Source organism: Bactrocera tryoni, chromosome 1 (genome assembly GCF_016617805.1).
Source record: "Bactrocera tryoni isolate S06 chromosome 1, CSIRO_BtryS06_freeze2, whole genome shotgun sequence".
Classification (NCBI taxonomy): Eukaryota; Metazoa; Arthropoda; class Insecta; order Diptera; family Tephritidae; genus Bactrocera; species Bactrocera tryoni.
In genome coordinates, this window is record NC_052499.1 from 1,124,529 (window position 1) to 2,277,961 (window position 1,153,433).

The 1,153,433-nt window shown below is 36.1% G+C and overlaps 42 protein-coding genes, 1 long non-coding RNA gene and 3 other non-coding genes across 89 annotated transcripts; 24 read left to right on the forward strand and 22 right to left on the reverse strand.

Moving 5' to 3' along the window:
• Window positions 1-9,469: 9,469 nt before the first annotated feature.
• On the reverse strand, window positions 9,470-20,681 carry LOC120766485 (mucin-12). The gene is given in 6 exon segments (XM_040092039.1): window positions 9,470-11,892; window positions 12,094-13,463; window positions 14,758-16,486; window positions 17,132-17,713; window positions 17,806-18,214; window positions 20,517-20,681. Coding segments are annotated over 6 exon segments (4,212 nt in total). The 5' UTR covers window positions 20,557-20,681; the 3' UTR covers window positions 9,470-11,810.
• A 1,824-nt stretch (window positions 20,682-22,505) lies between these two features.
• On the forward strand, window positions 22,506-26,827 carry LOC120769798 (putative ammonium transporter 2). The gene is made up of 5 exons (XM_040096989.1): window positions 22,506-23,134; window positions 24,169-24,454; window positions 25,063-25,208; window positions 25,521-25,770; window positions 25,835-26,827. The coding sequence occupies exons 1-5, from the start codon at window positions 22,975-22,977 to the stop codon at window positions 26,760-26,762; spliced, it is 1,770 nt and encodes a 589-aa protein (XP_039952923.1). The 5' UTR covers window positions 22,506-22,974; the 3' UTR covers window positions 26,763-26,827.
• A 563-nt stretch (window positions 26,828-27,390) lies between these two features.
• On the reverse strand, window positions 27,391-31,999 carry LOC120769789 (heat shock 70 kDa protein cognate 4). The gene is made up of 2 exons (XM_040096978.1): window positions 31,897-31,999; window positions 27,391-29,430 (listed from the first exon to the last, which is right to left on the reverse strand). The coding sequence occupies exon 2, from the start codon at window positions 29,428-29,430 to the stop codon at window positions 27,469-27,471; it is 1,962 nt and encodes a 653-aa protein (XP_039952912.1). The 5' UTR covers window positions 31,897-31,999; the 3' UTR covers window positions 27,391-27,468.
• Window positions 32,000-33,033: 1,034 nt separating this feature from the next.
• On the forward strand, window positions 33,034-33,623 carry LOC120769810 (succinate dehydrogenase assembly factor 3, mitochondrial). The gene is made up of 3 exons (XM_040097017.1): window positions 33,034-33,180; window positions 33,243-33,352; window positions 33,412-33,623. The coding sequence occupies exons 1-3, from the start codon at window positions 33,099-33,101 to the stop codon at window positions 33,604-33,606; spliced, it is 387 nt and encodes a 128-aa protein (XP_039952951.1). The 5' UTR covers window positions 33,034-33,098; the 3' UTR covers window positions 33,607-33,623.
• On the reverse strand, window positions 33,604-34,824 carry LOC120769804 (dihydrofolate reductase-like). The gene is made up of 2 exons (XM_040097003.1): window positions 34,170-34,824; window positions 33,604-34,108 (listed from the first exon to the last, which is right to left on the reverse strand). Exons 1-2 carry the CDS (start codon window positions 34,247-34,249, stop codon window positions 33,625-33,627), a joined length of 564 nt encoding a protein of 187 aa, XP_039952937.1. The 5' UTR covers window positions 34,250-34,824; the 3' UTR covers window positions 33,604-33,624.
• A 1,845-nt stretch (window positions 34,825-36,669) lies between these two features.
• Window positions 36,670-42,357, forward strand: LOC120769770 (zinc finger protein Xfin). 3 transcript variants are annotated; one of them, XM_040096955.1, is made up of 8 exons: window positions 36,670-36,896; window positions 36,957-37,362; window positions 37,414-37,525; window positions 37,590-37,897; window positions 37,961-38,048; window positions 38,116-40,693; window positions 40,752-41,324; window positions 41,380-42,357. In XM_040096955.1, exons 1-8 carry the CDS (start codon window positions 36,762-36,764, stop codon window positions 42,253-42,255), a joined length of 5,076 nt encoding a protein of 1,691 aa, XP_039952889.1. In that variant the 5' UTR covers window positions 36,670-36,761; the 3' UTR covers window positions 42,256-42,357. The 3 variants fall into 3 exon arrangements, with proteins under 3 accessions (XP_039952889.1, XP_039952893.1, XP_039952902.1); XM_040096959.1 differs by having other exon boundaries at window positions 37,417-37,525; XM_040096968.1 differs by having other exon boundaries at window positions 37,435-37,525.
• A 488-nt stretch (window positions 42,358-42,845) lies between these two features.
• LOC120772516 lies at window positions 42,846-46,050 on the forward strand. 2 transcript variants are annotated; one of them, XM_040101168.1, is made up of 8 exons: window positions 42,846-43,053; window positions 43,109-43,286; window positions 43,350-43,491; window positions 43,546-43,680; window positions 43,739-44,159; window positions 44,260-45,458; window positions 45,527-45,681; window positions 45,749-46,050. In XM_040101168.1, the coding sequence occupies exons 1-8, from the start codon at window positions 42,966-42,968 to the stop codon at window positions 45,879-45,881; spliced, it is 2,451 nt and encodes an 816-aa protein (XP_039957102.1). In that variant the 5' UTR covers window positions 42,846-42,965; the 3' UTR covers window positions 45,882-46,050. The 2 variants fall into 2 exon arrangements, with proteins under 2 accessions (XP_039957102.1, XP_039957111.1); XM_040101177.1 differs by having other exon boundaries at window positions 43,139-43,286.
• Window positions 46,051-46,059: 9 nt separating this feature from the next.
• Window positions 46,060-48,413, reverse strand: LOC120772524 (myogenesis-regulating glycosidase). The gene is made up of 4 exons (XM_040101191.1): window positions 48,098-48,413; window positions 47,169-48,042; window positions 46,381-47,093; window positions 46,060-46,323 (listed from the first exon to the last, which is right to left on the reverse strand). Exons 1-4 carry the CDS (start codon window positions 48,261-48,263, stop codon window positions 46,133-46,135), a joined length of 1,944 nt encoding a protein of 647 aa, XP_039957125.1. The 5' UTR covers window positions 48,264-48,413; the 3' UTR covers window positions 46,060-46,132.
• A 4,339-nt stretch (window positions 48,414-52,752) lies between these two features.
• On the reverse strand, window positions 52,753-317,107 carry LOC120770974 (furin-like protease 1). Of its 3 annotated transcripts, XM_040098722.1 has the most exons (12): window positions 316,325-317,107; window positions 234,638-234,678; window positions 184,957-185,159; window positions 165,127-166,090; window positions 80,058-80,303; window positions 79,844-79,972; window positions 78,912-79,786; window positions 78,630-78,803; window positions 74,259-74,377; window positions 70,710-70,864; window positions 63,270-63,348; window positions 52,753-53,846 (listed from the first exon to the last, which is right to left on the reverse strand). In XM_040098722.1, exons 4-12 carry the CDS (start codon window positions 165,859-165,861, stop codon window positions 53,008-53,010), a joined length of 3,351 nt encoding a protein of 1,116 aa, XP_039954656.1. In that variant the 5' UTR covers window positions 165,862-166,090; window positions 184,957-185,159; window positions 234,638-234,678; window positions 316,325-317,107; the 3' UTR covers window positions 52,753-53,007. The 3 variants fall into 3 exon arrangements, with proteins under 3 accessions (XP_039954656.1, XP_039954647.1, XP_039954664.1); XM_040098713.1 differs by lacking the exon at window positions 234,638-234,678; XM_040098730.1 differs by lacking the exons at window positions 234,638-234,678; window positions 316,325-317,107 and adding an exon at window positions 210,548-210,576.
• On the forward strand, window positions 74,782-76,259 carry LOC120771011 (E3 ubiquitin-protein ligase RNF113A-like). The gene has a single exon (XM_040098783.1). It carries the CDS (start codon window positions 75,012-75,014, stop codon window positions 75,810-75,812), a length of 801 nt encoding a protein of 266 aa, XP_039954717.1. The 5' UTR covers window positions 74,782-75,011; the 3' UTR covers window positions 75,813-76,259.
• LOC120770999 (NADH-ubiquinone oxidoreductase 49 kDa subunit) lies at window positions 80,460-82,146 on the forward strand. The gene is made up of 2 exons (XM_040098756.1): window positions 80,460-80,664; window positions 80,756-82,146. Exons 1-2 carry the CDS (start codon window positions 80,472-80,474, stop codon window positions 82,114-82,116), a joined length of 1,554 nt encoding a protein of 517 aa, XP_039954690.1. The 5' UTR covers window positions 80,460-80,471; the 3' UTR covers window positions 82,117-82,146.
• Window positions 123,549-125,594, reverse strand: LOC120771005 (platelet glycoprotein V). Its single transcript, XM_040098769.1, has one exon. It carries the CDS (start codon window positions 125,247-125,249, stop codon window positions 123,849-123,851), a length of 1,401 nt encoding a protein of 466 aa, XP_039954703.1. The 5' UTR covers window positions 125,250-125,594; the 3' UTR covers window positions 123,549-123,848.
• A 178-nt stretch (window positions 317,108-317,285) lies between the features above and the next one.
• LOC120770992 (vacuolar protein sorting-associated protein 33B) lies at window positions 317,286-319,827 on the forward strand. Its single transcript, XM_040098742.1, has 2 exons — window positions 317,286-318,137; window positions 318,199-319,827. Exons 1-2 carry the CDS (start codon window positions 317,652-317,654, stop codon window positions 319,702-319,704), a joined length of 1,992 nt encoding a protein of 663 aa, XP_039954676.1. The 5' UTR covers window positions 317,286-317,651; the 3' UTR covers window positions 319,705-319,827.
• A 196-nt stretch (window positions 319,828-320,023) lies between these two features.
• LOC120782271 lies at window positions 320,024-321,699 on the forward strand. The gene has a single exon (XM_040114462.1). It carries the CDS (start codon window positions 320,165-320,167, stop codon window positions 321,344-321,346), a length of 1,182 nt encoding a protein of 393 aa, XP_039970396.1. The 5' UTR covers window positions 320,024-320,164; the 3' UTR covers window positions 321,347-321,699.
• Window positions 321,700-321,829: 130 nt separating this feature from the next.
• LOC120782268 (F-BAR domain only protein 2) lies at window positions 321,830-336,446 on the reverse strand. Of its 7 annotated transcripts, none has more exons than XM_040114455.1 (16): window positions 336,357-336,446; window positions 329,258-329,514; window positions 328,625-329,191; window positions 328,453-328,551; window positions 328,279-328,375; window positions 327,671-328,210; window positions 326,468-326,728; window positions 325,340-325,445; window positions 324,915-325,279; window positions 324,675-324,847; window positions 324,438-324,595; window positions 324,011-324,376; window positions 323,768-323,941; window positions 323,202-323,537; window positions 322,906-323,135; window positions 321,830-322,813 (listed from the first exon to the last, which is right to left on the reverse strand). In XM_040114455.1, the coding sequence occupies exons 2-16, from the start codon at window positions 329,285-329,287 to the stop codon at window positions 322,716-322,718; spliced, it is 3,600 nt and encodes a 1,199-aa protein (XP_039970389.1). In that variant the 5' UTR covers window positions 329,288-329,514; window positions 336,357-336,446; the 3' UTR covers window positions 321,830-322,715. The 7 variants fall into 7 exon arrangements, with proteins under 7 accessions (XP_039970389.1, XP_039970385.1, XP_039970388.1 ...); XM_040114451.1 differs by having other exon boundaries at window positions 327,575-328,210; XM_040114454.1 differs by lacking the exon at window positions 336,357-336,446 and adding an exon at window positions 336,065-336,163 and having other exon boundaries at window positions 327,575-328,210.
• On the reverse strand, window positions 329,944-336,446 carry LOC120782270 (lysine-specific demethylase 3A). Of its 3 annotated transcripts, none has more exons than XM_040114459.1 (2): window positions 336,357-336,446; window positions 329,944-333,629 (listed from the first exon to the last, which is right to left on the reverse strand). In XM_040114459.1, exon 2 carries the CDS (start codon window positions 333,601-333,603, stop codon window positions 330,031-330,033), a length of 3,573 nt encoding a protein of 1,190 aa, XP_039970393.1. In that variant the 5' UTR covers window positions 333,604-333,629; window positions 336,357-336,446; the 3' UTR covers window positions 329,944-330,030. The 3 variants fall into 3 exon arrangements, with proteins under 3 accessions (XP_039970393.1, XP_039970395.1, XP_039970394.1); XM_040114461.1 differs by lacking the exon at window positions 336,357-336,446 and adding an exon at window positions 335,987-336,036; XM_040114460.1 differs by lacking the exon at window positions 336,357-336,446 and adding an exon at window positions 335,744-335,819.
• Window positions 336,447-337,881: 1,435 nt separating this feature from the next.
• LOC120779528 (ras-like protein 1) lies at window positions 337,882-341,361 on the reverse strand. 2 transcript variants are annotated; one of them, XM_040111873.1, is made up of 5 exons: window positions 341,215-341,361; window positions 340,282-340,615; window positions 340,016-340,156; window positions 339,762-339,877; window positions 337,882-339,671 (listed from the first exon to the last, which is right to left on the reverse strand). In XM_040111873.1, the coding sequence occupies exons 2-5, from the start codon at window positions 340,418-340,420 to the stop codon at window positions 339,495-339,497; spliced, it is 573 nt and encodes a 190-aa protein (XP_039967807.1). In that variant the 5' UTR covers window positions 340,421-340,615; window positions 341,215-341,361; the 3' UTR covers window positions 337,882-339,494. The 2 variants fall into 2 exon arrangements, with proteins under 2 accessions (XP_039967807.1, XP_039967814.1); XM_040111880.1 differs by lacking the exon at window positions 341,215-341,361 and adding an exon at window positions 340,982-341,112.
• Window positions 341,362-341,706: 345 nt separating this feature from the next.
• LOC120782416 (serum response factor-binding protein 1) lies at window positions 341,707-343,526 on the forward strand. The gene is made up of 3 exons (XM_040114666.1): window positions 341,707-341,811; window positions 341,870-342,031; window positions 342,094-343,526. Exons 1-3 carry the CDS (start codon window positions 341,782-341,784, stop codon window positions 343,501-343,503), a joined length of 1,602 nt encoding a protein of 533 aa, XP_039970600.1. The 5' UTR covers window positions 341,707-341,781; the 3' UTR covers window positions 343,504-343,526.
• LOC120782417 (39S ribosomal protein L47, mitochondrial) lies at window positions 343,513-344,690 on the reverse strand. 2 transcript variants are annotated; one of them, XM_040114667.1, is made up of 5 exons: window positions 344,541-344,638; window positions 344,167-344,470; window positions 343,979-344,115; window positions 343,781-343,921; window positions 343,513-343,720 (listed from the first exon to the last, which is right to left on the reverse strand). In XM_040114667.1, exons 1-5 carry the CDS (start codon window positions 344,636-344,638, stop codon window positions 343,570-343,572), a joined length of 831 nt encoding a protein of 276 aa, XP_039970601.1. In that variant the 3' UTR covers window positions 343,513-343,569. The 2 variants fall into 2 exon arrangements, with proteins under 2 accessions (XP_039970601.1, XP_039970602.1); XM_040114668.1 differs by having other exon boundaries at window positions 343,570-343,720; window positions 344,167-344,455; window positions 344,541-344,690.
• A 349-nt stretch (window positions 344,691-345,039) lies between these two features.
• LOC120769845 (myelin expression factor 2) lies at window positions 345,040-349,415 on the forward strand. The gene is made up of 6 exons (XM_040097032.1): window positions 345,040-345,199; window positions 345,313-345,868; window positions 346,900-347,038; window positions 347,798-348,781; window positions 348,839-348,974; window positions 349,045-349,415. Exons 2-6 carry the CDS (start codon window positions 345,318-345,320, stop codon window positions 349,098-349,100), a joined length of 1,866 nt encoding a protein of 621 aa, XP_039952966.1. The 5' UTR covers window positions 345,040-345,199; window positions 345,313-345,317; the 3' UTR covers window positions 349,101-349,415.
• Window positions 349,416-349,624: 209 nt separating this feature from the next.
• LOC120769861 (SAP domain-containing ribonucleoprotein) lies at window positions 349,625-351,108 on the reverse strand. The gene is made up of 2 exons (XM_040097033.1): window positions 350,973-351,108; window positions 349,625-350,910 (listed from the first exon to the last, which is right to left on the reverse strand). The coding sequence occupies exons 1-2, from the start codon at window positions 351,000-351,002 to the stop codon at window positions 349,876-349,878; spliced, it is 1,065 nt and encodes a 354-aa protein (XP_039952967.1). The 5' UTR covers window positions 351,003-351,108; the 3' UTR covers window positions 349,625-349,875.
• Window positions 351,109-352,050: 942 nt separating this feature from the next.
• On the forward strand, window positions 352,051-358,340 carry LOC120769877 (ras-related protein Rab-23). Of its 2 annotated transcripts, none has more exons than XM_040097035.1 (3): window positions 352,051-352,092; window positions 355,980-357,171; window positions 357,981-358,340. In XM_040097035.1, exon 2 carries the CDS (start codon window positions 356,328-356,330, stop codon window positions 357,060-357,062), a length of 735 nt encoding a protein of 244 aa, XP_039952969.1. In that variant the 5' UTR covers window positions 352,051-352,092; window positions 355,980-356,327; the 3' UTR covers window positions 357,063-357,171; window positions 357,981-358,340. The 2 variants fall into 2 exon arrangements, with proteins under 2 accessions (XP_039952969.1, XP_039952968.1); XM_040097034.1 differs by lacking the exon at window positions 352,051-352,092 and adding an exon at window positions 352,779-352,838.
• A 1,700-nt stretch (window positions 358,341-360,040) lies between these two features.
• LOC120768908 (RB1-inducible coiled-coil protein 1) lies at window positions 360,041-375,825 on the reverse strand. Of its 2 annotated transcripts, XM_040095675.1 has the most exons (7): window positions 375,730-375,825; window positions 375,017-375,534; window positions 363,056-364,894; window positions 361,390-362,993; window positions 361,020-361,287; window positions 360,817-360,922; window positions 360,107-360,750 (listed from the first exon to the last, which is right to left on the reverse strand). In XM_040095675.1, the coding sequence occupies exons 3-7, from the start codon at window positions 364,574-364,576 to the stop codon at window positions 360,107-360,109; spliced, it is 4,143 nt and encodes a 1,380-aa protein (XP_039951609.1). In that variant the 5' UTR covers window positions 364,577-364,894; window positions 375,017-375,534; window positions 375,730-375,825. The 2 variants fall into 2 exon arrangements, with proteins under 2 accessions (XP_039951618.1, XP_039951609.1); XM_040095684.1 differs by lacking the exons at window positions 375,017-375,534; window positions 375,730-375,825 and having other exon boundaries at window positions 360,041-360,750; window positions 363,056-364,576.
• Window positions 375,826-376,398: 573 nt separating this feature from the next.
• LOC120774357 (pre-mRNA 3' end processing protein WDR33) lies at window positions 376,399-382,757 on the forward strand. 2 transcript variants are annotated; one of them, XM_040103954.1, is made up of 9 exons: window positions 376,399-376,631; window positions 376,742-377,079; window positions 377,155-377,424; window positions 377,646-377,797; window positions 380,300-380,397; window positions 380,780-380,906; window positions 380,981-381,214; window positions 381,268-381,479; window positions 381,544-382,757. In XM_040103954.1, the coding sequence occupies exons 2-9, from the start codon at window positions 376,750-376,752 to the stop codon at window positions 382,710-382,712; spliced, it is 2,592 nt and encodes an 863-aa protein (XP_039959888.1). In that variant the 5' UTR covers window positions 376,399-376,631; window positions 376,742-376,749; the 3' UTR covers window positions 382,713-382,757. The 2 variants fall into 2 exon arrangements, with proteins under 2 accessions (XP_039959888.1, XP_039959880.1); XM_040103946.1 differs by having other exon boundaries at window positions 376,399-376,603.
• A 1,360-nt stretch (window positions 382,758-384,117) lies between these two features.
• LOC120776630 (A-kinase anchor protein 17A) lies at window positions 384,118-387,838 on the reverse strand. Of its 2 annotated transcripts, XM_040107460.1 has the most exons (7): window positions 387,709-387,838; window positions 387,163-387,348; window positions 386,643-387,103; window positions 386,321-386,578; window positions 385,852-386,059; window positions 385,140-385,780; window positions 384,118-385,075 (listed from the first exon to the last, which is right to left on the reverse strand). In XM_040107460.1, exons 2-7 carry the CDS (start codon window positions 387,274-387,276, stop codon window positions 384,217-384,219), a joined length of 2,541 nt encoding a protein of 846 aa, XP_039963394.1. In that variant the 5' UTR covers window positions 387,277-387,348; window positions 387,709-387,838; the 3' UTR covers window positions 384,118-384,216. The 2 variants fall into 2 exon arrangements, with proteins under 2 accessions (XP_039963394.1, XP_039963385.1); XM_040107451.1 differs by having other exon boundaries at window positions 387,163-387,838.
• A 938-nt stretch (window positions 387,839-388,776) lies between these two features.
• Window positions 388,777-418,506, forward strand: LOC120771674 (neprilysin-2). 5 transcript variants are annotated; one of them, XM_040099809.1, is made up of 12 exons: window positions 388,777-389,051; window positions 389,542-389,651; window positions 413,135-413,268; window positions 413,383-413,760; window positions 413,823-414,037; window positions 414,108-414,284; window positions 414,340-414,716; window positions 415,090-415,122; window positions 417,060-417,469; window positions 417,543-417,793; window positions 417,954-418,140; window positions 418,208-418,506. In XM_040099809.1, exons 2-12 carry the CDS (start codon window positions 389,635-389,637, stop codon window positions 418,357-418,359), a joined length of 2,331 nt encoding a protein of 776 aa, XP_039955743.1. In that variant the 5' UTR covers window positions 388,777-389,051; window positions 389,542-389,634; the 3' UTR covers window positions 418,360-418,506. The 5 variants fall into 5 exon arrangements, with proteins under 5 accessions (XP_039955743.1, XP_039955752.1, XP_039955735.1 ...); XM_040099818.1 differs by lacking the exon at window positions 388,777-389,051 and adding an exon at window positions 389,058-389,159; XM_040099801.1 differs by lacking the exons at window positions 388,777-389,051; window positions 389,542-389,651 and adding an exon at window positions 408,953-409,138.
• Window positions 418,507-419,892: 1,386 nt separating this feature from the next.
• On the forward strand, window positions 419,893-423,385 carry LOC120782685 (kelch-like protein 2). Its single transcript, XM_040115076.1, has 5 exons — window positions 419,893-420,306; window positions 420,440-420,773; window positions 420,831-420,937; window positions 420,989-421,640; window positions 421,697-423,385. The coding sequence occupies exons 1-5, from the start codon at window positions 420,178-420,180 to the stop codon at window positions 422,104-422,106; spliced, it is 1,632 nt and encodes a 543-aa protein (XP_039971010.1). The 5' UTR covers window positions 419,893-420,177; the 3' UTR covers window positions 422,107-423,385.
• Window positions 423,386-425,032: 1,647 nt separating this feature from the next.
• Window positions 425,033-549,903, reverse strand: LOC120773051. Of its 5 annotated transcripts, none has more exons than XM_040102017.1 (12): window positions 549,140-549,903; window positions 516,754-516,798; window positions 453,848-454,763; window positions 449,760-449,966; window positions 445,082-445,224; window positions 444,757-444,910; window positions 441,615-442,898; window positions 429,194-430,787; window positions 427,668-429,129; window positions 427,312-427,604; window positions 426,763-426,856; window positions 426,033-426,117 (listed from the first exon to the last, which is right to left on the reverse strand). In XM_040102017.1, exons 3-11 carry the CDS (start codon window positions 454,148-454,150, stop codon window positions 426,786-426,788), a joined length of 5,511 nt encoding a protein of 1,836 aa, XP_039957951.1. In that variant the 5' UTR covers window positions 454,151-454,763; window positions 516,754-516,798; window positions 549,140-549,903; the 3' UTR covers window positions 426,033-426,117; window positions 426,763-426,785. The 5 variants fall into 5 exon arrangements, with proteins under 5 accessions (XP_039957920.1, XP_039957934.1, XP_039957926.1 ...); XM_040102007.1 differs by having other exon boundaries at window positions 427,288-427,604; XM_040101986.1 differs by lacking the exon at window positions 426,763-426,856 and having other exon boundaries at window positions 425,033-426,117; window positions 549,140-549,902.
• Window positions 549,904-550,824: 921 nt separating this feature from the next.
• Window positions 550,825-619,780, forward strand: LOC120775635 (nuclear protein localization protein 4 homolog). 2 transcript variants are annotated; one of them, XM_040105900.1, is made up of 9 exons: window positions 550,825-551,047; window positions 552,908-553,051; window positions 553,115-553,204; window positions 553,492-553,658; window positions 553,734-554,262; window positions 554,333-554,531; window positions 554,592-554,752; window positions 618,707-619,125; window positions 619,267-619,780. In XM_040105900.1, exons 1-9 carry the CDS (start codon window positions 551,018-551,020, stop codon window positions 619,427-619,429), a joined length of 1,902 nt encoding a protein of 633 aa, XP_039961834.1. In that variant the 5' UTR covers window positions 550,825-551,017; the 3' UTR covers window positions 619,430-619,780. The 2 variants fall into 2 exon arrangements, with proteins under 2 accessions (XP_039961834.1, XP_039961827.1); XM_040105893.1 differs by lacking the exon at window positions 550,825-551,047 and adding an exon at window positions 552,230-552,493.
• On the reverse strand, window positions 568,921-599,749 carry LOC120775608. 5 transcript variants are annotated; one of them, XM_040105879.1, is made up of 3 exons: window positions 599,449-599,749; window positions 597,133-597,609; window positions 568,921-571,884 (listed from the first exon to the last, which is right to left on the reverse strand). In XM_040105879.1, the coding sequence occupies exon 3, from the start codon at window positions 571,882-571,884 to the stop codon at window positions 569,614-569,616; it is 2,271 nt and encodes a 756-aa protein (XP_039961813.1). In that variant the 5' UTR covers window positions 597,133-597,609; window positions 599,449-599,749; the 3' UTR covers window positions 568,921-569,613. The 5 variants fall into 5 exon arrangements, 4 of the variants coding, with proteins under 4 accessions (XP_039961813.1, XP_039961787.1, XP_039961795.1 ...); XM_040105853.1 differs by having other exon boundaries at window positions 598,307-599,749; XM_040105861.1 differs by having other exon boundaries at window positions 598,280-599,749.
• Window positions 619,781-620,823: 1,043 nt separating the features above from the next.
• On the forward strand, window positions 620,824-662,520 carry LOC120775674. Of its 6 annotated transcripts, none has more exons than XM_040105960.1 (7): window positions 620,824-620,950; window positions 630,694-630,777; window positions 630,850-630,883; window positions 630,953-631,017; window positions 661,510-661,598; window positions 661,787-661,844; window positions 661,915-662,016. In XM_040105960.1, exons 2-7 carry the CDS (start codon window positions 630,703-630,705, stop codon window positions 662,014-662,016), a joined length of 423 nt encoding a protein of 140 aa, XP_039961894.1. In that variant the 5' UTR covers window positions 620,824-620,950; window positions 630,694-630,702. The 6 variants fall into 6 exon arrangements, with proteins under 6 accessions (XP_039961894.1, XP_039961930.1, XP_039961939.1 ...); XM_040105996.1 differs by lacking the exon at window positions 620,824-620,950 and adding an exon at window positions 625,377-625,493 and having other exon boundaries at window positions 661,915-662,520; XM_040106005.1 differs by lacking the exons at window positions 620,824-620,950; window positions 661,510-661,598; window positions 661,787-661,844; window positions 661,915-662,016 and adding exons at window positions 625,377-625,493; window positions 660,480-660,568; window positions 660,632-660,701; window positions 660,776-661,018.
• On the reverse strand, window positions 620,893-622,182 carry LOC120775700. The gene is made up of 2 exons (XR_005705352.1): window positions 621,785-622,182; window positions 620,893-621,202 (listed from the first exon to the last, which is right to left on the reverse strand). It is a non-coding gene; the product is annotated as an uncharacterized LOC120775700 (long non-coding RNA).
• LOC120775658 (poly(U)-binding-splicing factor half pint) lies at window positions 651,326-901,233 on the reverse strand. Of its 2 annotated transcripts, XM_040105925.1 has the most exons (5): window positions 900,774-901,233; window positions 742,525-742,569; window positions 658,741-659,308; window positions 652,013-652,722; window positions 651,326-651,931 (listed from the first exon to the last, which is right to left on the reverse strand). In XM_040105925.1, exons 1-5 carry the CDS (start codon window positions 900,875-900,877, stop codon window positions 651,478-651,480), a joined length of 1,881 nt encoding a protein of 626 aa, XP_039961859.1. In that variant the 5' UTR covers window positions 900,878-901,233; the 3' UTR covers window positions 651,326-651,477. The 2 variants fall into 2 exon arrangements, with proteins under 2 accessions (XP_039961859.1, XP_039961867.1); XM_040105933.1 differs by lacking the exons at window positions 742,525-742,569; window positions 900,774-901,233 and adding an exon at window positions 697,717-697,760.
• On the forward strand, window positions 689,908-693,423 carry LOC120775651. Its single transcript, XM_040105912.1, has 3 exons — window positions 689,908-689,960; window positions 690,860-692,000; window positions 692,676-693,423. Exons 1-3 carry the CDS (start codon window positions 689,924-689,926, stop codon window positions 693,421-693,423), a joined length of 1,926 nt encoding a protein of 641 aa, XP_039961846.1. The 5' UTR covers window positions 689,908-689,923.
• On the forward strand, window positions 764,510-767,850 carry LOC120775671 (pyrethroid hydrolase Ces2e-like). The gene is made up of 5 exons (XM_040105945.1): window positions 764,510-764,819; window positions 765,145-765,270; window positions 765,324-766,344; window positions 767,050-767,182; window positions 767,247-767,850. Exons 1-5 carry the CDS (start codon window positions 764,568-764,570, stop codon window positions 767,389-767,391), a joined length of 1,677 nt encoding a protein of 558 aa, XP_039961879.1. The 5' UTR covers window positions 764,510-764,567; the 3' UTR covers window positions 767,392-767,850.
• Window positions 901,234-944,424: 43,191 nt separating the features above from the next.
• Window positions 944,425-945,706, forward strand: LOC120777071 (microfibril-associated glycoprotein 4-like). The gene is made up of 4 exons (XM_040108201.1): window positions 944,425-944,576; window positions 944,633-944,746; window positions 944,801-945,409; window positions 945,491-945,706. The coding sequence occupies exons 1-4, from the start codon at window positions 944,440-944,442 to the stop codon at window positions 945,615-945,617; spliced, it is 987 nt and encodes a 328-aa protein (XP_039964135.1). The 5' UTR covers window positions 944,425-944,439; the 3' UTR covers window positions 945,618-945,706.
• Window positions 945,707-946,650: 944 nt separating this feature from the next.
• Window positions 946,651-953,196, forward strand: LOC120778653 (ubiquitin carboxyl-terminal hydrolase 15). Of its 3 annotated transcripts, XM_040110584.1 has the most exons (10): window positions 946,651-946,849; window positions 946,922-947,043; window positions 947,137-947,709; window positions 947,781-947,943; window positions 948,002-948,529; window positions 948,594-948,968; window positions 951,351-951,581; window positions 951,894-952,351; window positions 952,503-952,721; window positions 952,845-953,196. In XM_040110584.1, exons 2-10 carry the CDS (start codon window positions 946,940-946,942, stop codon window positions 952,972-952,974), a joined length of 2,781 nt encoding a protein of 926 aa, XP_039966518.1. In that variant the 5' UTR covers window positions 946,651-946,849; window positions 946,922-946,939; the 3' UTR covers window positions 952,975-953,196. The 3 variants fall into 3 exon arrangements, with proteins under 3 accessions (XP_039966518.1, XP_039966509.1, XP_039966527.1); XM_040110575.1 differs by having other exon boundaries at window positions 946,651-947,043; XM_040110593.1 differs by lacking the exons at window positions 946,651-946,849; window positions 946,922-947,043; window positions 947,137-947,709; ... (1 more) ...; window positions 948,002-948,529; window positions 948,594-948,968 and adding an exon at window positions 950,095-950,308.
• Window positions 953,197-954,498: 1,302 nt separating this feature from the next.
• LOC120779071 (protein CLEC16A homolog) lies at window positions 954,499-959,309 on the reverse strand. 2 transcript variants are annotated; one of them, XM_040111210.1, is made up of 13 exons: window positions 958,901-959,309; window positions 958,670-958,809; window positions 958,446-958,594; window positions 958,233-958,375; window positions 958,081-958,167; window positions 957,133-958,022; window positions 956,866-956,868; window positions 956,586-956,702; window positions 956,063-956,521; window positions 955,697-956,004; window positions 955,369-955,637; window positions 955,104-955,295; window positions 954,499-955,045 (listed from the first exon to the last, which is right to left on the reverse strand). In XM_040111210.1, the coding sequence occupies exons 1-13, from the start codon at window positions 959,101-959,103 to the stop codon at window positions 954,718-954,720; spliced, it is 3,288 nt and encodes a 1,095-aa protein (XP_039967144.1). In that variant the 5' UTR covers window positions 959,104-959,309; the 3' UTR covers window positions 954,499-954,717. The 2 variants fall into 2 exon arrangements, with proteins under 2 accessions (XP_039967144.1, XP_039967154.1); XM_040111220.1 differs by lacking the exon at window positions 956,866-956,868 and having other exon boundaries at window positions 958,901-959,308.
• A 947-nt stretch (window positions 959,310-960,256) lies between these two features.
• LOC120766351 (armadillo repeat-containing protein 7) lies at window positions 960,257-961,599 on the forward strand. The gene is given in 5 exon segments (XM_040091780.1): window positions 960,257-960,343; window positions 960,469-960,613; window positions 960,671-960,838; window positions 960,893-961,192; window positions 961,194-961,599. Coding segments are annotated over 4 exon segments (972 nt in total). The 5' UTR covers window positions 960,257-960,343; window positions 960,469-960,504; the 3' UTR covers window positions 961,589-961,599.
• LOC120766350 (28S ribosomal protein S33, mitochondrial) lies at window positions 961,589-962,116 on the reverse strand. Its single transcript, XM_040091778.1, has 2 exons — window positions 962,061-962,116; window positions 961,589-962,005 (listed from the first exon to the last, which is right to left on the reverse strand). The coding sequence occupies exon 2, from the start codon at window positions 961,978-961,980 to the stop codon at window positions 961,639-961,641; it is 342 nt and encodes a 113-aa protein (XP_039947712.1). The 5' UTR covers window positions 961,981-962,005; window positions 962,061-962,116; the 3' UTR covers window positions 961,589-961,638.
• Window positions 962,117-962,558: 442 nt separating this feature from the next.
• On the forward strand, window positions 962,559-965,533 carry LOC120782211 (60S ribosomal protein L3). Of its 2 annotated transcripts, XM_040114372.1 has the most exons (6): window positions 962,560-962,665; window positions 962,884-963,076; window positions 963,265-963,433; window positions 964,043-964,178; window positions 964,511-964,900; window positions 965,103-965,533. In XM_040114372.1, exons 1-6 carry the CDS (start codon window positions 962,663-962,665, stop codon window positions 965,451-965,453), a joined length of 1,242 nt encoding a protein of 413 aa, XP_039970306.1. In that variant the 5' UTR covers window positions 962,560-962,662; the 3' UTR covers window positions 965,454-965,533. The 2 variants fall into 2 exon arrangements, with proteins under 2 accessions (XP_039970314.1, XP_039970306.1); XM_040114380.1 differs by lacking the exons at window positions 964,043-964,178; window positions 964,511-964,900; window positions 965,103-965,533 and adding an exon at window positions 963,691-964,025 and having other exon boundaries at window positions 962,559-962,665.
• Window positions 963,116-963,196, forward strand: LOC120767121. The gene has a single exon (XR_005704667.1). It is a non-coding gene; the product is annotated as a small nucleolar RNA U43 (small nucleolar RNA).
• Window positions 965,534-966,310: 777 nt separating the features above from the next.
• On the reverse strand, window positions 966,311-969,018 carry LOC120782225 (HIG1 domain family member 1A, mitochondrial). 2 transcript variants are annotated; one of them, XR_005706236.1, is made up of 3 exons: window positions 968,771-969,018; window positions 966,962-967,258; window positions 966,311-966,775 (listed from the first exon to the last, which is right to left on the reverse strand). XR_005706236.1 is itself a non-coding variant. In XM_040114393.1 (3 exons), exons 1-3 carry the CDS (start codon window positions 968,862-968,864, stop codon window positions 966,757-966,759), a joined length of 303 nt encoding a protein of 100 aa, XP_039970327.1. In that variant the 5' UTR covers window positions 968,865-969,018; the 3' UTR covers window positions 966,311-966,756. The 2 variants fall into 2 exon arrangements, 1 of the variants encoding a protein (XP_039970327.1); XM_040114393.1 differs by having other exon boundaries at window positions 967,069-967,258.
• A 490-nt stretch (window positions 969,019-969,508) lies between these two features.
• LOC120782204 (ATP-dependent DNA helicase 2 subunit 1) lies at window positions 969,509-971,706 on the forward strand. The gene is made up of 2 exons (XM_040114360.1): window positions 969,509-970,289; window positions 970,341-971,706. Exons 1-2 carry the CDS (start codon window positions 969,608-969,610, stop codon window positions 971,555-971,557), a joined length of 1,899 nt encoding a protein of 632 aa, XP_039970294.1. The 5' UTR covers window positions 969,509-969,607; the 3' UTR covers window positions 971,558-971,706.
• A 24,059-nt stretch (window positions 971,707-995,765) lies between these two features.
• On the reverse strand, window positions 995,766-995,848 carry Trnal-cag. Its single transcript has one exon. It is a non-coding gene; the product is annotated as a tRNA-Leu (tRNA).
• Window positions 995,849-997,845: 1,997 nt separating this feature from the next.
• On the reverse strand, window positions 997,846-997,928 carry Trnal-cag. The gene has a single exon. It is a non-coding gene; the product is annotated as a tRNA-Leu (tRNA).
• Between the last annotated feature and the right edge of the window lie 155,505 nt (window positions 997,929-1,153,433).

Genomic DNA, 1,153,433 nt, shown 5'->3' on the forward strand with positions numbered 1-1,153,433 from the left:
CACAATTCACGAAACTATTAACGTTTTTTTTTAAGATTTACTCTCGTTTATTTTTAAAACTTTGTATTCGATTTACATTACAAAAATTGGAAAACACGAAACAAAATAACAGACATACTTATGTACATACACACATATATTTATATTTATAATATCAGTTTTGTTTTAGAAAAAAAATAAGGACTTATCGAGGTAAACACAGAGACATACTATATGTCAAATATAGATATGTTCTTCAATAAACGCCTGAGTTTTTCCTTTAGAAATTTTCAGTTTCCTATTTCTTTTTAAGGACCAGAAATAATCTGCCATAATGGGACGATCCTCTCAACCTTAATACTTTTCTTCCAGTACTTTAGATCTTGGCGGAATCACATTCTCTGTGTCTCACCATAATTTCCTAAATTATCCCAAAAAATTCATCATATTTTCTGATAGAATTTTAATTTGTCAGCATATTTTGCAAAATTCCACGGGTAGAATGTGAAGATTTCTTGGAATTTGACATCATTATTTTTTGATTGCATATGCATAATTTTTTGCATATGTTCGGAAAAGAGCCCGAGAGTGGGAATTACGTGATGTGCGAAAAACCCTAATCATGACTGCAAAAATAAATAAATTATTAAAACATAAGATTCAAATTTTCAAAAATTTTCTTGAACTAAATCGCAATGTGGAAACGTGAAACCATCATATTTGCTAAGATATCCATGGTAACAAAAAAATATATTTTTTGTGAAGCTCTTTAATTAATAGAAAATCCAAACTTTTAAAAAATTTCTATGAGTTTTGATTAAAAAACGGTGCTCAAGGTATTTTCTCTGTGAAAAGGGTAACCGAACAACTTTATATATTTATACTACTGCAACTACAACTGGAGCTTGTAGTATATTGATCGAACTTACCAATCCCTCGCTCTGTTAATGAAAAGTGATTTTTTCAATTTATTTATTTATTATTTTATGTTACATATTATGGTAATTCTTTTACATTCTTACATCTAAATCCAATTCGATTTATATTTTTCTCGAAACTTTTTCGTTTTGCTTCAATTTTCATAATTCTGCTTTCTAATTTAACACTTGCTTATGTTTATTTTAAGACTTTGGTACATTCCTATACTGCTTAATTTGCTTGACTGCAATTAATGTATATATTAATTTTAAATATATATAACGATAATTTGTGACTTCTTTCTAAAATTTGAAAACAATGCATTTGTTTGCGATTTTTACGAGTTGTATACACACATTTTGTCTATATTTGGTTTTAATATTTTCCCGCTTAATACTGGTTGCTGAAACATACTTTCGATCACTAGCTTACCATAATTTATAAGTAATACCATATACAGTTCTTTGAAGTACGTGTCTAAAACTATTCTTCACTAAAATATTTCTAAGGAAAATTTGTTCGTTTGCATTATTTTTGAAAATAATTTCAAGATTTCCACATTAACAAATACATTTTAAGCTAACATAAGCACTTAAAGAATATATTATTTGCTTCTTTGCGCTCCTACTTTTGTGTATATATGTACATATGTATGTACACATGTGGTCTCTAAAATAGTTACCTTGGTTTTATTGGTCGAATTCATTATTATATAACGTTAAATTTCAAGTTGAAAATAGTGCAATTAACAAAAATTAATATTAATGTCTTATTGGATGGGACGTGCGCGACACTGTACATCTGAGGAACGAACACTTGCTCTTCAACTTCACAGGCAAAACAAAAAAAACATGCAAATGTATTGTTAAATTACTTGGAAGGTCGAAAATTTTGGTTGTGATTGCCCTGAAGCCCCAAAAATTACAAAATCGACGTAGTGGCATTAAAAAAACCTCTTCAACGCTGGGGCACTGAAAATCCGCGTGTAACCCACAAAGAGCCATTACACCTGCTCACAGTCACTGTATGGTGTGCTGTTTTCGCTGGAGGAGTCATCGGACCTTTTTTCTTTGAAGACGTCGCGGGCCAAACGGTTACTGTGAGTGGTGAGCGCTACAGAGCAATGATCGACGAGTTCTTTTTGCCGCAACTTGATGAATTGGGATTGGAAAACATGTGGTTCCAACAAGACAGTGCAACAGCACAGACTTCACGTGCCACAACAGATATGCTGAAGGAAGCATTTCCCGGGCGTCTAATCTCCCGATTTGGTGATTTGCACTGGCCAGCAAGCCTCAACTCTTGCAGCTTTTAAAGACAATATCCGTCAAGAATGTGAGGACCTATTGCCGGAAGTTCTGGCCAAAGTGATGAAAATGCCATAAAAAGGGCTCAAATGACAATCAACTGTGGCGGCGGCCATTTACATATCATATTCTCGACTTGATGTAAAAAAATTTAAAAGACCAATTAAAAATAATCCACAAGCAGAATCAAAGTTTTTCATTTTTTTTTAAATTTAAATTAAAAACATCGGAAGGTTATTTTTGCGCCACCTTGTACTACCGACAATTTAATTGCAACTCTGGCCAAGAGAGATCCCTTTAAGTCATCAAAGGCGATTGTAGCAGAAATAAACAACGTAATATCAGCGAGTTCAGAGATAATGGTTTTGATGTGAGAAATGAAGAATGTGAAAGACCGCCAAAAAAGTTTGAAGACGCCGAACTACAACCAATATTGGATGAATATGATACTTTAAGTCAAAAACAAACGACAGCCATGTTAAATATTGCGTAACAACCAATTGCAGACCGTTTTAAAGCTATAGGAAAGATGCAAAAGTGTTGCAAATGGGTGCCACATGATTTGAATGACAGACAAACGGAAAACCAAAGAAACTCTTGTGAAATTTTGATTCAAAGACACGAAAGAAAATCATAGATGTCTGATTGGTTTGCTTCAAAGACGAACATTTCTATTGGCATGGTATCCACAAATTGCCAGAATGGTTTATGCAAGATAACGACCCAAAACACTAATCAAAGCTAGTAAAGGATTGGTTTCGTCAAAACAACATTAACGCTATGGATTGGCCAGCCAATCACCTGCCCTGAACTCCATTTTAAATCTTTGAGGAAACCTGCTGTTGGATTAAATTAATGAAATTTAACTAATTTTTTAAGCTCCTGTAAAAAAATTTACTTTTTATTTGCTATCAATTTTATATCTAAATGGTAATGGTTTTAATGGCAATTGGCATTTACGTTTGATTTTTAAATTTGTGAAAAAAATAAAACCTTTAAATTGTTTAAAAAAACGATTATTTAGCACCAAAATTGGTGGTACCTATTTTAGTGACCACATGTGTATGTACTTGTGAATGCCAGGCAATAATGAAGATTTTTTCAATAATGACACTGCTACCTCCTACTATTAATTCGTTCGAATGTGTTGTTTGAAACAAAAAAAGATAAGTGATAGATATTTTATAAAATTATAAAGTGCTGACAGTTCATTTACACAAACAACTTATGTTAGAATCGCAAAAATTTAATACGGCCCATGCTACCCGAAGCAAAATGTATTTTATTATTATTTGAAATAGCCACCTTTTATCATATTCTTTAACTTTTGAGCTACCGAATAAATAGTATCGAAAATACCTCAAATAAAAAATTACGAAATCTCGTTTTTGAGGTTTCCAAATCGGAAAAAGCAACGAAATATCGAATTATTAGGTCTACAACACCCGCTGTATTCTCCAGACGTTGCTCCCTCTGACTACCACTTATTCCGATCGATGGCACACGGTCTAGCTAACGAGCACTTCAGTTCTTATGGAGAAGTCAAAAATTGGATTGATACTTGGATCGACTCGAAAGATGAGGAGTTCTTTCGTCACGGAATACGCATGCTGCCAGAAAGATGATCAAAAGTAGTAGCTAGCGACGGCCAATATTTTGAATAACATTTTTGTAACTATTTTTATACAATAAAGCAATAAATTAAATTAACAAAAAAAAAACGACGGAAGCAAAGTTGTAGACCTAAAAATATTTTTATTTCTGCAAGGAGGGAGAGAACGAAGTCAGTGTGCGCTCTGAATCTGACGACTGGATTCAGATAGAACTCGCATTCGTCATTGGAGAAGGGCAGGAAGTATTTGTATTGTCATGCTATACATTCAGAAGATCGGTTTTTGACATTACCTCCATGGGTCTCCAGTAAAAATCGAAATCGCGAATATTTGGTTTGATGCAGGTATCTTTATTTGAGACACTTGTCATGTTAATTTTTATGCCCTAGTAATAACTCGATTTCCATCGCATTGCATTTGCTTGGGAAAAGCCGAGAACACCTTGTCTAATTTGTGCTAGATAAGACAAGAACAGCAACAGTGGCGAAGCTATAACCCAACTGACACTGCAATCATAAAGATACAAACTTAAATGGTGCATCAACAAGAGAGGATAAGCAAAACCAACCTACACCTCATCACCTACGATTTTATCGCTCTTCCTAAGAGAGCGGTAACTAAATAGAGCGCAAAAACCAAGAAACGATTGGATTCGAGATTGGCAAGAACAAGTTTTAGTTTAATGATAGAGCTATTCATGATCTCTTCTAATAAATTGCTGCTTTAGCATACACGGAGGATATATATATATGTTTTGAACCGAAATAAATCTATAATAAAAACAAGAGATATCATTATACAATATATAAATAATTGCGGCTCTTGTGCGTGTGCTAGGGTTCCATGGACTGGATTTTCATTATTAATCGCTTTCGATCACCCATTTAAATAAAAAACATGAACTTTTTTAAACTAAAACTGCGAAAAAGTTTCAACGGTGATTCAGGGGTGAGTACTCGCGCCAAAAAAAATCCATTGTGGAGGTGATCTGTGATAATCTATTCACAAGATGCGTTTCATATGGTACTGTTGCAAGCGTGTCCAAGGCAAACAGTTCAGCAAAAGTCTTTTTCTTGTTGGAGAAGGATATATAACCATTTCAGATGGATATTTTATCGGTTGAAGCGTTAGCTTATATGCTAATTGCGGTATGTTACAAGGTGTGGAAAAAGTTTGAACATTTTATTGTAATCATTCTGTAAGTGGGAACATTGTTTGGATTATTTTATTGGCACTTAATTATTTTTTATTTAATATGTTTAGATAGAATTGGAGCTAAAGTCATTTGACTTATACCCAAAACTTTCATATGTATGTGTAGAGTAAGGGCGGTCATTAAACATGGATACTCTTACTGCAGCGTAACATCAACAACCTTCATTTATCTTATCAAATTAAACCCTTAACGTGAGCGATACCCTCACAAACTTTCTCGAAAAAGCTTCTTAGTCGTTTAAATGGGATATTTTCACTTTTTGACCGTCCCATTTCAGTAGGAGAAAAATATTTATGTATAGAAAGGACACCATTTTAAAATAATAAAAGGTGACTGAAATAATTAGAAAAAAATAAACAAGCAATTTTAATCTTGTATACAAGTAAAAAGCGAAAACTGCGACCATCAGTCTATGGAAGATGGCTGCTGCATTCTTAAAATTCAAATTCGAAATTTCCGCTTTCAGCAAAAAAGAAGTTTTTCTATCTGCACTGTGCGTTTCTACCTATTTAATAGAAGTCTTACGCCCAGGCTATTATGAAAAAACATAAACCATACACCTACTTAATTAGGCGAAAAAAATTGCTATTGCTAGCCTACTACCTAAAGTTTAAAGTTTAAATGTAAAGATGTCACGAAACATAAATGTTATGTCATGCTATTTTATTTAGCTAATACTAACTGTCGTTGCTAGACAGCCGCTCTCTGAACTTGGAGCTTTCATAACTTTCAAGCCAAACAAGTTTCATGTTCAACATTATGGTATGGACTGGGAAAGTAGACATACATATATACCCTTAACAATAAAATAAGAACGGATAGCGTTCGGTTAAGTTGTTAATGCCATCGCCGATAACTCGTCAAAAATAATTAACAGGGAGGCTCCATCCAAATTCCGTATATGAGACAAACAAGTTAGTATAAATGTTAAATGATAAATAATGTACTTAGTTCAAGATAGCTTTTAATTGACTCAAACACTGAGTATATGCAAAGAAATGCAGTGCTAAGTTCAGTCACATATCCCACATCTTAGCCGTACAATACAGTTTTGGCTATTCAAGGAGTATTTTAAAGTAATGTAGTTTACTCGTTTTCTTTTTTCAAAGCACAATATATAAATGTAATTGATTACAAAAGACATTAAAGGACCGACTTTGAAAGAAGATTTACTGTAGTTAGACACGTCAGCGTTATCAGTATTTAAACTATAAAAGTATGGTAAGTTCATTATTTTTAATAGGATTGACAATTTTTGTTTACATCCCTGTAAAAATCTATATTTTTACGAATATATTCACATATCTCTTCGACATGTTTATAAGGATAAAATATAGGATAATTCTAATTATCATATGACTTTATTTCGATAACATACGAAAGAAATATTTAATGAAATAATAAAATGACAGGCTATTTCTGTTGACATTTTTTAGAGACGAGCAATGGTTTTGTGGGCATGAAAGTAATGACACGTTACCGAAAGACAGGTAAGTAATTGAAACTGGGTTCAAGAGGTTAGATGTGTAAGTATTAAATGTTTACATTTGTAAATGTTAAAAAAGAGGAGAGAAAATAGAGTTTACTTAGACTGCAATACATAAGTCTTATAGACCTAGATTTTTCGTACAAATAACGTTTGCATCAGAAGTGAACTATACGATTATCTGCGTACCGTTTATGAAAAAATGGTCATTTATTTTTGCGGAAAGACTATCAACATTAGATCAATGGAGAACGGTGATTTCTGAATAGTACAACTACATTTGGTCGGCAAATGAAGAATTATTCACACTAAACGGTTTTAACTCAGATTGATTATTCGCTTTGAATTGAACAATCGAAAAACTGCAAGGTCTTTGTATACAAAATAAGCAAAAACGACGATTCGATCTGAGAAATCGAAATAAGCAAAAAAATATATTTTTTCCAGATTTCACAATAGGTGGGCTACTTAAAAACAAGCGCCTTGTATTATTATAGAGACATTTAAATAGAACTCTAATAATATAGGTAATGGCAAAATATCAGTTGTGTCTTAAAGAAAGAAGTCTGTCAACATTGTTTGCTTCCTTCTCTTCACTTGACCAAGGATATTCATACATTTTAATTGTAAATAGAGTGCAGAAATAAAGAGTTTTATTTTTAGATCAAATACGAATTTCATTTTTAGATCAAATAAGCAATCATATGTTTGGAGGACAAGTGACCACCAACATTCAGCCTTGAAGAAGGGCCAGTAATGGGTTGACCCTGATACTGGAAACATGGATCAGCATGTGGCATTCATAAAAGTAATTCGATTCAAAGAACAAAAATTAATGTTGAAAGAGAAATAATCAGGTCAAAGATTTTTGTAGCAACATGAAAAGTTTGTTTGTAACGTGTTTTTATAAAAAAGTATACAGTATAAACTCGGTAACCGTAACCCTCGACACACGCAACTCCTCGATTCTTGCAACACTATAAAACATAGCATTGTAACCATTATAAGTGTAACTACTCAAAAATATTGACCTCAACTTTACATCTAGTCTGTCTAGTAGAGTCGGGATCGGCAAAATTTGCACATAGAGTGCCGTTATCAAAATAATTTGAATGCACCTTGGTAGCGACATCATTTTTGTAGTACGCATTGCAAAAACTGTCAGTTTCGTGAAACTATTTCAAAGTGCACGTTGTTTTAAAAAATGAGTTCCGCGTACGAGAAGCGATTTGAAGCTGTATTTCTTTGTCTACACCCTAGAGGGCCGAAAATGTCACGTTTAGCTGCAGCAAAATATATGAAGAAGTCGAAGTCATTCGTAACGAAGTGGACGAATCGGTATTTAGAAGTAAAAAATGTCGACGATTTGCCTGGGCGGGGCCCTAAAAAAAGGACCTCACCACAGCAGGACAAGAAGATCCTTGATTTGTTTGCGACGAAGCCGGGCTTATCGTTGCGTAAAGCTAAAGAAGTTGTAGAGAAAAGTGTTGTTAAAATATCGCTAGGGACGATTCGAAAACGTTAGGCGCTAACGACGTCAAATACCGCAGCTCTCTTAAAAAACCGTTGCTCTCATCATCACACGTTGAAAAAAGACTCGCCTGGGCCCGCGCCAATTCAGAACGGAATTGGAATAATGTAATATTCACGGATGAATCTTCATTTTGGGCAAATAGTAACATAAATCGATCTTGGTGTACCGCTAACAATCGATTGCTCCAACGAACTGTTAAACACCCAGTGAAGGTCCATGTTTGGGGATGTTTCTCAGAAAAAGGATTTGGACGCCTTCTCATGTTTACCAGCAACTTGAAGGCGGTTTTGATGAACAAAAGTTATCAAACAGCTTTATTACCATCAGCTGCGAAGATGTTCGGGAGAAGAGGACACTCTTGGATTTTGCAAGAAGACAATGACCCCAAACATCGCAGTTGCCTCGGCAACTTGCTCAGAACTTAGTGCAAAGTATGAGTCGGAGGTGTGAGGCCATAATAGCGAATGGCGGTGACTATACTACATGTTATTAAAAGTATTGCGTACAATAAATATTATAAACGTGTAAAATGTTATTTATTTGAAACGAATCGGACAAATAAATTCCAAGTTATGGCGATCACTCTTCTACTAGACAGACTGTAAATATGTTTTGCTTCAGTTCTTTTTTTGTCGTTATCTTCTTATGGCATTTTTTGTTATGTATTCACAAACTGATCGTTATTTTACCCTTGCTCTGTCGACTTTGCTGTTTGTGTATATGTGTTAAGAGCAATTGTCAACAAATGACTTTCATTATCAGTTTATTTTGCAACACGCCAGTAGTGTTTTATGTGTAAAAGTCATGGTGGTCACAAAAAAATTAATAAAACTAACTATTAAAGAAAAAACTGAAATTTTTGATAAACTAGAAAGTGGTGTATCGACAAAAGCTCTTTGTATTGATTATAAAGTTCACAAGTCGACAATAACGAGAATAAAGAAGAAAAAAGCTTGTATACTTAAATATGCCACAAATATGGAAGGTGGACCAGAAAAACGGCAAACCTAAAGTCTTGTGAATACCCAATAATGGAAAAGGCTCTCTACAAGTGATTTTTGAAACAAAGGAGTAAATATGTGCCTATATCCATCGATATCGTCAAAGCAAAAGCTCGCAAGGTCCATGAGAAAATAAAAGAAAAGATAGGATGTTTTCATGCAAGTAATGGTTGAGTATCTAATTTCAAAAAGCGATATGGCCTCCGCCACTTGAAAATTTGTGAAGAGAAGCTTTCCAATAAGACAGCGTCTGTCGACCCATTTGTAATACGTTTTAGAAATAAAATCAAGGAGCTTGATCTTTCTGCAGAACAAATTTATAATGCCGACGAATCCGGATTGTTTTTCAGGCAGATACCAGATAAAACGTTGGTGAGCTTCAAGGAATCATCTGCTCCTCGTCGGAAAGTTAGTAAGAAGAGAATACCATTTCTCGCATGCACAAATGCTTCGGGTACGCACAAAGTTAAGCTCTTTGTCATTGGAAAAGCAAAAAACCCTAGAGCATTCAAAAATTTGCAAAAAATGCCCGTTTGTCTACAAGGCTAACAAGAACTCGTGGATGACTTATTTGTTTTTCAAAGACTGGTTTCATCATACGTTTGTTCCTGAGGTGAGAAATACGAAATGTATTGAATTCTTGTTTAAAATTTATTTGTACTTTTTGGATTGTTATAGGTACGCGAATTTCTAGAATCCAAGGGACTTCTCCAAAAAGCCCTATTGGTCTTGGATAACGCCCCGTGTCATCCTAAAGACAATGAGATGAAAAGTGATGATGCAATGATAACCGTTATGTGTCTTCCACCTAACTGTACCGCGATTCTCCAACCAATGGATCAAAACGTTATTAACTTAAAAAAGTCTATTACAAAAAAGTGTTTGGCGCATTTAATAGAGAATAAAACCACTCATCTGGAAGAAAAAGTAAAGAAATTCAACTTAAGACATGCTATCTGTCTTCTTGCAAATTCATGGGAAAAAGTGTCAGCAAGCTCCATTCGCAAGTGCTGGAATATGTTAATGAAACCAGATGTTGAGTGGAGTGAAGAGAGATTCCTCTCAGCATTCTAAAAATAGAAATTGAAAATGAACGCGCAATCCTTGCATCAATGCTCCAAGATCTTGCATCAAATGATTCGTTCACAAATGAAGATTCCAATAAAAGACAATATATTTCTGAAGGAGCTTCCTGAAAGGGCTATAATAAAATCCCTTAATAAGAAGAAAGTGCAGACAATACCCGATATGTTTAAAATATAAAACTTTTAATAAAAAATAAGCTTTCTATATTATAAAACGATTTTCTTTTGTCATATTTCTTGTTATATATTTTTCCTCGCTGGGTGCAACAACCTCAATAAGTGCAACTACCTAGATTTCTATTAGCTGCGATTACCGAGTTCGTACTGTACTTTCAACAGATTTGGACATATCACTTTCAAATTCAAATATATTTACAGTTTTTTTAATGTGAAAACTGTAATAAATATTTGTCAAAAATATTATATTTGGATTCATCGCACCAAAAAATCAGAGTGAAATGCTCCCAAGGTTAAGGCATCACTGTAAAGTGTCAGCTGAGAATATCTAAAACTAATTGCGCCGGAAGTATCACATTTTTAACGCTTCCAAATGGCATGTTTTAAGCAATATATGTACATTTGCTAATTTATACTTTTTTGGCATTCACGTACACTGTTTTCCTGTGGCTTTCTCAAGCAATAATATAAAATTTTTACTTTAGCAAGGATATTCACATTACTGCTTCCATTTTTAAGCATTGATCGCGTACATTTATGATTTATCGTTTATTTTTAAATTATGTCTTCCCTGTAAGAAACAATTGTTGGAAAATATAAAAAATTCACTCTTTGAAACTGAAATTTTCTTGTGTCATTTAAATCTATATATCTATAAATAATTATGCGAATTTCGTTTGCATTGAAATGTGTACCGCTAGCAATGTGATCATCCCCAAATGCTTTCCTATCGTATCGGAACATATTTATATGCTATTTTTTTTGTAATTTTTAATTTTATACATGTAATATTGAATACAAGCAGATTTGGCTTAGCTTATTTTATGAATATCTGCTCAACGAAAACTATTTTCCTGTCTTAACTGTTAGTTAATTGAAGCGCACAATTAATGAACGTTTTTTTTATACATAAGAATACATTAAATTTCGGCGTTAAATTTTTGGTATCTCTTAATTGTATATTGTGTTTTCTATAATAACATTTTAACTTATTATATACGTTATGTCGAAAGGCTTGCTTTAGGCTTTTTCCTTTAGCCTTATTTTGCAACATACTGGTGAAACGTGCGGAGAGTAAAAAAAAGAAGAATTAACAATATATTCTTTACTGTCTGTATCTATTTCTTTTTTGAAATACTCCAAGAGATTTTATTACGGTATTTTCAAGAGCTTTTGACTTTTCTTTACTTGTAATTGTGTAAGTATCTACTGTAAAGTTATCTTAATTTTACTTCCAATACATTTCAAAGATACTGTGTATTCTATACATGTGTGTATTATTTGAATACTTACTTAGATTTACCCGCTGTGCAGATATTACATTTAATGTTCGTACTGTTGTTTACATACTTCAACTTTTTGATTTGCCAAATCCAAAAGCCGATTTCCTTATTCCTATGCTTTCGCATATACATGTATTTATGTGTGCGTATATGTATTTTCTGGTGCGTGTGGGTTTGGGTAATTCTTTATTTAAAGAAAATGTGTTAAATCTCATTCATTGACATCCTCTTCGGATGACGAGCTAGCTGGGATTGTAGAAAACCATGGTTCACGATTGTTATTTTTGACAGGACTAAAATCATAAACGAAAAAAAAAAAAAATAGAAACAAATGGATTATTAAAAGCTTATAACACGTATATATTATATAAAATATATTTATTTATAACGAACAGTAAACAGTCTCTTTAAATTTTTATAAAAATTTATTTGCAAAGATATACCTATGTATGTATGTACATATATTGCATGTATTAAGTACAGATAATACTTACGCATTCTTCTTGGGATTCGTTGGTAGCGTGTGCGAAATTCGATAATACGACTGCTCCTGCTCCTCTTTGTTGTCGTCCATCGATTTGCGCTGTAGGGTCATTGTCTCTTGTGGTATTGCCCCCTCTTCTTCAGCATTTAAATAATATTTGGCACTCTGCGCAATTTTACAATTCTCGCACTCGCTTAAGTAATCATCATCCAAACTAGTGTCGTTTGGCAAAAAATGCTCCTTTGGATTTTGGCAATTCTTCGAAGTGGTACAGACTGGTAAATGTTTGGCAGAAGACAGAACATCACTATCAGATATGATGGAATTGAATTGCGTTGTTGCATTAGCCGTTGCGGTTGTTTTGACATGTGAACTAGTGGACTGTTGGGGATAGACGGGCATATTGCATTGGGATACCGACGATATCGACGCAGCTGCTGTTGTCATTCCAGAAGCTGTACTATGTTTTATGGTGCTGCTGCCAATATTGCTATTACAATTGTTGGTCGCATTAACGTCTTGCTGTTTTTTGGTACGCAAAATCTTTGGCAATGTTGTGCTACGGCCGTTTGCACTGCTACTCTTCGATGTGGACATTGCTGTGGGTTCATGTTTGCTGTTTATTGAATTGTTGTGACTTAAGGCGTATACACAGCTGTTGTTATTCTCAAATAAATCGACTTCGCCGCCACTAACCGGTATGCTGATCACTGAAGGCACCTTGCTAACTACACTGGCAATGGTGCTATTCAACGATACTTTGCCACTTATATACTTTGGCAGTGTGTATGTCACATGATTATTTTGCAGTGGATAAAATGTGCTTGAATTGATTTTACTTGACTTTTCAGAAGAATGCGTTTGTGAACCTACAGTATTGTTGCCAGAACTACTTCCGCAATCACTACCAGTACTGGTACTCACACCTCCAAAATTGTTTGCTAACCCCGGCGAAAGGGGCAAAGTGAGCGAAAGCGGCGAATTCTTACTGCAACTGCTGGTCCCGCCGTTGCCATTTATTGATTCATGGATAGTTTGGTGCTCCTTGCGGCTCACATGTGCTGCGGTCGATGTGGATGGTTTGCTGAGAGTGTATACCGTTTGCACGGTTGTGTAACTCGAACAGGTGGTGGCAGTGGTGGTGGGGTTGGGCGTAGTAACAGCAGCACAAGAAATCTCTGTTGCTGTGGTCGTTATACTATGATTGTTGTTTGTTGTAGATTTTAAATTCGTTAGAGATTTGTGTAGTTTCGGTGGTAATATTGGATTTGTTTCGTTGGTTTGTTGTTGTTGGTGGCAATTCTGCTGCTGCTGCTGCTGCTGTTGCGAATTGCGATTGCTGAAATTTTGTGGATGGGGAAAATTCAAGTACGCGTCGCCCTAATAAGATTAAATAATAAAAAATACTAATTTATTCCCATTTATCTAAGCATGCATAATACGCATACACAGGTTTGATTTCAGTCGGCAAATATTTGTACATATATTAGGCAAAGAATTGTAAATTAATGCGTGCTTTAAAATGATATCAATATCGATATCGAAGTTGAATTTATGAAATTGAACAGAAAATGAAGTAAATTAATTCTTTTAACACATAATATTATAAACGCAATATAATTATCTATATTTTTCTACATATACACATATAAAATAAGTGTCATGTTTGTCCAGGTAAACTCCTAAACTACTGATCCGATTTTAGAACAATTTAGCACACTGTGTTCCATACACAGACATATTACTATCAGGAAATGAACCTCTCTGAATTTCAATTGTATATCCCACTGACCGATATTTTCGGTCAAAACCAACTATACGTACTGGGATCCAAATATTCGGTACTTAGGGGCTTGAACAGTTTTTGTTGGACTTGGACAATTTATCGTCATAACGTGGCATACGCTAAATGCAAATTATCCCGTCATATAAGTTGCTTTTTGATTTGTACAATCGAGTTGGCGAGGCTGCAGGCCGATTTCGCACATTTTTACACTGTAACATAAAAATGTCAGAGGATTGCCAAATACCAAATTTGGTTGAAATCGGTCGAGCGAGTTCTGGGATGTGTGTTTTACCTAAAGTAGGAGGTGCTACTCCCAACGTCCGAATTGACACCAGATCACCGGATAATGTCTCTGGCGTATTTAATTATTGATTTATAGCACTTTTAGTAACTTTTATCAGTACCGTATTATTTAACCTATTTTTATACTGTCGTAAGAGGTATGGAAGGAACTTATCCACTGCAAATTTGGATAATATGGCTTTGATGGTTTGGGAGATACATACATTAAATTTATTAGGTCTTGAAGTTATTCAAAAAACAGATGGCTTCCCTTAATGTGATTCGTAGTACCAAATTACAGTTTTGTATCTTAATTAGCGGCTTAGTTTTGGCAATTTACTGGTTTTCGATTATTCGCGTTTTGTGGGCGTGGCAGTGGTCCAACTATTACGGTGTTAAGGAATACGTGTACCAAGTTTCATCAAGACATCTTACTTTTTACGGACGGACGGACAGACTTAAACGTGTCTCGTAATCCTGATCATTTATGGTATAAGTATAAATAACTATACGAATTCCAATTAGTTTTACATATTAAATATGTATATTAATTTTCACTAGGAATTAACTATTTACCTACTCCCTATTATCTCATCTACCACTTACCTTTCCGCTCAAGTAAATTGTAGCAGCGCTACTCTCCAACTGCTGTGCGCTACTATTGCTGCTGGCACGCCCACTACTGGCACTGCGTGCTCGTTCACGGTCGCGCTCTCGTTCACCACTGGATCGTTTATGTACACGCCCCAAAACTATAGGCATACTCTCGTCGTGGGTCTGTGAAGGTAACACAACAACACTGTGTGCATGATGAGAATGGTGGGAATGGTGGGCAGCATGATGATGGTGACTACTTATGGCTGTTCCTAGATCTGCAGCTGAGCTATCACCGACTTGCTTAGATATTGTGGCAATTTTCGTATCATAACTGCAAACCGATGTAGCATTAATGTTGCTAATGTTATTATTGGTGAGCGTTGACGTATTAGTGCTGGTGCTAGTGGTATGCATTGTACGCTTCAAGGTGCTGCCCACCCCGAAGCTGTTGACGTCGTTTGTTGACGATGGTTGAAGACTATTAGAGGATTTGACTCGTTGCGGATAACCCAACGTAGTAACAGTGTTGGAACGCCCGTTGCTGCTGCTGCCATGTGATGTAACTAGAGTTGATAATGCTGACGATGTTTGAGATGCCGCTGATGATTGGCAAGCTGCGCTCAATTTGCTACTTAGGGCCGAAAGAAGAGCACTGTTACTGGGACATTGTGCAACATTGCTCAGTTGCGTGGCTGCCATATATGACATGGGCACGTGCTGCACTGGGCACTGACAGGTGGGTTTTTTCGTAGAAGTTACAGCTGACACGTTACTGCTCGGTCCAGCACGTGAGCTATTTTCTGATTTGCTTTTATTTATGCCATAGGCCTCTTTTTCACTCAGCGGATCGGTAAGAGCAAAGTATCGTGGTATAGTGCGATGATAACGGCGTGAGGATGAGGGTGTTTTGCTGTTTTGGCTACTGCTATTATTGGTGCTGTTGTTACCACTTTTCAATGTTTGTGTGTGCGCATTTGTCGGCAGTGTATGTGATCCAGAGACTGCGCTTATTGCTGTTTGTGTGACTGAATCGCTGGTATTATTAGAAATTGTAGCTATTTCTCCGCTCATCATTGGCAACACATCGATACTGGGTGTGGAAATTGCCCCCGCGGGTACCGTAGCAACACTGAGCAGTTCCATTTCACGGTCACCCCCGCCAACACCACTACCATTCGGCAATGAGTGATACCCAACGGTGTTACCGCTGATTTCCACATCAGCAACTGTAACAAAGTGTTGCAGCATATCTTGCGTAACATGAGTGGCTTGAACTGGCAGTGTACGTTGGGAGCGACGCTGCTGTGATCCACCCACGGTCGACCCCACAGTCGACGACGAAGCCAATGCAGTGCTGGCGCTGATATTCAGATGACAATTTTTATAGCTACACTCGTTACTGTTCGACGTAGAACCAATTGAAGATGACATTGTCTGCTGCAAAGCTTGGCAGGCGACGTTAGCAGCAGTAAGTTGGTGGTGATGTTGCTGCTGTTGCTGCAGGTGGAGAGATTTATTTATTCCCATCATTTGCGTTGATTGACTGAGTGGCTGATGAGCACCCGCTCCACTTGAGAGGGTCTGTACACAAATTGAATTGCTGGGCGTTGCGGCAGTCAGGTGGAGACGGCCCCCACTACTATTGCCTATGTGAGTTGTATTCATTAATTGTGGCTGTTGTAACGATTGATGACTAAGTGGTTCCTGTACAACATTGGCGCCACTTTCGTGTTGCAAACTGAAAATTGTAATATTCCATATAGAAATTAACTTCTATACTTAATTCAGAAAAAAGTTTTATACTTTTCACTAATAATTTCGCACGTTCAAAATGTGTAACATAAATGCACGTGTTTGAATCATTCAAAATGAAAAAGTTAAACAAAACCATTTTGAAATCTAATAACTAAACTTCATAATATTAATTTGCTTCAGATTTCGTTATATCCACAGAATCTTGCATTTTCCTTCAAAATATTAAAAAGTTGTTTTTAAAAGGTACCGAATTTTTTGGATGTAATGCATGAAAACATGGCAAATGTGGTTTAAAAAAGTTTTTAGATAACACAAAATAATACATACATAAATACGTCCGATATGAAATTCAAAAAGATAGCAATGTCGCACAAGTAAATAATTTAAAGTCCAAAAACATTTATATTTCCAGCAATTTTTTGTTTTTAGTTATTTTAAAAATGTTTTCTCTGTTGTACTCGTGTTCTGAGAACTGTATAGAAGAAACATAAGCCAAATAAAAATAAAAAGTTAAAATATGTATATGAATAAAATTAATAACTTTACCAAAATGTTATGCTTTACCGTCTAAAGTAGATGTTATTATTTTTTCACTAATAACAGTTTCTTAATTCCTGTAAGCGCTTACCTATATGGCGGTTGATGATTTTCACCCGTAGCAATTGTGGTCACATTGCCGCCGCTATTGATATTGATGTTAATTAGGTTGGTGGTGCTTTGCGTTATTTGGTTGTGAGATTGTTGATGATGTTGCTGTTGCGGTTGTGCCGTAGACGTCAACGCACCGACATGATGATGCAATGCTTGCGTCGTGTTAGGCATTCCGGCAAGCGAAGTAGTACAGTTTCCACCATTACCAATGTGTGATGACGTCGGTTGATGCATATGTATCGCATGTTGCTGCACTAAAGTTTGTTGTTGCTGCTGTTGCATGTTGCGACGCATTTCCGCACTTAATTCGACCGGTGTAACAGTAGCATTAAGGCCCATAGCTCGGTGCGCTGTCGTGGCCACACTAACGGTACACTGTGCGCTTAGGGCTTCTGCTTGCGATATGGCGACAGCCTCTTCGTACGGAGGTGGCGCCTCCCCACGTGGAAAGTAAGCGCTAGCTGGTTTCCACAGTGGATAGTGTGAAGCGCCACCGCCATAGGAATAATCCATGCCGCTCATGTTACCTTCCATGTAACCCATATTACCGGCGATATAACTGTAACGAGCAATAACAATTTTGAATTAATTTTATTTTCTGATGAATCAAAGCTTTGTGTTATGTGCTTGTTTGATCGTATACATACTTACCCTATACTACCAACAATACTGCGCTGATCCTCGACATTCTGTCGACTTTCGCGTGCACGTATCTTACGCTGTCTCAGACGATTTACCAAAAAGAAAAGCAACGATAAAGAAAGTGTGGCAGTAATGCCACTGGCCACCAGTCAAATACCGAAATCAGTACTGCCATCAGTGAATTGATCATCAAGACAGATCACCTCGCAGCAACTGTTGCCATTGCCAACTTGAAAAGATTTGCATTTGCTAAATGCTTCACATAATACCATTTTACAGGCCTTCGGTAGACCATTTTCACACACACAGAGGCGGCATGTATCTGGCCCGGGCATAAAATGCATCCCCGTTTCGTACATTTTGCCATTGTAATCACGACAATGGGCACCGGGAATTGCTGCATTGGCTGAAATTACACCTGCAGTATAAATAAGAAAATAAATAAACTTAAGATATTAACGCATAAGTGCCAACTGCCGATGCTTTTCAGCTACTTATTTTTATATGAATAACTTTGTCAATTCTCGAAACTTAAAACTACACCTCAAGAAAAGTACCCCATATCAATGGAATAATTATAATCAATATTTTTCTTTAATTAATGGGTGTGGCCATTCCGCGTGCGCTCTATGGTATACTAACAGTCTGATACAATTTTTATAATTGCTTTATTAAAGATTTCCGTTGTTTTTAATTAAGAGTAATAGGCAAAATGCAAATGATGAAATTTAAGGCTATTACAGCTAAACATTATATAAATAACCACGGCAATAACATTATGATATACTGACATATTTGTAAAAACAATTTCACCTAAAATATTAACAATTAGTAAACAATTTGAAAAAGTTCGAATTTGATTAAATAGCTGTAAATTTAATTTTGAGGGCAACAACTACTATATAATTCGGGCATTTTCAGTTCAGAAAACTCAATATTAATAAAAAGAAGCTAAATTAACATAGAAGATTCCAAATATCAAAGAATTTCTGTAGAGACAAGTTATAACATTCCGTGTACTTTATCCCCTTTCTTAATTTTAACGAAAATGTATAGGGAGATATAATGTAATATATTTCCGTAAAAATTTTAACAACACCGTAATAGAAGAATTGTAAAGCGTTCAACATGTACATGTATTCCGGTGGATAAATATTAAATAATGGCTCTATATTGGGTAGATGTATCGCTTTTTTCCAAAACAAACTCAATCAAAATAATTATAAGTTGGTTTTATTTTGGCAAATTATTGAACTTTTCGGATTTTAGTGCTTCTGAGTATGTTCTGTTAACTTTTACTGAAAATCAAATTTTTTGCTCTTATTTATAAAAAACTATATTTATTATCGTTCCTGAGAACTATTATATTATGTATACAATTTTAGGTACTCATATCCAAAAAGTTAGATAGTTTTGTTCCAGACAAAATCGATAATTTAAAATGATTAATCAAATAAAAATATATAACTAAAATAACAAAGATATGTAAAACATGTGTTTTCGTATTTGCATAGACATATCCTTTTTATATAGTTTTTTTTAATACTCACAGAAAAATTATTTTCTAGCAGACACAAAGAAGTAAGAATTTACAATACCACCAATGACACGACATTTATGCGACTAATCGAAATAAATGTAGATGCAATTTGTGGCAGCTTAATGTCCATTGGACAAATATGACTAGCAGTCAGTCGGTAGATTCTTCGTCTACACGAAGTTGAAAACCATCCATTGCAGTTAGCAACAATTTTTGTTGTGGCTACTTTTTTCCCTTTATCCACTTATGTCCATAGCTTTCTTTATGCTCTTAGTTGATTTGATAATTTGCATCACTGAATACACCTTGCATATACTATGACTTCAATCAGTTATTGCATACTGTATTTAATTGTTAGATCCTGAAGGACATGTAGGTATGTGTATGTTTAGTGCCCAAAAAGAAAACAAGGAGACAGCAATACATCAAGCCAGAATATTATCACAACAACATTCGTCTTTTACTTCACTGCACCTAGACAGGATGCACTTCCAGAAACATATGTAATTGCATTGAATATACATTGAAGCTTATTGTCGGCGGAAGGTACTATTGCACTCTAACAAACGCCCACAAAAGTCAATTTTCACGAATATATGCAATCGATGTATGTATTGCATCGTGGACTAACCACCTGCAATTGGCAGTTTCACTTTGAGCACCCATTCGTTTTTCCTCCTGATGCACTTCGTGCATAAATTAATAGGCACAAACGAAAGCACCCGACAGGCTTAAGAATTAGGAGCTAAACGAGACGAAGCTGAGCACCACAGAAGCGAACACATAGGCGAAGATGAACACAAAGCACAATTAGAAAAAAGGATGAGAAAACAGCTCAGCACTGCGCGGCGACTGAGAAACGGGTGTCCCATAAATTTGGGACTCCGTTGACGTTGGCCATGGACCATTCGTTCGTTTGTTGGTGTTGATTGCAACGTATTGAGAAAACTTGAACAGCTGAATATTATGCGATGAAATGCAATTGACACAATTAAAACTATTTGAAGGCGATGGGCCCTATACATAGGTTTACTTATTTTCTTAATAAACATATAGGAACATATACATACATATATATATATATATATATAAATTTATATTAGGCTTTTCATATTAATTTTTCTTCAGATGTAGAATATGAACTTATTTGGTTGATGTGGTATACCATTTTCGTTATTACCTTGAATGAAATTAAATACAAGCACAGTAAAAGCAAACATTATCGCACACCTTATACAATTTACTTGAATTTTGAAATATTTTAAATCTATTATCAATTAATGAGTGTTCTTAAATTTTAAGTTAAAGCACAAAAATATTTTTCTTGTCCTATTTTCTATCACACTCGCCCCGAATATTTCCTTTCACCAACTGCACTCAGAATACAGCGACAATACACAAGCGTTGCCACGCGTAAGGTGTTAAGAAATAACAAGAATAATTTCTCATATTTAGATATTGCAATTAAAAGAAGTCCTTCCATAAAATTAGAGTCCAAACATTTGAGATGGACTATTAAATTTTAATAATATAACGAAAATTTTTTGATTTGTGAAGGAACTCAGAAAAATTACTAATAATAGCATAACCCTTTACCTATGTAGCTAAAAATATGGCAACAATATTCAAACGTTCTGATTGGATAAAACAATTGCAAAACTAAGCAAATGCAGCGATGAACAGTTTAGAGGACAATGGAAAATTGTGCTTTAATTTAAATACTATAAGCAATTAGAAAATTATATATGTACATACATATATATATATCTACATCCGGTGAAAAGAGATTTCAGTATAAATCGAAATAAGTTACAGTGAAATTCCCTATTACGGACAGTCCCAATTTCCATAATCGGACATAAGTACGTTCTAATAACGGGACACGAATATTTCGTATTCAAATGTGTCAAGAAAATTATGTAACTTTCTAGTTCCCGCTTTTTTAAATTCTTATTAATTTTTGCTGTTTTGAGCCAGATTTATAAGAACAATACGCGAATTGATCACAGCAAACAAAGTGACATGCGTTGGCGCCGTCTGGTTCATTACGATCCAACGAAAGTTAATGGGCTAATTTTCATTGAGCTGCATCTTCTGACTCTAATAATACTTTTTAAATACACATTTTTGACAAAAAACACTGCAACGGTCGGTGCCCGGTTATGTGGAATTTCTCTGTAATGTACATATATAGATATAAATATGTATGCGTATATATGTATGTACATATGTGTATGTACCCTGGAAAATTTACTATTTAGTAAAAAATAAGAGAACAACTGAAATCAGTTAACGTTTTTCTCGGATAGACTTCTCATTCATGCATACTTGTACTCATTCATAGAATTGCATGAACAGCAGCATGTATACAACCGTTAATGATTTGTTAAATTCGATTCGCTGTATGCAACAACAATTTGGCGTCACGCGTGGTCGAGTCGCCAAACCAGAACGATTAGGGGCAAACGGAACGAAGTTAATCTTTGGGTAATTTAATTTAATCGTTCCTTCAAAATAGATAAATATTATATTATCTACGCGGTAAAGGTTTTCAAGTACACCCTTACCGATTCAATTATTTATACATGCAAATATTCGTAGGTTAATTTTAATGTACTCAAGTCGGATGTTGGTGAATGAATAAGAATACCTTCAAAGTGGAAGTGGGCTGAAATTGGACAGCAAAATTCTACAATAAAAATAAATATATTACACTGAATCGTTGGTTAAAAATCCCGTAAAATTGTCTGTAATAAGGACTAATTCAGATTTAACAACAAATAATATTTTTTTTTTATTTAAATAATAACGTGCTTTTCAGATTAACTTACTTTTATAAGCCTACGGTTTTATCGATAACGGCGTTAGCATGCAAACTTGTTGACATTTCAAATTTAATTGGGAGGGTTTTTATGTTAAATTGAGTACGCTAAACTGAGCTAAGCTAAACTTATATGTATGTATGTATATGAAAAAAAATTTTATATACATACATATGTATGTACCGGTTAATATATATAGTTTGATACATATAATTATATTATTCAAGACGGTTATAAAATTAAATGATGTCGCTTAGTAGGAATGGAGATTTTTCAGATATTTATTATTGATATTTGTGGTAGTTTTAAGGATAAATGTACATTTGCAGATACTTATTCACGTCAGAAATGCATGAGTACGTTTTCCGATACTTACTGCGGACCAAACACTGTTGATACCTCAGCCGTAACCCCGGGTGTAGCGCACAGGCCGAAACACGCAACACACATCCATATGTATGTGCAAAGGTTTGTGTTTTCGAATAAGCACAACCACGATAATTTGGTGCAGTTAATTCAAATGTGAATGCATAATTGTTGTTGTCCGCATAGGTGTAACTAGTAATGGTTGTTATTGTTAGTAAAGTTAAAAAAAAAAACGATTTGCTCGCCATTATTTACAAGGAGCCACGAACACGAAGCGACTTAAAGTGTACGGCAGCCAGACAAGTTGCGAAACACCTGTCAGTCACAGTCAGTAAAGTGCTTAAAACACATGCGTTATTCTCAATTGGCGGAGTTTCGACATTCCCAGAATAACCTGAGAAGTATCCTTTTGCATTCAAGCATGAAAATTGACCTAAGCCCATAAGAACAATGACTTCAAAAGTGACAAATGTCTCGGCATCCCAAGCCACTGCGTTAAAGGGCATTATACGCAACAGTAGTTATGTCATACCAGGATTGTACGACCTTAGCGTGGAGGATACCAATTGGGTGTTGACTTCGTCGTTCATCATTTTCACAATGCAAACTGGTAAGTTTGAAGCTAAAATTCAAACAAAAGTGTGTTCTTCGAAGCAATTTTCCAGATCTCGACAAAACTTTTTTCTTTGATCATCTAACTAGAAATCTTAAAACTTTAAGATTCAATTTACTGAAAAAATGAGCCGTAAAAAAGTTAAACTAATGAAAACAAATAACTGAAAATGTTAATATGTTTAAAATACTTACATATATTATATAGATCTCCGAAGTATTCTAGAATATCTAGAATTGCGGCAAACTGCTTTGGTTGGAAAAAAATAATGGCAATAAAAAAGCAACCAATATTTTAACACAATACTTCCGATCTGATAACTTGTATAATAATTACAGTTATACAATTATAGAAACCATTTACATAAATGACACTATTTTATACGTTATTTTACGGGGCGGAATTACCGAAAGAACTAAACAAGTCGACGGTTCCCATTTAATAATTTCACCAATTTATTCTTCTGATGCTCCCAGTTCGAGGGAGCTTCCTGTTAGTCATCCCAAAAACACTCAAATATTTTTCGGAAGTTCTGCTGAAATCCAGCAAGTTATGGCAAGTTTGACTCTTATAACTTTGGATGAGTCGGATGTTACATTTCTAAAAGGACATGCACAAACTCTGTTAAAGTGAATTCAACTTAAAAACCTTATTTTTAATTCCTCCTGCATATTATTTACTAGAGAGCAAAATAATCAAATATAACGAACAAAGAACTTATGAATCGAATAAGGCCCAATACAATTCAAGAATATATTCGTAAAATCTGAAAGGTTACAGGTATATATCTTAATCTATAGTATAGTTTATATCTCAATTATATTACCAGTCAAAGCAATTCATAAATATGAAATCTATTTGTTAGCATAGGCACGTCTTCGAAATTAAAAAAAAATTTATTATAATAACGTTTTCGACTTTCTTCGTAATTTATATTTCCACTGTATTTAATGTATGCTATAGTCACAGCAACGCGTGGCCGAATCTACTAGGATTATATACTTTTTAAAATTGTTTCCTATCTCTCATAGGGTTTGGCATGCTTGAGTCGGGTTGTGTATCAATTAAAAATGAGGTCAACATCATGATGAAGAACGTCATTGATATTGTACTTGGCGGCTTTACCTACTGGCTCTTCGGTTATGGCATGAGTTACGGACGTGGACCCCTTTCGAATCCATTCATAGCAGTTGGAGATTTTCTACTCGATCCACCTGTGGGTGATCCCTTAATGGGGCAAATTTTTGCTGCATTTTTATTTCAGTTGTCCTTTGCTACGACAGCAACAACGATTGTAAGTGGCGCCATGGCAGAAAGGTACCTTGAAATAATCAAAATTAATTTGTACGTTTCGTATAGCACATAGTAGATATGTAAATATGTAAGTTTCCTTATAGAATTATTAATTATTGGTTTGTTATATTCACAAAAGCAAAACAAAAATCGGACCATATCTTCCTTTAGGCTCAGTTATAGAATATAAAGATTATGCTCTACCGGTTGACTTAATAACGAATATATCGATCCCTACTATGCCCATTATAATTATTTCCGTGCTCTGGTGAGGTGCAAAATATCGGTAAGGTTTTTATTTTTAAAATGATTGAAATTGGTCTATGTATTATCAATCTCTCATATACCAAATTACCTTTATCGGACAAACCTGTAGAAGGGAGAATCTTAATGAAATCTTAATGAATGGTGACGTTTCCTTGAGTATAGTGTAATTTGAAGCAAACACATCCTCGCAGCATATATGATAGAATGAGGATGGATATTTCCTGTACAAGCCCCTTTTGAATTCCAATCATGTACTTATAAAGTATACCGTGTGTTCATACAAAATATTTGTTTGGATGTGCTTCACTCCCAACTTGCCTAAAAATATGTGTATGCGCTTTTATTCAACTTAACCTCATTTTTAGATGCAATTTCAAAGCGTACTGTATATTTTCGTTGTTAAATACTGCTGTCTACTGTATACCCGCCGGTTGGGTGTGGGGCGAACATGGCTTCCTCAATAATCTTGGAGCTGTTGATATAGCGGGAAGTGGACCCGTACATTTAATTGGTAAGTATGATTAACCCCTGTACACTCACTAGCAATTTTACGCCTTTTATATTATATTGTTTACATTGTTATTGAAGCATCTAAATGGTAGTGGACCTAACCGAGACTACCATATGGGGGATCATGAGCTCCAATTCTGGAGAATATAAACGTTTTTTTTTATGTATTATAATGGTAGCCTCTCGGCTGACAGTGTCCAGTGTCTTGTTATATTACATATTGAGTAGTTTTCAATCCAACTTTTTTTTCAATTGAATGCTGGAGGATGTTTAGTGAAATCACCTATACTGACAGAATTTCTTCTTCTATTAGGAGGTGCAGCCGCATTTGCATCTGCTGCTATGTTGGGTCCACGTTTGGGTCGCTACGCAGACGGTTACGATCCTCTGCCACTTGGTAATCCTGTGAACGCATGCATGGGTCTATTTGTGCTCTGGTGGGGATGGTTAGCTTTTAATTCCGGCAGTACATACGGTGTAAGTGGTGCCAAATGGCAATATGCTGCACGTGCTGCTGTCATGACTATGATGGGTTCATTTGGTGGTGGTATCATAAGTTGCGCGTAAGTTGTGAATTGTGGTATTTTGTGATTAATTCATTTTTCAAAAATGATCATTTTACCACAGGTACTCGCTTTGGCGTCATGATGGCCGTATGGACATTATCGATCTTATTAACGGTGTACTCGGGTCACTGGTCTCAATTACGGCTGGGTGTTTTCTATATCGTGCTTGGGAGGCACTAGTCATTGGGATGTTGGGTGCCTTACTATGTGTTGTTGCAATGCCGTTGTTCGACCGGTTAGGAGTCGACGACCCAGTAGGTGCAAGCTCTGTTCACGGAGTTTGCGGCATTTGGGGTGTTATAGCGGTTGGACTTTTCGCTGACAATCCTGTACCGTTAGAGACAACAAAGGGACGTTCAGGACTGTTTAAAGGTGGCGGTTGGTACTTGGTTGGCATACAAACTTTGTCGGCATTATGCCTTGCCTGCTGGGGCATATGCTCAACGTTTCTACTACTTTATATTATCAACAAATTTATACCCTTACGCATGGATCCAAATGAAGAGTTGCTCGGTGCTGATTTAATGGAACACCGGATTCGTCACTCACAAATCGGTTTGTCCCGTGCCATTTCCGCACTAGCACCGATTAAGGTGAATCTCACAGAAGTCGCAGGAATTCAGCCAATTGGCCTAAATCCAGGTCATGAGAAGAGCATTGAACAGCTACGCGCTGCCGAAGATAAATTACTAGAATGGCAGCGATATCTTGAACAAATGGGACCACATTTACCCAAGCATGTGCAAGAGCAATTCGCCACAGAGGAGCACAATATACTCAAAAAGATTCATACATCGCCCGATCCTAAGGCGCAAGCGGTTGCCAATACTTTTAGTCACAAATTAAAAACAGTACATATCAAGAAAGACCCGGATCGTAATGTGCATACTCAAATTACTCCCGGGTTTTACAATCCGAACATTAAAGAATTACCAGTGATTTCAACGAAACAAATTGACAAGGATATCAATTTTGCATGGATCGATTGAAAAAAGTACACAACCTAACAGTATTTAAGGAATTTCGTGCAATAAAGAAGATATTTATAAAATGATTATTGTTTTTCCAATGGTAGGCCCGGGGAACGTGCTGTTTTGACGGGGTCGAACCATTGGAAATGAGGTGTTAGATGTGTTGGGTTAGCTGCACATACAAAGAGGTGGTAAGAGTCATGCGGGGACTCGTTGCATGTTGGACATAAGTAAGTATATTTGGTGTGTCGGGATCTATCCTGGATAAGTAGGAGTTTAACTTGCTACAGTATCCAAAGAGCAGCACAAAGGTCACTCTGGATTCTCGCAGCAATGCGAGCTCGTCGTCTGCAATGAGTGAAGGTTTGACTTCAAGAACGCCATTTACTGAGAGGAAGTCGGTGTAGTTGTTAATGACTCCACTGTGACGTGTTGTTGTGCGACGCAGCAAGTTTGTGTTACATACAGAGGTGGTTAGTGAGCGGACCCTTCCGGTTACTGACTGCAGTAAGAACGGGAGCTCTAAGACTGCACAGCATTTGTGTAGCTTAAAAAACAGAGTACCCAACCAATTACGAAACCTTTTGGAAAACATTTATGATTAAAATACAATATTTTTGCGGATAAATAATACAATCTTTGCATATATATTGAAACATTCGCTTTATTTAGAATTGTTGCTCATATATTTTTGTGTTTGCATAATATTGTTTCGACTAATTGTTTAGTCAACTTCCTCGATGGTTGGTCCAGCGCCTGCACCAGCGCCACCAGCACCAGGAGCACCACCAGCTCCTGGGAAGCCACCAGGCATACCACCGGGCATTCCTCCAGGAGCACCACCGGCTCCCTGGTATAACTTGGTGATGATCGGATTGCATACAGATTCCAATTCCTTTTGGCGGTGTTCATATTCCTCTTTCTCAGCCAGCTGGTTGGCATCCAACCACTTGATGGTTTCGTTGCACTTATCCAAAATGGTAGTGCGATCCGATTCGGAGATCTTGGTTTTCATGTTCTCTTCATCTAAAGTGGCCTTCATGTTGAAGCAGTAAGATTCCAACGAGTTCTTGGCAGCAATTGTTTCCTTTTGCTTCTCATCTTCGGAACGGTATTTCTCAGCTTCGTTCACCATACGCTCAATGTCCTCCTTCGACAAACGACCCTTGTCGTTTGTGATTGTAATCTTGTTTTCCTTGTTAGTGGAACGTTCCAGAGCAGTTACGTTCAAGATACCGTTGGCATCAATATCAAAGGTCACTTCAATTTGTGGGACACCGCGTGGTGCTGGTGGAATTCCAGAAAGCTCAAATTTGCCCAGCAAATTGTTGTCCTTTGTCATGGCACGTTCACCTTCATAAACTTGAATCAACACACCAGGTTGGTTGTCAGAGTAAGTGGTGAATGTTTGAGTCTGTTTTGTTGGAATGGTTGTGTTACGCTTGATCAACACGCTCATCACCCCGCCAGCTGTTTCAATACCCAACGATAGGGGAGTAACATCGAGAAGCAACAGATCTTGCACTTCTTGTGACTTGTCACCATGCAAGATGGCAGCTTGTACCGCAGCACCGTAAGCAACAGCCTCATCGGGGTTGATCGACTTGTTCAACTCTTTGCCGTTGAACAAATCTTGCAACAAACGCTGCACTTTGGGAATACGGGTCGAACCACCAACCAATACAATATCGTGAATAGCAGACTTGTCCAATTTGGCGTCACGCAAAGCTTTCTCTACGGGGTCCATGGTGCTACGGAACAAGTCGGCGTTTAATTCCTCGAAACGGGCACGAGTGATGGAGGTATAGAAATCGACACCTTCGAACAACGAGTCAATTTCAATGCTGGCCTGAGTAGAAGAAGATAATGTTCGCTTTGCACGTTCGCATGCGGTACGTAGACGGCGTAGAGCTCGCTTATTGGTGGTAAGATCCTTCTTATGCTTGCGCTTGAACTCCTGAACGAAATGGGTGACGAGACGATTATCGAAATCTTCACCACCCAAGTGTGTGTCACCAGCAGTTGACTTAACTTCAAAGATACCATCATCGATTGAGAGAATGGACACATCGAAAGTACCACCACCCAAATCGAAAATCAACACATTGCGTTCACCAACAGCCTTTTTGTCCAAACCGTAGGCAATAGCAGCTGCAGTTGGCTCGTTAATAATACGCAAAACGTTCAAACCAGCAATGGTACCGGCATCTTTGGTGGCTTGACGTTGAGAATCGTTGAAGTAAGCAGGCACGGTGATAACAGCATTGGTAACTGTCTTGCCCAAATAAGCCTCAGCGGTTTCCTTCATCTTAGTCAACACCATAGATGAGATTTCTTCAGGGAAGAAAGTCTTTTTCTCATCCTTGTAGGAGACACTGATCTTTGGTTTGCCGTCAACATTGACCACTTCGAAAGGCCAATGTTTCATATCTGATTGCACGTTAGCATCATCGAATTTACGACCGATCAAACGTTTGGCATCGAAAATGGTGTTTGTGGGGTTCATGGCAACCTGATTCTTGGCAGCATCACCAATCAGACGCTCTGTCTCGGTGAAGGCAACATATGATGGAGTGGTGCGATTACCCTGGTCATTGGCAATAATTTCAACCTTGCCATGTTGGAATACACCCACGCAGGAGTAGGTAGTACCCAAATCAATACCAACAGCGGGAGCTTTAGACATCTAAAATGAAAAAGGTAAAAATATCATCAGTTCTACATATATACAAACGCACTTCATCTCTTATTAACACATAATATACTTAAAATTTATTTTAAAAGTGAACATATTTGATTGTTGGGAATATTTAATGTCATCCAATTATTCCAATAACATCCCATTAATAGTTAGTAGTTTATTACAAAGCTATGAAAACACGGAATAATTAATTTTGGAACCTTATAAATTAAAAATTTCAAGACATGTCATTTATAAACCAAAAAATTTCATACCTATATTTAAAAAAAAATATTAAAACCATTTTTTTTTTTACCATACCAGTCTTTAGTCTCTATTTGAGACATTTTGAGGTAAAGTCTCAATTTGTGACTAGATACTATTCACTAAACAGTCTCTAGCGTTAGTCTCAAAATATTGCCTCAAATTTGAGACCTGATAGTTAGCAGGTAACAAAACTAAAAAGAACTCTTGTCTGCCATTTTGAATATACTGAATAGAGATCATCATAGATATTAATCGATTGTCGTTTTTTATATTTTGTAAGCAACTCAAACACGAAAAGGTTAAAAATAAATAAATTTTACATAAATTTCGTAAATATTATGAAACAAAGTCAACATTTTAATTGATAACACCGGTCAACACGATTTTTAGGTCTGACATCTACATGTGAATTTTTTTCCGGTTAAAGTTTGCTTTCTTAGAAATTAGAGCAATTTTTCGATGATTTTTATATTTTTTTTACAATTTTACTATAGATTATAATTAGAAAACTTTTTTTTAGAAACAAGAGTCTGTTTTTTTTTCAAGATGTGTGATAAACAATAATATATAAATGTAAAATAACAAGAAATTACTGCCTAGAAGTGAATATTTTTTGTATTTCTTTTACGCTCATATGAGCTCTCTCGTATTAAACCCCAAATATACTTATCAATGTAGATCAGCCCAAAGCAAACTTAAAGAACTAAAGATTAATATTTAAGTGTCTAAAATCAGAATTCAAGCATTAAAACAGAAACCCCAAAAAAATATTTTTTTTTGTTGACCGGTGTAATTGTGTTTTGACTATGTTATAGAAAATTTAATATTTATTACGGACATATTTATTTTCATTCAAGTGTAAAAACATCTCTAAATAATGAAATGTAATAGATTTTGTGACTGTCACTTACAGAATAGCAAAACCGGCTAAGTCTCAAAAATTGTCTCTAACTTAAAATCTCAAATTTAGAGACTTGAGGCTGTATCACAGTACAGAATCTTACGGTAAGACTCACATAACTAATGAAAATAAAAAATTCAAAGACTAAGTAGAGGCAACGCCATATAAGTATGTATAAGCATTGTCACACCTGGTGTTAAGAAACTTCTAGGGTTAGTTAGATGTATTTTTCGGAAACAAAAATGGCGTATCAATTTCTAAGTATTAAAAATAAACCATACCCAATAATAATATGCATAGGTATGTATGTTAAAAGACACCGCCACAAGGAATGGCAGATATGTTTATGCCTAAAACGTGTATATTTTAATTCTATATTTAAGACCTACATGTGCCCATATATCTAAACTAAAAAAAAATTTAACATTCGACCGCAGAAGAGCAAAACCTCTAATTATTTGATATGCTTAAATTAAATATATGTACATATATAAAACACGTTCTGCATTTTCATATATACATTTATATAAAGGGAAACTAATTAAAACAAGTATAAACAATTTAAATTTTATTTATAATTAGAAGGTTCAGTATAGGTTGCAACTTTTTCCTTTGTCAGTCTAAACAAGAGGATGTGACAATAACAAGCATACAGAGCAGATGTTTTTTACATCGCATCATTCAGAAGTTTGTTCAAAGAATTACTATGAGTCACCTTTAACTAATACTTGTATAGATAGAAGTATCGTGTGCTAACATGGACGTCACCTCTACAAAAATCGTTACGGAAATTTCCAGTAGAAGAGGTTGCTTTGAACGTGCGCTATTTTCGATATGAAGCCATAAAATCGCAAACCACACGAAAAATAATAATGTATATATGAAAAATACAAGTATAAATATATGTATTTAGAACATCGTTGCCTCCCGTGAGCAACTTTTTCTTTTTCAAACCCTAATAAAAGCAATCGATAGCCACACTCCAAAGTTCACACCCAATGTCGAAATATATATATTATATATATTTGAAGATTAAATTGAACATAACACAAATAATATTAGAAGTAAAAACCTTACCTTAATTTAAAAATAATAAAATGATTTACTTCACACTATTCCAACTACGTATTCACTTGGTATCATGTGAATCTGGACCCCTAAATTTCAATTCAATCGGAGTAACCCAATAACCACGTGTATTACACACAAAATTAAAGTACTTTGCAATATGCAAAATCATATATTCTCTCCATTTTAGTATTATTATTCAAATGAGAAGTAATTATGCTAAATTAAACTCTTACCTTTATTGTATTTTTTATTAAAAATGCACTGAAATTATTTAATCGCAATTTGTTACTTCACTTCCAACTACAATTTCTTCTCGTGTTATACGCGTCCGACTAGACACACACTTTTTCAAGGAATGGCGGCAGCACGCTACTTCCAACACATTTATAAATTATCGATGACAAATATTCTAGCACGTTCTGAACAGTGTTGCGTTTTCCTGGAAAGGGAAACCATTAGAATTATGCTGGTAGCGATAAGATTAATGGACAATTTGTTGTGCTCCGAATATATAGCTTAACAATAAGGAAATTTAAGTGATGATTGTTATATAGAAATTATACAACCAAACCTATTAACTAAATATAAAAATACAAATTCACTGAATGGAAAATTCGAAGTTTTTAGGCAACACTTGCTGGAATTTCCATTTACAAACACTTTGGACAACTAGATGGTGTTCAGACGCGGCAACTTTGATTACAGGTACTGGAAACTCGATTTGAAAAGAGACAAAGCGGAGCTCCTGCAAAGGAAAAACGTTCCGTTTTTGTTAATATTAATAATAATAAATTACGTGATTTTTAGAAATTTTTGCTTAGAATTAAATGAAAATTTAACAGTTAAGCTTTACGTCAGAAATTTATTTGAGAGAAAAGCTCGACGAAGCTTTTGTATGAGTATGTTCACAACATTCGCCACTTTTATTATATAATATAAAGACGCTGAAAGCAAATCGTTCATTGCGGTACGCGCTAAAGAACCAAAGCCCACCCAAATTATTTGGGAAAATAAGGAAAAATACAAATTTGTAATAGATGTTTTAGTATACAGCTGTTGTTAGAACTACACGATTGAAATAGCAAATAATATACATATAACTGAATATTCTAAACGTGGAACTCGCTTTTTAATTTAAATCGCTATCCTTTGAGCAACGGTTTATGTTGTTCGTTTCAGTTCTAAATATAATATTTATAGTGTTTATCATATATACAAAATGAAAGTTGTTTAGTGTGATCTCCTAAACGAAATATCGAAAAAGAATACTTGCAGCTCACATTGATAAATTATATCATCGATGAGAACACATGACAATAAAGCATTGTCACCTAAAAAGATTCTCAGATATTTCTTATTTAAAACAGCTGTTTGTCAAAGTCAAATAGCTTTATAAAAATAAATCATAACATTACTATCACATAACTACTAATAAATGTCTAAAATAATTGTTAATCAACTGACACACGCACAAAAGGTGCGTATTCTATATAAAACAATTTTACGTTTACACAGAGGTAAAACTTATTTATGTCGTATAGTTATATTACTTATTCTACAGAGTGTTTTGTAAATGCAGGTCTACCAGACGAACTTCGGGAATTGGGTGATAAATATGCTCGCGATGAATTTCGCCGTCATCTTACTTGCTCACCTATGGAGGCGCAATTATTTATAACAGAATGGGCGGTAATAACATACATTTGTTTAAGTTGTTAAAAGATACATATAGACATTTCGTTTCACAGAAGTATGCCGTAACAATTACTTCACAATTAGGTCTGAAAGGCAAAGCAAAAGGTACGATAGGAGACCAATTGGACACAAGCACTGTGGAAATGCTTAAAGACGACCAAGTGATACAATTGTATGAATTAATGTTGGTTGCTAAGGGCATTGAAGGTGATACAATTACCCCTACAGATATAAATCAGGCTAAATAAACACAAAATAAATTTTATTTATTTTCTTTTTCGTTTCTCCAATATTTTATATTCATATTGTACACCACCTTCTTCTTGTATTCCCATTGGTATTTCTTGATCCAATTTCACTTCTTGAAAATCAGCTGGAATCTCGGGGAAAAAAGTATCACACTCAAATTGTCGAAGGATCTTTGTTAAATATATTTTGTTACAACGTGGTGAAACTATGGCCTCCTTATACACTCCACCACCCCCAATAAGCCATACAGTTTCTATTTGTTGACTTAAATCAGTTTGTTCTAAATGTTGCATTGCCGATTCCAGGTTGGGATAAAGCAACACATTTTCTGGTAGGTCTGTGGTATTAAGCGTTGTACTTAATACTACATTTAGCCGATCAGATAGAGGACGCTTATCTTCAGGTATAGCAAAGAAAGTTTTTCGTCCCATTATAACAACATTCTGTTTTTTTCGATCTAAACGTCGTCTTGTAGTAGATGAAAAATATTTGAGCTCTGACCTGTTTTATATAAAAATATTAGTCAGGGGTATTGTAATATTGTATATATATTCATTAATACCTTAGACGCCATGGTAGTTCACCTTTCACACCAATACCGAAATTTTCACTAATAGCAGCGATTAAATTAAAGTTTAGCATTTTCACTCCTAATTTAACTATAGCCGCCAAATTTCGAGTTCTAATGTCATCATATAGTAAGAACTAATATATATCGATCAGATGACTTTTTTTGATAGATTTGGCCAATAATCGTCTTTGATTAGTCAACTATCGGTTAAGTCGCCGGATAATTACCCAACAACCTGACTAAAGATTTTAGTTGGAGTTTGCACGTCCTACAGAAATCCGACAACTCGAGCCAGACAATTTTCTGCATATGAAAAGTTATATGAAAAGTTATGCAGAAAATTGTCTGGCTCGCATTCTAAAATTCTTGTATGCTTGAAACTTTTTTTCGATAGCTAATTCCTTATTCACCATTTCAGTACATTAAAAATTACATTATGCATAGGTACCTGCTAACAAGAACACAAAGCGAATTGTCCGACCAGGAGCACCTGGGTGGCCTCATCTCTTCTCGTCGGCGGCAAAAGTCACATGTGAACCTAGTCTAAGTAATGATTTAACCACTGGGCATTAAAGCGCCCATACACGAGCACACAAGTGCGTTCGATCGGTATGTGTGTGCTTGCGGTTTATCGTGTATGGGCTTGTTCGCGTACCGATCCATGTTCGCGAAAATGTTTGATTTTTTACGATCGGTGCGCGAACATGTTTATCGTGTATGGCGTTGTCGGCGCACAAAATCTCATTTCTCTCGTTTCGCCGAACAGTGAAGATCGCGGACAATGGCAAGTGTTAAGGGGATAGCCTGCTTTCGAGGCTTCAAAAAATCGATTTTTTTGAGGATTTTTTTGGGAGGGAAAGAAATAATTGATTCAAGCGAAATTTCTAGGCTTTATAGTTATATATTTGAACATCTTTCACAAATTTTTTTGATACGAAATCTTTGATTTTCTGCCTTTGGGAAGCAATTACCCGTTGCATCTCGCATGTACATTTTTCGGACGGAAACAAAAAGTTCAAAGAGATTCATATTTTTCATTAATTTATCTTCTAGTTAAACTAAGAAAATTCCAAAAAAATTGTAAAATTTAAAATTTTATTAAAAATTGAATAAATAGTGGCTTTTGATCAAAAGAATTTTACTTTATGCTGCTTAAAAATATGTTAAAATTTGACTTTTCTTAATATTTTTTTTAGTTTAAATATAAGATAATTTTATGTCAATGATAATAAACTTTGCCTTAATTCAATACGACGTTTAGTTTTTTTTCTATCCTGCCCGCCAATTAAGAATAATCGTAAAAATGAAAAACCGAGAAATCACGCTTCAAAGTTTTCGCTTTTTTCCTAAGCGCTCATACATATACATAGTGTAAGAAAAATAAAAGTTGGAATAACTTATTAACGAAATACAATGAAATAGACAAAAATGCTACATTAGAAATAAATTCCAAGAAATGTTCCGCTTGCCTGTCGCAAATGTTAACTCTGTGAAGAACGAACGCAAAATGGATTTGTGTGTCGTGTATGGGCAAACGAATTCATACCGATCGAACGCACTTGTGTGCTCGTGTATGGGCGCTATTACTGGCGTACTTGAATAAAAGCGGAAGGAGCATTTTACTGTCAAAATTCCTCATGTCCTTAGATTATATGTGGCGCATGCCTAAATAAGGGCGGCGGCAACGCTCAGCGTTGAAAAATTCGATTTTGACAGCGTGTTGAGAAGTAAAGCACAAAATCAAGAAATTATAGTTTTTCTGAAAAATATCTTGTCGCGCTATTAATGCTATATTATGTGACATGTTTCCAACTTTTACAATCAGTAGGGGGATTCTGTTGCTCTTGCAAGATTGCACGCTGAGACAAAATGCAAAAATCCTATACCGAAATATACAAGGCCAAGAGAGCACTCATTGCAGAATCTAGTGATATATGTATGAACGGCTGATTCGGTCAATTTATTGATAATGACTATTGTGAATTGGCGCTCCTTCTGCATTCATTCTTAACAAAAAAACTGTAACAAATCCTCATAATTTAAATAGAATTTATAAAATCTATTTAAAACTTACCTTCTTCAACATTTTAGCGGAGAAATATATCCTTATGTAAAATTACAGGTTTAACAGGGTTGCGATCATATTTTTACGTGTCATTGCACGAAAATAAATATGGGTTTTGGTCCGACATATGGTCAGCCATTGCAAATAATTTTCTGCGTGTGTTTGTTGTTGTGCCGTGTCACCAAGTGGAAAAATCTGTGATGTATAAATAGCCTCTAACAGGCGAGAATCTTTTGATATTGTAACGATTTTGTTTTATCATTCGTGTTTGTTATATAATCAATTGTTTAATTGCAATACTTTAACGTTGTGCAAAGAAGTATCGGCATTTTTAATAAACTTCGATGATTTGAACGATAGTTATCGGTTATCCATAAAACGGGCATTATTTATTGTAAGCTTTTTTACAGTAAGTTTTATTGCTTACTTATCTTTCTCCTTTTGTGCAATTACACAAAGATCTTTTTTTATTAAAGTATTTCTGATTTCAAGTGTTTTTTATTAAGAATATGTAAATAATGGTTTCATATAAATGTCGAACTTGTTGTGAGGATAATGTTGGCAGTTTTTATTCTCTTCAAGAACTGTTGGATTACGATCGTCACCCAAAAAAAACTGTTGCAGATTTCCTATGGGACATAGCTAAAATTAATGTATCTACTTTAGAATTAAGTTATTTAAAATTACATTAACAAACAATTATTCATATTTAGAATAACACTGAAGTTGCTAAACGTTTACCACAGGATATTTGTCGAGAGTGTTCATGCAAGCTTAAAAATACGTATTCATTTGTACTTCAAGCTCAAGCAGCAAATAAAAAATTACAAGCTAGTTTGTACATCGAAAATATTAAAACTTATACTACTAATAAGGAACTAATAGATAAGCAGAATGACTGTTTATTGGAATCGCCCATTGATATACCTATTCGACAAACAGAAATTAAAAAGGAAGTCACGTTCGAGCAAGGAGATGAAGGCAATAAGGAATTCGTTAACATCGGTAAAAATGAATGTCAAATCGTGAAAACTGTGGATGAAATAGTACAGTTTGTAAAAGACGAGGTGGTCGCGGATGTAAATGCAGGAGAAAATGATTCCGATAGCATTAGTACAGGTAAAGCATTTATTTTTTGTTAATTTTTATATAAACAATACAAAACTGAAGTAGACGGTGACGTAAACACAGATCCCATAACCACAGTGGAAACTAGTTGGTACAAAGAAAAAGGTGATAGTGATGGAATAGAAAACCCGAGTAATCTGGATAATAATTTGAGGTAGTATTTTAGACCTAATACATCTTTTTGATATTCAATAACGCTATTAATGCATTTATTTCAGTGAAGATATTTCTGACACCCCATTATTGAAGCGACGTCGGCTTGGGCAGTTATCCACTCAGACCTTCGAATGTACATTTCGTGAGGATGATGGTCGGTATCATTGTAATAAATGTCCCAAAGATTTTGCATGGAAGAAAGATGCGAAACGGCATTTGCTGTTACATTCCAACATCTCTCCATACAAATGCACAGAATGCAGCCGTCTCTTCCAGAGAAAGGATAAACTTGATAAACATATGGAAGTACATTCCAAACGAGAGCAAAGAAATTTAAATAAAAGGAAAGTTCATTCCAAAAGAGATTCCGGTAATAGTGCTAGATATATCTATTAGCTAAATTTACTTAAAGGTATTATTTTTGCTTGCCCAGAAATTGAACAAATGGTATTAGATTCAGATTTACAACTCGATATAAATGATAGTGAAACTAGTGATGATGACAGTGATCAAGATGAACTGTAAATATAATAAAAATACTACAAAAATATATTCATAAATTTCTAATTTTTTTTATATTGGTGACAGTCTAACAACACAACAAAGGAGTAGGCGGCCATCTACCAAAAAACCGGAATTCACCTATTGCAATGACGATTGTCGGTATCATTGTAACAGATGTAATAAAGATTTTGCTTGGAAAAAAGATGTAGAACGTCACATAAAAAGTCATTTCGGAATATTTCCATTCGAATGCATCAAATGCCATCATCGCTTTCAGCGAAAAGATAAGTTTGCTGAACACTTAAAAATTCATACAAAACGCGAGAAAAGCGTTCGTCGCCCTAGACCAATACAGTGGAATTTTGCTGAACACCTTTATACGGAGCAGCGTTTTATTTCGGTAGAGTGCAAACTTTGCTCCGAGGTTATACCAAACATTAAAACTCTACGTCAACATATGCAAACACATAATGAGGTCCATACGTTACATTTAGACGCTGAAAGTGACGTGATTAAAGAGTTATTCCCCAATTTTAATGGTGACATAATAGAAATTAAGGAAAACATTTGCAAAGACATAAGGCATAAACTATTTGCGAAGTATTACGCAATTGTTAATGCGTATGGCTATGAAATGGCTTTGAGTGATTCTGATTCTGAAAATGATTCGGCTGGGGAGAAGTACGAATGCGAATTATGTCACGTAAAGTTGGGACGAAAATATCAGCTATTTCAGCATTCAAAGTCAGATCACTCCCAAGACAAACTTCCCCACAAATGCAACGTTTGCAAGTTGGAGTTTGTCAACACAACAATATTTGAGAAACATTCACGGACACAATGCAGAAATAAGGATCGAAAATATCAATGTCTCAAATGTCCGGGGAAATTTGTTTGGGTACAGAATCTTCAGGGCCATAAATGCTCTAATCGGCTAAATGTTTATGTACCGAAGCGTCCAGAACAGCGGAAACGAAATTTATTGCGGTGCAATTTTTGTGATAAAACTTTTCGTTATGCTACGGACTTGAAACGACATCAAGAGACACATAACTTAAAAAGTCAGTCTCATGTGTGTCCCATCTGCAGCCAACCCTTTTTGAAAGCAGAAAATTTGCGTCAACATTTGCGACAGGATCACGAACAAATTAAACGACGTATCGAATGTTGCTTGTGTGGAGAGAAACTGAAGACTCTTTCTGAGCTTCGCGTTCATTTATCACGTCATTCGGATGGGTGGACTGGCATCAGATATACAGAAGGTCAATACTTTAAGATTCATTGGCCGCAAGGTTGTCAAGGAAAAGAAGGAGAGGTCGAACGTAGCATAATAATAGATTTTGCTGGACAAAATTTAACGAACTACTATTCGGCTGTTGATGAGAGTGGCAATGAGTTGGATTTGTATGATTCAGAAAGTGATTTTGAAACGGACAAAAAGCAAAACGGAAATCCATTATCAGTACCCTATACGTGTGATTTGTGTGGTGAAGTTTTTTTCAGGAGAACACGCATCCTTCAACATCAACATAGTGCACATGCTGATGGAGAAGGCTCCTTCCCTCATGCTTGTTGTCGTTGTGAGAAACGTTTCGTTTGCTTGGGCTTATTAGAACAACACTATAAACGCGATTGTGGTAATATCTATAAGCGATTCGATTGTCAACGATGTTCAGCACGATTTGTGTGGGAGGTAAACCTGCAACAGCATATGCAACGGCAACACATTGATCCAGAACAACAAATAAGTCGACAACTTGCCAATAAACTACAATGTGATCAATGTAATAAAGTTTTTATTTGGCCAAAAGATCTCACGCGACACAAACGCATACACATGCCCGATGATGAGAAGTTTGAATGTCTGTATTGTGAAAGAAAATTCTATCGAAAGGATCACTTGCAGACTCATTTAAAAGTTCATGGTTCCGGAGGGAGCATGGCCACGACAACAGCGGCTGCCAGCAAGCGGGAGCTTATTCGTAAAGTAAATGCTGTCGATCCGTATCTCTGCCGGCCTAATGGCTGCAAATGTGTTCAATGCAAAATCTGCTTATCCAAGCATACAAAAATTGCAGATTTGCGAACACATATCTTGGAACATCGGACAAATGTGTCATTATCACAACATGTAACAACGAATTCAGAAATTTCTTTGCTTTTTTATCCAGATGAAGCGCCTATGTCGAAGGATTTACTAATGGCGCGCATGATGGCTGATATTACAGCCGGCCAGATGGATCGATTTTATTCAATCACCAATGAATTGGGCCATGAGATAAGCATTAGCGGCTCCGACACCGACGACACTGATTCAGAGTCCGAACCTGATGAAGCATTGTATCTTGCTATGGGGCAAAATATTCGGCATCCAAGGCGTTCAATATATAGTTGCGATTTGTGTACCATCACGTTCAGTCGTAAGTACAAACTTTTTGCTCATCAAGCGAGCGATCATAATTGGGCGGACGCTCCCCATGTATGTCAACATTGCCAGGCGCGTTTCTTGTGCGAGAAGCTGTTGCATTCGCATTATCGGCACCAGTGCAAGAATTTACTGAAACGTTACGTGTGTCGCAAATGTCCTCAACGCTTTATGTGGAAGGAGAATCTGAAAATGCATTTACGCACAATGCACCCTGACAGCGAAGAGGTTAAGAAGGTGATAAAAGTGGTATTAATGGGAATAATATCGTTGAATTAAAAATTATATATTTTAGTGTTTCGCACCTAGTTCATATGATTGCGAGCAGTGCTCCAGAAGTTTTCAGATGCAGAAGGATCTCACGCGCCACATGATGACACATAGAGTCGATGCTACTGTATTTCCATGTTTATGGTGTCCACGTAAATTTTACCGAAGAAGTAATTTATACTTGCACATCAAGAGGCATGGCATAACATCACATCAGTTGAGTGCTGCCGCTTCTCACATTACTGCTTGTAAAGGGCCGAATGGAATAAAACAGATTTATTGTCGAGTTTGTAACATAAAATTTCAAAAATTATCTGCACTACGCACTCATCTGCGGCAAGAGACGTCAGCAGTGCCATCTTCACACCACAATTACCGTTCACAGCACAATTATTCAATAATGAATGAGTTGGGGTACGAGTTGGACATTGACGATTCAGAGACAGATGAGGACCATAATGCTAAAACATATAAATGTCAAATGTGCGGATTAGTTTGTAAAAGACGATATGAAATGAGTCAGCATCAGTTATCGGTGCATAAGCACGAGCATATAACACTTAAATGTGATAAGTGTGTATTTAGAACAGTCACAAGTGTAAGTGTGATGAATAATTTTTGAAACCTCATTTTCAATATTTTAATTTTTTCAGGATATTATGGAACATCACATGCGCACACAATGTAATAATAGTGAAAAATTACACCAATGTACGCACTGTTCATTTAAATTTATGTGGCCTGAGAATTTGGATGTGCACATTAAGCTGGTTCATCCAGAAGAAGGACAAAAATCGGTTGAAGTTGCAGAAGACGTTGTAGCGACCTCCCGCAGTGAGCCTGTCCCGCTTCAAGAATTCCATTGCGATAAATGTGATAGCCGTTATAATCGCAAAGATCGCCTGATTGCACATATGAAAAAAATGCATCCGGTAGACGGTGATGTCCCCAGCTGCAGTATGAATATTGGCGATGTCAAGATATCCAACGATGAAAAAAAGCAACCTAAAGAAAAGAAGTTTCTTTGTGCATTTTGTGGGCGTGCTGTGAGCTCCTCATCAAATTTGATTGTTCACATGCGACGTCACACAGGCGAGAAACCATTTCAGTGTGAATTTTGTGATAAAGCATTTCCACGCTCATCTGATTTGGCATGCCATCGGCGTACTCATACGGGTGAAAAGCCCCATCGTTGCACAGTGTGTGACAAGTCGTTTTCACGCTCCTACAAGTTGCATACGCACATGCGTATACATTCTGGCGAAAGGCCGTACAAGTGTTCATTTTGCGATAAAAGCTTTACACAATCTAATGATCTTGCTTTGCATGTACGTCGCCATACTGGAGAACGACCGTATGTGTGCAATATTTGCAATGAAGGTTTTATTCAAGGAACTGCGTTAAAAAATCATCGTACATTGCGCGGACATTTTGAAAAAGAGGAAATTAAAAACGTTTCTGAGATAAAGAAACAACCGAGCAGCGTATTGCAATTGGATGAGCAGGGTAATAGCTTAATACTTTTGTAAAAAAAAGTTTTTAATGAACGTTACGAAAGCTGCTGAGAATAGTTAGATACAATTGATGGTAATTGCAATATTTTTTCTTTATTCTATTCAACATAAATTATATATTTATTATTATATAACAAATTGAAATATATTGATGTATTAATAAAAATATAAGAAAAGGTTTTTTAATAAGTTTGCAGAAGGTTCAGAGGTTTTTAGTTTTACATCTTTAAATTAAAAAATTAAAGAGATTTGCTTGTTTAACCTAACTTGGCTCAATAATTAATCCAAGTCTACACCTGCAATTAAATAACAAATATCTGTCAACATTTAACATTTTGTTTTCATTCTTCCTTCTAACATCATTTCGTTGTATTCGCCATAGATATTCGTGTATTTAAACATTTTAAAGAATTGGGAACTTTAGTTTTCAATATAAAAATATTTGTTTTATATAGTAGGCAATAAATAACTAGACAAAAAAATTGTTGTGAATGGGAACATTTTTATTTAATGAATTCTTGGTGTATTTTCCAACACTTGAATGGTAAACATATAATTGTGAACTATAAAAATTTAGAAGAAGCATTGTTTTCCCACTCTCCTTTCGGAAAAATTTAAAAATATCGTTATATTTATTCGATTCATACGTATATTTCAATTAAGATTTATATTTTTTGAAAACATATTGATCGAAAAAAGGATTACATATTACGTGCACGTGTGATATGAGCAATAATGCTTACTCCGCCTCGGAGAGCGATGCTTCCGAATCCGCGGATAATACATTTTGCATATTTTTACATCTTGTAGAAGGTAAGCATTCCTGTGCTCAATTGTATAGTTTCTGTTAAATTCTTATTATTGCCAGGAATTGGTCTTCATCGTCGTGATGGTGTAGGAGATTTTACAGAACGTCACAAAGATAAGGTTATACTTACTGCCTCTTTAAATGGTGTGAAATTCGAAGTAGAGGGTCACTCGACAGAAACTGTGACCATCTTTAACAGCAATTGTATTTGGGAGTGTGAGCTCAGTGATATTAAACGGTTCGCCACTGGTATTAATAAATTTATATTATTGTTATCAAACTTCGTTCATTTTTGTAATAGAATGAAAACAGACAATCGGCCCGTTAAATTGGAAATCTTTATTAAAAGTGGTAGAACGGATACATCTCCTCGTCGAGGAATTGGATCATTGCTTTTACCAATCAGAGGGGTTCCAGTAATAGCGGCATTGAAGAACGTGCAGGTAAAGTTTATACTAATATATAAATACTGGTATTGTATTTGTTTGGTTTTTTAGTTGAAACTACATTGGCATAAACTTAATGTACTAAGTTCGGAATGGCGGCAAAATAAACCGGAGATTTATTTGCTTTTAGTGATCGTAAAAAAGAATCTTATTGATAATGGCCAATTTGAAGTGTTTTTGGGAAAGGTAATAATTAAAAAAAATTAATAATACTGTAATTTGATATTTAAGGGTTTTTCCACAGAGAAAAGGTTTACTTAATGAAGGAATTTCTCCGAAATCGTCTGAGACATCACTAATGTTACAGTCACAAAGTAATGTATATGTACAGCTTCTGGAACAAGTAGGGCTCATCCAAGTGGGCAACAATCCAGATGTGGATTGTGACATTTTCAATGTGACTTTAACATTTAAACAAGTAAAGAATCTATTGAAAGTGCTGGAAATGGAGAAGAACTTCCACCGTCAAACTAGAACTTTTGTTTTCCACTACGATTTTTTAGGGAGCACTTCGCAGCTGGAAATGATAGCAAATCAGTCTGATTGCTATGCTATCAATGAAAAAGTTTCGCTGACATTTAAGTCGTCATTGAAAAGTCTACGATTATATTTTCAACGGATATTCTTTATACCAATAAGCATTTTCGTCAATAATACGGTTGTGGGTAAATATGTAGACATGTTGCCATTTTGAAGATTGTGCAATAAAAGTTTCGTATACGTAAGCATATGATATATACATGGTATTTTATATTGATATTGCAGGAAACTTTCGGTTGGATTTTTCCAAGTTATTACCAGAAGATACTCACTTCAACACGAGCAAGGCTTTTACAAAATATGGCACCTCTTATTTCGACCATATAAATAAAATTGTAAGTCCTAGAATGCCGAAGCCTTCAGTGGATTATATTTTTAGCATGCAACTTGTGACAAACTTTTCAAAAAAATTAAACCCAGAGCATGGGCCACTGACTGAGGCTTACGCTTCGTATAAAATCGATGAAAAGGGAGCAGCTGACATTACAGAGTGCTATCGGAATTTGGATTTTCCCAACACTTTGCAACAAAAGCGTGCTCCTTATGACCAAGGCCAAATAAGTAGTCGCAATTTTGCCAATTTTGAAATGTACGAACGGAATTATATGAAAATGCAAACTGACGCTTTTATAATTGGACGTGTTCTGGGGGAAAACACTGAACTATTTGCTAAATCATCGGAAGATTTTTGCAGAAACACTGATCCTTTGGCCCGTCGGCTAAGTAGACCAATATTATCTAATTACACCGACAATGAACAGGTACAATCGCTGGAAAGCATTTCCAATATTGAAATTTCAAGGGCAAGTTACATGCCAATCAAACCCCAAAATCGATCTATTGGCGTTAATACCGATCAGTTAGAGACCGATCCTGAGGAAATGACAATGAAAATTGTTAGGGAATTAGAGGAATGGAAAGCACAGCAAATGGAACACTTCATTAAAGGTTTGGAACAAAAGGAGGTCGAATATTTAGGCAAACTTAATAAAGATTGGGAGCAGCAACGGTCGATACTACAAGCTAGACTAGAAGCAAAACTTTCCGAATGTGAGAGATTGAATGCAGAATTAGAAAAGGCTCATGCAGAATTAAATTCAAATGCATTAAAGCATCAGGAGACAATTAGCATCGTACAGACAGTGAAACAGGATATTGAAAGAAGTTATGCGGAAAAGTTTCAGCAATTAGACGATGAGATGCAACGACTCAAGCACGAAATGCAGCAGCGTGCCACAGAAAGTGCAGAACGTGATGTGGAACAAGTACAGCAAAAGTGTCAAGCAGCGGACGTTATTGGTTTAGAGTCTGAGACTGAAAAGCTGGAAATGAAGATGCGAATTGAGCAATTGGAAAAACAATTGACGGCTGTGGAGAAAACACATTTCTCAGCAGAGCAACTGCAAGGCATGCTTGCAGATCTAGTAATTTATCACAAATACAGTTATTTATTTAAAAAAACTGATCAATAATTACAAATGAATATTTACAGCAAAAACAAACGGAACGTTTTGCAGACATTGAGAAAGCCAAAGACTATTATAAAGCACAGTGGTCGAAGTCGGCACGAGAACTGCATATATTGCAAATGGCATTGTTGAAACAGAAAGAGGCAGCATTGGAAGAAAAGAAAGATGTAGAAGTTGAGTAAGCACTTTAAGAAAGAGATTTCCACACATTAAGATACACTTTTAAGCACATTTTTATCATTTAGTATATGTTTGGAAGAGATTTTGGAAGAGGAACAAGAAGCTTTGCATAGTGATCGTAACGAATTGAAGTATATCAAGGATATACTTTATGATTCCTTGGAGTCTGCGTCACTTGACGATCTGCAAGTTGACTAATTTATGTCGTATTACCGAACAAAATTTATCTGTGATATACGTAAGCAATTTTTTGTAATTTGTGTATATACGGTGTAATTATGATTTAACTTTCGCATAAAAAACATAACGTTCTAAATGTTAATTAAGAAATTTTGAATAATGCCAATATTTTAATACAGTTTTATAAATATCAAAGTTTAAATTTACGCATTTAGTTTATTCAGAAATCATTTCTTTATATAATATTAAGAATAATTGCTGCCTACACTTTAATCCTGTACGCGCACAAAGTACGGTAGAATGTCTAAAGGCGCACTGTATGCCATTAACCATTTAGGACCATTGTGTACTTCATTGGTATTGCCGTCTTTCCATTGTCCTTTAGGCAAGTAGATATCGCGTTTGATAGCACCTTCTTGAACAACAGGTGCAGAAATGATGTCGTCGCCAAGAAGAAATTCTGAAAAAAGTTGCTTGTTGTTTTTCGCAAATCAGATTAATATTAAGTACAACTTACGATCATATACGCTTTGAGCAACCTTGTCGCTTGGATCGGCCCACCAGAGTGGCAGATTTACGGGTTCACCTGTTTCCGTTGCTAGTTTGAAGCGTTTAATAATTTCAGGCGCGAAATCTTCGTGCATTTTTACAAATTTTTTACTGATCTCAATAGCCTCATCATCGAAGTTCCATGGTACGTATGAAAATTGCAAGCTCGGCATGAAAACATTTGCTTGCAGCCAACGCAGAAACAGTTCTTTAGTTGGTGGGCCGTCATATCCGTTACCGCCGATCATGTCGGGCAGCACGAACGGATATCCGTTCAAATTCATTTGCAGTAATGTTGTTATGAGCGTTATTAAACCGTTATTCCAACCCCATACAGAGTCCTTATCGACAATACGTACGAAAATAGGTAAATCCTGTGTATTCTGAGCGGAACGTACTTCCACTAGGGGACCGAAAGCCGCTACGGTACGCAGATAGTCGCGTGTCATTTGTGTTGGCGAGAGGCTTAAGTCTCCCTGCAGTACTGGATCTTCTGGCATCCAACTTGTCTCGCCTGCGTCGAATTTGAAACTGTCAATGCCTTCGTCCTGCAATTTTTTCAAACGGTCACTGAACCAAGTGCGTACTTCCGGTTTTGTAAAGTCAACATAAGCAGACTCCTTTTCGCCGCTGTTCCACCATTGCGTATCGGGATTGCCATTATGATCAAGGATTAAGTAGCTAAAAAACCAAACAATGTTTCAATTACACCCAAGTTAGAAGGCTAATCAATCTCCCTTTTGCCAGTATGCTTACCTCTTGTTGAGAGACTCACTATAAATGGGTTCGCAGTTTTTATTGATGAACGGATGAATCCACAGCGTGACCCGAAAGCCTTTCGCCTTTAAGTCATCTGTCAGTTTCTTCATATCGGGAAATTTCGATTTACGGATCGTCAATGCACCATAGCAATCCTCCCAATCATCATCGATTTCGAATTGACTATTGTTGAAACCCTTATTTATGATTTCATCGGCGAACTCGCGCACAACGGAATCGTTTATATCTCTCTTATAAAGTGCCCAAGTGGACCAGATGGGAAGTGCCACCATGCGCTCATCCGGGTAATCAGTGGGATGACTCAGGAACTTGTTCACGGCGTACATATGTGCCACTTTTGCATTAGGCGCAAAGCCAATATGATAAATGAAAGTTACTTTTTCCGTGCGTGGATTGAAAGGCAGCGCACTCAATGCGCTGAAACATAATTTATTCTCGTAACCAACGGAGTTCAGTTCGATAAAAAGAGGTGTATTATCGTCGACGTAAAAGAAATCGCCCTTGGTATTAAGCCAATAACGTTCAGCAACGCCCATATTTTCCAGCTCCTTAGTCACATAGGAGAAATTCGTCAGCGTTTGTTTCTCAACGGGCCAGTAGTGATCTTTATATTCTGGCCCGCCATACCAATGCGTATGCGGTGTATCCAGGTCGACACAATCAATAGGTTGCGTACCAGCGGGTACGCTGCGCGACACACGAATATGTACAATATTACCATCGTTGGCGATCAATTCAAAAGTAATGGCTGTGTCTGCTGTTTTAAGTGAATAAGAACCGGTATCTGTCAACTCCAGATTACTATCGCTGGATGTGTTCTCCAACGAAACAGTTTGTAGTGTCTTGGAACCTAAGGACATTGGTATTATTTAGAATTTTCGTTTTGAATATAACGGTAATACTACCTTTCATTACTTGATACTGTAGTGGCGTGGCGCGGACCAAACGTAAATAAATATCACTATTTGGGAACTTGAAACGTTGTTCTACAGATTGGCAAGAATAGATTTGCAGTGTATTTAGACATAGTGCAAATAAGGCACAAGTCACGACAACACTTTTGTAGGCCATTTTGGCTGCTGTTACAAGTTACTTATAATTGTGTATAATTAATTGCTTGCACTTTTTGCCTGCAGTCCTGGGAAAATATTTTTTATTTAATTACTATTGTTGTATAATTGCACTGATACAGCCGCGCTGGTAGCCCGTTTAGCACTGTGCTCACTTCTGTGATCCAACCGCATTTATACGCGTAAAGCTCGTTTTAGTTCCCACAATGAATCTCTACCAATACAGTGCTGTGGTGTTCTATTTGCAATTTGATAAGATATTTTGCTCGCAACCATAAACAATACTCTTGAATTGTGTTCACTTCTGAGTGTTTCCTCTACGTAGGTTTTATCTCTCCAAAGAACTAAGAAGTGTATTTGAATGCTTGATAACAGGATTCCAATAGTTTAGAGATATTGATAGAGAGCTTTGTGAACATCAGAGGGATACATACATATGTACATACATACGTATATATGCAGATGTATATTATAAATAATTTTTGCACCTCTTAAATTTGTTTAAACTCAGTGCCCTTTGAATTTGGATTTCCCGAATTTCTTGTAAAAAATGGAGACTTACGCTATCTGTGGCTGTTAAATTAATTGATTAATTAGTTGAATTAAATAATCCTCCCACCGCAAATTCTATCATCGAACGAGTGATTCGTTGGAAATTTATTTTAATTTAATTTGTTTTCTACAACAAAAACACTAATAATAAATATGCTGAATTCGGACTAAATTTATGACCAATATTATAAATATGTATATAAAATATTATAAATATGGATATCAAGAATTTTACATCGTAAATGTTGGTGTTCGTTGGGATTTCATTCGAAGGATTTACGATATACTTTTCTAATTTCTGTTCAGTAAGATTCAATCTGAACAGTTTGGTACAATCGTCGAAGCTCAAGTTCATACCGAATATTAGTCTACTAGGCAAGGTAGTTCGTGCTTTGCACGATTTATTTTCTTTTTCGGGTTTAGAGAATATCTAACAGAGTCGGCTTATAAAAAGTCTTTTAACAAAACTGTGTCTTTTTTGATGAAATATGTAATCAGTTACGTATGAGTTTGTATGTATATTTGTTATAAAGTACATATAGTTGAAAAACTCTTTCAATTGCATTTTATTTATTGTTTTTAAGATGTTCGAGTGCTCTCAGTGATCAGCGAATGAATTTCGCAATTTCATTCAGGGGCCACCCTCGTACAAGACATTTTATCGTGTGCCTCAATTAATAGTGAAGTGTTTTCTCATATTTGGCGCATGACAATAATGTGTTCGTGATCTTGGAGGGTTAGTAGGGAAAGGGATTGTTAATGAAAACACCTAAATAAAACAAATGAAACTTCATTATTCAACTTGTGGCACTTTTCTCTAAGTGGTAAGTCTCTACAGTGTATGCTGTATTTATAGAGCGTAATGAGGTAAGGCTCTTAAAGTCCATAGAACATAGCACAATTGGCGAAAATTGTATATTGAGAAATAATAGGCATTATTACATGGATGTTGTATGACTTAAGTAAATGTCATATAACGCATATAATAACAAATTTGTTTAATTTATTGTTTTAAATACACTTTTCTGTATTTAATGTTTTCAAATTAAATTATCCTTCGTTGTTCCAAACTCCTTCAGATAGTAGATATATTTGTGCTGTGAATTAAAATTAGTTTTTATCTCAGAGATCAAAGAAAAACTAATTTTATGATGTTTTTATTATAATGGAAAACGAATGGTACCCACACATATGTACATATACATATGTAAATATGTACATTCGGATGTACAAATGCCCACAATTATCTTTTCGAGTGTTTTTATTGTTTTGACGCTTTCATAATATTCTTCTCTGCCACTAGAATTGTTTAATTACCGCCTAGAAACATGATTAGTTGACACTGATTTTGAGCTAATGACATTTCCGTGAGTATTTGTACGTGTTTCATATACTTAGTGGCGTCTGCAGATGCGTGCTCCAGGCGTGCGCGATACAATTTGGTTCTGAACACACCCGCTCTGATGTTCCTATTTGCTTTTCACACAGTTTTGCTTTGTTGTAAATGAAATCTTCAATTTAATTATGTAAATTTTTTTACAGTTTTCATTAAGAGTGATTAGATACTTTCGCAATTTGTAATCAGTAATTGATTATTTTGATAATTAGTTTATGCTATACTTACATATGTACATCCACATGCATGTTTTTTCATGGAGGTAGGACTTGAATAAGAAAAAACACACAAGCGTCACAAAACGTGAAAGTTTCGATGAAAGCTTCAAAGTTGTGAAATTGCTTGGGGGATACATCGCTACTCACACTATTCATTCGTGTTTATAACTGTTTTTTGCATTTTTTAAATAATATTTTTTATCCAAAATTTATTCGTTATTAATTATTAATTTTATATTAAACACATACTATTAACATGCCAAATAATAGGTACCTCACATACCATCATCAACCCAGATGGAGTAAAGTCAGCTGGATGTTCGAATATTCTGATATTAATTCAAGTTTTCACCCGATTTTATCCATTATAGGCATAAAGATACTCTATTGTGAACACGCTTTTTCAATTTCACCCCGAACTTCGGAAATTTTTATGTAGGGACCAAGAGAAGTAATGACCAAATTCAGCCCATTTTTGACATTCAGACATACTTCTCTCCGGATTTCAGTTATATATCTCACACATTGACCGATGTTTTTGGTAAAAAGTCAACTAAAGGCACTGGAGTCGGTCGAGCATTATTTATTTCAACTATTTTCACACTATCGTAGCTTAGGTTAAAATATCGATCCAAGAAAAATCTCACTTGGACAGCTTAGTATGCCGGTCCATTCTGGTACAAACTCCTAAAAACTGGGTCTTAAGACTCTTAGTCATGTCATCTTTAATGTCAGTTTCGGCTACGTCTTTTGGTTCGCTGAAGTTAAGATTATCGAGATGTTGCCTCAGTCATGCAAAGGTTGGATTGGAGAAGAAATCGTCCTGATGTTTCCACCTCATCCTCTTCCATACAACTTTGACAACTAGTGTCTGACTAGATTCTAAGCCTTACCGCATGAATGCCTATTAGACTGTGTTCAGTAAGAACTCCAACAATTGCGGCTGAAATTCTCTTAAGGCAAGTAGTTTAGTAGATCTCTGGCGTTCTACTCTAGGCAGAAGGACTCGTAGTCGCACAGGAACTGGTCGTCGATAAGCGCCTGCTAAGACCAAGCGAGGAACATTGGCGCAGTGCTAGAACGCCAGACGCCAATGGAGATGTAATCCGGTCCCATTCCGACATGAACGAGGCAAAAGTGCCCCCCTCTGGCTAGCTTTGTAAAATGCCAGCGATTTCGCTGTGATCAAGTACCCCAACGAGGGTGATGTTGAAGCTATTTCTAGTGCTTACCTCCGTTAACCCTCATAGCAGCCACTTATGCTAGAAAAACACTACAGCCTAAAGCTAAGATTGACGGAAAATTCCCTACAGAAGACTCCTCCTCCAACCCTCCGTCCTAGCTTCGACCCATCTATGAAAAAGCACACTGCAGCTCTTCTGCAGTGACCCGTTTGGCCCTTGGGAGGAGAGAATTTCTGCTTGTCTTTGTACGGACCCCTTCGTATACTCAGCTTCCTTAACACACTTCGCAACAACAAACGTGCACGCAATGCCACTATGCTGGGTGCTATGTTTAAAATGGCATTAAGTTGAATTGTTGGTGTAGTCCGTAGTGTACCGGAGATGCCGATGAGAGCCGTCTTTGGACACGCTTAAGATTTTAAGAAAGTGTAGCATTTTCGACAAAATTGGTTTCGCTATGGTTTCGTAGAGCCAAAACAATATCTTTGGTGAGAGTTTCCACCTTTTCTTTATATCTCCTCTACAGCAATATAAAGCGACCGATGCCTTTCTTCCTCTCCTCAATATTTGGCTTCCATGAAAGCTTTCTATCAAAGATAAGCTCTCTATGTTCTTTTTTATAAAAATCAAGTTATTCGTTAGCCGACGGGATACGATTGATATCTAGATATAACGGTGCCAAATAGGTTGAGTGTAGTCAGGGCGATCAAAGAAGTATATACCAAGCTATAGAGTCAAAATTGTACAGACGCTGTTTAAAGACAGAGTTAAAATGGGCGAGTGAGAGTCAAATTTATCAGATTGTATACGCACTTGTCTATATAATTTAGTATTTTATTAAAAAAATATTTTAAAATTATACAGATTTGTTTTGAAAATATATAAATTATAAAGCTTATAAATGTATTTTAATAGTTCCAACAATTTTGCAAATACTTGTTCTTTTTAGGAGTCATTTCCAAGTTTAGTAATTAGCTTACCTTAAAATATTAAAAACCAAGAGCGAAAAAGGTGTTAGAAGCTCCTCATTCCACATTAATTCTCCAAATTTAGAAATGAAAAAATAGTGTAAAACTCTAAATTATTGTCTAAAAATGTTAATTCAAATGATATGTACATATCAAATAAGATTTAAATGAGTCTTATTTAGGAGCTCTTGAAGACCGTACTCGTATCTTTTATTGTAATCTTTTGTTCGTATTTAAATTTCATTAGTAGATTGAAGCGCATTGACAATTATTAAGAAAAAAGTACTACTCTACCAGTATTACCACAAACCCTACCTAAAACAACAATAATATGACTTATTTATTACAGAGAAATAAAATATAAATTAAAAAAGAGCGGCAATAACACCACCTCTGCACAAAAGTAACTCTATTCCATTAGCTATAACTAATTATGCTGCGTTGAATCAAAAAGGTCAACCTCTGAGTCGCTTATTTCTACGGCTTCAATAATTGTCGGGGCCATATCGAATTCGACTGTCACATCGTCGCCCACGCAAGGTGCCAGCTCATCTCGATAGACACGCACTGTGCCGTGTATGTCCTGCTCCTCTTCATCATCAGCTTCGTCACCATCTTCTTCGCCTTCGGTCAGCAGCGCTACACGATCATAGCCGATATTCGGTAGTGTGATCACATTTCCGGTTGTGCTACCGTTTCGCCAGAACGGTATGCGCAAATTATTCCGGCGTGCTGCCGAAACAAACATAATGACGAGAATGATGAGCAACGCTGGCACCATGATTAGCGTAAGGTATACGATGCTTGTCGGATTCATAGCTTCATCGTGCTCTACGCTGTCAATCGTTTCGACTTTGGCACTGAAGACGTCCTCGAGTCTATTACCCGAACTACGTTCCGCAAAGACGTAGCAAAATGTTTCATTTGTGCGTGGTATTTTACGCAATTGGCTGCCAGGCGGACAGGTGCTGCATTGCGAATTTAGTGGTCCATAGCAGCGTTGGCAGGTGTTGTCGCATTTGTCGCAGCGCCGCAAATGTATCGGTTCCAAAGGTTCACTCGTGTCGGCATATAAGCGCACAGCTTCTCGTCTGCGATCGATCGACTGTAGCTCATCGTCGTCGGTTATACTCGTCTTGGATATGATGTTGTCGCTTAGTATCGTCGTTCTGTTGGCCGTCGTGCTGTCGCTGAGGATGGCATAAGTGTGTATGGGACATTGTTCGTAGCAGTGGCCATTGTAATAATACGTAGACGCGGCACATTCTATTGGCACGGATAAAAGCGAGAAAGAGAGAAAATATTAGCAAAACTTACATTTAAGCATGAATGTATACAAGTATGTACAGCTGCGAACAAGAAAAAGAAAAAATAGCTGTTACTATCGCGCTTTTATATAAATTCGTATAGATCATATTTAGCAACTTAAAAAATTTAAGTTTTTACTTAAAATCTATATGAAATTACAGAAAACAGCGATAGGTACTGCTATTTTTATATTCGCAGCTGTAAGTGTGTGCGCTTTATGAATGAGAGTGTGACTAAAAAAAAAAACAGTTTTCATTTAATACAAAAAACAAACGCTACCGAAACCAAATGCAAAATAAATACCAACACCAATTCCAATACAGTTATTTAAGCAGAAATTAATATACTTTTGCGAGCCGTTAACAAAAGCGGATACATACCCGGTACAACGATTAGCACACATAAAAAAACGTACAATATTACAGCACAAAAATGAAAAATAATTTCGTTCTATTAGGATATGTGTGCATTACTACTTTATATGACCTGCCGCCCATTTGGCACTCTGGTTTAGTTGGTGTAAAGAGAACGGGATCGAACTCTTCTAATGTGGGTGGGTCTGTTTGTGGTTTTGTCAGGGAAAACGTTAGAAATAAGTGGACTTGTGGTCGAGAAGATAATTTGAGATTCTTCAAGGTATTCAGCACTGCTTACAGCTAACCATTATTTAAAGTGCTGTGCATTCCTTAGAGTGGAAACATAATCGTTTTCGGTGTTTACTTTTTCTTAATGGCGATGATCACAGAAAACATATACATTTTCACTTGTTTGACTTTCTTTGACTTTTTGTGAGGTTAATTGAAAGACCTTTGTTTATGCATTCATTAGAATAACGTGCACATAAACGAAAATTTCGGCTTTACATATGTATGTATGTAAAAACAGATTTGAACAAAATAACGGAGTTCTTCCACACATTTGGTTTTCGCAACAGTCGATCGTTTAAATACAAGAGGTTATGTTTAGTATAAAAGTACTAAATCTAAGGTTCTACTTTATTTACAAACTTGTGCTTTTATTGTTTGTATGTACATATGTACGTGCAAATAGGTATACTAAAAATTTAAACAAAATAATTAAAATGTTTCATTTTCAATAAAAACAACAAATAATCAATACAATAAAGCGCAGTGTGCAGTACATACAAATATGTATACATACTAACGTGTACAAATCTGAAAATTACCAAATTAAAATTAAGCCGCAATTATGTAATACTCAAGGAAATTGCAATTATATACATAAATATGTATACCTACATACATATATAAATACATACATATATATGTACATATTATAATGTAAATAAATACCACACATGAACCGCGTACATTAGTTAAATTGAATTAAAAAGCTGTGCGTCTAAGTCATACTTAACATGTGAGAGCGCATTGATTAGTTTTAATTTTGGCGTTACAAAAACAACTTGTCCGTGAATACAATGTCTTGCATGAATGAATGAACATATGTATGTATGTAAATGCAGTTTTTCATATTCATGGAGCTTTTCTTATTACTTTTTTGCGAATTAAATTTATTATTTTTAATGTTATGATTAAAATTAATTAGTGCTGCAATTATGAATGCGCATTGTTAGCGAAAATAATAGTTAAAACAAACAATATTTACGTGTTTATTTCATAGTTATAAGAAGAAATATTTCACTGAACTCACCTTTGACTATTTTGAATGATTTAGTTACATATGTATGTGTCATTTCGATTTGTAGTTTTGAAAGAGATAAAGTGGTCTTTGGTTATGTTTACTTAGCCATTTTACCAAATGTGCGGTTACGGTTGTCTTATTTATTCATTTCAACTCAATTGCTATTGCGATAGTTGCAACTATCTAAATTTCATTGAAGCATTTCAACTCAAAGCTCTACAAAAATATTACTAGTACATATTGTATGTACATACATACATACATATGTACATATGGGTGCCTTGCTTGCAGTAAATCACAAAAGGATAATAAACCATTCATAGTAGGCAGAATGGTCTACCCTTAATAATACATGGTCTTATAGTTTATGGATCGTTTGTATAGCATTGGTCCATAGTAGCGCGTCTTCAAAGTACGTGTAATTAAAAATGGTGATTGATCGCCAAAGACCTATGGAGTCATGACCTTTGTGGCATTCATTCCTTCCTCCCGTTCAAGTCAACACTTTCAATTCTATACCACAGCAAATGGTTTGTGGGCTTTTCGCCGTTGGGTAAATAGTTCCAACTTGATCGTTGAATTTCTTACTGCTTTAAAATACAAATGGAACTTACATATGTCATTTGAATATTTTTAAACTTCACGCACTTTTTAAAAGGATTTACAAAAATTTATGTTCTTGAATACCTAGATTCAGAATTTATGAATAGCGGAAATATTTCGGTCCAAATGTATAAAGTAGAGACTCTTCCGCTTTGGAAAATGATAATGAGTTTCTTCGTGTGTATCGCTGTGCTTGTCGGTCCGCTATGTACCTGGTAAATATACTTTTTCATATCTGCTTTGTAACAAATTTATGCTTTGTACGAAATAAAATACATGAATTTTGTGAAAACATATTTTATTCTTCGCATCGTTCTCATTTCCGATTTACTTGCTGTTGTCTATGCAATTGTTTATTATAATTATTTATTAATTTTTCAATTACTTTATCAATTACTTAAGACTGTAGCTACTGCACATTACAATTAAAATTAAATTAATTTTCTCTTTTTTTATTTTTCGGTTTTACTCTTTTTTATATTTACACGTAATACATACATACATACATTTATGATTTTCATTATTTGTTTTTTTTTTTTTGTTTCATTTAATTTACTTTATTCTTTAATGTAATTTATTGTATTTGTTGCTGCGCTGTGTTTATTCTCGTTTCTTCTATGATAGTAATATTTTCTTTTTAGTTATTTATGTATACATGTTTTTTTTTAATTTGTATATTTTTCTTAAATACTAAATGCACACAATATTATGGTATGTTACATGTTTTTTGTTGTTAAATATGTACTATATGTGTTTGCTGACACCCATTTCCCATGTTTTTGTTTTACTTTCTTTGCCTACTGCTGCAAAGGAGCAAACATCCGATTTATTCATTTGCCTTACATAATCGTATTTTGAGGCTTTTTCCCTTCGCTGTTTTACCCCTTACATACGAACACATCTTTTCTGTGCTCTCCTATTGGCCTTAACATCGCAATTGGTCGTGGTTTTGTAAGCTCCCTATTCGCCCTTCGCTTAAGTTCCTCATTCGCCATTTGCTATTTAACTTGGATTCTATTTTACATTTTGCTGTTTTCTCTGTATTTATTTCTTTTGGCTTTTTGTTTAACTATTATATTTCGCATCAGCTTGCTGCCGTTAAAGTTCGTGCGTATGTACGTATGTAAGATATTTGCTTAAGTTATAAGTACCGACGCCCAAAAAAAGTTTATTTTAGCAATGGTTTAATATTAGCAATTAACAAAATGTAGCTTAAGACAAAATCGTAATTAAATGTTATCGCAAAAAAGTAATCAGATCACTACAATAATAATGATTCATAAGCGGTTAAAAACGAAATCTACAAAATTATACCAAAATCAAAATATATATAGGTATATGTATTAACTATTAATATTTTAGGGAAGTTTTAGTAACAAATTACTTAATATTTTTTCCTATTTGTGCGTTATATTGCTTGTAGCTTTTGTTCATTGGCTAACAAAAAAAAAAATTGCTAATTAACTATTTAAAAAAAGGTTTAAATTGTGCTACTAATTTACTATTACTCAACGCTGCCCCACACGCGCATTTACATATATATTTTGTGTGTGTATATTTATGTATAACAGTTAGGTTATTTACTTATCTCGCTCGCCTATACATAGCAATGTTACCAATATTCGAATAATATATCTTTTTAGTTGGTATATCATAAAGGGTGCAACAAAATGGAGCGCCATATTTTTAGTGGGATATTTACTACCGATATTTTGTGTTTTATTCACGCAAAAGCATACATTTTACGAGCAGTAGTGTTTCAGATCCTGTAAATATGGCACTCTGTTAAAATGCATTTGGGTTTTGCTCAAGCTGTTACTGTGCTACAGTTTGTTATCAGTATTGTTTTTTGTTTTAAATTACAAATAAATAACATTTATTTACTTAGTGTAGGCATGGTGGGTGTGGAGGTTCAACAAAAACAACAACAAAAAGGCAATAAAAATTTAAAATAGTTGGAAATAATGCAAAACTGGGAATAAATGAGAGCATAAAATTGAAAAAAAATGTATGTATGTATATTTATTAATAAAAAATCTGGAAAATTTTAAGTTTGGCTAACACTTGCAAAATGTAAAAAAGAGGAAAACGTTGGTGTACAAGCTGCCTGACATACCTACACAGGTGTGTTGATGCTTTCAAGATTGATAGAAGAAAAGATTACGTCAGCAAATTCAAGTGGCGTCATACTTTTGAAATTGGAAGGAAAACATAGAAAAACTCTCAAATAACATGTAAATTGTAAACAAAAACGTAAATACGTTTGTTAATTCGTGAAGAATTAAACTTAATTTATTAGCTTTTGGATAATTTTTTTAGTGAAATTAATAGAATAATATTACGGGAAAATATTTCAGTAACTTTTAAATGACTGCTTTTATATGTTGACACCATAATTGCCTAAAAAAAAGTAATTGCAAATACTTGCCGTAATCTTGTCTTCTATCATTCTCTATTGCCTTCAATAAAACTAAAAGTGCTAAAGATAAATTTTGCATAAGAAATTTAGTGGAGGGTTTTAAGCTGAAAGGGCAAATGTTTTGCGGTAACTCCATTGTACATGTACATATGTATATATAAATAAAATAATATGTACATACTTGCGGCTTGAAAAGCTGACTGTTAAAATCTAACTAATACCGTTATTGAAACAGTAGTATAAAATATACTTTAATCCACATTTAAAGATTAATTAAACTTTTTTAACAACATTCTAAACATTCTAAATTGCTAACCAAATAGCCCCTTCAGCTTTATAAATTATCCTCATACATACTTGTATGTACTTATTTATGTACATGTGCAAGTACAAGTATATCATTATGACGAGCCTTTATTTACATCTAAGCAATTGCATTAAAATATTACGAGTACATATGTACATACATATGTACACATGCGTTTTTGTAGTAAACGTAATTAACAGTTATTTGATTATTCAAAATATTGCACTCAAGTTACTTTGATTATCAAGGATTATATATATATATCGATAGAAAAAATATTGAAATTAATAGTCAAATAGTTTAAAATAATCATGTAATTCTAAAAAAATTAACATTAAATAAAAATTATTGAAAAAATGGCAAGCAAATTGAATATCGTTATCAAAAAAAAAAGCAAAAAAATGATAAATATTGTCCATATGGGCTAGAATTGGGGCTCATCTCACATTCAGAAAGAGAAAACGGATCTTTCACAGCGCTCAATGCTTTGTGTAAGACTAAATAACTAATTAGTTTTTGAGGAGTTAGGAGTAGCCTCGTCTTTTTTAAAAATCTGCTGCCTGAAAGTGTTTGGAATTTTAAGTTGAAAACGCCCCATGTGTTCTTTTTTGTGAATTGTTTGGAATACATGTCAAGTAATATACACTGCCCTCTCTGTTGTTAAAATGCGATGTAATTTCCTCAAAACGTTTAATATAATATTTATATTTTAAAAGAAAGTAATAAGCATCCAGTCAGTTTGTTCTACGGTTTAATTTTTTTTAGCTTTTGCATAATGCAAAGTTTTTCCGAGCTATTCATACTATTATATCCAAAAAAAATACGATTCTAACGAGTTTCGGATTAGTTGAGATTTTATGCACTATTTTACTAAACAATCAGATCTATTAATTAAAGTGCTAAATTTAATTTTACCAATTTATACATGGATACAGTTTGGAATTGTATTTCTCGTATGTAAAACATTTTTTGATATGTGAAAAATATAATTATATTATGTTCAATACAAAGTTTACAAAATTTTTTGTATTGAAGCATTTCAAATTCACAATTTAAATTGCAAATTCGTAAATTTATTAATCATACTGATATGGAAATTATTGTTCAAAACATTTTTTGCGCTCTGTGATGCTTAGCTAATTCAGCTCAAAAAGAAAACATTTGAATAGTTCTAATGCCATGAATATGTATATTAAAAGTACCTTTCATTAGTCGGAACAAATTCAATATTTGTTAATATTACTTTATACGTTACAGCAGCGCTTTCTTTCTTTACTTTATTTCTTTATTTTAATTCTAATTTCTTATAGTTTTTTGACGCTTAAAAATGTTCGCTCTTTGAAACGCAGGAACTTTTTGCTTACATAAATTTTGTATATTAGTTTTTTATGCGGATTTTTGCATTGCAATCTGTATTTTTAATTTATTACTAATCCTATTCTATTTTATTTACCTCTGTATATTAACTTAATACGATACATTATATTACATATTTGGCCAAAATTTTAGGCTGAAAACCCTACCACCTTTTTGTGCTTATCATATAAAAACTGACGATGATTTTTTTTTTTGGAATTTTACAAAATACGAAAACTTTAAACTTAAATTGGAATAAATATTTAAAGCTGAGCACAGTAGGACGCATTGCAAAGTGCATAGATTGGATTAACATAATGATTAATTTCTCTCTTCACTCGTTGCTTTTCCTTGTTGCTTCGTGTCTCGCCCTAATCTGCGCTCAGCCTTAGATTTGCGGAAGCTAATTGGAGTGGACCATGGTAGCTTTATAGTCAGCAACACATAATTTAATTTATAAACATATATTTAAGCATTTGTTTTGAAGAAAATATTAGTCCATTGGCTAAAAATTATATATTATAGATATTTAGTTCGCTTTTCAACTTTAAACGTTATTGGAATTTTTTCGAAATGCGAAAATAGAAACTCTTTAACTTGAGTTAATTTATGATTTAAAAATTTGTTTTTTTTTTAATTAAATTTGTTTAATACAACCTAGATTATTTTTTATGCTTGCAGGCATTGCTTAATAACACTACTCAACAAATGTGAAGGAAAAATTTGCGATTGATGCAATTTTAATGAATCTGATTACTTTTCAGCAAAAGTTTTGCAAAAGCTTTGATAAAATATTCTTCTATATATTTTCCTAAAAAAATATGTACTCATAATTAAAATATTAAGCTTTCATAGCTTTCATGCAATGAGAGTAAACTTTATGTTGCGGTGCCAGCAACAATGTTACAAAAACAATAGCTTTTCATAGGTTTGATATAATAAGTAGAATTTCAGTTTGAAAAAATTTTCTTCAGGTGTGCGTTAAGGCATGAGAGAAACGCTTGCAAGCAAAAAACTTTGATATGCACATGTTTTTCCTTTGATTTTCCAATTATAATCGGATGTATTTGGCTTTGTTGGTCTAGGGTATGTGCTTTTAATTCGAACTAAAAAAAGTTGAAGCAACGGTTAATTGTTGGTTGTTAAAAAGCAAGTGGATATACATACATACATACATACATATGCCGTATGTATTCATCAAAATAAAATGCAACGATGACTCGCTGGCTTCAATTGGTTGTCATCCGTTGGATTAATTACAGCTGGCACATACATACATATGTACATACATGTAAGCAAGTAAATAAAATGCAACAATTGCGTGAAAATTCTATTCGATGTAAGGGTTGGCAAGATGCGAGTGCAACTTGGTAATTGCCCTTTCGACAATTTCTCATATTGTGCATGTATTAAAATTACAAAAAGGTGCTACACACATACATACAAATACATCTATGCATTTATTTAATGGGGCGCAAATTGCATTTTGGCAGGTTTTCTTCAAAAAATTAAAAAACATTGCGAAAACTTGTTTCAGTAATGCTTGTTCTTCGAGCTTTTTATTAAATACAAAAGACATTTTTCGTTTAGCAGTGTGCAGCGGGAAGACTTGGAAATTTTGAATTACTTATTGTTTTTCGAAAAGTGAGTATTTTTAAAGCCTACATTTGTTTTTATTTTCCTACAACTAACTACAATTTGGACAAGAATATAAAACAAACACACACACACACGCAACTACACTTTGTAATTAAAAACGCAATTCTTTTTATAGGCAATATTCAAAAGGCTTACGTGCATGGATCTTTTTAAAATAAAGTTATTTTTTTTTTAATTTTTTTCAATTATCATAACAGAGTTCGAAAATATTATTATTTTATATGTAAATCTTGCATCGGAGAGATGTTAATTTCAATGAAGTTTATGTGAGCACATTTTGAAATTCTGGTTTTATGCACATGCTATCCTTAGATTGCATTTGATTGCTAAAATTTAAAATTTGAAAACCCTAAATATATTTGGTTTACTTTTAAATTTCTTACAAATTTAGTAAAAGCCATCACTTCGAGCTTAAATGCGAATATACTTTACGTGTACGGCAAGTTTAGTCATTTTTAGAGCATTAAAGTTATGAATACCTAGTATAACACTAACCAATTTTAGTCCTTTCAAAATAAATGGGTATCTCATTATTTTCCGCTAATTAACGAGTTCTGTATAATTTGCGCTTGCCTTGTTTAAAGTGTGTTATTTAAGCAATTTGACGGTGTGTTTAGCGATTTTCGCTTAATACAAATACCTCCACTGTTTTTTATTTAATTTTTTAAGATATGAAATTTTTGAATTTATCGAAAAAAAACCGTTTTATAGAAAAAAAATTCCATGTGTTTAGCTAACTTAGCACTTTGTTTAAGTATATCCTCGGAGTTTTCTTCTTTTATAAGCCATTACCCAACTTAACTTAACAAAGTTGACATCTATGTAGTTTGGTTGTGATTTCGCCTTTTGATTTGGTTTCACTTCAATCTACACAGGACTTTGAAATTTATTATTGAAATAAATGTAAATATGTTCAGAAGAAATTTTTTTAGAAGCAGAAATCTTACACGCACATTACAAACATACATCTTATCTTTTACACTTACTGTATTTCTAGTAATATTTTTTATTTTTAGTATTTTTTGTGCTTTTGTAACTAGCTTTTGTTTAAGCTTCAATCTCAATATAAAAGTTTTGAAAAAATGTGTTTGCTTTAGAAAAATCTTGCGCGGCTTACTCAATTTGTATTGTAGTCTACTTATTATTATTGTGAATTTTCATTTTTGTTTTTTTTGTTTTTTTGTTTTGCTACTTTTTGGCTTGCTATCAATTTACAGGTTTACTTTATACAACTTTTTGCATATTCGCAGTGTTAGTTATTGTTTTTGTTCTAACAACTGTGTCTAGCTATTGCCATTTTTGTTATTGCTGTTGTTGTTGCAATTGAAGTTTAATAGTAATTGTGTTAATAAAATGATAATTAAACACAAACCTAAACATCTTTGGTCGGATGTCGCCTTCAGGCACGACGCATTCGTCTTATCGTTGGCCATCACACTCGATTCACCCACCTGCAAATGAAGGAATAAGAAAGAATTTAGTATTAAGAGAAGACGCGTCAAAATAATGCATATGCGTATGAGTGTAATTGAGTTAGAAAACTTCGGATCTTGTGCCCGCGTTGTCCATCTGAAAAAGCCTCGACTGCATGAAATGCAAAAAAAAACAGAAAACCGAAGAATAACTTCAATTAGCCGTGAAGAAGTGACGAAAGTTAAGAAGGAACTTAATAAGTGAAAAGTATGTTCCAGGGAATGCCAAAAAAGCGAAGCAGCTATGAACTGTAGCAATGCAAAACCCCGCAAGGAAAATTGTAGGGAAGGCGGCAAAGAAAAATTGCAACATTGCTTTTCTTATATACATATGTATGTACATACATATGTATGTATGTACTTGGCAACTTTGTGTTCGCTTTTGTTGTTTTCACTTTAGTGCACTGAAATGACTCTGCGCGGTCACTTTGCTGGGCGCTTTGGCCCAACGTGTATGTGTGTATTTTCCCAGCGTTGGAGCGGAATGTGTTTTGCCGCAAAGCAGACATTTTGGTGTACGTACCAATTTATATACGTATAAATGCCTGCTTGGCATGCCACGGAATGTTGCATGTTGCCGTGCTGTCTGCCACAAACGATGGCATGACCAATGGCGCGCATTTTTCGGCTATCTGCCTTTGCAGGGGGCTGTCTGCGTGACTCAAACCTACAAAGTGGGCTAACTGTCTGCAATGTAATGGCGTTCTGTGTGCCCGCTGGTCTGCCCAGTCCCGTTCGCGTGTACATTGCTCTTAGATGCCAACAAGTGTCATACATGCAACTCCTAAATACACTCGTAAATTTAAAGGATCTCAAGGGTCTTAGCTGCATAGCCACAGCGCATAATGTATTTGCTTTTACTACGGCTTTGGTTTGCTAACTTGCGGGCCCACATACCGCCACACATATGCGCAGCGGTAAATGTTTATCATTTATTTATTTATTCGTGCATTCCGAATGCAACAACTGTGGCAACTATCATGAGTGCGTCCTGCCATCTTGTGGCGTGCTGTTGTCTTTACTCTGATCTGGTCGGTTTTATTTGCTTTACTTATACACGTTCATACATACATATGTATGTATATACGGTGTGTCTATTCTCTATTCGCCGACTTTTGCCCATAAACGCAAAAATTGCAACCAGCAGCACACACATGGACAGACGAATATACATTTGTTTGCAAAAGCGGAATAAAAGGAAAATTAGTTAAAAGCGGTTGTAGAGAGAGAGAGAGAGAGAGAGTAGAGCGATAGTAAGGCTAGCCGCGGCAACAAGCGCTAAGGCAGCGCCCAGTGACAGACGAATTGGCGGCAGCAGGTTATTCAACTTTTAGTTTATTATATTTTTTAAATTTTGTTGCAATATCTATGTATGTACATATGTATATGGATATTTTTGTTTTATTATCGTTTTTGGAGTATAGTGGTTTTTATCTGTTTTGCTGGGAAGCTTAACTTAAGAAATTAGAGTGGAAACAAAATGTCCTTGCGCATACTAACTGTTTTCCCTACTAATATTTATATGAATTACACATACTTATGTACATATGTATCTATATTAAGTGACATAATTGAACGCTGCTATAGGGAAGATTGGCATATTAATCCCTATGCCATCGTTGCTTTTGTTGCTTCCTGGACTTGCAGGGTGATCGATGAGCTAAATTAATTCCATCTTAAATAATTTGAGGTCGCAAAACAGGTACCATGAATTCCATTCCATCGATAAGTGATATCACCGACGGAATGTTGGCTCTATTAAACCATAGTTAGCTTTGGAAGACAACAGGGTTTGTTCGGAAAGTAATAGGACTGATTTTCTTCCGCCGCGACTGTACTTCCGAGGGCGTTCCTAACTAATAAACGTGCGGCTGGTCAGTGCTCCTGGAGTCAGGACAAACATTTTCATGCAGCGTGTTTTTGGGAGTGGTACAAGCCGAAAATGCAGCGTTCGTTAAAGCAGAGGTACGAGACCCAGATATTGCTTTAGCAAAAATTGGTGGTTTTCGGCGGCACCAGGCCTTTTTGGAGGGCTGGAATGAGATTGCTGATGAAGACCGTGCTGGGAGACCTGCGACTTCGACAAACACCAACAATGTGATTCGTATGCGCAAAGTTTTGAACTCAGACCGTCGACTAAGTATTCGTTTATTTGCCCTGATGTTAAATTTATCAAAATCTGTGGTTCGGGACATTTTGACGGAGCACTTGAACATGAGCGAGGTGTGCGCGAAGATGGTACCAAAAGTGGTCACTGACGACTGGAAATTGCGGTGAATGGAAGCGTGCCAAGAAAATTTGAACATGTGTGAAAGTGGAAACCAATTTTTGAATAACGTAATATCAGGTGACGAGTCATGGATCTTTGAGTATGATCCCGAGGCAAAGTGGCATTGTGAGACGACAGAGGGGATCTAAGCAGCATGCACTTCGGATCTCAAGGCTATTCCGGATCAAAGCTTGCGGGGAGGGTTAGTGGAGGAGTGCACTGTCTGGAACTTTCCATTATCTCCACTGCAGGGTTCCTGACCACTGCAGCGTCTTCCAAGCAGAGGTGGCTGCCATAAACATAGCAGCAGATCCATGGCTCAGGAGCGAAGCCTCCTTCAGAGTGGTGACTATCCACTCCAAAAATAAGGACAGCGATATCAGCCTTGAGTTCGCAGACTGTGTGCTTTAGACTAATGAAAGGATGTATAGGCTTCTTGTCTCTAGCAGCGAGTAATCATATGGTTAGACTGGTTTGGGTGTGTGACCCCAGCAGTATTGCAGGAAACTGTAAGGATAATGAGCTTGTCAGGACATGTACGTCAGTTGCAATTACTGTTGGGCGTGAGGCCAAATCAGCAAGCGCTCGTCAACTACTAATCAACTGTACAGTGACAAAGTCCTTCAGCCTCTAGGTAAATCGAAATAGATCTAGGGAACTCTTCGCTCTTAGTAGGGTTCGTCTTTCAATGTTTGTAGGATTTCTAACTGGACACAGTTCGATCGGGATGCATGAGGAAAGATTGAATATCATACCGGATGTCAGCTGCATTAGCTGTTTAGAAGAAGATTAGATAGAATCAACTCAACACTTCCTCCTTGAAGATTTCGCTTTTGCTAGATCAAGACAAAACACCTCTGATCTCACCCTTTTAGACCAGGTGAAATATCGGAATTAGAAATAAAACAGACCATAAAAAGTGCTTATAATTTCATACTCTTTTTTACCAAATTTATTTGATTTGCTTTCGGCTTTTTAGCTCTTCATTAATTTTAGTTATCATTTCATTTTTTGTTTTTGTTTCTGCTGCAACTAAGCAAAAAAGCGTCATCAACTAACCAGCAACGACAGGCATTAATTCAACCAACTAAACCAGATCTGCTGGCAGAGCAAAGAACCACAGACGCCAGCGCTGGTTTATGGGAGCAACTCAAATGCAGGGTACATGTACTCGTTCGTGTATGGCAGCTCACTGAACTGGATAAGCAAAAGCGGGTTTGGCGGTCGAATGAGCGAGCGACATTGGCAAATTGCCCGCTGGCAATGTAGTCAGCACATCACAGCGAGTTGGAATTGCCAAAAATGAATTCAATGCAGATTTCTGAAAATCGCCTTTCATACTTACATACATACTATGTAGAGATCCGAAGGCATATATGCATATTGGGGTGGAACTTTTATTTTAGTAGGAAGGTTAGGTTCTACGGATGGAGTTAGTCAGCATGTAAATTTCAGAGTTATGATTAAAAAAACTAATTTTTGATTTACGATTTTATATTGCTTTTCGTCAAGTAATTTGGGGATTCCAACCCATATATTTATATGTAATGTCACGCAATCGTAATAGAATTGATAAGTACCACGTAGGCGGGGTAAATTATTTTCGTTCAAGTTCATTATGTACGAAGAAACCAATAGTAAGTTGAGAAAAAGAACAGAAACAGCGGACTAAAGAGCAAATAATAATCTTAGATAGCATTTATGCATATACTATTACTTTCGGAATGTGGACAACCCTAATATTCAACTTTGTATTCCTGCTTATATAATGATTTCTTGCAGCGCTCGATTGGTGGTCTGCTGGCGATGAAATTGCAAAAGCAGCATCATTACCGATATCAACCAATGTTGTTGGCTTGCGGACATATGTTCAACCAACCTGCATACATACAAACATAAAATGCTGACAGCTATGTGGATGCTGGCAGAAAGGGTAATGTAAATTGGCGTTAAGCACACAATGCGATGCACCTAATTTATGCGGGTTTTCACACTAACAGAGTTTCTTTCTCCTCAGTGGACAAAAAATGCAATGATACTTGTAATGTAAACTCGAAAGAACCCATTGTTTTTCGCAGCACTAACGAGACTTCAAAGAAGGCATAAATATATTAATTTACAGATATTTATTAACTGCAAAACTTTCTCTGAGCCAAGCGATAATTTCACATTATGCGAGTGAAATGGTACGGAAAATCGCCACTGCCGTATGCAAATTGATGCAGAAGTCAGTCAGCCACGCGATTGCTCCATTGCCAAGTGCATTTATTCCAATTGAATGGAAATTTTAAAGATTCATAAACCTCACTGCCACACTGACAACAGTTGCAGAAGGACAATAACTGTATTTTGCTCCACCACAACAACATTTTCATATAGAGAAGGCTCGCAATTCTCCTCGGCAGCGTGCATTTTCCTCTGTCCTAAAGATGGAATGGCAAAAGCTTGCTGTATCTCGAGTCGTGTCGCCTCCACCTTCTTGTATTTCTTGTCTGTTATTTGCGCCTCACAACAAGCCGCCCGCAAGGCTCTGTCCAAACACCTAAATGCACATATGCACATTTGAATGTACTCATATGTCGGCAGGTATCGAGTGGCCACATTGAAATTCTGTGCAGTCGAACCTCGAACAAGGCTTGGCCTTTGCCTCTACCATGTTAATTTCTGTGAGTGCTGTTTTTACAATAAACTTGCAACAACAGCTACATCAACAACACACAAACAGTGTGGACTGTTTGTGTGCATGTGGACCATAATTGCACGACGGTTGTTATGCGGTGTTGGACATGCCAAAATCATAAGCTAGTCGAAGCATGCACCCAAGAATGCAGGCGGTGTAGAGCAAGCAGTTACTGGCCACAACGATATTTTCTCAGCAAGGTACTTTAAAGTTTAGAGGCAATTAATAAAGTATTTTAACTTTCATATTCCTTGAAATATAAGACAAAAATATACTTTCCTCAAAAACTTTTAATTTGCATGGATTATGAATCTTTAAAAGGGGGTAAAGAAATGTTAAAGTCAGAGCTTAAAGCTTTGGCAGTGGACTCTTCGGCTTACTTACTTCGGCAACTTTTGTAGTCTTAGTGTAAGCTGGGTCTTTGATTTCTCTTTTGTTTTTTATTTCAATAAAATACGATGTTAAACCTACAATAATTTGGTTCGAATAACTCAAATTTATTCAAGTAACCTGAGACGACTTAAGCGGATATTCTAGTCTAGAAATTTGAATTAATTGAATTTTTTCATAATTAGATAGTTTATCTCCCCAAAAGGATTTTTCAAAATTCAAATTATTTCAGAAGTTATAGCCGTTTTAGTGTTGTGACAAGAATGCATCATTGTTTTATTTTTCAGATGACCACAAAGGTAGAAAGGAGGATGGCGTCATATGTAGAAGTTCACGCAAGTGAGGAAAGTTCTCTGATCGCCATTCACTTGGGGGTGGCCAGAAACGATTATTTTACATATGACTCAAGCAGCTCACGACTTCCGGTCTTTGACCGAGTATCCTCTGGACCAAAGAACAATCCGTTTGAAGGCGAGCTAAAGTGAGGTGTGTGCTGGGTTTGGGACCCGCCACGTAAAAAACGCCCCCCATGCAAATGAACAGCTGGTACGATGAGGAGTGCCATGTCGCAGCTGAGAGAAAACAGACTGCCTACCCCTCAACGTTATAATCGACTACAACACGTGCGGGATGGGATAGATACCCAGATTTGAAGAGGGAAGCAAGACGCATTTGCAGACAAAAAAAGAAAGAGGCCAAAATGCGTGAGTACGAAGAGCTTGACAAGTTGGCCGACAGGGGTAATGCTCGAAATTCTACGAAAAGATGCGGCGACTAACAGAAGGTTTAGTGACTGATGCCCAGAGCATACTAAAATTATGGAGCGAACATTTTACCAGCCTGCTGAATGGCAGTGAAACTATAACGCCAGGAGAAGGCAAACCCGATTCTCCAACTGATGACGATGGGTCAGAAGTTTGAATTTAAGTGTGCTCTGCCCAATCCAGAAAAAGGGAGATCCCCCATCCTGTGTCAACTACCGTGGGATAAGCCTCCTCAACATCGCATATAAGGTTCTATCGAGCGTATGTGTGAAAGATTAAAGCACACAAACAACAAACTGATTGGATTGGCAAATCAACAATTGACCAGATATTCACCATACGTCAAATCTTGGAAAATACCCGTGAAAGGAGAATCGATACACACCACCTCTTCGTCGATTTCAAAGCTGCTTTTGACAGCACGAAAAGGAGCTGCCTTTGTGCCGTGATGTCTCAATTTGGTATCCCCGCAAAACTAATACGGCTGTGTAAATTGACGTTGAGCAACACGAAAAGCTCCGTCAGGATCGGGAAGGACCTCTCCGAGCCGTTCGATACCAAACGAGGTTTCAGGCAAGGCAACTCCCTTTCGTGGGACTTCTTCAACCTACTTATGGAGAAAATAATTCGAGCTGCAGCACTAAACATTGAAGGTACCATCTTCTATAAGAGTGTACAGCTGCTGGCGTATGCTGATGAAAAACTCTTGAACTTCGAGTCTCCATCCTTTAAGGTTACTTTTTTGATGGCATCTCCTATACATTAATTTTAACCCTTTTTTCGTGTTGGAAATATACTTTGAGGTTTCAAATTGTCTCCGAGAAAATGCTTTAATACTCTTAGGAATGTAGCTAGAGCCATCTGAGTTATGATTCTTATTATTTCGTAATAGTGTGAGAAGAAAGTGATGAAATCAAAATAAGTCAAATTTAAAGGATACTGAAGTAGTAGTGGGGTTGTAAAATATTTGGTTAGAATAAAAAATTAAATCTGCAATAAATATTTGACTTGAAAATCAAATTAATTCTAAACGAACAAGAAAATTTTATTTAAAAATCTTATGATTCGGTACTCAACTTCGCTTCTGTAAACGATTTCACAATGTTAGTTTATATTTAACTAAGAAAGTTACATAACGTTTGATTGATCCGAATTTAATGAAATAAAATACATTTACATATATATGTTTAGGTCAACGTTAGAGTATTAAATATGATCGGTTGCAATGAGTATTTACCTGCTGCATATTTCGCCATTGCAAATTGGCATCGTACTCGATGTCGTTGTGGCCCATATCATTGCCAAATAGACCGTCACTAATATGGACCGCGTCCTCCGGTTGGGCGGGCGTTTCAGTGCCATAGAAAATCAAGTCCCATTGTGTGATTTGCGCTATAAAACGAACAATGCAATTGAATGTTCAATAGAAGTTTGCAAAAATATTCCGCAGAAATAGATGGAGCTAAGAAAATACAGCTAAACTAAATATGCATGTGTATACATATGTACATATATAAAATATTAATACAAATAAAAATTTCAGCTACGAAAATTATGGTTTTACTAAACAAAATAAAAAATACGAAATATATTCGAACATGTGGGTGTGTTTGGGTTTAAGAAAATATAAATAAACTGACTGTGAGTGTGGAGCTGCTGTAGTAATTGTTCAATTTGTTTCCATTGCCTTTCAATTTCGAGAAAAGCTTAAAAACTTAGCATGCAAAAGGAATATGAGAATGTGGAACAAAACAGAATACAGAAATAACTATGCAATCATTGTTTAAAAAACCAATTGCTGAACAAAGACCTCATATTTGCCAAATAACATGCACTAAGTTTAAAGGAGATGAGTGCATCGCCATGCCTCACAGGATAAATATGTGAGTATATGTATACTTATGCAATGCATATTCCAAGAGAAGTGCAGACTGAAGCTCATAAATTTTTTAAATGCGTGCAAGTTGAAAATTTATGGCGCCGAGTAGAGTTCAAGAGCCAATTGCAACCGCTCGAACGTTTGAGCAAGAGCCTTTAAGGAGTGCAGAAGTTCATACTATATACATAGGATTGTAGTTGTCCCTCTTCAATAGTTAAACACTCGCAGACAATCACGAATGAAAACTTTACGACTTCAGTCCAACAACTCAAAAAGTTGCAAGTCTCTCTTAAATCGAAAAATGGCGAACTGTGAAAGCATTCAACAAGAGCAGCTGCCCTTAGTCCAGTGTCACTATCCGGCAGTTTGATTGATTGCTATTACGTACGAATGTCTGTAGCACTTAGCCCGATTGCGAGGCCGAAATATGCTACCATCGGCCATAACAATATAAATGGCTGACAATAAGCGAAAAAATCGGGATATCGATCTGCCTTAGAGTCTTTGATTGATGGCGCATACACGCACCCACATACAAGTGGTGTCAGCGTCAGTTGGAAAACGAACGGATTGAAGAATTTTCCTACCATTTGCATATGTACTAACAAAGCGGGGCGTATATTCGCTGAAAAATGCCTACGTGCTGTTGGCTGACTGCAGGTGACGTTTCCTTTGTATGCAGTGACTTTTATGGCCCTCAAATTGAGTGGAATTTACAGCTTGATAAACGAGTTTACTCCCGTAAGCCACGAGTGATAGATCGAGTAATAATTTTAAAAGGAATTCTCAATGAAGGCAATATCGCAATATTAAAATTTCTGCAAATGTTTTTGTACTTAAAGAAATTGGAATGAAATTTGCTCAGGAACTCTAATACTAATTTTAGCGCTTAGTGGAAGCAGAAATTTTGATCTTTTACTCTCTAGAGTTATGACCCAATTTTTTTGAATGACAATAATGTTTATTGCGCCGACTAAATCTCTTTAAAATCATCTACTTTGTAACGAAAACTAAAAAAATTGCAACTGAAAAGTAATCTCTAAAAAACGAAATGATAACGTGAAGCATTCCATGAACACGTTTGACTACCATTGCTACTGCCACCATCCTTGCGGTTAGGCAACACGCCGAGTACACCGCCGATGGGGCGCTGCGTGCCGCCACTAACTCCTGCTGCCGCGAGCAGTAATTGCTGCTTCTTGATGATCTGCTGATCGGGAACAAAACTGGGCGAGGACTTTTTGGCATTTTCACGTGACGGCTTCGAAGCGCTGCCACCACTAACGCCACTGTTGCTGTTTTTGTTATTGTTATTGTTTACACTACTGCCACTATTACCCACACTCAACATTGGTCTGAAGGTCTCCGCTTCGTAGTCCAGCGGCGAAATGCCCGCCGTGGCAGCCAGTTTGCGTTTTTCAGCTTTCGACGCTGTGGCTGCAGCAGCCGCAGTGTCTTTCTCTTTTGGGCCCTGATATGGTTGAAACTCGGGAAAAATTGCCTGTATTTTCTCGTAATGTTCGAAAAGTTTCGGAATGCGCGTATCGGTGAATGAGGCAACCGTGAGTTTTTCGTGCGTTTGCATGGGTAACAGTGACTCCTTGATTTGTTTTGTTGCCTTGACAGGTAACTTTGAATAGCTGGTCATTTGCGTGGCTGCAGTTTTGGCCGCGTTGTTCGCGATGGCTGGGTTAGAGTCGGTGTTGGAGCTTGCCGAGTTGGATTTGATGGAAGTTTTACCGTTTTGACTGTTGTTGCTCGGGCGCATACCAGTACTGGTTGTAGTTGTTGTCGTCGATGTTATTTCACCAACAACCTTCCGGCTCATCTTGTCTTCATATCCGTGTAGACGCTCTGATGACTGCGCTTTCGTGCGCCCGCCTTGTTGTGAAGATTTTCCGGCCGACTTACTATTTCCGTTCCCACTTTGTTGCTGTTGTTGCGATATGCGGTAGAATTTGTTTTTCGTGTTTGTCGATGCGGGTTGTTCCTTTTTATTCGCCGAAGACTTGTTAGCACCACCCTTGCCGCCATTGCTCTTTTCACCAGACTTCCCCTTACCTTTGGTCCCCTTGCCGGGTTTCGTACTCTGTGAACCCAATATGACACCATAGGTTGCTGAGATTTGCTGATAACCGGGCGGTTGTATTTGCTGTTGTTGTTTATATAATTGTTGTTGCTTTTTACTACTTCCGTTAGCGACATTCAACAATGGATTATTTGCGCCATTCGCGGCTGTGTAAACGGATTTATTCGACGGTGTTGGCAATTTAATGGGAATTTTCACGCCCCCACCCGGCATGGCGTTGATGGCGCCAACAATGCCAGTGGCTGCATTGCTGCTGCTGCCGCCGACGTTATTGGACGAGATGCGCGGATATTGTGGCGAGTAGATCTGATGAAGGTTCGTTGTGGTGCTCGCCGCATTCGAATTTGGCGTGGTGTTTTCGGCGGAATTGGCGCGGGGCGTCGATACGGGGTCATTGGGGTCTATAGGCAGAGTAGTACCGTAGAATATTAGCGACCACTCACGTAGTAAGGCGTGACCTTTTCGCCGCAACGTTCAATTGTTTTTGTTAGTTGTGTAATCGCACACGATTGCATAGTTACAGTTATGTTATATTGTTAGCGCAGTGTAGATTTATTGTTATGTTTTTTTAAGTTATTGTTGTTGTTGTTCGGGATTAGTAACAGAATTGAAATTATTTTGATGTTGTCATATTATCACACAAGCGCAGCATGTAAGTAAATGTATAAGTTTGTATAACAGTAAGTGGTTAAGTAATATTAAGCAAGTTATATAACTACATGATTTAACTCAGATCGACTTACATACTTCTCGTTAATAAGTATGGTATGCATATAAACGTAAGATTTCTGTGGGTCTAATGGCACAGCGTGACTTACCCATATAGCGACCCTCGTTGTGTATTTCTAACTGCCAATCGCCATGCGGCGACTCTCCCCAAGTATGGACGGACATGAAGGGCCATTGATTAAAACCGGAACGAGAAACATCATGAATACTGCAAGTATAAAGTTATAAACGCTATTATTGTCAATATTCATTGTTACCTACAGCCTAGGCTGTGATATGTTAGATGTCTTATGACTGTCACAAATAAATCGATAAATATTCCAATAAAAGAATAGATCTTGTGATATAAATTTGGTATGAAATAATTATTTGTCTTTAAAACTAAAGTATTCTTTGTTGTAATTCAAATAATTTGAGCTCAAATGGCGACTGTTAGGCTCCCCCAAAACTTTTTAAATAATTAAATTTATTAGTGTCAATAAATAATTCATTGAATCCGAAATGGAATACGAATACACATAAATGCTCTTCTATGGAAATTGTTACGACAACAGCGATCGATAATTAACGATAGCTCTTGTTCCTGCCTATCAAATTTTCTTTTGAAAAAGTTTAATTTCAAAATTTTCCCAATCTACAAATTTGCTTTTGGAATGAAACTCATTGAAAAATATTAAGAATATATTTTTGAAATAATCAGAAAAGAATTTCTCACACTTTCATATCCAAATATATTCAAGTACTAAATATCAAGAGAAACAGCAAATCAACAAAACCAAGACAATCAAAATCTCCAGCAAATACTACATTAAAATTACCAAAAAGTTTCGAAAATTACAGAAATGTCCTTAAGACGACATCAACCACAAACGAAGTCTCAGCTGAAGATACAGCTACGATCGTTGCAACCAAGTTGTAACGGTAACATAAATGGCATTGCTAGTTTCCAAACAAGAAACAACATTGTTGGCAATTCAGAAGAATATAATACACGAGAACCGCTCGCAGTGGCTAGTCCCGTCTCTTCGGTTACAACGGTAGTGCCGGTAGCAATACCTGGCACTTCAACGTCGGTAATACCCTTAGGCTCGGCCACAACTACCGATGCGCCAGCGGTGACCGAGCAAATTGCTAATTTGCTGAATTTGGCGCAACATCTATTGAGCAGTGTGCGTGAACAACAACAGCGCCAGCATCGACGCCGTCACCGTCACCAGCGCGAGTCTCGCTTGTTGGTGGGCACGCCATATCAGCGGCCAAATAGTGCGGCGCTTGCCACTTCACAGCAACTTAATGACAGCAATGACAACAATGAGAGTGGAATTAGCGGTACAAATGTGAATACCGTTAGTATAGGAGAAACATGTGCGGTTACAAATGACGGCGCCAACTCTACTGGTCAGCAGCAATTGAGGCATACAAAATTTTGCAATGGCGGCAGCAACAGTGGAACTAGTGAGGATAATATAAATTTTCAATGTGCTATTTGTTTGAACTCGTATCTATTGCATCGGCCGATGGTCACTCAGTGTGGGCATTTATTTTGCAAGCGCTGTATAAGGCAGTGTGTCAGCTGTCAAGCAAAGTGTCCTATGTGTAATCGCAAATTGAATTCCAAGAGCATGTTTCGGGTGTATTTCTGAGCTTTTTGCATATGTGATTGCTTGGCGAGAGACCGAGGCGACAGGACAGTGGAGGCACCAGCATGCAATACAATTTGTATTTTGAAATTTTTGTTGACATTTCTTTGTTGAGCATGTTTGTACGTAGGTGCATCTCAATATGTACGAATATGTACGCCTTTTTGGGCAATTTTCTTTTTTAATTTGAATATTTGGTATGTTTTTTGTTCAATTGAGTGCTAATCTTTACAATACCCCCAATATTTGATTATGTACTGTTACACATATAGTATATAGAAGTCCAACAAACAAAAAATATACACAACTTGCCCTTTAAATTGATTTTTGATAAACGACTTTAGACGAATATTGCTAAGCTTGTAGCTGTTGGAGTAGTACATATGCTTACTGAAAACTACGAATGCTTAGTTGGAAAAAAATATAAAAAATATATCGGTTTATGGTATATTCCACCCATCTATGCTGCTTATGTGCATCTTTTTAATAATAGTTCTAGTTTATCCGTCAAATATTAGATGTCATCAAATATTTGGTGTCCTCTTGCAAAAAAAAATATACATACATATAAAGGCAACAACAAATTTATCGAGTTAAATTTGCACAAGAGAGTATATGGATAAGTAAAGATAAGGTGTTATTCAATGCTACCAAATTTTGTGTTGCATGTCTTCGATTTGCTTTGCAATTGTGAATGGCCCAAATCACAAAATGTTGGCGAAAATGTAAATGAATTTTTTGTTTAAGAAATATAAAAACTGAAGTAAACTGTAATTGTTTGAATGAAAGCAAAACTAAGGGGTTACTTAAACGTTTTTTTATTTTGTTTTGCATGTCTTCGATTTGCTTTGCAATTGTGAATGGCCCAAATCACAAAATGTTGGCAAAAATGTAAATGAATTTTTTGTTTAAGAAATATAAAAACTGAAGTAAACTGTAATTGTTTGAATGAAAGCAAAACTAAGGGGTTACTTAAACGTTTTTTTATTACGGAAAGAAGAGTTACTCCATCAAAAAATAATCGTAACACAATTGCGCATGCGTCAGAACATATCGTCAACTGAAATGCAAAATAACGTATCATCAAAAAATTCAAAATTGAGTTTTTTACTGATTACGATTCACCACATCATATTACATATGTGTCGCAAATTTTAAGCTTCTGCGATCAAAAATACCCAAGCTACATATATTAAAAATTCAAAAAAACGTATCATCAAGTGCTTGATTTCGTTAAACAAAATAACGTATCATCACTAAAGTATGTAAATATAACAGAGTGTTTTCTTGTTTTTATATCGAAGTTAGCCTTCATTTATTGTTTATGTTTATTTTTAGTGATTAAGTTCAATGTGCTTTGGTAAGTTTAGGCTACATCGTTGATCGAACGTGGACTACTATATACATATATGTGCATATGTAGTCCTTTGTGAGGCCATAGAAAAGAATAACTCCTGTGTTCGAACTTATAAATTAACAAAACGCTTCCGCCAGTTCGGTGGGATGTCTGAAGGTATGCGCCCCCAAGTGATTAAGTCCTGACCTTCCTAACTCAAGACAGCCAAGAAGGAAGCGTTGAGTTGTTTCCACCTAATCTTTTTCCATACAGCTTCTGCAGATGGCGTCTGGTAAGACTCTTCTTGCTAGCTCATGTTTCCTGCAATTCCGCTGTGGTCTGGCACTCATATCATTCTTATCACAAAGGCACTCGATGCTACTGATAGCGAGGTTAGGTCTTCGATCAGCTCTGAATTCTCTCATTGTTAATGGAGTTCAAGGCTGGAATCGCCGCTCTGCTATCTGAGTCGATGGTCACTCCTCTGAAGGAGGGTGCACTCCAGGTAGTAAATCTACTGCTACCTTAATGGCTCCAATCTCGGCCTGGAAGAACACTGCAATACTTAGGAAGTTGGAGAAACTGGAGTTGATAGAGAGCTCTGACAGTAGACCCCTCCACCTTTGACCCATCCATGAAGAAGCTCACGGTAACTTTTCTCCAACGGCTTCTTCCCACTCACAACTCCCTCGGAATATGGGTGAGAGAAGGAGCCGCCAGAGTTCGGTTTAGGACTCCATGATCCAGTAATCAGACCCGTGCTTTTTTAGGAATTCAGCAGCCTATTCTATTGCAAAGTTTAACAATAACTAAGAAGAAATGGCAACATCTGCAGGACCTAGAAGCTTTAATTTCAGTAGACTGTTATTACTTTTATGATAATATACCTTTTGAATAATTAGTTATTAAATAAATAATAATTAAACATTATCCTCTTTTTTAGCTTGAAATATTTAAATTTTTTCTGGTACTTATGTACATAATAATAATAAAAATAACATGAAATATTAAAAACTTGCAACTGTTTTTATTTAAAATTAAAAAAAAAGTATTAATATTCAAATTTTTAATCTTTATACAAATTTAGATTGATCATACGTTATTTTGTTTCAGAAATGAAAATTCAAAATAACGTAAGACACCTACTATAAAATTTGCTTAATTTTTTCATTATTTTTTTTCTAAAATATACTTATAGGTTCATGTTAATTCAGATTTGAAAATTTTGTTTCAATATCTCAAGTGGTTTTCTTTTTATACGGTTTTTTGCTTCTCCTGTAAACCTACGAAAAGTGATGTTACGTTATTTTGCATTTCAGGTGACGATATGTAGTATGTATGTATGTTAGTGCAGAGTTACGCCGCAAATGCTGCCTGTTTGATTGTTCCATTTGCTACTATCTAATGCTTGGCGAATCGAAGATAGCCCTCTCGTATTCCAACTATGTTAATGGTGGTTAGTATATAATCTGTTATCGACTTACCGTGATGTTAATAAAGTAACTTTGGTGCCTGCTGGTGACTTGAGGTTCAACTGAATGTCCCCGCGACGTTGTGATGTCAGTGTGATTTTTGCTTGCACATGTTCCAGGTAATTGACGGATGAGCAGTGTTTTACAGTTAACTGTAATGTGATATAACTTCTGGGCGGAATGACTCTTTGAAAAGGAAAGAAGGAAGTGATTGTGAGACCTCATTGCATAGTAACAAAAGTTCTTTATTTCAAGTATACGTTCTTTACAGCGAAACGCTTTAACATTACTTACTTGTCCACATGCGGCGCATTAATTTCGCAACGCTGTTGTTCTGGCACCGTTTTCCATTTACGTGCCACTTGCACCATCGCTGCCGCATCCATGAGACCATAGCCGAACGAATGGCTAATGCGTCGACCGACGCCATTTCTCGACCATGTTGGATCTCGCAAGTTGGCCGGCTTTGCAGTACGCACCACAATATGTTGCAAATCACGCCACGTCAAATTCGTGTTCGATTCGAGCACTAGTGCTGCTATACCGGCAGCCAGCGGCGCCGAAGCTGAGGTACCCGTATGTGATACCGTACACGAATGATGCAAGTCTGTCGTCACCACCTGCTTCTCACTCTGTCCGCCACTACTGTAAGTGGTCGCCAATGTGGAACTGCATTTCTCCGAATACCAGGGTACGTGACCCTCTTCGGTGGCACTAGATATTGACAGTGTCCAAATGGAGTTTGTATAGCCGTCGCAATTACAATTGTCAAACTCACGACCGCCATTACCCGAAGCCCAAATAAATATGCTACCCTTGCCTTGACGCCCTTTGGTTACACCTTCAATGAAGGCGCGCTGCGCCAATTCGCCAGGACCATCAACAGTTTTACCATCATCGTCGGGACCCCACGACGCGCTATAAATGTCGATGTGTTGCGGATTGAGTGATAGGGAACGCGCCTCGACGGCGTCCGTCACATCGCCATCCAACATTCGGACACCGCCAACACTGGCACCAAATGCAATACCAACCGCACAGATTGAGTTATTGGCGGTGGCGGCCACTTCACCAGCGCAACGCGTACCATGCCGATTTGAATCAGTCATGTCGTAATGCGGCATTGGATCGTTATCGTGGCTGTTGACGTCATAAGACGCATCAGGGTCCTAAATAATATATTAGTGTTAAGAATGTTGCGATTGTTTCATGCGAATTGAACTTACATAGTTGTGCTCGATATCTGGATGGTCCGATTCCAGACCGTCGTCAAGTATTGTCACAACAATACCCTTGCCGGTGATGCCAGCCTGCCAAGCCGGTACTACATTCATATCCAAGCCGCCTCCGCGATTCTAATTACAAATTAGAACCAAACGAGTTTATATATGAGCAAAATGATTGCGAAAGACAGTGGTTTGCCCGCCAGCTAATACTTACCAGATACCACATTTGCGCCCATTTTGGGTCGTTTAGAGGAACTGTATCCACCTGTGAGAGCGCACGTGACGATGTCCTTGACGGGCGCATACGTATGTAGTCACGCTTCTGACGCGACTTTGCCTGCTGTTGCCTAGCCCATTGTACTCTGTGATCCTCGTCAAGGCGTATCTGATGCGACTGCGAGGGTGTCGGTGAACGCTTAGAGACTTTATGATGAGCGAAATGGTAATGATTTTCGAAAATCTGAAAATACAATTAAAAAAGAAATCAATAAAAAAGTACTGTTTGTATATACCGCTTTTAGAATAGGCATCCTCTTCGGAATTTAAAAACTTGGCAATTCACTTTCAAAAAATAAATTTGCTGTGAAGAAAAAACTCAAATTTTTTTGGAGAAAAGAAATAAGCGAAAATGCCGAACGCTTGGAATAATATTTTGGAGATTGTTCTACTCAAATTACGCAGCTCAAAGCAACTGTCTCGCGTAAAGGACTACTCGAAGCAAGTGCTGACCAATAGGTTTTTGATAAAACCAGATCTTGGCGATACTCTCAAATCTTCTCTGGCGAGAATGGCTGTGGCAATGTTTTTCTCGCACCACAAACGTAAGTGCTAAGAACAAGAACGAACATGCATAGCATAATATACACAAATAGAATTAATCCAACATTTTATCGTGTAAATTTTACGATCCAGAACCGCGTCGTTTAACTTGCACAGCAAAAGCTGAGAAGCAGGCTAACAAGTTACCGAAGTTAGAGCGAAAGGAGTCAAAGCACTGGTACCCAGATCCAGAATATATGAAACAATTCGAAGGCTGCGTTATAGACGACAAAGATACATCACGCTTCGATCGCTGGTCCGGCAAAATACCCCCACAAATAGATCGCTCTTTTCGTTCTAAGTTTATTAACTTTGGACCGGCCCATCCAGCTGCACACGGCGTCTTACGCATGGTTTTGCAACTTGATAATGAGACCGTTCTATCTGCCGATCCACACATTGGCCTGTTGCATCGCGGTACGGAGAAGCTAATTGAGAATAAAATGTACATGCAGGGCCTACCATACTTCGATCGTCTCGATTATGTGTCATGCATGTCGAATGAACTCTGCTATTGCTTGGCCATCGAGAAACTGTTGGGGCTGCAAGTGCCCAAACGTGCGCAATACATACGCACAATGTTTTCGGAGATCATGCGTTTAACCAATCACACAGTCGCTTGCGCCACTGCTGTGTTAGATTGTGGTGGCATTACACCACTCTTCTGGATGTTCGAAGAACGTGAGAAGTTGTATGAGTTCTGTGAGCGCGCCTCGGGTGCACGCATGCATGCCGCATATATACGACCGGGCGGTGTGGCATACGATTTGCCACTCGGATTCTGTGATGACCTCTTCGACTTCATTTGCCGCTTTCGACATCGCATTGATGAATTTGAGGACCTCGTTACAGACAATCGCATTTGGCGTATGCGTAATATCGGCATTGGGCGCATAACGGCGCATGAGGCAATGAATTATGGTTGCTCCGGCGCGGTTTTGCGTGCTACTGGCGTAAAGTGGGATCTGCGCAAGACGCAACCATATGATGCTTATCCGGAAATCGACTTTGAGGTGCCAGTTGGCGTTAACGGCGACTGTTATGATCGTTACTTGTGTCGTATACGTGAAATGCGCGAAGCATGTAATATAATCAATCAATGTCTCAATAAGCTGCCCGCAGGTGAAATCAAAGCGGACGATCATAAAGTGTGTCCGCCGAGGAGAAGAATCATGAAGAGAGGCATGGAGGAGCTAATACATCATTTCAAATATTATACACAAGGATTTGCAGTGCCACCAGGCGAAACTTATACAGCTGTGGAATCACCAAAAGGCGAGTTTGGTGTCTATCTGGTATCGGATGGCACTTCAAAGCCATATCGTTGTAAAATTCGTGCAGCAAGTTATCCACATTTGGCTCTAATGAATAAACTAACCTATAAGCACTTTTTAGCCGATGCAGTGGCCATTATTGGTTCATTAGATATAGTGTTTGGTGAAATCGATCGTTAGAGACTTGATGTAAAGTAAACACAGAAGCCGATCGCCAATAAATGTACATTTTGCGAGTATTTCGAAATGATTCTTATTCGTATAATTCTCAAGCCTAAATTGGGTAGGAAGCCTGATTTTTGAATATTTTAGGCATATCTTTGTCTATATTGCTCTTCACAGGACGTTATAAGGGAGATTGGCAGATCAATTCACTGTTGAGGTATCTGTTTTGTTTTAACTGTAAATATATTAATGTTAATAAGACAGTTTAATGAGGATGGAAGATGACTGATAGATCGACAGAAATTGCATCGAGTACTTTAAGCGGAACAAAAATGCAGGTTGTCGAGTCAAAACGGATTTTTCATTACTAGAGAACTTCTTCAAGCATTTCTATTGATATAAAATAAAATTTTTGACTATATACCAGTGCATGAATGTATGATTTCTTCCTCACTCACATCACCTACGACCAACTTTACAGAGATATATATAATAACAACAACAATGCGTATTCAAACAAAGCTTGCTAATAGAAAACAAAAAATTAAAAGTACTTGAAATTGCACTCCGGTTGCGCTATTTATTAGTACCTACAAGCATTTTTCGGAGTAATTACATGTATACGTGAACTTTCAACAATGTGGCAGCACACAGCAACAGCCACAATTAAGTGTTGCTTGTTAATTACTGCTTAACTAATTAAGGGTTAAATGGCTTAATGAGATTAATGCAAGTGCAAAAGCAAAAACAAAAATCTCATCACACTCACACATGCTCATGAATGCACGCACGAATGTAAAAGAAGGAAAAAAAAACAACTCTTCACACACACACATATACAATAAAAATAAATGGATTAACCAAAACGTTTGTATAAGAATAAAAAAAACGTAATTGGAAAAATGGCACCCATGTGGCAACCACAGCACAGCGCCGCTGTCACCAGCAGGTAAATGACATTAAAGCTCCGCTAAACTAGGTGGAAGGAATGCATTTTTGTATGGACGTGCATGTAAATTGCTACCAAATGCATGGAGTGACTCTGGTCAGGTCGCTGAATATATGTAAGTGCGTCGCAGGCCAAGCACGCATATTTAGGTGGCATTTATGGGAAATTACAATACACACGAATTGTCGTTTCACCAAATAAAAACAAAATATAAGAAAATAATAGAATCTGCATAAAAGAATTGGAAGGATGTGAAAACAACAAATTATCGGAAACAATATTAAGTACCGATACGAAAGTCTCCGAACAATCAGCCCTCCCCTGATCTTGGCTTCCTTCACTATTATGCAATACTGAACGGCAATGAGTTTATAAACAATTAAGTGTTGCTCTTAACTTTTGATTCATTTAAACTAAAATGTAAGGCAGAAGAGAGGAAATTACAATTACAAAACACTCAAATCACCACATATGTATGTACATAACTTTAAAATCTCAAAAAATTGCCTACAATAAATAGAATTAGGCAATACTGGAACCGCCGAAGTAAATTCATAGAACTCAGTATATATTTGTCCGCATACAATTCGTATTCGCACACAAATGTTTCCATATATGTATATATGTACATATACACGTATACAAGCGAAAAACGCAATTAACTCAATTAAAATGAGTATTTATGTTCATTTGTGGAATTATTTTATAATTAAGTGAATTTATGGCCGCCAACAGAATTAAGCGAGACAGGTGCTATTAACGCGTTGCTAAGTGTGTGCATAGGTACATATGTATGTACAAGCATAATTCACTAATGAACATGAGCAGCGCAAGGGAGACATTAATAGTGAGTGTTGCATATATTTAGGCGCCTGGCAATTTATGTTTTAATTGAAATTCCAGCTTTTTTTGCTACCGTAATTTGATATTTACAGTTCCGATACAAAGTCTCATTTTAAAACGTACTCGTACATACACGTACACATATGTATATACTTCTATACACAAGTAAATATATACAAAGCACGGCAGCTACAACTTTGCCTTTTGGTTGGTGGACTGCAGTTGCGAGAAACGATCTCGGCAACCGACCATGCAACAGGCTAGCAAGGCTTCAGCTCGAACTGAAACGAAACTCTTTCCCATTTATTGACTTGCGTGTATGAGCGTATATATTCAACTACTGGACTTCTGAGAAGCATAACAATGGCGTAAGTGTATGCTTGTACGAAGCATGTATGTTCACCGAAACCGGTTGGCCTTTCCACAAGCCGTTGCTACCTTCAAAATGCATTATCCCGTTTGCCATTCCAATATCCTTGCGCTTAAACACGATGCACACAGCAATAGTTCAGCTCTTATCCGTTTCCTTTTCCGCTGCTATTGCCATTTCCGTTTGCAGGTGCATGCTTTTGTAGATGACAAGTTCAATTATTGAAAGCATTGTGCTCGGTGAAAAGTTCAGTTTCGAAAGCGACTTCGCATGCGAATGAAATTCCAATTACAAATGCATTTTCGGTGCAAAACGGAAACGGATATAGAACTGTGTAAATTTGGCGTTTTAGTTGTGTATACGAACACGAGCAATGCAGTTATCTGCTGCACGTTTATGTGGCAACTGCAGTGGCGCGCTTTGAAAGCAACTGCAGCTGGCGTGACGCTTAGAAAAGTGCAGCCTCAGTGGCGTTTGTATGTATTTGCTGGCATGATACCTGTGGTGAAGTGGGAAGTTTAGGGAAATTTAGCTCGTTTCAGCTAGCAGATGTTTTTCATTTTGTATATTTTATTTTATGTTAGTAAAATTGTAATAATTAAATTTGCCGTAAGCTTTCTACTCACTATAAGCGACCTGAATAAAACTACATAATTTGTACAATTTAAATTTAAGATATTAAAGCAATCTTTTGTTGGTTAAACAAAGTGCCGTTACAAAAAATTGTTGTATGCCTCCGGCTATAGTAACTGAGTGACACACACACATCGAAGCACGAAAATAGGCGACTAAGCGACATACATTATTCAAATATGCAAGCATAAAGTACAAGCGAATGCACTTCAAGCTATCAGGCATACCAGTATATGTACATATGTATATGTACATATCCGAACACGCATACATACACATGAAAATGCTTGCTCACACACATGCAAGAAAGCGTTTGCTTAACCACACACACATTTGGGCATATTCAAAAAAAGGGATGCAGCGCAAACCCTCACACATATGTATAGCACCTACATTCTTATGCGTAAATGTACATATGTACGGTACTCGTGCTGCCTTTTCGTGCCACGAACGCCGCTTTGTGCTAATTCGAGAGGCAACCACTCGACACTCACTTTAACCGCCAACGACAACTTGGCTGCGCCTGTCGCAGATTGTTTGGAGTACATGCTGATGTTGCTCCACAGCTGCCAACCACCAGTCGGCTAGAAACAACCGAACACGCTCTTCAACTTCCAACCTCCTTACACAAAGCGGCAATGATAATTCGTGAGCTCATGTGTGGTTGTATGTGCATGCATGTGAAAACCAGCTTGTGTGTGTTTGTGTGGGTATAGTAAACAGCACGGATTTGTAAATGTCACCTGACTTGCTTATTCAACTCGGCTGTTCAACAACTCACCACTCCTGCGGTGCTCCAGCAGAACTTTAACAACATCATACTCGCACACGTATGTAAGTGGCACTGCGGCGGCGGACGACAGGTTTATGCAAATTTGGCAGGAAAACAGCCCGACGGGACTCCAATCACACCTAAGGAAGCTCGGCTAAGCAGCAATACAGCCAACCAAGCTGCCAAGTAAATACAAATTGAATAGCCAAACAGAGCGACTGAATGGACGGACTCCTATTGTTTGTCCCGATTTACTTTCACACACACCCACACATAAATGTGATCTTTTCTGAGTGCACAGATAGGCGCAGTACTCCACCCTCCCGCATTGCTTGGCTCTAACACTGTAACTAAGCGCTGAGATTTCCTCGCTATTGTTACTAGAGCCGGGATACTAACTCCTCGGGTCCCCACCATTCGGCTTACTTTGTACACATCACCATCGAGTGAACACGGCTGACACCTTCAACAAAGCGAGCATCACTTACCATCAGCATAGCCGCACACTGCCACATACACGCATACATGCACTTAAGCATTTATCTACATGGCTGTAATTCAAAGCCTGGCTCTGACTCGTCACTTGCTTACATGCTTGCATAAACATGAGCAAAGTGCTTTACACTTCGAGTACATGTGTACTTAGGCAATAACTTCATAAAATGGGGCAAACGCAACGTTATAAGGAGTCTTAAACACAGAAGGTGTTGTTTAAACGTTTAAAAACACAGCTTCCTTCATCAATATGCCTTAAGAAGACTATGTGTGTGACGGAGAGTAAATCTTCGAGATATTTTCAGAAGGAGCGTTGTCCAAACGCCTTTATGAAGTCTTACAAATACCTTAAAAATGAGTAGCAAATGAGGATTCAGACTCAAAATTATTTATACAAGTACTGATTATTTGGTCCAAGTTGGTGTTGAGTGTGGGTTCATATGCGTCAATAGGATTTTGCCGGCACCAACTGATGTAAATTAAGATAGTGTCGTCTACTTTGGCTCTGAAGTAATGACTCAGCAAACCTCCGTTGCAAGAAAAATTTACCTTACGACAGTCTTTATAGCTGGAACGGTTAAGAGTAGGGGAACGTAGTGTTCTTTGTAGTAAGTTGTAGTTGCGAAGATGCACCAAAACTAATTACCACCTTCTAGGAACCTTTTGAATGATGAGGTTTTCACGCGCTTCGCAATTTATCGCCTTAATTACTTTGTGTTGCTACACTTTTTATACGGCCCAGACATGCACACACTTTCAAAAGTATATGTGTTTTCTCATTGTGTCTTCTTTTCTTTTCGCTGCTATTTCGCACCGGTCAAACAACTGTGCTAAGTGCTTTTAATCAAATCGCCATTGCAGCCATTCATTTGTCTCGAGCACCTTTCACTGCTTCGAAGCGGTAAGGTGAATTACAATTCTGACAGCCGCACAAACGCATGCACAAGAGAGCAAATAAAAGAGAGGCAACCGTTGGCGTGGCGTACTTGCTGGCGCTAGCTATAAGAACGAGTGCGCTACCGTGACCTCAGTGATTGCGATTAGTAGACGATGTTGTCCAGTTGATTAATTAAAACGACGACAGCTTCAAAGGAAGAAATGCGCCAGCCAAAGTGATTCGTCTTTCCATATTTTCCCTGAATTGGTAAACCAACTCAGCAATTTACCGTAGATATAAGAGTTGTCAGTTGCAGCATTCGGTGTGCTTTCATCTTTACTCTCGCGATGTCAGCGATGAGCAGGGAATAGAGTAGCGGAAAATGAAGTGGATACGCGAAAAATAAAAAAATACCACTTTTGTATAAAATGCTGGTTAGTGACCACAGCGCGCAATCAGCGTTGGCGTAATCACATCTTACTCTCTGCTGCCAGTCATCCCTAATCCTTCAGTGAAATTGGCCAGTTTGTAGTGGCAGAAAGACCACATACAACTCCAACAAAGTGCGTGGCAATTAAACTGACTAAAGCTAATTGAATGCGATTAATGGCAACTGATAGATAGAGGTAGATGAATACGCGAAAGCTAAGGGAAGCAGCATCAGCTGAAGAGAGAGCAAAGGGAACTGTGAAAGTGTTTCAGGAATTACTCACAAAGGTATGCAATGATTGAGCACAACGGCACAGAAAGATTGCTAAAGTCAATTCGTTTCAACATCTTTTTCTATGCGCTGCACAACTATACGATTATATATGTACGCATGTACTTCTGCACACGTTAGAATCAGAATCACCAAAGAAGCCTTGCTGGTAGAAGAAGTATTCCTATGAAACTGTTGAACTGTATGTTTTTGTTAAGCGCACACAAATGTAGACAAGAGTTGGCAAATCGTTTAAGGTTGAAAGCAAAGCGAAAATCTTATTTATCTTATCTATAACTTATTTATAATACGTAAATATTCTTGTTTTGTTTTTGAATAAATAATGGTCTATTAATGATTACTTTCATAAAAGAAATTATATAAGCCATTTTCCTTTAAGGCGAACGGATTTTAAAGAATTTTTAAAGTTAAAAAAATCAGGCATTAATATTGACTTCGCTTCCCTTTTTTTTGGTGCTTTCAACTGTCATTTTATTATTTAAATTTACCTCATTTAATTGCAACATAGTTAATGGAACTTGAAAAAGTTCTCGCTGCACCAACGCACTCACAAGCACCATACATACATGCATATGTAGATATGTTTAAACAATATAAAGACCTATGCTGCTTTAAGTTTATGCAACTGTTGCAAAAATAATCAACAACAAAAAAGGCGTGGAAGCAGAAGTGGCGGCGCAACGAAAATATTTCTGCTTGCCACCATTTTGTGGATGTGGCGTCTATGTTGCAGCGACGGCGGCCAACGGACGAGTTGCAGCTGTTGTCAAGCCACAGCTCTAATTTACACAATGTTATTTATACATTTACAATGGCACCGCAAGCACACGATCGCACACCTGCACAAACGCACACACAAAGCTGCACACAATGACAGAGTAAAATAAAAATTAAATTGAAAAATAAGCAACAGCAAAATAACGGCAGCCACAGATAATAATAACTGCAATTAACTGCAATGACAACAGCGGCGGCGCTGAGTGGGGGCAATGACTGCTGGAATCGCCTGCGAACAGCTCCACGCCGGCGCATACGCACACGCACACATAAACTGCATTTCATTTGCACTCTTCGATAAACAATGAAATTATTTAATTGCAGGCATTATTTGCCATACAAAGTCATTAACGAAATAAGCGTTGCATTGCAAATACAAATTAAGTTTAAAAAATTCAATAAACAAAAGTGGCGAAAACTGTTATTTGCGCGACGTGCTGCGGCTCTGATTTTTGAAATAAATATTTCAGTAAAACATCCGATCCGTAGTTTGTGTGTGGCATAGTTTTTAAATTAAACGCCTGGGATTTTAAAAAAATGTTAGTATGTAAATTTAAATCTACAAATAAAACGTTATTTGTTTAAGAAACGGTGTCACAAAATGAAATTCGGGGAAGTTGAAAAAAAGTTACAGCCGTTTAAAAATGAGTAAAAATATTGAAGAAATTCGCTATATTTTGAAATTTTTGTATAAAAAAGAGCAGAATTCTACACAAGCCACCAATGAAATTTTTGAAGTTTACGGAGATGATGCTGTATCAGTTCGTGTAGCACAACAATGGTTCGCTCGCCTCTGTTCTAGAATTTTCGATTTACACTGATGAAAGTTTTACACTGATGGAATAATGTGTCTAGGGAACAATTGGCAAAAAGTGGTCGACTAAAATGGTAAAGTTTGTTTATTTATTTATTACTATAAATATAGTGAAAATAATTTGAAATTTGATTACATACATATGTAAGCGAGCAAGAACTCGGTACTCGGATAAAAACCAATGGATGTCTAATTTTGGGTGCGCTCGACGTTAGTCTTCCCTAATTTTTGATATAACATATCAAAAGTCTCCGTTTTATATTAATAGTTCAAAAGACGACTGCTCTGGAGTTTCAAGTATTCTTGAGAAGGCTGTAGTAGTTCTTTTCTGTTTGTTTTAGTGCTAATTTTTATTCTAATATTAAATATATAAGAGTCGCCAGTATCAAAGTCAAATTTTTAATTTTCACATGCGCACATTCGCCACTACATAACGTTTCAAGTATAGAAAATAATACGAACAATTTTTAAATATTGATTTAATCGCTCACATATGTACCTTTGATGCCCCAGCACCATGTATGTATGTACATATATCAATGCCGACTTCTCTTTTAATAAAACGAAAATAGTCTCGATGTCTGGCGAGGCGTCTGCAAAAGGCTGAGCCACCACCATTCTCCGCTTACAATGAAAGTCCGCCATTTGTCTGATTTTCGCACCACCTCACACTTTTCAATTTTCCGATTTCCACTACACGATTTTCCCTTTCACTTTGCGCACACCTTCGCACCGCCGGCTGTCTGACCTCCTGAGCGGCAGCACCGGCCGCGGCGTCTGTTTGTCTAGGTTTGCATTAAATATTTGCAAATTGCGCACCGGCATTTGCAGCCGACCAAAGGCACTACACACACAACAAACTAATCTTTGTGTTTACTATTATATTTCCCATTCTTGTGCCTGCATGTGTTGTCTGTTATGTCGTCGTTTAAATGTGGATGGATGTGTGTGTGTGAGTGCGTGCCGGCGTTGCGATTTCCCTGCAGCCATGTGCTTGAGCGCGTGCATGAAAACAAATAGCAAGCACCCAAGCACACATACACATGCACACCGGCAAACAAACACATAATTTATTTAGTTTGCCCCAAAAAGTATGCTTTCATAAAAGAAGTCTTGCGCTAAGCACACCACGCCAAGAGCACTATCGGAGGCTACAATCCAGGATATTAGATATGCACGCAAACTCCCCAGAGCACAATTCAAGGTAAAATGTAATAAAATAGAAATATAAAATCATCGAGTAGCAAGAAGGCAGAGTAAGCTTTGAAGCGTGCAAAAGGAAGAATTTGCGGAAAATTTTGTGGGAAAAGGGTGCGTTATAAAAATAGAGTTTTCCTGATATTCGAGCAATAAAACTACTTGGGCATTGGTGTATGTGCGTGCGTGTGGATGCTGTTCAGGGGTCAGTTACCGGGGTTGTTTTGTAATTGCAGTACAAAAAGGGAAGGAGATGCAAGCTAAATCGGTAAGAAATTGCTTCTGAAGTTTACGGAGATGATGGGCTGGAGAATTACTTAAAAACGTTACATTTTATGCGCTACATGGAAGGTGACTGGAATATAGCTCGTGGTTGGTTTAACGGTTATGCTCCCTTGCAATACTCACGTAAGGGTGCGTACTGGCTATTTGTCGGTGTGTTTGCAAGACGAGTACACAACGCAGTATAATGATGGGGAGAGGGGCGTAGGCATGAATAAAGTATTATTGTAAGGCAATTTATTCTCATTGAGCTGTGTAGCTCTTCAAGACACTTGGTTGATTTTATTAAGCGAATGTTTCAATAGAAGCTTGATAAGGAGCAAAAAGATGAAGAACATTGTTTTTCAATATAAAATACAAATAATAAATACAATAACTTTTTAAAATAAAACACAAAGATGTCATGTGTTATGAACAGAAAACTTGTTATTTTAAAATAATTAAGTCGCTTATATTTCAGAATATTTAGCCAGTTCGATTAGTTTGATTAATTCGCACACAAATTTAATAAATATTTTCTCACATATAAGGAACTTTTTCAAAATATCTACAAAATTTCTGTTTCATAACATTGCAAACTACTCAAAGACTTCGATTAAATAACAGAAATAAAACGGCTGCCTACATTCCGGGGTAATACTTATAAAATTAGAGGGAAATTGTCTTTCTTATTTCTATAAAATGGAGGCAGTACTTTCCTGCTTCCATAGGACTCACTCTCACTTTTCACCCGCTAAGACAACTGTGGCATGTACAAAGTAGAGTTGAGTAGTTGAAGTTATGATTGATATGTTCTACTAGTCCTTGAAATTATAACCCATTACAGCCAAGATTTTCACCTGTCAATCGCTTCGAATTGGCCGTGCTATTACAGCACCTGTGTCTGCCTGGCAAAGTAAAAGCATTGAGAGCATCTTTGATAAAAAAATAACGGTAACTCACACATCTCGCCGTAACAAATGTGCACGCACATACAACAGCTTAAGAATGATTATAGTATTGCACAAATTACATATGTAACTTCCAGACGTCTCGCAGCAATTCAACACAGCTTAATACCGAGTTTGCCTTCCATTAATCCGGACTCAGTATTTGCCGCCCTTTGTTGCCATTGTAAAGCATTGACGCCTTGGCTAACGTCTCGGCGCATTGGTGGCAATTTGCATTGTGGGATTTTCACGTCCCGTCGCCGCGCATTTTCGTATTTTCGTCAAATGTTTGCTTTCTGCTTTTTCGCCATCGATTTGCCTTTAGAGATTTTTCTCGCTTGTTCCTTCTCAGGCCCGAAGACTCAAACCCTCCGGCATTGTTCTCGCCAACATTATCCCTACCGATGGTGGGAGAAGACGGGGCAGACCGGGCAGCGCTTTTTTAAATCAGCTTTTGCTGATAATGCTCTTGGTGTCTTGTTGTTGCTTATACTGTGCGGGTGCGTTTTTGCTGAGTGTTGCACGCAACTGCGTCATTTCACTCTTGGCATCCAAATCGCTGAAGTAGCGAAATCCTTCTCAGCAGCGCTCAGCTGGCACTTGAGGCATTTGCATTGCTTCAGCTGTTATCAGCAAGCTACTCGTTGCATTTGTGGCAACTTACGGAAGATTTTTCGCGTCGCTCCAAGTTTTGATGTCAACCGTCTCAGATTCTCTCTGATGTTGTTGCTGTTATAGTGTTATGCAAGTGCAAAGTGGTTTTCCATTAGCTGCTTTTTGCTGGTAGCCGCAAGTGGTATATTCTTCTAGTAGATTCCACGGCATTTTCAAGGAGCCAGTAGTCGGCCACAGTTGTGTGCGCAATCCATGGTATTTTTGGCGATTCTGCCTATCTTTATTAGTTTCGTCGGCTTCCATAGATTGATAGGTTTCGTGTTTCCTCGAAGCGTTGCCAATCCGAAATTGATGGCTGCGTTGATTGAGCTGTCCGTCGTTACGATGCTGTAATGAAACTCTTGAGCTGCATCCATGCCGAGCACACTCACAAACATGCGAACGGATAGCACGTTTTTTGAATGTCATAATTTGTTGAACCGACTGTCGCTAGTGCGATTTTTGGGTAATAGTTGGAAATATGCAATCGGCAAGTGTGATATGTGGTTTATGAGTGTGTGTACGAGCGGGGGTTGGTGCGTTGTAGTTGATCTTCTGCGTGGACTTTCTGGCACATGTGTCACACTAATTTATTTCAATTCAAAGCGCATAATTGTCCACAGTAATCTCTAAGAGCACTGGTCTAGAGAAAAATTTTAATACATAGGCGCTGTGCGGTAAAGGTATTATTACTCTAGAGAATGAATTAATGAATTTATCAGTGCTTTTAATAGACGTCGCAGGGTTTATTGGCTAACTTGATTCCTCCTGCCGATATCATTCCAATCTATTAGTCGAAAACTTATTTCCACACTCTCTGATTAATAAATTCTGCGAAGTGTAAACTCAAAAAGAATAATTTGGAGGTTTTCCCCAAAGTTGTCAAGAATTGTATAGATAGGCCGAAATGTCGGTCGAGTTTTTGAATGCTTTCCAATTCTCTACTATTTTTGAAGATAGTATTAAACGTTCAGCACTTGGAATGCTCGGAACAGCGAGTTTCAAATTTCGTTATTTCAAATGGGTTTGGTTGTAGTTTGTTCAAGTTTTTGGGGAATTTTCCCTTTGAATTTAATTAATTTGACCGAAGAAGAGTTCACTTTCAATTGTCCAATTCTCATTTATTGCGATTCACTGCCAAATATTTACATACATATGGCAACATTGCAGACTGAATGTTGACTGCAGAGAACCAGGCCAACGGTGAGTGTACTCGATAGGCCAAAATGACAACTTTAGTTACAATAACAACAAGAAAAGAACCAAAGGTGGAAACAAGTAAATTTGTTGTTGAAGTTCGTTGAACAACGTCAGACATTGAATGCAGGACATATACATATGTACATAGTATATGTTTGTATACATGTTTGTGTGAGGTCCTTTGAAGAGAAAAGTGATGGACTCTAGCTGCAATTCGCCATGAATTGCATGTGTAGTGCGGAGCGTTTTGTAGATTCTTTCTCTGGTTTTTTTTGACACAAACTGCAACAAATATACTTTTGAGTGTGTGCAAAGGATAACAAGCAACGGTATTTTTCGATTCTTTGTATTGTTTTTCATTTGCTGTTCATTGCAACCGGTTTTATGGAGCTGCTCCTCCCGCCCGCCTGCCCCCGTTGCCGTTGCTGCTGACCTGTGACTCGCCCAGCTTATTTTCACTGACACTGCGTTGTTGCCGCCGCCGTCTGCGCTCTGCCGGCACACCTGGCCTTCCGGCGTCAGTAGCAAGCATGTTTGCACTCCTCTGCTCTGCTCCGTTTATTTGCTTGCTTGTTTTCCGGGCGTTTTATTGCTGTTTGCTATTTGTCTTTGCAATACAACTTTTATTTCGTTTTGGTTTTGCTGCAATATTATTATTGTTGCTGTTGCTGTTGTTATTAAATTCATTTCATGCAGCGTTGTTTTCATGGTTTTGCTTTTATTGCTGTGCTGCAGTTGTTGTTGATATTTGTTGCTCTTTGAAATATCCGAAATAGTGACAAAATTGCCAGTAAAAAGTGTGAAAATTGCAGCTGCAAAGAAGTGTGACAAAGCGGGACATTTTCCCCCAAATTCACCTTGCGCCTTTCGACTTCATTTTCGCCAATTTGCTGTTTGTTGTTTGCTTACTAACAAAATTTATAATTTGAAACTATTGTTTCGGAAACTTTCCAATTGGACTGACACCCACGAACTCACACAAATGCACTCGCTGTCCGTGATAGCGAGCAATGCTTTGATATACCTATTTGGGTATTCAATATCCAAATCTATTTCAGGAAATATTTTATTCTGCAAATGCTTTGGAGACATCAAAAACTGTTGGTTCATTAAGAAAATGCCTCATGAAATTATTGGGAATATTTACAAAAAATTGGTATTATTCTAGGAGTTTTATGTGAAACTCTTCAAAACAACAACTATTCTATCGAACTATATAGTGGAATTACTTACTATATAGTGAATTGCGTGGCACTCATTGGGTGGCGAGAAAACAACAAGTCTCCAAACATTTTAAGAAGAACTTAAAACGGGATCAATTATTTTGGATAGCTTTCCTGGATATTTATTGGCAATTTTATCGATGAATTTATTTCATATTGACACTTTTTAATGGGCCCCCACAGTAATTTCGGGAAAGCTCCTCGTTAACCCATCTAGACCTGAAACTATTTTTTTTTAATTGAAGTGTTTTTTGTCTATTTTTATTAGTCTTAGGGTATCACAGAACATAAAAAAATGTTCAAAAAAATAACATTTTCACAGGTTAGGTAGAAAAGGCCGTATCGTATGTGATACAGTAGGTAGTTCTAAATGGGTTAAGAAGGTTTGCCGGCTGAACGCTGATTGGCAAAAATTGCCAATAAAACTACAAATGAGATGATATATGTACCTATATGATGGATTTATAGTTTTCACATTGACGCGCATTCATAAGCAAACATTAAAAATAATAACTTGTTTTTGGTGTCAGTGTAATGTAAATGTGGCTGAAGGGTAGCTAGTAATGAAAAATGCCGAGGGGAGAAAGTAATGTTAAAAGTACGCTGAGGGCAGAGTAAATACTCGAATGTTGAAAGGCGGCTATGATGAGCTGCGGCAATACAGCATTGTGAGGCTGCCGAAATGTGGCAAAACTGACACATCATATGAATCGGCATAAAAGCATATTACCACACATGAGTGGTTCTCATAAAAATAAAGAATAAAAATAAGTTGAAATACAATATTGAAGACTCCCAACACGTTGGCAGATGAGCGCGGTGTCACGGTCAGGCAGTTGCCGGGATAGCGGTAGCCTCGAAGTGAAGCGCCCATCTCTTGAGTATGCCCTGCACAGGTCATGGTGTGTTGAAGCCGACATACAAGTGGCGCAAATACACACACTCACGTCAGCCACTAAGGTCGAGAGGCATACTCAGGCGGGACAATTCAAGCACGCCGATAAATGCAATTTCGATGGAATTGTTTGGCGTCACTGCATGTGAAAGGAACCACACTGATTGTGAGAGGCAAGTTTTCGCAAACAACTGCTGGTATCGGCAGTGCTCAGCACGTGCACTGGTAGGACACACATACTGCGGGCCACCGAATCACGAAATTTGCTTTCAACACGTTGTGGCAGCGAAAGGAGGAACAGCCACAAAGGCAGCGAAGTAGGGACGCGCTGTGCATACGAAGTGAAATAGCATGTTATGTCGCCGCAGAGTGTTCAATTGAATTGAGAAGGAAACCTGTGTGCTAAGATGCTCACACACACTTGTGATCATATGTGCCGCAATTCGCAATCGCTTCTGACAGCAAACGCTTATAAATTCGGCGCGCTGTCGTGGTGGTGCGATTTAATTTTCTGCCTGTGATTTCGACACATGAGGGGACTGCATCTCGACACTTACATATATCTCTCATGCTAAAAAACTTGCTTGCTTGTCTGCTACACTTGACACGGTGACACCTACCTGTTTACCCACACACTTCCACCATTTGATAAGGAATGGGCACATGAGAAGCCTGCGTTAAGCTCTTTGCCTCTGAAAACTTCTCGAATATTTGACTATTTTTTACGTCATTTTCAAGCTTTATAGGAACTTTGTCACTCGCCGTCGTGCTACATATTTGCAATCCCGTTGCTTTTACATGAACTTTTTTCTAGTTGTTGTTGGTATTTTGAGTGTTGTTAGCTTCACAAGCGCCAGCACGTTTCGTGTTTAGCAATCAATTTCGTCGATGTAGCAACGACGCGCATGCGTGCTGAGTTACTTCCACGTACATTTGTATGCGTGTAGGGGTTCTGCACGCCTCAAGGTATGCAAAGCCTTCACATGACACGCGCAAAAACTTTTTTCATGCGCTTGCCTGCCATCCATATCCCTCCTATATTTGCTTCTTCCTCTCCTTTAAGTTTGTTTTAATGGGAAATTTTCCGGTTCTACAGTGGAACTTACTGCAACTGCCTTCTGCTGCTATTTTCTGAAACATCTATTTTTTTTTACTTTTGATTTTCCAAAACGAAGATCCGCAGTTCACACAATTAATTACTAATTTTTTTTTTGAGTAAAAATTGTATATAAAGAAGCATTGACGAAATTTATTACAAATGTCAATGTAAAAATAGTTTTTTATATAACAAAGGTGCTAAAAGACTCACTTCCCTCTTTCGTAGAAGCCTAGTGGCTGGTTATTCATACTTTACCAATAGAGTTTCGTAGAAATTTCACTCGAGTGACATACCTGAAAGAAATTAAAAACGCACAAAATAAGAAATTTACATATAATACATGCTATTTAGAGTTAGGGTGTTTATAAACTAATATTTGCTTTCAAGTGTATTTCGAAATCGTAGCTTATTCCTATAACTGTTTGTCAATTAATTTTAAAATTGTATTAAGTTTAAAATGCTTATTATATTTAAAATAGTTAAAATAGAAGAGCTAAATTCGGGTATAACCGAACATTTTATACTCTCGGAACTTGCAAGGATTGAAGGGAAGTATCTTCAGGTACGTAAGGCCTGTTAGTTATACGGGGTCTGGGGCGAGATTCCACCCGATTTTATTCAGCCTAAGCACAAATATGCACCGTTATGAAAAACACACTCTCTCAATTTTATTAAGATAACTCACATATTGGCTGATCTATGCGGTATAAAGCCACACGGAAGTTCGAAAATCTTTACATAAGGTATATGGGGACTAAGAGAAGTATTGACCCGATTAAACCCATTTTTGACACAGACATACCACTATCAAGAAATAATTCTCTCTGAATTTCAATAATAACTTATAGCGCTTTTAGTAGTTTTAACAGCACCGTTATATGGGGAGTGAGCGGGGTTATCATCCGATTTTATCCATTTTCACAATGTCGGTGAGGTTTTTATAATTTTTACCCTACACGAATTTGGTTGTTGTAGCCTTAGCGCTTCAGAAGATATGTAGATTAAACTTATTACAGGGCGCGGTCACGCCTACTTTTCAAAATTTGCAGCTTGCACGGTCAGTCACCCGGATTTCAACTTATCTCTTCATCCTGATCATTTGTATATATATAACCCATTATCTATCTCGATTAACTTTATGTGGTACATGCAACCGTCAATTCAACAACACTATTATACTCTGTAGCAACTGGTTGCAAGGGTATAAAAAAAGTGCTGTTTGCACAGCATTATCGCATCTTTCAGCGTGTTTGTATGTATTTACTATGCAATTACTGTGCTAACTCTGCGCACTGAATACCAATTAGTTGTTGTTGTCAGCAACCACTAAAACAACATTTCACCTTTTATCAAGCTTTATGTATGTAATTAGCAGACTTTCCCTCACATTCGCGTTTTCGAGCCACGCATTTCCATTATACATATATTTATAGCTGTGTTGCTCTGTCGCCGATTTCCGAGAATATTTCATTCATCATCGCAATTTTTATACTCTCGCAACAATGTTGCTAACGAGAGTATTATAGTTTTGTTCACATAACGGTTGTTTGTAAGTCCTAAAACTAAAAGAGTCAGATATAGGGTTATATGTACCAAAGTGATGAGGGTGACGAGTAGAGTCGAAATCCGGATGTCTGTCTGTCCGTCCGTCTGTCCGCCTGTCCGTCCGTCCGTCCGTCCGTGCAAGCTGTAACTTGAGTAAAAATTGAGATATCATGATGAAACTTGGTACACGTATTCCTTGGCTCCATAAGAAGGTTAAGTTCGAAGATGGGCAAAATCGGCCCACTGCCACGCCCACAAAATGGCGGAAACCGAAAACCTATAAAGTGCATCATAACTAAGCCATAAATAAAGATATTAAAGTGAAATTTGGCACAAAGGATCGCATTAAGGAGGGACATATTTGGACGTAATTTTTTTGGAAAAGTGGGCGTGGCCCCGCCCCCTACTAAGTTTTTTGTATATATCTCGGAAACTATTATAGCTATGTCAACCAAACTCTATAGAGTCGTTTTCTTCAGGTATTTCCATATACAGTTCAAAAATGGAAGAAATCGGATAATAACCACGCCCACCTCCCATACAAAGGTTATGTTCAAAATCACTAAAAGTGCGTTAACCGACTAACAAAAAACGTCAGAAACACTAAATTTTACGGAAGAAGTGGCAGAAGGAAGCTGCACCCAGGCTTTTTTTAAAAATTGAAAATGGGCGTGGCCTCGCCCACTTATGGACCAAAAACCATATCTCAACTACATAGACCGATTTCAATGAAATTCGGTATGTGACATTTTCTTTAACACCTTGATGACATGTACAAAATATGGGTGAAATCGGTTAAGAATCACGCCTTTTTTTCAATATAACGCTATTTTGAATTCCATCTGATGCCTTCTCTGTATAATACGAGTATATGACATTAGGAACCAATGATGATAGCGGAATAAAACTTTACACAAATACGGTATTTGAAAAATATGTAAATGACGGATAATGAAATCTCGATTATCACTTTATCGTGCGAGAGTATAAAATGTTCGGTGACACCCGAACTTAGCCCTTCCTTACTTGTTTTCTTTGCGTTTTTCTGAGATTCTTTTCTTTGAGAGTCTTTCTCTTTTCATTTACCAGCGTGTTTCACGTGAGCGTGGTGCCCTTGTTGCTTGCCGCATGACAGCCACAGCAGTTGCAGTCAGAAATGAGTGTCCTTGTTGCATGTTGCAGTAACATTGTGTGAAAGCAATTCATTGATGAAATGGAAACATAAAAAATGCAAAAAAGTGACACGAACGGCACACAGCCAGGTCGAAGGAAATCACAGAAAAAGAGGAGAATGCTAATATCGAAGTAAGTTGTAAAAAGCGTAGCTGAGTTTATATGTTGCATGTTGCATACAATTACAATAGAAGCTCTGAGCAAAGTGAGTAACACAGTTAACTCATATAATGGTTCCGCTGCTCCGCTGACCTTTAAATTCATCGCTGCTCTGCTGTCTGTTGCCCTATGTGCACATCCTTTCAGTGTTGGCTGGTTTTCCTTTTCCATTTAGTTCTTGAATGGGAATTACCTTGCCGAACAAAATGTTAATACAGCTTCTCAGTCTTCTTGCGCACAAGCAACAGTCAAATAATATTGTAAGAGTTTTCAAACTAAAATATAAAATTCGAATATACAAAAAGTAATTATGCGGCTTGGTTTCCAATTGCCTATATATGCCACAAACTATATGCAGATTAAAGGATTTGTTTACTACTATTCAAATCGGAACAAAAATAATGGAAAATATGGAATGTAAAAGACAAGCGCACATTTCCAAAAATGTGTAAATTTTGAAAAAGAAGAAAAAACCGCTTGCCTTTGCTGCACTGCAGTTATAACACCCTTCAAGTTTGTGAATGGAAACGATAAGCAAAACTATATCTGAAAATGTAACGGGCCGCTTTATATTGAATGGAAAACGTGTTGCTTGTTCTTTATTTTTGTTGTAAACAAGATATACAAGTATAGTTACATGCTACTGGTACATCGTATACATATACAAGATTTATTCCATATTTAATGCTGGTTTCCTTAACTTTTTGATTTTTGATGTAAAATATAAAATATATTGGGTAGTCGAAAAAGTTTTTTCGTATTTTGTCAGTAAATACATACATAGGTGTTTGGGTGAATATATCACATGTATGTAGTTTGTAAATTTTTTATATAGCTACGATATACATACTGAAATTTGTAAACCAAACGGTAAATACAATATGTAACAACAATTCGGAGATATTAAGAAGCCGTCGAAGTAAGAAAGAGGTCAAGTGAAATAGAGCAGAAATGTGGCCAAATGAATGCAAAACCAGATACCACAAGAAATCTGAAGGGAAAAGTAAGCAAACTGTCCTTCACGAATGCTAAAGAAAGGAAACTTGCGAATAATCAAGAAGAACTCAAAATAAAAAAGGAACGATTGTAAAGTAATGAATCAAAAGTCATCACCAAATATTGCTGAAGATGAGCACTACATACTACTGTACTACATTTGAATGGCTTCACGCTTTATTTGTCAGTGAAATTCAATAAACAACAAAAAGCAATTGCTTCTTGACCAACCTGCCAGTCAGCCGAGCGCGCTCCCTATGGCGTAACAGAGCCGAGTGGTCAGTCACTAACAGCAGTTGCTGTATGATAGGGATTGCACATCATGTACTCGCATTTGCAACAAATGCTCCGTCATGTACCGATTTGTAGAACTTGCAGCAACTAATCAAAAGCCAAGCAGCTGCTGCAAATGTACTAAATGAATGAATAGTTTGCGCCCGCCGTTGGCTGCTGGCTGTTGGCTGGTACGCAATCTAAAAATTGACGAGCTGCAATTTTTCGCAAATGCTTGCATTTGTAACAACTGTAGTCAAAAGCGAGAGCATAACTATTCATTTCCAGCAGATTGTTGTGCAGTGTTGCACGTTGATTTGCATGTAGCATGCACAAGTGGACTGGTGTGTGTGTGAGTGTTGCATGTTGATAAACAACCTAAGTTTGATTGGTAGATACGCTGAATTTCCCAGAATTTCTGATTATCCCTTTGCATGCTGGCTCGATGTTGCACTTTTGATTAAAAATCTGTGCAAAATTGTAAAAGTTGCACAATTCATGGGATCGGAGAAGTGGTGCACCGACACATACTGTGTTATCTTCGCTGGATTTATTGAGCTAAATTGAATTCGGTGAAAATACTGATATGAAGCGAGCGAATAAAAGTAACCGACCAAGGGAGACTGCTGTTTTTGAAGATAGAGCAGCAAGAAAAATAATGAATAAATCAGTGATCGCAATCAAGGAATGCTGGCAGAAATCTGTTCATTGCACAAGGTTCCAGTTACCACATCGGATAGAGTTTAATTTTTATGCGATGATTTAGGGATTTAGATTTAAAAATTTAAGATTATAATTCATATTTGAAAGCTTTATTCAGCTGCACGTGTAGTGATACTGTCGACTGCTTTGAGAAGATTCGAGACATCAGAACTTACCGAACAAGTTCGTTCGCCACAAGTTGAGTGTGTTATTAATAATTTAAATTCAGTTGATCAAAAAATTTCAAAAATATAACGGCACGGGAGACTTTTTTTTAGAGGGAAATGAAAATGGCCTCAGCATTCTTCCTAGAGAAGTAAGGAAAGAGAGCAAGTCAGAAGTTCATTTGTTTTCTTGATATTTTTGTTCTGGATTCTTGAATCAATCTCGTTAAACTCAATAACGTACAGTTTTTGAATTATTTCGGTGTTTATTTAAGTTTCAGTCACACTAAAGCTTAAGGGGCCCGTGCACCTTCCGCATAAAATATATAAATTTTACAGCAACCCCAAAAGTATTCTAAGTCAATTAAAAAAATTGATATAAACTCTAGCAGCAGTAGTTTCCACATTTTTTATATATGCCTATATTACAAAAACAAAAGGCACAGAAAATATTTTGAAAATTCTTAACGTTCTTTCAACAATGAGGTGGCGAGTAACGCAATGGTAGAAGTATTTACATACATATGTACATCTGTAAATATAGGAGTAGCGGGAGCAATTGAAATGCTGAAATAAAATGGAGACTGGTGGCTCGTTAAGCTTACGTAAGCCGTAAAACGTGCGAGTGCAATTCGGTTGTAGGAAAACACCGAGTCCTATGCCGACAACTCTCCATTTGTTAGTGTGTGTGTGCTTTATCGTGGTTACTCAGGATTTCTTTCATTGTTCCGCGGTTCCCTTTTAATACTATTAGCACACGGTTTATACCATTTGCAACAATTTGTTCACAGAGTACATTCTGCTGGTTGCTCATGCGCCTGCGTGTGCGAGTAAGGCTGTCCCGTAAGCATATTTTATATATGTAACCCCTCTAAGTGCCGACATGTATTTGATAATTTATTGAATTTCACTATTTCACTTTCAATTAATATTAGAAAACAATAACACATGCTCATACGTATATATCAGATTTCAAAGCACTCCTTTCATTATCAATTTATTAATATTCTATGCAAATTACCCAATTTTATTACGAGGATAATATGCGCATAAATTAATACTAATACAATTAGCTTACAAGAGCGCTTCTAAGCAAATACACACACACCTGCAAAAGTCATAAATGTGATAGAAGTCTTCTCAGCCATTGGATGAGACTTATATTACACGTACACTATATAGTGTAGTGGCTATAGTGCCCTCCGCGAAAAAATGTATGACTGTAGACTACTTGTTTTGTGTTGCATGTTATTTGTGAACATTATAACAAGCTTTTAATGATTTTCATATTTTAAAAGTAAAATAAATAAAAGTCACAAACAATATTTTTGGATGATAGTGGGGAAAGAAGTGCTCCAAATTTAAGTTTGCAGGGTTCTCATTGGGTTTCTTCATTTTTGTGCTTACCTAAACAGTCGCAATTCCTTTCTCACTCTCAAAGCTTCAAAGCTTTGGCTTTGAACACGTTGAGCGCGCGCGGCACACACACAAACACAGAAGCGTGTAAACATTTAAAGGCTGTGTTAAATTTACCTTCATAACACCAAAAGGCAGGAAATACTTGGCATATCTTAATTTCCGACACAACCTAGGTAAAACACACAGCCACACAAACGCTTATTTATTTTGTTTTGTATAGGGGAGAGAATTCTTCACCTAAAGATCATTTATTATTTGCCGCAGAAGGAGGCTCACAGAATTCAGAAACACAAATTGGCTAAGAGGATGTTGTGCTACCAAAAATAAAACCATTTATTCACTTTCCACATATCAAATATACAGTATACGTCAAAACGATGTGAATTCAGTAGCCTCCAAACGTAGCAGTTAAACGTGACTTGAAGATATTCTATGATGAAGTAGGGTACTGTATTGTTGACTAAAATCATACTAAGAACTTCAACAGCAATTTTGGGTCACCATATTAAAAATAATGGCGTTAAGAGGGATGTCACATTCTTTTGACAAATGATAATATGTTAATCTTAACCAGGCTGAAGAGTTACGAAATTACTGAAAGTTTATTGAATTAGTAGTGGCACAGAAACATAATTTATGCAATTTAGAAGTGAATGGGTCTGTTTCTCCCATAAATGTGTTTCAAGACGTTAGTGGACAATGTTAGAACAATGGATGATTGGTTCTGGGAAAAATTAGATAAAAGAGCCAAGTAGCCACGCCCTTATATCCTCACGAAATTAGAACTAAAACTTACTAGAACAGCGGCAGGATATTTCTTAAATATTTTTGAGGATAACTCTGATTTCGATAAAGATACTGAGAGTTAATAAATTTTCATAATTAGTGTAATTGAATTTCACTGATAATTTGACCAATAAGGGCAAATGTAATATTTTAGTTAATGAGACAATCGTGTGAAATAAGGAACGTTAATTTTATATGTATATGGCTGTTATATAAATATAACAGCACAAATAACTTAAAAATTTTTGATTCTTGAAATTTTCATACCAGACGAAGTACATACTACCATTGCACACTGTAGATGGCTACACAAATAATTCCGTCTGAGCATGTGCACATGTGGAAGCATATTATTTTAACTTCCCTCCTGACACCCCATCTGCGGCACTCGTCGCTGTCAATTTCATTAATATTTTCTTTTATGGCAACATAAATACCCGGAGGACTAATAAATTTCTCAATTTCCTTATTTCTCTATTTCTACAACAACCATACCCTCACCGTACATCTGTACATATGTACATATATACATACACTTACTTACACGCTACATGAACATATGACAATTTACGTTTCCGATGGGATCGTTGGTGGTGATAACGTTTCAGACGGCGGCTGGGCATCCACGTTGGCATTTCATGTGCTGGGGCGAATACGAATTGCCAAATGCCTGACATGAACTACACATTTGCCGCGAGGTAAGTGGCGTTTCTGTACAACCGCACATTCATTGAGCAACTGTGTGAACGCCACACATCCGCAATACCCCAAGCATTGGTCTCAGCAGACCCTTGCGGAGCCTAAACTGTTTACCTACTTCTATTTTTCTGCTGCTTAAGGGGTTGTTGGAAGGGAAATTGCTATTTCTATGTGCAGCCTTTTTAATGTGAATGCCAGTGGTCAGCGAGCAACTAAGCAAATACGGCGTTTTCCGGGTTCTGAAAAAGACCGAAATACTACTATTTTGGTTGTGGCACAGCGTTTTGTGGCCTTTGTAAAAATTTACGTTTACTTCATTATATATTTTTTAACCCAAAAATGGGATAACAAGCAGTAAATGGACAACGCTTGAAATGGTAATAAAGGGGGGATAAAAATGCTCAGAAGAAGAAGTAGCGCAGGAGAGACGGAAGCAGACAGTCAATGATTGACGCAAATGAAATACTCCGTGGAGTGATGGTATGAATGAGCTGAAAGCATTAATGTTGGCTCTCCACCAGTGGAAGCATCTCACACACACACACATTCCTAAAATAACATTCATCTTGTCGTACTAACTTCGTCTGCATCTGTCACATCTGCCCATTCTACAAATAATTCAGAGTACTTTGCGGTCACGCCGCTGGGCAGCGTGGGTCATGAGCAAACTTCCTGCGGAGAAGTGAGCTACAAATATTGACCATTGCCAAGTATTTGAATACCTCCAGGCTAAGAATGTGCGGATAATTGTAGAGCGCCTCACAGACGGCCGCATTTTATTAAATAAATATGCGACTGTCGCTGCTGCGGTGAGGCCCTGAAGTCGCTTGTCGCTTTTAGCTGAAGATGCTCTATTCTCAGGGCAATTAAATTGAAATTAAATGGAAAAATTTGGCTAATGATAGCACAGCGCACAAAAAAAATAGTATGAAATTAGAATAGGGCTGCCACAGTTCTATCATTTAAATTTATTTTACAATAATGTTATCAACAGTCAAATAATGTAAAATAGAAAGTATTACATAATGCATACAACTTTAAGGAAACTATTCTGGGTATATTTCAGAATACCAGCTGCAATTTTTTAATTAAGTTTATGCAGAATAACGGTTGTGTATTCTACTAGTACCTAATACATTTCTTTTACTAAAGGAAAACGACTTATAGATTATTGGGATTAAATCAGACCCAGGATCCAGGAAAATCCAACCAAACTAATTGAAAGCAATAACATTCTACTTTTAAAAAACTTTTTGGTAGCTAGCCACAAATATTTGGACAGACAAAGAGCTGTGTTATTAAAGGATGAAAATACTGATGACGAGGCGTTTACCATTTGAGCCACAATGGAATATAAAATGTGAATCCAGTATATATACATTATGTGTATACAGAATCGCAATAAATTAGAATTATTACGTGCCTTAACATATGCAATATATTTGAATCAAAACCGGTAGAACCAGGATAATCAATACAACACCTGAAATTATGCCACAGAAGTTAATTCATGTGCCAATTCGTTCCATCCGAAGCATTATTTGACTCGTTCAACAATTAGAGACAACTCTTACGATTGCTCACAAATATGAGATTATTGCATACTTCTGTGATTACAATGAAATCGAAACCATGCGTAACTCGAATTTTAATCAGCACAAATTTACGATTGCCAAATATGTCATTTCCTGTGCTAACTAATCTACATACATAGCAAATATATGTGTGTGTTTATGTAAAGCATAAACGATTTAAGACTGCCGTGTTTCAAAAGTTATAGCATACTTTGCGGCGTAGTGTACAGAAAGTTATGAATATCCACAATTTTCATTTGAAACTGTAATCATGGTCAGTTTACACTGTGAGTTGCTCCCCACGCTTGTGGGCGATTTTCATAAGTTCCTGCTGGGAACCTTCCTCCACATGCAGATCACCTTCCCAGCATAAACAATTTGCAACGTGCACGAAGTCTTTCCAGACATTTTAGTTGTCGCTAGCGACAAATACACAACTAAATCTTGTGTAGTAACAGCTCGGCTTTCAACTATTGTGCTATTTTGCCAGACCAGCCGGAGTGTTAGAATTACCCCCCTCAAAAGCGAGGACTTCCAAGAAATGAAAATCAACGAATTATTTTTCAAATTTGTTTTAAATTGTGTTCATCTGACAATTTATTTCCAAAGGATTTAGATTTTTAGTATTAGATAAAAAACGTGGTTTGGAGTGACGAAATAATAAGATTAGGGTTACCACCTTTTATCAATACTAGAACTGAGCAAACAATGTGTGGGAATTATTAAAACTGTAGGAATTTTCCTGTTGCCAGCCTTCTCTACGCTTTTAATAGGAAAATTTCTAAATTTAGGAAATTTGTAGATACCATTTTAATTGGGAAACATTTCACTTTTTGGTTTTGGCGAGCCTGTAATATATGGTAAATGGCATTTAAAATTCATTAACGTGTAAACATGGGTATTTTTCACTTTAATTCTAAAAGTGGTACGATTGCGATATAGCAAGTCAAAACAGGTTCGTTCAATTCAATTTTGGAAATTTGTAGATACTCTTTACACTGAGCGGTGCGATGTTGGTGGACTGAAAAGTAGATATTGGCTCTGTTAGATTATAAAACGCTGAGTTAAAGTTATAGTTAAAGAAATTTCCAGCAGGGAACATCAGGCGGCATAAGTACTTGAATGAACCACACTCACATACGCACATGCGAACTACTTGGGGCGATTCTTAACACGAAAGCATATCTGACGTATATGTCGGCTAAAATTGTGCAAGTGTCTGCATTTACTTGCCTATAGATGTAAGCTTGTTTATACACTTGCACGCTTGCTCCTAAAAGCATTCTTGTTAAAACACACTATTCTTCGCTCCGATTGCTGTTTATCCTTTTCACATAGCTGCTTTCCATGGCCATTGTTGTTGCTACCAACACAATTTATACGGAATTTGCTGCACGTCCACATAACTAAGCAAACTGTGAACACGCACACACAAACGTTTTGCAATTACTTCCAATCACACCTACGCTCAGGTTCACTACCGAAGGCAATCCTTCTCACTACAGAAGAACACGATGCTACGTGCATTGCTTGGCTTTCGGCAGTTGCAACAATATTTTATAAAATGTATGCACAATTGTTAGGCGGCTCCTCCTGGACACCACTCCCGCTCTGCAGTGCAAAGTGGAAAGGTGCATTCGGAAGCAGTTAATTGAATGATACGTGGCTCGTAGTTGATGACTGGTGGCAATCTTTCCAAGGGAATATGCAGCATTTGATGAGACTGAAATTCTCAATTTTAGTTATCCGCGCTTTCATATCTAATTAACGGAAGTCTTTACATTTAAATCGATGCAATTTTATCGTACTCATACTGGATAGCCGTATACCCCTCGAATAAGTATTTAAATTTATCAGTAAAAACAATGAAGAGAAACGAAGATACCAAAATCTCCAAAGAAAAACTTTTATTATAGTCTAATCGTCAGAATTTCGGAAAAATGCGAGTTAATTCCAACAATAAGAATTCACAGTGAACTTTTATTATTTTCAGCTAAGATGAACGGGTCTCGAATATTCAAATATTCGTGTGTGATGCACCAGGTTTGATGGACCATAATAGTGAAGAGCCAATGCAAATAATTTCAGCAAAATCATTGACTAAAGATGAAAGAGAAGATAATATTGTTAAATAAATAACAATGGAATCTCAATCGCTTCGATTGGCCAGGCTGCGGCTGCTGTTATTACCATTGCCTTTGATAGCTTTGATGCATTTGCGACATTTGCAAATATATTAAATTAATTTCGAATGGTGTTTGTCTCCTTAGCACAAACAAACACACGAGTTGGGAAATGTAGAGATCTGGTATTCCTTGCCCGATTAGTTTTCGACTCTGCTCCTTGATGCTAATTATAACAGGATATTGCTCAAATTACTGATGTATCATATTCAATCGTAATTGAAACGGCGATTGTTTCTACTCTCACAGCTTTGCTCATATGCATCAATGCTGAACAACCAGGTTTCCTTTTAATTTATGAAAAATAGTTAATGTTTTTTCTTTGTAACTGGATAGAAGAGTATATGACAAATTTTGTATATTGTACAAGTACAAGACAATGTGCTGTGCTTTTGAGGGAGAATGGTAGAACGGACGATTTCACATTTCAGCGGCTCTGACACTGCGTTGATTGACAAACAAAGCCCAAATAACCATTAGGTTCTGCTGAAGATTGCTTTCAAGAGTAGATGCAGCATTTCATTTTATTAGGTACGGCCATATTCCTATATGAGCAGCCACAATATTAAGCAAAATCTGTTTCTTGCCTTCTTTTATTGTGGCGCTTGCATGATGATTATGCAGTTCAACTCTTCGCTGCTGAAATATTATTACAATATAAATAAAATTCGCACGCCAGTGTCATTAAGGCGCGTTAATATCACAGATTTACCGCGTTGATCATAAATCTACAACAGAGAATTAAATAAATCATTTTCAAAAAGAGCAATAAAACGCACAAAATTTATCTCCACAAATAGTGGCTCTGTTGACCGTTGTGACCAGCGAAGCTCCTCGTGCAGTAAATATGTATAACATATTTATGAAGAGGAGTGCGACACCCGGCGGGAGACACTGGAGACACATACGTTTCGACTGTCAAATGTCATTATATTAGAGTGTTTCATTCAATTTAAAAAAATACCAAATATTTTATGAGTTTAAATTTGTTCGCTTAAACTTTCACGGATTGCGAAAATTTTAAAATTGCATTTTAGTTGATTCTGACACCCGAAGGATTCATTTACAGCAGTGGTGTTATGGATGAAATTATTCGTAAATGCCACTCAATGTATGAAAACTCGTATTTATTTTCAACCAGAAAATTCGCGGGAATTCTGCGAAATTTAATGCATGCAAGTGAACGAAGAGTTACGTATACGCCGTGGGCGCACGCATGCATATACAGGGATTCAGTTGTACGTATACAAATTTACTCGTATTTCGTTACTTCGCCTGTCAGTGGCAACGTAAAATTATTTATGAACTCGAGCCAAAATGAAAAGCCCTTGAAAAAAACTAATAAATTAGCCAAAATTGAGAAGAAAATAAATTTGCAGTGTGTGCATACAAAAAGTATATAAAATGCGGTTTGTAAATTAAAGAAATTTTGAAATGGATGCCGCTTTGGAAATAAGTATAAGAAATATTTGTATATTTGTATAGCGATTCATATTTCAGCTACAACGAATGTTTACTCTAAAATTGAGAATCTTTTTAAAAATGTTTTAACTAAATTTTAATAAATTCAGGAATTTTTTTTCGATAATATTTGCTACACAAACGTGTCTAAAGTTTTGCATGTATTGTACAGTTATATGTTTGTGTAGCAAATATTATCGAGAAAACAAATTTCCTGAATTTATTAAAATGTATATATGTATGTAGATATATGTATATGTACATATACAGAAGAATTTTTTTAATGTTTACTTTCTATGTGAGAAAACATCTTTCTATCGGTTATGTAAAGAGTAGAGGAAATATATGAAAGAAGCTCAGCCAAGTGGAAAGTGAATGTCTATTTCATATGTGGATAACTAGAAGGAGTCAATGAGATTTTTGTGGCCACAGAGCTAACAACAATTTCATTAAAAATGTTGAAACAAACTGCAAAAACAAACTTCTGGAAAGAAAAATATTAAAACACACATGAAGAAGAACATAAAAGGCAATAAGCCTTACAACAACAACACTAACAAGGGGCAATAATGCTGAAAGCGTAGCAGAGAAAACTAGTGAAGAATTGGGAGTAAATACAATGTAGAAATGAAAGCAAGCTATTCGGCAAAACCGAACCTTAGTACGCGACGATTTATTGTGGCATGAGTAAAAACATTTGTCAAAACACAAACACACCCGCACATTAAGTACCATATTTTCCTGCAATATATTTTAAAATGGATTTCCTTCCAAGAAGTTCCACCGGTTATTCAAAAGCTCTCAGTGAACTGAAGCGGTAGCAATAAGAATAGTATAAGCATACGTATATATTTACAGTGACGGCCATGTATTTAAGGAATAATCTCAAATAGGAATATTTAGATGGGAATGAACTCAAAAGAATTAAATGGGGATATACTATATTTGTATGTTATGAAGGAATAATCGCTCGAGCGACACACCCAGGAACTTTAAACATTCTTGTAATGATCTAAGAGTTTAGGATGCAAGTTTTATGTCTTCAAAAATATGAAAATAATGGTTACATAAAATGTTTTTTAACTATTTAATATTTTTTCATATTGGAAGAAAACTTGCCGAAAGAGAATTGTAAATTTTAAAGACATGTTTAAAATATCAAAATAATTGGGTGCACTAATGACGGATACTATCGATATATACTATAAAAATATTTACACCAAAACTTCGATTCCACTAAAATCTAGCTGAGATGATGAAAATATCTGCGACTATATGCAATCTATAATGACTCAGTCGTTCTTTATTGATACATATATACACACATACATACATAAATGGGTGTTTGCATGCGTCCACTTGTGAGCTACTTGATGTCTTGCCTAGCTTCCCAACATATGTGAGCTTAAAATTAGCTGTGAAATGTATCTTTAAATTCAAATTTCTTTAAACTTTTTCAGTTGCATGGCAATAAATTCGGTATCAACCAGAGCAGCAGACTAAATGTTACAAAAACAATAACGGTATCAGCTACATAGATTACAACTTTAATAAAAATGTAAAGCAGGAACAAAGACAACTATTAGTAAGAACAAGAGCAACATCGACCTTACTTACCCGCTCGAAGCGTTTTCAACGTATTAGAATTACATTTGTAAGGACGTGCAAGGAACGGTATGTACGTGTGCATATTTTGCGTTAGTGTGAGAGAGGATAGTCCACAAGCATGTGTATGGCAGGGTACAAAAGAAAAAAGAGCTTGAGAGTCGCATTTGCAAAACAACTGTCAGCTGCAGATGACAGCGAAACGAATGGCTTGTCCAGCATAGAGAGATCAAGCTGAGGATATACTCCAGTACATAATAGTCATCCTGCTATTACCGTTAGTGTTGTTGCATTTGCTGCATTGGCATTGAAGTAACAGGCGGTACTCATGGCAACTGTGTGTGAGAGAGCAAACCTTGGGCAATCGTAGCTTATTTGTGCAGCGGACCTAAGTGTTTTGGTGCATGGTGGGGTGGGGTGGTATGAAGTCAGCAATCCAGTTCTAGATGTGTGCCGGTAGGCGTGTGTTCGCAGATGTCGGTAATTATTGTTGTTGTTATTCTGATTCTAATAATAATACGAAATTTTTACTATGACTATTTCCAAAATTGCCGAGAATACATCTCTTTTCCTGGACCATTCTGTCCTCTGTATTCTTTTAGAGGATAAATAGTATGAGACGGGAAGTAAATCTTGACGTTGAAAGTGTCTTCGCTATCTAAGGGTTGTTTGGTTCATCTGAAAGTAGTTGACATTTCCCAATACTAAAATGATCATAATAATCAGATCCTTCGATTTAACGGTGCATACTCTCTTCCGTTTGCCAGTGCTAGTGAAAACATATGATGGCGTTTAGGGAACATGTATTTTTTCATACTCAACCTTCACACTCCCTCTCCGCAACAACAATTCACTTTTCTCACAGCCCACCATGGTTGGATATGTCCATAAAGAATTGTGTGTTCGCCAATGTGCTTTGCTATTTGTTTGCATAACCGAGTATTGCTATTGGAACATACAAACATACGCATATCGTTGAATTTATGAGCTTTTGCGATTTTTCTTTGTAGTCAGTGGTATTATTACAGACTGTGCACACATTCAATGAGAGAAAAAGGAATGGGTGAAATTGGACACACTTGTCCGACCATGGCCACAATAAACAGCTTCTTTCCAAAATACACAACATACAAAAACCACGAGATGCAATAACTTGGCTCTGGAAATGCCGAAATGCTGCATGTGCCCACGTGCGGCAAGGTCTTTTGTCAGCGCCTTTGTTCTTGTTGTTGTTATGAAAGCATAGGACTTTATTGCGTTAATAACTGGAAATGGTACTGATCACAGGATTTAAAGGGGGCAGATCCTGCTGTGCGTTACAGTGAACGCTCTGTCGGTGCCGACGGACACAAACAGGTGCAATGATGTTGTTCCACTAAATGTCCCCATGTGTATATGTAAAGCTTGTACAAAATTGCAAATAGTGCAAAAACATTCTGACTCGTTAAATGTCTACTCCAGCAGACCTAAGAGCCCCAACAGCAAGCCACTTCACGAACCCCCCACCCCCCCATTCTCCATTCCGAAAAGCAATTAAAAATGCTTAATTCTCGTCGGTTTTCAAGTTGGCAGCCTGCCCCAGCGCTCAAAAGGGGCTTGGAATTGTTTGTGTAGGTGTTCACTTGCTGCGTGGTATTAAGTGTTCAGAAATTCTATTGAGTAGGTTTGTTAAAGGGTAAGTCCAATAAAATCAAAAGCATCCGAACTTTCTCATACACAACTGGTGATGCCATGTCTACTATACGTAAATTCTTTAGAGTTGTTTTGAGAAACCTTTCAAGGAACTTTTTTTTAATAAATTTTTGGAAGATATGCAATCAATTTTTCGAAATCAACTTTCGTACCACAATCAAATCTGCTATTGACTATCCCGGCCGAGAGCCTCATCATTCACTGCCGAGAATTTTACAAAAAATGGGAATCTAGCTTTTCATTTAAGAGTATTTTAGGTCGCATGAACAGTACCCTACTATATTATAGCACAAAGATGGGATATTGTGAAAATCCTTATATAAAACTGAAATGGAGAAAATAACGATCCTAAGGCCTGAAATCCATCCATATCACAAATGAAAATATTTCAGCAACAGGTCCATTTATGATTTAAAGCAGCGCATTCGCGTGGAAATTCAGAACATTTTTCGTGTATCCACTGAGCAGTGTGGAACAGCTATCTTTACAGTTGTTTTTGCTGCCCAAAATGTAGACTTATGCCTTTTGCTGTAAGCAATCGCTGCAATTATTGTTGTTACTTTTGGCTAGAACGCAATTTTGTTTTTTGTTTCGTTATCTGTGGATAGTGAAAGCGTGCGAGTTGGCTTGAATGTATGTTTACATGTGTGTGCAGCAGTAATTTTTTGTTTACAGTTGCCGGTGGCATTTGTTGTTCATGTTGCTACGTTTTTCGGCGGACGGCCGGTGCGTTGGTTGGTTGGCATGCCGCGTTGCGAATAATTTTTTTTAAGTTTTTTCGGGTGTTGGCCACATTTCGCTTGCGGATTTTTTGTCGTCACTCGCCCCACACACCCACACCTGCGCACACAAACCAATTCATTTTCAGAGAGCCTTGCAGTGGTTGCGTACTCTTCCTCTAATTTCCAATTTTTTGTTTTGAATTTCAGTTGCAAACACTCCTTGTTGTTTTTGTTAGTTTTGGCATCGACTTGCTGCATGGTTGCGTATACATAAACAATTTGTGTTTAAAGTTTTCGCGCGGAAACGTTTTGCTGCCAACTTAACGCACCGGTAGCGCTCTACACGACGCGTGAGTGGGTGTATGTGTGTGTGAAGTGCGGTGTCAGCGAGAAAGTGGCAAGACAAAGCAGAATGGTTAACGACTGTTGGAATGCACCCGTTTTAGATGTGACAATGAAGACACGCGTACCCGAAAGGAAAGTTGCGAAAGACATAAGACGAAATCTCAGAACCTAAAGTTATAAAGGAGTAAAAAAATTATGGAAGTCTCTTATCGAAAGAATCAATGAATATTGAGCACCTTTACTTTTCTCAGTATACTTGTTCATCTGATGGATTGAACAGGAAACAGTCAGGACGTTTGTACTGCGTTTGCGCGTTTGTACTGCAGAAGTTCAATCAATCAATAAAATATTATTCTAAAATAAGTTCAATGACTGCTTGACCTCAGAAAAGCAGGGATGAGGCCTAATTCTTTTTGTGTCAATTTTTAAAATTTCTGCATTGTCAGTATCCCTAATTCGTTAATAGCCAAATTTAATTCGCATTCTTCATTATTTTCTTTTGCATGGATTTCCTTTAGTCTATCTCCTAAAATTATCAATAAATGCTTCCTACAAGCAAGGCACACGTTAACCTGTTAGTGCGGTCCGCTAGTTAGCGGCTGTATGTAGCAAGTTGCTGCTGCTTGTGGAGCAACATGTACGTTTTGGTTGTAGAGAAAATTTCCTTGACTAAGCTGTTTGTAGAAGAGGAGGCGGGGAGTGTGGCATTCAAAACACGCCACCTACGGAATCTGGAAAGCATAGAAAGCGGTTGCAAGTTAGCAACAACAATAACAGCTGGCGCTTATCACACTGAAGAGTCAGAGACAACTACACATATGAGTTCTTATATATATTATATGACTTTGTGAGTCTGTCAGAAGAAGCGTTGCGCGCGCAAGCAATTTACAAAAACATTAACTATTTTGTTGCTGCTGCAGGACGTAGAAAGCAACAAGCAGGGAGGTAAAACGGGTAGAAAATCACAGCTTCACAAGCTTTCAAGCCACCTCTGTGCCCTCGCCGCGACTGCACTTCCATTTCCACTTCTAATGCTACATGCGCTTCCGCCACTAAGTTGCCCACACTTGCAATACAATTTTCCTTGCAAATCCCTGTTTTACATGTGTATATGTGTGTATGCAAGCGTGCAGTGGAGTCGAGTGCGCGAGTGCATAAAAGAAATTCGCTAAAACTGACTGTAAAGTGGATTATGTGCTCCTCACTTGCTTGCACGCTAGTTCGTTCGCTGGCAACTAACTTTTCCCGAACGACACTGCCGCAATACTATTAAATGCCCCCCTCACTTATACACATGTGTAATGGCGGCGACGACGCGTAATTTGTTGCTTAGTCAGTGAGTCTGCGGAACGGCTTTTGGAAATTTGTAAATATTACTCATACGACGTGTGGGTCGTTGAGGGGATTAGGTGTCATAAAAGTGGTATTGTATGGAATAACGCAAGTGAATACGCTTTTAGTGATTTCATGAAACTAGTCATGCAACTAAGTCGTCTTTACAGTTGGTATGGGGGGTATCTTTAACGTTTGCTAAGACTTAAGACTCGTTGTCGTAAAAGAAATTCGTTTTATTTCAATGCTGAAATGTTTGATGCATTGCCCTCCATTTCATATAAACTGTATTTTAGAATTTGTACTTAAAATTATAATATAAAAGCTTTATGACCTTACTTTCAAATTGGCAGCCAAATCAGCAATTAGATAAAATAAATTAAATGTTCAAAGTAGTAGTACTGCCATTTCGGCCATTTATAACCGCTGGTGTAATTCACGTCGCCCATTAAAACAATGAAACGCTTTACATACATGATCTTGTTCTACACGTAGACACTATGGCAGACTTATGACGTCCTGTCTTCGGGCAGAAATTACAGAAATTATGCACAAGTGCGCACTTATTTATTGCCAATTTTGCCTATTTTCAACACACTGCTGTCAAGCTTAGCAAGCGCACTGCCGAGCCATGACCAAGGGCTAGCATGTGTCGAAGACAACACTTTTAGGCAATTAAAAGAAGCAGACTTCGTTATTTATTGCGGTGGTGAATACTTACCTGCTCACATACAAAGCCAAATGTAATAAATTATGGCTCGATACTTTGCATATCCCCAAATTTGCTCGTACTCTTGGAGATGAAACACGATAAAGAGTAATTTTTAATAACGAACATTATTTACCTAAAAAGAAAAGAGAGAGAAGTTTGTATTACTTTTCGGGTATTATATGGAATATGGATGAATAACCGCAAGAGTGTTTATACATATAAGATAACGAATAACGCCATGCCATATAAATATCTGCATATATTTGATTTATATCTTGTGTACTGAAGCCAAATCCATCAGCGAAACCAGTGAAACATTTCTGGGTTTAGTGCGCGAATATCGCTGCGGCTCAGCAAAATTTATTTTATAAATTAGCAAACACATTTCTGCGCCAACACAAATTAAATAGCGTCAAACAAGCCAACCAACCGCAGCAAATTAGCCAATTGAAAATTATAAAATTATATTTTCACCGCTAACTTTATAACAAATCAGAAAATGTGAATAATGCACATGCACAGTTACGGACGAAAGCGTTGTGTGTCTGTGTGTGTGTGCAGCTTAATATTCGAGCCAATGCGATTAAAACGGCGCGTGCTCACATTTTATTTATATTTGCACAAAGTATTTGTTATAGCGCACAACTCATTTGCGATTGCATAATTTCGGGCGCTTCAACACAGTTTCGGACACGCGCAACGCTGGGTTAGGCGTGAGTGCACATGTGTGGTCACATAATTAAACATTAGCATAATAGGCGTGTTAGCGCAACTAACGGAAATGTTGCATGCGGTGCGCGCGATCATAATTACTCATACGCCAAGGGGTGCACGTGTCTGTGCATGCGCCCGTGTAGCTAAACGCTTTGTATTTATATATACGCGCAGATAAGTTTAAAGAATCAACACGCAGCACTTTGCTATTTGCGTTCTCTAAATTGCATATGGGAATACCTAAAACGGCGTTTTTGTTGTTGGGTGTCACGTGAATTAATGCCATTCGTAGGTTTTAATCGGTCAGTAGTGTGCGTGAAATTATCATAACACTTTTTGCCGCTGCGTTTGCTTATGATGTCGAAAAATCGTCATGGCTTTTAATTAGGATTCATGGCGAGGGGAGCGATAAATGAAGCAAATAACGCTGCAGTTAAACATCATTTTTTCTAAAAAAAAAATCTGGTAAAATTGTAAAATATTTGTGTGAACATCGAAAACAGTCACTTTCGGAAATAATTCTATTAGTAGGAGATCCCATCATAGTACGACCATCATCCATCGTATTACGGGATGAAAATAATTTTTATATAAAATTTATAACATTAACATATTAATTTCGAGGAGGTTGACTGGAAGTTGTGATGCTGAGTGTAATTAATAATAATAAAAAAATGTTTTAACATTACACGCACTTTCTTACGCAATAAACTGTAGACTAGTCGAAAGTATTGAGCTTATTGAATATACAAACTGGGTTGTCTTCTTTTTCCCAGTGAAAAAATTTTGTTTTTTAAAAATCGACAACCGGGATTCTGCACCAATTTTTCGCAGCCAACCTTATATCATTATACTCACAATAAAATTATCTTTATTTTGATATAAGGTTTATCGCGTAAGTGGATAGTTGCAAATCACTATTGCCAATTTACCTGTATGTACCTGCCTACCTAATAATTGCACCGGGAAAAAGAAGACAACCCAGTGTAATAAATTTTATATAAAAATTATTTTCAACCCGTGATACGATGGGTGATGGTCGTACTATGGGGGGATCTTAAACTATATGGATAATATTTTCGTAAAAAAAATGACAGCAAAAAGCAAAAGGTATAGTATAACAAATTCAAGATATTGAATGTTCGCTTTCAAAAATAATAGCAAACAAGAAAAAACGTTAACTTCGGTTGCACCGAAACTAAATACCCTTCACAGGTGCATTTCTGTTAGTAACTATGTGTTCAGTTTGTATGGAAGCTATATGCTATAGAAATCAGTTCTAAACAAGTTTTTTAGAGATTACATTGTTGCCTTAAAAAATAACATATATCGAATTTCGTGAATATATCTTGTCAAATGTGAAAGTTGTCCATACAAGAACTTGATTCCGATCGTTCAGTTTGTATGGCAGCTATATACTATAGTTAACCTATCTGAACAATTTCTTCGGAGATTACATTGTTGCCTTAGAAAATAACATATATCAAATTTCGTGAATATATCTTGTCCAATGTGAAAGTTTTCCATACAAGCATTTGATTCCGATCGTTCAGTTTGTATGGCAGCTATATGTTATAGTGGTCCGATATCGGCCGTTCCGACAAATGAGCAGCTTCTTGAGGAGAAAATGACGTTTGCAAAATTTCAAAACGATATCTTAAAAACTGAGAGACTAGTTCGTATATATACAGACAGACGGACAGACGGACAGACAGACGGACATGGCTAAATCGACTCAGCTCGACATACTGATCATTTATATATATACTTTATAGGGTCTCCGACGATTCCTTCTGGGTGTTACAAACTTCGTGACAAACTTAATATACCCTGTTCAGGGTATAACAAGTAAACACGTTCATATCGGTTACACCGAAGCTATAATTCCCTTCACAAATTCAAAAGATTCCTTACTAAAAATTGGTCTTAATATATATAGTGATAAGATTTAAACACTTTCCTCGGAGATTGCACCATTGTCTTTAGCCACAACACACGCCAAACTTTGTGAGGATATCTTATGCAATGATAAAGCTTTCCATATAAGCAATTGATATCTTTGTTTCAGCTTTTATGACAGCAATATGCTTTAGTGGTTCGATATCGGTGTTTTCGACAAAAAGGCAGCTTATTGGAGAGAAAAGAACGGATATCGCCTTGTACAAATCAATGAAGAAGCCGAGCGGTTTGGCATCCTTTGAGGCAATAAAGCAAGAATCCCAAAACGAAAGTGAAGAACGTAAGTGCGAACGAAGTAAGACAAGCAAGTTGCTGCCATTATTAGTTTTAAGTTGCAAGCAGTTGATAGAATTAGAAGCGCTTTTAGTTGACGCTTGCGCAGTGGCGTCTCTATGCCTGTTGTGGTGGCAGCTTATGATTGCATTTGTTTTAAAAGTTGTCGCAGAGCGTTCGCCGTTCACTGTACCACACTTGGTTTGGGAGTGCAGTGCGTATGTAAATCTTCACTGTTGTTGCTATATTTGCGGTATCTTCACGCAAGAAGAGTTTCCAGAGCTAGCACAAGCAGTCGGCGGTGATGCACAAAGTTTGGGCGCATGGTGAGCAACGGAAGCATGTGGGTAGCAGTTTCTTGTGGCAGCAGTATTGCCACATTCATGTCAGCTGCCATTATTAACATACATGCACACATAGATAAGTATATGCGCGAGCGTTTGCGCACAACATGTGGCCAAAAGAGATTTTGCGGCACATACACCGAGCATTTAAGATAACACTTTCTGCCATCGGTTCGATTTGCTGGCGTGTTGTTGCGTTTGTTGTTGTTTACCAGCAAAACTTTTCATGTAATCGCTTTTGACTGCTTTAAAGCTGCCAAATTTATTGACACAGAAACAGCAAAAATGATTAAGTTCGTTGTCATGCCAGCAGCATGCCACATGTTGTGGTAACAAAGTTTGCTCCGATTTTAATTTACAGTTGCTCACAACACTTATATGTATAAAACTGATGAGGGCAGAAACATATTTTACTAATTAAAAGGGTTGAGAAATCACTCTGATTTACTCATCTGGCTTAAAACGAAAAATGCGAGAGAAATAATGATGGAGATTTTAAGCGGAAGTGGAAAGGAACATGAAGTACAAAAAAATTTGTTTTATGACAGTTCGAGATATTAGTACATAGATATGTCACACATTTTATTTTTTTAAAGCTAGTGCTACTATTAAATATATATATATATAATACAAATGTGTGAAATGTACCAGACGTATACATTGTGACCCGGAAATTGTAAATAAAACGCAAAATATTTAATTATTAATCTTCAAATCTCCGACAGTAATCTCCGACTGAAAGCGGGTGCCACGGACTGATTGACATTAAATTACAATTTTCGGGGGCTTTTTTGTCACAATGTAAGTGTTTAAGATAACTCGAGTCTTGGCATATTCGTGAAATGGTGTTTGACATGTGCCGTTGGGTATGTGAGCAGATGCAGCGTCAACACCGACATTGAATATGAACAAACCCTTAGTATAGAAGTTTGTGCTATTAAAATGATATCCGCAAATAATGGTGCGTTTTAAGGAACGGAGTTTAGGGATTTTAACATTAATACTTTGGGATCCTAAAATTCTCGGAGTTTTTAAAAAAACTGATAATGAAAAGAAAAGTCGGAATAGAACACAAACAAGGCTGTTTTATTTTGAATAACTTGGAGATCGCAGAAGATTCGTGTCCATTTAGTTTACTTGAAAAAGAGATCGGTTTGTGTTCTTCGCTACTATTTATTCAGTAATCAGTTATTGGACCCAGGAGAATGAAAATTGTTAACGTTTCTGAGGTGTTAAAGGACATCGGTTTAGAAGCCTGCTCTGGTACTGGTTCATATCAAGTGTGTCTTAACGCATTACTGACACCTACAATAGGTTTGATGATAATGCCACATGACTCTCAGTGAATGTTACGACAACGTTTGGCTCCAACGATTTGCTGAACACATTGTTGTGGCTTTTATGGAGGTTTCAAGTATCGAAATGATGACAATGACTCGGGAGTGCCGGGATTCAATGCATCTGCTCATGGCGAAACCGAAGTACAATATCGCTTCCACATGTGTGTATGTGTATGCTGATTTCCATCCGAAAAGTTTTGTCGAATAGTGCAAATACTATATGATGAAAATAAAGGAAGGAAGGGTTGGTTGTTGCAGCGGGGGCAGTTGAGTTTAACTGTTACGTGTTGTTGCGGTTAGACAAGCAACAAGCAACTGCTGACTATAAGCTGTCATCACTTTTCAACAAGCAACTCATGCAGCATATTCCTCTAATTACACACCACACATATACACACGCACCCATGCGTTTGCGCAAGCGTTAACTTTTGTTTATGAAAATTGTATTTCCACTTTACTGTTATGTTAAGATATAAATTGCAATGACATGCATGCAAATACTGGATTATATGCAATTTTGTTGCCATTGCAGTTTTTGGTGCCCTGCATGTCAGCCAAGTTAATAGACAATAATAAATTTAGCAATGTAATGCACCAATAGCACTATTATATGCAAGCTTGGGAGCATTTGAGTATTGGGATTTTGAATTTATTATGTAAAAATTGAGGACGAAATATCGGCTAGATTTTGGAGTTTCTCTATTTGATCCCTAGTACAAAAGTGAGCTGAAGGTTTTATGCATATAGGAGGAACTGTAAGGGGTTTTAAGGTGCTCTCTGCACTCGGCGTTTTCCTCGTTGACTGCTTAAAACAGCAAATAGTGTACTCCGCGTTTTATTACTTTACTTTTGCATTTTTTTGTCAACGTTTTGAGTTTTCGAATTTATCAACCAATGTGCGAAAGTTTCCGCATAGAAAGGGCATACGGGGGGAGCTAAATGACTCAGTTTATTACAACAAGAATAAATCTTAATGCGCAATCATTCTTTCATGAGTAGCATCTCCAATTTATACTCACACACGCATATACACATGTGCTTATGTGGACCAAGAATAATGGCTCAGTGATTAGGTAATAAAAACTCTACAGAGCATGTGTGACGATAAAGTGACGAATATACAAGCTATGCACCCGCGCGCACATATGTACATTCATTTGAAGCGGCACAAATTTGAACAACAAAATACTAGATGGTCGTTCCATGAGTTTTTAATCTCATATTTATTGACGGTCAACAATTTTCCTACATTTCAAATGACTAAACACTCACTCATTTTGTTTTTGTTTTTTTCTTCTCATCTTTGTTGACTGTGAACAGCTGAGAGCTTTGCTCACAAGCGAAGTCAACGCTCTGTCTGATGTGCTGCCAGAAATGATTAATTTGCATAAATGCGAATTCCTTAGGTAAGCATTCATGGTACGTTCATGAATAAAGTTCTCTTTAAATTGAAGATTTCGAGACTAAATTTGATTTACCGACTATTCTGAGATGTAAGAGTAGAGCACATCACTGAACATACCAAAATAAAACTAAAGACACATGCATACTTTCCCCTATTATTTTCTTCGTTTGATTGGCCTACACTGGTTATCATGGTGACTGGTTATCATTGGTGTCTGAGGGTGTCTCCTCTTGATGTATGGCGCGGGGATTACGTCGTTTTAGCCTTTGAGAGAGCCTTGAGAGATCTAGTTTGTTTTTGCAATGAGATAATACTTTCTCCGACTGAGAGGCATGATTATTTGTGATCTATTCGTCGTCACCGTTTTCGGCTGAAGAGCGATTATCCATGCTTGCTGAAACATGCACTAGGTTGTTACATTATTTTCTTTAATAAAATGTGTTTTATCTCAGTATTGCTGTTACCAGTTTCCATATAGGAAAGCGCCATACAGGAATTGGTGCTTGAAAAACTTGTTTTCGAACATATTAGGGAATTTTACATATGAAAATGGTACATACATTTAATGAAGGCTCGATAATTTCTCTCAATGCGTAGTATGGTCCATCATTCAATATGGTTCATAGTATAGTCCATCATTAAAGTCATGTAAATAATTTTGAAGAGGAAGTACCTGTTAAATTACTTGGATTGTTTTTGAACATCATTTACAAATGTATTTTAATTTTAATGTGTTTCAAGATTTTTCATAAACATACACATGTAAAGACTTTTGTGTTTAAGTAAAAAGGTGAGATAAAACATAAACAAAATTTAAAATGTTTTTAAACACCATTTATATAAGTATTTTAACTTTCTTGTACTTCCATGTGTTTCAAGATTTTTCATAAACATACACATGTTAAGTCTTGTGGAGTTAGGTAAAAAAGATGAGATGAAACAAAAAAAAAAAAAAATTGAACATGAAACACTTACATACGTTTTCGACAGCTTTGTAAGTATCACCAAATTTTGAATGTAAATGAAACGCCCCCGGGTTTAAACCTAAGTCATTTATTGCATCGATCGATATACTGCTGTTGATTTATATGTAAACTTAATTCATAAATATCTGACAATTACTAAGTAAATTCTAAAATGTTGTCATTTTTGTAATGCTAGTAAATATATGTTGTCATAATTTGAGGTTAAATGCGATTAAACGATATATTTCGATATAATTTGAGGTTAAATACGATTAAAATATATATATATATTTGTATAGTTTGAGTATTACTTTTGGTTATTAAATATACGCTTAGAATTTGCTGTTAAATGCGATTAGATAAGCAATAAAGTGATTAAAGTGATAACGTAAGCCAGTAAGAATAACATTAGTTCAAGCCAGATCGTCAATTGTCGGGTGATTTCCTTTCGGCACTCTAGTTGCACTCGTCGATGCTACAAACGAGCCTTCAGCTCTTCGAGCATACGGTAGACCTTGATGAACTTCTTCTCCACGATCTCCGTAAAAGACTTGATGTCATTGCGCACAATGGCCAGCTCTAAGGCAGCTTCCGACAAGCCGTCCCCTGAGCATTTCTTCGATGCCTTGTTGCTCTCATACCAACAGGCCACACCATCCACATAATCATCGACCAGTTCCGATTCCGTGGTATCCTCCGTAAAGGATATATCACGCTTCTTCACAAACGAGTTCATCAGCAACTGCAGGAAATCACAGTTCCAGTTATTTTGCTGGAAGTAGAAGTACTGCAGCGATTTCAAATCGTTGAAAAGAGGAAATTTCAAATTATACAGCGAGTTCGCTGATATGTCCAGCTGCTTGAGCTGCGCCTGCTTCTTGAACACATCTTCGGGTAGGTCATGCATGCCGATTGAGCTCAAGTTGAGCCGCTGCAGGCCGGTAAAGCGTCGCAACGGATTGCCCTGCAAAGTGCCGAGCGGGTTGTGAGCCAAATCCAGTCCGCTGACATTGGCCGCATGCGGTATGTGTGGCAGCTCGCGCAGCGAATTGTTACGCAGCTCTAGATCGTGGACGTAACCATAGACGGTGAGCTTGCGTATGTCGCAATTGTTGCAAATCGCGCTCTCCAGCACAGCGAAGTTGAGCGTCAGATCTTGCAGTTCATTGCCCGAGAGATCTAAGAGCTTCAGACGCGGCTGCAGCTTGAACAGCTCAGATTCAAATGCCACAAAACGATTACGCGACAAATTAATGCGCGTCAAATTAAGGTTGCGATCAAAGATGCCCCGCGGAAAGGCCGACAACCGATTGCCGCTCAAGTTGAGGTCTAGGAGTTTGCGCAGTGGCGCGAAGACGCCAAGAGGCAGCTGTGCTAGCTGGTTGTCAGCTAGTGACATTTCTTGCAGCTCTTTTAACGCATGGAAGCTGGCGTTATGCAGTGTGCGTATTTGATTATGATTCAAGTGAAGCGTGTGTAGATTATCAGCGCCAAGAAAGATATTTTTCGGTATGTCACGCAGCAGATTGTGACCCAGAAACAGACTCATCAAGTTGCTGGCGCCCTCGAATTGCGGCTTCTCGAAAACTTCGACTGAGCAATTTTCCATGCGCAGCACCTGCAAGTCCGGAAAGGTGTCGAACATCAGATGGGGTATTTTGGCGATGCTGGAATTGAGAAAGGTAAGCATAAGCTGCTTGGCGATGGGCATCTGCGACAGAATGACATAGTCATTGCGACCGATATCGATGCCGGTGCAAATGCCGTGATGGCAGTGATCCTGCATCCAGACGCGACGCAGTTGTGCCGCATGTCCGTTATAGCGCGTATGCAGCGCAGCGATTGCGCAAACCACTACAAATAGAAATTTCATCATTCACGAGCACGCGTCCACGAAGGAAACTATTTCACTGTTTTATTTTCACAAAAAGTTCATATATATTTAACTTATTCATCGCCGCCACCCCTCGAGTTAATGTGCGCTCGCGCCACTCGGGGGGGCTTGTACCGTCAGCGTCGCAAGTCTAACGATGCGTTGCCCGCGCGTGCTTTTCCACAACAAACTTGGAAACAAAAAGTCTCTTTATATATATTTCTAAAAATTATTCACACTTTAGTTGGCGATCGCAACTATTCGAACGGCATTGCAACGCCGTGTCAACGACGCGTCCGCGTCGGTGTCTCCTAACAAACTGATGGCCGAACTGCGCCCGCCACTAAGAGCTGCGCTCAACTGCCGTTAGACCCGAAATTTCGATGACCAAGTAGGCATAGTTTATTCATCTCTTGATGAATTAGAATTTTACTGCCCAGCTTACATACAGATGTATTAACTAGTATACTTTTCCAACTATTTACATTAGTAATATTGCTCTTCGTGGTTTGTTGTTGCCCACATTACCCCTATTTTTATTCTGTTTTATTAAAATGCCTCAACAGGGGGCGGGCAAACCTAAACGCTGACTCTTCGCTCTATAGTAGTAGCTAACTACTGTTTTGTTGTTGTTGTTTTTTTTTACCGCGACCCAGTCGTCTGGTTAATATTGTGTCCATACTGGTGCATACTTGATGGTCGCGTATGTATGCAATTAAGTAAGTTTGAGTGTGTGTGTCGTTGTTGTTTGGTACCACGGGTTCCGTTTTCAATTAAACATCCGCTGAGGTTTCTATTTAACTCAACTGCGGTCGAGCATTTAGACCGCACCAAATCACAGCAAAGCCGCGAACACACATGTATACATGCATAGTTGATATGAGAACGCTAAATTGAAATATAGAAATATTCAATAATAAACGTTGAGATGAATTATATATTGTATGTACGTGTGTGTGAGTATGATAAACGCGGATTTACATAGAATAAGTAAAACAAAAATGCCTGTTTTTGAGAAATTTGTTAAAATATTTACGAAGAACTTTTTGCAGAAAATGTTTAGCATTTAACCCTAGACTGAATATGCTCTTCTTAGGACTAGTTTCCGTGGTCCGGTACTTATCAGTAAAGTTTAATATTAATCGTCTTTTCTTTATTATTTTCTAATTCAGTGCTATATTTTTCAGAAAAATGGCTGTATTTTGTGTTTGCTGAGTGGAGTGATTCTTAAACAATCTAAAGAAAGTATAAAAATGATCCTGACAAATTCTGTAACAATTGTTGTGAAATAACTTTTGTATTTCAATGAAGAAATTTAACACCTTTAATAAAAAGTTGTATGAAAGTTATTTCGGTTTTGCTGTTGGACAGCAACATAAAGTGTGGGTTCCACACATCTGTTCTGTTACGTGTGTAGGACTTCTTAAGGGTTGGGAAAAAAGATCTCGATCTATGCCTTTCGGAATTCCGATGATTTGGATGGAGTCGACAGACCATTCAACTAATTGTTATTTTTGTCTGACTAATACAAAAGGCATTACAATTAAAACAAAAAATCACCAATTCCTCACAGTGAAGAACTACCTACATTAAAACCACCTCAGCGCTCTGATCTTTCAACTGAATCAGAGGAAACAGATAATATAAGTACTTATCCTGATTTTCAAATTGCTTCTTCATCTATGTATCTGTCTCCAGGAAGAAACGCCACACCTACTATCTCAAGGAGATCTTAATGATTTTGTTCGTAATCTACACTTGTCTAAACAACAAGGAGAACTTTTGGGATCTCGATTAAAGGATAGAATTTATTGCAACCAAACACAAAAATAACTTTTTTTCGGCATCGAAATGAAGAGTTAAAAAGCTTTTTTTTCACAAGATAATGATTTGATATTTTGGAACAGTGTCTGTAATGTTATGAATATTTTGAGAACACAACACAAAATTGAAGAGTGGCGTTTATTTATTGATTCTTCAAAAACAAGCTTAAAGGCAGTTTTGTTACATATTAGTAATAATATTCCCTCCGTACCCAGAGGTTATGGTGCTAACATGAAAGAATCCTATGAAACAATGAATTTTTTTTAGAAAAGATTCAGTATGACGATCATAAATGGAAAATTTGCGGAGATTTAAAAGTTGTTGCGCTTTTATTAGGATTGCAACTTGGGTATACAAAATTTTGTTCTTTTCTTTGTGAATGGGACAGTAGGGATAGGAAGAACCATTACGTGAAGAAAAATTGGTGCAAAAGACGATCTCTTACTCCAGGAATAAAAAATGTGAAACATTCTTCATTAGTACAGCCTGAAGATATATTTTTACCACCTCTCCATATAAAACTTGGTCTGATGAAAAACTTTGTAAAAGCAATGGACAAAAATGGCGCTGGATATAAAAAATGGAGAAATGGAGTCCAACTATGCTGGCTGATTATTGCTAGGGACTACAGAGGGACGTTCCTGACGCGAAGTACAGGAGAAAATCATAATAAAGTATCTATTTTAATATTATAACATTGATAATAATTTAATGTTTGTTCAAATAATTTGTAATTTAATAAAAGTAAAAAAATCATACGGATTATTAAATTACGATAAAACGATTCGTATCTAAAATTTTAGACTACTAATTCTACTCTACTTGACCTTATTCCTAACAGAATCAGCCAAAATTTTTCTTGTTACACAGAAAAAAGTTTTTTTTGTTGATCAGTGTAATTAATGAATAAAGTTTCTCAAAATGTCTTTTAGAGATTGAAAAGCTGTACACAATTTTGAAATAAGAAGTTTGGCTGAGATCTATTGAGAGGCTAAGTGGTTGCCCGAGAAAAGTCGATAGAGGGCTTTTTTATAAGAGTAATTTGATGTTTAATTCATTCAGAGCTCGCTCAGCCGCCTCATTTCGAGTCAATTCCTTCTAACAACGGCAGCACAGAAAGCTTTTTTCGAAGGAGATTTAATTTCAGTTGAATTCGCAATAAAAAAAGGGTGACGAGAAATTTTGAAAGATCATACAAACCCAAATTAGGAGCAAAGTTAAAATTTAATGAACTGATATTCGAGGAAAATTAGAATCCCTAAGAATGATGACAATTACAGAAATGAAACTAGGCGTTGCATTAGTAAGAACGAGATAAGTTAGTTCGGAAACGGACAAAAAATTCCAATATTTGCGTTATTTGGGGAACCTACGAAAATTTGACCTGGTTTTATTCAATTTGAATATCGTGTCATATTACGGTATGTTAATACCATAAATAGCACCAAAGCAATGGATCTAATTTTATGCTATAAAAACAAGCGGTACCACACCCTTGGTCCGGTTTTTCAACACCTGACAATATCTTATTATACGCGGAATATGGTAATTGGGTTTGGGTTTTGGAAGTTTATAACACTCAGAAGGAAACGTCGGAGACGCAATAAAAAAATATATAAATAATCAGCATGACGATCTCAGTCAATTTAGCCATGTTTGCCTGTTGGTCTATAGACTTTTGATCTAAGAGTTGCTCATTTGTCGGAATTGCTGATATCGGACCACTATAGCATATAGCTGCCATTTGAACTGAACGATCGGAATCAATCAAATTCTGCTTGCAAGGAAAACTTTTTCATTTGACGAGATATCTTCCCGAAATTTGTGTGTTGTTGTTGCCTAAGGCAATGGTGTAATCTTCGAAGAAATTGTTTAGATGGGATCACAATAGTATAAAGCTGCTATAGAAACTGGTCGATCAAAATAAACTTCTTGTAAGGAATTTGTTGTATTTGTGAAGGGTATTATATGTAGCTTCGGTGCAACCGATGTTAACGTTTTTACTCGTTTTATTTTTGAATAATTAATTAATTTTTCAAGTGGTGTAAATTGAAAGGTTCTCATCTAGTCTGAGTGTGGATGTTTTGCAGCTTATAAGATCTTTAATCCCTTATTTTACTAAATCAGTGATAGGGTAGGATTATGCGCAATTTTGAGAATAGGAATAAGAATATCAAAATAATAACTTCGATACTAAGTTTTGGTTTTTCCAATAAAATCGAGTTGAAAGCGAATTGAAAAATTAGTTTATCTTTTAAGGCGCTCACAACAAGAAGTCAGTTGGCTTATTTCTACCATTTAAATTTTGTTGATTTGGTTTTATTTCCTTTCGCTGCAATTGTGGCCATTATGTCGAACTTTCAATTTCGATGGATTTATTTGAATTTAAGTGTTGATGATAAAAAATGGCTTTTAAAGTAGGAAATGCACACTTTGCCAACACGCTGCTGACTTCGCCCTCTTCTGTCACATACATAAATAAATATATATGTATGTATATCTGATTATGCTTGCGGGCATGCTAACTCTTTCGATAAATCAACATAAAAAGAATGACAGTAGCAAAAAATAAAAATTAAATAAAAAATTTAAACAGCAAAATAAACGCAACGCCACATAAATCTGCAGATTTAAATGACACTTTTATATATGAGTTTATATGTGATGACGGAGCACATGCGTTCGGGTGGATGTCTGGTGGACGATGTGTGTTTTCACACTCATCCGGCGGAATCGTGTTGGACCAAACAATCACACGCGTCAGCAGTGGTAATTGCAAAGTGCAACACTCACACACACCCGCTTCCATTCGCATGTCACACTCTACCACTACTATTTCCTACCTAGATATCATTCCCCATTTTTTCGTCTGTTTTTTGTAGCTTTTTGCAACACATCACATCCGGTCTTGTCTGTGCGGGCTTGTCGCCCACCGTTTGCCGTTCGTTCGTTTTGTTATGAAAAAAGGTAAGCAAACTGACGACATAACGAGACCCCCTCTTTAATGGATCTTTAACCGCCGCGAAGCAGGTATTGCCGTTGAATTTCCCGTTCGAATTTTTACGAGTATTGCCGGTTAACCGTAAACGAATAGCTTTTCCGATGCATTTACTGCAGCAAATTGCACACGTAGGGCAATGAGAAGTGGAGAGGAATATGGGGAGGAAAGTAGCAGCAAAAAACCAAAACCAAATTGGAAAGCGTGAAAACTCTTGTACTTTTGAGCAGCGGGGATTTATTGAAGAAAAGCTTTTAAAAGATCAACACAATTTTGATATTGATTCCTCCATAGTAATATTATTGCTAAAGAGAATTCACCACTCAGGTTTCATTTGTAGATTGATATACCTTTTATGTCTGCTGCGTTCTGTAGTAAAATAGTAATCCCAAACCTTTGCAATAATTCACCATTTACATTACGAAGAGCAAAGGTAATTAGTATACAAAAACCTAAAAAGATATAAGGTTTATATACCAGATATCCCATTTGATCTAAGCTTAGCAATCTTGGCGTGAATCAAGCTTAATTCGGGTTCAAAATTAATCGATAACAATGCGTTTATATCAAAAACTGAGTACTCTCTGTTGAGGAACGATTTTAGAGCTGAACTGGAAAAGGAACCCGAAAAATTTCCTAATAAATTACTGAACGATATTTAGAATAGAGAAGATAAGAATTAGAGAAGTCGAATTCTATAAAATCATATGCAAATTCTTAATAAATAAAATTAAACATCTTCTTTAAACCCACAAAATCTTGAAACTTGAGCTTATGATTAGACGGGAACGCTCAATAAATGCTCGAAATACGTGCTCTTGTTCGGTTAGTACATATTTTTGTGGAGGCTGCATTTATGGTTTAGGTGTATAATATTCCTTCTGCGGCTATTCTTAGTTAAGAAAGTAGGGAAGCACATATAAAGAGAAAGTGAAACAGAATTTAATATAACAATAACCAATAAAAGCCACAATAAGTAGACCTGTTGAGGCTTTTGACATTTATTAAAACGCTACTAACATGCATATGTATGTATGATATGCACGTACAAGTGTGTGCGCATAATATGGAAACAACAAAGATTTTGTAAGTAAGGGGCCAGTAGTGCAACAGGTGCTGCCATGTCGGGGGGAATATGAAAAGGTTCTTAAGTCAGTGGAGACTAAGTTTGCATAAAATAGTACTAGGGTTCAGGGCGTATACAGGTTGATGCGGAATGTAAGGATGTGTACTTTTCTACAGATGTTTCAGTGCATATCTTTTACATACCAATTACGTAACGAAATAATTCCGTGCCTTTGAAAGGGAACCAGCACGTTTGTTTTGTCAAACTACGCAGACTGCTTGTGGAGGCACGCAACAGTTGCGTTTAACTGCACTGACATGAGGCATTCGGAATGCCTCTCATTTCCATTTTTACTGCCATTGACGTTTTCACATTCACTCCACAAACGACTAAGCGGAAATTAGGGTTCCCAAATGCTTGAAAAACGTTTAAGTTGACAGTTGGATATGTTATATGCCAATGCATATGAGAGGATTTAGCTCTTATTTCTAATAGCTGCATATTGAAGCCATTTCAAGTAGAGCGAATAGTAATTCGAGAGGTACAAGATTGAAAGAAAATCAAAAAGCTTCTCTATTGTGACCTTTGAAACCATTTCTCTTAGCATTATTGAAGGTGGGTTTAAACTACTTTCTTTGTGGGCGCTAACAGGCCAAAAATCAAATATGAGCTTAAACCGAATATCTCTGAAATATTCGAGGTACTAATCTCATGGTTATATATTTTTTATTATTCCATGTTGGGTCTCCGAAAGGGCTAATTCACCGTTGAAAGCATAACACCGAGGCAAGAAAAGAATTGAAAAACGTCGTTGGACTGAATATTACTTTTTGAAAACGGTCAAACTATTTGAATTCTGGAGTCCGGTTGCCACGGATTATACGTTCATAAAAAGAAAAAAAAACAATGAACAAGAAAGATATATGTCATAGCACCCACTTTGGGCGAGCTTCACCAAATGCTGCTTGATACACCCGCAAATTGTTTGCTGTTGTTTCTGTAATGCAAGTGTATTTGCTGTTGCTATTATTAAAGTGGTAAATAACCCAGCATATCAACCATTGTACATTGGGGTGAGTTGTGCTTAGGGCGAGGTGTCGTGCATAAATATTTGTCGCCTCGTCAGCCGTGTGCTTGCCATGCGAACAGGGGCAGGGTTAGACGACGACTGTAGCTCATTGTAAATGTTGGCGGCAAATGAGAGTTTACGATACTTTTGGAAGCAATAAAGTTATCTACTATATTACTAAAGCAAGCATTGTATGTAGGAAACAATGTGAATATAAAAATATGCTCAAATAACGTTCGTACTTAGTGGAGAATATTAATATAAGTTGCGAAGGAAATTGAGGTAAGCAATAACACAATAAACTGGACAAAAATAAGATTAAAAAAAATTAGTAGCAAAGATATGTTTACTCAGTATAATATTTTATGCTGAGCACCACTGTCGTTCTTTGCCTAAATAAGTTAGTCAACTATGACATTACTCAAAAACTTAGCTATGCATTTTTTGTTTTCTTTATGTAGGATGACTCTTTTGCATAATCTAAAAAAATAAGAAATAATGTCGTTTTCATTGTGCTAAATTTAGCTAAGTCACACACCTCGTACGGTTGTAATGTAGATAAGTTTCGCCTGAGAAGAATAGTAACAAATCTGAACCGCTTTCTGAATATGTAGCGATCTCATAAAAATGTTTTCCTCTCATATTGCCTTACGTACACTTCATACTAATGCTTTCTTCATTACTCTTCGACGACATCTAAAGTAGACGTCATACGAATGCTTATACCCTAGAATTTTACGATTTACTTCCGAATTCAATAAAGATCAACACACACATGTACATAATATTGTAAACAATTATGAGACTTACTTTCGTAGGAATTTGGCGGAGTAAGAAATACAATAAAAATGTTTATGTAGGCGAACTCATAAGAGCAACGTCAGCAGAAAGCTTATAAAAGTGGTAGCCAGCTAACCAGCAAGCAGCGAGTCAGCCAAGAGAAACAGTTGAGCAGTCAAAAAGCCAAAAAAGATGAACTGTTATTTTACAAACGAAAACTGGAGCAAGAAAATTTGGAAGCAGAGCGACAGACTCAACATGTCATAAGGCCAAAGGCTTGGCAAGCGCTACACATGAAACACTGCAGACCTTATGCAATGACGAAGTGAATATGACTATGAGCCTAAGAATGCTTTGGGTTGTGATAAGACAGAATTTGATATTGAAATTAGCTTGACATTTTTGCTATCTCAACAATTTTGCCATAAAATAATGACTTGACATGTAACTTTTAATGCGAGTGGGGATATTACTCTCTTATATATTATGTTTACATAAATTTATTAACTGAAGGTTGCCGTTAGCAACGGGGAATACGCTGGAATTTAGAAAAAACTTTGTATGTTTGTATGCCGCAGAAATTTGCTACCGAAATGAAGGTCAAGCTGCTTTGAAAATAATTTGAGAAAAACAGATTTAATTCAAATTAATTCCAATTTGCTTAAAGCGTTAAGCCATCTTGTTATATTCTTATTGAAACAGTATTCATGTTCATACAAGGGTGTTAAACTGAAGATTAAAAAATCGGAAAAAGTGTCAGACTATAAAAAATCGTAGAAGCCATTTTTAGTGGCCGTTAGGAACACATAATCTCATTGCTGATAAAATCAGCGTCGAAGTTGACCGATCTGCAGCTGATTTAATACGCAACTTGAAATGGGGGAAAAATCAGACCCTGCTGATTTGCTTTCCATTGCTTTAAACGAGATTTTCGTTTCTTAGATTCAACAATAAGCAAATGCATATTTATTGCAGACATTTCACCGTTCAACGCCTGCGAGGCTTTCTTAATAAAAGGCAAAAAAACACAATAATAAAGCAAAATGAAATGAAATCAACCATCCGCACAGGCCAGACAAAGAAGAGTCGACGAGCAGCTTCGTTGCGAGAATTCAAATTCAATCCGCTATCCGCTTTTCTTCGCACACTCCACAATCAATTTTATTATTATACTTTGGCGCGGATTGCTTTCTAATCGGACAGGCAGGCAGATGTACGGAAGGAGTGGAGAGGCCTGCGTCGCTTGTTACGGCGGCAGCGAGGCTGCTGCGCTTTTGCGGCCGCGCTTTGGCGACTGAATAATGGATTTTAGCGCTGCTGGTGTTGCATAATTCAATTTCGGTTCAGTAAATGGCCATTTGCTGTTTTGCCAGCTCACTGGCTGCCTCACTCTGGCGTGTGCGTGTATTGGTCTATGTATGTATGTATACTCCTATATGTCTTGTTACTGGGGGGTACTGAATTAAATGAAAATTTGGCTTCTTTTGTTAAATGCGGTTTTCTTTTGTCCTTTTGGTGCCACCGTCTGTAACTGTGTGCAACGGTGAATAGAAGCTGTGGCGCAAAGGACAAAGAACGCTTTTCCTGTGCGTAGACAAATGGCTTGCAAATGGGCAGCAAAAGTCGTGGAAATGATCATAAAACAGCCGCAGAAAACTTAAGCTGAATTTAATGTTGCACTTTGCAGGATGCAGTTGATTGGAGATGAAGGAAATGCAATATTACTGCGAGTTATTGCGACGTAATATTTGTGCTCTTGTGCATGCACATACGCAATAGGTATGTATGTATGTACATATGTATATGGGCGCATAATTGACAAGACCAAGCGGTCGCAGGTTGGGATTCTGATTGCCAGAGTAATCTCTAAGATTTTTACGGAATTCAAACTGGACTACGCAAAACAGTCTCACAGTTAAATCAAGCAACAATTCAATTGATGGACTTGTGCATAATTTGGTATTAAAAAAGGAAAAAGCGTATAATTTATAAAGTTAACTAAAATTTTCTTTGAACAGGTAACTGAAATGTGCAGGTATATTTCGTTCTTTTACAAAAAGCCAAAACAGTACAAGTAAGTAAGAGATATGTTCGGGTCAAACCGAACCAGGGAAATATTTAAGGTGTAAAATGTCATACACACACATACTCATGCACTGGCCAATAGATGCGGCATAAGGATTGTTAGAAAAACGAAAATCATTACAGCTAGTATATGAAAGTTATTTTTCCCAATACCACATACTATTAATATGTCATATAATGAAAAAACCAATAATATAGGGTAAAGTCAGCCGGATGTTCAAAAATCCTGATATTAGTTATATAGTGGTTAGGCCAAGTTTTCGCTCAAATTTATCTATTTTAGGCACAAAAATACCCCGTTATGAGTAAAATTTGCTCTCTCATTTTCATTGCGATTACCCACATATTCGCCGATATATGCGGTATAAAGTCACCAGTAAGTTCGAAAATTTTTATGTTAGGTATGGGGGCGAAGGGAAGTATTGACACGATTCAATCCAGGAAAAGGTTCTCCCTGAATTTCAATTCTATATCCTATAGATTGACCGCTATTTTCGGTCAAAAGTCAAGAATAGGAACTGGTGTCCAAATTCGTTCGAGTTTTTATAAAGTAATGAGTAGTAGCAAAAATGTCGAGTGTTCGTTGTCAAGAATTTTTCCCTTGTTCTTTCTTCAATGTAAGCACGGATTATTAATTAAACGCAAAATTCGAGTTTTACCTACCTTTTCAACTTTCTCGAATTTTAAAAAAATAGTGTTTGAAATTTTAAGTGAAGTCTTAACCGGCAGAGTTTCCAATACACTAAAGAAATAGTATACATTTTTAAAAATCCTTGTAGCGAGGTAGTTTTGAATATCCGAACCATCGAATTATAAATGTTAATGTTTTTTGATCTTTTAAATTTTTATCATATTTCCTACAGTTATGGTAGTCTAATAGAATGTTCGCCCAATGAATGTGACAATGTAACTGCAGTATTGTGAATTTTTGTTCAATTAATTGTTATTATATCGATTTATTTAATGGAGTAATGGAGTAAGTGTAGGCACATTAACTTTGTTGGCATACTCATAAGCATGCACATACACATATAACTCCCCACCGATCATTTCGCCGCTTTGTTTCTATCCAGTCGAGTATATTCCGGAAAAGTCAAGTAATTGCATTTCTGTGTAAAGCTTGTAATGTAAGTGTCAATACAATAACCGTTATTTTTTCAATTATTTTGCAATTTCCATTTCGTATGGCATTTGAAATGTAAATGTGATTTTCCGAATTTCCCTTAATATGCTGTTTGACTGACACCAAACGTGTGGCAATGAAATTAATATTTAAATATTCAAATAGTTGCGATTGCAGTGTAAAGCAAATACATATGTATGTACATATACTCAAACTTCTATATAGGTAGACCATATAGTATGTATATAAATAAATATGTATTTAAGTGTATCTCACTGATGGATTATGTATGTTGATATGCTAAGAAGTGGTTTAAAAATTTTAGTCTTTTAAACCCAAAATTAACCCTTACGCTTACATATGAACTTTGTGAAAAATAGTTGTATATTAGAAGCAGAATCCATTTGCATACACTATGAAGCCAATTTTCCAGAAATACCGGCAAGCAAAGTGGAAGGCGCTTGCATACATTTAGGCACTTCTCATGTGCCTACATAACCACACACTGACAGCTCGAAAGCGTGAATAAGTGATTGAGGTTCGCGCTGACTACCGCTCGACAAATTGTCATCCCACAGCTGAGCTTACAACTTAATAAATAATTTCACAACTTATGCAAATAGGAGCAAATAGCGACTGCCGTGCCATGCCCTCCAGCTACTTTCACGTCGCACTCATTTCAATAAATAGAGGGAAATTTTGTGTTGTGTCAGCTTCAGTACATACTTGCGGGCGCGCTTTCTATTCACGCTCGCACCCCCACATCGACACTCACTCCAGTGTCAGCGGGCATATTAAATATTAAGCTGAACAGCATTTATTAAAAAACTTTGTTGCCGCCTCTGCTGCCGAAATGTGTTCATTAACGTGATTTATTATTGTTGGCATAGTTTGTTACGCGCACAACGCGCCTAAAAGCAAGCAACATGTAACGGCACAAGCAAGAAATGCCAACAGCGCTGGCGACAAAATATAACATCGAAAGGACTGGCAAGCTGCTGTACGGGGAGAAAAGTGTAGCAACTCGTGGAGGTGAAATTCGCGTGGGCAGAGGTCGTTGAAGGTTGAAGCTACCAATATGTGCATGTGTGTGTGTTTGATTATGTGTAGCGACACTTAACTTTTAATGCTTGAAAAACACGCTTCATTAAATTTGAATTTTGACACTTCACTTAAAGTGGAACCCAATTTGAAATAAGCAGCGCTATTACGAGTATCGTGCTGCCGGTGATAGCGGTAAGTTGTTGTTATTTTGGGCACATTTTCCGCAGTCATTCTACGCTGAATACCTCTCTACATGTCTTGACAAAATCTAATTTCGCAAGAATTGTTGAAATTTTTTATGCGAAACAAAAGAGCAAAAGAAATGGCAAAACTTTATCGAGCTGAAAAACTCCAAATTTAAATTTGTACGATTGTGAATATTGAATGAAAACATTGGTATTTTGTCAGAATTTCAAAATATAACCTATGAATGTTGAAACATTTTCTCAGATGACTTTTAATTAGAGAAAATTTAATGAAGAAACATCAAAAATAAAATAAAATATTAGAATTACAGATTAAAATTATGAATTCGAAAATAAAAACTGTGTGTTTGTCACATTTTCGGACTTACAAAATATTATTTATGAATATTATACTTTTGAATTTTTATTTAAGTGCCCTCAAGTTCCATTTGTTCCTTTCCAATCGGTTTGAAAGATGCATCGTCTTACTTGAAAAAAGATTCTCTTATCTTCTCTCTTTATCTTATGTAAAAATTGCAAAACATTATTTACTCAGAAAGTATTTGATAAGACCACTTAATACTGAATCGCACTGGTTCAATCAGTTTATATTATCATATACAGTATACCAGTAGGTCCCAAAATAATTAACTGAAATTGTATAAGTGTGTATATATAAGCAGTCTGTGTATATATAGATAAGCTCGCTTCCAAACATCCTATGCGCTTACACACAAGCAGAATTACGTACATATGTCATCGTAAATGCATCAAACATAAAACGCTTCGTTCATACATAAACAATGAATAACTTGTTCATACACATAAGAGCACTTATACAAACACACAAACATGCATTGGCAACAACGCATGCCACAGACAAGCGTATAAATATTTTAAGTGCTGTACGATTCGACTGCGCAGGAAGGATCAATACACTTCCACCAAATAATTTATCATGTCGAAGCAGCAAAGACAGACTCCGCAGACACAGACATACTACTACATATGTATATATAGTATGTATGTTAACAGATACTTGGCAAGCGCTCAATATAAGATTTAAAATGAGCGATGAACCTTTGAATTGAACATATATCTGACGTCCTCGACGTCCACTTGGATGAAGAGCAAATTAAACAGCGAAATTTTTAGAAATAATATGGTTTGCATTATTAAGGGCTGATTGCGCAACCAAATGCTTTTCTTCCCCTCCCAACTCAGAACTTGTTGCGAAGTCTTAAATAGGATCTAGTAAACTAGTAAACTGAGTGTCCCACGCTTCTCACTTGTAGCATGAATTACTGCCATACTTGAAGCTTATCGGGCTGGTTACGTAGTACCGCTTTGCATAGCCGCTCGACAGCCGACACTGTATCGGTGGATTACCAGCAACCAATACAAGGACTATCATTTGCTAGCAACAACAAAGGGTGCTTATCGCGCCAAACGGGAACATCAATAACAACAAGTGCAACCGAAGATGCTCATAATGGTCATAAATTGCAGTTCTCGTTGTATGTTGCAAGTATCTGCCAGCGCTAACGATCAGCTGCTGCTATTGTTGTTGTTTTTCTTCCAACAACGCCCTATAAATTTGTAAATAAATATGTTAGCGCGTGTGTGTCCCATTAAATTTCGCAGCTACTGTGCACTTCCACATTGCCAATCTATAGAATTGCTGCTACGATGTGGTTTATATAACTTTCTGAATGAGATTTGTGCCACAAGTGTAACGCTAGAAGGAGCAAACAATACACATACATGCAGGTTGAGTAATTTACAGCATATAAGCAAACATTTATATACACATATGTACATACATATGTATATGTATGTACATATGCGAGTATTTATTTCCAATCAACCGTAGTTAAGCCAACTGAAGGCAGAAAGTCGGTGTTTAAGTCACTTGTACAAATTGCCCGTTTGTATTCCATTTTAGCACAAATGCATTCGCACACATATACTTAAACAGTGTTGTGGGTGGTAAGTGAAGTTATTAAAATGTCACTGGATGACTAAGATAAAAGTAATTACAAAATCAAATCAGGCAAAAGAACACTTATATGCTTACACATAGAAGCAAGAAAAGTACACACTTGTGGTCAGTCGGGGCGTATGAGTGCTTTGTGCAGTCACATGTTGCTTACACGCATGGTTGAGTCGCCTACCGGTTGATCTGCGCTTAGCGCCGATAAGATCATGTAATCAAATCTGACAGTCATTGCATGCACTGCTTATACATATAATTTCTCGTGTCTGCCTGTGTATGTATGCGTGAAGCGAATTGAGAAAATGACAATTTGCAGGATTCTTAGTGCCAAGCATTGCAATAATTGTCATGGATTTGATATTGCATGTGATTACACGTATCAGGGACAGCAGCACCAGTATCCAACTGAACTTAAGAAATGAATGTTGGTAATTTTGCACATACGCCACGGTGTCTGAAAATATTAGGTAGGGTGTCTACTTAAGGCTTTAGAAGATGTTAACATAATATTATTACTTTTGTTGCCTCCGAGTGCTGACAATATTTTTAAATTAAATAAATTAAATAATAAAATATATTTATTTATAGGAATCTCAGGTCAAAGTGGACACAATTAAGTTGATTTTTTTATTTGATTGAATTTGATTAAATATGGATAGGTTTTACAATGTGAGTTTCGGAAACAGGATGGCAAGTATTTTTAAGCAAATATTATATGTAATTGCGATTAATTTCTTTAAAATGTGTGAAAATCAATTAGAAGTACGTATATTTCCATAACCATCACAAAACTGGTGATTTCAGTTAAAATATCAGTTATAAGAGAGTTGCCAGAGTAATAAAAATTTCAATATAAAGTAAAGTAAGAATTTAAACTTTGCTTATATGTATATGCGGGTTTGACAACGTATCAACGTACACAACATATCAAACCTAGTTTGAAGTCTAAAAATCCGGCAATGATTGTATTTTCTTGCTTAAATTAAACCCATTTTGCTCACATTTCAATAATTTCATTAATCATTTATTTTAAATACTCATATAATCGAATACATTTTTTTACAATCAATATTTTAAAAAAGGTGTCGCCGATAACAATTTTAAATCGGTAAAGTTCCGTAATTAAGATATGAATTGCTCCGAGGTTACTCGACTTTTATATTAGGTTAACCTTTTAACTGCGAATAACGGAAGTTTAAACTTGAAATATATGCACACCACTTCACTGTCCTCTAAGCGATTTAGTACCTAAAGCACCGAGGTAAGCACAAGCGCATGCGAATAAAACAATCGAGTCTCTGTTGCTCAAATAACACACTTAACATCAGTTCAATGCTAGCGCTTACAAAAGCCGGCAAGAGTGGGAATAGTGTTTCCTTAGTTGTCATATATACATATGTATGTGCGTGCGTGTGCTTGGGGTTGACAACTATTGTTCAAGCTTTAAAGCTCCCATGACGAGCATTTGTTTTAATTAAAAGCACTTTGCACAGCGTTGTGCCATGCCACAAAACAGAAGATATACGATCATTTGAATATGAGTGTGGCAACGAGATAATTGGTGTTAATGTTGGAATAACAAGCTGTAGGGAAATAAGAGCATTTAAAATTGAGAAAAAACTCTGCTTTATGCTTGTCGGTAAGTATTAGTTCGGAGTTTCACAGAAGTCGTATTTCAGGAGTTTAATTAAAAAGTAATATTTTATGCACACGCTGCTTTAGGAAAAGTATACGGAAAGCTTTAATTCCAATGAAAAACGAAACAAAATACCCTAAAAGTATGCTCGCAATTTCGCTTCAGCAAGTAATCAACTAAATTATGCTCCTGAACCAACAATAGCATATTTTCGCTGAATTCTGTGGCTTTTATGGCATGTCGATATTGCAACATACCTACACTAACAGATTTAAGGCGTTGTGCGTCTCGTCTTCAGCGCAATAAAAAATAAACTTATTTTCTAATACTCGTTTAAGTGCATATATATGTATATCTGCCAGTGTCGGTGAAGACGGGAGCGACTTAGGCTAATTTGATTGTTTTGCAAACGTGCTCTGCTTTTCCAGATTTTCCTGATTTTTGTAGATTTTCGCTTTATTTTAATAGCAAAGAGGGAAAATTTATTAGGCATCAGGAGAAAGACTGAAAAGTGTATTTATGTGCAGAGGACATCAAATAACTCGGCAAGAGCAATAGTAACACTAATATAAAATCTGTAATAAATGCTAAACTATATGAACTATAATGTTAACTTTGTGGAACTGTACTGCATAAGTTCAAGAGTGTGTTAAGATACAAATAAGTATTATGTTACAATAATATTAACTTCTATACTGGCGTAGACACCGCTCTCGCGATTATAGCCGAGTTAACAACAACGCGCCAGTCGTTTCTTCTTTTCGCTATTTGGCGCCAATTCGAAATACCAAGTGTAGTCAGGTCCTTCTCAACCTGGTCTTTCCAACGTAGTTGAGGTTTTCCTCCTCTTCTGCTTCCCCCGGCGGCTACTGCGTCGAATACTTCTAGAGATGGAGTGTGCTCTTCTATTCGGACGACATGAACTAGCCAGCGTTGCCGCTGTCTTTTAATTCGTGGAACTATGTCAATGTCGTCGTATATCTCATACAGCTCATCGTTCCATCGAATGCAATATTCGCCGTGGCCAATGCGCAAAGGAGCATACATTTTCCGCAAAACCTTTCTCTCAAAAACTCCAAAGGCCGACTTATCAGATGATGTCATCGTTCTTGCCTCTGCATCATATAGCAGGACGGGAATAACGAGTCACTTAGAGAGTTTCGAGAGAGCACTTTACTTCTCAAGAGAGGACTTTACTTCTCACATTTTAACTTTTGACTTAAATGTGCAAAAAAGTTTTAATTTTCTTTAATAGCTTTCTCAAACCCTTTTAGTTTCATACACATTTTAATAACCCGAACGAATTTACGATCTTTGCTACCGGAAATAGGAGCTACCCAACTATCTAAAGGCCTCATATGCCATATAACGGCATTATAAACTTTCACAGCAAACCTGATGTTTCTCAGCTCTTTCCAGCCACATTGTTAGTTATAAGCCATCAAGCGGGACTATGCTCGTATCAGCAGCAGTACAGGTAGACACATATGTATGTACTATGTGTATGTGTGCACCTGAGATAATACAAGTCACTTGACAAAGCATTGTAATTTACAAGTTGCTTCTAAGGACAATGGCGGCTAAACAATATCTTTTGTGTGGCTATGAGCGATGCTTTTGTATAAATCTGTGTGTGCATAGATGTGTGTGGACGAAAGTTCATTCTAAATTTATCGTGGCTATTATTAATGGATCCGAACATTAATTGTGCACACTTTGGTGGAGCCCAGCGGGTCGGTGAGGCTCTCTAACGATAGCGCATTGATGGCTGGGTGCGCGTTAAGTATGTCATTAGGCTATGCTTGAACGAGTGAACAGGTGAAAAGTGATGAAGCTGATAAGGCAATGTGATACGGTAAGAACAGCTCGCCAATGCTTGGCTAGGCGACCAGAAGGGGATGGTGGTTCCGATGAAGGAATGTTAAACGTCATTAATATTACTATGAAAGAACACATGAAGAATATTACCAAATTTACACCACATGCCACGCTTTAAACGAAATACAAATATTTTTAAAGCCAAGACGAAACACGTTGCACCAATTAAGTGTATCGATTACGTGCCAAGGACCTTCAAGCGGATTTCCAACAATTTCTTGAGTGCTTTTTCTACGAACGCCGCTAACACGTATAACTCAGCTATAGTTGACCTATACATATGTACATAAATGTACGTGACCATGACCATAGTAAAATCACAGCACGCACACAGAGCCGTTAAACACAGCAACCGGCCACGAATCACACACAACCAACAAATCAAAAATCGTGGCAATAAGTAAGCTTGTCAAGCGAAATGCATGAAAGCGCAACACTGTGCAAGGTTAAGTGCTTAAAAGCACTTTAGCACCACATTCAATACATAATTGAAACATTTTTGCACGCTCTCCAGCACTAGGCGGCTCTTAACCGTGCAGCACCCAGCCGCGCCAGCAGCCCCCCTTCCATGACACTTCCGCACCTTTGCTGCAGTGTGAGCGCATTTTTTTTCATTCTTTTCAATTTTATTATTTCTCCTCTTTCGATTTGTGGCACTGCTATTTGCGCATTTTCAATGTCATGAAACTACTTAATCTTGGCAGCAGCAAACTGGTCACACGCTCGTGCGGCAGACGTGGCCGATGGCAGGCTTTGTGCTGCCGTTGGTGACGGGTTTGCCTGCAGTTCCGTTGCCGCAGCGCGTCAAATCAATGCCAGGCGCTGACGTAAACGGCGTGTTGAATCCGTGCCAAGTTTGAGGCGCCACAAATAATGCTGGCCTAAAGGATTTGCTGCATTTCATGTGCTCACACGCCATTTGCGCGCAATTTATGCGCCTTGAGTGTTGCGTAAAAAATGGGAAATGGGAAATATATTTAGAAAAACGGAAATGAGTGCAAAAATGCGCGTACACAATTAGTTTTAAATACTTGTACACAGAAGTGATGAAGAAATTGTGAGAATGAATACAAGAATAGTCATTACCATACAATAAAAGGGATTTGCCCCTTGACTTATGCTACACATTATGTGTAGGTATGTTATTTTATTGGTGTTTCCGCCTAGCGAATGAGTAACGCTACTAGCCAACCACAGTGCCTTAGCTGACATTTCCTCTCCAATTATTTTTAACGCAATAAACGATACTCAATTTTCCAATATCAAGGCTTTCGCAGGAAATGTCAGAATAAAAAGTTAAATTTAACCCTCAATTTCTAAAAGCCCAAGGATAAGTGCATTCATATATGAAGTTAAATCTTCAAACCAAAAACGCCGAAAACCTTTACTGTGACCAATTTATAGTTTACTAGTGTTCCTGGACGCTTTAGTACTATGGTTCTCGATATAGTTTTTTAAGAACAAAACATATCTTTGATGACATTTATTTTTGTCACCATTTCCTAGCTCTATTTAAGCCGAGGAGACCAAAAAAGAATAAAAAACCTATGAATAAATATTTACAAAGCTTTAAGTGGGAAGCATCACCTGCGCCGCACAACAACAATTGCTAAACAGAGAAACGTTGGGAGAATACATTTTAATTTGTTCGTTTTTGCATCAATTCCGCGCGCGTTTTGTGTTTTAATTAAAATACGCACTTAATTAAGGCGCATTTGAAGACCAGCGTTTCCTTTTGTTTGGCCAACATCTTTCCAGCGAAAAGCGAAAAGCGAAAAAACGACAGACACAGCGCTAATGGCATAGTTAGTGCGCGCCTAAAGCTTTGCAAACACGCTTATTTTTTTCCCAAAAATAACAAAATTCAAATGAAGACGTGAGTTGAAAGCAAAAAAAAAAAAGAGCACAAAAAGCGACTCGGGGCGACAACTAGGACACAGAAGAGTCGTGGCTTTTTAGAATTTAGAAAGCTTATATCTTATTTACGGTACATTTTTGCGCTTTTCTGCTGTTGTTTGCTTCCACGCTGCCACCTGACCTCGCCTACAGCGCCGTTTAACACCAGAATTTTTCAGGGGTCATACAAGCCTGTGCGTTTTCTTTCCCTCTCATTTTTACACTTTGCGCTCCTTAAGACATTCTGCAGTAAACAAATACTGACACACATTAGTGTGCAGATATATTTTCCAGCCATGGTGGCTGAGCACGAACACTGGTTGCAGCAGTGAATATTTCCTTTGTTGTCCGCATTTGTGCGCATGGTGTGGCAAATACACAGCCAAGGGGGCAGTAGGCCGGCCGCTTTTGAAACGCCTTACTTACACAGTTGTACTCTGAAGTCTGACAAACACATAAATCTCCTTATTTCTTGTCTTTGGTTCGCTTTTAGCATTTTAATTCGCCGGTTTGCATTTATAAGTGGAATTTTGTAAAATTAATTAACAACAACTAGGTATAAGCGAGGCGCATGCACACCCATTCAGCAGTCTGAGTGTTGCATTGTAGAAGCTCGACAAGTGCAGATTTGTAGATTTGCATTGCAAATGACTAAGCTTTCATGCTGTGCCAATAGATTATATACTCGGCCGAAAGCTGCAGTTGACATTCACTGAAAAATTAATGAATCAGCAACGCTTAGCTCAGCTGTCTTTTGGCCGGCACTGCTGCTGGAAAGCATACGACAGTTGCTAAAACCGATGTCTGTAGCAGGCGGTCACAATGTAAGCCGCAGTAAAACGAAATAGAAATTACGCAAAATAAGTGTTTTTGGCAAGTGGTGAAATAAAGTAAGAAAGCCCGAAGGCTGGTCTGAAATATTTTGATGAGCTGTGGTTAAAGACTGAAAGTAAATGGCGATTAAAAGTTTGTTGAAAACATGAATTAACAAGAGTTGCACATACTGAAGATTTGGTATAAATTCTTTGTAGACTTTATTATTAGATCTTGTTATTTTCTATTTCATATTTGTATTAATAAAAGAAAAACTCAAAGCACTACGACCTAAACTGTACACCATCTTCTATTAGAACAGCAACCGGCTTGTACCGCAAATAAAATTTGCATGCAAATAATTTCCGGAAACGCACGTTTTTTTACGATTATTTTTCCTACCCATGCGTTACGTTTTCATACAATTTCCATAGGTATTTTCTTTCGAACTGCTTTATCCACACGTCATTGTAGAACCTTCACTTATTTTGCAAACACCAACAAAGCAGTAAGCCGACGCTTAGTCATGCGGTTGCCAAAAATATTCAACAAATGACATGTAAATATTTAATTTACTTGCAGAAATTGTCACAGTTGACCTCACCATGAACCTCAGCTACAAACACAGCAACAGCTACCGCCACTGAACTGGTTGAGAACAGAATCTTTTACTTTAATAACACTCTAAACTGGCAGGTGTCTGCAACTGAGGCACCGCCCTTGCTATTGTTGTGTCGAAAAGTGTCTGATTTGATTACACAATCGGTTGAAGTGTAAAAGCACACGTAACCCCAATTTGCCTAACAAATTTGGAGAAAATAGCAGAGTGAAGGTTAATTTAATGCATAGATTCTGAATGGGCTTGGCAAAAGAGCCGCTGAACTTCGGCTCAGTTCGACTCAGTTCAGCTGGATAATCTTTTCGATTTGATGGCCTCAAAAATTATTTAATTTGCATACTTCAAATTCGCCTAAGTAAAGCATAAAAAGGCACAAAGCACATGAGAAGTCGTAAAGCTTTTAAGGCAATTTCATGATGGCGAGGGAAACGCGGGAGCAAGGTGTGTGATGAGAGAGAGCAACGTGGCGTATGAGTGATCCAGAAGCAGGAGAACCAGCTGTTTTGGGTTCGCCACTGTGTTGGCATATGTGTGTGTGCATGTATGTGTGCGCTGAATACATTTTACAAATCACGTACTAAATTGTTATGCAAACACTGAGAAAACTACAAATTCATGCAGATTGGCATTGCTTAATGCGTGTGAGTGTATGCGTGCTTGGCAGTTTCGATTTTTCGAGCATTTTGGGTTAATATGAAATTGAAGCCACTTTGCTAAGTGCACAGGCAGACACCAGCTATAGCTTGGCTTAAAGCGGACTTCCATTGATTAAGCTCACTGTGACTTCAACACTTGACTGATTCAACTTGGGTGCGTGAATGATGTGATGATTGAAGACCCTTAAGGCTGGTGGATAAGGACACCATCGAAAACTTGAGTTGCCATTAAACAAGTTGTATCAATCTCTTAATTAGGCACGTCTCGTTGTCTTGTAGAAGCGGAAGTTAGCAAGCAAATAAAAAGTAAAGAGCAAAGCAGGAAAAAGTGGGGAAGTCGCCGCTGCAAACAGTATTGTGTGCACTGATGACCGGCAATCACGAATTCCTGTTGCGTGCGCACACATGCGCAATTAGGTATTGATTGTGTGGCCGCTCGAAAGCTTGACCTTTTAATAATGGCGCCGCGCGTCAACACTTGCCCTTCATTTACGCAAGTATGTATGTATGCAAATAATAGCTGCGTTAAACGTCTGCGGCAGGCGGTTTCACTCAAATGTCCTGAGCAACTACAATGCATTGCAACGGTGTCTCGTTGGAATTATAAAGTATGTAGCGGGCGTTGTTAGCGACGCTGATTCAGTCATTTGCATAAATTTTAATGAGTTCATTAAATCATACGGCATTAATAGGCATTTAATTGAAGAGGCTTTGCTCTGCTGCTGATGAGCAACTCAAAGCGATCGCATTGTTCGGCTGTTGGTAATGGCAACGCTGTCGCGCTCTAGGCCAAATTAGCGTGAGCATGAGCATGGCAATTATAGCGACACGGGGCGAGGAGCTCAAGCATTTCGCTGTTCCATTATATTCGTTTTTGTGGTTTACCGCCGGTACTTGAAGTGCCCTGCTATCTCTTGTAATTTATTTAAAGCTTTAGTGCAATTAATTTCGCCACGCTTGTGGATTTAAAGGACTTAAAGTGTGATTAACTTCAAGAATACGGCTGTGCCAAATGTGTTTAATATTTGAAATGAAAGCAAAGCTGAGAGTTTCTAGGAATAATGACTCTTTTACATTCTGTTTGGAGCTAGTTTGCTCAATTTGCCACCCTGCTTTTATTTCTTATTAGAGCAGTTTTCAAAAATTTCGTAAATAATCTTACCTAACACGCTTGGTCAAATTGCCATATTTTGGTCTCTTACCTGTAAAAGAAAAAGCAAAATGTTCTAAATGTGAGCTCTGAAATGATATTTTCTATAAATACTTTATATAGATTAGTTATTGTGTGCGCTTAAAAGATCTAAAATATTTGTTTTCTGCAATAATTAATAGGTAGTAGGCCAGACGCCAAAGGAAAAGTCGATTTTAAAGTCGCCTTGAACAGCACGAAAACGAACTGCATTTATGTCGCTATGTCGGAACTTGGTATCTCCGTAAAACTAATACGGGTGTGTAAGCTGACGTTGAGAAACACCAAAAGCTCCGTCAAAATGGGAAACACCTCTCCGAGTCAAACAAGGAGACTTCCGATTATGTGACCTCTGTACAGCTGCTGGCGTACGACGATGATATTGATATCACTGGCCTCAACACCCACGCCGTTACTTCTGCTTTCTCGGGACTAGATAAGGATAAGCGTATGGGTCTGGTTGTGAACAAGGTCGAGACAAAGTAACTGCTGTCATCAAACAAACAGACGCGACTTGACTCAAATGTCACAGCCATAACTTTAAAGTCCTTGATAATTTTATATATCAATGCCAACAACAATTTCGAGGCTGACGAAATCCAACGCAGAATAACTCTTGCCAACCGGCGCTTTTTGGATTGAGTAGGCAACTCTAAGGCTAAGTCCTCTCTCTACGATTCTTTCTCCTGTTTATGGTGCAGGGGCATGGACAAAACCGTCATCTGATGAGTCGGACTTAGAAGTGTTCGAGAGAAAGGTTTTGCGGAAGATCTATGATCCTTTGCGCATTGACAATGGTGGGTGTCGATGGAACGATGAGCTGTACGAGGTATACGGCGACATAGACATATCTCAGCGAGTAAGGAGACAGCGGCTGCGCTGGCAATGTCATGTTATCCGGATGGAAGATAACACTCCAGCTTAGAAGGTTTTCGATTCAGTATCCGCCGGGGGAAGCAGAGGAAGAGGAAGACCTCCACTCCGTTAGAGAGATCAGATGGAGCAGGACCTTGCTGGACTTAGTATCTCAAATTGGCGGCAAATAGCGGAAAGAAGAAACGACTGACGCGCTGTTGTTAACTCGGCTATAACCACGAAAGCGGTGACTATGCCAGTAAAGAAGAAGAAGTGGACCAGAAGAGAGCGGAGAAAATTATATGGCTAAATGGGTAGTAAGAACACACGATAACAGTAGGGACTGTTTCCTCTTAAAACGCATAATGCAGCTGCTTCTGAAAACTTCACTTCAGACCGCGCTGAAGATCTTCACATAAGGCACTAATGTCAGTAGTCTTCAAGAAAAATGTCGCTGTTGCGAACAGTAACAAAATTTATCTGCAATCTGGAAAGTAAGTCTAAGTCTTGTGACATCATCCGAAAATAATCTAAAAAATGCCATTACTTATGAAAACTAATACAATAAGTTCCAGTTCAAATGAATTTTATAGCATATGAATGACATTATTCCCTGAACGCCACTTTATTAGTCCAAATAAAATATTGGTAACACTAATCGCCAAAAAATAAATACAAATTTCATAGAGGCGCATTGAACTCATTCCTGTAACAGTCGCTGCTCATCCAGCCGTGAATTAAATGATCATTATCGGAAGCATCGCAAGCTTAAATGTACAATTTCACATATGCATATTGTTTATAAAGCGAGCATATTTTATTTAAAGCGTTATGTGCGGCCCATACACACATTTCTTACATTTTATGAATAGAATTTGATTTTTGAAAATATTTTCCTTTAAACATTTGACTGAAATTTACAAATATGGTCATCTCGTAAACCATTTATTAAATCAATTAAAACGAACCTATTAGATGACCTCAGTTTCAGATTATATTTTATAATCGGTTTGGAAAATTCACTGAACTGCAGAAAATGAAGTCAACAAATGAAGTCCTCATAGCTATTTGCAGCTGAGTGCTTTTAACGGAAATTTCACATTTCCACACATTCGCACAAATCTGTAGGTGCAACGGATTGTATTTTTAATCAAATTACTCTAAAAATGCGACTCGTATAAGCTAAATGAATATGCATGCCACCGCATGAGTGTGTGTGAGTACGTATTAGTAGTTGTGCGAGGCTTTGCGTGTGTGTGAGGGCGGCGCTATCACATTGATGAAATTAGTTTGCCATGCCAACTCGCACTTTGTCTTAAATAAAAGCAACAAATACGAAAGCACACACACACACACAGAGGGGGCCCACACACATGCAAATGTGATATGGCAGAAATGACCTCTCTGTTTCAGCAGTAAATTCCGCAGAGTACTACACTTCACGCGCTTAGAGACCAACTTTTTTCTAACTTTGCATTTTTGGCGCTTGCACTTTTCGTTTTTCATGCAAACTATTTTTGTTTGCATTTCGAAATTAATTTCGTAAATAAAGTTGTCAACTCGCCGGACCCACTCAACTTGCGTAGCTTCTTTTTTTTTGTATTCTCTTCAGTCCAGGTTCTTGTGTTTCGGTTGCACTTGTCTTCTTTTTTTACTCTGTGCATATTATTCATAAAAATTTCGCTGCTGCATTTTCTCATACAACATGGGCAACACTGCCCAGTGCAAACTCTGGTGTTGAGTACAAAAATAAATTTCACACTTTGTTGTATAATAGTCGAAGCAGTGAACATTTGCACTTTCTGTCAAAAGCACAGTTTTAGTTTGACAATAGTTTTCTGGCGCCCCTGCTTTTAGCCACACCCCACTGCAACATCACTCTCCCCTGTTTTTGCTGTTCTAATCATGGCACAAACAAATTCGCACATTTTCTGTGTTTGCAAGTGCTGTACAGTAATTTATTTGAAGGGCTCACAGCCGAAAGTTTTTTGATATATTTCGACGCCAGCTTCCTCGGATTTTACTTGGTTCTTGTGAGTTTCGGGATGTCCCTGCTTAAAATGATGAGTTGAAGTTGAGTTCTGGGGGATATTCGGAAGCCTTATCACTTTGATTTCCATACTGCCACATTAAAAGTTAACAGTTCGTGTAACTGTAAACATCAGAATATTTGAAGTTCTCGGTACTGATTCTCGGTGTCGCTCTGTCTTTACCATATTGCTTTGAGATTTGGTTAGATATGGATTAGGTATGGCTCCTAAAGGTAGGTAGGTGTCTCATTTTGTCCGACGTAAAAACAGTCGATAAAAGTAATAGCACAGAAATTATTATTATTTTGATAATAGGACAATATTATTGCTAGATACCGCATCGATCTTACCTTCTAAAATAGTGTTCGTCTTTCGTCTATCGATGTAAACGCTTAAAAACTTGAACGATGTCTTATCAAACAGAATGTAGCAAGCTCGCCCCTTATCAACATACATCATTTAAAAGTTTTCAAAGGAAACAATTAGTTACTATCCTTATCACCCAAAACAAAATACCTCAGTTAGAGCACGTTCAACACATCCTTCCATTGACTTCTAGGATAGGTTGGAGAACTTTCACTTCGCAAATGCGTTTGACGCGCTTCTGAGTATTTTTGCTTGAATGCGCACAACCTATCATCCACCACTACCGTTATCTCTGCTGACCTTATTTATTTACTTTTAAATGTTTTCATTTTGTACACCCGTCCTCTAGTTATTTTTTACTTGCATGTCGCTCCTCCATTCAACAGTTCGACTTTATCGCCACGCCGGCAACAACAGCTCAGACCCTCTGAAAGCTGTTCGGTAGATGATGATGAGCTGCTGCAAATGCTGTCATTCAGCTATCTCACGGTGCCTATAATACCATGATGGGCCGGCGGGGGCACAGCGTACACGGTCACCAACACAATAAAATGGAATTTTTATTGTTCACCACGGACGCAGGAATGTCCTTCCGTTTGGACGTTTTTTATTCCATTTTTTACTTTTCTGTGTAAATGTAGATTTTGCTGTTGTTGTTAGTTTTAGCAGTTCAACATTTCTTTTGCACAGAATGCACCGTGACTTGGCTGTGGGCATCCGGGGCGTATGAGTGTATAGTGAGGATTACGTATTCGGATTTCGGATTTTTGTGCATTGTGCGCCTCGCGTATTTGCCTTTTGTTGTTTTGTGATTTTCTTCAACTTTGCTGCAGTCACTTCACTTTTTTTCTTTGATTCTGTTATCCCTTTTCTCGTATTTTATGTATGTTTTTGGTTTATTTAACACATTTTTCAAATTCTCTCGCTTTCACTCGCTTCAACAGCGCAGAAAAAATTCTTGGTGAAGAGCGAGCTTAAGGTGCTTGACTTGCTGTTGCCACTGACTGACAGACAGGCGGATCGACCGAGTTGACAAGTTGCCCCAAGCGCTGTTGACACCGTAAAATCGCAGAAACACATAATACCAAATGTCAATGTGTCTGTGTGTTTATGGGCAGTTGTCGGTATTTACCCTTCACGTATTGATGAGTGCTGTATGTAAGCTTCCATTCGAATTTCGGAACTTTCTAACCAAGTGTAGAGCACGACTTTATGCTTGTTTTCTATTCATTTACTCGCATTTTGGTTTCTGACACGTGAGAGGTTTCTTGATTTTTCTTCTTTACTGACTTCGGTATTAAATGCCACTCTATATGACATTTCATTGAATTACCGTTGTACTTCTGTCCGTATCATAGTTTTATGTCTCGTTCCGTAGTTCTTCTTTCCCAATCCCCCTTCCTCTCGGTCTGTCCTTCGCTATGCGCTTGCTCTTCTTGAAGCTGAAAACTTTTCATGAAGTCGCTTAATTGTGTGTTGTGTTTTTGTTGGAAATTTCTCTTATTTTGACCTATGTGATAACGTGAACTAGCAGGAAATTAAGTCCGCCTAACTGACAATTACGGTACTTTGTTGTCATTTCAACAGGCAGAACGGTGGGGAATGCTCTTAAATGAAATATTGTAAAAAAAAAGAAAGGAAGAGTCTCATTACTAACAGGGGATGCTTGTGGTGTCAACAAGTTTTGTTTCATATAATCAAGCTTAGATGCATTAATGAAATATATAATCTTCTATGCCTAGGACTCCTTTTACACCAAAACTTGCACTTAATATTTAAGTTTCCAAAATATTTAAATTTCGCTTCCGCCTCGCATTATGCCAGCTCCTCGTCCACCACTTCCATAAATCAAATTGAAACCTGAAATCAATACCACGTCATCCTGCACGAAGGCTCATTGAATTGATTGCTTCCCACAGCGAGTTACGCAGCCAACCTCGTTACAGTTCTGCAAAGGCATCCGTCCGGTTGCTCACGCGCGATACCGCAAAAAAGGCAAGAAAAAGCGCAAAACAAATATATAAAGGAATAAAAATGTGAAGCAAATCATATAAGGATATCATTCCGAGCGCGTGCCTGATAGAATGCTTCCAACGCGATGGCACATCGAAATCCCGAAATGATTGTCCAGCGGGCAATGGGTCCATTTCATCAAAGAAAACACAAATAAAATGCAAGACACAAGAGTAAGCGTATGAATACTGAAAGTCCGCTTACGGCCCCCCGCCGATGTCAACTGGTTGTGGCGGTAAAATTGAAGCAGAACGCCATAAAAGCAATCGCAGCTCGAACGAGCGATATATGGGAGATTCTTAAGTACGGTATATGTATTTGTTTATCAGCACGTTAACCCGCTGGCCGAATCAAATTTATTTAAACCAGCTTATGGTTGACCGGTGGAAGTGAGGAAGTCTGGAAAAAAAGTGTAATGGAGAGAAGAAAGAATTCCGTTTAAGCATAGTTGGCTCTGTGACGAAAAGTGCTAAAAAAACAAGCAACAAAAGTTGTTTCCTAGGAGCTTACGACTTATGGAAACTCAATACTTGTAAAAATAATATACTCTATATATTACGCCTTAAAGCCCGAAAATTACCAAACTCAAAATATCTTCTATGCACATTTAAATTTAAATTTTGTAATTGTTATCGTCTTCCCTGCCGCTATTGCGCTCCTCCTGCCATCCTGGCAAAGTGTGAACAACACAGCGACCATTAAAGATACTGTGTATGTGTATGTGGGCATAAAAATGCAAATAAAAAGAGAAACAAAATAAATAAGTCGCAATTAATTACATTCGGTCATTTCGTGTACATTTATTTGAAAATCCATTAAATTTACCCTATTAAGTATGTAAAAGGCAAACAATACACACCACAGTGGCAACAATAATAAAATTGACAATAAAAGTCGATAGACGCCAAATGAAAGGTGAGCGCCCATTGAGAGCATTTAAATTTCAACCGCACTCGCTTTGAGACGCCCGTGTGTGTGTGTGTGGGTAAAATTAACTGAATGCTTGCAACACCTCTGCGTGGTACAAACTTGTACTTGGATTGGTGTATGTGTGTGTAATCTGTAGAAAAACACACAGAACAGAGATGAGTTTGAATCGTATTCTCCGCAGGCTGCTGCGTCTATTTGCTTCTTGCCCTCATTTATCGTATGTCTACCGACACATTTCTTTAATTTTTAATCATACTCATCTGTTTTCATTAAGCAACCTTTCACAATGCGATGGAAATTTTTGTTAGGCGCAAATGCAAACGAAACACTAACACGAACACACTCGTCCGCACACATATACGCATGTAAACAAACTTAAATGCTGTGAAAGAAAAGTGGAATAAAAAGAAAGCAAAAATATAAAAGCAATAAAGAGCAGACATAAAAACAAAATAACAAAAACAACAGTACAAGAAAAAATAAAGAAATACAAGGCCAGTACGGTGAGAGGGCACAAAAGAGAAATTCACCTGTTGCGCCTTTCTCTGGCCGTACTCTCTCTCTTTGTGTGTTCCCTGCAAAAACTAACTTATGCGTGTCGTCTAAACGGAGTATACAAGAAAGGTCGAAGTTGAAATTATAGGATACAATTAGGTAATAATTAGTTCGTTTCCTTTGTAGTCTTTCGGGTATAAAAGAGCATTATTAGTCTCTTCATAAAAGCAACATAAACATCGAGGAGCGTTATATAGGTAGAAAAAAAATACAAACCAATCCAAAAAATTAAGAAAACGCTTCGGGTTTCATAAATTTTCGGAAATTAATCGAGTGTGCTTGAACGAAGCAGGGATCGAGGTGTATTTACGAGTTGAAAAATACTCATCTATTCCTTTTGTCTTTCTAAGAGCTTTTGCAACGCTAGTAAGCACTTGCGAAGCCTCTTTAGTTAACTCAAAATTATTTACTAAACAATGGATCAAAAATTCACATTGTCAACTGACTTGTCCAAGAATAATGAAATGAAAGTGCTGACAATGGACGAAGTAATGAGTCTGAGTAATAAGGATGACTACAACGAAGACAATGCTCTCTTCTGTTTTTGTTTGATCGAGCTCAAATATATACTGATAGCATCTAATTCTGTCGAGTGCTGCACTTAAGATATTTATCTTAGTACAATTTATTACTTATTTATGTAAATAATTTTACTCTTACAAAATACAAGAAAGAAAGTAAGTAACCGGAAGAGTACCATGAAAGCGGCTACAAAAAGTTATGCTTGGAATATTACTAATGCGCTCACAACAACAGCAGCAACTGTGGGACACATTTCTCAAAAGCGAGAATAAATGAAGAATCAGTCAAAAATGCTATACAATTCCAAGGAAATAGTGCAAAGAGTGTGCGAAAAGAAAGCATTGCTTGCCGACAGCGGGTGAAGCACTTCAACGTGACAGAAAGCAGTTATGGCAGCTGGTTGCAGGGCTGCTGATTCATGTATCAGGACAATGTTAAATGATGGAGGGGAAGAAATTTGAAGTAGCTTAAAAATTAGGAATTTTTACTTCGGATTTTTTACAAAGTATAAAACTTCAAGAAATTCTTTTTCGATGGTAAATATTTACGCCGAGTTGAAAATTTAATTCCGTTCGCATTTGAAGCGGCCTTACTTGCCCACATTTAACGTTTTTCGCTCACTCTTGTGTCACAGTTGTTGTTGTAGTATAAAATTTTCAAAAAAAAAAGTGTTAAAGAATGATAGCGAGTGAGAGGCCTTGGTAAAAAAAACCTTCCTAATGGCATAGACTCGACTGGTAAAACGTTATCTGACATATTATATTGAGAACTCATTGTAAGGAAATCGAAACCGTTAGTTTCAGCTGCTTTCTTAAAAGTGGAAGAGAGGACTTTTTATTCCATCATTAGTATTCCGATCGGACCTCAGTAACAATGACCACTGAAGTAATTTTATAGGGTCTACAGGTCCTCTTGTGAGCATGATGGAGACAAGGGTTGTAATACAAAGAATTGATGGGTTCCCAGCAGTTCCAAAACTAAATTAACGGTGACACAATACGGCGAATTTATATCAAATGTGTAATAATAATAAAAAGTTTTAGCTGTTCTTGTTTTAGTACAGTTGTCGTTGTTGTTATTAAGTCTCATAGTAATCATTTGACAAAAGCCTGAAAGGCATTAGAGCTTTACAAGTAAAAGTTTAGCGAAAGCTCGAAAGCACAAAGTAATTTCAAAAGCACGGAAGGACGTTGGCTTAAGATAAATATGGTGCGCTTTGAAACTGCTTAAGTATGGGCTTACATATGCGCTTCCTTCCCGTTAGAGAGGCAAACGGTATATACATTCAAATGAATGTTGCAAGGAGTCGGTGTGGAGTAGGTGGTTGGTTATATGAGGCAACCAAGGGAAAGCGCGTCTTATTTGCCTTTGTGGCGTATACTTAAAGCAACAAGCCTGAAGTGCATAAACAACACAATTGCAGAGAGATGCACAATACACAGTTAACTTCAACCGACTCATTTGTGGCAACTGCAACTAATGGCAGCCGGCGACGGAAGCTCATTTCCTAAGCTACGCGAGGAGGATTCCAGGAATCCACTGTCGGCGTGGAAGCAACACTTTAAAGCATTTGTTGGTAGAAGCAAAGATATTATGTACTTGGGACATAGTTGCATGTCGGGCAGTGGCCGGGGAGAGGGATGCATTATAAGTATTGTGTGTTATACGGTGTTTGTTTTCTCAAATTGATTGCATTTGTTGTGTTGAAGTTGCTGAGTGTTTGCTTTGACAACAGAGTTACGTCACTCAAGCAGACAACAAACTTTGGCTGACTGAAAATTCAAATATTTTACCGAGACCAAAAAGGATAAAATAAATTTTAATTATATGGAATACTTCGGATATTATCGAAAATCGCTTCACTTTACAACACAAGCGAAACATTACGTCTATTTTCACAGGCATCCACTTTTTTTATATGATATATTGGGAGCTTTGATAACATGTTATTACGAAGAGAGTTCCAAGCCATCTTCTGCTTAGAAATGTTTCAAATAAGACTTATTATTGAAATCGCCTTAATATTAGAAATAATTAATAACACTGCTAAATTATTTTATGAACATGAAGTGTATTTGTAAGTAAAAAACTTTCAATAATTTAGTCATTAACTGTAATCAATTCAACAAAAATAATTTAATGAAATAATATCCTTCACAAACACAAAATATTCATTACAAGAATAAAATTCCGATCGTCGATAGTAATGGCTGCTATAAGCTATAGTTACTCGATCTGAACAATTTTTCCGGACTGCCTTAGATAATCTGTTTCATACAGGCATCTCGTCAAATGAAAAGGCTTTCCATACAAGCTACATGTTCTAGTGTTTCGATATCGGCGGTTCCGACAAATGAACACTTTCTTGGAGAGTGAAGAACGTCTGAAAATTTTCAGATCGATATCGTAAAAACAGAAAAACGAGTCACGCTGATCATTTAGAAATATGTACATATATTTGGTAGGGTCTCCGACGTTTCCTTTTGGGTGTTACAACCTTTATGGCAAACTTAATAAACCCTGTTCCTGTACAAATATTTTGTTACTCAAAGGGCTACAGTATTGTTAACCTCCCTCGAATTCGCATTTGCTCAGCTCAAATGCGCAATTAATATTAATAAGCTTGTCATAATTTCACGCGCCAGTGGAAGCTCTCAGCGTTGCAAAATTCACTTTCATACGCCAACGAGTGCTCACTCTTATCTTTTAATCCGAAAACTTCCGCCATTGAACTTTTGGCCTGACTTTGCTGGCCCTTTTCTGCGTACATCAATTCAGGGTGCAACAGGAAAGTTGGCTCGTAAAAGCTAATTTACACTTTTTCCACCGATTGAAAATCGGTTAATTTTGACAACCCACTAACTACCAGCACCACTGTGCGCGCCAATCGTAATGAATTCCAATTTTATATTGCACTATTTTCCAACCAAAATCCATTCAAAGAGCACTGTAAGCATAGTTGGAAACTTTCATCAGAAAGTTACTATTTGTTGTTGTGCGTGCCTGTGATTGCGCTTCGTCCATGGCAAGCAGAGAGGATGCAAGCAAAATTGACCCTCAAATTCCAACTTTTAATTAGATCACTCGAACTCGCATTGAAAGCGGCTTGACTTTTGACGGGAGCAGAAGCGCCGGGATGCTGCATTGCAAATTGTGAGGTGAGTCAATGTAACTATGGTGAGTTAGAGGTCGGAGGAATGGTGGAGGAATCGTATAGTTCGTTACAATTGCAATTGAATCATGTTATGTTTGAAATGAGAGTAAAATAAACAGCAAAATATTAATTTCGTTTGATATCACATGCTATTTTACTTTATAATAATGCCTTCTCTCGTCACCTTTTTGCAACGAAAAAGTTGTTTTCATTGAATTTTAACGGTAACCAGTCGCCACTCGAGCCACTTGCGTTTTTGTCTGTTCCCAGAGTGCAATCGAGAGTTGAGTCAAAGTTGATTGCGCATTTCATTGGCTTCGCCAAATATTTTTCCTTTCATTCCAACTTCCAAGATTGCCAAACTTATTTTCTACCTCAATTGATTGTATTAATTGTCCATAGATATTGTTGAGGTCACGACCATCGAACAGCAAGAAAAGAAGATTGAGTAAAAAATTTAAAGACTAATTTTGTTTGTAAATTTGGGGTTGTAAAATAAATAGAAACTTGGACACAAATTTGCAAAATACTACTAATATTCCGTCGCACCGCCCCAAGCTTCATCAAGGTTTTATTGATTTGCTTTTATGAAACTTTTGCTGCTTGCTGCTTTCGTATGAAGCAAACACAATAGCAGACGCTAAAGACTTTTAACGGTTTTCTAATTTATTATCTAAAAGTTTGATATATCGATACCTATATATATATAGAGCGATATTTAGAAGGAATACATTTTCAAAGTTAACAATTCAAAAAAATTATATCTCGAAATAATATACCCATCGATATTGGTCAATATTAGGATAAGAAGCGAGATATTTTGGGACTATAATATACTAGTGGATCCGGCCACGCGTTGCTGTGGTATACATTATATAGTATTACTATTCATATAATAAACTATTCAATAAAGTGAAAATTTTTTTACGAATAAAGCGATTGTACTTGAGGTTTAATTTGGAATATATTCATAGAAGTAAATTTCATAGGGAAAAATAACGAATTTAAGGCTGCTTTCTCAATGTCTGGTTACCAGCCTTTCCGTCCAGTTAATTGAGTTGCCCGCTTAATAGATTGTACATAATAAACATGAACAATGTGGTTGGTTAATGGAGATGTCCGCTTAATAGGCCGTCCATTTAATAGAGCTTTCACTGTATTTTTTATTTCGCTTTTGTAAAATGAACTAATAAATGAATTTATAAGCTAAAATGTATTTATTAAAAGCTTCCAACAAATGACAGCAATGTCGGGAATGTCAACGACAACTTCTAATTATGATGTTAGAAAAATACGTTTGACATAGATAAAGTAAATTAGATTAATTTGTTTAATAAACATCATTTGCGAAATACCTATATCTCATTATTTCATTCCAAAAGTCTTGAGCTAACCTCATGCGAAAGAGAGCACTAAACTTCTAAATAGGCATCTAATTTTCTAAATGTTCGTTCTTTTAATTTTAATTTCAGTTGTGAAATCGATTTACTTTTACTTCAGCACATTGTCGTTTTAATTGTTGAAGATTAACTTCGTGCCGAGATTCACCCACGTGCGTTAAACGAGCACGCCGTTGACGTCGTGGTGTCCAGAACAGAACTTCAGTCTCGCAGAGACGATTATGGCAAATGTCGTAAGCTACTTATTAGCCCTAACTTTGCACCGAACCCTCACACTTTATTGGTGTCGAAGAGCTTTAAACGACACTGGAAAGAGCACGCACACATAATTACACTTGCTCATACCTCAAACCACTGCTAAGTTATACTTTATTGCGCTAGAAAACTGTTAATTTGAATTTAAGGAAAGCCCAATTAAAAAGGTGAACTAATTTTATTTACCTGACAAAAGAGGACACTGATAAGGAGTAGACAAACGAATGGGGGCATAACGAGCAAATTATAACTTTTGGCAAAGCAAAAAATTTAAGTTGAAACAGAAAGCACACACCAGAAAATAAAATGGCTGCCAACTTTGTAAGCCGGCTTGCCTTTTTTGAATTTCCAGCAACTTCTCGCCGTCATTACTTTGCGCTCTCTTTCCCTCCATCCGTCCGGGCGTCCGCCTCAGCAGCACAAAACGACACAAACTTTCAATGAAGCGCAAATGAACTGTGTCCTCGCATTTGGCCTGCCGATTTGATTGCAGTCACACGTCCTTCAGCTGACCGCCTCCTCCTCCGCCAAGCGAGTGTCTACACAGGTATGTGGGTGTCGTTTGTCCCAAGACCGGTGGCGAGGATTTTCTAAAATTTATTTGCTCTGTCACTTAGCCAGCCTAGTAAGTCGCTCAATCGGGAGTGCTTTAAATGATAGTCTCAATGCAAAGTGTAAAAAGTAAGTAACGGACAGAAGACGCAGCACCTGGGGCAGCAACAACCACAGCAATGCTTGCTGCAGGTGACAATGTAGAGTCGCCAAAAGTTTTTACGACGTCTTTCTCGAGCGTCTGGTGCAACCAAAGCAAAAAAAAAGCGAAATGCCACAAGGAATATTTCTGCCTTAACTACAAATTCATTGCCGTTCGCAATTGTCGTGCGATATTGGGCTGCTGCCGTAACGGTGTGTAAACGCAACATTGTTTCCACCTCAACTGCCAAGTGGGTGGCCTACGGTCGTCTCGTTTACTTATGTCATTTAAACTTTTGCTTGAATGCAACTCAACTTTCATTCTATCAAACCGCAAATCGCAAGAGCGGCGGGAGTTGAAGATCTTGTGGTTGTTGCCTGTGTGTGGAGCCTATAAACCAAATCTGTGGTTGTATCAAAGTTTCGCTCAATTTGACAGGCATTTAAGGCGTACGAGAAATTCGATTCACTTGTAATACGAGTACATGAATATATGTATATTAGGGTGTTTTTTTTGGACTATTAATTTTTTTTCAGTCTCGTCACGAAATTTCCTTGGAAATACCCTAAATAAAATGCCATGCAATTTTCACAGATTTTTTTAATATATACCATCTATAAAAATTCTATAAAGCCTTCCTTAAAAAGCCGAATATCTCGAGAAGTATTAATGATAGCGATTTTCACCTCGAACCTTTTTTATAGCAAATAAAATTTCCTACAAATTTGTCATGTACATTTTTTTTATAGCTCCTGTCATTTACGAGATATATACAAAAAAATGCGAAATTTTTGGAAAAATCGGGCTTAGAGCCCCGTACTACCTCGCCGGTGTGAGTTACGACTTTGTTGCACTGGGCACTTTTGTAGAGTGAACAATTCTGAGAAATATGCGTCTAAAGTCAAAGCGATGCCATAAAATACCTCTGATCTGTAGAAATTTAAAGATAAAACTCAGGATTGTAGTGTATTTTCTATGGAAAATTTTTACAGGCCTTGGTCCAGTTCTTAAGGGGTTGGGGTAGTCAGAGGCACGAAAAAATGAGAGTTTTCAGTATTTTGTTTTTGCTATTAAATCATGTTATTTTACAAAAGTAGTAATATGGAATTATTATAGGATGTGTTGACGTGAAGTCACGAAAATTTCAAAAAAAAACTTAATTTCCAAAGTTTGTGTTGTCCCTGTTCCAAAAAAAGGTACTTGCGGTGACAAGCATAAGTCCTTGGAGATTCATCTAAAATCAATCGGACAAAAAAAAATAGTTTTATAAATAGATAAAATCGGGCCTGATCGAAGGATTTTTTTTTATTTTCAAAATTAACAAAATGGCGGCCTCAAGAAATTTTTTTCAAAATTTTTACGAAAAAATCAACAGTTAAGTGGTCTCAAAAATCGAAATTTTCGAAAAAATAAAATCCTTCGATCAGGCCCGAGTTTATTATGTATTCTAAAAGCTGCATAAATTTCATTAAAATCTACTGAGCGGTTTTCGAGTTACAGTTGTCACCGGTTCAAAAAACATAGTTTTGAGAAAAACGCGTTTAAAGTTTCACTCTAGCGCTTTGAAGTGCCCGAGCTCTCTTTGTTATTTGTCGAATAACTCAAAAACTAATAATCAGATTAACGTGAAATTTTCCGGGAATATTTTTAAGATATTAGACTTAACGAAAGTGCAAAAAAAATAATTTTTGAAAATTCCAACTACCCCTAACCCCTTAATGCTAATATTAATGGCTAAAATTTTCCAGGAATTTTTTTAGGGTATTTCCAAGGAAATTTCGTGACGGGACTGATAAAAATTAAGAGCTAAAAAGAAACACCCTAATGTATCTGTAAACAAATGTAATTGCACAACAAACAATATGGCAGTGAAACCTTTCGGAAGGGTTTGCATGGCTTGGCTTGTGTCACAGGCTTTCAAAATATTGCGAACTAGAAAATTGGGATCAACAGTAGGGTTAAAAATATTTAGGTAACGACAACTCTTGATCTCTACATCTTCCAACACCAGCGACATTTGACTAATTCTTTCACAGGTGTTCCATTATTCGTAAGTTAGTAATGGATGGGATTTGTAGAAGAAGATAAGAAACAGATAAAGCGTGCACATGTGATACAGGTGAGATTAGAAAGCTTTATGTCCAGTCCAGTACAGTTTGGAGGAAATGGTGCTACATTTGCACTGTGCTTTAAGGCCATAACTGGATTAAACGTATAAGTACATAAATGTAAGATATCTTACCTTCGGCAAACGCTTACTTGGCAACAATTGCACCTGTCACCTTTTTGCACCGAGTGTGCAGTCAAGCAAATTGGGTCTGCGCACGTGTGTTAGTGTGCGTTGGCAGCACATTTTCGACAGTTAAACTACCCCAACAGCTTGCCAACTTACTGAGATCGAGTCGAGCTCGGGGATGAGCATACGCAAATTTGACTAACTTAGCAAATTTTTGATATCCATACTTTTTATTTGCGAAGCTTGTGCAGAAGTCTGCTTTCGGACGGCTTTTCGATAGCTCGCGCCGCAAAGAAGAAGTGAAGTGTGGGGAAATGTGAACGCGCAAATACAAAGCATACAAAATAAATGCTCTGCTCAGCGCTCATGATACTCTGTGTAAACTCGCTTGTAGTGTGTATTACAGATATGCTTCCTAAGTGTGTAAGTATGTGTGCGTTGAGTCATCGAGTCAGCATAATCTTGTTAGGCGGCAAAGTTTACTACATAGAAATTTGTCCAACGGCAAAAAAGTTAGTTGTGTCAAGAAATAAAGTGCAAGAATAGCACAGAAGATGAAGAAGAAGCAGAAGGAGAAGCGGATGAAGAAGCTAGAACCGTAGTTAGTGATGAAGTGAAAGTGGTAAAAAAAAGGCAGGCAGAAATTTTCTTACACTCGACTGCAGCTTGCTGCTTGGCTGGCTGTTCAGTTGCCAAGTTGGACGGTGGGTCGGTTCGTCGGTTGGCTGGCTTGCCAGTCGAAGTCGCATTCTGACGGCTACAATCCCTGCGTAATTTATGCGAGCAACGAGCGTTGAAGGCTTACAAGGCTTATACTTGATATAATAGAAAATATAAATTTTTGATGGAATTTGCATAATTTTTATGCGGCTGAATTGGAGAATAAAGTGCATTTACAGCGCAGGAGCAGAGTAAACGATATATGCGTACATGACAATGACAAGTGAGTAGAGGAGAATAATCAGAAAAGTATATGAACGCATCCGTGTCACACTTCTGCCGACAAAGGCAGGGCCCGGCATCAACACTTGTGTGCTTTGGAAATCGAATTTGTAGTCATACCCCAGGCGCTTGAATGGTTAGGCGGCATTGGATTTGCGGTGCTAATTGTCATGGCTTACTCTATGAATTACGGAACATGCAAACACTCAAATGCAGATTATCTTTTTATGAGGAACGAGAGAGGAGCTGCTCGGTATCCTTCTGAGGTTTGTTTTTATTACTTTTTGGGAGGGATGGTGATGAATAATGGTAGCAGCTAAACAAAGAACAACTTAACAGAACTAATCGTTACTATTTTCTGTAAATGCTTTCCATATACATATGTGGCTTGTAAGAAGAAGCATTTGCGAGAAATGCCGTTATATGGAAACGGTAGGGATTGTTATCTGTTAGCTTCGCGGTCGTTTGATTTATACAAGCCACCTTTGTATGACTAGAACAAGTAAGAAAAGAAAATAAAAATATATAGAAACAAAACTTCAAAAGAAGAAACGGAAACTTGGCTTAAAATAGGCTTACCGCATGTGGTTATTTATGACTACCGGCAGCGTGTTTTAGCCTTGACCCCAAGCTCCGCATGGGTTGGCTTCCGCATCTTACAAAAGGTTTGCTCATCTTTCCAGGGTATGCGTAACTGCTTATCCGGAAGCATGACTATGCCCAGTACACCCATTCATATAGGTCGGAATAATTCACGATTTTGCTAACCTGATTTTTTGTTGCAGACTTCTTGAATTATTGGCCTGAGTACTACTGAGAATTCAAAATGAGTTCAGAACTACAGCTAAGGTCTTCATTGAATTGCGAAAATGGGAAGGAAATCGAAAAAATAATACATTTACTAGAAGTAAAGGAGAACGGACGGATGAACTTGTATAAGTAAAACGTTGGTTTATGTTTTCTGTACTGAATATCAGCAAGAATATTGTATGATAAATTCCCCAAAAAAGAATGGCGCCACAATCAAATGGGCACTCATTTTCTCACAAACAATTGAACGTGCTCACTCACCTTGCCCATATTGACGAAACCGTGATCTCGGGCCACTTGATCGGCCACGCCGTCGTCACCGCTCTGTATATGCACCGCCCAGGTGTGGGTATAATGCCCCGCCGCGCCCTCGCTGTCTGTCGCGCTGTCTCCTCTCCCCGCATAGTCCAGCTGGTATGTCGCACCGTCATCGAGCGCATTCACCGCACCACCCACAAGCAACACGCTCGTGTTGCTTACGATGGCGGCGCTGACGCTCGGCACAATCACGAAACCGACATTCAAAGTACACAACAAAAACACTAAAAACACATTCAATTGCACACAATTTAATAAAATCCTATTTAAATGCAAGGCAGCAAATGTCCGCGTTTTCACTTCGTGCTGCCGGCGGCGATGAGAATTGTTTGTTTGTATTTGCCGTTGTTGTGATTGAAAATGTCTGCTCAGTGTGTTGGATGACGAAGCGAGTTCGGATTTACGTTTGCTATGCTGTCGTGGAATTATTAAATAACTACTTGTTTTTATTGTTGTTATTGGTTTTGTTGCAATAAGAAAACTTGCACTAGTATCACAATATTGTTGTTGCTTTTGGAGTTGAAGGTGACCACTATTGGACGCCGCATGCGCAGTCACAGCGCTTGGGTGCGCACGCGTGGCGTTTAGTGATGGAAAAGGTTTGCTTTTGTTTGGCGTGCTCTCGCGGGCGCTTTGTGCATTTGCCACTGGACTCCATCGTACGACGTCGTTTTTCATTGTGCGTGTGTTGGCCGCAGGGTATTGCTGCTTTATAGAGAAAGCTTCTCCTTCGCACCGAACTACCGATTGAAGTTATGGCTGTTGTTGTTGTTATTAGTTTTTCGTTTAAACGTGGTTATTCGGAAAAAATCAACTGATATTTATGTGCAGAGTTGCATTGGCAGTCAATAAAACACGAGTACTGAGGCGTGATCACAGAAGGGAGCGTGTAAAATTTGACCTTCGCCTGAAATAAGAAAAAGAGAGATCGAGTTTCAATTAAAAATAATAACAAGTTTCTAAAACACTTCTAATTGCATAATAAAATAAATGCAAAACAAGAAAAAACGTTAACTTCGGCAACACCGAAGCACCCTACACAGGAGCATTTTTTATAGCATATTTTCGATCGGGCAGTTTATATGACAGCTATTTACAATTTCTTCAGAGAAAGCATTACAGCCTTCGGTTATTGGAATCTCGTAAATATTCCACGTAAAATGGTCTGCGGTATTTATTTGAATTTTTTTAAATTATTATCGCTATTAATAAATATTTTAAATTGCAGCTAACACTTTGTGAACGAAATTTATTGCAAGTTAATTGCTTACTAATTCAATATATTATTTTTTTGTAATCTGAAATGAGTATCCCTTTTGCGCACGATTTCCCTGCTGCTGCGGAAAGCCTTGGCAGACGAAACACTTCAGCAAATATTTGCTGTTAATCTAACTGTCAACAACAGACATTTATTGTATTTATCTAAGTGAAATATGTCAGCTTAATCTGGATACATATGTTCTATTCACTATACGCTCAGTAACAGACAAACACAATTATGTATAGATATAGTAGATTGAAAACACACACACAAACATATGTAAATGTAAAAAACTAGCAAATAAATTAGCTGATACTCCGAAGAGAATCACAGACTGGTTTCATGCGCCCGCGGCGTGACTGATAGCCAAGGAGTAGGGAATTTAATTATCAGTCAAATAGCCAAACCGTCACAGTGACATAGCGCAGAAGTTATAAATCACATGACGAGCGGCGCTTTGTGCCATGTGGAGGGAGTTTCAAAGCTATTAAACCGTACTAAGGGCTCATGCGTTCTCCTATTTGTGTTAGTGCGCGGAATCGGGTGGGCGGGTACAAAGCTGTGCGTATTTGTAGTTGTGGTGTTTATCATTTGTCATGTTGTGACAGTTGTTAGTTTACATATTTTGACACTTGTCAGCTAAGTAACGAGATTTGCAGCAGCGGCCGCTCGAAGCGTTCACAAGCGTAACTGACATGAATGACAAGTAATCGGGAAACTATGTAGCCGACAGAATCAGCGTCTGTATGCCGGTAGTCTATTATCATGAAAAACATATGATGTCCTTTGAAGTCATCAAACATATTGATTGACAACGTCCTAGTCTGCTGACATTTTTACATATACTTGTGAGGCCGACCATTTGTTATAAATGGAAGCAATCAATACGGCTAACGGCAACTTGGCTTACCACATTGATAATAAGAGGCCGAATTTCGCAGTCCCCGCCCTACACTGGTATAACTTTAGTATTAAAGGATCGACAATAAATTACGGATTCAGCTACCAGCTGTATCCATTATCTGTTGTATTCGCTTGCGCTTTGCCCATCATGCGCACACATACAACCACACTTCTTATCTCTTATCTCTGGTAATGTCGGTTTATCCGATATTTGGTGATTGCATTTCCTGAGCATTTATAGTCGTCAAGCATCAATAAATCATATACATATATCTATGCATATATAAACTCTCATGAAATGCAAATGCACATACATACATATATACATATATCGCTACACATATACTTTCATATATTTAATTAGAACTATTTGCCATTTAGGTGCAGGCCTGCTTGTCCACGGAGCTTTGGCGGTCAATCCCAATATGTCGGTGACTTGCTTTGGTTGCTTTTGGGCTATTAAAGTGTCAGATATATATGTACATTGCAATTGCAAGCGATAAATAGAATGGTTTCTGCTATTTATTGGGTCTACACATACAGGTAAGTTAAGCTCTAGTACATTACGCAATTATTTCTTTTAATGGGATTCCTTAATAATATTTCTCCGCTAAATGGCGCTGTTGTCACAATATTCTACTAATTAGCTTTGGTCGCCAGCCACAACTTTTTAAAGTTGTCTTTAGGGTAAAAAAATTGTCTTTCGAGAGCTAAAATTTCCATTTTGTCTTTGTTCTTCAACTTTGAGGGCGTGGGCACCGCTTACGCGGTTATAGCTGAGTTAACAACAGCGCCAGTCATTTTCTTCCTTTCAAAATTTGGCGCCAACTCGGGATATCAAGTGCAGCCAGGTAGTACTGCGTCGAATACTTTCAGAGCTGGAGTGTGCTCTTCTATTCGGACAACATGACCTCGCCAGCGTAGCGTAGTTTTAAATAACGAATATATTTCACTCGTAAAAACGCAAGTTTATTTTAATAAAAGAATATATCGTCACCTAAAATGCAGAATAACGTATCATCAAAAAATTCGAAATTGAGTATCTTATTGATTACGATTCACTACTTCAAATTACATACATAATATTACATATGTCCAACATTTTCAGATACTGCGCTCATATATGAACCAGTTTTAACCAATATTAAAATTTTTTTTTTTCACTCTTGTTCCCTTTTCTTTCGTGTTTCATTCACGCCACTGTAAATTTTCGAAAATGTTGTTACGTTATTTTGCATTTCAGGTGACGATATGTACATTTAATAATGAACACCTTTCAAACATCAGGCAACTACTACATGGCGTCTCCCCTGCGAAAATAATAATATAATAGCACACTTGCTGTCATCGTTACTGTCACTTTGCCTACAAAAGCAGCTGAGCATATGCTGACAACTTGCGCCGATGACAAACTCACAGAGCTAATAAATGAAGGACTTTAAGCGGATAAATTGGAGAAAAAGCTTTTTTGCAGCTGACCAAACTTATTACATTTAATACTTACACATTTGTATGTGTGTGTTGAGAGGCGCTTCGTGGCTAGGCGCATGCATGTTAAGTGTGAGTATGCAATGTCAAAAGCAGTCAAAGCACCACTCAAGTCAGGCTTCATGTCAAAGTTCAAAACTACTTAAGTTTGACAATTATTCGCACTTATGATATGCTTCGCACATACAAGTAGAGAACATGTGTGTTAGTAACAGTGGGGCATACATGCGAGTGGTGGCATACTTTCATAGGGAAAATTACGAGAGAGAAAGCAGCAAAAAAATAAAAAACTGAGAAAAAAGCCAACAAAGTAAGTATAAAGTAGCAAATGAACGAGACAGAGGGGGGAGTGTGTAGCCTAGAGACAACACCGACACACTTATAAACACCCATTAAACACCACAAAACATTTCTAAAAAATTCTGAAAATTTTTATTAGAAAAACCGATTTTTGTAGAAAAGTTTATCGCTATTGAGTAAGTACAATATAATGTATTGTTCTGACGACAACTACTAAAAATTGCATGAATATGGGTTTTACCAAAAACAGTTTAGCTTGGAATTTAACCCTCTGATGATTGAGATGCGGAAGATGAAGGCTCTTCATTTGAGCTTATCGGCATTACCCAAAATGGTTTGTTGGGTACTTTTCATGTCCCATACCATCTGTAAATAGGTGTGTAAGAGGTGCATGAATGTATTCATGGCGACACGAAAGAGCACTTATTTAAGTTGAAAAGGCAAATGTCAAACAAACCACAAAACGTCAGCAATGCAAACAAAGTATGCTTACGCGCTGAAAGAAGTGCAAAGGCGGAGTGGAAAAATGAAATAAAGCGGATTGTGGCAGTTTGGGCGCACAAGGCGTACATATGTACATGAAGAAACGAACTTGGTGTATGACCTTGACCCAGCCGGCGTAGTGACTGTGTGTTTTCAGACAGTAATGAGTAAAAGTCATCCCGTAAATGATATGACCAAATGTGACAGAGACATGCTCGCAGCATATTATAGCGGTTATTGTACACAATCAGACTTTGAAAATTAATTCATTTCTTTTATTGTTTAATTATTTTAGTTCGTGCATTGACCGGAAGATATGTACAAGCATATGCTAACTATGTTTTTCACTGCTCTAGCCCGAATTAAGCATAGACATCCGTGTCAAACTGTTGTGGCATTGTGGCATCAATGCCCTAAGCGAGCGCTTTATGATTCTGATCTCGTGCTGCAATGCTCAAAGTAACCCTTGCTAAAATGAAACTTTTTCACACAATGTTTCGACGTTTGTCTAACTGGACAGTCACAAAGGACAGAGTTAACTGAAACAGAAACGGGCGTTAAAAATCACGCCAAACTGTTTACTACAACCTAAAAACAAAAAAAAAAAAACTTAGTGGAAAAAATTCTTTTAACGCTGCGCATCAAAGCATATTGTTGGGTGCAAAAAATAACCTATTTTGCAGCAAAGAGTCGCACACATGTGGCACACACACGAATCATAGTTCTAAGCGCACGTCAGAAGTAACAACCAAATGGCGTGCTTTTGTTTTGAACACTTGAAATGCAGACACACACCACCACACTAACTCAGTCCGAATGCAAATGTGTAATTGCGTGTGTGCCTGTGTGTGTTCAACTGGCTTTTAATGGGTGCTGACAGCTTTTGTACACGTTGATTGAAGTTTAGTCATGCGCTCACAAATATGTCAGCAATTAGCATATCACAGCTTGCCATACTACTGTCTGTCCCATTGTCGAAAGTTAAAATTTATTTCGGCCCACCGAACCGCTTTAACACACCCACATACTTGCAACGTATTGAAACAAGGCATTTGTATTGTTATGTTGCATATTTGTAGGCGCGCACGCGACTATTGTTCATGAAAACAAAACAGTGTAACGGTATCTCCAAGATTGCTTTATATTTGGTCAGGTGGGTTTGGCATGAGGCAATGTGCGCCTAAAAGGCATTGTTATCAGCTCTTTGTCCCGCTGCACACGTCGTTGTGAATTTTTGGCGAACAAAGTAGAAAGTGATGCGTGCATTATGCACTTGAAGCAGCACAGAAAATAACTCAAGTGCAAGGTGCATAGATAATAGTTCTCTTGAAACAACTCATACCTGTGCATCTCTTGTCCACACGCATAAACAAGCGCAAATGCATACAATTCGTCAAAATTTAGCCAGAAGCATTTATGTGTAAACCCAACAGATTTACTACGTAATGAACTTACCGTTTTAAAATTAATACAACTTTACTTTCTATTTTAAAATTTTCTTATAAAAGCTCCTGGCTGTACTTTTAATTAAAGCTTACGGCTGTTGAAATTTCTAAATTCAATGAAGCATATTCCTGGGAGCACTTGAGCGTGTTGAGAAATTCATTTCGGAAATGCATGCACTTTCAATCCTTGCAGGCACATTTTTATTTTATTTTTACATAATTTTTAAAAGTTAACAGCTTTGAAGCATCTCCTTCACGATTTTCGTAAAGGTATGCAAGTACAAACGAAATAAATCAAGTTTTTAAACAACTTTAATCTTTAAATTGTAAGTCAGCCTTAAGGCCTCTAAATGATGTTTATCTAAAACATATACCGTAATCAGTTTGCGGGAGATTTCTCAATGAATGGCTCACTTACATTATCCGTTTGCCGTCATTGTATGCTTACAAAAGCATACTGCAGGGCGCAGAGATTATCTGCTTCCACAAATACAAGCAGACACATACTTGCAAATGCATATCGCAAATCTCATAACCCTTTGGCGGAATTTTGAGTAATTTATGCGTTTAACGGTGGAAACGGACAAATATTTACATAAAGCAAAGGAAATAGTTGCGGGGACGAATAATTTATGACGGCGAGCAGAGCGAATGGGGCTCCAAGCTCAAAATAACTAAAGAAAACACACACACACACACACATGCAATACAAATACGCATTCATTGTATACCATGAACACACATGTGTCTGCATATGTATGGGTGAAAACGTTATTTCTGACTCGCTGGTTAATTTTATAATCAAGTTTTCGGAACGCTAATCTCGCTTGGGCTCAAAGCAAAGCCAAAAGTCAAAGCCGCCGTAATAAGATAACTAATAAGACTGTACTTTGTATTTTGCTGCACGTTTCTTTTGTTCCACATCTTTCAGTTCGAAGGAAAGATCTCGTTTGTTTTCTTAGCAAAAATTGTTGACACCCAAAGGCAAATATGAGCTCGTTAAAAACTTTCGCAAAGCAGCGCTCATGAAGGCAACACAGTCCAATTTTGAAACAGCAAAGTTTTAGCGACGCAGCTGCCGGGCCGAGCGGGCGTGGGCGGATGCAGACCCCCAAATTAAAAGCTGCATGCCGCAGGAGAATAAGCCAAAAGTGAACTTGTAAATAATTGTACTTATACAAATACAAATGTATTTGAATGTGTGTGTGTGTGTTTCTTCAACGCCACTGACAGCCAGCGCCCGATGTGAGCGAAAGCTCAAACAAAAACATCAAATATATTCATATCAGAGTTACGCACACAATAACATACGGTGTGTGAAACATATAAACTGCATATGCATGTATGTGTGCGCGTGTGTGTAGCCTGCAGCTGAAAAGTTTCACCTAGACTCGAGTTGAGGCAAAACTTAAGTCAAGGCATGACGACGCGATCAAACGAGACGACGGAAGCCGCGCGAATATGTCAGAGAGAGTGTTGGGAAGAGAGAGTGCTTGTTGGCGGCTTGAGTGACACCGTAAACATTAAGGTTCACGCGTGAAATTAATACATTTGTCGTAATTTATTTTATAATATTATTTCGTGACCAACGAACGGAGCTATGAGAAAAATATAAGCGAAAAATGGCTGTGAAAAATCTTTGTGTTGAATGCGGTTTTTTAACTGAAAAACATGTTAAATTTGCTACAAAAAAAGTCAAAATATATTGATTTTGAAGAGGCATTCTTTTAGAAATAAGTATATTCAAATATGTTATTTAAAACCGATTGTAATCGAACCGAAAGCATATGCGGAGCATCTCCTTCTTGGAGATACATGTAAAGAATTCGATCGAAATTGAAATATCCCGAGATGAACCGCAATAACAACCTTGTAGACAATGGATAGCTAATAAGTCTTAAAGACCTCTGATCACAATACTGGTGTAATGAGTTCGACATGAGCTTTTCGTGTCATGTCGTGAACCACCGATGACACCGTTTTGACAGAACATATAAAAAAATATGCCCTTTTTTGATTAAAAAAAAATCATGTTTTTAGTTTTTTAAAAATTTGAAACCTCGTGTAAAATTCCTGGCACTTAACTGTTCGTGGCATGAATTTATGGGATCTAAACATATCATACACTTATATGTTCACACACATACGCACTCTTCCCACCCCAGCACAAACGCACTAACCTTTCTTCATTCTTGGCATAACTGACTGATTTCAATATGAATACGAGCATAACATTTTCAGTGGAAAATGCAAATGAAGTTCTTTATTCCATTCAATTATGTGAAAACTGTTAATTTCCGAACAAATCGAGAGCGCAATCTTGAAAAATCAATAGCATATACACTATGAACCCACCTCCATTACCGGGCTATAACGCTGGTTGTCCAAATGCAAATAAAAATGGCGGCCAACGGGGAAAAGATCAGGTAAATGAACACCCAAATGCAAGTAATGTTGAATATCTGGCGGCGAGCAAACAAATGTAGCCAAAGCTTCCAGCGAGGTGGGTAAATTGCGCGTTTAATATTTCATGGACCCACGCTTGCCCAACAATTCAATTTATTTGGAAATTACTCATTCTATTGCGCGTATTATTATGTGAGCGTATACTCAGCTATCCATTGTTTATTTGCTTGCGCGCGCATTAATATTTATTATAATTAAGAATTTCATGTGCGTGCCACACATACATGCGTGCATATGCTTATACTATATACATATGTATATGAATGTATGTGCCAATACTGATGGCCTGCGGAGATAAACTAGATGCCATTAAAGCGGTATGCTAATTTATTGCTGTCGTTTGTACTAGTTGGTGAACTCGCCTGTAGCCGATGTAACTGTATCAGACCTACTAGAAAAAAGCTCATACCTGCAGTTGTTGGATTGTTTTCGCGTTGGGAAATGGCCTCATCACTAAATAATATTAAATAATCGATAATTTTTAAGAATTATAAAAGATATTTTTTAACTTTACTGCTTGTTGGACTTTCGAGTTTCGAGGGTCTAATGAATGCGCTACTAGAGAAAGGAGAGATTAGAAGGATATAACAAGAACGATATGTTGATTGTGATTTCCATTTTTGTTTTATCATCGGTATCACTCAACCTAAACATATTTGTAAATACAAAACTGAGTACTTTCGGTACAACAGGGCGTATGCGGCACTAACACAGTGGTCACTCAACCTCCATGGCGGTTATGCAACTTGCAGTGCTTTGTATGTGTAAAATACATTGTTCGCTCATTGCATACGAGTGAGAGCCTCTTAAATTGAGTGAATTGAAAAAAGGATTAAGCAAAAGCACAAATGACCAGCAGATTATAAAATATTCACATGTATATAAATATTGATGAACAGATGCAAGTGTTCGTATACTACATTTTCGTTTATTTTATATATCAAAGCAAAGGCTTTCTTGACAGTTTCAGTTTCATTTCTGAATATATGATTGATTTCTTCTGTTTGTTATATTTTTAATACCAACTTAATTTCCTGTTCCCGGCGATGCAAACAAACATAAAAATGTAGTAGACTTATGTAAATAGGTATATAAATTGCATATACATACATATAACTCAATCTCCTTGACACTTATGTAAGTCATGCAGCTCTATTCTAGGATTATTAATTATTTTTGGGAAACTTTTTCTGTATTTTTTAATTTTCGTATAGTTTTTGATACAACGTTTTTGTGCAAAGACCTACACAGTCTAAAACGGTACGTGCAAGGTGTCTGGTTCGCGGTGGCTCAATGCAAACTAATGGGGTAATTGGCATTCATTTGCGACTATCTGACATTGGCTCCCATTTTTTAGTTCAATAGAAATCGAGTTCTGAGTTAAGAATACATTTCAAACACCTGGTTTTCCTCTGTTTCCTTGCTTTGATCTTCGCAAGTTGCAAGAGTATACATAAAATGTCCGAAATGAATAAATATCCGAACTTTCTTACTTGTTATTTGTTTCCAACCCGAAAGTTTGGTGATTTGCTTTTATTTTTTAATCCTGTATTTAGGACTATAGAATAAATAAAAAATTGCAATTCAAATATTGATTCAATTATTTTATTTTTAATGCAACCGCACCGCAGTCAGCCTCGGGTAATATTTTGGTATCCATTGCCGGATACGAAGCCGCAATTAAAGCAACAAGGTTGCGAACACGATGTCGTTTTCAGAAAAAGCGAAAAAATGCGCATTGTTTTGTATAAATGAGCTCTCATGTGTGTACCTAAACGTGCTGTATTTACCATGTAAACAATGCTCGGTAGTGCCAATTGATTTGTGGCAACAATAAATGCAATAGATGTTAAATCAACAGTAAAACATCACAAACCACGACGTGCAACAGAAAAAGCAAGTTCGAGGATTTGAGGAGCTACTAGAAAGCCCCGCAATGAGTTCACGCACGTACGCACGCCAGCACGCACGCACGTACGCAATTACACAAATCTCACGCAAATCAAGCTTTGCATACAAAGCCACTCTTATACCCGCTCAACAGGGTTATATGTATATATGTATGTATACACATGTGCGTTTTTTACCAAAAACAATACAAAATGATTTGATAGCTCTGAAAAAATGTCCTGTTAGCTGAAAAACGCAAACCTTTACAACATCAATAACTCAGGCATTAAAGTATGGTAGGAAAGAGTACACGCCTAAGTGCATGCAGAGCATTTCGCACCATTTGCGTTAGTCACAGCGTAGGATGGCTGCAACATCGACGTTTCAAACCCGTCACAGCAATTATGAAAAGTGATGGCGTACTCATATTGTAAGTGCCGTTATCATTTAAGCGCAATTGAAACCAATTATCAGTTCGCTTCGTAACTTGAAAACAACACACGAGTCTCACTTATTCTGTGAAAGACGTAAATCATGGAAATGCGCCATTATGTCTGCCATGTTTTTGTACTCCATATTGTGTGTCAAATATTTTGTGGCCGAAAATTATACTTCTATAAATTTATTTGGAGGGATTATTGTAACTTGCAGATATGTAAAGAAAACAAACCCACCACACAATTGATTGAGTTTTGTTTATAATATTCAGCATTGGCAACTTAATCAGAAATTTGCCTGAAAATTTCAGAAGCTTGTCTGCGCCAGTTTTTCAACATCACTCAAATGCATTTTTTGCTAGCTCCGGTCGCAAATTTTTGCCATAATTTCTGCAAGAAATAAATGTATATTTGCATGCTTTTAGGCATCATGCGTTCCCAATTGTTATCTTGCCGCATTTTATGGTAAATTTTTTCGCTATTTTCACCATTTCCAAGGGAGCATTTTCGTGCATCAGCCGACAGCGCTGCTTCAGCCGGCAGCGGTTTCTTCCCGCTTCGGTTACTGGCGCTGACAAGTAGGCAATTCGGCGCGCATGTAAGCGGTCGTTTTTTATTATGGATTCGCGTTGTCGGGAGCTGAGTGCATTTTACATACTGTCTGCGGCTGTAGCAGAATGGAGCTGCCATTGTTTGGCACCCGATGGTGTGTTTTATCTTCGATTCCGCGACAGCTTGCGTTTAAGGCCTTACTCGCGCACGATAACAAGCACCAGTCGGATGCATACAAAAGTGGCTATTGTTTGCTGTTGCATACTTTTAGGGGCCGCTTGCATCGTATTGTTATGTGCCATAATTGTTACGCTTTTATGAAAGGGCGTTGCACGTGAAGTGTTTTTAAACTTTTATTTGTTCTTATTGTTTTTGGTTACGGTTTTTAAAACTTTATATTGAGTCTAGGGATATATCGGGTGATTTTTTAAGAGCTTGATAACTTTTTTTAAAAAAAAAACGCATAAAATTTGCAAAATCTCATCGGTTCTTTATTTGAAACGTTAGATTGGTTCATGACATTTACTTTTTGAAGATAATTTCATTTAAATGTTGACCGCGGCTGCGTCTTAGGTGGTCCATTCGGAAAGTCCAATTTTGGGCAACTTTTTCGAGCATTTCGGCCGGAATAGCCCGAATTTCTTCGGAAATGTTGTCTTCCAAAGCTGGAATAGTTGCTGGCTTATTTCTGTAGACTTTAGACTTGACGTAGCCCCACAAAAAATAGTCTAAAGGCGTTAAATCGCATGATCTTGGTGGCCAACTTACGGGTCCATTTCTTGAGATGAATTGTTCTCCGAAGTTTTCCCTCAAAATGGCCATAGAATCGCGAGCGCCATCTTGTTGAAACCACATGTCAACCAAGTTCAGTTCTTCCATTTTTGGCAACAAAAAGTTTGTTAGCATCGAACGATAGCGATCGCCATTCACCGTAACGTTGCGTCCAACAGCATCTTTGAAAAAATACGGTCCAATGATTCCACCAGCGTACAAACCACACCAAACAGTGCATTTTTCGGGATGCATGGGCAGTTCTTGAACGGCTTCTGGTTGCTCTTCACCCCAAATGCGGCAATTTTGCTTGTTACGTAGCCATTCAACCAGAAATGAGCCTCATCGCTGAACAAAATTTGTCGATAAAAAAGCGGATTTTCTGCCAACTTTTCAGGGCCCATTCACTGAAAATTCGACGTTGTGGCAGATCGTTCGGCTTCAGTTCTTGCACGAGCTGTATTTTATACGGTTTTACACCAAGATCTTTGCGTAAAATCTTCCATGTGGTCGAATAACACAAACCCAATTGCTGCGAACGGCGACGAATCGACATTTCACGGTCTTCAACCCACACTCTCAGAAACAGACGCAATATTCTCTTCTGTACGCACTGTACGCATTCGTGTGGTTGGTTTAATGTCAATAAAGTAAACTGAGTGCGAAACTTGGTCACAATCGCATTAATTGTTTGCTCACTTGGTCGATTATGTACCATAAATCGGACGTGAAGCGCGAAACACATTCAATTCATTAATAAAATTCAATGATTTTGCAAGCGTTGCTCGTTAGTAAGTCTATTCATGATGAAATGTCAAAGCATACTGAGCATCTTTCTCTTTGACACCATGTCTGAAATCCCACGTGATCTGTCAAATACTAATGCATGAAAATCCTAACCTCAAAAAAATCACCCACAGGTTTTCAATGGGGTTGAGGTCAGGAGACTGAGCAGGTCTCCACATAACCTCAATTCCGTTGGACCTAAACCATTTTTTTGCGCACTTGCAAGTATGTTTAGTGTAATTATCTTGTTGATATACCCATATCAATGGCATATTCCATGAGGGATGTGTCAACATTACCTCATATAATATTTTGACATATGCCCTTTGGTCCATAATGCCTTCACTTAAGTGAATTGGACGAATTAATTAAGTTAATTGGACGAACACCACAATGTGAAAAACGACCACGTACCGTGATTTGGCATCGTTATGTATAATAGTTTTTGTGGGAACCCGGGGATTATATTCTGAGTTAGGGGGATGTCGGACAAAGTTCCTGGAGCTTGTACTACCAAATAACTCAACTTTGGATTCGTCTGACCACAATATGTTTCGCCATTTAGACGCGGGTCAGGAGCCATGCTTTTTTGCAAATTGTATGTGGGCTTCCTTGTGCTTCTTTTTAATGGGGGTCCTTTTCTTGGCCTTCGGGCAAATAATTTGTTCTGCCCGAAATGCCTAAGAACTGACAAATTGATTTGGTCATGGATGCTCCTGGCTGAAGCAAAAGGATTAATTTTGCAGTAGCGTACTATATTGCGATCGTCTGCAGTGGATGTTTTGCGCTTTTGTCTACGAGTTTCATTTTTGTTTCTTTAATTTAGGGCATTTGCTATCATTTGAAGAGAGCATTTTACGATTTCTTGGATCTCTTTATAAGTTTTTCCTAGTTTCCCCATTTTTTTATCGTTATCGCTTTTTCTCTGTAAGATGATTTCCTCTACTCACTGGAGAAAAACCCAATGATTAAATAAAATAATAACTAGTTTGAATTGCTGCTAGATTATGGAACTATACTTACTTTTTTAATTTTGTGAATATTTTTTGTGTTAAGGACTATTTGTAAAACGAAACATCTAACACTGCTTTTATTTTGTGGAAAGCAATAACAAGTGTCTTCCAGAACTAGCAAAGCAGAAGTAGAATAACAATCATCACAATAAAAATTTGTTTCGTATTTTAATGCTAGTACCCCGTTATGTGTATCATTATTGTTTCGAGTCATTTACATGTAATTTAAAAAAGTTATGCAGTCAAACATATTTTTCATATTGGCACTCCTATTATTTTGTGGACAACTGTATATAGTAGTTAAACTCGTCGTGAGCAGGGAACAACTTCCATTCTACGATGGCATCTGGTGCTTATCTAACATTTGTGTAATAAGCACGGAGTAAGCAGTACTACCACCAGTAAGTAATAAAGCGATTTGAAATAGTCAAAGAACTTTCGGAAAGCTTTTCTAGGCTCGGCTTTAACAGTTACAAATGTATTAGAATATGACAATTTCAAAATTAAAGACTGTTTGAAAATTTATGACACTTTTGAAAGCTTCCCTTGTTATCCTAGCTTTAGCAATCATTTAAGGCAAAGAGTCTACACAATATCCATAAACCTATGGAAATATTGCTGCTTAGAGATTTAAGTGAAGGAAGTTGAAATAAAGTTCCGACGCTTCGGAATGGTACACCAGATGCTTGGTACATACCTACAGCCGTAAATGTTTCATTTCACAGCAAACAAAAAACAGAGCAAAAAACACAACAAATGAAAGTGTGTTGAAGACTATGCGGCTCATTGTTGACTTTTATAACGGTGAAATTGCTGCTACAGCTGTTCTTTGCAATGGTGAGTGCTTTTATGTTTATTTTCTTTCTGTTTGCTGCTTTGTTTTGCGGCTCTTCTCCGCGCTCTTGAAAAAAACACGAATGAACATGCAAATCACTGCTTACAACTTAAGCAACGCAACGACAAATGGAACAACACTAAAACAACTCAGCGAGTAAGCAATCGTTGGAACAACAACAATCGCAGCTGTCATTGGAAAAATATACACAACACAAGCAAGCACACACACACACACTCATACCAAGAAGACTATTTAATCTGCGGCCCATTTAAGCCACATAAGCTGGCTGTAAGTCAAATAGAATGCAAACTGAGGAAAATAGCTGCGCGGCGAAAAAAGGCGAGTGATCTCGATGCGTTTATGAATGGGTGCATACTATGAAGGTGTGATGCTGCTATGCATGTAGGTATAGGTGGAGAGGAGTATTTACTTCCTGTGCCTTTTTATAACGGCTTATAGCGCCAAAAGCAAATAAGAACAACAAAAAACCATCAAAAAAATACAAACACAGTATAATCAGCTCTCAGAAGGGCGAATGTTGCAGTATTCAAACCTTGGTCATCACAATTTTCTACTTGGAGGCGGTGGGCGGCATTAATCTCTGTGTGTTCCCTAATCTCCCGGTTATCCCTTGGGTTTTTAATGGCTGAAACTCCACGTCCACTGTTGTTTTGGCTTATTATTATGTTTTTTTTTTTGAAACAAAAACACAATATGCAAAGTTTCTGGCTACATAAGCATCTCCTAATCTTCATCATGATTAGCAAACATTTGCTGTAAATTAGCAGCGAAATATTATTTGACAAGTAAGGAAGCGCAAAGTTCGCGAATAACCGAACATTTCATACTCTAGCAACTTGCAAGGATTAAAGCCAGGAAAGTATCTTCAGAGACATAAGGACTGTAAGTTATAAGGAGTCATTCTAAACACAAATATGCACCGTTTTTAGAAAAACACGCTCTCGAAAGTTCGAAAACTTTATAAGAGATATATGGGGACTCTGGGAAGTATTGTCGAATCAACCCATTTTTGATACACAGAAATATTATTATCAGAAAAGATGTTTTTGAATTTCAATTGTAAATTCCATATATTGACTGTTATTTTAGGAAAAAAGTCAACTGTAGGATCTGGAGTCTAAATATTAGATACCTAAGGGCTTAAACAGTTATGTGGCATACTATAAAGGCATTATTCGTACAAAGTTTTATCCCATTATGTTATTTGCTTCTTGATTTGTACATTTGAACTGAAAGAATCAGACCCATAATATTTGTGCTGTGTGAATTTGATTGTTATAGTTTAAGTGGTTCAAGAGACATATACATTAAACTTTTTAGTGGGGGCTACTTTCACTTTTTCAATATTTTTGGCCCACATGTGCTCCTTGCTACTACGATTCCCTAAGCCAAATTACAGTTTTATATCTTAATCGGTTCATGGCGTTTTGTGGGCGTGGCAGTGGTCTGATTATGCCCATCTACGATCTCGTAATTGTTTTGCCAAGGAACGCGCATTTGAAGTTTCATCAAGATATCTCAATTTTTACTCAAGTTACAGTTTGCACGGACGGACAGACAGTCGACAGTCTCGCTTAGTTTTAGGTGATACGTACAAACGTTAGATGAACAAAACTTTTATACTCTGTAGCAACATGTTGCAATCGTTGTAATTACTGTTCGTTCCTAAAACCACGTTAAATAGTAACAAACTCCATACCGATCGATTTTTCTCTATAAACCTGAGATGCTCAAAAAGAAAACCTGTCAATAGTCAACAATCAAATTCTTGTTTAATGAGAACACACTCCAAATAAAAAACCCAAAACCCGTCAATTACTCATTAGTTGACAGTGTTCCTATCGACATTTCGCCAGTCCAAAATGAGCTCAAGTAATTAGAAACATTATGAAAATGACGACTTCGCGAAGATGAATGTTCTTTTAAATGAAGCGCTTAATTTAAATCGAATGAAATTAGAACACATCCGCCATCATTGCAGGATTAAACGTGAGTCATTAGACGAGCAAATTGTAAGGAAAGCACATAAAAACACAAACAAATAGAAAATTATGTCTGTGCACACATTCCCCCCCCCCCCCACACACACACCCACACACAAACATTTCCATCAACAAGTATGGCAACGCTGGTAACTAAGCCAATTTAGAGCGACGCTGGCCGAAGAGGCTTGAAAAGAGGACAGCGTTGCTAACGAAATGAAAATGAAAACGCGGCGCTGCGCCGCACCAACGCCAACTGCCATTGCTGCCAACAACTCTCTAATTTAATGGAAACTTATGACATGCTCATTAGGCCTTCGCGCAATTTGGGAAATTACAAAATACCCGTAAAAGCGACAGCTGTCAATGGGCGAGTGTAAAACTACTCTGAGATCATTTCCTCGTGGCGGTTTGAAAAGACGTCGGGCATTTCCACCAATCTCCTGCTGTTGGAATGAAAGCAAGTAAAAACCGAGCATGCCGCTCTTTGTTCTTTATGAAACAAGGCAATGCAGAGGATGAAACATGGAATTTGAATCAAGAAAGTGGCAGAAATAAACATTGTGCAAAGAAAGTAATTAAGTGATGAGAAGTGGAGTTGCAGGGCAGCCAAATGAACATAACTGCACCTACAAGTAAAGTGATAGCCGTCAAAGAACAAAGTGCGACTCTAATGAAAGTGCGCACCAGCAAAAGCAGCGGAGAAGCTCTAGAAAGAAAAGGCGGTGAAGAATCGCAACCCGCCACCAACAAGCAGACAAGTACATAAGTAAGTAATTGAGGAAAAGTTGAAGAAAAGACACAAATAGGCATAAAAGTACCAATGATTATAATGACGGCATATTTTCTATGGAGCCGAACATCAACCATGGTTAACAAAAGCCCCGGAAAGAAAGTTGATGAACCTCTGTGTGTAGCACATGTGAACTTATATGTATACGTGTGTGTGTATGGCTATGCCTTACATTCCTTGAAAATAGGCGCATACTTTTGAGGTTATTTTATTAATTCAAAAACAGTCTTACAGTCTGAATAAGCAATTTGTAAAGTGTATTACTATAGTGTACTGATTCTATTAAACCCCATGCGCCAAAGTACAGCACAGGACTTAGTTTGCATTTTTTGACGGGAGAGTTGGTTACTTTAATTTTTTACAAATATTTTGAGGCTAGGTGAAAAACGAATTACTAAAAAAGCTGTAGATTTATTAATTATCTACTACTTCGCATATAGGACTCACATTTTATATCCAGAAATCGGGAAAACCCGTTTTTAACTCTTAAATATTGAACCTGCCCTTGCTCTTCCCGACTTCAGATACCCCATAAATTATTTTTATTTTCATTTCTGTTCTTTTATCTTTCTTTTTCAAGGATTTTTTACACTTTTTACCATCTCCAACGGCTTTTGTTCTAGCTTATGAAAGGAAATATATTTCCCAATATCTACTACTTATAATATTAGTTTCATCTTTCAATATGATTTTAATATTAATAATGTTTGAACACCCATTTTAAGGGGTTAGGTCAGAATTTTCAAAAAATTAATATTTTTTTGAATTTTCGTTAAGTGTAATATTCTCTGAAAATTTCACGTTGATTCGATAATTAGTTTTTGAGTTATTCGACAAATAACAAAGAGAGCTCGGGCACTTCAAAGCGCTAGTGTGAAACTTTAAACCCGTTTTACTCAAAACTGTGTTTTTTGAACTGGTGACAACTGTAACTCGAAAACCGCTCAGTAGATTTTAATGAAATTAATACAGTTTTTAGAATACATAATAAACTCCGGCCTGATCGAAGAATTTTTTTCTTTTCAAAAATTTCGATTTTTTAAGACGAATTAACTGTCGATTTTTTCCCAAAAATTTAGACAAAAAATACTGAAAATTCTACTTTTTTCGTGCCTCTGACTACCCCTAACCCCTTAATGCGTTAGACAACGATTATAATATTTAAAACTTATTAAAAACTCTGTAGTTGAGCTAACTAAACTTTCTTAAGGTAACATAAATTTGTGAAAACCTTGCTACATAGTTTTCAACTTTTATTGTCTAACGCATACAATCGAAAGTTTTGAGCTGCATTGCCAACAAATTCATTAAGCTGTGTTCATAACCTTAAACTCCATGCAGTCATCACTGACATTGCACATAATAATCCAGGTAGCCAAACACATTTCGACAAACTAGCGCTACCAACAACACTACCTAAAACACTCGATACTTATGCACCAGCACTTACTTGCAACTTCATTTAGGGATTGTGGCGTGCAAAATAATGCACAAATGAGTGAGAATACATAATGCAGAGGTTAATCTTGTTGGCAACATGCAACCAATTTGTGAGCCAAACCCGGAAGGTAAAAGTAAAAATTACAAACAGAAAACGAACTTTACTTGCAAAATACAAGTTAAATCTCCAAGCACAGGGCCTTACCCCGCCCCAACTAACCTGACAGCCACAAATTGGCGTGAAAGGTAGGATTTTCCGGAGCGCTTAATGCGGAGGAGAAAAAATACAAAATAACTTCGACAATGCAGTCGGATTTTGGTGTTTTCACCCTTATATTTTGTTGTTGTTATTTTAAAATTGCGAAAAAGATTTGCTTTGTTGCAAGTTTGTATGCCAGCTATTAAAGGCAATTCGTAAGGCGCACAAAGAGTGGAGCAGTCGAGAAGAATGGAGAAAGGCACTTAAAGCGCAGCCATTTGCCTTGGCTTTTAACCTGTTTGCCCTTACTGCACACATACAAAGGCGCCTGTGTGTGCGTATACAAGTATATGCATGTTCTTGTTTATTGTTGGGCGGGCGTATGCCCTCCACCGGATTTACCTCACTCTTCCGTTAAACCAGGTTGTACTTATGTAAATTCTTCTAGAGGCACAGCTCCGCCCTGACAACTCCCCAAGTGCATATTTTCTATTTTCTCCTACATCTGCTCACCTTTGAGCAGGCGAACGAGTTTAGTTGCGCAGGAAAAGAAGTTCTAAAGGAATGTTTTACCGGGGAACAAGTGCGTCAACACATTACTTCCAACTTGGTAGCATGCGCCCGCTAGCTTTGTGCCTTCGTACGGGGGCGTTCGCTTTGTATTCAATATGTTTACTCTAAAAGCTCGCTTTATGCGTTCCTCACCTTTGTTATTGCTGTCGCTGCTATTCTTTCATGGGTTGGGTGCGTTCTTCGTCTATTTCGATATTTGTTTGCTCCTCCGTTCCATGTCCAGGTGTGCGCCAGCTGCTTTCTAAGAGACTAAAGCTATGCGAGGTTACGACTTTCGCAATTTGTTTCGTTGGAAGCGCTTTTGTTGTTGTTGATTTGTCTTTGTTCAAATGGATCTGCGAAAAAGACAAAGCAAATGGATGTTAAAATTCTGTACAAACTGATGCAGAACCAAATGTGTTGGGAACAAGCGAAATATTAAATTTCAGTACTAGGATACGGGAGTAGACATTCTTAGAAATAATAAAAGGTTTCCATTAAGATATCAAAGTGCGGAGCATAAATACCAAATATTCTAAGCTCAAAGTTGGCAGAACGTAAAACACGTCTACTACCTTATTGCACTCTTGCAACATGTAGCTACAGAGTATAATAGTGTTGTTCACCTAATAGTTGTATGAATCATCTAAAACTAAGCGAGAGTGATATAGGTTTATATACATATATGTTATATAAATGATCACGATAACGATACGAGTTGAAATTCGAGTGACGGTCTGTCTGCCCGTCCGTCCGTCCTAACTATGGGAAAACTTTTTTGTAAAAGTAGGCGTGGCCTCGCCCTCCAACAAGTTTAATGTACATATCTTCTGAACTACTAAAGCTACAACAACAAAATTTGCTGAATGTAAAACTTATAAGAACTTCTACCGATACCTAATTAATATAACGGTATAAAACTTTGCACTTGTGCCACCTTTTGACCAAAAATTGCTGAAATTCGAGTATTTAGACTCCGGTACCTATAGTTGACTTTTGATCGAAAAGGTCGGTCAATGTGTGATATATGTAACTGAAATTAAGGGATAATCCTTCTCTTATAATGGTATGTCTGTATGTCAAAAATGGATTGAACAGGACCAATACTTCCCTTAGCTCCGATATACTCAATATAAAAATTTTCGAACTTCCGGGTGACTTTGTACAGTAAACTATACGAGTATATCGGCCAATATGTAAGTTATCGAAATGAAAATAAGAGAGCATGTTTTATTCATAACGGGGTATTTTTGTGCCTAAAATAGATAAATTTGAGCGAAAACTTATAGTGGAATTCTGTAAGTAGTCTCTAGTCACTATTTGAGACATTTTGAGGTAAATTCTCAATTTGTGACTAGTTACTATTCACTAAACAGTCTCTAGCGTTAGTCTCAAAATATTGAATCAAATTTGAAACCTGATAGTTAGCAGGTCACAAAACTAAAAAGAACTTTCGTTTGCCATTTTGAATTTGTGACCTGGTCTACGAAAAGGGAGCTAACGTGCGAAAACTATCACATCACGTGAAAAAGCATCTCATCTTCCATCCGAATCAACTAAAAAGTGAAAATTGATTTTTTGACACCTAAGCCCCCTTCCACTTTCCATAGACCAGGTCACATATATTGAATAAAGAACATCATAGAAATTAATCGATATTCGTTTTTTTATATTTCGTAAGCAACTCAAACACGAAGAGATTAAAAATAAATCAATTTTACATAAATTTCGTAAATATTATGGAACAAAGTCAACATATATTTTTATTTTTATTGGTATTTATGTTTTTTGACTTTGTTATAGAAAGTTTAATATTTGTTATCGACATATGTATTTATTTTCATTCAAGTGTAAAAACATTTCTGAATAATGAAATGTAATAGATTTTGTGACCGTCACTTACAGAATAGCGAAATTGTCTTAAGTCACAAAAATTGTCTCTAACTTAAAATCTCAAATTTAGAGACTTGTGACTGTATCACAGTACAGAATCGCACGGTTAGCATAGCCCCTATATAACTAATATCAGGTTTTTGGAACATCCGGCTGTCTTTACTCTATACAAGTATGACTGGTTTTACACCTTAAATTTCAGATCGATATCGCGAGAACTGAAGGACCAGAGTTCTTGCGATATGGATCTGAAATTTCCTTTCGAAGAAGCTGCTCATTTTTTGTAACCTATAGTAATCAATTTTTAGCTTAATTCTGATTTATTTTTTACTCGCAAGCAATGTTGTACCAGCGTGCAACAATAACAGTGTTGACCCAATGCATTTACACAATTTACATATTTTTTTATTTAAACTTTTATTTAAATTACTTGCTTTTCACAAGAATTTTTCCACGTGTGTGGCATGCGATGCAGGAAAAAATAGCTCACAAGCTTTAACTTCATTAATGTGCATTTTTACACTTGATTGCATTTATGTTGCACAAGTGCAAAAGTATTTCCTGTGTTCAACTTTGAAATATAACTTTAATTTATTATACTCAATATACCATACACACATATGTATAATATTCCAACAAGCTTGTATATGCGTGTATTCCTGTGGCTGTGGTCGCTTTTGAACCTGCAATCGACTGCCTTGCTGCAGAAAAAGTTATTAATTTGCATTCGTATTTGTTGCAAGCGTGCACTCACACTGCCATGTTTTTATTATTTACAGTTATTGGTGTGCAACGCTTAGGTGCATGCATATGCATGGCTTCGATAGCAATAACTTTGGCAATTAACAAGTGTATGCAATTTTCCAGAGTTATTTTGCTTGCATGCTATAATTTTGGTATAGTTTAATTTTTGCAATTCAATTTGACGCTCAAAGGATATCGCTTCGCACTAATTATTAAGTCAATTGAGAAACAATTGTGATCGACAAATTCAGCGAGCAATTTTTTTGAAGTAAATATCGGAGGTGGTACGCTCATTAGGGTGGTACATATATACAGCATGAGATATTTTAGCCAAGCAATGCGGAACTCAGACTGGAAACAAACCAAAAGGACCGCACTCGAAGAGCTGAGTTGAGAAGAGAGCGAAAGTTACGCCTGCGGATATACTGCAAAAAGTGCACAAAAGTTGCATTTTCGTTTAACTTTATTTTCCTTTTCCTTGTTGGTATTCGCTTTCGCTTTCGTTTTCGCTTTTGGTTTTACTTTTACCTTTGGCTTTGACATCACTTAACGGTTGGTTGGTTGGTTGCACACACACACTTACTCCGGTAATATGCATATGAATGCAAACGGGAAAAGTGTCAGCAGCTACAACAACAAAAAAGGTGCCAAGGTAAAAGCAAACGTGCGAAAATTAAAAGACTCAGAACATGACCAGCACACTGCACGCCAAGGCGATAGGGAAACATATCAAATGAAGGTAACGGAAATGCCACATTGTGACTTGCAGTCGTTAACGCACATACAAATTGCTCACGAAATTTTATTATTTTTTATTGCAGTGAGGCATACGTATTACAAACGCGAATACAGTAGCGTGTAACAGAATTTTTAAATTTGAAACTAAACGTCCTAAACGGGCTGTCAAATAATCCATTGCGTGAACAGAGAGAGAGAAAGAGAGAGATAAAATGTTAAAAAAATTATTCAGCTTTGTATTTGTACTACGTATATGCACTGGTGCCACACAGCTATGGTAAGATGGTAAGACCAACTCTGCTCTACGGTGCAGTAGTATGGTGGAAATTCGCACGTAAATCCACCTACCGGATGCCAATGGAAATGTTTCAGAGGCTCACTGCGCTGTGCATAACGGGAGCTTTAAGAACAACTCGAACGGCGGCTCTTGAACTAGTGCTAACCTGCCACCTATCGACATCTTCGCTGAAAACTGCGCAGCAAAATCGACGGAAAACCGCGTCCTCGTAACTGAACTCTATTTAGCTTCGCAAAGAATGAAAACTGGCCTATGCGTGGCAAATTGATCTACCAGACTAACCTAACATATGTATTTGTATTATAAATAATAAAATTATGAAGCAAAGTAACTGAATGCAAATGTGTATGTGTATGAGTACTGCGAGCAAAACTTATTTCATTTGGTTATATTAAAATTCAATGACCTTTAATTTTATTTGCGGCGTTTTTACGCGTTTGAGAATTTCTCTGCATTCGCTGAATGTCACTGTTAATCGCTTGGCGCAATCATTTATGAAGTCAAAAGAGGGTCAGTTAAATTAAGGCAAAATATAACTAATTTTAAGCAGAAACTAACATTGCGCATGCGCATCACTAAACTCAAGCCGTATGTGATCGCTGGTGCTGCATGCCTGTGGAACATTAATTAAAAACTACCCCACAACGATTGACCGTAGCGTTGTAGTGTGTTGCATGCAGCCGGCGCGCTGTAGCGTGCGCTTAGCGCTCTTAATATACAAATATACTACAAACACACACACTCAAACGCATGGTATACTGTACGTGCAACACGCAACAATGCAGGCGATCTTTGTGTGCATCATGTTTGCAGCGGGACGTTGACTCGAGGGTGATGCCAGCCGTCAGTTGATGAAGAAATTAATAGATGTACGCGATGCTACGACATGTAGCGACGAAAACACAGTTCAATTATCATCACTTAGGGCAGTGCAACAACGCTTTAAAGCCCCGGTTGAAATTTCATTTCAATTTAATTCATTTTATGACAACGCGAAAATTAATTTCCTCAAGCAAAACAAACAAAACAGGAGAAATTAAAGAGAAGGCCATAAAAATGTCACCGGCGCATGTGTTTATCATTGGACTTCTGGCTTTGAAGAATTCTCTGCCATTAAGTTTGTCAGCTTTTCATGTGCTTCGCTACTTTTCTCATTTGCTTGCAACAAATTTTATGTGCGCTTGGCGGCTGTCTTTTGTGGCAATTGGTGACTGAGATAAGTGACACGACAATATTATTTCGTTCGTGCGGTAGGCAAATGAATTTATTATGGCAACGTTAAAATGTCAATGCTGTAGTTGTTATTGCTACTATCGCCGGCAGCGTGGTATTTCACGCGATTGTCATTCAAACTTTTTTGCAGCTGTCAGCGCAGCGGTTATTGCCTTTTGATGCTCACAATTACCGCAGTCATATTGCAGTTATTTCATTGTTGTTGTGCTCTCCACTATTTATGTTTTTGTTGTTTGATTACTTTCATCGTTTTGCATTTCTAATTACCTTCACTGTTTTGCATTCGCTAAATGCCGTTACATTACTTCCGAGCGAAGAGATACCCTTCACGCAGCTCAAAATAAATGCTACTACGAAGTCAACCCCGCAATTTAAAACAGTTTTAGCTTTTTCCAAAACCTGTTCAAAACGATTACTAATGGTCATACATCACAAGGCAACCTCCTGTTGTAAGAGAAGAACAACAACTCGGATATTTCGATCGGATCAGCAGTAAATTATATTACAAGCGGTTTGAATGTGCGTAACTTTCTTGATAGGCGTCCACAAAGGTGATACGTTGCAGTCAAAATTAAATGCTTAATTAGGATATCATCAACCCAAGCAGGAGTAATGATATATTGCAAATATGCTAGCTCTGCAACTGACACTGAGTATATGCAAACTGCATATTTCTCCAGCCACCTTGATGTCACACGTCAAGCGAATGCATACAGCTATTTACATATGTACAGTATAGGTCATGGACAGTTAACTACAACAGTTCTCTGCGATGTCGTTGGTGTTCCCAGATGACACCTTTTGAATCAAAACTGGAGTATTTTAAGATTGGCAAACGTTTTACAAAATTAGTTGGTTAGTCGACGTGCTGCTTTTATTTATTTATTTTCTTTATTATCTATTATTTTTGGAATATGAAATTTCGGGTAATATTTTTATAAAATATCCCTGAATATATCGATATACATAAAAGTGAAATCACCTAGAAATTAAGCATTATTTATTCATACTTGGACTTACAATGAATTTAAGGTAATGTGGCAACTCTGGTCGAAAACGTTAGGTGCTCTTTAATTAATTTGCTCTGCGTGCACGTGTTGTTGCTAAGCAGTTAACCTAAATGATTACCTTTGAATTTTCGTTATTCATTATGATATATGAACACGTTCCCCAAAGTTGCGGGGTGAGGGAGCGACTGCATTGGTTGCTGACCATAATCTGGTGAGTAATTGAGGCGAACTAAATTTGTGTGCATATACAGGTATGAACAGCATTATTGTCGCCTGGGTGGGGGCGAAAAAAACACAGTGGGGATGAGAAGAGAACAGAAGGTGTAAATTTATGGCCGCAAGGTCAATGAGGAACAAAGTTAGGCAATGGCACGCTTTCGAACAGAAAAAACATTTTATAATCAAAATCAACTTTCCACGCATGGGATTGTCTCAGCAAAGTGCATTTATCATTTACATACAAAAAGTACGTGTCACGTTGTTTCTCCGCAATGGACTCCTAAACTACTCAACCGATTTTAGAAAAAATTAGCACACTGTGTCCAGTTCGAACCAACTTAGAAGATAGGATAGTATTCCCACGACAGCCGGTTCTTCGCACCGGAATTGACTCGGATTTCATCCGACCAAAGGCTGTTTTTTCGGCGATCTAACCCCGTTTGGATCGGTAAGTGATAGGATAGTAAAAACAATTCATAAATAAAAAATACAGTGAAAGCTCTATTAAATGGATGCTCTACTAAGTGATCATCTCCATTAACCATGCATACTGTTAATGTTTATTAAGTACAATCTATTAAGCGGACAATTCTATTAACTGGACAGAAAGGCTGGTAACCAGACCAGATGTCGGTTCAGTCGTATATCTCCAGTGCTACCAATTGTGTCATTTTAAGCTTCATTTAACCAAAAACAAAATTAAATTTGAGGAAGTTGAAAAAAAGTTACGAAAATTAGTGAAAATAATGAAGAAATTCGCTATTTTTTTTAATTTTTGTTTTACATTGATGGAATAATGTCTCTAGCAGAAAAATGGCAAAAAGTGGTCGACCAAAATGTTACTCTTTTTGTTCTTCATTGTTCATTATAAATATAGAAAAATAAGTATAAGTTTAATTAGAAGTACGAAAACCCAATATGCAAAGAAACTGCTTTCTGCATTCTAATACACAGTTTTGGGTCTTTCACTCTTACTAAATTGAATATTTTTTCCACACTTTTAAGTCTTAAAAAAAAACGAATTCCTTAAAGTGTTAAATAAACATATTCGAGCTTAATGGCCGAGCATAATTTAACACCTCCAAAATTATGGCAATTTCACGCAGCACTTAACGGTACTTAATAAATATGTCGTTGGAACAAGTGGTTATGCCAAGGAAACTAAACCTTTATATGGAAATTCACCTGAATTCTAATAACAGACATAAATAAAAAGTTACGCCACATCGACACACACACATATGCATGTATTTTGCCATTCACCTAATTGTATGCACAATTGAGGCAAGCCTGCAAGGGAAACACTTAATAAATATGCTAAAAGCCCAATTTTGGCGAAGTTCACACCGAAGAACACGCCCCACCACTCAAGAATGTGAATATAGAGAACAACACGAACACGTAGGCATTAACACGCAAAGCAAACACGGCACACACACGAAGGAAGGAGGTGGGAAATCGCAGACGTAACTAATAAACAAGCAAATAAATTCTCATAAGTGTTGGGTAATAGTCTGGCAGCACCACTTACCAAGGACACGCACACAAGTCAGCATGAAATCCAGAAGGCCGAGAAATGGCGACGTCTAATGATGTGAAAACCAGCGAGTGAAGTGATCGAAATTGTAGTCAGCCAACTTATGAAGGGGCAAGTGTGTGTATGTGTGCGTGGCAGTGAGGCCATTGTGGATACTCGTGATAAAGTCAAAGCGAAAAACGCCCCAGTTGTAAAGGAATCAGCGCGAATAAGCAAGTCGACGCATGAACGAGTGGAATGACAAATATCTTGCTGACAGAACTAATCAAAATGGCTGCTACAGACAGTCAAGCATAATGGCGGGGGTCCGACTCGAAAGTGGTGCAAAACATTAGAAGAATGTACGAACGGCGCGCGTAAGTATCAGTGCACTTTCGGTAATTGAAAGAACAAAAACAACAAATACGTAAGAAAAGTGGGCGACAGATGAGCGACAAAGAGCATATAAAAGTAAAAGTGTTTTAATGATATGCGGGCAGGAAGAGTTGAAAGCAAACAAATGGACAATAGTGCGCTCAAGGATCCAGAAGGGACTGCGCCAACAACAATAAAATATATATGAGCGTATAAGAGCAACATGTGAGGATGTCCAACTTTTCAACTTGTTTACCCAAGCGCTAGATCGCGACAGACAAGACACTGATAAGTATCAAAGACTCCTAGAAAAAGGCGGAGACGCTGCAATGCAATGAGTTATGGAAGTGCAAGTGGTGTGCTGATTATGGAGGTGTGGCGCTCCGCAGGAAATATGATACGTTGAAGTTAGTGTACAAAGACTTTCAAGGCTAAAGAAACGAAAAATATCATAAAAGTAAACAATACAAAGTAATATTGAAACGAAACACACAAAATTGAACTAGAAAAAGGTAAATTTAAGAGTGTAAAAAAGGAAATCGTAATAAAAGAAGGCGAATTGAAGCGCAATGTGAAAAACCCGCCAAAATTAAACATTAGCAGATCAAAGATGAAAAGATGTCGGAGATGTGCATGAGAAAAATTGGAAAAAATCGAGTGCTTGCATAAACACGGAAAGGGCGGGCAAGTGTTGCAGTTTGCGTAGAGAAAGCGCAGACTTCTTTACACTTTGTCAATGAATTTTTGTACTTACACACATATAAGCTCATTGAACGAGAAAGTAAATAAGCCAAAAGCGTGAAAATAAAATATTTGCAGTGAAAAAAGTAGGAACAGGGAAATAAGGAAAACGAACAAGTAAAAATAGCGGTGAAAATGCTTTTGAAGAAACAAGAAATTATACGGTTTGAGCTTAAATTGGTGGACAAAACATACAAGTCATATCAAGCAATAAAATCACATTCTCTCGGATTCAATACGGTAGGTATGCTGAAACTAGTGCGATTCAGTCCCATACTAACATGTTTTATATGCAAGTATTTCTAATGCGACACTCCAATATGCAAATATGTATTTTACTTAAAGTAAAAGCTCTAATTGAAGGGAACGAATTATTTTTAATAAAGTAACAAAGATAGTATGATGATTCCTAAAATTCAGTGAAATCACGCATCTCTTTATTCGTATTAATTCATGTGGAAAGTTTACAGCGAAAGACTTCGAAATAATATTAAAAAACAATATAATAACGGTAAATATATTTAATATGTTCAGAAATCATATACCTTTATCAATGTCATGTTTCCAAATAAACTTTAGAAAAGGTCCAACGTCCAACGAGACCTTATACATATATATTTTGCAAAACGAGGAGAAACTTTTCTGATACTTAGCAGCTGGGATAAACAAAATGTCAAAAAGAAGTTATATTGATGATTTTCATCAGCATTCCTTTAATTGAACAAACATAATGCTGAAAAATCTGCTAGGAAATACAACACTGACATCGTGTCGTTGACTTACATTAGAGAACCAAGAGCCATAAAATCCTGCGAATATGAGTGTAGAATAAATGAGAGAAATATTATTAACACATTTTACTACATAAATATGTTATGAGAGTCTTAAGTTGCTGGGTTCACCATTTAAAATAGGTGGATCTATTGATATTTGAAAGCAAATCAAAGGATTCCAGACAGTAATTTGTTCATTTGTGTTAGTGTGAGTATATGCGACTGGAGTTGTTGTTAAATAACAAGATTAGCATTACAAGTGTGGAAACATGTTGCTACCGAAATGGAAATAAATAACTGTATATTTGCGTATTAGCAATAGCAATAAGAAATATAGTAGAAATACACCAATTGGAAAGACAGGGCGTATGAGTAACGCCGGGCGATGGCAGCACATTTTTATACACTGACATTTGTATGAAGGGGCTATTCTACTCTGGAATTTGAAAAATTTGATTTTTTTTCATATATTTAAAGTTTAGACCCTTAAGAAAATATCCTAAAAAGGATTTTTAAAAATTAAAATTATTTTAAGAGCTACAGTTACTTTAGTGACGCAGTACGCAGCCCGGTTCGGCCGCATCGAATTTTTTAAACGCGTTTTTCTCGAAACTACTTTTTTCCACACGATCCGGCATTATCTCAACCGATTTACTTGAAATTTTGTGTGAACCTTCTTTATATAATTCTTTCAGGAATTTCAAAAAAAAAAGCGTAAAAAATGATTTTATTTTCAGGCAGTCGCCATTTTTCAAAAAAAAATTTTTTCGTGTTCCCTGAGGTAGGGACTATAACAGCATCCTTACTGATCAAGAATTTCTTTTGATTTTTTTTCAGACCACCAGGAGAGTTTACACCTGTCTCTCCCCCTCTAATTATTTTAATTTTTAATGTTTTTTTGTAAAATTTGTTTTCTGTATTCTTAAGATATCAATAAAAACATCATAAAAAATGGATAGTAAAATTTAATTGCCTTTTTTTACGACACTTTAAAAATTACCTGAAATGCATGCTTCTGGAGTAGAATACCACCGCAAAGCATCTAAAAACTTGTGACCTTGTGTTGAATAAGCACAATTTCCTGAAGTAGTTCTGCGTTCAGTGATTGAGGTCACGGGATTCAGGAATATACAAACTCACAAAGTGGCATCTTGAAGAAAGTCCTTTAAATAAATACTTTCTAACACCAAATTCCAATATTTCCTTAGAGTACCGAAATATAACAACGACTACAAGTACCTTCAAAATCTGAAATAGTGAGGGTCGGCATGTAATCCTGCGTTAAATATTCCCTTATAAGCATCTACAATTGGCTGCGCGCTTGCCAATGATGGCAACAGTAAAGCAAAAATCGCGGCAACAATTCATGGCTGAGCGACTGTCTGGCGCATTGTGCTCATCTGCTTCTACATATACTTGTACATAATATCAAGCCCCAAAGTGATTCGCCCTATGCCTGGCGAGTGTTTAGCGGTTGTATTGGTTCCTCTTTTCATCCTTATCGCCTCCGTTTTAGTTGTCGGAGCCGATGCTGTTGGCTATCCTGTCATCGTTGGCATTATTCAAATTTTATTTGCGTTCATCAGCAGCTTATTGAATTGTATCCGTAAGCGGAATATAACAGTAACATCATAAGTGTGTATGGCAATGTGCGATTGAATGACTGCGACCATATCCGATTTGCTTATATAATAAGCTTTAGAAACATTTTACTGCCTGAAGGCGAGACGACTGTTGGACCAAGCGCTGCAGATTTATCGTTGTTTTTTGTTTATGCAAACAAATTATATCTGATTTTACAATGTGGCGCACATTCACTGATTTTAAAAATATTGTAAAAGTATATCAACCTAATATCCTGAGCTAAATTTATATATTTTAATTATACAATATATTTTGCTTTATTTATGTATACACGGTTATGTATGCCAGACTCTTGAGCATTACCATGTTTTAGCAAATACAGAATTCTCCACGGCAGAAAAAAATCAAATTCAAAGTTTCTAGAAAGCAACTTAAATTGTCTACAGCTTTCATTGCTTATTTTGCGGTTATCATGGCTGCCATGCATGTGAAGCATGGAGATGCTGGGAGCACAAATGGAAGCTGGCAGGAATAAATCTCCCTTTTGCCAAAAACTGCGCAAACTGTTGAAGACATTCCGAAAACAAGAAACAATATAAATTGAAAGGCAGAAAGAAGCCATAAACTAAAAGTAGATTTTAAGTTAAAACCAAATGCGTAGACAACTGCATACACACTGACATGTGAATATAAGGACTCTTGTGATAGGCGTGTAATTTATGCGAATATAAATTGTACGATGTACTAGAAAATAATATTTATGATTAAAATGAATATTGCTTTTTATATTTCTTTAATTAGAAGCGATTCAAGTACAGTATTTAAAGAACTTAACTTAAGGAAATTTGTAAAAAATTATGTGGCACGAGTACTGTAAGACAAATAAAGCGCCTGAAAGCTATATTCAAAGGGTGTCATAAAGCGATTTGGGTGACAAATATGAGAGGGTGGACAACTTAAAGGTATTGGCTCTCTTAAATAACAGTATCTATCTATATATATAAAATATACCTACGTATTTGCCTAAATACGTATATATATATATGTATATATAGGCAGATGATGAACTTAATTTCCGATTTGGACAGAGTTTATTTTAACGAAAATTTTACTTTTTTCTTCACGGAAAATTCTCAAAAACTTTCACTACACAATCTTTCTGTATTTACCTAATAAAAGTAATAAAAAATAAGAAGCTTAACAGCAGAAGCGTACAAAACTGAAAAGTATAAATCTAACAAAAGCATTGCGATGAAACAAAGCTATACTTTTAAGAATTTAGAGCGCTTTTTGTGCACATATTCCCTCCAAAGTAATGCTTTGTGGCCACTCGACCGCAATTGGCAATTGGCAGACCGAAAGCAAGGATAAATATTTTTCTAACCATGCTTGCCATCAGTATCTGCCTGACTGACAACCAATCCGACGGTTCTTTCAGAAAAAAATGAATTTTACATTTGCATATTCTTATCTCAGCATACGCTGCATACTTTGTACACCCATATACCATACATATGTGGGTGTCGGGCTTTTAGCATTTAGTTAACTCAGTGCGGGCGCGTCGAAGCATTCAGGCATTTGCGTAAGCATACAAAGCCAAAAAGGCCACAAAACAGCTGCCACACGCTCACATATACACACACACACCAAAACGTAAACGTTTGCATATATTTGTCGGTATGCAGTTATGTCGGAATGTGTGTGTATGTAATAGAATCCCAACAAGCAGCTATCATTCCGACACATCAATCGCTCAATCCATCACTGTTGCGAGGGGATTGTTGGGCAGCTACCGTGCTGTGACGTGAACGACAGACGATAGCAAACAACGGCGCACACACAAACACACACTCTTACAAAAAGTGAAGCTCACTCACATTCTAACAGTGTCTGCCAAACGCACCCACACGCCCCCACACACTCATAGGCAGCCATATTCATTTCCGCCCAATCTCGCCTTACACCGCCTGCACTCAATCGCTTATCTCTGTGGCAACATTCATATTCAGCGTTACACCTCCAATCCCACTGCCGGCCGCTTTCTACATCATGTAATTGACGAGAATTTGTTGCTGTTTTTTATTGTAAATATTTAAATACTTTTAAAGTTTGGCAGTCTGTTTGGACGTTACATAACACACACTTACCTCTGACATAATATTTAATTTTTTATCGGCTCAGCTTTGGTTTTCGTGAACATTGCCTACAACAACACCTCGCATGTGTAAGTAATATCTACAGTTCATACTGTTCTTGTTCATTCTGTCAATCAAAAAACTGTGATGGGAAGCCTTATTGTACCTTGACACTCTGCAATCAATATTCCAAATTGGTAAGGCAAACAATATTGAAATAAATAAGCAAATATTTTAACAAATAAATGCAAAAAATGTACAAGAAAGGAAATGTAAAACCATTTTAGCCTATAATAGTGATTGCAGAAGGTTTGCTTGACTAAAGTAAGCAAGCTGCTGGCAAATAAAATTCATAAAGAGATTGTTATAATAACGCTTTTGTTCATTTTTGGTATTGTTGTTTTATGAAGCATAAAGTATTTTCTTAAAATTGTATTGTATTCCTCAACGAATTATTTTATAAAATCAATGAAGCTTTCTTTGCCATTTTGTGGAGCCAAGATATGCATATTCGCTAAGTTTTTATTAAGTTTGACAATATGCCTCATTGTAGGCAACTGTTTTATTCTCCAAATACAATTGGTTGCCTACATTCAAGGTGTATTTAAATAATTTTGATAAACCTAAGCGTCTCACCTGTTATGGGTTTCAGTAAGAATACCAGAGCCAATTATCGCTAGAAACTATGTTACCTTCGCAGTTGAAGGCATTATTACTTGGCTGAGTATTTTATTATTATACAACTGCTGGGAAATAAACGAAGGCTGCTTAAATGATGCCTCCACTTAATAATTGTTCAGCAGAATGCATTTGTCAGAGTTTATACTTGTACTTTGGGTAGACGTCCACGCTAAAATTATAATTAATTGAACAGTCCGCCTTATTGTAGGCTTTGTGATTGTGTTTGCTTTATTAAACATTAAACTAAAATAATTGATCGATTCGAAACAGTTCAATGTATGTACATACATAAGTATATTAAACTGTTGCGCACAGTTTGATGCACAGTTGAGTTCTGAACATTACATTCCACAAATTAAGTGTAGATTGCTAGAATGACTAACATATCGGCAATAAAATAATGTACTTGATGCCAACATATGTATGTCGTTTAGTGCCTAATAAAGTTACACACAACACTTGCTAATACTTCCTCTTCCTGGCATGTGTAGTCACATGTGCCATCCATCTTATCCGGCTTGTCAACCATCATCAAAATGTCAGGTTACTTTAATCGTATTGCAAGCACATCATTCAATCAAACACTCTTGTGTTTTTATTTGAATGCAAGCAAATCAAGTTTAATTAACAACGACAGACGAACACTTTAGAGGTTGAGTGGGCAAAAGGAGATGCAAAACGTGTCGCAAACTCGATATTTGCAGAAATACTGACCCAATGAACCGGCTTTGAGATAAATTTAGACATGAACGAAATTAAGGAAAAGTCGCAAATCCTATAGCTAATGAGAGTTTGATTAATTCGTCAAAGAAAAGTTATATTTGGACAACTCACTTCCGCAAGTTGGGAGATAGAGCGATTGCCTTTTTTGTTTGGCGCAACAAAACAATTATTTCTTAGTCCCTTTTTGTAGTTATAATGAGAAACTTTTTTCATTTTCATGTTAATGATTCTACGGCTTTAATCCAATCAACGCGTAGGACAAATACACTCTGACTAATGTCGTAGGTTTTAGTTGGTCGAAGATTAAAAGTAAATGAATGAGATAGGTATATTATCGAAATTTTAAAGTTGGTCATTTTAATGGCAAAAAAACTGCTGTTAAGTAATACTAATAAATAAAAAAGAGAGTTTCAAGCACTCAACTCACAGTAATATTTTTATTTGTTAAAATACATTACCCTTGCATCAAAGTTAGAATTAAGGGGTCAGTAGGGTAATCTTTTTAAAATTTTTTTTTCGGTTCCCTTATACCCTTAGAATTAATGTAGAAACCCACTTTACCATTGGAAGGTTTCGAAAAGGCCCAAAAATAATATTACCGCTCGACGTTCGGAGCGCTCGGAGTGCACACCTTAAACTTTAAACGCGTTTTTTTTTTTTTTTTTCAAAACACACTTTTTTTAAACTGGCGGACATGATTCCGGTCGAACTACCCAACCAATTTGCTTAATTTATTTTTTAAATGTTCAGAAAACGTCTGGCTATCGTCATAATTTTTTCAGATTCATAATTTTTTATAATTTATTGACAATGTTATGACAAAATTTATGTAAAAGGCATGGGAAAAATTAAAAAAAAAACGTTAATTTCTTTTTTATTTACCAACATTTTTTCATAATTCTAGTAGGGACGATAACCATTCACGTACTTTCTAAGAATAAATTGGGTTTTTGTGTTTCAGATGAGCCAAACATGAGAAATCGTGTCCGCGAGTGAAAAAACGCATCTCATTCACCCAGCCATTTCTCCGACAGATGTCAGCAAAAAATTCCGAAAAAATTTGTTTATACACTCCACGATATACCTCATGATATGTGAAAAAAGTTCTGTTGTAGAATAAAAATATGTATGAAAAAACAGGCCAGATTATCCTTTTGACCCCTTAATACTTCACAACAATTAACTGTAGAAATCGATTCGCCCAGGGTTAAAGCGTGTTGAGAAGATTATTAACAACAGATAACCACACCAACCAGTCATCGGAGCACTAGATATTTGAGTTTCCTTGCCAACATTAGACGAATTAACGGGAACGTGTTGAACACAAAACGAACAGCCGAACAAGCAACAGGTCGGGGAGTCGATGGTGTGATTTACCACAAAACACACCACATCCCACACCGCGCGGTGGTTCCACATATCGATTGCACATATGGGGGTTCACACATACCTACAGTCAACTTACCCAGGCGGCTTCAAAATGAGTGAAAGGGGAAATATCAGATGAATGGTTGAGAATAGCACGCTGATGACCTTGCGCCGTGCGGGGTTTGCTGAAGGTCCAAATTGACTTGTTTGCACTTTAGCAAAACGCACACATTCATACGGGCACACCAGCTTTTAGCTTATGTAATGGAGAAATCGACTGAACTGTCAACGGTTAATTCAGAAAGTAGACATACTTATATAAGTATGTGCGTGTGGCCGATTGTCATAATCAAACGGCAATCATGGCAAACAAAATCCGTAGGAAATTAAATTCTTATCGAATGTCACATGCGTTTGCGTTGAGTTTCGAGACTCAAGTTTAACAGCTGACTGAGCAGGAAGACACCTTTTGGAAAATGAAATTGAATTCTCCGTAAAAGCATTGCCCAATGGACTTGGCAGCCAACAAGACAAGCACGATTTAATTAGAAATTTAATCAAATATTGACCTTCGTTAAATTTTGTACGAATGACATTGCATAATTTTAGCTTCAGCTTACAACGCATGCTATATGAATGTGTATAAGTACTTTGGAATTTTGCAATTTTGCTTAATGAATCACGTGCTTGTCTTATGTAAATTGACCAAATGCTGTTCAGTCGCTTAATGATGGCATTGAAACTCCAATTGAAATACTACATTTCCTTAGATGCACGCCAGCAATGCCCAAAAGTATGCAAGCAATATTGCACTTCAAAATTGACTGCGAAAAGCAGCAAGCCAAATGAAAGCAATGATTTTCAACATCAAATAAATGCCGGAGCCACCGGAATGCGAATATAAGTGGAAAATACCTCATGTAATTGAAGAAATACCACAAATATTAGACTTCCTTTGACAATTCCGTTTCTACTGAAAATTACTGCAAACATGTCAGAGCAATAATTGATAGAGATATTATATAATATTATATATAAACATATTATACTAAATATAAGCAATAACAACATATAAACACTTTATGAAGTTATCGAAATATGTTTGTATATGCGCCTAAAATTCTGCAACGCAATGCTAATGAAAAGTGATATGCAGACAGAGGAAGCAGTTACTTAATAGTCGACTTACTTGTGGAAAACCTCTCTTCTGAGGACAGTTTTTTGAGATATATCTGGACCCTTCACACAAATCTCAGAAGAAAAGATTCGCAAAAATTGGACGACGTCTGATTTCAAGTACACTCTAAATATTTTAATTTTGAACCTTTGGGATATTTTAACTTAACGACGCCTCCACCTCCAATCCGCTACACAAATAACACGTCAGTCACATCACGAGGCATTGGCACTTCCGGATCCAATAAACCGGCAATCGAGTCCTTTACACATTTCACTATAAATATGGGCAAATAAAATGTTATTGCCGCCACAAGGGCATGTGCGCTAACAGTGGCAATACAGCGAAGGTTGAAGGCGCAGGGCGAGAGTGAGCAACGGATATACACGTGTCGTTTCAGAGTTCCCCATAACGGTGTGTATTCATATGTGAAGTGTATATTACGCGCGGCGTATTAAGTGTTCACAGTCAATTGACAGACATGAATGTCAACAGTGCAATATTAATAATTACAAGTACAACAACAAGCACAGCAAGAGCAAGCATTTTGCAGTAAACGAGCAAACAACCGGCCATTGCGCGAACGTAATGCGCAAGCAAACTGAATTTCTTCGCAGTAAGGCTAGTGGTGTTGTGATTTGGCATCCCGATTTTCGGGATCCTCATTTTCAGGCATCTCCTTATCGTTCATAACAATTTTCACACTAATATTGGATAGTCGAAAAAGTTTTTTCGTATTTCTAATCAAATTTTTACTTATTTTTTTATATTTATACAAATAAACAAATATGTTCCATTTTGGTCGACCACTTTTTGCTGTTTGTCCGCAAGAGACATTATTGCATCAATGTAAAACTTTCATCAGTGTAAATCGAAATTCCGAAATTTCCAGAACGGAAGCGAGCGAACCATTACAGTGTTACACGAATTGATACAGCATCGCCTCCGTAAACTTCACAAATTTCATTGGCGATTTGCGTGGCATTCTTCCCTTTTTATATAAACATTTCAAAATATAGCGAATTATTTCATTATTTTCGAATTTAATTTTTTTTGGTTGAAGCTTAAAATCTCACCTTCTCAACACTATATGGTATGACACAATGTGATTGGTAGCACGAAACGTCTGCAACGACATCTATTCACAAAATACGAAAATACTTTTTCGACTACCATATATAATATATTTTGAAATCTGGTGCATTGTGCTCTGGTTATATGTATATATAGAAAGACTTCCGTATTTGCATAAAGCAGAAGTCAAGCTAACGGATACAATTTGCGGGGTCCTGAGATAGCATTTAGAAGGGAACGCCTATGAAAAAATATGTTTATGAGAATGTATATAAACTAATCAGGATATTATTATTTTGAAAATTTCGGTATAGAAAATTCAAAATATCGGATTTTTTAATTGCGATTTTTTATATTTTTCTCTACACACTATTTTGGAGTATGTAACATTTTAAAATGGGTTATTTGATGGGTAATAACAAGGTAAACACAGATAAAACAATCACATTTTTATATATGTTGCATATGCACAGGCGTTCATTGCTTTTAAAGGAATCAGCTAGAAATGAGAAGCATATCATATTATCTTTAAAAATAATCTTTAGAAGTGGAAGGGAATCGGTGTCAACGACTTTAAAGTTCCCCACATTAACACACATATAGCACGCGAGTACATACACTCAATAATACATATTTACATATATGCGAAGGCAGATACAGCCACAGTTGCCTTTCGAAAACACTTGTACATGTGTGCCACATTAGGTGAATGTACAAATTCGTACACGCAGACGCATAAATATATGTATACAAAATGCCTGTGGGGAGTGGCAAACACACCTGTTGGATGCAATCAGTCATACAACGAGCCGTTCTTTATGTCAAGCTACAATTTGCGGCATCAATTGCGCCCCAGTTAGTGCAGCATACACCAGGGTGCAACAAAGCACAACAGGTACGTGTGCAACAAAAGCTACGTAATTACATTGCAAGTTGAAATTCCCGACACTTCTTGCATTTCACACACGCATTGCAGGCAGCACTTCCATCCACCCTTTCGAAGCGCAGCGACTGCACTTGCAACATCACGCTTTTATGCAACACACTTGTATACAAATTAGCTTAATTGGGCTATAACGTGATGCAAATAAGCTAATAACACCACAGGGACACACACACACACACCCAGGTAAATGCGAGCGCTCCACGGCAGGCTACCACTCCACTCCCCGCGCACATGCTTCCAAAAAATTAATTTTCCTCTCTGTTGCAACACATGTCGGCGTTGCTCGACGCGTGCGCTTGGGGAGTGGCAGCATGTTTCCCCACATTGGTAAGTGACTCAGTGGTGTGGCGAACACAATTTGAGTAAGCGTTAATTTATACGCGACTTTCAACAAGTTATTGGCACACATTAGCACCCCTCAGGCATTCGCTCAAACTCTTTTGTTTGTGGCACGCAAAAGCAATCAAATCATGCATGCAAATGCAATAACATATGAATTGTTATTATGTAATAGCAGCGCTGTTTTATTTATTGGTCGGCAGCGGCAACATCATTTGTTGCACAAATCACTTCCGAAACGTGTTTTGCGTGTTGTGGTAAATTAATTATGAAGCATTGTCTGCACAGAGCTTTACATATTGTACAATATATCCGCTCTTGTTGTTGTTATTATGGTATCAGCATAATTATTCTTGTTTATAATGATTGGAATTTCCGTTTTGGTGGCGTAAACTGAATAAAAATAATATGCGGTATACAAAAATATAGCATACAAATAGGCGCATGAGAGTAAATATCTAAACAAACAAGTGTAATATGAATAAATAACGATTGAATATTACACAATCAGCGCAAATAAAGTACGATACTGAAATTATTGCTTCAGCGCCTAAAAATATGTTACTATAAAATCACAGAACACAACAAAGTAGCATAGAGAAATACGATTAACAACTTTCGAGAATAGAACATTTTCAAAAAGAGGCTTAAATGTAGAAAAAAATGCATAGGAGTAAAACTTCTAAGAGACTCATGTAAAAGTACATCATTTATATGCAATATTACATTTATATCCGATTTGTATGAATCGATTGAATTAAAACATATCATGGAATTACCAAAGAACAACATATAACAGCCATGTTAATTACAAACGATTAGATTCACTTTTGGATTTTATTAGATAATTCATTTATTTATAATACGTCAGAATTGGGGAATCATATTTAGTAAATGTGTTTAATGCAAATTCCAGGCTCACATTCAAAGCCAGGTCCTTCTCCACTTGGTCCTTCCAACGGAGTGGAGGTCTTCCTCTTCCTCTGCTTCCCCCGGCGGGTACAGCGTCGAATACTTTCAGAGCTGGAGTGTTTTCTTCCATCCGGACAACATGACCTAGCCAGCGTAGCCGCTGTCTTTTAATTCGCTGAACTATGTCGATGTCGTCGTATATCTCGTACAGCTCATCGTTCCATCGAATGAGGTATTCGCCGTGGCTAACGCGCAATGGACCATAAATCTTTCGCAGAACTTTTCTCTCGAAAACTCGCAACGTCGACTCATCCGTTGTTGACATCGTCCAAGACTCTGCACCATATAGCAGGACGGGAATTATGAGTGACTTATAGAGTTTGGTTTTTGTTTGTCGAGAGAGGACTTTGCTTCTCAATTGCCTACTCAGTCCGAAGTAACACCTGTTGGCAAGAGCTATTCTGCGTTGGATTTCTAGGCTGACATTGTTGGTGGTGTTTACGCTGGTTCCAAGGTAGACGAAATTATCTACAACTTCAAAGTTATGACTGTCAACAGTGATGTGAGTGCCAAGGCGCGAGTGCGACGACTGTTTGCTTGATGACAGGAGATATTTCGTCTTGCCCTCGTTCACTGCCAGACCCATTTCTTTTGCTTCCTTGTCCAGCCTGGAGAAAGCAGAACTAACGGCGCGGGTGTTGAGGCCGATGATATCAATATCACTCCATCCTCTCAGGCTCACATTAGCTTCCAAAAATTGTCATAAGAATAAGCTTCTCAGATGAAAGGATTTTTCTACTTCCAAACCAAAAGAAATAATTCTTGTAATGCTAAAGTCGTTAAGGTTTTAGTATTTTCTATATTAGTAAACATCCTCAACTGGTCCTTGAAAAGCTTTTAACTCGAATTATTCTTCCGATAGCTTCTCATATTTGAAGAACTATTGTTTAATAATTTAGTTTGCCTACCGTCACTGAAGCCTCTTAGCTTACGTTAAAGGCCAAGCAACAAGGTCGAATCGAAGTAAATGCGCCTAATTGTATGCCATAATTAATACAAATCGAATGACCGGAGGATTGTGAAAAATTCCAAAGTGCTGAACCTTGTTAGGCTGGAAACTTGCTGAGTTTGGATAAATTCTGTGTGCATTGTTGTTGTTGCGCGAAAGCAAAGTCCCAAATGGACGGCATGGCAAATTAGTATACACATACATATATATGTGTGTGCGCTCCACTACTAGGAAGCAATGCTCGTCAAAATACTCGCAAAAGGAAATCGTGAAATGAGCAAGAGTCTAACTAGCTGCTCGTAGCCAGTTAGCGCTCTGTGCTAACAAAAGCCTTTATCGCCATCAGTTATAGCGCAATAGCAGCGACAACAACAAGTACGCAACAAACACATACATAAATCCACAGTAAAATCGATGCGCTTCGAGTATTTCATTGTCAGCAGCCAAAGTGAGTGAAAATGGAGGACTTTATTCAGCAAAAATTTCGCGCACACACATACACACACACACACACACAGGTATGTACATAAATGCAAATGCAATGCTACTCAGTGCAATCAACAACAGCTATTGGCAGCAATCGACATAATTTGCCAGCGCCCGGCATCAGCGCTAATGAAGCCGGCGACGGCCTCGAACACCAATACGGGTCTGTTTGATTGTATGGGTGTGAGTGATAGCGAGTATTGCGGAGGATGTGTGTGTGCGGCTTGATTGAATTAACCCAATAACAAATTGAAAGTGAGTAAAAGAAACGGTAACGGAAACAGCAAAAAAAGACAACAACACAAAACGTTTCACAACAACAGCAGTATCATATTATATAACTGTGAACCGCGACGTTGTACAAATTCACGCAGACATGCATATCTTTTTATGATTACCAATTTATCAGCGCTTAGCCCAAGTTAAATCCAACACATTTGCTTGCCTTTGCATTTTCACAGCAAAAGCTGAGCTGAGCGCTGGCATTGCGTTGTTGTTGCTCTATTCGCGTCGCATCTACCATATTCGCTTCATCCCCAATGTTCAGCCGATTATTGGCAATAGTAAGCGGATCTGCTGTGGATAAAATTGTGATAAGTGTTGGCAAACGATGACGATTACAAGAGCTAAGCTCCGATAGTGGCGGCAACAACAACAAAAGCAAGTACCGAGTTACAAACGTGAAGTGTTGCAGATTCGGCACGAGTAGTTCCTGTTGTACAGAATTACAATTCTTCTTTATTATTTACGCTAATTAAAGTTTTCAGATTCCAGATTTAATCACAGTGACGCTTTAAGGAAGACATAGTGAGGTAAATAATGCTTGTTGAAGAAATCTTCTTGGCATTGTGACTCTTTTATATTTAGATGGTTATACAATGCCTTAAAATTTACAAGTTATGATGTCACTGTTTTGAACCACCATCCCTTAATCAAGAGCTAATCGAGTCTACTTTATTACAGCCAATATCTTCGAAATTTGCAGGAAAACAAAAAAAAAAAAAACAAGAAAGAACGTTAACTTCGGCTGCACCGAAGCTAATATACCCTTCACAGGTGCATTTCTTTTAGTAACTATGTGTTTTACTACATCTAAAGATAAAGCTATATGCTATAGTGAGCCGATCTGAACAATTTCTTCCGATATTACATTATTTCTATGAACAATAGCTCATACCAAATTTCGTGAAGATATATCGTCAAATGCGAAAGTTTTGCACACAAGCCCTTGATTCCGATCGTTCGGTTTGTATGGCAGCTATATGCTATAGTGAGCCGATCGGAACAGTTTCTTTGGATATTACATTGTTGCCTTAGAAAATAACCTGTGCCAACTTTTGTGAAGATACCTTGTCAAATGAATAAGTTTTCCATACAAGAACCTAATTCCGATCGTTCCGTTTGTATGGCAGCTATATTTTATACTGATCCGATATCGGCCGTTCCGACAAATGAGCAGCTTCTTGAAAAGAAAATTACATTTGCAAAATTTCAAAACGATATCTTAAAAACTGAGGGACTAGTTCGTACATATACAGACAGACGTACAGACGGACATGGCTAAATCGACTCCGCTCAACATACTGATCATTTATATACATATGTATGTATATACTTTATAGGGTTTTCGACGCTTCCTTCTGGGTGTTAAAAACTTCGTGACAAACTTAATATACCCTGTTCAAGGTATAAAAATGTATTTTTTGGTTTTGGTCGTGTTAGTGATATCTGTAATCTCACGTCGTGCTTAGTACAGCTTCAATTTAGCCAACTGATCCCCAATGGGTGAAATTAAATAACGTCATGACTTTTGAGTTTCTGTGCGCTGGTTTTGTCTAAGTTCAGATAACCTCCCTTTGGAGAAAGCCTTTTGTCGAATTTTGGGAGGGGAACCCAATTATTTGAATATGAGTTGAAATCAAGTTGGCGTACAAAGCTACTTTTTTCTAAAAAAATTACAGCGAATGCAAAAAGTTATAGTTTTAAGCACAACCATTTGGCAAAATTTTCGAATGAGCCTTACTATGTACTAATTCCCATTAAAATTTCCCTTACACTACTACTGCAAAGCAAAAACAACATTTTATTATAGTTTGCTTGACATACGCGGCACTTTAAAAAGTTTGCAGAAAATTTTATACTCATTTCACATCTGGGAGTATGTATGTGTATATATGTATGTATATGTGAGCAGGCAAGTTTTTAATTTAGTTTTCGTTTGAGAGTTCTCACATGCAAACCATGGTATGCGTTACGTTTATGGACGCGTATGTGGGAGTGTTTGTGCATTCCAATTGAGGTTGAAATTTATTATGAGAAAAACTATTTCGATTCACGAGAATGCGTTAATTATACATCCGTTAGCATATTGACGCAAACTTATTTGAATGGGAAAAACTCACTTGCATTCCACTCACACACACATACCACATATCCGTGATGCATATTTGCATTCACAGCTTACATTTCAGCTACTGCGAGGAAGAGGGAAGGGGGGAAGAAAATAAAAGTTTCACCATGTGTGCACTGTCACTTGAAATCAAATTCCCAAGCACACTTGTGCGCCAATGCCCGCTCATTTACACCGCCACAGCCCTCCTCAACGGACTGCGAGCGAGTGGTAAGCGTGGTTGGCGCGGGAAGCTGGGCATATTTGCCTACACTCGAACAGTTTTCATCAGCAGAGCAAACTCATCAACGTGAAGTCCAATGGCTTCTGCAGTGAAATGGAAAAGCGGAATTACACGCGAGTGTTTTACAGCAAAAAAGCAAGAAAGGAATTGCAGCTCGAAGTCAATTGTTGTGGGAATGTGGAAAATTCTATGGAAAATTTGTGTAGGAAACTCATTATTCAAGAAACAACTACACACAAGAGTATCGAAATTGAAATTTTAATTGAAACCTTAATTGAAATCTAATGATTCGATATATTTTTAAAAGTTGACATGCTGGAGGACACACCAACACGCTATAGATCTTAAAATATTAAAATAGACTTCTGATATGTTGAATCAGCATTTATGAGATAAAAATGAACAAATGCCTTTGCAGACACAACCAAAGTCTGGAATTACCACTGCATTGAATGTTTAATACTGTCTCTTAAAGTTTTTCGAAAAGAACCACTTGGTTATAGAAGGAGTAAAAATTTATGTAGGGAAATGCATTGCTTCAGACTGGGATGCGGCGTTACTGTTTAAGTAGTATGCTCCTTGCTCATGCTTACGGGCGGGCACGACCGCAATCTAACGAGCATTACAAAATGACTTTGTGCAAGTGCGCTTACTGTGGGTCAAATCAACAATTGAATAGAATCAGTCTGCTTGCTGGAGTCGAACCAGCATTTTATCTCATCGTTAGTGCTGGTTTTTCGCGCTCATCGTTTGTTCATGTTTGCGAAAATCGGTGTTTATTCGTTGTTTGTTCGTATTCAATGACTCACGCTCTTTGAACAAATGCTAAGTCACTGCCCATCTCTGGTTTTTTTCATAAAAAAATTTAGAGATTACACATAGTAATGCTTTAGTAGTCAAAATAAAATATTAATATTAATATCGTTTTAAAATATATACTCTTTATACCAAATACAGCACATGCTTAGGGCTCCTCCGACCATTGGCTATTGACTACTTTAGGTTGTCTTGTGGAAAGAAATATTTTACTAGAAAGTGGTTACTTGTGAGAATCTTAAACTCTTTTTTGGGAAAAATGCTTCTGGGTGACACAAAAGTCTACTGAAAACATTAAGTTCAATTTCAACACTGTCTTACCTCAGCGCTCGAGTTTCATCATGTCTTACCTGTAATGAAAAAAAATTGCTTTTATAAAAGAAATAGTCATCAATGTATAATATACATATAAAGGTACTGCAGTTCACGAGAGATTATCAGCTATCGCAGTTTAATATAGAGGGAGCAATGAGACCTCACTTTTCTCAATAAAAGGCAGCTGTAAAGCAAATTTGCTTTTGGAAAGAAATGTTAACTTTCTTGTGATATAGAGCTTAGAACAATAAATCTATTTTGCCTCATCACTTTGATAGTTCTTATCACGTATTTTCACGATTATTACGTGTAACCTGCTGAGTCAACAACAATACATGAAACAGAAAATGACAAACGTGTTGAGGCACAGCGCCGCAAAACTATAACAGCATTTACAGAAAGGAATGGCATAAAAGAGATTCTCGACAGGAATGACAAGTTCACACGTTTATACGCCGAAGCAAATATCGGTCATGACGATGTCATTAAACGGAATTTTGTCCAAGAGCAAGATGCCCATTATGACGATGGCAATGCAAAAGAAATAAATGTGTTGACTGCGACAGCAAGGCGCCGCTCACGACACTATTGAAAGCAGCGAAGCGCATCCATGGCACTGAAAGAACTCTGCCACGTGCGCAAGGCATGCCCGAACACAACCCGCCGTCAGCCTTAAATGCGATTTCCAACAACAATAAACACCGACTACGTCTCACTCATTAACACAAATGACGGCAGAATAAGTGGGAAGCAGAAGCATGAATAAGCCCCAAGAGCGGTGAGGAAAGTGGCCAGCAACTGCGGCGGCGGCCAACTGGCTGTCAATGATGTCCGCCATCGAACACAATAAGCAAAGGGCAGGCAAAGGACCAAACGCAGGGCGGAGATCAAAGTATGCTTGCAAATACAACAGCGACGAATACAACAACACACGCCTGCTTGCGGGTGACCAACAACAAACGCAAAGCCTGCGACTGCGAGCGCGACGTAAAGTAAAAAAGCGTTGGCGGGGAGTAGGGTGTTGGGCGCAATTGCAGTGCATGACGATGACATGCCAAACAACAACATGCATGTAATACAGGAAAGAGAGCGTCGCTGACACAGTTCCTGCAGCGTGCGCTCACTTGTTACCGCTGACGTTCGTTTTATGCTAGGCGTGTAAGTACGTGGAGTATGTTGTGTGTTACAAGCATTGTTTGCGAAAGCAAAATGTCAAAAAGCTTAATTAAAATTAATAAAGGCAGCTGATAGCCTTTAGGATCGGCGGAATGCAACAACAATGCTGTGCATTTAAAATTCCGCCCTGGCGCGGTCTCTCTTAAGCAAGTCAAGTGCGCTGAGTTGTTGCCAGACAACAATTAAAAGCGAAATATCATAAAGAAAGAAAATATAATTAAATTGAAAGATTATAAAGTACGGCGGATGGCAAGCATGGGGCAGTTATTGCTGGCCACTGTTGGATCTCTTTACAAGAGAGAGTAATTCCGAAGAATTATAGTATTTGAATTTTCAAAATTTTTTATTACAGAAGAATTGCTTTATGCTTTTTGAACAGCTGTTACGTTACGCAATGCTAATTTTTAACGGTATAAACATTCTCAAAATATAGAAATAAAACATAATAAAAAGAAACTAAATAATATTCAGGTCAAGACGTGTATGCCTTCTTATTCACCTTCAAAATGTTATAATTGATTCACGGCATCCAATTTTTTATTAATTGCAAGTTTTCAAAAGAATATATTATAAATATGACAATACGGAAAATCAAAATAATCACAATATTTTGAATCATTTCGTATTTTTTTATTTCTGTCTAGAATTTTTTTAACTGTTCCGCCAATAACCGATATTCAGAGAGCATAATTTTTTGCTTTCATCATACGCCCTGTGGTCCTCTAATGTCAGTTAACTTTCGAATTGCTTCTCTATTTACATATTGATTATAAAAACTGGCAATCACTTTTTTTAGCAATATTCCGACACAGCATATACACACACATATGTATATAAGTAACGAGTAATCTGCCACTTACAAATTATTAATTTTAGACAATTTGAGATCAATAAATTTCACATAAATCACAAATAGCACAAGTGATCATAAATAATAAATAATCGATAAAAGCTTTTAGTGAATAAATTTCAAGTGAATGCACACGCACACACACACTACTGTATGTACAACCGCAACAAATTGGATATCGGGAGGATTTTTTTAACTTCAACATAGTCAAAATAATTGAGTCTAGTAATCTCTCTCTCAATTGATTAAATTTAATGAAACGGAAAATAGCAAAATTATTTGGATATAAAATTCCGAAATAAATGCTCACACAATGGCAACAGTGGCAGCTGTTGAATTCATTATTGAGTTTTATTAGCCAACAGCAAGTGAAATAAACGGTACTTGCTTACGCTGACATAAAGTTGGACGATAAATTCGAGAGGCCTAAAGCATTGCAACTATTTCAGTCTTTTTTTTGCCTTCTTCCAATTTCCTCTAAAGGTTAGTGAAAGAAATGCAGGACTTGCTAAAATGGAGATTGAGTGATTTTTAATTAAATTTTGCTGCTTTTAATAACCGAAAGAAATGAAAACATAACTCTAAAAAATGTTGTAGAAATTTATTTGTTGGTAAATGTTGCAAGTATTGCTGCAAATATGCTTGAAACAGATAAATTTCAGCGGGGTACAACCTTTATATGTGAAAAAATGTCACTTGCAAATTTCACTTCTCTCGTTTTGTTTTTTTTTTTTCAATTTTTAATTTTTTTTATGTTTTAATTTTTTAACTGAAAATAACAATTTAATGAACGATTTGAAAGCCAGATGTAAAATTTGAAAGTATTGTAGGCAATTAGTTACTAACAATAAATAGCAAATTAAGAATATACAAATGAAATTGAAATTCGAAAAAGGTGGCAACACCAGCCACACAAGCCATGGATTGTGGCTAGCAGTCAACTGCTAGATGACATGATTTCACAATTAGTCACGCAAGCAAGCAAGCAAAAAAAACAATAATAAATATCGCCTAAAAGTCGGCAATAAAAAACTGAAAACGCATTATTACTTATATAAAATGGAAAATACAATTAGCGCGCTGAACACAAAGAATGACATTAACAATACTACGACATATGTAGCGAACAAATTATATAAGCTCTAATGTGGTGGCTTGGGTCTGAGTGTTGCAACTGTTTAAGGGTTCTATATAAGCATTACATCGTATAAGCTCGTACATGAATATATAAATGTGTGTGTGACTATGTGAAAATCATAAGTCAAAATTGAATGTAAATTGCTTCATATGGCAGACTATCTGCAAATAAACGCGGCAGTGTGTGTATGCATGTATGTATGTAGGTATGACATGTATAGCACAAATTATGCTTAACACTTTGCCAACGCACTCATACACACACACGCCACAAGCTCGTTGAACTAAGAATACGCTGCAGATGAAAAACAAGGGCAGTGGAAAAAATATGGCGTTCACACACACATGTACACGCAAAAGCTGTTACTGTTGCTGTTGGAATTTTAAGCGCATTAGCTAAAGCTGCAACAAATTAAATCCTATTCGCCACCACTTTCATAATTTTGACTAAATAAATGGCAATTGGCTTTAGTTCGTTTTTAATACATTTAATTTTAGGCGATCGTTTTTTCAGCGCAAATTTCCAACTCGATTCATTTCGGTTTTTGTTTTGAATATTTCAATTAAAACTTCAATGACCGCTTGATTGTAGCTTATAATCTGGCATTTTCATTGTAAATTAATAACAGTCGCCACGAAATTGGGCCAATAAATATTTGTAAACACTTCTGCGGTTTTTCGCATTTATCGCCAGTAAATAAGTATTGCAGCTTGTACCTTTTTGCTTTCGTTGTTCATTTAGCTGGATTTAGTTTAATTGGCGCTGACATACGCCACATCTTTTATGCGCATTGTTACAGTTAACACACATATCTATGGGCATGCATAATTTGTGGCAGGCACATGTCGAAATGTAAATAATACAAAATAGTCCGAAAACATTCTCTCCTAATTTTTTCATATTTTAATATTACACTACAAAGGGTATAATTTCGATTTTTTATCGACCGGTAATCAATAGTTTTTCTGACATTTTTCTACCAAATTAATTCCGGTAGTCGGCAGTCGGACTCGATTAATAAAACTCAATATGAACTAATAAAAGCAACTAATAAAAGCAGGCAAAAACAAGCAAATCAGCAGCGAGTGCTAGCATTAGCACATTGAGGGTACCAGGCTAACAGGCTATTCATTTTAATTTAGGAAAGTTTTGTTACTTAAAAATTTGTTCCTGCTTCATAAGCATAGCTTCCGTTAGTTCCATATTCCAATTTTTATTATTTTGCTTAATCTCAAAACTGAGATAATAATCCAAATTAGACAAGTGCAACTAGCCACCAAATTGATCATACTTCGTAAATTCATAGCACAAATATTTTTCTCGTTGCGTACTTAGGGAAGCAGATAGGTAGGAATTTAGTAACTAGAAAAGTACCCGAGACTGGTCAGACCAGTGCTGCAAAAATACCTAAAATATTAGCACGGCAAGCTCGAATCACTTCTGAATCACTAGCGGTCGCGTGGATTAAAACGAACAAAAACAAAATAAAACCATGAAAAGGTTTCGCCGCTTTTTTGCTCTCGGAACTCGTCGCCCTAAGCAAACAGTGAGCATACATTTGCACTCGGAGTTGAGCTGAAAACCGCGAGTGCCGCAAAAAGTGCGTCAAAGCCAATGTCATGCGCTGACAGGTATAAACTTTCAATTGTAGTGGGTTATGCGGTTTTTGCGAAAATGTAGAAAAGCACAGAAGCGAAGCAAATCTCAGTGCAAAACTAGCTATGCTCATAAATACTACTCCAAAAATATGGCAAAAAAGATTTCATTCCTACATTCGTATTTCGCTTCAAATTATTGTTGTGAAACGCCAAACAGCTATGATTGCAAATGTCAAATGGTTGGCAAAAAACGCAGCCATATTTTTTTTTAAAATTTGTTGAAAAAGGAAAGCGCCTGTGTGCGATTACGGTAAACCACAAAAGTGGCTGCGAGAAGTCAAACGAATTTGTAATGGAAAAAATGGAAGCGGTGGAAACTTATGCATCAATAGTAGTTTGTGTGGTTGTCGGCTAATGTTGTTGTGGCTCACCACCGGATATGCTCATCAAGTGGTGAACCACAAATAAACAAACTTTCGGGGAAGCATATGGGAGCAATTTTACTTATAAAGAAATTCTTATAAAAAGTAACAGGAAAGTGAAGAAATTAGACACAAGCCACATAACATAACAAGAAGTTGAAAATAAAAATGTTCCAAAAATATTGAAAACCCTCGCAAAGATTCCAAACTCCCCGGCTCCGAAAAGTTTTCCCGCCACTGTTCACCAACGAAAGCTACAATAAATAATCAACAAGGCCGCAGCAATAAAAGCAAGCCAGAAACAAATAACCAATAACGGTAATAAAAAAGTAGATAAGCAATAGAATGGTTGCCATAAATAAAGTGGAACACCGCGAGCCATCGAAAGCAGATGCCAGCCAAATAGATTTGGCCGCAGTCAGGTGGAGGTGCACTGTGGCACAGAGAGGGTTAAGAAAAACAAACGTTGGCGGGATAAAAGCGGATGTCGCAAAAAAAGAAAAGAAATAGTAGAGAACGTTTAAGGGCATTGGCAAGGCAAATATGGTCTGAGAATACAAAAAGCAAAAACGATGGACAAATTTAAATTTTTTCCAAAGAAACCAAACCAACAAAGTTGTGGATATTTTGCTCAATTCTTTTCCAAATTAAAAGTGTGTGTGCAATAACTATTTGCTCGAGAATAAATGATGGTGAAAAAGCAATTTTGCACTTCTTAATTTGTGGCATGCTTGCACAGCGTCTTGCCTTACCATATTTTCACATTCAATCAACTTCTCTCGCATTTCATACACCGTTAATAAGGAATATTTATTGATTCATGAAGTCGCCGGAAATCCGCACATACAAACACAGCGATATATCTTGAGCCATATGCGCGAAATTCTATAAAAAGCACTTATAGTATATAGGCAATGATGCACCGAGGTCACTCAAGAATGGTTAAGAGCCAACAAGCCACCGCAAACACCGTCCAGCTCAAGTGGGTCGTGGAACGAAAATATTTCACATACACAAATATTGATACGCTGCGTCATGCGCAGCAATGCAATGCAATGTCCCGACAACGGGCTCTCGGTGGCCTTTGCAAATATTTTCCCTTTGCGGTTTGCGGAATGTGCATTAAGCAGCGAGCGGGATTGCAGCAGCGGCGCTCGAGTGCATTGAATGTGCTTGAGTCCTCAAGTGAACACGCGCGTCAAGTGGCAGTAGGCCGATCTTGTATGAAAGTGTACCAATGCAAGGGTATATTGGCCTACATCAATCTAATTGGGATTAAGACAAACAGATAAATAAAAAATATTGTCACACCGCTCCACAGTTACTGCTCAAACAACCCATACCAATATAATACCGTACGTTTTTCTTTATTTATATGCCGTACGGCTTTATCCCATTCCAACAATTCACTCGTTTAGTAGCGTTAATATGAAATTCTCAGCCGGCTTATGAGCAAGAATGCTTATTTCCCGCTTAATTGGGACCTCGCCATAAGATACACAAGCTTATTACTGAAAGGCAATTTCCAACCATCAAAATCTTAGAGCGGGTTCATCCATTGGTACTATTCGATCTGTTACTGCGTTCTTTGCTTTGACAATGCCAAATCGGAGTAGCTCCATCAAAACACCACTGATGGTGGTAAAATAGTATGTGGTTCTAACGTATACTCTGGTCACTAAAAAGTCTAAATGGCTACTATTTAAACTCGATGATAGACCTGCCTAATGTCAATTCGTTGACTGAGCAATAAAAGGTTCACAGCTTATGCAACTCTTCTTCGCGGTAAACTTGCCACATTTCTATAAATTAATTATACGAAATGCTAGCAATTATGCGGCATCAGCAACTTTCTTTGTAAGTCTACAAGTTTCTTCTAAAAACTTTGCTCATTTCCTCTTCGATTGCCAGACACAACCCCGTTGCTGTATGTATGTATTATATGTATGTGCAATCATAATTTTCAATTAAACGGCATGAAGCCGCAAGTAGGCAGCCAGGCGGTTTGTTGCAAAAGAAAAAGAGCGGAAAGTCGCAACCTCGTGCTTAGCCTACTCAATCAATTTGCCACGCTACCCAACACTTAATCCATCGTTCAGCAAGGAATTATGCGCCGGGAACGCGATCAACACTGGGCACTTGCACTTTGTGGCCTCTCTCTCACCGCGCGATGCTCAGTAACTGCCATGGAAGCGTTATATAATTTAATCAGCGCCTCAGTTGCGCTTTACCGTTATGCAAAAATGCAGCATGAACGTGGCGATTTACACTTACCTCGGTTAGGGCGCGTAGGAACTTTAACTTTTTTTGCAGCTAAGTGAAGTATACACACACTGCTTTTGGTTTTGCTATCTTTGCTCTAACTAATCATAACTTTAATACCGTTTGTGGCTTTCATAACGTAATACAAGCGATGCGGCAAACTACCAGGCGAATACGTTCGCGGTATACAGATCGCCACCGTAGTAGATGCTGAACCGAGTTTTTTGATCTGGGTCCACATAATACTAGAAAGTTGCCAAATCTCACAAACTTTTAAGACAAAAGTACATATATAAGATATAAGAAGAGGCATATACATATAAGTGAAGTATAAGCAGAACAAGTTTAAGAAAGTTGGTAATATTTTTGAAGCAGGTTGCCACCTGTATATAATTTGTAATTCAATAAAATGTATTGCTTAAATAACTATGACAATATGGATACAAAAATTCGAGTTTAAGTTTATTTTTCAATAGGGTTGCCACTTTTGCCATGTTATGTTCTTATAAGCATATCCGTTGAATCTGTACTAAGAAAAAATGTGTTTTAAAGAACCGAAAAAACAGCAAATGTGTTTTTTTTGCTTTGGTGAGGGGTGCAGGAAAACCTAACGTTACACCACAAATCTGGCAGGGCAGTCATCTTCACGCTGCGGCTTTATTATTTTGTAATATTTATGACTTGGCAGCAGTCGCTGTGGTCATTATTTCATCATTCTTCAGGGTGTCTTGGCTGAAAAAGTTTCCTGCTTTCATATGAAAACAGAATGCCGCCTTCCCCGGCTTTGGAATTACAGCATTACAAGATTACAGGCGCTTCCATTTGGTTTTGTGCGCGTTCTCTTATCTAATGATGACATGCTCAGTTCATTTATCTTATTCGCAGGAACCGCAAGTCCACGAAGAGACATGCCATCAGTGCCCACAGGCAACAACAGCCGTTACATTTTGTTTACTCATATTATTTTTTATTTCCTTAGCATAGTTGTAGTCGTTGTATTAGCTTGTAGTGGTACGTGTTAAGCTTATCTGCTTGTTTGCGAACACGCCCTGGCCACCATTAGTTTTCTGTTCGCCCTGCACTGCTGTTGCAAATATCTGCTAGCGGTTTTTGCATGTTTTGATTTTATTTATTTTCTATTGCGTTTTAATTTTTTTGTATTTTTATTTCCAGTGAAAACAAGGCTGCAACAACCAACACTTTTTTTTTTTGTTGTTGACATGTCGGCAGAGCTCCGCCAGCAGCTGTTGTGTGTGGCCTGCAGCGCTGAATGTTCCGTGAATGCGGGCGCGCTTTTAAATAAATCATAACTTTGTATGCACAGCGCTTTTTGCGGCACTTCTCTACTCTCCGCTGTTAGCTGTGTGAGTCACGTAGTTCATAAACAAGCAAGGGGTGCGGAAAAAATTATCTCTGCATTGAAAAAACGGCTCTTGAATGAAATGGAGGAACGGGATGCGATATGTAATTCTAAAAAGTATGTTCCAAACTTGACAGTGCGCTGATTTATGTAATGTGTCGAGGTAAGTAGCTGCTACTGCAGATAATGGTCAGCCAGCGGCTGTCGTGCAACGTGCCCTTTCATCTGCGGGTTATTTCGTCATGTCATTAGCATGGTACCAGCAGTTAACTGTTATCACATATCCTTTTCGCGAACCAAGAACTTGCAATAAGCGCGATATACATATGTGTATATAAACTGGAAAATTACGCTAACAAGACGTTAATAACCAAAACAAATTGCATATATAAAACCTCGAGCCACTTAAGCATTACATTCACATTTCATAATGAAGCAACTAGAAAGCGCCTGTAGGTATGCTTGATATAATAGCATATATTGTCTTGATATTTTAGAACACTTAAAGATGTACATACATTTGAGCATGCTGGGATGATACTAGCAAAAGATATCTTATTTTTATATTTTTATGCTTTAAGAGTTTGTTGATTCACTTACATTTATGGTATATGTATATAGTGTGTAGTAGTTTCTCGAAGAACTGTGTCAGCTTATAAACATAATGTTGTCTCGGTAACAGATTATGCAATACGCTTTGGCTCTTAAAAATATTCTCTTTCTACAAATAAACACCCAAATAACCTGTAACTATTGCTCATAGTGCCTTGAGTTATGCCTCGAACTTAAACAATTTGAACTTCAATATTATTTTTCCAACGCAGCTTAAATTGAAAGCTATTAACTGTTTCATATTGTCCAGAATTTTACGAATTTACTTCAATCAACCGAATTCCATTATTTATTGTAGAAAATTACAAATTTAATTTAATAACACATATGCATACGTATGTGGGCTATACACATGTATACATGTATCAATTTCCATTGAATTCGTCAAGCAGAAAATGATAAAATGTTAAAATTTAATTAAAGTCACCTAAGGGCATACACGAGTCTGTTATTTTTGAATAAATCTTCGTGTAGATGCATGAATATACGCGAAAATATAACCACAAGCGCATATACGCAATTAAACGCATATACATACATACATATGTACCTATTTACACATTTCGAGTTATTATTGCAGTTTAAGTATGGAGTATGAGTATTGAAACCAGCGCCTAAAGGTAGGCAGTAAATGATTTTGCCTGCTTGCATTATTATATTACCGACGACTTTGAAGAAATATTTAACTCAATTGTCAACAAAGAGTCTCACAGTATTTTACAAAAATAAAAAGATCAAGGTTTAAGATGAAATGACTGCGTGTGTGTGACAGCAGATATGTTTATTAATGGCTTTTTTATTTATTTTTCTATATGTTTTCCATGTTGTCTACTTTCAAGCGTTTCTCCGTCACGGAATGAATGTTTACCGCAGTTTATTAAATTAAGTAAAACAAACAAACATCAACATGCCGCCGGAGGGTAACAAAGCAACATAAAACGAAGAAGAAAAAGCAGAGCTGAAACTGAAACTGAAGTGCCAAATACCGAGCAAGATTTAAGAGGAACACGTTGAACAGCCAGCTCACGCGGGAATATTCTTCCACAATTTTTATGTATTTGTTTTTTTATTTGCTGTTGCTTTTCTTTGTATATGCTATTATATTTTAATATTATTTTTTCTAATTTCAACTTTTTAGTGAATTCACTTGTGAGTGCAAAATCAAACTAGCATACCTCTAGGCGCGACAAGCATTTGCAACGCAATTATTGTGTCATATATCGAATGTGTGGGCTGAAATGAAATCTGTGTCCGTCGAAACGTAATTATAAAAGTGTTTAATAGCACCAACAGCCGAAAAGGAAAACAAGGAACAATTCTATTGTGATTTATTTTTACCCAATTACCCACCGAGAAATGCCTTTATAAACCGCATTAAATAGTATTCAATAAAATATAAAAAGTGCTTAAATGTACGAGCTTCCCTACCTGAGCAAAGTGTAGACTGACTCCTGACACAGTCGAGTTCACTAGAAGGACCTGTTCATGCTACACTGGGTAGTGGAAGTTACACAGCAGAAATTCCACTAGAGCAAAGCATGCCTTTAGGCAAAACAGCGCGTGTGTCGTTCTGCACAGTAACAACTTCTGTGAATGAAAATGCACAAAACGAAAGTGAGAATGCTTTTTATTTTTCTCTTGCTTTGCTTTTATCTCCTTTCGGTGTATGAAAATTTAATTTCACACAATCTCGTACAGCCATGTGATTTAATGTCATAGCCTACTTTTAGGCACTCGCATTTTTTCAAGCAATACCACTAAAGTGTATGTAATTCCAGGGCTTTTAGCAAATTAATAAAGCCGATGCTTTTATTTTGCAGCAGCCGCTAAGTAATAGATGATGTAGAATAAACAAATTAGTGAAATAAAATGAAAATTCAAAAAAAAAAGTTGCAAAGCTATATAAAAAGGTTGTGGCTTGTATGGTAAATCCCATTATGGCGGTTACCATAGCGAATTTCGTAAAATTTATGGCGGCGAAGGCAGTAGCAACAGTAGTGTACAACAGTAGGCAAGCAGAAAACTGTGGACTGTGCATTCAAGGACGAAATCGAACGAGCAACGCGTGTGGTGGAAAAAATATGCACAACGAATTGAAAACCGAATAATTTTTTTGAGTGAATATGCAATTTCAAATATGGAACGAAACATTTTCTAACTACATATACATATTATTAGCAATTTCAATTAATTACAATATTCGCTAGACTAAAATAGAAGTAAAAATTTGTTGCACAGATATTATCTGGAAAAGCATGAAATGGAATAATATCAATTCTTATATAGCGATAGTTACATATACCTAATTTAAGTAGTACTCAACTCTGTTTACACCAGAGTCACTGAGCAAAACCATAGATATTTCAGTGAAATTCTAAACCTAAATTTGCGTTCATCTAATCCATTATTTACTGTGAAAACACTGGATTGTAGGCACCATTTAGGCTTTTAGTTTATTATGAATTTCCTATAATTATTATACCATGATAGGCTAACTCTTACACACACACACTCACACACTCCCACATAATTCAAAATAATATAACTTGTTCTCTGCAGCATACTTTCAAGATGCTCAAGCACATGTGCGCCCAGGCGTATGTGGCACAACACTTCGACTTGCAAAATGCTTACTAACACACAAGCTTAGTTAATGCATGGACGAGTGCGAGCACGCACATATCTACAATTGCAGCTATGAGTGCATGAGTGCAAAATGTGTTGGAGATTCTGTAATTCCACACTAAGCCAGAGTAGAGTAGGCGTGTCGCTTGTTAAACAGGGAGTGTATACAAGATTTTTAACGGCATTTCCATTGACAATTGAGGTAGAGGTAAATTGCTAAAGCATTACAAATAAGTAAAAAGAGCATGTCAAGAGGCTATAAAAATAAACCAAGAAGTCTCTATAGGTTCAATTAGGTTGCCGTTAGTCATAAAGACTTAGTATACATAATTCTCGATAATGCTTGAAAGCAACGATTCAACTGAGGCACATGAAAAAATATAAGCTCTTCCTAGAAAGCTATAAAATTACTGCTTTATGGAGGCGCTTATCTGAAGATAAATCAAGCGATTTAAACACCCTGTTATGTATTTCTCAAATCTCTAATTTATACTTACTTACATATTTGTATATGTATAATACACTCAACACACACACGTACGTAAAATAATTGCCTTTTCTCCAAGTTTTGTATGCCACTTAGCACTTGAATTAGGCCGAACATTACACACTCACAAAATGCCTACAAACATAAATTCATGCAAGCATACATACAAACACATTTATGTATAAGCAAATGCCTATATGAATGCAGGCATATATTCGTACCTGGTTGCACATGCACACATTGGACGCTACATATTTAATTAAATAAGTGGTCGGCCGACAAGCCGAAATCGCACGAGGTAATAGCAGATATAGACCACAATGATGCCGGCGTCGCACACTGCTTATTAAATGCAGAAGGCCAGTTGCTTGCCTGCCACATTAGCAGGCGTCGCATTGCATACACACAGGCGCACACTCGCATACACATTGCCATTGAAGAAAAGCGAAAATGCAAATGCAAATGCGCCTGCGAAGGTAAGCCTACTTTTGGCCATTGACTTGGGTGCCGCCTGCAGTGCAGTGCAGCGGAGGCTGCTGAGATTATTTTATTAAAGCGCACTTGTACTTACATTTGCATAAATAAATGTCTATAAAATTTAGCATATAAATATAAAGTTGCGCATTCCGATTTTCATGCTGGAAGCGGAGCAGCACTTGTGACTCATTTTACAAATTGCCAAATGAGCTTTTAAAGCTTGTTGAGGATGTAATTTTTAATTTCATAAAATTTAGTGCAGTCTTTGATGCGTATTCGCATATTCCACAAAACCAGCATGTACCTTTGCAATAGGTATTCAGTACTTTGCAATATGGATTTTATTTAAATGTGTGAGTCACCATTTTTTATGCACTATCTCTATTGTCTGTTTGGTTTTCACCCTGTGGGTAGGGAGGACCCCTTAGGTTCGGGGGGGAAACCGAATATACCTGCGGTAAGGCACGCCTGTCGTAAGAGGCGACTAATATCCTGGCTACCAGTCCAGAGCCGTATGGAAGCTCAACTGGTAGTAGTTTCGGCTACGAGGTCTGACCAGGGACTTAATTCTGGTACCACGGGGAGCAGTAGCCTTTGGAGGTAACTCCAATCTTGTCAGTTGAATGTGGAGTTACGTTGCAACCGGGTGCCGGACCCAAAGTACAGCAGAGGTTTTAGATGGGCCTTGAACCCTACCAAGGTGGTTAGTGTGTCCATGCCACACTGCCAATTGGTACTGAAAATGCTTAGCATTCTCAGGGCGCTGATCAACGCATTGTTTTGATCCGTTGTGCTTTTGAGTGCCGTGGAGTAAGGCTGTCGTCAGCAGGTACCCACGTAAAACACACCGGATGTTGTCTGTTTGGTTTTGGCCTAACACCCCTCATAATTATATTACTCCTCCTCGCTTGGCCATCGCCTGTGCTACAATTCAGCTAATACTGCGCCCCAAAGCTCGCCAAAATCAAAGATTCGCACATTTCATGGCACTGCTGAGAATTTTCACTGCCACACTGGCCGCTTTCTGTCTGACTTCGAAGTCAGCAAACGTCATATATCAATTTTAAGCCTTTTATCACTTACCACTGCTTTTCGGTTTATTTTATATTCATTTTCTTGTGTGTTTGCGGCGATTTATGTTATATTTCTGTTTTGGACCATTTCCTACTCATTAAAATTGTCAGTAAATTTCCTCTTTCAGTTTCCGGCAGGAAATTCCACAATCGCCTGTTGAACTGTTAACGGTTATTTTATGAGTGGATTTATTAATATATTATATTTCCAACTGCTGCAGGTTTTCGGGCATATCAAATGACTTTGCTATAAACCAATGGAGAATTTCAGATCACTTTATTCGAAGAAATGAAACAGTTAACCTAAAAGTTCTCTCTTCAAGTATCAAAATATGAAAATCATGCCAACAAATTTTATCTGGATAGTTTTCCAAGGACTGAAATGAATGTGTCACATATAAGTAAATAGATCCTTATCTTGGGAATTCATGAAGTCATGAAGTACCCACCTTCTTATGTGATTAAGTTGAAGAGCTTGTAAAATGGAATGAATATATTAATATATTAACTATTTTCAAATTAAATCATGTCATCTTCACTAAAATCGTAAGAGAGAGCCCAAAAATTTATAACAAGCCCTAAAATTTTCTTGAAACTTGTACATAGGTTAGCAGGCAACTATTAGCCAGCATTAAATAAATGCTAGAACATACTTATACGCATATATGAATACAACAACTAGTTGCAACATTTGCTTTGAGAACAAATCGTCGGGAATTCACATACACTTTGTGCCGAGAGCCAATACTTTTTGTTATAAAACAATTTATATTATATAAATGCCCAAAGCAAACATAAATTTACACAAGCACACACCGACACGAGTTTCTTTATATTTCTACAGCAACAACAACCTACGCTAGCGGGCGCCTGTGTGGCGTAACGGAAGCCCAGCGTGTGTGGCAAGAGTTTTGCTTTCGCCTGCCTGTTGGCACTCTGGTTTCTGGCATTTAATTTCATTTCACTTCAACTCCCAACTCAATGTCCAACTGTGCTTGGACTTGGACATGGTCGTGGACACGGACTTTTACTTTTACTTTGCAACTGCAAACGTTTTAGAAAAGTTGCAACATTTGCTTTCGTTGCTTTAACTGTACATAACCCTTTAATGCTTGAATGCGAAAAGTTTACTTTGAAACTCGCATGATACTTTGGAATGCCGAAATGAAATTAAACTAAAGGAAGATCATGTAATTCGAAAGAAACTTAAAAACGTTTGCTTTTACATCTAATAGCAATTTATTCATGAATCTATAAGCATATGAAAAGTTTAGGCGCTTTTTATAGCATCAACTTATTTTAGTTTTCCACAAAACAATGCTGAAATTATTGACTAAACTTAGCCACGGACTTGTAGGCACCTTTGACTTATACAAACACACATATACATATATACTACATACATACGTACATATGTATGTATGTAGGTACATACATATATATAAATATAAATATCTGAACATTTAGTAAACACTTGCAATTCTATCAAGTTTAGTTTATGAAGCATTGCAAAGGCATTGCTAATTCAGCGCCGCTATCAGTAATCCCGAAACTGCGGGATCATATTTTCGGGATCCCGATTTAAACGTGGGAATTTTGGCTGAATTTGTTTATAATCGTCTCTATTTTCAGCATCAGAATTGCATAACTCCGAAATCCCGATTTACTATTTTTAAACCCCGAAACTTCGGGCTTGTGATGGGAAGTAAAAGCATATACAAATGTTTCTGTGCTTAACAGCATTAATAGCATAATTTGCAATAGTTTCCAATAAACACCGCCCTTTCCCACAGGTATGTTAATAGGTGTGGCTTAAGGCAATAAGTGCAACAACACACATACACATACTAGACAAGCAAAGCTTCACAGACATACACCCACACATATCTACGAAAGCAGAATTGTCAGAAAATGTGAACTTAAGTTAGGTGTAATTAATTTCCAATTAAATTCCTGAGAGCTTTAAATAAACACATACATACATATAAACACATATGTACTACATACACTTTTGTTTGAAAGCTTTCCGTCTGAATGACATTTACTTAAGAAAATTCTGTGTTTCAGCATGGCATACTATACATCCAATCGTAATCTTGTGGTCACCTATACATTTGAGTACATAAGACGAATGCGCAGACAATTAAGATAATTAAGATTTAGTGCAAATGAAATTTAGCCTAAAATATCTGAGAAAAGTGAAGAAGCTTTCAAACTTATTTCAAATAACTGAAACTTCTGACTCCCAAAAACGCAAAGCGTTCATTTCAGCGAAGCAGATAATTTTCGCTTTTCCTTAACATTGTTCTAACATTTTTGTAGCTTTCCAGTATTCTGTTGTGTAACTGAGTGAGCTTAATTTTCATTAACAAACCCCGATTTACACACACTTTCCTGAAACCTTGTAGCGAAGCTAGATTGATGTGAATTTTTTCTGTATAAATATAACTTACCAAATAAGTGCAACGCTGCGTATGAGTAACGCGTTAACAACCACGGGGCATATGAGTGTTCTGAAAAGCAGTGGTGAATTCATTTCAGCTGGTGTTCGGCGGTTTGAGCAAATCAAGGCACGGCATAAACCGGTTTTACCACTGCACGCGTCCTTGGCTCGAACCACTACCAAACCGCCCTCTGAAAGCTTTGCTCTCCCTTTCAGTTTTTCTGCGCGAAACGCAGCTAGTATGTGCGAGACATGTCCCGACCTCCTTCCTCTGGTTCCAATTCAACTAACCACCAACACAAAAAAATCGCAGTTAATTAGTGTTGCCAGTGCGAACTTTTTTATTGCATGCATTCACCTTTCGACTTTTCACGTTTTTTTTCAACAAGCGACAACAAGGTAACAAGTGCTTTGACAATGGCTATTGTTATTGTAATTAGTCGTAAGCTAACAACTTTGCAATTTTTTTTTTCCAAATTGTTTTGTTCATGAGAAAAGTTTACCTGACATGGTCACAGGTGAAGTGGCGACCTGCGATAGGGCGGGAGGTCAAATGAAGAGACGTTTTTGCGAAAATAGGTCACTGACATTACAAAAAGGCCGCCAGCAATCAGAACTAAGCTTATCATCATATATGGTAAGCTACTAAGGTGAAGCACAAGTGGACTATTAGTAGAATGTTTGATAAATTAATTTCTTTTTGATCTGTAATTACTGGTTTATTTTTTGCAAACCTTCGTAATGAGTGAAAGCGCATTGTTAAATGTACCTGAAGCAGTTATATAAATAAACAGTTTTCACCCCCAGTGAATAGCTATAACCAGCCTCGGATGAGAGAAATACACAGTTTACATAACCTAAAAACACAACCGCCAAGCAAAGACGAAGTCAAAGTCTCAAGGGCTTTCACACTTTCAATAAATTTAACCGTTGCGATTGATGAGACAAGCTTACATTGTGTGGCTGATAAACGCACGTACTAAGGCCAACAACCGTGCAACTTCTTTACCTGCACCGTGCCACATAAGTGCACTTAGGTGCTTGCAATACACGGCATAAACAAAGCAGCGTTAAAACGGCACGTCAACTGCTTCGCTATTTTGCATTTCGGCGTAAACCGTTAAGTGTCCAATTTTTCTTTTACGCCCTGCCACAGCATGCTTTACTATCAACGCGCGCATAACTTACAAAAAGTCACACACTTTATGTCGCACTTACGTCGAAAACTTGTGCGCTGTGTGGCACAATAACACAAACATGACAACAAAAAGGATAGAAGATAAAAACAGCAACATATGAAAACACAAAACGGCAATAGCGCAACAATGTCGACGCCACACAGTGTTAGTGTGAGGTGGGCGGCAGGACGAGCAGCAGATTGGAGGTGGCGATGGGCGGATGGCGCAGAGCATTTAAAGCGCATATTGGAAAATTGGAATTGCGAGTGCAATACAAAGCGAAAGATATGTGCGTGCGCGCATATTTGTTGCAAGGTTCGTAAGTGGCAAAGTGCTAAAGTGGCGTTGAAGAGGTTATAAATTACGCGTCGATAGCAAAACTTTCGAGCGCTTCGCTTTTGCATGCATTTATGAGGTTGTGTGTGTGTGTGTGTCCGTGCGTGCTGGAGAAACAAAGGTAAAAAGTGGCGTGAAGATTCAACAATAGCGTCGATGCACGCTTACAACCTGTATGCGCGCTTGCTTGGCGCGCGTAGTTTAGCTGTCGCTATAAAATGGCGCTCGAATTGCAATGGCAGGGAAGGTTTCCAGGAATGCCAGATTGCTTGGCGTTTGCGGTAGTTCCAACTAGAAAAAGTTAACGAAAGAGTGCGGAAATAACGGTAAAAAGTATAAAATTAATGACACTCAACGAAATATTCTCAAGTAGGTGCAAATATATTTTCCATGCGATCTATCTTTTCGGTTTAACAATTTATTTGACAAATATTGCGATTTTATGTCTCGGCAACAACAAATGCACATAGCAGATTTCTTATTGTAAGCGGCAGTATGCTCTGCATTAAAACAGCAATAATTTTCCCCAAAATGAAATGTGGCATAAAATGTACTTAAAACGATCAGTATGCTTAATGACGGGAACTTTAACTATAATTCAGCACACTCTGCTAACATAAACCTATTCAGCGTTACATTCAGCAACATTATTCACTTACCTCATACCTCGTTACATGAAATGTTCGTACAAAATCCTGGTATTAAGAGTTAATTCGTCTTTTCGCCAACACACGTCGCAAGTATTGGCATATTAATACTAATGCTATGTGTGTAATAACGCTATAATCGGCCTTAGGCCACACATGGGCAACAGTAGTAACAGTTTTAGTGAGCACATTTATATGCCTTACGTGTAAATCGTATTTAACTAAAGTAACTGTAATATATTTATGGATTCGTAGATTCACATAGGGCACAACGAAATGCTTTCTTCGAACCAAATTCAATTTCACTCCATCATCACGGGCATTGTATTGGCCGTATTCAGCTTAATGCTTGCTGTAACTTTGCACTGGTATGTGTTAATGCGCCTAAAAGCTGGCAACATTTAATTAATGGCGATTAAACGCAAAGCTTACTACATCCACAACTGTTTTCAGGCATTACCCCCACAAATCTAACCACACAAGCACACTTCGCTTTTTGATTTGGTGGGATTTTGTTGTTGGACATACATAACTTAGGTAGGTGCTCACCATGAAATTAATGAGCCAAAAAGTATGCCAGGTGGGCATTAGAAGTTCACTTTACATTGCGAAAGGATACATTGTAAATCGCCTATATGTAGAAAATTTGTGAATCGGATTGTTTGACCTTTTTTTTTTTTGAACACTAAGCTCGTATTACACTCATACTTCACTTGGAGACCTTAGAAATCAACGCGCCTGGGTGAAAGGAATTCTACATGAAGCCGTGAACGAATTACTATATACTTGCTCTTTCACGCACACGCAAGATTGACTGTGTAATGAAGCGAAAAAAATTAAAGGATTCCCGCAGACTGTCGCTGGAAAAAATCAAAATTCGCTAAGACAATTTGCAAGATTTCCGTATAGTGTGTGAATTTGACAGACAGACAGTCAGATCAAATCGAAAGGGGAAACAAGCGCTTCCAGTAAACAAGCAAAATGACAGCTGCCAAACGAAATCAATTGCTTTTTATCCTATTTTTTTAAAAGGTAGAAGAAAGAGTATAAGTGTAATAATGTAACCTGCCGCTTTGATCAGTTAACACCTGAGACCTATGCTACATTACAGCTGAATCACTGGAGCAAGGAAATCTCATGCAAAATGCCAAGCAGAGAGAGATAAAACAAAAGCGACAGCTGAAAAAAGTGGAGAGAAAGAACGAGGACACATTAACAAGCTTATGAACGGCTTACAAGAGGCTGTTATTCATGGGTGTGCATTTTTTATCAACTCAAAAGTTGTTGGTGTATAACGCTTCAAGGATATGTGCCGAAAGCATACAGTTTCGAAACTTTGTACAACCTGGGTTAACACATTGAAGCTTCTAGTTTTAATTTCCGCTTGCCGCAAAGCCTGCCGCCAAGGTGGAGTTAGCAGATGGGGCCTACACACATTCGCAATAGGAAATTGCAAAGAAATCGAATGCAAGTCAAAGGAGGCAAGGCAAACCAAAAGTAATAGAATATGGAAGGTAAGAAGCAAGGAGCTTCACACGCAGCTTTTGTGGGCAATAAGACGAAGAATTTATTGAGAGCTTTTGTGCGTGTGAAGGCTGAATAATTTCATGGAGGAAAGCGAGCAGATGCGTTGCTGATGGCATTATTTGGGGAGAAACAAACGTATTGATGAAGAGATTGAAGGTATTAGTGGCGCACTGAAGCCATTACAGGTGTTAGAGCTATTTTTTTGTTGCCAAATGTACTTAAGGAGTGGGAAATTAAAAAAAAACCCAACAACTGTCTTGCTTTATGTAAAATGACGAAAAGGAAAACAAAAACATAGGAAGAAAATAACGGCAATCCTCAGGAACGTTATATATGATTAGAAAGATTCAAACAACTCAAATACCTCTTAAGGTCTAACCATATGATACTTTAGGTGATTAAACGAATTAAATTATTCGGGAACTGTATTCACAACCTGTGGAGCATTAACTGCTGGCTTACAAATTGAAAAATCATAAACTACTCTAGGACGTACTTTAAAAATGTGCAATTTAGCCTCTATTTTTAAGCGCGCTAAAAGCATAGATTTCATAAAGGAGATAATTTTCCATCGCATATCTCTTAGAACCGCTCAAACATTACGCACACTTTGTTGCAAGTGAAATGATTTCAAATCGCAAACAAAAAGATTGCCAATTTGGCCCAGAACGTTTATAGGCGCCTCTCGCATCTGCACGAGGCACATACAAAATACATAAATTTCATAGAATTAATATATTTGCTTTTCCTGTGTGTATGCCACACTCACTCTATGTATATCATTCAGTTGCTCGCTCTTCTTCTGCCTCGTCTGCAACATGGCCAAGTGGCACATTTCAGTGGCACACAACGTGTGCAGCAAGCGCTTTGTTTGCGCAAGCAAATGTGCTTGCACTTCGGTGTGTAAGAATCGTAAAATGTGAAATTTTATGTTTCCATCGTCAAAACGCTCGTAATACTGTTATGTGTTTGCTATGTATAATCTACGCACGAGTCTTATTAATATTCTCATTATATGTTTTGTATGAATACTTGAACTGCATATCCACCAGGGCGGGTGTGGTACTTTTATGTCAACATAGGGAAAGCAACAATAGGCAGACATAACGAAAACGGTGGGTAAGAACTTACATGCATTCTTTCTTCAGATTTCTTAGTCCGACAAGCCTAAAAATAAGTGACTATGCGACTCTGAAAGTTGTGTTTAAAAAAAGAAAGTTTTAACTACACCATACATATATCGAATGCCACTCAATCGGGGTATGGTGTGGGGGCGTAGTCAGTTAGCAATTTTCCTTAAATGATGTTTCAAACAACCCCTTAATTGACTCAGTTAGTATTGTTGACAACATCGTTTTAAGTGTTTTGTTCACTGACCTTATTGAGGACTGATACCCCTATAATAATGAAAGCCGAAAAATAAAACTTAGTAACTCTGATAATGGTTCAGATTAGAGCACTTTAGATTGAAATGTTATCAAAATAATATGGAAATAGCAGCAGCATAAACTCATAAATAAACGTTTTGCTGATCGGATTATTTACGTAGGCAGGAAAGTCACAGGACCTTTAAGCGAACCTTACCTTACTACTAAGTAAGATTCTAAAAAAGTGCGTAAGGTTTCAATATCAAACTGGATTTGCTTCCGAACTGCTTCATGACCCACTAATTCTAAAAATAAAAATATAACCCAAATCAAAATACTATTACAATTGCAAAAACATATCATATAGTACGTCACATTTACGACATGGATTTTACGGAACATTGCACTGCTGTTAAATATACATTTCTCAGTCTGCCGCAGTACCAACTGCTCCATGACCATAATAACTGCGTGCTGGCAGTGCAGTGCAGTTTTACTTTGTTTCGTTTTGCTTTTTTTTTTTTTGCATTTTCGTTTGTTGACACATTTCACCTTTCGTGGCCCTCATTTTGACTTTATTGACCCCATGACAACGCTGTCGGCGCTCTAGCAACCAAACAGTTAGACAAACAGCCCGACAGCAATATCCGAAAGAGGCGACCGCATGTGACAGTCACTTGTCCTAGTCGGTGTCAGTGCACAAGTGAAATTTAAATTCTGGTTGCAACAAAAAAGCAAGAGCCAAACACCCTGCAGGGAGCAATACCTCTGAAAATATTTTTTTTTAGTACATCCAACTATACCTAATGAAACTAGTTCCAAATATCGTCAGTTCAGTTGCTTTCCACTACAGCAAATAGTACAAAAACTAGTTTTGAACTGGTTCATATGCCAGTAGTTCACATTTAATGAATTTTACAATGATCCCTGCAGGGATATTCTCATTTGCTCATATATGTACATAGATACACATACATATGTACACGTATGAACTGGCCGCAAGCTCGCTAAGCATTAAAGTTCTGCGGTTCGCTTGACAAACGTGGCAAATAATACAGAAAACACTAGGCACAAACACACAAACGAAACAAAAATAGAATAAACAAGTAAATTGAGTGCAACACATCAAGTGGTTGGTGGCGCCCCGTCTGTGTCTGTCGCAGGCATCGCCCGCGTCCCGTCGCACCAATGGCGCTTTAAAGCTGTTAGCAGCCGCGTGGCTGCACCAGTAATCTCGACCCGTTAGCGCCCGCCGTAGTTGTGTCTACAGTTCGCTCCAATTGACAGCACGCCATGCCGCACGTTTTCTTGCCGCCTTGCAACAGCTCCTCATTTTCACCTCGATTTCATCGCGTCTGTGTGAATGTCTTTGGCTTCAACGACGGTTGGCGCCTCTTCATCGGCATTTCTGCACTTCACTATTTGCATTTTCCGTTTTGCAATGATTTTTCGCTTTTATTATATTGTTTTCCATATCTTTTCTTTGTTTGCTCTGCCTGCCAGCCACAGAAGTAGCAGCAAAAGCAAAAAAAGCAATCAAAATTAAAAGAAATGCACGAACAAGCGAGAAAAATGCAAAGCAGCAATTTATTTCTTTATTTCATTTTGACTTTTTGTCTTTGTTTTTCATTTTTCTTCACACAATGAAATATTTGTTCGATTGTTGTGCTGTGTGTTTGCGCTTTTGTAGTTGTAGTTGTTGTGGCTTTGCCGGCTGTGTAGGTGCACTTGGTGCGAGCAGCATACAATCGCGACAATTTTTACACGAAGTCTGCATGTGTGTGTGTCGCCGGAGTGCGTGTGTGTGTGTGCGTGATATGTATTCTGCGTTTGTGGCTCGGCAAAAGTGGAGCAGGTCACATGGAAATTATTCCATTCCATTATATTTCACATTATTTTCCATACCTTTAACGTTTTAATCGTGCTCCCCATAGTATTTACGTTTCGATTTACGTCTGTATGTGTTTGATGTAATTTTATTACTTCTTTTAACACGATTCTCTTCTTTTAATAGTGAAATTGCATAAATTCTTTGCACTTGTTTTTGCGCTTAAATGCCATGCTCTGAAGCACAGTGGCACGTTTAGCGAAATTTGGTTATAAAAATATATAAGTTAAATAATTTAGTTAACAATTGGTAGGTTTAGCAGAATTAATTGGAGTAATCCGTATGAATTTGTGGCGATCTGCACACACACATATTAAAATACATCTACCGATTCGGAATAAATTTTATATACAGCAAGGATCCGCCAACTTGTCGGGGAGGTAACGGAATGACATGCCGAGAAACCCTGCTAAATTTAATGATCGAATCAAAATAAAGTGTTTTTATAACCGATTTCTGCTGCCGCCAAAACTTAATGAAACAGCGGTACCTAGTCGAGAGTTTTGTAGAGTAGACCGACCTTCAAAAGTATCATGATCACCTGTTTCTCAACCGATTTACTGAATTTTCGTTTTACTGTACTCAAAGAGAAGAATGGCAAGTTTTCTTTTCATAGATCAATATATTTACCTGAATAATAATTTATATTTTGGAAATGATGACCATCATACCTGCAAAATAAAAGAAATAGAGAACATTGTTAGTAATGTTTACAGTAAACGTACTTCGATAAAGTCTTCAAATATAAGCGAAATTTTTATACAAAATGGTTAATAAAATGAGAAAATTTTAATTTTGTCAAAATCCACAATATTCTCATTTTTTTGAAGAGTAGATCAAATAATTCTTAATAATTAAGCGATGAATGCTAGCAAAAGGTTATTTTATGAGAAATTCAAAGTTCTTCTGGAAGACATTAACCTTCTAGATAGCTCGTACTTGCAGCAGATTTTACACAGTTTAAAAAGGGTGCGAAAGACAAGGACATTTATGTAATAAACTATTAAATTCAACTAATCGATTTTTCTAAGAAGAATGCAACCCCTCCGAGAACAGAGTTAAGCTTAAACGCTGGAGTCAAATTTGCACATTTTCTCAACTACTGACAACCGCTTTCAACATCTAGGCTAGTCTTCGCTTCACTGTTGCGAGCACCTTGACCTAATTACTGGCAATCTACAAAGATGTAGCATGTATGCGTGCGTTTGTGCAATTGAAACACCACATGGCTGCGGTCGTATGTTGCAAGTTGCCGGCAAGATCCTTGGCGGCGCTTATTGGCAACTTGACTTTGCAGCCACGGCATAGCGAAATAATGCTCTAACAGTAAATATTGCAGCAATTGTATAAATATTTTCTTTATTGTGTGCACCAAATGCAATTGCGGCAACAACAAAAACAAGGATGCTGCCTGAACCCATTTACAATTGATAGAAATTTCTACAGTGAATGTGGCAAGGAAGAGGGTGGAGAATGCGAAGCGCATATGCTTATAAAATAATAAAAAATAAATGCAAAAAATACACAACAACAACAACAGTCGCAATAGTAAATGCACTTTATGAAAAACATTTTTGCTTCGAAACGAGCTATTGAGCAAAAGAGAGTATGTAGGTGACGCGGAGGTATGCAAAAATGTAGAAATACAGGCTAAGAAGTCATTCATACAAACACACATACAAACGCGCCCACACATATGTATGTATATTGTTCGCATATAGTGCATAAGTAAATGTCTGTCCGTACGTGCGTGTTCACTACTGTAGACCCACGCACTTACACTTGACTGAGTCACTAATACAGCAAAGCTTTGCTAAACGGTAATTCACGATAATTTTCTCAACACTCTCCACATACTGCCTCCCGCTTCCGCTTTTCATCATCACCTAGATGTTCGCCGTTATTTCAATATGGTGTACATTCGAACATTTCCACTTGGAATGCTGCAGTAGAGCTGCGCATGTGATATTGCTGCATATTTCTCGTCTGCTGCACTCGCTTATGTTGATGCAATACATGAGTAAAGTAGAACACTTACACCCCGGCCATTTCAATTCCTATAGTATTTGCGGATTTCTTTGTTAAGGTAATGCATATATGTATGTATGTATGGTCGCAATATTTAGCGTGGACTACAGATACGCCATTGTGACACAGTAATTTAGGTGTTTGTCTCTCGTAGAAATTTTGTTAGATGGCGCTATGTTAAAGGTATTCTAGACCATCCTTGCACCACTTGGCTCTTCGACAGAAAGAAAATCCCTACTAAATTAGACCTAGAACAACTGAAAATAACTCCATAAGATAAAAAAGAGCAAACAATTGCTGCGGAAATAGGCTTTACAAAGTAAAAACTACGTTAACAACCAGATGGTAATCAGAAAGAAAGGAAATAAGAGAACAGAATAGATAGTAACAAGAATACAACTAAAATTTAATAAGAAAATTTGCAAGAATCAAAGCCAGAGAAATACTTTAAGGTGTAAAACGGTAACCAGACAATCGAAATCCAAACAATTTTATATATACATATAATATATACAACTCATACACTGACCAACATATTCGGTATAAGGTTTGTTAGAAGAACGAAAATCATTATAAGTAGTATATGGGCGTTGAGGTAGTATCGACCCGATTTTAGCTATTTTTCTCAATACCACATGCTAAAAGACCAATCATATACAAGTAGAGTAAAGTCAGGCAAAAGTTCGAATATCCCCATATTAGTTATATAGTTGTCCTAGCCCCTATATAACTATGTAATATGAGGATTTTCAGACATTCGGCTGACTTTACTCTACTTGTATATGATTGGTTTTTTAACATTTGGTATTGACCCATATATCGCTAACGTACTAAACTATGTCGAAATCGGTTGCTCAGGTCCTTAGAAATGGGATTTCACCAAAAAGTGGGCGGTGTTAAGCCCATGGTCCAATTTTCACATCGGCCGCCATAAAGCTTTCTCATACCATCTCGGAGGTAAAATTTAATGTCGCTGGCGTATTCAGTTATTGATTTATTACTCTTTTAGTAGTTCTTAATGGTACCGTTATATGAGCAGTGAGCGGTGGTATCTTCCGATCTCATCCGTTTTCACACTGTCGATAGGAGTTCTTATAATATTTGTGATTAGTTTGGTTATTGTAGCTTTTCTGGTTTAGGAGACATGTACATTAAATTTATTAGAGGGCTGGGCCACGCCAACTTTTTCAAAAGTTATTGCCACCGGTGCCCCTTGCAACTGCGATTTTCTGTGCCAAATTAGAGTTTTATATCTTAATTTAGTACTTAGTTATGGGACTTTATAGGTTTTCGGTTAATGGCGTTTTGTGGGAGTGGCAATTGTACAAGTATGACCATCTACGAACTCGTAATTTTTTTTTGTACTAAGGAACCAGCGTACTAAGCTGCATCAAGATATCTCAATTTTTACTCAAGTTACAGCTTGCAGGACGGGCAGACAGACAGTCACCCGGATTTCAACTTCTCTCGTCATCCGGATTATTTATACAGATATATGTACATGGAGGTTGGAGTCATGTGTAGAAGTTCACGCAAGTGAGGAAAGTTCTCTGATCGCCAGCAGCTCACGACTTCCGGTTTTAGACCAAGTATCCTCTGGGTAGCCTAAGAACATCCGTTCGAAGTCGAGCTGAAGTGAGAAGGCGAAATATCCCCTACACAGGGTTGTGCACTGGGTTTGGGACCCGCCACGTAAAAAAGGACCCCAATGGATGAGGGCCCCCGTTTCATTATTTATACATACATAACCCTATATCTATCTCGCTTGGTCTTAGGTGATACATACAACCGTTAGGTGAACAAAACTATTATACTCTGTAGCAACAGCTTGCCAGATTACAATTAGATTTGAATATGTGAGCAAAGGAAAAACAGAATGCAAAACAAGGAAAGGAGCTTTTCATTTGGTAACTCCCATTTCCCCTAGCAAAAAAGAGATCTCCGTCACAACAACAAATATGCAAAACTATTGTGAGAAACGTATATATGTATGAATATATTTCAATATGTGGTGTTTCTTTTTAGACAACGGATATTTTCGCATGCCTTTGGCGAAGGACCGCCACAGCTTTGTAGAACTAAGGGCCACAGCTCAGATGCATTGGTTCAAGGTATACATATGAATTTTGCAATTTGGTTTTAATCCTTTGAGAGTGTGCTGCCAAGCACTATTTTTTTATAGTGTTCCTTAGTTTTTCCGTCAACATGCTCCTTTATCTCCTCTTCAAATAAATGCTCTCTACATAAACTTTTGGTTTCACTTGAAGTTTTGCTTATTTCATTTGCCATCCCCTACCACCGCCTCCGTTGCGGCGCACTAAAGAGCAATCAAATATTAATTTAATTGGCATTTGTGGCCGAACTTTGTTTACTTTGTGTTGCGTTTATTGCTTTTTGCGCTCGCATTCCTTGCGTTGCGTCATGCGGAGAACACTAAACCAAGTTGCTGTGCGTGTTTGCTTGAGTAATTTCCTACAAAGTATTACTAAATTCGCAAAAGGTAAATTCTAAATTAAAATATATAAATATGTAGACCAAATAGCCGGCAAAATATTAATAGCATCGATGGTTCTCAGTGCGAAAGTTGTTTCTGCAACAAATAAATCAAGCTGAAGAACGTAGAACACTTTGTAGAAATTGGAATAAAAGCAAAGACCTCTCCACAAATTGAGTGCTGGCTAAACATTTCTCATATATTCAAATGTATTCTATTTTATTAAAGAATGATACGCACACATACATGCACAAAACCATAAAATAGAATTGAAAATTGATAAATTTCAAAAGGAATTCTTAGTTCTGGACTTGAATTTGAAGTTCATAACACAATTAAATTTTGCTCTTAATTAATAAATTACTCGCAATTATTATGCAACCGGGAGCCTTTCGATATTAAATCAGCGTGAGAAAATGAATATGAAGCCAATTACGAGCGACACACGGTTCGGCTCTGCAACAACAAACTTGGCACTTTTTGTTGTTGTCTTTGCCAGAATGCTGTTTAATGACGCGGCATGGTCACAATAACAAATACAAATGTATGCGAAATGAAGCGACCAACAATAACAAAGCAGATGCTAAAAGCAAGCATAGAAAAGGACTTGCCAACGACACACAATAAAGAAACGGCGCTCCGAGCCGTCCTTTTGCAACACATAGATATGACCGCCTTTATATGTATGCGTATATGTGTGATGTAGCGCGAATGTTCGGCAATTGACAGTTCGTGCGAGCATATTTACTCCTAAAGGGTTAAAAACCGCAAAAGCAGCCAACTGTCCAATTAAGCTGTCATGGGTGTGGCAATGACCAGTAGTAAATATACCGCGAACGACGTTCGCACCCGAGCGAAAAACAGAAAGTGGAAAAAGCGAATCAGCAAAACGCCAGCAACAAAATTACGCATTTTCACACAAGCCAGAGGCAATTTGAGCCATTAGCCGCCGAGCTTGGTTGAGTTGAGAGGATGATATAAAATATGTTTGCAGATTGATAAGCACGCATCGGCACAGTGCCGCAAGACTGCTCCTACAGAAAGGTTTCACCCGAGGGGGTTAGAGTGTTAGCTGTGAAACTGGCGAACATGCGGGAACGTGAGACTCAACCACTAGAGTTATATGAAACGTGGACTATTATAAGGGTTATCCCTATGTATATACTTAGTTCCGAACTCAATATTGTACGAAACTTTTACCTGGATTAAAAATTAATTTCCTTTATATCCATGAGTCAGAAAGATAACACCCGAGTTCGTATACCAAGGGCTAGTAGGGCACGAGATCCGCCAAATCCAGATCTTTATATTTTAGGAGATCATGTTTAAAAATATTAGGTTTATCGACCGATATCCGATATCGTTTATCGGATTTATTACCTCTTAATTCAATATGGTTTCTGATAGCCAAAACTTTATTTAATCTGTTTCAAAGAACAAAACACTGTACTCATCTATCTATCAGCCATTGAGTCGCCTATAGGCGTTGAAAATGATCCGCAAGTACAGCGCGGACTGTAAAAATAAACAGAAGGACACTCTCATATCTGTCAGCACATACATATACACGCAGCACACGGGGAAGTTGGCATGCGGCAAGCGAAATGTGAAATGTCACAATAAAACTGAAAATTGCTGGTGCCCACACTGTTGCAGAGATTTTTGCTATTGTTATTGTTGTTTTGTATGTTTGCAATACCACTGAGGAAAATGTTGCGTGAACACAACAGCACTTCCGTACAACGTACACATCTGCAATCTGCGTCTCGGCAACAGTCAACTTCCGCCACATACTTGTTTCTTGCGGGCCACACATGCCACATGCATTCAGCTGTTGTAATTAATGATTTGGGCCTCGCACACATGCAGCATTGCCTGACTGGCTGAAACTGAGTGCCACGCCGAGTAATCCGCTAATGCATTTGTCTCTAAATGTTTGCGGAATAATTCGCTGTGACGCATTTCACTCGCGTTACTGTGCCTTTAGCTCACACACACTCCAGCACTGGCACAACCCCGTATGTCCAGATGAGTACACTAAATTTGACGGCAGTTAGATGTCAAACCCGGTGCAAAGTGCTTTAATTAAGTTGAAGCGCCGGAGAGGCGAGAGAGTGCGCGGCAGAATAAATTGTTCCATAGCTTTTTAGAGCTTTGGACATTGGATAATGAGACTGAATCTGACCACAACTGCCTATATCGGCGCTTAGCTCGGAGCCGGGGCGATAGAGCAACAGAGAATTGGTTAAATGGTGACTGGGAGGGAGGTATGGAGCTGAATTAATGAGGTGTAAACATTATTGCACATGAAGACCTGTGCACCCCCGCCCAGTGGTAATGTGCGCGCAAATTTAACTCGCCTTCTATGTAGTCACACATTTTTCTCTTTACCTGAAATCAACTCTCTGCGGTCGCTGTTCTTGTCACAATTAACGGTGCTACTGCCAGTTTATTTGTCAATAAAAATTACAGCCGAAAATGCACGCAATGCCACTAAATAAAACGAACACGATTGGCATAACTGGGTTAAGGTTGAGAGGCAAAAAAATTACAACACATGCCATCAGTCGCTGTCACCGCTCACAAAATCAGAACGGCACCACTCTTCTGTGTGTTTGTATGAATCAAGCTGCTTGGTTGTGGTCACACCATTCCTTCTACACACACTCGATTGCATTTTCGCGTACAGACATACAGGGTTTGTCCAAAAAGTAATAGGCCTGAGTCGATTTAAAAAAATTTATTGAACCAATCGCTACAATTCTTTATAAACTTTTAAATAGGCTGCCAACGCGATTTCCAAGCATTGAATGTGTCACGGAAGGCATTCTCCAGAATAGCCTTGAGAGCCAAGTTCCGTGCTGCTTGGTCCCCTCTGTTGTCTCAAACTGCTTGCCTTTCAGGTTACTGTTCACAAGAAAGGCGGGGTTAGCCGGGACTTTGTCGTGGTGCAACTTCCAATCGGCTGTGATGTCTTGTCGGCCCCGATTGACCCTTCGTTTGGGTCTCTTGAGGACTTCCATGTAAAACTTGGCGTTCACCGTTTGTTCAGGAGGAGCAAAATCATGGTGGACGAAGCCTTTGATGTCAATTGATGTCAGAAAAAAGGTTTCCCAGCACGATCTTCATCAGCGACCTCTTCCCAAAAAGGCCTGGTCTCACCGAAACACACCACTTCTTGCTAAAGCAACATCTGGATAAGCTTGCTTGATCATATCAAAAGTCTGTGTCGCAGATTTACCGAGTTTCACACTCACATGTCACACGTCGCGTGAAAATGTTTTTCCTGACTCTCCAGGTTCTCGGAGAAAAATGACCAGCCCCTCGTTCGTTAGCTAGGAACGCCCTCTATCGAATACGAAACCGCGGTGGAAGAAATTCAGTCCTATTACTCTCCGGACAAACCCTGTAGTGAAGTTCCGTTGCTAACATACAATTCTTATTGAATTTGTGCAAATATGTTGCAATAGAGCTGTGGTAAAGGGCGGGAACATCAGATAATTTTTCTTTAACCAGGGGTTTAATTTTATCAAGTACTTGTCTGAGTATATATGTACAACATATGTATGTATAATTTTTGTATAGGTATGAGATTAAAGTAGTAAAAATGTACACAAATCACTGGAAAATAAATGAAATTAAAAATCTGCGCACTCTTCCGTTTCTCCCAGGAGGTATGAAGGAGGAGGAGGAGTTATTGAGCATCTCAAATTATTATTAGATTAGAGATTTTGAAATATGGACCATATTGATCCACCTTTCCGAAGGGTGCCAGAAATAAAATATATCGACTTAAAATAGCACACCTTAGTTTAGAACGGTCATCTCTTAAATCTAATAAGCATGACCGAAAAAGACAGATTTGCCTCAATCTGACAGTTTACCCTGCACTGGGAAAAAGTGTATGACTCAGACGCTTCATAAAATTTGGGCATAACAGCGAATAGTTACCAAAAATTACAAGAACGAAGCTGTCAAACGGAACAAAAGTAATCACACTGCCAGCATCCAGAAAGGCAGGCAGCTAAACATCCTGGTAGGAAGGCAGACAGACACACACGACGAGAGGAAACGACTCAAACTACGCAAAGCTCCGAAACGAAATAGTAGGCAGACCCAATTAAGGAGCTGCAAGCCAGCACAACTCACATGCGAACATGAAAAAAATAAAATGTAAACAATCGCAGATATTGCCACCGTTTTTGTTGTTGCTATCGCTGAAGCGGCATATCGGCATTGTGTCCATGAACTCGAATGTATCGCAATAGCAGCAAACGAGTCAAGTCGCAACGAGCTCACGCTCACACAGCCATGCAAGCCATAAATGTTGAAGCACTTGTGGCCCCAACAGGGAGGGGGGTGCGAGCCCATACTATGGTCGCAATCGCTGTGACAAGAACGTGTGCCAATATTACATAATTTCAGCAGCGCGCCTTCAAGCCGCGTCGTATGCCATCAGCGAATGGAGGATGGAGCGACTTTGGCGGCGCCATATATCGCTGGGGAATGCACTGCTGGAATGAGAGCGCATACACAACCAAACAAACAAATGTGGAAGTGGCGTATGATGGCAACGGCAGCTGCTGCCAAGATAACACACAATGAGTTCATAACTCTGCCACGCGCCCACTCAACTTAGTAGAAGCGCCAAGAAGCTGCTGGCAGTCAGTCAGCCTTTGCCAATATGTATGTATATACATATGTAGGTGTATGTGTATGTGAGTGTGAGTGCTTATCAGCGCATTGCTGTGGCATTCAGGGAAAAGTTTCATCTGGGACCGCCAATGCGTATAAGTAATGCATGGCAGAGCAACGGCACAGCGAGGTAGCGTGGCAAGGGGCGAAAGACATGCAGCATTCGCAGCGCATGCTTTCGAGTTAAAATGTATGTGAGCTTGCTTGTGTTTGCGTGCGTAATTATGCAATTATGCAGTTAAATGCGTAAGTAGATTGTTTTCTGTTCAGCATATTGTGCTGACTTCTTGGCTTTCGACTTTGTTGCCCCACGATGTGGCCCAGGTTGGTTGAGCTCAGATTGAGCCGAACTGCAGAGATCGAGTCAGTGGCAACACGGTTCGGTCAGCGCTTTAATATTGTTATTATTGTTTATATTCAAGAGATAGCAAATATTCACAGCTGTAAGCGGCTGCCGTGTAGATATGCTTGAATGCCTGTGTTTGAGCAAACTGCAATTTTATGCAATATAAAATATAACGGAAGCAGGGTAACAAGATCCGATCGAACAGAACTTTACAATTACAATTAATATAGGCAGGCAAAAAGAACACATTGTTCTTGGTGCGATCGCAAGTGGTATATTTGTAAATACATATGTATATATTCCCACTGGCAGCAAAAGCTATATTAGTAGACTAAAAATGGGGGAAAGCTCTTTACCAATCACCGATTTCCTTTTACAGATCTTTAACTTTTCTGAAGATCTTTATCCTGATTTTGGTCGTTCATGTAGAGTGGTCCGCTCTCAACGATTTTCTTCAGAGATTGTAGCCTTGTCTTGGATAATAATCTACGTCGAATTTTGTGAAGGTCAAATAAAAAAGCTTTCTATAAAGAACTTGATTTGGATCGATCAGTATGTACGGGAGCTATTGGGGAATCACGTGTACAAGATTTCAGATCGATATCTAAAAAATTCAGGAACTACAGGCATATATTTACATATATAGTGCAGTACGTATGTCGATGTTTCCTTGTATGTGTTCCAACCTTCGTGGCAATACAATACTTACGAAAGACACTGCGAATTTCACTGAAAAGTCACGAAGTGTTTTGATGAGAAAATTTAAGCTTAAAGAGCCAGGCAGGAGTAATTAATACCGTTAATAGTTTCACATTAAATTAATCACACACACACACGGACAATGGATCAAAATGAGCGGTGAACTGCTCGGCGCGACGACGCGATACGAATTGCGGGCAAAGCGCAAAATGAGACGAGTGCAAATCGATAGAGAGAACACTCAAGCGGCGAATCAGAGATGAAACCAGCAAAACAATTGAAGATAAACAATAGAAAAGATACAAAAAAGACCGAACTGAATATTGCATTAGCTAAACTTCATACAATTAAAAAAAAAAAGAAAAACTATTTTGCACAATTAAACCATTGCACGAATACATACACACGCAAAGGTAATTCGAGTGGCGGATTTTTTCGCTTTAACGCCAACACACGCAACACGCGCATCTGCACTCGTATTCCCCATCACTTCTGCGCTGTCATTTTGACGTTTAACTTCTGAAGTGTCTCGGCTTAACATCAAAAAAGAGGCGAAGGAAGGACGGACAGACAAACGGGCAGATAGACAAATCGACAAGGTTAGTATTGACGCTCGAAGCAGCAATCGCAAGTACCGCGCACCCATTGCCAATGAGCACCTTCAGAGTAACAAGTGTTTTGCACTTGGTGGAACGGCTAGATTATTGTTGCTTTTCTTGTAGTTTCAATCGTTTTTACAAAGCGAATTTAATTAAAACATGTGAATAAAAATAAAATCGAGAATTCAAGGTCATTAGCCAACTCAATGACGCCATTAAAGCTACGCTTACCGAATGTATCTTGAATTATTGTCAAATTTGTTGTTTCTTTTCATACTTTTCGCTGACAATAAAACAACAAAACATGAAGTCACAGTGAGCGAACTTGCTCAGCATCATGCTCTAAGCTTAAACGAATGGAGTTGAGGAAGTTAATCCAAAAAATAAAGTTAATAAAAATCTAAAGTAAAAAAAAAACATAATAATCTATAGAAGCATTGAAATCATCAAGAGTACTTAATTTTCAGACTGACTACAATCGTGTACCACGCCACTCATACTCCATCAGTCTCCCCGTTTATGACAGCCTTTGACGTCACGCTTACAAGAGTAACACTATTTGATTACAAAAGATGTTAAAATTTGCTTTCTTAAGTAGTTTCTTAATCCAGCCTTGATCTTCACACTGTAAGCCTCACTTGTCGCCTTTTTATTCATAAATCTAAAAGAATTTGTAATGAGATTCATAAGTGTTTCACAAGTTACCGTTTACTTTTCGCAAACGCTAGTTAAGTATTAGTCAACGTCGAATTTATTGTACGTAACTTGTTTTCTCAACCATTCAATATAATGGCCTTAACCATGAATAAACTGAAAGGCTATTACTTGATGTGAAGATGTTGCAGCCATTCAGTTTACCTTTTACTTTATATTAATATATACGATATTATGCATATATATTATGTACGTCTATTACATACTATGTATAATATGGTATTTTACTCCCATACTTCTCAGCTGTTGTGGCTTTGCTTAACCCAACTGGTGACCGTGTTGGTATTTAGAACCACCTACATATGTATATGAAGGAGCGAATTGGCAAACTTGTATACAAAAACGGAAATAATGTATTAAGTCCTCCATAGCTAGGCAAAGAGAATTGGGTGCAGCAATTTCTTCGAGAATTGTTGCCTGTCGCCTTGTACATACAAGTATTACATATAACATATTATCGAAAGGTTGGTCCAAAACTCCTAATGTTCACAAAAAAGACTGCGGAATTAAGGAATTGCTTTTGCTTCGGCGTATATCGGTAAAGAAATTGCAAAAAATTGTCGTAAAATCCTTTGGTTCGATGAATTAAAAATAAATATGAGAGGTAGAGATGGAAAGTTTGGATTTGATGCCCGAAGAATGCTGAAATGGATCCCTGATACAAGACAAAAAATTTCAAACACGAAGGTGGTAATATCATGATATGGTGATGTTGGCACGGAGTTGGATCGCTGTTTTGGATTCAAGACATTATAGACCGTTATCACTAACTTAAATTTTTAGAAAATGTAATACTTTCTTAAGCTGAATGGAATATGCCTTTAATTTGGCAATTCCAGCATGACAATGGCCCACAGCATACCTCGTTTGGTCAGACCTGCCTACAGTATCAAGGAATCGATTTTATGACTTGGCCGACGCAATCTCCAGATTTAAATTGCATAGAAAACATGTGGAAGATTGCAAAGCAAAGTACGAGATCCGTTAAACCACAAAATAAGGAGAAACTATGAGAAACAGTCCACGAATAACTTTTCTATAGGACTCTTTGTCGGAAATCGAGAAAAACTTTTTTATTTTTCGATATGTTGCAACCAAACACGAATTTCTTTCTATTTTTTTATCATTCTCAAAGGCTTTGGTAATCTATAAATTTATTTGTAATACTCGAAATATGAGACAGACACAAAGAGCCGTGCTATCGGTAACTGCCACCATAAGGGCAAAAAGTAATGGCAAACCACAAGTGTTTAAATATAAATAGATTTGATAATTGTATACTTGTTGAGAGATTAAATTAACAATGTAATAAAATTTAATGACATTGCAAAAATAAAAGCAATAAAAAATGCATGGTAATGCACAGTTTTTAATTGAAACCATAATTCAATTCATTCATATTCGCTTAATCAGTCACTTTTGGTTATACTATGTATGAATTCAAAAATATTTAACAATATAAAAATCTCGACTTTATTTTTCTCGATTAAGCTTTGAAAGTATTTAATTGGAAGATATATAACAGTACTAAATATCAGAGGTCTTGTTGTTGGATTTTCAAATCTACTGTCACCGACACTGCAAGTATTTGTCATCGCAATAGTTACCGTTATCAGTAATATTTTTTACTTAATTTACACGTCTTTATCTTTAGCTTTTTTGATTACAATTATTGGCAAAAAGGTGTCATAATTAATTAGCCAAAGCATTTTCTTGCTTTATATGTGAATAAACGCAAAACTTGTATATATAGATTCAATAAGTAGGGCTGCCTAAAATATTAAATATTAAAAAACTATTGAACCTTAGAATTCGTTTCGAATAATACTTCTTCAATACCTAAAAGCATAGCCACCTCAATTATACCATAAATGCATCAAGTACATGAAAGATATTAGTGGTACTCATTTAATGTCGCGCATAATGGTATAAAGAATCGGTAACTAATGATAAAATTTTTGTCATTTATATAATTAAGCGCAAACCAATTTCCACTGGTGCTGCCAGTCACGAAAACTCAATTTTCGCGACGATAATAATTTGTACGTGACAACGTAAGTAATACTTTGATAATACTAATTGATATATTACCGTTACAAGCAGCCACAAGCCTATTAAAATCAATTTCAAATGCTTTTTACAAATTTTTCAAAAAACAACACCAAAGTCAGGTGATTAAAAGCAAATCACTTGATCCATCAGACGCGGCACTGACTCAATGGAAAATCAAAGCCAATAAAAGAAACAAAGAAAAGAGGAAGCAATAATTTTGGTTTGCATAATGCACAAAGGTCTAATGTTAGTGTTAATGTGTGAATCAGCTGGCAGCAATTACTCTTTAAATAAGCCGAAATGGCTCACGAACACAACGTGAGTAAGCGCTCGTGGCCTGCTAAATGATATTGTTTAGAAATATGATGTTTGAACTCTTTAAACTTTTACGTACACACACACATTCTTCACTTATAATTTAATGAATATAGCACTTTTGGTGGTTGCCGCTCAAGTTACGCGTGAACAAGCCACAGGTGATAATTTTCTTGTAACACACTGAGATAAAAAAAACTCGAAAACGGTTTTATGTTAAAAAACGGAAAATGCTTGCGACCTGGATTTAAGCATATATGTATGTAGCACAATGATGTGCGACACAGCTTGAAAATAGAGAGGAAAACCAGCAAATAATTTGATTCAAATGAAAGCAATATCCTTCTTTGTGCATGATTTAACAGGGTCATCGTACTTTCCAGCTCTTCAAAGTTCAAGTATTTACAATTACATATTGTTTTAGTATGGCTTTAGCAAAATTCAACAAATTGCTTGAGTGCACCAATGCGAGGAAGTAAGAAGCAGAGCAAATTCGCACAGCATTGCCAGGCACGTAAGCTTACGCAAGTGACAATTTACCATAAATGTCGCTTCTTCTTCCTCTTCATCACTATCATTATCGCATTATCAACATTTTTTATTTGCCTGAACGTATGTATGTATGTATGAGTATGTGTCGCGAGCAACAAATGTTGGCTCAGGTATCTTCGGCAGCATCACCAAGTTCTGTTACGTCTTCTAGGGACGCGTAAGCCTCATTATCACCTGATGCAAATAGCGCCGAGACACAACATTGTTTACATAAAGTGTTCTAATAAGCTTATACCTGTGTTTGTATGTGTTCCCTGCTGTTGTTGTAGCGGCGACACGTCAGGTAAAACTCCGAGTATTGTGAGGTGACGTGGATGAACTTTGCTGTCTCTTGTTCTTCATCCGTTTTTTGTGCTTCGTTGGCAGTTTTATCTGCTGCTAATAGTGTTGGCCTAAATTTTTCCGCTTAAAGTTGCTTAACTGCTAACGGTACACTCAGCTAAATACTGTGGAAAATGTGTTTGTTTGTTTTTATTGTTATCTCTTACATTTTTAGTTATGATGCGCGGAAGTTTATTTGATGCTTAAGATATGAATATGTACGTATGTATGTATGAGTGTAGGCAAAGAACTTTTCAAAGTGCTTCATCACGAATTTAATATTTGTGGAGTGGAGAGTACTCAAAATCTTAATTGCGTGTGAGAATTAACTTTAATACGCAAATTGGGGAGCAATGAAGGATAAACTCATGTACCGTAATGCCAACAGTTAGGAAGAAATTTCAAACTGTTTTTATTGTTATTGAACTCTTTTAAAAGGTGCAAATTTTAATGCTGCCGTGAAGTTCAACAATTGCTAGGTTGCGAAGGCAATGACCCCACACGAGAGGGGTTCGAATTGGGATTAGTGAAGATGCGGTGTCTTACACCAGAACTTTCTACAATCCGGTTTTAATCCGTTGCACATTGATACACTTACTTATGTAATAAGCGTATTGTAGTACTGAAAACTCTTGGTTTGACCTTTTAATATATGGAATAAAATACTGTTAAAATACCATGAGCTTTACGAGATAACTTCATATGTTGGTGATCAGACCTCCGGAAAGGAATTCATTAAAGACGTAAAAAGGAAGGTATTGATGACATAAGTATTTATAGTAAAAGGATTTTTGTGCTCCGCCTCTCAACCGAAATTAATTTAAATGTCTCTTAGTTCCTCAAGCCCGATTTCGTAGATAATTTGAAATTCAATGCCTGGATTAATTTGTCTGCCCTACAATTTCTTTCACTAGCTACTTGAATTCTTTAAATTACAAAATTGAATGGAATGCTCTGATATAGCGGTTGCGCATATAAAATAACCGTTATGAAATTTTTAAATTTTATGTTATAAGCTTTCAACTTTGCGCAAGCATAGCCACCATTCCATTTATATTTACATACGGAGGGGTTCGACGACCTCCGCTCATCACTCGTACAGCTTTTTAAAAATTTTCGCATTTATTCTTTAAACTACGAAAATAGATAGACACACTTACAGATTATGAATTGCCATTGTTTTACGCAAATTAAAAAAAAACGGAACAAAGAAAAAGCTTTCGAGTGTCATAAATAAAGCGACTAAAGGAAGTCGAGCAAATTCATTGAATCGCACAAAGTAATAGCAGAAGCTTTCATTAAATACAACCGACTTATTTTAATAATGCAATGCTATTGTTGTTGCGTGCAAGCTTAATACATTGGACTATATATATGTATATATGTATGTATGTGTGGACGCAGTTGTATTGCTATCTATTTTAGTTTTTATTTTAGCAATATTAATTAACATTTCATTTGTGCGCAGAAATTGTTTTGTTTATTGTTGAGAGCGCATTTATGAAGCGAAAGGTTTTTTTACTCGCTGAACCGGTTCGACGACTCTGTGACTCTGCACCGCGCGCACTCAGTCCACTCAGCCGTCAACAACGGTGCCACCGGTTCTAAGCGTTCATGTTTTGTGTTATTTTTATTATTACTTGTTGCTGTTGTTTTCTCTTCGTTGGTTGCGTGTGCTTATCGAATTTGCATAGAGCTTTTTTACTGCCGCTCTTCATTTCTACTTAAATATGTTAATACTTAATTTAATTTTTCACTTTAATTTTGTTGTTTTTTTATTATTTTATTATTCTGCGGTTATTTTTAATCCATTTTATTGCTGTTTAATTAGTTTTTATAATTTGTCCGACAAAGACTAATATGTAATTGTCAGCGCGCGTGCTCTCAAATGCAGTGACTCAACGAGCCACTCAACCCAATTCAATGCACTCAACTCATTTACTGGCTTTTATTATCTGACGTCGAGTGTTATTTGGTTAACCTGCTTAGATAACAATAAAATAGTGGGAAATTCAGAAGTTGTAAATGATTTTGCAAATATTTATACCCTCGGTTTATTAGAGAAATAGAGAGAGCTCTGGAGAAGTGAAATCCAAATACCAAATAAGAGAAAAGAGGAGTAGCGTATGCTCTAAGGAAGGAATTAAGATACATATGTATGCACTTATAGCCAATATTTTGAGATCACGGTCCGTAGCCTTAGCTGATTAGCGCATGAAATATAACATTCTATTCCAGTTTCCAAGGTTTGGCGAGTCGTAGGCAGCTAATAAATGACTGAATGATGAATAAACAGAATAATCAGCGGCAGAAGTCCTTAAAAATTGGAAACGTTCTCGTAAAATGCACATCAATATGTATATGCAAAGTCCTTGGTTCCCTTCAGATGTCAAACGACAGAGATCAGCAAATTCATTAAAGAATCAATGGAAATTTGATAAATCCTACGGAATTCTCAAACAATGGAAGTCAGAAAACATCAACAAATACAGATTAGAACATGCTTATATTTGGCGATTAGAGGTTGTCAGTATTCCTAAATCACAGTATTGGAACGAAAAATCGGAATGCCGCCTATGCAAACCTAAAACCAATTACCGATAATTATTATTGAAGGAGGGGATTTCTATGATTCACCAACAATTGCATGAAATAAACAGGGGAAGTACACAAACAATACACACAAGCAAAATGCTCCTACATTGCTTGGGGCGGGCAACCTTTTGGGCGTGTAAATTTAGATTTTATAAGCATGCTCCAAGGATTTGCATATACTAACACACACACAAGCACGCATGTTGTAAATCGCTTGTCGGGCAATCGAAATCAAATTAAAATGCAAATGAACTCAGCAACGCCTTGAAATGCGTACAAGAAGTTTGCGAGAATATATACATACATAAGTATGTGTGTAAATTTTTCTGTTAGTTGAAAATTTGTGCATGTTAAATTCAAGTTTTCAAGTTATTGCGGATTTCTGACTTTTCCGTTGTTTAATTTGTTTTCGCACGCTTCCATTTGTTTATTCTTTTTTTCTTTTTCAGTGTTTTCTTGGAATTGTGCTGCTGTTTTCCTTGTTTTGATTTGATTTCCTTACTGTTTTGTTTCTATTTTTCGTGGTTTTTACAATGCAAAGCATTAGCATTTGCAAATGAAAAGCTGAATTGGGAAAAAGTAAGGGAAATGCGGATAAAAAGTTATTAGTCTGCTAACCATTAATCACATGAAACCAAAGTAACACCGCAACTGGTATACTTCTTTTCAAGAAATCTGAAATTGGTTTGTCTAAGGCTAAGGGGACAGACATAGATCACAGGTAATCAAAACAAAATGTCATTTATGAACCCAGAAGGAGATCGGAGCATTGACCATAAGCCTAAACTACTTCCACATGCTTAAACTCACTGGATTCAGTATAGTTAAGCAAATATTCATTTAAAATTTATTTTCCCGCCAGATCAAAATTGGTAAATAAATAGGGTTGGAAAGCCAGAAAAAACATTTCACAAAGTGAAAAAATTAGGTAAACATTTAAACGGTTATTTGTTCGACGACTTCCACAGCGGATATTGTTGCAGCGTAACCTGCCAACAGCCCAAAGGCATACACGGTTGCACGCAATAGGTCGCAGCGCCGCTTAGACACATTCATACATACACACTCGCGCATATTGTGTGAGTATGTCAAAGGCAGAGAGCGACAATGGAGGAATTTTATACATATATGTAAATGGAAGTAGCGACGAATTCATATAAATTTATACGGCCAGTGGGTGTGGCCAACAACAACAGCAAATAATACTTACTCCCTATGGCATTTCTCTGGGGTGCTCCACCCGACATTCAAGCGAAATCGCACATATTTCATATGATTAGCGTTATCACTGGCCTTCGTCATGTAATATCAATACAACGAAACGCATACATGCTTACATAAATACATATGTGCCTGTACAAAACACATAGAAATTATCTTTATTTGGTTGTTAAAGATGCAGTAATTGGAAAAAGCCCAATCCGCGTTTTTTAATATTTGCTTGTAATTTTCGAAAACTAGTTATCAGACTTTTAGTTTTATATATGATTTTTTTAATCTTATTTTTACTATAACCAAGCTGGTTCTATGAAAGTTTTTAGTAATTTAAATATAAATATCATGTTTTTTAATTACATTTTTTTAGTTTTTCACAGTTCTAAAATTACTATAATGTTGATTTAAGCGCTTTTTCTATCAATAATTCGTCAATTATTTAATCTCTTCAATCAAAGTTGGTGGACCATAAAATACAATTGTACATATGTACATATGTATTTATCGTATCTACATAAGTATGTATTACATCAGGAATCATCGTACTAGTTCATTAGGCGCATCAAAAGCATATGCACTGCGGCACCGAATTACCTTGTGAATTACACTTCGGCTTTATATTACTTTTTTCAATTATGTAACTCATACTAGAATAAAAATTTGCTTTCCCACAAATACTATACAAAACAAGAAAAAACGTTAACTTCGGCTGCACCGAATCTTGTATACCCTTCACAGGTGCATTTCTTTTAGTAACTATGTGTTCAGTTTGTGTGGAAGCTATAGTATTCCGACCTGAACAATTTTTTCAGAGATTATATTATTACCTTAAGCAGTAATCCATGTCAAATTTCGTGAAGATACCACACAAATCAAGTTTCCCATCCAAGCATTTGATTCCGATCATTCAGTGTGTATGGCAGCTACTATATGCTGTAGTCAAACGATCTGAACAATTTCATACATTATATAACCTGTGCCAACTTTTGCGAAGATACCTTGTCAAATGTGAAAGTTTTCCGTACGTGAACTTGATTCCGATCGTTCAGTTCGTATGGCAGCTATATGTTATAGTGGTCCGATATCGACAGTTCCGACAAATGAGCAGCTTCTTGAAGAGAAAATGACGTTTGCAAAATTTCAAAACGATATCTTAAAAACTGAGGCACCAGTTCGTATATATACAGACAGACAGACAGACATGGCTAAATTGACTCAGCTCAACATGCTGATCATTTATATATGTATAAACAAACTTCATGACAAACTTAACATACCCTGTTCAGGGTATAACAACCGTATAAAAAAATCAACTTTTCATTAATTTGCTTTCAAATTTTTGATTCTCTGCGTAGAGTTGTCATGCATGCTTCCCCAAATCAAATGCAAAGACACAACCAATTTCTAAAATTATATATGTTGCACATACTAGGGATATATAAATACATATATGTATGTAGATATATATTTATACGCACACATAAGCGTACATTTATGGCGCTATTCAATATTAAAATTCGTTGGAAAATATAAAATAATTGAAAATTGGAAATTGAAAATAATACCAATTGTAGTAAAACAAATAGAGCTGTACTGCAACTGTATGAGTATGAGTCAACTTCATCAAAGAGACTATGGGTTTAAAATCGAGACTGCGATCTTTAATGCGAAGTTTTGTACGGATCATACAATTTGTTCGTCAGTTTTTGAGTTTTTCGAATGTAATTTAATGCGTACGTGCATTTTGAAATTCTATTGATCATTCGTCTAAATCGGTCTGATCGGACAACTACATCACATATCTCCCATACAACCGATTATTTAGACGTTTTAAACTTCGCCTTAAAAATCGCTGACTCGAAACCGGTTTTAGATCCATATTTTCTCAGGCAAAGCAGTTCAGAATGAACCGTAGAACATTTTCCAAATACGCGATTTTATAGAAAAAAAGCGACCCGCTCTAATGTACATATATGCGTAGGCGACAAAATGATGAAGTGATAAAGTGCACCAAAGTGCAATGTTTAGAGTATATTTTGCATTTATTTTCAAATCATTTACATTAATAGATAAATGTCGATTCATATTTGCATTTAACGCATCCGCGCACAAGCTGCTTATACATATATTCGACAATAAGTATCTTGCATTGAAATGGACTAATTATGAACTCCAATACCAGTAGAATAAACCTCAAACACAACTGGTCTGACGACTGACTTTTTCCTATAAATGCAACTGGTAGTTTTCATATCAATTCTCACATTTCCGCCAGAAAAGTACCAATCAAGGTCAAAACATATGTATGCCGAGAGACATAGTAATTTAGTAAGTGTATTTCTCATAGAATCGTAGTTAGATTGGTGAATTTGTATTTGTATTTCTAGCTATGTACATATTTCCTTATACTGATTACAATTATATTCTTGATTTTATGTAGATCTCTGTGCTTTTATTGAATGAATATATGTTCACCGAATTGTATGTATGTATGTATGTATGTAAGCATAAAAATTATAATATTTTAGTGAACCAACTAACAATTTATTGCAACCATAAAAGCGCAATGTCATAAGAATTATTTTTTCATAAATTTTGGGTTCATAGGTTTTTCCAATAATCAAGCTTTCCACTTATTTCGATTTTATATTGAACTTAGAATTGCAAAGTTCATTAAAATTTGCACACGTGCAAGAGTTTATTTGTATATGGAAGCACACAGAAAAAAATATACATATGTACGTATAAATGTATACATACATATGTACTTATACAACAAAAATGATATCAACAACTTATTTATAAGCTTTAATATTGTTCTCTTTCTCATAAATCAAGAGGTTAACACAAATATTTTCAGAGTTCACGTAAATATCTTTACGAGTCACTTGGCTTATTAACTCAAGTATTGTATAAAATTATTTATATAGAAGTGATTAAAAGTGTGTATGTATGTATGTACATATGTGTAGGCAAATACGAAAGCAAATATTATTTATTTGCAAATAAAGTCAAAGCAAATGGTGACGAGAACAGAATTCTATGGGGAAAAAGGGGACAACGAGTTGTATTTAACTTTATTACGAAGAAAGCTTCCAAGAAATAAAGCCTACAAACCATGGCAACAGAAACATAATTTTGTAAACCATCATTCAAAAATAAATGTTGCATAATTATTGCGGAGACTTTTCTGGACTAAATGCGGTCTATAGTTGTAACTTCGAATCTTTCCTCAGCCTGCGATATACATACATATGTATGTATGTACCATATATTTTGCATATTATTTACTTATTTACTAGCATTGTGCCTCACAATGCAATGCAAAAACAGTCCAAAATGCTCTGAAACGATCGGGAGGATTGCATATTCAGGGATAAAGTACTCGGTTAGTGTGATGCGTTCCATTAGCTACTCTCCAACTCTTGGCGTACCGAATACAGCTAATATTTCTCACAAAATTAAGCTATCGATCGGCATGATCAACACTGTATAGAGACGGACACCGCCAGTTGTAACAGAAAAAGGTGTTTTTGCAATGCCAACGAGAAATTATTTATTCAGTTTAGCCAGTTTATACCAGTTAGGCGATAAAAATAGCAATGCGCCCATAAAACGAGAGTGTCAATGAACGATTTCATATTTGCATCATCTATTTCGTATGCACGTATATACATAAGTATGTGTGTATTTAAACATACATAAATCAGAGTTTACACAACAAAAATGTGTGTATACATTTTAAATAAATCTCCATAAATTACTGCAGCTGATAACCTATGGACCAGCAAGAAAATGTCCAAAACAACAAAGTGAATAGTAAAAATTTGCTAAGCACGAATGTCGAAGGAACTAAGTATGTTAATTATGAGAGTGTGGCAACTCAAACTGAGAATAGCCGTAAATTAGTTGGCAAAACAACAAACGGCCAACAACTAACCAACCACGAAAATGTGACAGTTAACATTTAATAACGCCGGTATTTAGACATTTGTATATGGGTAGATGTGGACCTTTATTTGCGCATAAAAAGTCGCCTTTATGTACTTCCAACAAGCTAACAGGAGAATGAAAGATTGTGCTAATCAGTTAACTTCTAATCATCTTCACATACTTATTAAATACATACTTACATATTTGCTTTACATAAAGAAGCTTCAGATATAAACTGGAAAAGATCCCCAAATAACTTTATTTTCTATACTCGAACATACATATGTAAGTATGTACATATGTCGATCATGCAAAAGACTAGACGACTACTTCGTTATGGACTCGCTACATTGCTGTGAATAACGGTAACCATAATAAAAAGTGTAAAAGCCGACTCTTTGGATCCCAGTACTGTAATCGCATCATGAGGAGCGGCAATCAATGGGCTTCTGTCTTGGATCAAGTAGCTGGCTATTGAAATTTTGAATTAAGTTGAAAAAAAAACTTCGCATAAGAGATCTTCGAATAAGCTAACAAAAAGGTTGTTTTTGAATAAAAAAATTAAATATTTTCCGTTCCGTTCCGCCGACTTAAACATAAAAAATTTCGTTAAGTTAGAAGATATTCTCCATACAATGACCCAGGATAAAAAAAAAAACAAAAAAAATTAACAAAACCGCGACGAGCTTAAAAAAAGATTAATTTTACCCCAAATTTTGGTCATTTTTGAAAACTCCAAAATGTTGTTTTTACTTGTGTGAGATATAATACTAAGATGTCTGTAGAATAAAAAGAACAACACTCAACGGCGACAGGCACCCCAGACACAACTTACTGCACAATATTGGATGGTTCATACCAATGCGAGTACAATTAAAGTGCTGAACACAATGCTCGCGACAGACCGCAAACGACATCTGTCAAATATTAAAATACACACGTTCTCATGGACACTGTTATTTTAACAGCTGCACGACCACACGACTGCAGGCCGACAGTTATCGCTCTCGCTAACTTCAACATATTCTTATACTTGCCAACGGCAGTAGGACGACAGTAGAGTTGACACTAGAATGGAAGATAGAAGGAGGAGGTAGAGTGGAGATGCCACTAATATGTAAAATGTAAAATTATTCACAGCTCTAACAAACTTGACGTTTTTTTACAAATAAAAGCATAAAATAGCTATATTATAGCTCAATTATATCATTTTTAATAACAATTGATAATTTAAAACAAAAATATTTACCTATTTACTTATTTTTTGGATACAAATTTTCACTTTGAACAAAATATTAAAATTTCATTGAAGTGGCCACAACGAAATTGTGTGCATGCAAAATGGAGAGCTGTGTTGTTTCGTGTACATGCCGGCCATTGTTATGTTTCTGCCTTCTCACAAATGTTCATGTAGTAGGATGCACAACGCCATTTTCAGTTCACTGTCGTGCTGCTGCCGTCTGTCGCCGTCATTGTGTTCAGCACTTAAATAAAGATTTTCACAAAGCTGGATTAATGACCAAGCACAGACGTTAGAAAGGAAACCACAGCAACATGAAACATCGACTTTAGGGCCGTGCTAATGAGACAAATTGGTAAATAAAGTATTCATTAATTATGAAAAAGTCAGAATATGTAAGTGAACCAGTTTCGGACTAGTTACCAAATAGTTCATAAGGAACTCAAAATTAATTTGCTTTTTATTTGTGAAACTTCATCAGACATCCTTATAAGTATGTATGTGTATGTAAATAGGTACAATTCAGTATGATATATTCAAATATATGTACATATGTATGTACATACATACGTAGGTACGTGTGTATGCCAAGGGTCATGATACACACATTTTAATGCCACTTGCAGTCGAAGCGCTGCTCACTGTGTTACTTTATTAACAAGTACTTGTGGTATTTTACAAAGCGCAAATGTATGCCTGTGTGGGTGCTTGTGCGCGTGTGTTTGCTTTTGTGTCGTAGGCAAGTAATTTACTGTAAAAATTTTATCAAAGCAAATGAAACGTGATTTCTCTGCTAATAGACTTGCAAACAAGCAAACAAACATATGACTGTACGTGCGTGTATGTGTGTGAACGACTTGTGCAGCGCACAATGTAAAATATGCGATGCTGTAATCAAATACACACACGAACACGCATCGTGAGATGAAAGCACAACTCAGCCACACACTGCCATGCTGGTACGTTTAAACGCATTTGAACATAAAAGCAACAACAACAATGCCAACATAATAAACAAAAGCCGTGAAGCGGTGACGAGGAGAGCAATTCATTTGTTGTTGTTGCTGCTTAATTTTATGTTTCTGCTAAGCGCAACAACCTCCGACAAAATAAATTCTCGCCTATGTGCGTGCGTGTGTGCCCAAAAAACATACATACATACAAAATTACATGTCTAACAACGCTAACAGAGCGAGTAATGAAATGATGGCAAGTGGCGACCCGAAGTACCGGTACCCAAACCAGCACCCCCCAACTCCTAACCCCTGCCATCCATCGTTACGAATTGCCTTCCGACGCTGTGCGTATGCTAATTGCCGCATTTAGCTTAACTTGCGATTTACAAAATTTTTCTCAAGCCTACAGACTATATGGCCCTGCAGGAAATTAGAAATGTTGCAATTAATGTGTACACAACTGCATCGATTTGGGGTCCAATTTGCGAAAGCATTTCACATTTGAGAATTTCAAAAAGGCTTACGGTAAAATACACCTAATACATGCAGCCAAATTCAAAATCTCTATCTATCTCTCTCTCTCTCTCTCTCTCTTTCACGCTATTTATTTAATTTTGTACCACGTTGAACCGCATAGACAACAAGTATTTGTTATCCACTGAACACATTCTACGAATAGACCACATCAAGAGCACATGACCTATTTTCTGATAAGCCTAGAGAGCCCCCGAAAGACGATTTACCGTAAGAGATGGGAATGTTGAGCATATCTACTCCTAATATTGGTATTATTGGCAATATTGAGTACCATTTTTCGTAGGACTTTACACTCCAAAAATTTTTTATTTTTAACCCGAAAATATTTTGATGGCAAAAAAGAGCTTCGAATTTGATTGCTCGACACAAGCAATTATTGGAAAGACCAGTGTTAGCTTTAATTTTCTACTGGGTGTGTACTATTTTGGCGCTGAATGTGTGCGTAAGCTTATAAACCGGCACGTGATTATGTTGCTGCTGCTGACGACAATACCACCAGCACTGGAGAGGCGTTCACGGCCATCCCTTTTCCGAGGTAACAAACAGTGTGAGACGAAATAAATTTTAAATGTCAACAAATTTTGTCAAAATACGAGCTTATGTGCACCGAGCGCCATGTGGCACACGCTCTCACACACATAAATATATAGAAGGCGAACGCCGAAGCGTTGGCAAAGAGGCTTTTGGGCATTACAGCTGGATTTTCTAATTAAAAATTTTGAGTGTCGCTTGAATACAAAGTTATCAAGGTGAGGGTGGGAGGTTCGTAAGACACCAGACGACTGACTATATGTGTGTACATATGTTAATACGCGCCTTAGAAGTTGTTTCGTTTGAATTTCTAAAAAGGCAATTTGTTGTAAATTTGTTTGGTTTATGGTAGATCCGGATGAGAAAGGGGGAGGTGGGCTGGGGATGATATGGCAATGAAGTATTTAGCAAGAAAGTCAAATAACCAAGAGTGTAAACAAGGAAGGTGTGAGTTATGTATGCATGTTAGGAGAGTCAAGCACACACATATGCATGTGCGGCTGCTGCGTTTCGTTACGTTAAGTTCGAGGTGAAGTAAGGGTTAATTCCAAGTGCGGCTAATAAAATTTTCGCATTTCATATGCAAATCGCAAGCAAACATGACTCGAGGGCGAACACTCAGCGGGAACGATATTGACTAAATTTTGATTGCTAGAGTCAGTGCGCCAGAGAATGCCGCGTAAAGAGAGCGGAATTAGCCACAGTCAGCCGTCTATTCACATACATACATAAAGATTTCTGTGCCAAGATGCCGCCACAACAACAAACTAATAAAATAGGTTTTACTATACAAACAGTTACAAAATAGACAAACCGCTACCAAACACAAGAAAAAAAGTACAAAATTCCTCACTTGTTCTCCTGCGCTTTATACGACTGCCTTTCGTATACCGAAACAAATTAAAACTTTTCGTTTCAAAATAATTGAAAATTCCCGAACTCATAATGTGCAACAGCTAAAAAGGGGAATTACTCAAAGTGTAACCGCAACAGATAATTCAGCAATTCAACAGTGGCATTCAAATTCAAGTAAATGGGCGAGCAAAAGGCAAAAAGCTAATGAAAACTTAATTGAGAAAGGAAAAGTGTGAGAGTGAAATTGGGAGAGACGAGAAAGCAATTGTAGGGCACGCCAACAAAGTGAATGATTCTAAACGTTGCAATTAAAACAAAAAATACATAGCAAAGTTCTTGCAAAAACCCTGAAAAATAGTTACTGTCTTATATAACTGTACATGCACTACGAAATCAAGATAAAATAATGATTAAGAAACTTGGAACTTAAAGATTTGTATGGTGAGCACTGCTAAAGCTACAAAACATAATAATGCGGCAACGTTGCAGATCGCTGACAGCAGTTGAATCAATTGAAAGCTACCGCAAACAGAAAGGAAACACTAATTGCGTGGTAAATGCAAATAAATATAGCCACCTGGATATAAAATATGTATGTGTGTAAGTGTATACATAGAAGCAGCGTACTGTAATCACAATTAAAATTCAATTGACGATAAAGCAGAGCGAATAGCAAACCGCAACACCCACAATCTGATCAATCGATGCAACAAAGAGCCGCGGCACTAACAGCAACAGCTAAAAACTCTGTTGGATTGTCTATCGAAAGGTGAAGGCAGACAGAGGCGCTGCCACTGTCGGTATTTTTAAATGTAATATTTCAACTAAAGCTGGCGAACTTGTTACACCAAAAAGTAGCGAAGAAGCCAAAGATTGCCAAAAGGAAATTCTCTTGAAACACAGCAAGCGCAAAACGTAGCGAAGCCCAAAAAGCCCACGTAGAAGCCGGTTAACCCAAACAACATCCTTGAACATTATTAATAGTTATGTGGGGGCAATCGTGCACACCCAGGACCACAAAATGTAGAAGGTTACCAAATATTTATACGCCAAGTTCATCGCTATGCATGTGGCATGAAATTGTGCGAAACTCGGTAAATCTGCGACAGAGACGTTTGATATGATCAAGCAGGGTTACCCAAGTGTAGCTTTAGCAAGAAGTTGTGTGTTTCGGTGACAACAGGCCTTTTTGGAGGGCCGGAAAGAGGTCATAGATGAAGACCGTGCTGGGAGACCTGCGACTTCGATAAACACCAACAATGTGACTTGTGTGCGCAAAGTTTTGAATTCAGATCATCGACTAAGTATTCGTTTAATTACCCAGATGTTAAATTTATCAAAATCTATGGTTCATGACATTGTGACGGAGCACTTGAACATGCGCAAGGTGAGCGCGAAGATGGTCACAAAAGTGCTCACTGACGACCAGAAATTGCGGCGAGTGGAAATGTGCCAAGATAGTTTGAACAAGTGTGAAAGTGACTCCCAATTTTTGAATAACTTAATCACAGGTGACGAGTCATGGATCTTTGAACATGATCCCGAGACAAAGAGGCAATCTTCCGAGTGGCACACGCATTTTTGAAACGACAGAGGGAATCCAAGCAGCATGCAACTCAGGTCTCAAGGCTATTCCGGAGAATGCCATCCGTGACGCCTTTAAGGCTTGGAAATCACGCTGACAGCGCTGCATCGACGCAAAAGGAGCCTGTTTTGAAAGTTTTTAAAGAATTGTAACGATTGGTTCAATATTTTTTTTAAATCGGCTTCTGCAATATTCAGGCGCTTGTATGGACTTGTTCTAGGACTGAGTTTCTGAGTTCTCCTTCTACCTCTCCGTCATCATTACTTTTCATATTAATAAAAGAGGCTTTGTAACAACTATTGCACAGCACTGCTTAGTAAATTCTACTCAAAATATTTCATTAAATTCCGCTTTATTTTTTAGACGGAGGTTAATTGAGCGTGAATTCAAAAGAACCAGAATATTCAAAGCTTCAGCGACGAGAGAATAAATTTATTCAGCTGCTATTTACTTACTGTATTTATAAAGTCGTATGATTTCCCAAATATTCGGAATCTCAAAGGACCTCAAAGTATATGTATGTATGTACACGCATAATTATGTAGCTGTACGTCAGTATGTATGGACCTTGTACGCTCTTCGCTTCAAGTGAAAAGTGCACTCTGCACCAAATCAAGCATTCAAACAAAGCAAGTCGACAAGATGGGCAAGACCCACTCTATAGGCAGCTGAGTGTAAATAACGACGCCACAGCCAAAGGCGACTGCAATTTGTGATTGTGATCATTATTGGCGCTGCTAATTAAAATAATTGATTGGTGGCTAAATACAATTATCACAGTTCCCAGTAAAATTGAACAAAGCAATAAGGTTTTTAGTTGGAATCTATAATGAGAAGAACGCTGTGTGTATGGTGGCATGCACGCATAGCGCGGTTACAAATGGATTTGAGATTAGGGTTGAGGGGTCACAAGCACTGATTGTCTGATAGGACGGGCAACGTCGCTTCGTTTTGTTGATACTTTCTATACATTTTTAGTAGATGAAGTCAGCTGAAATTTTAAATGAAGACTTCAAAGTAATGATAATATAAAATTATTTTGTTATTAAAGTGGGGAAATCTGGGTGAAGTTCAAGACTGCTACCAGAATTATTTGTTTTTACAGCTTGTAATTATTTTTGGCTTCAAATTCGATATGTTGCTTCCCTTTGTTTGGGTTATCTGCCTTCTTCTTGCTCAGAAGCTTTCTTTACACTACTTCGCTTCTCATATGCACACTGAGCGGCGAAAAACTGTGCTGGCACCAGCTTGTCTGCCGAAAGTAATATACTCGTACGCTTTAAGGATGCAGAAGCAGGGGAAAATTGCTGTAATGTGTAAACGAGGAGACGACAATCAAGAAGTCACAATGTAAAGCGACTGCAAAACTGTTGACCAAAATGAGCAAACAGACAAGAAGCGGAGATGAAGAACAGGACAAATAAGTGTGTGTGGAATGAAAAATTAGGGTAGATGGGATTGATTGGCAGCCAAAGTTGATTAAGCATAAGCGGTTGGTGAAATAAACGATGATTGTCAAAAATATAAGCAAAATTTGCAATAGAGACAAGGTTAACTGAAAGGATACGGTTCAGTAAGTAAAAGCAGGACAAAATAGTATGAACGAGTTAAAGTCAGCTAAATCATGAAACACTCGGCTATAAATAAATTTCAGATAAACTTCATCTGACCTAAAGGCTGTTTCGAATTATTTAATTTTTTGATTTGAGAGAAAACTTTTCAAGATTGAAGGTATGAAAGAATCTACGAGAAGCTTAAAAATTGATGAATGAAGTGCTCTACAAATTTCCTGCCGGAATATGGGCCAGATAGCCGCAAATGAGCAACCAACAGCAATGACTTCAGCGATTTTATGCTCCATTACATTTTTGTGGTAAAACACACCGAATGCACACGAAACTGTTCAAAAAAGAAAATAAAGTTAAGTAAAGGTCATGACAAACCGTTATAATCACGCAACACAACACAACAAAACCCAATTACGATATCTTAAGCGTCACCAGCTGCCGCTGACTCAACTTAAATTGACTTGACGACTTGCCGCCCTGACTGTTGACTTCCGAAACTTTGTCTAAGCAACAGCAATACTAATGACACTTTGATGGGCACAACAAAAGTGCGAGTTTCCGGGTGAAATTTTGTGTGCGCCGTGTATGAAGTGAAACAATATGTAGTAAAAATTTGTTGGCTAGTAAAAGCCAATGAAGAACGCTGAGAGTGCGCTGAGCAATAAGAAGAAGCAGAAGTGAGAAAAATGGTCTCATTTGAGAGCAAACGTGAAATGGTGATTTCCCTTGAATTTATGCTTCCACCCCAAAACTATGTGAACACCGCGCAACAAAGTTACTCGCGCCTGGACTCGCGCTCCGCCAAAGACTGCGCCAACGACCAAATAAATGCGCAAAGTTTTGTAATTAAAAACTAAAAGCAATCGCCACTCACCACTCGCTCTGAAAAGTGAAATATTTCACAGTGCCAAAGAGTTCCCAACTGCGCTGAGCGATGGAAGAAGGGCAGTAGATGCCACTGATGCAACAGCGTCAAGTAATGGCAAGCGAAAGACTCAGGGCACAGCTGCTTGTTTGCAGTTGAAAATGCTTGACGCAGCTGATAATTACTTCGGCATCGTCGATGGAGCGTAAAACTGCAACAAATTTGACTTCTTCTAGCATTACAATAACAAACTGTTTGCTTATGCGAATGGTATATGTATGTGTGTATGTACGTCGGTATGTAGCTATATGCAACAGATTGTACAGATTGTCAATGTAGGGTAATGGTAATCAAAAATGATTTTGCAACGAAATTGCTGAAAGTAATTGGTAATTTGAATACCGCACACTTGCGGTCGGTAAGATGTCCTTAGCAACTTTTGCTGTGGGTGTTGGAGCGCAACCAATTACATTTTGAGCAAATTAAAAGGAGGGGAACTATTTGTTAAGTGGTACACACATTAAACATATCTTAAATCTTCTAAATTCCAATGCATTTTCAAAACTGCGATTGGGGTTTGATTTTCCGAGACTTAAAGTAATTTTTTTGAAACTGGGGATTCCGAAATTTCAAAAAATCTCGGACAATATTTTAAATAAACTAAACACAAAAGAACCTGAAATACATAAGTATTTAATGAACATAAAAAAGTCACTAAAATCTGTACAAAATGAGCTTTGCTTGTTTCAAGTATATTATGCCGATCTCCTCGAAAACCTTGACCCACACACAGTAGAAAACCATGTATGCTGTCACGTCGGATCATTTGACGAAATGCCAATTTACATTTTCCCACCAAAAACAACGTCAACGTCAAGGCCTGCGAGAAACGCCATAAAACAATTCTATTATGCGCCCGAAAAGTCAATGAGTGTGAACAAATACGAAACAATGAGCCGCCAGTGGAGAAAGGGGCGCATTTCTGAATTGAAATATTTCAATTGTTTGTCAGTGACAGTCGCATGACCACAACAACAAGAAAATAACATACCATAAAGCGAACACATAAAAATGCGTGGGCCACTTGGGCAATGGGGGAGAATGCGTGACGACAAGCATCGGCAATAAAATGGCAGTGTTACCACTTACCTAAATTAACTCTGAACAAAAAAAATCAAGATATGCGTTTGAGTGCAGAGCCCAGAAGATAATCTAAACTTGTACGAGCATACACAGCACCTCAGAAAAATTGAAGTTCAAAAGTTTTAGATTCAATTAAGCGGTATTTTATGAAATTAACCAAAAAGTAAAAAAAGGAGAGTGCGAAACTAGAATTGTACACATGTTAATCCCCCCAGAGTGGCAACACTGGGGGCATTGACATTTACAGCGCTGTTTGTGGTGACTTTGTAGTAATGACACCTAATAAACAAACAAACGGCATTAAACGGCCTTTGTGGGCAGATCTTTCGCGCCGCGGCAATAAAACAAAAATTAAAAACAAATCTTAAATATAATTTATATAAAATATAACAAAGCTTCTGAAATTATCCAAAAAAAGTCTTTAACATTTCTTATTTTGCACATAAGAACACATACAAAATGGAAAATAGAGACAAATTTGCACTTGTGTGTGTGTAAAAATTTCGCACAGCTCAAGCAAGAAAAAAAGTAAACTTTAAAATTACTTTTTATTTTTGTTTGTTTTTCAGAAAAATAAAATGCAAATTGCAGATTCATGAAACCACAAATCAACGGTAAAAAAGTCACATAACCAAGCAGAGTGTCTGTAAAAAGTCGAGCAGAATGTCAATCATGTGCGCCAGTCATCCAATACGTTTTGTCGAGTACAAAGACGAAGAAATAGAAATGTATGTATGGACGTTTGTTTATAGGAACCCACAGATTTTTCATGTGCGGTTTCAGCTGGGTCAAATACCAGAATTGCAGGTTACCATAGGTCCGCTGCTGAGATTACCACAACAGTGCGGCAAATGCGGCCAGTGGGCGTCAAAGGACGAACACTCACATGTCATTCGGGCTCGGCACCGCAGTGCAAATACAAATAAAACAAGAAAAAACGTTAACTTCGGCTGCACCGAAGCTAATATACCCTTCGCGGGTGCATTTCTTTTAGTAACTATGTGTTCAGTTTGTATGGCAGCTATATGCTATGGTTAACCGATCTGAAATTTTTTTTCGGAGATTACATTGTTGCCTTAGAGAATAATTTATACCAAATTTCATGAAGATACATTGTCAAAGGTGAAAGTTTTCCATACAAGCCCTTGATTCCGATCGTTCGGTTTGTATGACAGCTATATGCTATAGTGAGCCGATCTGAACAATTTCTTCCGATATTACATTATTTCCATGAACAATAACTCATACCAAATTTCGTGAAGATATCTTGTCAAATGTGAAAGTTTTCTATACAAGAACTTGATTCCGATCGTTCAGTTTATATGGCAGCTATATGTTATAGTGGTCCGATATCGGCAGTTCCGACAAATGAGTTGCTTCTTGAAGAGAAAATGACGTTTGCAAAATTTCAAAACGATATCTTAAAAACTGAGGGACTAGTTCGTATATATACAGACGGACAGACAGACAGACTCAGCTCAACATACTGATCATTTATATACTATATGTACTTTATAGGATCTTCAACGCTTCCTTCTGGGTGTTACAAACTTCGTGACAAACTTAATATACCCTGTCCAGGGTATAATAATGGGGCTGAAAAGGAAATTACAAATCCGAAAGTAGTTAAATGCCTTGCAGCACACACCATTTGTTGGCCTCGATAAGCTTTGTTGTCTAGCAAAAATCAGGCGGAATAGAAAATATTTCAAAACCAAAGTGTCGTGTGTTTGATATTGTTTGCCTCTATATAAACCATGTGGTGCTAAGGCAAATAACAAATGTGGTAAAGTCAGCGCAAAGACAGTCGGAGAATCAGGCACTCATACAGCACATTTGTATGTATTTTCCGTTTGCGAAAGGGCATTAACTAATTTACGAGTACATGAAAACTGAGAGCAAAAATGGTTGAAAACAATTTACAAAGAGGATTCGATAAAAATCTGCCAGCTTCTCTAATTTAAACAGAGGCGCTGAAATATGTATCCTCATGCAATAATTGCAGTAAAGCTCGTGAATGAATCTAAAAGACAATAAGAGATGTGGTAGGAGAAAATAGGGAATGCAAGAGTATAAGAAATATTAGATAAGAATTCAACCCAACAATCAATGGAACATAAATTGGATAGGCGGAAGAGGAGGAAGGTAGAAGGTAAAGATAATTTCCAAGGCAGTCGGGTCAAAGTAATGGAAACGTACACGGGTTTATATCCGACGCTTGATTACAAGTATGGGATGGTGTTCTGTAGTACAAAAACAACAAAATGTGTTAATACAGAATTAGTGAACTTGATTTATCCGAAAGCACGAATTTACCAATTTGGCTTTGAAATTAAACGTAGAATCAAGCTATGTTCTGCCAAGTGCTGTGGTTAAAACTTTTTAAATATTTGAGAGACATATGACAGAAAAGTGGTAGTTGCTTTAGCCTTGTCCTCGGCTTGGACCCGATTCCTCCAACCCTGAAACACGTTTTGAGAAAGATTTCACTTATATTTGTTCTCTCGCCATTAGATACGAGGTCGAAACAAACGAAAAGGTTACTGTTAGCCGAATCGATCGTTTTATTTTTAGCAAAATCTGGGCTTCGCAACCATTAAAATGCAACTCTGCAATTAAGAGTATTGATTTTCTCATCGCTTTTAGCAATCGGATTTTTTGTGCAATTTTCTGATGACATTTGCAAAAGAAAACTGCAGAACGCGCGCTCAGTAACAATGAAATTTTCCAAATATTTGCTGCAAAATGTGAATTTTGCAAATATTTTTTGTTGCACTAAATCCACTTAGCGATTAAACGCTGTGATTTAGAGCGCGCAAATGTTGCTTTATTTACTGTCACTGACTGCAGACTAACTAAAACAAAGGTTTAGCACAAAAACAATAACAAAATAATCATTTTAACTTTTGAAGCAACACGAGGGGAGCTGCACACACGAAAACACTCGCGTTCGGAACAATATGTTGCAGCAGGAAAATACAGTGCAGAGTCGGACTCACTCACACGTACACAGAAGCTGACATATTTGGCGAGCGCCGCGTCACGACGATGCACAGAATTCCGTTTGCATACGCCACATAACACACACGCACACACACATGCATATAGTCGCCAGCAAGCGCACACGTCGGGGAGCGCCATGAATTCTAACGCCACACTAATCGACAGTAAAGCGCTGATGCGCGCTATAAAGCAACAACAATAGGTCAATATGTGCGAGGAAAACAAAAATAATGAAAACGACAAAAACAATGACAAAAACTGGTGATAAAAACTTCTGAAAATGGGTGCGCTTGGCTGTTTCAGTTGCAAGAGTAGTTTTCGATGAGGGCGCGGGTGTTGGAGAGCCAAGCGCTTGGAAAGACTGGTGCCGCGCGCTCTGAATAACCTAACATTTTTTCATTGTACGAGCCGCTATTCACAACGTTTTAGTGATTTTTGTTTTATTTGTCTGCCTTTGCCTCCGATTCGCCTCGTCGGCAACGCATTCAGTCGTGCGGATTTCATTTTTCCTCAAGTGTCTTCCTTGTCGGCAGCCGAATTGACTGACTGCTTGGCGGACTAATTGGCGGTCTGAAATAGTCACTTTGTTGCTTTGTGTCGATGTTGTTGCTATTCATGCATCTTTTCACACCTTTGCAACGCTCTATGCTATTTTTATGTGGACAGCGTCGCCGCACTTCGTCTGAGCGTGTGCGTGTGTGACCGTTCTCTAGTCAGACTCACTGTTTCTCCTATCCAGCGTTGGGCGCAGGCGCACCCAAGTGCTCGCGCCTCGCGACGCATGAATGAATTATCGAAATCACTTAATCGCGCGCGCGGCGCTGCCGCCGCCATCCCCGCCCCGCTGCCTCAACCCTGATGTCAACGCATTTGTTGCCTTTTTCCATTTCGATTTTTCAGCGCTTCAATGCTGAAGCTGCCAATGCTGCTTGTGCATTGTCGTCTCCTCGCTGGAAATGCATGCGCATCCGAGTGTGGCATATGGGATACGCTCGGCCGGATATTGGTGAAATCTAATGGAAACTCTACGAGGTGTTGAGGATATGTGGACCGTGGAAGATAACACGTGCCGATGGGGAGTCGTGGCGACCGCATTTAACTACGTGCACGGCATGCTGCCGCAGCTGTTTGAAGCGCGCAAATTTTAAATAGATTTCTATTAAGCTTTATTGTTGTTGTTTTGTAATACGAATTCTATTTTTTCGATCACTTGCTCCCTAACGGCAAAGTATTTGTAACCGAAAGTGAGCGCAATTGATTGTTGAATATCCCGGGGGAGCTATTGAAGTCTGCAAGCACATGCACTGCGGTTAATGATATATTGTCTGCATACAGTGCTCGACATAAGTGTGGACACACCGTGTATAATTATTTTCGAGGCAAATATAAAAGGAATAGAAAAATAGATGTGTCTGCATAATTTATAAAAATGGAAACATATATGGAATGGAAAAATGGAACAATATACATATAATTATCCGCTATTCAGTAGAATAAAAGAATATTTCGTGATATTCAGGAAGAACTGATATTTGCAAAGTAAACTAATTAATATTTAGTGTTCTTTAGGGAAAAGTCTAATTAATCTTCTAAGACATATGGGCACACTATTTTTGTCGGTTAGTGCACATATTCCTCAAACAGGCTGAAATGCTGAGATAGTTCTGAAGCTTGAACATTCAGATATCAATCAGTTGGAATAATGCGTGTGACCGCACTTTATTTCCTTTAAATAAAAATGTGTCTTAAATTTTGTAAAAGGAACCGTAATCGAATGCATGACAGTTCCCACAACGAACATTAACAGACAGAACTCTGGGATTTCAAGTAATAAATGTGCCTATAGAAGTGATGGACAGATATGGATGCTTGGTGTGGGGACTATAGTTTTAAGACCTTTTTTATTTCCAGTTAAATGTTTACTGTAAAAGCTTCCGCATTAGAAACCGTGAATCTTCGAAACTTTTATCCAAAATGAAGACAATGGCAGTATGTGCTGCGGTCTTCATAATGCTTAATAACTAAAGTCACCGCTATTTGGTTCGTTTTTAGGACTGAAGTTCTTATATCCGATGTCTTTTCAGCGATCTTTAATTCTTTTTTAATAGGTACAAACCGAAAATAATTATCGGTACTATCGGTGAACTCTTAAGGGACTAGTTGGATAAAAATGAGGCTCATATATCGTAGTTTAGTACATTCAGATTCGCAAGGACATATGGATAGCCCAGTGGCTTGGCATCTTGAAACAGCGACAACACTTCCAGCTACCCAATTTAAAGCCTTGCGCATCCACATGTTGCCAGCAGTGCATGCTTGCATATTTACACTTGCAACATACACGGTCTTGTTGCGGCAATCGCAGATGGCGGCGGTAGCCAATCTTCCAGCCGCTTACCGACATCTGAGGCGCCGTTTAAAATTGCAATTTCCAACAAGTGCACAGTACTATGCCAAAACCAACAACAACAAACAATTTCGTTCGGAAGCTGGCGTCAGTAACATGTTCAATGAACGCATGCAAAAGCTGGTACAGCTGTACATATATATGTGTGTGAGTGTGCATGCATGTGTATGCCCCGTGCACTTCTGCTACTCCTTACTCCGAGTATATGTTGTTATTGTTACTCAATCCGTTGCTTGTTACTTGAGCGGATGGCGATGATGCTCCCCCTTCATTTATTCGCGGCGCCTTCATCTCCCTCATCAGCTGTGACGTTTCGGCTGCAGACGCCAGCAGGCAGTCAACAGATGCTGCCGGCAACAGCTGCGCAGCTCGGCGTTTTAGGTCTCTTACAAGTCACGTTGTTATTATTATTGTTGTTGTTGCAACTTGCGTTGTGACATTAATGAATCGCGCTGACGAACGTACATACATACATATTACATACGGCGAATGCATGGGAATTGGGGAATAACCCATCGAGGGTCTTCACCGCTCGCAACACGATGGAGAAGGATGGTGTGGGTACGAGTGAGTGGAGGGGCACACGCGCATCAGTTACGCAGTTCAATGAGTTTTTAGGGCAAATGACCTGCTGCAACAACAACAACACAGTTTGTTGACTTTTTGCGGGTTTCATTGTATGCTCGAACGTGTATCAGCAATAAAATACCAGACCTGTGCAACAACAAAACAAGCATCATTCAAAGCTAAGTCCAAAATTTAAGGAAAGCGAAAAATACTGACGAACAGAGTGAATTTCTGAAGGATTTCTAAGTATGAAGTTGCATAACCGCGACAACCGGGAGCTCACGAGAAAACCAGAGAGCTGAAAAATATTGTGAGAGGGGAATCGCTGGAGTTTATGAATAAGTTGCCATTTTACGGGAGAACTGCTCTGGTTATTTAAAAAAACATTCTCTTAATTAACAATATTTCTATTGGGTACAGAAAAATGTACACAAAGTTTTATAAACGTCCAATTTTCTTATTGCATTACTTCAAATATTTAGTGATTTAACATATATGTATTTCAGGCCTTGCTTGGTCTAGCCATTTAACCGAATAATAAGTTTAACACTAACGTTTCAATACAAAGTTAGGTGGGCAATAAACAAAACAGATTATCTCTTACATTTTCCTATCACGATATATGTATACATACATACATATGTACATCTCAATAGCGTCAGGAACCTAATTTATTCAATTTTAACATATTAATGCAAATACCAAGTGGTCTACATCAAATTTCATGTTGGTGTTAAGTAACTAAACACATATATACTCGTATGTACATATGTATGTATGCATGTACGCAGATATTGCTGGCAGGTTGGTTGTAAATATGTGTGTTACATGCCACCGCCTCGGGCTAATATTTGGTCTACAACATCACTAATCTCGCTTTCAGAAGAAAGATCAAGTTTCCCTCAATACCGCCTTGGCTTATCGAGCTGCTGCTGCCAAGTGGCTTCCGCTTTTCTTGCGTTGTTAAAGCTAATCCAGCTACTATGGCTCTTTAAACATTCTTTTCATTTTTTATTCGTACGCCACACAATGGCAAATTGATTTCGTTGATTGTTTTGAAAATTGAAAACAAATTAAAATGTTAATTTCCGATTTCATGTACATACATATGTACATACAAGTACAAGTAGGTACAAGTAATGAGTAGTTGGTATATTACACAAACACGAACCAAATACGCTGCTCATTTTCGTTCACACTTATTAGTATGCTTCATGCAAACGTCATCTCTTACAACTCTTTGACAGTTTGGGTAACTTACTTAACATATGTACAAGTATGGAATGAACTTTGCTCATCATTCTGACAAAAGAACAGAGCTAACTCTGAGAGAACGTACATATGCACTTAAAAATAGTGTGCTTATAGATGATAATCCAGGTGGCACCTCCAAAGGCAGATGGAACAAATGGAGCATTGAGCAACAACGTATAAGGGCTCTCGTGTTTGCTGGATGAGTATTTAATGCCCTTTAAGTGCGCCAAAAAAATCAATTTTGGCTTAAAAATCATATTTTCAGTATATGTATGTACATATATCCGACAGTGTTCTCGGAGCAATTAAATGATTGGATTCACTTCCGTTACCGCTCTGTTTAAAGAGAGTTTCGAAACACAACCACGATAATCGAGCAGTGCGAAGGCTTAGTTTACTGATTTCTTGGCAACGATCTAAGAATAGAGCATCTTCTCATAAGTCAATAGATCTTAACAACCAAGTGACTTGACCGTCTGCAAAGGGTGTCTATTGCGTCAGAAAATGGCGTTGGCTGTGAGAATATGAAGAACAACCAATATAGAGTCGGGCGCTCGTATTCTGTATTACAAGCAGCTTACAGTTAACCGCTTCTGTCTTAAGAGTCAACACGAGCGGCTATCTTTCGAGCACATTTCAAGCTTATCTCAGTAATATATAAGAACATATAGTTGTTCATTGTGAAGAGAACAGGTGAAAGTTTTAGATTGGATGCTTTTAGGTAAAAGTTTTGCATTCCTTGACTTTGACTGGCATTAAGTTCACTTGCAACTGGTATGCTGTTAATTACAGATACAAGTTGAGCAATAGTTAAGGGAGGGGTTAGGGTTCCAAAGTAAAAAAAAGAAACTTTTTTGTGAATTTTTTTTAGTTATGGATTGATTTTTTGAACATTATTAGGCACACTTTTGACAATATATGCTATTTTTCCTCATTTTTTTAGTTCATAAACTTTGGACGAGTTTTTCTAAAAATTGCTTTTTCAAAGTCCGTGTCTGGTTGAAATATAGTAAGTGCGTATGAACATTTCAGATCAAGTAACTAAAGCTTAACTTAGCAATAGTCTATAGTTATATAGGAAATTCATGAAATCAAAAGAAATATCAATGAATATTAAAAATATACATATGTACATAAAAAATTACATATGTGGAAGAAAAGCACGAATTGGCATAAATATAAAAACTTGAATAAATAGGAAAAAACGGAATAATACGGCGTAAAACAATATTGTCATACCGACTGAGCCATTTTCTGCGAATATGTATGCTACAGAGAATTTACACGGCAGAGTAATATACAAAATGGATTGTGCGCTCAACTAACCTTCAAATGATATTACTGACAGGCAATTAATTTTATTACAATACTTTATGCGGCGAGACGCACACGCTGCTCTTTGTCTCCTTCTCTTTTTGACACGAACCCATGAATTACGATTTCCTCATGCGAATTGTGCTTCTGGTCGCAGCGGTGGTGGGGTGTCAAGCAAATTGGCGCAGATAAGGATAAAATAAGTACATTATGATACAACAACGCAATTAGTATAGTTAAAATGACAACAGCAATATGAATACAACATGGAGAGATTAAGAAACAAAATCATATTAATAATGATGACAACAACAAATGATTGGTTAAATGTAGCAATATTGTATTAGCACAACTAAGAGTGACAACAACAAATATTAATAACCATAAGGTTGGGTGAGCGAAACATTAGAAGATCATATAAAATCTTGCAAATCAACTGAGCACCAGACGATCTACAGTGGCAATGAGCGCCGTTCATGCTGTGCCGTGCTGGCTATGTTCCCACTGCGATGCTGGGGATCGGACCAGCAGTAGGAGCAGCAATATTGAGAACCTTGTGCAGCCGGCACGCCCTCCTCATTTTCATCATTGCGCCCTTTCGCTCTTATTCTCCACACTTTGTGTCACTTTGTTTTTACTTGGCTTTTATTATTTTTTCGCATTACCTCGCCGTCGGAATGGTGGAGTCATGAATAATTCAATTCAAATTGCATACCTAAGCATGTGCGCCGTTGATAGTACCACAACAACAAATGCAACAACACAAAACAATTGTTGGTGTGAATGTGTGTCTGATAACGATGCTGACATTTAGCGCTAATGACAATACAAAAACAAAGCATGAGAACAAAAACTAAAACCATGTACATACAGATACATATCGTCACCTGAAATGCAAAATAACGTATCATCAAAAAATTCGAAATTGAATGTCTTATAGATTACGCTTCACTACTTCATTATTACATACATAATATTACATATGTTCAACATTTTCCGGTTCTCCGATCAAATATAAACTAGTTTTAACCAATATTAAAATTTTGTTTCACTCATGTTGCATTTTATTTCGTGTTTCATTCATGCCACTGTAAATTTGCGAAAATGTTGTTACGTTATTTTGCATTTCAGGTGACGATATATACAAATGTATGCATATGAATGCATGAGCAAAAATAAACAAGAATAGCGAACACAAGTGAGCCTAGACGATCAATGGGCTCCAACAAATTCGAAACGGTAGCGCGGAGAGCGAGTGGCAGCAAGAGCGTTTTTGCCGTATTTATATGTGCATATATACATATACATATATGTATATACATACATATATAAATGTGCTGCGTACATATAATTGTTTGTATGTGTAAGTATGTGCACGCGCTTTATTATGTGTGTGGGCTCCACTTGTTTCCTATCAATTGTAGGTAAACATTGCTCCAATTTATAAAACGAGTCGAATGTCGAATGCAACAACAAAATGACAGTATCCAACAATGCTTTCGCTATGTTTTCGTATCATAAATATACACGTGTGAAATGCGAATATTGCCAGGCAAATGCAATTAATCGTAGAGGGCCTCTAAAATGACTGGGCCAGAAAAAATACCTGTGAATGGACTTTAAGTAATAGTTCATAATTTCACATAAATTAAATATGGAGTGATTTAGTATAATCAAATTCAAAACTTGAAAAAATAAAAATGAGGGAACGGGATGTTTCTCACTACTCACTTTCACACCGATTCCTTAGAGATAGTGTTTTTTCGACTAAGAAATCGTAAGAACATAGTAAATATGATCTAACATTCACCTCTTAAGAATTTAAAAGTATACATGTACATACACATATGTATGTACATACATATGTACATTTATAAAACCGGCGTAAAAAAGGGAAATGAAAATTCCAAAACGGCTTTGTGATTTCGAAATGCTTTGAACTAAGATCAGCGATAGTTTTTGCTTCAATCTTTAACAATAAAATATGAATTCATAGAAGACTCAAGGTCAACTTTAGTACATTAATTTAAGTAAAATTTAAAGTTGCATAGGAAAACTTATGTAAGCGTGTGTGCGGCATACTTCATTAGCAAAATTAACGGTATTGCGTTCAAAGACCGTGAAGGAGACAACTACTTTATGCCATTTTATGTTTATAAATACTTGTTACACACACGCAGACACAGAAATACATAGATTAATAATTGTTAAAAAATCTTCTCTCGCTGCCGGAAACAACGTTGTAGGGACAACATAATAACTCCAGGGTCTCCCGATTTTATACAATTTTAATGCAATTTAGCATTATTTTAAGATCTAACTCTTACTCACGTTTACCTAACATCAGTTTTAGTTGTTTTTAGCAAAAACAGTTGATTTTTTAATATCTTATTCTCAGAGAATTTTTGAACCGACAAAACACTACAAACTATTTATTTATCGTTTCCATTTTTAGTAAAAATAAAAACAAACAAAATTTGCATGGAAATTGTGAATAAACGATTTGTTTATTATTGTGCTCGCTTCGCTTTTAATAATTCACTTGTTTGCCTGCCAAATTGTTTCAGTACAAATATTTTGCATGGAAAAAAATTTAACAAATATTTACCGTACAAATAAGACGATGTTTACCGAACTGTCATATACAGTGAGTGTTCCATTTGCGACTTCATCCCTTTAGCGTCAAGTTAGGCGCTTTATTATGTTTTAAAGAGGCAAACTTACCTGGAAAGAAAGGAATACTTAATGTTAAAGTAGACAACAATAAAAAAAATCAGAAAAGTTATCTAAATACATACTTACATACGTAAATATATATATATGGCATACCGAATACTTCATTTAATAAAATTGTCTGTGTGAATATTTGAAATTAAATACATTAATAATACGAAAGACAAAATATAAGAAATCGTTCTCTTTGGTTTGTTGGGAGCGCTCATGAACTTATGTTCAGGCCGGCAAGAAAGCCGAATCAGTGACTGCTTACGGGCCAGAGAGAATCCTGTTTAAAATACATAAATTAAAAACCACTTCATTCTTGGTTTTGCAAACAATGGTATTGAGTTTTTTTGCCAAAACTGCGTATGATAATGATTTCTACGATACGTTTTTATTGTGGAAGTTTTCTCTAAACACTATTGTTAACGTTTCATTCTTCTGAAGCAGAGAATTGCCTATTACATTATCAAGAACAAACTACAAACGCAAAAACGCTTTCAAAGTATTCCCCTCCAGATGTAATACACTTATGCCAACAATTTTCACCGTCCTCGAAACACTTTTCATAAGCACTTTTTGGGATGGCGAATTTTATTTTATCTCTTCGCTTTCACAAATTGTCCTTGCGTAGATTTAACGTTTTTAGCACTGCAACAACACCAACAACATAAAACCAATGGCCTTTCTACAGTGCAGTTAAGTATGCCACAAGTTGCTGCAATTACTTTGGTTTCGACCCTCGAAAACCTAGGTAATGGCAGCACACCAGGAGTATTGGCTGCTGTTAGTCAGTTAAAGCTGACGTCGGCGGTTTCAGATTTCGGTTGCAGTTGTGGTTGGGCCCCGCTTGCAGCACATGAGTGCTTGTGTTGCATCAAACAGCCAGCAGCAAGCGATCTCGTTTAGTCGCTTATTAGCAATGTAGTCAGCAAATGTGGAACATCAGTTTGCTGCAGTCGCCGCAAAGCCAGGATGTGTTCGATGAAAATTATCGAGCTGCTCAATTATTTAGTTTGCTTTGTTGTGGTCGGGTTTGGTTTGATTGGAAAAGGGAGCTGAATGAATCTGCCTTCGGCGATGTCAATACAACACCTGTCAGCCTGAACACCTTAATTTACGCTCACACCGCACATGCTCTTTACTATACATGCACATATGTAAGTATATATGTACATATATACATGCGCATATACGAACATGCGGCATCTAAGATTTTGTGGCAACCCCTTCCTTCGCCATACTTTCTCTGCCCAAATGGATTTGCACCGCTTTATGCAAGACTCCATCACTTGGAAACCACATGAGTTTCATCATTTGTAAATACAACAACTACATAACGTACATGCGAACAACTAGATGCGCTCCTAGAACGCCTCTCAACTTTTAATTAAACATGCAACATTAATGCTGCAACAGTGGTAAATTGATTTTCTTGTGGTCAGATTGAGCGCACTCTCAGCACTCAGCGCTCAGCATGCAGCTCTCTGCGCTCAACACTCCACATGGCCCCGCAGAACCCACAAGCACCACACCATCAAATGCAACAAAGCTCTCACACACGCATATGCACTTCGTATGCGACCCAAGTACCGTAAGTACCCACTATTCATCAGCACGTGCATTAGAGAGGTGAGCTTACTAGCTGATTGGGTGTATGCAGCGATCAATGCACACATTTACATACACATACACTAACTGTACGTGGGCATGTATGGTAAATGGATTGTATGTATGTAAATGGGTTAACTCATATTAATGTTGTGCAGTACATTAGGCCGATCATCCGAAGGTTGCCACCTTCTGTTTGTCTGCCTGCTTGCAGAAAATGCACGAAGGTGCCTGGTAAATGTATATGTACATAGGCAGAGCAAAGTGAGCCATTGGCGCCATATCCAGGCCTTGTTATATTGCATACTCATTCTGAGCCGCTGCAAGTATTCTCTTTGACTGCTGTTCTTTCCATAGGGATTAATTCGACCTAAATCGCAATATAATATGTAAAATTGTAAAATCTTCAGGCATACTTATTCCGTAAGAGTTACAAGTTAGGTTCTCAATTTTAACGTTTCAACTATTCCTCTAAGGCCAACTAATCTAGAAACATCCAATCTGTGACGTCCGTGTTTCGGACGATTGAAACGGAAACGAGTTCTAAATACGTTCTTTGTGATATGTTGCTGAAAACAAATATTATATTTTTATATATATCCGAAACCACTATGGTAAGCAGCAGACAGTTATTTTGTTAATTTTTTCGTCAATAGTTACTAAAATACTTAGTCTGTAAGTAAAGCAAAGTAAATTCTGCTTTTTCTCGACTTGATTCTATTACGTTTACTTTTGTGCTACCAGAATAAAAAGTGTGTTATGTTAATTAAACTATAAATCGTATATAACATTAGGTAGTGCATTATGTTTTATTGATATTGCTTAATAATACTTCGCTTTAGTTACAGCCTGCTTAACTTATCATTTGAAAGTAAACACAGACGAAGCATCTCCTTTCTCCATAACTTCACATCAAACAGACCACTCAGACATGTCAGGCATCAGACATTCCAAGCTACTTCAAACTGTCGAGCGTCTGCACATCAAAGCAGCCACACTTCACTAAAACCACTACTTTCTTCGCCAGTGCCGCCAGCAGATGCCGAGAGTGGATGGGGAACACCGCCCGTCCGTGTGCTTGAGAGAACATTAAAAAATGCATAAAAACTATACTATTGACATAAAGTAAGCGCGGAGGCAGTGGCTGCAGTCGTAGTACCGTTATGCAGTAGTAAAAGCACAATAAGAGGGGCGTAAATAGAGAGTTAGAGTAAAGAGAGAAGGGTTTGATACGTGAAAAGTCGAAATTGACAGTCTGTTACGTAATAAAAGACCATTTCCTAGACGAGTGTTAATATTGTCGTCTCCAATGTTCCTTTCTACAATTGTCCGCCAAATTGGGTATAATCCAAACGTTGTTTTTGACCGCAAATTTTGCAAGAATCCGAAACAAATCTCGAACTACACGATTTTGCGAAAATATGAGATCCATCTGGATACAACACATTTGAAAGAGTTCCTCAATTTGTTTCTTCACACAATAGTATGGTTCGAAGAAGATATCGGCTTTTCCTTTGGTTTCCCATGGTAGACCTCTCTGGTTACTTACTAACATTTAAATAAAAATAGTGAACCGCTGATTCTCGCGTAATGTAAGCATAATATCCATAACTGAGGGGTGCCAAACCAGCGTCAACAACAGAGCCATCAACGATGGAATCAATCAAGATCACACCGAACAGAGAAAAGTCGTAAACGGGAGCAATGCTGGCGAGACTATACTGTCAGTGGTAATAACGACAATGACAGCATTATAGTCCAAGTGCCAATGACAATGCAGACATATATTGAGCAACAACAGCAACAAAAAAGCCATAACTAAACAACGTCATGACAATAAGCAAGAACATTACAAAAGTTTTCATTTTTATCGCAGCAATCAGTGCGAAAAGTTGGGCGCGTGTCGAGATACCATCACATACACACATACATATGCATGTACATGCGAGTATACTTGTATAAGCAGGAATATGCATGTAGGAAGCAAAAGGCGATAAGTCAGGGGGGCCAGAGTCAAGTGCATGTGGTGTAAAAATTGCAAGGAACTAAAGGATGTCACTACTTTTTCAAGTACAGCGCCCACACACACAATCGTTAGTATGTGTGCGTGTTTGCACCTACACATAAACAGTTACTTTCGTGTGCGCACGTGATAAAGGCAGCGAGACAATTTGCGCTTCGAACAACGCTAACAAAATATTACGTTGCTACAACAATAGCAACAACGGACGGTGCTTTCAAGTGGCGCGATAATCGCCTGTAGTAGCAGCAACAAGAGCAACAACAAATGAAGTAAGCAACAAACCGCACAGACATAACGAATGCAATATTGTCGTGAAACCAGTAAATTTTGAAGAGCCACTCACTGCAGTCCGCCATTTTTGAGTGCGAGCGAATATTGACATAGTGGCTGGCATTATTGTCTGTTGCCCGTCATCATCACCATCAACAACAACCACAACAACACCGGCAATAACAACAGCTTGACAAAGTTTATTACTCTTCTGCTTGGCAATTGAGTCCCCTGCAACATTTCAGCTACTGAAGCGGTAAGTTACTTGGCGGTTGGAGTATATTTTTGTGACTTACTTGGCTGACACTTTGACGGAATCTCATAAAGTGAGGGGCCACAGCGAGGCGGCGAGGGGCGGGTGGAGGGTTAAAGCTGTGGAGTCAACCGGCGGGTGTCCGCATATCTCTCGATCTCCCAAGCAGCTGTGTGTCCAAGTGGTGAAAGATTAAAAACGCAAAACGAACGATTAGATGTTAGGAGCTACGTGATTTACAGGCGAATAAAACATGCTTCGACTTCTGACTGACAAGCACTGAGTGGGCGGTGGGTGGTACGTGCCTTGTATATATGTATGTGTGGCAAACGAGTAATTTTTATCTCGTCTACAGTTGTGAAAAAGTGGTGCGCAAGTGGGGGAAATATATGTAGGTGTAACAAGAAAAGACAATAACAAAGTTTGAGATGTCTTTAGTCAACATAGTGTTTGCTTTGTTGTTGCTCGTTGTCACATTTGGAAGGATTTATACATAAAAACACACACGTGCGTTCTTGAAGAGCTTGGGTTGAGCACCATTAGTTGCAAATTCTGATAGTTACATGCAGCTTCATCACTCTATTTAAGCTAAATTGCACTTGAGGAGCTGTAATTATGCAGATAGTTCACTTGACTGGCGTTAAGTTGAGGGAGACCTCTTCAATGTGATCAAGTTCAGAAAGATAGATGAAGGAGGAAGATCAAAGCTTTGATTTGATAGCATATTGCATTATGTGACAAGGCTTGACAGGCGCATTAGTTATGTTTCGAAAGACTTTAGTGTAGTTAGTAGACAGTTCACTTCTTTGGGATGAATAATAAAGATATTCCATATGTATGTTGGACAGTTTAAAAATTATATTTTCATATTCAAATAATAAAGAAGCATGGTGTTTAAAGTAAGAACCACAAGTCTTTCGAGGACATAGCCCAAAATTGCGAATACCAAATTGTTCTGTTTTCGCACCATATCACCAGCTATGGCTTTTAATTCTTCCCTCATCCACTGTGAAATTAACCAACTGCTTATCGTCCTGCCGCAATTCGCCTTTTATATCAGTTTTGCCGTAATTTAGGACCTTCGTCTAACCGCGATTAACCACAAAAGCGCCGACAACCACACATATACACACACGCGAGTGTGTATGGAGATCAAAGGAGCCTAGAGGGTATTTCCCGCTGCATCTTTATATCAGCGTAGGCTTAACGAAGCCATAAAAATGATAAACGGATAATAAATACATATATGATAAGCAAAAATATTTAATATATAACCGGGACTAGCAAAACCACGCACAACCACACACTCCCACACCGACAACTCGAAGCTTAATGCGGAAAATCGCACTGCCATCAATAATGAGAGTAATAAAAAATATGAATTGTTGTCATCAGCGGTGTGTCGACAGCTGCGGCGGCGGCGGTGGCGGTCTCTGCGGATGCGGAAATGCGTCAACAGCTTTCGTTATTGCGCTGGTAAATTGCACACGTCCGCTATTACGTTGCGACCTGGCTTCATACGGACCTACGTGGCTGAACTTCAGCTACCAAAACTTAATGAGACGAACGATAAGCGACGAAGGGGACTCGAGCGGATGAGCAGACAGTCAGCCAAACGAGAGGGCGGTTAAGTTTATTAAAGGATACATTTGTGTGTTTCGTTGCTGGCGCTCAGACTCCGGAAACGCAAAAGGAAGTGACATAAAAATTAAACGATGAAGCATAAAATGCTAATTAAATTGCAAATGGAAACGTTTTGATTTGAAGAAGACACAAGAAAAGAAAATATAAAGAGAAAAAGGACTATTGAGTATAGTAACTAGGCACTTCTAGTAGAAAGCGCTGGCGGCATAATGAGTTTATGGGAGGCAAAAGCACAAGAAAACGAATAAAAGGAAACGGAAAATTAATTAAAGCAAAAAGTAGTTAGAATAACAAGGGCACAGAGCAGAAGGACCATGGTGCACACTGAGGAATGGCTGGCAATTTATCAATATGTGTATATTTAAATAAGAGTAAAGCAAAAAAGACACGAAATGAAGTTGATGCTAAATCAGTGAAAGGTGGAATGCCAAATTTATGTATGAAATTAAGAAAATGAGGGTAGGAGCTTACCAGCACAAAAATTAATAAGTTAGCAACTTAAAGAAGCTAATATGCAAATTTACTTTTTTAAAGAACTCTCCTTAGAGCGAGAAACCCGTTTACGGACTAAACTGTATTTTGTTTTTGTTATTTTTATTCACATTTCAGCCTCCTCATGAAATAAAAACAAAATTAATTTAAAATTAATTAATTTTAAATTAAATACGAACGCTCGTCTGCACCAATTTAGAAAGTAGAATTGATTTAATTAAATCACTACTGAATAAAAAATATTTTGTATACAAAATGGAAACAATATCAATTGTGTTTGTATAAAAGTAATTTATGTGAAGCACTCCATCGTTGGCGATTGTGATTGCCTTTGAAATAAATTATCGAAAATCGGCACAAGTCTTTAAAAACTAAAGCGAAAGGAGTTTGTGACTTTGTAACTGCTTGTTTGGGGTAGAAGGTTAAGCCACAATGGCACTACCTAACATACCATGTAGTAAGTCTTTGGAATGTTTGTTTCGATGTTCTTGAGAAGTATAAACCAGCTAGAAGTCGTTAGGCTACTTCAAATTTCTTGGAGTAACAGAATTTATGGCCGACAGATTGTTAATGTTGAATTTTGCCCAGATCCAGATCTGAACCCTCGGTGCACACAATAGCAATCTCTCAAATCGCTCATAGTATTTGCTCAATTCTATAAAATTGACGTGAGAGTTTTCCTACAACCAAATTATGTACCACACCGACAGTTAATACCATAAACTCAATCTTTAGAATGTCAATAATAATATTCATAGCCTCCTTTAAGCTAGATTATTCACTTAGTATATTGTTCTACAGCACTAGAACGTATAGCAATTAAAATTATATTTTTGCATTTGTATTGAAATTACTAAATTCAACTTATTTATTTCTCTTCCATGGCAAAATAATCTCTTTAACGATATACCTCCTGTGATCTCCTGTGATCTATGTACATATAATTACTGTAGATATACATATGTACATATATAAATTCAATTAAATAGCGCTTATAGCCGCGAAGGATGTGATACAAATTACTCGCAGGGAAGACAGTTGCGGCAGCTCTGAGCGGAAATAATGAAAATTATAACAAAGCATGAAAAAGAAATCAGAAAAACTTGCATATACACATTAATCTCGTTAGCATTAATGATGCGCTGAGCAACAACAACATTGTGAACCACGTAGTATCATTCAAGTGACCTGGATATTACAGTAAAAGCTCTCTCAAATCAAATTATGGCAAGGATGAATTCTCTTTTTCAATTCATTGAAATATGTATATTCAAAATGCATACATATGTATGTACTATATTCAAGTACATTGACTGTGATTCACATTTCAATGTCGACATATGTATATATACACGTAGATTAAAGTTCAGCACTTCCTAGCGTTCGATTTGGCTAATAATGTGTTCGTGTTCAAAGCTCAATGTCGACTAGCAATAAGTAAATACATACATACGTAAATACAAGCAATAAAGCGGGTTTATTTTCAGCTATGGGTCTAAAACCGGTGTCGAGCCAGCGATTTTTATGTTGAAGTTTTTTAGGGGTTATAAAAATTTGCTTGCCCAGTTAGGCAAAGTTGTCCAGAATGATCCGTAGTACCGTGGCTTTAGTTCTTAATCTCCACGACCCAAGTGCCTTCCTCTAACTCTGAGATAATCACCCCTGTGGGCTGATTTTACCAAAATTTTGTTGCATGAGTTAATCGAGTTCCAATCGATATATTAAAAATAAAAACGAAATATGGAATAAATAAAAATAAACCTCAGGCTATCATCACTAAAAGCCCCTCCAGCATTGGGATTTGTATGAAATCATAATGGATTCAGAAATTTTAATAATGTGTAGAAGCCTGGTCGAAAGCAAAAAACAAAAATGAAATAAATTACAAAAACAATCACCGAAGTAGCCAGCTACGCATTTTCTCTGGACGCGGACACCTGCCTTAAAATGAATAACTGGATGAAATGGCAGACTTGCATAATAACACAAAGCAAGAGAAAAAAGCAACAATAACAAAGGCAGTAACTAATTTAAAGAGGACCTTGGCGAAATTTTAATTAATTTCAGCGTTTAGTCGCGTGCAAAGCTGTGATCAGCATCAACAAATTAAATGAAAACAAAAAATTAAATTAGAACAACAACAAATTCGGAACATAGCACAAACAGTAGCAGTAAGTGTTTTTGTTTTCTGCCGCTGACAGCAGCAAATTTAATTGAAATGTGAAATTGTGCCGCCAGAAACACGAAAAAATAAATATAAAATAAAAGCAAGCGTGTACCTATGTATATACATACATACATACATATGTATATGCGCGTTAACAATTATTAATGCCAGCGGGAGGCATTCATTCGGTAGACTGTTGTCAACGCCGCGCCACTGCACTTGGCACTACGGTCTTATCAGCCGTTATTCATCGACGGTATTTATTGTCAACTTGTCGTTGGGCATAACAGTGTTTTAATTAACAGCAACAATATTAGCAACAACAGCAACAGCGCACTTTGTGACATTGAAGTGCACTAAATCATCAACTAATCTATTCGCCTCGTCAGCGCGTTTTCGTTCGCTTCCAGCGCGCCAGGAGGAGGCTTATGTAGACATGTTTGTAAGCATGTACCACATTTAACGGTTGGGATAGTACGCAGCTGCAGCGCTAGTCAGCCGCCCACATAACACGGCCAATAATTAACGTCGTACGCGGTGCAATAGTACTAATGAATGCAATGGATGAGCGAGAAAGTGGAAATTCTAGGCTGTGCTACTAAATTTAAAAACAAATTTGAAAAAAACAAACTCTGGCATGGAGAATACAAAATTTCTAAATTGAGTAGGGTTATCTACAGTAGCTGCTGTGCGCGCTAATCTTATCAGTCAGAATATTTTCATATTTTTTGTGCTGTTGTTGCATTTTAATTTTATTTTTAAGTTGTTTGTGCAATTATATTTGTTCGCGTGACATAATGCTTAATTTGGAGCTCAGTATATACACACGATAAAAAACGGTATATGCTTATATACAATTGCATGTAAATGTACGTAAATAAAATGATAAAAATCACAAACTCATTGTTATTGCTGTAATTAACTTATAAGCCGTTCTCACATGGTCAACCACCATTAAAGTGCGAATGTTCATTTCCTAACGTTAACAACAACAGTATATATGTAAATTCATATGTGCATACTATATATGTATGTACATATTTGCTTGGAAGAGCCGCGCACTGTCATATAACTTACCGTTTATTCAGCAATAAATAGCGAGTACCTGCTTGCATTGGTGTACACATACAAACATACTCTTTCAATTTAAGCATTAATTTCATTTGGATTAATTCGCTTTATTTATGTGTAAAATTACGAATAATTTAATAACTAATTCTAATGACGAGAATAATCTTTTTAAAATTTTACAAAAGAACATTTCATGTACTTTTTATATTTTAAACATAAATGAAGAACCAAAAATAAAAAAACAAGAAAAAAACGTTAACTTCGATAGCATCGAAGCTATATCCTTCACACATACAAAGAAGATACAAGAACTTGATTCCGATTGTTCAGTTTGTGTGGCAGTTATGTATATGCTATAGTTATCTGATCTCAACAATTTCTTCGGATATTGCATTTTTGCATTATTGCCTTAGACTATGATCTTTGCCGAATTTCGTGGGGATATCTTGTCAAATAATAGAGTTTTCATACAATACTTTATTCCGGTTGTTCAGTTTGTAAGGCGGCTACATGCTATAATGATTGGTGGTTTCGACAAATGCGCCGCTTCTTAGGGAGAGACAAACATGTGCAAAATGTCAGTTCGAAATCTTAAAAACTGAAGGACTAGATCACATACATACAGACAGGCGGACTCCGGAATAGCCTTGAGAGCCCAGGTGCATGTTGTTTGGATCCCCTTTCATCGGCTTTTTCAGGCAAGGAAACAAAAAAAGTTCGGGGGGACCACATCTGGGCTGTAGGGCAATCGTTTTCACTTTGTATTTGCTCATTCTTCCCTTTTTTGGGATAGGCCCTCCAAAAAGGCCTAGTGCCACCGAAACACACCACTTCTGGCTAAAACAACAGCATCAAGCCTGCTTGATCATATCAAACGTCTCTGTCGCAGATTTACCGAGTTTGACACAGAACATTTCGAAACACGTCGCGCGAAATGATAATTTGTCCTCACTCTCCAGGTGCTCGGAGACTACTTATCAGCCGTTCCTCCGAATCCAGTCGGTGCGCGTACGCTCCGAAGTACAGTCGCGGCGGAAGAAAATCAGTCCTATTACTTTCCGGATACATACTTTTATGGGGTCTCCGACGTTTCCTTCTGAGTATTGCAAACATTCTAGCAAACTTGATATACACTGTTTAGGGTATAAAAATATATTATCGGGATCCCAACGGAATTTTTTCTTTAGGTATGCTTTAAAAGAGAAGTTCTTAACAGCTGGGATACAGATCATTCAACGTAATACCAGGCTAAAACAGCTGATTCCAACAGGCTCATAACATTCAACGAAGATAAAATGTTAACTTTATTTCTTCATATTTATTTGTAATAATAAGCCTAGTATAATATAGTACAAATTATAGACTATTTCAGTGCAATTTTCTTCATTCAGTAATTAATTGAGTGAAGGAAAACCAACATTGTTTTGGGAGAAATTATTTTACGATATTTTCAATAAAATAATATAATAAAAAACACAACTTTGAGAAACAATCTAATAACTCTTTGCTTACACCAATACACACAAATGGGTATTAATCCTGATGCATTTTCAAAATAAATAAATGAACTCACTTTGTTTATCTTTATTTTTGTACTAGAGTTACTGAAAAAATATTGTATAATCCAATCAGCAAGCAATGTACGCTAAGAGAAGGATTTCGTTACGCACCTGAAAGTTGAAAGAAAAAAATCAATTAATGTTAATGAACATACATGCATATACACTTATAACACTCATAAGCAAGAAGTTCAAGTAGCCTGAGTCGAGTTTAGATAAGGTTGGCAGTTTCATTCTCAGGTGAATCAGGTATAATAATTCACTATTTTTATACTCTCGCAACATAGTTGCTAAGGAGAGTATTATAGTTTTGTACACATAACGGTTGTTTGTAAGTCCTAAAACTAAAAGAGTCAGATATAGGGTTATATATACCAAAGTGGTTAGGGTGACGAGTAGAGTTGAAATTCGGAAGTCTGTCTGTCCGCCCGTCCTTCTGTCTGTCCGTCCGTGCAAGCTGTAACTTGAGTAAAAATTGAGATATCATGACGAAACTTGGTACTCGTATTTCTTGGCTCCATAAGAAGGTTAAGTTCGAAGATGGGCAAAATTGGACCACTGCCACGCCCACAAAATGGCGAATGTCATAACTAAGCCATAAATAAAGATATTAAAGTGAAATTTGGCACAAAGGATCGCATTAGGGAGGGGCATATTTGGACGTAATTCTTTTAGAAAAGTGGGCGTGGCCCCGCCCCCTACTAAGTTTTTTGTACATATCTCGGAAACTTCTATAGCTAAGTCAACCAAACTCTACAGAGTCGTTTCCTTCAGGCATTTCCATATACAGTTCAAAAATGGAAGAAATCGGATAATAACCACGCCCACCTCCCATACAAAGGTTATGTTCAAAATCACTAAAACTGCGTTAACCGACTAACAGAAAACGTCAGAAACACTAAATTTTACGGAAGAAATGGCAGAAGGAGAGAAGCTGCACCCAGGCTTTTTTTAAAAATTGACCAAAAACCATATCTCAGGAACTACTAATCTAATTAATTTTACAGCAAAATAAAAAAATATGTAAATGACGGATAATGAAATCTTGATTATCACTTTATCATGCGAGAGTATAAAATGTTCGGTGACACCCGAACTTAGCGCTTCCTTACTTGTTATATAAGAATTTGAATTAATTGAATTTTCACAATTTTTTTTCCAAGAAAATTATAAAGCGAATTAATATTTTCTCATTGAAATTTATTTATTTACTTTAGAAAAATTATAAGACAAAATTGAAAATGAAGCTGTCAAAAGGGGCGCCTTGCAGAAGCTTCGGCTTTTGTCGAGAATAGCGCCAGCACCATTTTAACCATGGCAAGAAAACACGACGTGGTGAATGAGATATGCGGTGCAATGTATGTTTACAGTGCTAATTAATCTCCGAGCTTAATTAAAACGTGTTGACATTCTTGAAAACCCAAAACTCAACAACACGCCGGCATTTTCCATCATCAACCGGTCAACTGGACGAGTAGACGAAGGAGCCGCAGCAATTCACAATTTCACACGCACGGACCAAGCATGCGAGCACGTTGGAGTGTGTTATTAAGCACTCTTCATGCATGTTCGCTTCTTCATTAGGATGGGACCACTTTTCGTTGATTTCGTAAAGTGAAAAGATGTTGTAGTTACAGGCGTTCTGTATAATTTGAGAAGAATAATTCTGTCGCTTTGATTCCAAAATTATTTACAGGCGTTAGGGTGTAGGGTAAACCAACCAATTTATTGATGTACGAAAAAAAATCTAGTTCACCCCAATTTGTCTTTAGATACAAGTATGGGTTCACAGACCTCTATAACTGCTTCAATGGTTAATTTATAGACCCAACCCCATGGTTATATCTGTCTTTTTAGGAAATGACACTAAAGTTCAGTATCATTAAGCAAACTATATTAAAAGGATTAAAAGGCAAAACTTTATAACTCATCGCCACATCGGTAAGATGTGTGAGCATTTTACAGTTATAAAACTAATTAGAGGTATGAGAACATTCAAACTTGGCAGCAGCGCGTAAAGTGGCAACACTTAACGACGATGTTATGTTAAACAACCTCGGGTATCTACGATTATGTGGTGTGAAGTAAAGGGCAAGTGCGAAAATCCGCAAGGAAACTAGAAAACACAACCCGGGATATAAGCATCATTAATCAAAAGGACAAGAGAAACTAGACGCTTATGTACCCACATCCACACACCCACCCACATTCATTCAGTTAAGGAACGCTTTTAGAAAGAAAGGACTGGCGAATGCACAACATTCCGAGGCCGAATGATACACGCGGCAAAATAAGTGCCGTAAATATTAATGAAGTGAGTTGGAACCGCCGTGAGCGCTTGTGTAATTGTCATCTCGCTGACTGCGGTGGCAGTTAAGCCGCCCTGAGAGATAAACATAGCAATAATAGAAGCCACTGTAAGGAAGAAATAAAAGACGACTTTTTGGCATTAAGTCCAAAGGGGCCTGTCACTCAATGTGGTTGTACCTGAGGGATAAACACGGCTTCTGACGTTGAAGTGAAAAACTTGAGGCTTCAGCTACAAGGAACAGTGAAGTGGAAGTACGGCGTGAAAGAACAATACTTTTTTCAATTAACCATGCAAAAGAGGCGGCTAATTGCAAATAAAACTCATGCGCAAAACGGCGGCTACTTCTTGAGGCTTTTAAGTGCAACTTGACGAAAACGGGAGGAATGCTGTACTGTTTGACATAAACATTTGTCGACCTTTCAGCACAAAGTAGCATTACAAAAGAATCAGCAACGGGGTTTATCACATCGCTAACAGCCCCTACTGGAAAGCATAAGAAAAAGGGCAAACAGCATCAACCGATGGAGCATGGCTCTGGACCTCTGTGCGGTTGGGACCGAGTCGCAGGACAGAACACAAAAAACAAACACACAAAGACGAAAGTATTTGCAAACACACGAGAAATGCGTTCAAAACAATGTCGCTTAAAATAAATGCAGCGCGGATAGCTGCCTCCACTACCGACCGAGCTATACAGAAGTACATACATGATGAGATACTATAACTCGAATTGAAATAATGTATTTAAATTATTTTCTCGGAAAACTCGGGTTTTCCCTTTCGCTCAAGTTTAATAAGATAATTTGTAGTTTGCAATAATAATAAATTTGTTTACTCATCATCTGCATATAAGAGTGTTTCACTCATAACTCCCCGCAATGATTCATATCGAAACCAAAATCAAAGCTTTGCTTAAAGTTCACCGAGATACCAAACCTACCATATACACTGGGGTGTTCTAAGGATTTATGGCCACCTATAGTTAATTACATCTGTAATAATTCTTGGAAAGTGTCACCCATTTACCAAGAGAAGTTCTTACTTCGTGTAAATAGTTTTAAAACGAGCTTAAGGGTATCTGATAAAACATGCTCAAAAGAGGTCCATACTTTATCCAATTGCGCAAAAATTGTAAATAGTGCTAACATATTTTTCACAACTGTACAATACAGCCATATTTACATACAAACCACAAATAAGTATGCCTGCAACCGACCGACGTTAGACATTTGACAGGTGAGGTTTTACCAAGTGCGTGCGTGTCTGCCGTGTCTAGTGCTGCTTGCATGCAAAAAGTTTCGACGTGTCGCACAGGCAAGCAAGCAGCTAGATCAGCATAAAAGTTCACATAACGGCAAAGGAATGTAAGTAAAGGTACTTTCCAAACATATACATATTCACATATTTATACATGCATGCCATGTGACAGACGAAATGTGATGGGCAGCAGTTATCAGATGACCCAAACTGACAACAATAACAACATGTGTTAGTAGTCAAGTTGTGGTTAGCGCTAAAGCAAAATAACATGCTCGCAATGAAGCAGAAAAAGTTTAGTTAGTCTACGGCGCCATTGCCCGACCAGCAATAGCTTTGCTCCAATAAATTAAAGGTACACACATACTCACAAAGAAACAAATATAAATACATGTATGAATATGAATGTGCGCACATTGTGTGTATGAATGAAGGTAACTTTTGTGCTGAGACATGTTTCAGACAGGCCGTCCAATTACGGAAACAATTAAGGTACATTGTTAGCAAGGAATCAGCGGCAAATGAAAAGAAGTATAGAGCGAACTTCACAGAATCAACTGAAAGAGTAAAGTGCAATAAAATTAAAGGCGAAATGAGGTGATTGAGTGGAAATGGTCGCTACGTGTTTTCAAGAAGAACAATTAAATATGTGACAAATAAGTAGACTCGCACACATGTTCTTAGAACGAATTTTCACCGCAAAAAACGGAAAAACGGAGGGTTGACTGTGAAAACTTTTGCTAAAAGCATTATATACATACATATGTGCACACAAACATTACGAAACAGTTTTTAAGTAAATATGAACTTTCTTAAACACAGTTCGACTGCTGCCACTTGGTTATCAAACGCTTTCAAGTTGCACGTCCTAATATTATTGGTTTTGTACACCATTGCTTTCGAAATTCTTGTAAACGCCCAAAGACATGGTTCAAATATTCAAAATAAAGAATGACCAAAGAACTAAGTCCCCCGAAATGAACGCATTGCATTTAAAATCAAATTCCGCTTCTAGGCCTCTAATCGAACTTCGTTGGCTACATAACGGATCATGGAAGTCTGCAGAACAGTAGCAATTCATTTCAGACAGTAAACCTAAGCGTAATTCGTTCGTTCTGGAGTCATTTTGTGGACGCAAAGATCAACAGGTGATTAAATCAAATTGAAATCCAATTGAAAAAAGTTCAGTTTTCGATGCTTAGTCTGACGTAACTTTTGTTAAACACGGAGGGGTGTATTTGGAATACCATCAAGTACAATGCCAACGTCGGGTATGGTGGATTAAAAAAGAAATTACATGAACCAAATAACCCTTACGATGCACTTGTATTTGGATCGCAGCCTGCTTATGATTTATAGATAATTTTTGCATCCTTTTCATCTCGTCATACTTATATTGTTAGTAAACGTTTCCGGCCACTTCAAGTCTTTAAAATTAAGCCTTCCCTTTAAATTAAATTTAGTTTACTTGGTGTATAATACAAGTATAGGAGATTGCTGCTCATCATCCACAGAACCATTTGCTTTAATCACACTGTTAAGGATACTACAGCAAAATATTTTTCACAATTTTGCAGACTATGGTAAAGCCGTTCAACAAATTTCCTTAGCGAACCACGGTACAGACAATATATGCAGAACAAAGCCCGATATCCACAATTGTCCGTTATTTTAGTTACCAAATTTAGTGTAACTTTTGTAAAGTTTACTTCATTAAATGAGATTTTCTCATCTAGAGAGTATCATCCCTTAGAAAGGAACGCAAAAATACATAAGAAAGGAAGTGTGAGTGTATGCGCAACGCTTAAGCGAAACAAAACTGAAGAAGCTGCAAAACTAACTAACAAAAACGCTCACTTTATTCCGCTGGCAATGAATGCCGATGCCAGCGTCTGCTAGTGGGACCCCATTTCGAAAGAACCACCCACCAGCCGCCAATGCGTAGACTAAAGAGGAACAATCAAAATCCAGACAGCGCCATGCGACCATGTGGCAACCAACGAACTAGCCAACGTGGAGCCAGTGGGCTTTCGTTCGAGCGTCCACCCGCAACCCGCCTGAAACTACAACCACTTTATTTTTCTTCTTTTCTGCTTTTGTGTTGCTTATGCAACGCACCATAATGTTATGGATACTTAATTTATTTTTTATACAGCTTCAGGGATAACATAAATGTGGGCATTTGTGGGTGAAAAGTACACGCACGAATATACATACATGCATGTATACTATGTGTTATATGAACATGTGTGTGAATACATACTTTGTATGTACCTACTATCTGCCTGTGCAGCTCGAGCATGTTGACAGATAAATTAATTATTTCTTATTTCTCCAAAGGTTTTTAGTTCCGCGCTGGCTATGCGTTAGTACTTAGGTAACCGCTTATGAATGTATATCATTCGTGGCTGGGCGAAGTAAGATGGGGCAAGGAAGAGACCATGGTGTAATCATATGCTCGTCAGCATGTGACAAAGGCAGCAGAATCTCCTTAACTTACATACACAAATTTACTACCGCAAGGTACATAAAGGCCACACAACTGCAGGCATACATACTTACATGGGAATTTAAATCAGCTCGTGAGTGAGCAAAAGTCGGGCAGTGTGAATGAAACGAAGTATCAAAGCGTGAAAGCAGTTTTAAATTAGATCGTTAAATATAATGTTCTATTACTGGTACGAGCTTGAAGCCAATGTTACTTACGTACGTACGTAGCGGAAATATGAGCAGGTGGAAACCAGTTGACAAATAACGAGAGACTTTGACTTCCGTTTCATAAATCTAATAGAACGTCTAACAAATTTTGAATTTAACACCACTACTTTGGTGAATTGTTATGTTTTCTTAAGGGGTTAGGTGAGTTTGAAAATTTAAAAAAATATATTTTTTGGTTTGTATACAACACCTCTAGAATATTGTCCGAAATTTTTACGTTGATCCGAATAATAGTTTCGGAGATACAGCCTTGAGAACTTGTGCGCTCCAATCCAACTAAGCTAAGTCCGCCGTCTTTAAACGTGTTTTTCTCAAAACTGTGTATTTGAAGTCGGCGGACACGATTTCTCGAAAAGTTACGATCCAATTTAGTTCGAATTGTGTACTTCTTCTTCTTCTTCTTTACTGGCGTAGACACCGCTTACGCGATTATAGTCGAATTAACAACAGCCTCGTTTAGTAAGTTAAAGTAAGTTCCCTACTTTTAGCTTTATCCGGTTTTTCCGAAACAGTATACATGGCTACACCGATAGATCGGTTATTTATGGAATGAATGCACGTTGTAAAGAATATCAATCAAGCAATTTAGGCGGGTGTCATTTTTGCTTATTTACTTATTTATATGTTATCACAGATATGAGGTTCTGTTTTTTAATTTTTATTATATCTACTTGCTTACATTTTCTTGTTTGCTTATGAATCACTTTTTCGCTCGCGTTTACCTGATTTTTTTGCGATTTGCTCAATTAGTAGGCTGGCGATAAGATTGTTGTTAGAGCGGAAAGAGTACAGTCACATTCTTCATTTATCTAATTTTTTGGCTTAGCGTAGATGATATTATATCGCTTAGAAATTCTGTATTACTTGCTGCTGTGAAATTATTTTTGCGATTCAACCACATCCGAGAATTCGCTAGTTATTTACTGACCCTGTAGGGTAATCTTATAAAAAAATTTTTTTTTTTTGCATTTTCTGTTCCTTTATACCTTTAGAATTACTGTAAAACCCCGCTTAATTTTTTTTTAATGTTCACAAAACGCCTGGCTACCGTCCCTATATTTTTATAATTTATTGACAATGTTATGATAAAATTTATGTAAAAAAACATGGGGAAAAATTAAAAAAAAAAACGTTAATTACTTTTTTATTTATCAACATTTTTTTCATGATTCTTGTAGGGACGATAACCATTCAAATGATCCCAACGTGAGAAATCGTGACCGCCAGTGAAAAAACACATCTCATTCACTCAGCTATTTCTCCGACAGATGTCATCAAAAAATTCCGAAAAAATGTGTTTATACACTCCACGATATACCTCATGATATGTGAAAAAAGTTCTGTTGTAGAATAAAAATTTGTATGAAAACAAATGTCAAAAAAACAGGCCAGATTACCCTACTGGCCCCTTAATATAATTGCTGTAATTGTTTTCCTCCTCATGGTTTTATGTGCCTTTCCACGTTCAGTCACATATCTTTCTGAGCCTGATGCTGTTTTTCCATGCGTAAAATTCTTTTTTCGTCACACACACAGTCGAACCCAGGCATATGGAAGTATTACGAAGAGATGAGCTTAGTATTGGTAGTACATGTTTTAGTTAGAGGTAGAATATCCCTTATAGAGAACAGAAAATGCTTCTTTTCTAATTTTTAGCAAACAATAATCGCATTCAATTCATATCAGATCAGGTTTGGGTCTCGTTGTCATTTCGTTTAGCTTGTGACCATTGCAATCCAACCACCACCAACATGAATATGTGAGTATGAATGAATGTGTGTGCCTTTCGTAGTATCTCTCCAAGTAAGTAACAGCGTTCAATTAAGTTTGGATATTAACGTTAATATCTTCAGATTATACTCGTTGAAAAAGCTTCTATTAGATTTCGGACAGGTCGCTTCCCTATTACTTTTGCAGGATTAATTAAAGAAAAATATTGTTTTGCAAATTGAGTTTTGGAAACCACAGGATTGAGTTTGAGAGAAATAAATTCGTGTTTTAGGAGTTTCTAAACGCAGATTTTAAGACGCTGGAACACACATTGGCATACAAAAATTGTAGTATCTGAGTTTCAGAGAACGCAAAGGGAAGAGCACGTTTTGCATCGCGTTTCGGTTAAGCGAGATGACTGAAACGTGCTAATGTGTAAATGGTTAACTTCGTCCGAAACACAGATGTTTGTTGTAATGGTTTTCAAACAAACAATGAGTTTATGAGAAGCTCATTTTTAATAATTATTATTATTACGCCTCAGAACACACCGCTAGATTTTACGTAATATTGATTGTATAAATGTAGCTACAACAAAGTCAAAGTTTTCATGGAAGTAATTATTTTTTTTAAACACACTAGACAACAAATAGTTTTCAAATGAATTATTTAGCACGACAGCTTAATTACTGTGTAATTAACGGGTTTTCATCAGCTGGCTGCGGGTTGTGAAGGAAGTACGATGTTTAAAAATATTCGAAATGCCTGTAAACAAAGGTGAAAAAAACATATCATGTTATATTCATATGACGGCTTGAATTACACGTGTATTTACATGCTTTCCACTCGATTGAATTTCCCATAAATAGTTTCACCAGGCGTTGTATCTCGAAGCTTCAGGCGGTTACAAGTCACAAGTTATGCAGATGAAAGGTTCTCAGATGTTTATTTTAATGCCAATTAGCATATGGAAATCATATAATAACACAATAATTCTGACATTTATTTGCGAATTAAGTATATACACATATGTATGTACATATATGTGTTAGGGTGCGTAAAAACGAATAATTTTTTCACTTGGTACGATCTTTTTTTACTAAAGAGTTGCAATTTAAAATTATTTTTTTTTATTGAGTTGAAAAATTCATAAGAAACAGAAAAATATGCCATAAAAGAATCAAATTTAATATCGTTTAAGCGGTTAGGTATACGAAAAAATTTTAAAAGACCAGTTTGTAGAGCATTGAATTTCCTGATATTTTTTCAAATAGCGAAATATGAAAATTCTTTCTGAAAATAAGAAAGAAATAGCAGCGGTGGAGCTTCCCGTTACAATTAAGACTAAAAAAATATTCGTTCCTTTGATTCAGCCTAAAATGTATGTAAATAAATATATAATAATTATTGTGAGTTCAATTAAAAATGAAATATTTAAATATGTAAATAAATTGTTAAGAAGCCCGACACTTATACTTTACATAAAAGACATTGAATATAATGATTTGCAGATTAAATCATAATAATGTGACAATTTACATTTACTTTTAAACGAATATAAGTATACTGTTGTTGTTACCATCATTTCTTCCGCTAACATAACAACGAAATAAGTTTGAGAACTATATAATTTTCTAGAGGCATAGCTCTCAAAATAGGTTTTCAAATAAACACATCTGCTCCATTTTACCTCTTAAAATGGTGCTAAGGTCAAAGGTTTACTTCAAGGCATTGTAAATTTCAGCCTCACTTATCACTTTTATTTTATATGAATTTTTTGTCACCGTCCTTTTATGAAATATTACCTCGTTCCATCATAAAACAAAAAAAAAATATTTTTTTTCCAATCATTTGAAATAACTTTTCTTCTCTACTGCACGACGAACTTTCTCCATATTAAATATACTTATATTTTGCGATTATTACGCTTTCACCAACACTAACGGCCATCGAAGGACGAAGGACAATTGGATTTGCCAACTATGAAATATCGATATTGATTAGTCAATTAGAAAATTGTAACAATCGAAGTTACAAATGAAAAGTCAAAAGTGAAAAGGAAAGCGAACGAAAGAGAAAATCTACAAATTATCAACGAAAAGTTGGAAACTGAGATTTGTTGAGAAATCTTTAGAAAAATTTGTCATTCACTAGGCAGCATTCACTCAATTGGTGCGGCTGCCAATAAAAACTTAGAAATTGAATGTCCGGCCAAAAGAATGGAAAGGAAAAAACACAGCGTAACAAAAGAAAACAAAAATTTTATAAGATGCATGATGGAAAGTTATTAGCTCTTAAGAAATGTAGCAAAGTAGAAAAGTTAATAAGTACGTCTGCCGAGCAAAGCAACTGAATCTCCTCTTCGCAAACTTACCATATTCGTCAAACGGCTGTGCTATTTTACGGTAAAATACCGCTTACATATTTTCATACAAAGTATTTATATTCGAGGGGCATCCTTCCAGCGCTGCCTGAACTGCACGAAGTGCTCAGGAATGCGTTCACTCATTAAATAAAAAATTCTTCAGTTTCAAAAGCATGACTATCGATATGACTTAGGCGAAAGGAATGAATTTCCACGTAATTAATTATGCAATTTAGCGTGTACTAAGCATCAAGCAACATACCCACATGCATATCAGCGTTTGCTGTAGAAGAGAGGGTTAAAAATAAATGAACTAAAAACCAATTAATCGCATTTTGCTTACACACGTACGCACGAGCGTAAAACATTGAAACAGGGGAGCAAAGAAAACATGGAACGCAGAATTGAGAAAGGAGAAAGAGGCGCAACAAGTACATAATTGCAGCACAAACCTTTGAAAAATGCAAGCAAATATCTAAATGTGAAAATAAAAAATACCAACTGTGTTGTTGTTGGGGATGTGTGCATTAAAGTTAAAAGAACCAAAATATTTAAAATAAATTAAATTATTCCTTAAAATTAATTTTCAATGAATTAATAAATGCAAATGTGGATAAAAGTATTGAAAGTGAATACGAATTTAGAATAGTCTTAAGCGCTGCGAGGTGAAGTTTAACCGTGTGATAAACAACAAGGCCACCCATTTCAGAATAATAAATATTCAACACTTTTAAAAAGGCATAATTTGGATTTAAGCCTTTGCCAAGCCTCTAAAAGAGCCAAAGTATTATAAAATATCAGTTTTATACCAAAACTTCAAAGAGAGAATTGTTATTTCATTATCAATTTTAATAGCGAATAGTACTTACACGCATCGAAATAACATATTTGTCAAAGTTTTAATATTTTTAAGCCTCACATTGAAACAAATAATTAAGTGTGCAAACCAAAACAGGTTTTATAAATTTTTTTTATTTACAAAAACTACAAGAATAAGGAAGTGTTCGCAAGCGTTGAAAGCACAGAATACTATTGAAATTATGATTTCAAACCCGATAATGTATCAACTGATGATTAACATCGGATACATGACCTTGGCATCAGAAGCTTTTAAGAAACCTTATTTTTAACGACAAATTCTAAATACATTTCGAGGCTATTGGAACTTTTAATTTTAATTAGCTTTAGTTCATTCTTTGTAGATTTTTTTATTTTCCGACGCAAATTTACTTTATTTTTGTCTCCATTTAAAAAAATGGCTATAATTTATAACGTGTGTACATGATATTCATTTTCAGTCATTGTGGTGATTCATTAATTGTCATTCACCAACAGCTACAAAATGTCCAAACTCGGCACTAGTATATAAAAGAGCGGCGATATATATGCATACCTCTATCTTTTTTAGCCAAAGTCAGATACAGCTATTCGCATATAGACATAATTTTGTGTGGAAATATTCATTATATAATCTTGTTCATCACTTCAGCTCTTCACGAAGAACTTTTTGCTGTCGTTTTGAGCCAAAAATAATAATTGGTAATATGAATTAGTCAAATCGTGTTGCAAGTTGGCTTTCAGCAAATCTATTTATCATTCATAAAAGCAAATACACAATTGTTAATGTAGGACGTTAGAAATACCACTTTTTGATGAATATTCGATTTAATGAATAGTAGTGTTCAAAATATAAAGTGTCAGAATTACAAAAAAAAAGCAATTTTGGATACATGCTTGTTATGAACACATATTAATACATGCCTCAAGCACATCAATCTGCACATTGGATAAATGAAAGCATTTACTTAGGTGTTTTATCTGAAACTCTTGTTGCCGACAGATTATTTTCAAAATTTTTATGGACAACTCAGCTTTATATCGCTCATACATATTTTATGCTGTTACCATTATTAAACCGATTAAAAAGCACTCAAAGCACAAACGACGAACGTAAAGATATGATATTGGCCTTGAACAACCGGCTGACCTCATTTAAAAACTACACAATGAAAATCCACTTAAATCTCAAATGATTTATAATATTAAAAAGAAAACATCTTTGATTTCACGTTTTCTCGTGTTTTTTTTTTTTTTTTTTTTTTTGTTATGTGATGGAAGCCAACAAATCATGAAAATGTGCCAGAGTAAATATTCCAAATCAAATAAGCACATACTTGAGTATATACATATATGCACTACTACATGCACACGGCAGCAATAGAAGCAACCAAGCATTTTCATACGGAAAAAATTTCATCCAAGCGAACTATTTATAAAATCCACAAGTGGAAGATTACAACAAAGTCATGAAAGCTTCAGATAGTGAAGCAATGCCATGTCCGACAAACACATACATACATACATACAGGCATACGAACATAAAGCGCGATCGATGTGAGCAAATTTATTTTTTTTTTTTAATTTCAAGTGATTAGCAAATAATTGATATTATTTGAAAATCAAGCAAAGTTAGGCGATGCTGAAGTGTGTTTGCGTGTTTGCTTCTTCAAGCGCTCAAATCTCCGGCAAGTAGCATTGGACTATGCTATTATGTATGTGTGCACTCTGTTGTACTTTTGCGGTACTCGAATTTGTGTGTCTATTTCTAAAAATATTTATTTAGGTTTTGATTGTAGAAAAATAGAACTGAAGAACACTTGCGACCTGGTGGTGTGTATTCTAAATAAATATATGTATTACCTGCAATTAAAAAGTATACGTACATATATATATATATAAGTACAAATTATGTGTGTATGTGTACATAGGTTTAATGCCTACAAATCGTAGAAGTTTGCAACAAAATAATACACTCTTGGCAATATTTACAACATTAATGAGGTAAAGAGATATTAATTGCGGACAACATAAAGTGAAAGATTATTTCTCTGATGCTGGTCTCGAACACTTAGATTTTAACTGCCACGAGCCTTCCGAATCTTCCATGAAAATATTAAACCCAGAACATGAATGAGTCATAAAGGGTTTAATATCTTTAAAGATTTACCAGGACAGCAGGCAACATTTCAATGGCACAAGCGCACTGTTATAAACTGTGTACTAAAAGCTCTTAGTGCTTTGCCAGTTTTATTTGATTATGCTAGTCCCGTCACTTTGATTTATAGAAAGTATTGTTTGAACTTATTTCTACGAGTATGCATCTGCACAGTTCAAAATTATGACAGCGTAGGCTCTTCTAATATGTTTCGTGCAAGAAGACTTCTCAACTTCTACGCTGGCTGGCAGCAGGCTCTATAAAAGAAAGCGAGGCACCGTGCCTGACCAGTGCTTAGGTGACACTCGCGAAACGATGGGTTGTGATGTGATAGTCGCAAGCTGACATCACTGTAAGCTGGCTCATAGCTGGCTCTATAAAAGAAGGGCAGGCACCGTGCCTGGCCAGTGCTTGGGTGACACTCGCGCCTCGATGGGTTGTGATGTGATAGTCGCAAGCTGACATCACTGTAAGCTGGCTCATAGCTGGCTCTATAAAAGAAGTGCAGGCACCGTGCCTGGCCAGTGCTTGGGTGACACTCGCGCCTCGATGTGTTGTGATGTAAAAGTCGCAAGCTGACATCACTGTAAGCTGGCTCACAGCTGGCTCTATAAATGAAAGGCAGGCACCGTGCCTGGCCAGTGCTTGGGTGACACTCGCGTCTCGATGTGTTGTGATGTGAAAGTCGCAAGGTGACATCACTGTAAGGTGGCTGCCAGCTAGCTGCTAGCTGGCTCTATAAAAGAAAGCCAGGCACCGTGCCTGGCCAATGCTTAGGTGACACTCGCGTCTCGATGGGTTGTGATGTGATAGTCGCAAGGTGACATCACTGTAAGCTGGCTCATAGCTGGCTCTATAAAAGAAGGGCAGGCACCGTGCCTGGCCAGTGCTTGGGTGACACTCGCGCCTCGATGGGTTGTGATGTGATAGTCGCAAGCTGACATCACTGTAAGGTGGCTGCCAGCTAGCTGCTAGCTGGCTCTATAAAAGAAAGCCAGGCACCGTGCCTGGCCAATGCTTAGGTGACACTCGCGTCTCGATGGGTTGTGATGTGATAGTCGCAAGGTGACATCACTGTAAGCTGGCTCATAGCTGGCTCTATAAAAGAAGGGCAGGCACCGTGCCTGGCCAGTGCTTGGGTGACACTCGCGTCTCGATGTGTTGTGATGTGAAAGTCGCAAGGTGACATCACTGTAAGGTGGCTGCCAGCTAGCTGCTAGCTGGCTCTATAAAAGAAAGGCAGGCACCGTGCCTGGCCAGTGCTTAGGTGACACTCGCGCCTCGATGGGTTGTGATGTGATAGTCGGAAGCTGACATCACTGTAAGCTGGCTCATAGCTGCCTCTATAAAAGAAGGGCAGGCACCGTGCCTGGCCAGTGCTTGGGTGACACTCGCGCCTCGATGTGTTGTGATGTGAAAGTCGCAAGGTGACATCACTGTAAGCAACTTTTTGAAGCAGGTAAAGTACTATTGATGGTATTAGAAAAGTATGCAAGTAATCGAGCGCACTAGTGTTAACTACTCGATTAACTTGCTGTTGTTAAGCAATTGTATATTCAATTAAAAAGAAAACATGCATATGTATGTACATACTTATGTATGGAAAATCGTAATATAATTTTGATTTGTTTAAAACGTTGAGGACGGCGCAGCTTTTAATAGTCAGTTTCAACTGGCGGCTTCTAGAACGGTAAATAGCTAAGGCAGAACCAAGACGCTAAGCATTGAGTTGATTTGTGCAACGTCAGTTGTAAATTCATTGACAATTCATAAGAAATGGGATACCAAGCAGTACGATGTTTTAAAATTTAGAGATTATATTATAGATTGGCTCCTGGATGAAATGCCTACAGAACCGCAAGCATCCAGAAGAACTATACATTTTCTTCAGAAATATACTGGAACGGCAAGAAAGTCACGGAAACGATGCCATGAATGTTATAAAACATTATCTGCTCAACGAGACAAAAGTTTTACTGAGAAGAGAACTAAAAAAGTTACAATGTTCTGCCAATTTTGCGAAAATAAGCCACCACTTTGTTTAAAGTGTTTAAAAAAACTCACAAATATTAATAAATATATTTAAAAATTTGTTTTGATACCAGATTTTTTTATTTTATCAAATCATCACCATTCAAAAAATAGTTCTGAATCAAAGCCAGCGTGACCCAGCGCCAGATGAAACCTTAGTGTCGTCCTCAACGTGTTAATTATGATAATACATAGATTGCTAACAAATCTCACAACACTTTAACTGGAGCTAAGGCGCAAAGTATAAATAAATAAGTAAGCTCTAAGGTATCTAACCTACTTTCCCCATTTCTTGCGTCCACACCAACTTGAAGAAGCTTCCACTTCACATTTCAATCGATCAGACAATAGCACGTGCATTTTAGTCAAACATAGCGAAGAACACAGAGAGTTTTATAGCGGGTACCCTCGTAAATTGCCTAACTTTATAAAAACAGTACAGCAGTTGCATTGCTTTATGCTTTTATGGGAGCTATATGCATTTGACACATATGCATGTATATATACTCCTGCATAACTAAGTAGACATGTGTGTGCACTCGAGAAACTTCAAGTACTTGTGCACTCGCATACAAGCGGACAAACAACAGCAGCACTTCACTGGCTTTTTCTTCAGCACTTCAGCTTCAATTGAATGTCTTACTTTTATGCAAGCCGTTTTCTTTTTGTTTTCGCATACACCTTTGCCTTTCTAGCTTTTATACTTTTACTACCTCATTGTGCTATTTATGACATTTTCAATAACCATTTGGCATGGAACACACACGCACACACACTGAGCTGCACTCTTCAGAGTTGCGATACATGAATATTTCAATTCAACCCACATTCGAGGAGCCCTCAACTATCTAGTGAATATGACGTGACCTAATGCAAAAGAGACACACACACGCATACAAATGCGGTTGTACCCTTTATTGAAAATGAAATAAGATGAAGATGCTTCATATTTTCTTCCAACTTGGCCAGCAAGCAAAGCGAATACGAACAAATGCATAATATTAATATGTAAGTGTGTGTAGCACACCACATGTGTGCTGAAAGAAAGAATAGCAAGCTATTAAACTTCAATTACTAGCGTGTTTGGCAATAAAATGGCAAGTTCGGGGGGAAACAGATTACGATTTCGGCATGAACATTATAATATTCTTTTAGTTTAGTCGTACTTATGCATATGAGCATCCACAGCAGCTTTCTGCGCTTCCCTGCTTGCCCTTTGACACTTGCGCATTTTGAAATGCAAAAAAATCGATTTAAAATTCTTGTGTTGTATGTGTGAATGTCGCAGCAAAAGACATTAAAATTTGTAACATTTACTTGTATCTTTATTTTTTCTTAGCCAACTGCATACACGCATACTCATGCACCCAAGTCTACACTCATTATTTTGACAGTGTTGGTAATGTTTATAGTGGCGGAGCGAGCCACAGTGTCTGCCATGAAATAGGATATTTCGGCGCCAAACAGGTTTCCCATGCAGCAACAACGCCAATATAAATCATTGCGCTTTTTAGTAGTTATAAATAAACATTCTGCTAGTCTTACTTATTTTATGACTTTTATTTTGCCATTCAAACGAGTACCATGCTGGCGAGTATGGAGACAATTGAGCCACTCATCAAACCGAGTAAGGAATCAGCGGCTTCCGATAGCGAATTAGCCAGTGAGTAGTCAAGTTGGAACATGATACAGCATGCGACCACTTGGCACAGTGGCCAAATGCGGAGTTTGTGATGATAGCAAAATGCGTTTCATGTCTTATCTTTTGCGTATACACTTAGCTTTAATGTTTTCGAAGATTTCGTTAATTTTTAATTTCATTTTCGGGAGTTCTGCCATCCATTGCACCGAGCTTCTAGAACCTTCTTCTCTCTAACCAAACTTTTTAAAGACTTTTTAAGAACCCCTGGGCGTTGAATAAGTTTTGACAATTCAAACGTCATGTGCGAAAGTTATAAATCATTTTAGCCGTCCATATGTTTTGGAGTATTTTTTTTATAATTTGTCTCGTATCAAAGTTGATGTTTTCCTATATGTGTTGAATATCTTGTAGTGGACCTTATAGATTTCAAATTATTACGCATTGGATTTTATAAATATTTTTATGACAGGATTTTTTTGGTGTTTTCTGCATTAATTGCCGTGAAGCGTTTTACGTTTTAAGTTCTTGTCAAAAAAGTTGACAGATCACGGGTGAGTCGTGCCAAGGTGTCATGTTATTTTTATTCAGTATTGTTTGGCATTTCATCATGGAAAGACTTACGCCAGAACAACTTCAACTTAATTACGAAAATTCCTGTTATGTAAAGAATGTACATAAGTATTTCGCGCGCTTCGCTCAATTTATGGCCAATTCGATTTTACTGAGCGTACTATTCGCAACACCATCATCCATCTTGAGACGCAGCATTTATTATTACGTACTATGAATGACTGAATAGACCATATGCAACAAGCAATGAAGAAAATATAGCAACTGTAGCTGAGAGTGTAGTCGAAGACCGTGAAGAGTGGATTCGGCGCCGTTCGTAGCAACTCGAACTGACATATGGAACGCCCTGGCGCATTTTAAATCAAGATCAAAAATTAAAGGCGCACAAACTGAAACGGTTCGACCTTCCCAAGCGACATCGCTTCGCTCTATGGGCTTTTGAAAAGTTCCAAGAAGATCCGACATTTTCGAGTCAAATTTTGTTCACCATTGAGGCCCATATCTGGCTCAATAGGTATGTAAACAAGCAAAATTGCCGCATTTGGGACGAAGAGCAACCTGTAGAAATTTAAGAGCATCCAGGTAAAACAACAGTTTGGTGTGATTTGTGGGCCGGTGGAATCATCGGTGCATATTTAAAAAAAAAATGAGAACGATGAGAACGTTACCGTCAATAGCGACCGTTGTCGCGCCACGGTAACCGACTATTTGAAGCTGAAAATTGAAGCTCTTGACATTTGGTTTCAACAAGCCGGTGCCACTTCCCACACATTGCATTAATCAATGGATTTATTGAGAGAGCACTTCGGTGAGCATATAATTTCACGTTTTGGGCCGATCGAATGACCACCAAGCTCTTGTTAAATCACGCCGTTAGATTTTTTCCTGTGGGGATATGTAAAGCCTAAAATCTATGCGGATAATCCCTCTTCAATTCAGGCCTTAGAGCAAAACATTACGCGTGTCATTCGCCAGTTACCAGTCGAAATGCTAGAACGAGTCATCGAAAATTGAACTCAACGGATGGACGACCTGAGACAATACCGTGGCCAACACTTGAAAGAGATAATCTTTAAAAAGATTATGAGAAAGAATGTTCTTTCGAATGATAATAAACACTCGCCAATAAAATTGAAGTCTCTGTGTTTTCTTTAAAATGGATCACCCTTTATATACATTTTTATCCACACAAATTTGTGATTTCCCCACAGTGCAGCAGCGTCGTCACTCGTCATTTGACCTCTTGGCGTTCACATTCACTCGTTGCTCTTCGAAATTTTTTAATATAGCTAAAATTTGTAAGCTCTTTTATTGCCATTGGGCAGGTAGTGCAAATAGATTACACATAGCCATGCAGGTGCTGCTGCAAAACCATTGCGCATTTTTTGTATTTCATTCTATCGGTTCATCGAAACCTTAGCTCGCGATCCAATTACAAATGAAATAGAATAGAAAAAATGTGCAATCGGAACTTTTAGTGCTGCGTAAGAGTTGGCAATAAAGTTTCGTAGTTGCCAATGTATGCTTGTGCGGTATGGTATGTTATATATGTACATTTGTATGTACAGAATGTTGATGTCATTCTTGGTACATATAGAAGTGTTTTTTTTTCAATTATGTTTACATACCTACATGTGTGTAGACTTGTACTAATGTAACTTTATCTATCTGAACTTATGCCGAATTTATTGCTTGTGCAGATTAATGTCGTAAATAAGTATACATATGTACATACTTTGCTATGTATGTTGCACCCACCTTTAAAATCTTTAATTGCCAAACTTTGCTTAATTTATTTACTCAGTTGTTAGTTACTTTTTGAGAAAATGAGATGAGGTCAAAATGACCCGAGTAAAGGAATAGTAAATCGAATTTCTTTATTTCAGGAATTAATAAATTATTATTGTATTTAATGAAGCTGGAACTTGTTTGGAAAAAAATAAAAAAAAAATATCAATAATATAATGTTTAATTAAATGGTTATATCACAACCTCAGCGATATAGTATCCATATGAACGGTTTTTAGCCAGCAGCCACTTGATCACACGCGTTGCTTATTTCGAATATTTTATAACTGTTCCGACCATAAATGTCGAAGAATCCAATTAAATGCTGTACTCAAAACCAAAGAAGTGCGATTTTATGCCGTTGTTTACCAACAAACACACATCTTTAGACGTTCGCAAGAGCATTAATTGAATCCTTAAAGCTCTGCTTATATGCTCGATTGTTGGCTGGCTTTAAATACACGATGCCCCCAAAACTCGAGCGGTCAAAGCATAGCGGCAACGCCGTATCGACCAGCAGTCTTATTGGTCGATCTTGCAGTTGTCTAAATATGGACAGCGTAGACGCACTAAATTCGCGCTGGCATAATGAAGATGATGTGTAAACGGTAATAGCAAAATAAGATTTCGCAAGCCGATGCGAAACGCTGGTGCGACAGTTGGACCAACCGCCACTATTCGGGTTAGTGGCTTGTGAACGCCGAGCCATTTTAATATTGCAACATTACGTATTTAGCTATCTGCCGAGGAATGCGATTGCCGGGTCTTGAATAAGACCGAGGGAGTAAGCGGCACTAGCAACAGAAGTGGCTAAGGCATGAAGAGCAAGAACCAAACATGTTATTCTGCGCCGAACGACGCGATGCGCCATTTTTTGCGCACACCATAGTCGCCGCATGCCGCATGCCACATCAATATAAATAAATTGCCAGCTCAACCGCGGTAACAAACAGCAACATCCAAGTCCAAGTGGCGGAGGGCGGACGCTAGAGTCTGCCAAAAGCGAAGGTAAAACATTTAAACCAAAATAAAAATAACAACAACAAAGTGAACAGTAAACCGCAACATAAGCGAGCGAAAATCAGCTGTGGCGAGCACAGCGGCAGAGGGCAGCTGATAATAAGAAATACCTACAGCCGTGCTGGTGGCAGACGAGCAAAAATACTAAAGCAAGCACAGTAAGTAAATATATGCCACTGATTGTAGCCAAACCGTAACAAAAAAAATAACAAGACGAAGTAGCCCGCGAGTGGCCGAACAAGAAAAGCATGACTTTTTGTGCCCTGTCCGCGGCACTGTCTGCGCACCCCGCAGAGGCTTGCTCGGTTTATGGAGTCCCGGTAGCATAGGAGCATAAGACAATGCAACTTGATTTCCATGCAGTCGTACGGACGCTTTGGGCGCAGCAGTACGAGGGCACCACAACAACATTTCTGGAAAACTGACTAAAGCGCCAACAATAACAAAGACAGCAATGAGCGTAACCATAGCACAAAAAGCGCCAACATCCGTAACAACAGCAACAATGGCGAACAATGTAAATAAATAAAGGCAACAATGCCAAAACAAAGAGAAAAGCGATCCATCCGAATGCCGAACACCGATCAGTGTGCTGTCTGTCATGACCCTGGAGCGGGCTGAAATGACTTCGCGCGCTTTCATGGGGAAATAAACAACGTATGTACATACATTTTTGTGTGTGTATCAGTGTGCTTGCGAATTTGTGGTGGGCGTGCGCATGTGCGAGCATCGGTAGAGTGATATGAGCAGATATGGTCGAGGTATGTGAAATTCGAGCATTGTCTGGAAGTTGTGGGCGAATCATGATCGTAATTGGAATGCGATATTTGCTTTAATTGAAGATCTTTATTGCCTACCATTAACTTAATAACAGCATACTGGCGTACTTTTGTATCTGTTTATGCACAACTACGCGAATGGGAAAAGGTTTTATTGCGACCAAAAATATCTTGACTTGCCAAAATGAATTTTAAAATACTTACATATGTTATATGGTTCTTTTGCGAAATTGATTTTTAACGCTAACATGTTTCAGTTGAATTCCTTAGACCGCTGACGATAACAGTAAACACTATGTTTGTTTGAGAACTAGGTACATATGTACTTCCTGGAAAGTCTAAAGAACTTATGTTAGATGTTAATTTAGGAAAAACGACCCCAAGACGTCGTGATAGAGCGTCTTACAATCGTAGGATTGAAAATTTTGGAAAAATTGTCGGGATTCAATGTGAAAACATCCATAAAAGAACAGATCATGCTGTATACCTGTAGGCTTTTTTGGTATGTACAATCACACATATGTACTTCCACATGCAACGTTATTTTTGTTTCGCGTACAGGAATTGCGAACAAGAAGCAAATAAGTAGTCGTGCACGTAGACTTGAAGCGTACGTAAATGCACAATGAGCCGGCAACGGCCAGCCCATGTTTTTAGCCGCCGCCGCCGTCGGAAGCCATTTCAGAAATGTTAAGCTTCCAGCGCCGACGCTGTGCGAACATACAACAGAGTAGCCGTGGGTAAACGAAAAATAAAGGAACAAACACAAATATAAAAGTAAACAATTTTACAATTCAGTAGAATAACAAACAGAAATTTACTAAATCGCACGCTATAATCAACGCAATGGATGGACAAAGCAATGAAGAAGAAAAAAAGGCAGCAGAAAAAAAATTAAGCAGAAGATAGACGACGGTTGGCGTTTGGCGAGCGCAGCTTGGACCAGAGGGCCCAAGAAGACAGAAAATAAAAGGAGAAACCACTGCGGCTGGAAGACAAGAAAAAAACGTTGATGCTACCGATGATAGCGATGATTATGCTGACGTTTTATAGCATAATGGAGAGTGAAGGGGCATTGGTCAATACAAAGGCCTAAACACCGTTCAGCACCATTCATTGGTACCAGTGAAACAGGTCAATATCAAATCGAATTCTTGCGAATTTCTCAGATACTTGAATAAATACTACAAATATACGAGCATACGAGTGCTTACGATGTGTCTAAAAAAAAGAAGAGATTCAATGTTGATTACTTAATGACGGGTCTCTGACCGCGTTGTAGTTAGTTAGCAAGGAAGAAGGTACGTAAGTACTAAAGTGACTAAGAATTCGCTTAAAATCGAGTTGAATGGTGTGGCCGACGCTTGTGTTGGCCTTTAAATGTTATGGCCACGAAACTCTATTAAGTTTGTCCGTTATTTATGTTGGACCAGCATCAGCGTCAGCATTGAGCGATCCGTCAACAGCGTAGCGCTGATCGTACGGAATGTAAGCTCTTATGTGCATACTTGTATATCTGTAAAATATATACTTACATATGTATGTATGTGCTATAGAAACCGAGAATCACCAAGTGCCTTGTTCTAACATTTTGTTCCTTTGTTTGGAGCGTGGCTTGTACCGCTTCATTCCTTCCCTGCTCCCTCCCTTTCCACCTGTTTTGGTTTAGCTTTTGATGCTATTGTTCTTGTTGTGGTTGTGTGTGCACATGTTGCGGACAATTGATGGATGGTAAGGCAGCTATCGATTTAGTCGTTCAGATTCATTCGGCATCATTAAGCACACAGTTGGAAGACATGATAGCTCATATACATATATGCAACAAAAATACACGTATTTATACATACATGCATACAAACATACATAACTATTTGAGCGGTTACCGCATCGAGCCAGCAAAACAGGTAACACAAGCATACAGCAGTGTCTTCTATCGATTGTAGTGTACACACATTTATGGTAACATGAACTCACTACTCAATTCCCCGAGCGTTCGGCTTGTGTCTTTATGGAGTCGCTTCTTCGCAATTAATATATTTGGTGTACTGAATCAGCACAAACATTTAATACAAATTGGTAGCAAAAAAATGTCTGCTGGACCAGCGGGTTGACTTGATAACAGGAACTATTCTAAGCGAACATTAAGAATGATCTCGAATTTTATGTCAGTGAAGGCATATAATTGTATTCATTACTAAACGTTTCTTTAACAAATATGTATTCAAATTGGCGAGGCCATGGAATTTTATGCTCTTTTGAACAGAAAGAAATTACTCATGGTTCTTGGAAACGTAGCTTCCTCAATATTTTCGCTATAATTGGTAATTTATTTCGAGATAAGTTCATTCAACAATCATTTGCATATCAGGGAATACACTTTCAATTAGCGACTTGAGCTTGCTCATTGCACTAAACCTGAGTGCAGACAAAAAAGAAGAGAAAAAAAATAATTTTTTATGGAGTGAAACGTCAAGAGCTCGATTAGACTTACGGAGTCGACTAAAGTGGAAACAGAAACTGACTGACTAACTAACTCTTTTAAGTGATTGTTTGCCACCTAATCAGCATTAGCTCTTCACTTCACTTCAAAACTCTACTTGAAGCGTTTTTGATTACAAACTTGAAGGAATATTCGCTAAATATTTGTTTATCTAATTCCAAATAGTTATCTAATTCTGCTCAATAAAATATTGGGCGGTCGAAAAAGTCTTTTCGTATTTTGAAGTTGAAAAAAAGTTACAGCTGTTCAAAAATGAGTGAAAATAATGAAGAAATTCGCTATATTTTGAAATTTTTGTATAGAAAAGGGAAGAATACCACGCAAGACGATGCTGTATCAGTTCGTGTAGCACAACAATGGTTCGCTTGCTTCCGTTCTGGAAATTTCGATATGAAAGATGCACCTCGCTCTGGTCGAACTATCATGGAAAAAGTCGATGGAATTACGGAAAGGATTGATTAGGACCATCAGATAATTAGCCATGACAGCGCGAAGGAACTTAACATTCATCATCAAACGGTTTTGAATCATTTAAAAAAGGCTGGCTACGAAATGAAGCTCGATGTTTGGGTGCCAAATGAATTGTCTGTGAATATTTTAATGGACCGAACCAACATCTGCGATTCTTTGCTGAAACGAAATGAATTCGAACCATTTCTGAAACGAATGGTAACAGAAGACTAAAAGTGTATCAAATACGACAATAATGGTCGCAAAGCCAAGATTGACGCCTCGAAAGGTTATGCTGAGTATTTGGTGGGATTAGAAAGGAATCATCCACTATGAGCTGCTCCAGCCTGGTCGAACAATTGATTCCAGGTTTTTGTCAACAACTAGTGAGATTGAAGCAAGCAATCGAAAAAAAAAACGAAAACGGCCACAACTGATCAACAGAAAGGGTATCGACTTCTATCAGGACAACGCTAGACCACACACAACTTTGATGACTTGGCAAAAACTTGGAGAGCTTGGCAGTTTTGATGGATCCATCATATAGCCCTGACCGTCCGCCATCGAACTACCATTTAATTCGGTCAACGCAGTACTCCCTTAATGGAGTAAAGTTTGCTTCAAGAGAAGCTTGTGAAAATTACTTGTCGCAGTTTTTCGCCGAGAAACCGAAAAGTTTTACATTGATGGAATAATGTCTCTAACGGAAAAATGAGAAAAAGTGGTCGAGAAAAATGGGGAAAAAGTGGTCGACCAAAATGGTAAATATTTGGTTCATTAAAGCTTACAAATATAAAAAATAAGTTGAAGTTTGATTAGAAAGAGGAAAAGACTTTTTCGACTGCCCAATAATAAGACGAAACGAATTAAAGAACGTGAGGGTATTGTTCAATGAACTTAAATGTAGAATAGTGCTTTATATTATACCTCGCAGCCATTGCTTTACATTGCCTTCGGATTTCGGTTGCTTCAACAAATAAGGATATGTATGTAACTTTCCTTTTCAATAAAATACTTTATAAACCGGAATAGCACTGTGCGAGGCTTTGTACAGGACAAAACCGCATGTTTACCTTCGCAAATTGCATGAAGAAGCCCCTTTCCCTACTAAATTGGCATCGAACCGAGGCGTTAGGTGATGTAACTGTGATGTAACTACCACTGTTTGCACAGTTCAGCAATTTCCTTTCTCTTGATGGTGTCGCTTAGTAGGCGCTTGAAAGGTTAACTCTGTATACTTACCTATGTATGTAAAAATATAGGAAAAATACTCACAATGATACACATTAACCTGGCTTTGAGGTCTCCTCTATATGAGAAGGCTCCTGTGTTGTACCGTCGTAAGACAGATGATGATCAGCCGACATACTCTTAAGTGCACAAGTGCAAAGGTAAGATTGTAAACATGTGGGCCAGTTAGAGCCAGAGAAATAGCGTCGAGAACGCCGAAGATGCTTTATAGAAAAAAGAAGGAATAAAACAGTGAGGAGGGTCGTCAGCACAAAACGCCCCTTGTAGCAAGCAGTTTCTTTGAGCCCAAAGCGAGAGTACTGCTGCAACGGCGACAGATACACAGCGAGATTTTGCGGTCGCTTAGAAGGCAACGGGCATTTTCTTTGAGATAACAATTTCACTGAACGCTTACAAACGAAAGCGCTTAACTTTAATGCCCTTAGTTTCTTATTTGCTCATTTACTATGCTCTAAGTGCAGAAAACCCAAGAAGGTATCATAGCGCACCTAAGAAGAAATTGGAAAATATAAATAATTTGTACGAATATGCAACAGTATTTGATTTTCCCTTGGTTCCTGTACTGTGCTACTGCTACTTAATTATTGCAAAGCACTAATGACAATGGAATGGCATTTAGTTCATTCCAGAACTCATCTTCTACTGAGTCTAAATGAACTCGCAGATATGTATCTACAACAAATGTCGAAATGCTTTATGACGTCGGCCCACATGTGAGCGCATACGCACCTATGGACAAACGTTTGAAGCCAGCATTCATCAACACGTCGAGCGTAAAACGGATATCACATAAAAATCTGCGGTTGACCGCACAAAAATTTTACTTACTACTTATGTTTATTTATACAATATGTATATGTGCATACATACATATGTACGTATAATAGTAATAGGTATATACACATGTATGTACATAAACCAGTTCCAGTTCAAATTTTAAATAGGCACAAGCATTAAAAATAGAGTAGTCAAGACTTAGCAGACAACGCAAACTTAGTAAAAAGATGGATTCAGGATTGTTCAAAATTACCAGGTTTGTTATTTCTTTTCTAAATTTAACTTTAGAGTCTTAAAGTCCGCTCCGAAGCACCTAACAAGTATAAAAGTAACACCAACTCGAGAACTTCAATAGTGGCTAGATTATTTAAAACAAGAGTTAGAACACGCGCTAACTAATGTTATCATGATAGTGACATTAGTTATGTTCAGAGGTATTTTAGTTTTTGAAAGTAAAATGCTTGTACACTGTATCATACTTTATGTAGCAATCAAAACGTAAAAATATTGTTAGAATTATACAGTGTGGTAATTTATTTCAAATATTACTATTAAATATCGCATACATATGAACATACACATAAAGACTTAAGCAGGGCCACCGTTACTCAGAAAAATATTTTGATTCAAACCAAAAATCCATTAAATTTTCTTCTCCCAAATGCTGTGGGAACTCAGTTGGAACTGCGGCAACTTTTGGAAAGTAGCCAAATAATGTAAATGAAAGCATTTCGTTTTGAGTACATTTGGGTTTTCGGCACACTTTCACGCATATTAATAGCTAAGCAAGTATGTAATTAGTGATTGAGTAATATCTATGCACGTTTTAAGGAAATATTATTTTGAAGACAATACAAGCGATTGGGGAAGCAGCCATAAAATCTGACGATTATTCGAACCGTATCTACGCCATTATCAAGTTTTCGATCTTACTCCCACTAAACAAATATTTGATTTGTGGTAAATGATCAAAAATAATATTATTTTTTTATTTTCAAGCAAGGCGTTATCAAATATTTTATCATATAATTTATTTTTTTATTGTTATTTTTTATGATTTTGTGACTAGCATACAATATGCACATATAAACTTAATTTTATAAATATTTTCAATTTCCTTCAAATTAATTGCATTATCGAGCAATTGCTAACTACATACCATTTTTATTCGAAATCATTGGTAAGTCTGGCGCCACAATAATACAATGGTAAACCACGGTAGCATGTTTGGCAGGTAGCGTTAAAAATATTCGGTAATAAACATACATATGTACATCAGAACAGTGCCAGCATCGGAGGATTGCAGGTTAAAATACATTCATTGCCTTTCGTTGACGCTGATTGTCCCAAATAAATAAAAATCTTAATTTTCCAGCATTCTTTTAGTGGTGAGAGTTTAAACGGCATTTTTGTTGATGTACGAATGCAAAATTTGAAGGGAAAAAACATAGTTAATGAGAGTATTTATGAGATACTAGAAATAGGAAAACGAAAACCTATCCACAACACGCCCTCACCTCCGCAAATAACAATCAACTTTGTTAACAGTCTTGGCTCAGTCTGTTGTTACAGCGACTGCGACGGCTGCTGCTGCAGAGATTGTTGTTTTGTTGAGCAGCAGTAGGGACGAGGCGTGAAGAAAAGCAACGTCAGCCATCGTTAATAGAAACGTGATGAGCGAATAAGCAAGCATTTGAGTAGAATAGGTGAGTATGAGAAGATATAGCAACCACGGCAACTTTAATGTTGAATGCGGCAAATACTAAATCTGCCGGAAAGGGAATTTCATTTCTACCGCATTCGCATTTAATAATAATTATTTCATTTGCCATTTCTACGAGTTATTTACTTTATGTGTGGTTATTTTTAGACCAAACTCCATAAACTCATATATTAATATATAGGATATATTGATAAATATAGTTGAAGATATTTCATAAAGCTAATTTAATTCGCATTTACCTTTTGGTTATTAATATTAACAGTAATTTTGGTATTTTCTTGAATATCAATAACCGTTTGTTTTGTTTATTTTCTGCTGAGAATTCGTTGATGGTCGTTTTTGGCCCGTTGTCAAACTTTTATGCTCTTTATGGCTCTCTTTTTTGCGATAATCACACACAAACCACTTCACAAAATCACCGTTCAGAAATATTTAAGAAATTTATTATGATGAACTCCACCAAATGCCTTTATAACTTATGTATTTTCACTAGCATATTTCTCAAAATTACCAAACAATTTTCATATTTAATTAGCAACAACCTTCAATAGCGAATTTATTTTATATGCATTCCACGTTAATTGTTGTTTGCTAAATTTTAATCACAATTTCACTGCTGGTAGTCTTTCCGCACTCACTTTGTTTTACAATCAATTAATTAAATCAAACTCAAGTTGAACATGTGTGTACAACGAGAAAAACACAGCAACGCGTTAATATTTTTTCACCGAGAAATTTGCGATTATTGTCCAAACACAAAGACCTTTTCAGAGCGACTGACTGTAATTTTGACATACATTTCTCCTCAAGATTTCTCCATCGAAAACTTGTTTTACTTCACGAATTTCGCGCTACAGCTGCTTTTCTCTGATATTCTCTTGTCTGTTGTTGGGTGTGTTAGTGAGAGAATGTGTTTTTCGCCGTGTATAAATTATCTTATTGGTCATTTTTGACGGGAAAAGAGTTCAAAATATTTTTTGCAAATGAGCACGGTTTGTATTCGCCGCACCATATGACATTTTCGGTTTCATTTCAGCTGTATACAGTGTTGATGCTGAAAGGTATAAAAAAAGAAGAAATGCCTGTTGTTACGTTGCATGCTGAAATTTAAATATAATGGATAATTGCTTCCATTATAAAAGTTAATTCAGATTAATAAATTGATGCCTTTCTTTCTAGTTTACTCCCTTCTGGTTGGTGCCTCAATTTCGGCAAATTCGTTTTCGAAATTAAACCAACAACAGAACAGAAACAGTTTTGTGAACTGAACAATACTCATTGTTTGGAAAAGGACTTTATTTTTGGATACACTTCTCTGTTTCAAAATGCAACACCAATTGTTACAAAATATTTCACTTTTTTATTTTTATTGAGCACCTAGCTTCAAAACAGCTGCTTTTGACAATTCTGCAAACCTCTGCAAATCAACAGCAACACGTCTGCAATGTTTTCATTACTGCACAGCATTGAGTCACAATTAAAATAATTTGTTTTGATCGAGTAATAATGGTCAATAAATTTCCAATGCAATTTATGAAGTGATTGTAACGGGAACGAATATAAACAATGGAGGCCGGATTGGATAAAAAATTGCAGGGCTTCCAACTTATCGCACAGGAAAAATTACAGGCGATCATATGTTCTATTCCAGGCAAAAAAGACCTTATAATTGAACCCGGACTAATTAAACCTTTGGAGCATGTTTGCGCTGCATCCTGGCTGAAACTGAAAGGCATACAGAGAATATTCAAATTTGATGGTGATCACATTATTTCACGTACTGCTGAACATCAAATCCACATTTTTTTAATACACAGCAAATTGGAAACATTTCAACAGATTTTAAGGCATATACACGAATTAGAGCGGCTAGAACCGACGGATCTCGATGCCGCAGTAAAAAGTTTTCATATAATATGTGTGCCCACTTGCTTTACCCATTTCCATATGTTGTTGGAAGAGGAAGGCCTTTACGGATTAGTTCAACTGCATCGTTACAACTGGGACTTTATCTGCCTCGATCAAAATGTGCTAAGTTTGGAAATACCAAATGTGAGTAACTGCGGTTTCGTTGTGAGTCGGTTAGTATAATAATGTAAAGGCTTACCTTTAGGTTTTCTCCACACTATTTTTACGCAAGGATACCTCTCTATTACCAGTAATAGCACAATCTCTCCGAGTACTGCAAATCGTTTGTGGACGACCCGAAGTAATTCTCACTTTTGGTGAACATTCTGCATCTTTAGTAAAAATGTTGCAAGCTCTTAATAAGCCTGGTAATGATAATTGTAGTGAGTTGTCCACCGAATTCTCCTCTATTCTTATCATGGATCGTGACAAGGATTATGCATCTAGTTTACTGACCCCGGCTATTTATGCTGGATTACTGCTGGAAGTTTTTAATCGACGAGCCGCAGAAATCGAGTTAGAAACGCATTCAAATAAGATTTCAAAACAAATGTTAGAAATTTTCCAACTACCCCATCGAGCTTATCAGCAAAAACACATTGAAAAGCCGCCAGTAAACAAGGTAAAGCCGTGTAAACTTCCTAGCATACGTATGAACGCAATGAGCGATGAAATTTATGGTGAAAATCGGTACAAGCATTTTGCCCAAGCTAGCAGCCAAATACGTGCACAAGCAAAAACTATCGGATTAGAAGTTCAAAAATTGGGCGACATGAAACTTGATGAGATGCACGACTATGTGGCGCGTAAGTTGCCAAAAGTTACGGAGCTTAAAGCAAAGGTTATGCGACACCTAAACGCCAGCGAACAAATTATAGATATGTTGGGTGGTAACTTTCGTCGTGTGCAATCCTTGGAGGAAGATATACTTAATAATGTAGCGCGCAAACGAATTCATACAGAAATCGATGAACTACTCACATCAGATGGACAAAAGTACAATACCCTTCGTTTGCTTTGCCTATTGCACTTATGCGCTGGAATAAGTGCCGATGAGTTGTCACAATTTTCGCGCAACTATTGTAACTACTTTGGTCAGCAACACTTGGTTATTTTTCAACAATTGGCGATAGCCGGGCTTTTACCGATGATGTGGGAAGAAGATAAAGGAAACACATCTGCGAAAATACTCTCAAATTTGCCGTTACCCAAATTTCAACAAACCGAATTTCAAGCAAATGCTAATAGACTGAGATTAATGGTTTCAACTACTGGTGCTGAGCCAACGCCTGCTAACTCTAACGTAAGCAATGATACTGATGTGGGTAATGTCCCAAGTTCGCCCAGTTGCGCTAGTTACGTGTTTAATAATCTTTATATCCCAATTGTGGCACAACTCTGCTCGTGCTTACTAAAAGCCCAGTCCGCGGAAGAATTTTCGAACAAAGTAGGTATGGTGGACAAGTTAATTATGCACTCACCTGATGGCACAGCACACAACGCCAAATCGTTCGCCAACTCCATTAAATTGAATGACTCCAAGGATATATTTCCTCTGAGAAAACGTAACTTATTTATTTTTGTTCTCGGTGGAGTGACATATGCTGAGATTGCTGCTTGTAATTTAATAGCGCGCCTTACTTGTTCTCAAATTATTGTGGGTTCTGACGCTATTATCAGTGGCAGTGACCTTATCGAGGCAGCTTTCTGACAAAAACGGAATAAACTTGGAAACCTAAAGCAAAAGTTATCCAAATATGAATTTACATTGATATAACAAATACATAAATATGTACTATTTACATTTTTTAATAAAAAAAAGTTCAAATAACAGCAGGCATTCAACAAATCTATTTTTGAGCCAAGGGAAGGCATTTTTAGCGGTAAATTTTCTGAGTTTCCTTTTATCAAGTATGTATGTACTAATTTTAATACAGCGGCGGCAACTAATGTCATATTCGGCGGCGGCGAAACATTCAAAATCAGCTGTTTATCAGCTGTACGTTATACAAACAGATTATTCGCAGAGAACGTGATATACATAAAATAAACCTTCTCTGTTTTTCGTTGATTCTATTGGAATTTCTGTATTTAATAACTTATGTATTAGATTTTAAAATTACTTACTTGGATTTGTGTACTTTTTTTGAAGGAGTTATCTAAAACTGAAAATGTTGCCAAAAAACCAAATTCGACACTTGCACCTGGCCATTGCATGTATGGCGCGTGGTGCTGGTCGTCGATCTAATCCTGGGATCGGGCATCAGCTCAGTAGCATGGAAAGTCTTGACGAACATTTAGAACAAGATCCTGAAGGGTTCGGTGACTTGGAATCGGATTTTATGACAACCAATCATATGCATCGTGAATATGAACGCGAAATGAGTCAACAGCGTGAAAGAATTCGCCAGATTATGGTTAAACACAAATACTTCCGTGAAACGAAGCTGCCGAATTTGCTAACTTATGCTGAGAAAGAGCAAATGCGTACATTGCATTCACGTGACCCTGAGGAGTGGACAGCTGATCGTTTGGCTGAAAGTTTTCCAGCTACACCGGATGTCGTTAAGAAAATAATAACCGCAAAATGGCAAGCTCGTAGTGTACATCGCATACGCAAACACGATGAAGTGGTTATACAAAATTGGGAAAAATTCCGTTCAGATCCACAATTATTGAAATTGCCTCCCGATTTTCAAGCTCACTTGCAAAAGTTTGCCACTAGACGAACAGAAGACTTACTTGCGGTTTCCAGCGGCTTGCCCCCTAAACCAACTTCGTCGCGACCAACAAAACAAGAATTTCTCTCCATTATTACAAGTTGTGATAAATATGCAGAAAAGGAAGTTGCACCAAAGATCACTTCAGGAAATTCACAAAATATGGAAAAAATTCCAAAGGCCACATCAGCTGAAGAAGAAACATATTTGCTACAAAAAGTGTACGACAAACGGAGAATGCGCCTACAAGAGCTGAAAAAGTTTAAACTATCTCCAACCGAATTATCAGTTTGCTCTAGTGAGTTGACCAATAACGAAAATCAGATAATTAATGGAGAAGCGATTGAACAGCAGTCAACTTCTAAATTACACAACCCGAGCGGAACTGGAATAATTTCGAAGGCCCCACATAATCCATTCGCTGATATCAATGCAATCGAAAAATATGAATACAATGAAATTGTTATCAGCGCTGAGGATCAAAAACGCTTTGAAATAACGCGCGTTAAAGACCATATACATATTCCACGCAAAGTGTGGCGGAAAGGTGGAACTTATCGCGTAGAGGACGCGTATTATGATGATGACGGGGAACTGCTATATCGTGTGCCAGGCATGTCTGGAAAGAACTGATAGAAATTTTGTCTACACAATATATATAAAAGAACAGTTTTATTACAAAAAATAAAAGTGATTACTTTTAAATTCAATATTGCAAGACTTTTACTATACCAAGCGAGAGTAAACATGTTTCATGTGATAGCCAAACGCAACAAATAATTTACATATTTCAAATATTTCCGTTGTAGCAAAGATCCTAAAAAAACATGGACCTTATCCGTAGTATTATTTGTTACTTTCGGTAAATTATTCTAGCACTCCAAAAGAAAACAGATTTTTATATATGCATAAGTGTAGTTATACCTTATTCATGTTTATTGTACATAGTCTTTAAAGTGATTATGAGTAAAGCAAATATGACCATAGTGAGAACTTATATTAAATTAGATAAAAGGAGAAGAGAAATAAGCAAATCATGAAGCATATATATATATATCTAATACATATTATATACCTACATATATCTATGGTATGAAATAAAAAACTTGTAATAAATAATGTAAAATATAATTTTAATTTTGATCAAAATTTGTGTGTGAATGTAGATTTTAAAGGCATTTTATAGTACCATATAATATAAGTTCTTCACAATTTTACATACATTTTTAGCTTCCTGTTGAAGTTTTATTATATTATTTCCTTTCTATTAAAAAATAAACATAAAATCAACACTTAGTGTTCTACAGTAATATTAGCATGTACAAATGTTTATGCATGTATACATTTATAAAATCTACATAAACACTCTTTAATAATAAGGTTTTAACAATACAATACATAAAAGTACAATTTTCTCCAGTACATATACAGTAGACTCATATATATTTTTCGTAATATTTATAGAATACTATTGAAAATTAAATACAAATTCAAAAACCGGTTTCATTTGTTTTCGACACGATATACTCGGTACAAACTTAGGCATACAGCTCTAATAATGAACTTACACAAATGTTTGCATGATAAAAAAAAAGAAAACAACAAAGATAAGCAAGGCTAATTTTTGTTCTTTAGATTCGATATTTCAAAACAATTGCTTCTTGGGTTCCTGCATTCGTCCATGGAATATTCAAATGCACTACACACAATTAGCAAAGCATATTAATAAATTCCTTATTATTTTTTATTAATAAATTTTTACTAATTCACGAGCCTATTTTTCTACTTACACACATGCAGGAAACTCTCAGCGCGTTTAAATGTGTATGTATGTAGATTTAGCTGTATATACTATAAATTACAAGAATATGTTTTGCCGTTATATTCTTGAATATTTGTTGATATTTAAATTCAGATTTTATTGGACTTTGCGTGGTAGTTGCAACACATTTGCTACTGCTAATATTATTGGTTTCTTTTTAGTATTTTAAATAGTTTGGAACTAATTCGATTTCGCTGAAAATGGACTAGACGATCCTACAGACGGTGGCGTTGGAGTGGCACCACTGCGAACGCCATCGCCCTCGCATACGTATTTTCCTAAAAGATAGATGAGAATTATATTGTTCCATGTATAGGTATTTGGAAATAAATCTAATCAGATTAATCTCTAGGTATGAACTTTAACTTACCTGAAACAAAACGGCGCTTCACCAAGGACAGTCGATATCCGCTGCCTTGCAGTTCGAACTCTATGCCCGATAAAGTAGTGCCCTCACAATTGAATTGTGTGGTCAATAAGGCTGGAATGGATGGACCATCGTTAAGTTCAAGACGGGCACGCAGCGTACCGACACCGCCATCCTGTGAATTTTGAGAGATATCTGTGAAATTCCAAACCAAACGGTTTGATTCACCTAGCCTATAATAATCAAACATTTTTATTTTATTTATATTTATTTTGTTTTGTTAATCGAATTGTACTTACCACGCGGAATGTGGTTTCGATTGCACGTTACGAACCAAACCGTTCACCGGCACCGAGAGTGTGACATTCAGTAGTGGTGATGCGTTTGCCATTGCATGGTTATTGTATTTGTAATCAATTTTGAGCGCCGTAAACGTAGGTTCACACTTCCAATAAGAAACCAACTGGAAAGGACACGATGAGGCACCAGGCTTAGAGCGCACTTGGTACTTCAATATATCCACATTAAAGTATGACGCGTTGGGATTATGCTCGGCTTGGTGGCGCAACAATGCGGTCAATGCAGGCATATTGAATTCCAATAATGTACTAAAGGTGCTCGATTGATTACGATCGCTGGGAAGAGGTTATATATTAAATTGAGTGGCATTAGAGAACGTAAGGTTCGTAAAGTTAATATTTTACAATTAAATGTTTATTTTTAGATTAGCCCTGTACAATTTTTTAGTTAGCAGAGCCCATATTTCCAGCGCGCTGAAAAACATTGATTCTTCTTATTAGCTACGCACTAACTACGCTCTCTTCAATTAATAATTATAATTCCATTTTAAATTTGAAATACTCACATTTGCACTAATTTTGAATTCGGTAGTAAATTTTCTAAGTTTTGAACATTCTTGATACGAAAGCCAAGTTTCGCTGGATTTGGATTATTCGCTAGAAGGCCTACAATCCCAGCTGGAAAGGATAACATCATATCGCCAGAGATTTTTACCTGACAGCGCGATTCGTCGCTACCCCTGTCGAAACGAGTAATATATCAATATCATAAAGCCATGAAGCGTTTTTCTGTGTATATACATACGTACCTAAAATAGGCGTGTATAATTTCATGGAATGCCACCGCTAATGGAATCGTGTCTGAAATGCCAATGGTGAGCGGCGATGGACCACGCGATGACCCTATACCACCGATAGCAGTGCGGAATTCTAAACTGCCAACACTGTCTGCGCGATTCATAGCTGGAGATGGGCTAATGCGCCCACGGGCCGCTGCTACTGAAGGCGCCATTACCATTTCGGAGCGACGTGAAGGTGGTCTTGGTATTGCAATACTGTTAGCGGATGTTGGTGTAGGTATTTGCCGGCTATTTGATTTCGAAAGAGTGGCGGAAGCGGGCGCAGAGGCACTTACATCGCCCAATTCAGAAAATATATCGCCTAAGTCGGCGTATCTGCGGAAGAATTTACTTATTTATAAAGAGGAACCAATTACAGTAAGTCAATGTAAATCACCTCGAGTTATTCGACATGGAGAGTGTAGGGCTTTGTAGTGGTGCATATGGATGCACCGTGGCGGTTGGTGTGGACGCATTGGATATCTCAGGTGATTGCTGACGCGAAGCGATACGAGATTGCTGCAACTGCTGATTGCTGTGTTGTTGATTAAAAGTCTGTAAATAAGTGTAAATGATATGTGTACATATTGAAAGCATTATAACTTTTTGCAATAAATTTTATTTGTTTTTGTACCGAAAATACGCTGGTGGGCGACAGTGATATATTCTCTACAGTAGCGCGCAACTCATCCACACTTGCGGACATTGGCGCTTGGCCATTGTTCAGTGGCTTGATCTTCACGTGTATGCGTCTTTCTGGCTTATCGTTGTCTGAATCTGAGTCGGAATCAGAGTAGAAACTTCCAGCTAATTTAGACAAATATAACAAAAAAAATATATTGTTTAATTTTACTTGTTAATTTTTTTCACTCACTTTTATCGTGATTTTCGTCCCAAGCAATTTCTTTGGGCGGTTGCATGCTGTATCCATCCTCGTCAACCTCATTAGCGCCGTATGCTTTGGTGCCTCCTGCACCACCACTAGCTGTGCCATTTCCAGAAGCGCTGCTATTTTTGTTAGTATTATTTGTTGCATTAAAAGCATTGCCTGCCGAGCTACTTCCAATATTTTCCGATATATTTACGCCAAGAGCACCGGCACCACCGCCCGACGAGTCCACGCTGCCCGGTGCTGAAGCAGATGATAAACCCAATCCTCCGGCACTGCTGCCGCTGGAATTTTGTGTTTTCATTCTATTGATATCGTCAGTATCATAGGAGTTGTTGGCGCGATCCACACTACGTAAACGTAAAGATGCGTCAGTGTCCAAACAATACCGATAAATCAAATGAAATTACCTTCCCTGTTGCTCTTCTTGTATATTATCTGCCGCTTCGCCATCTTTCTTCTTTTTAGACTTTTTAGTTTTCGCTTTATCTCGACGGCTACGCAAAATACCAGATACTGTGCATATAGAAATATGAAATATTACATATTTGAAACGAGGTTAGGATCCATTAATAATTGAGGTATAAGAAATTTACATTTTCTAAATTAATATTTCAGAAAAGGCCGTGTTTTCACTAAAAACAAAATTTTAGAAATTTATATTTGCAAGTAAATTTTGATGTACCTCATTATATAGAATTATGTATCACCTTGCATACATTAGAAATTAGTAATCGCAATAGGAAAATTAGTAAATAATGTTCGATAAACTTAACGCAGACTTTAATGAGATGAATGCATGCTTTTAAATAAATACAATACATATATAGAAGAGAGGCATTGAGTTGGCAGTAGAATTTTGCAAAAAACCTCTATAAACGCTACAGCTTTAATTAAAATAAACGAAAACGAGTAAATTCCGTGCAAAGTGAAATACCTGCAAATAAACTGTCTGAGAAATTCGAACCTCAACCGAAACATTATTTGTTGCTTTACTAACCGAATATGAATAAAAATATTATAAAAAAGAAGTATAGCATACGTCGATAAATCCACCCACAGAATTGACACAATTTAACACTATATTTTTAATTACATTACTGCTTTGAAATAATATTTTAAGCAAAAACTAAGAATAAAATAGAAGTTATTAAAAAAACAAGAAAACAACTTACTTCGAAAAAAAATTAAAGTAATGAAAAAATATTAAAATAAAAACTATAGAATAATGTAAATAACGGAAAATAATGTCATTCCCAAGTCACCACAGAAATCAAATATTTGCCGAGAAGATTCCATAAAAAGAGAATAAGTTAAGAGAAGACATCAACATACATATATATACGTTGTATACATATATATAAAGGAAAACTTAATGAAAAGTACCAAAGGAAGACCAGTGTATTAAAATTTATGTGTGTAATGTCCACATTCCAACGCAAAACTGCAGTGCTAGTACAAAAGTAATTTACAAAATATAAATAAAAATGTGAAATGTGTATTATATATCAGTTTGATTGTGTTCTTTTCCTTCTCACCCTGAGAATTTGATGTGAAAATATTCAAAAGCGAGGTTGTGCGGCGTGAGTTTCCCACAGACGCACCCGCACTAGATGCTGATACAGCCGTGCCACTCATGGACGCTGAATGCGGATTGCTATGCATATGGTTAGAACGTTCATTGAGTGATGTAGAAAGCGGTTCTGTGTAATTTCGATTCACTGCTGAACTGCTGCCTGTCGGCGTTGGTGAAGATGGGCGTTGTTGCAGATGCGGCTCGACTAATGTTTGATCTAAATCTAAGCATATTTGGTTTTTGAGGTAGAAATGGAATTAGGAGTTGGTTAATGACGGAAAAACAAGCATTTCAGATCAAAAATATATTTGATTGTGGGCAGAGACGGTCGACGGGCGCAGAGTTCACAGAGTCAGTCGACAATATAGGTATACAACACACACACACACTTACTCATAAATGTCGCTAAAATATAAATAATTAAAATCCTGCAAAATTATCCTATAACTACAGAAAAATAATTCGAATTCGAATTCTCCAAGATATTGCTGTATGTTTATATGTATATGTAACTTAAAAACCCTTTATATTAGCGTTATAATAATCTATAAAATTTGTTGAACGAAAAACTAATACTCTAAGATAGAAAAATCTCCCCTTGGCAGCATTATTACTATGTCACTATACGATTTTATCCAGGTAGTCAATTTCAAAGTATGATTTAATTTACAAGTAAAATGCAGTTGCTGGCGGCTAAATAATGAAATAAGACATTTTTCACGTCACATAACAGAAACCACATGGACAAATAATGGAAATAGTAAAAATAAACAGAAAATCCAAAAATAATTTAAACTTAAAAGAGTTTGTTAAAAAATAAACAAAAAACAATAATAATAATAGAAATAGAAATAGAAATAAAATGAATGAAATAACATAATAAACCTACTTGTTAGGGAGGAGGATGTGGGTGACGGAACAGTATTGTTGGTAAAAGTATTATTTGTAGTATTACAAATAATAGGAGAACTAGCAGAAGTAGAGGAAAGAGTAGTAGTGGAAGTAGTAGTGTTGTTAGTGGTGTTACATTGTTCTGGTAATTGTGTTAAAGCAGACGACATAAATGAACCTTGATTATTATTATCCTGCAGTGACTGAAGCTCTGAGTTTAGGGAATTTTTCATGATGGCTGTGCCGGTGTGGGTAGTACCAATGCTATCCGTACCGAAATTCCCACCACCGCTATTAGCGGTTGTTGCTGCAGCAGTAGCTCCAGCGTTGGAATTTGCTGGTTGTTGCTTGCTGCTTGGAATGCTTGAAGAAAACCAATTCAGGAAATTGCTGCGCACAGTGGAAGTGTTCGTCGATGTGTTTGTCAGCACTGCTGCTGGTACAGTGCTTACGCTAGTACCCGATATAACATCAGCGGCGGTATTCAATAAAATCGGTGATGTTGCGCGTGGTGATGTCTGCAAGCCCAAAATGTTGTCATCAGCGTTTAGCAAGCTATTACTGCCACTGCCACTACCACCCACTGCACCAATGCCGCCACCACCACTGCCTAAAGAACCGGCCTCGACACCAACACTGCCACGTTGATCCATTGATATGCTACCGCTAGTAATACGTGATATGGCACCTTGTATGCTTGTGGCTGAATTGGAATTGGAAGCAGCCGCAGCAGTACCGCCTGGATGATTTAAGCGCGTAGCTGAGACGGACTGCTGCTGTATAGAGAGTGGAATGATTTCGAGTTCGGGAACTTCTACAATTACGAATTTAAGTGAATTATAGTTAATGAAAAAAGTTTCGTATATTTTAAATGGCACTAACCTGGTTTCTCCAAGCCAGTGTACTTGTTTAGCACAAATTGCTCTAAAAGTTTATCCACGGTCATATCATTAAATTGACGCTTAAAATCCGAATGCACCTGAGAAGGGAAATTAGTTCACAATCATTTTTTTTTGAAAATAATTACTATTGCTTTAAAAAGGGGGGTATACCAACCTGTCCAACCATGTCATGATTATTTTGTAGCATCTCCAAAAATGTGGATAAGAACTCTTTCATTTGACGCAAATGGACTTCTTCAATCTCTTGAAAACGCTTTAAAGTAGAGATGTGTATGTCGTAAGCTATTACAATACAATCCTATAACTTTTTATATATTAATAAATACCTTGCACGTCTGTGTCATGCGCCGCTCAAAGTCATTCTTGATCGGATTATGCTTATCGAGTAGCGCTTTATATTCATCTTGTAGTTTACGCAATTTTGTTTCGACCTTTTCGATGTCCTTCTGTGAGGCATTGTCCTTTCGCAACTTTTCCAATTCCAGGACTTTGCTCGCGTAAAGGTCACGTAGCTTTTGAACAGCAGCTGTTGATGTCTGCATCGCTTGCACAGATTCCAAGGTATGTGATTCTTCCTCCTTAACGGTTTTGTGTTTTTTATGCAATTCATCGGCATACTTAGCGACATCCTTCACAAGTTCCGTGAGCTTTTGCACCATTTGCAGATGTAGTGTGGATAACTTCTCGGCTGAAGTGCGTAATATAGTCCAGACGGGGGCAAATGTGCTGTTCAGTGTACCTGTACTGGCTTTGTGCGCCAACTTAGCCATTAATTTCGAGTTCTGTTCTTCAATATTGGACTTTTCGCGAAAGAACTCTGAAAGCTCTTTGCTCGCCACCCAACCAAATTTCATATTGTGATAGAGTACATCGAACCCATTGTTCTTCTCCCCCTTTATGATAAGATAGTACAATAAATTACATAAAAAAAGGGTTATATAATTTCAATTATTGTTTACCCAAAAATAATCGTTGAAATCGACCGTCATCTTCGTCTCGTATAATTTATCTCAAATGTATCAAAACTTAATTCCTTATACTATCATATAATTACTGCAAATATCACTAAGCACTAATGTAGCTGTTTTAATTAATTGACCTCTTTTGATGGTAATTATAATTTACATTTAAACAGCTAATTCGTTCGTTCATTTTTCCTGGGGTGATATAAAGATCTTATTGGAGCAAAGCGACTCAGAATACGTGTGATATTTCTCTGGAAAATCAAATAAAAAAGACTGTAGTTATAAAAGCTTGCTTCGATATATGCAACATCTATACATAGATACGCAAATGTATGTATCTTTGAGCGTCCATATATAGAATGCAAATATGTGAGTCCGTCCAGAGGAATATATGTATGTATGTATAGCGGATATTTCGAAAAAAAATAAATTTGTTATATAATGGAACTAGATGAAATTTAAAAAATCTGCCGAAATATTCCAGGCAAAGAATTGTACTTTCTTCCAATTTTCGATGGTATGAAATGATCGGTTGCTGGCAAGAAGTATTTATTACGACTAAATCGACTTAGAAAATTCGCCATTGAAAACACAACCATCCTCAAGAAAACAGATTTAATAAAAAATTTTTTAGATATTTATTTATAATTACATGTAGAGCTACACAGTATGTACTTATGTATCTATTAATGCAATAAAAATTTAAGTATATCAATATAATTTAACTGTAAATTTTATAGTAGTTATTAATAAAAAGAAGCTTAATCTTATTTGTTGCCATGGAGTTTGGCTTCGAGTTCTGTTCTTTCACGGAGGCTCATTTCAGCCTTTGCATGCTGCGCCTCCACCTTAGCTAACTCTTCGTCAAGTCGTTGATCCAAAGCGCGCACTAATATATGACAGCAATCTTTGATGGCATGATAAATTATGTTTTTAATCTGCAATTTGTCCTCGTGATTGGTGTGTGAATGTGATAAATGACGAAATTCATGGGTTAAATGATAACAATGTGTTATGTTCTCTGGTGATACAAAGTCCTCTGCTACTTTTATGCAATTATGGAGATTTTGTACTTGATGTGGTGCACCAGCCGGGATGAACACTGCGTCGCCCAGGCACTGTACAATAGGATATCCTTCTACACCATATTCCTTGAATAGGCGTGCACGCAATTTATCGTCTAAATACCAATTCTGATCGTGTATAGGGTCGTGGTCGGGCTCTAAACGAAAACCCTTCTCTATTGTAACACGATTGAGGAGATCGCGGATTTTATCAGCGTCTCGAGCAGGAAAAATGTGCCACAATGCGCCCGGGAGGACGTCAGGTGTTTGACATCGGGCGCGTGTCAAATAATCGCAGCCACCCAAAGCGATTGCTTTTTGTGTAGCTACCAATTGAGGTTTACTATCCGCGTCTTGTGGCACGCCCACATATACCATTATATTTACAGCATCAGAAATGTCTAAATGCAAATTAGTGGTGCCTTTGTCAGGATGCAATGCAGAGCCGTAGGCATTGTACATCTTCGGTCCCAAGTCAGGTGGTACAAACATCTTCGGCAAGCAGCTGGCAATATTCAAATTGCCGGTACGCAATGTGTATTCGGGCATGGGTAGGCCGGTCATGAGATCCGCAAAACGCGTCGGTAATATTTCAGCAAAATCATCGCCCGGTGGCCAGTCTTTCAGTTTCAGTAACATCGGTTTACCATTGCCGTCTAGCAATCGTTTCTTAATGCATTGAAATCCCTCCCAAAAATAACGCATTGGTTGATTCGGCACTAAATTGCCATTTAGGCAGTTTATCAAATCGTTGGGCTTGTCGCCGAAATCCTTACAGAAGGCTTCGGGACGCCATAAGTCCAAATTCAGTGATCGCGCTACTTCCGAGATCATAACGGGCTGACCACATTTCCATACCTCCTGAAAAAGTATACGATTATCTGGATGCATAGCATTCGTTAAACGCAGGAGCTTGCCATCACATAACCATTCATGTGGTACGCCAGGTGCTAGCATTGTCGAATGGGTTAAAGTCATTGCGCGTGGTGGCAAAAATCGACGTAAGCCTGCCAAACCCTTTCGTAAAAAGTTTATATGTTTAAAATTATCAAAAGCGGTTGTTATGGGGTCCTTTCCCAAAGTTTGCTTGGTCCATACACGACCTGGCACATAATCAATACCTCTTGCTCGTGCAAACTCTAACTTTTTAGCATGCAATTCTTCCATTCGCGCCTGCTTACGTAATGTCTCTTCAGTAGCTAGCGATGAAGCGCTCGTCTGCTGCTTTAACTGAGATTCCTTGATCATGTCCTGTATTAAAATACCTAGTTCTGTATCTGGCGAAAGGTTCTGTTTGCTTAACAAGCAGCCGCACATCTGGGGCACTTGCCACATGGCACGAATATCATGAAGGAGACGGCCCAAAACGTTTAGCGCATCACTAGCAATGATCTGTGTTAGCATGAGATCACGTAGTTCATGTTTTTGGTGAGTAGGCGTGGTTGCTGTACATAGCATCCAATGGAATTCATCATGTCCACGTTGCGTCTTATCACCAGTGCGCCTCTTTCGACAACTGCGCTGCTCTTTACGGTCTTTGAAACAATCAAGGCACACACCAAAGCCACACTTGTCGCAAGTCCAATGAAAATTAAAAAGTGTTGTATCGCACACATCGCATATCTCACGTAGACCTTGTACCACCTTCTTCCAGGCGATTATACTATTCGGGTTTTCGTGTAAACGCAAGGCCTCAGCCTCCTGTTGCCACAGATAGCAAAATTGGTCACCAGCATGTAGCAGTATATAGCGAGCTACTTGGATGTCCATCCATCCTGCAGTAGGCACACTATGGTCGTCTGGTTGCCATATGCGCAAATCGTCGGCAGTCGGATCAGTATATGGATTGGGGAATCCAGAAACAACTAATTCACCCATTTCATTGTACTGCAATCGACGGAATTCATAAAATCGACAATAAACGTCTGAACCACCCTGAGAATTGCGGCGTCGACATTCCCGGCACCTCGGTATGGCACGGTCAGCTACAACATTGTCATTGGAGATTGTTCTAGCAGCACTTTCCGAGTTGTGTTGAAGTTTAAAGCAAGGTAAATGCTGAAGAAATGTGTCACCCGATGCGCGTAACTCTCGATCTCGATCAGCTTCTTCGGTTGTGAGTTCTTCTGGTGGTGTATGATTTTCATGTTCCCCCATGTTAGAGTGATTACTATTATCATTGAGTACTGTAGACGTTATTTGAACGGATGTCGTCGCTATTTCTATTAACGTTGTAGCTTTAATATTTTCATTCGCAGACTCTTTTAGAACATCTGCATGTTTCTTCATTTGGCTGTTATCATGTGTATAACACGGTTTACCGTCCGTATTAAGTTTCGGCAGATCTTTCGAAATGCCATTTTGGCTATTGCCATCGGCGTTTCCAATTGTCAATTTTTTATTATCACTAGTCTCAATGTCCATGTCATTACTTACAAATTCTTCTTTTTCTAGAGCTACATCCTCCTTTCCATTATTATCCTCCGACTCATTCGCTTCATTTTGCTCTCGTTTTTGTTCAATATTTTTTTGTAATTGCTTGTTTATATTCTCGATTCTGAGTAGTTTATCCTCTTGACTCTTTAATCTATGCAATTCAATAACAGTTTGCTCCTTCAGTTTACGTATGCGTTCCAACTCTGCAGTCTCTTCTTCATTATCAATCCCCTTATTAGAGATATGAACTTCAATAATTGACTTCCTTTCGCCAGGAACCTCTAATTTCGCTTGTTTGGCAGTTGGACCATCTTGCAAGATTGTACTGACACTTTCAGAACATTCATTCTCACGTTTACGGATATTGGTTTCTGTTTTTGTGTTGTTTTCAGATTCATTTTGGGATGTTTGATCAACGTTTTCGTCATTATTTTCATTCACACTGTCAATTGAGCGTACTCCGTGATTATTCTCCTGATAATCTGTGTCCATTTTCATTATCTCCGTTTTCGCTTTTTCAGTTTCACAACTTTCTATGGTTACATTGGTTATCAAGTTATTTGCGACCTCTCCCGACTCCATTGATTCCTCAAAATCTTCCGTTGTTTCAAGATCTTTATGTGGCTTAGACAAATAGTCCCCAACTTTTTTTTTAAGTGCTCCTCCATCCACGTATTGTTGTTGCATGTTTTTTATTTTACTATCATTATTTTTTGACAATGCATCTTTTAATTCCTGCTCGATCTCGTCTTTCATATCTGGCATTTCACGTAATAGCTCCTCCGCCAAATTGTGGCATGGTCCATCCGAGTCCAGCAATCTGTCAGTTCCTTCTGACATTTCTCTTTACGTTTGCAGGTATAGATCTGGCATTGTGGTAGTGAAAAAGATAAACAGAAATTAAGAGAAAAACCCAAGTTAATTTTCACTGCTCAAACGTACACACATCCTTACTTATCAAATGCAGACGTAAGCGGGTAATGTTTGGGCGGAAGTGAGTACTCGTGATCGGTGCGTCTTGCAATTTGGTTTTCCCACTCGTTATTTGAATTCATGTGCCAAAGTCTTAACAGATATATTGCCAATTAAATACATGAATTGAGTGAAAGGTAATGCTGGTGGTAGTTTAAATACTAAAAAACCAATTTAATTTTACGCAGATCTTTTGTTTTGAATCGGCAAACGAAAAGAAACACGAAACAGGGGCCAATGAAATAGGATTAAAATATCGGAGTATAGATGAAACCGCTCTAATATATCATTTATTATATATTGAATTTTTTGATTATAATACTCACTACCACCACATTGCCTGCACTTACCGTTTCATAACTTATTCTAAATTATAAATAAAACATGTTAATATCTTACAAATGTACTCAGACGAGCAATGCAACGCAAATGATCGCAAAAACAAAATTATTTATCCTATGTAAATGGCAGCTATTAATAGTGTTCTTATAAGAGTTTATGCCTCCTTAAACACCACGCCTACTCTGATAGGGCGTTAATAAATATAGAGATAAAAGACGTTTTAAACAGTAATAGTACATTTTCAAGGCAAAAGAAAAAACGATTTTTATCTTCATGTTCATTAACTCTTATCTGAGTTCCGCTCCGTCTATTTGTATGTAAGCGATAATGTAATCCAAACAAATAAGCAAATTTCACACTCGTCAAGCCACTGCTGACGCAGTCCAGTTCAAGGTTAGAAAGATGATTGGCGTTAATTGTGTTTTTCTTTTATAAAAATTTCGAGAATTTTTTTCAATTCATTTATGCTTTCAGCAGTACTTACGAACTTTACTGAAATTTGTGGCATAGTTATTTCAGTTATACCTTCAATATAAAATCCTGTATATTACTATTAGGATGTCTTTTAATAACACTGATTGATTAATTAAGGTTCAAAAAAACAGATTTGGAAACCTTCTGTGATCACTTGTGGCAAAGAATCTATCTAAAACTTAATTACACCTAACTGCAAAGCCATGTAATTACAACCCCCTTCGAAATATGCTATGTGTAAGGCGCAAAAAATTAATACATGGGTTAAATTTTCATTTCCCCATTCGCATTACAATTGTGATTTAATGGGCCCTTACGTGTATTGAGCGTTACTTGTGCATATTTAGTGAAATCGGCTTTCTGTGCTTGCAAACACGAAAGCAGTAACATTGGTCAACATGTGAATTGAGCAACAACAGCAGTTATGTACATAGCTATTATTTGAATACACCCCTTCTTAAATTAATATAAATTGAAAAAGTTCAAATGGCACATGGCCTTTTAGTATGTTATAATATTAATTTGATTGAACTAAGTGTAAAGTCAAAGTGTTGACGTACATAACAACAATATTGCCCTTAGGGGTTGTTGTTGTTGTTGCAGCGGCAGAATTATGATTAACCACAATTAAACATAAATATGATATAAAGTACATATTACTATGACCAGTATTAAATTCATATATTATATTAAAAAATAGGCTTTTTGAATAGAACTCAGAGACAGACCCGACAAAATTCAGCTGAGGTGTAGTGTCATATAAGTATGTAGTATAATTATAATTATATGTATGTATGTATATATGAATGTACATAAGTATATACCTAGCCAAGAGGAACAAGGCAAACATAAATATTACAATTCAAAAGTTGAATTTTTAAATTATTTTATTTTTTTGTTGGATATATTTTATGTTTACATTCTTTTATATCACTTTGTTATTTTAACATAAAATGTTTGTCAAGCCTTTTCCTAAAGTAAAACCTGGATGAAAAAAATTATAATCCAATTGGAAGAACAATTGACATACAATGAAAACTCACAACTAACAGTCTACTGATGTATTTTTATTAGCATAATATAATTGCATTTGCACACATTATATCACTGATTATTTTTTAACCAAGTTTCAGTATGAATTAAATTAGATGGGAGTAAATCTTTTTTTGGAAATTACCAAATGTATGCATACCTTAAACTTTAAGTTTAATCCCTTTCCACTACTTGTTAAATTATTTTTCTGGCACAAATATGTACTACGATTTACAGCACATAACTGCATCGCTGAGCCAGATATTTGTGTCGTCGCGCCGAATGGAAATCAGTTTGTACGATAACAATATACAATATATAAATGAAAGCAAAACGAATAATACAATTCATATAAAAAAACTTTATACTATAAATTATTTAATTTATAGATTCTAATTTTTACCTTATAACATTACGAAAGGTTACAATTTCAATTTCATCTAATTTGTATGCATATATGTATTATTTTTTGAAAACTCACAATTCTAACTGGACAATTGTCAAACCCTCTAAGGTTAAGTTACAACCCTTGCTGAAGGTTTCTCATTTTTCTTATTTATGTGCTTTCTTCCAATTTTTCACATCAACTCCACAATATTTAATCAATACAAGAGTTAAAATTTGTTTTTCTTACTAAAACAAAGATTAATAATTTGACACAATTTTAGACCATATCGATAATTTTTCACTATATAGTGAAAACGATTAGGCGTACTAAAATACATCTGCCAAAACTCTGAAACTCTAAATCGTACTGAACGAATTTTACTCACATTTTGTTATCCACTTATTATTTAATAAGTCCTTTATTGTTTTACAATATATTAGTAGATTTTTTAAAGGTTTTTCTACATTTTAAATAGTTCGAACTATGCTGTGATATTCTCCACTTTCCGTCTATCACTCTTTATCTATATAAATTATTTACCACCTTTACTTTTTGTGGGATGTATGTTTTGCAAAGCATTGCCAGCTTCACTGAAAATATATGGTGGCCAAAATTCAAAGTTTTACGGGCTTCTAATTTTTGACTTATTGTTTTTCGAAAGTAAGCTACGATTTATAGTTTTTATTAATTTGGAGGCATTAAAAGTCACTAACTAGTGTATAATATTTAGAGTTAGTCTCTAAAGCAAAGCATTTGTTGTTAGATAATTATTTCCATTATTTTAAGGAGTTTTGTGATACATAATATATATATTTTTGTACTTCTATTAATATTTATTTTATATTAGTGTCTTTAAGACAGTTGAAAACAAATAAATTCTTATATAAAATTCAGTAAAGAGATCAGTGGACAAACCCGAACACAATTTTCCGTGGCTACTCTCCCTATGGGGGAAATAAAATAACAGCATAATAAACTTAACTGAGATTTGTGTAATATAAACCCAACTGAAACCCTTTAGTATATTATATTAGGAAACTACCAACCAGAAAATAAGATATCATTGTTTTATAGATATGCGGTTTAATCCTAGGTATCAACCGTTTTCATTAATATTCAGCACCAAACAAATTACACACATATAGACCAAAATAAACGGTTTAAAGCCGATTCGGAAATGACTACAATGAACTTCGGTAAGAACAAACATTATCCTACCGTTGCCACCGTTAGTCGGATCTACGTAACCTGAACGGAACCGGATTTTTATCCGGTCAGGGACTGTCAACTCGGCACAGTTCTGCCCCTACAACAACAACAACGATTATCCTTTGGTGTAATATGTTGTGAGAGTACAACAATTTTATAGTAACAAGTTTTCAACTTCGTATAACTATAATATATTTTTCATCATAATTATGTATGCAAATAACAGACAGAAATACAAAAGCAATCCCATACGGTACATATTTATTATTTTATTTACGATTAATTATCTTTTAGTTCATAGTTCTTGTTATCATATATCGAAACATAGATCACGCATAATGAAATATTTAATTCATATATTTTATAAAAGTTGTCTTGTATCTAAAATAAATCAATCTGAAATTAACACCAACAGCAAAACTAAAAAAATTTACAATGAATGAACTTTACATTTTAAACATCATGAAACTATTCGTCTTGTATTAAATTCAGACTTGCAACTTACTAAAATAATTGAAATGGAAAAAATGAAGTAAATAGTATATAGAAAAAATAATCAGCTGAACTGTTTTTTAGAAGTAATATTCCTCATTTTCCCTTTTTAAAACTTCGTAGAATTTTCAAATAGTCGGTTTTATACAGCGTTGAGTTCCCCTATGAACATAAACTGATACGTAAAAAATAATTTTTTTGACAACCAACTGCTTCAAAAACCTAGTGATTAATTCATTTCAGCCGATAAATTTTTTCTGTTTCCTGAAGCAAATTTAAACAAGGTTGCTTTAAATTACATAACATTTTACAACAAATACAATCTAATAAATATAAAATATATATTTATCCTTCGGCGATTTTAGTTTGTTTTCTTATGAAAATTCGACAATGATGAACTGTTCTTTCATTTATGTACGTGACAATATTCATATTTACTAATTTTGCAATTTTAATCCTATTATTATGAGAATATGATGATGTAAGCATATAATAAATTACATACATATATAAAATATAGAGGATGACATTCACAATCATTATGCGTTAATCTTACAATGGAAGTAGGATACATTGTTCGGCAAGTTTTAACCATTCTTGCCTTAGTTCCACCTTCACGGTTACAATAAAAATACAAAAATATTTTTAAAAGAAATTGATTAAATATAAAACAGAATTTTACTTTTATAAAAATATGCACGCAAATTTCACTTCAGCACCAAAAAGTATAAAACGGATTAGAAAATAGTTTCAAAAAGCAAAAAAAAATCAATATTTGCTTATTGTGCGTTACAGCTAGTACACTTAATATAATCTTCATCTTGAATTTTGTTAGTTATTACTTTTTATGTATTTCAGTAAATTTATTTTATAAATTACCAAATGTTTTTTTCTATGTGTTAACATGCATACATAAAACACAGGCACGTATTACAGAAACGACGCACTAAAAAGGAGGCAAGTGAATGTGTTCATATATGTATGTATGTATTTTCCATACTAATATAGTAGAAAGTTTAAATTTTAACGTTTTATAAAGCTCCAACCATTGTGATTTTATTTTTTTGCTTAGTGTCAATTATGATTGCAGCTTTAGATTTAGTTTCAACTATATTAATATGTGCAGACTTTTGATAGTTTTGTACACTTGCCTAAGAACACAATTTAGAAGGATACAATATATGAATACATAAAACAGCACGATCATTTGGTACGCGTCATTGCATATTTATCAAAGTTATAAATTTTCTCTTACTTTACTATATAAATAAATATTTCCAACGTATGGAAAGCATACGTAGAACATAATTAAAATAGCAAACAGTACAAAAAACTAATAAATCAACATACTCCTTGAATTAGAAATTAAATAAATATTTTGTCAAATGCCAGTTGCAAGAATACAAAAAACGTATTAAAAATTGTGCGCAGAAATAAAGTTAAAATATTAAATAAACGATTTTTATACTTTCAAATAAATTTTTTTTTTGATAGTTTTATGTTTTCCATTAATTTTTTTATACTTTCCCAGTTCGTCTGTGCTCCAGTGTAAGGTTTTGCGTTTTGTAAAATTTGCACTTTTATGTGCGTATAGCTAATGTTATGCTGATTTTTGGATGAAAAAATATGTGCTTTATTTGTTGCTTTCCGGTTCTAGCTGTATTATTGTTGTTGTTTTTTCTTACTACAGCCTCCTGATCACAGGCTATCTCTTATCGAATGTCTGTTTAGTTCGTTTTCGTTGTTGTTTTGGTTGTAGAAATTGTCCGGTTGTCCGAATGAGTAGGTTATCCAACCTCTTTTAGACTTAATATAAGATCATTTACAGCAACTCGCATTTGAATTTATGGTGTGGTAGCTTATGATGTTTGCGACCTTTTTTCCCCCTATGCTCTTTATCCTTTCGAATCTCACGGACTAATGTGTAAAAGGCGTCATCAACGCCCATTCGTGTCTTGGCGGATGTCTCAACAAATGGAATGCCGTATTGTTTAGCAACCTGATAAATATTATTGTATCAAATATATTTCAATATTAATTCCTTTTTTATTAAATCTGTATTCGAAAGTTAATTCAAACCAATGCTTACCTCTCTGGCTTGGTTCATATTAACAGCCCAGGCTTGCAGATCGCACTTATTTCCTACCAGCACCATTGGTACCTCCTCCGCGTCTTTTACGCGCTTTATTTGCTCTCGATATGTACCTGAGAGTATAAAGAATTTTTAGTATATCGTGTATAGAATTGGACTCAGTTTGTTGAATTTAATATCGAGTTACATATATAAGGGGAAAATCTATCTATTGCCGCCAACCAGTCAAAATTAGGATATAAAATTCTCACCAATATCTTCAAATGATTTCGCACTATTGACAGCAAAAACGAGCAAAAATCCTTCTCCAGTTCGCATGTATTGATCACGCATAGCGGAATACTCTTCTTGGCCAGCTGTATCTAAAATATCCAATAAACACGTCTCGCCATCTGGAGAGTAAATAGTTTAATACAAATTAGGAATTAAAATAAGTGAATTACATATATATGTATACGTATTATTTCTAATTAACTAATTCATATATAATATTGATACAATATGATTATCAACATACCTATAACAACTTGCTTCCTATAAGAATCTTCAATTGTGGGGTCGTATTCATCCACAAAGTGATTTTGTATTAACTGGATTGTTAGGGCAGATTTACCAACACCTCCAGCACCTACAACCACTAATTTGTACTCCGTCATTGTATTTTCTTTTTGTTTAGAGAAATTTCAATAGACTTGTGTTTGGAAGTAGGATTTAATGTTGTCGTGGCCCGTTTTATTTTCTTTTGACAATTGTTTCTTTTCTGGAATGGTTATTATACCTGTACCTCCAAGCCCAGCAGACAACAGTGTCCCGAAATTCCAATGGTATATTTTTTATTTTATCAACGTAAACTGCAACAAATAAACAAAGTTGTAGTAATTACATATGTATGTACAACCGCACAAACTTTCAAATTTATAATGCGGACTGTTGTCATCAGAGTTGTAAGTTGCCTATTAAATTAATTAAAACATAATGGCCCAGTAAAATTAAAGTATGTATTAATTTGTTGTTGTTTTCTTATAATGTTCGGCACTGCGAGTGACTCATGTTCAGACGAGTATGAACCAAAGTTATATTGAAACTACTACTAATGCAGCGGGATATAGATATTTGTATATATATTCACAAAGTAACCCATGTTCATACCCAAGGAGTTTTCTCCACAGATCATTTCACTATAGAACGACTCCTTAAAACCTTTCTGTAATGATTACCTTGATACTACAACAAGGAACATTGCACGAACTGGAATACGGTTGCTCTAATATATTAATTTGACTTTACAGTATCACCAATAAGTAATTATATCCATCCTATAAATCACAGTAACTTATGTTTCTATAGTCTTTTATTTCTTATGCTTGTTCTTCCTATTATTTTCTAAGTTCATTTTATTTGTTGCTTATTAGCTAATATTTTGGATATAGGTGTTAACTCACTACCGTACCTTTACTGCACATACAGATGGTGCAGTGGATGGGAAAATAACCAAAGTAATTTGTTTATGTTTTCAACAAATTCTCTGTGAAATATTCGTTTTTTCAACAAAAGATCAACAAGACACTGTCCGCCCCGTTTTTCGTTTTGCTTCTCACAGTTTCGTCGCCATTTTGCCTACACAGGAATGCATTGTTTGTGCACCAAATTTACGAAAATAAAACACATATTCAATATATCGGAAGTCAAATATATACATATTAAAACCACTGCTAGTCTGTTTCCATTCTTTATAGCGTAAAATTTTATTTTAAAAAGTTAGGTGAAATCGTTTAAAAGTACTGAATTTTATGCTATATATGAGTGTTTAAATTTTAATAGATTCTTTGCCTCCCTAGAAATTTTACTCTAGATACCTTTATCTAAAAATATAATTTTTAAATCTATTGAAGCTTGCAACACTCAATAAGGTTGTGTTCACAATAGGTTTTCGGATCGTATACGATACTATTCATCGACTGGCAACAACAATATTTAAAAAGCATGCAAATGTATAAATGATTAGGAGTCTTTTAAAATGGTAAATAAATTGGAATTCAATAACTTGGTACGTGAAATTATTTATGTTTTTTATGATAAATTACTTATGTAAATGATTTCAATAGGTTGTCACCAACAAGAAAAAAATTCAACTTATAAAGTCGAAGACCATTCAGAAATTGGTCCAAAAAATTAAGAAGCTTAAATATTTATTAGATAAAAATCCTGAACATGATAAAAATAAGGAACGTTTCCGTAAAGCTGTCCTATGCCTAGAAGAAATGAAGGTAGTTTATTGTTTAAATCTGTTTTTTTTTTTTTATTTGTAAAGTCGGATTTTTCTTTCCAGAAATTAAAATGCATCGTTTTGATGAAACGCGTTTTAATTCTGGAAAAATCTCCGTCAGCTATTTTAACAAATGGTTTATCCTCAGCGGAGGAAATGGCAGTGGCTATGGTCGGAGACAATAAATTGATGCAAGAGCTTGCAGAAGATTTTAAAGAAAAATTAGGAATTTCAAAGGAAAATAAAATCTGGAAGAAGGAGTTAATGCAAGCGAGTAAAAAACAAATTAAGATAATAAAAACGGAGAAGAAACGAAAAAGTCGTAAAGCTTTAAAAGAACAAAAAGCCATGGCACGTAAACGTACTGAGTGGTTGAATAATCAAAATCGTGGACAGGATATACTAAACCTTAATGAGCAAAAGAATGAAGTAGTAATAAAAGAAAATGATGAGGGTGCTAATGTATCTACACTAGGTTACTGGAAAATAGAGGAAATAGACAATAAACATCCTCCTATTAAAAATAAAAAGGCAATCGTAAAAGAGCATAAAGAAGTGTCTGAAAAACAACAAACTACTAAAAACTGTAAAACATCTCTGACGACTAATGTTAATCCTTCTAAAAATGAGAATCAACATTGGCCTAAGTCAGAGGAAATTAAAAAAAGTTCAATAGAGGGCAATTCGAACGAATCGTCAGTAAGTTTAAATTCTCCCTCTTACTACAATTTAAGCGGTAGCAATGCTATGGAAAAAAATAAGGAAGAAATTGTGACACACGTTATCGATCCATTTTTTATCACCGATAGTGGTGAAAATTACCGTTCCTCTGCTGTTGTTGTTCGTAATGGTACAGTGTTTGATCCACAAATCTCTAAAAAACCCCTGGAAAATACAGAAAAATGGTCTAGAGAAACATACGAAAACCATCTAAAATCTTACGATCATTTTAGACCAAATAATGCGAGACAAAGAATTTCAGAAAAATCTATTCGGAAAACCTGTGAGGAATACAAAACGGAAGGCCTGCATCCTTCTTGGGCAGCGAAACAGAAGCTAAAAAGCGTAATAAGTGCCTTTCAAGGCAAGAAAATTAGATTTGAAGATAATGATGATCAGGTCGATGAGGGAGTCACCAATAGTAATTCCAAAGTAGTGAATATAGAAAGTCAGAATAAAAAACATTTATCAGCAAACAGAAGAAAAAATAAGCATACGGAGGAAGCTGTACATCCGTCTTGGGCGGCAAAGCAAAAATTTAGTACGGCTATAACAGTTTTTAAAGGGAAAAAATTTAGGTTTGGAGATGACGGAGTGCTGCAACCTAGTTCTGATCACATTAACGCACCATCACAACATGACAGTCTAAATACTTTGAAGGGACTTCATCCTTCTTGGTTAGCAAAACAAAAGCAAAAATCAAGAATAATATCTTTTCAGGGTAAAAAAACCACTTTTCAAGATGATGAATAAACTTTATGGTTTGATGCAATTTGTGTTACTTTTATTTTAATAATTGTTTGGGATGTTGCGAAACATTCAAATATCCACTTTCGGCACGAAATGCCCACGCGTTTTATCATCCCTCAATAGTTTATCAACATCTACATCTGGATATTTGCTCCGAATAATTTGAATATCAATATTCGGATTACGTCGCAACATCATCATAACTTCATTACGGGAACGGCTACATAAAGAAATATATTTTAGAAAAATTAACTTATTTATATAATATTCAAAAACGTACTTCTTAGCCTTTCGTTTGATATTATACAGTTTCTCGCGATATAATAATAGGAATTTACGCACTGCTCGCCCACCGAAACCAATATTACGTGATTTTATCCATTTAACGTTCATATGCGGTGGTAACACATGTTCACAAGATCTAAAATTATATTTTACAACAAGTAAACAAACATCAACTCAAATTAAATGTACTTACTTATAGAGATGCCTTAAACCAAGTGCATTGTATACCACCCGAGTGGGTCGCTCTCCAGTTTCACCAGTTTCCAAGAGATGATAGGCCTTATTTCTTTCACGCACAACAGTTTCCAAGTTTTCCATCGATATTTTAACCTATATAGAGAGTTTTGAATTTATTCAAACTAAACGTGAAGCGATATATACCTTATCTAAACGCTCAGGACTTGGAAATAACTCCATTTTCTCATTGCATTCGTGTTCCATTGTTAGTAGCATGTTTCGCTCTTTAAGTAGAACATACCACAATTGATGCAGGTCTTTATTTGATTTAATACGTAATTCCTCGAGCTTCCATGCACGACCAACCTTTACTTCATTTTCTGACCAGTTCTTGGGATCATCAAAGAACTGCATCAGGTCTAGGCATGGACTACTAGAATGGAATGACCGCGCACTCATATCAACAAAAAAAGCATTTTGAGATATTTGTAGTTGCTGGCATTGTATTCTGCGAATAAAAAATTCAGGTTATGTAAATCAGAACATTTCAATTATGGCAATTTTAACAATTATTGTACCTGCTAAATAATGAATTAGTCAATGATTTATTTGAGATACTTGTACAGACTGTCTTTACAGTTTTTGCCACATTCAATATTTTCAAAACCGAGCTCATTTTCTAGTTTCAAAGTATATTAATTGTTGAAACAATTGTAACAAAACAGCTGTTTTATATTTTTAGCAGAGAACGTATAAACAGAGAACGTATATCATATGCAGAGAACGTCTATCATATGATGCTTATGGGTTCACAATAAACACATTCTTCAGTTAGAATATTAAAAAATAATTGAGTACAATCGTAAATAACTAACTTTGGCATGTTCATAGATTAATTTTAAATGGCGATACTACTGGTTGAGTACTTGCCGATTTAACTTGTTCCTTAAATATTAGTGAGCCACTTTGAAAAATAAGTGTATACAAGCATTAGTTTTTATGTTCTTTATACTATTCACGGTAGAGTTTTCACGATAATCAACACTGCAAAATCTCGGGTGGCATTCAATATTCCGCCATTTTTCATTTTCTCTATCTGTCGGCGTTGTTCTTGAGAAACATTTATCGCAAACAATTTTTGTGCAAAAACTAAAATAAATAGATATAACAGGCTACAAACTTCGTTGAGATATATACAATTTAATAAATCGAAAATTACGTTGAATTTTTAAATTTTGTAAGTGAATTGTTTAGTTATTGAAGTAAATATTTTCCGCCATTTTAATTTTGCAAAAGTATGCAGCGACTAGGAGTTTTTTTTATATTAATTTTAAATTTTTGATATTACAGTCGAAATGAAAACTGAGGGCAATGATAACTCGAATGACAGCCGAGAGAAAGATCGGGACCGTCGTGGACGTGGAGCACGTGCATCCAGATTTTCGGATGCTGACGCTGGTGGTCTTGGCAGCGGAGGTGCAGGTGGAAGTAGCAACTCTGGCGGCAACGCTAACCGTGACCGCAGTCGTGAGAGACGGAATTGTCGCGTTTATATTTCAAACATCCCATACGACTATCGTTGGCAAGACTTAAAAGACTTGTTCAGGCGTATTGTGGGATCTGTTGAATACGTCGAATTGTTTCATGATGAGAATGGAAAAGCTCGTGGATGTGGAATTGTCGAATTCAAAGATCCTGATAACGTAGAGAAAGCTTTAGAAAAAATGAATCGCTATGAAATAAATGGGCGCGAATTAGTTGTTAAAGAAGACCATGGCGAACAACGTGATCAGTACGGTCGCATTGTGCGTGACGGAGGAGGACCTGTACGTGGAAGCGGTGGTGGTGGCGCCGGTATCGAAATGGGGGATCGAGATAGAGGATTCTCCCGAAGAGATGATGACAGGTATATTAAAACTAAATTAATTTTCTGTGTATTTTTACTTGTAAGAGTTTTTTACGATATTCTTTAATAGGAAAACATTTGTTTGAAGGTTTTCTGACTACTATTGGTTATACGTTTTGTAATGTTTTTCGTTGTTTTAGCGTGCTAAGGTATTAATGTAGTTTCAAAACGAGTTTAATGTTAGGGATGTGGAATTCTTGACTCTAAAGCGAATTTTTGGGCTAACTTCTCTGCTACTATAAGAGAAAATATTTGTTAAATCAATAATTTCATAACCATAAGGAAAATTATTGACCTAAGCTTGTCTTCATAAAATATTGTTGGGATCTAAACTGAGTGAAAGATACATATATGCTTCTCTATAATCGAAATTATAATAATGAAGAAAATGGGAAAACAGGTTTTTAATTCTTTTACTTAGGCTTTTGGTCATTTCATTTAGTTGAATAATACTGCCCTTCAAAGCACAGCCTGGCGTTTATTTTTGTGCCCACACAGAAGATTGATGTCAAACAATTGGATAGCATTGAGCTATTCTACCCAAAAACTGATAGCTTATGGAAATTTCCGAAGTAAAAGTTTTAATCCAAAAATGATAACTCTTGAATGTTGGTGTATTCTTGTTTTAAGATTGGGTTTCCTATCATTCTGAAGTAGTAGAATCAGATTTAGAAATCAGACCTTTAAATTTACGAAACAATTTTTCCTAAGGTATCGAATGCATCTTTTATTTTGAACTGCAGATTTCGCATGCTGAATAGTAAATGACTACATACAATATATTCGGCTTCAATCTATAACGTTCATATTTAAAGTAGTATAGTGTATATTTGTCAAATATTTAGTATTGATAAAAGGAGGATGTTCATCAATCAGATATTTCGATGGATCTTAGATATATAGCATTTATCCTTATATAACAACGAGCATTCCAACGTGTCTACGAGTTTTTTTTAAGTCGACCTCCACCTTTGTTTCTCTGGATGATGTGTTTACCGCTGACTTTTTCCCATAACGTGTTCTTTTTCTAGATCTGGGCGTAATAATTTTAACATGATGTCTAATGATTTTAATAATTCATCGAATTACAATTTGTATGGGCTTTCTGCTTCGTTTTTGGAGAGTCTGGGCATAAGTGGACCTTTGCATAATAAGGTTTTTGTTGCTAATGTGAGTATACAATTTTTATGTAAACAAAGAAAAAAATGTAAAAAAGACGTTTTGGGCATCTGGGGTTGTAAGCCTACTGGTAATTATAAACAGTTGGTGGGAGAGGTTATATCCTTTTATTCGTGGAAACTGACGTGGTTTATTATTTATATAATAGATTGTGATGTCTTCTAGACCTTTAATTCGGTTCGTATTGCAATATGAGAGGAGTGTCCATAAATATTTAGCGTTCTTTTAAGATGCCTGTATATTTAACGGTAATTCACTAATTTGGTGGCATTAATGTCCATTCACTGAATGTGCATAAAACTGAGAAAACATTCTCTTTGCTTTGTAAACCAATACTCCATACTCTTCTAACTTGCTCAGATCACTTTTAATCTTGCTTAAATATTTTCCCTTTGGTTTGTGTTCTTGTTAAATTCTGGAAATTATTTAGTTAATTTTTCTAATATTGTATTGTATAATATAATATATAATATTTTACCAATACTGGAGGCGGACAATACATCGAATACCGTTCCATTTGCAAATTATTAGGTTTTCAAACCGTTTCATAGATAATTTGGTGATATTTTGTAAATTGCATTCAGATTGGTCCGTAAACACAAATATAAAGTGGAATTCCGGAGTGGGCATTATTCAACCTCTGCGTCTCAATGCCGTTTCATTGTTAACCTGTTTATAGATGCTTATATTTATGTGTTATGTGTTATAAATAATCTTTTGAATTGACTTTTTACAACTCGTTATTCACAGCTGGACTATAAGGTCGATACTAAGAAACTGAAACAAGTGTTCAAATTAGCAGGAAAAGTACAGAGCGTAGATCTATCCGTTGACAAAGAGGGTAACAGTCGTGGTTTTGCTGTTGTAGAGTACGACCATCCGGTAGAGGCTGTGCAGGCTATTTCTATGCTGGATCGACAAATGCTTTTTGATCGACGTATGACGGTTCGTTTAGACCGTATTCCAGATAAGGGAGAAGGTTTGAAATTACCCGAAGGACTTGGTGGAGTTGGTATTGGACTTGGTCCAAACGGTGAACCATTAAGAGACGTGGCTCGCAACTTGCCCAGCATTATTCAACAGCAACAGAATCAACCAAATCAATCATCGTTGTCTTCACAAAGTGGATCCAATATCTTGGGAAACATGGTAGCTAATTTGGGTGGTGGAGGTAGCGGCGGTGGAGGCAATACCGCCATGTTTAGCAATCAAGCAGTCCAGCCATCTCCGGTAGCTCCAGTTGTTCAGGCAGCAGCAAAATCTCTGGGAAACAATGCAGCTGGGCTAAATTTGGGAAATTTATCTACCACCAATTTGGCGGCTTTGTCGAATGTAGTTGGAGGACTTGGTGCCGCACTTTCCAATCCATTACTCACAACGTCCCTCAATAACCTGGGATTGAATTTGGGTCCGTCAGGTGGCGGAAATGAAGATTCCATGTCTTCGGCCAATGCAGCTTTGTCCAATAACTACAGCACAGGCGGGAATAACTATAGTTCCGGTTTTGGAGGATCATCTGGTTTTAATACAGGCAGTGGTGGAAATTCTGGTGGTGGCTTCAACGCGTACAACACCAGCAGTGGTAACTCCGGCGGAGTTGGCGGTGCCCTGGATGGTAACGATTACAGTGGTAGCGGCAACCTTGATATGTATGGTGGAGGTGGCAGTGGCGGAAGTAATGCAGGCAACACCAGTAGCAATCCACGCAAGTCGGATACCATTATTATTAAAAATGTAAACAAATGTATTTTATATTGATTTCGTATATTTTAACACGTATTGTGATTCCAGATTCCATTAAGTTGTACTTGGCAAACTTTGCGGGACAAATTCCGTGATGTTGGGGAAGTAAAATTCGCTGAGATTCGAGGCAATGATTTGGGAGTTGTACGGTTCTTTAAAGAACGAGACGCCGAGTTGGCTATTGGTAAAAAAGAAATACAATAATGTGAAATTTATCCAGAGTGTTAAACTAACTTATTCCTTATACATTTTAGCATTAATGGACGGTTCCCGAATGGATGGTAGGACGATTAAAGTTACATATTTCTAAACAAAGTACATTCACTAGCCCGTAGACGTCATTACTATAAAATAAATAATTCTCAATATCCCTGCACTTTCAGTTTTAAGAATTTTACATCCATATATGTATTAGATGTTTTAATTACATATTTGTTTTTTATAAATAAGCGAACGTTCACATCATTGACAATTTAATAAATTATCCGCAAATCGTGCAAACGGCATACATAGATACTTATGTAATCGTGAATGATTAAGTAATATCCATTATCGTTTTAACTGAAAAATATTTTGAGAATTGTAAGCTTTACGACTATGAATAAAAATTAATAAATACAATTAATTTTTTATTGTCAGCATATCAAGATACTTCTGCAATCCCGTCATATTTCGATAACTTAATTAAAGAGCAAAACGAAATACTACATCTTGTGGTCGCTTTTCACTTTAGCAGTAAAATATATATGGGTAGTTGTACGCTTGCCACACTATGACTACCATTTCCAAAACGTTTCGGCTAAGCTGCAGAATAGTAAACAAAAAAATAAACAATTTTTTCTTATTGAACTCTTTATTGTACGGTTAATAAGAAACATCTTCCTAAAATGGTAATTTTTTATTCAAACAAAATATTCATATTCACTCGTAGAGTGTTTATGCTTAAAATTGCTGAATATAATTAAATGTTATGGATACAAATTTAACTATGTAGCATATCCTTGCGGGTTACGGCGTAGAACTAGATGTAATGTACGTTAGTACTTTGTAGGTGATGATACAAATTGTTATTTGGATGGCGATTTCTAATTACCAGCAACTGAAGTTGGAGGAGCTGATGGCGTGACCACTGGTGCTGGATCTATACTCGGCTCGTTATCCTCAGTATTTCCGCTCGATGTCGTGGCGGCTTGTTTATCAGTTGTTGACAATGATTGAGTATTTTTAAAACGTTCTAAACGTGCTCGTGCCTTTTCAGCCCAAATGTCATCTGATTTTGTGGAGGTGACAGCACCACCACTTGATGTGGTTGTGCCCCCCGCTCCGAAACGTTCTTTTCGCTTCTGTAATTTCTCCGCAGCGTCAATTTTTGCCATTTTTGAGGAAACAACACAACCAAAGCGTTCTGCTCGTTTTTTTAGCATTTCCAATTGTTTGACATCATTGACGGCGGGCTCCGTGGTAACACTACTTATCTTTGTATTGCTAACCGGTTTGGGTGAGACTGCCGCAGCGGCCGAGATTGAGCCTAGTCCAAATTTCTTGGCACGAAGTTCCAAACGTTCCATTTGGCTTAATTGTACCACTTTCGAGCCGCTGGTATTCGTGCCATTATTAATTTTAGAGTTCGTCGGCTCTTTGGAATTGAGATCACTTACAGTAATCGGATTGCGCTCGCTCATTTTTATAACCTTTTCCTTTGGTGGCTCGGTATTCTCTTTTGCTGTTGTTGATGTTGCGTCTTCAGTAGCCGTTGTAACTTTATCCCCATCATTTGTTGAAGAAACTTTGCGCTTCAAAATAATTTTTTTTTGATTAGTTGCAGTATTTGTGCCATCCGTACTTGGCTTGTTTTCGTTCAAAGGAGAAGGCAATTCGGAAGCAGTAGGTGTACTGGTAGGACTTTTAAGTAACTCGTTTTCATCTGCAGCAATCGGCGACTCCTCTTCATCGGTTAATACAGCATCTTCATCAAGCAATGCATCCTCATTCGTAATAGCTGAATCTTCCAAAGAAATATCACCCTCAAGTAGTGATGTTTGTAGGCGGTCTTGAAGTTCCGTTTTATTACCCGTGGTAGCAAGGCCACGCAGCTTTAGCTCGCGCTTCAAATCAGCCACCTATAAATAAAGTTATATGCATTAGATCATCAATCATTGATATAGAGGACTACACCATTTACCTTCATTTTTGTTACATCCGATTCCGGCATAGTTTTGGTATATTTTTCTTAACTTTTTGCAAAATTAATTTCTTTACTGCAGCCTTCTTATTGTTTTTCGTTCAATCACACAAACACACCGGGCATCGACGAATTGACGTTATTCTTTGGGATATGTTCAGTACATGCAGTTCAAGTGAATTTATCGAAATGTGACAACATACGCATTTCTTATCGTGAGTACATACTGTACAATATTTGATCCTAAAAACTTTAAAACAGAATTATTTTTAAAATTATAAATGTTTAACTTTCCGTGTGCCGTAAACTGTTGGGGAAATCTGTTTTGAAACTGATGCTGGCTTCTTAAACATCTGCATTTACATAGGTTTATAAATTTCGGATACAGGTAAACTTCAAACGAAGATGAGGCGATTAATAAATTTTTACCTGATACTTTCAGGAAAGTATTAAGCATATGTTCATGGTATTCATAAAAATTAAATCTACCTGAATCATTCGTCGAACAAGTTCTGAACAATATTCTAAGTTCTGAGAACCCAAATCATATGTAAGAAGAAATCCTTTGTTATGCAATTCAGCTCTGAAGGGTAAACAGATTATGTTCTATACCATATATTTTTTACAAACAATTAATGTGATTCTATATTTAACAAAAATGAATAAAACGTATCCCGAAAAAAAATATTTTAATAATAGCTGACCCTGAGCTGTAGTAGTACAATTGAATGGTAAATATATGTAATTCAAACAAAGTATAATATACATATATATAAAACACTAAAAGCCAGGGATTAATGTTCAAGAAACAACACTGAATTCTCTAAGCCAAGTTTTCTGTAACCACACAATGCTTTAAGGCCAATTATGAAAACGGCCGAGCGCAGTCGCAACCAACCAACGAGTGTTAGTGTATCTTTATAAACGGTAAACACAATATTAACGATCAAACACAATTCATATTTTATGCTTTTCATACACACAAAAGTATATGTTATAAATACGTATGTATGTATGTATGTATTCTTGTAGCATCCAGAGAAAAAATCCAAACTTGGAAATATGAAGTGAAGTGATAGTGTATTCGTTGGACCAAACTTTCACTGTGCAGAAGTTTTCGGTAAAAAACTTAAATTAAATAAAAATAATAAACAAAGTGCATAGAAAAAAGGCCAAAGAAGCCACTCGTAAATGAGAACGCTTCGCAATTGATTTCTCGACATGGTGTAACTGAAACAGCAACAACAGAAGGAATGTTAACATATCAAGGAGGAAACGGCATATTTAACATAACATTCACTGATAGATTTTCTACCCAATTACCTTCAAGAAGAAGTAAAACAAATTCGTTACTTTTATCTTGTTGGATATATTATATATGGACAAGTTTATATGTAGTTGGCTAAAAATTACAATAAAAGCAAAAACTAAAAGGTCTAAATAGTTAATGAAGAAACCATATTACAGTCTAAGTACATTTGCAAATTAAAAATTATATAGAGTTTGCTTTAATCTACTTACTTATACACATCTACATATAGCATCTAAATAATAACATAAGTTCAAATCAACCATGCCCTAACAACTTGTTTAAAACTGAGAAATGTGAACTTATTTGAAATGCAGTAAAAATGCTCGCTGGCAAATGCATAACATTATTTTATATACATATATATGTATGTGTGTATTAAGAAAGGCAATCGTAATCAAGAGCAATCAAATTTTGCAACCTGCAGCCGGTCATAATCTGCAATCCACCGTTGCCTAGGAAATAAGAAATAAAAACTATTATCACGCCTTATAGAACATACCATTGCGATCAGCTACAATACCAAAGCAGCTTCATAAAGGAACGTTTAAGAACAGGTGCTTGCTGATTTAAAAGCCGCTATGGCAACATTTACGAATACTTATGTATGCATGTGCTTGCCGGTGGGCTTTGGTTGTATTGTGTGGGCATTAGTGATAGTTCGACGCATGCGCTAAGGAATTTGTACCAGCCATTAAGGCAGCTTTTTAGATACTACTTGGAACATACATATGTATGTATATTACACAGGCACATGCATATACACATGTACGTATGTATGTATGTGTTAAAAATATACAATGCGTTAAGTGTTAGTAGGAACTTTTCGTTTAATTAAAAGAGTTTCGTCCCATTTCCCAAAATATGGTAAAATATTAAATACCTTCGATCAGTACTAAAATTTAAACAATCAATAAATAAAAGTTTGTTATGTTTCGATCGTCTAGATTAAGGTCCGTTTTCTCAATGTCTGGTTATTAGCAATCTGTCAGTTAAGTTCTGGTTAACTTAACCAAGACTCCTAAAAAACATTTTTTTAACCAGAATAGTCAGTTAAGCTGCTAACCAATACTTTTCAGCTCATGTAGTGTACCTAAACCCCTACCAAGCCCACTATTCATTTTGTGGCCTTTCTCATCGAAATTCAAATATTTATGCTTAAAAACGTACCTATACTTGGAGTTACAGCTTAAGTTAACGGTCTTATATCCAGTGAAGTTCTGAATGCTAGAAACAGCGCTGACGCCACAAACAGGTCAATCTGCTTAGCCTCTTTTCTTTCTTACTATTTTGTGACGACCTTAATTAGTAGCCCCACATCATTGGCGAGTGGAGAATAGGCCACTAAAACCAACTAAGAGTGACAATAACAACAACAACCACATAAACCACAACAAAATGTTGCCAACATAATCACAGATATAGAAATATATTACTAATAAGAGGCACTATCGCCACGAAATAACTGTGGCAAGAAAAATATTAATACAACAACAAAAAAGGTGATGATCAACAAGAGTAAACCACTACTACACCATTGAAGATAGCGAAGTGACCAAGTACATATGTATATACATACATACATACATATGTACATACAGATATCAATGCTCAGAAAAAGAGTAAAAATAATGGAATAGCTGAACTTGTAAAAGAAGTGGGAAGTAAAGAACATCTTTGAAAACAGCCAAGAGATATAAAAATAGAAATTGGAAGCTATGTGAGCGCACAAGCCGAGAGCTAGCTAGTTCTTTGAATAAATACAACAATTGTAAAAACATCGGCTTAAGCCACGCTTTGAAACTAGCCACTGAAATGATGGCAATGAAACCTGCTACACGAATTATATGCATGTTTGTATGTGTGTATATGTATGTACATTATCGGCCACAAAAAGAATAATACTTGAGCTTGGATTTATTGTGAAATGCGCACATATGTACATATGTATTTATGCTATGTAATTACAATTGAATTAGGATGTTTGCCGATATATGTACTTATGTACTTCTTCGAACTCCTGGGCAAAAATCATCACTCATCATTATCTAGCAGCAGTACTATGGGACAAAGATTGAAGTTTTCATATATTTGCCACTAGACCTTCATCTAAATGATAACGAGCATTTTTCTGTTCAAGAACGACGCCGATATTGCCAGTGAGAATCCCTTCCATTCAGATGAAATCTTTTGCTGGGAATATTGGTACTGTACCTTTTACTTACATATGTACGTTCATTTGACAGCCATCTTAACCGATTTATTGGGTGCATTCGTTGGGAAGATCACATTTTCTTTACAATGAAACCTACATATATATAGGAACAACTGTCTATGCGAACTCGTCACTGGTTAGCGAATTCCCAAGACACAGTTTTCGTGTATTTTAATTAATCGTGTAACATCTTAATTAATAGTCCCACGTGAGCTTGTATATCCAACACGTTGGATACACACCGTTGGGCGAGTGTACCACTCGGAAATGTACATACATACATTCATGTGATAGATGTGCTTACATGGTTAAAGTGAGTTGCAGTATTATAACTTTTCATTTATTTAAAGTCGTAAGAAGAGTCGCGGTTTGAAAATATTCTAAAATAGTTCTATTTTTTCCAACGACTTCATGAATTAGTCATAAAGCTCCTAGGGTCAATTTTGAACCGTAAATTACTGTAATTGATCACAAATTAGTGTAGCGTTACGGTATTTTCATATTGTTGGCTCGTGATATGGTTAAACATTGGAGTCAATCCACTGTTTTTCAAACTGGTTGGGGCAGCAGTTTGCAACCTAATATTCTAGCAATATAGCCGCGGCGGCAGCAGAGGCTTGACCCGATGCGCTCTTACGGTGAAAAAGCACTGTTTTCTGCAATTATAATTTAGGTATCGAATCGCCCCAATAATTCAGTAATAAAAGTAGCCCTTGTGGGCAGGTGGGTGGTCGAGACATATTGTGACTTTTCATCCAAGAGCCCTGGTCGAATCATCGACCGATAATGTTTCTAGTCCATGTTTTTAAAATATGGGCCCACGGCTGTTTCCACACGCGGTTAAAACAAAACTACGTTCCCGATTCGCCCTAAATTTTTCTCGCGATGGTGGCGCCATCGGGTGGTGAATGTCGGTAGTTATCGGACCGCCCTCCTCATTATATACGAATGCGACAATGCACAGCACGGAAATTTTCAATTGCCAACCGGTTGCACGAGCAAAGCTACAAATTGTTTTCGCAAATCCGTTGCTCAATTCACCAAATATCTGAGATGGTCAATGCGCTGGCGATGGTGGATATTGAATGTTCGTGGTTGTGATTATGAACCGAGTGTTAAGTTAGCGTAGCCGCTGATGATTAATAACTATAGTGGCATCTGGTATTTACCGTTAGTTATTTTCTTTATTGGTTGTGTTTTTGCGTGCATGTACTTATGTGTGTATATATTTATTAATTCAGGCTTGCTTGCTCCTTTAGTGTTGTTGCTGTTTGAAGTTGAAAGTGCAGAGAAAACATGTAATAGAAAGTGAAAGAAAATCTTTGAACCATAGGTCAATAACTGAAATTGAAGTTAACCAAAAATCCCGTGCAATAAATTATTACTAACAGTTTTATCACACAGAATTACACACCATACAAGGAAAACGAAATTGTATGAATATTCGTTAGTGATTATTAATAATCGGTGTTATATTTCACAGGTTGACTAACGCCGCAGAACAATTACAAAGAGCGCTAATAAAATAACAGCTTAAAATCGCTCGCTATAACCGTGTATCGTTATAACCCGACTGATAACCGTTACCTATTGTTGGTAATTACAAAAGGCAAACTCTTCCGTTCACTCGTAAATTTAATTACATATTCGCAACACAACGTACGTTGGGTAACAGCACCAAAGACATCTCTAGTCTTTCCCTTTGTTGAAGCGCAAAGCTCGCAAGTCATACGTAACCAACCGTACTTACCGAGACGCATACACATAATCAACACCGCTGACGTTAAAAAAAAAAACTCCAAAAACGGCTCCCTCTAACACTTATGACATAATGCGCGAGGACGACATCGAAATCGCCATTAAGGTGGTGATTGTGGGCAACGGCGGTGTTGGGAAATCATCCATGATACAACGCTATTGTAAGGGTATTTTCACCAAGGACTATAAGAAAACGATTGGTGTGGATTTTCTGGAACGACAAATCGAAATTGACGGTGAAGATGTGCGCATAATGTTATGGGACACTGCGGGACAAGAGGAGTTCGACGCCATAACCAAAGCTTACTATCGTGGTGCGCAGGCGTGTGTGCTCACTTTCAGCACGACCGATCGCGCCTCATTCGAGGCCATCAGAGATTGGAAGCGTAAAGTGGAAAATGAATGCAATGAGATACCAACCGTAATTGTACAGAATAAAATTGACCTCATCGAACAGTCAGTTGTAACTGCAGACGAAGTAGAAACTCTGGCGCGCAATTTGAATTGTCGCCTTATACGAACTTCCGTTAAGGAGGATGTAAATGTGGCATCCGTTTTCCGATATTTAGCTACTAAATGTCATCAGCTGATGCTGGGCGAAAACACCGAACAGTCATACACACCTAATGGTGGCGGTAGTGGCAGCAGTGGCGTAAATGGTGCTCCAAATGGTCATCAGCCCACAATTAGTGCCTTCAGTCCAACATTCACAAAGTCCAATAGTGGCACGATCGTGTTGCGAGCAGCCAAAAAGAGTTCAACAGCGCGGAAACGTAAAATTGTGCTAAAGAAATGCGGCATTTTGTGATTTGCGTGACAACAGCTGGTAGGTGGTGAGCAATTGGACGAGTAGAGGATTATATGTGGACGAGATGTATGCAAGAAAATAGGCACGAATACGTTGAGTATTGGAATAGGTAAGCTGGCGGCGGGGCGCAAAATATGCGCTGTGCAAGTGCCTTTGAATATATACAAACTTACATACAAACATGTACATACATATATGCATAAGTATATGTAAGTGCATAATTTTTATTATAAACTCGGAAATAATGATGAAAGAAGTAAGCATACAATTGCGATGCGGTGGAGCACACTTAAGCTTTTCCTTCATTTTTTATTTCAAATAATATATGCATTTAGTAATTGGAGCGTATTTAACTGTAAAACGTATTAGACTAATTAAAGATGAATACCAAATGAGGTTCAGATGAGGCACGAGCGAGTGAATAGCCAACTTTAATGCAATGAAATCAGAAAAGAAATAAAAATCTCTAATGTGCAACTCTTTGTGGCCACTCGTAGAGATGGTGTGGTAACAGAATTTTGCAACAAACACCAGAAAAATAATTAAATACAAAAATATGGTGATCGGATAGTGCAGCTCATTTTATTATTGACACGAACAAATTGCATAAACTTTTTGGCAGCAAGCAGACCTGCTGGTTCCGTTTGCAATACTTTTAATATGGAAAACGAAGTCAGGGAAATTAATGAGAGCTTCTCGTCGTTCGTAATGTTGGTGGTTTTATTTGCGTGTGGTAGGCAAATAAGCTCGAATGCAATAGTATATGTATATATGGTTGTATGTGTGTATATAATTCATATTCATATGAGGTTTTGTAATATATACATATGTATAACATATAAATGTATGTAAAAAATTGGTCTCTGCCTCAGCTATTTGTATGCAGTTATTTTAGCTGTTTTTTTTTTTTTGTTTCAGATGAAGTTTCTCACGGCTCCACGGTCATTGAACTCTACTAACTATCATATACTAAACTCTATGACTGCTAGACTGATATATACATAAATATATATGCACAACTGGAATATAATAAAAAGATTTTAAGTAATATTCGTAAGACGATGTTTGTAATAATCAAAAAATATATATGTATATGTATGTATGTATGTATGTGCTTAACATACGAAAATCAAAATACTGATTTATAATAATACTGCCTAATTATATTTGTTGTATGTTCATATACATATCTGTACACTGTTAGTTTAACTTAGATTGATTGTGTTTGCTAAAGAGAGCGTGTGTATTTTTTTAAATATTGATATTTTATATAAATAGTGGGTTTGTATTATAATTATATGCAAGGACGATAAAAAAATTCGTTCTGATTAATATTGTAAAATATAATTTAATTTATAATAAACATACTTATGTTGTTTTATCATAAAAATATTGAATAATATTTCCTGAACAGAGTGTATTAAGTTTGCCAGAAGGAAACGTCGGAGACCCTATAAAACATATTATACTATATACATACATATAAATATATAAACGTTCAGCAGAACGAGCTGAGTCGAATTACCCAAGACCGTCTGTCTGTATAAATGAAAATTAGTTTCTCAGTTCATGAGATATCCACTGAAATTTTTCACACGTCCTTTTCTTCCCAAAAAACTGCTCACTTGTCGAAACCGCCGATAACGGACCACTATAACATATAATTGGCATACAACCTGACCGATCTAAATCAAGTTTTTGTATGGAAAACTTTTTTTGACAAGATATCTTCACGATTAAGGAATGTCTTGTATTGAACTTTTTTTACTTGTTAGGGATATTAAAACTTCGGTGTAACCGAAATTTACGTTTTGTCTTGTTTTTATAAGCATTTTAAAAATTACTTGATCAGTTTGATTAGATCAAGTTGACTGCCTAGTTACGGAAACTATACATTTATTTATTATAGTGGCAACCTTTAGCTGTATTGGTAATCTATGTTCAACTCAATATCCATCAATAGGAATTTGACCCAAAAAGGTCGGCGAAACCGGTATGTAAAGAATGCGTGATAAGATATGATACGGAAGCCCAAATAAGAAAGAAAACTATGTTTTGTTGCAGGGAATCACATGAACTGTGTGGTGTTATTAGTGAGAACAGTAATATAAGTAAAGTTTGACTTTAAATTTAATATCGAGAACTCATCAACGGACTCAGCCCAACATCATTCGGTATGAGCTTCTATGACTTTAACGGGTTTCTTATGATGTTGTCGAAATAAGAGAAGTGTTTATGATTTGTTTCTCGTTTTATTACTTTAAAATACGCATTTTGTTAATTAAAACTATTATTTTTTATATTTTTTTTTATCATTTGCTGATAAAAAGCAACATAACACATATTTGGGGTATTTTCGAGAACAGTTTTCCCCATTTAGTAATCAAACCAATGCTTAATTTTTATTCGGTAATTTTCACAATTTTACTTATTTTGTTGTTTAATTTTTAGCACATTTTCAAATTTACCATTTTTGTTTAAGAAAGAATATTATAACTATCTTTAAAGTGCAAATTTCAAGCTTTTTTGCAGTAAGTTAAGGAATAAAAAATATATGTACATATATATGCTTATGTATGCAGTTAAATCTAATTGTGTCACGCTCCTTTTTATCTCGCTGAGTGTAGGATAGCTTTGTCAATTCGTTCGGGTAATTTGTGTACCGTGTTTTATTATACTCTAACCCGACCAATTGATTATTGGAGTGCTTATTTTGGGTTATTCAGAGTGGAATTCATGTATAGTTTAATACCATTATAACTAATTCATACGATTTTACAACTATTTTAAATATAAGCTAAAGTTAAATTTATTTATTATTATTATTTTTAATAAACACATACTAATTTTTTGTTTGATAGTTTTGTCCTTATTAACCCTTCACATCTTCTCATTTCTCATCTGAATATTACATATATTGCATAACACGAATTTATCTTAATTATTACGGTTAATATATGAAAAGGGACTTCGTTTTGTTTTTGTTGCATTTGTGTGTCAAACGTATGATTTACGTTATTATCGGCGTGAAGAATAAGAAATCACTATTCAGAAACAGCAAAGTCCGCATCATCCTTGTGTTCCAATGAGCGATATTCATCCGAATCTTCGCTGCAGGCGGTGGCGAAGGATGCATTCTTTAAATCGGCCGAGCAACCACTAACGTCTGCAGCCTCTATGCACGGGTCCGTTATTATTGGTATAACATTTTGTTTGCCCGATGACGTCGGTTGCTCTGTTATCACAGTCTGTAGCATTAATTGTTGAGAAGGCATAGATCTTATAGACGTTGGTGTGCTGGTTAAGGTAGGCAAATTTTCCGTTTCATCTTCTATACTAAAACTAGTGTAGCGACAACGTTCACCCGATGTTGTCGCAACTGGATTATCGCCATCATCCATGTGTCCTGATCGGACCATTGCTTCCGCAGTAGCTTCGATTTTGGTAACAGCTGTGGTGAAATCAACCACATCTTTTGTGGGTGCTGTTGTCGTTGTCGCTGTAATGCTCTCCTCAATGGTACTAATATTGGGCGAAAATTGAGGTTGACGCAGGGTTGGCGAGGCTGGATTACAACCGCTCACCGGCACAAGCGCTTTACAACCACTGGGCAGCAATGCAGTGGTTTCGTTGTCAGTGCTCGTGTCACATTGTGAAAATGACGTTGTCGTAGATGCGCAGAATGATGCTGTAAAAGTAGAAATACATTTTTTATAATGGAAATTCACAAAAAAATATGTGTATCTTTATTTACATTCGATTTTTTCCCGACGTCCAGCCAAATGTGGCATGCTCGACAATGGCATGAGTTTTATGCGATAGAACCTTGTGCCTTTAGAAACACGATAACGGTTTTCATCCTTACAGATCATATAAAATGGTAAAATATTCGAATTAGCATATGCGCTGTGTTGCGGAATGATGTTTAAATCCAATTTATTATATGAAATAGCTTACTTTCTTAGCCTGACAATACTCTCTATCGATGACACGCCCAATTGCATAGTAAGGCACCGGTAGGAGCGTATTTTCCACTATTGCATTTTCACTTGGAGACGGTGTGGCCGGCATGCGCAAATTCATAGCTGACAGACAGTCTCCGTGGACGAAATATAGAATTGGAGAGTCCTGGACAACCATATACTGACTGTGACGCATGCTCCACACGACGAAAACCACATCACCTTTATTGCAAGAGTCTAACAGCAAATATTTATGACTAGAACTGCAAAAATAATATAACAGATAAAACGCCATAATTATTAATAATTACCACACAACATCAAAAAATATTTAATATAAATCAATATGCGACATTTTTACTTACGCCTTTAAAGCAGCGAAAGAAGTTTCCATTTCTAAGCGCTTCGAGCGCTCCTTCTCAATGGTTAGCTCCTCCTCCAAGCGATTTTTATCTCGATTCAAATACTCTATCTTTTCTTTAAGCCAGCTATTGCCCTCCTCGTTCGTGAGAGAATCAATCCGCAGTTTTAGCTGATAGATCTCTTTAGTTAGTAAAAGATTCTGCTTGCGCACCAAATCTAGCTGTCGGTCTTTCTCCTCGAGCATCTCCTTCAATATGTTCACATTGCCAATCACAGATTCTGAGTTTAAATTGAATTTTGTTTGCCAAATGGCGCGCTCCACATCTAAAGCGGCAGCGATGGCCTTCTCCTTTTCAGCTTCTAAGGTGGCACGTAATTGGGCTATAATCGATTCGTGTTCACTACGATCTATTGTGTTCTGGTCGATGTTGGATGGTGGTCGTTCCAACTTTTCGAGACTTGTTTCGGACGGCGATAGCTCCATGGAGGTCATGAGTTTATAACGGCAGCGTAGGGATTCTATTTCAGATTTATGCTCGTGTAAAAGTTCTTCACGAGCTGCTGCCACTGCACGTTGCTGCTCCAGTTCATTAGAAGAGAGTTTTTCTTTCAATTCCTCCAGCTGCGGCTGTAGCAGTTCCGCTTCGTAAAGTTTCTGTCGCAAAGCGGCAATCTCGCCTTCACGCTGCTGTGTTGTTTCATTCAACAACTCTTGTGTTTGAAGCATTAATTGTTCGCGCTGCTCACTTTGCATGCGGATCAGATTCCACTGATCATGAAGCATTTGCAGTTCGGATTGCAAGTCTTCGCGGTAGGATGCAACTCCTGTGCGGCAGTGTTCCAAATCGGCACGTGACAAACGTATACATTCCGACGATAGTTTATACATAGCGCTTAATATGCTTCGCAAACGCTCTACCTCAGCACGGGTAGACGATTCCGTTTCATCGGTGAGGGTCTCGGCGTTTTGCGTCAATAACAAGGAAGTGGCGGCACTGCGGGCAACGGTCTCAACGTTTATTGTGGATGTGGCTGTCGTGACAAGCATTGGTGCGGTCGATTGCGTTGCAGTCAGTTTTTCGAACTCGTTTTCCGTATCTGTTTCGGATCCTTCACAGCCATCGCCGGTCTTCTGCAACTCTGCGAGCCTTTGGGGCACTAGCGGTTTTTCACCGGTACTCAACGCATTGCTACCCTCCTCCGCTTCAGCCGATGTGCCTATAACTGTTTCCTCTTGCTGGCGCAACAACTCTTCCATTCGTTCTTTCTGATGGGGACCCGAACGTGAGACAAAAAAATTTATCACAGGTCCCATATCGGGCAACTTTATCTCTGGTGCCAAATCTGGCAGATGTGAGGACAACATATCAATGTCTGATTTCGTTATGTTAGGCAAACGAGCATCAAAGATTATTGGTGTTTCATTGGCAAATGCAGGCGGCATGTCGTTCATACCGGGAAATAATTTATTCAAGAAATGACCATCAAAATTGTCGTTGAACTGTTGTCGCCTCCTTATTTCTTCGTTGTGGATTATTTCGAAGTCCTCTGCAAGTTTAGTGGCCCAAAGGCGGAACTCGCCGGAAAATATTTTACGCCGGACCACCTGAAAGATAATATAAGATTAACATTTATCAGTTACATAGCATTTCATTTGTAGCTACTTACCTCTGTAACTGCGGCCACATATATACAAGGCGCCTGGTGTATTTGTTCGATAATCTGTATATGCCGTTCGGCACGACGTAAACAACGCAGATAAAATAGTAGGCGATTATCAAACTCACTCATGCTATTCTCCACATGCACAATTCGAGTCAGTCGCATGTGCAGATTTACACCAAGCTCATCTTTAGCTTTAGAAATAATCCGACGAATTTCGCGAACTTTTTGATGATTTGTAACCATAACCGCTAGCTGAGACTGATGTGAAGCGCAAAGATCTGGCAATATTGATGGATCATTTAAATCGTTGGCCCTACTTTGGTTTTGTTGGAAAGCGGTGCACAATTCTCTTTGATCTTGTAATAAGCGTTTGATCTTATACCTGAATTCCTCTAGTCTGCACAACCGATCGCCGAGGCCCTTAATCTCTCTAACATCGGGCTGCTCAGCTTGTTTTAAAATGTGCTGAACTTCGTTTTTCAACTGAGCGTAAACATCTTTGTCGAATGTGCCAAGACCTTGAATGCATTCATCGCACATAATTTGTAATCTATTCTGATTTTCCTTGGATGTAATCCACTGCAAAAGATTTAATGTTGGACGAGAGCTGCTGCTAGATGAACTGTGTGGATTAACAGCTGCCACTGGAGAGGTCGTTGTGTCAGTCGTTGTTGCCGGTTTCCCTGCTAATTCTGTGCCCATTTTCGCTTTCTTAATCACTGTCGTCGAATTTTTATCATCGACATTGGCAATGTGACCGCTTATGTTTTCTATTTGCTCATTACTCCTAGTTTGTTGTGTAGGCACGCCACCTGCCACTAGCACCGACTTTTGTGTGGATTGAGAGCGCGAGAATACTTCATCTGGATCAAGAAATTCATCGAAGCCATGGAAATCTTCCTCAGCCAAAGACATTAGACCCGGCAAAATAGGAATTCGCCCCAACATGATTAGATCATCGTTGAAATTGTGCAAAAGTTCTAGATAACCATCTCGCCTTTCCAGGTGACGATCGAAAGCAGTTGAAAAATTTGTGAAACGCAACCGAAACTCATCGATCAGATCTTCCATGTTGGCCACAACAGCCGACCAGCCTTGCTGTTGTAAATGTTGGTCATGTACTAGACGCTCGCAAAGCATTTCCTCATCTCGAGCATACTCAAACATTTTCAGTGCTAATTGAGCACGTTTCTCTACGGAAGAATAGATCGGTTGCAACTGCTTGCAACGCTCTACTTGTTCCCCCAAGTCCCGATCCGGCTCGTTCGCTGGCAATGGCGGCGGCGTGCGTGGGTCTCCCGTTAAAAACATATAAATTGGATTCGTGTCGGTACCAGCCGAATAATAAGAGACCTGTGTGGACGGTGTCAACATCTCGCCACCGCTTACCAATAGCACAATATTCACAGCCGGTATGCCGTGCATTCGTTCAATGGTATCTTTCAGATTCTCGACCGAAGACAATGCCACTGCCATGTCAAAGGACATCATCCGTCCCATATCGACATGGAACACGTACAACATCGCGAATTTTTTCGGAAACTTTCGGTTGCGTGCGAAATGTAGGGTTGTGTGTATGTATTGATCCTAGCTATTGGCAGTGCTACAAAAAGTTATTACTTGTTTTTTTATTAATAAGTTAATCCTTTTGCAAGAAGTTAACAGAAGTCTTAACTACAATAAAGTGTAAGAGATTAAACAAAGGTCGATGCCAGGGCTTCAAGAGTAGTTGCTGTGCGCTTCTTTGCCGGTGATGTTAATGTAAGCGGTGGCTATCAGCGTAGCAAACTTGCTGCTTTTAGCAAACATATAAAGGCTGTTGCCAATTGATTGAAATTTAACCTGAAAAATAAAAATAGGAACAAAAGAAATGATTTATGAAATAATGTTTTTCAAATACATATACATATATATATGTATATTCACTAGAGCAGTATAATTTACAGGGAGGCAAAAAACGAAAAAATCGCATATGGGGGAAATGTTCTAAGAACCATTCCGATCAACTTTGCCTAAGAGACTATGGGTTTAAAACCGGAGTGTAACTAATGCCCAATATAAACGATATTATCTTCAAGCTTCTTTGATTTTTTCAAAGTTGGGTAAAAAATTGGCCAAATGTGGTACCAAAAGCTTTTTGAGTTCACAATGGGTTTGAGGTTTACAGATTCTAAGCAACTCCTAAAAATCCTTTTCCTTTTTTTCTTGAAAACTTTCTATATTGTCGCCTTCAAAGTAAACCCCTCCACATGTAATACACTTATGCCAACGATTTTTCCAGTTCTCGAAACACTTTTCATAAGCAATGAAAAATAGTTCCACGGAGCGACAATTTCCGTTTGGGGAACAAAAAAAGATCACATGATCATCATTGATCGATGGTATTATTTGCGTGTTTGAACCAAAGTTTGGAGTCGAGCATGAACGCGTTTCACACCCAAAATATCCACCAAAATCATTCGAACGAACTAGCGAGAGAGTCGAGCTCTCTTGCGAACCCTCTAACAGTTGGCTGACGATTTTCAAGCACCATATTCTTCACTTTTTTAATATTTTCATCAGTTGAAGAGGTCGAAGGTCGTCTAGAACGAGGCATGTTTTCAACGATCTCTCGACCGTCTTTGAAGGCTTTGTACCACTTAGTGTTTTTGAATCACCGTAAGCCTTTTCCAACATTCGTAACGAATCCGCACAGGAAATTTGGTTAGAAATATAAAATTTGGGACAAATTCTTTGCTTGATATTTTTATCCATGCTAAAAATTGCAACGCACTAAAAGTCAATACAAAATGATAAAAGATATATGTTGAAGCAATGAATGAACGAGGCATCAATACGCAAGTAGCTGGTCTGCTAGAAGTGCGTTTTATATATTGTGACTAAGCTTTGGCTTACATCTTGTTTAATTATTTGAATAATGTTACTCATACGCCACATTACACAAATAAAAGTTATCTAATCATGAACTATTGGCGTTGACAATGGTTATTATAAGATGAGATGGAACAATTGGATGTAATATAGTGGAGTTTAACCGTCAGGGAGTATCTCTTAAATGTTGCCTTATCCTCAATATATTGCACTTCACTTTAACAGACATATGTATCTTTTTTTCCAAGTCAAAGCACTAACAATTTCTAACAATAGTAATCACAATAATTAAACATTACATTTATGTATATCAACTCAAAGCAATATTTATGTGGCTTTGTATGTATGTACAAAAACAACAACTCTCGAAAACATGAAATAAAATAAAAGCAAAAACTGTATGTGCTGCAATAAATATTGAAATTAAATCAGCAACAAAACACGCAAATCTAAATATCATAATTATAATTAAATTGGAAAAAATTTAGACACATAACAGCGCAAAGACACGGAATGATAAGAAAGGTAGTCTGCAATGAGGTTAACCCTCTAGTGCATATGCCTGCCTACAGACGGGGTGTTTTCAAAATCAGATATAAAATATTTCTTTTAATATTAAAATTCGGATTTTTTTTCAAAAGAACGCTTAAAGTTCAACTTACGTAATGGTTTTTTCAGATTGGCAATACTACTTCCTAGTTTTGACGTACTGTCAATTTAGTGACAGATTAGCACTTTCCGCCAATTTAATTATTTTGCAATCAACACAATTTTCTGAACAACAAGAAATATAAATTCTTGTGTCGTTTCAAGGATTGAAAAAAATACTTACGGGTGTGGAATTTTGTGCTCTTTATGATAGTGTTCGATTTATAATAAAAAAAACTAATAGCAGGTGAGTAAATTCGAAAATATTGAACTCCGCCTTGAGGCGGACTCATGTACATTGCGCTGCCTACCTTTTTCCAGTAAATGAAATATTGTGATACAATTGAAAATTTTTCTTATTTTATTATTGAATAATAATCAGATATGTCGCGTTATTCTAAGACCCATATGGCGGATGAAGAAATTCGACAATACTTTGAAGTAAGGTCGCAATTGGTAACTGATACTTCCGACAATGAATGCGATTTTGATAGTGACGATTCTGATATGGATCCAACCTACTCACTACCGGAAAATGATACGATCATTGATGCAATGCTAAACTCCTCAGAAATGATGCGAAACGCAATCGAATGCAGTTTGAATGTGACAGACTTTGAAGAAAATGCTGAAATAATTGAGCTGCCACCGATTCCTCCATTGCCTGTTTGTGACGTTACTTCTAGTGTATTCTTGCACCGTCGAAACAGTGACACGTTCTGTGCACAAAGCATTAGAATCGCAAGAAAAAATCAAGAGTCCTACCAGCTGCAAGTGATTTGAGAAACGATATGAGTGCGATAAGATCGATTCTTTGAAGAAGAAAAAACTTCAGCTGAGTGTTGCAGATTTGGCTTTTCAAGGCCAGGACATGCCGGATTTTTTAAAATGTTTAAAAACACCTTACGACTGCTTTGCATATTTTGTGACCGAAGACTTTCTGAAGGTAATTTCCTAATATATATAACAGTTTATTAAATTTTTAATAAAAATTTTGAAGTGCAATAGCCTTTTACAGATGAACTGAGAGATATGCCAAGCAAAAAGATATATCTTCAAAGTTTTGTATCGATCACCAAGAGCTGCGTAAGTTTTTGGGAATATTGTTGTTTACGTCTGTTTATCGCTTTCCTAACAGTCGCTCATATTGGGGACAATACGGATTAGATCCGATACGTTTATCCATGACATGCAATCGATTTGAAGAAATTAGAAACCACTTGCACATTTCAATAATGATGCGTCTCGTATAGAGAAAGGTCAACCTGGTTATGACCTCTAGCATGTATAAAATAAGGCCGCTAGTAAAACATTTCAACCAACGTTTTTCTTCAGTTCCAACGCGGCAGAGACTTTATAGCGTTGATGAGCAAATGTGTATTACCACGAAAATGAGTGAAACCCAGTGAGGCAATATATGCCAAGCAAAACCTCAATGTCGGGGAGCGAAATCTATTCGTGATTTGAGATTCCTTTGGATATTCGTATTCCTTTGAAGTTTATTGTAGCGCCGGCGATAACAAAATTTTTGCCAAATTGTCCAGATCTTTGTGTTGCATCCAATGTTGTAGTTAGGTTGTCACAAGTCATACCAAACAATGCCAATCATAATATTTACTTTGACAACTTTTATACCTTAATGGGATTGTTATTATATATGAGAAGTCGCGGAATTCAATAGCTTAGGTACAGTGCGAGAAAATCGAGTAACCAAATATAAAATCTTTCCACAGACGCAGAGCTGCAATCAAAAAAAGTAGCATGTGGGTATAATGAAGAATACGTGGGAAGTGTTTTTGGAGTAGACATAAGCAGCGTTTTGTGGTACGACACAAGAGCAGTTCGTCTGTTATCCACCTACGTAGGAACAGATGCAATTGTACATAATGAAAGTTCATATTCCTTAAAGGCAAATCGTTGGGATCGAAAATTGAAACAAAATGTTGAGGTGGATTGTCCAGCTATTGTGAAAGAATACAACCAGCATATGGGTGGTGTGGATTTGGTTGACGGATTGATTGGTCGATACCACATAAAATGAAAACCAGAAAATGGACAAATAAATTATTTTACCACATGCTACGGACGTGAGTATGGTGAATGCATATTGTCTTTATAACCGACTAAATAATTGTCCTAAAGTGTAAACTTCCTGACTTCAGATCAGAAGTGGCAGAAACACTTTGTTTGATTGTTCGACAAAACGTGGTCGTCCATCGTCTTTAACACCTCCACCAAAGCTAAAAAGACGTATCAAAGAAAATATCAAGATACGATGTCAAATAGGACACTGGTGTAAGTTTTGGACCGCCAGAAAAAATTTCGTGGATAGAAACTCCCAGGCATTTTGCATTAAAATGTAAAATTAATTTATGCAATTCAACGGCAAAAAGATTGTTTTTCAAATATCACGAAGAAATGAACATAAATTTATATGAACAATAAGGGAAAGCCTTTGAGTATGGGATTTTCCTTCTTTACCCTGCAAAAGGTACACAAATTGACAAATCGAAAAACTAACATCAGATTCATTATGAATATGTCTTATAAAAATCACAGGCGAAACAAAAAATTCATGCATTAGGAGGGTTAAAAAACATTATAATGTTAGAGGCGAGCAAGCGAGATCTGTATGTAGAAAGATAAGAAAAAATTATGAGACGTTAAAAAATATGTGTTTGAATGTACATATGTATGTATGTACATATAGTATGTAAACGCATGGAAATAAAGCTATTAATGCAAATAAAATGCATAAAACATTGCAATGAAATAAAATTAATATACCATATTGGTTTGAAGAAAAATGAGAATAAAAAAAATACAGTAGCTTTGCGTTTTGATGGAATAAAATTTCAAAAACAATATTAAAAAAAGCATATTTATAATTAGAACACTTGATTGATTCTTACAGCACTATGGAATATAGGTTATGCGGCGTGAATTATTGTTAATTTTTGCGATGCATACTTTGTTACGAAACAATAAAAACTCTAGTAATTGAAAACACCTACATATTAATAGAGCTTTTTACTTTCCGCAAAGTTCGGGTAAAATGATTTTTCCAACGAAATCATAAAAGCAAAATAATTTAAGACGTGCAAAACATCGGCAAAAACAAATAAATAGAGAATTATTTTTTAAAGTAGTCGAAGATCTGTTACTTGAAAGAATGCTATGAGGGAGCATTTTATAAAAAGGGATAAATAATACATTTGCAGATATAACCAATAGTTGTAAAAGCGTTTATCATATCGAAGTACCACTGTACAAAGAGAAACTAGCTAAACGCCAATATGCTTTGTAATATTATTTTGAGAAATATACATACATTTGTGAGTACACATACGTAGGCACATCCATATGCACATACATAAATACATTTTGTTCGTAGATATATGAGTAGACATACATACATATATTTATACATATGTACATACATACATATATACCATGTTCTGTATACGTACATACATATGCATGTATGTACGAATGCACGCGTAGATCGTAATGAAATCGTCGCAATGAATGAGTTGATTCGATCATCACGTCGCCATTACACTTTGGCAGCCGCTAAGGCGCTTTACTCACACGTGTCCGACGCAAAAGCTAGCCAAAAACAACTACAAACCGCAGCATATGTAAATACTTGTAAATAAATATAAGAATAAGAGCAAAAGGCAATTTTATACAAAGAACAAGAAAAAACGTTAACTTCGGTTGCACCGAAGCTAAATACCCTTCACAGGTGCATTTCTGTTAGTAACTATGTGTTCAGTTTGTATGGAAGCTACAATGCTATAGTAATCCGTTCTAAACAAGTTTTTTAGAGATTACATTGTTGCCTTAAAAAATAACATATACCAAATTTCGTGAATATACATATCTTGTCAAATGTGAAAGTTGTCCATACAAGAACTTGATTCCGATCGTTCAGTTTGTATGGCAGCTATATGCTATAGTTAACCGATCTGAAAAATTTCTTCGGAGATTACATTGTTGCCTTAGAAAATAACATGTATCAAGTTTCGTGAATATATCTTGTCAAACGTGAAAGTTTTCCATACAAGAACTTGTTTCCGACCGTTCAGTTTGTATGGCAGCTATATGCTATAGTTAACCGATCTGAAAAATTTCTTCGGGGATTATATTGTTGCCTTAGAAAATAACATATACCAAATTTCGTGAATATATCTTGTCAAATGTTTTCCATACAAGCATTTGATTCCGATCGTTCAGTTTGTATGGCAGCTATATGTTATAGTGGCCCGAAATCGGCCGTTCCGACAAATGAGCAGCTTCTTGAAGAGAAAATGACGTTTGCAAAATTTCAAAAAGATATCTTAAAAACTGAGAGACTAGTTCGTATATATACAGACAGATGGACAGACAGACAGACGGACATGGCTAAATCGACTCAGCCCGACATACTGATCATTTATATATGTATATACTTAATTGGGTCTGCGACGATTCCTTCTGAGTGTTACAAACTTCGTGACAAACTTAATATACCCTATTCAGGGTATAATAAATAAATTAGTGAGCACGAAATAAGCGTGTGCGCCTCTAAGAATCTACACATAGTATACGTATACCATATGTGAACACCAATGTACATATACATATAAAATACTACTTACGAAATGCAAATATGTATCTATGTTGTTGCTCTATATAGAATAGTGTCAATAACACTGATGTAGCAAAATTATTCTTCTTTGAATTGCGTGAATTTCACCAAACCATGCATATGCACATAGCATGAGTACTATATACATATGTATGTATAAATTGAAAACACATCAATTGCGTATATGATTGAAAACTTCTTTTGTAACGAGCGAAGTTGTAATATTGAGAATACTTTGGTGTGGAGTTGCAGTGTGACGACAAGGTGTTTGATCTGGCTAATTTTAAAATGCGTATTTACTTTACGATTGGCTCGAGTGCTTATTTATTGGTAAACTATAGAAGTGATGATTTTTGTGCAATAGCAAAATCAATAAGAGCCTTGATTGTTTTTGCATTGGTGTATTATATTGTTTTAGTATTTGTTGTAAATAATGTCTGAATGTGATTAGCGAGTTTACCTATCAAACCATATCTTTAGAGACAACAACTGATCAGCTGTACATTTACTACGATATACCCTGTAGGAATTTTCAAAATAATCATAAGTGATGAGCTTTCTTTGATTTCACATTTTATAAAGTAATTTAATAACATGTAACATGTAATTAATTAATTAATTAAGTGATTTATGAAAACACGCATACACTTTTTGAATTAACCTTTTGTGTTTTAAACGTAATTTAATTATGTTCTAACTGAGTTTTAAGGAAACGCTATAACTTGATTAAAATCTTTTATTATTAAAGTTATGTCCACAGAGTTGGAGGTGCCTAAAGAAGTCAAATTTCTAGGCCTCACATTAGACTTAACCTTACAGTGGAATAAATATGTGAAATTAACACTGTCTAAAGGCACCAAATCACTCATATTATGCAGACGTCTAGCTGGTAGATTTTAGGACTGCAAGCCAGGTATCATCAAGTGGCTGTATACCATGATCGTAAGGCCTATTGTCCCTTATGGAGCGGTTGCTTGGGCATCGAAAACAACGCAGTATTTGGTATGTCTTAAACTATCGAAGCTGCAAAGACCCGCTTCCGTCTGCAATTCAGGTGCAATGTACACTTGCCCAAGCCCAGCACTTGAAGTCATGCTCACACCGCCCCATCTAGTGATCAAGCAGGAAGCGAATCATATCATGCTGCTCATAACATCAGAGGGGTATGGCAAAGGGAGCATAATTCCATCTTCCAAACGACGGCGTTACGAAGGAGGTAAACTGCTCAAAGAAATTTGAAGTTACTCGGCAGTAAGGTGCAGTGGAGTGATTAATCACTCGACCTACTAATGAGGGGTAGCATCATCCAGTGGTATACTGACAGCTCGAAAACACCGGAATGCGTTGGGGCAGACATTATGCAGCTCCGCACGGTGGAGAGGAGTGCGAAACGTCAAGTTGCTATTGGGAGTTTACAATGTAGCAAGTGGACAGGAATCACATCACCTTCATTGCGTCCAGTAAGCTTCAGAAATTTTCCAGAGTGCAGGACATTTGTCCCCATATGTGATATAGGAGAGATCACAATAGACCATACGAAGTGCTCAACCTCAATTAATTTCCATGTCTTTCCTCAGAATATTTTTTTTATTCTTTCAAAGAAAAATACGTAATTTTCCTCTTCGTGTCCTGCAGGGTATATAAACTCTTGATAATGAGTGTGGGAAAAAATAATCTTCTGCTCCAATTTCACCAAATAAGCAAATTGTAGCGATAAGAGCTTTAATAAGAGGAGTAATTAACATTGGCCTAAAAACCTACAACTTGGAATTTTGCTAATAATAAAGACGAAATATGTGGTATAATTCTCTGGAAAATAGTTACTTTGGTTAAAATTTAAAAAAGATATATCTACTTCTTACGTTCCTGACCTAAATATACACTAAAAAATAATTAAAGTTTCGAGCCATACCCCATTTGATCCGAATCAACATAAGCCAGGTGTAAAATTCCAGATTTTTCTACATCTAAGAAGTTTGATAAGCCAGAAATGTGGAGGAGGAGTCGCCATTCTCTATGTACACATACTTACGGATAAAAAACTAGCTGAATAAAATACGGATGTGCATGAGAAAGCTAAATTTCAAAAATATAGTACAAACTAATATTTTGAACTTGAAAAAGATCTTGCCTACGCTTTTAATTTTATATTCACTTTGGTTACACTAGCTTGAGAACTTAAAAATATTAAAAATATACATATGTTATATTCATGTACATTCGTTTTAAACACTTAGAACTGAACTAAACAACTTAAATGATATCGAACATATTTCAATAATTTTTCGTAGGTAGTAAGATAATCTATATTATATTTGTACCTACTTACAGGTAGTGTATTCTGTGCGTGTGAGTGTAGCATGTTTAAGGATCTTTGGAAATTCTAGACTCATTGTTAAAATTTGCTTGCTAAAGTTAGTTTTCACTGAAAGAACACTGGAGGGTAATTATATAGTCTATTTACATATATGTTTCGAGTTCGAAAATCTTTTTATTAGGTATGTATATGTACTAAGGGGAGTATTGATCCGATTCAACCATAAAATTCCCTCATACTACCTCCTCCTTTTTCACTGTCGATAGTAGTTCTGATAATATTTGCTCCAGCGAATTTGGTTGTTGTACCTTAAGTAGTTTAAGAGATATTTACGAAATTCACCCGAAATTCAACTCGCCTCGTCATCCTGATCATTTATGTATATGTACATAGTATATATATAACTCTATATATTATGTCTAATTTAGAGAATTTCGCTAAATAAAAAGCATTTTAATTAGTTAGAAGTTTATATATTAATGTTTGTGACTCTTGCTTAACCTCTGATTATTGCATTTTTCAACATAATGATTTTTGCACAGTTTCGAATACTAGTATTATTAACAATAATTTCCCAAAAATATTTTATGCAAATCGAGATGATAATGCATTTAATTCAGTATTGTTGTTGTTGCACTATTTATACACAATACTTATCGATAAATCATTGAAATCGCATTGTCTTTGGTGAAAATGTGTGAAATTATGTACACCCATACATGTTCATATGTAGTTCTATTTTCGTCACCGTTTTATCTTTGCCATACATTTGAATTAAACTGAAAAAATTAGCATGTAACAAGTATTAAGACACATCATATTATATTATATTCGGCGCTATAGAAATTTGAAATTGTCTATTTTCTTTCATGCTGTATTAACACTAAAATACGTTTTATTAATAAACTCCGAAAGGAATGGTTGTAGTAATGTGGTGAAATCTTGGCTTAGTTCAATACTGGTTTGACAATTCAAATAACTTGCAAATGTTTTAAACGATACTGTAAAACCATGAATAAATGTATACATAAATATACAGACCTCGTTAGTGGGGGTGCAAAGTGCCACAATGATTAATCTACCTAATACGAGAGCGCGAGTAGTAGACAAAAAGGGCTACCTAAGGTTGTTTCGCTCAAAAGTATATACATGCATACATACATATGCACGTCATTGCTCCTTTTAACTTACAACTGAATGTAAATAAACGTTAGCAAAAACATCACCTAGCTCACATATGATTATATTTATATATGTATATACAACGGTGAGTGTATCCATATGTACACTGCTGCATGGCTGCAGTTGCAGTCAATCACGTACAAATGTGGAAAAGAGATAGCACCAAAAACAATAAAGTGCATGTAAATAGGGAAACGGACCGTGATTCAATAGAAAAGTAAGCAAGGGATCAAAAATTATTCTTTATAAAGAAAAGCAAAAAAGGAAAATACAAACAGGTAATATAACAAGGCAATATGAAAGCTCTACTTACCCTGTAATTTGTTTGATGATTGATTTATATCAACTTTATTAAAAAACCAAAATTTTCAAATCAAAAGTAAGACCTTGTTTGTTACAGCTCAATCTTTTGTATCACAAGATTTCGGGAAAAGTGATGATGGGTAGAAAATTATTTTAATCACATGGAGCTTATCCGACCGTATCTCAAAACCGTAAACTTGTTATTCTTTTTATTGTAATTACCAACAAAGGTAAAATTTTGTCGATTTCTAATCACGGACAGCAAATAAATTGATGTAGTTGCTATTCACTTCTTGCAGTTCTTTTGTTTCAGTTTCATCACTTGCTTCATATTTCTAATACCCGTCCCCGTTCAAAAGCACTGCGTGTGTTTGCTTTTTTATCCTTATGTGCGTATTTTCGTCTTTATTTATGCCAGCTCTTCTCCTGTGTTTCGCTTTTTTTATATGCTTCTATTCTTTACACTATTCTATTTCATCTCTTATAGTATGCTATAACTTCTTCAAATAGTTAATTTGCTTTTAAAACCTGCATGTATATACAAAATAGAGACTACTTGGAGGCAAATATCACAATATGCAATATTACACCATAAATTCAAATATTTTGTTTCCTTTTTTCGTATCCTGTACGAAGTGCTTTGTTCAAATCATACGACTACTATTCTTGTACACATATGCATTCATTATATTTATTCTAATTTAAATTCAATTTTTTTATTACTTTTGTTTTTTCTATTATAACTATTCCACAATCATATAACAATTTCACTTTTATCTTGATTATGAAAACAATTCGAATTGGTTTTCCTAATATACATATATTTAAAATTAGAGCGTATAAAAAAATTTCTAGCACAACAACGCACTTTTCAACTTCCAATGTGTGATGAGAGAATAAAACTCGGCTGACTGTATTGAATGGGCAAAACATTCCAAAAAGATACAGGGATGCATCCAAAATAATATTTTGAAACACCCTTGCCATATCTCTCATTAATGACACAGATAGTGTGTATTAATTAGAACAAAATCGGCATATGTTTAAATATTATAAAATAAAAACTCTTATTATTTATTTATTGACAAATTAAAGTAGCAAAAGTGGTTTCTAATAATAATTGATATAAAATAATTGTCTTATTTACTTAATGATTAATGATTAAAAAACTAAATTTTTTTGTGAAATAAATAATTATATTCTGAAATTACCAAATTTTTAATATCATACATATATATTTTGAAATCCAAATATAATATGGATGAAATAAATTTGGAAAAGCAAACAACGTAATGCTGCGGTATATCAATAGTTCTTCATATTCATCACTCTGTGCTAATAAAATTGCGATGACTACAAGCTCAACTAACTTCATTCCGTATTTGATATAAAAGTTTTTCACGCGTTTTCTTCGTCTTTCATTCGTTCAGAAAATTTGCAAGTTTTTAATTCTTAATTTATAAAGAAATGGCGAAGAAATTATTTTTTTTGCATATATTGTGTTAACTAAAAAGTTGTTTAATATTAATAATTCTTCGAAAAGTTACCAAGGATTGAATATTTGTAGACGTGTCTTATTCGAGTTGAACCAAAAAGCGTGAGTGTCTGCCGCTGTACTAGACTAAGTAATTACTTGCTTGAGTTTCGCATTTACAAATTAATATTAATTAAATATACGCCACTAATTTAAATCTAATAATAAAAAGGTATGAAAATTAAAAAAATATTTGTTTAGTTAAAGGTATGGAATTCCAACAACTTACACTACCACAAACAGATGTCTCTCAACCGCCACCTCAATTGACAGCACCGTCGGCGCTAGCAACAAATGCAACATTACTACCTTCACAATCCGGAGGTGGAAGCTCATATGGCTCACATCACCGTAATCACTACCATCCACATCATGGGGGTTCTGGAAAGCCAGGCCACCCATATTTTAAACCATTCAACCCCGGCGGCTTTCAACGACCTTTTGGCATGACGCAAGATGATTTTGATGGCAAGCGTCTAAGGAAAAGTGTTATGCGAAAAACCGTTGATTACAATGCTTCCATTGTAAAAGCGTTAGAGGTAAAGACTTATAAACACACTTCATAATTCAATATCTTTCCGTTCGAAAGAATAAGTATTTTTTTGTTTTTAAAGACACGTCTTTGGACTCGTGACCATCGTGATCGGCACGCCCCACAACCCGAAAATATATACGTGCCCGAACTTTTACCACCGTCCAGTTACTTGGATAATCCCTCAAATGCAGTGACTACACGTTTTGTCAAAACTGCCACAAATAAAATGCGTTGCCCAATTTTTACACTCGCTTGGACACCTGAAGGCAGACGTTTGGTGACAGGCGCCAGTTCAGGTGAATTCACTTTATGGAATGGGTTGACATTCAATTTTGAAACTATATTGCAAGTAAGTAGAAAGCTTTTAAAATGAAAAAATGCATTATTTATAATTGTAATTTTTGAATCCATTATCCATTATAAACTATTACTTGTTAGTATGTATTTCTATCATTTATTTTTTAATTTTATTTTCCTGTCCCTCTGTCATCTTCCCATTCATCGGAACACTCTTGCCGTGCTCGTTGGAAATTTTACTTATCCACTTGTAAAAATGGCTTGCAATGCTAGGCTCATGATGTTCCAGTACGTACAATGGTATGGTCCCATAATGACAGCTGGATGGTGACTGGTGATCATTCGGGCTACGTCAAGTATTGGCAGTCAAATATGAATAACGTGAAAATGTTTCAGGCACACAAGGAGGCGATTAGGGGAATAAGGTATAGCTTACTAATTCCACTACTATTCTATTTATATTACTCGAACATAAAATTATTTTTATTACCAACTTCACCACAGCCACAGTGTCCTCTCTTACTAGTGTACAAATTTCTACTACTACTTTACATAGAATTACTCAATATAATTACAAGTTGCTATTGCCCCTAACATATTAAAAGTATCGACAACTCTTCTCTAATTTATTTTATAGTAGCGTCTTATAGAAATAAATACTTAGTTTGAAGCATTTTATGTTTAACAAATTGTGCGAGTAAATAAGAAATTTTGCGTCTTTACGAGTTTGTACTTTCGCAAATGCTGTATTTTGAAGAGGCTGTGATAAATTTACATACATACCTTAGGTTATTTGTACAAGTAGTTGCTAAATTTTATTCGGATTGCAGTGAATGTCGTCATTTAAAGGATATTATTAATATTATTGTTGTTTTGTTGATAATAAAAAATAAATAAAAGTGAAAGCAATAAAACTTGTGTGCATGTGTGTGAGTGTGTGCAATACCTTTATATATCGAATTTTAAGCAATGACGACCGATATTTTCAAAGACAGATACCGTTTAATACTTCTAAAATATAGTTGGTATTGGTGTACATACCTAAAATTATCTTATTCAATGTTTCTAAAGCGAACATTTCAACTCGGTGTAGTTCTTGTTGTGTAGACTTAGCTAACATTAGACTGTTTGCGCTAATTTTTATATAGTAAAATTTGTAAGTCCAGGAATGGTTTTCATGAAATAATACGTTTAGAAAATAACAGTACAGGTAGCCAATAATTTTCTCATTATGTATCATACAAAAAAAGCGCAAATCAATTTCCTAAGTTTAACTAATATTGAAATTTGAGGTTAAAGCCAATTCTTACAAAGCAAAATAGTACCCATCTGAAGTTATATGCGCGAATGTGAATGCATGTGTTAAGTTACTTAGTTTTAAGAGCTTTTACAGAAATTAGTATATTTCGTATTTATTGGTGAAGTTGAGGCCAATTTTGTTGCAAAATAAATATAAACGACATGGCGCCTTACTAACCATTTTTTAGCCTCATACAAATAATTTTGTTAAAGTATTTAATCAATTACAAACAATGTACAAGCAAATTACTATTGTTACCAGAAAATTTTGAAATAAAGCATTAAAGACTGATTTTTTTCATATAATTCCTGAGAATATGAATAAAGCAAGCAAATTGAGAAAAATAATTAAAAGTTGATTTTTTAATTTAAAACAAATAAATTTGGAATTTTCGATATTTTTGCTGCGTCCTCCCTTCACTTTCACAATTTGCGACTGCTGTTTTGGTTTGTTGAAATAAAAGTCAATATTACAAAGCATACACTATTCCTCATTATCCCACTGCTCGCTGAGGCATTCGTGCATTCGATAACATCCACTACAACTTTATGAAAAAGTAAATTAGCCAACTTTTTTATGTGTACAATTACTTTTTAATAAATATGGATAGATATGGTGATTTCTGGTTGCGCAGCTTGAGATATTTTCACTAGTTTTTATTCGTCATAATTTAGCGCCTTTAAATGGAAATTCGGTCTCAATCCGCAAAGCGGAAGTACGAAAACGCTCTCAAATAAAGAATAATATTTCACAAGGAGTTGGCTTTTTATTCTAAATATGAGATGAGAGCTTTTATATTCAATAAAACATCAACGGAACTTTTTACCGAAATTTACAAATGCTTCTTAGTATCATACGTTTTAATAAAAATCACAAAACACATATGAACTTTTAGACAGGTATTAAGTTAGAATTGAGACGAATTGGTATTTTAAACTGTTATTTGGGCATGTCAAATGGAAACACCTAATTGAAACCACGAAACTGAATAATTTCATTGAGATAAAAATGGAATACAAAAAAGCAAATAAACGCTTTTTTCGCCATACTTAACTCAATTCACAAACAATAAACATTTTAGTTATTTTACAAATATTGGGGGATGTATATAAATACATATATTGTCTTGAGATCTACAAAAAAAAAAGAAAATGAAAAACAAACTATCAAAAACCAATCTTGACCGAGCTGCATTACTCCCATATACAGTGCGATGTGAACGATTTACCATAATCCAGCCTCAGCTTTGTAATTTGCTGTACGGTTATTGTAATTGTTAGCGACTACAGGCTTATAAAGAGACTCTATATTAGTTTGTTGTCTTGTACCAGTGTAACTTTGACTAGAGATACGTATATTAAATAAAATATAATTAAACATAACTATAATTATGAAGCTATTTTTAGTTATAAAATATTCAAAATAAATGTTTATAATTTTTCTTTCGACATTTTTTATGTTGAATTACATGTGTGCTGCAAAATGTTATTTAACATTTTAAATAAATAAATTTTACCAAACCATTGAATATGCACGAAAACTGTGTCCGTCGTAAAACAACAATAACGCCCATCCGCCCATCTCCGACATAACCGTTTTACATCTTATATCTTACTACGCTTTACAGCTTCAGTCCGACGGATAGTAAATTTGTGAGCTGCAGCGACGATGGTACACTCCGAATATGGGATTTTATGCGCTGTCAGGAGGAGCGTGTCCTGCGAGGTAAATATGATAATGTGTATGAATAAGAAAATAATGTAGATAGGGTATACCCTGATTGTAACCTAACAATAGCTCATGACAATTTAAATTTTAATTCAACGTTTACGGAAATAAATAACTTGAATCATAATTAGTCCTTGAGAAAAGCTCGATTCTTAAAAAATATTGTGGATAACATTTCGATATTCAGAAATAGAATCTAAATTCATAATTTATTTTTTTTAAGCAAAAAGTTAACAACACAAGTTTTCCAAATATTTTATTAAGACTATAAAAAATCACAATAAAAATACATAATTAATAACCAGATGGTACTTATGTGTAACACCTTAACATTGCTTTGATTACTTTCAATAACTTTATGCATTATTCGAACTTCCAGGCCATGGTGCAGATGTTAAATGTGTGCACTGGCACCCACAGAAGGGTCTGATTGTGTCGGGCAGTAAGGATAATCAGCAGCCAATAAAATTGTGGGATCCAAAGAGTGGTAGTGCGTTAGCTACACTGTAAGTCAGTTGCGCGTAAACAGCAAAGCCATTTTCAAAGAATTTTGTTATATGTATGTATTTCACTCATGTAGGCATGCGCACAAATCGACTGTGATGGATTTGAAGTGGAATGATAATGGCAATTGGCTAGTTACCGCATCCCGTGATCATTTGCTCAAACTTTTTGATTTGCGTAATTTACGTGAAGAGATGCAAGTTTTTCGTGGCCACAAAAAGGAGGCCAGCTCCGTATCGTGGCATCCAATACATGAGGGTCTCTTCTGCTCAGGTGGCTCCGATGGCTCTATACTCTTCTGGAATGTGGGGTAAGTTGCAAACAAAAATTTTTAATTATATAATTTAATATTTGCTTTTTTAGTACCGATAAGGAAATTGGCTGTGTAGAGACCGCTCACGACAGTATAGTCTGGACACTGGCTTGGCATCCATTGGGTCATATACTATGCTCAGGCTCCAACGATCACACGATCAAGTTCTGGACACGAAATCGCCCCGGTGATTTGATGCGTGATAAGTATAATTTGAACACGTTGCCCGCGAGTTTGGCAGCAATGGATGATTGCGAATACGGTGAGTGCGAGTGTGATCCATATATCTATGGCGAAGCATTTAACTCTCAATATCGTTTTTATAGATGATGCTGTTATTCCTGGTATGGGTCCTGAGGACAAAGTTGAATTTACGGAAAGTCTCACTGCCGACAAAGGCTTTATTCCTGGTTTGGATTTGGATCCTTCTAGAATGGGTGATCGTGATCGAGAGAAGAAAGTACCATATAGCAAACCTATACCCCGAAACTTTCAAGCCCAATGGGCTGGTTCACGTCGCCCTGACGAAAGTAGTTTTCATGATGAGCTGGCGATGCGTGAGCCAAAAGACACTAGCGGTTTGTCACATCAACAAATTAGCGAGAGCACCATTGAGGGAATGTTGGCGAGTGGTGTGCTCACCACCATGGATCCACAAGCAATTGTTGGACTGCTCGTTTATAATCGATTCATTCGTGTACATCCGGACTCCCGTGTAATGGTCGCCATACGTCAGGGTCCTGATTATTTGAACAAATATATTGACGCGGGTAAATTGGACGAATTGCGTGATGTTGTGCCCATTCGTGATCGATCGCGTTCATTGTCACCTACCTTGGAGGGACGTGAAAGCTCACCACCATCGAAACGATCCCGGTTTGAACCGCGCCAGCATAGTGCCCAACTTGTAACTGTGCGCGAACTGCTAAGTCTTAAGAAACCGTTTTTGCCTTGTCTACTACAGATGAAGTCACAACAGGCACCACAAAAGTCCGAGTACGAAGATGATGTACGCGATTCGCTTACCCCGCAAGCGCAACCGCAGCCGCAACAGCAACAGACTTATCAGCAACAACCACAACACCAATCGCCAATGCAACAGCAACAGGGTCGGCCCAGTCCATGGGCAGTGGGGCCGCCTTTCCAACAGCAGCAACAACAACCACAGAATCCTTGGAGCACGTCGCCTATGGGAAGTGGTTCGAGTTGTGGGCCGAACTTGGTGTCACCGCCTAATCAAAACGGTTATAATGGTAACAATGGTCCGTATAATGGTCCGAGTTTTAATGATAGCATGAATTACGGGGACAATATGTTCCCTAAGGGTGGTGGCGGTTCTGGCCCTGACGAAAACAATGGTATGCACATGAGTAATATGAATATGAACAACAATATGGGTAACAACTATGGAAACCAGCGTCGAGGCAATCGACGTGGTGGTGGTGGAGGCGGTGGCCGTAATCGCGGCGGACGAAATAATAATAGGCGGTTTTAGGTGGTTATAAAACAGCAATATGTACATATATATAATGCACATATACACAACACAACAAGGGGCTGAATATATCTTCATTAGGCTATGTATATATACATATACATATATATTATATATACTTAAATGAACTGTCCGAGTGTTGATCGATTTTTTGTTTAAAATCTCTCTTGTAATTGTGAGAAATACAAACCCGAAGTTGTAATAGCGAGTGTTTGAAAGTAGGATGTGTGCATGTATGTGCTTTGTGAGCGTGAAGTGAACGTACAAATTCCGTACGCCCGTATTCCACACTATCAGATTTTTTACAAATATAAAAATAATGAAACTATTGAATTACGTCCTAAGTTTTTTTCGTTAGAATATAGGAAAACGAGTTCTGTGCCCCTGTAGTCACAGTTTCTAATAAGGATGCAACTAAAATAGAGAATGTAATACGCCCATTAGGAAAGTCGTAGTATGTAGAAATGTAATTACTCTTTTATGTATGCGAAAATGAGAGGATTAAGCCATCACTGTTGTAAATTAATGTTTAGCTTATGTTTTACTGAAAACATTTAACAATTATTAATTACTTTAATTTTTTAATAAAAAATTATTTAATATTACCGAAATAGATGATATGAATATGTACAAAGGAAAAAATCACATAACTGTGTTTTTGTATTTTGGGAGGACAATTCTACTTGCCTTGTCTTGGACCATAAGGTCTATCACACTGGCTAGGCTTTTTTCGAATGACCTACTATAGGTTAGAGGTCAAATAGAATTATGTAAATTGAAGTATACAAATTAGTGACATATTTTAAAGCGGTTGAGTGGGAAAATGATAAAATGATGTTTTGAAGAAAAGAGCTATTTGATAATCAGGTTTTAAGATGGTTTATGTCAAATTATGCAGTCGTCAACGCTAAATGCAATTTATTTTGCATTTGATGGTTAAACGACTCTTGAAATTTGGAGAGTTAACTAAAATGAACTCATCTTGGCGAAACGTTTTCAGGTTTGGCTCAATCCCGACACGTTTTTAAATACAAGCGGCTGTTAATCGATTTGGGGACAATTGTATAAGGACACCTAGTGTTGAAACAGTTGATGTTCATTATTGTCTAAATGTACTTACCAATTTCGGTACTTCAAATCTGATATTTTATTTCAAGCTTGACTTCACAACCTACAATTAATAATAACTTCACAAAAGGTAGGTGTCGAAACATGCCTAACTTATTTTCGTGACTGAAACGGAGTGTGAACAATGATTCTGATGGTATTTAATGCAGATATTTAAATTCGACTTAGCCTTGAAGTAATTTATTTATTTATTATTCATTTTGTAAGTTTCAGATAATTTACTTTTTTGAGGTCTCTACTCAGCAATTTTAACATTTACTTATTTATATCATCTTACATGTACAGCTTACATTTATTTCTTTATATAAACTAAATCAATTTTTTCGTCTACGTTACTTTTTAAATATTTTGTCTTAAATAAAAGCGTTTGATGTATTTAATAAGCATCTGCTTCATGTTCATACGAGTTGCGCCTTGAACCAGATGAGCGATGTGAATATTTACGCGAACGATCTCTGCTGCGACTTCGCTTGGCATCTTCGCTCTTGTTTTTACCTGGAGCAATTGAATTGGCTGCTAACTCTGCGTTACTATCACCGTTTTCGCTATATTTCGTATCCTTCATATCATTTTCAGAGCTCGTCACAATTGCATTTCCCGCATCTATGGTACCAGAATTTGATACGTTGCGTGTTGAATTGGGCTTACAGTGTCGGAAGTTCTCTTTTATCTCTCGTTCCTCCTGTCGCATACGATCTTGGGTTACCTTTTCTATTGTACGTTTCATTTCCTCCGCCGATCGAACTAACTTGTCAGCTTCTAACACAACATGTCTTTTACCTGGCGATCTTTCACCACGTCGGGACCAAGAGCGCTTCGAGTGTGTGCGTGAACGGGACTTGGAACGTGAGCGGGATGATTCGGATGTCGAGTAAGAACGACGTGTGGATACCAGTTTCTTATTAGTACGCTGTTGTATCGGGCTTTTGGAACGTGTACGTGACCGCGATTTGCGAGTTTTGGAATCATCACGGGAGTGTGAAGTGCGTCTCGTTTTTGATTTTGAGTGCGAGCGGGAACGAGTGCGAGAGCGTGTATAAGAACGTGAATGCGAACGACGTTCTGAACGTGTTCGACTACGTGAACGGCGCTGTCTGGAGCGTGAAGGTGTACGGCTTCGACTACGAGTACGACTGCGACTACGGCTTCGCGAACGAGATCGGCTGCGCTTGGAATAATGACGTTTACGTGAACGGGAGCGTGAGTAGGAGTAGGAGCGACTACGTGAACGATTTCTGCAAAATAAACAATAATATTTAGTAGGTTATTAAGAGTACTTCCTTCCCATATTAAAATTACCTCGAGCGTGAATACGATTCTTTGCGGTAATCATTTTCATCGTACTGTTCGTCGTCGTAATTATTTTTGTAACTATTGTAATACGATGTTTCGTAGCCACCTCTACCGCGGCCTCGGCTTCCTCGACCGCGACCACGTATACGAGGTACATAACCGCGATAGTTCACGGATACAGGAAAAGCGGTGGGTGGTCGATAGAGTGCAGACATCCCTCCAAACACAGGAGGGACATACGGGAACATAGACAGGGATTTCATCCATTCGTTAGCAGCTTCAGGCGGATACCCCGTAGACAAAGTACCCGGAGTTGCAGCCAGTGCTGCGACAGCTTTGAAGGGATTCAAAGGATTCAGGCCAACGTTAGGTACTGCAGGCACACTTGCAGCACCGGTAGTAGACTGAGGGATAATAGGTTTGTCTTTCACTTTAGTTTCATCCACATCAGAACTTTCAGAGCGACGAGGTCTGCTACTCTTTAAGAGACCCATTAGTGGGGTTTTTGTTTTGATTTCCTCTACTTTTTTTTTCTGTTCGGTGAGCAATTTTTCAGTGGCCATTTTATACTTTTCGACCAAGCGGTCTCGAAGATCCATCTTGTTGCTCTCAACACCTATTTTGGAATATTTTCCCTCATGTTTTAACTGTGCAAAAAAGGAAAAATTACACATAATATATTGAAGGTGCATTTAAACTTGAAACTATTAGATGATACCTTGATGCGGTCAAAAAGCTCTTCTAATATTCGTATGCTCTCCAATTTTCTCTGGGCAATCATTAATTTGCGCTCCTCGATACGGATTTTCTGTGATATTTCAACTTGGCCTTTCTCCTGTATCTTTTTCAGATGTTTCTCCTTACGTTTCTCTTCTCTTTCGCGCTGCTTCTCTAATTCAGCTAATTTTATCTGTTCTTCTTTTTGCCTGTAATTTTTTATTCGCTACCCTTCATTGTTTGGTTTACACCGTAATTTGTTTTCAATTATACTGACATTTTTCTTGGCTTCCCAAAAATCTTAATCTTAAATTTTATGGCGGAAGTTGTTTATGAAAAAATCGTAAAACTCCAAATGTATAGGAAGATGTCAACAAATGAGAACACTATTCTCATTTGTTGCACTTCATTAACTTATGAATTAAAATAAAATGATAAAAAAAAAAAAAAAAAACAAATAAATTGCAGACCTTTCTTTTTCTTGTTTTTCAAGCTCTTCTTTTTTCTTCTTTTCTCGTTCTTCTTCCTCACTTTGTGCCTTCTGTATCAAGCGTTTGCGTACCCGCTCTCTACGTTGAACCTGCGCATCGCTGAGATGCTTCGTTTTGTCAAAAGTAACGTTAATGTTAATTGCTTGGGTTTTATCAACAAATTTGCGAACTAATTTCATGCCTCTAAAGTCATCCATTGCTCGTACAAACCCCATATACTCGTCGAATTGAACGTAACTAAAGAATTAGTCACATACATATTTATTTTGTTTTTCCACAGTGGGCTTCAAAAATTACTTACGCTTCAAAGAGTACTCCATGCTCATAGCTAAATGTCTTCATGCCGTTGATATCTGCGTTCATTTTGTTTCGATAGGGATCGCATATGGGTATATCCACATAACGAACGCTACCGAATTTCTCGAAAATTCGTTTGAAAATACTTTCGCTTGGTTTGACATTGTCGTCATTTTCCATATGTCTGGGGCAAAACCATCGAACGGGCAAGTGTGTTAGATGTATGGTGTCAGGACGTTCACCGGCCTTCATCTCATCCATATTGCTGGCATCCCGAAAGAATGAATCCCAATCATGGCGGGTGGGAAATTCATCTTTTGTTTCGGTTGCACGTACCCGAAATGATTCACTAAAACCAGATAAACGCAGCGACACTCCATCTATGCGAGAAATGGCACTGCGCAATTTAGTACGATCCTCCAACTCAGCTTCGAAGCGAATGAAATCTATTGTGCTTTTTGATGCCTGCGGGAATAAATACTCGTAGTTAGTTTCAATGCATAAGTTATGCTCAAGATACTCACTTTTAAAACAAAAAACTTATCTGGTTTCAAAGCGGCACTTAATTTTTCCATTACATCTAGGTGGGAAATGGATTTTCCTGTTTTATTAACAGGCAATGACACAGATATTGTCATCTTGGCCAGCGGTTTAAGGTATAAACTATGCGGCAAGTAAAGCGGCACACAGTCCGATACATTTTGAATATTCTGAATGTCGGTCATTTGTATACAATTTGTTTTATTAAAGTTGTTTTAATTGGATGAAGTTAAACAATATCATACGATTATTTAATTGTGTGAGTAATTTACGAAAGGAGACATGAGCTCGAAAGAAGAAACATACGTTAGTAAATTAAAACTTTTACAAATTCCTAAAACTTATATATGAAGCTAAAAAGGAAACAACCCTATATTTCAGATATACATTAATATTATAATGAAATGTGTAAACTGGTGAAAAGGCTATGGTTTATAATTGGGGTCTGTATCACACAAGAGGTGTAGAAACCAAGTAATCTAAGAGAATAAACAATTTGCTAAATATGAATATATATGGAACACAACGACTTTAAATTAGCTTATAATCTTTTATAATTTTCAAACTATATTTGCGAGAAATACGCGGTATCACCACTTTTCACTAAATTATTGTAGGATGAAAAATTCTATAGTGAAAATAACAACGTTTCTTATTTTTGCACGTTGAAACGGTTGAAGTAAAAATGAACACACAGGGAGAAAAGAATGAAAATAATTATACAATAACAGGGAGTATAGAGTACAGTTTTCAGAATGCTCCGGAAAAAGAGACTTTAAATTTTTAATAGATAGTGAAATTAATTCTGCAGAGGTTGATGCATTTAAATATTATACAAATTCCTGCTTTAATTGTAAATATTGATTAGTAATTTTCGTCGTACTCTGAGGACTTTTTTGAAATCTGATTGGACAACTCAGTACTGATTTAATATATTTGAGAAAATAACCTACTTATCTTTCGCCTTTAAGCCAGTTTAGATTATTTTCTAGCTTTACATATGTTGGAAATCTTTTAGTTCTTCAAAGGCTTATCTTGCTTGAGTTTAATTTATAAACGGCAATATCCGGCGAAAACGGTTTAATTTAATTTAAACCTTAGTACAGAGTGTCCTGTACTACTTATCCGGTTTGACATACATATGGCAAATTATTAACAATTATGAGCAGGCTTTTCTTTAAATGGATATTTTGTCGCGTTTCTTGACATGAATATAGCATATATTGAAATATAAAAGAATGATGAACTTTTTTTTATAATTTTACTTTCTTTTTGTATATATACACAGAAAACTTAAGAAAAGAGCTACTAAATTTTACTCGCCTGCTCTAAAACCTATAAATATTAGCCACAATATTTTGGAGCGATTGTGGCGCTCGCGCTGAGTAAAGTTGAGCATCTGCCTTATGAGACTATTCGTAAAAATCCGCTATCAACTGCTATCGGCACAGTAACCGCCAAGTGCTCCGCTGGACAACTGAGCTACACGAATTGGCTTAGGCACACGCATATACACAAAAATTAATACAATATATTCGTGCATATGCGTGCCCGCACAAACAAGACGCTGGCGTTCGTGTATATCGTTGTGGGGCCGATGCCTCTATTGGATTAGACGTTGACTGCCTGATGTTAGTAGTAGTGGTTGTTGTTGCTGTTGGCCAAGGCACTACTTGCTGTCGACGACTCTTGTTGCTGATGCTACTACTGCTGCTGTTGCTGTTGCAGCAATATAAGCTATTGTTGTTGGTGTATTTGCTCTTAACATTCGTGTGTGAAATTCGCATATAAAACCGTTGCTTGATTGTCCCACCAACTTCAGTTGATCGTTGCCAGTGTTGTCGAACGGTTGTTGTTTGCCGCTAATACCTAGGTATTTGTACTAAACAACTTGCTACTTGTTAGATATTGGACTGCCAGTCATTGCCGCTTCGTCAGTTCGTTAATTGACGCGTGTAACTATTCGCGCTTGTGTGTGGAGGTGTGCATATGCGCGCGTCGCTATTGAAAAGTTCAAAAATTTGCCAAACTAATTTGAAAATCAGTAAAAGAACTTGCTCAAAAAAATTCAGCCCTGAAAGGCGGAAAAGGGCGAATAACAAAAACATACTCACAAATTTACGCGCTTTTGACTGATAAGAAAGCGTTAGCGACGAAGTTTGCGAAAAGTGCATATGGAAGCAAATCTCAAAACTTACCTTAGTTTAAACTAAAAATGTGAAAAAATCGAAACTTAAAAATACCAAATGAATTAAAAATTAAAAGAGAGCGGTTGTGCACTACTTTATGCTCATTAATTTAATTAATAACTCATGTCTTGCGAATAAAGCGAATGTCGAATAAATAATTTATGTCTTTTGCAGTTTCGCGCTAAAAATTCTACGAAATTATTTACCATTTTTGGCGCATTGCATTTGAAGCAGCAACGTTCGACCGCAACTCATAAGCGAGCTAACATGCAGACCGTTATCAAGTAAGTCTTTGATCTGCATTTTAGCTGTAAAAAAACTATTAAATACGTTATATTTACCTATATATGTACATACATATGAAAATAAATGCGTACAACAAATACCTGGGCATCTTCTTTGTTTAGGTCGCGCGTCTACGCTCAGTAGCAAACGAGCTTAAAGCTACTCAGCGCGCCAAATGACTTGAACAAATATTAAGTAATTTTGCTGGCTTTGGTTTTTTGAGACGGCCACTTATTGTTTTTGTAGTTGATGTTGAAAAAAAAAACGAAAAAAAACGAAAAAAACACAACGATATCAAAATAAGTTCAAGGTTTAAAAGTGAAAACAAAACGTCTCGAACGAAATGAATTTGTAATTAAACAAGAAAAACCTAAATACGTTCAGTGCTAAATGCCAAGAGCTCACGCGAGAGAAATCGCTTGCAAAGCCAAAAGAAGTGCTCACACTTACTTGGCCGAGGGTATTTTGCAAACTGCAGAACTCAGCGGAAATTTTTTACTCTCCATTTTCTTCAGTTTGGTTGCTTCTTTCAATTCAAAAAAATAATTTTCGCCTAAAACAAATAAATATTTGCATAGTAAAATATGTTCGTACAACAAAATAAGAAAGAATGACCCCAATAAGGGTTCCATCTGAATATAAAATAGTTCAATATGAAACCAAATTTTAAAGCGACACTTGCTGTAGAACAAAATCATGTATTTAACGAATTATCGCCATTGTCAATTCGGATTCGCATTTTTTAAGCCAAATATGCTCAGAATTTTATACGTATGGAAGCACGTTTCTATTCGCAGATCTCTTAGTCTACAAATGATCACCTATTCGGACCGTTTGCATTTGCTTTGAAACAAGATTCCAAATATGCAAACTTAAATACAATTTATGCAAATAACCACAGATATTGGTGTTAATAATTTGACGTAAAAAAAGACACTTCGTCACTTTACAACATCGGTATATGGCGTACATATATTTCAGCTCAAAATCTGTTATCGAGCAGCGAGGAAGCGTCAGTCATCTCAATTTAGTAAAATCAGTAATTTTACATATTTATTTTAACATTTTGGAGAAATATTTAGTGACAACTCTTATTCACGCTCTCGCAAACGAATCATGTAGATATATAAAATGTCTTAACGCTCGAATTCAGAAGATTCATCAGTTGATTTTCATACTCGTTATCACACATATGATAAGTTTCTATAGAACCCTTAAACACCATAATTCACTTTTCCTGTAGTTTTGGGTTAAACCGTAAATGAACGATTTCAAAAATCCTTTCATGTTCCCGATTTAATGGTTTTATAAGTAATTTTTATGTTTTCTTTAAATATCCGTTCATGAAATAACTTCATTATAGGCAAAAAAGGAAAAAGCTGTTAGCTTCGATACGAAAAAAACCGGACATGGACACTATTTTGATAATATTTCGTTCAAATTATCTCTGATAAATGGAGAAGATTTCATAAAATTTGTCCAGAAAATGTTGTACAATTTCTAGTTTTCCTTTCATTTTAATTCCTTTTCCTTTGGGGAGTTTTGCGACAGTTTTTTTAAGAACAATGCGCAAAATGATAACGGTAAACAAATTGACTTGCGCTCAGTTCGTGGTGGCTTAACGGAAACTTATGGAACAATTGTGATTTATTCACGCCTGCCTGACATTGACTTGTATTTATTAGTTCAGTGGACATATAGTTCTGAGTTGCAGCTTCTGTCTCTAAGAATACATTTGAAACACTCGTGTTTGCACCCTACATATAGACATCTCGCTGGGTCGGACAAAAACACTGCGATGATGGATGTCGGATTATGAGTAATTTAATGTAATACTTCCTTTTTGAAAATACTTGATTCTTAAGTCGCCATAATAAAAATTAAAATTAATAAAGGACCAAGTTGACCAAGAAAGTTAGGCACCGGAATTTCATTAAACTAATGTTGATTCATCAAAATAACTAAAAAGAAGTCACTTAGCAATTTACTTTTAATGCCAGGTTCAGCACTTTGATTTTATATGTTAGAAAAGGCTATTGTTTTGACTCAGCATCTTCTTCGCAGCTCTCTGCTAAATAGTACGCATATTTAATGCTTGTGTAGGCAGCAGAAGAAGCTTTGTTAAAAACATAATTTTCGTGAAACCTATACAGCCAAAGCAAGTAAATGATGTGTCCTATAAAGTAAACCAGTTTCTAATTCTAATTGGTGGCAACATCATCAATCGCGTACAACAATAACCAACACCACAACCGTGTTGATCTTTGGCGATCGTCAACACCATAAAATATCTAACGGATAGACTACAGGTATAGAACAAACTATCAGGTTTTGGAGCAGCTGTTTTCTGTGAGCAACTTGCCGAGTTCAATGTACAAGTTTTTTGCTCTTTTGACTTTTCTATTATTTCCTTTGCATTTAAGGGCTTTTTAGCTGCTTAGCTGCCATCGCGTCAAGAAATACATACCTATAAAAGCTCGTGTTTAATCAAATGCACACATAGTATGTACATAAGCCCGTGACACCAAAGCGATCTGCCTTCACTGTTTGCGTAATAAATTTTCAGCTTGAGACAGCATTTTTGGTAAATTGAAAAGCCAAATGGAAGTCCATCCAAAAGGCAAACTAAACAATGCACGCTTTTGTCGGCTGAGGGTTTTTGGTTGCACAAACAATTTTATTTCTATTTTTCTATTTTTTGGCGTTTTATTTTTTGCTTACATTTGATTTAGTCATGCTGGTTTTGACTTGAAAATACTTTATTCAACAATTTCCTAGTGCCACTGTCGCGGCCGATTCGGCGGCGCTCTCACCCAAACCACTTTCTAACATGTTATTTATTGCTGATCATGGGCGATCACCAAATCACAAAATTTATGGTACTGGAATCGCGGTACTTGATATTCATTCGCACCTCTTTCACATAATTCCCCTTTCGCTGTTCGTTTCGTTTTCGTACAGTATTTTTATTTACATTTTCATTTCTTTCTTCTTTTTGTGTCATATCTACAAGTGCGTCAATGCAACGTCGCCCAGGTGCTAATCACGCCGCTTGGTGGCTTCGTTTGTCAGCCTATGGCGCGCTTGGTGGACGCATATATGGTATTTATGGAAGTGGCGCGACGACTGTTAATGAATAGGTGAAACTGATTTAATTCCACTTTTTGGTTTCCTCTCTCGACTTTCATTAACAATTTATTTAAACATATACAAGTAACGGTATGTTTGCAGATTTTTGTTTCACACAAGCTGTATGTGGTCATATAGGAATTTAAGAGCGAAGATACTGGCTTCCATCTGAATCTATTTTAACTACCCAAGCACCGCACTATTTTTATTTAGACCCTTAAGTATTATTTACACGGTAAACTTTTGAGATACTGTTGGCTAGAAAATGTCCGGAACCTGGCGACTTCTTCCGACTTTCAAATACCTCATTTTGTAGGACTATATCATTTTTAAATATCTATTTTATTAAAATTTTCGTTCATACTTACTACATGAACAATTTGTTGCCTATTTTTGTGTTATGTAAGACATACTACATAACATATCAACAAAATCCAATAAGCAAATATTGGTCAAGTGGTAAATTGTGTCTGTTCGATAGGTTACAGGTCGAGGTGATGTCTCAATGGCTTTGCATGCAAGAATAGTGGAAAAATAAAAAGGTGAAAAGCATAACTAACGGTAAAACAATAGAAAATAGGTGTCAAATGGAAGAGAAGAGGATCAAACAAAAGTGACCAAGATCCACGAAGAAAATATGTGAAAATCTACACATACAACCATATTTTATGCCATATGTTGTAACAGAAGTTTTCAACAGTTATAAATTGTTTATGATAAATTTTTAGTATATCGGTAATCAAATGAGACTTCGAAGGATTTATTATATTGAGGAAAATAATAGACTAAGGTAAACATTAATTTATTAATTCAAAATTTGCTGGTTTTAAACTTTTCTATGCTGACTGTCTTATTAGGAAGGTACATACATATATTTGTGGAACAATTTATGCGCGGTTAGTGTTCCAATTTAAGTATTTTTTTTTATTAAAATATTGAGTTGTTGTCTCTTGTATTTTTTCACTTAACTTTAAAAAGTTCATTCATGTATTTCGTTAACTATGAATTCGCGTTTCAAAATGAAAAAAAATACAACTAAACTATTTTAAAACTGATTTTACATTTCAATTTTATTTATTAGTTAATTTGTTAAACAAATTTGTTTACAAAACAATACTTAACTTTAACAAAAATTCTGATAAACTCGCTTTATTGACTTACAATGTATTTTTTACTTGGACGACATATGTTTATTAGACGACAGAAATGTGAATATAAAAATTTAATGTTTCTTACTTTTCAATAAAAAACAGTTGATTATTTTTTTGCAAAATAACCCGTAAAACCGCTTAACGAAACGTTTCGAGACACAAAGGCTAATATGTTAATTAAGAATCTCGCTTTCAATGTGTTTAACTTAAGTAGCCGGAGTTAAATATTTTTCGCAAATAATTTGTTCAGTTTTGTCGCCAATTATAAACGAAATTGATATGAAAACAGTTAAATTCTAAATTTTTAACAAAAAAGCGAAAATTTATTTGACTTGTTTCATTTTGATTATCGATTGTAGCTCTATGTTAATTCTAAATTTTTATTAGTATTTCTGTTCACTAATGTTTAAAATAAATTGCCTAAAATACAGAATATTGAAAGAAATCAGAAACATGTTTTGGAATGTGGTGAAAGTTAGAAGATATTCAAATTTAAAAGCCAATTATTATTTAGAAAGAATTTCTAAACGAATCAAGGCATTTAACATTTTAATTGATTAATATAGAACTCTTCTACATACTTATTTCGCATTTTTAATAATTTTTTCGATAGCCTTTACGCGTTTCTTGTATGTATAGCAATTGTGGGTAAAACTAATATATAATGTATATATATTTGTATATACAATGTATATTATATACATTATATTATACATATATACACATACACTATATATTAATTCTCTTTTAACTCTTCGCCCTTCCTTTGTTCTTGTAAATTATTCGAATTGCATTATTTTGATGCAAACAAGTTCAATAGACATTATCGATTATAAAATGCAAATTAAAAAATTATCCAAAGTACGATTGGCCTTATACTCAACTGGAAAATTTAAATTTACTAAAGGTCTCTAAGCTCCACATCAATAATAAATAATTGGAGATTTACAAACGATAAATTTGAAGATTTTAATTTTTTTGGCTTCCACTGGAATAATAATAATACAAGACCTCAATATCTCCCTTTCCACTACATATTATCTATATTTGGAATGGTCCACAAGACTGCTATTGCGCCTGCGATTCTGCTGCCGTGCAATACTCTCCTGAAATTATGTTTGAGCATGCAAAGTTCATGTACAAGTAGATATGTATGTATATATGTATTTGTGTTAACCTGGCGTCCAAGTGCTCGTATTATTGCTAGGGCCAATAGCAGAATGCAATATCTTAAGCTCGCGATTTGGGTTGTCAGGATCAACTGAAGATGCGCTCCCTCAAAAGTGCCACTACAAGATTTAAATTTTACATCAGCGCGCAACTGTGTGCTATGTTATGGGATTCAAAAGTGGTATCCTGTGGACGTTGCAGTTACTACACAAGTTTTTTGAAATAATACAGCTTTTAATTATAAATTATGGAATAGTTATATACATATACAAATAACTCTAATAAGCGCAGCGTATTCACCTTTTGGGCCTCATCGAAGTTCACCCACTTTATTTGAAGGTTTTTGAGTTAAGAAACCGCAAATTACAAGCAGCAGCAGGCAGCACAACAAGTTGCGGTAGAATCGAATATGGCAAGTGACATACATTTTTGCCGCAATTGTTGTTGCTTTCATTATTTGCGTTTGGTTTTGCATTTAATATGGTTTTTGTAGCGCCCAGCGCCTTCGCTTTGGCCCTTCAACACACCGCTGCCCGCTTTTTGCTTGGTTGCAGCAACAGTTGTCGCTTCAAGGCGCCTGCCCATTAAAAAACTACCATCGCAGTGTGAATTTGCATGCCAATTGCAAAGTCAAACAATAGAAAACAATGCAAAAAATAGCAAAATAAAAAACTAAGCACATACACGTGCACGCAGTAAAAGAAACCGAGGAAAATGAACGACACGCGCCATTTCACCTGAACACTTATGCACACAGTTACGCTCATGGCTGCGCCTACACACACACATACATATATGGAAATGCTCAACTGTGCGTGAGAATTTGTGCGAGCGCACGCGTGCTGCAGGCTTTTCACCGTTAAAGGAATACCCACACTTGCGGTGTTTGCGCCAATATTTTTACTGTCAAGAAATTTTCGGTTATTTATCAACTCGCTTGCCGCGCAACTACGACGACATGCATACATACATATATATGTCCATAAGCGCATACGTGTGTTACACATGCGGGTTGGCATTGCATGACTTTAGTCCGAGGACACACTAGTATGTGTGTGCGTGGGTTGCCTTCTTGTCGGCATGTACATATGTGTGTGGCTGCTTGGTAGTAGCCAAGCCACAGCTAACCGCTTGCCGCCAATTAAACCACAATGCGCGCAAATGGTCGACACAGTTACATTTCGGTTGGCGTGACATTGAATTGCATTGACATAAAAAGCCCGACTGCAATCGACTTGCCGATGTTAAGTACGAGTTGTTTCTATGATTTATGATGTGCGCGCCGCTTTTGCCTAAGCGTGTTTTAATTGCAAAAGTGTTGGCTTTTTATATATTTCTGAATAATTGAATTTACTTTGCAAACGCAACGCAATTTAGGACGGAGTGATAAGAAAGAAATGGTGTGAAGGTCGACAAAGTGCGTCGAGTCAAAATATTTGAAGAGTTTGGATGTGCTTGGAATATTGGTATCTAGAAGCGCTCTTTCAACTCTCAATCAGTCCAGAGAAGCTGAGTAAAGTTGTTTAAGTAACTATGCTTTTTATTGCAGACACTGCTCCATATTCCATAATTCGAGGGCTTCTGTATTTGACACGATATTCGAAATGAGTTGGCGACATGGTTTGAAAGAAGTACATAAATATTATAAATTGAGGAAAAAATATCCTTATAGTATTACGGCTTTAAATTCTGAAAATTATAATGGATTCTATAATGTAAAAATATATAATTCTTTTAATTATTACCTATAAATTGCAGAGACAGTACAACGCAATACAAATGCATTTTTTCAATAATGCACATTACAGCAATATTTAATTAAAAAATATCTGAGAGCTGTTGAAAGCCACACGATTGCTCAAAGAAAAGTAATTTATATATACATATGTATACATACATATATAGTAATGTATATATATTATTTATTCTAATTAAAACTTATTCAATATTATTTTTAAACATAATTTTCGATAGCAAATAACGTGAGTTTTAGATATTTCCCTTTTCGTGTCCGAAAACTGAGAACTGAGCTCACACATTTTTCTCAGGCGCTTTTTAAGTCTACATACATATGCACATAAGCATTTACAAGTATAGTATACAACAAATGAAAATTAGCTTATCTAAACGTAGTCAGCCAGAATGCAGTTGTTCAAATATAATGGCTTTTTAAGTGCTTTCTATATGTATTTCTGTTTATATTTTGCCTTTATCGTTGGCCAAGTATACTACTTTACACCTAGATAAAGCTGCATTGTGTGATCATTTCAATTTGAATATTTGAGTACATACATATGTACGTATGTATATGTAAATGAATATCATATATTTGCGCATGTAATTACTATTCAATAAGGCACTTTCTCGTTCGATTTCCAAAAATGATTTAACAAATCCGAAAACGGACCAGCAAACGAGCTCCATACGAATATATGTATAAATATATCGCCGTAAAATAGCTGTAATTGTAGCAATGTCTAACAGGCAATACGCGAGCAATGCAGCTAGTACATTTGGAGGCAAATGATGGAATTTTAAAATGAAAAGAAAGCATCAAGTCGCGTGTTGTGCGTTGATTGAATAATAATTAGCGGCAAAATCCAGCGAGACGATGCATCAACAGCGCACACCGCCGACCGACCACCAAACGATCTGAGAGTGAGTTAGTCAGCTGTTCGGCCACTTGCTTAAAAACCGCGGCTATATGCTTGTGATATGTGAGCGTGTGTTGAAAATGTGCGGAAATTGTTTGTATGCAATGAATGTGCAATTGAAAGAAATTGCTTCGCGATGGCGCTAAATATAGATTAACTCGAAATGCATAAACTCACTCAGCCGCTAAGCCTTCAAGAGACGTGTGTGAGTGACATGAGAAATCAGCTGGACAAGCGCGACAGTCGAATACTACAAATTCCTGACAGCCGTCAACACACGTACACACACATATTTATAAACGATTGTGCATATACATAAGCCATGTAAAACTCGTCTTCCTCGTTGCACACATGCCAAATGAGGATTGTTTTCCTTTTTGTGATGATTTTTCGCTGTCACATTTCAATTTCAAGATTTACACTACCCTATATGTGCCTTGAAATGTAACTTCCACACTTGTTTTGGATTGTCTGTAACCTTACTGGCTTAAATGCCCCCAAGTCGCTAGCCTCAGCGCAGCGCAACGTTATTAAGATCGGTGCAAAACAGAGTGACGAAGTGGTTGTAAAAATGTCGAATATGTTGGTATTAATATGCAACGAGGAGATCAATGTCCGCGGCAGAAAGCTGCGGTACGATCGGCGAAGACATTGGTTAGCGGCGCATGTCTGTTTGTGCTCTTAAATTTGTTGTGAAGTTTGGACAGATTGGCTTTTTAACGATTTTGCCGTTGATTTGTGCGATCGTTGAGGTTTTTATGCCCATTGTGTTTCTTAAATTCCTTTTTTATTCGACGTTTCAGATTTTGCCTTTGTTGCTGTGGGAGTTATATTGTATTTGTTTTTATTGTCATTGCACAATTACCCAAGAGTCGTTGCCAAATTGGTGACATTTGAATTTCAGCACGTACCCATGCACATACACACACTGATTCACACACCCACCTTTGCTACCAGATCTCCGTTCCAATAACAATGATCGCAGCAACAACTGCCTGAATCATCGCGACGGTCGTGAAAACAAACGGCAACAGTTGTGATACACAATGCTAAAAGCAGTAGCAATTTATTTGCACTTTGAAATCGACGGTTCTAAGTATACCCCCCTTGTTGGTTGTGAATACATTTTTTAGAATTAGCGGAAAAGTGATTTAGTTGCATTTTATTTCTTATCGTTTACAGTTTTTGAAAACTGTGTTTATTATACTTGTTTAGAAATTTGAATTTTTTGCAAATATTTTTTATCAACTGGAAGGCTTTTCTGTTATAATGTCCTTATACAATTTTTTGCATATCTTGAATTAGATTTAAAAATGCTAACAATATTTGAGGAGGCTGCGACAATGCAATTAATCGTGAAGGGTATACATTTCTTAACTACTGTTGCTGTATTTCGTATGAAGTGATTTTGATGCGTGTAAGAAATATTCTCGAAGTTAGTAAACACGTAGCAGCCTTTGGAACAAGGTTCAAAAACCTTGCCGTGGCTATTGTTCCGCGGAAATCGACTTATTGCATTGTTTATCGTAGCTTCTTAATACGTGCATGAATAATTACATAAATGTTGCAATATTTATTTTCTTTCGAGCTTTTGTTGTGGCCTTATTTCAACAGTGTCTCAGATATAAATTATGTTTACAGGCAGTTAAATCGAAAATAATAAACTTTACTGCTTCTAAGGACACATATAACTGGGTATCATAAAAGCAGGTCCTTTTGAATAAAAACATTTATTAAATTCACATGATTACAAAAATTGTTTAAGCAAATCGTTTATTAAATCACAGTGGAAAATGGTTTGGTTACCAAAACTATCATTCTCTGCGGTTGTATGAGCTCCTCGGCAAACTCAAGCACATCTTTTGATCGCAAATGCAAAGAGATTGTTTTTAAATATTATAATTACTCACTTAATTGTTGATAAACAATTTTGTTTACCTTCTACGCCAAATTATTATTTTGTTAACTATGTAAATTGATGATGACGTTACCATGAAAGAATAATAATGTTTAGCAGATGTTGGTACGAGCTTCAACTGCTGGCGCCATTACTTCACTAAAATTTATTTTAAGTAAGCTACAATTCTAAAATGTGGCGGACGGAAAACGCGCGATCACGCCTTTTTTAGTTATGATATAGTATATTGTGACCTCTTCTACTTTCACAAAAATGCTAAACAAACTACGAGACTAAAATTAACACCTCCAATGTTCATCAAATTCATCTGGAAGGCATAAAAACTTAAGAATTTTAAATTACAACAACAACCAGCAAAAGTATATTAACACATTTTTTATAGAAATATTTGTTTTTAATAAAATTGTAGGGTAAACAATCAGGAACGGCCGCTGAATATTAATTTGAATAGTAAACATACATAATGACTTAGAAACGTTAATTATAAATTTTATAGGACACCAGCAGCAGTGGGTGAACCAGATGCGATTTATGCACACTTCTTCTATGAAATTATGAAAAATATTGTGAATTAGAAAGAAGTTTCACCAGCCAATCAAGTAAAATGTAATTGAAATGCATTACATTGCCATTACACACATAAATTTGGTTGTTGATATACCGCTCTTAAAGCATAATTCGTCGCTTTTAGATATCGGTTAGTCGCTCTCGCTATTAAAGGTTACTCATACGCACTAGGGCGCCCATTCGTGCAATATGCATTGTGGTTTATCTACACTGGTACAAGAGTGTACAAAAGCATGTTTCTTTCATATTTCTAACTTGATACTTTATTTTTATATTTTCCATGAATTTATTTAATTTTTTTGTTTTCAGTACTTTACGTTTGCATTCATCTTCGATTTACCTCTAATTCATCTGGCAGTTGATAAATAACTGTAACTAACTTTTTTCCCGTGTAATAATTCTCAAATGCCTGCTCATAAATCTAAACCAACTGCACATTAAAGAAAACAATTAGCAACGGTAATTGGTTGCAGTTAATTGTTGACATGTATATTAACTGTTATACTCGTCGGTTTTTCGAATTTACTCACACACATAAATACATACACTCATAGGAGTGTGGATGTAACTGAACTGAGTAAAATGGCTGTTCTGTCCAAAGGCAATTCACTTCATTGTAGATAACATTTGGCAATATAGGAGGATGATATGATATCATCGATTTCAAGAGTGTGTGTGATGATATATGTATATATTGATACGGCGATGAAATTCTTCTTATTTTTAAGTGGTAAAGGACCACAGAGGCATTTTGAATTTTGTATCTTGTAAAAAATCCATTTTTTTTATCGAGTCCTTGCACCAATATAATACTTTTATAATGTGGGTAATCCAATTGTTGGTTACATCTACGAAGTAGCACAAGAGTGCGTCAGAATCGTTAAGTAATTTAGTTTGGAGGCATTACGAGGTGGCCTATTACTCAGGCTCATATAATCTGACGGGAGTTTGTGCCAGATTTTTCATAGATTTTGCGAATATTTATGGAAATATCTGGCTTTTCGGTAAATCTTAGATGATTACAACAACAACAGGTGTATTTTTGTTTTCAAAGTCAAAAAAATCTCATGGGGGAGAGTTGCAATGTGAAACGCACAAAGAACTGCAAACAAAAGGGAAGGTATGTGTTCGAAAATGAAAAAAAGAACCAATCGAACGAGTGTCGCCAATAAAAATCATTCAATTACACCAAAAACGATTCAGCCATAAATGCTAAGCGCCACGACCATTCACTACCAGTGCGTTTGAAAGCTTAGCCGGGCTGTGTGACCTCCGTAACAAGGCTGCCAAAATCTGTCAGGCGGCAGTCTGTAACAGGCAGTCAACGACAACAAAAACTATAATATTATAACAGCAAATAAAGTCAAGCAGAATCCAGTCAGGTGGCGTTAAATATATTTATTTTTTCATTAGATTTCGCTCATTTGTGCTTCACATCCGTTCGCGAGTATTTCATTCGTTTGCGAGTGCAAAGGTAAATGCTGAATTAAATAAATAAGCCACCGCAGCGAGGCTGAGAGCAGCGACTAGGTGGCGGCAACAAGTTCCTTCCTGCTGAAAAGGCGCAGGAAAATTGTTTAAATTCTTTGTATAGGACCGTTAGACAGTTTCGATGTTGTTGTTGTTATTGTTGTTGCTGTTTTTATTAACTGTTGAAGCTGTTTCCTGTCAGAAGCTAAAGTGCCACATTTAAGTGGGAAATTAAAACATTTGAATGCAAAAAGGTACAGTAAGCGTGCATGTATGAGTGCCCCTAATATACAAACAAATTTAGACTTTTTTCATATAAAATACATATACACCTATACATATATATTATACAGTGTAGTGACTGCAGATGTGCGGACCCCTTAGGTAGTCGCAAGTAGGTGACACTAATTTGTTGTGGTGGAAAATTGAGTCAAAAGTGGTTATTATTTTAATGCCTATGGGTGTTTTGCTGCGCTATTATATGTTCATTCGAGCTGGCGGTTAAACATTTAATCTATTCCCAAAGCGTAAAAACCTATCGCCCTTTGCCCAGTGTCTGACTCTGGAAATAAATTTGCTAGTAACAAAGAGTTTATGGCATAATTATAAATACGTTTTACAATTTTTTATTAAAAAGTTATTCGATAAAGTTGTTAATACCTTTTCCTCTTTTCGTTTACTTTGTTAGCGCTTCCATAAGCAACAAATATGTAAAAATATATGCATAAAAAACTTAAAATATTAAAATAAAAGTTGATATTCAAATCGCAAATTTTCCAGAGTCTTCACTTTGTCTCAACTGTTTACATAACATATATACTTACATATATACAAAATGCAGTGAAAAGTCATACGAATTTGTCAGCGAACTAATGATCACATCACTTAGTTAGTCGGTCAGTCAGTTCAGCAGTAACTCACTGCGGCCCCTGTTTCATTAACTCAGCGAACTGCTTCCTCTCCTCGCTTTGTTTACAATTAATTTTGTGCAACAGTAATTAAAACTGTTTTCAACTTGTTGTTGGTACATTTTCACAATTTTTAGTATTAAAAAAATCATAATTTCTTAAACTGCTGTTGTTGTTGTACTATGTAATAAAAAGTATTGTTTGATATTGTTGTCCGTTGCTTTAATGACCGGTCACATAGCTGAGCCAGGGAGTGTGTGTTTGTTGGTGTCGCGTGCAACTTGAGCAATCACCGAGATCACTACCTAAATTCATAGGTTGGCAGACGCCGACACAACCTACGCATGCGTAGGCATATGGACACCGAGTCGACTTTGTGTAAAGTGAGAAAGTACCGCAATGCATGCGACTTACTGTAGTTGACATCACTAAAAAAGTGTGCCTAAGGCTGGGGACATAGTGGCGAAACAGTCCGAAATTAAGGTAGGGGGATATCAAAAGAAAAATACAATTTCAAACTTATTAAAATTAACTTTTTGTTATACATACTTTTATTAGAAATATTGAGGCAGTTCCTAAGTTGTATTTTCTGTGTCGCAGCACCAATTCAAAAGTAAGTTGGCAGCAAGAGTTGAAGTTAACAGTTTCAGCGCTATCTTAAGCTTCGAGTCTATTGCCCGCTCTGTTGCCGTCTAATTCGTCGGCTAATGCAACCCTGCAGCCGTCTGTTACATTGTTAGAATTCGACCGCAAAAGCACGATAAACGCTTGTGTAGCAGATAAACGGAATCTCAGGCGGATGCGTTCATAAATTAAAAAGTAAGCTTAGCAAACACTTAGTTACTAAATAGCTGCCATTTTTTCCAATTTGGCTACTTAAATAAGAGCTCGTGACTGGCGGGTACTCGCTGTTTTTTTTTACTTGTAAAACTACAATTTTTAATTGGCTAACTAACTGACATGCATACGAGTGTTAAGCAAAACGCTTTTGCGCTGTAATTGCAATATTTCACTTTCCTACAATATATGTATATTTTAGCTTTTAAGGCTTTCATTTCAACGCGAGAAGTTGCTTAGCGAAAACAATTACGAAAAAATGTGTTAAAAATTTCCACCCAAATTTTCGGTTTGCCTAAAATGATCAGTGCGAATAAATGAATGCATAAAAAGTTAATATATGTAAATTTTGAAATGCGTTTTTGGATTGCGCTTTTTATTTATTTATCTATGAGCGGATTATTGCCGTTTTACGACCTCGTAAATCGATATTTCCTCGTATTAGCAAGAAGATTTATAGACCCATTTACAGAATCGCGATTCATCACGATTCCCTCGGCGCATTAACAATTTCCATATGCGTTTGAATATTCAAAAATCATTGGTTTCAGTTGGTTTCGGTTGAATGTCGTCCAAACGCATGCGAGTGTGGCGAAAAGAACGCGCACGAAATACCCAAAATAGTTTTACAATGCTTTTCATTAGTGTACGTATGCGTTTTTCCGCCATGTAAATCGGAACTGAACTTTATCATATTAAATGGGTACCTTGAATATGTGTAGAATAGTAATAACAAGGAGTCGTGACAAAAATAATTAAAGCGAAGTGTTAAACAGAACTTGATATGCGCTATTGTCATTTAGAAAACTGAAATTTATCCTTGTCTGGGCTAATAACTTTTTTACAAGGCATAATATTCGATTAATTCGTTACAACCTAGATTAAAAAAAGGTCATGCGTCTGGTTGCAAGTCTATGTACACACTGCAAAAACGCAAAATTGTATGTTGAGACATGTTGGCTACAGTTCTTCAAAGTTTTTGTAACAATTGTTGTCAATGCTTGTTGGCATTTTTATGTTAGCGACTATTAGTTTGTCACTGGCTTCTACAAGACGGTACTTACTGTGATAGCATTTGAGAGAATTATTTGAATATGTTCAATATTTAGTGAAATATAATATTTTATTAACTTTCCGATGGACAAGCAATGGTAACATTTTCGATTACTTAACTAAACAATAATGTAGGCGTTGCAAAGCAGCGACCTTAATAAGCTCGCATATCTTTCCGCAAGAGAAAAGATTTATGAAACAATTTGGGCTATGAAAAAAAATATTATCTCATTATTATGTGTGTCGTGAAATGAATGCATGTAGCGTTGTGACAGCCCTCATTACATATGTACATTAATCTCGTTTCGTAGAAATATTTTCTCTCCGAAAGTTTCAGATAAGTCGGTTTTATAATGAAATAATATACATGTATGTGTTTGTGTTGATGTTGCGCGGCTTAATTTTATAACTCGTAGATTTGTCACAATCGTATCACGGTCTTATACGTTTTCTCCAAATAACCTTCAGCTCGTTATGAATTGTGTGCCTCGCCTAAGCACGGAGGTTCGTGTTGTCGATGGTTAATGTAAAATCGTTGTTGCATGAACTACACCTCTGCCGATCGCTGCGCCCAGATATACACAAACAATTAGACATAAATACATACATACGTATGGTAATGCAGTTCTGTATGTATAACTTGTTGCAGCATCTGAACCGTCAACGCGCAGAGGTTCATTGGCTGCATGTCGAATTCGTGTGCAGCCAACGTCGTGTCGTGTCAAAAATTAAGTGAAAATTTAAATAATTAATTGAGGAATTAAATAAATTGCGTTAATTTCAAAATAATGCTATCGCAAATGCGTTTCCCCTTCTCAGTTAAATATCGATTAAATTGATTGGCCGCCACAGATTTGAAACTCATTAATTCGCTAGCCTTTTAGAGCAATCAAAATGCAGCCGAGGCTGCATGATCACTTAATGAGTTTATAATTTTAATTAGATCACCGGATGGTGCCCAAATATGTGGTTAATCGAACCGATAAATCTTCAAGACTTGCGCTTCGCAAAATCAAGAATCAACAGCAAAAACAACAAAGCAGAAAAAAATGTATGATGTTGTAAGTGTTTACTTTGACATTCAAGCTCTCATTATATTGCGACTTTGCTCAATTTGTTATTGAATTACTTTGTAGTATTGGTGTTGTTGTTCTTGTTAAGGTAGCCAGATTGTTTGCTTATACTTACATATGTGGATAAGATCACACAATCAGAACAAAAGAAGGCGCTTGAACCCAGTTGACCTCAGTGCGTTTACTGGGTGCTTCGACCTCGTCATTTGTTACTCCATGCACCCATACACACTCTACACACACATATGCCACCAGATTAGCATATGAACTTTCGCTGGCAAAGGGTTACAGTTTCCGTTGCGCAGAGAAATATTTTGTTTTTTTTGCTTTGGAGAAATTATTTTGGTGACAAGTTCAATTGACCCATAAATCGATTTAAATTTTTTGCGCTAATCAAATAATTAAATTTTTATTGGCTAAAATAATACTCCTCATAATATGTCAATTTAGCCTTAGATTAATGTGGTGATCCCTTTCAGAAGAGCAGCCGGTCAAATTGAACAATGAAATGAAAAAAAATATGGATACTGTAGCATAGCAAAAGTTTAAATGTGGTTACAAAGGGATATTGAAAATAGTTCACCCGATCCAAAGAAACTTATAATTTTTTGCTTTTTTCCTCTAGTTTTACTCACCATTGACTACTGGTTTTGTATACTGGATTTTAATATATTTTATTTAATATTCTCAAAAATTCCTTAAAAAAAATTGAGACATTGTTTCAGGTTTTTTGAAATTCATTCATTCACTTTTTTTTGGGTTTTGACCATACCTGCTCAAATACATACACACAAACTTTTACATTGTAATTAATTTAATTGCCAAGATTCTTATCTTCTAATTTGCTTTGTTGTTATTAATATTTTACTATGCTTTTTAATTGACCACTGATGAGCCTCAAGTGGTTTTCCTCTCCAGCCGGCGGCAGCACTCGGACTTGTTCGTATTTGGTCGCAGATTCATTTACCGTGTTTTGAGTAGTTATTCAATTACTTCTTCATTATTTGTTTTCGTTTTGTTGTGGTTTACTTACACATGCAATTTGCTTATATAATTTCGCGTTTCTCTCAGCAATTAATGGGATATGCTCGTCGTGTTTCTTAACCAAATTCTTATCTCATTCTTAACCAAACAATGGAAGTCAATTTGTTCAAAGCTAACCAGCCGCCTGTAATTTTATGTTCGCTATTCGTTATCAAGTACAGGTACAAATTAGTGTTGATCTGTCATAGGCGGGCTTGAGTGGAGTGCGTGGCTGCCAGATGGAGGGTAGTGGGTTGAGAACCCCGAACGGCGAATGTAAAAAATTTGTATGTAGGCACATATTCGATAAGCGATTAAAGATTCGAAAGTGGTTTTAAAGTGAAGAACTCTTCAAGAAGATAAAAAATAGTTTAATACTTCGTTCATTTCAGTGACAAAAGCGAGCCTTCAATGCTAAGCAGCAATACTGTATACATATGTATGTATATTATAAATACATTTACTTATGTACTTAATTTCAATGAAAATATAATAATTGTTTCAAAGTATCTTCCCGGCGACTCCCTTTTCAAGATTCTTTTCACCTATCACCATGCGTGTGTTTGGTTAAGTCGCAATGTTCCATGTTTAGGGGTACGAAAGTCATGGCTCTCGTTGACGGTGTGTTTAATATTTATTTATTTAATACTTTATTTGTGTTTAATGCAAATGATTGCTGAAATGTGCCGGCCGCCATTATTTCAGCCACATTAATTCAGATGATTCGCTCATTAGGGGTTAGTCAAGCGTTGAACTAATTTGGCGAAAATAGAGTACATGTGCAGCTACACAAATGTAGACCTACGATTTGGGTGCAAAGCAAGAAATATGTTAAATACCGAACTGAAATTGAAAAAATATTGCGCACTGTTGATTTGGCGAACGAATGCGGATAATTGAATTGCTGATATGCCAGACCCCGAACTGAGGGGCATACGTACTGACGGTTGTGCCCGAGTATGTGCGCACTTTTTTGTTACTGGAGTTTTTCACTTACTTTTTATAAGGCGATTTCTCCACTCTACTGCCGGCGATTAGAAAGAAAAACTGGTCACCCTAATGGCTCGCTAAAACAGCCGCTCGAATACTAACACACCCGTATGTAGGCACATGCAGGTAAACAACAGACGAATTGCAATTAATTGCATAGAATCAGTAATCGATTGTAACATTGTTGCTGTTGTTGAAGAAAGTCTCCAATACATATGTACATACATAGTATAAGTCATTGCACATTGCAACTACAATTTGATTACTTACATACATACAAACATACGGACGTACGTACATCATCTTAAAGCTTTAGCATTGATTGTTTGCGTTTACGCGCTAAAACGATTTATCGCTCATTAAGTGAACTCTAAACCGGTCTTCGCGAATTCTAAGTAATCCCAGAGCTTTGTTTTTACTTAGACAAATAGCTTCGAACGCATTGGTGGATGTCTCATTTGCATACAGCTTTCAGTGCTAAATGATGATTGATTAGTGAGAAATAGTGATCGCAATATCCTTTATCGATTGTTTGGTTCTAAAATTTTTAACATTCGAAGTCTTGATAACATTTAATTGAATGAAATTGTTTTGAAGTTATCGTTATCTCAACAATGTTCATCAACACTAAGCGACTCTTCTTGTCAAAAGATAAAGCAATTTGGTTGAATACGCTGCAGTAAAGCAACAACAAAAGCCTATTTTTCCAAATTGAATGAGCTTTCAATTTGTCAATACAATTTTCTATTCTGATTGCCGTTTGCAATTTTTTTTTGCCACTTAACCATCATTGAAAGTCGAGTAACGGCATGCTATTTGATAGATTAATATAGCTCTGTTCACATATAATGTGCCTGGAATAAAACCAGGCAAAAATATTTCACAATCTCAAACTGTCATAAAACCCTGGCTGGATAAGACGGATTAAATCTAAGCTACATTGGATCTAAACGCTGATTGCAAAACAGGTTAAGGTGAACGCTTCCCACAAGCATTCCTTCGAATACTTTTAATAAAATCTGATTGCAATAGGTATCTCACCTGTTTGTGTAATGCGAGATTCTCCCGCAGCTCCCAGTTTCCAGCGGCGATTGAAGCAACTCAAGGCACTTCAATACTTGTTCTGAGCCTTCTAAGAATTCCGCTGTGACTTACATATGTATAGTTCGTGTGCCTGTGTATAAATGTACATTTGTATGTGCATATATAAATGATTTCGAGTGAGAACTGTTGAGCCGACACTTGGGAGATATGCATGGCCATTGGGTTGGCGGAGGCGGGGAGCGCGCTGTTATTCTCTTTAAATAAAAATTCATTTGAATTTACTTTCTGATGCAGTGCAGACGTGTAATTGCTGTGATTATAATCAAAAACAATAGTAAACAGAGAACTTAAAATAAAATGCAATAAAAACAATTAAGAATTTTGTTTACCAAAAAAAAAGTACAAAAAAAAAATCGAGATAAAATAACAGCAAACAAAAAACGAAGTTAAACAACAACAAATTATGTGTTGTGATGAGATATCATCTGCTGTGTTGTAGGTATGCAAAAAATGCTTAGTATATGGTTTTTCTCGCTGAGTGCAGCACCGAAAAGTACAGTTTGATAATAAATAAATTAAAATAATTGCATATCATGTCGTAAGTTTGGAATTATAACTATGTGATGTAGGCGTAATAAAAATTTAATAATTAGAAACTTATAATGCTGACAGATCCTATACAGAATCTGCATAAGCTTTCCAAGTTTCTCTGAAATAACGCAAGTTTGAAATTAAAAGTAATGTGTTTTACATAAAAGCAGCTCGACAGCTAACCAGAAGAGCATCTCAGCGATTTCAATGCAGTGATAACACTTGCGGTTGCTCGTGCAAGTATGGCATACAATAATTGTTGTTATAATTAGGGCTTGAGCAATCGCAAGCGCGGTTTTCACATTTAAAGCGTAAACAAAAAGTTAATGAGTTATTGATTGAGCTTTTGAGTTTTAATTGGCCACATACTTACATACATACATATATATAAATACGTATGCCTACTGCAGCCGACGCTCAACTTTTTAGCACATGTTTTATTTCAAGCTACACTTAAAGCTGATTACCCACTGCAGGGCTGTGAGCAATACATATTAGTATTGCTGTAAAAAGACGTTTAATTTGATTTTGCTAATAATTGATAATACCGAATCAAAATCGATTCTTTGGCGAGTCTTATAATATAGTGTTCTTTTGTTTTCCAACTCTAGAAGACCTAGCGTACTCAGGCATTCTTTATTGTGTTTGGAACGAAACAAAATTTTGCTAATTCGTTGATTTATATATGTACTAAATGTATGTGTGCTAAATGCTAATTGAAAATCGTTTTTATTATTGCTAATCTAGCATCTTCAAAACCCGTTTTATGTATTTCGATTAGGAAATTTATAGAGGTAATGCTCGAAATTTAGCAGCTTTCGCTTTGCTCAGTCAGTACCTCAAGTATTGCGTCGTGTTTAATTAACACATTTCATGCAAGTCGATAGCCTAATTTTATCGACATAGTTGACCTTCACAAAAGAGTAAAAATATTCATGACAGACAGATGAGATGACTTCCTACCTACAAACGCTTCGGTGAACAATCATAAGAAATTGTGAAAATATTTTAAGATTGGTCTTGTGACTAACATTACCTCAATGGCGTTTTCTTCATTTCAAGAATGACTTCAACATTTAGGCATTGGTTGATGTATGCCAATATAACTCTTGAATAAAGTCTTCATGTTTTGGCTTAAAGCGGATGTTGAGTTCCTATTTATATCGACTGTAGCGGTTTTGTTCTGCTTGCAAAGAGAATTAGGTGTTATTCAAAATTGTATTTAAAGTTAACTGAATGGCGTTGTTTTCAATTTCATGCTAAAGGAGAAAATAATATTATCACAGGAATATTTCCGCATGACATGAGGTCATTTATAATGCCCTTATGTAAGTTAAAGAAGTCTGAATATTTAACGATAAAAAAATGTTTTTATACGAGTATGTTTTATATGTCAAACACTTTTGACTATTGGCAGCTTATTTTCGAATCAATAAAAGTGTTTCAAAACGGCTCAACACCTCTTGCCAAAAAAAAATTATCGGCGGAATTATCGCTATTTGGTCAAATTCGTATTATCACTGGCTAAAAATTGCTACTTGTAAATGAATTAAAAAGCATTAAATTATTGCAAATATTCTTAGATGTCACAGCAACAAATTGACAACTATTTAGTACATGAATGAGTGAAAAGTTTACCAATTTGCTATTACGTCAATAAGCAGGCGGGTCAACATTACTACCTGCTACTGAGTTTAGAGTTCTCATGTAAGTATCGATGGCTTAACGAAATAAAGGCAGCCGTACGTTTAAGCACTGACTGGGAAGCCTGTTGGGCAGTGACGCTCTCATGCATTGTTTGTTGTTTGATATTCGTCTTATTTTTACACATACATATGTACATATGGCATACATACATATATGTACACATGCGTGCTTGTTGAGTGTTTGTTTGTTGATTTGCGTGTCACTAGCACGACATGCCAAGCAACAAGCTGAAAAAGCACGCAAAACGCTAAGAGCTGTTCCGCCTCACCACCTCTCTGCTAAATGCTAATTAAATAGCGAGGAAGTTTAGAGATGACAGCTAAGCCGAGAAAATAAAAAAGCATACAAATAATATAATAATTAAATTCACAACAACTACCTAACTGCAATTGTATTTATGTCTGTAGATAACTGCAGGAGTGAAACAACAACAAAGGAAGTAAATCCAAGTGACAAATTGCTATATTTTTCATTTATTCAGTTTTCTTTCATGAGAAACGACTATTAAGAAGTGTAATGATATATTTCCACACATATACATAAGTACAAATGTGTTTGTCTATTTTTTGCGCTTGCCTTTACATAAGTAACACTCTCTACACGTACATATGTATGTACAAGCAAGTGCAAGCAATTAACTTGCAAAAATCACCGCTGAAAATAAACTGAATTAAATGAATTGATAAAACTAAAAAAAAAACAACAACAAAATTCCGCCATGTTCATGCGAACGTTTATACATAAAAAGGAAGCTGCAATTATGAATAAACCGGCAAGTCTGTGTATATATGTGTGTGTGTGCATCTGAACAAGTTTCCAACAATGGTCGGCGATATTTCGGTGGCAAAGTCGCGGGCTTTGCGCACTAACACACACACACATATCTTTACCCATATTTGTTTGTATTGTTTTTGTGAGTAAAATCCTCTGTTGCAAGCAAGGAATTGCCAACAATTCTTGTTGTTGGTTATTTAAACGTAAAACCGCGAGGCAAGTTTCAGTGGCAATTCGACTGTTCGATTTGCTTTTACGACTCGATTTCTTCGCAATTAAATACAGTTACTACCACCACACACACACATACACATGTATCACACACCAGATGCCGATTGCTACACATTTCTATTTTTAAACCACAGCCAGCGGCAATAATTGCCGGCGCCACAACGTATGGTTGCCGTTGTTGTTGTTGTTGCTGCAATTTGGAAGCTTGCAACGCCCAAAAAACATTTGCAAGATGCAAGATACACTACATTTTCGCCAAGTTAGCCGACTATCGCGTTTCGCTTGGTCGAAGTACAAACTTACGGTAGATTTACTGTTATGTTTACAAACAAAGCCATTTGCTCTTACCATACTTAAATACATACATATATGGGTGTGTATGGGAGTGTGCGTTGAAATGTGTGAAGTGTGCGAGTGCACGCCTGTTGCTTCTGTTAGGCATCAGCAGAGCTCTCAACTAATCTCGACTAATTAAGATAAATTTCAGTGCGTCATGATTAATGAACAGTGGATTGACGATTTGTGAAAAGTCAAAGTAAGACTTTTAATTTGGTTGTTTTTCTTAGCAATGCCATTTACAAGATTGTTTTAGCAAATAGTTTTCAAAATACGAAAGGAAAGAGAAATCTGAAAATAGTAAACAGAAGTGATGAAAAACAACCGATAGAAAAATTGGCCACAAATGACTCAAGAAACAAGCGGCCGATGTCGCACAAATCGCCCCTTCCCCTCAACTGTCCCTTACAAGTAATTTTTACAGGCTTTACTTCAATAGATCAAAAGTAATATAATATAGGGTAACACAAAGAATTCTCTCGGCCGCAGCTGGAGTTTATTTTCCGATACATAAATTAGATATTCACACGTGAATCGACTTGACTCGCCAACTCAAGCCAGCCTCGCACCCCTTGTACCTATTACCACTCTATTTCACTTTTGAATGAGAAAAAAAATTAATTTGATTTTCCTGGGACGGGTATTTAAATTTCTGCAAATTAGTGATACTTTTTTTGTATTGAAATCAATATTGGTGTATGACTTTAATGCCATTAACCTTTGATAATCTTTAATACTAGATTGAAAATAGATCACCATCAAAATTTTATGGATTGATTTTTAATCCTTCTAATTTCGCTGCCCTTAATCTAATAGATACTAATTTAAACGCATTTCCAATTTTTCTATCTTCTAGAAATCCGAATTGGTGGCGCAGGCGCACCACGTTGGAACGATGCCTGGTATTGATCAGTATTATTGCGTTGATCGCAGTGGTTGGTCTTGTGATTGGGCTGGTTTCTGTTATACTTTCAAATCATTTGACGGAAGGTGAGTGAAACGAAGCATGTTTTTTTCTGTAGCTAAAAAAATAAATTTCGGAAATTATATATAATTACATTAAGTAAGTGTTTTGAAATTTTAACAATTGCTCCATTCCGATAGAACTCAAGGCATCTACCAACCCACCAGAGGCGCTGCAAGGCTCCACTCGTACCACTGATAATGAGGTCTTTATGCCACCACAGAAACTACCAAAGGATGATGTCTGCCTCTCAGCCGAATGCATACACACTTCGTCAGCGGTGCTGAGCAAAATGAAGCCAGAAATCGAACCTTGCGATGATTTCTATCAATTTGTCTGCGGTACTTATATTGAGGAGAATTTAATACCCGATGACAAGGATTCGTTGAATACGTTCTCTTTGATCTCGGATAAATTACATGAACAGTTGAAGGAGATTATTGTCGAAGAACGGCCAACCACAGAGCCCAAACACTACCAGCTGCCGAACGCGCTGTATAAGGCGTGCATGAACAAATGTGAGTTCCTGTAGTTCTTATAATTTTAGAGTCTAACTTCAATTCAATTTCGCTAACCACAGCACTGATTGAGGAGCTGGATGCCAAGCCCATTGCGGACATTGCCAAAAAACTCGGCGGCTGGCCGGTAATTGAGGGCGACTCATGGAACGCAGACAACAGCTGGTCTTGGCAGGAAACTGTAAAGAAATTCCGTAGGATGGGCTTCAGCATGGACTACATCATCGACTTTTCAGTCAGTGTGGATCTGAAGAACAGTACAACGCGTATTATTGATGTGAGTTGGTTTAGTTTCTTTGTGGTGGTTGCAGTTTGCTTTACTTCTCATTTCTTCCTTGCCGTTACAGTTTGATCAATCCGCTATTGGCTTGAGCCGCGAATATCTTGTCAAAGGCTTCAACGAGACATTGGTGAGCTCCTACTATGACTATATGGTCGATATGGCTGTGCTTTTTGGTGCTGATAAGGAAGCAGCGAAGCGTGAGTTGCGGGAATCTCTCGATTTCGAGATTGCTTTGGCCAATGTGAGTTCACTTCACGCAAAGTAAAGAAAGTTTAACTAAATTGTTTGACCATTAGATTTCCTGGCCAGCTGAGAAGCGCCGCAACACCAACGATCTCTACAACATACGCACATTGAAGCAGCTGCAAGAAGCTTATCCTTACGTGCAGTGGGTGGACTACACCAACGCATTGCTGCCGGACAAAATTAAAGTGGACGAGGATGAGCCAGTGAATCTTTCAGTGCCCAGTTTCTTTGAAGAGTTAGGCCCACTATTGGAGAGTACGCCAAATCGTGTGATTGCGAACTACATGATGTGGCGTATACACGCCTTTTCGATCGTTTTCCTCTCGGAGCAATTCCGCAAGCGTCAACTGCAATACGCGACTGCTTTGTCGGGTCGCCAGGAGCAAGAGGCGCGTTGGAAGGAGTGTGTGGATATTGCAAGTGGCAGGTAGGTGGTTGTTTAGAAAGTTGATTTGGAAAATATTTGAGAAAATAGTTGTCCCCCAGTAGAACCATGTCGTTTTGAGTTATGGCATTTGCTGAATTGGCTGCAAATCCTTCACGTAGCATAGATTCTTTTGGCTGCACTTAATTAATTGTGTATGCATTTTCGCAATGGCATGTAAATTCCCCTGCAAATGTTAAATTGATTGTTATCTTTTTCCATTGATGTTAATTGCTGTTGTAGTAAAAATATTGGCTTGTTTCCTCAGGAAAAGTGTGCGCTCCATGCATTTGCATAGTTCAAATTCATTTAGACTGAAAATTTTACATGAATATGTTAATATATAAGTATATGTTTTATCTCTGCTTTTTTACAGCTATGATGAAGAGGGCGAAGATGAAGTAGAAGGGTACTAAGTTCAATAGATTTATTTAATTTTACTTACTTTTGTTTCAGTTGATTTGATTTGATTTGATTTACACCACTTTTCAGTTGAGTTTTGTGTTGTGGCTTAACTAGTTCTTCACAATTTGTTTTTGGTAACACATGCATTCATTTAGTACCTTGCACTAGTAGCACACTATTCGAAGGTTGGAAAATTGATGCCTTGAAGCCAATTAGTATTCAGAAAATAAGAAACTGTGAACTAAACCCACTTATCACATTGGCATTGGGAGATAAAACTAAAAAATTAGTTTGTTGTTCGAAGATCCTCTTGGTTTTTACTGGCCACGTTGGCCCGTTCATCCTCTCTGATATTGATAAACTATGTGATGTTTCGCTAATTAATAAGTGTGCTGATAGCGTTTCCCTAAGGTTCGAACTCTTTTGGAAATCCCTTCGCGGTGGAACAACTTTCTTAATTATTGTGAGTTGTTTTCGTTTACTGCTTGAAACCGTTTTTTTATAATTTACAAAATAATCGATGAGTCTGGAACATTCCGACAAAGCTGTTCTATTATAACGTACATGAAATGTGGCTCTATTCAAATTCAAGATAAAAATGACTGAAATTAGATGAGTTGGAGATGGACATGGAAATATTTTTTAAGTGTGTTATTAACATTAGTTATTACTTATTTCCTTGGATACTTTTATTCACTTACCTCTTCCCTTATTAAATAATTGAGACTTTAGTTATGAGCAATTCAGATTGCATTTCCATGATGCATGCCCGTTTGTGTTTGCTTTATTTTGATTCAGTTGCTTTCTTGCAATAATTTGTTTGCCATACTTAAGAATATATTGAAGAATATACGTCCGTTTCTACTTTCAACCTTTCAGCGAATTACGCGAAGTCGAATATGAAGTTGAAGGGTACAGAGTTTAATCGATACGCTTTTTGCTCTTTTATATTGCTTTGCTATCTTTTGCCTATATTCAAAATATTCATAAGGTTTGAATGATGCATCGCTTAGACATTAACATTTTGCAGACGATCTTTTCAATTTTCTCGCTGCTGTTTAAGTATGTCTAATTGTACAGTTACACTCTCACATGAGGTTCACACTCATTTAAATCTAAATCGAAATTGTTTATGTTGAGACATCGCCACTGCTCAAAAACAAAAATTTATTTGAAAACCAAAAATAATTTCAAGTACTCCACTAATAACTTTTGCTTTAAATTAAGGATAGTAATGACCTTATGTATTTTTGTATATGATTTTATGTATATGCTACCAGCAAGTCCTTGGGCGCTTTTCTTTGATTGCGGAAACATTCAGAGTTTGGCTTTGGTATTTCAAGCATTTCCACGCCGCTTGTTTCTCAAGCGAATTTTTCTGAAGCTAAGCTTATTAAAATTATAGTTCTTATGTTGCTTAACTCGTTAAAATTTATGCACTAGCTTTTGCACTTTTTGCTTCATCGGCTTTTGCAAGGTCTTTTTATGTCACAAACTAACCTGCGCACATCCTTACGATCCCTTCATTTTAGAACACAGAACATGCTCAGTATAAGAAATTAAAAATTGAAGCATTTAGTTTTATTAATCTATTTATACATATTTTTTGATTTACGTAATTAAAAATTAATCCTGAATGATGTATTATTCTTTTTTATGTCCATTTCATAAAACATTTGAACAACGTGCTTGTGGTCACATCGCTACTCATCGTACACACATCGTTATACTTGAACGTTCCACAACGTTGCTCATAAAACATTGCTCACAAATCGTTATTATGTGATCATAATTATGTTCGATTAACATAACTCACATCACACCATGCCTCCCCTTTCCCACTCGTGTCTCCATGTGTTAACCATTTGTTGAACCTTTTGCGCCGATTATTTGTCGACATTGTGCTCACATCGTTCACTCCTTCATATTTGGGGGATGTAGCTTGGCCATTGCCGTCGGTTCGCTATATGTGCGTAAGCATTTCAAGCAAGACTCCAAGGCTATAGCATTGGACATGGTACACCAAATTCGCGGAGTCTTCGACAATATACTCAGCGAGGTCGACTGGATGGATGAGGCTACCAAGAAGGAGGCTAAGAAGAAGTTATATGCCATGACCACACACATTGGCTATCCCGACGAGATGTTGGATAATTCGAAATTGGAGGAATACTACCGCAATTTGGATATTGACTCCAACAAGTACTTTGAGTCCTTCCTGAACATGAATGTCTTCGGCACAGATTATTCGTTCAATAAGCTGCGCTTGCCGGTGAACAAGACAGATTGGATGCGTCACGCACGTCCAGCAGTTGTGAATGCCTACTACTCATCGATCGAGAACAGCATACGTAAGCTCTCGTCGCCCTAGTGCTGTAAGAGGTATCACTATGTCGTGGCTAAATTTGTGTTTTCGTTTATTAGAATTCCCTGCTGGTATTCTGCAAGGTCACTTCTTCCATGCTGCCCGCCCCAAGTACATGAATTATGGTGCTATCGGTTTCGTTATTGGCCATGAGATTACACACGGCTTCGATGATCAAGGACGTCGTTTTGACTTGCAGGGCAACTTGTTGGACTGGTGGGCAGAGGATACGCAGAAAGCCTATTTGGACAAGGCAAAGTGTATTATTGAACAGTATGCAAATTTCACGGACGGACAAACTGGTTTGCATGTAAGTAAATGAAAACAAAAAAATTGCGTAAAATCATCTATCAATAAAGACAGTTTCTATTATATGTGAGAGATGACTGAGTGCGATCCATTTCCATTAATTTTCATATAAGTTTCAAATGGATAATAGATTAATACTCCACATATATCTTTATTTCCAGTTGAATGGCGTAAATACGCAAGGTGAGAATATTGCCGACAATGGTGGCGTGAAAGAATCCTATCGAGCTTATCGCCAGTGGGCGGAACAGAATGGTCCCGAGCCGAAATTACCCGGTTTGGACTACACTCCCGAGCAGATGTTCTGGATCTCTGCCGGTCAGACGTGGTGCGCCAAATACCGCAAAGGTGCGTATTTCAAATTGAATTTTAGATGAAATTACTATTTTTTCTTCACACTAAATTTTATTTTCAGAAACTCTTAAAATGCGCATCACAACCGGCGTTCACTCGCCTTCGCAATTCCGCGTCATGGGCACATTCAGCAACATGAAGGACTTTGCGCGCGACTTCAATTGCCCCGAAGGATCCCGAATGAACCCCGTGCAGAAGTGCGAAGTGTGGTAAGGAATGGTAGAAGAGTGCTGATAATGTGACATAAACGCACACACTCACACACACGCGCACTGGCAGCAGCAATGATGCGAACCTTTTGCATTGAAATTTTTGGTGTTGTTTTTTTATATTCCAATAAGAAAAAAGAAATATGTAAAATTTGTTTAATTTATGTATTTGTATGTATTTAGCTTTTAGTTACAATTTGCTTTATTTTTGAAGCTAAATTCCTTTAATGTAGTGAATTTCGTGCATTTCGAAGCTACTTTTCGATTTCTACACAAAAACAACTAAGTTGTCAATGTATTACATTCGTTATGTAATTGAATAATTTACCTAGTTAATCACTTTATGTATGTATTTACTCATTTGTATGTGAAATGGCGTACGCTTGTTTCAGTGAAAAAATCGAAAACAGAAAAGCTAAAGAAAGATTTTTGAAATCACAACATTTCAAACTAAAAAAATTGAAATTTGCGTACTTGTTAATTTATAAGATGTAAAAAAAATTTAATAAAATTAAACACAAAAATTTAAACGAACTCTATTTGGTCTACGAAGAATTCGGAATTTATATCATTAGGCTCGTATCAGGGTTTATATTCGGCTAAGAACTGAAACTATGTGGCAAGTTTTTTTATGCCGTTACAATAAGAAAACCAATTGACCCGCAGATCCGTTTGATAAGTTTGTCTAAATTCCTTGCATGAGCTTCTGAGCTTGAGTTGGCTTTGGTACACTTCTGGTATAAGACTATCTTTCAGTCATACGCTGCTCCATTTCATTTGACAATTTTTACTTCTGCAGCTGTTAGAAAAGTTTCTCCATTGAAGTCCAGATCCTGATGTGACATAAAGTAGTACTAATGGTAAAGGTATTTCGTCTGTAATGATAAAGGTATATTGTCTTGAGGCACGGGACAACTGTGATTCTTTATTATAATCACATGCAAATCGCACTCTTCCCATATTGACTTAGAATATTGTTTCAATAAACTCCCTAGTCGTGATCATCAGCAATGACACGGATTCCGGAATGAGAGTCCGAGGGTCTACTTATAATATTGACATGGTTGAACCAGTACTTGGTCGAGGGTTTTAGTTGTTCAACAGTAGCATAATGTATTGGCCGGCTGTTGACTTAGATTCCCTGAGGTATTCAATCCAAATCAAACCAAGATCAGCGAAACGTGCCCATTCTCACATCAGATTTAGTTCATCCAATGTTCTGTTATTCTTAAGTCTGTTGGGCATTACAAAGGTTTTATAAACAGCCTCTGGGAGGAGGTGAGAAAGACGTCCTTAAAAGGCTTCTCTGGCATCTACACTAAGCCGGCTATCAACAGAATGTCCTTTAATTAAATTTACCGCTAAACAGCCGCTAGGAAAGCAACAGCTGTGGCTTGTTTATCTTCACTCTCAACTCCGATTCCATTCTATGTATGCGAGGAACATACATTGTTTCGGCGGCAGTGCGCAGACTCCAATAATTATGACATTTCGTTTGACAGCGGCAACGAAAGTATTAGATAATAATGAAAGCAACTACCATCAACAACAGAGCAACGAAAAGAACCGCTGGCAAAACAAAAAGTGTGCAATCGCAATAGAAGCTGCAACAGAAGTCAAGAGAATAGCAAAATATATTATGTGGTCAGTGAAAAATTTGTGCGCAAAATTGAAAATTAAATGCAGCTAATTAAATCGAATAATCAGAGCGAAATTTGGTGCAAACAATATTCTTAGCAATACCCATAACAACAGCGGTGCAAATAGCCGTAATAACGGTCGCAGCATATTCAGCGGACGTGGGCATTGTGTGTTGTGGACAATGAGCGGCAGCGGTGGCGGAGGCGGAGGCGGCGGCGGCAACGGACGTCTAGCGGCAGCGCAGTCGTTGCAAAATGAGCACGCCGAAGCGCTACTGGTGCAACTTAATGAGTTCCGTAAAAATGAGCAGGTAAAGTGTGTCATAAGTGTGGCAGAGAGGGGTGGATGGAAGCCTTATTAGCCGCTTGGTTAATTGACTGCCACGCCTTAATTTTCACAACTTTCGATAAAAATCTTAATTATTTTTAACTGAATTTTTCCAGTACACGGATGTTTGCTTGATTTGTGATGATCTGCGCATTAAGGCCCATCGGAATATACTCGCCGCTGCAAGTCCCTACTTTCAGGCGATGTTTGGCGGCAACTTTCCGGAGAGCTCACAGAGCGAAGTTCACATACACGACATGGAACCCCGTTGTCTACAATTGGCGGTGGACTTCATCTACACCGGTCACTTGGACAATTATGTTGACTGTGTGCAACAGTTGCTGGAGACTGCGGCCTTTCTGCAGCTGGAGCATTTGATGGACTTGTGTACGGAGTATATGTGCGCGCAGCTAGACGCTGATAATTGTCTGGGTTTTAAGCATTTTGCAGGTGGCTCAAATGGCCAAGTTATACAACAGATATTTATATAAGGGTTTTCGCTTTCAGAGAAGCAAAATAATTTCACGCTACTGGATTCGGCTTGCCAATACATTATTACACATTTCAAAGAGGTAGTGCAGAGTGAGGAGTTCTTGGATATGACCTTCTTAGAGGTAAGTGCGCTTGATAACACTGCAGTCATGACTGAATTTTTACTTATACAGCTCAGTAATATATTGGCTAACGATGCCCTTTACGTTCATTCCGACGACGCAGTGCTCTGTGGCTTGACACGTTGGGCTGAACATCGACCCACAGAGCGCACTGCTATTTTAGCACCATTGCTGCGCTACATACATCCAGCTTGCGTAACGGCTGATGTGGCACGCTCACTGCCCATTCTCAAGCAGAGCGTGGATAGTCAGAGTTGGCTGCATGACGTGCTGCACAGTGCCGACAGCATGGAGTGGCATATCTTTGTGTTGGACAAAATGGGCCGAAAACCGGATCTGCAACGCTTTAATATGGCATTCGACGAGGCGACGCAGTTGCAGCCATTGCCACGTCCAGCTTTCGCCGTCAGTTTGACGGCGCACAAGAATATTTTATACGCTCAAGGTGGCAGTGTGGGCCGCAGCACACGCGAGAGCTTTTACTACAACATCTATCGCGATCAGTGGCATGAGCTGCATCCGTTGTTGATGGAGCGTTCGCACCACCGGTCGGTCATATTGAATGGCTGTTTGTATGCGCTCGGCGGCAACACATTGCAAGGTGCCACCTGTTCAGTGGAGTGTTTGAATTTGGTCACAAATAAAGCGACCTTTCGGGAGAATATGCTGGCGAAACGGAATGCAATGGGAGCGGTAGTGTGTGGTTAGTGGTATGTATAAATATATGTAATTTTGTCTGATATTTAATTCCTTACGCAGATAATACACTCTACGTGATGGGTGGTGAGACCGACCATCGTTCTCTTTACTCGGTAGAGCGCTATGATCCACGCGTGGGTCAGTGGCAAGAGATGCCCGCCATGCGTGAGGTCAACAGCTATTGTTCGAGCGCGGCCATCGGTTCGCACATCTATTGCTGTGAGGGTCTAGGCAGCTGTATGGAACGCTTTGACTTGCGCGCCAACCGCTGGGATGTGATCAACTTCTGGGAGGAGCGCGAGTTTTATGAAATATTTGTCGTGAACAATAAGCTGTATAGTGTTTCCGGTGAGGCCATAGCACGCTACGACGATATGGAGAACAAATGGCTATGCGAGTTTAAATTCGATGAATCACGAGAATGGGACACAGCTACAGGCTTGCAGATGGGTAACTATCTGCGGCTCTAAAGTTGCAGAAAATCGGTTAGAACAGTTACAAAATGATGGTAGTGGGGACTAAGTCTCCTTCATCATCGGAGTATTATTTGAGTTTGTTGACGACAGTTCCAAAGGGATATATAAATATTGGTATCGGTTTTGTTTATCACATTTGAATAGGATGAAATGATTTTGAAGTCTTCGCAAAATCGAATTAGTATTAAATTCCTATTCTTCATAAAATCGTAAACTTAATAACACATAATATGATATACATACATAGGTATTTGACTAAACTTCGTTAAGATTTTCTTCTAGGAAGCAGTCCATATCCCCCTCTTTGGAAGTTTTGAAGTTGTGCCACCTATTAGAGCTATTTATTTCGTTTACTCAGCTATGTATATTCGCATGCACATATGTATATAATATATACCTATATATTATTTAGACGAAAGCCCGTCTAACAAAAAACTGATTCGTCTCTTTAGTCGAGGTTGAAATTTTAGCAATTAAAGGAAAATAGTCTTTCTTAACATTTTTCGGGTTTACACTCTTCAAGAGTTCTGATATACATAAATTTATATTTTTTTAATTTATGATATTATCTTTGTACATTCATCATATATAATTTGAGAGCTTTTGAAGCTAAAGATTTTGCCAACATGGCGTATGAGTGATTTGCATACTGTCTTGTGTGTCGCCTCTTAGCCCAAGCAGCCTTTCCAAAAGCACTTGGGTTGGAAGAGCTGATGCAGATGGAAGGAGGTCGCAATATATCAAAGGTCGCAGGGTATACCTCTAATTTAATCTAATGTTCATGATATAAGCATAGTAGAATTAAATTATTTGAATGAATTTTGAAATGAATAATGACAAAAGTGAATGTTCTGTAACTTTAAAGATTAGAACTTGAAAAATATATCTTTTAACGTTACATAAAATCTAAAAATGTTGCCTCTTCATTAAATATGGGTGTGATATGGAAATTTTTTCACTTAGTTTTGTTTAAGTTCGAAATACCACAAACAAAAATTGTTCGGTTGTACGTTTTTTGTAAGCTCGAAGAACACTTCGCAATATTGGCTCCATAATTTATTTGAAAAAGCGCCTGAAAGTAGGCCACAACATTTTTTATAAGGTCAAACATGCGACAACTGATCTAATTCCAATAGACTCATTTTCGTTAGCAACATGTTTCAACAAATATGTTGCCCAACATTGCCTACAAGAGATTTTTACTATACCAGTGTGACACTTTTGTGTTTTTGCTTTTTCGATAGTTTATGTGTTCAAAAATATCCTGTGAAATCGGCAAGGTCGTATCTTGAATAGTTTTTGAATGGCATTGTTCTAAACAGCGGCCGCTCAGAGGTGCAAACATATGTATGTATATAAGTGAAACTTTTTCGTAAAAAACGATTTTTTTTCAAAATTATTATTATTAGAAAATATATTTAAGTTTAATAAACGTTTGGAATTTTTTTGTTTCAGCTACTCATTCGACAGGAATCATGCCAGCAGTTGAGGCACTTTTTTTCGGCACTTCCGCCGACAGCACATAACTCCATTATTTTTCAATACTAAAAAAAAAAAAAAATTTTAATATAGCTAAAATTATACTTTATTACGTCCTTAGAACGTCGAAACATTCAATCTAGTACTTTCTTTAAAAAAAATTCACGAAAACCGCCTAATTTTTCATGCGTCACACTGGTGTAGCCCCTTAAATAAAACAAAAGTTAAGTGAGAAATTTCATTGATCCAAACATCTTTTTTTCATATACAATACATAGATTTTGAAAATATTTATTCTAATAAAATCTGCAAAAGAATTTCAACGATTTTTTTTTTAAATTTAAATATAATTATTGGCTACATTTTTACAGAAAAAGATACAAAAATAAACATTGAAAGCTTAAAAAATCTTAGAAAAGTGTATGTCCATACATAAATAAACAAGGAGTTTTATATTCATCAAATGTTGCTAGTAAAACTTGATATATCCTACCAAACTTGCCTTTTTCAAATTTTTTTTTTAATTTTTTTAATTTCATGAAACCATATTTTTGCGATATACAATACATCTGTATGAATTAAATATTTAAATTTTTTTGTTTGGCCTCTGAACTTGCTGCTTAATACGTTTTCGAAATACCAGCGTAGTATGTATGTATGTAAGCAAATTTTCGTATAAAACTTATCTCAATTAAAGAATTTTTTATTTGGTCAATTTATGAAAACTTGGTGCTTATTTAAATTGTTATATAAGTATGTTAATGTAATAATATTTTTCATCTACGTAAGTTAAGGTATTTCAAGGTACATTCAACTCATTTCAGTAATTTTATTTAAAATGCTAACATTGTCCAAAATAAAAAGCATAAAAAATAAAGAAATAAGTTTTTATCCACGACTTGCTGAAAGCACGAAAACAACGCTGGAAAATTTTTTTTTTTTTGATTTTAGTGTTTTTATTATTTTTATTGGTTGCACATAAAAACTATAAATAAATATATTCAGCGAAAAAAATATTTACACAAAAGTCACTAAACCTAATGTACATATGTATAGCAGAGTAAATAAGATGTGTATGTATGTATATGCATAGAATTAGCATGTAATTTTTCGAATTACACAAGGTTAAATAAGTTGCTTAAATACAAAGTGACAATTTAATGTTCTCCTTTTAATCGTAAAATTAATGCAAGAAATAAGTGTTTAATTAATATATGTTACAATATCGATAAAAACCAAACAAGCCATACACTTGTTAATTTTCATTATTTTTTTTAGTATATTCAGCGGAAAGAGATGCTCAATGCTTTATTTATAATAGTTTTCACATTTCGATATTCTTTGCCAATTGACTTGTTCAACTTTATTTTGGATTTTCGCGCTTTAAGCACTTAGTTTAGCCCTTAAAACCGTTTCCTACTTTTATTCAACATTTATTAACAATCAAAGTTTTCAAATTCAACATTCATTTAGAGCGTAAAGATTTGCCATAAAGAGCCATAATATGTCTGCTTAAATTTGTAGATTTTTTGTTGCTTTTAGCACGATTATTAACATTAACGAATATGCTGTGTGTATATTTACTATGACAGTCGGTGCTGTATGTGTGTACGGCTGTAAGCATTCATACGCACATATGTATGTGTGTGTATTCAATTTGTGTGTTTTAATTGGTTAAATTTTTCAACTAGTTTTTTTTGATTTCAACATTTAATAGTTTTGTATTGTATACTGACAGTTGCCAGCGATGGACATCTGATAGTCGAAATAAAAGTATTAGCAAAAGTCTTAACAATTCATAGCTGCACATTTGTATAGATATGCTTGTGTATATATGTATATGTATATATCTATTGCGTTATACACAAATTATTGTAGAATTGGTTACTTCAGATTCCAGTTTTGTTTTCATTTCAGTTTGTTTCATAAGCATTTAGCGTAAGGTTTTAATACATTCATACATTTATGATACTAAATATGTTGTAAAATTCATTTAATGTAAAATTTGAAAATATCGTTACTTTTAAAAATTGTAAATTTTAACAGTAAAATGTGTCTATATTAACATGATAATTATTCCACATTCAATAATTTTTCATAATTCCAGCTTGAACACAGTGTTTTTTGATTTGCATGCCGGTTGTGGAGTTTTTGCTCCAATTCTCTATGGATTTTGCATTAACGGCTATTTATATATGTGTGTATGTATGTGTTTCTCTACAACTCCGCACAAAGATGGCAGCTGATCACTACAAGCATGAACCAACCTCACGATTCACGATTTCCACTACTCGGCTAAGCAGCTTTCACATTCTCCTCTAAGTCCCTCTGGACGCCCTCAGACGCAGCTGAATTTGATGCCATCATCGCTGGAGTAACAATTTTGGCAGTGTAATTTGTGGTTGCGCACGCGCACATCCGTTCCGTTCAGGCCGTCGCCGAGCTGCACGTGACACACGCAACACTTGAAGCAATTGATGTGGTAGAAGAGCAGCAGCGATTCGATGATCATGGCGGCGCCGCGTCCTGTTTCATGCGGGAAATTAAAAAAGTTATTGTTATAAAGATATTACAACTGGAAGGTGATAGAAGTGTTTTGTTGTTTGTGAGTTGTTTTTAGTAATCTCTTCAACTATTAATGAAGCAAAGGGCTCTTCTATATTATTTCTATCTGAACTTGATTTGCTTCTTGTAATTTGTTGTTTATATATATATAATCTTTATAATATATTAAAACAATTTATCTTGCAAATGTCATGTGCGGCTTAGCAATTTTTCCCATAATTATTGAACTTTAGTGGTTTTGAGCTCGTCGAAAACGTGCGAATAATACCACAACTTTATTAACAAAAAATAAAAGAAAGCTCTTAAAACGTCTCTCAAAAACTTGTATGGATCCGCTTAACACTGCTCGTTTAAAGTTCCCGGGTACGAAGTGCGCTAACGTTAGACTCGTTAGAACTACGCATGACGCAAATCTTCGCGAAACCTTGACTCGAAAGGGTATATTTTGAAGGCAATAATAAAAATTGAGTATTTTTATTGATAAAGCTTGAGCCATATTTGTTCAGATGATAATTTCTGGAAGCTTTAAAATGCGCTAAACTAATCCATACATAAAATGTTCGCCAGAGATCAGAGTGTGTATTTCTAAATCGTATTTGAACATACATGTATTTTATTCGACGTCAATATTACACCCAAACTATATATTTTAGAGCTTTGTGCACGTGCCGACAACTTGATTCCGTGCAGCCGGTGGCGTCTGCGTTTTGCGGAAAGGCATGTAAGGAAAATATTTAAATTGAAATTCAAATAATGGTCAATAAGCATAAAAATCACTTAAAGTGTTATTAATAGCGATAAATATTTAACTAACTAATGGCGGTGACAAAATAATAGAAAAACACTAAATTCATAAATAACATGTAACGTTTAAAATTGGAATTAAAAATATTTGAGGAGCAACCAAAATTACTTAAAATTCAGCGATACTAGGGCATTGGAAGTAATGTTGAGGGATAATTCATTACACAATATGAGAAATGTTCAACCACACAGCGCCAACCAAATAATTTCTAAAGTTGTGATTCGAACAGTGAAACAATAATGCCAACTATGAGCATGCTCCGTCCAACTAACTTTGATAACTTTGATTTTCATTACTTTTAAGGAATTTCAAATGTAAACACTCACAACCAACGTAGTAGCAAATTTTACCTAATTCATCACCACAATGTGAACACTTCTTCTTGCCACTGACACTCAACACTTTGTCCTGTTGCTGCTGCTGCGGCTGTGGGTGCTGATGAGCCGGCGAAGCGTTCACATTGACTTGTGGTGGCATTGCGGTCAGCGTCGAGCCGCTGAGAAGTCGTTGATGTGTAGGCGTTGCAGATTGGGACATCTGCTGCTGCTGCTGTTGGTGCTGGTGCTGGTGCTGGAAGTATGTGGAGGCCGCATGAAGCGGACTCTTCTCCAAAGCAGCACTTTGGTTGTTGTAGTTGTCAAATCTAAGAGAAGAATGGTTTGTCGAATTAGAATTTTTATAGATAGTTTCATTAGTAGAGACTCACCTCTTCCGTTCACCGATACCCTTGCTCTGCACACGCTCCGTTAGCGTTTGTATGATGGAATCTGGCAGCGGTTTGCCATTGCTGTTGGAGCTCGTTGAAGACTTCATGCCACAGACAGCGCTGCCATTTTGTTGATGTACCGGTGTTGTGGCCGTCGAACCACCGCGTCGGTGCTGCTCTGCGATGCGTCTTTGTTCGGCTTCTTGCACGAGCCAGTGGTTATTGTAGGCGTGATAAGGTTCCGGCATGGATTTGCGTTTTTGCTGGTACGCCGAAAGCCAAGCTGGATCATTGGCTAGATTCGTGTCATATGATTTGCGTTGTTGCACTTGCACCCAGCCGTCCGTGTACTTGGGTTTAGGTGTGGCGCTGAGCGCATGCAGCGTGTTTCGCGACATGTTGCCCGGTAATGCGGCGTGTCCATTTGGTATGGCTGGCATTGTGGTATGAACTCCGCTAATGCTGTTGTTGCTGCCGCTGCTGTTGCTCAGATTTTGTGTTGATTGGTGTTGGTATTGATGATTGTTGGGGTAGGCCGAGTGACCACGTGGTGCCGCTGTTGGTGTGGCTATTTTCACCAGCGAGCCACCGAAAGCCTGAGCATTCAAGGCATGCCGCGATGCCATAAAGTCCTCGGTGCCGTTGACGGTCAGCGCATTGGCTGAAGTGGCCACTTGCATGGCACGCATCGGTTTTGTTGGTGGCATGGGAGGCAGCGTATGCCGTTTGGAGAACTCTTGCAGGTCGGACATGGACTTGCGGTAGTCAATGTCCACCTGATAGTACTGCTGTTCTAGATTTGGTACATTTGCATAGATCTGCTGTGTTGGTTGCGCAGCCAATAGTGGTGTGCCAAATTGTTGCTGTGTCGTTTGTTGCATATTATGCGCGGCAATGGCATATTGAGGCACTGCCGTTTGGTAGGCTACAGTCGGGCCGCCATTCGGAATTGGCAGACCACCGGCGAGCGACATACTCACGCCATTTAGGTCTTGCAGTGAAAGCCGATTGGCGGACATTAGCATTTTGGCGCCATGTTGCAGCTCACGACGTGCCATATTTTCACGCAGCATCAAGTTCTCGCGCTGGCGCTTCAACTCTTCCTGTTCCAGCTGCAGCAGCTCGCGTTCTACACGCAGAACTTCTTCTTGTTCCCGTATTTTCTCCTCGATGGAGAGCATTTTGGCATTGGCGGTGGCGGTGGCCTCTGTCAGTGACTTTGTGGCGGCAGCAGCAACAGTGGCGGACTCAGTCCATGATTCGGCTGAGTTGCCCTTTACTGTTTGTAACAGTGGTGTCTGTGCGGCCGTCAGAAGCGACTCATTCTGGTAGATTAGCTCGTTGGTTTTGAGGCTATGTGGTGGTGTATCAATTTGTCGATCGTTCTCCTCCGATGAGTTCGTGTAATGTTCACTGCTCTGACGTGAATGATTCTCAGAAACGCCCGAATCGCGACTCTCACCTGTTGATGGTAAATATTTTAATATTTTCGCTTTGAAGATCTATAAAAAGCTTTCATCACTTACCTGTGTCTGAACTATCGCACAAACCTGCCTTCAGGTACAATTGTTTTTCCAAACGTCGTTCTTCCTGCAACAGCTGCGCCATATCTGGTGGCGGTGCCACTGTCAGTTCCAAATAAGTTTCCTCATCATCCAAGTTTGTGGTGTCAATGCCCAAGAAACTCGAACGTTTATTGCGCAACTCTTTTTTGATGCGTTTCGTCGAGTTCATGCGTTTGATGGGCGGCGAAGGATGGTCGGTAGCCAAACCGCTGACATGAGGCAAACGCGATGAAATTGTTTCGTAGGTGTTATCCGATGACCACGTGTCTGTGTTATCGATGCTGTCCACATCGTCAAAAGGTGGCGGACTCTCGACTGGCGGCGGCGGTGGCTTCTCTTTCGGCGGTTCCAGCTTGAAGCCGCCAGTAAGTGCGGCTCCAGTACCACTAGCTAATGTGGAGTTCTCCAAGCCAGTGTAGAACACCTCGATATTCTCGTAAAGCGGCACAGGGCGTAAATGTTTAGGGGCATCGTAGTACGGCTCGCTTGATTTGGGCACCTGATAGTAGGGTTCATGTTCTACCAGCGTCGTTGCGTTGTTGGTCAAGGTTTGCGCATCAACTGCTGCGGGTTTGCTGATTGTGGAAAAATTTTCAGAGTTTGATGTTGGTGAGTTTATTTCAGTTTCTTGTGTTGTTGCTGCTGTTGTTGTTGTGATATTTTGAAAATCGTCTGCTGGTGCAATTTGTGTTGATGTTGCGGCAGCACTGGCGTTTTCACTGGCTCTGAGTGAATCGCCTGGTGCTGCCTCTATTAAACTTGCTGTTGTTGTTGTTGCTTTTATGCCGGCGGCTGCTGTGATAGGTGTAGCATTAGCGTAAGCGTTGGTTATTTCAATAAAAGTATTGTCAAGATTTCTTTTGTTGTTGCTATCGCTAGCGCTAAAGCTACCGCTGCTATTGTTATTGCTGTTGTTAGTCAATACATTACTTAGCGAATTATTGGCAAACGAATTCTGAAATTCGTTATTACTACTATTGTTGTTATTTATTTGATTCATTTGCTTGTGAATATTATTATTGCTTATGTTGTTGTTGTCATTCAACATGCTCGCTGCAATGTTTCGCTTCGCTTCAACATCTACTTGTCGCGTAGATGCTGCCGAGATATTCTCGTAAATGGGTTCTTGCGAGATGAGCGCCTCGCGCAACTCCTCCGTTCTGCCGTCAACATCATCACTTACGTCATTATCGTTATTATCATCGTCATTGTCAGTGTTCATAGCATTTGTATTTGCATCAAAACGTTGTTGTTGTTGCTGCTGCTTACTTTTGCGTTCCTTCTCTTCGTCGGTTTTGTTCGAAGTATCCTTTGCACATAGTAATCCCTCATTATTATTGTTGTTGCTGTTGTTGTTTGTTATTGTTGTTTCTACATTCATTGTGGACATTGTGGCCGTCGCTATTGTTGTTGCTTGTTTTGTTGTTGTTATTGTACGGTTACTTGCATTGGTGTTGGATGATTTGGTTGTCGTTTTTATTGTTGCTGCATCATTTAAGGTGAATGTGGTCTCTTTGTCAATTGCTTCCAGCGCCAATTCAAGAGCTTCGTTGATCTGCGGCCCAAAAGTTGTATGTTTTTGTTGTGTTTTTCGCGGAGTTTATGTTTGATATAATTTTGCAGCAATTTCATTAAAATTTGTATTTATTGTTTTTGTGTTTATTTGTTATTGTTACCAACATCAACAATTTATAATTCATAATTCATATTCATAGACATTTTAACAATTTGTTTTTGTGAATTTCAATCGCAATTTAATAGTTTGAGACAAATTAGCCAGCAGTCAACAAGCACATGAGTACAAACGTGTATATGAAAAAGACGAAATCATGAGATCAATGTTAGTTAGTCTAATACATGTTTGTTTTCCATTAATTTATTCAGCAAATTAAGAAACTTAAATTAAATTATTGCAATTATTATCGCAACCAGGTCATCATGCGGCCATTAATGGGTTAATGTTGCATGCAAAAAATCAAAATAAATTAACTAGTGTGTTTGTATAAAATAAGCCTTGAATTAGCAGTTATGGACGAACAAATACATAGTTGTATGAATAGTTTGCAGGGTAAATTCAACAAAAAGCGACAAAAAATAATGCAAAAGTAAAAATAAAAAGTTGGGCATGAGTTGTTGTTCCAATTGGCATGCGAATGCTTATGAGCACATATTTCATTCAAGCAAAAATATATAATATATACATATATTTACAAACAAACATATATGTATGTAGGTCTGTATCTACATATGTATGTCGACGCCAAATCAATATAGAAATTTACTCTTTAAATCAAAGCGGCTGCAACGTGAATGGAAAATATTAGAATAGTATGTACAGAGTAGAAAAAGAGTGTGAAAACAGATAAACACCAAGATGTGCGAAAAGATGCATACAATGAAATAAATATAAACAGTGGAGAGAAAGAGAAAAGCTTCGCTTCAAATGTAATTAAGAATTTTCAAACTAAATTTGCTTACATATAACATAATGAAAATGTGTAATAGATAAAATTCACGTTGGATGAGAAAAAGGGTACAATTTTTATTTCGTTTATTAATATATCAAGCAAGGTCGTGAGATACACAACCGATAAATTAAAAGAATGTACTATATACTTATATGATGATGGAATGGAATTATTTTTCCAAGTCAGCGAGAATAAAAGCCAAATCGACGAAGACATAACCAACTGATAATGCTCTGTTTGACTCAAATATACCATACTTATAAGCAATCCTCTTTCAAATACCTAAAAATATGATTCCGAAATATTGTAAATGCTTTGAGTGTGCTCTGCAAAATATCATGATTTCGAATTGAGCTGTTATTATTGTACTTGTGGCTGCAGTTATATGCTTCATTCATTATCAACTACTTTCCATCATGTTAGAGTGCTCGAATTGCTCCAAAGACTTACAACTGACAAGTATAACCGCATATCCTATGATTGTTAGAGACATGTCAATGACATATATTATGCAGGTATTTACAACTCAGAGAACTGTCACCAAAATTTTCTAAGAAGTACTGTTTGAGGCAATTTAACCCTAACCTAATAGCTTAAAATGCTTCATCAAAATATGCACGGCTGGTATCGCGAGCGTCATCGAGGTATTCGCTTGATTCTGACCATTTTTTTTTCTTTTTAATTTCCTCCACTTTTGCAGCACAGTGTAATTATTATTGCATTTTGTTTGTAGATTAAATTGATTTAGATAACTGAGATTAGTTTCTCAAAATCACCATTTAATAGATTTGCTTACAAATCTAAGATTTTGCAAATTTTTGCTGTGTGTAAAACTCCGGTGCACTGCAAGTACATACAAACAAATTTGTTATTACTACATAGTGTAAGAAGAGCTACTTCGCATTCGTTTGTCCAGTTTACATTATAAAACGTTCCAATTAGTAGAGACTTAGTTTTACCGTTGCTTTTGTTGCTGGCAACGGGTCACATAAGTTCAATTAAATGCTAAGATTAAATCAATACTGCAGAGTGCGCAAATGGGAAAGCTTTTAATCAATCAAAATATTTACCTCCGAATAACGGTATGTACTTTTGTAGCACTCTTATGTAAGCATACAGGGTACATACCCATGTACAAATGCAATTTCGCATGTATAAGCAATACAGATGAAATACATACATAAACACTTCGCCCGTCTATCATTTCCTTGATTTTGTTGCTGGGGGGTTTCCTCCGGACGGTATCCGAGGTGCGTTCGTTTTTTTTATGAGATAAAATTAGGGTTTGTGCCTTAATTTCTGGGTGAAAGATAGATTTGTGGTGTTGTGAATTCTGTTTTTTGCGTTTTAAGTTGTTGTCCCTTTAGTTCTTGACATTCATTTCGCGATTATGTCACTATAATCCGGCTGAGATGAGGTTACTCATGAATATCAACATAAAATCGTTATCTTGACAGTTTCACTATACAATCATTCGTTGGTCACAATGGCTGGCTTCCTTACTTACTATCGGAATCTAAATGATTTCATCGTTTAAATTTTATTGCATTTAGCGAACAGATTGTAAGTTTCATAGAATTTTTATTTAATTCAACATCGTTATCGTGTTCACGATAAGAGCAATAAATAAGAAACCAGTATAAATTTTTAAATGAAAAGTTCTTAATACCTCGGTATCTACTTGTACATATTGTGCGAATAGGTTTGTATCAGCATGTGAGAAACGGTTGGTGCCTTTCTTTTAACTAATTACATTTGATGAATTTCCGAAAAGACATAATAAACACATTTATCACAGTATATTAGGTTTTACGGTAAACAGAAGAGGTTTGGGTGGAGGCTAAGCTCCTCCAGAAGTCATAGTGAATACAATAATATTTCTTCAGTTAAAGATAGAACGAAAAACATTAACTTAAACGAGGTTAGGATTCCTTAAAAAATCGATCTTTTTCGAAAATTATTGATCTATAATGTGGTCTGTTTCAAAGGCGATGTGGTGACTGATCCTCGTCTATTGTAATTACTAATAAAAATCCTTAGTACAGTTTAGGGCCATTAAAAAACTTAATAGACATCGAAATTCTTGAAAATTGTAATTTCGTAAGATAAAGCATGTAAGAAAATAATAACTATCTGCTGTTTCATATATACTTAGGCGCTGTTTTCTTTGAACCAATATCAATAATTTTACTGATTGCCTTGAATAAGGTAAAATATATCTGCGTTTTCGCAAACATTGCTGATAAAGAACCTTCTCCAGTTCGAAGTACTTTATATATGAGTTTGTGAATGAAAACTCCTGTGATTTTGTAATGTTGTGAACCAGGTTTAATACTCAAAATAATAAAGTGAATTTATGTTAAAGCATATATGTATGAGCTCACTTAAAGAGAGAAGAGAGCAAGAGAATGGCAAATATGTGGAAACTTGATTCGTAATGAAATAATATAAAATGAAAGTGACTAATTAGATTAAGTGATGTCTTTAATTGTTGATTGTGGCACAAGCGCATGAATATATCCTGAGTAAAGTCGACACATAAAATGTTAATTTTACGTCCGCTTACCATTGGTTTGCGATCCATCCCATGTAAAGAAGAAAGGCGCTGTAAACTTTGGCATATAACGGTTTCTTGAGATTGCTTTACTGCACATAAACCTAAAATGTTACACTGTACTTAATAGGTTAACCCGAAATCCGGCAGAATCTCAAATATTTGCAAATTCGCAAGCCAATGAGAGAAGACACTACACTGCTGCTGGTTATTTGGTATGTAACTGAGAGTGTTTCGCGCGATTTAGCAATAGAATTACAGTCGCACAGCAGCGACGACAGTTGAATGGCGACTGACTGAGGCGGAGAATGCATGGATGGAACTAAACTATATCAGTGGGCCATTAAATGGGCATTTAGATAAAGCAACTACGCTGTTGACATTTGACAAAACAAATAGAAAAATGCAACAACACTAAAAAGCATATGGTAAATTGTAATGAAATTAGCGGCGACAAAAAGTCAACAAGAATGAAGTGAAAACAGTGCGAACGGCAAGAAATGCAGCGCAAAAGTGAGGCTATGCGTGTTTGTAGGTATGTGGCCGAAAGGGTGTGTGTGTTTGTAAATGGGCTTTTGAGGTTGCTGGAAAGGTTATTGCTGCTGGTGTTTTGTATTATTTGCAAATGCGCCTATAAGTTTCCAAGTGGTATTTATGAAGGCGGCTCATGCGCCCAACAGTAGGCAATAGCTTTAAAGTATACCGACTTAGGCACTGATTTATTGTATGTTGCACTTTTACGTATGTCATGTTTCTTGCCACATTATATTATATTATTTTTGTAATGGCTCGTGCTACGCGCCTTTTAGCTAATGCAGCATGTGCGGCATTAAACGGTCGCCGAGGTTCAATGCGTACAGCCGCTAAGTAGATTTCCAGCGCTGCAGACATGACATTTGACGCTTGAAAAGAGAATCGGTAAAATGCAGACAGCATACAGGAGTATATATGTATGTATGTATATATGTATGTGCGGGTGGGCTAAGAATGAAGGATGGTGCGATTGCGATTTCAAAGACATGCAATAAGGCGTAAAAGCAGCTACAAGTGTAATGAAAGAAAAACAGACAAAACAACAACAAACTAAACAAGCTAAACAACACAAACAGGCAAATACAAATAATTTACAAGTGAGACAATATACAACAGACGATATTGGACGAAAACCAAACAGAAATTGGAAATATGCGGCAAAAACAAATGGACAACGACAAAACGACACAAATAACACAAATACAGATAGAGACAAGCAGACAAATATTCGGTTTTCATTCAAATTTCTTACCTTTGGCATTGCACAGAAGCTTTTGCTGGCATAAATTATGCAAATTTAACTACTTTATCGGAAATATTTGCGAGCAATCGACATTTTTACAGAAGTAGTATACACCAAATGAGTGAATATTTTTTATAAATACATATTTTGTTTCGGCGCAAGAAATCGGTCAATGCAAAAATATTTTATTTGTAAGCAAAACAATGCGGCGCAGCAGAAGTCGGAGCAATGGGCGAGCGACAGTTGAATTTGCATTTGCATTTGTTTTTGATATTTTAAAGCGTAGCAGATAATAGAAAAGTTTTGTTTGTTTTCGATTGTTTTGTAGCATACATTTTGGCGTTTAACGAACGTGCATACGAGCGAACGAGCACGTTATGCGCAGGCATGTAAAGAGAGACACAAGAAATACACATGTTTGCATGTTTTCATATATGTTTGTACGGCTAGCTATAGATACGTATATATGTATATATGTATGCAATAAAATACGTTATAATATTATATTCTAGGCTACGTCTGTAAGTGGGTAAGTACATATATAAGAGTGACCACATATGCGTGTGTGTATGTATGTGTACTTGTATGAGCAGTACATATGTATATAATTAGGTGTAACTCAATTAGCTTATAATTCAATTCATATATGATTAATTTTCGTAATATTTAGCTAACGGTAATCGTACAGTACTTGATTAGTACACTTTAGAAAAATCCACAAATCAAAAAATATACAATTAATTATATACAAAAAAATCACTTTGACCTTTGATGTGCGCTGATTTTATTGAAGCTTTAACTGTAGGCTAGCGAAATTTAAAAGACCTAAGTCATTTAAAAGATCTCAGAGTTCTCAAAATCAGCATTTATTGGTTGCGAATTGAATGTCCAATTCAAACTGATTATTAGAGATCTCACTAACTTGTCACTTGTCTAAGTCAAACGAATTGTCAAGTTTAATATAGTCTTTGTGTGTCTTTAATGTTAGAATCAATCCTAAAACCATGAATTCCAGATATTTTGGCTGTTGCAGTTCGAAAAAATATTCAGAAAATTTGAAAAATACCTTCAAATTATCGATTCGAGATAATACACTGAAAATTTGCGCTAATGAGAACTCAGAAATGTTGAATACAATCACTTATTCCGACAGAAAAAACACTAATTGTTGAAAAACTGTAATTGTTGAAAAACCTAATTACGAAAAAATAATAACCGAAACAACAGAATGTTAAACAGAAGAAAACAGGATACAGTACACCAAAAGTTAAATGAATTACAATAAATAATACTCATACTAACAAAACGGCTATTAAATAAACAGAAACAGTATCTAAAAGTGAAATACAAGCTGTCAAATGATTCTATGAACACACTGCGTGCAGTAAATGAGTTCTCGTCTAGTTCTCGATCACTTACTTTAAAATTAATATATGTGACCTGGTCGTGCGAAAAGGGAGCTAACGTGCGAAAACTAGTTTTCTGGGAAAAGCTGTTAAAAATAATCGTCAGTTTCTCGTTATCTCATTAATAGCTCTCCTTTTTTTGACACCTAAGCCCCCTTTCCGTAGACCAGGTCACATATAACATTCATTGAGTATTTTTGATTGGAAACATTCAATTCTCATTTGGAATTATTGCGTTGAGAAGTTCTGTTTAGCAAGTTTTTACTGTTTTCCGATTTCGATTCGAACTACTCACTGCACACATTTCAACCGTGGCACACAGCGTTACATTCAGAGCTTTGAAAAACGAAAAAAAAAGAAATAAAAATGAAGCACAAAAAGCGCAAAAGCTTAGACTCAAAAGAATTCACCACTCCCATAGAGCTTTCTGATAGTCAGAGGTTGAGACACACTGATTGCCATGAGCGTAGTAATGAATGAAACGAGGAATGCGGAAAAAAATGTGTGTGAAAATGTTTATGAGAATATGACTGGTAGCAAGTGGGTAAAATGCGAAAATGTGTGAAAAGTGAAATAAAGAAAAAACTTTTTTCAGTTTTTAGAAAAATAATTACAATGAAAACGGTTTATTTTGTTGCATATTTGTTTACTGTTACATAATATACATTTATTTTGATATTCAATCATTGTGATTATGCGACAAAAATTTAAGCGCTTCGACATATGATAGGTAAACATGTATACAAAATATGAAATAAAAAAGAGAACTTATTGCAGACGTACTTTAGAAAAACGAGTATATAAAGATTTCGTTTTGATATTTTTTCAAGTTTAACCTATGGTTTCTAAAAGTTTTGGCTTCTAAAAATGCGCGAAATTACACAATATATTCGAGTTTTGCAACAAAAGCTTTACTGTTATAAGACGAATAAAAAGTTCTTGGCGAAACATTTATAGAAAATAATTTACAAAAGAAAAGTAGTGAGGAGATTCGGCCAAAGAAACGAACGAGCTTGTGGTCGCACGACTGAGTATGTGAGTGGGGTTGAACGACACCAGCAAGTGTTCATGTGAGTTGATGTAGAAAACTGAGAGACTTTGAAATAACATACTGTAAGTTGAAGTTGAAAGATTTTTAGAGCTTTCGGAAAGAGCTTCTTGAAATGAAATACAGAGAGTTTAATTTTAGCTTAGAATCATTGAAGCTTACTGACGGTTGTAATTTGAGGTGCGGACCCATTATATGCATTAAAAAGTTTAAGCCGGTGTTTAAGAGAAGATTAATCTCACTATAAGAGTAACAAAATAACTACTTAAATTTTGCGAATTCGTATTATTTATTTCAGATGCAGAATTACCACTTAGGGATCACCATAAATAAATAATAGCCCTATTTGACAGTGTCGACACTCGTAATCTCGCTTACGTTTACACCACTCTCCGCAGTTAACTTATTCAACTCATCGTCTAACATATCGTTGATTTCCTGTACCAAAGCCTGATCGCTGTTGCCCTCCTCAACAATTTCGTCCGTGGTGAAAGTCTTTGTTATTTCGATATTGACAGGCGCCGGCGTTTTCGGTAGCGGTGGTGGCGGCATGTCGTCTGAAGGTATATAGAATTTTGAGTTTTCCACAGTGATTATCTCGTCCACCTTCACTACGTCTTTATCGGTCTCTGGTGCTACATCGACCGTCGCGCTCGCTGCAGTTGGGGCAACCGTTGGCGTGTTGTCGTCGCCAAGTCCGAAATTCTTCCGCAAGAAGTCGAATATATTTTTTGTTTTCTTTGTGTGTGGATTCGATACAGCTTTTGCGCTTGTTTTAGTTGTAATGGTGGGTGATGCCGGTGGAGTGGTGGTGGTCACCTTGATTTGTGTCTCAACCACGTGTAGACGTCCAACTATCATATTTTCATCTACGGATTCAGGTGTAGGTGGTCCACTACTCTGCTTCAGAATGGGTTTGCCTGGCTGATCGGCCTGATTCATGGAGTCGGAGCCACTGATGCAGCATGGTATTGGTTTAGGTATTTTGGACTTTCGCTGTAAAATGGGTGTGCCATTGTTTTTGCTACTAGCGCCAACTGGTAATGCCGATTTTAGGTGGCTACTGTGCAGACGTTCTTCGGCGATGATACGTTCGCACGTTTCAATCAACGCACGAGAGTGCGCGGCTCTCGCCACCATTATTGGCGAGTTCGGTTTAGAGCTGGGATGCGAATTATTTGATTTCGAGCTATTTGCAGTGGCAGTAAACATATTTGGAGTTACTGCTATGTTCTTTACTGTGTCGGGTGTGTCCGGCGTGGTTGCTATACTGTTGCCAGATGTTGGTGTACCGGGCGGGCTACGTTGTTTTGTCGGTTTTGCTAAGAGACCGTCACAATGACGTACTTGTTCAGCGCTGACTTCATCGTAGCCTGTTAATGGTACCTGGTCGTAAGACGGTAGATCATTTATGTCAATCTTTTTACAGATTTTTTCCTCTACCGTATGTTGCCGTTGAGTCTGCGGGGTCTTTGACTTGAGCACAATCTCAACTGGTTTTCCAGAGTCATCACATTCGCGTACTTTTTTCGGAGTGACGTCAGAGTAGAATGTGCAAGGAGGACGCTTGCTAGGGGGCAAATCATTCACGTCAAGCTTGTCACATGGCGACTCATCAACCGTTTTCTGCCTTGTGGGCAAGAATGAGTTTGTGGGCTCAAAAGAGTCCAGGAAGTTACTGCATAGTGCCACATCAGTGGGCGAGAGCGGTGAATGTGGTGATGCCGGTGGTGTGGCCAGCTTAAAGAGTGTAGAGACATTTGGTTTGCATGCTAACAGTGGAGGAATTTCAGAAGGCATTGTAATAATGGGTGTTAATGAGTCATTTGGTTTCAAAGGATCGCCAGTAGAACGCACAGCTGCTGTTGCTGACTTATTTGCGGAGCCTGGTGGGTTGCGCACAAGCGGTAGGGGTTTGAGAATGGAGCGATTCAACTCTTTGCTTTTCTCAGTCTCAACTGGGGGTGTGTGTATCTGGGCTGTGGTTTCGAAAGGGCCTGTGTAAGCGGTGGAGTCACTTGAGACAGTTGATGTCTCGGAGATAATAGAAAGTTTCTTTAATTCATCTGCACTAGGCGATGTTGGTGTTAACTCGGCTGTTATCACCGCTTTGACTTGCGGTTCCTGCTCTAATTTACTATTTGTTTTTGTTGTAGTCTCTTTAACCACAGCAGTAGTTTCCATGCTTGCGGATGAGTTGAAGAAATTTCTTTTTGCTGGCGTAGGCGACTGTGGTGGCGTTTGCGGTATGCGACTGCGTGGCAAAGGCTTCGGTCCGGGGACTGGTGGTGTCGTCTTACCGACTTGCTGATTAGATGCCACGTCTTGTGAGAAGCAATTGGAAAGTGCTTTAACGGTGTTGGGTTTCGGCAGCTCATCCGGATTCAAGATGGTTACTGGCGGTGCACACATAACAATTTCAGTGTGATTTTGTTGCTGTTGTTGTGGTTTATATGGCACAGTTGTCACATCTGGTTGTCGGACTTCATGTGAAGGTTCATTGACTGCATGCGCGCTTGGCATTGATTTCATCTCATTTGACGCAGCTGTTGTTTGCATTATTTGATTAGAAACTGCCATCGCTTCACCGGTCCCGGGCAATGCGGTCACTGTTGAATGGGACTGTTGCCGATGTTGTTGCTTAGGAAACTCAATACCGTTATAATGCGTAACATTCATGGGCGAGGGCGATCGACCGAGTAGTGGTGATGTTGGCGTTGTCGTTGTTGCACCAAAATGTGGCACATATGATTTTTTTGCCGGCATTGTTGGCGTTGGCGGTTTCCCGGTTGGGTTGGTGCTCATATTCTTCGAATTGAATATCTCAACACGACCGTTGATGCTGAACGGACTATCGTCGGGTGATTTGCGCACGGGAGGTGGACTGTTAACGGGACTCATGACATTGTAACGGACCGACTTGGGTGACATGGGTGGCTTGCCAATTGGATTAACAGCACGCGGTATCATGGAGAAACCGTGAGACATAAGCACGCTCGGTGATGAACGTGGTGGGGGTGTTGGTGCGCGTACTGCTGACGGAGATGGTGGTGTTTGCGGTATAGTGATCGGCGAAGTGCCGTGGGTGAAGGGAAAAGGAGAATGTGGTGACACAATTGAAGGGGACATGGTTGAAGACTGAAATATTTGTGTGCTAATTGGAGTATCGTCGTCCACAGCGAATGCGGTGGGCGTTTGTACACGATCGATTGACTTTGAAATATGCATCGGTTTTGGTGAAAGTGGGGCTTCAATTTCTGTGGGTGGTCGAACTTTAGGTATGGCACCGTTACACTCTGAGATTGGCTTCACTTCATGCTCTTCTGCCTCGTCTAATTCAATGTCGCTCTTAAATGTCTCTTTGAACATACGCAGCAGATTGCGCGCGTGGACCATCTCATTCGAAGGCTTTCTTTGCAAAGTAGAAGGCGTAGCAACTGTTAAAGTGTTACCCGACACCTCCTGTTCAGCTTTAGAATCAATTAGGTTGTTTATTTTCTGCTGTTCTTTTTCAATATTAGCTAATTGTTCACCAAAACTACGATTACCATTATCAATAGTATTTTCAAAACTACTTTTAACACTACTGGATATGGTGGGGTCAAGCAATGATTTGTTAGTAGAACTTACACTAAATTCCATTTCGCATGGCTGTTCGTTAGTTGTTTTTGTGGTGGACACTGTGTTCAGGCTGCTGGCGATGGCGTTCACTGCGCTGGTGGACAGTTCGGCAAACTCCGCTTCTATTTGGTTCACTGCATTAGCTGCTTCGGTTAGTTGCTGTTCTTCCAGTGCCAGCGCTGCAATAGCCGCATTTAGTTGTTCTTCCTGCTCGGAGATTTCCGTGGCTTCGATTTCGCCATCGGCGGTGTGAATACCGCTGTCGTCACGATCGACATCCTCCTCGGGCGCATCGACTTTAACCACAACTTGGTGTGGCATCGTAGGTTGGGATACGGGCGCACCTACTTCTTCCTCCTCCTTAATGCTTACCTCCAGCACGGCTTTCTTCTCATTCTCAATAAGTTTCATGCGACGCTCTTCCTCCTCGTTCTTCATTATCTCCAGTTGGCGGGCGTCGACAAGTGCTACCGGCGCCTTTTTCACTTCTTCTTTGGTTACGGCATTCTGTAAACTAGACAGACGATCCTTCAATGGTGGCACTGGTATATCGACTAACTTTGCGCTGGGTACCTTACCGGCGCTGCCGCCATTCGTTGAATTGACTAAATTTTGTTGTTGCTCTAAGCTTTGCATACGCGATCGTATGCTCGTGATGTCGCCTGATAGGCGTTTAACTTCACGCTTCAATGTGGAGTCGTGTACTTCGGCATTATTATTAGACACACTTTCGTCCAACTTGAAGCGATCGCGCAGTGTAACGCGTGGCACAGCTACGCTGCCAGCGCCACCATTACCCACCAGCGACTTTGGTTCTGAATAGGCATTTTGATTCTCGAAAATCTCTTTACGCTTCGAAATATCGATTTTTGGTACATCCACTTTCTTCTCCAAACCCTCTTGACTATCACTGGGCGAAGTAACTTCGAAGCCGATTAGGCGATCCTCAATTTTACTGCCGCGTCGTGTGGGATAAGTATCGTTCGGTACTGTATTGCTGCAGTCTGGGGTATTTTCTTTCGAGGAGTTGTTTTTGGAAATTAACGTGGGATTTGTGTTGGCATTATTGAGCTTGAAATTGGCTAAAGCACTGCCGCCGCTGGCGCGCGAGACGCGTTGCTTATAGTCTTGAATGGCGCCCTCATAAGTGTATTCGCATGGATCGGGAGAACTGCCGGGCGCGGTGCTGGAGGAGGTATCGTAGCCTGGGGAGGAGATGTATTCACGCGCGGGGATGCCACTAGGTTTTTGGTTGTTCTCAAATATGGCTTTGTCGAGTTCGGCGTTGTCACTCTGCGGATGAAAATATAATATAAGTAAAGATTTAGTCGACTTTAAAGAAAACATAAGTGTATCATGTCGTCTGAGAAGGCAATGACTAAGGCTTTTTTGCTTGCTTTTTGTTAAAAATCTATACTTTCTGCAGTATCCATCAAATGCAGAGGGCGATACTCTTTATGGCCTTACCTTTCACGGCAGGTACTTCACGTGATTAATTGCACGATCGAAAGATTTTAATCCGTCGTGAAGTCTGATAACGTTTGAATAGAAAAGTATAAGTTTTTCAAAACAAGCAAGCTGAGGGGACTTATATTGGAGCATCTGGGGAGTCAAGCTGTGACCCTGACATCCATTGACAAGCGGTGACCGTTAAATTCTTTTCTGTGCTTCTTTAAAGCTTCTCACACCACAAGTATTTACGAAATTCCTAAATTCATCTGTTTGCTGTAGTTGTTGTATGAGTGCTACAACTGCTGTCAACATTGTCATGTAGAACGTGCTCACAGCGAATACGATTGTTAAGCTGATCGACACGCTCTCAACTGTTACGAAGAACAAAAGATCAAACAGAACAAATGTTCAGCAAGCGCATTACAAGTGTATTTATGTCCACGGACACACTCACACACGCTCGCAGCGTAACGAATTTCGAACAAAACATGAGTACACAATATTTGGTAATGAAAAACCCAGCGAAAAGGACTGGGTATACCAAAGAATTGGAGAAACAAAACGTTCTGATATGTTTCAGCAATTTAATTGATTTTACGCTTTCGTTTTGATTTCAATTTATCTATCTGCTGTCGCAATGCCTTACACTTTTATTGGAATTTATTTGTTTGACAGGGGTGATATTGCTTAAGAATATTGTGACTGATTCAGTTTCGTTGTGTTTGACTTTTGATATCAGCTATTGTTTATCAACATTTTTAGTTTGGTTTTGTTTAGAGTCGCAAGCCCTGAGCCCTGTATGACACTGAATGTATAGACCCGGAAAAGTATTAACATTTGGAAGGTAATCAACAGATATGGATTTCGAAAACATTGCTGCGATGGACTAGTGGTTTAACTTCTATTTCTGCAGGTAAAGTCCTGACGCTCTCGGTTCGTCTAATATTCCTATCCATAATAATAATTATAATTTTTAGCGCCGACGCTTGGGTTTGTATTGAGAAGATTCAAGTTGCTCGAAATACTATTCTAGAAGCTTAACCGAACTTTTGAATTTAACATGTAGCGGCTAACTGTGCTCAAAGTGAACGCCATAAAAGTGCAATGGAAGCTTCCCCCCGTTAGCGGCTCTGGGGAAACATTTGTGCAAGATGTCTGCTAAAATTAGGCAGTTGTGATTGTAAAGTTAGACGAGCAGTTAGCGACTACTATAACAAGAAACCGGAGAAGCAGAAAAATTAACGATTTGCTAATGAGTCTCTGGCACTGTTGGACAAACAAAGCTGCGGCTAATTTAAGTTTGCGCGTAACTTCCGCTTTATTTTCAGCTGTGTATGTGTATGTGCTACAAAATATGTGTGAAATAATGATAATTAATGCTTTTTCAACACTGACCTAATTGCAAGTTCATTGTTAAAGCAGTGAGAATGTTCCATGATAAATTTAGAAGAGAAAAAATCACGAAAGCAGAAACTTTCAAATTCAAAATGCCTGCTTGGCAAAAAAGTGCATACTAGAAATAGAAAACAAAAAAAACACGTCGAACTATTCTTGCAAATCAAATACTTTTATTGATGCTTTGATATGTTCCAGATTTGCATCTCATTCGCGCATGGTCCATTAGATTGAGTATTCGTCACTTGAAATTTGGCAGAATGTGTTCCTATGCTAGTTTCATTTTAATTTTTCAAAAACTTACCAGTACACTGTTGTTGTCGTAATCCTCCGATTGGCTGCTCTTGCCGCTGGCACTGCTGGTGCCAATGCCAAGGTCGCTCAGGTCGTTCGATTCGTCTTCATTGTAAACGGCTAACGAGGCCAATTTTGCGCGACCGCGTCCACCACGTTCACCTCTGTAATAATATAGCATTTGTTGTTGGATGTATTATGAGCAAATAACAATTAATCTGAAACAGTTTTCTAAAAGACTCTGCATGGAATATACTTATATATTTAAAGTAAATTTTTGGCGACAAGCCATATAATTACTTATGTATATTCTTCTTTGCTTCTATATTTCTCACCTTTCTTCGATCATTTCGGAGAATGTCTTCGATTTTCTTCGCGTCCGGTCGTGTTCTTCCAATTCGAGTTTTTTCACTTCCACAACTCGATCGATGATGTGTTCGACACGTTTTCTACGCGACGATTTCCAATTGTCCAAATTCTGAAAGTTCAAAAGCAAAGCAATATTTATAATTTTTGTTGAAAGAAATTCACGCTTTAATTGAATTCTAATAGAGTTTATCTCTAGAAAAATAACCGATTTTTTCTGTTGCTTAATCCTTTTGAAGCTTTCAAAAGATGGACACCAATAATATTTTTGCATTGGTTTTTCTTCTAGGATAAGCACTTACTGAAGCCTCACAAAAAAAATCTTTATTGACAAATTTGTTCGAATACAAAATTTAGATAATGTCAATGTAGTGTCTCCCTGGAATATACTTTTATATCACTGGCGCTCGATAGGATCGCTATCAACAATGCGCTCTGCACCAATGCAAAATTCAGCCCAAAACCTAGGAACTTTCACTAAAGACAAACAACTACAAGCTCGTAATGACAAACGCTGAATAAAGAAATATACATAAAAAAGCATAAGTACTTTGATACAACAACACGTACGCAATGAAAAATTAGTAAAAAAAACTGCAGAAGACTTATGCAATGACACTAAGTGTGCTTGCAACGATTTGGCCGATAACGACTTCCTTTCCCATGAGCTGGCCAAACCAAACAATTTACTCAAGTCAGACATGTAGCCGTTTTGAACAAACGTACATTCATACATACATACACATGCATTTACTTCGTCTCACTTATTGGGTAAACCAAGCTAGTCGAGTTAGCCGACTCAGCATGTCAAAGCCTCACTGGGCCAATTGACCAATCGAACAAACAATGGCGGGCGCGTATTAATTGATTTTCACACGCATAACTACTACCTAAACAGTAGCTCCGAAGCGTGTGATTACAGGCAGAAAAGTGTAATGAGGAGACGGTCGGTGAAAAAATCGTGAAAATTATAATAATCAAGCGATAAGAGAGTATCGGAAGGCGAGAATGACTTTCAATTTGTGTTTACTCAAATATTCAATAATCAATTATAACAGATTTGATGGGTTTCGTGAACAATATGCACTCGTTAAACGAAAAGAAACTGAAATTCATAAGCAAATGACTTGTACTTTAAATACTTGAATAGGTCAATTGTTGTCGGTCGAAGGGAAAGTAATTCGGTCGAGCAGAAGAAAATTTAGAAAAATCAGAATTGAGACAGAATTATGATAAAAATTTGAAAATTAAATGAAGGTTTTTTGATACATAAAATTTTTATTTCCTTCAAAGATTCAACTTTAACCTTTTAGTATATACTTGACCGAAATATGGGTGGTGTCTCTAATTTTACTTTTAAGGAACAAACATACTGCAAATCTTTCCAATTTGGATGCTAACATTGAAAAACGAAAAAGCTACATTTTTAGAGAAGTCAATCTCTGGAAAAGGATTAGTTTGGTCCAATACCCAGCGGTGTATAATACATACATAGATTGTTATGGATCTGGCCATAATGTATATACTGTACGAAATAAAAAGAATCACTGTGCTTTGTGTTACTTCACGGATAGGCGCTTCTTCTACGAAGAATGGAGCATTTTAATTGTAAGTCGCTTTCAAAGGGATAATCGAAGCTTTCTCTTAACATAAATACAATCGGAGGTTTGCTTATCGAAGTAAGATCGCTCTTAAGACAACAGTTTGATTACGGCGCAATATTCGTTCTAGCTAACGGTGAAGCTTCTCTGAAGGATCTCTTACTTTCTCTTTTTGGTTACGCTATTGGTTAGTCGATACGCCGTTCCCTAAGTATGAACGAATCCATTTGAGGTGTAGTTTAGATCAAGCGATCTATAAGACTCCTTACTCCGTCGATTTCTCTAGCAAGATTCAGACCTTGATAAGGCATTTGTAGACGCTTGTTAATCGCTGTGAAAATAAATGAAGCTCGAAACCAAACAATTGCTTTATTACACTATGAAAATAAATGATGACAACGCAGAGTGACGCTGGGCCTGCCTAATAACGGCAATTGCGTAAGTCTTACCTTAAATGGATGCGCATACATAAATATGTATGAATGTACTTATGTAATATGTACGGCTAATGAGATTGTCATTATTGTCGCTACTGTAAAACTACAAAAACAATGTTGCCATTAATTTGTTGCTTTTTTGAAATTGTCTTGTAAATGTTGCGCATGTTAACGCGGACATTTAAGTAAAATAGCAAAAGATGCAAAAAAACTGGATTAAATAATCACTAGAGGTGACAACTGCCGAAGTCAGCGAAAAAAAGAAAGTAATTACAAAACTCAAATGGCGCGAAGTTTGACTACTAAATAAACAGCTCGGTACTTTGCGCAATTGTAGTGCACATTTATGTGTGTGTGATTTGGTAAAAATTTGCATTCACCACGTTCGGCGCAAGTACTGTGTGGCAAAGTTGCATAACTGCAATATGCGCAAACATATATATATGAGCAAACAAAAACAAAGGCAATTGCAATTGATATTGGTAGCATAGAAATGTCTGTGCCAGTATGTTAACCACGCCCCAGTGAAAAATGTTACAAGCACAAAAGCCAACACACACACACACGCATTTGTAAACTTTAAGCTTGTGTACGAAAGTCCGGAGCATTTTAACTGGACCGAGTGACAAATTACGAGCGTTGACGAGCTTTTGATACCTGAGCGGAATTTTTCAGGCTGCAACATGCAACGCTCACAGCAAACGGCGCAAGCGCAAGCGCCAGTGTTGAATAATTGTTGCTGCGCGAGTGGAGAATAGGCCGAATTTCGATAAAGCGATAACAGCTGTTCAAATGCCACTAAATGCCGTTCGCATTCAAAGCGTTTTGCCTGGACGCGTTTAGCGCAAATGTGCCAATGACGGAGACCGAAATGACGTTGATAAACAAGAGCAAATGCTCGCACGCTCAACACTCGTACAAATTGCCGTCTTTTATCGTCGTTCTGTGCGTATTTGTCTGCTGTTTTCGAAAATTTGTCACGATTCGCGCTTATGATTTCGCTGGGCTTGGGCTGCCTCCGTCGGCTGCCTTTCAATTTTTATTAGCATTATTTATCTAACTTTGCCTAAAACAGATACAGAAAATATAGAAAAAAAGGAAAAATAGTTCAAATGCAGAGCGGCATATAATTACACAATACGAATACACGTCGAAACACAAAAACATTTCAAAACGCGTCCATAGACGAATGCGATTTTCGTTGGCGAATTTCAAATTATACACACCCAAATTTAGTTTGATCGTAAACACCGTAATTCGTGAGCATTAAAAATTAGTTGCAGTTGCCATTTTATTTCCTTCTTTATAAATTCATTCTTACTACAAATACACACAATCACACATTTATTTTGGTTTTGTCGCACACACTGAACCCACAAAATCGCATGCGAAATTTTATTGCGTTCAAAACAACAAATTTGGTTGTAAACAGTATTCGTGAAAATTTTGAATTTTGATTTTTTCGACAGGAAATTATAGAGTTGACTATGTTGATTGACGAAAAGTAAGAAAGCAGCAACGAGTCGATCAGTTCGATTACGAGTAGTTTCTAAACGATTAGGCAATAGCAATTAGAACAGAATATCGCAGTAATATTGGGTAGTCGAAAAAGTCTTTTCGTATTTTATCAATAGATGTCGTTGCAGTCGCATATCTCGAGTGAACCAATCACATTGTGCTATACTATATAGTGTTGGAAAGGCGAGATTTTAAGCTTCAAGTTTCATCCAAAAAAATTAAATTCGGTAAAGTTGAAAAAAAAACAGTTACAACTGTTCACAAATGAGTGAAAAAATTAAGAAATTTGGAAATTTCGATTTACACTGATGGAATAATGCTTCTGGCAGAAAAATGGCAAACAGCGGCCGACCAAAATGGTACATATTTATTTATTTATTAATACTATAAGTATAAAAGAATTTGGAATTTTTTTATCAAACTTTATGCACTGAAACATTTTTTTATCAGCTTTATAATATCTATAACCGAAGCACAGAAGGAAGTCGTTTGGTGGTTTAAAGGAAATAAGTATTTGAGAGGATTCTACATACTTCCGAGAGGCCATAAGGTCAAGCCTTATTTGTGTTAAGAAACGTTGTTATCGGTCGAATATAGTTACAAACCTCAACATCGCTGCTGAGGATAGAGATTAAGTTTGTTTGGTTTTTAAAAGAGTTTACTGAGCAGATTTGAATTTCATCTTCTAAAGAACACCTAAACTAGTAACTCAGCGCCTTCATCATTCAGGCCGTCGTCCATTTTTCAAACAAGTATGAATGAATTCAGACCTTTTCCGATTATATGGCAAATTTTGAATATTGTACACCAAATGAGCCACAATCATGATGAAAGGCAAAATTTGCAAATCGGCAATTCCTTCAAGTACCGTCATTTCCAATTTGTTTGCCGGTGCCAGCTAATAATTTGTACATATATCAGTTTTAATCATATTTCTATTTCTCATAATTGTCAGTCAGCTTTTCAACTGATACTCCACCTTAACCCAACCTAAGGGGATTTGTCTCCGAACTTAGTAACAATCTTCCTATTTATGTAACTAATTCTGTATTCGTATTTTCCAAATGAAGGATACGAAAGTGTCTACTTACGTTTTGCCAATCCTCGGGTTCTTCTTTTTTAATCTCCTTGATCTTTTTCACTTCTTCAGCCTTCTTGAGCTGCTCCTGTGCGGTTTGGTAGAGATTGCATGGTTTGATCTGTACAAATTGCATCGGGTTGTAGGACGGTGGCGGCGGTGTGGGACGTGTGACGCGCGCCTTGGTCACATATGAAGTGGGATCCGGCGATATTATGGACTGTAGAATATGTAAAAAGATACAAATATATTCTGTGGACATATTTTTTTCAAAAAAAAATCTGTGAATAAATAAAATTGAAATGTTAATGGGCAACTGGCGTGTATGTGTAATTAGCCTAGAATATTTTGCATTTGCATCGCAGTGTTAATTCTATAGTCTAGCCTCGTTGGAGGTGCGCCTAGCGCCGACTGGCCAGTAGTGGCGTGATATAGCTGTTCATGAAAATGGCTTTGTATGTATGTGGCAAGCTTAGCACGTAGGTGCTGCGGCATTTTCTCCAGGGTGATTTGCATTTTTTATTGGCGGAACGTGTTGTAGGGTCTGACGCGTGTCTGCTTATTGCTTTATTGTCTTTCCATATTTATTTTGTTATTTTTCGTTTATTATTTTTTAATCCGCTTGGAAATGTGTGGAAATTTCATTTGTTTCCGACATCACTTCACTCACCTTCCACTTCAGTGCAACCGCTTGGCCTCTTGTTACCTTCAAGTGCACTTTGACCCGTGTATTCAGTATTGTCGGCAATTTACTGTTATAATATGTGTTAGTGGGGATTTTTAACGCCTGATTGACAAGAGGGTGTTTCACATTTAGCTGACGGGTTAGTTGGTGTTTTATCTGCTTCAGATGACGTGTCATAAGTATGTGTGGATGAGCTTTAACCCTTCGATGGACTCTTGAGTGTTAATGTCCAATAAAAGAAATGTTCACCCCACTTTTTAAGTCCATACATTTTCTATAATGTGCCACCCCTTTTCAAATTGCCTTCCTCCGATTTGTCATGCGTTTCGACGTAGATGCTAGGTGTGCAATAGTATATGGATAATTGACTGAACAAAAAGCGTAGTAAAGAGAATTGCGTAGTGCAATTATGGTAATAACGGTAATACCGGTAAAAACGGCGGAATGTATATTTCTGTGCTCTAATAGGCATTTGAACCTGCTTTTTCCAAAAGTGAATTAGTATTACTCTCATTGGGTATTTCGCTCTTAGGGATCTCAATGTGAAGATTGAAACGTGCAATATCCTGCAAACGTCCAGTCTAGCAAAACAAATGTTGAGAGGTCTTAGATATCGAACGATTTGTTGGGTAGTGATTCAAGACCGCAGAGGTGAGAAACAATTGATTTCAATCGGCGTTAGATTCGATTTTGATTCTGAGGAAAGCTCATTATACAAGTTGTTGATAACAAAAACAGAAATTGTAATATAACCGTGACCCAATAAAGGATTAAACTTTATATTGCCAGAGAGTTCAAGCCAAGATTATGTTAATAAATGTGATAAAAATATCGGTCCAACATGTATATTCTTAGTCTCGACGTCGGCAGAGATTTTCGAATTTATTATAAAATGAAAAACATTTTTTACACGGAGCTGATTTTCCTATTGGGGACATATTAACAGCGGAAATGTTACACACATACACATGTGTAGGTTGGTGAATTTCTGCGGCAAGTCTGTCGGCCGGTCTACTCTGTGAGGGCGTCTCAATGTGCCGTTTTAATGTGGTTTATTGACTTTTGAAGTGCTTCTTTCCTGCTCAGCATGCGCTGCTTCATAGCAATGCTGTCTTCTCGACGCAACGTTGCCAGCGGATATTGATGCTCAAGAAGAGCAGACGATAACAAGCGGACGAGTGTCACCTTTACTAACATGCTTATATACATGTTTACATACATGGACAATGACTAAAGGCATTTTGATGATTGTGCACAATATTGATTTTGCATTATCTAAGGCATCGGGCAACTGCTAAAAATGTTCAGTGACTTAAATTGGTCATATTTGTGGTTCTTTGCTGTGGTTGATAGATTTAAAGATTAGCTACAGATTTCTAATTAACATTAGCAATTGCAACCGCAAGTGAAATTTGAGCTCCTCAAACGAAAAGAAAGAAATGCAACTAGCGACATTGTGCGGATGTCAATACAGGCAAGGAGTTAAATGAGAACGATACTTAATGCGACCGCAAGATCGGTACTTTTCATATCACTTCGCCAAACGTTTAATATTAGCGCTAATTTGCTAAATATCTGTTAATTATCTCTTGAAGTCAATAGACTCGAAGAAAGCCGCACAATAATCTGTCATAACTGTTAAAGACTTGTGTATATGTATGTATGTGTAAGGAACACAAAATGTATATATTGACAAGGTTTTGGTAAAAATCAAAATGCTGCAGCATCACTTTTAAATCGTTCAGTGAAGTCTACGGATCGATTAGAAGCAGTAGCCGGACGTGCCTAAATGTGGGAAAATATTTTTGCTAAGAGCTCTTAATTGATTGACCTAAGAGAAACTGGATTTTTCGTCACATTTACATATCTAAGCACTGACTAAATGTCAATAACAGTGTATTTGAATGACAGTGATTTTTATGCCTTTGTGTTTGTCAAGTGATTTCCATTTGGCTGATTTATTTATGCAAATTATTTTATTTGAAAAGCACTCATAAAATTGAGAGAAAGTAAGAGAAGAACCTTACTCAACTAAAATAATGTCAGTTTTATTAACGAAAAATGCAAAAAGTAAGTAAAATATAAATTTAAAGATAATGGCATTGCAACAGAAAAGTCGTTTATTCAAACAAGTTTGAGCTTGAGAGTTTTCTTATTTTGAATGGTAGGAAATTACAGTTAATTTTTATTGCATGAGCCGAGACACTGATTGAAAGTTTCTTTACTTTTTATACTGTCAATCTTCTGACCAAAATTATCAACGGCTGGCAAAACTCCCAACTCTGGAAAACCCGAACCCAAACTATATTTCTGTAGTTTTTTTTGCATGTCAAAGATTCAAGATGACATAAGTTAGGTTAGGTTATGCTGGCCGTCAAGATGATATAGTTCCAGTACAGAATGGGGCATTACGATTTGACGGAATAAAAATCAAACTTTTTTTCGAACGTTAGATGACATCTTTTCGGAAAAACTAGTTCACATATAGAAATCTAAATAACCCCAAGCACTGTGGTAAAACCCAGTGATAATTCAAAAAATAAAAAGTAAGGAATAACTAAGCTCGGGCATAACCGAATATTTCGTACTTTTGCAACTTGCAAAGATTAAAGCCAATACTTTCAAGTACATAAGGCCTGTTAGTAATATGGGGTCTAGGGAGAGTTTGCCTCCGATTTTATTCATATAATATGCATCGTTTTAAGAAAAACACGCTTTCTCCATTTTATTAAGATAACTCACATGTTGGGCGCTATACGCGGTAAAAAGTCTCCCGGAAGTTCGAAAATATTTATTTAAGGCATATATGGGGACTAAGGGAAGTATTAGCGCAATTCAACGCATTTTTACAGATATACCATTGTCAGAAAAGGGTTATCCCTGAATTATATATCTCACACATTGACCGATGTTTTCGATCAAAGGTCAACTATAGATACTGGCGTCCAAAAATTCAGTGCCAGTGGATTAGGACAATTTTTGACCATTAGGTGGCACACTATAAAGGCAATATTCGTGTAAAGTTTTATTTCGATATACATACATACTTTACTTGTATTAGTTGTTTCATGAGTGGTACACTGGAAGGGAAAGAATCAGATGGGGTTTAAAATTTTTTAGGGCTTAGTTATGGTACACTATAGGTTTTCGGTTAATGGCGTTTTGTACCAAGGAACGCGCATGTCAAGTTTCATCTAAATATCTCAATTTTTACTCAATTTACAACAAATATGGACGATTGGAAGGGCGAATGGAGAGACATACAGTCATCCGATGTCTAACTCGATTAGGTTTAGGTTATAGATGCAACCGTTAGGTGAACAAAATATTATACTCTGTAGCAACATGTTGCAAGAATATACAAATTTACAACTTTTTAATGTTGGAATGTAGGTACATACATATATGCAATTTACCGTTTTCTTGCCAACACCATTCGCCTGATTGCTGCCGCTGTGGCCGTTCGCTGCGGACGTCGTTGATGTCTGGGAGATGGACATCTTGCCGCCATTTAGCTCTTTGCCCTCCATGTCGTCATAAAACTCAAGCTGTGCTGCCGCTTCTTCTTCCTCTGCTTCTGCTTGCAAATGATCTCCTTGCAATTGTGCGTACTCTTGTTGTTGCTGCTGCTGCTGCTGCTCTTCTCTCTGTGGCTGTGGCTGCGTCTGTTGCACGTTCTGGCTCGTGTTGGCGATCGTGCGCTCACATTCTGTAGGCATTTCAAGTTCAGCTGAAAATAGTTTTCAGCACTGTGCGAGTGTGTGTATGTGTGTGTGTGTGTATGTGGCGATAATAGATTTTCTTAATAAATTCTTTTTAGATTTCCGCCTTTTCTGATTTTATATTTTTGGCTTCAAATGCGTTGCTCGTTTTCCAGCGCAAGTATGTGCAACATCGTAAAAATCACGCGCGTGCAAAGCTCACATGAATTCCACAAATTGATATGGATATTTTTCGTTCAGAATCAATCAACTGTATTTTTATCGTTTCTTCGCATTCATGCAAAGTTGATAAAAGACTCACTTGTTTGTTGTTGTTGGGTGTCTTGTTTTGGTTATAATTTCCCTTCCTCTTTGGCGCGTGGTTTCTTATGAATAATTTTGTTTTGATTTTAATTTATTTCTGCTTATTTTTCTCCGCAGTTCCGGAGGTGTCAGATTTTCGATTATTTCCACTGACTTGCCCACTCTTGTGGTGTTTTTGTTGTTGTCGCTTTGAGTTATGCACGTTTCGTTATTTGCTCAGCTGCAGTTGGAGTTATTGTCTTGTTGTTGTGGTTTTATTAACTCAGCATTGCTTGTGCACGCTGCAAGTTCGACTTTCAGCGTTTATCTGGAATGATAAGAAAATTGAAGAAAATATTATTAAAATATGAGCAGCTCCAAACTGCGGTGCAAATCGCATTCAATTAAATCTAACACAATAATTAATAAAAATGTGTTTTTTCTTCTTTTCTTTGTTGTTTGCTGTCAGCTTTGCTGATGCGCCTACAAATTTTGTGAAGACAACGGCTGCCCGTAATCGAGACAAAGCATCGCTAACAACTCGACGTGGGCGACTCTCGTAAACAGCCCTAAATGATACATTTACAAAAACAACGGCAAAAATATGTTAGCACCAGTCACTAGGAAAATAAGTGCGTGTCAAATTTCTAATAAAATGTTGCCTTAGTACCGATCAATGGCGCGCAACTCAACTTACGTGGGTAGCAATTAGTTTGACATATTCGGCATTTGAAAGCTTTTATAACCGCTAGTTGTTTCGCAAGTGTTTTAGCGCTTAAACACTTTAATGACTTGACCCTTTTTGCTGGGAAATCGTTTATACTGGGTAGTCGAAAAAGTCTTTTCGTATTTTGTGGTTGCAGTCGTATATTTCCAGTGCTACCAATCACATAGTGTCATACCATAAAGTGTAGGAAAGTTGAGATTTTAAGCTTCATATAGCGAAAGAAAAAATTAAATTCGGGGAAGTGAAAAAAGTTACGACTGTAAATTAAATCATAATTTTCACGAAATTTTAAGGACACGAAAGACTTTTTCGACTACCCAATATATAGATTTCCCCTTAATAATGTTTTTTATTAAACTTTAGAAAAAATAATTATGTTTGCACTGTAGTTTTTGTTGGCCATTTTAAGATAAAGTATATTTAGCTACTTTACATTTGAAATCACTTTCCTCTGTTTATCGTTTCCGTTGCTGCAAAAATTTGAAATTCTAGCCATTGCGTTAATTAACCTCTTTCATCAATTGCTATGAAATGTCGGCGAATTTCAAAGCTTCCAATTCCATAGAACACAACTTAAGGCGGCGATCAGCTATAGTTAAAGGAGGGGGAGGAGTACGGAGAGCAAATTAAAAATAAGAGAATAAAAATAGGAAGTCAAATGAACGGCCACTTTGTTGCATGAAATCTTTGTGAAAGAAGCGAACTCACACAAACATGCATATGCAAACCATACATGCAAACTACACACAGCATGTATGGTTGTATGTGTGAGTGCGCAGTGAAAACAAAAGCTTTGAAATGAGTACGCGGTATATAGATACCGCTATGAAACAAGCAATTAATAATTAATTAAGATGAAATAACATAAATTCATTTTTAACAAGCGAGCAATGACAACAACATAACCACAAAACACGTATTCGTAACAACAGGGGACAACTTAAGTATTTCGAAGTCAACAAACTGTGTGGAGAGACCAAGTGAAGATGTTAGGAGCGGCGTAAACCCTGTAGGGAAATACTTTCGCTGGTCGAAAAATGCAATTTTCTTACGATTTTACTCTTAAATAAAACTCTATCCCTAAGAAAATTTCCTAAGACATTTTTAGCTATCTTATTTCAATTCAGTTTTCTTATATATAATCTCATACGATAAGTAAAACATTTTACGTTTCTGTTAAAAATTCTCTTCAGGTTCACAGTACAGGGAGACGTCTAAGTTTCCAAATACGCAAACACTTGTATGCTTATGTCAACTGCGCGCTATGTCTTGTAAGAGATAGCTGTGCGAAAGCGGCAATCTGCAATTTTCACTGACGGCAACCTCTCTTACACATACACACATTGAAGCAGCAGAGACTTTTCAATGCACTTTGTATTTATATAATTTTGCGACTTTGCAAACTTCAAAGCTGCAATTGACAGCCGACGGATCGGTGGCTGAGACCATTCCGAACTGCTGGCTGTCATTGGTGGCGTTGATTTTGTTGTAATTTCTTACTGTGCGTAGTGGGGTGGCTGCTCAAATTACGCTGTGAACGCTCCGAATGCCGCACAATGCCAGCTCGTTTTCTTAATAAGTTTGACCCGCATCGCATTGGTGGGGAGCGTGGCGGGCTGGCCGAAGCGTCATAATAATTGCGTGGCACACACGCATGTGTCCGCCACTGTGAGGCGGCATCTTTTCACAACTTCAACAACAACAACAAAGGGAGACAGCATAAATGCATTAGCTAATAAGAGTGACCACACACGCATTTATTGCCAGCGTTGCATTGTCGGTGTGGAATAATTGTTGAGTTTTGTTTTTGTTTGTGTGTGCTTTTCCATTTTTTTCTGCGAGCAATTCATCTTTGCCTACGGCTTGACCGAAGCGTGCAAGTGTTTTATTATTATTATTACTGTTATTGTAGGCATTTGAAGAGGCTTTGAAGTTTTATTGAGTGCAACAGGCAGTTATATACCCGCAGCAGCGTCGCGAATGGAGAATTATTGTGAAATAAAATGTTGGAAATGCAATTGAAGTGCGAAATGGCATCTTTCTGCATACTTATGGCGGTAAGCGGATCTCTGCCAATCGCACACACACATATTGTGAGCTAAGATTTATAACCAGAGAATATATGCGTATGTGTGTGTGTGTGAAAAATACTTGTGGCGAGTAGTCTCTTTGACACTACGTTAATTGCTGCCATCAATTAACGGTCGCTAAACTTATTTTATGGTAAAAATAGCTGTACTTATGGCATGTGACCCTTTTAACGGCTTTCCAATTTATTGGCGACTATCGTTAACGCTTTAAGTGAGAGTTAGGAGCAGATAAAGGTGGTATGATGGCGTTTCTCTATTTAGCACTCGCTGAGGTCATTTCAATTCAGCAATTCTTTTACAGTTTCATTTACAAAACAGTGCTACTTTACACGAATATGTTGCCAGTGAGTCACTCACGCCCACGATTGTGTGAATGCGCAGTTTTCAATAATTTTTCAATAATTTAATTAATGTTTTGACTATGTTTACGCTGAAAGAATTATATGTATGTTACTTAGAAAGGGTTTATATCAACCATATCGAAGTTCGGTGTTCCCATCGTCGATTATGTTGGGAAAGTTGTTTTTGTAAACATTTCTTTATTTATTGAATCAGCTTGTTTTAAGAATAACAATAAATGATAAAATCCGAGTTCTATTCAAAACTAAAGAAGCTTAAGTTTGTGTTTGAGCATTTTTGCTGAGATATATGTAGTTCTTCAAAAGGCTGATAGATCTTTTCTTTTCAAGCGGGTTTGATTACATGATTGCTGCAAACCATTAGCTAACAGATTTGGATGTTCCCGAAGTTTAATTTCGTATTTCTTTATGCTGGAATCTACGTCTTTCTTTGTCATAGGAATATCGAGATCTTTATGAATGTTTTTATTAGGAAAATATGTACTATGGTGAACCCGTCAAAAATTTTTGAAAAAGTTAAAATAATATATTAATCTAAAATACGGAAAATGTACTTAAGAATGTTCACTAGGGTGACCATTTATAATTACCGTTCATTTTAAGTGCAGCCCTAATGTTTAGAATTTTGGCAATTTTGCGCGTTCAAAATCTAATTCTTATGTAAATAATGTACTCACTTCTAGCTTAATCTATGTGCGTATATTTTATCTGTGCGACTTAAATTTATAAAGAAATTTTTTTTTTTTGGATTTTTTAGATTTGATGGCAGACACCACAAAAGCTTGGGAATAACAAATGAGTTAATTGTGCGACTTGAAAGGTCTTATAACAAATTTGACAACTGTAATGCAAATTTTAGTATTTTTTGGCTAATTATGCGGCTCGCAGTTGCTGACATATTTTGTAAAATGTCAACAAAAAATACCAATGAGTTGCTTATTTGGTTGGCTGATTTGAATAAGAATGAATGAAGACACAAAAATGAAGACCGATGTGGAAGCATGGAGTTATAAAAATTAACAACAATAGAAAATATGAAAAGAAATACCTAACTGAGAGGCATAACAGCGCTGCGATAGAAAAATGAAGAATGAAGAAAACAAAAGTTGCTACAAAACTGCGCTTTCCACAAAAAGCAGCAACGCTGTTCGTTGAAAAGAATCTCTAAGATGAAGATAACCATAATTATGCTATCATAGGAAGTCTTGGATCATGGATCTTGGATTATTTAAATGTATATATGTATATATAATAAAAAAAGATAATGATTATAAAAGCCAACAACATAAAAAGCGACAGATAAATAATAATTATTTGGATAGAGAAACGGCTTACACGAATTAACTGCCAGAAGAAAGCCAAAAAGACCTTCACGGCAACTTGTAACTGTCTCAGGTGATTAAGTCAAAATAGTGGTGAAATTAACAATGACCTGCAGTCAGCAGCAGTAAAATATGAGGAGGAAAAACAAACCGAATTCATAAAACAAGATTTTATAAAAATAGATACAAACAAGAATAATGTAGAAGGAAATAAGCGTAAAAGCGAGTAGATCTCTTGACCTCCCCATAAATGACTTCAAAAAGTCCAAACAAAAATAATTATGCATAAGTTTGCCGAACTTGCGCCTGAGTTGAGCTGGCGATACTTTAATAGTCGCTCAAAGTGACAATACAGCCGACGAACAGTTATTTTAATGCAGGTGTCATTTATTTTCACTCGAAGCAAAAAAAAAATTGCTTGCTCGTGATTCTAATGCAAATAGTTAACATTTTTGAAATGTTTTGTCAGTTTGAACTTCACTTCGCCGTTAACGCTTTGCCTTTTGTTGTCACTCGGCAAGTGTCAGCTGTGCTGTCAAGCAATGTTGACAATATGCAGAGCGCTGGCAATAAAAATGTCATAAAACCAGAATGCAATAAAAAATGTCACATGTTACTCACATATAATATTTGACTTAGTGCTTTGATTTATTTTATTTGCTTTGCATTTTTCATTTAATAATTAACCTCGGTTGTTGGCTTCAAAGAAAGTGCTTTCGTGAGTTGTAAAAAGCGAAAAAGGCTGTAGAGAGTAGAGCTGCAGTGTGCGGGATTATGTCAAATGCATTTTGAAGCAAAGCTTTGAGGCAACTTAATTTTTTTGATCTAAAATCACAGAAGCGACTATGTAATCTGTTGAATCGAAAGTAAATTTTTCATTATTTTTTTATTTTTATAAACAAATTGTTTCGCTTTTTCTTTCATTAAATCTTCATATTCATACATACGCATGTAGGTATGTTTCAATGTACATACATATGTATTATGTTGTTGGCTATATGTATGTATGAACGTAACTTTAATTGGAGCAATAAAGTTGTTCAACTGTCAAGCGACGTCACGCTCCTAATTTGACATACACAATCGTTAATAGCCCGATAGAAAACAGAAAAGCATCAAAGTGGTCACTTCCAAACGAGCAGCAAACAAATAATTACGATTAACAATTTCCATTGCAATGGCGATAAAACAATAACAACAGGCTAAAAAAGCCAGACAAAGGAAAGCATAAATTTCAACAAGTTGGAAAAGATATTAGCATAAAGTGTGGTACATAAAATGTCAAGTCAAAAGGAAAGTGAGTGAACTCGGTATCGGATTACGCTTGCGGCGCTCTTGAGCATGCGCGTCCAGTTGGCACACCCAACGAAGCAGGGCTATTGGGTGTGTTGCTAAATGTTCGCTTCGTCGAAACGTTTGTTCGAAGCTCTAAAAGCTTACAGAAATCAGACTTGCAACAAATTGCTATTGACAATGAAAGTGCAATGAGTTTGAATGCGTTCAGCAAATAAATAAAGCAGATAGTTTTATTTAAACAACTCTGTGCGCTAATCTTAAAGTAATAAAAGCGTTCTCGATTTATAATTATAATATCAATGACTGGAACACGAGTTCGTCTCGAAAATCAAGCACATTTTCTTGATTTTTGTGGCAGTGTTGCCGATTCGAATCTCAACACTTGCTTTCTATAAGTGTGAGGAGATCGCCTCTGGTTATGTGGTGGTAATTGTTGAGTGGTTATTTCATTACCTGATCCTACCGGGATTAAAAAATCGGATAGGAATCCACTGTCACCCAAATAAAAACATTCAAATCGGCTGCATTATAATTTCTTTGAAAGTAGTCGTTCCTATGTGATAATTACGCTCGTTGGTACAATAACCAAATATTAACTGAAGCAAATAAAATAAATTTTTATTTACAATAAGCAAACGATTGCAACAAACGAGGTCATTGTACAATTACATGTTATCACAAATTTAAATACATACTTATGCACTATCTCATTTGCATTGTCTGTGACTCTTTCGCTCTGCACGCACCGGTGGGTTTGCGCATGCGCAGCCTGCTATTTAACTACTGGCACTCAACTAAGTAAGATAAACGATTTGATAACAGCGCAGGTAGCCACAGTTATTTGAATATTATACTCGTACGCATATACACATATAACATACATACATAACATACAAATAACGGTGAGGGGTGAGGCGAGCATCAGCGCCGCGCCGAGGGGCCAATGCACTGCGCCGACTAACAACAATTGCGCTTTTGTTGCACATTTCAGATGCTAAGATACACGCAACGCTGCTTTTTATAATATATACATATGTATGCATGTGAGTGTGTGTATGTGTGTAAATAACAGCACTGACCGGCGGTTAAAATTAACTATAATAGCAAGAAATAAACAGAAGTGAAAAAACTTGAAAAAGAAAACTGCGCATACAATGTGACTGCAAACGATTATGATAGTGCGACAACATAACAAAAAAAACAACACGAACAACGATCGAACGATAGCAACTGCAATTATGATAACCACGCTAATAAAGCGCGCAGCAGACGAGCTAGCCGATGCTGGTTACATCTAACAAGCGCTCATTTGTGGCCAGCGCGAGAATACACACATTCACACATGCGCACACTCTGGTCGACAATATTAGCGTCCAATACCGAACACTTTAGTGAGTCACGTTATATCGGGATTTGGAAATCTCAACGCTATGTTTTCAAAGAGAGATGTCAATGTTAGCTTTGCCGCTAAGAATATTTCAAATAAAAATCAAGAAAGTTTGAAAATTTTTTCAGTGGTAATCCTGTTTTCGCATAGTTCTAACCAATAGACTTTGGGAGCGCGCGCTCTACCGGCGTTTTTATATATATTTCTGAAAGATTATCAGCTGTGTAAAGAAAGAAGTTCTTTGTTCCATAACTCGTGAATGCAGAACACCAACTTTATCTGTTAAATGTGCAGTCTAAATATTTCAGATGTGCTAAAGTGGGGGCTTTTTATGTTAAAACAAAAGCTCAGAAATTATCATTAAGGCGTTAAAAGACTATTCTGTACTTATTACTGTTATTCTAAGATGACTGCCCAAAGCTATATTCTTTGTAGTACAAACATATTGCTCTATTCCGGCTTGCTTTCAAAACGAAAAGGAGCCGAAGTTGAAGCTTTTGCAGCTGTATTTTAATAAGCACTGCCGATCGAAAACCCATAAAAATTTCGATTTTTTCTTTATATGCTGGAAATGATTACTTATAGTATACATATGTATATGCAGTTGAGCAGAGTAGGTGGCGACGCAGGAGAACTGCATTTGACCGAACGCCAAACTAAACTCTGTCTGTAATTTAATAATAGTTTTCAATATCAATTAGCATGATTTAAGTGTGGGCTGCATGCCCCAAGTGGGCGTTTATTAGACAAGTAGATCAGCTACTGGTTATAGCTAATTCTTTGCTAATGAAAATCACCAGCAGAATAATAAAATTCAAATATCAAACCTTACAAGTTTAATCCCAATAACAACACTATCAGAGCTGCCAAGCTTATGTCATGTGAATAATAAATTAATGTACAAGATTTTATCGACCGTGAGCGACTTTAAGGCCGACTTTGCTAATATTATATGTATATAAAATATACAATTAATACATACTCACATATAGTACATAAACACATTCATACTGAAAATATGTCTTCATAAAATGTTAATATTTAAAATTCTGCAACACATTACACATTCAATATTGAAAACTAAGGAATAATTGGGAATTCCTTCAAAGTATTTTTTGCCAGAGAGAGATCTTTGCAATCGCTTTGAATTATTAAAAAAAAATATATAAGTATATGAATTTATTTCCTTTGCTACATGATAAATTATCTGCGGCTTTCACGAGCAACAGGGACCCAAAACTTAGCAATCTGCATCTGGACGTATGCTCACGCACATATTTAGAAATACACCTATGCGCCTGCCTGAGTGTCTTTATGAAGTAGCAATTAATGAATGCAAATTAGACAAAGGTGTTGAAGGCATTTGTCAAACACATGTACTATGTATGCAAATATATATGTGCTTATGCTTGTACATATGTAAGTATGCCTCACTTTTTTATGTTTTTTTAATTAAATTTAATTTTGCAGTTATTTAAAATGATAAAGCGTTTGAGCATGAATAGCTGTTGAAAAGTGAAGGGAGCCTAAAGGGTGTTACAAAATGAGTGCAGTAAATAATAGCGAATGATATGCGAAAGACGTTGATTTAAGCAACGTTTTAATTGGAATTTCACACATTCATGTGAACATTAATTTATGTACTAACATGCATGTGAATATACTTGTACATATGTATTACAGTTATTCATTTGCATGCAGCGTTGCTTTTTATAAATTAAATAACTGTACAGCAGCATATTCAATTCAGTCTTGTCCACAATAATTGCTTGGCGTATTACCAACAAGCAATTATGATATAATCGCCAAGAAGGCCAAACTAGATTTGCATATGTGCATGCGTCCGTGTGTGTGTGTGTGTATGAATATTTGTATGCAAATGCAGTGCTTGGCTAAATATTTTCGCAAAAGTGAGAGTGAGTAATGTTAAAATTTACAAAATAAATTAAAATATATACAAAAAATAATAATTTTAATTAACAAGTTGTTAACGGCAAGGAAATTACAAAGGAATTAAATGCATAACTAAATAAACCTCAATTATAATTTGCATAATGCCAAAAGTTTACATTCAAAGTAACTGCATGTGTTTACATATATATTATACTTATGTATATTCGCAGCATGTTGGTAAGAAAAATTGATATGTATCTGTGTATAAATATAGCAAATATACTTTTTTATACTCTCGCAACAAAGTTGCTAAGGAGAGTATTATAGTTTTGTTCACATAACGGTTGTTTGTAAGTCCTAAAACTAAAAGAGTCAGATATAGGGTTATATATACCAAAGTGATCAGGGTGACGAGTAGAGTTGAAATCCGGATGTTTGTCTGTCGGTCCGTCCGTCTGTCCGTCCGTGCAAGCTGTCACTTGAGTAAAAATTGAGATATCATGATGAAACTTGGTACACGTATTTCTTGGCTCCATAAGTAGGTTAAGTTCGAAGATGGGCAAAATCGGCCAACTGCCACGCCCACAAAATGGCGAAAACCGAAAACCTATAAAGTGTCTTAACTAAGCCATAAATAAAGATATTAAAGTGAAATTTGGCACAAAGGATCGCATTAGGAAGGGGCATATTTGGACGTAATTTTTTTGGAAAAGTGGACGTGGCCCCGCCCCTACTAAGTTTTTTGTACATATCTCGGAAACTACTATAGCTATGTCAACCAAACTCTGTAGAGTCGTTTCCTTCAGGCATTTCCATATACAGTTCAAAAATCGAAGAAATCGGATAATAACCACGCCCACCTCCCATACAAAGGTTATGTTGAAAATCACTAAAAGTGCGTTAACCGACTAACAAAAAACGTCAGAAACACAAAATTTTACGGAAGAAATGGCAGAAGGAAGCTGCACCCAGGCTTTTTTTTAAATTGAAAATAGACGTGGCGTCGCCCACTTATGGACCAAAAACCATTTCTCAGGAACTACTCTACCGATTTCAATGAAATTCGGTATATAATATTTTCTTAACACCCTGATGACATGTACGAAACATGGGTGAAATCGGTTCACAACCACGTCTTCTTCCAATATAACGCTATTTTGAATTCCATCTGATGCCTTCTCTGTATAATATATATATACATACATTAGGAAGCAATGATGATAGCGGAATAAAACTTTACACAAATACGGTATTTGAAAAATATGTAAATGACGGATAATGAAATCTCGATTACCACTTTATCATGCGAGAGTATAAAATGTTTGGTGACACCCGAACTTGGCCCTTCCTTACTTGTTAATAATTAAAAATGTACAAAATAAAGTACAAAATGCCTAACACTAACGCACGAGCTATCAACAGAGGCAATATGGCAACTTTTACCACGGCAACTGTCATTTGCTTTGGCGTCCACAAGCTAAGCCCTCTCGCCCGATATGTGAAAATTATTATGATTTCGCGAAAAAGTAAATACGAGTAAAACATGTAAAAACTCAAATACACAAAATTACAATAAAACAAGAAAAAATGTTAAAATGGTTTTCACAAATAAAACAGTTTCCATAGAAGAACTTGAATTTGAAGGTTCAGTTTGTATGGTAGCTACATATATGCTATAGTGATCCGTTCTGAACTATTTCTGTGATGATTTCACCATTGCCTTTGACAATAATCGATGCCAAAATTTGTTAAGATATCTCCTATTAAAATTAAAAAGTTTTTCATACCAGAACTTGATAATGGTCCGACATCGGCTGTTTTTTAGAGAGAAAAGATATCTCAAAAACTGAGTGACTAGTTTACGTATTGACAGATAGACGAACATCACACGTACGAATATATATTGCATGTGACTTGGAACTGCGTGTGGCGACAATTAATTGAGACAGAAGCGTTTCACCGTCTCAACTAGTTATAACTCCAAATTTTAGTTGAATGCATCGGTTCGTTGACACAGATTTCAAAAGGAGGCTCGTTTATAGATCATATAAATAAGATATAATGAGAGATCTGAAAATACATTGATCTCGTACAGATCCTGCCACAGCTCAAAAATACTCATTCATGCTAGTATTATGACGTCAGCAAAACATGAAATAGAGCCCTATTCCACAAGAACTCGCAACCACCAACAGTATGTTGTTAGCAAATATTTTGTTAGGGAAGGTGAAATTCTAGAAAATATGTCTGGAAACTTAATGTCGATATCTTGTTCTGGATGCTAAGCCCGACCTAAAAGCACAGCTTGATATTATTAGTCTTATTACTTTGAAAATTAAATTATTTTGGAAGCTGGCATACTCGTATATAATTATTATTCCAAAAATAAGTGCACGCAAACATAAAGAACAGTAAGCTGTAACAAAAAATAACGGTTAAAACGAGGAGTAAGCGGAAATATTGCGTTGCTCGCATTGCTGCTTTGTATGCGGCGCTTTGAGAATGAATTGCATTGAAAGCGAACATTAAAAATATAAATAATGAAATCATAAAATCGAGAAAAAGGAAAAAACGAAGCGATAGCAAACGAAAATTGATTGTAATTCAATTATGCGAATGAATGAGTGAGAGTGGATGCAAATGCAATTTTTCGCAATTGCCGAAGACAAATAAACAACGCCGAGCAGTTAACGTACAACGCGGCATATGCTGACGGCAGACGGTGGATGGCTACAATGGAGTGATGGCGACTACCACACTGTCGGGGCGGTGGAGCAGGCAGACGGCTAATAGCCAAAGCGAGCGAGGAGGACAAAGAACGCTGCTAGTTATTAGCAGAGAGGGGTGAGCTGATTGCCTTCTTGCAACAGATGCGGCAACGTAAATTAAATGACGGCGGAACGAGAAGCCGGGGTGCCGAGCACCATGTCAGTTGTCAGACGTATCGACAGTCAGTCAGCACCGACGTGTGGAGAATCAACCGATAGTTGGAGCTCGTGCAGAACAATGGCGACTGACAGCGGCGAATAAATTGTAGTAACAAATGGCAACAGAGCAAGAAAGCTGGTGGAATACAAACAACACATATCTGCTCTTATATATTCTTTGATTAATTTCAGCACGGAATTTTTCGTTTTATTTTATTGTTACAGACACTTCCGTTTGGCGAACTCGTTTGAAGTGGTGGGAGTGGAGATTTTGAAGTTATTGGAAAAACTAACAATGCTGTAATTAGATTTGATAGAGAAAATTAGCAAATAGAGTTCAATTACATTTTATTTTATTTCGGAAATGAGTTGAAATATATTAATATGAGTGTATTTAAAACAAACCAAAATCCAGTTAACAAAATTCTACATTCTTATTCGTACATACAAAATGTATTTTTTTTTGGTTTGGTTTGGTTTTAGAATTAAAAAGTGATGCGAAACCGTTTTATACCAGAAATATTTCAAAGTTATAATATTTCAAAGTTTTTTACTGAACCAGCTAAGTGGTGGCTAATTGATAGCTAGCAGCCTGGCCCTGTTTTGAAGTAGAATTCGGAAGCGACGATTCGTTCCTTATCTAAGGAATCGCCAGACCCATAAAGAGCTCCTTAAGTTTTCATCTCTTGAGCTCAGTTCTAGTAAGAGCATTAATTGCACCAATTTCACTTCGGGTCAAAAGGAAGAAATCGAGTTTTTGCAACTGTATTGCATAAGAAAAATAACAACAAAAACAATAAATACTGTCAGCATTTTCTATTTGAGTGTTGCATAAAGTTGCTCGAACGAAATTATTTTCTACTCCATTTACACACTGGTTGTTGTAGTTTGCTCATGCAAACCGGCAAAAATTGTCAATTCTCCTGACGAAATGAGCGCAAGTGCAGCCGAAAGCAGTCAGCACCGTTCGGACACACAATGCAGCCAAGATAAGCGATTGTCACAGCATGTTTGTTGCTTTTGTTATTGCAACAGCAATTGCACACATCCGTTAGCACTTAAGTCAGCTGTTACATATGCACGGGAGCTTATCCATGCAGCACACACATATGTACATAGGCATTATGCATTATGCTGTTGATTTGCATTCAAAACGTCATCGATTTCGTATTTACTTTGAATTCAGTATGCATTGAAAGCAATTGAAAATAAGCGCAACAACGATAATTGTTCGATAAGCACTGTCGCTTATTATATAAATACATTGCACATAAATATGTTTACAAGTGTCTATTTCCTTTTCAGCAGCTTTTTTCTTGCCTTCTTTGACTGTCTTTCGATTTCGTTTATTGCCATGTGTGGCACGTTATTTCTGCGGCGTCGTGTTAATATTTTGTTGCATAATGGTGACGGCGACCCCAACAACATTAAGAAATATGAACAAAAAACATATAAAAACGTCGACAATAGTTTATGAAAACTAACAAAAAAATGATAGAAAATAATTCCAAAGAAATTGCCCAGCTGGCGATTGTACGGGAGCGTACAACACTAAAAACAACAAGGTAGTAAAAAGTGCAAGTTAAAAGTTGCTTGAAAACGTGATGTTGTTGCTGTACGAAAGGCAAAGTTGAATGAAAATGAACATAGAAATGAAAATGCAGACTCAGCTATAAGAAACACGCTTACATAGTTTCATATATGCATGTATGCGCTTGTAAAGCTACATATGTAGATACTTGGAACTATCTGCTAATTTACTAAGAAAATGCAAACAATTGCAAAATGCAACTCCTTTTCAAATGATTTTTGTGAAAAGACATGATTTTCCATAATTATTGCTTTTATAATGTTATGTCATAATGGAAAAGCTCGGTGTTGGATGTTGATTTTGGCGCAAAGCCATGTCTTTTAGCACATCAGGAAACTGAGAAAATTGAAGCCTTGTTTTAGGCTTTGGCGAACAAGTTTTTAGAATTCTCATGATAAAAGAAGTTCGGAATTATGAATTTATAATTGAAAGGATTTGCTATTATCAGCGCTATTCTCATGCCCTCACAAAAATCACAACTCTTACTATTGTGAGTTTTTTGAATTTTGTGCGGTTTGCCTTAAACTGGCTTAATTCAAAAGCTCAAATGCTCAAAATTTCTTCAACATTCTGAGATGTTTGAAAGCAAACCTCACAAAATAAATCTCACAACGACATCGAAAATCGATATTTTATCTATACATATACACAATGATATTTAAACTTAAGTGTAATATATTTGCTATTTTTTCAATAGCTCATCGCCACAAGAGAAGCGTGGCCACTTTGAAAAGAAAGTATGCGATTATGAGACAAGTGTTGGCAAAAAGAGTTTGCAGATGACAAAGATAAATGGTATACTTTTTGCAATTTCCCTGCCAAGACGCACGCTTACGCCGCGCTGCTGGATATTACAAATACACGATCGCTCAGCGAATACGTCCATACAAGTTTGCTGTTCGGAAACCTGACGCCAATCTATGCAATTGTATCCAGCAAAAGATATATGTACCAATGTACATACATATATACCAGATACATAGGTATATATATGTATAGATAAGCAATGCAATTGAGGCAAAGCCACATTGCTAGTGTCAATATTCAATGGAATGTCGCCGTCACGCCGACACGCTGATAAGTTAATGGCATTCCTTGCAGTTTATTAACATTTCAATTTCCAATTGAACCAAAGGCCCACTGCAACTGCTACAACGTTGCCATAATTGTATGCTAAATAATTACATACCTATACATTTCATTTTGGATGTGGCAATGAAATGAAAGAAAACGGTAAAAGTGAGAAATCGGTTCGAAGCGCTCGTTCGAAAATTGGACGCGTCCTGCAGATAAAATGACGACTGTGATGCAATGCCTTGGCTGGCGGCAACATTGGCACCACCGTTATTTGGGCGCGTAGTCAAGATCCATGATACACAAGGCAAAGCCATGCATTTTATACTTATGGACATCAATGACTTATCGCTAATGGTTTGAGCATATCAGGCAGCCACTCAATTGAGTCAATTGGGCGGTTTAAGCACAGTCTATTAATGTTGTCAAAATGCTTATTTATTAGTTAGGCTGCCTTTTTTGTAATTACAATATAATTAAAAGCTTACAATTTCGGCAAGTGGGGCGCTACTTACCAATGCTTTCTTTCGCCTCTTTTAGCATTTAGTAGTATAGTAATAGCAGCGATCCATATACTACCAATTGAAAAATAGTTACCGACCTCTGATTCTCTCAGTCACCACTAATTACGTTTTGAACTCGATCATTTGGAATTAAACAGAATTTATTCATATTTTGTTTGGATTTTTTAACACTGTTTAACGTAGCTTTCTCTGGCGCAAACACTTATGCAACTTAATGAAAAATGTTAGCAATATTTCACTCAGAACACAACTCGTTGATATCGGCACTACTCACAGCTTTTTTTCCTGTGCTGTTCAGCTTTTATTACAACATTTATTGAAATAAAATGGCTCAAACTATTTTTTTTTAATTCCACATATTTTTTTTATTAAATCTGAAAATACTTGAGGCTGTCTACTTGTTTATGGAATTTTTCTTCGTATTCACCTTCAACAAGTTTATATGTTGTTGTTATGTGAGCGGACAATAATTTGGTGGTTGGTGAGTGATATCGTGTCGCATTCACTCAATCAAAGTGCCATTCACAACGGACAATCAGCAGACAGGCAGAAGTGATTTGCAGATATGCAACTCACACACGCACACACTCTCACATTTATTTATAACAAAACTGGAGTGCAATAGCACCGCGATTGCTTTGTGCAAATGTCTTTCGCGCGATTTCCGCGGTAAATGTTGCATTTGGTGTTATGTCTTTTTAATTTCGTCGCCTTTTTCAAATGTTTTCAGTTTGCACTCGGCACAATTCGCGCTGACGACAGTTTCGGTTTCCTTCAATAATTTCACTATTTATCACGTTTTCTTCGATTTTCACTGATTGCTGAATTGTCCCGTTGTTTCGCTGTTAATATTTGCGCTTTTGTTGTTGTTATTTGGTTTCCTCACACTCACTACAATAAATTGCGGCAACAGCAGCTCGTTACACGAACGCGGCGCGTAGCGGACTGTGCCGATGAACTGATCTCAGCAGCTCGACAGCTACAAAAGCAATTGCTTAGTTCGCTTTTCGCCCGACAGCGCAGTCGCCGCAAGCGTCGCTGCTTTCGCGCTTATCGAAATAATCATATTGGCCGCCGGCGCGTATACGCGATAAATAGTATTATTAGCCCTTGCCCACACACACACACGCGCACTTGAGCGCACTTGTAAATAAGATCTGTGTACACCAAATTTTGAAGACTTCTTTGTTTACCTGCTCAACGGCAATTCGGTAAGAGGTATTCCGCCGACTCGCTTCTTTCTTATTGTTGTTATTTTTAGCGGCAAGCGTTAATATTTATTGACATTATGAGAATTGCACAAACGATTTCTTTATTCGGCAAATTCACGCATTCCGCTAGAGAAAAGCCCCTTGAGGTCTTATTTGTGTTTACCGGCCGGCGTTTGAAGTCACAATTTTGATTGAGAGCTTTTTTGATGTATTTGTTTTTGTTTTCAGAAGAAATTAGTCTCTATCTACCAGTAAATATCATTATTTATTTGACAACTTGTTTATAAAACGCAATTGTTTAAAACTTTTTCTGCAATGCTTCCAAGAATTATCACTAAAATTTAGTTTTGTATGAAAAAAAATAAAGCATCGATTTATAATCAACTTTTTTTAGAAAGAAGCTCTAAAGGTTTGAAGAAATGCTAAATATGGAATTATGAACAAAAAACGACAAAGAACCAATGTTAGCGCTCATCTAAAATAGGCTTTGCAAATAATATTGTGTCGAAGTAATATCTAGCCAGACATCAGATATGGAGGTCTACGTAATCTGAACGGACTCGACTTCATCAACCATAAGAGTAACGTCATTATAAACAAAACGGTTGTGGCTATCAACACCATTCGGAACTTTTATACTTCTCAAAAGTCAAAAGCAGTCCAGATGGTCAGTTTCTCACGCTTTAGATAATCTCACATACACTTATACCCTTATGTGTGCGATATATATGCAAATATACAAATGAAAAGATTATATTTAATAATTTATATAACTTAATTAGAAACTTATCTTCCCAGAGGAAGTCATGCTTAACAATGTTTAATCCAACGGAAAGCTACATGTAGACTTTGATGGAGGAAACCAAATACTTTGACTAACTAAAGTAATTTACATTGATTTGTTATTAATAAAAATTAATAAAAATACATGGCTTATGATAATAACAACAAAATTTAGAGGCGTTTAATGAGCGCTGGTAACTTAATTAGAAACGACATTTGTTGCCCCGAAAAATAAATTTAAATAGCTTCGTGCCTCAACAAATGGCTCATTCGCTTGCAAAGCCCCTCGTCAATGCAACAGTGCAGTAGAAGCACAGGCGCCTATGCAGTCGATACCTGTAGACAAACATATAATTAAATAGCGATAAACAAGCATAATTGCAGGTAAGCGCAGAAAACGTCTGCGACGCCTTGCAGGTTGCCCCATATGCGACAGAGGGAATTAAAACCGAATTATGGAATCGGAATGTACTCAAATCCGGCGTTGGCGGTAAGGCGTGGCGAGCGTGTCGAGAACTACTTACTTGTGTGTACATGTATGTAAGTGCAAATAGACAAACATATGTACATATGTATTCTTTAAAGGAATTTCGTTTTTAGTGCTCGGTAGGTATGCAACCATGTAACTAATTAATAATTAAATATTCAGCGCATGCATCAAGCGGCGAAAATATGCCGCCGAAAATTTCTTTCTTTCTTTAATGAAAAAAGTAACGCCAAAGCCAATTCGAAAATATTTAAAATGAAATCAAATAAAACTTGTAACAGCTTGCTCGCTGACCCATTTGGCGGCGCTTAATAGTTGGTACGCGCAAGCGCTGAGCATAAACGATTTAAGTATGCAATAAACATAAATGCCTACGAAATGAAAACAAAATGAAGAGAAATCAATCAATATGCGCACACTTGCAGGTACACACATACATACATGTCTACAGGCAGGTGTGCACATGACATATTTCCACACCCACTGGAGGACGCAACGAAAGAAATACAATCACATTTAAAATGATAATGAAGCCATCAAGTAACGTGGAAAAATTGAAATGTGAGCTAAGCATTACATATGTATAAACAAACAAAGTAGGCAAGCTTGAATATTATGGGCACGAAAGTATTCGATTGTCAATAATAATGCAATAAAATAATAAAGTACTATAAACAATATTTAATGTAATGGTATTGTAGTATCTCAATAGACATAAAAATATAGCCAAATGAAATATCAAATTGACCCGGACTGGTCTGTATAGGTAAATTGATTTTTTCCCAAATCGATCTTAAGAGCACTTACTTGTATATTAATCTACATTAGCTTCCTTTTAGCTAGCTTATATCAGCAATCAGAAAGCCGGGTAACAAGAATAGAAGATACACCGTCAACCGTATTTCCATTCAGACACCAAATATGTACAACCAGGGTTAATAGTATTGAAAGATGCATCTTCTGCCCAAAGGGGTGTACAATCGCTTCAAGGCCAAAGGTTTTAATGGAAAAGCTTTAGTTTTTCATTTAAATTTAAGAAATAGTTTTAAATAAATATTTCTAAAATGTTTCGAACTCTTTCCAAGCAGTCTAGAACTCATGGCATTAGTTACGGAGGGGGTGGGATTTTGCAGCTTTTGAAGAGGTTCAGAACTACGGACCAATCAGCACGAATAGAGGGACACAGTGTGGGGAAATGAGATTGCACAGAAACGCGCGAGAGTCTGAGTGCCGACGTGTATGTACATACATATATATAACTGTACTTTTTCATTTGGTTAGGTGCTTATAAGTATTTATTTGTGTGGAAGAATGCGGCAGCTTTTAGTTTCGTTGCCTCGTTCGTCAGAATGGCGGAATGGTTGGGCAACTGCAACTAGTCGACAAAACAATACTGGTCCGCGAGCGTAACATACATATACACACCTACTCATACCTACCGACATGTTGCAAACAGTTTGTGGACACCGGTGGCTGCTGGCAACTGTATTACAAAAGATAAAATTAACAAAAACTAACTAAATGATCGTTGAGGCGTGACGCAATGTCCACCTTGATAACTTTGGGCAACACAACAACAACAGCAATGACAGTAAACGTAAAAAATCGTCAGCCATGCAAAAACAACAAGGCAATGAACGAGCTCATTCATGTTTGCAGCAATATGCGCTCACTGCGTTGGTGAGCCAGACATTTTGTGGTAGTTGTTGCTGTAGTTTTCGACTGCAGCAATGCCGTTTGCCTTTTTATGCGCATTTGAGGCATGACGAATGTGGCCGCACAGTATAATTATGCGCTCAACACTGGCGGTGGTGCGTATACGCCCCGATGAACCGTAATAACCGAACGCGAACGCAGCGCCGAGGGGTGGCCAAGGGTGCAAAGTGAGCAAGAGCATGCAACAAATGTTGTTGGATTTTTATGATTTCCTTTTCGCGTCACAAAAAGCCAACGTTTGGCTAAATCAGTTGCCACCAAGTAGGCAGCAGACTGTTTGGGAATGATTATTTGTGTGTGTGTGTGGCTTGTTGTTCAGTCATCGCTCTAACCTCAATAATGTCCGCCCAGCGAGTGCTTGGAATTTGTAAATGAAATTTATTACTTTAGATTGTGATTAGTGTTATTTATAGTTATGAACTGCTTACATGTACCGCACACGTACACACACACACACGCACACACAAATCGATTATTCAGCGAGGCTCTTCATGGGTGTCTCATTCACTTCCCCAGTGCCAGCCAACTGTGGCCATAATGAAGTTTCCACTGCGTCGGTGGCGCGTTTGCTTGGCAATTGCTGCCATTTAAAACATTTTTTGGTTAAAGCCCTCAACAAACAGTTTTTTTTATTCTCTTTAGAATGTCACCGGCGTAGAATAAAAATGGAAATCGGATGAACAACAGCTATGTTCAACGATGCGGCAATTCGGTCGAAACACAAGTGGACACCTATTAGAATGTTCAGCCAAATGGCAACAACAAGTTCACGAAGTCAATTTGGCTTGTTGTTGTTATTGTTATCGTAATGTAAGCTTTATGGCGCTGCTAAGATAGGAAGTTATGCCCGCCCCCCTCCACTTATTAGTAATTAAATTCTATATACATGTGTACTTCGATTGAATTGGTAAGCAAACCATGACTCTGATTGCGGGAGTTTAGCGTGTAATAATAACCTTTGGAAAAAAAAAACCATTAATCGCCTAGTTTATCAGAGCAACAAAGAAAATACATAAAATCAGATAGGTATAAATTTTCGTAATTGAAATAAATAAAAAAATAAAAAAATTCCAAACACTTTAATAAAAAAACCATCCCCATCTTTGAGGATCGCCATCAGTTGTTGCATCATTGAACAAACTGAATCCATTAGCCGATTTGTTCTGAAATAGCAGTCAAATGGTTTGATGTTGAAATGAAGACTGAAGTTACGTTTCCCATCTTATGTGAAGAATCCTCCTCTCGAGCACTTCTAGAGTAGCTTCATCATTCTTTTCAAAAATGAATATCTTAATAAATACGCTTCAAGCTGTTTAATGAAACTCATAAATGAGCGCATAAATTGCTGAAAATTAATCAAATATTATCCCGTCTCTTTGATGGCGGCCATAAAGCTACAAGGTCACTTTCAGCGCTAAGGCATACGCTAATCAGCTAAAGAACAAAAGCTTAAAGACTTTATTTCAACACGTTCGTAAATATATACATATGTGTACAACCATATAAGTATCTTTATACCAAAGTTTAGAAAAAAGCTTAAAATTTTGTGACTGAACTCTTAATTTCATACAGCCATGTTAAGTCAATTTGATGTCTTTGGCTTTGACAGAAAAGTCAAATTGCAAATTAAACTACTTCCATATATACATACATACACTTGAATTCAGCGGCCAAACAGCCGAACTGAAATCCACAAAAGTATTACCAGCAAATGAACAATGTCAAAATATTATCAAATCGACCGAAGGTTGCCACACGTCATCAAATGCGAATTATGACCGAAACTTTCAAACTCCAAAAGCCAACGACGAATTTCAATGCAGAAGCTAAAATATGCGAAACAAAAAATCTATGAAATGCAACGTTGCGCCCCTGCACCCCCAACACCGCGCTTCCACAGAGGCTGCACGTCGTAATGAATGCGAAAAATTTAGTAAAACTGTGTTATGCAACTCTTATACGCTTTATGGTCGTTCACACTTGAATTCGAATACGCGCTTGCGCACACTTGATCTCCACAATGACCTTTGCAAATATTTCGATGTGTTGCTTTTTGATTGGATTTTTATTTCTATTTAAATTTTGGTTTAGTTTTCGTTTGATTTGCATGTGAGCCGAATAATATTTTAACAAAGTTGAGTCGAGTGCATGTGAAAGTGGGCTGAATGGCTCTCAACTATGTATAATACACGGAATTATGGGATTACTTACTATGTACAGATACTTAAGAGAATTGACTTGCTCGTAGGCTTAGTATTGTGTTATTTATAGCACTTTATAAATTTTCGATTTTAGAGAGCCGAAACTATTACTTGAAGCTATGTATCGAAAACAAGGACATTAAAATGGGTTTTCAAACCTAAAAGTCTTGATCTATTCCATTTGAGTCTGCTGCGATCTAGGGTACAACGGCCTGGAAAACCCGCTGATGAACTCTGTCAGGTCCGCGCCAAGCTGCTGACTATCCTGCTTCGTTCCACGAAGACAGCATCGAAAATTACGATACCGCGACTAGCAGTAGATTCATGGTGCCCTCAATCACCGTAGTTGTGTTACCTTTTTATATAGTGTGCACAGGGGCCGTGAAGGCGTTAAGTTGTATTGTTGTTATTTTTTATAGCCGCCTTTATGAAAATACAATTTAATTAGCCACTTTGGCATTGCACCACTCATTCATCATAAAAATAAGACTGTTATGTGGCACATACATACACACAAATCTATTTGTGCTAAAAGTGGATGTGAATTTATAAAACAAAAACCAACAAAATGGCGCAATCGCTTGGCAAGTGCAAAAAGGTGTCTCTTGCTGGCTCTGTTGATGTTTGTGGGCGCAGCAAAAGACAACAACAACAATGATGTGTTATTAAAAACGCTTGATAAGCCACGCCATGGACGCTAAGTAGGCAGACTGGCGACTTGAAGACGGTTTAGCAACTCACACCCACATGCACGAGCACAAACAAGTGTTGCCACAAGCATGGCAGCAATCACAGAGACTAACGCTAAAGTCGTAGACGAAGATTGAGGCTGAGCTGCGCTGTTGCGGCGTTTTGAATGTCAAAGGTGTTTGCAGAATTTCGCAAATTGTACAGCAACAACAACAATAACCACACCTGCACAGAATATGTATACATGTATTGTATGTATGAACTTAACTGTAATTTTTGAAGTCTGGCTGTTGATCAAAATTATTTGGCTAGAACCGTCAGCGCGTGGCAAGTGGATCCCGACTTAGCTTCTCATAATTAATTTTGTGTGGTAACCATGGTGCTCAAATACATATTTACATGTGCCTTTGTGGTTGTTATTTATTATTGTGTAGAGTTCGCGTTGTCTAGTCTTGGAAAGGCTGAGGGTCAAGAGATAAGAATTGCTGCAACACAAGTATTGAAAAACTCAATTTGATATTTAGAATTTGCTGAAAAACTAATTTTGAAACCTTTTTAAGATATAATAGATCCCCAACCTGCGAGACTCATGAATGAAGCTGAACGAGTATGACAAAAATAAAGAGACTGGTTTCATTAATAAGAGTTGAGCTATGCGGCTTAACTTGAATTAGGGAGGAAAGGCAGAGTTGATCAAGTGGTGCTTTCAATGCTCAATTCAAGATCTAAATTTTACTAATAACTTATGAAAAAAAAAAATAAGATCAGTTCAAGCAGCTCTAGCTCTCTTACATAGGTGAGTGAGCAAATGCTATTAGAACACATTTCGGAGTAAGCATAGTCTAAGTATTGTTGAAGATTATAAAACAATAATTAGCAAAAAATAGTGAAAAGGCTAATATTTTGAAGAAAGCGTTCTTAACGCTAGCAAACCCCGTTCGTTTCACTACCAATCTTTCGGTTTCATTTCATCCATTTCATAGTAGTGCCAATTCTAGCTCCCTCCCTCTTCGCCATTTACTACATATAATAAGTACAGGTACGAGTATATACACTAGCACATTGCGCTGTCTTAATCGCATCTCTTTTGGTAATTCATTTAAGAATTCTAAGCCGCTTTCAATTCCAGTTAATTCATGGCAATGCCAATCGTAAATTCAACCAACTGACCGACTTACACGCTTATAGACAGAGCGCTACTTGTCTACTTGTCCGGTTTGCTGTGTTCAAGCCCGCGATTCGTAGCCCGAAGCTTGCAGTTCGCCGTTTACATTGTTTTTGTTTCTAGCTTGTTTTTTCAAACCCGTTTTCTTTTTACTCGCAATGGCTGTGTGTACTTGTAATTGCAGCGATATATTAAGCGTTATGGAGCGAGAATTTTGCTTTTCAAGTTACTTCATGCATTTCTCAAGTAAAATGGTGTTCATTTAGGTTTCTAGTATTTTTTTTATATGTTTCAAATGCATTTTTATGACAGTGTTTCGTTTTTAGAGAATAGCTGAAATACAACTTGAAATTAATTGAGCGATCCACGAGCAGCTATTATAATTGCAAACTGCTCTTTTAGAATGCTTTAAAATCAGAAGAAGTTTTGAATTGAGAGAAGCATATCCTCTACTCAAACGCATGACTTTATTCTCGATTCTGAAATCCCCTAACAAAATCCTTTGTGTTAAGTCAGATAAGTTAAAAAACTTCTACAACGGTTTAAGTTTTTGACACAATTGTGACGAAATTCGTTAAACAGAATGAGCCGTTGTCATTTGTCTCGCGAGAGTAGAAAATTACCCAAGATTTATGCATTGATATTTGCAAATGTTATGACACAGGCATGCTTGAACAATTAGTTTTAGGTCTTCAACCATAAGCCACAATTGCTTCTCACAATTCCGTTTCACCGGAATGTCCCGAGCCAAAGCTGGTAGCATTCCCAGGCGTAAAGTGGCATTTCTTCTACTGCAAATACGCATTCAGTTAAGTTATCTAATCTTCTGCGGATAATAGAATGAAAGCATTTCCAAGAACTGAGACAAGCACTTAAGTGCGCATTTAAATTGCTTAAGCACGTCTAGCCCAGCAATGCTTAAGTGCTGCAAGTGCCAATATAGTATCGGCCAAAGCCTGGCTAAGCCCCTCAACAAGGTAACAACAATTTTCGCATGCAAGGAGAAGAGCGGGGAGTGACAAAACAGTGTTTTGAATAGTCGAAGAGTTGGTGTGGAAGCTAATATCACAAAGTGTTTGTAACTTTTTGTGCTGCCAAAGTTACCGACCTTGAGTTCATTTCGCTTAGCTATATGAATACATATAAATACAAAAACAACATGAATATCATGATTTTTTCGTTTGGTTGCATAAGCGCCCGAACAGTGTATGCAATAACGGATTTCGTTTGGGATCCACGATTCTCAACGGTTTTTAAGTAAAAAACTGTCAAAGATGGACTAAGCGCTAAACAAAAAAAATATTATCAATAACATTTCGGGATCCCGAAATTATATTTCCGAGGTTACTTTAATATCGGAATCTCGAAAAATGTATGTAAAATGCCTCATTTGCACTTACTTGAAATAAAAAAGCGGCAATGAATGCGTCTCTTACCTAGAAAAAAGAGAGAGAGAGGGAAATATGAATAAACATTTCAACGTTTGCTTTGAGTAGTTTTAATAACGGAAATCTTAAGCAAAAAATGAGAATGCATTTATTGTTGTTTTTTACCCTTACTTTGTTTTCGTTTTTATTTATATGCATATGTAAGTATATGTAAATGTAACGAAGCATTGCAAAAATTATGAGCGCAACCACAAGCATTACGAAAAATTTGACATTAAACAAAAACCACATACAAATAATTGCAACAACTCGAGTACAACAACCTCTCAATGGCAACACAAACAACAGAAAAGAGCTGAAGTGTGAGAAGAGGCGTCGACCAACGTGCCACAAACATGATGGATTCATTGCAGCTAATACACAGGCTTACACACACACACACGCAGTCACGTGCAGCATTGCTCACTGCAGGTGTAATGGGTGGCTATCGACTGCTGTTGTTTATTGTTTAGTTGCTGCTACGACATTTCCATCTGATTAAGGCTGAGCCGAGTTGAGCCGAGCTGAGCTTTGGTGCGGCGCAAAGCTAAATCGGACGTGGAACATGATTAGTTGTTGGTTTTTATTGGCGTTTCGTTGTAGCCGAGCTTCTTATATGGAAATCTCATGCACTTTAATGCTAACGCTGTGATTGTTGTTGTTGTTGTTTGTGCTGCTTAGTTTACATTTGCGCGCTGTTATGATTCTACGCTGGCCTTTAGGCGACTTATTGGCCGCGTTTGTGGGCAATCATCGCGCAATTACCAGTTGCTGCTTATGTTTGTTGTTGCCTGCTTGTTTTTTCCTTCGAAATTCCTTATGTTGCAAATTGACAAATCAGCGAGTTGTTGAGTTATTGCGGCAGCGTTGAACACCAACAAATGCAGCAAGTTGTTAAGCCAACTGCAACATGAGGCGACTGGCAGGGTGTTGCAAGTTGCAGTTGCGCAGAGTTGCATATACAGTCAATGGGGTGCAGTTATAAAATGGGAGCGTGGATTTTCTGCATGGGTGAGGGGAAAAAGCACGCCAAAGTTACGCCATCAAATTGTTTATTTAAATACCAGCGACAATTGGCCAATTTCTAGTTATGTGGTAATTGCTGTTAACAGCTGTCGCAACACACACACAGCCACGCCGAGATAGTCACAAGCGAGATGAAAATTATGGTAAGAATAAAGATTATCCACATCTCTAACGGTTTTAAGCGTGAGTCGTTTGACCGGCGCGTTGGTGTCTAAGCTTTTTGATTTTTATTTTTCCGAGTTTTTAAACAATTTCAGCGTTAGCAGTCACAACTTTATTTCAAAGGTAAAAAATAATAATATTTTTGTTTTTGGTTTGTCATTTGGTGTCATGTCTCATGACTTCTGATTTCGAAATTGTCTTGCCTATTCACAGTGAGCGGTTGATTATTATTTATGAAGTACAGGCCTTTGGAACATTATGAAGGGAGTCAATAGTCTATTCCTTATTAAAAGTAAAAACAAGTGTGTTTGAAAATTTTTGAATTAATGTCTTAATCCCGTATTACTTATTAGGAGAAAGCAGTATTTTTCGATCCAATCTTTAGGAACCAACGCAAATTGTTATAAATTATATACAAAAGTGAGCGTCTTGCGCGCTATCTACTAGTCAAAATCAGTTAATGCAAAACTTCTGCAGCCTGACTCATGCCTGCCGGATGACTCACAGTTGAGCAGGCACACATTTTTTCCTTTCTCCATCACCACCTAATCCACATATCGCGCCTATTTCACCACTTGCTGCCCGCACGCCAAGTCAGCGAGCTGGTTTCTTCGCAACGCAGCAGACGCAGCTTGAATACGAACGCCGGAGTTCTATTGCCATTTAAAAAGCTCGCCAAGTGATAGTTTGTAGCTGCAGATGGCAGTAAATCATGCGGCGCGAAAAGCAAGAATGTGGCCTGCCATGAATTCCGCAACGCAGGCCAGGCCACTGTATGTACGCATGCATGTGTGTGTGCGTTTAAGATACTCTTTGCCTATCGTTAAGTGGCTGCTCAATTAAAAATTCACATAACGTAAATTTATCAATTTGAATATTCAGCTACCGCACAAATCCACATCGCCATCCACTTGCCGCATGGCGCACACAGCAGCGGCAGGGAGAGAGCGAGAGGGATTGCGAGCAACGCAATTGGGCGGCTAACACAGTGGGCTGTGGCCGGAGCTAAGCTTCTCGGCGCAAACTTGCAAATGCCAAGCGAGCAGGAAGCATTAGCTGTGTGCAGAAGAGCAGTCTCTACATATTAAGATACACGTACATGTACGTAGATATGCATGTTCGTAAGTGCAAATGTTCGCAAGTGTGGCGGAGCCCCAACCGCAAGACTCATCAGCCGTGTGTGGTTCATTTAATTAACATAAAAAGGCCAGTCAGCAGACAACAGTCAGCGCAAAGTGCGGTACGCCACAGCTCCCCGCCCGGTATGTACAAACATATGGGCTCCGTGGCAAGCAGGCAAACATTCCAAGCAGCCAACTGTTTACATTCTTGCAGACAGTTATCGGCTTCATTCTGCTTACAATGAAGTTGTTGATTGACTATTATTGCCAATTGTTGGTTGTTGATGGAAAATTTGCATTCTTGCGGGGAACCAACAGTCACTTGACAGCACTGGCGAATATGTTAGTACATATATATGTATGTTTTGCATAAAAATCTCCAATTCATTTTGAAAACTCAACTAAAATGTTGTGAATAATTACGTAATTTGCCTAATGACTATTACTTTGCAAGTTTTCTTTCCACCAACACTAGAAGTATTCTCACAAAACATTTGTTTTCACTCTTGAAAATAACGGCAGAATCGTAAAATTATTTGGTGGGGCATACTGCACTTACCTAAGGATAAACGTAATGCAGTTTAAAGGATGAAAGTTTCATGTGGGCGTGTCACCGCCCATATTCATATTAATACCTGTAATTTAATGCTTTAAAGTAGATGTAAACACAAAAGTTAACTCATCTCCTTCTCCCTCTAATGTTTAGCAACCCTTCTCAAAAATAGGCGACATTGCGGTTTATGTCTTTGAATATTCTTCATATAGTATACCAACTTTGAGATTCAAAATTTATTCGCCTAACTTTTTACCAAATACAGACTTTTTTACTGAATATTTCATGTATGATTTGGTGCCTTCTTTCGGTCCATTCGGTTTCGGCCTAATTAAAAAACAATAATGTATTATTTAGTTTCTATTCGCTGGAATTAAGAAATTTAATAATAAATGCGATATTTGAACAACTTATATAATATCGGGCACCCATTTCACGAAAAATATGCACTTAGCTTATTAAGACTTCGTACAAATTTGTGAGCTAACCAAAATCTCATTTCAATAAAAAGACAAACAAAAACCCTGCAATCATTTCCGGTGATTATTCGATTTCAGTAAACAAATTACTTGCCACACGGCACAAGTAAAGATGCGAGAAGAAATAAAAAATCAAGTTTCAACCACCAAGTTGACTGCAAGACTTAAAATATATAAATAAAGATTTCAAAACCGTATTTTTCCTTTTGTTGTCGCCCACAAGCCAAATAAACTACACAAAGCACACTGAATGAATGACAAAGACAGACAAGTGAAAAACACAAATGATATATGGTCCAGCTGTTGCAAATTCACGCGTTGTTTTGCTGAATTCGCAAATAAAATCAACAAAAACGCATACTTTTTGTGGCGTCCAAGCAATAGGTTCAATTGCTTCACTGCTGCGAAAAATATTATCGCTGAGATGGCAACTGAGCAGATGCGAAGGCGTAACTGATGCGACGTGGCGCAAAATAAGCCAAAAACGCCGCCACAAAATGAAAAGTTGCTTAAAATAAAATAAAATGAATATTTTTAAATCAGTAATAATCCAAAAAAGAAGAAAATTGTCGTAAAAAATGAAATACAGTAAATAATGAGAGTTGAATGAGTAAAGCACCGCATAAAATAGCATACGCCCAAATAAAAAATTGTCAGCGTTTATTTTCATTTGCACGCACACTTTGTTGCAATTGCAGCCAAAACACACGAAAAGGTCTAGTCACATATTGTCGTGCCTATTCATTTGTTTGTGCAATCACTGCCGCAGCTGCGCTCATTTCGTGCCCCATACTGCACTTGTCCGGCCATTTTTTCGAATATCGAAATGGCATCATACTTAATAGTAGTCATCAACTCGTAAAATGTCGCGTATACGACATGGATATCGGCGACAAGTGCACCTATTCTATACATGAGGCTGGGGAGGCACCGGTGCCACCGAGTGAGTGCACAAAACGTGTGTGATACATCAGTGAGTACGAGAATGAGTGGAGGCAGGCGGCTTTCGATAAGGTGGACGAGGTGCGCGGGGTAGGCTACTTAACTAGTAAATATAGTAGATTTGCTCATATAAATGATCAGTGATCCATACAGCCTCGCACATATGTACACATACATATCTACATACAGGTATAGATGAATAAATATGTGAAATTTAGTTTCCCCACTGATGATTTCTCGACTCAAGGCGCAATTGAATGACTAAGAGCCCGTTTGACTGCGGGGAATATGTTTACATATTAAGCGGAGTCATTAACTTTTAGTTACACAAATAAAAGTATACATTTATTTATATGAATATATGTATATACAACGTATGACATTTATTAGTGTATTTACGATTATGGTTCGTGATTTGTCAAAGGCTGAAAACTCATGCTTTAGAGTACACACTTTGTAATGTACATATGTATGTTAGATGCTAGAAAATTAAAGGTAAAATTTTACAAAACTTTTTTGGAGAATAGTTTTTTGTTATAGTATTTTCATTGCTTTGGTGATATGTTTCCAAAACGAATGTACAAATTTCTATATAAAGCACAAAAACAACTTCATGTACACCCTAATGTGATATATGCGTTACAATGATAAATTAATCATCGCCCACAGTATTTGAAAAACTCATTATAATAACAAAAAACTTATTGCATTGCTCAATAACACAATGCAAGTCAAAACAACATTATTATTACATTTAATTGAATGTGAAAAAGTTGAACAACTCCTTTCCCTTTCTCCCAACACTCTTTGCATTTACTTTCTGTGGCTAAGGCTGTGTGCACAGTGAAGCGAATAGCAAAAACAAACATAAATTCAAATCCGAAGAAATTGTTCAGATCGAATCACTATAGCATATACAAGTACTTGTAGGTGCTATGCAAACTGGACAACCCTCTTGTATTTGTGATAGGTATTATAGCTTCATTACCACTTGTTTAATTTTGTTTTGTATTTTCTATTGTGCTTTTTTTAATATAAAAATGTCCCTTGCAAGCTTGAAAATATCTGAAAATATTGAACAATTAAGATGTATAACAAAGTGAATGCAAATGTGGTGGCTCGTGTTTTCACCATCGACAGGAATACTCGTAGTGCCATTTTGCCATAAAAATTCGTTGTTTACATACTTACTTATATACGAATACATAATAAAAATGTTAAGGAGTTAAAGACTAAAACGTCCCTATCGAGTTATTCAAACAAAGTGATATTAAATCGTTAACAATTTTACGATAAAAATTGATTTTCAGCTTTAAAGACAAATCAGACATGGACTATAATTGGAACTCCTAGAATCATGGCACGCTGAAACTCTAAGCGGCCTATTTAATTTTGATTTAATATATTTTTATTGTAAACAGACTCGTATACACATACATATATTTTTATACAAGCAATCTATAAAAAATGTGTTTTTCCACAACAACGTTGCCAGTTTAACTTCAATTTTCTACGTAATCGCCGATTTCCCGGACGAATGAGCTCATAAAACACCGAAGCTCAAAACAAAAAGCGTTTAGTACCATTCAATGATTATGCAAACAGGCTGTTATTAAAGCATTAAGTGCTTAACAATCGTTTACGCAAACAGTTTGAGTTACTATTATTATTATTACGTCGCCTGATTATGGCTAAATATTTAAACTAATCGAAAAGAAAATTTGTATTTGTATACTATGTACTTGTGAGTATATTGTGAAATAGGTGAAGTACCACATATGTATAAGTCTGAAACTTTAAAGAAAGCGAATATATATTCTACACTATAGATACTAATAGAAACTGAGTCAGTTATTACCATTGAGATTCTTATATGTATATTTTTACTTTCATTTGATATGTCGCCTATTTAATATTGTCCTAAAATAATTTTTGTGTTTTTATGTACCATAAACGTCAACCTTCAACAATATATTACCATATTTGTATGTAAATAAGTATATGTATGTCTCATACATACCTATTTACTCATTTGCATCACCCTTCTGAACTTTTCCATTGATTTAATTAAATACTGATTAGATTTTTCAAGGCAAGACAAGAGTCTTGTATTTTTAATTTTCCACTTTGTTGACTAGACGTTTCTCAGAGCACTGTTAAAAGCACGAGGAAAAGTGCAGTTATATTTGCGTTACATGTGAGTCACAAGAGCGGCGCAATTTTAATACATACATACATATAAATATAGAATAACTCAGCAAGATTTGCACGCTCCTGCTTACACTTTGAAAGTAATGTTCATAAATGCTTCTATAATCGATTCTACGCCTTTTAAGAATACATTCACAGGTCGTCAACAACTACATGGATACGAGCTTGAGTTTACTGCTTATTAAACTCTACTTACGAAAAAGAGAGTTAACCATACAACAGAAGTAATTCTCTGCTTTTTCACCTCGATCACTATCCTGCTTGAAAGGAAAGCAGATTGTGTAAACTGCCTTATGATATGGACCAAAATATCGCGGTTGTATGCACTTGCTGCATGCAGAAGCGCTATTTCGGCGAGTTTCAAGTGAAATTAAACAACAAAATTACAAGTATTTCATTCATATGTACATACGTACTCGCAAATTTTTCACCCACTAAGCAGAAGAATCATCACAACTACGAATATTGCCAGACTATTTATATTCAGTGTCGTAATAATTCTAATAATAATGTTCATGTGCAGAATGAATAAAGGAACAAGATGTGCTCGGTCTGAATGGCTAAATGATTACTTTGTACAAAAACACACACATATGTATAACCATTAACATATGTACATACATACTACATACTATATGTACATATATGCATATACATTTACATCTTTGAATTTGCAATCAGTTTAAAATTTTATTAGTTTTTTTATTGAGGCAAAGAAGTAAACTTATTAACTTATTTTTATATTACACATGCTGTATATGTAATATATTCATATATATACATATGTATGTACATATACCATATATATTATATAGTATATTGTCTATTCATCAGCGTTTCAAACGTAACAAATTCTTTATATGATCTATTGCTTTAGTAAGCGATTATATACGCTGCTTCTGCACTTGGCCTTCAATCGAGCGTAACGGCGCAAGTGAGCGCACAAAGAACTCTTTCGATGCTTCCCACACCGCCCATCGCACCGAACGTTCGAGCTGCTAAAATTATAGAATTTACGTAATAGGGCAAAAATACTCGAATCAGTGTAAATATTTATATACAGGTATGCATGTGCATGCATGTGAGTATGCCTAGGTTTGTTTGTGATCAGCAGAACACAGCAAGAATGAAGGGAGGCGCAAGAGACAGGCGGTTAGGAGCACGACAATGCAATTTAGAGCAGCAAAATTAATAAAAATTACAATAACAAATGAAAACGAAAACGAAAAGAGTACAAAAAGCTTTGCAAAACATCGATTTCATTTGGCGCACAGCATTTGCATTCGATGATTGTGTGTGTGTGCATGTGTAAATTTTATTTGGCGGAACAGTCAAAGGAAGCAATAGCGGCTAAAGTAAGTAAACAGTGGTGCGATGGAGAACGAAACTGTATACTACATACATGGGTACAACAACAAGCTCAATAAAGAGACAGCAGAAAACGCTCAGAAACGCAAATATTTTCCCATCAAAGAACACTCATACCAAAGCGCTAAGCTTAAGACGCGATCAGGCAATAGTCAAAGGCAAAAATGAAAAATAAATCCACTGAAATATTTGTTTGTGTATACAACATACGTTCGCTTATTACGAGTATAGCTCAAATTATAAATTTGTTTTTGTAAAATTCCACTTTGAAAGCTTTTGAACGCAACGTCTAGTTACCTTTGGTACAGATTCTAGCAATTTTACTTTTAAATACTGAAAAACATTGCCTCAATAAGTTGTTTTTGATAGGATTCATTCATTATATCCAAATATATTCGTAATTCTCGGCAATTTTTGTACGAATTTTCTCCCACAGCAAAAAATAAAACGGAATTTAACAATTGTGGAGATGTCTTAAAGTTACATAACGGTTTTATCGAATGGATAAAACCCATATTCACCAGAGCAGATTAATTAAAAATACTTAAATAAATATGTATGTATGTATATTCAGGAATGAGAAAATAAATTTCCGCTTTAAACAACAACACAGAAAATTACATTCCGAAGACGTTCGAAAATAAACCATGACAAGCCCGAAGGCCATACATACCACACACACACACACCACACCACACTCCACAAACATACCTCCACAACTTTAAATGGTAAATATGCGTCGTCAGCAATAGTTGAATGCAAATGCGCATGTCCGTCCGGCCGACTGGACAAATGTGTTTGCAAATTCTAGGCAGAAGAATGAGAAATTGGGAATGAGGGATATAAGCAAAGTGCTCTTAGTGATGACATGTTGCCTGGACGGTCGGTTCGTCAGTCAGTCTTTGCATTTATTTGTCTGTAAAAACGGTCAACAAATAGACTACAAAAAGCTAAGTAAATAGGTGTATGTGCATATTTGTAAAGCATTTGCGAATTCGCTATTTGCCGCTGTTTTAGCTGGAATTACAATGCTGTTAAAGAGCGTGGACGCAGGGGTATTGCCTTTGTAGATTCGTTAGAAGGACAATTCAATTAAGCTTTTTCAGTTGCAAAAGAATATGGTTGAAAAGTTTTTTTTAACAAAACGTTTCATTGAGATAAAGCGATTTAAGCTAGGGAATCGGCAAGCCTTTAGACTATTAATCTAAACAAAATATTAAGTACTTTGCCTAATCCCACAGATGCAGATAAAACGTTAAGTAACCTTGCAACATTAAGTAACCTTGTAATTCAAGTAGCATCCGAAGTTACTGCAGGTCAATAAGAGGCAATGATCCCCAAAATATTCTGCATGAGTGCAACCTAGCCAAAAAAATCTCTGGCTTTACTCTCTACATATGTATATGGTATATCGAATTTGCGCCCAAATCTGAGCTAACTATTTGTCTGATAGTTTACTGAAATGTATGGGATAAATGTTGATGTTTTTTGATAATCGTCGAGCGTTATAATTCCTTCGACGACCGTAAAATTTTGCACTAACCTTCGCCTTGCTTCGCAAGTTCTACCCGCCATTTAAATAACTGTTCCATATTTTTACATTTGGTTCGCTCGAAATCTGAAACCGAAGCTCTTTGAGTAGTAGACACATATTTAACACAGAGTGCTAGGGAACGCTCATTCTTTACAGTGTGCGATAATAATCTTAGATGCAAGGCATGATCAAAGAAGAATAGTATTATTGTGGTCAGGAATATGTCAAAATCCATCTCTGCCTAGTTTGGTGAGTTTGGAGCCGCAGATCTCAGACTTTTCGAGGGCTCTCAATATTATGGTTATAACTGGTACTAGAACTGGTTAAACAGTCTCAGTGCTTATCATTTTCCATTTAAGCCCTCTGTTTTTGATTTTGAATGCAACACCAACAATGCAGAAGCGCTAACACTGAACAAACACCTGCACTCGAGACTCAAACAAACACAGACCTATCTTCGCGGTTCAGATGCAGAGTCATTTGTTGTATATAATAACGGCGCACAACAACAGCAGCAGCAACAATTACTTACATATATTCATAGTCGTTACAGTAGCGAAGGCCTGCAGCTGTGAAATGCTGCAACAATGGCTATCATACATTTTCTGTCTGTGTGTGTGTGTGTGTGTCTATTATACAAATCGGCGTGCGCAGGTGCAGCAAGCAGCGAAGAGCGCCGCAATATGAAAAACATGAAATGAAGGTACATAATAAAAGTAAGAAGAAAAACATAGTGATTGCACTAAGAGGGGCTAGAGCCGCGACTCAGCGCTTCGGTCGCGTAATCAGGGTGTAACAATTACGCGTTATGAATACGATAGACAAGCAGCAAACCTGTGCACAAACACACCTCTGCCAAGCATATGCGCTCATTAAAGTGTGCGCTGCATGTATGTTTGTATGTATGTATATATGCTCAAAGCCCAACAAACGAGGCAAGTTGCACGCGCAAGCATAAAAATAGAAGCCTAAACGTGGCTGTGGTTCAAGCTGGCGGATATTCGAGCTTTGATGTCTGATTTTGTTGCTGCTGCAGCGCAGCAACCTGCCGCGATGGGCGAACACTCCTACACACCTACACAGCTGCACAGATGCAAACATGCAACACAACGTGCTGTGGTGTTGTTGTTGGTGGCTGGCATTAGCTGCTGGCGGGCTCATGCGCAGGCGTAGCGTAAAAATTGCTTCGGCAACTCATTTTTCGCGCTTTGTTGCTACTGTTGAGTGCCTTTCGACTTTGTTGCCGTTATTCTTGTTGTTGATTTCGTTGTTGTTGTTTGCTGCATTACCAGCAATTTAACATAGACCTTAAATGTTGCACTCGTGAATACTCATGTTGTAGTTGTTGGCTGCGCTATTTCCATATTTTCGCCACACTCGCTGATGGTTCGGCAATGCGTGCAAATTTATTGTTTTTGCCTTCAAATTTGCTGCCACTGCAAATTTATTTATGATTTCTTATTTATAATTTTAAAGTGGCTTCTAGCGCGTGATTTTGGTCGTCGACGTTTTGAGTTTTACTTCGTTGTATTTTGTTGTGGGTGCAAGCAACTCGAACATATTCCAAACTGCTCCGACCGCCTGACTTTCAGTAAAATCACCGCTAAGTTTGTTTAAAAGTCTCCTTTTATATTTGTATGTTCATCGATAAATTGTAAAACAAAGTTTTTAGCAAAATATTTAGTTTACTGTAATATTAGTTGGCTTATGTTTAGGTGGTGCTCTGCACCTAGGCCAAGGTGTTCTTATTTTAGCGAGTCTAAACGGAGCAAGCGATAACAAAACTAACTTCTGCGTATACTGTCTCAAATCTGCTTAAACAGTCCTCTGTTTGCTTCAGAGTTCTGCCTAAAAGCAGTTCGTCTGTTGGAAGAAATCTAATGAAGTACAAGTCTTGACAAGGGCTCACTATTCAGCGGTCATACTGAAGAGAGAAACAATATCATGTAACTCGAAGTTACAGTATTCATTGGTTTTTACAACTAATCGCTTTTTCACTAAATAACCAACCCTAGTAATAATTAATAGTAATAATTCTTAGTGACCGCAGTCAAGATGAAAAGATTCGTCTTAACAAATGTTCGGAGTATAAAGATAACGACATTGCACACTCTCTAACTACCATACGATATACTGTCTTCTGAGAAAAGGCCAGTAAAGACCACAATCTACTAGATTCATATTGTTCGAATCATTTATTAAGGGATGGAGTTCACAGAACTTCGATTCCCGACAATCTACAATTTAGAAATGTGTCAGTTTTGAGCAATCAATGTATATGTGGTGGTATTAATTTACTGTATCAGAAATGAACTAAACATCTGACATTGTGGTCGAGTGATCCTTATTATCGACTGATTTCAACGTGCTTGTTGTATCCAATAGCAGATTGATGAAGTCACATCAAAGGGAGTCCCTTTGTCTGAAACCTCGTTTGGTATCAAACGGCTCGGGGAGGTCCTTCCCGATTCTGATGGAGCTTTTGGTATTGCTCAACGTCAGTTTACACAGCCGTATTAGCGTTGCGGGGATATCAAATTCAGCATCGCGGCAGAAAGACAGCACATTTTCGTGCTGTCAAAAGCAGCTTTGAAATCGAAGAAAAGGTTGTAAGCGCTGCTATAAATAAAATAACAATAATAAATTTCGCACAATTCAAATGTAGTCACGGCACGCATAAACTGTTGTTTTTATTGCAGTGATTGTTGGGTTATGTAAAGGTGCTAGTGGTTTAAAGTGTTCATCGCGTTCGAAATATTTATCTAATGATTGACTGTATCTAATCTGTGCGTGTCGATATGTGTGCATATAAACGAGCATGTACGAGTGTGTGAAGAGATAATTCGCGAGTAGCTATGCGTAGCGAAAACCTCAAACGGCACTTAAGTACATACCACACGAGCGCTTGGTATCACTTGATGCAGCAAACGCATTTTTCACCACCGCCCATGATGCAACATTTGGCGCGTTTTCAGTTTCAACCGATCATAGGTGCTCGTATAATTATTGAAGTTGCTGCATTACTTACGAATTGGAGCGGAAAATATGCGTATCTGTGTGTGTGTGTTACGTACCTGAAAGGAAGTATGAAAATATTGATCAAAACTGTTAAACAAAATCACGAATATTTGGTGGATATATTCATATATAATATAAAAATAATAAAACAACATATAGTATATATTCCTATTCCGATACAAAAAAGTGGTAGAAGAAAGTTTAATCAACATCTAATAAACAAGCGAATACATGGACATATGGAAGTAAAGAAAATAAATTTGGAAAATTAAAACAAAAAAGTTAAAAACAAATGAAGCCGGTGAAGCCAACAGCTGGTTTCATATATATATATGTATACATATATGTATGTGTGTGTAAGGATATACAATTCACATGAATTAATTTAACCACAAGCGAGCAAAAAAATGAAGAACAACACAAAATTTAATCAGAAAAGCTCCATTTTTCGATTTATAACTGCGAGTGTTGTTTATTTGAAAAAAAAAAATAAATAAAAGAATATGCGTGAGTGTGTGCACATGTAATGAACGAATTTTAGCAATGACCGTTCGAGAGAAAATGTTCGTCCAGCTGGCGATTTGCGAGATGTGTTTATGCTACTCGATGTACGGCAATGTTACCGTTATTTTGTAAAATTCACTTAAAAAGTTTTTGAAAACCCAGCCTACCGATTTATTGCTTTTAAGCCCTTCAAGACTGGAAAACCTGTTCACTTAATGCCAGGTCCATAGTGGGGCGGTGCACTATAGCAATTCCATTTTTGCTACTAAATTCTGTGATTATAATTGTTTTACAGTTAGGGAATAGAATCTAACACTTACACCTTAATTTTTCACTTGAAGCTTTTCGCATCCAAATTTAACCTCTAATTCACCAATGTAACATTTGAATCGACTTTCTCGTAAATTTAAGCCAGATGGTGATTGTACATTGTGATTTCAATGGCCAAAAGTTCTTGCCGTTGAATTACAATATACAATTTCTGAAAAGTGGCAACGCTCTTCGCAATGCCAGTTTACGACTGCATTGTTCGCCGTTGTGCCGAGCGCTCGTAGCTCTAGGCACTAAAAGTGAAATAGCTTTGTTTAATTGAAAACACAAAAGGCATGAGAGTTCTTTTTCCCCAGTCATTGTTATTGCAAATGCTCGCATAAGGCATAAAAGTGAAATCGATGCAGCCAGCGAGCGAAATAGGCAAGTTGGCTAGTAAAACTGAAAAACAAAAATAAAACGTATGAAACTGAGAAAATCGAATACGTTAACAGCATTTGGTAGCAAACAGAAATCATTAAAAGCAATTTGATGTATTTAAATTTCATTTTTTTCTTATGGCTACTCATTTACCAAATGAGAAAATAACAACTGTTCGTGTGAGTACAAATACACGTCGCACAAAATGAGCTTCGAATAATTAAAAAATAATGCATATGTGTGAAATCGGAAGAAAAATGGAGGTATTGCCATAAAAGTGTTGAAGAAGAATTTAACTGCTTTGTGTTTGTGTCGCGTGTGTCACAAGCCATAAATTGAAACGAGTTTAACACTTCAGTGATCGCGAATACTTTACTGCACACTCGAAATAGACACACAAAGTCGAGAAAAATGGCTGTAAAATTTTTTTGAGGCAAACATTTGCAGAATTGGCACAAACCGATCCATAAATGAGCACTTTCGTTGCTCATATGAGGGTCAAACTGAAGTTTTGTAGAAATCAGAAATAAAAAATGACTTTTTTTTTAATCTTTTTTTAAGTATGCGTACGCTTAGTCCACTAGCATGGTTAACCCACGTGTTGGTTTAACAATTTCTTTCCATTGTAACCATGTCCTCAACATGAGCTCTGATTTGATTTCCGTTGTTGTTGTCAAAGGTGTGCGATTCAAAAATGAAACATCGAATCATTGAGCCATCTAATATTTTTCTGATAATAATTTCGTTACTCACTCCCAATTTCTTCTTGATTTTCGAAATGTTTAGCAGTCTTTTCTCAGTTTAAACTTAGATCAGCACGATTTGTGCAATTAAATAGGTGTCGTAATATTTGGTGTACGAAAACACCGCACATGACAGTTTGGTGCGAATTTCGAAGTAATAGCATGTGTAAAAATAAGTATCTTTGGATCTGGACTTGAGGTTTGGAGGCTTGAAGAACTTTAGACTTTGAAAATATTTACTAACTACTTGCATATTTTTTAATGAGAGCAGAGAGGTTACATTAGAAGGCGGATCATTTTCATTGTTTTAGCTGTATATAGGGTAGTCGAAAAAGTCATTTCGTATTTTGTCCATATAGTGTTGGAAAGGTGAGATTTTAAGCTACAAAAAGTTCCAGCTTCAAGTTCCAGCTGTTCAAAAATGACTGAAAAAAGGAATAAATTTGCTATATGTATCTTGAAATTTTTGTATAAAGGGAAGAATGCCGCGCAAGCCATCAATGAAATTTTTGAAGTTTACGGAGACGATGCTGTATCAGTTCGTGTAGCACAACAATGGTTCGCTCGCTTCCTTCCTGGTAATTTCGAAATTTCGATTTACACTGATGAAAGTTGCTACACTGATGGAACAATGTCTCTAGCCGAAGATTGGCAAAAAGTGGTCGACCAAAATGGTACATATTTTTTAACTTCTTTATTATTATAAATATAAAAAAGTAAGTTAAAATTTAATTAGAAATAAGAAAATACTTTTGCGACTACTCAAGAATTCGACATTTGACATTTAAGAATTTGCCACAAACGTATGTCCGAGACTCAAGTTCATGCAAATTCTCTCAAAAGCATTTTTGATTTGACACACTTTTTCTGTCATTGTCGAAATAATTTTTAAGACTTTTACAACTACACTTAGAAAAATCAAATAAATTTTAAAATTTTAGTGAATTTTGAACCACTGAACAGAAAAACTGAGTGACATATCGCTTGAAGAGCTCAATATTCATTAAATATTTAGTATTCTTATATACACATGTACACATATTGAAGTGAAATGTTCCATCTCGTTCATCACGATGCGCCTCGTTTGACTTCCGCTCTAGCGTTGCGGCCAAAAAAGGCGTGAACTTTCCGTCACACATACATACATACTTGTTTGTAAGTCAAGGGCAGAGATGACAGCAAAAATGACTGAAATGCCAAGGGCGTCGAAAATTGAAACAGAAACAAAACCAAAAACAAAAAACTGTGAATTACGTCAGAGAGAATAATACAAAAGTAAAGGAAATTTTTAAAGTATCGCAAAAGCATTGAAATTCGCCAGAATTAATCTTCTCTGAACGCTGAGTTAATGCTGTCAGAATTGCTAGCTACTTAGCCTCGGCACATTCTTAGTCACAGAATGCACGAAAAATTCTCCTTGATTTAAAAAAAAGACGGAGAAGAAATTTACTTTATGTTATTATTTATTTTTCGACACATAGCCGTACTAAAAATGAGAAAGTAAAATAAAATTTTATTTTTGCAAAATTTGCTCTTTTTATTGTTTAACAGTTATATTTTTTGTTTTATTTTTTGCGCAAACTTAATGGCCGAAATAAATATTTGCAGAAATTTGACATTGAGTCTCTTCTTCTTTATAAACACATACATACTTACATATGTATGTACGAGTATAGCAACAAAGTATAAATGACGAATATATTTATTTTTATAGCTAAGATGAGCGTTGGTTGGTTTTAAAAAGCCATTAAAGACAATTAAAACGCGCATAATTTTTGTTTGCAAATTAATTTCGATTTTTCATTTATTTTTATTTTCGGTTGCACATAAAAAATTGTTATGAAACCTCAATTCAGTTGGATACAATAGAAAATAACCAGTAACCGGTTCGGTAGCTCGTTGATTGACCGATTGTGGGCCTTAGTTAAGAGTACAAGTAATAAAAACTTAAATTCTAGTTCTAGTAGGTAGCAAAAGCAAAGATTTATTCAGAGTCAAAACTCTAATATTGATGACTAACTCATGTAAGTCGAAAGCTTCACCGATAAAAACCGAAGTCAAAATAAACCTAATCCCTAATAACAAGAAACCCTGCAGTTCCAGAGTACAATGTGACGAAAATGCGAGTGACGGTTCGACTGAATCTGACGACTAATTGAAAGTAGTCATTTGCAACACGGTCGCACATGCGTAAAACACCGCTTAGTTACAACAACAACAACAGTTAATTTATTATTTCAAATGCTATTCCTCTTCATATACTTTACACCAGTCCGTACCGGTTTTCTGAAGGCCTTCTGATGCACAAAATAATATATTCCAAAAACAAATTTAGAAATACTTTCATGACAGCAATAAATAGACTTGAACGAGCTGCTGTTAAAAACTCGAAACGCTTTTTTTCTCAATGAAAAACATTTGAATTCTTTTAATTTACATATTTATGCATATATGTATGTCTGTATATACAGCCGTACATAGCAAACACGCACAAAAACTCGATCCAAGCCATTTATTAAGTTGCGATCTAAATTATGGCAACAAATAAACTTAACCAATGAAATATGCAGATACGAGTAGTTTGTCAATAATTTAAAAGCTCTGTGCTAATTTAAGCAACAAAACCAAAAATAAGTGAGTTATGTTTCTAAACAAGTTTGGCTTTGAGCTTTAGAAAATTTTAAAAACAATTCGTTAAAGAAGTTTAAGACGAATTCAGCTCAGGCAGGCATTTTCATTTCTAGTGATATTCTGGGCACATGCTCTATTCTCATTTTATTGTAATGAAGCTCGCTCTCATAAAGGTGTTCCTTAAGATAAGCATAAACGTCTCACTTCGAAAAGGTTCGATCGAATAACAGAAAATCTCGCCTATAAATTTTGTCTATTTAAGCACCTTTAGCATATTGTCTCTGATACACAATATATAAAAGACTTCTGAATAATTAAATACAAAGTGACAAGAGACAAGAGAATATTTGTGTATTTCAGCACAATTCTCTATGCATTGCGCCGTTTATGTATGTATGTATGGTAGACATATACTGAGAAGGGAATGTGGCATGCCATATTAATTTTAGATGTCGCACAGCCTGTCAAATACTTGTAACATTTTGGCTGAAATTCGAGCAGCTCTTATGTAACTGTCACAATTTTGGCAATTGCTGTGACATAATTAACAGGTGTTTCGGTAATTTTTTTTCGTTTTCAATTCTATTTTATTTCGCTGTTTTAACTCACATTCTTTCGCACTTTTACGAATCTACAACGTCTGCCTCATACTTGTTGGCAATTACATACATATAAATCATTTTAATTTAAATAAAGCATTTAATTATCGGCATTGACAACAATTTGCTGCTAGGCGCTGTAGCAACATGTCGTACCGTAAAGTAGCTGAGAGACAGAGGAATTTAATGCGGATATGAATCAAGTCACATATTTGAGGCATTGTCGTCGCTTTTGTGTGGCACGCCGAAAAGTTTTCCTAAAATAAACAAAACATAGATACTAAAGAAATATCTACATACATATTTACAAAGTATTTGAAAATTTCTGCTGGCACTTCTTAATAATCTTCGAATAATAAATCAAAATCTCTCAAACTCTTTTTTGACAGTTATTCGCTCCGACGCTGTAATGTTTTGCCTTATTTCAGGTATTTGTTGCGTAAAGTAAGAGTAATAATGAACTCGAAACATTTTATTTACGTTTTAGTTTTATATGGAAGTTACGCTCATTAATTTCTTTCATTACTAACTTCTAGATTATTTTACTATTTTTGCTATTTTTTTTTTCATTTTATTTGTTTGTTGAATCAATATAACTAAGATTTCTTTTTATTCTCTGCATCATTTCATCGCATTTTGGCAAATTTTAGTGTCATTAAAATAGCTGTAAAGCAGTCAAGCACTGATTGTCACCAAATATTTGCAAGCTAATTTGCATTTTACACACAAACAGCCATATGTGTACACAATACACAATTATAAAGCCAAAATATCTGAATAAATTATAAATTAGCAAAAAAAGGCAAAATATAAACAATATATCCGCCGACTGATTTATGATCCGCATATTCTTTGTTTGTGACCCATGTGACATAAGAGCTGTCAAAGCGGTAGCGCAATCCGTAAAAGACTAATGCACATAATTAAAAACTTATGTAACACATTGTATTTCTCAATTATATGCGAATCCATACACAGCTCATACTAATATGTACATTCGTATGTGTGAGCATGTGTGAGTATGAACATAAGTATGTATGTTTCAGCTAATTTGAATACCAAACTACTTATTGCTGTTGCTTAAAAGTTGCTTGACCTTTGAAGGCCTGGGGGGGTAGACCACAAAAAAATTAGAACCGCAAATGGATTCTTTTCGTGTCGATCGAAGATTACCAACAGCGCCACGCCAAAGCATGCGTATGTTAAAGTGGCTTAAGTCGATTCTGGTTGATGATAGCAATTTTGAGCGCTTCTAGCCACTCCAGACGAGCCTCGATGTTGTGTTATATGTATCTTAAGCAATACATTAGCATCGGAAGCCTCAACTTGCAATTAAAGAGCGACAAAAGCTATGCCCAGATATTTGCTCGACTCCAAAGCAGCTATCCCATTTAAAGTCGACTTAAGCTATTTTAACATTCATTAGGAAATCTTTTTCAATTTGTAACTCATGGTTAGCTTCATTTGCACGCTGATCGGTTAGTCAGATACTTGGTTAGATCGAAAAAACTACAGACAGTAGCTGAAAGCATCCGAGAGCAATTAAAGATGTTAAACTCTAAGATTTTCCGAGTCAAAGAGCGATAGCAGCGAAGTGCGCTGACGAAAGTGATCTTTCAAAGAACAAATTAAAGAATGGAGTGAGTAATGAAGTGCTGAATAGAAAACAAAGCGGTTAAGCAAACAATTAAACAGCCGATATTAGAAAAGAAGTGTAAAGTGTCAAATAAGAGGCAGAAATAGCAGTTCAAATTGTTTAACGTTTAAGGTAAAGGTAAGGCATAGTCAGTTACGTAAAATTTACAAGACGAAAAAATCAGTTTTTAACTGTGTTGGAAAGTTAATGTTTATAAAATTATTAGTTTAAATGTGACTGAATTAACTTTGCTCTTAAATGTTGGCAGCAGTTTTCACAACACGTTAAGTATCTAAACAAATGTAAAAAAGTAACTGCGATCATTCCAATAATGAAAAAAAACGTATGCAAGAGTTAAACTAATTGGCACTGATTGTTCAGCTTTGAAGTTCGCTCCGCGGATGTGGAATATTCAGTTAATCGAGATTTTAGAAAATTATTTACATAACTTTTGCAAATAATTTTACACCAAACACAACTCAAATATTTGATTTCAGCAGGTTTTTAAATAGGCGCCCAAACACTCAAATTTTACGTAAAACGACTAAAGTCGATAAAAATATCACATAAACAAATTGCTTTACCGAACCACAATGCCATTTAATGTCATTTGCCGACTAGTCTAGGAACGAGTGGCCGATCGTAATAATTGCATAACCGATAATTACCGAAGAAGCTGCAGGGGTTAGCTGCACTACACCTGAGCGAAATGTTGCTTACATTTCAACGGCGACAGCGACTAGCAATGATAATAAATCTAAGCACAGAATTGCGATATAAACTAAAATGTTTATTAATTAATCAAATGCGCCTGCGAGCGTTTTGAAATCGGCCATAGCGGTATATGTAGTTGTGTGCGTGTGTCTGTTAGCTTGCACGCGGCCAAGAGAAACATGTCAATTGAGGCGGTGCATTATGCGCTGCTACTAATGATGATGTTGCAACGGCGGGCACAGGATGCACGCACACACATACACATCCATATAATTAGACATGAAAAAGACAGCGGTTGTTGTTGGTGTTATGGTTTTGCTAAACAAACGTAGCGGCAGCAGCCAACTTCAGTGACGATGCATTAAATTTTCTGTTATTTTAATATCTTGTTGCCGTGATCTTCCGCCTTTTCCATCTAATTACACTTGGCAACGCCAGCGTGCACTCACACACACACGCACATGCATCTGCACAAATGCATCATAAATTTGTGTTTACAATAAATGGTGTAATTGGCTTTTTCGTCTCTTGCTGTCAGCAAGTCATGCTAATGTTGTTGTTTTTACTGGTTTTTGCCTCTAATGTTTGCTGCTACACTTGTTCGCTCATCATCGACCTTTGCGACTGTGTGGCGTTGCTGATGAGCGATGTTTACTCGCCTTCGTTAATTGATTTCTATTTGGAAAAACGTTTATTTTTCATTTCATTGGCTTTCCTGCTCATTTGCTTATTTAGAGGCTTCAATTAGCTTCCACTGTTGCATAATGCCCGGAGCCATGAATTTGAACTTCAATCGATTTTTCACTTCGGGGAGTCCACACTATACACATATTCACATGTGGCTCTCCATTTACTTTCGTACGAGTGTCGAACGATCCGTTGCACAGCAACTAGTAAAAGTCATTTTCGCATAACGAACAGCGAAACCAAACGTGATACCGAACAACACTTTCCAAATGTAATGACTGCAGACGCAACACCAACAACAACACCTGACAGCAGGAACAGGCTGACAGCATTACTTGTCAACAAAAACAACAAGAGTAGTTCAATGACTCCGAATCGATACATCTCATACAATGTGTCCCTAATTTTTGTTCATATATCATCATGGCGTGGTTTGAAGACGTACTTTTAACGGTGTTAAAGTCACATGGCTGTTAGATAACTTGCAAGCATTACTGCCTACTTTACGCTGAAATTTCGTAACTTTTTCAGCAATTCCTTTCTTTGCATTACAAAAACAAAAAAGTTAAAATAGTTAGTTACACCTGAAAAGACAGCGCCTTTCGGGTGTCAAGTTTGGTATAAGCTCAGAATTTATATAATAAAAAGCACAAATGGCAAACCTTAGCCAACAAAGGCACTTCAGGAAATCAGGTCAACCTTTTAAAATTTATATATCTGAGGAAAACGTTGGGTCAACTACTTATAAGATTTGATATCTCTATGTAAAACGTCTTCCAATGTTTGAAGATAACATTTGTAAAATCTAAGAGATCTAAGATGGTTGAATGTGGTTGTGTGACTTTTTAACTACCCTTTCAGCCTACCCTAAGGCCAACTTCTCATAGAAAGGCTCGCACTGTGTTGATTCACTGACCAAATCAATTAATATTTCATAAAAAAAAGAGTAATGAGTAAATTAACCAATCACTCGTTCCGATCCAGAGGTTACTCGCCCGGTTCATGAAAGAATTTTAAATGAATAAAGGTTTTAGATAAACGAACCGAAAACTTGTTTATGATATTTAAAAGCTCAGTAACATGGTCTGGACTCTGACGATTGTGTATTTTGTGGAAGTGAAATGGGTATATAGTACTTTCATATTAAGACCAAAACGTTAATCTTTAAGTAATTTTCCAAGGAAGTTGATCATTTGATTACTAGGATCGAATGCAAACAGTTAGTAAAAGCAATATGATTTTTCCTAAGACAACTTTATGCTGTAAACTTTATAATTTGCCATTCTCCGAAGGATTCCTAAGTCGAATAATACAATTTAAATAGCTTTAGCCCAACAGTCACTTGTGACAGTGCTCCTGAAAAAAATTTTAATTAATACAGGGTATCAGCTCTGGTACATCAATTGTCCCAACTGACATATAAAAACACGTGTATAGATACATAATAATACATATATGTATGTACATATCACGTGGACTCGTTCAAACAACACCGAGCGCGCATCGTTCCTCAAACTGCAAGCCCCAAGCGGTAGCAACGGAAGGCAACACCCGCACAACAGCAACAGAAAAAGCAAAACCAAAACTCAATTAAAACGAACCAAAGCTCTTTGTGCGCAACTTAATTTCAATATTTGCTCGATTTTACTTTCTTTTTGCCCGTATGTTTCTGAGCAGAAATGTTGCTGTGGCATATGTCGGCATGTTGCTTGGGATTTTCGAAGTCACTTTGATGTTGTTCGCTGCCAGTTTGGCTGTCAGTTGCTGTGCTATCGCCCACAAAATGCAGTGTGTAGACAAACATATCACCATAAAACACACATGCAACACACATACATATATGCCACATACTAAATATATAATGTGGTTCAACTGAGGACGCGCGTCTCTTTGACATTGCCTGTACGCGAGTATGTGTGTGTGTGTGTTAAGTACTCTGCAACGGCATTTGTTGTACAATCGCCTCCCAGTATTGTTTTATGGCGGACATTTTCTCGCGCCATTGTTGCTTTTGTTGTTGCGCTGCCGCATTGCATTGCTGCAACTTCCTTTCTCCCGCGTCAATCAAAGCGCAATCATAATTTAATTATGTTTTCTTCTTCTTGACATGTTGCCATTTTTTGTGTGTTTTTCCTCATTCAATATTTAGTTGTGCTGCGAGTATTGTTAACGGCTGTTGGCATCTTAATGCATTTGTTGCATAATTAATTTCATGTAGCATGTATTTGATTTTTATTTCATTTTCAATTAAACACACACACACACACACACATGCAATTATTCACATAGTTCAACAACTGCAGGCGTATGAAGCATACAATCAGGCGCACTAACCAATTAATTGCCCACTTTAGTTTTTTATCGCCTTTTTATAATATTTTCAAACTCTTTTTTGTTTTCCTTAATTTAAACTTCATACACTTTTCTAACTGGCTCAGTACTCAGCTTTTGTTTATCGGTGCCAGGGGCAAAAGCCTTCATACAAATTGCTTGTCTACTTCGTTTTTGTTTTCGCATATTTGCATTGTTAACACCGATTAGTCGGTTTTCTCAGCTTATTATAAATTCAGTATGCCATAATTGCGTGTTTAATTAGCCTTTTTGGCGTGAAACTGCTTTACATGAAATACTAATACAGAATTATTTGTTTATGGCATAAGTTTTGCTTGAAAAAGATACAAATTCTCTGACAATAAAAGTTGCTATCTTGTATTGGGTAGTCGAAAAAGTCCTTTCGTATTTCTAATCAAACTTCGATTTTTCTATTTTTATAATAATAAATAAATAAACAAATATCTACCATTTTGATCGACCAAGTTTTGCCATTTTTCGGCTAGAGACATTATTCTATCAGTGTAAAACGAAATTTCGAAATTTCTAGAACGGAAGTGAGGGAACCACTGTTGTGCCACCGAACTGATACAGCATTGTTTCCTAAACTTCACAAATTCCATTGGTGGCTTGCGTGGCATTCTTTCCTTTTTTATACAAAACTTTCAAAATATTGCGAATTTCTCCATTATTTTCACTCACTTTTGAACTGATGTAACTTTTTTCAATTTCCCTGATTTTGATTTTTTTTTGGTTAAATGAAGCTTAAAATCTCACCCTTCCAACACTATGTATATGGTATGATACAATGTGTTTGATAGCACTAGAGATATACGACTGTAACGAGCCCTATTGACAAAATACAAAAAGACTTTTTCGACTACCCAATACTTATATAATATCTCTAATTTTAAAAAGAACACAAGCAGCTATATTTATTTATATGACGAACCGCTTTGGAAACATGGGTCGCTGAGGAAAAGTACAGAGGTCCATGAGGATAACGATTGCGTGGGCTATTTGGTCGTAATTAACAAAATAACAACTAAATTTTTGCTCTGAATTTATTTTACTTCATTTTCCGAATTTCCAAATATTTCCGTTATTCAACTGGCTATCGGCATGGGTTTCATTATACATCTTACAACTAACAACATGCCGTAATTAATGTCGAATGGGGTTTGAAATTCCAGAAAGCAAAAATGTATCAATAAAGAAACGTACATTTCTGTTGCAGAAAATTTATTGCGCAATATAACAATATTGATCAATAAAGCAAAAGCAACTCCACAAAGATGGTTCAAATGTATATATGTATGCGTGTTTGGGTCACAGCATTTTTCGCTATACATATATATGTATGTATATCGTGTGGCATCTACGGGCAGCTGCACAGTTTTTGATGCATCAAGCTGACACCTACACAAATACGTCAATGCTACACTTTCTAAAAAATACTTTCGAAAGCGACACTAGAACAAACAACAGCAAAAACAGCACTTAAATGGAGCGCGCGCGAAAGAAATCTGAATCTGAACAGTTTCCGACAGTTGATTAAGAGAAAATATAATTTATAGCACATTTGTGGCAATGAAGCGCGTAGAACGACGAACGCACATACACACATGCGAGCGTGCGCAGTGAAAGGATGTGGGCAGCAGGAGGGGCAGTCTATGTTGCTGCTGCGTCGCCAAGCGAATATCCATTAGACCGTGATCGCCTGGGTCTGACGAGTGCGTGTGTAAGTGCAACATTTTATTTGCATCATGCCACAGGCGCCCAACCCAAATGCACGCGACACATTTCTGTCGCTATCAATAAAATTGCCGCCGCCGCCGCCTCAGCCGATGTCACGACCGTCAGGAACTAATAACATTTTCTAATATGCCGCACATTGCAAACACATATGCAACATATGCACATACTCACGCTGGCGCTGTTGTTGTTGCGATGAGAAGAATTTCACCCGACCTTTTCGCCGTTTCTGCTCCAGAAAATCCCCAACTCTTTCGTTGGCGGCTGTCAATTGTCGTTGGCGGTCGGCTCGCGTACGCTTGGCTGCACAACGAGCTGTCAGACAGTCGCGCGGCGGTTGCTGTTTTGGTGGCGAGAGACAAGGCACGGCAGCGCTGTGAATTGGAAAACCAAAACTGCGCATACTTCTGTTGTTGCAACAATGACGGCGGCAGCTTGTTGTTGTGCAATTTTCATTTATGATTACAAATAGTTGAGATATTTGACACATTTATCATAAATTCTGCAAATGGCGCGCGTGTATCGATGTGATTTGCTGTCCGCCTGCATATAACCAAGCGACAGCAAGACACATTTGCTGCTGAGATTGCTAACGCTCAAAATGCGCTCCTATCAGCCACGTTCGGCTGTTGCGCCATTTGTTGTTGTTGCCTGAGTAGCCTTGCGCCATAACTTTGCTATGGTTTGTGGCATTGCGCTTGAATTTTCGCCGTATGTGCCGTAACTTTCGCGCGCCAACCGCCCGCCCGCCGCCCTCCCTTCGCGGTTGCATTGTGTATATTGTTGTCGGCACATTTGGCCAAAATCAAATAAAATATACGACCGCATGTGTTTCTTCGCGCAAACTTCTATACCACAAAGTTTCAAAATTTCTATTTTTTGTTTTTGTTTTTGTTTCTGCACTTCGTAGGCGTTAGTGGGCTCGTTAGTCTTTGCGCTGCTGGTAATATGCTTTTTGTTATTGTTGTGCCTTGAATTTCCACAATTTTTTATTTCTTTCTTATTACTTCGGCCGTTATGATTCGCCAGCCGTGGCGTCGAGCACCGAGGGCAACACTACATTCTGCTGCCTCAGCGCCGTGGAAAGGAACATGAGCAACACATGTCGGCGTTTAAATGGCAGCAAAGGCTTCACATGTCTACAAAATAGTTCATCTAATGTCATGAAGCTAGAGAAATTTATTGCCGCTCCAAAAGAAATGGCTGCGTCCGCTTGTACGTCAGCTAACGGGTATTTCAGAGTTTGTTGTTTGAATAGCTAAGAATTATTGGGGAGCTTTCAAGCTAAAATAGGTCAAAAATATTTTCGGGATCCCGACGTATTCAAAATATGAAAATGAGGTGAGCAATACTAGCACCTAATTCAAAAATGGAAAGAGCCTTCCAAAATCGAAAGAAATTTGAGTTCAAGTTGGAGAAAGTAATACGAAAATCGGAAATAAACCTCCTGAGGAAATGCTTTTATGAGAGCTTGTAATTGGCATACATACTTGCTTTAAATTTAGTAAAGTGGCAAGGCAGTTGATGAAAATTCAATTCTTAAAGAACTATGCTCGCCTATTGTTGAAGGAGGACTCTTGGCCATTTATGTATTGACAAAGGTGGACTATACCAGCTTTGTTACGAATTAACGAGAAGACAGCTGATGAAAACTCCCATTACCCTAGCTAGGTCATGTCATTAGAATGAATGTGAGTCTTAAGCTCCGAAGAAGTGGGAACATACCTACTTTTATTTCGCACAAACTTTGAAAGACAAAGAATCGAGTTTTCAAATTAAGGTTGACCGACGAAAAATTTAGATCGCTAAACACCACTTCAATAAATTTATATATCAACCGAGGGCAGTATTCGCTCAGAGTAGAACAAATGATTACAAATAAAAATAAGGTTTGTGCACTGAGGAACTTAAGCTTTAATTGATATTATTTTTTACAGTTATTCTTAAGACGTAATGGGCGGGATATTATAGCCACGGCAAAACATTAAGCCAAAAAGTGGAATTTCATAAGAAAGTCAGCTCCGAATTGCCACTAAACATAACCTCCAAATCTTAGCTAGCAAAATTTTGTATGAAATAAAATTATGAAGTTATGGCTACCCTGCCACATTAAAAGCTAAGTTCATTTTTACTTTATGCACACACGTATATTCATTTGTATGTGTGCATATGAGAATGTGCATATAAAAGTCGCTTTATTTATTGCACGAAATGGCAAGAAGTGACAATTATTGCAGGCAGCTTTAATAAATTCGCAATAAAGTTACCTAAGTCAATAATATCGAGTTTTGCGACATACATACATATGTATGTATATGTATGTATAAGCATATTTAAAGGAAATTTGAGCGCATAAAAAGTGGCAGATACCAACACAGAGCGCGAAAGAAAAAACCAACAGTTATTGACAATAAAAGTGCAGTTATTAGAACGGTTGTAAAAATTGTGGAAAGTTTAAAGGAATACTAAAACAAATTAGCTTTTTAATTTTCAGCATTTCTGCATATAGAAGTGTGTGTGTGTGTGTTTAGGCCACAGTAGTTGCGTTCGTGTGTGTGCATCGGCGCTTGGACGCAATCGTCGATTAAAATGAAGAATATATAACGGCAATAAATGTTCATTTGTTGTTTGTCATAAATTCCAAGGCGATGCTAAAACGCAAAGGCCAACTGTTGTGGGCCAATGCCAGGTCGTCTGCTCAGCAATGTTTGCGTTTTTGTCGCTATTCAATTTCGTATTATCCATTTATTGATATTGTTGTTTTTGTTGTTGTCACAAATTTACGACAATTTTTAGCGAAGCGTCTTCGACGGACATTTAGTGGGTATTCAATTAAAAGGGCCCAGCAGCAGCAATTTGTAGCGAATGAGGCACTAAAGTGTGCAAATGCTCAGCGAAAATCAGAATGCGAATAAAATAAATAAGTGCGGCAAGCTCACACACGACGCCTGTGCCACATGAACGACAACAGACACACTCAACAACAAAAAATGTACTTGTACTTAAATTCCTAGAATTTTTTTTTTCTTGTTTGTTTGGTAACTTGTTGTTATTGCATGTTGTTCTTGTGGTTGTTGTTGTTTTATTTGCATGTGATAACCCTTTTCGCTTTCAGCATAAAATTGTCAAAGTTGTTGAGCGTCACCAGTTGCTTGATGGGCAGCGCCGCATGTGTGTGTGTGCGTGATGCCTGCAAAAGGAGGAAAAAAATATTTTTCCAATGTGTTAAGTTTCCAAGCAAAAACTCAAATTGGTTGTCATTAATATTGTCAACCGGAAGTTTCCAAACACACACACTCGTGCAGCTCGAACATGCAACTCTGTGAGGCAACGAATATGAAATGAAAGCAAAGAAAAGACACTTCAACTCGGTACACCATCAAAGCCCGTGATGATTGCTGCTGATTTGCCGGTGCTGGACAGCGTGACAGGCCACTCAATAAGCACTCGTTGATCGCCGAGGCACCCAGAACACACACACACATACACTCGACCATTTAGGTGTAAAATGCTATAAATTTCATTTGAGCATTGAGGCATAACCATATGGTATGTATATTTATGAGTTTATGGATTGCAACATGAGTCGCTGTCAAAGTGATGATCGTCAGCAGCAACAGCCTTGGAGCGCATGTTGCTTGTGGTAATGAGGTAAAATGTAGTAAGAGTGCGAATTTCAGCAGCGTATGTCTTCGAAGAGGAGCCAGCAAGCGGAAATGTATTTTGTCACAGGCCTGGCAATTGCCTCGACACATGCTGTACATGCCGGACTAGATGGCCTGCAACAATGTTGTAGTATCATAAGTGCTTTGTCTATGAAACCAAACAGTCTTCAAATAAGGCTTTGGAGTCAAAGTACCACCATCTGGTTGGAAATATCTATATAACGGAAATACAAAAATCTCGCCCGATTGGTATACTATTCATTCTCACCTTATCTAAGCTTTATAAGAAAGAGGAGTTTCTCCTACTTGAGTACTCTTCGAAATTTGTGGTCCTGTGACGTATGCAGAATTTTCGAATACTTACATAGTAACCCTCCTAAACTTGAACCATTCCACATAAATACATTTTATCTTTCACGCTTTCGCGAATCCTTCGAATGTCTTATTAAATTGAGTTGCAGTCCCAGGAAATTTATGCGCTACATTAATTTAAAATGATTCAGCCTTCGACTGCTTGTAGGCACTGGCGATCACGATCATGACGTGCAGGCGTATGGCAGAACAAAACACACAGACTGATAATCAAACAGACATTACCACGAGTGCATACGAATGCCATGCGATATTTGGACAGACAGTTTGGCAGTGCGTTGGCAAACGACCTTGCGCGCATGCGTAGGCATTTCACAAAATTTTAATCGCATTAAGCGCACGCAATGCAGACGAAGGCAAAGGTAATCCTTTTTTCACGAGCTCGAATTTTAAATGAGGCGCGAAAGCAAAGTCGTGCGTAAGTCTATAAAACGCCTGGGGAGTTTGAGCTTGTGGCGTGTGCATTGCGTGTATTTATCAGAATAATTAGCAAAGCTATGCCAGCGTCGACAAGTTGCCGAAGCCGAGAATTGTCGTGCTGTTTAGGTGCGAATTTAAAATCGCCAGTAAGACGTAATTTTAGGTCACAAGGGAGCGCTACACCTTTTATACGTTCCAGTGGGCATTAATGCGCATGCGGCACATTCCCTTTAAGAATTTGAATTATTTCTGTATTTTCGAAATAACTATATTTCGTGTTATTATGTGGTGATTGCTTGTTTTTTCTTCTCCTCTATTTCTGTAATTTACTAATTAATTTGACGTCACCTTTAACCTCTTCAATCCACCGGTTAAGCCATTGTCGGTTGCGGGTCAGCGTTCGGTTTCTCCAGTGGCAAGACTATTATGTTCACCAAAAAAAACATATGTACGCAATAGAGTGCTTTTGTTAAAAAGCTAGTCCATATCTGCAAGAAAAAGAGAAAAACTGTTGGGTCAGCAAGGCGAATATGAACACTTGAGACTTCCGCTCAAGTTATGGCACTTCCCGTAAAGCTCAGCCAACTGTGCCGAAAACCCAAAAACTACTACAACAACTTTTACAAAAATGCATGACAGCAACTCTGCGTCAATATCCAAGACACACACATACATATATACTCATCTGTGTATGAGTGTATATCCTTGTTGGCGGTAAATTAATCACTCGTAATTTGTAAAGCGTAGCAATGCCATCAAACGAACGATCAATGACGAGGAAATAAAAAATGCAATAAACAAATGTATAAGTGTCTGTGAAAAATGAGCAATTAATAAATAAATGAAGGAGTGAATATTTTTCGGACAAGTGAATGCAGTCAGACAAGTACAACTGCCTTTTTGGGCAGGAATTAATAACTGGAATGGAAAAAACAATAATAACAAAAATAATGAAATTATTGATTAATATTTTTGATAACTGTATTCAACGTTAAAAAATGAAAATTATAAACGCAATTGTAAAGCAATAATTTATTTACTTGCTAACAGGTTCTCAAAAACAATAACAACAAGGTGATGCAAACAGTTCCAAATATAGAGCTATTACTTCATCTTCAGATGTTACATAGTCCCAAAAAGATACATACGTACATACATGTACATGTTTTTGGTATGTGTGTCAGGCGGACCGCTAAGTGCTGAAAATTGAGTAGCATCCGGAGACGCGAAAAAATTGCAACCGCAACGACACCTTTTGGAACGACACATGCGCATACATACATACTTATACTTATACGTTCGCCTGTATGTCCGTCTGTATACTTACCAAAATGTCTTAAGTGCTGCTCTTAACCACCAAATTAGTCGCTTCATTCATTCATTTGCTCATTTTCTTGCTGTTTTACTTTTTTTGAGAGTTTTTTGTCATTTAAATTGTCTCCGCTGCAGTTTGGCTGGCGAATAGCAACGCCACATAATTGAAGAGCAACTGAATAATGCATGACCAATTATGTACATCTGGCTATATGCACACACACACATATACATATGTATATGTGTAGGTATGTATGTATGAACGCGATGAGACGAGCATCAATGTATGTCAGCATCGAAGGGAGTCACAATGCCTACGGAATAAGGTCATGACTAACCAAGAAACCGGCAAAACAGCAGTCGACCAAAGCCCGAAATAAAACCAGAAAAATTATAATAACAACAAAAGATCGGAATGTGTGGTTGAGAGAAGACAAAGCGGCTGCTGGAGGGGAACCCTTTCTGTGTTCATATAATCTCTGATAATGCTGCAACATTGGCAAGTCCAGCATTGGTGTTTCGGTTATGCGGTGGAATGGAGATAAAAAGACACACACACGCGCACACATGCACAGAAATATGCAAATAAAGAACACTAAACTTCGAGGATGCAAGACGTATACATAACGGTTCTTGGCTTTGTTCCTTACAAGCCTTACAAAGTAAATTGCATCCAAAGCGACTTTTTAAGATCGAAACAACAACAATAAAAAGTAAATACATACATATATCTTTATGAAATAAACTTTGGTTCAAACACATTGGAAAAGTTTCTTCATGTGAAATAAACATTTTTATTCGAAAACATATTTTTGTGTTAAAAAATCGGAGTTTTACCAAACTTGCCTCGTATTATAATTACGAATTGATGAAAATGTATTAGAGTTTGTTTGTGACGTAACGTCTCATACGTCAAATGGCACGTAAGTAAGTTAAAGTGTTCTTAAATATGACTTCGCAATTTTTTAACCGCCAACACACTTTGAGTTTTTGAATTTTCCATATTCATATCATAAACAAATGTTTTTCTAAATTTTTTATAGTTTTTTCTGCTACCGCAATGTTTTATTAATCACCACACCACACAGTATATTTACATTATTTAACTTTTTACTTTTTGTTCACTTTGTTTACACTATTTCTCGCTGTGTCAGCGCGTTCAAAAGTTTTGTGTTTTCAAGCTCACCTCACCTTCGTTCGGCTGGCTTAAAAATGCCATATTTTATTTTCCAAGTCTATTATTTTTGCTTTAGCTTGCATTTTTTTCGCCAACTTTATTTTGTGCTTAATAATCTCTTTAATTCTACCTATAAGACGCCCACGCTCAGGCACGTCGCGCATTACTCATGCCTTGCTTGCTCGCTGGCTTGTTATTTTCTTTAAGCTTTTTCAGCTACTTTATTTACTTTTTTCACTTTTTTATTTCATTATTTTTCTTTCATACTGCCGTTAGGTCACCAGCGCGCTTCGCGTTTTGTACATATGATTTTTGTGTTTTTATTTTCATGTTGTTTTTGTTGTGTTTGCATATTTCATGTTTTAATTTTTACGGCCGCTCCTGGCCTTTCTTTGACATTGACAGTAGCTTTTCGCGTAAAAGCCTTTTTGCCATTCTTATTGCGCTTTATTTTCAGCTGTTCTGCGCCCCTCGACTTGTTATTGTTTGTGTACCTCTGTATGTATGCTGCTGCCTGGCGTGTGTCTCCGTTTTGCGCCGATTGTTTGCAAATTTTACGCTCACTTTGTGTGCTAAATGTTTCAATGTTTTATTTTATTATTTTATTTTAAAGAAAACAAACCTGGCAGCGTCTTTTTGGCTTTTGCCTCTTTTGCTGCTTTTGTTTTTATATTCTTGGTTTTGTTTTCTTTTTCGCTTCTCACTCATCTTACCTTACTCAACGCATTAATTTGTTAAACAAATGTCGCAAGCTCACGCGTGTGTGTATGTAAGTGCCTGTTTAGGTACGTATGTATGTGTGTGTGTATATATGTATGTTTAACTCGTTCAATTTTGTCCGCTTCTTACATACATACATACATATGTACGGTAAGTCTTTTGTATTCATCGATCGCATCGCAACGTTTGCATGACTCACTCACTCTTTGGTTATACTTAAACTTGGCAAAACAGAAGAAACGGAATTTGGAAAAGAAAAATAAAATCTATTGTCTCGATGCTATTTCAGGATCATTGCGTAGCTCATTAGTTCTGTGTTAGTGTTTTATTAGTTTTTTTGCGTAATCTTTTGGTTCTCTGCCAGCGCGAAATTTCGTAAAACCTTATAGGAATGGGATCAAATTCAAAATTGCTGGAGATCTGAGTCTTCAAAACATTTTTTATTGCACAACAATTGCTGATCAAAGATGTACATACATACAGGGTTTGTCCGGAAAGTAATAGGACTGATTTTCTTCAGCCGCGATTATACCTCGAAGATTGCGCGCACCGACTGGATTCGGTAGAGGGTGTCCTAGCGGCTGGTCAAACAAACATTTGGCGCTACATGTGTGCTAGCTGAAAATGCAGCGTTCGTTAGAGCAGCGGTACGGGATTAAATCTTGTGTGAAACTAGGTAAATCTGCGACAGAGACATTTGATATGATCAAGATCAGACCAGATGTTGCTATAGTAAGAAGTGGTGTGTTTTGGAGGGTCGGGAAGAGCTCGCTGATGAAGACCGTGCGGGAGACCTGCGACTTCGACAAACACCGACAATGTGACTCGTGTGCGTGGGTTTTACGTGGAAATCCTCTAGAGAAGGGTCAATCGGGTACGACAAGACATTGCAGCCGATTGGAAGTTGCACCACGATAACGCCCCGGTTCACATCGCCTTTCTTGTGAACAAGTACCTAACCAAGGCCGGCATCCCAATGCTCTCGCCGCCCCCCTACAGATTATATGTGGACGCCCGGACTTTTTTGTTTCCTTGCCTGAAAAGCCCTATGAAAGGAAAGAATTTTGAGGGGAGGGGATCTAGCAGCATGCACCTCGGCTCTCAAAGCTATTGCGGAAAATGCCTTACGTGACTCCTTCAATGCTTAGAAATCGCGCTGGCAACGCTGCATCAACGCAGAAGGAGCCTATTTTGAAAGTTTTGAAAAAATTATAACGATTCCTCACTTTTTATTTTATCAAATGAGGCGATGTGAGTCGCAATTTTGTACCACATATTTCCACAATTCCAAGAGTGAGAGTATTACACCATTCATGTTCAGGTTCCACTGAAATTAACATTTTCGAGTAATCAAAAATCAAGAACACGTGTGCCCAAAAAAACAACAAAATTAAAATAAAAACAGCTTAAAAATCTCAGCAACGTCGAGAAGGCCCACATAAATTAATTTGAGGAAACCGACACTCGCACGCACTTTTCACTTGATTATCTCTAATCACTTTACCTATTTATGGGGTTCTCACGAAACAAGGTCAAAATGTGTTTTCTTTTTTCCACCGCCAACCGGTAGCTTCATCTACATCTACATCAACATATGACCACTAGCGCGTGAGCACAAAGTGACTGACGAACCGATAGACTGGCGGTCAACCGGTTGAGACATGGCGCTAGGGTAATGAATAGAACGCGCAGAGACGCAATTGCGGTGGTGCGGGGGCAGGTTGGAGATGTGGAACTATTTACTACTCTCTGATGCAATACTTGCAAATGTCGATACGCGGTAAATTGATGAAGCCAGCGCCGACGAACACGCCAGCCACTTCACATCGACTTCGATACGCATGACCCGGCAAGAGCGAAGGGCAGGAAGAGACAGGCGCTGAAGTTAAGAAGCATGGCTTTTCATTGGGCGCTTGTGGCAGGCGCACGCAAAGCCATCTGGCTGCACTCTACAAAATAGTGCTTCTAATATTTTCTAGCACTTATTATGTTAACACGCAATTAGAGTTCTGGGGTTGATGGAGCTCGCAGCAAAAACGAGTAGCAACTGGAAACTCGAGCATATTGAAGGAGTGGAAATGCGCTAAAGATGACATTGCAACGCTGATGTAGTGAGTGGCCATAACTATAGACTGAAGGAGGCTCGGAGCGTAGAATGAGACGAGGAGGTGTAAAAGACGTACTTGAAGCATTATATTTATGTGTGTGTGTATCAAGAGTGCGGCTAGAATGTAGTGGAGTAGAGTGGAGTGTTGTGGAGTGGCATGGCGTGGCGACTAGTGAAGTGGCTGCTAAATGCAGTAGCGCAAAGAATTTCTGCGAAAACGCGCAACAAACACTTGAGTGTCGGCTCTACGAAGAACCATGTCTAACTATTTAAGTTAAATGCCAAGAAGAACGAGTCATAAGAAAAAACAACGAAGGCCGAAACTAAATAGAGTACAGCAGCGCAAATACAATGAGTGAAGCAAAACAGCCGCCAAGTGAAGGAGCTGCTACTGGTCTTTAAATCTTCGCGAAACAAAGCAAGAAGCAGAATTGACGGGCAGGAAAAAAGCAAAAATGTGTGTGTGCTTGTGTATGTATGTATACAAGTGTATGAATGCGTGTAAACTTTATCAAACATACATAATTTTTCCTGGGGCGGAATTTTGATTCGTGACAATTGTTGTTGCATTTGTGGCGGAAATATTATTAGAGTTCATTATTGTTCGTCTGTATGTAGAAGGCGGTAGTCAAGTTTACAATTTGCATGGGAATTTCATAAGTATTTCATGCTTTTTGATTATTTTTAGTCTGGCGGATATTTACCGTAACCGCAGCGAGATGCGAAGAGTAAATAGCGATGTAAATGATTTATAACAACAAATGAATAAATGTTGTTGGCCAGTGCGGCAGTGTAGAATGAGAGTACGAAAGGAATTTAAGAATCTTAACGCACTATTTTAGAGTTATTTTTATAAAATAAGAATTGAGGAACCTACAATGATAGCAAAAATCCCATAGGCGCAGAAAGTTCTTAACACTGCGGTCAAGTGGAAAGAGCGTTGCCAAATAAATTTAAAATTTAGAGGAAAGGGAAATTTTCAAAAATTGTTTAAATATATCCTGCAACTACAATCTGCAAGCAGAAATTAAGCAGTATTATATAAACACCTTAAACACTTTCTTCCATTTTTTGGGGTCAATTGCAGGCAAAACTTTCATCTTACTTGAAACTCGAGTAATAATGCTAAAATTTCGTTTCTCATCTATACTCTGTCAATCCTACGATTGTTTACGAAGAACCAAAGAGGTTTAAACAACTGTCTCTCTTTGCCTTGAAGAACTAAGAGCGTAGATGGTAGTGATAAGCGCACCAGCACGTCATGTTCGCTCACTGGGAACTGCCCGTAGAACTTTAAAGAGGAAAACTTTACAGAAAAATTTTGTCGTACTAAGATAAAAGCAATACATACTTGGAATAAAATCGATTGCATAATATATTACCTGTTCAAGGTCGCGATGATCATACGCAAACCCGTGTTCAGTAATATCAGAAAAGTAAAAGAAAGATAAGGGTAATTATGGACCAAATGCGTCTCCCAAACTTTGATCGTTAATAAGTTCATTAATCATAGGTACAGGTAATCTGGCAACTCTGCCGCTAATAGCCAGAGAAGGAGTCGCAAGTCACTGCTACTTTTACACTTCCTCCACGACACTTCATAACAATAAATCAAACATTCGCACATTGTTGTAAATAATATTTTACGGTTGTATGTATTTCGATGTACTAAATGCGTGTGTGTGTGTAATTATATGCAAATACACATAGATCTATATATGTATACATTGTTATTTTTACATATTCACGCCCTTTGCCAACATACAAGTCATCCGCGTCCGGAGTTCACTTTACATGCGTTCGCCAACGGCATGAAGCCGCACCAAAAACAACAATGAAACGTTTCATACACTGATTGCTGATGTTTACCTCCGCCGCCTCTTGCCCTGCGTTCACTAACTTACTAAGTAAATTAAGTAAATTTGCGGTTTCAGTCTCAATGACTTCCACAAGACACGCACACACACACACACACAATAGGAGCCAATCCCTCGGGCACTGGAGTTGAGTGCAAAGCGCATGAGTATTGTAATTTCAGTTGTAAAATCAGCCATGACCCGCGAGACCGACGAAGGCAACAGTCTACTTCTATACACGAGTACCTGAGCGCAAGTGAGTAGAAACTTATATATCTATGTATGTACGTATATAGGTATGTAGGAGTAGGGAAACACATTGGCCTCTGTGCTGAGTGGTATTTGTGGGCAAAAACTGTTTCTGTGCTGCCATGGAATTCCTGTACTTTTTGTTATGAAATCTGAACGTCCACAGTTTTAAAAGCATATTTCTGCCCTTTAGGTTGTGGGCGCTGCACTTCTGTTGTTATACTTCTAATTACTTATGTACATATTTATATATGGGTAGATGACGTTTGTGACAGCAGTTATAGCTTTGAGTATTATAGCAGCCGACTTCTCTGAATAGAAGACGATTTCATGTTCGCGAATGCTTGTGAAATTAATAGAATTAAATATGAACGTTCGAACAACAAAACAGTAGCAATACATTCAACTAAACGGTTTTTTAGTTGATTGAATAACAAACATACTTTTATGAAATTCCAGCAATGAGAATCGGGTCATAGATTGCTTCGCTTTTGATGGAGTTCAAATTTTTGATTGTCTTATTTGTTATCAAAGAAATAAGTACCGCTATTTTGTGAACGACTCAACAACTTATCACTTTTCCCATGTACTTGTAATAAAGGAAATATGTACTTATGTATGAATATATGTATGTAGATATGTATACTTCTAACTATTCGCTGGTAATTTAAGTCAAAAAGCTGGATATAAAGCTGCAAACTCAAGTTTCCAATAAGGCCAATTGTTATTTTTATCTCGAAAAGGAAATACGCTTAAAAACAAATTTTACTAGGCTAAACCCAATGGAGTTGAGGGTACTAGAAATACTTTATAAACACAGACTATAACCAAATCTACAAACGCACATGAAGTGTGATTTCTTACCTGCGTTTCTTTTATTCAGCGCTCAAGTTAAATGGGCTTCCGTAACTGTAAATGAGAAATAAACAAAAATACAAATTAATTTGGGAATTATTTGTTTACAATTTAACTTAGACATACTACGTCTACATACATATGTATGTACATACATGTCAGGGTCTCATAAAAAGAGCACTCGAAGTCGTAAACGGTCTATTAGCACTTTCCCACACACCAAATACCCAATTCACAACTAACAGAACACCCATCAGTGTGTCAACAAGGTTGTTACTACTTGCCGCTCGCATGTTTGTACACTTCGATGGTACTCGTATTTACTCATAACTGTGTGGTCAGTACAAGGTCCAACTGACCGGTCTTCCTTGAAATTACGTGCGTAACAATCAGCTTTCTTTCCGGTATGTAACACACAGAGCTGCACACATCTACTGTCGGTGTGACCCAGAGGCGGCAAAACATTAGGCAAGCACGTTGCACACACACACACGCACAAGCATGGCTTGTAGTAAAACGAAAAACGTGAAGTTGCACGGGATTTATTCCCATTCATAGATAGAATTTTGGTTACCGACTGTTTGCTTTGGCATGAAATGATTTTGAACACACAAAAGACGAGCGACGACTCGAGATGTTGTAAGAGTTTCCAGGAAACACACTCGGGTGGCAGAGTTAACGAAAAGAACAAACATGACGGCTGTGACAAAGTGGCGTGATAAAACCGGGTTTCAGTCGGGCCTGATATATGTATGTATGTGCGTGCATTTCACAAACATCTTCAGGAAAGTATGTACTTTTCTACATATGTATATGTATGTCTATAAGATTTCCATTTTTAGGATGGTTAAAAAACCAGCACAATTTGTTTGCACACCGAAGTTAATAGTTTATAGACGCTACATTTGGGTGCAAGAATTTTTATTTAGCTTTAGCTGAACTACAAAATAAAAATGCAAAGCTTAAAACTACAAAATTGTGAAGAAATGCCTCCTGTTTGAAGAAATTATCCAATTAAAAAAAAATTGATGAAATGAAGATATGATTATAAAACTGCTTTTAAATGTAAGGATTTTGAGGAATTTTTCTAAGATTTGAAATTGAGAGCTGAAAAAACCTTGTTGTTGACAACAAAACTAAATAAGCACTTATAATTTGCTAACCTATATATTGGGTAGTCGAAAAAGTCTTTTCGTATTTTGTTAATAGATGTCGTTGCAGACGTATATCTCCAGTGCTACAAATCACATTGTGTTATACCATATAGCGTTGGAAAAGTGAGATTTCAAACTTTAACTAACCAATTGTAAATTAATTTGGGAAAGTTGAAAAAAAGTTACAGCTGTTCAAAAATGAGTGAAAATAATGAAGAAATTCGCTATATTTTGAATTTTTTTTGTAAAGAGAAGAATTCCACGCAAGCGACAATGGTTCGCTCGTTTCCTTTGTGAAAATTTCGAAATTTCTTTATGCACTGATGAAAGTTTTACACTGATGGAATAATGTCTCTGGCAAAAAGTGGTCGACCAAAATGGTATATACATATTTGTTTATATTTATTATTATGAATATAAATAAATTAGGAAAAATTTGAATAGACATACGAAAAGACTTTTTCGACTGCCAATATGTAAATATCGTAAAAATATTCATAAGTTAATTATTTTATCATTTGTATTTTAATTAATTTTTAAATTTTTATTATTGTTGTACATATAATATATGAATTTTTATTAGCACAATTTTGTAATGAATCATTAAAAATATTTTCGTTATGACAACGTGAGTATATTTGAAATTTTTATGTTCTGCTTTGAGTTAATTTTCGCATTCTTTCGCTAAATGCTTTTACAAGCCTCGCTTTGTTTATTTCATCTTTCGTTCTCTTGCACACGTGTCACTCACAAGCTTAGCTATTAGTTTGTCTTATGTAGTATGTATGTATGTGATAGTGAGTATATACACATATAAGTTTCATGGTAAGAATCTTTGCCTTTTTAAACTCGCAACTCGCCTTTCAACTATTGTTTCATTCTCTCCACTTGTGTTTTTGCTTTCACGCAATAAACGCTATTCATTTACATACTTACATATAGACATGTGTATTTGCATGACAGTGTGTGTGTATATAAAAAACTTTTTCATTATTTAGGCTCACATGCTTTCACAGCTAATTAATTTGCTGCCTATCGCGAAGAAATCTCGAGATGAAATCTCACGAAGCTTGGCAGTTCAAACATTAAGGAAAGCAAAAACATACATTCATATGTATGTATATAAATATTGAAAAGTACTTGTATCAATATAGATAGGAGGACATATAGGCATATATGTATGTAGGTAGTTATACTGTAAAATACATTGTAAAGGCAAGGTTTTCGCTTTTTTCCTGCGTTATCTTAGATGTATTTATTGCCTTAAACTGCAACACTTGATTTTTGATTTGTATTTCCATTATAAACACACACACCAACAAATTGACAACATGAGTATTTATATACATACTCATGTACAGATTACAAGCTATGTATATACATATGTATATAGAATCCCAAAATGCTGAAATTGAACACCCAAAAGATTTCTTCGACAAAAATACTTCTTTACTTTTATTTGCCGTTAATTCAATGCGAGTTGTCTTCACCCACTACCCGACTGATCAAGTTTTAATCTGAATTATTGCCCGAACGACGCCACTCAATTGACAAATTCCGAAATCTTGTTGCGAAGGCAATCGGAAATGTAAATCCGCGATAACATACTGTTGACTTACAGATCTAGCTACATAAATTCATACATATGTACATATAGAAGCGTTCTTTAGGAAGTATGAATTTTGATCATGCTTTTTTGTATCAACTCGCTCATGGAATTGAAATGAGGCAATAAAAATGTTGAAGTTTGTAAAAAAAACATTTTTAACTCGAGTTTCATTGATGTGATCGAACAGGTTCTTAAAAATATAATTAGCTATATGTATGTGTAGACTAACTAAACTCAAACTAAAACAATAAATTTGTTCAAAATTCTACATATACATACATACTATATATAGGTACATGTAGCAGTATGCAAATAAATCAAGAATTTAATCAAGACTTTTTACATTTTTTCATTTGTTGTTTTAATAAATTCACAAACAAGTCGAAACGTGTGACTTTTATTGAGTATTGGAAATTGCAAAAAATTTCATATTAAATAGCAATTGCGATATTTCGATTTTGGGCACCATGAGGTGATCGAAACATATCGAAATTCAAATTATACAAAAATATATATATAAAATTTGTTTAGAAAAAATCGATGATTTCTGGTTGGTTCCAGAAGAGTGATCATCGCAGTCATGTCCGCATATTTGTTTATTTATCCAGATTATTAAATAAGATTTCCAACATACTTTATTATTCGATTATCGATATAAATAAAAATTGAGAGTTACTTAATAAAAATAGGCAAAAAACCCAGCCTCCCCTCGTATTACCAGATGATGTGTTAGAAAAATATAGAAGTTTTGACAATATTCTGGACAAATTATTACCAGTAAAGCGCACTTTTAGGCGCATAACACGTTTGTCATAAGGTTTACTGAAAACCATGTGCTTCATTCGGTCATATACATTATTTTTGGGTGGTTTTGAAAACAATTTTTCACGAAGTTGTTTCGTTATATTTTTATTAATATTTCGCTAGCCTTATTTGTATTTGAGAAGTTAGAAGAAAAGAACACGAACGTATGCACTTATTTAGTTACATATGTACATATGTATGTGTGCATAAGCATTAGTATAATAACAAATAATTGAATAATTGAAATTGAAATTGAGATACATACTTAATCTACTCTAATTGCAGTTCAATTTGGATAAAACTTATTAAAACATTGCAGTAAAATAGATTTAATGAAATCGTAAGCGCTTAAACCGTTACGTGAGGGAATTCGTTGGTATCCTTAGCGCCGTTACGCATACAAATGCATGTGGTTTTGCGAATATACTGATGAAAAGTGTAAGAAATAAACTGCAAATAAATTAAATTTTATAATTGTGCACGAAATTTTTAGCGTGCTTCATTAAAAAAGTGACTTAAGAAATAAATTCATGAAAACCTTCGTGAAAATTGCGTGGCGCTGAAACTTGAAGAATTCATCGTACTTTGTGTGATTTCGGGTGTGTGTGTTTGTGTTTTCGGCGAGTACTTATGCTGCGCAGCGAATGGGCAAAATTGATTGCCACAAACATACATACAAAGGTCTCTGTATTTGTGCGCAAATAAATAGCGTAAAACCGTTGCAGGTGGCACGGTGGCACGTTATACGCATTGCATGTGGAACGCCAGGTTATTTTTAAATTGCTTGTTTCTCCTCAAATCTCGTTTTTAGCTGTTTTTCAGTTGAGTTTTCGATTAGAAAAAAATTAAAAATATTTTTATTAATGACTCAACGCCGAGGTATGTGAGCCCGATTAGCAATTCATCTGCGTCTACATGTTTATTTGCCATCATAAATTAATTGTTAAAAAATTCCGTTAAACTGTTTAATTTACTAGCTGTAAAGTGTTGAGAAACCCATCAGTCTTCAATTTGGCACAACTAAATTTCAAATGACATGCAATTAATAATTGAAATGCTTGAAAATAACGAACGAATTGAAGCGTAAAGCAATTCGCAAACACAAAGCCATGCCGCAAACAGTTTTCGAAAATAAATATATTCGAGCAAAAGCACTCAAATTGCAGACGGACATCAAGTGGCGCCTCAAATGCGCCATAAAAGCGCCATTAGGCTTTTCTACAATTTTTTTTCATCACTCAATTTAGAGACACACACTTTAAATTGCCGTTAGCCGCTAAAAGCTACAACAGCAGGAGCAGGCGCGGCAAGTAGTGAGTAATTAATGCTGCCGGGCAACTATTTAACGATTAAATCATTTCTATGTGCGGGTCCAACGACCAGTCGGCGAATGGGCGGCAAAAGCGCAGCGGGTGGAGTAGCGGCAAGCAAAAATTAAAAAAAATTAAATTTAAAAAAATTACATGTAGTTTGAAGCGCGTTGTACGTTTTAGTGGCGCCGATAACATCAACAACAAATTGTCCAAAGTGACCGATTAACTGTGTGGACTTTTTACTTTACATAGACATGTTCGCATATAACTAAAAGTATATTTACATATGTATGTATGTATATATAAGTTGCCATTGAGAAGTAAAATTGGCGTCAAATTTAATTGATTGATTATGTTTTCTAGATTATACAACATCTGTGAGCTATAAAAAATAGTCACTAAAATTGTCATAAAATATTAGAAATCAGACTTAAACACATTAAACTACATATACACACATATGTATATAAAAATGATAATATATTACAATGTTAATTCAATATTTTGTTTGATACCCAGATCATGTGACTTTAACGCTTTAGAAACGAATTGCGAAATGTATACCCTATACGCAATTATACAAATAAGCAAATTGTTTATCAAACAGTTGGTGTACTGAATAAATGTGCAAGTTTGACATACATATGGTTTAGGAGCTGAACTCAACTTCACAGAAATCCTAGAATGAGTCTTACAATTATATGATGGTTGAATAAGTCTAGTCCCACGCCCGCTAACACATCATTCCACAAACCACAACACTGATAGCTCTAATCCACCACACTTAAGAGCACCAACACACACACGTTAGTTTGTCCCAAAGCTTATTACTGTACAATTCGCCTCAAATAGCCAGCATTCAATTATCTCCAACTTCAGCTCAGCTGAGCCCGTTTAGAAACTAAAGCGTGTAGGGTATATAAATTCCAATTTCGAACAAGATTCATTTCGTGTAACTTTTTTATGTCATCATGAAATATTCGAGTGAACGCGTTGAGTAATTTCTGATTTAATGCCGCCCCAAAAGCTATAAAAAAAATAATTATATGGAATTACAATAAGACGATTTGATAATCTCAGGCAACGGAAAAGAGACTAAATCCGCTGACGGCACTCAGATTGCAGCATCTGTGGCACACACGAACACACACATAAATATGTATATTTCAATTTCCACAGCCATGTGCACACATAGACAGATAAATATTATGCATGCGCCGCAATTGCAGCAGTTTTCTCGTTTTATTGCGTTTTATTGCTTCTTCTAAAATGAATACACAGATTTTGTACGGTATTTTTCTAACGCCAGTCTTGGTCGCGAGCTGACTGACTGGCAGCTGAACGAAAATAGCGGCGAATGCGACTATTTTTACGGCAGGCACCGCTCCGCAGCCACGCGTTGCTGCCACACACTCACACGCACGCACACACCAGCACATAATCCATGCAACACTTGCGTCTGACGATGGCAATTTCTTGGTGGCAACAAGCTCATGCATACATGCATATTGATTGCTTTATATGCATATCAGTCGCCCGCTGCTCCACCTCAGCGCCCCTGCGCCAGCGCTCGCTCTAAGGAATTTCCTCAGTCTGCGCGGAATTTCACTGAGTTATAGCCGTGGTCGCGTTGCGTTGCTCGAAATATAGAGTCTAATGCATAGCAGATTTGTGGAGGAATCTTGCACGCTTTCAGCATTCGGTTGCGGCAATCGGAGTTGCAACGTGAACGAAACGTATGTGTGAGTCGTATTTTCGATGCGCGTTGCTTGCTTCTGTGCATTGTCGCCACAGTTCCAACATGTTGTTGCAACAACTTATTGGTGGATGCGTCTTTTCGACGTTTGTAGTTGTGTTTGCTTTTCAAGTTGCAATAAAATTTAATTGCTGTCAGATAAAACACGATCCCAAATCTAGCCATTACACAAATTTTTAGTTAACTTAATGTTTTGTGCATTCATTGCTTCATAAAAATACCTGAGCGAAAATAATTTCTTTCGTTTGAGAATTTTGAATTATGTCAACAGCTTAATTGACTTGCAAATACGCAATTGTGGCGCCAAAGCATTAAAAAAATGGAAACACTTACTTTCCGCTGCAATGACTTTAATATTGAAAGTTGTGATCAGAGACGATTTTTTATTTGAAACTTTTGGTTCCGAAAGACAGACGAATCACTGCGAAATGGAAGGGCTTAAGGATGTGTAAGAGCCCCGATAAAAAATATACATGCTTTTTACTAACACGTTTTCAAACAAACTACAAGTATTTTTTTTCTAATGACAGGTCACAATCTAATCTATTACTAGACATGCAAGCCGGATGGGCATAAGTAACGATGATACAAGCAGAAAGTGCAAAGTATTAGGCCAGACGGAGACGCTGGAACACCTACATTTCCTCTGCCGAACAGTATCTAGAACTCGTCTTAAATATCTTTGAGCTTCAAGCCGTTCTTAAAATTCGGAAAAAGCGTTAACGTCCTGTGTGCCGAATACTTCAGCTCAAATTAAACCTGACATTACAAGGGACCAAGGGCTTTGATACAATGTTGTTTTAAAAGTATTGGCAAGTACATACATGTAGTAGTTCGTTTCCATTTCTATACCTATTTGTGTACCAGTATACATTGTAAAAATGATCTCATATTTTTACCGCACATTTTCCGCAAATTAATTTGTTTACACAAATCTTTGTTTATTTGCAATTTTAATATTTCACACTTGGGTATTTGGCATTTGGATGCCAGTTTTCTATTTAACAATTCAAATCTACACGCCCTTTAATTATGTAAATATCAAATGATCGCACGGGTTCGGATAAAAGCATTGGCATTTTATCAGTTGCACTTTTTCAGCTTTTATTTGCTTTCCATATTTGCAAATTGCTTTTTGATGCAATCAGTGGTTCAGGGAACTGATAAGATACACAAGTGTCATATCATAAGTGGAATAGGTAGGGAGTATACAAGGGTGTGAATATCAGGAATGCGATGATTGGCTTAGAACCTATAATTTTCACTGATTTCAAAGTGAAATAGAGGCAAAAAACTTTTTCGGATTCTCGGACTGGTCTCATAATAATAGAAACCAGAAATAAAATAACGGTACCACACTACCTCTAAAAATAGCATTGCCAGAAGCGTACGACCTAATCGTACTGCTAAAATAGGGATTTTAAAAATAAAAAATCATAAATTCAATTATAGAATAACAAACATCCGAGCGTGAAACGGCAAACGCCAAAGACTATGGCACAATAAACGCTTGTATTGACGTGGAGAGCGGCTACGCCATTTCCACATTTTTCGAAAAGTCAATGCCGGCGGCAAAAGAAAAACGGCCGCACAAAAACAAATATATTTTCCAAACATAAGAACCAACAGCAGAAGTCAATAAGACACGTACGCACATACGTAGTACTAGGGCGACTGAAGAGAGAGACAAGGCAAGTCTATGGCACTCCAAACTGTTCGATCCCAATTCTGTGCTAAATTACTTTTTGTTGGTGCCATTTGCCTAAGGTTGGGCGCATTCCAAAACAGCGTCAAGAAATTTGCATGGAGTGACCGGAGCTGCAGCCTTGTCATGAAAGGAACGAACTGTCAAACCTTAATAATAACTGTAAATAACTCCTTTCGTTCGAGATCGCAAGACTTTTGGACTCTTACGTTAGTTTTCCTCTACTAAACATGTACATTTTTTTCGCGTACTTCTCTCTTGACTTCTCGATTCTACGCCCTTCGTTATATTTTGCAGTTTTTCTCGCGTTATTAATGTTTGCCAATATTTAATAAAAATGTTAGGGAATATTAAAACACGCGATTAATTCCCGACGAAATTCCACTATGCAAATACACAATTTTTATTATTTTATTCTCCTTTCTATATTACGTTGTTGCCTCTTCCGTTCACTCTGTTGCTATCGCCTATGCCGTGTGGGTGGCGCTGTTGTTGCTTTTGCTGTTGTTTTGTGCAGCGCGGATTGTTGTTCGCTTGTCGCTGATGATAATGCAGCGTGTGATGATTCGTTATGCCTGCTTCAGATATTTATTTTTAAATTTTATTCAAATTTTCTTTATTGTATTGTTGCAGCACCAATTTAGCCGAGGATGTGCCGCCACTGCACTCACGACATAAATATTTGTTGTCATTCTAAGTTTACTCACTTTACTGGTGGCGGTACATTTATTTCGAGACATGTGTATTTTGGTCGATTGAATTCGTTGTGTGATTTCTTTGAACGCAATTCTTATATTTATGTGTTTTTAAATCTGTGCGAGCAGATTAAGAAATTGAGTGATGCTTTTTTCAAAATATGGCACATACTTATTTTGAGTGTTGATTTATTTATATTTTCATTTTTCCAATTTATTTTCTCATACTCATCATTTAAATATAACCCGTTTTTTAAATTGCTTAATTTATTTTGGCATATTTTTTAAACAAAAGACCAAATAACACCTCTTAATCTTTTAAAAAAATGCGCAAATTTTCGAAAATTAAACGTAATCTAAAAAAATTAATAAAAAAAGGACTCCTGATGCTTATCTTGGTAATTTATGTCATTTATGAGGTTTAATTTTTACTTTTCATCATATGAGACTTATAGCGTATTTAAAATTTAAAATAAATGCAAATAAAAGACCATAAAAATATCGTTACTCATTGCATAAATATTGCTGTAAAGTTCTTCGAATTAGATCTTATTTAGGCTGTGTGCATACACTGTAAATATTCTTTAATATTATTTCATTAGAAATATATGTATGTATACTCTCAAAATTAAATGTTTTTGTGCTATTTCTGGCGTTTGTGCATTGCAATATATTATAAGTATATTATAATTATAAATATTTTCTAAGCTAACTTTCGATTATTCGGTATTGCGCTCGATGCGTCACTGCGTACTTAGCCTTAGGAGGCAAAGTCTGTTTCGAATGTGCTTTCCACATTGCTATTCAAAGCAAATGAAACTTAATAAATATTCAATAAGTTTTTTGCTGGAAATTAGCTAATTTAACGATCTCCTGTGAAGTCAGCTTCCTGCATCGATTACCAGCCATATCTATTCGCTTGCATACCTGCAGTTGTCACTGCTCATGTCAAGCAGCAAGAATTTGCAATGCCAATTACAGCGTTAGTTAATTGTTTAATTGCAAATTGTTCGCCAAACTGGTTTTGAGGGCATTAAGAAAATATTTGTCGTTCGCAAAGTCATTAAATAATAATATCTATAGCAGCACAGACCAGCACGGTGATTAAGAGTGTGACAGAAGGAATTAATCTCGGTGGAATATATTTCTAGTTCTTGGTACTTATGTGCCTTATGTGGGCTCAAAGGCGTTAACATGTTGTTCGACATACTGACAGACAAGTGGAACTACGTACACAGTGATTTATGAAGTACCGCTTAGCAAGACTGTCTGGAAATTAGATGAAGACTACATTCTTCAAAGACATTTGCGGCATCAAAAGTCCAAAATACCAAAAATAAAGAACTTTTAAAAATCTTGTTTAATTAATATACTTTAATTTTGTAAAAAATTTGTGAAAGAAACAAGCTTAAAAAACTGATGCTAATTTGAATTAATTCTAGCTTACCTGCTCTTCGAGGGGAAATGTGTGAATTAGAAAGTGCAACTTTCACGATATTCCCCATTATATTACCAATTATCTACACATCCCTTTCTAATATGATTAAAACAGTTCTATTCAAAATTGAAAGAATGAAAATATTAGACACTGGCGCGTTACATACTTTCTAGCGATACAATTCTTTCAATACACCGCATTCTTCTGTAAGGCTGCTGTGAAGCGCGGAAAATTAGTTTAGAAAAATAATTGCAAAAACGCAACAAAAACTCGTTGCCCCATAGGTTTCAGAGTATGTATGATCGTAAGCATATGTGTAGGTATGTATGTATCTCATATATACATATGTATCTCAACAATTGCGCTAAAATTGCAACAATCAAATAAATTAGCTGCTCTCATTGTCGATTGCTGCTCGAGTGGAGCTTTCCGTGGAATAGGAGTTCTACAACTACGCGAACCACTCGCCACTCGCATTTAATTATTATTTCTTTACTTATTTCGTATCTTTTATTCTTAACATTGCTCTCATTTGCTAGGTAAAAGCGTTTGTATGCTGTGTTGTTGTTGTTGTCACAATGGGTTGCCCACTAGCAGCACTTATAATTGAAGCATTTAATTAGCGCCCGTCTGCGCGCCTCTGGGCATCGCACAGACACACACTCGCACAGCCCCAGCATAGCGCAAAAATAGCGAAGAAAGTCAAGTGGCAAGAAATAATTATTGAAAGTAATTGCAACGACACCAAAAAAGCCAGTAAGAGCAATTAAACATAACTCCAGTTTGGCGTAAACAAATGGTCGGCCTTTGAGTGGCGATGCCAAGGCGAGAAGAGACGGACTGCGGCGCAACAGTGGTGCAAACAGCAAATGAAAACACATAAATGAGTATAAAAAGCAAAAATAGCTTTGGCCAAAATCGTTTCTAAAAATTCTTTGAGCAACGAAAGTGGAGAAAAGTGCTGACCCACTTAGCCGGAGAGAGTATTCGGAGGGGAGCGCATACAAGCGAGCAATAAAGGTAATAATGAATAGTTTATTGTATGAATTAGTGTCGGTTATTATAAATTGAAGTCGTAGCAATAAAATGTGAAGCCGGCCGACAAGCATTGGATCGAGAGATAGCGAACAAACGGAATGCAATTTCAACACAATGGCGATAGGAGAGGGGTCCCCACGTGGAAAAACAACAAAAATTACCACATTTTATTTTTGTATTCAAAAATGTTTATGCTAAGCGACGCTAATGGACACTTAGTATCAAAACAGAAAGCAAAAATTATTAATAAATATTTTAACAATCTTCCAATTATAAATAATGGTGTGTCAACAAGCGGCCCACAAGCGCACAAGCTCAACGCATACACGTAAAATATCATATATCATAATGATCGTAATGAGTCCACCTGTCACTTTCGGCCGTGTAATAAGCGCATCGAAAAACGTCTCATTGTTAATGGAAGCAACACGAGCCTCAGGCATCTGCCATTCGAGTAGACACGAGTCGCTTGCAAGAGATGAATAAAAACAATCGTTTGTGTCAGTTTGGCTTCCCAATATCAAGCTGTAATTTGTAATATTTCTGCTGATATTTTTTTGTGCTTGTTTTCGATAAGACACTTTCCAGTAGTTTGTGAGTCCTGGATAAATTCGTGGTCACTCAGCTTATCGAATATTGATCAAAACTCATTGTGTAGGTGTAGGTTCGATTGTGTGAACCCAAATGCTGTCAAAATCCATTTACAGTAAAATAATGCACTCACACAATTTTCAATCATCTTGACACTCAGCGCTCTCAGCTGACTTGTTCTTAAAACAACCAAAAAACAACCCGACGCCCTCTTGCATGCTCATCTTCAGTGATCAAAGGCATTAATATAATTATTAGTACGGCGTAAAAGATATGTTTTGAGAAACGCTATTAAAACAAAAGCCCTTATCGATTGTAAATCCAACTCATTTCTGGTTGATTATACACGAATGTTTCGGGAATGCTTTCATAACAACATAATGCTGAATACTGGCAGGTTATTCTAATTGACCGCATTTTTAAACGGACTGTACTGTGCAAAAAATTCAGTTTGTTTGTGAAGGTTTCAAAAAATGTAGACTCTTTAAAGGAGCATGACGCCGGATCGTTCTGTTTGTTACTCTTATCCAACAATAATTCGCACAAAAAAATAACAAAGCAAGAAAATAAGCTCCAAATCTATGTTTTCGAAGAGAATATATTTTCCTTGAATAGACTGTCATCACACACCAGAATATGACATAATGGAGGGAATAAATTGGTTGAACCATTAACTTGTTCACAAGTTTGCTCGTAATTCTGTAAATTCCCAATAGCTCCAAGATCTAGAAAATTTGAGTATACGTACACACTTACATTGGTGTGTGTTTAGCATAACATTTCCTCTAAAAGTTACGAGCAAATACATTGGTATATCTACATACATACATATGTATATGTTATACCCATTGATAGGAGAACAGAAATCAATCACCCATAGCAGCGTAGCTTGCGAAGCTATTTATAAAAGTCTGAAGTGAACGAGAAAAATTCCCAACCCGCCTCAACAAGCGGCCAAGATCAAATAACCCATCAGGGTTAACGGTAGTTGCAGAAGCCCACCTACAAGCGAACAACCCAAATAAAGGCAACAAACGAAAGAAGGAAAAAACTGAAAAGAGCACGCATCCACATTCATTTGAGACTCAGTACTGCCGGAATGTGATCGAATGTGCCTGCAAGGGCATGCCAAAAGACAGCTGGGAACTGAAATCGAACCGCAAGCCATAATGATGTGTTCATGAACGCCAGTAAACAACAAGAAACACAACAGGAAAGATGCTCAGTTATGCCACAACGGGCGCTCGATGATCGCACAATCAATCGTGCAGCCGAGCAACCGAACAGCAACTGATCCAATAGAAACTGATCATATGATCGTCATTACTATGGCGTTGATGATGCTGATGGTGGTGATGTTGCAGATATGGCGGCGTGCTGCAGAATATTGATGCCGCAATTGATCTCCGCCAATGGAGCATGACATTTGTGCAATGGTTTCGCCATTGATGCAGCCCAGTAAATTAAATAAATAAATACAAAATACAAACAAATGGGTTGCAAGCAAAAACAAAGACGTTTGTGCATAATGACGAACGTACATTGAACTTGAAGGCACTGCAGCAAACGGCGGCCTTACGCACCTCTTGGATATGTATGTATGGGGCACTGCAGCGCGCCGTGTCGCATCACCACCTTAACCACATCCTCTCCCTCACACGCTTTTACGCCCACTCGTCGTGATCTAACTGCTCGGCGAATGTCAGCCAGCTTTGTTTGGGTTTTTATTTCGTTGAAATGCATACGAAGCCAGAGGGAGGAACAACAAAAACAATGCTGAAATACAACAAATGGCAAGTTAGGTTGCTGGCGGCTGCAACAACAAAAAGTGAGTGAAGGAAAATTGCAAGCAACCGATCATGCGGATCTCCTGCAACACAACACAGCCCGCGGCAACGCCGTCGGCAGCAGCAGCGGCAGTGGCAGCGACGATCGATGTGAGGCAACAGCTTCCATCAGCCAGCCCGCAATGTGTCGAGGCGAATGTGAACGCCAGTGAACTGCAGCATCAAATTGCAAAATTCCAGCGAAGAATGCTGCAACCACAAACAACTGCACAACAACACCAATTCATGATTATTATTAACAACAGCAACATCTGTTGCAATGCTGGCTGGCTGGCTGGCTGGCTGGCTGGCGTATCGTCGTATCGGCGTATCGGCGAATAAAGCACACAAGCGGAGCGATTGGGATTGTCAAGCAGTTGAGCTTACTGCTTCATATCAAGCTGGTGTGAGAGACGTGTGGTTCAGGGGAGCCAGTAAATCACATATGGTCAGATTGGTGCAATACGTTTATTCTGTTTGTTGTCGTCGTTGCTATTGCTGCGTCACACTCGACTACCAGAAGCGGTTTAACCAATGGCCAAATACTCAGTACTACATGTACATATGTAGCCGTTGTTGTTTTCGTTACGTTTGAACGCGCTTTGAGAGTGGAAGAGCGGAAAATATTTTAAATCTACATATACATTTACAGATTGCAATTGGTGCGAGCCCAGTAGGAAAACATGTCGAACACGCTGTGCGCGAACTTGAAATTACCTTTCCAAAGGCTTAATTTCGATTTACAAATACGTGGAAACGTCTTTATTGACAGATGGGCACAGGCATGCAAATCTGAAAACTTGCAGAGAAAATCAAAGAATTTTCAAAATAATTCAATGCAATTTGTATTCCTAGCGGTAGGGCCTTCACATACATACATACACGTATGTAGCATTGCAATGTTGTTGCAACGATATCGTGTTACACACAGCAGCAGCCGTAGCAATAGCGTGGCAACATCAATAACAAACAGTAGCAACAGTTCAACAATAGAAATACACAAATGAGTACAGAGTGTACATGTATACATATTTACTTGTGTGAAAATTAACTAAACATGAGCAATGAATTACACCGACGAGCAGCAATTGGTCGAAATGAAGGCTAACCTCTCAAAGGATCCGAAACTAACGACAAACTTTCAAACTTGTCCAACTACTTTTTGACACAATTTCTCAAAACGCATACATTTGGCAAAACTAAAAGGAGTCTGTTAGAGAACAAAGCCTAGGTTCACTCTCATTACAAATCAAATACTTAATAATATTTAGAACGGGTATATTTTATTCATTGAAAAAAGTTTTCAAAAATTCTCGGCATTTTAGTTACGTTATTACGAGTATGAAAGAAAAACGTTTGATCAAAATTTTGGGTTTCCATTGATGTTATTGGACTTTTCAAAATACAGATCGTAAGTAGGTGGATGACATATGAACGTCATAATATGTAAGAGACTGGATCTTGTTCTTACAAGAGAAACGTTTATTGAAGTTCGTATAATTTTAAATACATACTTATATTAAGTAGTCGAAAAAGTCTATTCGTATTTCTAATCAAACTTCAATATATTTTTTATATTTATAATAATAAATAAATAAACAAATATGTACCATTTTGGTCGACCATGTTTTGCTATTTTTCCGCTAGAGACATTATTTCATCAGTGTGAAACTTTCATCAGTGTAAATCGAAGTTTCAAAATTTCCAGAACGGAAGTGAACGAACCATTGTTGTGCTACATGAACCGATACATCATCGTCTCCGTAAACTTCACAAATTTCATTGGTGGCTTGCGTGACATTATTTTACCCATTTTTGAACATTTGTAACTTTTTCCCCGATTTTTTGTTTTTTTGTTTGTTAAATTAAGCCTAAAATCTCACCTTTCGAACACTATATGGTATGACACAACGTGATTGATAGCACTGGAGATATACGACTGCAACGACATTTATTGACAAAATACGAAAAGATTTTTTCGACTACCCGATATTAAAAGCATGCTGGCGTTGTAATGGTTTGACCGAGGGCCTGAATTGTAAAGATTAAAACCTTTTTAATATATAACACTTATTCTACGATAGCACTAATATCCGCCAGAGTGACGTTATCAGAAAAACACACGATTCACACAACGGCAAATGCGTTAAATATTTATTTTTAAGCTTCTTTTGGATTTTGTTTCAAGCGACGACTTTTGCACCACGACAGGCGGCTCCAGGCATAACGTAATTGCAAAAATGCGCATTTTTAAGTGGAAACCACATTCCGTGCTATTCAAGCACTGCCTCCAAACATGGCGCATACATCTTCATATGTGCATATGTACACAGCGGCACCTCACCTCGCCCACCTCTATGCATTTTCACAACAAATGAGTAACTATGAAAGCATACTCGCCCAGTGAATAAGGAAAAATAAAGTGCGAAAAAAGAGCCGGCTTGTCGCGGCTTACTAACAGTGTTTGCAGTTATTATGCAGCATGCAGCTTGCTGTTGTTGTGGCGATGCAGTCTTTCTTCAACCAGCTGGTTGGTTGGTCATGTCGCGCTTTATGATCGCCTTGCGGCGTTTTTTTCGACGCGCTAAAATGAGCTGAGAAAGCTACACGTACACACACACACACAGAGCGTTGCATTAATGTAAGTACAAAGATCGGCCACTCACAACAGTCATCACCGACGGCGCAGTAATACACATATTTACACTAACAGCGTTTTTCTGAGTCTGCAATATTTTTCGTATTTGCTTGCTTTGGGTGTGTGGCTTGTTTTTGCGCCCTTTTGTTGGCGTCGCAAGCACTTTGCGTCATCTAATGCAAAATGAAGAAGAAGAAGAAGTGACTTGGCATTGCCAGAAAATGGGATGACGACAAGCGCTTGGCAACGCTAGTTGGAAGCAGAGGCACACTCTTATAAAATATGGCTTGATGCTCGCATTTTGCTTTGAGCAGCAACGCCACCGTTTTATGTTGTTGCAACATTGCCGTCTCAGTATAACACGTTTTTCCAGCTTATTTAACAAGCGCCAGCAAACAAACTCAAAGCCGAATGACAATCCTCCTTTCATAGTCGCGCAGGGAGACGTACGGCTCCGGTTGTGATCCCTCCAAATGGAGCTGTCGTTGCCAAACTTTTCAGAGTTGCCTAACGCGTTTATGGCGGGACATCATATTCGTTCGTGTCTGCTTGATCATTTACACGTCTCTGTACAGCGCTTGCCCCACCCACCTGTGCGTCGAACTGCCGACGACCGGCTGATGGCCTCCAGTTATACGAGATTTTTCAGTGGAAAGTGAAATTTTCATTTTAATGACATTAAGACACGTGGAAATTATGAAATTTTTCTTTGGCTTGTTGTTAGTCTGCATACCAATAAAGTTCACTGGGAGGGAAACTTTTCTATTGCCACTACAATTTTATTTCAATTTCCATTTTTAATTCAGCAATATGGAAAATACTTTTTGATTGTGATTTGCGGCTCTGATGTCGCTTTATTGCTGAGGCATACTTACATATGTAGTTCTTGACTTGCAAAATCCTTACAACCGTCTCAACTTTGCTTTAGACAGTGAAAACATTTTCCATACACACTTACCCAAAAATTTTGGACGAGTCATGGATCTTTGAGTATAATCCAGAGACAAAGAGGCATTTTGATCAATATGATATATCAATGATCAGCGTGACGAGCTGAGTCGATTTGATCATGTTCATAATAGTCCTCAGGATTTGAGATATCGATCTGAAACTTTGCACACGTCCCCAAGAAACTGCTTTTTGGTCAGAACCACCTATATCGGACCACTATAGCATATAACTGCAATACATAGATTATTACAAAGGAAACGGTACAATCTTCGAACAAAATGCTTAGATCGGATCACAATAGCTTATAGCTCCAATACAAACTTACCGATCAAAATCAAAATAAAGATATTTTATACTCTTTTTTGCTATAATAAACTAATAATACTTCTTTTGATTGCAAAGTTACACAAACCTGAAAAGAGACGAAAGAAAATTCAAATTAGTTCTGCAGTTAGCGCATTAAACTTAATTGCAAGGTCTACAAATATATTTGAAAAGCAAAATGAACTGTAATACGAGTTTCGCAATATCATATTTTCAACTCAAATTGCGCAACCCTGTCACCATTATTATTATTATTATTATTTTGCTGGGCCACTTTCGTTAAAGTGGTTTTGAATAAGTGCCAATAAAAAGAATTTTAAAGTTGAGAAAAAAGTTTTCTCGAGCTCATTACCATTATTTTCATACAAGAGAGCACACTGCTTTGTTGAGAACGCAGTTTGAGGTTGCTGTTGAGGTTGACAGCGTTGGAGATTTGGGAAAAACGTCAGTTCTCAACTTGAGCTGAAGCTTAAATGCTTACAGGTAATATATACGTAGTATGTATACTAATATACATATGTATGTACATAAAATACAAAATTGCAAGCCAAAATCGAAAAATTGAAAAATAAATAAGAGAGACAAAAATCGATATGTTTCACAAATTGAGGGCACCTTTGACAAATTGACGACCGCACAGCAGCAAACTGCGATTAATTGTGGTTATCAATAAAAATTAATTGCAGCATATTGTTGCTGCCACAGCAGCCGCATGGCATTCAGCGGCGTGCAACATGCAACTACACTTGAGTTTGATTTATGGCATATATTGTTGGTAAATAATTGTTCTTGCGCGCATATTATTGAAAGTCTTAAGGCGGAATTATGGGTTTGGGTCCGAATTGTGGGCGCCCTTCTCACTGCACACACTCATTTGGTGTTTGGCACAGATATAACAGTATTCCATTAGCTACCGTCCTTCATATAACTTGGCATGGCAGAAATGTTAATTCACATGTCTATGTAAATGTGCGGAGCAAATTGTAAGGAGAAACTGTTTTCATGTAGAACTCTTAGTAATAAGACGATAAGTTAATACTGAAACGGTTTATTAGAAAATCTTTGAATGCCTATTAATTTTGAATATCCAATACGCCCAAAAACCTGAAAAAAAGTTAGTTGAAGTATTTATGTGTGAATCAGTCATGACAAGGTTCCATTTTCACTTTCAGTCTACGCTCTTTATACTGACTGGCTCACAGATAGAAATTCATAAAAAAGTGTTAATTATTGATAGCAACCAAGTGTCGTAACCGGGTTACGCTATGTATGTCTCATAAATGTGAATTTCTATACATATGTACATATATATTTAATCATACCACATCGAGAGCCTGAAACAATGCCTTGGCATTTATTATATTTGTTGGTGGACATAAATTTGCGCTTTAACGCTTGCCAGCAATGCGGCTTAACGAGTACAGTCACCCACTGTTGACCAACAAAGATCACCCTCACCGCCGCAGACCGACGGCAGAAAAGTACAAGTGCAGTTATTAGGTAAAGTAGTCGCAGTGCACATTGAAATATATCATGCGACAAATATGTATTATTATATACACTGGTGAATGTAGCATTATTAAGTGGAAGTGCATTTGCGATTTGCGACAGCTGAGGCTGCTCTTAAGTGTTTCTTTTACGTTTTTCAACACGCTTATGATATTGCGGTGTCAAAGTTTTATCGAAGGCTAAAGAGATTAAAGCAACACATGTACAAATAATAAATGACAACAACAACCCGAACAACAATTATTTTTTTACTATAGCCGAGCAATAAAGTTGACTGTAGACTTAGCTGAGTGTTTAAATATTTGCGCTTGCACTTCAAGTCCTCAACAAACTTGTATTTGTATTATGCAGTCAACAGAACTTTCCAATTGAAGAAAGAAAAGTGTTATCTCCAGCAATTCATCCGCTAAATCAACGCCACAACGCATCTGACAAGTCATTTGGCTGAGAAACCTCATAGCCCGATTCTGCAGTAGTCAGAGGTGTTACTTGATCGATTCCACAGTGTTTTGAAACATTTCGGTAATCCGGAGACCAACATAAGCAGCACATGTACACAACATTTTTGGAACCCTTTCGTTCTCAGAAACTTTACGGGGGTTTTCTGGTCGAGAAGCGTGAATTTCAGGTAATTTTTGAAGCATCGTAAAAAAGGCAATTAATGTTTTTACTATCTATTTATTAACATTAAAAAAATTCAGAACAAAACTAAAAAATAAAAAAGTTAAAAATTAATAGCTGATAAAGTGGGGTTCGAAAAATATTGGCGTGAGCCTATAACCACGATTTATCATTTTGAAAAAAAAAAAAAACAAACAAAAAAATAGAAAAATATTAATGTGGAATAATGACTCAATGTCTGGAACTAACATTCGGAAAAGTTTGTAATTTTTGTTCTCGAAATGGCGACCGCTTCAAAAACACAAATTGTGTATCACTTTTTTAGACTTTTTCGACTTTAGTAAAGAGTAATCATTAAAAATTGTAAATTTGAGGATATGTCTAGTTCCAGACCTAGACAAGTGTATAAAGAAGACTCACCAAAAAATTACAGGCAAATCGGTCCAATCAAACTTGAGATATTGTGGGTATGGTTTTGAAAAGGACAGTTTCGAGAAAAACGTGTTTAAAGAAAAAACGATTTTTTTATTTTTAGACTAGAATACTCCCTTAATTATATTTAACATACCTACTTACATATATACATATACATAAGTATACATAAAACTTATATATTTTTTTTATATAATAAATTAAAACTGCTCTAAATTCCATAGTTGAAGTGTTTGAAGAGTAGCTCTTAGGATTCTTTGTATATACTGTGTACATATTTACCTACATTTTGTACTCGTTGGAAAACTCGAGAGTTGAATACTTATTTGAATATAGAGTCATAAGAAATACATATTTACTAAAGTATATGCGCATATACATATACATACATTATACATATGTATGTACTATATACACAAGCATATTTACATACATATGTACATATGTATATGGGAGTCTGTTTCTGTTTGGAGCTATGTATTTGTGTGTAGACTACGAAGCTCATTTTATTTACCATTTACATACGTATGCATATGTATACACACTTACATATACATATATACAATTTAGCGAGCTTTAAACTGGGTCAATCATCTTTCGGCTGCTGAGCGCGCGAACTGCACTCGTGTACATGGCTCGGACGCCCAGCCCGCTACCCAATGCCCCACTTAAAATGTATCCTTTGAGCTTCAGTAAAAACCCAGTTAACAACGGCAGGATGGCAACACGTTACGCCTTTTCAAATGCATATCACACTTGCATACGTTTATACATACTTTATATACATATGTACATATGTACTTACTAGTTATATACCTTTTCATCATACATAAGAAAAAGTACACATACATAAATGATAAGAATACATACATATGTACATATATGTATAAGACTTTAAAATGCTTTTTCAGCACACCCAGCGCCTTTTCAAAGTGAAAATCCAACGATAGCAACAACCACACATTCATACAAATGGACATATATGTGTGTATATTTACATAACAGCTATTTTGTTTTTAGCCAACGATATCCTCTAAAAGCAAGACGCCGTAAGGTACTTTGACACCAACACAAAAACCGTTAAATGCACACATTTCGCCGCTGCTATGGGCACTGTGGTGGAAATGCGCTCTCCCACACTCGCGCACACACAACGAAAATGTCGCTTAAATGACTGTCGGCATAAAGGTGAAATTCCTAACTGCGAAGTTTTGATAACTGTATTGAACGGTCTCACACCGCAAGTCATAACGGAAGGAATAGTATGCTGCACTCGTGCATAGCGGGACCCTTCAGTTCCGCTATCGACTGATTTTTCACATAATTTATGGTGCAATTTTGGATTGATAAGCAGAAAACTAATTACCAACAAATTACAAATCTGAATATGGTATAAACCAGCAGTGGAGATTGAGGCAAGCAAGCACATGCATAAATATGCACATATGTATGTACATACATACATATCTGATGTAGAATTAATGTTTGTGAAAAATTCTAAATTCCTCATTTTCAATTTGCTCCATCACAGTTCTCCGCACATACATATGTATGTGGCGGTTCGTCGCATTAAAAGTCAAGCGTTTTTGCTTTTATGACTCACAAATATCTCCTAATGATTAGTTATTGTTGTAATTTGAAATTTTCCATGACAAAAACTGTAGTTTACTTCAGAAACTGTACACCACGAAAATAAAAATAAAAGCAAAATATTCACATAAAAGTTGCAGCCAAAAGTGGTACCGTAAAGATATCGAATTTGAGCATTTCTTGACTTATTCTCAGCGCATGCCTTCTACGTATAGACATACATATGTACATACATACTACGTGTACATTTCCAAAAGTTTGTTTTTGTAACCCGACACTACTTAGACTTTTTTCTTCTGAAAAGTTTTACGCCTTTGTGGTACATACGTTACATGTGTAAAAACACAATAATACAGTTGATCTCATATACTTCTAACTATACTTATTTATGTAATTTTGTGCACCAGGGTCTTGTAGAATTTTTATTGCTTAAATGTCGGTATAAATCAGGTGTTCCCCATTAGAAATTAGATAACAAATCAGATAATGTACAAGTATACCCAACACAAATGGAAATATTGAAAGTTTTAGGTATTATTCCACTAAATCAACTTTAAAGTTTTTAGGTGCGGGCACGTTTATTAAACTACATATGTAGAAATATAATTTATATGACCAAACTGTTTTCTTTTCATTGCCTCAATTTTAAATAGGTACCATTGAATGAAAGGTCTAGAGGGAAAAAGATATAAATAGTCTTCTAAATAGAGAGTGAACATTAATATACATACATATGAAGAAAACGTTATATTTAAACTGTTTTGAATATATAGAGAAGAATATATGAATAAAACATAACCTCAATAGCAGCTTTTTAAGGATCAAGCTCTTATAAACTAAATCTGACTCAGAATAACCAAAACGAGATCGTAAAGTTTCGGACACTGAAATGCTTATAAATATTTGACACCGACAAAAACATCATTATTAAAATATTTCTCAGAGTTTTGGGGCTTCTAGTAGCCCTTGACCTTCTCTTTGGTGCTGGTTTCATAATTAATACACTGCGTTTAGTTCCAACATTCTACCAATCTCCCATACACAACATTTGGCAATAACAAAACTAAAAACCCCTAATCGTTCAAATAAGGGGCTGACGACTTTATCAACACCTTGGCATCTAAAACAAGCCAACTACACTTATGTATGCATATGTACATACATAAATACCTATATGAATTTAGTACATGGAGACTCCCCATTACGTGCTGCGATACCAAACAACGACAAGCCGAACAACAAGGCTTTGATCAGACCGCAAGCGAGGTCTTTAATCCAGCCAAGTGCAATAACTACAACAGTCTCACTTTGACCAAATCGCACACAAAGACGACGACGACTAAAAATAGCAAAAGCCGGAGGCTCACGAGCAAAGCTGAAGAAGAAAAGAAAAGTGTGAAGTAAAATCTAGAAATCAGTGCAATAAAATACGAAAAAGTAATGGAAAAACACATATTTTCGAGGTAAACGTTTGGGAAAAAGTGCAGACAGCGTGAAGTATGAACGTGCAAAGTGAAGGGTGCAACAAACACACTGCTAATGACAGTTCTCCCGACATCTAGGCCACGTTAACTGTCATACGACATACACGTGCAAACCCACTCACACACAGATGACTGTGGGGTCTATTATACTACCATTTGGCTACTGCCCAGCTGCTTATGAGGCAAAATAGACAGTCTGAGTATAAAACAATCGCTTATTGCCACACTTAGGACACAAGAAGCAATAAAAAGAAAGAGAAACAAAGCGCCGAGCACAATGACATTTGCGTATTAAACACGGGGTAAATTTGACAAGCTCTGCCCAAGGTTTGAACTGAACCCCTCTGAGACCAGACTGGTTTACGTTGAGTGCTGATATTTTAAGCAGATCTGAGTTCAATTCATTGAAAACGCTCAAGTTTATGGTTTTGATGAACCCGTCACAGTTATGACTTTCAACTTTTTAATTTTTACTATTTTGTCAGGGTTGCATTGATTATTAAGTACTAAATAATGTGTATAACATTTTGACATTCTTAAGTAGAATCTAATTTTTTAATCCATTGAGTTGAAAGTGTGCATAAAATCACAATTTTGACAGGGAGGAAGCAATTATACCTAATCAGCCTTAACCCAAAACTAATCCTCATAGTTTTCCGAACAGTTGGGGAAGTGATTAGTGTGTAGTATGAAGACCAATGTATTTACCCAGACACAAATAATTTATAATGTTAAGTACTCGCACGAATCTTACAAAAAACAAAGACTCGTTAATCTTGTGGAATAGAGAGAACAACCCTCCGTTGTTTCCGTTTTGTCTATGCAAACACGACAATGTCGCAGAAGGGCTCAAGTTGCCAGCAAAGTACACAAAAGAGAAAAACTCTGAATGAAAATCGTAGGATATAGACAAAAATAAGAAAAGTGCAGGTAAGACAAGTGGTAGGCTTGTCTTTAAAAAGCCAGTATTATTAGCGTGTGTTTTTTTTATATATTTTAGCAAAGTGTGTACTTGGTTACTTACAGGAAAACACATTAAAAAAAATTTCTCACCAATGCAAAGGTGTGTGAATTCAGTGGCTAGCTTCTAAGAATTACCCAGATAGCAATTATTAATTCATTTGGCCCAGAGTTTTCCACAAATTTCCGCTTGCGCTGAGCTCGGTGGTTGCTTGACCTTCATCTTCCATTGCTTTCGACGCAGTAATGCCTTACGACACATGCTGCTCATGTCAAGATGCGCACGCACCCATTAATTGTGAAATAATAGCGAAGACAAGCAAAGGCCCATATGTTGCCGGGGGTATGTCCCTCACTGTGGACATTTCAAAGTGCGCAAATGAGGGCGGCAATGACTCTTTGAAAGACCGAAAACGTGAGAATGTTTTTTAAGTGTTTTCTTTCTCAAAGAGCCACTTTAAAGGTCATTATGCCTCGGATTTTCTTTTATCTCCACCTCAAAAAAAGTCGAGAACACCAAATCAGTCATTTGAACGCGACTGCTGCTGCAATTGGATTAGATTCTCTTCTTCCTTTTTAATGAATAGCATAATTGTATTTATTTACTTAAGAGAGTTCATTATTATACTTTGTTGTGCGATTGCGTTGGAACTTTTGCGTTTTCACTACTCTCCGAGCAACCATGCAGCACATTTTGCCTCTGTCTGAATGTCTGTGGTTTGGAAAACTAACTTAATTTATTAGCAGCTTAGTGCTCCCCGCACGGTGAGGGGCAGGCGTTGAACACGCTATAACTTGCCCGAGTCGGCACAATACAGCACGAAGCCGTCACCACCAACAACGTCAGTCAGTCAGTCAAGTCCGCCAAAACCTGTTTCAGAGCTATGGCACAGCCATTGCTTTTCCTTCGCTTATATTGATGTTTATTCCATTGCATTCATACAATATGATTGCAATTTAACCATTTTTACTCGTGTTTTGGCTTTCACATTTCCTCGTGCGTTTTTCGCGCCAATGCCCGACGAGCCGCTGAAAAGTGCGTGTTCTAATTGCGCTTTTCTTCGTAAACAATAAAAGTAATTGCGGCTGAAATAAGGAAGATGGACTCATATTTTTCGTAAACAGCGAGCATAATATGGTTAATTGTTTGATTACTGCTTATTGGGCAATATGTTTGACAACTTCCGAGGCACGATCAATGACCGAGCGATACAATCGATGTTATTGTGATTGTTGATCGGAGAAATTCGGAAATGAGAGAAAGTATTTTCGGCTGAGATTGTTGCAATCTGCATATGCTCTATGAAGTAAATATTATACGCGATAAGCTTAAGTTTTCCCTCCTCTTCTTGAAGGATCCGAGCTGGCTTAAGCCGTCTCCGAACGGTTGATGGATATTGTTAGAAACATTTTTTCGTTACTGTTGACTTCGCACATATATACATACGTTAGACAGCAATATATTTAGTTACCTAAGCTTTCGGATCGAATACGTAAATAATACCACAGAATAATAATACCCCAAACAGGGTATATTAAGTTTGCCACGAAGTTTGTAACCCCGAAAAGAAAACGTCGGAAGCTCTCTAAAAATATATAAAAAAAATCACCTGAGTCGATTTAGCCATGCCCATCTGTCTGTACGTTTATTAGTTCCCTTAGTTTGTAAGATATCGATCTGAAATTTTTGCACATGACTTTTCGCCTCAAGAAGCTGCTCATATTTCGGAACCTCCAATATCGGAACACTAAGCATGAATATAATTTGTCAAACAAGCCCGTTCTTGCGTGCTGTGCCGTCAAAAAAAAACAGCTGATTTTGTCAAAAAAGCTTAGAATCAATTAGCGTTGCCCAAATGGTGCCAGAAGCTGATAACGACGACTTTTCCAATTATTTTCAGCACACCACCAAATTTCTCTTTAACGCGAAGTATCTGTCGAACTTTCGAAAGCAGAGCTGTGATTCGTATTTACGCGCTTGCTTGCCACGCAAATCGATTCTTTCAACTTTCAAAAGCTTGCAATTAACAATTGTAATATCCGTTCAGACACACGTACCTATGTACTTATGTATTGGTATTAGCAGTACAGTTAGATGGTAGAAAACAGAATTCGTCTAATTAAAAACTACTGCGAAACTTTTACGTTCCAGCCAAGTGAAGAATCTGTGCTAAATCACCAAAACCATAATAGTGAATTGTAAACGCACACATACACCTCTATATATGTACATATGAATGTATGATATGTAAGTATGTGTGTGTTGTTGCAGTTGTAAACGCTTTTTCTTTCAAATCAATTTCAAATGAAATGGTGCTAATATTTCTTTGGAGAATAACAAAAGCAAGAATAAAATACTAAAAAGCAGAAAACAACAACGTTTCCAGCCAACTGATTGACTAACTTGACTGGCTGGTTGACTGAATGTCTGCCTTGCTTCAATAAGTGCTCGACTAAGTGATTTAGGCTACCAGTTACTTTTGCCGTTTTCTTCAATTTCGAGCCAAAGTAGTTTGTAACTATTTTTCTTTTCATTTTCTTGCATTTGAGATTTGCTGCTACCACTCATACACACTTACACACACACAAGAGTGTCATAACACAACGGTGTTTTTATCACGGCTCTTTTCACTTCTACTTCCATTCCATTTCCATTTCTCTTGTTAAATGTGGCCAACTAAAAGTTATTGCCTCGTTTAGGAGAAATGCTACACAAATGCCGTTGCTGACACGACAGCTGCTTCGGCCCAATGGGTGTATAACGAAGTGTCTGAAACGGCGTAAGGGATTTCGAAATAGATTATAAAATCTTTGCAAAGGAAAGCAAAATTTGTGAATAACGTTTAACGGGGACTAAAATTAGAATATGAAAGTATACATAGCTGTACCGATATCGTTTGGGATCCAGGAGAGGATCTCGAAACAGCATAATTACCAAAATGGCATGCCTATATACATATGTATGGTACATACACATTCATGTGGTATGTACACTTCAGTTGCGGCACCTCTTATGAACACTGCGGAACCCTTTAGTATTATATATTTTAAGTTTTCTACTCCCTTTTAGCCGCGTATTTTCCACTTACCATTTATTTGTATTTGAGTGTTTGCATTATTCGCCGAGGAACGCATTGTTTTCTTTCACATGATATGGCGCAGTTGTGGGAAAATCATGAAGATCCCTCGAAAGTCTTATCTTCATACAATGAAAACCAATTTTGCGAAGGGAAAATACAAGCAATACAAAAACAACGATTTCAAAATGTCAGAGAGCCAAAGCATGGGAACTGAAAAAGCGCAATTTTCTTTTTTCACACTTCGAATAAGCAAAAACATTTTAAATATTTTCAATTGCAACTCAGCTGTGAAGCTCTAACCCTTGTGGATTCACTCTTAATCTGGAAAATAAACCAGTTTTTAAACAAATAGACACTTGGCAATACAGGAGATAACAAAATTACATCTGAATACTTTGGATTATATAAGGAACCCAATTGCGAGATTTTATTAGAGAACCTGCAGAGTATTATAGGAATCTACGAATTTAGAGATACCTAGCTGTATATGGTTAAAAAGGAGGACGATTCGGCCTTTATCGGTTTTGCGATTCACCTCGACAAATTCCATTAAATACGAAATAAATTACACTACTCAACAAATCTGAAGGAAAAGTTTGCGACTGCTGTGGTAAGGGGTATTTGGTGCTCTCATTACCAGTTTGAGTTCAAAATGTTCATCATGTACATTTACTAGTAAATGGTGGAGGTTTGACCTCCACACCCCTTGACCACAATACAAAAATTCTACCTTTTAGAGAAATTTTTACGATCATTTTCGGTTTGGCAATTCAAACAGCAACACAACAACAACAAGAACACAACGAAAACAATTCAACTGTAAACTAGTGTTTTCATTTAACCGCATAAATAATTAATTTTCAGTTAAACATTCCATTTCACAATTCAGAAGACGTAAATATTTCATAGTTACGGTACAAATGTCAAATACTCGACTGACAGCTGTCAAATATGTAAGATATGAAAACATTTTATGACGTCTATAGGAGTCAAAAACAAGAGTAATTTAACTTTTGAAAGATTTGCAATTGAAGGCCATATTTTATACAAAACTGAGCGCGAATTTATTGGAAATAAAAACTCCTGAGTAACTTGGGAGAGAATTAATATTGCTTACAGAAAATAAATAACAGTTAATTACTCAAAATAGCGCTGCCACCCAAACAAGTGCTTCGAATTCCTAAATAAGAAAAGCAAAGAAAAACTAAGATTTTAAATTAACAGCTAATTTACAACAAAATTTAAATATAGTAATATGCGAGTACCCACACAGGCACACACATATGTATGTATGTAGCTTATGATGGAAAAATAAAAAATGAAACAAAACCACAACCACACGATCAAACATAAAAAAGCAACACAAACGAAAAAATACATGAACAAAAAATAAGTTGAAATACTAGAAAAATAATTTGGCAACATAATGGGGCAGCTAGAGAGTCATTCAACAGCGCTGGCGCACCCAGCTGCGCGTTGGCAGAAAAGCCAGTCAATGGCGCGGACGAGAGATTTGTTGCCCCAACGCGGCTGGCAGCAAACGCTGCAACAACAGGACATAAGCACAGCAACAAATCACGCGAATGCTGAAAAACGAAAGTTCAAATTTGGGCAAAACAACAACAAACCGCAAACAAGTCGCAACAGCAGTGCAGTGTTTGTGGTTGTTGTTGTTCTGATATTTAATGCCGCCGGTTCGGCAAACCATTTTGCTGTGTCACTGACATTATTTTCGCTGCTGCTGCAGCGATCGGGTCTATGAAATCGCATGCGACATTTTTAATGCAACTTTTGTTGTTGCTGCTTGCGAACATGCCACAACCACAACAACTTTACAATGATGGATTTGTGTGCCTTTTCGCTTGTTGGCAGTAATCATTTAAACTAGTGGACTTAGCTGCGCTGCGACGACTTAACCAACGACATGTCTGTGGCAGCAACCGTTTCTGCAACAAATGTCCTTACACATACATACATACTACATGTACCAGCAGTTCAATTATGGTACTAGCCACTTTTTACCCAACATACTCTCTTCAGAAGCTGTGAGAATAGTTGCTGTTGCAGGAATAAAAAATTATGTTGTACACATTTAAGCCCGGAAATATTGTCCGGAGCCAATTAGAAGTCTGTAAGGCTACCTGATTGGTTCTGACATGCTGGATTTTAGGGATAGGGATAGAGGATCTCATACAATATTTCCATACATATTTAACCGGAACAGCCCCGGAATTTTATCAGGCCAAGGCAGAATTCTGCCGCTACAACAACAACAACAACAAGAGATGTGGTCTTCATTGAAGGCCAATTTCGGTTTCAATGGTTAGGGTTTTCTTGCCTATCTTTAAGATGAAAGCACCTCACGTCTTATGAGTTCAACCACCTGTCATTATAGAAAATATGTGTGTACCCCTCTACAAATTCCATCTATTTTCCATGTCGTACTCTTAAATTGTTTACCTCATACATTCGTACATATCTTTATATAAATGTTGTTCGTCTTTTATTTGTACTATGCCATATTATTCGTCTTTGCCAATGCCGGCGTGCCATCATTATCCATTAATTTCTGATTCGGCTTATCTACCTGTTCTGAAGTCAGCTTCTTTGCTTTTGCTTTGCTCATCTTCTTCTCAACTTTTCACTGCTTCTAAGTCGTTTGGAAGCATGGAAGTACATAAATAGACGCTTTCTGTATATGTTTACAAAGTTTGCTGCCGCATGTTGTCTGGTCTGTTGTTTGTATGTTTATACAGTTTTAGATGCCACAGCATCCGTCCATCCATCAACACTACAAATAATTCTTTTATCTTCCAGTCTCTCACACACTCTCTCTCATCATCTTCATTCGAACGAACTCTCATTGCAAACTTTTGATCGTTTTCTTTAATGTAGAAGTGCATTCTGATTTCTACAACGCGCTTGTCTTTTTTGAGAAAACATTTAAAATCTTTGTAAGAAACAATTAATAATGATGAGAACAGGATTTGAACCATTGGCTCTCCCTCATTCCTACCTTCATCATTACGATGTAATTATCATGACTGATTCTGCGGCATGATCAGTGATATCCAGTAAATACGACTCTGTTGTGGATGGTGAATAGTAGAAAAAAATTGTTAAACTACACTTGAACTTCTCTAACTCGAATCACCATGAATCACAAAAAATTTCGAGTTAGAGAGACTTCGAGTTATGGAAAGGAATTTGTATGACATTTGACTTCTATTGCCAATTCAAGAGTTCGAGTTATGGAGAACTTCGAGTTATAGAAGTTTGGGATATGGAAGTTCAACTGTATTTCATTTACCATTTCTACATATGTACATTGTTCTCATTACTGTTGCTAAATATTCATTACTTTTTAATCGATTACACTAAATTGCTGATTACTTTTACATTACACAGTAACAGCCTTAGAAGAACACTAATCTAATCTTGTAAAAGGAAAACAAGCAAGTAAATGCTGACTTTCGAGTGGTTTGTTTTCTAATTAGCCGAAGCTTTTCAAATACGAGTGTATAAATTACGGTTTAATATATGCAAATACATGTTTACATTGATTGACTAAATAACAGTTTCACAATCGTTAAAATATTTGCTCTAAAAATTTAGTAAAAACCAAAACACTGGTCAACAGTCTATTATTTATTTCTGTTAGAAGCTGTTTATTGCTAATTTTGTGGTGGTGAAGCCGAAAATGATAGTAAAAATTTCCTAAAAAATACAAATGTTAATTACTTTAAGCAAATTCGAAATAATTACAGAAAAATGTAGGATTTTTTGTAGTCAAGGAGTGTAATGGTCGAATCACCATCATGACAGAAATAGCTGTAATTAGGACACCACCTCAAATATCCACAGACCTCATTCGCTGCACATCAGTCGCAACTTTTACATTCCCATTTACATTTACATATAATTATATTTAATTTTTGAATAAATTTTCATTTCGCTATTTTCATCACATTACTTATCGTTTAATATTAAATTGATTTTAACTCATGCTTCGTAATTATTTATAAAATATTTTTGATGAATTTCTTATTCTCAATTATTCAAATCATTCTAAAAATGAAAAAAAATTCTTCTACGCGAATTCAGTGTGTTTTGGCGCGTCACAAGAGCGGAAATCCATATTTTTTATGAATTTTATAAATGTGAATATGTATGTACATATGTATGTAACTCCAAAAGTTGTGCGCTGCCAGCACGCACCCAAATACAAATAGAAACCATTTTTGCGTTCTATGCACACTTGGCGCAGCATATAAGGTAGATAAATATATAACACACGTTGCCTGTTTGGCTATTTGGCTATATTTACATACTTACATACGCATGTACATAGGTATGTTTGTCTGTTCGTGCGCCAGTGCTGGCCAAAACGAAATGGTAGCACTGCTTAGCGTACTGCCGACTGAATGACTGTTTGATGGACAAGCTGCGGCTGGCTGCCCAGAACACAAGCTCCCCGGCAGACTAACTAGTTAACTATCTGTTTTTATTTATATGCTCATACATATGTACATATATATGTATAAATAAATGTTCGTCCAATTGATTAGGCTCATCGAATAGGTATGCATTTATATACATGTGAAACACATAGTTGCTTATATACATATGTATATGTATATACTATCTAAGTATATAGGTTATAATTGTCAGGACACAAATTGGAGCAACATGTGAAGCAAAACCCCTAATTTTTATGTATCTTATCTTATTTCATTTCATTTTGTAGTAGTTCTGTTCCTCACTGTATAAATGTATGTATGTGTGTTGATGTAGAATATTTTGTATATATTATTAACTAAAACTTAGGAAATAGGTATATTATTTTATTTTTAAAGTCTATTTTTATTTCCAAGTACCTTTGGTGCGGTGCGTCCTCGTCTTTCTCATTTGACTCAAAACGCTGGAATCGGTGGCTAGGCGAGTTACACACTGTAAGCGGCAACGCAAACTAAGAATACCGTATAACGAGTTGTTGTTGGGAGAAAAAGGTAAGCAAAGAATTTCAAACAGGAAATTCAACACTAACACTTTGCACGTTGATTTCTTCACTATTCATAGATTTTCTAAGTAATACAATATTTTCCTATTGGCATTTTCAACATTTAACAATTTCTTTAGTATTGATACTTTAAGTGTGTACACTTTATACGTATGTATTTCAGTTTTCGAGACTTAAGCAAATGTGATTATTATTACTTTTTTAACTTAAAAATTTTTATTGTTGTAATTTTATCTCCGTTTCTACTCATTCGTCTTGCCTTGATTCTCTAGCTCTGGGTATTTATTGTATTTCGTTTTGCTTTTACACTTTCCAGGCAAAAACAAAAAGTTGCCTTGCTCAAATAAACAAATGTTAATTACTTTAAGCAAATTCTAAATATTTACAGTGAAAAGTTGCACTTCAAACGACGACGAAGTGAAAAGTAAAAAAACAAACGTATACGAAATAATCCGCGCGCACACACATCTATATACACGGTCAACATATACGCCACTCAAGTGCAATTCGTTCTCGGCGCTACGCCCACAAAACAACGATTTCTGGTAATTCTTCGTTAGTCTGTACGCACACGTCCGTTAACGGCAGCAGATCTCGTAAAACTAAACTCAAATCGGAAAGAGATTGACCAAAGTCAATGTTTCTACTTGTGGCCAAATGGCTCTACTCACAGATACTACCTGCGCTGTTACCATACAGTCTGAATAAATATACACGGCAAAAGTATCTATGCCACACAGCTGGCTGCTGATGAGAGCCTCCACTGCTCAATATTCAGTCAAAACATTACTCAGTCTTGCATACAAATAGATATGTCTCTCACAGATAAGGGAAATACACATGTATACATACACACATAAATAAGGTAGTATCTCTCGTTGGGAATATATTGTATCTCACGGTTTTCCGCAGTGGCGGATATTCAACGGAGCAGCGCGTACGTTGTAGGCACTCCGCTTCAACAGGGTGGCATTGCAGCTTTATAAAAACGTTGGCCACAATGCCACCCTGAAAGTAGCAGTAGCCGCTGCCGAATGTAATAAGTGAAAATTAATATTTTAAATGAGAAATTTATTTAAAGCTTAGTTATAATTAACTAAAAAATAAAAATCTGAAATTTAAAAAATTCAGATGTTATTTATAAAAATTATAGTTGGCAACGCATTAAATTAATAGTTGAACAAATTGGTAGCACTTAATCCAGTTACAAACCCACTATTTGCAAAGCAGCAGATTATCACACCCACATTACAGGGTGGTATCAATGCTGGTAATAGTAGAAATTAAAATTACTATTGGGCACACGGAACTTTATTAAAGCAATTACTAAGAACAAGCAAATATTCAGAATTGCAAAATATATTTCATTGACAATTCGTTTAGTGTGAAGATGTTTTAAAGATTGTTCATGAAATCTATTTTCCCAGTCTCCTACATCGTAAGTAGAGTCAAGAACCCTACGATTTTATTCTAAGTTGGCAGCTCGGTGTTTTGAAGCAAATTTATTTGACAGCACGAAAATAATTGACAGTTGCCTGTGCCCGTGGTCGTGAATTTGCGATTTTTTGTAGCGCGTTTGATATATTTTATTTCTGACACAATTCGCCTTTGTCTGTCTATCTGCGGTGTTTGTAGGCTAGTTGGATTTTCCTGCTTAAAGTTTTGTCCAATATTTGAATAAGACGAGCGCATAGCCAGGTGTATTCAGTGATTCAAAAGAACATTGTGTGTGAAAATGTCAAACTCAAGCGTTGGCGATAAAATTGTAAGTTTCTTGTTTGTTTGGTAAGCTTTTTGTTTTCTTATTGTGCTGGTCTTGCATTGTATTGCACTGTTTTGGTCATGGCCAACCGTTGTAAATGAAAGGATTCTTTGGCCAAAGATATGCTATGGCCGGTAAGAAGCTAAAGCTGCTATTCACATATACATAGGTATATGTAAAACTTAGCAAAGTTGTTTAGATCAAGTGGTGGAAAGAAACATTTTTGAATTTAAATAGTTGAAAATTCATATGCGTTAAAGGAAATTATTATTCCAAATGGACCCACCAATCATTTGATATTTTGTGCGTCTGCATTAAATGCTACCGGCAGCCGGTTAATGCCGGCAAACATCAAAAAAGTCAATAGAGAAAAGCCGGCACAACACGAATCCATCCTCAACATCATTTACACAGCTGTAAAACGCAAACAACAACAATCAAGTTACCACAAACTAATATATATGTACACAAGTCGTCAGAGGGGTAACGTAGTATGCGGCAGAACGTAACGTAAGTTACGGCAAACCAAGTAGCATTTTCGACAAATAAGAATGAAATAAGAAAATGAATTAACTATATACTCGTGTAGTTGACAAATCTGTGTAAAAATTTGTCAATCCGTTGTGTTAAGCCGATTTCGATACACGAAGCGTATCTATACCCTTGCTTCGCACAAACACTCACCCACCCACTTTTATACACTTCGGCCGTACTGTTCTCTTCCACCCACAATATACGCGTTGGTGTGTAATAATGTGTGCATATAATAAAAATATAATTTTGCTACAAATAACACGCGTCTTTGAACTTGCAGACAATTTATAGCTAATGTGACAGTTTCAAATGTTTTTGGTCCGTCATAATTACTTTTTATTCTTACTCTGCAAAATCAAATTTAAATGTAATTTATAAGTAATATGTAATTCGAGATAGATTTTAAAATAACGTAAATTTTATAAAAAAATATATCAGAGTATATTCTGTACTAAATTTTGAATTCTGCAGTGATTTCTGAACCTCCAAAAAGTTAATATAAAACTACAAGTATTTTACAATTCCGGCGTAATTAAGAGATCTAAAAAGTACATAACACCAATGCAACTTCGTATTCTAAATCCCTTGCTCTTAGCCAAATGCGGAGCACACGGCGGCAATTGCATTCAGTGTGCAGTAGCCGTTAGCAATGTCAACAAGTGCCGTCACAATAAAAAATTGTATTTTTTAAAAGTACCTGTAAGGTACTTCTGTGCGAGAAAAATTCCTCATAATTGGCTTACCTTTAATTATTCAAAAATTGTTTTGTAAAAACATTCCAAAAATTTAGAAAAAAAATTAATTTGAAATCGATTAAACATGTCGATGGTCGAATTGGAATCATTACTCTATCGCAAGCGGAATGTGGTGTATGCTTTTGTGCGTCATAAGCTAATGCTGCTCTGTAAACAGTCGGTGAGAAAAAAGTGGAAATAAAAAAATCTGCAGCTCCTCCATAACGATGACGTTTCGTTTAAAATGCAATCACTTAATACCCACGTGCTGCTTAGTTTTTTCGGAAATAGCCAATTATATAGTTGCTTAAGCGAACTTGAAAACTTGGCTAGCGTTCTAAATTTCTTTAGTAAACAAAAGAGACATTAGCAGAAGAAATTCATCAAAATAAATAGATTTCTCGTGCGGAAGTAAAAACAATTGACAAAATAAGAAAAAAGGCATAAAATAAGATATTAAAGTAAAAATTAAATGCTAAAAAGAAAAACAAATCGCTTTACATACGAACGAAGAATATTTAAATGAATTTATGGAAAATAAAGAAAGTAACGGTTCACGGAATTATTTATTAAACACATTTTTTCTTCATTCCAGTTGATACGCGTGCAGTCCGCTGAAGGCATAAAACGTATCGAGATCTCACCGAAAGCTAATTTAAAGGAGCTCTTCGAAATGGTACACCACAATCTCAAAGTTGATGGCTTCGGTCTCTTCAAGGAGCGCAATTTTCTCACAGAGGTAAGCTTTTCACTTTTAATTATGTTATTTGCCTATTAATTGAAAATTCTATGTACATTCCAGTTGCATTCTAGTCATTCGCAGAAAATTGGTTCCTGCCTTAAACATGGCGATATGTTGTATCTGAAGAAAATTGCTGGGGGATCGATTCGTGTGAGTTCCCAAATAAGATAATTTTGGCATAATTAAATTGTAAAGTCTAGTTGTGATGGAAGCTCATTTACCATTGAAAAAAATTAGTTTATAATTTTTAAGTTTTGCGGAACACTTCTTTAAAAATGTAGACCGAATAATAATTTGGTGCTTTTCGATAACTGATAAGCAATTTTTTCTAAAGCGTTATATCCTATACATCTTTATATTTGCCCCTCTCTTTGAAAATATATCCGAACATACAGCATACATAAAAAGTTATACATTTTACTTTTTCCTTCCACCAGCGTACCAGCACCACAGCCATTGATGATTTTGAGACTTCGGGCGTTAATTTGCCGACAGCAAGCAGCACCATACTATTTCAACCATCTACCGCCGTCGTAGAAGATGAAGTGGATCAAACGCTAGCCAAAATAGATGGCTTAATTGAACGTCCGCGTGATCCAAAGCTGTAAGTTGAAGTTTTAGAATGAATTTACAAAAAATACATTTCTAAATATAAAATTATTTATTCTTGCCACGTTAGTTGTCGTCACAATGCCAACGGTCGTTGTGTGCACTGCTCACCACTTGAACCGTACGATGATAATTATCTGAAGGAGCAAAAGATTAAACATTTGTCTTTTCATTCATACATACGTAAACAAAAGTCGGGCATTGATCGTGGCAAGTATGTCGCTTTCGATGATATCAATTGCCGCATAAAGCCAGGCTGTCGTGAGCATCCCCCATGGCCTAAGGGTATCTGTTCCAAATGTCAGCCATCGGCTGTCACGCTAAATCGTCAAATTTATCGACATGTTGATAATATTATGTTCGAGAATCCAACTATAGTTGAACGTTTTCTCGATTATTGGCGTACAACCGCTCATCAGAGAATGGGTTATCTTTATGGCACCTATGAGGTACATGCTGATGTACCACTTGGTATACGTGCAACTGTCGCCGCCATTTACGAGCCGCCACAGGAATCTACACGTGACTCGATTCGATTATTGGATGACGAAGCAGCTGCTGAGGTAGATGAGTTGGCGCAGGCTTTGGGTTTGAAGAAGGTGAGAAACGTAATCTTTCTTATTAACAAAACTGTTATTGAATTACAAGGTTTTTGTATTCGTTAAATAGGTTGGTTGGATTTTCACTGATCTCATTACCGATGATCCAGCTGTTGGTAGTGTCAAGCACTTACGTGGCATTGAGACTCATTTCCTCACTGCGCAGGAGTGTATCACGGCGGGCGAACTGCAAAACCGTCACCCGAACCCGTGCAAATATGGCTCTAGCGGTTACTTCGGTTCGAAATTTGTTACAGTGTGTGTAACAGGTATGTATATTGTGATCAAAATTACTGTAAATGCTTAATTGTTGTTTTATTTTGTTCCAGGCGATAGCAGCAAGCAAGTGCATACAGAGGGATATGCCGTATCAGCTCAATGTATGGCTTTGGTGCGAGACAATTGCTTAATACCCACCAAAGATGCACCCGAATTGGGATATGTACGCGAATCAACAGACAAACAATATGTTCCAGACGTTTATTATAAGGTGAGTCAAATATTTATTTCTTTTTCGACCATATTAAAATCTTAAAAAATTGTATCAAGCCAATAGCTTAAAGGTTGAAAATGTAGGACCCTATAGAAGTTCACTCATTTAACACATTGATGATTTTATCATCTTGACGCCAGTCTATATATTGCATTGTGTATTATTTATGCTAAACCACTATCTGAACTACAAATATTCCTCGACCTTAGTGGGCAGAAGCTTAAATCATTCCCGACCACACCTTCATTTGCAGTCTCCTTAAGATTCGATTTAATTATACGTACAACATATGAAGGCCACGATCAACTACAAACAGCCACTAAATCTTATACATTGATGTAAGTGTATTCCTATGGAAGGTGTTGAGTGAACTAAACCTTATCCAAAGCATAAAAATTCTCTGACGAAATCTGCTCAATTCTCTAAAACTAACGTTGTTTAAGTAAGAATAAGTTCTTCCAATTGCTATATTTATCGTTGTCACCACCTGAAAGTCTAAAGATCGTACGTCTGTAGTTGTCACGGTATTACGGAAATTGTGAATTATTGCTAAGGTAGACCCAACAGTAGACTGTTTGTTTGATAACAGAATAAACTTTTTTCCTGTGTTCCAATTGAGGTATTTTCCTTCTATACCATAGAATCTGTAAATTACGGTGTTTAAAGCCAAAGTTATTGCACTGCAGTATATTAAAGTATTGGCAAACCTCGTTTTGTTTCAAATTCTTCGAACATTTCGATATAAATAATAATCAGACTGTGCAATCCAAAAAACAATTAAGTTTAAGACTAAATCACCAAAGCTGTTTATAAAATCCCGAACACCTTTGCTGTTGTTTTAATACTCTGTGGTCTCCATATCACCAATATTGTCCGAGTTCAGTGAGGTATTTACATTATAGTTTAAATTACTTGTTCAAAAGCATTTCAAAATTTCCACCTCGTTAATATCCGATAATCTGGCATTACAAAAGACTAGTAGATCTATTAAGGCATGACAGCTAGCCAGCGTAATTGAACCAAACCTTATATCCGATAAGTTTCAAATATTTTCCGATAACTTTGGAATGATTAGACCATACTTTCAACTAATTCCCTTATCGATTCAATTTTTCGCTCGTGCCACAATTTTTGTTTTTCTATCATTTTTTATATCATTTTTCAATTTTTTTCTATTGTTCGCCTAGTTCCCGATAAATCGATTACTGTCGGATAGGTCGAGTATTTTTCGATAACTCTATTGTTTCCCGATAAATAGATATTTTTTGATAACTCGGATGTTCCTGATAATTCGATTGTTTTTCGATAAATTTATTGCCTTCCTATACACCGGTTATTTGCGGATAACTTTACATTTCCCGACAATTCGATTATTTTTCGATCATTCTTCGAAAATGCATCGGCATTTCTCCATTTCAATTTGTGTCCGATTTTATGTGCGTTACTTTTGTAATTATAAAGTGTGTACCGAGAATAAGAATCCGTTCTAAATAAATACATGTTGTTGTTGTTGCTGTAACGGTTACTAGTCTCCGTTCGGGTGGTAAGGTTCAGATAAGTTGTCATCGAGGTCATCCAACGGTAGGCCTAGGAAATGTGCTGTTTCGACGGAGTCGGACCATTAGGAGAGGGGTGTCAGCTAGTAGGGATAGCTTAGCACGTAAGAAGATGTATAGAGTCATGGGGGACTCGTTGCGTGCTGGACATATAATAGGTTGTCAAAAAAGTCTTGCGGTATTTTCGCTAGTTGGCGCTGAATAAAATTTGTGCAGTTTATGGAGCCGATACAGTTTCCATTTCCACCGCACAACGATGGTTTCAACGTTTTCGTTCTGGTGTAGAGGTGGTCGAAGATGCGCCACGCTCCGGAAAGCCTGTCGTCGAAAATTGCGATAAAATCGCTGAATTTGACAGAGCTGGGCATGAGTCATCAAAAATTCATTTCAATTTCAATAAAAAAAAAATCAATAAAAGTACCGCAAGACTTTTTTGACAACCCATTATTTGGTATGTCTTCGAAAACACCTCAGCAAAAACTGCTTGAAGAGAAGTTCATAAATACATATAATGAACATGGTACGGGGTTTGTCCGGAAAGTAATAGGACTGAGTCGAGTTAAAAAAATTTGTTGAACCAATCGTTACAATTCTTTAAAACCTTTCGAAATAGGTTCCTTCTGCGTCGATGCAGCGCTGCCAGCGCGATTTCCAAGCATTGAAGGCGTCACCGAAGGCATTCTCCGGAATAGCCTCTGTCGTCTCAACATGCTTGCCTTTCATCGGTCTTTTCAGGCAAGGAAACAAAAAAGTCCGGGGCCACATCTGGGCTGTAGGGCGGCTGAGGAATCGTTGGGAAGCCGGCCTTAGACAAGAAAGACGGTGTGAGCCGGGGCGTTGTGGTGGTGCAACTTCCAATCGGCTGCGATGTCTTGTCGGACTGATCGGCTTCTTTGATTGAGCGAAGTAGTAATTCTTCTCTCCTTAGTGTAGGCAATTGGTCTGCTGACTAAATTTAGGATAATTTCGTAAGTTTCTTCACTCAACTTTCCCACCAACTAAAAGACGTTTCGCTTCCTGCCCATTCATTCATAAACAAGACGTTTAACATAACATTTAATAACATATTTCTTTGCATACAATTTCCTTAATTTTTCGATATTTATTTTTATTAAGTAATTATATATTTTGCTGCTTGTTCACATTTAACTTATAGCGTTTAACATCGAACAATAGATTACGGCTCGTTACCGTATATTATACATTAACGCAATTTTATTATTAAATTTGGAATTCAATCGTTATTAATTCACGTTTTTTCCATCAACTAAAGTATAAATAATTTTTAAAACTAATTAATTTATATTCAAGTACGTATATTTCATCAAAGCGCTTAGTTATTGTGTTGAACTTAAATCTTAAATGAAGTAAGAGGAATTCGCAGCCTGTTATTAATTTCGAAACCCAAAAAGCTAATGCTCAAATAACGAATTATTAGATTATTTTCGTTTATGATTTTCTTTTCGTATTCTATGTTGTTTTTGCTTAAAGTTTTTCAGTAATTTTGTTTCTCTATTTTGCTTTACATATATTTCATTTCAAAATTTTATGCTATTCATTTTGTATTTTTGTTCGTTTGGCTCCGTTTTCGTTTTGTTTAACATTTTACTGCATTTGTACCAAAATATCTGCGCTCTGGGATTGTCCATTTCAAAATGTTGTAATCCGCTTTGGGTTTGCTTAAATTCAACATGAATTTCCTTTTGAAATCAAGAAATTCCTACCACACTCTGGATCCATAGTTTTCCATTCATTCAAATGCTGTTTTACTCGTAAATATATTTATTTATTTTCACAATGCTAACATTGAATATAATAGACATTTAAATACAATTAACACTGGTTTATGGTTTGCATTGGATAACTGGATATGCCTATTTTGTAATTAGATTATTTTTGACATAATTAATATTCTATAACGATTACTTTTCAATAGAGTTTATGGAAAACATTGAAAGCATTTCCAGTTCGGAGTGGCAAAGTAGGAATTGAAGTGATTAGTATTTTTTAAAAAGCGTAGGATAATTTAACAAAATGCTTCAGATTACTCGTAAGTATTATATAAAAGCATTTTTCGCTCCAAATCGTCATAACGGTTTGTACATACCCTATTCAATTACTTTTACTTTTCAACAAAAACATCAATATGTCGGTGCGGTGTGTCGAAATTTTCAGCTTTGTACTCAACTTCGTAACATTAAACTTAAAAGTATTTACAGTTAGAGCTGTTTATTTAAAAAAATTTATTTTGAAGAAACGTTGTCACTCAAAGAGTTAACGGGTGGGCTGAATTAAATCACAAAAGTACCGCTTTCGGTTTTTTTTTTACTTTATACATACTAGTTCCGCTTTCGAGTGCTACATTTTTCGTTAGTATAATTGTAGGTAATAAATCTAAGTCGTTAAAGAGAAAGTAAAACGGTTTATTCCTGTAAGTTTTCGAGTGGAAAATTTGTAATCATTATTTATACAGTTTTATGGCGGCTTTGGTGGTACTTGATTAAATGTTTCGTTTGATTTTGTTTTCATTAGATGTGTGTACACTTGATAATCCTTAAAAGCTCTCTCTCATTTTGCTGCTTGTGTGAAATGTTGTTATTGTTACAGAAATTTTGTCTTTTTAATGCACTCACTTCGATTGAGAAATTCGTATATTTGTAACTAATTGGAAGTGGTGCTGCCTCGATCAACACCAATACCAGAAAAATCGATCTTTTAATCGATAAAACCGGACCGTATTAACGCACCTTTTACGATTTCAAACCAATGTTCGCTCACTTTCTGCTGTATAAAAGTTATTTTTCCAATCAACGCTTCTACTGTCCGCCATTATTTACCCGATCGCATGCAGCAAGATCTTACTAACGAATCACTCAATGAAATTTGTATCGCTTGCTTGGAAACTTCCTACTTATTTGTTCCAAGAATAAGTTAAATTATTTGCGGAAGCGAACTTTTGTCAATCTTGTTAGGAAATTTTTGTTTTGGTTCGGAAATTTTGCTAGCCTTTCATGGCAGTTTCGCCTTTGTGACGAATCTCGTGAACACATTTTGTGTTTGCAAATGGTTTTATCTTACTATTCGTTTGACTGAACACAATTTTGTAAAGTTTATTGTTGAAATTCGCAACATTACGTTTTCGGGAGAGAGAGAGAACAAATTAACATATTAGAGGTATTCACAGTGTTCGTTTTGTTTCCTATGTGCACATCGTGGGAATAACGTTGATTTGTTTTCGTTTGGTAACAGCTTTTGGATCGGGTTGCACTTACGAATTTACTTTATGGCTTCTATTTGGTTTCCCTATGAAAGTGTTGGCAGCTTTTATGCAATAAATGTTTTTAAAGTTATTTCCATTGCTCTATGAATACCTCTTTTGGCAAGTTGTATATTTTAAATGATTTTATTTTCATCTATTGTGCTCACCGCACGCCTGTGACATGTTCGTCGCCAATATTAAGATTTTTCCTTACGAAGTACATATTTTTGTGTGTCTCCTATTTGCTTAGTTTCGAAAGGTTGCTTGTACTGTTGAACGCATAAAGCTTTTGTACACATGTCAGTATACGGTATTCCGCGCGGCCATATTTCGAGTCGATTTTTCGCTTATGTATTTTTCTTGTATATACATGTGTATGTATGTATGTGTGTGTTTTCTATGAATATGTATGAGTTAGTTCAACAAAATCGAATTTCAAACAATCTCCATATGTGTACGTTTGTTTGTTTTTGTGTGTGTGTTTGTGTTTGCATATCGCGCATAGCTTAAGTAGTAAGTCTTTATAAGTGTATAACGTACTACATACATATTTATTTGATAAAGTTTTTGTTTTTTTTTTTTTTGGTTTTTTTTTCAAACTTTTGTAGTGCTCGTTAGTAGCGTCGTTTTGCTACACACATGTGTATAAATATCGAGTTTTTCATTTTTTGAATTTGTAGACTCTTTAAAATACGCAAAGTAATATAATGTAATTCGAAAATGTAAAATTTAAGTTTTAAGTTATACATTTTTTCATATAAATAGTAATACGCAACAATTTCAATATATAGACGAAGAGTTTTTTAAATATTACTTTTTTTCTTTACCTTCGAACGCAATTTATTTTTAAACTTTTTTGTATTACATACATACACATGTTTTCGTATAAGTTTTCAGTTTTTTTCGGCATGATTATATATTTTATCTATATCTTTTGTTTTAATTTTTTTAATTTTTTTTCTTCACACATACATACATAAATAAAATCGCTATTATCTGCTTTGCTAATCTGATATTTTAATAATGTTTGCATATTCCCAATTTTTTCTTACCTAGGCGCTAAAATGGGTCATTTTGAAATTTCAATGTATTTTTCCAACTTGAAGATTTTGGACCTCAACTCGGACACTGACGCTTTGAAAATTTGCAATTTACGTTTATTATCGCACAAGTACCGAAACATTAGAGCTCCGTTACGAAATATGCACTAATCGAAATAGAGATTATGCAGACCAATAAGTCCAAATTTCCACTTAAATAACTTTATTTCGAAAAAGAGATCGAATTTGTGTATCTAAAAGCTACTTTAGTATGCTAACTCTCTTGTCGACGCTGATGCCGACGCTTTGTTCCTTAATATCGTTTTACCTTACCCGTTCACATGACAGTCGGGTCTAAGTAACCGGAACGAGCCCGGATTTTTATCCGCCTTAATTCGCCACAATTGCTTGAACAACTCGTTTTACTTTTCTTTGAGTTATCACGATAAGTTCCAGATATATTATACCGAGTGCGTTTCAACACTAATAGTTAACATGCTACAAGTTAATTATTGAAAATATCTATTATTGTGTGGTTTCGCTCATATTCTATGTAAAATAAATTAGTCTCAAGTTAGAGCTAGCTATATGAAGCCTAAAGGCTGTTTCAAGTGCTGCGCGTGTCCATAAATTGTCAACTGTTTGAGTCGAACGGAGTGAATTCTCAATTTTTGTAAGTCACAAGAACCGTTAGGTGGGCAAATCAGTTTTGAGTAGAATTTTTGAAGAAAGCTTTTAAATGTGTGTTCAAATACATTTATGTATGTATGTATGTAGCGTCTTTTTATATTTGTATTTATAGTGTTTTTTTTTAAATTCGTATATATGTATGTATGTCTGCATATGTTTGTTGTAATTCTTAAAGCAACGTTTACATTTAAAAATTTTTCATTGTATTTTTTGTTTTTTTTTTTCGTATTGACTTCATTAAATAGTTACATAAACAGACACATATATTTAAAACATCGAATTTAAAACATCGCTAGATTTTATATTATTTATGTATATGTATATATATATTTGTTTTTTGTTTTTTATATACGCATTTCTTTATTTTTTTATGTGTTTATGTATATTTATATATTATTTCTATTTCTCGCTGCTTCAGTTTATCTAATAATTTTCTAAGGATCTGTTTGTTTGTAGACAAGTTTATGCTAGTAAGTATGTAGATGCGATACTTGTAAATTCAAAGTATTTCCAAATTGTCTTTCACTTAAAGCTAAAACACCGATTTTTTTTTCATTATTATATTCTCACATAACAAATTTGCATGTGTTTGTTTGTTCTTTGTGGCCGTTGGGTATTCTGCGTTCCTCCATGCCTAAAAAATATGTATACATTCATTTGTAGGTTGGTTACTACGTATAATTGTTGTTTTTTTTTTTTAATTTTTTAAGTTACCACAATTTATCTTTATATCAATTTTTGCACATCACGCGCCATTTTCCACCAAACAGAAAATACTCAACTCGCTAAAGACACTTTAAGTTGTTGCTGCACTGCGTTTTATTCTTATTTTTTTATTTCTGCTATTGATTAATTCTTTATTGATTTTAATTCGTTTGATTTGGCTAAATTTTGAGTTCACAAATTATTTGGTTTAAGTTTACCAATAGTTTTTTTTTTGCTCTTTAGCTTCGAAGCATGCACATACATCCTTATGTGTTACCACTATTTATGTTTGCATATACATATGTGCTAGGGTATCCGTTATTCCCCAAATTGAGTATCTTTTAGGCGCATACAACTTTTAAAGAAATGTTTTCATGGAAAGAAACCAGCCAGACCTTTTATATAGAGCGCAAAATTTTGTATTAGAAAATCCTTTTTTTTCAAAATTGTGGGCTCAATGCTTCGCAGGTAAAAAATTTTATGCGAAAGATCAAAAAATCTCATGTTTACATCGAAAATAGAGAGTTTGCTTCAGTGTGATAATTTTTTAGGGCAAAACTGTAACTTCAGTGTGTGTCAGGTAAAAAACAACATCAACTTGGGGGAAATGACGGGCACCATAATATGTACATATACATATTTACTTTATGGCCTTTGCTTTTGTTTTTGCATCTAGTTTTTGTTTTGTTTTATCAATGTTTTGTTTATTGATTTTGAGGTTCCTAAACCGAAGGTACTTGTGTATGCATTCCCATTTGTCATTTGTAAGTTTGTTTGTTTGTATGTACAATACCATATCTGGTATATATCTGAATTTACTGTATGTTTATCCAGTATTCCAGTATCTCTTTGAAAGCTAAAATCGTATTTTATCGGCTCGGCAACTCATGTCGTCGCACGTTTTTTCGTCGCTATCAGTTTGGCGCTGAGTTCTGCTCCTCTCCACTTGACCTTCAACATTTCACTTTTGCAAAAATATTTCTCTCTTACAAGACTAGTACATATGTAATTTGCGTGTGTACATACATATGTATGTTATTCGTAATTTATGATTTTTTCTTTTCGTTTTTGTTTTTGCTTTTGTTGCTATTTTAATGCTACATAATCATAAAAAGTATGGAACGGCATTGTTATTTATTGTTTTCTCAAACGGAAGTTAAAGTTTTTAGCGACTTTTAATTTTTCTAACCTATGCGTTTCATGTATATATGTATGTTAATATACATGTATGTTTGTATGTTTGTCTACTTAAGTTAAAACTTGTTTGGTTTTTATTGTACATGTAAAGCGTGTTGCCCGTTTTACTTTTTGCTGTCTGCTAAATTTCTATCCTCAGGTGCTTATGTGGTTTCGGGAAAGGTCTACAATGATCCGCGTTCAATTAAATTTTAGAATACTCACAGAATTGAAAAATAAATCAACTTATTTAAGCAAATCGAGTAGCTATGCAATTTAAAATTATTTTAATCGGTTTATTCAACATAAACGAATCGTCGAAACCGAAAAAATAATCACCTAAAGCACAGCCTTCCTCATTCCTCAGTGAATCATTCTTCTTTCTGAACAACAAATCCGTGAATTTCTCATATTAAATAAAAATAACATTTATGTGAACCTCCGACGGTAAGTTCTTGAATACTCTTATGCAAAGGTCTTAAAAAAATTATGATTAACTATGTGGCCATAAGCGCATTTATTTCTCGATATCCCTCACCATATTTTTCCAATTTTTATATCCAAATCATTGATAGTTCTGAAAACTAAAGAAACGTATTACTTTTCTATAAAAACGTAACTCATTACATTGGAAAAACAACTCCATCTTCATATAAACATATTGGATTTTAATTGTCTCATAATCTATACTATGACTTTGAAAATATCGCCTGTAAATGTTCAATAGATCATACATAAAAGTATTATTTTGTGAAATGTTTGATTGCTTAATTAATTGAACATCATTAATTCCTTTCAACTCTTACTTTTTGTCAAAATTAGTGATAACCTCACTTTCCTCCATTGGTTCCATAAATCATATGTTTGTCGTTAAAAGAAATGTCTAAGAGTCTATTTACTAAAAATAGTATTTCTCCATTAAACGTCCTTTACAAAAATAATATGAGTTATTCGTCTGTTCCATTTATTGCAACAAAAAATGTACAGTTAGGCGAGGCATGCTGCATTTAGTGAAATTGGAATTTAAATAGAAGCAAATATATTTGATGATATTTGTTGTTCTGCGGTTCATTTAAAGTTTTTCAACAATTTTCACCAACCTTTCACATTCACACAAGCACCTTTTCCGCACAGAATTTTTGCCACTTATGACTAAGTAAAAACAAATCGGCTACTATATATGAAAAAAATCTATTCTCCCTAAATATACAGAGTTAATAAATAGCATTTGTATTTGATTTAATTCATTTTTGTTCTTTGGTTATATGAAACGACGTTTTGCGTAAAATTATGCAATTAATTAGTTAATTGTCTTAAAATGTAATCACACAACATTTAAAGCGTAGTTTTTCTTTGCAATTTCTTTGCTGTTTATACTTTCTTTTGCATTCTTTGTTTTTTGGTTTTTTTTTTTATTTTGTCTTTTGCTAAGTTAAGTCGTTACGAATATATGCATATTTGCACTACGAATTTGTGTTGTAATTGTCTATAATTTCCAATGTTCTTTTGATATCTAGTTAATTTTCTCTGCCACAATAAAGTCGATTGAACAAATAATTTAATGAATAATAATAATTTCGTTTGATAAATACATATGTTTTAAGTTCACACACTTGGCTGTGTATTAAAAATTACTTGTGTAAATTTCGAAAGTAATTCAAGCGCATATTATACAATTTTTCTTCGATCTTCCGGTTTTAATCGTTTCATTTTGTTGCCTTACTACGTTAATCGAATAGCAATTATAGTATTTGTTGAAGAGTGTGAGTTATTTGGTCTTTTTTAGCGCAGCTCTTAGTAAGTGTCGCAAAGTGTTTAACTCTCCTTTTTGTTTACGCATATTTTATAACTTAATTCTTTGCAAATTTGGATATGTCATTAGATTATGCATCAGTTAAATTTAATTAGTAATTAAAATACGTTTTTATGTTAGAAATTCGATTTAAACGCACGATTTAATATATGAATACTGCCTAACACGCAAAAGAGATTTTTTCTCTCCAGAAAGAAAAATAAACGAAAAGGAAAATCATGGGTTAAAGAACTTAATTGCTTAAATGTGCCGTTCGTAATTTTAGTTTTCTAGAAAGCCTTCAAATTCGTTCATATTTTATTGGCAGCAAATTTCGTTGATTGCATTTTTGAGCATTTACCATAGGAGAAGAGGAAATAAAATGAAACTAGGTTGCCACCTAAATTAAGTACATTTCGAAACCTAGCACATACATATGTAGTACTGTTCTTTTGCAGTGTTTAAGTTTAAGTTAAGTTTAGTTACGTGTTTGCGTTTAAAAATGCTTCATCTATTATAATCACGCCATAACTTTATAAAAAGATTATCGCTCGCACTTCTGAGTCAATTGTGTTCTCTGTTAATTTCCGAATTGTATATTTTTTATAATAGGTAGTTTTAACTTAAAGACATACTCCTAATTTCCCATCAACGTTTCGTGTTAAGATTTAAATAAAAAAAAACAACAAGGAAAAATCGATGTCCACTACTGTAATTCACTGGCTACAGACCATACGTATACATATTTAACATATTGAAGGAAATAATAAATATTAAGAAATTATTCTACAACTCACAGCAGAAAAGTAAAGTTAAAATTTGAAAACCTAACTCTTCGCAAATTTATATATTTATATTCACTTTTGGTAGGATCAGAAGTTTTTTTCATTGTCGTCAACTGGCAATAAAATACTTTTTTTAAGTTCTGCTGAGAACAGCTTAGAGGGTTGTTTCTTATATGTATATGCTCAAGAGTTTAGCCAAAATTAAAAATGATTGTACAAAGTCACTCAGATCTCGTTGTGGAAGTATAGTCTTGCGCTATCCTTAATAAACCTCGTATCCGGCACAATGAATGTGAAAACTTTTTCCAGAGGATTGAAACTTTCGGATATTAATTTTTGAAATCGTACAATTTAGTACAATTACTTGTTCCCGTTATGAAATCAATATTTGCTTCAAAATTATTTAATAATATGGAGAACAAAAATATATGTTTCAAACAGCAGACATAATAATTGTGTAATTGAAAAAAATATAAATACCAAACGTTTTCAGTGCAACAGTAAAAAGAGTTAGGATTTTGAAAAAAAGAATTAGGCACATGCCAAAAGAAAAATACTTGAAATATTCAATTTAGGTCCACATCACTGAATCGTCTTCGATATTGTTGAATATTATCGATAATCGATTACTGTTAGATTCTATTGTACCACAACTGGCAGGAATTTTCTACAATTTAATTCACTGACTGATTGAAAATATTATTTTGATTTATTGCAGCGATAACTTTAATTGTTTCCGATATAATAATATTATGTTATCGCAAGAAAATTCGACGGTTATAAATCCGATAAAATGATTTATGCTGTGAGTTGTATAGAAATAAAGTATTGACTAACATATAACATAAAATAACTTAAATATAGTTTTGTAAAAGTTGTTATCGACTATTTTCGATAACTATTGTTAGTTTTCACGATAAACGTTTCATGCCTGACGAAGTGTAAACATACATCTTTTTATAAGTATGAATGGTTAGTGCAGTCATGTTTTTGTTGTATTTAAGACTGCTTATGTGTTTGATTTTCATATCATCAAATGCCGAAGCTTTTTATTTCGTAAAATTATGGCTTTCAAAATCGCTGGGAATTTCCTCTTTTTTTTTTTACTCGTAAACGTGTGCATCGATTCTAAATTGTTTCTACTTTTTGTCTACGTGTTTGTAGGTTTGTAGGTACATATTTTGTTTTTTTTTTTTCATTTCCTACTATTCTTTCGTAAAGTTGTTAGCACAAAAAACCGTGTTATACAAAAATTAATTAGATAGTAAAGTTAGAATATAGTTTTAGTAAGAAATCTCGTATATTTAAAATGTTGAAGGGGATTCTTTAATCATGCTTCTTTTACATATATATATTTATATATATATATAGAAGTTGCCAAATTTGTTGCTTTTGCTCTACATATATGATTTTTTCTGTTTCTGTTTCTGTTTCTGTTTCTGTTTTGGCTTATAGTACTTCGGCATTTTCTTCGCTAGACTTTCAATATAACGTTTTGAAGACAGGTACACTTGTAGCGCTTTAAAACACAAATGTTTCAGACAAATGTATTTATCAATATCAATATTCAACATTGTTTGTTTTGTTGTTTTTTTGTTTCTTGTTTGTTGCATTTAAGTAAATATATGCTATACTATTTAACTATGTTTTGGTATATTTGTAGGTATGTTTTTGTTGCTAAAGTTCTGCATTGTTTTGAATGCTCTCTAAACGTCATCATGGAATTAATCGTTTAATACTGGATAGTTTACTATAATATTCTCTATCTTGAATATTTAATTTCACATTTAATTATTTTTCTTTACTTTTTATGCGCCTCATTCTTTTAATTCTTGGACATTTAAGTTTAACGTTTAATATATGTGTAATGATTTTGGTTTTGCCTAACATATATTTATATATATTGCGATATATTATCTTTATGTATGTATGTATATAAGTTTCTGTCTTTATGCGTAGTTTTAAATTAAGTGTTTTATCTGATACACTTTTTTTGTGTGTGTGTGTGTATTTATTTTTAATATTAACACTTCAAGGCTACACATCGAGATAATATATATATATATATTTATTTATTTATTTGTGTATATATGTAAATAACTACATAGTTCTTCGTATATATTCTCACATTTATGTTTTATTGCGTTGTTGGCTCAATTTATATATTTATATTCTTCATTTCCGGTTCCGTCAACCGGTTTACAAGCAACCTACAAGTATGTGCCCTTATGTAGCTAAGTTTTCGTGTATTCTCCGTAAATTTTAACTATTCATCGTTAAATTTTGTTCGTTTTTTTGTTTTTGTTTTCGCTTTGTCGCTCTACAAAAGTGCTAAAATGACGCTTACTACTCCATGAGTAGAAATTCCCTAGACGTTTTCACTTTGTTCTTTGTTTGTTGTATGTCACGGTGTTAAATTAGTTAGTCAAATCATATCGTTTGATTACCCCAAAGTATTGATTAGTGAAAATTTTTCGCTATAAATTTTCTTATTGACTGTTTCAACGAGTGCCTTAGAAAAGAGGAATACAGCAACATTTTCGAGTTAAAGGTTGTGTGGGTGTCTTTGTTTTCTTACTATCGATTACGGCATTTTGCAGATTTTAACAGTCTGATGAGCGGACGTTTAAACTAGCTTAACATTTACACGCACATCCATTAATTTGGACTTTTGCCTTCTCACTATTCAACTTCTTGTTGAAGCCTTATGATATTAATTGGTTTTGTTTCATATTTGTTTTCGAAGTTCGAGTTTTTAATTGTGAAAGTTTGAAACACAATTTAAAAAGAGCTTTTCCTTATTAATTAAATTTTTTTGTATATATTTATAGACAGTAGATATAGTGTGTTAGACGAAAGGTCACAAAAGATTTTGCTCATTTTTTTAATTATAAAATTAATTAATTCAGTAAAAATTATAGATTTGAAAATCGCCAAAAATTTTAAAATTTTGTTTGTCTATTACTAGTTTTCATATATCGATTAATTAAAATTAATTAATTATGTAAATTAATTATGTAAGGAACTCGATGAGAATTTTGTACGAAATTCCATGAAATCAAACAAACTCTGAACTTTAACAATTATAATGATAGATTGAATAAATTATTTTTATTGAGACACTATTTAATTAAGATGACTTTTATTTGAAATTGAGTTCAGTTTAGCGATATAAATTAAATTAATTAAATTAAAATTACATATTTTACTTTCAATCAAGTATTAATTGCTCATTTAGGATTGTTTGCTTGTTAAATTAAGCTCAATTAACATTTTCTTTGAGGAAGTGAGTGTAATATTCGAGTAAGTGTGATTGTTTGTTATCAAATTGAGTGATACCATTTTGTAAATTACATCGAAGGATTTTTTATATAGTAAATTGAGCTCAATTAAGATATCATTTGCAAATAGAGAGATCAAGGTTTTGGATGAAATGTGATTTCATGTGTGAAATATAGGAATAAGTATAAGAAGAGAAATTATAAAGTTAATTTAATAAAAAAAAAACTTAAATAAAGCTAAAAATAACGTTTCCGAATTAAATAAAGCTTAAAAAATAACATTTTCGAAAGCTGCTTGCATTCTATAATATTAAGGTTCAAGCAACTTTTATGGATTTATGAAAATCACGATCCCTTCTTCAGTTGCGTTTAGTATTTGCCTTAATCTGATAATAGTGCCTCCACACCCGTCCGCTCGTACTCTTCAATACATACTCAAAAGATGATTTACATGGGTGGGAAACCTAAGCTCATGATATTTTAATATAATTTTCTAACGTACGCTTATTAAAAAGATGGCATTATTGAAAGAAAAATCTTAAAATCTAACCCCTACTTCAGACCTTTACGACACTTAACCCAACTGATATTTGCCACAACTGACAACGACAACACTACTCTGTGGCTTACCAGTCGCATCGCCGGTTTGTGATATTTTCTCCACCAAATCCAAACCCTCGATCACAAATGCAAATATGCCTGTAAAACCGCGCATTTCTCTTAAAATTATACGGAACTGTGAACCAACGAGACCTAAATTATCGTGACGCTTTTGACTTCGCCTCATGCCAACCGAACCGCGTATGGCTAGTATCTTTGTGTCGTCCGGCATAAAAAAGCCCTCATCGTATACCGAGCGTCCGCCACGCCCATTATTTAATTCAAAATCACCTGTAATAATACTCTCGTTTTCCCAACACTGGAAAATGTGACAACCCTTGTAACCATAGCCGAGCTCTTGAGTGGCCAGTGCATTGAAATTCTTCGCCATTTTCGGCGCTACGTCGCTGCGCACCTCTATGAGGATGCGGCCGGAGTGTTGCCCATTGATTTCGATGTTGAAATAGTAGATGGGATAGACGTGTATGCTGGGGTTAAGTAGTAATGTTGATTTCGTTTGTTGTTGTGTATTCGAAGCACTCTGCTGCTGTTGTTGTTGCAGATGCAATAAGCTTAGACCTAAACCGTTGAGATCGGTGCTGGAAAAGAGATGTGAAGTGTTGTTGCGTTGTGCGCCAACCACCACTGATGTGTTCGATGTTGTTGCCGGTGTGCCAATTGGTGCGATTTCGGAGAAACTACTGCTTACGGCTTGTTGTTGTTGCAACAGCTGTTGCTGCTGTTGAGCGGTTTGCAAGCTGGCGTTAGATTTGCTCGAGAGCGCAATGATGTCGGCGTAAGTCTTGTGTACGGGCGAAGTTGGATTGTTGGCTTGTTGTTGTGCCACGCTGTTGCTCGACGGTTGATTCTGTTGCAATGCCTGTGCATATGTTGCATGCGTGAAATTGGCATTCGAAGTGGGTAAATTTCCATTGGTAGTCGTGGAGAGGCTCACGTGCGATATCATCGAGGTGAGCAAACCGTTGGACAACAAATGTTGTTGTTGCTGTTGTGCATGCTGCTGTTGCTGCTGCTGTTGTTGCTGTTGCTTCAACAACAACATATGTCTCGAATACAATTGCGAAATGCAATAATTGGCCAAAAGCAAGACCGGGTTCTGATGAGTGGCCGTCGTTATGCCATTGAGACCACCAATTACCGAGCCCACACCGAAGTTATCCAAATTGCCACCATTGAGCACACAATTATGCATTTGTACGAGGGCCTGCTTGATAAGATCGAAATCGAAGACATAGCCACAATTACGTATCATATCGTCCAGTTTGCATTGCAGAAACATCTCCTGATACTTGGCCATGAGCCGCTGCTTCTCGGCATGCAGTGTAGCATAGAGCTTCATAGCCTCAGCTGGCGTCTGCTTGTCCAGTATCTCGAGGCAAAGACGCGCCTTGCATAGGTTCTCACGAATTTCGGAAATCTCCAAAGTGGGCATATGATTCAGCAGCTCCGCCTCGATTTGTGTCTTGAGCGTGGTGCAGCTCTCCAATATTTTGAGCAAAAAATCACGTTGCTTCAATACCAAATGTTGCACATCGTTCAGCGTCTTCTGCATGCCGAGCAGCTCTTTTGATATGTCCGAGTGCAGCGATTCCTTGGCTTCGATTTTATTCTTCACCAAATGTGTGCGATGCTCCTCGGTTGCGGCACAGGCGCGGCAAAGCAAGATATTGCAAACGCTACACCACAATGTGTTGGGCATGGCATGTGTCATGCAATTTTCGGTCATTTTCAATTTATCCAAATTGCTATTGGCGTTGTTGTTGCCAACGCCAACGCCTATACTACTCAGATTGCCATTGCTGCCATCGCTATTGTTGCTGTTATTGTTGTTGTTATTGGCAATATTATTAATAACGCCGCTCCCGCTAAGTGCGCCGGTGGAGCCGTTCGATGCAATCGACGACGAACGCTGCTGCCGATCACGTTCGCCGCATTTCATTTTAAAACTAAGCGCAGTCAAATTTTGTGTGAGATATAGAATCGCATTGTAGGTGGGTAAGCTGTCGGTACGTGGCTCGGGTCCCTGCAGTTCGGTACGCTTCCAGCAGTGTACGCAGTAGAGTTCATCGCTGCCTTCGCGCAGCAACGAATTGACACATTTGAGGCAGAAGTAGTGGCGACACGTGAATAGCTTCGGCAGCGCGTCGTTATCGTTGAAGGGTAAATGGCAACAGCTGCAGATAAGGAGCTCCTCCAGCTCCGGTGGTACGGTCGCCAAGTCCATCTGTGTGTGTGTGCCATGGAAAAAGAGAGAAATTAGTGAATAGTTGGAATTTTATGAAATAAGCTTGAGAAATTAACTTGAGAAAGTGAAACTAAAAATATAATATTATCGATATACGAGTATGTATATATCAGTACAAGTTTTTATCGACTTATAGTTATAGTTTATTGTAAACTCTTTCGCTCAAAAAACCGACCGCTTGGGTGTAAGTATGCTTTAGGTTGCATTAGCTTTTTCAAAATCACAAATCGCACTATCATTGAAAAGGTTCATTTTCGAATACCGTTAGGCCTTCTTGCGTACTTGAAGAACACCTTTTGTGCATTAGCTTGCTTGAACTGTTTCCACAAAAAGTCTCTTGGGAACCTCTTCAGCCGAAAAGTACAAAGCAACATAAAATAACTGCGACAATTGGCTGTTGATTCTAGGGAAACAGCTAACAGCTATAAAAAGCAATGTGGCCAACATACATACATACCTAAAAGAGCCGCAAACAAGAAGTAGCTATAATAATCACAATAATTGAACACACACACACACACAACACTATACATATGCACTTCTTGTGTTTGCCTAAGGAAATAAACTCAGAGGACGATGAAATGCTGAGTGCGTGCTGACGGCTTTTGGCTGAATTTGAGGATCTCAATTTTGTCTGTGTGTGCAACTTAATAGCTGCCTGGAATAATGTATATTGCCTTAAGGGTCTCTTTCACGTTATTAAAGAACACATACACGTAAACAAATTTACTGTCCGTTCGCTGTAAAAGCGTTCAAGCAAAAACTGCTCAATTTGATATGAACAACTGAAATATTTACGAAGATTAGGCGCAGTCGACATATATATACCATATGTAACTCTGCCACCCTTCATATACATACTTTTTCCGTTTCTCCACTCTATAAAAACTAAGTTAATCACCTAAATTGGTCCCTGCCATTTTACTTAAAGCCGCATCTTGTGTGCTCTTATTTCAATATATCGTTTTTGAGTGAAAATTGTGTGGACCACAGCTACTTGTGTCCAAGAAAGCTTGCAAATGTTGAGTGTGTATGTGTTTCGGGTCTCTATGTCTCGCGTACACTCTTCTCTTCTGACAATACAAAGCATTTCTTTTAGCTATTATCCCTAAACCCTTAAATGTTTTTTTTTCGTCCTTTTGCTGGTTTTCCCCAGCTGTTCTCCTATGTTCTTTTGCATTTTGCTTTGTCTTTTGCGACTTTTCTGCTTCTCTTATTCTTATTCCGTACTGAAGGTTGCTCCCCGATTGTGCATTTTGGTTTTATGGTAATTTACGCAATTTCCCACTGAACGAAAGTATAGACATGTGTGCCATGCGTATGTACTATATACATACATACGTGTAGTCAGTCTCAATGTGATAATCCAAGTGTTCGCTTAAGCAGTTCAAGTTTCTCTTTCAGCAAGTGATAAGAATAAGTTTTTTTAACCTACGCTACCTTACTGGGATTTGTGTTGGTTATACATTTCCGTCATTAATCCTAGAATATTTTTGGTTAAACTGGAAAATCTAACGGGAGGAAACTATATTTCATTGAAATTCTCTTGGACCTTGAGGATTTTTGTTTCAATTATGTTTCTTTTTTGTTTAAATCAAATGCGTTCTTTTCAAATATCGATAATATTTATTGTATTTAAATATTTTTAACCCCTTCCAACCTTTTTTAAGAACATGTACACTACAGTTTCTTACTGAACTACTGAAATGGCTGCCACTTAGTACTCTTTATCTTGATATACATATATAGAGTGAGAGTTAGAAATTAGTCTCCTGAATTTTTTTTTTAATTACTAGTTTTCTCAAAAAAAAAAAAAAAATTCCAGAAATGCACTTGAAAATTATTCTAACAGGAAAACGGACTCTTTAATTTAATAAATAAATCTTCGCGATTCGTTATGCGACTAGAATAATTGTCAAGGCGAATTTCTGGAGAATTTTAATAAAAAAAAAAAATAAATAAAAATAAAACTTAAAAATAATTTTTGAAGCTTGGTTTGAGGGAGAGCTAGAGAGTTGGCGAAATTTTGTTTTAAGTTTCTAAATTGGAATAGCTTTTAAAAAGTTTAACAACGCCAAATAAGAAGAATATTTTGGTTTTTATCTCTTGCCGTTATTAATAATTCTGAAACAATAAGGTGGGGAGAAATTTCTTAGTGGAAACAATTGTTAAAATTTTTAAATTGAAGAAACTTGCTATATACATATGTTCCACTAGCAAAACAACTCTTAATGAAATAGTAATTTGAGTAAATAAAGCAGAGAATTAAAATGGTTGAGGAAAATTTTCCATAATTATTTTTGGAAATAATTTGAAGCCAGCAAGCAGGTGAATTTCCTTAAAAGCTTGAAAACTTTCCATTTATTATTCAATTACTTCGAAATTTCTATTTTACACCAACAATGCGCATATATGTATGTATTATCTTATATACATTGTACAAATATTGGCAAGTGCAGATATGTATATATGTATGTATATGCATATGTACCGTATGAATGTATGTGTGCGTAACGCTTAATGAATTTTAAAATGCATTTTGTGGTTGCGGTTGCACCAGCCAAATGCCAACAAAACCACTAAAAGGGAAACTAAAAATAAAACAACCAAAAAATTAGCAAACAAACAATTTGCATGGTAAATTACAACAACAACGATGCTAGCATAAAAAGTTTACTTCAAACTTTGTTGCGTTTAGCAGAATAAACGAAAACATAATAAATGCAAGTGGGTGATGCATACATGTGTGTTTGTATGTGTATAAAGAACCAGCTGTCAGGCATTTAAGCAATCCAAAGTTTTAGCCAGCTTTTAGGCGCATAAGTCATGCGTTCATAAGAGCGGTTACTAATAGCGAGTTTTCTTTGCACCATATATGCTTTTATAGCTTAAAGTAAAGTAGAATAAGTACCAGAAAGGTTTTCAAATGGTCAACAGTCAAAGCATTGAAATTAAAAAAAAAATTTAAAAAAAAATAAAAAAAAAAATAAAATATTTTTTTCATAAATGACTTCAGAGAATTTAATATAAAATTCAAGCCTAATATATTTGCTGTCAAATTTCACTAAGCCTATACTTAGGCAAAACCCGCAAACATTAAAGAAGGAAAGAAGGATAGTATATATGTACTTAGATGAGGCCTAAGAGTATGCAATAATTTTTAAACATTCTTTTAAGTACTTTTACTTCACGAATCATATTTTTTTTGACATTTTTAGTTAACAAATAATATATTAATGATATTCCTTATGTGATTCTAAACTTAGTTCTAATAACTTATATAATTAATTTGATACAACATTTCCAAATTCTGTCTACAACTTTCTTTCATTTCAGGTAAGTGCCAAGTTTTTGTGTTGTGTCTTATGATTGTTTTGTGTGCAAACTTAGCGCACTTGCAAATCACGCATAACTCGCAAACAGTTGAACGAATTTTGCATATGTGTGAGTGCGCATTAGTGTTTAACATCATCTCTGCAAGTGTTCTGGTAAGTTTCGCTGCTTTCATTGAAAACTTTCAAATCTCTACAGACTTGTAAAATGTATAAAATAAAACCCCGCACACGCACACACATGCACAGACTTAAAGTACTTGTATATATGCTCACATTAAAATACCATGGCTCAACACCTGAAAGTATGCTTCGTACGCACACACATATACATAGTAATTTGTGATCACGAATTGTGCCAGCTTCGACCTTCAAGCTTGCTCGCGCACATTGCTCACGGCCGCAAACAATAGCGTGCGCTCTGGCTGACTGCCTGACTGAGTGAGTTTACTATCTGCATGACTGGCAGTATTTTGTCGGTTTCCCAACGCAGCACTTTGCCTGCATCGCCCCCTGGCCCGGCTTAGTTGTCATGTCTATAGCCTTTTTGCCACATTTATATTATGATGAATTGTCGGCTGTCGCCGTTGTCTTTGTGCTGGGCCGTTGCTGATAGCGCTCTCGGAAATAACGCAAATAAATGGGAGCCACTAATAATTTCGCTTTCCTTGCCACATTTCAATTTTCAGTGCAGAAGACACTTGGCGGCTTTTGGCGCGCGCGCAGCAAAGACACACACACATACATATCACACAGCTACTCTCTTTCCGCTTTCATTTTCTCGGCAATTTCCTTTTGACTTTCCGTTTACATTCCTTGCAGCACAATGAACTTTTACATACATACATACATATATACATACATATAATATGCATCACCAGCAGCAAAACTGTCTGCTTTTGTTTGCCTTTAGAGTACAACAAAAGCAAAATGTTGCCAAAATAAGGCAAATCATAAAAAATGCTGATAAGCTGATGGCAGTAACAAATTTTCCTTAAAATTCCCGTTACATTGTGCCTTTATACTTTGCCGAAACTTGTGTTGCCACTGTTGGCGTTGAGTCCGAAAATGAAGTCGTAAGGCGCAAATCGCTTTAAGAATTATGTTTATGTTGCTACGAATTTCGCTGTTTTTTTGTTCTTATGTTGTGTGTGTGTTACAATGTGATATAGCCGTTATATTTATTTATGAACACCTGCGAGCATATATTCGCACGCACAAAAACAGAAATAAATATATAGTACTTAGGTAGGCTTACATTGAAGTGTGAAACGGGAATGCGGAAGAAACCATCAAACACATACATTGTTATCGATGTGAGCTGAATCGTGTCTGTATTGGTATTTCTGCTCTTTCCTTTTAAATAAATAGTGAGCTTTGTTTGTATTAAGTGCATAATCTCCAAATTTTATTTCATTTAGTGTTTAACTATATTTTTTACTAGTTTCATTATGTTTGCACCTAAATGTAGGCAACATTTTGTGGTAATTTTCTTAAAATTTTGGAAGAACTCTAACAAGAGCAAGAAAGAAATGTTATTTAAGTTTACAATTATATTGTTTTTATTTTTGTTTAGAATTTCTAAATTTCATAGCAAAATAGTTAAAAAACGAAAATAATCAGATAGTATTCAAATTAAAATAGTTTGTTAAAATTTTAAGACTAAAGCTGAAATGAAATGAAACGCAAGTAAACAAAAATTTGGAATATTTCTAATGGGTTCTATATCATCTTGACAAGAAATTAAAAACAAAAACATATGCGTTACAACAATTGAAAAATTATAAAAATAACTAAAAATTAAAAGATAAAAAGATATTAAAAAGATGGTTAAAAAAGTAAAAAGAAAGTGCATAAATATATTAAGACAGTAAACGTAGAATACACAACAAACAAGAAAAAAACGTTAACTTCCTCTGCACCGAAGCTAATATACCCTTCACAGGTGCATTTCTTTTAGTAACTATGTGTTCAGTTTGTATGGAAGCTATATGCCATTGTAATCCGATCTGAACAATTTCTTCGTATATTACATTATTATCTTAGAAAATAACCTTTGCCAACTTTTGTGAAGATACATTGTCAAATGTGAAAGTTTTCCATACAAGAACTTGATTCCGATCGTAAAGTTTGTATGGCAGCTATATGTTGTAGTGGTCCAAAATCGGCAGTTCCGGCAAATGGGCAGCTTCTTGAAGAGAAAGTGACGTTTGCAAAACTTCAAAACGATATCTTAAAAACTGAGGGACTAGTTCGTATATATACAGACGGACATGGCTAAATCGACTCAGCTCAACATACTGATCATTTATATATATACTTTATAGGATCTCCGACGCTTCCTTCTGGGTGTTACACACTTCGTGGCAAACTTAATATACCCTGTTCAAGATATAAAAATAAGAAAGGAAAGCAAATTTTATTTCAAAAGTATAAAGTTGATGAAAACTTCTTTTAAATAAAAATATATGCATTCCGAGCGATATTTAACTACTACTTGCAGTCAATTTGGTTTTTTAAATAATAATTTCTCTCTTAAGATTTTTAATCCATATATAATACGTATGCAGTTATGTATATGAATGTCAAAGCTTAAATTAAAGTTTTGTTTCTTTATGAATTCCTGGAATAATTAATGGAAACATTTATTTTAATGTGCTTCTGCATATGTAAATATGTTTACTTATTGAAATTTTTTCAAGTATTCGAACATTATTCACATGTACACATATGTTTGCGGCTTTACCAAGTGGAAATGATAACAGTTTTCGCTTTATTAAGCACCATAACAATATGGTTATGTGTGAGTGGTATGTATTGGGAGTTTCGCTGTCCGAATGACACAACACAACAAAAGAAAATAAAACAATAGACCTTGACCACACCAATGCAAGCAATAAAAGCTCGAAGCCACTTCGAAAGCAGTCATTATATACCAAACCGGCCAACATTGTTGCCGCCGCCAACATTAAATGCCTGCAAATAGTACGGAAAAAAAGCAAATAATTGTCACTTATTCAGTGGAAATGAAATTCAGTTAGCGAAAGACATGGAAAACGAAAAAACGAAATTGAATGGCGCAAGCAAATGTGTTGTCATCGCATAAAGCGCCTGGTATTAGGCTTTATACATTTGCGCCTGTAAACCCACTAAAATGTGTGTGTTCATTAATGGTGGCGTATATAAACATTGCCTACATTTAGGAGCTTTCTAAACAGAATATCGATAAATCGATTTACTGATTACGATCAAACTTTTATAACAGGAACTATTACTATTCAAATCACGAAAAAAAGAATAAAGAAAAAATACGAAACTTAATAAAAAAAAAACAATAAAAACGGCGTACAAATGAAATACGCAGTCAAAATACATGTCACTGGTACAAGTATACATAGTAAAAGCTGTAGGAAAAGCAAAAATAAAGAAAAAAATACGATAAAGAACTCTTTTTTTTGTTTTTGTTCCTCCTACTATTGTGTGGCTTCGCGGTAGTTTGGGTTGTCGCATAGTTTGAGTGCCTGTCTGTCTGTCTGTATGGGAAAATGTTCTCCACCATTGGTAACTGTCATCCTGGTGTTAGTTTCCTCCTCGTGCAATATGTATTACCACGCCGCCTCCTTCCAAGCACATATGCTAGCCAGCCACACCATGCAAGAAGAAATTAGAAGCAACTGTTGGACACCCTTTCACATACATATGTGTACATGCAATACAAACACATACATTTGGTGGCATAGAAGAATTCCTTGTGAAATTTGGCACGTAACATTCCTTACTCATTCCTTGATTGAGAGACCGCTGTTGTTTTCGCTTATTCAACTTTCCAGTCGCTTTATTTCTTTTTTTTTTTTTGCCGCCAATTTTACTGTCATCATTGATGTTGGTGTTTTTGTCTTATGTTTAAGGCGCTACTGTTTTGTTTGGTTGCTTGGCTCTATACATGCTTCTGTACGCATTGTATCACTCGGCTATTATTCGCTGCCGCGTCGGCATGTAAATGTTTCTGTCAGTGGCGTTCGCTTTAAGTTCGTGCATTCGCCATAAGTTCAGTTAAGTAAGAAAAGCGTGATAATCCGAGTTAACACGCCTGCTAACTCACACTTCCAGCGATGGTAGCAAATCATTGTCAGACAATTTTTTTATTCCACACACCAACACACATGGACATACATATACGGAGCAAATATTCGATTCAGTTGACTTTTGTTGTTACTTTGAGACATATATACTGCGTTTGGTATGTGCGTATAAAGAAAAAATGTGTGATTTTTCTGCGTTTTTCTTATTTCTTGCAAATTCTTGGCGTCCTTGAATATGGCAAAGCATATGATCTTGTTTGGTGGGAATTTTGGTACTCTTAGTTTGAATAAAAGTGTGTATTTGCAATGTGAGCTCTTGTATATAGTTACATTTTTTAGCTACATACAATGGTATTTATCCTCCTCAAAATTGCCAGTGGAAAATTCAAATTTGAAAACTTGAATCTTTACAAATAATATTTAAGACACAAAGATAATTTAATATGCATAAGAAAAATTTAAAAAAATTTATATTAGTTTATCTTAATATGCAAGGTTTTTTTATTTGTTTTTGTCTATGTTTGTATGTATTTGTGTTCATATGTTTCCTCTTATGATTTAATTTTACACTAAATCATGTCGGCTTGACTCAACAGTTAGCGTTTTCAACTTCCTCCTACCATTTCTACTTCCTTTCTCACTTCATTCGTATTTCATTACATACTCCACTCACTCAGTTTCACTTTGCCCATTAGTTATTGTCAATTTTGGCCACAAAAATGCCAACGCGGCTTTTCTTTGACTGTACTCATATTAATTGATTTCGTACATGTACATTTTCCTGCTTTTCGGCGGTTTGAGTATTGATTGAGTATATGGTATATGTATGTATGTATGTATATATGTATATATGAGGAAGTACTTATACATTTAATACCAATACCAATATATTCGTGCTGCGCCAATAATAATTACATTTTTAGTTACATATATTCAATATTATTTAATTGTTATTGTCTGACATTTTTTTTCAAAATTTAATTAAAAACTTATTATTAATTAATGAATACAAATTTGTTTGTATTATTTTTTACTAATTTATTAATTAATTATTATTAAAATCTCGTTATTAAATTTTCCAAATTAATATTGTTTATTATATTTTTATTTTATTTTAATAAATTTTATTATTGTAATTAAATGATTTAATAGCTATATTTTAAAATATTTTTTTTAGCAATACCTTTTTTTTACATAAATTTTGATATGTCGTTGCATTTAGCCACATACATACATATATGCTAAACTAAGTTTTTTCTGTTTACTCTGTAATAACAAATGCCTCTCCTCTACTATTCATTCAAATACATTAAGCACAATTTTCACTTGATTTACATAAACATTCCCACACATGCTCACTAATATTAGCACTCATATATGGTAAATAAACAAGCAACATGAAGTATTAAACAGACCCTTATTAATGTATGTAAATTGCTATTTCGTGACTTGCTCAGTGTTTTGTGAAGATTTCTGTTGCTGCCCTTTTTTAGCTATTTTTTAACTTTTTTTTACATTGCTGACCATTTTCTGCTTTCTGTATATACGTGTAGGCGTTTTTGTAGTATTTTGTTTGTTAAACAAATAAATAAAAGTATGGTAATTGAAGCATTAATATTTTCTTTTGTAAATATTTAAACAGAAATCAATCTCAATTTAAGTTATGTGTGTCGCGTTGAGCAATAAACACAAAATATTAAATGCTCCATAAATTTGTATTTGTTTATGCTGTTTAAGTGCTACAAACCCAAAAAAATGGAGTATAGAATAATTAGTAGAATATATTGCATACTCTGCGGCGCTTTGATAGTTAATAAAGATAGCTTTAACGTCAAGAAAACTGCTCACGTACATTTGTTTTTTTGCGAATATCTCATAAAAGGAAGCAGTGAGCCAAAATATTACGTATACGCCACGTAAACATCAAAATATTGTCCATGCCAATGTTGCGTATACGCCATGTAGTAAAATATATACAAATAATGCCATTCCTAAACTGTGTGTAATTCAGTGCCACGAACTTTTGTTCTGTTTCTATATAATAGCAATAATAACTAATTATTAATCTAGTATTTATTACCATTTACTAATAATTCGGAAATTAATCGCTCAATTTGTAGTTGCAAATTCGAAATTCATTTTGTTATTAATATCCTTTATCAATTGAATTCATTTTATTTATTTTCAAATTTGTGTTGTTTGTTCGTTTGTGCTAATATACACGTGCAGTGCGTCAGCACTTGAATGAGTTTTCACGAACAATAGTTGCCCATTCGCCCTGTGGCTCACCGGTTTTTACAAAGAAGCATTCCAAATAAATCGTTTGCATGAATTTTTAATTTATACATCGTTTTATTACCAAACGGGACTTTATAAATTCGCAGAAAATTCTCATATTCATGTATGAGGAGGATGATGAAACGAAAGGCAGGGAATTCGGAAATTCAACATTTTCCGCTTTAATTCTATTTTCAACTCACAATAAATGTGCTCTGTCATATTTTTCGTTCACTCTATTCTATTTTGCTAATATCTGTTTTCTTTTTTGGCAATATTAAATTTCGGCAACATTTTTAACATCATTTTGCTGGTAATTCAATATGCTGGCACAGTTTTAATGAGCATTTCGCTTAATGAAATGTGTAAAAGAAATCAGCCTCAACGGCCTGGTGGGAAGACATACGTCTATGTTATGTCAGCTAGCAGTCAGTGCCACCGCTACTTGCACATGACATTCTTGGAGAATCGCTCGTTAATAACAACAGCAGGCTATTGATGTGACGCTTATTTATATATGTGAGCTTGTGTTGTTGTGTGGATATGTAACAATAAACATTTCGGTGTTCATATGTATACAGAGTTGTTTTTGACTTTTTGTACATATGAATATATATTTGTTGGTATATATAAGATAGGTGTGATTCATTTAATAAATTACCTTGTGCTATAGAAATTAGTGATATATTGTAATTTGTGTGAAAATATACACTCGTATTTTGCGGCTTTCACTTTTTGCCCGTTGTTGCTGCCACTTTTTGGATTTTAATTGATGTGGCCAAAGTGCGGCAAATTCTTGCACGCCCGTGCGTCTCTGAAGCTGAGGGAATAATGGCTTTTCTCACTTAAAGCAGTCACAAGGCGTTTACCTTTATTCATATACATTCACTCATACATATACATATTTTTATACAAAAATTTCTAAATAACATTCTGCAATGACTTTTATGCGATTGCTTTTCGTGCACGCTTTTTCACGCATTCTTTTATTTATTCAACACGCTTTGAGAACTTGTTTCGACTACGCTGAGCGTGCTGCGCGCAAGAATTTTGTATCCTATTGTAAAAGTTTTAATTAAATGTGTTTGCGCACAGGTACTTTCTTTATTGCACTTTTCGTCCTTACTTGCTTCTTGTAAGATGTGGAGTTTCGTGATTTTGTTCGCAAGAAAGAAGCAAATTATTCATTGTATGAGAATTCCATATTAGAGTTTTCAAGTATTTCATTGCCTTTAAAGGCAAATTATGCTGTGTCAATTTCTTTTGCAGAAATTGTTGCTCATACGCACTGTTGCACGTCGGTATGCGCACTCATTGCTTCAGTGATAGTGATTTCTTTATGAAGGTACTATGCGTTTTTATTACAGCATAATTGCACCACTCATTTGAAAAACAATGAAGAAATTAATCAAAATGAGAAAATTTAGTACGCCTCTTTGCTGTTGTTTTTTACTCTTCTACATCACTATCTCTGTTTCTGTAATACAGCCCTTCAGTGTTTTCTGTATTTCATTTGCCAAAAAGGGTTATTTATTTATTTATTTTTATGCGTGCCATGGGACACACTGCATATTCACTTTTTCACCCGACACTGTTGTCCATGACGTGACCCCTCTGTGTTTATACGATACGCATGATCACGTGTCACACTCGAAGCTTCAACACCAAACAGCATTAATTAAATGCATGAAATCTGCAGTTATGGCTTGGGGAGTCAAAGCGCTCGAAAACTGTAATAACAGCTGCTGTGCTGTTGACGCCTTGTTTGTTGGCACTAAACGGTTGTTAGCTTCAAATTACGTTTCCAACGGGCCGACTAATGTGCGGTTAGGCAGGCTAGGTTGTGGGTGTTTTGTGTGGCGCAAGCCTATATATGGCCTAATGGCTTTAATTCAATGCATTTACATGATGATTAATTTAAAAACCGTAAAATTGTTTTTTGCATTCTATAATGTGATATATACTATATTTGTTGCTAAATTTACAAATCAAAGTAAATAATGACTATTATAATTGATGTTTATTTTCAACAAAATTCTACTAATGCTTATTTAATCATCTTATTATGTTGCTATTAGTACCGACGACTTTACTTTACTGTCACAATGGTTATCAGATGAACTAATTATTTACATATTCATATTTTCTTTCTGCTCTTTGCCTCTTTTGATTAGTCTCAGTGTCCATAACTAAAGCTTTTCTTCACACCATCACTAATTTTTGAATTTTTCTCTCCATTAATTCATTCGCCGCTCAGTCTGAAATCGATGTTCATTACCATTAACTACGCACAATACAGTTTGTACAAAGAATAAATTTGCAACAAAAACATTTATCAAAAATAACAGAGATATCTTATTTGTCCATTCCGCTTTACCACAGCGTGAGGTTTGGTCCTTTGATAAAAGATATGCGTATACATACATACAAATTTCTGGGTATCTCCTCGTATTAGCTCATTACCTTTTTTCTGTTATTTACATCCCGTCAGATTCGCTGAATTTCATTTACTGAAAAAGTTGCGTATACGCCTGCGTGGCTAATTAAATGAATGTAAATTCTAACATTTATTATTATTTTTCTTTTAATTAATGCAGTAGGCAGATAGAAAAAATACTTTCCCAACATAATTGCTGAACATTTATGTCTTACATATATTTCAATGATACGGAAATCGTATTTTGGAAGCATGTACATATTTATAATTCTTGTTTTGCAAAATATAATTTTCATATGCTTATAAAGATTCTAAAGCCTTCCATTCCTAATAGTATGTCTCTAAAAATACTATATTTTGATGCACCATCTTGTTTTTGTTTTCAAAGTTATCCATCTCAAGTATAATTTTTCCCATATCATATTGTGGCCTAGATATAATAACATTGAGCAGTGATGTTGCCATTCCTCATGTTATAGAGCATTTGCATACCCAAAAAATAACCAAAAACGAAATTTGTGTCAATGCCCTCTAAAACCTTTTCAACAATTACTGCTGTACAGCGAAATTTTAAATCTTGTGCCCATAAATATGTATGCGAGTACCTTGGGAAATGTATACTCAACAGTTAGCTGTCACTGTCTCTTCTGTATTAGATTAGAGTTTGCAGCTGCAAAGAGCTAATTTCACCTCATTATTACACTTTCACCATTGTGTTCCTTCCGTCTTATACAATATGTATACTAAATTGTTGATTTCCCAACGAGCTAACTGTATCCTATTGTTATAATGTTATTGTTGATGGCGGAAGTCCATATTGTGGTCATAATGCATAAGGCGAGTATGAGATGAGCTTCAGGTCAAGAGCAACGCAGCAAAGCAGCCGTATGATTGTCTGTCCGGCAACACGCAGTAAGCATATGGATTTCACTTCGTATTATTTCTATGCAAGAAGTTTTTAATAGCATGCGTAAATATTTAACTACATTTTGTTTACTCTAAACTATAACAGGGCACTCATCCGCCATGGCGTACGCAAACTATTGTGCGACGCCATAGCTTAATCTTTGCATCTGTGACTTTTCACTTAACTTCTCATTACTACTGCAGTTGTTTTACTTGGTTTTCACTTCTTTCTCTGTATATTTTCGCTCGCTTATTTGCGATTCTCTCAAACAGCAGTTAAGTATAATATTATCTTTCCGCCTGCGGGCTGCGTATGCTCAGCGACGTAATCGCTTATAAATAAATGCCATTATTTAAATATTTCATTATAAATGTTGGCAAGAGTAAAGCTGCGAGCTGCTTGCCAACTTGGTGGTGTACTTTTCTACAGAAAGTTTTTTGTTTGCTTCCTGTTTAAATGTGGTGATGTGGCTGGCGCTTTGTGTTTTATTTACTTTTGAGACGGGTTATATTGTCACAGTTGCCTTTTGTGCCTGTTTGGAGAGTTTTTAAACCCGCTAAATACGTTTCGTTTTGAAAATATGAGGATATTATTTTTGTGCCTTACCTTGTCTTCAACATTTTTTGAAAAAATAGGCTTAATTATAAATATTTCATTTGTTTAAAAGTAATGTCATATCTACATTAAACAGGAGTTCTGCTTCTACTTTTTCTGCAGTTCGAAAGAAGTTTTAAAATTTTTAATGAAATTTGATGTAAAAAAAGTATTATTTTTGAATAACTAGTGTTTATTTATAATTGTAAATATGAACTTGAAAAAATCGTAGCATTAAAATAGCGTAAACAAACATGCCTACCGCTGAAGGAGAAGGATATGTCTGTATTTACCCTCATATTTACCACATCTAACGGCCTTTCTCGCTTTGACAACAGCCTTCCAGGCGTGGCAAAGAAAAAAATTTAATTTAAGCCAGTAGGTAAACAGCGCGCTTGGAAACAATAAATCTGTCAATATTTTGTGTGCATGACAAAAGTAAAATTTTAAATTGTGCAAACACTGCTCTTGAGGCCCATAACAAATAATAAAAGTAAATTTGCGGAAAAATATAAAAAAGCAAATAAAGAACTACAGTAAAAAGCGGTTGTCCTGTGGTGAAAAAGTGGCATATTTCTCGCGGTCAGAGCTATTGTTGAGTTGTTAACGCTTTTCGTTTCACTCAATCCGCAAAAATAATCGAAAGTGAACATTCTTGAGAGCGTACACTTCAAGCACTTTGCGCGAGTATTTTCTGCTTAAACGGTTTCACTTTCAGTTTACTTTGCCATCAAGCCGGTTGTTTGTTTTCCTTTTGCTATATATTTATATTTATATTCCTTATATTTGTATTTTTCTATGAGCTCCGAGCGAATCTTCTTTACGTCTTATATTTTTGTTTGCTACATTATTAATGCAGGTACATATAACGCTCGTTTAACTACTCAGAGTTATTGTTACACATTTCTTTGTTAAATATAAAGAAAATGCAATATTCAAGTAATTGAACTAACAAATACATTAAATGAAAATTTAATTTAAAAACCGTATAAAATACAAAAACAGTTTAACTTCATTTTATTTAGATAATTTTTCCCAGTTGATAGCCCTCTTCAATACATTTAGTTCCATGCCCATATTGTAAATCTAATTAGTTTAAAGAGGTGGCAACACTACCCCAAAATACCTAAAATTATTTCATTGGTTCATATTACTTTTCATATAAGCAATTTAAGCGAATAAAAACAAAACACAATGACTCTGCTCAAAAATATGTTGAGCTGTAAGGTTCTTAAACTTAAACTTTTGTTTTTTTTTTGGTTCTAGTCTCTCATTTAGTGTCTTTTAACTTGTATTGCACAAAAAACCTTAACTGTAGATAACTGTAATCTGCTTTTACCAAATGGATTCTTTGTCCTTGCAAAATATTACATAAAAATGGCCAGAATATGAACATTTTTTTAATGAAAGTTTGTGGACTTTTAACTATTATTTCTTTAGTTCGTTATGTTATTAAAACAAGTAAGGAAGGGCTAAGTTCGGGTGTCACCGAACATTTTATACTCTCGCACGATAAAGTGATAATCGAGATTTCATTATCAGTCATTTACATATTTTGCAAATACCGTATTTGTGTAAAGTTTTATTCCGCTATCATCATTGGTTCCTAATGTATATATGTATTATACAGAGAAGGCATCAGATGGAATTCAAAATAGCGTTATATTGGAAAAAGGCGTGGTTATTAACCGATTTCACCCATATTTCGTACATGTTATCAGGGTGTTAAGAAAATATTATATGCCGAATTTCATTGAAATCGGTCGAGTAGTTCCTGAGATATGGTTCTTGGTCCATAAGTGGGCGACGCCACGCCTATTTTCAATTTTTAAAAAAGTTTGGATGCAGCTTTCTTCTGCCAATTCTCCCGTAAAATTTAGTGTTTCTGACGTTTTTTGTTAGTCGGTTAACGCACTTTTAGTGATTTTCAACATAACCTTTGTATGGGAGGTGGGCGTGGTTATTATCCGATTTCTTCCATTTTTGAACTGTATATGGAAATACCTGAAGGAAACGACTCTGTAGACTTCGGTTGACATAGCTCTAGTAGTTTCCGAGATATGTACAAAAAACTTAGTAGGGGGCGGAGCCACGCCCACTTTTCCAAAACAATTGCGTCCAAATATGCCCCTCCCTAATGCGATCCTTTGTGCCAAATTTCACTTTAATATCTTTATTTATGGCTTAGTTATGACACTTTATAGGTTTTCGGTTTCCGCCATTTTGTGGGCGTGGCAGTGGGCCGATTTTGCCCATCTTCGAACTTAACCTTCTTATGGAGCCAAGGAATACGTGTACTAAGTTTCATCATGATATCTCAATTTTTACTCAAGTTACAGCTTGCACGGACGGACGGACGGACAGACGGACGGACCGACAGACAGACATCTGGATTTCGACTCTACTCGTCGCCCTGATCACTTTGTTATATATATCCCTATATCTGACTCTTTTAGTTTTAGGACTTACAAACAACCGTTATGTGAACAAAACTATAATACTCTCGTTAGCAACATTGTTGCGAGAGTATAACAACAACTAGTTAACAGAATTATTTGAAAATCGTTTAACTGCCATTCCAACATATCCTGCAGTGCATACTATACTTTCAAATAATTTGTTAGCCCGAATTGCTTCCGGATATAGTCATCACTTCCACAGCTTTCACTGTGCCGCGCCACTGCTGGCTTTACCCTCAACCTAGCAAGCATTTAATCTATCTGTGTTTATGTACTTATCGCCAACTATTTTCTGCAATGTTTTTCTACAGCCACACACATACTCATGTACAACAGCGTAATGTCGAAGCTGTAAAGCACACTTCTACGTAAGTTTGTATGTGTCTGTAGAGTATGTGCACAAAGCCGGTTAATCGATCTCACACTTGAGATGCTCGCTGCCACCGCATAAGTCAACTAGATACGGTTTTGTTGTTGTTTTTGGCAAATGCAGGCAATGCATAAGTGTTTAAGTGCTCGTAGCAGAGTAATGTTTTCACTCGTGTTATGCCCTCCACCCCGCTTTGCTCCTAACAAGTGCAATCCTTAGCTTAGCGTGCAGTGCTTCAAGCGTTCACAACCCATCAGCCGCGTCTCAACTCAGCTAAGCTACGAGTATCGCTAATAGGAGGCGTTGTTGTTTTTTGTTTTTGTTTTCTATGCCTTTGCGAATGCTTGTGTACTTGTATTTTTATTTAAATACATTTAATGCTTGTATAGTATAATATGGATAGTTGCTTTTAGCACGTTTACACACAACTAAGCAGTTAAATGGAAGTGGCAAGACGAGGGTCGAGGTCAATAGCGTAACTAATACTAGTTGGTAGCTGTTTGAGTTGGGTAAGAGCAATTTTGTTTTTCTTTTTTTTTTGTTTGCAAGGAAATTGTGCGCACTATGTTGCAACTACACAGCAGCCTGTGATTTCATTGAATGCTCGGCAATTTTGCAATATTTCTCATCAAAAACTATATACTTCTGTCATAATGCGAAGTTAGTTGCGTAGTGGGGACACTTTTCAGCTTTGTTATTTTCAGTACTAAGCGATAAGTAAGGAAGTTTAACAACCAGGTCACTCTAATTATTATTTTGATCTTCATTTTGGGCGCCAAATATGATATTCGCGACATTTTCCTTGAATAAAGAGCTAACTCTGATTGTGTAAATTATCTCTTTTCTGCGCTTTAAATTTGTCTTAAAGTTTGACATCATTTATCCTTTAGGGCTTCAGGGATTTGTTCAAGGATCCTTCATATACGCGCACATGCCCGTTTGTGTTTGTTTTTTCTGTTTATTTGACAGCTTTTATATGAGGTTATGCACGCTATCAGTTTTAAATCCGCCACGCAAGGAAAATGTAAATGCCAACGCTGTTTTGACAGCCATTTTTGTTTTATTCATGCATATTCTTGGCACTACATCAGCTTTCTCAATATTTGAGTTCTCACCATTCATTCTACAACCGATCTACTTCGCGTGCATGATACCTATACATTATATACTATACATGCATACGAGATATAGCTTTGTAGCATTTCAAAAGAAAATTTAAATCCTTAACTTTGGTTCAAGCAGGAGATTGCAATTTAAAATTTTCCTTACAAGGAGATGAATTTATATTTTTTAAGTAAAATCGAGTGTGCTTCTTTAACACATCATGTCTATAAATTAATTTCAGCTTTCGCTGCTCTCATTGTCACTATCCTGCATACACACCTACACCTAAGATGCACACTGCTTTATTGCTGTGTGATGCCCCAATGGTATATTCATTTGTTTTCTTTTGAGTATTTTTGTTAGTGTGTGCGTTATAGTATTAGTTGATTGGTTTTGGTGATACGATATAAGTTTATCCTTCAGCGCGTACACACAGACTCAATTTTCTAAACTCATCTGCATACTGTAGAAGACCATTGAGATATTAATTTTCGGTTTATTTGTACCTTTTTGCATTCTCATGCACTGCATCTTCTGAGAATCGAAATTTTGCAAATGCTCCACAATTTGAGATTGCAAAATTTAAGTAACAAAAAGTTGGCATTTATTAAAAAAAACATAACTTTTGAAAATACTTGTTGGGTTGAATGAGTTCTTTTAGTATTACGGAAACGAAATATCAAAATAAAGCAAATAAATTCAAAGTAAAATCATGTATTTTTATTTAGGAACGTAATAGTATTCCTGGGGAAATCAATTCTATTCGATTTCTCCTTTTTTTTTTGCTTTTATTAGAAACAATAATCAGTATCTGAGCAGATTTTTGTTTTATATAAATAGAAAGTCCTCTGTATTGTAAGTACAAAGAATATTCTAGAGAATTCGTAATTCTTCAATTTTTTGTATGTAATTCTTAAGTGGTTTGGTTTGATTGGAAATAAAAATTAAAATTTTTTTTCCTATTTGTATTGCTAATAAATATGCTAATTATCGCAAATTTACAAAATTTGCAACTGATATCTCTCGTATATATTACACCACTTTCAACTGCCCACATTCACTTCACAAAATATCTCTCGAATCTACGGGACAAAAAAATCACAATAATTGCATATTAATTGCTCTCACACGCCTCTCATTATTTATTGCCTAGCTATTATAACTAATTAATCCTTGACCTAAACTGGCCAACTTCAAATAATTATATAACTACCTGAAAAGGTCGAAAGTCGTCTTTGCATAATTAAGTGCTACTAAAACGTGTCTAAAATTTTTATTTCCACTTCAGCTATACAAAAGTGCTCAAGCAAAGGCAGCTGTCGCTCGCAACCACCAGACTTTCGGTCCAGCGTCATTATTAATATTACATTAATGTTTTTCTTCTATGTTATGCAAGTATGCCAGTCACCCTCCACACATACAAGCATATACATATAAGTTTGGCAGGTTCTGACTGTTGTATTCACCAAACTGTTTATGGTTTTCATAAAGTAATTTCTATACTTTCTGCCACTCTACCCATTCATATACATATGTAGTTGACCTCCACAGCATCTAATAAAACCGAGTTGAAAGTGTACACATGTATATGCTTTCATACACAATACTTATGAAATTATTTGTATATGTACCAGCTTATATGTTGGTGTGCCTGTGTAAGTGTCTTTTGATAACCGTAAATAAAAATGTTTTGCGAAAAATTTTGTTGTCACCTTTTTATATATTATGTAGGTATATATACATATGCACGAGTATTTGCGGTTTAGTACAGTTAGTACGGTTACCCGTATATCTAAATGGGTGAAATGAAATAAAGTAAAAAATACCAAATGAAAAGAACAGTTAAGTAAACAAGGTCGAAAAAATGTTAAATATTTTGTTATGCATTTCGGTTTGGTTTGAATTTGTTTTTTTGAACTTTGATTATGTTTCACGGATTCATATATACATATTTCATTTGCCTAAGCTATACCCGAGGGCGCGGAACTTGTAAGGAGCATAATGATTGCACAAATTTTGAGTGAGTTTTACGTCAAAAATATATCCTTTCAATTTCATTGAGTTTAAATAGCTAAAGTGGCAGAATCTCAACCAAGTAGTTGAGCCTCTATGAATATCCTGCTTAGGAAACTGTGACAACTGTAGTACTGTTTTCATTCTGTCTCAAAACTTAATTGCGGATTTAATATGAGTCTTTAAGCGCCGTACAGTTCGGACAGCATAACGCAGCATAAGTCCTTTTTAAAACCTCAATGAAACAACTTCAATGAAAAAGAAGGGCTAAAGTGAAAAATTAAATTGCATTTTACAATTACTATAATTATTTTATTATTTGCTTTAAAAGAGAGTTTACTCACGAACTGGCAAGTTTATAGCTGTAATTAAGCGTAAAATTGCCCTTCTCACTTTACTAGCGCTGCATTATGAACTAGCGATATAAATCTGGCAGCTGCATGCCACCACATCAAAATGCTCCAAGAATTAGCTAAATTTATTTACTTTCACTAAATTCTCCACCGCTAAGTGCTCGCATTTCCTCAATTATGCTCACTAACTGATTGATAGACTCGAAAGCGGTTTGGTGCTAAGATGGCGACTGTCAACATTTTAGTTTGGCGTGCTGTTGAACGTTACATAAATGATTGATTGATTGAGTGGGCGAGTGTGTAAGTGGGTGGCCCGAGCGGTTGGCTGTTGCGTACTCGCAATGTCATACACTTCCTTCCGGCTATTTTTGCATATACATACATATATGCAGAGTAACAACAGAAAGATGGCGTGACTTTACCGCAATTCATGCAAATTCTAATGGAAAACAAATTAGATTTCCTGCTGCCACAAGTGTAAAATGTAAAATGGCAACAACTTCTCGATTCGGAAGAGGAAAACCAATGAGTGCTCGCCTGTTTGAGTGAAGTGTAAGAAGTTATTTTTCAAGTTTTTCCTTCGCATAGCAAATAAAAATGCAATTCTCAACCGCTTTAAAAAATTATTATTGTAGCTGTTATTTTTTCTGATTCTTGCAAAATTTTTTTAAAGTTCAGCATATATTTATACATTCCTTAACAAGGGTACCACTTTTGGTATCCACGAGCTTTCTAATTTTGCAAAATATTTTTAAAACTCGCGTGGGTTACATGCAGTAATGGCAAAAAATACGCTGCATAAATAGCGCGTAAAAGTATGTGTGGGCACTAGAGCAGCTGTATGTCCCGGTTGCTAGTGCGACTTGTCGTATACGCAATTATTGATTTATGTTCACTCTTGCGCTTGCGATAGCGCGTTGTAACCATGTAATCATATACGTGAGCGTGAATGCTGCATACATTTAGGAGCAGATTGTATACGGACAACACGAGTGTGCTGTAATTGGCGCTTTAAGTATTCCCACCAGAGTATGCACAAATAAGTTAGTATGACTAATGTTTGCCCATCATTTTCAAAGTTCTGCTATTTTTTGTTTTTACTTTTTTTAAGTAAAATACTGTGCAATATTTTGCAAAACTGTCAACCAATCTATTTATACGTTGTTTATTTGCTTTGACAAGCAACCCCAAACCTAAGCCGCTCCTAGCCTGACCTTTGTTAAAGTTGTCATTAATTTGTCGAAATTGTCTTCAACTGTTTCAATATCCTTTATACGCCGCTGCCACCCACTTGCCCCAACCATCATATTCAGCATTTGAATGCCTGTTATTTAGAAATAGCAAGCGTGCGTACTGGTGGCCATGGCAGAGCACTTGATATGGGAATGACAGGGGCGCACCATCTTCTTTGTTGTTCTAAAGACATACAAACATGCATTAAAATGTTAAATATTGAATTTATTTTATATTTTTGCTTTTAGGCGCGAATAGATCTTCATCGCTTATTCTAAAGAGCGAAAAGCTAACATACAAGGTTTATTCCAAAGTAAACAGGACTTTTTGAATCTAGCGTCCCCAAGTTAAGTGTCAGTATGTTTGTGTTATCGGTGCGATAATGAGCCTGGAACAAAGAGCCAACATTAAATTTTGTTTTAAAATTGGTTTACCGAAACGTTTCAATCGATGAAACAAGTTTATGGCGATGATTGCCTATCCCGGAGCAGAATGCACGAGTGGTTTCAACGTTTATAAAGTGGTCGTGAAGACATAGATGACGATCAACATGTGAGCCAATCAAAATCCGTGATAACCGGAAATTCCATCGAAACTGTGCGTGAATTCATCAAAACTCAGCAGAAATCATCATTGAAATTCATGAAGATGTTATTGAACATCTCCAAAACATCGATTTATCGCATTTTGACCGAACATGTGGGCTTAAGAAAGGTGTGTGCACAGGTTGTTCCGCACAAATTGACTGACGACCAAAAATTACTCAAATTGATTAACGCTTGTGACCGATTATTTGACCAAAAATCACATTTTACCCATTAACCACTCCCCGTATTCACATGATATGGCACCGTGCGACTTCTTCCTTTTCGGAAAAATGCATTTGCCCATGAAAGGAAAGCGTTATGCAGACGTAGAGGCCATTCAAAAGGCTTGCAAAAGGCCATACCGGCCAACGAGCTAAAATTCGTTCGGCATGCTTTTGGACAGTGCTAAAAGCTGTATTAAAGCAGAAGGAGACTATTTTGAATAAAATAAATTGATTTTGCCGAAAAACCATTTGTTCTGTTTTTTTTAAGTCCTGTTTACTTTGGAACGCTCCTTGTCTATGTATATGTACATACATTTACTCGCATTACGGTTTTTTGTGTTGTCCATGCCCAAAATAATGTGCTAATTGCTGACATTGTTTTCTTTTTATAGCCGTCAAGAAATATTAGCCAAATGGATAGAAAGTTAAATTTTAATAATTCAGGGCAATACCCATCTCATTACCTTGCAAAATTTTGAAAGATTTTACTTGTATCTAATCTAAACAATTAGTTTTTCAAAAAAGAAAAAAAATGATTTTTTGAGGTTATGTTGATTTTGGGACTGTGATATGTTTCATAAGTTGTAAAAGCTGAGCAATACTCACATACAATTTACATCCATATCTACATTCAGGAATGTGTACCCAATTGCATTAAGAATTAATTGCCTCTTTTTATTACATCAAGCTTGTAACGAGCCTACCACGTTGTGCTCGACTCGCCTATAGCATTTTAATTGAATCATTAGCTGCTCGCACATTCTATTCGTGACGTAATTTCCATGCATTTCAAAGCAAAAGACGAACGGGAGGGAACATATGTAATTTACTGTTGACCTGCTGCATACGCTTAGACAGCAAGTTTTTTAGAATTCTTATTTCATTGCATAAACGCTAGGTAGTAGCAACTTTCCTTGCGTCAATACTTTGTGTAATGCGATTTTCTGGCATCCCCGTGTTTTTGGTTCTTGGTAAATGCATACACGCAAGTGAATTTCGCGCGGGCACCACACATCCCCACATTTTCGATTAATGCTGCCGCACTTTAAGTGCATACGAACATTCGCAGCTTACTTAATAGTTTGAATATATGTATGTATATGTAATTATGTATGTATATGTAATTATGTATGTGTGCTCACGCATCTAACCCTTACTCGCTTTTGGGTTTCTCTTGTGCGTTTTTCTTCTTATTATCTGTTGCTTTCTTTTACTTCAGCACGCAATTGCCACCACAAAATGAAAAATCCGGGGGTTTCCATGAAATCTCCTCCTTCACTTTCTTCTCAAGTGACTGCGTGTGGGCGTAAATTAGCAGTCCTTACATTGGTGACATACTGACATTCGGCAAAGCTTGGTGGGGAACTACGTGAACTTACGTTAATATCGTTGTTACCGTTAGTTTTCTCCTTTCTCTTTCTTGCTTAAGTTGCAGTCAACAAGTCGCATTTTGTCTGTCTGCCCTTTTTCATCAATTCCAAGTGCATTTATACGGCGAATTGCATGTGTGCATCATTGACCTTGATTTTGCTTACCTAATATGCACATGGATGGCGGTATTTACTTGTTAGATGTGGGAGACCCAAAGAAAATCATTTGATATTGTGCCTTGATGTGTTAACCCCGCTTTACTGCAGATTAAGGGAAATGTTCAATATTGCAGAAGTACTACGGTGTGCATTTAGGACTTTTAAAAAGTTCAAGGTTTTGAAACTTTTGAGTAAATTATTTTGATTACTCAATGCTCTCACTATCAAAGACATACTTTCTTATATGATTATTTCGATTCCATATTTTTTTTTGGTATTGTAATTTATATATTTGTTTATCATTACTCTACCTGTCTTCCTTTATTCACTAACTTCCAAAATACTGGAATAAATATTTATTTATAGTGATTCTATTCAATTAAATGTGAAAAGATTTGTAATCTAAACATTTACAAACACATAATTTTATTAATAGATATATATAGACCGTTAATTTAGTTCATTTATAGCTTACTAATTGACTCAATTAAGCAGAAGTATGTCTTTGTATTCTCAATTAAGCTGATACTAGTTTAAGCATATGCACACAAAGATCATATTTGTCGTTAAGAAATTATTTGAATATTCTTAGTTTTGGTTCTTTCGATCCAAATTAATTTTGCTTAATTTTGCTCTCGAAAGTTGCTTAGAAAACTTGTAGCATTGCATTAATTGATCATATTTAAAATTATTGTTTTTAATTCAAAATTTGTAACATCTGTTCACAAGTTTGGCAGAGGAATAACTCCTTTACGCTTAGACGCTCGTCTTTCCTCCAAATAAGCACGAAGAGGCTATCTACAACACATACGCTGGCTTATAAAGGTAGACATACATATATGTATGTATATAGTTGATATATACTTACATAAGTGCTTTATGCTAATTGCGCATTTAATTCACCTCAAAAACCGAATGCTGCTTTTGAGTGTGTGGCTTTACAAACTCAAAAGAAAAGCATTTGTGTACAAACTATTTTAATAGACTGTAAATTTATATTGCCCCTCAAGTGCAAATATCAGCCGAACCCACCATTAGATGCTCTCAACGCCCAATTACTTATCGAAAGTAACTCGCACACCACCTGCTGCATACGGGCTCGTGCTATATAATGCTTAACGTCGAAAGCTTGTCACAATAACTAAGTATACGGCACAGGAATCAGTTAAATGATTTTTGGAAATAAAAGGGCAGGTCAAAGGTAGGAAGGCAGTGCTAAGTATTTGCAGTTACTTCGCTTTCAAGTTGAATATCTTTCCGCTCATGCACAGTTTGCTTGCTTAGAAGTCCTAACTTAGTTTTTCGAAAAATAAAAAAATCTATAATTAACATTTTAAATATGAAAATAATAACTGCAGTATAATGAATGCCGCATTTGTAAAAACTACACATATTTTTATTTCATTTTTCGATACCTTCCAATAGGAAAAGTGATTATTTGAGTTATGACTTTATACTGAAAACCAATAATTGCCTTTCTGCTTGCTCACAATCGTAAATGTAAATGATCAAGTTTACTATGGCACAGTGCAATGTCATTCATGCATATACGACTGCCTTACATACACACATTCATACACAACTTTGCATATAATTGCTCGCATGAGCTGTGCGTACGTATGTATGTATGTGGATTAATGAACGAGTAACACAAATAAATAGGTAAGTAATTAAAAATACATTGTTGTATTAGTAATATGTTGTTGTTGCTTTTATTTTTGCCTACCGTTTCAAATAATCGCTAGACGTTATATCACAGCTAAAAACCATTAATATTTGTTTATAAACACAACATCGTGTGCGTTTTGTTTTGTTTTGTTTTGTTGTAGTTGTAGTTGGAACGTGCTTTAATTTAGATTGTTGTAGCAGTTTTTTCTGCTTTGTTCTGTTTATTGTTATTTATTTCCTTATTGCATTTGCCAAATCATTTTTCGCCGGTTTGCTGCGTTTATTTTGCAATTAGTTGTCGCAGCAATTTGTTGCAATTAATTTGATTTGTTTGTTGTATTTTTGTTTCTCTCTTATTTCATGCTTATTTTTATTTGTAATTTTATTTGTGTAATTTTCTAAATTTTTTTTAATATTTATTTTTTGGTTTTCAATTTAACTAGTTCGACTATTGGAGGGCTTACTTTATTGATTCTTTTTGCTTGCATTGGCTTGCATATATTTAATTAATGGAGCTTCTGCTACGCTGCCGCAACTAGAAATAGGTTTAAAAAGTATTTTTAATTAAACTTATTGCTTCTTGACATTTCTAATCATATTCTTTTATTTTCAATTCACAACGTTCAACCTAAGTTATTTAAATGATTTTATCGATTTATTTTATTTTTTTGAATTTTATTTTCAAAAATTACTCCAAAAATTTTCATTATAAAGCGGTATGTTAGATTTTTTCCAAAGAAATTTTAATTAAGGAAAGAAAGTTGCCAAAGTACTTTTTTTGTGTTTGCCCCTCTAGACCTATTCTTTTGATTTAATGATATTTTAATGTACTTTCATTGATGGAAAGCACTATCGTATTGGTATTGATTACTATATGAAATATTCCATGACTAACCGTTATAGCGATGTAGAAAACAAGGGAGGGGCTTCACCCTTTTATTTATATTTATTGTTATTACTATTTATTTATATAATATTCTTGCTATTATATTTATTTTAAAAATTTTACTAAATTTTATTTCCCGCTCTTTATTTTTTCTTTTCCATAATTTCAATCATTTTTACATTTATTTATTTTTATTTTATTGAAAATTTTGAACTAGTTTCTTTTACAGTTTACATTAATTCTGTTTACTCATTTATTTTGCAATTTTTTAAATTTCAATTATATTTTATTTTGAATTCTCAGCTGCTCATTTACTCACGTTTGCAAACAAAACTTATTTACTCACTTTTTGCAATACAATAATTATTGTTAACACATGTATTGATGCAATTTTTAGTTTTGTTGTTTATTATTTGTTTACGTTGTTTTTTTCTTAGTATTTTGCTTTTACAATTTCAATTTTGTTGTAATTTTTTTATTTGTTTTTGCTTCGCCTAGCACATGTGCCACTTTACTCGTGCATGTCGCATGCAACAGTGTTCACATTGGCAACTTGAGGCGCAACATGATGCAAAGTATCGCATGCTGTCACTCCGGTGGCTCTTTTAGTTATTTGATTTTTATTTTTTTAAGATGAACGTTAAATTTATTTCGCTTGTTAGTGTGTGTTTGTGTGTGTGTGTGTGTGTGTGAATTAGTTCTATACTTATACTTGTGTTTGCTTAACAAGTTGCCTAGGAACTTTTGCTTATCAACATATTGTTGCTTCTCCGTATCAATTCGAATCGGTGGTGTATAATGCGCGTTTGCTTAGTGTGAGAGTGTGTTTGTGTTGCTCACTACTGCTACCTTTGCCTACTGGCAATACTATTAATTTCGTTTATTGCATTATTCCTTTTGTGTTGGTGGGGTGTTTCTTGTTCTTGTATTTTCTTTGGTGGCTTGCGTTGTCGTGCGAGATTGTCTTTGGATCTTACTATTATTTCTTCACAATACTCCCCTCTCTAATTTGTAATTGTATGTATGTATATGTTTGTATGTATTTCGCATTCACTTTGGCATCAACAAAGCTCTCTGCCTTGCTGCTTTCTTCTGCCGTACGTTCTGTGCTCTCTATTGGGCTCTCTTCGCGCCTGGACGCTCAGGCGTCAACGCTGAAAAGCCAACAGCTATTTTCGAAAGTGACATATGTTAACGCGTTTAATGTTGTTTTATTGGAAATTCGTATTTCAAATAATATTGAAATTAATGGCAATACATTTCTTATTTTTATTATTTACATTTACTAATTATTTTTATTCAAGTTTTAACTGTTGCATTTGAATCGGAGTGGAGTGCGCTAGTGGTCAGCTAGTGAACCCTTTTGCCTTCGTTTGCACAGTTGTGACGTTGGTGCAGGCGAACAAAGTATTGGAAGTAACAAAGTAGCAGTTAATAGTTAGCACCATTTAGGGGAAATGTAACGATTTTTTTCATAGATTTTCACACCAGCAAAGCACCTCTCGTCTCCTGTTAGCAGCGCTCTACACGTTTTGTTTTTGTATTATCACATATTTTGCACAGTTACTTTATTTTAATTTACTTCTCTTCAACCCGCACGCAAAATTTTGACAATTTTTTTATTATTATTTTATCTCATTTGCAAATATTCTTCCCCGACGCTACGAAAGATTGCGCAAAACGCTTAAGGAAAACTGTTGTATGGCAATTAGAAAAAGTAAATATTGTCTCCCCTATATTTTTATTGTAAAAAAAAACCGTTGCTTTGCGCAAATTTTATTTGAATATGTTTCTGCGTGTTTGTCCTCCGCGCCGTCGGACAGTTCGATTGCAAATGTACGCTTACGCTCGCGATTTTGTAAATTTCACTTTCAAAATGAATTGCTTGCTCTAATGGGAGAAAGCTTTTTCGCCAGCAGAACAAAACACTCTATACACTCCAGTGTGTTAACATCTTCTCTAATGGCACACTATGAAGCTTGTTAGGTGAGGGTGTAAATAATTTGTTTCGTGCTGTAATATGAATATCAGTAACTGTAGAGGGGCTGCACCACCCTGACATTTATGTGCATGTGATAAACTCTCTCTCCCACTTTATCTCTCTCTTTCCGTTTCTCTGCAAAGTTTCGTAAAAAAGCTTCTTCGAAATCTTTGTAGTAGGGATTGCGTTGGATTGAAAATTGATGTGCTTATCTATTCCGTACAGCATGCTTCTTCTTGCGCTCTCCTTGGTGCAAGGTCTTTTCTCTCAATTATCCGCATCATTGTATTCATTTCGTGTACTGCTTTTGTGGTTTGTCAGAGTCAATGTCGACATTAAAATAGTTAAAGTTTACCAAAAACAAAACAGGTTGACTCTGCAAATAAACAAAACGGTAAAGTGAAAATAGCATGAGCTGTGCTTTTGCTCAGATTCTCTTTGTTTTGCTCTCCAATTTTTTAACGAGTATACTGTTCTAGAGCGACGGGCCCTTTATTTTGCTGCTATTTACGGCACATACATATATAGCTTACAGTTATAAATACACTAGTTTTCCATACGGTTTTGGTATACGTATGAGGTATGTATCTGAGTTTGTCAGCCAAATTCTGCGTAAAAAGGTAGTGCATAAATATATGCGCGCAGATATTGTTTGTGTATGTATGTATGCACCTCATAAAGCTCAGCACATGCAACACGTTAATCTTACTGCTTACTGCTACACCAGTGACGCACGTGCTTTCAGCTTCAAGGTATTCTGGTGATAAAAACAATATCACTCAGCACATAGAATATTAATAAAAAAATAATAAAAAATATTCAAAAATCAAACGAAAAATGTGAAAATAATTGTGCAAACAATTAAAATAAACATGAATTTTTCACCAATTAAATCCTTCTCTTAAAGCATACAAAACCAAAATTAATCTAAATAAAGTAATGTAGACGTCTTTAGCATTAGAAGGTTAATCATTAAATTAAAGGCTGCAATTAAGCAATTAGGTTAGTTTTATCGAAGACACTTTTAGTTTATCACACATTTCATTTATCTAGGTCTCAAACCTTAATACTAATTTTTATTAAAAAAATACCCTGTTATATTATAATTTGAAACGAACATGCTACTTGCCTCTTTCTTTTAAAAATATTTACCAGTGCTTACGAATCACACATATGTACATATAAAAATATTTATATAAGAATATTTCTACGTTCTCGAATTTGCCCAAAAACTACCCAAAAGAGTTGCCCGCAACGCAGTTTTATCTGCTCTGCCGAAGACCACAGAAGCTTTTCTTTATGTGTGTGCATATGACCCTACTGTATGATTCTTAGAGGGATTACAAGATTAAGTGCAAAATACTATGAGAAGACAAAATGCGCATCATTGTCTGACAGATATACATATGTACCAACATACTTGCATACAGACCATTGCTTCGAATCCTCACAATTAAAGTCGCTAAAATATATCAAGGAGTGCGTACGGCATATGTTGAGCCTGCGAATATACCAATAACATATTTTTCATACATACATACATATGTATTCTGAGTCCATCATATACATACATACATATGCATCTACATATGTATTGTATTTACTCAAATACATTTAATAGTGTCGAGTTTTGTTAAGAAGAAATGATAGCGAACAGAGGAACAGAGCCGATAAAGTTTGCACTGCAAGGCTTTTGAGTCCTCTCAATTTGTTGATTTTATTCTTTAAAATTATTTTTCGCAAATCTTTTATGTATTTGTATGAATTAAATGAATTTGTATGTATATTACAATTATACATATGTATTTGTTACTTCTGTTATGGTCCTGTAAGAGCACGTGAGCTGGCACCTTCTGTATACTTACTGGCTCTGCTCGCACGCAGTCGCAGGTTTTTCTCGTACGTTTTATGTTTCTTGTTTTTTTTTTCAGGCACTGGGTTTTGTTTGCGTTACTTTTCTGTTTGCGCTCTCTGCTTTGCTTTGCTTTTGGTTTGTAAATGCCTCTCTATTTTGCTTTCGTTGACCTTTGATTCTTTTCCACGATAAGTACTATACGTCTTCCAGGTTTTTATATTCTTGCAACATGTTGCTACAGAGTATGATAGTTCTCTTCATCTAACGGTTGTTTGTATAACCTAAAAATAATCGACTTAGATATAAAGTTATATATAAGTATATGTATAAATAACCAGGATGAGTTGAAATCAGAGTGACTGTCTGTCTGCCCGTAAGTCCGTCTGTGCAAGCGATAACTTGTACATCAATCTGCTTAGAAAATGAAAACACAAAATTCCTAGTATTTTTACAGTATCGAAATTCATACATACGAAACCAAAAAGGGTTGCGATAAGAAGCATGTCAGTTTATGATATATAATAAATATAAATAATATGAGACACGTATAATTTGTTCAAATCACTTCGGAAAAGAGTTTCTATTTTAGAAAAAATTTTCTTTGGGCCACAACACCAATCAATAATTGATTGTGTTGAGTTGACAGTACAGTTTTATTTTGCAAAAAATAATGGCCATCTTTATTGTTTATATTAAAGGTCAGGGATTCCCTTTCTCAAAAACTCCACGATTCAACGATTCCAGATTTTAAGTTATAGTAAATACAATCTTTAGCGCCTTAACACTGTAAAAAGTAGGAGGCTGTTTCACAAAATGCTGGCATACCATTAAGAATCAATCTTCGCAAAATAGTTGTACGTCATATTCATATATAGTACTAATTTGACGCTTTTGATTGTATTTCAGACTTCAAACTTCTAAAGCTATTATGCTTTTTTTTAAGTTGTTTGCAAACTCCACATTCGACTTTTTCTCTTCAGGCCTTTTTCTACTACTAGTATGTACCATTAGGGTGTTTTTTTTTAACTATTAATTTTTGTCAATCCCGTCACGAAATTTCATTGGAAATACCCTAAAAAAAATTCACTGAAAATTTTACCCTTAATATTAACATTAAGAACTGGACCAAGGCATGTAAAAATTTTCCATAAAAAATACATTACAATCGTGATTTTTTATCTTTAAATTCTTACAGATCAGAGGTGTTTTATGGTATCGCTTTGACTTTAGACGCCTATCTCTCACAATAGTTCTCTATACAAAAGTGCAACAAAGTCGTAGCTAACACCGGCGAGGTAGTCCGGGGCTCTAAACCTGATTTTTCCACGAAATTCGCATTTTTTTGTATATATCTCGTAAATGACAAGAGCTATAGAAAAAATGTTCATGACAAACTTGTAGGAAATTTTATTTGCTACTAAAAAGCACCGAGGTCAAATTCGCTGTCATTAATACTTCTCGAGATATTCGACTTTTTAAGTAAGGCTTTATAGAATTTTCATAGAAGGTATGTAATAAAAAAGCTAGAGTGAACAATTCTGAGAAATATGCGTCCAGTTCTTAATGTTAATATTAAGGGCTAAAATTTTCAGGAATTTTTTAAGGGTATTTCCAAGGAAATTTCGTGGCAGGATTGAAAAAAATTAATAGTTCAAAAAAAAAAAAAAACACCCTAATGTACCATATATGGCATATGCTACGTACAAGTAAATATACACAGTATCAGCATTAGATTTTCGTACTTTGAATTTCTCGGCACATTCTCACCCCTCTGTTTGCTTAGTTAAACGCTTTGTGAAGTGTGTAGTGTGTAAGCACTCAGTAAATTGCACAAATATAACACACATACATACATGAGAATGTCCATTAGCCTCTTCATATGTAGATTTAGAAATGAAAATCAAATATTGGTCTTACCGATTTTCCTATAAAACTTAAGTGGTCTCATATTTGAATATCAAAATCCTTTGCACGCACATATTCAACGATTTACTTTTCGAATTAATTCAATTTGTTCATCTATTTATTACCAAATATTTGGCGAGTTTTCAATAGTTCATTTTTATTATATAACATTTTGTTCATAATAAATTTTCTTATTGTCTTTGCAGGTAAGTGTGACTGTATTGTCTAACTGGTAAATGATAAGAGATTGTCCGCGCAATGGCTTTGTGATTGGTGTCCGAAAGTAAGTGACATTAACATTTATTTCCTCATAATGTCAGATTTGGTGTCATGATTGCGGCTATATTCTTTCGTCCAGTGTTCTGTTTCTGACTCACATATACATTACTTATGTATATCTCGGTTTCAATATTAAGTGTTTTGTGTCTCAATACTTTTGTAGTCTGTGGTACTGGCACGCAACAGCCCTTACTTTACTAGTTTAGCAAATGAAAAATAACGTCGGCTGCCTTTAAAATTTTATATCATAGATACATACATACATATATGCACCCTACTTATGCAACTCACTTCGTATGTTCTTTATTCTCACACGCTCATTTAAACTGCAAATTACTTATACGCCACCGGTGGGAATGCAATTGTAAACCGTGGTCTGGCCGCTGGCGTTGTGCGCAATGTGAGTTGCAATTACCAGTTTTCAGTTAACATTTTGCCCCTTTACATTTTCAACTTCGCCTTCTCGAGGGACCGACATGTATTTAAAGCAAGTACTTAGATTTGAGAGCAGAGCGCGTGCAACGAAGATGACTAGGAGTTAGTGCGCACTGCATCTTACAGCTTTGTCATTTTGTATACCTTAGTAGTTAGTTCCAAAAGCGCCGAGAGGCGAACAGTTGTTTCACTTGTGGGTGATTTGGTTGCTGTTGACGCGATATAAATTTCGAGCAATATTTTACTTACGCTTTCAGTTCTATTATGTTTGCTTTTCTTAAAATTTTTAGATTTTCTATTTTGCAATCAGTGGCTGAGCGAAGTCGCAATGTAATGTAATATGCTCCACCATTCCCTCGACAATGTAGGATATAGATACAAAACCGAAATCAGCCCTAGATAACTGGGTATGATTGGCGCTTCTTTGCGTAGTATCTGTGGTCAAGAGATAATCGACTCATCTCAAATATAATGAAGAAGGAAAGATATTTCTACGATACGTCAACGTGAAGTATATGGTTGCTATCTAAAAATAATAAAAATAAAAGTATAATTGTTGTAAATATTGGCAACCCCAATATGTTAGTTTTGTAGGGTTTTTCTCGAACTTGGTCATTTACGCCTCAGCAGCAATGGAAATTCGTATTCTGTATTCACCTATTTGCTTTTTGGGTTTATTGAGATAGGAACCCGACCAGAGGTATGACATGAACTACCTTAATGCCGATAACACCTTCTTCGTCATAAACTAAAATAGACGCGCAAAACTTTCGTCTAAAATGAATATTTTTGTCGTTCTTCTTGCAATAATATGCGAATATTCGTTTGTCCGCAAATAGCAATGCTAAGCGTCAAGCGATCTACTGTGTCATTGTCATTGCCACCGCCACTGCCACCGAATAAATGACTGCTCGCTTGACTGCCTGTGATTTTATAGTAATTATGACTCAGTTTGCTTGGTTGATGACGTTTCCCGTGGTGGTGTAATGTCATGAGCACATCGCAGCCATTTAAGCATTTGCGAGCATACACAAGTCAATTGTTTACGAGCAGTTGACATACTTACATGTACATGCATGCACATATTCACAAGTATACACACTTTGCGTGCACACTGTTGCAAATGCGAATAATATTTGAAAAGTAGAAAACAATCAGCGCGCCTAACCCCACTCACACACCCCTTCGCTGCTCACCTACCTACCTCTTGCCGTCTCCATATTTAATTGCTCACTCAAAAGTTATAGTGTTAGCAATGTCTGTTGACTCTGGCAATCGCTCAGTTCATCCAGTTCACGACAGCAATGTCAGCTTTTGTTGCGCCATAAATATTTCATTTCCATATGAACGCTAATTTTTACACCTCCCGCCGGCCCACAGCGCCTGTCACCCCGCAGCTCCTTTTAAATATTTACGTGGCAAGTAGTAACCACAACCACAGCTACATAGTTTCACCGTTACGGTACTTCGGTTTCCATTTGTGAAGCCACATTTTGCGGCGTTGTGTGTGCTGTGTACGCCCCTCCCTCATGCCATGATTTGCATTTTACGTGCATTTATGTGATCTGTCAGTCCCCACTAAAGCGGCAAGTAAACAAAGTTCCAAAAGAGTACACATAGAAATTTTGAGAATATCAAGATACAAAAGCATCGCAAGTTTGACCTGAAAACTTTCAGCCGTTTTGCGACAGAGGCGGTCTATTACCAACCAATGCGTGAAATCGAACAAAAGATATTGAATATTACGGAATGCACGTCGTAATTGGCGAAAACGTTGTGAATTTCAAAACTGCTATTTTGAAAAGTTGCTTCAAGTTAACCTAGATGGCTATACTTTGTGTAAGTGCATAACAAGTGAATTGTGAGAGTTGATTATATAGGTTTAGAATTGGTTCAAGAAATAGGTAAGGCTTGAAGTGAAAGAGCGCCCATTTTTTGGTTAGCAAAAGACTTCACTAAAGCATTGTTGATTATTTAAAATGTGATTCATTTAAATACTTTTTTGTCGTATTATTTTCCAAACAATTTTTTGACTAAATTATGTAAATAATACGTATAAAAGTATATGCAAAATAAGACCCATTTTCTTCTTGAGATATGGGTGGATGAAACACCATTGACTAAGTTTGTTTATGCGTGCTATAAGACCGCCATTCCGACCGTTCCCATGACAATCGAATTTACACGTTCGGAATGGGCCAGCATTTTTATCTTGGCGAGGGTTGTCAATTTGACAGCTTTCCTCAAAATCATTTGTGAAATATTTTCGGTACCAAAACAGTTCACGTACGAAAGAAACTACAGCAGTTAACAATCTAACTCTCACAATCCTTAACTTAGAACCAGACAAGCTTCGAGGTCACGTTCCATCAATTAGTGCTCATCATACTCAATCCACTTAGCTGAGGAGGTTGTAAAATAAACTGCTGCCACAAATTTTCATCGACTAAGCGTCAGCTGATTAAATAAGCATTAAAGTTCTCTCCTCGACCACTTTCACTTTTATAATGACATATATTAAATAAACACTTACCAAGCTGCTCGTCCCACAACCCAAAGCTTTTCTGGCATAATAATTTATTAATAGCTGGTTGTTTGCAATATGCAATTAAAAATTCAAAGAACGTACAGTAAGATTAATAGACAGACTAATCAAATTCAACTTAAGTTCAATCAATGCGCGATTAGTCTTTTAGTGAACCATGTTTGAGGATAATATTTGTGATTACAGCTTACAACATGTATAGGGTTTTCAAATGAGTTGGAGAGTGTTTTGCGTCGGCAATATTTCTAATTGTAATACATGGTGTTAACATCCACATACTTTAGGTACCATCTGATCGTAGTTTACCCGGACTGATCCTTCTAGTTTGAGCATTTCAAGAATTCTTGAAGTTCGTGTGAATTTTCTACAAACTTTGCACTACCAATAAAACTATGTACCAAATCACTGCCAATCTTACGAAATTGCTGTAGAAAGTTTTAACGTCTAGCAGAGTTAACTATTTGAGTACCAAAAAGCATCAAGTGAAGATCGTAAGGTAGTAACAAACCCATCCCTTCTAACAGTGATAATCGAATGATTCAAAAAAGGGCGAACAAATGTTCTGCTAATATTAGAGAATTAGCAGTGGCTCCCAACATTCCTCATAAATGAATTCAACACAATTTATTGTTGACGGAGATGCTGATGTTGAATCAGACGATATGAAATAAAAACCATCATATTAACGAAACATTTAGTTTTGGTTATAAAATATTTTTATGTGTCGTTTTTTTTTTTGTTGATATTTTTTGCTGCTTACGATAAATTGAATGATAATAAACCATAGTTTGAAAATCAAATTAAACAAAATATATCAGATCTGGTCGTAATAAATGTTCGAAATGCAAGCCGGTGCATATGGATATTGTTAACTCGCCTAATTGACAATAAATTCTTGATGTGTTAATTTTTCAACTACCCACACTGGCAGCGAATTCCCCAGCCGTGCATTCAACCAATTATGTTAGCATGTATGCCAGAATCACTGGCTCAGCTATTAACGAGATGTGTTAAATTTCATTTAGCAAAGTTTTCCACTGAGTGGCTTTGGCACGAGCTAAAATGTCGCGACACAAACGAAACAAGTGTTAAGTTAATGGTTTTAAAATTGAAATTACCGCCGCTTTTGTAGCGATTAAAATCACTCGCCACTTGGCAGCGCTGTGATATCAGCACTTCAGTTGACAGTTGAGTGCCGGGCTGATACGCATACACACACATATATATCTATCTGTATGCATATATGCATATACTCATATATATTTTATATCCAAAAGAACTTGGCTGGGATTCAAAGTAACTTTTTTGTCGACAAAAATCAACACTTTCAAATGCACTCGAACGCTCGTTGTTAGCTTAACAAAGTGGCTGGAGACGTCCCAAAGGGAGGTGCACTAGTTGTGCGACCCTTGGCAGCTGCAACCGCACGAATTAATAGAGGCAAAATGAAAAAGAAATGAAAGTAAATAGTTATGAGCAAATAATAATTTTTCTTTCGCTTTTCCGCCGTCACAAGCGTAATAATAAAGTTAAGTCGACCGAAGTTGTTGGCGTAAGTCATGTAAAATCCTTTTAGTCTGCCGGAGAAAGTAGAGAATGAAAGTCCCAAGCAGAGAATAAAAGTCGAAAAATCAAGTAGCTCAACCCCGCAGCTTCACTTAATTTGACTGGCTGTGCTCAGGTCTAAAGGTGGTCGACAGAAGTCAGCAGCCGTCAAACGGAAATATAAATTTGTCTTACTAAAACAGAAACTGGCATATCGATATAACCCTCTACATATAAACAACTTGTGTACAAGTATTGAGTTTTTGTCCAACGTTTTTTATCATTTTACTTAACTGTGTCATAACAACAGCACTACTTCAATGAAAGTTAAATGCCCCTTCCGGTGTTTGTGGGCGTTTACGCCATTTGCTTTGGCTTGGGATTTCTTTGTGATGTTTGGTTTTGCCCTGCGTCTAATGTCCGTCAGTTTTCTTGCATGCTACATAACAAACATTAATAGCTATTTATTGATGCCACATATATATATATGTATGTATATATGAATATTTATTCGAATGGTATAATTTCTCGAAGCTCAGATCAGCCATTTTGTTTGCACGCCTTCAGTGTTTATGAGCACACTGTCCTCATCCTTTCTGTTTCTGTGTGCTTGTTTCATTTTATCGTTTCGCTCAATCTCGCTATCCTTTTGGTGTCTTTATTTCTCATAAAGTAATATTCCGTCCAATTTTAATTAAGCTATGGAAATAACTACTGTCGTTGTGAGCTGGTAAGCTGATATTAAGCATTTTGTTGCTGGCAATGAATATTCAACAAAATTGGAATTTGGCTTCGCGGGTTTTTGCTTATACATATAGTATACGAACATATACATATACATAGTATACGAAAATTGAATATTGCCAGAGTGAATGTTATGTTCAAACATTCATTTCCTAAATGGCGAATAATCCTTTATCTTACTTTTATACTTACATATAATTATAACGACGTATCTTTACCATACTTAATAGTTTGGTCCTATGAGGCTTTTTTAAGTAATTGGGTGGGCGAACAAGGTCTCCACTATTCTCTAGGCAATCGAACACTCTGAATATAGTCATGGGCTTCCAACCGTACGTATCACGTGGGACTTGTCTACATTTCTTAATATTAATTATGGAATACTTTATTCTACTACAAGAATAATAATCGAACTCAACACGTTAGTATTATATTCCTGTCGTCCTTCATGCTTTTCTTTTCTATGCCTAGCATTTATATGAGATCAGACCATTAAGTCTGTGATAATTCCGATAGTTTTTAGAGGAAATGAAAACCGATTCCGAATTAACTTTTGCAACTATTGCATATGGATATATTCTTGCTACATAAATAATCAGCGTCCCTTGATTGTAGCTACCACAGTGTATGTAGTTATTTTTAACCTCTCATTGTCTAATATACTATGTATGTACTTGCGTCAAATCCGCTTCGTTATGGCAGAGACGTTTTCTGCTTCTCCATACATTATCTTAGTCTAAAATGGTGAGTCTCCTGCCTTGAAATGCAGGAAGAATTTCTCTTAAATAAAATTTCTCCTAAATTATTATTTTTTCTTCAATTCGATAATATTTTCAATAAGGGTTAACGTTTCAGGTTAATACCTTAACATTACAAAATGACATGGATACTTAGCTCATGACAGTAGTATAATTAAATTTTTTTTTATATTTCGGTAATACATAGTATCTAATAATTCCAACAACACTGGCAATCCCTGGGAACGCAAAGTTTCTCCATTGACTAGAGTGCCACCTATGCCATAATCCATATTTATATTAGAATATTTCACATCTATCTCTCGCAAACACACACCGAAATGCAGTATATATGAATTATGTGGTTTTGGGAATTCGGTATTCATATCAGCAGCTGCAACTGACAGCAACGGCAACCTTTAAATATTTTATTTTTCAACAATAATAAGATATGCTTGCATACTCGTGCGCACAAGTATATATGTAGATACCTGGGTACATTGTTTGCAAAGTTTTCACCGAAATTTATACACATACTCCAAAAGCTGCAGAAGTGAACATTTTTGAAATTTCATACTGCCAAGTGCATGCCAATCGAAAGCAGTGCATCCGTTGAACAAGTTTGTGCACACACTCACACGCATTCATATTCATGTGGCAAGTGTTTTGAAATGCGCGTGCCAACGAATAAGGTGTAAGTATGGAAATAGGCCAAGGGCAAAACTGCGATATCAGCAGATGTCTTACGGTTATTTCTACAACACCAGCTCATTCAATTAAAGACCAGAATGTGGAGTCCCAAACAAAGGCGCAGCCTCTAACTCAGGCCACCAGTGCCATTGACATTGAACATGGAAGCAATGTTGCAATTTGTAGGCGAAAAGCAAACGCTTTCCGCTGACATTGAAAACAGCCAATTATATGGCTCGCGAAGGCTGTTGGAAGTTTACTTAGAATTTGTATGAGCAGAAGTGTGCCAAATGTAGAAGAGTAAAGCCCATGAGATTAATTTTAATATCTTTTGTTTGACTACCTTTGACCTGGCTGGTCAAAATATGCACTTGTCTATTATTTTTTAGGAATTTTTATACAATTTCATTCATGATCAAAGAATTTGCCAATCTTATTGGCCACAGAAAAATGAGCTCTTTCTTTGCTACGTTATCTATTAATTTTTTGACCACCTCGAGCGGCTTAGCTATTTCGACGACACGAATGTTTCTTTGAGCTCGTCAATGGTCTGAGGATTTCTGGTATACGCTTAGCTTTTCAAGTAGCCTTACTAACGGAAGTCATGGAGGTCAAGTTTGGAGATTTGAATAGTGACTGTACACCTCTGTAGGACCTCAAACATCTAGACACTGTTTGATCACATTTCTACATTAATAACAATTGGTTTCTTAATCTTAGTATTTCCCAAAGGCAATATTTATATTCGAATTCTACTTTCACACCAGAATTTATGTCTCAAATGAACTTTTTGGGATTTCAACTCATATGTCGATTCCATGTCAGTTACATGAAAATATCTGAAGGACTACATTTACCTTAGTTCAATGATGTTTATCTAATCCTAATTAAAAGTAAAATTTATATGTACTGCTATAAGCAAAAAATAGTGACGCTATGTCGTCCCCGTCAAAGTAATCCCCCTTGGCCCGAAAATACTTGTGCCAATGTTTTTTCCATCCTCGAAACAGTTGTTAAAGCCAACTTCCGGAATAGCCTTCTATGCGCGCAGCGATTCACGTTTAATGTCTTCAATTGGCTCAAAACGGTTTCCCCGGAGCGGTCGTTTCAGTTTGAATAGCCAGAAGTCACACGGAGCTAAATCAGGCGAATGCGGTGATAGCGACACGTTATGGGTAGAAAATTTGGCGAAAAACTCACAAAGAATCATTACAGTAATGCACTATCGTGCTGCATAACACTCAAATAGTATTCCTTGTTGAAAGTTGAGCCGGTCGGAAAGAATGAAGAGTGCACCAAATCTAGATAATCGAATAAAACCTTGATTTTTGCCCTTCTTTGACGTGATTTTTTCGCCTTTGGCTCATCCTAGCCACAATATTCGGCCGATTGATCGTCTATTTCCGGGGCGTAAGCATATATCCATGACTCATCGCCAGTAATAATACGTTTTATAACATCCTGGTAGTCGGAAAGCTTTGTTTCACAGACGTTAAAAGGACGTTGTTGACACTAATGATTATTTGGATCTGACATTTGGCTCAGCTATAACACCAACCTAGAAAAAATATATTTCTACGAATGGGTTTTACTATTTTTTGCCCACAGTAGTAACCCAGAGAGAGAGTTGTGCTGAGAGTTGTCACTATATTTCTAAAGTTTTTCAAAAAGTAAAACCTGTAAAACCACCATATTTTTCATAAACTTATTAAACATTTTAGAAGTACAGTAATTGCAACCTATGCCAGAAAGTTATGGCTGCATCTTCATCATCGGTCCACAAACAAAAAGACTTTGTAGGCGCCCATAACGGACGCACACAACAAGGAAGCAACAACTACAATTCGTTTATTCGTTTCCTTATCTCCTTTGCACTTCAAGCTAGTACTTTTGTTCAAAGCTCGTTTTTCTTTCGCTTTTTTTGACTTTTTTCTTGCTTTACCAAAGCTTCAAGCAAAAAACACCTCTAGCCGTAAGTTCAATTTTTATACGTAAATAATATGTGCATGTATATTTCTGTGACGGGTCAAGGATCCAACTCTCGACACAATGGCATAATTTTTCATTCGTGATTTTTATTAAGCTCCCGAAATCATTTGATTACATTCACTTTATATTGCTTAATATTTAATGAGAACCAATCGCAAGTGATTGATTTGATTCAATGTTGGTCATTGTCAGAACAAATTTCTTTGCTTTCGAATTCGTTGCGAATTTGCTCTAAAGTGTGCGTGTTAGGTTATGCTTGACATTAGGGTGGGATAAATAAAATTAAAATTTGCACAGTTATTTTTATTGTAAGTAATGCGGCATATGTAACGGTTGCTTGTGAAGTTTCTGCGGGATTGTCCGATAATTGTCCATATGCACGATTATTCAGAATCTTCTTAGTTTAAAACATTCCCATTCAACCTAGAAACGGTTTTGTCAAATTATCGAGTTTTGTGAAAACATGGGATACATACTTACTTACAGCCCTGGTCCATAAGTTCTTGTTTTACTTCATGTAGAAAAAAATTTGCGTTTATTTTTTTATTTGATTTATTTTTGAAAACATTTCTAAGATTTGATAAGACCCTAAATAACCAATAGATAAGATACCCTGGTATAATAAATACGACATTGCATATCGAATGCCATTCTGTGAATGTACACCATCTTGGTACATAACATTGGCTTACATTAAACAACAACATTTTCGTAAACCATATTCCTCTTACTGATTATCTCATAATATGTTTTACAACTTTTTTAATCTAATTCAAGCAAATTATGCCATATTTAAACGTTAGACTGCGTACATAGTGGAGTGAAGATAAATGGGGCAGATTATTTTGACGAGCAAAGCAAGAAAAAGAAAATGCCGAAGAAAAAGATAGACACGATTGAGTTGCGTTGGCTTCAAAAGTTCCAAATCTAATCTTTCAATTGCCTGTCCCCATAATTTATTATTCCATTGGGGACTGGGAAGCTACCTCAATCAATGGCATTTCTCACCTGATACATAAACTACCAAAATTTCAAGATTTTTTCCGACACTTAAATGTTATTGACAGTGAAATTTGGTCTACTTTTACGCTTATTTCGTAAAACATTTATGCTGTTATTTATACTTTACACCACACGTATATTTTCTTCAGCACCCACGTTTCCCCGCTTAATGCTTCTGCAAAGTGGCGGAAATCTGCAATGCAAAAATAACACAAATTCAAAACAGGACAACAAATGATTTAATTTAAGGCTCTGTTGTTGCTACAATTGTAACAATAACAACACTGCATTTTATCTAGCAGGAATGAAGACATTGCCACCCATCACTAACGGCTAAACACCACCCGCTACCACTACAAGGACCCGTCACTCATTCGATTTCACTTTCCAGCAACCACAAGTCCTTCGCACCGAGCGAATTTATTTGTGATTCAATTGCACCTGATGCAATTGCGCTGAATTCCGCATCAGCAAACAGGCGCTTGTGACACATTTTCGCTATCAGCAACCAAACATTACCCTGTTGCACACACGCACACACACATACATTTATACATAATTTCGAGCGGTGGTTGGTGTTGCGGTTGGTCCCTTGGGGGCTAGCTCGTTGGCGAAAGAAATTCGCATGAGCGCGTTGTAGTAGCCTTCAAACTAACAGTGTTACATTTTTCCTGTTTACACCAACAGCAATTCCTCATACATACTGCTTGCTCATCAACCCACGCAGCACACACAATCGCGTCGCAAAAATAGCAAGGACAGTACGTAAATTCACTTAAATACATGTACTACATACAAACAATCATAATCATATGCATACGAACACACATAAACACTTACATACATCTGCATAAGTCAGTATATTCGCCGACGTGGCGTATACGCAACATATCGCCAGTCTTTGTAGCTTGCTACCTACGCTCGTACGCTCGCAAAACATCAGTTATTCTGCAGTAGCCACCAGCGAGTGACCCGCTTGGGCGAACACACTCATACTTATCCACACATCTGAAATCGTCATAAAATCTGATTGGCGACAGTGGGTCTGGTAATTGAATTTTTAATACACATTATAGAGCCACCGAGTGTATGAGCGCCCACTGTCAAGCGGAGAAATGCCTGTGTTAGCGCAAAACTCTCTGTTGGTGCAGTAGTTGCGGTTATTTGGTTGCTGTTGCTAGATGTGCTAATGTTGTTAAATGATTCACCAACATGCTGACTCAGTTTAAATGTGCAAACTGTTGCATACCTGCAGGCTGATTTTATCAACTCACCTACGTACGTGCTCATGTATGTGTAACGCACACATAAACATAAATTCACGCTTACTATGCGCGGTAACCTTCGCTAGCATGAGTTTCTAGTGCTCAATAAGCATAACTTCGCTCAGCTCCGGCTAGGACGCTGATGACTACATTGCTTTCTGTAAACAACCGAAATGTACTTTAAGAATTTGTTTTGCTTTAGATAAAATTAGAAAAGGTAAAGAAACAACATTTTTTTATTCACGTGAACATCCTAAATTGGCCATGACTTCTCAGTGATTAGCTGTTGGGAAAACGGATAGGATAATTATATTCAATTAAAGCAAATTTTGAAAAAAGCGTCTCTTTATTACTGTTGATATTATTTGTTGACTAATAATTGCATAAAACAACTAATTAAAATCAAATTTTAAAGAGCCAATTACTAGCTCCGAGTAACAGTAAAAAATTTCTGCATATGGTTAGCTCCTTATAAAACAATTTTAATATTGCTACCATTAGTCACACATACATACATATATTTTTCAACTGAAGCCAATGCATGTTTGCCCACATTTTCTGCTTGTACTCATTGTCTTTACCGTTATAGATAAAAATTACTTTTCAATTATAATTTACTTTGAAGGCTGCTGCTGTTGATTTGGTTTTGTTGATTTTTTTATTTACATTTGCATTTTTTCTGCTCCAACTTCTGTTACTTCTTTAAGTTTTTCTTTAGCTTCGCCTCTTTCAACACCCTCTGTGTCTTCTTCCTTCTCTGCGCAACCTGCCAAATATTTCTCAATTTAGGGTATATTAGGTTTATTTTTAGTTCTTTGTGTATATACCTGCTTCTTTTAAAGTTTTTCATGCAATAACTTTCTTTAATCTCTTTGTGCCTTGCGCTTAGTCGTTTTTAGAGAGGTACTACGAAAATCCTCTTTGTGTTTTCTTTTGTAGCAGCAACATATTCTCAAGAGCTTTTTTATAACAACACGATACAAAAAAGCTCTTACGAATATTTATCTCGCGCTACAGTGTACATTAAAAGTTTTGGCCTTTCCTAAGAGAAATAGAAAATAAAGGAAATATATTGTCTTAAAGTCTATGCTGTTTGTCTTCGAGCAGATTTCTCTATTGAGCATGTTAACAATTCTGATTCGTAGTTCGACTATCAGATTAGTGCGTTTGGTTAGATTTCGGGGCTGATCTCCGCGACAGATACTACGTAGATCTTACTTGCGCATTGTATTTATCGGTTCTTGTATTGTTCTAGGTATGAATTAAAAGAAACATGAATCTTGTAACGACGAAACGCATCTCGGATCCAAGAGTTTTCACTATACACATGAAATCCCATACTCAAATCGACTGACTATTTCAAGAATTCAGAGAGCTGCTAAATAGGTTGGATATCTAGTTTAGTACCAAAAGGACGGTTAGGTCTTTGTGGAATTCTTATTGGTTATGTATTGTTTAGTTAACAATATTGGTTATGCTTTTTATTTTTGGTAGTTTTGTGTATCTTTCCTCGGGATAAGTGACTTGTGATATACATAGCTTCATCATGGTCAGGTGATGTTGGTTCCATAAAATTATCCATTCCAAAGGTTTGACTTCAAGAAATAGAGCAATTAGTACAAATTATATGAAATTTGTATCATATTAGGTCTGAAATGAGTAAAAGTGTTAGTGAATGTTGTAAATCATGACTTAATTTGTTACTAAAGTATTTCAATGTCAAAGGGCACTTATTTCTCGAGCTTCATCCGAACGAACTACATTTGCCACTGCAATTAATTCAATTTTTTTCAAATTCACAAATGTTCTACTTTGCAAAGCGTATGTCCCATTTTTAAATACTTGACCTGATAACCTTGAGCTCCATACTAAGCACTATTCGCAAGAGAGAGCGGAGCGAGAGAGAAAGCTTTGAAGTACTCACAAAAAGACAAAGTGTTATATCGTCGTTCATATATTCCTATATTTATTTATTTACTTTATACATACATACATATACATATATTATATACATAAGTGTCTATATGGACCTATAGGATAAACAAATATATATTCAAATTTATTCATTCTTACGCACATAATAAACATGCCACGCATAAAGCGCCAGGACATTTAGCTTAATTGCCAGCAAAAAGGACAAAAGAAGACACACACACACAAGGCTGGTACGGGCCAAAGTAACAAAGCACAACAATAACAACAACATACATTAACACCAACTTGAAGTGTCACAAGTAGCTGCGTCTCAGCACTTTGTCCGCCCATTTTTTGGACCTAGCAGCAGCTACACGCACACCACCACTACACCCTCAACTCACTCAAGTGCACTCACACACACGCACACACCAAAGTCCATAACCTTGTGGAAGGCCATGGAAAGCTATCAACAGAAGGACATAGGCAAATCCGAGATGAACAAGGTGAAAAAAGTATCAAGGAAAAATGCAAACAGGTTGCAAAAGCTCTTCCTTGAAAACTATATGCTGTGACGGGTTGCTTGTATAGTGAGAAAAATCAACGCTCTCTTTCTCTCAGACAACGAGACTATCTCTCTGGCGCTACGCTCTTAGCCTTTGACAACCCATATACTCCACGCTCAGTGCTGTCTAAGAAACTCTGCAGGCAAATTAGGTCAATGGAGCGCCACAAGGCGCATGAATTCCTTCGGCAGCTCTGTTGACTTTGAAATTGTTGACATTTTTTCCACTTTCCTTATTGCTGCTATTTATGTTGGAGCGAAGGAGTGGGTGCGTATGAAGTAAAAAGGATACAGCATGAAATATTCAGTATATGCGGTCGTGCAAGTATTTTTACGGGGGATGCTAATCAATTGTCTAAACACTGAAGCTCACTACTTTATTAACTGCGAAAACATGCACAGAATCCGAATAACTTTTCTTTAAAGGTGCGCCAAGTATCTTTAGATTTTGCTTATTTGCTGCAAATGTGGAAGCAAACTGTCACTTTTTGATCAGAAAATGGCAGTTTAGGGATCATATCAGTTTTCTTTTATACCATTGCTCCAATTTGCTTAGACGGTGCAGAATGGGCCTTAATTTGATTTCAACTGAAACCCGTTTTCCTTGTAAAGTGACAATATTTCAATGCGTTGTTTTGTTGAGAAACAGTTTATGATTAAATTTTAGGAATCCACAGATTTCCAACTCGTCTCATCAGCTTAGTGTTCCAGTAAATATTTAAGTAAATTAATGTTCCGTTATTGAGATAAGAAATGTCACATATTCTAATCAATATTTTGAGATCGTTCAGGTTTGTTCATTTGGCTTCTAAACTTGCAGTTTTTACTTTGAATGAGATCTCCGAACTTACATATGTATATGTTAAGTTTTTGGTTTCTCTCTCTTTTAATGGCATATACCTACGTACATCATATCGTAAAACCAAAAGAATAAGAATTCTCTATTCTAATAAAATCGGCATAAACTTAAGGCCATCGGCTACATTCAAATTGGCTGTATTTATGCTGCAATAAAATCGTTTAACATCTTTTCAAAAATTTTAGCATTTTATGAATTCCTGCGACGTGCTTATTACCCTCAATCCTTTGCATACAAAGTTGTTTTAGTATGTGCATATTTATGGTGCTTTGAAATGTTTTATTACGAAAGCAATCACATAACATTTTACCAAAACGAAACGGCGATCCTTTGAACAGACATACATATGTATATCCATAACCTTACATATATACACGCTTTTATTGGCATGCTCGCATTAATACATCAATCTTTGCATGTACTTGTCTTTTTGCAGGAGAAAGACCAATATGGCAATGAAGTACAGCGTTTGGCGCGTCCGCTGCCAGTCGAATATTTGCTGGTGGATGTGCCCGCCTCAACTCCACTCCAGCCACAATTCACATTTACACAGTACAAGAAGCGCGGTGAACCGTTTCCGGTGGAGAATCGCTACCTCGATGGACATTTGCAGGATTTCGGTGCGCTAAGCACGTATCTCTCCCACTGGGCGGATCATGAATTTCTCGAGGCCATTTCTGATTTTCACTTGCTGTTGTATTTGTATCGAATGGACACGGTGCCGTTACGCGCACACATCGCCCCACTACTGGAGGCCGTACGCACCAAGAATACCGATTTGGCTTACAGTTTTAAGGCCAGCGAACCGTGGAAGCTCTTGGAGTCGCTCATACAGGCGAGCACCGGCAGCGGCAGGTTAGTTGTTGAATGCGCCACTTGACCACCGCGGGCCAAAGCACGTCGTCGTGCGCGCGGTGGGTGGTGTTGCCTTTTTGCCATTTTATTATTCTGATTTCTTGTTTTTTTTTCTTCTTTTTCTTTCTTCCTCTTGTTCAGCATTCACTCTGCTGGCAGTACAACTGCCGCTTCCAACGCGGGGGCCGCCGCCGCTGGGGGAGGTGGTGCCGGCGTTGCGAACAGTCAGTGGCAATGCAATCACTGCACCTTCATTAATCCGGGCGAATTGAGTTCGTGCGAGATGTGTTCGCTGCCGCGGTAAACGCTTCGTCGCGCTCATCGCTTACGCCGTCATCGTTGCCGTTGCTGCGGGCGCAGTACCATGTCAGTTGATTGCTCGCTCGGCTGGTGGGTTGGTGGGCGGTGCGTTCGCCAAAAGCGCAATATGTGGCTGGATTGCTGGTCGACAGGATTTCATCATTATTTCATTTCAATTATATTTACAACAACAAAAAACTATCTTAACTATTACAATTTGCAGCAAACAACGCAGGACATCATGGAGTAGACATAGAAACAAATGTTATTTAAGCGCCAATAATTGTTTGTGATTTGATTCAAATAAAATTGAAATTGTTTGCAAATGAGCGAAAATACACTCCCACACACTCTAGACATGTACGTGTTAACTGTATCAATGGTGCTTTTGCGAAAGCCGCTGATTAACTTGTAATTCTTCCTTCGGCCCTCCAGTTTAATTTACAAACAAACATACATACATACTCCGGTGTAAACTGAAGAATATACCCTCAAAATACATACAAAAACCAAAACAAAAAAATCAATGTCATCGTCGTCGGTGTGTGTAATTATTAAGACACTCATGTTTATGCTAAAAATATAGATTCAATAAATAAATAAATTATTTATCTATTAAACTAAATTTGTATTATTTGAGTGGTAGTAACATGTGGTGGGTATATTATGCTAAGGCCATACATTCATAATAAATAAAATGACTATTACCATTTTAAGAAGTTCAACGAAATTCACGTCACGAGGACTTTTTTTTTAGAATTTTTTTGATAGTTAAGGAGTGTTCACTTCAAGTGATTTAGAGTTTGCACTGAACTTTCTTAAAATTGTTTTTGTTGCAGGTTTGAGTTACTTTTTTCGGTTTAGCTAACTTTATAATGTCAATAAGGCCCTCCCTCTCATGCTTATTTATCAGCATGGAGTTCTGACTAGATGAAGCACATTTAAAAATAGTTTAACGATTTAAATTCTGGAAAATATTTTGTCTCTACGAAACTCGTAGAACCTGGTTCCCATCCAAGTTTCCTACCTATAGCCAAAAAAAACTTCGTATTCTAAAAGTGGGCATAATTCAGAAAGTCATAAGAAATTTGTAGTTCTTAAGAATTTCCTTCAGCCTGCTTCAGTAGACGGCTTAAAAGTAGTAGCTCCCACTATTTGTGGGATATTATCAAAGAACAAAACATAAATAATAGGGTTATAGTATTTAAAAAATTGCATTTTTATTTACGAGTAGATTTATTTTAGGACACTCAACAGCATGACGATGACGATACAAAAAATTTTTTGAACAAATAACTTTTCAGCAAAACAACTTTTAACCATAATCTTAAGCCAAACATATACATACATTACCTTTGAAAAACTGCCATTTTCGAAATCAAAACGAAATTTATTCATTATAATTATTAAAATTTTCAACTGTATATAGTACGTATTGGAAATTGTTGTGCTAACGAAAATTCAAAGTCTTTTTCGCAACTTTATTTAAATACATACATAGACAACTAGTGAAAGAAAATTGTAGGTAAGTGAAAACTTGTTAAAGAAAAGTGTTTTTCAAAAAAAATTTGATTTTCATACATTTCGGAGAAAAAAACGCAACTGGCAATGCTGGTTGATGGCTGAGGGCAAAGCTCAACGGCTGAAAGCTCTCAAACGAGCAACTGCTAAGTGAAGGCATACACACACACACGTCGCGACTGTGTGACTTCATCAAGAGGGTGTGCGAACAGTGACAAGCTTATGTGTGACGTATGAAAGCGGCTGTTCTTGGCACCTGGAATGAGAGCGACTGGGTTTCACTCGTGTATATTATACAAATTTCGTTTGTGTTGTATACATGTACATATGTATGTATAACAGCGTGTAGCGCACCATGGCAGCGATGAATCAGCTAGCACATTTCAAATGCACACAAAATTTCTATTTAGTATATTGTATGTATGTGTGAGCATTCGATTTTAAGGAGTAGGTGTGTGTGTGTGTTCAATCTTTGCTTATAAAATCCGAGCAACGTTTGTTTATTGTTGAGCTTTTTTACGACCGTCATTACGAGGATATTTCCTATTACCAATGCGCTACTTTTAGGTTTGGCTGTCGCCTCCGCTTTACACACACACACAAACATGCATCGTACTTTTATACCGTTACTCTTCGAATGGTTGGGTGGACGCCGGCTGAGCATGTGCGTACACTTGTACATGTTGAAGGTCCTTTGAAGGTCTTTTGTGTGTACAAACAAATCGCAAGCTGACGGCTTCTACTTTCTTGTGTGTTTTTAATGCTTTATTTTAATGTATGTAAATGCTTTTGCCTGCTTTCAACTTGATAACAAATATCCCTTTAATGAAATACATACCTATTTCTCAGCAAACACGTCGAGACGCCAAATCCACTGCCATGCAAAACATCGGCAACCCATAGTGACCCGCTGCGTTCGCCACTTGTTGCCAATCGCTCGCTTAATAATAGAAACAGCAATTTTGTTTTGCACTTAATCAGTCAGATTTCCGCACACTTTATTTATAATACAAATATACATACATACATACATACATATGTATATGTAAATGTATGTACTCTATGTTTGTAATGTTGTGCAATTTACTGCTATTTTTTTCCTAATTTCGACCCTCGCGCGGCGTCCAGCTCTCTCTACTTCACTATTGGCAATGCATACGTGATCGCGAGCGCGTTCAATGTCTAATCGATGCGTTTCCACACACACACACACCCACATAAATACATATGCAAATACGTATGTACGTACAAATGTGTCATAAAAATTCTTGTGAATTTCGCGCGTTCGCCCCCACAATGCGCGAAAGCAGTGAGACCGCTTGAAACTTTCATAGGAATTTCAGTTTGTTCGATTCACGTGAACTACTGGCAGCCCGAGCACATTTTTGAAACGAGTGGCCGGCACTCATTGCTTACCAAGTTTATCGTATGTGGACTTAGCACGTTCTGCATGTGTACACTTGCACTCACAAACATGTTACTAGCGAAAAGCAATAACCAAATCAGCAAATATGGCAAGTATGTAAAATCGCTGCATTTGTTTTATGGTTTATATACACAGATTAAATATTGTTTACACTATTCTATATTTGCAAACTTTCGGTATGTTTAAAGCTTTTTTTGTTCGTTTTGCAAAAACAAATTTCTTATAACGCTGGTTGTGGCTCTTAATATTGTTTTCTTATTGAACAGTGTGCTTTCGATATTTACTTTGTTGTTGTTTTTGCGTGCTTCTAACTTAAACAAATAGCGATATTCCCCCACCGCAAAGTTGAAACATCGACAGCCTGGCTGGTAATGCGCGCGCCTATTTCATGAACAGCGGCAGATTGCTTGAGTTGAAATAAAGCGGCACTGAGACCCTTTACGGCTATAAGCCGATGGTATATGTAATATTATCGCTGTTTTAGATTTGCCAGACCTTGGAGTGTGGCAAAGCGAACAAGCAGCTGGTATAAATAGAGAGTATTCGGATATTAAAATGGTGGTAAAACTCTTTGAATGAGAAATTATACAGAAATACATATCGTCACCTAAAATGCAAAATAACGTATCATCAAAAAATTCGAAATTGAGCGTCTTATTGATTACGATTCACTACTTCAAATTACATTCATATTATTACATTTGTCCAACATTTTCAGGTTCTGCGCTCAAATCTAAACCAGTTTTAACCAATATTAAATTTTTTTCACTCTTGTTCCATTTTATTTCGTGTTTCATTCACGCCACTATAAATTTTTGAAAATGTTGTTACGTTATTTTGCATTTTATGGGACGATATGCACATTTGACGGTTATATAAGCGAAGAATTTATCAACCAAAAGTACCTCTAACTTTTTAATCACTAATTATAATTTCCAGCTATCATAAAAATAAATAAAAATACAAAAAAGCAGAGCGTATAATTAAAACCTTATAATTCCATGGTATTGATGGGGGCGTATAAGTAACTTTTTTAATGTGGCTAACTCAAATGTATTTTTTTCTTATGTTTGGGCATATGTTTAATTGTGGAATACAAGTTAAAGAGTTCTTTTATAAATGATTCCTCAAACTATTGATCAATTGTACTAGCTAAGCAGTCAGTTTCCGTACGAAAATCAGCTTAAGGGGCTATACCAGTGTGACACTTTCAAAACAATTTTTTTTTTTTTCGTTAGTTTATATTTCCAAAAATATCCTGTGAAATCTTCAGTGTCGTGTCTTGTTTCTAGTTTTTTTTTCGTTTCGTTTTAAAGAACGACCGTCCGCAGGTATTTCGCAGATATTTGAAACTTTAAACGCGTTTTTCCTCGAAATGACATTCTTCGAAATTGCTGGCATCATAGCTCAACTAAAAATTGACCGATCGACTCCAATTAAAACTGGGTATTCTTGAATATATTTACAATACAATGAGCAACGATCTTTTTGTTTGGTTGAAAATTGTCAATTTGGATTAAAAAAAACCACCATTTTGTACCATAAAAACAACTTTTTTTCAAAACTACGCCATTTTGTTAATTTTTGATATTTTTCAAAAATCGTAGATCAGTAGTAGTTTAGAAAATACCTTCAACTTTAATGACATTATTGATTTTTTTTTGTATTAGCTACTCATTCAGCCGGAATCATGTTAGCAGTTGGAGCACTTTTTTTGGCACCTCAGAAGACAGCACATAACTCCGTTATTTTTCAATATTTTTGTAAAAAAAAAATCTTAAAATGTAGCTTAAAATATATCTTATTATGTCCAAAGAACTTCGAAACATTCGATTGTGTACTTTCTTTAAAAAAAAAAATCACTAAACTCGTCTAATTTTTCATGGGTTACATTGGTATAGCCCCTTAACACCTCGAAACCAAAAATTCTTTATAAGTACTACTACTTACCTAGTATTCAAAAGTCTGTAAAAATATTATCTTAGCAAACTGAAACCCAAAAGTATTAAAATTTGCAATATCGACTTCTTATTTTACGCTACGCCACTGTGTTTCTATTGAGTGCGATAAGCGATGTAGAGAACTCCCGCCGATGACGCAGCTTTCGCGTAAAAAAAGCCGCCTTTGCGCCACCAATTTGTTATATCTTTATATACAGACGTACTTTGTGTTCATTACCGCGCTTTCGGTGCTGCCCACATGGCTTAGTGTTGTTGCGTTTGTTGTTGTCGCGTTCTAATCATTTTGTTATTGCCATCTGCCAGCATGATAAGGAAAACACTGCATGTTGTTGTTGTCTGTATCTAAATATGAATAGCACGGTTGGGCAGAGCGCTCCTCTCGCAGGCCTTCCTACATCAGTCAGCTGTTACGGTTCGCCTAAAAAATGGTCAAAAATAAATTTAGAATTTAATGAATGAACGATGTGATGACGAACAGACAAACATATGTACTTACATGCACACATATTTACTTGTATACGTATGAGAATTTACTTCATTATGAGCTTATGTTGAACATTTGTTTGCAGATGTTTAATGATGAGTGCTTTCTCGCGAGCAATAATTTCTTTTATTAAAATATATTTTGATCTTCCAAATAATTGCTGTGTTTTTGACATTAACAAATTATTTTCGTATAAACTATAAGTAACCAATTAAAATTGAAGCATTGGACAATTTTGCTTGAACGCTGCAACGTGTCGAAACGAACGTCCTCCATCCTTATATAATCAGCTGACTAGCGTCAGCTGGCAGCTACCGACAACAACAACAGCAGCAGAGTGCTGGCGTCAGCAGCAACAACAGCGCTGTTAAGGTAAGGCCTCGTCCCAAACGCACAATAACTCCGCTCGCCATGCAGCAAGTAGGCATGTGCTTGTGTGCGACAGCGTGTGTGTGTGTGCTTTTGTAGCGGCGGTTAAGCATACGCCGCGTTTTCGTTGCGGCTGAAAGTGAGTTTTCCTTGTTGGTGGCTGTCACTGCCGTGTTTAGTCATTTGAAGACAGTCCAGCAGAGTAATTGTGCAAAGTTTTGTGAACTACCGTTACAAGTGTTATTACAACAAATTAAGCAAATATTAAATTATTTTCAACTTTTAAAAGTCAACGTTGCAACAAAAGGTGCTTATGCTTAAATACTACAATTTCTTTAATTTCTGAACGCCAACAAAATGAGCGGGAAAATGCGAATAGCTCAGTGAGTGCGTGTGTGTTGTTTTTTGTAATTTCAAAGCCCATCCTAGGCGACCTGTTGCCCCGTATGAATGCTGCGCTTTCATAAAATTTTTCGTTATTGCTGCTATAATAGCATATTATAAAGTTAGTAATTACCTTTTTTGACAAACTTGGGTTTCGGTTGCGCCGTTAACCTTGTTTAAGGTCATAAGGGATGGGTGGTGAATGGGTGTATCCTTGCATGACACACTTCCTTCAAAGCGAAAATTAAATTGATGTCTATAAAACAGTGGTTGGAGTAACTGAGTTCTTGTGTTATTTTCAGCAGAAAGAGTGTTGAAAAAAATTAAAATTAAAGCAAAATTTGAAGTGTGAATATAAAAAATTTTAAACAACAAAGGAAACGCAGCCTATTGAAGAAAATTGATTGATTTGCATTTTAAAAATTCTTTTTAATATGACATGCTTCATTCTAATACACATACATACATACATATGTAAATACTTACGTGTTCTTTTCAGCGAAATTTGAGGTTTTTCCTAATGAATTTGAATTGTAGTAAAAAAATATCTTAAATTTGTTTTGATTAATTACATCAGTTATCAGCTGTTTTGCTGTATTGTTTAAAAAATATTTGATTGGCAGTTTTTCTATAATATTCACTTACTTTGAGATCTTTTTGACTTTGGTCCGTGCAGAGGATATAATTATATTACGCTCTTTTGGAATTTAAAGCCCCTACCTATCTCACACATGAAAGACTTTTATTTTAATATATGTGCATATATATATACATATCTTTCTTAATTCCTTTTTTTTTTTGCTATAGGCGTAATGGAATTCAAAGCCATTTAGTGTTTGCTACAGCCACAACCGGCGCTGTAAAGGCGATCTATTAACCACAAAAGGTTTCAATGGACCCTTTAACACATTTGTTGTCCTTATTCAGCAGCTATGAGTTAATTATGGTTTAATTGCTACACAATAAATTAAATTTTATTTGTGAATATTTCCGTATGCGATTGGAACGCTATAAATATTTACTCTACCATATGTCGTGTGTACATTTATACACATATAAAACCCACCAGTTTATGGTATGCTGGAATAGTGTTTATTTTCCTTACTTGCATCCATATACAAACGTATATATGTACACACATAAACACATACGTTTTGTGCTTGCGTATGCAAATTTTTGTATTCCATTTATTACCATTTTGACATTTATATTTTCAATTCTTATTCAATTTGTCGTTGATAACTTCAGCTAACTTAGAAATGTAGTATCGTACACATGTATATGGTATATGTATGTATATACATATGCAGAATGCTCTCTCTGGCGATATATTTGTTTCAAAAAAATATATTCAAAAACTGTCGAAAAACGTCTTAGGTTATGTTAGGTTAGGTAATCAGGCAATTATCCCACTTGGACAGCTAAAACAGCCGGTTCGTTGGATCAAAAAGATAGTCAAAATAAAAAGCACCTTGAGTCTGATCGCAATTCTAACCAATTTGCTTGGTTCGTAGAAGGTATGACCATACCACGGAAAACTCCTTATACTATTTACCATTAAGCCTAGAGTTCCGATACGCATTATTACACACATAGAAACATATGAAAGGTACATAAAACATAATATAATATACATACATACATATGTATAACAATTCCTACCTGAGATCAAGAAAAAATGTTCAAATGTAGGTTCGCCGAAACAGCACTTTTTGATAAACACACTTAGGGCCTGGGCAACATCGAACGTAATATTACATAAACAAACTGCTCTGACCTATAAATATATTTGTATATAGTTTGGTACACTTTTCCGCTCTATTTATTGCACTTTGCGAAATCACATACATAGGTCACTAACATGTTCTGTACTAAAAACTCCCAGTCTAACCGCACACATACACATTATACATATGTATCCATCGATAAGCGTTTTTATTGTGCCTTCATAAATTATCAAGTATAAGCGGTCTGCAAAATTTCCCCTAAAGCAAGCAAAATGCCTTGTAGTTTAAAGATAAAAACTAATACTTGTGTAGGTTTTAGTACATACATACATATGTATGTATTATATAAACAACGCATTTGCCGATTTGTTTGACGTTAATGCACAAAAATGCAAATAAACAATACACTAATTCTTTTGGAACAATGAAAATTTATTTTGCACAAATGGCAAATTTCATCGAAATAGAATTGGAAAAAAATATAGCAAATAGTAGTCTGTTAGCAATTCAAAATTGAACTTAAGTACCTCTCCTATTATACAGGTCTATCAGAAGTACTAGTAGCCAGTGTATTGATGTTCCAAACACAGTAAGGAGTTATTGGCATTTTGATTATAATATTTCTAGGTAAGGCCATGTACCTAAACCCACTACTCTTGACATTGTTCGCTATCAAAATTTCAGAAAATTTAGGAAATTTGAATAGAGTTTTAGAAATAATTCGACTACACAACCATTTATCGAAGCACCATATATGTAAAGTGAAAATACTAACCCATTCAATGGCTTGTGTTCAAAAATGTGGATATTTTTCGAGTTCGAAACACCAACAAATATGCAAAGTCCTCTTTATATGCTCTAGAACATGAATTCAAGACATTCAAACTCATTTTTTTAATAGTTTTGTTAAGACTACTGACTATCGGAGGAGGAAGAGGTAGGCAGGTGGATATTTTCACTACTCAGTATGAGTTTGGCATCGTCTACCATTCATATTGGCTATTTCGTAGCTTTATTTGAGTGGTTATTGCAAAAATAAATCAAAATTCGTAGAGAATACAAAATAAAATTGATGAATGTCTGAAAACTTCATGTTTCCATAAATCACACATCCGCTGAAATTCCCATAATATTCTCAAATGATTTGTTCACTTTGCGTACTCTTATGAGAAATCAAATAAAAATGCTCATTTTAGTGTTCTATCATTTATTTTGATTTTATGTTAGTGTTTAGTTTTCGAAGAAATCCCCGAGAATAATGTAAAGTTGCATTTCATATTTCCACAAGAGACACTCCTCCGCGCATTTAATGAGCAATTTTGTGCTTTATTTGAACGATGTTCGCTTACACATGCAAACATACAAATATTAGAAATTGTTCGGAAATTTGTTATTAATGATTGAATAGGGAATTTCATAAAGAACAAAGGAAAGAAAACACAATCGTGTGACGGGAGTGTGCGTTATTTGAGTTGGCGTGAGTTAGCTGATAAATTGCATTTATGTTCATTAAGCCATCAAAGTGTTATCATTAACGGAAGATCAATATACCGTTATTAATACGCGAGTAGAAGCACCAAAAGTGGCTATAATTAGCTGTAGAGTAGGAGTGAAGATAAAATAAGTAAATCATATATTTATATACATGTATAAATGGTTATTAATGCATGACCATTTGTATCGAAACAAAAATATTTTAATATAAGCGTACAAATAATGATGTCGTTCGGCGGATATTCGCTGCAGTTAAGTGTTGGGTGAATTTAATAAAGTGATAAGCGGAGCGATATTACTTGCTCAATTCATTAGATAAAACTGGCAATTGAAGTTGGAGGATGTACCCCGCTATATACAAACTACATAACTACGGAAACTACCCACTTTTGCCATTAAGTTTCTTAAACACATTTCTGCTTCTATTTTTGTAGGAAATAACCTACAATTCAAATGAACTAGCGCCTGTTATTTCGCTTTTATCAAGGCACACAACCGCTGGGGTTTCATGGCTACCTTTTTACTTCATATTTTACATTGTCTGTTCTTTCAAAAAGAAATTCCAATGTCCCACATTGCAGAAATCCTCTTGAAATAGTTTCATACTTGACACACTTTGAAGGACTCCCTTTCCACCTTCCACTTCTACAGTTCCTGATAGCTTGCCCAATTATCAGGCAACTAAAAATACTTCACCAAAGAAAATTGCTGACAAAAAGAATCAAATCAACTACAAATAGTGTAGTGAAGGTTTCGAAGAACATCATTAAAATTATATATGTTTGTTTTATTCAAAATTGAATTTTAAAAATTTATAAAAGTTTTCACATATTTAGTGAGTACCCATTATGAAATTACAAATGTTAATTACATTACACACATTAAAATAGAGAGTTTGTCTGACGCTCTATCAGCTACAACAAAACGAACGTGATTAATGTTAATTAGCGAATTAGCGGCGTATTGAAAATTCTAGCAATATTAGACTCAAAAGCATTAGATTTTCAAAATAGCATGACTAGCTGCTGGTGCAAAGCTTTGTACATATTTATGCTGACGAAATGACAAATGTCTAGAAAATATTAGAAAAAGCTACTAATTGACTAAATTAATAATTTTATATTAACAAATAAGCAGCTGTCACATCACACCATCACTGTTGTGGTTAAAAAAAGAAAACAAATGCAATTTTCACGGATTGTGAAATATAACAAGTAAGCTCCGTTGGGTCTTATTTAAACTATTATGTATTTATTTACATAAATAAAAAATATATATAATAATTATGTATGTTAATAATTTGTACTCTTTTTACCAATGCTGGGATTCCCAAAGTTTTTGACAGTTACAGAGCATTATGGTATAGTTTGGTGTATTTACTATGGACTCTTAATTACCATTAATAGGATATTGAGAGTACTTCGACTGCATTCACTTGTTTGTATTTGAGACTACATTAAGTCCATAAATTCAACAGTCAAGTACTCATTTGGAACTTTTTTAGAACTGGAGAAACGTAGAATTATTCAGGTATACATCCATCGCATTAGCAGGGTAAGCCTTCTGTTATTTTGTGGCATAAGTTATTTCGGTTTCTGTATTGGAAATTTAAAAAATTCTATTGGAGCAAATTTTCGATGTCGTTTCAAATTATAAAATATGTCAGTGTCTAGTGTGTCAGTTAATTGTTGGTTGAAAAGGCGTATATACAAGTACAAGTGTATGTACTTGTATGTATATTGAGTACATTATATTTTTTCCACTATTATAACATAATCTCTGAAAAAAAAAAATTCACAACCACAATGATACTGAAGCAATCTACAATATGGGTAGCTAATATGCCCCTATTCAGAGTTATGTTGTCGATAATGCATTGATAACCACATATTACCATTTTAGATTTGAAGAATGTCTTACCGCCCACTCTTCAACAAATTGATGTCCAACACCATGCTACGCCAGTTGGTGATGCGACAAAGCCCGGTAAGTGAAAACATTTATACTTATTTTTTAAACAAATGAAAAATTAAATTTATTTGCAAAATATTTTTCCAGTTGGTAACGCGCACACAGTTGCAACACAGCCTCAGTAAGTGCACTATATGACATAGACATTATAAATAAATATTAACAAAAACAAATTGCTTCAATTTTGCAGAACCCAGAACCCCGCTGAATAAACCATCGATGTTCAGTCCGACGATTATTAAGCGCTACTGGGAGGTAAGCCTTGAAAAATGCTGCTAATGAGCATTTTATTTGAATGTTTAAATTATATTATGAATACTTCATGGCGGGAAATTCCATTTCATAGTATTATTTATTATACCAAAAGCTCATTTAGTGTTAGGTTATTTACTATTAATTTAAACAAATATCAAATAATTCTGTGTTTAGCCATAAAAAGTCAGGCAAAATAACGGCATAATGTGAAGCTAGTATAAATGTCAGACAAACAGTTGTTTTATAATTTTGAAAAATTTCTTAGAAATAGCAATTGTCTATGTATGTACATATATACTTACATATTTACAAGGAAAGGAGTGACTGCGCGTCGTTAGGGTAATAAAAAATATAGTTATTTGAATCCATAATATATAATTAATACATATGAATGTAACTTTGTTATTACAAATGCATAATTTTTTTTGGGTTAGTCTTTTGGTATTAAGTACTTTTAACATTAAAGATATACTATACACCAGAAAACTAGTTTTAAAACCTCAAAGCAGTTCCCGAATAAGTTCTTTGTAGACAGATTTGAACCTATAAATAGCTAAGTCGTGAACCCTAACTAACTCGTCTTTCGAGGGCATTGTTAACGTGCTTGAAACTATTCCCATAATACTAAATCCTTCTATCAATAGTAACTGCATTTCAAGTGTTAAATATCTCAAAACTTTCAATATACCTATATAGTATAGGTGAGAGAATATTATCTATAAAAATAAGACAATATTTTGACACTTACATTTCGATACGCTTAAGTTTATCAGTTTAGAATCTAAACTTTAGATAGAGTTAAGAGGCAGAATGTCTATGAATTCTTTATGCTTTATAATATATTCGGTGTAAGGCTTACATCCACCTTTCTTACGGGTAAGAAAAATCTTTTAATATAACAGATACGATACAACAATATCTTCAACCAAGACTTTTACTTACCACTGCCCTTTTACATTTGTTGTTGAATCAAAAAATGGATTTTCAGAAATTTAGCGAGTGTTTTCTATCGCGGAAAATGTTTAAAATTTTAAGAAATTTAAGTAAAATGATTTAGATTTAATTTAAAAAAAAGATATATTATATTATTTATTGCTCACTCGTCTGCATCTAAAATCCTACATTTTCTGAAAGGTTGTGCATGTTGTATAAATGAAAATTCTAACTAAAATACGGAAAGTTGTTTTAGATAATTAATTTTTTGTTGATATTCACAATTATAGTGTCTACAGTTTGAAAAAATATCAAAAAGTACGAATACTGATTTCTTTAGCTACTTCACACATAGATTTTGATAAAATCGAAAAAAATAATTAATAAAGCATTAAATAATAATTATTCTATTCACTACTGAAGCCAAAGCCATATATTTTTTTAACAAAAAGCAAAATAAAATTATTATTAACTTTTATTTATTTTTTTATTACGTGATGAAGCAATCTACAGCAAATAAGTAACTACATGTTGTTGACAACACAATTTACATATATATTTATTTAATTAGATTTATAAGTAGTAATTTTTATGTTTCCGTTTTTACATTACATTGTTGTTTAATGAATACAAAGTGATTTCTCAATGCGTTCTTTTTTGAGAGAAATGCACTTACCTAATAAATATATAAGCACATATGTATGTATGCATATATATATTTTAAACCATAAATATTTATCTACATTTACTAGTATATACCAATATAACTACATATATGTATGTATGTATATGTTATTTAGCACTTACAAATAAATTAGAAAGTTGCCACCTGTTTGAATTTTTTTTATTTTAAACAAAAAATATCAAATGCTGAAAATATTGAGATGTTTAAGTGCAGTGAATAAATTAAACGAAATAATATACTAGATATGCGATATAGCCCTTCACAATTGTTGTAAATAGTGCATGCTGCCTTAGTGCACACATTCATACATGCAAATATTGCTTCAAATGTCTGAACTTGTAGGGTTAAAGCAATATTTGTCGATGCCGTACATTAGCGACTGCTTTCACGAATATACACATACATATGCCGGTACATTAGGGTAGGTCGATTTTTTGTATAAAATCGCATTTGCAGGAAATGTTCTAGAGATCATTCTGAACAACTTTGCCAAAGAGATTATCGCTCTAAAAGCGGTTTCAAGTTAGCGATTTTTAAGGCGAAGTTTAAAAAAATTAGAATAATCGGTTATATGCGAGATATGTGAAATAGTTGTCCGATCTGGCCGATTCCGACTATTGCTCAATACCAAAAAGGCTTCTACGAATTAAATTTCATTCGGATACATCAAAACTGATGAAATAATTTCAATAATACCTTAAAAACTTCGCATCAAAAATAGCTGGGTCAAAACCGTAGTCTTGTAGGCATAGTTAATCAAAATGATCCGTTGAACACTTTTTGCATATAAGATTTTTCCAGCTCTCTGTAAATCGACCCACCCTAATGTACACATAGCAATTAACTTAAAAATGTATCTGTATTTCCCTACACTTCTTAATTAAATTGTTTTGTAGGTTATTAGTAGAGAATTTCCTAAGACTTCTCTTGCAAGCATTTTGACACTCTAACATTGACCTTGTTCAGTAATTACGTGCTTTCCTATGACTTCTTTAACTTTTCTGTTTACTAGTACTACTAGCAGACTAGTAAACAATTGGGGCCTAGAAATCTATAGATATTCATATATATCATTATATAGATATATCTATTTTCTTAATTGCTGACACTGACATTTATGGCTTTCATTTAAGAGCAAATTTTCAAATGAAAGACACAAAATAGTTTTCAAAATTATTAGCAGCCCATTATTATGCCATTTCTCCTATTTTGTATCGTCAATTGCTTTTTTTATTATCTACAAGTTGTTGTTAATATGTACTACATACAATTGTGTATGATGATCTGTGTCGAAATTGTATTTTTTGTTAGGAATTTGCTATGACTATGCTGTCTAATGTTTTTTTTTAATTAATATTTTTAGTTCCTCAACGAATATTGTCTGAAGTCTTTAGAAAATTTTGCTAAATTGTATACTGTTGTTGTTTTTTCATCACATTTTATTTTTACTATCGGGTTTTGTTGTTGTTTTCCCACAAAGATTTTTTAATTTTTGATAGGAAATTTTCCGCTTTTATTTCTATATATTTTTGCAATACTGAATATATTGATATATTTCAGAGCTTTCTTTTAAATTATTATAATTATATAATTATTATATTCAAATTAAATATAATTGTATTATATTTTTCTTAATAAACTCTCAGCGAATATTCTTGCATTGTGTAGATATTAAGGTTTCTACACCTATAAATTTCTTTATACAAAATTAATTAAAGATAGAAAGAAAAATTTTTAATGACTCCGGTTAATGTCCACTCATATCTAGCAATCCTAAATATGTGGTGTGGCATTTATTGGAGTTTACCAAAAGATGAATTCGTTTTAACCAGACATTCGCATTCTACAGGTGAGTCGACCCGTTTTGGCTTTCAATAATGAGAACACATTTCCCATACTTATAGCATGAGTGCAAAGCTGGGAATTCTTCACTAAGTTTATTTAATATCCCTTGATTACTGATGATATGGAAAGATACTTAAAATCGTGACACTAACGCCAGAAATAGTGTGAAAATCGGGTAGTTTGTATTTTGCATCGCAGTTCATTTGAATGCATAGTTAGTACTACAGATCATTTGAAATTTCTTGCATAAATTCTAACCACTCTTATTTATTTTAATTTAATTATTTTATCGACAACATCGACTGTTGGTGGCTTTGGCAATCGTTGTGGACATTGAGACTTCAACAAGTCTCAAAGTTCACATCAAACAGTTATTCTCTGTCTATTGATTTTCACCTGCCGAATTCTGTATGCCATAAGGTGAGACTCGGAAGTTTTGGCACACTTTGAAATAAATGCCATTCAACTTGTAGTTGCAGGGCTTATACTTACCTCCACTGCTAAATCAGTATATAAGTATATCAAATCAGGGGATTATGGGGATATCCCATAATTTTTATTATAATATCTGAACTACTTTATAAACCACTAGTAATTGGCAAATATCACAACAAAAAAAAGTGAGTGAAATATGAATTACTCTCAAAATTGAATGAATGAAAAAAAAATAAAAAATCACTGTAAATTACAAAACAAGAAATTCTACGCTACTTTACAAATACGATTTTATTTGAAATATAAGAAAAAAAAAAATGAAGAATTTAAATTCAAAAATCGTCTTATTTTCGGACTACCAAATGAGATTTGAATGAGCACTAACTAGAGTTTAGCTACTAAAGTGTTTGAATAATGTCAGCGTCTACTATTTATTTGCTAATTACATTTTTACTAATTACTTTTGCATTACTACTGAAAAATGCTGGATATAAGGAAATAATATTAAGGGAAAGAAAAGTGATTTGCAGCAATTACACACAATACATGATTATTTTTCTAATATCTGATTACGAGTTACATAACAGTTATTTCAAACATTACTTTAATACATACTTTTACTTCTAATTCTAATCGGATTATATTTATTTATTTTAAGTACAACTTTTTATTAATATTTGTCTACCACTACATACAAACTTTACATGATTCGCTAGTTTCACATATTCATATATAATAATCTACGTTTAACATTTACTTGCTACGTTTACAGTTATTAACTTTTACATTGCTTCATATGCTGTTTAACAAAAATTTTAACATACATTTAGGCGCACATGCCATACACTACCTGCAATTTATATTTCTTCGCTATATGTGCTTTATTTTTCAAGTAAATAAACACCGTTTTTTATTTTATTCAAATCTGTTCAGCATTTATATTCTTTATTCTTCATTCGTCATTGATATATGTATATATGTATGTGTAGGTATACGATATATGAATGCTTGTATAGCTAGAAAAGGAACGAAATAAATTTTTCATATATATGTATATAATTTTTTAAACATTTTGTTATATAAATGCGCATATATAGACGCATATTTCATAATTCAATTGAGCTGAAAGGTTATACAATACCTACATATATAAATACACACTTATATACTATATATATTTGAAGTATGTAATCAACACATGCTAAGGCTTAATCCTAAGTAACTAAGGCTAGTAATATGTCCTTTTTGCTTGTTTCTGTATATATATAGAAGGGGCATATTCGCTTTGTATAAATACTACATTACAAAACTAAGTATATATGTATGTAAATTTCAATAATATTTTTATAGTTTTTTATTTATTTCCTTTTTCATTATTTGTATATATGTAAAGTTATATATACTGTTACAATGTGTATTTCTGTACTTATATCATTAACAGTAAATACACTAAATCACAAGCTTAATGCAGTATACAAGTATGTACGTATGTATGTATGTATATACAAATACATACAAATGTCGTCTGCATGTTTACCAGGAAAATGTATAATTTCCGCTTTTAACACATTTAAATCTTTATTTTTTTCAAATTTTTATAATTTTGTTCAATGTCTTTCATATACATATATGTATGTGTTATATATATAGTATATACACAAACACATATAAAATGCACACGACGTCGGTTATATGTGTGTGTGCAAAAATGTATATAATTTTTAAAAAGAAAAAACTCTAACAAGTTTCGTTTACATATTTGAAAAAACGGATCATTTCAAAAACCCAACACGCTTCAAAACCCTTAGCGCGCTACTTCAACTACTCTTTATCTAAAAAACGACGTTCTTACAGCAGATCAGAGTATATGCTTTTGGAATTATACACTACTACATTTTTATATAAAAGGTATGTAGTCTATATGCAGTGGAAAGCCCAGTTGAGTATATCATTTAACACACTTTTTTCATTAAATATGTAAATAATAATAATAAACGAGTTCAGATATGTAAAAGAACTAGAAAATGTTTTAGAAAAAAAAATTCCAAATATACACTTTTGTAGATTCCCTTTATGCTACAACAGTAAGACTTGAGTATTGAGAATTCTACTGCTGTAATTTGTTATGCTACATATTTCTGCGTTCTGCGAATGAAATGAGCATATATTGTTTTCAAAATCTTTAATTTGGTAATCTCTTGTTTAAAGTCGTATATAATCTATTGTTTTCAAGTATTTTATGTACAGTCTACTTTGTAATTAAATGAAGTCGTAAAATGCTAAAAATAGCTAGAAAAATATTTATACTCGCTTCGAACATAATGCCGTTTTCGTTTCGCCACTAATTTGCTCGTTATGTTGGAGCACTGCGTCTCAAAGCAACAGCATTATTTTCTAGTTGAAAATTATACAAAATAGCATGTGCATATTTCATTAACATGGCATATCGTTACAATAGTTACTCGTTCGATTCGCCACTCTGCAGTCATGCTAATTCGAAACTACTTACCTTTAAGTTTGGATTATTTATGTAGAAATATGGCTAAACCAAATCACGACTTCTTATATTTGATAGTTATTTGTGGGTTAAAAAATGATTTGCGATTCCTGCAATTCACGCAATCGAATCTTTTTACGATAAATAACTTTTCGTGATATGTAAAATTAATTTGTAGACCCTTCGAAGACTGTGTTTTACTTTTTATTTATTTATTTATTTTTTTGCTTTCAATTAGTAATTTATAATTTTTATTCTGCTTATCGCGTAACAAATGAACATATTTGAGTAAATCGCATTAATGTGGAATACATTTTTTTGTAAGTTTCAAGCAATATAGTTTAAACAGTTATCAACTAATGGTTAAGCGAAAAGGATTTATATTTGGCAAGTGTTTGAGTACATTTTCGGAAAACCTGCAAAGTTTGTGTTGTTTATATCAAGCAAAATTGTTGTAGCTGTTGCCCGGATATTGAAATTGCAAACGATCATAAATATCAATAATTTTTATATTTTTCAATATTATTTTATACACAATTTACTATATATTGTTATCGCTTTATCTTAATTTTGTTCATGCCCTTTCATTTCTCTCTTAAATCTAACTTATCAGTAGTTACTTGTTTAAATATGTATGTATGTATGTATGTATAAGTCATACATGGTGCACTTATTTTCAACAGTTTTTCAAGTAGATTATTGAAAAGTGCATAACTGAACCTAAAGCAGTTTGGAAACAACATTTTTCAAGTAACCAATTATTTAGCTTATATTTGTATTTTCGAAATATATAATATCGAATGATACTTAACGAAATAGCTTTAACTTATTTTAAGTATATTTCCAAGAAACGAATTGCTTTTGCTTTCATTATTGTATTTCCTTAAGTTTAACGCTCGACTGATAATGCCTAGTTTACACTGAGCACTGTTGTCTTCAACTTCTGATCTATGTATATATATATGTATATATATTTATTTAAATATATATTTAACCAACTGATATTTTCTTTTTGATCTGCGTGATCACTTCCCCAGCTACGAATCTTAAGTACTGATGTGAGTTTTTATGTATGTGTTTTTTATGAATGTGGTTGTATTTCTATACATATGTATGTATGTATAGTAGTGTGTGGTGTTATTGCAGATTAATTGCATTTGTGTCGCGCAGTGTCTTCGAACTAATGCTGCGTTTACACCGTATTATTGATAGCATCTAATTGACAATGATAACAGAGAGATGTATTTTCGAATACTCTTTGGGCTTCTGATTCTGATTTACATACATTTGTGAATTTCTGATAAAATAAAATACATACTGTTTAGTTTAATATATTAAAGATCAAAATAATAAATTCGCAAATATAGCAATAGAAACACCAAACGCGAAATAAAATATTCTAAACTATGAAAATATCACTAAATGCCAAGCCAAAAGCTCTTTTCTTGTGGAAAAATGACTAGTTAGTTAAAATATTGTATATAGTAGATATTTAGATTAACCCTCAAAAAAGGTTCTACCAGTCTTGGGAGTTTATTCACTATAGAAGAACGACTACAATTGCTATTTTTTAATTCAAAACATAATACTTTTGGTTTCTCCCTACAGCTCCAACTGCCGTAAATAAATTGTAGCAAATAACTGTACATTTCAGCTAAATCAAATTATTAAATAGTTTTCATGCCGTCTACATTTTTTAGTTGAAGAATTGAGTTTTTATAACACTATATTCGGATAAATATATTTTTCTCGCTATTCACTAATGTATACACCGTTATACAGGAAGACCTTTGTTTATACGATTTCTAAGTTCGAGTATACAATTTTCTCGGTAATATTCACAAGTATATAGGTATGTATATGTAAACCGTTAATTTTATGTTTTTTAAATCGTTAGCTAAGTTAATTGTTTTATTTTTCTCTAATTTTCGTTGTTACTTTGCGTTCAGTCAGAAATTAACTCCAAATTGTTTTGCTGTCTTTCACACATAAATATGTTTATTTATTAAGACTTTACCTTAAGTTTTCTAAATATATTTTATGCATGTCCATAAGTATGTTTGCATGTGGAGAAGGCCAATATGTTTGCACAACACTTTACGTTGATATTTTTTGTTTACCGAATTGTTAATTATTTTTGTTTTTAGAATAAAAAGTCTGTAATCTTAACTTTGTATATCAATTTGAGGATTTTGAGGTTTCTTTCGTTTTCAAATTCAAAAATTTTATCTGTTTAGAGATATGTATGCCTTAGTACGTAATATTAATGTAATTAACGCTCATTTATGTACAGTTATAATTTTTTTCATAACGTTAACTTTTCCTTAGTGGTATTGAATGCTGATTTAAGTTTACTTTCGTTTAATTGGGAGCTAAGTACTCAACTTAATTACTCCATCAAAGGAGACTCTATAAACCTAGCTGTGTGAGTATAGTTCCTTATAATAAATTTTTATCAAGTTAATCGCCAAACGAACACAGCAAAGACTTCATTAAAATAAAATTAGAGCTTCGAAATTTATACAGGTCACATTCAATTGAAGAACCGTCGTTTCTATTTAAAAGTTTCAGGACAAGATTCTTAAACGAACTCACAGTTTAATTATAAGCTAGCAGTTAAGTTTTCTGAAAGAGCTATAAATTTCTTGCCCTTCTCTCATCTCGACAAACCTTAAATGACCTTACCAGTCTACTTGATTTATAGAGAGAGTGGATAACTATAATTGAAATAGGAGAAATTTGAAAAGAGCTCAAAATTAAACTGGAGAAAATAAAATAGCTTGATAAAAAAATTATTTGAAAATAAATGCAGCACATATAAAAAAATATAATTTTATACCACTGTAAATTTATATATAGATGTACTTCACATAGCGTATAACTTCAGTGAACCGAGAAATACAATTTCAGGTTCCATATGTTTAGAATTCTGGGCGCACGCCCCCTTCCGGCATATACGTTCACATGTGCAATGAACACAGGCTATAGTACATGTTTTATTGGTCTGACCTACAGTTTCGACTGCGATTGATTAAGAGCGTTGGCAAATTTTATTTGGAATATTAAAGACAATAAACTACTAAAGTCTCTCCTGGGTGGAAATTAAGACAATTAACCTTTCAGACATTATTTGATTACGGTAAAATTTGCAGGCCTTCATATGGGGACCTTCTATCGTTAGTGTTGTGTAGCTTACTGTCGCCTTTATGTTGGTGAATCCTCAAATACAATAACTCTTCATAACTGTTGTCGATTTTGAGAAGTTTTTTTCATTTCCGAAAATCACTCGATGTTTGTTTTGTAAGTTAAAATAAATAGTAAGCTCTATATTCATTTCGATGAAGTCTTTGTGTGTCTTAGAAAAACTATTCTATTTCTGCAATTAGTGTTGTCATTAGCTAGCAGTTTTGGTATCTGTATATATGTCATACTAATCTGAACAATCCTATACAGGTTGCTTAACTATTCTAGAAGCATTTGCTTTCAACTATTCTCTTATATAATTCGATTTGATTTAAGTTTTTAATTTAATTTTTATCAATTTATTTTCTTTAAGTATTTTTTCTCGACTCATTTATTAATTTTTAATTTATTTAATTTATTTAAATATAAATTGTTCCTGCTAAATATTGTTAGGCCCTCGATTAACCTTATGAAACACAGTTGAGCTTATTGTCATACGATGATACTTTAGTAATGTTCTACTCTGCTTGTATTGATTTTTTCTTTTATATTTTGGATCAATGCATCAATGGAATGATTATGTTACTTTGTACATATGTATGTGTTAATGTAAATATTTCGGTATATTGTGTCAAAAATAATTTAAGGATACAATATGATGTAAATATGTATATTTCGAAAATGTAGTGTTGTCATCGATTCTAAAATTCTCGTTGTGATTTGCTGCTGCGCACGCGCATTAAGTTCTGATATGCTTTTTCATATCTGAATACACATGTTTACTGCACTATGCCTGTAGGTGTACGCTGTGGAATGACTGTATTGTTGAGTATTAATCTGATTTTATGCTACTTCATACCATTTTATTGCGCTTTTGAAATAAAACTACTTTTGCTTAGATGCAGGAATTTTTAAGGGATATAATTCAATGGATGAACTTGAAATGCATAAGTGACAGATGGACTGTTGAGTATTGAAATAATTCTTCGAAGTATGCATTTGATGAAAACAATTAACTTTGTAAACCATTTGCATGTAATTAATCTGTGATTATCAAAACTGTGACTGTCAAATCGGAGGGTATGCTGGGTTTTTGCTACTTCTGCTACACATTAAACGTTCCAAAATATTTATAATTAAATTTTTAACTTCATGTTGCATTTATTTACTATTACTACAAATGTATGTATGTTTGCATATATTCATCAAACAAAATTCAGATGGGACCTACGCGAAAAAATCTTCAAAAAAAAAATCTACGAAAAATGAGTAGTAAATTTAGTATTTTTTAAAGAACTTACTATTAAATATGTATGTATATGTCAAGGCTACTTTATAGTATATAGCATATATATAGTAAGGAGACAAAATTTTTTACTTTTATACAAACTAATATCGCTAAATTACAAAAAATAATATAAATTGTATAAAATTAGGCATTGATGAGTTCTTTATACAGAGTTTTCCAATAAGAGTGATATGATTTCTTTAAATAATTCCTAATTGTTAAGGAAGTTTAAATGGTTTTTTATTTTATGTGAAGGACAATCGAAACACTTAAGTTCTGAATATGGCATCATTCAAATGACCTCCACGACTACTTTTGCGGAAACGAATTCGATTAGCTCAATTTTTCAGTACTTTTTTCAATAAATAAAGTGGCATGCCATGAATAGCACGCTCAATAATGACTTCTAAACCTTGAAGAGAGTCTGGTTTATTGCTAAAGACCATTGACTTCAAATAACCCCACAAGGAGTAGTATAATGTTGTTAAATGACAACCTCTTGGAGGCCATTCAATGTCACAATTTCTTGAAGTAATTGAATCTCCAACCTTTTCTTGCTATAATTGGGTTATTGCACATGCTGTGTGCCACGTAGGCACGTCTTGGTGGAACAAGATGTTGCCAAGATCAACTTTTTACATTTGCGGCCATAAAATATGGTTTTCATCGAGAGAAATTTCTTTACCATTATAAACTAGAATATGTGATTGGAGAAAAAGTTTGGAGCCTCGACCACAGCTGGATTACTCACAATTACATTCATTCGTTTAACTAAATTTACGTGAGAGCTATGGAATGTTATGAAATGTTTGATTGCTATAATTGGGTTCACAAACTTTTAATAAACACCTTGAAAATTGTTATTCTTTAATATTTGACTTTTAGAGGCAGAGAAACCATTTATAAAAGGATCACTCCCACGAAATACCGAAAATTAAAAATTTCCAGCAAACTCCAAAGATTCTTTTAATTCCAAGTTTAATTTTTTACCACTTATTACAATTCGTTCTTATTCTTTATTCTTTATCCTTTTTCTTATTGGTTCAGTATTTAAATTATATATAAAGAGCCTATTGGGGAATGTACGAAAAATCACTTCTACCAAAAACGTATGAAAAGCTGTTGGCCCATATGGTACTCGATAAATACATAAGTGAGGTGAGGTAAACAGGCAAGTTTAACATTGAAAGCTACTAAAACTAACGGTATATACTATATAATAATAAAGTCAGTTAAAAATATACAGTTACCTATTATGAATGAATCGAGGCGAACTATAGGCAGCGAAAAGAGCTTTTGACTTCGGCTTTACACAACACTTAAAAATGCTAAAATTTCTAAAAATATTAAAAAAAAATGTAAAAGTATTTATTTCAAAAATAAATGTAAGAACTTAAGTAAAATAAAATGCGGCGTAAGATAATTGATGAAAACATATTTTTATTATGTAAATAAATTGTTTTGTATAAAAAAAATTTATAAAAAAATCAATTATTAATTAAAACTTGTAAACTTGCTTAAATAAAAGTGGAATGGCATAAGTATAAGATAATGATAATAATTTCAACTGAAATTGTGTGCATATGTACATATGTATATTGTTTGTTAAACTTATTTGACTGTTTTTACACTTGCAATATTTTATATCTATACATATGTATGTATATATGTTTGCCTTTGGATATAAAAAGTCAAAAACAGAACTTTTTTTTACTTAAAACTACAACAAATATTTTGAACTTAAATAATACGAGATCATTGGATTCTATGAATATTTTATTGGAGCTTTGTGATTTCCATTTCAAAATATTTTGAAATTCTATTTTTTTTTCTAATTTATTTATAATTGAACTGCAATAAATGTAACAAGTTAAGCCAAAATGCTAAAATAAATAAATATAAATGAAGAATATTTTTGGCTTGTATTTTAAAATAATAAAAATAATGAAACATATGCAAAATTATGGCGACGACATCAGCAACAGCTTTCGTACAAATATATATATTTTCATTTAATTGCAAAAAATGTTAATTTTGTATTCGACAACATGATCTCGAAGTTAAAACTTTTACATTATGTATAAATAGTACAAATATCATGACAAACAGATTAATAAATTAAAAAAATCCAAAATTTAAGTTTATGTTGTTAAAATTCATAAAAACAGAGTTAAATTGAGACAAAATTCGTAGAATGTCTTGCAGGCAGTTTTGTGGAATGTCTTTGGCTTAAATATTGTAAATCAATTGTGGAAAAATATACTTTTTACAGTAAATACAGCTTAAAAAGTACAAGCTATTTAAACTATAAAAGTAATAAATTAATTAAATAAATAAAAAAAAATAGTTATCAGTACAAAAAACAAATAATAATAAGTACAAAACATTAATAAATACATAAAAAACTAAACTTACTAAAATAAATACTGTTAAACTAGAACTAATTTGTACACAACCAAAAACAACAATGTACGCAACAAAATGTTAGTGGCAAACAGCTACAGTTATTTTTAAACAAAAAAATATGTAACTAACGTTCTGAAAACGCGCACAGATGAAGGTATTCAAAAATCTACGCTAATTGTTACAGTCTAAATGATTTAAAATACTACAAATGCTTAAGAAAATGCAGTTTTCAGATATTTACCATATAAAACTGAATTTAATATATATATTTTTTATATTTGACAAAGCAACATATTTGAGTTTAGCAACTTTTTGCAAAGGCTGCCCGAAATTGTTCCGTTTTAAGGTAATAATAAATAAGACATAGCTTTAAAAATAATATTTAATGTTTTTGCAAGAAATTTCTGAGCGAAAAACATATTTCTTTAGTAATTTACATAAATGATTTTACAATATTTAAAATTTTATTATTTTTTTGTAAAACGAACTTGAAAGTATTTTTTTTCTGTAAAAACTTTTGAAAATCTTATTGTTTTTTGTAAAAAAACGATAATTGCTTTTTTGACAGAATTTCAATATTAAAGATTTCGTAAAATTCAATTTTTTATTGTCAATATTAACAATTATTATTTTTAATTTATTCATATTTTTTCGAATCGATTTTTTATTGCCAATATTAAAAAAAAAAAAAAATAAATAAAAAAAAAAATAATATTTTTTATTTATACATATTTTTTCTTGTGATAAAAACTTTTTGAATATTAATTTTGCCGCTTCAATCAAAAAGTGCCAAACTCAAATAGGTTAATTTGCCAAAATGTTACAGAATTGCGCTCAAACACATTTCCTTCCCAGTCATATCATACCCAACGCTCAATGGCATGCGCCGCGTCTGCTGTTGAAAAAGAAAAGAAAAACAATAACAATATACACTTAACCAATTTTTGTATTTTTTTCTATATTTTCTTTATTGATAATTACCAATGCATAGGGAATATAAAAAGTATTAAATGTAATTAATAAAAAAAAAATACTCATTTTGTACATTACTCTACAGTTTTGCGACTATTTGCTCAGGGTTCCAACGCCTCTACAAGTAGATACTCATTATTACATACAAATACAAGTTTATTATGAACACTTACCTTTCGCTCGCCCAAACGCTGCTTAAGAGTTTAATGGAAAAACAATCTAATGCAACAAAATTTTTGTTTTCTTTGTTTTGTTTTCAATACTAAAAATACTAAAGAGAAAAGGTTAAATTTTCTAACAACACAACAACAACTGCTAATAAAAATAAATATATGTACAGTAGGCCAAACAGACAACAACAGTATGTAGGAGTGTATGCGCAAACACACACACACACACGCACACACAACTAAGGAATTATATATGCTTCAGACTAAATACCAAACAAATCACTAATTTTTACAAATATACGATTAACTGTAATAAAAACACAGTACAAAATTACATTTTCGCTTTTATTAATTTGCTGCTTAATATATAAATATTTATATATATATATATACTAGAGAGTATGTATAATATATATGTATGCGATAGCCGTAATAATAAGTTGGCAATTCAATTTGAATGCAAATATATTGTATGTATGTACTCATAATAGTATTAACGCACGAAATATGTATGTTGATATATAATTACATATGTAATCCAAATATTCATTTACTGATTATTGGTTTAGCCAAATTGTATACAACTAGAACATATGTAGTTATGTAGTAGGTATGTAGCTTCAAATAAATGTAGGTCTTTTGCATACTTTTTTACTCAAATTTATTTCACAAAAGTTTTCCAAATTATTTACAATGCATGAAATATTCAATATCAACTAAGAAATAGACGAATACTAAAGAAATCAAAACTTAAAATTTTCATCAAATTCATACAACAAAAATACTTGACCATGAAAAAAACATATTCAATATAAGTAAGTAAGTAAAACTAAAACTAGAAACAAATACGTAAGTAAACACTAAAAACTAAGTTTTACAAATCGAAAATCGAAAACTAAAAATATTCAATATTTATTTATATGTACTTATTTCTGTCTAAGCCAAAACTAGACATGCAGACAACTTCAATTTACTTTCTAGTTCAAATCATAATACATAGGTTATAGTATATATGTATGTGTTTATGTAATATTATATTTTACTCTGCTTGTGGCAAATAGATTTTGCAAAACAAAAATTTACTAATACAAAATGTGCAACAAATTTACTAAACGAAAATTTCCAATTTATTACGTTGTTGTAAGTGATTGAATGAGTTAGCAATGAATGTGGGTGGTGTGCATGTACATATAGTATATGTATACACTATTTTAATGTGATTTTTGATTTTACTTAACCTAAAATTCTTTTAAGCAAAACTGTTCTCTAAGTTTTGGAACTAAATGTGAACATGAGGGTGCAGTTGTGGACAGGAAATACTTGTTTAAGTAGAAAAATGCTACAGCTGAACATGAATTTTAATTCTGCTTAAAGATTTTAGAGGTTAGGTTTTTTAATAAAAAAAAATATGTGATAAAAAATTAATTAGCAAATTATATTATTTCTGTTGCAAGCACTGCAAAGTGATGAAATTTTAGCGCTGAAATAATTTTTAGTACTAAATTGTAATGCTAAATTTTAAACACAAATTTGGTTGCAATATCTGTTTCTGAAGTTTAAAAATTATTGAACTAGGGTTTAGAAGCAAAGAGGACAATAATTTTTGATTTTTAGTACAAACCTGGCCACAATTAGAAATATTTCAAATTTTGTCAAACAATTTTTTTTTTACTAAATTCTGGGTTAGTTTTCAAAACCTTAAAAATTAACTTTTTTTATATTGTGTTTTTATAGTGTTCAAAATTAGATAAACAGCATGCAGAAAATTTTTATGGAAAAATATAAAAATTACAAAAAATACAAAAAAACTTTGTTCAACGCTTTAAAATAAATTGTCAAAAAATAAGAGCTAAAAATGAAATGTTTGTACATAAATACATAAATATGTATACAACTCTTATTTAAGCAAACTATAAGAGAAAATACTGCAAATAAACGACAAACAAGAAACGATAGAAGAAAGTTCAGGATTTCATAGAATAGTTAGACAATAGAGTTATCAAATATGTATATGTAACTGTTTATTTGTTGCTTTTTGCTATTTCAAAAAACTCTTCTGCTTTAAAAACCAAATTTTAAATATTTATGATTTCGCAAATTTGACGATGACTTTAATTTTTTTGGATTTGAAAATTTTTCCAACGTTTTTAAACCAACAAATTTCCACTCAAATAAAAATTCCGCAGTTGAAGTGTAATTTTTCGAAAGAGGAAAAAACAGCATAGACCTTTATATGTATGTGTATGCGTGAAATTGTACCTTTACGTTACAGAACTAACCTCAGAATGCCTGCGCAGGCGCAAGCTTAAGCTAGTAATACTTTCTGCTGCTGAAATGTCAAAGAATATTTGTACATTCTGGCAAATTATGACAATTAAAATATTACAATTCGTAATTACTACGTTTATATGCTAAAAATCCTTGATGAGTGATTTCAATGTATATATGTATGTATGTTTTAAAAGTATGTTGATGACACCAGTGTGCATATATTAATATATGTGTATGTGGTATTTATGCAATTAAGTTAGCGATAAATGTAATTAGTTAATATTTATTTAACCAACAAATTAATAATAGTAATAATTAAAAATATTTATTATTTTCTTTTCTTAGTTATTTATAAACGAAAATAATTATTTCGTAAAAATGTATGTACTATGTATTCAAACCGCTTACAAATAACTGCAAAACAAATATAAAACCAAAGAAAATAATATGAAATACCTGTCCTTACGTAAAATGCATAAGTTGTACTAAGGCTATAAGTATAATAATTATGACAATAATAAGTGTTAATTGGGCTTAAGTATTAATGTAAAGGGTTGCCGTAGACTTACGGTCCTCGAAGTAAAGTTAAAGAAAAGCAAAAAGTGCTGTTAAAATTATTTTTTATAATTAATTATATAATTATTTGATTGTTTACGCGATTCTTTCAAATATTTTTTAAAAAATTCTCACTTTCGTTTAAAACACCACTCTTTATGCAACATATTCGCCGGACAGCTCTAACAAAAACCTTTCGATTGTTAAGTACTGTTAGTGCTTAAGTGGAAAACCAAATAAAAAATCAAACTTATTCGCCAAAATAAAATGAAAATTGTGCAAATTTAAACCAAAAAAGCTACATACGAATACAAGCGGTACTATAAATGTGCAAAAATAATTAATTTTTTGTTTAAGTAATTAAAAATAATGAATGTTTTTTAAAACTAACACTAATAATATTGAAATGAAAATTCGAAATAAATCATAAAACATTCGCTTATGCTTCGTTGAACTTGGAACTTATAAGCACGGAGCTTTTACTGCCGTTCATTGCTAATATTTATAAGTTCTAATATCATTGTAATTTATTTGTAGGCTTCAACGATATATAAGTTATTGATTTTGTTTATGTTTTGTTATAATAAATTCAAATAATAGTAGTGGGCAAGCAATTACAATATTTATTCACTTCATACATATGTCTAAAGTATTTATTAAACTATTTTGTTATGAAAAAGTATTATCAAAGGAAATACTAAACTAAGCACACTAAATACAAATTTCTAGTATGGAAACGGTATGTATTAGGTGGTGTTTATGGTATTAAGATTTTTGTTTTATTATTTTATATACAAAAGTAGGGTTTACTGCAGGTATTATATATGTATGTATGTATGTATATAAGCCATGTTTCGAGGTGTGAGCAACAGATGTAGCAAAAATTTCGTAGAAAAGGTGTTCAAAACAGCGGTTTTTATGTGAGTAATAATTTATGCTAATTCAAATAGGTTGGTATATGTATGTTCAATTTGAATTTATTTTAATGGCTTTTAAAGCTTTTCTTAAAGATCTCTTCCGCCATAGAAAACCACAACATGCAGGCGAGAGTGTTGAGTATTGCTTATACTTTGCTTTGGGCGCTTTTAATTATTAAAATTTACTTTCTTCGGGCTGTTTTTGCAAACATATTTACAAAATTTGTCAAAAAATAAGCATTTTTTACGTTTGAAAAATACTGGTTTTGAAATTCGATATTAAAACCAGTTTTCTGAAGTACACGGCAGCAACAAAAATTCACGGCTGCAAAAATTTTGCGTAAAATTCGATTTTTGGTCAGTCAATATATGTATGAGTAAAATATGAAAATAAGAAAACACCCTTTCAAAGCTTGTGTTCGAATTGTCCAATTTAATGTAGCGACATTTTTCAACTTTTTTTGAAATAGTAGCGCTCTACAGCAGTTACTAGTTTGCTTAGAAAATATATGTAATTCATTTGGAGCATTTGCGCCACTTTCAGTGGAGTTTCTCTTGTACCCAGACCGCTTTGGGGGATCAAACGAACACAAAACGATCTTTTTGAGAATGAAAAATAAGTGATGTGCTCATATGAACTCTGAATATCTCGCTTAAATGTATAATTTCATTAGGAAAGTGTTCATAACTTCTATATTTTCGCCGCAATTCAGTTAACGGCACATATACTATACATATTATGTATGTATGTACGTAAAACTACTTGTAGGTCATGTCGGTATGTATGCATGTAATTGGCATGTATATGATTATATATGCGTTAAATTGTGTGTAGTATGTATTTTGTTTTGTTGTTGTTGTCATGTTTATCTAAATTAAACGCAATCAAGTCGGTGGTTTAAAATTCTAATTCTCATTATTTATATAATTATTGTTATATGCAATGTTATGTCATGTTTAATGATTAGTACTATTAATATATGTATGCTTTTCTTTAATTGTAATATCTTTTTTTGTTTTTGTTTTCTTTTTTTTTTACTTTTTCACTTTGCCTGCAACTCGGTTATAACTTATGAGATATAACATTTGTAGGTATTACTTTTACCACTTTTTGTTGTGTTCTTTTTTTGTTGTTTTTGCTACTTCGTTTAATGCTCTGTTTATTTGCTTAAAATTAAATATATATGTTAATTTTCCAACATTTTTATTATTATTATTTTATTGAGTACATGCGCTTATGTCATTTGGGCGCAGGACAAATGCGAACGGCGCACACAAAATGTTAAGTTTTTGTTTTCGTAATAATACTTAAGAACGGCATTTGTTTAACAATAACAAATACACAATTTACATATGCCATTGAGTTTACTTCTGAAATTGACAAATGCATTTTAGGCAATGCGCGCGCAAAATGTAAAATTGCCATTTGCAGCCACTAAGAAGTTGCGCATATCGAAATTTCGCCTTAATTTCTTATAATTCCTTATATATATGTATGTATTCATTGCTTTGAGTCACTTATAACTAAATACATGTATGTTTATATGTTTGTAGCTTTAATTATTATGCGTATAGCACTGCAGATTTTCAGCTGTTTAGCGCTGCTATACTCTCTAGAGTCTGTCTTTTCAAATAATTATGAACTATTGCAATTTATGTGTTGGCGTGTCTTTAATTACCAACAGAAAACGCGTTAATTCTTTCTTTTTGTTGCTAAACAAATGTCTTTCGCGCACTCTGGCCACTTTGCCCCAGCACTTGCGCTTGCAAATGAGCTTTTTGTTTACGTTGGCTTAAGCTAAATAACTAGCAAAGAAGCGCGCGCATAACTTGAGCTTAAATTCATATACATATGTAATAATAAAGATAATAATAAGCATTTTATACACTTGTGGTGTGTTTTTATTCTTCTTTTCTTTTTGTTTAAATATAATTCAAGGTGATATTGAGAACTTAAAATGTATGTCGTAGTCAGCGTCTCAATAAATTAATTAACAAATTCATTACTCAAGCATACCACATAAACAACTCTGCATTTATCACAAATTGTTGTAATTGTTGCAACGCACATGCGCACACACCCATTTACAGCGTGCGCTCAAAGAAATGTATTGTGGCTTAGCGCGCATGCATTAGTGAGAATGACATTGATTTATTGCTATAAATATAAATATATTTCCTTTTTTTCCAATGAAGAGTATTTTTACTTCTGCACTCTCCATTTGCTTGGTGAAAAAACAAAACAAAAAACGCACAATTCGTACTTTTAAATTTTGAAATAAATCCAATTCGCATGCTACGCTTTAGACATACATGCCCATGCCGTACATTTGACTCCAGTCAACGCCCTGAAAGCTGGACATGTCCACATTGGTTAGCGCATAGCTCTGATATGGATTGGCTGCGGCGGCGGCGGCGGCCGCGCTCAATGGGTTGCCGGCGACTAAAGCTGCTTGCTGTGCAGCGGCCGCGGCGAGCGGGTGATGTGCCGCTTGGGCGCCGTGCGCGTTCGCTGCGCCACCTGGGCCGGTAACGGTGAGGGCGTTGTGTGCGCTCTGTGCAGCGGACACGCCTTGTTGGCTGGCTGCGTTGTGTTGCTGTACTGCAGCAGCGGCGGCAGCATGGGCAGTGTGTTGCTGTTGAGCGGCGGCAGCAGCATTCGCGTGCTGTTGTTGTTGTGCCGCGACATGTTGCTGCTGAGCCTGTACCAAGGCGTTGGCGGCGGCAGCACTCGTCGGTATGGGATACGGTGCATATCTGTTGGGAGATGAAACAATAAAATATTACAAAGGGTTCAATAAGCATTTAGTAGGATTAATTCGAGAAAGAAACGCTTACCTGACGCTGTGCAAGGCCTGTGGATATGTGGTTAGCAATTTGCCAAAGCTAGCTGGATTGGCGGCGACCGCAGCGGCGGCGGCATTTTGTACTTGGAAGGGTGACTGCGAGATGAGCGCTGCCTGCTGTGCAGCTGCTGCTGCAGCGCCATTAGCGGCATGCAGTTGCAATGGAGATGGCGCTTGCAACATGGCCAATGAGCTCATTGTGGTGACGCCGGCGCGTGTACCAATCAATTGACCCGGTGCGGTCGGTAAAGGCACACCCAATGTGCTCAGCATAATACGTTTCTGCAACAGCTGTGCAGCAGCTGGTGTGACAGCCTCCTTGGGTTGTGCTTTCTTGCATTCGACCTTCTTGTTTTTAATAGTGTGAAAGTGTATTTCACAAACGCGATCCACAACATCCTCATTTTCGAATGTCACAAAACCGAAGCCGCGATGACGTTTCGTCTGCTGATCCATCAGCATCACGGTCTCCTCCACAGTGCCGAATTGGTTGAAATAGGCTTTCACCTCATCAGCGGAGGTGTCCTGCGAGACGCCACCAACGAATATCTTCTTTGTTTTATTAGCTTGGCGTGGCCGATTTTTGGGTGTGGCATGCTTGGGATCGATTTTCTTGCCGTCCAGTGTGTGTATGGGCACCTGTAGGACTTTATCAACGCTACAGGGCTCTTGGAATGTAATGAAACCAAAGCCGCGACTACGCTGTAAGTCATAACAACGGCAAGTAAAGCGAAATCGATTTCGTGTTGAAGATGGAGATGGAGGGAGAAAGCCAAAATTGTTTATATTAGTAAAAAGTGTGGAGATTGTAATAAGTACTAACGAGAGATAGCTACTAAAATACGAATACATTATTTTAATAAGAAAACATCTGTTGCAACTAAGTTCAACTAAATCGCACAACTGCAGTACGCAAGAGCAATTCAAGTCAATTCAATTTAATCAACGCTAGGCAATTTATAATATTTGGTTTCTGCTTTTATAATTTTCGCAAGTAGTAAAGGAGTACGAGTATAATTAAATTGCAATTGTACTTTGGTTATAAGAAACTTTTAAATTAATACGTATATTTTATATGTAGTTAAGAAGTTCAATTCAATTGATGGAAATAAATACTATGCGTAGAAGTAAAAAAAGACGTTAAAAACGATTTACTTTATATGTATATACTCTATATATATATATATTGGCTGTGTAAATCCGTAAATATAGTCTAGTAGTCAAACAACTCAAACATAACCTAGACGCATAATCTATACATGGATACAAACAAATTACGTGTCTAACCCTAAACCAGAACGTTTCGAATTTTTTTCCAAAGCACCACAACACAATTTAAGGGTTTCGAGTAATTTTTAGCATCGCTAAATCCACGATGATCACAGATTTCGGTGAATAAGTAATTCACATAATAAAAAACTGTGGATGGGAGTCAAACATCTTACATAGCACACATGAATATTTAATTTTGAGTTAAAATTTCTTCTTATTTGCTGCTAAAACGGTTTGTTAAATCTGTTATTTTTTTTTTTAATTTCGTGGTAACTAATAACGGTCGTACAATCACCCAAAAAGAGCCACCTAGGCAAGACAAGTTTTTAATAACCTGCTTCAAATACCAAAATTTTCATATATAAATTTGCAATTTCGAAAGTTCAACAAATTCTAGGGGTAAAGCTAACTTTTCTTTCGCACCGAAATGTTTTCTAAATGTATATGTGTGTATGGAGTTTCTAGTACTCGACAAGGATTAACAAAGAACATTAGATGCAAAAGTATAATTTTCCTCTTTTAATTTGTAAAAACAAAAAACATAAACTATTAATATAAAATTAAAGTTGTTTTGGAATTACGTATACATTTTAGTCAGGAACACGATGGACAAATAAAAATGTAAACAAATATGGCAAGGGCCTAAGGGGTAAAAAGTCTACAAAAACTTACAAATTAAATATTTTTAGAAGTGTAAATCGAAATATACCGGGCTAAAGTTTTTCTAGGTACTATTTACACTCATACATGCATACACACTCACACACCAGCGGAGACACGCTCAAAAACAAGTACCCAGGAATTGTCAGCCTAACAACAGACTTGCCTTTAGACCAAATTGAACGCTACATAACAAATACTTTTATATAACTATATAAATGGGTTTAGTTACTTATACGAGTATATAGATGTATGGTTGAATAAATACGCTTAAATGATAATTAAAGTTTTACGCTAATGGAGCGCCTAATTTATAGTCTAAGGATACACACACATATATCTCTTTTAAAGCCGCTTACAATTTCACTTGCTGAAAACTAAAATTGTATACGCCCACGACCCTACAACTTGTACATGAGAGTGGCTACGTTTAATAAGCTTCCTTTAAGAAATTGTAAAACGAGTTAGTAAGACCAGCACACCTTATTAAATATTCGGTATGTCTTAAGGACGTAAGCATTAATACTATTACGTTGTTAACAATAAATTACAATATATTATAAATGTGGCTGTATTATATTCACACAAAACAATACATAATTAGATATTACATAATTAGAGCGCAAAGGTACACGCGCTCTGTTACAATCATTTAAGGAACATTTTTACAATTACAATAAGAAAAAAATGTTTCACAACTATTTTTTTGGCGCTTACAGCTAAACGCTTTAACGAATAATACATTTTTGGATTAAACTATCTAAGGTACAAACTTTAAATTTTTCACTTTTTCTTGTTCCCTTCTAAATTAGCAGAAATTTTATTATCTATTACAATCAATTTATATTAAATGGTTGTATATGTATATGTAGCTTTGCTTTTGTACATATGTATATACACAAATATGTACCTAAATTATGTATATGCGAGAGACAACTAATTCAAAATATTCGTCTAATATGCCGCTAGATTATTTACGATTGTTTAATACTTATTTTCTTTATTGTTGCGCATTACGCTTACTTATGGCTAACGAAATAAAAGTACTAAGAGAAAGTAGCTCTTTTTCAAAGCTTCGACACTTGAGCCATTCATTTTAGGCTACAGTTTAGTTAATTTATTCTAAAAGTGAGCTTGATAAATTTACATTTTGGCTTATATGAAAAAAATCAAGTTGCTAAATAAAAAGTCAACTTTTAAATAAATAGGACTATTTGAAAAGTTATGCAAAAAATGTTTTAAATAGTTCTGCAATATATAAATTTACTAAGAATAAAATAAAATTTGCACTCAAAAATATAAGAAAGCTAGCTAACTATATTATATTCATTGACTAGAAACTGAACTGCAGTAAGCAAAGAAAACAGACTAATTACAGTACGAAAAAGGGTTTAAGGATATGAAAAATAAAACTTTAAGACTATTTAGTACAACTGCTGCTAGAATAACAGTCAACGTTCGGTCTATCTTGGTTTATACATATATGTTGAGACCCTGGCTAAGGCATTAATTGATACTTCAATACGCCCAAAGGCATATTTATAAAGCACATACAATTATTAATAAGTTTAAAAAACTAATTAATTTTAGTACTAAATGTTATAGATTTAATGCATAACGTTAGTTTAATTAAAATAAATAGACGAATAGGAAGCAAGAAAGCTAAAATATTTATATAAAGGCGCCTTTTGGTTAATATTTTAATTATTTAATATTTAACTGGCATATTTGCAGTTTTGTATTATTTGCATGAAATCATTTTTCTTTGCCTCCAAACTGACTTCAATTTAAATTTAAACTAATGTTATGCAAGTTTTAGTATTTTTTCAAAGAAAAATATTTTTCGCAACAGATTTGAGTTATGCATTACAATATTTTTCTAGTAAGAACATCAGCTATAGACTTGAAGTTAAATGCTTACAGGAGTTAGAAATACAAACCTAGAGTTATATGTTGTAACTAAATTTCTCGTTATAATTTTATTTTACACGTACATATATATGCATAAGTACACTAAAGTAGTATGAGTTACAGAATTGTACAATTCAACATTTGTCGACTTTCATTATTTTGAGCAACTGCTAAAATGCTCTAACACAATTAACACTGGTAAATAAATACATTTCCTACTCAATATCATATATTAAAACGATGAAGTTATTATTTTTTGAATTGGTTACAATATACAATCTCTTTTTAATTATTTTATGTATTACCGAGGGGTGATAAGGCACAAAAGTTCATTACAATTATAGGTAAATTTACAGCTTTGGGGATCAATAGTTTATAAATGGTGGTTGTATAAATATTAATTAAATTTAAATACTCAATATACTATTGGAAAGTTACGAGTACACTGCGATTGAGTCCTACTTATAGATTTACGGGTAATTTGCTTTAATGAGTTTTTAAACAAATACGATTACAATTTTATATTTGTCAATGTTTCATATGCGACAGTTATGTGAAAAAATGTTGTAGACAAATACCTATGATTCTCGAAGCAGAACTTGTCAAACGAGTGCGCAGACTGTGTTGAGCATATGCAAAGTGAGTAATGTTGCTTCTCAGCGTAACTCCAGTATTGTGCCTGAAAGCGAGCTTCTTTGTTCAGCATTTTCTCATAGTTATCCTTTAATGCTTGCAGCTCAACCAGTTTTGGTGAATGCGAGTAGTAGCTGTTGTTTGTGCGTAATCCTGTCGCGCAGCTGCCATAGTACTCTTCTTTATTTTTGTGTTTGCGCTTCACCGCGGCCATTGACTCAGGTATGCCACAATTTCAGTTGTAACGCACACAAAAAATTAGCATTGTTCAACTGGGTATTCCATGCGCATGCGTTATGTACCTATCCTTGCTTGTGCCGGCTTAACCGCTAATATATTTTGCCTGCTGACTGTGTTTTCTCTAAATTCAGTACAAATCCATAGTAATGTTGTTTTTAATAACGTTAATAAATTAAATTCGACAGCGTCAGTTTAGAAAATACATAACCCACTGCTTTCGTTTCGATTTTACCATAGCTTACTTGATAAATGATTAACTACACCACTACGTTTGTTTATGTTTTACATTTTCTGTTGGATATTAGCTGAACCGAAATTTTGTACGGATTTTCGGGTCGTCAAATTTTTATTACCATTCAGTTGTAATATAATTATTCTATATATGATATACCTGAATAGTAATGTGCAAATTGTTTTCCTGATTTTTTGAATATTACTATAACTTAAAGTTTAGATAATGTTATTTAAGCTTCCTGTCATTTGAAATAATTTCATGAACTACGTGATGCTACTTTCAAAATATATAAAATATGAGCAGTTAAATATACATATGTATATAAAATATAAAAATATAATTTTCGATATAACCAAATTTCATCCTTAACACAACATTGAAGACAGGTGTGTTTTTGCCTTATCCGAAACACGAAATATATATTTGGCTAGTGTGCAAAAGCAAGCACACTTCCCAGTATGCAAAAACAAACAAACAAGGTCACACAAAGAGTAAAGTAGTACGTTTAGAATAAAGGAATGCATAAGAGCAGAACAGCACGGAATTGTGAGGGCAATATCAAAAGTAGTGAAGGAAACTCATTTCTCAGAGTCGCAAAACCGAAAACTTGTAAATAAATTTTGAACGAAGCGGCAGGACATGTCGAAATTGAATGAATAAATAAAAAAGCAACGTACAAAAGGTAGCAAAGCAGGCACAATAAGCTGTAACAGGAGTAGACGAGCTGAACCGCAGACAAGTAAAGAATAGCAGTACCGAATGTACTGTTTTAAATTCCTGTTTTTATTTCAATTCCAAATTATCCTGTGCCATAGCCCTACAACGAAGCCCAACTGTGCGCTGACGCGGCATGCCACGCAAGGGCGAACGTTTTATACGCTTATAAGTATGTACGTTATATTGTAATATAACCAATTGAATTGAACAGCTGTAATATTGCGCCTGCGCGTTGCCGCCGGTTTTTATATAGTACAATAATACAATCGGCAAGCCAACAATATATTCGAATCAATGGCAGATGTTTGCGTCAGTTGGACGCGGTGTATACAGTATGAGCGCGCGCTAAATGTTTACAATGCGCCGGAGTGACGAACAGTTGGTTTGATTTGAGTCACAGGGGCGAATGCCCTACATTCATGCTTTGAACATTTTTTATAGCAGGACATTTTGAATTATGACAAATTGCATTTTCTAAGGTTGATTAAATGTAGGTTTCATATCATAATAGGAGTTGTAAGATTGCTTACTTCTTATGAGTTTTGTTTATTTTCGGAAACTCTTCTGCGTAGCTTGACAGCACTACAGGTAAAACGCAGCTTTCTTACAGCTGCGCGTAGCATTCGGGAACCTATTACAATACAACGGATTCTATTAATTTGAATGCAGTATTGTTCCTATGTTGTTGTTGCGCGCTCATACTGCAGAGGTAAAATAAAATGAAAAAGGTGCAGCTGCTTGCCAATTTAGACGGCTGGCAGCTCCTAAGTACATAAATGGTACGTTGCCAGCCTACCACGTAAGAAAATACAAAACCATACATGAAGTAGTAGTAGAAATATGATTAGCAAAGGTAAATCAAGTATTTTAGAAAAATTTTACAGATGAGGACAAACATTGCTACACCCAAAGCCATCGTAGGCAGCCATTGAATAGTAATAGTAGACATAACAAATAAAAATGCTTAGGTAAATATTGTAAGTAGTAGTAGTATTGTAATGAAAAAGTATTCCTCCGCATCAACGCTAGAAAGGAGAACACTACGTGCTTACCTGTGTCACGGGATCCTTCATGATTAGCACATCGGTGACGGTGCCGAAAACTCCAAAGTATTCCTTTAGTTTTTCCGACGATGTTTGCCAACTGAGACCGCCAACAAAAAGTTTGCCTGGTGCTGGATCTGTGGTGGAACTGCCATTAACAGGCGTCGATCTGCCAGAAGAGCTGCCCTTTACAACAGCACCATTGGCGGTGCCATTATTACCACCAGCAACTGCTCCAGCATTACCATTCAACAGTACCATGGTGTTTTGTTGCGCCTGTTGTTGTTGCTGCTGTTGTTGTTGTGCGGAAGCGTTGTTATTTGTAGTATTCTGCTGTGACTGTTGTTGCGCCTGTGCTGCTGCTGCTGCGGCTTGTGCTTGAGCAGTCTGTTGAGCGGCGCTATTCTGTTGTTGCTGTTGAGCCGATTGACTCTTTAGAACTGCAGCTGCTGTATTGGTCAATGTACCATTTACAGCCGCAGCATTGACCAGCACATTGTGTAGGTCACGGTGTTGTTGATCGATGAGTCCAGCAGCGGCTGCGGCTGCAGCTGCAGCAGCATTATCAATGGGATTGCTGTGTGGAAAGAAAAATGTTGGATTGGTTGCAGATTCTTCCTTTATACGTGCCGCAGCAAGAGGTATAGTATGAGGATGGTGTTGTAACATGGTAACGCCTTCTTTTATGGCGTGCACTTCACGTCTAAGCTGAATTTTGAAGGATAACGGCGTCGTACTCGCGAAAACGGTGTGTGTCCAGCTGATTTGGACTATTAATAGCGTGAAAGTGAGGTTAGCATACAGGTGGCGACCGCGAATACAAAATTAATCGAACGAATTGTCTTGCAAATGCTATAGTTTAGAAATTTTAGATAACTATTAAATTACGCGTTTACCAAATAACGTCTCTCAGTTCAGAAGTCTTGTACGTTGTAAAATTTTCAATTTTTCCACACGTTGAGAAAAATAAACAGCAACGCTTTCCACACGGTTGCCCTAGGTAACTACACAAAGCGGTTGCTCAGTTATTTTCTTGTAGAATATTTTCTGTTTTCAAGTGAACTTTATGGAGTAGGGAATGTTGTGTTTTTATTGTTATATTATATTTCTTGCACATATGTATACAAATTGTAGAATATATCTAAATAACACTTGCCGTATCACTATGACGATTGTTTGGTTTTTTCTGCACTATAACCGGTTATCTAATGTTTTTATGCAACAAATGTGATGTCAACATGCAATTTATTCGAATATTATTCAATATGAAATTATCGTAATGCTCCCAAAAATTTACAAATTCACAACATTCTTCAATACAATTTCTTCCCTTTTAAAATATGTTTGGCTTCAAGCATTTGCTTTTATACTCGTCCACTATTTGTCTGTACATTCGCAGTACGAAAAGCCGTGTAATCCTCGCATACATGTTGCTGCAACATGTTCGTTCACTCAGGTAGTTTTATAAGCATAGCGGATAGCACATGCGCTTTATTGCTGAGTACGTATGAAGGATCGACAACATGTTCGGCGCAGTGTTAGCAAATGACATTTCGCCTTTCATGCATGTAGATCAAATTTCTACAAAAAGGAATATGCTTTTTGGAGACTTATCGTATATATTCAGAACCTATTTAGCAATATAGCAATTTCTTAAACAATTTGTATTTGACAATATTAGGGTGTTAGCAAAGAAACCTAAGTGCGCCTTATTTGCTCTACCACTAATTTCTCGAAACTTGTTCTAGACCATACCGCTTGTAGTTCTCACATTATGCGGCTTAACTTGCGAATTTCTTGCGACCCTGCGGATTGCACTTACGCGCGACGACGTATGGTAAGCGCTAATAAAATCATTTTATATAAAGCAGAGGAAAAATTGAAACATTTCAAAATTTAGTTACTTTGGTAAAATGCCCTATGAAGATTACACCCGCCTTCTCAAAAATAAGCCTCCACCAATAAAAAAGGTGCGTCCATCTCATATCCGTGACCAAATGATAAACTTTGCCGTTTTGTAACGAAAATATTTTAATATTTACAGTTGCGCACCTACAATCAAAGATACGTTTGGCCAGCAGGCTTGGTTGACGCCTTGAAAGATGGCGAGTTTTGAAAATTGCTTGTTTTGATATTAACATTATAAATTTGAGATTTGTCAAAATTTTATATACAAATGCAACTGTAATTTTTATATTCGCATATATGTACATAAGTATGTTTATAACAATTTCATTTACACCGTTCGAAAACAACTTTTTTTTATAACAGAAAATATAACAGTATTTTTTGAATGCATCACAAAAATCAAAATTTCTGATAAGAAGAACGCTCTAAAAGTACACAAGAGTTCACAAGCTAAAGTTTTACTTTCAGCTCTCTTTTCTTTTTTCAAGAAGCAAGTTTTTATCAGAAAACAATATGGATGTTTATTTATATAAAGAATATGTATGTATGTATGTATGTCTGAACATATTTTTATAAGTATGTTTTGAGCAGAGATAATAGTTTTGTGCTCTGGTTTCGTTCTTACTTTTTTTAATTTTTGGCGTTAATTTTAGTAGTCATATTTCCTAGATACGTATCAGTTTTAACTAAATATGTACATACATATATAAGTTGTTCTAGAAAGTAGTATCTTACTCCAGTTTAGTAATTTCTATCAAAATAAGCTTGTAATTAGTTAATTAATTTTCATAATTTTAAGTTTTCGAAAAATATTTTTCAAAAAAAAAACAACTAATTTGAATTTTTCTTTGCAAATTGAAATCTTTCCAGTTATCGCCACTTTTTATCATAGTTGGTGGAGCGGTTTTGGGTCTATTTTATGCAATCGTGCGAAACGGTCTGTCACGTGACGATGTGCGGTAAGTTAATTATATAATAAATATGTAAACTTAGCAAGGGCAAACAAAATTCAGGATGGGTTAGACTAATTTAAAAAATTATAGGTGGATAATGAAAGAGGATCTAGTTAAAGTTTGCTATGTGTGAACACAACCTTACGCCCACATATTAATTAATTAATTAATTGCTATTATTTTTTTACCAACAGTTTCTATTCGAGTGGCAAAATGAATTGCGAAGACGTGGAAAAGTCCGGACCCAGAAAGGTGAGTGCTTGTTGGTATTTTAAGTTTTTAATAATATAATTTTAATTTTATCAAAAAATATTTTTTGCAGTTTCTGGTATTTAATCAAAAATACAAAGTACCTGAAGGTTTGAAGGAAGCACTTGCCGCCATTGAGGAGCCAGCGGAAGAGAGGACAAAGAAGTCAAAGTAAAAACTGTCCACGGCTAATAGAAGAGTACTGGCTTATTGTACAATGTACTACAATTAATAAATAATACTACTTAATGTTAAGAATTAGAAAGCGCTTACAGTTGAAGTGAACTGATTGAGTTACAGTTAAGAGTGCAGTGAAATTGTATCTATGCGTTACCACGTAAAAATTGTGTATTATATGTATAAATTTATTTTTTTACTTGAAAATGCACACAAAGAAGGAGGGTTAATATGCATTTTACTATGCGACGATGAAGAAATGTGTAACTACGAAAAAAGAACGCTAATGAAATTGTCCTAATTTTGCATTTGTGTCGTTTGAACGAAACGTTAAGCAAAACACGAGCTCTTAGTTTATGTTGTAAAAGTATTTATGAAATTTTTTATATAAGTTTATTTTCTATTTGTTAAGTATATATTGATTTGTTTCTACGTATTAAAGTATTTATATGCACATATATGTAAGTGCGTGTGTTTAATAAAACAAGTAATTTTACATGTGTCTGTTTTTAAATATTTTTGAATCAGTTTTAAAGGATTCACTTAGGAAGATAACGGTAAATACGTATGCATATGCCTTTTAGTTCATCACAGCAATACACTTTTTTGGAATTAGGTCGACTCAAAGAAATAATATATAATACTTACCTATTCACTAACTTCTCTAACATATATTGAAATTATTAATATTCAAAAAAAGAAACGTTTTAATCTCTATTCATAGAGCAATCAAAAACTCCTACAACGAGTACAAAAAGCACAGACCCAACTCGGAATGAATAAAATGTCACAAAATGTTAAGATATCACACTAACAGAAGTTAGCACTATTCCTAACAGTGATTCTAACATTAGCAGTGCTAATGAAGAGCATGTTTAAGCAAAGAATGTTAATAACTATTCATTAACATGAAGGAACATTCATGCTGGAATGAACATTAACATTATGTGCATTTTCATAACATTAATGTATATGCTTATGGATTTTATTAACTGCACCGTGCATTAATATGTTTAATTGTTTATAATAATTCAATATTTTATGGCGACTTAAGAATTAATTTTATATATTCGTAAAGAAATGAATTCATCTAAAGAAAAGGTCGTTCAGCCGATAACAGAGCTAATATAGTTTACAGAAAAAAATCATTCGTCAAATAAATGGATACGTATGTTCCTACAACCGACGATCTTGTTTCAACATCCTGAAGGACATGCCGTTCGGCAATCAAAAATGTTTATTCGAACGCACAAATCATTTAATTGAGTATGAGGGACGAACGAGCGTGTTTCGTGATGAAAGTGAATACATACATACATACATACATTTATTTAGGCGTATATGCAGTATTTCCTCTAGCAAAGGAATGCATTGGCAAGGATACTTCGTAATATGATAACCATGTACACACAATGTATAAATGTACGCTAGGCCACATACGAGTATTGGCAAATTAGTAAATTGTAATGCATACCTTTGTTAAAAAACCTACTGCGGTCGGATGTAAATATGTATCCAAGCCTACGTCGATATGCATGTCTGCACCCGCTGTTATTCGACTCGTTCCCCATTGTCAGGACAACTGTCGATAACAATGGTCTAAACGAGTTAAATACCAATACATACACAAGAGAAGAGTGCAATTTGCATGCCTGCATTATGTAGGTAAATATGTATGTATGTGTGTAAGTAGATATGCATATTACTAAGAAGTCGGTAGCAGCTCCCACTCTATAGCTATACATATTTTGTTAATTATGTATATAAATTTGCACTTACATACATATGTATGTATGAACATGCACTTAAGTACATACGTATTGTTGTAGGTAATTTGATCCGTGCACATGCTCGGATTAACCCTTCGATTAATAAAGTTTGCTTGCTTAGTAATAGGTGCATGGAATATATTTCCAAACTCACCATAAATAATTTTGTATTGATTGCAGATATTTCCTTTAATTTAATTAATATATAGGAAACCAATATCGAAATCAGTATCGGTAAACTCTTTGAGTTACTATCCATATGCTAATATATGTACATATGTATATATATTTTTTGTGATGATAATTGGAAAAAATATGCTTATGCTGACTGTAAGCCAAGCTTGAAGATTTTTGTTTATTTAAATCGCCAAAAAGACTCTTGTGGGCATAAACATATCACTGAAAGTTCTCCAATATAGATTCAGGATCATCTGATTCTAACGAACTACTTCATTGTTAGATTTATTTCCGGCCTCGAAAACTATTATATAAGCGTGAGGAGTAACAGGGTTGTACAGCCAGTTACTACGCTGAGTGTTTTAGTCTGATACTTTCTGGTTTTAATTGGTTTAATTGAATGAAACGGTACAACAATCCTAGTTACAATCAACAAATAGGTGAACCAAACGTTTAAGGTTGACTGAGAGGATTCGACAGGCCATTTAATATCGGAGAATCTAGTTGGCAGTGTCGAAATAGAAATATCCCTTTTCGTGATATGAATCCCTGAGAATGATTGGTATGTAAGCAAATGACACCTGAATTAGTTAGAAGGGCAAAAAGTAGCACACAAGTTAATTAAAGCACCCTTTACTACTACATACGCACATATCTTTTAACTGCAATTAAACTCTACGCAGCAGTAGACGAAAAAATCATAATTGAAAACAAACATTTTGCTTGTGGTGTAAAAGAAAAACAGACATATGAACATATTTACATATGTGTGTGTGTGCAGGATGTCACTAAAGTTATAAGCGAGTTGAGCGATGTGTCGTTGTAGTGATGTTGCTGCCAGTGTACTTGCCTCCTGTTTGTGTTGCTGTTGTTGGCAGCCTGTCAGTTTTCACACAGTCAAACTAAAGCAAAGAGGATGCTGTAGGAGCCTTAGGCGTAACGCCTAATAAACACACGCTCTCCCATACATACATACATACATATATATCCACACACAGCTTCGCAAATTTCTGAAATCCCCCCACATCGGGCCGTGAGTGGATACAGAGCGGAGTTGCATGGAGCAAATTATAAGAGCAATTGTGAATAGAGATTGAGTTGGCTATGGGTTTTCCAAGTGAAAAATCGTTTATCGTTCCATTGCGCAGGCGCTCTAATGCCACACTTCAATCACTTTCCATTATTGGAACATTAAAAGCATGGAAAATTTTCGGCGAAATGCTCAAAATGTGTTGAGCATAAGAATTCGTTTCACCAACACTCAGGTATGGTGTGTATTACTCATAGCAATAAACAACAACGAGCACAATTATGTGTTCTACATACAATGAAGTGAACGCTCCCTTTACAACAACACAAAAAAATATAAAAGAAGTATATGGCGTGGGTATCCAGTTGGGGTATGAATCGCATTGTGACACAAAGAAAGTAGATAAATACATAGATGAATATTTGCGATGCTTCAATTGCCATTAGAGGGTTATCGATTTATTATGCTCAATTTCAACGCAACGCGCGTAGCACCGTGGAGCCAACATTTGGCTTGCATTCAAATGTGTGAAAATGGTTAGCGATTGATGCCGCGGACTTTGATTTGCATTAGGCAATGGAGCAATATTCCTTAAAAATGCATATATTTGTATCTGTATGCGCATTAATATGTATGGCACATAAGATAAAAATCGAATGGTTCCGCTACATAAATGCAATTTTGACGCGAGCGAAGTGCAGGCGCTTGACTCAGGCCAATGCTGCGGTTGCAAAGGCTGGCTGCTTGCTTGGCTTACATTGCAAATGGCAAAGTAATTCAATTCAATCGCTGAAAGCGTTTAAATGACACAAGTTGGCAGATAAAAGCGTATTTGAGTGGACGTAGAGCGTGTGTGAGGGTGTACATTATACATCTGTATGCACATAAAAAACGTTGCATACTGCAAGGCGCTATGGGCTGATACATTTAGGTACTTAATTGCATGTATTGACATTATTACATGTATTTTAATAATACAGTTGATGCATTTCGAGAAGAGCCATCATTAGTTCACAAAGGGAGATTATTTGATTGAAAAATACAATTTTCTGCTCGGGAAAATAATATTATTGGTAATATATGATATCGCAAAATGGTTGTGAAGGCTGAGATTGAAGATGGAAATATTAAATTAAAAAAATATTAGACATGAGGCATCTGGAGTTGGCTTCTAATTGGCATACAGCTTATGGTAAAGGTTCCAAATGAATGTTCATATTATATTTTCCGATATACAAGGCTTCTTCAGCTGTTTTCGTATAATCTGTAGTAAAAAAAATTTTGATCTTGCTTCTCATGTCATTGTTGCATAAAATTTAATGATATGATTATATCAGAAATACACTTGAAAAAATATTTAAATATTTTCACTGATTGATAACATGATTTATATGTTCAGCCACATCCGATGGTACACAGCAACATCAGCTGTATCCCTGTTATTATATCTGAAATGTTATAATAAGTCTTTTTTTTATTTTATGACCACTCTCTCATATTAGCAAGCAAACGTTAAACTGAAAATTTCGGAAGGTAATATAGCTGACTAATTGCTCCTAACCGTTAAAGATAATATTGACTAATTTATCTTATGAATTATTTATTTGTATCTAGTAGATACTACATTTATTGAGTGCCATATAAATTCGTGACGGTGTGTATATTGTTCACGGCAGTTATTTCTAATTATATTACGTAATAAAATTTATAACTTTATTTTATTATGATAATACCTAACGGAAGCCATTCATTTGCTTTAGTACTCATAACTACCATACCTCATGATATGATCTGCTTTCTTGCAAAAGTACTCTAGTTAAATTCAATACAAGAGACCGTATAGATAGCAGCTTGCCACTCTGTTGCTATGCAATTATAGCTGCCTTCGATTTGTCTGCTCACTAACTTTGTGTGCTGTTCAGTAGTAAACTATCTACTAGAAAAAAATACGTCAATTATCGAATTGACTTAACATAAGAGAGAATGTGCAAACCTTATTAAAGTTGTATATCCGTTTGCTGTCGTAATGTTATAGAACTTCATTTTGCACATTTTGGAGCAGTCCTACCATTGTGCATGGCTCATGAAAAACTACTTTCAAAAACGAAAATAGTGAACTTAAGACTTGAAGTGGCAGAAATCATAAAGCTTGAAACGAAAAGGTTACTAAAATGTTTTTTTTGTTTTTGTTGCGGAAAACAGAAATTTTTCCTGAAAGAAAAAAAGTGCAACACAACAGCGCATGCGTTAGAAGACATGTTAGAGCAGTTGTCAGTTTGTTTGAATAACTTGTATAGCAGTCTTATACCATGTTCTATGATTTATAGAAACTTGACTATTCCCTTCTCGGATTTCGAATACATTTCCCATTAAAAAAATACCTTATTGAGATTTATCAATTTATACAAAATTCCTACTCAACGATTTCTCTTCATACAACTTAGATATAAGTCTAAAAAAATATTTCTAATAACGTCTACTCATTCAGCGTGATATTATCTTATACCATGTTTGGTGAATACCTTCAACTGGCGTACCTTTGCAAAAAGCATAAAATATTTGCTACATTTCATATACCCAAACCGCCAACTTTTATCCGTCCCGTGTGTATAAGGAACACCCAGCACAGCGGCTGCGGCAATAAAGTTGCGACTTTTGGCATATGCCTTTTGTATGTGCGCTTTGCTCATTCATTCGTTTCTATTTTAATTAGTGTGGTGACATCAGAGTCCACTGAATTCCGTACGAAATCGTGCAAAGGATACTTTGGAGAATTAAATGCTGACAGTTCCTCCTCGTTTGTCTGTGTATGTATGAGTGCGCGTGTGTATGTGCGTGTGCTGTGGCCTAATTCGATTAGTGGTCACTGAGGTGAGTAATGCGAGCAGCAAAAGTTTGTATGGCATAATTGCAAATTTTAATTAATACTCAAAGCCTCAAACTCAAATTTAGAGATTGGTGGCACTACTTCGACTCTGCGGAACATCGCCTGGGATGTTGGCCCAATGCCAACATTTTACTATAAAAATTCGAAATAAGAAATGATATTCTTGAAATTTAACGGTTTTTTGACACGGCTACTACATCTTAGCGCCACCAACAACAAGTCAAGACCATTTGCATTAATAATAAAAACTCCCACTAACGTGTCAAACGATTATAATCATTCAAAGTCGTCCTGGCATAGCGAAAGTCACAAAACTTGTGCAAAATTAGGCACTCTTCTTCTCAATTTGCTCTCCTGTAATTTCCATAAGCAAATTTGCTTTTATACATTTCATCTATTAATTTAAATAAAATCTAACATAACCTCTAAAGAAATATACTCATATCTATTTCAAATTCAGTCTTTCAATCCAAAGGAAAATACCCTCCGGAAAACACCTGTAAATCGATGCAAAAACATCGTATGTGTAAATAAATGAAATTTTAAAAATTAAATTCAATATCCGTTGCTTTAAAAAGAACACATGCTTACATACATGTATACATATGTGTGCACACGCATTATCAACTAGCGTCAGTCAGTCAAAAGCACGACCTCCTTTTTTTGTCCTTCTCCAAAGTGCACTTATAAGTGAATTTTTTCCCTTTTATATACATATTTACTCCACATCCTATTACTGAACCACTTCCTGCGCACTTCGGGGAATTGTGCGATATGTATGTTTGTGTGTCGAGTGAGTGAGCGAATGAGTGAAATGAGCCAAGTGCCTCGTCAAATGCACTACTTTATATATATATGTACATATATATCAGTCGGAATCAGCATGTAAAACGGAAATTTGCGTAAGCGAGAAATGAATGGAACGGAAATAGGCGTAGCAACAGTCAACTGAAGAGCATAACGGACGCGATACACCTACATGCCGCATCTACGAGTGTGTATGTATGTATGAATGCACAGCACAACCGGTTTGAAGGCGCGAGGAAGCTTGTATACTATAAACAAGTTTGTAAAAAAAGGAATTCAAAAATTTGGTGTGACCCTGTGAGAAACTAAGTATATAACTTACTCATTCTGGTTTCTACTGGGGTTGTTGCCAATAACGTCATTTAAAGTCTCACTAAATAAAGTTAAAGAACTTCAAATTAGAAACCCCTGGCGAGCATAATCCAGGATGTTACGCCGTGCTGCCCAAAACCATATTTGTGAGGTCAAATTTCGGCTTACGAAGATACTTAAACAATTTTAAGGAACATAAGCTCAACTTTAATATCATTCATGGGTCTTTCGAGAACTTTTAAGTTAAGTCTGAATGATTGATCATAACTTTACAAAAATTTGCCGCAATAATGAGTTAAGTATGTGTGTTCATGTGCGTTTTGGTAATCATTTTTACCTGCCAGTTCAACAAGATTCACTTCTCTCAAATAATTCATCTACTTTTGGAGCTTTCTTGACTTTATTTAGAAATGTCATTGAAATCGCTGCATATATGCAGTTTACAAATTGTTTACGCGCTGCAGTGATTTCTTTCTTGCGTGTTTCCGGCAGGACACATACACACGAAAACACCTTTTTATGTGTAATCTCGACATTTTTCCTTCCGCCAATTGCCGTAGGAAGGGCAAAAAGCATATTTTTTAATTAAGACATTATATTTCGAACATAACGGGGGAGCAGAGAGCCATATTGGAAACAATTACTCTCATTTGACAACAACAACTGCAAATATCAAAGAAAATAAGCGAGGAGCACAGTCTTTATGCCAACGGCAAACAAACTGACTGAGGATGTGCGAGTATACACACATGCTTACACAGGTAAAGATGTACAACGTATGTAAAAATATGTTTGAGCATATGTGTGTGTACGAAATTGGCCGTTATTGTTTTATATTGAATATTTATACAATACAATGCACCGCCAGTCCCCTCCGCACAATAGGTAGTGTGTTCAAAATATGTGGAGCCTGCAAACACTCTGATGCGTGAGGGCAGAATGTCAGAGAAATGCATACATACTTGCACAGGAAAAATCATTTAGGCGAGCATCAGAGTTCATAGAGCATACATAGAAACATTGGTGTGTGTGAGTTGTTTGGAATTTTCTGCGAAAATAAATTTCCGTTCAAAATCCACGTCATATGTAGTTTGTTTTTTCCTGTCGGGGTAAAGCGCTCTTGGTTCTCATTGCTTCTTCTTGTTCTTTCTTTTCTCAACTATTTTCTGATTCTACGTAGTATACTTATACAAAGGGATGATGACGACAAAGTTGGCCGACACGACGGCAGACAACCGACCAGTACTTGCTGGCCTTTAATAGGCGTAGACACAATACGATTGAGTGCTGTTAACGAGTAGCACTCGTTGGGGGAGGGTGAGAAACAGCATAAGATATCGAGAGCAAGTGAATCGCTTGCGCGCTGCCATAAACACTGGAAGGCGTTACGTCGAATATTACAACGAGCGTAAGCATAGTCTTAGGGGGTGTTTTCCAGTACCCTTATACGGATTATCAGTTTCTTTGGGACATATATGACGTTGACGATGAACGACGAACTATAAAGGAGCGAGTAGCGATTCGCGAAATTGAGAGCTTGCCATAGAGAGTTGTTCGGTTGATGTGAGTTCGTGTATATACATATGTTTACGTAGGTATCTGGTTACATGCGATGTAACGGTGAACTTTTCCACGAGCGCATACATCCACATGTAGATATGTAAATATAAATGTAGATCTGTGTGTGTAATTATATTTTCTGTGGAATACACAGTAAAAAATGTTTTCCTTTTATGAAAAATAAATATTTTTAATATCATAAAAATTAAGTTATATAAAAAGCAAATGAAGTAAGAAGGTGGTAACTTAATGGAATAGAAATACTAAAAAAATAAATGATGAACAACAAAGTAATGAATTTGTATTTGCGAAAAGTCGTTGCATACCTGGGTCTGAGAGCCAGACAAAAATAAATACTTAAAACCTTTATTATTTCAAAATATACAGAAAAATTGTAGCACACGTTTAGGCTAACATCAAATATTTGCTTTAATATTTTTTCAGCTTCTCTCTTATTTTGGTGCTGTTTCTTGCTATTTTGTTTCAATTGAAGGATTTGACGCATTTTAAATCTTATCCAAGAAGCTGAAGTCTTTTAAAAGATTTTCCTGTTATTATCCTGTTATCGTAGTCTTAAATGTAGACTTCGTAGGAGTGTTACATAGAAAAATATTGTTAAAAGAAGACAGGGAAAAATTACACTCACACTTTTTTCATATCAAACCTCATTAAATCTGTTATTATCAAACAGATGTACTGATCTGATCTCACAACAATAAGAACGTCCTGTCTTAATTCTTATATTAAGTAGGTACACCCCCAAGTTGGTACAAAAGCGACAGACATACACTCCTAAACATATACATTTGAAACTTCACCAACTTTTACATTAACGACTATACGCTTACTTAGAGCAGTCGGCGAACTCTCTGTGGTTTTATTCTGATTTTTCTCAGCACCACTCATTTTGGTCACTCCGCGCTGGTAACACACACACATGCATACACACATGTATGCATTTACTACCACTCGTTGGATAGCGCTTGCAGCAACGTCAGCAATACCGTCACTGGAATGCACATAGCGCACACAGCAAAGACTTTCTCGTCCGTGGTGCGCGCACCTTTCTTCGCAAAATCTACCCTCACACAACGTTTACTCAATGAGCTCGCCGTCAGTCAGCTTTTGGATTTCGTACGTGCAATTTCGGCTTGAGCGCCGATGGCAGACGGGACGGCCTACATATATACATTTTTGTTAGGCTAATTTACTCATACATTTAATGGATTTAGCAGGAGGTTGTAAGGGAAAATTTATTTAAAAAATATTTGTTTCGAAGAAAATTGTGCATTCGGAGCGAAATTTCGAAGGGAGTTTAGCACTACGGCGTTGAAAATCTAACTTACGACAGATAAAATGAAACAAAGTGGAAATGAAGCTAACTGTCTTCAATTTCAAACGGTTTTGAGTGCGTAACGGTAATACTTTTCGACACTAATACAACGAAATTCGAATATGAGGAAAGTCAAACGCCAAATATATGCAAAATCAATCGTTTGCCAGTGATATTGTCCTGTCACAGCAGTACTGTTCTTCTCGATATGATAGCCTACTGCTGGGCCGGGGCATTAACATTGTCTTGCGAATGTGAACAACAACAGCAGCAGCAGTAAAATTGATGAAGCAAAGCCAAAAAAAATTGCGAAATCTATTTAAAAGCACCAAAGAGATTTGCTCACGAATATAAGCACTTCAAAAGCATACGTTTTGGGGCGCACGCAAATTTCGTACTGAAACAACCGGAGTATTACTCATTACCTTAATGATTTTTGTTTTCTAATCATTTAATTTTTGTTTAATAAATTTCGAGGCATACTTTCGGGCGCTACCCCATGTTAAGAATGTGTATTCGCCTATATATATGCATATATTCAGATATAGTTAGATACATATGTGTGCACACAGAGCAGCGCGTCGGTAAAACAGCACTTGGCTTAGCATGAAAATTTCCGGTATAAGGCGAAAAGCAGGAAAAATCAATTTTCCATTTTTAAATCGAGCAGCAGCAGCAGCCAACGGCACAGATGCAGCAGCAGCAGCAACAGCAAACTTAGTAGCGGCAGCAATGGGCTAGCCATGGAAAGCTGGGCGGCATCTGGCGCAGCAGCAGCTAAGCTGAATTCGGACTTCATTGTACGCAGCGCTCATAAAGAACGGATAAAGGATGCTTCAAGTCGACAGCACCAAAAAGAGATGGATATTGTTGCAAACACTCAGTACCTTACACGAACGCACACATACACACACACAAAGCCTATATTTATCAAAGTTGGAAACATTGAATGGAAGCTGAAATTGGAAACACCATGGCAGCGCACCGTTATATGTGCGTCTGTGGAACATGCGGTACATATGGATGCCAAAATTGTGGAAGCCGTTCAGGCAAGCTAATAAATTATTCAAAGCAAAGCGCAGAGTAGAAAAGAATGCCACGAAAAATGTTGCAGGAAACAATACAAATTGAAAATATCGATTTCTCGCATAAAAAGCGGCACGACTGGTATATTAAACAATCGTGTGGCACACATAATCACTACTATTTTGTGTATATTTCCAACGTATTAGCGTAATATTTAGTAAAAATCAATAAACCACCACCGCAGCGAAGAAGCTATAAAGTGTGGCATGCATAAAAAGCATTATAGTACGCCCTTACTTGCAACACCACCTTAAACATTATACCGTCCGCACACACACACACTGAGTCGAGCGAAACGCACCCACTTAATGTTTTTGTGGGTACCTACAAGCACGCCGCACACACACGCACATATACCTTCAATACAACAATAACAAGAAATTTTAATAATAATAATAATAAAACGCTCGCTTACAAGTATGTACAACATAACAAAAACGAGCGGCGGTCACACAACAACAAAACAGCCAGAAATACTTTAGTAAAATTAACAACAACAAAACGCACAGCAAAACCATTGTCCGCGTGCCGGTTACGGGGTTAAGAGCAACCCTGAGTCACATACACACAGCCACACCTATACTACTGCATTTATGTGCGTGAAGCTACTTGCGGCATGGCCTAAGCAACACTCACCCCAGTAGACGTACGCCGAGTGTTCACCCTCTTACCCTTCGGTTAATTTTAGTTTTAGTTTTCTCCCCCCTCACAACCGACTTTTTCCAAGTACTGTGCTCCTGTCGTTTACATTCTTTGTTGTTTTGTTGTTAAGTTGTGCATCCTTTTCAACAAGTAAAGTTGCCGTTCTACCCTCCCGCTAACCGTTGGTCACAACTATGGCGTCTCCCTGCCTATATTTACCCCCCAACCATCATACATATATTTAACGGTCGTTACTTACATACACTCATGTCTATATATAACTAAATATTAAACATATACAAATATACGCGTATGCTATACTGAAAAATGTACATTCGATCATTGGCCGCTTGATAAAGCATATAGTAAGGCGTTGGCGTCGACTGCGACGGTACCCTCATTTCATGAACTATGGAAATGTGTGTGTGCATGTATGAGTGTTTACATGTAGTGTATACATAGCAGCGTTGACATCAATGCGCTCACGGAGCTTTCGAGAACATATTCTTATGTGTATGTGTAAGCTTTGCCTTTCTAATTTGGAAAGCTCGATTCCTTTCCCAAAATGTTTCAGGTGGTGCTTTAGTAGTTATAGTTGGAAGTGGAAACATTTTTTCCGAATTTAGCCCTATGTTATGTTTTATCAAAGTTTAGATCGTAAAATACTCAAAAACTTCGATGATTAGTATCTATTGTTAATTCGGTTGTAATGGGGTATTTTGACCCAAATTTATACTTATGCTTCAATAACTGCGTATTTCACCAGACCTTAGAAAAGTGTTATTAACTAGTATTTTTTGCTATTTGATCTGAATTTATTTTTAACACGTCACACTGGAAAATTTTAAATTAACTTTCGGAAAACGTGTTCAGAGGCTACTTCGAAAAGCAATTGAATTATTTAAGACTCTTGAAAAGATTATGGCAAGGATTTAAGTTAAGTTGTAAGCAAAGTATTAGTTATTGTTTCGAATATTTTTATATGCCAAATTTTGGATTTTAGAATTTTCATAAGTTCGAATTTTCGAAGTTCCAAATCCAAAATTATCGCTCTTAGAATTTCGTGTAATCGAACAAAGTAATAAAAGGCAAAAATTTTGACGGGAAAAGTAGAAACGTCAAACTTTTTGTATGTTCGAAATTTTCGAACACATGTCCAATATTTAGAATTTTGCAAGCTGACGCTTTTATTATCAAAATAGTAATAAGATAATATCGAAATAACCAAAATTTGCAAAAATTGCTGCATATTTGAAACTTTCGGCATTTGTCAGAGATGCTAAATAAAGTGATGAACCTGTGAATAGTTGGTTGAGTTATTTTGTATTCGAGACTATGGATCTTGTCTTTTCCAAAATTGACATATTCGAAGTTTGATTGTTCGCATTTTTTATTGCTGTCATATTTTCGAGCAATAATATAATATAAGCTTGTTCGTAAATTTTTTTACATGCTCGGTAAATGATTTTCAATAATGTAATTTTTAAAACTTGTATGCCTAAGGTCCATCGCCGATTTTATTATATTTTATGCCACTATCTAACAGAAAGCAAAAAAAAAATCCATCAGAAAAATCGTCCACATTTCGCACCAAATGCCAAGAGTCATTCATAAATATATTTTCTTCAGTATACCAAGTTGTAGCCACTCCCCGTCACTAACTGGGCTGTGACAAACAAACACTTGGTCAAGCATATCTACTATGTTCTTTCCACACACTTCGCCAACGGGCCATTAGGTTGAGGCGAAAATTATATCATTATAATGAAAACATAGGTTAATGTTTTATCTTGCTTTTTGCTATTTCATTACAACAAATATACACATATGTAGTATGTGCTTGTCCGCAGTATCTTTGCTGCATTTTTAGTATCCAAAAAATCGGCAGTGTGCACATTTGTCCTTGTACGTCATTCGTTTCGGGCTGCAAAACACGAACGCCAGTTCATTCGCCTATTTTCGCAGTCCGACTTCATCCCCATTCAGCTACTGCTTCTAATGCAGCATATTACAGTTACGTACTTTTATCAGAGTGTGTTCGTATGGCAATAATTTGGGAAATATGCTCAGCATCAGCACTCCAATCGCTACTTCAGCATTGTAAACATCAAACAGAGCAATGCTAAAGCATGTTTTACAGAGATGAAAGAGTGCGGGCAGACACAGCGTACATAAGTATGAATTGGTTGGATGATTGTAACGACGCTGTTACGAATATGAAGGCAAATTCGTTGTAAGAAACTCGTCTACACAAATCTATGTACTGGAACTATGTAATGGAAAATGCTTGCGAATTTCATGAACCGAAAATGAGGGAAAAGAAATGAAATAATTAAAATTGCCTATCGTAAAAATCAACACAATAGCAGTTTACGATCATCATCTGAAGATATGTAGACATGAGAAGAGTAATAAAAATAGAACGAGATGCTGAAGGAGAAACCACAATCCTCCGCCATAATTAGGAGGGACTAACGATATTTAATTCAGAATTAATTACAAAAAAACACAAATATAAAACAATAAAAGCAAAATTTAAATAACCAAAAATCCGCATATCTGATAGCATCTAGCAACCACTAGGATATATGTATGTGTATATGTATTCTCATTTGTCATACTTCGCGATCTCGGTCTTCCGAGAGAAATGGAATACTATACAACACTGTGTGTGAGTGTAGCGGCACAGAACATTATGTATATATGTATGTATAGTGGTAGAACGATGCTGAATCCTTATAATGAGTATCGATAATTTTATTGAGTTCTTATTGGTATCGAAACCCCGATACTTGTATATAAATCTTTGGTAAATACCGTGCATTGTTGTTATATTTTTAAACCGAAACCGACGCACCGAATACTGATGATGTTTCAAAAAGTAATCATTGAATCATAGCACAATGGACGAGTTTTGTATATTATATAAATTTGAACCATAGGATTTATTTCTTTTTATGGAATATTCTATATTAACCATTGTAACAGTATTTCTTGAAATATGAATAAAGAAATAAAATAAACAACGAAGTGAACAAAATTGAAAGTCCTAGAACTTGATTGTACTTTTAAAACATTCTGTTATTTGAGATGAATCCAGAAAGCTAAATAGCAGTTAAGGTTGGCGTATAGAGTTACCGGTATAAACCCAAATTGGTATACATTTTTTTTTTCACAAATATTTTTATTAGTCGAAGCCCAAACATATAAGAAACAGATAGTTTATATCATTAGAGATCAGAACTCTAACTAAAAAAAAATTAATTTGCAAAGTGCAGAGAATCGTAGAATGTGGTCTAAGAGTAAGCTTTGATGATTTGTAAGAAAAAGTTTCAGACGATGCGATAATTTTTTTGTCTTGAGTTAGTTTAGAGCAATTTCTAATTCTCAATTTCAAAAAGTCATATTGATCTAAAATTGTATCTCTGGTTCAATATGCAAATTAATACGTTGAGTTTCGCACTGACTTGCCAACACCCTAATGTATTACTCGTATAAAACGGCCAGAAGGCAAGGCAGACAAATACAAATGTATACCAACAGCAAAAATAGAATAGTTATGTAAATAATGCCACGACAATTAGCACATATGGTGACTGCTATTTTATGCCGTTATTTAAACACTTGTAGAATGTTTGTGAGCGTTCAACAAGTGTGAGTTTTGTAAGTCAATTGCTTAAATAACTAGTTTGTAGTAAAAACTAGAATGTGTGTGTACTATATATCAGTACTGCTAACTATATAGTATCATTGAGTTTATGCTTGCATAAGTGGGGAAAATAAATTATAGATTAAATATTCAAAAGACCGAAAGGACAAAACTTGGATTTCGAAACTTGAAAATGAATGAATTCAATTTCGATATTTGTCAAGGCGGCACAAAATTTTTGATTGAAATATAACAGTAAAATAAAATTAAGTATTCTATGCGCTCACAGCTTATGTTTTACTTGAGTATCCTTAAGAGTAAATACAAGAAAGTTTAGAAAATTCTTTATGAGCAAATTATATTTATGTACAAATAATGAATAAAATTTGCAATTAAACCAAGCAAAAATAGTAAGGCTGCAATATTAAAGGTACTAAGATTCAATTGAGCTTCTATAAATGTAAAGATCTCCAAGGAAACTATAAACCAACTTGACCTAATTTCTAATGTGTAATCCTAAGCTCATTAAAAGCTCTATAAATAAGAAAAAATAATATTAAAGAAATTGCAAAACAGTTAATTGTAAGAGAAGTGCAGACCCACAAATGTGGACTTTTGTTCGAATACCTCATATCCTTAAGTACATAAGTATAGTTTTTACACTCTCAGATACATATCGAACTAATAGTTCATGAAAGTTCTTCGAGGTGCGCAGCTTGGTGTGAAAGCGAGTTGACACTCGCGATGAGTATGAATGGCATTATAAAAACATGCACACGCATACATACACGTGTTTTGTGATGAAGTAAGCAATTAAAGGATGAAAGCGTATTACAGTAAAGCTGCTTATGAGCTCCATTTCATAGCTGACGATTGGTAAGGATAATAACATAACTATCTGAGCATGCAAAAATGTCAAAACAGAATAAAGAAATAATCCCATACATATGTACATGTGTTTGCGTGAAGCATTGGTTGGCGATAATTTAAATAATTGCTGACCAAGTTGATATTGTAGTGCGATAATGGCTAGATATGACAGTGACGACACTTTTCAAACGAAGACAACACAGGTGACTCATTGTGGAATTTTGAGAAGAAATTAAATATTTTTTAAATACTATATTGCTTTTTTACTTTTTCTGAAACTTTTGCAATGACACAATCATTTCAATTAATAATATATGTTTAAGAAAACCAAATTTGATATTATTTAAAAAATCTGGATAAAGCTTAATATGTCATAGTGTTGACGAACTTCAACTTTTTACTTATGCTTAACTCGATTTGAGGTGATGTTTATACATAAGTTGCCAGATACGTTTATGGAATATTTTTTCTTTATATTAAATTTAAAAAATTAAAATCTGAAAAAAATATTTTTTTTTAATTTTTAAATTTGTTTCAGGTTTTGTGCGTGCAACCTGATTTTCGGGTAAACCTCAAAATTTAATAGCGCACGTATGTCTATATGCTTATTAAGTACTTAATGTCGCACTTTAAAATAGATATACAAAATAATTATGTCCTCTGCGCTGACCGCTCTGTAATTTCATTAATTAAAAGGCGCGTCTAGAGCGCTTAGGTAATAATAATCATAACAACAACAAAACATGTACTACTACAGTTTCTGAGCAAACATTTGATGACTAATTAAACTGAAATACGAGCATGTACCTACAAATAAATAAAAAATGATAAACTCTTATATAATGACATAGATAAATGAAATTTACATATTAGCATTAGTTTAAGAAAAGTCTTTTAGCTTTTCAATATTTCAATAGAGCTTACAATTGCATAGTATTTATAACCGTGTTAGCACTTTATAGTATAATTGGTTAGTGCAATTATAATTAAATAATTTTTGCTCTCGCAGTATGTTTTATGTAGTCAACGTTCCGCCATTTTAAGCTGTCTTTGAATGATTGCATGTTTTTTTGTAATTTTATAAACGGTTTCATAGTAATATATAATTTTATGAGTTTATGAGGGGATTTGATAAATAAATTATGCTTGTGCGCCTGTAAATAGGCAAAGAAAATTTGTTTTCAAGTAAAAAAGTGATATATAAGCTGCTAAGACTCGGCTCACTTACTAAACGGTCCTGAAAAATACTTTCACATATCACATACATATTGTATAAGGGTCTTAATGTATATGACGTTTATGATGTTGCATCACAAGTGGGTGAAAACGTCTTGCGTCATACATTTACAACACTTATACATACAAATACTTATTAACGGAAAGCGTTGAGTTACTGTTAATGCACCCTAATGTAAAAAAGCACAATTTGTTGTTGTACTAAATGCATTAAAAAGGGGGTCACCTAAAAATAATACCTCTAAGCCTGCTTACTCGCATTTGTATAACAAAGCGTGAAAGTGATAAACTGTTTCATGCGAGTACCGTTACAGCTGCTTTTATGTTAAATACGCTTTAGACTCGTTGAATACAGACACACTTCAATGTCATCCCGGAAGTTGGTGGCAAAAGGCTCAAACGAGCTGCGACTGCACTTTGCCGTGTGCAACCGAGAGTCTACAGTCAATTTGAAGTGGTTGGTGAGTGAGTGCAGGCACTTCCTGCTGCCCTGCGCTGATTTAATGAATTTAACTGCACGCACTTATGCAAATGCAACCCTGTAAGGTGGTGCATATAAATTCAAAGATTTGTGCTATAAAAAATATAAGTAGAATCGGAGCGACTTTTGCGAGACGCTAATAGTTTGAACAACGAAGTCGGTTGCATAGGGGCATAGTTATGCTTTCATTCCTACAAGGACTCGCTGAGAAGCCTTTTTGCGTACTCGCAAGTAGATATGTATGTGTATATATGAATGCATACCTATCTATGTATATGTTAGATGAGCCTTTAAAACGTGCGAATAAATTAAATGTGGTTGTGTGTGTCTGCGGGCAATGATGGGAGATATTTTCGCATTATGAAGTAAAATTTCAAAGAGCTGCATATAAATAGTTTAATGCAGTCACACTTTTATGTCGTGGATGGAGTAAAACCACCAATAGTGTGAAAGGAAGGAAGAAAGGTCAAGTATTTGCAATAAAATGCCAGCTAGTAAGGACTTATGGCGTCCTATAAGAATACACAGAAGTGCAACGAAATATATGAAAGCAATATCCTTACATAATTGAACCAAATTAAATCAAAAGTTTCGATTTATTTTGCGACTGTTGAAAATCTAAATCTTCTTTCTAAAATAATCATACTTGTAAAATAATCGTTACACATAAATAATAAGTATTCGAAAAATATACTTTAGGTACACTAAATAAAATAAATTAAATGTTTATTACTAATTTTCGTCTGTGTATCCAATGAGCTTTTCCTTGAGTCTGCTACAAAAGCTCCAAACTTTCAAATTAGTTTCACGCACATCCTCTTTATCAAAATTTAAAGGGCTTAAAAGCACAAGCTGCCCTTTGGAAAGGTTTGTTAGTTGTCCTGGAAAGTTAACAAAGCTTTTCAAAAAGCTTAAGGTTGCTGCCATAGATATTTGATTTTTCCGAAATACAGTTAGTTTCCAATAGATGGCGCTGAGAGTTAAAAAAAAAATTGCAAGTGCCAACACGTAATTAACAAAAAGAACTTTCAGCACAGGGTGACAACGTAATTCAAAAGTAATAAGTAAAAACACTGACCCTCAGCAAATTGTTTACTTGGGCTAACCTAAAATTTTTTAAAAAATTTTTTCCTGTTTTATTCAAATTCAGTTAATCTGGTAATCACTTTTAATCACTTATAATGAAAGCTCAGCGGAAACCGATTACTGACACGTTTTGCTTTTAGCTGAGAGCTGAGGTAAAAATGTGACTGATATTATAATAAATATTTATACATTATCATATCATATCAGTTCACAAAATATACTCAAAATCAGGTCTAAAATGAGGCACTAAAATCAGTGTAGGACAGTGTAATGTATGGTTATCTTACTGGTGTTAAATAAAGGATATTAAAACATTTTACAATTCATAAACTGATTAAATATAGATAAAAGTATATCACAAATAAATGTTTATTTTTAAAGAAATCGAAACAGACAAGAAAAAGTGGTAAAAAGGTAATCGTCATTTCTCAGTTGCTATAGAGTATAATAGTTTTGTCCACTTAACGGTTGATCAGAATGACGAGACGAGTTCAAATCCTTGAGGAAAATTTAAATATCTTGATGAAACTTTATATTCGCGGCCCTTGGCATGGAAAAGTACGACGCCCACAAAACGCCATTAACCGAAAACCTATAAACTGCCATAACTAAGCATTAAGATATAAAACTATAATTTTGTATAAGCGATCGCAAGTTGCAAGAGGCACTGGTGGGGAAATTTTTTAGAAAAAGTGGTCGTGGCTACGCTCTCCAATAAGTTTAATGTGCATATCCCCTAAGCCAATGTAATCACCAAATTCGCCTCGCACAAATATTATAAAAACTTTTAGGTGAAAACATATATCTCGAGACCCGTTTGAAGATCTTTTGTAAGTTGCAAGAGTATGAAATGTTTGGTTATACCCGAACTTAACTCTTACTTTCTTTTTATATTTTAATTTTTTTCTATATTTTTGTAATGCTAATAAAAAACTAGTTAAAAATGGATAATAAAAATATTAATTGTACTAAAAAAAATTTCTGAAAACTATATTTTTACTAACCTTATTCTTGCGTTTGAAAGAAGGGCTTACAATGTGTAACTAATCGAATGTGGTTAGAGTCTTTAGGTCGTATTTAACAGGTTTCTTCAACTTTGAAACGCAGTTCTTCAAACTGTGTGAGTCGGAGTTGTTGCGTAATAGCGTAGTCGCACAAGTAAAGTTCGCAGCAATAGCAACGAAAAGTTTAAAACGCAGAAAAATCCTCCACTCAAATGTGTATGGTCGGTTATTTAAGGGCAGGGCGAGCTAAGTAAACGAAGATTGTTTTGCACCCAACATTGAATTGGTGGAGCTGTTTAACAAGGACATTACTTTGTTGTTGTTGTTAGTAGTTGCTGCTTTCAATTGTTGGCAATGAGCACTACTCACCATTCGCTCATAAATTTCAATTCAACAATTGCGTAGCAGCAGCAATTTGAACTTCAGTTGCAGGCAAACGTTCAGTCGTTCAGCGGAATAGACACTTGAGTTTAATGCGCGAAAACGAGCTGCAGGATACGAATGCATATAACTGTATAGTGTGCGATGTTTGTGGTAGTGCGTGTGTGTGTTTTAGTGAAACTGCAAAGCACTCATAATGACAGTCATGAAGATATATTTATTTGTGGAATGTTTGGTGTTGTTACTGGTTAAATTTACAGTGTGTTAAATAAATATTCCAACAAGGTTTTTTGCTTCCTATTTTAAAAGAAGATAATGTAAGAAAGCACTACGAAAAATCTGAAAAATTAGGCATTAGTTCGCTTATGTACAGACCGAAGGACAGACAGACGAATAAACATGATTAAATCGACTTAGCGCGTCATGCTGAGCATTAACAAATATACATATGGATGCACTTAATTGGGTCTCCGACGTTTCCTTTAGGGTGTAACAAACTATCTTTGAGCAGTTAAAAACTATGAATCCACAGTCTTAGGTGTATACTATAAATATGCTCAATTACAAGCTAGAGACATAGTCTCTTACACCAACAGCCAGTTTTGCGACATGGATCCGAAAAAAAATAGGGAGGGCACGATATACCTTAAATTGCAGTGCAAACCTCAATCAAATTATTCTCCTCTACAAGAATAAAAAAAAAAAAAACTTGAAAAAAAAAAAATATTTTTTTATAAAAATTGTATATCTTCACATTTTGAAGGCACTGTAAGCAAAATATCATTGGTTAGGTGGCTAGTTGTTTATGTGCTTTTTGTGGTTGGAAAAATTGTCGATGAGGCATTTTTGGTACAGAACCCCACCTCAGTATGCACGAACTCACCCTCTAAAGTTTTAGTAAACTATAGAAATCTGAAAATAATTGCGCATTATTTTGCAATAACAAATAATCCTCTTATATATGTGTGTGCGTAAACACGTAAGTACACTAGTATATGTGTATGAGCGTATGCACATACAAAGGTGGTAATTCTAGTGATGAAAAAACGAAAATGTGTGCCAGCGAGTGCTTTATCAACATCAATAAATTGCCATTGTGAAAAACAACCCACACTGGAGAGCAAGATTTGAGAAAAAATGCAATTCAAGCGTCTATGAAACACGATACCACAGTCACATATGCATGCCTGTGTATATATGCAGATATGCGCCTAAAAATATGCAGTTAATTTTTATGACTAAGAATTTGTACCGCCGTATGTGCGGTTATGTTAATATATGCACACACACACTCATCTCTGCTGTTATGGAGTTTTCAAACCCACCGAAACTGAGCTCAGCTCTTAGCTTGTTTACATTCACAACCCCTACCATATTAGGCTTTCATGTAACATCCCATTTCGCAAAATTTTTTCCTGCTTAACATCAGCTAAGTGTCCCACAAGCACTGTATTGCTTTCTCCTTTATTTCGCATGTAGCATCGCACTGTCTTTGTTCTTGTAGCATTTCCTGTTTGTTTGTCGCTGTCAGCAGCTTCATTGCCTTGCAATCTAGACACACAGCGATACGAGCATTACAAGTGAAATCCGCAAAATCCTTGTGTCACAGTCAATTCCACTCGAAGCGATATGAAGTGAGGACGACGCAGTACTTAGCACAACGCAAACTCAATACAATATTCGATTGAAGTGCCTGCTAAAGGAAAATTAGTAAACACAAATACACACACGTGTGAACATACATAAAGAAATTCTTGGTGTATAGGGAGTACAGTGGGCGAAATATTGAACTCAAAGTTTCATTGACTAAATGCCTCTTTAAATTAGCTGTAAGTTTTTAAGCTTCCCTAAGGCTTTACAGGCTTTGATGAGCTAGAAAATGGGCTGAGCTTCAGCAAACCATAGGAAACGCTGGCTACATCTGACAAGTGAAAACCCGTACGGATTTTGGGCGGCCTTTGAAGGGTTGACGTTTTATAGGAAACCTTTTATTGTCGATAATATGCTTGGATATTTGCCAGGGATTGTCGTTAAACTAATACTCACTGCAGAATTTAATGAAGGATAATGTCTTTTTTTAAGTAAGTTAGTCACACCTATCGAGGGTCTGTATACGATAATCTGAACTTAAATAAATAACTATACTTTATTACTATGGAAAATGGAGAACTTGGCTCGCCATCGCATATACTTTCTCAAAATATACGATATTAACCGTAGGTTGTCCAGAACATCCATTTCTATTACTCAAACCAATTATTGCTAATTAAACTAAATATTAAAAGAAAGACAGCCATTCAATAATCGGCTCTCGTTGGATGTTTTGTCGAGCTCATAGAAAATGTACCCCGATATTCACATTCGAGTTTTACAACATTTTCAACAATGAACAATAGAAATGGACAGCTTTGCGCTATGAAACGTCAACACTACTCCACGGTGTTCACTTTTGATTGATTGGAATTTATGCTGACAAGACACGATGCCTCCCGACTCGAGCTATTTCACGTACCTACACGAGGAGTACACAAACAATGTCGAGCAGGGGAAGCAAAAAACAAAACGCATAATTCACTTTACAGCCAAAGCAGCAGTACAGCAAAAGATAAAGCAAACAACGAAACAATAACTGCATATAACAAAAACAATTACAAACACATAAAGCCACAAAACATGAGCATGGATGACAACAAGACAACAAAAGACTGCGAAAGCTAAAGCTGGGGTTAGAGTTGAGGTTCAAGCTAAAAGCTCTACTCGAAGGATAAGCGCAGGAGTATGTTGTGTCTGTGCGTCGTCAGCATGACTGAGTGTATTCGAGTTCGGAGCTTAAGTGAAATGTGTGTCGTTGTGAATATGTTTAAGGTGAATTGTTTAGGATTCAGGGATGCCAACGCTGAGAGAATTCGAAACAGAAGGGTGATTATGCAGAAGATCTTATAAGAATTGATCCTACTATAAATTCAATCTTTCTTAAATGCATACATAAGTACAATATATTTGCTTAATATCTACGAAGCTTCGTGCCATCTCGACACTCCGCGCAAGTTCCACACATTTTGCCAACGTGGCAACCCTATTGTGTACAACAATCTTCCCGCAGTCAGCAGGAGTTTGGCGCACTGCTTCTTGTTGAATATTTGAAAGACTCGAGTGCTCGTCGAGTTGTTATTATATTTTTTATGAGCCTTTGTTGATGGCGCAGTGCGAAGCTTTTGAAATGTTTTCCCTTTTTTTGCAGCAAAAGCAGTGTTTGCTTTTTCTTTTGACTTTAGAATATTACTAAGCATTTTTTGTTGCTTTCTTTTTTATTTTTATATGTGTGTTCTCGTTGTATGGTTGTGCTGCCGCCGCTTGGTGCATGAACTCTGCAGTAACGCATGTTGTTGCATATTTTAAACGCCCTACAAAGATGATATTTGTTTTCAAGATAAAGCCTGTAAAAAGCTTATAGAATTTGCGCGATTTGCCGATGCGCGTCGTATTATGCAAAGTAAGCGACAATGGAGATAGCAAAAATGCGCGCCAATAGGTGTGTGTGTGAGTGTGCAAATAATGACACTGCGAGGTGTCTTCGGTGTGAATGTATGTGTGTGTTTTTCAAAGCGGACTAAAATCATGTATTGAACTCTTCATCTCTGCGGAAGTGCGTCGGCACTTCAAATCAAAGTGAGTATTACAAGAATTGCTATTGTAACAACACGCCAGTAGACAATAAGTTTCGATAACAGTGTTGTAATAGTGATTGGAAGAGTTTAGGAAAATGTGCGGCGAAATGAAGTGAGTATGGAACTTAAAAGTATTAGTAGTTCAGGGAATTGGAATGCAACTGTTTCCTTCTAAATTATATTAAAAACAAAACAACAAAATATTATCGTTTTTAACACCTATTTCCGTTATTAGTGTGTTTGAGAAGTTTTTAAGTGAAAGAAAAACATTCGGAGAGTTGCCAACTCTTACCGCGGGCAATGAGGTGCAAGCGGTTTTAAGTCGGCGGAGCGTCAATGACGATGAAAAAAATTATATATTGCTTCCTCCTAAAATATAGTGAAACCCGTTGAAATAAATTTTCCTATGACGATGCTCAGCGGTCTTTGGAAAAATCGCTTGTTATTCCAGAAAATATTTACCCATGATTATGCACTTAGATTAAGTCATATTTGGGCATGAACTCCCATTCAACCCGAGAAACCCACCGAGTGAGTTGAAAGGTTGCTGTGGTTGTAACATAAGACATTCTCCACATAGTATTGGTAGAGATGACAGTCTTTGGTCGATCAACTCGGCTTCTTGTTGAAGGCTTTTCGAAGAAAAAGAGGGTGAGGGAGACTATTGGAAAAGGAAATCGTTGCACTAAAAGCTGTATATACTTAGTAGTATAAAAATTCATTAGTTATCGAAGCACGTCTTTCGATAAACGTCGTTTTTCAAACCCTTGGAAAATTCATAAATACGAGAAAATCAAAAAGTGGCAAATTGTTTTTCAGCTACATATGTATGTTTCGATAAAATGGTGTTGACATATGGATATTTCTTCCCTCAAAACATTAAATCGATGGGTCATCCGACTTGGCACTCTATTTGTACTTTCCTTGCCTCGCATTATAAGCAAACTCATGGATCAACGGTTCGATACTAGGGAAAGCGCCAAAATGAATCAAGGACACCAAGCCACCTTAATCAATTGAAGCGGAAAACATTTTGATTACATTTTTTCAATTTCAAATTTTACCGATTTTTTAACGTCGGGATTTTTCTATTGAACGATTTTTCGCGTTCCTGCAAACAATTTTATGTGAAGAACATACCTTTTTTCCAATACTGTACCATGTTACAACACCGTCCTGGATTATTTGAAAGGCAGAGAAATTATTTTTGGTTGAAAAATTCAAAATTATTTGCGTAGTATGTCTTGCGATTGGCGAACAGTTAACATACCTGTAAAGAAAACGGAAAAGTCGTTAGCAATGATTATTTGAAAAATTTTCCAAGTAATGATTATGTAATAACATATATTATAAACAAAATAAGGGCTGTGTATAGTTAAAGTGTTTTAGTAAAAATATTAGCGCACAAGAATGTCCTTTCAAGAACATTTCGGTAGAGACTGTGTCAAAATTATGCTGAGTTCTTAATAATGTGGAGAGCACTGTTACCCAAGATAATATGAGTCTGAAAGTAAATTGGAATCATTTTGCCCCATGAAGGCAGCGAGCGATAGTACCTGTTGAGTGCGTATAAAAGCTCATTAGTGCCATATGCAGTCGCTCTCATAACTTCAAGTTATAATGACCTACCTCACTAACGAAGCAGCTCGTAAATTTATTCACACGAATAATTGTCTAACGAATGTCGGTCACTGGCCAAGCGTAGTTTTCGATAACTTAGTTGGAAAACCGGAGTTCATGTACTTTTTCGACAGTTAAGGGAATGTGTGTTCACTTGTGGGTACGATAAGATATTTTTGGCGCTATGATTCTACACATTTTCCACTTTCACACATTCGCCTCACCCGCCGACTAACCGTAACGATGGCAACGCCGATGTTGTAGCTTATGACGAGTTGTCAATGTTTACATAAATTATTCACAACTGTCATAAAGAGTTTGAGTGCCAGTGCGAGTGCGAGTGCGAGAGTGGCTGCAATATGTCTCCTCTGTGGACCCGCAGTGAACATAAAGTTTATACGAAGTTAGTGAGCGCCTAGAGGTGTCAGCGCATCAAAATGTGGAATTTTTGAATTAAAGTGAAATTGCAGCGGAAACGCAAACAATAAAAAAAACCATATGGGTAAAAAGCTAAAAAAAATTTTGCTTTAATTTGTTGGAGTATTTCAATGCTAAAAAAAAAACATTATATCAACAAACTACTGTGTAAAAAGTGTAAACATTTGATGTCAGCAAATGTTTTAATTGTAATAAATGCCAAATTTGAAGCTCATGGAGGTGGCATTGAAAACAGTTTTTTGGTTCTCTTTTCACTATGCTTGACTTGGTTGATGTTACAGCTTTTTCGGGAGACAAAACAATTACTTTGAAAACATAAAATGTAAAAACTCTGAGTACTTTCGGCAGTTGAACTTTTCCACGTTTTCAAAATCGAGCATTAATGTGCCACTTGTTCGTCCATAAATGTATTTTTGTATTATAGGTCTACTTGTTAAGCCCATCATCATTCAATTATCTTCATTTCCTGAACAATTTGCACCCATGCCTTATTTTTGAAATAAAGTAATGTGTTTCTAAAATATTATTAAAGATTAAATATAAAGACGGATATCTAAGAGATTGGTTGGAACGTTAGAATAATAGAACTTAGCTCCTTAACTTAAGTCGACTTTTATAATATGCAGGGTGCGCCATATTTTTTTATCGGTATGACGATATTGAGGAATAGCAGGAAAATTTACTACGTTCTTTTTACTTTTAACGTTTGAAAACAATTCGAAATTTGTTTGGTAAAAAGTATATTATTTGCTTTCCTTTAGATCAAATTTTGTCAAATACATCATTTCTACTTTCGTAGTCAGTGTGAGCGCTTTTTATAGCAGTCCTAGTAGGATATATAGGTAGATCTTTGTTGAACAGTGTAATCTATTGAGTCCAATCAGATTGTGTATAAATAATTATTCAGCTCAGAAAATAATTATAATTAATAAGTTCCAGTTTTTCAAATTATATAAATATGAGGAGATTAATTTTGAAGCCAATTTTTATAGAAAACTTTTTACTAAGCTGATTGAATAATTCTTTCCAAACTAAGTTCGCTAAATAATATTTTTTTCTTTAAAATGTTTAAAATAAGTAATATGTTAACATGGAATATAGAAATTTATTTTTAATTATTTTTTTAAACCAAATTTGAAGCAAAATAGATAAAATAAATATATCCATTTCTTAATAAAATAACTGTATCTTTTTCAATACTTTTAATTTCAGGTGTCAGCCAACTGCCAGAAAGTCATTTCTCATTAACCACATGTTGGGTAGGAATGTAAGGCAAACAACACTGTCACTTATACCGATCAACTACCAATTCGCTAGCGTTTTTGCTTGCAACTCTTTTCGGTTAATCATAACTGTTTTACCCACTTGCTTTGCCTATTTATCTTTCCAATCATCATATAAATTATGTATTTTTTCTCTTTGAGAATTAATGCACAAAGTAAATAAAAGCAACAAAATGCGAACGAAGTCCACAAACGGACTTTGTTGTAATTTTATGTCCACACAGCAGAAATGTGGTTTAACACACATTTTTTATGGATTGTTGTCGTTTGGACAGACGGTGAGTAAAGGCACTAAGAATCTTGTTTAAATCTTTCTCAAAAAAGCTAAACCGAAAATCGTTCAGTTATTTGCGCTTTTAGTCTCTTGTTAGTCTTCTAGCTGAACGCGCAACGCGAGCAAGTACTCGCTGGCTAAGCCGTTATTTAGCGTGTGTTTTAGTAGTTTCGGTTATGCGAAGCACGTAATTGAATTGGGCCGGGAGCGTTTGCGTGAAAAAGAGCATTTTTGCAATTAGTTTTAAAGAAGTTTTGAAGCTTTCTGCGTAGATATGTGAGAACATTTTTAACAAAATTATTCGACAGTAAAATGCCTTGGATTACAATTTTCATTTTCGGAGTAACAGGTGATTTTCAGTCAATTGGGTTTGGTGATAGATTTAGTGCTAATTGAAAATTAATAGTTCATTCAGTTGAAGAAAAGAAAAAAAAGTTGTGCAAGAAAGGCTTGAATATGAGCTTTTTCTGAGAATAATTTAAGCGTGAGGTCACTCTGTCTGGTCAAAAAATGAAGAATTTGTTTCAGAGATTGACACACACTCAAAAGTACGAAAGTGATTTCAATCAACAGCTGATGTTGCCCATTTCATTTATTGTTGTTATTTTTTGTTCGCTCTCGTATTTTGAAAGTCGGTGCAGAAAATGATATACAGTTGCTTTCATGCAGAAAACATTTCAAAAACTTGGTCTATACTTAAGTGATCTTGTATCAGTGGAAAGTTTTTGACACCAAAACCGAGCCTATGTAAAAAGCAAGAACTGAAAAAACTTTAAAACACTCCTATCTCTACAAAGCTGGTCCGGAAATATGAGCTTCAAAGAATTTGTGTTGAAATAAAGTTCAAGTGCAGAAAATTGTTCGATCAGTTATACCCCATTATTTTTTTCCATTATTTCTTATTAATTTTTTTTTCGTTGTCTTCAACAGTTTCTTAAACTTCCGTAGAATGTTTCTTTCGAATTCTCAAAGAGCCGTTACACCGAAAGTTGTTAGTTTGCTGTCTGAATATTAAAATATATACTAAGAGAGCCCTTGAGTGTTCTCACGAAACGTAGTTCAAAGTTTGCACTCTTCAATTCAGAATAAAACATTTTGACGGTTAAGTCTAAAACCCTTATCGACAAGAGCAAACTATAATTCTTTAATAAGGATATTCTCAATATTATATGGATTCGAATCCAGGAATAAATTATTATTATTATTATTAATTTTTTAAAAAACCAACCGCTTTTTTTACTTTTTCAGTTCTACAAAATTGGCATAACGTTCAACCAAAATTTTTGCCAGAACATACCCCAAAATCAACCGGATTGTTCAGCAATAACTTGCCGTCCAACACCGAGAGCCCAAACTATATTGTTTATTTAACCGACAGCACTGAAGGCAACGTCATAGATCTGCTGTTAATCAGTGGTAATGGCTATGGTGACGAGGCTGTTATGGGTGCCAACAGGCACAATGGCAATAAAGATGACGAACAACATTCGGTGTGGGAGCGCTTGATGGGCGGGGATACCGACGAAGTGGGCGTTAATGCGGCAAAAGAAAATGAATATGTGCAGAGCAATGCCACAAAGGGTAACAAAGAAAAAAACAACAAAAGCAACTGCTCTACTAAAGCCACAACATCAATAAACAATAAAAAGCAAGCAGCAAACGTTTTGAGTGACAAAGCAAATATGAAGGCGACGACCAAAAGGAATACCGGCACATTGGCAGAGCTGTCAATGCGGGTCAACAAAAATGATTTCGTCAAAGTGGGCGACAAAAGTGAAACGAGCAAAAATCACAAGGAAACAGCAACAACATCAACGGCAACAACAACTATCAAAACAATGCCACCAACTTCAACAAGTAGCAAGCGAAATATCATTACAGCCAACAATGGTGGTGTAACTGCAACGAATGTGAGCACGAGCACCGCATCACCACAGGCGGCCAGCACGAAGCTCTACCATTCAAATGGGTTCCTCAATCCATTCGGACAATTAGTCGCCTTCTTTGGCAGCGACCAATTGCATCTGCAGGACTACACTTTCTTCTTCAACGCCGAACGACACACCGTATTCCAGCTACACACCAACAACTACCACAATATTAACGAAAGATCTGACAGCCAGGCTGTCGAGCGCGTACCAGCTTTGACCGAAACAGTAGCTGCTGGTAGTGAGCGAGTATTGAATGTGGTCACCAATACGATTGGCGCAGTGTTTGGCGCAAATCCATTTCCCACAACGGCAGGCGCAACGGCAAATTCGGCGTCAGCAACAGCAACTGGAGCAATAGTGTCCGCCCACGTCGCGCCCACCATGAAAGTGGAGGAAGTGCAGCTGTACAATGGCAAATCCTTGCGGCAGTCACGTTTCAATCCTTTCAATCCAACACGGTAAGTGATGGCCGACAAAAGGGCTATAAGGGTCAGGCGCCGAAATGAGTTATGTGTGTCAGGCGAGCTTACTCAATGGGTGGTTGCTTAGAGGGATTGCGAGTGCTGAAATGCAAAAATTGTAGTTAAAGTCCCGTCTGTGTGTATTGGTGTGTATGTTGGCGGCAGATTTGCAACATTTTCGAAATTCGATTTGTGCTAAACGTGATCGGCATATTGGTGAACTCTTCCGGTTTGCAATTTGTGTCATAGGGGCACTAGTTGCTTACCAAATGTTGGATGTTGTCTTCGAGTTCGTCCTTCGCTTTGTTGCATTTAACTGCAGTGTGTTGTTTGTCTATGCCACGGACTATTGCACTTCAAAGGTTGCCGATTAAAATGCAATGGTGGGGCGGCTAATTTCATTAGCTTACATATTGTTGCTGTTTTTGCAGTACAAAAACTTGTTAAAAAGGTCGCACTTTTTATACATTTTTTTTTATTTTCCTTAAGCTTATTTTAAGAAATAGTTGTTGGGAGAGGAATCTTCGATTAGTGGGTGGGAGAAAGAAAAAGAAATGGAAAAAAATAGTCTCATAATTTCTGAGCTTAAGAATGTCTTCTAATCCTCTTAAAGCATGTCTATTAAAAGTGCAAATAAATTGTTTATCCTTTCCCTTTCTCCTTTTTCCACAGCATACTCATTCACGGCTGGTTTGGTGGCGCAAAGGCCGCTATTTATCAGACGCTCGTGCCAGCTTATCTCCGACAAGGTGCCGGCAATTATAATGTCTTCACTGTGGATTGGGGACGTGGTGCAGTTGCGGACTATCTCACCGCCAGCTATCGTGTAAAACCGGTCGGCAAGGTGTTGGCGAAGTTCATCGATTTTCTACAACGTGAAGCGGGTGTACGCTTCGAGGATCTACATGTGATCGGCTTTAGCATGGGTGCACACATCGCTGGCATCGCTGGGAAGCATGTACAAACTGGAAGACTGCCAGTGATTTATGCACTGGACCCGGCGCTGCCATTCTTTCGCTATGACAACTTCGATGAACGCGTTGCGATCACCGACGCCGATTATGTGGAGGTCGTACACACTAGTGTTGGTTCGTATGGCTACGATCGACCGTTGGGCCATGTCGACTTTTATGTGAACTATGGCAGCGCACAGCCGGGCTGCTTTCTCAATGAATGCAGTCACTTTCGTGCTTTTCACGTATTCGCTGAGTCACTGCAGTCCAAGGCGGCACTGCGTGCGCAGGGTTGTGATGTCAAACTATGGCAGGATATGATACAGCATAGAAGGTGCCTCATGGGCACGGGCAGGCAAATGGCGTTGGGCGGCGATCCAGCAAATGTGACGGCATTACGGGGCCGCGGGGGCGTATTTTACTTAGCGACTAATGCGGCACCGCCGTATGCCAAGGATGTGACGTGAATAAGTGTGAGGCGGGGTGAAATGAGCATGCCTTTTACTTTGCATAATCAGATTTTCTTCGCGAGAAGCTAAACAAAAACGAAAATAAAATAGCGAAATGCTATGTGTATGGAACATTAAAATCGCAATGAGCACCAGAATGGGTTTCTATGGAATGCGTTTTTTACTCGCAGTTCTCTGTGCAGAAATAGTAATAATTAGTAAGCGCGACTTCTGTGACGCTTTGAATTCAAGCTGCGCACACACACAGGCGGCTTTGGAAAAGGCAAATCCCCAAAAGCGAGAACTGTGCACAACAGGGTGCAGTTATTTTTACTTTCGCTGCTGCGCTTATTTGTATGCAATGCTTTTTTTCGATGTGAAAATTGAAATGGAAATTAAAAAATGCTGCCATGTGTGAAATTCTTCTACAAAAGCACATTTAGCCCGCACATTCAGTGTTATAGTGTGCTTTTCATTATGACTGGCGTTTTCGCAGCAGCTTTTGGTTGTTGCTGTGTTTTTCCCTCCAATGCTATGTTTTCTTATGCGCTGCTGAAAGTAAAAACTCCTCTGCTTTACTAAAAAAAAGCAACGTGCATTTTCCGCGAATATGTGTCACGTGGTGCGGTAGCAGCTGGCACAGTACTTCTGTTTATGACCGAAAATCTCGCGTAGAAAATTTATTTTTGAAATGTTTTGAAATCGTTAAATATACAGGAAATTAAATTTTAATATTGAGAGTAGAGTGGCGATGCTTCGCCAAATAGAAGAGTTTTGAAACAATTTTCTAGAGTAATGAATAAGATCGCTGTGTTACGAGCTTTGACGGTACAACCCAAAAAGTATGTTATATAATTTTATTTTTCATCGTTCGTCGTACAGCTTAAATGGAGGACTTAATATCCTATGTACAACTTTTCATGGCCAGAGAAGGTAATTTAAAAGGCGAAAGCTTGTCATTACCGCACTGTAAAGGACAAAGGCACGTACTCAAATCCACGCATACATCCATATTTAGTTCATATTAATTAGCTTATGAAAAGGCCGCGTCATTAATATGGATTAAAAATGCTTTAACTTCACAACAAAAATGAGTGAATTCATAATTGAGAGAGCAATGTAAGAAGCACATACGCAAAATGCAAAGATTACCTACAAAACAATAAAAATTGAATACAAATGAGTAGGGAAGCGCTAAGTTCGTGTATAACCGAACATTTTATACTCTCTACTCTGTAAGGTAAAGTGATATAGTAGGATTTTCCTCTATGTTTTGAATAAAAGCAGGGAGTATTCGATTTATTTACAATCTCTGGCAAGAAGTTACATTGAGAGAAAGTCTATCTGAAATTCATTAAGATAGCTTACATATTGATTGATAAATGCGATATAAAGTCAAGCGGAAATTTGAGTATATAACTCTGTGAACAAATTGAAAGGTATTTTGCGTGTTTTTCGAACCGGTAATTTTTTTCTGTAAGTTGGTAGTACTGTTAGTGACATCTATGCTAAATTTCATGTCAAAATATTCATCAGTATTTGAGTGCGCGTTGTTTTGTAAGGCTCTAAAAGTGAATTCCTCGAATTTATTGAACAAAGAAATGCGATACTGCATTGGTTATTCGTGATCATTTCGCCACCTTTTCGACTAATTTACTTTCGTTTAACTTCTGGCTATTCAGCAAATTCACATGACCACCACCGTTTTGACTCAATTGAGGATGTAAAAGCTGTATGGAAGAAGGCTCTGATGGCCATTTTTCCAAGTGCTATGATGACTGCAAAATTCGTTGGCATAAGTGTATTGCAGCGGGAGGGGATTACTTTGAAGGAGATGAAATGGACAAAATTCACATTTCAATTTGATCACACTAGTATGTATTATGGATAGATGACGACTAAGTGATATATGGACCCATTTTTGGCACAAGGGCATGTTTACTTCACAAAAATATTCTGCCAGAATCTCAATACTAGAACTCAAGGCTAACTGATGTGCTCGTCAAAGATTAGCCAAGTGCACTGGTGTCGGCCGCAGGTATTTGGTGTCTGGGTCCTTGACATATTATAGGCGAATTTCGAAAATTTTTGGACACAAGGTTAAATACCTCACGGGCACTGCTTGTGCAAAGGTTTATCTCGATATATTTATTGGTGCTTGATTTCTATATTGGCAGTGAAAGAATCAGATGTAAATTAAATCTTGTGTTATATGAGAAGTAGGCGTGGTTGTCATCCTGTTTCGTCGTTGAGTACAGTATATGATAGAAGTGGTTGGGAAACCTTACATTCATTCGAGTAGTTCCTGAGATATTGGGTAGTCGAAAAAGTCATTTCATATTTTGTCAATAGACGTCGCTGCAGTCGTATATCTCCAGTGATGCCAACGGTTGTTTTTATAGCGCAGCATTTTTGAGCTTCCAATTCGTAGACTTTTTTGAAATAAATGGGTTGAGAAGTTAGCCAAGCATGCTAACACTTAGTCTAATCAAAAATTTTCATAGTCTTTATGTAGTGTGTAGTAGTGCAGTGTGTATATATGTAGTATGTGCATGGCTATCAACTTTTGTGTGATGCTGTAGCTGAGCTGAATAATTTCGAAATTCTTGCTGTGCAATTAATAACAGCAGTTTTTCTTTGCTAACAACAACTTAGGCACAATCACAGTTAGTTAGAAAACTAATATACGCTGATATACCATAGAAGAAATCCGGCAGGGAGTGATGCACTGACATCAAAGTATTCGATTTTTGGTTTGGGCCGCTAAATTTCCAAAAATATTGTTTTGAACCAAAAGGAATACCCAATCGATTATTTCACGTCATTCCTGATAAATATATATTCACTGCCACATTCTTTTTCTGAAATTCTACAAAACTTTAGTTGCTTGACACTTTTTTCCTTCGCTGCTTGAGCATTTTCTTAGTGGGTAGCTGCGTCACTTGCGCAAATTTCTGCAAAGGTATGCAATATTAGTGGCGGCAAAAGTTCTTAATCGGATTTTGCAGTGGTTTGAAAAAGTTGTCGAGACTTCTTTGCATTGGGAGAATAACTTTGCACTTTCTTTGCCTAATTTTCAGTTATGGAATTTGTTTTGCATGCTTCTATGCGCAACTTCTTTGTGTCTTGATTGGAAATAATGTGTAATTAATGCTCGGCTTTTCAAAGTAAATTGGAATAATATTGAAATTTTTGCGTAGAATTCGAGATTCGATTAAATTACTAATCAAATGAAAATCCATCAAAGGAATTATTGCATTTCTGTTGTTTGCGGTTCAAGTATTTTTTGCTACAATAATTTTTACTCTTTGAGAAAGAAAGCATTTGAAAGTGTGATATTTTTCAATTGTGAGCAAGGATATTAATGAAAACTAAAAGTATGTATTTTCGAAAATGTATGTGAGTTAGAAAATCATAAGCGAAAAACGCGAATATAAACGGGTAAGCAAGGACTTAGGCCAAGGTAAAGTGATAAACGCTTTGTCTCGTCAGCCTGATTATTTATATATTGGGTAGTCGGAAAAGTCTTTTCGTAATTCTAATCAAACTACAACTTATTTTTTTATATTTATACTAATAAATAAATAAATAAATATGCACCATTTTGGTCGACCACTTTTTGCTAGAGACATTATTCCGTCAGTGTAAATCGAAATTTCGAGATTTCCAGAATGGGAGCGAGCGAACCATTGTTGTGCTACCCGAACTGACACAGCATCGTCTCCGTAAACTTCACATATTTCATTGGTGACTTGCGTGGCATTCTTCCCCTTTTTATACAAAATTTTCAAAATTTAACGGAATTTTTCATTATTTTTACTAAGTTTTGAACAGCTGGAACTTTTTTCCAACTTCCCAGAAATTTTATTTTTTTTTTGGTTAAATAAAGCTTAAAATCTCACCTTACCAACACTATATACCATGACACAATTGGGTACTCACAACGTGTCATAAAGCATCGTAAAATCATAATATCATCAATTTTTACACTAGTTTAAAAAATGTGTTGTTGGATTGCATGCTAAAATAAGTTTACGCAAATACAACTTTGAACGCAATGTTATCCGATCGTTATAGCTTATAACTTTATGAGACTATGTGAAACCCCAAAATGTGATTGGTAGCACTTGAGATATACGACTGCAACGACATCTGCTGACAAAATACGAAAGGACTTTTTCGACTACCTGATGATAATCCCATTATTTTTAGTTAAAACTAAAAATTGCAAAAAAGATTAGGAATCTAAATTATAAACTAATTTTTTATCAAACAAAATTTTATTTATTTTTTATTTTTATTTCGTCTTACCACGCCAGCATTGCGTCCAAATAATTCATCTTGGCCAGGTTTGCGCGTAAATAATTTTAAATGAAAACTATTAATTCGCCTGCTTGCCACTAAACTCTCCACTTTTGCACACGCAAGTTGTTTAAGTCAACGATGAAAAAAGTTGCACACTTTTTGCTCTCGCAACTCGTAATATTTAATTGACCGGAAAGTATTGAAATCAACACTTTAGGTGCACAATTGTTGTTTTTGCTGAACGCTAACAGCATGCAACATGCCACTTGTGTACGTTCGTAGAAGCGTGGTTGCAGCAGCAAACCAAAAAAAATCGCACGCTGAATAAGTAACTGTATTTGATGAGGGCCAGCACAGAATTTTATACGAGCTTGTTTGCAAGTGTGAGTGTGTGTGTGTGCGAGGCGCGCGCCAACCGCCAGATCAACCGAAAAAATAGTCGAACATTAGTCAACACGCAAATTGTAAATAAATGCAATGAATAAATAAATAAATAAATCAGCGGTGAATTTCGTTTGCTTGCCACTCGGTAACCGGAAATTGTGCGGACGTGAAGAAGAATTTTTCCAACTGAATTGCGAAATGAAGTGTAACGTTGGTAGAACTGCAGCCGCGGCAGGCAATGAACAGTTACCAGTAAGCGCTGGAAATTTTGAGTGATGTTGTTGTTGCTTTCGTTGCTTGCATTTGCTTATTGTTATTGCGGTTGTTGCTATTATTGCTGGTGGTGGTTGCATAAGTATTTACACTTTTATTCTGTTGCAAGGCTTTGCCGCCACTCTTCCACATCCATATAACAGTTACAACCATTGTTGCTGTTGTTGTCATTCATTCCGTTTTTGGTTTTAGGGTGAGTGCCTTACACTACTCATAGGTGCGCTTGTAAGTGTGTATGCATGCATTTGTTGCATCAGTCAGTTTCCTATTGCCGCTCGTTAGGTTGTTTGGTTGACTGGCTGATTGAGCTGAGCTGCAACATGAAGAAGCCGCACAAGTGCACATCAAATGCATGCAACGAGCTGTGTGCTTGTGCGTCAATGTGGCATGAACTTAAATCGCTAAAGCAGCACTGCCATAAGACAGACGCCGCAAAATACAAACACAAGCCAAACCGGTAGGGTTGGGTTAATTGCAGTTGGAAATCAATCCAAGGCATATGAAAATTGGATTTTATATATTTTTCAAGGTAACTCTTCCCTTTTAAGTGACGTTTATGAAACAAGTGCAGCCCAGAGGCTGGTTGCCTATTTAGAAGCCTTTAGAGGTGCACTTAGCTCAATGTTTTGCAGAAAGAATAATATACAGATAAGGAAAAATGATTTTTGAGAACTTTAGATAAATGTCAGCGATAAAGAGATAAGACAAAAACCAAAAATAGTATGCGACAAGTTTTAAAGTGTTTCAATAACGATTCAAACTAATATAGAAATGTGCATAAGCTTGATAAAGCAAAAAATTATAGTTTCCTATGGAGGAAGGAATATAAATGCTTTCAGTTGCTAAAACAAAAGATGCTTAAGCAACACATTACGGCTGGGTACAAAAAAGGCCTATCCGAAAAGCAAATAAACAAAGCGCAGAATCAGCTTGTAAAAGGCACTACACGACAACCATCTATTTTCGAGTTACTTGAATTGAGCCACTCAAGTCATAATGCCGTGGCTTATGAGAGCGGCGTGGGTGCGCGTGTGCGCAATTGCCAGCAAAGTAGCACGAGATGGCTTGCTCGTGGGCGATAGGCACGCGCGCTGCGCTAATACGCGGCAGACAGCAAGGTAAGCGGTATAAATCGTAATTTCTCGCAGACTTGGGGCAATCATGTAGCTTGCAACACGTTGTTGCAGCATACGTTTTTTGTTACGATACGATTTATTTATTTAGTATACGAAATATTTTCATGGAGGTGTGTATTTGGGTAAATACCTTTCCTAAATTGCATTCTGAGTTTCGGACCAATATTTACAACGGAGACATAGACAAAACTGCTGACCTTTAAGATTGCAATAATTTATTTTAGTGATATTTTTGATTTATATTTCATGTAAAATCAGAAAAATATTTTTTAACATAAAGGAACTCTATATATAAACGATATACACAGTTTTTTAGCCTACCTTTAGGAGTAGAAGGTAAAATCTCTACTATTTTATGATACAAGTATAAACATATTTAATCAATGAAATGGTATTTTTCCAAAATCAGTGGAAAATCCTTTATTTCATTTATTGCTTTTAATGCATTTCTTCGATTTTTATTTGAGTTGAAGATCTAGAATTAAAATATATTTTTTTATTTCCAGATCAATTTTGTTTATTAATTAAAATATAATAATTTGAGCTTGAGTTAAGTGTTGAGTTCATTGATTTTTTCTAAAATAATATAATATATAATATTTGCAAATTAGGAAAGAAATATTTTTTTTTTTTAACCATTTTAACCATTTTTTCGCATGATTTTCCGAAAAACAAATGTGGTACAAAAATACTCAAAATTTCGTCAGTTTTGCTCCAATCAACTTGAAATTCAACCAATATTCTTCAGACATCACGCATCGAAAAAGAAAATTTAAAACCCTGCTCCCTACTTAAACTCCCACAAAAGCCCAACAACACATAAAAGACAGCACTTCCAAATCTTGAAATAAATATGCCACAAATCCCAGTGGAAAAAGCTTGCCGTTTTCGACACCACGTATACGACGAGCATACAACAGCAACGCACGCTTCCTTAAACTTCTTGGAAAACTAGCAGCACTAAGTACACACCCTTATTAGGCGTATGGGGCAGACATGCGAAGATGGGAAAATGAAAAAAAAACTGGTTTTCTCTTTCAAGTGTCGCGCATAAAGCAGCCGCTAGTTTCCGTAGGATCCCGCCCGCCGGGTGTCGATTCGCTACGCCGCAACTAAGCAGCTAACTATTGTTGGCACACAGTTTGGCTTTTGAATGTTATTTTGATTTTATTTTCTGAATTGCTTTTTGGGCTGCGACTAACCGCAGCGCCGGAGAATACATGAAAATACTTCAGAAACTGAACGCAGTTCAACTGCAGCGAGCGTTAGGCGACATAACAATGCCAGTGGGTGCGCGTAAGCTTCACGTGTATATATTATGTGTGTGTGTGTGCGTGTGGGTGTTTGGGAGTCATGCAACCACCCAGAGTTTAGAAAATTCTTAATTCATTTTAAGCGCCGCTCAACAATTGCGACTGTGCCACAACATCCTGTGAACTCGCACCCGGACGCACAGCCACACCTACACACATCCACGCATACACACATTCTCACAACACGTTTGTGCTCGAACACACGCACGCATGCGTGCAATTTGGTAAGCTCTGCGAGCATCTGTGTTCATTTATTATCCTTTGAGTGCATTTAACTGTGTGGAACATTTTCGGTCGTCGCCGACTGTTATCAGTTGTCGTGCGGTTCACTCGTACTTGTTGTTTTTGATTTTTCTTTTTTTTTTGCGTTTTGGTTTTTAATGAAAATGCTGCAAACTTTGTTAGTTGCGAATTTAGGTCAACGAGTGCTTTAAAGGATATTCTTCATAATCGTCACTAAGCAGATTAGTGTTACTTGGAAAAGTTGCTTGCTGCTATTTTTTTCGAAAGTATACTTTTTTGTTTTGCGTTGGTTATATGGTAGTTTATTTGCCAAATTTCTGAAACTTGTTTAGTAAAAAAAACTATAAATTGTGTCAATTTAAAGAGCTTTTCAGCAAAGCAAGATTTGAAGGCAGCTCATATAGGTAAGTACTTGCTTAGATTATTACGTAACGGTCATAGCAATAGCATCTTTGTAGATGGGCTTCAAAACTTTTTAAGACTTGAAAAGTTGATTAGAAATCAACAAAAACAGTTTGGCTTAACCGGTTCTCAGAGAAATACTTAGCTTGAGTAACTGAAGTAAGTAAACCCGTTCTCCTTCGTATGAATGTGAAACAGTTATAGAACTTTTCATATGGTGCAACAGAAACTGAACTTAAATAACAAGTCGAAAAATGTTGAAGGAATTTAATTTTCAAAATTTCTGAACCGATTTGCATAGATGCCTCTAAAATATTACCTCACGAAAGCAGAATAACAAACGGACATAATATAAAATTGTACCACAATGAGGCACGTTCTTAGCCAGATTTCGAAACTCTTTAGACTTTCCAAACTTTTTCGATGAACCAAAAAAACATATTCGAAAATATAGTCGAAAAAGTATTTTCGTATTTTGTCAATTGATGCCGTTGCAATCGTATATCTCCAGTGCTACCAACCACATTGTGTCATGGCATATAGTGTGGAAAAGGTGAGATTTTAAGCTTTTTTTAATCAAAAAAAAAAAAAATTGGGAGAAGTTGAAAAAAAGTTCCGGCTGTTCAAAAATAAGTGAAAATAATGAAGAAATTCGCTATATTTTGAAATTTTTGTATAAAAAAGGGAAGAATGCCACGCAAGCCAGCCACCAATGAAATTTGAGAAGTTTACGGAGAGGTTCCTGTATCAGCTTGTGTAGCATTTGTAACCATTGTTTCGCTTGCTTCAAAATTTCGATTTACACTGATGGAGTAATGTCTCTAGCAGAAAATTAGCTAAAAGTGGTCGACCAAAATGGTACACATTTGTTTATTTATTTATTAATATTAATAAAAAAAATAATGAGTTGAAGTTTGATTAGAAATACGAAAAAACTTTTTCGACTACCAAATATACAATAAGTGCAAGCATAATGGTTGAGGTTGACAATAATAATACATCTTATAATAAGAAGTTTTTTTTATCGATACTGAAAGAAGCAAGCTCCATAAGTTTAGCCCCGTTGCAAATCAAAACGAGGAAGGATCCAACAATTATCAGCTGAGTAAAAGCTATGGCGTCTCGATATTGAGAAACGCCTTGATCAACTATTCTCAAAAGTGAAAATCATTAATTTCGACTAAGATATAGGGTTACCGAAAAGTCAGATTTACAAAATGGCGGGGAAAATTTTGAAAACAAAAAAACGCTCGCTAAACAATGCAAACGATAGTAAATATGTACGAATTGGGCTTCGAATTCCTAGGAATAATTTCGTTTTTAAGAGCTCAACAAGAAGCTTTTGGGCAATGAAGGGATAATCGCCGAAAAAAGTTCTCGTTGGAAGCAAAAGATAATTCGAAGGAGTTGAAGATCGCTATAATCGATACATGGCTCTCAGGGTCATTAATATTTATGAATAGAATGTGGCATAACAAAATCGAATTTAGTAAAAAATAAAAAGAACTCTTTAAAATGTCTGATTTGACCTTATCGATTATGGAATGGAGCACAAGTTTTAAGAAAATAATAGAAACTATTATAGAAAGGGCTCCACATCTCAATAAAAATTCTCGCTCTTGATTCCAGTTGGCATATATTGAAATTAATTTATTAAATGAAATTCAAAATGTGGAAACTGAGAAAATGAAGTGAAAAGAGTTCAAATTGAACAAAAATTTCAATAAACAACAATCGGCAAATCTCAGACGTATACTATATAGTTGGAGTTTGGTGACACAAGAGCAGCAAGGTTTGGGTGCAAATGGAAATAAAAACAGACAAGAGGAGTTCACGAAAGAGCAAGAATTAAAAGTCAGTACAAGGGCTCGGGAGTAAAGGGAAATTTGGAAATTGGTAAAACTACAAAGTTAAACAAGCAAACAACAGAAAGTTATTGATTGAAAACTACAGTTAGAAGCAGCAAAACAGCAGCAGGAAAACAATTAAGAAAATAGATTGCCGCCGGTGTGTAGGTGTAATGCAATAACAACAATGCAACGTACAATTTGTGATGCCACACAATGAATGCAGAAGTAGAAATTTCTCAATTTTCCCAGCATTGCATTGAACAATTACAATACCAGCATGGTAAGCATAGTTTTCAGCCAAAAACAAAAAATAAAACGAACCAACAAACCGACGACCATACAATTGTATGTGCTTGCATAGGTAAGGCAACAGCAACATGCACAAAAATTGTGTGTTCGACAGCAACTATGCTACACCTTATATGTTTCAGCTGCGCTACACACCACCTACAACTCATGGCTGTGAAGAAGCCATACTAAGTCACCCCAAAAGCAAACAAATTGGATTAGACATTTAACCTCACTTTTATGTGTTCGCCTGCGTGTCTTTAGTGGACACATTCCGACAGTATATGGCAGGTGCAAAGCTAATCGACATACACACACAAATATATTTATAAACATGCATATATTCAGCTTGCAAACAAATAATTGCCGGGCATAATGTTCTTCTATGGGTGTATGGATAAGTGTATGCCTAGGTAACGGTAAACTCTTGCAAATAAGTGATACGAAATGTATCGTCTTTCAATGCATTCTTTCCAAGCGTGCCTAATGACTACACACTCCAAAGTGGGTACATGACGTATGAGTAACATTTTATTCAAATTGATAGTTAAGGGTGGACTGCCGCTAAATGTTTACGAGGTACATGGTATGCGTATTTGGTTTGAACCATAGTTGGAATATTTGCTTACCTAAAATTATCTGCTAATTTAATGTAAGAAAGGGTCAGCGTTGTGTTCAATAATGATTGATATGCAAATATATTAAATTTTTAAAGAAGAAACACTGCCAATTTGAACCCCTGTCATGCGCAATAAATTTAAAAAAAATTCTTTTAACAAGTATGGACATATATATTTGTTATGCGAAAATTGGATAGAAAGTATGGATGTTCGGCGTTGAATGTTATCGTGGATGTGAAGAGTGGAAGAATGAATGCGAAGAAGTGGATGACAAGCATTCAGAACTCACTTCTTGTTAAGCTGAATCCTAGAAGGACCTACTTCATGGCAAATACGAGTGGTCTTTTCTATGGCAATTTAGGTATTTATTTGACTTCAGTTCATGTTGACATCATACACTTGGCAATAGGTCAATAACAGCGCTGGCTTGGTTTCATAGATGTGATTTCTAAGCTTTCACTAAGCTAAGTAAAATTTCCAGACAAGCTTACTCTCCAGCGAAGCCAAACCTCCAAATAGCATAATGTTTGTTGCGAAAGATTCTTAGATTAACCAAAGAATTATATAAACAATTTCTTGAACACAACTTTTAGTTTCCAATATTACTCCCCAATATTACCTTCTTATTTCCTTAAACTTCACAGTTAGTCTTAAGTACTTTTCTTCAAAAAAAGGTCAAAATAGATATACGAAATCCAACTATCAAAGCACAGTTTCACAGTGATCAAGCTAATTATGCCTCGATGAGACTCAGCAGTAGGTTAGCGATGCAGCTCGTTGCGGCGTTCCAGCATTAAACTCATACCACTTATACACCTTAAATTCATATAATCAAATTGTGGCATGCGACAACGCCCCTTTCAAGTACAGAAACTATCCAAGCAATAAATTCATTGATGAATCAAGGGGACCACAAATTGAAATATTTGCCATGTTAGTTGCAGTCGGTAAGCGGAATGGAAGACGTGGTTGCAAGCAACTAAGTGATATCAAATATGCACACACGCATACATATACATGGGCTGCACATAAACGCAACAAATGAGCGCATATAACTAAGCGTATTTGAGCCGGAAAAGCCAACTCAAGAAGAAGAATTCTAGTTTAGTGTTCGTATTTAGAACTAAAAGACAGAAAGAGTATGAATAAATGAAAATAAGAAGAGAAATTCATGAAAGGAAAGATGATAACAGTCATTAAATTAAAATTAGCAAGAAGGGAGTTTAAAATTTTACAAATATAAAAAAATGAAAATAAAATAGAAACTACTTGTGAAACAACAAAAAATTAATAATAAAAACAAAAAGTTATAAATAAATTAGCAAAATTACTTAAATATGAAAAAACCTAAATCTGATCATGACCACCAAAAACCCAACTGCAAAACGAAACTCACGATAAGGTCCACAACAACCAAGAGTTTTCCTACTGGGTTGCTAACTTTAAATGGAAACTTTATAGCGACTGACACGCGCACTCGCAATACTGTAGCGAGCGTAGGAATGATTTGTGCGTTTTAAATTAAGTGACTATGAGTAAGCTGGTGTGTGTGTGTGCGTAAAAGTCATGCACTTTTGCAGCGACATAATTTAATCCTGATTTTTATTGCAGTATCTCAGCATGTCCGTCGGTGTTGTCCTCTTTGAACTTGTTGCAACGATAGTTTATCGACTATGGAGTGCCGAGAGCTCCAGAGTTAAGTAAACTTCACTTCACTTCTCTTTGCACCTTTTAACCTTAATATTATATATTAGCGGCATGTAAGCGTGGATATACTTTCACTGCACACATATGCAAGTATGTTGACATAAGTTCACCTAATGCATGACCACAGACCACAAAGCTTATTAATCTCTTTCAATGTGTTAAATTTAAGAGAAAAGACCTGTGTCTATTGTTGCTTGATATGCGAAATGGTGATAAATTTTTATAAATGTATAATTATGGTATATATATACACTTTAGGGGAAGAAACTAACTGGAGAAGAATATTCCAGGAAAGCAGTTGGTGAGAATTCAAAGTTTCACAATAAAATAATACCTAAAACAATTGTTTTCCTATTAAAAGGCAGAGTTATTCTAGTGACTTATTATTTTAATATCTACTTTGTTACTCTTCCAATAATTCTTTAACCAAAAAAGTAAAAAAAGAATACACATAATGGGGGATGGAGCCATGTGTAGAAGTTCGCGCAAGTAAGGAAAGTTGTCTGAGCGTCATTCTCCTGGAAGTGGCCAGAACGATTATTTTGCATATGGCTCAATTAGCTCAAAACTTCCGGTCTTAGACCAAGTATTCTCTGAGTAGCCAAAAAACAACCTTTTGAAGGCGAACTAAAGTGAGAGGTGAAACATTTCCTCCCCAGGGTTGTGCGCTGGGTTTGGGACCCGCCTCGTAAAAACCCCTAACAATGAAAAGAAGAAAATAGCCTCGGATATAAAATGTGTTTATACGGAGTTTCAGTTATGAACGTAGATTGCAAATACTGAAATGAAAATTGTACCGACCGAATGGGTTGAGGCATTTTTCCAACTCTTTTAAAATAATATTTATTGCATTGCAATGTTCGGTTCTTTTTATAGGAAAAATTTTCACAAGAAAAATTAGAAAATTTCACATATAGTGGTTTAATTTTTTTGAGATTGTAGTGATAATTCATATTAATTTCATTCTAAATGAGGCTTGACAAAAGCAATAAAAATACTTTGCGAAAATATATCATGAGGGAATACTGTCAATAAATATATACATTGCTTAAAAAAATTAAGTTTTATTCTGTTTCACAATTTTGTACTGATTTTTTTTTTTTAATAACAATGCCTTTGACAAACATTTCCTTTTGCTTTCAACACAATTTTATTTTCTATCGAGATCACAATGGCAACACTTACGTTGTTGTTGTAATATTTAGTGAATGTTGTTGGCTTTTTCAAAATAGAATTAAATGGACTATAAGTTTTAACTGCATACTTAAATTTCCTTGCAAGTTCAGCTATTTCATTATTACTCGAAAGTCCCCTATGTGCCCGCTTTTACTATACGCAAGTATGTGTAAATAAGCCATATCGACACACAAAGTCGTAAAAAGTGGTCATAAAACTAATAACCTTTCGAAGTAATGGCAAAGGGGCGGAAGCGACTTGTATTTAATACATAAAAAAGTTGAAGTTAAAATTCTTGTGGGCTAGAGTTTTTAAATAAAACGAGCTTAAAAAATTAATGAAAATGTTTATATCTCAGATACATGGGCCTTTATTATTTGATATTAAGGAGATTATTTTACTATAACTTTATTGGCATTTTATCAATAATAATAATAATATTAGGAAAAGAAAGAGTTAGCCCTAGATAAATATTCCTACTTATTACTTATATTTATTTTATTTTTTTAGTTCGCCTGAATATAGACTATATTTTCTAGGTTATTTTCTTGTATACATAATGTTTTCAGAAGACTTGTCATACTTGCTCACACATATTTTTAAGGCTCTAGACTTTTACCAACATATATGATTAGCATAACCTCAAAGTTGAATTACTTTTTAAATCTGAAATACTATGTAGCTTTTACACCGATTTGAACGACCGACCATTTCAATGGTAGATGCGGAAATTTGTACAGCGGACCACAGCTCCGCCGCAACCAAAGTTAGTTTCGAAATTGGTACAGAAAACAGGAGCGAGGAATATATGATGATATTGAAAGTAAAAGTTTAACATCGTCAGCAAAGATCGTACAAAGTAGACTTTCCTTTCTTTGGTTGAAAGAGTGTGAAATCCAGCTACCAGCTGAAAGAGCTTCAGCGTTAGCAATTGAATAGAAAATAATGTAACTTTATGCCTAACTAAGACTTTCGGGACGTAGTGAATATTTTAGTGATAATGTGTATAAATATGGGATAGAACAGGTTACCTGGAATACCGGCTTTCTTTTTTAAACTGACATGACTTAACAAGACTATGAGTCTTAAAGCATAGGAGAGTAGCTTCAGTCTATTTCTGGCCTCTCTTAACGTTTTAGTCGGAAAAGTATCAGGTTTGCTGCCGGTCTTCAAGAAATAGACAGTTTCTTCGTACATATTTAGGATAGTTTTTTTTATTTAGACATTGCAAATATTTTTGTTTAATACTATCTTTCAATATAGAAAAATAGTAAAAAAATGGCACAAATCGGCTAATGTTTAAGATATTTGAAGGTATTTGGATATCTATGCCGCCCACCTGCTTCAATAATTTATAGAATCCTGTCTGCCGCAAAGAAAGAAGTAACTTTCGTGATGATTTTGATCAAGTGTTCTAAGTTTTGAGTTCTAGGTCAGTGTGTGGGAATGTCAACGTCCACTTTTCTCTTAGCTGGAGGCGGCACTTTCGTTTAAGCAACATTCACATCGCATTATACAATATATAATGAATTCTTTATTAATTACATTTTGCTCATATTTATATGAATGACTTATATATGTACGAAACTATCAGCTCGCTACATTTTGGTGGCGTGTGGACACCCTTGCGTCAATATTCCAAAGGTTTATTTCGGAGTCATATTACCACTAGTTCGCTCTGCTGAGAAAATATAATTGCCTGTTATATAAGAAGTTAATAACCAACTTTCAAAGCGTCGAAATTGCTGCTTCTATATACAAATAATGCAGATGTGTTAGTAATTACACCGCAGTAAATTGATATGTATACGTGTGTGCGTGTGTGTGTCTATGCGGGTGCCTAATGATTTCCAACTAAAATATTTGTGAACACTTGCGATTTATGAAAAATCAATATCAGGCCACTCTAATACCTATACAAAAATGTGCAAACGCACACACACACGCAAAGAAATGGGCGCCTTCACACTTCAACCGAGGAATATGCAACAACCTGGTTTCTGCGTATATATTGCCACAACTGGCGCTGGAGAATTAAAAAGGGTATATTATATAAAGTTGCATACATACATACACACATACACATGCACACCCCGCTAAATAAACCCTTATATAACAATAAGCAACATATACACACAAAGACACGAAAGGAAATATAAGGCCGAAACTTTAAGTGGCAACAACGTGAAGTAATCGTGCAACATAAATTAGCCGAAAATGTGCAAACTAAGCAAATGTGAAAATGTACAGTTAGTATGCGGGTTGTGCGAGCATATGTGTTTGTGTGTGCCTGTAGGAGCTTTGCCTATCTGCAGGAGTCTGCCAGAAATGTATTTGCTGCAAGGAATAAAATAAGAAAACATATTTTATAACGATTCGCCGATAAAGGTGAAAGGAGGTGGAAAAGGAGAAGGAGAAAATAGAATAGAAACGATACGTTCGGTAATTTTAGTGTCTTAGCCGTAAGGTTGGTGGGGCGAAGTGATTTTTTTTCGTTTGCTAAATGTTTGACCTAAAATTGCAATATTTGAAATATGATAAGCGCTGAAGCAGGCCTTTTAATGGCACCGGTGTATGTGTGTGTGCGCATGTACACAATTTTGCGTTATAAAACAGCATAGAGGAAAGTTACCAGTCCCGAAGTACTTACGAAAGCAATTAATGGGCAAATATTTGATAAGTGAACATACACATTTCGAGTATTTGGAAGCGTGGAAAAGGGTTAATGAGTTTGGAAAGCGGCACATCGCCTAGATATACTTGTATAACGGTTAAAGCCAATGAAATCCTAATAGAAGTGTTACAGTGGTCTGGAGTTAGCAAACTGTCGAGTTAAAGTATAAGAAAAAATAATAAAAAACGTCAAACAAGTTATAAAATATTGTTTTTTATTAAATTTCCTGCTTCAGCATCTGAAAGCATTGATGTGGTTGGGTTAAAGTAGTAAGTGATACTTTTGTCGAATAATTTCCAAAAACATATATTGCGAGCAATTAATAAATTTCCTGAAGAAATAGTTAACCGTCAGAAAGTTGCCTCTATGTATCATAGTTATATAGATCAGACGCAATAAATGAATGTTGATCATTAATTTCGATCACATAATAATTTATTCAAGAGTGGATGTTGTTCCCGCTCAATCAAAGTTGCACAACACATTAAATTAGACTTTACTGGATGAACTTTAGCCCTTCATAAAATTTCTAACTAATTGTGGTAAGAAGCCGTCATCTCTTGAAGACGATCAGTGGCGTGAGATTCTGACAATTTAGCAACCATTGGACGCATAACCAAAAACAAAAATGGAAACTAGAAAAAAATCATTTAGTCGGTTCAAAAACTTCTGAAGAAAACTTTTTGATGTTGAGAAAAACATTTCTGGATTATAAAAATAAATTGGAAATATTATCATTGGTGAGTAAAAATTCATCTATTGATGGAATGTGAAAACTACTCGTTGACATACCAAAGAGAGAAATTCAAGCCTATGATGCCTCGAGTGCTTTTCTTGGACTATTATGGGTTAAAAGCCAGCTTGATTCACTATAAATGATATTTAAGACCTACAGGAGTCTTCCAGGCAGATTAGAAAAGCCTACGTCTTCTGCTATTTATATGAAATACTGATATTCTGAACGGTCAACTTCGATTCCTCGAATTGCGATGACAAACGTATGAAGAAGAGAAGCTTAAATTGGCAGAATTTATATAGTTTTCTTAATTTGGTTACCGCAAATTGACCGAACAGTGATGAAAGAGAGAAAATGCGTCATAAACAAATAGAATATTCTCATGGAAAATGTTCAGGAGAGCTAAAAGACGCTATTTGCAAGATCAAGACATCATGGAATATAGGGCTTCATCATGAACTCGGTTGCGAAAAACTTTTCATACAAAACGAGTGAATCATTTTACATTTATCCTAATTATGATTTATTTTTCTTTACTAGCGTAGACACCGCCTGCGCGGTTATATCCGAGCTATTATATGACTTACATATGATGAGGAGAACTGCCTGAATTATTAATGAAAGTCCTTTGCCTTCAAATATCTACCAAATGAAGGCGTCAAATCTCACATAATCAACTCAATTGCCATGGAAACAATATTTAATTGTGAGATTGCAAAGAAACCACAGGCAGTTGGGGATTTCAGCCAAATTTTCACGCGCGTAAATTACCATCACACCGACCCCGCTCATATGAGCAACTTCATTAGAAGCTTTTGCTTAATTACTTGCCATGCAGATGCCGTGCGAGTTCTTAGATTACAATCGCATGCGCGGTGGGCGTGTGTACACCATGATTACGAAATTCGGAGAATTAAGTTCTCTTATTACGGCACAAAGGTGTTTTGCCATGTGTATTGTGTGTGAATAACGATTTCGTCCTTTGTGATATACAAGTATGTTTTTGGAGTATATTAATAGGTTTTAGGTGCTTATCGAATAACTAAAGTCGTTATAGGTACTGAGATTTGAATAATTGCTTTAGCAGCAAATAAAAGAAAGGGTTTCGTCTAATCTAACGCGGCCTACCTTTATCTCATATGACTGGCCTTATAAGGCCCTCGTGCAGTCGCCATTAGGAAGTATAAACTAGCAAATAATTCAAACTAGCTAACCTCCTTTAGCTCTCACTACCTAAAACCAGAAAGGCGTACTCATGTAGAAATCCACGCAAGCAACTCCCCACAAGAACCTCCCAGTTCACAAACATTACGTCTGCATTACAAAAATGTTTTGGTTTGTAGTTTCACAGCTCACGAATACAACTAAATATAACAGTACTTTTAGGTAAGCTAACGGTGTTCACAAAGTTGTAAATACACAACACAAAATTTAAGCCAAAGTTATTGAAGTTTGCGTCACCAGAACTATATGACGAGTGACAAAAGCTGCTGAAGTCGAAGTGGAAGCATAAGCCGCGGCAAAGTTATATGAACGGAGTTGAGACAACCGCACAAGTTTTTTTCAACGTTTTTATTGTTGCCAGTCTGATAGGAATATATATATCGATAAGGCAGATGCTGAGATGCTGATATCGCTGTTAGGTTGCCTCTGGTTATGGCCACTGCTGCTACTTATAACTCAATTTCGCTTGGTAATCTCACCGTCTTGAAGTTGCTGACTCTGGCAAACAAATTAAAGACTTTGCCGACTTGTAAGAACTTAGGCGCAGAAATAAAGTTGTATGCCATGAAAGAAAGGAAACTTTGTCGCTGGCTAAGGTGAGGTAAGAACCTACTGTGAGGAGCGTTTGATAAGGCCGTGAGTTTCTGAATAAATAATGATGATTACTTTGAACATCGAAATTATTTCATTTCAGAGTTTGAGGAATGGGTAGTTTGAATATGTAGAACTTTATGTCGAATATACCATAACAATATGACTTAACTCTGGAATTACCTCGGGTTTTTGTTTACTTACAACTCGATCCAAAATTTTGTTCCTTCAAATTATGGATTCCCGAGGATTTTCTGCAATTTTTCACTACTTTGAGATAAGACCAGTCTCGAGGTTCTCTGTCTCAAAGTACTCTGCTTGTTTTTTTTTTGTTTAATGGAAAACCTTTTTATTTCACCCTAAACTATTATTCCCGAACTTTATAACATTTTAGACTACAAAAAGTTCAAAGGATAAAGCTTCTGAAAGGAAACGCGGAAAAGTCACTATATATATTAGCAATATATTTAGTTACGAAGCCACGTAAGAACTTGATATGATAATACATATATCGGTTGAATGGATTTTAAACCAAAGGTTTAATGTCAAGTTTGGACAAGTTGACTCAGTTGCTCTGCCACTCTTTCGAAATCGTGGTTTCTGATCGGTAAATAATGGAACTAGTTTTTGATCAAACGCATGAACGCCTAACCGCTACTGACTTTTCAATCTACCCTCGTGACATCACAATCAGTACATACTCATATACATATATATGTTTATATATACAATATATAAATAATGGAAAACATATTTTTTACGCGTTTGGTTCATCTCCTCACGTTGCTGTAAAAACTATTATTAGAAGAAGAAAGAAGTTACATTGTATTTGTTTTACTGCCATATTGTTAGTATGTATATATGGTGAGCCCGTGTGCATGTGGAAATGACAGCTGACATGAGTGACTCAGCGAACTGTGCAAGTTTGCTTCATTTTAAGTTTGAGTCATTTGGCTTTGTTTCTCCTAATTGCAGTAACTATTCTATAAGAAGTGCTCAAAGGCGACTCATAATTGGAATAACGAAAGTAATTGTGTGCTCTTGAACAACACTAATCATCAAGCTGGAAATTGTTGTTTGCAACAAGTAAAAGCGATGATGAACTATATGAAATTTGCCGTGGGAATAATGACCAAGTGATTTGGAAAAAAAAAATCGGAACGCTTGTTGCGTTCAGAATGAGAGTTAAATTAGAGGACGAGTTTTGGAGTTATGAGAATTGTTATGCACGGAGCGGTACAAGCTTTATAAGCACATATTTCAAAGGAATATAAAAGCACAAAAAAGCTTTGATATGAAAATCGTCAAGCAGAGCTTTTTCTTTTGTTTTTGTTAAAAATGCTTCAATTTTAAAAATTCCGAACTTTAATTCGAGACTTTACTCCTTCTTATACAATATTTACATCATTCTCGCATATATAGTTAAAATTATTACTTACGCTAGGTAAGTCCTCAGATTATGCATAAAATAAAGACATACCTGAAAATAGAGAGAAGAGAAATTATTGAAAAAATAAGCTTCAAAACAAAAAAAGTAAAGAATCGTAAATACTTAAAAACTAGAATGATATATAAGTGTTATCATAAGTATTATAACGGTCGTCTGGAAGGCATCCAGAGATCAAACCTTTCGGCTTTCAGTAACGGCGATGCCTTCGAAAGTTAAAGAAATATTTCGCTATTTCTCTCACATAAAGTAAAAACAGTAACAAAACATAATAGGCAATCACTACTTCCACCACGATGCTCTCTTATTCTCATGGTTATCACTCAAATCGCGTTGATGGAGTTGTACTTAAGCGAGCGATGATTTTTGTTTGTCTCATGAATTCCTCATGACCGCCAAAGTGAATTGCCGCAAGCAAGGCTTCGAGGCTAGCATGCAACAGTCGCCAGCCAAATGCTGCATATGCACAAAAACAATTAAAAACTGTCAAGCGATTGTAGGCGAAATTCCATATGCGCTTACAATTAAAATCTTTCAACACGGAAAAAATGCAGCTACGAAAGATAAGTGAAATAAAGTAAGAGACAAAACACGAAGAATGGGCGCTGCAACAGTTTATATATACACATATGTATGTATGTATGTGTGTGAGCGCAATGCAAACGCTCAAGGATTCATTCGAAAGATTTATAGAGTGTTTGAAGTGGCTACGACGCTTGCACGCCTATAAGTATGCAACGCGGAAGGACAACAGCGCCGACAGCGAAAGAAGGTCGGCCGCCACCAGCCATCAGCTGGCTAGGCTGTGTCAGCGCACCAACAGTAATGGCAAAAAGCTGTACGCGTTGAAAAAGCAGTCAGCGGTGGGCTTGCGCTTTTGCATTCAGGAATTCCATTTAGGTTATTTAATGAGTGGCATTTGCTTTTAGTTTTGCATTTTTCTCGCAGCGCTCGCTACTCTTACTAAGTTGGCTTTAGTGCCTTTGTAGTGTTCTGCGTTTGTGTGGCTGAGTGCCGCTTATGCCTGGTGAATAGGCGGTAAGTGTTGTGTGATTTTAGGCGTTTAGTTATTGTTTCTTAACATGAATGTCTAAGTGGTCTGTATACAATTTCTTTTTTCAAGTGTTTCATATGAATGTACTCTGCAATTTTTCTGAGTTGTTCAACTGCATTGAAATTTTGGAGTGCGAAGGACTTACAAGATATCGCACACAAAGCTTTTAGGTGTATTTAGATTACAAAACTTCTGCAGAATTTGAATTTTTGCATATTATTAAAATTATGAAACAAACTTTTCGCTCCTCTATTCTGTTATTATGAAAATTCAAACGTTTCTGGAGAGCAGTGAGTTGGTTCGAATCCTTCTTTGACTCTTACCTACTTTTAAAAATAATATGTTGAGTATTTTGGAACCACTTTCCTATAACCCGAGACATAAAAGAAAATGATCACTAAACTCATGAGGAAGGCATTTATAATTTTCAGTTTATAAATTCTAAAAAGCACAAATAATAGCTTTGCATACTTCCGGGCGAATAAGGTGAGAAAATGGAAAACATATTATATTTTTATTTTTTTTTGTAATTCAACTTTCTTCCAACAGTTTCAGCATTTAGCAGCGCCATAAAAATTATAAACTAAACCCCTTGACACCCATAACACTAGCGAGGAATTGATATTTTAAGCTAAAATCGCTTCACACCGTTTAGACGCATATCCGCACCACCGGCAAATTGTTGCTGATAGCGGCGTATCAGATAAAAGTGTTAAATGCTACTTCAAAGCAGGAGAGGTGAGAAATTTCTACAAAAAAAATCTGAAAAAATGTAAACTCCATTGCTCCATTGTTCACATCGCAAAATTCGCTTGAAACAAGTGTAAAACGTTGATCACGTCGAACAGTAACTACTCTCCACGAGTTGGCGTATATTTCAGCTAGTTGCATGTTGTACAATCGGAATTTTTTTCTGCAGTCTACATTTCAGCGCAACATTACTTTTACTGTCGTCGTGTCGTGATTGTGAAGTGGTGCCATGCATTCTAGAAAAATAAAAGAGCACAGAAACAAAGCAATATGCGCGCCATTGTAAACGCTTGCACCAAATGGCTGCAAAGCATTGTCTGCTTTTAGGCATTACATGCTGGCTACTCTATTCCTCGTTTTCACAGCAAGTTCTGCAAAAAATGTACACACGCTTCACGCTTTCTACGAGTTCAGCGAACTCGATTTTAAAAAGTCCGTTGTTCTTTTTACGCCATTGCACTTATTGCAGTGTACATTTAGGCGCTAATACGTGCAATCTCACTGCATCAACGTACTGTAATTTAGGTTTTTTCTATGGCAGTTGCCATTAAAAGTTCACAATGCCTTCAATACAGACATTTGTTTTTGGTAGTCTGTACACTTTCGCCAAATCTTTTAGCATAACTGCATCGAAGTTTGTCAGATGACACTGGGCCATCCGACATGGACATTTTATAACTTTTGATACATGTCAGCCTGCAGTCTTGCACAGAGAACTCACATACTGTGCGACAATGTAATGTAGAAAGTTTTATGGCGCTTTCATGCTTGAAGTTGATGGTGAAAAGCAGCTGTCGCCGCGCCGCGCCGCGCACATATGTAGGCAACAATTAATTGCTATAAATATTAAATAAGGCAATGCTGATATGTGGCGAACGAAAGCGCTAACGTGGTTATTGGTTTCAGTGGCGCAGGTTCAATTAAAACAGTTTTTCATAATTGGGCTGATTTTAAAATTGTAACTGCAAATTTTTAGGAAGTTGGCTAGGTGAAATTTTGATTGGAAATCACGTAGGTAAAGGCCTATTAGATGGAAGGACATTTTTGCTTATAAATCAATCCAACAATTAGTTTGTTTTTTAACGCACTTTTGGGATTTTTATTAATGTAAAACAACTGAATGGAGGTCCCACTGGCACTACGGTCTGTTTCAATCTAATTTTTTATTTAATTGGTGAGTTTAGGTATCAATTGTAATAGCCTTTTCGCACAGAAGTTAATTGATCAATTAAGCGACCCTTGCTCGATTAAAGAGCTCATTTAGATCGATTTACCATACAAACTAAACATCTTAGTTTACTACATTAAATCTTAATTGAATTGAAAACGAGTTGAAACTGAAATGCGACTCTGCGGGTTGTTGTTCATACTGTTTATTGAGCTGGCGGTTGTTGTCCAGGCTGTAAATTTGGTTGTGTGAAATAAGCTGACTAAGTTTGATCTTTACAAAATATACAAAATGAAATACAGAAGCAAGTATAACAGCTGATCATTAATGTAGTAAACAGCTGTGCGAAGGCAAAAAATACTTTCTCGAATATAATCTTAAAGTATTAAAATAATTCGGCTGTGCGAAAAATCTAAAATGTAGAAATGCCAATCACCTTAAAATATAACCAATTTATTTGTTTTCCAAACTTGTTAAATGCCAAGTCCAAAATTTGATTTTAAGCATAAACAAAAGGCTTACCCCTAAAAATATGCAACAAATATGCGACGCAACACAATCATAAACAATATAAACTAATAACATTGTAAACGAATATTCGCAAATTCTTGTAAGTAAAGAAAACAATAATAACAGAAACATGACATTGGCAACTGGTCAAAAGAGCGAGTTGAAGTACAAAAGCGCATAAAGAAGATCAACAATGTACCGAAAAAAGCGGACATGTGAACACATAAGAAACAAATGGAAAAGTTTTTACCAACGCCCAAAGGCTTAAGCACAAAATACAATTTCGAAAAAAAACCGCGGCGAAATAAAATCAAGTGAAATAAGCTGGAAAACGAAATTGAAAGAAAAATTCGAAACAACAAAACACAACAACAGTATAAAAAGAAGAAAAGTTTAGTTATTTATATACAAGCATGCAGTGCAAATATTTGTTTGGCCTTGGAGACCACTCGAGCCAGGCACGACACGACGCAAGCATGCACAGTGTGCCGTCTACTAATACGCTTACATAAGAGCTAGTGTAACCATGGACGTGTTTGTGTGTGTGCGCGTGCAAGGATTTAAAGCTTCTTGTAATTTTGCGCAATACTCCGCCTGATCCGTGCGTAGTGTGGTCACCCCAAGGGATTTGTGGGGCATACATAACATCTCACAGCCTAATTCCTGCAGAGTTTATTTATACATTTGTACGAGTGTACATGGGTATGATATGCATTTTGGTCCGAAACTGTAGCGCTTCGCAGTGATAAATACGAAAAATATGCGAATGTTGGGAAAAAATTATCGAGCTAAATAAATAAATTAATGCCGAGATTTAGCCAAGCAAAACAGAAATGTTTGCAACAATTTCGGACGGGTCAGCCCTGGGGGCAAGTTGAGTAAAGTAAAATAAAGGGACCTTAATAGAATGTAATTCATATGCATAGAAGAGGAGACAAACAAAAAAAGTAAGAAAGAATAGACAAAGTGAAGCAAAAAATCCAAAAGTATATTTTGTTACTTTTTCGAACGTTTTTAAAGATCCTATTAAATATTTAACTGTAATGAAGTTTAACTGTAATAAAGTAGTTAATTCATTGATTAAGTATATTGCTGACTCGACGTCTAAGTAACAGGAACAACACTTTGGCTTGAAATTACTTCAGGAATAACAACAACAACAACCCGAACAATTTTTCACTCCTGGATCGATTTAACTGAAATTTTTAGAGAGGCTTCATTATAGATTTGTCTATATCTGGAACTATCCATGCAATTTTTGCAATTTAAAAGAAATCGAAACAATCAAAAAAAGTGGTACAAAAATTATGTGTTTTAGGCATTTTGCGAAAAAATGTCTTCCAAATTTTCCGTGGAACCAGTTATTACGAAATTATTATAGATTAAAATTTTTTCTGGTTTGGGACTGCTTGGAGGGTTGAAGTCAGAAGTATGCTCACGTCCCAATTTTGGAAACGCCTATTTCATTCATCAGCGGCTAATTTTTACAAACTTTTACCTCTTTTTATTTGTTGACTTTTTCTGTATTCTAATGATGTTAATAAATAGCTAATAAAATATTTGCTAGTAAAAATATTAATTGATTTTTTACTTTCAAAAATTACCAGAATCTCAGTTAAATTATTTTTTTTATTTAATTTTAAATCCAAGAGGGTAGCTCTATTCATTAGAATATTTATCAAAATAAAAATATTCATACATTTGCTTTATCGGTTTATAACTGCCTCGAATACAGTATACCGAAATATAGCGAAGAACCGAACCTGATTTTCCGATTTGTTACACTGAGATTCGGCGTATGACTTAGGCGAAATACGCCTAGCTGTTAGCAACGATAGCTGAAAGTGGTGATGAAATTGGAAATACACCAATTAATTTAGTGATATCTAAGCATGGAATAAAGGATGTAACCTAATACAGGTTTTGCTCATTAACGCCGCCAAAGATAACTCAATAATCCTGTTTAAATCAACACTATTTCGGAATTTTGTTTCTGTCCTTGTCTAATTTATGAAACTAACTTTATTCCATGGGCACTTAGCATGATTTAATTGTGTAAGAGGACTTTAAATCTACCTCAATTTTAGTAATGAAACACACATTAAAAATAAACATCAACAATTTAAAGAAACATAACAATAACAACAAATTTTACGTTTCACATGGCATTATGCTTCAAAGGATTTAACAGTTTCGTAAGAAATATGAATATTGCACGCAAATGTTTTTTTGGTGGATTAAAAAACGCATATTGCAACATTTTTCAGTTTAATATTCATTTAAAGCAAAAAATAGTAGCATATTTTTGTAATACCTTGGCAACACATAGCACAGCTTTCAGCGCAAGGTTAATGCTAGTAAAACGTTGTGTGTACAGATGTACTTGTATATTGTATATTTGAGGACCCGTAAATAGAGTTACATATGTAAAGAGCTAGAGAGTATTTTTGAATACCCGACAAACAGTCAAATCAGTTCTTATAAATTGAAAAATAGCTCCGCTATAACTCCGAAATCAAACTAGCCATAGCCTTTCACATATATGCCACAGTTTTTGTAAGATTTTCTGGCGTTGGAAGTAAGGCAAATTCTCAAAGTCGGAATAAAAATATTATATACTTAATACTAAAAGATGGCAATATTTATTTAAGAAATTTTAGAAATTACATTGCATTAATAACAAATAGTGTCAACATCCAGGCGCTTTATTCTACTTTGAAAATATAGACCTAATCCGCCAATTTGTCAGCTTTTCTTGATCTCAAAAGTAGATAAAAACAAAATTAATGAATTGGACTTCGACCAAATTAAGTTCAACGGCATCTATTTTTGAACAGAGCTGCTGTAAAGGTACTTTGGTGGACTTATTTGTGCAATGCTACATTAATATTGGGTTAATATAGGAATCTCTGCTTCAATACTCGCCGTACTGTCTCAGCAACTTTTACTGCTGGGATCATGCATTGACTAACATAAAAGGATTTATATTTCACTTCAAATCGCAAATACCAAAAGTTTGTACTGAATTACATCTACATTATGTACATCCGTATGTACACGCACATTCATATAAAGTAAGGTATGGATTACTCTTGGCTCATCTCATATAAAATCCCTATTTGTTTCAAGGATACAGTTGCGACATGCAAAAAAAAGTAAAATATTTAGAGGAAAATGAAAGCAAAGCAAAAAGCAAGAATCCCATGCGGGCAGAGCAACCCACAATTTATGTAAAAAGTACTTAAAATATTTCGAGTAGCTAAACGTTGCATTGGCATTGGAGTCCGCTCGAGAATGGAAGCCCTCTAAATACTCTCAGCTGCACGTGAGTACACACACGCGTATAATTTTTGCGATTTCAGACTTCCCAATAAACATTTGGGTTATGTCTATGGGAGGTTAATGCTTTACTTAAATTTTTGATGAGATCTACAGATACATAGCAAAGTAATTTATTTTACAGATGGCGCTGTGAAAGGGAACATCATAGTTACGAGTTAATTTATACAAATACTATGAGCAAAAAATAGTAAGTAGTAGTAGTCTAACTTTAAAATTCTTCATTTATTCAAAATCTATGTCGTGCCCCTCAAAGTAATCCTCTTGGCCATAATGCTTTTGTGACGACGTTTTTCCCAATTATCGGAATAGTTGTTTAAGTCAATTTCCAGAACAGATTTCAATGTGTGTAATGATCCACGTTTAGTGTCTTCAATTAACTCAAAACGATTTCCACGGAGCTGTTGATTGAGTTTTGCCAGAAGTCACACGGAGCTAAATCAGGCGAGTCCGTGTGACTTCTGGCTATTCTGCGGCACGCTATAGGTTGAAAATTTGTCGTAAAACCTACGAAGAAGCAGCGCAGTATGAGAAGATGCAATATTGCGGGGCGTCCCATAATTCCGGCCTTTTTTACGAATAGCTTCGCCTAAATGACACGTAACACTCAAATAGTATTCCTTGTTGAGAGTTTTGGGCGGTCGGAAGGGATTCGAAGTGCACCACACCTGTATAATTGAAGAAGCCTGTCAACATAATCTTGATTTTTGACCAGCTTTACGTGTTTTTCGGCTTTGGCTCACCTTTGCCACGATATTCGTCCAATTTATCTCTGTTTGTGGATCGGAAACATAGATCAAAGACTCATCGCCAGTATTAATACGCCTCATGAGATCCTGGTAGTCGGGAAGCATTCTCTCACAGACGATAACCGGACGCTGTTTTTCGAAAAAATGATTAGTGATTTCGAATTCATTCGTGCTTTCACTTTTCTGAGGCCCAAATGATCTTTCAAAATCGTTTTAACTGATCCTTCGAATATTATAGCGATATCAGTAAGATATCTGACTGTTAATCGTCGATTCTAAAGCACCAATTCCTTTATTTTATTGACGTGTTGATCATCAGTTGATGTTGACGGCCGTCCTGTCCTGGACGTGGTTCGTCGTCAACGCGTTCTCGACCCTCTTTGAATAATTTGAATCAATAAAAAACACTTGCTAGCGACGAACAATTATCACCGAAAGCCATTTCCAACATTTTGAACGTTTCAGCACCAGAAATTTGATTCCGCACAAAAAATTTAATTGAAATTCTTTATTGAATAATTTAAATTAAACAGTCTTACTACTTCTTGCCCAAAGTCTTTGGAAAAAATATGTTACAGGATTCGAAAAAGTTTTTTTTTCGGAATATTTGAAAGAATATTTTGATAGTAGCGTCTCTCATCTACGCATAATCTACAGCTTATAGAAGAATTTAATTTGGATCTGGAGAGCATATAAGCTTTAGTCTGTTGGTTTTGCTTCCAAATGCTTTCGATGGAAGCTCTTGTCCGATGCTGCCAAGCTATTTAATTTAATTGACTTGAACTTTCTTTTCGCCACTCACGAAGCGGTTCAAAAAGATTGGTGAATACCAACGCCACTGAAATATAGAAATCTTTTGCCAGATTATCACAAATGCAAGATAAATAAACTTCAATTGTTCTTGCTATTTGCTAGGTTATGTTCACTTGGTAATTGCAGGCATGTGCGAGTAAGTGACGCACACATTGTATGTAGTTACGTGCACATTCAAGCGCTTAAGCGCGTAAAATTTCGAACATGAACCAACTAACACTAATGCGCTTGTATTTTAGTGTATATATATATGTATATATGTATATGTAAATATTGTATGTGTGTATGTGTATTTCTTTCCGGAATATTTTTGAGCAGCTTTCGCGCACGTGTGTGCTTTCGCTCCTAAGCTTATCTGTGTCACAGTGAATATGCCCCTTCAAATTCTGCGCAAATTTATATGCTTACTGGTACTTCCTGGTATAATTTCTCAACAAATAAAAAAATAAATGAAAAAAACCTCAACTTTTCTGCGTCATGCCACATGCGTTAAGGCGCTTAGTTGCTAATGAAATGTAATGCCTGCAAGTATGCGTGCCAAGTATTCCGATTTATGCTGGTGTTAGTGAAGAGTGTCATTAAAGTTTTGTATTACACATTTCACAATTCCCACACTCTTACGCATCACTGCGTAAATATGATTGATTTATGTGTTAATTGGTGTACAACAACAACATTTATGCGTGTTTTTGCAATCAGCAATTTTCATAGCATACTTTTAGTCTGCATAGAGTGACACAGATCCCATATTTGCTGCTTTATTTATTCATGTGCGGCTTTTATACTCAATTTTCCAATAAATACTAAAATATATATTAAAATATGTTCCGATTCCATTTGTCACAATGCATTTACATGCACTTAGCATTGTGTACATATATGTGCGAATGTGTGTGTTTGGGTAAGTGGCATGTTTTGATTGAACGTGTAAGTGAGCGCGCGTGTAAGTGTGCTTTACTCGGTGCGCTCATATCGATTTCAGCTTGTCAAGAAATTTGAAACATCTGCGGAAGCCACTCGGGGGGTTGAATATGGCACATGCATTGCAGTTGTGTGTATGTGTGTGTACGAAAACAAGTACATGTGTGCGTGTGTGTCTTGTGAGACAGACACACAGTGCCAGTTGACACTGTCACAGCGCTTCACGTCTGATTAATGTTCGGGGACTTCATGTACGCAATGTAGTTGTGCGGTTATGTGCAAATGCAAACTAGTGCGGTTTTAGGCGCATATAAAGTTTAAGGTGGATGTTCGGTAGCGTAATTAAAGAAATTGCTACTGTATTTTTAATGAAGCGAATTTGTTTACGAAAAGAAATATTTTTACTTCTGATGGCAGATTTGTGGTTTACTTCTTATTTTATATTATTAAAAAGTATAGTTATAGGCTGATCATGCAGATTTTTGCAGAATGTAGACTACTATTGCCGCACTGCCACTAGAATTTAGTCTTACAAACTACAGTAAGATGTTTTTTTTATTAGTAAAAAAGAAATACCCAAGAACCTGTGAATTGAAAATTGTCCTATCTCTTGAACTAGTCAATTTCAAGTTGTTATAGACTGCTATTGTACATCAAACAAGCAGCTGTTTCGAATAGATAAAAATAGAGGAAGCAAAATAGAGTGATTATCTAATTTAGATGGCTGAATAAAGAGAAAAAGCCTGCAAAAAGGTGGTTTTGGTATTTTCAAAGATGAGTACTGATTGAAGAGTTTTACAATTGTGAAAATATATTTTTATATTGGTAGTCGAAAAAGTCTTTTCGTATTTCTAATCAGACTTCAACTTATTTTTTTTATATTTATACTAATTAATTAATGAAAAAATATTTACCATTTTGGTCGACCACTTTTAGATATTTTGCCGCTAGAGACATTATTCCATCAGTGTAAAACTTTCATCAGTGTAAATCGAATTTTTGAAATTTTCAGAGCGGAAGCAAGCGAAACAATGGATTTGTAGCACAAGCTGATACAGCATCGTCTCCGTAAACTTCTCAAATTTCATTGGTGGCTTGCGTAACATTATTCCTTTTTTATACAAAAATTTCAAAATATAACGAATTTATTCATTCATTTCACTAAGTTTTGAACAGCTGTGACTTTTTCTCAGCTTCCCGGATTTTTTTTTTTTTTTGTTTTGTTAAATGAAGTTTAAAATCCCAACTTTCCAACACTATGCGGTATCACACAATGTGATTGGTAGCACTGGAGATATACGACTGCAATGACATCTATTGACAAAATACGAAAATACTTTTTCGACTAACCAATAGTACTCTCTAGCTATGTATTTATACTTTCGAAAAGCATATAATTTATATACTAATGAAATATTTTACTGAAATTTATAGTCAAATTCTAATTAATTTATACTACAAAATAACAGTAAATTTTGTTTAGACCAAACTGGCAATAAATTCTTCAAAACTAGACAAATAATGCCTAAATACAAATTAGATCTCAAACTTCATGTATGTATATGTACATACGCAACTTCAATTCATTTATGCGTTAAACTTCGTGTTGAGAATGCCTACGGGTACGTATGTACAGTGGATATTCTATATAGTCAACAAATATAGACTGTAACGAATAAAAAATCCGTGAATTAGAATTGTTGGAAACGGTTGTTTAAAATAATAAAATAAAATCACCATATTAGAAGCCAACATTACAATATTACTGATAAAATTCCAGTTATTCATTCGTATGTATATCAAATTTTTGAAGCCAAAACTTTTCTTAAATACATTTTTGCTATTTTTGGTTAAAAACAAAAATCGCAATAAAATTCGTTGAGAACGAGAGGAGAGCAAAACATGCAGAAAATTTAAAGAAATAGTGTTCTAGTGTTCTGGAAATTAAGTCGTTCTAAACGAAACTATGTCATAAAGTGGTTCGCAATAGAGAAGGTTGACTGTATCGTGTTCTGCTCATGCATACAAACATATGTAAGTGCCGCAACTGCCACTGGCTGCGTTGAAATGCAATTTCCGACAACGGAGCGCACAGCAGGCGGCACGTAATGTGCAATAAATATTGAAGCGTTTAATCGACAAAATCATTGACATGCTCATCAATAAAGTGGGCACAATAGCATAGCGGTCGCAATAACAACACACATACACATGCACATACATACTTGTATGAAAATATAACGTCTTATATGCATATTTGTATATATAAGTATGTAAATGCTCATTGCAATATGCGAGAAGACGCACAGCATATAATGACAATAATTGCGACAAACGTTATAAATACAACAAAAATGTCCATTAACATGCCAATGAGGCGTAATGACTTTAATCGTCGAAAAGTATTTTGAATTGAGCTGGCGAAAATTCTTATTTGTGCCAATGAGTTTACGAGAGAGAAGATTGAGCGATAAATAGAGGCAATGGGAAAAGATAAATAATAGAAAGAGAGTACCTTGTCAATGTTATCTTTTTTTTAACAGAAATACAATTCTACTTTCACAATAGTGTCACAGTGAGTTTTTAGAAGGGCAAAATCGCAAAATTTTAGTATTTTTTCTGGAAAATGTGTTTAGAGAATAGAGCCACACTTATTATGACTGCAATGGTCATGTAGTGCAGTATTTTAACGAAATTTAGCATGGATCATAAGCTAAAGCAATAAAGCAATCTCTGAAAAAATTCTTAAATCAAGATACTGTCAAAGGAACGCGTTAATGCTGTATTGGCCACAGTAGGAATCATTTATTGCAATTCTTCTGATTTTGAGTGTTTTTGTTTCAAAAGAGCACGCATTTTATTCAACGTAACCTAACTTTCATAAAAGTTGTGAATATTTGGTTAGAAGGTGTAAGGTTAAAAATACCTACAGCTCCTTTTAATACATATCTCCGTCTTGTTCTTCTTACTTATTTTTTTAAATATAGAAGTAAGTGTAAATGTTTAAGAACTTTCGATTTCCTACCAGCAATAAAGAAGTAAAACTCTATTGTTCTTTTGCGCGGAGGCTGCTCATTTCTCTCTGCAGCTACCAAGAGCAACTTCTGTCACTTCGTACGCAGCTATAAAGTACACACCCGTATAGGTGGGTGTGTGTGTGCATATTTGATGACTACTGATGTGCTGATGTTGGACTATTACTTAGGTAGCGATATGAACGTGAGCGGCCTACGCGTGTGAAGCGTGTGCGCTGCATTTTAATTTCATCGACACTTAAGCACATCATCATGTATGTATATATGTATGTATGTGTACTTACCGTATTATGTACGTTTACTATAATAGTAATGAACATTAACTGGTTACATACAAGCAAGTCTGCAGACGCTCGTCACAGGCACTGAAAACATGCTCGTATATGTTTGTATATTGGTAGAGTAATGCTATTCTTATCGAGTCAACGGCCACATTATGCCATGGAAATTAAAATTATAACACTGAATGGCCATTAAAAATTAAAAGAGTATTTTTTCGCGGCAGGTTTTGTATGGGGAAGTACTTAAGTCACGGGTATAAAAATGTGAAATTATGAATGAAGTGCGTAAAATTATGCGAGGCATATTAACGACTTACTTAAAGAGGAATTTTGCTGAGGTTTTGGGCAAAAATTATTTGAAAATTTAAAAAAAGCAAATTCAGTTCGTTTTTTTTACTAAAAATTTAGCAAATATTTATAAGATAAGATTGTTACTAAGCTAACCCTAAGGATCTTTGTGAAGTGCATTTTTGACGTAACTTTGTTTAATAAAATATTTTATAAAATACTATTGAAGCTATTAAATTATTATTTTGTTGCTGTAATATGTTACAAACTCTTAAACTTGCTTATAAACCAGCAAGCAAGCTAACAAACGAGCGCTTATAGCAAACCTTCAGCCTGTAAGGCTAAATAGCATGGGGCGTATACGTAACTTTTCAAGTAAGAGCTAAATGGCACCTACTAAAATAAACGGAATATACTAAATGTGTGAAATGTGACAACCGCAGAGAAATTTTAAATTCGTAGACCATTTTATAATTTTCGCAAAGGAATAGTTATTCAAGGGTTTGCACTATGTAGTAATTAACTATGTAGTTAATTAAAAAGGTCAACCAGAATATATTTTGGGCTCAATACACATTTACTCATACACACGAGTAGAATACAATGCCGTCATTGAAATTTTCAAAAAGGTTTTTTTTTTATTTTTAGCCAGCTAAAGTAGTAAAAAAGTGGGCATGAGAAGCTTGCTCTCGCCATAGGTCTGAACAAAACTCTTAATTGCAGTGTAAACTTCTATGCTAAATTTGAAAAAGGGAAATATTTCAAGGCAAAAACTAAGGTATAGAGAAAAATATGCTAAATATTTGATTAGACTTATTTTATAAAACTTTCAGTATAATTTTTTTAAAAATTCGTACGGGCATACATATTTTTCTATGGAAAATGTCAATAGTAATACAATTCTGTACACATCTTCAGAAGCTGTAACTAAATAAAAGGCAAAATTGAGTTACAAAATTAAACATATTTGGTGAATTTTCTTAAAAACTCAAAAGAATAATTGAATCACTGCATACATTTAGGCGAAGCTTGAATTTTAGCAAAATTCCAGATCACAATATTTCTTACGAGTGAATTTCAAAGGTACCTTAGAAAAAAGGCGCACACATTGTCAAACAGCTTGAGAAGAAAATATCCAAATTTAATAACATTTAAACGAACAGTACAAAAAGTAAAATTAAATAGACAAAAAATAAACATTTTTTAAAGTAAGTTTTAATCCCATTTTAATTGTTAAGCCTTCTCGGCAAAAATACAAATGTACAAAAACCAAGCTCAACATTTTGTCACACAATTTAATCACATATACATTCAAATAAATAGGTATGCATGTGAATGAGCCTGCGATTATATGTAAATTTGGCGGAGACCGCCCTGGCCACACTTTTCAATTTAAAATGTGTCATAAAACACTTCGAATTCCGAGCGGCTGAATGAACCATAACAAACGAAACAAAGGACAAGCCAGCAATTGACGTGCAACAATACCGAAAAGTAGCGAAAAAGGACGAATGAAAAGCAACGCTGACCAACACTTGAACATACACACACCCACACAGCTGTTGGTCCAGCGACAAACCGAATGAGACTATGATAATTTATGCTAAAACTGGGGCGAATATAGCGAGTTTTGGAAATTGAAAATATGCATATGAAGCGGCAATAAAATGGCTGTGAACACGCGCGTCAATATGTGTGCGGCAAGAGCTGATGGTCAGAAAGCATTTTCATATAATGTACGAGTGTGTACAGAGTTGATATTTCAATGACCATATTGGTCAGTTAATGGCTCCAAATCATCATCGACTAAAAGCGCAAGAATACATTATACTTGCTGCAGTTGTTGCTATTGTTGCAATACAGGTATTTCAAGCCTTTGTTTGGATGGTCCATTTTACAGCCCGCTAATTTGAGGCTGTTGTTTCGTTGCATTGAGAAGGACTTAAGCCACACACACTCACTCATGCAACTCTAAGCTGATGTGTGAAACTGTATGGAAATGTATGTCTAGAGTTGAGTGATGTTCTCTCTAAACAGTTTGACAATTATGCGCACTCAAGAGCAGTGCATTTAGAATAACTTAAGTATAAGTGAATCTGTATTTAAGAGCGCTTTAATATACATGTATATACATATACATATATATTTTCTGAAGGAATAAATTAAGCGTGTTGCATGAAGTTTGAACCATTTGATCGAATATGAATTTTCGAAAATGCAATGACAGGAAATTAAATGACCTACTGACCGATTTAATACATATCAACAAGCGCAAAGACGGAGGATTCTGAAAATAGAATGATAAAATTTAACCCAAAATTCGCTATTTGGCTTTAGAGCAGATTTTCAACAATGCAAAGAGCAGAAGAGAGGACAGTATATGGGGTTGAAATATTATTTGGGAGTTGCTCAGTCAAAAAAGTCAAAAAAGTGATAAAATCTTGAAATATGACGGGATAGTTCCAAACCTTAGAACTAAGAACAACAAGAAAAAACTTTAATTTAATTTGCACCGAAGCTAGAATACTCTTCAAAAACAACGAGGTTTTCATAAGAATGTATGTATAATAGCCATATGGTTTAGTGATCCGATCTGCAATATGTGCTAAAATTTGTAAAGATATCTTGCCAAATGTAAAAGTTTTCCCTACAAGGACTTAGTTCTGTAGTAAGAGTACAAAAATAGGTTCAATACATCTTTACATATAAAAAGTACATATCACGTTGTTTGTCCGCGGTGGACTTCTAAACTACTGAACCGATTTTAGTAAAATTTAGCACACTGTGTCCAGTTCGAACCAACTTAGAAGAGAAGATAGTACAAATAATTCAAAAATAAAAAATACAGTGAAAGCTCTATTGAATGAAATAGAGCGTTCATTTATTACACCGAACATCTCCATTAACAATGCACTTCGTTAAAGTTAATTAAGTAAAGTATATATTAAGCGGACAACTCTATTAACTGGACATGAGAATTAAACCTAAATTACAACCCCTTGGTTTCTTATACCGATAAGAGCGATTTTGCCTTCATTCGTAAATAAAATTTTCACTGTATTGAATAATTTATTATATGAATAATAGCATAAAATGTATACCACAGCAAGTCGTGGACGGATCCCCTAGTATACCTTAAGTATTTAAACTATTCTTAGCTTCTCGTAAATACGAAAGGTCACAGCGAAATTGAATATTTGCTTTAATTTCGCGCTTTTTCAATTTCAAACTTATAAATCCAAACAATAATTTGCTATTAATACATACATATGTATATGTATTACTTTAGTTCTAAAGAATACAAAAACGAGTGTGAAACCGAAAAAGTTTGTGACCTTGATTGTTTTACATTTAAACTCACCCGCTAAAAATAAAACTATTTATAATGCTTCCACTATCACTTCACCGCTATCTCATAAAAACAAGACAACAAAAACAGCATTTAAGTACAAAATTAGTTTCCAAATGAAAAGAACAAAATAACAAAAAAAAAATTAAAAGTATGATTATTTTTTGCCACAGTAGTACACATGCACATAAAAAATACCACAAATCTTCACACTGAAGCATGTCCTTAATGACTCTACTTTGGACGGAACACGAAAATGAGCAACAAGGATGTGCCGCAAACGGAAGAATGCTCATTTTATGCACAAAAATACACAAATACAGCACGGCAACCACAAAACGATAAGCGGTAAATTTGACACAGACAAAAACAAATGCAAACTCATGAAACACTCTACGCACAAACACACGCAGACGCATACATTTGCACTTCAAAATTTAATTTATGCCGGAAGTTGTTAAATTTCCACTTTTTCCTGAACACAATTTTTATTTTTTGTACTTTATTTTAATTCCTCCTCGCAGTTTTGCCTTTGCACACTCATTTATTGCCTGCAGACGATTTTTTGCTTAGCGAAAAGGCGTGTTTGCCGATCTGAATTCATAGACGTGCGTGTGTGTGTGTGTGTGTGATTGAATACATGCAGATGTAATAGCTTTGAGTGTGTGTGCTCCCTTTAGGCCAAATATGTGAAAACAAAAATTGTGTTAAATACACAACACAAAAACCGCACTCAGCTAGAGAAGGGGGTGTGGCAAGCAGTAGAAGAAGTGTGGACAATTCGGCAGGCACCCTGCTATGCTGTGGTAGAGTTGGCGTTTTTTGGCCTAAAACATATGTATGTATGTATGTATATGAGCATTCATATGTCGGTGTAGTAAAACACACATAAGCAGTGATCTCAAAAAACTGTTGATAATGGAGCAACGATATGAAATTGATACGAAAATGGGCCACACTTTACTAGAAAATTGTATGCTTTCGTTGTTGTTGTTGTTGCTGTTGGTTGTATGTATCACTCTGTTTTGCATAGCTGTAGTTTTTGCGTGAGTGAATAACAACTACAACGATGGACCCGCGGGAGCAGTTGTATTTGCATCAAATAACTGTACTGAGTGTGGCAGCAAATAGGCAATGAAATGTAAAAAAAATTTACTATTTTTAGGCGCTCGCCAAGGGTATTTGCTATTTATATATATTTTAGAAGCATACATTTTGGCGGCTATAGGTTGTTTGGAGTAATTTTAGAAACGGAATATCCAGGGCCTGAAGGCGAATATGTTGACGAGCTGTGCATCGGAAATAATAAATTTAAAAAAAATTGTAACTTTAGGGCAAAAGCCGATTACGACCTACCGTATAGCGGTATGGTTGTCAAAAACCGAAATGGAAATCGGCGGTAGGACGTAGGGAAAGCATACAAAGAGCAACGAGTACTTGCATTAGGGGAGCTTACAGAACAACGCCAAGTTAAGCCAAGCAAAAGGGAGGAGGTGTATTTTCTGAGTTTTCTTAGCGGAGTTTACAACAAATAAATTGTTCTGACAAGGAGTGTGCTCCAGGCGGTTTTGAGATCACTAAAGTCTCTTAGGGTTTTCCCTGAATGGCTCAACAAGCAGGGAAAAGTGGCATTAATGGAAAATGGGCAGACTATTAAAATTTTAAAGGAATGACATAAGAACTCTTGTAAGAGTACTAACACGTCACTGTCTAATGAGCAGGCATACCAGTAGACTAGGAACTCCATTTAACAACTTATTTAGAAGCTGCCATAAAATAGAAGAGGCGATTATTAAATGTCTTCTTCTATTAAATGTCTTCTATGCGAATATAAGGCTGTCTATAAGAAAATAATCACATCTATCGGTCGAAGGTTTTTTAACGACGCCTCGGAGGTTCATCAGAAGCACGAGGTAGTTCAGAGAAGAGAGAAGCCAATAAAGGGAGGGGTGGTATTACAAAGGGTCTTCTAAAGGTACGTCGTAGACAACCACTCTACCTACCCATCTACTTAAGGGAATATTCCAGTCTAGACATTTGAAATAACGAAACTTTTTTTTCATTATTCGATTCAAAAGTATCTCCCTGTTATTTGGTGCAGGAATATTTGAATGCAATAACAAAGAAATTTGTTATTTTTAATTTTTGGAAATCTCCTACTTTAAAGTCGAAGTTTTGCATTGAGACATAAAGAGTTTTTAGCGGTTTTGAACTGTTTGTATTACCAGTAATGGAAAATAAAATTATGTAATGGAGATGATGAGAGCTCAAACCATGCTGATAATACACCGAATACATAATTTTTTCTCTTAAGGTTAAAACGATCCTAACGACAGAACCAAGTGGTGATATTTCGACGTAGAATGTCTACGGTGTCCCTGGGAAACAACGAGTTATGAAGTTGACGAACCCTGGAGGTACAAACTCTTTCGATGACTACTATATGTTACATATGTGGTCTGCGGTATATAATCATTTAAATGTTGACGATTAAATTTTTAATAATTAACAATAATTTACTTAGCTAACAAAATGATTTTTAAAGTAACAGCAAACTTCACAACAAGGTTAGATGAAAGCAATGCCCGATGAATATTCTATTCAGCACTAACTAAGCAATTAATTTTTTGCAAAGCTAAATTGAACTCAATTAAGCCCGCAATTGATAAAATTATACTAAAAGTAATAAATGATAATAAAAGAACTGCTTCAATAGCATCTGTTTCATTTCCATTTGGTTAGTTGGCAACCCATTTCACTATATGTCATATTTCATCCGCTCATAATACTGATTGCTGTCAATCTCAACAATGACCGTGAAACGATTAATTTTATTTTAAACAATGTCACAATCCATTTAAGTCATTTTTGAATAATAATTAGTTAATCAGGAAATAAGAGCAATTATTTATGGCACCGAGCGCACACGCACACAAACCAACTATGCAATTATGTAATAATAAATTTAATGTAATGCCATTTATAACAATATATTTCCACTGTAGCCGAAGTAATACATACAAACAAACAATATAATTGCGCTCGGGGAATTGCCGTTGCATGGCACATTTTTCCGGTCATCAGGCGACTGCTTTCATTGCGTTCGTGTTGTTTGTCACTTTGCGCGTGAATTAACACATTCTTATCCAACTGTTGCATCGCAACTTTTATTTTCATTTGTGTGCATTATCAGCGGACAGACTTTAAAAAATCACATAAAGTAGTAAACAAATAATTAATGAGCTTCTACAAAGATGAATGTAATATAAAATGAGGAGGGGAAAAAGAAGACAAGAAGGCTGTGTGAGAAAACAAATGGCCTATGAAGCAGAATGATGGTGCAATAATAGAAGGAAAGTATTAAAGAAGGCGACGGAAGTAATGCAAAAATTGCTTCAGGATTCACAGTTGGTCGGATTTTGAAGAGGGCTAGTGTCATTCCTAGATAGAAGTGTGCCAATAAATAGTAGTGTGACAAATTGTTATTTCATTTGCTGCTTCGCAATTTATTGCACTTAAAACTGAAAGAAGGGAAGGCTTATATGGCCTCCCATGATATGTCCTCATTCTCTCTTGCCTTTAATTCAACCGGATAATTGTAGTTGCTTTCACGTGTATACTTTTAGTTAGAGAACAGGAAACCACCATAGCAGACAGAAGAAGCCTACTAATTCATGCTTTTAATAGAAAAATACCTAAGAAGAAATATAAGAAAAGCCGATAAAATGAAGTAGGTATAGTATAGTACTATCAATACACTCAACTCTGTATATAAGCTCTAAACTAGACAGGAATTTTAAATTTTAGTATTTTTTTCCCAAATACCAATTCAAATAATAGGAGGGGAGAAGAAAGCCCTATATGAAATAAAAAGAGACATTTTCTAAGAAACACAGGGTTTGTCCGGAAAGTACTAGGACTGAGTCGATTTAAAAAATGTATTGAACCAACCGTTAATATTATACGCTGCCAGCGCGATTTTCAAACATTGAAGGCGTCACGAAAAGCATTCTACGGCATAGCCTTGAAAGCCGAGCTTTATGTTGCTTGGATCCCCTCTGTCGTCTCAAAATGCTACGCTTTCATCGGCCTAGCGGTTTCATCGGTTAGATAGTTGTTTACAAGAAAGGCGGTGTGAGCCGGGGCGTTGTGGTGGTGCAACTTCCAATCGGCTGCGATGTCTTGTCGGACCCGATTGACCCTTCGTTTGAGTCTCTTGAGGACTCTTACGTAAAACTTAGCGTTGACAGTTTGTCCAGGAGGAACAAATTCATGGTGGGCAATGCCTTTGAAATCAAAAAGACAATGAGCATCGTTTTCACTTTGGATTTGCTTATTCATCAGCGACCTCTTCCCGGCCCGCCAAAACGGCCTGGTGCTACCAAAACACACCACTTCTTGCTAATGCAACATCTGGGTAAGTCTGCTTGATCATATCAAACGTCTTTGTCGCCGATTTAACGAGTTTCACACAGAATTTAATCGCTACCCCTGCTCTCACGAACACTGCATTTTCGGATTGCACCACTCACAAAAACACGTCGCGCGAAAATGTTTGTCCTGACTCTGCAGGTGCTCGGAGACAACTGATCAGCCGCTTGTTCGTTAGTTTAAAACCCCTTCTACCGAATCCAGACGTTGCGCGCACGCTCCGAAGTACAGTCGCAACAGAAGAAAGTCAGTCCTATTATTTTCAGGACAGATCTTGTATTTTCAAGTCGGTTTCTCAAGCTGCTGTTAGTTGTTGTTGTTTTAATCTCAATTTGAAAAAGGCTTAAAAGGTGGCTTTTGTAGAATGGCTAATTGGTAAACTTATACCACATGGCACTACCATAAAGAAGTTATGCCTTCGGCTCGCGATTTCTGTAACTCGAATAAGTTCGCGAGTGTGAAAATATATTGAATCCTTTTTAAAATAAATATATAAAAAATTTTCAATTGGTGCAAAAGCGCGTCAAAACCACAAGACCGCCGAGTAATAGTCACGCATTGAAAACAACTTGCCTGCAAAGGTCACACGAATATTATAACTCGGCGACCTAGAATCTCTCAATATGCACCATTATTTACCAGTGTAGTATACTTTGCAAATTGACCTTATGACAGGATTTGACCTCACAGTGAAGCAAGTAGTGGCTTTGGACATTTCCATGAAACATGCTCGTAAAGGCAACTGAGTGGGGTCCACGCTGAGTCAATATCAGGGCACGAATGAAAGTATTTTCCCACCAATGTCCGTCTGTCATACCTGCATAAGTTTGCATACCCGAACATATGTTTGATATTGTACATTTGTTGTTGACAACTTCGCGTGTCATTGCCACTGGCTAAAAGCCAACGAAAATAACCAAATAAATATTGTAATAAACAGCTGCGAACGCGCTTAGCGTGTACACGAGGAATTTGTAACAGTTCCAACACATGCATACATACATACATACATACATACATGCATATCCATGCATTGTTCTGGTAATTGCATTTATTATAAAATGAGTGAGAGTCAAATGCGCCATTAACAACGGTACTCTCAAGTACTTAGTCCAAATAATTGTAAACAAAAGCGCCGCTAAGCTGAGGCTCATGGGTGCACGTGTGTGTGTGTGTGTGTGTGCATTAGTGTTGGTGTTAGTGAGTGGAGCGGGGCTTTTTCATAGTTACTCGCTGTGCGTGGAGTATTAGTGAAAATAATAGCCGGAGATTTTATAAACACAGTGAAACTAATGCAAAACCAACAACAAGAAGCACAAATAACAACAACAGCGCTAATAAGTAATTGCAATGCATTTTAAAAGCCGTGCCCGTACGAATGCAGCACCACAACAAATAGTCATACAATTTAAAAGGCATTAAGGTTCATCGACTATAAGTATTCACAACAACAAAAACAAAATATCACTAAACTGTTGGAATAATAATAAAATTACCTATAGCAATGTGCTTATGTAATATTGCCCTCACAGCGGGAACACAAATGGGCGTAACATTTTAATAAATAGCCACGCCTTCCTTCACAGGTCGTGATTTTCATCAACATAAAGCATTAAAAGTGAGTACGAGATAACTAGTGAGGGAATGTTCATACTCGTAGACTTAACTAAATAAATAAAATATAAATAAACTTGTCGGATTTTCTAGAAAAGAATTGAGAAGTTGAGAAAAACTATTATTTGTAGGTCTCTCGGATAAAGCTGTACACAGACCTTAAAATTAATATTTTGAGTTGATCTCTATTAGCAACTATTGCTTTCAGTGAGCATTATAAGATGCACGGCCTTGCATAAGAATCAGCTAAACTTTTCTTCTGCCGAACGAAAAATTCTCTTGGAACTGTTAACTGGTTTCGCATCTATTTCATCCATAAAAACAAAGTTTGGTGTAGTTTGTGGGTCGGTGGAAGCATCCGTCCATATTTCTTCAAAAATATTGCCGGTGAAAACGTAACCGTCAAAGGCGACCGTTATCGAGCCATGATAACAGACTATTTGATGACTGAAATTGAATATAACAGACTATTTGATTTCAACTAGACGGCGCCACTTCTCACACATCACAACAATAAATGAATTTATTGAGAAAACATTTCGGAGAACAGATAATTTCACGTTTTGGACGTGATATCAGTAGCGTTAGACTTTTTTCTGTGGGGATATGTAAACTCTAGAGACAATCCCGCTTCGGTTCAGGCCTTGGCCACGCCCGTCATTCACCAGTTACCAGTCGAAAAGCTGGAACGAGTTATCGAAAATTGGACTCAACGTTTGGACCATCTGAGACGTAGCCGTGGGCAACATTTGAACGAGCTTATCTTCCAAAAATGATTGCCAAGGAAGGTTTTTTCGAATGATAGTAAACATTCACCGTTAAATATAAAGTTTTTGTATTTTTTCTTTAAAAATGTAGGGAACCTCGAAATGGATAGCCCTTTATCAATTTTATTTTATTGAAAGCCACATAAAATGACAAAAATAATCCATACAAAAAAATCTATTCGATCAATTATTTAAACAATGCCCGATAATTTTTTGACGAGTGATTCGCTTGGTAAACCTGCCGTTCCGAGTATTAACCCATATCTGTCCAAATAATTTTCAACTTTTTCAATTTTATTGCAGATATGTAAGTTTTATTTTTCTTGTAATAGAAATTCGAAACTAACTGCTTTGTATTTATTTCACCCTTTTTTTAATTGTTTGCATATTTATACATCATTACTTCCGACGTGTTACATCAATCGAGTAACTGATGCATTTTGCAAAGCAATGTACATTTTATTGGCTCAATTGAGTAAGACAGTAATCCAATTGTTGTTTCCAAGAACTTTAGCTGTAAATAGTAACACCTTCTTTGGCTACACTCTCTGTACGGGTCTGAAGATACCTGCCGTTGACTAACAGCTCTACATGCATACATACATACATATATACATAAGTATGTGTGTATATGCATTTCTACCCAAAGGGCTGAAAAGATGGTACTGCAGTTATACACCATATATATACATACATATGTTAATGTATTCAATTATCAATATATTATATACAAATCCCATACGAATATATACATATGCAGGAGCACACGGCACTTGTAACGACATGTTATTGACTGTACGATCCAAGCACTCGTGCTTCAGTAAAAGTAATTTAATTTGTTTTAAGATGCCTGTCGGCAGCGAAGATTGAAACTCCGGACGATTGAAGCTTAAGGCAGGAAATTAAGTGCATGCGTCGCCGTACACACACATACGATCAGGCATATGCATGTTGGATGTACATACATACATATGTGAATGTATGTGAGTATTGAATTGGATTTCAATTGCCAGGAAAAAAACTCTGAAGACCAGCAGTAACACAAAGAGGAAATAAAAGAGAAGCGGAGTACTTTCAGTTTGAGGAAAAGGTCTAATACGACAATTTCTAATATCTGGAATCTCGTTTTTCAAAGTAAAGATAACCGATATTTCGAATTAGAAGTAATTGAAATTCCCATTTTTTGCTTAGATATAATTTTTTTCAAAAAATACAAGTTTTCAAACTGTTGTTATTGAATAACTTTTCGAACTCAATCGATACGAATTTCGATATCGAATTTTCGAACACATTAAATAGGAAGGTGTTCCTTTGGTTTCGCCGCTGTCTTTGTGTTAGGCACAAAGTTATTCTACTTCAAAAATTGTCACATAAGTATTTTCGAAGTTTGGCGTGAAAAATTGTATATTCCGTACTTCAAAGTCGACCGTTAAACTTATAGGTAACATGTAATTAACAGCATTAGTGGCATATATTAATTTTGTAGCATACACTTAGAAGCTGCAGAAATTATATACAAGATTTTAGTCAATATATCAGCTAAATAATAAAATAGTCAATGATTATTTTAATGTATCAACATATATTTAGTTCGAGAATTATTTTTATTTTTATTTTTTTTAGTAAATATTTATCTGTTCTTTTTTTTATAAAAGCAAACATAGTGGACGAATTGTGAAACAATTCAAAAATCTTAAATGTCCTATCTCCATTGTCTTCCTAAATTGCTTGTAGTGGCTGCAGTTGCTGCTTGGAATACCCCCAGCTTCATATGTCCTGCTGCCGTCCCTTGCATTCTTGCAAAATGTTTGCAGTTTTGAAGAGAACCTCATGCAACTTTATATATATGAGTATATAAGTATATATACATACCCTCATAGAATTCTCTCATGTCTTCCGCACAATTGCACATCCATTTTCGCACCCAAATCTCACACATTTAAGGCCACTTAGAAGCATGCACATGTTTATATATGTATGTGTTGAAGTAACTGCATATTTGTGTATGTATAGAGGAGCGCCTCTTTAGAGAGTAGATACAATGAAATCGTATTCATGGCCTGCAGTTAGAAATTGCTTGATTTGCAAGCGATTCAATCGAACTGATTTACTGCTTGATACATTTATACAAAGAATGGAATAGCATATATGAATAATAAATATATACAACCAAATATATGTATACATTCTAGTACCCAGCAGTAAGTCTGAGACGCGATCATAACAAAAGAGTAACTTTTCAACTGGATGGCTGCTTTAAATTATAATTTACTATTTGAACAATGTTCACTTAGCTTTTATTATATAAGATTATATAATGCTATTGTAAATAAAAATTGTTCTTCCTTGTTCATGGCTCATGGAAGCTAAAGTGTTTTTTTTTTTATTTTAAACTCTAAAAAACCACATAGCCTACATTTGAGCGCATGTTCTATACATGACATATGGCTTTTACTGTGGTCTCACTTCCATGACAGTGTTGTATTTAAATTAATAACAGCTATGGGTAGGACCAAACTCACACTTCTCTTAGTCATATCGCAAAGATAATGGCAATGTGTTCTTTGAAGAAAGATCCTCCCAAATGTCATAGTTTTGAGTAGAGAACACAACTTTGCCAGTTGCATTCTGATTACAGGTGCTTAGTGAAAGGCAAAATAAGATTCTGGATGATATAGAATGCGATATGAAGGACCATTATGACTTTGTGGTGATAAATGTAAGCCCCACTGTTGTCACGTTGAATCTCCGGCGTCTGCGGATTTATTATGTAAAGTTTAACACAGTGCACGTCAGGGCGTATACGTAACGACTATTTTCAAAGGCGCCATTTGTAAAGAATAAATAATAAGAGTAGAGTTAGTGTAATTATTTTTGTTAAAGTTGTGCTGGAAATGAGTGATTCCACATGATTTACGATCAATTCTTTAAGAAATTATTCATATTAGCAACACCCTAGGAGGTTTACTACTGGCAGGCTTAAACAATAATGGAAATATCATTGCAGTTAAGTAGTGATTTTGTTATATACAGGATATGAATCTGTGATCCACGAAGTGATTGCCAGACACTCAAAGCACTCTACGTCTCTGCCATTAGTAAGAAATCTGTCTTAATTTTTGTCTTCCTAATGCAAATTAATGCTGAAATTATGACGTAATGCAAGGTAATATTCGTTTTAGGCAAAAAGCATTATTTTATTGCTAAAGTCGACATTTACTATATTCAAAGGTATATTTCTGGCAATAAAAATATTTTAGTTTTACGAATTTTGGTTTCAATTAACTACACTACCTTATCCTTTTCAGATCCACCTCTGTGCGCCACTGGGATTGCTGTTGCATAAGTCGGCATATTGTGTAACGTATCAGGCGGTTTTAGAATGTGTTTATGTATTTAACAAATTACATAACAGCATGAAACAATAACAGACCATAATACGTTTAAATAAGCAAACACACACCCATACATGTGCATACAATTTTGACTTAACGGTGGCAAAGGGCATGCAGGGGAAGCATTTGTAGGTGGCTGTGTGTGTGTGTGTTAAGGCTCAAAGCGCAAAAAAGGCGTTCGAAGGCTGCTTACATTTATCTGGCTGACTGCACAAATTCACACATATTTGCCATAGACAGTGCATGCAGGCCATTTTCCATTCTCATTCTTGTTTATTTTCTGATTTTTGAATTTTTGGGCCAAACAATAGAAATTTCGACAAATTTCTAATAACATTGGTGAATCGATTGAACTGGGGCGAAGACTTTAAAACTACAAAACAATCAGCTTGGAAATACCTACACATACATGCATGCATATGTATGTGTGTGTGTGGTGTCTTTGTCCTTCTTCATGTTTTTGGCATAATTTTTAGTTCACGCTTTGCGTGTTTGAAGCAAATTAATTTTGTATAGTGAAAATGCCTTAGTCACACCCACTATACGCACACTTCAGCAAGCAAGCACCGAGAGCCACCAAGGGGGCTGTTCTTGCTATTTGTAAATGTCTAGGAGCCATTTTATTTCGGTTTTCCGCATATTTGCGATTTTGAATGAAAAATACAAGGCAGTGCAAATTCATTTCCCTTTTAGACATATTCCAAAGTCAAGTTGTGCGCTGGTAGGCGGTTGTATTTGTTTTTGTGCGCAATTTAGCAGAAATTTAAAGAAGACGCTTTAAAGAAAATAAACGCTTAAACTTGCTCAAAATTGAAGGCAACCAAAAGGAAGATCTTTTAATTTAAATTGAAATGCCAATATTCTTCTTTTTGTTCGTTTGCAGGTTCAAATCAAATTAATAAATTCAACAATTTGCTGCCGAGAAATGCAATTAAATATATGTGCAATAACAATGATGAGAGAATTCTTTCGAAATGGACATTGAAGCAAATTTGATTCAAATAAAGTAGTAGATTGTAAAATTAGATCTGTTTCTTTAATATTTGAGTTTACTTTATTCTTTACTTATTTCTTTCAAAAATTCAATAAAAATAAATTTAAAAAAATTTGAACAAATGCAGTTAGCCTCAACTTAGCATTTTATGCCCTTTTCTTTCTCAAAGCTGATTTTTCTATCAGAAGCCACCGTAAAAATCATTGCAGTGTAGGCGTTCTGAAAAAACCAAGCCGGATTTTTTTGCATAATACTTATAATCAAAAAAACATAACTCTATGAGAATTAGAAAACACTGCGACGTTGGGTGAAATTACCGTGAGGCTAGAACTGCGATTCCAACTCAGACAGGCTGAAAGCTCGTATATTTCTATGAAATCCATAGTCTCGACTTGAATGTGTTGGTTATTTTTTAAGATTTTTATTCAAAAGACGGGGATATTATTTTTCCCTCTGCGAAGCAGCTGGATAAGCATAATCAAGGGTATGTTTCAGGCGAAGCTACCATTCATAAGTTGTTTGCAGAAAACGATAACCAAGTGGGCGCCCAAGCGAGACAGTTCCGAGCGAAAACTTAAAACAAATTCTCAAATAACTTTTAATGGGAGTTGAATAAATGACATTTGTAGGATATCAAAGGAATGGATTCGTTGCAACATTTTTTAAATTTTAAACATGCGAAAGCCTTGTTAGAAAATTGGAATGAAAACTTTGAATGGAATTACCCATATCGAAAATGTTTCAAGTTAATTTATATATTAATGTAATCTTAAGAAAAGTTTAGAAGTTTCACACAAATGTTTCAATTTTAGTGAAACAAATAAATACAAAATAATATTCAATTTTTGTTACTATTTTTAAACTATAAAAAGTAAAGATAATGATATTGCCATCATATTTTCCGTATTCAGATTTATAAAGTTTCTTATTTTATATTTAATACAATAACTCACATAATATAGCCTCAAACTAAAAGAATTTTGAATAATATTTGAGCCAAAATTTCGACGCACGATGCCAATTTTTTGCATGCACATAAATAAACGTTTGCAAAATTATTGAAACAGCCGTACAAATTGATTTTGTTTATACTAAAAAAACATGCCAATTGAATTGATAGAACGTGTAAATTAGTTATTAATATTATTAAGCTTTTGTTTTGCCATTTTTTATGCGTTTTTGTATTTATAATAACACATTTAAATAACTCAAATATTCATACCTTAAAGCATATACATACAAATTAATCAAAAACAGTAGTTAACAAATGTGTTTGAGGAAAAATCGCTTACCTTGCTGTTGTCAGGCAGGTGAAGGCTTTTATTGGTGTCTGAAACCTGTAATAATAAGAACCAGAAAAAGAGAAAAGAATTGCTGCACTAAACGTTTTATGCATTAATTGAATTAAATATTTATTTAAAAGGTTTCTTAAGTATTGAAATTGTGAAATATTATTTTAAAAGTAAAATGTGCGATATTTTTTATTTTCTACATTATTAATTAAGTGCGTTACTTTTAACTTTTTTTATATTTACAAATGTTATGAATTTCAATTACCGTTAATTTTATGCTACTATTTTTTAATGTTTGATGCATGACCTTCATACTTTGTATAAATAGTAAAAAATGTATATTAAAAATACTAAATAAAAATTAATTTTGTTAATAATCATATTTTAATTAAAAATATATAATAATACCCACAATCCACACTGTTTCGGCCGGAACTAATCGAACAAAAGATTTTACGCGAAACTTTAAACGCGTTTTTCTCAAAAAATGACTTTTTTGGAACGATACCCACGATTTCTCAGGTTCTACTGGAGCGATTTACTTGAAAATTTTATAGAGTCTTCTTTATGGTTAGCTAGCCCCATCCCCATTTTATTTTTATTATTTGTAAAAAATTCGAAATAGTCAGAAAAAGTGATCTAAAAAAACTTTTTTTTTCAGGCAGTCGCCATTTTGTGAAAAAAAAAAATTTCCCACTTTTCCGTAGTTCCGGCCATTGCGACATTATTCTAGATTAACAATCTTTTTTTTTGGTTTCAGATAACTAGGAGGGTTGAAATCATGGGTTTGATCACGTGAAAATTTTTGGAAACCCCCCACTTCGTCAGCTCATAATTTTTGATTTTTTTTTGATTTTTTTTTTACTTTTTTTTAGTTTTTAATTTCTTTCTATACTCTTCTAAAATTTACAAATAACTGATAAAAAATGGATAGCAAAAATATTAATTTCCTTTTTTTACGACACTTTAAAAATTACCTGAAATTCATGCTTCTAGACCAGGATAACCCCTTAAGGAAACAAAGACAAATATTAATCAACGAAAATTGTTTTATTGTTTTTCAAAATATTATTCATTAAGATCTATACACGTTTGCAAGCGTTAGAACGAAGCACATGTTGAAGCAGCTCTGATTGAGGTATCTCCAAAATTCAATTTGATTTTTTGGTCAAGACGAATATTTTAAATTACTGTAAACAACACTAAGAGCGCTTTTATGTCAAAACGTTCTGAGTAAATGTAACATCAAAAATGTCAAGTTTTGAGTTGCCAGATTGTTACACTACGTTTGCTAAATCCCGAAATCTAAAAGACAACCTACGTATGATAAAGCGAAGTTAGAAATATTATATATTCGCTGGAGGAAGGAAGAAGAATGCAATTCCGGTGTCTTTTTCAATAAAGAATCGAACAAATTGAATCCAGTGTGAAGTAATATCAGTCATGAATACTCTTTTTTATCTGTTTTATTGGAATTAAAGGAAAACTAAGACCGGACTAATCACTTCTTTAATCATCTAATCGTGAATTTTGTGAGATATAACTTTTAGTCAGAAAGCGACGAAGCCTATCAGCGGATAAGACCCACAGGTGTCCGATGTGTACTTGACAATAACTCTTTTCATTTTAAATTCTAAGTTTGAGATTACGATGAATTGTTAAACTTTTATTTTCATCGCTTACATCATGATTTTTAGCAAATTAAACTCAATTAGGACTATTCGGATATAATTTAGAATTTTTAAATGAGGAAGTGGTCTTTCACCCACTGTGCTACAATTTGTATTTATGTACATTTAATAATAACATTATAAATAATCACAAGTTATGCGAATATTTGCCTTAGCGCCATCAAATGAAGTACATAATATGCACGCATGGAAACTATTTATCGGATTTTCCATTTATGTAAGCCCGAAAAGGAAAACAATTTATAATTACAACGCACAAAATGGAGCCAAACGCCGTTGTAAATATATAGCTTGAATGCAATATTGTGAATCCGCTTGAGCGTTTGTTGAGTGAACCACAAATTACCAATCAAATGAGCAGATTAAATTATTGCTATTTTATATTACGCTCAATGAATTATAGTAGTATGTGAGAATTTATTATTACCGTTGTATGAAGGCAAGTTTGGATTTCATTATAATCTCACACAATTACTAATGTACATACTAATGTGTTGGCGAAAAAAGCTCGATAATGTTGTAATTTATTGATTTGGTTGAGGGATAATTAAAAGAGAAGTTATAAAAAATTAAAATTAGGAGAAATTAAATGGAAATTCCTTTAACACCATAAAGCCACTGAAGTGTGGAGGATTAAAAAAATTTAACATTAAAATCAAAAACAAACTTATCACCAAATAGTTCGTCATCTGATGAACTTATTATCAGTTTTTTCGCACCATAATCTTTCTTCTGATTGATTTTTATGTGTAAAACGACTTAAATTTTTTAAGAACATTTTTTTTTTAATTTGTTTCTTTATTGTTAAATATGCATATCGTCACCTAAAGTGCAAAATAACGTGGCATCACTTTTCATAAGTTTACACGCGAAGGAAAAACGATATAACAGAAACCACTAATATTGAAACAATATTCCAGTTTGTTTATAAAATGGTTATGTATTGGTTATTATATCTGACAACGATTTTTAATTTTTTTTTTGACGATACGCTGTTTTGCATTTTAGGTGACGATGTATACTATAAAAAATATTATTAAATTATACGAATTTTAACTTAGTTTAAATTTTTGAAAAAAACTGTTCGACAAGCAGTAAATATTATACACAATAATTGTTTCAATTTCACTCTGGCTATGAACCTACTAAAACTACTATACGAGCACTTTTATATATGCCCGTCATGTTACAACCATAAATGCTTTCCTTCATTTAATTGTTTAACAGGTGGCAACCTTTTTAAGCAGTTTTTTAAATTATTTAGTATGAAGTCAATCGATATTCGGTTTGTGTTACTAATTTGTACCCAAAATTCGTATCCATGCCAAAAATGACTGTGGCCTTTTAAAGCCTCTTTTTGAGACACAGGTGGAAATTTTCTAAGTATTTTTACTACATTCACATTTTTCGATTCCAAATGTTTATTATCTAGTTGAGTCCATCGTATTATTATATCAAAATAATTAAGAAAAGTTTTCCAAGTGCTCGATCAAGCCATTTTCGAAGTTTATAACTTCCGAAGAGAAGACTTTTGGATGAAAAGATGATTTTTAAGTCTGCAAAGCGATTATTAAAGTTTCAGTGGAATCCAGACATATGCTATTTGAACTTGGTGACATTCTCGACTTCGCCAAAATTGTTACAGCGTTGATTTAATACAAGAAGAGATAACATTTTTTTCTTAATTTATATGTAACTTTGAGAAGTGCCTTTGTGAAGAATTTCGGAGTTATGCGACAACATTTTTCTTGACTTTGACTTTTTAGATAATACTTTGGGATAAAAATTCCAGAAACTATATGGTGATAATGAGAGTATGAATAATAATGTGGTATGGTTCTGCAACCTTGCGAATAATTTATTTATATTATAAGTAAAAAATAGTTTTTCTCCATAACAATTTAATATTTACACTACAAGCTACCATCTTTAATATTTATTTTATATAATATGATAATTTTTATTTCATTTAAACTGTATTAAAACTAAAATACGTACTTTTTATTGTATAAGCTTTATATGTACAGTTCTCTTACAAGTTCTGGTTATTATTAACGCATTTTCCAGACAATACAATACAACACATACTAATAGTTACAGGAACTAACACCAACAACAAGCGTGTAGTAAATAAATTCATGCTAAATTTGTTAAAACTGTAATAAATACGACCACACCAATACCAATAGAAACAGTCACCAAACAATAAAATTTCAAAAAAACATAGCAAAACATTGTATGTATCTATGAAATTCCCAAAAGTACATAAATTAAAATTTAGCGGCGGGAAACCAACAATGCAATGCGTAAATTTTAGACACATACATACTTACATGCACACATACATACACAAACACAATAGTGCGCATGTAGTTTGTTTCGTGAGTGGTCACTGGATACTACTACAACAACGAAAAGTATACGAAAACAAACATTTTATTGTACTCATATGATGAATTAAATGTTCGGCGGGGCGTATGAGCAACATTTTCACATCTATCGCATATACACATGTTGTTAGTTTATTAGTGTTTTAATTGGGAACCAAATTTATTATTGATTGAATTGTGAAGCAAACTACGAATATATTAAACAAAATTTTAATTCTAAGTATATGTATGTATGTATAGTCATGCTAACTGAAGCTGTGCTTTGGATTGCATGGTGATTGACAAAGGGTTTGAAGCTTTCCAAAATTCTGTAGTTATTCGAATAATAAAAAAACAATGTATAGAACCGTAACTTTTTTTAAGCAAACTTAAATTAATTTTATTTAATTAAATTTTTAAAAATTCTTATAAATTTCAATAATTGCCACACAGTCCGTTATGCACTCAATTTAAGCGTGCAGCTAATATGTTTATGCTTGTGGAAAAGAATGAAAACATTACCTACTAATTAAAAGCGTACGCACATACAGCTAACGGTATTTATGTATGTTATGTTATTCTTTAACCGCAGGCATGTAAATATCGTGAAAACAATAAATGATAAATAAATATTAAATTGTTTGCTTGTCTTATTTATGTAAATTAAAATTTATGTGTTTAATAAACATTTATGTTATATTTTTCACCGCTAATTGATATAAATATGAAAAGACTGCATATTATCGTATGAATATATAAGTCTATTTGAGCATATAAAATAAAGCATTTAATATTTTAAAATTTAATTATAACAAGGTGCATGCGAAAACCAAAAAAGTAATTTATTGTAGTTCACGGTTTTTGGGATGGTGTGCGTCATGGCTAAGTGTGGGATTGAAACTTGGCTATGTCAGCATACAAATTTAAGAAAATGTGTATGAATGTGGCAGCGGGCAATATTAAACCCACTTTGTGTCCACCAATTGCTAAAAGCATACGATTGGAAGCGCTGATCGTACCCCTTTCGATGGGCGAACATCTACCATTTCGGCAACACAGGTGCTTGCTTTAGATTAAGAATTTTATCGATGACTATCGTGGACATGTAGGAAATAAGTATAAATATGTTGATATTTACTAGTACGAACTATGCTTAGCTTCGTATTTCAGGAAAAAGTGTGTTAGGTTTATACTCGGCTTAATCATTTTTAACACTATAGTTGCAAATTCACGGGACATTAAATTCAGACTAATTCATGCAATATTACCACTGGCTATCATAGTGTTCATAACAAATTAAAATTTCTTCCCATCAGTCTTTAGGACCTTCACTTAACTTTTAAGACAGGTGCGCACTCGGCTGTACGGATATCACTCAAGCTGTCAATGAATGAATTCTACCGTTATTTAGCACAATATTTATGCTTATGTATCTAATGCATTGCTATTGCCTCACCACAAAAATTCTCCATTGGCTGCCTTTTAACTTGACTAAGCAATTGAATAAACGGGTCTGCGGAATCTAATTGTTTGCGTTCATCATAGAAAATTTGGGTTAACACTTTGGGAATATCAAATACCAAAAATACGCAAATACTCATTGGTCAGTGATGGCATGAGCTTTACTTAGGTTATTTGGTGTGTCCTTGCACTTAAGCATTTACTTATATGAATACTTAGTTGAGGTGAAGGATATCAAAATTTATATAAGCAAGATTCCATTTAAATTATTAAATCATAGTAAGTTAATCAAGCAAATGTACATTTATTTAATAATTAATTTTCATAAAATTTTGCAGCTGTTAACTGTATTTTCAATTAACTGTTTATTCTTATACCGTATAGTAGTGATAGTATTGGTCGGCAGCCAATTTTATATAAATTAGTATTTCTTGTAATTAAAATGTTATGGATTTGTTGGTGTTGTTATAGCTTAAGCCAACATAACTACACATAATGGTATATACTTATGTATATGCATACACACAGAGGCAGGAAATGAATTTTTGGCAAATTGTCAAGCGTCGAGCACACCAACAGCAACAAAAAACCATACAAAAATTGACTGACAATGCCAGCTTGAGATTAAAAGAACAACAATAAATGTGGAAACAATGCACAGTTATGGCAATGACAACAATAGCTTAGAACATAAAATTTTTAATTTCCTGTGCTGCGGCTGGACTTCAGAAGAGGCAGCCGCAATGGCAGCTGTAGAGCATGGTGAGGCAGGAAGGAAATGCGGCAAAGCTTTTTAGAAATATATTCCTGCGTGTATATATGTATGTTTGTGTATGTAGCTTTATAACATGAATTGCAATATGCCGAGCTGCTCGTAAATGTATGCCACATATTTTTGGGTGCTTTTTATACAAACTTTTTGGCTTTGAGGGGAAAAATTATGATATTTTGTCGCGGCATAGTTAGTTCAAGCTAAGCTGTAGCTAAATATAACAGCTTTATTTACTTTCAAAGATAATTTTATAAGAATTTGTGGAACTGATTTCAATTTCATGTAATTTTTTATGAGTATCTGTAATCAATTTTATCCGATAGTTTGTTGGATCTACTGTATTTATATACAAGAAAACAGTATACTAGTTTAACTTGCGAGGTAGTGCCCTGATAAGATCAGGTATTTAGTGAAATGGAAAAACTATTTAAGAAAGCAACATGTAGTATATTTGGTGGTAGGACTGGTTCACTAAAAACAACCTCCAGGTACAGCTTGAAACAAAGTAATTTTTAATAAACTTATGTCAGATAAGTTCGGAGGCAAAAATCTAACAAAGAGGATCAGTTTAACTATTGCTGTGGTCAAAATTGCAAGAACCATCATTTATTAAGGCTCTTCTCGAACTGAGTCTTCCTTTCTGTATTTTACTGCAACTAACTTCGGTTGCATCGAAGCTATGGCCGTCTCAAATGTAAAAGATTTCTTTTAGGAATTTGATTTTGTTCGGCTAATTTGAGTGGCACCTATATGCTATAGTTATACGATCTAAATAGTTTCTCCGGAGCTTGCATAACTGGCTTCGGCAATAATCCCTACTAAATTCGGTGAAGATATTTCGTCAAATGAAAAAGTATTCCATATAAGCACTTGCTTCTGATCGTTCAGTTTGTATAGCAGCTATGTATATGATATAGGGGTCCGATATCGGTGGATCCAAAAAAAGAGCGACTTTTTTGGGAGAAAAGGATCTGCGTAAAATTTTAAAGCAATACCTCAAAAACCGAGGGACAGACGAACGGAAAATGCAAATTATTAATACATTATATAGGTTGTCGAAAAAGTCTTTTCGTATTTCTAATCAAACTTCAACTCAGTGTAAACTTTTTCTGGTTTCTCGGCGGAAAACTGCGACAAGTAATTTTCACAGGCTTCTCTTGAAGCCAACTTTACTACTACTACTCCCAGCCAAGCTCTTTCAGTTTTTGACGAGTCATCAAAGATGTGTGTAGTCTAGCGTTGTCCTGATGGAAGACGAAGCCCTTTCTGTTGATCAGTTCTGACCTTTTTTTTTGTTGTTTGCTTGCTTCAATCTCATCAGTTGTTGACAGTAAAATGTAGAATCAATCGTTCGATTCGAAATCTCACCTTTCCAACACTATATAGTATGACACATTATGATTGGTAGACAAAATACGAAAAGACTTTTTCGACTACCCAATATATATTTTGTAGGTTTTTCCTTTTGGGTACTACAAACTTCGTTGCCAACGTTACGTACCCTCTTCAGGGAATAGAAAACGTTCTACTCCGATGAATGACATCGATTCATTTTCTATTCATCGGAGCTGAAGAAATACCATAGTGGTTACTCTAGTTAGCTCTACGAAGTGTCAAAATTGTTTATAGAACTGTTACAACGTACTTTTCTTAATGAATTAAAAGGAAATATTTAGATACACAAATTATTTGGAATTTTAATATTTGTTGGAATATGCACATGTGTATGTATGTGTGTGTATGTATGTATGTGTGTTTACTTATATTTAAAGGTTAAGCAAAACTTTTACGCAAAAAATAATAAAGTCAAGCTACATACAAATTGATAAAATTACAAATTTATGCAAAAGAAAACTACAAAAATTAATGCAAACACTACAACAACAAATTGCGACACTTACTTGAATTGCCGCTGCTGAAGCTTTTGCTATTGTTGTTGCAAAGCATGATATCTATCTACATGTGAGCGCATTTGCATTTGACCATAAATGCATGTATGTGTGTGTGTGTGTGTGTTCATGTATACAGCTATGCGCTGCTGTGCCCACAGGCAGGTGTGGTTCCATGCATTCGAATTACTTCGGGGTTGGGTTGGCTTTCTAGGTGGGTTGTTTACCGTAATTTGCATGCATTGTTATGTGGCTACACGCAAATACACACACATATGTATACAGATATTTACATATTTACATATTTACTACACTTAGAGGCGTTTTGTACTTGTATAATTTACACGTGATTAGGTTTTGGTGGTGCGCGTGACCAAACACATGCACACATGCACACATGAGTAGTTGTAATTACATATGGTATAGCGTTATGTGTCTAATTCTATTCATTATGCATGTAGTCAAGTGCGTGTCAAGTTAGTGGATGTGAATTTTCAGAGAAATTTAGTTTCATTCACCCGCCTTGCCAATCGAAAATTATAACACAGCTAATTAATTTAATTTAATTAGTTATTTAGTTTGCTTTTGGAAAACTTACAGGCGATTTGCATTGCGATTAGTTGAGAAAGTCACAGAAAAGTCAACTTACCTGCAAAGAAAAGAAAGTGAAAATTTATTAAAAAATGTTAATTTGAAATGCACAAAATTGTTTAATTTAATCCTATAATGCACCATTTATCTCATTATCTTTTAAAAAGGCCTCAACAAATTTTCGTCTGGTATTGATTATCTGATTATCTGATATGATTATCTGATAAGGCACCTACTCAGCCCGGATACATCCTAATTACCTCAGCTTATTGACTAGTTTCAATAAAAGCTAATACAATTTTTATGCGGCTCCTAGAATAACAAGTACAACTAAGAACAATAATGGACTAATATGAGGACAAGCTTATAGAAATATAGGTGTTAGTATAACCGAGGTGTCTGAAGTTTTGCCCACTCTCCAATTTTACTACGTCTATCAATAGGGCTGACATGATTTTGACAGCCACGTTTCACTTTGGTGCAACGCTTGAAAATTGTCAAAGATAATTACGCAAATTCAAATTCTTCGAAAAATTCACAAAATCACTTTTATCGATATATCGCATTCTCAGATGAGACACATTTCACATCCTCGTGTGGTTCAAGGAATGCTTTTTTATCTCCAAAAAAATTACCGTTTGGTTCGGATTATGGTAGAACAGCATTTTTAGTCCTTATATTTTTTTGATGAGAATGAATGAGAAAGGAAATACCGTTACAATCAATAGCCAAAGTTATAACACGACGCTGACCGACTTTTCTTCGGAATTTTATGTAATCGACGCGGTGGATATCTATTTCCAACAAAGTGGTCGCATATTTCACGTCTAAACATGGACACATTACGTGCAAAGTTTGCTGACTCGTTAATTTCGAGGAATGACCTATTGAAATAGTCGCCAAAATGAAGCGAATAAACGCCTGTAGGTTATTTTCCCGGGGGGTATGTTAAATCAAAAGTTTACGCCAATCAATCAACAACATCTAGGAGCTCGAAGACAACACTTAGCGCACTACAGTCGAAATTCCTGCCGAAATGCTGCACCGGGTCATCGATAATTGACGTAAATGGATGGAGATATGCAAGGGCAGCCGTGGTAATCATTTGGCCAACCTTTTGTTCAAACTAAATTCTCCACATAATAAAAAACAACAAAAAAGACCTTTTTTACTGAATTTTAGTATTTGATTTCATTTCTTGCTGCTCGACCATTTATTCTAACTCACTTTCCAGCTATCTTCTCTTTTCACCGAAGAAAGCTTCAAGAACTGGCTGAGTATTTTACCAACCTCGTAGAATTGCAAAGCCCATTCTTTATAATTTCAGTCTAGGGAAACAGTTAGAAGGCTATAAAAAAACAAATTTTCAACAAACTGCGGTAATAAGAAGAAGTACCCAAAGTCACTGTTTTTTTATTTCAAAATAAAGAGCGCTATCTGTCGAATCTGAAGCCCTTTAATAAAACAGATGTGTCTCTTTACGATATCACATAGGTTACAGTTATTCTGTTATTAAGCCAAACAATTGCTTATAATATTAACTAAAAATTTAAATTTAGTTTTTGAAACCCAACCATTTTTTGGAAGTAGAGCTTTTAAAGCTCCACTAAAGCATTTAACCAAATTTGAGTGTTTTTTATCATTTTGACATCACGTCGTTCTTGCTGGTCGACACTTTTATCTAGTTCTTTTTCCATCCTCTATTCAGGTGCCTTCCCTTATCTCCCAAGAAAGCTTCGAAAACCGGCTGAATATTTTTTTCAAAGTCAATGTTTTTATTTCGAAATAAAGAGCGCTATCTGTCAAGTCAGAAGAATTGCTTATAATTTTAACTAAAACTAAAAACTATGTTTTTGAAATAAAAACATTACTTTGTCAGCAAAGCTTTTAAAGCTCCGCTAAGGCTTCCATAGTAATTAAAGCTGTTCGCCATATCCAGAATTTCGAAATTGTCCGCAATCAAAATGCTCTTTATTATTTAACAGGCAATCTTTTTCTTTAAATATGTATATACTATACATATGTACAAATAAACTAAGCAATCAAGACTGCTAATTAACATTACATACACTAAACAAAATGCGCATGGCAAATTGCTGTTTTTAGGTTAACAAAAATTAACTTCGAAATCAGTGTTCCACACGAAAACTCAGAAAACCACAAAAGAATAAATTGAATTTCTTAATTGCGTCGCAGTGGTGACGCTAGTAACAGGGGTTTACAAACTTTTTTTTGACGCTATTGCAACAGCTCGAAAATAGCTAGATATGTTAGTCTTAGCATGTATGCACATAAGTTCTGCAACAAATTCTTAGCCGCCATAACCCACTCATTTACAACGCTTGCAACACCCATAAGACACACACGAACACACAACGTTGGCGGCTTGTATGCGCGAAATCTTGCGAGGTTGCATGCCACAGAACAATACACAGAACATAGTTATACTTTTGCGCCGTTTTGGGCGATTCTTGCGCAAAACGTAGTCAGTTGACGGCGAAATCGAAACTTCAACCAAGCGAAACGAAGCAAATCGAAGGCAAAAGTGAACGAGTGGAGACACAAGCAGGTAGACAGCAGTAGGCTGCCAGCCACGAAAGGCTGCTCAAGGTGAACCAGTTACGACGCCTCGACGCAAAAAAGAACAGAAAATCGAAATTATGAAAACACGCAGCCAAAGCAGAAAGAAACTGAAAACATGTAAAGACAAATAATAATAAAAATACAAATTAAAATAAAGAGCAAATAAAGCATTGACATGTAAAGCAAGAATAATCAGAAATGATCAGTAAAATAAAGAGAACCAACAAGCCGCTGAAAGCGTGAAATGAAACCGCACACACACACACATATGCCAGCTACTTGCAGACAGGCGATTGCAACCAGAACGCGATTCGCAAATGCAAACATGCAACAATAAATGCCAGTAATTGCAACATAACAAAGCCAAGCAATGGAAGTAAATATTTGCTGTAAAGGGGTACTCGATAAGTATGTGCCGTATGAAGAGAAATATTTGTATCGTTGAAGGCTAGATATCGATCCGGTGTTGTGGATGACGAAGCAATTTCAGGTTCTTTCCATACGAATCTGCCATCATTTCTTATTGATTTGTAGAATGATGAACCGATCGATTCAGCGGGATGCGGGATAACCACTCTCCACGGAGCTTTTGCCTTTTCAAATATTCTTAAAAACTCCAAAATTGTGATAGATGACAACAACAACAACAATTCCGAAAAAGCTCTTTCGTACCCTAAACAATTCGTAGGAATTACACCCGCAGACATTATTACAAGCGCTCCACTTAGAGGACCCTTTAAAAATGCGACAGAAACCAAGATAACTGTTCCTTTTTCGTTTTATAATGGCTTTGTTTTCTCATAATGAAAGCCAATAACAAAACAAACATATGTATGTATGTACATACGAACATAACAAGCAGCCAACATTTGATGACATAAAAAGAGCAACAAAATGCTAGTGCGTGCGCTTTTCAGCGTTGCCAACGACAATTAAGAATTAATATTTCATGATTGCAAAACTCTGAGAATTGCAATAAACGCCCGTCGGCGAATGAGCGAGCATGTCAATTTTGTAGCGTGTAGTATTGCACAAATGCGCAATGGCGAGTAATTAAATATGCTGTGCTAACAGCTGATTTTCCGCAATTTAATTCAAAGCTGTTGCGACGCTGAGTTAGAAAACATGGGAAAAAGTCAGCAAGTCGTGATTGATACATAACAAACATATATGTACATATGTATATGGATTACTAATTCAATTTAATAACATATGTATGTATGTATGTATAAATAAGTCTTGCAGCTGTTCTTGTGAGTAATAACCTCAGCTTTATTAAGAAGCCAACGCTCACCACTCATTGGCGCTACATATTATGCAAACAAAACAATGAAACACGTTAACTTTGGTTGCACCGAAGATAGAATTCACAAATGAAAAAAGTTTACCATACCAGAACTCGATTATGATATTCTGTTTGTATGGCAGCTGTAAGCTATAGTAATTCGATCAAATTAATTTCTTCGGAGATAGCGCAACCGCCTTCGGTAATAATTAATGCTAATTTTTGTAGTCCGGTATCGGCACTTTTGGTCCGACAAACGAGCAGCTTCTTGGCAGCTTGCAGAGAAAAGGATGTGTGCAAAATTTCAAAGCGGTATCTCAAAAACTACGAGACATAGCTAAATCGACTCAGCTCGTCACGCTGATCATTTCGTTTTTTGTGGGTTCTCCAGCGTTTTCTCCTGGGTGATATAAAAATCGTGGCAAATCTAAAATTAAGGGTGATCCATTTCGAGGTTCCCTACTTTTTTAAAGAAAAAACACAGAAACTTCAAATGTAATGGGGAATGTTTATTATCATTTGAAAGAACATTATTTTTACTTGTTAGATGGTCTATTCTTTGATGTTTTGCTCCAAGGCCTGAATCGAAGCGGCATTGTTCGCATAGAATTTAGACTTTACATATCTCCACAGAAAAAAGCCTAACGATGTGATATTACGCGATCTCGGTGACCAATCGACTGCCCAAAATGTGAAATTATCTGCTCACCGAAGTGTTCTTTCAATAAACCCATTGATTGTTGTGATGTGCGGGCGGTGACGCCGTCTGGTTGAAACCATGCCGAGAGCGAAGCGATGTTCCTTGGGAAGTTCGAGCGGCCTCAATTCCAGCACAAGCTGTATTTTGTCGGCTTTTAATTTAAGATCTCGACATAAAATACGCAAAGTCGTTCAATACGTCAGTCCGAGTTGCTACTTTTCGCTTTTTTCCACTTATAAATATTTTCACTTTCAAACGATTGCATATCACTTCTGGAAACACACAGATATCATCGCAAAGCGGTTCAACAAAAAGAAATCACTAAAGCGATCAAATTAGATGACAGAAAGAAAAAATACTTTCACAGAGTGTCTCAAACATACACATGTGAAGCAACTCAGCACAAATCTACTTGCTCAAAGAAGAAATAAAAATCTTTGCTCTGGCAGTGAGTAAGCGTCCGCATATTAGCCAACTGTTCCAGACACAAAGCTAAAACATGTATGTATTTAAAATGCATGTGTGTGGATAAATCTAGAAATTTAAATCAAAGCTTCAAACAAAAACAACAACAAGCTCAAATAAAAATAATAAATTGGGAAAAATAGGAGCATGGCTTGTTTGTGTTGTTTCTCTTTAACGTGCCTTTGGACACATACACACCCGCTCGAAGCATGCCGCAATGAAGCAAATTTACTGTTATAACACAAACTGAATGATTTTCAATTTGCGGTATCTTTCACTGTTGCTTTGTTATCACAGCTCGACGTCTTTTGTTACTCACTGCTTAGCATGGAATCCGGAGCATATGTATGCTGTACAGTAGGTGTACTATCTATGTAGGTTATAAATCAGGCAAAGAGAAGATTTGGTCACGCACCCAGTGGGACAATTTTCTAACTTCATTTTATTAAAAAAAATATGATTCGCTTTATTAAAAATAAAATGTTTTTGGAAAACATATACGAACAAAGTATTTTATTCTTGCAATTTTTTTTATAAAACTTGGTTTTTAAAGTGGTAAACATTAAGACATTGAAGTGTGTGCACTGATTTTAGTACTACTTACTACTACACTTAAATAAATACATTAAATTTTCAATAAAAAATTGAACATACATAATTCAGAAAATCATTCTTTCAGTGAACCGCTACTTCCGATGTCCTACTGGGTATTCAAATGACATTCTAATCGATTAGCTTTGCACTACCATAGAGCAGTATCAGCTGAGGAATCAAATTGAAATTATAGAATATGTGTATTTGGCAGCAGTCAGCAGCAAGCGATAACGGAGCGATTCAGTATTCGCAAGAAAATTGCAGGTTTTGCGGGAAGAGAATATGCTGGCAGTGAAATATTTAAAAAAATTTTATTTTCTATCAGAATTATTAAACACCTCAAATTTAAGGATGTTTTTAAAAAGTGTCCTGTGAGTTGGTTTTTAATTCAGCAGCGTAGTTTTAAGCATTAAAGTATTTGATTGAAAGTCACAGACTCTAATGAAACATCCGCGAAATCAGTTCAGTTTTTTTTTACATTTTCAAACTTTATGTAAAAGAGATCCTTGCTAAATATACGCTAGAGACTCGTTAATTAATGCATTAAGCGGAAGTATTTTAATAGTAAGAGAAAAAGTTAAACTAATAAGTAAATTCTCTTTCAGTCTCTAAATGTGACACAGAGGTGAAAGAGCGAACAACGTTAAGTGAAAGTGACAAAGGTGAGAAATAGAATAAGTTTATCACCTAAATCCTTAATTAAGTAAATCTGTTTAGCACCAGCGCATATTAAAAGTGAAAATCTCACAAGCACAAAGATGTATTTGTGCGAATTCTGCCTTGAAAAATGAAATGCATTCAAAAGTGCGCATATCAGCCCTGTTGACTTTACTGAGTATTTTTGTTTACACAGCGGAAGTTCATTTAATCAGCAAAAGTATAATCAAGTTGGTTACCAAATCAATATTGGTAGAAAAAATCGCAAAAAATGCGAGAAAATGCATTTCCTCCGCTTGATCGGAAACAATCAATTGTCAAACAAATAAATGGAAGTAAATTACGACAATCACATTCATTTTATGTGCTGAATATCCTGATTGTCACCTTGTTTACCCAATAAAGTTGCTCGTGTGCGTTTGCCATACTACTTTTCACACAGATTGAAAATGCCAGAACGACAGACGCACAGACAAGAAGCTGAAGCAACGGGCAAATGTGCACTCAATGCGTTGGGAGCATCACCAATAACGGTAACATACACTTACCCGTTTGCAAAGCTTAAGTCACAAGCTACCATGTATGTGACTAGCGGAATGGCCCGTTTCAACTAGCAATAACAAAAACAATAAATTAAAAAGTTACTTCACGTCATCCAAGAAGCCGGTAAAAGCTAGCAATTAAATTGTCGCCTGTGCTAGTGTAGCGTTAGACTTTTTTGTTTAACCCAATAGGTGTTTATTAAAGCAAAAGTTGCGTTGGTATACTCGAGCGCACGCATGACACCTCAAGAAAGCCGGAACTCAACTCTCGTTACTCTAAGGAAAAGCTCTTGGTAGAAAGGGTAAAATTTTTCTTTAAATAGAGAGTGTCTGTTCGTTATGAAACATACATATAAACCAGAGCTGTCTAATAAAATCTGAATAGGGCTACGATTATTTGTAGAACTTTTCACCAAAAAGCTGATTACTGTGCCCGTTCATGTACCAAGTATGCTGACAATTGTTCAAAGAGCACTGAATTTTGAATATTGTCGATATAAAATCCTGCGAAATGATATTATAAAGATGATGATTCCAGCTTAAGGGGTCAGTAGGGTAATCTTTTAATACCTTATGATATGTGAAAAAAGTTCTATTGTAGAATAAAAATTTCTATAAAAAAAAATGTCAAAAAACAGACGAGATTACCCTACTGACCTCTCAAACCCACCAATATACATATGTTTTCTTACTCTATCCTCACGAAGGTAAAAACCGAACTAATAAACCAAAGAATGATAATGTCAGTTATATGTATGAATCACCTCAAAATAACTGATTATGTATATGGTTAAGCTCTCGATCGTTTTGTTCAAAGAGAAAATTCTCACAAAGTCGGACGATTGCTTACTCAATTGCTACTTTTTCACGTATGATAACATCCAAAAAAAAAAACTATTAAATAACATTTCGGTTCGACAATGCTCCAGAACTTTTTAGAAACAGTTATAGTCCAGATAGACATAGACATTTCAGAACCTTAACTGTTAATATATGAAAGAGCTGAAATATGAACTTCCTCACATGATCCCAGATATGTAGGTTCATTAGTATATTGGCTGAGCTAGAAACGAGAACATTCATTATGTACAATTATTGGCTGATAACTAAGCCTGACATCGATTTGGAATACTTTTACTTTTTGATTTGTTTTCAGAGTTATAATATAGGACAACAAAATTGGCATTACCCAAAAAACTGACTGACTTGGAATTCAGTCAGGAGGAGTTCTAAAAACCTTAAGTTTTGGTTTTAAAGCTATAATGGTTCTTCAGCTACTTCTACTAGGTTTTTAAATGAAAGGCTATGAAAGAATATTTTTAATAAACTGTAGCTCTGCTCTAAGCATAATATGGTAGTTCCATACGAGAAATTAAGAATATTTGACAACAAAGAAGCGCAAGACGCTTGAGAAATTGGAAAAAAGAGCTCGCCATCATTTCTTAACTAACCGAAATGTTCTTTGTTAAGCATTATAAACAATATTATATTCAATTGCATAGGCTTAAAAGAACTCAATTTTCTATCGATCCTACATAATGTCAAAATATCTTATTCAGCGGCTTGGTCTGTCCTGTCTGGAAGTACTAGTACAAGTATACTTTAGAGATTGGATGAGCTACATTTATTTGTTTTACTATTTTTTTCCTCAGGGATTCATAGTTAAAAGCTTATTGAGACTTCGAGCTTTGGATTTTGCTAAAAAGTTCAAGGAAATTACAAATTTACATAGTTTCTGAGTCATAAAAACAAGGTGTTTTTAGAACCTGTTGCTACTCTCGTTCCCAAAAAAAACTTCCAACTTATAGGTTACTGTTTGGAAATTCCTGACTGACTGTTTGCAACCCGTTGAAGACCCTTCTATAGTAAATATAGTATGTGTCTGTACAATTGAGTATTTGACTCGTCGCATCACTGCTAGCCAATGAATGTGTAAACAAAGCGTAAACGTGTAGGAATTGTAAATATTTGCATACAGTTTTTTGTTTGTGTTGCTTTTGTTTTATTTTATTTTTTGCCCTTTTCAACATTTCAATGAATGAATGAACTCATCGGGGTATTGTTTGGTTTGTAGCTGGCCTCCCAAGCCGGTTGAGTGAAGTCAAGTCGACACAAACAAACCGAACATCATACATACACACGTTCATACATACATATGTATATACGCGCAGGAGGTTTACGCTGATGCCAATTCGCCTTCTCACACATGCACGCTGGCGCCTTTCAGTCACCCAGTCAGCCATTCTTGACACTCAGCGGGAAGCTGTCGCGCCCCATTACACTCACACCACCCATAGTACCGTTATTGGCCGTCGCAAAAAATCTATGCCTCGTGATTACAAACACATGTAGTACATATGTAGGTGCATATGTGTATGTATGTATGCAATGAGCTTTCTTCGGAAAATTTCATTGCCAACCGCGTTGATTGTAGCGTGAATGCTTCCACGCTTTTGGTAGCCGCGTATGTGTGTGTGTGTGTGAGTGCGATGCGTTGCCACTGCTCGTGCTGATTTCAGCTTTAAATATTTATGTATGTATTATTTCAACATTTCATGATTGAACGCCTTCATAATTCATCCACTTAATGCGTCATAAATATGTATGATGTTAGGGAAAACGATTTTTTCATTACTTTCATTTAGGATGTACCTTGATTCTTTTCTTTCTTCTTTACTGGCGTAGAAACCGCTTACGCGGTTATAGCCGAGTTAACAACAGCGCGCCAGTCGTTTCTTCTTTGTTCAATGTGGCGCCAATTGGAGATTCCAAGCGAAGCCACGATCTTCTCCCCCTGAACTTTCCGACGGAGTGGAGGTCTTCCTCTTCCTCTGCTTCCCTCGGTGGGTACCGCGTCGAATACTGCGTCGAGTACTTTCAGAACTGGAGTGTTTTTGTCCATTCGGACCATAAATCTTCCGCAGAACGTTTCTCTCGAAAATTCGTATCGTCCATTTATCAGATGTTGTCATCGTCCATGCCTCCGCATCATATAGCAGGACGGGAATAATGAGAGACTTATATAGTTTTGTTTTTGTTTGTAGAGAGAGGACTTGACTTCTCAATTGCCTACTCAGTCCGAAGTAGCACCTGTTGGCAAGATATATTTTGCGTTAGATTTCGCGACTGACGTTGTTGTTGTGTTAATGCAGTTTCCAAGATAAACGAAATTATCTACAACTTCGAAGTTTTGGTTGTCAACAGTGACGTGGTCCAAAAAAGTTTGCTAACTTCTTCTAAACAGCGGGGCATGTAAAACGAGCATAAGATAACTTCCTGGACATGGCTAGATGAACGCTAATGGCGACGATATTTAGTGAGGTTGTTTTTCGATTTTTTCGAGATGAGCTGTGAAACACAGACAATTCGAGTCCATAACTTTTATTATAACCAGGATTCGAGCTCGCTTTTAAGCTGTGTTAGAGTTCTCTTTTGATCTTATGGATATGATTAATGTTCATACCCTTCGTCCAAAATTGAATATGAAGATGCCTACCGCGACGTGGCTTCGGCAAGAACAGTCGGGACTTTGGAAACAGGATGATGCGGTTGTCCAAATGGGTTATACTTGTATGAATATGTTGCGCAGTCAGCTGAGCTCAGATGTTTCCATTGGAAGCGGAGAAGTTTGGTTGATTAGCCGAATATTAATATTTTTTTAAATATTTTTTTAAATATTTTTTTATATTATACAGTGAAACTTCGATAAGTCGTAACCTCGATAAACGAAAAACCTTGATATTTCATAGTATTTCTTTGGTCCCTAGAAAAATTCGCGAAAAATGCATGTATTTCGGTCCCTTTGATAACTCGTATTTTTCTTGAGACAAAAATTTAAAAATGTCGATCAAAAGCCTCTACAACTCGTATATTTTCTTTCACAAAAAACCGTACGTGACGAAAACATCGACAATGAAAACGATGAAACATTTGAAATTCCCTCAGTTTCCACAAAGGTTGCGAAAGCTTCAATTGAAAATTTGCGTCTTTTTTTCATGGCATCAAATGTTGAAGACACTATTTTTAATGACATTGTAAACATTGATAATGCCATGGATAAAATACGCCAAAATAATGTCCGTCAAAAACATATTACGGATTTCTTTTAAAATGAACACTTTTCTTAATTTTTTTGTACAATTTTTCAAAATATATACATACATATATTGACTGAATAACATATGTACTTTATATTTTAAAATTTAAATATGTACAATCATTTCTTGTTTTTTATGTAAAATTGAAAAAATAAATAAAAAAACTCTATAATTCGTATATTCTGTATGTTGCCTCTATAAGTTGTATAACTTGATAACTTGAAAAACTCCATAACTCGTATTTAAATTGTGGTCCCTTGCAAATACGAGTTATCGAAGTTTCACTGTATTTATATTTTACGATAGAATTTTTTCTCATTTGTCAATGTTCTGTATTATGTCTTCTCTTCTACTTCTTCTACTTCCTTTCCCTTTATTTAAATGCGAACATTTGGAGACTTTGTCATTGGCCTCAATCTAACCAAAATTTTGTAAATGTACAGAAGTATAAAAGAATCCTTATATGGAAACGGATAGGTTCCCCTGGCCAAGAAAAACATTTGAGACCTTAGTAATATGCTACGCGGATTTTGATTTTATTACTCATCATTTGAAGCACCCTGTGGAATAAACTAAGTCAAAAAGTAAATACCCACTAATTGCTCAAATCACTTAGGTCGGTATATTTGTTTGTGTATTTGCGTATAGACGCCTCATAAATTTTGGCGTTTCAAATTAAATTGTTTATTGTTGCTCACGCTGCTGCCAACGGCGCTGGTGTTTTTTATTACTTTACTACTTTAAATGGAATTCATTTGAACTCATTATATAATATGGTTCCCAGAGTTTTAATTATACGTGATAATATGCGTACAGGGCCATGTGTTACGAACTTGCGGAATCTAACGGTGATTCAAGACATTATTATATGATTATTTTATATTACTCCTCATTGACTAATGTGTACATATGTATGTAAGTATTCTGCCTATGAAAATACACAATAACATGGTCGGCTGGAAAATTTTTGTAGAATTCTTCTAAGATTCGCTGTGTAAGTCCCAAACTATTTTACTGCCACAACTTGTTGTCTTTCGAAGATATTAAGTTATTAACAAAGGGTGCAACTGCTTAAATGTGACACTCCAGCTTGACAGCTGTCAATATGCAACCCTGCAGATTCGAAATCCCAAAATGAACGAACCGTTATTTAATATATTCCAACTCTCTTATTTAGGTGCACATTTGATTTCTGATTATGTGTGTTGTTTGTGTATATTTCGAAGCAATACAAACGCACTTGTAGATGAGTTTCACCGTAGTGCTGAAAGTTTAATTGGAATTTAATTACACGAATGCCGGCGAAAATGCGAGAAACCCATTCAGGCAATTTAGGTGTGAGATGCTCGCGACTGCAGCGCAGGCTGGATCAATAGTAATGAGTGAGCAGCGCAAGCAAATAAATAAAATTCAATGCAATGGAAGCAAATAGTAAGCAAACTTGCAAACAAAAACAAATAAGTATCGCGATAGCAGTAGTTTATACGCTCTTCAATTTACCAAATAAATTGTGAGCGCGTTAATTTGACCGCTCGATGAGTGACGAGAGCACGAGACGTAGATTGCGGAAGCTGAAGTGATAAGAGTAATCGAATATTTACCCTGAATGGAATGAATCGCTCAAATTAATTGAATTTTACGTATATTTTTTTCGGAAGAAAAGAGAGCAAGTGCGTAGTAATTGAATGCGGTTACTAGATTTCTCCGGGCAAATTGAGCAAACCGAGTAAGGAGATTGCAGCATTTCAATAAGCTCGCACGTATTTCTATATAACAATAGATTACTTAGGTGTAGTTTAGATAGAAGAGAGCACAATACCAGTATAACTACTATATAATATAGTCAAATTTGTATTCATCGAAGTTTCTGAAACTTGAATAAAGAATGAAAGCTTAGAGATTGCCCGTTCGATTGGTCAAAAAGGTCCTAGCAATCACTTCTCGTGATTGTTAGAACCAGGAATGAAAATATGAGGTGCAATGGAAGAAATTTGGGAATTTAAGATGTATTTTATACATCCACAATATGAAGAGACTGGTATTTGAGCAGTAATAATTTCAGATTTTCATTTTCAATACGAAAAGAGCTTATGAACAGTTCAAAGAAATCACAGTCTATTATCATTTCAGCAAGACAACAACATTTACACTATGAGTGTATTTTAACTTAGCTTAGATGTGGTTTCTCATCGTCACTCTTATACTTGAGACTCGCTCACCTCATTTTAAATGTCGCGGAATATTAACGAGACCACGGCTGATATTATTATCGCAGTTTGTTTTTCAGAACAGAGACATCTAGAAGTGTTTACGCTGTAATTTCCATTTAATATGTGTGGGCAGCATCATGGCTTCCATTAAATATTTATCACTAACAAATTCAATTTACTGGTTGGCATTATTCAATTGTCTAATAAAAGGAAGATTGAGCTGCTCTACGCTGGTCAACGGTGAAACTATTGAAATCGAGTTCAATGATCAACAACAACGTAAGATTACCGTGACGGGGGTGTGTAATAAAAGCTGGACCGGTGAGGAGTACTATGCGTTTCGTGGTATACCGTACGTGAAGCCGCCTGTGAAAGAGCTACGGTTCAAGGTAAGAGTTTAAATAATGCTGGTTTAAAATTTGGAAGCTGGTATGAGACTACATGGGAGGAGGCGGAGCAATTAATGAAGATATCATAGTACCTATTTGCTTGAATTTCTCTGCCTCCGTCTCAGAAGAGCTGAGAGTGAAGACTATAGCGGACTTGTGTAATAATTTGACCTACTCAACCCAACTAATGTGAAGTCGTCACAGTTATATTTAAGTTTGAATACATACATAAATAAGCTAAATTACTCTAGAAAAGTCCATACAAATCAAATAAGAATTCTTTGTAACGCTCGTAACGCACTTAACAGCCCTCATTCACTTCTAGGATCCCCAACCACTTGATGAGTTACCCAGCTACATCGATGCTCGTTACGATGGCCATGATTGTCCGTCCATTTACGCCACAAATGCCTCTGAGGACTGCCTAATACTCAATATTTACACACCAACTGTAAGCTGCACTCGCTAGTTTCTAAACTCAACTAAACTAATTCCTTCTTCCAGAACATTGAAACCGCCAAGTTGCCAGTACTTTTGTTCATACATCCTGGCGGTCTGTATATTGGTTCCTCGCTGAGTACCTTTATCAGTCCCGCTTATCTTCTTGCCAAGCCCATTGTGCTGGTAACATTCAATTATCGTCTGGGCACGCTCGGCTTCCTGCAACTCGGCACACGTGACATACCCGGCAATGCAGGCTTTAAGGATCAAGTGCAGGCAACGCGTTGGGTACAGAAATATATTCAACATTTTGGTGGCAACCCCGAAGACGTCACCCTTATGGGTTATAGCGCTGGTGCCCTGAGTGTTCAGTTACACTTGGCCTCGCCCATGTCGCGAGGACTTTTCCACAAGGCCATTATAATGAGCGGCTCGCTGCCACCGCAGACAGTGTTGCCACAGCACTCACAATTGGAATTGCTGCGCAAACAAGCGCGTGTACTCAACTGTACTGAAGTAGCGGATGAAGCGCAGTTATTAAACTGCCTGCGCAAATTTAACGGTAGTGAAATCGCAGCAACACTGCGTGGCCTTTTCGCGTTCGGCAAGGATAATCCGATTTACATATATTTACCGGTTATTGAATCTGATTTCGGTCAGGAGCGTTTTCTAATTGAAAATCCTTTTGAAAGTCTTAAACGTGCTGAATTTTCCAAGGTGCCTATACTGATCGGTTTTACAAGCGGTGAATTTTGTCAATCGGCTGTGGATATTTTCAAAGATTCGAAACTGGAACGCAGTTTTTATGAAGATTTTCAAAAGCTGGCGCCAGAAATATTTATGTATGCTGGCTATAATGGCAGTTTGAGTGAGATTAACGAATCATTGCGCCAGCACTATTTGCCAAATTTTCTGGAACTGGATCGTAGGAATTTGGCGCATTTGTGCGACTTCTTCTCGGATGCGATCATTCGCTTTGGTGCACAACGTTTAACCGAATTAGCTGCTCCACACATCAAAGTCTTTCCCTACAGCTTTGAGTTCAGAAGCAAGTTTAGCAATCTGGACTATCCTCTTCGGCCAGGTGCGTAGTATCTAAATTTCTGAAGCCGAATTAATCGTCTTTTGAAACAATTGAGAGTACTGGCAAACTAAATTTTCGAGATTTTTTAGTAATTATACGTCATATAGTTGTGTTATGTTGAATTCTGTTTCCTACACGAGTGAGTAATGCTAAATTAATTGTTTTAGGGATCTAAATAAGTCAGAAACTATGAGAGATATAATTCCTTACAGTTGATTCGTTTCAATAAAATTTCTCAGCCGCGAGACCCCTTACAAAATAGTTGAGAAAGGGTTCGATCGTTAAACAATATGACATTAAAGCTAAAATCGACATCCGACAGAGAGAAATTGGTTCGAAATCATTATTTTTTAAGGATCCTTTAGTGTAGAAAAAGATGGGGTTCCACCATTTCTTTTTTTACTTTTCTTCAAAGGGAATTAAAGGTACACAATTGATTAGTATTTTACTGTGATCGTACTGTATACAGTTTTAAGAGACTAACTTTATAAACCAGATTACGGAGGTTACTAAGATTTTTAGGATGTTGAACTCAGAAATTAGCAACTTTGGACATGACTTTATTGTTCAGTTTTTCTGAAAGTGTTAGACAAACCTTAACCAAACAGCCTTAACACATAACTCATTACTTCCTTACAAAATACTCAATTCCTCCGTTTCATTATCGTTTGAAATATCAAGTAACATTTCATTTTTCAATTTTAGCGCGTGTCGAACACATGGATGATTTAATGTATTTATTCGAAATGAACGCCTGCAACTTTAAGCGGAACGATTCCAGCACTGCATCCATGATTCGACAGTATACAAAATTCATATATGAATTTGTAAGAGCTGGGTGAGCTTAAGGTTTATAGTTTGAATGAACTCTCCCAAAATTAAAGCTTTTTTTCAATTTTCAGCTCATCACTCTTTGGCGAGCTCCCCACTTATCCCACAGGGTATACAAAAATAGGCCGTTCACTGGAATTCCAACCGGGCACCAATTTCGCCAAGGAAACCTACGAAAAGTGGAAACGCTTGTTTCATTTAGATGATAACAATTAATGAAATTGTGAAAACTTAACTTGAAACACGCTTCCGTATTAACTTTATTCTATATTATTATGTGCGCCATTTTGATTTTTTTTTATTCTTATTCTGACTCATCCCATTTGAAGCGAGCAACGCGCCCGCATAATTCAATTATGTCGCTGTGGCTCAGTCAACTGTCAATGATGTGAACTCTGACGCCAGAGGAGCAGATTAAACCAATACATATGTATGTAAGTGTTTTCGCATATACCTAACGGCTATTTAAAGCTTGCCGATGGATGTGTGTCTATATGCAAAGTGTCTGCGCGCACTTCATTTAATTTTGAGTTGCTTAATTGAATTGAGCACCGAAGGTGATTAATTAAGCAAAACGATTGGGGATTTCAAGAGCTTTAAGCGTTGAGTTGTGAAATTGGCGTTTGAAATGTATGGGAATAAAATTTGTTTTAAGTTTTAGGAGAACTCAACAAATGCTTAGAATTGCGTGCTTGGCGACTTTAACGCCAGGGTGGGCAAAGAAGGTATCTTTGGCACTACAGTCGGTAAATTCAGCTCCCACGACGAAACATCCCCAAATGGGTTGAGGCTGATTGACTTCGCCGGGGCCCGAAATATGGTTATCTGTAGTACTAGATTCCAGCATAAGAAGATTCGTCGTCGAAAAACTACCAACCAGATCGATCATGTTGTGATAGACGGAAGACACGTCTCCAGTGTTTTAGATGTGCATGCGCTCGGAGGTCCTAACATCGACTCGGACCACTATCTTGTTCCATCCAAAATTCGCACCTGCCTCTGTGCAGCAAAAAACGCACTACAACAAACACAAGAAAGGTTCGGCGTCGAGAAGCTGCAATCACAACAGATAATGAGTTAAGAAACAATATTTCATGAAGAGGTGATAATGCAGACGGGACACAGTGGAAATATGTGTAGCTAAATTTTGTAATTTAGCCAAAAGATATGCTTGGTTAACTTTATATTCGCTAGGTAAAAGTTAAATCTTGGAAACGACGCGTGAAAGGAAGACCGACACACGCATCTCTTCGTCGAACGAAAGTGAACTGCCGCTATGCGGCTATGTCTGAACTTGATATTCCCGCAAAGATAATATGGCTGTCACGTTGAGCGACACCAAAAGCTTCGTCAGGATAGGGAAGTACTTCACCGAGCCGTTCGATACCAAACGAGGTTTCAGTCATAACTTCGAGGTCGTCGGTAATTTCGTGTATCTTGGGATCAGTATCAGCAGCAACAACAATATCAACCTTGAAATCTAACTGGTGCTACTTCGGACTGAATAGACAATTGAAACGTAAAGTCCTCTCTTGACGAACAAAAATCAAACTCAACAAGTCCCTCATTATTCCCTTCCTGCTATATTAACAATGACATCATCTGATGAGTCAGCCTTAGAAGTGTTCGAGCGAAAAGTTTTGCGGCGAGTACCGCAAGAGACAGCGGCTGCGATGACTAGGTCATGTTGTTCGAATGGAAGAGAATACTTCAGCTTTGAGGGTTTTGGAATTAGTACTCGCCGGTGAAAGCAGAGGAAGAGGAAGACCTCCTCTCCGTTGGAGAGATCACGTGGAGAAGGACCTGGTTGCACTTGGTATCTCGTTTTGTTGCCAAATAGCGAAAAGAAGAAACGGCTGGTGCGCTGTTGGGTGCTCGGCTATAACCACGTAAGCGGTGTCTACGCCAGTAAAGAAAAAGAGAGAAAAGTTTAACATCTTAAGATTCTAACAATATGAGGACTTAGAGGTCTATGACAAAAATTTTTTAAATCCATCTAGATTGATTATGCCTCACCTTAATTATACCGTCATAATAACTTTTAATTTCTACCAAGAAATCATAAAAATTTGGAGAAGCTTCTTCTTCATATTGAAGGTAAACTTTAAGTCTTAAGTCGTTACGAGCCGAAAGTTAGCTAATATCAAAATTATATGTTTTTGAGACAAATATGATCGTACTAAATCTATATTTATTAATGCTCTGCTTAATAAAACTCGTTCTTCAAAACGTTCAAAAATAAGTAAAACAAAGTTATGTGAACTATCTAAACGAAGCAATTTAGCGATTTTATTGTCACTTTTAATCTTTAAAATGCCAAAACTAATTTTTGTAATACTTGCAAGCGTTTTCACTTAATATTAGCCCCAAATGCATTTAAAATGCTCTCTCTGAGCGCGCAAAAAGCCCGCAAAAAGAGCAGCTATGCACAAAGCAAGCGAAAGGGGCTGCGAATAAAATATAGATATGTATATGCATAAATACATTAGGGTGTGAAAAAATACTGACACAAAATTAATTCATGAGTTTATAAGTGAAAAAAAAACTATCTCTGTCCACGCGGGATTCTCAGTTCCAATTAAAATGAATGAATCCTGTTGAGTAAGATTGTTTGGAAATTTCATGCACGACAAGAATCCGCGATGCAATAAGTGTTATCTTAAACGATTCGAAAGTTATGGTATTTTAAACAAAAACAGCTTTTGAAAGTGTACTTCACATGACACCACTTGAAATTTCGAAAGAAATGCTGCCTTGCAAGAATAGTTTATGGCTGCAAGTTCATATACTAAATAAGCCCATAAATCCGAAAATAGTTTTGTTTGGGTCATCCTAATACACACATAAAAATATATCTATGTACATGTAAGTAGGCGTGCAGTCCCTTTGCGCATAGCACATTGCATAAATTTATGGCCAGCTTGCAACAGAAGTCAACGCAGCGCAACGCCATGCCATGCCATGCCTTGCCAGTTCCGTTGCCCAAGCCAGTGCCATTGCCAATGCCCTTAGCTGTTGGCAATGGTTGTGGTTATGGCTGTGGTTGTGGTTGTGACAGCGGTTGCTGTGTGTTGATGCAGAGAGAGCCAGCCAAAAGTGGCACAACCTGCTACGCAGCCCCTGCTGCCCGCTGCCGCGTTGCACTTGCTAGCGAGTGAGGTATATCCATTAAATGGCAACAACAAAGAGAAGAAAAATGTGTGATTTAAAGCGCAAAGAGATGAATTCGCAAAATTCGCGCACAACACGTACAAAATGCACGACTTGTGTGCAAGTACCATTCATGTGCGCTGGTGTATAGGTGTGCGGCGGAAATACAGATGTTGCAGTGAGCACACACACACCCCTGCACGTGGCTTGTGTGTAAACATGCCTTTAGTGGCACTCACTTTTGTTGTCGCAACGTCACATTGTGAGCAGCAGGCGAATTATGAGGAACAGCCAAAAAACAACAGCAACAACAAGCGTACTAAATGAAGAAGCAGCCACAAAATAAATACAGCACTTAGTAGAGTACATATGTTTTTACGCACGCACGCATACACATACTAGCGTATGCATGAGTGTGTATGGACTTAATGGCCATAAAGCCATTTGCACCCGGTTGACTAAGCCTTATAGCCGGCCTTCTGGTGCGTCAGCGGGCATACAAGTTCAACAACGAGTTCAAGGTGAACCGCTGTCTGTCTATCTGCCCAACAACGCACACACACACACACTCGCGCCGATTGTGTCTCATGTGTGCACACGTTTTCCCACACTCGTGCATATACACATCAGCCTGTCGCATCTTTCAAGAAATCTTCACTGTCTTTTCAACCGTAGTTTTTACTTTTCCGTTTATTTTGCGCTTTTCTCTCTGCGTTCTTGTCCCTTATTTGCTTCCTTTCTTTTGTGTTGCACATTTTGTACTTGAATGCAGTGTAAACCTTTTTGTTGCAAGTTGTACACTTCTTTTACTCGAGAGACATACACCGATTTTTGTCATTTGATTTGTAAAGATTCAAAGATTCTTGTCGCCTGGGGAATGGCTGCTTTATATTCAAGTTCTATGATGTTTTTACTTAAGAACCTTTTCTTATTGAACCCTAGTAGAATCTATGCATGACTTTTTACCCATCTTTACTATAAGATCAGATATCCGTAATATTTCTGGTATTCTATATAATAGGTATAGATAAATTTGCGCCTTACGGACTTCAATCTACATAATTTTACACCTAAAACCTTCGCCTTTCAAACTCTTGGATACCTTATATATCATAGACTTCAAATCCCGATCGAGTTTTCGCTATTGAACCTTCAGGTTTCGAACCTTTACGAAATTGAGCTTTAGCCGCAGTGGTGAAGTATTATCTACAAATTCTTATAATTTTGAGACCCAGATCCTCACCCAAACTGGTGAAGCATACTGAAAAAAGAATTCATATAGTCCATTCACATCCTTTCGTTAACTCGTTGGTGTATTTGTCAACAGCCTAGCATATTCAGAAATCATGGAGAACCTAAAGTTAACCGATCATATCCACGAGTAATGAATTAAAAACTTGAAATTATTTGAATAAAGGTAACAAAGACCAAGAAAAATAGTTAACCGCTTTCTTCTGTTGTTGCCAGAACGTCTTTGTCATTGCACTTCTCAAAACTTAAATGTCGGCGCGCTACAAATCGGCGCTGGTTTTGAAGTGAAGCAACCTCAGCGAAACATCAACAGCATACAAAATTTCTGACACGTTCGTTCCGTAATCGCTAAGCGTTGCAGCAACAAATCACAAAGAGAAGAGCACTGAGAAATCGTCTTGACATTGACATTGTAAATTACATAAATTATTGTCTTGCTGACACTGTTGGCGACATTTAAATGTCAAATGTGTGGCGTAATAACAATTAAATTAAATATGCAAGCACTTTGTACCGCAAACAACAACAAAAACACTTTTTCTAAAGCAAATCAGTTACAAGTAATTAGTATGACCCACGGTGTGACGTGAGCTGAATATTATGGAGACTGTCTCGGACAAAGCGCGATTGCAAAAGATGCTTGTACGAGTATGTTTCAGCTTAAAAGATCCTGCTTTCTCTTTTTATGCAGGTTCAGCGGTCTGGCCTGGTCATTGGAAATAAGTAATTCTATAATTTTTATACATATAAGCTTGGAAGTTATGAGGAAATATGTTATAGAATGAAGACGGTATAGAGTTGTTAACTCTACATTTATGACATATATTTTTATTTTTGACAGACCCATTTGCTTTGTAAAAACGGATAAGAGAATAATTTATACTCGATTTTCTTGGGAGGTTGAGCCCAAATATATTCAAGAGTCAGAAAAAATTGCTTGAGTGCTTAGCGAAGTTTCATCAAACTTGGCAGAGTTTTTTCTTGCAAACTCAGAATGATGAACACTATCTGGATTTATCAGTATATACTACAGTTCAACAAGGATCCAAATGCATGGGCTTCTGTAAATAAATATTTTCCTAAAAAGATTATTGTGAGTTTTGGCTGAAAAATTATCGTTCATCGTGTTCAAAGGATCCTTGGATGAAATAAAACTATAAATGTTGATTGTTATTCCTATCTATTGACTCTAACCTATAACCAATTGAAGCAAAAGCGATTGAGTTGGACTGTAAAAATTCTAAAAAATGTACAGTTTCCGGCGAAGCTACAGTATTTCACTGCGTTTACGAATCACAATCCCTTGCTCCAAACGTGGTTAACTCAATTGACTTTGAAGACTGAAATTGGAGAGCTCTTGGTAAAAACAGTAAACAGTTTGCTTTGATCAACTCGATAAAAAGAAGAAAATGGAGGTTGGAGGAGAACAATTCAAAATGTATTTAAATACATTAAAAGTAGTTTCCATTTCAAAAACTCAAGCCGTCTCTTACTCAAAAGTTCGTATAACAAGGGAGGCAATACCATGGCAATGCAGGAATGCGACAAAAACAGTTAATTTTCATTTTTATTGACATTTGAGGTCAATGCTTTGAAAAATTTTAAAACTATAGTTATGTATGTGAACGTTCCTTACTTCCAGCACATCTACAAGCGTAAATGAGCTGTGGCTGCGAAAGCGTTTAAATGCACATCACGTTTTCAATTTAAAAGATATTATTGCCATTTGACACATGTCATGTGTGTGCTGCAGAATGGAAGAAGGTTCAAAAAGAAATGAGAGAAAATATTGGATAAAAGTGTGGCGCAAAAAGTCAATACTTTTTTAAATTAAATCCACAAATTCCTACAAACTTACGTACTGCGAAAAAGTCTCAAATTTCATCAAAAGAGCAAAAACGAAGGGACGGGGGAGTGGCGACGCAAAATATTGCCAATTGCAGCCATCAAATTGTGGACTTTTATTACCTCGCGAACAAATTAAAATTACCACATAAAGTCTTACTTTCCACTGCTTTATTATGCTCAGTCCACGCGCATTGCTTTGCATTTTTAATTGGGCGCTCATTTACGTAATTGTGGTCGCTACCTTTTTGTGAAAATTGTACATTTTTGATTTAGTGTGTTTTTGTAATTTTTATTGCAATTTACTGGCACCTTTGCTTCGTTGTGTGTTATTATTTAATTAATATTTGAATTTCAAAGTTTGAAATTGATTTATTTCAAGATCACGACAGCCAAAATAAAAGAATTGTTAAGGGGCACGCCCAGTGTGACCGCCTAAACACGAGGTGATTTATGGGATTTTATTTTTATGAAAACCACAGCATGAAGTATTTTAGAAAGAGGAGGATATATTTGTGCATGATTAAAACCAAAAAAATATTTTTAGCTGGTTATTCGCTATTTTCAAATTTACTACTAATAATTACACCACAACAGCAGTGATTGTTGAGGTTGAAAACAAAAAATATAATAAAGATTATTAATCTGAAAGATTTTGCCTATACAATAACCCATGCTTCTTGAAATTTGCTGTAATTTAGGGAAATGTCAGATCGTATGAATTGCCTTCGAGTTACAACTGCAGACAAATCGAAAAAAGTAGTTTTGAAAAAAAATTATTGAGCTGATTGATCAAGCCGCCGCATTTTAGTAGACTGTAACTGTAGTATTTGAAATATTCATTAAAAATCTTAGTACATTATTTCAAAATTAGAGAATATTTTTTAGGTTATGTGCTTCTCGGAGTGGTTACAAGCCGTAGAACTTTAGTGGGTTTCTAACAGCCAAGTTTTCAATAAAATAATGTTCCTCATACCAATTACCAATTTGGGAGACTAGTCTGGCTGCAAGAATTTTACTCAAATCCACCGAGTAGTTCTTGAGTTGATTTAGATTGAAACCACACAGAAAATAATGGAGCATGTTTCCAAAAATAAACTTGCGGACTCAAAATCAACCAGTCCAGCACGAAGTGAAGAAAGTATAGCAGCCATAGCTGAGAGCGTACACGAAGACAATGACCGTTTGTAGAAACTCGGACTGGCGTAGGGAACGACTTGGCACATTTTACGTCGAGATCTTAAATTGAAAACGTACAAAATACAACTTGTGCAAGAACTGAGGAGCCGATCGACCTTCCTAAGCGACATCGCTCCGCTTTAGGGGCTCTCCGACCTTTTCGTTCCAAATTTTGTTCATCGATGAGGCCCATTTCTGGCTCAATGGGTAGGTAAAATTGCCGCATTTGGGACCAAGAACAAACTGAAGGGATTCTTTTTTATAATAATTTTTTTGAAGGGATTCAAGAGCCATATTTCTTCAAAAATTATGCCGGAGAGAACATAACCGTCAGTGGTGACCGTTATCGCGCCATGATAACCGACTATTTGATTCCTGAAATTGAAGCTCGTGATCACGACCACATTTGATTTCAACAAGACGACGCCACTTCACACACACCGCATCAATCAATGGATTTATTAAGAGAATACTTCAGTGAGCAAATAATTTCACGTGGCGATCGATCGTGTCACTAAGATTATGTGACAAAACACCGTTAGACTTTTTCCTGTGGAGATATGTAAAGTCTAAAGTCTATGCGGACTTCGAAATCGATCACCCTTTATGTGCATAATTGGATGGGCAACCATTTATTTGAAATAAAACTGTCGACACAATCTAAAGCGTTAAGTGGCAAGGAGGTGTTAACAAACATTACAGTTGCAACACATTACAACAATTGGTCACGCAATGCTTTTAAAAACTAAAACAACCAAAAACGAAAACGAAAACAAATACAAAAAAAAAACCCGAATAAATATTAAATATGCTAAGTGACCAACAATTATGAAAACTTAAGGTTGGGCGGAAAAAATGGCAACAACAAAATAACTACGCATGCACGCAACTGAATGGCAACGAGTTGAATGTGTCAGTGCAGCGCCGCGCTATGTGCCTCGTGGTGAAGGTGCGGCAGCGTTGCGATGACGTGCCAACTCGGGCGTGTAGAGCAATGATGCTCCAGGGACACTGGACACGAGATGATTGTCGAGTTGAACGCTGACTAGAAATTGTTGTGAACATAAATGCATTGCTTTGATTAAACTGTTAAGCGTCGATACTGCTTCTCATTGTTGTTTTGATGGCACCGTTTATGATGCTAACAAGCAAAAGGCATGTTGTAGTATTTAATTTGTTTTGTGATTTTCGATTTTCTGCTCGTTCGCATTTTTATAAATATTTTTTTTGTATATTTTGTTATTGTTGTTGTAATTTTCTCGCTGGCGATTTTAAGCATACATGCACATACAAATATCAATCTTCTTCTCGTCATTATTTCCTGCACTTATGTGGTGGCATTTCTCCGCACCTCAAGCTGCGTTCAGCTGAGCTGTAAAGTATCTTGACCGCACAGCTGTTCGCTCGCAAGCCGAGAAATATTGGGTCAAGTATTCGGTGCTTGTTTTACCAATTTTCGGATTTAATTTTAATTGCACAGACACACTTTGAGCCTAAGACGAAGGCGTGGAAAATACATACATCAACCAAAGATTCAGAGCGAAGTGGTAAAGTAGCAAAATGGTGCACTCAGCTAATTCAAGATTCTTGTTTTTGGAGCTGTAAAATTGTAGAATTAAATGTTTACACTGAAAATAATACTTTTGCTTTTTTGAAAATAAATAAATCGAACAAATCATCTTTTGGTGTTACATATCCCACATACATATAAATCGTTGCGTCTAGTAAAACGGCTGAGAATTTCAGATCAAATTGAACGAATAAATAAATTTTTACTGTAATCACTATTTCGACAACTAACTGACTGAAATCGTAAAGATATAATAGAACTTCAAAACAGCGCATCCAATAATAAAAATGCAGGCTTGAGTATGACACTCACGACTCTGTAACATACAAACGATGCCGATCGCCGTACGATAAGCAGTAAATCGGCGATTACGTGAAATATCAATAAACTTTCAGGAGGTGAACGCCTGAGACAAACACAAAAACAAGAAAGAAATTAAAATTATAACAAAAAAGATATTAAAATAAAACACCAAAAATAATAACAATCACAATAAAAATTAACGTGCCCCTCAGACGCCATATATGACCAATCGCAGGCATGTATCACCTATATAAGTGCATACATATGGCCGAAAATATTCCGACAAAGAAAAAAGGTGTAAATGAGCTCAGCACAAAAGCATGCGAGCGACTAAAGTTGCGAAAATTCCCACATAAAACATTTGATTTTTAATTTCAGCGTTCAATTCAAATGTAAATTTGTTAATTGTTTACAAAATTCTTCGCGTTTGCATGAAATTGAAGCTGTAACTAAGTTATTTGCACAAAACAATTGAGAATATCAAATAATTCTGGATTAAAAATATTAGCCTAGTGACCCCATACCAGGTTGTATGCACTGTTTTTATTTTTTAATAAAAACAATTTCTATTTGGAACAGAAAAATACTCGTACTGTAGGCGTTGTTTGCCGGCTAAACGCCAATAATTTCAGGAATTTTTTAAAAATTACACTGTGATACCAAATAAATTATTTATTGTATTATTGTATGTGATGAAGGCAGAAATCCAAATGTGCTTTTAAGCTTTAGCTCTTTAAACTTTTCAGCTAATTTGAGGTTTGGTAGCAGAAAGAAGTTGTTTACAGAAAAAATTCAAAGAAATTCAATCAAATATTGGAATTATTCACATAGTCAGAAAAATCGCGATATTTTGCTTTTCTTGGGGCAAATGACTATTCTTTTTGTTTATTTTAACAAAAAGCTGCCGCTAGGTCGCGCTGTGAACCATTATTTGGCTATTTTGTAGGGTTTTCCTTGGAAAAATAATAATTGTACGTTTTTCATGGCAGAGTTATCCAATAAAATCCCGCTTCAATCGAAAAAGTGATGTGGCTATGTTTATTGCACTGGCACATTGTCAGGTTACATGCATTCCATGCAATTTTTTCTTGTGTTTATTTGCTACAGAATTATTATTTATTATTTTATTCACTGCAATGTTAATTTGGCGCTCAGTGTGTCAGACGGTCTACGCGCCGCAAAAACTTTCAATTTCCAGTCATGCAATTACATTTTATTGTATTTGACGCTTTGTTTTCTCCATTTTTTGCTCCATATTTGTTTACTTTGCCATTCTGTTGTGTCTCCACTTTTATTTTGTGTTGTCTGTTGTCTGCCTTTATTTTGCGAAATAAATGTAGGTAACCTTGACGCTTAGTCATAAATAAAACAAATAATACACAAAAATAATTGGAACAGCTAAAGCAACGAATAATGAAATCGAATGAATGGAAAGGTGATAAATAATAAATGCGGCAACAAAACTGTCACGTCAAATTAATCTAAATTCTAAATGGAATAAATACTGAAACTCGAATACCAAAAATATATTTCTGCATACATTTCCATTAAATACAGTACTTTTCATAAATGAATGCTTTGCAGATTATGTCGATTTATTTCGTTGCTTCTCAAAGCATTCAATATCAGCTTTGTTGCCATCAATTTGCTTTATTGCAATCGGTTGTCGAATGACACATATAATGAGGCGCGAAGAATATATACAATGGCGTTCAGATTGAGTGATTCAGGTGCGTTATTCATTGGATCGTAGAGCTTCACTCGAACTAATTGAAATCTAAGCAAGTTTTAGACTTCAACAAAGACACGAACCTCAAAATGTAGGATTAGCAAAGACAGGTACTAAGGAAGAGATCTTATGTAACTTTAATGAGAAAATACTCAACAGAAATCTATATTAGTATGAATAACTGCCTTCACAAAGGAGCTAATACTAATTTTAGAACTTCTATACATTTATATGATATTAAACTAGATATGTATATAACTATTTCACCACAAAACCTCGTTGAAGACCATAAAAACATGATTCGTGTTAAGTTTCTGACAATGCTTGCTTGTTCGTATTCAGAATGGTTATAACTGCATGGAACTAACTACATCTTCTAAATGTAAATTGAAGCCAAGATTGTCTACTCATCCAATTTGATTTCGTCTTATTGGCACAGCACTTATTCAGAGCTTTACGTTTCATATATTCCATAGACCAAGGTATATGTCATTATCATAAACGATCGCATTGTGAAGGATAATGGTTACAATTGGTAGAGAAAATGACATCTAAGATATTCTCTCTGATTCTGGCATATGCAGGAATACTTCTGAGATAACATATACGAAGTCCTGCCTTAGACTGGGCAAATGTATATAACTTTTATGTTGAGATTTCTGCAGAACCTTCCCTGTAATGCATCTTTTCAAAAGCTTTCATTATCTCTCAAAAGCGAAGTACATGACTTTTAATAAAAATTTTTGTTGAATAATCACAAACGCTCGCCTCAATCAATCCGAGAGTTGACCTTTCGTTCTTCACCACCCACGAGGCCTAAATTAATAAATGTTAAATACCTTTGGCACACTTTCCATAGCGAAAAAATAATTTTTCAAGAAGGCCAACACTTAAAATATCCACTACATAATTAAAATGAATCCATACTTGTCTAAAACGCCAGCAGCGTTGATACAGCCAAAAAGGGAACGATATATATACCCAAATACACAAGCATATAGACCTGTACAAGCATAATTTGAAACATAGAAACCCGTTAAATAAATTGTTACTTTGAAGAGACAGCCAACAAAAGCACTGCAAACTCTTTATATAGATTTATCGACAACTATACGTGCAAATTAGGGTGTACCAAAAATGTAGACCGAATATTATTTCATAAAGATCGAACATTATACGAGTTTTAGTGATGATAGATGTAAGATATATACAAATTTAGTACTACATTAAGGCGTGACACAACTACATTAAGCGTGTTCAACAAGAATCAAATTCCATCGCTTCTAAATACTGTATTAGTATTCATTTTACGTATGATATAGGCAATATTAGGTACCATATGTTGCTCAAATTAAGATTTTATAACTAAGGGGATAAATTTGACAAGCTTACATTGAAGAATCAATATATAAAATATATACAAATAGAGTAAATTTGGATCGAAACCCAAAATAATCCCTCATTCGTTATTTTTTAGGACCACCTTAATACACAAATATCATTTTTAACATTGTTAGGTACAACTAAAGGTGGGAAATGGGGAGAGCACAACAAATTGCCGGATATAGTTTTGTTTTTACTTGCAATTTAAGTTTATACACAACAAAAGAGCGCACAGCACGAAAAGGAAGCGGCGAAAACATTGCCAAACCGGATAGTCAAAGTACCGCAGAATAGTGGAAATGCAATGGCTGTGGAAGAATAGCAAAACAATAACGCTTCGACAAAAATATTTCCACGTTCCACATTCCTACCAAATAGCACGGTGGAATATTAGAATTTCTATAATTGATGGTATGACAAAAACAATTATCTCCAACAGAAAATATCCAACGAAAAATGCTAAAAGTTGTTTGTACTAACGGTAAGCGGTAGGAAGCACAGAGTAGCGAATCGGTGAATAATGAATGCAGCGAAATGCTTAAAACGTTGCCGGCGAATAAAGGCAGCGCAGATTCATTCACAAGAATGCAGAACAAAGCGCGAAATTCACTCTGAAAGACACATGGCTAAGGAGCACCAGAGGAATTCCTAAAGCACGAAATATAATGAAAGCAATCGTAAATGGAATTTTGAGCTGCAAAAGGGTTGCAAGACGGAACGAAGCCAACTAACCACTTCTAGTTATTATTTTACTTAATTACAGCGTGGAAAATTGTTTCTGTTTTTGTATTGTTGTGCAAGTAAATTAGCGGAAGAAGTATAACGGTGCTGTATTTTCGACAGAAAATAACAAATGAGAGACTTTATGGAAGCGTAGTAATTGCAAAGGAAATTACTAAAGAAGTTGCAGCAAAGAAAAGGCAATCCAAGGCACAGCAATGACACAGCTAAAATTGAAAATTTTATCAAAAATCATAGAAGCAGCAAAACAAGTATGCCTATATAAAAATGTAACTATATTCAAAATATATCTATTTATGCTTTTCATAAGCCAAATTTCCATGACTGGCCTCTGGCTCCCGAAGAACGCCTGTAAAGATTTGATATTTCATAAATGCTCAGCTCTAAGCTGATTGGTCTTACGAAATGTGTTTCAGACAATCGAATGTGATTAGAAATCGCTTAAAATAAACCCACTAATAAGAAGTTGAAATCTGGAAGTCGTGAAAAAGGAATCCATGCTCTATCACAATTTAAACGAAGTTGAAAAATTTTTTAATCACGGAAAGTTTTATAGCCTTTTCGCACAGCTGCTCTCGATTACCGATAGGCTCGATTAACGATCAGCTGTTCTTCATTTTGTATTTTTTTCAATGATTAAAATTCATCAGCTGATTGCTATTTCATTAATGCACACAACCAAATTTACAGCGTGGACAACAACCGACAGAGTTAAACACAGCTAAAACTACAGCGTAGACAATAGCCCGCAGAGTTGCATTGCAGTTTCTAGCCAGTTATTGATTAATTAACTTCTATCCGAAAAGCAAATTCGATCAAAATATGCTGTAGCTTACTTACATAGGTTTATGTTGGACCAGCTCGTTATAATTTGTGGAATTCATGAACCTTTCTGTTTTTAAAAACGTTTGAATCATCAGAATGGAAGCTTACCTGCAAAGAATAAATGTAAACAGTAAATGAATTAAATATTTGAAATATATGTACTTATAAATTATTTACAATATTAACATATCTCACTAGGGTGACCCTTAAAGCTGAGAGCATATTTATATCATAATTTCCAAAACTCAACTCTTACGACCTTGCTACTTTATTATAATAAATACCAATCATAAATTTTGGTACAGATTATAGATGGTTCTACGATTTATATTATTCACACATACGAGTGCATATATAACACCCAAGCAGTACTGTAATGTATAGTCCATGTATATAGTAATTCGTATCTTTTGCCATTATTTTTTCTATTCTTCTGTTTTTCTCTCCTTTTTTCGTTTCTTCTGTCTGAGTTGAGATCTTTAGACTTTTGCGCACTTGTTTGTGTACATTTTAAAGTTATTCTATAAATGCGGTCGAGAGACAATGTTGTGTGGCAGCCGCATTTGACGATGCCGGACACGTGTGAGCTCTTGCACTATTTGTTATGTATGCCAATCTACACAAATTTATGTGCATCTAAGTATATACATATAACCGCTATTATGTCACATGAGATAACTATTTCCAGATTATTAATATTTAATCGCTTAGGTTCTTGCAAACTGGCCAAACATACTATTTGAAACTGAAAAAAAAAAAAATTTATGAATTATCACCAACTCTCTTCTAACCTAATTGAGTGCATATAAACGTAACTTTCTTTGAAATATCGATTAGCCGCCTAGATCCATCATATATATTCTTCAGTTTGAACGAACATAACATGTACATATACTTAGCAGTTCTGGGTATCACAACGGACAGGCATTTCTTTCAATCTATTTACCTAACTTAACCTAGTTGTTAAATTACACATGATTGTTATAATGAAAGACACTAACGAAAGAGACTAACGATTGTTACGATGAAAGACACTAACGATATCAAAGCTTTAAAACACTAATGTTTTAAGTCATGATCACCTCTGGCTTACGACACAATTTAATTCATTACTATTTTTTTTCTTTCAACCAAGACACTGTGTACGCTATCTGTACTATTAAATAGAAGTATCATTGACTATATGGCAGTCTCTTATATTTATGCCACTTGTTTGTTCGATTCGCTAAACTTCCAGAGTAGAGTGAGGGGAGTGGAATCAATAGCCAAGGTTGGAACCTTTCTAGCAAGTTCTGCTATAAAACCTATATCTTATGAAGAAAATCAAATAACCTTGAAATAAGGTAAGATCTAGCTATCGAACGGCTAGAGACCATTCGAACTTAGACAAATTATTACGACCTAATGCCGCCCTTTAAAACTAAAACTTTATTAAATTTTCAAATCGGTAAATCAAGAGTTAAAGAGTTTTCTGTACGAAATTGTGGTGTTGTAGTAGAGAATAAGGTTGGAAACGCTGCCGCATTCCATGCCCGTATATAAATTCGGGTCTTTTCCGGTGGCCCGAATGTCATGCGAGTAAAGAAGACCTCTGTAGTGCTTGTTTAAGAGACGACTCTAGATCCAATATGGAAAGTGAAGGTCTCTGTCTTAGCCCCTGCTAATTTGTGAGGAATTTTAATTATTCAAAGATATTTCATAAATCGCGATGGCAAGAAATATTACACTCATATAAAATAAGTTTCCATACAAACTAACGGTCCCAACGTTGGACAAGTTATTTCTCAAAGTATTACTCAATCAGTTTTGAGAGCTTTATGAATTGAAGACCCAAACACTAAACAGCCTTTTTGAGTCAATTTGCAAAAAAACACTCAGTCCTTGTTGTTATTGCAATCGCCGTTCTGCAATTCCAGCAGCCACTCGGAAAATTTATGTTCCACAGATTTTCGACAGCTTTACGCGACTTCGTTAAAAATTTCTTCCAAAACGTGGCTTACTCACTTCAAATACGGCCGAAGCCGCCACAATGCAAGCAATTTACAGTTAAGCAAGGCAAAACTGTGTGTTTTTCTTGAGATTTGCACAAATTTGCAAGCAAAATTTCATTTTCGCCATGAAATCTTCAACAAGCTACCAACTGCAGCAATAACAGCTGGCGAGCGCTTGACTTGTGCGGCTGTTTGGGCATGTGTGCGTGTGTCGGTGTAGTGGTTGGCGCATACAATGGGGAAAACAAATCCATAAATGGCGCGAAGATTTATGCAAAGTGAAAAATTGTTGCAAGCAAAGCGTTTATTATGCAATCAACGGCTGTCCATCAGCAATGCAGATTTGTTGTTATGCGTCTAGTAGCTTTGTATGGTCACACACACACCCATACCCATGCACTGCTGGTATATAAATGCGCATTTGGACGTTCGACTTGCACATAAGGCATATACATATGTATGTATGTATGAACTGGCATTCGCAATTTGTTGGCAGCTTTGCGTAATTCGCAATGTAAACAGCGGCGCCGACGAAAATGGCAGCAGCAACAAATTGGCTGCAACATGTTGCGCTAGTGAAGTCGTAAGCGAATAAACAGCAATATGCTGGAGAGCATGAATGGCGCAAGAAGAGTGAAAACATTTCTCATCGCATCTTAATAGAGATGCCCGGGTTTGCGTCTTTCAAGTAAATCAATGACTTTTGTCGACGAAGTTTCTGCGAAAAAGTAGAAGCCACAAAAAAGCATCGAAAAAGCTTTGTTTAGTAGCTGAACTCATGTTTTTGTGTAGAGAAAAAACGAAAACCGTGATTGATAGTGGCTGAAATGTAAAATGCTTAGGAATTGCCTCAAATATCTCTGAAATACTCTGCTTTAAATGATGTAGCGATTAAGAATATCTTCAGATTTTAACTAAAGGATTTTCAAAGGTAAAAAGCTTCGACAGATGAAAAATAAAAAAAAAATCGACTTGACTATCCATTCTACAAATATTTTATTATGATATCCGTGGTATAAAGACCGAAAAGGTAGCTCAACGAAAGATATAACCAAAGTCCTTATAAGTTTAACTGCGAACTCCTTTTTCACAATTTTTTTCTTTGAAGTTTATCAATGTATCAATGTACTATAAATCGCGCGTTCCAGCGCATTTGTTTTTCCATAGACAGCTCAATATAGCCCTAACAATGCGGAAGAAAGAAAATGCTGGCAAAATTATAGTAAAAAGCTTTTCCTTCATTATCCATCTCCCACCTACTATGTCATTCTCTTTTCAACAAAAATATTTTATAAAATTGCAATTTCACTTCTGCTTCCCTTCTTCTTCCATTCTAACAATAAATAACCACAAATTAGTTCTAACTAATTTCCATATTTCTCTTCATTGCGCTTTTGCTAACTCTTTCGACTGTCTATGGGGCGAGAACTCGAATTTATTTGCATTTTAAATTACACAAATTAATTTAGTCATCAATCTCGCCACTCGAACCATAATTGGCGTGCGGATCACAACAAGTATTCGAATTCACTTTCAATTTTATCGTACGATGTGCCACCACGTTATTATTGTTTCTCCTCCGAGTTTTATTTTTGCTATTGCTTCTGCTTCGCGCCTCTTTTTTTCTCATTCTACACACTCGGTTTAGCTCATTTGGCATTCATCTAGGTATTAATGGTTTAAACATGATAATTTAGTGGGTTACTGTGCTGCTACCGCATTTTTGTTGTGTTCGCAGTCTTCTGCGGTTTCTTTGTGTTCATTGTTCATTTCTTCATAAAGTTAAATAATATTCTTTTGGGCTACTTTCTTTTCTTTACAAGTAGCCGCCTTAATCCGGTAATCCGGTGTTTTAATGACTGTTAATGGTTTCTTCAACCCATTAAAAGGTATTTAAAATAATTAATTGAAAGTGGCAGCTATACGAAAATTCGGTGGCAGTTATTATATAAGTCCGTCAAATTCTTGATTTAAGCCACTTCACTTTTTAAATGTTAACAATTTAAGCAGTCAGTCATTCCTCTCTCATGTGAAGAAGAATTGTTAGAATTTTAAGTGCTGGCTCATTATTGGAATATAAAGTTTTTGCAATTTCCTGTATAAAGGGTGTCGTGGTGAAGATTTGAGTGACCCGACTTTGCTGATCTGATCCTTATTACGCATGTTTAAACTAGACTTCAATTCTTATTAGTACTTATGAAATGAAAATTGAGCGTGGCAGCAACAAAACGAAGTACCGTATGTAACATAAAATCTCCAAAGTCTTCGTCAATACCGTTAGATCCCATGGCAAATGCATTTAAATGGCGAAACTTGTCCGATTATCGGCACTTAAAGTCGAAAAATAGTTCAAACTTATTCATTTTTCATTGGCTCCGGGGAATTTGCATAATTTTATTATTTTTCGTTGCCGTAAAGTAGCGTTATGACTGACAGAAATGCGCCAATTCAACAGAAGCGAGGCGATAGCCACTGCCGAGCGCTTGAAAATTAATATTAAGCACTTCTATTATTTATTTATAATCTTAACGCTTGAATGCGCTGTCATATTTCACGCCAAACTTCAATGAGTATCCACCATTTGGATGTGTCCGAAAATCTGCATACTAATTTATTTGACTTTACGTCTATTGATCCGCGTATTAGTTTTTGTGTACACACTTTTAACTCTTTACTTCGTCATTATTTTATTGTTATAAGCTACTTTTGTTAATCTGTTTGCTCAAAAATAGTTTTTGTTGAGCTGTTTGTTGCATACAAATATTTGTGTTGAACAAAGTCATTAATTATTCTTTTTTCTGCCGTTTCGATTTCATTCATCTGCGCTTCGGAGTATAAAACGTTTCTGAGTGTTTTAATTCAGCCGAAATGGCGTTATCTTTAGTTGCGCTTTGTTTAAAGTTTCAATAAATATCCATAATCAAATTTATTTTTAAGCGTAGATTTAATAAAGCCAAAAAAAAATGAAAATGATTGATTGTGTCCTACGAATGAGGTTTGGAAATACCTAAATTGAGTTTTGAATATGATTTGCTAAGAATTTTTGAAGTAAATAATTTTTAACTCATTAAATATGCTAGACTATAAGAATCTGCTTTATGCTTATGAAACTAAAAACCCGACAAACTGATGATCATTCGAAAACTGGTACCGTTCAAGCTAATGCGATCTGATCAAAAATGACCCGGACTGACAAAAAATTAAGTTTTCCCGTATTTAACACAAATTTTTATTATGACCTTCAGGTTCCTGAGGCAATGCAAGTTTTTTAATGATTACTTGTTATAAACATCGGCAGGGATGACCTTCAGTGCCTTTTGTTTTTTAGGTTTCGGCTCATTTTTGGAGCGCTATTCGTCAAATTACAACGAAACTACAAAGAAATATGTAGGTACATGATATTAGGCTGTGAGTCATTAAATCATAAAGGGTAATTAGCTAGATATTAACTGAAAATGTCATCTTATAAACAGTGTAGATTCAATGAGGGAATCTTAGTGGCGGTCCCCAATTTTGAATTCCGATTTAGAAATTAATGTGTCGGATTTTGAGATCCTATATTGGAACTCATTTTCCTGCTCTACTGTTTCCTGATACCATAACATAGTTGTCCCAAGATTCCATACCAGCCGATCAAGAGACCATTTCTTAGTGTCATCTTAGGCTTGATCTATTTTCCATATTCATAAAAATGTTCAAACAAGTGGAGTCTTCAGGTCGCAGATCAATTCTATAGAAGACGGCAGTTTCTTCAATGTTAAAATGTCTATCCAAGTCACAGAAATCGTGGGCTAAAAATATTTTTGAGGTAAAGTTTATACTGCAGCAGTACGTGGGAAGTGTAAGAGATCTTCTTATCCTTCGTCTATAAATTCAGCTCATTCCTTCAGTGGTATAAGGTTAATAGAGCACAAATATGGCAAAAAAAAGGAGAAGCGAAGTGAAGTAAGACCGTCCATGCGCGCCTTGGAAGGTAATGATAGAAATAGAGGAGGGAACATACCTCGTCAGAGAGGATGAGTTCTTTAGAAATAAAAAATGGCAAATCTTATAACTAAAGAAGCATTAAACTTGGCTAGAACCATGAAAATGCCGTTTTCAAACAACGTGTCCTAAAACGTCTAATAGACAAAAACACCTACTATATAGTACCTTCGTTTCGCATTAATTAGTTTCTAGGTAAACCTTTAGATGGAAAGTGTACCCGACTTGCCTCTTTTCATAACCCAGCTAAAGCGCAGCGATGTGTACTCTCGTATCACTTGGCTTACCTGTAGTAATCTAAGCCATATGTACATATAGCTAACCTAATAGTAGGCGTGACCATGTCTTCAATAGGTTCATCTCGCCCAAGTGGTCGTTTATATAACCCATTTATATCTGCATCTCATAAATATTATTTTCATTTCTAATATTCAGGTCTTAATTTTGAGCTTCCCGAAAACTACCCGAGTGTATATTTATAAATATGCAGATTTCATGCAATTATAATTATTCATGCCACACTTTTCCACTACAAAGCTGGCTGTCACATTGCATTCCCTCTTCCAACGTCTTTTGTTGTCAAATATCTCTATTATGTAAGCATACACCTTGAAAGGCGAAACCTGAACGTATGAAGAATGTTCGTCTCCATTTAGAACACTGCTTCGTATCCTTTTACATTCCCTTGAAAATGTGACACAAAATGTCGAAACATATTTACATACCGCACTTCGTGGTACACGTATTCATATACATATAAACGTTTATATGCAGGTATCTATTACAACTGCAGAGACGTGCATATATGTACATCGTGCATACATGCAAGTATGTGTAATTATATTTGTGCACTTTTTTGTGGCCCACTCTTTCAAGAAAGTTTAAATATGTTTATTTCATGGATATTCACATTTCGCTTTTATGCTTCAAGAAGTGTTATATTATTTGAATGAATGAGTACCATTCACCTGCTCATAATATAATGTATGTATGTATGTGTGACTCTGTGTGTGTAGAGAAACTTTGAAATGCATATTCATGGACTTGCTTTCATATATTTGTGCTTGAGTGTGCGTGTGCTTGTACTCAAACATTTTCTAGTCAAATGTATGCACACTCCAGTCGAATAAGTATCTGCACCATGCTGCATGTGCAGCAAAATGATCTCTGGAAATGGATCTATGGCTGTTGATTCGACTGAAAAATTTAGCTGACACATTTAGTTTAACTTTTATATATTCAAGCGAATATGTATGTATATGAAGAACCTTTGACACAAATACATACAAATGTGGAAATTATGTGTATGAGTTTGCAGAAAAAAAGAAATGATGAAATAATTATAAAATATTATTTTTTACTAAATGCCAAAAATAGCCATCAACGGCGTATAAATTATCATTTTTATATTTTCTATTTTATTTTTTATTTTGTTTGTTATACATTTTTAATTGCCGCTCTTCATACCAACCTACGCGAACATATTATATACACAAACCCAGCTGAATCCAACGACATGTCATAGCCTACCCATATCACTAACTGTATTTTCACCACAGGCGGCTAATGGCCTATTAGTCAAGCATATGAGATAGCCGCAAAATTCACCGCAAAATTTAATGCGACCAAAGAGTGGTCTGACACCGACACTTAATGGAACCTACATAAGGACATGCGACAAATTTATGTATATATGTATACCTGTACATAGGTATACTTAGGTATATAAATGCCCAGATATGCAAGCATTATATTTGCGTAAATAAAATTGCTTTGGAATTGCCTGAACTCTTGTTTGACTGTTGCCACAATTTGCTCTGACCGCTTGGGAGTCATTTGTCAAGCCGTTTTAGTGGCTCTATATTGTCACAGGAGTAACCAATAACATATAGCTCTGTGAACAAAAGTTTTTGAGACAGTTAATATGAGGCTCTCAAGAAAACATACAAGTACAAGAACTCGGAAGCTTAATCCATAAACGCTCGAAATGCCAAAAGAAGCATTAAACTAAATGTAAATAATTTACAACAGTACCTCCTAAGCCGCATTCGTCGTAAGAGACCTTTAAAAAGGGTATGAAAAGAACAACAGCTCAAAGAACCTTCAGAACATAGAATGAATCAAAGAAAGGGATATTCTTGGTACACTCTTCTTTGATTCATCGTATTTTCGGAAATTTCGTTGATTCGTACTTCACAAAATCACATGCTACGCTTTTTCGAATATTTTTTAACGCAATATTTTACCTCCGTTCCTACCTCACTCTCTCTCTTTCAGACTATTTGTGTCTATTTCAGACTATTTCGATCCGTTCTCACTCTCTCTCTCTCGTTGTTCTATTACTGTACTCTCCAGTATTGTAAAATAGTTAACAGAACCATCTTCTAAAATAATTTAAAACTCCTCTGAGACTTCCCTCTATCTCTTTCTTAATAGTTATCCATTTTAGAAGAGTTAAGTAACCCTCCTACTCCTATATCTTTCTTGACACCATAAACACCATTAAACTCTTTTAGATAGTCGATTTAAATAAACAGTTTTCCCTCTAACTTCACACTTCGACAGTCCTTACAGTCCTTATCAAAACCTGAATGTTCAGCCTTTTACCTTGCATGCTACTTAACTGTACTCGAGCTCTTTCAATACAATATTCACTGCGATGATATTCGTAATTAGTTGGCCACTTTTAATTAGTCCATTTACGAGTTGTAGCTTGTGAAAATTGTAGAGGAAGAATAGGGAAGAAAATCAACTACAATAAAATATCTTCAACACTTGCGGCAAAAGTTTATTAGCTGCGCTTGTTGTTATTTAGAAGTGTTTTTCTTGTTCTTATTGAAGCTAGCATTAATTTACACTTACATCAGAGATAAACAAAGGTTTTAACACTACTTGTACTCTTACTAAGTTGTAAACGTTCGCTGCATTAATAAGTAGCTAAAGTTAGAGCGCGGCTGAACGTTGCGAGAGTTTGTCAATTAGCCCACCCACCGATTGCATGAGTTATACACAATGTTATACTGATGACGGCGACTTAGTGGGCGGATTGGATTGCCCGCGTGGGTAACCACACATTCGGTTAGAGAGGCAGGCGAATTGGGGCAATGTAGAAGGCTAAACAGCGAGAGATGGGAGTAATTTGTTGAGTTGAGGACTATCACAGTAAAGGCCTCGTATTCAGGCGCTAGGATGTGGTTTTAGAATTAATGAATTAGTTTGCAGCTGAAATTTGACCCTGGTTGAAATATCCAATTAGTATCTACATAAATGTTATGTCAACGAATAATAGAGGCTCTCTTAACCACAAGTAGTCAAAAAAAGGGTTAACAACGCCGAGAAACTCTAGCACAAGATTAAAAGCTTTATTATTTTTCAATTTTTATACCCTTAACAAAGTATATGAAGTTTGCCACGAAGTTTGTAACACCAAGAAAGAAGCATTGGTGATCCTATAAAATATGTATGTATATAAATGATCAGCATGACAAGTTGAGTCGATTTAGGCATGCCCGTCTGCCAGTCTGTATATACGCGAAATAGTCTCTCAGCTTTTGAGATAACGATCTGAAATTTTGCGTCCGTACTTTCCTTCCAAAGCAGCTACTCATTTCTCGAAACCGCCGATATCGGCCAAATCTAAATAAGCGATCGAAACTACTATAAGCCCTTGAATGGAAAGCTGTTTCATTTGATGAGGTATCTTCCTGAAATTCGGCATGAATAATTATCTCAAGTATCAGCTCCGAAAAAAATTATGTCGGGTGACTATAGCATATAGCTGTCATTCAAACTTGTAAGGAATTTTTTAACGTTCTTTCTTGTTTTTTTTTTTTTAATTTATAGGAATCACAGGCAATCGGCCGTAGCCAAATGTTGTTTATAGAATGATAAAGAAACCTCGCATTCTCGTTAGCTCTGCGATGTGAGTTTTAAAGCAAGTTTGTTCTGAAAAAAAATTCCCGAACTTCTTTTACGAGACAACTGATATATACAATCGAAATTCCTTCAAACTGTCAGTGCACACGATAAATTAGAGGTAAGGGCCACCCACACATACATATAGAGTACAGCAAAGCGCTCATCTAATTCATAAACTCATAATTACTGCATTACTTGCATAGAGCAAGTAAGTCTGTTATATTTTCATTAATTTATTACAGTTCACTTGCATGTGCATGTGTGTTTGTGTGCAGAGTGCACAAGCGAGTTTCATATCACTCACTCACTGGCTGCCTGCCTGACTTTAAACAGATTGACTGACTGACTACTATGTGTTAGACACTGACAAAACTGTCTGTCAGTCATTCGGCTTTTGATGCGCACTCAACTCTTTCGTTGTTGCGGTATTTCAATAAAAAGTGCTTTCCCAGCAGCCGCTTGAAGCTGGTCTCCATTATGCGGCAGTTCTTCTTTTCTCTCGCTGATTTTCGCTTAATTAAAAACTTGCCTCAAAGCGTCATATTTACACATATGTGCATCTGTATTTGCATATATCTATGTGTGTATGGGTTTAATGCAATGCACAGTTGAATGAGTATGAATGTGTGGAAATAATGCGTTTATGCTTTATACTTATTTACAAGTACAATTTTATTATTTTTTAGCCAGATCTTTAACGTTATTATTTTAAACAGATGAATAAATTGTGTTAGTAATATATATCAGAGATATGTGCATAAGTAGTGGCATATATACATTTGAAGTATGTGCAAAAATTTTATTGCATGAGCAGCTAAGCATATGCATGTAAGTACATTAGGGTATGGCAATCTCTTCTCTAATACTATAGCTGTCTTTACCAATCACAGGGTTGCACCATAAGTGCTGCCCGTTTGTTCGATTCGCCGAGGAGTAACGCTTAGCGATACGAAGACCACTAATGAAAATCAATGATAAGTTTCCATCATAAAGGTTAATGCAGATCACACAATCTCGTAAAATAGTCATATAGTCTACACTGGTATTGTGCTAATTGACTCAATTAAGCTATCTGCAGTCTCCTTTAGACACTTAAATTAACTTTTTAAAGTATTGGTAGTCGATTAAGGTGTATAACTATATTCGTGAGTTTGTCATCTCAATGACAACTTCTAGATTACATTCCTGAAGAACTGCGAAGGTTTGGCGGCTAAGAATGAGTCAAGCCAATTTGTGATGCTTTGATGAGAATCGGTTTAGAGTAAGGCGAAACAAATGGTAATTAGAGGAAGCTAGGTCTGGGCTATAAGTCACTGTTTTCCTTATAGTTTTTATACGGTCTTGTGACATGAGGCCAAGAGTTGTCATGATGGTTAATTATTGCGTCGTGTTTAGTCGTAAATTGCCGGCGTTTTTCGACAATCTGAGCTGTTGTCAGTAGTGTCACCTATTAATGACTTCACCAGGTTTTAGGAGCTTATAATGCAGCATACTCCTCTGATCCCACTAAATTAAAGCATTATGTTGGCCTCATGGATATTCGACTTTGGCTGTTTGCCCATGTTTCACATACGACTTTTTGCATTTAGGATTGTCGTAATGGATCCCGATCCCGTTTTCATTACAAGCAACCGACTTCTTTTTGTGGAATTCAAGCAGCATTTCCGGTATAAAAAAAATCTTTAAACCTCTCACGGCTTCAATTCATATGGCATCCGATTTCCTTGCTTATGAACGAAAAGAATTGTCTGCTTCATCATCTTCATCGATCTTCATCTACCAATGCTTCCAGTTCTTCATCTTAAACTCTTTTTACCGCCTAGAACAAGTCTTCGCCTTCCAAGTCGTATAGTACGTCCAGAGCAATTCTATTACATAAAAATACAAAACATTCATTCCACCCTAATGCATACATACAAATGCAATGGTGTGTGTTCGCCAGCCCATCACTTTGTGTGAAAATAAATGAAGAAAGAAATGAAAACATGAAAAATGATTGCAGTCAACAGCTGAGCTGTCACTGTCGAGGCTGTTGCTTCCTTTTTCTGCCACGGAGGCACAACCATATGTTTGCTTGTTTGCCGGAGGTGCTCTTCACACACGCACACACACACACACTTACACGCACACGTTCAGTCTTCCGCAGCTTCGCTAGCATTGGTCGTGGCTGTTCTAAATGTTCATAAAGATCCATATGCATGTAGGCATTCTCATATGCCGAGCACTATTTGGGCGCTTGGCGCTCGCTGAGGCCTGTAACGATGCACAGCCACACGAATCGGCGACGACTTTCATGTCGTCGTTGCTGCCCAATGGCACCGAACGATAGATTGATGTTGCTGCCTATGTGAAGTCGTTGGTTTTGCATTGGAAAATATTTTTGAAAGCAGCGTAATGATTTTAACGGATGTAATCAAATTTAATTATGAGAGAAAAATTCTCAACTTTTTTGGCTTGAAAAGTCACTCACGGCCCGGGATAGGGCATAAATTGAATGATTTTGTTTCAGAGTTGATTTGAACATCGATTACAAGAGAAGTTCCACTCAAACTAGGAGCAGCATTTGGACCGACGTGAAATAACATTAAATAATGGAACGAATTGGAGCTCAAAATATGTATAAAATGTGCCGAGTTAACAGTGCTTGGCTAGAAAGAAGTCCCATACGGGAACCCTTTTGACCATTAGCTTAACATTTACCGATGGGGAAAAACAGAATAATGTAAGAATTTTGGAACAGGTAGAGCTTGATATTTTCCTGTGCGCGACATCTTACCGAAACGCATGAAAGAATTAAAAAACTCAATTGAAAAGGTTCTCGGGCATACCAAGGCCTACGGAAGATCTTTCGAACGGTCTTTGGAATTGACATAAAAAAGATAAGTTATCAAAAACTGTGAACCCAGTATAAAAGTTACAACGCTATATGGATTCCTTGAATAAGAAGAATATAGAAATGACTGAGGTGAGATATGTGACAATAAGCCCTAAAATCTAATTCTAATATATGCAATTTTGCAACTTTTTATTACTTTTTTTTTTTAACTCACAATTTCTAAGTACATAAATTATTTTATTTTTTACAATATTTAACATGCTTAGCGTTCGAAACTGTCAAATCCCTGGACTTAACGCAAAAAATATCACATACACACATACTTACATACACATGTACAAAGCAAAACCATCTGTCGTGAAAAAATTCGAGAAAAAACTATCGAGTCTATAAATATGTTTTTCACTAATCTGTAGTTGAGTTATTTTAATTGTTAGCACGGTCGCACAACGGTAATCGCTTAAGCACCTTTTTACACAATAATTTAGTGGCTTTTTTGTGACGCCAAATTGTGTCTGATTTTATGCGTGAAAGAAGCCGGGAACGAACACACACATGAGTATAAATATGACCACTTTTAATCGGCTGTCCGTTGGTATCTGCGTGTTAAAAAATATTTGAGGCATAAAGCAACTATTCACTACGATTTGGCAGCTGTCTCATGGCTTTTGTTTTTTTTTTACTTAATTTCATGTTTTCCTCTTAAATATCCGACACACCAACGAATATGACTTTTCCGACCGTCACTGGGCGCATTTAGTAAGCCGCAAATGTCTTGACACTTGACATGTTTGTTCAACAATGAGCTAATTTTCAACGCCGTCGGCAATGAGTTTTTTGGTTTCAAATACACACATGCACATACCAACAAACATGCAACGCATTGTGATATATATATTTCTTATGTATTAATATATGTAGCTATGGTTATATATACGTATGTATTTATATGGTTTGTTGGTAAATATTTCGAAGCTTTTTTGCGTTGTTAAGGTTCTATAATTTTATTTTATTTTTTGTTTTTTTTTCAGGATTTATACAGATTATCGCTTTACTTTATTTTTTAGATACATTCTAAAATCCATTTGGCAACTTTCGCCACCGTTATTTCCGGTCGCATATGTATGTATGTCATTCGAAAATTTGCTTTTTGTCTTCTTTCACTTTATTTTATTGAAGACTCAAACATTTTTGGTTCTAACTTTAAATTGTTGAACTTGTGCAGTTATTTATTTTGAAGCAAATTTTGGATTTAAAAAATTATTTTCCATTTCAAACATAATTTTGATATTTAATTCATTCCCAAAGTTTATATCATTATTTAATATATTGTAAATATTATTTTTTAATTTTTATAAACATTTTTTTATCTTTAAAAATATTTTTCACTGATAAATTTCTGTGTTTAATTTAATATTCTTTGAGATTGTTTCTCTAAATCTCCAATTAAATTTTAAATTATTTTTAATAACTATTGTTTAAAGAAATGATTTAGCCATGTCTGACAGTCTGTCTGCTTCCCAAATTTTTGAGATGTCGATCCGAATTTTTGGTCCAGTTTAACCAAGAAGTTGCTTATTTCTCGAAACGGCCGATATCGGACCACTATATTCTATATATAACTTTGTTTTTTCCCATAATTCATAAGTAGAATAGAGAGCCTCCATAAACATATTATAATTCAGGAACGGCCTCTTTCTAGCAACTCTGCTTCAACTTGTCGTCTTCGGGTATTGGATGGACTCCCTTATCTGCGGCTCCCTTGGAAATTCCAATCTAATGCTGTTCTTGTGATATCGTTTTAGGGATATGCGACGTGTGTCCGATCTATTCCATTCCATTTACGGAGGCAGAGATCATCAACAGTGTCTAGATCTTTCAAGCGGCCATTCAAGCCCTAGGAGATAGTGCTGTTTACCGTGCGCGCAAAGTCGCATAACTAGGTCAAGCACTATGTTTAATAAGAGCGGTCATAAAATATAGCATTTTCTTACACTAAATTGAAATTCGACGCTATTACTCAAAGACTTTTCATGGTTCACACCGCATATAGCTTCCTGGCACCACTTTGCGTAAATGGCTCGCCAAATTTTAGAGTGTGGAATGCTTTTTCAATACCGATGAAACAGAGATAAAGTGGCGCGCACCAGCCAAGATGTTGAAATGATCAACATATGAGCGAAAGCCAGCTTGTTCCCTTCGTTACCCCTTCGCCATACAAATCGAACGATTGGAATAAAGTACATACTTCTATGGAAAGTTTTTTGATTTGACGAGATATTTTCAAGAAATTTGGCGTGGGTTACTGCCTATGACAATGATACAATCTCCGAAGAAATTGCTTAAATCGAGTCACCAAAGCATATAGCTGCCATACAAACGGACTGATCAAAGTTCTTGTAAAGAATATTTTGTGTTGGTGAAGGGCATTATAACTAAATTTTTATACTCTCGCTACAAAGTTGCTAAGGAGAGTATTATAGTTTTGTTCACATAACGGTTGCTTGTAAGTCCTAAAACTAAAAGAGTCAGATATAGGGTTATATATACCAAAGTGATCAGGGTGACGAATAGAGTTGAAATCCGGATGTCTGTCCGTCCGAGTGTCCGTCCATCTGTCCGTCCGTCCGTCCGTGCAAGCTGTAACTTGAGTAAAAATTGAGATATCATGATGAAACTTGGTACACGTATTTCTTGGGTCCATAAGAAGGTTAAGTTCGAAGATAGGCAAAATCGGCCCACTGCCACGCCCACAAAATGGCGGAAACCGAAAACCCATAAAGTGTAATAACTACGGCATAAATAAAGATATTAAAGTGAAATTTGGCGCAAAGGATTGCATTAGGGAGGGGCATATTTAGACGTAATTTTTTTGGAAAAGTGGGCGTGGCCCCGCCCCCTACTAAGTTTTTTGTACATATCTCGGAAACTACTATAGCTATGTCAACCAGATTCTATAGAGTCGTTTCCTTCAGGCATTTCCATATACAGTTCAAAAATGGAAGAAATCAGAAATAACCTCGCCCACCTCCCATACAAAGGTTATGTTGAAAATCACTAAAAGTGCGTTAACCGACTAACAAAAACCGTCAGAAACACTAAATTTTACGGGAGAAATGGCAGAAGGAAGCTGCACCCAGGCTTTTTTTAAAAATTGAAAATGGGCGTGGTGTCGCCCACTTATGGACCAAAAACCATATCTCGGGAACTACTCCACCGATTTCAATGAAATTCGGTATGTATTATTTTGTTAACACCCTGATGACATGTACAAAATATGGGTGAAATCGGTTCACAACAACGCCTTCTTCCAATATAACGTTATTTTGAATTCCATCTGATGCCTTCTCTGTATAATATATACAGACCAATGATGATAGCGGCATAAAACTTTACACAAATACGGTATTTGAAAAATATGTAAATGACGGATAATGAAATAAAATGTTCGGTGACACCCTTCCTTACTTGTGCTATTTGGTTTCTAGTTTCAATACTTTCAACAGCTATTGTGCATTTCAAGTGTATACGCATAGTTTTATTTAACGTTTTGATCTGTTTTTGTAGTTTTTGATTTTGAAACTCTCTTCCATTAAAACAGTATGTCAGCACTAAACTTTCCATTCATCAATTGAGAAAGTCATAAAATGCACATAAAGATTCTTCGTTCGCACAAACTGTGCAACTTCATTAATTTCCATTAGAAATGTCTTGATTCATTAAGGGAACCGAAGTCTTCAAGCAAAATGGAATGTCATAATATACAACAATTGAGTGTATGAAGAGTTCAACTCGAATTGATATGTAGAGACTGCAATTAAAATGACAATGTGACATACCACAGACGAATGAATGAAAATTCAAATACAACAACAATTATCACTCATAAAAAAAATAAACAAATTAAAGAAAACAAAAATTTTAATTGAAAAATAAAGGAAGAGAAAACATAATAATTTCAGAAAGAAAATAAACGTTTTTAAAAATTTTTATTCTACAGACAACAACAACAGCAGCTTTCATGTCAGACAATTCTACAGCCACAGATGCACACTTACATATATTTGTCTGTCATTATGACAGCAACCTGTCCTGCTGCAAGTCAGCAAATCGAATGGACTTTACAGCAAGAATGCGTTCATTTTGAAAAGTGCAATAGGAGAGCAATTGAAAGATCTTTTAAGGAAATTTTTTCATTTCTGCTGCATCTGTTTAATTGATGCGCTCGAATTGTGACGCAGCTTCCGCAATCAGCAAAAAATACAAAAACACAAAAGTGAAGAAACAAAAACGTCGCATTGTACTCCAAAGCGCCACATACATACACATGCACATATGTATGTGCATACATGCAAGTAAGTATCACCATGTATACAAGTGATGCATATTTAATAAGCTGCCACAAGTGGGCGGCTGCATTACTTACAGTACACACATACATATATATACGTCGCTCTGCTTTTCCTTGTGAGCACTCTGCTTTGTTTCCTCAAATCTACCAGCTTCCCGGTACATACATACATGCATATACACATGCATAAAGCGTGTAAAATCCCCTGCTTTCAAGTGCAGATGACTCCAACGTTCGAATTCCAACCACTTGACAAAGTCAGCGCAACAACAACATTACAGAAATTCACTACAGTTGCTGGCAAAAGGGGCAAAGTGTTGTATGCCCGAACGAATATGAAATTCTTTTTGATTTCTTCAAGCAAAATCAAGCAAAGTCACTTACATACATGCAAATATGTAGGAGTGTGTGTGTGTTTATAAGTGCTAGTTCAAAAGTGTGTGTGCGACCGCTTGAAGGCTATTGAAAAAATTGTTTATTTGTTTCGCTGTAGATTAAAAAATGATGAAAATTTAATTTAAAATATACACTTTTTCCAATGAAAATGGTCTCACAGCCACGGCTGCAGTCGAAAAGGGCAATGAAGCTGCAAAAATGCATATCGTGAGTATGGAGAGCGCTGACTGTGGCGCTACGGTGTGTCGCGATTGACCAAATGTACAACAGATGTGATCACAGTGGTCTTAAAAGCTAGGAATGGAAATATATTTGGATTTTCCAGAGACATAGACTCATATATAGATATCTTCGGCTAAGCTGACAGCTAAATAACTGCCTTCTGGATAAAGATGCCGCCACGGAAAAATTTGCAAGGTTTTACTCTTCTATATATAGTATTATGCACTGAGCTACGCTTTTACGGGCAAATTCTTAATTCGGGTCTGCACTGGCAACAATTGGACCGTCTAAGGACGCAATCGACCAAAAGCGGACAATTTCGGAAGAAGAGAAATAGAAGAGAAATTATCTTCCAACAGGACAACATAGGGTTTACTTATCTAAATCACTTCGTCTCAAGAGAAGCTTTTGAAAATCGACTGTATAAGTTTTTTCCAAAGGGGACGAGGGTTTCTATGAGATTGGCATTGTAAGTTTAGCTCTCAAATTGTAACTGGTCATCGAAGAAAACCAAATATGCACGTGCTAAACTATTCTAACTGTGCATTAAAATCATCAATGCAATAAAAAACAAATGATGTCTTTTTACTAGACCTTATACAAAAAGCCTACATCAGCAGCATCGAACTAATTGCAGCTCTTTTGGACCTTAAAGATAACATGATCTTGGAACATACTACCCTCCATGCTTGCTAAGTTGGCAAACAATTTAAATGTGAATAACAACCCAGCTTCCAATATACAATGATGATAAGCCACATTAATGACCATAGTCATAATAGTCTGAGAACTGGATCAATCGAAGGGACGTTGTTAAATCTGAAGCTAATAAACAACAAATCGAAAAAAGTACATATATTTTTATTGAAAATTATAATTTATAATTTGTTATATCACAAAATAACATTTCCGAAAACACATTCTGTGCTTGAATTGAACGCAGTACAATGTGAACTGGATTGCATTTAGCCACCAAAACAACTTCACCATTTCCATGGCTTTGTTTATTTTTCTTATTTTTCAGCACATAAATGCAACAAATAGCGGAAATTATAAAGAAATGCGCTTGAAATAAATGCTTGATTGCATTTTGAGAATTCTCGAAAAACAATCAATTATGAAAGTAATTAAATTTCAGAGACAAATTTAGGTCACCAAATGTGTGATATCGGCTTAAAATGTATATTTTGTACAAATAAAAGCAAGAAGTGGAAATACTTTAGATTTTTCGTCATAAAAAGTAAGGAAATAGAAAAGTTGTTTTATAAAAGAAATTATATGCTATACTTGTATGAATATTTCACTTTTATAAATATTTGACATTTAACTATACGCATTTTCAGTAGGATCGCCAGTGACGGTGCACTTTCAATTATTCGACAAAGCATTGTATATGTACATATATATTTATGTATTTGTATACATAAATAACTACATATATCCACGTACATACAAGTAGGTATCTCATCTCAAAATACATTATCACCCTTGACAGCGCGCACAATTGACATGAAACAATTTGACAGGCTGACCATAAAAGCTGTTGGCCAGCAAGGTTTTGTTAATACATATAGCACATATATGGATTAAAGTTTTTAATTTGCTCTCCTTTTATCGCCGCATATGTAGGCGTTGCACAATTAAACCACAACTAAAGCGTCGGAAAAATAAAAACAAATCGAATGAATATTCAATTGCAATTGCTTTCGTAACTCGTGTGGCCCTTCAATGTGATTGCTTAGAGTCTTAGTGAGTTTAAAGCGGCGGCTTTACGATCATTCAATTGAGCTGCCCGCTAGTTAGGCGGCGGTTAGCCAGTTCGTCAGCCCAGCAGTCACCCAGACAATCAGCCATCTGTGCGCCTCTAACCGCAGAAGTGGGCTTCGGTGTATTGTCGTCCGAGCAGCTGCCAGCCCGTCGATATGATTCGCTCTTGACAATGTTGCCGCATTTGTTTACACCATTTAAACTGGGTTTGCGCAGCTGCTGACTGACATAGCGTTGGATTGCTCGCCTGCGCGCACTTTAAATCCGCTCTATATATTGCGATCGGGAAATTGAATACCGCTCATAAAGTTGATTTATATAATACCATCAATAAATGCAAATATAAGAGCATTTTGAAATGAAATGCTTTGTTTGTTTGCCTAACAGCTTGTAATTGTAATACGAAACCCACCTGCTGCTGGAGTAGGAATCAGGCAAGAGATGGCGCTGTGATCAAGTTTTTTAAAATAATGTTTAATACTACGGACGGAACAGAACTGGCTGATGGAGCGGGCGCCGGGATCTACTGCGCGCAGCTAGATGTCAAACGTACCTTCAAGCTGCCGGAATACTGCACTATCTACCAGGCAAAAATCTTTGCCATCAGGAAAGCTGATGAAAGCAAACAACGCAGGATTTTATATAAAGAATATCAATATATCCGTCGAAAGCCAGGCGACGATTAAAGCAATAATCTCACATCGCATTGTGGGAGAGAAAGTCCTTAGAAGTAAGAAAGCTGTAGATATAGTGACTGCCGGAAAGCGGCTGCATATATCCGGGGTTCCTTCTACAGCGCCGTTCCGGGAAACGAAAGAATTGGCGAAACTGCCAAAGTTGCCATCCGCTTGATTACCGAACCAATTAAAAAAATACACAAATCGTTAAAAACGATACACAACGAAATTTCCGACGGATCAGGGTGTGATGGAATGCCGTAGGTGCATGCAGCATCGCCAAGATCATGTGCAAGGGAACGGAATTCCACTCACAATCTTTCAAAAAGACTGCAGGGCGGTTGTTAGCCTAGTTACTGACATCACATGTGAGCCATATGGACATTATTAACGATGACACATGTATAAAGTGCAGGGGAGCAGGCATTGAGAGAGCTTGTAACACGTGATCTTATGTCCGGCTTTATCTAGAACTCAGCCTAGCTATCCAGGAGCTTAAAGGAAATGGATGAAGTATCATAACTAGATATCAAATCACTCCTAAGGTTCGCAAAAAACGTTGATATACTGTACGACGTAAACCTTAGCTCGTATTAATAACGAACCTCTATCTGGTCTTACAAGAGACCTGTTTGTCTTTATATGGCGTAACAGCCAGCCAGTGTAAGCTATATTTATATAATTGAAAAGATGAAATAGCTAACATTTTCCTACAGGTGGCGCGTCAATCAACATTGCTCCAAAAGTCGTTTTGACAGACTTGCTTATATCAAAGTCAAGAACAATGCTATCTTAAGCATAGAACTAGTGAGTTTTCGAAATATATTTTTACACATTTGAAAACTCATCCCGAATAATTGCGATCATATAGCATCGTATTGGTATGCTTTGGAGCATTATTTCGAGTGCTATTAGACAAACTTAAATTAGCCGAGTTATTAACCGGGAAAACATGGGAAAAAAGTAGTTATGCATATGTTTAATATACCAATAACTAGATTAAACTATTTTTACCATAATATAATTCTGCTCAAACGAAAGTGGAGAGGAAGCCAAAAAAGCAAAATAAATAATAAAAGATATTAATAAAAGAAAACACTGATGACACTGTCACTCAGATATTTATCGGTCCATCAAACAGTCAATGCGAGACTGCCTTTTAAGGCGGCTATCTTCAGCAACTATATTTACGCGTCACTCTTTGTAGACATTGGCAGACAAGCAGTGAACCGTCAAATTGTCAGCGCGCTTGTCCGACTGTCATACCACTTGGCTGGCCGTACAGTTTTTTTGTGCATTCGCCTTATTGTCTCTGCGGTCAGCTTGCTTGTCTGCATGTCATTCGCAAATGTCAATTTCGATATTTTCGATTTGCCGTTGCGCTTGTCAAAACCAATTTTTGGTTGTAAATGCTCACATGAAAATGGATGTGTGTGTAAGTATGGCATTACATAAAGATAATGATATTTGTAGGCGAAGGAAATGTAAAAAATAAGTAAGACGAAAATAGGTCTACTAAATTTAAAATTTAAATTTGCTATTAACATTGGCAGCCATAGAAAAATGCATAAGTCAAATATTGTTAAATTAGTCTACACATTTGTATTTTTAAGGGAGGATTTCTTGCTGGACACTGTCAAATAGGCGTTTATGTCAAAAGGGGGGAGATACCTTTAGTACCGTCAAAAATGGTAAATTTTTCCAATATTATTATGGAAGAATAAAAGCAGATCATATCCGATATTAAGAGGTATTATTGAACCACAAAAAAAAACATTATTTTATGTAAAAAAACAAAGTGGTGGAAATATCAACTCTCCCGTTGATTGACATTTTTTGCGGCCGTCAATTTCCTGGCCTTTTGCCTGTGTTTTTTGGTATCAAAATACTTACACAACTGTCAAAATGCCATTTTTTTCGAAAAAGCACTCTATCACGCACGGACGGACAGACGGACGGACGGACAGACAGACATCCGGATTGACTCTACTCGTCGCCCTGATCACTTTGGTATATATAACCCTATATCTGACTCCTTTTTAGTTTTAGGACTTACAAACAACCGTTATGTGAACAAAACTATAAATACTCTCGTTAGCAACATTGTTGCGAGAGTATAAAAAACAAAGTGGTGGAAATATCAACTCTCCCGTTGATTGACATTTTTTGCGGCCGTCAATTTCCTGGCCTTTTGCCTGTGTTTTTTGGTATCAAAATACTTACACAACTGTCAAAATGCCATTTTTTTCGAAAAAGCACTCTATCACGCACTTGAGTATAAAATTGTGTATAAAACACGCTTTAGTTCAAGTAAATCGGTTAAATAATATCTCCCCTATTAACAAATTTGTAACAGGCTCAATGCGCTTTATGGATTTTTAAGTGTCTTATGGTCCAGTATATAGGAGTTTAATCACTACCGACCGATGTTCTATGATATCCAAGTGAGATCCCTCTCAAGTTCTACATCTTAACCTTCCCCAACCTAACTTAAGGGTCGGGCAACATTTTTTTGACTTGGTATATGAAACTTAAACTAAAAGCTGCTTAAGTCGAAAGTAAGTGCTTTGTAAATAAATTTAAAAAATTCATTAAAAGAACTGCACAATTCGAAATAAATTTTTTTGGCCTGAAAAGTTTGTATTTTAAAATTGATAATTCTCCATATACTATGACTACGGTAAAATATTAGAATTCGAATTTGGTACATGAATAGTGGAATGCGGTACATAAAACATAAATAATTTAATATCACGTAAGTCTAAAATACACATTTTTAATTTAATCAACAATTTTCGACTATTCCACAGAAAATCGACCCGTCCTAATATTGAAACCAATTCAAACAATATTTAACTGTGTAGGCCTTTTATTTATAACACATTTAGCACAACATTCATTGCTCTTTTTATTTCAGGAAATATTTATTTAATTCATTTATTTTTCTTTGCTTGGCAAATATTTGCTGCAATAACCAGTTGTTGCTGCGCGCGATAAAGGCAGAGACGCGTGGGCTCGCCAAATAAATAAATCGAGTCCACATAAGTGGTATATTTTCCATTATAGTTAACCATTTTTATATTTTGTAGACAGATTTAAAGCTTAGCAAATATGAGCGCGTGGTAAAGAGGCGGAACTTGAACGAAACTAGATCAGACTTGGTGTTACAAATAGTAAGAGGAATGTTGAAAAGATGGAAATTAAAATTGAAAAATTTGTACTATATAAGTATATAATTTACGAAATTACTAAAATGACCATTTCCACAAGCATTAGATGTTTCCGGTGACTGATTGACTGAACATGCAAATACGAGTCCTCGCACCCGAAATATATTAAGTAACATAATTTTTGCTGAACAGGTGGATTTACGATTGTTTTTGGGAAGAAAGAGAGCATGACTTTTAACGGGTTTGCTAACTTATGACCTTATTTAATATCATAAACACAGAAAGAGTACGAAATAATCGTAAAACCTTGCAAGTTTAAAATCCAAGTATTAAAATATGGGTCTTGATCATAAGAAGAAAACAATAGGATAATTTAGGACAAAACTTAGTTAAGAGATAGGGTTCTTTTTACTATTTTACTTTTTCTTTTAATTTAACTTATACTCTTTATAAGGATAGCCAGATTTATTATCCGCGATAAAATCAATCCCACTTTTTGTCTTTTCCTATTTTTGTGTTTCACCCGAAACTAACCGTACCAACTTGAATTTCATTTTACTACTTTTTCTACGACATTTTGTAGACTATCTACTATCTATGCGTAACGCTTCCAGCCACAAAAGGTAGCTGCGTTTGATGGCATATTTATTGAAACAAAATTCAAAATTGGAGCAAGAAAAGTGGAGAAATAAGAGAAACATACCTGAAACATGGCGAAAATAAAACCGGCATAACCTTGATCCCATATGGAGCTTGTGACACACACTCACACGAACATGCATCAGTCATATACACACATTCATCTGCCGTTTCACTTTAATCAATGCAAAGCAAAAGCATTTTTTATGGCTAACTAAAAGAGGAGCAATTCAAAATGCTTTCAGCGTCTGACAGTAGAGCTAACAACAACATCAACAACAACAAACAAACAATAAAAACCAATTTCGCGCGAAGGAGCGGCTTGATGAGTTTCTTCCCCGAATATTCGAAAGTGATATGAACATTTAATAGTAGAAAAAATTCCATGTCAAATAGTTTGAGATTTCAAAGCATTTATTGTTGTTGTGTGTGTGCCTGGCGTTCGGTTGCATCAAAGTATGTGCCGTGTGTTCCGTATTATAGCCTATAGATCCATCTACACTCATACATAGTACATTCGTGTGGTTGCTGACGACTCACCTGCAATAAAACAGAGCAAACGACAGAAATTAATTAGATGCGAATTTTTACATTTTAGTAGGAATACAATTTCGTCATGAATATGTAAATATTTATATTTGTGGATTTTTATAGTGTTTAATTGTTGGTATATGAATAGATGAAATTCGATGCTGCATTTAGTTAAAAGTCCATTAAAATTAAGTTATAAACATTTGGCTGAAAACTACAAATACAGGGTGTCCCAAAATTAATACAAGGTTTAAATTTGCATCCATTTCAAGTAATCTTCACAGTTGATGAAATTAAACCAGAATTTTGACTATACAAAAGTATGAAATTTTCGAACTGCGAAGCTTTCATTATTTTTAAAATATTGTTCAATACTGAAGACACGGTTTTCTATCGTGTAACACTTTTTTACGGAACCTAAACTCTCGGCTGTCGAAATGTTTTCTAAACACTTTTTTACATAAATGACGGCAAATGTAAATCTTGCGCTAATTTTTGGACACCCTGTATTTAATTCCACACTTATCGTAATTTTGAGAGACCCTTTATAAGACGAAATTTTTTAACAAAGTCAGCTGGTTAAAATATCGTACTAATTTTCTTATAACTCGCTGCTGTCAGCAAGGTGGCACCTCTGAGTGTTAGCTGTTGTGATTGGTGAACGTGGACGAAGCTAATGCTGTAATGGGTCATTAAACAAATCTAGCAATGTGGAAGGGTTCGAAGAAGAACTGACAGAATTCCAGATTTAACTCTAACCAACTACTTTCAGAACCGAAAAATTACACGCCAGAGAGAAATTTTGGTTGAATGAAGGCATGTTTATTGAAAATAATGTTTTTGTCGATAAATCCTTCCGATCCAGTCAACATTGCTTAGAAACAATATTTTCCTTTTCAGGCCCCATTCAACTCAAGGTGCACACATCGTAATATATGGTATGTATAGTATATTATTAAAGAAGTCAAAACCCTAAAAATAAGCAACAAATATTTTTTGATAAAAACCTACATCTTATTTAAGTGTTAAGTGGCGTTAATTCTTCCGTCCATACCAAGCAACTTATTCAATGACATCCACAGGTCATACGAACATTTTCTAAGCAATTTTTATGGTTTTCACAAATTTATCGCTTCGATACCGGCACTCATAAAATCCATCAATAACTGCTAGCCATTAATTAACGGAATGCCGAACTCTTTCATTGAATTGTCTACTTTAATTAATTAAACGGCAAATAGTTGCACATTTCTGCGCCACCGCAAAAGATTTATGGTCCGCGCTAATTTTTCCACTTTTCGACTTTATATTCAATTTAAAAAACGCATCTTTATTGCCCTAAAAACCGATTTGCGTCAATCGCGCGATCTCTAAGATGCCAATAACTATGGAAGATACATATATGCACGACTATTTGTAGGTGAGTTCCAGCGTAATAAAATCATTGGTTAACCTGCTTTGGCCTAGCTCGGTTGAAATGCCGACAATTTGCATGTTTTCTTAAACGAAAAAACAAATAAAGGGCTCGCTAAATCACTTTATGGAGGAAAGACGAATTAAAGAGAGAAATAAAATCAGCATTAGTTAGTTAATTAAGTTGTTGGAGCCACTTAGCGATTACACTCCAAAGAGAAAACTTCACACATACCGAATTTAATATTTAATATCACAACTTTTAATGGAACACTGTGTTAGGAAACCTATTTTTGAACGACAAAGACTATTTTTATACCCTGAACAGGGTATATTAAGTTTGCCACGAAGTTGTATTTAGCGTTGGATGACCTACAAATTAGGAAAATATATAATATATATAACGATCAAAAAATTTTCACGATATTTGGCAAAATAATTTTTTTTCAGTTTAAAAACTGAGAACAAAAATTGAATTTATGATAATTGAAATTTTACATATTTTAAATATTATGTATCGAAATATTTCGTGATATGAAGCAATAAGTAGCGAGATAAACTCATCGTTTCAGACTCCTTTTTGAGAGAAAAAAAAAACAATTTTCATGCTTTTTACTACAATTTCTTTTAAAATCGATCCCAAAAAAGCCTTCTATTTCCAAGAGTTTAAAAAAATTGTAGTAGTCGAAAAAGTCTTTGCGTATTTCCAATCAAATTTCAACTCCGTGTAAACCTTTTCTGGTTTCTCGGCGAAAAACTGCGACAAGTAATTTTTACAGGCTTCTCTTGAAGCCAACTTTACTCCATTAAGGGAGTTCTGCATTGACCGAAACAAATGGTAGTCCGATCGTGCAAGGTCAGGGCTATATGTTGGGTGCATCAAAACTTTCCAGTCAAGCTCTCCCAGTTTTTGACGAGTCATCAAAGTTGTGTGTGGTCTAGCGTTGTTCTGATGGAAGACGAAGCCCTTTCTGTTGATCAGTTCGGTACCTTTTTTTCGATTGCTTACTTCAATCTCATGAGTTGTTGACAGTAAAATGTAGAATCAATCTTTCGACCAGGCTGGAGCAGCTCGTAGTTTCCTTTCCAATCTCACCAAACACTCAGCATAATATTTCGTGGCGCCAATCCTGGCTTTGCGAACATTTGTTGAGCTTTACCACGCTTGGACCATGATCTTTTTCGGAAATTATAGTCGTATTTGATCCGTTTTTCGACTCCTGTTATCATTCGCTTCAGAAATTGTTCATCGTCTCCGTACACTTCACAAGTTTTATTGGTAGCTTGCGTGGCTTCCCTTTTTTATACAAAAATTTCAAAATATAGCGGATTTTTTCATTATTTTCCCTCATTTTTGAACAGCTGTAACTTTTTTCAATTTCCCCGAATTTAATTTTTATTGTTTAAATGAAGCTTAAAATCTCACCTTTCCAACATATCCTATATGGTATGACAGAATTTGATTGGTAGCACTAGAGATATACGATTGCAACGACATCTATTGATAAAATGCGAAAAGACTTTTTCGACTATCCAATAGATTCTAATAATTTCGCTGATTTCCATTGAAAATTACGACATTTTAAATTTTCGATTTTCAAAAACCACACCACCTCACAGCTTCATATATTTTAAAGCGAATGAAAAATCTCAAGCTTAAATTATACACTTCTCAGCAGCAATAAATGCAGTAGTCATGCAATTAAGCAATTTGCAACAGGTTTCGCTCGCATAAACGTCAAAACCAGTGTATGCATGACATGCCTCATGTGTGGGAAAGAATGAATTTTTAAATGAAATTCAACATTTTCCATAAACCACCAATGAATTTCGCGTTTGCCGTGCTGCGGCTCGCAATAATACGCTAAACGCTGGCTAATAATTCGCAGCTGCACAATGCAACTAAATGTTGCAATTATAATAGTCAAACTTATGGACCAACTCAAAGCGTTTATCATTCAATTGCCGGTGGCAATAAACAAGCTGGCTTAGACGAGCGATTGAGCAGTTATTCATCCACCAGCAAGAGCCAGCGCCACACTGCTCCACTGCCAGCTGAGCTAAATGCTTGATTTGTGTAATTTTTCATTCACAAAATGATTGCCTAGCAACTGCCAAGCAAGCACAGGCTGCGCTATGAAATTAGCATCATTGACCGCTCGACTTGTTGCTGCCGTTATGTTTGCTGGCCAACCTGTTGGCCCGACACATTGACAGCAATTACTTACAACTCAGCGGAAGGCCAACACAATGACATAAGCTCCACTAAGCTGCTCTCAGCGATTAATTAACTAAACAAAGCGCTTCAATCATTTCACATACACACATACATACATACATAAATACCGTAGATGATGCCTCAAAGACTTTTAGCAGCAATAAGCCGACTTTAACTTCAAATTAAAGTGTGTAATCCTCGGCAGATACGAATTTGGAGTTTGTAAGCGGAGCATCAGAAGTTCAAAAGCGTTAGCAGTTAGCGGCTAGCAGCCAGCCTGCTCTGAAGAAGCCGCTAACACGTACACGAAGCTCGGCGCAGCTGTGTTTCTACTAAAATATTGTACAATAAAGCACATCAAATTACATTTGTGAAGACGACAGGAAAAAAACGCCGAAATAAATACAATAACAACGCACAATTCACGCAACTTGTCAACAATTTGTTGGCTGACAGCTAAACAACAACAACAGCAGCGGTTAATCTTAAGCGCTAACAGCGGCGAGGGGAGTGTTAGCATACCTCACTGCTGTGGATGATTATGTTAACTATTTTATTAAATAAAATTAAGTCATGAAGCTGAAACTGATGGAGTTACAAGCAAACCAGCAAGTGAAGGTAATGTGTTTAACAAAAAAAAAGGATTATAAAAATACAAAAAACTAATTATTACACAACTGTTAACCAATATGCCAATGACGCCACATTTTTTCCCGCTCTTTTGACATTTCTCTTCAATAACGTTTGCAATTTCATTGTGGAAAGATATGCTATCCAACAACGAGTCGAAATTATTAAAAATTACTACCGAAATTCGGTGTCAGTGACTTCAACTGTAAGAGCGCTACGTCAAATTTATGGTCGACATAATCGTCCTGTCATTTCAACAATTGACCGTCTAGTAAAAAAATTTTCCCGTGCCAATGTGACAAAGAAGTGCACGTAGTGTCGAGCATATTGCCGCCGGTAGCGCATCATCTGAGAGAGACCCAAATCAGTCTCTCACACGTCGTTCTCAAGCGTTGCACATCTCTGTGCCGTCGTTGTGGCGAATTATGCGAAAGGATCTAGGCCTACATCCTTACAAGATGAAATTGACGCAAGAACTGAAGCCGCTTGACCACCAGAATTGTCATGAATTCGGCTGAGAAACAACTTGAGAATAATCCGGATTTTCAACGAGAAATCGTTTTCAGCAATGAGGCTCACATCTGGCTGAATGGCTTCGTTGATAAGCAAAATTGATCAGGCAGCATTCCACACGGACTCCATGGGTCACTATTGCACCAAGTTTGGTGAACGTGTTATCTCACGAAATGGCCCAGTCAATTGGTCGCCTCGGTCGTTTGATTTGACGCCGTTAGACTATTTTCTGTGGGGCTATGTGTCTATGACCTTTATCAACAAGCCAGCGAGGATTGATGAACTTCGTATGTAAAGAACTCATAAGGTCAATATGCTCTCAATAAACAAATAAAAATTTTAAGAGAAATCCTTGATTCACAAATATATCTAACTTTAGTTATTAGTCCCGCCTTCCATATAAGGTTTATTTTTACTTCTACATTTCTCATCATTCCAATATTATATTTAAATGTTTTCTGAAATTATTTTCTATTTTGGTTAATAAATTATTAAATTTTAAAACAGTTCCATAACAAATAACGGCAATCAATTTGTGTAATTTATGGTTAACACAACGGCTTTTCGTGCTCTTAATGCTCTCTCACCCCCCAAACTATAAATTCTCATTGAATTTAATTTGAACTTGAAAATGTAAACAGCAATTAATCAAATATTTATTTAAATGTTCTCAGCTGTGTATGTGTGTGGGTGGTATGAAGTCCCACCAACAACAACCATATATCGGTAAACAACAAAACACAAGTTTCAACGAGAAAGGTCGTAAAAATGTTGGGGCACGACAGCAGAATTTTGAATGCGTGTTTAAACCAAAAAATAGCAACAACAACAAAAACATATGTAATATCTATGTAGTAGCTATTAATTGGTGTATGCACACGTGCTATGTTGTTGTATGCATTAATATGTGTGTGTGTGGAATTTAGTTTCCGTAGCTTCTTTGCCTGCGCTTTCTGTAGAATGCGCTGGAAAAGTAAAAGTGCGTGCTAACCAAATAAATAAAAGTCGTAAACACCAAAGGTGACTAAGTGTGCGCATGATAAAATGTTTAGTATGTTGAATAAATAAACAAAACAATTAAAATTAGAAATTCGATTCTAATAGTTGGGAGGAGCTAGAGGCGCCGATGCCTTATAAATATTACGGTTTGATGAACTGTAATAATTGCATATTTATTAGTGTAATTAGTGACATATTTCAATTAGTTCGGTGCCGCAGCTCTATACGATCCGCCCGAATGGAAAGTGAGTGGCAAATCGCACAAATAATTAGCGCGAATCAAGTGGACTGGTTTAATTAAATAGAGGGGATAGCAGGTGAATATATCGGTTCAATAGGATCATTTGAGCCTTTTATTACAAAATGTATTCATTCTGGTTGGGTTAGACCATCCTGTATCGTAAGACTTCACATTCATTGTTGTTCAATAGATCTCCCATCAAACTGCCATACTTTGGTAATACCACTCCAATAATTGCCTTAAATTTTCCTTCATATTATTTTTTCAAACACACCAATCAACATTCATGTTGCATCTTAAAAATTTCCCCAAAGAAATGCATGTGTTCAAATGTGTCTCAAGGTGTCAACTTGGGTGGCACAGCAAGCAATTAGTATGCCCACAGCGTGGCTCTTTACACATACATATGTACATACACACAAGCGCATAAAACTGTGAGTGGTGTTTGCTTACACTTAGACGCTAGCTTGTTACGGTAGTCATTAGGCTAAATTAGTATCGAACAGCATAAGTGAGCGATCAAACGAAATTCCGCTTGTTTTACATACAAACATACAAATGTAAGTACATATGTACACACAAGGAAACACATATGTAGATATGTATGTTTGTACCCACGGTAGCCGTATTTTTCTATGCGTCTATAGCTCTTTCCATTCTTTTTGCTTACTTCCTTATCTAACTGTTGGCTTTAAATTGAAGAATTTGAATGCCGCTCACGCACACACAAGCAACGTGTTCGTTCATTCGATCGCGCGCTCGCGCCTCGGTTATTGACACCCACGTATGGTCATAACCACAAATGTTGGCGATTATTTTTCAAAGCTAAAAACGAAAATAAATAAAACAGCTTATTTTGACAGCTAATTGACAGTTGATTGCTACATTTTTAACGCCCTCGGTAGTCGGAATTATTTATATTGTTTTTTGTTCGTTATTATTTATATATTTTTTCAAGTAGTTTGGCGTTAGTTTTTTCAATATAGTCAAGAATAAAAATATTATGTGTTAATGTTTCGTTTTTTCCTTTTTATTTTATTTTAAAGGAATAATAAACTAGTATCCGTCTGCTAATATGAATATTTCTTTATCTAATTTGCAACTGTTTGTTTACATTATCTACAGATGACCTTGACCGAATTATTTTGCACAGGCTATCTGTCAACTCGACTTTAACATTTCTACTAAACACTAGCCTTAAATTTCCAATAGGGATTAAGTTCTATCCACAATAAATTCTTCCCTTCCAAAGAAGAGTGAAAAAGTAGCGAGGTAGACAGGTTAAGCATCTATGCGTGTAGCTTTAAACTAGTTAACCAAATGGGAGATGGCGTCTCTTCTGCTAAAATAGATACCAAAATCGCCTTCCAGGCGGATTGAAGATCACCAAGTTTCTTAGGGCTTCGTGTAAGTTTGTGAAAGAATGCCTTCATCTCTTAGTGGATCTAAGTTCATATTTCCCGATAAACCTGCAATGGGTTCCAGGACATACAGGGTTTGTCCAGAAAATAATAGGACTGATTTTCTTCCACCGTGACTGTACTTCGGATCGTGCACGCACCAACTGGATTCGGTAGAGTGCGTCCCTGGCTAACGAACGACGTGTTTCTGTGAGTGGTGCAAACCGAAATGCAGCATTCTATTCGATGTAAGTCTGTGTGAAACCCGTAATATCTGCGGCAGAGGGCAGGAAGAATGAGTAAATCCAAAGTGAAAACGATGCTCATTGTCTTTTCTGACATCAAAGGCATCGTCTACCATGAATTTGTTCCTCCTGGACAAACCGTCAACGCTAAGTTTTAGGTGGAAGTCCTCAACAGACTCAAACGAAGGGTAACGAGTCGGGTCCGACAAGACATCGCAACCGATTGGAAGTTGCACCACAACAACGCCTCGGCTCACACCGCCAAACCCTCTAGTGATACCTTTGAGAACTGTGAAACAGATGAACTAGCCAGAACAGGCACCGCCTTAACTACCATAAAATAATTTTTTTTGTAGGAGAGTTTATAACTTCCAATATTTCATCACAATAAATGCACGAACTTCTTATATGTGTACATGTCTAAGCAGTGGTTCCACAAATTTATTCTCTTATGTGACATATAGCTTTTTCTATGTCCAGCATAATCATATGAGTAACATCCGAGCCCTCAACTCAAGTGTCATGTTGAGAAGAAAGATTTGCGCATCAAATTCGAAAAAAAACATCTGCCGCCTACAAAACAAATGCTGCTAGTTGTCAAACCGCTAATTGTCGACTGTCAAGATAGTTGCAATAATAATCCAAGCACTTGATTGCCTGAAGGTCTCACGAAGTTGCAAAGCACAAGCCAAATACAAACAAAACCACAGACAAGGTAAAAATAATAAAATAAAAGGCGAATAAAAATAATAAGTACTCTAATAAACGCTTTCGAATTGGCAATGTAACGGTAAAAGTCTCAAAAGAGCTAACTGCATCTAAGCCACTTATGCTGGCTGCAGCCGAACAAAAGTGAAACTTAATTCGCACACAATGCAGCAGAGCAGTGTAGCAGACAGACAAAAAGGGAAAACTCCTATAAAACCACGACGGCGAAAAGCACAACAACAAGTGCAACACAGCAACAATGAAAATTAACAACGAAACTGAATTGAGCAACGAAAATCTTCGCAGCTACTTAAAAACTTTCGGTCGTTAGATGATTTGCACGCGGTAAGGGCACAAGCAACAGCAACAACAAGGTGCATAACAGAAATCGCATGCGATTAATTTATGCATGGGTAACAAGTGGCGGCGCGGCGGCAAATACGTACAAATTCGCACGGTATGCAGCAAGCGGCCAAGATACACAGTGTGAGCAAGAGTTTTGCATATTTTATTCAAGTGCTATGTCTGCCGATGTGTTTTTGTAGCAACAACATAAGTTATCTGACAGCAGTAAAACAGAAGCTTTATTTGCGGCGGCAACATTCCGGCGGGCGTTGGAAGACTCGCTCCGCGTATAAGTGATGCTGATTTGGTTGTTGTTGTTGTTTATTTTATAATCTACATTTTTGCTTACTTCTTACTTCTTCATTCTTCATTGTTTATTTGCCTTGTTTATGTGTCAGTTTTGGCATGCACGCAAACGTTTGCCTTGTCAAATCTGTTAGACCCACCAGCTTTCTACTCACATTTTCACAATGCTCGAGTGGAGATTGCGGTATGTGCCATTTGCTTTTCTTATTTTTGTTGTCCTAACTCTTTACTGATTTTCAGTTGGAAAATGCGAAAATTTTAAGCATTGCTAGCCCCTTTTGTGGATTTGTAATGTGAGGGCTTCGGGCATACTTCGACCCTATTTGTGGTTTCCTCTTAAGTATTTCCTCAGGTGTTAAGATATAGCACCTTTTGAAGTATAATTAGATACATCAAGCCTGAGCTCCATACTTTGCATATTCTTAACAGATTTTCAATCAATCTGCAGATGTCTCCGCTTTTTAACCGGGTTTATTGCTACGGTAGAGAAAAAGTCGTCCTAACATTGGGTTTAGTTTTAAGATTCCAAGGGGACTCCGTGATCTACACATTGGATCTGCGGACCACTGTACATTAACGGAGACTTGCAGCCAAAAAATAGTTTTAAGTTTCGAATCGGTCTCTTCTTCTTCTTCTTAATTGGCGTGGACACCGCTTACGCGATTATAGCCGAGTTAACAACAGCGTGCCAGTCGTTTCTCCTTTATGCTACGTGGCGCCAATTGGATATTCCAAGAGAAGCCAGATCCTTCTCCACTTAGTCCTTCCAACGGAGTGGAGGTCTTCCTCTTCCTCTGCCTCCCCCGACGGGTACTGCGTCGAATACTTTCAGAGCTGGAGTGTTTTCGTCCATCCGGACAACATGACCTAGCCAGCGTAGCCGCTGCCTTTTAAATCGCTGAACTATGTCAATGTCGTCGTATATCTCGTACAGCATATCGTTCCATCGAATGCGATATTCGCCGTGGCCAATGCGCATTGGACCATAAATCGATTCTAGCTTTTCGAAAACTGGAGAAAATCTAAATTATCTTACGATATTAAGTTTAGATTTGGCAGCTCTTGATCAGCTGGCTCTCAATTTCACCTAACGTCGATGACTTTACCGTCATATAGTATTTTAGGAATTTATTAACGATCTTCAACATGCGGACAATCAGCGAAGTACGCATCGAATACAGATACAATATCATACGATTGCCGGGAAACTGCATCACTTCAGATGCACGTCGGCCAATATTTTGGAATACTCCACAAACGTGAGTTTCGCTTAAATGTCTAACAACTAGACTCAACGATGTGAAGTCGAAAGTGAACCGAAATAATATTCGGTCAAGGCTTCGCACCACAACGGTATTAACTAAAACTATATGGGGAAAATTAAAAATCTTAATAAGTCCTCTAAAATATATAAGGAAGAAATTAAAGTTCAATAAAAAAAGATGAGCTGAAGCTTTAGATCTAAGTGCCATTTTCTAGCTTTCAAAATACAGCTTCAGGCTTCCAGAACGTTCTTTACTCTCGAGTTCTAAACTTAACATTTTCCGCCACATAGCTTCTATATTTCAAAGCAAACATTTTTGTGTTGAAATAATAACGGATAATACTAAAGTTTGACCTTGATTTAACCATCTTAATCCGCGTCTTGGCCAAAAAACAAAAGCATAGCCATTTATAAACTCATATATATTCCATACTCTAGCCTTAATTCATTATTTTGAGTACATACACTGCACTCATAAACCGCTGCAACGGTATTTGCTGCTTTTATGATGTCAACTTTGCCTCTGCAAACAAATTTTTGCTTTAAAAATTTCAAAACTTTTTATGACAGACATTTTTGCGAATATTTTATTACGTCTTTGTTGCTGCACTTTCTATTTAATTCTCTCATAATTTTAGTGCTGAGCAAACGGAATTTAAAACGACAATCGTAAGGTGTGAACAACAACAATGCAGGCAGAAACGAATGTTCTTACATTTTTATTGCCTTAGCAGAAGCTGTGAAATTGAACACCTTGTCTAGCTGGCTGTCTATCTGCATACCTGAGACACTAGACTTCTAGAAACTTTGTATTTCCACATTAATTCTAAGCGGATTTTGCCAGCTTATCAACTTGTAAGACTAAGCAAACGACAAGAACTGTCAGCGAGTAGGTGCGAATGTGCCGAGTAAGCGGCGCGCATGATGGATGCTGCAGACAAGTAACGGCTTCCAATTGCTGTGAAAAATAATGAAAAAGATGAAAAATTGTTAAAGACAGCGACACGATCAACTGTCTATTCTGGGGAGTGGAAAAGGAGAAGTTGAAGAAAACAATAGCAAATTATGCGAATACTGTTATAAAAGAACAGGTGATTGCTTTGTTAGAATGCTACTTGGATGTAAACTGATGCACGAACAAAATATATGTAAGTATGAAGGTTTTGCATCTCTTTTTTCCCGTATTTACAAAGGTTTTCCATTGACGTGCTTAATGCCAAACCGTAGGTAGTGAGACGCCGATTCAAGTGGCCGGCTACAGTAGTTTAGTGGTCGGAAACTGTTCCGTTATATTAAGCGCTCGCAAAAGTTTAAGGCCCAGCTGTACTTAGAGCTTCACTATTTGTCTAACCAAGCTTGTCTTCCTATTAGTATTACCTGTATCTAGTCATTCAAGAAAAAGAGATCATTTTTTTGAGTAAAATATTTATAAAAAGTGTTTTGTTCGAAACGTTCTCCAAAGTTTGCTAATCTTTTAATTTCAGCTAAAAAGAGTTTAGAGAGTAGAAAAAGATCAGAAAACGCACCCATCAATTTATTTTTATGGTGCCACCAACATAGTCATTCAAAGAGGATATCTTCCGAGCATTTTGAGACGACAGAGGGGATGCAAGCAGCATGCACCTCGGCTTTCAAGCCTATTCCGTAGAATGCCTTCCGTGACGCCTTCAATGCTTGGAAATCGCACTGGCAGCGCTGCATCGACGCAGAAGGGGCCTATTTTGAATGTGTTTAAAGAATTGTAACGATTGGTTCAATACATTTTTTTAATCAACTCAAACCTATTACTAGAGCGGGATATGGGACAGGGTGACAAAAAACGGAAAAAATTATTCTGAACAACTTCTTAAAAATTCGTTTAGGCAGTTTTTGAGATATTCAAATGAAATTTAATACGTAGGTATATTCTGATGTTCTATTGATGATTTCTCGGAATCGGTCAAATTGGACAACTAAATCACATACATATCTCCCAAACAAGCGATTACTCAGATTTTTTAAACTTCGCCTTAAAAATCCCAAGTTCAAAACCGGTTTTAGACCCACAGTTCCTTAGGCAAAGTTGCTCAGAATGATCCGTAGAATACTTCCTGCATACGTGATTTATAGATAAAAAATCGGCCCACCCTAATATCTACATATATCAGGTCAAATACTGTCACCTCGATATTAATACCCAATACGACTTGAAAAGATTTTAGGTCGCTACAAAAACAGCAATATTTGTATTTAAGTGATTGAAGTTAATTTTTATGCATTTTTTTAAAGCAACATTTCCTAGTGGGTATTAAGCAAAGTCAATAAAACTAACTGGTTGGATAAAAAATAAATAAATATTTTCACACTCATTAGTGTAAATTCTTTGTGCGTTTGAATCAGATCTGTTGTACTGGTTTTAATTAGAAATATATATACATATATATGTGCAAATCAGCTTGTTATATAAAGTTTATTGGTAACATATCAATCACTTTATTGGCTGAATAAGCTTATAAAATAAGCATGAATCGGACTGAAATCTAATACCAATCACCTTCAGCTGCATAAGAAGATTAACCGCAGCTTATACAAGAACAGACAGATGTACATACACACATACATATATATAAGTTTCTTTTATATACATATACATACTTTTTCCCGCCCATTTGTTGCATAAACATTTGTATTTCTATTGCATTGAAGCGCCATAACTCAGTCACGACGGCGACTTTTGTCGCTTACCAAGTAGTTGCGAAAAGAAAAAGCGTAAAAAAAGCCTGACATCAGAAACCGGCTACTAAACAACGCTCAATTTAACAACAAATTGCTACTTCCATTACAAATCTGCCATTGAGGCATCAATTTCATTTATGAGGGTATAAATCGACTAAACACCTTTTTAAATATTAACTTTTTATGGTGAATTGTTAACGAATGGCGATCATGTTGCAACAGCAGCAGCGGCAATGAGGCATGTCAATAGCACTGCCGGCCATTAAATAGCGAGCGTTCTAAATTCATTGCTGCGGTTGTTAGGCGTGCGCACGCGTGTGTGCGTGTGTGTATACTATAAGTGTATCAAGAATAGGTTATTTATTGCATTTTCGGCTTAAATTCTTTTGTTTGTTTTGTTTTTGTGCCATTTTGGAATTTTTCACATTGCTTTAACAATTTTTTCATGGACCTTTTTGCGGTTCAACATTTATGACGCTTCATATTGGCATGCTTTGCTTTAAAAAAGTTTACAATAACTGCGCTGTGAGATGTGTGAGAATAGAAGCAGCGAAGATTATCATGCATTTCAAACCACAATTGCCTTATATTTGTATGAGTTTTGTAAATCATAAGCAAATCAGCTAATGCATGCGTATATAAACAAATTAGGGTGAGCCCAAAAAGAAACTAATCTGTCAAATTTATGGATTGAACCTATGCTATACAATAAGTATGTAAAGAACTGTCAATGGGCATTGCTTTCGGCATGGAAAGTTCTTTGCTTCCATTATAGCACGCGCCTTCTCTTTACTGCCTGCCACATACAGTGAGCATTGAGTCAAATTGTACTTCACAAAAAATATATTTTCTGATAAAATGTTACGCCTAATTTTAAGCACATGTGTGTTCGTGTATGTGACTGAGAAATGTAAACGTGCGCACGTGTTTATTTTATGAAATATAAAAGTGTACAAAAATTGTAGCATATGCCCAGGCGTGCTTGACATCAAATAGGAGCTTAACAAATACTGACTGTATGCGCTTTGAACTTTCACCGGCATGTGGAAATATCATATTTTATGCTATTTTATTTGGTTATGCAACAGAATAAAGTAGAATCACTTGAACAAAAACATATAACACACAAAAAAAAAGATTATTCCATGAAACGCCATTTTATTTGCGACTGCTTTGAGCTTGCGATGCCACTGGCAACTGAATGAAAAACTGATCAATTGTTAAATATAAGCGCTTAACTATAAAATGAGGTTTAGTTTTTGTGGTTTTTATAGTGGCAACGTTATAAAGCATTTTTTGCAAAAATACTTTCTACAATGGAATCATTTTTTAAACATATTTACCATTTTTATTACTTATTTTACCTTTATAATTATACGAAATAAAAACTTAAACAAATATGGCAACTTTAAACTGATTTTAATAGCAGTTTTATATGTGTATTAATAAAATTATAAATTAAAATATCTTTTTATTATTTTATTAAAATTCTCAGCATGTCATTTAATCTCTAACAATGATCTACGAATATTTTTTGTACTACATGGAGTGTTAAATTGAAAAAGAATTGAAAAACTAAAACATATATATATTGTATAAATTTTCAATCGAAAAGTTCTCAATACCCTCCATTTTTTAGCGGCAGGCTCTAGTTGGCAGAAATTATGCTATTTTTTCTTAATAATTGTTTGAAATCATACCTTAAGCAACACCACCAGCGTCTATAAAAAATCCGTTTGTTATTAATATGCATTTATTGCTCTTTTAGTATCAACATTTTCGATTTCCTCTCAGCTTTACACCTTCATTTAAGTTTCTCCTCACTTTGGTGTTAATGTCTTTTTCATTTTACGACCAACCTTTATTTACTGTCTTGTGGCTTCGTGTGGCTATTCAAGTTGAAATATTTTATTTAATGCCAGCACATAGGCATACATCTTGTACATATTTACTCCTATATTTATGTATTGATAAGCAAATTGTACTCTTGCTTTAGCATTGCCTTTGTGTGGGTTTCCGCACGTTTACTGTAATTCGAGTCCATTTTTATTGGCAGCGGAGTAAAATAGACAAGCAGAAAGATAAAAACAAAAGTTAAACTAAAGTATCAGATATCTATCTGATCTGATCTTTGTCAACGTCAAACCAGCACTGTGTCACCAATTAGGGTCCACTATATATATACATATGTGTATGCATTCGGGTTACCGAATATCTTTTCACATATTCTACTTTATCATTAAAGGAAGGTAATACAACTTGATCTCCAAAAAGCAGAAATCATTGGCAATAGGTAGGAATCTGCATATCCTCATGTATGTTATTCCAAAATGTATAAAAGTCAGTTACCTGAAAAACTGGAAACTGTGGTCTATTGTAGCCTCCCCTATATTGTATAACATGTGGTCACCAAGGTTCAGAACAATTCCAGGAGCCTGCTGGGCATGACTGAGGTGATGTGATCCCTGTCCAAGTAGATGGAACCTGCTTCTGCAAATTGCTGGGCAATCCAGAATCAGGTGTTCTGGGGTTTCCTGTTCCATGTCACAGAATAGGCAGTTTACGGAAGAGACTATGCCCATGCTTTCTGACTGCAGTGCCCTGCATAGAGCGCGACAAGGAGGCGGAAGGTAGCTTGATTATTTCCTTAAACTTTGCGAGGTTGTAACCTTCTAAAAGCAGCTTGGCATGGTGCAATGCTATTCTCTACCCTCTCTATCCTCCATGTGGAACAGCTCCTTAAGAGTCCTAAACACTCCTCTATTAGAAGCGATTTAACCTCATACGGTGAGATCCAAGCATGTTTGAAGAACGTGTCCTATAGCTAGCGGGCAACACGCAGTTAACAAATTAGTTAAAACTGAATATTATCACGAATAACGTTAATCATAAAACATGCCAATAATCACAAAATATCTCGGTCCATATAACGAAAAGAGTCATTTCCGACTTTATAACGGATCCATTTCATACGGTATATATCCTTATAAAATTAAATAGAGTATTACTCGTACTAGAATACGTATAAGCTTTGAAGTAATAAAAATGGATGAAATTCGTATGTCTGCACCCTACCCCTAAATAACTAAATATCTAATTTTCATTTGGACGACTGACTTTGGGTCCATATCTCGAAAAATTAATAAGATACCTCGATAAAAAATAATTTCTTACCGATAGCTAAGTGAATCTTCCTGTAAATAAGTGAAATGTCTAAAACCTGGTTCGACCCAAGTAAGAGTTTTCCTGTTGGTAACTGATTCATTTATTTCCTTAAAAAATATAACAATTTTAAACTCATACCAAGGAAAATGATAAAAGTTGTAATTTCCCTTCGGTAATTAAGAGAGATTTTCTAGAGCTTCTATCATTTCCAAATAAAAGAATAAAACAGTGCAAAATAATGAAAGCAAAAAAGCGAAGTTCGATATGCAAACTGTAAAAGAAGTAAGATTACTTTTATATTAAATTAAATAATTGAAAAAATTTCAACATTATAACAATAAGTCAAGCAATATTATCTCATGCGGAGGACACTCACTACTCCTCTCGCGCAGACCACAAAGCAAATTAAGTCTCCAACCCACACGCTCGCTTCTGGTGCTACCTAATATGGTTTCACCCTCACGCTTTCAAAATAAATCCAATAAAGCGCGAATTACGTCACAAAAACACGTGATCACAGGGCCACCAGCGCCAGCGCTGAACGCTTTGCAACTTTAGCAGCTGACAAGATAGCTTCTACAGGAGTTGATATGCCGTGACGGCGGCGCTGACTGTCGCTCATAAAATATATACTCACGGCATGTCCTGCAGTGTCCTGTCAGCAGCAGTGGCGAGCAACTACCGAAAATCACGCTAATTTCGGACGAGGGAGCAGCTAGCTGTAAGCGGCGTGCTGAATGCAGAGGGGAGCGAAGAATTTTGTGCTCGCCATCGATGAGGTTTTATTGCGCTGAACATTTTTATAGTGCTACAAAAGGGCCCTGAGCTGTAGGGGAGTGGTGGAAATCTGCAGGAAGCAAGCATACCAAGGCAGGAAGTTAGCTTGGCGAGTGAGGAAGCAACGAGTGGAAGTTGAAGGAAACAAAGTCAGCGGTTGTTGGTGGTGTGCGCTGCACAGCTCAAGGTGTGGAGGGGTGTTTCGTGCAACCCACGAAGTGAGCAAAAGCAATTTAGCGCAATTGGCCACACAAGTAAGATAAATGAAAGAATATGGAGCAGTATAGCAGCGCAAAAGTGGAGTAGAGAAATAAAAAAACGACGAAGAAAAACAAAGAAATGAGAACAAAAAAGATACACAAGTGAAACCTCAATGCTAAACGGAAGCACGAAAATTGCGGCTAAAAGTTGTTGTTAACGAAATAACATAAAAACAAAAGCAAAACATGTACACTGTCGACGCCAATGAGTCTGTGCGTCAGTCGGTTGATGTTTGGAATGTTGCAAGAGAAACCTAGATAAACACGCAAGACAGACAACAACCGCTAGATAAATATTCTGAAAGGACGGCAAACAGCGCGAACGTGCCACAGACACTCGGCGCAGTGCTAATGGTGCACACATACACGTGCATCTACTATATACACCATATGTATATGTGTGTGTGCATGATCGAATATGCTTAGATAGTCATTGGGACACTGTTGCCAGTCATAAAATGCCATTAAATATCACAATAAAAGTCGCTATAAAAATGGCTGAAAATGAAATGGAGTGCTGACAGCTAATAGCCACATACGTGGGTAGCTCATTGTGTTTCTAATTTCACATATGAAAGCTTGAAATGAACGAAGCAACTCTGTTATGAGTTTTGTAAAGCTTATGCTTCTGTTTTGATCGATAATCTTGATATTATTCGACAAATGGCAGGTTCCAGGCCATTTTTTTTCGACATACTACCGATGGAGGTTAGTAATGAACTTTGACGAGGTCATTAAAAATATAAGATATAAAAACAGCATATCTCCAATATAAAATACACAGTACCTCTAGTACAGTAAAGCTTTCATACAAATTGGACATTGAAGCTTTGCAATCATAACCAGCGACCATTAAAAAGCTCTCAGGTGAAAGCTTTTGATCCAAGTATTGTGCGAAAGCTCTTTTATGAGTTTGAAATTATACATTTTTCACTATCAAAGTAATACTAATCAGGAGGAAAAGAAGCTTATACAACTGTAACCATCAAGACGTCATTATGCTAAATCAAAATTCAAAATCTTACTGAGATTATTAACTTTCATCTCTCCTACTCTCCAAATGCTCACGAAATTCTGACGCAAATACCTTGTGAAAGGCATCGCATTATATTTTTCCAATTCATTAACAGGATTTAAGCAGCGCACACGAATGAATATAAAAGTCGATTTGGCTTTCAAAGGTGTTCTCCTAACCCCCACAACAGAAAACCGCAAAACGAATTTGAATCACACAAATGCATATAACACATGTCTTTATAGCGGAAAGCACGCAATATCATTAGTTAAGTCTATAATATGTGCGAATATAATAATTCCATTTTTTTCTGTTTTTTTTTGTTGGAAAAATGAATATCGATGGAAGCTCGCACAGCTTTGTGAGGCTTAATGTAGCGTGTAGACACACATAACCTGACCTCGGTAAAGCCTACGCTATTGGCAACCAAATTATTTCCTTGTGAAACTGAGAAAAAGAAAAACACAACAAGGTACAACAATAAAAACGGTGAGTGAGATGGCAGTGAATAAAATGACGCTGCCAAATCGGGAACGAAAATATATTTGCAGCATGAAAAGTGAACAGAAAGCATCGAAAAAAATTAAATAAAATATGTAAGGCGCAAACCCATGCACGATAAAGCCATTTTCCAGCAAAAATCGTAAAAAAAAGCAAATCGTCGGCACGAAAGTGAAATAGCGAGGCTGCTTGCCGTCTGGCACAAAGCAAGAGAGTAAAAGAGTGAGTGCGCAAATTTCAAGAAACATATAAATGTATGTATGTATGTCAAAAGAGATAATACAGCTGCAAAGAGCAACAAGAAAATCGATTCTTAAAGAAAAGCAGCGTAAAGTTAAGCTGCATCATACGTGCGTGAAGCGCGCTTTTAGGCGCTTAAACTGAAAAGTACAGAAAATTCAATCAACACTCGTGTTTTAACACCTTACCAGCAATGTATGTGGATTTATTTCCTTTGAGAACTCACACCTGGGATTAATGCTAACCACGTAGGCATATTCATACAGACACATACATATGTATGTATGTAAGCGCAAAATCTCTACAACAAATGGGTATATTCCGGTTGATTATACATAGAGGATGGTTCATAAGGAGATGGAAATTTAGATGTAAAAAAATATATTATTAAAGTTGGAATGATAGCAAAACGGAAAAGCATGACTTGGCTTATACTTATAGAGTAGTATGGAGCAGAGAAATTTCAGAAGGCCAAATAATCTCAAAATTGAAGATACAGAATTAGGTTTTACCTTTCCTCTGCTTAGAAAACGGGGCTTTACCAGAATCTCATCAAAGGTCACTCTGTTTTTAATGAATACCTCAATATATTTTTTTGAAGAGCATCTTTCGGCGACGAGCCTGGGTTGGGCTAACCACGAACCAATAAGTTCCAAGTGTTCAAAAATATCGATTAAAATCTGTCCGATATCGTTCCAACAAATGAGCAGCTTCTCTGTGAGAAACAAATTTGTGCGAAATTTCAGACCAATATCTCGAAAACACAGAGGCTAGTACGCGTATATGTATATAGGTTTGCAGAGTCTCCAACGTTTACCTTTGGTTTTGCAACCATTGTGGCAAACTTAGTATACCCGGTTCAGGTTATGAAGGAAACTGTTGAGCAATTATTTACAACAATAAATGTTAAGCGCCTATTTAATTCGCAAATGTAAAGCAACATGCACCTGACCCTACATATGCGTTAGTATATCACACTTTCACTGCTCTTTTACTTAATTCTCTACTACTTCGCCTTCATTTGCTGTTACTCTTTGTTTTTGTATATTCATATCGTGAAAAAATTGCCAGAGCGACAGAAAAATGCCAGGTCACTCGAAAGCTTTTCATTCAACTCTCCAAGTCGCAGCGACAGCAGCGCCAGAGGTCACAGCAAACAGGAGCTTAAGCTTGAACCTCGGTCGGCTAAAGAGGCCGAAACAGCAGGCTTTTCGACATTATGAGCAAAGTAAAAAATACGATATTTCACGGAATTTCTTAAGGGATTTCAACGAAAATGCCGAATTCATGAGTGGCAAGTGTACAAAGAGCCGTTACTTACACGTACATGTGTGGGTAGTTACTGTATGAATGCGTGTGAATATATACAGATTTTTGCCAAATAAGTAGCGCCAATAAAAGTGTACTGCAATGTGGGTATATAGGTAAATTCAAGTCTAATATATAAATATATGTCTGCATGCTTATGTAATGCCCACTTCCTTTTTATGTGCGTGCTTATTTGGGCTTTTTTGCGTGCCGAGCTCCCTCATGAATTTTGTGGCTTAATTTTGTTTCAATAAAATATTATACGATAATGTGGGCCCAAACATCTCGCAGGAAGTGAGAAAAATTCCAAAAATATGATTATACAAAATGAAATGCCTGTACGTGACACACTCTAAACACACACACACACACACAGGCGCAGAGACAAAGTGCAAGGGAGAGAGGTCGACAAAAATAATCGGTGCTTGAAAGTGAAAAGGAAATGTAATGTTGGCGAATGGATGTGTGAATATTGGAAATAAAATGGAAATAATGAATTTATATCTTTTCATGCGATAAAATGATATATGTACATATATCTGATTTTTTACATTCTTAGTTTACTAAACTGTCTCAAGTTGATGATGTTAATTTTCTATAATAACTTACCACATACACACGATTTAAATACATAAACATCAGTATTACCATTCAAAGTAAATCTAGTACAACAGTTTGCTGACGTCACAAGAGAAAATATTTCAGAAACTTAAAAAAGGAGCTCAGGACTTGCGAAATGCAGCTTCTTTTCACCTGCTCTTACTTACTTCATCTGCATTGTGATGTCATTAATAATGTTTTAGAAGAAAAATATTTCCAGCAGATATACATACATACATATTTATGTACCGTCATATGTGAGTATAAGAATGCGCCTCCGGCATAAATGCACCAAGTGCCAGCACAAAAGTCCACTTCAACACTACTAATGGATTTTCGAGTACGGCCTTTGGCGGAAACACCTGCAAAAGGATAACAACTTCCACACACACACACTCATACAATCACACAAAGAGGAACATAAAAGCCATCTAACTTAACCTACTTTAAAATATTTTATACCATATATATGTATGTGCATATGTATTGGTGGAAACTCATTTAAGTTTTAGTGCTGCATTTCGGCCTCAAAAACGGCTAAAAACGCTTTTAACGGTAACGTGAGTGCGCCACATAAGTATTACAACCATTTAAAGGCATTTTAGAGAAAATATCGAAGGCTTTCATAAGTGAAGTATACATAGGCCGCAAAATTGCAGTAATTTATAAGAAAGCGCACATACACAGTTGCTGCTGGCGCAATGGCCGCAATGCATGCGGGAAATAACTGATAACTTGTGGGAAAATGTTGCACCATTTCACACCAGCCAACCATAAAAGCGCTACAAAGTGCGCAAATGTTGCAAAAAGTATATTTAAACAATAACAACAAAGGCGCAATAAAATGTGTGTTAAGTTGTGACTGAAGAGGGGGTTTCGCTGGGGTTTGCTTGGTAAACCGATGGTGCTTTCAAGAGTTTATGTTCGAAAATGCTGACATAAGAGCACAAACTTCACAAGCAGTTAGCTAATGAGCGTAAGATAAAGAAAAACTTTGCTTGACTCCTCAAAATCGTGCAATTTAAATAAAAAGTTTCTTTTGGGAGTTCTGAAGTGAGGAAGTTTTGGCATATAAAGTACCTTAAAAGAAAGACCGAAAGTTTAATTTAGCATAGAGGTCCTGTTTCATACCCACTTAAGTTAATGAATACAAAATATTTTCTTCTCTACAAAATCACAATCGCACCAGATTGAAGAACCCTTTGCTACAGCTGCAAGTTACCATATAAGATATGTAGCTTTATCCACATTCAATCACACCAACAATCGTAACAATAGCAACGGGCTTAAATATTTTCTCATCCATTTGCAATTGTGAGTGGTTTACATAAGGCTAACAGCGAAAACTCGTGCATTCCTGTTCGCCGTTACTGCAACTGCCGCAATCCAGATTGTTAAAAGCTGGCGTTTCGTGGTGAGAAATGCAAACATGGAATTATGCAAACACTGTTTTTTTAGACATTTGTAAATAATAACGCACGAATTATACATTTACACTTAAGCGTTGTTGCCTAATCAATTATTTAAAGTTTTTCTATGTGAGTATTGAAAAACTGGATATTCGTAAAATAGAGTTAAGCTGGCATTGTTTCCAGTTATACACTGAACAGGGTGTATAAAGTTTGCCACGAGGTTTGTAAAAACTATATATGTATGTATATACCTGAGTCGATTAAGTCATACCTGTCTGTCCGTTCGTCTGTCAGTTTGTATATACTCGAACTAATCCCTCAGTTTTTGAGATATCGCTCATTTTGCACACGTCCTTTTCTTCCCAAGAAGCCACTCATTTGTTGAAACCTCCGATATCGAACCACTATAGAATATAGCTGCCATACAAACTGAACGATCAGAATCAAGTGTTTTTATGGAGATCTTTTTCATTTAACGCAATGTCATGATATCAAGCTGGCTTCTGGCAGAGTCATTAAATTGCAGGCAGGTGACTTCTAGCGAGGGCTAACGTATTTTCTCAATCATCTCTTTATTATGTAAGCATCCTCTGAAGTAGGTGAATGGGTAATACAACGGCCATTGCTAATGAGGTACCTGGCGGTAGGTTTAAAACGCTAGGGGCAGAGACCCCCGAATTTCAAAAGTCATTATGGAAGTCAAAGAAGAAACAAAGCGGACTAGGATATCAAACCAAACGTCGGTGAGAGACGAGGCTGCTACCACCGGCGGGTCACACCTCCACTGCAACGGGAGCAGATTGCGGTGGTTATACTACTGCCAAATCAGCTTTACAGCGCACAGCTGACACAGCTCATCAAGACTCCGACTAAGAAAGCGCTAACCGCAGTAACTCATGAGGGCAAATGTCACAGGAGCGGTGGAAAATAGTGAAAATTAAGCCACTGGAACCCTAATTCTCGAGAATGGACGCCGAACCGAGCGCACCCATGCCGTCATTTGATGGAGCAAATTGGCTTAGTGGAGTCAAATTTTTTAAATGTAACGACGGGACGCTAACATGGGTGGGGGCAGTGGTTAGAACACTTCCAAACCTGTGGGAAGGAACGAAACTAGAGATGGTAGACCGCAGCCGTATCCCATCGCTGCCCAAGGCGAAGGTACATCTATTTTCTGTAAGTTAGTGATAAATGTGAAGAAGACCAATAACACGTTGAAAGGCTAAATGAAAGGTTTTTAGAATACCGTAAAATAAGAGCAGTTTCCAAGCAAAAATATATGAAAGTCAATTTATTGCCATCAAATAAGCTCGTGTTGAATTGAATTAGCAGTCCACTCCTACATAGCAGTTCTTGCCAGAAATCGTTATTTTTTCAAATAGTTGACTAACCGAGATTTATCGCGTGCTCATAACTTTCAACTGAACTCGTCATCAATCGTTTGTAATTAACGCTTGTAAATATTATTCTTAATTACTAATTTTACGCTTCTATTTCTATGCCTACCATTGATGCCTACATATGTTTCTACCAGTCAGTATAACTCATTATTGTGCGGCTACCAGACAGTAGAACTAATAACATCTTTGTACTCACACAACCTGTGGATAAGCGATGGACTGCGACGCGGTGGGAGGAGGGGCGGACAAAAATTGTTGTTGACCGCGTAAATAAACACGCGCGATGCTTAAATGTAAGCAAATAACAAGTCGAGAATTGACAGCTAGATAAACAGCTGAAAAATATACACTGTCAAACAATAGGACAAACATACAATTAGGCGTACAAATGCCACAAGCAAATATGGATGTATGCACTGGTACATAGATGGGCAGTTAGACAGATGCAAACGGCGGCATTTCGGCAGATTAGCCGACTTCATCGCAAACAAATGTATGTATGTGTGCACAGTGCTGCGACTAAATACATACAAATGTGAATATACTATATGTATATATGCTATCTATATTTGAACATATATGTTTACATATAAGTATAAATATATTGGCTACATTTTACGTGTGTCAGTTGTGCATTTTCAACCAATCGCCAGCTCGGTAGCGAGTATTTGTTGCTACTTTTGTGCCAATTGGTCGCGCGCCGGCAAAATTCAATTTTATTCATTTATTATTATGAGTAGTTGGCAATGCGGCAAGTTGCCGGCACTGCTGGCTGTGATGCTGCTGATGATAATGCTCTCGAAATGCTGCTGCTGCTGCTGTTGGTGGGCAATGATTGCCATTGCATTTTGCTTGTTTATTGCTATTGTTCTTTGGCATGCAGTTTCGGGGCAAATACAATAAATACTATACATATGGGGTGGCAGGAATAGTTTGATCTACATATGTACAAACATATATACATAAATATGTACGTTGGCATGCATTCGTCAATGTAATTATGCTCGTTTTCGGAATGTATTTGGGCGATATTGCTCAATTCAATAGAATTTGTAACGAAATATCACTACATGCAGTACCATGTACAGTTATTAAAGAAATGTTAGCCTTTAGTAATAGCGGTATATTCGATTTCAAAAATAGCATAATTGAAATGAGGAATGAAGAGCGTAGAGAAAATTGCAAAATACTCAACATATTATCAATAATGATATTAAGGGGCACAATTAGTGTGAAATTTCAAAAAAAAAAGCTATTTTTCATATTTTCATACTAAAATTTGTTATCAATAATGCAGTTATCGATATAATATCTAATCAAACATTACTAATGGATCACCTACTGAAAGCCCAATTCAACCTCAACATATACGCTTTCAATAGTCGATTCAACAAAACGAGTATTTTGTATTTTCTTTCGCCTTCGTCATAATTGCATTGAACTTCAGTCAGCTTTTGTTGACTAACAGCTGTAAACACGTTTAGCCAATAAGAAAAACATAAAATGCGACACAGAGTTGCATGAGTACAAATGTGAATGGAGTTGTTAGCAACACCCTTTTGTTTACGAAAACAAAGCAGCACAAATACTCACTGTAGACCGCTTTTATTAGCTGAAAGGCATTATCGATTGATTGAGATCTTGACACATACCTGAAAGAGAGAAGATATTTTTCAATTATTAAGTGATAATTTTTCACAGAAATTGATATACATACATATATACATTATGAAAATAATACTAATAAAATTAAAAAAGAACTCAAAGTAAATATATTTTTTATTATGTATGTATATCATGCGTTCCTAGAAAAAGCTGACATCCTTCTTTTTCCCTTTATGGAGCAAAAATCAGCGCAAACTTGGGCTAAGAAAGGTACCTCGTTAATGCAGCTGATGTTGCTCTCATGGTTAAAGTAAAATTCATAGTTACCGTTTACGAGTTAATACAAGGTAGCTAGCTAGGCTGGAAGAACCGGCCTAGCTGTCTATCTAAATAAAACATAACTAGTTTTATTTACCAGGAAGTATAAAATCCCGGATGTACCCCTTCCTCCATTGGAGAGTTCTCGGCTTCACCCTATCGTGAAGTGCTTGGGCCTTATCCTTGATAGAAACCTCACGGAAGCCGAAAGTTGAGTAGAGGGTGAGAGAAAGAAGGCATTGACTGCCTTATGTTTGTAAAAGGACTATTCTGAAGCGGTGGTGACTCTCAACAAGAGTTTTGCTTTGTGTCTCTACAATACCGTGATTAAGCCAACACTGTTCTATAGTGTATTTGCCTGGTGAAAGGCGCTCAGTAAGGCAACTCTCCGACTCCTAACGGCATCTTCTCCGCTTACATTCCTCTGACGGTTATGTGGGTGAAGCGAATCGAAGCACAATGGGAAGGTTGAGCTCTCAATCAGCTCTTGTTTCAGACTGCCAGACCACTGTGGTGTCTTTCAAGCATATGTGGTAGCTATCAAGGTGACAGCAGATGTACTTCAACGAAGTGCGGCCAATAAGAAAACCATACAGGTCTTGAGCTCGTTGTCCCATTGGCACTTACGCGGAGAGGCTAAGGATTTTGGAGGTCGTAACTTGTCTTATTTTGTCCTTTACTGTCCAGCTTTCGCCAGACTTATCTTAGTTATCATACTTTCTACTTTCAATAAATTTAGGGCAAGCTCTAGGTGCTTTGTATATAGACGACGGTCTTTTTGACCCGTAATTAACAGTTTTGGACATCACATCACGGCAAGCGTCTCTGGCAGTCCATGTGGGATCATCCGTGGTCTCACAAATATCGGTCTATTTGAACATTTTCAAAATAAAATTATGATGAATTTGGGACAGATACATGAGAATGACATTGTCTTTTTTGAGAAATTTATCATACAGAACCAGAAAGCCCACCCACCGCTGAACATGATTTCATGGTAAAAATATTGTAAGTCCGCCGCATAGAACCCGAACTTCGGAAGTAGATTTCCACGATTTTAATGAATCAATATTCTCAAGTTGTATCTATGAAATAGTAGTAGCTTTAGAAATCCGATACGATTTTCATACGAGAATTGTCCCTTTTTATTTTCGAAGAAACTTGCTTGCTAACCAGATTTAAAGCTTTAGCAAATCTAAAACAACACCAACACATGTGTTTATTTCTAACTGCAGGTTCAATGTGGTTATGCATATTATGCAATTAAACATTATTGAGCTTACTGGAAGCTCAAACACACACAACTGTACTTACGTAAGGGCATTACTCAATTACAAATGAAGCTCAGCAATTATTGATTAAAATTTGAAATGTGCTATTGGCTTAATTTGCATATAGCAAGAACAGCTGTAAGCGCACTGCGGCAAGCTGACTCACCTACGAGTCTGACAGAACGCTTGCTTACGGGCGTGTGTGCGGATGTGAGCCACATATTTAAGCATCTTACGATTCTAAACCCAAAACAAAGCAACTGCTGCAGCAATTTGGTCACTCACTGCCTGATCGAACACTGGCAGTCAATCGCACGTGGCACAAACACACATACATACTTACAATTTGCCTGACAATCGTGCCACAGTAATTCGTGTGCCATTATTCTAATTACATGCGAGCGAGCGCAAGGCGAAGGCACGAAATTGTGTCGCAATACAATAGAATCGAACTACAACTACAACACATATGAGCATATGGCACGTAGTAATACAATAAGCGCATTAAAGCAACAACAAGAATAGCGATTACTAGCGTTTGCAGCACGGCAGTCATTTAAGTTTCAAATTGAGTTGTTGCCAAAAGCTATTGGCGTCGAATTCAACCAAAGACTGAGCTATAACGACAATTGATTGTTGCATTACTAATAATAACAACAACAACAAACATAAATGCTGTTGCATACATTTTTATTTCGAACTTGCAGAAATCACACGGAAGAGGAAGAGAAAGAGGAAGGAAAAGCTATGCACACACACACACACATATGTACATACAGATAGCCAAGCATAACACACCTGAGAGTGCCATACTTTGCATGACACACTGTTAAGCTGATTAAACTGCCAAGCAAACAAAGTGCATGAGGTCGTAAGTAGCTGTTCATTCGCCGGTAAGTTTGTATAAGTGTGTATGTTTGTGTGAAAGCAGGAATTGTTGCAATTTCTCATGCAATTCATATTTGCAAGTACATACATATGTACATATGTCTGGCATGCTATTATGAGAAAATTGCATGCGATTTACTTTGTCTGTGTGTGTGTGCGAGAGAGAATGAGTTAAATGATGGTCGTAATTGCGTTGCGATTGCACAACAATTGGATTTTCGTAAGTGAGTTGTGCTTGATTAACTGACTGACCCAGTGCTTCCACGTCTCAAGTGATTGACTGACATATATTTATGGGCGATTGCATTAAAAAGTGCAACACAAGCGATAGTTTTAAGGAGAATAAGAACGTTTGCTGGTGAAAAATTATTATTAGTAAAAATATGTAAATAATAATATGAATAATTTAAGGGGTCAGTAGGATAATCTTTTTTCAGTTTTTTTTTTTGCATTTTTTGTTCCCTTATGACCTTAGAATTAATGTAGAAACCCACTTTTCTATTGGAAGGTTTCGAAAAATGCCCAAAAATAATAATACCGCTCGACGTTCGGAGGGCTCGGAGTGCACACCTCAAACTTTAAACGCTTTTTTCTCAAAACACACTTCTTTAAACTGGCCGACATGATTCCGGACGAACTACTCAACCGATTTGCATAATTTTTTTTTAAATGTTCACAAAACGCCTGGCTATCGTCCCTACTAGATACATATTTTTTTATAATTTATTGACAAAATTTATGTAAAAAAATATGGGGAAAAATTAAAAAAAAACGTTAATTACTTTTTTATTTATCAACATGTTTTCATAATTCTAGTAGGGACGATTGGGTTTTGTGTTTCAGATGATCCAAGCATGAGAAATAGTGTCAGCAAGTGAAAAAACTTATCTAATTCAGCCATTTTTCCGACAGATAACATCAAAAAGTTCCGAAAAAAATTGTTTATACACTCCACGATGTACCTCATGATATGTGAAAAAAGTTCTATTATAGAATAAAAATTTCTATGAAAAAAAATTAAATAAACGCCAGATTACTCTACTGACCCCTTAACTGAAAACTGCAACCCTGCTATTCATTAAGTTAAAGAACTACTTTTAAGCTGCTAGCTGAACTCTTTCTTTGCCTAAGTTAACCTAAACGCCGAATTTAATTTCAGGATAGGTTAGATTAAAATGGCTAATCCCTCAACTGTGAGGAGAAGATTAGATTTAAACTTTTATATACAGCCCTTTGTGACACCAAACTCAAATACTTCTGTTGTTGAATACCAGCTATCGGCAAAACGGTCGGAACCTGTCATAAATCGGCTTAGGTGATTTATTTTAATTTCCGCTAAAAGTATGAAATCAAAGATGTTTTTCCTTGATGACGAAAACGGGTCATTCGAGGTGGAGATCCACTGAAAGATCGACCCTGCTAAGAGCAAAGACTCCCTCGGTCATCTACCTCCTGCCCTGGGTCAGAAGGACCTTGCAGATGCACAGCTGCGACCAGCGCTTGATGATTTTGTCTGCGGCCCAAAAGTTCGCTAGGTTCGCTAAGGTGTGTCTATCAAGATATTTCCATCTCAATTTGCCAAAAGTTGGGCAATAGAGAAGGAAGTGACAAGATGATTCCACCTGACCTTCCTTCGTACAGCTTTGTCAATGAGAGTCCAAGTAGTTCGGCGGTTTGACCTTTTACGATTCACGGCCAGAAGGATCACGCAGTCGCACAAGTTCTGGTCGTTGATCAGCACCTGCTTAGTTTACTGGCGGTCCAAAGGAACGGCCAGACCGCAAACAGACATCGGAGAAACGTCTCTCACCAAGCGGATGAAAATGGGGAAAGGTGTCCTCTTAGCTTCGGCTTAACGATTTCCAGCGAATCTGCTGTGACTGGATACTCATACGATTCTAATATGGAAGAAGATTGAAGCTATCGCTCATGAGGTCCTTCTGTCTTTGACTAGTTTTCAGTGCAAATTAAGCGAACGCTCGGCTATCGGAGTGAATGCACAACATTGTCAGAGATTGTTAGTTTTTATGTTTCTTTGCTTATCTGGTGGGTCTATATTATTTCTTTCTTTCCTTGATTTTCGATTTAAAGATATATTGATGTCAGGTGAAAATATGAAGCAGTGACTAACACATCTCTCTCCATATCTAAAAAGATCACGCTCATTATGCACATTTACATTCAAATAACGGTTATGTAAGCTCGCTTACACGTGTAAACACTGGCAGATGCCGAAACTACTCGAATATGCACTGAAAGACATATGTTAATAACAAAATACTTGGTAAGAAATATTATATATTTACATATGTATGTACATATGTATTTACAACACTACTTAGGCACACTTATGCATGCATGCAGTGTGGCTACATAACTGAAAAGTACATATGTATGTATATGTGCAGAATTTTATGAAAATCCATTTTGCCCCAGAAGCACGAGTGAATTTTCGCCCTGCGCTCATTAATTATGAATCAGTTGAAAAGTAGATATATGCAAATTAACCGATACACATACTAACATACATATGTGTATAGGTGTATATGTGTGTTTTGCGCCTAACAACAACCACTGGGCGCCGGAAACCTAAATCAAACAACAGAAATCGACCCAAATGCTGGCGTAAGTTAGTTGAATGCGAAACTTTCTACTCAGCATTGTATCTAATAGTGTGTATGTACAAGTATGTGTTTGTGAATAGCAATAAGTATTTAAGTATAACAGTGTTTCGAGTCTATTTTAGGTTAGATTCATTAAGGTTTGCGTGTGAGGGCTCGCATGACCTCTTAGTAGGGTGTGCAATGTGATTTGTATGTGGCAATTTTTTGTCGGCCCTTTATGATTAAATGTTTCGTAAAACGTATAGTTTGGAATGCGAAATACTTGTAGACCTATCATAAATTGAAAATCAATGTCTACATAATATATTTTATTTACATGTTATAAACGTTTTCGATACACCAAACTTCTGCTCCCTAGCATCAGACGATGTCATCATTTAAATAGATGTGAGGATATATGTACATATATATATATTTATCCGGTAAGCAATGGTTAGCGATAACACGTTATTCCATAATTCATTCGAGGTTAGAAATCACCGGTATCGAAACGTAAGAACTTATAAGAACACACCTCCGACAGAGTCATAACTACGGACGAAATCTCAGTCGTTCTCAGCTTCATTAGTCCAGCTTACTCTCTTGAGAATAATTGTATCATCGATAAATACTCGTACAAAGTAATTCTATTAGCAGCGCTAAATTATAAATATCACTCTTAGAGAATTACTTTTACGAACTGCTGAGTCAACGAATAACGAGCGAAAACGAAGAAGGAAAACAAATTATAAATAATTTTCTTGCCCTAAGCGGCGCAAATCAATTTCACTTTAATTACAACAAATCTTGATGGACTTTTATTAATCGAAGGCACACGAACACACATACATGCAGATCAGCACATCAGCACATCGGCGGAGCGGCAGCCGAACAATCGTCACGGTAAAACAATTATGAAACAACAAACAACATCAAACAGCAAATCGTCAGCCAAGTTTACTTAGAAGCCTTGCCACACTTTCAGCACTGGAGAATAATGAACTCGGCAATGAGCAGCACGAGCAACAACGACTGGCAATCGCCAGCAACACTATAGGCTGGTCTAGTGTAACGGCATTTCATTTCTCATCACGAAACACATCATCATCATCATCACCATCACTGACAGCGCCGTCACCAGCGGTGAGGCCGCCCACGAGATTTTGTAATTACAATGACAGTAACGCGTTACATTAATGACGGCAACAACAACAACAACATCGGCAACAAGATGAAAGTTGCCATTTATGAAACCGAAACAAAAGCAGCAACAACAACAACAATAACAACAGCTGAATGATGAAAGTAAATGCGCATAGCCATCTTTTTCAACAACAAAAACAACAACAACAGCAAGCGATTATAAGTAGGTATGTAAGTCCAAAAGCAGCAAGCCCATACTTTTTTGCGCTCACAACGGACGGAACTTAATGAGCAGCAACACTTTTGTCCAAAGTTGAATAACTTGACTATGTAATTAAGGTCAATTCCGTTTGAAAAGGAAAAAAGCAGGCTGTGGGGATATTTGGTGTGCAGAAACACTTGACTTGTATGCACACATGGGAGTTTGTGGCATGCAAACACGCCCGAAATAGAAATCGAAAGAGCAAAGAAATAGTTCAATAGGGTTAGAAATGCTTTCGCAGTTCAAATTACTTTTCCATAGAAAATGCAAAAAAAAACTATTGAAAGCGCAGATAGTTTTTGTTGTTGTTGTGAAAAGAAATATCTTAGTTTTGGGAAAATCGCCCGAGTTCGCAGTTTTCGTTTAAGTTGTTAGGACCCCACTTGCCTGCGAATTAATATACCGATACTCAACATTTGTCCGTAACACTTCTTGTTGTTCAGAAAGGTTTTGTTTGGTCGTGGACAGCAACCGAGTGTTACTACGACTCATTGCTGAGAAGTTGTTATAATCATCTGTAGAAGTTGTTAAAAGAGATTGGCATGAACATAGCTCTCAAAGTGTCTGATCGCCCTAATGCAAAAGTAAGTTTCAACATGACATATTTCTAACCTCCAAAAAGTGTCGAATTTTCCAATTTACCCTCGAAGTGATCGATTGGTCCATATCAAGTCACAAATGATAGTTCAAGTTAGATTGTTATATGGAGTGCAAATTTATACTTATATAATTTCCATTAGTTAACTTGATAAGACTCGACTTCGAATGCTCTCTCTTCCGTTATCATTTCGAAAATATTGCAGAAGAAACCCTCAAGGCACCAATTCTGCCGGTTTTTCACCAAATGTCTATAACAACATTAATTTCACCTGACATATGTTTATAGGCAGTTGAAAATCTAACAATAACAGCAATAACGGTACTTAGACAATAGAGGCTATCTGTGGGCAGGCGGCTCCACCCGCCGTAAATTAGTTACTTTTAATGCCTCAAAATTCAAAATGAATGAAATTTAAAATTTTTGTTGTAATTTTTTTTTTTTTTCAACGCATGTTAGCGCGGGTCCAGCGTAGTAAAGTCTACAAAAGTTACACGTGAAAAGGTAGACGTATTATTCATTTTCAATGTTGCTCACTTTATTGTGCTTGTTATTGTAAAAACAATAAAAAAAACTTTGTTTTTGCGAAATTCGTCATTGTGTACAGTTTTATCACACATACACATGTATATGCAGTTGTATGTGTGTATGTAAATGTATAAAATTTGTTTCGTGCTATCATTTCGATTTATGAGTGTTATTTGTTGTTGTGTCTTTTTTAGCGCCTTCTTTTTTTCCAAGTGTCTTGCGAATTTACTGACAATATCCGACACGTTGCAGTGAAGTGTGAATAATAACGGCGGCAACCAACCACAGCAACAACATCAATATGCTCATGCAGCAACTTTGTTTAGCCACAACAACGGCAACAACAACCAAACAGTTTGATATACATATGTATATTCGTACAAGTATGACCACAGATGTGTGTGGCAGTAGCTACACCAGTAACAGTAACAGATAAAATGCAAAAGCTGTAACATATTCATAGATTTTGTTGTGCTCTCCTGCTGTGCGAATAATTTTGAATATTTTTTATTTCAACCGAGCGATGAATGGTTCGTTGCCACACTTTGTAGGTTGGAAGTGCTACATGTCACTACATGTGGTAACTATGTAAGCACTTATGTAAATATCGCCGGTGAATTTAGAGAATTATTTGAACTAGTGCACAAGCGACTAGTTTGAAACTAGTTGCAAAGTGTTGCAAAAATTACTTAAAGTTTTAAAGTAGTACATTTTATAGACTCCCTATCTCTCTTTCTTACTTTCACATATGTATGTAAACATCGCTTTTCTCTCAATCGTGTTCAAAGATCTGAGTGTTTAGAGCTTCCATAGAGAATTCCGGATAGTATTTGGCGGTTCTATATGGAAATGTGGGGAAAATATTTAAGTTATCACTTATCAGCAAACATCGTTAAGGCTACGAGTGTGATATTTCTGGCTTGAAAAGGCTTTTCATACGAATGCAACAGACTTTCCAAAGTGCCGCCAAACTAACTTATAATACTACACTATTGAGAAAGCAGCAATAAAATGTTAGAATCGTTAGATATCCATCAAAGTGTAATTTATGTAAGAGAATATTCATAGAAGTTTTTTAAAGCAGAAGTTCTTTCGGGGCCTAACTTATCGAGCAATCAGCACTATTGTAGGATTGAAAAAACTGGCAGTCAAGAGAGCAACGTCTTGTACGGTATATAGTTGAGAGGGTCATCAGCGTTTTTTGAATACTCTAGATTTGATTTATGTAAAAAATCGATTTTTGAAACCGTCACACGGGATGAGCCCCTTAAGCGGTTATTTTGGAACTCCAGTCTAATATCTTAATGGTCGCTAGTTATGTTTCCTTAAAGATATTTTCCGCATAGATACTCAACAACAACTTATACATAATTTAAAATTTTGGCCTATGTAAAACTAAACATAAAAAATTCATAATTATAAACTGATATAATTCACTAACATCAAAGATATGAACCTCACTTAAAACAGAGCGCTCATCCAGCAAGTTCAAATTTCATCCCAACATCAGCGGCTTCCCTTTTTAGCGCAGGCGGAGTATGCCTTATTGAAAGGGCTTTCATCTACAAAAATAAATATAATTATACTCAGCTGGTAACCTTGTTCTGCTGTTCTGCTTACTTCACATCATGCACTGTCGCATATGCAAGCTTTGCAGAACTTAAGTGAGTTGAAGGTAAATGGCGCTGAAATGAAATACTCTCCGTGCTCGCGCGTATAATCGCACGACGCAGATGCATTATGCGAGCACGAATAGTGGGACGATCCCACAAAAAAATTAACGCAGCTGGAGGACGCAAAGCAGGCTGAGTTTACCAGTATCACTTGCAACTAAAAATGATATTTGCTGTGTACAAATGTTTCCACGTATTTTTTGCGCAGGGATAACCTCAGCTTTTGGGAATAATTGAGTAAGAATGTTTTTTTTTTTATTTTTATTAATTTTTTGCAGAATATTTCTCACGCAAAAAATGCATATACCACTTCATATTCAATTCCTTGGAGTAAGCAAACCCGAAAGAAATATATATTTCTATATTCAGTTGAAAAAAAGCAAGTAAATATCAGAGGAATCTTATAAGGACATACCAGAGACCGACACTTTGGATAACAGCTTTGAAAAAAGGATCACTACTGCAGTGCTTAGAGAGACTTTCCGTAACTATATATTCCCGCTATCGCTTTCGTGGTTACCATTTCCACACTTTGGTGCCTGAATCGAACGAACAACTCGCATAAATGCAACACACCGGCCCATACATAGAATGATACATTGAAGGTCTCTTTAATTGAGATAATAACTTGTGACGGCAATACTATATTCCACTGGAAAACTAAAACTTTTTAGTTTATATTGTGAAAAAAATCGAAGCCAAGACCTCTAACTCACGCTTTAGCTCTCTATCTCTCCCACTCTACCTCTCTGTAGTTAGCAAGATAAAATTCCCCAACAGCATTCAACTGCACAGCCGAAAACACAAGCGAGCATAAATCTCATTTCCACGCTTTTTTTATATTATTTTGTTGCAATTTATATGCCAATTTCGCGTCACTGCAACCGACAATGCAATTTTATGTGTCTATCACTGCAACTACTGCCACGTTTATTCGCATTTACATTTCACTGTCGCATTCACGGAGTCGCGCAATTCGCTAGTTTTTAGGGTTTTCGTTCGCATCTGCATATGTGTGTGTGTATGTTGGTGTGCGGCAAGGTGCCGCTTGATATGCGCGTTGCTGCGTCGTTATCCATCTATCTTTATGTGTTGTCATCAATTTTCGCAACTGCAATTCGCATTTAGACTGCGATGCTGTAGTTGGAGAAACTACAATTTTCATGCATATTTTACTTTTAGTATGGGAAAGTCGCTGTTTCGCCATTTCTGTGATTGTGTGCGAAATAGCGATGTTGCAAGTGTAACTTTGCTCGTTTTTCTCTACTTTTCGGTTGCCTACAGAGCTGCTCATCGCTCTCGATTTTGTTACAATTGCCGGTTTTCGCGTGTGATCTGGCTTTATGCGTAAGTGACTTGTTGTTGTTGGGTTTTCTAGCCTGCTGCTCGCCTGTCTTTGTTGCTCTGTAAGTTGTATGCGTTTAGCACCTTTTATTGTTGTGGTTTCGAAGCCTTCTTGTGTCAGAAAAATGCTGGCTTTTGCTTTTATTGCTGTAAGAGCGAATAACCGGTTTTAGCACTTTTGCTATTTTGTTTCAAATATTTTTACCTATTCTGCTCATAGTGATGTTAAATTTATACGGACTTGTTTTACAACAATTTTATCACAATGTTACTACTCAAAAGAGGGCATAAATGTATATATATAGTATACATGGCGAGGTCTATACCATATATGTATACATATGTATGTATTGTATATAAGTTTAGCGAGTTATGTTCAAGATCGGTAATTTTTTCAAAGTTCAAGAAATTTACCGAGAACAAGAAAATATTTGGAAGATCATTACCCGCATATGTGCTGTATATACATATGTAAAACATTTATCCTTAAGAAATTCCTCTTCAACTCCGAAGCAACTTTCAGCTCCATAAAAAAAGGGAGAGAATAAAAAGTATATTAAAGTGGTATAATCGCTTGCGTTTATACCAGTTGCTTGTTCGTTTCGCCACTGTGCAAGCTCCAATGAATCGCACATTGCCTCTCAAATACTAAAATATCAAACATTTCTAGAGAAGTATTTTCCCGATTCAAGTGTTTCTAACACACTTACTTAGTGAGCGCAATCCAATTACTCAGAATCTTTTATTTAATAGATGCGTTTTAGAAAATGTTTCAAAAAATAAATTATTAGCTTTTATTGATATTTGTCTTTCTCTAAATTGTATATCTTTAAAATTAGTACTATTATATACACTACTTTCACTAAACTGTTTTAAACTCTAGGAATAAAATTCATTTAATTTGCCTAAAAACTTGACAACCCATAAAGCTTAGTGCATCGCGACCCAACCGAAACTATATTTCGAATATTCAAAAAGTATATAATCGAAATAAAGCATTAAACAACGCTCTGATTTCAATTAAGCCATAAATTATTTTGCCACTAAAACGACCGGTGACCACTTCTCGGAATTTGAACTTTCGCGCTAGGCAAGCTTGAGTGCCATTAAATATTGTTGTTCTCAAAACTATTTATGTGAAATATATATAATTTTTGTTGTGTTTTAAAAGACTTCACTTAGTTTTTATTCTCTATTTATATATTTGCATTTTAAGTTAACTTTTTTATGTCGCTTCAACACTGTTTCGCTACTGGAAATTAATTACGAGCTTTTGCATATGCACAGGTTTTGATAAACCTTCTCTTTTATTTGACACAAAATATTTCGGCTCGCTCTTAAATTTCAAAGCACTTCAACTTCTGCCGTATTATTGCATTTGTTGTAATTTTTCCAGCATGTAACATGCTGCCAAATCAACTGAAAACCATTTATGGTTACATTATTTGCCATTAGTGGCAATGGCCAAAGAAAAATAAATCAAAAACCGCTCAAAGTGCTCAACTCGTGGTTAACCAGCCGATTATATACTTATGAAAACATGCATGTATATACATATGTACATATAAAGTGCTGGCTATTTTCGTACTTGTAACCACTTTCAACATATTTTTGGGCAAATACACTTGAAAATTGTTATTAAATCACTTTCGCTTGGCTTTAATCTTCAAGAGTGTTATTTCACTCGCTTTTATGCGACATGTGTCTGTATAGGTATGTACATATAAATATAAATGCACTTAGAAAAAGCCTTAAAAAATCAATTAAAAAATGTTTCAATGATTTTATTATATATATTTATATACATATAAAATATTAGAGGAATTTCGGGCGAATTTAATATGATTACAACGAGAATGTGCCCCGGGAAATAGATTTGACAAATTATTAACCTCATTAAAAGTTTTCTGTACATTTAAAGAATTCTGTAATATGAGCGATTAAAGTTGTTGACTGGTTAGAGTCACCCTCTGGGGTGTTTTTTAGAACTGTGGTTTTCTAGTAGAAAGAAAATGCATAGAATTTAATGTTATGGCCAAGAAATTAGACTCTTTATAATGATAAGGGTTTGCTATTATGTTTTGAAAATGATTTAATGAAAATAACCAGCCAGCTGTGGCCGTCGAATATATTCCAGCCGGGAGGCTCAATTTTGGAGCTCACGCCACTTATCCACGGCACGAGATAATGCGATCACCACAAGTATCCTTCAATAAATTTATTGTTTCTTTGGCTGTATGGCATGTACTGCCATCTTATTAGAACAAAAGGTCGTCCATAACAACATGCTCCAAATTCAGGCACCCCTTCAACTGAAACATTATTATCAACTTAACTTTTTGATGAAATATTAAACAATCTCACTGCTCCTAGAGCACACCGAACAGTGGCTTTTTGAAGATGTAATGACGTATCAACCATGGTGAGTTTCATGCTTATAGAAAATTTTTTTGAGATAGTCGGCATCGGGTCATTCTGTTTTGGATCAATTCACCGAACTTCCGACGCTCTTAATGGTCGTTTGGCTTTAATTCTTGCACGAGCTGAATTTTGTAAGCCAGCAAACCAAGATCCTTCCGCAAAATCTTCCAGAAAGTGGTTGGGCACATCTCCAATCGTTGTGCGCTATGGCGATTGCACTTATTCTGGTATTCTATACTCCGCTCCACAGCAACAATAGCGCCTTCTGTGTATACTGTACGGCGTCTCTGAGGATGCGTATTGTTCAGTAGAGTAAACGTGGTGGGAAAGCGATCTTTGGTTGCTCGCATTGCCAACTCTGCTGGGCGGTTATATCGACCGTATATTCAACGTAGCGCGCGATGCGTACATGAATCAATGGTTTTGCTTCTAATATTATGTATTGAGACAATTTTTTTAACTCTGAACACAACTTACATAACTACAGGAAGCTCCAGAAATTGAAATACTCAAGAATACTACAAACTATAAGTATGCATATTTGTAGCATACATGTGATATATACATATTATGTCTGTATGTATATAAAACTTTAATGAAATTTAATTTATTCTACTTTGTAGAGCGGATGTCAACAGTATCGAAATAAATGCAAATATTTGTAATACAATTTGCTTTCAGCTGCTAATGACAACACTTTTGCATAAATTATTTCACTTGATTTTCATTTCTAAGCGACGAACCACTCGAGGGCGATGTTACTTATATAAGTCAGTGTAATTGCAATTGATCAAGACAAAATAAATATCTGCGGTTGTGTATGTGTATGAATGTATGTATTTGTGTAATTTACTGTCTCGTCAGTAATTTCCGGCAATAAACAACCACATAAATGGTAAATTCGGCCTGTATCCGTACACATGAACATATATGTGGATTTGTTTTCATGTTGGAATAAATGTTTGCTTAGAAAAGAGCCGTAGAAATGTTAAAATTTAATTGCAGAAATATTTGAATTATAATCATTTTATTTCAAATACAAACAACTGAAGGTTTGGATCGGAAGCTTTTGGTCATTTACCAACCTTGTAAGCTTTAGGAGTTGAGTTTTTATAAAACATTTTATTAGCAAAAAAATAGCATTTTATGAGGAATTGCTGCTACATGGCGTGGGCAAAGTTGGCTGCAATTTCTTGAATTCGCCCCAGCTAACCTTAGTACTACTAAAGAGTTAACTATCTGAATGATTTTGAGAGCGAAAGAAGCGTTTAGAAAAAATGCTCTCTGTGTTAAAAAACGTGCTCTCATCATATGTGTCTCTCGTTCGATGGCGATTTTTTCCGAAAATATACAAAACCAAAAAAATGCGTTAACTTCGGTTTCACCGAAGCTATAATACCCTTCCAAAAACAAAAGTTTTCATTCAAGAACTTGATTTTGATCGGCCAGTTTTTATGACAGCTTTATTCCATAGTAATCCGATATCGCGCGTTCCGACAAATGAGCGGCTTCTTGGGAAGGAAAGTATATGAGCAAAATCTCAGTACGATATTTCCAAAACTGAGAGACTAGTTCGCATATGTGTACATAGACGAATGGACGTACTGATAGACGTAATGCCTAAATCGATTCTGATCATCATGCTGATCGTTTATCATATATGGTATATATATGTACATTACTTTACAAGATCTCCGATGTTTCCTTTTAGGCGTTACAAATATTGTGTGAAGCTTTTGGGTATAAAAGATATATTCAGGGTATAAAAAGTTGAGGAATATGATTGTCAATCGAAATTGTCTTCAACGCATGTTCCAGAATGGAGATCCTTTACAGTAAAAAGGTCGGATGATGACGGTTTTGTGTGTCCGTTTGTCGTAATTGTGGCAGATTGGAGGCTCTAAGAGGAATATTTCCCAGTTTGCTGAAAGACTAACTCTTGTCGACTCATTACGATTGAACCGGTTCATTCCAATCGGAGCTTAATACATTGTTCGTGGGTTGTACAGCAAGGATTGCTGCTAGATTTTATAAGTAACATGAAATTAACAATAAATTTATTTTAAGCACACAGCTTACACTCGTAATTTTTTCTTCTAGCAAAGCCGATTGATTTTAATGCACTCATAAAAATTCTACACACGCTTGCAAAGCGTACACCAACACACAGCCCGACGTCCACGCGCGACCAGCTGCAACACGTTGCGGCGCCAACGCACTGCCACCACCCGGCAGCACAGCTGGCTGGCCGAGTAAATGGCAAAACCAGTTCTAAGTTGCATTTTTCACTTTCTAAGCGCATTCGCACGCAGCCAGCTAATCGGAAATCGGCAGGCCAACAACACAAACAAAAAATATGTGTTGCAAAAATAATATGGAAAAAATTCAAAAAAAATCGCATGCAAAACACACACACTTTTAATGAAAATGAATTGCGCGCAATGTAGGCGATCGGCGTGTTTTCGTTAGTGAAACAGAGAAAAAAGTGAAAAATTATCATTTCTGCGCGGCAGCATTTGCGCAAGACAAGTAAATCCTGTCAGCGTATAAGTCGAAACTATGCGGACTGTATACGGTATCGGGCAGACCGGTTTCACGGCGGCCACTGCACTGCAGCTGCTTCGTTAGAAAAATCGCCAGTTTGCCCGTGCAGTGAGCTTTAAGCCAAAAGCGGCAGCTACATAGACAACAACATGATCAACAACAACAACAAAACTATATGAATGTGAAACAAATAGCGCAAGAAGGCATTTAATACATCGCTAACATTCAGCCAATTCGTCCACAATTGTCTGCCGCATATTGCATGCCCCAAACAATTTGGTGAGCTCCGCTATTAACTCGAGGCTATTTATTGACTGCAATTGCAGCTACTTAAATTGCCAACAAGTTCACTTAAGCGTCAACGTCGTTTGATGGTGGTGTGGCATCCACAGCACACCGTACTGCTGCCACAAAAGCGCCACCACGCCATGCAAATGCCACGTACACAGTTAAAGGTACGCCTGCACTTCGACGAGGATAACAAAAATGGCAGTTGTTTGCTGTTATGCCCACATACATATCTACACATATACCTATGTAAGTACATATACATATATACAATGCGTGCATCCTGCCTCTTTGGCAGTGTTGCCACTGTGTTGCATGTACGCGTGTACATCGTTCATCAATTAGCAATTAAGTCAGCATGCGAAAGTGAAAATTTCGCAATTATACCACCAACTGTGGTCCAAGCTGCGGTCGCACAAACACTGGCAGGCTCGCCCACATGCACGGAGCCCGTACTTATGTGCGCTAGCATAGCCTGCAGGGGCGTTAGTTGTTGCCAAGTTGCAAGTGACTCGAGTGCGTTGGCGGTGCACATACTCGCGTGCTTACATACATGCACACACATGCATGATTACTTATGGTAAGTTGCCACACACCATTGTAAATTGGCTTAATGTCGCAGTGTTGGTGTTGTTGTTTTCATCCCATTTGAGACGTTGTTGTTGTGCAAAGAAAGTGAAATTGAAAAGTACGCTGTTCGGTCGATAATGTGGCAGAAAAACCCCTTGAACTGTATACAGCTGACAAGGGTTCTTCGATAAATTATCGGCAACTGCCGCAGAAAGTCTACATTTTATGAATGTTACGAGTGTCAGAGAATCTACCGAATCTGCATAGTACGCGGGTGAGTATTGACAAATTTATCATCTAAAACATGTAGGTGAATGGACAGAAAACTGCTTATCCACCTTCAGTGGTGAGTAAAAAAAACATTTATTTTTGTTATGTAACTTAAAATCAACATATGCGCCTACTTTGCTGTGTACAAGTTAAGCAGATTCTATTCTACAGACTACTTTGGTGAATTTTGACAAACGAAGTTGTCTTTAATTATTTTAAATATATTAATAATAAATGTAATGTAATATAATAAAATAATAGACATGTTAAAGCAATTGTTCCGAGACATAAGTAGAATATTAACAAATTTTCTGATCTCATGTGTATGGTGAGTATTAAAAAGTCAGCTGATTGCTGCCAATATTGAACATAATGGAATCATTTTGTCTGAAGCTTGTGTAGGATACAGAGAAAATAATACGAATTAAAGCCTGTTGAGATATAGAATGAAATGAACTCATTTATAGACCATATTTTGTATCTAAAGGCAGTGGTGAATATTCATAATAAACATGTAATTTTTGCGTCAATGTTGATTCTAGCGAATTTATTTTAAGTCTACTGTGACTATATAAAAATAAACGTAATTAAAGTCTATCTTAAGTAATATGAAGCTTATGATATATGTACATATGTATGCATACAGCGAACTCTAAATCGATATCACTGCCGTGTATGGTGAGTATATAAAAAACTCAAGATGAAAGTCCATATTTACCCAAATCTAACTTTTTATTAGTTCTAGATCAATCTCTTTCCAAATATTTCGGCAACTTTTCATTGTGCAACACTATCTCAGACGGATTTAAACGAAATCGGAAACTTCATGTCTGCCAGCGTTCACAGTTTAGTGAATTTGATCTGCGTTGATAAATATTATCTTTAGGCAGTATTTCTGTGACAAAATTGTGCGTGCAACTTAAACTTCACGCAGGTCACGGTTGATTTGCCTTCGCATAAACTTTATTTCTAAAGATCCACAGACGAAGCACATCCTTATTTATGTTTCACATTAAAGTCAATTCTCGCTTGGGCTGCCAAATTTGTTAAATTTGACATTGAGCACCTGAAATATTACGCGCTGCTCCGCTTAATTTTGGCCAATTTCGCAGAATTCCAAACTTAACCGTTGCAAAGATGCCGAGAAGTTCGTGAAAGAGGAAGTTCATAATTGATATTTAACAAACTACACATGAAGTTTTTATTGACGTGAAATGAGCTGTGTGGTTGCGGCTGGGAGATGAAGTGTGGCAAGTGCGCGAAGAATGAAGGGATATACAAGTACTATATAGACACATATATTTTAAATTATTAAAAAACACAGTGTTAATGTGCTGGCATATTTATTCTGTGGCTTACGCACTTTAGATACTCTTCCAAACAGATACATAGATACACATACAGATATATGGATGTGTTTATTTACATTTTAATGAATCCCTGCAAAGTTTAATCCTGTTTTAATACTCACATTAGGCCAGCTAAAAACTCCGCGAAAAGCACATTTAATAATAACGCTGCCAATAACCAAAAATTGCTTTTCTAAATACATATACATACATATATGTTTATGTATTGTATAGGCATGTATTTGATATTGCAACAGCGCCAATGCCATGATGTGTGCATACCTAATGGTTGCAACAGGCCAACAAAATGCAGTTATTACTCGTATGTTTTTGTTGGTTGACTGTTTTACAGCGCTGGTGGCTTTGGTGCGCCGTTTGATTGTTTAGCTGATGTGTGGCATGCCACATATTCACGATTTTGTTTACTTTAATTAACAATTTGCATAAAATTTAATCAAACCCCTTTGTTGAACGTCATAAAAAGAGGAATATGCATATATGTATATAAACATATATATACAGGTATATATGTATAAAAATGTAAGTATATATGTACAACCAATATTACGAAAATAGGTTTGGCGCAAAATGAAAAAGATTAAGTCAAACTCGTAAAAATTGATGTTATTCCATTATGATATTTTACTGGAAATCGTGCTGGTAGCAATTTCGGCGACCGGAGCTACGCAGCAGTACATTACATAGCTTAAATGAATATAATACATAGATATTTATACTCTTGCAACATGTTGCAACTGAGTATAATAGTTTTGTTCACCTAACGGGGTATATAGCTATATATACTTGTATATGAATGATAAGAAAGACGAGAAAAGTTGAAATCCGGGTAGCTGTCTGTTTGTCCGTCCGTCCGTCCACCTGTGCAAGCGATAACTTGAGTAAAAATTAAGATATCTAATAAGCCTTGGCAAAAATTTGAGAACAAGTTCGCAGATGAACGTAGTTGTACCACTGCCACGCCCACAAATAGAAAATCTATAAAGTGCCATAAATCAATAGATAAATATTCCAGAAGTATGAAATTTTACACCTGGAATCATAGAAGAGCCCTTTTTGGAGCTTGGGTGAAAAATGCTCTTCCCACATTTAAGTAAAAAGGTATTTCAGGACCTACTCGACCGATAGCGAACAAATCACTGTATAAACTGTCACCTTGACATTCCCATATTCAGGTGCGAAAACAAACAAAATCGGAGAACAGCCATGGCTACTTCCCAAGCAACCCAATTTTAAGTTCCAACCGATTCATTCACTTTCCAAAATGCGAATGCCGCCCAAATGAAAGTATCCCGATAAAACATTGGACGTCCGAAACGGGCCTAAACTATTCAAGTTACCAGATACCGAATATGTGTATCAAAGTTCCAGTAGCTAACTTTTTATCGAAAATCAAACGGTCAATCTGTGAGATATATTATAGAAAGTCTAATTATAGTATATCTATTTGTTAAAAATGGATTGCTTCGAGTCAATACTTCCCCTAGCCCCCATTTACCTAATATAAAGATTTTCGAACTTCCAGTTGACTTTATACCGCAATATATCGGCAAGTACGTGAGTGAAATTAATAATATATAAAAAAACAAAAACCTTAATGTCTAATATGGATGAAATCGAGTGAAAACTTGCCCTAAGCCCCATATAACTTACAAACCTTATTTACCTGAAACCATTTCCCTTTTTTTGATTCTCGCAAGTTGCGAGACTATGAAATGTTTGGTTCTATCCGTACTTAGCCCTTCATTACTTGTTTTAACTAGATTTTTTCTACATTTTATATATTTTTATGTAAATTTTGTCAATAGTTTCACTGAGTTTTAGTCACTTCATTTTCGTAAAATTAAATTTTTAAATTAAAATTTGAAACTGAAATGGATTGCCTTTAGGCACTTAACTTGACATGGTGCATAACAGCCAAAATAGTTTTTCTATTTACTATTTTCTTCTGTCTCGCTCTGAATGGCACAACTGATCACACATACGATGAAAAAAGTTCGGACAAATTTAATGCTTCCCGAATTAATTATAGCCCTGATTTCGTTTCTCTGCTTATAATAGTATTTAGTGCACAACAAAAATATCCCCAGAGCTTGGATGCAGAAGAACTAGAAAATATTCGTCGAAAAGGTATTACTTGTTCATGCTACGATCTATATACTCAAGAACCTTTATATGATTTTTTTAATTATAAAATACATATTTTTGAAAAACATATGTCATCTAGCAATAAAGACGTTCTCTTTTCAAGCCAATCATCAGCCTAATTGTAGGCAATAATATAAGGCAACTTAAAGGACACGTGGCATGTGTGATATAAATTTAGTTCATAGCCTATAAATAGACTGCCATTCCTGCTGAAAGCACCTTACCTTGGCATCTTCATTGTAAAAGGATGCACCTGCAGGTAGTATATGTCCCTAAATATAGGTGACGAGTTCATTTTACTGAAATAGTTAGGCAGTACAAAACGTTGCCTACATTTAGACACATTTTGTAAATTGACCAAGAATTAAAACTGTGCAGTTTTGAAATTATTCAATCAATAAATCAAATCTACTAATTCTAAAATTTAATAGATATCACTCTTTGGGCTTCGAACATCACCTTGAATATATATGAATATTCTTTCGTAAGAGTTTTTTGTTCATATTTTACCTGAAAAGATAATCATGTCGGAGGCTGCTTAGCTTTTCATCATCTCAATTCCAAATAAGAGATAATAACTGTTTCGATTTACTGAATCTTAAAAAGTAGCGAATCGATCAAACAACTGGTATAAATGAAAGCGAGCTGGTTAGTACCATATCACCGAACAACTCTGGAAATTTGGAAAATGAAATTCCATTTGGAAACATGAGTTTATCATTTCCTGTATATAATTCATTATTTAGACACATACATACACGAATATATGTATTGCACGCAAATAGCCTAAATATTTGTACTTTATTGATTTTGATAGGCTTTTACCATAAATCAGGCAAGTCATAAAGCAAATTTGTCAACCACGTTTATTGCTTTTCAATATTTACGCAGTATAGATCATGCAACAGAACGTGGCATGAGAATCCGTGAAAACTTTTCTGTCACATAAAGTTCGTTCCAAGCCAAAAATACGCCAATATGTCCTACTAAGTAGATATATATTTTGAGTTCGAATACATACATAAACACATTAACACAGGCAAATACAGTGCATATAGACATTGGCGCTGTTGGTGACACGGTGAAAACGTCATGTTGAAAATCACAATGAATTATTGCCATCAAGCTGTGTGTTGGCGCACCATTAAAAACACGCCAATAAAAGCGGTGAACGAAATTTTGGCAAAACCGAAAATTAATAATACGAAAGCAATAAAAGGAACCAAACCAAACCCAAAAATTGCAAAAAAAGAAAACACAAAAAATATACACCCCCACACATAACGCAAGGCTAGAGACAGAGCAAGCGACGGCAAAGAAGCAAAGTGAAGAGGAAGCGGAAATGTTCGCAATCGATTGGAGCGATTTGCATAAATTTCCAATAATTCTTGTGGCAATCAAAGCAATGCATTTCAAGCGTTCAATTTTTATTTGCGTAAAAGTGAATATGTGAGTTAAATGTGAGCGAGGTAAACGCTGCTTATGATGTTTGTATGTGTGTGTGAATGTGCTCAACTAGAACGGAACTAATTGCATTTTTGCCAATAAATTCCATTTTTTTTTTAATATTGAGGCACGCACATACACACACATTCCTATGTAGAACTGCATATTTGCGATTGACGCACGTACACACACCCACACACACCCACACACACACATATTTCGTTTTCGGCAGCTGTCTTAGCATTTCCCTCAATAGCTGACAATTGCTGCGCTTTTCATGCTCGTCTCGCAGCGATCGACAGCCATTCAATAAACTGCAAATTTCTTTGGCGCTTAGACCAAACAACTACAACAACAACAGCAACACAAATTTGCATAAGCAACTTTATTCTGACCAATGAGTTCGCGCGCACCTTACGGCCCCTCATCAGCGGGATTAAAAGCGTCGCAAAAATATGTAAATCAATTTCAGTTGTTTTTGTTGTTATTCTTGCCACCGCTGCTGCCAATATTTATTCGCTACTTCGTGATTTATATGAATTTGTTGCACCTCTCCATATTTGCAAAGAAATGTGGGGCGAAAGAGCGTGTAAACCGCGCAATGAGCAAAACTAAGGACGAAATTCACTCACAAGCACACACACAAATACATCCATACATCCATACATACGTACTCACAGCAGAGCACGAGTATATTTAGCTCTCGGGGTGCCACTTAAAAGTACAAGATTGGTGGCCGCAAAGGGAAATAGCATTTTGGACGCTTCATTAAGCGCGTAAAAAGCTGAAAGTTTATTTTTGAAGAACTTTTCGTGACTGCTAAAAATCTTTAAAGATAACGAAATTTGCAGAAACTTGGCTGGCTCTAATAAATTGCGGAGGTTGGAAAGAATTAATTGGCTTCGAATAATATTAAACTAATAAATTATGTATGTATGTAAAATAATTTAGAAAAATTTTTTAATTTTATTTGGTTTCAAAATTTAAAGAATTGTATCGAGGATATCTATAATATATGATATCTATAATATAATGTAAGAATTTGTTTGCCTTATACATTTTGTAATAAAAAGCGTTTTAAACAGGTGGCACCCCTGCTGAAAGCTTCCTTAAATAATATAACTTTTCAGTAATTCTTTAACTCAAGGCGGAATGAATTTTACAATGACTTCCCGATTAAGGTCTTTTCAACATTTGCTTTAATATCATAAAAAGGAGGTGGTCTAAAAAACAAAATAATATTGGGTAGTCGAAAAAGCCGAAAAAGATGTAGTTGTCCGTTTTGGAAATTTCGTTGCGAAAGATGCACCTCGCACTGGTCGACCTATCGTTGAAAAAGTCGATGAAATTATGGAAAGGAATGACCAGGACCGTCACATAGGTAGCCATGACATCGCTAAGGAACTTAACATTCAACACTAAACGGTTTTGATCCATTTTAAAATAATGAAGAATCTCGTTGTCGGGTACCACATGAATTGTCTGTAAAAAATTTAATGGACTGAATTAACATCTGTGATTTTTCTCTGAAACGAAATGAATTCAAACCATTTTTGAAGCGAATGGTAACAGAAAATGAAAAGTGGATCAAATACGACAATAGTGTGAGAAAAAGATCATGGTCCAAGCGTGGTGAAGCTCAACAAATGGTCGCAAAGCCAGAATTGACACCTCGAAATGTTATGCTGAGTGTTTGGAGGGATTAAAAAGGAATCATCCATTATAAGCTGCTCCAGCCTGGTCGAACGATTGATTCTACATTTTACTGTCAACCACTGATGAGATTGAAGCAAGCAATCGAAAAACCGGCAGAACTGATCAACAGAAAGGGTTTCGTCTTCCATCAAGACAACGTTAGACCACACACATCTCTGATGACTCGGCAAAAGCCGGGAGAGTTTGGCTGGGGAGTTTTGATGTAGTATACTCGTATAGCCCCGATCGTGCACCATCGGGCTAGCATTTGTTTCGGTCAATGCAGAACTTCCTTAATAGAATAAAGTTGGCTTTAAGAGAAGCCTGTGAAAATGACTTGTCGCAGTTTTTCGCCTATAATATAAAGTTTTGCACTGATGGAATAATTTCTCTGTATCTAAAAATGGCAAAAAGTGGTCAACCAAAATGTTGCATATTTGGTTCATTAAAGTTCATTATAATTATAAAAAGAATAAGTTGAAGTTTGATTATAAATACGAGCGGACTTTTTCGACTACCCAATATTTTGAGTCCCTTTCTCATCATCTAAGTAATTATCTGAGTCTAATCGTATGCTTCATAAAATTTTGGTTATTTATGAGTTCTGTAATAAATTTCGTTCTTCAATTACCCAGCTAAAATCATAGAAAATCCGGGTTTGCCCTAGAAATATGGAGATATTCCTAAGTATTCAACGACGTATGGGAAAACACATTAGAGTGTCTGTGTTTACTAAAAATAAACGAATACAATATGACCCAACAAGAAATATGCTTATCGCTTAAGAGATGTTTGTCAAAGGTGCTCTGGACCATACCAAAACACATGAGTACAGTGTAAGAATAGCTCAGAGATTGGCAAAATGAGTCCCTGCGTAGTGATCTTCAATATTTGTAATGCAAACATGTAGTAATTTCTCATATAAAATGCAGAGAAATAATAATAATAATAACCAAGAAACTTGCGAAAGTTTTACGTTAACCGATTTATTTTTAAATGTGTGTGTATTAACACAAAAATGCTGCGGTTATCATAAGTATATATGTACATACATACGTACGTAGGTAAGTGTTTCGATGGAGTATTTGCACAAATAAAAAGGCATATATGTATGTATATTTAGATCCACATTTGCATATACATACATACATATGTATGTATGCAGCTAAAAAGTATCGAGTAAAAATTTCGGAAAATACACTGTTTACAAAACAAGCACCGCAAAAGTTGCACTCACCGCACGAGCATGTGTCAAACGGATAAATGTTCAAATGCGAAAGGGAGCAACTATAATTTATTGTAAATATCTAGTGCACGCTGCAAGTTATGTACCACACGTATGCATCATGTTTACACAAATAAAAAAACACTTATGTGACTAGAGACATGCTGGAAATTAATATTTTGATATTGCGGTGCGGTGCATCAAATGGCACTAAGCTTCGGAAGAAATAAAAAATTTAGTTCAGTCTAATGCCAATATGTTAAAGACCATTATTTTAACTTTGCAACGGGAAAACATGAGCTCTTAATGGCTTATAGCGCTGATCAGCTGGTTAAGCCCTGAGAAATGAATATTGTTGTTATCATCATTCAGATAATACGTATGTAAGTATATTGGGTACCCTCTCTATCGGGTTCAAATTGTTAAATTTGAGAATTTCAAGTTTTCAAGGTGGACGTGCGTCTGTACAATGATATTTTTCAGGAGTATGCAACATTAATGGTATTTAATATGGCATGATCTAGAGATCAAAAGAAAGAGAATCCACTCCATAGTAGTATCATAGACGGAAAGTAAGCTTTCAGTGTCACCAGCGCAAACAGATTCCTAGACATCTACCACAAAATCTAGAAGATGAAACCCCAAAAGCTGGCCTCCTATTTCTCTCTCTTTCTCTGGGCGAAGTAAATAAAATATTAACCCACAGTTGCTTATATACAGATATACTGACAAATAGAGTTACGCACATACAAATATGTATATGTATGTACATATGGTATAGCATTATACATATATACAATATTATATGGTATATAAATATTCCGTATGGTATAAGGAGTAAAAACGGAAATGTTACCCAGAGTTACACAGCGAAAACGCTACTAATACATGCATAGCCATTATAAGCTTTAAAATGTGTATACCCTATTTGATCTTTAAATGTATGTATGTACCCTGCAGGAAAAATACTAATAATCATGAATTTAATCAGGTACAGTTCATAAAACAAGAGCGAAACAAGAGCGAACTTGTGATAGGGTTAAAGTGATTTGTCGATCTGTAAGGGTCCCTATATAAGAGTTTTTAGGTATCATAATGGACCGGCGTTCAAAGCTGTGCAAGTGAGATCCCTCTTAAGATCGAGCTCTTAACGTAACCTTACCTAACATAACCTAAACTAGCCTAACCTAAGCAAACCTTATCTAGCCTCACCTAACCTAACCATAACCAATACTAGACCGATGGTTCAAATCATGTCAAAACTTACACATTACAACAGTCTAGGATACGCTAAATTTGAAGAGTTGCGAATCGATCGTTTACTTAAATTAATTATATTGCCACAACCAACTGAGAATAGACAAAGGTATAATCGCTAGTCACTTTAAGAAAGTTACTGTCTCGTACTCGTATTAAATCGTTGCAGTTATCACATGTAAATTTGTTTGACGAGACTCCGACCTAACGAGAACTCTGTTCTAACCTAAGCAAAGGTGCAAATAAAAGACTGTGTGGGATGCGTTGAACTAGCTCGAGTTCAATGAACTTTTGTCATACAAATCTATAAATTTGTTGGTCTTTCCCTGCAGGGAAACAATTCAAATATGAATGCACTATCATATACTTACATACATAGTTCCAAGTATATTCGAACAGTGAATCTGCTGCACTTGGCATAAATATTGTCAACGGATGTTTGAGTTATGTGAAACGAAACTAGATGCTTGTGTAAATGTATGTGTGTAGTTTATCAGCCTGCAGCCTCAAATTTCCGTTATTAACGTTCAGCAAATCAATATGAAATGCATAAATATTTATATGAATTTATTGCTTCATGCTGTGCTCTCTTATTAGCTGCATATAAATATCAGTAGTTACACATATACTCAAATAGATAAAAGATATACAAAGATATACTTGTATGTAGATTGCTTATTTTTCGAAGCAATACTTCATTTGCGGTCATTTAACGCAGTAAAAATAGGCAATTATATTTATTTTAATAATTCAGGCTACAAAAGCGTAAGAATATTATTAGTCCGAATAAAAAGCCTTTAGAGGTTAGGCTATGTTACGAAAGTATTGCTAAAGAGGTCCTTGAAAAAAGAGTTATTGCTTATACATAGAACGTTCTTCGTGGGAAGGTTATATTATATGAAGTAGGCCTAGTATAAGGAAACTATTACCCAAATACTATATTGCATTATCGTTCTCAACAAATGAGAGAATACAGATGTGCACTTAAATTAAAATAATAAAACCAGAAGTGATCTCGAGGAGATCAAATATTCCTCGATGAGCTAAATGGATCATATTCAAAGATCCATGACTCGTCACCTGTGATTACGTTATTCAAAAATTAGGGGCCACTTTTACACAGGTTCAACTTTTCTTGGCATACTTCAGCTCTCCGCAATTTCTGGGCGTCCGTGAGCACTTTTGGAACCATCTTCGCGCACACCTTGCGCCTGTTCAAGTGCTCCGTAACAATGTCATGAACCACAGATATTGATAAATTTAACATCTGGGCAATTAAACGAATACTTAGTCGACGGTCACAAGTCACATTGTCAGTGTTTGTCGAAGACGCAGGTCTCCCAGCACGATCTTAATCAGCGACCTCTTCCTGGATCTCCAAAAAGGCATGGTGCCACCAAAACACACCACTTCTTGCTAAGGCAATATCTGGGTAAGCCTGCAAATCAAACGTCTCTGTTATTTAATCGCTTCCCTGTGCTGTAACGAATGCTGCATTTTCGGCTTGTACCACTGGCAGAAACACGTCGGCGAAAATGTTTGTCCTGACTCTCCAGGTGCTAGGATCGCCCTCTACCGAATCCAGTCGCTGCGCGCACGCTCCGAAGTACAGTCGCGGCGGAAGAAAATCAGTCCTTTTATTTTCCCGACAAACCCTGTATTAACACACTGCTTTGGTATTTTTACCTTCATAATCGAGTCGAAAGTCAGAAGAGCCAAAATCAAGACCTGTTTTCTTGCTTTTCTCTGGAAACATAATTGAAAATTTTAAATTTTTTATTTGAAGTAGCAAAACTCATAGTTAATGCAAACTAGCGCTCTGACGATCTGTAATGAAAAGACTCTGAAGGGATTTTTGTCACGAATCCATTCGGCCTCGGATACTTCTCCTTATCCAACATGAAATACAGTTGCACGCCAAAACTCAGAGAAGAAGTTCGGCTAAGCTTCTAAAAAAGGTATGAGCAACAAAACATAAAATCGTTGAATAATGCAACTGCCTTACGTAACTTCAGCGCAACATCATGACATACGTGACGATCGAATTGTGGCACGTTACAATTCCATGTACAACTGTAAATAGTTTGATCAACTAAGTAGTTTTCTTTGCTACGCATCGCATGTACGCAACATTTGCGGCATAAGGCCTTTTTCAGTTGCACGTAGAATGCAACATGCGGCTTCTTAACCAAGCTAAGCTGTTTGTTTTACACACACATATGTATGTATGTACATTTCATTTGGAAGTATGCTTATAATTTTCCTAGAATTTGCAATCATTTCAATTACAATGGCAATTGCCTTGCCATTTCTTGTTTGCAGCTGCAGACTTCTTCAATGCATTGCCGCTTTCTTAAATGGCAGGAAAAATATACTATCATTGCGACATTTATACATACATATGTATGCATGTCTATGAGAACACATCCATGTATATATGTATACTTATGTACATGTATGTTTATAATAACTGCTAACACCACATCAAATGCTCTGTCACCTTTTCATCGCCATATTGAGGTGCCAACCAAGGGCATATTGCTGCAATGACATTTCATTTTTCCTCATTTCTTTTGATTGCTGCATTCATTTTGTACACTTGTTTACAATTTCATTTGTCTTGCATTACGTTTTAATTCGATTCGAAAAGATGCTTGTGGGTCTGCAGCAAAATGTCTCACTAAAACGGTGAACATTAGGGTGGGCAAAAAAAAATTAATATTTTTTGCCGTTAGTACATTGAAAACTAGGTTCTTAGACATTTCTACGAAATCTAGTGCTTTCATACAAAACCTGTAAATTGAGATATTTTTTCATTTGGAAGCGAGGTCTGCATTTTTCTATCTTATATTAAGCAAATAAATAGAAAACTGTGAGGCAGAGGACCTTCCCGTTACAATTAAGAGCTCATACTTGGAGAGCTTTTTGTAGAGGAGTCAAGAACCTAGTTTTTAGTGTACCCAGCTAATAAACCTATTCGAATTTTTTGGACCCACCCTTATATAAATAGATATATGTATGTACATACATATGTACATGCAACTTTTAATTCTCATATTTTACCGTTTGTCGACTTTAACAGAACCTTTTGGAGTCAATGCGTCTGCAAGAAAAGCTTCTCAAGATTGAATAACATGTATGTATGTATGTATGTGTATGTAAAATGAAGTTTTGTTCCTGTTATTTTGGTTTATGAAATTATAAATTACCCTTTCTTGAGCCGGAATCGAAAAGTGATCAAAGACTGCTTACCTGTAAAAGAAAAAAAATTACGAGTGTGTAAATTGGACGGCATTTATATAAAAATAATTTTTAATAAATCTTAAGTAAAAACATTGCTATTAATTTACACAATTTCTTTGGAAAAATTAAAAGATACTATAACAGTTATTAACCAAATATATTTAATTTCAGAATTTATCCCAAAAGAAATAAAATTTCAGAGATAAAACTTTGAGCATTTGTGCGCTCGAGGCTAAGTGCGCCGTCTTTAAACGCGTTTTTCTCGAAACTGTATTTTTGAAATCAGTTGGGAAGATTTCTCAAAATCTACTCAAACGATCTTTATTGAAACAGATACAATTCTTAAAGACTAGGACGAAGGATTTATTATTTCGATTACAACTATTTGAAAAAAAAAATTCCCGAAATTTTCACTGAAACTTTCATTTTTTTGTAAAAATGTCTACCAAAATCCAATTTGCAGTTTTTTTCCTTCGTCCAGGTTCTAAGTTAAGGTTTTAACTATAAGGAGTATAAGGAGTTATCTTGCCAACGCGGGCGCATCTGTTTTCCGAGGAGTCATCGGAAATGGCGTCGCAATGGCCGATTTAAAATATTTTTTATTCCAAAATTTCAGAATATCTTTGTAATAGTGTATGTTTGTAACAATAAAAATTCTAATAAAATATTTAATTAAAAAAAAAATTGTTGAAAAGAGGTAAAAAAGAGGAAACCCTATTTCTGTATTCATACATATACCCATATTTTCTATTTCTGCATAATTAAATATGTTAAGTTGGTTTGAATCGTCACATTGCAGAGAGAGTCGTTCCTTAATTTTAAAGATTTCAATCTGAAATTTTGCACAAGTCTTTTTATTCCTAAGAAGCTCCTCATTTGTCAGAAACGTTAATATCGGACCACTATAGCTTAGAGCGGTCATACAAACTGAACGATAAAAATGAAGTTCTTGTATAAAAAACTTTTTTACTCGATGAGGTACCTTCACGAAGCTTAAAGCATAATTCTACCGAGTTGACAGTCCTTGGTCGAATAAAAATTCGTGTCCGTTCCGGTTACGAAGACCGTAGGCTGTGATGGGAACGGATTTTTGTCCACGCTACCGCTAAAATATCAGAAGAATTTTTTCATATTGGACCAGTATAACTTAGAGCTGACATATAAGCTGAATGATTTCAATCAGGTTCTTGTTTAGAAAATTTTTTTATTTGTGAAGCGAAATTGGGGTTTTTTTCGCTTTCGACTACTACAAACTTAGATTTGAAGGACTATCGAACAATACCTGCCTTTTAACTAATTTCACTACAAAAGTCAATATAGTTTCTTCTTGCAAATACTAAAGGTATTAAACAACTTAAAAATATTAATGATAACCTTGTTATCTTCTTCTCGCCTTCAATAATAGGCTTAATTGAAAGAATTGATATACTATATATCACTCGCATACAAGAGAGCAGTTTAAATTAAATTCTTGTTAAAGCTTATTATATTGATAAAAAATACCGCTGATTTCTTATCTTTAATTTTAATTTTTATGAGTTAGTGACAGCTGTGTCATTAATTTAGTTGGCCAGGTGTCAGGGTATCAATAAATTGTGTCTATTGTATTGTCACACGTGAACTTTTTCACGTTCCTCTGTATGTGCTCACTTATACATACATACATACATATTTACATATGTATTATTTGTTTTATACGTGCCTTAGGTAATATTGACAGTCTTGGAAAATATTCTGATGTTTGAACTTATCAGTGTGTAAACGTCTCTAGTAACATTTCTATTGACACAGTGTAAATGATTTAATCGATATTGCAGCAGTTCAACTAGACAAATTATATACTATACATACATATGTATATGAGCGTATGAAACAAGATACTATGACTAATGAAGATAGTCATTTACTATGTGCGGTCGAATTGGGTGTAAATAAAGATAAGGGAAATAGAAATAAAGTTAATAGAGATACAAATTCCAGGCCTTTTAACATTTCAACACTTAAGCAAGCAAAAAGAATTTCAGGTTTAATTATTTTAAAAAATGTGGCTTATTTCATGAAAGCTCCTAGCAATTGGACAATTTCAACATCAGACATAGGCAGACATTAAAAACTCAGCAATTTACAAAAAAATAACTGTTTTCGGAATTTAATTATTTTGCCGAAATCCACCATTGCAAAAAAAATGTGTGAATTAATATTCACTGGAATATTTAGTTCTGAAACCAAAAGTTTTAGGTCTATGGCAATCCCAGTCATACGGAAGTAAGAAACCCTCTCTTTGTAATTTCTAAGCAAGCAAATTCATTTTCTCGATCAGTTCTGCCAAAAAGTTGTTGTTCAGTCCGATTTAGGAATGTTGATGTTTCGTGCCCCTGATTTTGATTGACTGTGAGTGCTCTCTAGGCTGCATGAACGCGTGTTTGCCTTAGCTGAGTATAGACAACAGAATCATTGCCTCTTTCAGGTCACTGAGACATTCTTTTCATGCCAAATTCGATAATCGCTTTAAAAAACGGTTTACTTATTACACAGTGAAAGTTTTCTACAAGAAATCAACTATAATAATTCTGTACTTATCGCTAACTCTCAACTCAAATAAATCCGGAAATCTCCATGCAGCCACTAGTACTAGGTATGCATACCATAAAAATAAAGAAACCGAGCAAGAAAATTAAAAATTATTTTTAAAATAACGCATTTTTCTAGTAAACAGCTACACACATCCGCTTTCGTAGCAGCTTCGTAAAACCACTTCAGCATAAAATTCATGCAAATTATATATTTTCTATCGATCTGTTATAATTCATTTTTGGCACGAAACCAACAACGTGAAGTCCTAAGACAGCACGTGAAATGAATGAAATGAATTCTCTAAGAACTAGGTGAATGCTTTTGATAAAGAGTGAAACAACAACTAGTACTCTACAATCTATAAGTATACATTACACAACAACAATCACCTTGAAACAACAAACGGCCAATCAGCGGAGGTTTATATGGCATAAATAAACATTTTATTAGAACAAGTGCGAATTACGCCGGCGGCCATTTAGTGTAGAAACGTATAAAAATGCACATATGTACATATGTGTTCGAACTCGTGCTCTATAAATAAAAATTCACACCAAACAACAACATTCATAAATGAAAATAAAAAATATATCAGGAATAGTTAGAGCACTTCCAGTAGTTAGACACAATTTTTTATAAAATGCAATGAATTTAAAATATATATGTATTTTCATTTACATTAATATTTCTTAACATATATTTAAATTATTGAAATTTTAAAATTTTTTCAATATTTCTTTTTCCATTTCCAATGGCGCAAATAATTTGTTGACGAGTGTAAATCTGATTTTTTCCCGCGCAAGCCATACAAGTGGCACTGAAACTTATTTGTGCTGCTATTAGTCGGAAACAGTGCGGAGTAAAATTGAGAAAATTTAAATAAACAAAATGCGGAATATTATGGGCTTGGGCGTCTCAGCATACGCCATTTTTAATAATAAATATAAACACGCAGTATTTACGTAAATATGTATATCGAAATATACATAGCCGATACATACGAGTGTGTATGTAATTTTTTAATTTTTTTTGTGAACACGCAACATCAAGAAAGTTGATCAATAACTATAAGATGCGCTCCGAACAGCTCGCCATACCTCTTTTCGGACTAAAAGTTCTTTATTGTTGCAACCTTCTGACAATGTGCCAAAATAATGCCACGACTCTAATTACTCAAGGCAAGAAACAAAGAGAAGTTTGGCAAATGCTGGTCATTTAATGGAACTTAAACAAAACCAATAACAAGAAAAAACGTTAACTTCGGTTGCACCGAAGCTTTGTAACCCCTCACAAGTTCGGTTCATCTAACTGTGGTATGTATTACCTAAACCTAATCGAGATAGATATCTTTGAATATAAAAAGTACGTCCCACGTTGTTTGTCCGCGAGGGACTCCTAAACTGCTGAACCGATTTTAGCAAAATTTAGCACACTGTGTCCAGTTCGAATCAACTTAGAAGATAGAATAGTTAAAACAATTCACAAATAAGGACTACAGTGAAAGCTTTATAAAATGGACGCTCTATCAAGCGGGCAACTCTATTAACTGCACAGAAACGCTGGTAACCAGACATTGACAAAGCAGCCTTAAAATAGTTATTTTTTCCAATGAAATTTATTTGTATGAACATATTCAAAATTAAACCTCAAGTACAATCCCATGGATTCTTATACCGACAAAAACGTTTTCGCCTTTATGAATAGTTTATTATATGAATAATAGTATATAGTATATATCCGGCCACGCGGGATCCTCTAATAATGTATATAGTACTACTGCGATCAAATTGAAAGGTGAATTTTGTCCATGTCATCTCCTTCAAAGTAATTCCCTCCCGCTGCAATGCACTTATGTCGACGAATTTTCCAGTCACCATAGCACTTGGAAGAATCCTCCACCGTGATGGCCATCAGAGCCTTCTTCGATGCAGCTTTTACATCCTCAATTGAGTTAAAACGGTGTCCTCGGAGTGGTCATGTGAATTTGCTGAATAGCCAGAAGTTACAAGAAGGTAAATCAGGCGAATGAGAAGGTTGCGGCACGATATTAGTTGAAAACACTCGACACCAACAAAGCTATATCAGCCAAATTTACACAGCACACATTTTTTAACTCTTCTTACGATATTCTGAAAATCGGAAATCGAATAATAACGCTGTCCCCTCTCTATATACGAGTAAAGACTACTAAAAGTACGAAAAAGCAATAACTAAATGCCTTAGAGATTTTACACTTGAGAAGGTAGAAAAAGATCGTAGGAACCAAAGTCAAATTTGGACGACGGGCGTATCATCGCCCATATTTAGGTACAAAACCATATCTCGCTACCTCATCGACCGATAAGAACCAAATGTGGTGCTCCAAATCAAACATAAATTGTTCAAGCTCATTTGGCTTTATGTTAAATTAATTTTACGGTCGGAAGCCAAAGACAGTTTATTAAATGTCCAAAACATGACAAATTTGTTAAATAACAACTCAAAACTAAGCCACATTAAGTGCTAACAGTTGTTTTTAAAATATTTTTAATATTTTACTAGACCATTCATACAATCTTTACAGTCTTAATGTTAGATATCGATTTCAATACTTAAAAATAGCTATGTGCGGGCATTCTTCAAAGCGAGTACCGGTATCGCGGGAAACAGTTGATTGGTGATTGAAAAGCACAAATGACAACGTTGACAACTGACAACTGTTTGACGGCTGGTTATGTATGTTGATAGGGTGCGGCATGGGTAAACAGAAAAGTTTGCGAAATACTAAAGCTGTGACAGCTAAAGAGCACACAAAATCAATATCACTATTGGTGATATGTTGAAAGTGATATACTTTTAGTCTGAGTGCACAAGCAGACAAATAATTATTCATTTAATTGCAACTTTTTTTTGGAATAACCGTTACAAAATATGTTATATAGTGCAGTCTGTGTCAAAATTAAAAATCCAAGCAATATTTTTTAACACGTTTTACTGCAATAAATTTACTATTATTAATTACGTGATAATTTCCTTCCATATTTATCTCATTGTGAGCACGAAATGGGAAAATAAAAAATGCATGCCTGCACCTTTTTTATTAAGTGAACATTTTCCTATGGTATAATTACACTAATCAACAAATCTGAAGGAAAAATTCGCGACTGATGTGCTAAGAGCTCTGTGGGGTACTTGAGGTGTCTTCATTACGAAGTTGAGTTAGTTTGTCATTATAGTGAATGTTGGTGGTTTGACCCCTACACCCCTTGACTACAGTACAAAAAATCGATTTTAGTAACCAAAAATAGCAAAAAACAGCCTTTAACATCACAGTCGGAAAATGCCTGTGAACTAGTATTATTTAATAAACACAACGCTTAATCATATGCCTGCCCACACCACAATTTATCGGCGATTTCCCCCACGTCAATGGCAAAATAAGCACACTTTGGCATATTAATGCGCGTGTTATGCAATAAAATAATTTCTATTCATTGCGATTTAATGCAAATAATTTCGCATTTATCACACACACTCAGCCACGCACACACACACACACATCTACGTTTGTATATGTAGGTATGTTTCCCACAAACGTCAAGACGCGCCCAGCCCAATGCCTTGCAGTTGCAATGCGAACGGAATTAATAAAATTCGCGGTAATGCTTTAGAATAAAATGTGTAATGATTACTAAGTCTAAGATCTACATAAGTACTTTATGCGCGTATAAGCTATTTCTAGCAGAAATTATACTATTTTAAATCATTGCCTGTAAAACGGAAACTGGCCGCACAAACGAAATTAGTTAAATGCACAAAATGAGTATTTTTGTGGCCAAAAATAACAACAACAACAATGAAATAAATTTGATGTGCATTTGCCGCGGCATCCACTTGCGGTTGCTGAGCTGTCTATTTTTAGCGATGCCAAAATTAGCTAATTATTAAATTGAGTGTGTAGCATGCTAATGATTTATTGCACCCGAATGACTCGACAAATTGTACGCTATAGAGGAAGTAATACAGCACTTCTTTGATTTATTCAATAAATTTTGATTTTTTATAGCAAAATATTTTATGGCAAAATTATTAGCCTAAAAATATAAAAAATATTATTTTTATAGTAAAAATATTAGTCTTTCATATTTTTAGATATTTTACTTCAAATATATAATTACTAGAAAACGGATAATAATTTATTTTTTAGATTATTTAGATATACTACATATTTTATATGATTTTGATTATTATTATACTGCACACTGTATTTCATAGATCATGTCATTAACCAGTAAATATATAAATCTATGTAGATATTGGGGGGCAATACATTATAGCACAGTTTTTATGGCAAAGGCAATAACTCGAAATACCAAAAAAAGAAGGTGAGTAAAACATCAAAATAATATTTAAAATACTTTGCATTTGAAACACATTTTTCGTTATTGATCAATTAAAAAACCTTAAAAAATATACCATAATTATTGCTATAAAATAATAATAATTTTAGAAATAGTTTATATTTAGAAGAATTGTAGCAATTACTTATTTAAATATATAAAACAATATATAACCAAACAATATTTCTGTGCAATATCCATCATGAGCAAATATATCAGCATTTTATGGCATATTTTATATTTGCACTTATTACAGCCTAAAAAATAATATTTAATATATTAGACCACTGTAAATATTTAGACAATTGGACTGACAATCCAGAAAAGAAACAAATAATAGAATGCTATTTTTATAGGAAAAATTGTACAAAATTATAGCACATTAATAATAATATAATTAGATTTTATTTTATAAAAATATTTTATGGCATACCAATTTTTCAATACACAAAAGAAAAAATTATAGCACACAATTTGTATAGCAAAAGAGGAACTTCCACTACACGCAATTATGAAAACTGTTAAGTAAATGTTTTGATTCAATTTTAAAATTAAGAAATTATAGCACACAATTTTTATAGCAAAACAGGTACTTCCACTAACTTGAGTAACTTTTTTAGTTTAATTTTGAAATTGAAAAATTTCTCTGGCATCAAATTATAAGACAATTTTTTCCATAGTTCCAGTTATTATAACATTTTATAGCATTGAAAATATGTAAAATTTTATAATTATATATTATACTCGTATTCACCCAATATATTTATAGTCCAATAATATATATTTATAAATATATTGCATAACAAGGGTTGCCAACGCAGAAAATATATAATTATTTTAGCGCACGATTTTACAGCACATCCCTTTTGGATGCCTTTAAAAATAATTTTTATACATTTTATTAAAGCACTGATTTTATTGTAAAATGTTTATAAAAAAGTTTAGTAAAAATCTTCGACTTAAGGAGTCACGTTCTTGAACTCCCCCTCAGTGTGGTTAACGCTTTACAGTCAATGAAAAAATGTATGATTGTCAACATATTTTCAGATGTGAATTATGTTGTAATTACCCACGTACATCGACACATAAGAATGTGGAATACGAATAGCTAACCGCAAATCGATATAATAATGTTACGGCATGCAGAACAGAAAAGCCGAATCAATCATTTCAATACAAATATATGGACGTGTGTAAGTGTTGTAAGAAAGCCACAAACCACTAATGAAACGTAGATGCTCTCAATTTAAGGATGGCACAGTTGCTCATCACCCAAACACATGTCGCCACAGCATAATGTGATTTTAAAGGCGAAGGTTTAAATTTTCAGATCTTTACGATTTTATGAATTTTCGGAATTTCATTATTCTTCTATAGATTTGAGTCTATCAAAATGATGAAACAGCAAAAAAGCAGAGAAGTAAGTTATTTATTATAAGCACACTTATGTTGCTAATAATGATTACAAAGTATTAGAAATCATAATGTAAAAGTAATGGTAGTTCTGTATCTCTTAGAATTTACTGTTCTGCTTTATTCTAGTGGTATGGTTGCGACAAGTTCAGTTTTTCCAAAAAGGAAAGAAAAACACAGACAACTATTTGTTGGATTCGGCTCAGCTTGAAATACCCATATAATAGACTGCAATATTCAATATACATATACTGACCTCACTAATGCTCAACCTCACGTTAGATCACATGACAACAACTGATTTTGGGCGACCTTCTCGAAATTTGTGTATTATACGACCTCGATTGAATTTACTATACCATCGATATATGTATGTACATATGTACACTGGTCCTTCATTCAGATTCATCGACAAAAATTGAATTAAGTTCATCGATGCGCTGTCGAGGAGTTAATTCATTGTTTGCCCGAGATGAATATTTTAAGTTACTGTAAACAACACAAATAGCGCTCGTATGTCGAAACGTTCTGAGTATGTGTAACGTTAAAAATGTCGAACTTTACGATAAAATTGTAAGTTTTCAGATTGCAACGGCAGGTTTGCCAGATTGTGAAATATTAACGCAATCTACGTATAAAGTTTTAAAAGTTTACTATTCTATAAGATAATAAATATTTTTTCAGGTTTGTAGCAAATTAAACTAATTGTAACACGATTTTTTACTCATACATGCATACATATGTGCATTTGTATATTGCTGTAATGGCAATACCTCTCCTAACTAGGTATATAGTGGGACACATAAAGCCGTCAAACCACAAACCACGAACATTCAGCGAGTACTTTTCAGTACGCCTTTAATAATGCAATTTTATTTTTCTATAAATTCTGAAGTATCGTGAAATTGAATTGCGACCATAACTATAGCATACATTCCATTTGATGCCATTTAATTAATGCCAAGTATAATTGCGATACAATATTGCATACATTTATCTATGTACATACATGTGTGTATATACCAGCCTGCAAGCCAACGAGTGCAGCTAGTTGAGGCACAATAGCGAATATGCTTGTAAATGCATGAACAATTTAACAATAACTGAATGATAGAATAAATAGGCGACTTCAATTCAATACATATATAAATATACAACATAAATATGCACAATTGTACATACATGTACATATAGGTCTTTGAAATAATGGCTCGAGCTTTTAAATTACCACGCATATGGGCAAGTGTTGGTAAACCGCACAACAAACAATGACAATCAACAACAATAATCATGACGTACGGCGCTCATAGGTGAGCAAACTAGTGTTGTAGATGCTTACAGTCACTACTCACATACAGACATTTATTCATGTCAATATAAAAATGTTGAACTTAGACACATATACATATAGGTATACGCATATTTGTGGTGAGCGCTCCATTTATGATTATCTCTCGAGATCTAGCTTTGTGACTTGGCATGAATTTCACAGATTTACCTCCAGGCATCATACTTTGAACTGTCAATTCACAGCGTTTTGATTGACGCTAATGTCAAGTGCATTCATGGAAATACAAATAATCCATATTTATGTATGCATGTATGTGTTTACTCATGTGTATAGCGAAGTATTTAAACCTTTAGGGTCTACGGATTCAAAAATATGAATTTTAATAACTTTTATTACTCTTCATTTACTTTTACTAAAAAATTTATGGCACTTCATATACATATAAGCTAAAGTATATCTAGTTATATATAAATCACCGTATATACATATGTATGTATGTATAAAGTCTTTTAACTCTCCACTCATAGTAAAAATTCAAATTGAATTGTGTAAATGCTAACAATTGAAATATGACGCCAGTCCCCACTGATTTACAATATATGTACATATGTATATGTATATAATCTTATGTACAATATAAAACCGCAATTGTCATATTACATAAGCTCTAACTTTCATACGCGGTGTTGAGCAATGTTTTACGACAATTCTAGAGTTTTCAGTGAACTCAAAGAGGTGGTGAGTGGGTTAAGTTTGTGGTTTCAAAGGTTCCAGTGACAGCTGACAGACATTCTCTGTTACAATACAGCTGCAGACCTAACTGTCAAATAATTTGACACAATATGAAAGCACTGACCAGTTTTGGCGTTGCATTTTCATTTGATTTACACAATATTAGTTGGTCAATTAATTACGTATGTATAAAACAGGGTGGTTCATATGCCTAATCGAGTTTTTAATTATGTGTCGTAAAAAATATAGATTATGATGGCAGTATTAGAACGCAAGCAACACTCGATTTCATTTTTCTTCGAAAATATTTCAATTCTCACAATCTTATAACCGAAATTTACGAACGTGTATCGGGTTGACCTTTGGCGTTACTCCATGCCTCAAAAATCATGCCACAATCGAGCTTTTGCAGACCAAAGTTGGCAAAAGCCTCATCAAACGCCTCGGTATTGCTTGCTTTCAAATACAGAAATATGATACTTAAATGATGAATTCTATGTGGAGTCGTAAAGGTTCGATGTGGTATAAAAAAAACATTAAGAAGCCAGAACCTCAACGATATACATACATAGTATGTATGTAAACTGATCAGGTTACTCGTGGAATAGAACTAGAAAAAATATCATAGAACAAAAGTTAAGCTGCCAGAGCACTTGTCTAATCAATCACGACTTCCGCAGAGATTTTTTCATTTATGCAAGGTGCGTTTCAAAGTAAACAGGACTTTAAAAAAAAAATAGAACAAATGGTTTTTTCGGCGAAATAAATTTATTATATTCAAAATAGTCTCCTTCGACTTCAATACAGCTTTTTGTACGGTCCAAAATCATGTCGACGAGCGTTTTAGCTCGTTGGCCGGTATGGTCGCCAGTATGCCAGTGCAAGCCTTTTGAATGGCTTTTACGTCTGCTTTCATGGGCACATGCATTTTTCCGAAAAGGACGAAGTCACAAGGTGCCATATCAGGTGAATACTGGGAGTGGTTAATGGTTAAAATGTGATTTTTGGTCAAATAATCGGTCATAATGATGTCCTTCGAATGTTGAATTCTAAGCAATTTTTGATCGTCAGTCAATTTGTGCGAACAAACCGTGCACTTACATTTCGGTCATTTTCATGAATTTCAATGATCATTTCGGCTGATTTTTGATGAATTCTACTACGATGGATAGGCAATCATCGCCATAAACTTGTTTCATCAATTGAAATATTTCGGTAAAAGTTTTACCAATTTTAAAGCTCATTTTCGCACTGATAACACAAACATACTGACACGCAATAACTTCACTTTCAATCAATAAAATGCCATGAAATTCTCACTGTACAATCGATAATGATAGCAGATTCTAGCGCATCAGTCAACATAAACATAGATGGCGCCACCAGGGGACGCTAGACTCAAAAAGTTTACTTGTTTACTTTGGAGTGAACCTTGTAAATTTTTCGAGATATTTAGTACTCTGAATCATGAGCTGTGAACGTGGTTACACCTTCCATTCTTTTTTCAGGGTTCAATACAGCAAAGCGTCCTTTCTTTATTAGAAATATTACTATTTCTAAGCAGAAAAGAAATATAGTATAAGAATTGTCGTTTGGACATATTTTTAGAATTTCGAAAAGAAACAGCAGTATGGACCACCCTAAATACCACACGTACTATATAAGCATATTTTACCAGATTGCGTGCGTATTGTTTTGCCATTAATTTCGTTTCACAAATATAGGTATGTGGAGTTTTATATAACTGCATGCAAACGCATATTCATATGTATATATATAAGAATATATGTTTGTGTTCATAAAGCAATGTTTATTAGCAAATAGGTGCTCTACTGCCAGCTGCACAATACTTGATGTAGGTATGTAAGCGCGTGTATACTACGGAAATTCGAAAACAATAACAGAACTCTAGACCTCATATAAAAATTTTGCATCCACAACAAATCAAATGGAAGAAAATGATATCAATAAAATTCGCTGAAATAAAATCATATTGCAAAAGCTGGCTGAAGTCTAAGTGGCGCAGCAATGAATAGTCGAGACGACAGACGAAAGCATTTTTATTTGTATATACATATGTATATGTATATACAGACATACGTACCTATCAGTATATGTACCAGTGAGTACAAGTATGTTTGTGAGTGTTTGTGTATATCTTATCTAAAATTTTCAGCTGTTAACGGTAATTGATTTTTCATTTGAAGGCAGAAGTATAATTAACGAATATTGAGTATTGAGGAACGATAGATTTGATAAGACCGCTTCTTCAATTAAAAGAATACTGGCACGTTAGACAATTTCAGCGCAGTTCGTCAAACCGACACCGACACCAAATTAAAGAGGCTTCAAGCTTCGGGATTTCTGACTCACAAAGTTTTGCTTGTTTATGCGTGGAGAAAATAAAAATGAAAAAACTTTGAAAGCATCCCGAAAATGTCGGGATCCCGAAATTATAATTTTGAAACCCCGAAATTTCGGCACCAAATTAAAGAGGCGTCAAGCTTCAGGATTTCTGGTTCACAAAGTTTTATTTATCTTTGTATGAAAAATTATACAAACAAAAACAAATTCCACGCATCCCGAAAATATCGGGATCCCGAAATTATAATTTTAAAACCCCGAAATTTCGGGATTCAAAAAACTAATCGGGATTAAAAACAAAAAACAACACAAAAATGCAAAAATGCAAAAGGTGTATAATAAAAAACAGCATAATTCAAAACAAATGAAAACCTTACATTGACAACCAGTCTGCAACCGGCGTGAAGAATGGAGGTGGGTGACAAAAAGTGTAGACAACAAATATGTCATAAAAAACTCTGCATAGCGCACCGGATGTAAATTCTGCGTCAGCTTATAGGCGGCGATGTCAGTGTAACACGCGATCATGGCTTCACGCTTTTTGTAGGCAGCAAGGCAGCAGAACTAGCAAAGCTTATAACACAAAGAAGCGATTGTGTGAGTAGAAGTAGAATTTGCAAAAGGCTTTACATAGCGTTAGGTAAGGGCGGAGGGTATAGCTGCACGTATACGCATATGTATGCAAATGAAACGCTTTAAAGAATTGTGATATGACTGCTTCACCACAGACTTAGTTTCATACATATTTGAATGCATACAAATCAAGCTATAAGTACTGTGAGCAAAAAATAGCAAGACTTTGTTCATAATTTTAAAATTCTTAATTTATTCTTAAAAAATCTATGTCGCCCTCAAAGTAATCCTCTTTGGCCACAATACACTAATGTCAACGTTTTTTCGAATCCTCGAAACAGTTGTTAAAGTGCATTTTTGGAATAACCTTCAATACGGGTAGCGATTCACGTTTAATGTCTTCAAATGACTCAAAACGGTTTCCCCGTAGCAGTCGTTTGAGTTTGCCGAATAGCCAGAAATCACACGGAGCTAAATCAGGCGGATACGGTGGTTGCGGCACGATATTGATTGAAAGTTCTGCGAAAAACTCACGAAGAAGCAATGCAGTATGCGATGGTGCAAAATCGTGGTGCAGAAGTCAAGAATTGTGGGCTAATATATATATCCGGCCTATTTTTACATAGCTTCGTGCAAACGACGCGTAGTATTTTTTGTTGAAAGTGTGGCCGGTCGAAAGGAATTCGGAGTTCACTACACCTCGAAAATCGAAGCAAACTATCAACATAACCTTGATTTTTGACCTGATTTGATGTGATTTTTTCGTCTCCGGCTCACCTTTGCCACGATATTCGACCGATTGATCATCTGTTTTCGGGTCATAAGCATAGATCCAAGACTCATCACCAGTAATAATACGATTCATGACCTCCTGGTAGTTGGAAAGCATTGTTTCACAAACATTGACTCGACGATGGTTTTTAAAAAAATTTTGTGATTTTGAAACCAATCGTGCTTTCACTTCTCTTAGGCCAAAATGATCTTTCAAAAAGGTTTTCAGTGATCCTTCCGATATTCCATAGAAGCCAGTAAGATCTCTGACTGTTAATCGTTGGTTCTCAAGCATCAATCACTTCTTTGTTGAATAATTTCACTCATGTAAAAATCGCCGAATTCTCTTTATGTACTTTATGTACTTCAGAAAGGCAAGCGTATACTAAACACTAACGATTATTTTGGTGTGACAGTTGGCACAGATGTCACTGATAGTCATACCAATCTAGAAAAAAACATTTCGACGAATGGGTTTTCGCGCGAAATTTCAATTAAAAGATCTAACTATTTTCTGCTCGCAGTAGTAAGTTTAGTCGTTTTTTATGTACTATGGATTGTTTTATTATTCACATGAATTTCATATTACATATGTACATACCCATGTACCCGTTGGCTTGTATGTATTTATATTTATTATTCTAATTCCTAAGCACTTTGAAATATAAAAATTGTACTGTATCCATAGAAATACACACTACATATGCACATATGTATATGTATGTATTATTATTGTAATGTAATGTTCATATTTCATTATTATTATTATTATATCGTTCAATTGACTAAAACCTAATGAATCAGAATTGCAAATAATTACATATGTATAAAGAACAGCAACAGCAGAATTTACTCACGATCACGCGTCAATATATGTATTAGAAGGCAATGACTCTATTGAAGCTTAGTGAGCATATCGAAGAGAGGAGAGTAAACCACAGATATTTGCTGTGTACATGGAAATTTATTTTATAGAGATTTGATTATCATTTGCCTAATTTTTCTTGGTGTTTTTTTCGGATAATTTCCAACCGAGTTATGGTGAACACCGCAAATAGTTTTTTTTGAAGAGGTTCTGGAGGAAGCTCTGTTATCGGCTTATAACTACAAAATTTTTCAAATTTGATCGAAATAAAAATATGTGTTTAATATCTTAAGTCAAAGAAAACAAAAAAAATGTTCTACACAAAAAAATGTTGAATGTAAATTTTGGGCGGAATGACCCATACATAATTATATAATTCTACATACATATTTATATACGAGTATAAGAATATTGTATTTTATTTTTAGTTTTTGTAGGACTTTCACCCATATCCCTTTCGATAACCACTTTTTTACAGCATTTTTCTGAACCCATATTTTATTGGCCTTGTGTGTTCCACCTCACGACCCTTGCATGTGTCCTTTTTACTTTCATCAAACAGGAATTTGAGCTCACGCCACCAGCAATCAATAAACAATGTCAAGTCAACTCTTTAGGCTTTATTTTGCACTTTTATTACTTTTACAGTTTTGATGCCGAAAATCTCGGGGCCTGTGGAAAAATCTTGCAAGTGTAAATGATTGATTTGACAGCGAATTGACAGTGTTGTTTAACATTCGAAAAGTTTGCTTCTGAATGAAATTTAAGTGTAACACCTTCAAGTGCTTCAAGTTAAGGTTGAGCGACTTTAAGCCTTTCCACACAAAAGTAGAAGAAGAAGAACCTACAACAGTATAGTAGAAGAAATTCTTAAAAGGTTTTGAGGCACAAAGGAGGTAGAGGTCACATGTATTGTATAAGATTAGAAGGAAATGTAATGATGGCTTTAGTTGACTGAATTACGCCTGATTTGATATAAAAGCTCAACAATTTCTTTAAATGGCTTTTATTTTTGCCCAAAAAGAACAGTTACATTTAATGTTAATTCTTCAAAATAAGAAAGAATACCGCGAAAGTCTGAAAAAGCAAAAGGAACCCAGAAATTTTACAGACCTTACAGTTTATTTAGAGTTTCTCGAATTCTAAAAAGTAACTGTACAATTATGTTAGTGTTCAAGAATACTTTTGTTTCAATACTTTTATATATTTAGTAGAATCAATTAATGATAAGAAATCTGCAATCTGCAAAAATAAAAATAACTATAATCTCTTCTTCTTTTGAGTTCAGCCCCCAAAAGCGTTTGCAGAAATATCCCACAATTATTGAAGTCAAAAGAATGTGGAGTATATTCACATACTTTTATGTATGTATATTTAAATCCATGTATACATATATATATATTTCTTTGTTATTATGGTATATATGTATGTGTATGAATGAATATACGTAGTTAAGTACAAAATAAGGCATAGCTAAGTCGGTAAAAGCTTAAATTAAACACACACACATGCAATACATAGGTATGTATGTATGTTTATGCATTCACCAAGGCATGTTAAGAGTATTGTCAAAGCTTATACCTGCATACATACATTGTAAAGTAAGTCTAACAAGCCAAGAAATTGAGTAACCGAGCTACCGGATTCTTAGCTTCATATATACATACATACACGTAGTATATAGCTGTATGGTATATAAAATGGTATATAGACTGGTGTATAAAAGTAATTCGCTTCTTAAGCGAGCACGAAAAATGGTACTTGGCATTATTACCGTTGCAAATAGCCATAAATAGGCAACATAGATACAAGCAAATATACATACAAACATAATGACATATAAGGCAAAAGAGCACGGAACAAAGATGAATAGGAAGGCAAAAAAGTAGCAATTGGTTTGCCATAAATGTAGCGGCTGACAGAGGAGATAGCGAGAAATTCAAGTAAGGCCAATAATTGTAAGTCATGCCTACACCAAATGTCAACTACCTAACTGTATGTGTAAGCACATACATACATATGTAGGTATGTATATGCAGTAATCTAAGGCGCTGAAATTGCCATAGAATATGCCACCAGAAAAGGAGTTGACGGAATAGCATGCCAATGGGTAATGAGATAATGGCGGCGATATGGAGGTTAAAAAAATCAATCATGAGGCAAGATATAGGACATAATAAGAACAAGACTTTTAACAGTGAAATGGAGATATATGTATGTATATGGTGCATTCATGATTAATAAAACATAACTAAAAGATGTTGTGGGATAGCTCAGATATCGATTATGTTTATTAGGCTTCAATACACCCATAAATATGTTCATACACAAGTAATATCAAAGACATAAATACGTATAGATCAAAAATATAGATAAAAATCATATAAAAGAACTTATGTATGAATCTTATGCTTTATAATCTAGGTATTCAAATTCTTACAAACAAGAAATGTACTAAAATCTATTAAAGAAGCGATCCTACGAGCCATAAGTTGCAATGATCTTTGATGTTCAGAAATAGATCTTAAATAATAACTAACCCAGATCAGAAATCACTTAAAATGTCGTCTTCCACTTGCTTTAAATATAAATTGAACTTGTGGAACACCAAACGCAGGGTCATAACTTTTTATCGTCATTTCAGTTTTGGTCGGAGGATTTCGCAGTCTTTTTCGCACCTTGAGACTTGGTTGTAAAAAATATTTAATCGCAGTTCAGGATGAGTTTAGACTGCAGTAAGTTTAATACGTGCAAACACACCATGTTTTTGGAAACAACATAGATAAAATTTCTTTATTAAAGCCAATTGCATATTATAGTATGATCTACGAAGAATGTTGTGTAAAATTTTTAAGAAAATATATTTAAAAATACGTCAATGGCAGCAATTATTCGAATGTGTCTCAGAAATAAGTAGGATCACGGTGACCCTCATAACTCATCATCCAAAATCTAAAAATCAAGGTTCATTCGTTACTATAATTTAACTATCCGATGACACCAAGGAGGTCTTTAGACATTTCAATATTTAATTTTTTTGCACTTTTATGAAAGAAACGCGATTTTTTACGAATTATAAAATTTTCTATTTTCAAATTGAATTATATTTTCGAAATATTTTTAAAAATTATTAGAATATGAGAAATTCTACTTACAAAAAAAAATTTATATATTAAAATTATAAAGTTTTTCACAAAACTCATTTGTTAAACTCCACAAAATATTCATTTCCATAGCAGTGACCTTAAAATTGATTTGTAAAATATACAAAGCGCAATTAGAAGCTTGCAATTATGGCTGACTCATGTCATTTTGCGGCTTTTTCACGCGTTTATAAAAAGTTTCACGATTTATTCCTCTTTCGTTGCCACGCCGAAATGAGTTCTCTGTTATTGTGGGTGTAAGAAAGTAATGGTACTTAGAAACACCAAATGCTGCATTACATTCGGCGAAATCTGCGGTGTGCTTACAAAAAAAGAGCAGAAAGACATATGTAGTTGTGTATGTTTGTATGTGTATACAGTATGTAGCATGCAGTTGTATGTACAACTTTTTACTAGCGAACTCATTGTGGTTCGTTAAACTGAAACCACAATACAAACACACTTCAGCAAAGTGGGAACCCAATAGGTGAAAAACAAACTTCCTTTCTTCAATTATTCGTTGCTGTATTTTTAAGAGTCTTAACAATGAGCCCGCGTTACTTTTAAGCACATGCGTTGTTGTTACGCCTCTGTTAACTCATTTCTACTATTCTTGTGAACTTTAAAAAAATATAGGAATAATGGAAAACAACAACAAACAATGTTTGACTAACACTTTGAGCAACGATTCGAACAATAAAGCAAATATTAATAATTACATATAGTTGTATGTGCGTGCATATGCCTGCAATAGTACATAGAAGAAATAGCTGGCGTTAACCGCCTAGAAATATATCAAATTGTAAAGAAGTTGGTAGAAATGATGTTGTTTGAACGGACAAGTGCAAGAGATCTGTTGTTAAAAATTTATTTTCCATTAAAGAAAACGCGCACACACACACAGTGCGTGTGTTTGTATGTATAACAATATTTGTTTGTACAAAAAAGTTTGCTGCTTACTTTTAGTACCCTTTTTATTTGTCCATTGTGTAGTACAACAACAACATACTCAGTATAATTGTTTATTATTACTTCTTCTGCTTACAAAGGTGTAGCCAACTATGAACTTAAGTCTCACAAATGTACTTAAGTGAAAATAATATATTTTTACAGCTAGCTGCGGGGCATTATGAATAGCATAAGACTCTAAGACTATTTACATCTTGCACCGTAGTTATGAGTCAGCTGCTGTGGCATTGTAATATTACATGCAAATACTATGTAAAAACGTTTATGTAAATATACCGTAATTATGTGTATTTAGAGTCAGGCATAAACGTAGCACAATCAGCAAAATATTTAGATATGACATTGAAGCATTCATGGCATTTTTCTCTTTGAGGTATTTACACTGCCTTACAAATAAAATAAAATATACAAAAAATTGGAAAAGTTAAGAACTGTAGATAAATTAAAAAATTAATATGGGTAAAAATTTATTTAAAATAAAATTAATAATAAACAATACCATGAAACAGCATATAAAATAAAGGAATGATATTGGGTAGTCGAAAAAGTCTTTTCGTATTCTGTCAATTGATGTTCTTGCAGTCGTATATCTTCAGTAATATCATTCACATTGTGTCTTACCACATAGTGTTGGAAAAGTAAGATTTCAAACTTCATTTCAAATTTGGAAATTTCGATTTACACTGATGAAAGTTTTACACTGATGGAATAATGTCTCTAGCGGTAAAATGGCAAAAAGTGGTCGACCAAAATGGTATATACTTGTATTTGTTTATTTATTTATTATAATAAATATAAAAAACTTTTGTGAAAATTTGATTAGAAATGCGAAAGGACTTTTTCGACTACCATATTATAATATTTTTATTGAATTTTAATTAATTATTGTATATAGTTAAATTTGCACTTCGTGAAATTGAAATCGTGCATTGAAAGACAAAACTACAAAACTGCAATAGAAGCTACAAATAATAAGATATTCGCCTAAATGTAGGCAACGTTTGCCAAAACAAAACGTGTATATACAAATGTTGTCTACTTTTAGAATTATATTAAATAACAAAACACAATTAAAACTCAACTGTTTAATGAAGATATCAAAATAAATATAGGGACAGGGTCTTACAATTCCATAATTTATTCCTCGAACATTTTTCTATCTCTTAACACAAAAGATAATATATTAATGGCAAATAAAAGCTCCAAAATATACATAACTCATAGACAAAGACTAAAATATGGTTAAATGCGAAGAAAGGTTGGTCGACATTTTAATGTTTGTTTAATTATAAACCGCCTAAATGTAGGCAATATTTGAGAATCTATAGGACAATATAAAATATGTTGCCTACATTTAGGGTGTAATTAATTCAAGAACACAGTTGATAGTTAATTTGAAAAAATTATGAGACATCACGAGCGGAATGTATTTAAGCACGGCCTGTTAATTTTTCGCAATATATTTTTTATTAATACTTTTAAGTAATTATTCGATAAAACTTAAATGAACTCTTCGCCGTTGAATTGGAGTATAGAATTTTCAGGCATAAGAAAAGAATTGCTTGAAAATATATAAGGTACACTTTATATTTTATTCATATCAATAATTAATGTAGATATGTATGCACATAAATACAGTATGTTGGTCAACCTTTGTAATTTTACCCTATTGATTTTATAAAACTTCAGCAGCTTTATTTTCAATTTTATTTCGTTGAAGTTTCATTAAAACTCTTATCCAGTATTTTCGTACTTATGTAACTTTGTACTGAAATTCTATATGTGTCGCTTAAGCTGCTAAGGATGTGTCGCTAATATAGCGAAAACTTTCCAAAGGATATAGTGACTCAATTGTTCAATGAAAGCACACACATACGTATGTTCATATGTACATATGAAAGGACTCTTCTTCTTTGGTATAATACCAGGCTAACTCCTTACCAGTTCATTATTTGGTAAAGCCGGGATGTAAAAAAGAGCAAAGGCAAGAAGAAATGCGAGGAAGTGAGCTTAAGCTTGAAAGCGGCACTAAACTGCACTCCATTTTCTAGCACACACACAGCCACAGATACATATTATATACATACATACATACTATATGTATATGTATGAACCGCTGAAGTAGCCGAGTCAAGAATCTTTGGCATCTCCTTGGCATTCAGAGGTTTTCATTTCAGTTTAATAACAGAGCAGCAGATTGAAGTCGTAGCGACCTTTCCACATATGTATGTGTGCGCATTTGTTTTGTTTTCGTTTTCGGTTCTTTCTCTCTTTTAGTTCAGCTGAAAACTCATCACGGCAATGGTGCTGTCAGGCGTTACTTTGCCGCAGGCTGCAGCTGTATAGACGCCATATATTGCATACATGCATTCACACATACGTACGCGGATTTACATGTGTAAGCATGTTGCACATGTTGCTCTCGTTTTGGCCCCTATATTGCAAATCGGCGAGCCACTGCAAGACTCTTTAGCTTTCATTTTGTTCCAACTTGTAGTGGTTTTGTCACCGTTTTTTTCCATTTTTGTTTTCTATCTCTCCATTTTTTATTGCCATATACATATGTATGTAGGATGCTATGCGACTTCTACTTATCTCATGCAAGCGCATGGAAAATGTAGCATACTTGTTGGCGTTACATGTATTACATGTTGCATTTGGTGCATTCTTCGTGCGCGTTTCGCCATTAATGCCCCTCCAGAGCACAAAAGCGGCTGAGTGTGAGTGGCGACGTCGAGTGGTCACAAAAGACAAACCAGCCACCTCCATACAAAACAGGTCAGCTGAAAAGTTCCCGGCCTGATACTATGAACAGTCGCCTGGCAAAGTTACGACGTCTGTATTTTGGGGCGCGATAGGAAAAATTTTTAGTGACTACCTTGATAAGGAAAGGACCATCAACAGCGACCGTTTGAAGGACGAAATCGTCGAAAAACGCTTCGAATTTTTTCCGCATTCACCGTATTCTCTAAATTTGATCTGCAGCGACTACTTCCTGTTTTCTTCACTCAAAAAAATGCTCGCGGGGAAAAAATTTTCGTCAAATGAAAAGAAGATCGCCGAAACTATTTTGAAGCAAAGGGCAAATCGTACTACAAAATTGGTATCGAAAAGTTTCGTCACTTCAATCAGTGTATCATCCTTGAAAGGAGCCGAGGACTTTTCAGCTGATCTGTTAACATAACATAGCGGTGCATTCAACTTCATTTAACGTTGTATTGCTTGGATTGTTTGGCGTACTGCGCTACAGTTTGAAGTGTGCAGTTAGCATTCAAGTAGCTTGCTTCATAGTGGGATGAACGGTAACGACTTGCTGCTTGCTGAATAAATCTTATAACACTAGAGACAACTAGCATCCAGTGATTTAAAGCCAGAAACCTTTTTTGGTTTAGTTGTAGAAGAATTTGTTTGCTGTATTCTACAAAACAAGCCTGAATTAGGAACCTCTGTCTTATCTGGATATGCATGAACGTAGTTGTAAACTTCTTATACTTGATAATGTGTAAAATGCTCTATGAGAATATTTTTATTTCAGAAATACATCCAGAGATTTTATATGACGAAAAGAAGGCCCAAACTCGCATGGCGTACTAAGTCATTCAAAGGAGGAACTTTCGCCGAACAAAGATAAAATCATACATAAACGCGAACTAAGGGCATTTAAGAATGCCTTCAACTTCTAGTACTCTGGGACCTCTGATATGCAAAATGCTTTAATGAAAGACTTCTAAAACTTTGAAAAGTAGACTACCAGAAAACAGGCTTTCTCTCGACTGAATTCAGAACCATCTATGTCATCTATCTTATTTAGAAATATTGGCTTGGTTTTTTATGTTACGCAGCTTATTTCAAATTTTAAAACAGTCTGCTATACTAAAGTCATGTTTTATTTTAATCAAAATGGCACAGACTTACTGGGCCCTGATATTATTCAAATTTCAAGGTACGGAGTCTAAACTGATTTTTTCAAGGTGTTCCAATGTCAAAATTTTTGTTGTCATAAGTTATTAAATAGATCACATTGGTTCCATATTAATTTATTTTTAACGGTAATAAATCCTAATATTGCGCTTAAAGCCACACAAATACCAATTTCTGCGTATTCTGTCTGTAAGATTGAGCAAAAAGCCAACCTTCACGCACTTTAGTCATTGATTAAAGAAGCCAAATATTAATTTATATATTTGTAGGTATTAGTACACACATACATACATATGTCTATTTTCTATTTTCGGCCATTTACTAATTTACACTTAATCTGCCACTTCGTGACACAATCCTATTTATGCCTGTCAACGAATGCATAAAATTTATTGCCGTCCGCATTTCTCGCTCTCTCCTTCACTCTCTCGCCAACATCGTAGGTTTTTGTAAATTAAACATAAACTTTTGAGCCAAACAACTTTTTATCGCCTTTTTTAATCTCCTCACGAAATAATAGCAAATTAGTCAACTAATATTGATTAACTGTATAAATCACACGAAAAGTATGCGCATGCCAAATTGTGATTGCATAAATTATTTGCCTATCATAGTAAGGCGCTCGCACCACTACCGAAAAAGCTGCTTCTTTCTTGCAATTTCAAGCACGCTGCAGGCGAAATGACATTCAAATTAGTTGCGGACATTTCTTATGCTTCTTAAGTGGATTAAAAAATAATAATCGTGTTTTTTTGTTTTTGTTTTTGTGCATAACTAGTTATTTAACTGAACGCGCACTGCGGCGGTAGCAAAAAGCAAAATAATTAACATTGAATGCAAGCCGTATACACATTAGGGTGGTTCTAAAAAATTCGAAAAATACTTTTTTCTAACATTCGCGAAAATTAAGCCGAATAGTATTCAAATGTACGTGCCATATATTTGGGTAGCCCTTGTGAAATAATCTATATTAATTTTTGGATTTAGAACTTTTTTTACAGAGGAGAATAAAGTGGCCATTACCGTAAATATATAAGTGTCAAAGCTTAGGGAAAGCAAATCAGGATCAAGTTTTATCTGTGATAATTTTCCTAATACTTGATTTCTCAAATCAACGCAAAAACTACCTCTATATGTCTAGCCTCCATAAACGGAACATTATCCCCAGTGCGACTAGTTTATACCGCCTTATATAAGATTCAAAAATTATGCGTAATATCTCTAACAGTCGAACTATCGATTATTAGCAAACTATCAAAAAATTGTCTACTGAAACATCCGTTTAAAACATCAAATTAATTAAAATTGTCATTCCACTTTTAAGAACTACCCTAATATGAATAATTATATACAAAATATTGCTCGTGCAAAGCACTTAAGCGCCGAGCAATCAAATTTATTTAAATTTAAAGCGTTTTATTATTTGCAGCTCGTGAAAGTCTTTTATTTATTTTTTTTTTTCTGGTGAGCCATATTAAATTGGCACTAAATTAATGTCGAACAACACTAAACACAAATACACCTTTATTGAGTCGGACTATTAAAGCCACTTTACTTCCATTATGTGCTCGGTAGACTTAATCTGCAATAAGCTGATTGTTTTAAGTAGATAACCGAGCGCGGAAGTGATACTTTAAACCCTAAATTAATATGTTATTTCGGTCAAGAAAAGCTGTTTTTGGGTTTTGAAATTAATACTTTTAAATTCTATGTAGGACATTGGGTGTTTTGATTGATAAAGAAGTAGAGGTAATCAGTAAATTATTATCCTAAACTAGAGCATTAGATAAGTAATGGGAAGTATTAGATTAGATTGATGAGCGAGGAATGCACCGCGACCTTAGGTCTATTGTGCCCTCTCATAAATTACAAAGACTCTCGTAGCCCCAGCATATTGATAAAATCCAATGTACTGCTGGGTGCTAGCGCAGCGATGTAATGGGGAGTATACTTTGACCTCAAAAGATGGGCGAAGATAACATAATTTGACAGGCTTTGGTCTTACGACGAAATTTAAAGGGTTACCACTTTCCGAAGCGTATAGCGTAATAAATTTAACTTTTCTTAAGTATACAGGCGAAGGAAAAACGATATGTGTAATTGAAACCACTAATATTGAAACAAAATTGAAGTTTTCGTTATAAAATGGTTATATATTGGTTATTATATCTGACAATTTCTTTCAATTTTTTTTTTTTTGATGATACGTTGTCTTGCGTTTTAGGTAACGTATATAAAAATTAAACACATTCGCGTCTTCGATTCACCCATTTAGAGCTAAATGTGGCATAATCAAAGAAACATACGTGGAAGTCAAGTACATACACACATACATTCGTACATACATACAGAAAATGTACAGCCGTTATGCATTTTCTCTTTCATTTCCAAATATGCCAGCCTGTCACATGCAATATTAGCCGTTATTTATCACAAACGCCCAATGCGCCTTTGAAGGTCTACACTCTTGTCTGACCAAAGCGCATACTTACAAGATTTCGTTGCAAAAACCAAAAGCAAACATATTCATAAAATTTATGCCATGTTGTCGTCACTTAAGCGTTTGCGAATTAATCAAACGAAAATAAATATGAAACAACAAAAAAAGTTGCACGCCCACCACCAGAGAGAAAAAATCTGGCTAATTTCTGTTACATGCGACAAATTTTGCGTTTTTTTCTTTCTTTCACTTTGATATTTTTTGCTTGCTTGCTGAAATGTGTAGTTATGGGCCGATTTGGGGGCTCATTGTCTTATGGGCTAACAGAGGCTGCAACGCTTGTACTAACTAGCGTGTACATGTATGTATGTATGTATGTATGTATGTATGTAGGTAGGTCTATATGTGTGCGCAATTTTATTAATTATGATTGGCAGCATAATGTTCATGTGTTTGGCGACTAATACAAACTCAATACACACATATATATGTAAATCTACAGTCGTACATGCTTATTTAAGTATGTGATTTTCAATAACAGCTACAGCATTCATCAATATGGACGCGACCGAAGATGATTAATTATAATGGATAATTATCGAATCGTTAGGAGGTTGACGACTAAGTGAAAAGCTGATTATTGACTGTGGACATAAATAAATTGGTGGATTTAGCCTTGGCAATTAATAATTATCATACTATACGCTCCAATTAGGGAATCGCAGTTAGGTAGGCTTGCTTATGCAAGGAATAGCGTATCAAGGAAAGAAGCTACAACACAATTTTAACGCTTGCAGTGCTGTTAAATGACTTAAGAGGTGAGGGTTAAGAATTGAATGGTAAGAAAGGTAGACATCAACAATGAAGCTTTGCGAAGAAGAAACGATACTATTGGTAACCAAACTGTTACTATAGCGAGAACTAAAAAATATATATATTTAGTCTTTGATAAGTCAGAAAGCCAACGTCCATTTTGAACCACGACTAAAGCACAACACAAAAGTGCTTTGGAAGGACGCCATCTTCCTAATTAAGCAATATCGATAACCAAACATTATAACCGACCTACTTTTATTCAATGAAGTTATTCTGGGAACGCACTTGAAGGCACTGCGAAATCAAGCCAATTATGCGCGCCGCTAGCATGCAAAGGGTGGGAAGATTGATTAGTAACGCTCACTTACATTATCTCCTCCCGTTCAGCGCGTTCAGCTCTATTGGAGTAACGATGAAAGCACTCTGTTGTCTCCGCCAAAAGATTGTTGAACCAACGATTTCTGTCGACCGAAAACCCGCTTTGTGCATATGACACCTAAGCACACCAAGTCCCGTAGAAATAACTTAGCTTGACGAAGGCTAGACGAATTTAGTCAATAATTTTTCAACACACTACTTTTTTTTCTTTGATTGTGTGGATCGACAGTGACAATTGGCTTCGAAGCTATCGACATTGTGACCGACAAATACTATGGATGGTTAATATAAAAGAAACAGCTCTAAACCTACAATGCTAGAAGAAGAGGTCTTGGTTTAAAAAAGCTTCCATAAGTAAACCAGTAAGTGCACCTCCAGGTTTCTGGTTTTGAGACACCTCACAACGCCTAAGGAGTAGATGCAAACATTTTACCTTGTAAGAAAAACCTTTTCTAAGGTTTCACATAGTCGAGCACTAGTACCGTTTTTTTAAATTTTGGTTAGACCCAAGAAATTCCCACCGCACTCGTCCACAACGGCAGTCTGTCGCGGGAGTTAAAATAACTTAAACACTACATTTTTTTATAGACTAGAACTAGGTATCAGCACATAAATATTTCTTTGTGACTCGGAAGCTTAACACATAACCTCAAATGAGATATGAAAAAAGTTGCCAGCTCAACAAAGCTCAGCAACATGTGACTCTTAACTGTATTGAAATGCAAATTCACTAAATAATAAATTACATTTTAGCAGTAAAGGATTTAACGGTACTTTAGTTGACCTCAACAACACGCTGAGCTTAAACCTCGTAACGTCGATTAGTTTTACCTCGTCACATAACTAAGTACATGGCAGCGCCTGTTGACGCCGACAGCGACAGCGACAGCAGCTGGCATTAACTGGATTTCCTCTTTGAGCTGCATTTTGCTTTGAAATTTTCTATGGCTTTAAGTTTTTTTTCGCAGAAACGAAGCAAATCCCGCCATGCACATGCATTTAGTTAAGCATATAAGAATGCGCATAATTTTAATTGCAAATAAATAAACGATAACGTTAACTGTTCGCCTGTTATAACGCTTATTAATAATGTCAGCACCGAACAGCGCCGCACGGTGCAACCTAACAACGATAACAACAACACATTGCCAATGAAATCCCACAAGCGCATGCATTGTTTAAGCGTGCATGTATGTGTGTGTGTGTGTACGTGTGACTAATTAATATGCAAATCGCATGCAAGCAAATAAAATTGTTTACTCACACACACATACGTTGACATGCATACATGATGTAAAGAGATTTTTCCGCTATATAACTTATCACATACTTATTTATGTACATCTAAATGTATAGGCGCCTTTGTGTGCACATATAAAATGCTACAGACCTTCAACATTGTAAATCGAATAAATCAAGAACACTTGCCACAGCTGATATAGTTAATTTTCCAAGCTTTCATTTATTTTTAAATCAGCGCGCCCACATAAAGCGCAGATACAGCTGCAGCAGTGCAAGCTTGCACTATGCGGGCATATATGTAAGTAGATATGTATGTATGTATATAGATAAGTAAGTGCATAGTAAGTGTATATACGTAGATATATACGAGTACATACATATAGTTAGCTTGAAGGTAGAATAAGTGCATATGCGCGGCAAAATAATATTTCTCATTTTAATTTATTTGCAAAATATTTTCTTAATTATATTAGGCATTTTTTACAACACCCCACTTGCAAACAACACCAGGTAGCACAAAGCAAAGCAGCAACCCAAACTGCACAAGAAGGGTGGACACGGAGCGCGAGTGGCAACAAAATATTTCACTTCAAAAAAATGCTGTAAAAATGTTGAATGAGCCAACGACAACAACAGCAAAAAAAATACCGATACAATATACTCTTCGGAATACTTCGATCTCATAACCTGGCTTAATTGAATAGCGGTAGTATTGTATAATCAACCAAATAACTTTATATAATTTTTCGGCTTTCATATGAAAATTTTTTGATGAAACAACAATGTTCAAGCACAGCCTTTTGTTAAATGGCAATAATCAAATCAAGTAACGAAATTATTTTTATTGTGCAATAAAGAAGAGCTGAATTTAATATGACTACAAACTAAAAGAATAAAGTCATAAAAACTCTTAGTAAAGTAAAATTAATTTAAAAACTCGACATTCATCACTTAATTATGGCTGAAAATCCACGCATCTTTATTAAATTAAGACAAAATTGTTTCGCAGTCTGAAAAATATGTCTATGCTAAATATGAGCGCGATCTGCCAAACGGCAAACACAAGACTATGAGTTGTAAAAAGCCTTTAAGAGGGTATTCTAGTCTAGAAATCAAATTTTGGGCAGTTCTTTGAATTTGATTTAAAAAAATCGAAAAATATTTTTACTATCCATTTTTATATGGTGTTTTTATTGATATCTTAAGAATACAGAAAAAAAAATTTACCAAAAAATATTAAAAATTAAAGTAATTAGAGGGGAGGGGGGAGAGACAGGTGTAAAAAAAATGGCGCATCCTGGTGACATTGATCCTGACTCTGCTGGTGGTCTGAAAAAAAAAATCAAAAGAAATTCTTAATCAGTAAAGATGCTGTTATAGTCCCTACCTCAGGGAACACGAAAATTTTTTTTTTTTGAAAAATGGCGACTGCCTGAAAATAAAAATCATTTTTTACGCTTTTTTTTGAAATTCAAGAATTTTTTTAAAATACCTATTGAAAACAAAAATTTTGACACGATGCTGGTAAGAACGATAAAGGATTATATAAAGAAGGTTCACACAAAATTTCAAGTAAATCGGTTGTATAGAACTTGAGATAATGCCGGTACCGTGTGGAAAAAAGTAGTTTCGAGAAAAACGCGTTTAAAAAAGTGAGTCAAGCCGAAACGGGCTAGGTACTGCGTCACTAAAAGTAACTGTAGCTCTTAAAATAATTTTAATTTTTAAAAATCCTTTGGAGCATACATATGTTCTTAAGGGTCTAAACTTTAAATATATGAAAAACAAAAAATCGAATTTTTCAAAATTCTAGAGTAGAATACCCCCTTAAAGACGGTCAAGAGATCGTTGAAGACATGCCTCGTTCTGTACGATTTTCGACCTCTTCAACTGATGAAAGTATTACATAAGAAAGAGATATGGTCCTTGAAAATCGCCAGGCAAGTGTTATAGTGATGGCAAGAAAGCTCGACATCTCTCGGGAGTTCGTTGGAATGAAATGGTGGATATTTAATTTAATTGAATTTTTAAATTTTTTATGAATAAAAGCAAATGCAGAACTTTCTTATTAAAAGCAACAAAAATAAGGTATGTATAACCCGTGTCTAAAATGCTGATGACCGGTGTAATGGGCTTGCATATAATAGTAAGATTGCATAAATCGTGATATTTCACGCTTTGAAAAATTTGCAAATAAAGGTTTCATGATGATTAACGCCTACAAAAACAGATTTGCCAATCAGTTAACTATAAAATAAAGTTTCGCAACGGGAAATATTTAAACAAAGTACTTTTTTCGTTTAAGAAAGACATTAATTAGTGCTGCTTGCGATTTTTTGTTTAGATGTAAAGTTTTATAAATTGCATGGCACGACAAAATCTTTGAACAGAGCTCCTGGAAATGGATTAGCAAAAAATAAACAAAATATCAACTAGAATAGACCTAAATTTAAGGAGTCTGCGTAACCGATTTTTAACTTCAGTGGAGCTAAGTTCAGAGTTGAAGGAGGGATATTCGGCGGATGTAAGTGCCCGCAGGCTCTACAGCATGGGCCTTAAGGCGAGAAGACCAAGAAAAAAGACTTCTCTAAATGCAAAATTGAGCACAGTACGCCTCATTTTTGCACGAGAACATCGAAACTGAATTCTAGAAGATTAGAAGATTGTTACGTGGTTCGGGTGGAATTTCCTACTATAGTTGCAGTGAATTTGCATTTATAAATTGTTCTTTAATTGCTTCTGGATACATTGACATTATTAAGCACTTTTTGGAGCCAACAATGGATGCCTTGTTTCCTATAATCATCGACTCAATATTACAGCATGACTCTGCGCCGTGCCATCGCGCAAAAAATAAGTATTGTATATATTATAATCATTCCTCTTTTCTCTTAGAAATAAGCAATACACAAAATCTTTTTGAAATATCGTATATTAAAGGCGAAAATGATGATTGGAGCGAGGCGGTATAAGAACTCTGAAATGGCTGAGAAATAGCCCAGATTTAAATCCTATCGAGAATTACTGGGCTATTTCGAGAAAACAAGGAAAACTCCTAAGGCAAAGCAGAGTTAAAATTAGCTTGGAATACCGAAAAATTTTCGGCAATTTGATTCGTATTTTTCGAAATTCCGAGAGTAGTAATTTTATTAGCCACTAGAAAGACATGAATTTAAGTAATTTATGCTATAATGAGAACATAGGTTAAGGTTTTTAGTTTTTTGTTCAGAGATTTTCAGTTTTCAGTTCCAAAATTACTCCATTTACGAAAAATAAATCGATCACGTGATTGAGTTTTTCTGATATAAAAAAGTATATTAATATTAAGTCTATATTTCATAGCTAATTAAAAGCAAAGTTATTATTTTCATAAAACTTGAATATGAAAATATTTGTAAAAGTAAAAAATCATAAATTTTAACACAATATTGCTATAAATCACTCTTCCATTGTAGTAAGCACTCTAAATTATAATTTTTATGTTCATTTCGTTTTGAAGTTAGTTCAAAAAATGCAAGAAACGAGGCGGGTGGAGGCACATGCACACGAACAAATAGTATATTCGTGCGTTATCAAGCGGCGTTATGGTAATTATTCAACGCTCCGCGCCAATACGTTAATTGTAATTAATATCTTTCGATGAAATTAGCAAATGCGCGACGACACACAAAGTCGCGTTGTAAATTTGCGACCAAAAGAAAATATTTAATGCAGAAAAATTAAAACAAAAACTCAATTTATTCATGTTGCATTATGTAGCAAGACACAAATTGAGTTCATTATCTGCAAGGTTGCTCTACTTTCATAGGCAAAGCGGCATAAATACCAAAATGCGCTGAAGCAATGAGAAAAACAACAGCGATAAATCCAAAAAATATGCAATGAACGTTTAATAAATTTTTGCTCGTGGCTGTGAGTACGGTTATAACAAATTGTAAAGCTTATGAAAATAAAATCGAGATATATCTATGCCTAGATTTATATACTAATATGTAGTATATACATATGTGGGTATGTATGTAAATTACATATACATATGTATATGTATATAGAAGCAAACTAAGGCGAACTGCGAGTAAATGTCGATAACAGGCGTATGTATAATACACACAACAACAAAAACAAATAAAAAACAAAACAACAAAAACAAATAAGAAACCAAAACAACAAAAATCATAAAAAGAAAGCCAAACAAATCACAAGCCATTCCTTATGTAAAATAGGGTATTTGGAGCACTCGAGACCGGCGCCCAAGACAACAAGGAAATAGACGAAATGTTGATTGGATTTAAAGTGACAGTAATAAATGGCAACAAATGCGCGCGGCCAAAACGTCAGTGCTGCGAGTATTTTGCTTTGCCGCGCCAACGTCAACGCTCAAAGTCAGCACACAACAACACGCGGCGTTGCGCATCGCTACGTTTAATTTACATTTTCATTTTCCTTTTCATTTCATTTGTGTGTGCGCGCGTGTATTGGTGTATTCATGTACACGTGTGTGTGTGTGTGCGTGTCTTGCCTATTCGTCTGCTTATTTTCAATGGCACACAAAAAGCTTGAGCGCGTGCGGCGGAAAAGTTGCGGCGTTTAAGTGTGTGTGTGTGCGCGCTGAGTAGTTGTTGTTGCGGCAGCGTTTGCCATGCCGCATGACCATTCGTCACGCAGCGATTTCGTTGTTGTCGTTTGGGATTATCAACACTCTACTAGTTCATTTGCTTTTGTTTTCCCGAACGCTTGAGCACTTCAGACCAGCAGTTCTTCCACTCAGGTGTGTGTGTGTGTGTGGACTTGGGCGCGCCGTAGTAAAGGAAATTCATCAAATTTTGCTAGAACATATTCATACGCAATTTCGTGCAGTTGTTCGTTCACTTAATTTTATTTTAGGTATTGTCAAACTATTTTCGTTTCGAAATAATTTTAAAAATAATATTTACTTACGCAAATGTCGACGAAATTCCAAAACTAGAGTGCAAGAAACATGCCGTTATAATTGGGTCATTATTCTTAAAAAATCAACACGAAGGATTCTGAGATTTTTATACTCTTGCAACATGCTGCTACTATAGTAGTACACCTTAACGGTTGGCAAAAAAAATACGAGTTTGTAGATGGTCGTAATCGGACAACTGCCACGCCCACAAACCGTCATGAATCGAAAATGTATAAAGCGCCAAAGCTAAGCACTGAACTAAGATATAAAACTGTAATTTGCCACATAAGATCGCAGTAGCAAGTGGCACCTGTGGGCAAAAAAATTTAAAAAGCGGGCGTGCCCCTGCCTTCTAATAAGTTTAATGCTTATCTATAGGAACTTTTACCAACATTGTGAAAATTAATCAAATCGGATGATAACCCTGCTCTCTCTACAAATAACGGTACTGTTAAAAACTACAGGACAAGCTACTCAAGTCCCTCGGTACTGAGTATATGAACCCAATGTTTATATACGTAGTTGACTTTTTACCGAAAATATCGGTCAATCCTTTCCTGACTGCAATATGTCTGAGTACTACAAATAGGTTGAATTGGGTCAATACTTACTTTAGTCCCCATATACTTAATATAAAGGTTTTCGAACTTGCGTGTGCCCTTATACCGCATGCATTGGCCAATATGTGAGTTGTCTTAATAAAATTAAGGGAGCGTTTTTTCTTATAACGGTGCATAATTGTGCTTAGAATGAGTAAAGTCGGGTGTATAATTAAGAAGCTTTATGTACATAAACTTAGTTCCCTGGCTTTACTCCGTGCATGTTGCAAAAGTATGCAACGTTTGGTTGCATCAGAACTTAGCGCTTCCTTACTTGTTTCGTTCAAAATTTACTCACCGATGGATGGAATAGAAAAAGAGATGTTCAAGGTATTCTGCTATTCCTGCACCTTAATTTTCAACGATTCTACGGCACTTCATAGCTTAAAATAGCGTGTCGTTATGTTACACTGTCGAGCTTTCAACAAGGTGATCAAATTTAATATGAAAGCTTTCTTGGACACAGTTCTTAGCACATTAAACGTATTATTTTGCTTAAATGGTATTAACCGTTACGCGATTTTGTTGGTATAAAGTTGTATTTTGAGAGCGAAACATGTTCCTTGGATACTATCTTGTGTGTGGAAATTCTTTTAAGAAGCTTAATAAGCTCATACCAGGCTTTTTATTGATTATACTAGAAGGTTAGCAAAGATCGGATTGAACTAGTGAGCTGTTACAACAAGGCCAAATTGGTCTATTTTATGGTTGCCTGGATGACTGGGCTTGTGAGAGAGAGAGAGATTCAGTATGTACCTTATTAAATACTAATTCTTTCTGAACTGAGTTCCATTGGACTCATTTCACGACTACAACTTATAAACTTAACATCCGACATGCATTCATATTTGTTCGTAATGATTTATATTGAGTTTAGATTCAGCACTAATGTACTTTGAAGCTCCATTCGATCTCAAAATGGAATTCCCTGTGATACGTTCCCTGAGCAACTTATTTGCCATCAGCGCAGAGTCTGCACTCAGTGGAGCAATCATCGCAACTATTCCTCATTTATCAAAACATTAGAGCGACAAAGAAAACAAAAACAACGACACAACCGTCAATCATCAACAGCAATAACATATATGTAAAGCTGTTGCTAACAACGACGATGGCACGCCCCACCAACCCCCATGTCGCATACGCCCAACGCTAACTAAATTGTATGCAGCAAAGCCAAACAGCAAATCGTTAGCGTAATTAGTTTAATTGTGCTGGCAATTTGCGGATGTCAAGGAGAAGGCAGCAACTGGCAAGAATGGCAAGAGTGGCAAGCAAAGATACGGTCTACGAAATCGGGCGAAGCAAATATTTTTCTAGCTGGATATGTAGATAGATGCCTTGAAGTGTAAATAGGTTTTGTTTATATTTATTATTAAATTTTGCTTATTTGTTATAACATATATGTGCATGTGTGTAGGATTATATGTATGTAATGAGGGCTTGCAAGGAATTCCATTTCAGTTGTGCGTATTTCCGTGAAATATGATTAGATACCATTCATTTATTTCCTTTACTGAGCTTTGGATGGTAACGAGATACATATGTACATATGTATGTATATAAGAATAAATATATTCGAATACATACATACAGATCTACATTCGAAAAAAATTTCTAAATTATTTCTATTTAGAGACTTCTGAATAATTTACTTTCATTTAAAGATTTTGTGTTGTTTTCAGCTTTCTTCTTTAATACGAGGACGGTTTAATAGGTGAGTGATTTTTCTGTCATTGCTATCAAACATTTTAAAAACAATATCACTGCTATGTATAACTATATAACGAAAATTTGGTATAGTTTCCCGGAATAATTAAGAAATTGATGGGGAAAATGTTCTTGGTAGTCGAAAAAGTCTTTTCGTATTTTGTCAATAGATGTCGTTGCAGTCGTATATCTCCAGTGCTACCAATCACATTGTATCATACCATACAGTGTTGAAAAGGTGAGATTTTAGGCTTCATTGAAGTAAAAATTTAAATTCGGAAAAAAGTTAGAACTGTTCAAAAATGAGTGAAAATAATGAAGAAATTCGCTATATGTATTTTGAATTTTTTGTATAAAAAGGACACACAAGCCACTAATGATAACGGTTCGCTCGCCTCCGTTCTAGAAATTTCTAAGTGAGTGACGCACCTCGCTCTGATCGACCTATCGTTGAAAAAGTCGATGATTCGTCAAAAACTGGGAATGCTAGCCTGGGAAGTTTTGATGCAACCACCATATAGCCCTGACCTTGCACGATCGGACTACCATTTGTTTCGGTCAATACAGAATTCCCTTAATGGAGTAAAGTTGGCTTCAAGAAAAAAACTGTGAAAATTAATTGTCGCAGTTTTTCGCCGAGAAAGCAGAAAAGTTTTACCCTGATGGAATAATGTCTGTAGCGGAAAATGGCAAAAAGTGGTCGGCCAAAATGGTACATATGTATTTGGTTCATTAAAGTTCATTATAAATATAAAAAAAAAATAAGTTGATTAGAAACACGAAAAGACTTTTTCGACTACCCTATATATTATTCAAAGTTATATGTAAGGATATACTAGTATTCGAGGCCACAGATAATTTCATGAAGGCTTTGTTTTGCCGCAAAAAATATAATCATGTAAAGATGAAAGCAATTATCGAATTCAAAATAACAACTTGTGAGAATCACTCTTCTTTTTGTTATAAACTTTTATAAAAAAATATTTACAAAAATTTACAAAAATCACAGATCTAACAAACAACTCTGAAAGTAAAAAATCAGATTGCATAAGCCACCATTGAATGAGTAATTGAAAAAATAAGCAATTTTTTGCATTCTAATCCGCAGCTTTTGTATATTTTAATTAAAATATTTCGACAGAAGCTTGTCGGTGCGCTCGCATTTTGTTTTCGTTGCGGACTTTAACTTTCGATCTCGATGCTGTTAATGACGCGTGCACACACACATACGAACATATAACTGACTTCATGATTTTAACAGCGCATTTTTGCGGTTTTCTCTTTTACTGAACATATGTACATATATTTACGAGCATACATACATATGAGCATATGTGGAATATATACAAACGTACACACCTCCACCAAAATATGTTAATTCTACGAAATTCAACCGCTTAAGCTAGAAACAAAGCTTAAATGAATACAAACGCGTGATTTTGAGCGAATTGATAATTCGTCAGCGGCCTTTTTACAACTTGATTTTGCTTTTTACTTATTTCTACAAAGATTTTTTGTTGTTTTTTTTCAGTTTTTTCTATTTGTTGTATTTTATGCTCGTGTAAACTTTTATATACACGCATATATTTCGATTTTATTGCTGTGGCAATAAAATTAGTGTGTTTAAATGTGCGCATGCGTAGAGATTTTTATCACTGCGCGAGGGATTTGTCGAAGCGCGCCAATGCAAAGCCGTTGATTAGCGTGTTTTTGCAGAGAAGACAAATACACGCGGCGTATTTATGCTTCTGTTCTTGTAGATTTGTTGATTTCATGAAACGCTGATGGCCCTGTGGAAACACACCAGCGTTAAGTCATTTCGATTAACAATGTCAGCTTCATCAGCAAGGCAACAACTTTGAGTGTACAAGTTCAAAATTCAGCACCCAAACTCAGAGTATGAGCTTAATTTTATCATTTCATCGCTTAAAACCCTCACCTCAACATATGCCTAGTCAAATTTATCTTATATAATTATCAAATAAAACAAGTGACCTTGGAAAGTCCAAACAATGCTGCTGTTCGCTCCAATTTGTGAGAGGCGTCGTTGTTATTGCTTTCTTAGTAATTGAAAATTTTTGAAGCCACTGTCAACACAAAATACATACAGACACTTAGTCATACACACATTATTGACACATAAATATATGTACATAAAGGGTGTTCCAAAATCACCGCAAGATTTGAATATTTATGTATAAAATTGTTGACAACCATAAAAAAACTAATCCACGCTGACAGTTTGCTTAGTAAAAGTGAAGCGTTACACGATAGAACAACGTTTCTTCATCATTTTGAACAATATTTCCAAAATAATGAAAGCTTGACGATCGCAGTTCGAAAATTTCACGCAAAATATGGTCGGACTAGTGTTTTAATTCGTCAACTGTGCTGATTAATTGAAATTGCGGCAATCTTGTGTAAATATTGGAACACCCTGTATACATTCTATCTGTACCTTCAATCAATTCAAGAGGCAATTAAGCTTAGAATTGGGCCTTTGCATGAAATTGACTAGCACACACACACTTAAACAAATGCCACTTAATTTAATACATAAAACTGTAGATTTTATACTTATTTGACCTCTATTCAGCATCCTTTCCTTACGTAGACATACCGGTATGCAGGGTTTTCCAATAGGGATGATATGATTTCTAACTGTCGCTTCGGCATTTTTCCCATTGTACATAGTGTTTACAATTTCATCATGGAAAGATATACGCAAGAACAACGCTTACAAATTATTCAATTTTATTATCGAAAAATAAAGAAAATCATCTCTTCCGATAAGGCTCACTTTATTTACTGCAGTAAATAAACAAAACCGTAGATTCTGAAGCGAAGAAAATCCACAAATTATTCAAGAACAACTATTACATTCACCTAAATTGACAGTTTGATGGGGATTTTGACCTGGAGGAATCATCGATATGTACTTCTTTCGAAATGAAACTGATGACACCATCATCTGCAAAAGAATTCGTGGAGGCCATTTAAATTGTGTTAATATTCAGAACTTAATTCTGTCGATTGCATTTCACATTAAGTAAAAAACATTTGAATTACAACTGGTGTATTTTTCTCTAAGAAATCATATCACTCTTATCGGAAAACTCTGTATAACATATTATATAATTTAGGTAAATGAATGAACTTTGAAGCAACACCATTCACTTCTAAATCTATTTATAGAAAAGTTAAAAAAAAAAATATTTTAAAGATCAAAACACTGTAAGCGAGCATACTCTAGTGCTTGTACATACATATTTACACACATATATAATAAGAGAGTTATAATTCCCATAGACAAAATAAAATGACTTGGCGGCTGGATACGTTTACATACATTTTTGCTAAGACCCTGTAGGAAAATGTTAGCCTTTCTTTTTCTTTCATTACCTTCGTACTTATACACACGATTACACTAAAGCTCAAACGCCGAAGTTAGATTACAATTCCACTGAGTTCGTCGACAACTTGGAACAGCTAAGTCAATCGGTACAGGTAGAAAAATGAAAATTTTTAAAATTAATGAAATATAGGGAAGTTAAGTTATTTTCCCAACCATCTAACCACCGGAAAAATTGTCTTATATTCATTTTCTGTTGGTTTATTTGTCTACGATTTCCTAAAAGATTGATTCCATTATGATACCGCATTTAAGTAATTCCAAACTACATCATACAAGGGAAGTAGTTTTAGAGAAGAGAAAATTTAAAATTTGTTCGGTTACTTGTTTGGTCACGTAGTCAATAAATCTCCAAGAAATGATTTGTTTTTTTTTTTAACTTAAACACCCAATAAAATATAACAGCTGAGATAACAGAGACAGCTTTGCTGAAACCGCCCAATTTAGAAGAGCTTTAAAGATTTGCAGAACCATTTGCGAAAACCCTCAAATTTGAGATTTACTTGAATGAGCTTTTCGAAACATTTCTTGCAGAACCTCCTCCAATGGTTATATGGTATATTTAAACTCAGCATTTTCATTGAACATTTTTAACAGGAACGACAGACATAGGGTTGACATTTTCACATTTAAAGTGTCAGCCAGTCGAGCAACTGGCCAACCGGCCCAAAGTCGTAAGCGCCACAGTCAGCCTCAACACCAGCCAAGCAAAGCAAGTACAAAACAGCAACAATTTTATTAAAGAACAGCAAGTCGTATAAATGCTGGGAGGTCGGATGAAGAATGATTTGCTTTAAGTGATACCAATTTGCATATTAAAATCGCGTCGAAGCGAGCGAATATAAATAAAATAAATAAAAACAGAGCATAAGGAGTAGTAACCGTAGCAGAGTGAAATGGAAGAATGGTATAAAATGGCAGAAGGTGCTTACTAGTGAGAGGAAAGCGCGCGAAGAGCTCCAACAAGGAGGTTGCCAGCAGTAAAATCAAGAGTAACAGAAAACAAGTGGTGGAAAAAGCAAAATGAAACGTAGAGCAGTGAACCGTGCTCAACTCATGCCACATGCCGCACGCCACATGGCACTTGCTACTTGCCACATGCCGGCACATGGCACACGCAAAGTAAGGTGGTTTTACGACTAGAATGTTTCGCGACATTTTCGGTGCCTTCAACGACGTTAGCCGCTGAGTTCGCACAGAAACTTAACTTTAAGCGCGCATGTTTGGAAATTCGCACTGCTAAAATCGCTGGACCATGTAGTTAATTGTAGATGTAATAAATGCAATGTTGATTTTTCCCCTATGGACTTATAAAATGGACTTATAAAATTTGCGTAATAGTAAGTCTGCCCCTTAGACAGCGATTGTAACATACATTTCCAAAGCTGTCGAATTTGCAATACCAGAACTGAATCATAAATACTTTTGTTTATGCTATCAAGACGACAAATTGGGGCTATGTAACGAGTTGTGGAACCGAAATCCCATATATTTGGCTCCAACTCATTTCGAAGACAATATTGCTTTATGAGAAATCTGTTTAAAATATAAACGAGTTTGATGAAAGAATTTAATGCGAAAACCGAGATGAACAGAGTTTACTTCTTCTCTGGTTAAGCTGGATTATAGATAAATCTGGCAAAAAATAGAAGTTGTTGAATTGGTATTTCCAGAAAAGGGTCAAAATCAGACATTGCTGGTTTACAGAGCTCAATTTAATAATATGCAGCTTATTAGAAGCTCGAATAAATATTTCAGTTTGAAGAATATAAGATTCAATTAAAACGTTAAAATTGGAGGTTATGTGGAACATGTACCAGGTCTAACAAATTTAAGCAGCTATTAAGATCCCAAGTGATGGTTATACACTCTCACACTTTAAGTGGACGTACAAACCCATACATACACACACACAACACATCGCGGGTGCCTGGCACACTTGTAACCAAGTGAGTTTGACATACACATGTACATGCCAAAACTTTGCGCTGAACAAAAGGCGAAAGAAAAAACTGCAAAGTTGCAAATTTATTATGAATAAAGCTTAAATACTGAATAATTGAAAGAGTTGTCAAGAAGAAATGTGCGTACGACTGTATGAAAGTACGAAAGTGCAAAAAGATGAAAGAATGTGTAATTATATAAGTACGTAAGTGTATAAGTAAGTACGTAAGTGTGTAAGTGTGTAAGTAATTGCAATAAGTGCGAAAGTAGGTAAGTAAGCCGCTGTGTTTACCTTAGATTTGGAACCGCTGCTGCTGCGGCGGCCGCCTGTAACGGTGGTGGCACATTGTACGGGAATGGTAGTTTGGCGGCTAATGCGGGATTCTCGAAAAGCATCTTGACTGATTTGGCTGCTTGCTGCTGCTACTGTTAATTGAATGCTGTTGAATGAATAAACACACTGACGCGCAATATAATGCGATTATTTTATAATTATTTTTGCTTGGCCCAGTGGCAACGGATAATTTAATTTTGTTATATTTATGAAATTTCTCCTCACTGAATTTGCACTGCGCGCGATTATTAAAATTTTCTTTCACTTACATATATCCACTTAATTACAATTTTTTTTACAACTCAACTTTATGTTGCTTTTTGCTATATATTTTCGATATATATATTTTTAAATATTTTTTATTGGTAACTTAAGCTTAGTAGTAACTTAAGCACTTTCATTAAGTAGAGTTGGAAAAATGCTTTCGAATTCATGCGTGAAAAATCTTTTTTTTATTTAATAATTTTATATTTATGTTATAATTCTCAAATATTTTTTTCTATTTTTATTCTTATTATTATATGAAACTTGTGTGGTTTGAGAATACCAATTAAATTTATTACAAATTTGTTGCTTTTCACTTAACTTTTTAGCAGTTTTTTTGCTTACAGTTAAACAAGTGAATTCGCTTGCTATTTAGTTGTTGAAATCTTTCCGATTTTACAGAAATCAATTTATATTTTTTTGACTTTCACTTAATTTGTATTTTCAGATAAACATTGCTAGCCCAGCTAGGAGATTTCTTGAGTTTTCTTTTTATTTTACTTTAGAAAATCTTTGCTTTTAACAACTTTTGAAAATTCCATGGATTTTAATATATTTTATAAATATTCTGATTTTGCTATTATATATTTTTGTTTATGTAGCTGTAATAAATTCACTGTTCTCAATTTATTAATTATATGCAGAAAATTTGTGTTGTTGTTTCAGTGATTTAAATTATATATTTAATTTTAACAGTAGTTTTTTGTAATTATTTATTTTTTTATTATTAGTTGGTGTGTTTTAATTGAAAATATTATTTTTTTATTTGTTATTTCACTTAACTTTTATTAAATTTTTTGTTGTTTGTAACACTTTAGTTGTTATTTATGGGTTATAACTTTTTTATATTTTTTTTACATTCAAATTCTTTCCTTACTCTTCACTCATTTGTATATTTTTCACACACAGTTCTGAAATATTTTGCACAATGTTGCTGTAATTTGTTGCTTATAGACTGGACACTTTACTGCTTTGGTGCTGACTGGGTTGTGCTGAAATGAAGTAGAAAACAATTATTTTATATTATAGCACATTAAAAAATAGTTTTTTCAATAAAAGTAGAAAACACAATAACAAATAAAATTTTAATATAAATAAATTTTAAAAAAAAATTTTAAGGAAATACCACTCTTTAAAATGTACATACATATGGATAGATAAAATATATAGTTTTGTTGTTTTATAAAGACAAAAATTAGAAAAATATATATATAAGAAATAATAAAAAAAAATTAAATAAAATTCATTACAAAATATTTATATTAAATTAAATAAAAACGCCAATATGCGATTTCCTCTCCTTTAAAACAACATTGATTCCCTACTATTTTTCTTAGTATTCATAAATGCACCTACGAAACTGTAACGAACATTAGCTAATTGCCTCGAGCACAATTCTGAGCGTGAGGGCGGCTGTGGAGTGCCACGGGAAACGCTCATGTGCAGTACGTCGCCAGCTGACTTGTTTGCTGATTACGTTTTAATTAAAAATCTTTGTTTTTCACTTGGCAATAGGAACAATAAAACACACTCCAAAAAGAAGTAATGATTGCGGCAACAACAAAAATTAGTTGAAATTTCCAACTAATCAACCAAAACATTTGCGTTCATGATAAAAGAAATTAAAGTCGTCAACTGCGCTGTGTGCCAACGACGCGACGCCGAGAAATCAAAACTCTCCGCCTGTTTTCTCGCACACACTTAATTGCCTCAGGAGGGCGGAGGGGCGTGTAGGTGCGAAGAAAACGAGAAGGTGGCACTGGCATACAGCCGCACACTCGAATTGCTGCCTTTGCAAGTACTTTTTTTTGTTTTTGCTCCTCAACCCTTTTCCATTTTCATTTGTATTAATATTACCTTTTTAGTGCTTTAATATTACGCTTTTGTAGCTTTTTTTGCCACTTTTACGGACACTCTTTTATGGCACTTCATTAAGAATTAAGGGTGACCTTTACCGTCTGCATGGCAACAATTATGCTCTTGATTTTTAGGTTATGATTTTTCATGTTTGTTATGCCGTTAGGCTGAAATTAACTTTCAGTTGTTGGATTGTTGTGGCACGAATGGCACGAGAAGGTCCATTAGCTTCGTCTGTCATTCTCAATTTAGGCCTTCACAGTTGCTGGCAACAAATCGCTCATCTAGCAAAATACAAAAATAAGCAATATCCGTAAGAAATAGTATGTTTTTATTCCCTTAAAGTCGAAGAAGAAGAATCATGTTAGAAGCTTAGTCATCAAAAATTTAATAGAAGACTTGACTCTAGAAAAATTCGAGAAAATTCAAACATTTTAAGCCACTGTTGTTTATTTACATATGCGTTCCCCATAAATGAGAGTTCCATTTCAAATCTCGAATTGAAGTCAAAAAACAACTAAGATATTTTTTTTTTCATTTGGACCTGCTTTTACAGATTTAACAATTCTTCAATTTGATGTTGAGTGTAGGTCGTTTCTATTAATATTGTTGCCTTCCACAACACATTTGTGTAGCTCAATTGTGCGTTTAAGTATTCCATACCTGTGGAGCTTAGGAAAATAATCTGCAAAAGTCTAAGCTTATTTGCCACTTAATGAATAAAACGGAAGGAGGTTAAAAACTTTATTGACGGAAAATATTATATGCGCTTACTCATATCTATGTGTACACATAGAAACATACATACATATATGTATGAATGCAGATATATCAATTTAAACAGGTATACAAAACTAGAACGACGAAAAGGCAAACTTTTATAGCAAAAACGCGGCAGAGTAATCAAAAATTTATACTCACGGATATACGGGCGGGCATAAGTGCATACGTATCCTTGGGAATGAAAGCGAGTACATGCAATAATACGTAATGAGTAACAGTACAATGAAGTCACCAGTGGTGACGCGGGAGCAATATTTAATACAAATAAGATAGGCTTGGATATGACTCAATTCAAGTGAGAAAGTAGATTCTACAGTATTTTTCAATTAATTTCAAAGAGCTTCTATCATCTATGCAACGCTGAAATATTTAACAATTATTTAAATATTTACTCAGTAAAAAAAGAAAAAAGTTTAACTTCTGTTGCTTTAAAGCTATAACACCCTTCATAAATACTAAAGATTCCTTACAACAACTTTTATCAGTTTGTTTGGATGCTATATACTATAAGGACTCGATCTCTACAATTCATTTGGAGATTGCAGCGTTCCCAGGCCAAATCTGATGTCTCGACATTTAAAAAACTTTCCCTAACAAGTACTTGATTGCGATTGTTCAGTTCGTAAGGCAAATACATATATGCTATAGTGATCCGATCAGAAAGATTTCTGCGGAGTTTGCTCTAGTGCTTTAAGCAATATACCAGTCAAATTTCTTGGAGATATTTATTCAATTAAAATAGTTATTTTTTTAGTTTCAGATGTGTCAAAAAATGAGCGATACAAACGGACGGCCGAAGAGACGGACGGACATGGCTAAATTGACCTAGCTCATCCCACTGATAGTTTAGATAAATTCTATATATAATCTCTGACTTTTTCTTGTGGGTGTTACTAACATCGTGGCTTAATATACCCTGCTCAGGGTATAAATATTATAAGCACCTTTAAGTTTTAAAGAGTTTCCACTACGGTATTCGGGAAATTGGGATTATGTTTTATAACAGATAAAATAGTAGTTTTCAATATTGAAAGTAGATCTTAGAAATGTTCCATGTCATAATTCAAGCAAAAAAGTTATGAAATCTGCTTTATTTGTTTTGGGTTGTCGTTACTGGTATTTTTTAAGCACTACTGTAAGCATGCATATAATATGATATATAAACCGCTAAGGTGAAACTTCCTGAGGAGCGGCTGCTTAAAAGGACAATAAAAATTGCAATATACAAAACAATCGAAATCGTAACCTTCTACCACGGCATCACGCACCAGCCTAACTGCCTACGAGGTCACAGATATACAATGTACACATATTTACAATTTTACATGCATGTACATATTTACATTGTTTATTTTTGCATCAACCTTAGCATGTGCCTTTTATAATTTTTATCTCTCTTTACATTATATAAATCACTTTGTTTGATCAATAATCAAAAGAAACTTGCACCACATAACTCAGCTACCGGCTATTATAGTTATTGCTTTTGTTATTTTTATTGTTCTTAGTCACAAATTATTAATATTTTTTATTGGCAGCTTCAACCTCTAATTTGCGTGGCATGCAGCGCTTTGCTGACAGTTGCCAGCGCCACTTGCTCCATGCAAATACACAACTTACAAACACACACACACATACATACATACATATATGTACATACAAACGCACATAAAACTGCCAAACAGTAACCGCCAGCAGCGTCAAGCACACTTTTGCTGATGTTATTACGTTTTTTTGTTTTTGTAATTGAATGTACGCGCGGCATACAATAGGCAAGCAAAATAAATCACTCGTTAGCAAACGCTCAAACTGGTACAACCGCCCGCATGAGGCGACTTTTGTCAACTGAATTCGGAATTCATTCGAGTCGTGCGGCGACCGCGATGGAGATGGCCACACTTTGGAGCATATTCAGCGCCAAAACCCCCAAAACCAAAATTGAACAAAAACAAAACCGAAACAACAACAACATTAGCAAAAGTTGTACAAACGCCGTAGTAGCAATGTGTTGCCACGAGCGTCCGATGACGCATAATCGGCAGCATTGCTTTGCCTACACTTGTTGTTCTTGCTTTTGTTGCTGTTGCTGTTGCGGTGGTGGTAGTGCAGGTAGTGGTGGCGTTTAAGCTGGTTGTGGAGTTGGAGTGTTGGAGCGCGCTCGAGTCTGCCATGTGACACTAGTAGGCCGTTGACGTAGACAACAACAGAAATTTCCACCCGCTCATTGTTGCAAGAAATAGTGGTCGTTGCTGTTGTTGTGCCTTTCAAATTTTTGTTACGGTTATAGCCAGTTGTTTATGTGTGTGTTTGATTCTTTTTGAAATTTCTATGCAATTACGCTCTCTACCATTTCCAAAATACTCGCTTTCTCTCTCTCGAAGGAAGTCTCTCCTCATTTGAAAGCAAGTTTGTGTTGAGCCACGTTTTGGCAAAATTTCGTCAGAGTCCGTTTATCCTTGCAGTTGAAAGAGATAGCATGCTTGCGAAATTATTACACGTCAGGATGGCGCTCTGAGAGAGCGAGGTGATAAGAGAGTGCGTGCGCTGGCAGGTAACTTATTGGCAGTAATGAATGTCGATATTTAAGCAATATTATAGCACATACATATACATATATACATACTTATATGTACATGAATTTGTATATATAAATATTTACATACAAACATATCAATATTTATAGTAACAATAACCTCAAAAAAGTTACATGCAACAACAAAAACATTGCAGCATCGCATTGTATGGCCAAGAGGATTCACATACATGGCCATACACACACACATGCACGCGTACGAATGTAAACTGAGAACGTGTCTTTATCCGCCTTTAGCGTCTGCAGCGTGCTTGGAGTTTTGGCAGCAGAGTGACGCGCGATATGCGGCGGAAGTGCACATCAACAATGCGGCTGCCAATATTCGATAAACACCGAAATGGTCAAAAAGTAATAACAGCGTAATAGGCCTCACTCGTGAGTAGTGTCTGACCGAATGCTTGATTGCATGGGGGATGTAAGGAGATGGTTGTGCGTTTAACAGAAAATTGTAAACAAGAGTGTAGCGAATTCTTTCTCTATATGACTTCAAGGGATTTTTGATACATTCGTTTTATGCGTCAAATCTCACTTAACCGATTTAGCTGCTTTCAATTAGATTTTTTCTATTAACGCTTTTGCGTGGAATTGGCCCTAGAGCAAAATTTATCAGAGTAAAGTCAAATTTATAGATGATAACTAGTTGAAGATTATTTCTGCAAAAAAATACTCAACAGATGTCGCTGATGACTGACTGTTTTCCAAGACATTTACATATAGTATGTGTGTATATTCTGCGATTTCACCATTTTTTTAATTGAATTACGGTAAATTTGTATATGTATATGTATGTATATTTTGATTTCAAACTGTTTTTACACCTATATTCATTATTTTTCTTTTAACAAAATAAATGTTCTTATTTCAAACATAAATTAAAAGCCTATAAACACAATATTTCAGAATTCCGTTCTATTCTGTGATTATTATTTCCAATCCACTTATACATACATACTTATGTGGCAGTTAAAATTGTAAAGTTAAAAATATCCCTTACTGAAGGCCAGATTTACCATCGATTCTTACAAATATCCAAATGAGACTTCACTACAAACCCGATTTCTTCTTTAGCCTTAGTGACCACTTCATAAGAACTCTCACATTCTGTCTGCCATAGTTCGCCATTAACTCCGCTGACAAAATTCTTGAAATAGCCACCATTTAATCCATTTCCTTTTGCGCTTATTCATCCTTTTTATTTGCCTTCTTGGCATATGTATGTACTTACATACAAATATTTGTTTGTAAAAGTACAGTGATGGCAGAATTTTTTTCATTTATTTATTTTATTTTGTTATTTTATATGTTATTGGTTATTTCAGCGAGTTTTCGTTGGTTGATGGCTTTCAGGAGGGCGTGGCTTCTCTTATTCTAGTTTCCACTACTGCCATTTAATTAAACATATTTTTTTATAATCTTTACTTTTTTCATTTATAATCATTCTAAACAGTTTATTCACATTTTTGTTTTTTGCACATATAAAACGTAATATGATAATTAATCTACATTTTTGAGTCTAAATATTGTTTTAATACATTTTGCTACTGTAATTTAATTAATGTTTTAATTAATTTAAATTTTTATTTTGTTTTTAACTTGTTTCGTTTATTTTAATTTCAGTTTTATCTTCCATTTTGTTTTATATAATTTTTTTTAAATATATTTGTGCTTTAATTACGCTGTATTCTAAATTTAATTTATATATTTATTTTTTATACTTTTTTTATACCTTTCACCGAACACTAACTTTCCTACATTAATTTAATGACTAATGTATGTACTTATATACATATACTTTCTTAAGCTTACTAATATGGCAACTTTGCAAATTTCCTGAACCAATCCAACTCTTATCATTAATTATGTATTTATTTAGTTAGCTAGTGACGTATTTATACATATATATTTTTCTAAATAAACAGTCCATTTCCTCCGATTTCTTGTATTGTGTTGGTCATTTTATCGTTGCCCCAATCGTCAAGTGACGACTTTGTGAGTTGCTCTGCATTCCACATTGTTTATTGACTCAGAACTTTACCGTCTCGCCATTACATGCCGTTTATCTACCTTCTTTTTCTTTAACCGACTCTTGTCTCGGCGACATTCGTTTCAAAATTAGTTGTTTGTTTGCATTGAAGTCGAGATTATATGCTTATATGTATATGCACATATGAACGAGTGTGTGCATATACTATGTACAAAAGCTTATGTGCGAGCATAATGAATACATGTATGTGTGTATATGTCAGCATGCCCCATTACATTTGCGAACCCCTTTCGCATAGCTCGCTGAGGGACTAACATTTTGCTTTGTGTGCTTTGCTTTGCTTTTCGCTTTGATGGATACCAAGTTCTGGCGTTGTGTTTACTTGTTTTCACTACAGACTTCGGTTTGTTTTTATGGTTTTTTCTTCTCCAGTCGTCTTTGTAATAGTTTTTGGTCTTCTGCTTTCGCTTCTCATTCGTTTTGTTGTCGTCTTCATCTTTTAGTTCTTTGTAATTCTTGAATTGCTATTCTCGTTTGCTCTGTTTTATTTATTACCAAACTGCATTTTTTATTGTTGTTTTGTTTTTGATATATTATATGTTTGTATGTATGGTATTATAAATCTTTAAAGGCAAATGTTACTTTAAAGTCGCCACGATGATCTTGAGCGTGCTTCTCTGAAAAATGATCCAGCCGTTTTATAATCGCGGTTACGGGTAGTTATAAGTTTGTATTTGTGTTTGTATGTAGATATGTATGCAAGTATATGGGTGTGTGATTGGGTTTCTTCAAGACTTGTGGTTTTTCTAAAAGTACTCATACATATGTACGTACACATTTATTTACGATTGCATAAATATTGATATATATGTAGTTTTTTTCTGAGAAAGCTGTTCCTTATCCACCTAAGTTGGCACGGAAGGTGCCCTGCCTTTGTCAAAATAAAAGGGTGTTACGCTGTTTAATGGTATCATTTCATTTTCGAGATAAAGAAAAACTAACTTTAGAGAGTATAATTAGTCAAGTCATCGGTAAAAACACTATTCCCTAACATTTCGAAACTTGATATTTTCACATTTTATATCGGTTTTTGGAAATTAGTTTTCTGAGACGAAGAGTCAGCACAAGATAAATTCTTGACTTATTATTAGTATTAATCGCTGCTAACACCATGAGATAAATGTTAAAGAATGCAAATTTTTTACTTTATGGTTCTCTTCAATGTATAAATCATTATACTTACTATCCATTGCAATGCTTAATAAAAATGAGTTTTTATAGTACCATACATACTTACAGATCACTTACTTATAGTATTAAGCAACAACCTGAAATGTGCAAGGGTGGTTAGAAGAGTATAATTATAGCCGGTGTTTTCAATAATTCACTTTGTGTCTTTGTTCGGTTAGAACTGATATTAATTGCAGTTTGATTAACCAACTTTAAACTATATTTGTACTATACATATGTACATACATATATCTAAAGTTATGTTTGTCACACGATGTTAAATGTTCGTGAAGTTTTTCTATTTATTTATATTGTATTAATATTTTATTTTTATTTTACTATAATATCATACCTTTTTAATATTTTTATGCAATATGAAACCAGTTTAACTTAAAAACAACTTTATATAAAAAAAAATAAATGTTTACGTATTTCATGTTCTCAAACTATAAAACTATTTTATTTTAGAAAACAGCATTTATTTTTTCATATTTTAAAATTTTTTTGTATTAACTATTTTTTAAAAAATATTTTTATTTTCGTAATTTGTTATTATTAGCGACAAATATATTTAAACTTTATTTTGTTGTTTATAGTTTTGCTTTAGTTTGTGCACCAAAATGTACTCCTTTACATAAAAAAACAATTATTATGTATTTTATATTCCTGTTATTTACTTAAACGCAAAATTCTTTCGATTTTGGACAACTGCCTTTATTTATTTTTTCTACTTTACAATTCTTGTGGTATGGTCGCTTTATCGCTTACTTCGCAGCTTTTAAATCGCAAAAACAAAAATCATTTACTTGTCTTAATTTATTTACAAATTTTAGTTCAATTAAGTAGTTACTAATCATTTACCCAGTATCATATTGTTATCACCTTCGTTAAATAATTTATTTACTATTTCCGTAGTCGTTTATCACATTTGACGGAAAAACTGATTAACAATGACCAACGCAACGGCCGAAAACGCAATATCCTACTTCGATATCGCTAATCAGGTGTTATCAGCCGTCGAGAGTGTTTTTGTAGTGCCGTGTCTGTGGTCATCGGAACCGTTCGACCATTAGTTAAGTGGGGAAGATATTGCTCATACATACAGACATAAGTAGGTAAAGCTGGTATAAATAACGAAATGGCACGTGACAGAAAATTTTTTAGTGCCGCATTTCACTCAAATTCTTGGTTTTTAATGGAATTCACAACAAAAAAGACGATTTTCAATATTTTAAATGTAGGAAAACTCAATTTAAATTTGCAAAATCATATATAAGCAGATTGTGTGAAATTTTTATTTATTTTACACACTACTTCACATGAAAGAAACACACACATATTTACATACACCATAACACAGAGTAACTTTTCGTACATTTACATCCATAGCATAAAATGTCGTTAATAAAATATTTCGACAATCAATTGTAGCAAAAATTAAGAGAAATGATAATTTGTTGTTGTTAAAGGGTTACATGCATTGATACTTCATTCTGTCGCCATGCTTACGATGGGAGCACGCGAAATTTTGGTTTTCGTTTACTAATGTTTAACTTTTTGACACTTTACCACTTCTACATCCTTCACAACACTTGCTCACACATACACATAAATAGGCGTGCAAATATATGTAAATATGTATTCATTTAGTTATACGACCTTATTTTGCCACAACATTTATACCTTTTTGTTTTGCTTGTCTCGACCTTACGATGTCACTTCATCAAATTTCATTTACTGCTATTCAATATGACGTTTCAAAGCAAACACACACAACAAATAAACTATGCCGAACGGAAGCAACGTTTAAGCGAATTTCACACGCACTAACAACTTGTCGAAATAACGGTCACACTTGTACTGAGAAGAGTTGGACGCCAACAAATACGCCAAAGCAAAGCCGTCCGCCAGCACATGAAGCGAAGTCAGAATCAACGGCGAATAAGTCGAGTAAATTCCCACCAACAAATTGACCAGTTGACGGCAGCGAACAAGAAATAACGCTTTTTCAGCATGCTGTAAAGGCAAACAAAAACAATTTCAGCAACAACAACGTGCTTAGATGCACGCTCAATATTATTTTCTTATTTAAGTGCGAGTATTTCGTATTGGTGGGAGCAAATAAGGTGGAGGTGCTCTCCACTGGCTTTGATTGTGTGTTTCTCGAAAAATGCGCGTTGACGCACATGTCGCTGATATTCGCTGGAGAGCGCACGTTTGTCTATTGGGGAGCATGGGAGAGCAACTTCTTCGTTGTTTTTGTTGTTGTGTGAGCGGCGTTGAGCGCAGTGGGTGCTGCGTGGATGCCGCCTGCGCATTGTTTCAAATGTTTTTTTGCCGATTTAGCTTCAAGATTTCAATTTCTGCAAAAGCAAAAACAAAAACAAACAATTGCGCCGTCATAATAAGGACAAAAGCGCTCAGTTCGAAACCAATATAAACCATTGCACAATAAGAATGAGATTTTCAGTTTATTACAAAATTAAACACACACATATGTATGTATATATGCACTTGAAGATAAACTTACACACCATGCTTCGAAAAGATAAAATTCTTGCTCAAGCCGCGCTGAGAACACTTTGCTGTGGGCCAGTCAAACGTAAACGAGAAGCGGCAAGTAATCAGAAAGCCGCCTAGACGTGTTTTGTTCACACACATACATATACACATTCAGCCACATTGGGTATTTTGTTTTATATCTGGCCGACGAAGCGTCACCTACACATGTTTAAACACACACACTAAACGTGGAGCCAGACTTAGGTGAAGTTTGTAGTAGTCCTCAATTCGCCCTGCTCTCCATTTTCACTGCTGCTTCAATTATGAATGTGTGTATGTGATTTCCCTCGAACCACTTCCGCTCTACTTCATGTCACCAAGAGGACCAGTCGCAGCTACTTACAACACCGACTAACGTACTCATTATGACTGTTGCACTGTGGGTTTGATTGCCAATCAAAATAATTAAATATTTTGGATGTTCAACTTATTCACTACACAAAATAAACGATTTTAGGAATTTTTTTAGATCGTTTCGTGTAATACTCGAACGGCTTAAAGGTGGTTATAAACTTGCAGTCAATAAACTTTAAAACGAAGGTACAACTCTAGGAAATTACTTTGGCTCACTAAATTTTTAAACCAGTACCACCTTTTTCAAAATTTGAAACAAAAATTAATTGAGATTTATAGTTGCAGCCATTTTAATTAATCTGCATAATTTATATGAAATTTTGTATGAAATTTTCTAACTGCGAATCTTTTATTAATTTTGAAATGTTGTTCAGTAATGAAGGCACGTTGTTCTACCGTGTAACGCTCCATTTTTACTAAGCCTGTTAGAACTGATTCGAACTGAAGCAAATATTTTTCATAGTTTCAGAAATGTCTATTTTTCTGCTACGATATTTTTGAAAGGCTTTCTAGACAAACTTTTGCTTAGACTTTATTGGACTATCCTCTAGTTATTTCCGTATTTCATTTGGAGACTTTACAGCGGTGACTTTTATGTTCTGAGATTCATTCAAGTCGAATTCCGAGGTTCGTCTTAACTTCATTTACATTCTTAATTTCAAATAACATGGAGAATCCCCAAAATATTCCACAGTATTTGAAACCATCATGCCATTCTTTTTAAATTTTCTCGCCATTGTTCTTTTCATGTCGCTGCTATTGTCTACCTTTAACGTACAAATGTATAAACGCACCAATGTAGATTACATATTTGATCCTAAATTCAACGCGCTTCTATATTAAATATGTATGTACATATGTATGTACATATATTTTAAAACATTGTGTGTTTCTTGTAATTTTTGTTTTTTCTGTTGTTGTTTAGTGTTTAATGCACAACCATGCGGCGTTTGGCGGCATCGGACACACAGTGGTTGCGAATGCTGAAAAACTAAACGAAAACGAAATAAACAAAACACACACAGCTTTAAATGAGAGCGTTCACACCGTCAGCTGTGAAGAGCAAAGTACATTTACTGAGATTGCTCCATAAAAACAAAATTACCCCAAAATTCTCACGTACACAATTGGAGTTTTCAGTGCTCCAATAACTTCGCTCTCAATCAAGATTTTTGCTCTCTATCTTCTCCAACGAAATGCATATACTCTCCATTCTACTCACTTGTTTTACTTGCCTCTATTTAATGTAGCATTGTGTGACTGAGAAAGCAGTAGCTGGCAACTGCAAGAGAGCTCTGCCATAATAACAAGTGAGATAACCATTTAGCATATGCTGGGCCTCAAACAGTAGTCGCTTTCTTCTCGCAACTTGTCTCATATCTCCGATTTATTTGTATTTGCAAATGGCATTTAATGGAGAAACAGAGATGTTAAATGTGTGTATAGGGTGTGTGAATTGTTTAAATTGAAGCATATAATTTAAATTAATTTTAGTATGTGCATTATATATAAGTTTATCATTTTATTGAGGATAAACAAATATTCTGGCAAAGCAAAAATATTTCTTATCCCAATTTTGTTTTTAACTTCAAAATGGTTATACAATTTTTTCAAGGATTCCTCTCCAGTTTGAAAGCATCTACATTCACCAAAAAACAAAGTTAAAAAGCCAGAATTGGTAATTAAATTTAAAGTAAATCGACGGATTAAAATTTGAGAGACATCAAAAAAATAGTTTGGGGAAAAATTTTTTCAAATTTTAACTTATTACTGAACCGGCCACGTTGCCACGACAATAAAACCGCTGTAACTTTGTAAATATTTTGACTAATAAACAAATTCAAAGCTCTTGTTAGATAGATCCTAATGATGGCTTAGTGCCGGTCACTTGCCGCCAGCTGTTTTTTCAACCAACCAACAATTTATTCCTCCTTTATACAACTTATCTGACCTTGTACCTCATAAGATTTTGGCCCAAGCAATTATAAGACCGGCTTTAAGAAGTGTTTCAATTTGAAAGAAATCCCTAGTGGCGCAATTGTTAACGCTCGCATTGGCTTGCTGATTCGATTTAGAACCCAAGAGAACCCACTTTAAATTTTTTTGGGATAAACGCTCTGGGAGAGATCCCCTAGTGCAGTTTGAGTGCGTAATTCTTTAAGAACAACGAAATTGACTTCCGGAACTACACAATACATTTTTAAAAATTCTTTAAAGAATCCAATTTTAAATAGGACTTAGCCGGAAACGCCTATAACAAAAACCGGAAGTGGGTTTCAAATAGCCTGCCGTTCTTGTAAGGAAGCTCGCACCGTACATATGTATATGTACATATAACGCTAATTTATTTTCCTACATAACAATTTACTTCTTGTTCGATCACTTGGCGCCTCATTATTTTTTAAAGCCATTAAAAAACGCAATTGGTCATAAAGCACGAATCAGCAAAAAAGAATGCCAATTGGCAGCAGTCGACCATCTAACAAAAGTATCAATATTACAATAAATTGGTCGGCACAGAAAATGCAAACAAATTCCAATCATTGCCTCGAACACATCTACAAGGATTACTGTGCAATGCTTTTCACGAGGCAAGTACATAAATAACAAAGTCTGGTGGCAGAGGTGGGCCAAGCAGTTCGCTGCAGGCTGAGGCAGTTAAGGTGAAATCGTGCACTTTATTGCCAAATATGTATGGCAATTTGAGTGAATAGGCAAACCAGAAGGGGATTATTTAAGGAGCCGAAACATTTAAGAAGTACACGTTGCAATGCCACATGAATTATGAACGCAAAGTGGGTGGCAGCGCCGCACAATGTTGTGGGGGGCTCGTGAAATCAACGACTGTGTCACGAATTGCCCAACGCAATTGAGCCAATCGATGACTTCAATCGTACGAATGTTGTAGCAAAATGATTCGAAGTTTGTACTTGAAATGCTTACAGAGGCCTCGGTTTGTTGATGTTGTGATGGAATTTTTTTCTGAATAACTGGTTTCGGCGACCTGTTCACCTCATGCGTTTTAAGATTGATGGTAAGTGTGATAAACGGAAATTGTATATTGAAGTTGCCGACACATCTAATTTAACTCGAATATTTTATACTTAAAAACTATAAGTTATGTTTTTTATATAAATTCCCTGATGAATTCGAGAGAAATTTGCTTCTTCTTCCTCAAACTTTATACATAGTGGAAACTTTAAAAATTAGAACACTTCCGCATGGTTTTCTGAACTACTGTTATCGCTAAATAAAGTGACCAACTTAATATCGACTACGCACCTAACTGCTCAATTAATTTCCGAATGGACTTTCGATTTAAACGCACTTAAATTTATTAATAGCTGCAAAGCTCTCAAGACGGTGGCAATTATAAAATTAATGGTGGTCAGGACAGCTGTACAGGTGCTGGTCGCTAATGTATAGATGCCCACCATGGGAATAATTAAACTAAAAATAGTACAAAGAATCTTCCTAATTGCTATGGCGCTGAAGATCTGTGTGTGATTTTGAAGCTCTCTCCCGGCCCAACCACTAAACCAAATGTGCGCAATTTATCATGCAACACGCATCGGTTTTAGCTTATGGTGCGCCATAAAAAATTTATGAGCCTTGAAGAGCCTTTTTTCATTTTGTGACTTTTATCTGGTTTTGTTTCCCTATGTTTCTACCATTATTTTATGTATGTGACTGTATCCAATTTTTCTTTTTTTTTCGGTGCCTCATGTCAGCCTCAGCGTTGACAGCGCGAATTGGAGCGTGAGCTTCTACTGCCACCTATCAACGAGTATATGTATGTGTTCAGAGGAAGGCTCTTAGCTGTGCATAACAATTAGTCCAACCTCAACTGGACCATACCGGCACTACTCATATGCATAAGCTGGCAGGACCAAAACGCTGATTGGGTGGACGACGAAGGCCGCAGCCGTATTGTGTTGCACGTCATAAAAATATCACTTACATATGTGCCATATGCCAGCGACAGTCAACAAGCGGCAACGAGTACCAACAATCAGGCAGGACATCAACCAACAATAACGTCGTCATGTTGCTGATGTCGCTGTTGGTTACAGCTGTCTCTGAGTTGCTGCTGACCAGAACAGCAGCTATGTCAGTGTGCAACAACAACGTGAACGATAGCGACAGCGCCTGATTGCAGTTGCTCTTGTGATGACGACGTTCAAGAAAGTGGAGAAACTCATGAATATCCTCGGTAGAAATATTTGCATGAGAGAAGACTACTTGTGTATGTGTTTGTGGAGGTTCAGCGTTGAGAAATTCTATCTATTTTATTTTAATTTAATATCTCAAAGTTAATTTTATAAAAAAAACTCTAAAACGTTTAAGTAAACCTGCTACGGTTAACTATACTCTATTTTGTGGGTATTGCTCGGATCTTGCGAGGGAACACATACTCTTCAACTGCAACTGATGGCGGTTAAGCGTCGACCGAACATCAAGGATGACAACGCAAGAAAAATTTTATTAAATTGATTTTAAACCTCTTTCCTTATTCGAAGATCACGTCTAAGATTCAAACCTGTCATAATGGAACAGTAGTAACAGATCGATAATAAAAAAATGGAGCTCTCCATAGCATAAGCAATTACACAGATGAGATAAAAAACATTCAGTGTAATCATTACCTCGCCAAGTAAGTATTAGTTTTGAACAAGTCGCGTACTAGTACATCTGTTACCATATAGAGTTCTACAAATAAATTTGGTCAATACAAGCTGCCTCTTGCAACACCATTAAATGAAAGCGCTTGTTGATGGTTTTGATTTTTTAATGTTTAATTTTTCGAAAGCAAATAGTTTTTAATTGATCACCTTTCCGTTTCAGTTTAAACATTTTCTTAAATCCAACTTCCTGTCTACGGATTATGCATACTTTATTTATAGAGTTTATATGTTGCAACACACTCAACTTATAAAATTACAAAATTGCCTCTGACACTGACCTGTCAACGGTATGACATTGTTGCATTCAACAGCAATAACAATAACAACAACAGCAGTAGACGGCAGCAATGTTCGGAAGCGATGACAGTTCAATATGCAAATCTCATAAATCATGCAACACCTGTCGGGCCATGGGCCATGAGCCAAGCGGGGCAAGCATAGAAATGTAAAGTAGAGGAAAGAGGAATAAGGAATAAGGAAAGGAGAAATGGCTTAAAACTGCTCCACCTGCAGCTTAAAAGGAGGCAATTTCGCAAAATTAGTATGCAAGAACATTTTTTTGGGATAGTGGAAAATAAATGAGTTTTTCGTAAATTTTAAGAGCTTAGAAAACAATCAAAAATCTCTGTAGTCTACCTGTAATCGCCTCACTTCGCCATTTTTACCAAGCAACCGCACACCCGCAATCGTCGAGCAAAAGAGCAAGCCAGCAAAGCAGTGTAGTGCGGCGGGAACTTGCAACGTGCGACTTGGACTCAATGACAACAAGTAAAACGTAAAATGCGCAATCTACATTTATGCCACACACACAGTGGCATTTAACATACATGCGCCTGCACATGCAAATTTGTGTGTGATGTACGATGCGTTTTGTTGCACGTGCATGTTGCTGCAACTGTTCATGCGGTCTCATATTTTTCCAGCCCTACAACAACTTTGTAGCGGAGGAATGCGCATATGTATGTGCGGGTGGGTGATGCTGCAACATAATGCGGCAACAAGCATTGTAAAATGGACAGTCTAATGGTGCTGAACCAAAAACCCAACAAAAAAGAAACCGTAACAACTGAGTGGGCGCCTGATTGCCTGCCGCCAAATGAAGTGGAAAGTGTGGCAGGAGTTACTGGGTAGCCGAGTAAAGGGAAAATGAATGCCTATTTGCGACCGCAAATTAAAATATGACCATGCAACTAAACAGTAAACAGCAAGAGATATTGCAACATAAATTTTTCGTGTATTTATGTGTTGCAATTTAAGTGCTTAGTAGTTGTGGTTTTATTAAAAATGTCTCTTATTAAATAGTATTACCATTTTTTAGGGCATTAATTATGGATGAAATTAAAAATAGTTGGGTTATGTTGAATATTTTAGAATAGGTTCCTTCTAGATATTATTCTTAATTAAGGGATCAATAATATGGCTGTTGGACTTGGATTTTTGATGCTTCGATAAGGTCATATGCGACAGTTTTGAGTTAAGTCCAGCAATACTCTCGAATTGTTTGAGTTTAGGTCTTCAAAAAGGTGGTATAGTGTATAGGAAGTGGGTTCATTTCGCCGAAACCAGTAATGAGAGGTGTGAGTTGGCTAGATCACAGCGCTTAAAGCTTTAAGTATCACCTTGCCTCAACAGCCGCAAATATTCTCTAAGATACTATTCGAACTGGAAAATCCAATATCCATTTAAAAGACGGATACGCACCTATAGATGGCCATCGGGTTGGCATATAATTTAGCGTTGATTTATCCATTAACTATGCTATCAATATATTAAACTCGATTGGTCAGAAAGGCTTTGGTAACATGAGCCGCAAGTTATTTAAAAATTTCGATCGTTAGTGCTTTCATTGACCGATATTGCCTCTGATGCTTGCAGACAAAGATTATTTTAAACAAAAATTTACTCCTTCACTCACTTTGTTGAATTTGTTGTCCATCCATAAATAGATGTTCCACGATGGCGCATTTAGCTTCAACCAAAATAATAAACAAACACCTTATGACATCAGCCACAAATATGTCTCCTTTGTGGTCTGGTCCATACAATATAACATATGTACAGGCGCTGCTGCTGGTGTCGGCTTTTGTGTATTGCTTGCGGCTGACCAATATTATGAGCACGTTCTCACCTTATACCCACATCGTCATAGTAGAACAGCTGAGCAGCTGACCACCGGCTAGGACATCGCACAAATAACTTAAGTTTTTTGTTGGCTTTTGTAGCAATAACACAAGCCTGCGGTTTACTATGGCACTTTTTTCCTCTACTCCAAATGTCCACACTTAAATGGGCCGCCCCAGGCTCATTTTTATGATTTATATATGCGTAGAGTGTCGCTGATCGCATCATCTGGTTGGAGGCATCCTTGCTTTTAGCGCAATTAAGCGCCTTTTCGTGCATGTGGAAAAACATGCATACATTTAGGAGCTTTTACTAAAAAAAGTGCAACGACAATCCTACAGCTTTTAAACTGTAGCATTTGTATTCTATTAAGGATTAAGATTTTAAACAGCAACACTTAAATAGGATAAGGAAAGGATATCTAAAATCTATATATTTCAACTACCAAGATTAAGCAGAAGAGCACAAACTTGATTTTAAGTTTAAGTTGGAGTACAGCCTGATTCGTTTCCAACCTTCGATATCAGAAAATGAGGTCTTAACAAACTTACTTTTGGTGGTCAAGCAAACAGAGATTTTCACGAGATTTTAAAACTATAAAATGATCTGAAAAAAAATGAATTGGATCTGAGCACCTACAATTCAGCCTTGAATTCTTTGTTGAATTTGATAAATGTATACGGTAGGAAGACTTTAGTAAAAAACGTTACGCTCAAATTCGATGAGAAAAGGAGTCCAAACCCCATTGAGAGGCTCAATTTTCGAGCGTTTATATTTTTACGATATTGAGTCTGGGTGACTTCAGGAATAAGCTATAATAGACTAACTTATTCACAGGACATCGGCCTCTGTAAAAAAGTAAGATAAGACAAGACAGTAAAAATTTTAACTTGATTTTATATTTTCTTCCAGAATCCAGTTCGGATCATAACTTCGGTTCTACAGATATGTATACTTAAGAGACCGGAAGAATGAGCAAATCCAAAGTGAAAACGATGCTCATTTTATTTTTTGATCGTTCAAGATGAATTTGTTCCTCCTGGACAAACCGTCAATGTTTTATGTGAAAGTGCACAAGAGACTCAAACGAAGGGTCAATCAATCGACAAGACATCGCTTCCGATTGGAAGTTGCACCACGACAACGTTCCGGCTCACACTACCTAACCAAGGCAGGCAACCCAACGGTTCCGCAGCCGCCCTACAGCCCAGATGTAGCCCCCGGACCTTTTTTGTTTCCATGCCTGAGAAGGGCGATGAAAGGCAAGGATTTTGAGACGACAGAGGGGATCCAAGCAGCATGCACCTCGGCTCTCAAGGCTTTTCCGTAGAATGCCTTCTGTGACGCCTTCAATGCTTGGCAATCGTTTTTAAAGAACTGTACAATTGGTTCAATAAGTTTTTTAAATCGACTTAGTTCTATTACTTTCCGGACAAACCCTATGCATATGAGCATATTATTTTGGTATCAAATTGAATGCTGAACTGGATACATTTCGTCTGTAGCCTGAAGCCTAAGTAATCCTGTTTTTGATGGCAAATTAATTTGTTGCTCGTTCGTCACTTTTCCAATTCGTTAATTCGCACAAGTGTTTCTAACTGCAAACATACATACATCTGTGCATATTTCGCTAAGTTGCTTGACATTTTTCAGCTGTTGTTGCGATTTGTTCGAGTTCGCTTTTTTAATTCACCACAAGCAAGCGTTAATCGTGCGTGTAAACAACAGAGTTTGGGACACACAAATCACAATTCATATTTACAGGCGTCTAACTTACAGCAGGCCACGACTGCCTTGCCAAAGTTAAATGTCAAATGCCAACAAACAAAACCGAAGCGACATACTCCTTCGGTTATGATTTATATGAAACTACAACAATACCAAAGGTATATATGGGATCGTAAATGTGACATCAACAGATTGAAGCTTTTTACAGTTATTTATAATAAATTACAGTATTGTGCATTTGACACGCCCATTTCCACACAGGCTGCTGGTTTTCACTCACTCCCTTTATGGCGTGATTTCAATATGTGGTCGCAGTTAACGTACTGTGTACGAGCACATACTGTCCTAATCAAGTTGAGTGCTTCGCTCTGCTCTTGATAATGTGAATAATGAGCTGAAAATTGCTGAGAAATTGCGCAATTCAAATGTAGAAGAAGATGCAGAAGAAATGTTACATTTCACCGGTAAAATATTGTAAATATGGGTTTCAAAATGTAGAAGTTTTTGTTTTAAGCATTGCAAGGAAATGTTTGGTAATGAATGGTGAGTAAAATACGATGAGATTAGTGACGAAATTGTGAAAATGCTGAAAATATAGGAAAGCCTATTTCAACTTGCACAAATCAAATATTAAAATAAAATCCCTAATTCGTAGCAATAGCTCATTGAATTGAGATTTTTTCCCTCCTTTAAAGAAAGCCTTCATTGAAGAACTACTATGTATCATCTTTCCTAGAATTCAAACACCCACATGTGATTTACAAAAAAACAAATGCGTTCACAACGTTTCACTGTTTGGTGTGGACTTTGGTCTGGAGGCGTAATTGGACCATACTTTTTTGAAACTGAGGCTTGACAAGCAGTGTCTGCTACTGGTTCCCATATCGCGACATGATAGTTCTTTTTGTCGAAATCGCCTGATGGTTTCAGCAAGACGGAGTCTCATGTCATTCACCCATAGAAATACTTCAATTACTGCATGAGACATTTTCAGGTCGTGTACTCTCTCGTTTTGGTGATCAGAATTGGCCCATTCGATCGCATTGTTGTCCTTTATTCACAGTTTCAATTTGAAACCCTTCAAACAAAATTCTCCTTTTATATCTTGCAAATTCCATTGGCAAAAGGTGGAGTCTCTCACCAAAAGTGGTCCTCTGGCTCTGCGATTCCATATTTATCGGTATATTTACTGCTCCGACGTTCAAAACGACCATCCACTCAAATAGCAGGCGGCAGTACTAACCTTGAACTCATTAACAATGTGTCCAGGGTTGGTCAAGGAGTGCCTAACTTCGCTATCTATAGCATCGAGTTTCTTTGTCATAAGACTGGTATGGGTGCCAAGCCATAGCGAAATCGCAGGAAATTGTAAAGCTGATGAGCTAATAAGGAATAACAGCCTAGATCCGCTACCAGTAGAATGGGAGCTAACGTATCCTCTTGTGTTCTACAACTAGATAGCTGGGCTTTACACGAGCTTGGCCAGCGTTGGGTCACCATCGGATCATGCGATGTCGCAAAAGCTTTTTGACCCAAGATCGATCGCAAGAGATCTACTGATCTCTTTGCCTTCTGTAAGGCTAACCTCTCCAAGCTGTAAGGCTGGGAATCTTACCAGAAACCATCTGCAGAAGCTATATGGGAAGATGAGGTGGTAACAACTCAACACTTCGTTCCTGACTACCCCGCGTTGGGGAGTTTAAAACTTAAACACTTGAGCACGCATACCTTTAGACATCCCACAGAACTGGCGAGAATGGAAATTAAACGTCTCTGCAAATTTGTATTCCTTACTAAGCGTTTTGCTAATTTATAAGTTAGAACACAGAAGTTCTTCTTCTTTTCTATGGCTTCACAGAGAAGTACATATTACAGTCTACGAACGATCTCTCTAGATCAGCCATCTAACCTAACCTAACCTATATAAAAATTTCAATTTCATTCGTTTTATGGCAACATTTTTAATTTTCACGCAAAAAAATAAAGCCATTGCTTTATAAATTTTTAATTTCTCTACAATTTAGCCTCACTTGATTTTCACAACAATTTTCTTTATTAAATTTTATCAACTGAGCTGTCAGTCCGTCTTTCAGATGGCTCTAGTGACACTTTAATTTAGAGGAAAAAGGAAGCACACAGCAACTAGAAAAGCAAGTATATGCATGTATGTATACATAAATTAGTACAAAGCACGACAAACTATGTAGCTAATGCTACTTTGGTCTCCTTTTGCCAAGCAGACTCTTTTCATTCGTTTTGTTAGTGTCATTTGCAGCATAACCTCTTTCACCCGCAAATAACAGTACACTCGTCTCAGAAGTAATGTTGGTTAACAAAAGTATAGTTTTGTAAAAGCACATTTTTAGGCGTTGTAGCTTTAAAAATGAAACGAAGAAAAAAATAAAAACTCAACAAAAGTGCGCTTTAAAAATTATAAATGCACCCAGCCTATTCAATGGCTTGTTTCGCATTTTTTCATGTACAAAATAGGAGATATATATACCATATACACACATACATACCCGTTTTCCTTGCTACTTATTTGCGAGCAATGCAAAAATATCGCCCTGAGCCAAAACATTCGTTTCACTACTTTGGCGTGTATTTTTTAATGCAACCTGCAATGACACTATTTTCTATTCGTTGCCGTTATTTAGTAGCATAACGTTGCTGTTGTTGTTGTTGTTGGGCCACTATAATGTGACTGCTGCTGCTGCTGCTGCTGGCAATGGTAGGCCATTTTTTGCAATTGCAGTGCTGCAGCCCATCAAGTCGCTACCAAACGGCAAGCAGCTAGCTAGACGATGGCGCAATAACAACAACAACAAACATCCATATAAATATTGCTTCCAACTGCTTATGTAGGGGCCGCTTGCGTTCAATGTATGTGTGTATTTGTATGCTGGTTTGATGGGGGAATGACGGTGCCAACGGCAGAAGACTTCCCACCATTGCACCAACACATTCTCTAACTGTGATGATTTCCGTTACCGCGCTCACTCGCAGGCGAGCTATTATGCCATGGTGGCCTCATTAGTCGATGTGACGCGCAAGCATTGCAAAGATTTTATTTTCTATTAATTTTCGTCCTTTCGAGCATTTGCTTGAACCCAAAGAAAAAAGCTAAATAGTATTGAAAAGTCACAAAAGTATGAAAATGGTGACAAAATACTCATATGATTAGCGTTTATTTAAAAGCTATTAGCTTGCGAACAGGTGGTAAGTGTGTTAAGGTGTTAGACCTAGGGAAGTGGGCGTAAAAGCAGAGCTTAAGTACTGGCAGAGCTGATGTGAAAACACCGAAAGAAGAAAGACCAACTTCAAAACTATTATTTTTTAACTTCATCACCTTCTAAGAACATCAATAAACAGGAGAAAGCAAGATGAGTGATTATACGGTCATTTAAGGAACCTTTTACGTTATTCATCACGATGAAATTAGTACTGCTAAAATCTTCAACAAAAAACGCACAGCGTTGCACACTATTTGCTTCCATGATAATATGTTTAAACATGGACTCAGTTTAATCGAAAGCGTCGAAAAGAAAATTTTTCACAATACCAGAGCTAAGGGAATGAACCTGAAGTGTTGAATGCCAGTCTTTGCTACCAGTATTCTTAATCAAGAGGAAATCTATCAAAATACTGATGTAAGAGAAATCGAATGAATGCCAAACCTTAATTAGACCTAATACCAACTCGAAGCAAGATGTGAGAGTATATAGTTATTTCTCTTTTTCGACTACTTTCCTTTCCCTAGCATAATCGCATGACTTCAAATATCTAAGATCATCTCTATCATATGTCAAATGATAAAACGAAAATTTTTTTCTATTACGTCAATGACACCAAGACAGTGTTTATAAACCATGAAGATCGTTCGCTCCATCTACCAAATACCTTCAGTTCTCTCAAGCAAATCAGTTGCTGATTCCTGGATTTTCTGGTCTAGCCAGACTCCTAGATTCTTCTCTTGCAGGCAATTCTATATTCTTTCACCCTTCCTGATTATATTTATGTACATATGTGCAGTGTAGATGTGAGCAGCAGTCCAACCTCCTGAATTCTTATATCTGCCGCAATCGAAGCCTCTGAATTAGATTTCCACTATTATATACTTAACTACTATATACTTAGGTTTAATGAAAGTAATGAAATGGATTTTGTCTAAGGCTTGCTAACATAAATTTAAAGTTCGCAAGGTTTTCTGAAACATTTAAACGATCTAATTTAGATCCCATAGCTCAGTCTATGGAAATTCAAGTACGAAAATTAGCTGATATGACAAGTCATAAATTTTCGATTATGCGAAAATGATGAACTTGCCAAATGGCGTTACTACGCTTAAACGCGGTTGATTAAAGACAACAACAATAATGTTTACTTTCATTTTTGTTATTTTAGCAGAGTTTTGCCTTTTACATGCGAATTGTTTCTAAATGGTGAAATTATTAAATCGTGCGGAAATGCGAAGATAAGAAGAAAGCGCAAACAGAAAAACGGCAAACATTTGCACACTCCGCCTTTTCCAGTAGAGTGAAATATTTTTTAGATTAAGATAATACCTATAGAAGAAATGAAGAAACTGTGAGGACGACAAATAATTTCGCTTTCGCTTTTGAAAAGGAGGAGAAGAGATGTGATTTAAGTCAATTTCTGTAAGGTAAAATTTAAGTTTTGAATTAAATGCTGAAACTCCATAAAATTAAGCATAAAAGCTGGATATACTACGGGCATACTGAAAAATATAAAATCATTTTCCGAAATTTCAAGAAAAAATTTTATTATGCTGATTAATACGTAGGTATCGCTTGATATTTCGCGATTTAGCAGCCCTAGTATTCCAATCTGGCAACCGACAACTTTATCGTAAAGTTTGGCATTTTTGATGTTATAAGATAGAATAATGAAGAAACTCGCGATATTTTGCAATTTTTGTGTAAAAAAGGGAAGAATGCCACGCAAATTTAATGGACCGAATTATTATCTACGATTCTTTGCTGAAACGAAATGAAACCGAACCATTTATGAAGCGAATTTTAATAGTAGACGAAAGGTGGATCAAATACGACAATAATGTGCGAGAAAGATTATGGTCTAAGCGTGGTGAAGCTCAACAAATGGTCGCAAAGCCAGGACTGACGCCTCTAAAGGTTTTGCTGCGTGTTTGAGGGAGAAAGGAATCATCCGCTATGAGCTGCTCCAGCCTGGTCGAATGATTGATTCTACATTTTACTTTCAAGCAATCGAAAAAAATTACCAGAACTGATCAACAGAAAGGGCTTCGTCTTCCATCAGGACAACCTTAGACCACACACATCTTTGATGATACGGCAAAAACTGGAATATTTTGATGGATCCACCATATGGCCATGACCATGCACCATCGGACTACCATATTTCTCGGTCAATGCAGAACTCCCTTAATGGAGTAAAGTTGGCTTCAAGAGAAGCCTGTGAAAATTACTTGTCGCTAAGACGGTCATTAGAAAAGTTTTACGCTGATGAAATAATGTCTCTAGCGGAAAGTGGTCGACTAAAAAGGTACATATTTGGTTCATTAAAGTTCATTATTAATATGAAAAAAAAATAAGTTGAAGTTTGACCAGAAAAAGGAAAAGACTTTTTCGACTACCCTTATTTTACTGCATTCGACGTATATTAATTCATCATGAATGCATAAGTGAACTTAATTAATTTTTTGGCGATGACGCTCCATCAAGGACCAGTGTTTATCGATATATGATGAATTCGTTTGAAGCCATATACCACTTAAAGGCGAATTTCGTGAAGGTCGTCCAAAATCGTTGTTGTTTCGGAAACGATTGATGTGCAAACTGATATTGCAAGATCGTCATGTGACCTTCCGTGAGATTGAGACAACTATAGGTTTTTTCGTCACCTGAAGAGGCGGTAGACTCGTTCAGAATGCATGTTTTGGAGATATCGCAATCAGAATGTCAAGAGTGCTTCCGCAATTGGTTCCATCACATAAAGTATATAGATCTTAATGGACAAACTTTTGATTAATATTTGTGTTTGTTCTCTGATAAAGAAACTTAAAAAACGTATAATATAATAAATTGAAAAAAAAGAATTCGTTGCAAGATTTAAGTATTTTTGAAATATAAGAACCTAATGACATTCAATTACAAAAAGTTAGAACAAATTAGAGAAGCTTTGAGTTAATAAAAATCTAAAAGTTTTCATTATTGTCTAAAAGTTTCTTATGACTATTTCTAAATTAGTTTTCGGGCGCAGCTGCGCACGGAACTGAAAGCATTTTTCTAATTTCAAAACACAAATATCTTCAAATGAATATCATACGGGGACATTTGCATCTAAAACAGCAAATTACAACAAGTTATGTAAGCACAAATGAAATTTGAAGCATTTTGCGCCCATAATTTCATTTCATTTTATGTGAGTTTAATGCGAGTTGAAATTAAAAACAATAACAGGACTTAATCCAACTACATACATACATACATATTTAGACAGCAGAGCCGTGGTGACGATTACGCAAGCATTTAGACTTGATAGAAAAGAGGGCGACTGCGTTTGAAGTCAGGGTGGTTTGCTGACAATTGCGGAACGACACCGATTTGTACAATCAACACGCACACACACACATATATAGTACATATGTGCTTGCAACAAAAAATTGCCACGCTGACACTGTGAAATATATGTGCGCATTATTTTTTCCAACAGGTCCTTGCGTGGAACTCTGATATACTGGCGGCACATGCATGCTCACATAAATATATCACACTTAAATACAGTGGCGCAAATAAATTGCAACGGTTTAACACATTTTAACTCACTCAACGGGACAGCACATATGCCAACTTCATTTCACCTCCACCAGCTCATTACCCCCGAATTCCTTTTTGCCAGTCTATTCGGCTGAACCGAAGTTCGAGTTGGTAGTAAAGTACTGTTACCCACTCCAGCCGCCAGGTCCCCAGCTTCCCGTTCGTTAGCCCGTCAGCGAGTAATTTTCATTAAACAACTGCAACACCAACCTGCCGACCAACTTAAAGCGCACACAAGCCATCGAAGGAGTTATCCTGCCACCCACTCGTACTTTATGCGTGTTCTCATACATATGTTGCATGTGGCAAATAAACAACATGTTTCCACATGTCCACATACTTACTTGGCGCATAAATACCGACTAACTTATGTATGCATTTTCGTTCGTTAAGCGGCGGTTGCAGTGGCTTACTCGCGCAATACTCATTTGCTCTTAATGAGTTGGCTGGCAGCTTTAGTGTCGATAATTTCTCTTTTTTTGGAAATTTAATTTCGGCGTAAATTTGTTGCCTTTTTAATAAAGTCACAGCGTGACATTGGTGTGAGGCAAACACGACTGCGCGATTCGAGTTTGATGGAAATATTGTTTTCATGTTTTTTGTTTTGTTAGTTATTTTAAGACTATCAGATTCGGAAAGAAAGTGGAAGTCAAAGAGAACAGTGAGGAGATAAGTTCCGTTATTTATGCAGAATTGTGATTACAGTTGACTTAAAATATTTTAATTTCTCAATTCTATTTAAGTCTTTGTAACACTTAACCAAAATTTCATAATCTCCATTCCAGTCCATTCCAGCTCGCGATGTAAAAATTTAATCTTAACCAATGAGCCCACACCAAATCTAAGTTGAGCGGTTGAGAGTTAAAAAAAATGTTTCTTCCACTTACTGTACTTAGACTGCACGCAGAAAGGGGATTTTTCGGTCGAAGGACAGAAAAAACCATTAACTCCGACTACCCTGAATCTATAATGCCCTCCAGAAGTGCATTTTTTATAACGTAAGGGGAATAAAGCTATCTTTATCTTGATTTTGATCGGTCAATTCATATGGCAGTTAGATGCTGCAGTAATCCGATCTGAACAATTTCTTCGGATTTGTAGCGATATAGTGAGTAATAATCTATGCCAACTTTCGAGAAGATATCAGGTCAAATGCAAAATGTGTCCGATATGAACAATTCCTTCGTAGAAGATATTTCATCAAAAGAAAAAGCATTCCATACAAACATTTTTTTCGATCATCGTATATGACAGCCAATATTGGCCATTTTGACAAATGAGCACCTTCTTAGTGAGGAAACTACGGGTGCAAATTTTCAGATCGATATCAAAAACCGAAGGACTAGGTCGCATATGGATAGACAGAGGGACGGACGGAAAGACCCACAGATATGGGGTCTTATGTATATACATACATACTTGATGGAGTCTCTGACGTTTCCTTTTGGATGTTACAAACAGCGTGATAAACTTCAGAGTAGGATTCAGGGTATAATAAGATAGAACAGCTAGAGGCAATCTGGATCTTATATTTTGGTACTCCAACCTTAAATACCGCTCAACTGGAGTAACAATTGTAAACTATGGATTCTTATAGACGGTGAATTATAAAATTTCGGAGTCTAGCCATAGGTTTTATCGACATAATGCCCAACACTTAGCTAAAGTTGAATAACAAATTGAGTGAAGACTTGGCATATTCTTAACAATTGCGAAACGAATTACCATAATTCACGAGACATAAGCCAGTCACACACACAGCGCAAACACAAGACGAAATCAAAAGACACCACCCAACTACTTTCAACACCATAAAGTACAGAAAAGACATGGCTTTCTCTTGCTGACACTGAATTCAATGGCGCGATGACCAAAAATTAAAAGATCACACACAATTACCAAACAAGTAGTTATGAGCAACAACAACAACACAACAAAAGATATGGTTGAGCTATAAAAGTGTGAATAGAAGTAAATTCTATTGTCAATGCCACACTTTTGTTGCACGCGCGCTAAACTGACTTCCCTTAAATAGTTTACCGTTAACAATGCCAATGCGTGTGTGCTTATGGCTTTGCAACAAATTTTCGGCAATCAAGAAAAGGCTAACTGTAACTATACAACCGATATGTGGCAGGTAAGGGGTGCAGTATGTCGTGTGATAATAAATGTTGCTTGGGGTTAAGGGTTAATAACTACAAAAGATGCGCCACAAAATGTGGCAAACAACAATGGAGCGCGTACAGAAGAAAAAAAATCAGTAAAAGGATAGTAAAAGTGGGAGTAATAAATAAAGTACAGCAAAAGGAGGATGTCACATACAGTCTGTCCGAAGACACCGGCAATCCGAGTCAAGTCGAACAGTTGGGCAATTGTGCGGGCAGTTTGCAATTGAAGGGGGCCTTTAAATGGCCTTAATATACCCACAGAAATGGCAATTGACATGGCATTAATGTCTTTAAAGGTTTCTCCACTTGTCGGTACACACACTATTAAGCACTTGCTACTCTGCTTCCTTGAAACTCATTTGAGCTTTTCCTTGACTATTTTTCTTTTCTCTTTCAGCTGTCATTTATAAGCTTTTGAGCGCATTACGACTAAATATGTGTACAAAAATGGTAATAGCGTAATGCTAATGAAAAACTTTGTCACCTCAGATAGTCTATTCTAGTATATATAGTTCTATGCACATAGTACATGTAAACGTTCATATGTGGTGTCTGTGGCAAGTGCATGCTTATCTCGGTGAATGTTCTGGGGTTGCTGCGTCCTTGGAGTATGATTCAGCGCACATGTGTAGCCACTTATTAGCTTGTTTGTGTTTATATGCTTGCATTTCGAAAATCTGTACTCAGTACATACATACATATACTACAAGTATGTGGATGTGTGTGTGGTAAATGCATGTTTATGTTCTCTTGGTTGCTTGTAGCATATTTATGTGGCTTACGAGTCCAACGCAGACAGGCGTGAATTTGTCAACGCAGCAGCAACAGCATCAGCACATGAGCAACAACAACAGTGCAACATATGAACGTGTCCATAGGTGTGTTGTAAGTAAAATTTGACTAATACACTTCCTGTTCCCAGTGCAACAATGCACTTACACAACAATTTAAGGAAAATTTAATTCAATTAATGTACCCTGAAACACACATAGTACATATGCATATATATTCGTATACGCTCGTATACAGTTTACGCCCATATTGACAGACGGAAGTGGAATGGACTTGTAACCTCAAATTAATTAATTTTACGAAAATCAGCAATTTACTGCTTACGAACTTGTTTAAGACATTTTATAGAAAATTTAAATGCAACACAAGTATATTAAGTTATAAAAAATAAGGAATGGCTAAATTCGTTCGTAACCAGATTTTATTAATATTATATTTACTATTGAGCCTCCGAATCAATAACTGAGCTTAGACGATTCATTCACGTAACATCCTTCTTTTTATGGTCCGACTCCGCCGATGCAACCTCTTTATGTTTAGAAACGTTTTAAAGTAACTTAAAATATTCATCTCGCCGAAAAAATTTGAATTAAAGCACCCAACGTGAAAATTTAGCCCCGGCTCTGTAAAGCCCTCTTGTATCATCCTAGGTGTAAAATTTAACGTCTCGAGCGTATTTAGTTAAAGATTTATACACCTTAGTTGTCCGCTTACGCCCATCTACGAACTCGTTTAGAACAGTTTACCAATTTCATTAAGATATTTTAATTTTTACTGAAGTTATCGTTTGCACGGACGGACAGACAGACAGCCAACCGGATTCCAATACGTCTCGTCATCCTGTTTATTTATAAATACCACATATAACCATATATCTAACTCTATCAGTGGATATTTAACAAAATGGTTGAATACACATTTGAAGAAGTTTTCAAGCTCTATTTTCTTCTACGCTTTTCTATAATACAGATCAATAGACTTAGTGTGATTGCAATCATTTATGCAGGTGCAATATTTATATAAGCTTTTCCCGGTTTTAATGCTTAGTAAGCTTTGCTGTTTTTCTGACTGCTGCATAAAGTCACATTGCCGTCTATACATATAAAAAGGCTGAAGAATGAAGTGTTATGATTATTCTTTATCTCTCTGCCTCTCCCTATTCCTTCATTGAAGTGTACTCGATATTCCCCAGTGGAAAAGCTAGCATTCCTTTTAGAATTTCTCGTATTGTTCTACGTTTTTTTTTTACTTGAACTTTATAGTTTAGCTTAGTTGTCCGTCTCATAATATTTATTTTTGTTATTCAATGTTCGATTAAAGAACACTATTGGCGATATCAATAAGCTCTTAACTCTGGATGAGCCAGATAATTAAGTCACGGTTATTATTAGCGAAAACAAGGCAATGTGCAGAATAAAATGAACTGTAAAGTAGGCAATAAAGAATGGTACAGAATGTAAAACAAAAGCATACTCGACGTAAAATATTAAGTTATTAAGATGCTTAAGGTGCTTTATGTGAAGGTTTTCTTTAAGCTTTGTTTTCCTGCAATAAACAACATTTTCAATATTTTCAGGACAAAGCGTTTAAGCAACTGCAATATTTCAAGGAAGCGACTAACGTAAGCTTCTTCAACGTGCTGCTGGAGAAAATAATTCGATCTGCAGAACTTAATCGAACAGGTACAATCTTTTATAAGATCACTGTTGACAGTCATAACTTTGAAGTTGTAGATAATTTCGTCTATCTTGGAACCAGTGTAAATATCACCAACAATGTCAGCCTGGAAATCCAACGCAGGTGCTACTTCGGACTGAGTAGGCAATTGAGAAGCAAAGTCCTCTCTCGATGAACAAAAACCAAACTCTATAAGTCCCTCAGGCTTGGACGATGACAACAACTGCGAAAAATTTATGGTCCTTTGCGCGTTGGTCACGGCGAATATCGCATTCGATGGAACGATGAGCTCTATGAGATATATGACGACATTGACATAGTTCAGCGAATTAAAAGACAGCGGCTACGCTGTCTAGCTCATGTTGTCCGAATGGACGAAAACACTCCAGCTCTGAAAGTACTCGACGCAGTACTTGTCGCGGGAAGCATAGGAAGAGGAAGACCTCCACTCTGTTGGAAGGACCAGGTGGAGAAAGACTGAGACGCTGTTGTTAACTCGGCTATAATCGCGTAAGCGGTGTCTACGCCAATTAAGAAGAAGAAGACCAATGTAAAGAAAATGAAGTTTGAGTACCATTCAAGTACGCCAGTTAACTCGTATTAGTTACTGAATTTGATATTTAGATATGCCATATCTGAAAAAACGCTTCCTATCGAGAATCGAACTATACAAAAAAGTGCTTCACAGATTTAGATTGTGAGAGATACTCTTTACACGCAGCTCGGATAGTCTCAAACGTGTTAGTTGTAGAAATCTAGGATATGGGATAAAAATGCATATTAGTTCACTTTAAGCTCTTGGAGACTTCTCTTTAATGAGTACGGTTAAGTATATAACTTAGATGCCTACAGTGCATGATGATGAAATCGACAGGCATATTTTAGCACAAATTTCAAGCGGCAATTATTAACGTTTGCGGCAGCTTATCTGTGGAATTCTTGTACCTATATATATATGTACTAAATATGTACATACTGAGATCTCCAATAATTCCGAAGCTGTAATGACTTTATGAAGCAATATATGGCTTTAGACAAGTGTTGTTGTGTCGATTCTTACTTGCATGCCTACATCAACACGCATAGCAATAAAAACATATTTGGGCGCCTATGCATATGCTATGATATTTTACGGGGGCATTGGTTGCGTATTGAATTGCGGCCGGCATCAGTGGTTTTCGCTCGATTGCTCATATATGGAAATGTGCATATGTGTTACAACATCAACATACAAACATATTTTACGCATTTTCCGTTTTGCCTTTTGCACGCACATGCTTGTATGCATATGATACTTTATTCTGACTTTTTTGCCGCTTTGCCTTTCATATTTCTATTTCGTTTCATACACTTTTCAACCCACTTTTTTGTTGTTGTGCTGCCATTCTATAGGCATTTTGGTGCTTCGCTAAAGCTCGCCTATCATTAAGCTTCCACCATCCATCCTTTGTTTCAGCGCTTTGGCCGCAAAAAAGCAGCATTGTCAAAAGCATTCGCTGATGAATTTTGCATTGTAACAAGATTAATGATGTCGCAGAATGTTCACTGTGTCGTTAGTGCCATCAAGCTGTGGTATTCAACAAATTGTGCTGGACATTTGATTGGCCCATTGTGTGCTTTGAAGTGTAAACGTTTGTGATGATTGCTCATACTCGGTTTGGCTGGCATATCCACACAAGTCAACAGTGATAGCAGCATATGCCTGTAAATCGGCGATATGAATATGCATATGAGAGCACATATGAGTGAGAAAAAAGAGTGTGTGTCGGCTGCTGAATAGGATCCCAGCTTCAAATCGAAGCGGTAATAAGCGGTCATAATTAAAGTTTGGTCCAGGTAAAATCCTTAAGATTATTGCCGCTAGTTCAGCAAGTCCTATCACTTTCTTGTCTTAGGTTTACTTGAGTACTTATTTAGAGGCAATACGTGTCATAAGAATTCCTCAATATAAAAGGTGATAAGAAAATGTTAAAAATAGCAAAGTTCAACTTTCCTCATGCATGCAGCCAGCCAAAGCCTAGAAGTGTCATGACACTATTAAAACGAAATGCATCACAGCCTGCCAGTGCTGCTGATAGTCACATTTCTACCGCCGACAGATTTCCGAAGATCTCCGAACAGCACAAAATACAAATTTCCAATTTCTTATAACTTCAGTGGACCCACAGCAAGAAAAAACAACAACCAAATTGCGACCAACTTTGCATACTGTTCGAGCTTATGTTTACCACCAGTCTGAACCGCCGACGTCATCAAAGTTAATGTCGAAGATAAAGAGAAAATGTAAAAATGCACGCTGTTTCCAACGGGTTGTCGGAGGCTGTGATGGCAAGCCGGTGACAGCGCTTGACTTTTTCAATTTGCAATAAAATAGCTACTTGAGTCGGGAGCATTAGGAAACTGCAAATACCTGCTATTGAGGTATATGAGGAAAGGGCGATAAAAATGTCAAGCTATTTATGGAGAAAATATATAAATATGCGGTTCAAAGGTTTAAGTTAAAGAAAGGATGAGGCGGATATTTTGTAGCATGCGACAAAGTGATTAAGTGACTGACAGTTCCGTTATATAGATGCATGTGTTTTCGCGCTTTAATATTTATACAATCTTAGAATTATTCTTTATAATATTTTTATAGTAAGACAGAGCTTTAATTACTTATTTTTAAAATTCGTAATTTATCAGCAACATAAGTGTATACGTCATGAAAAGCACTAAGCGAAGCATTGCTCCAGACATACATAGTAAAAATATTAATTTCCCACACCTGCATTTCTAAGCGTCACTACTTCGGCATTGCTACACACTTGCATACATTCAGGCGCTAATGGGTGCCAGCCTGTATTTGTTAAGTGTTTTGTGGTAACTTTGCGGAAGCCACTAACTTTTATTTATACTACTCTTTTTTTTTAATTTACATGTGTAATCCGTGCAACATATCTTTACGCGCCGTTGCACACACTGAATACCAACTATGTGCAGCAAGCAACAACATAAAGGATTGCTGAAAAGAAGTGGCAGCAAAACTAACAAATTAAAAAGTGCAAAACCATGAAACAAAGTGTTAAAAACTACATGGAGCAACGGCGTGGAGCACAGCTCTGTGTGAGTACGGAGTGCTGCCGAGCGAAGTTCACGACTTTATATAGCGAGGAGGAGTGTTTACGAACAGTGGCGATGGTAATTCCGGAATAGAAGGAGAAATTTCGACCTGGAGTCTATTAAGACCATGCGTTGGAGAAAACGGCGATAGTTTTTTCATTTCACATAGTTAGACATGATGGAAGCTATTAAAAGATAATATAGTTCGAATGGTATTCTAGCCTAAAAAGATCTCAAATTTAACAAAGGAGTAATTTTGAGGCGAAAATCAAACACATAAAAATGTAGTTATAAACAACATCAACAACATTTTTAATAATGCTATTAGTAAGGAAGATGATTCATTTCGCCTAGTTTATGGGATGATATTTCCTACCAAAGCTATCACCAACGCCACTGTTCAAATTGTGTTTCCTGATTAAATGCAACTAAAAATAGTGCCGAGTACCCGCAGGAAACCCATGAGCGGTCATGTAAATAAACATTGATGTGCAGTCATTTAGTGGAGATATGAGCTTTTTCATATGAGCTGGATGAATTTGTAGCAAATGCAGCTCAACACTGCGCGGAAGCTTTTAATATACATAAGTATATTATATTTGTATATACTATATGTATGTATGTATAACTCTGATAGGGCATATGGAGGCACTTAGTATTAAGTGGGAGAGAATTAATGAATATATATTTTAGATAAAAAATTTTCTTTAGGAAAACTGAAAAATACTCGTAAGATCCCTTAAAAAAATACTTATAGACACGCTCGTGGTTAGGGTTTTGAAGTAATTCGAATTACAGATCTGTGGATTGAATTTGCATACTTTACTTCCTTCACCAAGCCGGAGATTGTTTCAATCGGAAAACCGAAATGGGACAGAATTTAGCTCACAGAAAGGTGCTATAACTCTGTAATATTTCTCAAAATTACTGAACGAGAAAGGTTTCGATTTAACATAGCCAAAAACTGTCTCCTTAGAGGCATTCTTATCCTTAGATTTTTGTTTGCGAATCAGTCCCAGACCCTGAAACCCTGATGTTCTACTGTATTGCTATGAATTATATTATTATTATTAACATTTCTGATGACCCTAGGCGGATAGTTGCCGCTGTTAATGAAAATGTTTAGCTATCAGTATGTATAACCAACACGTGTAAGGTTTTTGGTCCTAGTCAAAAAGAAAGTGATTATGTAAAGTTAATTTTTTTGCTAATTACCTAACAGTTCAAAAATTACATTAAATTCAGATATCTGAGATCATAAAAATTTTTAAGTGGCAAATTTCGCCATTAAACGCCTAAAAATATGCATTTGTATTACTTGATTTTGACACAAAACTTTAAAACTTAACTGTTACCACCAACTTCAAGTGATGAGGAAAATGTGACCTCCTTCCATCGCAAAAAAAAAAAAAACTTATACACTTTTGGACGCCTAAAAGTATGCCATAACTTAAAATAATTTTGGCGTATAAATAATTGTTTGAATATTTTGACAAAAAATGTTTCCAAGCTACTCTTGTGCCAAAACGAACAAGGGTAATGTTCGATAAATGCACTGCAGTCAGCATAAATCAGACATAATCTCACTAAGTGCGGATGAAATTGAAATTTTACGGAAACTTGTGCGAAGGTGTGAACCGATTAACTATTTCCATTTTATCAAGCGCCATCTTTTTTACATAATTTCAGCGAGAAATGTAAGACCTTGTTTACCACACATACTTCTTACACTTCGCCCAGTTGGCGTGTTGCCAGCGGCATGTAGCTGGAGCTGTGACCTGTGGGTGTGCTGACTAAATGAATGTCTTTCGCGGCAAAATGTCGCCTAATTAACTAAATGTTGCACGCGCAAATGCAAGGGAGACTTAGAAACAAATATAAAATGTTCTGCCAAAAAGCTCAGCAACTCTAAACGTTTTTTTTTCAAACCGACTTCCATTTTTTTGCAAGAAAAGTGGCCGCCGAACACGAAAAGGGACGACCTACAGCTCTTAATGTGCTGAATGCTAATGCTAAATCATTAAGCATCATTTCCGTTATGCCTTCCAAGCGAGTAGGTAAGTGCGCTAGTAGTAGTAAGTCCACACCTCATTTACGGTAATTTTGCTAATTCATCCTGCCAACCGGTAGCTTGTAACAAATTGTGTGTTATTGACTGGAAACCCAGTTGATAAGACATTATTAGATGGATCATCGTCGGCAACACCGTCCATCTAGTAGATAAAAACAACGTCAGCGAATACTTGTATGTGCGTAAAGGTCTTGTGGCAGCTCCATTCGTCATCTTCCACGCACAATTCAGACTGTCATCAACATTAACGATGTCACATCAAAATTGTCCATTGTCATCATCAGCTATCAGAATCGAAGCCGACCATGATAGCAGCATGATTTTTACACTCCACAACAACAATATCTACAACGAAAGCAATAGGAACGTGATATGCTTTATTGTCTTCCGTTTAAAAGCGGAAACCCGCTAGTAAAGAACAACAAGAACGCAGGCACACACAAATATTCGTAAATCTCAAGAGCAATACGCAAAAACAAAGCCAAAGCCAAAGGAAGGAAATAAAAATGTGGAGAGAAATCGTCGCCAAACACCAAGCCACAAACATTAAACATCATTAAAAAGCCAATTGAACCGAACGATACATATGTACATACATATGTATGTGAGTAGGTAACGGCAACCACCAAGCATGCCATTTGTCCAACATACCGCACACCACATTTTAGTACGCGACACTCCTGCCACACCGAGCGGCGACTTGCCAGACAGTTGCTTGTAACTGTCGTTAGCACACGCGACATCGTTGCCATTGCATACATCAGCATGCGAAGAGCCATAGCTGCCTAGCTGAAGGAAACTACTCTCTCTACATGCAGCAGTCAGAGGTCAGAAGGCAAGCGCTGGGGGTGGCGTGTGCTCTTGGTTGATTTGTCTGCAACAAATGAAGCTTCCGTATATGCTGTTGTTATTGTTATACTGGTGTGCCATTATTTTACTTTTTTTGGTTTTTATTTTGCTGCTTCAGCTGTTCAATCGTCCGTGGCTTCTGTTTTTAATGTCCACTTTAGTGCGGCGCATTGAATTAACTTTTACAGCCACGCTTCGCCCTCCACTTTGAAGTGTGTTTGCGGTTGCGTGCAACTAATTGCTTGTGGAAGCGTGAAAATGATAAAAAAATCTGGAATCTGGTTGACCAAACAGCTTTTTCTCTAGAGTACAATATCACAATTGGCTTTCGAAAAGGATTCGAAAATCTGTTTAAACATGTTCTAAATAATGAGTTGAAATAAACTTCACACACATTAAAGGAGGCAGTTCTTCAACAGATATTTATTGCTGTTAATCTTTTTTAAAGCCTTTGTTCGCTTCTTATAAGATGTGATTGAAGAAAATTCTTAAAAGACCGAGTTAATTTAGAGATATGTAGGTTTATTCCGAAGGCCATGTATCAAATAAAAATGATAAAAAGGAGTTTGGTGTGCCAATGAAATAATACTGTAATACGAAAACAGTGCTTTTATGAGTTATAGCTTTGTTTTAAATTGAATATAAGCCATTAGAGCATTAAAGGTAAAGAAGCCATTGAGCGATTAAAGGTGGCTGCTAGGGACAAAAACACAAAAAATCCACAAAATAATTTTGGGTGACCACAAATGAAATTAATCGAGTTAGCTGAAACCCTAAAAGTATAAAAGGAACGTGATAATAATATTGTTAGTGGATATTTAGTAATACGAAAGACCTATTCATTAAAACGCGAAATCGAGGAAAACGGCCACCTTCCAGCCAGTTCCTTCTCCACCTGATCTCTCTAACGCTGCTTTCAAGGGCTGGTACTGAATCGAAAGCCTTCAAAGTGGGAGTATTCTTTTCCATCGGAACAACATGGCCTAGCCAGCGCAGCATGTCTTCTGATTCGCTGAACTATGTCAATGTCTCCATATATCACGTAGAGCTCTTCTTTCCATCGACTGCGGTACTCACCGTTACCAATGTGCAAAAGACCATTAATCTTCAGCAAAACCTTTCTCTCGAACACTCCTAAGGCCAACTCGTCAAATGATGTCATTGTCCATGCCTCCGCACCATATAGCAGGTCGGGTATGATGAGAGACTTATAGAGTTTGGTCTTTCTTTTTCGATAGTCCAAAGTAGCACTTCGCTTCCTCATTTAATCTAGAGAAAGCGGAGCTAACGGCGCGGATATCAATATCATTGGCGTACACCAGCAGCTGAATACTCTTATAGAAGTTTGTAAACTCTGGCTGCTATATAAATGTGTATACAACTTTATACCACTCGCCTAGTGAGGCTTTGCCCAGGATTTGGCGCCGCAACGTAGACACCACTCTCAATGAAAAAGAAGCAACAGCCTCGGATGAAATACCCTACTTTTAATGACGACCACAGCAAACGTAATATGACCTATGATTTAAGGGTGTGCTCCAGGAATTTCCGGAGGGAAATTTTGTGAAAATAAATATTGAATTATAAAATCGAATTAAGAAAAGTTTTTCTTCGGTTTTTTATTACTAAAACTTACACAGCGTATAATCAGTTTGTCACAAAGCTTATAACACTCAGAAGGAAACGTCAGAGAAAATTTACATATGCATACGAGTATAAATGTAACTTTTGATTTAGCCATGGCCGTTCATGTCTGTCGTCTGTTCTTATATTCTATACACGAACTAGTTAGTCTCTCAGTTTTTTATATATCTCAAGAAGCTGCTCATTTGTCGAAGCGACCGACATTGGCCCACTATAACATATAGTTGCCATATAAACTGACGATCGGAATCAGGTACTTGTATATTTATCTTCACGAATTCAGGTATGTCATCCTTTCTTGATAAGTCCTTTCGCCCACACCATAGACACCTTACAAGCTTGCACCTGCAATAAATTTTCCACACACCACAAAGAGTGGCGTAATTAAATTTTCTTATTAGCCAAAAACGTATTTGCATATTATTTGCAAACACCACAGACAGACAGCCGGCAAGTGCACATATTTGTATTGAATAGTTGTTAGTGTAGAAGCGATAAATTACCACAAAATATGCTTGCATTTCAACGAGCTAGTCCTTTTGCCTGTACGCCTGTCTCCAACACTCACTTGCAATAAATACAAAGCACTGAAGATCCGTGTATGCGTGTGTGTGTGTGTGATGAAATGTGCATGCGATGGCACCTAGAGGAATTCAACAAACGGCCACCACACCGACCAGCAATTTCGGCTCAATGCAAAATTTATGGTTTATACGTTTCTGCGAGTAAAATATTTGTTGCAAACGCCCGACTTGCAGACAAGCGCAAGCATAAATATGTCGCCCGCACTGCAATTGTTTGCTCCGAGCTGGTGGGAGGAGTTAAAGAAATGCATATGTTTGTATATATGCAGAGGTTAATGTGTATGGATGTGTGGCTGTGTGCTGTTTGTTGTCGCACAAATATTTAACGCCAATAAATCACATGGGAATTGCGCTAATTGTAATGTTACGCCTATTGTTCAATTGTTCAACGCTAATATCCTTTTAATTCTTGCGAATACTCACACACACACACACACACACAAACGCAAACAAAAGCATAATAACACAGCAAAAGAAAAGTATGCATGCAAATTGCTGCTTACAAACACACACACACACACACGCACATGAAACATGAACTCACACATATCCTTAAATGCATGTGTGTTTGTAAGCAAATGGGCATTTGCGAAAGTTGCGAGGAATTCCAATAATGTAGACGTTTTTATGCTGAAACTATTTTTGCACACGGACAGTGCTGGTGGCTGGTGGCTGGTGGCTAGTCAACAACAGCGGTGTCGCACAAATCAAAGGACATTTTTCGCTAGAAAGCAGCTCGCAAGCCTTTGTATAATGATATCGTTTTTGTATTGAAGTTCGTGTATGTGTGAGAAATGTTTAACTTTGGTAAAAAATTATGTTTCAAATTTTTTGTTTGTTGCTGCTTTCTGTATAGTCGGATAATTTAGACTTGAAGCAAGCGAACTCTTGCAGCAGAAACACTCGCTTCGCCAGTTGAATTTATGTAGCTTACGCGACCAAAAGAGACTTTGAAAGTGCACAAATTCCTACCAATTTACAACAATAACACAATAACAAAATTTACAAAGAAGGCGCATATTGTACACGAAAAAATTTTAGCTAGGCTAAAGTTACAATGAAGGTACAGTGGGTCCAAAAAATATTATAATTATATATCACCATAGTACATAAATGTTCGTCATATATTTCAAAAGTAATATATTAAAAAAACGACCGAATGATACATAATGTATACAGGATTGTTTTTTTAAAACTGGTGATGATAGAAGTTAAATTTTTTGCTGATTTCCAATCGGGAGATCAGAGAAGGATGATTACAATCAAGTCCTGTGGTGATTAAATCCCCTAAATACAAGTATCACCCAAGCGTCTTGAGTCCATCATAAATTACCAAGGCGATGAATTTAGATGCGACTAATCGCCCTAAATGACCAAAGGAGTGACAACTCTGGCCGAATTACTAAAAGATATATAAGTTCTACTGTTTGTCAGTGCATTTTCTACGGCGAACCGAATGTTCGTGTGGATCAAATTGTAGGGCTGGGAGACCCAGAGCAAGAAGTTTACCAAAAACCGTAAATATAAGTTCTAGTATAAAGAATTACATTATTTTTCCATTTTTGGACCAGAACATGCCAATAATGTTTATATGTTTATGTTCCTGATACTGTCAAAACAAATCCCGTGCCCAATTAGAAGGCTAATTTGCTGAAAATATCCATGAAATAGTCGAATCCGACCGTCATGTGAGTACTATTTCAATTCCTTCGGAGCTTAATACGAAAAGAAGCTCGATGTGTGGCGAGTTAAGCAAAAAAATCTTTGCCGTCTCGCTTAGGTTCGTCAATATCTGGGTGCCAATGCACAATTTTTCTGAAGCAAAAATATTAATTCTTGCCTTCTATCTATGGTAGTCGAAAAAGTCTTTTCGTATTCTGTCAATAGATGTCGTTGCAGTCGTATATCTGCAGTGCTGCCAATCACATTGTGTCATACTATATAGTATTGGAGAGATGAGATTTTCTGCTATGAGCTTCATTCAAACAAAAAGAAATTCGGGGAAGTTGAAAAAAAATTACAGCTGTTCAAAAATGAGTGAAATTTACACTGATGGAATAATGTCTCTATTATTATAAATATAAAAGTCGAAGTTTGATTATAAATACGAAAAGACTTTTTCGACTACCCAATATCTTTATTTCAGTAATTTTTGTAAAATCTTTATCAAATTTATAGATGATTTCACCACACTGTTATACCCGACAACACTCACACCCATGGTTTCGTTAATATTTCGGAGCTGAGTCCAATAGGCTGCTGATAAAAAAATTCAAAGCAAATTTCATTAAAAATTATAAGCTACTATTTTTTACATTTCACTTTCATCTGCTATTTTGTTTTTATTCCAGCTCAAACTGTTGAAGCCTATCTTTAGTACATAGGAGGCCAAAGCGAAAGCAGACTACACTCAAGTTACTCAAATGCTGCATTTTGCTTAAGCAGCGTTACACAGTCGTGGTCACTTAAATTATTGCGTTGTCGAGTTAATTTTTTTGTGTTTCTGGAGATGGTGGTCCAAAAATTATATGTTCATATTAGTAATCCAACTGGAACCTAGCAAAACGGTATAATGACCATTAAACGATCTCAGAGACGGAGACAGAGAAGCCGATAGACCACACAGTCGTTTTTCTTAAGTTATAAATTGATTTGCTTTCATTAAGACCTCCTTCCATGAATGATTCTATCGTCTTTTCCTTCATTTACTAATATTATCTAATAAATCTCTGTCCTTAGCACTTTAATGTAACATACACATATGTATAGCTTATGGAAATTGTAAATAACAGTACATGAATTGGGCGTGTTCATGTTATTGCATAACATTGAGAGTTTGCCAGACTTTCTCACTGACCAGCACTAGAATTATTTTTATTTATATATTTACATGTATTTTGACTGGGATATTTTATAAGAGGGTGTTTGGAGGCAATTCACCAACGGGGCAATTGAAAAGCAAACAAATCGAATACTATTTATAAACCGGAAATCTAGAAGATGTTTGAAAATGAAAATGATTCAAAGTCAACCATCAAAGTTATATATCGTCACCTAAAATGCAAAATAACGTAAGATCAAAAAATTCGAAATTGAAGGTTTCATTGATTTTGATCGACTCATTCAAATTGCGTACATCTAAGTACATATGAATAACATTTTAAGGATCTACTATCAGATATAACCCAGTTTTAGCCGATATTTAAATTTTGTTTCACTCATGTTCTATTTTATTACGTGTTTCATTCTTTCCCCTGTAAATATCCGAAAATGCTGTTACGTTATTTGGCATTTTATTTTTAAGTAAATTGACAACTATCATTTAAGATATTGTTATTAAGTTTATCGAACAAAATACAACAACACACTTCAGCAAATAATATATATTACTTTTTCTATAAAAATACCACTTTTAGAGATATTTTTCTAGCATTTACTTTAGCTTTATTATCTGAGCACTAATCTAAATTTATAGTAAAACTAGGCATTTTTGAACGTTAGAGGGTTAACATATATTTCAAATAATCTGCCGTCCGTAAGTGAGAGGAAATATGATAAACCTTGCTCCCAAATACTGATTATTTATTTATTTACCAAAAAACAATTGACTTGTGTTATTTCGCATGACATAATTGTATTGTATGTATATACATATGTATGTATGTGTGTATGTACTATATGTTTTTGCATTTCGGTGTCCAATTTGAAAATAAATACTTCGAGTCTTATTGATTAATCAAGCTTAGAGCTGTGCAAAAATGCTACGCTGTCAACTACAATCGCTAACAATATTCCTAGTTTTATTTGCATTTATCAGCCGTCAACAGATTGTGCGGGCAGCTCCTGGCTGTGATGGCGATTGCTTAGAAGACAAATTGGACGAAATCTTGTCAAAGTGAGGAATGCATATATTTTAAGTGCGTTTTTACTAATTACCTATTCTAATTGAAGATTAAAAACTTTGAATGGCAAAGTGGAATCGCTTGCAGCACATCCGGAAATTGAGCCGCCAGCAGCTTGTGCACATCACCCACATGCACATCGCAAGCAACATGTAACGGAAAGGTGCGTATTTATATGTTAAGTATACTTTAGTTTTTGATTACCACTACACTACAGTCATGAGGACGTCGAGTCGCGCCACCAGCGACGCCACCACGCACGAAACTTCCACTCAGGACTCGCAACTTCCTCGCTTGGCAGCAGCAACCACAAATGTGCAGAGCGTTTGGCACAGATTTGTAGTAGTGTAGGTGTTAGTGAAATTCAGTTGGACGATGACAAAGTGCCACCATTCAAAGTGCTTTGCGGTGCCGAACGTTGGATAGTTATTCTGCAGCGTTTAGATGGCTCAGTCGCCTTTCACAATCGCACTTGGGACGCGTATAAACAGGGTTTCGGTAGTGTAGGTGAAAAAACCGAATTTTTCTTGGGTTTACAACATTTGCACGAGCTAACCTATAGTGGTTTCTTCGAAGTACGCATTGATTTGGAAGATTTTCAGGGTGTACAAAAGTTTGCACATTATAGTGACTTCAGTGTGTTCAATGAGCATGCCGACTACAAAATGGGCATATTGGGTGTTTATCACGGCACAGCCGGTGATTCGTTTATGTATCATGAAGGCCAGCAGTTTAGTGCTACTGATCGCGATAACGACGCCAAAGCGCAAGGTAGCTGCAGCGAGGAATACAACAGCGCGGGCTGGTTTAAGAATTGCATGGAAGCGTAAGTACAATGATAATATATTATATTTTTTAAATTATTGTTTAATTTAAATTTTTTAATTTAATTTTTTTCACTTCGAAGCAATCTTTTTGGTAAATATTTGAATGGCGAAACGGATAAGTTCAAGGAAGGCATGTACTGGGAAACTTTTCATGGTCCAGAATACTCACTAAAAACAGTTAAAATGTCTGTTCGTGCTAAATGTTAATTCATATGAGTTTATATTTTGAAAAAGATATATAAATAGGTACATATACATCTATCGCAAAACAAATAAAGCACTTCAATGCCGAACAATTTTTATGATTTCTTATATATGTAGAAACTGCAAATTTTAAACAATTAAGAAAGCCACGCCCAATTTTATAAACCTTGAAACTTTCATAAAATCACGAAATCGAAAATGTATAAGAAAGGTACATCTGGCGTACATATGTATAAATAAAACCCAAGAGAAGAGCTATCTCAAACTCAATTATCTGAAAGAAGTATATGTTATAAAGGTCAAGTGCTATATGCAATTGTGTTAGTGCCGCATCTTACATACATACATTCCTGTGAACAAATGCTTATCCTGAGAAGCTTACAATTTTTTCTGCACGAATTTGATTTTCCGCTTATTTGAATATTGATTTATGTATGTTTAAATTGATTTACCTGTTTCTGTACTTCTTAATACATTCAAATGCAGATCTTTTTATCTGCCTTAGAGTGACGCCTACCGTTGGCTGCTGAAGTAATAGCTGAATTGTTTGCTTATTGCACATAAGATAAAAACATACTTCTGTTCACATTCCACTTATACCTCAAAAGCACAACACACACCATTTAATTTTTACAAACTACATATTATTGAAGTTACATATTTTAAAATTAAAATTTATAAATCACCGGAAAGAAGAAATTTTCATTTTACTGCCGCAAAGTGGCAGGTGTCAACGGAAGAGGAAATAAATTAGCGCAAATATCCAGATGTCAATTGGCGTTGGTATTGATAGCAAAAATAAATCGATTTGCTTTTTTCACAAGAAGTCATTTTTTAATCAAAATTCAGAACAAGTCAAACATTTTCTTATTTAAAAATTTTTTATAAGTTTATGCAGCTTTCAGTACTAATATTTTACATAAAAAACTGTAACTTTTTTCTTGAAACTCATCAGTAATCGATTACAACCTGCACCCATCGCTGCAATCAGCTGAGTGCGTGGTTATCGACAAACATTGAACTGTCACTTGTTCGCTGACTCAAAATGGAATTTTTTACGCGTTTTTGATAAATTGGTTCTCTATTTGTTTTGAGCATAATTAAGCCTTTCCTATTGTAGAATAATAAAAAAAATTTCTAATAATAGCAAGATATGCTGAAAAGGTGAATAAATATAAGTGGAAAAAGTGTTTTACAAACTCCTAATTGTTTTTATTTGCTGGCGAAGAAAACGGGTGAGAAGTCTATAAAACTTGCACCGATCAGCATAAATTACAATTACACCCAACTTAAATATAATTGAATAGCATTCATTGTTCGGAGTAATGCCGAAAATGGCGCAAGTAAAAGATTTGCATTTAGGCAAAACCTTAAATGATTTGGAAAAACATTCTGAGATACCAGATGCTCGCACGAAGAAAACACAAATGTAAGTGCTTTATAATATATATATGCGGATGGCGCACAGTATATAATTGGCTATATGCCCAAAGTATAAAATTATTAAATAACTTCATTTCAGACTGGTAGAATCTGCCCGAAAATTAATACGGGAAGCCGACAAATATTACAGGGAGGGCGATGAAGAATTAGCTTACGTATTATACATGAAGTATTTCAATTTACTACATTGCATACACCGAAAACCTGACTATGCAGAACATAAACAGACTGTACGCCTAGCACTAGGCGGTAATTCGAACAATAAACTGACCATGAATAAACTGGAGGAACTCAGCACTTCACTCACACGACGTTATGAGGCAAAACAGCTTGCTAATACTACCATGAAGTCACCAGCAATTGTCACAGCTTCATTAAAGCAAAATGAACGCGCTCGCGACTACAATGAGCTTAGCGCTTCAGAGAAATTCGATCTTTTGAAAGGCGATTCGGTCTCCTTAGCAACCGCGAATTCATACAGTGGTTATTATTCATTACAATCTTTAAATGTTATAAAATGTGAAGAGTTATTTGAACGTATGAAGCAGAATAATGTGCTGATAATGGATTGCAGACCAAGTAAGGATTTTGAGACGTCTCATCTCACATACCACTATACAATGAACGTGCCTGAGGAAATTATTTCGGCGGGGTAAATGAACTATATATGAAAAATTTTATTCGTGTGTGTATTCGAGTTAACCGTATTACTTTTACTTATAGCATGTCTGCTGGAAAATTACAGGACAAATTAGATGGTAGTTCCAAAGTACTATGGGCAGCTCGTTCAGTCAAAGAACAGGTAGTCTTAATGGATTGGAATACCAAAGATTCTAATCCTGCACCATCTTCGCCAATTGGTAAACTTCTCGAAATACTACAGAATGTAAGTTTTGGTAAATACATATCCTTAAATAATAATACACCACATAATAACATTACAGTGGGATCCTGATGTAATTTATAAATCCTCCATCAAAATACTACAAGGTGGTTATGAATTCTTTATCATGATGTACCCAACTCTTTGTACAAACCCCAGTGTACAGGCTCCCCAACAGAACAACAATGATTTGAATCTAATCGACGAGATTGAATATCCCTCAATAAATGATATTACAATGAAGGAAGAAATAAGTGGTCATAGCTACACGCCCAGACCAGGAAGTAGCATGTCACGACCACTTACATTCACTATGTCACAGCCTCCACCCAGTGTAGATCGTTCAAGTAAAATGGCTGCCATGAAAACATACGAGCAAAAACAAAAACCAATTGTAGAGTTGGCTAAAGAACAGGAAGAACTCTTGGAGAAAGCACAAGCTAACGATGAACAATTGAAGAAAGCTTCAGAAAAATTGGACACCATATTTGAAAAAAATAAGCAAAGTCCCGATAAAAAACCTATGACGGCTACGGAAACAGAACTATTATACTACATTATGCAACTGGAGAGTGCAGCTGCAGACTATGTGGGTTATAATATGAAACTCAAATGTTTCCTCGCTTAATCTAATCGGTTTTGTTTTATTGCAGAAAACTGAAAACGATCGTCTCCTGGACGAAATTGAAAAATATAAAAGCATCAAGAAAGAAGAAGAAGCTGAGTTAACGCCCAATGAAAAAGAAAATCTCGAAAAGACCACGCGACAGATTGAGCATAAAATACAAGAACGCCAAAGGCTCGACGCGCAATTGGAACGTGAAAAACAACAACGTGACCAGCAGTTAGCCATGGCTATCGCGCGTTTTCCACGAACGTCAGTCGACAACGAAGATAATATACCCAAACCGAAAATACCGCAATTCGATCGATCTGTAAAGCCACATTTGTCGGCACCTACCCACAGCAGTCCAGCTGTCTTTATTGTAGACAGACAACGCGATTTCTCACCAATGCCCGGCGCAATGGTAAGTGTTAATGTAGTGCACATTTGATGCCAATGTTTTTGTTTACATATGCTATAAAACATGTTGCTGAATCACGTGGAAGGGTTGTCTTCTACATATGACCGTAACAGACACGTATGCGCCCACGACGTCATCTTGTAAACACGTTTATTTATTTACTATACTAGAAGGCAAAATGTTTCTGTTATTGTTATTGTTGTAGCGGCAGCAAGCTTTCCTCAAATAGTTTCAGAAATCGATGCCGAATTGACCGTTATAGAGTTTCTTCAGTCTATGAGGACTCGAGTACTATGATTCTTCTCTGGGTGTCGCAAGTTCATACCAACCGTTGAAAGTAGTTTATATGCGCATTATTCGATTTCCATAACTAGTAAAAAATACTTAGTGGAACCAAAAAAATTGGTTTCTGACAAGCTCCCAGCAAATATTGAATTCCACCAAACATTGTAATTCATAAATATGCTTTCTAAATCGATTAGGGCGCATTACGTATGCCTCCGAATTTGTGCATCATTCTCTTCTTAGTCACGTTTTATAACATTATACACGCGTCTGCGAACGGCCGTGTCAGCAGTCTTCGGGCAGTCTGCGTTGAGTGTGTTAATGACCGAATGTTATTTTCATTAACGTGACCCACCTACAACTGTTGTATTCACATACATACAAAAATATATGTATGTATATAAATGAGTAAACAAAACTATATGCTCGTCTGGCCCAAGTGCTGCACTTAGCCACTTAAAAACTGTGGAATGCGCCAATTTTCAACAGCCATCCAAGACATCAATGTGTGTTGTTTGTGTGCACTCAGCACAAAACTTTCTTCACACACTACATGCACTCATACCGACATATCTGAAGACAATGCACACAAAGACACAAGTTCGCCAAGTCTCGGCGCCTTAACGTAGACTAGCCCAAGACACTATGCTTGCGTTGCACTTGTGTGCGTGCGTGGTAAATATTTTGTGTCACCATCTATGTAATTTCGTATTAGTTTATGCATACATATGGGCATATGCTCAGCTGTTTCTTTATTTGTAGGCGTTTAACGGGACAATCTTCGTCTGCCTATTCAACAACTGTGCGCACCTCTGTCTTGGGCCAATCAAGTCTTAGTCTGTCGTTGTCTCTACTCAAAGCATGTTGTTGTGCGCGCTATACAAAACGCCAGCTATTGCCAACTTAAAGCCAAATATTGTACAATCGTTTACACATTTTATACGCAACCAAATTAGTATTACGCAAAATAATTCGAGATGATCGTGGTCGCGGGCGTTAAATTGCATATACCGGCGACGCATATACTAATTTATACATCATTTTTTCCACTCAAACGTGTAGGTGAAAATATAATAATAAATACATGCATAGTATGTCTGTATGTTTGCTATGTCTATGGAATGAAAAATTGCACCGGACTCTATTGTCTTATTGTCATATTACCGTGGAACCACTCATTTAATGTATACTGTTATTTAACTGTTCTAGTTTTTATCAGCTTCAATGTATATATAGTTTTTTCTAGCATACATTAAGGCACTAGGGCGGAAATAGTCGCCTTAAAGCTGTCTTAGGTGCCGTTACATTTACAAAAAACATGTTATTAATGAGTAAACATTGATTAGTTGTGTTTAAAAATATTTACTATTTCCAAATCATAATTTGGGTGAAATTTAAGTGCACAAAAATTATTATTATGACAAAAAAATTGCAACAGCAAACAGGAGGCATATGAAACGAGATCAACTAAAAAATGTTTGTTGTTGTTGTAGCGGAAAACTTGGCGGATAAATTCCGGTTACGTAGACCCGACTATCGTGGGAACGGCAAATGTTTCTTCTACTGTGGTCGAATCTCAGAAATAATAACAACCTCTAAAAGCATTTCCACTATGAAAAAGTTGCTTCCGCGGTAATTTGGTAACATATTAAACCTTTGGGTTCCTCTGTTTGTAGGGTAACATTAAAACGTCCTCCACTTAGGGAAGAAGAAGCACGGCTCGACATTTAACAAGAGTCCTATAGCTATACATATATGTATATATGTGTGCATATACATTAACATATGTATATAAATTCCGTAAAACTTTTTTCCTAAATAGGTCAGTCCAAATACCCTGTATCTGAGAACTTCGTGACCCCCCAGGGCCTACTTGCTATTTCTTTGAAATAGACATACATTTATGGCACACGCTTGGACATTAAGTAGATAATTAAACCCAAAAGACACATTTTCGTTTAATTCCAGTCCTTTGTTGTTTGTATGTACATATGTATATGTAGGTTTGTGTTAATTAATATGTATCTACATATGTATATGTATGTTTTCGAATACCAATAAATTCAAGGTTAATCATATTTATTTTTACAACTTTTTTAGGGTCGCGGCTTGACCGGCTTAAAGAACCTGGGTAACACCTGCTACATGAACAGTATCATACAGTGCCTCAGCAATACCCCACAACTCACCGAATACTGCATAACGGACAAATATAAGAACTACATCAGTCGCAGCAACAAGACGAAGGGGCACATTGTCGAGGAAGTGGCGGCGCTCATTAAAGTTTTATGGAATGGCAACTACAAATGCGTAGCCAGCAAGGACTTGCGTGTAAGTGTACAATAAAATCCGAAATATAGCGCATGTGTGCATGTGCATATGTATGTGTGGTCAGATAAGACACGTATAGTGAATAGTATGAACACATACATACATGCGTATATACATACATATGTATGTAAGTATATAGTTTTATATGTAAAAAAAAGCTGATGTATTTGCTTAATTGTTTATAATTTTGTTTGTATGTTTATATCTCCGCCAACATTTGTTGGAAAGTTCTACTAAATAATCCTATTTTCTTTTTGCGTCCTTATAAATGTGGTTAAAATTGTTTTATATCGCTATCCTTTCACTTTTCAGTACGTTATGGGTCAGTACCAGCAGATATTCCGGGGCATCGAGCAGCAAGATTCGCACGAATTTCTTACCATACTCATGGATTGGCTACATTCCGATTTACAAACATTACATGTACCCGAAAAGCCACGTGATAACATAACACCCTCCGAGAAGGCGTGGCTCGAATTTACCAAAGCCAAAGAGAGTCTCATACTGCATTTATTTTATGGCCAAATAAAAAGTACCGTTAAGTGTGTCGATTGCAACAAGGAGTCCGCCACTTATGAATGTTTTTCGAATTTAAGCCTGGAGTTGCCTTCAAATGCAAATGTTTGCTATCTCAGCCAATGCATGGATATGTACTTTAGTGGCGAACGCATACACGGCTGGAATTGTCCGAATTGTAAAACGAAACGTGATGCGGTGAAAAAATTGGATATCTCCAAGCTGCCACCGGTGCTGGTGATACATATGAAGAGGTGAAGTATATCATTTATTTTGATCAGATATCATTGTAAGCATCCAAAAGGGTATCAAAACCATTATTTTTTTTTTTTTTTTGTAGTATAAGTGTGAAGAATTTTCGATATAATTGCTATCATAAATTTTACTAATCTTTTTCATTTTTAGGTTCTACGCCGACACTGACGCTGTTGGCAATTCGTATAAAAAGAAACAAAACTACGTTCGCTTTCCATTGGAGAATCTTGATATGACGCCTTATATTGCCAAGTCCGAGTCGCGTTCGGTGACACCGAAAACGTATCAACTGTACGGCGTTTCCAACCATTACGGCTCCATGGAGAGCGGGCACTACACGGCATTTTGCAAAAGCGGCAACTATGGCAGGTGTGTACATACTTCTCAGAGTCACAAAGCGCAACAGTTTCGTTTTACGCACAACTGCAAATTAGCATAACTGTATTTACACTTGTATATATGTAATATCATAGCTTATTTCTAATCTAATAGGTGGTTCAAGTTCGATGACCAAGTCGTTTCGCCGCTAGACACTTCGAATGTCGTCTCCAGCGCTGCCTACATACTGTTCTACACCTGGCTGCCGCCCATACAAATAACCGAAAACAACAACGCAAATTAGCTGTCAAATCTCTGAGCAAGTCAAATGTGGGGGTAATAAGGGAGAAGGAGACACATCGTCATCCTTCACAGGTGTTGAAGTTGCCTTTTGTTGTTTTACTACTTGAATATTGCAAAGGCAATGCATTTTTAGTTATTTACGCGTTAGCGTCTAGTCGCGGTTGAAAAACTTGAAGTTGTTGATTTGAACGAAAAAAAAGCAATTATTATTACACATTTCTAACTCTGACTATTATGATTATTAAACAATCTTACTTTTGAATTCTTACAACAAATCGAAAGACACTTTACGCAAAACGAACATACAAATTAAGAATTTGTTTCAATTTCCAATTTTCCTTAGTAATTGTTATAGCATATTTGAAGAGACTTTTTAAAGCATTAAACTAAGCATATTACTATATAATATTTACATTGATCCAATCAATCCAATCCAAGCCACTGTATACGGTATGTAATCTGCATATAAAAGCTTTCAAAAATTTTACTTTCGACTGCGTCGTCGCGGCTTATGTGAAAGTTTACTTACATACATACACATACACATACATACTAATAGAAAATTAAATATTTTGCAATATTGAAAACTAAATATAAATAAAAAGATGTGAAAAAATAAAATTTACAAACTAAAAACAAACAAAAAAACACTTAATGAAATTAAGACTTCACGTGCATTATAAAAAGTTAATTTAAATTAAAGAAATATAACTCATATTAGAGAATACCACTATTTTTAGGAGAGAATACGAAATCGTTTAATGAAATACCAAAATAAATATATATAAAAAGCGAAAGTATAAAACCTGCATATTTTTCTGCTAGAATTTTATTGAACTATATTATTTTTTTTTACCATATTATTTTTTTTAAACCATATTATATTTTACGATATTATAATTTTTACGATATCATTATTTTTTACGGTATTAATATTTTTACGATATTATTTTATAAACCATATTAGTTTTTACATTATAATTTTTTAGGATGTCATTAGTTTTTTACGGTATTATTATTTTTACGATGTTATTATTTTTTTACGATATTATAATTTTTTAATCAAATTATTTTTCTCTACTAATATACATTTGACAATAAATTTATTTAAGTTTTATTGAAATATATATAAATATAACAAATATGTAGATAACTCGTTAATTATATGTACATATATCCTTTATAGACAAACAATACAGCGAAAACAAAGCAAGCAATATGGGTAAACCCAAATTATAATATTCGAACTGTCCTACAGGGGTTACGTAACTGGTTGGGGCAATATTTTCTGCCACTGGAACCACAACATTTTTTGAGTGTTTTTTAAATCTTTCCCGCAAAAAATAATACAACAAACATTAGACATTTTAGTTTAAACAAGTAATTTAACTTTATTATTTTTCTTTTATTCATAAACTACATAATTAGTGTTTGCCACTATTTTGATAAAACTCAGCTCATAAGATTTAACAAACCCGCAATTTTTTTATTTTCAATTAATTTTAATGTCATCAAATACAATTAATATTAGTCATAATTTTTATTCAATATGAGGTGCTTAATATCTAAAACCAAATTACACGGAAAGCAATTTTTCACTCAAAAAAGTATACGTGGATAACACAAATTTCAAAAAAACTCTTTCTTAAGCCACATATATGTACAAGTTCGTGATCTCAAACAAATAACGTGTATTATTATTATAGTTTTTTATATAAACAAAAAAAATCAACTTGGAATCGCTTTATACTGTTTCGATAATGCCGCGGCGCCGTTGCTCACTCGTTGCGGCTTCCTCGTTGCCAATGAACGAAGTTTCTTCGGAACTGGCGACCGGTACTAGAACTTCTTTGGCAATTGGAACACCGTTCAGCTGCGTGCCATGATGCGGCGCTGGGGAATGCGTGTCGTGCGGTGTGCCATTATGCACCGTTATAGCAATCGGTTCATAATTTAGCGCACGTGATGGCGTATGCGCACGCGTCGGTGTATTAAGATGTGAAGAATTGGCACGTGAGTGTGGACTGTTGTTGCGCGAATGTTGAAAGTCCTCGAGTGGTATCTCCTCAGAACTGCAATAAAAAGTTGAGTTTAATACATTAAAGCTTTAAAATCAACCAAAACGCCTACCGCGGTCTGGGCATGCGCGGACTGTTGTCACGCGAACGTGTTGCGCTGCGACTTTGTGAATTATCACGCGAGCTGCGCGGCGAATGCTCACGACCCGGTGATGAGTTGGCATCGCGATTTTGCGACGTCGACGAATGTGAACTTGAATTGGAATTGCGTCGACGCGGACGGCCGGCACTCTCATTTCGTATGCTAAACAGAGTGAATGAAAAATAATTGTGAATTATGTATGTATAAAATATGTGGGAAAAACTAAGCCACTAACCCCTCAATAGAGCGATTCTGTGCCATTTGAATGCGGCAAACGCCGCCAGCGCTCGTGGTGTCGCGCTTTAAAGCCGCCGCAAAGCCGGGCACGCGGTTTGTCGTCGTCAGTATGGGACGATGGTCGCGCGAGGAACGCGAACTGCTGCTGGCCACGCTGCCCGCACGTAGACCAGCCACCGCATACACCGGCGAGTCAATCACTTGGCCGGGCATTTCAATTAGCTGCGCGATCTGATACATTTTCTTCTGGCGCGCCTTGCTGCGACCCTGAAATAGCGAAACCCTTTAAAAAAAACACTTTGAAATTATGGAAATGTGTAATGCACCTTGGTCAGTCTTTGCTTCGCTGCCATACAACGAATGTGATCGTCAAAGAGGAATTTCGCCGACAGCAGCGGTGTCCGATTGTGCGTCGCGCCGCCACGGTGTACCGTAATGTGCAGGCAGCGCGAGTCGTCCTTATCGCCCACCACTTCGACATCCTGCAGGAAGCCAACGAATTTAGCGACACCCCAGCCCAACAGCTTGGCATCTGGTTCAACGAGTATTAGCTGCAGTGAATCGATGACGAGAAAGCGTCGCTGTTTTGTGCTCTCCTTAGTGATTACAGTGCAGGCAATTAAATCGCTATTATCTGCATTCAAAAAATTATTAAAGGTCTGATAAAAACCTCTAATTTATATGACGCTTACTTAAATCGAGCACATTATCCACCTGCACGAGATTCATTGTGTTCGTTAACGGCAGCAGCGTTTCTTTTTCATTCAGAAATTGTTGGCACGTTTTGCGTAGCAGAAAGAAATCGCGTATGGCGCGACGTGCCTTCTCTACTTCGCCACAGGGCAGGCGACGTGTGAAATTTATACCGGTCAACGGCGTGCCGGTCGGTGGAAGCAGTATCGTTGAATCCATACAGAGAAATTCAACATTCAAATTTGTCTTGCGCATCTCGTTGAACTCATCCTCGAACAGATCGAGAAAGATATCTTCAGACTTATAGAAATTGCGCAACACCACCATAGACTGGTTACGTGCGGAAAAGAGTGCATCACGCTGCGCCTCTGTAATACAAGCGTCGTCCGTACAGGGTTTCGTAAAGGTGACGAGCAGTTGGAGCGCAATCTCAATGGTTATAAGACGTATGCGGCAGGCTGTGGGTGATGAAAAGAATACATATTAGAAAATGTTAAATTTCAAATTCATTCAATTCCATACAAGGCTGATTCGATAACGTAATTATGTGCAGCAAGCGTTCTATTAGCTCTGTCTTGTAGCTGTACGTTCCTTTGGCTGACTGGGAGAGTACCTGTTCGAACCAATCGTTTTTGACACCTACACATGCACGAGAAGAAACAGGGGAAAGAGATATTTTAGTTAAAATTGAGTGCAAATTTATTTATGTATAGAAATATTAAATTGATGAGATATACATACAGATGCATATACATACATACATACATATAATATATACAATGAAACTGAGCATCTTACATACCATCTACAGTGTTGGGTTATGAAGCATATAGTAGTAGTGAGAAACACATCACCATTCGAGTTTATTTTGGAATGGATAGCATTACAAATGAAAAAGTAGAAAATATGACGGACAATAAGTGCATTAGTAAGTTGATTTAGCGTTTGTTAAAAGGCGTTTAAATGAATGCAAACTACCATATTGAACACGTAATAATACAGGCAAATTGTTGTTGCTGTCATATGTCCGTATTTTAATTAATAACCTACAAAATGATAAAACACTCACCTCTGTTGTAAGCCATTGCGTAAATGAGGCATAATGACAAAAGTGCCAGATAATCATTCTCCGTGCAATCCAACGCCGACAATACCATTTCCAAGAATGGACGATTCAACTCGTTAAATGCACGCGCGGGTTGCACCAGCTTTTGTATTTTTTCCTTCTCCTCGTCGGTGATGTTGGCCAATTTGGCGTTATTTAATACAGCTTGCGCCGCTGCACTAGCGGTCTCTACTGAAATCCCACACATACCGCTTTCTGCACATTGCTCTTCTGTTGTTGCTGTATTGGAAGTGGATTCTGCGGCATTTGCTCTAGCTCCTTCTCGGGCGCTGCTCGTGGCAGCTGGTGCCTCTAATGTATTATGTAAGTTGTCAGTATCGTAGCTGTGGCTCGTAGAGTTGGCACCGACGGTCTCCAAAGCTTGCTCTAAGCTTTCACGTGGCTCACCAAACCCAGGTACAACTGTTAAACGGTGCTCTACATAGGCGTTTAGTATTTCAGCAGCGCCCTCTTTAAACACACTGTGGTCTCCATTGAGTATTACCCAGGCGAGCGCATGTACCAGCGGTGCATGTGTGATAACTAAGAATACCAGCGAAAGCAAGTACAATGCGACAATTGACGAAACACGTGGATTATTGATTTCTTGTATATCAATATCAACGGGACGATTTAAGACGGCTGCGAGATTTTGTGTGACCACTGCGAGTGATGTGGGCGGAGGCGCAGGCGTGAGTGAGAAAATATACAGCGGTACGAATAGTTTGTGCAACAGATGTTCGGTAAGTACTGCATTTAAATCATCTATTTCGAGTAATAAAATATCGTTCAGGTAATGTAAATGATCGAGATGTTCTGCGACTAAGTTTGAAAGCCTCTGATTAGACTGATGACTGCGTAAAGAAATTTGATTATTTTTTTATTCCAACAAAATTAAAAGCAATTACTTACTCAATATCAGTTCTTACGCAGGTGTCCAGTTCCAAAATATGTTTGCCTATAAACCATACTAAGTTGCTGAAATAAGGCGCAGCGGTTCTGTAATTTCACATAAATATGCAGTTTATACAATTCCATTTGTTTTTAATTTTTTCAGTGCATACTTGTCTCTAATAAACCTCAACATACTGGCATTCTGTACTTTATATACATTTAACGAAATCGTGCGGACTGCTATTCGAACCATAGATTCTGGGTGATTAAAGAATTTAATAGCCTCTGTGTATAGTGGAAAGTCATTGGTATGCTACAAGGCAATATAAAAAATTATTTTTTTCAAATAATTTGTATACATATATCAAAAATTTCATCCTTACTTCGTTATAGAAGAAATGTATTGTATGCGTGTTCAGTTTAAGGCTCAGCGTCTTTAGAAATAAAATGTAATAACCCATTACATCTTCATCAGAAAAGTCAAACTTGTGTACAATTATAGAATTGACATGATTGTTGCTCAAAAGATAATCTATAAAAGCCAAACAAAAAAAAATTTTTTGTGACCCACTTATTTATGTTATACTTGCTCAAGCTACTAACTTACACAAAGATGTCTCATTTCGTATGTTTTCAAATAAAATATTTAATGTTTGCAATAATTGCACACAAACAAAACTTGAGCCACCGCTCTTTTGGCGCATTATATGTAAAAAGTAGGACAGCATGTTTTTCTCAAGAAAAAAACTGCAAATAAAGTAAAATGATTTATCAGCATTTGACACTGCCTTGTACACAAATCTATAGTATATATATGCAAAATAATTTCGTTACGCACTCAAACACGGAAGAGTCATGTTGATCGCCCCAGATGAGTATTTCTGCAATACAGCGCAGCGACTCCACTAATAGACCACGATTGCTTTCGGAAACAGTGGTATTCTTCTCCAATATACTGTACAGGTACTTAAGGTGTTCCAATGAAAGACGATTCTTTGGGCGGTTCCAGTTTCCACCAAACCAACTTCTACTACGAAACATTTTTGTTTCCTTTCCCTTTTTATCAAAATGTCAAGTTAGTAGAATTATATCCAATGTTTCCGTATCTTCTTCGGGCGTATAATACTTTTTTACGAATTTGTCATTTAATTACGTTTCACTTTAGCCTTTAATTGCTTCATCTAATACGCAAAGAAAAATATACTTTTTTATTTCTACGTTGACGGTTGAACAAAATATTGGCACCTGCTGTTGCCACAATCTGTCAGTAACATATGATCGCAATATTATTTGTGGCGCCGTTGAACATTTACTCGGCGCAGGCAAATTTACAAAATGTATTAGTTTGCGATTACATGGGGCAACTTTAGTTGCTAATTCTCGGGCGATTCTCTTTTGCTGTCGCCCATTACCTTCACACGAGCAACTTGTGTTGCGCAACTCTGCTCGAGTTTTTTTCTCATTCCCTTTCACTTTACTTTAACCCATTGTCTACTCTTTACTTTAACCCATTGTCGTTTCTTTTTCCTTATAGGTATTTGGGCCACTCTATCGCATATATTAATTAGCTCTGTCAATTAAGAAATACATTTTATTTATTAAAACAAACATATATCACCCTTTTTACTATCGTCTGAATCAATTTGTATGGCTTCCTCTATACATTTCCCAATATCTTTAATTAATTAGATTTTTTCGTCATACTCCATTTACTAAAATATTTATATTATATTATGTATATTTGTATACATATTTGCAAATTACTTACCAAAAGATGAAATTAAATTTTTTAAATACATATATTCAAAATATTAATTTCAAAAAAATATACGCAAATGCAACTATGTACTACGAAAGAAAGAACACGAATGCCGAAAAACGTCGCAGCGAACTGCTACGAATAAGAACACAAAGCGAGTTGCTGAACACTGGAAACTCGGCGCGATTCCCCTCTCCTCGTCGCCCCCTTGCCTATAAACCAAGAGTTGCCGCAACAAAAGTTGCCTCGTGTGATAAGGCTCTTATTTGTTAGCATATAACATTCAATTAAAACCACAAAGACTTCGATAATAATGCAAATAAATTCTTTTATTTATATTTACTATATTTATTATATTTTATTTATACACTTAGAAATGCTATCTACAATCGGTTTGTTAATATTTATAGATGCGATTAAGTTGGGAAAAATCTCACTTCAAATGGCTGAAATATGCCATTTTATTTCCTGAGGTCACAAGATGGCAGCACTGTGCAAGGAGAAGCAAATAAAAATCAAAAAGTAAACAAATAATATTTATCTTCTTATGTCATAGAATAATAAATAATATTATGGGTGTAAAAATTTTAAAAATCATATTTTATATGAATACATTAATTACTGTTTGCAAATGCAAAATTTTACAGATGCCGATTGCTGTAGCTTTGTAGCTAAAGGATATCATGTTTTCTAGTCATGCACATCTGAAAAGACGCACACCTGAGAAAGGAATACCACGTTCTGATTACATTGAACATCTGGTAGAAGAATATCACACCACTACAAACATCGGTGAGAAATTTTCAAATAGCTGAGAAGGTTTTAAGCAATTTACCTTTGCATTCCTAGAGGCCAGGGAACAAGTGACTGCTAATTTGGCTAATTTTGCTTATGATCCAATAAATTGGAGGTATCTAAAAGAATCTGGTACCTTAGACGTGTTTGAAGATTGCATGAAGGGTCCAAATGAGTGTTTACAGTTACACGCTATTGCCGGTTATTGCAACATATGCTTAGGTAATACTATTTTTGATAATGCGCGAATACATTATAACATTTTTTATCTCTTAGATCCTGTAGCATTTCAATTTATTACAAATTTAGAGATCCTCGCTCAAATAAACAACCTGCTTCACGCAACAGAATCAGCCGACATACAGCTTAATTGCATAGCTCTGTTATATCAGTTACTCACGTCTGACTTTTGTACAAAAGAACAGAAAGCTTTAATTGCTGTACCCAGCTTGCTAAAAAAAATTACACAACTACGAAACGAAAGCACAGATCAGAGAGTAAAGAATATCGCGACATTGTTTTGTGAAGATTTTGGATCGCGTATAGAGGAGGTAGAAGATTTCAAAAATGTACTCGCCACTTTTAAAACGCTTCAGTAGTCAAGTAGCAACTAAATGTAGAGAGATTACTGTAGTCAAGAGGTTCACTCAGGAAGAACTAGATAAATTTTCTACGCTTACCTCGGATTATAATCCTATACATTCTACAATGACATCAATAACCGAACGTAAAGTTCATGGTGCTTTCCTCAATGCCGTTGTGGCTGGCGTAATTGGTTCACAAATACCTGGGCCGGGTGCTATTGTTTTAAGCCAAAAGTTTAAATTTCCCAATGCATGCCGTGTTGACAAAGATGTATATATTACTGTTCGTTTGGTTAATGAACGCAAAATTGCTTTAGTAGAATATGTGTGTAAACAGGATGAAGGACTTGTTTTCATCGGCGAAGCTAAACTTTTAATAAAACAATAATTAAAGTATAACTTAAAATATCTTTATTTGTAAAAGTAAACAGAACTGCTCTATTTCTTCGCTCGCTTGCCTTCCCCCTTCTTTGGTGCAGCTTTACCACGTAGCCGTCTCAAACGTTTCATTTCCTCTTTGAAATCTTCGTGCTCATCACGGAATAAGCCGTACGCACGAAGATTTTTCATGAGAATATGTGTCTCTACATGTCGAGGATACCAGTTATTTAATGAATCGCGCTTATGCACCGGCTCCTCCGCGAACATGCGAACTACCTTCATTGACTTTTCATTGGTGGTACGCGCGACTTCACCAAATATGCGATTGGAAAGAAAATTCATACGGCGTGCATATTGCGTGCCCAACTTAATTAATTCATTATATTTGTTGGACGACATTGTTGGCCACAAATCGCGTTGTTAACTTTAAATGAAAATTTTAGGAAAATTTAATTATTATTGTAATTATATCAAGGTACCTTTGGTTATGTCATTTCTAAGCGATATCAGCTGATCAGACAGATTTGCATAAAGTTACAAATAAAAACTTAATATAGAAAAAATATTTAATTTAGGAATTATAAAATAAATCATATTATATGGTATTACATTTTTTAATTTGTACAAGAAAAGTTTTGGGTGTTCGATTATTTTTTATTATATAAATAATAGTATAATTGACTTAAGTAATGGAGCGTTAATATTACAATTTTATTAATTCATATACACGAGATTATCTTGCACCAAGTTTGGCTAGTTAACCATAACGTGTAAAACAGAGTTAATTAGTTAAAATATGGTTTAAAAAGTTATATATGGGAACTTATAAGTTTGAAAAATACCTGTTTCTGACAATAAATGTATTCCGATATTTCTATTTTTTAACATAAGACAATATTTCTAATCGGTACAAACAGACAACAAGTTCAAAAGGTCAAATCACAGATGTCGCTCTGTGAATAGTACTGTTCGTTTGTAATCTTAGTAAACTGTAGCTTGCTTCTACAACTTCCCGAACGAATACTTTCTTTCTGACATCGTCGCTCAAAGTGATTGGAAGCGTCGAAAACTTTTCTGAGAAATGGTAAGATTTCTTAAAAAAATTTAAGTAGGGGGTAAAATTGAAAGTGTATAATATTCTGTTTTGTGGTCTTTAACAAAAGAAAGAAAGATTAAAGTAGAAAGATAATATCATACATAACCTCTAAAGACATCTGCACACGTGTTTCTAAATTTGTTGAAACGATATTGTTTGTTCTTTAATTTTGTATTAATATAAATTTTATAATTTTATTTTGATAGTCTCATCGTAAATTCTCTGCGCCTCGCCATGGCTCTATGGCATTCTACCCCAAAAAGCGGTCAGCTCGCCATCGTGGTAAGGTTAAGGCCTTCCCCAAGGATGATGCCAGCAAACCAGTGCATTTAACATGCTTCATTGGTTACAAAGCTGGTATGACCCACATCGTTCGTGAAGCGGACCGTCCTGGATCCAGTAAGTTTGAAATTATTTTTTGTCACACCTTTACTTTCCATGATGATAAAAAGTTAATAATTTATGGTTAGAACACAAATGATATCCATGATTATAATATAACTAGGGCGGACTGATTTCTCTACCGCAAATTTATTTAAAAGTTCGCTGAACACGTGTTTCTAACTTTACTTTTTATTTGTTTGCAGAGATCAATAAGAAGGAGGTTGTTGAAGCCGTAACTGTTTTGGAAACTCCACCAATGATTGTTGTTGGTGCTGTAGGTTACATTGAGACTCCATACGGTCTCCGTGCTCTCGTCAATGTGTGGGCACAACATTTATCCGAGGAGTGCCGTCGCCGTTTCTACAAGAACTGGTATGTTAAGTTTCATTATAACCTCAAAATATGTTTGTTTTGTAAAGTGGATTTAGATCATTTGGTTAACACGTGTTGGTTTCTTTTGCTCTAAATGATGATAGATGGTAACTGACTTCTTTGAAGATACGAAATATAATACCATCCCTTCTGCCTTCCTTCTGATCAAAGCTAAAAGAAATCAACATTGTTTAATTGTTATAAAAAATTGTTTGCTTTATATGAGAGTATTACTAAAAAAATATTTAAAATTAAAGTTCTTGGATCAGCTTGCTGAGAGAGCTTTTAAAATCTGTTCAAGTCGTGTGAGCGCCATATTGTTTGCCGAAAATTCAATTCGGTTTTTGGTATTTTGATATGTGAAATTTCGTGAGCACGGCATGGAAGAATAGATCTCCGCTCGCTTTAATTGCGATGAGGTCGGCTTCCATTTTTTCTTTTTTGCCAGTCAAATTCACAATAGCAAAGAAGTTGAGTGTTGCGCCCACCCAATGGAGCTGAAAGCAAACTACCTGGCTGCAAATTTGTTCCACTAAATGCACTTAGTGCGGTGTCCGTTGTAACTGCGTAGATACATGTATTTGATGAATGCAATCTGCTTCGATTCAGGTACAAATCAAAGAAGAAGGCTTTCACCAAAGCCAGCAAGAAATGGGAAGTTGACTTGGGCAAGAAGAGCATTGAAAATGACTTCCGCAAGATGCTCCGTTACTGCAAGGTCATCCGCGTTATTGCTCATTCACAGGTAAATACGAATAATATTTAATCATGTCATTCATTAAATACGCGACGTCCTTGGTTCACGACGTCGGATGCACACTGCAGTCTTCGGATGAATGAGTGTGTCTGATGTAGCGTTCCTAAAAGGCGGTCTTGCTGTGATGGTCAATGCACAGTTACATAACCGCAACGTCGCAGAAAAATTTGCCCTTCGGGTGGCGATCCTTGATATATTCCACTAACTGTGCATAGCCGCTTAGGCGATAACCGCACAGTTAAACCATATCACGGACAGTACTAATTCAAATTTCATCACTCTTACAATAGTTTAATGCCATATTTTTCTGCTTCAATTAGATCCGTTTGATCAAGCAACGCCAAAAGAAGGCCCATATCATGGAAATCCAATTGAACGGTGGTTCTATTGAAGATAAAGTTAAATGGGTTCGTGAGAACTTGGAGAAACCCGTGCAAGTCAGCAATGTCTTCGGACAGGATGAGATGATTGATTGCGTTGGTGTTACCAAAGGTAAAGGTTTCAAGGGTGTCACTGCTCGTTGGCACACCAAGAAATTGCCACGCAAGACGCACAAGGGTCTACGCAAAGTTGCTTGTATTGGAGCTTGGCATCCCTCTCGTGTGTCCTTCACCGTCGCACGTGCCGGTCAAAAGGGCTACCATCACCGTACCGAAATCAACAAGAAGATCTACCGCATTGGTGCCGGTATTCACACCAAAGATGGCAAGGTAGGGCTAAAATTCTTATTGTTCTCATTTTTATTAGACTGCTTTGATGATAAACTCATAAAGTTCCGACATCAAACAAAACTTTTTATTGATACCAAAATGATAATCAAATGATAGGACTGATTGCATAACACGTAGAAATATATGTATGTGAAAGCTTTTTAAATATCACTAATTAAATGTTATTTTCTGATCATTACAGGTCATCAAAAACAATGCCTCCACCGAGTACGATTTGACCGATAAGAGCATTACACCCATGGGTGGTTTCCCCCATTATGGTGAAGTCACCAATGACTTCGTCATGCTCAAGGGTTGTTGCATTGGCTCTAAGAAGCGTGTGCTCACACTCCGCAAGTCTTTGCTAAAACACACCAAGCGCTCTGCTTTGGAACAAATCAAACTCAAGTTCATCGACACATCGTCCAAGATGGGTCATGGTCGCTTCCAAACCCCAGCCGACAAATTGGCATTCATGGGACCACTCAAGAAGGATCGCATCAAGGAGGAGGTTGCCGCCGCTGGTGCTGCCACTACATCTGCTACCGCATAAATGTAAATTTATGTTTGTTAATTGTATTAACACTTAATTACCACATTGATTGTGGTAAAAGATAAAATAAATAGTAAAAACCAAAATTTTTTTAATTTATTGTACAACTTTATCAGTATGCTGGGGCTAAGTGAGTCCTTGTGATTTAGGAGAGGGCACAATAGACCTAAAGTCGCGGTGCATTCCTCATTTATCAATCTTAATCTTATTGTACAATAGTAATGATAGTCTAAGTAATCTTTAGCGGGTTATTAAAATATAATAAAAAAATATTTCGGACGTGACTTCGCAGAATAGAGGATAATCTGCAATTTACTATCGCAAGTAATACGTAGTGCTGACTGATATTTGTCATATATGTAAGTATTAGTTCAAGTGTGCAACATTATCGTGCACTGTTGCTAGGGCGGTCTCGGGACTAGTAACATTCAGCATGCGTCATCATAGCAGTTGTATGTGGGATTACTCTTTCAGTGCTCGTTATTTCTCACTCCACGCGTAGGGAATTTAAATCTTTTATTGGGTTATATGTACATCGAAGTCTACTCGTCTACATATTTTCAATGAAGCCAACTAAGGTGCTATCGTCCTAATTGGTCACCATTTTACGTTTGGGGTCTTAATTCTAATCGAGAATTTACGAAATTGTTTGCTTTAAATGTAAAAGAACTATGATATTGCTTTTTAACGTTGTTGTTGTAGCGGGGTAACTAAAAACCTTTATTAAACAAAATCCCACATTCTACCCATTTGGCGTATACTTGTTTATATGATTTGATAAAAACTTTTTAATTATCAATTATTACATCATTTATTGTTTAATTTTTTAAAATAAATTTAACTTAAATAATCATACATAAAAGTAAGCGTTTGTTTATTTATAATATCGTTTAACGAAAAATGTTTGTTTCTTGTATTTTTTTTTATAAATAGTTCATTCCAACATTACAAAACTACAATATTAGCTATTTAGCATCTCTGTTCAGTAAACTTTTGTATTCATTAGTTTGCATATCACAGGCAATATAATGCCGTCATTATTCCTAAGTAAAGTGATTTTATCATATCCATCATTTGTTTTTTTCTTAACATGTAGAAATTATCATATATCGTACGTATCATTTAGCTAAAAATTATGTATGAAAATATTTAGTATATATGTTATGTAATTGTTATAGTATGAGAGTCTCAGCTATTGAAGAGGATTTCAGTTTGGTAAGATTTTGCAGCAAATCCTTGATGCACACATTTCGCTTGTTATTGTGAATATTTGTACATATATGTAAACAGAGGTGGCTTATTTTTATTGAGACTGTTTTGTACTGGAATAAAAAGTGAGAAAGAAAAAAAAACATAAAATTAAAAATGAATTAACAAAAGGTAAAAATTGTAGGAATAAATAAATCTGAGTTACAAAAGATTAAACAAAAGTATATTGTGTAAATTGATTGACAATTTGTCATATTTATGAACATATGCATGTGATCTAACAAAATGCATATACTTACATACATATAATTTGCACATGTATGTATTTATGTGTGCATGTGCATGATTACATTAATTTCTTAACTCTATTTCTTAAATAAGATAATCATCAATTGGCATTCATTACTTTTCTTTGGGTGTTTTGTTAAATATATATTCATTGGCCATGCTATAGCCGAGACCCAACGTCAGCGCCCCGACAACGGTTCCCTGCGCCGCAACACGAAGTTGCATTAAGAAAACACTGGTGCTCATTGTGCCACGGTTCTTATATTTATAAGCACCAATAATGCCAGCCGCTACGAAGCCAGCCAAACCTGCAAATATAAATTCATGGAAAAACAATTGTTAATCATACATAAGTGCAATAATATGATATAATAGAGAAACGCAACGTACATTTGTAAGTGTATTGAAAAAAAATCAGAAACAGCTGTAAAGATAAACAAGTTTTCAAATGCACTAAAGTGTGCGATTTCGTGGAAATTTTCATTGCTATTTTTCGCATTCTTTTGTGAATAATGATATATATTCACATATACATATATATGAACAAAATAGAATGTATGTTCATTTTGCACCTCGAACACTCAACAAGCGTTTTGAGGTAGGGAGGCAGACGCAATTTCGTCTTCACGTGCACTTTAAAACCAAATGACATATCTGTAGTCATATAAATACACATTTTAAATTTAAGAGAATTCTATTACGACAAAGAAGTCGAAATACTTATCAAATAATTTGTGCTCACAAAATTAATGCACGCATATACATTTTAAAGTTTGCGATTATAGCTTCCTTTTTTTCTTTTTAACCAGCCTGTCTTCACTGCAAACTTATACATCAAACATATATAAAAAATAGTGATCGTGGGACATAAACATTTGGGAATAATTTTTTTTTACTTCCGTGGATATTTATAATAAGAACTTGTTGCACTGCAAACTATTCACATATACATACTATTAACATATTAAAAACACAGGAAATCTATGTGCACATAAGACGCATGTGAATTGCTCAAAATTCGAGAATTAGCTGCCATCGTGCATGCCAACGCAAAGGGAATAAAATTTTGACCAAAACAAAAAAAAAAACAGACAGCTGAAGTATAGTTCGCACAGCAACAATTGCAAATTTTCGCAGACTTAATAAAAATGATTTAAATCTACCAAATTATCTTCTTTATAAGTGTATACTGAAAAGCTATGCACTTTGTCAAAAATGGAAATATATTAATACTCACTACTACGCGAGTATGAGTATTACATCATCATTATGGATTTCTTTGAAATTGGCAAGCAATTGGTTATACATTTGTTATGTATATTTTGCAGAATGACCAATATGGTTTTAACACTTATAAGAAGAAATCAAAGTGAAAGCAAGATCATGTCTGCAATCATTGGATTGTTGAGAAGCGATATTCAGTGGATGTTTAAAGTAGCGCACAGGAAACGAGAACACATTAATTTGTTTGAAAGTTTTAGCAAATAAAATAGGAAATACATTCAGTATATGTATGTATTTAATTAAACAATATAATTGTAATTAAACACAAGCACAATTACATTGTTGTTGTGTAATATAGAAAAACATTAAAGCTGCAGGCGTTCCCCGATGCGTGTATGACACAAAGCATGGTCAAGGTCAAGCGCTAGCCTCAAATATTTCCTATTTCGAATTCATTTGTAATATTGGTGAAATACATTAAATTCATTTAAAATGTTTCTGATGGCATGGCAAACAATCTGTCTACTCGTCGTCGTGGCTAGTAGCTACCATAACTATGATTAATTATGTAAAACCTTTAGGTTTTCTCCATTTACCAATAATCATGAATGGCGAATCCTTTATTTTTCTGGACAGTTTTCCACCTTGGCTTTCGTCGCGCGAATCCTCAAAATACGATTTAGAACTCATTTTCACTGTTTAATATTTATGGCGTTAGAAAAAGCAACAAGCGTTTTCGTTTAGTAAGGCTTTTTTTTGCACACTTTTACACTTTCAGATGTTTAAAACTTTTCCACTAAACCCAACGATTACTGCTCGTGACGACGGTCGATTAACAATTGGTTAAAAACCAATCGGTGGACATTTATATGTATCGAAATTTTTTCTTAGAGATGGAAATATTTTTTGTTAAATATCCAAAATTGTATGTGTTAATATGCTTTCAATATCCAGCTGCAAAAGAAAACGGCACTTAACATAAACTTGAAGATAAATATTGTAAACAAAAAGGCTTGCAGTAAGAATTATTAAACAAAATAGATATCGATTATTTTCAGTTTACAAAGTCATCTGATTAATTTATAATGTTGCCATTCAATTTTTATTTCGAAAAGTATAACAATTCGATTTATTTGTTCAAAATTATAAGAAAACTGTTTTTTAAAGTCCTTTAATCAAAGATAGGTTTAAAAAGTTCTGGATTTCTGCGTTAAGAACAAGGCGGCATGTAATTTTTAGTATATAATCGATCTCGTGCATGGCTGTAGTGTTCGTGTTTTTCGATAAAAAGTCATGCGCTAAAATTTTTGATTATATCGAACTGTTATCGAAATAACCGGCTGTGCAATTTTTAGATTCACAAATTGCTTCGTTTAAAATTATTTCACAACAATCAAAACAACATTTACAAGTGAAGAACTTCTGGCTTATCAATGGCGAGTTGCAGCTCAAATCTAAATTGGAATCCGAATATCGATGTGTTAATTAGCGACAGCGAGGATGACGATGATGAAACAAAACCAAATTATAAAGGGCGCGAAGCGCTGATATTCGTGGTGGACGCTAATCTTTATGCAGAGTATGAGAGATTTGCTGAGGCATTGGATATTGTGCGTAAAGCACTAATATCTGGGTTGCTTGTAAACAGTAATGACTTAATTGGTATTGTATTTGCAAATACTGAAATGAATCCGGATCCATATGAAGCTAGCAGTTTGGATAATATTGTTTTGCCACAAAATTGCGCGGTTTTCTTACCACTCCGCGCCTTATCGAAATCAATAGTAGAACATTACCTGCGCTTTATGGAAACTGCTGAACAAGAATTTGGGACCAACTATGGTATCGTAGGAAATGGCGGCAATGCCGATTTTGCTGTTATGCTACGCTTGTGTATAAATCTATTTGAAAACGCCGGCTATAATCTGGTTTCTTCGACATTGGTTTATCTTACTGACAGAGCAACGCCCCATCCTCCCAATTCAAATTTATATCAAAGAGCCTTGCAAAAAGCCAAAGATCTGGAAGGCAAGGAAATCGAGTTTCAAGTGATACCCATGGTTGATGAATTTGATTATGAGCCATTTTACAAAGAATTTATAACGCTGGTTGAAGGTTTGTGAGAAACTTATTTTTAAGTTGCATTTCATAATAACTTTATTACAGATGGAAATATTGCTGATTTTGAGCCAAAAAATCCCGAAGAATTACGTACACTATTATCTGATCGCAAGCTGCGACAAAACGTTTTAAGACGATCGTTGGGCCATTTCAAATTGTCGCTGGGTCCAGATTTGGCGATATCAGCTCTCTACTATAAGTATTTCAAAGCTCGTTTCATGCCACGAAAAGTGCGGCTTCTGCGGAAAGACAATTCAATTGTACATCAAAAGCGTGTTATTATGGTGCGTAAGCAGTCACAAGAAACTATGGAAATTGCTGAAGAGTACGTAGTTAAACAAAGTGGTGGTTGGCACGAGATTAACCTGGGTGACATGAGTATACGCATTACACCCGAGCAAATAAATCGTGTCCGAAACTTGCATGCACCCGGCATGATGTTACTTGGCTTTAAACCGATTTCGGAATTGCCAGAAAATTGGTATTATAAACCACAAAACTTTATGTATCCCGATGAGAAAGGTGTTAAGGGATCGAAATGTCTATTTCGGGCACTTTGGGAACGGTGTTTGGAGCGAGATAAAATGGCTATTTGCTTATTCATGCGTAAGCGCAAATCAATTCCACGTTACGTTGCTTTAATACCCGTGGACGGTACTGCTACAGAGGATGATACGTCCAAACCCTTATTATCAGGTGATGGTTTCAAGATAGTATATCTGCCTTTTGCCAAACACATACGCAATATAGATTTTGCGAATTGGAATAGTATGCAAAACGACTCACCCGAAGAAGGTGTGAAAGTTTTTGAAAAAGTAGTCAGTAAATTGCGTACCACATTCCAATCTAATTTTCTTGTTGATCCAACTGTGGAGGCATTGCAATCTAATATATTGGCTTTAGCTTTGAATATAAAAACTGACAATGCCGGTTTGAGTGGAATGCCGGATGCCAAGCGGCAGGATGAACGCATTGCAAAAATCTTGCCTCGAATAAACGAAATATTCGGCGATGATGTTGAAGTAGCAAAAAAGCGCCCGGCAACTGGTGCATCAAGTGCAAATGCACCTAAAATACCTAAAGCGGATGCGGATAGTTTGCAGCTACTTAGCTACGTGCAACAGTTGGCGAGCAATGATACGCTGGGTAGTTGTACTGCTACCCAATTGCGTGATATTTTGAAAACACATTTTGATGTGCAGGTTCCCTCAAAAATGATTAAGCAGGATTTGATTGCTCGAGTAAAGGAACTAATTGATTGATTCCTGTTGATTTGCTGTTTTTCTTTGCTTTTGTTAATCTTCGTTTTCGGTAATAGTTTTCTAAAATTGTCGAAGATAAATACTCATATAAGAAAGTTAGATCGTACATAAATACATACAAATGTAATAAAAAATAAAAACAAAAATAATTATTAAGTTTTTTCAAGTTAATTTCCAAATCAGTTAAAAAAATGTAGTCTTAATTAGAATTGACTTTTCCTGTTTGTGGATTTTGTTTTTATCAACGCATAAATATTTCCCGCAATAATTCTCTAGAATACTCCGTCGACTGCGCCACATTCGTTCCAATGCTAGGGCATCCAAACAGTACTAGCCTTACAAAAGAAAGAAATTGAAAAATTGTGATTTATTTCAGTTACAATACATTTGATCCACCGGCCTCTGTCCTCTTAACCCATCTGAAAAATACGATTTTTGGAAGTTGTCATGGTGCACTTTTCTTCTTTCCGTGGTTGGTTTTTTCCAATTCGGATCGGATCCAATAATTCAACATAGTGGAGATCAGTGCCTCTGTATGCGTTGTCTTTCTCCATGTAATCGGTGAATCTCGGGAAACGGTGTCTCTCATATTTCCAATATTTAATGCAGGAAAAGTTCTACGCAGTCTTTTGGAATGCTTGCCATCTGAGCTATGTCACACAATGGGAGATCTAAGAATACGACTTCGAGGATTTTCGTCATAATATCCTTATATTGACGTGGCTCATCTATATCTGATGTGCGATCTTTCCTTACCATTATTAAAGAAGAGCCACGGAATACATCATCCAAGCACTTTTTGGTTACACTAGGCGAATTTCCTTTTAAGAACATGTATTGAATCATCTTCTAAGAAGGAGTAAGAAATTGTAATTTTGGTATATCTATAAAATGGTTCATATCTAAATAAAGGAAGACATTCGCAACAGTTAAAAACACTAAAAGATTCAAAGAGTAATATGGGCTTCAATATGGTTTGCCGCTGAATTGGTTTAAATAGGTCAATTTGACTCAGAAGGAAATAAAAACTTTCAGCCTCTACTATTAGCTGTTGGCGATGATGTCCTTGTCTATTAACGATGAAGAACCTCCTTAGGATTGGTATTCCCAAGAAGTTGTCACTAGCCAAATCAGTGTAATTACAACAAATTCAAATTAATACCCATTTTTTTAAGTCCATAATACGCTTTGGCGAATTACTAGCCCCAGTTTCTCACTCAAACTTTCATATCTCATCGTATTTTTACCGAATGACCTTCAGCCAGCTTATCCCATTGAGACCCCCTGTAAACATGTACTTACTAATGATGGTCATCACAAATGAAACGCGGCACCTGTCGTAAGTACTCCACTTGAAAGGGTGAAAGGCAGCTCCATTTCATTTTATGAGTGTGGCTATTTTCACTTTTTGAGCACTTTCATGAACATAATTCAAAGTGCGGTGCAGCAAGCGTGCAGAGCTGGCAGAGAGCACTGCAACACTGACCGCACTCGATGGACGTACTCTGAGTCAAACATGATGCGAAATAAAAAGTATAAAAATAAAATACCAAAAGAAACTCTGATAAAAATGGGATTATCCGAAGGAGGGGCTCACCATACATTTGGTGCATTACTGTGTCGAGGCACGTAAATGTACGCGTGTAATACGCCATAAATCTACCGACATACATACATACATATGTATGTACTATATACCGAGTAAAAAAGTTGCCGCAGTTCAATATTAATGATCTTTTTCGTAACACTTTCCGTTGTCACATGAATGTTATCGTAACACATATGTACTTATGTGACACCCCTGAAAATAAATCATTCTATACCTACTCCCACTACTTTTACAAAAAAACTTGAAGTTTTGCAGCGTTTGGTTCCTGAAACCGAAATAATCTTAAAGTTTAGTGCCATTCCGGATGCCTTACTCCCTTTAAATGAAATTAGCTTCGTGACAAATTTTATATCTCCCAAACTCCGATATATTGCAATGAAATATAGTTTGAAAAAGGCTTAAAGCGGTAGCAAACTCTCCTACTTTCCATAAAATACCATGAATTCCAACAGCTTGTGTACATCATGCTATAAGTAACCTCTATAGTGGACGAATTTTGAGAGAAGTACTTCATGAAAGAAAGGTCTAGAGGTCACCGTACCAATATTATGAATTCTGATCTTCAAAAAGCTTTAAAAAATTGCAGGAAAAATACAGGGTTAGTTCAATAAATTCCCAAGCTCCCAACGATAGCCTGGAAAATTTCATCTATATAGGAAATTGATAACATGTGCTTTAACGAAGACTCCTTAATGACATTTAGTGCAAATTTTTCGGTTGAGAACTTTCTCTATCCAACGAATCTATTTACAGAGTCTGTCCGGGAAGTAATAGGACTGAGTCGATTTAAAAAAAAATTATTGAACCAATCGTTACAATTCTTCAAAAACTTTCAAAATAGGATCCTTCTGCGTCGATGCAGCGCTGCCAGCGCGATTTAAAAGCATTGAAGGCATCACCGAAGGCATTCTCCGCTATACCGGAGAGCCGAGGTGCATGCTGCTTGGATTCCCTCTATCGTCGCAAAATGCTTGCCTTTCATCGGGTTTTTCAAACAAGAAAACAAAAAAGTGCTGGGGGCCACATTTGGGCTACAGAGCTGCCGCGGAAGCGGGATGCCGGCCTTGGCTAGGTAGCTGTTCACAAAAAAGGCGGTGTGATTAGGGGCGTTGTCGACCCGATTGAACCTTCGTTTGTGTCTCTTGAGGACTTCCACGTAAAACTTGGCTTTGATGGTTTGTCCAGGAGGAACAAATTCGTGGTGGACGATGCCTTTGATGTCAAAAAAGACAATGAGCATCGTTTGCTCATTTTTCCCTTTTTTCGGCTTGCACCATTCACAGAAACACGTCGCTCGAAAATGTTTGTCTTGACTAACCAGGTGCTCGGAGACAACTGACCAGCCGCTCGTTGGTTAGCTAGGAACGCCCTTTACCGAATCCGCACGCTCCGAAGTACAGTCGCGGCGGAAGAAAATCTGTCCTATTTCTTTGTAATTTCAGCTTCTGGCCAACGATAGTTTTCAGCAATATAAGAATATCTCAAGCTCCCAGCAACTACTGATTGATCTAATTCTCCATAAGAAAAATACCATTTTTAAATCAAAAAAAAAAAAAAAAAACTGAAAGGTGAAACTTACAACTAATGAAGAATAAAAATTTGTATAAATGCCAATGAAAAGCCGCATTCCCCTCAAAAGTACGCCCTTACATTTGTAGATATCCATACTGATAAGCCTAGTAAACAAAACAAACTCATAATGAAGCCTAAAGCAAAAGAAACAAAAGTAACAACAACCACACAGCTTACCTAAACAAATTAAAGCGCCGCCTGCCACAGGTGAGTCTCAGCGCTGGCAAGCCAGAGATATGTGGCAAATTGCGAAATTTATATGACAATTAAAATATTTTCTATGCAGCCATAAGCTGTACACACATACACACACATAGATGTGTACATAGTACCCAACATGTAAACAAGGAAGGCAGTCTTCCATAGCTGGCTGACAACTCATGGATGCAAGATTTGGTTGCATATTTACGAGGGTAAAGTCGAAAAGAAGCCGTAGGTAGTAGTCTGAACACCAGCAGGTGTCATATAAATGGAAACTGTATGTGTGTATATGTGTATGCACGAATGAATAACAGGAGAGTGCAGTAGGAGCGAAGAGAGTCTATGAAATGAAGGACTTGAGGCACTGATGCCACAAAATAAAAACAAAAATCGCAAATGTCCTTCACGTAAACACTTGATAGATATACATACATATACATATATACACATACATACATCCTTCTGGATTATTAATATATTCTTTGTTATTTTTATATTTTCGTTTGTTAGCATAAAATTTTGTTTTACCAAAAAGTGAAAGGAAATTGCTGTTGAACTGTTTGTTGTTGCAGCAGTAGGTGCCCTGCAAAAATATTCATATTCATCATTTTCAGTCATATACACACATATGTATGGCATGTGTATTGCTCTCCACTTACTCCAATGCATATACAAGTAATACACTCTAGTGCCCTCAACTGACACTAAATATACTGAACCAGAAGCTCTGCACTTCCAACTTCATTCTGTTCATACACGGCATCTTGCTCAGCTTGCTTGGCCTCTTCCCTCGGCAATTGCTACGTACAGACGAATGAATATATATACAAACATATGTATGTGTGTACAAGTGTTGCCTCGTCATGGTAACTATGAAGAAGCACTTTAAAATTTGCATTGCAAGTGGTGCGTGTAAAAGGTGCACATGTGTTTCTGCTTCACAGCAGTGATAACGGTATATTCATACACAGGTATGTATGTATATATCTTTATTATATAAATATACATAAAGTAAGCAAGTGTCTGCAAAAGCGATACAGAATATACAGAAAGTGCATCTGGCATTTGAGTAGAGTGACCGAATAAATTTCTTCCGCTCCAAGGCAGCTTCTTATCTACTAAGTTGAGCAACGTTTCAACGCGATGTGAAAATCGCCTGGTCGCTATTGTCTTCAGCTTTTGACTCATCATCCTTTTAAATATTTCGAAATTTCTTATTACTTACATTTCTCGGCTCGAAAGGGCTTTGATTGTTTTGTTTCTTTTAATAATCTGTAATTGAACTTGATCGCAAGACTTCGACGCGAGAGGTTGTGAGTTTAAGTTGCAAACTATTTTTATGATTGCCATCAATGTTACAGAGATGGTTGTGAATATGTACGATAGTTCATTTAATAATACTATCAAGAAAAGATTTTGTCAAATATCTGTAAAATATTTAAGAGCCCATATAGTACATATGTATATCATAAAATATAGACACGGAGGAAGAGAACGCTTCACGAATTGTTTTCATTGAACTCACCTTAGGAAAAGATAGGATTATGATTTGTTGGTTAAGAGCATTTATTTTAGTTTAATACAGGTATAATAAGAAAGCTCAGTTTCAATAGAATTTAGACTTAGTTCTTTATATACATATACTATACACAAATATATATGTATGTATACAAGAATATATGTTTGACTGGAAATTTTCTAATAGTTTAGGAAACGAAATTTAAGTAATATGTGAACACTTCTTCACGGTTAGCTTTAAATGCTCTCCACTTAATTGGCAAGCACAAACTGCGCATCTTATTTGGTTCATAATTAGAACTTGCTCTGGGCAGCCATAGATGACATATGTATAACATGTCCATACTGCGAAATGATATGTGTTAATTCACGTAATTAACAGCTTACCACTTAAAATCAGCAAGTGGAATGATACACACATACATACATGCGCATTTACCCAGGAAAATTTTAAGGACCAGCTGATCCAAATGACTATACTTGGTAGCAGACCTGGTTACATATCTGACCACATTGTACGATGTACTGGACTATGTCAAAAGGTGAATATTGCCTTTTTCGTGATTCTTCGGACCTGCCTAAATTTATTCATAGATCTGTACCCAGTTGTTAAAATTTTTTCAAGTAATGAGACGCGTATTTTTCAATAAAATTTTAAACTTTCTCATTTGAAAAGATATCTTCACGAAATTTGGTATGGGCTATTGCTTTAGCTGAAGTAACCTTGTGACTTCCCAATCAAATCACATCCCGGCGTGAGAGTCCCCTAAGCATTGGTCAGGCTCGGTAACCGCTTCTTTTATAGAGCCAGCTGGCTTCAGCTTCCCTTGAAGTCATCTCTTGATTTTTAAATCGCATGACAGGCCCTTTGTTTGCTTTCTTTTATAGAGCCAGCAGGTAGCCAGCTTCCCCTTCATGACTTTTAAATCGCTTTACATGTCGGAGCCTTCTAAGCGCTAGCTAGGCACGGTGCTTGGTTTACTCATATAGAGATAGCTGGCAGCCAGCTTTCCCTGAAGTCACCTTTGTCTTTCAAATGAAATCACATCGTAGCGCGAGAATCACTTAAGCACTGGTACAGTACCAGCTTTCTTTTATAGAGCCAACTGGCAGCCAGCTTCCTCTGTAGTAATGTCACGACTTTTAAATCATATCTTTAAATCATCGCCCCAGAACTGCCAGGCACGGTGCCTGCTTTCTCTTATAGAGCTATCCTGCTTCCTCTGTATTCACCTTTGCCTTCCAAATGAAATCACATTGTGGCGTTAGAGCCACGTACCAGCTTTCTTTATTGGGGCCAACTTGCAGCCAGCTTCCTCTGTAGTCACGACTTTTAAATCATATCACACTGAGGTGATAGATTCTCCTAAGCACTGGTCAGGCTTGGCACCTCTTTTACTTATGTAGAGTCAGATGGCAGCTAGCGAGTGACTTCCAAATCAAGCCACATCGCGGCGTGAGAGTCCTTTAAGCATTGGTCAGACTTGGTGTCTCTTTTACTTATATAGAGCCAGCTTCTCCTGAAGTCACCATATGACCTTTAAACCATACACCAGCTAGGGTCACTTAATCACAGGCTAGGCATGGTACGTGCTTTATTTATATAAAACCAGTTGGAATCCAGCTTCCCCTGAAGCCACCTTGTGACATTTAAATCGCTTCGCATCGCGGTGTCAGAGTTCTCTAAGTGCTGGCCAGGCACGATGGTGTCAAGCAGCGTTGGATCAAAGTTGTTCATGTTCCATGTTAGACCACTTCAGTCACCAGTGTTTAATCTTGATTACAAGATAGTGTATTCTCGTCCAGGTACATGTTGTGGTCCTACTTTTTGCAGGGTACATACTCGTAATGTGCTTAATGTATACGAGTGTGAACCTAAGTTGACAATACACTTAGCGGTCTTGTACTGAAGACACCACTACCTACATATATGCATACATGTATACAAAGCAATTAGACAACCACAATTTCTGTGCACAACTGAAGGCCACGGCCATATGTAACAATTGTAGTCATATGTATACATATGTATGTGTGTTTACAAGCCAATGTATGTCGCCATGAATAATTAAATCTTATGTATGCAAAGGGATAAGGATTTAAGCAAGTGTTGACCAAATGATCTTATTAGTCTGAAAATTTCACAGAGCTTTTGCTTCATAAATACTTAATTGCTGCTGAGTGTTAATGAAGACATCAAGTTAGCAGGTGTTCGTATATATAAAAAAACACTATGGAAGTCTATAAAATAAAGTCACATGTGATTTGTTGTCTCTCTTTTGCAAAATGTTGGTTAGAAGAAAGTTCACTTTCTTCACTTCCACTCCCATTTTGATTGCAACAGCATAATACAGAAGAGAGAGTTAAGTAGTTTAATTAGAAATTTATAAAAAAGGTTCGGTTTCAGGGGCTGCTTTTAGAAGCTTTGCGGATATATATAATTCTATGAAAAAGTAAAAATGAATGTTATCCTAGTAGTAGCACCTTGCAAGGTATTTTGAAGGATGATTTCAATTGTTTCCGTTTAAAGTATAATGAACACAAATAATATTAGCAACCGATTATCCACGTCGCTTAGAATATAGTCAGACATGAACATGTCATTTATTAGGCATCTAAATTATTTAGATCCGACCTTGTCTGATTTCTGTTTTGGGGGTAAGGTATACTCTAGCAATCCATGGATCACTTATCAGTGGTCAAGGCAAGTATTTGTGCGAGGCATTACTACACCTTTCTAAAAAATCGGCTAGTTATATAATAGTCCAAATAGATGTAAAGTATATTTTTATACCCTGAGCAGAGTATAATAAGTTTAACATGATGTTTCTGACACCTGGAAGGTGACGTCGGAGACCCTATAAAAAATATTTAAATAATCAGCGTGACCAGCTGAATCGATTTTCGACATTCTTTTTGTTTGATTGTCCGTCTATCGGTATACCACATGAGTGAACTAGTCCTGAAGTATCTAAGATATCGATCAGAAATTTCGCACACATCATTCTATCATCTAGAAACTGCTCATTTGTTAGAACCGCCGCTATTGGACAATCAATTGCTTGTTCGGAAAACTTTTTTGAGGAGAAATCTGCAAGAGTCGAAGCCTGAAGTAATTATACAATAAATTGTTCGGATTGGATAACTATAGCATATAGCTACGATACAAAGAACAATCAAAATCAAGTTCTTGGCACATTGTTTTATATTTATTAGTATTTTTCTTGCTTTATTTCAAATTTATTCAAAAGTGTTTGTATGATTATTAGTACATGTGGAGGATATTGGCTTCACTTTTTTTCTAAAACAATTAGTTTTATTTTCTACAGATTTGTTTATGCATCATTTCACCTTGGCCGCTTTGTTTGTTTTTAACTTACTTTCCGCAGATGGTGGAAATAAAATAAAATTTCGCTCGGATAATTTCCAACAACGAGCAGATAACAGAATTTAACTATCGCTACAATTTGCAAGCTGTCATAAACATCCAAGCCATACATACATACAACTACACACTACACGAAATATATGTACATATACATATATGTGTATATGTGTATAAACACTTGAATATAGTTGTAGCAGCAAAATAACAACCAAAGGTACACCGAATCCGCTCACACAACAATTTCATAATGTGCGTGCATGGCGTACATGTGTGCATTTGCGGCATGACGCTTCCGCTTCCTTCCGCAGCCACACCAGTTTCCTCCAGCCACTCCTATTCCACAATCAATCTGCACACACACAGACATGCGCATATTTACACGTCCTAACGGCGGAAACTGTTGGATTTGCATTCACCACAGAGGCAAACATATGGCTGAGCTTGAGCGCAGCTGGATGCCAGTTTGGCAACAAATGCCTGGAAAATGCATGCCGCCATACCGCCTTTGTGGTGAAAACGGCTTCAGTGTGGGCGCATGTGTGCCGGTGAGTGGGTGTGGGTATTTGCGTGGTTGTTGTACTGCGGTTTGTTCGAGTAATCAGCAATTGCTTGAAGTGCCGTCAATAGTTGACGCTGTAACAATGCGATAATAAATGTTCAAATGATGAAAAAATGCACAAATTGTCAGTTAAACTTGACAGTCAGCGTCAAAAAGTAACTTTCTTTAATAATTATTTACTGCTTACCACTATTAGTTGTTACGTGGCCTCTTTTTAAGGTTATGTTTAGTATTATTGTCAGGTCTTAGACAGCTTCCGAAATGGTGTTTATGAGACACGGCCGCTAGTAGAAAAAGCTTAATATTTGCATGTCTCGGACTCTAGAGTCATGGAAAACATACTGGTGTCAACAACACATATGTGACGTCATTCTTGTGCAATTTGGATAGTGTAATTTGTTTTTGTAATGGTAAATACTTGACGTAATCTTGTCTTCAATCATTCTGTATAACTATATACCACAAGAGATTCAAAGAATATTTCAGTAGACTTTGCAATCGATTTAAAATAACTGAAAAGATTTATCCCGTCTTTGGCGCTACTGCAAAAAAAAAAAACGAAAAAAATGTCTACTTTTATTTGACGCGCAGTGTTTATATGAATATTTGACATTGCCACTTCCTGTGAGCTTTTGCGATCTCCTTTGACTCTCCCCAGCCCTTGTGTGTGGTTTATCTGAAGATTTATGCGTCACTTTTACTATGTATACTGGTTTGAAATGTGTCAGTCTGCCTCGCATGACGCCCAATTAATCAAGAGGCTATTTTTTTAGCCGTTCCATATTTTGTCAGCTTTTTTGTCAGAACGGTACAATTTACTGATTCGGCGATTTGGGTGTGCTGATAGTTTGAGAGAAAAACACGCCTATTATGACTGAGGAAATGAATTGCTTTTGACAAAATACTACACGAGTCAATTGCATTTTAATAGAGGGCTTTCAAAGACATGGCATTTCAATACAAAAGCCTTTCATTAATTTCCGTTAAAGCTGTGTCTGCTTCCCTTTCTTTTCATTTCTTACACATTCTTCGAGGCGCTAGTAGAATGTGACGCAATGGTGTGTAGCCTTGTTTCAAGGTACACAAGCGTAATAGCGGCGCTGTCATCAATTTCGACCTTGGTTACCAAGCAATTCTGAATAACGTGAGGTCCCCTCTGGTGAGGGATACGGTGAAAACTCTAAAACTGCCTTTGTATAACGGCGAAAAGAGAAGAACCTTCGGCTCAGACATAATTGGATAATTGGTTTTCTGAAATAGCCTACATATAGTCTCTAGTCAGGTTCTGGACAAGGAAACAAATGAAAAAAGCAATGTTTACTTTCCTGGATATGTAAAAAAAACACAAGAGCAAATTAATTCTGTTGTCTACCTTAATATTTTCACCAACCCAATGCGAAGATGAATGACGTATTGCCCCAAATTTTATTTATGAGGATTTAGGATGAGGAATATTTGGAGTCCATCTCTAACCATTAACGAGAAATCGCAACTGACCGACAAAACTGCTGGAATAGATTGAGGTTGATTGCCTTCGTGGGGTCTCGAGAGAAAAAAACAGGATTCTGAAGATGCGCATAATATTTTATGATTTACTCGAGATTTTATTCTAAAGCAGATGGAAATTTTAAGTGGCAATCTTAACAGATTTTGACCGAATTTAATAACCGACTTTCATTTCTAATTTCTGAGAGTAATACTCAGTAACTCAATGTTAGTATACGATTGGATCATATTTCCAGCAATATCTCTTACCATTTATTCTGCTCTCTCAGAGCACTGAAATTGTAGTTGAATGTTTCGGCTATGATCGAACTTACAACCTTCTTTGGCAGTTCTGTTAATGTTAAAACTCTTCTATATAGAAATTTAACGGTTTAATTTATTTAATTTCGCCTCTTCTGTAAACCTAAATTTTAGACTATTGTTTAACATTTTCCACGAACGATGTGATTTGAATAACTCATCAATCCTCAGTTCCATATTATCAGCAGATATCATGTGAGTCATGCAGCTTTATTTGTAGGAAAGCCAAAAACCTATACCACACATGCATGTACATGTATAGCATCTACGTACAAAGCTCTCCAACGCTTCACTCTAACCGCCAAAAGCACATACGAGTGTATGAATGAATTTAAAGTCATGCAAACTCGCTGGGCTTGGTTGATATATTCCATAACTTGTTTAATATGCGAAAGATGACTTTGTAAACCGGAAGTGCGTGCGTTCACGTATCCAACATTCTTGCATTGCAAAGTCGAGTGCCGTTTTCACCTTGAGTCGGCTATCACCTGCCACATCCTGCCGCATCCCGTCGCTAGTCAAACTTTGTGCAGGATTTCAGTTATTAGCTAACACCGGCATAACGAAGCGCAACTTTGGTATGTAGGTATGTGTACTGTGTACCTAACATTGTGTGTATTGCATATAGAGAAATCGCGGAAAATTTCAGTCACAACCGCTGTGTTGAATGCTTGGCGTTATTGCGTTTGGAAGGAATTCCCGCTATTCGCAGAGTTCATGTCATTGTTAACTTATATCTACACAGAGATCGTAATTTCGTCATGCAGCACACGAATAAAATAAGGAAGTCTGCCATTTGAAAAAAAATAACGGTATTCCAACGGTATTGCCATTTGAAAAAAAAATAACGGTATTTTAAACAAATTGACACAAGCGAAAATTTACTGTTCTTTGGTTAAAGGTAAAGGGATAGATTGGAATGGGTAATGCTGTTAATTTACGCAAAAATTCACACAAGATCGCCGGCTTGTTATGTGTTTTGACACTATTGGACTCCTCTTAATACTTAATGCAATGTTTCAGAAATGTAATTTATATTCAAAAATCCCCAATCATTGATCCACTTTCTCTTGTAAGGAAACACAAAATCTTACAGCAGACCAAATCTGAAGAACAGGTTTGCAAGTTAGAGTGATAAGACTTCTTTTAGTTGAAGGAAATATCCATATAATCATATTATTTAGTTTTTTGGAAACAAAAGATCTCAAAATATTTATTAACTCAAGAAAATATTTCTCCTGGCGAAGTTGCCAAATGCTATTACTAGGGCTCTTACCACGTTCTCACTGAACTTATCGTGTGCTTAAGTACATTTTGCTGATAGCGATGTATAAATACTTCTTAGAAAGCAGACATTATGGCCAAGCTTGTCTTCTATTTCATTTTTAAATTTGTTCCAACCCAAGATAGAAGAGGGTACAAGACCGAATGCTCATTATGTATTCCTACTCGTAAGGTCGTGAACATGTTCGTGAACGATGACGATTATATCAAAATATCACTAATGATAGGCATACTCAAAACAGTTTTTCAAAAAGTCCATCAGTCTCTCGGAGTCGACATACAATTTCTAAAATGCTACAGTTGTATGATAACAACAAGCTGCACTTTACAAATGGAACGGGTAGCTTTACCAAATGTCTAGCAATATTGTGAACTCAAGATTTGTGTGAAATTGTCTTTTCATAAACTTGCTCGTAGACATCCAACCTTTTTGAATTTACTGTAAGATTTCCATTCGGTTATTGGCAGTTTGTAACTTTAACTGCAATTTATATATGTACAAGTAGGTACCATCATGCATGTGTAAGCCTGCAGTGGTAAGCTCATTAAAACTCAGATGTAAAGTGAAATATAAAAGTAATACATACCACATAAGTAGTTGCAAAAGCATCAGCAAATGTTCATATGTATGCGCATATGGAATTGCATTTATATTGCTTATATATGTATGTATGTATGTATATTGACTATGACGACATATCATATATGAGTTCGCAGTGGAAATGCTTCATGCAGGGGAAAATCACCAGAGCATTTTGGGCAATTACCATTAGAGCCATTCAAAGCCATGATTGCTACTTAGCAACTACTACACTGCTGTTTATAACCTCACAGACTTCAATGCGAATATACATATGTACATATGCATATGCAGTCATATGCATGTATGTGTACGTATAAATATACATTAATGCACTCGAATGTATCCACTTTATATTGACTAAAGTTGAATTGTTGTAAGCTTAGGAATATTGTCACAATTGAATTGAATATTACCGTCAGTGATATTCAACTGCACCCACAACACACACACATGCACACATATACACATACGCACGCATGCATGTATTAGTAGATATGCTTATAATAAGGCAATAATTTCAATTTCGAATTTGAATGCAAAATTCGATACATGATTTGTACTCGTTTGTAGCGTTTGTACCGTTTGTATTGGAGAATTCGAGTATTTGCTTGGTAATTTATTTGAGAATTTGTAATTGAATGGGAATGAAATTTGCTTGACCATGCATTTAGCGTAAATTGGCAAACAAATAATTGCAGCCATTTAATTACAATTAAACGTTTGTACGTGATAATGAGTGTAAAATGAGTAAAATGAGCTATGTAGCACAATTGCATGTGTAACTGTTGTCATTAAATTGGCTGAAAATCAAGAGTTTTCATTTTTTGTTGAAGTTTGCTTTGGAAGGTTTAGTGGCAGGATAATACGCTTGACAATATTGTGTATAATAAATTAATTTTTTGCTGAATTTAGGTTTTCAAACGATTTTGCTTTGGCAGGGATTAGTGCTAATTAGATACTTATTTTTCCATTGAGCCTGAAAAGCTCTTCAGCAGCTAATTCCCAAACGCTGGATGATTCATGATTAACATTAAGCATTTATTTAATTGAGAGTTATTGCCCTGGAAACCAAACAAAACTGATTCATTCAAGTAATATTTTCTATGAGTTACGTCGAATTTTTGTTAACAACTTGCTTTGTCGATCTTTAGCAAATTGAGAAAACTTTTCATATAATAGTTAAAATGATCAGTATATTGCAATTGACTTCTAATTGAGTAATTAGAAGATACTTTTCGCAATCGATCTGTCAAGAAATAAGTTGTTTGCGACTGGAAAAAAATGAATCATAATATATGAGGAGTACTGGTATGTGTGAAAAGGAAATACTAATTTTGAATGGGAAAGTAAAACAAAATTACTCAAAGTATTGAAAACTGCCTTTTACACATTTTGATCACCTTTCTGGCAATAGAAGTGTTCGTCTTTTGCAGCAAGCCAATCAGTCACCCAATTTTCGACTTCTGCGTAAGAATCGAAGTGTTGCTCAGCCAATGCGTGTCCCATCGATGAAGACAAATAGTGATTGGAAGGTGCCACTTCTGGTAAATACGACGGATGCGGTAGTAGCTCCCAGCAAAGTGCTTTGAATCTATCCTGAACCAATTTTGCTTTGTGTGCCGGTGCATTGTTGTGTAACATAATAACTTTGACGTGTCTTCTGGCCCACTTTGGTCGTTTTTCCATCAATTAGTTCAAATTGATCATTTGTGGCCTGTAGCGACGAGTATTAAGGGGTCAGTAGGGTAATCTTTTTTTTTCATTTTTTTTTTTTCATTTTCTGTTCCCTTATACCCTTAGAATTAATGCAGAAACACCCAAAAATAATAGTACCGCTCGACGTTCGGAGCGCTCAGAGTGCACACCTTTCAGTACCTCAAACTTTAAACGCGTTTTTCTCAAAACATACTTTTTTAAACCGGCGGACATGATTCCGGTCGAACTACTCAACGGATTTGCTTAATTTTTTTAAATCTTCACAAAACGTCTGGCTATCGTCCCTATTTCATATTTCATAATTCATAATTTTTTATAATTTATTGTCATTGTTATGACAAAATTTATGTAAAAAAACATGTGGAAAAATAAAAAAAACGTTAATTACTTTTTTATTTATCAATCTTTTTTCCTGATTCTAGTAGGGACGATACTTCTTTAGAATAAATTGGGTTTTTGTGTTTCAGATGATCCAAATATGATAATCGTGGCCGCCAGTGAAAAAACGCATCTCATTCGCCCAGCCATTTCTCCGACAGATGTCATCAAAATAATTCCGAAAAAATTTGTTTATGCACTCCACGATATACCTTATGATATGTGAAAAAAGAAGTGTAGAATAAAAATTTCTATGAAAAAAAATGTAAAAAAACAGGCCAGATTATCCTACTGACCCCTTAACCGTTCCACCAGATTTTAGAAGCTAAAGATGCACCACATTTTTGTGATACCATCAAACACAGAACATTGCCTTCTTACCAAATCGATCTGTTCTTGCAGTCGATGTTGATAGTTGCCTCGGATTAACCTATGTTTTTCTCTTAAAATAAATCTATTATTAATTGACGGGGACAATTCGATTCAAAAATGATTTTCTTTCCTGCCTTTGAAGCAAAATTTCACATGTGTTTTTTAAGTTTTCGATTTGTCTCTCATTCAATTCATGTGGCAGTCATTTTCCACACTTTTGGATCGTTTCCATAGCTTTCAAGCGGTCTAAAATCGTTTGTTGTATAATATCTAACATGGCTGCCATTTGCTTTTGACTCAAAGTATCATATTCATTCAATATTGCTTGCAGTTCGGCGTCTTAAAACTTTTTTGGTGGTCTTCCACGTTCTTCATTTCTCACATCAAAAGCATTATCTCTGAACCATTGAAACCATTTTTTGCCTGTTGCTCCATATAAAGCATGATCACCATATACCTTCACAAGCATTCGATGCGACTCTGCCGCACTTTTCTTCAAATGAAACAAAAAATAAATGTTTTCCGCAAATCATCACTTTTCGGTGGAAAATTTGACATTATCAACACATGAAAACATATAGTATGTTGTTTCTTCAATGGCCTCGAAGGGTTCGAGGAAGATATTTGGGAAGTTTTTGGCGAACAAAGATTCTAGGGAATAAGGCAACCGTTGAGATGACTAAACACAATTCACAAATATTTAAACAGAAGAAAAATTATACGTGCAACCAGCTGCTTTTTCTTTATTGAAATAAACCAGCAAAGCTTTGGAACTTTCCTCATAATTGCTCTCATATTCATTGCTAGGCAACAAATAGCAGCGGTTAGTACTGTATGTAATATATGAAATGGTGTTATGCCATTTGTAAGAGAAAAGTTCTGGCAACGTTTATAAAAGCCAGCTGTTACGCAATTATTGTCATTAGACCAATTGACGGAACACATTAAATAATTGTCAATTCAAGCGTTAATTACTATATAATTACCCTGTAGAATATGTGTGTAAGTAAGCGTTGAAAACACCCGCCTATACATATCATAGTATGTGGATATTACTGGATTTCCGACAGACATGGATATATTATGAGGACAACAATAATAAGGAGTAAAAGCTCGTAATTATGGTAACAGTTGCGCCTGCCGATTGTGGTTGGACATGCTAACAACAATGGCGTGACACTGATAATGAAGTGTAAATGGCACACCTAAAGTTTTTATTTGCTTTTGTACAATATTTATGTGAGTTTGTAAGTATTTATATGGACAAGGTGTGATAGTTAAATATTTAGACTGTGGTGTAACTGATATAGAAATAGGAAATATTTATTTCAATAAAAATAGGTGATTCGGCGAATGCAATTAGAAGCACGAACATGGTGTTTGATTGATGAGCCATCAAAAACATATCAATTTTAGAGGGAATAAATATTTTTGTGATCCAATAATTATTGTCCACACTTTTTAGCATATATGAACAGGAGGAAGAAGAAACAATAACTTTTAAAACAAGACTAAATAGTGGATGACATTGATGATCGATGTTTGTAGTTTTCATTACTATTTATCTACCACTATGGTTCCTAGGAGGTCAAAGAATTATGAGTAAATTAGTGCAATCTTATTCGAACAAAATGCCAAATGATGGACTATCGCTATCTTCTTGGAAATTTGAAGCCTAAAAAACGAGGAAAAGTATTACCCAAGCCCGATCATTATTCTACAACGCCTTAAAATTTTTTCTTCGTGAAGTTACCGAAACAGTTCCATAAATTAAATAGGCTTAGATCCACATTTAACATATTCTGACATACCAAACCAGCTAGCGTAGCAACATATTCTTCAGCGATCGATACGATTTCAGATGCACACGAGTGCAATTCACCTTTGCATACGAAATTTAAGTTGCAGAAAATGCTTGGCAAGCAAATTAGAGAAATATGTTCGGCAAGTAAAAAAAGTCATGTGACAAGAATGCATCCAAATATATGAACATATATGCACATAAATACTGGTGTGTGTGTATAGGTGTACACATTTGAATTTGACTGACTGACAGAGCTTTTTTCCAGCAGACAGCACACATTGGATGGTTGGCATGGGATTCACAAAGAAGGAATGAAATTCATATAGAAACTTGTACTATTGCAAAAATGTGTTTGTAGGAAGAAGAATAAGAAGAGTAAAAGATAGGATTGAAGTAGAAAAGATTTGGATTTGTTCGAAAAAAAAAATGGAAAGTGTGAGGTGAAAACATGTAGCGTGAAGAAAAATATGCAATGAAAGAAAGAAGCTAACAAAAATAATAAAAAAAAACACAAAAAAGCAGTTGTTACACAAATCTTTAGAGAAATGGAAATTTTGCAGCTCAAACTCATTTGCAACTTGACAAGCTTGCCACAATGTTGCACATGCTGCTGCTAACATTTCTTTTGTTGGCATTGTTACTATTACTGAGGCGCCTTCAAGCTGAAATTCGAATGCTGTTTTTACAAAAAACAGTGCAAAATATTTGAGTGTGAGGAAAAACGAAGCGAAAAGTATTAGGAACGTGTGCAGTTAACGGTGTACGAAAGATTTATTTATTCCCTGTACACATAAGTTACCTTAAAAACTCATATTTACATATTCTTTATTTACATAATATTCTTTTTTGTATTTTGATTCGTTTAATTTTAAATTAATTTATTTACATTTTTAATTTTTTACCTTGCCAAAAAAATTTTTCTTTGCGCAAAAATGCATTTTTTCTCACTTAGCCTGCTCAACCATACAGTAACACCGCGGTGTTTGCGGTCTGGCGAAGTTTTTCTTCCTTTTCCTGTTCACAAACAACTTCCGTTTAGTACTTCCGCTCTATACATGTTGCCCAAAAAAACAAAAAACTCAAATACACGCACGCACATCAGCATCAGCAACTTTCGGTTAAACGCCACCAAAGAAAAAAACAAACACGAAGGCAATAACAACAACTGTTCGTTATATGCAAAGTATTCCCTGGGAAATGTAGCTGCCCGGCAGCCGCCCACAACGGCGGCTTCATCACGCGCTCTGCATTTTTTCTCCCTTCCCCCACTTCACGTATGCATTCTTCACGCAAGAGTACGTTTTTATGCGGTTTACATGCTTTTCTTTGCATCGCCACTAATTCGAATTGCAAACTGTTTTGCGGTTTGCTTAACTGATTTTTTCCCTCATATTGCTAAGATTTTTTACAATAACAGCTGCTGGCACACGTGCCATTGCCGCCAATAATAACAAAAAAAATGTGGTGAACACCAATTCTTACAAAGCAAAAGCACATTTTACACACACATATATGCGTATATGTGTACGTGTGTGTGTGGCAGAGCTTTGGCTAACACCTGCTAACGACAGCTTCCTATAGGTGAATTCACAGCTTTATTCAATGCAAGTCGGTTCACTAACAATACTTTTTGCGAAATGCGTTGCATACACCCAGGCGTTGAAAGTTGCAAATTGAAAAAAATATGTGTGCATGGATGTACTCGACGCCATTGCACTAAAAAATGTGAGAAGTAACGGAAACTACTTTAACGGAATTAAATTATTGAAAAAATATTAAATTTTGGTGAAAAACGATCTTTTTCTCTTGTCTCTAACTTCCATACGGGGGGTACGATTGATAGGTTGGCGAGAGAAAATTGCCATCGGCATTTAATATAGAACCATATTAGGTTTAGCACAAGATTCTTGTATACAATATGAGAAGCTTTATAAAACTAAAAGAAATAGTACGACTGAAGCTTCCTCTCGAATGTTAGAGAGGTGCTTAAAAGCTTGTCGCATAAGTACATAAGTGTCCGATTGTGTACCGTACTTTAACTCTTTAACACATTATTTTTCTGAACAATATACTGAATACAAGTGGATTTCTATTAATTTGGATAAAGGCAGCGACTTAATTTCATTCTAAATAAAAACAAGTATCATGAGATGACCCCTGGGCGGCTTTTTCTTTTTAATATTCCAGGGTTCCGGGCTTAATTCACTAAAGAAAATTTCGGTCGGGAGAATTCCACTGAACTTCCTTGAACAGGTGGACCTTTTGAAATTGTAATTTGGTAGAAAATAATGATCTCCCTATATGGTATGTAAGCCATTTCTTATAAACTTACACAAAATACCTATGACCAGATTTCTTCTGTCCGCAGTCTAATGCTTGATTAAACATGGTAAACGGCTTGAAAATCTTAAATTCATTTAAGGATTAAGCAAACTATATGTTTTTATTCTTCCTTCCTCGTAGCTAGTTAGTCGATATTTAAGAATTGAAGTGCCACAATCGTTAACCATAACCTTGGGCCGTATAATTCTACTTGTTTCGCCTTTAATTAGAAAAGTAGTGAATTTATGTGTAAAAGGGAATAAAATCATTGGCTTGAACAATGCATATTTATTCTTTGAAATGAAAGAACAAGTTTGTTTCCATTTTGCATAAAGAATGCTTTTCTTTCTAATTAAATGCCTAGTATTATCATTTGCATTGATTTCTAAGCCCCTTGTACAACCTCCAAAAGAGTCAGTATATTAGTTGCTTACAGTTGTTTCTGCAGCACAGGCCACGAATGGCTGCCAAGCAGCATCTTATTATAACCAGAGGATTACAAGCAAAAATAAAAAAGGCAAAAAGTATTCCATCAAATTGTCTGATTTGCCAAATGATCAGATGCGAAGACTGGCTTCGCCTGTTTTGGCAAATAATTAAGTATTCATTTCATTAATTAGCTGCCAAAAACAAAACAACGTCAAAAGTTGAGAACGCAAAGCAAAGGATAAACATCAAAAACAACAAAACACGCAATGAAAACCCGCATTTTCACAAGAGATTTTCAGGTTCGTTAATTATTAATAGCATGCTCTTTTTAGCAGCGGCACTGCGCTGCTGCTTATTTCTTGCTTCTCTTTACTATCGATTGTTGTTTTTTTTCGAATTGGTCGGACTTTTTGCTCAATAACTAAAGTTTCCACCTGCAACATAACAAAGCCATTCAATGTCAATGAAGTAACAGTCAGCAACGGTTATGTATTGGTTCGAGTATTGAGTGCATTGAATGCTTTATGTGTGTGTAAATCTGTAAGCTTGGTGGAAAGACGCAGGTATGCGTTTACAAAATGAGCCGAACTGCTGTAAAAAGAAAAATAAACTTTTTCGTTGCATATTTATAGGGTGTAATTTGGTAGAGGCCAAAAACTCTGGAGCTACATTAAATAACAAGAATGCAAACGGGTGAGTGTGTGTGTGTAAGGTTTTGTGGCAAAAGTAACATCTTCCGCTTTCTACTCGAATATGGCGCAAGCAGTTAAAAATAGCAACGATATTGCTTCGAGTCTCAGTACCCTACAGTCGGACTATTATGTAAGGTTAAAATAAGATATAAAAAGAGTTTGTGCGGAGAAAGATAATGCGAGTCAATGCGTGCATAAGGAAAGACGAATAGGAAATTCCGTAGAGCGAGATAGAGAGAGACCGTGTTAGTAAGATAGATGGAGTTCAATTTAGCGTAGTAATTCGTGAAGTTGTTGTGAAAAAGGTGAAGAAAGGAAGAGAAAAAAAGATTTATGGAGAGATAAAGAGAGAGAGAAATTTATCAGGAAATAATTATTATCAATTACAGTGGCTTTTCGCTAATATATAACCAAACGATACAGCAAAAATCGACAATTTTCGACATAGAGAGTTAGAAATAACGGCGTGGTATCTAAAAAATACTGGATATTTGTATTGAAGAAAGTAAGTCTAATTCAATATAATATTTTTTTGTATGGATGCTAGACCTAGTCTAATTAAACCAATCTATACCCTATAGACATTTCTTCTTCACTCTTTGTCAGCAACTCTACAATCTCAGTCGGAACTGTGAAATTATTAATTATAAATCAAACAACCGACTAGCTTAAATCGAATACCTTAGCCAGTATGGTCGAATAGTAACCACATACTCTCTTTTACTGCACTTAACTTTGTTCTTGCCACAACACTTAGAAAGCAATGTAAAATATCGATAGCAAGGTTGTGGTGAATATATTCATATTTTTTCGTATAAAGAGGTACAACCACACAAGTTAGTGTAGGGTGCTTTAATTATGTATCTATTTTCGAACATTTGTGCGCTTTCAACTTTAACTTTGGTTTAACTTCGTCGAAATTAGGGAATGGAGCTTTTTGCACGCATTCGAAAGTTGTTTGCGAAGCAATAAAGATGCATATTTAGCAAATCAAATTTGATTAGTTTTTACTAATTTCAGTGGCTAATGAGTAGAAAGAGTTGCGAATCGGGAAATTAAAACAACAAACAATGAAGTTTTGCTGAGTTGCTTCTTAATTGAGAAAAATAGCCGTCGTTGAGATACGCAGAGGAAATTAAGTTTTTACATTACATTTAACTTTTAGAACTCCAGTCCATTCAACACTAGCTCTAAAACTATACAGCAATTTTTCTGAGTTGTGGCAATTAATATTCACCATTTTTAAATGGTTTTTTCGTGTAAGATTTTGGGTTGCAATTCTTTTTTTATTCTGATAGTTACTATCTCAGGAAATTCTACATATCTAAGAAGACTAAATATATGTACATTATTGATTTGTAAATAAATAACAAATATCTGGTGAAGGCAACTTTCTGAGATAACTTGATATTCAAAGATTTCAGTTCAAGTTGTTACTGAAAGCGTGGAAAAATTATATAATAATTACAAAGTATTATTTATTTCCCTAAATTATTATTTATGTCATAACAATTTTTGCTCATATTTCATATATATAATTAAATCACCCACTCTTTCCAAGCATATTACGACTTTGGAATTTCACTGAAATATATTCAGAACATGACATTTAGTACATGTCTTGCTTGAGTATAATGATTGAATATTGCAATAATGGAATTGCGTCATGCAATACAAAAATTCTTCAATAAATGATAAAGAGCATGAACATAAAAATACCAATCATATACAGTGAAACTTCGATAAGTCGTAACCGCGATAAGCGAAAAACCTTGATATTTCATAGTATTTCTTCGGTCCCTAGAAAAATTCGCGAAAAATACATGTATTTCGGTCCCTTTGATAACTCGTATTTTTCTTGAGACAAAAATTGAAAAATGTGTATCAAAAGCCTCTACAACTCGTATTTTTTTTATTATTATTCCATCTCGATTTATGATGCAATGAATATTGCTCATAAAGCCTGGACAAATATTAGTAAATCGACCATTAAAAACTGTTTTCGAGCTTGCGGTTTTGTTAAGGATCAAAATGTAGTCGTAATCAGCGAAGATGTACTTTACATAGCAGAGTGGGCTCGTGTTCCACAAAATGCAGAAACATGTGTAAACTTTGATGACTACATTCATGTTGATGATGAGTTGGTGATTACTGGAAGCCTCAATGATGATGAAATTCTGGGTTTCGAAAACATCAACGATGAAAACGATGAAACATTTGAAATTCCCTCAGTTTCCACAAAGGTTGCGAAAGCTTCAATTGAAAATTTGCGTCTTTTTTTCATATCATCAAATATTGAAGACACTATTTTTAATGACATTGTAAACATTGATAATGCCATAGATAAAATACGCCAAAATAATGTCCGTCAAAAATATATTACGGATTTCTTTTAAAATGAACACTTTTCTTAATTTTTTTGTACAATTTTTCAAAATATATACATACATATATTGACTGAATAACATATGTACTTTATATTTTAAAATTTAAATATGTACAATCATTTCTTGTTTTTTATGTAAAATTGAAAAAATAAATAAAAAAACTCTATTCGTATATTCTGTATGTTGCCTCTATAAGTTGTATAACTTGATAACTTGAAAAACTTCATAACTCGTATTTAACTTGTGGTCCCTTGCAAATACGAGTTATCGAAGTTTCACTGTATGTACATATAAAATACGTGTCAATATATGGTGTGAAACAAAAGCAAAAGAGACTCACGCTTGACTGGACACCGTCCGTAAAGTAATTGTTTCAAAGTTATTGTTCAATTAAAAGAGTGCAAACAATTTCAATATACACATTATTTTGATTTTAATTGTCTGCTGTTTGTCGAGAATTTTCCATTTTATTAATTAACCATAATTAAGAGAGTGTGGTCAAGTTGTTAAAACAATATTCAAAAAATAATAATAAATGCGAAAGGCAGATAAGACTTGTATATATCCAAAATTATATAAACATATATAAATTTAGTATTAAATATTTATGTAATATTTGGACTTATTTTGAATATGAAGATTTCATAATATAGAAAAACTTTATTAGACTTTCATAAAAATTAATAAAAATTTTTAAATAAGAAAAAACGTTAATTATAATACCCTTCACAAATATAAAATATTCCATACAAGAAACTTGATTTTTATCGCTCGGTAGCTATATATATAGTGACTTCTTCGGAGATTGCACTGCTGCCTTGGAAACTAACCGATGCCAAATTTGGTGAAGTTATCCCTCCAAATGAAAAAGTTTTCAATACAAACATTTGATACCGATCGTTCAGTTTGTATGGCAGCTATATGCTATAGTGTTCGCCGATATTGGACAAATAAATAGCTTATTGCAGAGGAAAGGACGTGTGAATATTTTCAACGATATCTCAAAACATGAGACTAATTCGCAAACATATATACAGACGGATAGACAGACGCACATGGCTAACTCGACCCAGCTCGTCACGCTGATCATTTATACATATTTATTTCATAGAGTCTCCAACGCTTCCTTCTAGATATTACAAACTTCGTGGCAAGCTTAACTGTTGAGGATATAACAATTGCTCTATGATCTCTAGGTAGATATTTTTCGAACCAATATCAACAACCATCAAGCTACAGTGAAAGATCGAAGAATTCTAAATTTGTTCTTTATATAATTCCCCATTAATTAACGCTCAATTGGAATTACCTTTAGCTGTTAAATTTAAAAAAATAATCATACACTTTGAACTCACTTCCTTTTTAGTTGGGAGTAATTCAATTCCACTCCACCAACCTTTTGCACGTTTGATTTACTTATTTCTTACTTTTGAGCGGTATCCAATATAATTTTTTCCCTATTATCGTTCCATTGTTTTCAACGATAATGTTTATAGTCGATTAATTATCGCTTAAAGAAACTAAGAAAATGTTATTGTAGTAATATACATTTGTATGTACAATAAAAAACTTGGCAAAAAAACGCATTTGTCAGAAGTGGGATTCGAACCCACGCCTACAGAGTAGACTGCGACCTGAACGCAGCGCCTTAGACCACTCGGCCATCCTGACAACTGGCAATCAATATCAAGAATGCTCACTTCACCGAGACACACGAAAGCTGTTTGCGATTGCTTATCGCTCATTCTATTCTCGCTCTCGCTACGAATATTAAACGCTAAATATATAAAAGCAAATGCTAAGTAACTACATAATTCTAATGCGCAGCGCAAGCGAGCGGTCAACGCTGTAGCTGGGCACATAGCCATTCAAGCGACAAACTAAGCAACTAATCGTCGGCCTGACAGTGACGAATGCGCGTAATGCCATATACATTATTGTATCTTACGAATGCGCAGCAGCAAATAACAATAACAAAAAGTATGACGGTAAGACGTAATAATACAAATAGATTACCAAAGAATAAGTGATAATAATATGCTTGCGAGCGTTCTTGCAAACATTTGTATGTATTTTTCAGACATATGTATATATAGTACATATATACGTGTACTCACTATTTGTATAGCACTGATCTATCTGTCTTTGTTTTTATAGTTGTGGTCAGGTATCAGATTTTTTGTTGTTCCAGTTTTTATATACATACTATTCATAATCAATCAGAGTTACAATAGAAAGTATTTGTATTACTTTAAGATTCATCTAATTACCAAGTTATTCAATAAGTTTTGTCGTTTGATAGGAAAAACACAATTTTATGATTCAAAATACACTTTATAATTCAGTACAATCTCCCTGAACATAAATACATTTGCTCCAACGATCCTACAATCTGTGGATATGAAAACAAATGGAAGTCGCTGGGGGCCAAGTCTGGTGAATATAGTGAATCCTCCAACAATTCGAACTTTAATTCATGGATTTTAGCCATTGTCAAAATGCTCCTTTGACACCGCGCATTGCACTGATGAAAAATGATTTTTTACTTCCGCAAACCGGGTCTTTTTTCACGATTTTTTTCCGCCAACTGGTCCAAAGGGTTGCAATAATATACAGAATTAATTGTTTTACCAGTTCGCAAGTAATTTACAAACAAAATTCCTCTCGCATCCCAAAAAAATGCCTGCCATAACCTTCTTGCCCGATTTCCGGGCACGAACTCGTTTCGAAGCCGAACAACCAGGTTCACACCACTCTTTAGCCTCTTGTTTTGATTCAGGCTCATGGTGATAGACCCAAGTCTCATCTATAGTGATATTCGATGCTCAAAATCCACTTTATTTTTTACAAATGTTGCTGAGAAAGTCGCATTCGAATGTGTTTTTGTTCCACTGTTAGCGAATGCGGGACCCATTGTGCACACAGTTTTCTTAATCCCAAAAATTTCACTTAAAATATGGCTCACACTGCCCAATGAGATGTGTATAGCCTCTACTAAATCTCTCTCAGTCAATTTGTCAGTCAGTTTGACCTGAACGGCTGAAGGTATAAGATACCAGTTGTTTCAGTCTTAAAACCGCAAAAGCAATTATGAAGGAACTGTTGAGATGATTCCACATTATCATCTTCCAAACAACTTCGGCAACTGTCAACTGGTAAGATATTTAACCTTATCGCTAGAAGCTGATTAGACAATTTCGTTATTCAATTTCTTATGAAAAAAGCAAATGCTGAAGGCCAAACCAAAATAAACCTGTTACATAGGAGAGGACCTCACCAAAGCGATATCGAAGACTAAAGTGAATTTCAAATGAAATAATTTAAGTTAAGTGTGAATAAATTATTAAACACTTACTATTCTCTTAAAGAAGTGGTTGGTATTTTGTTCTGTAAGGTATACATTTGTTGATTTAATGGTGTCACTCTGATTTTTATAAGTTTAATAATCCATATGTATTCATTTTAGAACATATGCCCACATATATTATCAAGAGCGAAGAAAAAACTTTTGAAATTCGTCCATTTGATCACCTCAGTTCATACCTCCCATTAAGTACTCGTATTGTGTAATTGCTACTAGTGAAGCAAGTGTTGCTAGTATATACAGAGATTATTTTAGTCAATCAAATTAGGAACTGCTTGCACAAATTTTTTATAAAAAGTTAGTTTGTCAGAAGTGGGATTCGAACCCACGCCTACAGAGTAGACTGCGACCTGAACGCAGCGCCTTAGACCACTCGGCCATCCTGGCACTTGGCAACACTGATATTTATGCATTTCTATGCCAGCGTATGCAGACATTTATGTGCTATCCAAGTCAATAATATTTCGGTGAAAGTAAAAATACTTAGAAACTGTGCCAGTATAAGCATTACATTCTAGAATAATGCTAATGAAAAATTTCTAGCAAAGCTGAAAGCAAGCAAATGCAACGATGGCAAATATACAGAGACGCAAATGTAGATAATTTAAGTAAAGATTTTCAATAAAAATACAAGAAAACAATACAAATACATTATTTATATAAGCTTAATTAGTTTGACTACTTTTTGAAGATATGCAAACAAAATATTGAAGATTCTAAAATAAATTTGGTGAAAAATAATGATGATGACAAATGATGTGAATGCTTTTACCCAATTATGATTAAGTTCAGATTTCATGATCACAATACTTCGCAAAAAACAGAACCAGTAAACATTGCAGAAGATGCAATTATTTAAAAATCTCCAAAGGCTAAGCCTCTGTAGGCATTGATAAGGTTGAATGATTGTTGTACTTTGCTAGAAGTGTTTTGCTTTTATATCGATATATCGAGGCGGAACTCTATTCAAGATGTGTGCATGCTCAAATCTAGATTCTCTCTAGGCAAAATAGGGGGACAAATCAAAGCTTTCACTGCTAAAGTCACCAACTGCAATTGCTCTATTCCCACAATTCTCAACTATATCCATATTTACCTCAGCTTTGATCTTATTCTACTCTTCACTTCGTCAAGGCAGTGAAAAGGCTTAAACAGATTCAGTGGAGGCAGGATAATTGATAACCATTGTTTGTTTCACTATGTCACTCATACGCCCTGTAGGTCAACAAGTAACCCCACTCATTATTTATATTTGGAACACCACTAGAATGAGTATGAGTATTTTCAATATGATAATTAATAGTAGACAAAAAGCAGACCAGCTGTTAAAGCAACAATTAATATTACAAAAACATACAAAATGTCAAAACTTATTGTAGGGTGTATAAAAATAGAAAGGAATAATAGCATATAAGTATGAGGCACTAAGTATTTTAATGCAAATAGATTAAACTTAAATATGCATCTGATATGGTCGCACATATGGCAAGCATTAATTACATATTTGCATGATTATTTTCTATTGAAATCGTTGCCACCTTTACTTCCACATTGTTTATTTAAAGCACAATCTTGTAATGAACAGGCTAAGCAAATTGTGTATATTTGTATATATGTAAACACATGTTTATTGAATGAGATTTAATAACTACAACTTGCATGCCTGCCATAAGCAATTCGAGAGGAGAATAACTCTGCAACACTTGCACACGTCACTCATACGACCTGTAGGTCAACTGGCATATCGAAATTAATTTGCGTATAAAATAAGCAGAAATTTGGTGAAGTTAGTAAAACCGGATAGTAGATATTTATGTAAGCAGCTATCGAAATAACAATTAGTATAACAACAGTAACAAAAACAGCAACAAAAACGACAACAATACATGCTTGTTGCTTAGTTGCTTAAAATTATAGAAATATACATACATATGTAAATATAGTACAGGAATTTTAACAAAAGACACTTATTTAGTCTAAAACGGCAATATTTATATATTCCAAAAGTGTATGAAGCGTAAATTTGTTATTGCTTGCTGCTCAACTTGAATGACATAACCACAACATGCGTTCAATTGTGTGTCTGTATGTATGTATGTATGCACGCATATTTCGAGAGAACGTTCTGAAAGCGTACACTATTTCTGCATTTATTACTGTAATTGTGGTTAAGTAGTTGTTGTTCTCGTTGTTACACATGATTGAAAATCCATGTTGTCTGCTCGCCGAAATTCTCAATAAAAATTGTGTTCTGTGGCAAGTGAAAGGCTTCCGCAAATGTTTGGTAAAACTGTGGTTGTGCCTTTGCGTTTGACATTTGCCGGTAACAACAATTAATGGATGGTTTAATGGTGGGGGCTGGCTGCTATGTATGCCTTATATATTAGGGTGGTTCTCAATAAAATCAATGTTCGCTTCAGTTTTACACACCCTTATTTGTTTATACCAGAGTCAAGTAGATCGCTTATACATTTTGTGAAACACTGATAACTATCAAGAGAGATTTCGAAAGGGTCAAAGCTCAGATAGTTTTAATATTTTCCAAATGTAATAAAATTTATTTTATATATCTTTAACCATTGGTATTAGTTTTTCAGTATATCGGATATATAAAAGAAAAAATAATTTTAAATATATAAGTGGTGCTTTGACCATTCTGTGACACACACTAGTCTTGTTTAATTCATAAGTTTTTCTTTCTGACCTAAGATACCGCCCTAATACAATCAGAGTTTCTAAATAACTGCTTACGAATACATTTGCTACATGAAAACTAACTGCTCTACACCAAACTGCCAGCCACTGCCACAAGCAGCCACACAAATAACAGAGTTGCCACATATTACCAAAATACTGCACATACATTTTGCTGGTCCATATTTGTAAAACTACAAACATATATACACATATGTGTGTGTAAGTGTTCATACATTTTGAGTTTGTAACCTTATTGCATGTACGCAAAGTGTTCTCATTTACATATGACTACGGCTGCTTTCCTCTTGCGGAAGGGCGCATTTATGGTTTTGTAAATTTGTTGTGGCTTTTTATAGTATATGCTTATTTATTGCTTGCCATTTCTATTTTTGGGGCTAATAAACCTGACCGAATAAATCGAAAATACTTAGGCAAACAAAAATGTGGCATTACCACAGTTTCCGAAGACATAAAGCAAATGAGGGTTCGACAAAGTGGATATCAGATAAGTAGGGATGCAGGTTGAAAAGCGAATGGTCAATTTACATTTTGCTTATAACTAATTGATATTCATGCTCAAATATGGTAAATCAATCAAATAGATTATATAACGAAATGTTTGTTAAATGTAAGCAAAACAATATTCAATTGTATGTTAATTCGGATAGCAAGGTGTTGCATGTATGCCTGGTATGCGCACGAGCGGTCAGTAACCTATTAGAGAATTCCGGTATTTGCATGTGTATTGATTTATTAATTAGCAATAAAAATTTCTTTGAAGCACACAAAATCTCAAAAAATAAAGATGCCTTCATATATTTTGGATGGAAGTGTCCGCTAAAATGCATTCACTCAGTGCAGGAAGCATTGGCTCCGCATACCTAATGTAAGAATTTCTTCTGGTTGTCTTTATACCTTATATAACGGATAATAAGTGACTAAGACACATATGTATGTCAACGTAGAATATTCGATTTATCATAGTTTAATGTTTCCAGTGACTTTATTATAATATTTTTTAATATAAGTTAGTAAGAAGCCAACCATGATTATAACCGATCTACAATTTCGTAGGCATTCATTATAAGCTTTTGTCACCACTTTTGTCTTACAAATTGAGCGAGTATAGAATATTCGGTTGTGACTGAACTTAAACCTCCCCTTGCACTTTTGCATTAGGTATAATATTTAATTTATAATTCCTCTTAGAAGTTAGAGGAAAATTATATAAAGGTTGAACAACCCATGTTCGAATGCTTGATTGCATGAAATTGAGAAATTAAGAAGACTATGAAAAATAAGATTTCTCTCTTGCTGTCCTGAAATATGGATAGAAAAAATTATTATCCAATCATTGAGTTAAAAATTTGAAACAGGTGTACTGAAAACCTACTTTTAATTGTTAACTATCTTACTTTTCTTAACACCGATCTAATACTGTATTTTGGATTTATTTTCATAGAAACCTTCTGTTTAGTTCTCGATCTCAGTATTTAACAGCATAGAGTCAATTGAATTAAATGCCGAGGTATTTTTAAAACTAATCTCTCAAAAAATTCCGAACCAAATTCTCGAGTTGAATGAAAAAGTCCAAAACTTAGCACAGACAACAACCAAAAACTCTATTGACTGTGCTAAGCTGTTGTCCTGGCTAAATGTAAATAAAACGATCATTGACATCATCAAAGATCATTGATCTTGGAAAGGTTGTTCTCCTTACTAAAGACAAATAAAGTGTCATTGACCTTATCAAAAGTCATTGAGCTCTGTAAATGTTGTTGTCCTCGCTAAATGTGAATAAAAGGGTTACTGACCTAGCTTGGGATTGTTATCTTGCTAATTCTCTAATTCTAGATCACAGTCAACAAAAGGTTAATTGGCCGCTGGGAGGTTGTTTTAGATAAAATAAGCAAAGTAGTCATTAACCGCACCAAAGGTCATTGGCTTCGGTAAGCAAAGGAGTTATTGACCTCACCAAAGGTAATTAACCTCCGGAAAGATTGTTGTCCATGGTTAAGGCAAACACAGGGCATTTAACCTCTCTGGCTTAGCGGGTACATAAATAAATAGGAATAATATAGTGACCTTTCGGGATCTTTTCTATTCAGATAAATTTAATTATGGTTAAATTTAATAATGTTGGCCCTGCCATTTTGTGCAGTGTCAAATAAGTTCTATAATTTTAAAGACATACCCTTTTTGAACTGGTCTTGCGTCTACCCGATTATCTTGATAAAATTATTCGAAATAAGTGAGTGAACTTGTTTTCCTTGGAAATGCACCCATTTAACATATTATTGACACATAATCTGCCTAAATATTAGCAGCATACAAACTTAAAAGATAATGTCGTGCATAAAGGTTCCACTACGACTAAAGTCGGTAAGTCCAACTCGCGATAGCTACTTGAGTAATAAGCATTCCATTTATTGCTGCTTATCGTGTTGTACTCAATTTGTTGTTATTGTTTTTGTGGTCACATCCGTTTTACTGTCGTTGCAATATATACGCCTAAACATGCAACATTGAGCACACGTAACCGCACAATAACCACAATGGCAGAGGCGTATATATGACTTACATAAGTGCTGCTAACGCTCCACTAGTTATTTGCTGGTCAATGCCAGTGAAACAGAAGAAGAAATACGAGTCAGCCGTCCCTTTGCCAAATTGTAATGCTTGCTGTGACTAAGTGCACAAAGCATCGCTTGAGGAATTGAAGTGGTTATTACAAGGCTATAACTGACCGGTAGAAGATTCGTTTGAAATATGTACTGCAAGTGGCATTCATTACAGTTACCCATTTGTGTGTGTGTCTGTGTGCAGGAGAATTACCAACGAACTGCAGATACGGTTGCTAACCGAGGGCTTAACACATGTTTACCTGACTAATAGTTGGCAATATGCTAGCAACACAGTGCCTTGGCTCGGTTTATTCTGGGAGCGAAAACTGTTGCTTCTCTGTAAAGCAAATATGTATATATGTATAGTGCATTAATGGTGATGCTTATTTGGTTCGAGTCCTGCTTATTTATCGTTGTAACGCTGGCGGATGGAAAAATGGTTGTATTTATTTCTAAACGTTATACGTTACGATATAAATATTTCTAAAATACTGACCAAATGATTTTCAGCGCTTTTGAGTGTACAACATATATTTTTTATTTTGTGTACACATATGTATGTTTCCATATTTACTTTTGTATATATAAATGTACATATATATATTTAGAAAACTGCTTGTGAGCTTTGTGCTGTGACTCTGTACTTTGCACTGGCATTTGCCTAGTTATTGATGACTGCGGCCAAGGGTTCGAAGCTTTCGTTTCGAGTCATTTGCCTTGCGAAGCGTAAAAGTTGTGTATACTACATATATATACATATATAAGTACCATAATGCCGAAAGTAAATAATTATTTATTAATGACGAGTTGATGTTGTTTTTGTTTTCCCACAAGGATATTGCTAGATCTCTATTTTTAGTGAGGTGATGAATCATTGGGCAGTAATGCCTCAAATTTATCATGGTCCCTGCGTATCCTTGCGAGGAAATTTTGAGTGTAAGCGTGTGGTGAGACCCAGCTGCTTTCTTTTGCAGATAGGCTTCTGGTTTATATAGCAGTTATGAGAATATCGCTGTTGCTTTCTCAAACTTTCCATTTGTTTATTAGATCTCCCTTTTTTAGGCTTGCAATATTATAATTTTGGAGACAGCGTTAATTTCACCGAGTTAGAGTAAAGGTGTGAATTAAGAAATCAACTTAAATTTGAATTGAAACAAATTACTGTGCTATTAATAAATCAGCAAAGGAGGTAATTACTGTGGGTGTGCTGTTTTCGAATAAACTTTCATCCAATCAAATATTTCACATAAAATTTTAAATTGTCCGCAGATATGAGTCTCATGCTTCAATTACCATTTTGTATAGTAATAATTTATACTTGTTTTCTCTTTCCCGTCCCAAGCATAATACCCCACCACGGCCGGATGTCGCAAACATTTATCCAATGTCATGAAAATAATTTCGCTAAAGGGTTCTGCCACAAATCTCGAATCAAAGTGTCACTTGTTTACTAGGCCCACAAATTAAATTTTTTTGATGGATAATAATGTCAGCAGCAAAAATGTGGCAACATCACGTAAATCTTGCGGTTCTGTTGTGGCATGCAAACGATGAAACAAAAACCAATTCGCACTTGCGGCGAAACGCATAGCCAAGCACATACACGTCCATATGTATGTTTGTAGACATGGCCACATGACAGGCAATAGAAGCTGAGTGTCATTCGACATGTTGATGTTATTACTCTGCCATTAATGCATTAAATGGGCTTACGTGCCCCCAAACACAAGATGAGGAATGATCCAAAAAATTGCAATAAGTCATGAAGAGAATTTTGTGGGGGACAAGCACACAGACGCACATAAAACAAAAAACGAAATTCAATAAAAACGAAAGGCCATAAAGCATGAGTGGTGGAAAAATTAGCAACAAATTTTCATATAAAATTTATGTTGAGGCTATATAATTAAATAAACATAAATATATGAGTATATTTATGATCATAATGTGAGCTAATGCAAGAATAAAAATCTTTATTTTTTCGAAAAAATTTAGGAATTTCGCATGTACTCCCACAAATACATACAAGACAATTTGAATACTCAAGTGTATATACAATCTGTTTCCGGTTAAGGTCTCGATCTCGTTAGCACTACCCAGAAGTGTTTTGTCCCGTTGCCTCCCTTTCAAAAGGAAATATCTCCTTATATCGTTGGAACATCGTCTCGATAATTGTTCCTAATATAAGTGCCTTACATTTTGAGCCTCGAACTTCTGAGCGCTCAAAAATTTTACTGGATGCTGATCTATTATTTTCTAACCTAATTGTGGTGTTCAGGGCTTAATATTTAGCTTACGGTTATAGGTATAGTTAAGACAGTGCGGGTATCAAAGTAAGGGAAGCCGGAAAAGTACCCTAAAGTTTTGTATGGATAATGAAACCAACCTTTGATGAAGCCAGGTCGCTAAATCACGAAACTGTAAGAAAAAACAGACGAATTTTATTTCATGAGACCTGACAAGTTTAGTAAAACCGTTTAGTTCTGTTGAGAGTTACTTTACTGTTTCAGAGTACGATTTTAAGGATAATTCCATCAAAGTAAGATTTCCTTAAGTTGACGTTCGTGAGGAGTCCTTTTTATTTTATCAACTGGCACAGCATTCATTACTTTCCAGGAGCTGTGCCTAAAACTTTTGACAATTTTTATAAAACTAGAGTTTTTAATTTTTTTCTTAAAAGTTTTCATTCCATAAAGCTAGAGCGAAAACGACCCATGCAAACAAAAAAAAAAAGAATTTTTTCGAAGCAAATCGTTCACTGCATTCCAACAATGTGTCGAAAACTTTTGCTCTTGCATGCAAATATGTACACGTAGATGTCATGTGATAAACTCATGTAACATAAAAAGGTTTTAACGATTATTTGCACTTCTGTTGACTATTACATATTTTATTACAACAATACCGTTGTTTATCATCGGCACTTATATCGACGCAATTGTTGACGTCAACACCGAAATGCCTTGTTTATACTTTTATCCGGCTTTGTTTCAGCAGCTACTTGTTCGACTTTTACAACTGTTGCTCTCACGCCTTCATATAAAACGCTTAACGCGCCTGCAAGTATGCCATACGTGTGCGTGTGTGAGTGCTTACTTGTCGATAACACGAAATTTTTCTATGTGACATAAAAAAAATATAACAATGCACAGTATACGTTGCAACGGCCTTTGTACCGCTGTCTGCTGTGGAACTGCCAATTGCTTGGGATATACATGCTTTTATACGTTCAGTTTTTGAGATATATTTGAAAATTTTCACATATCTTTTTTTCTCCAATAAGCTGCTATTTTGTCGAAATCGTCGATATCGGACCACTTTAAGATATAGCTGTCATATAAAATGAACGATCAACTTAAAATTCTTGTAAGGAAAAGTTTTTTGTTTCTCAAGAAATTTGGCACGAATTGCGTGTCTACGACCAGCCACAATCCCGAACATATTGTTCAGACCACTAAAACATATATAAGAGGCAGCTAGGAAAATTAAGCGGAGGTTTATCGCAAAACCTATGTGATAACTTAAGGTTATAAACGTCTAAAATGAACACAAATTTATTCATTATATGTAAAAATTTTCCTACAGGGTTACTTTCATCGCGTAGCTTTGTATCTTATATTATATTATTTCATAACTTGAATGCGTTAACACTGAAAATGTCATGTAGAAGCGAGAATAAATGCTTACGGCAAACAAATGCACGAAAAAAGTTTACGTCGCTGTCCTTTTTAAGGCGTAATATTTGATTACAAGCGCCCACATATTTACATATTTAATTTTATACATACAAATGACTACATGCATTCGTAGTACCTGGGAAAATTGGCATGCATATTAAATAAGTGCACCCACACTACCGTTTGCTCATTCAGCTGAGTGCAGCTGCCTTGACCAATTCAAGTGAAAATTGGTCATATTCAGTATGATATGATTGTTTTACAAAAATCCGAGAAAATTTTTGTAAAACAATCAAAAACCCGAATTTGGCTTTTCATATCCAATGGTATTTTATTGCTATTTTTAATATTTGGAGGAAATATAGTGTTCAAGGAAATCGAATCCTTGGTAGATTTACAATCTATGTCATATAGAGACTAGTTCAGAAGCCTTAAAAAAATAAATTCATAGTAGATTGAAATCCATCTGAAATGAAAGATAAAATAAAAAGAGATTTGTCGTCGGGAAAAGGGGGAAGGGGTGTGGCTGGATTTTTAAGGGTTAGGCACGGTTTATCTCGATTTCCGGCAAAACAAAGAGCTTTAAAGAAAAAAGTTTTATGGTGTATGGCAATGTTACAGATACTCTTGCAACATGTTGCTACAAAGTATAATAGTTTTGTTCACCTAACGGTTGTACGTATTACCTAAAACTAATCAAGTTAGATATATGGTTATAAATGATCAGGGTGACGAAACAAGTTGAAATCCGGGTGACTGTCTGTAAGTAAAAATGAAGATGTCTTGATCAAACTTCGTTTACATGTGCCTTGGCAAAGCAGTAAGTGGCGTTTGAAAGGCGGTGTTTGTAGATGGGCGTCATTAAACGCCATTAAACGAAAACCTGAAAAACGTCATAACTAAGGACTAAAATAAGATACTATATAGGACTTTAGTATAGCTCAGAGAGTCCTAGCAGCAAGAACACCTGCGGGATTCAAATACTGAAAAGGTAGTCGTGGACCGAGATGGTATGAAGGGGCTTTATACGAGCCCGTGCCTAAATCGGATGTTGTAGAAATGGACCTAATCGGATTACAACCATACCTCCTTTCCAATTTTAAATGACTTTTGATGCCTTCACATTCTAGCATATAAGAATGAAAATAAAATGAATAAAATTGGGTGGAAACTTGATTTACCCCCATAACTAATATCAGGATTTTTGAATACCAGGGTGACGTTACTCCATATGTTTGTTTATTGTATTTGAGAAACATTGATGAAATCCTAGGAGCATTTTATTAGTCAGTGGCCTTTTAACTGCATGTGGTATTGGTATTCGAACATAGCCGTTCCTTACTTGTTTTGTATAGACTTTTTCCACATAACCAAAATTTAGGGATTTTTGTTTTTATCTTCTACAACAAAAATGTTTCTTTCACATTCTTTCCTTCAAATTTTGTGGAAACTTACTTTATTATGCCCCAAACATTTAATTTAAAATATTTATTGTTTCTTATTATATTGACCTAATGCCGAAAAAACCCTAATTTTCAATCAAATTTAAATCAAATTAAAATATCAATTTGTTTAACTCGTAGGTTTGTGGAAGCGTGATGGGTTTCAATCTACTGTGAATTTCATCCTTTCATAAATTATTTACCCTGGTTTAATTTGGTAGTATAAATCATTGGTTTTACATTTATATTACATTTTCCAATAAATGTTCAACAAATTGAGAAATAATTTCAATTACCTTCAATCTTCAGATACTGAACCATTTTATCTTAAAAATGTAAAAAATCGTCGATGTCAACCTTCAACTCCCTTTAGCCAGTCATTAAGAATATATATGTATATATAAATATTTGTAGGTGTATATGTACGCCATACATGTTATGTGTGAATATGTTGCAACTGTTTATTTTTACAGTTCAATAAATCAGTTAATTGTATGGTCCTTACAGTCGAAAGCAACCCTGCAGAACATTTTCAATGAATACAAAGTTATTTGTTTTCTGGACAATGACAAAACGACTAAAATTAAATTTTCTTAGTTGCTAGCATTTTATCGATCTCCACTTCAGATTTTTGCTTGTCTAATTTAATTTCAAACACTTTGTCAAGCAGTTAAGTTCAATAATCCTCTTTTGAGTGATAGATATGCGATCTGATGCATTCATTTTAGATGCTCAGGCTTTTCATGCGGGGAATCCGCTTAACTCCAATGAGAGCACTGTTTTGATTGTGTTTGTAAGAGTCCTTGGTATGCCATATAGTCGTTGATAGAATTTTTGCCCAAAGGAAATAAATACGTTGAATCGTTTGGAATTGCGGTAAAAAATTATAAAGTCATTGTGGATAATTGGATAATAAAGCAATTTCATAAATTGACAATTAAAGGAAGCTCAACAGAAATTGTAGTAGTGCGTAGCCATGTTAGAAATCTTCGCCAATTGAACAAAAAACTTTAAATCAAAATCAGTCAAGCAATTTCTTAAGTTCTTACATATTATGAACAATTAAGCTTATTTGGTTGGCCTCTATGATATGTTTTAATTTCCCTCGAAGTAATTTCTCCTTTGCTAGTGTTAACTTTTTGATATTTTTTAAATATTTAAACAATAATATCTGAGAGGCTTGGATCATTACTTGAAGTTTTGTGTAGGAAACATCTAAGCTCCATTTGAATATGAGAAAAAAAGTTGTTTTCTAAATAGATTATAGTGAATATGCTAAGCTGAGAAGTAAGTACTCTGTTCATTGCCTAGTCATAGTCGACTCTTGATAAAAAATATATCTCTAGTGGTAGTCATGTTCTCAATATGGCGTTCAAGCTCTCAGTTTAAGTTACTGAAATCGCAATTGAGTAATAGTTACTGTGAAAAGTAGAATATTTCGTTATTTAAAAAAAAAGTATTAACCTGTAGCTCGTGCTAATATTACAGTAATGGCGAATAATTAACGCGTATTTAATTAGACTGCCGCAACCGCAAGTGCCAACATAGACGTGGATATATGCATATGGCATGCGCTTTCTACCCACTCACGATACATTTATTCCATTATTCAAGCATACACCCTTTGCAGGCAAGCAAGTATTTACGTTCGGCGTCACATTCGACTAAAAAGATGATATTTTACAGTTAACGGCAGCTTTGTGTATACGCTGTCCATCGCCGTCATTTCACGTAGTAATTGTATTTGTGCTAGTGTTGCTAAGCTTGCACATATCCGCTTATGAGCTTGTACATTTTAGCAGCACATTCACTCAACACACATCCATTTTAACAATATGTACTATATACACTTATGCAACACTGCGAAATGTGGCCGCACCACATTTACACATTTTTGGTGGATGCAACTGACGGCAAAACTAATAAACTGAGCAGAACTTTCGACGCTTGTAGTTGTTGTGAGGTTTTAGTTGTTGCCATTGCTGGATTGCTGGCTGGCAGACCCCAACTGTTTTACAACCGTTATACCTAGTTGTTTTTAGACTCTAATAACAGCAGCTCTGCTTATCTGCGCGCACAATTGCATTTCATCACCGTCAACTATGTTGGTTTGTTCGTTGAGACCACCACCTATCACTCCCGAAAACCGAGTATGCGCCTGTTCTTTGGCTGACATTAGCAGGCTTATTTAGTGGGAAGTGTGTACATTGCAAAATTTGTAGGCCCAGTAGGCCAAAATTATAACTTAAAGTTTTGAATTTATTTATGAGAATAGTGGTCGTTAGAGTCAAAAATAGATCCAAAAATATTTAAATATACTTCTCTTTCTTTTGCTAGCAAGTATTTACTTTTGGTCTTACCTTTGAGAAAAATAATGTGTCTCAATCTCGAATTTCTTCCCGGCCATTTTTGCAATTTACGCTCATTCGCACTCCCACCGTTAACAGAGTAACCTCAACCTCATTTATGTTGCGCTGTGTGAATTTTGTGTCTATTTTATTTTCATTTCGAGTTCATCACGTGGTCATGCAGCGATTTCCTAGCGCGTAATATCACGGTGGCGGTTGTTGAATAAACAAGTTGGCATGCGGCCCAGGCAGTTAGACAGTCAATCAGGTACGCGGTGGGTTAGACTCTTCCGTTGATGCAGTTGATATACTACATAAAACCGAACATTGGCAACAATATCCGACAACTCACTAAATAAGTGATGTGTTATTGTTTGGTTAAATTAAGCATTTTTGATGATGCAGACATAATTTGCACTCAGCAATTTGCAACTACTGATGGATGGAGAATGTAAAAAGTATAATAAAAACAGGGTATAGTGAGTGGAGAAACTGGTGTATGAGTGACTATTACCAATGGGTATTTTATGGGCTTAAACCTCTGCTGTAGCAAAATCTAACATTTTACAGAAGAATCATCCCCGAAGGATTGTATTAACTCACTGAGTATCGACCAAATATAAATGGTTATAGAATTTGCAGATTAGTAAAGTCAAAACATTGGCAAACTTCAATAGGTGAATTGAATTAGGTTGTAAAATAGTTCTATTTCTCTAAAAATACACCCTTTTAGAGGTTAACTAATGTCATAACAGATACTCTAATATTATTTTCATGTTATTTGGGGAGAATATGTAATGCTCAGTAAAATATCTCGTACAGAGTCGCAGAATAGGGTGTAAGAGAGAGTTATTCATGGATAAAAAGAAGAATCTGAGTGGGAGAATTCTTAATTCAGAATCAGTTTAATTTTTATCTTTCATATCCCAAACAAAACTCAAACAAAGGTGTACAATATCAGCATGGATTGTGGATTAAAATATTTAAGCGCGACACCTATCAGACTCTTAATTTTCATGTAAATGCACAGCAAACATGCAGCAGCCATGTATTATGGAGAGTGAAAATGGAAAGTAGAGAAAACAATAAAATGAACAATATTAAGCAGCTACTTAAAATACCATAATACAGTATATACCGCGGATGTACGATTGCTTATCAATGAAAATCGATTGCGATTTACAGAAAACATGAAAAATAACAGGAAAAAATAGTAGCGAGCAAGCGCAGCGCTTGTGAAGCAAACAACAACACTAAAATACTTACATATATATCTACGAAAATTGACAGGAAATTTAAATCATTGCCTGAAAATGAACATTGAGGCCGTTGGGTTGCTGGCATTTACGGAGAAATTTGTGTAGGAAACTATTTTTAATTTAGTTCGAAATTATAAAATATTTAGTTTGATTATGTTATGTTTGAGTATGTTTACTCTCAAATTTTTTATTTGCCAAACTTTATAAACCACATGTAGAGAACTCAGGGGCTTGGAGCAGCTTTTATTAAGGGGAAAGTATAGCTGAAATATTTTAGAGAAAGTTTAAATTTAGATCATAAGGAGAAGTAAGGATATTTAAAAGTGAAATAGAATTAATCATTATCGAATTTTCGTTTTATCTTTCTTACCGAACCGGCGTCTGAAAACGAGAAGTCCGCCTCCAAATGGCGCTTGCAGTTGCAAATATAATTTGTTTTATTTATATGTAAAGGATGAATTTTGTAACGCGAAAACAGCGTGGTTATGTTAAATGCGAAAATCTGATTGAAATCGAATTGTATTTCGATTAAAATATATAAAAAGCAACAACTACAAATTTGAGTTTGCCGCAATCGGCTTGACATGTTAAATTGGTTTGGTATTATTACAAAAGTATGTATGTATTATACCAGCGTTTTACTGTTATATATGTAAATATCAGTATATAACTGTTTAACAACTATATTATTTACTATATTAGCAATTGGCATTTAATGTTGCGTATACGCCAAGTATGACCGCACAATGGTAAAGTGGTATAGTCTGGAATGACGGATGTCATACATATAGTATATATATCATATGCATATATATGAAAATATATAAATAAATAAAAAACAATAAACATATATAAACAAAGTTATGGTGAGCGGAGGATTTTAAAGACAAAAATTTAAAAAAATCTGATAATTTTTTTCTTACAGTTTCAAAACATATAAAAATAATTAAGTGGCTTAAATTTATAACTGATTTTTGCAAATAAGTTAATATTGAAAATAAATTTAATATAAACTAAAAATACATGTTTTAAAGGCGCATTCCAGCGTAGTTTTTAATCTAGGGACAAAAAGGCAAGAGTGCTTTGAAAATGCAGTGGACATATTGGAGCAATGTCAATTCAAATTTGATTTATTTTGAAGTGATATGCTTACTATTACGCTCCGCACTGGCATACATACGCGATGATTCAGCGCAATGACATTTCTGGCCAACTTCTTGGTGCACTCATGAAAGGGCGAATATGGAAGAGAAGCATTGATCGTTGTGACGTCTACTACAGTTGGGAGTGATATTACCTCGCCGAGTGTTAATATTCACATAGCTGGAGGAGCACTTTACCGGATTGAAAAGGGCTGTGATATATTTCCATTATATCAACGTAGAAAATAAACTGTCAGTTCAAGTCTTTCAGATCAATACTGAAAAACTTCCATATAAGTTGACACTAATGCCACTTTTGTCATCCACTACTTACCACTGCCGTAAGTTTGAACGAATTCGAAATAACAATTGATGTTGCGCAGGAGAGATCAGAATAGCTGAAGGTTTTTCAGTGGTTGACTGACCGAAGTATCATCAAAACTTAATGAGATTTTCTGGCTGTCGTTTTAAGAACCAGATTAGTTTTTCCAAGAAGGAATTTACAACTGATCATCGTACTATTAACGCTGAAAGGGGAAATGTTTAAGTGACTGTGTAGAATTTCGGCACACCACTCTTTTGATGTTCGTCGGCTTGAAGCGAAGCCCTGTTCTTTGAAATGGTAGCACCTACTTCTATAATACAATATAAGTTCATAAATCTCACACACATACAAACATAAAAAACATCCCTTTATTTGTATAATTTCATTTTAATTACATAAGTTCATTGCCGAACTCATTTAATTTACGCAAGAAGTTTAAGTTTGCGCATTTACTGAGGGTAAGTGCAAGTATTTATGTTAATGGCAGTGCTCCCCACCGAATGTGGACACAAACAGAAGTTTACGTTTATACCTCAAACGTTAGTGGGTATAAAAAGTGCATAAGAGCTATAAATAAGTTAAAAAAATAATAATACAGAGCGTAGCACTTTGTCAGTACCGTCCAAGCGATTCTCTGCAATAAACGAAAACTGCCAACAAACACCCACACATGCATATTGAATATATTTATACATGCGTACATCCAGTCGTCATGTAAACTGTTTTTGTGTACGCTGGAAGCTTGTAAGATTTGTTGCCTCAAGCTGATGCTGCATTTTCAGCTTCAGCTCCTTCGTTCTCGGCTAAGCCTTTTTTCCAATGGACTTATCACGTTGACCAGTTGGGATTATGGCTGTCATCTTGTAGTGAGTAAAATGAATGAAGCAGGTGCACGCGCCCATATACATACAAGCAATATGTGTGTAAGACTGGTATACAAACTTATTTGCCAGTTTCCATACAGCGCACATACACACATGCACATACGTATATGTGTGCGTATGAATCACTTGAGGCCAACACTAGCTCGTAAAGTTGTTCGCTTATGAGATCTGCTGCTGCCACATTGTTGTTGACAGCTAAGAAAACCTGAGTGAAAAGTTGGGAGCACACAGTGTGAAAAATATGTATAAGCTTTCTTAAAATTATCGACGCATTTGATTATTTTCTATGTGCTTATAGCTGAATCTTCTCCTCACTCTTTTTAACGCCTGAGTACATTTCTTCTCTGAAATCGCACCTCACAAAATTTATCAGTGCCTCAAAAAAAGTTGTAAAACCTTCCAATAGGAAGGTACACAACCAGACAAAATATAGCAAAACAAAACGGAACTTTCTACAACAACAAAATTTGAAAAGTATTACAACTTTGCTTGGCTGCAACACACAGTACCGCTCCCAGTTTGTATTTTCCCATAAAGAGATACTTTTCTGAAATTAATAGACTTTCATGCAACAAATCTTTAACAAAACTTTGAATATGCAAATATACTCGCCTGACAACTTTCTTGCTTAAATGCTTAAATTCAGAACACTTTGCCATGGCTTCCATCATGTTGCAGTTCGCTATCACTTTAATTTACTACATTATCCGTTCCAAGTATTTTCAAGTCTCTTAAGAGAAAACTTCTTATTTTTGAATTTGATAGAGCGGCTTTTTACAAGCTTTGCACTTTCACACCTATTTTAATGCAGCTGAGTTTGACACATTAGTTGCCAGTGGAAGCAGAGTGTGTGGAGAGGCCGCGGCTAAAGTGAAAGGTTCAGTTGTCGTGTTGTATACAACTTAGTTGACATATTATGATGCAGCACGACAGAGGTGTCATAATAAATTGTGAAACATTGAAATGTGTGAAGTACTATCACATATACATGTATCTCAGAAAACAGCCCTATAAGAGAAAGGGAGAGAAGTGGGGGAGAGTAGCTAATAAATTGCCGGCTTATTCTGCTACTTAGTTGTATTTCCATACAAATATGCTCCCCGCGTCTGCGAAGTCAAGGCAGGCAGACGGATCACGTTCACGTATTTTGAGGGCGTTGACACATACTCATGCACGCATTTCTAAAGTATATTTGTAAATAAGTTATAGAATAATTTTTTTGTAAATATTGTAGATACCCAACAGTGAGAATCTGAAGACAGAAAGTTGTAACTTGAATTAGTTACCCAAATACTTTTTAGGTTGCCAAGTGGTCTGTCTTTGCGATCTCTACAGTAAGATAATGTAAAACTAGAGAGCAAGGAGACGCAAAATTTCTTTAAGATAAATGTGAGTTTTTCATATCCGAGGATGCAGAGAAAAGTCGTATGCTAGTAAAAGCATTAAAATTAAGTTTTTTGGGCAATCGAAAAAGTATTTTCGTATTTTGTCAATAGATGTCGTTGCAGTCGTATATCTCCAATGCTACCAATCACATTGTACCATACCATATAGTGTTGGAAAGGCGAGATTTTAAAACCAACCAAAAACAAATTAAATTCGGGAAAGTTGAAAAAAGTTACAGCTGTTCAAAAATGTGTCAAAATAATGAAGAAATTCTCTATATTTTGAAACTTTTGCCTAAAAAGGGAAGAATGCCACGCAAGCTATCAATGAAATTTGTGAAGTTTACGGAGACGATGCAGTATCAGTACGTGTAACACAACATGGTGCGCTCGCTTCCGTTCTGGAAATTTCGATTTACACTGATGGAATAATGCCTCTAGTGGATAAATGGCAAAAGTGATCGGCCAAAATGGCATATATTTGTTTATTTATTTATTAGTATAAATATAAAAAATTAAGTTGAAGTTTGATTAGAAATACGAAACGACTTTTTCGACTAGCCAAGATTAACAATTTTAGAAAAAGCAGTTACAGTTACGAATAAACTAAATACTAACTAGTGTGAAAGTAATTAATTTCCTGATGGTTAAAATTGCATGTTGCGTGTTGCGCTGTTGTAGTGGCTTAGTGTTGGACTTAGAAGATAAATACCCTCGTCAAGGGAAGTATAACAATGAAGTGTCACTTAAAATGAATTTTAAACATTACACACCATTGTTTTCCTCTGCACTTTGACATATCCACGCACATTCGCACGATGACATTTCCCTTTCGGTTTATTCACTGAGCTTTGTTCATCAAACATTAACACCTGAATTTAAGGTTAACATGTCTTGGGATTGTATTGTGCTCGAGGTGGGTATTGCTGTTTTCTATAAACCTTCCGGTCTTGTTTTCAATAAATTAGAACTGACAAGCTATTATTCTTAAACTTTTGTTGTGCAATATGTGAGAAAAATAGTGTTTAAACTGGCTTTAACTGAGACATAAATTGGCTTAAAAACTTAAATTTGATTGGCGTGCTAATCTAAAAGTTTATATAGACCTGAGGTAGAATTCGACGAGAGGTAACGGTATGGTAATGGAATTTGAAAACTGATATGAATATAAAACAATGTCTTCTTACGCCATATAGGCTTATATATGTAGATGACTGATAGTTTTTTCAAGGTTCTTTAAAACTGTTTCTGAACTCGTTAAAAATTACACTTACCTAGCTGACTTTAGCCTACTGCTGTATTCAGAATGGAGTGACGGTAACCTTTCAATGAATTATGTAGGTGATGTTTGTTTTGTAGTGGTTTAAATATTCCGGTTGTGTAGACCATACTGTTGTGGGAGCATCGAGTTCTGGACTTGAACAAAACTTAATGTTTTAGACAGATCTTTCGAGAATCTACTTTATTTAGACAGCTTTTTTATCAAATATATTGGGCGTTCGTGATCAAAGTATAGTCCACGCTTTGTGCGAGGATAAGACCGGAAGTAAAATAATAGTTTTTCCAAAAATCTCAAAAATTTAATATATATGTCGCATTTCACCCCAATTCTATTTATTATTTCACTCTAATGTTGCCCACATTCTTTTACGTGATCAAATATAACTCTAACATTATCCAGGTGAACATGACCTACTTTACACATTCCTTGCGGAAGCTATTAACTATCTACTTGCATACCCTCATTTTATCCTCTTAAACCTTATAAAGTTATATAATTTTTTGCATTTAAGATTCTTTGAAGAGCTAACTAAAAAACCTTTCTCTTTAATATTATAGCATTCACACTGACCTCACCACATTTCACCCTTCTAAAAATAGAGCTCCTTCTTTTGTAAGCATTAACGCAGCTGCCAATGTGCAGGACAATCATTTATCAATGTGACAAAAGTATTTTTGGAAGATAATTTTGCTGTTCGCCTAGCTGGCAAGAAAGAGGGTGCAAATATTGAAATATCGCGAGAAGAGGACATGGGAAATGGGACAAGAAATAAGTTGGTGGCGGCAAGTGAGCAAAAAGTTCGTGCAGTTTTGCCAATATAAACATGCGGATATACCTCGTTCATTTGTATGTATGTATGTATGTTTTTACTTCTGTGTATATCCGTATCACTGATATCAAGCCCTGGCATATGTAAAATAAGATAGTTTTGGCAATATGCTGCATGCTGAGAAAAAAGTTCCGTGTGAATATGTGTTTGGTATATATTTGCAAACATTTATAATGCGCCTAAAGGCAACGAATTTACTAATTTTTTTTGCGGAAAAATCATGTGGTATGTATATTTATTTATATACAAACATATATGTTTTATGTGCCTGTATTTGAGCATTTAATTTCCACTATGAGTTCAACTCATAACCGCGACTTCCAGCTGTGGTATCCCAGTGAGCACAACAAAAAAATATTGCTACCATCGATTTTCGACTTTTTATTTGTAATAATTGAATAGCAAGTAGCAAGTAGTGAAACCCGAAGAGTTCCTTAAAACGGTGGTTAATTAGGTATTCTCCAATTGTATTTTAGAAACCAATCTAGGACTATGATGATTCGACTGTGAAATCCGATTTAAGTATATGTAAAAACCATCCTAATAGTTATACTCCAAAGTTGGGCAATCAAGCTAAGTCAGCTGTTATATCAGGATTTTATTGGAGTTTGTAGAGCACACATATATAAAAATTTATAGATAACTCTATTGAGAACTGCGGTTAGCTGAGCTGGCCAAATGAAATATAACAAAAAGTGGTGCTTCACACAAAATTTGGCTGAGATTAAAGTACGAAGTGCAGTTACTTTTTGCTTACTGGCATCAATCTCCCACACTCACACATGTACGAAAGCACGTAATTTAGTGGTTACTTGGTTGGTTGGTTTTCTGGCAAATGCCGCTAACTGCTGGCGGCTGGCAACTGACATCCAGTTGGCAGTATGGCGTCTCTTGACTACATTGACGGTGTGGAAAAAATTCTCAACATTATTCAACTTGCTTTAAGTTAAGTATCTTAACCTAAAATTATATTCATTTTCCTTACTTTTTTTGGCGGCTGTGATCAGCGCCGCTATAAGTGTCATATTGTTTCTGGCGTGTCATAAATTTATCAAAGCGTGTAAAATTGTTTTTAAAATGAAATTTAATTTTATCTTTGATCGACATAAATATTTGTAGGCTTACTTTCTGAGTACATAAAAAGCAACCACAAGAACAATCTTGCAAAAATTAAAGTTTAGTTCCCTGCAAGAAATTGGTTTATGAGTTATTGTACAAAGAGGATCTGTAACCGGTTCAGCAGCTGGTACACATAATTGGTAAGAGGGGCTCTGAAATCAAATCTATTAGCTTCCGCTTTCATAAGCTTCAGTCAAGACCTGCCCCTTATATCTTTCCAAGGCTCTCAGCAATTGAGACTGCTATAATTTAGATTTCAAAGCTCTAGAGTCCATAATTTTGATTTCCGTGTTGAAGCCAGACATGTCAGATGATAAGTACCTTAACAGGGAGGTAGTAAAATTTGGAATTTCTACGAAAATAGAGCGTGAAAACTTCAGCGAGGGTGGTGAGTTTTGAGAAAAATACCTCAAAGTTGCCTATTATCTCTTTGGTAAATACCTCGAATTGAAGAATGATCTTTAAAAACATGAAAACTTATGAGAGAAACTCTCAACGTTGCTTCTGGATTGACTCAAAACATTTCGTACTGTCTTCTGCCAAAAGCCTTTTGAAAGAAAGGTATAAAATAATCTTAAGTTCATTAAATGCCTCAGTACTAGTTACGAAATAAGAGTTGTTATGAAGCTGAAAATATCCTTATTAGGGTGGGATAAGGCTATGAATAGAAAATCGTCATTTTGGACGAGGTCGAAAGGAAAATGAAAGGCGCATAGTAAAAATGTGATTAAAAATCCTAACAGTGCTTGGAATGGCAACTCACCATTTTAGTGAAAATTTTATTTTTTTAATGTTTTGCCAACTTTTTGTGTGCTTCGAACACTCGGTCCATTTTAGCATTCTCTAATTTATAACTAAATTTATTTCTTGCAGGTTCTCACAAAGAATTTAACACACATAAATTTGCGAGCACATATTATTTCTCAAAAGCTTGTACCTCGCCTATACTTATGTGTGTGTGCGAAAAATATTAAGAAAACCATGCATTGTATTTACAACAAAAACAATTATTTTACCTTATCAGCTACACGCTTATTTCGTTCAATGAACTGCAAAATATTGTTTACCACAACGCTTCCTGCTGCCAATAAGCACGCCAACACGCACACACCTAAGCACATAAGTTTCTTTTTCCATGCAGACACAAGACGCAAACGGTTTTTACCCGCCGCACACAGAAACCAACAATTGCTCGGAGTTGGGTGCGCATGCTGTCGCTTGGCTTATTGAAAACACTTCTTGCATCAATGCATCACGGCGCACACATTCATTGGCCTTTATCCTTTTTTCCGCCAACTCACCGAATTCCATTTCTTTTTCTCCGCTATTACCCTCTATGACATTTTCTCCCATCAATTGCGATTCGTTGTTGTTCGATGTTGCGTGTTTGTGTGAGTATGATGGGTGTGCGTTTGTTGGTGTGAGTGAAGCATATCTTTGCGTAAATCCTTGCATTTTCTTGCTACGCGTTTCGACATTAGCTTGTTACGCTCTGTTTCGTCGCTTCGCTGCTCAATCGTGCGCCGGATTTACTTTCTGGTAGTTTTTTTTCATCTCCTGTTGTACATACATGAGTATGGCATTTGTTGTAGTTGTTGTTTTATTGTTCGATTTTGTGTTTACTTTATTCATGCCAATGCGTTTCCGATGCTGCACAAATCTACACATATTTGTATTGAAATAATCCTTTTTTGATCTTCTCAACCGTAAATTAGTAAAATAAAAGAGGCGATAGTGCTCTTTATATGCGTATACAGGCTGGTCCGTACAACAGATGAGTTCAGATACTAGGCATTCCTTTTATTCACTCAGGAATATATTAGGTTGTCAAAAAAGTCTTGCGGTATTTTCGCTAGTTGGCGCTGAAAGCGCGTAGTTCTAGTTTTATTCGTCGCATCGGGTCATGCTATACCTTTTTGGAAAGCTCATTTCACACGCTAACACGTGTTTGATTGATTTTCGTTTCTTTTAAGTCGTTCGTGAGTTATAGCGACGCAAACATGGAACAAAATAAAGAGAAAACACGGCATGTTTTACAGTACTACTACGATAAAGGCAAAAATGCATCTCAAGCCGCCAATAAAATTTGTGCAGTTTATGGACCCGATACAGTTTCCATTTCCACCGCACAACGAAGGTTTCAACGTTTTCGTTCTGGTGTAGAGGTGGTCGAAGATGCGCCACGCTCCGGATGGCCTGTCGTCGAAAATTGAGATAAAATCGCTGAATTGGTCGAAAGAGGTTTCAATTTCAATAAAAAAAAAATTAATAAAAATACCGCAAGACTTTTTTGACAACCCAATATATATGGAAAACTGACTCTCCCATATTTACTTCCAAGATCTTCTTGACGGTTTCTGATCCTATTTATATATCTTGATGTGGATCCCAGAATCGAAGCTTCAAAAATGAAAGTTAGTCGACCTCAGTTCCAAACTCTTAACTTAGATAACTTGTAAGGAATCTTAGATATGACTATATCATGTACTAGAGATTCGTTTCAATTACTTTGGGGTAGAAATTATAGATTATATTTTGAAAACATACCAGAGAATCGGTGAGATGATGGCTTTCTACAAAGCTTTGCCCTATCTTTGCAGATCATTAAGTTTGACAAATACAGTTATCTAAAATATTTAATCATACAAGCATATCGGTGCTGAAAGTAAAACTTTTGGACTGAGGGTTCAGCGCTTAGTACTATCCTGTTAGAAGCAGTGGCAGATTTTTGCCATCTCTAAGTTATAATTGTGGATTTATAAATTTCAAATCGATTTTACTTTCATTAATGTATTCATATATGTATTTTTAATATTTTGGCGCCTTCGAACGGTCACAGATATGGGGAAATTGCTACAAATTCTGTTGTAAGTATCAAAAATACTTCCTGTTGCATGTATTAGCAGTAAATGCAGTAAAGCAAGAGATCAATATTGCCACATTTTTAATAGTTTGTGGCATATGTATGTATAAATATAGACACTTTTATATATATACCATATATATATACATAAGTGTATATCTAGTACAATATAACTCACGACCAAAGTACCCAAAGCATATTTTGAATTTATGGCATATTTATATGAAAGTTAAAAGTTAAAAGCAGTATGCTTTTGCCTAGTGAAACTAAGGCGTAAATAGCACATGTACATGTGTATGTATTTGTGATACATGAATGCGTCGCTTGAAAGCTTTTTGCCCAAGTTACTACAAAAATTCTAAATTTTCAGTGAATTTTTCATGATTTCGGGCAAAAATTTTAATATTCTATTTTAAGCCGATTTATTGGAAAATATGAAAATAAAGCGGATATAATAAAGTTATATGGTGACCTAAATACTAAATGAAAAGTATTTAGTGTATACTAGTGATTATGGTTATTCAATGGGATTGCTCTGCTAAATATTATTATTTGGCGTAAAACCATAGATATAGACATATGATATATGTAATATATAAGGTGGTTCAGACGGAAGTCGTAGCGAGTTCAGTGTAGCTATTCACCGAACATAGCAAATGAGAGGAAAGCGAGAGCTTTGGATATAAAAATATATATTCCCAAATCAACAAAATCATACAATAAATATCAGATTTTTCAATAAGTCCCTAATGAAAGGCGTTAATTTCAGTTAGCCTTTTTTTTGCTAGCAGGCGATAGCATTAAAAGTATGGAGGTGACCTGTCTTGGACATTTTTTCTAATAATGTCAGGTGTCAGGTGACAAGAAAATAGTCATATAATATCAAATGTAACCAATAACCAGGTTTCGTTGCATGAAGTCCAGCGATGAAAATATGCAATCGAACCTCCCTATAGTTAATTCGTTTGGGACCTGAAAAGCACTTCACTATACAGAAACTTCATTACATACTTGTAGAAACTATGACTTCTTTGTAACTTTGTTTTAAATAAACAGTAAGTTTGGTTTGAATTTTCTCTGCCTTTTTCATTTTCAACAAAACCTTCAAAATCATTTAGAAATCTGTAAGTCATCTCCACAAGTCTTCTGATCAAGTTAATGGATAAAGAAACTTGTGCCAATGTGGGTAATGCCTTATCAGTATTTGCCAATTTTTCTTCGAAATTAATTCATTAAAAGACACGCTTCATTCACAATAAGGAAGTTCGACTGTATAATTTAACAGGTTTTACGAACGACGAAATCTCAGCGCTACCTATGGAGATGTAGTATGTTGGAAAATTTATTTGAAATCAAAATTTAACTCAAAATATTCTACATTTTTTGCACGTAGTTTTCTTCGTAAGAGACTTAGTTATACTTATTCAAATAGACTGCATTTTTATTGGTGAAAAGTCTATCAGTTGCATACAAATATTATCATACAATCAAAGTTGTTATGAGCATCTTTGGTTATTCTATGAAAATTTGCTTTGCTTTATGCTGTTGAAAATTCGAAATATTAGCAAATTACCATGAAATCTCACATTGATAGATTGAAAGTAATTTTCAAACATTTGAGGTGGATTATGGTTTCATTTTCAATCAAATGCAGCTTACTTGCTTCATGATGATTTAACCAACTGAGGTGCCGGTGTACTGCTAGTTTGTTAAGTTCAAATTAGACTGTGTATATGCAGCGTATATAATACGGTAAATTTTTTCTGCTATATATGAATCTTTAAATCTTATGAAATTCAGAATTGATCAAATCAAATGAAAAATGATTTAAAATTGTTTTTTTGTCTCAATTTTATTAAAATATTTGCAATTCTACTATTTTTTCAATCAATCACGATTGCGTACGAGTGTGTAGTTACAAATATGTGTATGAGGTCTATACAAATATGGCAATGCGATGAAAAATAAATTTCGCGCATATTTGAAATATTTTCCAATACAGATAAATACTTAATACATTTATAGCTTCGTCAGGCAAATAAACGTGATGTCCAAAGCAAACAGTCATTTGCGTATGTAAATTTATATCAAATATAGATAGTGGATTGCAGAAAGCCTGTTGGGAAATTGGAACTGAATGTGTTGGTAGATATTCGGATGCTCAAAATCAAATTGGCTAGTACTGAAGTGAATTAATATTTTTTAGCTATGATGAATTATTGGCAAAAATTTCGTATTTAAGTTACCAATGAGGAAAGCTAAACAATTTTCTAACTTAGACCAGCTTGCGAAAGCCTCTATATGCTGTATAATGCCAACATATCGTGGTTTCAAGCCTATTATTTTAAATATTTATGATATCAGTAGGGACAAAAGCGTTAAATGTGTCACGATTAAATGTAGGATTCTGGGTTAAATTTGGTTAAAAGTTAATATGAAAGGATTTTCAGAACCCTCCAGTTGTTGAAACACAGAAAGCACCGGAAGCTCAATAATAAAGCGAGTAATAGAACAGAATGAACGAAAGACTTTCCAGTTTAATATTTCTTGGAAGCTGTCTTGACACAGATGTATTTCAAGTAGTCTCCCGAGTCAAGAAATTTCCACGCTAGTGCTTATGATGCCGAATAAAATATACAGTGATGTATGGAATAACGAATGTTATCTGTGAATGTGATCCCATCTTCATCGATACATCGCCAACATAAAAAGTCTACAGACCTTGTGTTCAGCGCTCGACTTGCTCTAAGCTCCTAAATGTTTTGGAGCTGAATGACTCAGATGTTCTGTATCATAAAATGTTACAAGGTATAGTCGCTTTGCTTAAAAGGAACAGTTCTTCTTGAAATGACTACAAAAACATACCTCAAAGTCTTTGGTGAAATTTTAAAGCACGAAATCAAAAAACGCTGGATTAGAATTCATTATGGATAATGAAGTAGAAATTAAAAAATCGAACTTTAGCCATAAATAAAATGAAAAATGACACCTTTCAGTATCCACGAAAATCGAGTTAAGCCATTTTGTACTACACATCTGATGCTCACCCGTGACTGACTGAATTATTGGAGGACACGTGACTTTGTTTGTGGTAGCTGATGTTTGTTGTTTCTGTTGTATTTGTGTTGCAAATGCAAATCGTATTGGTATTTAAAGAGGCCGGTGTTTAAATTGTTTGTCGTCATATGCACAGCTTTTAGCTGTTGTTGTTTCAATTACAATTTTCAGCGTTTTTATTGAATTTAAATTGTAACCTATGAAATGCCATTGATTATTTTCAAACTTCTGATTTTCAAATAACTTTAGAATATGCCTTTGTTGCTGTTGTTTTTCAGTTTTCACTGATATTGTGGCGCTATTAAAATCTTTCACTAATGCTGCGAATGGCAGCGCGGCATCACAGCGATTTAACTTTATGATCTGGCATTAATATTTTATTGCCGCAAAATTTCGCAACTGTTGCAAATCTATTAAAGTCTGTCTGAAAAAAATATTTAACTTAATAATAAATGTTTATGTATTTCAATAAAAATTGTGCTGATACAACGCCACGCTCTTAATTAAATGCCATTAGTAAATAACGGCACATTTCACAGTTCAATATAGCGGTTTTTCGCTAAATATGGGCAATAGTAAAAGCCTTAAATTTTATATAAAAGTGTCAAAGCAGAAAAGTTTGCAATTCATTTATGCAGCAAGTTTACCTACTAAATTCAAAATATTTTCAGATTTATTGGTTATGAAGCTTAATATTTTTAGTAAAATAGATTGGTTTAAATATTTATGAAATGAAATAAATGAACGCTTTGCGATACCAGATGGAGTGCATTTGCTAAGTCCAAGAGGAGTAGTCATCCCTTATGATGCGCCGTCACTGTCAATACCCAAATGCTTACCGTTACTGCAGTTTTGCACAAGACTTTTGCAGTCTTGCATCTCGATGTTATAGCTTGTTTTATCGTGTTTTGATTTTCTTAACCATGCTTCTGTCGGGACCGTTGCATAGACAATGCATGGGTTTCCCTATGTTTATTCCGTTTTCGGATGTTAGTCGCACATCATTCTTGGCAATCTCGTCCATTATTTCGTTGTCCTCGATGCCTTTTTGACCTGGCACCCAGTAGAAGTGAAGTTGCTTACTTCTGGCAACCCTTTCCACTGCGGCTCGGCTTTCCAAGACACTTCGACCGACTTGCGGTACGAAGTTACTGCCTTGATTGTTGCTTGGCTGTCTACGTAGATGTTGACTCTGGAATTGCCTGTAGGTGCATTAAAGGGCAACACCGCTGTTTTCACAATAGCAAAGCCCTCAGCTTGAAATATACTATGCCCAACCGCTTTTATGTAAATTCTCCTGCAGCCAGTTGTCGTTCAGTCGATTTTGCTGCGCAGTTTTCAGTGAAGAGGTCTATAGGTGGCAGGTTTAGTGCCAGTTCAAAAGCCGCCGTAGAAGTTGTTCTTAAAGCTCCAGTTATGTCCAGCGCAGCGAGTCTCTGAACACTTTGCATTGGCTTCCGGTAGGTGGATTTCCGTACGCCTGTTAACCATACTACTCCCCCGTAGAGCAGAATTGGTCTAACAATAGCTGTGTAGAACCAGTGTATGAGAAAGGGAGAGAGCCCCCAGGTTGTGCAGAGCATCAGCATAGACGCATATAGAGCATTGCTGGCTTTTCTTACTTTTTCTTCCACGTTGTGCTTCCTCAGCAGTTTACTGTCCAAGAATACCCCAACGTACTTGGTGCGGTCTTTGAAAGAGAGTTGTGTCCCATTCATCGAAGAGAAACTCCATATAGGAATTTTGTGTTTTCCTGTAAATACAACCAGATCCGTTTTCTTTGGGTTCAACCTCTGATCCGCCTGCGATGCCCAGTTTCTGGACTGTATTGAGCGTGGTGGTTACAATACTGTTAATATCCTGTAGATACCTACCAGTAATCTAGATAACAATGTAATCCTTCAGATGCTAGAATATTATTAATTATAAACAAGAAAAAATATGCATGTTGTTTGCAATATAGTAATTATATCTAGCACTTAATCTAAAAAGGTAATCGGCCAACGGTTTGCATCCACCGTTAAGCTTTTTCTTATTTCTTTCTAGGCACTTCGGTTGATATAAACAACCTTCTAGTCGAATTAAGGTTACTTAATAACGGAGAAAGACCTCTTATAAGGATAAGTACATGTATGTATAATGATTTCGATTGGACAGTCCTATAAGTCCGAGGTTCCGACAAATGAGGAGCTCTCCATGCTGATATTCTATATATTCGTACATATGTATTTTATAGGTTCAGCGAAACTTTCCTCTGCGTGTTACATACTACGTTACAAATTTCATATACCCTGTTCTTGGTATCAATATTAAAGCACAGCCAATTTCGCTTATCCCCACACCGAAAATTAGGTTTTATAACGATTTCCTTCTTGTTGTCATTACGACATGCTTTCCGTTATTTAGCTTTTAATGGTTTCCTTCTTTTAAATTGCTTTCTCAAGTTCAAAGTTTTCGACGCAGACTTGTTGCTGTTATTTACATGCCCATATAAATACTTTGTAAGGAAATACATACATATAGTATATGTAGGAACGTATCATATGACAATACAATGGCTGAATACCCAAAAGGGTGTCGACAATACCCACATAAGCCGCTTTATTATTGTTTGGAGGAGTTTGAGAGCCCTTGAAGATGCTGCTGATATAAAACACATATGTATATGCATGAATGAGTAAATCGTTGTTTAAAGTAATTTGCCAAAAGTTGGCGCCATTCACGGAAGAATATACATATGTATTAGGGTGGGTAAAAAAAAGAATATTTTTTTGCTGGCAGTCTGAAAAATCGGTTCTTAGACACCTTTAAGAAATTCCCCCAAGTAAGAGTTCTTAATTGTAACGGGAAGGTAAGGAAAAGTCCTCCACTTTACAGTTTTCTGGTTTTTTCTTATTGTTAGTTAGAAAAATTCAAATCCCGCTTTCAATTACTTGAAAAAATATCTCGTTTCATAGATTTTGTCGAAAACCGAATGCTATTTTATTGCGTTTTTTGAACCACAAGTATGTTGTATAGTATTTTATTAACAATCGAAAGCTTAATGCCAGTAAAGTTTAAGATTTTCGGCATCTCTATATAATTAATATTTTTTAAAGCTTATCGTCGATCTCTCTTGATGCATTCCCTCCCAGCTATGTGTAACAATTTAATTGCTCATCACTCTGTGGGCGTGTACATCAAAGTTTACTCGCTTTGTTGTCGCAAATTAGCAAGCCAACCGCAATCCGCCCTCAAATGATGTAAATGCTCTTAGTAAGGTGTGCCCAGCGATGCCGCGAAGTTATGGACGTTGCGTGGAAGTGCTGGTAAACAACGAAGCTGCACTAACTTGAAAGCGTGAAGTTGATTGGCATCGGAAATTTGTTTCTGCACTGGTGCAGTGTTGGCGAACACCATTTAAAATGCTAATATTATCGAATCTTTTTATGGGAAAAGTACACTGAGTCTTTGGTTTTGAAAGTGTTTTTAAATTATTCATGTTGCTGAGTTTCTAATTGAAGGTGCGGACCACCGATGGAAAAGCCTCCTGTACCACAAAGCTGTAATGTCTCAAAAATAATAAGCAGATACAGATTTAGGGCCGGGGAAGAATGATATGTATATATATATGTATATATATGGGTGTGTATATTTACATATAGAGTTATCGGACTCAAGCACTTAAACTTTTGTTTTTAAACTCCTTTCAGCCAGTTTAGTTAAGAACCAAACCTAGACGAAAATTCTGAGCGTTTAAAGGTCACTTAAAAAATTTTGTTATAAAAAAATCTGGTTGTTGAACGGAGGGGGTATTCAGCCGGATCTATACGTATAGGTAAAAATACTTGGTTCACTTGGTTCTCTTAACGCCATTCACTTGGCTCAAGCAGTTCACGACTTCCGGGCTTTGACCAAGTATCCTCTGGGTAGCCAAAAAAACATTCGCAAAAGTGAGAAGGTGAAACATCTCCTCCCCAGGGGTGTTGGCTGGGTTTTGGGTAAACACCCCGAATGAAGGGATCAAAACAGCATTGGATGAGAGATCCTTTTGATGACGACCACTGCAAACGTGTTAAGGCGTACAATTTAAAGGCATGCATCTGGAATGCCCGGTTCCTTAATTGGGAAGATGCTGCTGCTGGTTGATGTCTTCGTAAGAGTAAAGGCTGACAACACCACCGTCAAAGAGGTGCTATGGACGATACAAGGACTTAGACGAGTAGGCCCACAATCTGCATCAAAGTGAACAACACATAACATATCACTGATCTGCGCCCACGCCCCGACGGAAGAGAAGGACGATATAACCACAGATATCTTTAAGTCCAGGGTGGGCACAGAAGGTGTCGTTGGCACAACGTCGGTAAATTCAGCTTCTATGATGATGGTTATCTGTAGTGCTACATGTACAAGTACAAGCTACTTGGCTATCTTCGGATCTAAAAACCTCCAACCAGACGGAAGACAAGTCTCCAGCCTTGACTCGGACCACAATCTTGTTGCAGCAAAGATACGCACTCGCCTTTGTGCAGCAAAAAACGAGCTTCAACAAACACAAGGAAGGTTCGACGCTGAGAAGGCAAAACGTGTTAATGAGATCACACAGGAAGTGTAAAAACTGACTCTTTCAGTAATTTAGTGTACTTGGAACGACAATGACTTTGCCGAATTAAACAGAATTCGTTATAGTTTCAACATCTTTATTTTTCATCTCATCTAGTGGAACTGGATTATTTGACGGTTTTACTAGCAGTCAGTAACTTGAGCTCCTCAAAGTCACTTCATTGGGCATAACATTTCTTCGCTCGAAGGAGAAATCTTAGATAAGCATAAGCCTTCGCTTGAAAGTTTATTGCTATAATACATATAATGCAAAGAGTTTAAGGTCCAGCACTTACAGGTTCTTTGCAGTAGATTACATGGCAAAGTACCGGTAAATCTTTGTTTTTCAATTTCAGGACCAAATCAGTATAACTTTGTGAGAAACACCATAGCCCTGTCCAAAATATAATAAATTTTATAGTAAATATTAGAAGAGCAATGAAAAACATTAAATCCTCAAATTGCGTGGTAATTGACAAACTCATCAAAAATTCCATTGAAGTCTAGCAATGAAAAATTCGTCGTAAAATACTATCAACAGCTGTGCCATGCATTCGCGTGGTGAGTTTATACACATAAGCTTTGTTCTACAGGTACAGGGTGTCGACGGTGACACATTATTTATTCGCAGCTCCCTCTATTTCACATACACTACTTAACCTACTATCAATCAAGTGGACACTAAGCCAATTCACATGCACTGCTACAACAACAATAATAAAGCACGTGCATATCATCAACATAAGTACTACGTGTTACGAGTATACTCCTATGATGGGTAAGTGGTGAGTGGCACGGTGTTAGGCCTTTGTTATTGTTTTTAGTATACCTATATTCTAAATATATGTATATTGTTTATCGTATATAAAAGCAACTGAATAAATTGTTATTTTAGTTGAAAGTATTAAGGTACTTCGCTCGCCCTCGTGTTGACTTTTTGCGGCAGCCATGTAGGTGTGTGTGTGTATGCATATGCACAGATGCCTGTCGGTGCGACTTTATAGCTTTATTGTGTGAGTGTATATGCGGCTATAGCCGATCTCCCGCACCGACTGTGACAAATCGTTAGCAAATTCCAGTCACGTAAATCACATATCACATATATGCACTTACGTAAGTGCCCCCATGGACATGGTGGTATAAATTGTATATCTACCTTTGTGTATTTACGGTGTTACGTTTATACGAATGCCGTTGTCAATTTAATCAGACGGTACTTGATGTCTCATGATGGAAGTTTGTTGGTCTTTAAATGACGATTTATAGAAAATATTGAAAATAAAGCAATTTCAACACGAAAAAATGGCAAAGCTGCAAAATTTCTTGAAAATTAAGTAAAATTGAGTACCTACTAAACAATTTTCAAAATTAAAAATTTTGTGTAAAAAATATTTTTTTTTATTTTATGTTCATAATCTCTTATTATTAATAAATGTGTGATTTTTCTAATCTACTCGTATGTAAAGTTTTTTTTTGTCTGTTTGGGCTTCCTTGTTAAATAAATAACTTTCTAAGAATATATTTTTGTTTAATGAAATAATATTTTATATTTTTTTTTTTTTTCTATTGTGAAAAAATTGAGTATCGGTTTTTGAGACTCACTCTTAAACATACGTATATACTTCACGGTAAAGATTATGCCATAACAGCACAGGAAATTTGTGAAAAACATTAATTCATCTTCAAAGTGTGATGAATTTCTAAGTATTGACACACATACGTATGTATGTATGTATCATATACATATCACACATCGTAGTACCCCAATTACTCACACAAGCCCACTCATATATCATTGGCGTATTGTTGCTACAGTCTGACGCCTCATTCAACACGTTCTGCCGAACCCACAATATTTCTACTCTGTTTTTGTCTTTTCTGTTCTCATCACCTCTTGATCTTTTGCCCCTTTCAGTTGTTGCGGCAAATAAATAAAACTGCCAAACGTATTTGCAATGAGTGCCAAAAAATTGCTTCAGTTACACACACATACATTTCAAGTCTTTGCTACCGCCTGTGGATCAACTTTCACATGGCACGCAAAAAGCCAATTCGTTGAAATCACACAGCGTGAGGAAAAGGTAAAAAGTAGGTGTGAGAGCAGATGAAACTGATAGGCCACTTCAATGCGCCTAAATGTAGGCAAAACAAAATTCAACAAACATTATTTGTTGTTGGTTGATCGACTGACAACAAATTTTCAAGTGCTGTAGGTGAAAACAACAACAATTTTGGGAGAGAGTGATTTTTGAATTTTCTAGAAGAAGAAAGGTGGAGAGGACAGCGAGCGCTATGCGTGATTATTACACTCAGAACTACAGTCACAAATATTATTTGCCGAGCTCGAGAAATTGCATCTGTCTCATTAAATTAAGTCTTCAACTATATTTATGTATGTGCTAAAGAGAGGCGACCGCCTCGATTCCTTTGTAAATAGAAGGCGGTTAATAATTTTGTATACGAAAATGAACACCTTGCAGCATAAAACCTGACTCCTTTTAGCTAATGAAGGAGAATTGAGTTTGTTTAGCAGAGTTCACATTCGTGAACGTAAAATCTTAGAATGCAGATGATTATCGATATCTACGATGTAAACTGCACCGTGAGCTCTGCCGGTTTGGCGGTCTGCTTACAGAACTTATTCTGCAACAGTTTTATAGTAAAGAAGAAATTTTAAACAATTCCCCCCCCCCCCCTAAGTAAAACTACAACTATCGTACTTCAGTGCACTTTCTACGGTACTCAAATCTTCTTTCGTTTTCGTAGTTTTTGCTTTCTCTCAACCCGACCAACTAACTTCCTCCAATAGGTCTCCACCAAAGCGTTCACACTTCCGACCGAACAGTTATTATGACTGGGAGCACATCAAATGCCCGCAGCAGTGCCCTACATATTTTCTCATCACCACGAACCTATTGAGACTATCAAACGCCTGCAGGTGTCAAATGCTCTGCGGCAGTTGGTGGAGAAAAAATGAAAAAAAGGAAAAAAAACGGCGAACAAATGTGCTACATATGAGCAACTTTTCTTGCTTTTTTATTAGGCCACCCTACATGGTTACAAGGATTTACTAGGCAACATGTGAATAGTGAACACCGTGTGGAGCCTACATATGCGGGCATATGCATTGGTGACTGTCTAGTAATTTTCGCGTTCATTTAACTAGAAGCGCTGTAATTTGGGGCAGCGCCCTAAGCGCACAAGTTGGAGGGTAACGTTAGTTAGCCGAGTATGTAACTGGCCGAGAAGTATGTAATGGTCAGGGAGGAGTACTCGTATGTTGCCAAGTGAATCGAGGCAATAAAACTTGTCGAAAGCTTTGCTTTTTGCCTCTTTTGATGCGCACTTTTAGGCGCTGCGCCGCGCTATTTGTGAATGCCCCGTTTTCCCGTTTTTACGAGTGCGTTGTTAGCCTTGGCTTTTTTGTGTAACTCTGCTCAAAGTCCTTTCGACACACCGTGTGTTGGCACAGTTTCGCAAAAAACAAGTTGCAGCGTTGAAAACGAAAGAACAACAACAAGAACGTTACATTTTTTTCCACCATTTCATTCCATCGCTGTGCGTAATTTTCGTATTTTTTGTCATTCTCATAAACAACTTTTTGAAAATTTTGAGCTGAGTCTCTTGTCAGTAGTTTGTTTTTCATTTTTGCTCTCGGTTTCTTTCGATTTACGGTGTTTGATAGCCTGAATATTGATTTACTGCAATTATAGGTTCGATGGGACTTGTTATAGACTTTTTACCTATTTCTGGACTAATATTGTCTGTGAGATTTTCCACAGAAATTCTTCATCACATATGTCTGAATAGTTTTTATAAAAACTCGTCAACTTTAGAAAGCTGCACCCGGTCACATATCCTCACAGCCCGTGAAAGTGACTCTTTCTGAGTAAAAGTTTTTGAGGCTGTTTATTGGAGAATCAGTACCGTTTTATATATTTCATTCACTTAGTCATTTTAACAACGAACGAAAACTTTGGAAGTAGATAAAGGCTAACATATGATATTTTAAAGTATAGATTAGCTGTAAAAATAGTGTCAAAGTAAACACATGTCTTTTAAAATTGTGATCAAGTTTGGGTTTTGGCCTACGGTTTGGCTGTCGTTTCTCTGCTTCCATGTTATCGAGGAAGGCATTGGAGCGGAGAGCTTTCCTTTTCAGTTGTGTGCCTTCTGACCACTGCAACGTCTTCTCAAGGGAAATGGCTGCCATTAAGGCAGCAGTAGATCTAGCTTCGGTCCGCAGCCTCTTCAGAGTAGCTCCGAAAGTAGAGCAGCGATATTAGCCTTACCTTGTTAAGGGATGTCTGGACTAGATTACATGATTAGACTGGTTTGGGTGTTGTAAGTGAGTGTGGTAGGACACCAGGTAAATTGTTAAATGTCTGGTTAACTCGCTCTCAGAACGGTGCAACTTTCATTGATTGCAGGAGTTCTAATTGAAAACTGTCCGATCGGGGCTGCTGCGGTAAATTCAACATCTAACTGGCCAGCTGTATCAGCTGTTTATAAGAAGATGAGATAGATCGTTTCAACACTTCTTTCTAGAATAGACACAATGGATCTCATACTTTAGATATTCAGAAGAAATAGGGGATATAAAAAAACCAAATAAGTACATTTGTGATATGTTCAGGGCATTTTGTCGATAGCTGTAACCCAACTACAGAAGTTTCTCGCTTGACTTCAAATTGTATTACACTTGTGCACAACAGTTCAAGTGGGATCCCTCGCCATGCTGAGGGATCAGCCTTCTAACTTAACGTAACCAAGTTTATATTTCGTTCAAATAAGAAGAATGAGCATTTTTCCTTAAGAGAAAAATCTGCATTTCGCGGCTCTTTCCGCAAAGAAATGGTTATTATTTGATTTAGTTTTACATGTTGTAGATATTAACATCAATGGTGCCAGAAGTGCAACTCATCAATTCATGACTTAATAGAGACGAACTTATGGTACCGCATCATATTCAAAATAACCTTGTCGGTTGAAATACGATGAAAATGATTGCTTCAAGAGCACTTAGGCTTAGAACATTCAAATGACACTGCACATAAATACGAGCGCTGTCAACATTGGATGACTTATATCAGAGACTGACTGTTTCTAAAAATGTCGGTGCGCGTGTTTGCTTGTGCCGGCTAAATAATCCCCCACTCCACCACTTGTCCGACCTGAATTGCACTGCCAAAATGCATATTTACTTTGCATGCGCCAAGGTGTGAGCTTGCGCTTTTTCGTTCGCGATCTCTATACACTTTGGCAAAGCGCTGCAGGACATACGATGCGCGCCGGCACTCGCTGCCTGCCTGGCCTAGCTTTGGCCTAACTTCAACGCAAAAAAACGACGAAAAAACAAGAACTACACTGCAGAAAAATTAATGAAAAGTTTCATATAACAGCACGCATATGCGTTGTTTGCATGCATCAACGGTTTTTTTTTACCTTTTCGTTGCGTTTCGTTGTTTTTCTGGATCAGCACCTCGTGTCACGACAGCAGCAAAAGGCGGCGCAAAAAAGAGTGCAATGTTTGTTAGGGGAAATATCCACATGTCATATGTTCATTTCATATTCGCGGTTGTAGCACATATTTCAGTGGTTCGCGTTGCCGCCAGCGTATAGTAGTATGCGTGTGTACGTGTGCATGTATGTGTTTTACTCAATATGCTCGCTTTTGGGCGACACTCAATCATTTGCTTTTGGGCCGCGGTGTGATCATCCGCTCTGAATTCACTTTTCATTTGGCAATTCGTTTTGATTTCTTCGATTTTTCGTTGTTTTCTTTTGTGTTCATTCTCGTTGTGTACTTTGCTTCAAACGTGTTGTTTTCGGCTCGAAGTTTTTACTGTTCGCAATAATTTACTATTAAAACACTGCAAACACATACGCTCATTTGGAATTTTCATCACTAACACAAACATGCCACACATAGGTGCATGCATTTTTTGCGCGTGCCCCAACGCGCTCCCTCTGTTGTGTATTCAAGCTGTTGCGTTCTTATTTGAATGCAGTTCTTAGCACATTGTTGGCACGTTGCCATTATGTCGAATTTTGACACATTTTTGGCGGATTAAAGTGGAATTATCAAAAAAATGCAATAACTTGTTGGCGTGTGTGGGTGTGCGGCCGAGTTGCCTTTTTCATGCAGGGCGGGCTTCTCTCGTGTTGCATAAAGTAATGCGTTTAACGGTTTTTGCTTATACTTCTCCACGAGGGTTTTGTTTGAGAATTTGAGCTATTTCATTCAAAATTTTCCGGTTTTAAGTTCATTGGAAGCGAAGCGCATTCTAGCAGGCGCTTTTTCCTAAAATTTTAAAAGTTTACAAATTATTTAAATATTTATCTCTTGAATGAAATTGGAAACAACAGCTCAGATTCTGAAGCAGGATTACTTTCAAAACACTTCAAATCAGTTGTTCAACTTTTTTTTCAAATATTCCGAATTGCTTTTTATTAGCGCTGATAGTTATTAGCGATCTTTGTGGTGCTCAAATACCTTTTCATGCTCACAGTCAATGGAGAGTGTATGAGTTTGGTTCATACTTTTACTATTAAGAAGACGTTCAAATTCTGAGACGATAATTTGATCTAAAGTCATCATGTAGTCTCGACGCATTAAACTTGCTATGGCCTACTAGGTTAGGTTATGCTGGGCTATGTAGGTAATTTTCGAACAGGAGAGAAACAATATACCAAAAAACTGGGGAACCTGAAACTCTCACGAATCAGCAATGGCATTATTTTTCCAGTTTTCTTTATTCACTGCAGACGTGAGAGTCTGCTATTCCGCGAAAATAGAACCACCAAGATGGAAGTACCGAATGTATTGCGATGATTTTGACAATGGGCTTACTCTCAGCTTAGAGTCAATAGGTTGCTGTTTAAAAAATCGCGCAGTTATTCATATTTCCTCATGGTTTACTATTTATGACGGTAAACATCCCATACGAACTACAAGTATGCTATGGCAAATTCTTCTGTAAGATCTGTATATTAGTATAAATAGTTAAGCTTAGAGTTAGCATCCGAGTTGCCTCATCAATCCAAGAACATTTGTGTATTTATTCTGTCCGCAAAGAAAAATAAGTTGTGTATACATAGGACTCTACCGATTACGTGTTATATACATACATATATATATACTCTGGTTAATGTTTGCCACTGCGCCAATTCCCTGCCTATTTGTTTAATTTTGTGAAGGCGATCTCTCCGTTTCTTCAACTTATAATTTCCTTCACAAACTGCGTAAATTTTTACTTGTTTCTTCAATAGCAACACTTCTCAAATAAGATCTAAATTTTTAGCGTCTCTTAGTTTTTGTGTTTATTCATTTTTCAGTGTTCATATTTTAAGCAGAATATTGACAGACTCTCTCTCCAAATAAATTGTGAAACTTCCACTGGAACTTCGTTTGAACATTTCTTCTATGTACTTTCAAACTCTTTGCTTCAATTTACGAAAAGAAAATGCAGAAATCGGCAAGTGAAGAATTCCACATGACAGCAGCATACCAATATTTAGGAACTCAAAAACATTTGCACACATTTCTCAGACAAATCCACAATATTTCAGTTGACAGCTGCATTGACGTAGCGAGTGCAAAAGAATTCAAAAAAGTGAAACGCGACAACTGCAACAGTAAATTTCCACGACTAGCTTGGCGTGAAAAAAATATTAGAAGGAGCAGAATGCACATTTTTTTAGCTCTGGCAGTAGGGAAGTATGTCTTTTCGCTAGTGTCTAGTTGTTCTTGCAGGCGCGGGTGCGGATACGGTATTGATTTTACTGTCACACTATTTGGGAAATAACATGTAAGGAAGGCACAAGGTGGTGTGGTTCACAGCTTAATGCGGTAACTGGGTAATTTTCTTCAGAGAATTGTGAATTTTTGGAGTTCTTAAGATATACTTATTCAAAGATTTCTTCACATTTGAGGTGTATAAGGAGATGCTGCCAGTTGCGTAAGAAGCAACGATGAATTTGATTGCGGTCTATTCTATCCGATCAATGGTTCGCATTTTTTCGATTTGTGGCCTGTTGATGCGATGGTCTAAAAAGTGTCTATCCAGTGCTAGTCACTAATTTAGCGCACCTTTCTGTAATGAAAAAATTGCGGAAAGCTTTTGAGAATGCGGAAAGTATTATCCTAGAAGATCTCAAGGCGGAAGCAAGTAGTTCTAAAGTTCACCATTTGTGAAGCCCAACACTAAATAATAAACACTTATAATTTTGCCTTATAGTTGGAGCTTAACTATGTCGTGATTTAAATCCACCAAAGAATGTGGCCAAGACGCTTGCTTTTATATGTACTTTTCGCTTAAAAGCACTTAGAAATAATACCCTTGAAAACTAGCGAACTAGGAATGAAATGTAATTTGTCCTCACTTTTAAGCTTTCTGTAGCTACTGACAGCTCTTGCGTTCGATTTGAATATATGTGGAATTCGATTTATTTGTACACACCTGCATACATATGCTCATGCGGCAGTAACAGTAGCAAGAAACAGATTCAGATTCTCTCCGCATACAAGCATGTAAAGGTGGGCTCCCTAGCAAAGCTCTTTTATCAAAGTGCTCTAGATAGTGTTGTTCGCACTGATTTCTTTTGCTTTTCTGTTCACTTACACATATACGTATATGTACACACATACCACATTTATATAAGCGCATTCGGAAAAGAGGTATTGGCTTTATACTCAGAAATGTTCTTTCTCTACAAACAGTCAAAATCTATTTTTAGCGATTTTTTCAGCATTTTTACACTTACCCGCATTGCATGAGAGGGTATGTAAAGTAACGAAAAGGCCGCCTTAATGATTTTTTTTTTAATTAAATTAATTATTTAATGAAAATTAACATTTCTAATCGCTATTAATCACTATTTACAACTCTCTGCGAGCCTTAGCATATTTATGTGACATCTACCATCGCTCCTTATGCACCCCTGAGTATATGCAATAACGGTAAAAGGATAACCAGACAAATTGTTAGAGAGACAAGCATATAAAGAGTGATATTGACTGAAAAGCACTAAGAAGATGGCAAAGTGCCAGCGCCATTGATGAAGTAAGCAAATCACGTATGTCGACAGCGTACAAAAACACACATAGACGGCGGTGGGTGTTTCCATTCGATGAATTTACTTGCTTGACGAGACGCGGAGTTATCAACAGTTGGGTCACGCACGTGCGATGCGCTTAAATTTAGTACTGCAAGAGCAAACGCACGCACACAATTATCACAATATATATATAAGCATATATATATATGTATGTATATATATACATATTGGTAATATAAATCGTTACAGACGCTTGAATGCAGAGTTTGCCACAGCGCCGGCGGCAATAAAATACCATATATAACAAGAACATGCGCGAGAGCGAGAGAAGGTGTAGGAGTTGAGATGTCGGTGACTTATAATAAGCTGCAGACAAAACGCGTACACTTCGACGCTTCTTGACAGTTTAATATGTTTTAATATTAAATACCAAACCAGACTGTCATTGATAGCGCATTCTGCCACTGCGTATGAGTAACCTGCTGAAAAGCACTTCAGCGGAGAAATTAAAAAAACTCACCACGACTCCATGCCGCGTCACAAGAGCGTGCGGAGAAAATTTAATACAGTTTCTTCAGCTACTCTGCGCTGTGCTGTGTAGCGTCGTTAACCAGTTAGCGTATAACAACAAAAGCAATAAAGCAATCGAGTGACATTTCGTAATCAGCAATGCGTAAACGACAGCGGCATCACAGCTGGCCTCCCTTTGTTTGCTGGTAGCTGCACAGCACATACTATATGATTGCAAGGGTGCTTATTATCCATGGCGGCTGCTGCAGCTGCTCTCACATATCATGCGTCTCATGAGCTTGGTTAGACTTACGTACACATATAAGCTCCTTTGCCCTTGTCAGTTGCGCCATTGTAGAGCTCAGCGGTGCTGCAATGTTTATGGGTGGGATAATGAGGTGACAGCGTTGAATGTGGGCAACCACAATGGCATACCACATGCCACAGATATGCCACCGATATGCATATATGCAGATTTACAAGCGTCTATAAAGGCGAATTGCGTACAGTCACTGTCAGCTGGTTTGAAAGCGTTTGAAAATTGGCTGTGGCATTTTGAAAATTTGTTATTGAGCGCATATATATGAATTATGCCATGAATTTACATTTTTGTTGTTGGATATCATTGAGCAACCGTACTTTGAGTTGATACCAAAAATTACCGTATAACTTTATATGTGGAGCTTGGGATATGAAAGGAGCTGCATTGTTAGAGCGGAGACACTTGGGAGAGTGCTGAAAATACAAAGTTTTTGTTTTATCTTGAAATTAATCTTGATCGTAGCAGTTAGTTTTGTTTTATTTGGAGAACGCCAAGAGGCCAATATATCTTCAGTGGTGCTCGATCGTTGACTATAGAGAGATTGAAGAAATGATAAATGCATTTCGGACGGATTTTCGGACTTTGGTTACTGCTAGAGACGCCTAGCAAATATTTTCGTGGCTGGTAAGTCATACTGGGACTCGTAGGTAGTCCGCTTGAATTGATATACTGGACACTAATTTTAGTTCAGCCACATCAGCGTTGTTAATTGATCAAGTGTCATTCATGGAGCAAGTATGATACTAAGACAACATCTACTCAGTCTAATGACAACCTTCAGTTAAATACAGAAATCAAGCTCTTATGATCTTAACGACCGTGGAAGAATGTTTGTGGATCTCAAGGAAGGTTTAAGTTCGATGCAAAATACGCAGAGTTGTAAAATCACACAAAAAGCAAAGTGCCAGCGAGAAAATCGTTTAAATCATGTTGACATACAGTAATTGCGACTTAAGCATTTCGAGTGACTGGCATTTTAAATGCACCAACAAGAGATTTTAATTAACACCAAGTAATTAAGTACGCGGGCAGCTAAATGGGGAAGTGGAAGTACGTAAGGAGCGAGTAGAAGTGTCGACTAAGTTTCGCAGCAGCGCGAAAGTGACGAGGGCGTAAAACGAATAAGCCAGAAAAAAGAGCAAAATTACAAATTGATTGAAAAATCAAAGCTCTAAACGACGAAGCCGCGGGACTGAGTGATGACTGAGAGTTGACGTTTGGATAACAAACTGTTGCTTTAATTTGTTTACGATGTGCAATCATGACGATGCGGCTAGCAATTATGTTTTTGAAATCGCTTACCCGGTTCGTGATGGCACTCAAAGGCATGTCGGAGACTGCAACAACTGCTTATGAAAGAGAAGAGCGAAACACCAGTAATACTAAGAATTGCAATAGATTTGTGTGTATAAAGTGAGTTAATGAAAGAAAAATAATTTAAGAAAGACTGAATTCCTAGAACGTACATGCAATTCTGAGCTTAGCAGCGCTTGTTCCATAACTTATTTTTAGAACTAGGACACTGGAGCATGGAGTACCAAGTATCCTCTGGGTAGCCAAAGAACAACCATTTGATGGCGAGCCAAAGTGAGAAGGCGAACCATCTCTACAGAGGGTTGTGCGCTGGGTTTGGGATCTGTCCCGTAAAAAAAGACTCCAATGAAAGCTTTTATACAATTTGAACTTATTTAATACGAAAATCTTTGATTATTATTACTTTATTTAGCCTTTGGCTAAAAAGAAGTTTGTCAGTTTCATGTTTCAAAATGAGTCATTTCGTGCGTGTAGAAAGTCATGCAGCATTTAAGCGCGTGTAAGCCTTTCTAAAGCATAAAAGGGCTGCTCTTATAAACCGCATAAAATCTGTTGGGTTCACTCCTTTGCTAGCTATTATTTATTTTGATTCGCCCAAAGAGTTTCCCCACTCTCGATCAGGCTGCAAACGCATGTCCAATACATGCCACACACACACTTACAAAGAAATACGCATGCGTCTATTTCCTATCCTATTGCTGTTGTCCATTTGTCTTGGTCCATTTCACTACTTCGTTAACATGATTCGATTTTTATTGCGTGCAAGGACTCGCTCCATTTACTTTTACTACGAACGCTGCGCAACATAGACCCATTCATAGACATACACACACACGCACAAACACCAACGTAGGTTTACGAATCTGGACGGAAAAAAGTGCGCTAAGTTCTCGCAAAGTGCAAAGCGATTGAACGTACTGAATTAAGCATTTTTCCTTTATTTCTTTCCTTTTTCTTTGTAGTGATACTTCTTCTATGAGTTGATTTTCTATTTTATACTTTCCGTTTATTCGGTTTCTATTTTTTTTGTGTGTTTCTTTGGTGTTTTGTTACTTGTGGTATGACTGGGTATTGCCGCTCTTTTGCTTTTGCCCTTTGTGAATATGTGTTTGTGTATCGCTAATGCGTGTACGTGTGTGTGTTTTGTTGGTGGGCATTTATCCGCTTGTTTATTATCGTCGACAAGGAATTTAAGTGAAAAGCAATGTTCTTTGTTTTATACCGATTTTCTATTGCAACTTTTCCTATAGATCTTTGGGTATTTCTGTTGTTTTTGTTTTCTTCTATTTCTTTTATTTTTTCTTCCAAATAGTTTACCCATCCATGACCAACGCTTACAGCGAGTTAAGTGAAAGAAGCAACATAAAATACACGATATACATATATATTTTACTATATCAAAGCGCTGAAGAAGTTTAAAATATATTTTTTGAAAACCGTAGAAAAGTTTATTAATTTCTCTGTCGCTATCACCTAATACTAAGTGAGATAGATAGATGAGTTATGTAAGTATATATATAAATGATCAGGATGACGCTAGGAGTCGGAATTGGGGTGACTGTTTATCCGTCCGTCCGTCCGTGCATCCTGTAAAAATTACGATATCTTCATGAAACTTGGTACACTTGTTACTTGGCAAAGAAGTAAGGCGGATTTCTTAGATAGGCTCCGCCTCTAATAATTTTAGTGTATCTCCTAGACCACCAGCTAGGACTACTATTCTTATAAAAAAATTTACCGACAGAGTGAAAATGAATGAAATGGATGATAACCCCACCCACTTTCCATATAACGGGACTGTTAAAAACTGCTAAAAACGTCATTAATGAATAACTAAGTACCCCCGAGATGGTATGAGAGAGTTTTAATGGGGCCGGGGTAAAATTTGGGCGATGGGCGTGGCGGAATCGTCGGAAGTTGCAAGACGATGAACTGGCTAGAAAGGGTATCCTTACCTAAATCCCATTAGTATGGGACAAGCAGATTTTTCCCTGTCTTCCTGCGTTTTGGCGCTGGATCTGTTAGCATTGCGCGAGCTTAGCAAGCGTTGGTTAGCAATCAGCACTTGCAAGGTTGCAAAAGCCTTCTGGTTCAGAGTGAAACGCAAAAGATCTAAGGAACTACTAGCTTTTAGCGTTGTTCACATGGCCTCAATGATAAGAACTGATCATAGTCAATCGCAGTGAGACTAAAGATTTTGTAGGGCGCAACTTGTCAAAGTAGCAAGAAGGCAGGTAGGCTGGAAACGTCTAGAGACTTTCTCCGTCACAGTTCAGCTTTCGTCAGACGAAGGTTGTGTGGCTCATTCTTGGCACTTTGATAGAAGGGAACCGCATCTTTTTCGTTGAGAATAGCTAAATGGAAAAGAGATGTCCATCAAAAAATCCAGATTTATATGCCTAGAAAGGAATGAGTGGAAGGGTTATTGGAAACTGCAAAAAGCTAAATAGCGTATAATCAAATAAATTTCATGGGTAATATAAGACTTTATTTTACATAAGTGAGACACACCAAATAAAACTAGGGAGCATAACTTGTAAGCCAACGCGTGCACCCTGCTGGTATCTGAATTCTAATTGCGTTGACAGCTTTAAGACCAGTAAAGCGTGAATTTTGCATTTCGATGCCAGAAACTCAGAGCAGCTGTTTGTTTGTGTGTGTGGCGGTGCTACATTAAGGTGCACACACCAAAATATATGTGAAAGTGCGCGGCCAAATGAGCATGCAAATCTACACACATGTACATGTGTGTGTGTTTGCGCGACCGTGTCTGTGTAATTCCCAGCTTATGTCCTTCTGCATCTGTAGCCTGTCTATTTGTACTAATTAATTTGCAGCAAAAGTAACGCTGATAAAAAGCGGGTTAGTTAAGGGAAAACAAACATCGCAGCGGAAAAGTGTTGGAAATAAATGCTGAAAAATATTGTATGTGCAAGAGAATGTAAAAATATGCAAAGACATCTAATTAAATATATCCGCAATGTCATTTGGATTTCAAAAGGGCCGCAGCAGTAACACAACTAACGGTGACGTTCATTTCAGGTCACCGGTGGCATTACAGACGCTGCACGGTTGCATTGGTGTGGTGCCGGTAGGTGGCGGTTAAGCGACGTTAAGTCCGTGCACTGGAATCGAACACATATACATATGTACGTTAACGGTTGTATGGTATATAAGATATTTGAAGCACTTTTTATACATTTTTTTCTGTACTCTTCTGTATTCGGGGAGATAATTAAAGTAAAAGCTCATTGTTTTAGTTCCATTTAATATGCACTAGACAAGGCTCTAGTTTGAATATGTGCAACCTGAAGATATGTAAGAAAAGTGTTGTAACTTGTTTTGGAAATCGGAAATGCTATATATTCCATATTTTTTAAGTATTTTTTGTAAGAAAACTACTTTTTTGATAGTTCAGATTTTGATTTTTCTAAAATCATTTAAGCCTTGTCCAATTTATTCGACATATCATTACCCTTTATGTTATTGTAGTTCTCAATTTGTATAGTCCATTGGAGACAGCTCAGAGAGCTGTCAAAAATAGTCCTTATAGTACGACACCGTCACAAGAGCTTGTTTATTGGATTACTCGGATGACTGGGCTTTACCAACTCATGTACCAGCTTTGTTCGTAAAGTACAACAAATTTTTTTTTATCTCTTAAAAAAGTGTTTATTTATTCACGAATATCTATTTTGCCCCTTTCAAAGTAATTACGTCTAGATATATTGTATTCTAATTCTCAAAACACTTAAAATATAATTTTTTGTGATCTTGTTCAGCTTCTCCTTCGATGCAGTTTTCAGATCCTCAATCGGGGCGTAGCTTCGTCTTTTCATGAAGCTCTTCAGTTTTGTGAACATAAAAGTCAAAGGGAGCCAAGTTTGGGGTATGCGGTGGCTGCTGCACCATAAACATGTTGTTTTTAACCAAGTATTCGAGATTAAGCAACGATCATAAGCAATAACGCCACGTTGGTGTTCTTTCACAAATTCGAAATTGACCGCACGACCCTTTGGCAAGAACTCATAATGCAGAACACCCCTGCAATCGAAGAATTTACATTCGACATAACATGACGGGTTTTCTTCGGACTTGGGTCATGTGGCAGCTTCCGTTAGGAAGATTGAGCTTTGGCTGCCACGTCATAACATAAACCATTTACCCTCAGGAGCAGATCTGAGTCATCGCGAATTGAGTCCAGTATCTCTTGAGCAATGTCAACGCGACCCTGTTTTTGGTCGAAAACGAGCAATTTCGGCACAAAAATCGAAGACGAACTAAGGTGTGAAAAATTAACTAAATAGTCAAAATGGCCAACAGTGTCAGCTTTAGTAAGTGATAACGCAACAAAACAATCGCAAATCGTACCCCACTCCAACATTAAAAACATACGCTTTTATTAGACGCTTAGAACAGAAATAAGATTCATACGAGTTTGAAATCTGCTGAATTTTCTAATATAACATGTTTTCAATAAGATCGCTACACAAGTTTTTTTTTTTTTTAAATAAAACAAAAAACCGTTTGCGATATCGTTGAAATTTTTGCGGTGCCGCCCTGTTGGAACTACATATTATCCAAAAATATTCGGTTATAATTGAGCAGTAACGATTCCCATTCCCAGTAACGTGCCGGTCTTGATCATCATGGAATAAGCACAATGTCGCCAACGGTCCATAAACGGCACCAAACCGTAATTTTTCAGATTGCAGTGATGACTCATGGGGTACGTGTGGATTGCTACCTGACCAATAACGCATATTTTGCTTTTGACGAAGTCATTGAGCCAGAAATGAGTCTCATCGCTGAAGATGAATTTCGGATGAAAACCCAGATCATTTTCAAGTTGTTGTTTAGCCCAATTCACGAACATACGACTATTCTGGTGGTCAAACGGCTTCAGTTCTTGCGTCATGTTGATCTTGTAAGGAAGTGGGCCAAAATCTTTTCGCCAAATTCGCCACAATGACGTCACAGAAATGCCCAACTCTTGAGAACGGCGTGTGAGAGACTGATTTGGCTCTTCCTCAATTGATGCGCTGGGATTTAACATGTGTTGTGATAAATAACCATACATAAAGGCACAACTGTGAAAAAAACTCAGTTATACATGTGTCGGTAAACAAAGTAGATGGTTTATAATAGTTAGTTTTCTGCAGAAACGTTGCACGCTTGTGAGTATTTAACTTATTTACTATATTAACTACATTTATAATTGCATATATATATTTTTTTTCTGTGCAGGACTCATGCAGAAGCTAGAAGTTGCAGTGTGTGTATGGGAAGTGTCATTTCCTGTCATATTTGTTCTCAATTCATATATTCCTTTATACTTGTACTTCATTATTTTACATTTTCATAAACATGCTTCTGCATATACAAAGGTATGTACAGCTCATAACTGTCGCAATATTTGCATTAGCAATTCTTGTTTGGTTCTTTTATTTTAGTCACTAACTCTTTCCGTCCCTGCGTATACACATACAGCAGCGAGCAACGAAATTGTAGTGGGTACTAACACTCTAACTCTTTTCGATTGTTAACAATTTTAAAAGGTCTTGGCTATAAAATATTGGTGCATAGAAAAAGTTATCTTCAAATATATTATTAAAGTTCTGTCTACACCTATACTTTGTACTTGGTAGTACGACCTTTAATTTTAGTCACAACTATGCAACGTCTCTTTATAGAGTCTAAAAGTGTTTGGCACCTGTTCGGAGATATAGTTCGTCGTGCCCCCTCAAGTACAGAGCACAGCGCGTTGTTTTTTTTGAACTTAGCCCTTCTAACACATACTTTAATATAATAAATATTTGAGGTCTAGAGATCAAGCTGGCTAGTCTTTAACCTCAATCCCATTGACCCGAAACCATTCCCGTGCAAGCCTACTGGTGTTTTTTGGATCATTGTTCTGGTGGAAGACCCACTTCAAGATGTTATCTCTGCAAATGGTAGCACACCATTATGCATTGTATTGGCTTATGCGTGCTGATCCATGAGGTCTTCAATTTGATGGATCGAGGCAATGCCTCTGTGCGAGAAACATCACGATTCCATTTTACTTGCCACTATATTTCAGAGCTTTCGTGGTGTATCGTAAGTAAAATTCTGTATTAAGGGGAAGTCACATAAACCATGGAGACCTTTTTCTGCCATAAATAATAATTTTCACTTCAAAGAATGTTCCTGAATTTTTTTATTGGCCAGGTCAGACTTCCAGTAATTTTTTTTTAATAAAGCAGCCTTACGAGGGTTGCAAATATACATATTATGATCTCCTACCCTTTTTCTGACGATATGAATACCGCACGCTATATTTGATTCGTCCCAGACCTTTACGGCAGATTTATTGATCGAGTTTTGGCACAGCTGACATTATTTCGCTCGACAATCTCTGCAAAATCCTAGAGGCAGGGATTTATGGTTGTTTATTTATAAGTTATTGCATTGCGAACTATTCTATTGAACACCCCACCAATTTTTCCATATTTTTTAGGTTTTGCCGCTCTATTTAAAAATTCTTTTAAATTTTCGCTTTTCCTCACTGCATTGTTTCGCACATTATGTTAAAGGATACAAAAGCAATATTTATACCCTGAACAGGGTATATTAAGTTTGTAACACCCAGAAGGAAGCGTATATAAATGATCAGTATGTTGAGCTGAGTCGATTTAGCCATGTCCGTCTGTATGTATATATACGAACTAGTCCCTTAGTTTTTAAGATATCGTTTTGAAATTTTGTAAACGTCATTTTTTCTTCAAGAAGCTGCTCATTTGTCGGAACTGTCGATTTTGGACCACTATAAGATATAGCTGCCATACAAACTGAACGTTCGGAATCAAGGGCTTGTATGGAAAACTTTCGCATTTGACGTGGTATCTTCACGAAATTTGACATGGATTACTGCTTAAGGTAATAATATAATCTCCGAAAAAGTTATTCAGATCGGATTACTATAGCATATAGCTTCCATACACCATAACACATAGTTACTAAAACAAATACACCTGTGAAGGGTATATTAGCTTCGGTGCAGCCGAAGTTAACGTTTTTACTTGTTTTATTCACCGTTTAAAATATAAAAAATAACAATAAAACTTGCTATTTATGAGTATTAAAAAATGTTACTCTGACTTGAACTCGAATTTTTTACCATGTTTTTTACCCACTACTAGTTCATTGCTCGCAGCTGTTTATACATCTACATACAAACCCTGTAAGTACATATGCGTGCATATTTGCTGCAAGTTGCATATTTGAGCTCATTAAAAATTTCCTCGAAATAAGTTTGAAATGATAAAAATAAACGTCAAAGTGCCATTGCTGCAACTACAAACTTCTATGTATGTTTGTACAAAAAGCTTTGATGTTTCTTAGAATCGAGTGAAATTACTTTGAGAGTGCTTCTGCCAAAGCGCCTAGATGTATGATTTAGTGATAGCTTCTACAATTCAGCGTTTAAAGTTTATTAAGAGATTATAAAAATATTATATCCATATTTGATAATTTCCTTTTATGTTCTCGAAGATTGTAAGTGTGTTCTCAGACTTACCGATCGATTAAGGCCGTTAGAAAACACTTTTGCTATAACTTCGGACTTCTGCTCGTTTGGAATTGAAACTCAGAAATATCGAGCTTTTGTTGTAATCGGTTACGGCGTAGATCGTATGCTCCTTTTATGTTCTCTGAGAAGTCCGGAATGGATTTAATATGAAACCAAATCCACCATTCTTTTGCTTCATTCTGTTTATGCAACGGTATCGTCAGAGCAACTTTTGGACTTAGTTTGACTGAGCTATTTTCCTAATATCCAATTCCAATTAATCTTTGATTTTAGGCTAAAATTAATTTTTTTCAGAAAATAACCAATTAATGAAAAATGCACTGAAGGACTTTAAATCTGTGCTGCCTGAAAATCTGGTAGACAATTGAATTGGTTTTAAATTGCGAAGGAGAAAAACTACAAACAACTACAAGTGCGCCGTTTAAAGGACGGCAATATTCTCAAAGGGTGCAGAATGGCCAAGAGCGTATGGCCACAGCTTAATGTCTGCTCAGAGCACTTCATAAATTATTTAAGGTAAAAAAAGGACAAAGCAAAGCAAAAAATTAATGCAATAAAACCCAAGAGCAAAGTGGAGAGTACATAGAGTGCAGAGCGAAGAGACAATGGAGTTTAAAGGTTGCAACTTGCAATAAATGGTCAACCGAAAAGAGCACTCGTAGCTACACACTTGAAAGTACGCTATACTACATACATATATATATAAAGTTATATATTTCTTTGTATGTACATATGTATGCTGGCAACGCAACCACAACAAATACAAAGTCAATCCGATGGAAACTGTGAGAGAAATAAAGTAAAAAGCAACAACTAAATGGCAATTGATAAAAAAGCAATGTAAGTAAAGCTCAAAAATATTGGCAGACGGTAAAAATACATACATACATGCAGACGCATGGTAACAACAACAATCAAGCGCAATATAAAGCAAGCTACACCACAATGGAGATTTATGTGAGCGTAAAGGTGGATTTGTATGCATGTGTAAGAGCACGCGCGTACCTTTGCAAAAGAGTAGCACACACACACACACTTGCCTGCAAAGCAATTTACGTTCGCACAATAAACATCATTTAAGTGCACAAGCGCCTATATGTAGGCAATAGCGCGCTTTAGCTGAGTGTCGGCTGGTTGCCTTTTCGGTCTTGCCTCAAAGGTGCGTCTCGTATAAATGGTCAAAAACAAAAAAATAAAGAAGAACAACAATTGCTGCCAAAGATCTATGATACTAGCAACAATAAGTGACATTCGTAAAATACCAGACAAAAATTCCATACACTCAAGCAAACAGAAAAAGTGGAGCAAAATAGAAAACAACAAAAATGCGCACACAGGAAGATGCTTTGCAATAAAATGTTGGGTAAAAACTTTTCATGCCTGCGGTATGAGCGCGGATATGAGATAAAGCGAAATAAACTCAGCAATTTAAAGGCTTAAAGGACAAGTGGCATTTCGGTATAAGTGTATTATATTACATAATTGCCAGAGCACCTACATCAAATATTTGAGCGATTCGCCTAAATGCCAGACATATTTTGGGAAATATTTAAGAGTCTTTATAAGCTGTTAAGACGGACCATTAATAGGTTATGTGAGTTTGTTTGAATTGTTTTTCAAGTTTTTTAAAACAAAATCAAAATTAAAATCAAATTTTCTTAAAGCTAAAATTCATTAATCGATTTAAATTTTACAGGAGATAGTGTGGATCTATTACTGAGAAGCTTTTCGACTTCCAAACAACGTTTGTAGTAGCCAAGCTAAGGCGAAAGTAGCAACATAGTTAGAAAAGTTGATATGATATGTCGGCTGGACCTAAACTAAAACTGTCGATATATTGCTAACCATGGTAGATATATCAAACAATTTTTGGCTGGTTAATTACCAGTTCCACTTGCTAAGAAAGTGAATAAATCGTAAGCCCTGAAAATCTGTCAATTGAGTTTGAAAATTTTTATTTGGAAATTATGATGCAAAAGTAACGAAAGCAACATTCACTGACAGTTTATATATTTCATAACATTTTTCTGTGCACATTTTCGAAATACATTTCGGTTGCAAGGGTTTTTCAAAATTTACTGAAAATTGGCACAATTTAAGCCAATATATGTTGTAATCTAATTTTTCCGCAAGTAATTGCTAATACAAACTATCAAACACGAGAAAGCAGCGATGGATCAACCAAGACCCGCCCGAAGGCAACAGCTACAGCGGCAAGACGAAATAAGTGATAACAACAACGAAGCGGCCGAAGCTGAGAGCGCACAGCCGATGGAAAATGCCATCGAAACCTTTATAATTGATCTCAACACACAAACCAGTCAAATGAATAATACAAATAGCAACAACAACCTAAACGTCGTCAATGATATACGATCGCTGGCTGCCGCCATTGCTGCCGATGCGGCTGTGCCGAATTGTGTCGATGACATTTTGATTTTGCATTACGAACGGAGCAACAATAATTGCAATCAAAATACATCCAACAATAACAACAACTTCGAGAGATTAATGCATTTAAATGGCGTACATAAATGCAACAACAACTCGTATTTATGCAGTTCCACAAATCGTTTTGTGTGCGAACACATGCAAAATTGTAATTTGCCCTCGCCTGCCGATGGCAGTTGCGACAATGCACGATCGAGCTTCTTTCCAGCCTCGGTATCGGCTATTAACGGTAGCAACTTGGTCGTGCGCAATCACGATTTGCCGTTACGGAGTGTCAATGTGCCTGACTTAGTCGCCGATTTGAACGCTACTACTGAAACAGCAGAACCATTGGAAGGTGTACCTAACAGTGACGTAATTATTGGTAGTGAAGCTGATGAATCCACGGTACTGGCGCTGCAGGTGCAGAATGTGGGCAGTGTAAACAGTGCGCCAGCTGAGAGCTCGCTTAGAGAGTCGAACGATCTTGTGTCACCCGAATATCTGCAACATAATAGGCGCAGTCGCCGACGTGGTCGTAGGCATCGTCGTGGACGTGGTGCTCGTGCTCGTCAGCGCCATCAGATACGCCGCTCGCTGAAATCAATGAACAATATATTACGTAAGACGGCGTATACGCTACGACGGATTAAGTCGCTGATAATGCAACAACTGCAGATGGCGCGCGATTATCGCTTGAACGTGGCGATGGCAATGTGAGCGGTGCGCGTGTGTAGCCGGTTTGTAATATGTCTGTTTTGCTGTTATTTTGTGTTAATTAAACTAATTTTCAATTAAGGCTTATATCTGAAATAATAATTTCTAACGTCGGAAATAATCTAATTGTTTTTATTTGTAACTGCCAGGCTTAGACGGTATTTTGTATATGTACCTTTTCCAACAAGCGAATAATCGCTTCCGATTTAACTATATAGATATAATATAAAATATATATAAAAATGACCAGAGTGCCCAGCTGTATCGATTTAGCCATGTCCGTCAGTATGTCTTTCCGGGAACTAGACTCTCAGTTTCTGAGATATCGATCTGAATTTTTCAACACGTCTTTCTATATTCTTATTCTCTCCAGAAGCTGCTCACTTGCCGGAACTACCGATATCGGACGATCGTAGCATATAGCAGCGATATATCTTCGAAGAATTTCGCATCAAATATTGTCTAAGATAACGCTACATTATCTGAAGAAATTGTTTAGATTGGAAATCACGAGTCTTTTAAAAGATTTTTGGCATAATGAAGATCTGATCATTAGCAGATTTTCCAGGTCTAAACCTATACCGAGGAGGTTCAATGAGTTTGTGGTGGTCTTTAGTCTTTGACGCACTACACTTGTCAGTGCCTTATATGCGTTATAAAGGAGGCTTATCGCACTGTAATTGGCGCCTTTTATGGATTGTGGGGATTGCTTTTTTATGGATTGTGCGGAGCATATTTAGGTTCCAATCGTAGGACATTCTTGCATCTGACCATATCCCGCAAAGAAGCTGATGCACGCCCCTTGAGACAGAGATAATTGCTATTCGAACTTCTTCATAGTCAGGCAGTGGTACATCTATGCCATTATCATCGATTGTGTAGTCTGGTTCGCCATCTCCAGATGTCACACTTTCGCTGCCATTCAACACGCTGGAGAAGTGTTTCGTCCATAATTGCTCTGGGCATCGGTCACTCGATCAAATCTTTGCGTTTTAATGGACTATCCTCCGGTCTAGAAACCTTCCGGCAGTCGGAGGATCTTTCGTAGAATTTTCCAGCATTGCTTCTGTCGGCCAGCTTCTTAAGCTCTTCAAACTCATGAATTTTCGGTCTCTTTCTACTTTTTGTCTATAAATGCGTCATATTCACTAAAAATACAAATTATTTGCGAAGTCAAAAAAAATTCCTTAGTTTGATATCATGTATCCATGAAGCGCCTTGAACCCACTACAAGTCTGTTGAAGCTAGGAGTGTCAAATTTGGAAAATTTACTGCTAATACTACCTAAATTTCCGCCTTTAAAGCTCCTATCAGCGATAGTGTATCAAGCATTTTGTTTTACTACTCCAAAAAGCGGTTAAATAGCTAAAAACAAAAAAATATAAATATTTACAATACTCTCCACAACATTATGGTACACCACTTTACTCGAAACAAAATAATTTCGTAACATACTTGCCGCACGTTCGGGAGCATTTTAGCTTGTCAGAAGGATTGGCAACCACGGAGAAGGCGCAGGAGGTAGCCAAAAAGTGACTTTCTAGCGCAAAGGCAAGCACAGGCGCTGCGATGTCAACACAACCACAACAAACCGCTTTGCAATACGCTTGTAATAGCAAAAAGTCAAATAGCGCGACATATCCCGTAGTTCACTTCACATAAACACACACACACACACATATGAATGTATAGATAACTGCTTGAACGGCCAAAAGAAAGAGCAGCGACAAAAAGGCGCCAAAAAACGATTACAAGCCACAATTGAGCGGCAGCGTGGAAAAAAGGGACTCCAAGCGCTTGTTTGCTACAGCAATTTAGGACCCGGGCATAAACATATTTAGATAAACCGACGCTAAGTAACCTCTTGACATTTGTTTCTGCCATGTATGCGTGTGAGCGACTGTGTCTCTACATGGAACATACTATGTGTGTGTATGTGTGTGCGATTGTAACACACACACTTGTCAAGTGGCTAGCATAGTCAGTGTACATATTTGTATGCTCAGCGCTGTTAGCAGCATAAATGCATACCTGCCTGGGGAGTGGCGATTGCGCGCCACATTTCCTGCTCCTTTTTTATGTCACTACGGCGTACTTTTCACTTTTTGCTTGGCTATTTTTTGCCAAATTTGTTACGAATTTCCTAAGTATTTGTAGTATTTTAAGTGGGTAGTCGGCGGTCGGTGGCAAGAAACACTTGCATATATTGTTGTATAGCAAAAACAAGCATGTTTCGGTTTCATAAGTGTACCCAAGTGGCCCTGGTTGCCTGGTTGGTTGTGTGTGTGTGTGTGTGTGTGTGTGTTGTGTACGTGTCTGTGTCTGCGATAACTTAGAAATTTACACTCAGGGTTATTTGGACAAATTAGCAAAGATTGCTGAGCTCATAATCATAAAATTTTCTAATTTATTTGCGCCAAAAGGGGTGTTTCTAAAATTTAGACCAGAGCTAAGTACGTATGTGTTATAATTAGTGGCTGAATCCGATATATGTTTTATAAAAGCAAATTATTGAAAAAGCGGAGCGGGGTGAGTCTACCGTGACTTAGATGTGCTGTGTATATTGGCAAAAAAGGTTACAAATGTTCCCGTTACGAATTTCTTCATAAATGTATGGAATGTGTTCTTGTTTCTATGATTATTCTTCTTCTTTACTGGCGTAGGTGGCGCTAAATGGAGATTCCAAGCGAAGCCAAGTCCATCTCCACCTGGCCTTCCAACTCGTAACGTAGACTCATCAGATGTTGTCATCGTCCAAGCATCTGCACCATATAGCAGGACGGGAATTATGAGTGACTTGTATAGTTTGGTTTTTGTTCGTCGAGAGAGGACTTTACTTCTCGATTGTTTACGCAGACCGAAGTAGCACCTGTTGGCAAGAGTTATTCTCCGTTGGATGGCTGACATTGTTGATGGTGTTAATACTGGTTCCAAGATAGACGAAATTATTTACGACTTCGAAGTTTTGACTGTCAACAGTGACGTGGGTGCCTAGTCGCGAGTGCGAGGACTGTTAGTTTGATGACAGGAGATATTTCGCCTTGCCCTCGTTCACTGTCAGACCCATTTGCTTTGCTTGCTTATCCAGTCTGGAGAAAGTAGAACTAACGGCGCGGATGTTGAGGCCAATGATATCAATATCATCGGACACTCTTGTACACTCTTATAGAAGATTGTACCTTCTCGGTTTAGTTCTGCAGCTCGAATTATTTTCTCCAGAAGTAGAATGAAGAAGTCGCACGATAGGGAGTCGCCTTGTCTGAAATCTCGCTTGGTATCGAACGGCTCGGAGGGGCCCTTCCCGATCCTGACGGAGTTTTTGGTGTTGCTCAACGTCAGCTTACTCAGCCGTATTAGTTTTGCGGGGATACCAAATTCAGACATCGCGGCATAAAGGCAGCTCCTTTCTCTTCGAGGGTGTTGTTTTGTTTTCATTGGGCGCGCTTTTTACGTGGCGGGCTAAACCTAGCTTACAACCCTAAAGAGAGATGGTTCGCCTTCTCACTTTAACTCGCTTTCAAACGGATGCTCTTTGGCTACCCAGAAGATACTTGGTCTAAGACCGGAAGTCGTGAGCTGCTTGAGCCGTATGTAAAAGAATCGTTTCTGGCCCCTCCCAAGTGAATGGCAATCAGAAACCTTTCCTCACTTGCCTGAACTTGTACACATGACTCCATCCTCCAATGATTTTTCATGATTATTGCATATGTTACATGTTGATCAATGATCGGCCCGAAGTTTGGAAAAATTTTGTGTGGATAGTCAAAATTCCGAAGGCACAAAACAAAACACCAAATCATGAAGAAACTGTGAAAAATATACTGTTAGCCTAGCAGGCTCTAGGCGTCAATGTGAGTATCAAATTTGACTATTTTCGCAATTATCTATAATATTTTGGATAATTTACAAAATTATCGTGGGGAGCAGCGAGAGCGCTACCATCAGGATCTATGAGTGATAAAATAATGATATTAATGTTGCTGGAATCGTCACATGATGACAGAATACCTCTAGTATTTAAAGAAAAAATTCTGAGGCGATCAAATTGAACGAGTTCATGGATATATTGGAAGAACATATTCATATATTCTGAATGTTTATGGATAATCAAATAATTAGGATGGCATTCGAGTTGCAAAAACTTTGGTGACTATATACCATATAATGTTATCAAAACATTTACTAAAGTGCTTAACTTTCAAAAAATCTTGATTGTATTGCATAGTTTAGCTAAAAAATATTTAATTTTGAATTTATTTTTGGGTCATTTAGTTAATTAAAGTGTCAAAACTATACCCAATTTTAACTGAAAGTAAAACAATTTAAGCCAACTTGCACAAATATAGTTATTGACCTGTGTTTGGATAAAACGTTTAGATTTGAGTTACACCAACACCACTAAGTGTAGCAAATAGTTCAAATTCACAGTTATTTCATCACTGGCATTTATTATCCATATTTAACTTTAATATAGTGCACACACAACTGCAAGATGATCTGCAGCTGTAATTCCGCAATGCATTTCAACACAACCGCACTGATTTTCCTCACGTGCTATGCAATTAACCTGCTCTGCTTTGTGCGTAGAGAGCATAAATTGATGTACTTTCATGTGCATGTATGTATGTTTGTACATATATAGGAATGTGGCATACACCTTTATATGTGTGACATCCAATTATCAGGCAACTATTGTATTTTAAAGTCGTTAGATGCCACTCCACCCCTTGCACTGTGCCTCACATTTGATGCCAATGGACAAAGTCTAAGAGGAATAATGTAATTGCAAAATCATGTTTGCGTAGATTAGAAGTGTACATGCACAGGTTACTATGTATGTATGTTGTGTTAGTTGGGTTGGAAGACAGGTGGCCAGCAGACAAGTGGCAAGTTGATAAGCGGCAGGTGTTGGCTGGAGGCTGTCAGCAAAAACATGACTTCCATGGCTTGTACTTCAAGTGTGCAATTAAATTATTTCAAAATCAGACTAACTCCGTTCAACCATATGAGCAGCGCGTAAGGGTAGTGTAGAGGAGGAATCAGTGAGCCTTAACTAATTACGGTTGGCTGCCATGGCAGTAAAATTTAAATAAAATACAAAACAAATAAGGCGATTGTATTCCGAGCGGAATCAAGTTGGATGTGCATAGTTAAAAATAATTATATTAACGCCAGAATTCGAAACTATTTGCAAAAATTATAATAATGCTAGCTTGTTTATAGAGAAGTGATCGCTACATCAAAACCTTAAAGTGGTAAAAAGCGAAACGAACAAGCAACTGATGGAAGTCAACAAAGACTGGCATAATTATGAAGAGTTAGCATAACATAACCACTTAATGAGGTATGCTTAATATAGAAATTTTGTAGTAGAAGCGGTGTTTGATACGCCAAAATCATAAATAAAAGAGAATCTAAAAAACAACTCGTATAAATGACAAGCTGCCATCAAAAAAGGATATTGTACTAAATGATTATACCATTGCAATGAGATAGCTACATACTCTCTTGAACTGAGTTCAACTGAGTAGCGTTTTTGTTGCTTTCTTTTGTTAATTTTTTGGCAATGGAGCCAATGGAGCATGAACATATCAAGCCTAATTGCGTACTTCCTCATATATGTAGTAGTAAATGTTTTGAATGGAGTTTAAGTGTAGTATTCATATGAAGTGCTCTGTTCTGACAGACTAACATAAAGCATAAATTAAAATTTTTATCAGATACATACATCTTGTCTAAAAAGTACCCTGAAATTGTAAATAAAAAGCAAAATATTTAATTATTCATCAATATTTATTTAGTCGCCTTTATCTCCACCAAATATCTTACACTTATGCCAACGATTTTCCCAGTCCTTGAAACACTTTTCATAAGCACTTTTTGGGATGGCCTTCGGCTCCTACAGTGAAACCTGGTTCCACGGAACGGCAATTTTAGTTTGGGGAACAAGAAAAAATCACACGGAGCTAAATCTGTTGAACACGGTGGTTGATCGGCTTTAAAGTCGGTTATAATCGTGGCTCGACGCGATAGTGCATTATCATCGTGTAAAACCCATGAATTGTTCTTTCACAATTCCGGCTGTTTTCGGGGGATGTTCTCACGCAAACGTCCCAATACGGCCAAATAGAACTCCTTATTGATCGTCTGTCGTTCCGAAACAAACTCATGATGCACCAAACCACGACTATCGAAAAAAACTATGAACTTGATTTTTGCATTAGCGTTGTTGTTTTGGTTTCGGCTTGTTTTTTCCCTCCATTCCGATGATTGTTCACTTGTTTGTCTTATCTTCAACGATCTCTCGACCGTCTTTGAAGGCTTTGTACTACTTGTAGGCTTGTGTTTTTGATAATCATCATAAAAAGCCTTTTCCAAAATTCGCAGCGCCTGCGCACACGAAATTTGGTTAAAAATACAAAATTCGAGACAAATCCTTTGTTCGATATTTGTATCCATTGTAAAGATCATAACGCACTACTGAGGTGTGTCGACTTAAGCAGCTGCTTGGTGGAATGAGCGGTATCGAAGCACAACAGCATATGCGTACATACATAGCTGCCATACAAACTGAACCACCGAAATCCAGTATTTCGATGGAAAACTTTTTCATCTCATATCTTCACCAAATTGGCTTGGGTCATTGCTCAAGGCGAAGATTTTTTTGTTTTGTAAAGCTTCACAAACACATACAATTTTTTACAATTTTTTTTTTATTTTATTTTGAGAGCTATTACGAGTTAACTTTGTAAAATATCACACCTCTGGACTTACATAGCAAAAGATAACTGACAATTTTCGCAAAAAACCGACTTTGTGAACACCCACTTATGTGCATATATATCTACTTTTCCAATTTCTATACCAGCTCGTAAGGTTTAAGTCATTTGTCACACCTTTGGCATTTCTAATCCTTGCATTAGCAACACTTCCATTTCCATTGCAGCACGCACTCAATCGTACCACGTTTATTAAATCTCCTTGTATGCGCTTAAGCGTCAATCCATGCTTGACCTCAGACAGCTTTTGCCGCAATAAGAACATGAGAATGCCACTGGAACACGAAAAACGTTTTCAAGGATTTCCTAACTGGTTTCTCAAGGAGTTTGCGCGACGCATGCGCGCTTGTGTGTTTGCGTAAGACAGCGGTACATGAGAAGCGCTCGGCGGCTTTTGTTGCAGTAATCATGACAGTATGGCTTAAGTGTGCGAGTATGTGTGAGCTTTTATCAACATTTGTGTGCGTGTGTGTGTGTTTGAGTGAGGCGACACAAGGTGCTCAGCTGCGGCGCATCTTCAGAAATTTGTGACAGGCAAACACCAAACTCTTATAGATGGTTTATTTTTGGCATTGTTCGTGTTGTTGTTGTTGTTGTAGCTACTACAAAACCTATTGTTGTCAATCGAAGTCAAAGTTTGCGGCTTTTAGCCAACTAAAATGCTTTTGATGTTCGCACACTCACCCACACACCCACACGCAATCAACAGCATGCAGGCCTCACCTGCAGCGCACGCACACAACAACAAATGAATGTGTATGTGTTTGTAATACTCTTCACCTCAACGGCAATACGCCATGTGCCGGGTTGCCGGATTAGTGCCGATATAAAGTAAGGGAAAAGATGAAATTGCGAATGACAAACCACATACCACGTGCGCATTCATTCTCTTGTTGCATGCAACATGCGGGCACAAGCCCCTTTGTCAGAAACGCTCGGGTATGTATGGTAGCAGCACGCTTACCGACTTGACTTTGATGGCACTGCATTTGTTCGATTTTTCTTTGATTTTTTCCTTTGCTACTTTATTCATCTATTTTCCCGCTCGTTCCTGTTGTTGTGGCATCGTAAACAACTCAGCATTGTTGTGCGTTTTTTTGCAGATTGTGGTCGAAATTTCGGAGTGTGTGTCTCAAAAGTGCTCCTGTCGTTTCTCATTTAGCTAGATTTAGCTGTCGCAGCGCCACGCCAAAGCTTTAGGAGGATTTCGTGTTGCAGGTTTGGCTATTTTTTGCAGCTGCTTTGAGGCTTAGCGCAGGTTGTTTGCCTTTTTCTTCCATGCGCCTTGTGTGCCTTCAAAGGCCACCCGTGAACAATGACAACGAATATTGAAGCTAGAAAGATTGTGGTTGGAAAAGTTTGTTTTGTGTTTGAAAAATTGGAAAAGCTCGGCAACAAAGTGCACACGCGCTTAACGGTTTTTTCTCACACGGGAGCGATCAAATTCAAGGCTCCTTTTTTAACCAAATTATTTTGAAGTTTGAGTAATAATCTTACTTTAGTTTCCCAAATAAATAAACACTTTAATATTAAGCCTCTGGAAATAAAGAATTTCGTGCAGTTGATGAACTTATTTCAGTTTCCGCTTGAAGTCTTCTTATGAGAAAATCGACTCTCGTTGCTGCCAGAGAAAGCTCTCAATGTTCGATTCAGAAGGGAGTTCGGAGCTGGAATGTAGTCTAAATTCCTTAGATTATCACACAGTTTTTGTGTTCCATTTTAATCGACCTGATTAATTAAGTCGGTTGCGCATGACAAAGAGAGGGAGATAGAGCGAAATAAAGAGTAGTGTCTTAGCTTTTATTTCCAATAAAACTCATTCCCTGTCATTAGTAAAAATTGAGCTGGCTTCACTCTTCTCTTAATGAAATAATAATGAAATTGTTTGCGAATGTGCAAGATTTGTATAATAATTTTTAATAAATACACATTTTTCTGGTGCTTAATTAAATTTCTTATCTAATGTTATTACAAGAACTGTAGTATAAAAGAAATGAGAGGCTGCTATGAAGTGGCACACTTGAACAAACTCGTAGGACGATAAGCAAAATTTTCTTGTTTTGACTTAAATTTGTCTTTAATTTGTTTGCAAATCGAAATAAAGTAATCAGAAAAGAAGCTCTCCAATGCAGAGTCTAATTAATGCAGATTTTTTATTTGCATGTCTTATACATGCACAAACATACACTTATACATACGCAACACTAAAATTTATGAGATGCTTATAATTAAGTTTTCTTCAACACGCATAATTTAAAGAAGGCAAATGAAGATAATAAATAAATAGTTCAGCCCAGCTCTGCCGTTACTGAATAATTCCGCTTTGAGTGAAGTGAAAAATGATTAAAATACAAATTTTTTATGTAATATATGCATATCTACACATTGACTAATATACATGTACACACCATATATGGGTTTTATGTAGTTGCAAGCTCAGCAATTTACCGTTACTATGGTACTGAAGTTTCTCGAAAGCAATATACAGTTATCGGCTGCATTAATTTAAGTTCTGTTAATTTCAGTTGCGCTGCAGAATGCTTTTCTTTCGTCTCTTTGAAATATTTTGCAAGCAACATTTCTATAAACTTACCTGCACGTTTGTCTGTATGTATGTATGTATGTAGCTTTTATGGTATATAAAGAAGTATAAGGGAATATTGCATACTTCTCAATTGATACTTGCATTTTTTGTCGGAAATGGTGAATTTATGATAATATATTCATATATTGTATGCCGAGGAATATTCTATCTGGCTTTGTGCATTTATGGATGTATTTGAAAGCGTAGATACGAGTATATGTGACTAACTGAGATTTTTCGAAAATTTTAGCAATCAATTTAAGTCTTTTATTTTTTTACATTTACAAAATAAGCACATATTTACCTAATATATACTATATAGTAAACTATTTAAAAAAAATTTATTATAAAAAAATCGCCTTTGAGAAACGTATCCAGTATAGTACCAAGCATAAACGGTTGTTTCCTCAAAAAAATAAGTCATTGTAGTCATTAAAAATGCGTAATAAAACTAAACAAGATTTAAATTAAACATTGATTTATTCTATGATTATCCATTATATAGTATTATTATTAATAGAGTACCTCTTGTTACTTTTTCCTGCTATCTTCTGTTCCAAATTTACGCATTTTCAAAAAAAAGGTTGCCTCAGTCCAGATTTAGATTTGGTAGAAATCGATTTGGTGCCGGCCTCTTTTAAATTGCTGCACAGTTGGATTTGATATCACCGAAGCAACGAGTGACCTATTGCTTTAACATTGCTTGATATCATTTGTAAGTGGCTTACTTGAAAATCAACAAAGACAAAAGACAGAAACAAACATCACATGTTCGTTCCCCTCAGCAAAGTAAACAGTACATAACATACTCTGTTGTGATGCTTGGAAGGCAATGCAATGCATAACAGTGCCTTTATTTCCCAGCTAAACAGCAATGAGTGCATCAAGCACATGCTGTTAAAGGCGCATGCTGTATGTCTGAAAACAAAGAAAAGAAATGCTAGGGGACCATTTCGATTTAAATTTCAAAACTACAATATACATATTATAGTATTAGGGTATTATTATAAAATACGTTTACATATTTAAAATTTTATGAATAGTGCAAATAAATTATGAAAATTTCATTATTATTTTATATAGTTTAATACTTAGCACATTTTTATATTTACATATATCATAAACATCCACACATTTTTAATACCTATTTTATTTTATTTTCTTAATGTACATACAAGATGCGTTCCAAAGTAAACAGGACTTTAAAAAAGAAAACAGAACAAATGGTTTTTTCGGCAAAATAAATTTATTTTTTTTTAAATAGTCTCATTCTGCTTCAATATAGCTTTTGCACGGTCGAACGAGTGTTTTAGTTCGTTGGCCGGTATGGCCGCCAATATGCCGATGCAAGCCTTTTGAATGGCCTCTACGTCTGCACATCGCTTTCCTCTTATGAACAAATGCATTTTACCGAAAAGTAGGAAGTCGCACAGTATCATATCAGGTCAATACGAGAAGTGGTTAATGGTTAAAATGTGATTTTTTGTCAAAGCGTCGATCGAATGTTGGATTCAGAGTAATTTTTGGTCGTCAGTCAATTTGTGCGGAAAAAGCCGTGCACACACCTTTCGTAAGCCCAAATGTTCGGTCAAAATAGGATAAATCAATGTTTTGGAGATGTTCAATTCTATTTCCATGAATTTCAATGATGATTTCGGTTGACCTTGAAAACGTTGATATCACTAGTGTACTCTGCATAGCCATAAACTTGTTTCATCTATTGAAACGTTTCGGTAAAAGTTTTACCAATTTTAAAACAAAATTTAATGTTGGCTCTTTGTTCGAAGCTAAGCTAAAACACGATAACTTCACTTCCAATCAATGAAATTTTGTGAAATTCTCACTGGACAATCGATAAAAACAGCAGATTCTAATGCATCAGTCGACATATACATAGATGGCCCACCAGGGGGCACTAGATTCTAAAAAGTTCCTGTTTACTTTGGAACGCACCTTGTATATTTAAAATACAAACATAAAATTTCATATCATTCCCGTGATTATTTTTAAAGTTAAACGCAAATGTGAGGAGGCGATTCAGAGTGCTTGGAAGTGCATTTCAAATTTTAAACGCGGTTTACTCAAAATGATGTTTTTAAAGTCGGTGACCAACATTATACGAAAACGGCTAATCCGATTAGTCTCAAATTTTCACACGAGCTTCTTAAATATATTTTTTAGATTTTTTCTCACCGATAGTTATTTTTATAAATAATTTAAGGAAAATTTTTGGTCAAAAATCCATTTTTTTTTAGAAATTGCCATTTTTCTCATTCTTCGATGAGTTACTAGTTTTAACTTTACTTTATCGAAATTTGTTTGGTTTTTTTAATATCAGAAGATCCAGTTCAAAGTATAGTGGTCATCCCAAAATGTCTTTCCGAGAGGAGCTCCCGTAGATCAGCTGTAAATCCTTTCCAAATAAATATTTTTACTAAAACTAAGTCTTAAAATACAGTTAAAAGATGCTAAATATGTGTACAAATTTTTGGATCAATAAATTTAAAAGTTTTCTCAGAAAAAAATCTGGAAAAGTCGCTTTTTTTGGCATTTTAACTGAATATGAACCCTTAAATTGACGAGTGAATCTATTAGCAAGAAGATTCTATATTTATAGCAAATGTTCTTACTATGTAATTATTTATAAAATGGCATATCCTGAACTTAAATATGATAAGAAAGCCAATAATAAATAATACGCGCAAATATATTCGGCTGAAGGCCTAGTAGGCAGTGCTGCCATTTCATGTATTTATATAATAAATATTTTATTGTATAAATGATTATAAAAAAAAAAAAAAAATATTACAGGAGTATGGAAAATGTTTTGCTTAACTCATTGCCTTTATTCCCCTTATTGTCTTCTCCTGCAGTATTGTTTTGAAACAACAATGCTTTCAAAGAAAATTGTCATGCTTTTTATTGCATTTGCTGTTCTCAGTGCTCACATGAATTGAATTGCTTGTTGAGAGCGAACATTGCAGCGTTATGTTAAACAAACGAATGACCTGAAACACACTGTAAGAAGACTTGTGCAGCTGTTTAGTCTGTATCATCATTAACGAAATTACTCAACAAAGTATGTTAACTTTCTCGTTCTGCAGCAAGAGCACTTCTGTTTTTTTATGTTGTGGTTTTATATTGACCGGATTTACTGATTAAGTACTAGTATTGGTTTTCGTACTGCTAATTTAAATTTGTTAATAGGATATCGCGAAATCAAGTTAGTAAGTAAGTAAGTTTTAGGGACATCAGCAGTCCCTCCTGCTGACTAGCAATCACTTTAAAACTCTTTAATTCCAATTTTTGTCTTTTTCTTTTGAAGTCTCCATATACAGCACCCAAGTTTACTTTGCTTGATTTCCTTTCTAAGAAAACCAGAGCCGATTTTTCGATAAATAAAAGATCTACGATTCTGATTCGGAAAAATTATTAACACTAGTGGTCGAAAATGTTCGGTTTACTTAAGATCTGGTTCCATTTTAAGTCCTTACATAGCTTCTATTATTATTGATGGTGATATAAAACAAGCATATTCCACTTTTCAAGTAAGTGGACTGGCATAAAATATTTATTTGTCTTAGTTTGACCAGAAACGTGGAAATTCTTATTTCGATATATTCGTAGGTATAAATAAACTTATTGTTAAATTTATGCACTGAAAAATAAATAATAAATTTTAATACCTGATGTGTGGATGGATGATCTGCACTTGTTCGCTTCAATTAATGTCACTTTGACGAGTTTTGCAATAAAAAATTTTCGAATCAAGCACATCTTGATATAGAGAATTCAGATTGCATTCAAATTTTTTGAATTTCTAAATTGCGGTGCATGTGTGAGAGAGAAATAGGTGAGTGAGTGTGCTATATTCTTTACCAAACGCACACATCCACACAAATAAATTGCGCTGAATTCTAGCAGATGTTCAAATTAATGTCTGAAAGAGATCAGAGATTTATCTTCATCAGGATTATTTATCACGTACAAGCATATAAGCACAGCTATACACAAACACACAATAGAAAATATCTTAATAAAAATCTTAGAACTGACAAATTTGTTTTTCGTTACATACCATCGGGAAAAGATAACTGTAAATTTATATTTATTTGTGCATTTCACTGAAACTATCAGTTGCTTTGAGACATGTCCATCCGTAAACTCACTAAATTGCAAATACCATAAATATTTAATTTAAAACATTGTAAATTGAAAGAACGATATGTTTTCAATGAAGTGGAAATAACTACATACCCATTTATGTACATACATATCTCCAAATATAAAAGTCAATTTAAAGAAAGTGACAAATTCGCACTCTGACCTTTTCATTGCGTTGACTTGTAGCCATGATTGTTGCAACAACTTCCTGTGTCATTTGATAGAGCAGTGAAATCTAGTAGATAGACAATTAGTTGGCATGCCAGTAGACTAATATTCACACTTGAATAAATGCCGTTAGAGGAAGTGAGCATTTAACATCTGTGTGCATTAAGCATGCAAATCGAGCAAATGTTTGAATCAATAAATAACCTGCCATGGAATGCATGTTAGGTTGATTAGGTGGATATGTTGAAGATACAAGCAATTTAATTGGTTTTTCTCTAAGCCACTTTTTGGCATTTGGCAATATCAGAAATTTTCTTCCACATACTAATTGAAATGATAATTGATTGAATTGTAAGAAAAGGTTAGTTCATAGTGCAAATATTGGCAATTTGTTTTAAACTTCGAAATATAATATGTCCATTACATATAGTTCGTTTTTACATACGTTGGAGTATACTCTGTCACAAACTTGTATGTGAGTTATATCATTTTGAGTGAAGTAACTTATGTTATTGTGCAAAAAAATGATAAAAAGGAATTTGGTGTGTAAATAAAGCATAATTTTTTGGAAGAAGAGAATACTATTGAAGTCAAAGTTTTCATAGATCAAAATTACTTGGACTATGCACTAGAGAAGTCAGTCGTTAAAAAGGACGATGAAGGCAGTGGACGTCTTTAAGAGGGTGTTACCGACAAAAATATCAAAAAAGTCTACAAAATAATTTTGGATGCTCGTAAAGTGAAGTTGCTCGAGATAGCAGGCACTCTAAAGATATCAAGTGAACCTGTACATCATATACTATAATCTACGAATATTTGGGCTCGATTCAAAGTGATTGCAGCGCGAATTCACTTCTGAGCAAAAACAAAGACAAATCGATGATTCGGAACAGTGTTTGGAGATGTTTAAGCGTAATAAATCCGAGTTTTTTCGTCGATATGTGACAATGAATGCACCAGCATTGAACTCCGAAATCCAATCGACAGTCATCCGAGTGGACTGCATGCGAAGAACCCTCTCCAAACTGTGGAAAAAGGCAGCAATCAGCTTTCAAAGTTATGGCGTCGGTATTTTGAAATTCGCATGAATTGAAAGACGGCTGCATTTGAAGAAAAGAAAATGCTGTTTCACCAACACAATGCACCGTGGCATAAGTCAGTGGAAACTTTGGCAAAAAGTTATGAATTGGGCTTCGAATTGCTTCCGCATCCACCGTATTCTCCAGATCTGACCACCAGCGACTAATTGCTGCCCTTAGATCTCAAAAGAATTAACGCTGGGAAGAAATTTTTATCGAATGAAGGGGTGATCGCCGAAAATGAGGTCTATTTTGAAGCAAAGGACAAATTGTACTACACAAATGGTATCGAAAAGTTGGCGGACGCTATAATCAGTGTATCACTCTTGAAGGGAACCGTGTTAAATAAAAAAAAACGAAGTTCGTAAGAATATGTGTTTTACTATGATAGTTCGGAGCCTATGCAAATGAAATGTAATATGCAGCCAAGGAAATTTAATATATCACTCACACGCACTGCTGGTCGTGTTTTTATACTCTCGCAAAAATGTTGCTGAGGAGAGTATTATAGTTTTGTTCACATAACGGTTGTTTGTAAGTCCTAAAACTAAAAGAGTCAGATATAGGGATATATATACCAAAGTGATCAGGGTGACGAGTAGAGTCGAAATCCGGATGTCTGTCTGTCCGTCCGTCTGTCCGTCCGTCTGTCCGTCTGTCCGTCCGTCTGTCCATCTGTCCGTCCGTCTGTCCGTCCGTCTGTCCATCTGTCCGCCCGTCTGTCCGTCCGTCTGTCCGTCCGTCCGTCCGTGCAAGCTGTAACTTGAGTAAAAATTGAGATATCTTGATGAAACTTGGTACTCGTATTCCTTGGCTCCATAAGAAGGTTAAGTTCGAAGATGGGCAAAATCGGCACACTGCCACGCCCACAAAATGGCGGAAACCGCAAAACCTATAAAGTGTCATAACTAAGCCAGAAATAAAGATATTAAAGTGAAATTTGGCACAAAGGATCGCATTAGGGAGTGTCATATCTGGACGTAATTTTTTTGGAAAAGTGGGCGTGTACCCGCCCCCTACTAAGTTTTTTGTACGTATCTCGGAAACTACTATAGCTATGTCAACCAAACTCTACAGAGTCGTTTTCTTCAGGCATTTCCATATACAGTTCAAAAATGGAAGAAATCGGATAATAACCACGCCCACCTCCCATACAAAGGTTATGTTGAAAATCACTAAAAGTGCGTTAACGGACTAACAAAAAACGTCAGAAACTCTAAATTTTACGGAAGAAATTGCAGAAAGAAGCTGCACCCAGGCTTTTTTAATAATTTAAAATGGGCGTGGTCTCGCCCACTTATGGACCAAACACCACATCTCAGGAACTACTTGACCGATTTCAATGAAATTCGGTATGTAATATTTTCTTAACACCCTGATGACATGTACGAAATATAGGTGAAATCGGTTCACAACCACGCCTTCTTCCAATATAAAGCTATTTTGAATTCCATCTGATGCCTTTTCTGTACAATACGAGTACACTCAGTCCTTTTTTTACGCGATTATTGGTTCTGCCACTAATCGCGTAAAAAAAAAATCGCGTAAAAAGTTAGTTAGTTTTCCAATATTAACTGACGAATTGGTTCCGAATATAAAAAATATCGCGTATAACAAAATATACGCGCAAAAAAATATTCAAAAACAATACAATAAGTTTCAAATTTCAGACTTATGATTTATTCATTCATAACAAAATAATAAATACAAAACAAAAACCATATACATATAAAAGAGAACAAAATAGAAAATATGTAGATTTATTGAAAACACCGTTGAATGCTGTTTAATCACTGTCATTATCCGTATAGAATCAATAGTAAGAACTATGGATTGATGTTCTGATTGACTTAGCATCTCCGACTGAGTTTGCACCATAAATTCAGTTAATTTTGTTTGAATGCTTCTTTTTGGACCCAATAAATTCCGATGTAGTTCTTTATATCTTAACATGCAGAGACTCAATTCTTTTTGAAAAATTCGTGCACGTTCGGCATCAGTATCATTTGCTACAAAATAATTTTCCAATTCTGCTGCAAGCTTAAGACCTTATTATAGTTAGGCCTTTAGTCTTTTAACGAAATTCCCGAAACTGTATACCCATACATTCACACACGCAAACCAATATCCACACACTATTAGGGTGCGCCGACATATTCAAAAATTATTACGCTTTAAAATATGTAAACAAGCAAAAAACGAAAAAAAGCAATCGCGTTAAAGTGAAAAATTCGCGTAAAAAAAGGAATTTGCGCTGCAAAAATAACCGCGTTAAAGTGAAATAGCGTAAAAAGAGATCGCGTAAAAAAAGGACTGAGTGTATATACATTAGGAACCAATGATGATGGCGGAATAAAACTTTACACAAATACGGTATTTGAAAAATATGTAAATGACGGATAATGAAATCTCCATTATCACTTTATCATGCGAGAGTATAAAATGTTCGGTGACACCCGAACTTAGCCCTTCCTTACTTGTTTCTATGTAGTGCTGGCTGACGCAAATAAAATGCCGAATAATATAGCTTCCCAAATTTTAATGATTCAAAATCTAGGATATTTCAAATTAGTAGCTAGACTAATGTAATATTGCTAACGTAACAACAATATTAGTTTAGGGTTAGGAGAATGAAATATATCGTTACATTGGTATTCAAGTTATTGATAGCATGGTGCAGTTTTTCTGCCGTTTAGTCAAAATATCACGTGAAACTACAGGTACTCAGGTTTTTCAGAATATTTATCCCATGTTAAATTTTATCATACGGAAATTAAAACTATTAATTTCTTCGGCTTATAGAATCTATCTCTTCTACAATTATTATTCTACTCTAAAATCATTCGGAAAAATTCAAGCTTGCCTTTCAACGAAAGTAGGAAATGCTGAAAAAATAATTGGTTAAGCTTAAATTATTATTATGACTTGTTATACAGCTGCATTATCACAGTGATCTCTTGTTCCATCCGCGTTCAAACTCAAAGTATATGTTTCTACTCTTATTTGGATACAAAATTTCAATTTGATTGATATCAACAGGTTGATTTGAACTTACAGAGAATCTGTTATACAATTTATTATCGTTTATCGATTATCGATTGCAAAAAATTGTCAAGAAATTTTAGTTCCACATTTGAACCAAGTATTCTATTGAATCGAATAACACGAAAAACACTTAACGGTATTTCAACTTATTTGACATCTGGCACGAAGAAGGATGAAGTCCGGAAGCAACTTCGGAGGTAACAGTTGGAGTGTTTTTTTATAAAGTGAGAGAAATGAAACTGTATAAACTTATATATATGTACATAGTATATAATTGTACATGATATACATATACATATATGTATGTATGAAGGATGGTATATGTACATATGTTCTACACCGGAAAAGGCAAGCATAGCGCTACTGATTTATTGCAACTCGTGGGAATATAAATACTTATATATTATATATACATATGAATGCGCGTTTGTGGTTCTCACACTGTGACGCAAAATTATTTTGACACATGTATCTATACACAACTGCTCATATTTATGCACAGATGCATATTCTGTACGTTAGGTCACTTATGTATAGCAACAGAACAGAGAAGAAAGCACCTTTTAAAGGCAAAAAATCATTTGCGAATTGAATCGAAAGAAAGAATGAAAGCGTAGTGGAAAAGAAAAAAGTTGGTTGTGATTGTGAGATATTGGAATTTTGAATAAAAATTCAATTTTCTGCGCATGCATCATACATTATATGGAGTAGTCACATATGTACTTGCACGTACACACACACACATAGACATGTGAGCATGGGTTTATGCTGCGACATGCTACTGTGTGCGTGCGTGCCTCCTGCTGTTCATTGTACGATTTGTGTTTCATTGTGTGGCTGGAAGTGCGTTTTAACTCGTATAAATACAGATTATTATTGCCATTGCGTAAATAACAATCATTCTTTCTGTTGGCTGGTAGTTGGTTGTGCGCTCTCCGGCCAGTTCACACTGCGAGCAAACAAACAAAGAATTATATGCATTTCCTTACGTATTCTCGGAGCTGTGGTAAATTTTATACTCTTGCAACATGCTGTTACAGAGTCTAATAGTTTTGTTCACCTAACGGTTGTTTGTATCAGCTAAAACTAGGCGAGGTAGATATAAGGTTAAATGCATATGGATATAAATCTTCGGGGTGAGTGTCTGTCCATCCACCCGTCTGTGCAAGCGGTAACATGAGAATTAAGATATCCTTATGAGACTACGTGCACATATTCTTTGGAGAAAAGCTAAGGACGAGTTCGTAGATGGGCGTAATCGGATCGGGGATTTCTTTGACAGTCTTACGTCACAGTGCAAAAATGAGGAAAATCGAACAACAACTACGCCTACTTCCCATATAAAGCAGTTTTATTTTGCATGAATATATACTTTTGATAATACTTTGTCGGAATATCAAAAACTGGTTGATTGGGGTCATAACTGTCTTTAGCCACCATATACCTAATATAAAATTTTCAAGTGAAGGCTTCTGCTTATCTAAGATTTCTTTTTTGAACGAAGTCATTGTATGCACAATTAAGTGACTTTGAAAAGGTAGCCTTGTTGACTGATTGCAAGGCCATCAAAGAGTCCAATTCCACAAGATGAGGTAAAAAATATAGATCTTAAAACTAAAGCGAAGCCTTCAAACTTCCGGGTGACTTTATACCGCGCATATAGGGCAATATGTTAGTAATCTCAGTGAAATTGAGAGAGCGGATTTTACCAACACTGTATTTTGGTAGAAAAGGAAAGCGCAGGGGGCAAACCGCTTAGACCACCGTTATATTTTTGCTTAATATGGATAAAATTGGGTGAAAACTTGCTAAAAATATTAGATTTTCAAACATCTAGTCGTCTTTGCTGCTATCAGATATGTCTTATTCGATGATGATTTTAATATAATTCACAGCTACTTTAGCCTGTGTCGTATAATATAAGTGAATAAGACACAAATTGGCTGCGAATACATCTCCGATTTCGTCGAACAATGAATGTTGAAGTCTTTCGCAACACTTTTAAAATAAAGTTTTATCATTCCCCTACTTTGATCCTGTCAAGTTGCAAGAGTATAACATGTTCGGTTACACTCGAACTTGGCCATTTCTTACATGTTCATATTGCCATCCTTTTAATACAATAATACAAATGCGTCTACATATACATATATAATATTTAGTATTTATTATTATATTTATTGAATACTTGCATATGTATGTATAAGCATATACACCCACATATTTGACATTGCATATAATAAAAGCATATTTTTATTATTTTCTTTACAAAAAGCTATTAAGCAAATCAAAATATGAATTCATGTATGTATGTATGTAATGAAAATAATGTTTGGATTACATTTTACAGCAAGGAAGTTGCCATTTGGCACTTCTCACTTAGTTTTGAATATAAATGTATAAGCAAACGCATTTTATTTTAAGAAAATGCCATGTAAATGTGATGTATGAAAATGAAAAGAATGAAATAAATATAAGGAAAAGCAAACTGTAAGGAAATATCGGAAGAATAAAATTATATTGGCAGATCCGGCAGGCGTGTTCAGCCCTAATCTACTTAATGAATCGCAAAGAAAAAATAACAATTGGAAAGCCCGGAAAAGATATTAGAAATATAACCGATATTAGGGATATAATTTGGGTAGCTCTCAGAAGAAATTGTTTACGCGGCGAAAAAAAATATCGGAACGTTCAATTTCCGAATTGATTTTAACTTTCACGTGTCGTTTCTACTACCTCAGTTCATGCTATGCTGTGAGCAAAAAATGCAATTTTTCTAGCGCTTAACTTTAATTTGGTCAAAACTTTGCACGATGGCATTTAAAACTATTCAAGCGAATTTCAGCGCTTAGTTGCAGTCATTTGCAGTTTTGCAGCCAATTACAAACATAAAACTACGAATTGGTATAAGTTTTTAATATACATAAATAAATATAGTCGAAATGTATATATAACTCTGTAGGAAATTAATAGAATACTAGAAGATATAGGAGTAAAAGAAGTCTCTAAAGAGGGAAAAAATAACTTTAGAATATAATTCTAGTATTAGTTTTTTGTATAAATTATTGTTTAGAGATATTTAGTGAATCTTAGTTCATCTATTCATAAATCTTTTTGTATAAAAATTACGTGCCACGTTGTTTTTCCGCGATGGACTTTTAAACTACTGAACCGATTTAAAAAAAATTTAGCACACTGTGTCCAGTTCGAATCAAATTAGAAGATAGCATAGTAAAAAGAAAAATTCATGAATAAAAAATACAGTGAAAGCTTTATTAAATTAGCGCTCTATTAAGCGGACATCTTCTTTAACCGTGCACATTGGCGTTTCACAATTAGTTGTTGTTTATTAAGTACAATCTATTAAGTGGGTACTCTCATGTGAACGCATACATTTTACCACTCATTAGGAAAATTTTTTTATGCGACAACAAAATTCAATAATTTTAATTTTTTAATGTATTTTTTATTTGTATTTCGAAATGTACAAATTTTTTTTTTCTTTTTTTACATTTTTAATATACATTTCTTTTAAATCAAAGTAGTCCCCAACAAAAAAAAAGTAGCTCACTGGTCATGGTGATAGCGGCTGGCTGTTCATGTTGTCTGAAATAAAAAAATCTAATGGATTATTATTCAGTAGTTCTGCGGCTATCGTCTCTACCAAATATAATCAATAAAATGTCGAACTTCAAAAAAGTCAAGAAAATCTTGTTTTTTTTTCGTTAAAAATCGTTTAAAAAAATATGAAAATATTTTCGAAAATAAACAATTCTGGTGGGAATGATAACTATAAATGAGTAGAAGAACATACGTAAATTTTAAAGCAATCGGTTGAATAGTTTTTTTTTTAGGACCATGACAGTTTCAGAAAATGATGATTTTAAGGGAGGAGTAAGGTTGTTAAGGTAAAAAAATACTTGTTTGCGAATTTATTTCTTAAATATGGATTGAGTAATTTTATTCGGACATCTGTACATAATTGACCAAACTTTTGACAATCTAGCGTAATTTTTTTATGCAGAAATATTGAAGCATAAGCCGGTAATGGAGCTTCTCTTAGAACGTCTTAAGAAAAAAACACTTTGCGGTGTTCGCCATAACTCGGCTGGAAATTATTCGAAAATAAAAAACCAAGAAAAGTTAGTAAAATTATAATCAAATCCTCCCTCCGTTGTTCTCTGAATTTTTTTTTTCATTTAAAAATTTGTGGCTGCCATTTTAAATTTAGTGAAAGAAATAAATTCGTAAAAGCAGTCATTCTTTCGCCACTACCAATATTTGCAAAGGGGAAAATAATTAATACAAAAATTTTGGTTTGGTTTCTGAATGAGTTCATTGACGATTAGAGCTCTTTGAGTGTCACGGAGGAAAGTTTTTTGCATGCCACTACAACAGAAATGGAATTTTTACAATATTTATACAGTTTTTGGTGTCACTGTGAAAAGGAAGACTTTCCGACTTGCTTTATCGATGTTCTGAAATTAAATATGAAAAAGATAAAATATTACGAACAGTGTTCTTCTTTTTAGATCTAGCATCAGTATAAATAATGTGAGTTTAGAGATATAAATTGAAACCCCAAATTCTGAAGTTTGCTCACTCTTATTACTTATTTCCTTCTATATGAACCTGAAAAGGAGATTTCGAATACACGACTTTTATGGTCTGGAGTACCGCAGTATAAAATAAGATACGATTTTTTCAAGTGGCTTGCGAAAAGTGGAGCGAATAGTCGTACGAACTTTAAAGTAGGTTCAACATGGTTGAGAGCAATTAAAAATCGTTAAAATGTGTTCGATTGCGGAACGATGCTACAGTTCTCTTATTATATTATCACCTCACTTCACTTATTGCTACCACGGTTTTTCATGTAGGGACAGCTCTTTTTTCAATACATAGCTATACCTTAACTCAAGCGGTTTTCATGTTTTGGCTTTTGGGCCCGTTTGAATTCGTTCTCTAGAATAACGGCTGTAGCTGGCGCGTCTGGCGGTACGCTCTTTCTCACAGTTTTGTGTGCTTTCGCTTTGTTGCTTTCATTTTGCAATTATTTGGCCAAGTTATATATTTGTTCCAAACGTTTTTTATTGCTGGACCGTTGGATTGCGTTTTTTTTTTTTGGCGAATGCTTGGTTAGTTCGACGCTTAAAAATTGGTCGGTTGGGTGCATGTCTGGTTTGGTCGCTTGCCTGTTAGCTGTTGGCACACTCGATTCGGTTACGACTCAGCTAACTTTTCGCAACTTCCACATGAATAGATAAGGATATACCTACACACATATCGGTATATATGTATGCCTATGTTGCGCGTTGGAGTTTTGTACAGCTTTTTTGCCAAAGTCCTGGCGTGTAGCGGCAAACATATACAAGTTTGGGTAAATAGTTCGCTTTTATTTAAAATTTCGTTGGACTTTGCGCTTGCGTATAAAACGTAAATCAAAACTAAATTCGCCAGTACAATAGTATGTATGTTTGTTTGCAAAAGTAACCGAACCGAAAATTAAAAATAGGATTTTTCTGAAGATAAGCTTTTAAGTTAATCTGCTTGACTCAGAAAGTTCGCTTGTCTTTATTTGTTCAAGTAAAGTATCATAGACGAAATTGAAGTTAGTTAAGGAATATCACATGAAATTATATTACTTGTTCCAGCACTTAGCTTAACAGGGGCTTACATATACTAGATTATTGAGGTTTTTACAGTAAGACTCCATGTACAAACGGAAACGCCCTTTTTGTGGCTGAAAAGATGTTGACTAATTAATTCGCCAAAAATATACTTCTGGAGCCAAAAAGTCCTCTATGCACTTGTATGTACTAACGACAGCCGAAATCCATTCCATTCCAATTTCGATTCCATTACATTTTTAAGGGTCTGGACGCTGTTTCAACATTAAAATCTCCCTTAAAATAGTTTTGAGAAAACTAAGTTAGTAATATTTGCACAGAAATATACATTGCTCCGGCCACATTGAGTATAAACGGCCTGAAAAACGCTAATTTAGAACCAACAACAATCTTTCTTCCGTTATTCTACTAAATTGCAGCAAAAACTGAGATATATTTAAAACCCTTTAGAAAATTCTTTTGTAAAGTCGAAATGACACCAAAACGGAAAATGTATTCATATAAATCACTTTGTGTAGTGACATTTTGTTAATATATTATATTTAATAACGGTTTACTCGCATTTCATAATTACTCGCATTTACCAGGTTTTTGTTGTTGGGAATGCGGAAAATTCGTTTACTACATTTATGCACTTTATGTGACATATCCGCTTTAATTTAATGAATATGCGGAAAGCGACTTTAGCCGACTGTTGCGGAACGTAAAAAATAATACTGTGAAAAGTAAAAAGTAAAAATATCTGTGTTGTAAAAAAAAAATATGAAATTACAGAAGTGCAAGAAAAAGCGTTAGTAAAATGCGATAACAGGCGGCTTAACGCGATAATAAGCGAACGGAAGGGCATGGAAATAAATCAATTAAAAATTCAAACAAAGTTGTTTGCATTAAATAAAATGTAAATATTTTTTATTATGCTAAAAAATAGCAAATAAGTTATTTCAGCAACTCTTTCTCTGAACAAATACGGAACGGAATATGAGATTGATAGGGTGGCATTGAACTCCTACCTACAATAGTTGCGAAGCTATTTTATTAAATTTCTGCTTTTCTCTTTTACTTGCAGAAACACGGTGGTAGCAAATCTACAACAACACATAGTAAACTTATATAGAAATGTTATCACAATATAAAGTAGTTAATTGAAAGTCTAACGGTAATTACCATCTTCCATATAGTCGCGCCGTTATTTGCATAACTATGCAAACGCCATAAGAATCATGCCGTTCGCTACGCTTAAATTTCATGCGCATTTAATTGTCATAAACTCATCTAACTATTCGTTAACTCATTCAATTATGCAGTGACGCATTCACCTCTGGGCCATGCACCGTTGTTTCGAGTGCAATTCACTTAAACGTCACTTAGTAAATCTATTCACAACCGAGATAAGCTTTTCATTATGCCTTAAGCATGCAGCATTGTTATTGTAGTCATTAGAAATGCCTGACACGCTAAGCAAATGTGAATGACAAGTGAAGATTGCGCTGCTGCTGCTGCGAGGGCTGCTCCTGCTCTTGCTGTGACCGGTGCTGCCGTGTTGTGTAGCATAATTGCAGGCGTTTGATTATGGTTTTGTGAGGCGCTCGAAGGTCGCGCTTAATTAGAAATTACTTTCGCATGGAAAGAAGCTAGTGCTAGAGTGGGAGCAGCGCGGGTAGAGGTGGGCAACAGGAGGACGCGCTCTTTAATGATAGTGGTTAGAGTTTATTTATATTTCTGCTCAACGCTGTCCATTGCAAGGCCATGGACTACAATGAAATATGAACAAAAGACATGAAAAGGCAGTTAAAGTGCCGTCAAGTTGCAAACGAGCAGACACGAGTACAACAAACAATGCTTATGGTAGAGTTTAGTCAAATCGCTGTTGTGAGCCGTACGATTCAAAGTGAAAAAAAATGAAGAAAAGTCAAATCGTCAAAATGTCAAACAGGCATGTCTAGGAAAAGAATTACAGTGGCTTTAGAATTAGCTAAAGAGAGTGCGGCGATAGGCGGTGACACGCAGAAATATTAAATAATAATCCATATATAAGACGGAAGACTATTTGAGGAGCTTGATGGCCAACTAAATGAAAAGCTGAGTACAACACGACTCAACCTCATCTTTTCAAGGGAATCGGCCAAAAAATCTTAGACATTTTCAAAGTCTGATTGAAGTGATGTTCGAAGAAGTGCAGTTATTGTAAAACCATCATTGCATGGTGTTACTTAACTAAGTTTAAATGACAAAAAATTTCAACCAAACTGAAAGTTTTGGCGACATAATCAGCGGATATCTTGCGCAATGTTTCATAGCCAAGGTTGAGGCTATCGGAGAGTTAAAAATGAGTTAATCTCCCACATTATAAAGCTTCACGGGGCCTTTGACATATAAGAAGCGAAAGAAGACAAGGAGTGACAGCATATATATATGGTAAACCAAGAGTCAGTTGAAGTTTCCTTGAGGCATGATGTAATGGAGGCATCAAGAAATCGAAAATTGGAGAAATAGAGTACATGGACTCTTCAACCATAGCAATGCTCGTTTAGTAAAAAATAGACAGGTTCAATAATTAACCTACCATGACTCTACCGACCTAAGACTGACAACGCTTTCGAAAGCGTTGAGCAACTGAGTCTACCTGATCCATTTACAACTAAAAATACGTGTAACATTTTAAAGGCTGCTGGATCATCTTTAAATATCATACCTTCCCTTTACTTTCGATATATTTTCTTTTATTTATATAGCCCACATCTCCATTTTCTTCCTTATTGTACACAAGTTCTGCAATACTTTTGTTCATATTCCGAAACCATCATTAACAAATTACCATTTTGGGGGCGTGTAGTGGCTCAAAGCAGTTTCAGTGGAATTTCTGCAACAATGTGTAGCGTTCTCACTCCTGCTGTGTCGCGGTTTTGCTTTGCGCTGTTGTTGGATTATTTTGAGTTGCTCTTATCGCTGCTGCTTAATGTTCGCTCTCGGTTGTTGGTCTCATCAGCGCGGTTTTTGTTCGAATTGTTGTCGCTGCGACTTGTGATGACAAACAACAATGGCCATTAGACAATGGCCAAATGTCAAATAGTGAGGCCAAAAAGCGGTGGCAGTAAATGCGATTACAATGATGCCTTCGTCGCCAGCGTCGTGGTCGTCGTCGACGATGATGTGGTTGATGTCACTTGATGACAGCGCAGATGAAGCACCGTATCGCATACTTGTTAGAGCGCGAGTGATTTTTTCCTGTTTGCGTAGTTATTACCGCGCTCGTACCTATGACGGAGCCAATGTCTGTTACAGGACTTTGCTGACAACACATTACTAATGATGAGCGTTATTGAAGCTTGTCGTCGGGCGGATGAATGATGATCAAGTTATTTCGGTGGTCGGTCGAAAAACATGCTTGCTTGTGTTCGCTTGTATATGAAATTGCTTCCATTTTGGAACTACACTATTTCCTTAGATTTTTCCCTGACAGTTGACTTGTTCACCACTTGCACGATTACAACACAGTCCATGACTACCGCAGTTACTTATATAAAATAGGAAAAAGCGTATATTTACACTTGATCTGTGAATGGTTGGAAGCGATTTGCTAAACAACAGTACATGAATGCGATTGATGGCTGCATCAAAACCAAAAACAAAGACTATTGTCGAATTGTGACAAAAGTTGTAATAAACGATTTTAAGTGTCCATAGGCCATTGGCTATTCAAAATGACAACCAGTATTTCAGCGCGCTACGCTCGAGTTGCAATTGCTCTTGTTTCAAACATATACAAGTATAAGTGTGTCTGTGTATACCCAGAGTGTCTTGTATGTCCTATCTAAATTATGGGTACTAAATCCCGTCAATAGCGGTATGTAACGAACTCTTATTATTACTGTTTGTGGTGGGAAATAATCATCCATCATTTTTATTACAAGAAAGCCCATTCATGTGTGTGTATAATTGAAGTATTGAGATGAGCAAATATATGGGTTTGAAGAGTACCTTTCACTTAATTTTGTGTTATTTAATACTTCGCCAATCCGGAACTTCTTCGTCTTATTTGGCACTACAATTGTGAATTAATCAGGACCAAAATCACGAAACTTTGCAAGTTGTCTTCATCCTTTGCGAGGTCATGCATGTTATACATCCCAAGTGCACATCGATCGCTGTACACTTGTTACTTCTCTTGAATGAGTGGGTGCTCCTGCTTTCGTTGCCCATCCATGGGTCTCGCGTTGAAGGAGTTCTTCGCGAATGACATGGACTAAGCAGTGTATTCGTTGAATTTTTATGCGACTAACTATATCTATGTCGCCTTATAGTTCATATAGTACAGTTCAAGGTTCGATCCTCTTCGAAACTCATCGCTCACGCGAACGGTTTCAAAGCTTTTGCAAAGAACAGTTCTTTCGAATGCTCCAAGTGCTTTCTCGTCTCGGCTCGTCATCGTCAATTTTTCTGCACCATGTAATAGAACGGGAATAATGAGAAACTTATAGAGTGAAATTTTTTGTTCGTCAAGAGAGAGATCTGCTTCTCAATTGCCTACCGATCACCCCAAAGTAGCAACTGTTGATAAGAGTTATTCCTCGCTTGATTTCCAGACGTAAATCATTGGTGGATTTTCTGAGATTAACAAAGTTGTTTTTCAAATTTATAGCTGCCAACAGGGACATAGTTCCCAAGACGCGAGGGAACTTTTTGTATGCGGGTTAACTTCTTAGTAGGATTTCGTTATTTACAACAAAAAGACTTGGAGGCATGCTGTCTATCAAGTTCTGAAGAGGCGATTGTGATATGTTTTCCTAAGGGCCACTTGGTTATTATCCTGCTGGTATATGAAGTAATCTTGGAAGCCCAATTTGGCACTACGGGCTCTAAATTTGCAAACAATATATGGACGTAAGACTCTCCCATCATTTTTCCGTCGACCATAGCCAAATTTGATAGATCACTCTAGCTAAAGCAACGCCAAAACTAAAACGTTTCCAACTTTCGCCAAGTTTTTTTTCTCAGATTTTCGTAAATTTATACATATTAAAATTTGCTGTTATCTCTCCACATTCCTTTATTCCAAAAATTTAGCAATGCTTTTTGGCAAATTCCAAATATGCCTTCAAGTCAAGTTCTTTTTGTTGATGAAAGGCTTCTTACTCTTTTAGTCCCTGCAATAATCATCTTCTCGGATGTTCAGTTGAATTTTTTGCTCAGAAACATTGATCTGAAATCTCTGTTGAATAAATCGGGCTGAAAAAGTCGTGCAGCTTTTCGAGTTTCTGTCTGCTTTAGCCACTTTTGGTGCAGGGGTGCCCTTGGGCGGCCTGATTTTGATGCGGTTTCTAATTCACCAGTTTTCTTATAATTTTTTAACACCTTTTTGGATTGTGTCTTGGCTCTTAGAATATTTTTTGGGTGAGTAACGATGGTCTTGTTATTTAGAATTCAGGGTATTTATATTGATGATGCATTCAGATACGTCCAAGAGCTGGTCTCAGCTAACTTATTTGCACAACAGAGTGAAAAATACCGTTGCATCGCTTTCGTAGATAAGTACATACATATGTTATACATTAGTCCATTATGAAAGTTTGTGGCGCGTGATTTTGATGTGAATTACGAACGATATGGTCATTTAGGTTTACATACGTACATATGTATCTACCGAAGTAAATATTTTGCAGAAAAGTTTGAAGCATGCACCCATTAATTCAGATATGCGTAAATAATATCTATTGTGGTAAATATATGCACATGTGTAGTACCTATGTACAAAGCTCACGTGATAGGCAATTCAATATATTGCGAATATGATTTTTGAAAATAGCTCGGAGTAGTCGTTATAATCGCCTTAAGAATTGGCCACAAAAATACATTTGGTAGTGACCTACCAAAGTCAGTGGGTAATGCTATAACATGTATGTATGTGTGCACATATGAGCTTATTTGTATAAATCACAAATTTGATTTATGTGCGCTTACGTATTTTCAGAAAATATAGTACATACATTGAAGCTTAAAGCTTTTATTTCAGTCATTTTAGTAACTTGATGTATTTTTGTATTCTCATAAAGCGTTATTTAGTCAGTTACAGAGAAATAAAAAGTTAGATCAGTAATTTTGATATTTCCTTAAAAATTTAAGTTTTCGTTTATTAATTTGAAAAACCATTTCCCAAGGTAAGCTCACAAATTCTATATTTCTACTAAACAAAAACAGAGTTCCCACAATTGAGCGTTAAATTCGCTTTTGAACTGAAACTTAGCCAAACTATTGCAGAAATTACATACTTAGTTGTCGGCACAACAAAAACAAAAGGCTGAGGCCGAAAATTCCCAAATTTTGCACAAAACAAAATTTATAGCTTTAATCTTTCGCCATTTGCTCAAGAGCATATGCACGCCTCAATGTATGCCATAATACACACACGCACACAAACGCTTACAACCTGGATCTTAACTGGATAGAAACATATGCTGGTGGTCCTTTCTGCATATTCTGCGGCGCAAGGTCGCGAAATTTTCTTGAATGGATGCTGGCAACGCCTTACACGTCACGGCCAACGTCAACATGTCTGCCAGCAGTAACGGTGCATTTATTCACGCCATGCCGCCAATGTACCACCGTCGCTGCTGTCACATGCTTTCGTAGCCAATTTCATTGTGTTGTTTGTGCTTTTATGCAACAATTCAATATCAGTCGTTCGTTTTGTTGTTGTTGTTCTGTGTGCGTGTGCCATAGCGGCGGGCGTGTCCTTCAGCGCACTGACAGGCAAGAGAAAGGCGATCGTACGCAGTGCCGATGCAAGGAAATGAGAGCGGAAGAGTGAGCGAGGCAGACAAAAGCAAGTTTTCACTAAAGAAAAACATTGACTTGAAAAAACTTGCTGAAAAACTTCCATGTAGAGATTCTGTTTGCACACACGGACACCAGCCAAAGAGCAGTAACAATTTTTCACTACTGTCCATAAATCAAATTAAATGAAATAGTTGCAAAATTTCTGCGGTCGCAACCCATTTTTGCATAAACTTGTGTATTGGAAGCGCGCTCGCGTTTTCGGTCGAGAAGAGGTGTAAGCAAATGGATAAAAATGGGAAAAGTAGCCACAACAGAAACCGTGGCATCACTGAAGCGTGTGTAAAGTTAGGGCGGTTTCTTTGCGGAAAGAAGCTCGTATTTGTAGGCTATTTCTTTTCTAGGCTCGCTTCTGAAAATGCGAGCCTTTGGAGCAGGAAGAAATAGCATGCCTCCTTAACTTCGCATATAAGGTTCTTTCGAGTGAATTTTGTGAAAGATTAAAGCACACCAACAACAAACTGGTTGGACCTTAACAGTGTGTCTTTAGACCTGGAAAATCAACAACCGACCAGATATTCACCATGCGCCAAATCTTGGAAAATACCAGTGAAAAGAGAATCGACACGCACCATCTCTTCGTCGATTTCAAAGCTGCTTTGAACAGCACGAAAGGAGCTGCCTTTATGCCGCGATGTCTGAATTTGGTATCCCCGCAAAACTAATACGGCTGGGTAAACTGATGTTGAACCATACCGGAAGCTCCGTCAGAATCGGGAAGGATTTATCCTAGCCGCTCGATACCAAACGAGGTTTCAGACAAGCGGTGTCTACTCCAGTAAAGAAGCAGAAGACTTAATGTCTACGACATCTATGTTAGAAATACTGGTTTCAAAAAGTCGGTACTGACCATTGGTCACTATATTCAATATTATGGCTTTAATTACAGTGTATATCCTCAAATTTTACCCTTCCAATATTTTGAAAGCAAGAGTGAACGACGGCTTTCAGGAATGATTTCAAGTCCGTTACCGGATATATATAAATATGAAACCGAATAGGAAATAAATCTCAGTACCTGCATATACCGCATATTCGGAAGCACTATCTATGCTCACCTCGTTATAAATAGTATAAACACTATTTTTTTTCTTCCCACTATACACATGAAGAGATATACGGACAAGGCTTATCGAAATTACTTTCTTCCATTGAAAATCCCAGCGCACAATATGCTGTCCCAACCCAACATTGAGACATAAGATTCTTCACTGCCACAATAACATCATAGTCATGTTGCGGTATTTACGAAGGTGATTACGGTATAAAAAGTATTATTAAGTAAGTGTGCGTCCGTCCGTGGCCTTGCCATAAAAATGAAAGATTTACTATTAGATTGCCAAGGAGACATTTATGGAGACGCATTGCCTGGAAATGCTCATACCAATGCACTCTACAATATGTGTATGTATGTATGTATGCATGTGTGCTGGTAATATTTTATATATGTATGTGCATGGGGAGCTAAGAGCAATTGTGGGTGGATGCTAGGAAGCTCATATTCGTAAGCGTGTGCTTTGGAGTGTCCAGCGAAAATTGCCAAAAAATACGCAATGAGTTCATGAATCAATTGAGTGTGCCATTTAATGAGGTCAGCTGATATGGACCGGCGTTAGCTGCCAACTGCTATAAAACAGCAACAATTGTGGTTGGCGATACACTTGAACTGTTTGTGGTCAATGCTGGAGTTTCAAACATTTGGTTGCGTTTGCTTTTAATGTATTTATAAAAGCATCGTTAGCGGAAATGAAGCCATTAACGGATATAAAGATCACCCAAATGCGTTAAAGAGCGTGTACGCACCTTTTGTGGAAGCATTATGATGGCAGAGTGTATTTGCTTTGTATAAAAGAGTGAAAGAGTTGTATTTTAGTTGGAGCAATTTACTCAATTTATCGGTGCAATCATTAAGGTAGGCAAATATGAATTGAGTTCGCTAAGAAGGGGAGAGTTCAGGCAATCGTAAATAGGTGAAACAACATATTCGGTGCCACGTCATCGGAATTGAAATGAGTTTTATCCGACTAAGAGGTGTTATTTCGGCGGCCTATCTCTGTTTCGGTCAGTAAATAGTAGGCGAAGTTCAAAGAAATAACAATATGCCGTTAAATATGTAAAAAGCAATGTCAATTAGATCGACAGTATTATACAAATAGCGCTGCCAGCGCGATTTCCAAGCATTTAAGGCGTCACGGAAGGCATTCTCCGGAATAACCTTAAGAGCCGAGTTGCATGGTGCTTGGATCCCTTCTGTCGTCTCAAAATACTTGCCTTTCATCGTCCTTTTCAGGCAAGGAAACAAAACAAAGTCCGGCGGGCCACATCTGGGCTGTAGGGCGGCTGCGGACGAGTTGGGATGCTGGCCTTGGTTAGGTAGCTGTTCACAAGAAAGACGGTGTGAGCCGGGACGTTATCGTGGTTCAACATCCAATCGACTGCGATGTCTTGTCGGTCCCGTTTGACCCTTCGTTAAAGTATAAAGAATATGTTTGTCCTCACTCTCCAGGTGCTAGCTCGTTCGTTAGCTAGTAACGCTCGAAACAATTGAGAAGCAGATTAATCTTTTGAAGAACAAAAAATTACATTCTATAAGTATCTGATTATTCCCGTTCTATTATAAGGCGCAGAAAAATGGACGATGCCGAGCCAAGATGAGAAAGCACTTGGAGCATTCGAGAGAACTGTTCGTTGCAAGAACTTTGGAACCATCCGCGTGAGCGATAAGTATCGAAAAAGGTGAAACCATGAACGGTATGAGCTATACGACGACATGGATATCGTAAATCGCATAAAAATTCAACAAATTCACCGGTTAGGTCATGTCGTTCGCATGGAAGATGATGCTTCAGCGAAAAACAAAACTGCTTCGACTCGAGACTGATGGTTGGACAACGGACCATGTGCATAGCGACCGGTTTGCATTTGAGAAATACAACTGGCGTGACCTCGCAGGAATACATAGAAGCAACTGACGAAGTTTCGTGTTTTCGGCCCAAAACGACCCACGGTTTTAGTGTCAAAGAAGCACGAGTTGTTGGTAGCCAATAAATTGTACTTATATTTAATAGTCCAGTGATCGAACTCTAGATTGAGTTACATGATAGACGATTTATCGGGAAATCCGTTGCAATATATATAGATTCTTTATAGCTGAGATTTGACTGTCCACAAGTAAATTTTACAACTTGTGATTTATTGGTTATGGATTTTGGAAATCGAAAATATTTATGGAATATTATTACATCCACATACATATTTATACACCAAATACATACAAAATCGTAGAACGAAGTTGTTGAAGAGTTACTGTTATTGCCTTTGTGTGAGCAAATCCATTCAAATGCTATTCAAGTTGTCAAACATAGATTCATTTAACCTCTCTTCCAATAACCAGAATGATGGCGGAGACTCTGTCGCGAACAGATGACTTTTATTAGATATTGTGGCGAAAAGTTCAACATATTTTCAATTTCAGTTTGTATTGAAGTTCGTTAATCCATTGCACCTTTGCACAATTGCGAATTTTTGCCCACCCACACGTGTGTGTGTGTGAGCGCTTGCAGCATGGTGTGCAGTGTGTTGCAGCACGCGACATTGCATTTATTGCATCCGTTGAAATGTGTCAAATTTTGGCGTAAAAACCTAAAAACAACAACAGAAAATCCGTGGTAATAAAAACTGTTGAGCATATGTATTTATAGAATAAAAAACGCGAATAGTAGAGAAAACACTGTTAAACATTGTGTTGCATTTCGTTTTCTACTTTTTAGCCCGTGGTATCCATATTTTATACGTACATGTGTATGTAGCGTCTATGTGTGTGTGCACTTTACCTGTGTTTGTGTGTAGCGTGTTTTGCAAATGCCGCGAGCTTTTCAATACCTGACACGTGAATTTTTCGCGTGCGCTCGTCGGTTGACTGGCGAACTAACGAGGCTGGTGGAATTGACGGCACTGCGAGTGTTGTAATTTTTATTGTTTCTAACAATTTTTTGTAACTCGACTTTGCTGCTGTCTATTATAATGACGATTGCACAGTTAAAAGAGTAAAAATGGCAACAAAAGCACATTGATTTTTACCTGGCTATATTTAGGGTGCTCCAGCCTATATTATAGAAGAAGGGCTCGATTTGCCGAAACTTGAAGAGTGGCGAATCGAACAAAAACTTTCTTAATCAACTGGTATAATCAAAAAGAGACCTGTGCCGTTGTTTATAATAATTTTGTGTGGTAACCATTGGACTTCTTGTGTTGAACTCAATTAAATAATTTGGTTGTCTCTTTCACATGTAAGTTTTGTGGCAAGAGAGCCGAATTAGCAGAGTAGCAGAAACTCAGAGATGTTTAACTTTTATATATTGAAAAACTCTCATGCGATTGTATCATCGTCATTTTGGGCTGAGGGTGTTCCAGATATTAGAGTGATACTCTGTTCGAAAATTGTTTTGTAGAATGAACTTCTGAAAGGGCCTTTTTGATAAAGTTGTTGCGCTAGAGAGATATAATTAACGTTTTGTTGTGGCTGAATATTGAAACTTCAATTAAAATGTTTCTAATTTCAATATAGTGAATGCCACAAGTTAGAAACTGTGATTCCACATATTTTCATCTAAAATTTAAAATAACGTAACATCACTTTTTATAAGTTCACAGGCGAAGGAAAACCGACGTAATAGAAACCACTCATAGGAAAAAAATTTTGAGTTTTGGTTATAAAATGGTTATATATTGGTTATATATTTGTTATATCTATCAGCGAAAGCTGAAAAATTTTGTGCTATCTACATATAGATATGTAATATGTTGTAGTGAATCATAAGCAATAAAAAATCAATTTCGATTATTTTGATGATACGTTACTTTGCATTTCAAGTGACGATAAGTGGGTTAAAGCTTTCTGTATAACTGATAACAATCGATCCTATCATGTGTGAGATATAACCCTATAACTTTGAAGCAGGCTTCGCTACTGCGAGTACGGACCCTATTGAATAAGCCATTAAACACCAAACAATAGAATTTTGAATTTTTTACATTTCATATATGAAGCTACATATGGACCACCTGTTACATACAATAAATATACGTATACATACATACTATATGTAAATCTATTGTTTTGTATGTTTGTTATTCAAAAAAAAAAAGGTGGCAAATCCTGTTTTTCTTTGTTTAGTTGTAAATTGCTGCTGCATACGTCCATATATTGAGCCAGGCAACAGATTCGTTAGATTTCTCTACCATAACGGTTTTTTTTAGCCAATTTGTTTCCTATGCTCAACATGCAGCGCTGTAATATGTAAGGTTAGCGCTTCACTTTTATTTTGGTTGTACGTTGTTTTGATTTTTCATCTCTGTCCATTCGTTTGTTTGCCTTTCCACATTGCACGTGTAGTAATTCTTTTCAATCAAGCACAAAAATTGCTGTAAAATGCATACAAAATGCCACTTACCGTTGCCACTGTCAACTCTTTCGCCTACCTTTCACCACAACGCCATGCCCACACCATAGCAATAACTATTTTATTTCGGTCCGCCTCGCACTCTGGTACACCGGTGCTTTTGTTCGTTGGTTGTCGTGCCAAATGCAATAAAAATGACTGTATTGAGGACGAACCTGGCCAAAATTTGATTGCTGCATTCAAATGGTGCCACAAACTGTGGCGAGTGCCAGTGTTTTGGAGTGCTGCAGCTATGCGAAGCGCTCGTTGCAATGAATTGTAAGTGAATTTAAATGAATTTTGCAACACTTGCAACAACTATTTAGAACTACCAAGAGAGCGTAAAATATTCAAGCAAATAAAATAATTTGAGAATGTGGTAGGGAATAATTGCGCTTTGAGATTTCATTCACATAGATATGTAGATATGTAGGTACTACTACTACTACTATATTGTTAGATGATTTGTTTTGAAATTTTTGTTTCTGAAGGTTGTAATTCTAATATTTTTATAATCGAAATGATTGCGCGAAAAGTTGTGCCGAAGGCATAATAAAGAAATCAATTTCTCTTTAAAATATTGAAAACCAGTTGCGAAGAATTCTTAATCTACTGAGAATTGGTGCTTAAGGGGGTATTCTGGTCTAGAAGCATGAATTTCAGGTAATTTTTAAAGTGTCGTAAAAAAAGGCAATTAATATTTTTATTATTCATTTTTTTATTAGTTATTTGTTAATTTTAGAAGAATACAGAAAAAAATTAAAAACTAAAAAAAGTAAAAAAATTTCAAAAATTATGAGCTGACGAAGTGGGGAGTCTCTAAAAATTTCCACGTGACCACACCCATGATTTCAACCCTCCTAGTTATCTGAAACCAAAAAAAAAGATTATTAATCTAGAATAATGTCGCAATGGCCGGAACTACGGAAAAGTGGGAAATAATTTTTTTCACAAAATGGCGACTGCCTGAAAAAAAGAGTTTTTTTGGATCACTTTTTCTGACTATTTCTGACTATTTCGAATTTTTTTAAAACTACAAAATTCAAAATTTGGGGATGAGGCTAGTTCCAACCGTAGACAAGCCTATGAAGAAGACTTTATAAAAATTTCAAGTAAATCGGTCCAGTAGAACCTGAAAAATCGTGGGTATCGTTCCGAAAAAGTCAGTTTTGAGAAAAACGCGTTTAAAGTTTAGGAGACAATTCTAGTGAACACGGACGCCACGTCACAAAATCGGCTGTATCTCCGAAAATAAATCGAATTTTGAAAAATCCTTCCAGGGTCATATTTTAGAAAGTCTAAACTTTCAAGATATGTAAAAAAAATGGATTTTTTCAAAATCCTAGACAAGAATACCCCCTTAATCTTAACATCGGAGCTTTAGAAAATATAGTTCTTCAATCACCTTTTTTTTGGTTTTTGTTGTGTATCATGGTTCGACGCCATGATAACGTTGGCAATTCAATTATATTCTGAGAGGGTTTTTATCCTATAGACCTGTCAAATTAGATTGGATGACGGAAACTTACAGAAACTGTACCGTACCTTTTTTTGAATCATTATTTGAGTTTATTATACGCTTGCCACATGTTGCTATAGAATATAAGAGTTTCGTTCAAGTAACAATTGTTATCAATATAATCGGCCTACTGAGTATACTATCCGCAACACCATCACCAATCTTGAGACCAAGCATTCGTTACTGGATAATATTCGACCGAATAGACTACGTCCAGCATGCAGTGAAGACAATATATGTATGTAAGTAAGTAGCAGTCGTAGCTGAGAGTGTTCATGAAGACTTTACGACGCATTTAACGTCAAGATCTCAAATTGAAAGCGTATAAAATGCAGCTTGTGCAAGAACTGAAGCCGCTCGACCTTCCCAAGCGACATCGCTTTGCTTAATGGGATCATAAAAAGCTCCAAGAGGATTCAACATTCCCCAGCCAAATTTTGTTCTGTATCTAGCTCAATGGGTATATAACCAAGCAAAAGAAGAGAGAAGAGATTCAAGAGCTACTAAATCATCCAGAAACACAACGGTTTGGTGTAGTATGCAGGCCGGTGGAATCATCGGTCCAAATTTCTTCAAAAATGATGCCGGTGAGAACGTAACCGCCAATTGCGATCATTATCACGACATGAAAACCGACTATTTAATGCCTTAAATTGAAGTTAGTGATCTGGGCGACATTTGGTTTCAACATGACGGCGTCACTTCTTACACATTGTAACAATTAATGGATTTATGAAGATAACACTTCGGTGAGCAGATAGTTTCACGTTTTGGATCGCTCGATTGCCCACCAAGATCGTGTGATATCACACCGTTACCCTTTTCCATGGCAGAATATGTAAGACTAAAGTCTATACAGACACTCCCGCTTCGATTGAGGCCTTGAAGCACAACATCTCGTGTGTCATTAGGCAGTTACCAGTCGAAATGCTCGAACGAGTCAATGACTATTGGACTCATTGGATGGTCCATCTGAGATGTAGCCGCAGCCAACATTTGAAGGAGATAATCTTAAAAAAATGCCACGGAATGTTCTTTCGAATGATAATAAACATTCCTCATTAAATTTGAAGTTTCTGTGTTTTTTCTTTAAAAAGTAGAAATTTTAGGAGAAATCCTATATCTCGGGAACTACTTGACTGATTTCACCCAATTTGGTGTATGAGGTTACTCAAACATATCTATTAGACAAATACAATATGTCTACCTCTTTTATAACAAAGTTTTAATTTCCAGTATACAAATCAAAAATCAATGAAGGTATCAGAATAAAACCTTGCACAGTTTAATGTACACACTTAGTTTTCTCAACAGATAAAGGTGTTCTCTAGTCTCTGATCTTTGCAAATTGCAAGAGTGTGATATGTTCAATTAAAACCAAACTTAGACCTTCCTTATTTGTTGTTTTCATATTTTTAAACAACAGTTGTTATTTTTACTGTTTTTAAACATACGAAAGGTGTTCTTGTCAGTTTATGAGCTCAGAGCAATACGATAAATGCATATTTGAGGTACATACTTATTTCCGAGATACGACTAACAGTGTGAGTGGAAATACATATACATATATGTATATGTGAGAGAGTGCAAAAATATGTGTGGATGAATGCATAAATAATTGTTATCGCACTTTTGGATCATCCTTTGAAATTTCATAAATTTATTATGTTATAAGCACTAAATATAGGCTTACGTTATATATATGTACGTACATATATTTGTATGTATATGCATATGTATGAGAGTTTGTCTCTACATACAAGTACATACATACATATGTAAGTATGTACATATCGAGATGACAGAATTGTATAGTATACTACTAAAGATTTGGCAAAATAGATGGCGAACGATATTGATTACTAGTAAAGCCGTTGACATTATTTCGACGGCGTATGCAGCACAGCCGCACGATGCTTCCTAGAAACCGTGTCAATATGTATATATTTATATAAATATACATACAAATATGTATCCCGCCATATTCGTTTACCTATTGACAGCATTCTTCACCGCCCCTCCCACCGTCTGTCTGTCTGTCTGTCTGGCTGGGCAGCTATTTCATCGTTGTTGGAGTGATATCGCACGAAGCTGCAACAATTTTGCGCTCACTTTCTATCTATATGTGTATTTGCTTGGGTATGTGTGCTTGCCATTTTGCATATATGCTAATGTTGTTGGCAATTTGTTGTTGGCATTGTTCTTAATGTTTATACACATGTATGGACTATAAGCATTTCTGTGTGTTGTTGCATGCAACAACATATTGCGTTCGTAAACAATATGCCAGCACGCAAAAATACAAACAACAGCTGCTGTTGCTGTTGATGCGGTAAAAATAGCTGCGCAGATAACGGACAACAAATCGTTACAAATTTGTGCAAACAATTTTTCATGCCAGCTGTCAGATTTGTGTCGAGCCGAGGTTACTTCCTACATACATATGTATGTTACAGGCTCGAATAGTTTTGGTTAGGAATTTATGGGAAGCTTAATTGATTCTACTTATGTATTTATCTAACACATAACATGTTGCTATGAGCAAAAAACAGTAAGACTTTGCGAATAATTTTAAAATTATTAATTTATTCTTAAAAATCTATGTATGTAGGCATGTGTATCTTCTTGTACGTACTTATGTGTGTGTGTATGTGTTGGAGTATTTTAGAAATTAAACAAATTTTGTAAAATACATAATTGAAATAGCTTCGGTTCATTATTCTCTTGCAAGCAGTTGCTACAGAGTATTACAGTTTTGTTCATTTACAATTGTACATACATATTACCTAAAACTAACCGAGATAGATATAGGGTTATATACATATAAATGATCAGATGACGAGAGAAGTTGAAATCCGGGTGATTGTCTACCTGTATGTCTGTCTGTCCGTCCGTGGAAGCTGTAACTTGAATAAAACCTGAGATATCCCGATGAAACTAGGTTTCTTAGTGGACAAAAATTCGATTTCGTAGACGGGCGTAAACGGACCATTGCCACGCTCACAAATTAAGATCTAAAAGGTTCAGAAGATCGTAATAGCAATGACCAATTGTGGGGATTTTTTTTTTGTAAAGTAGGGGAGGCTCCGCCCTCTACCAAGTGTAATGTATGTATATACATATGTATTTCCTAAACCACTTAAAGTACAAAAACCAAATTTGCTGAGTACAAATCTCATTAGAACTTCTAGTGACAGTGTGAAAATCGGAAATGAAATCGGATGATAAACCCACTCACTCCCCATATAACGGTACTATTAAAAGCTACTAAAAGTGCGATAAATCAATAACTAAATACGCTAGAGTCATTAAAATTTACCGCCGAGATGGTATGAAAGAGCTCAACGGGAGCCGGTGTGAAAAGTGGACGATGAGCGTGGCACCGCCCACTTTTTGGTGAAATTCCATATTTTGGGAGCCGACTGGCCGGTTTCGACAAAATTTCGAAATCGGACAACAACCACACCTACTTTCCATATACTTAGCTCAATTTTAAATTGCACTTGAATCGTTCAGTTTCCAGTACACAAATCAAGAATCGGACTAATACTTTCCTTAGCCCCCCTACACTTAAATAAATATTTTCGAGCTTTCGGACAACTTTATACCGCATATACTTATAAGTATGTATATATACAAATTATCGAGTTATCTCAATAAAAATTGAGAGATCGTATTTTACTCATGACAGTGTATCTTTGTGCCTAAAATATATAAATTTGAGCGAAATCTTGGCCTAGCCCCTTGTAACTAATATCAGGATTTTCGAACATCCGGCTGAATTTACTCTATATGATTGGTTTTACACCTTAAAGTATTTCCCTGGATTTGATTCTTGCGAGTTGCAAGAGTATTAGATGTTCGTTTGTATCCGAACTTAGCTCTCCCTTTTCCACCGACTTTACTTTGAGCACGGGGCACTTGTCTGACAGTTCTTCTTTGGGTGAGCGCCAAACGTAAGCCAAGCTGTGGGAATAACAAAGTGCACTTTGTGTCAAAAACTTTGTGGTTTTGAAGGTGATCTTCATAAAATTATTATCGCTCCCTCATTTAGGTAGCGTAACTTTCTTGGCACGCGGCCCTGAATATTGGCTTGCCGCCATCTGTTACGGACAGCGGGTACTGAAAGGGTTTTCTTGTATTCTTTATAAGAAAACTGCGAATATTTGTAACTGTTCATTGTTGCTTTAACTTTATTATTTTAGTATTTCTTTAATGGCTGTAAAAAAATCAATTAATATTTAAAAAAATTAAATTTAAAAAAATTAAACCTTTACTTACCTATGTATATAATTTAATAATTTCATAAACAATTCCTGCACCTTTAATTAGCTTTTCTTCTGTTAGAAAAACACTGATTTTTGTAAATTTATTGCCAGACAAGCGTTTGTCAAAAAATCATTAATTGCGATGCTTTGAAAATGATACTTTCCGAACATACTTATGTACATACATACATACATACATATATACTATATAGAACAATTGATGCCCGATAAAGCGAAAAAGTCGGGAGCATTTAAAAGACGCTTGTCATTTTGATAACTCACTTTTTCTACCCATTGTACAAGCATAAATATTGTTGCATGTGTGGCATAATCAGCAATAAATTTTATAATTCATGTGATTGGGAATGAAAGATTTAATTGCAAGCTTTCCATTCTTTCATCCATCACCTGCACCAGCTCCTTTTAAAGGACGTGTCTATTTGTGTTAAATAAATTTCATGAAAGCGCCAGTTTCAAGTCTCCACCTGGTTTTGCTTCTCTTGTGGCAAAATCATTTAAGCTTGTTCCCTAAATATGGAAATGGGTAAATGTGTCGGGAGCTGCGGAAGTATTTATATCAACACACTCAGCTACAATATACATATATGTACTTATATTCCTATAGGTGTGTGTGTGGCAGCGAGCTGCAGACGCGTTCAGCAAATTTACATGCATAAATTATGCATTGAATATTTTGCGAAATTTCATCATATTCCTCATGCTTCGTACTGTAGCTGCTGTCTTTCTGAATGATTGCTGCGTTGGTGGCTGCGCAGCTATAACGGGAAGAAAAACAATGGCAGCGGTGAGGATCAGCAATTCGAAATTATGCCAGCTCAATGCAGCTGCGCCGTTTTTGTTATGTTCGCATTTTGTTGTTTAGGGAATTTCCGCGACACGCAGTAAATGACATTAAAATGTACGGCAAGGACTTTGACACACATAAAGGATATGCTGGAGCATAATGATATATATGTACTAAACAAATATGTATGTATGTATATAATAAGCATATGCAACGGTATATAAAGCAGTATGTATGTATGTATGTGTAAATGTGTTTATGAAGAAAATTTGTTTCAGTAGCGCTCAATTCCTTCATGATGGTTTGTCTTACCTAATATTTGAAAAGTTTTCAATCTTTGGAAAATTTCATCATGCTTTGGAGGTAACTTTTAAATATAGTTTTTTTTTTTTTAATTTGTACTGTTATGTACATACATACATATTTTAGTTTCTCCTTTCTGTCAATAAAATGTTAACTATCACAATCAAGTTTGAAGCCCCTCTAGAACAGCTATTAATTGATTGTGAGACACTTTTGTCTGTTAGATACTTATAAAGAGTTCGACTTTAGAGAAACGTGAAAAGTGTTATGTAGTGTTGCATGTTTTGAGAAATGAAGAAAATGTGTAGCTGCAACTAAAAATCTTACCATATCAATATCTGAGTTTACTTTTACTGTAAGCATATGAGCACAGAAAGCAGAGACACTTTCGATTTAAAGGGTGACACGGGTTTCCTCGAGCAAAAGAAAAACTATTTCATGCAAAAAGGAAATATTTTATTTGAACTTTTTAATATTCCGTACATACATATTTTCGAAATATTTTTTAAAACGTGGGCATGGCGATGTCATTACCAGAAGTCCCTCGATAAAGGTGCCTTCGCGTTGACAGCAGAACTACTTACAGGTAAAAAAAAAATACCTCACAATAACTTGATTCCGATTTTTTCAGTTTGTATAGGAGCTACATATATGCTATTTATCGACGTTGTTATTAAGGTTGTTATAGAAAAAAAAATTTCGTTCAAGACCTTGTAGACGGTTGAGTCGTTCACGGGAGCCAACAACCGACTTTGAAAACACATTTTCCAGAAAAACGCATTTAAGTGACTAGTCTATACATATGTAGATGACTTCCAGCGCGTAACTTTTCCTTTAAAGTGATCTAATCCGCTGGGGATGTAACTAAAAATCGACAGAAAAACTGAATACTATTCAGAATTCGCTTTGAAATATTCTCATCAATGCCACAGGGTTTTCTTGATGCCATGTAATGTTGGTTCAATTACTCTAATAGAGAAAAGTAAAGAGGTATATACTTATTAGATAGGGAGAGTAGACACTTTCACTGGTTAATTTTCTTCTTACGGTATACTCTCTGAAAGTACATATGGTATAAGCTACAGACACCTGTCGCTATAACGTTGAATTGAGAAAAGGTCTATCACTCCATTTATTAACAAATAAATTAACAAGGGAATGCGCTCCGTTTCCATGACAGCTGAGTCTATTGTGAAGTGGAAAGAAATCGGAATGAAAACTGATAAGCTCAACTAGAATATAGATAGATTTAGACATTGTGGTATGACTGGTCAGTTGACGGTTCTAAGGTGGATGAAATGGTGCACCATTGCGAAGGTGGGCTCAGTTAATATTTTGTTTATGGAATATACATACATACATATGTATATTTGATCTTGCTTGGGAGAGCAATACACTTTGCCTACTTTATATCATTCAGATATGTTAACAGAACAAACAAACTAACGACATTAACAAATATTTTTTACTTTAAACAATATTTTTATTTTTTAATAAATATATTATTTTTTGTTCTGACAATAAAATCCACATACTATTTGGATCTTTGGGTCTTTCCGAACAACAATTTCTGTTGATATCAATTTTATTATTATTTGATTTATTCGGAATATGCAATGGGTTTCCTTTAAATATTTGCTTACATTATTTCACCATATATTTTTATTTATTATCGCGAAGCGCTCTCAACATTTAAAATGAATTTACCAGGACACAGCGTGCCAAGAGCGCTGTTCGAAGGACTAAAGCCATGTAAAGGCACCGCAATGGCACACCTGCAAGCATGTGTACAAACACATATACATACATATAAATATATATTGCATATAAATACATATATGTATGTATGCACCCACACATGTATGTGCATTTAACAATACCCAGCCATAAATCACCACCACAGGCAATGACCAAGTAGTGCGCCCCAGAGCATGGTGTCGGAAATGCATTGAACGGCAAAATGAAAGTCGCTGTTGTTGTTGCTGTTGCTGTTGTCGTAGCAGCACATTTACCGCCAGCGCGTTGCTCTCTTGTGCGATTCTTTTAGTGTCTTTTAATTTTGTTGGCTTTTTTGAAGCAACGACGGCCAGTGCTGCCACCAGTTACCATTTTTTCGCCAATACCCGAATGGCGCAATTGAAAAATAACAATCACATTTATTGAGCCGCACAGAGAGCCAAAGCCGCGAAGGGCTATCGCGAACACAAAATCGCAATTCAGATGATACAAACTAATAAATAAATAAAAGCAACAAACAAAATATAAATAAAAATACCGACGGCATACAAAGTAAACTGGCAGCGGGCTAAGGCAAAAGCAATAAAAGTTGCAGTCGTACAATGCAGCTGGGAAGCTTTTGTGGAATTACATTTCAACTTGCACACATAGCAAAGCGACCACATACACACATACACTTCCAAGCGCAGTTATATTTGTTTGTGTGAATGCAAGTGCCGGTCATGTGTGTGTATGCGTAAGTACATGTGTGCCGATAGGCATGCCAATTGAAAAGTTGCCACGGCTTTATTCCGTATAAAAAATTTAAAGCAAAAACCCAAAATGCAATTGCAAATAAAAATGGTGTACAACAACAGCAATGAGAGCGAGAAAAAAATTTTCAGAAATTGTAAAAGAATTTCAAGCCGACGCGAAAAAAACGAAAAGCACAGGCCACTTTGCGTTGCCGGAACAAACATCAGCTTAATAACACAATAGCAATTTTGTATCGCAAAAATAAAAGAATCAAATTAGAAATTTGCCAAAGCAACACAAAAGGGAAAATTCTCAACCTAAGCCCCATCAAAAAGTGCAATAATATAACTATGGGCAGTAAAGCGAGCTGCAGCAGTTTTTATTAAAAAATTTCAATTTTGCATTCGTAAAAATGCAAGAGGTTTAAAATAAAGATATAAAGGCCTGTTATTTCTCGACATGGTGCAAGTATAGCCAACCGACCGTGATTGTATTTTAGAATGCTGTTTATTAAATATTTTTGTTATCAATAACTACAAATATAGGCGCCAAAGATGATTTCCCTTTACCTTTAGGGACGATAGGTTTAATAAGTGTCGTTGCGGCCATTTATAATATGCCATGATCTGTAATTTATCTTCATTGTATTCAGAAATGTTTACAATTTTGCATTCGTCAAATTGTTGAAATTTTCTAGCTCACATTTTCTTTATATATTGTCCATGTATAAATAAGACAAGGAACCGCTCGAAGTAATGAATATATTGCTGCCACTCAGGCAAGTGCTACTGAAGACCGCAATTTGACGATTTCATGACATTCTGAAGAATTGGAACTGTCTCAAATCACAACTTGGCGTATTTTGAGAAAGGATTCGAGGTTGACTTCATATAAAATTGTTCTCTCTCACGAACTGAATCCATTGGATCGCCGTAAACTTCGTGAATTTGCTGATTTTGCTTTGAAACTACTTAAACGCGATAATGAGTGTTTTAAGAAAATCCTCTTAAGGCTCACTTTCATCTAAGTGGTGCGGTAAATAAACAAAACTGTCGATTCTGGTGCGAAGAAAATCTACAAATTATTAAAGGACAAACGGCTATCATTACAGCAGCAATTTAACGGTTATGGACAATAACTATCTGATACTTTGCTCAACATGCATACTCCCAGACTGTGTATATCATATAAGGGAGAGCGAGATATGAGTCTGGTTATCAAAGCCATTAAAGAAATTTTGCATTTTTAGGGCATTGACTTAAACGTCACGGAAGTTTTGGATTTATTGCTCAAAATATAAGGATTGATCTGAAATTTACCAGAAACGGCAAAACAAGTAAATATTAAAGTGCTTTGAGGTACTTCAATCAAGTTCAACTCTCTTTTAAAGTTTGCTAAAATGTTCAATATTTATATTTTTACTTAAATTGCACGTCAGCACTCAAAAGCAAATCCTTTAACAGTTTGTTGACTTTTCATTTGCCCGACTCCGCAACAATTTGTTAAGGGATTAAATTTTCACAGGAAAAATCAATCATATTTCTAAGGTCCTGTGTACAACACGTCTGCAGTCGAAGAAACTTTTTTGCCTTTTCGTTTTCGTTTTCGCTTTGGTTTCATTTATTTGTGCTCACCATTTTTTGTGCCCCTGCAGCACAGGAAAATAAAGAAACGTCGCAGAAATGGGTGCAAAGCGAAAAAAGCAAATCATCAATCATCAGGAGATTGAAAAGTTTGCTTAAAATTAAATGAAAAGCGGAGATTACCACTCGACTCAACTTATAGACTTACATACATATACATATATAAGTGTAGATATTATATACCACATGCATGTGCATACACACATAAATATATAATATCATACGTGTGTGTGGGTCGAACTATAACCGAGAAACTAGTTTGAAAAAGTAAATAAACAATCAGCAGAGGAATGTGGCTAAAAATAGCGCATGTTTGTGGGTACAAAGCAAAAACGGTGCGCAAAAGGGTAAAGCTGTGGCACGTAGCAGAAATCAATGCGCTCAAAATAAGAAAGAATGCCGACGCTCGGCAAACTAAAACATGCAGTGGCGGCAAAAGTCAATAGCAAGGCAAGAAACTCTGCAGCAGCGTGGTTACCAAAAAACAACAGACAAAGCGAATGCAAACAGCAAATCTTAGTCAAATACTAGCGCAGAAGAAAGGCTTTGTCTATCTGCCTGTTTTACATACATATAAATGTAAATATGTTATGTGTTGTCTCTCCTTGGAGAATAAAGACGCATGTTTGTTTTTTGAAGTAAAAAGGGTGGTCAATATTAGTTTTCTCCTAATAAAATCAAGCTGAAAAAACAGTTTTCTCAGGCCTTGGTGATAGTTTTGTAGTCTATCTTACGTATGACTAGTACTATATTGTTCGCTTAATTCAGAATTATTGAAATATTTGTTTTATAGCAAATATCGTTTTTTGCTTCAGTCAACTGAATAAATGTTGACAGCATCAAATTGCATATGCTTAAGGCCAAGCGTTCCATTTGGCGTAAACCATAGATCCTTCAAGCCTATGAGCTCGAAAACAGATCTCAAAATATGTTTTTGGTCTCAATGAAAATTTAGTCTGGTTGAATCGTGAAAAATATGCGAGAACTTTGTACGAAACCATACCAAACAGCTTTCTGAAATATTAATTTCTTCATTATTCTTCATTACATACATTAAGACTACAAAATCGCAGAGAGACACTTTTCGCATATATTCGGGAACACCAAGTCAAAACTATTTTTTTATAAAAAATTAAATTTATAAGACAAATTTGAGGATATTCTGCTCAGAATGCTTCATTTCGTTTCCTGTATTTTTTATGTAGTACACATGTTATCTGTAATATTTTTTGAACCACCCTATAAATGCCTTGTAACTCTGCGTGCTGTTTTCGCTAACGAGATACAAGAATGAGGATAACTCAGGAGAGTAAGTGAAAAGCGCAAACAATAAGAAAACCAGTCTAACTAAGAAGTTACAAAACGAATAAAATGAAACGAAATTAAAGTGGAAAAATGCCAAGCATCTCGATAGGTAATAAGGCCAACGGCGCAAGATGATGCCTCGGGAGCTCCATCTACATAGGTACGGTATACAGTATACCATATATGTATATATATATGCGTAAGCCACACTACTATACGAATGAAATTGAAATGTTAAGACAGAAGCAATGAATGACTAAATGAATGAATGACTAAGTGAATGAGTCAGTAAAATCTCAAAGGATGCAATGAAATGAAATCAAATTTAAATGGCAAGCAAACGCAGTTGTAACGGAGTTTGCGTACAAGGAAATGAGAGTAACGGGACACAATGAAATGAATTGTGCGGAAGAAAGCGGTGCATGGCAGTGACGTGGAAAACATGGCAAGTGGATTAGTGGTAACAAATAGGCTACCGTCGCAATGATAGTGAAAGTGAAAGAAACGCGAACGCTGGGTGCAGGGAGCAGTGAGATGAAAGAGGTCAGGTTAAAAGAAAGAGGATAACATTATCAAATTCTGTTTTTGTAGACCATTGAGTTTAATTATAGTAATATCTGATCGATTTATCGTTGTATTTCGATATAAAGTTGAGGAAGCGGGAAGTTGAATTTGTTTTACTTAGTTAATGTTGTCCTTTGATTGAATGCGAAATCTTATTTAATACAATATTGCGAAAATTCTCAGTGGCTTCCTACAATTTCTGTTGGTGGTGGGCATCATATGTCCCTCATAATTACACAGGGGGACACGGATTCTCTTGATTAATTCTTCAAAGATGTTCGCTTCAGATTCGGCTGAGTTCGAGTGACTTGTGAAGGAAAGCAAAAAATAGTACCGATACAATTCTAGCATTCGGCACTATGTTACGCTTTAACGCATGGGTGACAATAGAGTCTGGCTGTCAAACATCTCAGGCCAGAAAAAGTTTCAGACAAGCGTTTGCTGAGCTCACCATTTCTTAACTTATGATAATGGATAAGAACACTTTTGCTTGAAACTCTTCTGTTAACAGCCGCTCAAGATTGAAAAGGCTGTCGATAGTCTGCCCTAACACTCGCTGCTGCCGAAAGGTATGAGCCCACTTTCATGGCCTTTTAGACTTTTACGCCCTTCTCTCCTATTGCAACTGGAAGCCTCTGGGACAACTGCCCTGGCATCGGTCGGGAAGCTTTTATGAGTCACCTTCTCAAATCCATAGCTAATGGCGTTGTTTGCGTCGGTAGGGGACTGATGGACTTCTTGTTTAAGACATTGGCAGAAAGCCAAGCTAGATAGCCAACCTCTAATCTGGCTGCCTTCCAGACATCTCCAACCCTGTCTAGCCTTGGTTTTCCTTGACCACTTCATTAATACCGCGTATATAACCGCCGCGACACGCTTCCACTCCTCTTATGTGAGGGCACCATCTTCCCTGCTACTATCGAAAAAACTCCAGTTCTATTCAGTCAGCCCATTTAGCAATTTCGCTAAATATTGGAGCTGGTACAGGATGAAGCTTCTTACCAAGGAAGAATTCTCTCGAGCACATCATGAACCTAGCAGAGATTTCTCTCCTCGCACCTCCACCCTCCCTACGTATCCACCCGACAGATTTTTGCTAACTGACTTCACTCTCTAGAGGTCTTCCCGTTCTACAGGCCGTGAAGGTCGCAGATCATTTAGCGTTACCTAGAATACATGAAGACGACGTACCTTATATTCGGACAGAAGGCGTGGACACAAATAGTCTATACAACTTATTACAAGAAAGCCCACGGTACAGACTTTATTTTGGAGTTTCTTTCCATAAAACTTAAGATTTAAGATGATTACGTATATGAAGAAAGCTTTTATCTCGTGACACCTTTCTTTAGTTATTTGAAAGAAAGAAATTGCGTTACTTTAAAGTTTTTGGAGGTGGACATCAACAGACATATGTGTCTATATAATCACAAAAGCATGTTTATAATATATTAAGATCTATTCTTTCACTAGGCATTAGGGGCCACCGGTACTTTTGGTTTCACCTAATTGATGAATGCGATCTTAATGACGCTAATGCCACGATATTACTAGAGTTAGATGACACCATGAATTTCTTCATGCTCAAGCACACTCGCTCAAGTCCACATATATGTATATATGTATGTATGTATAACTACGTACTGTCTGCTGATAGTAAGGCATGGCGACGACATTCAGTCTTCATGGTCGTAATTTATCGCATTCATTCAACGAGCGGTAAAACGGTGATATGCTGGTGCGGTCGTTGTCGTCGAGATTGCTTTCGACAGCTGCCTTCGATTGCTGAGTACCGCAAATGCTATGCGTGTATGTACTATAATATTGACGACATGCGAGCATTCTACACAAATAGGGGCATGAATACGAATATAATATAGTCAAAATTTACTGACAGCAGCGCCACTTTATCCCATAGAATACTGGTTGTCGCAGAGAGCTAGAGAGAGTAAGAGAGAGCGTGCAGTGAAAGCACGAATGCGAGAGAGAAAATGTGGCGCATGCGCTTTTAACTCTATTGTCTAATGTTGAGTAGAGTTCTTCTGTGAGATGTGTATTAAAATTTATTAAGTGAAATACATTTTGGAGAGAATATCCCCATAAAAGTTTTTTTGCTAACATTAGCACATCATATTAGTTTTTTCGCATATTATGCTTTTGTCTACATGTAACTATTTCACCAGTATCAAAAAAAGAAATGAAGGTGTGTGGCTCAATGAAATGGTATACATATATTGGGTAGTCGAAAAAGTATTTTCGTATTTCTAATCAAACTACAGCTTGTTTTTTTATTTTTACACTAAAAATAATAAAAAAATATCTAACATTTCTGTCGACCACTTTTTACCATTATTGCGCCAGAGACATTCTTCCATCAGTGTAAGACTTTCTTCAGTGTAAATCGAAATTTCAAAATTTCCAGAACGGAAGCGAGGGAGCCATTATTGTGCTATACAAAAAGAAACAGCATCGTCTCTGTAAGCTTCACAAATTTCATTGGTGACCTGCGTGACATTCTTTTCTTTTTATAGAAAAATTTTAAAATATAGCGAATTTCTTCATTATTTTCACTCACTTTTGAACAGCTGTAACTTTTTTTCAACTTCTCCGAATTTATTTTTTTTCGGTTAAATGAAGCATTCGATGCTTTCTTTCTTTCCATTACCATATAGTATGACACAATGTGATTGGTAGCACTGGAGATATACGACTGCAAGGCCATCTATTGACAAAAGACGAAAAGACTTTTTCGACTAGCCAATAAATAAAAATTAAATCAGAAAACAATGCTTTTTTTTATTCATTTTCACTGTTATTGTTAAGTATTGCTTCGAGGGATATAACGTGCTCTTAGGTTTCTAATTCAAGGCAGCACGCTGAAAAATAAAACATCTGAATAATCGGTTGTATGGGAGATAATTGATATAGTTGTCCGATCTGGCCGATTTCGGCAAATGATCAGTAGAATGTTAAAATGCGTCTATGTATTAAATTTCATTCAGATATCTCAAAAGCTGACGAAGAATTTTTATAATCCCGAAAAACTGCACTTCACCTAAATAATCGCTGGCTCGAAACCGGCTTTAGACCCATAGGCTCTTGGGCAAAATTAAATATATAGTATATAGTGAACAATTTTATATTATTTTTTAATATAAATGCAAAATTTCCACACGATCAAATCGTTTATATGTGAACATAAATAGTCATTATTTGAAATTATCAGACACCATTTTTCGACTCCATACAGCAACTATATTCGAACAGTTTTTCCCTTCTCATAAACTGTTATAATCAGAGTGCTTCTCCTACTGAATTCCCCTTCAGGGCTAAGGCCCCGAACTTCCACTTTTAGCGCTAAGGAATATCCCTGCCGCATTTCAGCGCCGACCAGCAAATTTCCCATTTTATCACCTGTCAATATTTCTCACATATTTCTTTGCCGAAATTGCTCCTGTGAATATACCCCGAATATACGTATGTACGTGTATGCACGCGTGTGGTTGACAAGAACACGGCGGCGCACAATGCACATCCTTTGATACCAATAAAAGTATCCGAACAGTAAATTATGGCGCTGCTCATGCATTTGAACTCGCAAACAACGGGTCAGCACACGCGCCAGCTTAACTGCTACAAGTCAAGTACGGTTAGAGCAACATTGTCGACATCAGCAACACTGCAGCGGCGGCAACGCAATGCTGATAAGAGCAGTCGAAAATGTGTGCGTGAGGGTGGATGTGTGTATGCTCTGGAGGTGAAATTAGCGCCACCCAAAATCGCAGGTGTGAGGGCTGCACAGCAGAGGCGGGTAATGTTTTGTGTATTTAATTTTCCCCGCCAATTTGCGTAGCGCAGCGTAGTGTTCCGTGGTTCAAATTAGAGACTTGTGCATGTATGTATAGTATATGTGTATATACATGGGTATGCATGTGTGTATGTATGAAATTACTCGCAACGTTCGCCACCGACCAGACTTGCCGTCAGCGTTGCTTATGCTTGTCATTTGCTTGCCATTTGTGTCTGTTATTTGTTACCTGCTCGACCTGAATGCACGATAATGCCAACACCTCGCTATTACTGGGCTATAAACAAACTGCTGGATGCCTACTTAGCACATGCACATTCAAAGGCACACAAGCAAGTACGAATATTCTCATAAATATTTAAGTATGCCTATGTATACATACACAGATGTAAACAAAGATTGCTTGCATTCTCGTGCGACCTGCTCCCGTGTGTCCTGTTCTACATTCACTGTCGATAACTTAGACATTTCGCCCACACGTTATTCTCCTGCCGTACCTATTACCTGACATTACCACCGAAAGCATTTACGACGGCTCACGGCGCTTCCGCGATCGTCCTTATTCAGCTTACATTGGCCACGTCTCGAATCGGAGTCGAGTTGAGTTCAATTCTGTTGAGTTAAGTTGACGCATTTGTATGGCTCTATTATGTCGGATTGACATTTTGAAAACGTTTTCATCAATCAAGTGATTTTATATGCCACGGTGCTGTGAAAGTAAGCAAAGTGGCAGAAACTGGGTTGGCCGTTGGCTTTGGAAGTGAAAGGTGGAAAAGATAGACAGTTTTGAACGTTTTATAAAGGCTTCGCATATTTGTGATCAACTGCAGCACTTTTTTCAGTTCAAAGTTTTCTTTTTGATTTTGAGTCTTCTTGATTGACGCTCTAATCCTCTAAGCGATTGATATTTTACTTGCAACTTGAATACTCTCAGAGTTGGATGGTTTGTTTGCGCTTTTCCATTGGTCTTTGCTTTACCTCAAAGCCTTCTGCTGTGCACTGGTCATAGCTCGCGCATTCTGCAGGAAACTGCGCTCGTTTTTAGAGACATTTTTTCTAGGTTCGGTAAGGGTTGAGTTGCCTTTCAATATTATTGTATAAGGCTTGCGAAGAAACTATTTGTTTATATCGAACACTTCTGCTGATCATACAATTATGGATTGAATGTTGTCCCAGTTTAATCAAATAATGAAATCAAGTTTAAAGTCTCCAGGACGCTGTGAATATTTGAAATATACTCATCTACTGGGAAATTTATGACTTAGTAAGACTTTAATTTCAGTCTTTAACCTTCATCGTTTAGTATTATATAATAATGGCATTGGTTCTGCATCTAGGTTGTATACGGGATTAAATTAATTATCTTTTTCAAGAACATTCCACTTCAACACTTGTGAAGAACGGATTTTTCCAAGGCATCTTTCTACACTTCATCTAACCTCAAAATATACTCACTATCCAAGAATATATTCGTTTTCGTAAACCAAAAAGCTTCAATTCACTTGCTTCTTCACACAGTTGATAATTTGAGTGCTGCAGAGCTCTCAGCGAGTTTATATGTTGTCTACTATATGTTTGTGCATCTGGTGTGGGTGTGTTTTTCTTCCTGTGCGCAAAGTAAACGATATTTATTTTCATACATTTAATTTTAGCTCAATCTCATTTTTCACCACCCACTTAATGCCTCAAAGGCAATACGTTTTTTGACATGTTAAATAAAATATTCACAACTACACTATAAAACACACATAACGCTATACATGTATACATGTATATGTATATATTTTAAGCTTGTGGCCTTATGTGCTCACTGACGGGTGTTACCTTGTGTCTATTAGCTCCCTAAATGGCGCAAATTAATTCTAATAAGCAGGTGTGTCGATGTGCTTAGTGTGATTGATTTCATGCGCATGAATATGTGAATTACATTTATACAGGAACCGTATGTTAAGAAAAGCTTCAATAATGTTTGTAAAAACCAAATATTTGGTTATTTTAAGATGGCTTTCTAAGGAAAAATAAATTTTTAATTTTTAGAGAAGCTTTTAATTACTTAAAATTAATGTCAATGTTCTTAACATATCTCAAAGTCAAATTTAATCTGGTGGAAGTCATATTTTTGTCCTCATAGACATTTAAATTGTGGTATCACATATCGCGCTGATTTTCTCAAAAGTGAAAACAATGGCGGGTTCAGTGCTTTCAGACAGGCGAGTCTCTTTGCATTATTTCTACCGAAAGCAAAATTCAGCTGAAATTTCAGACAATGCTGTGTAAAAAGTGGGCGTGGTTATGGTAAAATTGGAAGTATTTTCCCACGCTCACCTAAGAAGGTATTCTACTTTAGCATTTTGTATTTACTATTGGATGGTGGAGGTGATGGGGCGTATGAGTAATATTTTCAAAACTAACAGTCAAACTTTCAGCTTAGAGAAAATAGTCACATATTCTATATTATCATTTTTTTATTACATGTACTTAAGATAATATACTATTTTGTGTGAATTATTTTATGCGTGGAATATTTCACTATGCAATTCATGTGTGCGTCGTTGCGTATGCGCAACATTATGTGCGTGGACTGCATATGAATAGGAAATTTCATAAATATACATTTCAATTATATAAATTTGGAGTCAAAATGGAAAACTATCGTTTTATGTTTACGTTTTCCTATGATTAGAAAATTAGCGACGTTAAAGCGGAAATTAAGAATCATAAGGATTTTACTTGATTTCCGAACAGAAACCGCAAAAAGCGAATGTAAGACCGTCGCACTCAGATGCCCAAGAGGCAAAAATAGGAGAAGGATTCAGAATCAATGCCTAAAGCTAGCAAAAGTTAAATGGGACCTATAGCTTGTCAAACTCGATTTGGAATTGTAACAAAAGCGTCGTTGTTGCGTTGAAGGCGACATTGAGAAAATGGCGTGACAGATAACCCCTCACTGCATCGCTCTTTCAACAATAAAACAGTCATGAATGGAAAAATTTCTGAGTAGTCGCAAATTGGAATTCATACTCTTAGTCGGTTTATTCGCTAGGAAAAGCGTTCGATTTTATACCAGCTAGTAACTTTCTATTATAGATTACTCCGATCGGGACCTTTTACAAGTCCATCGCGAGTGTTCAAATTTTCACCACCACCACCATTAACCTTTAAAATTATGTAAGGCAGAGTTCTTTCTACTATCGCCGCCAGTACTTTCTTTGCATATCTCCTTTGGATGCTAACAGAGGTACTTTTGTAGTCGCAAATGTAGCTGCAACTATTTCGGTAACAATGAAAGCTTGTTGCAAATTTTGCGGTTTGTTCGAAGACAATAATAATTTTTACTTCCGTCTTGCAAAAGCGAAAAAGTTGAGCACAAGCAGTACAAAAACAACTTGTGCTAGCTGATTATTTAGTTCCATTGCGGTTTGTACGAAACACAGCCACCCACTGGGCATTCGCTTTTGTCCGTTTGTGAGCGTTTTTTCTGCGCCGTTAAAGCACGCGAAAGGAATGCGACGTTTTAAAATGTTAGCGGCGGTGACAAAGGCCGAAAAAAGTCGCTAAAAGTCTGTATTTACATTGTAATATTTTAGCTTTTCAAGCGTTTACTAGCTGCCCGATTCCTGCTTTGCAGCGTTTTTTGCCACGCTGCGGCCAGTCCATCTTGTCCTTGGCCGGCCGACTTTGCAACTCTTCTTTCGTTTGAGTGAACTTCCAGTGCCGTGAGTCCAGCTGCCAACCGGCTACCTTGCGCTCTTTCCGCTCTCCCCGCCTGTGTTTTCCTTTATCGTCTTTATTTCGCTACTAAACGACAACAACAACAACAACAACAACATTTTGTTGTTGGCTGCAAAAGTTTAGTGGCATAGAAAAACGCTGAGGTGAATTGTTTGGGTTTTCGCAAGGCGTTTACAGGCGGGGTAGCAAGCGCACGGCAAATATAACAAAGGCAAAGTAGTTATTTAAACTTTCCGGTTAATTTTTGGTTGCATAATAAAAGCATTAAAATCAAGGTTTTTGATTTTTCGACAGGCCAGCTGCCTAACGGTCGGCGCTTTTCAACTTTATTTTGTTGTTGCCACTTTTTCTTGGAAATTTTCAAGGGGTCCCGACATTGTTGTGCGACTTTGTATGGATTTTAGGTTCGCTGCTTTTTTGTTTTTGTACTTACGGAAGGCTTTCACAGCGCCAGTGTTATGATTTGTTGCTTTTGTTGGTATTTAAATATGCGTAATTGTGTTGCTTTAGCTTTTTTTGAAGCTTTCGTTTGCTTTTTTTCGCTTTAACCTTGTTTCCTTTGTTTCAATTGGCTTTTATTAGTTACCGCATGGGAAGCAGGGTCGAGCACTTTGCCACAAATTTAATGATACCCCTTACTTCAGACATTACCATTTGTTGGTTGGGCGCAATAAAAAATAACTTTGATTGAATCGTAAATGACGCCAAATGAAGGTGATGAGCGAGCATTTACAGAGGTTTTTATTGACTTCCAGAAATGTGTGGGCGGAAAATGTTAAAATATTCATTAGAAGTAAGTGAGCTGTAAGCACAGACATGCATGAAATGCTAGAACGTTTATGGTGGGCTTAGAAATAACTGTTTAAGTCGAACCCAGTAAGTTACGTGGATGAATATTTACCAAAACTTTAAGTGTGTAATATCATATTTACCTTCCACACATTTACTATACCCTACAACACTTACTATGCGCACCCGGTGTTCGCTTGACTGGTGGTAGGGGCGTATGAGTCATATCTTCTTATCACTTTTTCAGAAACCAAAAACAAGGAAACAACTTTAAAATAAATCAGTCTTGTAGATTCATAGGGTAATTTAGACCCATTCATATCAGACAAGAGCACATTTAAAGTGTTAAAACTAAAAATTCCAGTGTTTTTTAATGTCTAGAATCAAATTTCAGCATGAAAACAGTAGCCAAGAAAATTATTGTGCTTACCGGTGTAATTCAAACCAGCCTGAAATCAGTCTACTAATTTTAGTTATGAACTATGAACTACTATAAACTTAAACGTGTTCTCATAATGACTTAAACAAACATATATCATTACACTATATATGCGGTGCGTATGAGTAACTTTATGTATCAAGAAATTATTTAATATAATATACGTTAAAAACTAGTTAATCAAATGATTTTTTTTACTACTTATTAGATACTTTTTTATATAATATACATTATTGGAGATAAACTTGCAATAATATGATCTGGCAGCCTTGGAGGGGGTTCGAGAATGTGATATTAAATAATTATATTTTTGGTTAAAGTATACTTTTTTAAATAGTTGAATGTAATTTTTGAATTCTCAAATTTTACTGGGTAGCTGTGTCCATTTATAGACCATACCTTGCTGTCACTGAATGAAGGTATTGGTTATGGTGAATCACTCATAAGAAAATAGAAGCATGGAATATATTGTAATGGCACATATCAAACATGAATTAGCTAGTAATAGCAAACTTGCCTTTATTCTCATTCATATTATAATGACGACTAGACACTTTTCAAAGATTTAATTCGCATCAGCATTTGTCTCTTTCTTCCATATATCTTCTTCTATCAAGTTGTGACTTTTGGCTGCCAAATATTTAAAAAAAATCAGATAGCTAATCTTCACAAAAGATATACTATATAACTAGTATTTAAGATGATTTTTTTATTGTGAAAAAAAATTACTCTTTGACTCAATTTCGACAATTAACTTCAATAATTCCCCACACTATCAATTGAAGTGCTTCAATCCAGTTGTAAAAGGATTTTTTTGTATAAATTTCCCAAATACATTTCTCGGAATAAATACTTGCACAGAAATTGAATTTATGGAAAATTCAGTTTCGAGCTCAATACTGTTCACATTTCCCAAGGAAACAGCAAACACAGCCGCACAGAAATTGAGCTGTTGTTTGCAACAAAACTTCCAAATCGCGCATACCGAAGGCAAAAAGAGCAAGTTATAAAATTTCCAAAAAACTGGCAGAAAAAAATCGACAAATTCCGTTTTCTGAGCATTGAACTCGGCCGGCGAATTTCGCTGCAGGCCAATGCATAGCTGTGTAGCTGTGTGGGAAATGTCTAACTCGCCGGCGAACTGCTTCAGTGCAATTTGTAGTGCAATCCCCATGGAATTTATACAAAGTCTGAACATCAAATTGAACAACCATAGCAGTAACAAACACAACACAAACTACCGCGAACAAAATGCATTGATGGCAATGAACGGAGCACAAGAGTTGGGTGTGCGAAAAAATTCGCCACACGGGTAACGAATTTGAGCGCAAGTGATGGAAAAAATGGCGATATTATGACGATTTGATGATGTAAACAGTGGTCGGTAATGCAACAGTGCTTGCGGCGGTATTAGAGCAGAGCTTTGCCAGCGTTCGGTTGGTGTTTGTGTTATTGTTGTGGCTTCAACGAGAGATAAGCTGTTGTTGTGGTTGTTGTTGCTGTTGTTGCGCGTAGCAACTTAATGCCCTGACTAGCCATTTTCCGCACTTTTATTACAACCGTTTTGAATGGTGTGGCTAATGATGTCGGCGATAGCAACGAAAAACGTTGAAGATGAGGAAAAGAAACCAAAACGAAATGGCAATAAAACGGTTTAGCAAGTACCGTGAAAAAAACGGTTAACGATCAAAGAATATCGAACATGAAAGTAAAATAAGTAATCATAAAGTAATTGATAATCAAAGGGAATTACATTAGAGTGGCACTACAGGACGGCGGTGGCGGCGAAACGGCAAAGTGCTTCAATGTAGCACTTCGGTTGCCACGCTCCCATTATCGCTGTGGTTGTTGTGTTTTATTTATTTTCTTTTCGTTTTGGTGAAAATCAATAATCAATTGCGTGGCGCAGCAAAGGTCATTAGGAAAGTTGCAGATGTGTCTCAAGTGGCATGCAACCACCTGAAAGTTTTCAGAGCATTGCGCTTAATGTTTTGTGCCTGTGTGCCCCAGCTGTTGGCAATCGCGCGTCTGTAGCACACGCTGCGCGGGCATTGTTAACATTATTATTAATACTTTTGCCCTGCCTCCATGTGTGGCGTACTCGCTGTCAATAATGATGAGTGCATGAAAACTTTTGACTACAGCTAACTCACCAAGCATGCACACATGTTAGCACTTGCCACATATTTTGCCTTTCCAGAAACCATAATTCCCATCGTTAGTGCCTTATGTGGGCGAAGCTTCCACCGCGAGCTCATAATTTAAATTGCATACATGAACTGCTGCAAGCTAAGCTTGAAATTTGTGGAGTGCCATGCTCGCCGCGGCACACATTGACGCCAGTGCTGCATAGATGCATGTGTGAGAAAATGGCCTCTGAAATTGCCCATCCTTATGCAGCGATTTGGCGTTGCAAGGCCACCATTGAACTTTAGTGCGCCAAAATGTGGCGGTTTATCAATATTTCAGCAGAGTTTTGCATAGTTTACGTGATGTCGAAGGTATCCATGTCCAACAAGAATGCAACACACCCACATCTACGTAAATTTTAGCAATATGTGTTCAAGGGTGTGTATAAATTCTGAGAATATTTTGATTACGGAATTTTTGCTATCTAAAAATTAAGCTTTGTGTAGTTAACGCTGAAAAAACTAGTTTATTGTCACTAATGCATATAATATCACAAACAATTGTAGCCGCTCACATAATAGGGGATCAGCCAGTTTGTTTTTATGCTTTCTGACGAATTGGTGGTAAAAAATAATTATAAATAAAAGTATGAAAATAGAGATCAAGTGTGCTTAATAGCTGGGTCATAAGACCATTCAATGCAATTTACCCGAAATTGTAATATCCCCAGCGATCAGTTGCTCTTCCACGTAATTATTTAGTGCGTTTCAGTTTTAGTTAACTTTTCGGTCCTTTTATTTGATCCACTGGCAGCAATGACCAAGAAGTTATCGTAACACTAGCGTTTACCAAGCGAATCTTCTGCAAAGAAGGAGAATACTGTCTTATCGGCTGGAAAAGTGATAATCAGCGTGCCCTGGAATTCACAAAGCTTCCTCCACATCGACCTGGAGAAAGACCCTAATATGATGAGATAACTGCGGAAATAAAGACCATGGAAACATCATTAGGGTTAGAGAAGTTGAAGTTAAGTGCATCGATCCAAAAGTAGACTAGCCTCAGATAGGTACTTATCGGTTAGCGCCCATACAATAAATTGTTTTATGATTTTATATTGAGTTTGTCAAATATCTCCCTTCCGCTTTTTATATCCTTTAATATATATGTATGTATATATGTAAATAATCAGAATGTTGAGCTGAGTCGATTTAGCCATGTCCGTCTGTATGTATATATACGAACTAGTCCCTCAGTTTTTAAGATATCGTTTTGAAATTTTGCAAACGTCATTTCCTTTTCAAGAAGCTGCTCATTTGTCGGAACTGAAGATATCGAACCACTATAACATATATCTGCCATACAAACTGAACGATCGGAATCAAGGGCTTGTATGAAAAACTTTCGTATTTCACGAAATTTGACTTGGATTACTCCGAAAAAGTTGTTCAGATCGGATTACTATAGCTTATAGCTTCCATATAAACTAAAAACATATGTAGTTACTAAAAGAAATGCATCTGTGAAGGGCATATTAGCTTCGGTGCAGCCGAAGTTAACCTTTTTCTTATTTGCTTTTTATTCAATGCTTTATAAAAAGTGTTGCAGTGATCGGATTTGGTTCAAATAAGCACCGTTTCGTTCGATAATCTGTTTCCATATAGACGGCAACTTCATAATACCCCTCTCCTTATTTAGGAAGAATTCGGACAGCCTTTATTCACAAGCCTCTTTTGAGTTCAACTTCACACCAACAAGGGCGTTTACCAAGGGCAGGAAAAGATGGTAATGACTTGGCGATATGTCCCGGCTATATGGTGTATGCGATAAAACTTCCCATCCGAGCTCCCGTAGCTTCTGACGAGTCATCAATTAAGTGTGTGGTCTAGCGTTGTCCTGGTGAAACACTACACCCTTCCTGTTGGCCAATTATGTACGCTTTTGGTCGATCCCCTTCTTCAAGCGGTCCAGTTGTACGCAGTAGATGTTAGAATTAAGCTTGGGAGCAACTCATAGTAGATGATTCCCTTCCAATCTCACAAAACACACAGCAAAACCTTCCTGGCCGTCAACCCCGGCTTGACCACTGTTTTGGATGATTCACTGGCCTTCGACCACGACCGTTTTTACTTGATATTGCTGCTTCAAAAATGTTTCGAGTTCGTTCCTTTTCAGCAGCATATCGCAGGCGTTATTTCGGTCCAGAAGTTTTTTTTGCGTTGAATTATGCGGCACCCAAACATCAAGCTTTTTTTGTATTCAGCCTTCTGCAGATGATTTGGTGACTAACTCCCATTTTCTAGGCGATGTCACGAGATGCCACATGCCGGTCTAAGTCGATGTTTTCCATTATTTGATCGGTATTCGCCGTCATAGGTCTTCCGCCTGGCTTATTCATGGTGTCGTTTTCACCCGCTCTGAATCGTCGAAAGTGTTAGAATACCATCCCCCAAAACACCATCAACGGAACGTTTCTCTATCTGGCACAGCGTCGTTTTGTAGGTTATGTCCAGACCTTTCAATGATGTACAGTATTGCCAGATACGAGCTTAGTAGTGCTTTATTTATAGTCGCTAAATAGGAAGATATTTTACAACCTAATATATAAAAAAGATTGCTCGTCGATACGAATTTTCATTCGGAGCACATTTGAAGCTTAAGGAAAGGTCTTAGCTTCTATGCAATCTTATTTTTATAATCTGGTATAATAATCTGTAATAGCTTGTTAGGGTCATGAGTGTTCACGATCATCATTTTTTTACCTTAAGTTTGCCAACAAGTTTCTAATATCCAAAACGTCAGGGAGCCTATAAAATACATATATTGGTAGTCGAAAAAGTCTTCTCGTATTTTGTCAATATATGCCGTTGCAGTCGTATATCTCCAGTGCTACCAATCACATTGTGCCATACCATGTAGTGTTGGAAATCTTAAGCTCCATTAACCAACAAAAAAATTAAATTCTGGGAAGATAAAAAAAGTTAGAGCTGTTCAAAAATTAGTGAAAATAATGAAAAAATTCACTATATATTGAAATTTTTGTATAAAAAGGGAAGAAAACACCAAAGCCACCTATGAAATTTGTGAAGTTTACGGAGACGATGCTGTATCAGTTCGTGTAGCACAACAATGGCTCGCTCGCTTCCGTTCTGGAAATTTCGATAGCGCTCGCTCTGATCGACCTATCGACATCTGCGTTTCTTTGCTGAAACAAAATGAAATCGAACCATTTCTGAAGTGAATGGTAACAGGAAGCGAAAAGTGGATCAAATATGACAATAATGTGCGAAAAAGATCTGGATCCAAGCGTGGTGAAGCTCAACAAACGATCGCAAAGCCAGTATTGACGCCTAAAAAGATTATGCTGAGTGTTTGGTGGAATTGGAAGGAATCATCCACCATGAGCTGCTCCCGTTCGACCAGGCTGCTTTTTACTGTCAACCACAGATGATATTGAAGCAAGCAATCGAAAAAAACGGTCAGAACTGATCAACAGAAGAGCTTCGTCTTCCATCAGTACAAGGCTAGACCACACACACATTTTTAAGGACTTAAAGTTCATTATAAATATAAAAGAAGTAAGTTGAAATTTGATTAGAAATACGAAGTGACTTTTTCGACTATACATAAATGATCAGAATGATGTGCTAAGTTAATTTAGCCGTGTCTATTTGTGTATACATATATGTATATGTATGAGAGATTTTATTTCTAATATGAGAATTAATACTTTTTCCAAAAAAATAGAGTAATTTAGTTTTTATGTGTAATGTAATTCTAGTCCCAACAAGGGTATGTGTATGAGTAAATACTTTACGAATTTTCCACTTCAACTTGAATGCGAACTGTCCATTAAGGCATAGAAGCAGTGATTATTTGTCAAGTTTTATTGTTGCCCATTGCGCTAACACTTTCGTTTTCATTAGCTGCATACACACATATGCACATATGTTCAAATACATGCTCGTATGTAGGCAACTGGCGCAAGTGGCGTAATAAAAGTGAAATAAAAGCGGAAAGCACCAAAAAGTTGACAATAGAAAAATGTGAAACCCTCGCAGATTTATGTTTTGTTTGCCATATACAATTTACTTTCAATAAACGTGGAATACATAACAACAAATTTACATATACATATATGCATATGTGTGTATGTGTGGTAAATGCATAGAAAATTTGAAGCAATTTAAATAAATTGGCGAGTAAGCACACATAGCGCCCTTTAAGCGGACATATGAACAGCCAAGTTTTCAACATATGTATGTATGTATTTACAAGCAATGTGTGCAAGAGGCCAAATACGCCGAACTATGCAAATTGGACATTTTATAGCGTGACAGCCACCATAAACTCTACACTGCACACACACCCATTTGTTGGAACCTTTTCAACGCTTTCATCCTTTTTTATGCGCTTCCGCTATTTGGCGACAACAATAGCAGACACACACACAAACACACACAATTATACATATACACACTCGCGTATCTAAACAAACGCACAAAACATGGGATGTGAACGAACGGAAAGCCAATTGAAATATCAGCCACTGTTGTAGCTGAGAGAAGACTAAAACACTAAAAAAAACGGAGAAAACAACAACATTTGTAACAGGAAGGACAATAGCAAAGAAAAGCGGAGACAATGCAACTAATGGCACAATTTAACAAGCTAACAATCAGACCAAAAGCGCTCCACCCGCTCGGATGCATGTCCGGGAAGACCATTGAAGGGATGGTGGAGAGCAAAAGAGAATGAAAGCGAAGTTACTTTACGACGAAACTGAACTAAATAATATCCTAACTGAAAAAAATAAAGCAATTATTGGTTGAGCGCAACCTAAAAGGCGTGGGATGCGAACGTTTAAGAGATCTGTCCGTCCAATCCATTGAAGAGAAACGTTGCTGGCAGCATGTACTCAAATAAATCCCAATACTCAATCAAGAATAAAATAAATCCAATATAGAAATAAATCCTACCATGAAAAACGACTTTAAAATTGAAAACAAAGCAACGTTGCAATGCAAACGCGAGGAGAGTGAAGAACAGCGCAGCAAATAAAATGACAAAAGAAATAAAATAGAAGAAATCGTTGAGCTCTAACGGTTACAATAAGTATCATCCTAACGGCCGATTTCGAAGCTTGCTTGGCTTTTAGCCTTTGGCGGCCGGAAATTCGGTGCCGGCCCAAATACGGATAGAAATATAAACATGCATAAATCAGGCAAAAAATTAGTAGGAGAATGAAAAAATTAAAGAAATGTGTAAGCAGCGGAAATCACAAAAGAAAAAGAAATCGAAAAAAATGAACGCTGAACAAGTGAAACGGCAAGCGGTGCTTTGTAGTGAGCGCTTCCCAGTTGCGCTAAGCGAATACAATGGTTGCGCTCATTGGGAGCAATTGAAGTCGCGCTCCTCTCCGGTAGCTGGTTGAAAAAAATATTATACAAATACCGGAAGCGGAAGCGCCACGAAAGCAGCGCCAGTCAAGCATCCAGCAGGCTAACCCCCTTTAAACCATCGCCAGGTTAGGTCAGGAAATAACTATGGGTTTACATGCGAGCACAAATGACTATGGTATGGTCAGGGTTTTAAGTAACCTTGAAGTAGAATGTGTTTATTCTATTGCACAGTGTGTTGAGGGCGCATCCTTGGTGAAGTTAGGAGACATAAATCATTAGAGAGTAGATATGATAACAATTAATTTTGCTTTTCGAAGAAAACAAGTTTTGCGTTCCTAAGAAAAATAAACATATTTCATCATAAGTGATCAGAAAAGACTGCGCGAAACATTACGACTAATAAATATTGAATTGGACTGAGAGCGTTGTACCGAATTTGGTAGCATTGTTGGAGTCCATAGCCACACCACTCCATGAGGGGGTTGGTTTAATGCTTGTGTGAACAGAGTATCGTTGTGGGACGAAGTACTATATACACTGCCAACAAAAAAGAGGAGACCAACTAAAAGCTTTTTGTTAGCTTGAAGTAAGTAGAAAGAGTAGTTGCTAAGGTGAACCTAGTGTGTAAAACTAGTCTCTGCTTTAAGTGGGCGAATAAATATTCCAAAATCAGAAATATTCAATTGAAATACACCAAAAGTGAAGAAAAATATACAAAATATTAATAAAAGTAGTATTCATTGATCTTAAATAGGACCTTGAAATTATTGTAGTTCAGACTTTTAAATTCCTAATTTGTGTATCAGTTCGACACCCTAAAATACCTTGATCAAAGTATATCACAAAAGCCCCACTGTGCACACATGTATAAAACTATACTCAAACTTGCTGTGAGCACCACCTCCGCACCATCGCACAGTTTAACCCCAAAGCCCCACACAATGACTAACCCACTCGCATTCCTCGTGCAATTTACTAATGGCGAGTAAAAGTAGAAATTAAGAAATTCATTTAGGGTAAAAGCATCTGTGTGAAATCAGTGAAGGATGACTTCGTGAAGGTGCATGAATGCCGAAAGGATGCGCACAATTGCTGGCGCAATGTCCGCAATCGCCAACTAGCCGACTACCAAAGCAGCCAACCAGGCCATTGTGTTGCTGCCGCCGCTGTAGCTGTGCTACATCCTGTTTGCAAAACCGGGTCTCGCCCGGTCGCGCACCTCATTTGCTTCAGATCAGAAGATTGCTTTGTCTACTGGTTTTATGGTTTTTGTTTTCTGTTTTTTTTAGAAATTCTTTTTTCATACACAATACTCCATGGAATGAAATCAATTGAATTCTTTATTGAGTTGAAATTTTTATTGTTTTCTCTTCTCCATCCAAGAACCATTCATTTGCCCATTGAATGTTCGTTTTTTCGCTTAGTTTTTTGCGTCAGTTAAGTTGGACCTGACGCTATATTGCCTATTGTTTGAAATTCCCAACACTATTTTAACGCTTTTTAATATTTTGTTGCTATTTTTTTTTTGCTACTTCCACTATTGTTCGCTGGCGCTAGCCTTGGGGTGTGGACAGTTCATCGATTATTTGTTTGGCAAACGTTTGCTGTAGCGTCAACTTAGCAAAAATTACACGCTGCTCCATGGCTATTGAAGTGCCCACCCCAGCCATGGCAGGGACTTAGCTATGTCCCCTTGGCATTCGTATGTGGCGGTGGGCGTTCTTGGCACGGACGAATGGAGCTTTTCACATTTATAATTGGAAAGAAAAGATTTTTTGCGCATTCGGTCGTTCTAATTAGTGTGAAATTCATTTTCCGTGCCATCTCCTTTCAATATACATACATACATCTATATTATCTTTGAAGGACACTTAAATGCATATTAAGGCATCCTTTAAGATAATTCGAGTTGTTTAGATTTAAGTTATTATTGTGTTCTTAAGTATTTATATTATATATATCCATAACTTTGGTTAAGTTCAAAATATTTTTTTCTACGGATTTCCGCTACCCTTACTATGAGCTGCCGGTGCGAGTTTTATTTTAAGTTGTCAAATTTCAACTAACAGCTGCTGAGAGTCAATTTTTAATTTCCAAATGCTGTTGCCTTTAAGAAGTTTAGACTTGCAATTCGCTTGTGATGTTGCTCCTCGTAGTAAATATGCTCGAAACTTGAATCATGTTAATACCGCTGGATTGACCGAGTTTTTTGGCAAACGATTGAATTACTTTATCAGAAGATCCTCAACAAAGAATATATGATTGATGGTATAGAAGGAAACCCTAATGGGCAAAAAAGTTTAGGACGAGTCTTCAATGAAAATGATAAATATATCAGCGCGTGGATGCTGTGATGAATTCATGAGTTTGCCAATCTTTAACGCTCTTTTAGGTTCTCTGATTTATAGTAACAGAACTTATACTCTACAACTTTGTAGAATGTTTGGCAGAGTTTCTTCATCCCCATCTACTTACGAAATGTTTCCTAACGTTAACCGAACATTTTTGGATCCTGAAAATTTTTCACCACCGGCGTAAGACTCTAATCCGACATCTCGAGATTACACGCTAACCATACAATACCGTCTGGTAATTTGAACTAATTCAGACCGTAATGACAAGAACTTTTATTTAAAAAATTTGATTCTCATCAATCTTGTTTTACATTTAACTCTATCCAAGCAATTTGCAACACCCTATCCCTATTGTGGTTAATAAGTGCTGCAAAAGTCAGATTTTTCATCTAACCACCCCCAATTAATTGTAGTTACTCATTAATTATACTATTTCATGTACCGTTGTCATGCAATCTTTAGAAAATCTTTTTGATAGTGCTCCCTTCACTTTACCCAAACCCGCACGTCCAAGATAACTTTCGTTTATCCCAATTGCCGGCTCACAATGTAATCCAAATATATGTACATATGTATATACATACATAAATATGTACAGTAGAATATTGTGTGTGCATGTAGCGGCAATGCAAAGGTTCCAGAACTGTGCTCTTTATCTCGTTACTGCTGTCACGCTTCTGACACATGTCGCCCTGGACCGGCCGTGACACAGGGCTGCCACTTTTGATTTACCCACCGCTAAGTGATACGTAAAAGCCCAAAGCCCAAGCGGCGACCTTTCGTAGCCAGACTCTTGTTAATTCTTTTCGGACAGTTTAAAATTATTTCATTTTACCAAAATCCTTGTACAGTTACATGTATAAGTACATGAAGGTTTGGTCACGGAGACGAAAATCACCAAAAAAATACAACAAAATCAGTGCATGACATTCGTTTGGACGTAGCAATTTGAAGTGATACGAGTGAATGCGAAGGACCAGCAGCAGTTGCGGCAGAGGCTGGAAGATTGCGCAAATTGTCAACTTAATTTTCCACATTCAACTTATGCGAGCGGAGATGTGCAACATTCATGACCAACCGACAGTTATGCAAGATTGCAAACAAATGACAAAGCCAGCGGCAACAACAGCAGCGGCAGCAAGCAACAATAACCAACAACATATTCGCGACCATGGCAGATTTGCAGTTGACTGCAGGCGCTTGGCTTGGAAAAGTTTTTGTCACCGCTGCGCTTTGGCTGTTTTGCGGTTAGCCATTCGGTCCACCATTGCCATTGACGGAGCGCACATCTTTCGCCCTGGTCGTTTGGTTTGCGTTGCGTTCGTCGCTCACACAAGTTATGGCCAAGTTCTTGCAGTAGCCTTGAGTGTCGGCAAGGTTGTGGCGTGAGCTTATGCGTTGCGCTGACGTTGGTTAGGCCCGGCATTTCGTCGTCCATTGCGGTTTATGCCACCAAGTCAAGTCTATGTGTTGCAATATGCAAGTTTGCTCGCTTCTAAACTTGCTTGCTTCACTTGTAATTTCCCAGCTTATTCAAGCGTACAATGCGCGTAATGTCTTTCAGTAGATAATTTCCCGCGGGTGCCGCCGCGCAGTGTTGTTGGCATGAGTTAAGCCGCAAAATGCCATTTCATCTTTTTAATTGAATTTTAATTCGTTTAGAGTGAAATTTTCTGCGTAGCTGCGAGAGTGAAACCGACGGCAGTTGCAGCGAGGTGGACCCAAGTTCTCTTAACATTTTGTTTTTGCATATTGCTGACATGCAGAGTGTAGATATGCTCATCTCTTTGGCAGACCCAAGCAGACGGGAGCAATTGAAATGTGCTACACGTCAGTTATGCCACATGTCAATTTTTTATGAAGGTGAAATTATATATTTTTAAACGCTTTTATTAATTTGTGAGCATAAGTTTTTTTAAATGAGGAAAAAGTGGTTGAAGGTTTGTTCAATTTTCCGTTGGTTTCAAAACGATGCCGAAGTCTATTCCTACCTGTGACTTTTCATGTAATAACTCATGTGTTGGAAACAAAGAGAATATGATATATTAATATTCATTAAAGAAGTTTTATGCAAAAAATATCCCTATCAATTTCGTAATAGATCTCCACATTTAAGATACCGCTACTTTTCTTATGGTTTGAATGCTTATCTGCAACTCACAGCTTTTTTGTTGAAGAAGTATCTCTCAATACAGTTTCCTCTCTCACGTTTTCTATACTTGTTGCACGTTGTACAGTCAAATCTGTTATTCGATGCAGTATTTCCAAGATTATTTCGAGAAATGCTTGCTTCATTTCATTCAAGGAAGCTGATTTATGGTAGTCCTCGTGCGTTTCCCATTTCCAAACTTTTCTGTTGGTTACTTTTGCGAAGTTAAGGAAGTATTTTTACTAACCGTTTTTGATGCGTTTTTTTATATTTCAAGAGTATATAAACATTTATTTAAACAAAGAAGGGAGAGCTAAGTTCGGATGCAAACGAACATCTAATACTCTTGCAAATCGCTAAAATCAAATCCAGGGAAATACTTTAAGGTGTAAAACCAATAATTTAGATTAAAGTCAGCCGGATGTTCGAAAATCATGATATTAGTTATATAGGGACTAGGCCAAGTTTTTGCCCAATTTTGTCCATTTTAGGCAAAAAGACACTGTTATCAGTAAAACACGCTCTCTCATTTTCATTGAGATAGCTCACATATTGGTCGATAGAAACGGTACAAAGTAACTCAGAAGTTCGAAATTCTTTATGTTAAGTGTGTGGGGGCTAAGGGAAGTATTAGACCGATTCAATCCATTTTTTACATACAGGCATCCTATTGTAAAAGAAGTATTATCACTTAATTTCCGTTAAATATATCACACACTGATCAATTTTCGATCAAAAGTCAACTATAGGTTCCGGGGCCTAAACATTCGATACCAAGGGGCTTCAACAGTTTCTATTGGATTTAAATAATTTTTAGTCATAAAATGGCACCTTAAGTGTGTGCCAAGTGTGTGCTCGTGCAAGGTTTGATTCCGTTATATTAATTGCTTCTGGATTTGTGTACTTGAAACTGAACCAATCAAGTCGAATTTAAAATTGTGTTATTCTTGTATGAGGAGTCGGCGTGGTTGCTGCCCAATTTCATTCATTTCCACAATGTGAACTTTAGAAGAATGGCGCGTACAAAATTTTGCCGAAATTAGTATGTCGGGTCCCGAGATAATATGATTTTACTAAAAGTGGGCGGTGCCACGCCTATTGTTCAATTTTCACACCATTTCGGTGGTGAAATTTAATGTCTCTGGCGTATTTACTTATTAAATTAACGTTTTTAACAGTACCGTTATATGGGAAGTGAGCGGAGTTATCTTCCGACTTTATCCACTTTCCCCTGTCGGTGGCTTTGGAAAGCACCCACAGGTGCTCCTAGCTAAATTAGAGTTTTATAAAATATCTTAATTTGGTGCTTAGTAATCGCACTTTATATGCCTTCGGTTAATGGCGATTTGAGGTCGTGACAATGGTCCGATTACGCCCATCTACAAACTCGATTTTTTTTTTGTACTAAGGAACCTGCATTCAACAAGATATCTCAATTTTTACTCAAGTTACAGCTTGCAAGGTCAGACAGACAGTGACCCGGATTTCAACTCATCTTATCATCTTGATCATTTATATATAACCCTATATCTATCTCGATTAGTTTTAGGTGATACGTATAACCGTTAGGGGAACAAAACTATTATACTCTGTAGCAACATGGTGCAAGAGGATAAAAATAAAAGAAAATTCTTTGAGATAAGCGTCCTTAAAGGTGGGGAGAAAAGAAGGTCATCTGAAATATGAAACAACGAAGGATTCCTGATTAGTACGTAGCAGACTAGTTGTTACCCTAGGAAGTCGCAATAAAACGGCGACTATTCAAGAGTAAAACTGGCCAAGATTTTGTAAATTTGTAGAGTTCTTTGAAACATTACAAAATTCCATTTTTTGTTTAATCAAGTGATAGAGAGATATTCTAAACAATATGCCATATTTCAGTTAAATCTGGTGAACTCGAGCCTCAACACTAAAACGGCTATAACTACGGAAAAAATTTCAATTTAATGAGATATTTTTGAATATCTAAACTAAATTATGAAAAGAAATTTAGATTATTTTTAAATTTCTAGACTAGAATACACCCTTAATATTAATAATTTGTTTGTAAAGATAATTCGAATAGGAAAGAGTGTCTCTTAACCGGCAGCCTCTTACCGAGATGCTTCCGTTATTTGCTCATCAAATTGCCCATCCATTCAATTCACCAGCATTTTTCACTATGAGTGCTTGCCATTTTTTTCTCAGCAAATTTGTTTTTCAATTTTTTGTTATTCCCCATTCTCGCGCCAATTGTTTTTATGCGCTGCGGATAGTTTGCAACTTGCGAGTCCACTTTCGTAGCTTTTTGCCATTCGAGTTGCTTCTATGATAGTTTTTAAATTTAATTTATTATTATACATTTTTTCTGTTAGCGCTTTCTCGCTTTATCTTCTTTGTATACTTCATATCAACGGTCTATATTTATCGTGGCGCAATCTTGCCTGCCCTGCCTTGGCCCGGCGCTTGCATATGGCTTGCTTTATTCCGGCGCTTTTTTCGCAAATCGATTTAATTTAATTTGTTTTCATTTCTTCCGCTTCCGTTTCGACTTTCGGACTTTGGCAACACCTACAATGTCTGCGGCAGCGCTCGTCCTGAAGTGGTTCGGCCCTTTTAATTTTCTTGACTAGCGGCAAATGGCAACTCAAACTTCATTGTGCGCTGCACAGTCAGGTCCTTGGGGGTGATGGGTGCGCTGGGTGCGCTGGTTACGCTCGTCACTCCCAGTAATTTCGTAATGAATTGACTTTATGCGCTGCTATTCTTGTTGTTATTGTAGCCGTAGTTGCTGCTGTTGCCTTGCTGGTTGGTTCAAAAGACCATTTGTGGCATATTAGCGCGAGGGCAAATGCGTTGACATACATACATACACCCATACATAGATATGTATCTTAATGAAGACTTATGGCAGCATACACTAAAGTATTTATGTAAGCGCATATAAGTTTAGTATGTAAGTATGTGCTCGCGACGGAAATAAATTGTAGAATAGTTTATATAAAGTTGAAATTTGTTTATCGTACCAAGGGACGTTGCATGTAGCAAGATAATTGAAAAAGGCGTTGCCGACATCATCAACGTCATAGTTGCCGTCAAAATGGTTGTCGCTACATAGTATTGCATTGCATAGCATAGCACATCATAACATAGCATAATTATATCTCTATACATTAGCAACTAGTTGTGGCACTGCCATTTGCTCTCTCTCAAGTTGCGCGAGTTTTTGCAAATTAATTTTCAGACATTCAAACGGTTGCTAGGTATGTGTACAATTTGCCATATGCCACATGCCGCACCCTCGCGCGCTGTCTGCATGAAATTGAATTCTTTGAAAAGGTGTAAATTTTACGACTTAACCGTCACTTGCCATTCGATTCGTCGCCTTGTGATGATTAATTTGAAAAATGTTTACTTGCACCCGTTGGCGATTTAATCGAAATACTTTATTGGTATTGCCAAGTGTGTGCGAAGTTTCTGCAGTCTGCGAAGCAACTTGCCAAATATGCTATAAGCGTGGCGACGACGTGACCTGTTTACGAAAATCTTTCTGGAATACATTTAGCTTTATTATTATTGCCACAACAAATTGCGAGAACTTGGAAATAGTTGACAAACGAAAAATTTATATATTGAAGCTGCAAAAATTACGGTAGTGCTTTAATGTAGGGGCAAACAAGTTAAGTTAACAAGTTAAATTTTATTCTTCGATTGTCTATTTTTTTAACAAGTGACAACGCTAATTTTACGAAGAATGGCTACTGTCCACTAATTAAGGTTACATGGGTTTACGGGTTTCAAAAAACCGATTTTTTTTTATTGTCTTATTAAATTCTACAACACCTCTAGAATATTGTTTCGGAGATACAGCCTTGAGAACTTGCGCGCTCGAGGCTAGATAGGCTCAGTGCGCCATCTTTAATAGCGTTTTTCTTCAAACTATGTTATTAAAGTCGATTGGCAAGATTTCTTGAAAATTACTCAAGAGATCTTCATGAAATTTTACACAATTCCTTGAGATACAATTCTGAAAGACTTGGGTGAACATTTTTTTCCGATTATAACTATTTGAAAAAAAAAATGTATTTGTAAAAGAAATTTTAATTTTTTTTGTTAAAATGTCTGCCAAAAATCCAATCTTCTGTTTTTTTTAATACCTCCAAACTTTAACCGGCCAACGCGCATTGTTTTTTCCGAAGGGTCGCCGGAAAAGTCGCAATGGCCGAGTTTAAAATTTTTTTTTTTCAAAATTCCAGAATGTCTTTGTTTCAAACAAATTTTTGAAAAATGACTGTTTTTTACCCGAAAAAACCCATTGAGCCCCTTAAGTGACCATAAACAGACTACACAGCTTCTCTGGCCATACTTTGACTTCTAAGTCCAACTACTGTGATGCATGAAAAGACAGCACACTATGCTTCTATCACTGCCTGGCGGAACCGTCCATCACCGTAAGGTCCAAGGTCTGTTTAATTCCTTCGTCCATTCCATTACATGATTTCCGCGAGATTTTCTCACTACTTTTTTGTGAAAAAAGACATAGGCAAATGTGGAAATGTAAAAGTGACTGGCGCGAAGTTTTTCTTACATATCCTATTAATCGTAAACTTAATAATTTTAAGTATGTTCCATGGCATGAAAGATTTTACCTTCTTTCGTAAGTTAAGCCTTTTTTTCTCCATTTCTCTTTCGAAGCATAGAAAGTATACCTATACCTTATTTCTTTGCTGACTCAAGAAATTAACGTGTCGAGATATATTTCTGGTGTGCAGATATGGCTTGGATATACCGAAGCCAAATGAATGGCGGTGCTGTTCATCCCATGAGATATAAGTGGTGGATTACTGAAAGAATAAATATCGCTCAACCCAGCCATTTGCTTTAAGTTGCAAGGCAAGCTTCTTATACTTGGGTCGGCTAGAGACTTTTACTAACGGCTATTTGACGAAATAAATCGAGGAATACCACAACAACTTTTGATCAAATGTGATCTCAGTCTTAAATCGTATTTATTACCAAGTACGAGTGTATTCCCACTTGGATCTCTTCTTGCTAGATATGATATTATATTGAAAATAAGTACGTTATTTTTTACGCAGCTTTACATCTCGGTTGACTCGAATCGACCTTTTAAAAAACTACGAAAGGTTCTTGAGTTTATCCGATCACAGTCATCCTGTTTAGGTTAGTCTTCTGCCGGGATATGGGAAATCTACCAGCGAAATTAGTGATCCATAATGCTTTACTTAAAGGCTAGTGCCTCTGTATGAGTAGCTTTCAACTTAATCTTAAGGGAGAGACTTTATAATAGAGTTAATGGTTGCGGCTGTATTTGTTAAAATTAGCTAAATTTTAGCAGCGTGAAACCTAATTTTTAATGACTATATTTAAAGAAGGTAAAGAAGGTGACTTATGACAACTCTATAATCTATACGGGTTTATCGAAATACGGAGAGCTGCACACGAATTAAATTTATAATTTCCTTCTTGCCGAAAACGAAGGCTACTGTTTCTCAGAAAACTGAAAGAACAATGTAAGCTGAAATGAAGATAATTTTCAACGATACGGCGAAATGTGCCATTGAGTGGGTTCGTGTCCTGGCTTTCGATGAGCAATTGGGCCAAGCAAAGGAGCGCGAACACTTGCAATTGAATGATAACATTGGCACATAGAAATGCCGTGGAAGATTGAAAAATAAGTAACGAGTAGAAAAATTAAAAAAAAAAAAACAGACAGCAACAAAAACAGCACTCACCACGAAATGCGCATAAGTCTGCTGAAAGTAAAATTGTCTTTTTGCTTGCTTCAAATAAAATTGCTAAACGAGCAGTGAAAAACGTGTAATGACTCTTAAATTTGCCATTATAAAAACGCTTATAAATTTTGCACAGCAATATAATGACGAAGACTGAAAATCTTAAGGCTTACGCCGGAGACAGCAATTTGCCGCGGTATTAAAGAATTTGTTTAGAGCCTGAAAACGTTTCGAGAAATGCTAAATACTTTTGAGTTTTTAAATTCGTTGTATGTTGTATGAATATACAAGTATATATACTTATTTGCATTTAGAAATGCGAAAAAAGCTGTAAGCAGTTTATTCGGGATGTTATGCTTTCTTGGAACCACTGTAAGCTGGCTCAGAGGAAATCTGTGAATAAATCGCACACTCTTCCGTATGAGTGCTTTTAAGTGTTTCAATTATACATATGTGCGCTTTGGACTATTGTTGTTGTGTTGGAGAATGTGTTTGTTGTAATGTTTGGTCTTGTTATGGTGAGAAAGTGGATATGAAAGAAAGAAAGGTGCACTTTATGCTAAGCCCTGGCCACCTAGGAAAATGCTATTGGATCACGTGCTATAACATTGTTTCTGCCGAACAGACGATCTATGGAACTGGACTAACTAGCGATACTGAATTAGCCAGTTTTTAGTCAATTGGTTCCGAAAGAGTTTTAGCTGCATATATCTGTGAAAGTGTACCAAAAGTTTAGCAATACACGCAGAAGTAAGTCCAGAAATCAGTTGAATCTTATTTTTTAAACAGCAAGTGTATCAAAATTAGTCAGAATTAGTGAGAAACTTTTCTTCAAGTTTTAAATATAGCTTGGGATTATTTGGTGGTAAATTGATAATGGTAAACTAGTAAAAATTTCTCAAAATGCGTTTATTTAGTGCAACTCAGTAAATAATTTTCCACTTGTCAGAGTATACAAAAACTTTGAAGGAAAGATTTTGAGCTTTGCGGAGTTGTCAAAGAATGCAACAACTTCATTTTCAATTCAAACTGTTATTATACATCAAGCTTTATATAAAGACTTAAATATATTTATCTTATTTACTTTTTCTGATTTCATATGGAAATAAACTTAAGAAATATAGCAATCACAACTTTATAATTAAATATATGTATATATTGTCATATATCAATAAAAGATTAGATATAAGCCATTGTGATCATGCTAGACGGTTATCATTCTAGTAATGTGGGTTCGAAACTTTGATTAGCGCAGACACATACCTTAACAAGATAAGCAGAGACACACGCCATCGCTTACATCTTTTGAAAGTATGCAATTAGTGTGAGCAAAAGTATCCAGCAAAAAGTCGCTTTTAAATGGAATAATTGTTACAAAATATATTCTTTTGGTTTTTCTGACGGTTAATCATAGATTAATTGCGCAAAAAAGGACGATAATTCGAATGGTGAAACAAAATTTCATTTAAAATCATGTTGTTTTGTAATAAAATGAAACTTCGTTAAACAAAGCTTTCAGTTGTAATTAAATAGACGTTTTAATAAAGCGCGGAAACTAATTGATATTTTCATGTTTATTTCATTTATTAACTTTGATACAACTTGATATGCATTTGCTAGCAAAAAAAAAACACAAAAAAAAGACGGGAAAAATTAATAATATTCTAAAACTTTATGTGCATAGAGTTGCTCACATATGCAAATGTTAATTTGTTGTTGGCAAATTGAAAATATTTGCGCAATTATTTGCTCAGCTGTCAAGCGAAATAAATTAACAAACACGACGAGCGAATGATGAGCAAAGTCTGACAACAGGAAGCACTCGCCATATAAAATATTACAGTAGCAATTGGACTGGAAAATTATTAAATTAAATTTTCATATATAAACACGTCCAGAGCAGTTGCAGCGCAAGCACAAATTAATAGTAACACGCTAGCAGGTAGACCCAAATAGCATATATATATATATATATATATAAGTTATTTATGATTCAAAGCGAAAATATAGTTGTTTAAAAAGCATGAAAAATAGTAAGCAAAAGCAGCTCAGGATACTATATGGTGAGATGGTTGAGTGCAATCGTTCAAACATATTTACAGAGAAGCATATAAAGCTGCAGTTGGACACAACAAGCTATGACACGAGTGGAGCGTTTCCTTAGATATGCGTCACTTTGATTTGTTTAACAAGCGCGTGTTGCCATAAATACAAGGCAGCGCCAAAAAATGCGCCATAATAAATTTTGCACTACACTTTTTGTGCCACTGGGACACGCACGCATGGGAATATGTACATACATGTATGCATGGAGGGTTGCTGCAAGCCAATTCGAATACATACATTATAAGCATGCTGCAAGCAAGCACGTACAGTGATACATATGTGTCGGGTATTTATGTGCATTTGCATTAGGGTGGTTCTAAAAAAATACGTTTATAGATTTTGTCATTTTAATCGCCCCAATGGCGATTTTTTGTGTCAAATATGTCAAGTAATGTAGTTGTGTACTGTTAAGAGAAGATTTAGGTTGGGAAATTTCCACTACCCTAATGCTGTCTAAGTAAAACAAAAACTTATATGTGTTTGAAGTGCTGTTAACAGTGTTAGTTTTAACTGTTAACTAAAAAACTAAAAAATGATCATAATTTATATTTGTGGGTATACTATCCGAACTTTCAAGTAACTGTAAAATTTAGTAAATATCTATTATTGCTACTAACATTTCCCCAGTGTTTTTATTTAGAAGTAAGTTATAAGTTTATAGTATGAGCTGACGTTGGGTAATTGCTCTGTGTACATTTGTTCGCCATTTTGGTACCACCCTAATACCGTACTATAAAAATGTGTACGTAATAAAATAAATAAAGTGAAAAAATCTTAGCCTCTTCCTTTTTGCTCGCGTTCCCGTTAACTTTATGACTCTTTTACATATTGCTGTGCTTTGCTGTTGTTGTATTTTTTGCGGTACACGCATCAAAATTAATTGCAACATTTTGTCATTTAGTCAGTTTATATTATTTTCGTGTTGGTTCTTTTCATTTTCAAAGCGTACATCTACGCTACGTTGTTGTTGTTGTTGTTCATTGTATTTTTTCGTTATAATTTTTGTTGTTTTATGTATATGTTTTGCACCCGCAATCGTTTGTGGTTTTGCTAGCAATTACCAATTACGTTGTTGTTTTTGTATTTTGGATCGTTTGCGAGCTTTACGCGTCGTTTACATGTAGGCGTGCACGGCAAATGGCGTCGCTGCAGCAGAAAAACTTGAAAAGGATATGAAAATATAATGCAGAGAAATAAGCTAAAAATAAGCAAAACGCTGTAGACATATATTTGTATTTTGATTTTTGTCAACCGCAGCAACAATCTCTACCTATGTATATATGTATGTGTGTATGTTGGTAAATAAATATGCGTTGAAAAATGTTTGCAATCCTTTGAAATTATTTAACATAAATTAAAACGGTAGAAATGAACGTGAGAAAAGGCATTTCGCCCGCGCTATGTTAGATCCGACAGCTACACACACACCGCTACAGTTTGTATGGGCGCACTCGCAAGCCAGTGCGTATACGTAACATTTAAGCAGTCAGACGGCTATATGGCCACAATGTGAGCTAAAGCCTGTGTGACTGGGTGGTTGTGTTTTGCAGCTACTTGAAAGGTTTAATTGACGTTATATTTGCGTGGCAAGCAAAAAAGTGTGGATTTTCAAATGAGGGTTTTGAGTGCTACTGCAAGAATTTAAGGTTAGGAATTTAATTAAAAATTTCAGATTTATTTTTTGTTTGTGGTAATTAGAGTCCTTGTATAGCTGTGTTGTGTCTAGAAAACAGCGGTTTTGTGTAAAGCATCAATTATTTTGAGGAAATTCCATATTTGTATGTTATTAATAATCGCTCATTTTCATTTCAAAGCGGCTGTTATTATTATTACAGTTATTTTTGAACTGAAACATAATTTCTTTGTTAGTTTTTGAATATCAAATAACTTATATCTGAAGCAAAATCTTGTTTAAATTGCTGACTGTTGTGTATCCAAAATGTATGTACCTTGAATGCAATGAAGTGAAATTTATTTCTCTCAAATATGATTTAAAATTCATAAAACCAATAAATATACTCGCAAATAATGCTGAAATACAAGCATATTGTGTACTTCAATAATAAAAGCAATGTCCGTAAATGCTTGTGTAAACAAGTGTCATTTATACTCGTATGTACGACTGCGTGCTAAGGTCAGTGGCAAGAGGAAGAACAGACGACAATATTATTAAAATGTAATATATCAGTTGGATATTATTTTGCAGTGGAAATGATGAAACTTACAAGCTGACAAATGATGATGAATTGCTGCTAACGAGTGCTAGTGGAGCCTGAGTGCCACTGTATACTGCATATGTGTCAGTATGTGTGTTTGTGCAAAAATATATGACGTGGAAATTATGATATGTAATTCTGGTCGACACCTACGAAAATTAAGTGGCAAAAGAGAGTTGTAATAATAAATAAGTAAATAAATAAATAAATATAGAAGAAGTATGGCAATAACAAGCACATTACATCCTTGTGGCAAGCTCAACATAGAGCCATTGAAAGCTTTTAAACCAAAAAAAAAAAAATCTGTGAGTGGGTTTGAAACATTTTCCATTTAACTAAAAGCCAATGAGGACATGCAGGTCCTTTTTCTTGGTTTTGATATTGTGATGGAGGTCTTTCCTTTCCATGGGGCGGTACATAGATTGTATAATGGTTACGCCTTCTTTTAGTACATTCTTATAATTTTTTTATATATTGTGTAGTCGAAAAAGTCTTTTCGTATTTCTAATCAAACTTCAATATATATTAAATAATTGCACATCACATATATTAATTTAAATTTCTTAATTATAGTTCATGTAGAAGTAGGTGCTTGGAAATTTACTGTTTCCTTTCTAGTACTCATTTTCATGCTTTGCTAATTTTTTTACCCTCCTCAAGTATTACCCACTCATTTAATTAGATTCTTGAGCATGCAAATTTTTATTGATCAATTCTATACAATTACTGCTTATCTTGCCTTGATTTCGCTCTCCTGCTCGTTATATCAGCATACAACTTTCGCATTTCCCACCACTTCGGCACGCTTACCCACTTAAACCGCTCGTTGGCAGGTGAACTGTGTAGTGGCTCCACCACACCACCGCATACACGTTGGTCCGCCAAAAACTATCTCATTACCGGCACTTTCACTTTTACGATTACACACGCAGTCATTACTCCGATTTAATAGTGAGCACTTAAGTGTTGTCTTACCTTCAACTCGGCTGCATAAATGTTAGTTTAATGGTTAGTGCGTTTTCTCGCTTGTCGCTTCACCTGCGACTGCAGCTTCTTCTACTACCTACATACATTTTTATGAGCTTCGTTTTGCATCCTTTTACCAACACACATACATACATACATACTTATTACCAGTTTATGATTTTTTTTTTTCATTTTTTTACTTTGTTTTTTCGCTCTTTCTCTTTTGCCTTTAATGCCACTTTTATATGCACTTAACCTTCTACTAATGAACAACATGGTTGCATATCATTTTCATTAACCACACACTAACGCACAAATAAGTGAATGCCGGTGGGGCAGAGGAAGAGGTAAAAAATGCTACTATCTAATGAACTACTCGTAAGTTCTTCCACTCATATAACGGTGATTACTAATACAACTTTGCATGAGTGTTCATATAGAGGGTGTTTGTATGAGGAGTACAGAATTTCCGAGAAAATTGGCGGTCTAACTAGACGCCCAAAAAGAGTCGTATGTTTGTTACTTCATTTCATTTGTTACTTATTTCAGTCAGCATTTGAGACATATACATAACATATATTATTATTTCAAGTGATATATGGGCGTTGATACGAGTAATATTCAGCTGCTTTTTAGTTAATTTGAAATAGAGCTTGTTTAACTTAAAAAAACATCTATATTGGTATTTTCTCTACATAAAGTTTTAGTTGCTTCTAAGTCTCCTTGAGTTCGATGAGTGAAAGCTTATGGAATACATTTTGTATTCAGAAAAGTTGTAAGTTGTCATATTAAAGTTAAATATGTATTTCTACTATTTTTTCGAATTTCTTTAATAAAAATAAAGTATTTGGTACTTTTGTGCTACAAAAATTAGCTTATTTGCCTCAATTCTTGTCGAATGGCTTGCCGAGAGAAAGGTTGTTAAAGCAAAATTTCAAATAATTTTTCAGCTGAGATTCACTTGAACTATTACTGTCTCTGTCTCTATATTTCTCTCTCTCTCTTTCTGACTCTCTCTCTTTCTATCTGAAATCTGCAATACCCAATAATTGTATGAGCAAATAATTAGCGAATCTGTCTTCCGATGTTGCTTGCACACTTTTCTATGGTAGGTTTTCTGCTTAATACAGCTGCTTTCACTAGCTCTTTTCATAGTAACGGTTACAGTGAACTATGTATTTCCATACCTAAGTAGTTGTTTCTTATTTCCTCGACTTTCCTTAAGGGCCTTCCAATGTACAGAACACTCTATATGCGTCCCTTACTTGGGATGACATGTTTGAAGTCTAAAAAATAAAAAGGGATCAGGATTATTTAGTGATTAACAATATCAACTCTGCCAACTTATTTAGTATTTCATATTCATCGAAATCTTAAAAAAATGTTATTTTTCTATTTTTTAGCATTTTAAGCTCTTAACATGAATATTAAGTTCTCTCTAATTCTGTTGCTTTACAATTTGCACATTAGGAAACTTATGCCATCTTTACATATTAAAGTTCGAAAAAATGCCATTTCCATATTTCCCGACAAATATTGCGTACTAAATGCAAAGTGGGCACACTCTCAACACAATATGGTCCCTTGTTTAACTAATGCCATTTCCAGGTCAAGGAGAATATTTGTATATTGTGATTGTGGTTGAAATCGAAAAACGCCGCAGGGGACCGAAATGCAAATTTTGTGCATTTCACAAATATTATTTTCGACTGCAAGAGTTTGAGTGGGTAAGGAGTGTGGTGTTACGAAAATAATGGCAAACAAATATTTATGCTTTTCTTCCACCATTTATTAGAAAGGCTGTTAAGTCAGTTATTGCAAAAGAATATTGGCTTAAATTTAACTTAAATTTAACTTCAAGTTATGTAAGAACGTTGAAATACTTTAGCGGCGATAAAAGTTGCTGTGGCAACTGCGGAACCACAAAACTCATGTAGATGTTCTACCTACGTGTCAAGAGATTTGAAGTGAAAATTATTATAATTAGCCGATTTTGAGAACTATGAAACATAAAACATTAACAAAATTACATTAAGAAATACTTGATGAAATATGGGCTAAATAAAAAGTGTTCTCAAACTGATCTGCCAGTCCGTTATCGGTTGTTTCATAATAAAAACTGCTACTTCCTTGTTTGCTATATGCTCCGCCATCTCTTAGTTAACACAGCGTCTACTTAATCAGCCGTCTCTAGCACTCTGCGCAAAACAATTCCCCTAATTTTCCTCCATGACCACCCAGAAAGTTGCAGAATATTTGCTGCCGACAGCGGCATGCGGCGCACAAACGGAAAGTCATTTAAATTGCATTTGAATCGTTAGTGTCCATCTAAGAGCAACTTGCAACACGGCAACGCAGCAATCTAACCACAAGCCAATAACACTGGAACAAAAGTTTTGAGACGTCGCTGCAGGGGCAGGTCATGCCAGGCAAATTGTTGTAAAAACGTGTGGGCTATGTGCCGTCAAAAATATGACCGTTATGCGTATACCAATTTACAAGTTTCGGGTTGAATATGCAAATGAAATGTCGACCTTTCTACCGTTGCATATAACAGCACACAAAGCTGTAATTTTTATGGGTAGACTTTGTGCAGCACGAAAATGCAGAAATTTCTATGAAAACAAAAACAAAACCAAAAAAAAAATAGTATGGTAAACATAAATATGCTTTTCAGCTCGGCCCACATATTTTTCGTTCCTTCACTTTCCGTCCAACAAAAATAAGCAATTTTACGTCCGCACATAGATGCGGAACATATAGTTGGGGACTCAAGGAAAATCTGCGGAAAATTAGATTCGATAGCAATGGCTGCCATTTCAAATGCAAGTCATTGCAATGCGCTTTGTACTCTGCGCCACATTTTGCCAGCGACAAATTTGTACTCTGCCTGAATACGGCATGGCGTATTTGCGTGGCAACAACAATTTTCGGCTTGTTGTTATTGCGGATGTCAACCACATTTAGGGCTTGGACTGAAATATTTTATGTTTTTACTATTTTTTGTGTGTGCAGTAGTTCACAGCGTTTGAGGGGGGGCGACATCTATGTGGGTGGTGTCGGAATTCAGTGCAAAATGTGCTTGCAACATGCAGCAACTATGCAGCTACGTTGTAATCTGGAAAGAAATAGAGAGCGGAATCAGTGAAAAAGTGCTTAGTAATAGTAGTCTTGAATTTAAGCCGCTGAGTTTCTATAAATAAAAAAAGAAAAACGTGGAAAGAGTTTTCGACTTTATCCGCCCAATGTTCTTTGGTGACTTTACGAAAGTGCAATCGGATGACGTCACATACTCGTATTAAATATTAAATTTTCATACACGATTGCAGTATTCTCGAAGTGAATTCTTGTCTTTCCGTTAGAGAGATGGTCTTCTCTGTTCACTAGCAAGCGAGTTCGTAATCAAACTGATGATGTTTCTAAGACAACCCAGTGATTGAAATTTTACTTTCGGAAATATGGCTCTGTTATCATAAGGCTATTAGAAATCGATCGTCTTTCGTTTTTTTAATTGTCTAGCTATATGGTGTAATATTTTAAGATCGACATCACTTTTGTTGCGATAGTTTATTCCTCGTTTCGAGATACTTTCCACGATAGTTGGTTCCTTTTATTATAATAAGAACACATTTGGATTTCCATCCGGTGAAGGATAGTAAGACATACAACAACCACAAAACATTTTATTTTTGGAGATCAAGGGATCATTTTAGAGTGTCAAGGGAAGTAACGATCGTATTTATTTTTCTATAGTAAAGTTGTAAGAAAGAGAAGAGAACCAACCACGGGTAAGGCTTAAACTATAATAGTAAAAAATTAAATTCCCGAAATTTTTGGTTAAAAAACTAATTACCGAAAAATGTCAAGTTTGTCTTCCCAGTTTTTCGTCGATCTTGTTGCTATCCAACTGTCATGTTATTTTGTGTAAAAGCTGGAATGAGGTTTTGGATAACGATATATATATTGCTTGCGAATCGATAATTGAATCTCTAGCACTTTTCGGGGGCTAGATACCGGTGCCCATTGTTACTTTATGAAAATATAGTACAAGCTGCTATTTATAAAAAGAATGAAACAGACCTCTGATAAAGTATTTGTAGAGTTAAGGAAATACTCTATTGAGAAAAATCACTCTAAAAGCGCATGCTAAAGACTTCTCTCTATGCACGTTTCATTGCATGTCTGCTTCATTGTGCCATTTCTCAAACGTTCAAACGCTCGGTCGCGCCTCGCCGTCACTTTATTTGCCCATTAGTCTACGTTTGTCTGCCAATTTGTTGTGCGAGCAGTCAATTCCCTTTGTCAATCAATTCGCCATGAAACTTGCAATGGCTTTGCACTAACAAATGTTGTTGCTGCCACCTTTCACCTTTTGGTTGTTTTCCAGTTGTAAATAACCCGTCGTTTGAGTGGCCATTCGGTGCACGCAAGTGCACGCATGTACTTTTTACACGCAGGGCTCCTTTAACTTCTCAAACACATTTTACCTTTGTTCTAACTGTATTTATTATTTAACACGTTAATGCGCGCCCTCACTCGTGCAGTCAAGCGGTAGAGCGCTTGATGCGGCTTCTGGCTGCATTCACTGCACACACTCGCTTTGTCAATTACTCAGCTGATCGGTCAGTCAAACGGACACCTAAGCAGGTAGTCTCCTCTTGTGGACAGATGTGGGACCAATCGATCACTGACTTTATAATGCCACTGAAATGGTAGCTATTTACGGACAGACAGGTGAAAAATATATATGCATATTATATACCATACATATCATCAAAGGACATACATATGTATACCAGCAAAAAATTCTTTTTGGCCTTTGTTTAGGTGTGGGAACGCATAAAGTATCGTGAATAGGCATGTTCCAATTCGTCGAGCTGCATGCCATTGCTTTCTCGGAAAGCCGGCAAATATTTTCTTATTGCGGTGTAAGTATTCTCATATAGTCGCTTTGTTGTGCTTGATCTTCGAAGTTAGTCTGAAAGCTATTAGGTCAGGGGTAAATTGCAATTTGCCGTGAGATCTACGAAGATGCGTTTACAAAAGCAGTTTCCTGTAGTATTGTAGGAATTTTCATATCATTGGTGGCGATGTTGCTTGAATTGCCTGGTAGTGATCATGTACCAATATTACTCAATATTTTTGGTTATCTGTGAAAAAGTGGCCATGTGTGATTGTGACTTCTTATTGTTTGTTTGCTTTTTAAACCCAGGATGCAGCTAAGAATAGTCAGTTTTCAGTTCGGCTATGATTTATGATTTTCTGTAATAAACTCGTAGCAATAGTCCCTAATGAATGATATCATGAACACTTATAATTTTTTTCTTAAACTACAACCACTTGGGCTTCCAATAGAAACAAGTAAGGAAGATTAAACTTGTACTAACTGCATAATTAGTGTAAGAGATAAAAAAGTCTTGTATAAATTGTCTAGGTCCATATTGCTGCTCCGTCGACTCATCAGATGTTGTCATCATGCATACTTCTGCACTATATTGCAGTATGGGATTGATGAGTGACTTGTAGAGTTTGGTTTTTGTTCGTCGAAAGGAGCTCCCCACTCTTATAGAAAATTGTATCTGCTCGATTAAGCACTGCAGTTCGAATTATTGTCTTCAGCAGTAGACTGAAGAAGACGTACGATAAGCAGTCATCTTGTCTGAAACCCGGATTTGCCCATGATTTGCTCCGTTTAGGATTCATCATCGGCAGTGACAATTCGTTGCAAAACTGATTTTCTTTCCTGTCTTTGAAGCAAAATTTTTCTTCTAAGTTTTTCATTTTTCACATCCAAATCATTTTATCTGAACCGTTGAAACCATCTCTTGTTTCTGATAGGCCATAATCACCACAAGCCACATTCGATACGTCTCTGCAGCACTTTTCTTCAAATGGAAACAGAAAACTAATGCTTTCAACACAATGAAAAAATTATCTTTCTTTTCCTTTGTTGCTTTCTATCTGTTTCAAAAAGTGGATTGGAGAAAATGTGTAATGATTTTTAAATGATTTTCATTTATTAACTTTTTTTGAAGGGAAAAATTATCACACAAAGCTTTATTGCATGGAAATCTCTAAGAACATTGGCCAAATTTGCAATAAAACTAAGAATAGTGTTTAAATGAATGGTTTAATTTCATAGAAAAGCAAAGTTGTTCTTTCATTTTAAAGTAAAACATACATCTTTTATTGTTATTATATTCGTTTTTCTTTTTTATTTGCTTCCTACTTGAAAATTCCGTTCTTCCCCTAAGCAACTTCAAGTATCGAAAATTTGTATTACGGATTTCGCCTGAGAGTAAATTCAGCAAATGGCGTTATAAATAGTATTTGCATGTGCATATGTATGTGTGCATTTCCATTATTTATACTTATTTGATTTATTTGTAAGTTTCTGCTGTGCGTTTGTGTGTGGGTGTAGTGGTCATACAAATTGTAGAAAGCAATAGAATTGGAGTGCTGTTGAAGTTGAGCACTCTAAAAAATTTAACACTTGGGAGAGAACATGCATATACAACGGTGAATATGTGAATATCCATAGAGGGCACTGAAAAAACCAAACTCTACACGCTTTAGGAAAAACTTGTATGTTCGCCCTTCCTGCATTTGTACACACATAGTATTCACATGCATATTTTTATGCATATACATGCAGTTCTATGTTTTTTTATTCGCCCTTTGCTTCAACTGTGTCTATGTAGATGAAAGCTGCTCACCATTCGTATGCATGTAGATTCAAATTGTTGAATGTCCTTTTTAGTTCTGAGTATCCTCTGTATTCTACTGGCATGCCGATTCTCTTTTTTTCGGTTTTCGCTTTTATTTGACAGCCATTGCAATGTATGACTAGACAAGCGTTTCCTATGCTTTTGAGTGTTTCTCGTGGGAAGTCTGTGCGAGGAACTGTTGAAAAAAGTGCACTTGGAGCGACAACAGTAGCGTTGACATTATATGCTCCGCTTAAGTGTTTATGCCGTGTCCAGTTGGTGGACGCGTCCGTAAGATTTCTATGCAGCAGTTGGGCTATAACTTCGTTACATGGAATGCTTGGTAAACAAATATGCTTGTGAAGTGGTACTTGTGTCAGAAATTTTAGTTGCTGCAAGAGGATTTCTTCGAATTATGCCTTAAATTTTCTGCTTGCTACGCATGCTATGCAGTTGACCTAGAAAGTAAAGATGCCATAATTTATTTTTTATTTTGTTTTTGGAATGCCATATATTTTTAGGTAAAATTTTATATTTCGCATGAAATGATCCTCTGGTAGTTACTACTCTTATAGTTGGCTTACAGAGTATAAGTACAGCTTGATAAGTCAGTAATTCTTTGAACATTCCACGAATCACATGAGATCTGCCGATTGCTAAAGGAAATTATATAGGAGCGTTTTTCCTACCCAACAAATTACAAAATTCCCGTGAAGTTGTCACTGCGGTGGAGATTGCAAGATCATCTAACGTTTTTGATTTACCCGGTACACTTCATCTATTGTGAAGTTGGCTGTGATATCGATGTACTCGTATAATCTGTATATGTTTATAAGGAGTTAACTTAAGAGACCGAACAGTTCGGGCACCTGCTTTCGTCTCTTAACCACAATTAAATACCTTATATGCTTCAACAAGCTAACAGTGGTGCTGCTCAAAACGACTAGTCAGTTCTTTCGAAAGCAAATCAATAGGACTTCGTCTCATTGACGCTAGAATAATAAAAAATTGAAAATACTTTCTACACTGACTGACTACGCTTGATTAAATCTTTAATTTGCATTTTCAAGCTTGAATTGCTGTGTAATTGTTGTTGCAAAGCTCGAGTGAAATTGTAAGGGATAAAATTCAAGAAATTACTCCAGGCGAATAAGCTAGTAAAATTTGCAATTATGCTGAAAAAAGTTCCCACATTTTTTTTCCGTTTTTCGAATATTTTCGCAGCAGTATTTGAGAAATCGTTTTATTTCGGCCATTTGAGTAAGCGCTTGGAATTTTGCTGTGAATTCGCCGAAAAGTAGTTTGGGTACGAAAGTCAATTAATAGGGTGGTTCTTGAAGATTTCTTTAAATATATGTTATATGTTACCTTTTTGGGGGATTTCTATAGAGTATTAGTATCATATATCAGAGGAATAAAATGAATTGCTATATGCTAAAATTACATAAGTTGGAATCTGTTAAAAAGTTGCTCTAAAAACATTCAAAGTAAAGTTTTAGTTGCAATCCGAAAACCAATCGCGTTAGCAGTATGAAAAATAATGCGAAAATATTGACCGGCTGGAGAAAAATAATCAAAGCCGCTAAGTCGTATATTTCATATTGACGATGAAGTGGATACTGTTTCTTCTGAACTCGGCAACTCAGTATTTAATACGATAAAACTGAAGGTGATTTTTTTCATAGTCGCTGGCACGAAAGGGCCACATAATAGCTCGGAAACCTATGGAATGGAATGAAATGATCGAGACTACGTGCTTCACTGGAAAAGCTGTTATCGAGATTCTGCTTGTCCAGTTCGATAAACGCGTCGTCATCGCTCCTAGCGCCGCGAATATGCTACCTTTGAGTTAAGTTTTTACGAAATTTGACCTTTCCAGAGGAATGTGGCCAAAAATCACATTTAAACATTAAGGGAAGTGAATGAAGTCTACAGAAACCAGCTTAACAGCCAAAGTTTAAGCGTAGTCAGCTTTTCATTAATAGAAATATTTTTTTTTACTAGTTTTTACTAAAACAAACGAATTGCATGAATCACCCTGTAGTGACATTACTATTTCCGTTGGCTAGTTGCAAGTGGCATGCCGCACAACTTTTACGCTTATTGCGCTGCGTACGCCATACAAATCAGATCGCACTCCTCATTCTCTATCACACTTTTTGTCATTGCCTGGCCAAGGGGGAAATTATTTTTTAATTTCCAACATGCTGTGCTGCAACAACTATATTATTCTAGTATTCTGCTGTTACTGCTTTTGTGGCTGTCCCAAGATGCGTGTTGTTTCATATATTCCATTTCGTTTCGTTCACATCTAAATCAACTAATTTTTTGCGCGATTTTAGTTATGCTTTTTGGGAAAAAAGTCTGGAATTTTTTTATTGTATATACTATACTATATATGGAGACATGTATGTATGTGTAAATGTAAATACTTTTTAGATTATTTTGTTGTTGAACTTTTTTAACTTCTGCCATGACACGATTGCACTTTCGCAGCAAACTTCAGCGCTACTCAACTCTATGAAAGTGCAAAAGTAAAGGCCAAAGTGTTGTGTGAAGTGAGTGCAACGATGAAGAGCTGCTGGCAGACACGCTCACACACCCGGCCAGGAGCTGGCAATCTTCGTAATCTTCTGCAAGTCTTAGTAGTTTTCACTCACTCGAGAGTATTTGGTAAGTGGCCAGCAATAAGCGTGAAGTAGGAATTTGTGAAGCAGCATTACCAAGTGAGCGAATAGACTTTTGCTCATAGTTTTCTTTAAAATTTTTCCTCTTTTTCGTTCCCTGCGCTTGGAAGCAGGAAGTTGCGAAGGAAATTGCGAAGCACAGCAAATGTCAGTGGCAGTCCTGGTTGCTGGCAATCAGCTACACACACACACACTCACACACAGTTGCACTTACAGCGCTGCAAGTTGCTGGAATGCTCCACTGTGGCAAAATATTTGCCAATTTGAGGGGCGAAATTGATGTTGGGATATGACTACTCTAGGGGGCTAAGCATGTATCTTTGCGTATGTGTGTGTGAGTGTGTCTCTATTTTGCAAATGAATAATTTATTGCAGTCGCAAACTCACAAAAAGGCTCATTTCGCTCCGAAGTTAATACTTTGATCTTGGCTTTTGCGTTTTGTTCTTGAAAGTGCAGCGTTTCCTCGGAGTTTTTAACAAATCGTTATGTCTATTTTATGATAGTATCTTAAAAGTTGGAAGGAATCTACAAATTTCACAGATGATTGATCATTCGAATTATGCGTAAAAGTTTATAATATTTGTTTTCTTTCTATGTAAGTATGCATGAAGTTGGTGAGTAGACCTAGTTGGTAGTATTTTATGGCATTTCTGGTAGTTTTATAAAATTATTTTAAAAACAATTAATAATTATTCGGTCGAATCACCACATCTGAAGTATAATATATTTAAAAAGCTACAAAAACCTTTTTGGCTTCAAAATAGAAGATGGAGTTATGTGTAGAAGTTCACGCAAGTGAGAAAAGTTCCCTGATTGCCATTCACTTGGGAGTGACCAGAAACGGTTCTTCTACATTTGGCTCAAGCAGCTCACGACTTCCGGTTCTAGACCAAGTATCCTCTGAGTAGCCAAAGAACATCCGTCTGAAGGTGAACCGTTCCTCCTCAGGGTTGTGCACTGGGTTTGGGACCCGCCACGTAAAACGCCGCCAATGAAAAACAAACAACAGCCTCGGAAGAGAATTGTGGGACGGCATTTCAAGCTCCTTACGTATAGCTGCAACCGAAACCAATGAATTTCGGAAAAGGAAAAAGAACAGCTGGTACGATGAAGAGTGCCGTGTCGCAGCGGAGAGAAAACAGACTGCTTACCTTGCAACGTTACAATCGACCACAACACGTGCGGGATGGGATAGATACCGAGGGCTGAAGAGGGAAGCGATATGCTTCAAATGGGGCAAAAAGAGGCCGAAATGCGTGAGTATGAAGAGCTTCACAAGCTGGCCGACAGGGCTAATGTTCGAAAATTCTACGAAAAGATTCGGCGACGAAGCATACTTTTGTGGAACACCCAAAGGTTATCTAGTGACTGATGCCCAGAGTATACTAAAATTATGGAGGTAACACTTCTCCAGCCTGCAGAATGGCAGCGAAGGCATAACGCCAGGAGAAGGCGAGCCCGATTCTCCAATCGATGATGATAGAGCAGGCGCCAGACCATGAAGAAGTTCGAAAAGCAATTACCTGTCTGAAGAGCAACAAAGCGGCGGGTGCCGATTGATTGCCGGCTGAGCTATTCAAACACGGTGGCGAAGAACTGATAAGGAGCATGCATCAGCTTCTTTGTAGAATATGGTCGAATGAAAGCATGCTCAACGATTGGAATATAAGTGTGCTCTACCCAATCCACAAAAAGGCAGACCCCACAATCTACGCAACTACCGTAGGATAAGTCTCCTCAACATCGCGTATAAGGTTCTATCGAGCGTATTGTGTGAAAGATTAAAGACGATCGTCAACAAACTGATTGGATCTTATCAGTGTGGATTAAGACCTGGAAAATCAACAACTGTCCAAATATTCGTCATGCGCCAAATGATGGAAAGGACCCATGAAATAAAGATCGGCACATACCTGCTGCTTTTGACAGCACAAAAAGGAGCTACCTCTATGCCGCAATGTCTGAATTTGGATTCTCCGCAAAACTAATATGGCTGTGTAAACTGACGTTGAGCAATACCAAAAGCTCCATCAGGATCGCGAAGGACCTTTTCTAACCGTTCGATACCAAACGAGGTTTCAGACAAGGCGACTCCCTATCGTGCGACTTCTTCAATCTACTCTTGGAGAAAATAATAAGTTCTGCGGAAGATTTAGGATCCGTGGCCAAACCGAAAACGTTCCGTGAAACGATGAGCTATGATACGACGCCATTGGCATAGTTCAGCGAAATGAAAGACAGCGGCTACGTTGACTAAGTCATGGCCTCCGAATGGCCGAAAACACTGAAGCTGTGAAAGTATTCGACGCAGTACCCGCCGGGGGAAGCAGACAAAGAGGAAGACCTCCCCTTCGTTGAAAATGGAGGACCTGGCTTCGCTTGGAATCACCAATTCGCGTCACATTGCGAAAATAAGAAACGACTGGCGCGCTGGTTAACTCCGCTGGTAGTTAAAAAAAAAAAAATCGAGCTTCAATGCCTAAAAAGAGTCCGAAAAACTCTGTATTTAATATAAAATATTTGGTTTTTGTAAAATTCAGTATATTTTAATCGATTTTTTTAATGTTAATTCTTTACTCCAAACACCAAATAGTGAAATACACTCGCAAATATACGCACATGTGGAGTCATGTTGACCGCACCGTAGAAGCAAAGGCAAGCTACGTTAATATTTCAAAAGCTTGTTTGTGACCTTTGCCACTGACTATTTGCCGCATCTGCAGAATAGCTAATATTTTTCCAAAGCCACTCGGGGTAGTCGTGGCCAAAAGACATTAGCACGTGCCTACTGCACTACTGAAGATATGCACACACACACACACACACACACACACACACATACGTGACCAACAAAAACCAAAAATACAGAAAATAGGCCACAACATGGATTCTTGCTTTGGTCAGACCAGACACACCTACCGAGCAGCTGTCGACAGTACACACACACATATATGCCTAAATATATGCATGTGCACAATCCAACTGTGAATACTGAAACAAGATAGGCACACGATCACACACACATATTAGTATGTGTGTACTTGCTTCTTAAAAGCTTCCAATTTATAGATATATGTTTGTAGACATTTTCAAATGGCATAGACGCTGCAGTTGCACACTCGTGTGTGTGTGTGTGTGTTCATTGCACTCAGCCCTGGCTGCTCTTTGTGTTAGCGTGCACATTTATAAGCACAGCATTCCCATTTGGCTTTTATCCAATTAAACCATAACTCAATATGTACATTTATATTTTGTGATCCATTATTTTGGTGCCAAGTCCTCCACCGCAGCATGCGGCTCCACATCCACATTGCATCGTTCTGCCAGTATTCTCCACAACTTTAAGGGGCTTCTTTTTGATTTTTGGCTTCCATTTCGCGGCAATTTTCCAACTTGTACGCCTTTTAGCTGCACCAAATACGCTGGCGAACATTTCTATAGCAACACACCCAATTTATATTGAAAGAAGAGAAAATTCTAATTTTTATACAGGGTGTTCTTGACCGAAATCATCATTTGCCACTTAAAGATCAAACAAAAGTAAACGAATTTCTCGCCTTGTGAGGGATCCATAATATAAGTATAGTAAGTATATGGTGCTGATCGGCTATCAGATTAACCTCAAGTTCAGCTGGGTAAAATATACTCAAAAGATATGGTTTTCTTCTGCTAATATTGAATCTGATTTGATTCTAGAAGTTCTCTGTCAATGTGTCAGAGGTGAATGATGAAGTCTCTGGAGACATCTGAAAAATTCATATATTTTCTTCTTATTATCACCACACTTTCTATGCTCAAAGCTACAATTTTAAAATGTAGTGCGGTTGGCAAAATTACGCTTATTGTGCATTTAGCGGCAACAGCAAAGTCTGCTTGTATTTAGCCTTTCATTTTTGGCCTTCAGCTTTTATCTCAGTAGCGTCTTTCAAGTACAAATTTTCACACCAAAAAGTAATTTCCAAGAAATCTTTATTTCACACTTTAGCAATATTGGCGCGCGTAGTTTCTGGCTGAAAAATGCAAAAAAAAAGAAAAAAAAAATACAGAAACACTATGGAAATAAATTAAATTTGCGTCAAAGTCTGGGAAACTTTTAGTGGAGTTTGGAAAAATGCTTAAACGACGCTTTCGATAAGTAAGAACATATTCACACAAATTTATATAAATGTATATTAATGGAAGATTATCGTTAAAAACAAGAGCAGATAACAAAAAAGCATAAATTGAAAACTTATTAAGAGTTTCGAAACTCCTTCATTAACCGAGATCACCAATCACAAAATTTTGCAAGAATTGGAACAACAATACTTTGGGCAAAAAATAGTAAGGCCCTTTAATTTAAATTTCACTCGGAAACCCATTGCCGAAATAAATCGGCCGATACTGCTGCAATTTCACGTTCGATATTCGCACGAAGTTCATCAATCGTCGCTGGCTTTTTGGCATAGACCATAGACTTCAAGTAGCCCCACAGGAAATAGTCTAACGGCGTTAAGTCGCACGATCGAGGCGAACAATTGAGAGGGCCCTTTCGTGAAATAACACGTTCACCAAACTTGGGTTTCAACCACACCGTTTTGTTGAAACCACATATTGTCCAAGTCCATATCATCCAATGCGGTCCAAAAATATTCGGTTATCCTTGAGCGATAGCGATTCCCATTCACAGTAACGTGCCGGTCTTGATCACCACTTCTTCTAAGTAAACCGCACCAAACTGTAATTTTTTCGGGATGCAATAGTGACTCATATATTGCTTATTGACGAAGCCATTCAACCAGAAATGAGCCACATTGCTGAAAATGATTTTTTGATGAAAATCCGGCTCATTTTCAAGTCTTTGCTCAGCCCAATTCACGAACATACGACGATGCTAGTGGTCAAACGGCTTCAGTTTTTGCGTCAATTTGATCCTGGAAGGATGTAGGCCAAGATCTTCACTACCTTCACTACAACGACGTCGCAGAGATGCCTAACGCTTGAGAACGACGTGTGAGAGACTGACTTAGATCTTCCTCAATTATTGTAGCAGAATTCACGATACTATGAGCACTTCTTTGTCTCACTGGCACGGAAACATTTTGCACTGTACTTTTGGATTAAATTTTCCCACTACACGCTCAATTGTTGATCTGATTATGACGACCATGAATTGGACGTAGCACTCTTAAAGTTGAGGCCACTGACTTCGAATTTCTGCAGTAAATTTTAATAATTTCGACTCGTTGTTAGATCCTTAGATGAAATGGCGAACTTTACTGAAGAGAAATGTTGAAAGAGCGGGAAAAAAATATGACGTCGTTTGCTGCCCCTATTGGTCTATTTTTGTAGCGTCCCAATTGAAAAACCCCTTAGTATATCTAAAAGACAATGTCTGCCGATGGCCGATCTTTGGTATTGTAGAAAGACCGATATTGCATTATCTTCAATTATTCATGTTGTCTGACAAGATCTAAATTTGAGTGTTTGGAAACTGACTTCGTTGAGGAAATTTCATAAATGTTCGATATATAAAAACTAAAAAAAAAATATTTATGAAAGCAATCTCATTCAAATTGAATACTTTCGCCTGCAATCCCATAAGCTAAATACAATAATTGCAAAAATATAAAGCTTGACCTAAAATAATAAATGAAATGTGAAACCAAATATGTGCATCTAGTTGCTTACAACACCAACAAACTTACAACAAATTGTTCTATTTACCGTTAACAAGTTGTCATTATTATCTTCTCATTTTTTTACTTAATTGTACACTCGATTTCGCAGACACACCCTGCCAGATAACGATTACGAATGTATAGAATTAGAAATGTATCTCGCAGTAATGCGGTTGAGGACTGACAAAAACAAATGCAATTGTATGTGTGTGCAACTTAGTGCACATTTGATACATAGAGCGCACAGTTACATGCAATCTACCGTTTTAGCTGTTGCGAGCATTTTGTTGCCTGCAGCTATGAAAAAGTGTAAAATTTAGAGAAGTGAAAGGGGGCGCTGGCCCCACAATGGCTCGCTATTGTGACAGGCAGTTAGGCAGCTGAGCAGCAAGAAGAATGACATATTTTTTACTGCGTTCGCTGCTCAGCGTGTCGCTCATTTTTCGCTGTAAAACATAAATAATTTCATGCTGTCCACAATGCTGAACAAAACGAAATTGTATGTTGAATCAAAAGTGATGGATATAAAGCGCTGTGAGGAGGAAAAACTGAAAATTGGGATTTTATATAGCGAAGGAATCAGTAACAATAGAAAGTTGCCGTTGCTGGCACAGAGATAAAATGAAATGAGTACATATGTGAATATATGAGCATTTTTGTGAAATTGTGCTTAAAAAACAAAAACAATGAAAATTTTTTATAAGAAAAAAAAATACGTTAGCTTCGAAGCTATATACCATTCATTTGATATATAAATATATTTAAGTAAATATATAAATATATTTAAGTAAATCTGGAGGCGCAATCGGCCAAGAGTTTAGTAGTTCTTTCTAGCCACGAAGTATAATATAAGCAACCTTTAAAAGATATTTTATGAAGATTTTTATCTTGAAGTTGTTCGATCAGTTTAGGTGGCAGCTGCGTGCTATAGTCGGCAGAACTCCAACAATTTTTTCGTTGCCTTCCTTGGATAATAGTCTACATATGTTTGCATTTCGTAAAAATCTCTGATCAAGTAAACATTTTTTATTCATTAAAATTCAATCCAATTTCCTCTTCCCCACGCTGAAGCTGCCATTCTCAACCAATTCATATGAGCTAAGTATGCACTTGCAACACCATCCTTTGCTGCAACCATCTGTATGACAATTGTGTGTTAAACAATGCGTCAACAATGTTTATAGCAGTGGCAATAACTACAACAATAACTGTAACAGCAACAGTAGTGGAAAGCAATGATAACGACGCCAGCAGCAGCGTATCACTATGACATGAAATTGTTCAAATTATGACATATGCAATCGTCTCAACCCTCCATGGCGACCATTATGAGTTGGTTGCTGTGTGTGTGCAACGCGTGCAACTGTTGTAACAATACTTTCCTTTTATTTCTCAAATAAAAATAGAAATACATTTTCGTTTGTTTCAGCAATCGCACATGCCGCATATGTAAGTACAGACAGTGTGTATGTATGTATGTACATTAGGGTGCTTCAATTTGATTTCTTATTTGCACAGGACCACTGAAATTATAGTTTTGGACTTAGAAAAGATAATTCAACGTAAACAGGCCTTTAATTTTCAATTTAAACCGCGACTAAATCATTGTACTTTCCTTATGAATACTTGTATAGAATTTTTTTATCCTTTGAAAAAAGGTTCTTATCTCTAAGTCTACAACCTTGGAAACATGATTCTCTAACACAAAATTTTCCGCTCTTCCAAAAAGTTTGAATTGTTTTTTTGTATAAAAATTCGTTTAAAAGTTATGCTTGAAATGCACTGTATTCATATAGTACACCATGTCGTATGAGCAACATAGGATATATAAATCACTCGTATGAACGCTAAGGTTATTTCATATATGACTTTAACTGCGTAGAACATTAAAAGCAAGTTTTTAAACAACAAATTAATTTTTCCATTTCAATTCAAGTTTGTATTCAAATATCTTTATTCGAATTTCGAATTGTAGATTTAGTTGCTTAAAGCAAAATATCGAAAAGCTCCGTGTAAAGTATAAGGGAAAAGAAAAATGATTTAGCCACAGTTTAAATGAAAAATAAAGAGCTGGTTAACGTAGGATCCATATTTTTAATATCACCTTCGGAAATAATGGACACCCTAATATTGTATTATACGATACTTCTGAAGATTACTATCATGTTGCAGGCAACACCACGCAACTAAATGTGTCATACAAAATAAACTTATTTTTGCTACACAAATTGAAATTTCCATTGTTGCTATTTTCATTTTCTTAGAATACTCTTGCGTTTTTGATGATTTGCCCATCGCTTCAGGACGACTTTTAATTTTTTTTGTGTGTATAGTTTTCTTCGTGGCATCACGCTTGTCTTATTTGTTTAATTGACTATGACTGATGTTTTTAGAATGGACCTACAAGAGATTTAGTGCTTGAATAATTTGAGTCGGTTCGTAATATTCAGCAGCTAGCTCCTGTCATCGGCATGGAATATCACTTTATATAGTGTTTAGTACCCAAAACTCGTCATTGTAAGCTTTCGATTAATAATGTCAAAGATTTACTATATGACTCTAAATCCGCTCCAGTATTTCACTACAACTAATACATATATTGAGTAGTCGAAAAAGTTTTTTCGTATTTCTAATCAAACTTTAACTTATTTTATATATTCTTTAACTATTCTCTGATTTGTACACATGCGTAAAAATATTCTGTCTTTTGAAGCAGTGAAACACTCGCTTTAAGAGCGACAACTTCGTTGTGCGTATAACAAAGCAAACAAAAGGCTAAGAGCATAAAAATATTGAAACAATTTAAAAGGTGCTTATAAGCGTGCTTGTAAGCAAAGGTGTCACCACCTACACAATTCCCTGCCACTTGACTTTTATCCACTTACGGCGAAAGATATGAAAAACAAGTGCAATTCAATGAAAAGTCTTTTCACAAACCAATAACATTAGAAATCCATTAAACTTGGTTGGAAAGTTGTTCTTTTATACACCTGTGTGGGTGTGCATTAAAGATGAGTATAAAAAATTGAAACTGCAAAAGTGCTGTTATTTTATGCGAGAGTGGGGGTAACGGGACTGCGTTGTGGGCGATTAAGTAAACAGCATGAAAATACTTTTAAATATTTAAAGCGTCAACCAATTGGAGACCTAAAGTGAGAATTTTCAGAATTTTTTGCGAATTTCATGGGTATAATCAGAAATATGATTGGATTACATTGTAAAAATACGTTTCTTCTTTTGAGAAGTACAGGCCTTTACTGGTAGTTTTGATGACCGATTAGAGTCAAAGTTAAGGATTGAGAACGCGGAAATATAAATTTAGAATTTTCAAAAACTGAAAACACTATTTTTCCTCTAATCAATTGAAAAACTATTGAAAAATATAGTCCCCTAGTTTCATTGGTTTACTCCGAATATTTTCAAAGAAATAGGCCCCAGAACCACCGCACTTCATTCAGCGGCTGTATAGGTACCAAAAATTTGAGGCTCGTTTCCTCGAAACTAACTTTTCTATCTGGCCGCCAAAATTGCGAGCGAATTATTTAACCAATTTACTTGAACTAAAGCGTGTTTTATAAGCAATTGTATACTCAAGTTTGTGATAGAGAAAATTGGCATTTTGACAGTTGCTTAACTATTTTGATACCGAAAAACAAGGGTAAAAATGACAATTTGTACCTAATCCAGGCTCCAATTTTTCGAAATTCTCAAGACCCGTGTACTATGCACTTGATAAAAGCTTCCTATGATGCAGAGCCAGGAAGTTAACGCCCGCAAAAAATATCGATTAACGGGATCGTTGAAATTTCCGCCATTTTTTTTGCATAAAATAATTTTTATTTTGTAGTTCAATAATACCTCTTAATATATATGCAAAAAAAACTGGATATGTGACTATATATGATCTGTTTTTTTTTCTCCCATAATAAAAGTGGAAAAATTACCTTTTTTGACGGTTCTACAGGCATCAGCCCCCTTATATCACAGAAATAAAACAAGGAAAGAAATTTGGTTTTCGGGTTTGAATTTTCGAATCTTATCACTCACTCGCTGAACTACAAGGTTGAGAAAAAGCATAAACTTATAAAAAAAATTTCATAACGATTCCTCAGCTGGCCATATTAGTGCTACACTACGCTTAATTCATCGTATGAATGTGGAAAAAAATCAAGTCGATGGCTGCATTGAAAAGGTTCTTCCGGCTCAGTAGGAGTTTAAGCACAAAAGGTGTCATTTACGCTATTTATTTGCCATCTTCTGGGTAGATCGAAAACGCGCGTAAAACTCACCTCAATTCACCGTTGTGTATGCAGATTCACCGACTTAGTTTTCATATAGAATAACTGTAAATAGAAGTTCTGTAGATGGGGTTATAGCATAGTTGGGCAACCAGAGCGTGGAATTAAGAAGCAGCTATAAATGTTTTTATTTTATTTCTGGATTTTAAATGATTTAGAATTGCGCAGATAAGCCAAAGCTGGAAGCGAAAATGCATAAAAGCTATATATAAAATAAAAATCGCGTAAAATTACAGCGACTCACTGTACTGAAAGATGCAATTCCACGAAATGAAGTTGCGGAGCTGGCGAAAAAGAGCCCAGCGCAATACTTAATAATGTGTTGCCAGCAAAATAGAAACAATTTTACAACATTCTACACCGTTACGCAACACAGCAACAAACTGCACTACACCGTATGTATGTGTGTATGTTTGCTTGCGGAAAATAGACAGGCAGCAAGGCAACGACGCGGAAGCATTGTAATGAGAAATATAATTTCCTAAAGGACTTAATTATTTTATAATGCTGCAAAGAGCGCGCAATAGCAGCAAATCGCGCCAGCAGCCAAAGGTGGCAACGGAGATGGAGATATAAAAGTGAAGGCATGAGCAGCAGGTAATGGAGAAAAGTGGTGAATGGCGGCCACGAAGTTGTAAACAATGCACTTTCCTGCTACACGCCGCCATGCAACAAATTCAGAAGAAACACGTTGCAGTGTTCAGGTGTATGCCGATGTTGGTGTATGTGTGTGTGAGATTATTTTGCTTTACACATTTTGGTGAATATGTGGGTTAACTGCACTAATCTATGATTGCGTGTAACTTACTTGTACTAATAACCATGCAGGCACTCACACACAACACACACACACATGCACATTTATGTATATTTTGTGCTCAGCTTAGCAGAAATGAAAGCGAACAGCTTTTTCAAGCACCGCTAAGTCAGTGCCGTTTTTGCTGCCTAGACGAGGTTCATTTTGCAGTGCGAGCGCGAGCTCTCGTGTGTGTATGTGTGCTGCGGTGGATTGGTGCAAAATATACAAATATTAATATGAAGACAATAACTCGCGGCGCAACAAAAAGTAAAAAGGGGAATATTCACCGCAATGAGTAAAGAAAGTCTAAAGCTTTGCTTGCAGCGACGTAGAGGGCGGGAGAGCATAAGCGAAGCTGTCTAATTACCTTTTAGTTGTAAATTAGTGGTAAGCCTCATACTGATAAGCACATGTAATATTAGTGCTGAGAAGAGCAAGCAAGCAGCGGGCTAGTTTGGCGTAGTTCAGGTTGTCGTTCCTTTCGGTAATATTTTCGACACTGGAGGCTTCAAATATTTGCTAGATTCTGACATCAGCTTAACCTGTTTTCGGTATTAGAACCCACTACTATTAGAAAACCTTTTTTACTAAATTTCTTTAAGATATCTTACAGACTGACCGATATATACGATATAAAGGAAATATTGACTCGTTTTTATCGATTTTTGACATAAGGCCGTATTTTATCAGAATAATGTTTTCATTAATTTTCTGGCAGCTTGGCCGAAATTTTCGGTTTACTAAAGAATGTCAGCTGTACATATTGAGGTTCACATATTCGCATTCTAATGGCTTGAAAAGGTATAGTCCGATTTCGACCATTTCTAGAAATCGCATGAAATAATTTAAAGAAATTAGATGTGCAAAGTGTTTTCAGGATTTCATCCAAAGTTGGTCCGCTCATTATTTGATTCTAGCATTGCTCTTTGTGGCTTCCCTGCCCTACCATTTTTATTGTAACCCATAATGCTTCTGACGTCTTTGTAGTAATTTTCAACATAACGGTTATCATTCTATTTAATCCACTTCCACAGTATATGGGGTAAGGTTGAGGAATTCGTCTATCGCAACTTTGGTTGATATACAAGAAGTTCTATCAGTCTATAATATTTTCCACCGAATGTTCTACTAATGTTTTTCGCATCACCGTCACCAGACATTTCCTTACCCACTTTCCCACTGCAAAGTATTTTCCTTTTTCATTTTCTACCCTTCTTTACTTCGTCTTCATCGTTCGATTCTGCTACCCACACTTGAGTAATTGACCCATGTCTGAGTTGCACCATTATCTTTCAGCAGCTCATCATGTCCATCAGCAGGTTTTTAATTAAAACTCCATACGCTGTTGCTACTGTTTCTGCAGCAATTACTGCTGCGCTTGTAATTATTACGTTGTCGAGGTACGCGCTTGCAGTACACACTTCAACCGCAATGGACACTTAAGGCCTGAGTGATGTGCTCGCGGGCTGTATGGTGAGCGTGTGGCTAAATGTTGCGAACTGCTGGCATTGACAGTTCGCAGATTAAATTAAAAATTTCTAGAGATAAACTGGAAGTGCACAGTTCAAGATACTATCTATGGTTTGTATTGTTTGATTAATTTAAGTATAAGAAAATTAGGAAATCCATTTAATAATACAATAGTGAGGGCGAACATATGAACATATATTTTAGAAGATATCAACTCCTTCAATGATTGGGCGGAAATTTTCAGTGCTTAATTTAACGTTTTCTAGCGAACTACTACTTCCATAAACCTATAATGGATTTTACTTGAGTCGCAAGGCTTCCTTCTTAAGGTAGCAGAACCTAATGGTAGAACTTTGTGACAATATTCCTTTTTATCAGCGTTTCAAAGTCTTGTCTTTCACAAGCCAAAC

Coding starts and splice junctions, on each gene's coding strand:
- LOC120769798 (XM_040096989.1), top strand. CDS start 22,975: ATGACTTCAAAAGTGACAAATGTCTCGGCATCCCAAGCCACTGCGTTA. Junction 24,455..25,062: donor AGTGGCGCCATGGCAGAAAG/GTACCTTGAAAT, acceptor CCTCATTTTTAG/ATGCAATTTCAAAGCGTACT. Junction 25,209..25,520: donor TGGACCCGTACATTTAATTG/GTAAGTATGATT, acceptor TTCTTCTATTAG/GAGGTGCAGCCGCATTTGCA.
- LOC120769789 (XM_040096978.1), bottom strand. CDS start 29,430: ATGTCTAAAGCTCCCGCTGTTGGTATTGATTTGGGTACTACCTACTCC.
- LOC120769810 (XM_040097017.1), top strand. CDS start 33,099: ATGTCTAAAATAATTGTTAATCAACTGACACACGCACAAAAGGTGCGT. Junction 33,181..33,242: donor AATTTTACGTTTACACAGAG/GTAAAACTTATT, acceptor TTGTAAATGCAG/GTCTACCAGACGAACTTCGG. Junction 33,353..33,411: donor TATTTATAACAGAATGGGCG/GTAATAACATAC, acceptor TTCGTTTCACAG/AAGTATGCCGTAACAATTAC.
- LOC120769804 (XM_040097003.1), bottom strand. CDS start 34,249: ATGCTAAACTTTAATTTAATCGCTGCTATTAGTGAAAATTTCGGTATT. Junction 34,109..34,169: donor GAACTACCATGGCGTCTAAG/GTATTAATGAAT, acceptor TATATAAAACAG/GTCAGAGCTCAAATATTTTT.
- LOC120769770 (XM_040096955.1), top strand. CDS start 36,762: ATGGTTTCATATAAATGTCGAACTTGTTGTGAGGATAATGTTGGCAGT. Junction 37,363..37,413: donor TTCCGATAGCATTAGTACAG/GTAAAGCATTTA, acceptor ACAAAACTGAAG/TAGACGGTGACGTAAACACA. Junction 37,898..37,960: donor TCATTCCAAAAGAGATTCCG/GTAATAGTGCTA, acceptor TTGCTTGCCCAG/AAATTGAACAAATGGTATTA.
- LOC120772516 (XM_040101168.1), top strand. CDS start 42,966: ATGAGCAATAATGCTTACTCCGCCTCGGAGAGCGATGCTTCCGAATCC. Junction 43,287..43,349: donor GAGCTCAGTGATATTAAACG/GTTCGCCACTGG, acceptor TTTTTGTAATAG/AATGAAAACAGACAATCGGC. Junction 43,492..43,545: donor CGGCATTGAAGAACGTGCAG/GTAAAGTTTATA, acceptor TTGGTTTTTTAG/TTGAAACTACATTGGCATAA.
- LOC120772524 (XM_040101191.1), bottom strand. CDS start 48,263: ATGGCCTACAAAAGTGTTGTCGTGACTTGTGCCTTATTTGCACTATGT. Junction 47,094..47,168: donor AGTGAGTCTCTCAACAAGAG/GTAAGCATACTG, acceptor TTGGTTTTTTAG/CTACTTAATCCTTGATCATA. Junction 46,324..46,380: donor TGCTCAAAGCGTATATGATC/GTAAGTTGTACT, acceptor AACTTTTTTCAG/AATTTCTTCTTGGCGACGAC.
- LOC120771011 (XM_040098783.1), top strand. CDS start 75,012: ATGTCCTTAAGACGACATCAACCACAAACGAAGTCTCAGCTGAAGATA.
- LOC120770999 (XM_040098756.1), top strand. CDS start 80,472: ATGCCGAACGCTTGGAATAATATTTTGGAGATTGTTCTACTCAAATTA. Junction 80,665..80,755: donor GTTTTTCTCGCACCACAAAC/GTAAGTGCTAAG, acceptor TTTACGATCCAG/AACCGCGTCGTTTAACTTGC.
- LOC120771005 (XM_040098769.1), bottom strand. CDS start 125,249: ATGATGAAATTTCTATTTGTAGTGGTTTGCGCAATCGCTGCGCTGCAT.
- LOC120770974 (XM_040098713.1), bottom strand. CDS start 165,861: ATGAAAAACGACGTCGTACGATGGAGTCCAGTGGCAAATGCACAAAGC. Junction 78,804..78,911: donor AATGCGCCGCATGTGGACAA/GTAAGTAATGTT, acceptor TCCTTTTCAAAG/AGTCATTCCGCCCAGAAGTT. Junction 53,847..63,269: donor ATCCGACCAAAGATGTTTAG/GTTTGTGTTTAA, acceptor CCGTGCCAATAG/AATGTGCCGCGTCTACGTAT.
- LOC120770992 (XM_040098742.1), top strand. CDS start 317,652: ATGGAGGCCGGATTGGATAAAAAATTGCAGGGCTTCCAACTTATCGCA. Junction 318,138..318,198: donor TAAGTTTGGAAATACCAAAT/GTGAGTAACTGC, acceptor GCTTACCTTTAG/GTTTTCTCCACACTATTTTT.
- LOC120782271 (XM_040114462.1), top strand. CDS start 320,165: ATGTTGCCAAAAAACCAAATTCGACACTTGCACCTGGCCATTGCATGT.
- LOC120782268 (XM_040114451.1), bottom strand. CDS start 329,287: ATGACGGTCGATTTCAACGATTATTTTTGG. Junction 325,446..326,467: donor TTTCACATCAAATTCTCAGG/GTGAGAAGGAAA, acceptor CTATATGCACAG/TATCTGGTATTTTGCGTAGC. Junction 323,538..323,767: donor AATTCAAAATTAGTGCAAAT/GTGAGTATTTCA, acceptor ACCTCTTCCCAG/CGATCGTAATCAATCGAGCA.
- LOC120782270 (XM_040114459.1), bottom strand. CDS start 333,603: ATGTCAGAAGGAACTGACAGATTGCTGGACTCGGATGGACCATGCCAC.
- LOC120779528 (XM_040111873.1), bottom strand. CDS start 340,420: ATGACGGAGTACAAATTAGTGGTTGTAGGTGCTGGAGGTGTTGGTAAA. Junction 339,878..340,015: donor GAAATCATTTGAAGATATTG/GTGAGAATTTTA, acceptor TTATACTCTCAG/GTACATATCGAGAGCAAATA. Junction 339,672..339,761: donor ATATGAACCAAGCCAGAGAG/GTAAGCATTGGT, acceptor AATATTTATCAG/GTTGCTAAACAATACGGCAT.
- LOC120782416 (XM_040114666.1), top strand. CDS start 341,782: ATGGTAAATAAATTGGAATTCAATAACTTG. Junction 341,812..341,869: donor AATTGGAATTCAATAACTTG/GTACGTGAAATT, acceptor TGATTTCAATAG/GTTGTCACCAACAAGAAAAA. Junction 342,032..342,093: donor TATGCCTAGAAGAAATGAAG/GTAGTTTATTGT, acceptor TTTTCTTTCCAG/AAATTAAAATGCATCGTTTT.
- LOC120782417 (XM_040114667.1), bottom strand. CDS start 344,638: ATGAGCTCGGTTTTGAAAATATTGAATGTGGCAAAAACTGTAAAGACA. Junction 344,471..344,540: donor ACTAATTCATTATTTAGCAG/GTACAATAATTG, acceptor TTTTATTCGCAG/AATACAATGCCAGCAACTAC. Junction 344,116..344,166: donor GTCCTGAGCGTTTAGATAAG/GTATATATCGCT, acceptor CTCTCTATATAG/GTTAAAATATCGATGGAAAA.
- LOC120769845 (XM_040097032.1), top strand. CDS start 345,318: ATGAAAACTGAGGGCAATGATAACTCGAATGACAGCCGAGAGAAAGAT. Junction 347,039..347,797: donor ATAAGGTTTTTGTTGCTAAT/GTGAGTATACAA, acceptor CGTTATTCACAG/CTGGACTATAAGGTCGATAC. Junction 348,782..348,838: donor ATACCATTATTATTAAAAAT/GTAAACAAATGT, acceptor TTGTGATTCCAG/ATTCCATTAAGTTGTACTTG.
- LOC120769861 (XM_040097033.1), bottom strand. CDS start 351,002: ATGCCGGAATCGGATGTAACAAAAATGAAG. Junction 350,911..350,972: donor CGGATGTAACAAAAATGAAG/GTAAATGGTGTA, acceptor CTTTATTTATAG/GTGGCTGATTTGAAGCGCGA.
- LOC120769877 (XM_040097035.1), top strand. CDS start 356,328: ATGCGCGAGGACGACATCGAAATCGCCATTAAGGTGGTGATTGTGGGC.
- LOC120768908 (XM_040095684.1), bottom strand. CDS start 364,576: ATGTTGTACGTGTTCCATGTCGATATGGGACGGATGATGTCCTTTGAC. Junction 362,994..363,055: donor ATGTGGCCGCAGTTACAGAG/GTAAGTAGCTAC, acceptor ATTATCTTTCAG/GTGGTCCGGCGTAAAATATT. Junction 360,751..360,816: donor ACGTCGGGAAAAAATCGAAT/GTAAATAAAGAT, acceptor CTACTTTTACAG/CATCATTCTGCGCATCTACG.
- LOC120774357 (XM_040103954.1), top strand. CDS start 376,750: ATGGAATTCCAACAACTTACACTACCACAAACAGATGTCTCTCAACCG. Junction 377,080..377,154: donor CCATTGTAAAAGCGTTAGAG/GTAAAGACTTAT, acceptor TTGTTTTTAAAG/ACACGTCTTTGGACTCGTGA. Junction 381,215..381,267: donor ATACTCTTCTGGAATGTGGG/GTAAGTTGCAAA, acceptor TTGCTTTTTTAG/TACCGATAAGGAAATTGGCT.
- LOC120776630 (XM_040107451.1), bottom strand. CDS start 387,363: ATGACCGACATTCAGAATATTCAAAATGTATCGGACTGTGTGCCGCTT. Junction 386,060..386,320: donor GAAAAACAAGAAAAAGAAAG/GTCTGCAATTTA, acceptor AAAAAATTACAG/GCAAAAAGAAGAACAGATAA. Junction 385,781..385,851: donor AGCTTTTTGACCGCATCAAG/GTATCATCTAAT, acceptor TTTTTTGCACAG/TTAAAACATGAGGGAAAATA.
- LOC120771674 (XM_040099801.1), top strand. CDS start 409,113: ATGAGATATCATCTGCTGTGTTGTAG. Junction 413,761..413,822: donor TAAGGCGTGCATGAACAAAT/GTGAGTTCCTGT, acceptor CGCTAACCACAG/CACTGATTGAGGAGCTGGAT. Junction 417,794..417,953: donor ACGGACAAACTGGTTTGCAT/GTAAGTAAATGA, acceptor CTTTATTTCCAG/TTGAATGGCGTAAATACGCA.
- LOC120782685 (XM_040115076.1), top strand. CDS start 420,178: ATGAGCGGCAGCGGTGGCGGAGGCGGAGGCGGCGGCGGCAACGGACGT. Junction 420,774..420,830: donor GGGTTTTAAGCATTTTGCAG/GTGGCTCAAATG, acceptor TTTCGCTTTCAG/AGAAGCAAAATAATTTCACG. Junction 421,641..421,696: donor AATGGGAGCGGTAGTGTGTG/GTTAGTGGTATG, acceptor TTCCTTACGCAG/ATAATACACTCTACGTGATG.
- LOC120773051 (XM_040101986.1), bottom strand. CDS start 454,150: ATGCCTACAGAATGTGAGCGCACGATCGCCAACACGAGCCAGAACGTG. Junction 445,225..449,759: donor AACCCGAGGATTGGCAAAAC/GTAAGTAGACAC, acceptor TTGAACTTTCAG/AATTTGGACAATTGGAAATC. Junction 429,130..429,193: donor GTGCGATAGTTCAGACACAG/GTAAGTGATGAA, acceptor TACCATCAACAG/GTGAGAGTCGCGATTCGGGC.
- LOC120775635 (XM_040105893.1), top strand. CDS start 552,398: ATGTCGATGGTCGAATTGGAATCATTACTCTATCGCAAGCGGAATGTG. Junction 553,205..553,491: donor TTGCTGGGGGATCGATTCGT/GTGAGTTCCCAA, acceptor TCCTTCCACCAG/CGTACCAGCACCACAGCCAT. Junction 554,532..554,591: donor TGTTACAGTGTGTGTAACAG/GTATGTATATTG, acceptor ATTTTGTTCCAG/GCGATAGCAGCAAGCAAGTG.
- LOC120775608 (XM_040105879.1), bottom strand. CDS start 571,884: ATGGACTTGGCGACCGTACCACCGGAGCTGGAGGAGCTCCTTATCTGC.
- LOC120775674 (XM_040105960.1), top strand. CDS start 630,703: ATGTCTTACCGCCCACTCTTCAACAAATTGATGTCCAACACCATGCTA. Junction 630,778..630,849: donor TGGTGATGCGACAAAGCCCG/GTAAGTGAAAAC, acceptor ATATTTTTCCAG/TTGGTAACGCGCACACAGTT. Junction 630,884..630,952: donor ACAGTTGCAACACAGCCTCA/GTAAGTGCACTA, acceptor TCAATTTTGCAG/AACCCAGAACCCCGCTGAAT.
- LOC120775651 (XM_040105912.1), top strand. CDS start 689,924: ATGCCTTGGATTACAATTTTCATTTTCGGAGTAACAG. Junction 689,961..690,859: donor TTTCATTTTCGGAGTAACAG/GTGATTTTCAGT, acceptor TTACTTTTTCAG/TTCTACAAAATTGGCATAAC. Junction 692,001..692,675: donor AATCCTTTCAATCCAACACG/GTAAGTGATGGC, acceptor CTTTTTCCACAG/CATACTCATTCACGGCTGGT.
- LOC120775671 (XM_040105945.1), top strand. CDS start 764,568: ATGGCTTCCATTAAATATTTATCACTAACAAATTCAATTTACTGGTTG. Junction 765,271..765,323: donor TCAATATTTACACACCAACT/GTAAGCTGCACT, acceptor TCCTTCTTCCAG/AACATTGAAACCGCCAAGTT. Junction 767,183..767,246: donor TATGAATTTGTAAGAGCTGG/GTGAGCTTAAGG, acceptor TTCAATTTTCAG/CTCATCACTCTTTGGCGAGC.
- LOC120775658 (XM_040105925.1), bottom strand. CDS start 900,877: ATGCTTTTCGAGAATCCCGCATTAGCCGCCAAACTACCATTCCCGTAC. Junction 742,570..900,773: donor GCAGCGGTTCCAAATCTAAG/GTAAACACAGCG, acceptor TTATTATTACAG/GTTTCAGACACCAATAAAAG. Junction 652,723..658,740: donor TGAAGGATCCCGTGACACAG/GTAAGCACGTAG, acceptor TATGACTTACAG/CGTAGTCGCGGCTTTGGTTT.
- LOC120777071 (XM_040108201.1), top strand. CDS start 944,440: ATGCTACGCTGTCAACTACAATCGCTAACAATATTCCTAGTTTTATTT. Junction 944,577..944,632: donor TTGGACGAAATCTTGTCAAA/GTGAGGAATGCA, acceptor TTCTAATTGAAG/ATTAAAAACTTTGAATGGCA. Junction 945,410..945,490: donor TTTAAGAATTGCATGGAAGC/GTAAGTACAATG, acceptor TTCACTTCGAAG/CAATCTTTTTGGTAAATATT.
- LOC120778653 (XM_040110575.1), top strand. CDS start 946,940: ATGCCGAAAATGGCGCAAGTAAAAGATTTGCATTTAGGCAAAACCTTA. Junction 947,044..947,136: donor CGCACGAAGAAAACACAAAT/GTAAGTGCTTTA, acceptor ACTTCATTTCAG/ACTGGTAGAATCTGCCCGAA. Junction 947,944..948,001: donor TTCTCGAAATACTACAGAAT/GTAAGTTTTGGT, acceptor ATAACATTACAG/TGGGATCCTGATGTAATTTA.
- LOC120779071 (XM_040111210.1), bottom strand. CDS start 959,103: ATGTTTCGTAGTAGAAGTTGGTTTGGTGGAAACTGGAACCGCCCAAAG. Junction 958,168..958,232: donor TTGAGGTTTATTAGAGACAA/GTATGCACTGAA, acceptor GTGAAATTACAG/AACCGCTGCGCCTTATTTCA. Junction 955,296..955,368: donor CAGAATCGCTCTATTGAGGG/GTTAGTGGCTTA, acceptor CACTCTGTTTAG/CATACGAAATGAGAGTGCCG.
- LOC120766350 (XM_040091778.1), bottom strand. CDS start 961,980: ATGTCGTCCAACAAATATAATGAATTAATTAAGTTGGGCACGCAATAT.
- LOC120782211 (XM_040114372.1), top strand. Junction 963,077..963,264: donor AGCGGACCGTCCTGGATCCA/GTAAGTTTGAAA, acceptor ATTTGTTTGCAG/AGATCAATAAGAAGGAGGTT. Junction 964,901..965,102: donor TTCACACCAAAGATGGCAAG/GTAGGGCTAAAA, acceptor TGATCATTACAG/GTCATCAAAAACAATGCCTC.
- LOC120782225 (XM_040114393.1), bottom strand. CDS start 968,864: ATGAGTTCTAAATCGTATTTTGAGGATTCGCGCGACGAAAGCCAAGGT. Junction 967,259..968,770: donor TTCGCCATTCATGATTATTG/GTAAATGGAGAA, acceptor TTATATTTGCAG/GTTTGGCTGGCTTCGTAGCG.
- LOC120782204 (XM_040114360.1), top strand. CDS start 969,608: ATGGCGAGTTGCAGCTCAAATCTAAATTGGAATCCGAATATCGATGTG. Junction 970,290..970,340: donor ATTTATAACGCTGGTTGAAG/GTTTGTGAGAAA, acceptor ACTTTATTACAG/ATGGAAATATTGCTGATTTT.